Here is a 961,240-nt window from a genome sequence, read left to right as displayed (position 1 = left end):
CCCAACCCCGAGGATGTCCCATTGCCACCAATCAGCCTGACATCCAGCAGTCCCAGGACTGACATGCTCATCTCCGTTCATCCCCAAAACACCTACTTTCCTCCTCCTATACCTCCCGTCAGTGCCTGCTGGTCAGCTGCTCTCCGGCTCTGCTCCAGGCATTGGAGATCTCAGATGCGTGAAGCTTGCTGGGTGTGCTTATCACTTCCCCTGCTTGCAGTTCAGTCCTGTCCCGGTCTGTGCCGCTCCGGTGTGGTCCCAGCCCACTGTAACTCTTCACACATTTAATCTCATCTTGGTGGTATTTTTAGTTTTGAGGCTGTTGCCGTATTTAGCAATCGCTGCACAGTGCCCTGGTAGCTGAGGACAGCAGACATGTTATTGTAAGTGGGATATGGGTAACCCTGGCCTTACACAAAAGCGTGGGAATTCAGCTGGACTCTAAGTATTTTTTGTTTATATATATATATATATGTATAAAATATATTTATATCAAAGTATAAAAAATACAGGCCAAGTATTTAGGAATTTAGGGTGATTTTTGCTGGCTATAATGTTCAGCTCCACCAAAGGGTACCCCAGGAGCTTTACCCCTTAGTAGCTGGACCCATGTCCTCAGGGTCACTTGGATCAGCTCCAGGCTTTGGAGCACATGACTAAACCCTAACAGCCCTCTCCAAACCCTAACATTCCTCTCCAAAGCCATCTCATGCTCCACAGGGCATGCTGTGTCTGGCCCTGGCTGGTCCTGCTGGGATGGTGGGACAAGGTGCCAGCAGGCCCTGGTGAGCTCCTGGAGGGCTCCTGACACCGTTTAGAAATGAACTCAGAGTTGGGTTGACAGCTTTGTCTTCAGCAGCCCAGCAAATGCTCCACCCATGCACTTGCTGCCCATCTGTGTGCCCACGGGGTGCCCTCTGGTGCACGGTGCTGCTGCCATCCCCTTTGTTGTCCTGTAGCATCCATGGTGACCCAGGGATGTAGCTCATGCCTTCAGGTGCATTTCGTGTCCCTTGTGCATGCAGCAATTCAGGTTCCTCTTTTTGCTTCACATCCACAGCAGTGGAGAGTCACCCCCCTTCCATGTAACCTTTCAGACCCCCAGCAAGGGGCTGGGTTGAATGGGGAGCTCTGTCTGTCTCCTGGCACAGGACATGGGACCTACCATAGTGACATGTCCCCACTCTCCCTTTCCCCAACCCCTTGTTGCTGCAGGGGATGTCATCTCCCGCCTGACATCGGACACGACCATTGTGAGCGACCTGGTCTCCCAGAACATCAACATCTTCCTGCGTAATGTGGTGAAAGCCACGGGCGTGATCTTCTTCATGTTCAGCCTCTCCTGGAAGCTCTCGCTCGTCACCTTCATGGGTTTCCCCATCATCATGCTGGTGTCTGATGTCTATGGGAAGTACTACAAGGTAGGCAGTAGCAGCTGGCACAGCCATGGTATGCCACAATGCTGGGCTGTTCCCGTGGTGAAGTTATTGTGGAGTTTGCGGGTGGCCTTGGAGCTGGTGGGACTGATGCTGCCAACAGTGCTTTGCTGCCAACAGCAGGGGCAGGAAGGCAGCATTAAACTGTATGGGCAGAGGAGCATAGCCTTGGCTCTTACCTTGCCTCATGCTCAGGAGTGGAAGCATCTTGGGTCTGACAGGAGAGGGAGCTTGGCTGTGGGGTGGCCCATATTCACCTGCCTGTCCTCCTGTGATTCCTCCCCTCCCTCTGGAGGGACTTGGTGGGGGTTAAACCCAGTGCCAAGCTCCCTGCCTCCGTCTGGGGTCAGCGTGGGCCCAGGGCTGTTCCCTGTGGCTAATGCCACATCCCATGGGCCATGCAAGTCCCGCAGTGCTGGTCCCTGTGTCAGGTATGAGTGGTCTCCACCGGGCCTGGGGCGCAGCATGCACAGGTGCTGCCAAAACAAGGGTCCTTGCTCAGCTGTGGGTCCTCCTGCTGGTCAGGCACTTGTGGGAGGAGTGAAGCTGCCCTTGGTCACCAGACCTGTCCCTGACTTGGAAAGTCCTGGAAGGGTTCCTGGGCCAGGCTAACCCTGTCCCATCACGGGACCGAGGGCAGCAGCTCTGCTGCAGGCTTCCCAATTGGTCCTGGAGATGGCACTTCACCTCCTGTGACCCAGGTCCCTCGGGGACAGCACAATGAATCCATTCTCCTCCCAGCACGGTGTCCCAGTGCTCAGCCTTGTTGCCCATAGCCTTGGAAAATGTCACTGTACCTTCTTTTCCCAAGCCCAGCAGAGCCCAGGGTGTATGGGGAGATGTGCCATGGGCAGCCCAGTGCCTGCTGAGCCCCCTCTGCCTCCCCCCACTCCCTGCAGAAGCTCTCCAAGGATGTGCAGAACGCCCTGGCCAAGGCAAACAACACTGCCGAGGAGACCATCTCCGCCATGAAGACTGTCCGCAGTTTTGCCAATGAGGAGGCGGAGGCGAACGTGTACTGGCAGAAGCTGCAGCAGGTGTACAAACTCAACAAGCGGGAGGCCATGGCTTACACCTACTATGTCTGGTCCAGTGGGGTAGGTGGCTGGTGCCAGGGCTTCCCTATGTGGGGCTGGGGACATTGCTTCGGATCCAAAAATGCAGGTGGCACTGTGCACATGCTTCTTCTCCACTTCCAGGGAGCTTTGCAGGGTGAGCCCAGCCTTGATGTCCACTGCCAGTGTTCCTTTGTCCCTTGATTATTATTTTTTTTTTCACCCATCAAAAAATATATTCCATTTCCCCTTAGGGCAGCACTGCATCATGCCACTGAACAGTCTATTTTCTCTTGCAAATAAGAATATAATTGATAACTGCTCAAGGTCGTGGAAAACCCCATGCTTCTGGGCTGCTGCATTGCGTGCCTGTGCCAGCTCATCTCCAGGGCTCCGGCTGGGAAACAGCCGCGGCGTTGGTTGAGCTTCTGCTCAGAAACAAAGATTTTCTGCGTGTGGGTGGTGGCAGGGGGAGACTGCTGGTGTTTGGGGTGGGGTTTTGTTTGTTTGTTTGGGTTTTGGTGGGGGTTTTTTTGGTTTGTTTTTTGGTTGGTTTTTTTTCCCAAAATGCTTTTTCATCATTTAAGATGAGATAGTTTGGGATTTCTCCTGCACCAACTGATAACACAGGCTGTACAAAACCCTGCCATGAGGCTGCCCTTATCTCTGCACATTCAAGGACCTAGGAAGCCTCTGGTGAAGGGCTTGTGAGTTATGGTGCCCTCGTGAAGCTGTGGGAGACTTTATGGCTTCCCAAGTCTGGAAGCAAAATCGGAGCATTTTTAGCATCATTCCTGGTCTCCCAGGTGAAGCCGGAGTGTGAACTGGGTCAGCACGGACCCTGCTGAGTCAAAGGCGGTACAACCCCTCAGAAACTGCTCCTGCAGGGCTCGTGCAGAAAGAAGCTGATGGATTCAGCACAGCCCTAGTAGAGTTTTTCTTGGAGAGAACGCAAAATCTTAAGGTCAGATCATGACAGAGCAATAGGGGAAGATTTTTTTTCCCCCGATATTTTTGGCCGTGTGAATTTACAGCCTGTCCCACAAACATCGCACAGAGCATGAGGGCATCGCTGCTCTTCTGAGCACCTAGGCAGCATGGAACAAAACCAGCTGAATAAAGGCAGGGGCTGGTATTTGTCACATCAGAGCTGATCTGTCTTCTTTCTAGAGTAGGTGGTACCCCCCACACGCTGATTTCAGGCAAGAGTTGAGGTTATGCTTCACGGATTTATACATGCAAGGACGATTTTTTGCATTAACTCTTGGCTTGATTTTGTGTTCTAAATTAAAATGTGTCACACGTATAACAGAAAGTTTATTTTAGTGGCGAGGTGACTGCATGCTTTGGATAGTTTGAACGTAGATGATTATGCTTGAGGACGTTAGTTCATGAGATGCTTTGTTATTTCAGAGAAACTCTCCCTCTTTGGCTGTTGCCCCTCTGGACTTCTGTTTTGTTGAAAGATGCCAGCCCAGCTCCTCGAATCAGCCCATGTACTTGAGTTGCTTTTCCCTTCTCATGTCCATGCTCGCTGGTAGGGCTGTCAGCTGCACGCTGCTGGGGATGCTCAGTTTGGGGCTCAAAGAAGAAATGTCAGTGCATGAATTGTGGGCTATTGTGTGAGTAATCACAAATGTACCAAAATATCAATTGTCCTTGCTGATTTTGGGGTGTTTTCTTGCTTCAGCTGACCCTCCTGGTGGTCCAGGTCAGCATCCTTTACTATGGTGGGCACCTCGTGATCTCAGGGCAGATGACAAGTGGAAACCTGATATCCTTCATCATTTACGAGTTTGTCTTAGGAGACTGCATGGAGGTGAGTGTTTTATCCTTCTGGGCTACCCCGTGTCAGGAAAATGTTTATCTTCTAGAAGGTCACAGGGCAGTCACAGGGCCAGATCCAGTGTTGACTTTCCCACAACATATTTCCTTGGCACCGTGGCTTTGCCCACTGGTGGGCTGATCCTCCCCTCTGCTCCCTGCTCCTCTCCTGCTGTGGCCTCGCAACCTGAATGTGAAGCAGGTCGTCCCCCAGAAAGGCAATTGGGACCAAAGGGGTCAGGCTGGCCCCACTGAACAGCAGAGTCCTGGCTGCCTCCCAAGCACATTTCCTGGCATGAAGGATGCAGGGATTACAAAGCTGCCTGTTAAATTTCAGGCTTCATTAAAATCTTAATTATATTACTTTTTTTTTTTTTTCCCTTTCCCTGGAATAGACTGCAAGCTGCTGCATTGGCAGCGCGTTAGCAAGATGGGATTGTGGGTGGGATGGTAGAGCCCACCCAGGGCTGCTTTCCCCTTGCAAAGGCATAAGTTTGGCTAATCAAGGCAGAAATTGTCAAGCTGAGGTTTCCTCGCAGCCAAGCGTGCTTTCGGCAGTGTTTCAGCCTTTGGGCAGTGGCAGAGCGGAGCTGGAGGCAGCTCACCCAGCTCTCACCATCTGTTTGGATGACTGCAGGCTCTGGTTGTGTTTCCAGGCTGTGGTTTTGGTGTGTATTTTGTTGGGTTTGGGTTTTTTTTCCTTCCTGATGAGAGGGGCAGTTTCAGTATGAGCTGTTCTGCAGCTCTGGGTTTAGTGTTGAAAAGAGCCAATGTGATGGGGGTTTAGTCCAGGGAAGCCAGCGTCAGTCAGCACTGGTAAATCCACTACGACCATATTCCAGCAGGGAACAGCCTTATCATCTGTGAAACAGTTCTCTAGAAGGGTCCAGCCTGGAGCTACTCTGCATTTGAGGCACGTTTATTGGGTTTGCGTGGCAAGGTTTTGGTAGAGGTGGGGCTGCAGGGGTGGCTTCTGTGAGAAGATGCCAGAACCTTCCCCTGTGTCCAATGGAGCCAGTGCCAGCCGGCTCCAAGACAGACCCACCGCTGACCAAGGCTGAGCCCATCAGCGATGGTGGCAGCACCTGTGGGATAATGCATTTAAGAAGGGCAAAAAAAAAGCTGCACAACAAATGGCAGCTGGAGAGAGGCATGAAACTATGTGAGAGCAACAACTCTGCAGCCCCCTAGGCCAGCGCAGGAAGAGACAGGAGGGGCTCCAGGCGCCGGAGCAGAGATTCCCCAGCAGCCTGTGGTGAAGCCCACGGTGAGGCAGGCTGTGCCCTCAGCCCATGGAGCCCATGGCAGAGCAGATATCCACCTGCAGCCTGGGGAGGGCCCACGCCGGAGCAGGGGGATGCCGGGATGCCCTGGGAAGCCTGTGCTGGAGCAGGCTCCTGGTGGGACCTGTGGCCCTGTGGAGAGAGCAGCCCAGGCTGGAGCAGGTTTGCTGGCAGGACCTGTGACCCCATGGGGACACAGTTTGGAACAGTCTGTTCCTGAAGGGCTGCACCCCATGGAAGGGACCCATGCTGGAGCAATGTGTGAAGAATTGCAGCCTGTGGGAAGGACTCACATTGGGGAAATTCATGGAGAACTGTCTCCTGTGGGAGGGACCCCACGCTGGAGCAGGGGAAAAGTGCGAGGAGGAAGGAGCAGCAAAGATAACATGAGATGAACTGACCATAACCCCCATTCCCTGTTCCTCTGCCAGGGTAAAACCACCAGGTGTGCTAGGGAATAAGCCAGCCACCCGCAGGGGCTGGTGCCATGTGCTGCCACACATGAACTCTGCTCAGCCGTTGGGTTGGGGAGCTTCTGGTCTTGAGCAAAAAGAGATGAATGGAGGATTTTGATGGAAGTTTGGATCGTGTATCTCCTGGCACATGTCTTCTTTTCCCAATCCATGTGTTTCCTTCTTCTGTTTCCCTCTGAGTCTATCCATACACAAGATCTTTTTAGATGCCCTTTCCCTGGCCACGTCCATATGTTCCCTCCACACCCTGCAGAGGGGGAAGAGCTTTTTTCCTGTGTCTGATGACTGTAGTTAATGTCAGATGCTAGACTTGGGAATGCTTCTGCCATTCTCCTTATGAGTGGCACCGACTGACTTCTCCATCGCATGTGAGGGTCTCACCATTGTCTCTTCCCTTCCAGTCTGTCGGCTCTGTCTACAGCGGCTTGATGCAGGGAGTGGGAGCTGCCGAGAAGGTGTTTGAGTTCATTGACCGCAAGCCAACGATGGTGAATGATGGGACCCTGGCTCCAGACCACGTGGATGGGAAGGTGGAGTTCAGGAACGTGACGTTTTCCTACCGCACTCGCTCTGCAACACAGGTCCTCCAGGTGAGCCCCACAGGTGCAGAGTGCTGCTGGCCATGAGGTATCACGTGCTGCTTCTCCATCATGGCAATAACCAACCCCCAGCCCACTGGAAACATCAGCTGCCCTTCTGGAGATGCGTCAGGGCAGGCTTAACAGCACACTGGAAAACATTATAAAGAACAGTGGGTGTTTAGGGCTGGCCTTCCTTACAAGGAATGAGATTTATTAATAAAACCCTTGTTCCCTGCTCAGGCATTCAACACATCAGCGTGGTACGTGGCTTTGTGCCAAACTGCCTCGGACTGTTTCCATGGGAGAGGGGCTCGAGTCATGAGGCAGGGGGAAGCAGCAAAAAGCTTAGTTTGCTTTGCAGTTTTTAGAGGTCCTGCTACACCAGCAGGCAAATTTTAAGCAATTTTGGAGGCTTTTGCTTCCTCAGAGGCAGGAGAGATGGGTGATGTGGCACGTCACCAGGGTGGCAGGTCACCGTGGCTGGATTTTAGCTACCTTTCTTGCCTAGTGCCCAAGCTGCTGTTCCAGCACCCTGGGAAAAGCCAGGACCTGAGCACACTCTCCCATCCATGTTGCAGAATGTGTCCTTCACCCTGCACCCCGGCAAAGTGACAGCGCTGGTGGGTCCTTCAGGGAGCGGGAAGAGCTCCTGTGTCAACATCCTGGAGAACTTCTACCCTCTGCAAGACGGGCAGGTGCTGCTGGACGGGCGTCCTATTAACATGTACGATCACAAGTACCTGCACTCAGTGGTACGAGGACTGATATGTGTATTCTAGCTATCGCCTGCTGTGATCAGAGGGGATGAATGGTAGTGCTGCATGTTGCTTTGATCTGGCAGCTTTTGAAATGTCCAGAAATCTGGAGGCTGGAGATTGTCCAGGAAATGAATTCAGATAATTTGTGGGGGTGGAAGAGGAAGGGATGGGGAGGGGGATGCCTTCTGAAAACAGAACAAAAACATGTTTTGCTGTGTATTTTTTGGCCAATGCAATAGAAGCTAAGAGTTTGGTTGTTGGATTAATTATCATCTAAATTTGATTTGGAAAAAGAGTTTTGCTACCATCTAGCACTTTCTACCTTAAGATCTTAAAGTAATTCTCAGTTAATGGGGAGTTAAACCTCGGGATCCTGGCAGCAGCTGGAGCACCAGAGGGGCTGAGTGGTTTGCTTAGGAGAGGGGTCCGGGCCCCTCAGCTCTCATCTGTGTGTCAGCAGAGATCAGCCTTCATCTCCTCTGCAAGTAACTGCCGCCTTTGTTTGCCCCCAAAGCGAATGGCTTCACCAGTCAGCAGGGAAACCTGAAAACAATTGATCAGAGACAGGCTGGAAAGCCAAAGTTAGTGTGAAATAATTTACATTCCCTGCCTGTACTGAGCAAAAATTAAAAGACAAGCTAGTCTTTCAGTTTAGAAAGCCTGGTGTGGTGTTAGGAGCATGGGGAGAAGTCAATTAAAATATGACTCTGTCCCGCTGGCTCGCTTTGTGGCCGGTTCTGAGCAATAATTTGGAGGGTTCAATTTATTTAAATCCTGAGGGTTTGACAAAGCAGGCTGAATGCGAGAGTGAGCAGCAACAGCTGTAAGGTAGGACAGGGAGGCTGTTGCTAAGCAATTAAGGAATTGCGGCAGCTATGTCCCTAACTTGCTAATTTTGGTTTAAAAGATGCAGGAGGGCTCATTCATGTGGCCCAAGCGTGTTTAGTGGCCTTGAACAGAAAATCAACAAGAGCCTGGGAGGGTTTCTCCAGCCTGCCTTGTCCCAGCAACTGGTTTCCCATTCTGGGAAGAGCAAACAGTGACGAGAATGACAGGTCTGGAGCAAAACCATGGCAGGGTCTTGGAGGGGAAAGCCCATCCCAGATGCCAACATACCAGCATTGTATCAGGTTTCTTTCCTGCAAAATGGCTCCCCAGCAGACAATGCAAATTGGGCTGGGGCTGCCACCAGACACCCCATCCTCACTGGAAGTTCACACGAAGGTCCTTCTATATCTTGGATTAATGGTGGGGCTCTGCCTGCTTGACTCCTTACCCAGCAGTAACATGCCAATGATCCGAGATGCCAGCTGGGGTGTCTTCTGCTGCTGACCCCCTGCTCTTCCCTTCCTTTCTGCAGATCTCCCTGGTGAGCCAAGAGCCAGTGCTGTTTGCCCGCTCTATTGCAGATAATATTTCTTATGGCTTAACTTCAGCCTCCTTTGAGTCGGTTGTTCAGGCTGCCCAGAAGGCAAACGCGCACGCCTTCATCACGGAGTTACAAGATGGCTACCAAACAGGTACCAAAATCCTTCCAATTACACTTGGAAAAGCATTGCCCAGGGAAGGCAGAGACTCTCCCCTTGTGTGGAAAGTCAGGCAGGTAGTGATGGACCCAAGTCCTCATGTCCATGGCAGCTTGATGGTGGTGTACTGGCAGCTACGTGGAGAGGTGCAGCACTGTGGCTGCCTGTTGGGGTGACTGAGGTGCTGCAAGAATTCTGAGCTCATCCCAGGACAGTGTTTCTGCTGCTGCTGTATGGCAGTGGGGTGAGTGTCCCCCATCCCATCCAGACCAGTCTGGCTCCCGGTGCCTGGCAGTGTTACGGAGATGTGGTACTGGCAGTTTCACCATTTTTCAGTGCAGCGATCAGGAGAAAAGCCAAGAACACAAGCAGTTAGCTGTGTACCGCCCCACCTGCAAAGGAAGAAAATAAACTTGTGATAAATCCATAGTAATAAAAGCTGATGTGTTTGTGAAAGTGGGACTTTGTGAGGAGGCAGGTCAGACTGACCATGGTTTGTGTTTATGGGAACCAGCAGAGAGGTCCCTGTTTCCCCTCACTGCTGCCTTGGTTGCCCACCCCCCAGAGCCCAGCTTGCAGGGAGAGATTGCAATGATGTATGGGCAGGGAGGGGGGCTCAGCGTTTGGATGCTCTCCCAGGCTCAGGGACTTTTCTGCATTGTTTCTATGAGCATCAGTCCCTCAGACGCTGGGACGACAGTGGAGAACTTGCTGCTGGAAGGAAGGACGGCAGCCTCCGTGATGTTTAACTCGCTTAAATTGCTCTGCCAAGTGAGCAGAAACCATTCAGCTGGTCTTTGCTTCAAAGCATGACACCATGCTGATGCTGTGGCTGGGAGCTGAACTTGACGGCAGCTCTTAATTTTTATTTTGATCCCTTCTTCTCTCCCTTGACCCAACAGAGGCAGGTGAAAAAGGAGCCCAGCTGTCAGGTGGCCAGAAGCAGAGAGTGGCAATTGCCAGGGCCTTGATCCGAACCCCCCCCATCCTGATCCTGGATGAAGCCACGAGCGCACTGGATGCAGAGAGCGAACATGCGGTGAGTGGGTGACTCGAGTGTTTGGGCCAAAGAGGTGGTTGGTTTGGAGGAAAGATTGTAGCTTCAATTTCCAGCCTGTGCACAAGCTTAGTCTTGACATGGTGCTACCAGAGGTTTGAGCAGGACACTAATTCCTGAGCAGGAATTTGCTTCCAGCACTGCTGTAGCCACCAAGAAGGGAATAGTCCTGTGCTCACAGCCACCAAAGTCTGACAAACCTGATGAGATGGGGATCTCTGCCAATCTTTGTTAAACATGGAAAGTGTTAATTGGCATACAGCAACTGTGTGCAGCCTTTTAGGACAGGATACAGAGGAAGACCCTAAAAAATGGTACTACGGCAGGGGAAGTAGGACTGCCTGAGCTAAAATGCCAGCTGAGGCATCACAGAAGCCATGCTTGCAGGAAAGGCCCTGAGGTTTCTGTGAACTGAGCTGGGATGTGATGACAAAACAGCTCTACCAGTAACAGTTTGGCCTCACTGGTTTAATGGTGTGAGGGAAAGCTAAGTCAAGATTGAGGTACAAGGATGTGTCTCCTGGTCCTGGAGGACAAGTGCTGTTGGTCCATGGTGTGGGGCAGTGCCAGCATCTGATCTTGGAGCAGCTCACTGGTTTGCAGGTCCTCAGCCACGTGTGGTGTCTGATGCCAGGCAGGGGCTGGTTTTGGCTAGCCAGGGGTCTCAATGTGCCATGTGCCTGGTGGCCATCTACCTGCCTTTAGACCTTAATGTTCCTCGTGGCTGGAGAACCACTCTCTTGCTTTGCTTTGCTACACCCAGGAAATAGCCCTGCTTTTCTGAGCAGCTGCAGTTACTGGGTATTGGCTTCCTGCAGTCCATGCCAACACCGTGTGGCCTTCAGATCTGGGGCTGAGCATAACAAGAACCCAGCCTGCAGGATCAGACCTGTGTGCACACCACACCTGTGGGCTGGCTGGCCCAAGATGGGCTTTTGGGCTGCACAGCCAGAGCCAGCAGCTGGGACGGACATGCCAGTGCTGGTAGCGCTGCAGGGAGTCTTGTGTCTCTGTATAGCCCGGGGAGAGCAGATCTCCTGTCCAGAGGTTTCTTAACACAGACCACAAAGCTGCTGTTCTCCCTTCCAAAGCGGAGCCAGTGACGCTCGGGCACTAACGTCTTTTCCTCCCGCGCAGATTCAGCAGGCGATTTATGGTGACTTGCAGAACCACACGGTGCTTGTCATAGCTCACAGGCTGAGCACTGTCGAGAAGGCACATAACATCATTGTGCTGGACAAGGGCCGCGTGGTGCAGCAGGGCTCGCACAAGGAGCTGATGGAAGAAGGAGGCCTTTATTCCAAGCTGGTGCAGAGACAGATCCTGGGGCTGGAGGGGGGCGGCGCGGACAGTCACCAACCTGCAGCCCGGGGAGATTCAGCGAAGGCACCCGGCGGGCTGGAGGAAGAGTTCAGGATAGACCATTCCGTGCCGGCCATGGCGCAGGACGATTACAACACCACAGCTCACAAGTGAGAGCGCCAACGGCCGGCGCTCAAGACGCTTGCTGGGATGCTGGGACAGGAGGTGGCTTGCCGACAGGCTCGTGCGCTGCAGAATGCCACCTGTTCGCTCACCCCACGCGCGCGTGTCACACACCTGTGCACACACAAACACACACTATAGAGCTTCCTGCATTACTGGCCAGCAGGCAGATGCCGGCTGGTTAAACGGGGAAATGGATTTATTCAAGGGAGTTGGGTCTTTAGCAGTTCCCAGCCTTTCTACTGGGTTTCTTTTCTTACTACCAGTAATTCCTCTCGACTGGGACTTTTCTCCCATCGATATGCATGTGTAACTGCTATTAACTGTAATGGATGTTAAATGCATGCATGGAGGGGAAGACTGAAAACCCCTTCAGGAATTTCAGGGGGTGGCTGTTGTGGCTGGATAGAAAAACAGCGACTGTAAACCAAGGTCCTGCTCCTGCTCTCAAATTATGGGGCCAATCCAAAGTCTGCTGAAGTCTGTAGGGCGCTGCCTTTGGCTTCGGTGAAAACTGGATCACTCCCATGGGGCTGAACGCTGGGAGAGTTTTGCACTGAGTGCCTGCAGGCTCAGGCTCACAACCATTGCTGCTGAGCTTGTATCATGTAGTAACCATCCTTGCTAGACTGAGTCAGGGGACTGGGAGGCAGATGTTGCTTTCAGATTTGCTCTTGGTGCTTGGTGGGTGTTTGTTTTTAAGGATGAAAGGTTTTGCCATAATTGGGTTAGGGTTTGGGGGTTTTTGGTTTGGTTTTTCTTTGTTTTGATTTGGTTTGGGGTTTGTTTTTTTTATATATCTGTGTGCACTGTGCAATGTCTGTCTGGCTCCAGCATCTGCTGAAAACTGCTCTTTCAGAATTTTTTTAACTCACAACCCCGGTGCTGGTTTGAAAAAAACAACACTAAAGACAGGCATAAAACACTAGAAGACAGCACTTTATAAATCCCACCAAAGCTTTGTTCAGCTTCAGGCCATGCTAGTGACTTCACTGCATGGGAAATCCATACACTTTCCTTGAAGTCTGATTTCAGCTGCCTGAACTTTAAAATGTGTTTATTTGAATATTATTTATTAACCTACTTTTAGTATGAGGGATAGAAAGAAATATGTTGCTCCTAGCCCTTTCGGGTAATGGCTGTGGCTTAGTAGTGTTACCCTGCCATAGATTGGTGAAGAAACCTATGCAGCCAGGCAGGTGCTGTTGAAAAATAGCATTTATATGGGGAAGATTGACTTCAGACTGTGCATAGTTAAGAAATTATCTCAAGCACTTTAGCTCTCATGTTTTCCAATATTTGAATGCTGCTGTGTTTTACTTTTTGGCAGGTTTGCATTTTTGTTGTTGGCAATGTTTTGTTTTCGTTTAGTGATGTTTTACAAACTCTTTAGTGTCCTTGAGGAGGGATGCTCAAAAAATAAAATACTACCTCTGCCACTCAACATCGAGCCAATCTAGTGGGGGTGGTTTTTTTGCATTCAGGATTTTCAAGGTAATGTTATCTGAGCTGATGGCTGAATATGGCTGCACCCTGTACATGTTCTGGCTCCCTTGCAGGGAATGACAAGAAGAACCTACCGAAAATTAGGTATGTAAAAGACTACAACATCTGTTAATGGCTGTAAGTCATAGCAGTAGGTATAACCCGTTTAAGAACTCGTTTTCATCCTGGATCCCATCCAGTAGTCAGTCTCGCACAAATCAGCAGGCAGTCTAACCCGTTCTCAAAGCACAGAAGCACAATGCTTCGTGACTGGAATCTTTTCAGCTGCTTGCTTTTGTAAGACGATAAAAATCTGTGCCTTGGCAGAATGAGAGCTCTTTTTACCTTATCTCCCTCCACTTAGGAAACCTCTGTTGCACTCTGAACTCCTCAGTTCACCCCTTCAGTAAATGGCCATGCATTCTTGCTTGATGAAAATTTGCACTCTGTATATGAAGAAGTTGGGGGTTCCACTCAGCACTTGTGGGCAAGTGATTAATTCTGCATTTTTATCAGTACCTGGGAGGAGAATGTGGCTAGCGGTTCATACAAGTGAAATTAACTTCTGCTTAATTGAAAAAAAGGGGGGGAAAGAAAGATTGGGTTACCTGGGAACTAGGGAAGCCACCTCACCCTGGGAAGTGCTAGTAGGACGATGCTCATTAGTACACAAGACGCCATAAAAGAGAATTTGATCGTGTCATGTGTGTGTCTCCCAAGCAGTGCTGCAAAAAAGGGAATTGGAGGATACAATCGGATTAGTTTTATTGCAAAGACTACAGTGAATTTCAGGAAGGGAGCCCTGCTTCCCAAGCCTGTTGTGATGGTAATCCCAGCATTGCACTCCCAGGTCAGGTCCAAACAGCTTCAACTGAAATGGCACATTGGAAATGGGCAGATTGTCTCTGGTGGCACCAGTCCAAGCTGATAACAGGGCCCAACTTTGTTCATTGCCACAGGTGCTGAATTCTCTTTTGCATCCAGATAACTCAAGGCTACTTTTCCACTGAGCCTTACATCTTGTGGCTTGAACAAATCCTTTTATTGTGCTGTTGGTGTGTGACAAGTAGATCTGCCTGTATGCTAAAGCCAGGAGGGTGTTCTTCTGGCCTGGAGCTCTGCACACCACCAGGGATCCAGCAGTACTAATCTAATGCAGACATTTCTGCTGGCCCAGTACAAACCCTATGACTATACAGAAAATACTATCTTTCAAAATCAGTCCAACTATGACTTCTTTTTGAAGTGAAATCAGGGTCAGAGATGGCTGTTAGCCAACCTAAGCCTAGCAGTGAAGATGAGCTTAACTCAGTGCAGCAGTGGAAATTGCTCCAGTGCTGGAACACAAGCTGCCTCCTGGAGCTGCTCCATCCCTTGGGTTTCGCTGCCTGTGGGCAGTCTCTGTGTTTCAGGCTATTCTCCTGGAAACAAGGCCACTGTTCCCTCTGAAACCCTGAACTGTAGTATTTTGTGGCTGCAGGTTTGCCCAGAGTTGATAATTACATGGGAGCATGAAAAAATCTGTTCAGGACCTTCTCAATTACAGCAATGCAGATAAAAAATTTCTTCTCCTCAAAGGGAAAAGTCTTTACAGGGAACTCAGGGGTTTATCCGAAACCTTAACTTGGGGAGCACAACTTGAAGACTTGTCACGGCAGAATTGGAAGCAATTAGGCATTTGAAAGCACCATTGATTACAAAGGTTGACTGTATATTCCACAGCAGGTTGTTTTCCTCACTATTAATAAGCTCTAACCATTCCCTGTAAAAGGTATAACCACAGCTTTATTTGATTTAAATGTTGGAGAACCCTATCCAAGATGAATTCAAGAGTAGATCTTACAGTCCTAGGAATTCCCCAAGGACACATATTTACCCTGTACCTCTGCACAGACAAGGTATGTGGCTGACTGACCCAGTAAATGAGAACACTGTAATGGAAAAAAACACAGCTGTGTTTATTCCAACAACTTGTCTCCTGGTGCACCAACCTCTGCCTCAATCAGCAACTGTGTGTTTCAGTAGCTGCACTTTCTAGGCCTTCAGCAGGTCTGGAAATAACCACAAGCAAATAGACAGAGTGCTTCTAGCTCAGGTTCAGAGATGTGTCTTAGTCTGGGGAGGAAAAACAGTATCTGCCTTTCGTACTCTAGCTTCACTGTAAGCTTAAGGCAAAGGAAGTTATTTGCAGGTATATAAACCTGCTCCTCTTATCACACCTGTGGCTCCCTGCAAGGAAGGAGTAACTAACAATTCTTGCTCTGTCTCAGACAGCAGGACTGCTGTTCCCTCTCAAACAGGACCGCTGTTTCTCTCCCAGGATGCTGAATATGCAGGTCATTTTCACGTGTGAAGGAATCTGGATTATGAAATCTAAACAGAAGTATGGCCTGTGATTAATATATAGAAGGAAATTAAATTGTAAGTAAGCCTGAAAACTTATCTGTCTATTGAGCAACCAGGCTAATAAGGGTTAATAAAGCCAAAGATTAGACTTGTAAATTCAGTCTCTACATAACCAACCAGTTTTTCCAGAAAAAGAAAATAAGTTGTTGTGAAGGTGACTTGCAAAGTATGTCTAAATCTAATAAATATGCATGGTTCCAGCGCTACTGACTGTAAAAGGATATGAGGTGACAGAGGGAAATCCAAGATCGAGTTTAAGAAAGGAAAAAAAAATAATCTAACATCTAATTTAAACTAGTCTGGATACCAGTTCTCCCCAAGGCTGAAGCTTGACTCCTTATTCACCATGACAGGGTCACCACTGTAATCTTCCCAATTTTTTTGTTCTATTTCTCCTGTAGTAAGAAATCCTGACTTCTGTACTTTGCCTGCTTACAGTTTTAACGTTCATGAACACTGTCACCTTTCAAAAGGATTTCAGCAAAGGCAAATAGGAACCAGGGCTGGGTAGTTCATAAATCTCAGCCTGCAGCATTGCAATATTTGATAATCCCTGTAGCCTAAAATCCTAGTATATCTGCAATCCTTCATATTCTGTCCAAGTGATGTGCTGTCATAAAACCTTTATCTTTCATGAAGACTGCTGAATGGAAAGGCACCTCCCTACCTGTCCAAATAGAAAATTTAATTATACAAAAGCAGTTGACCCCTAACTTGTCTCTTAGCCTCAGCTACTTTTCTGGCCAACCTGAGAACTCAAATCACACGCAGATGTTCATCAAAGTACTAAAAAACAGACCAGATGTTTAGCATAGACACTTCTCTCCAACATCACTAGAATCCAAACATATCTACACAGGCAGAAGTGCTATATTCAATATATCTTGTACGTGAGCACAAATGAGTTATGTTCTCCTTGTGCATTCTGTGAGGACTTCATGGTTCTGCATTATGCAGCTTCTAACTTTAATACAGATTACCATTGACTAATTCAAATAATCCATTCCTTGATGTCTAGAGCAGTGAACATCCACCAACCCCATACAAAATAAATAAAAATTAGACAGTTACAGAAAATCTCCTTAGGTCGCTCTAAACCATTTTGCCTGATAGCATATTAACAATACAATTATTATCACACTGTAATGCCCTTCAACAGAGATAATTCATCCAGAGCACATCTACAAGCATTATTCAGTGTGAACTTTTTTTCTCCACTCTCACCTGGGACTGAGCACTTACTATTATTCCTCTCTGTAAGCAGAAGGTACTATGGTTGATGGAAGCGGAGGACTCCACTCAGGATCACGCAGAAGGGCAGTGGTAAAACTAGATTTACAACATGAAGCTGAGTCACACTGTTCTCAACCACACTCCCCCCATACCAATTATTTAGCTATGCTATGAAGTTGAAATCACTGACATTCTTGGGAAGAAAGGACTTCATTTAATCCCTCAACTAATTCCTCTGTGTGTGTATGTTTGCATGTGCAGTTTTAAAATCTGGTTTAACACAAGGCTGTAACTGTCTGTTTGAAGGGCATGTGCAAATACGGTATACAATATTGTGTTGGCATGGCAACTATCTACTGGTTTTAAATAACAAGATTGGGCTGTAGTGGCTGTGCAAACCCATGTCACTGTCAGGGGGTACAGATGCTTACCTACCTGTGCTCCGAGCCAAGCACCCCACACAAGGAGGAGTTCAGCACATACCACAGCAACAGGCGGGTGCGTTGAGGTGGATGAGTGGACACATGCCCGTATCAGTAATCACCTCCCCACCCTAAGCAAGCTCAGCTCAGCTTCCTGCTGCATAAACACCTCGCTCTTACCTGCCTCTGAATACACTCAGTTTGCACCCTGGCTGTACAGCAGCTCTGCACTAAGCAACCAGGAAGACTTCCCCTAGCAGTGTCTCATTGTTGGTCTTTATTACCTGTGGATAATAATGACAGAGGGGGCTTTTGGTGGGGTGAGAGTCATGGAGAGCTGAGCTTAGTTATAGGACAAAAGAACAAACATAGAGCTGTCATGTCTTCATTCAGTTCTGCCAAGAAGTACTGTGTCACTTCCTGAACGTGACTGTAACACCATTACATTTTAATAGCATTACATCAGACATCGATTCAGCTCACTATATTGCTTTCCCCCCCCCCCCCCCCCCCCCAGTTAGATCAGAAATGTCAGCTACAAAGGACAATGGCCATATGGCAGTTCCCTGCCCTGTTCCTTTCGCTCATGTGTTTGTTCTGGTTGTCTCTCTGGTGTTACACACACGGAAACAAGCACACCCATGCCCACTATCCCTTAGGTACAAAAGCAGCCCGGGAAAGTGGTGCATGCCTAGAGATGAATACAACTTAGGCCACGTTAACACAATTAAATGTTCCCAGGCATAATTGTCTTTATCAGCTATGCTAACAGTATATTTGGGGAGCTACCATTCCAAAGTGTTACCACAGAGCGCCTAGTAAAGTGTTGGTGACTTTAAACAGATATAAATCAGAACAAAATGTAACTATGTTTGAATTGTAGCATTTTGATACATTTAAAAAGTATTTAAGTTTACTATAAAATACATCTTCGATAGAAAGATCATTTCTTGATCATCACTCTTGAAAAAGAAAGTGCTTAAGATGGACAAAAAGACCTAGCACCTAAGCTTGGCAAGATGTGATTTTTAGCTATTTTTAACCTAAGGAGGCACTCAGCCTAGGCTTGAGAACAATAATGCAGTCACCCTTTTGAGATTTACTGTAGCCAAGTCCCAACCTGGTAAGGAAGCGTGAGTTAAATAATTCTACTGATTTTCCTTCCTAATTTACAGCTGTGCGGTTGCAAACAAAAGGAGAACAAGAGTGCCTACGACACTTCCAGGCAGGAGCACTGTAAGCGGTTGTACCTGGGTGCTGACTGAGGGCTCAGAGCGCAGCTCGCCACGTCTTGCAGGGCACAGGACAGCGTCCGCTCACCGTGCGGGTCCGACGCCTGCAGCATTAATTATGAAACAAAACGGCCGAGCCCCAGCCATCCCAGCGAGCCGTCTGACCTCCCGGCTATTCCCGCAGCCGCCATCCCTCGGGACACGGAGGGCCTGGAGCACCGGGCACCGTCACACGAGCGAGGCAGACCAAGCACGCTCTGTGAGGGGCCCCGTGGCTGATGAAGGCCCTGCGCCTTTAGGAAGCACCCCGCGACCCCCTGCCCCCAGGCTGGGGACTGCGGCCCCGGCCCTTCTCCTGCCCTGCCTCAGGCCTGGGGGCCGGTACGCTGTAACCCCACGGTGGGCTTCACAGAGACCCCCACACGGGCTCCCCTATAGCCCGAGGGGCCCTCACGGTGGGCTCCCTTATAGCCCCCCTGCCTCCTCCCCTCCCCAGGGCCGCCTCGCCGTGGGCAGCCCCAGCCCCTCCCAGACCACCTCGGGCTCACCCACCGGAGCACCCCACCACCACCTCGGGCACCCTCCTCCTCTCAGGCGCGGGACCCCCCCCCCATCACTCCCAGCGCCCTTTGGTACCGCCCACCACCCCAGCGCCCCCCTCGCCGCCCAGCCCCCTTGGTACGCCCCGCCCTGCGCTGCCGCCCCGCCCCCCCAGCAGGGGGCGCCGAGGGCGGTGCCCACCCCGGGCTGGGGCGACACGGCCGCGGCACTTCCGGTTGGCGGCGGCGGCGGCGGCGGGAGGCGAGCGGGGCCGGGGCCGGGGGGAGCCGGGCCGGGTCGCGCCGCGCCGCGATGGCGCTGGACGTGCGGCGCCTGGAGGCGCTGAGCCTGCAGGAGCTCAGCGCGCTGCTGGACGACGAGGAGCAGCTACAGGACATGGCCCGCGAGATGGAAGAGGTGAGGGGCGCCCGCCCAGCCCCGCGCCCGGGCCACGGCCTCCCCTCGGGCCGCCCCCCTCGGGCCGCCCCCCTCAGCCCGCCGGGGCGCTGCCCGCGGCTCCCCGCGGGTCCTCGGGGCTCGTTGTCCCGCCGCCTCCATTACCGCTGCCTGTTTGGGGGGTGTTAATGAGCGCCTCGGCCCCCCCGCCGCCCCCCGGCGCAGGTGGCTCCCTTCTCCCGGCCTTGCTTAAGCCGCTCGGCGGCCACGGCTCCGCCATGGAATGACCGGTGAATAAGGAGCCCCTGTGCTGCGGGAATCGCTGGTGCCCCTCTGCCTGCCCCTCTGCCTGTCCCCGTGCCTGCCCCTCTGCCTTTAGTTGCTGGCCCTGGGCAAGCAGGGGGTCTGTGCCCGGGCACTTCCCAGGGGGGGCTGAGGGCTCGCCGTGCTGAAAATGCTCCGTTTGTCCTCACTTAGGAGACACTGACAGGCCGGAGGTGGGCTCGGTTTTTCCCTTAATACAGCCCTTGTTTTGTGCCTTGGCCACGACGAAGGATTTTGTCAGGGTGAAGTCGATCCTGTTTGCGGTCTCGATCTCAGCTCAACTTTAATTCAAAGCATTATGAAAGCGATGTCTGTGTGCCCGGGTTGGTGTGCTGGGTGCAGTGAAGGCTCTCAGGCTCTCTGACGCTTGTTCTGCCGAGTTGAAATGCCTTTGTCAGTGTATCAGACTCTTAAGCCTTCCTCTTGGACCTATGCTTATTAAAACAAAATAGAAGCCTGTTTTCTTCCTGCTGCTGTGGTTGTCTTTACTGGTTTTTCTATATACCAGTGGACACTGTGTTACAGTTCTGATACAAGACTGTTCTGGGTTTATTTGACCACAAATGGGCCTGAAAGACTCTGAATTGAGTAGTCAGCTAACAAGAAAGATGATGAAACCATTTACATGAAAACTTTAAAGAAAAAAATGTGCTGGACTTGTCTGGATCTTGTATTTATGGAGTTTGGTTGGTTTTGGTTTTAAATTTGTTTTAAAATCATTTACATGAAAACTTTAAAGGAAAGAAATGTGCTGGACTTGTCTGGATCTTGTATTTCTTGAGTTTGGTTTTGTTTTTAAATAAGAGGACAAAAGCTTCAGGGGAAAAATGTGGCAATATATTCTTGACAAGGAAGCTTAGTTTATTAAGCAAAATCAATTGTAATTGGTTTCCCTCAAACTAAGATTCCTGCCCTTTTGGTACTTCCAAGGAAATTGTTGTGGATCACCTCAAACCTAATTGTCAAAGTATTATAGATGAAGAGGCCCACTGAAGCCTGAGACAGTAAGGCATCTTAGGGAATTTGCTTGCTGCATTATGCAGAAATTTGTATTTTGAACCTTGTGTCAATAAATTTGCGAGAGGGGGGCGCGTTCATAATAGTTTTTCATATGAGCTTATATTTTGAGAACTTAAACTCCTGAAGAAACAGATACTGCTGCGATAAGTAAAACATGCCGAGATCTTAGAGGCACTGTGGTTTGCTGGGGGGCCGGAGTACCCTTCAGTATAAAAACTAAGTATTTAAGGGCTTAACTTTGTAAAGATATAAATGGGTGCAATATTGCTGGTGGTTTCAGTGTGACCTCTTGCAAGGTACATGAGCAGAAGGGCTCTTTTTTATTACTTATTTGCCAATACGTGTTTAAGACTGTAGGTCAGAAGTGACAGAAAACCTCATGACCTTAGTAGAAAAGATTCTCTCTCACTGCAGAGCTAGACCATATTCTCAATTTGACCCTCCGGTTTTCCTCTTTAGTTGGCAACAGAAGGCTTTTAAATTGTAGAGTAAAGTTCTCTGGGCCTGAGGGAGTATTTTGTGGTATTTGGAAAGTGTGGCTAGGTTTGAAGGTATTCAAGCTGTGTGGAAATACGGCTATGCTACTGTCTGGTATAATCCTCTTTTATTGCGTGTGGAGGCTTTTACTAGAGTCTGTTTGACTAGAAATGCATTTACCCACCTTGGAAGGAATTGGCCATGCTTGAATACTTCTTCCTCGTTGGGTTTTTGCCTTCGCTGAATTGTTTACTGCTTGAGTTTGTGCTACCGGGACCCGATTTTTGGCTCTGAAGCATGTGGCAGGAAGAGAGGGAGAGAGGGAAATCCTGAACCTTAAGGAGGAACCATGGTGACTTCCGTGCTCCTTCTGTAGGTCTTCTGTCGTCAGTCCGTACGTATCTAGGTTATTCCAAAGTCCTTACATTTGTACTATTGTTGTGGTATGCCAACTACATCACGATTCCTGAGTCACTTCTCAGAGGTCACTTGTATTTTCAGTTGTAAAGTTGGCTAAAGCTGATGATTCCATAATCAAAAAAACCTTTGTTCCCCTTGTTGCAAGGGAAACCCAGCTCAAAACCCAATGTTTTGTTCACAAAGAGGAGGATTTGGAAAACAACTTGGCTTCCTTGCTAATAGCTAAAAATAGGCACCTTCCAGCCTTAAAGGGAATGTATTCCTGTGCGGCATTGGGGCAGGATTTGTATATGTCACTATGGCCATGGGTGGATGTGTATATATCTCTCTCTGTATGTGCTCACGTGCATGTTCATATTTTTCTGGGGTAATGGGCATATACAGTGTCCTTCACACTGTATCCCCAGGTATGTGACAGTGGTGACAGTGCCGTCAAAGAGCTCAGATACTGCTTTTTGTCCGTAAGGTTGTTTTCAAAGCCTCTGGGCTTTTAGCGCTTGAACAACGTCTTGTCTGATAGAAAGAGGAAGGAAGCCAGTTGTCTGGTACTCCCAGTCTTTTAAAATTGAGGAGGGTTTTTTTAATTATCCTTTGAGGTTAATCTCTGTAGTACATCTACAGTATTCATCTTCATGAAATAAAAGTACGTTGTTTGTAAAAGTCAATCTTGGTGTGATAACTCTAAGCAGCACAGATGAGAGAACTTGTGACCCGACACTGGTAGTAGCTCAATGAATTTCGTCTGTGAAAATGAGTTTTCTTTTTATGTACTGGAACATCACTTTAGTAACAGTGCAACATTGTGTTACTGACCGCTAAGGTTCTACTGCCAAAAATTATTTGCTGTTCAAGACCTTAATTATATGAAATCAAGAAGTCAGAAATGTATTGCCTTCCTCTCATTCCAGGATTTTGGAGTACACTGGCATGCACAGAAGAGGCTTTCGAGCCTTGTCCTTTTCTCAAAAGCCAATTGAAAAGATCGGGCAGTGCAGGAAGTCCAAGTTAAAACACTGTGAATGCATGCCCAGTTTTCTTGGATTCCCACTCCTGTCCTAAAACCACATTGTGCAAGTGGTTATGTTCTTGTCTGCCAAACATGAAATTTAGTTACAAAGGTAGGCATTAGACTTGGTGACAACTGTAGGTTTTTTTCCCTATCCAGCTAAGCATCAAATGAGTAACCTGCTTGTATCTGATGAGTGCAAATTGCAGTTCTGGGTGTCTCTTCCCTCTGCAGTAAACGTTCAGGAATTGCAGCTTACCTTTCAACCTTTGTCATTTATAAATCTAATACTTATGTAATCAGAAGACCTAAATTTAGCAAATCTAATTACTTTGCAATATGTATTATTATTTATTACCGAACAGATGTTGTTAGAGAGGGTGTATTATCATTCACCAGTACTTGATGAAAAGCACTCTTAAATCTGCTTCTGTAAAAGGAGTCTCTATTCTCCCACTCTGCACCTGTCAGCTCCTGTTTCAGGGGTTAATTTGACACTCCAAATGTGTGTCGTTATACTTCTGCAGTGTGACTGCATATTTTATTCCTAATTTGCAAGTTATGTGTAAGTGAAAGAGAAAATGCGGGAATGCTAAAGGCTAGAGCAAAACCAGAGAAACCTAAAACTAACATGGATGTACGCTATGTATAAAGCAATTAAAACGGTGCCACATAAAACTTCTTTTTATTTATAGCTCCTTAAGAGACTTTTTCTTGAAAGTACTGAGAGACTACTTGCCATGGTGCTTGCCAAAGCAAGCTTATAATTATAGCAGCTTGTGATGGACTTTGTGGGTAGTTGGGATTTCAGTCACTCAGACTGCATCTCAGGAGGCAGTTCTGGGGATGTGCTTTTGCATGAACAGGAGTGACGCTTCTCAGACATTTTGCGCAAATAACTCTTGCTGCAAACCATTATTGTGGAGTAAATGATAAACAGTGGAAATGCTGCTAAGCTAGCACTAGCTTCTGGTTTAATTTTATCCAGCATTTTTCTTCCTTTTTTGAAAGTCGGATGAAATGAAGCTGTAGCTGATAAAAGTAGTAGAATCTCAATTCCCAAAGCAGTTCTTGCTGCCTGTTCTTAAAAGTGCTTATTAAATAAATCCTTGAGTAAAATGATTAAATTTATTTCTGTTAAACCCACTTTTAAGTATCTTAAGTTCTGAAGTGCTGCATAAAGCACGATTCTTGTCTGTAATAACTTCTGTGTGTCCATGGCTTCATTTTCTTGGCACAATTTGGTTTGAGTGTCAACTCCGTGGTGAGCAGTCCTCCTGCCATTCAAATCCCTTTATAAGCAGCTCAGTATTGTTGCCTCGTTTGTCCCGATCAGAATGCATAGCGAGAGCTTAGCAGTTTAAAAGAAAAAAAAAAAAAAAAAGCTTATGTTCTCTTTAATATTGTCGTGTCTCATTATGTCTTGTGATTCTGACTGGTATTTCTCATCTGTTTTCAGATTAATGTTTCCTGCTTGTTGAAGTGTTCATGACCTCAATAGTCTTGTTGGCAGTTCTGCTCGTCGCATGCTGTTTGCTTCTGTCTCTTAACTTTTTGTCATTGCACTTCCAGTAGGCAGGTGAACATCTGATGCGGTGGCACTTCCCTGCTAATACACATTTTTGTCGCATAACACATCTGACAATAAAATCACTTCTGTTGCATTTATTCCTTTCTTGGATGTTGTCTTGCGTTTGTGGAAAGCTGTGAATGGATGCTGAAAGCATGCTTTGTGCTGCATTGGTAATCTTAATAGACTCGTCATGCTGTACTGTGTCTTTGACCCTTGGATGATTTTGTAACTTTTTTTTTTGCTTTAAATTAGTCAATGTTTTTTGAAAGGTTTTTCTGTAGGGCTTTTTAGGCTAACTTCACAGTGTTTGCTTTTCTGATTAATTGAATGAACTTCCAAGTGCAATGGAGCAGCTGTAGAAGTGTATTATGTGGACCTTAACATCAGTGCCAGAAATTATTCTGGTTTGTAAAATCGTGACTGTATTCAAGCTGCGTTGCTTTGGGATTATATCTGTTCTGTTTATTGTGAAATAGAATTCACTCATTCTGTAGACTTCAAACCTTTTTCAGATACATGAAGCACTTAAATGTCCTGAACAGGTGGATGGATCTTCACCAGCTCAAGTTTCATTAAACGTGATTCCTGCGTTTAGTTTGTATTTGAGGAACTGATTCTTCTCATGGGTTTGAGTAAGATTCAATTTCAGTTTCTCATCTCTTCAAGTGTCCTTTTTTTAAAGAAATTCGGCATAGACTAATGCTGGAAGTGAAGACTTCACAAGTGACATTTATTGGTCAATTCAAGTGTCAATCGTGTTTTTTCAACTTCTGTAGAAGAAATGTGCCCTTCTTAGAAGTGCTATAACATGGAAAAAGTTGAGTCACTAAATCTTGGTTATTTCAGGCACTATAACTTGAAGTGCGATCACGATAACTTTTTTCAGTATTAAAAGAAGTATTTTTAAAGCTTTTGCTTAAGTTTAGATTAGTCCATACTTGCTAGATATCAGATGCTAAGGACGGGAAAGGATGTCACTCAGCATTAGATGTAGGTAGTTCATGATACTGATCTCTTTTTCTTATTTTTACGAATCAGGCACACATGTCATGCTAATATTGATTCATCTTTCCACATTTGAAATGATGTAAAAGTAAAGTTATTCAGAAAATGATTGTAGAAAGTTATGCATTTGCTTCCTACTTCCCCTCCCTAGTCCTGTTGAGAGACATTATGATACTTGAGGCAAGAAAGTTATTTAAAAATGGCATTTAAAAACACCACAAAAGCTTCATCTGACTTAAGGAAGCTTTTTCTGTTATTCCATCTGTTTACCTGGAGTTCTTGCTTCTCCTCTTTATTATATATGATCTCAGTAAAAGGTTCCTTTTCCTGGGATTTGTGCTCTTGAAAAGTTTGTGTGTCCTGTCCCCTGGCTTTTTGCTCTCTAGAGGAAATGTACGCGTTCTTCATCCTGGAGAAAGATCAAAGTTCACTCATAAAACTGGTCTTCCTAGAGTGACTGCGCAACTGCTTTGAAATGAGAATATCAGCCTTACAAGCAGTGAAAATACAATCACCAGGTCAAATTGAAGTCGCTTGAAGGAGGGAGTTTGCTCATTAAAATGGTGAAAGAGGAGAGGCATCAGAAACCACGAATCTTTTTGCACACAATCTTCTTTGGCTGGCAGTTCAGAAGACAGCTAGTTAACAAAGCTTGTGGTGATGGCAGGTGATTCAGTAAGAAGCTGGATGCCAGTAATTAAGCTGTTAAATCCTGTGTATTTTAGTTCCGTTAATTGTTGGGGGAGAAAAAATGTGAAATAGGGGGACTTAGGCTTTCTGAAAGCAACATTCTTAACAGCTTTGGATCATATGAGAAGAATCAAATGGAAGGAACCAGTTTAAATGATTTTGCATTGGATTCAAAAGTGAGAAGAGAGGATTTTCTTTTTGTTCTTGGAAAGGATTCAAGTTGAACACAGGCACAGGGCTGGAAGCTTGTTTAGGCTTGATGTGAAAATCTTGAAGACAAAACAGTCTTGCAAGTACAGTTTCTCTGATTTGCACAGTTTGGAATAGAATTTTATTTTGATTGATACAGGATTTAGGATTCAGCTTTATCCTTGACTTGATTTTTTTAAATTGTTTTAGCAAGAACAGGGTGAAGGAGAGTAAAACTTTGGTATTTGAAGAGCAAATAGCTGGGGACAAAGATGTGTTTAACCTTGAACCAATTTTGAATTTAGCGTATTAGTGTATAAATATTTCAGAATGAAGTAATCTCTTTCAAAGACACTGTTACTACCCTTGGAAAATATTTTTACCAGATGCACCCAGTTTTGTGCTCAGACTGCCAAGAACACCTGAATTCTGATCCTGTCCTTTTCTGGGGCTTTTAAATAGCTCGTTTGGGTTTTGTCTTTTCCTGTTTTTGAGGTGTGGCTCTCCCATATCCACCCGTGAGTGGGAAAGGAAGAAAGCCCTGTACTCTGTGTTTGCACTGGATTCAGTGCAACTGTCCGTAAAAAAGGTCTGTTCTGGCTAAACAGGGATGATACGGGCTGGAAGGGGCATGTTAAGGTAGGCGGTGACAAAAAGCGTACCAAATGTTTCGTTGATTTTTGAAGTCAGCTTAATCGAATCAGGCTGTTGTGCCATGGGAAAACTATCCCACTTGTTGATTCAGACTGAAAATCTTGAAATCAGATCCCTTGGTTTTGGGTTTTTTCCCTTTTGATGTCTGAATATTTTAATGAATTTAATGTGACAGCCAGGGTGGACTTCCCCAAATGCTCAGCTTTCCCAAAGCTCGTGAAGACTGTCTTGATAAAATCACATGCGTGTGTGTGTATGAGCAAACTTAGAATCTTGCTGTATCATGGTTTTGTGAGAATTGTCATTTGTTCTTTAGGAACAGTGTCTTCAGGCTAGGGTGTGTTAAGCAGGAGGACTAAAATGGAAATCAAGCTTTTGGCATTGATCCAGGATTGATTTAACATAATTGGAGAAGAATATTCTGGAGAAGAAACAGTAATGATGCAGTCCTTGGGTTTTGCATTTTAATAAGGGATGACATTCTCCTGCAGTCTTATTGCATCTTACTGCTGGGATTCGAAGATGTTATTTTTTTAAGAACAACTGTTGCGTTATCTGTCAGTGCTCATCATGGGTGAATGGTAAGGGTAGTGTGTGAGGTGGGGATGAAGAAGCATCTGTATGTTAAATAATGAGTAAAAATTCATACAAAGCACCTTCAGGTAGCAGGGCGTGAATGCAAAAATCTGATCTCACAAAGCTGTGACAGCCAGCAGGTCAGACTTCACGTAAATTTGCGACAAGAATTAGAAGAAGCTTGGGTGACATAAACTGCACTCCTCTGCCACTTAGCAGGAATTCCTGAATGCCCAGAGGCTGGTTCCTACACAGTAACTGCTGCTGTGCCCCGCAATCTGCCTCTTGCAGGCAGTTGGGTGCAGCAGTGACCCAGTTCTGGTCGGACAAAAGCTATTCTGCCAGTAGGAGCATTCACAGGCACCTCTGCCCCGGCTCAAAGGAGAGGGATTCTTAGGAGTCCTCACCCACATCACAAAATCTTCAAGTAATTATAATTTCCAGCTTGGAGAAGGAAATGGTTTCATGAGCTCTGTGCAGCATGTGGGGAAGAACGTGCAGGAAAGTGACTTCAGGTCAGTATTAATTCCTGTTTAGAAAGTGATTCATTCGCAGGTGCTCGAAACTAAAAGAAGAGATCCTTATTCTCAGTGCAATTCTTCTGAAAGTCTTTCCCTCATGAGCTGCAATAATCTGTTGTCATTTTAGATTATTTCAGCATGCTGTTTGCAGCATAGACCTTATTCCTTCTAGATTATACACTAGTAAAATAGCGTATTAGTAGAGCAGTAAAAATACAGGTTGTGAGAAAGGATTTTGTGTAGCAGAAAATAGAGATCATGGGGAAACGAGCTCAGCTGAAGCTGACCATACCCACCAGCACAGTAGACATTCCCACTGTTCATAAAAACTCCAAAAGTATTGTTACTAGCTGCAGGTCCATTACCATAGTGCTAATTCTTACAGAGAGCTTACTTTTGTTGTTTATTTAGAAGTTTTGACATTTTCATATGGTCTAAATAACTGTTCATCTTGCTTAATATTTTCACTGTCATTTCACTTATTTTACTTTTTTTTTTTTTCTTCTTTCCCAAGGCCCAGAATGTTCAACACATCAAGGACATGACTCTTGCCAGCAACCGCAGTCTGGCAGAAGGCAATCTTTTGTACCAGCCAAAGTTGGAATCTTTGAAATCAAATTTGACTGAAAAATATAGAGAGCTGCAAGTTCTTTTTGAAGCATACCAGATAAAGAAAACAAAACTAGGTAACATTTTCTGTTGACAGTTACAATTTGCTGTTTCCTAAGTGAATGTAAATCTGTTGCATGGGTTTTGGTGTCTCATGTTAGCTGTGTGAATTAGTGTACAAAATGACATTTCGTTTTAGTGTAGTTCTGAAGTAGATCGTTCTTCTAATGGTTTAGTACCTGTTCTTATTCTATAGTTATGATACTTATTCTAATGAATAAATGTCTGTTAGACCTAGTAACAGATACGGTGGGTTCTTTCTGTTACTGTGTGGTTACCTACCTGTTGTTGACCTACTCTTCTCTAAATGATCACATTCATTTACCTTGCTAAAAACCAAAACATAATTTCCATTTTCAGTGGTTAATCATAAACAGACTATTGCGTTTAAATTTCTGATTTCATACTGAATCATGCAGTACTGTACATCTGATACTGCACTTGCTGAAATGCTTTGTCTTTCAGTATTATAAATACATCATTGTAATTAAATTTCAGCTTTTAGCACGCTGGCAATATTCCTGAACTGCTTAATATATTTTCTTACTGTAGATCATCCTGTCTAGATCAATGGAGTATGCTAGTTGTACATACGTGCCTTAAGAAATTTTTGTGCTTGCTGTAGTATTTTTTGTGTAGCTTCAGTTAAAGTCACTTACAGCTGGCTGTCATTTACTGTTCTTTTCATGCCATTACAGACAGACAATCCAGTAATGCTTCACTGGAGACACTGCTAGCGCTGCTTCAGACAGAGGGGGCTAAAATTGAGGAAGACACGGAGGTAATCATAGTACACTTCAATTTTGGCACTTACACTCTTTACCAAAGACTTCCCGTGTACATAGCTGCAGTGCAGTGTTGAACATGTAATAGATTAAAGGAATATTTTTAAGAATATATCTGGTCTTTGCTGCGAACTTCAATGAACAGCCATTTGGTTTCATTTTTTTTTATCTGAGTGATTTTTTGCTCTTAACATCTTTGAAGTTTGAGAGAAGATGCTCTTTTTCAGAAAAGAAAGCCAAATCCTTTCAGTTCCTTGCCATTGCCTTCAAACTCACAGTGCACAAATGTGGAATTATTTTTTTTTAATGGTGTTTGCCTGGTATACGTATGAATCCATTACAAATGTTAATTAGTAACCTAATGAAAAACTGCCTGCGCTGTTTTTTCTCCCAGCATTTCTAGTGAAATATTCCACTATGATGTCAACATATCTGTCTAGGTGCCAGTGGTCACCACTCACTGTCATACCAGTGCTTGATGGGTTGGTCTGTTTTCAGAATAATGGAGATGTTTGGTTTTGTTTGCTGATTTCCCTCTAGGACATTTTCTATAACTGTATCAAGGGAAAAAATCTGCTTATTGGCCTTGAGTTGTGATCACAAAAAGACATTCCCAGGACAGGTTGAATTTTGTGATTATATGTATGGTCATCTCTCTTAATTATTAAACACCATTTACCCACAGCCACAAGTAAGCGTGAGTATTAAACCTGGCTTAGCAATAATCTGCCTCTACTGAGCCTTGCAGAGTTCTCAGTGTTGGCACTGCAAGCAGTACTGAGCTGTAATTCAGCTTAGCTGGCAATCTGGAAAGCTGTTAAACTTCATTTGTTCCCATCTCTGACGATCAGGGGAATGTTCAGAGCTGGACTCAGATGTTCTTACTGCTGTTTTTTTCAGTATAAATTTAAGCAAAAATGATATTTAACTCCCAGTGCTTCTGAGTAATAACTAACTCAAAATGCTGCTCAGAATTCTTAGCATGCCAGTCATCTTCCGTATGCAAGCCGGAAAATCACAGGCAAAATTATGCTATTTTTAGGATATAAGCCATTTAGATTCTCTTGCAGTATGCCATTTTCTAAGAGATTGTTCCATATTTGACAGAATATGGCAGAAAAATTTCTTGATGGTGAAATACCACTGGATTCCTTCATTGACGAGTACCAGAGCAAGCGTAAACTGGCTCACCTGCGACGCGTAAAGATTGAGAAGCTCCAAGAAATGGTGCTGAAGGGACAGAGACTTCCACAGGTTCAGCCACAGGCTCAGCTGAGAGCACCTGAGACAACACCAGCACCTCAAGATTCCTACACTTCAGATGCAAACACTCCTCCTTCAGTCGTGCCCCGACGAATACCACCCCCTCCACCTTCTTCAGTCCCAGCAGGACGCTTTCCTACTCCGTTTACTGCAGCCATGAGTTCAGGACCAGCTCTTTCTTATCCAGGTGCTCCGTATCCTCCTCTCCCACCTCGACCGGGAGTTCAGTCTGCAAGTCAAATGCCACAGCCAGGATACTCATCTCAGTTTGTACCACAGTATCCTCCAGCTCTTCCCCAAAGACCACCTCGCCTTCCACCACATCCTGGCTTTATCCTCCAGTGAATATTTTGGTGCGCCTAACATGTATTGGTGCTTCTGTTTCCTTTCTCTCCCCATCAGAGACTTAATGTAGGCAATGGAAAGCCTCTGTTTTTTGCACAACAGAGTACAAAATTCGGGCTGTGGCACAGAGGTTTGCCATTGTGTTTGGTAAATGTGATTATTTTTGTTTTCAAATATCAGTGACAACAAGGTTTTTCTAGGAAGGTGATAGGGTCTAGATTTTGTAAATCCATCAAATTGTGAAACAACGTACAGTGGATTTCCTGACATTAAAAATTGAATCAGACCGAATTCTTTAGTGATGGCAAATCAGCATCCTTGTCTGTTTTGATGTATTCCCATCGCAGCTGGATGTGTGTGTGGCAAACGGGGAACTATTTGTGTCTCTAAAGAATTCTCTATTGGTGCCGGTGGTAGGGTAGTAACAACCATATTTGAATACTGGGCAAAGGTTGCAATGGACGGCATCAGCATCCTTTACAGCATGCCCAGACAATGGCATTCGTGGCCAGGTGCACAACATTTTCAGAGCTAGCTGAGCTGAAACTCTTGTCAGAAAATGTTGTATGGTTTTTAGACAGTAAAAGTTACAAGAGTTTCATTTCTACATTTCAGTTGTTTCCACGGACTTTTCGTAATAAAAGTATACACTCTTTCCACTCCTAAATAGCTTGATACCCTGAAAGTCCTGGTCTCTTGAAATTAAACTAAACTGTTTATAGAGCCAGTTTAGAGTTTTATAGAAACTACCAGGCATTTTTATTTTCTTGCCTATTAAGATTCTTTCTTACAGTTTGGGTTTTTTTCCTTTTCCACACCTTGGATACAGAAGTCTCTTTTTGGTTTTTTTTTTACACAGGTGCTTAGCTTTTGATATCATGTGATTCAAGGAATCTAGCCAGGGTATTTTCTTAATCAAATACTGGGGTTTTCACATCATGTAATTGCCCACTTGAAGCTCCACAATTTCATTTTATGCCTCAAACTCAATCTCTTGCTTGGCAGAACTATTTTTAACTTCCCCATTTCCTTTAGTTTTGCAGTTTTTGGCATGCGTATCTTTGTGGAATTTGCAGTTAACATTTCTCTGCAAGCAGGCAAAACAGAAAAGCTTTTTCAGCTCCAGGGTGGCTGTTTGCATCTTACATAATCCATTATTGACTTATGCCACTGGAGCGGGAGGCTTTTTAGGGGAGCTCAGACTTCATTCTTAGTATGATTCTTGAGGCCGAAGGTGCAGACACGTGCTGGTGTTTTAACCTAGCATTGGGGGAGGCAAATCTTAACAATTTTTGCTTGAGCAGAATGTGTCCATCAATTTATTATTGATCAGTCCAGAATCTGTCATAGCCCCTGCATTATTTCAAAACATTTTCATATCATTGTCCTGGAATGCACTGCATTGTTTGGAAGTCTGTACTACAAACAGCATCAGTCAGAATAGAATATTTATTTTTATGTTTACGTAAGGCCCTTGACTGTCCCTTAATCATTTCCTCTGGAGTGTGATGGTTGCTAGCAAATACTAATCTCAAATTATGCTCGTAACAGGAAGCTCTCTATTCTGAAAATAGAGTTATTTGGCTTGTTTTGCCTTCTGAAGACAAAGGGCAGAAGGTTGGTCAGCGTTACTGGTGTCTGAACCAATCTCCCTGTGTAAGTCTGGAAAGTTTCTATAGATGGGGTATTTTGTGAAGCAATGTGCATTGGATTTGTTTGCAAAGTGTGTTTTTTCTGTAATCTAGTGATGGTACAGGATGGTTTTTTTTTTTAATAGTGTAATATCTTTTCTTGGTATTATTTTCTCACTGAAGCTTTGTATAAGCATGGTTAATTATTAGTTTCAAAGTAATTTTGCTGTGCTGTTAGTGCTGGTATTTGGATGGCAGCTGTTGTACCTGAATGCTAAACATAAGTCTGCTGTAGAAATGATTTGTGTCCTAGAAAGAATTAAAGTGGTTGGGGGCTACCAGAGTACAGAGGTTGGTGACTGAGTACAGAAATTTGTACTTTGAGCCTGCTACACAAAAACTCTAAAACACTCTCAAATCAGTTTTGCTAATGTTTAATAAAAACAACCAGGTATATTTTACACTTATCAAGTGCCAACTTTTTTTCCGAGGGTTGCAAATCCTCAGAAGTGATGGAGGTGATAGATAAGTGTATTGTGAATTTGCACTGCATTTTATGTATCTAACTTTATTGGTATTCATAGTCCAAAAATATTTTTACTACTTGTTAAATTTTCTGTCTTTTGGTAACTTTTGTGATAACATGACCTTTCAGGGATACTTTATGTAGAAACAAACTCTTGTGCAAACTAAATACAGACAAAGCTAATGCAATTTTTCTGTCTGAAAGCAAAACAATGCATTATTGCATATGCATGTGGCTGATGTGCCTTAGGATCACTACTTGTGATTGTTAATACTAGGATATTAGCATTTTTATCATTTGAATGGCCATTGCTTAACTCTAAGGGCTCTTCAAGAGCACTTTGTTTTAGGAAAAAAAAAATCACCCTCATACTTCAGAAAAAACAAAGGCTGTATCTGCTATTTGTAAGCTTATAGTTGCCTTCACTGATGGAGAAGTTTGAACATAGATGATGTAACTAATATGATGTTTCAGTTATAGCAATCTCATAACTGAAATCCAGCTGCTCATGGAAAACGTTTTGCCATTAATCGTGTGTGTGTGCGCACAAATTGTAAATACATTCTTGACTGCTGGTAATGTTTAAGTGTAAAGGAGAAAGATGACTGTGGAAAGCTGTTTACATCCTTTCAGAAACAAACTTTACAAAACACTAACCTGAACAAGTTGGGCAAGAGGTGTGTCAGTGCTTTCAACCTGTTGCCCTTCAGCAGCTTCTCCTGTTCTGTTATAGCTAATAAATGAATTCTGCTATGGCTAGGATGTTTAGAATCGTACTAATTTGCACTGTTTATAAGATAGTGAGATTAAAATGCCATAGGCAAGCTGAGACTTGAGAGGGGGTGGCTAAGTATGCTTGCCAAAATATATATATTATAACGTTGTCTTGAGGATTTTTAATGTCTGCTGCAAATAGCATATACTTTCCCAAAGCAATTGGAGCGGAGAAAAATCTTTTAAATATGATGTGTAACATGGCTTTTAGAGTGTTGGTAGCATTGAAAATGCTCTCTTTGGATGGCGTTACTTTTGCCAGTCTTTTGTACACGGTTTTGTAAGTTATGACTAACTCAGTTGTATGTGGTTAGGTGGTTGGTTTGATGATCAGCATGGAGCAGTATAAGTCAAGGATGAGTTTCACTGCACTTCAGTGCTGTCTCCTAGAGGAAGCAGAGTTGGTTGTTCTAGCCCAGCTGATCCACACAGGTCACCTTTCCACCAGTGACCCTGGAGGGACTATATAGAAGATAAGCTTTCGTGTGATGCCAGGAGGTGGTCCTGGGCACAGTCCTGTCATGGGTAACCGTTATGTTTAGTGCCCCAACTTCTTCAACCTCAGGCTTGACCTCTTTGGGGACTTCTCTGCCCTCTCATACTGGAATAATGATTTAGATACAGAGCTCAAACCGACAATTCCTTTAGCCTGAATATAGAGCTACTTGGCAAATGTTGAGTTCAGAGGAGGTAGAGTTGTCCTGCACCTGAATGGTTCCTCTGTGTAATCCTGGACAGTCTAATAAAGGGGCAATTTTATATGCCTAGCAAGTTGTGAAACATACAGTGGATTTGTTTGCATAAGTCTTTCTGTAATCTACTGTGGTCTGATTTTAAATAAAATAGCATATCTCTCTTGGTGTTGTGTCCCCGTTGTGGCTTCATTTAATTATGGTGGAGCTGTGTTACTGTTTTTCCGTACTAATGGTGGGGTTTTATGTGGCAACATAAAATGCTGTAGGTGATCGTAAAACATAAATTTGCGAGAAGATAACTATTTTTATTCATGGGGAATCTGTTGGCGATGCTTTTGGTGACTGGAGAATGTAGCTGATACAGGGTAGGTGTGCTCAGAGCAGACCCTGCACATTGTAATCGTGGCATCGAGGTGGGTGGGCTGTCTTGCCAGGTGAATCCTTTCGCTTTTGTTTTGCTTTCCTACAATTGGCTGGAATAGTGGAAGCATTCAGGATTTTCCCCTGGAAAAGCTGAAGGAAGGGGGAAAGCCACTTTCATTTGTTAAAAGGAAAAACTTCGATTTCAGCCAAGATGAGTTAGGAGAAATGAGTCAACCAAAGTTATTTAGGAATATGAGTCAGAGGGCAGAAAAGACCTGATGTAATTTTCTATCTATAACACTTTAATAGCAATGTGAAATACAAGTCCCACTGCAGAAGCACTGATAGTATGTGGAAGAAAATCCATTTTTCAGTTGTTTCTTGATACATTCTGTTTGCGGTGGCTGCAGAGATTTGATAACCTTCTGTTGATGCAGAAATAGGAAAGTACAGACGAGGAAAACTTGCTGTGCTGACTCAGTGCAGGTGGGCGAGGGAAGGAGACGGTGTTATGTAAAACCTGCTGCTCCTTAACTTGGCTCTTCTCAGAATTTGCAGCAACGCCTGTGTTTTGCAGCTTGAAGTTTTGTGTGCACCTTCTGCAAGCACCTATTCTAAAAGTGGGGTTTGGAGGGCCCGTTCCTGTGGCTCCCGTGCACCAGGAGATCGTTCTGGGTGGGATCATTCCCTGTGCAAAGGAGAGAGAACCCGTTATGGCCAGACCCTGCTTGGTAGGGGACTCATGTGGCAGTTGTGTAATGGGAAACAAATAAAAAAGCAAAGTAACAAAAAAGGTGAGTGGTGAGTCAGTGACACGTCATCTTCGCTTGTCCCTTTCTCTGAAGAAGCTGTCTTCAGAGGCCATCCAAGCCTCCGCAGATCCTTCAGTAGCACTTGTTACTGTAATTTGAGTCGTCTTCTGGTTGTATATGAACCCTGATACAAGTCTTTTACAGGTATGTCTGTTGACCTCTCCGAGACTTTGTCTTTAGAAACAAGGCACATCTTGCTTTGAGTTGAGAGATACTTTGTCTCAGGTGTTGGAGAAGCCTTATTGAGGCTCTGGTGCGCCAGCTGGTACCTTGTCCCTAGAGCAGGCTGTCCCTGGGCAGCCTGTGGTGGGCTCTCAGCCTCGCCTGGAGCCAAATCCCTGTTTTTCTCCTGACCTACAGGACAAATCACATACTGCTGAGGCTGGAAGACTTGCTAGCGCATGCCTGAACCCTGGATCCTGCCGTAAGCAAAAGGCTATCTTTTAATAATACTTATTATCTCCAACCTGTTCAAGGGTCCTTTTTCTTCACTTTCGCAGATGATGAGTAGGAATTAGTTTTTCCTTCAAAGCTAAAGATGTTTCACCACATAAGCTAATTCCATACCTTGCTATGTGCCCTTAAAGTTACACATGATTCAAGCAACCACTGGTCAGGATGGACCAGTTTCTGAGGGGTTCATTAGTTTTGAAAGAAGCTGGCTGTATCCCGTAGAAGACGGGAGGTGACAAGGTGGCTGCAGTTTTTGGCACTGGAATGAGACTGCCTGGTTGAGGAGAAAATGCTGATGGTGGAGAAACGTGGAGATGTACTAATGTCCTTTGGGTTGGTGCGTGTATTAATTGTCTGATGGTACCAGACGCAATAGATGGTTTGTAAGTGGAATACAGACCGTCTTTGTATTTTTCTGTTTTGATTTAAACTTGCATACCTGTGAGGCATTTATGAAATTACTGTATTCGCTGATATTTCTCTTTCCTGAGTCATTTCTCTGATTGGGTCATTCAGGAAATACTGTCACTAAAAATAGTGCTGCCCAGATGCATGGAACTTGTGCCTTAGTCATTGCTACTGGCAGGTTAGGCACCGAAGGGAAAAAACCTGCCTTGCAAATGGGTGGCAGCTGCTCATGGCTTTAATTAAGGGTTCTTCAATGTTCTTTTACAGAAGCTTTTTTTACCTGACTTCCTAGAGCACAGGACAGCAGCTTTTCTGTTTGTATGCTTGATTTCAGTGGGCTTTTTTGATCTAAGACGCTTGTGTTTTGTAAACTTTGCTCTCTGTAGCAATGCTGTTGCTGAACTTCAGCTGCTTTGTGTGCTCGTGTTCTAACTAATTTGTGGTTAAGTGGCGATTTGGCTGCTGAGGGAGCCAAAGGGTGGGGAAGGGAGGGCTTTGATAACCGGCTGTTTGAAAGCTGCTTGAAGAAAAACAAATTGGACTGTACTAACCTTGGTGGAAGGGAGCACAATGCAGCATTTCACAACTTTTTATTGGTTATTTTCCATTGCTTTTGTCATGGGTACTGCGTAAAATTTGTTCTCCTTAGCACATCAAGTTAAACATCCTCTCTCTGCAGATAGAATAATGGTATTTAAAAGTCATTAGCAAATTGGATCCTGTTCAGCAGGATGTCTTGATGGAGTCTCAAAATAAACCTTTGCATACAGTTTACAGTTGTGATTGGTTTTTTTTGTCTGCTACAAATAGCAAATACTTTCAAAAAGTATAGGAGTCAAGAAAATCTTAGACTGGACAGTAAGCTTGATTTTGATATAAAAATTACTCTAGCACATAGATTACACTTTTAAGTGGCCTGTGGAGATTTTGGTTTTGCTGATGATTTTTGAGATTTTGTATGTGCTGGCCTGGGTATTTTACTGGCAGCCTCTGACAAAGTATCCATTTAAGTCAGTCATAGTGAAACAGCAGTGGTGTTAAATAATTTACATTTACCCATAGCATCATTCTTAAAGCTGCATTTTACTTTATTTTTGAATTCTTTAAATATAGCTGTGGCTAGACTGACGGTAGGGAGATTTTAAAAGTTAGCATTCTTGATTGATCAATATTTCCATTACGAAATGTAACATTGTGAGTGGTTAGGGTGATGTCAGTCTCCCAGCAAATGCATGTTCATCACCGTCTATAAATAGATCGGAAGCTATTGCAGAAAGTGCTTCCTTGTACCGAGAGAAAAGGTTTCTCAAAGAAATGAAACTCAGCAGTCACTGCTGGATCCTGATAAGACATTGTCCTTGATGTGACAGCAGTCACCCGAAGGACATGGCTGGGTAACCCTCTCTCAGCTCTCTTCCACCACTGCTGTAGATAAGAGGTTCTCCATAGCTTCATGGAAAGGCTAAGGAGAACATAAATTTTTGGGTTGGAGATGATCTCAAAGTAACTTGCAGTGTTAAACCAGCTGTTTGTGTTGCCCAGTAACACCAGTATCCACACCAAAGCCTTTTAATGTGGAACACACTTTCTACGTAGAATTGGTTGGGAAATGAGAATTGTCACTTGCTATGCTGCCTGTAGTAGTTGTTCATAAAAGTGTAAAGTCTGTTTCGTGACAAGTACTCTCAGAAATCTTGTCACGAGATTGCTACATAACTAAAATAATATATAAATATGATATATAACATAATAAAATGCCTTAGAAATTTGTTTTCTTGAGATACAGCAACTGTAATTCTAGTGAACTGCTTTAACAATAGGCTATAACATAATAGGAATGTTATGTGATAGGAATGAAAAGTCATGGTTTTGTCTGTGGTTGTGTGAAATCTGATTGTAATTGTTTTTTTTTGGGGGGGAGTGGTGTCATGATGGATTGGATGACAATGTTGATTCTAGACTTTTCCAAAAGGACCCTTACAAATACCTTCTTAAGGGACCTGTGTTCACCCTGTCATGGTCATTCTTGGTGAGCTCCAAATGCTTGTCTTACCATTTCACAGGTACCTCCACCTTGCACCATGAGGTGCAGTGACATTTGGCCCTGCAGATACTCCCAGTTAATCATAGAGTAAAAAAAATCTGCATTTCTCGCAGGCGTGTGCCAGTGGTCCTGCTGAGCAGCTGCAAGGCTGCAGGTTAACAGCTGCCCTGGCTGGAAAGCAGCATTGATCCTGCACCCACGCCGCTGTGGCTGGATTGCTTTTTATTTATTTAAGCTACTTATTTTCAGTAAGGCTGCCAGTCACCCTGGCTGCCGCTGACAGCCATGAAAATCATGTGCTACTCTGCCCTGGTGAGCTGCTGACGCTGGGCATGCCTTAGTGCTACAGCTGTACCAACAGAGGTGCATAAATATGTCCTATACACACACATGTGCATAAATGTGTGTATATATATATATACAGAAATATGCAAACATGCATATATATAAAAATACATCCATATATATGTAGGCACACACAGAGCCATTCACACAAATACAGATAGCTACATATATCTAGAGACACATGACTATATATTTATAGATATGTTTATGCACACACAGACCTAGATAGATAGGGGTGGTGGGTCCACACAGTGGCATCTGACACCCCCCACCCTGCCCCTGCGCTTTATCCAATTCCTTCCAGGCACTTCATTGCCTTTCTCTGCCCCAGTTCAGGGCCAGCTTGCTTCAACCAGCCCTGGCATCAGCCCCCTCCCCACCGATGAGCTGACCAGGCACAACATTTCTTTTAAATATTGCTTCTTTAATAATCTACGTCGTGGTAGTAGCTCTAAGGGAAGATACAGCTGACAACATTTTTCTTCTGCCCCCGTGTCTTTCCACATTGGTAATTCCTTCTTGATGCAGACTTCTCTATCCCCCAGCTCCCATAGGCCACGGTTAGATTTAATTCTGCTAATTATCTTAAATATAAAACATAAACGCAACTGATCCCTTGACGTTGCCGCAGTAATAAAAAATAGAAAAGGAAAAAAAAATATGTTTGTATCCTTATTGCCAGTGTGTGCCAGTAACTGCTTTTTCCCTTACAAAAAGCCCCGCTCCTTGTGCCAGTGAAGGCTGCCGCCTCCCTCTCCGCCGAGGGCTGATCCCACGCCGAAAGTCAAATTATTCTTCAGGCTGAAAAAGGGGGATTTTAAAAAAGGGTTGCAAGAAAAGCCCAGCGGTCTCCAGCAGTTCACAGTTCTTTGAAAGGGTCTGAGCAGTACAGTAGAAAGCTACATTTACTGAAAACTTCTAGTGCTGATAAAAGTTTTTGGTTTCTTTCTTTTTTTAATTTAACCCAAACAAACCCCAAATTAAATTAAACCTGTTGGCAGGCCAGGAGGAAGAGGGCATCTCCTGCCGCCTGGGGAGCTGGGAGAAGCCCCCCTGCTCTACAGCTAGAAATCAAATGAAGAGGAAAAAAAAAATATTTTTTTTTTTTATAAAAAACATCCAGTTTTCCAGGCCAGGCGGTGAGGAGAGCCCCGCGCACGAAGGCACACCAGCGCGAAGGCAACGTGGTCTGGGGGAGGCCGGCGGCCCCCACTAGACGTTGGCCCTGTGAGGTGGGCACGGGCCGGCATCTCGCTGGGGCTGCAACGAGAGTGGGGACAAAGCCAACCATCAGTCCCCACTGCTGTGACCGCCCCCCCACCCCCTACCCTTACCCCCCAGGGACCCTACCTCCCCCAGGCTGGGTTTTTGAGCCAAGGGTGGCTTCTTGAGGATGCCTCGCCGGGGGGCTGGCGCCGGCTTGGCCTCCCCGTCGTCCTCCACCGCGTCGTAGGTGCCGGCCAGGGCGTAGTGCTGCTTCCTCAGCTCGCCCAGGCGCACCCTCTCACCCTCCAGGCGCTTCTCCAGCTCCAGCACCTTCACCTGCACCCAAAGAGCCACCCTGAGCACCCAGGGGTGCGTCCCTCCTGTCCCCAGCGCCACGCTGCGGGGCAGCAGGGATCCCCCCCCTTGCATGGAGCTCAGCCTGGCTCGGGGTGGGCAGCACTGGAGCCACCTTCGTGGCCCTACCTGTGTTTCCATCTCTTCCTTCTTCAGCTTGATGAGGGACATGCCTGAAAAGTCCATGGTGTCTGTGGAGACAGAGGGTCCTCACTGAGCGCAGCCCCTACACACCGAAGCGGAGGAGGCCAGCCACCTCGGGGTGTTCACAAGGCCACAAAGAGCCATGGGGTGGTTCCTTCTCACCTTTCTTCACAAAACCCTCACCTTTCTCCTCAATCTGCTCCTGCCCCGACTTGGTGGAAGCCACAACGTTGGCCGCCATCTCGTTGACATTGCGTGAGCACTCCTGGAGCCTGCCCAGGTTCCTGCTACTCTTGTCGGCTTTCACCTGCAAAGAACAGGGGGATGGCTGTGGGACCCCCCAGGGCAGCCCCAGGCAGCCATGTTCTGCCTTAGAGACATCATGTCAGAACAGCCCTTGGGCGTGAAAATCTGGGGGTGGGAAGGATGGACAGATGGACATGTTGGGATCTTGATGATCCCATCACGGCCAGACAAGGTGACCCCACAAGGCCCTGCAGCCTCAGGGCACTAAACCAGCTCTGCTCTCACTGAGCACACACGGATAAGCAGCATCAGTGAAGACAGAGCTTTTTTTTTTTTTTTTTTTTCTTTTAACCAGGCTCTTAATTTTAAAACTATCCGCTGTAAAAAGCCGTATGGGTCCTCCTCCCCGCAAACTGCATCCCCGTTTGCTCCTTGAAACCTCTCCCCATCGCCTTCACCCACACAAAAGGTGGCAAGGACCAAAATCCACCATTCTTAATGCTGGCTGCTGCAGTTGCTTATTTGGGGTTTCTCGTTAGTTATTAACATTTTCTTTACATGATCAGCTTGACAGGAGGAAGACGGGAGGTTTTAGACATCTCCATTTCCGCGGTAAGCCCTGCTAGGTGTGGAATATTAATGCAGGTGAAGACACAGGGATTAAAATCACAGACTGACTTGAAAATACTCGGAGATTCCCCTCCTCCCTGCTCTGGGCTGGCAGGATGGCCGCGCACCACTGCCCAAAACCATCTGTGGGACAACACTGTGGGAACAAAATGACTTCACGTGACAAAGCTACACGCAGATGACCTCGCTGGGATACCCACCTTGGAGGCAGCCACCAGCTGGGCCGTGCTGGCAGCAATTTCATGGGAGCAGACTATCAGTTCTTCATATTTGCCCGTATGCAGGACAACTCTGTCTGCTGACTCCCTGCGTTACAGGTCAGAAGGGAGATCATATGAGAGATACTTGCCATGCACCACGGAGCATGTCTAGATTATTTATCTCCTGCTATACCCTTACAAAGCAGCATCAGACCTTGAACCAGCAGCTTTGCCTGTAATTATTTAAAGCTCATTTACAAAGCAATTACTCAACGCCCAGACCCAGAAGTTTTGGATGGGTATAAAATATCAAGAGGCAGGACTGTGTATCTGTAATGAAGCGGATAAGATTTTTAAAGCTTTGTCCGAAAAAGCCCCCACGTTTCCTGCACCCTGCCTCCATCCCAACCACCTCATCCACAACCATCTGAGCAGGAACCAGGACACAGAGTATTTGACTGCAGCAACTTTCACATTTTGCAAACAGGGAGGAACTGGCAATCCCTGCTTCAGTGACCATGCGGTCCAACCCAGGCTACGATGATCTGTAAGGAATTAGGAATAATATCCATGCAGACTCAGCGGTGGGGCGGTTTGGGTTATTGGGCGATGGAGAAGCAGGGGCTGGCTCCGGGTGCAGGACGTGGAGCCACGCCATGCCAGGAGCCTCCCGCAGCGGCTGTGGGACAGATCCCGGGGGTACCTACACGAGCTGCGTGGCTCCCCAACCCACAGCCTTGGAGGCAGAGATCAGCCCTTCAGTCCAGCGTGAGTTCTTGGCATAAAACTCCTGAGTTGTTGCTGCCCCCTGTTGTTATGAGAATATTATGGCTTGTATTAACTCGATACAACAATATACATATCCACAAATCCGTATAAAATATCCGTATGAAATATAACAAGATAAATTCAAATATAAAGCCATCAATCAAGGGACTAGCAGCATTTCCATGCCCTTCAGGCTGCTCTTACTGGCCTGCTTAAACGCATATCAAGAAAACTAGCACTGGAGCTGCAAGCCTGCAGATTTGGGCTGGGTTTAAAACACACACGTTTAAGCCATCATCTTCAGATGGACAGGGCTTTGCAAAAGCAACAGTGAAGTGTGCAGAGAGCATGGTGCTGAGCAGCCTGTCCCCAGCAGGTGGGGCTGCCAGAGTATCGCTAACATGGAAAAGTGCAAAATTCACTGTGTTTCTGCAAATTGTGGGAAATTCTCCTGTATTTCATGTTGGTGCAGAGAGACGAGTGTAGGGGAGGACTTACCCGGCCACTTTCTACTATCTCCTTCTGTAGGTTCGTAGATGTCATTACAAGAAGTCTAATAGCCTGGAACGAAGAAAAACAGGTTTTGGTGTTTACTGGGGATTTTATAGAGAAGGACTGATGCTGCCGGTGGTGGGAAGTTACAGTTTTGTGCAGTCTTTGATGCCCCTGATAGGTTTCTGCAGTACTGACCTTCATTAGCTCCGTGCAGGAGTTCAGAATCCTGTAGGGAAACAAGAGAAAAGTGTTCAGCATCCTCCGACAGCACGTCCAGGGAAGCAGGCTTTGGCCTCAGTTAGAAAAGGGGTCTTTTTTGGAGACCAGCCAGCCAGCAGGTTACTTCTAAGCAGCCCCCAATGCAGCTGTGAACAATTGGCTTAGATGTGCAAGATGAAGGTCCACCCTTCGAAAGATAATTCCGCGCTCAGCCTCAGGACGATGCAGCACTGGGTTGCACGTGGGGCTTTGGAGCAGAGCACAGCACGGCAGGTATGGGCACGGGACAGAAACCTGCCTGCGGCTGTCGCATGCCGCCCCTCACAACTCACCGCTCGTTCACTTCGAGCTTAACACCAGAGCTCTTGTTTCTGGCCTGGCTCATCATCTCCTGTTGGGAAACACAAGAGGAAAAGGGTTGGACACCACGTTGCTGCAAGGGTGAGCAGGGTGGGGAAGGCACCAGAATGGGCCGTCCTGCAGCTTTGTCTCACCTCTATTCGCCTGACAGCATCCTCAATCGCCGCTGAGGTGGAGGCCATCTCCTTCTCAACCATGTCCCCCAGCTCTTCTTGCTTGATATCTAAGCTCTTGGGCCTCAGCTCCTGCCAGGGGAGGCAGGAGTCGCCAGGGGGGTTTAGGCAGAGGGAGAGAAGGGAATACTTGTAAGAAATAACACCAAACCAGAGCATCTAACTTCTTCCCCCCCACCCTTAAATAAAGCTGCAGGAGCAGCATTCTGCAGACTGCAAGGATGAAGGCACATGTGCCACCAACTTGTAGCAAACAGAGCACAGGGACCTCAAAGGTAAGAAATGCCCCAAATCAAGGTGACAAACTCAGTCCCAGGAACAGTTTCGGCAGGGCAGGGCTCCAGAGGGGTGTGGAGAGCTGACAGCCTTTGAATCAAGAGCAGTTTAATAGAAAAGACTAATGGGGGCTTCACGAGAAGAATTATCTGAAAGCTGGGAAGCTTTATTCCGCAGGGATTGCTGGGCTGAGATTTCAGTTATCTGAGGGTGGCTGTCTCTGTGCAACACTAGGAAGGGTCTCAGCGCTCAGAAGCTAAGATGGCTCAAGGAAAGCACCAGAACCTGTGGGTATGGGGGACAAGGCACCTCAAAGTGCTCATTCCAACCCAGCGTGTTCAATTGCAGTTCTGGACAATGGGGAAAGCCAGGGTTTGATTATTTTTAACAAACAAACAAACAAACAAATGAAAAAAGTTCACCAAGGTGCAGCCAGGAGGCTGCGAGCAAACCTCCCACCTCAACAAATGAAAGCAACGTCCTACTGCACTAACTGCCTGCTTCGATTTTTCCTTTAGGAAATACCAGTGCCAACAAATCACCCACCCTGGCAGCCACGGCGGGGAAGGTGGGTGGGTGCGCTGGGCTCCATCTCCTACCTGGGCCAGCTGCAGGACCCCCCGCAATGCCCGCCGCACATCCCCCAGCTCAGCACACCCCAGCATCTGCTTGTCCTTCAGCTTGCCCAGGTAGTTCAGGCTCCGCTGCCCGCAGTCCCGGCACGTCTCTGTCAACCCTGGGGAGAGAGTTGGTGCTGGGCCCCTCGCTGGGCAAGAGGTCCCTCCTTCCCAGCCCTCCCACCCTCTTCTTCCTCCTCCCCTCAGCCACAGAGATGATGCCAAGCAGCAGCGGCATCTGGAAAATCTGTTGCAGAAGACCATAAATCAGTTTCCAGGAGCAAAGCGATGTTCCTGACCCAGGAAGGGGCACCAGACGGGACAGAATGTTGGGAAGAGGAGCACGGGGAGCATGTGCTGCCCCGAGGGAAGATCTGTCCCATATCCAACCCCTGGTGGCAGGGGCTTTGGCATGGCCGCCCCAAAAAAGAAGCCTCATAAGCCAAAAATCCCACCCAACGCCTGCTGTGTTCCATGCCCAGCACTCACGGTCGGCATGGTCAGTGGGAGCCAGGTGGGATGTGGCGCTGCCATTCACGATGGTGTCAGCCGTCAGGTGTGCGAAGAGGGCCAGAGCCCCCACCAGCCCTGCAGCATCTGCTGGCAAGGGGATGCGGTCAGGTGCTGCCAACCCAGGGCACCCCGTGCCATGTCCTGGGAGCTGCAGCCCGCCCTCAAAGGCACCCCAGGATCAGCACAAAAGCTTGGAGAAGTCGGCATTGACCCCTCTAGTTTGCCGGCTGCTCCCTGAACGAGCACACGGGAACCCACCAACTCCACCCACCATGTCCCTCCATCACCAGGGCATTGCACGCTTGCCAACGGCCCTGAAGCAGCTGGGGGCTGCTGGATGTATAAAAATAAAAGCAAGATGCAAGCAATGCCACCGGTCCCCAGCCCCAGGTACCTGCCATGGAGGCCACGTACTGCGCGTGCCCATTCTCCAGGGCATCTGTGGACTCCAGCGCTGCCTGCGCCCGGCTGAGCAGGTAATCTGCAACAAATTTAGCTTCATTAGCACGGTCAGGCTGCTGAGGGACTGAATAAGCACAAGGACTGATTCCACGAGGAGTACTGACTCCACGAGGCACCACTGAGCAGAAGCCAGAATAGCTCAGGTCCTCAAAGCCCTGGCTGAGGAACAGCACTAAAATCTGAGCAAAAGAGCACTGAGATGAGAGCTAAAAATTCACTCCTGGAAAGCCTGACCCCCACCTCCTTGGGCATGATGTTTGGTAGGAAAAAATGCCTGGGGGAAGCTGAGATGCAACATTATCCATCTTGGAGGGAGAAGGGGCTGCAGGTTGCAACCCCCGTGGTCAAGGGGGACATACCTGGGGAGCTGGTGCAGCGCACGTGCAGAGGGTCATCCAGCTTGGCCACCGCGTCACGAAGGATGTCCTCTGCTTCCCGCACCGCCTCCTGCAGGATGCCAAACTGCTGGTCCAGCAGCTTCTGCTGCAGGCTCTGCTCCTGGTTGCTCTGTGGGGTGGGAGGAACAAGCGAGTGACACAACTTGGACACAAGACCCCTGTCACCGTGGCCCATCACCAGCATATCCCTCGAGAACCCCTTTGCAGGATTAGACCCAAGCATCCCAATATCGCTAGAGCAAGTCACATCCCTCTGCCTACACTGATGATGGCTCAGCTGAGCCACCTGACTGCTCAGCACCCCCAAACACATCTCGCCCCAGCGAGTAGAGGGGCAGTGGGCTCTCCACACCATACCTTATCCAGGAGCCTGCCCTGCAGCTCTCGGATCTCCCTCGTGGCCTTGTCTGCCTCCTGGCTCAGCTGCAGCTCCTTCTCCTCAACGAGGCCACGCACAGAGAGCAGCTCACACTCCTTCTCACTCACTGACCGCCTCAGCACCTCCTTCTCAGCGTGCAGGGCCTCCACCTGGGCGCTGAGCTCCACACCTGCCTGCCAGCAGGGCCAGGAGACCCCTGTCACTCAACCTGCCACCTGCCTGTGAGCCCAACAGTTCCGCAGAGGGAGCAGGACATGCCCTGCTCATGACCCCGATGGAGCAGACCCATGTTCAGCCCCACGACGGCTCCTCAGACGGCTGTTTGTGCCACTGGCTTGGCAGTGGTGGCAGCTGTGCCATCTTGCGTGACGGGGATTTGGGATGGGGATTTGGGCGCATCCTGTGCTGCCAGCCTCGTACCTGCTTGGCGTGGCTCAGCGAGCGCTGTGCCTGGTCCAGCTCATCCCGCCGGGCGTCCAGCTCCTGCCGCAGCTGCTCCATCTGTACGCTCTGGTCCTCCAGCTGCAAACACATGCCCGCGCCAGCGGCTCAGCTGCTGCAAACATGCTCCAGCCCCACTTGGCACCGGCACACAGCCAGGATGGCAGGAACAAATCCGGCCACGTTTTGCAGGAGGGGTTTTCAGGGTCTTGTCGGGGGTCTCCTGAAAGGCCTCTTTTCCCCAGGGCAGGAATTTTGAGAGCAGCCCCCACTTGGGGCCCAGAGAACAAAAGCACCCAAACCCATCAATTTGCATTGTGCCATTTTCTTGGGCAAAGAAGAGGGTGATATGGGCAAGAGGGACCAAAGCATGCATTAGCATCTTCCCCAGGAGCCAGGGCAATGCTTTCCTGATCAGAAACCGACATCAACAACCATCCTGACCCCTTGCACCCAAGCTGTGCACAGCCACTGCTTCCTGGGCTGGAAGGGGCTCAGGGCCGGCCAGCGAAGCCCGGTGGCTGGGCAGGATCCGGGGCTGTGCTGGCTCACCTTCATCTCAGCCTCTCGCTTGACCTGCTCCACCTGAAACGCCAGCTGCTCCTTGACACGTGCCACCTCCTCCTGGCTCTGCTGCGTGACTGTCAGCTGCTTGGCAGTGTCGGCGTTCTGTGTGGGGACAGGGGGCTTACTGGGCATTCCCACAGGGGACCCTCACCTTCGCTGACTCATCCTGACCAAATTCTGGCTTGGGATAACTCCAAGATGCCTTTCACACGGCATCGAAAATGCTGACTGCCAGGGGACATGAATTCAAGGGGTGCCCCCCACCTGGCGCGCAGAGGTCCCTGGGTGCAGGATGATGGGCCAAATACCGATGGGGCTGGGCACGCAGGAGCCATACCGGTGGTGGCAGTGGGATGAAGGCAGCAGTCAGTCCCTACCTGGCACGGGCAGCAGAATTACCTTCCTCAGGAGCTCGGCATGTGTGTTGATGAGCTCGCTGTGCTTCTCCTTCAGCTTCGTATAGCGGATCTCGGTGGCGTTGGCTTTCTCTGAATGGGGCGAGAAAGCGTCAGCAACCGCAGCACGGGTGTCCCGCGGCTGACGGGTGCTGTAGGGCACCTACTTTCTGCTTCCGCACAAAGCCGCTGGGACCTGTCGCTGTCCTGCTTCGCCCTCTGCAGCCTCTCCAGCTCATCCCGCAGCTGCTCATTGTCCACCAGCGCCTTCTGCTTCTGCTTGCGCTGCTCCTCCACTTCACCCTCCAGGCTGTTCACCTGCGCCTTGAGCTGCGTGATGTACCGCTGTGCCTGCGGGACACCGTCAGGCACTCAGGCACTGCCCTGCGCCGATGCCAATAACGCCTCTGCCCTCCCCAACATCCTTATTCGGGCACTCAGCTGCAGACTGGGCAAAGCAGCTGTGAGATGCACAGGAAAGCTCTCCCCTCAGCCGTCGCTGCTGCTCGGTCCCACTGCTAACAGCAGTCAGGACAGCAAGGGACAGCCCTCACATGCCTTCACCCAACCTCCACCAGGAGTCAGGTCCCAGCACTGGGAGAGGCCCCAAAACACAGCGCTGGGTGGCCGGACCCTGTTCCTGCTGCATCCTATCAGGGTTTCCACACCGCAGCACCAAAAAACACCCCGCTCTCGCACGCTGGCTGCTCCCTGGCCAAGCTTTACCTCCAGTTTAATCTTCTCCATCTCTGCACGGAGCATGTCCACCTCCTTCTTCAGGCTGTCAATCTGTGCATCCCTGTGGACAAAGGCAGGTCAGTCCCACATGCCGGCGGCCACCCCACCACTCCCACTGCTGGCCCCCCATACCTGTCATCCCGAATGCCATTGGGTGGCCCAAAGGTTTGCTCAAATATATCTGAGGTGATCTGGAGAAGACAGAGAGTGCCGAGCTGAGCTGGGCTGCAGGTGCCTGTCCCCCCAACCCCAGGGTCCCCATCCCACCCCCATGCCCCCACCTGCGGCTCTGTCGTGGTAGCTGTGCTGATCTCGATGAGGTTCTCTGGCTCCTCATCCTCAGGGGCTTCCTCAGGGATGACAACCACTGGCTTCACGTGCTCCGCCAGCGCAGATGCCCGCAAGAAGTTTGGAGGACTCTGTGCAGACAAGAAGTTGTGGTGGCATTGCCTGCGGTTTTGGGAACCGCTGCAGGCAGATCGCTGAGGGCAGGGAGGCAGTCATCCCTACACCACTGAGATGTGCCAGTGGGTCTCTCTGCAGTGTCCCTAGAACCTGAACCCACCCATGGGGACACCCCTGTGCACCCTACACCCACAAGCTCTCCAAAGCATCGCACACAAGCACCACACTGCAATCCTGCCGTACCTCCGGCAGCCGAGGGATCTGGATGAGCCGCTTGAAATACAGCATGTCTGATGCTTTCTTAAAGAAGTTTTTGAGGCTGGAGAGGGGAGAAAGAAAAACCGCTCACAGGGGAGGTGGGGAGGGAGCTTGGCGGGAGGGAGCTCGGCGGGAGGGAGGGGACCCCACCGCCCCACCTCGGCCCCAGGTTACCTGCGAAACTGCTCATGGAAACGGTCTCGGTGGCCCTGCAGCGTGTCAGCCGGCAGACCTGCAGCAATGACGAGACAGCTGTGACTGATCCAGGGCTGCAAATCTAGTTACACGTGCCCGGATCCCTCCAGCTGCGAAAGGCAGCGGGGTAAAGGCCAGATGGGAGCAGGATGCGAGGCGTCAGGACAGGAGTGGGGATTCCCCATCCCTGGCATAGGGATGCGGTGCAGGGAGGCGGGTGTGGGAACCCTGAAATACCCGCACGAGGCCCCTGGTGCTGTGCTGCCCAGCAATCCCATGCAGGGGGCTGGGAGGCCAAGGCACATCTGCTTGAATTAATCAAGGACAAGTCCTTCTAATTCCTTCATCTGGGATGTCTACGTGGGATGAAGCAGGTCCTTAGAGCCCGGCTCGGATACAGGGACATGGCAACGGATGCCTCCATCCACACAAGCCTGGTCCCCAACTACAGCCAGAAGCCCGACCCAGGAGAAGATCAGTGCAGGGCACATCCCCAGGGACTCACAGGAGTGCAGCTTGAACATTAACTTGACAGCGTAGTGGTAGAGGTGGCTGCAGTCCTGGATGACCTGGATGAGGGGGGCCAGGCGGCACTGCACCGCCGACATCTGCGACACTGCCATCGAGGTGTTGAGCTGCCTGAAAACTGGAGGGTTGAGTGCAGTGAGGTGCCCGCGCCGTGTTTGCGGAGCCGTCCTGCTCCAGGCGACTCAGCTTGATCATTAACCACAACGGACGTGGCTTTGCCGGGACATGGGGTAAATACCAGGGTTGCTGCCCGTCCCATCCCATCCCGCTGAGCTGGGAAGAACCCTGCTCCAAGCCAGAAAAACACCCAAAGGGACCACGGTGGCAGAGGGAAGGGGTGCTCAGCTCTGCCCCAGACACCCCGACCCCAAAAAGGAGGGATTTAACCCCAGGACGATGCAAAGGCAGGACAGCTGCCCTCAGGAGCTGCCGCTGCACGATGCGGCCACGGAAGGCGTGGGGTTCTGCTCCCCTATTTAATCATGCAAGGAGCTGGGAGAGGATCCCAGGGCAGGGGACGGGCCTGCCGGCATCGCAGCCTCGTCTCCCCCGGCTCGGAAACAGATCCCTTCCCTTGGCAGAAGTCCAGCCAGCATATCCACTCTGGCTTCTTCCCCGCTCAGCTTTAAAGTATTTATGAATATAAATTCTCTGTATAACTGGGTCAGGAGGAGAAGCAGGAGGCTGCCAGGAGCCGGGAGCATGGTCTCTCCCGCTGTGCCCTGCTTTCCAGGGCAATTCTGTGTTCCTGACTTGCGACAGAGGAAGAAACCGCCACATTTTTAAGCCGTCTAAAAATTCCTGGAGGAGACAAGAGAAGCAAACACAGGCAGGGGCCTCCAGCCCTCCCTGGAGGTATTTCAGGGAGGGGAACTGAGTATTTAGAAAGAGGTACGGCCCCATCCTCTGCTTTGAGGGGATGGAAAGGATTCCAGTAACGCATATGATGAATGTGGTTGTACCAAAAAAGCAATAAAAACAGATTTCAGAGCAGCGCTGCTCTGAAAACAACATTCTGCATTGCTCAGGTGGGCTAAAACCAGCCACGTTCCTCAAATATTTTCCTACAACCACCTCTACAGAGCATCAACAGGGGAATCCAGCTAGAAACAACCTCAGAAATCCCTTCGGAGGAGGAGGAGGAAGGACCTGAGCCTCCCACCTCAGCCTCCCAAGCTGGAATTCCTTTCCTGACCAGAGTGAAACTATTGCTCAAGAGCCCTGGGGCTAGCGGGAGGGACCTGCCTCCTCACCTGACTCTGACAGCTTCAGCTCACAGTCCAGGTAGTCGAACAGCTCAACCGTCAGCTGGAAGCTGCCAAAAAAGAAAAAATATATATATCCAAACCCCCATCACCCAGTGGTTGAGACATTCCTGCTCCGGCTGCTCATGTTCACTGCAGGTCCTCATGGTGGCAAGGGCTCCGACTGAGCATCTGGTGGGTTTGCTCCCTGCATTTACACTCCTCACCGCTCTGCGGGTGCAGGAGGAACCCGGCACCATCCAACCAATTTATGAAGGACCGACGGCCGCCCCAAACGGGAGCCGTTCTGTTAGCAGGATGCTGCCAGGCAGGAGCCGGCGACTGTGTGCGGGGTGCTGCGCTCCTCCGGGACACTCACATGTTGTTCACATCTGCCCCCGCAGTCTTTTCCAGCACCTCATCCGACACTTCGAGGCCCGGGGGGAACTCTGGATGCTTTGGAAAAGGAGAGGAAAAAACAAAAAAAGAAAAAAAAAAAAAGCAGTTGCTGCTAACATTTTTGCTGGTGTGACCATCCCCTGGTGAAGCCCCGTCCCCCCGGCGTGGCAGGGTGTGGGAGTGGCAGCGGGTCTCACCTTGATGTGGAAGGAGATCTTGGTGAGGAGCAGCCGCGTATAGATGCTCACCAGCTGCCCATACCTGTCGTGCAAATGGCCCTGCCAGGGACAGGAGGGGAAAAATGGCAAATCCAGAGCAATGAGCAAAGCCCACGCACGCTGCGGAACTTGCTCTCACCCTCTTGCCCTTCACCATGCACGTAACCATCACCCAGCAGGGGTGGAGACCACAGGTTATTTCAGGTGGTGCTTTGCCCCCCCCATACCCACGATGTTTTTCAGCATCCACCTCCAAACACGCCGTAAGGCTCAAACCTCTGCTTCCCCCCACTCACCCACAGGTCCCCTGTCTCTCGGATGTTGCTGCGGTACCTCTGGCAGTCCTGGAGGACCTGGGGACAAAAACGGAAGGGATGTGGCATGGTGGGGCTGGCATGGAGCTGCCCTGAAGCTGAGGATGAGGATGGATTTGGCCCCTTACACCACTCCAGCTTTGGGAGAAGTTCAAGCTGAAGTGGCAACCAGAGGTCGGGGCTGTGCACAGGGATGTTTCCAAGATGCAGGATAACAGCGGGCTCCATAGCCCCACCGCCTGGGAAAGGTGGCTGGGGTAGGGCAAGAAACCCACCCGCTGCGCAGAGGGACATCGGCAAGAGGCAAAAAACTCCCCCCACCCCCAGCAAAGCCGGAGGGACGTTTGGGAGGGGTCACTCACGTTGGGGTGGCCATCGCGCAGGACCTTGTGCAGGACATGGCAGAACTTCCAGCTGAGGATGGCGCTGCTGGGCAGGGGCAGCCCGATGGCATAGGACCAGAAGGTGAATGCTCCCTTCTCGTGGTGGGTCCCCAGGATGATTCCTTCAAAACCTGAAGTCAAGGCCAACCAGATACACGGGGCAGCAGGGGACAGGCTGGGCTGGGTTCTATTCCCGTTCAACTTCCATTAAAAATGGGACGTGCACCGAGCGTACGGCAGGCACAGAGCTCACCGGTGCGATGCTGCACCCACAGATAAAACACCCATTTATTTTTCCCTGGTGCACCTCTCCCTGCTGCAGGGCACATCGGGGCCCTTTGCATTTTATTGCCAAAGAAACGCAATTTTATTGCGCTGCTCTTGTTTGCATTTTCCCTGCTGCATGAACCCACGTGACGCCATCGCCCAGCCAAGCTCTGCAAGGGGTTCCCGTCTCCCAGATCTCCTGCTGCTCTGGCCCTGTGGGGTGAAACCCCTCCTGCCTCAGCGCTGGATCTCCTCCAGGCGAGCCAAGGGAAAGGATACGGCGGGCATGTTTCTCCTTCACTGGCGCTTCTTGGGTATTTATGGCTTTGCTGATGCTGATGGCCTGCAAGGGAAGGAGAGCGCAGCGTGACCCTTGCAGCTACCCCGTCCCCCCTGAAAGTGAAGCGCTGGCGCTTTTGGGAAATACCCTGAATTTTATAACATCTGTCACCTCAAAGCCATTTGTGACACATCAAAATAGGCTTTTTATCTCCAAACAAGTGGCACGTTAAACCCCCCCATCCCCAGCATGACTGGTCAGAGCTGGGCCCCTACCGATGCTCCCTGCTGCCCACATCCTAGGAAACAAATTTTTGCATTTTTGTAGCCTGAACTCAGCGCCGTGCCCAGGGAGCATTAAAGCACGACAGCAAGATGCCAAATTCCAGGGTTGTTTGTCTAATCACAAGGAGCCTTTGAACTGGGGGTTGTGGGGGTTGTGTTTTATTTTATGACGTTGCTGCGTGCAAACAACACGTGGGGAAAACACAGCCCCCAAGCAAGGAGGGAGTGGCGGCCACAATGCCCATTTTGACAGAGCAAAAATCCAGAGCAATGTGATTATCAGAGGAGGATTACCTATATTTTAATGTGTTTGATCACAGCACACTTTAAATTATGAGTCTATTCCAAAAGATGACCCCAGACAGGGGCAGTTGCATCTCCCGCCTGATGACGGACTGCAAAACTGAGTTGCTGTGATCGATGAGGATCTTCCTCCTCACTGGATCCCTGCAGGCAGACTCAATGGAGCTACTACATCCTCGCACAAGCCCTTGGTCACCACAGGGGAAAAACATCCAAGCCAGGAAGGCAGGAAACATCCCCGCCACCGCTGCTTATGCCGGAAGAGTCCCTCCCTGCAGCCCCACCAGCCATAAAACCTTATAAAAATCTTATTTCCCCTCCTGGGGAAAGCACCTGCTTCAACACAGCTGCTAGCCCAGGGGACATCTCTGACTCGAGGTGCTTTCCTGTGTGAGGAGGAACCCGACGCTGAGTTATTGAGTGCTCCTGACTGATGCAGGAGGAACCTGACACCATGCCGAAGAGGTGACACCAAAGGTGTTGATGCACCAAATCCACCTCAAAAGAGCCCGAAACAGCTGCAACCGTGAGCCGGGCACAACAGCAACAAAACGACTGTGAATGCATCCCCAAAAGCGAGCCTGTCCCAAAACCCTGAGCCCAGCCGCTGGGAAAAGGGGCTGGATTTGCCTTTCCTGCACCAGGGAAGCCCTGGCGTTACCCCGCCATGTGGGGCCATAAAGCAGCAGTGGAGTTAAGCTGGCGACTTGCTGTAATCCTCTTATCCTCCGAGGTTAATGAGCCTGGAGCGCCCAGGAACAGGCACCTGCAGCGTGGCTGCCTCTCCGAGAGCACCCAGCACCTTCGCAGCCACCGGAAAGCCCGGAGCCAGCCGAGAGCCTGCGCCCGTGACCACGGCTCAGCCAGCGAGGAGACGTGCCAGGGGTCCTCAGCGCTGCCGGCACAACCAAAGCAATGGTTTACCGACACAAAGCAAGGTTTATCACACGCCGGAGAGCGATAAGCCGACGGTTCTGTGAGGCAGGGCTTGGAAACACATCTTGCAGCGAAGAGCTGCTAAAGGGGTTGTTGCATCGTACTGAGGTGCTTTGCATGGCGGGGAGCAGGGCAGACATCTTCCAAGCCCGGATTTTTGCCCCCCACAGCGTGCGGGAGCAGCCCGACATGCTCATCCCAACCTGTCACACTCATCCCAATGCATCAGTGGGTGCTGGGCTCAGCATCGAGCTGCAGAGCCGGGAGCAGGCACATGAAAGGGCCAATGCATGAGACGAGGGCAGACCCCTGGGGATGGAAATGCTGTCCCAAATCCCCAGGGACAGGAGTTCAGCCACCCAGCAGGACGGGACCAGGGCTGGGACCCAGCTGGCCCATCCCAAAACCACCGTAAGTGCTGGTGGTTTTATTGTGTTTATTGCCCATAATCTCATTTCCAGCCTGACCAGCCAAAATTCAGCCCGGGAGCTCTGGGAGAGGCTGGTTTCATCCTCAGTGATTCAGCGCAGAGGTTTCAGCTGAGCCACCGCACGTTCAGCACAGAGGAGCGGACCCGTGCAGGGGCACTCCCAGCCCACCCATAGCACCACCGTAATGGAGACACGGTGTCCAGCACCGTCCCAAATCAACCACGGTGGCACTGACCCAACGCCAGTCCCTCGGGCTGCCAGCTCAGGTGTGCTTGCGCTAGCTCCAAACCCCAGGAGGTCCATAAAAAGGGGATGGTGGGACCAGGCGTGGGCACAGGGGGATGCTGTGACCTGGGACACCGGTGGGATGCTGTGACCTTGGACACCAGTGGGATGCTGTGACCTTGGACACCAGTGACTTCAAGATGTCCCTACCAGCTGCCCGGCAAAGCAAAGGACAGCTCCACAATGGGGAGATTCACCCTCAAACCGGCCTCCTGGGACCTCATCACCGGCACCTCTGGAGATGGGCAGGTCCTAGGTGTCACTGCAGGTCACAACCAGCCTGGCCAAAACCTTCACGAAACCTGCAGACGGTTCCCCATCGCCACCCGGGAGCGGTGCAGCCCCGGCCCCGACAGAGGGGGGGTCTGACCCCAAAACCTGCCCAGCCCCAGGAGCCCCGAGAAGTGCAGCCCGCACGCCTTACTCACAGCCCGCACGTACCAAGCCAGTGACTAAAGCTGGGATCAAAGCGCCCAAATGAAGGAGCACGGCTGACATCCACCCTTGCTTTCCAGGCTGCTTTTAATTACAGCGTGATCCTCCCCGCCCACAGCTCCCCGGAGCCCTGGCATCCCGCGGGGCCGCAATCCCCACCCGGCAGGTGGATGCCGGAGCCCGGTGCGACGCCACGGGAGGGAGAGATTTTTTGGCAGCAGGACGTCGAGCTGGAAACCTCCCTGGCCATGCAGCACGAGGGCTGGCCGGAGCAGCTGAACTGCAAACGGCTGCTCCAGAGGAGTTCCCTTCCGAACGCTTCTCCTTCCCAAATCACACCAAAAGTCCAGCCCTCGGCAGTCACACATGCTGCGCACCTGGCAGCTCCAGAGCTTGTTGGATTTTTCACCTTCTCATTTAAGAAAAGCAAAAAATTGGCCACAGGAAAGGGCCAAGTTTTGAAAGCAAGTGCCCGCTGAAGGACAGAGGCTTCCCACCTGCCACAGGCAGCCACTCCGAGGGGGACATCTGCATCACCCCACCAGAAGACCTCAAAAAGCATTTGCAGGGAAAGCAGGTGACCTTCACAGCACACGGGATCACACCGGGGCCAGCGACCCCGTCTGCCCCCACTGGCACCACCCCAGCCTTCGGTGGGGGGAAGGAGCTGGGGTGCTCAGTTCCAGCAGCAGCACTCTCCAGGGTGGTGTGACACCCTCAGCCATGGCACAGGGAGGGGACATGCTACCGGTGTCCCCACAACACAAAGGCGACCAGTGGCTGTCTCCATAGCCACTATAATTAGGCGTAAAAGGCAGATCGATACCCACACACCGACATCGGAACTGTTTTGCTCTCACCTGAAGTGCTGCTACGGGAAACCATGTTAGAATAAAGCTCCTGCAGGACAGTTTTCCAGCAGTTGCTGGGAAAGAAGGTCAGTTTGGGGTGGTGACCGTCACTGTCAGCCAGCGGGCCTGGGGTTCAGTTTGAGCAGCGAGCAACCGCTTGCTCACCCCACACGTAGCTCAGCCCGTGGCATCCCTGTGGCTGCAAAGTTGCACTCGCTCAGGACACAAACCCCCCCAAAAGCCCAAAGAGCCGTGGAAGTGCTGGGGAGAGGGGGGACAGGCTCCCGGCCGGCCCCGGCTGCCCTTGGGCACACGAGGCAGCGCTGCCACCACCATTATTTCGCAGCGGTGCCCAGCGGGACGATGGAAGGAGATGAGGCCAGAAGAAACCGGAATTGCCGGTTTTCTCGTGTTGCTCCCCAAACCCAACATGCTCCGTTTCCTATCCAGCATGACCCAGCGGCACCGTGACCCTGCCAGACCCGAAACTGCCCCCTGGCCGGGCTGGCGTGGACCAAACCCACCCAGGGGCCGAGGAAAGGAAACGGGAAAAGGGATCAGCCGTGAATTTGCAGCCTGGAAAACCAGAGGGGCAGAGGACGCGTGCCAGGGGTCCCTCTGTCCATCCCGGCCCGTTCCCCACCAGCCTGCGCCAAGGCCGGCACCCAGCATCGCCCACCCGGCCGAGCGTGCGGGGCCACATCCGGACGCCCCGTCCGAGCCGGACACCCACGCCTTTGGGCTCCGCTCTCGCCCTGCCACCCTCTGCGGGGCCGGGCACCGCGACCCGGGGGTGCCACCACGTGTGCCCCGCAGCCGCGGGGCTGACCCACCCCCGGGGGCTGGGGCGCGGGACAGGGGCGCAGGGCGGCGCGGGACGGGCTCCGGGGCTCGGCCGCGCTCCCGCCGGGGCCCTTCAACTTTCCCCGCTGGCTCCCGGCCGCGGTTACCTGCCGGGAAGGCCCGGGTGGTGGGGGGGGGTGGGGAGGGACACGCCGCCTGCCCGGGGCTCTGCTGCGCACGGCGGGGACGCGGCCCCGGTGGCGGCCAGCGGGACCGGCCCGGGAGGAAGCGGCGGGCGGCAGCGGGGCCGGGCGGACCGGGGGACCCCGGCGGGGAGAGAACCCCCTCCCGCTCCCCCCACCCCGGGAAGCCCCCGCGTTGCGCGCCCCGAGGCCGTGCCCTGCGGAGCGGGCCAGTCCCGCAGCACCCCCGCCCCGAGCCGGGACCGGAGCCGGGACCGGGGCACCGCCACCCCCTCCCGCCGCCCTTGCCTGGCTCTTGTCGAACTGCTCCCGCTCCGCCTCCAGGCTGTGCCCGCCGCGGCGGCTCAGCACCCGCGCCGGCACGCTCTTGATGCTGTTCATGGCGGGCCGGCCCCGCGCACCCGGCCCCGCGCACCGCGCACCGGGGCAGGCAGCGACCGGCGCCGCCCCGCCGGCTCCTCCCGGCCGCGCACTGCGCCGCGCCCGCCCGCCCGCGCCCCAGGGCGCCCCCTGGCGGCCCCGCCTGCAGCCGGGAGCAGCCGGGGCCGCCGCCGCCGCAGCGAGAGCCCGGCGGGACGCGCCGTGCACGGGGAACAGCGACTCGGCCCCGCCCGGAGACCCGGCGGGCGCCTCCCGCGGCCCGGCCGCCGCCGAGCGCCCGCAGCAGCTCGGTTTGCGGGATCGTTCCCTGCGGTAGCGCAAAGGCGCTCCCGGGAGCATCCGTGACACCGCCAGGCAGAAGGCAGCCGAGCCCGGGGCGGCTGGAGCCTCGCTAGGAGCCTCCCAGCGCTGGGTGACACAGCCGGGGAGCGAGTCACCCCCTGCCCGAACACATTCACCCCAATATTCCCCTTCTTCCCACTCCGCAAATCCAGGGCAGCCCCAACCCAAAATCCCGGGGCTCCGCGGCTCCCCCCTGCCTGGCTGGAGCTCAGGTTTCTATAACGACTTGAAAAGCATAATTTTCAGCTCACGAGGGGATTCAGCGCCTGCACCCACCGACGCCAAACACGCTGCAGCTCACGCCGTGGAGCCGCACCGATGCCACCAGGGCCTGACGCGGGGTACGGCTGCCGGAGAGCTGCGGGGTGATCGGGGGATCTCTACCAGTGGCTTTTCCAGGAAAATTTCTGTCCCAGACGCAGCAGCACATTTAGAGGATGGAGCCTGGAAGGTTCCTCTGCAGGTAGAGGAATCCAAACATGCTTTAAATGTAGAAAACAGCCGTGAAGCTGAGATTCCCTCTGTGGGTAACGCGGGTGGGCAGGGAGGACAGCAACTATGACCAGAATTAGTCGCCTAATTTGGAGGCCATTAGTACAGGCAGGACCGCAGGCTATCATTTAGGTCGTTACAGAGAAAGCAGAAAATTATATGGAAGAGTTAAGGAGGGGAAACCACAGTGCCAGTGTTGTATTTCACTGCAATGAATCCCTGGCAGCCAGAGCCTCCCACCCCTGAGCTGCCCCCACGCAGGAAAAATGCTGGCGCAGCACTCAGCGGCGTGGACTTGGCATGGGTGTCCCAAACGGCTCTCGACACAGTGGCCCACTCGTGTCTCAGGCTTGCCACATCCTATGTCCCAGAGAATCCTCGTTAATTAAGTACTCTGTGTTGGGCAGTGTCTTAAACAGGTAAGAAACACACAACAGTATCACCTTTAGCAGTTGATTTCATCTTTTAGTGAAAAAAGAAGTTCCGATTGTGATAACGAAACATGTCTTACCCAACAGTCAAAGAGAAAACCAGCTGAAATGCGCAAAAGCCAGTCACACCACAGGTGGCTGCTGCCATACAGCACTTCCAGAGCCCACTAACTAACTAACCAAGCTCGTTAGAAGCTTTTCTTACAATAACTAGTTCCTGACCGGGGGAGGGCTGTTTTGCCCATCTCGGGGGTGACAGCTATGCAGGAGGCAGTTCCCGCTTCCAAGACTAATTAGGAACTTCCTATAAACATTATTCATCTCTCTCTACATGGCAACAAGTCCAGAACAACAAGAATAAACTAAAAAAAACCATGAATGCCTGGCTGTGTCATACTCTATCCGTATTTCTGAGCCACCACAAAAAAAAAAAACAACAAAAAGAAGAAAAACAGTTCCTATGTTGTAACAATTACACACTTAAGATCCTTAAAAAACAAACTTGTACTTAACCTGAGCTCTCAGCTATAAAAATAGTTTTGTTAGTCTTGGCATAACTCTACGTTTTATTTCAAGATAAAATATATTCCCGCACCGTCACATTTTTTTGCCACTTGTCTTTCAAACGCTCAGAGAACCATGGGAAAAAAATGAGGTAACTTTCCACTGGAGCTGACGGGTTGATGATCTTCAGTTCTCAAAATTCATTCTATATAGGACCTCCTTACCCCCTGCAGAAAATTAAAAGATCTTGATTAAAAGGCAGGAACTCTTCCCCTAAAATATATGAAGCAATCACATAAATGTTGAGTTACTATATGCATTTTCACATTATAAATACAATAAAAACATCAGAATAAAAATAGAAAGAGAAAGGTAAACAAAGCACTTCACAGTCTCAGGAACGCCACTGGAGTGTTAGGAAATAAAACCCTTCCAGTTTGTTTTGCAAAAAGGAGTGATCTTTGTGCCCTCGGCCAGCCACTGAGTCACAGTTTATGAGCAGTGGCACAGCCTACTATGTCCAAAACTTAATATATCCTTTTACTCATTGCTTTCCTCCTTTGTTCTTCAACTCTCCCCCACCCAATCTCTCTCTAAAGGAAAAACAACTGACTGATGAAAAGGGCTAGATCAGCTAGTTAGGAAATTAACCTCATGTTTATCAGTGCACTTGCCCTCCAACGATTTCAAAGCAACTAAAAAAAAAACCCCAAACCCAAAGAAAATCAGTTCAAACACTCCTCTATAGGAAACTGCACAAACATTTCTAGCCTCTGCAAAAGCTGCTTTGGATTTAACTTATCACAGTGATTCAGTGCCTTTTTAATTAACAAAGAAAATAAGAATTATGCAGCAGCCAGTGACTTGCAGAATCACCAAGTCTTGTCATGGATCTACAGTGAAATTGTGGGTATGTTTGTTCCACCAGCTCTTTCTCACTTGAAGCTCAACGAGATTATTTCTGTAGGCTAAGCATATGCTTACCACTTTGCTGCATCAGCATGGTGCTCAGCAATTTGGGGGATTTGCTCCTGCAACTTTTTAACAGCAGTAGTTTCAGGAGGCAAGTCACAGTGCTGGCTTCAATCTGTAAAACCTCCAGCTTCTTTTACCTTAGGGCTCTTTTCAGAAAAAAAAAACCCCTCTCTACCTAGGAACATTAAAGCAGTGTAAGGTACAGCATTCCAGCTACTCAGCATCCATTTCCTAGGAGAGCCCCATTAGCGTGCACTAAGCAGACCCAATTTATTTTGAAAGAAGACTTCGCGTCTCCAGACTCCATGCAGAAACAGCAGAGCATGAGGGTGCCACAAACCAACACCATTCCCCAGGGGCACAGAGGGTTTGGCTCCACAGGGGAACAGTAGTTCAGGGATGGAGAGAGAAGCACCGAGCACCAGCTGCCCCCCACCCGATTTAAGCTGATCGGTATGAGAAATCCAGTGCCACACAGCTTCACGCTCCAGCTTGCTGTGTAATCATTTCCCTTTGCAGACATGTGCTTGGGTTGGGTCAGCACGGGGAGCTTGCTTTTTTTGTCGTTTTTTTCCCCCACTGTTGCTACTTCTCATTCGGTTTCATGTGCTGGTCAGTATTTTAACCGTATCTGGTTACTCTTTTGTCCTCAGAACCAGACAACATTGTGCTTATTGCAAGCATCCAAGTCATATTAGTAGAACAAATAATCAGAGAGTGAGAAATTTCCTGATTCAAAAAGAAAAAACAATCTGCTATGGGCAAGGCTGCTTGAAACAGCTCAATTCAGCGCATTCTGCTTTTGGAGCTTGGAGCCCAGGAACAATATGCTAAAAAAAGCCCTCAGCCATGGCACGGAAAAACACTTCCCAATCTCTTATTCAACAATGTTCCTATCTGTGATCCTGTTATTTGTAACCCAGAGAAGGATTTTCACTACAATAAGCGGTGTGCAGGTACTCAGGAACGGAGCTGTGAGATCTGACCGCCGAGAGGATGAGGAACAAGCTTGAGAAAAGTTTAATTATTTGACTAAAGGAATTACTTGCTGCCTTAGTATCTGTTTGCCATTACAGTACTCATTAGAGTTTTACTGGAAGTGCACTCAGAGCAGAATCTTGCGCCAGGCTCACCTCAGGAGTCTGTAACTTCTATTAATACCGCAGATGCATTGATGAAGAAGGAAACAAACCAACCAACCAACAAAAAAAATATTGTAAACACCTCCATCCTCAGGGAACATCACAGTGAAAAGAATGGAAGCTCAGCACCTCTTTCTTCTGCAGCAGACAACTGGGTTCTTTGAAGAGCTTCTGCAAGTTCTGTTGTCTGTATTGTAATGCAAAAACACTAAGTGGAAATCAAAGAACCCAGATAATACAAGTTACAGAGCTGCCGGCTTCAAACCGGTGAGCAGCAGGGATACACCTTTTCATTGCCTCTTCTCCCTCTCCCAAGCAGGGCACAAAATCCAACACATACAAATGCTTACTGGTGAAATTTTCAGGGTTATATTTGATACAGATGATGTTTTAAAGCGCAGTTTAAAACAGCCTCAGGTAAACCTGGTTTTAAGCGTAGATTAGTTGGCCTGCACAGACTAATGAAAACACGCTTGACAAGTTTCTGCCCAGAACCACTCTGAAAGGAGATCAAAGTTATACAGATGGGTTCTGAAGCTCAATAAACACGCGCCCGTTTTATTTTCCATCCACCAAAGCAAGCATTCCGAAGGAGAAGCCAATTTCCAAGCTCCAAAATGCAGTCTCAGGTTCTAAAGCGGAGTCACGCTCGCTCCTAAAGGAGGGCCGGTTTAGCTGAGCTGGGACGTGCCAACCCGTGAGCAGGAGCCAGGCAGCTGATGGGGCTGGGCAAGAGCCACAAGCAGCCACTGTTTCAGAGAGAGCTTTTCAGGAATCCCTCCTACACGACAGTCTTTGCAAAAGACTACACTGCTGCTGTCTTTCACGCTGAATGAAATCCTGCAGATGAACTGCTCAACAAAATATCCTTTCAGTTTATGCTGGCACACAACCTTTATACTCTGTCAGTCAGTCCCAGCGCAGCTCAGGGTTTATAGTTCTGAATGTGATAAAAATGGCTTTGTCTGTTACTTACAGTAACATGACTCTGCTCAAGTTCTTCTCATGATAAAAGAGGTGCAACATTTTTAGAGAGAGGTAATAATACCTTTCAGGAGCAAGCTGAGGTTTCAGCAGGCAGCCTCCTGATGAGGAGTCTGCTTTACAACCAAAAGCCTAAATTCTCCCTTTGTGATATGGATCAGCAAACTTTACTCATTTCTAGTGACAAATGGTACAACCTCCTTGTCAAACAAGGCAGAAATTCTTAAAAATATTGATGAAAACAAACCAGTGACCCCTTCTCCAGTTACTCCTATTGCTCATGTACTCACGACAGAAACTTCCTATCAGTGTTCACGCTCATAAAATAAATTCCAGGACAGCTATAGATAGGTTATTCTCTTTGACCATTGAGTATGCTTTCTGACCCTGCAAGGAAGGAATTAAAACTATAAGCCCACAAAAATTCTATAATAAAGTTATTTAGGCTGAGAGTCTGGTTTAAATTCCTATACAAAACTATCCTACATAGCACCTATTTCCTATACTGTCCTCCTTTCCACAAATATACCTAGCGTAACAAACCAGTTCTGAATGTAAGTCATACTTGTGTTCACTTTTTTCTAGACCTCCTACAGCTTGCTCCAAAATGACTTCTTCCTTCCATCTGTTTAGACACATGCAAAACTCAAATCCTGTCACGACCTTGAGGAGCCATAAAGAATCCTATAAAAAATTCCAGTACTTCATGCTAAGGCAGGCAGGAATTTTCTCTTTAGCAAAGCGTCAGGAAGATATTGTTTATAATGGCCCAGCGCAACTCAAGCATAAGGGAAAGGATGTTCACAATCCCTATTCCTGGCCACCTAAATCTAGTCATGGCAGAGCGATACACACCGTATTATCATTGCCGCTGTCTGGACTGCGGCGAGGGCTCGCGCAGAGGAGAGTGCTAAGCTCCAGATCAGCAACCATCTGTCGAGACTCGGCCAACACATGCTGCAGCTTACTTATGGGGGAACTGGTGTCCTGGGGGAGACAGAAAGTGAGCCAAAGTTATGAAATTATCTTTTTGGCATATGTCAAAGGATTATAACATACCAAGAATCATCACTTTCATTTTGAAATATCTCCATTCCAAATACTAACTGCTCCAGACTGTGTAAATCCTGATATTTCTAATAAACACAGAGGTCTTTCCTAGTGTCAGCTTTTTAACTGAGCTTCTTCACATCCATGTGCATGTAGCACACACAACAGCAGAACTTCAGCGATAAAGGGGAGAACGAACAAACACGTGAGAAAGGCAAAACCAGGCAGAACAAGAAAGAAACAGTGTCCAATAGCTTCTAATAACTGTGTCCAAGTGTACTCAGATACTGTGCTTTACTGGAATTACCAATTAGCCAGCTTCCATTATCCTCAAGCCTTTCATTTCAAAAGCTCTCTTTTATTTTTTCCCAACTCACTTATGCTGTCTAGACATATTAAGACAACCAGGAATTCTTCTGAAAAAAAGATTTACCACCTTTGCTTTAAGCCTGCTGTCTCATCATTTGAGTCCCTAGCTCTTCCATGCCGGCAGACATTTGCTTTCCTACCACGAGTCACAATTCCCCTTAAAATTAATGAAGTACATTCTGCAATAAAATACTGACTTGGTCCATGGCAGCACTGCAACATCTGTTTGCTGGCTCCGGCACTAAAAGGTTATTGATCTTCAGTGGGAAGCCTTGACCAGAGAATTTCTCATATCTTTGAGGCCTGCCTTCTTTCTGAGTGGATGTCAAAAAGGGAGCATCCGAGTGAAAAGAATTCAGATCCATATTTTCTTCGCTGTTAAAAAAATTAAGACATTGCCAGAAACAGTATCAGCATCCTTTTTAAGCTTTCAAAGGAAAATCATGGGACAAGGTAACATAAATAATTATGGGCCCTGAGCCAAGAAAACCATCAAGCACCTGAGATTACATTGTTCCTCAGAGTGGTTCCCATGTTTAACAGCTTCAATAGATCAGTTTCAACCTCTGAGGGCAACGGTTTGACATTCAACCAGTTTCAAGAACAGCTACGTCACCGTGTGCTTGAGTGTCTATTTAACCTCGCAAAGAGCGCACGAAAGGCAGTATCTAGTTCCTCCCAATGCTCTGGTACTCTTTCTGCTCTCCAACCCTACTCCCTTTTGGGTTTTTTTAATCAACCGTTAGACAAATTAATATTTTGTAGGTGTACTTTTCAAGGGAATTTCAGAGCCTTTTGAAGTCATCATCTCATCTCAGAGATCACAGGATCGCTTTCCCCAAAAGGCTTTATTTTATTTATTTTTAAAAGACAGCAGCACATGGTAAAGTGCTGTTCAGACAAACTATGATTAAACCAAAAAGTCAGTTGCCTGACTACCGTGTCAGTGCAGAGATGAAGCATATGACCTGTTGCCATACATCTTCCCTGAGGTTTTAAAGCGAAACAAAAAATATTAACTTAGCGCTGGGTATAGCTGAGTGTATTTAGGAATATCTGAAAAGCAATTTAAATGTCAGTTAAAGCAACAAATTGTACCCTGCACATTATTACTGTCCAGACACTTGACTCACAGCCATCCCAAGCTTGTCCTAATACAAAAGGTCTTTAGCTCTTAATACACGTGCCAAATAATTGAAATGTGTCTCTCACACCTTTCCTACACTAAAAGTTCACTTTATTATAGCTGACCCTAGAGAAAACCAGTTCTCAATTCCTTAAAGCACCTTTTTATCAAAATGTACCAAATCCCTCACTCAGGTCCAGCACCAATGAATCACAAATTAAGACTAAAAATCATAAAAGCTGTTTTAAATTATCTCAATAATCTACTCTAGCAGTACAGGATCCCAGCAGCACCCTCAGCCTGCCCTCCGTCCCGTGCCGTGCTTTCACCCAGACCCAGTGCTGTCTGTGTCTTGTACAAAGATGTGTCCCGGTTTCTGCTGGCACTTGCAAGCTATGCAGTGTTCATTTCCAACTGCTAATTTCCACTTCATACGGCTTTTAAAAATCAATAAAAGAGCAACCACCTCCCCAAAATAAAACACTTCCGTATTCATCACACTTCTGAACCAAACAGAAGCACACACTAGCACTGCTTGGATCGGGAACCTAATTAAAAAATAAGTGTATTTTAAAGAAAATATTATCTTCAAATTTACAACATTTCATTCCATAGCCTTCAGATACTTATTTTGGTGGAACAACACATTCCATGCTTAGCAAGACTGTTACAAAAAGATTTTTAAACGAAATTCAATCTAAGAAAAAGCCCTTGCCAGTGATGCCAGCTCACAAGTGTCTGCTGTGTCTCATCGAACTCCTCTTGCAAAACGCTGGGATACAACAGGCTTTCTTTTAACAGAGAGAAGCGCATGTTTGTGTGCCTCTGACAAGGAAAGGTGCTGGAGAGATGGGAGGCAACAAGCGGTAGCAGCCTAAAGCAGGGGATGTGAGGAGGTGCAATGAGCACAGCAGGTTTGAAGAATACACAGGTTCAGGTTTGATTTTGAGGCAGGGTGATGGCTCAAGGAACGGGTGGGCGGCTTAGTCCAGCAGCAGCAGACTGAACAAGTAACTGCTGACGCTCCAGCTTTAAAACCAGAATTGAGGTAAAAATCCAAAGGCAGCAAATCTTGGTCCAACATAAATGAAGCCACTAAGAGCACGCAGAAATTATTCCTGTGCTACGGTATTTCACAATCGCTCTTGCAGTTGGATAAGGTATTTGACTGCCTTAATAGCCTTCTTGTTGGCTGTTCCAGAATTCAAGAACTCATGTCAAAAATATTTGCTGGGCTCACAGGGAGGTGCCAGCACCCTTCCCTAAACACAAGATACATCATCAGCACTACAAAGCACAGCAATGGAAAACTGGAGGATCCAGATTCAAGTCCCGGAAGGAATGCTGGGTTTGGTCTCTGCCATTAATGCCTTAACAGAAGCCCACCCTGAAGACTGCACTGCTACTGCCTTCCTCCCGTTTGTGGGGTGAGAATTCATTCCCTGGCAGATCAGCGTCAGCAAGAGGCTGGAAAGCAGCCTGGGTTTCACACCTAATCAATCCATCTCCAATTAGCAGGGCCCCTAGGACCAAATGTGGGCATCAAGAGAACCTGAGAACCCAGCAGCAAATCCCAAACGGAAAAAGCAGCCCTCCCCCACTGAAGGGTATCTGCCCTACCTGCATTGCCCAGGTCAAATTTGTTCCTTCTCCCCTAAAATCCCCTTAAGGACAAGACAAAAAGTGAACAGTTTTCGTGATTCAGCCTCAAAAAGAGATTTGGAGGGATGGCAGCGTGTCATTTGTGCTGCTAGGGGAGTATATAAGAGAGGTCAGGGTCAATGTAAGGGGAATGGAGTCTTTTAAATGATTTATGGACAGTGGAAACTAGAGAGTCCACACACAGCACGAAGCTCAGCTAAGCGGTGGGAATGTGCCAGGCCAGCATTCTTTTTCAGTGGCTGCCCATTCACCTTGTTTCTGAGCAGGTCCGTCTCACTGCAGTAACAATTTCTATAATATTTTGGGTTTAAAAGGAACACACAATGAAAGTGTCTGGACATCAGATATTTCCATTCCATAACACTAATTTGTTTGGACATTGGGCAGACTTGCTGGCTAAAATTCTTAGCAGGTTTAAACAGCTGTTCATTTATCGTCCTTGTCAAACTACCAGCTGAAAAGCTGCTCCTCCTGTCTGTCTAAAAGGCAGTTATGAAATATCTGTAAAACTTCAGAAATCCTTCTAGATTCGGTAAATCAGTCAATTTTTTGAAAGGAAACAGAGGAACCAACACAACAAACGCACAGAGAGTCACAGCTCTGAATGCCCTTGCTTATGCAGGCACAAAACCACCTCCATAAAAGCAAAGAAGCATTTGTATCTCGCACACCTTCCAATACCACTAAGACACCTGAGTAGTTTTCTGACACTTCTCAGGATTGGAAACCTCATTCTGCTCATCCCCAGCCAAATGTCTTTTCTCCTCCCCCAACATAAACACAGGGAGTGAATCCCATGATCAAAGAGGCACTGGAGAGTGGACAGATTGCTGTCCTTAAATATTGCCATCTCATTTTCTTGCCCTGAGTGGGGAAAGCAGCCTGTGCGGAAGAGCTGTGTCCTACATTCTTGCCCAGCCACTGTGTGATTTCTCAACAGAAATAACACCACTGTGTGATTTCTCAACAGAAATAACACAGCCACTAAAGCATCACACAAAATCTAAGTTTGTTTCTTGCCTTACAGAAACATCCCTGTAGAAGTCCAACTCTGGTCAGAACGTATTTTACCCAGTAGATTTACAAGCAACCTAAGATTTTTTAAATCTGCATTTTTCTCAATTAGTTTATTTGGCAAGTTACATGGCATTGCAGCTTCTCCTACCCACGCAGCTCTTGGGGAAAGAGAAGTGAAAAAATAAATGCATAAAAATACAATCATGATACCTTACCAGCTATTTCAACTTATTTCACATTTCCTGCTTTTCAGGTTGGTAGACTAATCTTAAAACAGCAGTTACTTTACACATCACTTGAGATAATACAAATGACTGAGAGCTTGTACACCCAGGTTTCCGGAGAACTCCAGCTTGTACCTATTTCTTAAACACAACAAGCACATAACCTTTTTGAGCTAGCACATTTCACCTCTTGTGCATGAGACAGCTGCAATCTTTTCCATGCCGTATACTTCCATCTCCTTTCACGGGTTAGAAAATCTTCAGCCATCCTGCATCTGATACTGGCTTCCACCATGCCTCTTCTTTTACGGTGAAGTTACTACTACAGGAATCAGATTCAGTCTTGTCAACTGCAGCAGGAGTCTCTGCTTTTTTGGCCAAACAGAATTCCACTTCTCTCTTCCCGTGTTTTATTTTTATTATCAGTTTTGTCAGCTGTGATGGTGCTCGGGATCAAAGTACTTTGTGAATCTACACAAGAACTGACGTTAAGCCAATGTTCATATTCAGGTAAAGATGACTCAGATGTTTGTTGGTTTCTGCTTTCCACTCCATCCTCCAAAATTTCCCTCTTTCTCAATGGCCTTGTGTTGTTTGCCTCACAAAATACTTTGCTGCCTAGCTCATCAGAGCTTGATGCAACATCCTGCTTTTCTTCTTCTTCTTCTTCCATAAAGGCAGCCAAGGCTTTCACAACTTTTTGACACCGGTGTAAGTGCACTGAGGTTTCCTCCAAGTCTGATGCATCCAGTAACAGTCTATTATCTACTTCATACATCTCAGAGGTGGTTTTTACCCTACGTTTTGGAACTTGGGCAGTTCCACACTCCTCACACATTCCGTGTGCTCCCTCAGTCCTAACCGTGTCTGTCTTGCTGTTACGTTCAGGGGCAGAGAAGCCCATACCCATGGTACAATGATGCCAGATAAAGAAAACTCTAAGAAATACTACATTTAAAGAGCATACACAATTGTACTCAAGGTCAAAGCTATGCATTAACTGGAAGCTGTACCCACAGTTCTGAGGTAGTTCATAAACCAACAGGCAGCTGTATCCTGCCAAAACCTGACAGAAGTCTGTCCAGATTTGGCTGTTACTTTCCAAAATCGGTCTGAGACTTCCCTCACGTTTTAAATAGTGTAGTGATTCTGTCTGACCCTCCAGGGTGTGCACCATTTTCCTAATCTGAAAGCAAAACCACCTTTAATTTTTAAACAAAAGTAGTAGCGGGCCAGATTAAGACCCCTACCACCAGACTATTCCATTTTTAAACACCTCATTAACAGTCCGGCCTGCATACAGCACTTTATCCTGTGCCTGATACCCATGGTGCCTCCTGACCAAGTCAAATAATGGTATCTAACAGCTTCACTGGGATGATTGTGCTTGAGTCCAGCAAAGCCACCTTGACACTGCACACATCTATTTTAGGATGGTAGTTGTGGCTCAGCAGTGAAGTCTCTCTCCAAGAATAAACTACTCAAAAAAAAAAAAAGGGAAAAAAAAGAAAAATAAAATAAAATTTTAAAAAGTTACCTTCTTTCATGTGCTGCCTTTTCATGGTTTTGCCTTAATTCCTGAGAGCTCTCCAAACTGACATGAAGAAATTGCAAGTCACGCTGCTGTTTTACATAGATCTGTTTAAAGACAGTCATGCACATTTAGTGGAAGTCTGGAATGCAGGAACATTGTCATCAGGTACTAACATGTCTGCCTTCCAAAAATAAGCTCAAAACATTTTTATAAACAGTATCTGTAGTCCAACTATTTTACAAGCCTTCCAAATCTAAGTGGCCATCTCTGCATGTATTTAGAAAAACGTTTTGCAGCAATAAACAGTATTTCTAGAAGATGACTGCAGTGTTGTTCTAAGATGGAGCCACACTGAGCCATAAATACAATATCATTGCTGTTATTTGATATTTAATCCGTGTTGTTATCATGTTGTTTGAAGTTATGCAGAATTACAGGACACGAACGACAATTATGGTACTTGGCTTTCACTGCAGGGGATTTTTTGTAAAGCTAATGTATAGGATAACACACTGATCAATTACTTGCAATGAAAAAACCATGCCTTGAGAACCTCAAATGAGCCCAGGTGAAAACACTGGGTTTAAAGCTCTCTTGAAAAACAAATCTTTCAGGACACCGTGCCCCTTTATGCTGCGTAAGTTCACCTTGGGCACGTGTGTGAGTACGCGTTACTCCCCACTGCCTTTCACGTGACTTCTGGAGCCTGGCACTCTCTGGTCACACACACACACTGGTGAACTCTTATCTCACTGGGGTGCCCCCACTTTCATGCTGTGAGGGCGGTATTTACTCATTGCAGGACCAAGTAAATACAATTACGCAAAAAAGGCTAAAAGCACCTTTAAATAAAATTAAAAACACATGGTACAAATCCTTGTAACAAACAAAAAAATTTAGCATTCTATAGAGATCCCAGAAAGGCAGAAACAGTACATTTGATGTTTTTTTCTTAATTAATAGTAGTTTGATCTAACTTTTTTTATACTGTTCCATGCAGATCTGATGTTATTGGACAATGCTTTCATAATCTGTGAGTACAAACACAACTGGAGTTGTACCTGTCGCAGACTTGGTAGTTCTGTGTTAGTCCATGCTTCTTTAGACTTGGCAAACTGAAGTTGATCCTTTCTCTTTGCTTTCTCAACTGTTTCAAAACAGACACAATTTTTTAATTAAAGTGAATAGAAACAAAGCTATTTTTATACAAAAGTACATTTTTTAACACATACGTCTGTAGCAGTAGAAACGGGTACCTAACCAAAACAAAAGCATTTTCTTAAGATCAATTGGATTTGTTTCCCCTCCAAATAAAAAGAGCACAAAAACCTTAAAGCAACTAAACAGATCAATTATTTTCCTCAGACCTTCCACCAACACCTAAGCTTTATTTTACTAGCAGCAATATTCTGCTTCATTGACCAATTTATTTTACTTTTTCATGTTAACATTGTTCCATGGAAAGGAAATTCTGTAAGTAATTCCAATTCATGCCTTGTACAGGGAAGTGCTAGGAAATACTTCCCATTACTATTGTTTTTAAAATCATGAGACATGGGATCAATATTTGGCAAAGGTAATGGCAGATAAAGGGTGATAAGCAAGTCAATCATCTCACAGCAGAGGACGTCTTTGGTCACCTAATCTTTCAAGGTACATATCACTTGTCTGCAAGAGTACTGCAGCAACCATCAGCCTGCCTTTCCTATCCACTGCAGCACAGAGTTCCTCTCTACCCAAAACCAAAGCGAAGATACCAACAGAAAGCAAAGTGCAGTTTACTGAGCCCAGAATATTAAACCAGCCTAAACCAAACCTATCAGTTAAAGAAATGCAAGAGAAAAAGTGAATTTGTAAACATACTGCTGCCATACAAACACCAGAGGGAGCGGACGGGCTGGTAATTTCATAGAACCTAAGCTTTTGGGTTTGCATGTGGCTTCTTTTTTTCAGTAGGTCACCATTTTCTATGAAACCTGTCAGAGCAGAGAATGCCACCCCCAGTTATTGAATTAATACCACAGGAGACATGAAAGCCTCAAAACTCTTCAAGAGAAAATCCCCTGAGCCATTCACTCCTCCATACGAAATCATATTGAACTTTGTGCTTTTACAAGATATTATTAACTGTCCCTGCAGAAGCCCTAGATACTGCTTTCACAGAAGAATAACACACAAAGGTATATACCTTTATTAAACTACAAGAAAGCTAGGTAAGAAGCTGCCTCCTTCACAGGTATTAGTGAACTCTTGTCTAGAAGTCTCTGAGCTGTTGAAAGTAAGGCATGAAAAGCCAGCTGCCCACACTTACCAAGAAGTGCGAGCTCGGTCCTCAAGCAGACATTTTCTTGTTTGAGGTGAATTATTTCTTCCTGCTGCTTATTATTTTCTTTCACCTTTTCACAGAGGTCATCTTTAAAACAAAATGTAGTATTTCCCAGAATGAAAAGGAAACATGCTGGTCTACACTAAATTAGGTGTCCAGTATAAACATTTACCTTTCAGCTTATTTGTTTCAAGTATTAGTTCTTTCAGACTCATTTTGAGGTCTTGCTTTTCTTTGTTGAGATGGAATTCCTCTGTCTTTGCTGCACGCAATGCACTTTCCAGCTCTCTGAATTTAGATGTAAACTCAGTTATGTCATCAGTTGCTTCAAGTATAGCCTTGTCCTGAAATATGAAAGAAAATAAAACAATAATCAGGAATACATCCTATGTATGGATTTTTATGAAACAACAGTAGATCTTACCACAGTAGTTACAGCTACTTCACAGATTTTCTTCTTGAGCTCTTGAGGAGACAATGTAAAAATAAAAGCAGTTTATGTATCAAAGAAACAAGCTTGTTTATGACAATAAACCAGTTTATTGTTTGTTGATCACTTTTCCTTCTCAAACAAGCCTAGGAATTAGACAGCAGTGAGATCAACGGTGACTAAACCACTGCAGTACAGTCATCAATAACCACACGGCAGTTGCACCCCATTTAGCGCCTGATGAGACAACAGATGTTACCTTCAGCTTAAGCATAGTAAGAAGCTCCTGTTCTCTCGCCTGCAGCTGGCCCATTTTAGCAGACAGTTCCAAAACTGAGCAGCAGAGACTTTTATTTTTCTCCTAGTGAACAGAAATAAGCGTCAGCTATTACTTCAGTGATTCAAAGCTACTACTTCTCCAGTAAGTGTGTGCGCAACGTTATTTAAACATCATGAATAGCAATGAGGGATTCCGAGCAAGCTGTGAGGATCTGGAGAAAAGAGGACTGGAGTAAAAACTGTTCCTCAATTTGTTACAACGAAACTTGCTTGCAATCAAGGGTCTTCATATCTTGCATGGCTTAGGTCAAGCCAATTAGACAGATGAAAACGCAGAATACTGCTTTGCTGTATTGCATAGAGAGGAAGAATTATCCTGATAAACACATCATTGCCAAATCACATTCAAAAAATATCTAGAACCCTTGAACACCAATTATTTTCATATCCTTAAACCAGTTTCAGAATGTTACAGTTCACCACAGTAACCAAAGCTGTAAGTAAAACCTTCTGGATCTTCCTAACCAAGTACCAGGACTGCTCTGGGGGCCGAACTGCCTTTTGCAATCATAGTGCCCGACATTTTTGGAGGCATGGGTGGTTCTGAGCAGTGCTCCCCAAAACTAAGCAGACAAACAGCAAACTCCAAATGCTAGCTTAGGAAAGCCTTTTTTTTTGTTTTTCCCCTCCAGCAAATCAGAGCCAGACCTTAATCTGTTACTGTACTAAAAGACAAATGCAACTCAGGAACCTTAACAGGATTTACTCACTAGTGAAACTCACAAACGCTGCTGACATTCTGTACACGTGCAGACTGCAAAATCAGACCATTACTCAACTCCTACCTCCAGAGCCTGACAGTGAACAATTGCATCTGTCCCTTTTTGAGACATCTTCTTAAAATTCTGTTGTGTATTTTCAAGTATTGTCTTCCTGTCATTCTGCTGAGATTCTAAGAACTTTAACCTTTTGGTCGGTGATTTTATTTCATTTCCCTTGTTCAGCTCATCTGAAAAGGAAGGAGACAAGGTGTCTCTGAGAAGACAGCTCAGATACTGTCATGCAATTTTAAAAATATCAGAAATAATTTAATCCCGTGTCTTAAAATCACGCCATTCAGAAATAGATGCCTACATTGCATACTCCAAAGCAGGCTTTCCTAGCTGCTCAGGTCAGATGAAATAGGAATTTCGTGGTGACCTCTGTACTACGGCTGTCAAACAAGCAAACAAGACTGTGCAAAGCTGCCAGGTGACAAGCTGGGTGGCTCAAGGATGATGTCAGAGCTGTGCACCAAAACCTCAAGGCACAGGGCTCTGCAGTACACCAGTATGTTTGCAAATTGTTCTTGTCCCACCCATTTATTTAATCAGATGGGTTTTTTTAAAGAATCCACAGAAAGAATGTACATATTCCAATGAGAAAGAGCTATCCAATTATCATACTCCCTTCAAGGTCAGACTGCTTTTACTACCATTGTGAAAGCTCTGATTTCAGAAAGAAGGCAACCAAATCTAAGGGTGAAGGGTAGGAAATGATTCCTTATATGACGCAAAACTGTTAGTGAGGGGTCTAAGCATCTGAAAATACTTAAAAGACCAGGGTCTTATTCTGTACATGCACAAGACTTACTATTGAGTAAGCTGCATCGTTCTGCTAAGGTGAGTATTTCTTGCCAATCATCTTCCCAGGCTAGCAGCTGTCTCTGATAGCGACGTGGTTGCAGTGTGAGTTCCTTAACACGATCTTTCAGTTCTGCAATTAAAAGCCTGAGTTCTGGCCTCTCTTTCAGAATGGTGCAGTTCTCAAGGCTCGGGAGAAGTTTCTATGTAAAATATGTAAAATACACGGAGCACCTTTCAACATGAAGCAGCAGTGACAAATTCTCTACTAAACTGGAGGGTCGAAGTTAAAAAGCTTTTTATGTTATTAAGGGAGGCCATGCCAAAAAGCTGACGGGACCACCCGCGGTCCCTGACAGCTCACCAGCAGCACAATGAGTAAATTCATGTTAAAAATCGAGCACTCCGATCGTTAAATTTGCTTTTTTTTTACCTGGGGCGAAGCAGAAGGCGGCGCTGACGGGTTCATAGCGGGCGGGGACGCAGCGCTGCCAGACATGAGCGGTACCGGTGCCCGCCCGGGGCTGTCCCGTTCCGCACGGGGGCTGCCTCGGCCTAAAGTACCCGGTTACCGGCCCAGAGCGCGGCTCAGCCGGCAGCCCTGCGGGAACGGCAAACGCCAGCCGCTGCGACCGGGCCGAGGGGGCAGCGCAGCCCTGCGGCCTCCCCCGCCACCGAGGCCTGAGGAGGACCCTGAGGGGGGCTGTGAGGGCGGCCCTGAGGTGCCGCCAGCTGGGGCCGGCAGACCCCTGCGCCGGCTGCTCCTGGGCCGGGTCCGCGCCCGGGCCGGGTCCGCGCCCCGCCTTGGCCCTCCCGCAGCGCCAGGCCGAGCCCCAGCTCCCGCCCGGGTCGCCCCCTCAGCCCCGTCGCTCCCGCCCGTTCCCGCCGTAGAGCAGCTGCCGCAGGCCCCGCCCCCTGCCGGGCGGCCCCGCCCCCTGCCGCGTTGCGGCTGGAGCCGCTCGGGTAACGGGAGCGTTAATTACCTTGGTAACGAGAGGCGAGCGAGAACGCGCCTGGGCGCCCAGCACGGCCGTTAACCACCCTGCTCAGCTTCTCCGCGGAATTACTCCAGAGATACAGCCGTCTCTTGAGTTAACACCATCCTCAACTCAATCCATCGACTTACCAACAAAAATCACAGGACAAAGGAACTTTACGGGCAGAGGTAGGTCCGGTGCACGGCGGGTCACCCCCCTGGGTTTCATCCCAGCAAGGTGACAACAGCCTGTCAGTGCCAGCAGTCTGCTGCCTGGGAGCCCTGAATGGTATTAAGGGAGCAGAGAAATGAAAAGCCCCAAATCCCAGAGTGCCCAGCACCTGCCGGCTGCCTTCCCAGGCTTTGGAAACCAGCCGTCCGGTTCGTTACCGCCATTCCTGGGCTGGCAGCGTGCTGAAGGCATGAAGCCATGAGAACAGCCTCGCCTAGAAGAGCAGGGCTGTTAAAGGAGAGTGTTTATTATGAAAATAGGTTACATGTTTCCGACATGCTCACATGTTCCTCAGTGTTTCCACTTCATAGAATAAAACAGTTCAGCTGGCAGGAACCTATAACCATCACCTAGCCCAGCTGCCTGACCCCTTCAGGATTCATTTTGCTTTTAATTGTTAACAAACCTTTAGAATGTTTATTCCACTCTGATTTCTCAAATTTTACACCAGGAAATCAGACGTACAAGTTTCTGTACATTAGCTATATGCCTTATTAACTTCAGTTCAGCAGAAATGTGAGCAGATGAAAAATAAGCTTTTAATGATTTCAATTATGATTTTCCTGTAAAATTGCTAGAGGGAACTGTCAAGAAAACAGAAACTGTATTCAGTGAGGAACAGCAATTTTATTTAAATCTACTTCATGCGTAAGCATGATAGAACCCCAGTTTAACTTTGGCAAATATCACAACAAAAAAACCCAAACAAGCAGCCTATACAGAACAGTGAAAATGCCAAGGATACGGGCTCTCTACAGTTTCACTGCAGAGCAAATGGATTTAGAAGCCTCACTTGGGCTACATCATTTATAACCATATGATTAAATAAAGTTAGTCTTTAATGATCACTTCTTGACTTCGCCAAGATCTTCAATGCTATCATCATCCACCTAGGGGAAAAAAAAAAGCCAAAACACAGCATATTAAGTACATTTTCTCCTGACATGTCTCACTCAGCATTCACCACTGTACATGTCAGTGCGGGAGAAGCATGCAGCACCATCCTAGATTCCCTGCTGTAAATCCTACGTGAGTAACACAGGACATGGGACACAGCTGAGCCCATGGGCTCTCAGTAAAGACAGGCCCCCAGAGCTCTCTCGGAAAGAACTCACCTCAGGAAACACCGCCACAAGGGAGAGTCACAGCAAGCGCTTGCAATTACAGCAGCGCAACCAAACCTCTCAGCCATCAACATTTCAGTTCAACCCAACAGTAGCTAACGTTTTCTTCTGAAGCACAAGCATGTTTTGTTTGTTGTAATTTTTAATTAATTTTCAATATTTTAAGAGATTCTGAAAAATAGGGTGGCAATATAAGAATATATAGGCATTCACTGTTAAGAAAGTGTCACAAAGAAACCAGAGAGATTTGACAGCTGGACATATCCCGACATGCCTTCCTCGCTGTAGTACCCACAATAGCAGCACTACATGTTTAGGAGTTACTGTTTCTTGGACAATGGAACCAACATTTGACTTCAAGTTTTATCACCCCTTAACTTATTCGTAGGCGGGAATGCAACAACTAGTCTTATATCTGTGCAACAATCTGTGCTGCCAAAGGTGAAATGCTTTTTCAAAACCATTGGAAAGTCACAGGTTATTGTGGAAAACCAGAGTTCTGACAGAAGAAAGGGTTTATTACCTCTGGCCACTTCTCCTGGATTACATCGATAATGTCATCTGTAAAATCCCCCTGAATGATGATTTCGTCTTCTCCTGTTACTGAGGCACCACAGGAAAACTTCTGAGCAAAAAACCTTTGTGCTTCCTTAAGATCAATTTCTGTTAACAGGAAAATGGACAGTTTTAAGTACAGTCACTGTCATAAAAGAATTTTCTCAAGTTTAAAACCAAAATCTTGTTTTAATGGTTGAAAAACCAGTGGCAGTTTACAGTTGCTACAGTTTCTGTTGAAAGCAGAAGCCTGTTTACATACAAAACAACTGACTCTACAAACCTAGCAAACTTCTCAAGGTAAAAATTGCCGAATGTCCTCTGCACATCCTGCTTATGCAGGTGTGTGCTACATGCACTCACCAGAAAAGTGCATGCAGAGCTGTTTAAAAAGCACCTCAGGTCTGCATCACTTCCATAGTTATTGAACAAGTTTTTCCATAGAAGTGTTTCATTCTTTTCAGAAACACGTCCGAACAATTAAGATTGACTTCCAGCACGAAGATACGTATCCAGTTCAGATCAAGCTAGTGCATATTACTGATCCCACAAGAAAACCAACGATACTCTCATGCAGGAAACGTGTAAATATCTTGTTAATACAACCAAGGTTAAAACTTGCCTCTTTAACAGAATTCATGATCAACGTGTGAAGTAAGATATTGTTATATACACCAAGCGGCTGTTTGCCGCTGACCCGAAGCTATGTAGGACAGCATTATTAGTGTACTAATTTGGTATAATTATGTATTGGTTATATTATACATACCAATCATATTGGTATATAATTACTTTGGCAATAATTCAACTGCGTTACTAGAAAGGCAGTTAAAGCCTTACTTCATCAGTCTTGAGAAGATGTAAAATTAATTGTCAGTAAATATGTTACTGGTTTGCTGAAAATAAACGTTTTTATAATTAAAGACAGTAAGACTGCTCCAATGTCTAACAAGTGGACTGCTATGGGAAGCCCTGTTTCAAAATAATAATACCTGTAACCCTGTTTGTTTGAAAACACCATGGAAATAAGGACTTTAATTATCACAGAGGGAAGTGAATGTACCTTTGGCATGCTTTGGAACTGCTAAAAGCACTTTGGGACTCTCACCTTGCACAGATGGAAGCAGATCACTCAATATAATACAATCAGAAGAAATCTCGTGAGGTTAAAGACAAGCACATCTAAACCCAACAAAACCCACGTAACAAAAGTCAACTCACCAAACGTTGCAAGGCCACATACTCTCGTGACATATTTTTTCTTCGCTCTAGGAATTTTAGCTATTGTAACTTTCTGTGGTACAGTCTTCTTTTTCTGTTTTATCTGACCTCTTCCACCTGTAAAACAGAGCATAAGGTTACATAATTAGTTAAATGATGTCACACTTCATCAAAGAAAAAGCATGTAACATCAGATTTCATCCCTATAAACAAGAACTGCCACTTCAGGTTTTTTTATTGTTAAAGGTCTCACGCAGTCATACTTCAATATTACAAGCAATAACAATATATGCGTGTCAATGTGTGTTCAAGTGCAGCTTGCACAGCAGAACCCTGCTACCATTATCAGAAAAGGGTTTTTCCCCACACTTTACTGATCACTGTACTACACTTCACCCCTCTTCCAGGAATTGTGCTGTAGTTGCAATCCTAGGAAAAAATTGTTACTTTCATGTTTATCATAAGATTAAGATCCTTAGGGTTTGTGACTGAGGCAAAGCAACCTATGACCATTTACCGAGGACACAAGGAGACGTCTACTTGGGCCGCTGGGTTAAACAGCAGATTAAGTTCTAGATACGCTGCACAACCCAGTCCAAACCATGTATCTTTATACGAGCCAGCACAAAACACCACGCCTCTGAAACAGAAGCCAACTACAGTAGTTGACTGCCAAACTTCCACATGATTTAACATCTTCTTTCTTACTGTCTGTTTCTAGGCCAACCTGAGGCAACATTTCCCATATCAGACATTTATTAGCCCCAGTAAAGTTTGCAAAAGATATATTCCACTCATTAGGATTCTGCAAGTCAGATTAAGATCTGAGCTAACTTTGCATACACTCATCAAGTTACTCCAGGGTAACTAAAGTCTCATGTTCTTGAGCCTTCTCAGCATGAAAACCTAAAGAATTTCTGACAAGCAAACTAACCACCCCTTTTAGGAAACTAAACTCCTTTTCCTAACATGCAGCACTTTCCATTCTACATTACTATAAATTGCTATCTGATAATTTAAGACAGTAAACTGTCTTAAAATTTCCTCAGTAAATTTCTGCAGAGTCTTTGTAAATGTTTGTTTTTCCTCTCCCTCTTTAACAATCTCCTACCATCATACATAACACCATACCATACGTTTTCATAAAATTTTAGATTCTAGGAGAAAATCCCTAAATATTTTATACACTATTATTTCAGAATCAAACTAAAAACTAACTGCACCACACCACACGATAAATTCATGTTGAAAGAAAATGTCCTGAAGTCTCTGGGAAAAGCATCCAAGCTACAGAACATAAATTACTGTTGTCACTACATGTAACCTACTGACAAGGTAAACATAACTGGTTACCAAGACACAAAAATAAAACATCTGCAGCTATACATGACTTAAAATCCAAATCTTATTTGGCTATTAGCCATAATTTCTGACACACTACAGAAACAACCGACACTCCTTTTATGTATTATTATGTACATTATAAAAATAATAATTTATTAATAAATATTTATTTATATTAATATGCATTAATAGGAAAATGCATATTAACAACCCCAGTATTCTAATTTATAGTGGAAAGTATGTTAATTAATTAAAGAGAAAGAACTCCAATGACAGAAAATACAAGTGTATTTAAGTTGTTTCATGTATTTTCTATCTTCCATAGGTGTTTTTTAAAAATGTTTTTCGTTAATATTGTCGGGAAGAGACGTAGCTGTTAATGAAGACATAGGTGATAAGTGTTAAAAGCATAAAACCAAATCCTGTTCCATGAATACAGAGGAGGGGTAGAAGGAAAAAAAGCAAAAGCAGTGTCACAAAGCATTAATACCTCTATTAATACCTCTAGAAGTCCTGGTTTACTCTGCAAGCAACCTATAAACCGCTGTTAAACAGGGCAGAAACAAGTATTCTGGGAGACAAGCCAGCTGATTTTAGGTTGAGAATTACTCCCTGAATAAGTGCAATAGCAATGACAGAAGCAATCAGACACATGACGCAGGGTCATCTTTCACTTGCTGTTCCTACTGCCCAATCCTTCCATCAGCATACATCACCACACTAACTCTGCTACCACTGGAAGAAAGATATTTGACATCTTCCGCGCAGAGTCAAAGTGTAGCTAACAAACAAAATGCAAGAAATTTGTGCCACAGTCCAGACCAGCAGGTGAGAAAGGGATGCCCTAAACTGTGTATAAATCAGTACCACAATCAACTATTTAGACCTTGCCTCTCTTTTGCTTCTTCTTCTCCTCTTCTTCTCCTGCAGTTCCTTGGCCTTCTCCAACCCCAGCTTCCTGTTTAGGTGAATTTTCTTAAATACATCAGAAAGGAATGGGGAGACGAAAGAGAACAAAATGAGTGATCAGACCACCACAGCCTTACAGGAACAGGAAGTTAAGGTACAGTGATATTTTGCTAAATCCTAAACTCTTTGCTTAAGTGCAGCAGCCCCTTGACTGACAAGTGTTACACCTTCATTATAGCACTTAGGCAAATTAGATTTCAGAAAAGCCTTAACTCAAAGATACAGTTACAATTTCAATACAGCCTATTCACATAATTTCCAGAGAGACAGAAATTAATTACAGTGTTAATATTGAAATGCAAATTTCAATTTTATTGAAATTGAAGTGCAAGAATTCAAATGCAAATCAACAAGTTTCCTATTCTTAATGACCTTTCCTCCAACCACCCACAGTAGATTGGACAGACATAAAATCCAGTGAACTAATTAGATGAGAAACAAGTATGTGGATAACTGGTTACAACAGGAACCTTAAAGCTCAAACATTATTACTGAAACTACACTTTGTTTATTCAGTGTTTTCTGACATTATCAAACATCCACAAACATTCACAGCATCCAAAAGCATGGAAGACACCTAAGAAAATTATTAACTTTCACACTTGATCCAGCAGGAAAAAGGAAGAGATGAGAATTGGAGAAGCTCAAAGATTTCTGAGTATGTCTAAGGGCACGTATCAGCTAGAAAACAGAAAAGATTCTTACCTACTGTAAGTTTTGCAAACTCATCTGGAAAATTCTTTTCTAACCATTGTCTGCATTTGGTCACATCAGGCATGTACTCGCAGTACTAGAGAAGAAAGGTCATATGAACATTGTTAGCACAGTACAAACTACATCACAAATACACCAAAATACATGTGCTACTCAGCTCAGCCATTTCTCCTTAAGACAACTGAATACAAATACTATACCAGAGCACATAAGAAACCTCGTGTAATCCTAAAGATGACAGTGGCTGAAGCACAGAACTACCACAATTAAGAAAAGCCAGAAAAGATCAGAAAGAATCATCACAATTAGGAATCACAGGACAGAAAGAAGAAACTCTAACAACAAAAAAATTAACTCACCTCTGTTGGCAATGAACAGACTGCAGAAAGAAGGGAGGGGAAAAAAACAGATTACAAAAAGAACTTCTCCACTTACAGACTTAAGAGTTAAATTCAAAATTACGTTTTACAGTTAGGGATGACTTCTTGCATCATAACTTCTGGTTATATCCACACATTGACTTAAAAAGCTTACTTTATTGATACAACTTTACATTTTAACTTTTGTCTCATTAGTCATTTGCTCACGTGGTCTGCATTAGGATAAAACCATCACAGCAAGAGCAGCCAGTCAACGAAGGAAGGAGATGCCTACAGCTTTGGAAAAAGTTACACAAAAAACCACCAGTTCTACCTAAGGCGAAAGATATACCTAATAAATTACCATATAATTTGCTTAGCTTTCTGTTTCCCAAGAGCTGTCAAAGACCAGAAGAGGGGACTGAGAACCAATTGTGCAGACTTTCACACACAACAGGGATTCCTTCCTAATCCTCTGTATTCAAGCCAAAAGCAAACTAACATATTTATCTAAAAAAATATGTCATGATTATTTACTTTCCTTTTAAACTTCATCCACATAACATATGTAATGAGTAAACAATAATTCTAAACACAGCACAACAATTACTTTTCATGACTTCTAACTTTATTTCTTATTGTTATACTAATGCTTAGAGGCCTTTTCTGTGCTGAAGGCTTTACTGGCTTTCTGCAGGAAGAGATCTCTGCTTGACATTTTGCAATCTGAGCACCACTCCCACTTCTTTTACACATGGAAAGCTGTTAGTACCTCCACCTCTCAGAGGGAAGACCCTACGTACCCTACATTTCTCCACAATTGCTTTAGATAAAATACATAACACAAGCTATTTCAGAAAGGTCAAGCTGACCGTGGTCTAGCTTCTCAATAAAAGCTGACCAAGTCTCCGATTCTCTCATGCTTTCTGCTAGGCTGCCCTCACAAACAGCACATTGTAAGAATCGTGGATAACTGCCCCTTCAGCACTTGCCTCCGCAGTAGAGAACCCGAAGAGGATAGTCAGCATCTGACCTGGCACCGCTCCTTACGTCTCCTCTGCAGTCAGGGACCACAGGCTCAGCTACATCTGTGGCCATGTCACAAGCCTGGAGGTCACAGAATGAAAGAATCAGGACCTCATTTCTGGGTTAAAGCCATTCACATCTTTCCCAGCTCAACAAGAATCGCAGACAGTGACAAATCCCAGAGAAAACAGGCACAATAGTAAAGAGTAGATGAGGGAGGAAAAAATAGAGTCAAGAAATAAATGAAAAAATATGGGGAAATGGCTCCAAAATATAGGAAGCAGTATGGAATTCTAGCATAAGGGGAAAAAACCCAAAGTGACACAAAATGCAGAGTAAAACGAAGAACAATCTGTGACAACACCACATGGAATTCAGAACATACTGGATTAAGCAAAACGTGAAGTATCATGTTAAACCAGTGGCATATGGACAGTAGGTGCACTGGGGGAGCGGGGGGAGGCACTGCCAGTGTATTAGCAAAGAAAAAGGGTCATTTCAATCAGTGTCAGCTGAGTTACAAGCTGATCCTAGGACACTGGCAAAAAAACCCAACAAAACAAACTCAACCCACTAATATACTTAATAATGGTTTACACACACACATTCAGGCAAGAGGCTTAAAAAATAGGAGTCAAGAGGGAAGGGTTTTGCAATGCACAAGAAGTCTCCCAGGATCATGGGAGCAAGCAGGATACGTGCGTGGAAGACTCAGAGCCAGGGTGCTGCACAAGCTGTGCCTGGGCAGTGGGTGCTGCACAAGCTGTGCCTGGGCAGTGAAGACTGCTGAGGGAACACACCAGGGTGCCAAGGGTGGGGGGTTTGGAGCAGGGGCCGCAGGGAAATGCGCAGACAGTCAGTGAGGGGAAGGATGCTGGAGTACTCATGGAGATCCCGAATCAGGGAGTGGGGGAGGGTGCTGGGCAGTAGGGGGTTGTAGAAGTCGGGGGGAAGGGTGCTGGGGGGCCAGACATGCTGGGGAGCACAGACATGGGGGGGGGAGAAGGGCAGCGCTGAGAGGGAAAGGGGGGTCAGCGCTGAGGGGAAAGGGAAAGAAAAGGGGGGTCAGCGCTGAGGGGAAAGGGAAAGAAAAGGGGGGGGCAGCGCTGAGGGAAAGCGAAGGGGAGAACACCGGAGCGGGAAGGACGCTGAGGTACGAGCGGTGAAGGGGGGTGAATGCGAGGGCAGGCGGAGCCGCGGTACCGGAGGAGCGGGAGCGGGCCGGTGCCGGGAGAAGAATACCGGCAGCTGCGGGGGGAGGCCGGCCGGCAGGCAGGACACCGGGGCAAGGCCGGCCGCCGCTGGGACGGGGCAGCGGCGGAGCGCCGCTCACGCAGAAAGGGGCGGGGGAGCCGAGGGGCGGCAGCGGCGTGGCCTTACCCGGGAGGCCCCTCAGGCCGCGGCGGCGCGGCAGCTCCTCCTCCTCCGGCGGCGGCTCCACACACCGCGCGGCACGTGCGCCCTGGCCAGCGCCGCCGCCGTCTCGCGAGAGCCCACGCGGCCTGACGGGGCGCGGTTTGAGCCCGCCGGCGCTCCGTACTGGGGGGGGAGGTGCACCATGGGCCACCCGGGCCATGTGACCAAGCAGCTACGGGCCGCCGGAGCGACCATTTTGCCTCCTCTTCGGCGTTGCTGGGAGGCCGCCGGCCCAGCGCGCCGCCATGCCGCGGTACGCGCAGCTGGTGATGGGCCCGGCGGGCAGCGGGAAGGTGAGGGGGGAGCGGGCGGCGGGGAGGAGAGGTCGGCCGCGGTAGCGACAGCGTTTCCTGACGGCGTCTGTGTGTGTGTGCTTTGCAGAGCACGTACTGCGCCACCATGGTGCAGCACTGCGAGGCGCTGGGCCGCGCCGTACAGGTGGTCAACCTGGACCCGGCGGCCGAGCTCTTCAACTACCCCGTCATGGCAGGTGAGGTGAGGGCCGCCGCCCCCTCCGAGGGAACGGCACCCCCTGAGGAACGGGACCCCCCCCTAAGGGAACGGCCCCCCCAGCGCCTCCCTTCTCTGTCCTTCCAGACATCCGCGAGTTAATAGAAGTGGACGACGTCATGGAAGATGAATCCTTAAGGTTTGGCCCCAACGGTGGCTTGGTGTTTTGCATGGAGTACTTTGCCAATAACTTTAACTGGCTCGAGGAAAGCCTTGGGCACGTGGAGGATGACTACATATTGTTTGATTGCCCAGGTAAACAAATGCCGACGTTTTGGTATCGTTTTTCATGTGCCACATAAAATTCCCAGTGCTTTTTTGTTGGTCATAATCATTCACGTTGGGTTTTTTTGCATTATAACAGCTGTCAGGGTCACTTTCAGGTGTTTCGGGAGTGAACTTGGCCCCAGGCTCACCTTGTTGCAGATTATCTTAAAGTTTTGCTGAATCTTTTTATATTTTGTGTTTGTGAAACAGTTAGCTATAGGAGCATTTTGATTTTAAGGAGCTGACCTCCATGTCAGCATTATGTTAGCACTTAACTAACCAATGACATATGAGTTGCTGTGCTGTTTGTTATCTGAGACTGTGTTACTTGAAGTCCCTACTCTGTAGACCATAGTAACCTTACTTTCCAGACCATAACAAGAGCACCTAGGTTCTGTTGTATATAGGATGAGCTATTGGACAGTTTGGCAAGGCCGATAGCTAACCATCCAACTTGGCAACAAAACTTACTTTTATACTAAAAGTCACGCCCACAGGTCAAGAAGACCCTTGCCCAGGTGAAGACCCTTCCCCTGCGCAAGCGTAGTAACAGAAGAGGACAACACAGCAGATATTATAATGATACACAAATTAGTAACCAGTCATCGTAACTGGGAGAGTACAACCTTGTAATTTCATGTGTAAATGTAACGGTGAAATCTACACAGGTGGGCTTGGTGTGTGGAGATGCCACCGAGCACCCAGCACTGCAGTAAAGGAGCGCCTGCTTCTTAATGCTGCAGTGGTGTTCAGAGGTTTGATTCCCAATCTTGGTGACAACCTGGGTGACCGCACTGGTGTTTGATCGCACCCTATGGTGTGGGAACGCTGGTGGCAACCACTAACGAACGCTAACTGGAGGTCAAGGGGGGGAAAGAAAAACCCTTTTCTTTCTTTTGCATTTCACCAGCGTAAGTTCACCCAAAGACAGAGCTGTCTAAAAAGAAAGAGAATGCTTTCTTTATCGTTTTTTATTTATATTAAGTGCAGTGCCCATATCTGTATAATGGTTAACTGTGAACTGTTCCTGTGAGCTTCACATTTCTGCAGACTGATACCCTACGTGTGCCCTAGGTCAGATTGAACTCTATACACATCTGCCAGTGATGAAACAGCTGGTGGATCAGCTTCAGCAGTGGGAATTCCGCGTCTGTGGAGTTTTTCTTGTGGATTCTCAGTTTATGGTGGAATCTTTTAAGGTATGCATTTGAAATCTGTCGTAAAAGTTCATACTGATAAAGAAAAATAAATCTGAGGAATTTAGGGAGCTGGGTTTGTTTAGCCTGAAGGAAAGCATGCTAAGCCAGGGGAGGTCTGATTGCTGTCTTCAGCTGCCTCAGATGTAGGTTGCGGCAAAGAAAACTCCAGCTGGATGTGAAGAAAAGCTGCACTGCAAGAGCGGTCAGGCCAGAACAGGGGCACAGAAAGTTTTTGTTAGGTACATTCATGGAGTAACTCAAAACTTGACTGGGCAAAACCCCTGAGCAACCTGATCTAACTTTCAAACTGGCTCTGGTTTGAGCAGCTGTATGAACCAGATAACTTCTAAAAGTCCCTTCCAACCTACATTCCTCTGTGATTCTGTGAGAGCTTTCTCGGATCTGGAGAGAGCCACTTTCCCCAAGCAAGAATCCCCAGAAGGGCTTTGGGTTATCTTAATGCGCTTTTCAGTGGCTGATCCAGATTTGAGCTCTGGAAGTAGATGACAGAGGGATATTTGGCACCTCCCTTTTCCAACAGAGAGCTGCACTCCTCATACGAACACATCTTTGTGTCTATGTTTCATATAGTCTGAATGTTGGTGTTTTGTTTTTCTGTACTTAACTACATAATTTTTCATTCTCCTTAAGTTTATCTCTGGAATTTTGGCTGCACTCAGTGCAATGATCTCTTTAGAGATTCCACAGATTAACATCATGACCAAAATGGATTTGCTGAGCAAGAAAGCCAAGAAGGAAATAGAAAAGTAAGTTAAAATTATTTACTCTGTAGTGTAATATATTGAGGCAAAATTCACTCAAAATTCAGGCTCACGTTTCTCACAATTAAAACGTACTCTTTTGGAACAGGAAGAGATGCATTTGTTTTACATTGAACATAGTCTTTAAATGTCTTGATAGAATGCTTACAATTTAGCCAGAGTCAAAAGGCTGGCTCTGTGGTTTTACTTATCTCTGGATTTTTCTGTAAATAATTACCTTGAATAACTTATGTCATTCTGAATGACGTTCCAGGATACTGTGCTTCAAAACCTAAACCAGAGGTGATACTGTGAGGTTTTTTGGTACTGAACATACTGAGTTACTTGCATGTTCCTTTTGCATTTATGCTAAAATTACCAAATTAAAGTTTTTCCCTGTGGCCTTCCTCAAGCTTTCTTGAGTATACAAGTACATTAGCTAAAAGAAAATACAAACCACTTCAGTTGTTCCTACTGGCAATCATAGTCTGAGTTATTCAAATACTTACAAAACCTATTTTTAAACATTTGTGATAGGAAGTTAGTTCATTCAGATCAAAGAACAATAGGTGGTTTTCATAGCTATATAAAAGCACAATGACTCATTTGCTCTGTGACCAAGGATTCTTTTGATGTTAGTGATGACTTTGTTTCTCTCAGGTACTTAGATCCAGATATGTATTCTATGATTGAAGATTCTACAAATATGTTGAAAAGCAAAATGTTTAAAAAACTGACTAAATCTATATGTGGATTGGTAGGTATATTGCTTTTTGACTGGTACCTTTACATTCAGTCCTGTATTTATAAACCACACTGTATGGGGTTTGACTTCATTGCTGTTACATACTTTACGTAGTATAATAATTCTCCCCCCTCACCCCAAAACTATGTATTTACCTACCAGACTTACTAACAAAGCCAGGATTTAAAAGATTCTTAGGCACTTGAGCATTTTACTTCTTGCCTACTTAAACTCAGTTTTTGATTTTTTTGTCAGATTAGCATAAGATTCTTAATACTACTTGGATTATAGCCAGTGCATTTTTTGTGAATCCTATTAGCAATTTTGGAAAATGGCTTTTTCTGCTGTGTAGAACTTAGGACTGACAGCCAGGTGTTCTGAGTGGGGAATTGCTATTGGTTTGCAGTGTGGCTTTACATGGTATTTTAGCAGTCCAGCAAGTGTGGTTTAAGGAAGTGGCTTAGAGTGCTGTGATTGAGAACTAACTTGCTGCATTCTCCTACTAACATCCTTGGAATCCTTTCTCTAGATTGATGACTACGGTATGGTTCGATTTCTACCTTTTGATCGCTCTGATGAGGAAAGTATAAACATAGTTCTGCAGCACATAGACTTTACCATTCAGTATGGAGAAGATCTTGAATTTAAAGAACCAAAGGTAAGGTATTTCTGATAAGATGAAAAATTAATAATGATCCATAATGTAAGTTGTAAGATAAATATATCCTTTGCCTTGCTAATAAATTATTGTCTTAGTATGGTTGAAAATAAGCCACGTTTAGCCTTTCAGTGACAATGCTTACATTGTCTTCTTTTACAATTACAAAAGTGAAATTCTTTAATATCATCTTGCATATGCAGACTGATCAAATGGTTGTGTTTTAAAAGTAATGCTTTCATTTTTAAAAAAATGGAATTTTAAACTTTCAAAGGTAACAAAGGACCATTAAGGTTACTAAGATTTGTTCCTCCATGACTGTTCAAACTCCCTTGAAAATTCCTGTGTTGAATCCATGTGTTGCATACGAGATACAGATTAGGAATAAATTCTATCATGTAAGATACATGGTAGAAGAACGCTGTGTTAAAATCTGTTCCAAGCCCTGTCTAGTTTTATTATGCAGCTCATAAATCCTCAGGAATAAGTCCAGTGCTTCTATTGCATTTTTTTAATTGTTTTGTACTCTTCAGGTATGCAAAATAGCTGGATCTAGATTTTGAGCTATACAATTTCAATAGCTCCAGAAACAAATTGCTTTTCAGAAAGTTTTGCTATGTGTCCTATGGAACCATATTAGACATTGTTCCTGTTGTGGTTTCTAAAGCAAAACATTGCAAAATGTCACAAAACAGCCTGCAACAGCCACTAGGAATGAGTCAGCTTTTACCTTTTTCATTTTCTTTTTGGCAGGAATGCGAAGAAGACAGATCTGCTCTTGTGGATGAATACTTTCAAGACCGCGCGGATGAGTGAAAAACAGATGCTCAAAAATGGGAGCAAAATACCTTGCTTGTGTTAAAAAAGAAAAAAGAAAAAAAATCCACCCCTGCACAAACATCCTTAATGTCTTATCTGTAAGGTAACTAATCCTTACAGTGAAGTGAGCTATATGACCTCATAACTATTTTAATAAACCGTTTTTATTCTTGTGCTTGTGTGTTAAAATACATAGGCTAGCATTAACACATATAGAAGTTCCTACATATAGACGTGTCTCATTTAAGCATGGGAGTGCTTGAAAAAAAACTAATCATTTGCAAAAGAGGAAAAGCCCATCGTCGTATGTTGTAATAAACCTCTATCCCCAGTACTGAGTAGTTAGTTTCGTTATTAGATGAAAGAATTGTTGTAAAGGGTGAAATTTGAACTTCATGAATGGAACCTGAATTAGGCAAAGAGATGACTGGCAACTTCAAATGGACATCTGGTCAGTGTGTGGTGTCTCACCCTTCTTGAAGAACATGAGTGTTTCACGTTCACTTTGGAAGAGCCTAGATTTTAAGCCACCTTAAGGATACTTTTGGTGCAACTTGCACATGGCTTTAAGTGGTTGTTCATACATCAGTAACATCCTAAGCACAACACAATACTTAATAAAACCCAGTTTAAATAGAACTCGGCAATGTCTTGTGCAATCATGTTAGAAACTCAGTTAACGAAGAATTCAGCAACAAATACATAAGCTTTTTTTTCCCCTGGAATAAAGAACTCATACTCCTACTATGGACATACGTTACCTCTATAGTACAATGTCTGGTGCTTTCAGAGAAGCAAAACTTATACCTCCAAAGAACATACTCGACTGAAGTAACTAAATACATACTAAATTGGTCTTGGGAATTTTTCAGGCAAGTAGCGCCAATTCTGGAATTGGGTGTACTGCTAACAGACTCTTCATATCAGATAATAATTAAAGCCCTATGGGAAAAGGTACAGCTGAATTTGCCTCTCACTGTTTACAGTTCTTGTGTATGTACAGACTGTTCCTGGGGTGCTTTGAGTGTTTCAATACATGTTTACTGCTGCTTCTAAAATCTGTGAGTCCAATTTATTAGCTACATTCAGCTGAATTTCAGGATGTATTTTTTTGCTGCTTATGCCCAACCTTTCCTTAATCCTATGGAAAGCGATTTACTCATGGAATCCTTGAATTAAAATATTTTCCTGAAAGGGCCTCATGCTTGTGAAATGCTTAACATCAGTGAATGCATATATATAGGCATATCATCTGTCTATATATACATCATGTATTAGAAATTAACCCCATCCTCACAAAATATGAGCAGCTGAGTATTTCAGTAGAATAAGAACAACTGATGTCATTTTGTAGGAGCAGTTTGGTTAGTTAGCAGATACCTGAGTGCAAGGATACCCCTTAACGGAAACAAAATCTAGGATTGAATATTTGGAGGCAAATGCACTTAACCTAAAGCTGGGGTGCAATAGCAGCTTGGCACAGGGCTTACTTCTGTAGTTTCTTGCTTCTAGTCCAGAAGGCATACTTTTTTTCTTATTCAGCAGTAGAATTTGTTCTTCATATCTATTTAAATAAATGGTTACATGGTCATACTGTTGATACAGTGCTTACTGCTGAAGTAAGGATCTGCTTTTTTCAAAGCAGAGCTAGAAGAGGGAGAGGGGTTCAACAGACCAGTAAATCCTGCATGTCTAGAGGAAAAGGACTCCCCAAAATGTGTATGTGGAGGTCAGGGAGGATTGCATGGGATCTGTTAAATGGGAACAAAGAAAAACTGGGAAATAAGATGTCACCTAAGAGCTATTCAGATGGATTTTCAAAGCCAGATTTCAAAAAATGGCCAGCCTTACAACCTCTGCAAGCCTCATGACACCTGGCATTTCTAAAACCTTACTCCCGGCACCAGACATTGGTGAATGTGGAGATTTCAAGACAGTCATTGCAGTCACAAGAGGTGAAAACAAGTCTTCAGAGCTTTGAAACGTGGGTCCAAAAGCCCTGAATATATTTGTTTACTAGCTATGGTGTAGGTTAACCTCCTGATGGAGCAAGTCTTTATGCCCAAATGGAGCTAATCGCATGTTGGCGGAACCTCCTCTGGCTGAACTGAACCATGCAAACGGGAAAACTTTGGTGGCTTTAACTCACCTCCAGACTGGCACATACTGGGGCCCAGCCAGGCTTGTGACCTGTCGAAAGGCCAAACCCCTCGGTGCTGCAGCCAAATTACTTTGACTCACCTTCCAAATCTCTCCATCTCCTCTCCCTGACTCATGCTGTGACTCATTTAGCAGTAGATAAATTCAGCATGCTGGATCGAAGGGAAGGGTATGGCTTAATAGTAACAGGAGCATGCACCTTAAAATCACTCTGAATCCCCCCAGATCCCTGCCACATCCCTCCAAATCCCCACCTTATCCCCCTGAATCACCACCACATCCCCCCAAATTCCCACTGCATCCCCCAAATCCCCACTGCATCCCCTGAATCACCACCACAGCCCCCTGAATCACTGCCACATCCCCCAAATCACTGCTGCATCCCCCCAAATCACCACCGCATCCCTCCAAATCAACGCTGCATCCCCAAAATCACTGCCACATCCCCCAAATCACCGCCGCATCCCTCCAAATCACAGCCACATCCCCCGAACCATGAATCACTGCTGCATCCCCCCGAATCACCACCATATCCCCCAAATCACTGCCACATCCTCTGAATCACAGCCACATCTCCCGAATCACAGCCGCATCCCCCCAAATCACCACCGGATCCCTCTGAATCACTGCTGCATCCCCCCAAATCACCAGTGCATCCCCCAAATCACTGCCACATACCCCCGAATCACAGCCGCATCCCCCCAAATCACCACCGCATCCCCCCAAATCACCGCCGCATCCCCCCCAACATGCCATGTCTGGACCCATTCTGTGCTTCCTTGCCCCGAGTGCCCCACGCAGGGGGTCAGATCAGGCAATGGCCACGAGCGCTGGGGAGTGACGGGGCTGCGAGCCGAGCATCCCCCCTCCGCGCTGGGGGGCTTGCCTCTGCCAGCGAGCAACCCGCACGCCAGGGGGGCTGCAAACCAAGAGGGTGGCACGGAGGGGTTACTGCCGTGCCGGCCACAGAGGGGAGGGGCAGGGGGCTGCAGGGGGGGGGGCGGAAAAAGCAAGCAAGCGGCGGCGGGGGTGAGCTGCGAGAGCCGCCGCTGCAGAAGGGCAGTGCCCTGGCGGGGGCGGGACGCGAACCGGTGACCTCGCCGCGCCGCCGGGGCCGCCCCACTTCCTGCAGCGCGGGCGGAGCCGGAAGCGGCAGTGCCTGGCTGCTCCCTTGGTGCTGCGCTCCGCTCCGCCGCCGGCTCGGCCCTGCCCTCCGACATGCCGGTGAGGGGGCTGCTGCCGCGCGGGCGGGGGGCTCGGGGGAGAGGCGCCAGGCCTGGGGCTGGGGGCTCGGGGGGCTGCGGGGCTTCGGGGTCTGCGCGGAGGAGGGAAGGGGCTAGAGCAGCGGGGAGCCCTGCCGAGGGCAGGGGATTGCTGCGGGTGGAGGCAGCGGCAAGGCCAGCGCCCCCCTCTTCCTCACCCTCCTCTTCCTCACACCCCCACCCGGGGGTCTAGCCGCCGTCGGGGGGGTGGCAGCCCCCGGCTCTAGCGGGGGGGAGGGCGGTAAGCTTGGCTTTGCTCTGGTTTTCTTCGCGCCGTCTGCCTCTGATTCAAATAAACATCATGTTTGCTAGGGGGTGGCTTTTACACACACGTGCACCCCCCCCTTGCCCCCCCCCCCCCCCCCCCCCCCCGGCTGCGAGGAGGCGAAGGCCTCTCCAGGCCTTCTCCCAGGGGAATGTTTGGAAAGTGCCTAAAACTTAAATTGTTGTTAAAATTTGGTTCCTCAGGAAGAACCTGGCATACGCAGTAAGGTTTGGGATTTTTTTTTTAATTTACTTGACCACTTTTACAGGGCACAGAAAGGTCTTTTTTTCAGTGTGTGGGTATGTATTAAGTCTAGCTTTATTGCTGTCTAATATTATTAGTTAGATGTGGAAATAAAATATGGTCTTTCTTAGTGACCAGCTAATTTTCAATGAACTGTACAGTTCCCTGTATGTGTGATATAATAGTATCAAATAATAATGGGATCTGGGCCTAATTAGAAAACAGCAATTGTTTGTGCAAGGAAAAATTGCTGAAAGCATCACTTCACTCATGATCTAGACTCTGAGTCCAAGTTGATGAAGATGGGGGGATGTGATCGGACACGGAAATGTGTATTTTCAGTAGCATTAATAACCAGCCTTTCCCCCGTCTGTAGGCTTACCACTCAACTTTAATGGATTCTGACACCAAGCTAATTGGGAACATGGCGCTGTTACCCATCAGAAGCCAGTTCAAAGGCCCAGCACCTCGGGAAAGTAAGTTTATAATAATAATCTCTGAAAACCTGCCTGTACGTAGCTCATCATCTCGCAGTTTGCTCCAAGCCTGCCCTAGCAAGAGTGACGAGAGGAGTCATGGGTTGGAAATGGAGTGCTTTGCAGTTTATAGAGGAGGAGAAAAGTTTTCAAATACTGAATTTGTGCAAAACATCGAAAATAATTATGCACAGATAAAGACGCACCGTGCTCCAGCTGAATTGGTTGTTTCAGTAATTAAAGCCTATGGTTACTGTGCTCACACTTCCTCCTGGGTCTTGCTGTGCTCTGCAGCAGGTTTTGAGGAGGATGTGGCGGCGCAAACCCTCTGCTGTCAGAGGAAGTGGAGGTTTGGCTGCAGAGAACTTGTGCTTTAGGTCTGCGGCTGATGATGCTCCGCTACTCTGAAGGACAAGGAGTAGGATAGGCAGCAGTTTAGGGGGCTTCAAAAATTCAAATGAAGTTATGGGCGTCCCAACAGGGTCCACAGGCAGACTGGTATGGAGTCCCCTTCAGCACAGGAAGTAGCGCTTCCCAGGTGTGACATTCCCCAGTAATGTGGTGGTTCAGTTTGAGAAAGGAAATAAAAAGGAAATGTTTCTGGCTTTAAGCAGTCTTGAATGGTAGCAAAAAAAGTCCTGGGCCCCTCCTTTTTTTTTTTTTTTTTTAAGAGGATAATGAAATTTGTGGTGTTATGCTTTCTCCAAAAATATCTTAGTGTCCTCAAAAGACTTTTATGCTGTTAGAACTCTGGTGAGTTACTCAACTGGTAGAAAAGTGGGGAACTGCTGAATTGATGCTGTTTGTGAAGAAATCATGGGGGGAGGAGGAGAAGGGAGTTAAAGCTCCTGCTAGAGCAGGAACCTTAAATACTGTGGTCTGAGCTTACCAGCGTTTCACCCAGCAACAACTGTTTTCTGTTACATAGTGCTGTCTTCTGCTTTTTGTAAATACCAGGGTTTTGCTGGTGCAATAATCCTTATTTATGTATTTCAGTGAGTAGAATTTGTGACCAAATGCAGTGCGCTGTTTAACTCTGTATTTCTTTTTTGTTAGCTAAGGACACAGATATAATAGATGAAGCAATCTACTACTTCAAAGCTAATGTTTTCTTCAAAAATTATGAAATTAAGGTAATTTTTTCAGATATGGTGCATATAGTAGTTCTTTGGAGGGTTGGTGCTGTGACTATAAATTTATTTTAAATTAAGTAATTCTACTAGGTAACAAAACCTCCCCTTCTTCCCACTTAATTTTTAAAGTTGAGTAAATGCCATGAATTGCAAGTTCCTCTTTCATGGGGAAATTGTAGGCCAGAATGGCTTGAACTCATTCCTGTTTCAGACTTTTCTATCAGTTCCATAAAGTCTCCCTTAATCTAAGAGTGACTGGGCTCCACGCTTGCTCTTGTTTTGCAGAACGAGGCTGACAGAACACTGATCTACGTAACCCTCTACATTTCCGAGTGCTTGAAAAAGCTGCAGAAGGTAAGAAAAGTGAACTTCTGTGCTGGGGATTGTCCTCGGGCAAAGTATTTACTCTCATTCTAGTGGCATAACTAATCTTGTTTGTCCCAGCTGTCAGAGCCACAGATACTCCAAGGCTGTGGATCACCAAAGATATGTTCTGTTGCTCTTTTTGATGAGTTTTTATGTGTTACAGATTGGTAAAATATTTGGGTCTAATGCTCAATCATTTTTTGTTTATAACTGTTAATCCATTGTTTGCCTGGTTCTTCCAGTGTAACTCCAAAGGCCAAGGAGAGAAAGAAATGTACACACTGGGAATCACTAACTTCCCAATCCCCGGGGAGCCTGGCTTTCCGCTTAATGCCATTTATGCCAAACCTGCCAACAAGCAGGAGGAAGGTAAGGCTAATCCAGGACCTCAAAAGGCTTCCTTGGGCTTGCATGTTACCAGCTCCATTTCTGTGACTGCAGTGAGAAAAATGACCCTTAAAACTGAGTCTTTTAAGTCTGCAGTTCTGTCTTCTGAGGGCAGTAGAAGGTGGATTTTCTCAGGGGCCTAGAGACTCCCCTGGATTAACAGGGGTCTGAATCTGTCTTTGGCACCAACATAATCACTAGCTAAACCCTGTAATGGAGTGCAAGCCAACTGCTGCACTGGCAGAATAGCCCACAATAATGGGCAAAGGTAACTGAGAGAAGAAAACAGTTTGGATGATCCTTTTTACTGGTGCAGTATCATAAAAATGCCAAGTATGGCTGTAAATTGAGCCAGCCAACGAGTACCTACAGATGTGAAAACTCTTTTAAGCAGTGATAGCTGATGCTTCCCTGTTAAATTTAGTTTGACTTGGTGCTGCCTCAGTTTACGTTGGTTTTTCCTGTGCTGTATTTCAGAGGTAATGAGGGCCTACCTGCAGCAGCTGAGGCAAGAAACTGGTCTTCGTCTTTGTGAAAAAGTATTTGATCCTCAGAGTGACAAGCCTAGTAAGGTAAGAGTTCAGCGCCATCATCACAGATTTAATGAAAGGCCTGGTGTGGGTTTTTTTCAGAAATGTGTGGAGAGAAGTGAGATGATGGGGTGGGGGATCAGGTATGGGCAACTTTGGTGCAAGCTTCCCTCCTTTTACAAGGCTAGCAAAATAGCAGGCTGCAAGTTATCAATAAATTTAATCTGTAATGTGGTGAGACAGCAAATGCCAATTCGGGTTACTTTAAAAAGCAGGGCAGTAATAAGTGGTGTCTGGTTCAACTCTTCGAAGTATTGCACATCTGCTGTTGGCTGGGTTTTCAAATGGAAATTCACAGGCATGAGAGATGCTGTTTTAGCCTCCCAGGCAGATTTGATGGCTTCTTTGAAGTAGACCATTTTGTCTCATATCCAGATAAAAAAAGCTAATCAATCAATGAATGAATATAATAATTGACTGTTTGTATGTTTCATCTGCAAATGCAACTGCATTTAATATTGAAATTATGTAGGCTAACTTAGTTGAAAAGGCATAGCTTTCTGATGCATCCCATCTTTATATTGGAATAAATGGTAAAAATACAGTAATAGAAATAAGAGAAAGTGGAATGTCCCAGTTTAATCCAGAGTCCTATTTATAAATTCATGGGTTCCTTCCTTCCCTCTTGTTTGTCTAAATTCCAGTAGAAACCAGTGTGGAAAACTGTATGTGCAAAACTGGAGCCTTAACATGTGTTATTTGTCAGAGGTTGAATACTTTAAAGTCACTATTTTGCTTATCGTATGGAGACCACTGTTGCATATTTTTTGACTTTGTACTTCCTTCTGCAGTGGTGGATCTGCTTTGTGAAGAGGCAGTTCATGAACAAGAGTCTTTCAGGTCCTGGGCAGTGAAGAGGCGAAATAGCAACAACATTAAACATTTTCACAGCAAGGTGTTTTAGGTATTTTGCCTTTGTTTTGGATACATTTTGTACCAAGGAAGAATTAAGTACTTACGAAAGAAAAAACCCACCACCAAACCATAAACCAGTCAATGAGGGATAGAGGGAGGGAGAGCAAAAAGTAATTTGACTAGTGTAAGCCAATGTTATTAAGCTGGTGCTTAATAGGTGATTTCTAACATGCTGTTTCAGGTGCAAGCTGCTTTGTTATCGGAGGCTACAGCTAGCATTTAAAACAGGGCTTGTATTTAAGAGAAGAAATGGGCTTGCCTGTGGGGCAGGGGGAGCTGTGTAATTGCTCTACTGGCTAGAGTCTCTGTTATCTCCACAGAAAATGTACCTCTCATGCTGTGTTGTCAAGTGCAGTGATTTTTACCTTGTTTTCAATAAACTTCGCTTGTAATTAACATGGTAGCTAATTTATGTCATACAGATAGCCTTCAAAGAAATCGGGTGGGTTTTTTTGTGAAAAGACCATCATTATTTAATGGTAATCAGTAGGAAGTGAATCATTGCCACTGAAAATGGGATTAATAGAGGGGGCTGTAGCTTGCAGCTCTGTGCTTGGTTGTTGAGGTGTGTCTTTGCACTGTACTGAAACACCCTGGAAGGGTGACGCTGGCGGATGGCACTGCCTTTCTGGTGGTGGGTTTGGTTCAAACACAGCCATTTGTGCAACATTGGCAAAAACTGTGACTTTTGGTCGGTCAGTTGGCTTCTTGAAGAACTACAAATCCAAGCTCAGGTTATTCTCAGCTGTCTCTTTGTGTGGCAATGCTTATTTTGCTGTCACTGTACCGCACCAACATGCTTTTTGGGTTATGTGAAGCCCAGTGCTAGGAATGTTTCGCTGCTTGGCAAAAGCAAACATGCAGTGCTGGCATCTCCGAACTTGAAAGCTCCCACTGAATTCATTGGTAGTCATATTATTACAAGGATAGTTATGTTTTGCCTTCTTTTTGTGATAAAGGGCAAAAACCATATTCTCATTCAGCTCTCCTTCCAGTCTATGCCTTGTAGTTAAGGGTGGCGTTAGCGAGGCCTTTACCCTGGCTGTGGCCTAGAAGAAATGTAGGTTCTGAAGGGCCTTTCTCCTCAGCTACCCCTTTTTATAGGCAGGAGCTTCATTACCTGCGAGGCCTCCGACGCATTTAGCTGCCGTAACCAGCAGGTAACACTCTCAGCAGAAAAAGGGGCCAAACCTCAGAGCCGTGCGGCCACGGGGAGCGTGCCTCGCCTGTAACACAGCCCAGAGCCGAGAAAGGACGCCCCGGCTCCCCCCGGGCAGCCCCCGCGGCGAGCGGCCCCGTCTGTCCCGCCACTGCGCAGGCGCGACGGGGGCCTGAGGCGCGCGGCCGGGGCTGCCCCTCGCACGCCTGTAGGGCCGCGCGTCCGCCGCGAAGGCAGCGTGGCGGGCGCCCGCGGGCGGTGGCGGGCGAGGCCCCCTGGGTGGCGCCATTTCGGAGTGGCGGCGGGCGGCGGCGTTGGCCTTGTCTGCCCCTTCGCCGCCTGTCCCCGCCGCTCCGCGCCCTCCCGCCGCCAGTATGAGCGTGGTGGAGCACGTACGAGAGATGGCGGCCGCCGGGCTCCACTCTAACGTGCGGCTCCTCAGTGGGCTTCTCCTAACGATGAGTGGCAATAACCCGTGAGTGGCCGGTGGTACTGAGGGAGAGGCCGCGTGGGACCTCGCTGGGTGGCGGGGGGGTGGCTTATGGGCTGGAGGGGAAGCGGGCTGGCTTTTTGAGCTGTACCTCCTGCTGGGCTCCGTGATGCGGGCCCCGGGCCCCTAGCTCCAGGCCCCTGGCCCCCGGCCTCTAGTCCCTGGCCCCGGCCCTGCAGCAGATAACCCCCCCTCTGCCATCACGCCTGTCCGTGGTGTTCAGCATGGGAACCTTTGGGGTACGTGGTGCAGTGTGAGTGTCCTGGTAGAGCTGAAGTGATTTTCTCCAGCCCAGGGTGCCCTGCGTAGGCCACTCAAGTGATTCCCTTTATATTTCAGGACTTCCCTGTAAGATACTGTTTTACATTTTGGACGGGCTTTGAGGTACTAATTGAAGCCAGAGTCCTTTGCTGAAACCGTAACTCTTCAGTGCTTCTGCAAACCTGCTGGAAGGTGGTCAAATGGTTGGTTGTCAAATGTAGAAATACGCCAGTTAGGACCGGGATAGCTGTACAAGGAGCTGGGTTGCCTTGTAAGCTCAAGTCTATTCAAAGTGTTTTAGTGGACATTGGTAACGTGGCTTTTTGTGGGGAAGGTGAGGGCGGCTCTGTTATGGGAAGCAGTGGCTAAGCAGCTAAACGTAAGGTGGTGTTACTGATGAGGTGTCAGGAGTGGCTATTATGTTTGTTTGTGTACAGATAAAAGAAATTGGTGAGATAATCCCTTGTGAGGAGGTAGTACCTGTTACTCAAGAGTCCTTCCAATGTAGTGAAGAAGCAGCAACAGCTGGAAGTTGAAGCCAGACAAACCAAAGCTACAAATTCTTTGGATCTGTAAGGTTTTGGTTCTTAGGCAGCCAGGTGATCTCAACCTTTCTGTGTATTTCTTCCAGGGAACTCTTTTCACCGTCTCAGAAATACCAGCTCCTTGTATATCATGCAGACTCTCTCTTCCATGATAAAGAATATAGAAATGCTGTAAGTAAGTATACAATGGCCTTGCAGCAGAAAAAAGCATTAAGTAAAACTTCAAAAGTAAGACCTTCTACTGGGAATGCTGCATCAACTCCCCAAAGCCAGGTATTCAAAAACTGACTAATGTGCTGCATAAAATTATGTAATTGTTATAACCTTACAATTAATGTTGCTGACTCAATAGTTATAGAGTCATTTAGGTTGGAAAAGACCCTTAAGATCATAGTCTAACCGTTAACCTAACACTACCAAGTCCACCGCTAAACTATGTCCCTAAGCGCTATATCTACATGTCTTTTAAATACCTTTGATTGTGGATTTATCATGTCAAATAAACCTGACATTTAAGGCTAATTTGTTTTGAAAATATCAGTGTGGTATTTTCTAATGCAAACCTTAATTGTGGTCTTGAACATAAGATTTATTTTTTTTATTTTGTATGTGTAATTAATGCTTTTCATTTGAAGATGAGCAATATGAGCTAGCAGTAGGTTGCATTGTTAACTTTCTTGCACTAGATTTTTTCAACAGACTCTAAGCATTTAATGAGGAAACCTTTTTCAGCTTTCTTTTACCTGACTAAACCAACATTGTACTTAAATCTTTCTTTTTTTTATTTCAGTGTTTACCATCAGAAATCGAAGTGAAATATAAAATGGCTGAATGTTATACAATGCTGAAGCAAGATAAAGATGCCATTGCTATTCTTGATGGGATTCCTTCCAGACAGAGGACCCCAAAGGTTAGTTCTGGCAGACTTTTGTCACAAGTCCTTGATCAGCATATCTTGAATCTGTAGGCCAGCATCTGGTCAAAAAAGGATGTAGCCTATAGGTATAATGGCATTGTGTCTTGGTATTTGCTTTTGTATTAGTTAAATGTAGTTTGGAAACATTTCCTAATGTTTAAATTAGCTTAGTTTATTTGACCTCTTTTCTTTAAAATCGGACAAATTTTGTATTCCCTTTGTTAGAATTCAAAAAAAGTGAAAAGAGTTAAATGTTTGTGTGCATCTTTATTAATTTGTGTGAATTACCTGATTAACTCTTCAGTACTGCGCACAGAAGGTACAGAATTTAGCTTGTGTACAAGGATGCAGAAACACTTTTTTTCTTCCAAAAGTTGTAAAGTATTTGTATGTCCATACATAAGGCTTGAAATACGTATCATCTATTCAATCGTTCTTTGCATGTTACCATGAATGGTTTTCGAAGAGGGAAGAATAATGGCTTGTTGTAACAAAAGCATCTACCAGGTGAAGAATTTACATGATTGCAAACAGCTGAATTCCTGCAAGTTAGTAAGCAATTGCTGGATACCTGACTGAGTAATGTTCTGCAGTTCTGAATCGAACATGTAAATGTGAGAGCCAAAGCAATTGTTTAAATTAATATACTTTGCCTGGCTATAACCATCAGGTAGAGTCTGGTCTCCGTGGAAGAGCTGTGTATCACTGGACAGGAAAGGCACACTGTCACCTGCTAGGGCTGAAAGAGACTTGTAGCCTAGCTGTCTCATAAGGTTCTGTTCTGTGCTGCTTTCACTATTAGTCAGTGTAACTTGCTCAGACTGAGCAAGTCTTTAAGTTTATTCTTGAACCTAGAATGTGTATGGGATGGCAATTCACATCTTACTGTATGGTTTGAGCAATGTAAGATACTTGAAAGGCTGAAGATTTTGGTAAGTAGAAAGAATGATGGTGCTCCATCTTCTAAAATGTTTTCATCCTTTTTTATGTTAAATATTTAGGTCCCATTGTGTTCTGCAGTACCAAATGTATTGAGTCTTTGCTTGCTGGCTGTTAGTCATAAGGGCTTAAAAGGTTAACACATCAGGTCAAACAGCTATGTTTCATGTTAACAGTATTCCTGTGCTGTCCTAACAGCATGCATGGCTTAGACTTTAGTAATGTCCAAGTGTCCTGTTTAAAGACCAACTTACAGAACAGAAAAAGAAGAAGAGATTGAGAAAAGCAAACTTTTTACCGACACACACTAGTAAATCAAAGTATTGTAGCAGAAACCAGCTACTTGAATTGTGTAGAGCTCAAATAATTTCTGTTCTTCCGTCAATCGTGACTTCGTTCAGAAGCTGGATGGAAGCTTTCCCTGCCTTCCTAAGCTAATTCTCTCAAAGGCTTCCACTGATATGGAGAGATCAACCGAAAGAAGGCCAATGTTATGGATATACAGGTCCGGCTTGGCATCCGGTATAAACACTTGCCCATCTTTTGACTTTTTGTGTGCAGAACACTTGAGAATTCAGGATGTACTCTGCAAATACATGATGTAAGACTCTGAGAGAAGAAACCATTGTAGTGTTATACTATGTGCTAGGTTATAGTGATCTTGGAAGAAGAGCGGCTTATTTTTGTCTTCTGCCCAGAAGAGGAGTGAAGGAGGCAGGCAGGCATGCTTGGAGACAGAGTTGTGATCTTTCTTAGTGATGCTTTCTTCTTTCTCATACTTGACTCTACTAACATTTCTATTGCTTGTAGATCAATATGATGTTGGCAAATCTGTACAAGAAAGCAGGTCAAGAACGCTCATCTGTTACGAGCTACAAGGAGGTACTGAGACAGTGCCCTTTAGCACTTGATGCCATACTAGGTAGGTGTCTGCACGCTGTTAGTATTTCAGTATTAAACAGTATTATAATGTGAACTATGCTTGGGACTAGGTAACTGTCTTGCGTTTGCATGTAAGATGTAATACCTACATTATGCAGATTATAAAAAGCATTGTAACAAGCCGCTTGTTTATGTGTGTCAAGGGATGGAATTTCTGGTCTTCAGACAATTAATTTGTATTAAAAGCAGTTTATGGTGGCTGAAATTGATGTATATACCATTCTGAATAGGCTTGCTCTCGCTGTCGGTGAAAGGTGCTGAAGTGGCCTCTATGACAATCAATGTAATTCAGAGTATTCCTAACTTGGATTGGCTTTCTGTGTGGATCAAGGCATATGCTTTTGTGCATACTGGAGATAACACAAGAGCAATAAATACCATTTGGTAAGAGTTCAAAGAGCATGATGTAATCAAATAATATATTAATACTTATATGTAATTATGTTTAAAATGGCATTATATAAATGACAGGCATTTTTTTCTCTTAAAGCTCTTTAGAGAAAAAGTCCTTACTGAGGGATAATGTAGACTTGCTGGGGAGCTTAGCAGACCTGTATTTCAGAGCTGGAGATAATAAAAACTCTATTCTAAAATTTGAACAAGCACAAATGCTGGATCCTTACCTAATAAAAGGTGAGTAATTCCTAAAATAAAGTTTGCCTAGTGTAATGATGTGATGAGTAACATTAGAGTAGCAGCTACATGCAGTCAAGCATGCAGTGGAATATTATGTATTGTTGTACCCAGCTTTCTTAAAGTGGGTGTTTGTGGTTCTGTTTTTGTTTTTTCTTGTTTGAATGAACTTCCCATTTCTTGATGATTGATCTTCAAATGTTTCTCTTCAGGAATGGATGTGTATGGCTATTTATTGGCACGTGAAGGTCGACTAGAGGATGTTGAGAACCTGGGCTGCCGTCTCTTCAATATTTCTGATCAGCATGCGGAACCCTGGGTGGTATCTGGGTAAATTGTTTTCTTTCATTTCTTATCTCAGCTCTTGATTTTGTTGCATGTGGTGCTTTAACATTTGATACAGTGGATTCAGCTTTTTTCTTCAGAAGGTGCTTTTCTACCCTATCTGTTCTGTCCTTGGGGTAACTTAAATTAGCTGTCCATCAGTATCTATTTTGGTCAGTTTCTGTATTTTTAAACCTATTAGAGTTACCACATCTGTGCAGTAACAGTGATGTATTAAATAGCTGTAAAAAAAAGCAGTGTGAATATTAACTGTTAAACTCCTGAAGAGTTTTTTCCTGAACATATATTCTTAACTTCAAATGCAAGTTCAGCAGTTGCCTGTCATTCCCTGCCCCCTCTTTTTAGCTTCTTTTAAACCTCTGTGTGTGTGCACCACAGGCAGTGTATGTTTAGAGTCCCTCTTGTCTTTCCATAGGTGTCATAGTTTCTACAGTAAACGGTACTCTCGTGCCTTATACTTAGGAGCTAAAGCTATCCAGCTTAATAGTAACAGTGTTCAAGCTCTCCTGCTGAAAGGAGCTGCTCTTAGGAATATGGGCCGAGTACAGGAAGCAATTATACACTTCCGTGAAGCGATACGTCTTGCACCTTGCAGGCTGGATTGCTATGAAGGTGAGTGAAGTGAAGCTACTCACACATGCGTTGTTGGTTTGGTGTGAAAGTTGGTGTCATGATGATGATGGTGATGATTAGGCCAGGGAATAGACAGTTCTTTTCTCCTGCTGACTTTCAAGTGATGTTACGTTAAGTTATGACGTTAAATAAGTAAATTATTATTACCTGAGAATTTATAAAGCTCTGGTAGAAGCAGTCAGATTAGGGATACTAGAGAATGTGTGTGTTTATAAGAAAAATTTTCAGACAGGGTTTGTTTTGTTTTTTTTGTTTTGTTTAATTTGGGTATAAACAAACTTGTGCATTCTGAGCAGGTCACTTTTGGATGATGACTGGTTAATTCCACTGAGAGTTTCGTTTTGTATTTAAATGAATTGCATTTGCTTATTGGAGCGTCAAATGCTTGGAGTATGAGTGCTTCTAAGTGTGAATAATTGAGGAGGTATGAGTGTCTGTAGTGCTGACTCAAAAAAATGTTTTTCTTTTTGTACCATCAGGTCTCATCGAATGTTATCTCGCATCCAACAGTATCCGTGAAGCTATGGTTATGGCAAATAATGTGTATAAAACTCTGGGAGCAAACGCACAGACACTGACTCTGTTAGCAACAGTGTGTCTCGAAGACCCAGTCACACAGGAAAAAGCAAAAACATTATTGGACAAAGCGCTAATGCAAAGACCTGATTACATTAAAGCTGTGGTAAAGAAAGCAGAACTTCTTAGTAAGTTTCTTTTTTTTTTTTCCCCATAAATTTAAATAAATCCCCAATTTATTTAAAGCATACTGTTTTGTGTGGAAGAGTGTTCTGCAGCCACATCAATATGTATGTGAGTGATGTTGCAGCCCAGGATTATCAGTTCTGTCCTGAAGGAAAAATCACGTGAAGTAATTGCATCTAGCAACTGAGATTACACCAGTACTTAAAAGATCTTGTTTGCAATTGTTTTGACTTAAAAGTATGTGTAAGCGTGAGTGTAGCAGTTGTTGCAACAGAAAGCCATTGTTTATAGTTAATCTTGCAAAAAGTATGTCACTACTATGCTCCGTGCTGACAGGTCTGAAGGAATGACCTTGTGTGTGGTGATACTGTGTACACTCTGACTTCCTATAGAGTTATCTAAACTATTAATTAAAACTGTAATTTTGCATATAAACAGGTAGAGAACAAAAGTATGAAGATGGAATTGCTTTGCTGAGGAATGCACTGGCTAATCAAAGTGACTGTGTTCTGCACCGAATACTGGGAGACTTTCTTGTAGCTGTCAATGAGTATCAGGAGGCGATGGACCAGTACAGTATCGCTCTGAGGTAAAGCAGAGACTCTGAGATTGCAGTATACTTATAAGAACCAGTAATCAACTTGACTAAGTCAAAAGTTGAGCCTCTAATTGATTAGGATGTGCATCAGAGGTAACTTTGTCTCATTCTCCCTTACAACAAATATAAAAATTGTGTCCTGTTAATGAATTAGTTGATCATAAGGCTTTGAACTGAGAAGTGCAGAAGCTGCATTAATGCTAAACATGTCACTAGGTGTGTGATTCCTTGACTAACAAAAGGATTAAGGCATGGATTTATTTATAATTATTATATAGTCAGGCATCTTAAGATCCATTCCTTTGGACTAGAAGGTGCTAGATAAAAATAAGCTATTTAGTAAATTTAAATAGTGGGATTCCATTTACGTAACCTAAATGTTTTTTAGGGGTGTTACCATGTTTTCATTTCAGCAAGTTGAATTTGCCTTAGGCCTAGCACATTTATGTCCACTGTAAACTTACATAGCTTAAATGGGTCAGCTGTTTTTTGCTTGTGTATAATATATTTAGTCATAGTCATTTAAATTTTCACAGCTTCCATTTTACTTTATAATTAGTATTGCATGGAAGAGCTGACTTAAGTTTTCTGGAACAGTGTGATGTTTAGATAAGTGTCTTCTTGGGGATCAAAACTGTTTTTATATGAAGATTTAATACTTGGTGTTACAGTCAGCCTGAGGTGAAGTTGTGTCATGAACTTCTTGATGATGTTAAACAGGAAGTGCAGACAAGACAAGATTATTTATTTATTTATTTTCACATATAATAAAGTCAGAAATAGAGAAGAAAAAGTTTTAGGGCAGTGCTTTATTTTTCCCTCTTTCCTCAGTTTGGATCCAAATGATCAGAAGTCACTGGAAGGAATGCAGAAAATGGAAAAAGAGGAAAGTCCAACAGATGCAACCCAGGAAGAAGATGTGGATGATATGGAGGGAAGTGGAGAAGAGGGGGACTTGGAAGGCAGTGACAGTGAAGCAGCGCAGTGGGCAGATCAAGAACAGTGGTTTGGCATGCAGTAACGGCCTCTCCTCACGCTGCTGCTTTTGGCACTTGAACATACCACTAGGGCCGTTCTTCTTTGAAGAAAGTGAACTATGATTTTTGCAGTAATAAAGAACTTCCTTTTTTTTTCTTAATATAGACTCTGAGACCATTTAATAATTCTACACATCTCAATGCCATGAAGATTCTTGATGCTTATTTATTAAATGTAAGGGACTAATTGTATCAGAGGTTATTTCCAGCTTTCATTTCAGAAAATTCCTGCTAAAACTGAACGCGTTAGAATCTGAAGTGTGTAATAAGCCTGTTGTTCATGATGAAAACAATGTCTAAATTCTGTCCAGGGCTAAGTGTGCTTGATCACTTTGTAAATACAATGGTTTGTACTTCTTTGTGGAAAAGGTGTTACCCTCTGGTTTGTATGCTGCCATTTGGGCTCGCACTCCTGGCGAAGTCTGGAGGAGTTGCTTGGGTGTGGCTGAAAGCAGCAATTTTCTCTTGCTGTGTTTGTTGAATTGATTTGTGTGTTTCTAAGGCATTACATGTGCTGTAAAGGAGGAGTTTGGTACACTGGGCAGCTTGACTTACAGGACACTTTTGTAGCTGACTGATTTCTATGTGTACAGAACTAAGCCAGTGTTGGAGAATTACAGTCATTTCCTCAATCCTTACTAAACCCTGTAATCACTTAAAAGCCTGTACATGAACGTTTATTTTTAAATGCAGTTTAGTTATATTTCAGTATGTTACTAAAAGGTTTTGCAGCGGTGACTCAAAGCACTTCATGTTCTGTATACAGCACTGACATTTAAAATGATATAAAAAGAATTCATCCCTCTTCGCTGGCATTGCTGTAGAAATGTTAAATTATGCAAATACACATATTGTCTTGTTTTTTCTGTGTTTATATAATTCATGTCTTTGTCAGGTAATATTTGAACTCGTGTTTTCTCACACCTTTCGAAGCAAAGTTGCATTGCTTCACATACAAATTCTCAATGTCAGCATTTCAAGGGTGAGCTGCTTTCTGTAATCTAGAAACTGTTTCATTTCTGTGGGCTTGTGTGGGAGGAGGAATTAGTTCTTGCTCTGATTTTTCTTGCCATTCTGATTTCATTACTTTTTACTAAAACGTGTATTTTTATTTTTACACTGGCAATTTAATTCCATTTGTATTTACTCTGTTACCACAGGTACGCTGGAGCACACAGGTATTTTTTACAAAGCTAAAAAGTGGTTTGGAGGGAAAATGGCTATTTGATACAAGTACATGACGTGGAGAACAAGCTTCTCCCCAGTTGTAGATGTGTAGTGCAGATAAGGCTAAAAATGTATATCTCTCTCTCTCTGTGACATGCATTATATCACTTAGAAGAACATACAACAGAAAGAACAGGCAGATTACTTCTATTATAGTCTATTTTGGAAATATTTTGGTATGTCACATCTTACAAAGGAGAAGTCTAATAGTTTATGCATTTTAAAAAAATAAAACAGCTGGGCATCTCTTATCTTTGGAATTTTATGGGCTTTAGACTTTCCAAAGTATCAAATTGAATTACGGTTATTTGAAGACTCTATGGGAAGAACAGAAAAGCATGTGCTGCTGTCTTAGTGATTGAATTGGCATAAGCTATTACTGCTTTTTCATTAAACAAAAATGCCAAATGGCTGTATTTCAGTTAGAGCAAACATTTTGTTAATTGCATTCTGGTGGCTGAGAGGCCTGAGCCTGTTCTTTTATGAAGAATCTGTTTATACCATTGCTGTGTGATGCAGTGAATAATTTCAGCTCTTTGTATGTCTTTCATAACAGAAAGAAACAGACATGTACAGCTCTTTGTATGTCTTTCATAACAGAAAAACAGACATGTACAAGTAGATTCAGAGCATCTCTTTTTTTGTAAAAAAAAGCCCTGCTCTGTTTTCTCCTCACGCTCGAGCATTCATCAGATTGTGTTCTGCATCTGAAAGTTGGGTAGCTTCATTAGCTTTCTAGTTGTATTCTAAACCTCTCTTGTGGACAAAAGAATGGAGTTCTTGATGTTATTGAAGTGAAGAAAGGATACATTTAATTTTGATGAGAGAAGTGTACGCAGTATGTGATGAATGTGGAAGCTGCTCAGCCATTTTACTCTAATGATTCCTTTAATCGTGGCGTTAATTGCAGATGGAAACCACTGGCCTTACGCGTTTCTCCGCAACATTTACCTAGAACAGGAAAACAGAACCACGGTTTTCACTAAAACAACCTGAGAACCGCAGTTTTACTAAAGCCATTCTGTAGTGTAAACAAACTGGTAATGTCGTCTTTCAGAACAGACAGGAAAACTACTTCAAGATGAGCGTGCTGTGAAGAAAACATCAGTGTGCTTACGCGTGGCTTCAGCAAACAAGTCCAGGTACACCTATGGACACCTTATATCTTCATGTATTAATATTACTACATCTTATATCTTAATGTCTCTCTATAAAATAGTTGTGTCCTCGCTGCTTTGTTTTTCTGGGAACTTGGCTCCTCGTTGAAGCTGAAAAGTTCAGTTGGATCTTGCAAATAATCTAAGTACGTGATGCATTGGGGTTGCGTTGCTTCTGTAGGGTCTTTGCTAATAGTTGTACAGTGAGTGAGTAAGGAACTTTTAAGATGCTATGCATGTTGAGTGCATTTGAGATGATACAGGTAGATATATTTAGCACTAGCTTCAGAATCCTAGAGGGATTCTTCTTGCCTATTAATGAGCCTTCATTAGCGTTCTAATTTTAGCATGTGGTCTCTGGTTTTGCAGAGACCTTGTACTCTCAGATTCAGTTACCAGCATTCTACTTCAGGGAACATTAACAATTAGCTCATAATAAGCAGCTGACCTCATTCTGTCCCTTAGTCATGTGCTGTGCACCCTAGAAGGAAAGACCATAAAGCCCCAAACTGAAGTTCAGACCATGTCAGATCTGCAATGTAAACTCCCCAAAGCGAAGCAGTTAGTAGGAGAGGCAAGAAAGCCATAGCCTTCCAGTCGTATTGTACAGCATCGGCATGTCTGCCCGTGCGAGTCTCTGGGGCTGGGGAAGGACGGAGCGCCCGTGTTTGCTTGAAATCCTTGAATTTCAATCACAGATGTCGTTAGTGAGTTTTCATGCTTTTCTAATTGGTGATAGGAAAGACAGATGGAAAGGGACAGAATTTCTTCAAACCTTACATAGACCTGGGCAAAGGCTAAAGGATTTAATTTACCAGAGTCTAAAAGCAGCACGCATTCGTGATGTGGCTGGGATTTGTCTAAGTAACACGTGGTCTGTAGCAAGTGATTTGCTCGTGCTTTATTCTGCAATGTGCTGATAACACCTGCAATATTGGCAGTATTTCACATCCTGATTTCCAGATCTTGGGAATCCAAGAATTGTGAAGCAGAGAGAATAGAAGGAACTGAGGGCTGCTGGTCAATATAAATGTTTTCTGTCTAATTTAGGTGCTTTTCCCTTCTCTGTTACTGCTGATTATAGAGATATTTTTGATTAACCAGGACTTCCCCCTCCTTTCAGTAACAGCCTTCCTCATTAGGCCTCTTTTCTTCCCTCCTTGCTTTTCAGGAGCCCAGTGATGTGGAAACTGCTCCATCCAGGGCAGAAACAAGGAGTATTTCTTACTCGGCAAACCTTATTCCCTCGCTTAGATCGCAGCTGTAAGGAAATCTCAAAGGCTATGTGTTCCTTCGTGATTCCAATTACACAAGTACACGTAACCAAATGCCTTTAAAAACAAAAAAAAACCCAAAACAAACCAAAACAAAAAAACCCACCAGATCAAAATCAGTTGCAAGTCTCCAGGGGGCTTAAACTCAGTATAAACCTGTGAGTTGAAACTAAATAGCCTCAGGCAGGGCTCGGAGTAGCGTATTGTAGCTAATGTGTGTTCAGTACTGCCCATCAGTAAATTCATACAACTTTGTGTAGTGCTTGAGTTCTGCTGGGTGCGTTGCAGTTGATTTTGTTGCAGTTTCTTTATCAAAAGCATCCACTGTGGGCCTAAAGAATGATTCCCCCTACCTGTTATGTGCCTGTGCTGCCAGGGTGACAATCTGAAAAATAATCCTGTGAACAGATGCCTCAAGCTACCTCAAAAATATTCCTACTCCTCTCCCATCCTTCTTTTCCTTATTAATTCTGCCAACTTTTTGTTGCTTTTTTCTACTGTGTTTTAAAAATCTTTTAACTGTTCGCTTCGTAGCCCTGTAAAAGGTTGGTTTAAGCATGTTGAGGAGGAGAGGGCAAGAACTGTAAAGCTGCTGTTGAAGTGCTGGAGCCCTGGCCTGAGGCCTTGGTGATAATTAACGCATTTTCTTCAGTGTGGTAACCAGATCTCGGAGGGAAGGGTAACAGTGCTGGCCTGGGAAGGGGGGAACGGAGCTACTGCTGCCTTCCTAGGACCAGCAGGCTGGTGGAGATATCATTGGGAAGCTAGCCAAGAGGATGCAGGGAGATGCCTAGGGCTGGATATTTGGATGGAAAAAAAATACATTTAAAAATAGTTATTCTGGTGCAAACACAACTCAGGGAAAAGTAAAGTGTTGACGTGGGGAACTTGTATATAACAGTTTATGTATTAAGTAAAGCCCTTTGGCTAGTCCATGTCTACCACTGTTGATGCCAACAACAAAATGGAAAGAGGAATTTGTGTTTTCACTTGCCGTCCCGAGCCTTGCATGTACTTTGCAAACCTTAACGGTGGTGGAACATGCAGGGGAAGCCTCCTCAGCGGTGGGTCGCTGACGGATGTTTACGCTGTGAAATCCTCCCTTCCAAACAGCTTCCCAGAGAGGCCAAGGGCTGTGTGGGTTTGGAGATCTGATGCCTTTTTCTCCTTTCTCCTTATCAGTCCATCTGCACTCTGCGTGCAGAGTGATGGTTTGGGGATCTGATGAGCAGTACCCTTCCTGACTTAGGAATTTTAAAAGGGACTGAGTTTTTGATGTCTGGCTGATCACAGTACTATTTCTGAAAGGACAGCTGATGCCATCTACCGAGCTGCCCGCCCTGCGGCGCATCCTGCCCACAGTGTTTGACCAGAGCGCGGCGTGGCAGGGGACACTGACCTTGCATTCTGCACATTTCCCTGGGGGTGCTCCAGCTATCTTTTTTTCAGCTGTCAGCAGTGCGTTCCAGAGCGCTGTGAGCCTTGTCTAGAGGACAAAGGGGAGAACCCCCCTCCAACCCCCCATCCTGAGACTTGGACTTGATAGAGTTCTCTTAAATATTTACAGAGAACAAAAAGTCTAATTACATTGAAGTGGCTGGACAGGCAGGCAGCAGCACACTGCTTAGCTAATGAGGGGGTCTGTGATTTGGGATCCCTGAGCTGGGAGAGTTTTAAAGGTTGGCAGAAGAGAGCTACTTCCATTGGCAGTTGATCCAAGAGCTTGGGTTGATCTGGCAGCACAAAAGGGCCTGATCCTGTGCTGGAGAGGTGGCACGTTGCCCCGTGCTTTGCTCTAAGGGCCATCAAGATGCCAGCTCTTTCCTCAAACTATTGAACTATTTTTAAATTCACTGATTTTTTTGTTCTTGCTTTTTTTCCTAACGCTTAGAGTATAATCTGGTGTGTTATTCCTTGCTGTGCAGTATGGTTTGAGTTGAAGCTGGTAACCTGGCTTCATCCTCTGGAAATACTATTTTCCAGGAAACATAACGGTGATGACATCAGCAGAGCAAGAGCAGCGGGCTGTGGATGTGCATCCTCCTTACACCGGGCTATGTAAGCTGCCATCCATCCGTACGGGTCTGGAGATAAATGTTTGTCAGGCAGGCAGTAAAAAGCTGTGATCTCTGACCGAGCAGCTTTTGTGCCTTGTAAAACTTGACAGGGTCGTGGTGAGCTGGCGGCGGAGTGGGAGGGCATGCAGCCTCATCTCCTGCTTTTCCTGCTGAGGTCCGTAGTGAGGCTTCCATATGGAATGAATTATGGATTGAATCATCTCTGTCAGTTCTGGTAGTGCTGTGTGGCCTGGAGTGCAGGTATCTGTTTAATTAACGCAGGGGAAGTTTGGCATTATTCTGAAAAACCCAGAAATTCTTGTATTAGTCTTAAATTCTAGCTGGTGTGGGTAGCTGCTCATCCTGGTGTTGCTGCTGGCTGTTACCAGGGAGGAACAGGGTATGGAGACAGAGTTTAACCTTTCCTCAGCTCCAGGGGGGTTCTTAAGAGGTAGGGAAGGAGGTGGCAGCTCCAGCTAACCCTGGATTATATCAATCTATCAAATGTAGATCAATAACGGAAACGGTGTCTGTTCTGTGGAGGATAGCGTCACGCTGAAATCCTGCCAGTTCGATAAGGCAAGCGTTTGCTGTCCTTACGGAAATAGTGGGCTCTCAGAAATTTTAAGGAGCTTGTACCCTTCAAATGCTGCTTGAGTTTTTGCAGAAGGGATTTAACCCTTCCTGTGCTGTGCTTTGATACCTGTTTTTGTTCCTGCTGCCTCTATTGCCCCAAAGAGGTGATTAGGAAACAGATGGGTTTCATCTTCTTTTGTGCTGTGATTTACCACCCATGCTATAAATTCAGAGGCTTTTCATGGCCGAAGGAAGAGCATCTGTTGTCTGGCCTTAAATAGGTTTATTTTAAATAATTTTACAACTTCCTACAGGGATTCCTTGGGTAGGACACAAGCGGCTGGGTGTGTGGTCATGGCACAAAGCGTTGCATCTCGTGGGCAGGACTCATCCGTTCCTCCCCCATGCCCTGATGGAAGGGAAATCTTACTGGTCCCAGTGCCAACCCAGTGAGGATTGCCTTTCCACTGGGCTCTTAGCAACAGGTGAAAGAGGAACCGAGCAGTTTGGTGGGATGCTGCCAGCAGGGCTTTCACTGATGGAAGGGTCTCGGTGAAGACTTCCAAAACCAGTGCCTGCCATGCAGCCGCTGCGAGGAGCGTTTACTCCCATTAAGCTTTAAGATCAGAGCATCAGTGGCTCTGTTTTGTGGAAAGTTGGATGTTGTTAGTCTTTCCAAGTATGTCTGTCAGATAAAAGCCCTTCTAGTTTAGGTAGAGCTCCCTAATGAGCACGTGGAACCTGACTGGGTGTAGGGAAGAGCTAAATGCTGAGCTGGTCTGACCAGGGCAGCTCTGAGTAGACACAAAAAAGCAATTTCAGGAGCTGGAGCAATCCGCAAGAAGCGAGAAGAATCCTGTGAAGCCTGTGTGCTCCAGGGTCAGCATCAACCTGATAAAGGAATTCAGGACTTGATTTTAAGTGCTTAAATTTCACTTCAACACCTTTATTAGCTCTGTCCTTCAACCTGGACTAAGGGAACTAGCGCCTGGTCCCCCGTGGCAGTAGCCAGCCGCCGACAGCAGTAGCCTTCCTCTGGTTTGGTTGCCCGTGCTGATGCAGGTGCTGCACAGCACACGTGTTCACTCTTCAGGCGCGTTTTGGCACGTCACATACACCTTTTTGCTTTTTTATTGTGGAATGCGGTTGACACAATGTGGGCAGAACCGCTGGCAGCGCTGCTCGGGGAGGTTCTGTAACTCTGGGAGGTGGAGGGCTTGTTAAAGCAGGTTCTGGGTGCTTTGGAAACTTGGCCTTGGTTTCTGACTGGCCACCTGTGGTTTGCATGCCTCATCTGACAGTGGAGACTGACTCGATGCTACAGTGATTTCCTTCTGTTTTGTCTTTTTAATCGATGAGAGGTTTGGGAGCTGTGAGCAGGAGCAGCGTGGGGTTTGGAACACAGCCCGGCAGGAGCCTGTGCTCCCTGGATGAAGCTGAAATTTCCAGCACCTGACACTGGTTTGTGAGCAGGGGTGGTGGCTGTGGCTTGGGTCCTTGTGCCGTCAGGTCTCGGAAGGTGTAAAGCCCCTCGGTGGGGTGCGCTGAGACATGGATGGTGCCCACAAACCAGAGGCTTAGATTTTATAGTGGTACAGGATTTGGTACCCATAACTTCCAGCCAGAGGTGAACTGCGTCCAGCAAAGAAGTCCGCTGCAAAACAGGACTGGGAATTGCTGGTTGTAGCATGGTGAGGTGATGAGTATTTGGCAGGAATCCCTGGAAAGCAAGAAGCTCCACCATGAATCATAGTTGGCATGGCAGCCCTGAGCCATGGGCAGTGAGGTTCTTCTTCCAGGAAGGGAAAGGACGCACCTTTGATGAGTTCAGAGGTGGTGGGAGCCTTCCTGCCCATGGGTTGCCTGCTGCAGGTCAGTCTCGTACCTAACGGAACTGCAGGTCCGTGTTCATGCTTAAGTTAAGTCGCGTGCAGGGCGGCAGCAAGCAGGAGACCAAGGTGCTCCGTGTTTCACAGTCACGGTACACCCGAGCTGCAGGACTTGGTGACGAAGGTGTCGGCTGGTTGCAGCTCGGTGAGCCGCTGATGTTATCTCACCCAGCAGCAAAGCAGTGCTCTTTGCTGGCTTATAGGAAAAATTGACTGCACAAACAGCAGGGGGTTTGCAGCAGCCTGGCCTTAGTGGGGTTTGGGTGTCTGTTGTTGTTTCTGAAGTTTATTTTGGTTAATTGTGGTATCTTTTCTCTCCTGGGGAGGCTGAATGGGACACACCAAGCAGTTTTTGGAGGCTGACCACTGCTGGGAGCTGCCAAGGCTACAGGGAGAGGGACCGTCCGTCCCTTTGGGCTGAGGGATGCGGGAAGGGCAGCTCCTGCTGCACGTGTTGGAAGCCCCCAGCCTCCCCGCTGCCTTCCTCGGGCTCCTGAACCTGTGTACCATCAGCCTGGCTGTCCTCCCTTGTGCCGTGCTGAAGCCTGGCTGGTACCTCAGCAAAATCCCGGGTCTGGCTCATGCACATGCTGGTGCTGCCCCAGAAGCGCTAATTCACGTGGAAGTGTCTGGGTGCTCCCACCACACCACCCGTGTCCTGTCCCCCACCTCCAGGAGGGGGGAGATAACCCTTCCAGATTTGGTTATAAGGGAGTAATCTCTAGATTCAGTTCCCACCGTCTCTGTTTAAACACAGGGCAGGGACTTGACCTGATCAGGCAAATAGCCCGAACCTGCTAAACCGACGTCCGAGGGCTTCTGTGCACTTCCCCGTGGAGAAACTGTTGGGCTGAAGTGTCTCAGCAGACCGGTTCAGGCGCTTGGAGCGCTGCAGGCTGAGCCGGGGGTGGATTGCTGGTCTTCTGCAGTCCTGGGGCTTTTTGCCAGCTGAGGTTGCAAAGAAAATTTGCCATCTCCTCCTCCCTGAAGTGTTTCTCCTTTTCCCCACCAACTCCTGGGGGTGGACGCGGGTTCTAATCGCACATCAGTTCACCTCCAGGTAAAAATGGGGCTATTTTTCTGCCCTCTTTTTAGAAATGTAAGAGTTTGATGTAGTATGTCTATAATGCCTAATAACTTGAGCTAGGAGAAGTGCTGCCCAGCTCCGTGGCTGGCAGTGGGCTCGTCCATGCAACGCTTCAGAGCCAGTGGTTTGCAGTGAGAGGAGGAGGGGGATGATGAAGCTGTTCATCTCAGCATGTCTTTACCACATACCCTCACACTCCCACTGAGCGTCACATTTTCTTCATACAGCTGTAATCCCAAGTGCCGCTTGCAGTTCGCTGGGGTGACTAGTTAGGAGTTAGGCTTGCAGCTCATCAGTTAAAGACACGTCTAAAACTAAGTTCTGAGGCTGGCCCCGGTTTGCTCACCAGCGCAGCGCTGCCTGCACGTGGAGATGCTGAAACCAGCCGTGGGATGTCACTTGCTGTGACAGCAGCATGAGCCGCTTTCTGAAAGATGACTTTGTAGCATCACGGAGCTTTACACTGGGTACCAGCGGGGGTGCAGCAATTCCTGCAAGGTGGGAAAAAAAAGGGGCAGCAGATCAGCCGAGCAGCAGGAGTAACCGTCACAAATGTGAGAAACTGGACTTGAGCCACCTTCTGCAAGGAAGGGAACCTTGTTTTCCCTCTCCTTGCTTCCTAATTAAAGCAAAGCTGGAGGGTTATGACAAGGGAAGAGGTGCTAATGGGGCAGCCTAATCATTTAGCTCAGGTGTCTGTGTACGGCACTAACAGGATGCCCACCCCAGCCCCCCGGCGGACCAGCAGACCAGCTGAGAGGGTTTGCTGGAGCCAGGCTATAAATACAACAGGGGAAGAGCTGTGGCTGTAGATAAGAGGCGGGTGCTGAGCTCAGTTCTGACAGCCGCAGCGCAGAGGTTAGGTGCAGACCTCAGCCTGCTCGGAGCAACTACTACCATAGTAGGAAGCAGCCCCAGGCAGCGCAGCCCCATGTATTAATGCGTCCTCCGCCATCCTATAGTTCAGCTGACCACTGGAATTCGACCCTGGTATTTTTAAACCTCACGCTGTTGTGTTTGAAGGGCCTCAGCCCTGGCACCTCATTTGGATAATGCTGTTTGCTAGCAGCAGGCCGGTATCGGTTGAGAGGCATTACATTTAAACCACGGCACTGAAGCTGAGTGTTGAGGGAGGCTGCACCTCCTCATCCTCCAAACAAAACCTGGTTTGCGGGCTTTGGAGCGGAATGTTGCAGGATGCTTGGAAAAATCCAGCTTTTAGCCTGGCTGAACACTTCACCCTGTCTTTTGGGGAATGGCGTGAGCCATCCCTGAGAGCAGCACTCCCAGCCTGGTCCGCAGCAAACACAATGGGTTAATCCTCCTTTTGCCTATGGAAGGGGGAGACTAACAGCTAGTTCAGGCTGGGGCAATATAGAAAAAGACAAAAAAAAAAAAAAAAAAAAAAAGGAAGATGTATTTGGGAAACAATTGTTTATTTTCAGTTTGTCAGAGGGGTTTTACAAACAATGGAGCATTTTAAAAAAATTGAGTGATCAAAGTACTTGACAGTGTCCCTTAACACACGCACACACAAGCCCCTGGACAAAGGAAATCACACCAGCGAGGAGGTCAACACTGCCGGAGGAGCAGCTGGCATCTGCATAGTTCTAGGAGGAAAGATTGCAATGGTGTTGGTGCTAATAAGTGTCATCCTGGCATTAATTAAGAGAGTGCTGAAGTATGTACGTGTGTACCTGCGGAAAACAAAGTGCATGAAATAACACACAAAGTACGTATTGTAGAATAAATTTATTTACCTGATACAAATGAAACTAGGTGTGATGCTTCTTACTGTCAGCATGTAAATAGACAACTGATCTTATTTACAACTTCTAAAGATCACACATGCAGTTGTGGTAACTGGCTAAGTCGTTTGCTGCTTTTTAGATAAATGCATCACAATATTTTGTATTGCACCAACATCTGTCTTACTGCCTTAGATTTAAATAAGTTACATTACAGTGCAAAAGAGGTCGATTTGCACACATGATAAAAAAATCCAAAGTTATGAACTGGAGGCTTACGGTTTAACATTCATCTGTAATTTTTTTTTTCAATGAATTTTATAAATAGGATAGCATTTTACATAAGCTGTTATAGAGTAGTATGTTGGGATGATACAATACAGAGAAAGATTTGTCTACAACTGAAGGCATGCATTATTTTGATATTGTACATTGTATAAACTGACATTTTACATACAGAAATATGGGAAATTGGCTGACAGCTCCGCAACTCTTGTTCAAGGATAAACAAACTCTTCTCCATGCAGCACAGAACCCAAACTTCTCTGGAGAGAGTTTCCAATTCAGTAAGCTATATTGCACGTTTGTACATCTGTATAACGAAGTCCTAAGGGTACCACACGTTTCTTCCACAGAGAACACAATGAGTTTTGTTTTAGGGAAAGCAAAGAATCTTTACACGATACATGCAGAAGTTTTGGTAGATGTGTTGCTAAAAACACATGCAATGCAACAAAACAACCTTACATTTCTGCAAAATTGTTTAGGAAGCGATTACTCCAGTATTGCTGAAAAGGAAAGAAAGAAAAGGCATCAGTTAATGAAAGGATGAATGCTAAGTACCATTATACAAGCAAGACTTAAGATCAACAGTGACAGAAGGAAGAATGTTAAGTTTGATAACTGGCTGCTCTGTCATTGAAGGGACACTCTCAGGTTACTTTGTTCTTAAAGCTTAGAACCTTCTGGATTACGGCTCTGCTCTTCCGAGTATGGCAGAGCTCCGTTGTCATCAGCGCAGCCAGCACTTCCTACAGAAGACTGCAGTCAAAAAGAATTAGGACACGTTCAGACAGCTGCTGCCTTTCTCTGCCCGACGAGCGGTGACAGACAGGTCTCACTTTTTGTAATTTTAACTTCCAAGTTCCATCCTACAGCGTTTGAGCTCTTAAGAACTTTAAGGGCATTTTTCTAATCAAGACATCATATGGCAGGTTTGGCCCCAAAGTGACCTAACAATGTCCCTTTTCCAAGTTATGCAGCTTCTTCTGGGAAGCAGTAGGAAAGCTTTGAAGAAGTAATTAAACTACACAGATTAATGCATAGGCAAAGGGTAGAGTACAACGTACTGAAGTTACTACTGTACTTTACCCCTAAAATACAGCGTAAGGTGAGCCTTGCATCTAGGAGAGACGACTAGAGTACTCTGAACCCCTAGAACCTGGGGGTGGCTCTCCAAAATACTGCTTCGACACTATTAAAATTTAGGCTCTCCTGCTAAGATTTGAAAATGCATATTAATGTAATTAAGGATGTAATTAGCAGAGATTAGGGAAACAGTTAATGGTTAGAAGTGCAAAAAAGTAAACAAGACAGGTGCAAAAGACAGACAACTTTGTATCAGTTTTACCTCCCTTCATCTCAGCAAATTCAACCATCTTTAAGCTGTTTACCATGTATATTCTGTGCATCAGCTGTGTTCTTGGAACAGTATGACTGCTGTACTGCATTCTATCATCAGATTAAAAACTCATTTTATTACCATTTGCCTTCTCCAAAATAGTCTCCCTACAAACACAAGCCTCCTAGAGCTCTGACAGACCGGTATGTATTTTTCTGCAGCCTCTCTCATACTTTTTATTCGCGACAGTATTTTGGGAAACCAAGTATGAACTATTTTTATTGCTTGGATGCCAACAAAAAGGAGCAGCTCATTGTGTAGCTCACAAACAGTACTTTGAATCACATTTGAAAGCAGAAAGGACCAGAGGCAGCACAAAGATAAAAGCCCCCATCTAAATATTCGATGTATGACTGCAGCAGCCTGACCCTTTTCTTTGCTCCGACGTTGACCGGGCTACTGAACGCTGAATTCCAGAGGAGCTGGCTGCTCCCACACAAAACCCTGCTGGTTTCCCAGCGTAAGCCAGCATCCTTCCCGGTGTTCCTGGCACAGGGCAGCATCAATCCCACGACTGATACTAGTCTTACACACCCCTCACGCTAGAGAAATCAGCAGTGACACGTGAGGACTCCTAAGGAATCCAGAAGACAGCAAAGATGAAAAAGCTCAGCGAGGTGAGAGCAGGGAGAAACAGAAAGTATGAAGTTATTTTCTAAAAACGGGGTAGGAGATAAAGCCTGGGTAACTTTTGAGTTATTTCTGCTGAACTAAGTGCTTCTGTTTATCTGTTCGCAGGGCTAACACTGAAAAAGGAGTTACCTATTTCTATCCCCAGATGACCCTAGTACAGTGGAGGTTAGAGAGGAAGGAACAAATTAAGGTAGAGTTGCAACTCTGAGATGCTGGCCAGTAAGTCTGTTCTAAGTTGCCAAGTCCTCTGTCCTTGGCTTCTCTCGCTGAAAGGACAAGAACAACAGGAGCTGCACGATTAAAAGACAAGCATTTTAGTTAACGTGCTCTTGCAATGCATTACTGACCTCACAAGTGCATTTCTATAGTTTCTGTAACTGAAAAGCCAAATCGCCAGCTGCCCTCTGCTAGTCCAACCCTAGAAGCACTCAGCAACCGCCCCCAGCCCACTCCGCCGAGAGGCAGGTCAGGATCAGACCCACAGCACCAGGATCACAAGGAAGCTCTGATTCCAGGGCAGGGTGCTTCGCTGCCCAGCTTATGGTAGGTCTTAACGTCTGGCCAGTCCGGACCACACAAGGCTGGTGTGTACCATGTAATAATTTCAGAAAACTGAAATACTGAAAGCAAAACAACAGCTGCCGCTGCGCCCAAGACAGGTAAGTGCTGATCTTAGGGAACCCTCCTGCTCCACTTCTACAGGAAAATTCGGACAGCAAGACTGGGAGAAATAAAAGAAAACAGGTGTAATTAAGATCGCTTGGGCTCTCGAGGAGCACTTTATAAAACCTGACTGTTCCTGTACCCCTAGGAGCCCGCAGGGATGAATGCCACTCCATTTACCTGCCAGTCATCCAGCTTTCAAAGGCAAACTCCAAGGAACACGAGGCCCTAATGCAAGTGCCCCCAAGACACACGGTATGAGTAGGCTCTCATGTCAGTATGAAAATCCATGACACAAGCAGTAAGATTCATCTTCAACACAGACAGAGATCCAACAAAGAAGCTGTTGAAGACTGAATTCTACCCATCAACAGTCATTTCCCCTTCAGCTCGTTAGAGATGGGGAAAAGGAGTATTTGGCATAATAGACAGGAATAAGATTGTACAAGAAGCAGAATCGTTCGTGGTGACTATCAGAGATGTGGCTTTAGAAAAGCCCACCAACAGGTCACACAGAACCAGCTTTCTAAGGTTCAGTGGCATTCCTGCCCTGGAAAACACCTGTCAATAACGTTGGGAACACACAGAATTAACTTGCTAGTATTTGTTTCCAACAAGTAACATCCTTTTACATATTCTGATCTCAAGGAATCCTAAACCCACATGACCTATTCTTTTCCTGTTTCAAGTCTCACATAGCGTATTTATTATCGATACAGCAAATGGCCGGTGCTGGCCATCGGTTTTGTGGTACGCAAAACCTTCGTCTGGCAAAGACGGGTTCTTCCACACCAAAGAGGGCATTCAATGGGATTTAAATGCTTACAGTTCGGCAACGCACCTGCTCCGTCATCAGATCCAGCTCCTCTGAGTCACTTCAGCATCAACTTAAACAAGTCAAAGCCTATGTAAACTTTGAGTATTCACAATGCAGTGGGATTTCAGATAGGGTCTGTGTATTTGGAGGTTAGCATCTGTATTTGAAAGCTTGAAACCTAGAAAATTCTCTGTGCTCACTGGATTCCAGCTGGCACCAACAGAACATAGCTTTTAATTATCATTTTCCTCTAAGAGGAATCAGAAAGCTGCTTGAATCCGGTTATTAAAGCAGACCGAGCCAGCACAAGATAACACAGCACCTGCTACTCTACAAAGACATAATGACCCCAGTACAATTTTCAAAGACTATCCTGTTAAGCTGAGACCATTCTTTAGTCTTTTCATATGACCACTGTACAAAGTCTTTCCACTCACTGGAAACCATAAGCTGTTTTTGCAAAGCGGAGTGCCTACACTTTGAGCACTACGAGACCAGGGAAAGATGGTCAGAGCTCAAGAGTGGCATCCCCTATTTCAGGGCAGGAAAAAGCTTTGGAGTAAACCAGTACCTGACCACAAGTACCAGACTGTTTTGGACACTAAACATTCACGTTAACAGCTGTCAATGTCTTAAGTTACAGATTTATCCAATTTTATCTCAAACTTAAGACTACAAGCTGTTAAAGTCTTGGGGCACTAAGACTCCTGGGTGCTATAAAACAAGACCCTAAAATACACTAAACCAAAAGCAAGTGCTTTGCCTTTGGTATCAGAAATTTGAGCTTCAGATCACAAAACAAGAGTCTAAAGTGGTGATAATAATGTAGCACAGCAGAGTTTGACAAAACACAGCATGGGAATGAAGGAAATTACTATTTATTCTTCAACATGTATACAGCATACGCTATTTTACAGCAAGTCACCACTGGCATGGTGAAATGGAAGAGAAATACTCACTTTAGTCGATGAAAAGTTGGAAGGCATTGGAGAAAAACACCACAGTTAGGACTGTTAATGACTTACACATTGTTGATACAGGACTGAATTTGAAAACATGCTTTAACATTTACCGTAATAATGAAGGTGGTTAGTGCCACATTAAAATAAAAATAGTTCTATACAATATGTTCAATTTGGTCATGTGCTATTTACAGATTTTACAAAAAACACACACGAGCTTGTTACTTTAAGTCAGGCTAACAACAGGCCAGCAGAGTAACTCCATGTATACAACTATCATTAGTGCCCTAAGTGTAGGAAATCCAATTTCTAGCTATGCAGTGCAAGTTATTTTTCCAGGTCTCATTACAAGTTTTGATCATTGGGGTGGGGTGGGGGGAAAAGAAAATGAAAGGATCTGACACATGTAAATAAGGTATTAAAACCCAACTTAAACCCTCTTTTGGGTTTTTTAACAAACAGACTGTGTTTGTTAAAAAGGCTTGGTTTAGATTTAAGTAGACAGCCCTGTTCCTATCCCTGCATAATGGGCAACACTGGCAAAATAAGGTCTGTTACAATAAAATACAATAGACACTTAAATAAATAATCTAAAAAAAAAAAAAAACAAAACCAAAACCAACCCCATCTATGTTGAGAGTATGGAAGAACCCCAGCAGGCTGCACCTGGAATGGTGTTTTCTGCACGAGCAGGATTAGGCATACCTCATACAGAAACTGGTGTAAACAAGGACAGTTCAGAACTGAGAGTGAGGGAATAGGAAGAGGGGAAACAGAAGAAATCCTGACTGAGGTAGCAGTACTCTCCACCCAGCGCAGAAAGTTCCGCTTATGAAAAAAAGCTGACTTTGTGACAAATTTAAGTTTGGATGATCATGCAGAAGACAAACAGTTACATGCTTTTTTAGTTTTAGACAACACACATTCATTCCCTAAAATCTGCTGCCAAATTTAGTTTGATAGTGTCCGCTGGCTCAAAAAAAATTTATTTTTTACATAATGAATAGACTATTGAACAGAACACTGTACATGCTTCTCATCTACAAAAAAATATTTGCATAAAATAGTGTTAGTTCTCTGTACATGTCAATGGACACTTCAACTGTGTATAAAAGAGGAATATATTGCCCCCATTGAAGTCAGAAAAAGCAAAAAACCAAAATCTAGATTATGAAACCTCCATCACCGGCAAGTATGTTCATGTGAAAATTCAGCAGAAATAGACAGTTGCTCTAAACAATAAAAAAATTAAGTTAAACTTTTTCTTTGAATGTAAAACTTGTCACCATGTCAGTCAAGACCAGAACATATCACTAAAGTTAGTGTCTGTACTGTAAAGCCAGATAACCAAGGGCATAGTAATGAACACAAACGGCCAGGAAACTCCTTCGGTGCATGCTGACAAAGAACACGGTTTGGTGGCAGGCCGCACACTATCTTTACCAGGTTCCAGGTAGTTACGGGCCACATATTTAAGCGTTTCATCCAGCAGAATGACAGGTAGTGAGATTTTCAATACCATCAGCCATTGTGTCACATTCAAAGGTGTGATCTGGAAGATAATCTGAAAGAAAAGCCAAGTGTCACCTCTTTTCTCCCCACTCCATCCCTTGCCTTAAGCTCCAGACAAGTTTTTGCTCTGTCTCCAAGCTCAGGGATGAGTGTAAGATACATGCACTTACTGGTAGCGGTTCCACATAAAGGATAAGGAAGTGGAGTGACATGGACAAGCAAATCGCGCCCACCAGCCAGATATTTTCCCATGGAGGCATCCTCATCAAGGACTGGTTTTCTGATAGACTGCAACAGAAACATGGTGCATATTGTCTGCATGAGACACCAATAAAACTCAAAACATCAGAAAACTAGCTGGAAAGAAAAGAGCATGGCAAGTCACAATTATCGCAGTCATGAAGGAAAGAAAGATGCCAAGACAGGAGTTTTTTTTATATATATATATATATATATGTTGCAACTTTAAGCTACCTTGGAAGCCTGCTTAGCAAAGCAGTCACAGGTCAGCCTCGCATTTATTTCTGAAAGCTTCTGTGTGTTCCTGCTCACACCTTTTTAGCTAAGACCCCAACATCCTCTCCCATGGGAGGGGCAAGGGAAGGATGGGCATGGCAGAATCCTCCCCCATTGATCGTATGCCTGGAGACCCACTTCTGAAGTTCACGTAAAGACTGGCTATACAATCTTTATATATATAACAGGTCAAGTACTTGCACGTTCTCAGTGCATGTTCTGTAATTTTGCTCTTCAGCTTCAATCTGCATTTAGGCTATGCCATAGAAGAGGCCAAGATCCAGAACATCAGATGTAGAGCAGTATCTTATTATGTAGGACTACTGCAATACGCTTGTATTTAACGTTTATTTGTTTTTAAATTAACTGACCTCTAAGCTATTTGAAGAAAAATACCCTTGACATTGTGCTATTTAGTGGTTTCCATTTATAATCTAATACTAATTGGCTAAACCCACACTCCCTTAGGGCAGAAAAAATTATTTTCCATATCTTCAGCATTCTTATTTTAGTTCTCCTTGATATCACTTTATACCAACACAGGAGGGATAATTTGATAGATTAAGCTTAGATTAGAAATAACGGAAAATATTTCAGTTGCTCATGCTTAATAGAATACCAGAGTGAACTGGCACTTAAAAATATACCTTATGATAAGAGATCTCAAATGTTACCTAAGAGCATAATTTTGTTTGCACTACCCAGATTCAGAAAGGAAGTATGACTCATTCTTCATTAACTGAGCTGTCCATACACTAAGAATCAAACTGCACAAAAAATAGGGTTTCTGGATAAGGTATGCAGCAGCTTTGCCTTCTTATTTGGACATACGAACCTGTTGAGAGCATTGCACATCTCTATGGTGACAAGTACAGAAAGAGCCATTGTCATTGGATATGGAGACTCAAAAACCACGCAGTCGACACCAGAGAAGTCTGGATTGTCCTCTTTGCACTGCAGAAAATGGCTCTAGAACAGAACAATGTGAACTCACTTCCACAGCTTGTTAACTTTTAAAGTGTACAATAGGCAATTACAAAATAAGGGGCAAGTATAAAAAGACTCCTATAAGCACTGGTTTAAAACTTTTGCCAGCTTTAGACAAATCCCCTTTAGTCTTTTACTTACAAGACACCAATTAGTCCTTCAAATTGTCTAAAAGCTCAGGAATCCCACTCTAAGCTTTAGTATTAAGACTAAGTAATCATAAGTTTTACAGTGACATGTCTGAAAATGTGTTGTTACACAAATTTCTGTAACCTACTGTTTTTCTACAGTCATTTAAAGTTGTAAGCATGAAAGAAGCATGTACCTCCCCTCTCACCCCCAAAGACATTAAACTGAGAAAATACCAGCTGGTAAAAGGTAACTCTTGGACCACCATCAGCAGCGATAAACCACCAAGCAGCAGCACCCACTGTGGCAGCACCAACATAACCTTAAAAAAAACAAAGTGCTTTTTTCAGCATTGCAAACTGTATGCAAGAGAAGATCTCACTTGCACGAACTTCAACCTCAAGACCTTCAGTACTGGAAAAATATAAAATTGTAATTCATCTAATTTCTGTGCAAGAAATCTGCTCCACCAGCGGTAACTTAAATAACCATTAAATATTGTACTAGTATCTGCTTGCAGAAGCTGACAGCTAGAACTTAAGGCAAACAAGGATATCACTTAAGAATCATCAACCTGCAATTTTTCTTTTTTCCTCTCAGAACTCAAATGTGTCTGTAGTGACATTAACTAATACTGAAGTTTACTTAAAGATCTGTGAAGTCAGTTGGAAAAATTAAGGTCACAGCTTTTGGCGTAAAGACAGAGACAGATACTCATTCTAGCTTTACAGTACTATAGCTGTATTTAAAGTTTAAATTACTTCCGTTGATTTCATGAATTTACACTCTTATCTTCCTCGATTTTAGCCAGGCCAGCAAACCTGTTGTGTTGTTCTGCTTAAGCAGGAAAATGGTAGGTTAGATATACAACAGGTGTCATTTTCAGATTTACAATTAGTTCTACGCACTCCCTCAACAGCTAATGCAGATGTGCATTCACTAATGGCTGGTCTTGGTTCTTCACTCCCAACCCCACAACATGCTCATCCCCCTAAGGCTGACAGGTATTGCACAGACAAGCTAAAATCTGCTGTCTCAATGCTTTGAGAAGGAAGTATTTCAGCCTGGAATGAGCCAAATGGGAAAAGGCAAGTAAGTGGCTTCTTGAGTACAGAGGTCTAACTTGGCCCTAGGTTCATCTGCTCCTGAAAGGTTTCTCGTTTTTGAGGACTGTAACATCACCCACTACCAGGCAATTCTGAAGGTCCTATGCAGTTATAAAATTTCTAATGGTTTCCTAGCTGTCAAAAATCAAAAGATTCTGACAAAGTGGTGAATGTCATACTGGTGTTAATGTGGCTAGGGTTTTTGGTGCCTACAGTTGCTAACAATGGAAAAAATAAAAATCGCCACTTCACTGTTCTGATCACAGCACTGCCTGCAAACGTGCAGAACAAAGTGTGAATCTTGAAACAAAATAAAGGAAGAACACCAGCTCCACAGAACGTCTATTGCTAGCTTTCAAGATTCCAGCATACGAGGAGATTAAACTGCTTTCAAGCGGATCTCAAAAAAAAAGATTGTACTTGCCTAAGTTTACTTAAAAATAAGACACTATTACTACTTACATCCAATAGCTAGGTAACGGAAGAAGAGCCATCCACTGATCAGTGGCTCTTTAGGGTTGCGTGGTGGCTTATTCATGATATCAAGATCAGGAGGATTAAAGCCCAGCGCAGTAGCAGGGAGACCATCCGTCACAAGGTTTACCCATAACAGTTGGACAGGAATTAGAGCTTCAGGAAAACCAAGGGCAGCAGTCAAGAAGATACTATAAAAAAATCCACCAGTTATAAGCTTGTTCTTGTGCATGTAAGTCAGTCCTTTTAACACTTAAGCCTACGCCTGTAGCAGCACTTCTGTTCTCTCATGGAGAATTATTCATTTAATATCGCAAGCTGAATATTCACATTCAGAAAATGAAACATATCAAAGAGCAAACACTTGTAACCATTGACATGTAAGTTTTGAAGCATTATCTTCTTCTGGTAACTTCATGAACTGAGACTTCTCTGATTTAGCCTTGTTTTTTCCCCACTCTACTTGTCTGTATAGGTAAATATATACATACATGCATAAAGGCTTGCAAGCCATTTTCTAAAAGACACTAGAACTTCTGCAGACACAATAGCATTTTAGCTCAAATGACTAAGCTTCATTTAGCTACATTACTGCTTGCAAGATGAGTCCCTGCAAAAATTAAATGAACACATAACTTTCAGGGCTCCAAGCCTGAGTGAATCAATAGAACAGAAGCAGGGGCTGCAGCAAGAGCCATGTGAAGGACAGCTTTAAAGTTCACAAGAAACAAGGCAAGAAAATTGCTGCGTTATATTCCACTCTGGGAGAAAGTATGCTTTGATATAAGCAACTGTTACAAGATTAGTATTTACATTCTGTTACCAGAAATGCCTTCTGTGGCATTGCGTCACCATTCCTTCCTAACACACAAGACACATTCTTCTGTAACTTGAGGTTAAACAAACATCCAAGTTATATCTGTGACTAAGCTATCTGAAATACCAGACCTTGTAATATTTGATTAAAGTTTTTATTTTCCTATTCCAGAAAATTATTCCAACTGCAGAAATAACTGTAAAGCATTTAGCCACCTACTGAGCTAGAAAATTATATACAATATCTCTCTCTTGTGCTATGCTAAAATTCTCCAGTAAAGACTAGGCTAGAAGTGTGCAGATTTCCACACAATCACAATGATCAATTACCTGGAGAACCTGTTTCTCTGGTTTTAGCCAGAAATACTGGAAGTAAATACATAACTAAAAGTCTCCATCATCACTACTCCAGCTCAAAGAAAAAAACATTTTAAACCTACCAGACAACTTCTCCAACATTGGAGGAGATCAAGTAACGGATGAACTGTTTCATGTTGTTATAAATTGCACGTCCTTCTTCCACAGCAGCTACAATAGTTGAGAAATTGTCATCTGCTAAAACCATTTCAGAAGCAGTTTTAGCTACTGCAGTACCAGAACCCATAGCAATTCCAATTTCTGCTTTCTTCAATGCAGGGGCATCATTGACACCATCACCAGTCTAAAAAAAGAAGGGGGTACGGTGGGGCAAGAAAAGAACATCAGGTGGGCACTTACATACAGGACCATAGAGGAATTTTGTACTGGGTGTGCGTCTGGATCTTTAAAAAAAAATAAAATAATATATCACTTAAGTGCAGAACTGTTCTGAGGCTTTGAGTTCAGGGAAATGTGGAATCAAGTGTCTTACTGAAAGACGCATTAGTCTGAAAAGGCATAATTTGGGTTTGAACACAGCGTGTGCCTTTCAAACCAAGTAAAAGTTCAATTAACTTACCATAGCTGTAATCTCATCAAAAGACTGAAGAAACTCAACGATTTTAGATTTGTGGGAAGGCTCTACACGAGCAAAGCAACGGGCATGGTGGCAAGCATCTCTCTGGGCAGCGAGTGAGAGTTCATCAAATTCACGACCGGTAAAGGCTTTCGTAGAAACATCTTCATCTTCCACGAAGATACCAATGCGACGGCAAATAGCTACTGCTGTGCCTTTATTATCACCAGTAATCATAATAACTCGAATACCAGCTTGTTTGCACAGCTTTATAGATGATGCCACTTCAATTCTTGGGGGATCCAGCATACCCACACAGCCGACAAAGGTCAAATTGGTCTGGAACGAGACAGCACCAAGTTTGAGTGCAAGATCCTGCGGACTTCTGATCTGACATTAGCAAACAATTGTTTTGCTTGCATGCTACGTTATCATCTCTCAGCACAGTGACGTTTAACTTGTTGTCCACAATTTCTGTGGTTCTACATTGGGCAATTAAGACGCTGAGGCCTTTGTTATCCTGCCATTTGGTCAAAATCAATGTATTATGAATTACTTGCTCTCAGGTAAGTACTTTTTTCCTGAAAAGCTTACTTCAGAGTTTCTTACCTGTTTCACCATACTAAGTCTACACAGCACTTTAGCTCTGACACTTAATTCAGAGCTGGAGAGGAACTGAAGTCACAAAACTATATGCAAGTTAACAAGAGAAGGTAAATAAGAATTTAATGCTTTGGAATCAATGCTACATGGTACCATCTACATGATGATCATATGGGAGGACAGTTCATTTGCAGAGTATGCCACACTTTGAAATGGGATCCTACCTTTCCAAACATATCTTGCTTCAAACGTGCTTATTTTTTAGTTAAAACATGCTCTGCTTGTCAGCCTTGCAAATTCAACCTGCAAGCAGTCAAGTCTTTCCTTTTTGTCATCAGTGCCAGGAGTGCAGAGGAGAAGCCAAAAGCTCTCATGCAACTGCTGTCCTTTCCCACCCCCCTCTAAATCCTAGATACAGATTTCATCGGAAAATTACAGAGTAGCTATGATTATAATCACGGACTGAGCTTTTTCAGCTGACAGTATGGAGACTGGAAGTGAACTTGACTTTTAGGAGCACAAAATGGCAGGTATGTTTCATCACAAAATCCCCAAAGAGCTCTTACAGTTGAGCAATGTCCAGCTAAAACCCATTGCAGCTGAAACCACAAAGCAGTATTTTGAATACTTTCCAGTCAGTCTCCAAGAACAGTTTAAGATGTTATGATCTTGAGGACCTTACATATATACAAAAAATAATACAATTTTCAGCTAGCTGTTTAACTGATTTCTTATACTTTTAGCCAAGCAGCAAGACATATACCAGCCATCCAGAACAGAGTTTCTTCAAAGACACACATAGTCTCCTCTTAAACTGAACATTCCTTCCACACGTGGTTAACTATTGTGTCTGACATCAAAAATATCCAGAAAGATAAAATTCTCAGATGTAACTTTCTCAAAAAATAATCAAACGTAAGGAGAATCACTGTTCTCCAGTTTGGAAGTGGGAAAAGCATTAAAAGGATCTGTTACTAAACTTACCTCATAGTTAATGAAATTTGAAGAGTCCTCAAGATTCATTTCCTCTTTTCTGGGTGGATTGTCATGGGTTGCCAGAGCCAAGCAACGCAATGTATCTCTACCAGTTCCCCATTCTCTAATAACAGACATTATTTTCTGCTTAATTCCTGAGGTTAACGGTATTTTAGCACTTCCAACACGGACATGTGTGCATCTGTCAATTACACCTTCAGGAGCACCCTGCAGAGTCCAAAGGGGAAAAAAAAAAAAAAAAAAAGTAGTAACTTAGCTTAATAGGTCCCTTCCCATTGCAACATTTTCTCAAATTAAAGTCTTTCTTTCATCTTCAAGGTGCAGCTTAGTTGCATGATAATTTTTTTTAATATTGTGCTACCTTTGCAGCCATTCCATAACTACACTTTCTTAAGTGAGGAACTGACCTTAACAAACATCTTACTCATAGATGTGCGGCTTGGTTTGTTCGGTGTACAATAGACAGACATAGACTTTCTGTCTCTTGAGAATTCCAGAGTGAATTCTTTCTTCATGAGTTGTTTTATCACCTTATGAAAAAACAATAGCATAAAAATGCATTTAGATAATACATACAACAAAACTCACTCCCCAGTGAACTCCAGATAAAAGAGTACTGACCGAGTTGCAAGCATTTGCACGTTCAATTCTAGAAAGTCCTTTCAAGTCTGTGTCAAATACATTCATCTTTTCAACCAGGCAGGTAAGCGCTGTTTCTGTGGCTTCACCAACTTTCTCATATACTCCCTTAGCCTTTAGTTAACAAAGCAAACAAAAACACAGGAGTTTAAACCTCACCTGGAACCTACCAGAAAAAAAAGTTCGAGTTTCACAATGGGAAAAAAAGCTTAACAAGAATTACTATGGCTTACAAAACGAGCAAAACTGTTCTTAAAAAAAGCAGCTTTGAAGAGTATAATTTGTAGATTTCAAGCCTTTACTCTCAAGACCAGCAGAGATGGATGTCAGTACTTTATCATCAAGCATTTAAGTCAGTACAAGATGTGGCAACCTTAAGAAAGCAAGATAAAGCAAGAAAGTAGCAGTGCATTCTACACACCAGGATCTCCAAGTTCCAGATTACACTTGGTGCCTGGCTTTCATTTTCTCAGTGCTCAACAAACAAGTGACTCCCAGAATTAATACTTAAAGGAGAACCTAAATACTCTCACCCTTGACTAGGAAGGAGATTTACCACTGAAAGGTATTACATAGACAGATGAGAACAAATATTTATCCTCATTCTCACACTCTCCTCTGTTCTAGGGTATGTACTTACTTCGTTGTAATCCAAAGAGGAATCATTACAGAGTGCACAGATCGTTGCAAGTTCCACAAGGCCATCATACTGGCTACATTTAATAAGTTTGTCATCTTTATGCCTTTCCAAAGGAAGAAAAGGGGGAGATTTGAGTTAGTTATTTAGTATTAGCATTGCACCTTTCCCCTTCTTTAATCCCTTTACTGTATTTCCATTTAGTACAATGCTTATTAGTTATGGACTCGGAACTACAGAACTAGAAATTGTTGAGAATAACAGGTTTGATAAAGGTAAGTTCTGAAGTTTAGATCAGAGAGTCATGATCAGAATGACATGATTATTAATGAAATCACTACTTTTAATTACAAAACCTTATTTCCTCCAGTGACAGGCATACAGAAGAGAGGAGTTCAGTGAAGAGGCACATGAAAGCAGTATTGAGAGTACACAAAGGACTTTGAGGGGAGCTCCAAGCAGGAGAGGGATACTGTTGGGATACCTTAGGAGTTCAGCTTCCTTAGCCTTACTGCATATTCTCCAGATTTACTGCCATGCATGAAATGTATGTACTTGGCAGGCATAAAAGCAGATTTGGCCTCTTTAATTGCTTAAAAATTAATCTTTACTGTATGTGAACCTCCTAAGCCAATGAAAAGCTAAGCCATTTCACAATACAAGTTCTACTACAGAAGAAATACTCTTTTCTAGTAGTCATATATACTACATGATGAATATCTGAAGTCTTCAGAAAGAGGAAGGGTACATTTTCCTAAAGCAATGCACCATTTAGACATCGTAAATAAGAAGCAGCTTCTTTGCTTTCACATTTGGAAATGAAATTAATTTTCTGGAACATTTAGCATGCTTCTAGAGTAAGCATAATAGAACCAAGGCTGTTCAATAATGTTATTTCCCCCGCTACCAAAATTAGCAAGACATAACTAGTATATAACATCTTTCATTAAAGCTCTCAAGGAGGGGAAAAAAGGTCTGGTGGTAGAAAGACATGGATCACTACTCTGTTAAGAATTCATGACATCAATTATGACATGTTCTATTATGTAAGCTTTTGTTCAGTCTCTTGTAGTACTACAAATTCCAGTGTTGTATGCACGTGAACAAAATGCATCTTATAAAAAACAAGTATTTTTTTGAAGTTTCATTTTGCATATAATTCTACAGCCACAAGCAGTAGCTTTAAACTCTCATCTCTTCAAAATTCCCAGCACCTCTCGATTTGTCACCTCATCTATCATGGCCAATACTTCCTGTTTCCACCTGTTCTGAACTTGAAAACTAGCACACTTGAATATCCATAATTCGTTATACCAGGGTTGTTGGGTTTTTTGTTGGGTTTTTTTTTTTTGGGGGGGGGGGGGGTGTGTGTGTATTTTTTTTGTTTTTTCTTCCCTTGCCTGTGTGTTCCTTATCAACATTTTCTGAAGAATGGCAAGTGCACTGGAGTCCAAGTTGCTGGGGTCAGTTCTGGATAAAGGTGATTTGGTTGTTGGTTTTTTTTTTTCCTTAGAACTTCACACTTTTTTATTAGCTAAAGATGAACTCATCTGAGGTCAAATGAAAATGAAATCTGCTAACTTTTGCCGCAGTACTTAATTGTTGTTAATTTTATGCCCTCAGTTTGCAAGTAAGTATGCACATCGTGCGTGCCGAAACCCAGCAAAACTACCTGAAACTGTTCAACAATCTCCTAATATCCCTGGGAAATTAGTCAGTAAGAAATTCTAGGGTTTTTTTCAATTAAAAAAGTATTTGTCATTTTGTATTCTGAATGTCTCTCAGATGAAAGTTATGTATCAAATATTTTAAGAATGAACGAAAAATTATTCATTTATTGCAAAAACACTTCATGGTTACGAAATAAGAGTTGGCTGCCTACACAGCTGTGGAAGACAACAGTATCTGAATTTAAGCACAACAAAGAAACATCTGTCAGGACAGTTTGTAGAACTAGAACAGGTCCTGCTCGGGGGTGGTGCAATGGACTAGACGGCCTCAGCATCCCCAAACTTTGCAGTGGCAGTTTGCAATCGAAGGTAAAGTCAGACACCTCACTTAAAAATCCTTACAAAGCCACTGATTTAAAAAAAAAAAAAAAAAAAAAAAAAAAAGGCTGTCCACAAACGCAGAAATAAATCAGCCTTGAAGGTTTGGGAACTTAGCTATTTGTTTCCTCATGCTCCAGTAACAGCCTTCTGTGGTAATTTCCCTTTCACAGAATGTTCTTTACGTACGTGAATGCAGTGCGATTAACATGCTTGTTCACATTTCCCCAGTTTCAGCAAGTAAAATAGAACATTTACATACATTGATGACAGTCTTATAGCATGGTGACAGATGTTGAGTATAATATTTTATTATTTTGTTTATCTAGAGCTCATCCGAGACCCGCTAAAGCATAATAGTTGGATGCTTTACAAGGTCTAGAATGTCACCTTGCCTAAGTAAATGCTGTCTCCTGAAATAAAAGCTTAAGCTTTTGACAGCAATTAGCTTTGAAACAAAAGAGAATTGGGGGATTAAGTTTTTCAGCTGCTGAGAACACCATGGTCTTAATTGCTATGAAAATTGAACTGAGATAATCACTACTGAGATTGGTGAAGATTGCATGGAGTCAGAGGCATGCATGTACAACTCCACAAGGCTGAAATGTTTACAGTAACTGGTTCTTAATTCTAATTCATACACAGTAGAATTCTATTCTGCAAACACAATTGAAGCGGTAAGATTAGAAAGACATAGAAGACTGGCCAAGTACAAGGAGTTGTGACAATCTAGTAAAGAGGATCGCTCTCCTTCTAGAAAGAGAACCCTAAAAATTCCTGAAGTTGTCAGATGAACCTATCCCACTAGTAGAAACTTGCAACTGATAAAGTAAACCATATTCGTTTCTTAAGGCAGTGGGTTTAACATCAGCTCAAATACCAAAAGCTGAGACAAACACATATCTATTCAAGTACAGATACAGAGTCCAACAAACTGTGAGGGCAGAGGGCAGGAATTTACAGTGAATTGAATTGAAGAATTAACTCTGTAAGATGCTTTACAAAAAGATCTACATTCTCTGAGGCAGGGGAATTGGAAATATTGAGCTTACAGATTAACAGAGGCTCACCTGTTCAGATTTATGCTGGTTTTTTAAATAAAAAAGTAAAACTCATTTTGAAGCACTGGGATAAGCTAATCTCGGCCCAGTAAGATTTTAGTTAAAAAAAAAAAAAAAAATAATCCTTTCAACCTACCCCTAATTTATTTTCAGATTAAAGGAACACTGCAATATTGGAGACTGTATTAAGTAAGCTTCACAAAGGTTTACTTTTCTAGATTTTAACTTGGTTTTACTTTTTATTATTTTTCCTCTCTAGCCTTTCAGTGTGCATTCTCACTGGCTGAGCTTTCATCACTGTTGAATATTACATGCATCACTTTTCAAGACTAAAGTAACAGTCAATGCACAAACAGACAAATATTTAACTTCAACAGAACACTTACACTTCTCCCATGGGAGCATACGTTGAACCAGTTACAGTAAATTCATTCAGAGAACAGCTATCTCCTTCTACTCTGTCCAGGACAAACATCTGAAATTACAGTTAGAAGCGTTACTACCTTTGAACAATAATTAATGCAAGTTATTAAACAGGTCTTCAGCAAGCAGGTACAAGAGGCAAGTTCGGGTTGAATAAAGAAACTAGACAAAACCAGATAGGATACTCTGCACTTCAATCCCACGTATGTTTGAACAGCTCCCTATATGGAAGCACAAAATACAGAAACCAGCACTTCTGCTTCACAGATCTCATTTGAAAAAACTTGAGTTGTGGCATAAACATTGGAAGAATTGAAAAACACATACACTATGTACACTTAATTTCAGCTGTGAAGACTACTTGCACATCCACTTGACAATCCTGACTATAGCCAAGCTCTTCCTGGGCTTCAGACTTATAAATTAATTCTCATTTACATGCTTGAAACTGCAATTCCAATCAAAAACAGCGTAGGGCAGCTTGGAAACTGACAAGTCTTGCCAAAGTAAAAGCATCTACAAATACAAGAAGCTTCTAGATCTAAGAGGTAAGGTTTTAGGCTAGAGCCAGACTATGGCCAGTTTCCCTTAATACCAGCCACTACATGAAAGTGTTTCCTTTCCTGGTTTTCTAGTTATAAGTCACTTTACCATCCAGTACACTGGTAGCTTAAAACCATTCAGACAGCTCAAGTGCACTTCCAGCACAGGCTGAAGTGTTATTTTCAAATACAGACACCAGTTTGAAGGATGCAGTTGTAGCCCACAAGACACCTGCATCTCAAGTCTTTTCTTTGTTTTTGTTTCCCTTCTAGGCAAGCTGCAGGCAGAACCGCTGCTGGGAAGATGGGAGATAAAAAAACAGACTGCCTGAAGCTGTCATACTCTTATGATTTGCTGGAGTGTTAGTAGAGAAGAAAATAATTTCTTACTAATTGATAGTATATCTTAATGGAACTTCTTATCTGTTGGCTAGTATAAGCCATTTTGCCATACCACGTTTTAGCAATGTCTTACTTTACCTTCATTGTGCTGCCATATGATTTAAGGCAAAAAGCTTCACAAGATACAGCCTAATAATGAGGTTTCCCAACTGAGCTGCATCGATGTCTGGAGACCCTATAATCTTCAAAGTCATTTTAAAAATCAAAAAGCTAGACAAGCTGATCAATTAAAAGCCCACAAAGCAGAATAAGTGCGTTCTCAGAGGGAGATACCACAGGACATTAAAAGAATCCCTCAAGTCTCCTCCTAAAGCACAGAAATTATTTTCTGACAAACATTTTAGTATAGGGCTCCTTTGGACACTCAGGAGTTACTACTTAACACAGACTGAAACTACAAGTAAAATTACTGTTGTAAACCTGCCTTCTCCAAAAGCTAAGCAACCTCTCTACTTAGAGTGAAACCAAGAATAAGCGTATTGTTTACAGATATTATTAGGATTTTGCTACATTTTGCAGGATCTTGCAATTAGCCATCAGAGGTTAACTAGGAACCAAGTCGGTTGTACTGCACAAGATCTAAAACATTTAGCCCTCTAAATATAAGGAGTAAAGCATTTAGAGCTTTTAAATAAACACAACTTAAATGATGAGTTAACCAGGAAGCCTTCTGCTTTTTGGCATCTGCACGATTAAAAAATCCCTGCAAAGACTAGGGCAGTTATGCAACCATACTGCAAGTAACCTCCTCTAGAATACTGATGAGCAGCTACTTTGTGTCTCTTAGGTATAAATACTACAATACTTAAGGAAGTAGAACAAGTCAACCACCAATTAGAAAGAAAGAGCCATCAATCACATGAGAATGAAGTGCTTAAGGCTTACAAACTTTTGTCACTGGTATGCAGTGCTCAACATTTACACATTTGGAATTCGAACCCAATGAAATGACTGAACATTTGATGTCATACAGTTGTTATGCCCCTGAACATCTACAGTTATTAAGGACTTAACATTTTCTCCAGAAAATTCCTACAGAGAACATCAAGTATATGGAAAGCACAGAGAACTGACAACTGAACTTATATTAACCAACTAGCTGTTAAGAGCCTCAAAATTAATCAACACCAGAAAGAACATGGGGGGGGGGGGGAGGGAGGAGGGGCACATAACTTACACTTACCTAAGAATACACCATACACTTAAGATGACCCTGGGAATGCTGGTGACAAGGTCAACTGCACCTCCAAGTTGCCAGATTAGTCATACAATATGGCACATTGAAAACACTAGTGATCTACATCAGACCAGTAGGAGCCTACTGAAGACACCCAAATAAAGGTGGAACCACTCAGTAGTGAAAATACCTTGGATTAATCAAGTTCCTGTAGTAAATCATCTATCTTTTTTCTCATTGCTAAGTTTCTCCACCGGTCATCTTGCTAAATGAAAGAGGCAAGGATTTTACACTTACATACATCCTGATTCTACAGTGTAACTATGCTACCTTTCTGAAACAGGATAAATCATACTAAATAACTACCAGTAGACAGAAAGGCTTACAGACAAGTCAATGGAAAACTGTTTGCAAACAACTTTCTCTCCCATCAAGTGCGGGAACAGCTATTTTTGGCCATGACTAAATAAGGGAAGAGATAAAAGCCTTAAACACTACACAGTGGAAAACTGAATTAAAAGTGGAAGCTTATCTTAGGAAAATAAAGCAAGATTTTGACGATATGAGAACCAAAAGACTCACAATCGAAAGAATTCAAGCAATGCTGGCTATTCAGAGTGGCTGAGAAGAAAAAGGGAAGAAGCTAGTTCAACATACCCTGCAGACTGACATCTGATTCGTGGTCAGAGTACCAGTCTTGTCAGAACAAATAACTGACGTGCAACCCAAGGTTTCCACAGAAGGAAGACTTCTAACAATAGCGTTCTTCTTGGCCATTCTCCGTGTTCCAAGAGCCAAGCAGGTGGTAATGACAGCAGGCAGACCCTCAGGAATAGCAGCAACAGCAAGAGCAACGGCAATTTTAAAGTAATAGATAGCACCTCGAATCCAGGAGCCACCATGAACCGGATCATTGAAGTGACCAATGTTTATTATCCAAACAGCGATGCAGATAAGGGAGATGACTTTAGACAGCTGCTCTCCAAACTCATCCAGTTTCTGTTGGAGTGGGGTTCTCTCTTGTTCGGTAGCCACCATCTCATCACGAATTTTTCCAATTTCAGTGTTTACTCCTGTTGCAATAACCACTCCCATAGCTTTACCAGCAGCAATATTAGTACCCTAATGTAAATAAAGAAATGGAAAGAGAAAACTTGTGGTCAATCTATAAACAGGTTTTGGTGGTGAGTTTTGTTTAATTTAAAAAACACAAAACCACCAAAAAACACCTTATGTGAGTCCAGACTGTGTTTCAGCTATGACACAGGAAAAGGTAAAGAGGAAGAGAATGACATTGCCCCAGTACCTGTAAGGGAATATGCCAGTGCAGAATTTTTGCTTACAAAATAGGCTCAAAATGAATCGGTATTGATCCATTACAAGCAACACAGTCAAATCCAGCTGATGAGTAAGGAGTATGTATTTCAACTGCGAATCTTAAGTGTGCTTTCCTTTCTTTTTTATGAGGATTGTATTTTGCCAGTTTTAATGTAATAGAGGTGCTCTCTGGGGCTCCCTTTGTAAACCTACTTAATATAAGAACAGTTGAATTTTCTACAAGGAGCCTACCAACAATAAAAGAAGTTTTATTTTGTTATCTGAAAGTCATTCAATGCTTCCTTTAAACAAATCTGAACTGTTTCATTCCTATATAGAAAGCCAGTTCTCATCTTTTCCCTCACAATACTGCAATTTGTGTGGGCATTCTTATCAGTCTTAAGGACTATTACTTTAGAAAAGCAGTGCAGAAGCACTTTAAAAGTGCTCTAGCCTTCAAGACTTTCTGGCTAAGGACAAAAATCAGTTTCCTCACATAAACTGGTTTCAACAAGCATCTTTCCTAAGGACAGCTTTTATTACAAGTTTCTTCTAACTTTTAATTCATTTAGTTCGATGTACATGGACACACACATACAGATGCGTATAGAGAATACGGCAAAGAAGTCATACAGTTTTTACCTGAACAACTGAAGTTCTGCACATTTTTGTTTATCAGCTTCATTATTATCTTATAAAAGTTTTGAAAATTTAGAAACAACTAACTCACAGAAAAAAGCATGTTCTTCTTGTCTTGGTTTACAGCACGAGGATCAGGCACAGGGTCAGTGTGCTTAATAACAGACACAGATTCACCTACGATAAAGATAGTAAGTCTTAAGAAGATATACATATATTATCTTAAGTCCTGTAGGGAACCAAAAAGTTGTAATCCTTAGTCCTAAAGTTTTTTTAGATAAAGTTCTTTTCCTCAAATGATTTTATTTAATTTCTGAAGTGAAACAGGAAATATTTCAGCTGACTTAAAAAAACCCCAAACAACAGAACGGCTGGTTTTTAATGAAAATAGGAAGGAATTTAAGTGAAAATTTTATATAGTTAGAATTAATGAAGCATACACCAAGGAACAAGAAAAGTAAGCAGCTGGTACTCCACTCCTTTTAACGCAGCAAGATCTACCGCATGAATTAAGATATTTTGTGAGCTTTGCATGCAGTACCAAGCATTTCAGTTCTCTATGCACTGCAAGAGGTATGTTCTTATTTAAATAATTAAGATGTTAGCACAGTTACACATCTGTGATGGTATACATCACAGTTACACTGGCAGACCTTAAAAAAAAAGAAATAAGAAATTAAGTGTCATGCAGCCATCTGTTAGTTAACTCCTTCAGCTGGAAGTCTTCAGAGAACTCTTCCATAAAGACCTCAGATGTATCTATTTCTATAAGATGTCACACAGGTAAGAAAGGTTTCTTTTTCTACAAAAAACAGATGTTATTTACTACATCAGATTTCACGAGGTAGTGCTCTTGGCTTCAGTCACAGAGTGAAACTACTTTTTCTAAGCTGTAGAGTGCCAAAGTTTCCTACTTATAAAAGCTGTCTTAAATAGCATCTTAAGACTTCAGTCCTGCATTATTAGTTAGGAGACTTAAGCATCAACTTAAAGTAGTCTGAAAACAGAAGGTTTTCTTTAAAAAAAAAAAAAAAACAAACAAGCTGTTATTTAAACAAAGGCAAGGAATTACTCCCTTTATATAGGCTTCTGGTAGATTATTTCTTCTACTTATGTCAGTTCTGATAGCTTGACAAACACAGAGCGCCTACACTTTTGTATGCTAAACATAAGTAAGCTTAAACAGTTCTGTACAATTCAGGATCTGTACTGAGAAACCTTGGGGCCTGTTTCAAGACAGATTTAAGGATCAAAACCAGGTTTCTTTATTAATACTTTACTAGTTTAAAATCCAAGGTTAGTTAACATTAATCTATGCTACCAAAACAGGCAGACAGATCTTCGTGTTCCAGCTGAGAAAAAAATGTTATAGCATGCTTGGCTGATTCCTAGCTTCTTTCCTATATTCAGAAGTACTGCTACTTTGTTTTGTGTTCAACAAATCTGAAAAGTGCTCTAAATATAGCTCCTACACTTGAGAACCGGTACCAGAAAACACATGAATGTGCCTTCACAGAATTTCAGCAAATAAGGCTTCAGTGTACTGAGTCTCTGGAAACAGCATTTTAAAGGCTGCCTGTATTTCAGAAGTTCTGCGCTCTCGTGAGAAAAAATGGGTAACTGTCACAGAAGACATTTAGTTACAATCTCCATACTTTCATACTTGAGCAGTGACAAGATGTTCAAACCTAGAAAACTGAATGAACTAGAATAGAAATTCTTTTTTTTTTTCATTTTAGTTTCCCACAAGTTACCAGTGTGTGTCTTGGCCTGGGCTGGGGTGAAAGGAAAGAAGAAAGACAGAAAAAGCATTACAAGTCTCCGCAAGAATGCTCATCCCGCTGAAGTGAACGTGTAAAGTCGATGATGAAGCAACATTTAGCCACTCTCAGATTTAAGTTACTAGATCAGAAATTTACTGCACTTGAATGCAACACAGCACTTGAATAGCTACAGGCTTGCTTCTAATGGATAATTCCAAACAAACAGTGAAAAGGCACTTTCAATTATGCACATAATTATCCAAAATTCACAGAAACTATACCTGTGAGAATTGACTGGTCTACCCTTAGAGTTGTAGATTTGATAGAAGTAATTCTTATATCAGCAGGAACCTTGTCTCCAACTGCAAAGAAATGAAAAAGACAAAGTTAGAATTTTGTTATTTGAGAGATTTCTAACCAAGCATACCATTACCTCTATCAGCCAGGAAAACAATTTTCCAGTAACTGTTCAGATGCATAAGATTACTAACAGCTTATTAGTGCTTTTGTGGTTTGCAATACTCCAATTTTCTGAGTATCCAATATACTTCAGCAATTTAGATTTGCCTTAAAGACCTCTACCCTTACCTAACCTCAAAGAAAGAAGTCGTAAATCACTGGATCGTGACCACTTAAAAGCAAAGCATTACCACGAGAAAGCGCAATTTCAGTATATACCCATAGCTAAAACAAATAGAGTTTTGTTTTCAGAAAAACTGGTCCCAGAAAGTCTTCAGGTTGTTTTCTCTATGCCCGAAGTCAGTCCTCTGCTCTCCAAAGATCAGAATGTTATCACATTTATTTATTTAGATACTAAAAGAAGTTGTATTTTCCTTTTCTTTGGCACCAATTGTAAGAATAACCTGCTTCTGCAAATCTGCCACTTTAATGTTGTACTTTGAATACTGACAGATGTATGATGTGAAGTTGACTTCCAACTCTGAAACACCAGCTATATTTTTTCAGTAATGCTACTCTATTAAATATCCCACAATCCATACCCAGTTAAAATTTTCACAGAGCTCTGTGTTTTTCTATGCTGCATTTAACTTGTCACATATATTTCTACTTTGCAGAAGACAACACTGGAGGGAAAAAAAAAATTTAAAACCCACAAATCAACAAAAAAACTCCACTAGCAAGTGTCTGAGACCCCAAGGCAGCAGACAACACAAGAAGCTAACAGCACTCTTAAAGATGGCAGAGTAACAAAGTCAGTTGCCAGAGCTCTGTGGCTGGTTTAAGCACCTCTTATCATCCTAGAATTAATTATTCTCCCTTCCTAACTTCTCTTATCTAGCTTTTAAGAAAAAAAACTAAAGCTCCACCATTTTGTGACTGCAAATAAATGGCTGCATGCAAATTAACTTGCTAAAGCATATTAATGAGTCACGTTTCTGACTCATGGGGGGGTGTTTCTACATTCTGCATGTCAATATTGCTAATGAACGCACAAAATCCAACATTTCTAATGTGATTCAGCACTGCAAGTATTCAACTGTCAGCTTCTTTTTCATTATAAAATAATACAAAGAAACAAAAGAAGGGAGAATAACTAGCTAAAAAGAGCTGATGTTCTCAGTAGACAGAGTCTGTGTCCCTGCAGTAAAATCAAAACAAGCTGCAATTCCTGCAGGAACTGCTTATGCAACTAACAGCAACAATGCACATTAACAACTAATACCATGGATAACTCTGCAGTGGTGTTACAGCCTCAGAAGATCCAACCACTCACACAGGAAAACTATGGAACAAAATGCTGAAGAGGAGAATTAAGTGCTACTTCAAACCTTAAGTAAACTTGCACCACATGACTTTCTGTAAGGTCAAGGAAATACCAACCATTAAAACCAGCAAAAGATTGCTTGCTTTTGTTTGTAGACTTAGACGTTTATTTTTGTAAGCATATGTATATGAAGAGATCCAATAAATAGCCACAAATTCCCTTTTTGTATTATAGCCTGCGAAAACTGATTTAAGCCACAATGCCCTTGAGCAGCAAGAGAAAATAGCATTAGACAAACAGTGACCTAGGCCAAAAATGGCAAAACTATTCATATGCTCTCCTGATGTCGGGAGGAGGTTTATATGCAGACAAAGAGTAGCAGCTGGTTTTCAGATATCACTGAACAACAGGCTAATACCTCAGTGCAACGTGGTGTAACGCCTGTCAATCTGCACAGACATTTTCAAAGTACTTAAAGCAGCTGGAAAACTATAGCCAACTCAAATACACTGCCACATTTGACAACACTGCTAAAGACTTAATCACTCCCTAAAAAAGAAGCTGTTAAAAAAATAATCTTAAAATATTCAAGTAACATATGGCAAAGTTTACAAGTAATTTTCCAACCTACTTCTGAACAACTCTTAAGTTGTCCAAACTCAAACGTCATGCAAGATCTGAAGTATTAGGAAAGACCCCTGTTCTAGTAGACTACTGGCATTCGAGCATCGGTATTTTCATGAGAACTACTATCATTATCAATTGCATGAATCACCAGAACTGAAGTGTTAAAACTTCTAAAGCTGCAGTATCATAATAGATTTCTCAACAATTTAAGATAAGGCACTTTGTTCACTCACTATCTCCATTTGAGAACGCTGTAGTAAAATATCTGAGGCATTTCCAATAGGCAGGAAAGCTGTGTATCAGGATCAATTACAGAACTATTTTAAGCTGCTCTTTGCAAAATAACAGCTATGACACTAAGTCATTTATAGTCTTGAATATACTTTCATGAGCATAACTGAAACTGAATATAGATAGGAAATCATTCTGTGCTAGATCGGAACCCACAGGAAGTTTTTAGTGAGCAGTTCAGTGCTCATCTCATCTACAAGAAGGGTTTTTTCCACATACTTCAACACGGGAAAAAAATTGGGAGGGTTTTGGGGGAGGCTTTTAAAATTCAATTGCATTTCAGTCCACCGAACCAGTATAAGTATTACACAAGGCTTGAAAAACAAGAATTTAGAAAGGTGAGTATGTATTTGCGTTGCTCAGTACAGGGCTGCTGCTACAGTACATGGATATAATCCCACAGTTTTAAATCTAAAATAGCAAGTCAGTTGCATAAGTGATTTCATCCATGATTTTAACCAAAGTGTTTAAGATTAAACAGTCACTTGATTTCTACAAGAACTCTGAAGAACTGAAGAAATCAAGTAAGCTGCTTTCAAAGCTGCTCAGGTACATGTTCTTGAAGCATGGTGTAGCCAAATACTTAATTACTGATTAAAACAGCCCTTATAAATATAAAATTTACTGCTAATTTTATTATAATAAGAGCAAAATTAGGGTTTGGTTCAGATCATTACAGCTTTATTCACAGAACCTTTTTACTCACGTACAGAATACTATTTTGGAATTTTAATACTGAGCTTCAGCACGCAATAACGGAATCTGGTCTAGTGGAAGGTGTCCCTGCCCATGACAGGGGGGACAGAACTAGATGGTCTTTAAGGTCTCTTCCAACTCAAACCATTCTATGACTCTACGAATCTGTTTAAAAAGAGTCTGGTCCCTGTAAGGGGGGTGGGGTGGGGAGAAATTAAATAAATCTGTTTTACTTAACTGAGCACGAGCCTGTACCAAAGCAAACAATTGACAATTTCCATGCCTTGATATAAACTGGAGTGGTACTTGGTTGCGATATGAATTTAAAGTTTATGGCAATTGTTTTAAATAACCCATATTCCTTCACTGAAAACATGGACAATTTAATATCTGAAAATACTGTGTTCTTCAGCTACCTATCTAACTAGCAGTGTTATCTTGCCAAGATTCCCACTCACTACACCTAACACTCTAGCCTTTCTTCCCTAGTTCAAAGCTCCCCACCTTACCTTACTCCTCCCAATGTTGTGGCAATGTTATAGGTCAATTTCTACTCTATATGTACAGTCACGTACATATGTTTAAGTACAGTACAACCCTATCAGAGCACATAAAACGTGCATTTGCAGAAATGACTGCAGTTCCCCAGGAAAGGGCTTCCTCGTTAACAAAAATCCTTCAAGGACAATCCAGCATACAGACTGCCCTATTTGATTTGCAAAGATGCCTTGTAAGAGAACATGATTCAAGTCTCCAAACCTACTTCAAATATGGAATATATCAAGCAATGCAAGTCCTGATTTAATACTCTTGTGGTGACCGAGTCTGAAGACTGCAATTATCAACTCGTTACCCCGGTATCTCATTTGAGCACCGATATTTTACTTTACCACTTTCCAAGGCAGCAGTAATACTAAACATTTAACTTCAGAATTCTGTCCGAATATGGTTTGAGACACACACTGGGAGAACTCTACAGCCCAAAGGCACTACTAGCGTGTTGCAGGCTACATCAGCCAGTGGTTTAAGGTGCCCAGGAAGATGAGCGGACATGATGGGGCACATAAGCTATGAACAACAAAGCTAGATGGAAAATAAACTATTAAAGCTGCATGGATCTCAGTCGCTGTTATATTTTTAGCTACATCTGGGTATCAACAAAGAACTTTATACTACAACAGACCTACACTTATCTTTCAAAGTCTCAAGTGATAGTCTAGATCTTCTAATTAAAATTGTTGGTGACGGTAGGCTCAGGAAGCAGCATTAACGTTACCCTTGAGAACTACTGTGATATATAAAAGTCCTCCAAACAAAACTACTGCTTTAAATATGTACTTTGAACACTGGTATGAGCTCTGTTAACAGCCTCTGATCCCTCCCACAACTGAAGACTTGCTAAGAGGAGGTTTACAGACCAGTACATTATAAACAAGTGAAAAGTTTTGCTTCTTTTTTATGTTAATGTGTAACAAAAATTGTTATTGTAAACTGTGTTACAGTAACAAATGTAATGTGTTGCAATAACGGGTGATCTGTTTGCAAGAAGCCCATCTAAGTGATCAAAGTAAATGAGTAATTTTTCCCATAGAAGTCAGAATGGCTGTTCATATACAACATGCACTTGATACTTTCTTATTTATGCTTATCATTAACCAAAGTTAATGTCAACCTCTATCTGCTATCAGCAGGCTGGGGTCGGAACTGGACTTTTGTAATAAAGATCATCAGTACAGCTCTGAACTATTCTGCCACTGTTGTCTGATTTTGTAACTTCTTTTAAGGCAAATTCTGAAGAACTGGGATACTATTTCAACCTCCAGTTGAACAATTTGGGAACACAAACAACAGTTCCTGAAAGACAAGATGTTCCTCCCAATTTCCATAAAAGGCCAAATAGACAAAAAAGCTCCACAAATGTTACATTGTGTTGTTTTGCCCCCTTCTAAGTGTCTTAACAGATTAAGGTTCATTTTGACACATTCCATCTATTTTGATTTTTTAAGACAGTATGGTCTGTCTCCTGCTTTATTAGGATGCTCCAATTTCATCAGGCTACAGTAGAAATACTATCAAATTCAGCAGATACAACCTACCACACAGCTATTAAAACATCTCTGATTCAATATACATTATGCATAGGGTTTTAGCATCAAAAGGGAAGAGGAATAAGTATTAATTCTTCTGCCAAAAAACACTGCGTTAGCAACTATTTTCTTTAACTGTCTCAACATTACATATAATTATGGGTACAGTTATTTAAACCACTTTCCCTAATGAGAGCCTTAGCCTCTTGAAGAGTCAGTTATTTTGAAGTCCTCTCGCCCAAAAATAATTTCTTATCCTCTGAATGAGGGGACACACCATTGTGTGAATATTTACCAATAAACTGAGGCAACTGAACCTTCCTACATGAGGTATGGGTATCACTTCAAGGTTTAAGAATTGAAATAAGTAGTCTTAAAATAGCACATATGAGATGCTACATACTTTAATCAACCAGAGCCAAGTATTGTTTCTGCTGGGGGGGACAGGAACAGTTAAAACTTACACCTAAACAGAACAAACTGCTTCTATTTAGAAGTACAGCTGCTGCAACACAATTGGTTTTAATATTAAACTTCCTCAGCATGAGCGCAACGGAAGAAAAATTAAGTATTTAACACTTCCTGAACAGGGTATAATAAAATGCTACCAAAAATCAGAAGCTCTACAAAACAGGAAGATTAAGTCCATCTATGCTTTCATACTAGGCCAAGAGTGTCAAATTGTCAAAACCAAAAGACTATGAGACATACTTCAAGTCTTGAGCTTCCACTCCAAACCAGTATGACAGATTTATTTTCCAACAAGAAAAATTTTAACAGCACTGGCCCACTCAGTTTTAACCATAGTAATAAAACAGCATTTCCTTTTACTGCCAAGATGACAGAACACATTTGAACACATTCATTCTTTGCATTTATGATGCATGCTACGTATCAGACAACATTCTGAAATAGCCTTCTCTATCATATGCTGCTCTTCAGCCTGGACACACAGAAAATATTCAAAGAGCTTATTGCGCAGTGTGATTATTCTAACCCAAGAACTGTTAGAGGTAGAAGTTAAACTTCAAACAAAACACATACATACCGCATTCATCAACAAAAACCAAACGAACACAAAAAGTTTAGCTTTCTGGGAGCAAAATATTTTAGGGTCAGAACAGAGGGTTATATTGAGAAAAGTTATGTACTGTTTAACACAGTGTATCAAGACTTGAATTATTCCTACTTTCTTTTTGTTCTGTGAAAACATACTTTTAAGTGTCATTCTCTCTGAAGAGGGCACCAGAACATTAAGTAAGATGTGCCAATGGATGAGTACCCAGCCTGTAAATCTGCACTTATTTCTATTCTCAATTTGTCTAGCTTTAGCTTGTAATCAGTGGATCTATTTCTATCAGCATCTCCTAGATTGAAACTCTTGTGATCGCCTCCATCTAACTGGTAAGTTAAACTTCATTGCTGTTCAGGTAGAGAACAATTACATCTTCACACCAGAGCTGAAGTCCTTTTTCCAAGTTAGGCTGCATGTGGGTTAACACAAGAAAAAAAAAGTAAGAATTCTGGAAGTGCAGCACAGCTCCAAGGGTAAGTTTTCTTCAGCCTTAAAAATGCTTGCTTTGCCAGGGTGAAATGGTATTAACACAATATTATCTTGATGTTCAAGCATTTTGTTCAGTACTCTTTGTGCTTATAATAAAACCCCATTGCAGTACCGGTTCTAATCAGAGTATAGAACGTCTGATATGTTCTGAATTCAAACAATTAAGAATTAGTTTCACTATTTTTACTTAACAGCTTGGCAACTCTGGAGGAAAATGCTACAAGAATTGGGGAAAAAAATTGGAGATGTGTTTTGTAAGTTTTCCAATGTGTATTGAAAGCAACACAAGTTCAGGCTGTGCCCTGACTTGAACCTCACGTAATTCCAGACTTCAGTGGAGTACTGAACAGAGTTTGGACTGCATCTGGTTATCTCAAAACTGCCTTGGGTGTGTTAAAAGAGTTTAACAGCTAAAATGCTCACTGAAGCTAACAGACTTATGCAGTACTCGTATGTGTATTTATTAACTGCTGATCTTACCTCCATATTTTTTTCTGGTTCAAAAGCAGTACTTTATGGAAAAAGCAAAATATATGCTTGACCTTTAAAAGCCAAACCTGACAATTTGCACTAGGTAAGGGAGAAAAAAAAACAACAACCAACCAACAGCCACAACACAGCTTGCAGTCAAGTTTTTTTCCACAAGAGATGCTCTCAGCAGCATGCTTTTAGGATAGCCCCCAGCAGGTCACCATTCCAGCCTTAAGTCTTACTCAATCCTTTTCATTATTTGTTTCCAACCTCAATACTTTTCGAAAAGTAAACCTGCATCTCTAGCACCGAGTCTGAGAAACTTTTCTAATAACCAGAATTGAAACACAGACACAAGGACCCAGACGTTTTGGAGTAAGATCTGCAATGCAAATGTTTGTTGCTTATACTACCAGGGAGAACCCATGGTTCTTCATAACCACACTGGAGTTTGACATAATTCACATTAAGAATCTTCCTTCCCAATCTTCTTCACCTCAGAATTTATCTTTCCTTGATTATAATGGTATCTAAGCTTTAGGAAGAGTCTTAAAGTGCTCTACAGTTAGAATTAAAAGCCTCAAAATGTAGTTCTGCATACTTTATTATGCCAAGTAAAAACTTAAAACTAAGTCTTCTGAAATACACACTAATTTAACAAACAACAGATTCTGAGAACTCTGTGTGTATTGTTAAGCTGTTGAGTACTTACAGGTATAACAACGGAAGACAAGAACCATCATTCAGGACTTCAGGGAAAGAGGAACTTATTGTGACTCCAGTTTGGTCACTTACAGATTACAACTAATGAACATTCATTTATTACATTACAGAAACTCAGATACGCTGTATCTAAAATAGAACATTTTAGACAGGCTAATACAACAGAAGTGAACAAAGCTAATTTCTGTTCCCAGATATGCTTCTTTAAAAATATTCACAGCCAGTCTGACACACTGATATCAACTAGACTTTATACAGAACTTGTAAGAACTAATGCCATGCTGTTTTAAGTTGTTACTTTAACATGTTACTTTAACCAAGGCAAACAAAAACTCAACTGAAAGGAAGAACATCTTTAATCTATTAAGATAGCCACTAGTTACAAATTTAGAGTGCATCCTCCAACAAACTTAAGCTTTCATAGCAGCACAATAATCCATTTCAAGACAAGTCAAACTGAAAAGCCATCTGAGGACAGCATCTGGATTTTTTTCAGTTCATCAATTTTAAGACACAAACAGTGTAGCTTAGTAACCCTTACACACTACAGTTCCGAGAACTATGCCCACCAGAGGTCTGCAAGCAAGTTTAAGGCATACATCCCCCTACACGTTCCAGTTGGTTATACAGTTTATTTTCCAACATCTCTGCTTAAGTGGACACAGAACAACAACTTCCTAACATAGACAGTTCAGAAATTCACATCTGCACAGTCTGAACAAATACAGACTACAGTGTCTGCTAGTACACCTGCAACATTTGAGCACGGCATTTATGTCGAATTTGTTAGCTATTAGGCCTAAGGACCAGTAACTGCTCAAGCGTTCTGCAGTATTTCATGCACACGGATCCCCAAGAGACACACAAGACAGCAGGTTATCTACCACTTGAGCGATAATCTAATTCGTGTTACTCCATATTCACTGCAAGGCGACAATGCGGACCTGCAGTTTCCCCCCTATTACTTCAAGTCAAATAAACCACCATCTGTTTCTGCTGTTGGCAATCAATTAAAAAAAAAAGTCTTCCAGGAGCTTTGTTCTAGAAGGCTATGAGGCAACCTGAATGCAAACATAATGAACGCAGTCAAACTCTGCAAACAGCTTAAGGAGCCACAATAAAAAGTAATAGTATAAACCAATATTGCACTGTCTTTGGGTTAGGCTAAGCCTACCAGGTTATCTTTAATGGGTTCAAAATATTGAAAATACCAATTTATTTTGAAAATGGTTCAATGCTACTCTCAGGGAACTCTCACAGTGTGAAGAGGCAAATTATTCCCCCACTTACCCAGAACTACAATACTAATCTACCAAAGAGTTATCACTGTCAGACCAACATAGCTACTTCAAATTAACAAAGCTGTTAGAGCATTAAATACAACTATTTTGTAATGGAAGACCTGTAGAAAGTTGTTCCAAATTAGATATCAGCATAGGGGAGAAACCCATCACCTGGTTATTTATGCCACTCAGTTGAAAGAGATTTGCCTGGACACACAAATGTCATTGGCACTTTGCCTAGAATTCCATACCCAGACATGTCTCCCAGTATGAAGTGCTCTGTCACTTCCCTACATGGTCATCTTTTTGCAAACACCATGTCAAAGGCCATCGCAGAACTCCTACACTTGAGGCACAGGCATGCACACAGTCTCTCTCACCTCCAGGTCTTGACACTAACACTGGTACATAGTGTATTGCTCTTTACTTGCTCAGTAGCTTTTCTGGGTTTGATTACAATTAAAATTTCATCATTGTCTAGCTACAAGTTAGAATTTGTTGTTTCGGTTTGTATTACACAGAAGCACTTAAGGCTGTATTAAACATCCACATGTCTTAATCACCTTCTCTTGAAGCTGCAGCTGATTTTACTTACCAACGTAAGAAAAATGATGAATGCTTGGCTTAAGACTAGCTTGGGACTGTTTGACCCACCAGTTTAAGTGAGTATTTTAATCTGTATGAGCTTCTACAGTCAGTCACCAAGCTAGACCACGTATCTTAAAGGACAGTCATAAGGTTGGGTAATTTTTCTCTACATAAGCATACAAATTTTTAAGTTTACTCTTAAAAAAAAAAATCGGTTCTACACGTGTTGGACTATCACACACTGTTCTACAAGCAGATTTTAAATAATGCAATAGTCACCCTATGAAAAATAGGATACCATGTTTGTTAAGACAACCTAGTGTTCCATGTATGCTAATCAGCAGTTTATTTCCAATTCATTTCTCTCCTTCAAACATTGGCCTTTAAAAGACATGGCACCAATAACTGATTTTATTGACGCTGACAATATACAGCTAAGTAAAAGCTCACATATATCCCAACTGGTTTACGTACAAATTTAGCTTTGTCTTTTTCTGTAAGATGAAAATGCAATCTCTGCCTCTTCCAAAATAGCAAAGAAATAAGCAGAAAATGATGTGCTATAGACACCTGGCAGAGCAGCAAAATCCAGCATTTTTCCTTAGTGAAAAAACCCAGACCAGTACAAAATACAGTCATCAGTTCTACCAATACTGCTTTAAAGTGCCAAAACCCACAACCCACTACTTGCAAAACTACCATTCTATTACTGACATTTAAAAACAGGATAAAGATTTGGACTAGACATTTACTGCACAGTCTGTAACATTATACAGTTGTTTGCCTCAAAAAGACACAGAAAATGTCAGCTGCTGAAACAGAATCTCATTGCAGAGCTCACAGATTTGACTGTACAGTGGAGCAATAGTGAGTCAAAACAACAGAGTAAGTGACAAGGTATCGTAATTCACCCTTTACTTCACCTATCAGCACTTTGTAGTTGTACTTGGTCTTCACCAACAGATGCTAAGAGGAAACTAGCTTCAGCCTTCATGAGATTCACACTCGAATTAACCCTAGCCAGGGCTGCTGTAGCAGAATCATCCTATGCACAAAACGGAGGCATGAGACAGGGCTCAATGAATGTTAAAGTTTCTTAAGGAATGAAAGCTGGGCAGACGGCCAACACCAACTTCATTTTGAGCGCATACTCTCTCTGCCTGCTAATTAAAATAGAAGGATAGTCAAGTTTAAGGGTATATATTTATCTCCTCTTGAGACAGCTACCACCTCTAAAAGCAAAGTGACACCAGTGGAAAGAAAGTTTGATGTACACCCTTAATTGTTCCCAAAGGGCCAATCACTCAGTTAACAGTTGATAATGACCTACAAAATACGAGTACGCAATCACTCCTGACACTTAACAAGAACCACCTAGTTTTATCTGGGAAGGAATAGGAAACATTAAAGTCACTGACAAATCCAGTTGAGAGAGAGTTATTGGTATGGCACAGTCAGCAAGATGAAGGAGTTCTAGCTGTAAGTATAGAATACTTCTATTTTTGCACTCCTTCCAAATAAAGGTACATCTTTTAGGGCAAATCTAAGTTATTAGAAAGCTTGATGTAAAATTTCAGTCTTTTAAGTCTGGTACTTAAATGATTACACCAGAGAAACAGGAAGCTCTAACTAGTATAGTTATCTCTATTTGTGGTCTCCTATACAGCAACAGGCAAAAAACAATAAAGAATTATGAAACTCGAGAAAACAATGATGTCATATGCCAGTCATACTAGCTGAGCGGACATTTGTGAAGAGAAGCTGAAAGACACTGCTACCACAAATAAAAAAAGCTGGAAAAAGTCTTCAGATGAAATTATCTTTCCTTAGATAAACGAACAGAGCTTGAATAAAAAATAATATAATAATCTGCATTCCAGAACCTAAGAAAACTGAACACATTTCAAAGCTAGGAAAAAAAGAGTATTTTGCAATAGAAAACAGACAAGTTAGGACACTTTGAAACCAGACTTTAGAAAATAAAATTTTAGAGTAGTGACAAGTGTTAAAACCTCTACTCCAATTAAGACGCTTTGCTTTTAGACCTACCAATTAAAGTAAGTGGCAATTTGAAAAACAATCCCCTCAGTGCAAATGCACATTTAAGGTAATTACAGATGAACAGAAGCAAGATTGTTTGTAAGTGAAGCGTATACTCAGGCATCTCCGGAAACTGCCCCCAGGGCCTCAAATCATTAAGACAAGGCCCCCACAACAATTTTACAATCATATGCTAATAGAGGTATGCATGACATAAATGAGTCTTACCTGCCACTTCTACAATATCACCTGGGACAATGTCTCTTGCTTTAATCCTCTGTACACTTTTTCGGTCTTGTCGATACACTTTGCCCATTTCTGGTTCATATTCTTTAAGAGCTTCAATAGCATTTTCAGCATTTCTTTCCTAAAAGACACCAAAAATGTGTAATTTTAAAACCCTCAAGGAAAAATACATATGTCAGATCCAATTTTTCAAATGCATTATCATATGAGTATCACTGACTCAGCTCAGCTCCATTTATTAATGCAGAAAGTTAGATGAACCTTCCCCTTACGAGGCTGCTGACTGGAAATCATTACAACATTATCCGGGTATTAGTGGGCATTTAGAACCTAAAAGTTGTTTATTCGAACCCTGCAGCATTTCCACTGTTTCTTGTTACAAGGAGGCCACACAAAGAGTTCTATTTAACACATGGATGTTTTTTCACATTAAAAAAGCACTAATGCAGAATTAAGACTCATGGATATAGTCTTGTCTCAGCTGTACCTCACCAGCTGGAGCAGCTTAGACTCCGACTGGAGTGGACTAGCACTACTGAATTTTACTCACTGATAGAAATCAAAGGTCAAGTCAAGACAAAGCTCAAACAACCTATTATCAACTTTTCTTCCAGTAAATCAAGCCACAACTACAGTGAAATTAAAGCATACAGACTAGAAACTTCCCCAAAGTCTGATAACAGTTTACAAATTTACATGAATCCCCCCATATGACAACCTTTACATTTCCACTAACTAGCTTTTCTATCTCAAGTGCAATTCTCTTGGCTAAGCACTACCAGAGATCAGTATCAACATCCTAGATAAAGGACAACGTAAGAAACCAACAGCTGATCAGCACTTCTCCAAGACCTAGAGAAAAGTTAACTTACTTTCCAGCCTATTGACAAGTACAAACATCATGTAGTCCTGATGATTACAGATAATGTTAAGTGTGTGCATACTTTTTAGAATGCCTGCGCTTCAAATATATACCAGCCTTTCTAGGTAATAAAAACTTCCTCCCGCATGTATCAAAGCAGAAACCTAATCTTCAGAAATCTGAAGGTTGAGGTACTAGGTACTTTCTTTAAAACGCAGCTGAAAACCAGCATTACCAAAACTTCCTTGAAGGACAGACATTAACATGGCACAGCTCCGTACCAGGCAGTGCAGAGATACCAGCACAGACCTGTAAAAGCTATAATTAATACTAGCCTCATATCCCACCAGGTAAATTAATTTTGCTCCCCAGCATAATAACGATGTTACTTTTCTACAGATTAACTACAAGTTAAAATTAGGCAAAACCTTAAAGGTACAACAGGAAGACCCACAAAGGGAAGGTTTGTTAAACAGAGCTTTTCCTTCAAAAAGGGCAAATAAGAAAGAATGAAACATCATGGCCCAGGTGGCCAGGAAGGCCAAAAGCATCTAGACCTATATCAGAAGTAGCGTGGCCAGCAGGACTAGGGAAGCGATCATCCCCCTGTACACACTGGCGAGGCTGCCCCTCAAGTACTTGTTCAGTTTTGGGCCCCTCACCACAAGAACGATGTTGAGGTGCTGGAGAATGTCCAGAGACAAGCCGGCAAAGCGTCTAGAGAACAGGTCTTAGGAGGAATGGCTGAGGAAACTGGGGTTGCTCAGTCTGGAGAAAGGAGGCTCGGGGAGACCTTTTACAATGTAGAACTACCTGAAAGAGGTTGCAGGCAGGGGACAGTGTCTTCTCCCAAGTAAGAAGTGACAGGACAAGAGGAAACAGCCTCAAGTTGTGCCAGGGGAGGTATAGATTGGGGATTAGGAAAAATTTCTTCACCGAAAGGTTTGTCAGGCACTGGAACAGGCTGCCCACAGAAGTGGCTGAGTCACCATCACTGGAGATATTTAATAGATATACAGATGGGGCACCTAGGGACGTGATTTAGCAGTGGACTGGGCAGCGCAAGGTGAATGGCTGGACTCAACGATCAGTTCACTTGAAGTTAGGGTAGTTAAGATTACCTTGCCAACCACCAGAGTACTAGCAAGTGGCACTGTGGGAAAAGTGCATGTGAGAGGAAAGGTTGAGGAGGGCAGAGCTAAGGCAATGACTCAGGTGATCTCATCTAGTACCTGTAGAAACAGATACATTTATGGGTGGAGACTATGTATTGTGACTATTTTCCATGCCCATTAAAACAAGGGAATGAGTCATTTAATCTGTACAGCAATTTTGTTTCACAATTAAGTTCACTGCATGTAGCCAGAGAAAGATATGTATTTTCTTTGCACACTATCATGTCTGAAAACAATTGGTTATTTCCTACAACAGGGTATGCAACCACACAGGAAAATCCCCAAACTATACAGATAGCTTTACCTTGCATTTTGTCCTTAAAGTCACTACATGCAGAAATGTAACTCTATTTCAAGTGCAAGAATTAATCTTTAACAATTGCTTTACAAAGATTTGAATAGAAAAGTGACACTTAATGGGGCAATGCTGTCATCCCTCAATTGACACTTAATTCCTCTCCATACCAGCTCTAGCAGTTGCACAGCAAGCTGGGTACTGCTAAAACTGAGCATTTCAAGGGTTAGTCTTCAGCCAGCTTACTTGGGCTAGCACAAAGCAAAGCACACAAATGTGCAGCAGTGCCACTCAATGCCACTTCTGGTGGCTTCCAGTGTGTAGGTTCCTCTCAAACATGTTTTAACTGGTTAACAGGGCTCCTCCTCTTAATTCTTCTTGTTATTTTGGACAGGGTTGCCTTTTTCCCCACGCATGAAACCTAATGTGCTAAAAGTAATTATGTCATATTAACATCATCCCTTTAGAAAAAACGGAACAAAACCAGCCTTACAAGGAACTTTGAAAGTATTTTAGGATTTTTAGAATTTTTTTCTAAATTATATATATATAAAATAAATTAACCTAAATTATATATATATAAAATAAATTAACCTAATAAAGCATGCCCTGTCTATAGTGACCAAATTAGTAAACTGAAGATATATGAACAATTTTGGTCCAGTATCTCCAGAAGTGTTAGATTATGTTATGCATATTACGGCCAATAGGATTTATAAGAAGTCATCTAACTCATCTCACAGCTAATAACATAGGAAAACTTTCATGGTATTTAGAAGTTTTCAAAAGAAACTTCTGCCATTTGACAGACATGCAGTCTTGTACTTTGTAGCTACTATAGTAATTAAATAGGAAGAATTAATACTGTATTAATTCTATTAATAAATGTACTAAAACATAGCATTTGTCTCAAAAGGAAGCAGACAAGAAACTGGACTACAAGTGTTCCATCCCTTGTTCCTTAATTGATACACATGCACACTTTTTTTTTTTTACAATCCCATCCAATTCATTAAATTAAATCTTGCAAAGCCCAGAAATATTTCCCAAATTCAGGCCTTCATTCTGGACTGCCTAGCTCATGTGTTCAGTGTGTGGCCAAACAAACTGACAGGAACTTTGCCTTTTTGGCTGTACTTCCAAAGCTTACATTTTACCTTTAAGTCGAAACTTTCTGTGTAGAAATTTTATGGTATGTTGACTCTCAGGAATCTAAAGTTAACACCACATTACTTGCACGGTATGAAGCAGCTGACACTACACTGTACAGTCCTTCCTCTTAAACAAAAAGAATTGATGTTGTAAAAATATCTGCATACCTGCCACACTCCCACAATTGCATTGGCTACTAATATAAGTAAGATTACAAAAGGCTCTACAAATGCTGTGATTGTTTCTTCACCTTCTTCAAACCAGGCCAGGACCTGTATGAGAAACACAATGAATTAAATTACTAACTGTTTTCCACAGACACTGTGCAAACTTTACACCCAGGAAGTTTCAGCTTGAGGTTCAACTACCTAGACTTAAGCAGTTTTGGAAACCTTGCAATCCTTCAAGCTGCAGTTTTGCAGTTCATGAATGAGTTGGCAATATACAATGGAAAGGAAAAAGAATCAATACTGAAGTAGTAAAAAGTTATTTTCCAAGGCTGCCTCTTTTAAAGGAGCAAGCTATTTATTTGGGAAACATACTGCTACTTTTGCTTCACAAATGAAAGCAGAAGTTGTGATAACAGCTACAGCAGTGAGAAGTTCTTCTAAAAAAAATTATTACTGTATATAACAGGATACAGACTAGTTAGTACATTAAACTTTGCCAGGATATGAATTTTAATCAAGTTAATTGTTCTTTACCAGTATCTTTGACACAAATGAAAACGGTTTTACAAGTTTACAAGTGAGTACGTATGGAAAACAAGCATCTACTCCTTTAAATACAAGTAGTGTCGAAGCATGTAAGTGGATTGTATAGTTACATCTGAAGTTGAAATCTGAGCGAAGTAGCTGACAAAACTCAAATCTGAATTTTAAAATGTGAATCAGCTTGAGGACTTGCATGAAAAGGCTCCACAGATATTTTCTTTTAATTCATTTGCTTTATAATTACACTCTAGTTCTAGGCTTCTGCCATTCACTTGAATGGGTACGTGTCAGGCCTCTGCAGAGTTCTGTAATTACTAAAGAAAAGTCAAGCTAACATGACCAGAGAGGAAGAGCTTTTTCGTGAACATGTTGAGCAACAGGAAGCCTGGAAAGTGACAGTAAATAGGAACAATGTGTTGAGATAATTAAGGCTGGTAGTCAGGCAACAGCACTCTGAATCACAAGAAGACTGCAGTGAGCAAACCGTTACTAAAGCAAGCGCCATAATTCCGCCAACATGCTGCTCAGAGCTATTGCTCAATTGTGAAACACTCCAGGACGTTAAAAGGAAGGAGCAGCAGCATGAAAGCCTCAAGCAGAAAACAGACTGTCAAGCAAATCCAATGCAACAACAAATTTTTATTACAAAAGGATAAACTTAGAAGATCCAGGTTACAATTAGCAAGACTGAAACATTCCAGCTGGCAACAAAACATTTTGAGGGTCTGCATAAGCCCTCTGGAGAAGAGATTTAGTTAGGATCTCTTACGCTTTCTGCGTCTCAGTATTCCTTCCCTCCCCCCCCCCCCCCCCCCCAAATCTCCAATCCCCAGTAACAACTTCTGCCATTTGACCTGCTACAGCAGTCATCCAGTTTGAACTGTAGTCTTCACCCATACCCCTTAATATCACAGACAGCTGTTACTCTTCACCAGCACTGTTGCCTCCTGTGGAGCTAACGGTACATCTCCAGTTTTCTTAGCATATACAAGGTCACATGCTGCCATAAGAAAAGATGCTTAGGATCTGCTTCTTCCCTTCCTTTCTTTATTGAAATTTCACAGAGCCCGTTTTGCTTCCAACAAAGCAAGTAAAATAAATCATTTTGTGGTGTTCTTAACAGAACAGGCACCTACAAGGTTAACTGGAATAAAACATCTGCTTTACACAATGCTAAACCATAATCTCTTCAGATTGAATACCACACGTGTTGTGAAATAACACTGAGAAAGCCTGCAACTTTACCAGGTAAGGAAAGTAGCTACAAGGACAGCAAGATCCAAGTATGTCAAGGAGAACCAAAATTAAGTTTTCAACAGATCTTTTCTTTCAGTAAGCCATTATTTGAGAAAGAGCAGATGAACCTGACAGTACAGACCTCATGTTTTTGATCTTAACTGTTGTGGGGTTTTGGCAAAATTATCAACACGTGACCAAATTAAAATGAAGTATCTAGTTAATCCTGGAAGCCAACAACACAGATTTCCCTCCCCAAAATTTCCATACAATTACTAACAGTGGAACAATCTAAGCTCTAGTTCTAGGGTGTTTTAGTAAATGCAGACATATAAGTAACAGAATACATTTAGGTTTTGGTTTTGTTATAGCAGACTACAGCTATATTAACACTCCATTTGGGATACTTGTGATATATAACATGTATTGCTGTAACACATCAGGTTTATTATTTGATGGTAGCCTGAAGTAAAAACAAAGCCACAGTAAAAACCAAAGACTGAAACAAGGAATACAAGTATTTAACTAGGCATTTTTAGTAACAACAGATCATATGTTGAAACCTGGTAGAGACTAGACAATTCTTGTCCGGGGCATTGAGTCCTTGTCAAAAAGTTTCCACTAGCACACTTTTAAGACCCTGGAGAGTTTTACAGTGAGAGATCTTTTATTTGACTGCTACTCGGAAGGGCTCCACCGTATTTCAGGCCTAATCACTTTTAAGACTCAGATGTAGTACAGCTTAATTTCCAGGTCATTGATCTCCAATGTACTTGTTCAGGCAGTATGGTCAATAAATAAAGTTACCATGTATTTAAGCAGCTTAAGGGGGGGAGGGGGGGCGGGGCAGGAGCAAGAAAGAGCAAGATAATTGCTCAAGAGAAATGCAAGTCTGACAATACAAGGGAAATTAATAGCAAGACACAGAAGTCCATATCAACAGCCAACGTAAGCAGCATAAAAGACAGCTTCCCTTCAGTACATTTGCTTCAGGGCTGCTAGAGCTATGGCTTGAAGAAGCTTGTTTTAATCAAAGCCTAATGGGCTGGACCTACAGGACAGTAAGCCAAAAAAATACACAATGACAGGCAAATAGCACTTAAGTTTTCATGGTTATTTGTAAAGAAGGGGGCAGAGGTACAATGCAGAAGTCAGGCAGCAATGAGGTGACTACTGATGAAAAACAGCTAGAAGAACAGAAGTGACCTCAGAACTTTTCGCATTTCTGCAAGTTAAGTATCTCTGCATTGTCAGGTAAGTTATGGAGGCAAGTTCCCTCCGATGGCTATCATTAAGTAACAAAATAAGAATTAAAGAATGGAAGTTTCAAGATAGAATTCTGTTGCCCAGCAGGCTGCACCCGCTTACCACTAACAGAGGAAAAGCAAACAGTTTGTTGTCAGCAACCTAACAAGGATTTTTGTTTGTTTTCCATTTTGACAATGGAAACTTATAAGCAAGCTGGGATAGTAAGATCTCATCCTAACAAAAAGAAACCCTGGGCTAATTAAGGCAGGTCATGTAGAACTATGGACTGCGTTTAAGAGAGCTTTCTTCTCACAGCATACTGTGAATTAAGATTCAGTACATTTTGGGCAGAGGACTAACTACTACTCAGAAAATTGTTTTCTACTGATCTCTCTTTTCAATACAAACTAGCTTAAAATTAAGCAGATGCCAACTATTTTAGTAGTCCTGGTACTTGTTCCATGTCCGTTATACTGAACACCAAGAAATACTAAGCGTGGGAGCCTTTTCTTTAGTTCCATTATCCAGTAGGGATTTTTATTTGCTACCCAAGGAAAGAGGAAGGAAAAAAACCACCCCAAATCAACAGATCTTAACCACACCCAAGTAAAAAATTAAGATTTTTTACTGGGTTAACAGACTGTAAGCACCCATCAGACATGCTATACTCTATTTCTGAAAATAAACATATTCCTGTGTTTAGCGTAGCAATAAAGGGGAGAAAAAAAAAGAAAAAAGAGAGATATAGCACCCAGAGTTTAATTTCTACCAAGTAAAATTGAACCAAATTACTTCTCATTTTTATTGACCCTACCCACCAGTTGGTAGGGGTACCACCAGGTGCTATTGAGTAATCGGAGTTTAGCTAAAAGCATGTCAGTGTAGCATCCCACAGCAATCCTTATCTCATGCCACATACTCACTGCTACTGACTGTAACAGGCAGCTTTTGGAGTGATTTCAGGGCAAAGCCTGCATCATTTTTACTGGCACATCTTACCCTTCAAGAGTAGCTTTGCTCATCTTTTAACACAGATTAGGTTATACTCATGCTAATTTACAGGCTGTAATAATCTCTGGACTAAATCACAATATATTGTTTTAATCTAAACATGGATATCTGCTATTAGAAAACGTTCCCAGAACATTCAGTTCTAAGTCAGTTTAGGAATCAAAGAAACAACTGGCAGGGTGAATGCTCTTAGGATGCTGTCTTAATGTTTAAGTTTTTGGTAGATTTCTTAGCCTATGCTGCATCTCCTAGAAGAAAATTCACTGTTACTGTGGTGCAAAGACTGCATGGTTAAGCATACACCACTACTTAAAGAATGTATACTTTACCAAAGAATTATTCCACATCAGGTGCACAATCAACATCTTGCAACTTGTCAAGACCATTTATACAGCAAAGAAAGCTGTTCTTTAATGTAAGTACTGTAAATCTGAGTACATGCTACCTAAGGAGCAAGAATTAGAAGGCACAGTTCACAGAAAATTAAACATCCTCTTACTTTCACCTAGAAAGTCAGGCTATGAGGGCACTTAACTGCTGAGATAAACCTGTAGAGTGTATTTCTGCGTAGGCTTCACAGATTCAACAGATCACCAAGCCAAGGTCCAAGCCTATATGCAGATCCATTTACACACCATCAGAAATTATTTACGTCGCTTTTCTTCAAAAGCCATACTTAAGGCTTTAACTAACTAGGCACATCTGTAACAGCAGTTCCAACCTGGAATGTACGACATAGTATCTACAGCCAACAAACATGCAGCATATGACCCCTACAATCAGCTAGGGCGACGCAGATTCAGCTGTTAGTCTGATTTATTTTACTGACACATAACTGACAGGGGGTGTGGGAGTCGAGGACACAAAAGGCACTCTGAACTCAGAGGTTTATATTGTATGTAAGAGGAGATGTTTCTGCACAAAAATCTAATGCAATCTCAGTGTTAAAGATGGATGTTTCTGTGCAGCCAGTCATGATAGTAAGAATCCAATATAATTTATGATCACAGTCACTAGAAGAGCTTCCGTAACACAAAACCATGATCTATTCACCTCAAGATCCTCTCTCTCATACCTGAATCTTCAAAATTTTTTTTAAATTAACGGTAAAGAATACCAGAATTTAGGTGATGTTAATTACAAAGACTGTATTGCAAAAATTGAATGTAATTAACATACTCAACAGTTCTTTTCAGCTACTACAGAAGTCTCTAATATGCTTTAATCAACAAAAAGTGTTAAAACCTAAGAAAAACTGACAACAGATGATCACCTTCTGAGCAACAAAAAAAAAAAAAAAAAGCCAGAAACACACAGAAAGGGGAATTGCTTCCGAAGTACCAAAATTGTAACATATCTTGGTTTTTTCTTTCACATTTCATCAAAAAAGAGAAAATTTTTACTACTAACATCAATTCATTGTGAGTATCTGTAACTCTTAAATAGGAGACAGAAAAAGCAGAGCGGTAGCCCAAGGTCATATACCATGCCAGTTGCACAGAAGCAGAGAACCCAGATCTGTCCAACACTCCTCTTAATTAGATAGGAAAATCAAGCATACTGAAAAAAGCTCAATGCAGTCAAGTTTTCAAGGAGGGCCTGGTAGTGTAAGTGTATGTTCTATGACCCGTTACTCTGGTATCATACTACTTACTCAGATTCAGCAATGAACGCTTAAAAGTTTGGTGAAATCTGATTTTTTATTTACTTTGTTATAATAAAACCAAGAATCTGATTTTTTATTTACTTTGTTATAATAAAACCAAGTAATGTACCTTGGCATGAAAGGCTAACAAACTTCTGCACTGTCATTTATCTCATGACATGGGAGGAACACTAACTGACCTCTCAGAGCAAAAATACATCCCCTTCTCACCCTCTGTGAGGGGAAAATGGAGAGACAAGGAAAAAAAAAGTTTTAATGTCGTCGTTACTCAATTTTCTATAGCCAGCCTGACTTCCTTCCCAGGAAACAGAAGAGCGAGTAAAGCACATCTGTCTCCATGGTCAAGACCAATGCCACCAGTCAATGCTCAGCTGATTATGGTATATACATGTCAAAATCCAAAGTACTTTGAAAGGTATCAGTGTGTGGGATAGCTGAAGCCTCTCTTGGTGGAGGATCAGCAACACAGTATATACTGCAGCAGCCACAACAGGGCAACCCTTCCCCCATCAAACACAGTGGCTTCAGAGCACATTCTCCTCTGCCCATCCTAATTAGCTTGCCCTTAGCTAAAGAGTCACCACAATTTCCACTCCCCCCCAAGAGCTGTAGCTTTTTTTTTTTTTTTTTTTTTTTTAAGTAGTTAATTACAACTCCAGGGCAAAGTCTAACATAAACTTTTACTCCTACCTAAACAATTTAATATTCTGCACACTTACTTCTGCGGTTCAGCTCAAGACACACAGCCTTCATCTTCCTTCTGTACTTAGCTTTTACCCAGTTTTCTAGTTTTTTTAGCAAACACATACCCATTACACATTATGTAAAGACTGCCTAAACATGCTTTTAAAAAAAAACTAAGTTAGAAGTGTTCCTGTTCTTTTAATCCTGTATGTAAAGCAAGATGTCCATTTAATGACTAGACTTTCCAAAGGTCAGTTACCAAATTTGGTCAGCAATGGTGCCATCACAGCCGTCATCATTCTTGTCACTGTCAAAAGCAACAACTGTCACCTTGCTATTATCAGGAGGGGAAGGCAACTGGAATATTCGCCATGTAAATGCTATTTACAGTCTGCACTGCACCCAAAAATGTCTTCCAATGATTATACATTGAGCTTGATAACTATTAACTCAAAGGCAGGAAGAATGTCCAGTTAAACACTTACTTACTCAAGGTTAGCTTTCAAAGCCAACAAAAGCATTGGGAAATGCCACCTCAAATAAGTGAACTGGGTTGAATGAGAATCACTTTTTAAAATGCCTGTCTAGTGTAGTTACGTACTTATGACTCATGCAATAAAAGATTCCCTGACATTTTGTTTTCTATCATACAGAAACCCATTCACAGGGCAACTAATTTAACAGACAGCAGTTTACTTTGCATCTTACAGCTTTTGAGAAAGAAAAACAGTTCCTATACATTGGAACATCTGTCACTGACACAGAAGCCTACGAAATGAAAAAAAATTCATACTTACAAAAGATATGCAAGCTGCCAGCAACAAAATTCTAACTAGTAAGTCTTCAAATTGTTCAATCACAAGCTCGAGTAAGGTTTTTCCTGCAATATGTAACAGAGCTATTTAGTATGCACATTAAAAAAAAAAAGATTAATTATTGAATAGAAATTGGCAGATTTCACAAGCATGCTTACCTTCCTCAGCCGGTAACTCTGTCAGTGGAAGATTTTTCCAGGAAGCATGTCAAAGAAAAGAAATCATTGAAGAAACACATTAGAGCATTAGAAGGCATCCACTAGATACTGTTTCTGAATTGTCAAATCCAACTTCGTTGGGTGTGCATACTGAAAGCCCCATTAAGGTGGCTCTTTTCATCAGAGCATCTGAATAGGCCCAACAGTTTTGCATTTTAAGACACATAGAGGTTAGCCAGAATGTGCCAAGGGTTATAATTCAGCCAAGTCATCACTCCAGCCAGCTGTGGGACTTCTGCTGTTGCTGCACACAAAGGGTCAAAGGCTCAAAACGTTTTTTCGAAAGCCGCCTGACAAAGATTTTCCACCGCATTCACTGAAAAAAGCCAAACCACCAAACTTGGTTCAAAATATTACAAATTCATTCCTCCATTTTAAGGATATTTTCTTATTTCTGCTCTCCCTTTTATCTCCCTGCAACTAGATTCAGTAATTCAAGAGGCACAAAAGCAATGTTAAAGCCGAAAAACCCCCCACCGTATAATCTTCTCACAGCTTTTCATTTTTTACACAACGGCATGGGAGTTCAAAAGGGACTAGGAAGGGCAAGCAATAGGGATTAAAAAAAAGAAAAAAAAAAAAAAGAAACACCTTATCGGCTGAATTCTGTGCGGTGACTCGAGGGAAGAATGTAAAATAAGGCACAGAAAGAAAGGCACGGAAAAACAGGGAAAAGTGAAGGTCATAGACGAACACAAAAAAAAAAAAAAAAGAACCCACAGCGCTTGGTTTCGGAATGGCAGATGATTTCCCACCGTTAAGGTGAAAGGAAACGGAGGTGACATCCTCCTTCCCAAAGCAGCCCTGTGCGCTCGGGCTATGAAAGAAACCCACGAGGTGGAGTTCAAGTCAGCCATCTTCTCTCCCTCGCTCCTATTCCGGGTCCTGTAAGAGATGCCGGCTTTGCAAATACACGCACGTTAGGCCTCGAAACAGGGCCCCGAGAAGGATGAGAGAAAAAGAGAAAGGGGGGGGGGGGGGGGGGGGGGGAAGGGAGCGGGACGAGGGCGGGGGGGAGACGACGAGCGGCAGCGCCGGCATCCCCGCGGCGGCGGCGGGCCCGGTCACCTACCGTTGGAGCCCCATTTCTCCTTCAGCTTCTTGACTTGCTCCAGGCTGAGCCCGGTGCTTTCGTTAACGCCGAAATAAGCCAAAACTTCCTCCACAGTCTTTGTGTGCGCGTTCTCCATGGCTGGGGCAGGGAGCAGCAAATGGTGCCTCGCCTCTTCTTCTTCTTTCTCCTCCTCCTCAGCGGCGGCAGGCGCGGCGGCGAGCCCCCTCCTCAGCCCCTCGCTCTCTCCCCCACCACCCCCGTGCTATCACCATAGACCCCCTCCCGCAAGAGAGGAGCCCCCGAGCCCACCTCAGCGCCTCGCTCTTCCCCCAGGAGGCGGAGGAAAAAGATTAAAATTAAAAAAATGTATTAAAAAAAAAGTGTGTGGGGGAAGCCGTCAAAAAAAAAAAAAAAAAAAAAAGCCCCCGCCCCCCTCCCACCCCAGACGGCCGCCGAGGGAGCCGAGCCGCCTCTCCGGCAGCGATGAGCGGGGCGTCAGGCGCCGCCGGCCGCGGGCGGGCAGCCGCTGAGCGGGAGGAGAGAGGCGCGGGCCCCCGGCCGCTGTCGCCTCAGGGCGCGGGAGGGCGTGCGGTGGGCTCGCCGGCGGCGGGGCGCGGCGGCTGCTTGCGCGGGGGTGGGCCGCGTCCAGGTGGCTGAGCAGCCTCTCCGTTCGCCTCACCGGGCTGCGCGCCGCCCCCACGGAGGGCGATAACGGCACGCTTGGCCCCGCCGGCCTCTGGAGGTAGGGGGCTGAAAAAGGCGCAGCTGCTCCGCCGCCCGCCTCCCCTCCGCCGGGAAGGGTCAGAATCACCCCCCCCACCCCACCCCAGCAGCCCGATCGTCCCCTCGCCGGCCCAGGCCGCTGTCGCCGTCACGGCTTGGGGTCGCCCACCCCCCGCGCCCGGCCTCCCCGCTGCCTCCCGCTCGCTCCGGTCGCGCACCGGCGGCGGCTGCTCTAATGTAACTTATGGGAGCTGGGCCGCCCGGGCCCCTCTCGCCGCCGCGGCATGTGGACGCCGCTCATTGGCGGGACGCGCGGCGCGGGGCGGGGGGAAGGCGCGGCCCCGCCCGCCGCGCTGAGGCGGTGGCAGCGGCGCCTGGTGCGGCCCTGCGCAGCGCGGCCGGCCGCCCGCCGTCGGCTCGGCGGAGGAGGCGGAGGCGGGTGGTGCAGGCCTCATGCGGCGGCGGGAGCGCTTCCGCTCCGCAGTGGAAGAGGCCCGCAGGTGGGGTGGCCGCTTTCCAGCCCCCCCCAGTGCCCCGGCGTGAACCGCCGCGGCCGCCCTCTGTCCCGGCCTCAACCCGCGCCTGGCGGGCGCTGAGGGGGCGCGGGGCTGCCCGGGCGGCAGCGCGCGCCGGCTGAGGGGAGCTGCCCGCGCCCGCCGCCCAGGGTGCGCCCTGTCGCGATAGGCGTCTCGGCGCAGGGGGTTGGCGCGGAGCTGCCCCGGCGCGTGTCGCGACAGGAGCGTCAGCCTTCACTGGGGGGACTGCCCTCGCTTCTGTCGTGACAGGAGCCTCATCCAGCCTAAGGGTGAGTGAGGGGCTGCCCTCGCCTCTGTCGTGACAGGAGCCTCATCCCAGTCTAAGGGTGATTGTGGGGCTGCCCTCGCCTCTGTCGTGACAGGAGCCTCATCCAGCCTAAGGGTGGGTGCGCCAGAGGTGGGAGAAGCAAGGGCTGCGTGCCCTCCATGCTGGTGCAGAGCAGGTTCGTTCCCCAGAGGTCCTGCCCCTGCTCTGACGAGGCCTGCGCTGACGCTGAGCAATGTCTTTTGCACAACTTCCCTGGTTCCCCTCGCAGCCATCGCATGCTGCCCCGCCAGCATAACAGTGACGCGCACACTCAGCCCTGGCGTGCACAGAGATAACGTAAGGAGGTATAAACTGCACAGTGTGATTTCAGCAGCGTGTGTGGTGTGAGATACCAGCTCTCCTCGGCGCAGTATCTCGATAACTGGCACAGACTGACAGACCAGTATAGAACACAGCAAACTGACTTGATTTTGCCATCCCGCTCAGTAATTCACAGAAACTTCAGTGAACACAATACAGAGAGGTTGGCACCAGCTGACATAAATGACACCTGCAATACACAACACAGCAAGTGACCGAGTACAAAATGTAAATACCTTCCCTTAAAAGCACTCGGTGCTAAGCGATGTATACGTATGTGCAAATGTAAAAGCTGATCTCTACATGTGTGCTGGCTTACATAAATGCAGATCCTACATAAAATCTGTGTATCCACCACTGTTACAAACCACCCACAATACCATCCTATAAGAAACTGTATGTCTGATCTAGAAAGAAAATATCTTGAGTCTTACCTCTGTATTAGCAAAAGAAGCAAGGAGAGGGGACAGCCAATATAAAATCACGGTGTTCTAGGGTATGTGTGGCCCTGTATCTTTTTTAGCAAAAGTACAACTGCCCTAAAAGAGACTCCTCTGAAACTAGCCAACGTCCAGAAAAGGATGACTTGACAACATGCCTACACTTCACAGGGAAGTTCTGAAATAAAAATTCATGAGTTAGATCTGATGACCTAGTTGAGGTATGGGAATTACTTACTCCATGCCTTGCCCGTATTAATTTTATCTTGCTTATCAGCATGATTAATCAGCATGGCCAAATGCTGATTTGGCTGTGAACACAACAGCATACAGTTGTGTTGCTTCTCGTACCACTACTTCACACTGCACATATATAGACATACTGTAACTGTTACAGTGGTAAAGAATGTCAACATGACAGTTGTATGTAATTTATATAGTTTACTGTATGTTTCTTAACCACTTTTAATAATTTTCTTGATATTGTATGAACACATGACCCCAATCATCCCCAGAACAACTGAAGTCACAAGATGCACATGCATATGAAATTAATACTCTTGCAAAACAGTATGTCTTTGAAAATACACACTCAGTGCCAACAAAACTGCTGATCAATGGCTGTCACAGGACCAGATAGCCCACACCTCAGGTTTTGGTATCCTCTAGCACACGAGTATGTACGTACACACCTTTGTCTGAAGACACCTCTGCATGACAGACTGTGTTGGTCCCCATATTACGTGCATGTGCAACACCAAAAAATCCATAATTTCTACAATCATTATATACAGAATAACGTCAGCTACTTGAATTAACATATTTCACAGACTAACAGCCCAGTACATCTATATGAGCAGTTTCTTCTTCCCTTCTACCATGTTAAAACAGCCTGCACTACATGTAGGCTTTTTGTAAAAATACATTTACCACAACAATGTTTTTACACACAAGTGTATTTTATAGCCTTCATATAGAAGAGCACCTGCAAAGGACTTCAAAGTCCAGCATTTCATTTTCTTACTATTTTAAAGTATTACTTTCAAATTATGTAAAAGAGCAACACAATCAAGCATCGGTAGCCGTTTTCAAAACAAACTGGTATTAGAAAGAGACCTGGGTCATATTTCATATTATTTCTGCCTGTGATATACTTTGTATGTCATTGTTGGTTTAATTTTTATGCCTGTTTCCAAAAAGGCTTCTGAAAATTACTTTAAGCATACCAGAACCATGGCATGTGCAATTAGAGCTTGACATAGTATATAATAAAGTAGGTATGGCGTCCTTTCAGTTTGACTTTTTAACATGGGGAAATGCTGCTAGGAAAGCGAACAGAGTTTGCATTTGAGCAAATCCTGGGGAACTCTTGGAATTCTCTGGGATTCACTAGTTCAGCTACAGCTTGACAACTCCACTTCCATTGTTTCTCTCTCACCCATTAAGAAGACTTGATTCTTCCCCTTTTTTTTCCATCTTTTGAACATAGACCCCTACATAAAATCTGGAGAGAATTTGCAAGCGTAGTCCTCTGCCTGTGTTTATTTCTGTCATGTGTTCTGTTATGGCTCAGTGAATATTGAGAGAATGACTGCATTAAGGACTGTTCTACAGGTCTTTCTCTTCCACAGCAGAATAAAATTCAAATAATTAAAGATCTTCTGACAGCTGCACATTGGAAAATTTGCAGATACAATGCTTGGTCTAGACAGCATGGTGCAGAATGAACTACAAATACCCATGTAGATACTGCAGCAGAAGCAGTACCTGCTAATTTTGGCATCACTTGCTATCATACAAATTTAGAATGGTGAACTGAAATCAGTGTTATTTCCCATTGCTATGCAAGGATTCATAAAGTTTCCTACAAAATTTGTCTTGTCTCTTAACAAGATGGGTATCTTGACCCCAATCAGAACGATGGCATGTCAGCTCTACCTTAAGCAATATGAGCCCGTGAAAGCTTCCAGGTGATTCACACTTCCAGCAGGTGCAAATAGCTTTACGTTTTCCATCTTTAAGAAAGAAGGAAACAAATTTATTCTGCTGCTGCGAAGTGAAGTTGCAGTTTGTTTTTAGAGTGGAACCCCTTAGAGTGGTACCTTGGAAACAAACACGGCAAAATGGGCCAGCTTTTGCCTTGATGAAATTCCATTCACATAATGGAAGTACACCATTCATACATTTGGCCTCCTGTCTTTTTTCACTGTAATATATTAGAAGCAGCAGCCAACACATCGGGCAGCAGCATTAAAATGGTTCCTGTAATGCTTACTAATTGAAGTAAATGGGAATTTGGCCTGAGAGAGGACTGCAGGATGCTTTCCTTCAAATTGCAATAACATTAAGTCATCCCTATTGCTGCAAAGCAGATTCACAGTAGAGTTACAGGTCATAATGTGAATTGTCTCTTGCTGTACGCAAAAACATATGTTTTGTAGCTTAGTTTTCAAAGAAGATTAATAGTTTTTACTGGACCCAAACACAGCACAGACAAGTACTACACAAAATGCTGGTTTGCTGAGCCAATACACCTGAATGCTGACTGGTGATAGCCTTCCTATTTCAGGCCTGAATCTCTTCCATTAGACATAAACTTATACTATTCTGCTTAACTGTGCCAAATTATGTCATGATTTTTGCAGACTGGCTAATTGCTGGTTAATGGGGCTTAGGTTGAGACCACCAAACCCGTTGCTCTTATTACCCCAACTGATTTCAAATACAAGTTCATGAGTGACGAGTGGGGGCATTGTTTGTTCCTCTTACAATACTATTTTATTCTTCTTAAATTACAGTTATTAAAATGTTTCAGCCACTTGAAATCTACTAAGACATATTAAAATACCGCAAAAGTGCTGTATCAAGGTGGAAGGGTTTTAAAACTGCAGTTCTGTCATAGGATAATGCAGTTTAAATATAGCAACTGTTTTTTCCAGTCAGCTTGCTCTTTGATTTCATGGTATTATGTCAAGGGTGTTTTTTCCCCCTCTCTCCCTTTAAGAAGCTTATAGCTTAAACAGCAAAATGCAAAAAATACTGAGATGAAACAATTACACAAACCCAGTAGAAAACTTAGTGGTAAAATATTGGTTTGAATTTTGATAATTAAGATAATCTGAGTTTATTCTGAATAATTTTTATTCCTAGGCAATGTGTGTTCCTGTATCAGCAGCAGGTAGAATTTTACTTCCACTGAGACCAAGAGACTGTGAACACAAAGGATAGTGTTGCTACTGGGAGATTTCCAGAACTGGATTGTTGTGCCTGCTGCCTGCTGCCTTGGTAGTGTAAAAGAGACAGTGAGACAAATTCTGATGTCAGTAACTATAAGAGATCACCGCTTGGCTTAGTAGATTTCTTCTTTTATTTCTATATCCTATTGATTGTCACTTGGTTTGTTACCGAAGACTTCATTAGAGTATTTGCCACAAAAGTTTCCATTCCCCTGCTTGGAAAAATATTTTTTTCTAACCCATGCTGATGTTAATAGGAGATCTAGAAGTATGGGAGAGAACAACATTATGTCAGAACCAAGATCCATCATGCATATCTGAGAAAAATAATTTATCCTTTTTTGATAGCCAAGTAATTTCTCTTAAAGGGAAATGAGCTTGACTGCCATCTTATAAATGGACTGCAACTTTAGAAATAAAGCACTGGTTGGTACCCACGAGATTTGAGTTCTTATCTCATCCTGACCTGAATTTCCCATCTAATTAAGGTCTAATTCTGATTAATTTGGCAGCTAGCTGACATTTTTTCCTGTGTAAATATCCCTTGTGTGCTTTTGGATCTCAATTTTGCTCTCTGTAGAATAGGCTAGGAATACTACCAAGCTTGTAGAAGGCTGTGTGGCCAAGCACAATATTTATAAAATGGAAGGATTTGTTTTTTGTAAGGTGTTACAAATTTGCCCTAAATTTTATATCTGTAACAAATTGATGGCTAATTGGGATGTCATAGCTGTGATCATACTATATAGTACTTACCTGTAGAACTTAACAGTGTAGTGAAAGTTGAATTCCTTTGCTATGGGACATGGACCACCACTTCCTGAGCAAAGACGTTGCTTCAGTTTTGAAGCTGTCAGCCAGGAGAACAGTACCAATTTGAAGCTGGACCCATAAAGACACAACATAGCCTCATTTCTTAGAGTGTTAAAACTTCAGTTAATTATTTTGAATGGTTTCTTTTTGTGATTCTTGAGTAAGTTAGAAACAGAAATGCTAACATGGCATTTAGAGTTTACCTTGCACACTCTTCAACATGTAATGTACACTGTTTTGTATTAATCAGGTTCAGGTGAGCTAGCCTGGTACTTAGGGGGCTAATGACAAGTTCTAGAAACTACCAGCTACAAGGTAGGGCAATAATTACTGTAGATTAATAGTACCATTAGCCCTCTCTAGGGGCACTACAAATTCAAATTCCTTTCCTGCTTCATAGAAATTTATGGGGACAGAACCAAAGTCTTGTACACTGCAAGCAAAACGGTGTGCACTGTAGTCATCCGCAGTGCTTTGCGTGATCCTGTCAGCAATAGGATGGGTGAAGGAAACTATGCCCAAATACACAAACAGCTACGCTTTTCATATGTTTGTATTAGTCTGTACATACTGATGTTTCTATTCATCTGACAAGCAATGACAACCAGAAGGTAGCTCAGTAAAGCCAGCTTTTTGTCTTTTCACCTTCTATTTACTCAGGCTGTGTACGTTAAGACTCTTCCTTTAAAGCGAACCATCTGAATTACTTGTTTTCAAAACTTTTTTTTTCTTTTTTCATCTCTTGACCCTATCAGAGGCTGTAATCGAGGTAGTATAAACAATATATATTTCCTTTTTTTCAGTGTTACAGTACTATAACCTGAACAGTTCCACCATGCAACAGGTGTCCGTCACTTCATGTATTTGCTGAATCACAATGAAAAGTCACTCAGACTTCTTCAAGATTGAAAGGAAGACGTTCAGGTGCATTCTGTGTAGGTGAGTAGCAATAATGTAAGATTGAAAAGCTTTTCTTAGCCATGGTGATTACTTCATTTTCAGCCATTGTTTGGGACTAATGGCACATGACTACAACTTTTATTAGACTTGTGACATTTTGTGATATGAGACAAGCTGAAGTTACTTTCTGTGTTTCTTGTGGAGATTTCCTCCAAAGTCATAGGTGGTTATTAGTAACATAGTGGAGTAACACACTTCAGTTTTCAGACATTGATAAAATGATTGTATACCATCAAACAAGCTCTTTCATGGGTTATGTGGTACATTAAATAGAATTTCCAAAATTCTATTTAATATAGAATTCTTTTATGTTGAATTTTTTTCTCTCTCATGAAATAAGACAAAATGAGGGATTGAAACCAAATGCTGTTTTGTTTACCAGTTAAATTCTTCCAGTCTGAACCATCAGAAGTCTGTGTAACCCACAGTCCACATGGGTTTTGCTTTTTAAGGGGCAATTTTTATGTGGTAAGATTAATGGGTGTTGTAATTATACTTTCCCCTACCTTTCTTAAGGTCTTCACACCTGCTTGCTAACATGGGCTGTTCAGAAGGAAGACAAACTGCCAGACTGCCTTAATGGGACTCTAAACAAATCTGAACATGTTTTTCTTTCTTTATAGTGGAATAAATGCTATATTGATCCTCTGTGTTTCTGCTTCCTCACCTTCCTCTGATTTCTGCCATTCAATACAATCTATATAGGTAGTTCACAAAAATTATAGTTTTTCAAAAGAACTTTAACCTCCCAAATTACCTGTGGCAGTTTTGGGTCACTCACAGAACAAAAATTCTTATGATTAATCTGTCACAGCTCAAGGTTCCAATATAAGAGATCTGTTTTTCTCTGTTGTTTATGCGTAGATTTCTTATACGTCAATTGTGTTGCACGTGAACTCAAATTATCCTGACCTACAATACTTGTTCTATTTCAGGGTTCTGGGTTTCTAAAAGATTGTTTAACTCCTGGGTGGTTTGCTTTGGTTTTTTTCTCAGTTCTGTTAGAAAAAGAAAACCTCTCCTGAGTCATATTTTAAAAATACTGTTAAGCTCTTAAAGCTGCTTCTGCTCCCATGTCACAAAGCAATATTGAAAAGATACTCATTGTTACCACCTACAATTGCTCAGATGGAGAACTTTAAAGAATTCTTTTCCACTCCCATGTTGAAACTATGCTGGCAGCATTCTTGTTTCTAGAAGGGAGCTACAGAGATCTTCCTGCTAGGTGCAGGTTGGGCTTTTAAAGAGAACAATGCTATCAAGCTTATAATTTAATATTAAAAACTTTAAAACCATTGTTATTATTATTATTATTGCTGATACTGTGATTACTGTTACTTGATTAATAATTTGCATTTTCAACTTCTTCTAATCAAGGATATCAAGCATTTCATAAACTTAATGAAAATTACATTATACAATATCCCTGAGAGAACAGTAAGTATTATCATCCCCATTTCACAAAAACGGGAGCTGAGGTTCAAAGTCATATCTATAGCAGAAATAGAAATAGTCTCCTGGCTCCCAGTCCGGTTTCTTCTCCAGTCACCCTAAATAGTTTCTAGTGTAGTTTTGTAAGACATTTATCACATGATTTTAAAAAATCTTGTCCTCTTTGTTAAGGAAAACTAAAAAAAAATTTAAAAAATAATTCGGAAGTGATAAAAAAAAAAGGAGACTACCTAATTTTTGAATGAGGTTGCTGAAATGATTCTAGCTGTTTCATGGGCAATGCCATCCAAGTTTCATGAGTTAATCCTGACCCTAAGTACACCTAAAATAAATATCTTTGCCTCCAGCTAATCAACAGGCTTACTAAGATTGCCTAAATAATTTATGTATAACTAACTAGTAGAAACTAGATCTTCTGTGATTTCCCTGGATACATATTCTACATGTATCATGTATATCCTTGCCTATTTCTGATATTCATTTGAAATTCAGTTGGGACATTTCAGAATGCTTTTGTACTCCAGCTGTATAGCTCTAAGAAAAAAGCCAGCTGGAGACATAATACAGTATCTCTGAACTGGGCAAAAGAATGTTTTAAATCTAAGTGCATAGTAGATGAAGGTTCTGAATTTTCTGTTAATGAGGAGTGGATTAGAAGTAAACCCCACAGTTCTAATTCTGACACTGGCCCATGTGGATAAGCATTTTTTCTCTCTTTGTTGTATTTGTACAATAAAAATAATGACATTTAGCAACAACATTCAAAGGCAATATAGTGATATGCAGAAAAAGAGAGAAATATGTGGTGTGAGAGGATGATTAAATAAAATGAAAAATAAAATAATCTAATTTTCTTGTTTACAGCACAGAAATGTGAAAAACATACAGTTCCAAACTGTGCTTCTTGGACACATTTGTGTAACATTGCTGTCAATGGAGCAGTGAAATGAAGCTTGGATTAAAACTCAGTCCACTGTGGAGAAAACAGATTTTCTTTTCCAATGTCTGCAAACAGAAAGCAGAAGCATTAGCAGACATTGTCCTACCTTGTTCTAACTGCAAATTCAAAAATCTGTTTCACATCTGTAGCTGAAATGGAAGGTACAGTACAAACTGTCTATCTAGACTTCATAATTTTTATCCAGAATTCATAACTGGAAAATATATTATGTTTCTTTAGGGTAGCAACTGCTAAAAGCCAATTCTTGCTCACATCTGCTCCACTGTACCAGGAATGCTTTGAACTGTTTACTGTACTTGTTGAGACTAGCTGCAAAATTAGGGCCAGGTAGTAGCTTCAGTCAGCCATGCAGGAGGTGGAGGAGGAGCACTAGGTACTCCAGGAATAATTTAGGTGTGGCAGCCAGAAATTTTGCAGCAGTCATTGAAAGAATACAGCCAGCGCTGTTGCTGTCCTACATTGGCTTAGCTGTACTGATCAGTGCTGCCTTCACCTGGGGCGTTCATGGCATCACTGAACTAGAACAATGCTTGTGTAGCTCTTTATACCTATGCAAAAGGTATGTGAAATACTGTCATTCCAAATCATATAATTTTACACTCACCTCTACCTCCCCATTCTATTTTTATCAATCCAATAATGCCCATCTATTCTCACAGTTAGCAATGTCCCCATGTTCCTTGTATTTCTGTCTTGGCGTATTCCATCTCTGCACAGTTGAAATTCCTTCAGGCTGGAGCCTCAGGGCAATATGTTGAGTTCATGTACCGTTCCCAAATGTGAACCTGATTACCTTGTACTTACAAGAGTTTTCACATTTCAAATGTCACGGAAGAGACTAAGAAGAAAGAGGAATGAAAACCTCATTGAGAATGGTAAAGGCATGAATTGTTTCTGACCTGTATTCATGTAGCACTTCTTTGTGAAGACTGTAGGAAGAGATAAGTGAATTTGCTAATTCATATTTGCTGTGCAGAATTCCATGCTCCTCTGCAAAACTGGAAGATCTCCAGGAGGGTGAGTATCACTTTTTTCAAAATGTCCACACTCACCAAGCCATGGTAATCTGGCAGGTACTCTGTCAAAGCCTGTGGATGCTTATCATCCATAAGAAGACTTAAAAGCATTCAATATCTTTGTATGTTGAGCCAAGTTTGGGGTGGTTCTGCATTGTGACACCTGTTAAGGCCTCAAAATGCTAAAATTGGGCATTTTGTAGCCATTTTGTGCTAAATATGATGTGCTGGAGCAGTTAACAACTTCTGTTGCTTCTAAGTTTCTTCTTTGTGTACAGACATCTTGGCTGATGGGAAAGAGAAAGACCTGTATCTCTCCATGTGGCTAGGGATGTATGCAACTCTTTTCAGCTGTTCCTAAATTCTATGTCCAACCTCTTTATTAAATCCTCTATCTCCTATACATTTACAATTTTTGCTTGAAAAGCTGTGGTCACCACCTGAAACCAGGACTTTCCAGTTAATCCTTTTTTTTTGATCCTGGCAGACACATACAAGATTGTAATTTGTTACTTTTTCTGTACATTTGAATCCCTTCTGAATCATCCAAAAAAGAGGCCTGAAGACTATGGTAAATCAAAGCAATACCAACAGCTTGGTTTTTTGCTGTTTTGGCTTAAAGAAGAGTCAATTCAATTATCCTGATTAGGAAAGAGGCTCCGTTAAATTCGTTCTCACTTCAGTTTGGTAAGAGGACATTCTTCCTTTCCTGAGTATGATGAAGTAAAAAGCAGGCACTGAAGGGTTTTTTTAATGAAGGGAATATAAAAATCTCAGGCTATAAATTTACCATGACAGTAAAAATATGTATCAGACTTTTGATGGGTTGGCTTTGTGCCAGTCAGCAGTCTTCACGCTAGATCATGTGTTGTCTACACAAACCTTTTTTACTTTATGCTGCTATACTCTTTATGTGTCTGTCCTCTCACAAGCTGAATAAATGTCATATAGTACATTCTGTCTTGTTTGTCACAAGGGCTATTGTGTGTCTACCCTGGATCCATATTGGATTAGTATTGATACTAATTATATTAAGGTACTTTATACAAAGAGAGTATCAAGGAAGTTGTATAAAAAATACAGATACAAAAACAAAGCTCAAGTGCTCGCTTTTGGAAATAGCTGCATTAAAACAGTCTGCTGAAACGTATTTTGGAAGGTCATTCTCTTATTTCGGAGATGTTTGTGAGAGGTTTGATATTTTATTAGTAACTGTTTATTCTCTGAGGTGTAAAACAGGTGTTGTGGGTTTCACGTGACTACAAAAGTATCTGCGATAAAACTTGTAAGTCATATACTTTCAGAAGATTCTAGAAAAAGCTGTGCTATACATAGAAATGCCACAATCTTGGATCCTCCCAGACCAAAAAGTAAACGATACCTAGCTGGCAAGATAGGAATCTCCCTTTTCTGAAGGCATAAAGTTTCCACTTTTAGCTCTGGAGTTCCATGGCCTTCCACCTGCCGCTGGGCCAGAACGATGGCCATTTGTTGCCTTGCAGGGCAGTGTCATTTCAGAAATTCCACTTGAAATGGAGAAAGTGAACATTTTTGTGAGGTATATATTCAGTTACTTACATGACAGCTGTTTGCAGAAAGAAGCCAAGCACTTACAAGAATGATTTTAAATAGGCAGAAATTGTCAACAAACCATTCAGCTTTCTTTTAACTGGATTCATACAGACCCGGCAAATAATTAATTGAGGCCAAAATACATGTCATACTGAGTTTGCATTAGCTGGAAGGTTTGGAAATCATTAAGAGCAAAACTGTTAATACTCCATTTAAATAGCTGCTGCCTATCTGTCCAGTATGAAAGCCCAATCTGTTGTGTTCAATCAGCTTTCAGCTGCTACTTGCCAGCAGCCTAATTCCCCAGTCTTGTCTCTGTGCTGTGCTTGTGCATTCCACTACCTGCTAAGTTAAACCCTGCTGTCCTGGTTCTGCATGGAGATTTCTAGTGCTATTCAAACTATCCGCACTGGTTCAGAATATAGCCCCCAAACCTGTAGGCTGTGTTGAGTACCCATACAAACGTGCCTGGTTTCAGTGGAGTACCACATGGGTGAAAAGGGGAGTCAGCAGCTGCATAGTTTAGCTCACAGGATTAGGACTGTGTTTATTCATACCATTCTCTGTGCATTTATGCAGTTTTGACAAGTTGCTGACCTGCAATATTTCCACCTTGGGTCCTTTTTTTTTTTTAAGTGATGCAATTGGCAATGCAGAGTAAGTTGCTCATCCAAACGACGAGTAACCATGGTCACGGTTCAGATGATAGCATACCTAAATCTCTTTGCAGTTGTGTTTCAGGTTCAATACATTGGCTAATCATTTATATTGCAAGATGATTAAAAAAAATTGATAATTGAACTCCTTATGTGCTTAGCTTGTGCTAGGTTCTGTGCAAATTGAGAGTGAACACTACAGGGAAGTCTCTGCTTAGGTCTTACTATATGGGTAGTGTTAGAAATACATTGTGATGAAAGGTGTTTTCAGGTTGAGAGGTATCCTAAGCCTCAAACCTGTACCACCAGTTCTTTGCTGAGAAATCTGTATTAAACTGGCAAAGTCCATTGTACAGGCATTTGGAAGGAACTAAAGAGTAATTCATTGACCTTTGTAGATTAAGTAATACATATTGTCATAAGGAAGTGATATTTGAGTAACAAACAGCAAATGTACACAATTACCTTTCATTAACCTCTCAATGGAGGCAATCAGGATTTCCTGATCCTAACATGTTTAGTGTTCTTGGCATCTTGAATATATGTTTTCTGTGGTTTGTGGACACATTAGTTCTCTAAGCATGTCAGGGGGTGCTTACTGCAGGATGGGCCTTTTTTTTTTCCCCCTGAAAGTGTACATATGCAGGAAAGAAGGAAGATGGCTAAGGAATGGGTGTGCAGATGGAATACTGAAGGCTCTGTGCTCTGCTCTCAGAATTAACAGAGGCCTCAACACCTGACTCTGTGTGCCTCAGTTTTCACTGAATTAAGTGGGACTGAAGTGTTTGCATTATACACAAACTTACTTCCACCTAAAGGGCTTTGAGATAATGAACAGTAACAGAGCAACAAAGAGCAGTTTCACTGCTTTTGCGGAACATTTATATTACAGAAAGAGGACATGAATGAAAATGAACCATGTGACAATTCAAAATTTGAATGCAATAAAAGTTAAGTATGTCATTTTTTCTTTTATAATTTATTAACTAAATGATTTTTCAAAAATTTATTGGGAAAAATTTATAGGGAACTTTTTTTGCTTTCTTCTGGAGAACAAAATAATCTGTACAAGTGCAAATGAATATGTCACATTCTTAAATGATTTGCAAGAAGATGAATTAGTGGGTCTCCTTCTCCAGTGTTTCTTCCACTTTTCTAATTCTACATGAAGATTATTTTCAGATTCACTGTATTGGTCTTCCTTTATGTGGCTTGTTGTACACTGAAATAAATTTGCCATGCTCTTGCCAAAGCAGTGTTTTTAAAGCTACTTCTTTTATTTAGAAATTCTTGCTACAGCATTACACATTTTTTGAAAAATTCAATTGGTGAACTAGAAAAAAAACTTCTGTTCATCAGTCTTAACGCTTGAGCTCCTAATTGTGTGGCAGATGAAGAAAAAAAAAATTGGAGCAAGCCAGAGTCCCTGGACAAGAGATCACTTTACCTCAGGACACTGAGATAATTTATCTGGGTGGCTTAGAAAAAATGCTAGATAAGACTGAAATTTGGAGAGGCTGAGCATGTCCAGGCTCAGCTTTGGATTATCAAGAAGTGAATAAATCCAGCAACTGGCATCTGAATATGTTAATGCTGTAGATTCTAGCATGGGAACAGGAAAGTGTATTTATGAAGCAAAAATATATCAGAGATTAATTCAGCTCTATATATAATATATACATTTTACATATACAAAATCTTTGCCAAAATATGAATAATTTTCAAGCACAGTGAAGTTAGAAAATGCCAGAATAAAGGTTGCCTTTCCATGGATATGCCCTAAAGTAATCTTTAATTGCATGATTCCTGGCTTCTTTTTCTTACCCTGAAATTTTCTTATTTTAGTGGGTGCTTGATCTTGCAGTCTTAATACTTTCTCTTTTAAATGAAGACCTTTTGGAATGTATTTCCTGAGGTTTTCAAAAAAGCATTTGAAAATGATACTCCAGCCTACTAACATCCAGATGGGTCATCATCAGATTGTAAACTTTATCTGTCAACCTAGGAGGCTCCTGAGTGGCAATAACTGATGTTGGTGTGATGTTGAAGTTTGAGCAATGATGCTGGGTGTCTTCTGAAATGTGACATAAAGCTATAGGTGTCAGACAAAAGGACTGTAAGGTAACAGAGTTTTAAATAAGTTATTTATTATTGCTCTCTCTCATCCTTTTCTATCCATTAATGCTCCTTATTGTGCAACCATTAAGAACCTTGCGTAGACAGCAGTCACATAAAGTTCATCGACCTGATTCTGTAATGTCTTGTACTACATGCGTGATCATTTCTACTCATGCAAAATTAATGTAAAATGTTGGTTTCTGATTTGCTAACACCTTAAAACTACTTTGCACTTAGTTTATGCAGCTGTGATTGGTAGTATATGATGCTACAGCGTGCAAATCCAGGGCCTATATGCTGTGGAGGGTTACATTTTGACCTGATTTTTTCACCGTGATTGTAAGTCAAAGTAATCACACTGACAGCACAAAAGTTGGATCCAGCGTGCTAAATCATTATTTTCTTGTCTGCTTTCTATTGTGGACTGAAGAGTTTTGATCAATAGTGGCAGCATGCAAAGCCTCAGAAAAATTGTTCATTTCCTAAAATCTATTTCCATGCTTAGGCATTCAGTCTTTTGGATTGATAACTGAAGGGGTAATATTTCAAATTTCTCTCTGTGCATAACAGAAATGCTTCAAAACTAATATTCGCCTCTGCTTCACTGAAAAGGCTGTACAGTCCCAAAGTCTAAATTGGCAAAGAAGAGCTTTCAGGACTCAGGAACCTGACTCTGATGAGATAGTTTAGAGGTAGGAAAAGATCCTACCTGTGAAGATTCAGGCAGAGTGTGAGAGGGTTAAGTACTTACTGTATGTAACTTCTTAGTAGATTAATTTAAGCCAGGACTATGCATCTGGTACTGAAACTGCAAACTGAAAGTTCTCAGTAAGATCTGGAAACAGCAACAGGCTGGCTTCCATAAATAATACTGGAAGTTAAACAGTGATTTCACAAGGTCCAGGACGTAGTATAAATAAAAAAGCAGAAAAATCCAGGAAATCCTTAGTTAACAAATGTTTTGTTTTAAACATTATATGCTTTTCTTGATCTCTGAAAATCATCTTCATAGTAGACACTAAACTGAGGGAAGTAAAAAAAATTCTTTTTCTCTGACTTGAGCGAGATATTATGACGTACTGAAAGCATAGTTTGTTCTCAAGCTTTTCAGATAATCCAAAAGCTCATAGACCTGGCAAAAAGTAAGAAACCAATGAAATACTCTATTAACGACAGACCAAGTTTGAGTCAAAAAATCTAAAATGCCGCATGCTGACACCAAATATTACAGAATTTGGCAACTGCAGGAGATTGGATTAGTGCAATATTTTGAATTGAACAATCCCAAAGGATGTTCTAGGCATGTTGAGCCAAATTCAGACAAGAGGTAACTGTATCAATTTTACTGGATTTATACTGGGAGGAATTTGATCCTTTTTATTGTGGCCAAAATGCGATGCTCAGGTTTAAATTGAGCAGCTTTACAAAAGTTGTGACTTCTCTTTTAAAGACATAATTTAAAAAGTCATCCATTTATTTCAGGTAAGCACAGATACTGCTTCAGATAATTGATTCTGCTGTTTTCACCTTTGGCTTCTAAAGCAAACTGGCTTGCTGAAAAGTGATAAGAAGGGAAATGGAAGCAATTCTTGAGAAGGTTTTTCCACTTAGAGTGTACACTGATGTTTGCTGTTTCTATGCCCCGATTATCCTCAGTCCACCCCATTCTAGATTCAGAACCTGTTTAGGTCACAAGTGTTCCCATTCTGTCTAAAGCATCATCACTGTCTGGTATTTATTGCGTAGTCCAGTGGACTGAATGACCTGTGAGCGGGCCAAATGCCAGAGGAAAACATGCACAGGGTGCAAGCAGCCAAAAAGCTGCTGGATAGTCATTGAGAAGCTATGAGGGGTTTTGCCCTGCTTTGCTTTGTTTATGTTTTTCTTGTATCTGTTTTTTGAAAACTACAAACTCTAGCCTGGAAAATACGTATTTTGGCTTTGTACACATTTCTATATCCTGTTCAGCCCACTCAGTAGTATATTAACTTTTGTCATATGATTTCTTTTTTCTCTTACCATCTCCATGGGAAAAAGGTATTGGAACTATAGTCCTTGTTGTGTGGTGGTCAAGTTTATTATTCTGTGTTTGCATTATATGCAAATGAGGAAATGCATCTTGCTTTTGAGGGAAAGTTAGCCATCAGTTCCTGAGCAAGTTCAGGAAACCTGGTGCTTGTACAGAGCTGATGTAAGAAGTGTGACAGCGGGTAACCGTCCTGTATCAAAGGGAAGGATTTTCCTTATCCTGCCTCAGAGCAGTAGGGAGGCATTTCATCAGCCATTACAATAATTTCTGTATCTCGGGAGGCTCAGAGTTGCTGTAGCAACCTTTTGCTAGATAGGAATTTGGCTGGTGAAGCCCCACAGGAATCTGCTCCCACTCTTGACTCACCTCTCACATCACCGGTCTCAGCTGCCAGGGAGAAACCCCAGCTGTGAATCAGGCAGGGTGAGGGACCTCTTTCCACAGGTTCCTCACAAAACCTTCCCCTAATTACCGGGATCAGATGCTTTTTTGCAGTTTTCCATGGAGACAGAGCTTTGCTATGTGTACAGAGTTCTCCGCCTGAACGCAAATTGTAAAAATGGTCGTAGTAAATTTTGTGCTTACAAACAAGCCCTTATTCATGCACTGGCAGATACAGAAACTAAACATGCAAAAGCAGGGAGTGCAGTTTTAGAGACCAGTGTGGGAAGTTTGACTGGGAGGCAACAGTAGTTCTGGTGACACAAAAGAAATATTATAAAGTCACCGAGGGGATCAGGCAGATGGGAATAGACTTGAGTAGGAAGGAATACAGACAAGGTCCCCAAAGCCTGTTACTTAGATTTGGATAAAAAATGAAGTGTGAAGTTGGTCATTGCATGAGGGGATGCATCACTGCTAAACCAGTTCCTTCAAAAGTGTGAAGTAGTTTCTAGAGTAATGAAAGACAGTTTTTTGGCCTTCCAAGCTGCTGTATGGTTGAGAATAATATTTGGAAGATTTTATTTATAGATATAATTGTCCAATGGTTATAGAGAAAAGACAGTTATTTTGGAGTCTTGGCTTTTATTTCTAATTCTACAGGTGATCGGCATTGTCAAACCACAGGACTCTGTATGTAAAGCCTGGAAAACAATAAGTAATATGATAACTAAACCAGGAGTTTGACGTAATACATAGTTCAACAAACAAGTTAAGCTTCCCCAATCCGGTAATTCTGCCAAAAGAAGTTGTGCTCCACCTTACACCTTGTTGCTGTTTTCTACCCCTGTATCCTCCCTCATTGTATGAGTACAGACACTTGGAAAGTTATCCAGGGAAGAAAAAGTTGATTTTAACGAGGTAGATTCAGTGTTCAAGCCTACAAGCATTTTTACCAATATAGCTGCTGACAGACAGGTCAGTCACGCTGTGAACTGAATGCTGAACAAGCCTGCCTGAACATTTTTTCCTTGCATTACTTTTCAGGTGAACGGCTCTGTGATGTGGCTTGCAATTCTGCTACATGAACGCTGCTGCTGACATGATTGAGGGATGGCACAGCGGCACAGGGGCAGAGACCACGGGAGAAGGGCGCTGACGGCAGTTCCTTAAACCTGGACTGAGATTTCAGAATGCCAGCTACAGCCTCGGTCTTTGAAGGGTTCAGTTAAGCAAAGGATGCTCACAGCTTATCTGACAGCTGTCAGGTAAGACTGGGTCTTCCTAGGACTGTGTGCTGTCTTCTCTTGTAACTCAGTTGGAGGAAGAGAAGATGGCATAACTATTGTTTTCCTTTTATATATTGTTTAGTAATTCTTGCTTTGGAATCAGGACATGTAAGGCCAGTTCCTTCCCTGGTTTCTAGTTCCTACTCCCAGGCCTGCTTCTGTAATTCATTAATAGTCTGCTTAGACTAAAATATCAAACAGCCATGGAGCAGGTACCAAAATCAGTGGTGATCTGAATTACTATGTCGAGCTGAAGAACGAGGTGGCTGAGTCGCCAGCCCACACTCACTTTTGCCAACTGTGATGCAGGGCAAGCAGACAGCTAGGGAACTTATATTTAAAATTGTCCAACAAGGATCACCAAAGCTAGCCTTGGAGCACTCTGAGGGTCTTTTTTCTATCCTAGAGATGTACCCGCTTAACAAAACAGATTGTGAGTGTACAAGGTTAAACCAAGTTGAATCCTTAATGTTAATGCAAGATATAACTCTTAAAATAAGAAGACATTACAGACAGGTCACTACATACAACAAACTGTGAAAAATGTAGTTCAAAATATTTTGATTTGTGCATGTAATAATTATTTAAAAGGCAGGTTAAGCAAGGTGAATTCCAGAAGAAGACAATCTCTGGTTTGTTTCGTGCAGATTTTCTTAAATCAAAAACCTTACAGTCTGAAGCACTGTTTAATTATGCAAAGAAGGAAAAAATCTATACCAAGAGGTTTCTTAGGCTGCAGAGAGATGATCGGCCTCAGAAAGCAAGTGGGCCCATGTTTGGTTATAGTCAGCTAGACGTGTCACTGAGCGGCAGTGGGAAAGGTGAGTGGTCTTTGGAAAGCTGACTGATCCCTTTGCACTAGCAAAGTAATCACAACTGAGTATGGACTGTGCCCTAGTTAGACTTACTCTAACTAGTCAATGCTGTGTGTCGTTTCATGCAGTTTGGGATACAGTCTGGGCTCTGTTTCGGGGGTGTGTGTGTGTGTGTATGTTTGTTACTGTATATTTTTAAAAGAGCACCCAGTTCTGAGGAATCTATTCCCAGCTAAAGCACACAAGCTCTGGAAAGGTCAGAGACAGGCATCTCTAGCTTTGGTAAATAAACAAATCTCTTCGCTGTGGCTGGGATGTTGTATTAATAGCAGTAGATTTGGTTTCGGGTTGTGGAGCTCCTCCTGTTTCATTGCTATTGAAGATAAGAGAACACAAAATGTTCTGTCACCCTCTCTATGAGAAAACAAGCCAACAGGCAGAGACTATTATGTTTAAAGATATTGCTGAGGCAAAGACTTGGAGAGCACAAACACCCAGGTTTATATTCAGTAACTACTGGATACCATAGCTGGCACACCAGTAACTTGACATTATTTAATGTCTTACACGAAAGAGTTTCACTACAGTAGAAATAACCTAAAAATAAGGGTTGAGCCTTAAGCAGATGGAAGTTGATTTTTCCTTTTTGCATTTTTCTTAGTGATTCAGTTGCAGCAAAAAGTAACAGGTCTTTTCTGCTTCTTAACCTGTTCACTAGTCTGCTACAATCTGGTTTATGTCAGCGTGCAACTTGGAGTTACTCAGACCTTCATTAGAGAACACTAGGATTGGAAAATTTTCTCCAAATAGTTCCTGAAAGAAAAAAAATTCTTGTGATATTGTTAAGCCCACTAACTTGGCAGTAAGCATGTGTAAAATAACCGAGCTGTACCCTAGAGCTTTTCTACACAAGTTATTTGGGAATAATTAATTCTAAAGTTCCTCATGTGGAATATTTTAGTTTGGAATATGTATTCCTGAGTGGAAGGCAGATTTAGCCTATGTTAGCTAGTGGATGCTAAGTGTGATGGGAAGAAATGAAGAATTTTTCCTTAACTAGTTAACATATATGACATATATGCTTTTACAGCACTAAAACATTAGCTAATACATGCTAAAGACATACCTCTTGTCCTTTTTCTCCAGATCGGGCATCAGTTCAAGGAGACAGTCTTCTCTTTGCAAATAAGCATCTTCTGTTGGAGAGCAGATTGCCAGATATAAGTAAAAATAAACATGAACCAAATCAGATAATTCTCCTCTCGACAGTTGTTTTTCTTGCCCTTGAAATGTCATCAGCTACAGATTTATTTCTTGCCCTGATGCTCAGGTAGAGAATCTGTTTGGAGGGGAGTTCTTCCTGCATGCCGAAGGCATTTTGTAAAACTACACCTCTACTCAGGACACATAAACAAACCAAATGACTCAACAGAATAAAAGTTACATGCAGTGAGATCTTTTCCTCCAGGGTATTTTTACTGCAAGAAAAAAAAAAATATTGGCAGAAGGCAAAGACACTGAAATCACTGCAATTGTTCTCTCTCCAGTCCAAGTCTGACCTGTCTGGAATTTAATTTTTGGTTATGGTGCCTGATCTGGCCCTAAGGTAGCAGTCTACCTTTCTGTCTGTCTTGGCGAAAAGAGAGTCTCAGCTGAGGTTAAGATGCTGCTTACATGTGAGTGTTTGTAAGTGAGTATCACTTCCCATCTGCTATATTCATTACATTTTACAAAGAAAGGATTAATTATTTCTTCTAGATCAGTACATATGCAAGTTCCTGTAAGAAATTAATAAGAAATTCTGGGCTGAGACAATGGTTCTATTTGACAGCTACTTATGACTCTTCAAGATGATTATCAATGTTCAGAGAAATTAACAGTCTTTGTAGTTAGAAATGAAAAAAAAAAATGGTAATTGTTCCATATTGTAGCTTCCTTACCATTTGAGAACAAACCCAAATTTAATTCTGCCATCACAGGAATTTTGGCTGAGTTAAATGTGAGAAAAGATTTCAATTTTGGGCATGAAATTTCTTTTAACTGTGATTTCTGATACAACATATGCCATAGAAATGAGGAAAAAATCCCTGCAGTTACCGTGACGGCCTTCTGATCTTTCTGAAGGATTTGATGTGCCTCAGTATGTTACTGCTTGAAAGGATTTAATACAGATGATTTTGGAAAGGAATGGGTTTTATTTGTACCTGATACCAATCAGGTTTTCTTTTTCAAAAAGGTTTAAGTCACCAGAGTTTTGCTGTGAATAAGATATTCTAAATAAAATTTTTGCATGTAACATTTTATGTTTAATTACATAGTAAGCTACTAAAACTGAAATATTTATTTTTACTTGAAGATATATCATTGTGAAATTTCAAAGCCATATGTAATCCGCTACATTTATGTATTGACCACTGGGAAAGCAGTGCTAGAAACATAGTTTACCTATTTGACTTATTCCAAGAATATCATGTTCTTAAAAGGTAATAAACATTAAATACCCAATACATGAGACTAATACAGAAATTCATTCTTTTATAACTTCAGTATTGATCCAGTGTTTTGGCTTTCTAAAAATGGATTTATGGAAAGAATGTCTGTGCAGCTGAACTTTTGTGTAGTGATTTTGGCAGACTGAACTTGACGTTAAGAACTTAAATCTACGTGAACAGCACCTGAATTTTCCCGCAAGGTATAATAACAGGTAGCAAGCCGACCCTCAATTATGTAAGCAATAATATAATTGCTGTTCTGCTTGACAAGGTCATAATCTGATTTCTGATTATATATTAACAGCAACAAATTAAGATACTTCCAAGAAGATGGATATCCGACATCATTATTTTAATATTCCACATCTTTTAAAAATTACTCTTCTCTTTCAAGAATGAAGTGTTCTCCGAGTTGCAGCTGGAGAATGAGGGCAGCCCAGGCCACCCCAAATCTCAGGAGATCAATAGTGTTAGCAGCTGATGATCTAATTATGGATTATTTGGGTCAGACTCTTTTTTTCCTAGCTAGGTGTGACTTGATTGACTCTAAAGAGGTTAGTTCATTCAGTTCATAGGGGTTATAGCATGAGTGAACCATTCCGCTAATAATTGCCATCCTATTAATCGTAAGGAGAGTCTAACATTTCCTATAAGCAGACATTTTGATCTTATAAGAAATTTTTATGCATATCTTAATGATATTGCATGATTTGCTGGCAGTTATGTATGTTATTATTACATTTGTATTAGGTGTATTTTTAATAAAGCTCAGGATGAAAGCATTTACTTAGAAAAACACAGTTACAAATTTATCTTCTACAATGTATCTCTCTTAATTTTGCAAAGGCATATATCCACACCAGACTGTCATAGTGTGTAACTGTTCATGCACTCAGACCTTGAGCTGACCATAAACAGGACACACGATGATGTAGGATTTATCACATTTTTTAAATTTTCATTGCTTGAGAGATCGAAAAAAATTATTGTCCACTTGAATTGCATAATAACCCACAAGTAGATTCCAGTATTTTGGAGTTTTCCATTATTCCTTGCATAAGCATTTTTATCATTTCCCTATTGTATTTGACCTTATACTAACTATCGGCCTTACAGAACATGCACAATGTGTGTGAGTATTAATGTAGCACTCAATAAAACTCAGGTCCTGCCTTACAACAAGCAAGGCTCAATGTAAATGATGGGGTACACTAATTAGGGCAGTCTATTTTCTCTTTGGTTGTTCCAAAATCCTGTGCAGGAAATCGCAAGTGATCTGTCCAAGGCATTACATCAGGCAAGTGACTTAGGCTGATGTAGGCAGGCAGATTCCCAGAACTTTATGTTCTAGATTAACAGATGCATATGTTCTGTGAGGGGAGGACAGTAAGTTTATGGAGGGAAAAGCATTTCCTGGAAAATCAAAAGCCCAGGTGATCACTCTGCATCTTTGTAGTGCATTTTTGGAGAATCACAGAAAGGAGAGGACTCTACACCTCTGACAAAGCTGATCAGAAGTTATGAGTATTAATTTCCTGTCTTCCAACACTGATCGCCCAGTAAGCATTTCTTAAATGATAAAACGTTTGTGTCTTGTTTTTTGTTATTTAACTCAGTGATCACTCAACATCCCCTTAGGGGAGCAGGTTTTGATGAAGGGGAGATTTCGCCTTCACTTATGAGCTTTTTAATAAAACGGTTGTTATTTTTCTGGTTTGTCTTCAGATTGTCTTGAGCTGATCACTGAAGCACATCGAGGACAATAGGAACTGCAGCCATGAGTGCAGTTCTGCAAAACATTTTCTTTGATGGTGAAGGCAGTTTAGGAAGCTCCAGGCCCTTGCTCTCTCTGTCCCTTGCTTGTAGCTCCTTGGCTGCTGCTCTCTACCCATTCCATCGTGCTTTTACAATTATTTGTGGCTATAAATTAACTGAGTTAATAATCATCTTTCACCAAGACTGTGAGAAACCTGACCGTGCAGCCCCACAAAGAGTTGTGCCAGCACAACTGAAAAAAACATTTTCACAGTAATTGCAAGCTGGTTTAGACTATGGTACCACAGAGCAAGGCAGTCCCACCTCTTCTCAGGCTACCAGTTGGTTTTCCTAACTGTTCAGTACCATGTATCACTGCATGCTAGTGTAATCTGTCAATGAACATGCTAACGTAGAAGTTTTGAAGTCATCTGGGACAGAATTCTTTTGAATGCAGAGCTGCTGTCTTTCATACATGTTCTTTCTGGGCAGTCTGGGTTTGTTTTACAGTTGTTTTGTTCCATAGACAATGTAAGTGTGAGCGAGTGTGCTCTGCCCGGGACCTAGCTTCAATCATGTTCTTCAACTAACCCACTCATCTTAGGGTAGACCCTTCTACCTTGTTGACAGTGCTTCAAATAATAATTCATTGTGAAAAAATCATGCAAACAGCATAAGCCTGCATACAGTGTCTTTGTGGACTTCTGCATCGACAATATGTGGCTGCAAACAAGCCTTGAACAAGGGCTTCCAGGTGGGTCAGGTCTCCAAAACTCTTCACATGCAGTCAGTCACACAAGCAGTTTGCTGATGAAGCCCAGGGTGGTCACAGCTGGAGGAACATGGGTGTGAGGACCGATATTTTTTACCAGTAATGGCTATGGAACAGCAGTCCTATGGGAAAATACATTCTTTTATGTACAACATGTTTTCTGTGGCTCTGCTTTGGGCAGATTGGTTGGGCTTACTGCTGGTCTAACAGCAGGAGGGGGGTGTGTATGGAGTGCATGCATGTGCAGTTTCTCTTTTGAAACAGCATCTTGTGAATTTTGGTTTAATGCTTCTGCCTTGTACAGATAAATTGTACAGAATGTATTAGTATATACCAAGTAATGAGTTCAGTTAAAAGCAGAGTTCTCACTACTGTTTTACTGGAGGCATTTTGGTTTTGAAGCAGCTTTGGCTTAGGTTCCATACAGTCTATGCAGCACTCTGCAATTTAAGAAGCTCCATCTGATTTTTTTTTGGCCTTCTTTTAGGTTCCAGGTGCAAATTATTGCTGGATTAATCTCCTGGAAACCTACATCCTCATTGTATTCAGGGAACAACCATCATAGGTGCAGTAAGAGGGCAGACTTAATCCATGCATACTTACTGTGTGCTTTATCTCTCGCCAATAATCAGCCCCAACTTAATTAACTAATGTTGTGTTTAGGTACTCAATATTTATGCATCGGTGAAGCAATAACATTGCAAACCACTCTATTTGTTGAATGCCCTTTATATAAAAACTGGATGTACCCATATGGATTGTGTCAAACAAAGATAAATTGCACCAGCTCTATGCATTTGCAGGTAAAACTGGCTCTGATGCAGCTGCTGTATCAAAGAAAAGTTCCCTTGTTATGAAACTCCAGTATCCACGCCTTTCCGTGGAGAATACCCACTGTAAGGATTGCTGAGCCTGCTGTGAAGAGTTCATCCGATTCTAATGGAACCGCACAGTAACAGGCTGTAGAGCTCATAAGCAAGGAGAGCATTTCCATCAAAGCTGTTTGAGTTGGTTTTATTTTTTTGTGTTGACCAAAGAACCATTTTTGGGGTCTTTTTTTTTTTTTTTCAAAAGTATAAGTTTTCTTTTGAAAATTTTAACTTTGCATGAAAAAGTTGTGGGTATTTTTAAATATTTTTTTTCCAGTTTTTTTTGTTAAGACGAAATTTGTCATGGGGAAAAATGGTGTTGCTGCCCCGTGGTATATACTTGTACAACAAAAGTTCATTTTTTATTTAAGGCCAAATTGATCAGACTAAACAGGAGCTATCACCATTGGCTGAGTTATTCATTAACTGAGGTTACCCTGGATTTGTTCTCATATATAAAAGCAAAATGTAGTGCTCCTGTGATAAATCTGCTGCCTTTCTATTTGAGGTCTAATTTCAACCAAGTCCATGCCAGTACACCGAGGAGCAGACCAGAGGAGCAGAAGCAGCAGCTTTGCCCACAGCTACCTGGGGCAATAAACCAGAGTCACAAACTCTCTCGTCCTTCACCACATTCTAATTCAGCCAGTTTTTCTCTTGCAGTGCTTGCACATTCATGTGTCTTCACAGTTTTTGAGGGTAACATTGAATAATATTCAAAATCTCTTCGTTTCCTCTAGATGTTTAAGAAAAAGTAGAATCTCCTGTTATTTCTACGCTAGGTTATATAATTAATGTGTTTCGGCTACAGCACAAAGTAGACACTTGTGAAAAACTGAAATCTACACGGCATAGGCACACAAATAAAAAGTTGCCCCAGAGTGCTGTGTACCGGTTTATAACTGAGAGACCTAATCTTCGTTTGCATGCATGCATGCACATGCACACACACAGTGTTTCTATTTAGGACTGCTTCTCCTGATATTTATCTCTCTGGAATTATAAAAAGATCTCGGGGTAAGAGAAAATGTCACATTTAGTTTTGTTGACTCCCTTAGCTCAGTGAAGGTAGTTGTGCTGCTTTTCATGTTTGAAATTCCTTGTCATAATTTAATTTAAAACTCCTTCAGGAAACAGCTTTACGTTTGTCTGTATCATATTTGTTTATTTGTAGCTGTTATGACCTTCCTGTTACGTATTTCAATGAATTATCACATTGCAAATGTACAGACATTTTAAGTCTGAATTGCTTTTCAGGGAGTGGCAGAGGTCAGATGAGGATACTCAAAGCCAGAACACTGACTAGTGCACTGGGAAATTCTGTGACGTTTGCTATATCGTTCCTTTATATTGAAATAAAGCAAACCTTGGGCTAGGATGAGGGTTCGGGGGCCTGAACAACCCTGCTCAGGACAAGAGTCAGGAGGTTTCTCAGGGAGATCAGGTTGGGAATCCTGGGCGTGCCCTGAGACCCCAGCCCAAAACCAGATTCCTACTATTGCTTCTGTTTTGTCCCATACTGTGGTTTCATCTAGGAGTTCATCTAGAACATAATATAAATAGCAGCTGTTTATCTGGCTATGTGGTCAACAGACTTTACTAAGAGTTGTTTGTAAATTATTTTGAGATTCTGTGATGCAAGTTGCTATACCAAATAGTTTATTTTAAGCCGATTTGTGCATATGCTAATGTAATCATGGTCACACACATACAGGTTCACAGGATCAGAGTTGCTTCTCTTAAGCTGTCCACAAATACTTCACATGACAATGCCATAAAATCAGGGAACTGGATATTCTGGAGTTAGAACTTAAGCCATCAGCCATAGTAAGTGTATAACAGAGCTACAAAAAGATGCATTGACACTTAAGTGTGATCAAATGAATATAAACAATATACTCCCAAGCAGTATATTTACATCTGCATTTGCATATACCACTTATGTCAAACAGATTCCACTGGCATGTCTAGATTTAGTTTCTATATTATACTTTGATCATTAGGTAACACCAGACAACATTATTATTGAAGAGAGTAAATATTGTACGGGATAAATGACAAGAATACTGTACTCTCAATTCTCTTTTTAGTCACAGCAGTGAAACTGCATTATCATTGCAACAATCTAATTCCATTTTGTTACCGAGTGCAGCACGCCTGCAACAGGGAGTAATACAAGTGAATTAAAATATATTGATTACATAGAAAATTAAGTGCAAACTATTTAAAACTTCTTAAGTGATTAGATGTAATAAAATGTTACAAATACAATTGCACAGCTGGCAAACCAAAGTCAAAAGCAAACAATCACCCACCCCACTCTGGAGAACCTGGCTCCTAACCTAGGCTTTTAAACTTGAAGCTTGACAAACGATATTTCTCCTGTGATCTGGACAGGTGGCCGTCCCATCACAGAGGTTCGCCAGCATTACCACTCTCCTCATTTAGACTTGACATCAAGTCTGTGCGAGCTCTGGCTTGAAGTCAGATTCTTCCTGTCTATAAGCAAAGACAAAGGCTAACGCTTATTTATTAACACTCGTTCTGAAGAAGCAAAGATATTACCTCAAGGACCACTGTTCATTTAAGATTACACAGTATTTTTAAGCGACGTGATACATCTGGGGACTATTTATATGTGCATTTGAAAGCTACTGTTAATGATCTAAAATGTTTCTTATCCTAAACAGACCACCACTGCTAAGAAGGTACAGAAAAACAGTTCTACAGTAGCATAAAATAAAACTGTCTTGTTTGTGGGTACAGAAAAGGATTAAGGAGTATAATTTTACTCTCTTAGACCAAATGAAGTCCTAAATTGGAAAAGCAGCTCCATCCAAGGTCGCCTCTGTTGTTTCCAAAAATATCTTGAAACACACGCAAGAGGGGCACTTTGTTGGGTGTTATCTAGACATATATAGTTTCAATCAAATTCTTCAAGAAGTGTCAGAATAAAAGTCGAACATTTGTTTGACACTGCAAAATCACTAGCAAGTGAATCCCTTCAAAGCTTGGAAATAACTTTGGTAATGGAATTAAGAATTAAGGGATGTTTTCTTTACACTTACAGAAAAAGCCACATGAATTTGGGATGGAATTGTTAACACTTTTTAGACATTTCATTAAATGGCTGTATAATTCTTTCCGCTACACAGGGTGAAGTGTTTCAAGGTTGTGTTAGTGATCCCAGGAAATTATTTATAGTGCTTTTTCCAGTATATGAGTTCTCTCTTTCCCTCTTCTTGTATTTTATGATCAACCTTCATTTCATTCAATTAAATGAACAGGCAGAAAAGAACCTTCAGTGTATATAGATTCTGAAGTGATGTGTTCCACCTACAAATGGTTGAAGTACAGTCTAGTAAGTAAAAAATACAAAAGGAGTAGTAAGTACAACAGTAACAACCGACTATGAAGTATGCCACACTCCACCTCTTTGTTAGAAGAATTCAGATTGCTTTCTAGTTATTAGCTGCGGGAGATATTTTCCTAAGGAGATTTAATTTTGTGATGATGTTGTCATTACCCATGAAATAATAAATGCCCAATTTTCATTACTATCCTCTAAACATTAACTAGATCCCTCCGTGTTTCCTGGCTCACTCATGCTGATACCCGAGCAGCCTAATCAGACTATGTCGAATGAAAATCAAGTAGAGAAATCCTTCAGGACACAAGATGGAACGTGAGTGTAAAACATTAGTGGAACAGGTTGTCTGTGGGTGACTTTCAATGTTCTGATACAGTTCTGCTTTCTTTTTAATATGCTATAAAAACATGGCAAGCTTTAAAGCACAGAATAAGGGAGATGGGCACAATGTTTTATAAATACTTAAAAAACACGGAAGTTTTTGAATGCTGCAGTCCGCAGAATGCTGCTTTAGAGCACTGCATCATTTACATAGCAGTTGATAAGGAAAATGCATAATTTTAATGTGATTTTTAATTTTTAAATTTTCAATTTTTAGAATCCCAAATTAATCAGCCCTTTTGGCTTTTGGTAATTGTTCACTAAGGGTGCTAAGTTTTCTGTGAGAACTGCAAAGAAATGCCTAAACACTAGTTTGCTCACCAAAAAATGTTGCAATAGTGTAAACTAAACTGCTGAATTATTCATATTTTACAACCTTAGAGTTTCAACCATTTAAAAACAATAATCCAGTAAAAAAACCCCCAATATTAAACCCCCACAATTTTTAATTGCAGAAAATCTCAGAGATTTTTTGTGGTTTTTTTTTTTTTCGCAGTATGAGCCAGTTGTAAAACTGATAAAGAAATTGTGAGATTAAGTCCTTCATTATTTCCCTTACATGGTTATTATTTGTATGTGATGTATGCCTTTCTGCTTTAGTTGTTATTGCTCCCTAAGTGCCAGGCATATTTTCTATTCCATTTCAGGGAAAAGCAGTAGGGAGAGAGAAAGGAATTTATCTTTGAAAACTGGTAAGATCCCATTTTCCATACTCCTATCAACTGCATTTTTTCTGGTATTAGCAAAATGTGCAGGATTTGGCTTTACCCTATTTCAAGAGTAGACCTAATAAGCGCTTATTGTATAAATGAGTGGTTTTAAAACTTGAGCAGTTGCAATAAAATGTAGAAGCTTAAAAATGACACGTTATTCTGTAATGACAGACTGAGCTGAAACAGCGTAATAGACATTGGCTTGAGTAGATGATCCATTTGCAGGAAAGGAATTCTAGTTGTTCACATTCAGAAAATGCTGGTTGTGTGTATCCTAGTTTGCAAAACCATACTTTTTTCAAAACTATGAGGAATGGAAATGCAAAAAAAAAAAGTAAAACTATACTTTTTCATAATAATAAATAATGCTTTTAAATGCAAGGTAATGCATGAAGTTGGATTTTAATGATAAACACTATAAATACTTCAGCACTAGATTTGTGCAAGACAGCCTCTCATAGATGTCTAACAAAAATCAAACCAGATTGCTAAGGACTTGTGTATTTTGATTGTTTGTGCCAAGAAAAACTTCCACAAACATTTAATTTTTGCTATAAATTAGAATGCGTCTAATGGAACATTGATCTGTCTTGGATGAAAGTCATTATTTTAGATAATTACAGTTCCTTTTTACTCTCTGCGTCTGCTAAACGTGATGCTGGCCCTTTAATTCCTGCTTGTTCTGCCAGGAGGAAGAATACAGAGCTAAATCCAGCAGACCTTATTTTGGCAAAACTCCCACTGAAGTCAGGAAGGGTTTTGTGAAAGTAAGGACGGCGTGATTTGTCTCACTGTTCCTGCTGATTATTTGGAATACGCTTGTTCCCCCAGCCAAACACCCGAGCTCCTCACCGAGCGTGACATCACTGCGGTGCAGTGGCTCGCGGCAGTTTTTTGTCTATAAACCGGATTTGTGAAAATCAGCGTAATTCAATTGTGAAAAATACCCTTTTCACCCAGTGGCCTCGGAATAAAGCGGATTGCTTTGGGAGTTTGGAGATGGCTACCGTGGAACTAATGCTACAGAAACTGAGACACGGAGAATTTGGAGAACCCATTTTAAATTCATGCAGAGAATTTAAAAAACTCTTTAAACAAGCTGGAAAAAGGTCAAATTCTGTTTGTTAAAAAACAACTATCCAACTGAGTGTTTCCCAGACAGGTGGTACCTTGTGATAAAATTGTTGATTTGTGTAATATTTCCTCACTGGAACGCTGGCAGATCCATGAAAATTTCGGTTCTGTTGCTGTTGCAAACTGCAATCCAGAAAGGCAGCGGAGGAGTTAATAGTGTTTCTTCAGCAGGAAACCTACTGCTACAAATGATAACACAGGGCACACATTCAGACTGAGGTCTTGATTTTTTTCACTTCAGTCTGAGCAAATACAGGGCCAACAAATGAGAAACCAGATCTGCCAGCATCAGCGCTCTCCTCATCCACAGACCAGATGATGGAGTAATGGCTTCCCGCACTCCACTGTGTCAATGTGTCATGACCTTTCTCCCAGGGGGATGACACCTTTCGGGTGACAGCCCTTCAGTCTCCATGGTCTTTCAGCCATACATCTGTCTGCCTTCGTGGGGCAGCCGGCTCCAGGCTCTCCAAACACTGCTGGAGCGGTGATTTAGGAATTGGGCTGACACTGCCAAATGGCTCTGCGTAGATCACTTGTGGAGGACAGCCACCAGGTAGTCAGCAGTGAGCGTTCAGTCGCTGTTCATCTGGGCCAGGCATGAAACAGTGACCAAGGAGAGGCAGCTCCGTATTTAAATTCCAGTTCCTGAACCAGCAAGTGACTAGGAGAATGAATTTCATATTCCTTACTGGCTACTATACTAGCCACGCTTATTAATCGGAACATCCTCATTATGAGGACATTTTCTAGGCACTCAACTGTTGCTAAATCCTTCTGCTGTGTTGTGTTTTATAACAGTGAGCAGCATTACGCTGTAGGAAAGTCTTACCAAGAAAGCTCTGGAAATCAGTATATTCAAATAGCAGGGCCTAACTTTTATGATTTTACACGCATATTACTTCATCTGTAGTAACATCCATGTGAGTGCAGATATACAAAAAAGTAATCCTGGATTTGGGTTACTTAGGGAAGTCTAAGAACATTTATTTTATTTTAGTTCCAATGGAAGTAAAATGGTACCACTAATATAAACAATATAACCTGATATCCAGATGGTAAAATAGCCAGTCTCGCAACACGGGGTTTCTCATGCCTATTTCTGATGTGTGTAACTATGTCATCTCTTAGGTCCATGTGGAACTTGCCTGTAGCTCTAAGGGCAGCTGAAGTCAACATGACTAAATAACGCGAAGCTGCAGAACACTACAGTAGTTTATAGCTGGAATAATTCCTCCTCCGGTTCTGGGCGATGCTAAGGAGAAGCCTTTGAAACCAAGTCAGCTGCTGCTCACGAGTGACTGATCAGATCAGTGTTCCAGCTGCGAGAAATTTGGAAAGTGCTGGAGCCCCACATTTAGCTATGCACAGTTTTGATTTATTTGGACCTTCTCAAGGGAGAGACAGATATTTTTCCATATGGTATGTTTAATCTTATGAGTTAACCGGCTAGGCTATTAATAATAATGAAGTAAAAAAATGAGAAGTAACCTTTTTGTTGCAAGTTAGGAAGTAAAGATAGAACCATGAAATTCAAAGATTTTTGAACGCTCCCATCAAATCATGAACTAGGGAAAAGCCAGGGAACAGAATCCATTAAAGTTGCATTTGTTAAATGTCCACTTATATAAAAAGCTAAAAATAGCGTTTGAGTTTTTCCAATTTTCTTTTCATAACAGTTATTATGATTTTCTGCTTCATCTCAGAAAGTCATTTTGTTGCTGCTGTAGCGTATAATCTGTGTGCCCTTTCCTGGTGCAGTACAAATGACAGAACACTAATCAGATCAGAACAACAATCACGTCATCTTTGAGTAAGTAGCAATAAACTGTTTTTACAAGGAAGAAAGATGAACTATTTTTAGGGTAACTCTGAACAGAAAAACAGAAAATGATTATACTCAATCTTACTCTACTCCATTGCTATGAATTTCAGAAGCATTTTTTCCTGGGCAACAGACTAATCCACGTAATACATTTTTTGCGTAAATGGTCTAGTTAAATAGGGTTTCTAGGGGTTTGTTAAAAGTGTAGTATACAAAATCCTCTTTCTCCCTGCCTTGCCTAGGGACTCTGAACCACAGGTTGATTCCTAAGTAATCTAAATGCTCGTTCTTGCTGATGATCCCATGTTTTCAGCATGTCCCATATCTAGTTGTCTGTTACTTTACTATTCAGCAAACCCTTCCCTGGGAAGGCCAGGTGTGTGCCTACCGTAACTTCAGCTCGACAGACCCCGCAGCGCAATGCAGGTGAAGCACGGTGATAACGGTACAGGGCCAGCAGGGAGAAAATGTATAGGTGCCTCTGGCAACGGCTGTGCCCACACTATATAGTCTGCATCTGTCCTTTTCCTGAGCTTCCCCCTTCCAGACTGACAGGACCCTACTAAAGCCCATTCTCCTGCGTGTAATCCGCTGACGGAAGCGGTGGGTGGTGGTGATGCTGCGCATTGTCCCCACCCCGGCCAGCCCTACCTGTGCCTGTGCCCTACCCACCAGCCTGCCTTCCACACGCACTGAAGTGTGCAGCGGGGAAAACACGCGGCTTCTCCTTGTCCTGGGAAAGATTAGTGCGCGGCTGTTGAGAAAGACTATCTTCAGCTACACCGCAGCGTGGGAGGGCTTACATGAGGATGTCCTGGGAATCTATGGATCCGAGACCTACTCCTTACACATCCATTGCAGCTTTGAACCCTTTAGGGGCATCTGACATAAATTTCATTAAATGACCCGTTCAAAACTGGTTTTCCTGTGGCCCCGCAAGCTACTTGTCACTAACAATTTACCTCCTTTCACCTAAGAAATGTTAAAAAAGAAAAGAATACCATACAGTCAAAATGTAGTTGTCAGATTTTATTTTAGTTCTGTTAACAAATATATTCAATGCAAAGGCAAACTAGGAGCTATATAATTACCAGAGTCGCTCTCAATATAGAAAATAGCAGATCTCATAGTTAGGTATCATAGAAAGCAAAATTATTTTTTATATCCTGAAAAAACATTCCACTTCAGGCAGGAAAAACTAAAAAAACCCGCAAACCCACCTATCTAGAAATTCAATAAGCCAAGAGCCTACAGCAGAATAGCAAGAGTTCTGGTGCCACAGACTTATCTCTCTGCTCTGATCTTTGTGGCTAAGAGGCGCTCACACGAAATGATGAAGCGTGAGGGACAGTTTCAAGCCTCACTCCATTCCTCTTACCCTGGGTCAGCTGTGGATCTCAGGATGCAATTTTAACAGCTGTAATGGTTGCCTGTGGCTCACAGGTCAAGGCCAGAGCGCAGGGCAGCCTTGCCTATCTACCTGTTTTGCATACCCTAATTAAGCAAGAACCCCTGTGCCATATTTACATCCATGGATAAACCTCCATCCCTGGAATGACCCTCTTTGGGCAATACAATTTGTAATCACTTAGGAACCACACTGCACAGACAAAACAGCACAAAATGTCCTCAGTGGAAAAATCTTTTAGTCGACCATCGTTTACATTTTCACATGGGCAATTCGGAAAAAATAGAAGGTATATGTGCAAGAAAAATATGTTTGTTAAAAACAACAACAAAAGATAACAGAAAAAGCTCAGAATCCAAGTAATTGTTCTCAGAACCTACTCCTGACGCTGTAGCAACGGTCTGTCTCCTGGAAGCACAATCAGTTTAATTCAACCGTGCAAGGAAAGTATGACTAGGAGTGTGCAGGGAAGGTCTGTGCAGCTCGGAGCGAGAACGGCTCCATTCTTGCCAGTCACACTAGATGAATAAAGACAATAGGGAAGGAGAGGGCCAAACCAGGAGGTCCACAATTACACAGTATCAAGTCCCAGGCCTTGCAAAAACGTTACCTTAGCGATAGAGAGTAAGGAGCAGAGCAATTACGTAAGTTTTCCGTGACCCTGGAAGAAGGATTTCTTCTCCTTTGATCTCTCTGCAGATGCATGCCATTCCCAGCCTCATAAAGCAAAGGTTTATGGTGAGGTTCACCATAGTGCAGCTCTCATAACAGGTCTTCCTACCCACATTATGTTGTCACTTAAACAATGGAGGAAAAGCTTCAGAGAGTGGTTAGTTGCTCTCTTTGTTTATCCACCAAAACCAAACAATGTACAACAAATGGTAGAAATTATGAAAGCAACAGTATTTACTCAGAGTTTACCGTTAAGAAACCAACACACTGTCTTCCTACTTTATGTTGATATCAAGAAGGGAGAATTCATAACACAAGCCTGTCTTTACCTCCTTCCTGAATGACTTGACCAATGGCTGTTTGATTTTGTTGTTTCAGAAAACATTCTTTCTTACATTCCATTAACTGCTCAAAATCCTGCCACATTTTAATTTGCTTCATATTTGGCCCGTGACTTTCCCGTACAACTTTCTGCTTCTCTCGCAATTTCTGTAACAAATAAGAAAAAATATTCAATTTCTGGAACAGTTCTACGCCACAAAAATTGTTTACATAGGCAGCTTGGAATGCCAAAGATTTTTATATGCTACTGAAATGTTGTTTTGTTCAAGTTGATAACGCTCCCTGCGAGTGATAAATGCATTAACACCTGCGACTTGGATCTTTGTATAGATTGACAACTATATCAGTGTTTTGAAACTCTGATATATTATTTAAGTCTAAATAATAGTTTTACCTATTTGCGAAGTTATGCTAAAAATCTGAGATCACTTCCATATAGAGCTCTTGCAGTATCAAGTTGCAACCCACAACAGATTCATATCATGAAATTATAAACGTGAAATCAATGTTTTACAATTAACCTTGCTACTAATTATTAACACTGGCAGCCCAAAACTGTAAAAAAATTGCTCACAGACTGATGCATAAAGAAGCAAACTAATAAAAGTAAGATGTTCAGTGTGAATTGGTAAGCCTAACCTTGTCCGTGCTGAGCTGAGCTTCATACGAGATTAAAGATGGACAACTGCTTTTAACACTGCTGCGCCGATGATCCCCTGGCCTTTAGTAACAGCAATAAGGCTGACAGGCTCGAAATTTATTGTCTTCAACAGGTTGCTTTATATACAACATAAAATTTGAGCTGGCACAGTTTGTTATGCCCATGTTTCAGTTTCTTATCCAAATGGTTTTCAGGGAATGTGCTGTCACGTTAAGCTGTTTGACTATCTTTTACAAGCGGCTCATGCTACACTCTGCAGGAAAGCAAGCCCTGAAGCGCAAGCCTGATCTCTCTGCAGGGTATTAATTACCAATGCCAGCAGTAATGGAATTTTCTTTGTAGGCTGCAATATGCTTTTTATAAAAGACTGACCACAGCCTTTAGTAATAAGCCCCCCCAAAATGAACTGTACAACGTTTTTACAAGGTAGAAAATATTCTTACCTTCCCAAGGTTTTCTTGTTCAAGAATAATTCGTGTATACTGTTCTCTAAAGGAAACATAAAATAATTTTATTGTGATTTTTTTTAGTTCAGTGTAATTGGACAGAATGATGCAAGCATTGGAAATTACGAAAGTATTGGGAGGTTCATAAGTGAGACAGAAGAAAAAGCATGAAGAAACCTTTCTGACATTGGACAGCATATCCCTTGACATCAAGGATCAGATCTCCCCGATTCAGTTGTGCAGTTGGGAAAAGTGATACTGGATAAGATCTCTTACATTTTTGAAGCAGGCATGATTACCACTCCTTCCAGCTTGAATACAACAGCAAGATCATCTAGATAAGATATACTGGATCCCTCTTTATTAATACATTTATCCTGCCAATATTCTGAGGTTAGCCAGTGGCCTTATTTTTACAAGTGTCAGAGTTTACAAATCCACAGCCCTTAATTGCTCTGAACGCAGTGTTAGAATGAGTGCAAAAATAAAGGGATGAAGGGGAATAGTATTTCACCCCAGGTTTGGCAAATCCAATGGGTGCGATGGAACCTCTGTGCATTCCACACTTTCAGAAAACAGATGTCACATTTAGGTGCCTAAATATAGGCTTAGAAGCATAACTGTTGACATTCATTATTTAAAATCTTGGCTGTACACCTTTGACTGTAACAAGTGGCTGGATCGCCTTCTGACATATGCAAACTTGCTACATGAAACCTGACAATATGCAAACCATAACGGCATGATTCAGATCCATTACTATGTACTTATTTTAATATTTTTTTTTAAATGTGACAGTAAAAAACCAAACTCTATACTTACTCACTTGGGAAAAAAATAATCAATGATTATATTTCGTGTGACAGGTATGTTTAGAGGTTGGGAGTTTGCTTGCGGAATTCAAAATAACCCAGCTCATCTAAAGACCTTTCCAAATGGCCCAGGGCAGAAGACCTTCACATAGAGAAATTCTAATTTCCAAAAAGAAATATCAGCCTTCATGAGAGCTACAGGAGTGTGAAGGTGTGTTGGAGTGTGGCGAGCAGCCACGCAGAACCAAGGCATTGTGTTTCTTATATTCCTCCCATTTCTACTCAGTACTCCGGGCTTTCGACTGGAACACTTGGGCCCCTGGCCAGCTGGTGCTGCCCGCCATGCTCCCTGCAGAACGAACGTGCCAGGAATGAAGCCGCATTATTTTATGATCCCTCGCTCTTGGGCAATTCTAGCCAGAACAAATCAGAGCCGTCTTGAGGCTGCTCCAAGCACTGTGCTGCACAGCTGATCCCTCGCAGTCCTCACCGAATCAAAGGGATGGAAAGCCACACTTAATCTTCTTGTTTCCACTGGCACACAGCAGATGTTCACACACACATTTGGCCTCAAGAACATATATTTTTTTAAAGTAGAGTTTTCAAAGTAATCATCAGAAGATTAGATGTCTTTCCTAGTAAGTTTTTCTTTACTATTTATAATGATGACTGGAAAGAATGCAACTTAATAACTTCCATTAAAAACCCCGCAACTTTCTATTTTTAGAGAAGAAAATTATCTTTTCACATTCCCAAGAAGTGACTCCATGTAACAGAGAGTTTATATTCAATAAAGAGGGTCAGAACTAAGACATTTTTTGTTCAATATGTTGTCAGGAAAGTACTGTTCTATTTACGGTTCATTTTTACTCCGTTTACATTCCAGCGCCTGCAGAGAAATACATTCACATTCTAAAAGGATGTCTAGAAAAAAAAAAATCACCTCATTTTACAAAGATCTCTGTATTGAACTTTGTTGTAATTCATTTAAATGTGATGGGTCTGTGACCTCTTACAGAAGGTCAAAAGTGTGTATAGTCCCTGCGAGAGGATAATTTCCTGAGCTTCTGTGCCCATTAGCGAGTGAAACGGGGACAGCAGGGAGAGCAGTAATGCTCCGTTCACATTCCCCTCCCCATACCTGGAATTACATAGCTGGGCTCACGCTTAATTCCAGCATTTGGCTTTGACGGCTTGTCAGGGTGAATACTGACACTGTGGGTGTTCGTGTCACAAGTATTTCAGTAGGAGCACTTTTTGCTTAGCATCTGTGAGTAAACTCCGACCCTCCCCTTCCCTGTGAGGTCGTACCAGTACTGCGCCGGCTGCCCAACCTGCGTTTCCTCGCAGCTGCTTGGCTGAGCTGTGCTGCTTTTCGTACTAATGAATATTCACGTCATCACTAAGATTTCTCTCACAGCCACTTCTCTTTTCACCCTTCTGCTTCAGTTTGCTGTTTCCTCATCTTTCATTAGAGAAATATTTTATCTCCCACAGCCTTCCATTATTTTGTGAGATGGAATAGGAGGCTTTCTAGCCTCCACTCACTTCTATCTCCTTGTCCTTTTCTTCTCCCACCCTGCCATTAGTAGTTTCGATTCTTTTCTTACTCTTGTTTTTCCCACATTGTTTACTACATAGTGTTTAAACATTTTCATGCCTCAGATCCTTGCAGAAGGTCTCTGTGATAACTATTAATCGAGCACTTTGTTTCCTAGTGATCTCTGGCTCACCTTCTAGACGAGCCGGAGACACAGCTTCGCTGGTACCAGTGCAAGGTGCATCAGGACAACTTCTAGCTTGTGAAAGATCTGATGGAGGAAGACAACCTCATCTCTCAGTGCCTCCTGAGGGAATCCCTGGAGTTTTCTCACTCAGTTTGACACATGGCTATCCCTGCCACTGGCCCCAGTTCCAGAGCCCATAAAATCTTAATGGCCCATTACTGCCTTTTTTCTCTCCACAATGAGTAAGAAATTGCCTCTGGTCATACTGAATGACATTTGACTGATTATCAATCCTACCGATTAATGGTGCTTCCCTCATTGCCTCCACTGCAACAGAAAGGTCCAGAAATTATTCTGAAAGGTAAAAGGTCCTAGGAGGACAGATATCTTGGGAAATTAATTTATTCTTCCATCACTTTGAGAAGTGACAGACTACTGGTTCTCCTGTCCTGTTGTGATGTCAGCATGCCGGATAGTCCGAACCTTTCAAATGGAAGATAGTATGATTGTTAATTATCTAATTTAGCAGTTTTATCTTTGCTTTGCCACTCAGTCACGCTTTTAAATTGTTTTGTGAATGGGACAAATTTGTGATGCATTTTGGCACACTGTACAGAAGACTGTACATGAAGCACAGCTCTGACATGACAGATCACACAGATCTCAAGTGACAATCTGTCCCGTCGCTGAAATACAAATGCAGACATCTAAGAAGAGGCCTCCCATCAAGGAATTACATTGCTGTGGCTTTTTAAAGCCTAAGCTGTGGAGATTCCTTGGCACAGGAATGACTACACCTTTAAGGAGACTCAATCCTCCTTCAAAACATCAGTGTTTTTCACTCTTTCCATTTGTAAAAAAAATAGAACAAAAAGACCCTTGATCAAACCAGGAAAACATGAATTTTAGAACTACTGTTCTGATAAATATTTTCATGACTGAGAAACACTGTGGTGCAAAAGCCAAAGACCACTTTGTAAAACTAGTGACAACAACTTAAGCTTGTTTATTTTGTTGACAGCTAAGATCTAAGATATTTTTTTCCCCAAAAATAAAGCTAGCTGGAAAACAGGATTTCTACTTCATGCAGAACTCTGAAATTTTGAAAAATTAATTATAAAGAATAAACCCCAGGTATTTTGACACTTGTACCGTAATAGCTTTAAATGTTTTGATTTGGATTTTCCTGACGTCTAATTTTGATGGGGCTGAACCAGCTGGTTGACTTTATTGCCTGAATTTTGTTTCAACTTTTATATTGTATTAAAAGATTGAAGATTTACAAAATTTTAAACAGGATACTTCTCCAAAAATATTTATTGTGCAGTAAAGTGTAAAAAAATCTCTATGACATGGTAACATTTAGACTTCTTAGCACAGATAATTAACCCAATACATCATTCTCAGAAAAAAATTCAATCTTTGGCAGGACTGCGTAATTTAAAATAGAAAACTACACCCAAAAAAATCATCAGCTCAATTCATATCTCTCCCTACCAGGCAAAGACAAGAGGTCCTGAAAAAACTCACAGCATGAAGCAACTGTCTTTATATGGAGTAAATTAAACTGAGTGTAAAGATGAAAGTTAGGGTGATGGTACAGAACAGTATTCGTTCTACTTCTGGTAAGAACTACAAATAGGAGCAAACCAAAATCCATTTATGTGAGTAGCTGCAGCCCGCCATTCCTGTACCAGTGATGGCAATCACTATGATACTTGAAAAAGAGGAGCAGAATTGCCAGAAATGGCCTGAATCTAAAGGTGGCATGTGGTTGCTTTCCAAGAGGTAGTAGGTCTACTCCCGCTCGCCGGTGTCTCGGGGAAACCTGGCAGAGGCATTGTGTCTGGTCGAGCCCCGCTGCCTGCAGGACCCAGCTGAGGCACGGCCTCTCCGAGCTTGGGCCAACAGGGGCTGCAAGTTACAACCGCTCTGTGGGGCCTATAATCTCCAGCAGGAAGGGAAAATCTTTTGGTATGTCTGAGAGAACTCGTAGGTTTACAGCAGTATATACTGGAATTCGAGATGCTTATTTTTAGATTATTATAGCGTTTCTAAATTTATCAGGTGAACTCCTCCAGTTCAAATGCCAGTGAGAAAATTCCTGACTTCAACCCTAGTTTATGAATATCCTTCAAGTTAACACAAAGGAAACGCATTCATACACTTACCGAATTGCCTTCCGTCTCTCCTGTGGGTCTGGGGAGACATACGCCTTCATTTCTTCTTTAGCACGCTGCAGCTGTATTTCTAGAGTCTATGAAAAATTTTCAAATTTAAAAAATAAATAAATTATGAATAATTAATAAATAAATTAAAAATAAATATATTATAATGGCTATTCCATTTCACAGTGAACAACCTGGTCCCTCTTGTGATCTTACCCTTTTCATGCAGTTAATGTAGCGGTAGTTGCTCTCCTCCTGAGCACGCTCCTCAAGAAGTCCTTTCACTTCCTGTAGTACAAGGATAAGATTTCAAAGAACATCGTAACTGTGAGTCCACAGGAGATGCCCTGTGTTGCTATATAAACCACGAGAGTCCCTGATAGAAACAGGTATAATATTAAATTGATGATTTCTCAAACGTTTACATAATTTGGGCTTTACAGAACTGTCTTTTAAAGAGAAAGACAACTGATTTATTTTTGGATTTGCAGTTTCAGTCACAGTTAGAGATGCTAAATGACTGTTAATAGGTGCTTATTAATATGACTGACTTCTAACGGACACTTCCCAAGTGCTGCCAAGACTCTTGTTCCTAAGCACGTCTTAAGTGCTAAATACAGTTGTGAATAAGCATTTCCTGGCACACATCTAGCAAAAATGTCAGGAGCTACAGACATGTTAATAGTATGTTAATTAGCAATCAATAATTCTATTGAGGAGTATGGAGATAGTGAATTAGTCCCATCTCTAAATGATCCATACCAAAAAACCCCAATAATCCAAATGGTATTCATGTATTCTGGCTCACGGAGCAGTTGTCAACTCCACAGCGCTGTCACTATGTGATTTTCAGACCATCAGATGGAAAACTGAATTCTGCTGTTCAGCTGCAAGAGTTTGCCAACGCTCATGTCCAGCTTAATCAGTGGATGTGATTGTCATGTGTTAGAAAATGACTAAGATTTGTCTGCCAAGAAAAGCAGCCCTGATGGATAGTTGTAAAACAGTTCTTACGGGGGGTCTACTTTACAATAGGTTCACCTACGGATTCTTTTATTTTGCCTGGATTAAGCCATATGAAGGTACTTTTAGTGTAGGAAAAGAATTATCTATAGATTCACCTATGCTTTAAATGTACACCTTTTTTATTTTGAAATAGATTCCTTACATGGGCAGGCCTTGAAAAAAAATCAAGTCCAGACAAAATTCACAGAAGGCGATCTAGTGAGATAACGCAGATTCATGTAAACATATTAATACTGTCCCCACCTTAAAGAATTGTGCTGGTTGAAGTACCTCCCCTCCTAAAAGCGCTATCCTTCACGTAACACATAAACTACGTACACACAAGCTCTTAACTATACCTATATGGCTGTATTTTTAAAAAAAACTTGTATGCAAGAATACAAGACAGTGACATTTAATGAAGTGTCCTTGCCATTAATTTCAGTGCATTAATTATCCATTGGACTGCTTCTTAATTTAATGGATCTGCTAAACGCATAGAAAGATTTGTCTTGATAAATTAAGCCTTATGGTCAAATTCTTTCCTAACAGATTGATTTAGGTCAGCAGAATTTCTAGCAGGTGCATTTTCTTTTACACCATCCTTGCTATCCAAACCAGATGTTGTTGGATAGACTGATGTACCCCTGAGTTCACCGTTACTATACGGAGCAGGAGATGGGTGCGACCCTAGCTCGTCCACAGCAGCTTCAGGCGTGATTTGCATAGCTGTGGGTCACCATCGACTCATTTCCACCTGAAGTGGATTTGTACTTTCCATATCCCGAGGGGAGGCAGGGAAAATATTGTACCATGGTGAATAACACGTTGCACAGCATCAATGAATGTGCACGAACAAGCCGCCGCCTTACCTGTTCCAGCGCAGAGCGACTGCTCTCTAACCCCGCTGCACAACTGTCGTATTGGATTTTTTTTTCATCACATTCTTGAGTTAATTCCTTACGTGAATAAGGGCAAAAGGGTACATAAATGAAATCTTCAATCGACTGACATGTGACATTCAGGCTGACTGTGTTCTTGTCAGCCTCACACATCAACCTCAGCTATTGGCACACTCACAGGCACTTAGATAAACCTAGCAGGCACACGGGTATTATTACACACAGGGAAGCCACTAGCCTCCACTCGCATACTGGAGGATCAGCTGTATACACCGCAACATAGCGTGCAAATTTCCTCTTTATAGCCACATCCATAGCGTTAACACGGTAGGTGAGTAAGGCAGCGTTTGCAAGAAGAAAGGAAAAATAATTATAGAGATTAAGGAAGGATTAATATACTTGCTACCTATGAAAAGCCAGCTTCCTCGTTGTACACAGCAAACACCTGAGCTGGATTTCATTTGCTGACACTTTTAATAGAACCATTAAAAGTAAGTTTACTGGAAATTTTGTTGGTAGATAAATGGATAGCTCTGTTTACTTCTGTGGCAATGAGCCAATTTAGAGCAGCCCTGGACCTGAATGACTTTTTTTTTTTTTTCCCCCTCAGCTCTCTGTAAAATTTTGAAAACAAATGGATAAATCTCTTGTTCCTACAGACTAATATAGGACTCTGATCAATGTATTCAGCTCTCAGGATGAGATATTATTTGCAATCCATTTAAAAAGGAGCACGCTAGTTAGTGCTGAGGTGCAGAAAAAGCTTGGAAACCAATTTGAAAAGCAACTTTGCTATGTTTTGAGCCATGATTTTTCAAATTTTCCCCTGGTGTAGTGATTTTTTTAATTGTTATGAAGGACAAAGTGCACTGTCAGCTTTTATGAATTCCACTCTTTAACATGTTGCCTGTTCCAAATCCCTGTTGACCCATTCCATTATTTCCAGCTTTCCTTCAGAGCTGATTATGTCCTTGCACAGCACTACAGAGATCTGTAAATTCAGACTTATTTGTGATTCTGACTTTATTTACATAGAACGAGAGAAGTGTTTCTACTAACCTGGCACTTTTGACGCAACTGTCTCAGTTCTTTGATAACAGGAGCTAGGCTTGCCTTCTTCTCTGCCACCATAGTATTCAGTTTTTTTACCTGAGAGGGGGACAAAATAATATACATTAACACTGTGACACTAACAGTACATTTATATAATTAGGAATGTGAAAAGAGAGAGAAGTAAACCAAAATAATGGAGAGAAAAAACATGGGATGAAGCCTGAACTATATATAACGTAAGTTCAGGAGTAATTAATGAAGGGAAAGAGCCCATCTTGCAGTGGGGTCATCGCCACAAAGGGGAAAAATTCTGCTCCTGTTGTTTGAACTGTGAACACCACAGAGAAACCCAGAAGGCAGGAGCAGGGGAAAATGAAGGAGTAGCATAGAGGTAAGAAAGGAAGAAATCTGCACTGAGAGAAAGGAAGAAATCCTTACGAAAACAAAGAAACCTGCATAGGTTAAATAAAGTTTGAAAAAGCTAAAAGTCACTTTAAAATATTTATACTGAAAATTCAAATTTGATCCAGCTTTCCATTTGAGACTCATTCCGTTTTATATTATACCACTTTTAAAACAAAGTGCCCTAATGATTTCAGAGAATGTTATTTTGCTTTTTGCTATTTTATAATATTTTCAAATTAGAAATTCAGGTTCTGTTTTGCTTCTATGGCTATGTGGGAAGTTAAATTAAAAAGTGACAGACCTAAGGGCAACTGAAAATTAGGCTACAGAGAAAAAGATATTTAGCTCTTTAGGCATATTAAGTATTTTTTTAACAAATGCTTAACTCCAGTGATTTACAAATATTTAGAAAAAGATTCTGTTAAAGATCAAACCATTCATCTCTTTCAAATAATATGCAAGAACAACTATGAAACCACTTCTGAAATCACAAAAAGGTAAAAACCCCCAAAGATGACAAGACTTAATATCCCTAATGCTTCTGAATGGGAGGAAAGTAGGATTTATTTTTTTTATAATTCTAAATTTCTTCTTCATACATTAAAAGAAATGCACATTTTAGGAAACCTTTCCAAGATTGCCTTTGCAGATGTAAACAGTTTGAAATTTTTTAAATATATAAACATAGATTAAAAGAAAATTAAAAACCCAAACAAAAATATTAAATTTGGTTTTATATGCTGAGGAACCAGGTATTCAAGTTGAGGAAATACAATAGTTAAAGACAAAAATCACCATTTCAGACATGTTATTTAGTGTCAAGCCTTTCATTTCATCCATTTCACTCTTCACTGCAGATACTCTTTCCAGCTCCTCCTGGGTGTAACTATATCCAGAAATACCTTTCTTGTCTTCAATAGCTTGCTGCAGACACAAAAAATAAATGCTGAATGCGAGTCCATTAATAAGTAATATGGCAAATTCCTTCACAGAGCCAAAATGTTGTAAGAAAGCAAAAAAGGTGAGTACTGTAATAAGTTTATTTTAAAAGCGCTTAATATCTGCCAGAAAAACTAACTTTTTATCTAGTACCTGTACAGTAGGATAACAACAACTTTCTGTAAATACACTACTTGGTGATTGAAAGCCCAATGACAATGACCTAAAGCCCACAAAGTAAAGTGGGCTTTAGGTCAGGCTCTGAAGTTCAATGTGTACGATCCAGATAATTATTTTTTAAACAACTGTCAAGCAAAACAAAATAAGTATTGTATTCATTGTAATAATACTAACACATGTTACCAAATCCTAGCATTACATTACATAAACTTTACATTTAATTGTATGTTGATGTAATGGTCTTTAGGGAACACTTGCTCATCAAGTACGTAAGGAGGGTATTTTCTGAAATCTGAAAGCTAAGTGTTGATTTGTGCACCCACAATTTGTTAAAAAGAAAACATCCTTCCTTAAAAGTGCCATTTATCTATGAACTCTGAGTCCGTTATCCTCAAAAACCTCTTACAACCATATGTTTAAGAAAAGATTTGTCTCTACTGATAGCTACCGCTACCACGATGGAAGCATTTTGTAGACTTTAATAGCAGCGTGTAGTTTGAGAGTGCATTATGCCCAGGGCTAGAAAAGGTGTATGTGACCTACTGGGGAAAAGCGTGCACTTATCTGGTGCTAAGGACTCTATGAAGTCACAGCTCTGCAGTTTTATTAGAAGGTATTTTAGAAAAGGTCAGGCTTGAATGAGAATATACTGTTGACCGTGTGCTCACAGAAAAACTTCCAGTGCTTTGCCTCTGCTGTGATTTTTCTGTGAGATAACGAGTGTATGTTCATTATCCTGTTGTAAATAAACACTTCAGAAGTGTTTATTCACCTTCCTTCTACTTGAGTAGCAATCATGAGAAAAAGCTCTCATCCTACTGCTTAGGTGCTTCTTTCTACCCAGGTAGCACTTCTCGTTTTACTTTTAATTAAACAATGAATGCCCTATTGAAATACCAGAACACCATTCGCTGCATCTATGTGAGTATCTTTCCAAGGTCTATCCCATGTATTCTCAGTTTTCTTTTCATAAGGAAAATACTTTTCTGTTTAAAAACGTGAAATTATGTACATATAACACCACAGACATAAGATAAATAAAACCAAAGTATTTTGATAATAAGAATAAAAGTAATGGAAGAAAATACTACAGCAATAGTATTGCATTTGGGATGCATGTGTATTCCCTGAATACTTACAGTTACAGATAGCAAAATCCTTCTCCTGCTGTTCTGGCTTAGAAAAAGCATTCATCCAGTTTTAGATTTTTTGCCGACTGTAAAACGCATTTTCTTCTAAATATTCTGGGGTTAGAATGTTTCCTTCCCGCCTGCTTTTTTTTTTTTTTTTTTTTTTTTTTTAAAGTACCATTCCTATATATGTTGCAGCAGTAACCTGAGTCCTACTTGCTGTTGATAACTTTCAAAGCCCTTACTATGTATGTGGATACCAACAACTAATTTAAGAATCCAGCCTTGGATTCTCTCTAACTGGAGTTACTGAAGATTTACCACTGCCTTTAAAAAGCAGGGTCAAGCCCCTCAGGCTACAAAAAATTGCAGAACAGTCGTGACTGCCTGTGAGAAGCAGTTGCTGAACATAAAAAAGCAGCTTAGCGTAGTCAACAGGCAAAAATAAGTTTTATAGCCTAATGACTCTTTTACTAATGACAGCAGGAGAGCTGAGGACAATACACATTAGAATCTAACAAAACAATATCCATCTTACTATATAGCCGTTACCAGGGAAGGCAGGGTGATGGACTGTGGGAGCAGTAAATGCTTGTATTACCAACTGCTGCTGAATGGCCTCGTGGCGCTGTTTTAGAAGTTCCTCTGTCCTCTGGAGGACACCGTACTCAGCTGTAATTTCTGCTATTTCCAGTCGCTTCTTTTTATAAAGTGTGTTCTTGCTCCGGAGCTTATTAACATAGTGTTTAAACTGGAAAGAGAGGGAATAGAAATATCATTTAACATAAAGCAAAAAAGGGCCTTATGACAGGCCGTTGCTATATAAAATGTAATTATCCTATTTGGACTGCATATTGAAGATTAAGTGTTTAGAACAGAGCACTGGAATTCAGGATTCCCAGGGTCTATTTTATTTTTGGCTCTGCATTTGTTCACTGAGTGAGATCAAGAAAACCTGCTCTATTGCTTTCTGTCCCAGCTCACTCATTTGTAATAGTGAGATCACTCCGTTCTGCTTGCCACCGTTTGACAGTTGGAAAAGCAATTACTCTTTGCACAACATTGTGAGAATCATGGATAATAAAAAAGTTAATGTAATAGTAATTTGCACTTGTAAGAGAGCACCACGTCAGCAGTGCGCCCCAAAGAACTCTGCAGACCAAGGGACTTGATAAGAAAGTGCAGAAAAGTTGGAAGAGGAGAGGGCATGGGAAAAGATGATTGTTTTTCTTAAATGCTAGTTCTCCGTGGTTACAGGGTGATGTTCTCCTCCCTTGATTCTTGCAGACCTAACTGGTATCACTGGTTAAGTTTTTAAAAACAGGAAAACAAAAGCAGAGTCCTTGCATAGAAGCAGAGAAATGCAGCATCTCTTTCATTCAAAATCTAAAATACTAAAGATTTTGTATTTTTATTGAAGACTAAGTAAAATAATACATATTCTTACAGATCAACAACAGCCTTAGCTAATTCACATCTGAATATGTGTGTGCTCAGTCTGTAACACATAGGGAATACCAGGTCTTGACACAAACACAGTATTTTTCTTTGCCTTAATGTTTTCCATCTGCCAAACAGGCTTAGCTCTTACTCTTATATTTTACATGAGAGCTATGAGGCAAATGCCAGTCACAGCTCAAAAATGCATTCAGATCCAGAGATGGAAAGCAAATAAAATGTATTGTAACAAATGATCTAAGAACAGGCTTCAGAATGTTCCTTGATGAGGAGGGGTTCAGCATGTGCAGAGTGAGCATAAAACGGGGAGCCCCCAAGAGAAAATAGGAGTCCCACTACCACTGACACAAGTTTAGAACTCAAACATAAAAGAACTTTGGTTTTGAAATTTACATTCTTTTTTCTTTTTGCAAAATTATGCCTCTCCCTTCTAAAGAATAAATCCAAAAACCCAATGTGACCACAGCCTAAGAACCCCCAGAGTAACTGTATGTTCTATAAAAAGTGTCCTGGGCAAAACGCCCAAAATGAAATCAACCCTGTTCATCTGCCATCCTGTGCAATATCTAGGCCAAAGCTGCTTCTCTCTTGCTATGCTCCAGAACTATTTTTAAAGCCAAAAGCTATAAACGTTTTTGGTGAAAGAACAAACCCACAAATTACTCAATGTGCTCTATGCAGATTGGACTATGTGTGGCTTTGGAATACCATTTTACATTGCGCGTACTACCTAGGACAAGGATAGACAAGGTCACCTAAGCCACAGCGCTGCACAGCGAAGGCAGTGCCGTTACTGTCACACTCTTTGTTATATTATTGGCACGCTTAATATAGTATTAGCGGAATTACTTCTTTTGCATAGCAAATTCAAGTATGCCCTCTAAGTTAATACAAAAGGCTCTTGGTTTTTTAATTGCTTAGACAATATCAAGTTTTCTGTGATATTCAAGTGCAAAAGTATAAACACAATCTCTCCTGATGAGAATTTAAGGGAAGCACAGCTGTCTGTCTTATTAAAGGAGTTCCTGAGATATTCCATTTGACCAGTGGAATGTAATAAAGAATGATGTAAAGGATTACTCTCCCTTAATATGTGACCACATACAGCTATCAAATCTGAATGATTTTCTGTCAGTTTATCCCAGGACGAAAAGCAAACGATTATTCTCTTCACTTCTATAGCTACTTTTAAGGCCTCGAAAATAGCTTGAGTGGGCGGTATATTTGCATATTCAGTATTGAAAGCATAATGTATTTTACAATGAAGTCAAAGGATCTTGTTGATTAAAGAACAAATTCCACTAATGTTCTATTATTAGTTGATTAAGTTAGGACTTTATGATAAAAATTTCATCTCAAACAAACCACAAGTTGCTCACACTGACAAGCAAAACCTGTTCATTTCAGGAGATGGATGTCTATCTTTCATCGCCATCTCTGGCTTTTTAAAAGCAAACTTAACCTTTCACATAGCTTTTATTGCAGCAAAGTAGAACAAGATATAAACAACATTAGCAAAATGATAGTAGCTGTAGAAAATCAATCAATATTTTGGCAGAATTTTCAAAAGACTTCATCTACTCAAAAGCAGCCCAGATTAGCCCCCCAAAATCTCACTGACTAAAAGCTTCTTTTGTTCCAGGGCCAAATTCAGAGCTGGAGTTATTAGATCTGACTCCCCTTAAATCAGCAGTTTGTAGGCATCTTATGGCAAAATTAGGTTTCTTCAGCCTAAAAGCCGACAGCAATTCCGTAGGTTTCCAAAAATTAAAAATAAGCTTCCTGTAAAATACCAGCGCTATTGTTTGTGTAAGCATTACTTCTGAAGCTTTATACTCCCATCTATATGTAGCTGAAAAAAATCAAGCCTTTAAAATGCTACACAAAATTGTATTATTTTACTGCGGTAAAAGGTCTTTTAAATAATTTGAATAGTTCACAAAAGTAACATTATCTAGCTACATCACTTTAAAATTAACTACCCAAAAGGAATCCATTTTTGAGCAGCAGCATTTTCCCATAGACCAGGTCAACTGCTCCCTGCGTAGACACTCAGCATGCTCAACCTACAGAATTCCCATGGATCTGTCAGTGCCCACAGCGATGCACCATTCAAGGCCACGTTCACTAGTAAGCTTTTCTTTCTCAAGCAACTTAACACAAATAGTTATTTAAGCTTCAAAGATTAAATGCCTGGACAAGAACCAAATGCTGGCACTGAGTTAGCAGTTAAAGTAAACAAGCCTGGAGACCCATGTTTGCTAGCCGAGGGAGAGCCCCTTGAGATACGAAAACTATCCAAATGAAAGCAAAGAAAGATTATGCTTTTTCACTTAGATATTTTTATGGGTGACCGTAACATAACAAGCGTGGAATCTAGATTTTGAAATATTGTGAATGAAAACAGGACTTTGATCTCTCATCCAATGTCCTGCAGCATGCAGTATCTAGCATCCCGAGGCAGATCTCCTGGGTTATGTTCCATTTTTACTGAAAGAATCCAGCAATGCTAGCACTTTATGCTTCTCCACTCACTACAACCTCCAAGAGACTGCTATCACCAGATTCTTACCACGCTTCTGTGAAGCGGCGACAATTCTAAATAGAAGACAATCGAATCACAGCTATTAAAATGGCTTCTCCAGGACCATACAGAGTGTGGCAGGTTACCCCCCTCCAGGAAAGAAGATAAGCATTTCACCACATGCTTCAGTGCTCTGCTGAACTGGGATCAAAGCCCAGCTCCAGTAATGCTTAGTCTTACGCCTTCACTGTAAGTCCGTCGTTTTGTCTCCTGAAAACTAACATTTGCCCCATGTGAAGTTTCATAAGGTTCTTATTCCAAGATTATCATTAAAGGAGAAAATAGATAAGCTTGTTTTCAGAAAAGAACAAATCCCAGATTAATCCCTCACTTGCGAGTCAAATCTTCAAAAATAGTATTTTATGGATTACTGTATCAATTTGATTGTGTTATAGTAATCAAAATATTCTTCACACAAAAGTACTACAAAAAATAATTAACTGTAAAAAAAACCAAACCCTTTCTCAAAAGCGTAATCTAAACAAGGTTCCAAATCAAGTTTTGTTAATAAGGTTATTTGCATAAGCACAATAATTGCAGAAAATATTAGCTGACTATCTCTATTTTTATTAAGGACTGAGGAACAGATGTTTTCATTTTCTGACTAGGCCAATTAATGGGATACAGACTGTCCAAAGTATAAAAAATCAGTTAGGAGAAGTTCCTCATCATGACAGATTTTCAGTATTTTTTCCTAAGGGGCTCTAAATTTAAGCTAGTACAGCCACTGTTGGCTATAGTTCATAAGCCATACATAGAAGAACAAACTTCTAAAAGATCTGAGCAGTATCACCTTAATCTATTAAAATGAAAGCATCCTACAGCTTGCTCATTGGACAGATCAATCAGGAAAATTCATTAGCATTAAGCAGGGTATCTCTTCTAGGAGTGCTTGCTTCTGGTCAGGAAAGAAGTATTAAAGTAGCCATTACTAATAATTTGGTTCAATCATATTATCTATAATGAAAACTCATTTTCAGTTACCACTGAAAATGCATAGATCAATACAGTTGATGATTTATTCATGCCAGTGGGTGCTGAAAGAGCATTCAGTTCAGCTCAGATTTGTCTGAATCACTGAATATATTTGGCTTAAATGATGGTTAACTTCTTATAGCAAAAAGCTTCTGGCTTCTGTAAGAATCTTACCGATTTGCCACTTCTATTCTCACAGCTCGACTACCAGCTATGCTCCTATTTCCATGTGCATGGAGCCTTTGACAGACAGGAATATAACCGTACCTAGAACCGTAGTGAAACGTTAAAGAGCACATTGATAGGATAATAGAGTCTGGGTCCTGGCTTAAACCATTTAATGTTGAAGTTGTGAGCTCCTTTATAGCTGCTCTCTTAAAAATCCATCCATCTAGTTGGGAGCTAGATAACTGTTTCTGGTGGATTCAGATGAACCTGAGTTTTAGAGGAAAAGTGACAAGATCTATGGTCCCAGACTGACTGATTTCTCTGTTTGCAAATTAAAACATTTTTTATATTGTTTTAGCAGGGGCAGGTAGGCATGGATGAGCGTTTGCATGAAAAAAAATTAAACTCCTTATGTAAATGTATATGCAAAACTCGCATATCTGTTAACAAACCAGTCAGACTTTCTATGTGCCATTCTCAAAAACATATTCATTTCAACTCCTGTAGCTAAGCACAGCTATGATACATTCTATTCTGATACCTTGGGAAAGTCTGGGTTCTTGGGGCCTACGCTGAACTCTGAAAAGTACAATGCATTGTGTAAAGAGCTAAAAATATCACAGCTTTACCTAGGATCACTTGTAATTGAACCATCTAGCCTTCTAAGTGTCAACGTTTGATTCCCTAATTTTCAGGATCTGACAGCTGCAGCTAGGAGCCTGCCAACTTTGCCCCATGCTCGTTGTACTTTGTTTGAAGTGCTTAAAAAGATTTCATAATCCCTGAAGCAGACCATTTATGCCTATTTTTTTGTGTTTGATGTACATGAATTGGTTATTCCCTGCTGTTTCTTCTAAGTTCTGTCTAGTTGCACAACCTCTTCAACCGAGTTGAATGCTGTAACATTCCTTTTTACGATTACAGAAGAAAGCAGAACGCTAGCACCTAAAAACATAAGCTAGGATTGACCTTTGGGTGAATGAAGTGTTAAGATGACCTCAACTGGAGACCCAAATACTGGTATGGGAGTGCAAGCTAGGAAGGCATGGATTCTTCGATTGCCAAGGCTTGTGAGTGCCATGATGTAAGAGGATACAGCAAAGCGAGACAAAGAGAAGATGAGAAATCCTGGGTATAGGAGAGAAATAGTTTGTTGATTTAATGGTAGCATTTAGATAGGTTAAACATAGCAGGATTAAAAGCCCATTTTAAACTTAAGACAGCAAAGCTATGTGTTAAAAACTCCTCTTTCTTCCGTTCTGAAAATGGAGGAAATGTAAAACGTGTGCGACTGCAACCAGAAAGCATAAGGAAGCTCTTGGTTGTCAGAGGGTGCACAGTGAAGGTCGAATGTACAACCTCTTTCTGTCCCCACTGAACATACGTGTTACAAGGGCGACTTACCACTACATAAATCATGATTTCCTTTGGTATTGGCTCAAAGCTGGAGTAACAGAGCACTGAACCAGAAAATACAAATCTAAGAGCATAATGTATCAGAACCAAACGTATAGCAAAAGGTTGTCTGGTGAGTGATAAACTGAGATTTTTACTGATGAGAAAGAACCTGTTCACTTCACTTTTGCTTCATCACCTCTTCCCTGCCAACTTACTTGTCTCAGCTGTCAGCCCTGCCTTCTCACCACCTCGGCTCTGAAGCAGGGCTGTTTCTCTAATATGCATTTGCAATGTACTTTATGGAGATACAAAACCTGTAGCACCAAGGTCCTGTGCAGCATTTTTGGCAGCAGGCATTTACAAAAGAATTAAATACCATTATCTCTGTTTTCCAGATGAGAAAACTGCAACCTTTGAAAAAGAACCAAAATCCTCAAGAATTCAAATATTTTCCTAGTTCTTAGCCATACAAAACACTCTTTTTAATGTTTTACACTGGTGCCCAGGAGTACCACTACAGTATACCTAATGAAGTAATAAACAAGAACAGGACACAGATCACATATTGCCATCTTCCTTGGGCCAATGTGCAGAAAGGATTTTACAAAACAGGAAATGCTTTTTATGGAAAGACTAACACTTTTTATTTTAAGCTGATGGCTTTGTCCAATGTGCTCAGTCATTTATCCTTCACTCCTCAAAATGAAGACTTGAAAATATTTTAAAAGTCACAAGCAGAACATACTTAGACAAAAGGAATGCAGCTTATGTTCAAAACAGGTCTTGTCTTTTTTCTGTCTTGAGCCTCTTCCTTGTATCAATTAACCTGAACTTTTCATTAAGTCACTTACGAGGTTCCACCTTATGAGGTTTCCCTCCCAACCTGTCCTCCTTGAATTTCTATGGATCAGAATATGTTGTTCCCCTCAAGAATGGGCACAACATGAATTATTTCTTACCTTACAGTGCATTTGCACAATGTAAAACATATGTTGCTGTCTTGGTAATGTATACTTGTCTATTAATTAAACACTTCTTTCCCATCACATGTCATGAAACACAGATTGTCTGCTTTCTGTTTTTATTTTTACTTTCAAAGTTGTCAAAGACTCTAGCAACATGCCCACTGAGGTTGAAAATCTTATACTGGAAAGAAATCTAATGCATGGTTGTCTTATTATTGCTACCTATGGAAAGTGGACAGTGTGTCACGGTAAAAGAAATCAACATCTTAATTTTTCAATGTCTCTGTGCCATTACTTCCACCTGTAATTTTCATCTTGATTCACAGAAAAGAAAAAAGGCAAGAAGGTGCAAGTGAAATCCACATGGATTCCATATTGCACAGGAAGCCTTTATGCATAGGTGTACATACACATTTCAATACTTGCTTTACTCTTTAAGACTCCTTTAAAAGCAAAATGCTTTTCGTGGAGCAGGCATGTCCTATGGGATAGGAAGGGAGTTCCTTCTGCAGACAGTGTTCTCTGTATTGAGTTGTATGTAAAAAAAGCACAGAAACAGACAAAGAAAGCAAAGAGTGTTAAATGACAATGATCAGATAAATGATGGCAGTGCAAACAAAGACAATATGTGAGGGAATGAAAAGATATACTAAGTCAGAGAACGATGCAGCTAAAATACTCTTTGCTTCAGTGATTCTGCCTGTAAGTACACTTAGCAGGCTTCTCCCAAACTAAGAGAAATTATTGTCTTAAGTCAATTCATTTTGCTGACAAACCACTACCCAGCTGCAGCAGCCTTATTGTTTGCGAACTTCTGAAGAAAAAGCTGCTTTGAGAAGTACAGCCTCAAATAGAACTCTGCCGGAGCTGCATGGATTGTGTGAGTCAAAGTCTGTCTTGCAGCTAAACTTCAGGAGGGTCTAGGATAATATTTTTAAGTAAAAACTTTTGTGGGTAATAAACACAACAGGACTTAACTGCATTTCTGATAATTGCTGGTATTAGGCTTTATGATCTTATATCATCCAGAGAATGGACAGTAACGCAGATTTTTATTATACATCAAATAATAAAATTAATCTCCGTGACTTATCACTTGAACTCCTAATCCCTTCATTAGTCCTGTCGACTTTTATAGTAAGTTATTTCCCATCATACTACTGTGACAATACTGATATTATTTTGATTCAGAGTCTGGAATATTACAACAGCCCAACATTAAGTCCTCATATACCTTGCAATCTGTTAGGTACAACTGAAATTAATAATTTGAAAATAGCTACAATTCAAGTAGAGTTGCATTATAAATACTGAAATGCATTTGGAAGCACCGGACAGCACTGTACTATCTGCACCATAAAAAAAAAGCAGCCTTCAAATATGTTAATTTTGGAATTTGGTAACAAAAAATGTGCATTAAAACCAACAGGGCAATCTGTTGCAATGCTGAGGCCATGTAGTTTGACAACATACTATAAAAATGGATAATGAATGAGCAACTGCAGAAGCAGTTATTGCAACGTACAGTTAAAAGGAAATTGTGAGTTAACAAAAATTGATCTATCTCTTATATTTCCTCTTCCTTATATCTCATTCTATTGCATACCTCATCCCCTTTCAGAACTTCTGATCCCTCTAACTCCTGGGCCTGAGTGGTCTTCTGTAACATCTGCCTTTCAGTGTTGGACATCTCTTCCTTAGCAGCCTGAAGTTCTTCTGCCTTGGCTTCCTTTTTCCGGGAAATTATAGATGCCTGCATGGTCATTAAACATGCATATGGATAAGTAAAGTAAAAATTGCCTTGTTTAATCATTAGTGAAATGTAATCCATTAAATTTCAGGCATTGCACCACTGAAACCACATTTTAACTGTCAGAAACTGATTTTCATTAAGAAATGTAAGCATGTCTCACTGCAAAGAAAAAAGCATCGATTGTGCATTAGATCCAGTGGGTTAAACCACAACTTCAATGAAGTTGATTGCAGACTCCCAACTTTTTCCAGTACAGCCAAGATTTCAAGCACACACTTTCTTCCCAGATTCATGTTGATACATTTTACATTTACATTTCTTCACCTCATTTTTTCATTTTCATTGAAGAAAAAAGGTAGGCATTTTAGCTGCTCCATTTCTTCTGCTTAGTCCCTTTTTGTGCATATGTAAGATACACCAACGTGGCTTAACTGGAAAGTTATCCAAGATTTCACAAATGTCATAATACAGATTTTTATAAACTGCAACCTACTCCAGCCTACAGAAATATGTTATACTAACAGCAGAACCAAGCCACTAAATCTTGGCAAATAGTTAGAAGATTATGAATAAAGCAATACAGTACAGAAATAGTGTAAATTACAGATATTGGGGGGGGGGGGGGTGTCCCAGAAGATAAAGCATTTTTAAAAAAATAATATTTTATACAAGTCAGGGTATTTATTAGTACCTAACATTTGACCAGAAGCTAACAGATTTGGGAACATAAGTATACATTAGTTCAGAGGGCGGGAAGGCATTTTTACCTTGCCAGAGCATACTATTTAAAAACATTTTAAAATAACACAATGCATTAATTTAGCTGCATGCGCATTAATTTGGAGGCATGGTTGGTTCCTTCATATGAAAGGCAAAACTTAGGAAAAAATGAAGCAAAATACACACTGGCTTTCTCACACTAGATTAAAAGGACCAGCTTTTTTCTAAAAATATATCTAACAGTTCTGCTGGGGTAGTATCTCAGCTCTTTTGCTTCATGAGATATCTGCAGTAAGAAATTGTGGTACAATATATATATGATTATTTTGTAAAACAGAAGCCAGTCCCTAGCAGAACAAAGACCACCATATGCTTTCAACTCACAGCCATGACCTGAACATAATTATGTCACAAGCCAGTTGGTCTTTGGTACCAGCACATTATGTAGCAGGCTTTTCTTTCGGGAAGCAGAGCACCTCTTACCAAACAAAATGGTGTGTTTCATATTGCATATGTGATTGAATTGCAGTATACATTTTTATCCCCATTTTTTTCCTCCCACTGATACATTTTACTTAAGCCTTTTTATTTTTCAAACCGTCACCATAAGTATCATCATGAAAAACCTCAATAAAATTAGCAGTGGTACAGGTTGCCTGGGCAAGAAATCACATCTCTGCATAAGCTCTGAAAATCTCAAGAGTTCATAAATCCTTTTTATAACTTGTGACTTTACTAAGACTAGAAGACCAGACAGGCTATTTCATAGAAAGCCTATTTTATAACCTCAGGATGAAAAATCAAAGAATACCTTCTTAATAGATATAACAGGAAAAATAGCATGTGGTCAAACACAAGCAAGGGATGTAACTGAAAGCAAGCCTTGCATCCAGGTCTGACTGCAGCATCAGCCCACATGCTGCCTTTTAAGAATCTGTCCACAGCTGGAGCTTTCCTGAAATAGCTCCTCCAAAATGTTCCTTCCAGAATTACTGTGATGCAGCTGAAGGGCAACACCTAACAGCTTAAGGACAGCGGTCGATACAAACTCACCGATGTTGACTGAAAGCAATTGTTTGACTCAGCCCTAAGCATATACATCCAACAGCTATTTATTTTCTTTTTGTCCTCCACTATTACATATTTCTACTGATTTATGCTAAATAATTAAAGAAAAAAATCAGTATGTAAACCAATCAATGACTGAAATTGCTCTACTGCTTCTACTTAAAAAATGTTTTGTTCCTTCTTACCTGTTGGCGATACATGGAAAATTTACTATCAGTTGTCTCATACTTCATCATTCTTTTCTCAATAAGCTGATTAATTTGTGCATTTACTTCATTTATCTGCAAGACAGAACAGAAAACTAAGGAAATGGAGCATTAATTCTTTAACTTCTCCAAGAACTAAATGCTTTGCAAACCAGATTTACAATCCAGATAGTTCCATTTTTAAAACAGAGAAACAAACCCAGAAACCTCAATGAGTCATAAAGTACTGGAGAGGAAAAGGCTATGGTTTGGATTTCCAGTTCTGTGCGTTTATGATAAGGCAGAAACATGACATTAGCCCTGAAAAATGAAGTAAACTGGTGTACATGGAGAAAAAATGCATGTGAATTGGCACAGACAGAGAAAAAAGACTGGTATTGTCACATACTATGTGAAAAATGTAATTTTATCAGTATTAACTAAAGTTCCTTTTCACTCAACCATTTATCAGAAGTTTTAAGAGGACCAAATAAAAACTAAATGCTATCAAATTTCCAGTGACATTTCTTCAAATGAAGAGTTACAGACCATCATATTTCCAGCTCTATGGTACCTTCCTTCCACTGCCACAAAACGGACTTGCTTGTCCGCAGTCTCAGTCTGTTGATCTTCGTTCCAGCTGAAGCTTTAGAGCCTACTGCCTCTGGAAACTCAGAGCTACACCAGTGTACTGATGCCAGCTTTTCCAGTCCTGACATAATGCTACACTGGGACTCTCATCAGCCATGGAAACCACAGCCCTAGCAACCTTCCTTTAATTCTCTGCTAACTAGATGAGTGCTGATAAGCAAGCAGTGTAAATATGTGCTGAAATCCAATGAAGTCCAAACATCACGCAGGTACAGCACTGGGCATTATCCTGACATTTCTATGAGCAATATCCGTGTACTCTGCAAGTATTCCAAATAAAGTGCTCAACAGGACTAAAAATGCTCCAATGCCTGAAAAAAAGAACTGTAAATTCTATTCCTTTACATAAGTGGTAGAAAAGGCCTAAATTTGAAGACGGCTAAGAACTCCCTTCTGTGAATAAATGTCTGGTTTATATATTATAAAATGCATGATAGTAGCATGCTCAGTGCAATTCAGCTCCTTTTAAGAAGGCTGACTTTAAAAAAAAAAAAAAGCTAAGGCCATGCTGTGATAACAGATAATAAAAACATACCATATACTTGGCTCTTAAGAAGAAAATACTTCCAAAATATAACAAATTAAAAGGTTACCTCATGGAAAAAGAGGGGGAAAAAAAACAAACTTGAAGCTTTCTAAACTACCACCAAAAACCCAACAATACCCTTGGAAAAAGAAAGGTGCAAAACATGGCTTTAACTATGCCTGAAAGAAGTAACTGCAACGACAAATATTGTTTTGATTAGAAGAAATAAACTAGGAAAGCAGAGGCTGAATCACAGAGCTAGTTTATTATTTCAGACCTAATCTACCATTTAATAATGCTGTCAAATGAATCCAAAATGGCATTAGGCTGTCACTGATTTTACTTTCACAAAAGCAGTCTTAACCTTAGAATACAACATATTCTTGATGACACTCGACTTCTGATTCTCACCTAATCCAAAAAAACTGCGGGCATGTCTTTATTACGTTACTTTGGCATGCTCTGCGTGTGAATGCACAGGCTAGTATGATGATGGAGTTGCTAAACCTCTCTCTGCTCCAAGACACAAGAAGAATGGTGGATGGCCTCACGCCCATGGGTAAATCATTCTCTAATCTATTACAAATACTGTTTCCTCATCATCTGTATTTCACAGCAAAGGCCAAGTTGGAGATCCTAGGACTATTAAAAACCAAGTGGTAAGAGAAGGAGAAGACATTCAGACTGAGCAGTGTAACTAGTAGTATGTAGGACATCTTCCTACCCTGGCTAACACTGATGATTATGATTTACAATAGAAATACTAATAATTAGCATTCCTCTAGATTCTTCTAGAACACAATACTACATATTTAATCCTTCATTTAGTATTATGCAAATATGAAAACTTCATTGAGTAAAATATATAAATGTACTTCCATGGCAACAAATCCCTCTGCACATATTGGATATATACTACAAATAAGGATTTTTGCTCATTCTAACACTACTTGCTTTTAACTTCTGAAAAAATCTGGAAAGGTAAATCGCGTATTTGATTCTCAAATGTCCTTTGGTTTTACCAACTGAAACAAACAATGCAGACCTATTCCAAACACTAAGGAGTTCTCAGCCATTGCACATTGATTAAGACACGATATTGTGAAGATGTATTGCTCGGAGAATGTTGTTCACCGCTCCATAAACATTCTCTATATATTGGTATAAACTCCCTCAATGAAAAAATCAAATCTTTAGCGCTAAATTAACATCTCTGCTGATACCACAGCAAATTGCTAACACAACTTTCTAAATAGCATTTAAGGGTATGGTTGGGTTTGGGGTTTTGTTTATTTTTATTTGTGTTTTTTAAAAAAACAAACATCTGAGAGTTTGCATTTAGTGATTAACACATCTTTTGTTTTACAACTGAAGGGATCTTCCTTTGTGAATTAAACATTTTCTCAAGGATATAAAGTAGGGATAAGGAAACTACAGTGTACAAGAACCTTAGACTATGCTATGGAACACAAATTGAGCGTGACCTTGATTTACCTTGATTTCAAGTACATTGAGATCAGATTGACTCATAGCCGGCTCTGCAACCACCTTTTGTAAGATATATGTTGAATTCTTCTTACTTTCAAGCTCTCTAGGTATTTTTTCAGTAACCAGGTATGAATTGAAATTTATCTCCTCTTCTAGTTTCTTCATTAAATCTTAAAAATAAATTAAATCAGTGTCTATAAAAGTAATGTAGTGGATAATTAAGTTTGATCTCACCAACACATTACAGTAATTAGCAGCAGATGATAACAGCAGCAACATAACATTTGAGTCTTCTTTTCAGCGCTCAAAGAAACAGGTAGTTACTTGATTTAGAATGTTAACCTGCATGTTGAACAATATAATACGTATTATTATCCATCTGTATCTCTAACATATAACCATTAACTCCTTGACAGTTTCATCAATAAACAAGTAAACCCCTTCTTACATGAAACTAACTGCATCAGATGCAAAATTCGACATGCAGTATTGATGTAGAAAGCCATTAACCCTACGTGTGTCTCATATCAAGATATTTGATTCTGTGTTACTTTTTTTTGTGTTGTGAATTATGTTCTTCTGAAATTTTAGAAGTTAAGAGCTAGACTTTGGTTGCTTATGTGCATGCAAGATGAGGGGCAGCAAAGCATGCCACAGTTTTTTTTGCAGTTGGGCCTACTCACAGATTGCATAGGTCATTGTTTTGTGTGAATTACTTCATCTACAGACAGACATTACCTCAGAGTGAATCCTTTGTCTGTACAAAGATCTGAATTTGGCCTAGCTCATGTATAGATTTGTTATATCCTTGGAAATTCTTCCTTAAAATAAGACTTTATTCCAATCCAGCATCTAAAAAGGCCTTAAAATGAGCAGAATTTAATGTATACCTACTTTAAGGGTCTTTCACATTGCTGGAACACTTATAAATTGCCTCCCTGTAAATAGCAAACTATTTTTTCTTCTAAGAACCAGCATTTAATCTCAGGACAATATATATATGAGAATGCTGAAAATAATAACAGGAAAAAAACAAGACAAAATTCTTGAGTAATATCGAAAATTCTGTTGAGAAAAGCAACCCCATTTAACAAGCCTGATGCACACTGCATGTTACCATGCTTACCATGATGTGGCTCTTGCAAGGTGGAGTAATTTAGCCTCTTTAACAGATCATTTGTAAATAAACAAAGGTACATACAGATAAGAACAATGCACAGCTAGAAAAATGTGACAGAATGAAATAAAGCATCTGTTTAAATTACATTACACAGTCTTCCACTGACAACAGGCAGTTTAGTGCAATTACTCCTCCAGGGCCCCTGTGCCAAGGACTACAGTAAGATTTGGAAGTCAGATGAGAGTGGGAATAGGTATTTCAGAATATTTTTTGTGATCTAGGTGACTAAAGAGTAAGTATCCTAGATACTTTTAAAAACTACTTGCTAGAGTTGCTGGGGTTTTGTGGGGGGGGAAGGGAGGGTGTCTCTCCATATTTGAGAGAATATGGTACTGCAATTAAATGCCAACAAAAGCAAGAAATCCAAAATCTCTTTTTCATGTACTGCAAAAGTAGAGAAAAGCTTGAGTACAGCTGTACTCTAATGTTGCTGCAATAGAGGGGATAAGAAAGAACGGAGCTGAAAGTAGGAGGTTTGGTTCTCAGGCTAAAAAGCCCACTGACTGCAAAAAGGAAAAGGTCAGAACAAAGTGAAATACAAGCCTAGGAAAAGGGCCCCCCGTTATTCTGCCACTATTCACCTCTAGAAACACTATACTGATAAAGCCTCCTCACCCTCTGCTCCCAGCTCAGACTGAAAGGAAAGTGACTTGGTTTAGCTGCCAGAGAGGAAATAAGCCATTAGTACTTGAGAAAGCCTCAAGAACTGTAAGAAAGAAAACAGACCCTAGGGAAAGCAGTGTTAGTAACAAAGTCAAGTCAACACAAACTAAAAATGAGCTGGAATTCCTCTTTTCCTGCAGCTTAGTTTGTTGATCTCTGTGTTTATGAAATGCAACACTACCACACAATCTTTCCCCCTTCGGGGAAAGGTCATTTATCTTGTGCAAAACAAACAGCATCAATACTGGTTTCAGAATGGGTAAGCAGAGTTACTCCATGGATGCAATAGCTATTATGTATGTGGCACAACAGATATACCCTGAGAAACACACCTGGACTTCCTGAGAGAGATTTCCCACTTCCTTCTTCCAGAAGAACTCGATTCCAGTCTTCCTCAGCCCACAACAGAGCTGGGCAGGAGGGACCACATTTTATGTATCACTAGAAATCCACCACCTCTGCAAATGCAGCAAAGCTTCCCACGTACACTGTGAGCTGAATTAACACCTCAAAACTGACTAGGAACACAACTCCCAATTTGGTATTTATAACCAAGATTTTTGGTGTGGAAATCAAAGTGATATCAATTAAATTATTCTGATACTAAATATTAACATTTTTGTTTAATCAAACAAATTTCTTGTTTTCCTCTTAGTAGAAAAAAAATATATATCTGCATATATAGCCTATATTTTATTTCTTGTACTCCAGTTTTCTTACAAAAACGTACATGCCTAAATAATCTGTTGTAGATATGACACTAAACTCTGGAAATAATGACACCTAAACAATTACTGTCATAAAAGTACATTTGAACCAATTGACTTCACAGGGTATAACCTTAATCACTAGCTAGATTCTGGGATAACCTCAGAGCTACTACCAACTTCTTTTAAACTGACTGGTTCTGCATCATGCCTACTTTTGATGGTGCAACAAGCAATGAAGCAAGTTAAAACTTGACATCTTGACAGGGAAAGACATGATGTCGTCAACATCCCTCATGACTATACGCAGTTTCTTTCCTAAACACTTTTGATATATTTTTTCCTCCTGTACAATTCAACATATGGAGAAGTAACTACCTAAGAGCTTTTTTTTCCTGCTTAACAGAACCTTAAAAAAAAACAAAACACAGGGCAGCTCTTAGTTGTTGTTTTTCAGTGAAAAACATTCTTCTTTCAAATTCCCAGGCTAGAGGAAAGAAAAGCAAGCATACTTTAAATCTTTCCATTACACATATAAATTCTGTTTTTAATGTTTTAACATTGACTTATAGTTACAAAATCTACATACGTAAGCCGCACAGAAAGTCTGGCTCTGTGCCCTAAGGTTATTTTAGCAAGGTTCTGCCAACCACATATTTACATGTGGAGAGCTATTAAGAGCAACTCCTCATGTTTTCCATTCAAATTTTATTATTATTATTACAAAGAGAGGGATGGGAGAAGGAGTTACTTAGTGCTTGCTCAGTCACGTAGAAAAGAGGCAATTTTCTCTGCATAATTCTGCTAATGGATCTAAAACTTAACTCACCTTGTGCTCAGATTCTTACTTCTTTTCCCTCTACAGGATACCAATTGTGCATCCTATATCAAAACCATTTGCAACAATAACTGGTTTTTTTTTTTTTGGGGGGGGGGTGTGAGAGAAAGAAAGAGGAGCACTCATTTTATAGACTATTTGCCAACACTTTGTTTAGTATCACACAGGAAGACCATGACAAAGGCACATCTAGGACAGAGGTTCACATGGCATTCCCCTACATCAAAGCCTTCACTTCCCTTTCTGCAATCATCATCAGAGTACTGAAACGATTCCCTCCACAGCTTCCAATGATATCACTTCCAATTCCCCTGTATTAAACAGAGGCCTGGGACACGCAAACACTAACAGATTATGATCAAATCATCCCTTTGATATCACCTGGAGAAACTAAAAAGCTTCCTCAGTTTGCCATTAAGTTATGCTTTCCGTGTTTATAATTATTACTGATGCTCATTGAAATCTCTCTGACTTTTCAATGTGCTTCTTGAATTCTGGTCGATGGACACCGTGTTGCAGTGATGGACACATCAGAGGTAATATAACTCTCCTATTCCATTTTCTTCCCTAAATAAATGCATGGACAGCACCAACTCTCTGACACTGGGAGCTCCAGTTGTACCATTCTACATGATGACCCACAAGTCCTTTTCAGAGTTACTTCTTAAAGAGTCCCACAGGCTGTAACTACATTGCACATACCTCATTCCTAGAGGGATACCATGTCACCTGCCTATTCCTTAAAATATATACTGTTGGCATTGCCTTGGCTTCTTAAGTGATTAAGGTCACTTCGAATCAACAATAAAAAAAATATTCAGTCATTTCCCCAAAAAATCAAATCCCCAAAATGATGAAATTTATTTCACCTGGCAATTTCACCAGTGATAATTTGCTATTTTCTCTCAGGTATCTGATGTAAACACTGAACAAGAGAGCCAAACACTGATTTCTGTATGTCCCTATTAAAAACATCCACTTGGTGATGATTCCCTGATTAATTTTCTTTCTAAAACTTTAAACAGACTCCTTTTAATCCTTTTAACAGGGGTCATGTTGAATTTTTGCTGCCTTGTTTGTTCTTCAAAATGGGCTGCAAGTTAAGAGCCAATGGTCTTAAAAAAGTCAACCATAGTAATACAATTAATCTCACTAACCAGACTTGTACTCTCATCAGAGATACCAAGTTCACTTAAAAGTGCTTTACCCCTGACCTTGCATCAATTGACAGTGACTTTATAATAAATGAAATCATTTAAAGATCAAATTAAAGTTCCACCCAAGCCATTCTCCTCTATCAAATAAATCTATAACTAATTGGAATGTGGTCTGCAGCACTGGTAGACATCATTTAAACTGGGGATTTTAGGGAAAGATAGTTCTGTGGAAAAGAAAAATGTTAATGTTTTCATTCAAATGGATTATTTAAATAATAGCATCCTAAATTTCTGTTTTTCAGCAAGTGTTCAGAATGACTTAAAATAGACATCTGTACAAAGCAACTCCTCTGACTGGAATCTTTGAATTTCTCAGCGCTCTAAATCTACTACGTATTAACTTAATGAAGTGTATAAATTACACATTTCACTGTTTATCAACAACACAATCATCTTAACACATTCTTTTAATCAATATTTTCAAGTTAGTCATCCACTTCTTCATATTTCTGCCAATAAAGTGAACAATAATGTCCTGTAAAATGGACAGAGATCAAGAATTTCAGTAATTCAGTTCGCTTTTTGGCATTAACAATTTGTGTTTGTGCCAGCAGAGATATTCAAAGCAAAAAGATGGCAATCTTGCTGAGAAAGCATGAGCTAGGTTATTCAAACTAGTGGTCAGTGTTAATAAAAATACTATTCATATCCAAACCAAAAATACCACAAAAGAAAACCCAGAAACTGCAAATTCATGTTCCTCAGTGCTACCAGCAGCTACTGCCTCACTATAGTTGAACAATACACTGCGTAGTACTGAAGTTCGGAAGGAGTGTACTGTGGAAAACAGTATGATCAATTTTAGTCTATAAAACATCTCATAATGATCAACTGTTTTCCAAGATCCAATACAAAGTCTTCTAAATACTGTATTTCTAAGAGTTAAAACCCTACTAACCATAAGCTGTATTTTCCTGGCACACCTAAAGCAGACTGATGCTAATTGCATGTTAATGATACTCATGAATATGTGCTAGTTGCATTCCTTATTCCTTAAAGAGTTTCTTTACATTTCTTTAAAGTACTTAATCCTAAATTAATTATAAGATGAAGTAATCAAAGCAGCATGTATCCGTAACACAAACTAAAAAGCTTCTACTCATTAACAACAGCTTTTATCATTTTATCTTGCTTTGGAAGTTAAAAGCAGTATTAAAAATGGAAGATAACTGTTCTAAAGGGAAGCATCTAACTTCCAGTGAAAATCCACACCTACCAACCAGCCGTTGAATTGTCAGCATACAAACTAAACTGATACGAATAGGCAGCTGAGGTATCTAGCTACAGCCAAAGGGAATTTTTAAAATAAAATAAATTGTGCTAACTGTAGACCAAGAAAGCTTTTAAAACAAATGGAATCCTATTCAGTGCACTGTGGTCACCTAATTTCAATTATTTAAAAAAGACAGTTGGCATTCTGTAATTGTTACTACAGACAGTGTCTTTGTAACTGCTATGGGGATAAGCAATTACAAAACTAAGTCCTGAAGTCTTTATTTGGGCAAAATTTCAACAAAAGTTTTCTTAAGGAATGACTCCAAGTTTTTCAGCAGAACATCTAAACACTTTTTTTTGTCCTCTGCAATCAGGGCTCAAGATAAGGAAATTAAATACATTAACTGTATCTGTATTTTCATCTCAATGATTAAATGACATATTTACTGGCTTTTTATTATGTTACCTTTACTTCTGTGAACTGAACCCATGAAGTTTCCATTGGCCTTAAAAAAAACTCAGGAACTGAAATAGAAATGTTGACACAGCTTTGCTGTATAAACTCTCCGATAGCTACTGCAAAAATGGAAGAGTTATAAAATCCATTGCAGGTCCCTTTGAGTAAAGATGACAGTTCAGATACTCTTTTAGTTCCATTTGTGGTTCAGTGGCTGATGAGCATCGTAAAAAAAATTAAAGTAAAATTACAAAGTAATAACAACACAATGTGGTGGTGACTGAAAAAAAAATTCTGTTAACTCAAAACAGCTGCCAAAGCAGTTATGTGATGCAACTGGAATATTAAGTGTAATTGAAAGAGCAGGGAAATGACTGACTTTACTAAGTCATTGTATATATCACCAATAACTATTCAGAATCTATCATTTTTGGCAGTAAGTTATACATATAATAAAAATCATTCTAGGCCATTTTTCTTTTGGTTTTTTGGGGGTTTTGTTTTTGTTTTTGTTTTTACACCACAGCAACTTAGAATGCAACTGGAAAAGACCTGTGAAAAGGACCGTTCTGAGTCTCACACCTTCTCACTAATTTACATCCAGTGAAGTATTTCCCTATAAATCAAAGTCAATGCCTGTAGGAACAGCACATAAAACCTCTATCAGTCCTGTGATGGTACTGATATCCAAGTGCAAGAGACAAACCAAGAGGGGTTAAGTGACTTGCCAAAGATCACATACGTCTGAAACACTTAACCCTAAACTGACTCCCGTTCTGTTGACAAACTGCCAGGCTAATCCTTGTTACAGTTTATTCAAAGTGATTAAATGATCAGAAACCTAGAGGCTGTCAAATTGTAGCCTTTGGAGGCAGTTATGCATTTACCTAGTAACTGCAATTCCTCCCCACCTGCTGTATTTATAAATGATCTTATAGTACTAACTTACTCCACAAGCAGTATAATTTATTTTGCTGAGGTTATTTGCAGACAGAGATATCCCTGAACACAAGGAGAAGCAATCTTGCTATTACTAATGTAACACAGCGACATACAACTCAATCAGCTACAGTGGTATAATGAGAACAAAGTATTTTAATATGTAAGCAAATATATTCATGTATAAATATATAGGTATATCTAGTATCTATAATTAAACTAATAATATAAACATAATCATATATGTGTGTGTATAATCCATAATCTATTAAAAAAACTTAATTAGGAAGTAGCTTTATTTTTGGTACCACACAAAACTACAACACAAAATTGCACTACAATTAGAAACAGCCCTTAGAGCTTTTCAAACAAATATTTTATAGAAGGTAACTAGAAGAACTAGAAAAAGCCTACATGAATAAAACATAGTATTCAATGTATTTGTACATTCATTGAGAAAATTTTTAAAGAAGCCATATTTCACCAACGCCCAATTACAAATATAAAAGGCATAAAACCTTAGAAAAGACAAACTCCTGATTTAGTAACAGGTTTCTGCTTTTTCCAATTCTTTGTAGTTCCAACTGCTTTTTTTTCTTACAGAGTATTACGGTTAGTATTCAGTATTTAACTGTTTTAGTATTTTTTAAAAAGTGGATCTCAAAAATACAACTGATACCATCTTCCCTTGTGACTGTCTCCCTGTTTATTTGGGGCAAGGCATGTTCAGCTTTAGGATCCCCAGCATGTGCCTTTAGAACATATTGAGTACTACTTACTTTCAGGTTTTGAATCCACTACTGCATGATGCATCTCTTTCAGCTGGAGCTGTGCTCTTTGCAGTCTCTGCTCTGCATGGAACAACTTTTGAAAGACAATTGGACACACTTTGTAAGCTTTGAAATGCATATTCAAACAACTAAAACAAAAGAGTATCAAAAAGAATCCCCAAAAATAAAAAATGGTAGCTATAAGCATCTGGTGATTCCCTGTTTCACAAGGGAACATGCCACAGCAAATTTTCAGTGAACTTGATATTCCTTGATGTTAATTGAAGAAAGTATTCTTGTACTCCTGAGCACTATTTTCTCTATAGCAGAAATTCATTACACAATTTTTAACCAAAAACACTGAGTGGCTTGAACATTAGAAAAACAAAAAAGAGATGGCAAGCACCATAACTGCAGCAGGTGACTATCCTTATGCTGCAGTTCTTGCAATGCAGGCGAGCTGTCACAGCAATCCACTGCCCAACTTGAGAGCCCACTGGAAAGCTTGCTGCCAAATAACATCCAGCTGATGAGCATTTTTGTGATTTAGAGAGATGTGTACTAAGAACCGAAATTAGCTGGACATCACTTTCATTTGACTTGTGGTCTCACTTGGATCCAAGCAAAGACCCATCCCCTTGAAAGCCTACCGATTCACACAGATTCCACATCTAGATACAGACTGCGATACTAGAAGTCTGGGTTTTCCCCTTTTAATACAGTGTTGAAGTTTGTGCTACAGAATTTGGTGAGAAGATGCAACGATAGGGCACTGGATTTTATTGAAGTATCTTGTTTTGACAACATAGCTCAGGAACAAAACTCTCCCTTATATTCAGATGTCAACTGCTTCCAGGGCTTCCCAGGACATCATTTTTGTCAAGCTCTGGGAACAATATGCCAAGGTTGCTCTGGAATACATATTCCCTGCACCCAATGAAAAGCTGAGGTACTGGCTGTGTTACTCAGCCCCTGCAATCTTAGCGCAGCTGCACAGAGATACAAATCAAACTAAGGAAACATTTGCTCACTACCATAAATATAAAGAATTATCTTAGGGTGCTACAAGAGTAAGTCATGGAACATTTCCTGGGACTGCTAAATGATGATGTCAGTGGCAGCTGAGGCAGCCAAGTACCTTGAATGAGGTTTTCAGAACTTGCAGGGTCAAGCCTTTTCCCTTAGAATGTACATATATATGTTGAATAGGATTGAATTTGCTAGTGTTGGGAGAAACTGTACTGTTTTTCCTGAGGTACTTTTTTAAATGCATGATTCCCAAACAAACGTCAACAACCATTTATTTTAACAGGTATCCTTTTATGTCAGTACCTGATTTTTTTGTTCTTGTTTCTGTTGAGCCAAAGATTCTTCTCTCTCTTTTTCTAAGCGAAGCTGTCTTGCTATTTCAAGCATCCGTTGATGATTTTGTACTGTCTCCACCTACAGCAAGTGGATAAATAGTGCATGTTACTGTCAGATAGTTGAGAAATACATTAAGGAGATCATATGTCTCACAAGCCCACTTAGCACTTCCCTTCCATACATGTTACTACTCAGAAATGACAGCAAAGTACCGGACTCAAGATTCTTAAAAGCTCTGGACTAAGGCCTAGGCAGATTCCCTGTGGGTCAGTTAGTTATTCGATTCCTTCCTAGACATACAGTATGTTTATCTTAATCCTTGTTTGCATTCCAAAATCAGAGTTGCAAGCCAAGTATTATGACACTGAAACGTAACAGTGTTACTTCTCCTATTACCCTCTTCTTAAGACGCTCTACTCTTTTGATGAGTTGATCTTTCTCCTCTTCCATTGCACTGATGTCCTAAAAAGCAGAAAAAACAAAGAAAGAAATGTTAATTTATTTACAATATAATAGGGATTGGACTAAATACTATTCAAATTAATATGAAAATGGAATTTTTCTCTGAATACACTGAGGCAGTTATAATTTTATTGATCTATGATCAGAACATCCAGGATTCCAATCTCTTCTCTCTGACTTCCCCCACAGTTCCCACTCTCTTTATGCTAACATTCCCTCATCTGCATCCTTGAGTATTAGTGTGAACATTTAAAATAAAAGCAGGTTGATTTCTCTAAAATAAAAACAAGCAAACAGAAACAACCAAGCAAAAATCAGCATGAGTTCAACATTTGATGCAGTGTAACATATGTTCGTAATGTTACCATCATTATCCACTTCCTGGCAGACAATTTTGCATGAAGTTGCATAGGAGAGATGTTTGCTGGCTTTTTTTGTATTAAAATTGTGTTCAAAGACACACTTTCTAGTGCTAAAAAACTTAACCGATTATTATTCTCCTTTAATCCTATTTTACAACAGCTGGACTCCACAGACTAAGTTACAAGGGAAAGGGAACTAAATTCTCCAAATGCAGACCTTATCTCAACATTTGCTTAACTCGTCTATATGTCTTACTGGAAAGCTGTACACATGCTTAAATATTTTGCTGAAAGCAAATATCCTTACTTCACACCTTAGCCACACAGGATCATCATTTTTGTTGACATAAGCTCTTAATTCATTCAACACCCTCTGAAATTACTACCCTACGTCAGTGAAGCAAAAGGCTTTGCATCAGTTTGCATTCAGAGGAAAGGGAGTTCTAATATTTGAAAATCATGCTGAACGGAGTCTTGGCAGCATTGTTTCCCAACCTGCTTCAGAAAGCTCAGTCTTAAGCACAAGTGAGGACTTTCTCATCTGTTTGCCAACAGAGCAGTTTCAAAAAGGAGCTGCACTGCCTACCAGCTCTGACCTCTACAACTTGTACACTGTAATGAGGCCACAAAACCAACAAAAATATTCAAGAAAAACCTAAACAAAAGTTCTGCGATTCTGTCAGAATTTTTTACCCTTCTTATTTCTGCAGTAGATAAACCAGATGTTCTCAGCTGCTCACACTCCTTATGTAGGTTTTTAAATGCTTCCATCAGTTCTTCATACTACAAAATGAAATAAAAACCAGCTCTGTGTGTAAGGATTTTCAGATCAACATGTTGCTTTACTACTAAGACAGTAAATACAGAAATAGAAATATGGTGAGAACAAGAATTAAAGGCATTTTTTCATCACAAAAGCTTGTCAACATGAAATAATAAAAAAATCACACTGAATTATCTTGCATTTGAAAGTACGCTCAGAAGTTTCACAATTTCTTCAGTATTTTCACCTCTTCCCTTGGAATACATAGTGTATTTCCAAAACAGGAAGATAAGATGTTATCTGAAAGGGACAATGCCATATTAAATTATTCTCTCTTACTATAAATCTGTGCATATCACATATGTAAATTTATCAGCCCAACAAGGAAGAGCTTGATCTAATAGCATGCTTGATTGAAGCAACGGATCTTAAATTTATAAAGCACTGAGCTTCAATTCAGCAAAGGAATCCGAGCACACACCTGACTTTACATGTGAGAAACAGGTTTGACACATTGCGTAATCATGCCCTCAGTATATTACAGAGATTGATATATGTAGTTCGGTAGTTAGAAAGAAGTAGACAGTGTGCTACTTCCACACCAGTATATTGCCCACCAGTAATCTTAAACTGAGAGGCAGTGTGAAAGTCTGTGTGGGTAGAGAAATAACAGGGGACAGAAAGAGTTTAGAAATATGGATAGGAAATAAATTTAGATTCAACTTGGGGAAATGCAAGCTGAGATATATGGAAAGATAATCTCCACAGAAACAGCCACTCAATGAGATGGAAAAATCTAAAAAGAGAATATCAAGTCATTTTTTACTTCCTGGAAAGAGCAATTGATATAAATGTTGAACACAAAATGGCAACAGCAAAGGCCAGTTCAAACAAAGGCATCGTATCCTGAGCAGTGAAGCAGCAATTCTATTCTATAAAACCCTGGGGAACCAGCATCTAGAATGCTCTGTTCATTTCTGGTTGTTTCAATATCAGGCACACACCAACAAGCTGGAATGAATTAAAACAAAATAGGAATAAAATGGCTACTCAGAAGAAGATAAAGTAATAGAGAAAGAGCTTCATTAAATGGCAAATAAAGGTATGACAAGGTATGCACACGCTGGACAATGAAGAACAAGTTACAAAAAAGTAGGAGTAAAGACACAACTGGCCTGCATTATATCACTTACGCATTATAGATATTTAACAAATAATCAAATAGCAGGTAGTCTCTGAGCAACTGTATTCACAATTGCTGATGCCCACAGCTTTCCTTTGTGTGGATTCTCTTACCTCTTTCAAAAGGGGAGCTTAATAAGTCTTTTCCTTATTGGACCACAAAATTTCAAGACCAGTGGCAAGATTCAAACAAGGGCATAGCACAGCTGGCCGATCATAATGAAGGGAAGGTTTCTCACTTTCAGCAAATAAAAGCTGCAGCTATCCCACATGCACCCGAAATACGTGACACACTCAAATGACCAAAGAACACCCAGGTTCCTATCGCAGAAAGGTTCCTGGCACCTGGGGGCAACTCACTGAAGACCAGACAACTAGATTTTTGCCTGAAGTTGCTAACTTTTTAAACTATATACTGCAGCCGATCCAATGTCTAAATCACAACCCAGTTGGGAAGGTGGCAAGTATTCCCAGTATCTTGTTTAAATAATTTACAGAAGTACATTTAAACTTCATCCTATACACCATAAAACTGGACAATGTTCTACGACTTCCAAACTCTCATATTTGAAATATTTTCTTAAAACACACTATTGCAAGTCTGTATCTAAATATTTAGGCTAAATTCTTTAATCTATTAGATTCTCAATATTTGCATTGTAATGTTAAATTACTTTAAGGTACTATATTACCATAGCTTCTGTTTTGAAATAATCAGCAAGGTATTAATTTAATAAGATGGTTATATTACTGTAATTCCAAAAAGGAACACATCTTACCTAATGGAAATTATGGGAGTTGGATATTTATACATACTAAGACTGCGACATACTGAAAAAACATACAGTCTGCACTCCTTTCTCTCTTTGCTACTTCTGCTTAGTTATTCCAGGTTATAAATCAAATATTGTTAGTGGTAACAGAAAAATAAGAGGTTTAGTCAAGCTTTAGTCAGACTATACAGCTTTGCTGGTACACAATTAATAGACTCAGTTACCTGTTACAAACATTCAAAAACACTGTGATTTTGCAAGTCACTATGTATAACAAAAGGCACAGAAAACTGGATAAAAATGAGGTGAATATGTACCTCATAATACAGGTCTAAAACCATAACTTTGGTTCACTTTAAGCTTTACATTTCAAATCCACCCAGCCTGACTACCTAAAATCAACATTTAATGCTCACAAAAGAAGTGGAAACATAATGAATAGGAATGTCAGCTCAGGAAAAAGAAATATTTTACTTTTTCACAAAAACATAAATGTTTGAAGCAGAAGTGGGATAAGGCTGATACAAATATTAGGTACTAAATACTATACAATCAACTGACAATTAGGAGACGTTGGCTTTTGGTCATAACGTTTTCTGGACTAGTTTGAAGTTGTAATTTATAAAGTTAAAAATATCCTTTTCATAGTTCATATGGAAGAAAAAGTGTTTAATAATTAAGAAATAAAAGCCTGTCTTGGCCAGCATGCCTCTGAACATTATTTAGCACCCAGTATTTAATGGCCTTGAAACCTTTAATTCAATGCTACCCATTAACATACAATTTCAGGGTTATTGGAAGAAAAGTGGTCAAGACATGCATTTCTTCTTAGGAATCTTTGCTCACCCTTGATTCCAACATGCTCTTAATATAACTCACTTGAACACATAGCTCAACAGTAACTTCCCAGTTCATTTATCCCTCCTATTTGCACTTTAATTAGTGTAAAATGTTGGCATTCATGGAAAACTGTACCTGTTTATTGACGTCAGCCACAGTATCATCCTGTAGAAACTCCGCTGGCACTTCTAATTTTACTAAGAAACGTGCCAGATAAGCTCTTTTCTTGAGTTCATTGGTCCTCTGAAGAAGCCAATGTAAAACAGGATGAATTACAGGTTTGCTTCCAGTGACTAACCCTTGGCGAAATGCACTCCCATATGAAAACAACAAAAAGAAAATACCAATAAATCTCGTACTAAAGAACACTAGCTTGGCACAATCTGCAATATTTTGACATTCCCCCTCCACTTGCCTAATGATTTTATTAATGTTATGAAAAGAGAAAACACTCATGATGCCGGTTTGCTGTTTATGATCCCAATTCTGCTACCTTGAGACAGATAAAACCCCCGTAAACACATCGGAAGGCTAAAGCCAGCAACAACAACTCTTCCTTTTCTGCCTTTATTCCCGAAGAGTATCGCAATGTGGGAAGAGTGTAGGTTTTCTGGACTATAACCTGGCGCAGAAGGGTGCAATCCAGCCTCGGGCGGGTGGTTTGAAAGGGACGGGTACGGGACTGACCCTCCAGTCATGCGGCACCCTCTCCTGGCTGGCTCCGCAATAGCAGCGGCTGCAGCGGGGCCCGAGGGCAGCCTACACCCGCCGCAGCCTTCTGCTGCCATCCCCTATATCATACACTCCATAGGCGCAAGGGAGGAGCTGCCTTCAAGGCGTTACACGTACCCACTGGGATAGCCGAGATCAAAAAGACACACAAGTACTGAATTGTAAACGGTAAAAGATGTTTTACCGTGATCTGTAGACAAAAAGATACTTACAAGTCTGATATACTTCCTGGAGGTTTGTATTTAAGGATACCAAGAAGACTCAACATTCTTTTAGCTGTCTGTTCCGGCAGCTCTTCTCTAATGTCAACAGCATGCTAAATCGTTGTAAAAAAAAAATTAATTATCCACTGTTTATCCAAGTCATGTTAATTAACTAGCAACACTAAAGGAATTGACTTTATCCATGTATCATGGTATGTCAATGAAATTAGATGCTCCATACAGAACATCCTTTTTATCACCAAACTTCAATTCTCTTCTAATGGATTTTTCTCCAACGTGTGTATTCAGATAAATTTATTTGAGGTATACATTATCCTGGCTCATGGCACCTCATCTATGCACACTAGCTGATTACTTCCACTAAGGAAGTCAGCTATCCTAGCACACCAAGGTACACATATCTGCACCCCAGATGTATAAACAACCCCTTCTGATCTCATACACACTTTTGGTAGCCCCAAAGGAGAGGGATTCAATATCAATTGCAACAGCTAAGTCATGAGGTTCAGTCCTTGATCAGTTCCTACCCTATGCATGTGTGCAAGAACACAGCAGTTGTCCATATGAACCAAGGTAAGACCTATATCCTGATTCCAAGGAAAAATATACAGTTATGTTTCTGGGGGACAGGGATCCAGTACCCCTGGCCCAAGAAACATTTGCTGGTTTGCCAAAATACATAGATGTATAGACAGAAAGGATTCTTGTCAGGCACATTTATTTCCAGGAAGATTCATACAAGCTATTCTGGTAAACCAAACACGCCACAAGATTATACAGAGCCAGGCCTAAATAAAAGCACATTGATGTGTCAAGCCCATTTAAGATGCTTGTGATTACACAGGCCTGAGCGGCCCTGATTGCCTTCCTTACCTTTGGGTCAATCTCCCCCAGAACATCATTGAGCAGCTGCAACAACTGCACTGACTCTAAGGAGTCAAAGGTGATTAAATTGTAGTTCTTCCTGAAGGGCTCTTGATTGAGCTTCTCAACAATGAACTGGATTTGCTCACTCATGATCGTGTCCTGGAAAAACCTCTGCAGGAAAGACAGAAGAGATGTCAGGAGGCCTCAGCAGGGAGAGGGAGCCGGGAGCCGCCGGGAGGGTGGCTGGAGGCGCCCCCGAGGCGGTGAGGTGCCCCCGGCCCACGGGGCCCCGCCTGGCCGCCCCGACAGCCCCACGGCCCAGGGAGGAAGGCCGGGCCCCTCACGGAGGCGGCGGGGGGAGGCGGCGGGGGGAGGCGGCGGGGCCGCCCGCCAGCTGCAGCGCCCTGAAGCGGCGGGGCGGCCTCGCCCTTCCCCCCCCCCGGCGCGGGCCGGTGCGGGCCGCCCCGGGCTTCCCGCGCGCGCCTCCCGGTTACCCTGGTAACGGTTGCCCGGACCAGGGCAATGGCGTCACTTCCGCAAGGCGCCGGAGCGGCTGGAAACTGGCCAGGGGCGGCCGCGCTTGCGCAGAGCGGGGGCGGGGCAGGCTGCGGGGCGGGGCGGGGCGGGGCGGGGTCAGTTCGGTTCGGTTCGGTTCGGTTCGGTTCTCCCGGCGGGTCCCTGTCCTCTCGCTTGTTTCGCTGCCCTCGCAGCGTGCAGCGGCCAGAGGAGAGGCAGCGCGCAGCAGGCCGCACCGGGAGGCCTTCCGGCGGCGCCGCGGCCTGCCCCGGCAGCCCTTCCCGCTGCGCCGCTTGGCCAGCCCGGGGGGCCCTGGGCAGCTGTCACCCGGCGTGTCCAGTGTCCCCCCGGCTTCCCGCCCCCCATTGGGCAGGGATTGGGATTTTGATGCCCAGCTTCTGACCTGAGCCGCCGGGCCTGCCCTGCCCTGCGCGGCGCTGTGAGGCAGCGGGGTGGGCACAGCACCCTTGCCAGACGCCGGAGGGGTTTAGCCCCCGGGCAGGTTCGGGGGGCTTTGCGGTGTGGGAAGCCTGGCTGTGGTGGCGGGAGGCCATGCTGGGGCCTGCACTCCATAGGCTGCGGCGCTCTTGGGGCTCCTTCACAGCACGTTTCCTTGATGCAAGGAACAGCAAAAATAGGTTTGAGGTTCACCCTTTCAAGTATATACTTAGCTTTGCGGTTTCTTAAGAAGGAGGCTGTTGTCGCATGTGTAGGAGATGTACAAACAGATTGATGCAGTTACCCAATTAAGATTTCTGGCAGTCTTTGACTGTATAAAGTCAGTATAAAGAATATAAAGGGATGTCATGTGTGGCTGATGTACGTATCAGGTGTACAGTTACTTCGTTTCTTTGAGACAGAAAAATGCACAGAGGATCCTGTGACAGGTCCTGTGCCCAGGCTTCACTAGGGCAAACAGCAGATTTATGCCCTCAGGGTTCAACATCAGTTGTCAGTGTGCCTCAGAGTAGCAATAAATATGCAGTGCTAGCTATGCTAAATCTGAAACGAGGAGAGGAGCTTCAAAAATGCCAAGGAATCAAAAATAACTATATATTAAAGTGAAACTTGTTTGTGAAATGGATATCTCTCAATCTGCAAGGTTTTTGTTGCAGATCTTTCAAACCCCGTGCTTAGACCTTAAATAGGTGGATTTTGGAGCCTCTGCTATTGCGATCAGCTTCTTGGATAGTCTTAGAATCCCATGTGAATCCACAGATGATGGATTAAAATATGCAATGAGTCATACTAAATTGGCGCCAATTGAAATGCACAGGTTGTAAATCACTGCAGAATTTGACTCAGTAAATAGCATGTAATACTTTGCAATTCTAAGCACTGCGTCTGTCTTAGGTAATCTCCTTTTTTCTTTCTGAGGAACAGAAAATGCTTCATAAAATACTAATCTACTGGTCTTCACAGGAAGCCTGAAAAGTGACACTGCACTGGTGTCCTAGCTTTTAACTGGCTAAACTAAGCTACAGAGGGGATGGATGGGTTGCTTGTGGTTGTGCATGAAAGCTGTGGTAGAGCCAGGAACATAATCCAAGTCTCCTGACTCCTGGATTTGAACTTTAGAACTAGCTCATGTTTCCTTTGTGCTTTCAGTACGTATACTGACCTTTAGGAACCGTATTTACCTACAAGTTCCCAGAAGAGATCTACTTTCCCTTGACATGTTTTCCTGGTATCAATTACGTTTTTCTTCTGATGAGTATTTTGAGCATATAGAATACACAGAGAGAGCAAATGAAAACGATGTTGCCTGTAGAGGCCCTGGGGGCCAGGTCCTGCTCCCTGTAGACTGCCTTAATGGGTAATAGGAAGCAGTGGGTGTGGGTCCCTCACTTAATGCTAGAGAAACACCGTTTCTCTAAATACCCATACACATCTTTTCTTCAAACCTCGGTGCAGAGGAGAAAGCAATTGTGCCCATAGTGCTGAGGATGGAGAGGGATCTGTGCTGGGTATGGTGGGAGAGTGCTGCTCTAAGATTCTCCTCTACATCAGACTATTTCAGTCTCCACACCTTGCAAGAAGCAAAGGACTGCTCCCTTCTTATATCTCTGTAACATTAAAGAGGTGACAGATAAAGAAGAGGAAGGAAGTCTGAAAACTTTAGGAAACGCCAAGAGAAGGAGAAAAATAACATGGTGAGATTGTTTAACTCTGTCACAGTGGAAACCCATGAAGCCTAATTGTTCTGACTCTTGGGGGGAAGGAGACCTCCATGACCAGATGTCATTAGAATTGGACTGGACCCGTTTGACAGCTCAAGTGATTGAAGTCAGGAGCAAGATCATACGTTGGAGCCCAGTTCTATGGGACTTCCCAGCTTGGGGAAAGTGTGGGGGAACCTGTGTCATCATTAAAGTTGTATGTTTTCATGATCGTTTCTTCCAACCATTTTGTGCTATTCATAAGTGCAGCCCAAAATAGCCATACTGCTACCCCAGGCTGCCTGCCTGCTGCTTGGTATTTACAGTCTGTAGTGGCATCAGAATTTTCAAACTTACTGCTTAAAAAAAAAAAATAAGGCTTAGCTCAATGTCTTGACCTCTATATCACAACAGAATCTTCACAGACATAAAAGAGATAATAGATTTCAGTGCAACCTTGGGTAAATATTACAGAAAGCATTTGGGATATTTGTTTGATGCTTAACTTGTTTTAAGTTATCTTAGTTGGAGTCATATGGTATCTGGATCAAGACTTACAGAATCAAAGGCCAACGTTCATATATGTTTGTTGTATAATTCTTGGGGCATTTTCCAAATTCCCAAGTTAGTTTGCATGGAGAGTGATACAGGGTTTCAAGCAAAGTTTCCTAATGACATGAGAGTCATTGTAACAGTTCAGCCCTATAGTTCCATACAGTTCTCTGCATAGGGATTTTTTTTTATATTGCTTGGGAAAGGCTTATGGAAACTGCTTATTGAAAAGGCATAATGGCGAGGCAACGTGCAAAAGAAAGAGAATGAGCCTGCGAATAAACTACCCAGAGCTCTTCAGATCTGCAGGCATGGCTTCATTACTCCCTCCTGAGTTCCTCCTCCCTTTATAGCTACTGCTTTGTGGATGACAGCCTTATAAAACTGTGAGTGTGCTCCACCACGGAAGCCAGCAAATCAAAACCGTGCTCCGTGGGCAGAGAGATCACCTTGTATGGAACGTGGTGGGCAAGAAGATTAATACCTCCAGCCAAACCGCCAAGATTAGATCCTGTAGTGGTTTGACCTTGGCTGAACACCAGGTGCCCCAAAACCACTCTATCACTCCCCTCCTCGACTGGACAGGGGAGAGAAAATATAACAAAAGGCTCGTGGGTTGAGATAAGGACAGGGAGATCACTCAGCAGTTACAGTCATGGGTGAAAGAGCTTGACTGGGGGAAATGAGTCTATTACAATTCAAATTAGAGTAGGATAATGAGAACCAAAACCAAAACTTAAAAATACCTTTCCCCCACCCCTCTCTTCTTCCAGGGCTCAAAGAACCAAAACCAAAACTTAAAACCACCTTTCCTCCACCCACCCTCCTCTTATTCCAGGGCTCAAATTAACTCCCAAATTCCCTGCCTCCTCCCTCTGAGTGTCACAGGGGAATGGGGAATGGGGGTTGCAGTCAGTTCATTGCATTTCACCTCTGCTGCTTCTTCCTCCTCACACTCTTCCCCTGTTCCAGCGTGGGGTCCCTCCCACAGGAGACAGTTCTCCATGAACTTCCCCAATGTGAGTCCTTCCCACAGGCTGCAGTTCTTCACACATTGCTCCAGCATGGGTCCCTTCCATGGGGTGCAACCCTTCAGGAACAGGCTGTTCCAAACTGTGTCCCCATGGGGTCACAGGTCCTGCCAGCAAACCTGCTCCAGCCTGGGCTGCTCTCTCCACAGGGCCACAGGTCCCGCCAGGAGCCTGCTCCAGCACAGGCTTCCCAGGGCATCCCGGCATCCCCCTGCTCCGGCATGGGCCCTCCCCAGGCTGCAGGTGGATATCTGCTCTGCCATGGGCTCCATGGGCTGAGGGCACAGCCTGCCTCACCGTGGGCTTCACCACAGGCTGCTGGGGAATCTCTGCTCCGGCGCCTGGAGCCCCTCCTGTCTCTTCCTGCGCTGGCCTAGGGGGCTGCAGAGTTGTTGCTCTCACATAGTTTCATGCCTCTCTCCAGCTGCAATTTGTTGTGCAGCTTTTTTTTTTACCCTTCTTAAATGCATTATCCCACAGGTGCTGCCACCATTGCTGATGGGCTCAGCCTTGGTCAGCGGTGAGTCCATCTTGGAGCTGGCTGGCACTGGCTCCATTGGACACAGGGGAAGGTTCTGGCATCTTCTCACAGAAGCCACCCTGTAGCCCTCCCCCGCTACTGAGACCTTGCCATTCAAACCCAATACAGAACCCAAACAGATGGAAGATGTTAAGTGAAGACAAGCATTTAGGAAGAGAAGGCAACACTTCTGCTTTGCTTATGCAATCTGAGCCCTCCTGTTTGATTTTCTATTATAAATATTGTTATGTGAATGTACACATAGGTCTGTGTTACATTAAAAATCAGTTTCTTTGTGGCAATTCTAGCACCTAAATGCATCCCAGGTCTGTTTCTGATTCTTACTTGCAGATTTTTCAGTTATTATGTAGCAGGATTTTGCTTACTTAAGTGTCACTAATACCCACCATGGCAGTATGGACTGTGATCAGCAAAAGGCTAAGGAGTGATTACTGATGTCTCAAAAAATTAAGCCTGTTTGTGCAAAATGTAACTTGTTCCTGTGTGCTCAAGCATTTAAGACAATAGGGACAGCCAAGAAGCCTGTCTGTTTCTGAATGTTTTGTCATGACTACAGCTGTAGGTAGCATCCTAGGTGATTTAAAATGCTAAAGGATTAGAAGAAAAACATTAGATCTGTATTGTAGAGTTTGTATATTTTGCACCTCTGTGTTGGTCTTCTGTTGCAGGAGAGAGAACCCTGGTCCTTTTGATCTGGGTCTAATGGATTCTGATACAAACTTCCTGTCTTTCAGACTGAGCCTGAGATTTACAGGTCCCACCTTCACAACTCTGCATCTTTACAGCTCCACCTCCTGTCTTTACAGTGTCAGATGGTAGCCTCACACCTCCTCTTCGACCCCCCAGACCAGATGCAAATAGTTGCCTTTGCAGCACACTGAATGACCAGCGCTGGTTTGTGTGTGGTTCTGCAGAGCAGGAGAGACTGCAGCCAAAGTACGTGCCATGTATTGGCTCTGCTGGGAGGAATAGTGACTTTGCCACTCCCTTTTTAATCCCATGACCTGATACAAAACCAATCTAAGACCATACAGGATGGTGTTACATGCAATGTGAGATAAGAAGCTTGAGATCTCTGTGGCCATTGATGACCCAAAAGCTTGCATTACCATTGCCACCCCTGCAGAATGGGTGTTGCATGCATCTGCCCAGTCCAGAAGTGCATTACACCTTCTTTCCACTGGTGCAAAGTGTTGGGTGGTGAAGAGTTTGGCCCAGAAGAAAGTCAGCATGATGCTGGCTTCCATCCATTTAGCCTCATCTCTACAGTTGTCCCAGTGTTTCTTCAGACTGGCTAAGTCTGCTAGTACTGAGGAGAACGGCCATCAACAGAAGGTGACAAGAACAGTGCTGAGCCACCCGTTCTGGAGCTTCGGGGTAAAATTCGGTGCTTTTTCTGTGAATAAACCAAAGGACGTGGCTCTTCAGGTAGTTCCTCATTCCATCAACCGCCATTCTTTAAATGGCCTGTGGTACCATTTCATACATGTTCCTGACTGTGCCTTTAAGTGGAGTGGCCTGGGAAGGACGTAGGGGTGGAAGGAGACAGCACTAGGCAGCTGCGTTTTTTTCAAAAGCCAGCGCCTCACGGGAAGTACTAGCAATGGATGTACAGGGCTGCCTGGACTCTGTGAGTCAGTACAGCTCTCCAAAATACGTACGCATCCAGAGTCCTGTATGCGGATGTGTGCAGATTGCCTTCTATGCAACTCTTGCTCTGTCTATTTGGTAAGTGGATGGTGAAAGGATGCTGTGTTGTACCCGAGGAAGCGTTTCTTGTATTAGTGGTTGCCTGGTTACAATGTAGCTTTCAGCACTTCGAGTTTTGTGGCAGCAAACAAGGTCATTAATCTGGTGGTAGACCATTCTTGGGAGACAGGTGGTGTGGGAACTTTGTGGTGGGAGTGTAGCATGGATTTTTATTTAACAGGGTGGGTTGCTTGGACATAGTTAACTAAGCTGCCTCTAAAATCCACTGTCAGTTTTGTTTTTTGCCATGCTGTCTGGTTTTGTTTCTTGTCTGAAAAATCCAAATAACTCCACTGAATAATCTTAGATTTACACCACTGTTTCTGAGATTAGAGCCTGCTCTGTAGAGTCTCCTATTCAGGGTCAGATGAAATAGTGAGTCACCCTTTGCAGCAGATTTCAAGAACAATAAGATGTTTTAGGAATATACAATAACTGATTGCCTCTAAAGGGCAGATTTTCCTCTTTGCTGCCAAACTAGGGCTGTTCTCAGTGATAAGTGTTTGCTGAACAAAGTCTGCTGAAGTTCATGAAGTTGGTTTTATTCTCGTGGGAGGGCTGCAAGCCAGGACATTGAGCACACTGATCCCAATCTCACAAAGAATCAGGTCTGCAGGAAATTCAAGTTGCCTTACTAAGGTACCATACCCACCTACTAGTGCTCAGAGCTGGGTTCCCACTGCCAGTTTCCAACAATGTGGTTATCCCAAAGCACTGTTCTCCTGGAAAAGGCAGAAATGCTGTTATAATAGACCATACTAATAAAGGATCACTGATCAGTTGCTTTATATTTCTGTTCTTCAGGTACTGTTTTATCCTCCTCCAGAACAGTTTGTTGTTATATTGAAATGGTGCTAGCTCTTGTGGCTTGTTTTCCAAAGCAAACCTTTTATATCAGTTTTGTGTTGTGTAGAAAGTATCTTCTGAACATGGTTTTTCAAAGTTGATGGTGTTTTTATGAGTTAAATGAGCTAGATGACTTTCCTGTCAGCTTAAAAACATTTGAGGCATCCTTCCGCCTTTTGTTAACACACTCAATGCATGAGAAAGTGAAACCATTAGGTCAAGGTTTTCATAGTAATCAGCCTAAGGCACAAAAGGTAGTCACTCTGGAAAGATAAGATGAAGTATTCTAAGCTCTTGTAAAAAACAAACATAGAGAGGACACTACCATTTGGGACAGAAAAAGTCAGAGTCTAGGTACACAGCAATGCAGCATGGGTAAAAGTTTTTGTATGACATCAAGTCCTGTTGTGGTTAATTGGTGTTTCACAAATGGCATCTGAAGGGCCAGGATGTCACCTCATGTAGTCTGTATAATTTAGGATGGAAAATAGAAATTTTCTTCATGCATATATCAATTCATTTCTGACAAAGCTAGAAGTTGCAAAAGTGAAAACAAGGCAGACTTTGGTCCAGCCGTGCATGTGCCTCACACTAAAAAGGCTCTCCATTACTTAAAAATGTCCGTCTGACTTTTATCTTGCAGTGCATTTTGTCCAAGGGCGATACAAACAAGCTGACCCATTTTATTCTTATGGGCTTATTTGTCCTTTCTGTTTTATCTGGCCAGTTGTATAGTCTTCATTCACAGACTCTATCAGGAGACGGATGAAATTAACAGCTCAGTTCGCACTAGTGTGAAGGGAGTGGCTTACACAAACAACAGGATCTGGGATACAGCAGAATACGCTATACCAGTGCAGGCAAGTCTTAATTTAATGTCAGTCCTGTGTTCAGCTTCCATTGATCCATCTGGTTGCTTTCCTGACATGACATGTCTGTATCCTGCCATTCAATGTAATTACATTGGAGATAGCAATGCTTAAAGCCAAATCTTCCCTTCCTCCTTTAATATAAGGGGGGTGTGTGTGTGTGGTGTGTGTGTGGTGTGGAATGTCATGTCTTATGAAATTTCTGTGGTTCTATTTGTTACATAATTTTTACATAATCAATTTATTATTTTGGTACTAGCAAACCTAGGGACAGATTCACTCCGGTATAGCTGTACTAAACACAGCAGTGTTATTACCAGTTAATGCTAGTATATCTTTCTTGGTTGTGATGCCAGTTAAAAAGAAAAATAATCAGCACCTTCCTGCCTCTGGCTGCTCATTCCTTCCCAGAAGACGTCCCTACTTTTCCTGTTTGAGCCGGGTAAAATCTGGATGTCTATCAGGGGAAGATAGAGCAGGAACAGCCTTGTTGTCCTTTCAGGTGATATTCTGAAATAACTGATTTCTGAATCAAGTATGTGAAATTTCAGTCAGGTTCATGTCCTTTCCTCCATGTAGGGGGTAAACTCTTTTTTTGTGATGACCAACATCATTACAACAGAGAATCAGATTGAGCATACCTGCCCTGAGGTAAATATATTTTGTGATTTACACTTATGATGCATGGAACACATGCTGATGTAAGAGGGGACTGTCCTTGGAGCAGTCCAGTACAAGCAAATACTGTTGCTCTCTATGCCTGTATCTAAGCAGCTAACACGCAAGATCTCATTTAATTGCTCCTTTTCTTTCTTGGGGAGTCTGCTGGCAGTTGTGACTTCGCCTCTCACCAATGACCTTGCAGCCAAACCTATCTGCATCACTTTCAGAAGGTGATGACATTCAGGCCAGTGATTGCTGTCCAGCTTCTCTGGTATTGCTGCTGCTCTCGAAGAAAACCTGAAGGAATGATGGAGCTACAGAATTTCTATCAGCTTCTCTGCTAATCTGGTGCTTTTACTACTACTGTTGCTCATTCCTACATGTCCCCTTCCTTCCTTTCTGTAGATCAAACCTGGTTGTCAGCTGCAGCTCTCCTCTTCATTTGGCTGGCCTAGAAGTGGGACCTTGCAGAGTAGTTCCTGAATACAAGTTGACTTTCACTGGCAAAACTATATGGGACTGTTAGTAAACAAAGAATTTAAAACTCCAATATAGAATTTATCGTGCTTAATAGCATAGGAGAGAGTGTAAAAAATGGGAAAAGATATAAATAATAAAGGAAAATTTTATTGTAAGCATGGAAAGGGATTTTTTGTTGTTTTTGCAGGTAGCTGAGCCTTTGTCTCCTACAAGCCAGATAATTAGTAAGGGTTATACCGGTTCTGCATTGTTATTTTCTCTTATTATTTGATAGTTATACATTGAAGCTGAGTAAGGCTTTGTACCTAGGTGTGGAGAGGGAGATATTTGTATTGCTCTTTTATGTAATTTTTTTTCCAGTATCCCTTTGTCAAAGCTATCTGCTCTTCAGACAAGTCCTGTGAAAAAGGGAGTGTAGATATCCACAGTCATGGTATGTAAACGGCATTTTCAGATTGAAATACTTCTTTTTGTGTCCTATCTTCTACTGCATTTTTGACCAGTGCAGCATGTGCAAGATCCAACCGGGAGAACTGCAGTACAGAACCCTAAGAAATATCTGAGAACATATTTTCCAAACCACAAAATTGAGTTCTTATCAGTTTGTGTGTTCCCTTACTAAAAGGAGAAACAGTGAGAGGGAGCAGAGGAAGGGGAGATGTGAAGAAGAGTATAGACTGGTGTGAATGAGGGCCAATCTCACAGTCACTCCCACTGAAGTCCATGACTGCTTAGCAAATGGAGTGATTGAAGGATCTGTTTGAAGGATCTGTAACACCCCTATGATGATTAGGTAGTTCTCAGAATAAGTCAGGGGACTTGTGTCCTGTGTTGGGACCAGTTGTCCAGAAGGCATCATACTGTTTTCATCGGCTATGTGAATTCTTTGTAGTACTGAGATTCCCTGAATTTGGGCTGCTGGCTGGATTAGCACTTACCCTGATAAAGACTAGACACTCACAGAAAATACTGACTTTCTAGGAATGCAGAAAGAATTAAGGTTTTCTGACCACTTTTATGTCCTTGTTTAATTTGCTCATGTTGCTGAATTAAACTTCTGACTGAAACAGTTGGTTTCTCAATTTATCCCAAGACTCAGATATGTAACTTTATATAAAACTGTGTAGAAAATTACTTCACCCTCAGCCAAAACAATGACAAGCACTACTGACCCAAGAAAATGGCTAAATAAGGATTGATGAGGTGTAGCAGGACTGTGGTTTGGGTAGTTCGTCCTACAGCTTCCTCCTATAGAAAGCTGCAACAATCTGAAATGTCAAGCTCCCTATCTTATATTTGAGGAGGAATCCACTGATATGTTGAAACTGTCTCTAACTGGCAAAAAACTCTTGTCTTTGCTGAGTAGAGCTTATTTCTTTACAGGGATTAAAACAGGAAGATGTGTGAATTACAATGCAACTACTAAAACCTGTGAGGTCAGGGCATGGTGCCCTGTGGAATCCATGGAAAGCCCCCCTAAGTAAGTGAAAGAGATATCTCCATTTTTTTGATATCAAAAGAAGAATTTAATTTGACAAAGTAATGAAATTTTAGGGTAATCCCTTTGCCTAGGCACATGTAGGTCTCGTATCTTCTTTGTAGCCATACTGCTAACACTTATTATAATGTCTAAATAACTTACATCTAACAATCTGTCCTGGTGTATAATTCTGCCGTGAAATCATAGCCTCCAGTCTGTATCATCATGCAGCTGCCATAGAAACAGTTTTAGATGTCACAGGCTCATCTTCAGTTTACTAGAGGCATTTGGCTCATTAATTCAAATGTCAAGGAAAATGTATCAATGTAAGATAGGTTTAATCAGAGACAGAAATAAAAAGTTTTTTAACTTGGGGGTTTCTTCTGCAAGGCTTAGGGCTCTATGGTGTAGAAGTTCCTCGTGGGTTCATTTATCACAGTGAGGTTGCTTCCACCTCCCAGAACAGTAGGGGCAGATTGGTTATCTGTACATTCTGCTGCAGGCTAGTGTGTGGGGATCCACCTCAGACTGAAGAACAGTCTCTCCCATCCTCTCTAGGCAGATGATGACAAACTCAGTGCTGGCAATCTGCAATAGTGAGCTGAAGGCAATCCTAGGAAAATGACTCCACAGAACAATGCTGCTGTGGCCTGGAGAGTAGGATGGAAGGGCCTCATAGCCATCTTTTTTTTGTAAGCCCATGGCTGTAGTGTTCCAAGATAAGAATGTTATCTTTCTATCAGCCAGAGCATGAAAAAAAATATGAAAAAAACTTTATTTCAACTGAAATGATGGAAATCATACTCTAAGAGAGCAAATGATAAGCAATTTTAGCTCCTCTCAACCACCTTTGAAATACATCTGTAAGAAACTGGATCAATTATCACCTTTATTAACTCATTGCTTTTAAAAGATGAAAGCACGATTCTATGTGTATATCCCATATATTGCCCTAATTTGGGGTTTTCTGCAGACTGAGCAGTTTTTCCACTGCCAGGTCCCCTCCAGAGCCCACAATGCCTCCTACAGGTCCTTCTGCTGAGTTTTTTTCAGCTCTTCTAAAGGAATTTCCATTCCCTTCCCCTGCAGACAGAGTTGTGATCTGAAAAAGGCTTTGTCCTCCAACAACAGGAAGGCTGTAACTGTTCATACAGCATCCGGGAAAGATATGCATGAGCTTCCTGGGTTAATAAAATCCTAGAGTTTTTTTATAAAATTTCAGTGACTGCCAGTCATTTTTAAATGTCACACCGCGTAGGCTCACTGCTGCGTATGTTACAGAGGGAATTTTGCTTTTAATTACATCGCTCAGTTGACACATTCTGTCTTGTTTCCTAACCTTCCTCTACAGTGCCAGTAGTCGGTCACTACCAGGGACCAAAAATAACAGATGAGAAGTTTGATCCAAACCTCTGATGTATAAAGTTCCTTCACAGGTTCCATTGGCAAGGAAAAAATGAGGAATCACTAAAAAGCAAAGCTCAGTGTTTATTTTCTACCAGAACAATACATAAACCCAAGGTCACAGCCCAGGAAGCTTTGCCATCTGGTTGAGATACTGTGGTAGCAATGTTGGGCTTTGGTTACACCCATGATTGTCTTTATTGTCCAAATTACTTTGAAAAGTAAGTTTCATGAACTATACTGGAGGCCTCCTTTTCCTTCCCGTTAGTTATGGCAGGAGCTGAACAAAGCCGTTGCATGTTGGCAAGGAGATTCTTTTATTTTTGATTGTTCATTTCTGCCTGAGGCAGGGCATGGCTGTCAGATTAGCTGGCTGAAGGACAGGTGTTTACAGACCTTTTTCAGAATAGCTTTGGACCAGATTCCGGATGCTTCCCAGTGGGTGAATTATGGAGATTTCTCACATTATAAGTTCATTCATTTTTAGTTCTTTAAAAATGAACATATATTATTAATGTCTTGACTATTATACACTGAAACTCATCAGTGACTTTCATGTCCAGCTATCATCCACAAATGTTAATTTGGTTTGCAGTCAAGTCTCATTCATTGACTCGGTTTAGAAGACACTCATGAGAAGTCTGGATGGGACCAGACTCTTCAGCAGTGCCCAGCAACAGGACAAGGGGCAGCAGGCACAAACTGAAACACAGAAGTTCTATCTGAATATGAAGAAAAACTTCTTTATCTTGAGGGTGACAGAGCACTGGAACAGACTGCCCAGAGAGGCTGTAGAGCCTCCTCTAGAGACATTCAAAACCTGCCTGGATGCGATTCTGTGCAACCTGCTCTAGGAGAACATGCTTTAGCAGATTTAGCAGGGGGTTGGACTAGACCAGGGGTCCTCAAACTTTTTAAGCAGGGGGCTGACACGCAGATGAAGTGGCAGGCAGTCATCTGCGGCTGCTTGGTTTCCCCCCTCAACCTGCGGGGGGGGGGGGGGGGGCGGGGGGGTTCTGTAAATACAGGGGGCCGGACTGAGGACCCTGGGGGGCTGTATCCGGCCCACGGGCAGTAGTTTGAGGACCCCTGGACTAGACAATCTCCAGAGGTCCCTTCTCACACTGACCATTCTGTGATTCTGTGAAGTCCCTCTTGGAAGCTGCATGTCATCCAACTAATGTGCTTCTTGTCATCACAGATCTCCAATGCAGCTGCATTACTTCTAAATACAATGACAGGAAAAATACTCCCTGCTTAGAAGCACTGCACTGTCCTTTATGTGGCTGACTGCTTTGAAGACTGGGTTTCCCCCTTGGAATGGCTGTCTTGATGAAAATTAAAATAATCCTGGCTCATTCTGAAAATAGAACATCACCAATATTCTAATTCAGCATAGTCCCTATGCTAGACAGACAATGCTAAAAATTATATCTCTTACTTTCCTATAGCCCTGGCAAGTCCTGGATTGTAGCAGAGGTTGTCTGACACAGTCTAGGCCAAGGTTACCCAGCTGGCAATTTGTGGAAAATTCCTTCTTTCCTGCCACATCAGCTTCAGAGAAACCACTTTTTTGAGGAAAGGTCAGACTGGCGGCCAGTTCTCCATTATCTTTGCATTCCACCTACACATTTAGTGACACAAACCACTACAGGGGAGTTCCTCAAACCAGTATCTTCTAGGAAGGCAAGACAACCTTTGGTGATGTGATTGACACTCAACTTCCAACGATATCCTCTAGGATTGAGTGCATGGTTCATTCTTATACTCTTACTAGCTGTGCAGCTCTGGTGTAAATGGCCAGCTGCCTGTGGGGACCAGCAATGAAACTGCCAATTCATTGTGCATAAATCATCACCTGTCAAATACTTAATTTCCTATTGCTGTTCTATAGCAAGGTTTATAGGAGAAGTCTCTTGAGGTCATATTTCAGCTGCATGTAGAGATGCCAGTTAGGCTTGACCCACACAAACAAATGCAATAAAAATTTATACCTAAAATTAAGAAAGCCACCTATATCTTTCTTGATCCCCTGAGCCACCTCACTCCTTGCATTTCAATCTGTTATTCTTAGCAACATATTCCTCCTACTGACAGCTTTCCAGGTAATAGTAAAGTAGCATAAGTGATGTATTTAAGTAAAAGAAGATAGTTAATTTGATGTTCCTTTTTTAGGCCTGCTGTTCTGAGGAGTTCTGAAGACTTCACTGTGCTAATAAAGAACAACATTCACTTCCCAAAATTTGATTACAACACGTAAGTGCAACCATTCCTCAATGCTTTCTAAAGACTGAGTAGTTGTGCTCTGAAAGAAAGATTATATAAATTGGCACCTTCTTTACTCAAAAAGGCTATGCATTCAGGTATGTGTCTACCTGAGTGACAAGTATCAAGTTTCTGTAATTCTTTAGCCCTATTAATCCTTCAGGAACCAAGAGAAATAAGGAGAGCTTGCGAACAGAACCTCCCAGCATAACTCTCTTTGTCTCATGCACTGGACAACAGAATTGTTCATTCAGATATACTGGTTTATGTTAGGGTAAAATCACTGAAGTGTAGCACAACAGATGTGTGATACAAATTACAAGGTGAAAATGTTTCATTTTCACAGATAAGATTTTGCTGGTGATAATATCCAAAAAGTAAAGAATTCATCTTGGTACCCAGATCCCAGTTAGGGTTATATAGATCTGGTAGCTACAAAACCAAAAGCTCCTTTACTTACAAACTGAGTACATTTAACACAGGTTCTAGTAGGTGTGAAGTCCCTTACTTGTACCTGTAGCTGCTCCAGCTTGTTTATAAATTCAAACAGTTGTGTGTATATTCTTCACAGACTAAATTTTCCACCAAATGTAAATACTTCCTGCACATACAACAAGATAACTTCCCCCTTCTGTCCAGTTTTCCGTCTGGGAGATATCCTTCAGGAAGCCAAAGAGAATTTTTCCGAGGTGGCAGTGAAGGTATGTGCTACCACTTTTTTTTCACACTCGGTGTTAAAACATTTTCTCGATTCTTTTCCTGCATGTTTTGCTGTCTGTCATATAATGAAATTGTTCTAGGTTTAGAAACTGGCTGTGTGAGAAGCAAAGTAACCCCAGCTTTCAAGATTTAAATGTGTTTAACATCTCACAGGATGTTGACATAGTTGATATTATTGTTGACAGAGTGGATGGTATTCTGTTAATATTGTAGCTTGTAGAGGCCCTTTTACAAAGCACAGTGTATTTGAATAGTTCCTATACAAGGCTGTTGCTTGTGGTCATCTTTTGATTCTACTGAAGCAGATCCTTAATCATATTGCTGGGGAAATCATCCAGAAGTCAGACTGACACATATGGCAGCTTACATTCAGAGTCAAAAAGCATTTATTTTTGCTGTTACATCTTCACTCTGTTCTTTAGGGTATCAAGCAAAATGCCCTTAGTGCAGTACCCAGCCATACCTCTAGAAAGTCAATATTGACAGATGGGTAGAACAGAAGCAGAGGCAAAGCGTCCTGCCTAGAATGACCACCAAGCCACGTTTATGGATTCTCAGCCTGGCACAGTGCATACAAGATGAAACATTTGGACTTGGTGCTGACAAAACTTAGGCTTGCACTCAGGCATTTTGTTTGAGCCTATAGGTAGTTTAAGGCAACAAAATGACTGTCACAGTGTATCAGCTACATCCACACTTGTGCTACTAAGAGGAAGAGAAATAGACAGAAGTTAGGAAAGGCCTGAATGAATGGTAGCTTCTAGCTCACGTGATGAAGTCACTTCAACGGAAGACTGCTCGATTGGCAAACGTTGCTTATGAGTTAGCATGTCTATAGAGGTGTGCCCCTGCCAACGGCATCCCTCAAATCTCCGCTGACTTTAACAGCATTCTAGCCCAGGCAGCAATCACAGCACTAGTCCCTAAGCTTACTGTGTCTGTTTCTAGGGAGGAATCATTGCCATTGAGATTAACTGGGACTGTAACTTGGACAGATGGTTTTACAACTGCCGTCCAAAGTATGGGTTTTACCGCCTGGATGACAGAAAAACTACTCCTGGATTGCACTTCAGGTAAAACAATGTTATATGAAGCAAGTAGAATGTTTTCTGGGTTGAAGCAAAGATGTGATGAGGTGTGAAGAATGGTGACTTGGAATGACAAGGCATTTGATTCTCCTTCTTCACTGTCACGTCCTTAACCTGTGTTACTGCAGTTGTATAGATGTATCATCACAGTCATCTTCTAAGTGAGCATGTTTATATTGCAGGAGATTTTATTTCTGTGTTGAAAGGCCTAGAAATTTCCAACAAGTATTCCAGGAGCTAACACACAGAATAGTTTGGGCAGGTTTCACCATATGGCAACTGAGGCTTGAAACTACCTAAACTTGTGAGTTTCCCAAGGCAATTAACACAAATAAAATAAGAAAGTGTTTTTCTTCCATCTGAGTAACCCCACAGTTCACTGAATCAAGATTTATTCAAAAGCAAATTAGAGCTGTGGTTCTGTGTGCATATAGATTTATGAGAAATTTTGACAAAAAACCTTGAGGTGACTCCAGTTCTAAATAGTTACACAAAGCATTTATCAAATGCTTATCAGCATATTTAAAGTTGTCCCTCAGATCTCGGTCAAAACTCTTGTGTAACAACATTCCTTTTTTTGACTCACAGCATGATTATTATTACATTATAGGTTTTCATACATTTGTGATGCTAACATGAGTGCCATAATTGTCTAGGAGCTGTCAGCATATTCCAAAGCTGCATTGTGCTGGAGATGTGCAAAGACAGAACAAATAGGTGTTCCCTCTGACCTGGTAACCACAAGCAAGAAGTGGGGGAGATTAGAAGGAAAAAGTAAGACAGTGCTGTGAGGCTGAGGCCACCAATCTTTCTGCTGAATATACTTTTGTAGGTAAAGCAGTTTCTGAGAAGGCTTTTAGAAGGCGGCAGTGGAGTGGTTTTGAGCATGTTTACTGTCACATTAACTGCTGGAGTCAAAATGCCAAGAATGGGTTTGCCCAAAATTTTTACCTTTTAAGCATCAAAATGCCAGTCTGTAGCACGTTTATACTGATTATACTGAAATCTCTGCTGAAGGAAATGAGCCTGGTCTGAGAACACAGGCTGCTGGGAGAGTGTGCATGATGCCAGATCGCATCCTGGTGGCCTGTCTCTGTATCTGTTAATCAAGGGGTTTATTGGCAAAGAAAAGTCATTCTCTAATGTTTCCAAATTTAAAAAAGAGGAGTAGAGTAGTTCAGTGCAGCAATTTAAAAAGCAAAGGCAGTGAAAGCTGAAGAGCAGTGAATAGATTGAGCATAATACTATTTAAAACAAGCATGGATGTTTTGGTGAAGAGCATGCACAAACCCTGCCACACTGTTGAGCAGGTGTATGCCAACTTGTATAAACAGAGCTGCTGACTGCAGAACTACCCAAGTGAGTAAGAGGGGGAGAGCTAGAAACGATCCTACAATTAATATTTCAGGAAAACTTTCTTGACATCAGTGACATGTCGTAAGAATGTAAAATATTATGATACCCAAGGTCCATCCAGCCCAGCATCCTAAAGCTAATAAAGGTCAATAACAGGTGAACATTTGGGAAAACAGCATAAGAAACATGGCACATACAGAGTGCTGCTTCCCCTGCAGTCTAGCTGTCCTGGAAGTCAGGAAAGCTACTCTGGACAGCTTATACCCTCTGTCCGCCTGGAGCCCTATCGATTTCATCTCAGTTCCAAAGGGAATTTTGTGATAGACTTACATGGAAACAGGCTTTAGCCTTCCAAAAGAAAAGAACTACTTGAGGTGCAAGAGAGCAAAGCTGCAGCCAGTGGTCAAGAAAGCTCTTAACAGGTCAGCTCTGACCACAAAGCTGTTACAGAGAAGGCTTCTACTCCATCAAGAGCAGATGTGAAATAACCTCTACCCTGAGGGCTAGAGAAAAACTTTGATCTTGGAAAGAGTTAGGAAAACGTTCAGATAAAACCTAACTGACCTGCAGGCTTCAGAGGCTAAGAACTGGCCAATAAAAACATGTCTTGGTCACAGACTGTGGAACCATTCAGCACAGGAAAAAGAGCATTTCATGTCTGTGCTAGCAAGGAGAAAGCAGAACACATTATAATCTGTTTTTCTGAGTGACTCACTGCCTTCGGAGAATACAAATCAGATCATGGTGAATGGGAAGCAAATGATCGCATGATCTAGAGAACTCTGATTGAAAGCACTCTGAAAGCCTGCCAAACTTAGCTTGCAGTAGGATGTGCAGGAGAGAGTGGAATTGACTAAAAGCTTGCTCTAGGCTGGTTTGTTAGCATCAAAATGGCAAAGCAGAGTAGCAGTGACTGAACCCAAAGAGAAAGGAAAGGAGGAAAATGTATTTTTCTTAGATGTCTCTGTCACCTGAATGAGTACCTAGAGATGCTTGAAAGCAGAGGGCTGAGATGATGACATTTATGCCAGACTTACCCTCTTAAACAGTTTACACTTTTGGTACTTGAATAGGCAACAGCTATAAAAAATTTTTCGATTAGCAATGACAGAGTGGTCTGTGAGTATTCACCACCCCTGGAACTGACCTTCTGTTTCTTCAGCTAAGCAAATTCCTATTCAAATTATTTACCTAAATGAAGAAGGACAGGATTCAGAGATCAGTAAAGTAAACCAATCAAGAAAATACAGCACTTTAAGTCCTGGCAGCATGTCTGAGGCAGAAAACATACAGGTCTTGTTATCAGAGATTGGATATTAGTACTATTGTGTGGTTTAGTATGTCTTTCAGTTTAATGTAATGATTTTGCCAGTACTGCCAGCTTTTCATTGTCAGATTTAAAAAGATCTTTGTTCCATGCTCTGTGACTGCTTATTGATCCATAAGCTGATGTGGGCTGTGCTTCAGGAAGGTTATGTTCTTGATAGAATAAATTGGAAGTTAGTAAATGTTTATATAATTCTCACCACTCCCTACTGGCCGAAGAATAGAAAATGATTGATACCCAGCACGCTGAAGTGCACTCAGGAGTTCGAGTTGGTCTTGGATAACATGATATGAAAGCCTTCAGAGCAAGGGCATGCTTGTTGCCAGCTCTTCACATACACTTGCTGGGGTTTTCTGTCTGCTTTACCTGTGATTGAACTTCTTTCTGCAGTTTCAAGTTCCAATTTGAATTGAGACAGCAAAACACTCCTTTGACATTAGCTGGATTTTTGATTTGTCTAAATCTCTATGTATGTATTAATTTAGTGTCGACTGCTAGGTCAGATGCTGAGCAAAATACTGTTCATCAAGCCTCAGCACCTTCATTTCAGAAGGCTGAAAGAGCTGGAGGAAGAATGGAGAAGAAGTTACATCTCTTTTTGTGTTCTGCAGCCTCATGGCATTATAACCCCCAGGGAAGCTGCACAGATCTTCGTTTACTCTTTTGCAGATATGCAAGGTACTACAAGCTACCAGACGGGAGGGAGCAGAGGACTCTTTTCAAAGTCTATGGAATACGGTTTGATGTCCTTGTCTTTGGCACAGTAAGTGCAATTCTTTTTCCTTGTGGAGGGAGAAGAAAGTTTGCTATTTCCACAGCCCCACTTCTGCCATATACCCTTCTCCTCTCTCCTGTCCATCATTCTGGAATGGAAGTCATGTCAGATAAGTAGATCTAAACTGAACTGAGCAGCATAGGAGAACAAAGCTGAGTATGAAATGGCAGGGCTGGGAGAGAGGCAGAATTTTTGTTTAAGACTGAGACAGTAACAACTACATCATGGCATGATGTTACTGTCATGAGCCCTGTGTGTCACTGCTGTTTCCCTCTTAAGTTGTTTATTCTCCCCTGCAAAGCGTCTTAGATGGTCTAAGAAATTTTGGGATTGATTGAATTGTAAAGAGGCAACAATACATTGTGAAGAGACAAAAAAAGTAAAGCCATAAAGTTGAATGAATGTTTACAGATCTTGCCTCACAGTTATTCTTTTCTGCTTTATTTAAGGGTAGAAAATTTAATGCCATTGAACTCATTAAGAACCTTGGGTCCATGATATCCTACATTGGTTTGGTAAGAGACTTATTTTTAGGGTTAACAAAACCAGTTCTAGAGATACAGTCTCATTAAGAATGTGGAATCACTACTTGCTTTTTTTTTCATGTGCAGGTTGCATGGGCCATTGAATTTGTTCTTTGGGTAGGTAGTTACTCCCACTTTGGCAAATCATCATTCTACAAAATTTTCAACAGGAAAAAGTTTGAGACTATGCTGGATCCAAGACAGGTAAAGAATGTAAATTGCTGCTCTATGGATACAAAAATGCTGCTTCCATGTAGCTGTGCACAGCATGCGCTGCATGAATGCAGTGGGCTGTACACACTGCCTTGGCATGGAGAAGTCACACCAGCTCTATCAGGGAAACTTGCAGGGAACAGTGATCCCTCTAAACAGCACAAGGATGTCATGAAAGGGTTGTCCATGAAGAGAGCATTGCTCAAAGGCTCTTCCCTGCCAACTTCACTTGCTTCTTCCTGTTTTTCAAGACAGTAACGGTTAATTTTCTGGGCTGCCTCTAATAATCTCCCAGCATTTTAGACATGTATTTTTAAAGGGTGAAGAGTAGAGTACCTAAAGGCTCTGCACAACCACACTCCTACAGTTAGTTCCATACCATCTCTTCCTGTTCCCTCTGTCCCCGCACTTCCACATGTCCTTGCTAGCCCAGATACTGGAAATATAGGCCTTTGCAACATGCAGTTGCAGGGGATTGTTAGTGGAGTACAGGTTACAGAACCCAAGCCCTGAGGTCAGATCTATGCTTTGTTTGTCCCCAGTTCTCCAAGTATCTCCAGCTGATAATGCTCATTTCTTCTGCTGCACAGGTGCTGTATGTGTCCTATATTGATGAGCCACATGTTACCTTGATAAAGATGCCTCTGAAAACAAGCTTGCAGCATGCTGAAGGCAGTATTGTTGAGGTAAAGACAAGACACTTAACCTTTGGGATCCTCCCTTTGGAAGGGAGAGCTGAGGGATGTCATTCCAAACTGATCTGGGTTTCCACCATCCCCACACATGCCCATATTTCCAGATTAGATTCTGAGGGGCTAAAATAGATTCCCATTGTCCGCTTCAAGTTAATAGGTCCTGTGACCAAAGGATGTATTTTCTAGAGTCAGCTAAAAATTGCTGCTTTCCCATGGTGGGTATATGCCAGTGGGAGTGCGTTGGTGTTGAAACAACTTGTGAGGTGTTGATTCGATTTCACTAGGGTGGGCGCTGGCAACACAGAAAGACAATCCTCCTCCAGATCTGCTGATCTATCATCATTATCCCTATTGTGCTGTGTCAAATGAAAAAGCCAGTGGTGAGGATCACTGTTGTAAATTCTCCCTGCAGTTGGATTAAGATAATGCTGTTTAATTTATGTTGGGAATTGTTGCAGAGCCACCCTGTGAAATTCTGTGATGCTGGCAGCTGGCACACCAGCGAGTCCAACGAGAACCATGATAATGAAGAATCTGAGCTGGGGCAACCTCTCAGACAAAGGGCCTCTTCCCCAGATGGCCAAAAGTGGTGCTGCTGTGGCAAATGCCGGCCAACACCAACGTACCATGAGCAGCTCTGCTGCCGAAGGAAAAAAGGGCAGTGCATCACAACCTCCTATGGATTTCGGCAGCTGGTGCTGTCCCGTGACACCCTGAAGAAAGCCCTTCTCTACAAAGACCCCTTCATGGACCTGATGGATGATGATATCAACAACAAGCTGCGTCACCTTGCTTATAAGCAATACATCCACTGGCATTTTAGCTGTTTTGATCTAGAAGACAGAGCTGTCATCCCAAACTGCTGCAGGTGGAAAATCAGAGATACTTATCCCAAAGCAGTCCACAACTATACTGGTTTTAATATGGAATGAGAATGTAGCACAACTTGAGCTCACATTGTGCCTCACCTTGGGCATTTAAATTTTGTTTTCTTTCACAGAGCTTTTCTTATATATTAAAAAAAAAAAAAAAAAAAGAATAGAAAGCATGTGACTTACCAAAAGCTTCTGTAGTACAGCTGAATTCTTGTATACTGTCTTTGGAGAGGCACAGTTGTCTACTGCTTAGCATAGAGGAACAAATTCCTTGAGCTAAAGTGCTTGCTTCTGCCTTTGCTTCATTCTGCAAGTCACCCCATGTGGTTCGGGAATGTAGGCTGTGGGATGAATTCTTAGGCCTACATTTTAGTAAGAGCTTCCAGGTCTTCTGTCTTTGCACTGATACATACCAGAATCACAGCTGAGTCAGGAGATGACCAACACTCTGAAAATAAGATGGAGCCAAGAGTCATCTCAAAGCATGACCCCTGAACAAAGAAAGTCCAAAAGAGATAGCACTTGAAAATGTGGTCCTGAGCATATTTTCCCCGAGGCACCTTTCTGCAGCCCTGGATCAAGAGGCTCTAGAAAGAAACACTGAATGTGTAGTTTCATAACTCACTGTTGAAGGCCTCAGGGTCCATCCAGATTAAACAGGCCCATTTTAGATTACTTGTGACACAGACAAAGCATTTTCTGAAAAGCCCAGGTGTTCTCTTGGTATTGCTCCTTTTAGCTTGAACTTAGGAATTACAATGAAAAGTACTTTTACTGTCTTTGTGTAATATTTTCAGGCATTTCATTCATACTCATTGAAACTGTAATGTTGGACTTTGGCCTCCTGCTTGCTCTTCACTTCAAACAGGCCTTGCATCGTATACCTCCTCCTATGGAACTTGGCACACTGTGAGTTGCTTTGTGCTACTATGCGTAAGGCCAAAGTACAGCCAAGGAGCAGCAAACTCAGGGTAGATTTACCCTCACTCCAGCACCTTTTCAGTTCTTTCTTTTTGTTATGCTCAGCATGTTCTGTTTTTGTAGAAAGAAGGTGAGAAGGATTGTAACATGTATATTCTGCACTACTTTCTGAGCTAACCCAGCAGTTTGCCATTTCCATTTCCCAAATATATGTTAAGATACATTACTGTCAGCTATATTTGTATTTTCAATTGTAATATGCATTAATTAACGTTCATATTACAGCATCTTATGTATCTAGAGAAGAAAAATATTACAGTTGGCATTAACGCATTCCTGTTCTGAGACATGAACTGACTCTCTGTTTAGAAATAATTACACTGAATGTTCACTTAATACTCTGATTTTAATCTCTTTTCACATTTGTATAGGTGTTCTTCCTTATCCTTTCCCCTTTTTTTTTGGTGATTTCAGTTTTGACTGGTTGTAATAAATAGAGTGTTTGATTTATCTATCGCTGGCTCAAAGTGTCTTTATAGTTTTGTACTGTCTGAAATTCCTGCTGCCAGTTTGTCATTTGCTTCATCTCTTCCCATGATGTACCTGCTATTATGAGAGTTATGGTGATGTTTCTGAAATAAGCACTGTGTTGGACAGCTCAGCGTCAGGCGGAAAGTGCATGAATTAGGTGGTGCAGAGCTCTGCTTTGATAGCCAAGATTAATTCTGTGGGTGGGAGGGTGACAGTCTTACATACACTTCTGCTATCTTTTGCAGGCAAGGCGCTCTCTCCTTGCCCTGAGCTGGCTATGAGTTACATCTTGGTCCTCGCCTGAGGTCATCTGTCGAGCTTCTCTGTCAGACTTAGTAGCCCTGACTCAGCACAGGGCTGACAGCAGCAGACTTCCAAGGAACAGCTGACTCACGTCTGGAGGTGAAAAGCTCCCCCTAAACTTGTTAACAATGAGTAGCGGGGGGGGAGTGGGGGGGGGGGGCGGGAGAGATATCTCCCAGGTGTAGCAGCTAGGGTGAGAGCATCTCCTCACGGTGACTCGCTGCCTGCGCCTCCCAAGGCCGTCTCCAGGCGCAGCAGAGCTGCAGCAGCAGGAGGCCTCAGGGCAGAGCCTGGCCCTGGCCGTCCCGGGCAGCCCCAGGGGGGTGAGGGCGGCGGTGAACCCCCCTGCCCTGCCCACAACAGCCCGGGGACAGGCTGCGGCGGCTGCGGGCGGCCGCTGCCGCCTCCTCGGCCACGGTCAGGCCCGGCGGCTGGCAGACAACCGAGAGCCGGATCCCGTACGAGCCCCGGGGCTGCGGGAGCGCTCTGCGGGCTGCTCGGGGCGCTGTGGCTCCGCGGGACCGCGGCAGCCGCTGCCTGCTGTGCGGAGGCTGCCGCCCGCCCTTCCATGCCGCCGCCATGGTGTCGTGCGGGGCCCTACACAGCTTCCTCTTCGAGTACGACACCGCCCGCATCGTGCTGATCCGGAGCCGCAAAGTCGGGCTTATCAACCGCGGGGTGCAGCTCGCCATCCTCGCCTACGTGATCGGGTGGGTGAGCGGCCGGGTGGGCGCCGGCCTGCGACCCCTTTCCGCCGGGCCGCGCTCGGGGGAAGCCCGCAGCCCCGCCGCGGTCACCGGCGTGGTGGTGGGTGGGGGGCTCGGGGCGGCTGCCGTGGGGGAGGAAGGGCTGTCCCTCGCTTGGAGCCGCCGGGGTCGTGGGGCTGAGGGGCGGCTGCCGTGAGGGAGGAAGGGCTGCCCCTCGCTGGGCGCCCCCGGGGACGTGGGGGCTGAGGGCCGGCAGCCGGCCGCCTCCCTCAGGGTGAGGCGTGGAGGCGGCTCCCGCCGGCCGGGGCCCCCTTTCCTGTCAGGGGGGCGCGCGCTGGGCTGTCTTGGCGGGAAGCGGCCGCCGCCGTCGTGAGGCGAGGCCGGCGGCAACCATAATGGGGGTGGTAGGGCTGCTTAGAGCCAGCTGTAGGCAGGACAGGACTCCACAGGAGCAGAGACTGTCCCGGCGGGTCCTCGTTCGCCCAGTGAGGTTGTGCACAAGAGAAATAATTGCACCCTGCCAAAAAATTCAAAAATCAGAAAGGAGTTTGCTAGTCCTGTGACCCCTGTTGTAGGGAAACACTATGAAACTATCTGGACTATCCCTTTCAGGTGACACATGGAAAGTGGAGGAATTTCCATGGCCTGTGCTGGTTTGCAGTACTTATCTGGGTTTTTTTGTTGTTGTTTCTTTCTTGCAATCCATCTCTTGCAGCTGGGTCTTTGTGTGGGAGAAGGGCTACCAGGAAACAGACTCTGTGGTCAGTTCTGTAACCACAAAGGTGAAAGGAGTAACGCTGACAAATACATCAGCCTTGGGAGCCAGGATCTGGGATGTAGCTGACTATGTCATCCCCCCTCAGGTATCAATCACTTTCACATGCCCTGGGAGGGTTTTCTAACAAATAGCTACCGCTCTGCCAAAGTCCACTGAGGTCTGGAGCAGCTTTGGCTCCAGCATGGCCTTGATAAGACAGAATGAAGCAGCTTTGCTTTGTTGTGGATCATGCTGAGCACCTGCGCCACTAACCCTGGGAAAGCTGTTTTCAAGAGAAGTGTCTCTCTCTGTGTACTTATATAGAATCATAATATAGTTTGAGTTGGAAGGGACCTTGAAGACCATCTAGTTCCAGCCCCCCTGCCATGGGCAGGGACACCTTCCAGTAGACCAGGTAGCTCCAAGCCCCATCCAGTCTGGCCTTGAACACTGCCAGGGATGAGGCACCCACAGCTGCTCTGGGTAACCTGTGCTAGTGTCTCACTTCTCATAGTGAAGAAATTCTTCCTTGTATCTAACCTAAATCTACCCTTTTTCAGTTTAAAGCTGGTCCCCCTTGTCCTATCACTACATGCCCTTGTAAAAAGTCCCTCTACAGCTTTCTTATAGCCCCTTGTAGGTACTGGAAGGCTGCTATAAGGTCTCCCCAAAGCCTTTTCTTCTCCAGGCTGAACAACCCCAACTCTCTTAGCCTGTCTTAATAGGAGAGCTACTCTAGCCCTCTGATCACCTTTCTGGCCTCCTCTGGATTCCTGCTAACAGCTCCATGTCCTTGTCATGTTGGTGGCCCCAGAGATGGATGCAGTGCTGCAGGTGGGGCCTCACAAGAGCCAAGTAGAGGGGGAGAATCAGCTCCCTCTACCTGGTGGTCACACTGCTTTTGATGCAGCCCAGGATTTGGTTGGCTTTCTGGGCTGCAAGCACACATTGCTGGGTCATATTGAGCTTCTTGTCAACCAAAACCTCCAAGATTTCCTCCTCAGGGCTGCTCTCAGTCCATTCTCTGCCCAGCCTATATTTGTACTTGGGACTGGCCTGACCCATGTGCAGGTCCTTGCACTTGGCATTGTTGAAATTCATGAGATTGCATGGGCTCACCTCTCAAGCCTGTCAAGGTCCCTCTAGATGACACCTCTTCCCTCCAGTGTGCTGACCACCCCACACAGCTTGGTGTCAATGGCAGACTTGCTGAGGGTGCACTCAATCCCACTGTTGATGTCACCAACAAGGATGTCGAGCAGCAGGCTTCAGGATGAAGTTGCAACGATAGCCACCTGTCCTCTTTCTTACTGCTTTCTAAAGCAAACAACTCAAAGTTAACTTGTTGGCAGAAATCCCAGGCATAGCCTGGAAGTCACTTGATCCGGAACTGAACAGGAGATATTGCTATAGTTACTGATTGACTGTGTCTGTGGGAATCTGTGCTGTGTGGGTAATATGTGACGGCCTTTGGGGTTGGCAGGTACAGCCAAGCTTCTAGTTGTGGGTCACTCTGTCTACATGAGATGTGGCGGAGAAAAAATTGACAGATTTAGCCAGATTTTGGCTGAGTGATTATATTTGCTTATCAGTGGAGCAGAAGCAAACAACAGATCCCAAGTCATACAGATCTGAAAATAATGGAAGTGGAGCTCCCTGAAGAAACAAACTAGGACTGGTCAAATTTCTAATGGGTATATTGGAAGGAAAAAAAAAAAAAAAGGAGCGTGGGAGTTGTGCTCAAACTTGCAGCTGGAGCTTTATTTCTGCTGCTGCCTTGCAACTCCCCTGAGGACCTGTGAGATCTCTATTTTCATATTGTGAATGAGGAAATTTGGGCCAAGTGGGAGGACAGAAAGGGTTGCTAGTCCCACAGTCCTTCCTCTGCCTGAAGGCAGCATCATCAGGCAATATGTGTGGGAATCTGCTCCTTAAAGGTGCTACATCAGCACCATCCAAAGCAAGTTGCCTCTGTGGGGCTACCTGGGCTCTGTCAACAAAGACATTTGGCACAGTGCCTTAGATAATCTTTGCAAGATGTTACTCTTAAGTTTCCTTCTTGTTTGGCATGTTCAGGAGGAGAACACTGTGTTTGTAATGACCAACGTGATAATCACACAGAACCAGCACCAAGGCCGCTGCCCAGAGGTAGGTACAGGATCTGCTTTAATTCTACCTTGTGTGAGTGGGAGTGCAGGTGAGAGTTTGTAGGGTTTAGTGTAATTATTGTTCCTCTGCAGCTTCCAGATGATACAACAGAGTGCAAGGTGAAGAACAACTGTGTTCCAGGATATGTCAGCACCCACAGCAACGGTAAGAAACCTGCTGCAAGGGCTCCTTTCAGTTTGTGTTGTGATACCTCTGTGTTGTGCCTTTCCTCCTGTGAAGGAAGCCGCATTTCACTTCAGTCCCTTTGTTCTCATTCTCTCACACCTAAGAGAACTGAAACCGAAGCTTGGATTTTTCTTCTGGGGGAAGGCAGACTGGCTTAGACTGCGTTGGGTCTATGCTGGATAGATGTGTGCTTTGGTGAGCTAGCAAACTGTAAGGGTGTTTTCAAGACCTCAAGTCCATGAAGCAGTATTTCACATAGATGAGGATTTGACTCAGAAAAAGGACCTGATGCTTCTTTCTCTGAAATTGCACTACAAATTGTAATGGAAGATAACAGGGACCTTGGTACTGGCACTTCACCTCTGAGCAGATTGCTCTCAGCTTTCAGCATGAGGCGGTATCACATACTGCCTCTGTATTTTTGCTTGGTGGTACCTCCATTCACATGTCTTTCCAGGCATTCAGACTGGGGAATGTGTACCATACAACAACAGCGTTAAGACCTGTGAAGTCTTTGCATGGTGCCCTGTGGAGGATGACTATCATGTACCCAAGTGAGTACTCTGTCTTCCTATTCTGCGGTGGCCCTCCTGAGAGGAGGCTAGCAGTATGCAGCTGATGTTTCTCCCTACGAGTTACTATTAGGAAAAGCTGAAGAGGTGATCACCAAGGGCCCTGCACAGTCCTGTTTGTGTAAATATAAATAGAACTTACCTACTTTTTCCTATTTTTTTGTAGGCCAGCGTTCCTGCAAGGAGCTGAGAACTTCACTATTCTGGTGAAGAACAACATTTGGTACCCCAAGTTTAATTTCAGCAAGTAAATAATGTGGGGGGCATTGCACTGCTTGGTCTCCTGGGCAGAGGAGCTGGAGGAGTGGAAGAAGATGAAACACATCTTCTCTCTCTGTTCCCCTGTAGGCGAAACATCCTCCCCACTATCAACTCCACCTACCTCAAGAACTGCGTCTATGACTCCCAGACAGATCCCTTCTGCCCTATCTTTTCTTTAGGGAAAATAGTTGAAGCTGCAGGGCAGAACTTCCAGGAAATGGCTGTGGAGGTATTTAGCAGACCCTGCTCTTGGGCCTCAGCTGTATAGAAGAGGAGTGGTAGCTGGCTGTCCCTCTCAGCCTTGTGGTGTGAGCCACAGGATAGAGTGGCTGCAGAACAGAGAGTGCTGCTCTGGCTGGAAGGACTGAAGTAAATTCTACTTAACAAATATTTGGCCTTGCCTTGTTTGGGTGGGGTTGTGTGCAAGGCTCTTCTGTAGCAGGGGGAAAGAATGGGACTGGGACAAGGGCCTGTAAATCGGGCTCCTGGTCAGCAGAGAGCCTAGTGCTAGGCTGGCCAGACACTTGAACTGCTCACCTTCTCTACTCCACTTGGCAGGGTGGAGTCATGGCGCTGCAGATCAACTGGGACTGCAACCTTGACAGAGCTGCTTCCCACTGTGTGCCAAAGTACTCCTTCCGGCGCCTCGACAAAAAGGACTCTGCCCACACAGTCTCACCTGGCTACAACTTCAGGTAACGTGACTGTGGAGGGCACCTGGTGTCCATGAGGCTTGGTCTGCCGCTGGCACAGTGTTCCAAGCTGCCTGTACTCCTCTGGCAGTTGCGGGTAGTCCTTGGACTTTCGATGGCGCTGTAAAACTTGGAGAGTTTCTCTGATGCTGTAAAACATCGAGCAGGTCAGATCCTTACTGTGCGCAAACCAGAGCAGAGCGGGAAGGTCAGTGAAGCTCCACTGACTGAGCCTGTGTCCAAGTCCTATTTGCATCAGCATTCGGGTGACTGTTTGGGCCAGCCTCCTGTGGCAGGGCAATGTGAAAACTGTTTCAGGGTGTGCTGATAGGGCAGTATTTGAGGGGTGTGGGGATGGGAGACTGAAGCACTTTCTTTGCTGAGCATGAGGAAAAACTAACTTCTAAAAAGTGGTTGAAGTGTCAGCTGAAGACCAGGAGTATCCTTCTGGCATACACCACCATATACATTCTGGCCAGTATGGATAGGTCCAGTACCTCCAGTAAAACCACCAGTGCAGAGCCAGGTAGCTGATTGCATCCAGACTCAGAGCTATAAAAATATGGATTGGCCACCTTGCCAAGATCCTTGCAAGAGTCCTTCTCGTGAGGAAACATAGCTTGGGGCTATGCTTCTTTCTAGAATCACAAACTGTCATTTAGCACGGGACATCTCTTTTGGTGGAGTTTCAATGAATTCACTGAAGCTGCTGTCATGCAGACAGCACAAGCGTGTGTTTGGGACGTGTCAGGCCTGCTGGTATAGGGAGTGTCACGTGAGACCGTGAGACCGGCTGGAGGACATTGCAGCCTGGCTGGTGCGGGTTCTGAAGTGTTCTTGCTAATTCCAGACCATGGAGCAGCCCCTTACCAATCCTTTCTCTTCTCTTCCACTTTCTTCTCTGCTTCCTCCTGGCTTAGTCAACCATGTGGCAGTGTAAGTCTGATCTCACTACTTTGTTCTCATCCCTTTTCCCTGCGAGTCATATTGTGCGGGACAAGCCTTGGCGTGCCGGGCAGAGCTGTGCTGTCTCCCTCCCTGCCTGCTCCCGGTCCTGCCCTCTCGTGGCTGCCTACACTCCTGCAGCCTCCCGCTTGCCTCTGCCTTGGGCGGGCCGATTCTCGTGTGTAGCTGAATTTCTTCCTGTCCTGCTCCACTACTAAAGCTAACTTTCTCCCCTTCCTATGCTTTGCAAGTTTCCTGATTTGGCTTATGCTAATGCCTGTCTTAAATTCGCCTGTTCTGGACTTTTCTCCTGGGATGTGCTTGTCTGCATAAAATCTCCCTCTGTCATTTGGAGCTTGTCTCTGGAAGTACCAATGTCCAGCCCATCCTCTTGGGATGGGGGGCACACCTAGATGTTGCATGATCATGTAAGCAACCTCAGAATTTCCAGCTAAGCTCAGACATAATCTTTTCTCCAGGTTTGCAAAATACTACAAGGATAGTAATGGCACTGAATCACGGACGCTTGTCAAAGCTTATGGTATCCGCTTTGATATCATAGTGTTTGGGAAGGTAGGTTGACATAATTCCTGGAAATGTTGTGGTGAGGGCTTTCAAAGATGATGAAAAACATTCACCCTTGTAACTGTCTTCTAGGCAGGAAAATTTGATGTAATTCCTACTGTGATTAACATAGGCTCTGGCTTCGCGCTGTTTGGCGTGGTAAGTGACACTGTCTGCACTTGGACTAGATTCTGGATTAGTTCCACAATTCTGAGGTTCATTGTCTTAAACTCTTTCAATCTCCACTAGGCAACAGTACTGTGTGACATTGTTGTTCTGTATTGTGTGAAGAAGAAATACTTCTATCGGGAGAAGAAATACAAATATGTGGAGGATTATGAACTGGTAAGCGTCAGTGAAGGTGCAATGAAGGCAAAGTTGCTTCCTTCTCTAACTCTGGAGAGATTCTGAAACAGGATGTAGAAAGTCCACATCAAACAGGGATTTCGAAGCACAGCTCTGAGGAAACTTTGTCTTCATCAGAGAAGCTAATTTTTACCTCAAAGCTGTTGCAGAGAGGAGCACTAGAAACAAATATTGTCCTGTTTCCTGGGCAACCACTCTTGGAAAGCAAAATGTATGTTCAAGAACTTGTCATGCTCCCACTGCACCCCTTTTTTGGGTTGCAGTCCTTGGCAGTTGCCTTCTGAGAGCTGTAGACAACAGCTCTGTCTCCATCAGATCCTTCCTTCTTGGCTTTTGGGGGTTCCTGTTTCTACGAACAAACCTATTCAATGGGGGTGGGTGTTTTCTGAGACCAGTATGGTGACAGCCACAGCTATGGCTCCCTGCCGGATCCAAATGATCTGTTTGGCCAGTAGAAGGATTTAGTGGCACAGCAGGGTTGCTTGACCGGTGCTGAGGGTAGATAGAGCTCAGCCCTGCAGCCCTGTGCTTGGTGGGAAGTGATGCTGCAGAGGGTGGATTTCTGAATCAAAACACCTTGTGGCACTGGGAAAGCAATTTCTAAGTAACGGAGAGTAGCCTGCCTGCGCCAAGGGTTTTATGTGAAAGGGGGAGAAAGAAGAGTTTTCTGGCAGAGGATTGTAATCTGTGATCCTTGCAGGGAGTCAGCGAGACATAAGGAACAAACTCCTGACCTCCTGCTGCTACAGCACCAACTGCTGCTGTAAACTGCTGCTGTGAACATTATTCTGACCTTGCCATGAGACCCACTCCCCCCTCCATTGGAAGGAAAGAGGGGAACAAGTCTGAGGAAGGGGTATTCTTCACTACTTTGCTACTTTTGCTGGCTGGAGCCAACCCCCAGGGAGAACTGGGTCTGCTCCTTGTCTGCTGTCCTTCCAGGTTAATTGCACTAAGCACATGGGAAGAATTGTGCATTTATCCCAGGCCTCTGCACCAGCTAAGCCTGGGACAGGGACTGCTGAGACATTGTCATTTTGACAGTCCTCCTTTCCCTGAGCTCAGTGGTAGCAGAGGGTGCAGGGTAAGACACAAATTCTTCCTTATGGTGAACATGGCTCCTGCCAGGTGTTTCCTAACCTTGGGAGAGCAGGTCCTCGCTGTTGTCGGCACTTTTCCTTGCCCTGAAGGATTGTGATGCTTAGCTGAGCCTGTGCCTACTATTTAATTGTGCCTCCGAGCTCTAGTGGCCAGAGACCAAGACAAAGCACTGTGGTTCCATTGTGCTATGGTAAATGGCTTACTGGATACAGATTAATTTTTTTCTGTTTTGATTGATTTTTATGGTACTACTTTAAAATTTACTTTCTTTTTAAATAAACTATTACCATCACTCAGTCCTCTTAGAGTCCTGCAAGTTGGGTTTTGCTTGTTTATTTTTCCCTGGGGCACATGAGTGTTAGGGTCTGTGAACTGTCTTATTTTACATGACTCTTGGAGAACTATCCAAGTGAGTGCTGCTGTCTGCTTTGCATGATTCTTCCAGCAAGAGCACTGCTGCAGCTACAGCTTCTTCTGACACCTTGTCTGTTGCTTTAAAACCCTATTCAAGGGAAAAGATTTGCAAGTGAGAGGCCAGGGTTGGTTAGCCTAGCACAGCCTTAGCCAAACGCTGGTACCAACTGCTCAGAAGAACAGATCTGTTATTCCCTGGTGTACCTCTCATGCTTTTCACCACCACACCCAGACCCTCTATCTGGGCTGCTGCATTTAATGGGTTTACATGCTTTAACTTAAGAGAATTTGTTGGCTTTCATCTTCACATGGCCTTGAGCATCTCTAGTGATCACGCTGGCACGCGAGGTAGAACTCTTTCCTTTCTCTGAACCTTTTCTAGTGTTTCAGAGCACTGGAACCTATTCCATACCTCCAGCATCCTGGCTGGGGCTTTGCTGCCTTTTTTCCAGCAGCGCTGTGGGTTTGCTACAGCATTACCATTCTCTTTTATTCTTTATTTGCCTGCTGCTGAGCATTAAGCTGAGTCCCAACTTAAACGGTGCCTTTCCAAGAGTCAGCACTCCAGGCTATGCATGCTCTGTTTAGATCATGCAGTGGCTAAAAGCCACTGTGGTCTCATCCTAGCCCAAGATCCCCAGTAATGGTAGAGCACCAGACTTCACTAACATAGAAAGGTGGTTTCAGACTCTTCTTCCAACGAGCAAACTCTCAGAACTTGATAAAGACCAGTCAAACAGGATAATGGTTCCACTTGATCAACTAACTCTGGGTTTGGTTGCATGTCATTTATTTCAACTTGTACAGAGAAGCTTGAACAGCTGTGTGGAAAAACACTTAGTTGTTTGGGTTTTTTTTCCCCTTTCTTCTTAGGTAATATAGTTTAAAAGTGGTAAATACACAGTATTTAAACTTGGTACACCTGATAAAGTTAAATGCATAATAAAGGGGTAGGGATGAAACACAAGCCTTGGTCATTAAACAAACAGTATAAAAATCAGCAATAGTTCAGGACCTTAGAAAAGAAACAGATCAATTAATTGCCTGATAGGTAAGAGGGGACCACCAAGAAAAACTACTCGGACAAGAGGCCTGGTTTCCCCTTAGCACTTTCCTGTGTGCTTTCAGAGCCAAAAAGGCTTAGTACCCAGCGTTAAGCCTACCGTCAGCACTGGGCTTGCTTGAAAGGAAGGGAGTTGGGGAAATCAAGCTATAGCCCAGTTCCAAGGCACAAGCAAAATGTTTACTTCACTATAAGAAAAAAGCTAGCATTACTACTAAGGAACAGCAGCTAGGGAACTGAGCGGGTTTTTATATACAGTACAGCTTCTCTAACAGGTCATGCATTTAGCTATATCTTCCTGACACGGCCACACTTCATACTTTCAACAGAACTAATCAACAAGAACAACCTACATCAAATTTCCTTCAGAAATGTGCGTTTGGCTGCAGCCCTGCTGGAGCTGTCACTGAGACAAACATGCCGGAGGGCGCCTTAGGGAAGTGCTGAGCTTTAGGATCCTTACGAACCAAGCCCGTGGTAGCCGAGACACTGATCTATGATAATAGCTGAGGCCCAGTGACTGTGACTGGGCGCTGAGGAACTGGTACAGCTTATGCTGGTTAGAAGCTGCATTGCACCTGGCCAGCCTGTTTGGTAAATGTAAACTGCCTCGCTAGGCACCTGACAAATCACAAACCAGAGATATGCAGCACAGAGCATCTCTACAACTCACCTTTAACAAAAACACACCACACACATTACTATGCACCAGCTACAAATAATCAGATCCCCTATGGTTTGCAATTTTTTTCTTTTTCTTTTTTTTTTTTCCAGAACAAGTCCATTTACAGGGTAGGAGAACCAAGCTGCCCACTCTCACTCATTTCCACAATGGAAAGTTTAGGAAAGGAGGAGCAGGCAGCTGTAGTAGTGCTGGCACCCGTCACCTGTTTGGTTTCCCCACAGCTGAAGCTGCAGGGCTTTGGCATAGCCTCGGATTAAAACAGGAGGGAAACAGTGCGTGTCTTATGGCTCCAAACTCCATAGTACTGCTCCTAAACCACCAGCCTTCATCACTGGCTTTGGAAAGAGGCCACCAGAACAATGTTCTGGTAATAAATTGCAATTTAGGGGAGGCATTGCTTCAAATGATCAAAAGATGTAAGGGACAGTTTGCGTAGGCACCTGCACACTTGCTAACACTGTCCTGGCTTTAACAAAGACCTGTCCTAAACAGGAATTACCAGGCCAGGTCTGACTGCAGCAGGGCCAAGGACCTCGGCGTGCTGCTTCTGCTGCCCGAGATCAAGGACAGGAGGACGGTCCGGGGTTAGCAGGCAGAGATCTTACCATTAATCACAACACTTGGGTCTCTCCCAGTGCCACCTTCTTCCTCAGGGCAAAGAATTAGGCCTTGGCAGTCCCTTACACACTTGGGACATTCGAATCCTCCCCCTCTTTTGGGTACACTGTCATTTAAAATGCCTTGCTCAAGGTCACACAACAAATAAGGCTGAGAAGAGGTCAGACCTTCTCCCTCCCAGCCCCAGGCTCCATCCACAAAACAGCTGTACTTACCGTGACGCCTTTCCTCACGCAAACCCTGACTCTTCTCCAGCTCACCCACAGCCTGCTGTTCTCCAGCTTTGTCGGAGCACAGCAAACTTGGGAAAGGGAGACCAGAGTCTCTCCCACCACACGATAGATTATTATTTTTTACAAGCACCACAAAATAATCAGAGTAATCTGACTGAAGGTGAAAGAGCTCTTCATAAGAAACAATCCATGAATTAGGTATACACTTAATTTACTAACAAGCCTCTGATCCACAGGCATTCACAAATTACTGGTAACGAACTTGCAAAAAATACATAGCATTGGCCCCAAAATCCAGATTAAGAGTTTGGAAAACAAAAGTTCCTTTGAAAATTACTAGCTAATCTAAGTATTTCATTAAGATCTTAAATTCTAAGCAAGCCCTAAGTCTATACTTAAAAAATAGCATAAGTTGTATTATTTTTAATTGTAGTAAACCATGTAATGTACATGGAAGTGAAGGATTTTACCCTGAATTTTATATTTAATAAGATATCTACCTAGATCAAGTAAAAGATTTATAAACAAACTGCTGTTAGTGCTTCCTCTGCTGTTCAAAACAAACATTCAGCTAAACACCACCTTTCACTCGTATGTCTGCAGCAAAAATAGTTCAAACTGAACTTAAGCCCTTAAATACCTTTTCCTTTCATACACTGAATACTCAACTTACCAAGTCCTAGTCACACCTTAGGAAAGGTGTTAATTACCTTAGGAGGTAATTAACCTCCCTTTCTGAACACTCCGAAGATGCTGTATAATACAACTCGGCTCACAAAGGTAGGCATTCTTTAAAAAGCTGAGAAGGTGGGTTTTTGCCTTGTTCTCATGCAGTTAAAAAGGCGTCAATTAAAAACAAACCAGAACTATGAGAAATAGATGCAACATTACTTCTGGTAGGTCGTGAACTCTCAAAGTGTGCATGTGTAGTTTTACTGTCACATATGCCACTTTGCAGAAGCTTCACCATTCTGTGTGTGCCCACCACCTATGCAATGGGCGTACAACACCCCTGGGGTGCTGGCGCTAGTCCCCAGAAATTACCTGACATTAAACCCAGGTCAAAGCAGATCCAAATGCATTTTTGTTTGATGGTTTGGTTTTGCTTTTTTGGTTTTTTTTGCAAAGCACTGTTGCTGCTCAACGCGATAGCTCACCTCTCTGCTATCAGCCAGTGCCTTTCCCACTTGAAGTCAGCAGTCCAAGCAATCGGAGATGTTCAATGTTTATGACAAGTAGTTGGATGTCTTATAACATGCTGCTGTGCAAGCTCTACATCCAGCATTATACTGAAATAGTGCCATGTCATGCTGTGTTTGGTGGAGGCTCTGTTAACATCGCTCATCCTCAGCTGCACACTTTATTATGTGCCCCGGACCAAGTTGCTCAACAGAACCATAAAGTTGATGTTCATGAAAGAAGTTCCTCCTCTCCCACGTTGGGCAAGTCGTTGCATTTCATATTATCTTCACTGCCTTGTTTCCTGCTTTAAAAGGAAATAAAACAGTTGCTGAGGGACTCAGAGAAAGGCAAAGCAGATGAGACACCAACATCTGCCCCTTCCCTGCCACGAGACCTTTGGGACCCTGAGCACATGTCACCTCCCCCCAGCACCCCTTGTAACAGGCTGGAACTGCCGTAAGAAGATGGTTTTCAGCCCATCAGAGCAGCAGGATATGCCACATCATAAAAATCATCCCATAAAGTGGTTATGGGTCAGGCAGAGGGGGTGTGAACACCCAATCGTGGCCCCACAAAAAAGATTCAAAGCCCAACTCCTCAGATTATCCTCCTGTGCTTTGCAGCATTTTCCAGAGCATTAACACAAGCTGCAAATGTCCTTTTGGGTTGAGGTGAGGCGATGACACTTACGGCAGCAGGTTCCCAGGGGCAGACAACGACCGCTCTTCCCTCCTGCTCCCCTCAAACGGGTTCCCAAAGGATCGCTTCCGGATCATGGTTTTAACCAAGATCTGCAAGACCAAATGGGAATTCATCAGGGACACTTTTCTTTCATTCAGGAGCAACAGGAACACCCAACCCTCATGCCCAAGCAATTAAGAAAACCAGTGAAAACAAGTCAAAGTTCTCTTTTCTTAAAAAAAAAAAAAAAAAAAAAGCAAAGAAGGAAGTGTGTTTACAAGTCTCCAGGTGTTTCATACAGGGGCTGTATCCTTGTCTGAAACCCACGGTGCAACATGCAGCTGAGAGCCACACTAGGTGCGAAAGGCTGGAAAGGAGAGCAAAACCAAGCCTGGGAAGATTTTCTCCCCTCCAGAAGCAGGTTTTACTGATTACTGCATCCAGTACCTGCAAATTCCCAGTTCCTCATGATTACCTGGCAGAAGAATTCATGGAAAAAGAGAAGGGAAAGAAGGAAGCAGAATTTTGCCATAACATTTACCAGAACCAAGGTGAAAAATTGGCCGTTTGTCTAGCTTTGGCTGCAAAATACAATATTACCCAGCATCAGCTGCAATTGGAGACTGCTGTGTACAGAGCAAGTGTTGGGGCTCTTTCCAAGCATCTCCCAACTTATTTTGCTGATGGGAGCAGAGAACAGCATGAGCAGCACTTGACCCTGCCTTGGCATCTACATCCTGCTCTGGAGACCTCCGGCATCATTTTATATCGCTTCTCATCCCTCTGTGCCTCATTTATCTGCTCACGTGGCGCACCGAGAGCCCTTACATGTCTGAAATGCCCATGGCAGCAAGGTCCCGTGGGGAAAGGCATTTTACGTGAGAGCTGAAGCCACGTGAACCTCATACTCGAGTGTTAATGCCTGCAGGTGGATGCACAAAGATCAGGCACCAGAGGGTAATTTTGAAGAACAAATGCAAATGGGAAAATACAAGACCTGCCTGGAGGTGTTGGCTTATTTAGGAACCAAGAGTGACAGTAAAAGTTCATGTGCCCTGAACTGTGTTAAATACACCTGGATTTTCAAACAGGGCCAGGAGCACTGAGCCATTCTCTGCTGCATGGCAAGTCACCTCTGAAAAGAAGGGGGAAACCCCCTCATCAATGGTGATCCCTTTAGGGCAAGATCTGCTCTTTTAGCCTGAGCAGTGCAAGGCACATTTGCATATTAAAGTATCAACAATTGAAGAGACTTCTGCAGGGTATGAGAATGGGAGAGAGCTCTAGAAATGGGGCCAGAAGTGGGCACAGCCATGAGACACGAAAAGGGGCTTCAAAGGGAGACCTGGACTTCAAAAAAATCACAGGCAGATAACACCGTGCCAGAGAACTGCAAATGATCGCGTGCTATTTCTCCTAGCGTAAGTGCTAGCAAAGAAATCATCATGCTCAAAACCCAAAAGGATTTCACTTTACCCACAGGGCAGGGTTACACTGTGGTTCTCACCACTGCAGTGGGTTGCAGAGAATAAAAATATGAGCTTGAAAAGAGATGAGATTAATTCACCAAGAATAGCTCCAGGCGGGGGCTGGCACACGCTGTGGCCCAGATAAAATCTCCATCCTGGGAAGCTCCCGCAGCCCCTATGGCCAGATGGGCAGAGCAGGACAGGAGCTCCTCGTGCCTGGCCAGAACACCCACTCCTGGCTGCAGACAAGTCCTGGACTAGATGCTTTTTTGCCCTGAGCAAATACAGTGATATTTAGGCAGCCAGCTCAAGCGTGGAGACTGCTCGTGGGTCCCTTTGAGACCACTCTGAAATATTCACCCACGCTGCAGGGGGGTGCACTCCCCCTCCAGTGAGGTGCTGAGACCCAGTCTTGCAGTGATTGTTTCCAAGACAGGGAACGTCTTTGCTCCCCTCCTGCCCAATGCTTTTGCCCTTCAGCAGCAACCTCCAGCTGTTCAGGACTGCCTCAGGAGGCAGCGTGGACCCCAGTGTGCGTCCACAGACCATCACCTCCCCTGTACTCACCACGGTGGCCAGGCTGGGGATGTGCTTGACCGAATTTTCCACCTCCTCCTCCGTCACCTCAACGAGGGTGCAGTTCTCATCCTCCGTAGGCAGCAGCTCCGCTCCATTCTTGGTGACCCAAGGGTGCAACTTCAATTAATAACACAGCCTGTCAGGAACGATTTCCTCTTTTTCGTAACTCAAACAACACAAGCCTGGCAAACGCATCTCCTTGCCCAAGCTATGGCCCCTATGTGCTCCTGAAGTACCAGGGAGCAGGGGAGAGACATGTCATCTTGCCAGCGAGCCAGCTCACCCTGGCGCCGCCAGGAACATCTCAGCCCGGAGCAGAAAATGCCATGGTGTGGCTCACTCGGAGCCAGCGCTGGCCCCATCTACACAGCTGAGCAATCATCTTGGTGACCTACAGCACTGGCCATCTCATCCGGGTTTTAGGGAAGATGCCCTGTTTTCATTCTCATCTTACAGATGAGACAGCACCAAGAGGCAGGAGTGATTTATTCCAGACCATACATATGAGCAGCAGTGATGGGGAGACCCACCGAGCCCTAGTCTGGGACCTGGATTAATCCATGACAGAAGGCAGAAACTCCTCTTTCTCCTTGCCCACACACCTGGCATCTTGGGCAGCTGCCGGAGGAGCACAAAACGGTTCAGCAATTCCCCCGCAATCCTTTCCCCCTACCTTAGTCTCCATTTTCTCAGCTTCTCGCCCCTTCCAGGCTCCCACAGGGGCGGAGGACCAGAAATCTCCTGCGAAAGGCTGTTGCACAGTACTTTCCTGGTAGCAGAGGAAATACTGTACTCAGGGGATTTCCTTTTGCCTGTGACTTCTTGTAGGCACCAAAGGTCCCAAAGCTGAGCAGGTCCCGGAGCAGGGGAAGGAGCTGGGACTTACCTGCCCAGGGGCCCTGGGCACAGGGGGAGGACCTAGCCTGGCGCGATCAAACTGACTCCCAAAAAAAGCCGAGCAAGGAGAACCCAACAGAAGAGAATCCACAGCCAACACCAGGGGGTTGGGTCAGTACCTTGATTTCTGGGACCGAAATCCTAGATTCAGGATTTTTATCCAGCATCCGTGTAATCAAATCCTTCAAGAAGTCTGTAACTTCTGGCCTGAGGAAAGGAGAGGGGAGATGAGACGGGGAAGGGGATGGATGCTGCCCAACTTCCTCACCCCAGTGCCAGCCACCGTGGGCTTTCCCATGTGGGCTGAGGCTGGACCCCAGCCCTGGCAAGGATGCAGCTCCGGGTACTTGTGCACAACCCAAAAACCCCAAAATCCAGGTTTCCTCCCCAATCTCCCCAGGGAAGCAAAATATCCCCTTCTTGGGCAATCCAAAGTGTGATGCCATGTGTACAGGGCTGCTCCACCCAGGTGAAAAGCCAACAGGCAGCAACTCTTCAATTTCAAATACTCCTTCTCTGGCAGCTGCAAACCAAGAGATGTTGCCTTCATGTTTAATACAAAGGAAGTTTTCTGGGGCAGAGGGCCAACAGAAGGGCTCAGAGACTGAGTTTTGCAAAACCACAGCCAAGCAGATCCAGCCCCACCCAGGCAGCGCTTGAGAAATGGCTCAAATGAGCTTTTAAATAAAGGCTGGGGGCTCAGTGGGGGGATTGAGTACTTACTGGTCTGGGAACTCCAGCGTTTGGGTCTTGATTTTATTGTGTAAACTCAGGATCCTTTCATCCATAAAAGGGCACTGCCGTGAAGAAAAAGAGCAATGAGAAAAGCAACAACCTCTGTTAAGAAGCGGCAATGGGGCTTCAGTCCAGCACGGGGATCTCGCAGGGTCTGAAAGAGCAAGGACCCAATTACAGGGAAATACCAGAAGACTTCCTGTTATATCAACGTCTTCTTTGAAACACAATGAAAATAAAATTGACTAAGAATGACCAAATTACTACAACAGCTCCTTTCTTAAAAAAAATCTGGCCAGGGACAGAATTTTTTCCCCAGGGAAAAAGAGAAACACGGACGTTCTGGCTGCACCCGCTCTGTGGACAGGCAGAGGTTTCCCATTTCCACCCACACATCCGCATCTTCTCTTGGCATTACCCAACTGCTCAAACAGGGGGGCAGGGTGCAAATTCCACCACGTTCCTGGCATGTGGAGGCACACACCAACCCCCCCTAACCACCAACAGTACCAAAAACTCAATCTCATCACCTGCCCAAACACGAAGCAGTACAGTGTGATCCCCATGGCCCAGACATCCAAAGCCTGCAGAGCGAAGAAAGCATAGTTAGATCTGCAATGGACATTGTGTACAAGGAAGATTCACCTGAAAACTCTCAAGTTGCTATTAAATACCTTTCCAGAGAAGATTTTCCTGGTTTCTGAGAGTGTCTCTGGGGCCATGAAGGCGGGGGTACCCACTGTGTTGGTTAAAAGGGCATCAGCTCCCTTGAACTCATTGCTCACTCCAAAGTCAGCAATCTTGATGTGCCCGTCTTCCCCCACAAGGAGGTTGGAAGGTTTAATATCCCGGTGGATTATCTTTTGATAGTGCACTGCAGCCAAAGGAAAAAACAGCGATTCAGCAGCGCCGTCAGTCTGCAGCAAAGGAGCCACAAAGCCCCTGCATGGCTCTAAGCCTTTCTGCTAACATCACCACCAGCCCCAGCTTCAAAAACCTTTGTGCAATAGCATGAGCCACCAGAAATGGCACTGTACAGCAGCAGAAAGTCCAGCCCCAGGTGTTTAAAAAAAAAAAACAAAAGAGAGAAATCCCAGCCTTTTTGCACAGATACTTACAGTATTCAATGCCCTTGATCAGATCCTGGAAGTAGAACCGAGCCTGGTCCTCACTGAGAGGTTTCAGCGTTGGGATTTCCATCACGGGGCTGCAAAGGTAAGAGAGAACAGACCTCGTTCCCCATCCAGATGTGTCGAAACCTGTCCCAGAGGCTTTGGCACTGGCTGGCACCAGCATGCAGCCCCAAATGCAAGCACATACAGGGTGTACATAACTGCCACTAGGTTGGGTAGATGCTACCCAAACCCTGGGAGACCCACCATGAATCTCCTCATTGCCTCTGTGTCCCGTGCCCGCCTCAGGTGGCCGAGCTGTGCCACCCACAAACCCATCTCACGGTCATGCTTTAGGAGGTTTAGATCTGGAGTTCAATACTCACCCTTGCTTCACCAGTTCAAACACTGAAACACAAAAGAGAAGGTGATTACAGATCACTTACAGGTTGGAGCTCCTACGAGCACAGTCTCAGCACAAAAGCCATTATTTTAATGACAAACATTCTAAAAATAATACATTTTTTAAAAAAGGAGATGCCATCTTATGCAAGGCACATTGCATTTTGGTTGCTCCCATTTTTAGTTAAGGGGATGGTACCAACTACCTTCTCAGTGCTGCAGCTTCAGCATCATGAAGTACCCCCCCTCCCCGGCACCCCAAACCCCTCAGTTTGCCTGTGAAACCATAGCCAAGCCCCCACTCCGTGCTTGGCCATGACGGTATCACACACTCCTTCTCTAGTACAGGCTGAACATAAACGATGCAAGAGAAATGCCTCCTCCAAAAGTGTGTGTATTTACATCAAGCAAGCCACTGCCGTCTGCAAGCCAGGTTGGGAAGCGGCTCATCCATACCATGGATAATTAACATGTGCCTTGTTCTCAAAGCCAAAGAAATAAAGCTACTTTCTAGCAGCCTGGCTTCAAAGCTGAGAACATAAATGCTGGTGCCTTTCATGGCAAAGCATGTGCTGATGTTGAATTAAAGCCTATAAAGTGCTATAAAGCACTCCTGTCTCCTCTCTGAACCTGGAATGGATCCCACTTGCTCCGACAATTAGAAGGGATTTGCTCCTCCAGCACATGCAGGCCACACCTGTTCCAGAGCAGAGACTCAACCCCACACACAGACACCCCAAAACATGGGGGGAACCCTTTTCCCCATCAAACTCCCATCCTGCCGACACCCCGTGAGCGCCACAGAGCAGTGGGCAGTTACCCATGTACAGGTGGTCCTCGCTGGGGTCATCCAGGACCTGCCGAAAGAAGCAGAAAGGCAGTTAAACAGCACCAAAAACCCTTGCAAATTAAACATTGTGAAAGATCTTTTCCAACCTAAATGATTCTATGATTTTTTATACAGCAGCTGTCTCAGTCCTGCACCATCTGCACCACCAGCGAGGTCTGCGAATCTCCAAGCTTCTACCCGCAAGGGGTGGGGGAAAAAAGAGGACAGAGATATAGCTGTACTTCAAGGAAGTAAATATTTAAAACACACAGGAAGCATCATCTGACTCATGATCCAAATAAACTCCAGCCTGCACATCCTTAGTTCTTGATTTTTGGACCGTTTCATGCAGGCAGTGGGCGGAGGGCAGAGCGGCTGTACCGCAGAGCTCGCAGAAACACCAATTCCTCCCCAAACCCCATCTGAGCACTTGTTTCTTCCAAGGAAACAACATTTTTCTGCATTTCCCTTTCTGGGCAAGGAAGCCAAAAAATCCTCTTTTGGGAGGTGGGAATGAAAAACCTTTTAAACCAGGGAAAGCACGAGTCTCCCATAGGCAGGACCTGCCACGGCCAACCCAGCCCTGCTGTGGTCGCTCCCCTCCACCCATCCCTGCAGCATCCAGGCTCCTGCACACTCGGGCTGGTGTTTGGAAAGGGGCTGCCTGGTGCTCACCTCCACCAGCTTCACCACGTTGGGGTGGTCCAGCTTCTTCAGGATGGCGATCTCCTGGTAGACCTGCTCGATGGGCCCCCTGGGCTGAAGGCAGCCCTCGGAGGCAGCTTTGGCCCCGCGGGGCGGTGGGCGGCCTGTGGGAAAGGGGAAGATGGGGTGTCCAGTCGGGAATGAGCCCCTGTGGTCCCCAAAGCATCCCCCACCCTAAAGCTTTGGTGCCACTTACGGGGGAAGCCTGCCTGTCTCATCAGCTTCTTTTTTGAAAGAACCTTCATTGCCTGAAAGAGGGGAAAGAATGTGGGATTTGGGGCAAATCAAGGATAAAATGGGGCCAGCAGAATGGGGCCAGCAGGGAGCTGGGCAGGGAGTCAGCAGAGGGGATCCATCCCCATCCCACCCCCTCCACTGTGAGCTCCGAGGCCGAGTGCTACTCACATAGTAGGTGTTATCGTCTTCGTTGTAGGCCAGCTTCACCACTCCGTAGGAGCCCTAGAGAGGGGCACAGCCATGGGGGACCAGTTAGGGACAGCCCAAAAAAACCCCCAGAGCACCAAACCGGGCTTGTTCCCAAACCCAGCCCCACCCGGATCCCCGAGCTGGTGGGCGATGCTGGGAGGAGCAGGGCATACAGTCTGGCATCACACTGCTGGCAAAGAAAGGCTTCAAATGCCCCATTTGATGGGAGGGAGGGGGAATGGTGAAAATTAATGATAATTAAAAAAAATTCAATTCAATCAGCACCACCCAGAAGAGACTGGCGTCGCAGCAAGGAGCTGGCCAAGTTGCTGTGGCAAGTGGCTGAATGTGCCGCCTCACCAGCTGGAAAGCAAAAGTGAGCCCACCGCCCTGCTACCCTCAATCGCCCCATCCCACCCCAAACCCGGCCAACGCTCACCTTCCCAATCTCATCCTTCAGCTTGTACTGGTTGAGCTGCACACAGTCCTGTGGGGAGAGAGGGGCGGTCGGACAAGAGCCACGAAACCACTAGTGTTTGCTCTCCTCCTCTTACATCTCCAGCAAAACTTTCTCTGCAAACTCACCCCCTACTCCGCTCTGCCCGGGCGCTCGCTCGGGGCTGGACAGCTTTGAGCCAGCCATGAGCCATAAATGCCAGCCGCCCGGCCACACGTCGGCGTGTTTATAGATGGCTAATTACAAATGTTAACGGCTGGGCAGGCAATATTGTCTGCTCTTGTGGAACAAGAGCGCACGGCAGGCAGGCAGCAGTGGGGATCAGCGGCCAAGAGAGCCCCGGGGAGTTTAACACCAGTGACCTGGCATTGACTATTTTTATTTTTAATGGGCAAAGCAGCCACTTGTTGCCTGTTTGCTGGCAGGCTGGGGGCGGGCAGGGCCGTTTTCTCTTTAGATCTCAGCAGGTTTCTCTCTTTTTTTATTTGGGAGGGGAGAAAAGGAAAATCATGGTATGCCGCCAGGTCCCCAAGAAACACAGCCATGAGAGCTGGTGGCATCTGCAAAAGGCATGAAATGCGGTGAGCTGCGGGGTCACCCTCCTCGAGGGCTGTGCCCCCAGCCCAGGATGGACCAGGATATCGCACCACCTCTGTGGGGTTCTATCCCAAAAAAACAAGCAAGAAGCAATGCCACGGAGAGGGTGAAACCAGGAGGACGGGGGCAGGAGGACTGCGGGAGCGGTGTTCATCCCCCTCACCTGCAGCCCCGTGATGGACACGCGGTTTGACTCCACCGTCGGCCGCCGCGGCAGGCGCGGGGAGGAATGCGGGGACGTCACCGGCGAGTAAGGGAGGGACGGGTAGATGAAGCGTTCGTTGGTGCCATCGCCAGCCCCAGGTGAGTGGGCAGGCTGCGACCGCTCCTGCAGGGACAACTTTCGGCCAGAGAGGTGCAGCTTTGCCCTCGGCTCCCGGCCATCCCCGAAACCCTCGCCACCGGGCGCGTTCATCTCCTCCTCGCTCGCACTCCCTGTCGCGTCGTACTCGGTCACCACGATGAGTGAGGCCATGCTGGGGCAGCAGGGGCTCAGCGGCGGGGGGTCCTGCAGCACCCCAGGGGCTCGGTGGCCGCAGCCTCCATCACGGCAGAGGGGCCATGGGGTGGGCAAGCTGCTGGAGACGCATGATGGCATGGTGCGACCGACGGCCTCATCCCGGCCATGCTGTGATGGGGGGGCATGCCTGCAAACACAGGGCAGCTCAGCCAGGCTCCCTCGGCAAGCCAGATGTCCTCCCGCTGGTCGTTACTCTGCAGATTAATTTATTCATCCCATAGGGGATGGTAAAGCCAAAGGCGGTGGCACAGGATGGCACCGGGATGTGCACCCACCCTGCCGTGGGGCAGACCCCCAGCAGGGGCCAGCCTCAGCCCCAAGGCCACCACCACTGCTCCTTCCACGCCCTTTATTTAAATGCCTCCAGGGAATAACCACCCCAGCACCTCCACTACAGAAACACCCCCAAAAGGGGCATTTTACAGGGGTAGGATCTGGCCCTGCACTCTACCAGCAAAAATACAGCTCAGTTCCCTGCTTTACTGCTCAGTCCTGCAGTCGGAGCGGGCACATCTCTGCCACCCCCCACCCCCCCAAATGAAGCAGCTCAGGGGCACGGGGACCCACTTACCAAGCATGGGGTGCAGGATCAACCCCCCTGGCTCACTGCCTCCTCCTGCAGCCCGTCATTGCCAGCAATTTCTCTTCCTCGCCCCAGGTTCACTACAGCCTTCTGTGCAAAAATACGGTTCCTGAACCGCGAGATAAATAAGAAAACAATTTTGTTAGCAACAAAGAATTCTTTAAAAAAATCACATAATTAAATAATAACTTTAAAAGGGGCGAAAACAGTGTTAATTCACATGTGACAGGTGCTCTGCAGCAGCCAGGGCAGTTCGATGGCTGGTTGGTTATAAACCATCGCTCTTCCCTGCTGCGACACCGGTGCTGGTTTTAATTTCTACATTAATGAGTTGCTGCAGAAACAAGCGCAAAAAAATATCCCGAAACAAACAGCCCAGAAGCAGGAGCAAGGTTTGAGGCATTTTTCTGCCTGGTTCCCACACCTCAGCGAGGCAGCCGGATAAAATTAGCTCCACTCAGCTCCATTGAAGTTTCTGCGATGCCCCCGCAGCACAACCACTCTGAATCAGCCCAGCAGAAATTATGGGTCAAGTACAGAAATCAAATCATCTCCCCCTTTCTCCAGGCTTCACAATGGCCTAATTGCTGTTTTCAACACCAATCTATAAACCGGAGCTTTTTTGCCTGAGCGGGATCAGCCCGGAGCTAAAGCCGACCTGGTGCCGCTTGCTGCTTCAAGGCGCAGAAAAAGGCAGGGGATGGGAAGGCTATAAATAAGCCGACGAACAGCAACAAGGACAAACTATTTCAGAAACGCTGCGTTTCGTGGGGCTGGATCTGCTCCTGGCTGGGGCTTTGCTGGGCAAGAGAGCCAGGAGCTGCCAGCCAAGCCAAGCAGGGGCATCTCAGGCATCGTGGCTGCAAAATTCTCTCTCGCCCCCCCAGCCCCGGTGCTGCTGGCGGCTACACTGGCGTGTTTTAATGCACTCCCCAATGGATTAAAATAAACAGGCAGCCCCCCCGCCCCAATTCATCCTGAACCCGCAGGGATACATTTTGAGGCCAGTTGCTGTTTGCCTGGCTTGCTTTGGGCGCCCTGCCAGTGGGCACGTATAAATAGCCGTCCCCCAAAGCCAGAGCCGATGCCGAACACTGTGCCCTCTACCCTCACCGTGCACCGCAGCCACACCAAAAAAGGCAGCTCATCAGCGCGGCCCCGGGATGAAGCCACCCCAGCATCATCACCAGCTGTAGCACCGGTCCCCAGCGGTGGCACAGCACAGCCAGGCATCCCATCCTGCCCTCAGAGCATCACCTGCGTCTGAATTTCCGAGGGTTCACACCAATCTTTGCTGGACTAGAGCAACATCGAGTTACAAAGTCTCGGCCACACTTGAGAGCCGAGCATGCCCTGGCCAGTGGGAGTTAATTGGCTTGACCAGGATAAACATATCAAGGCTGATTAATTCAAACAAGCTTCCCCGAGCTCTGTAAACAGGCTAAAAGTCATCCAAGCACCTTCGTGACATCAGCTGGGGTGAAAAATTGAAAGGTTTTTTCTCTTTGCGTGTGTGTGCAAAGGCGCTGGGCATGGGGTTTGGCCAGCCGAGATGGTACCTTCCCCAAGAGAAACCCAAAAGTGGGATCCCACTGTTGAACACCGCCCCGAGGGATGTGGGGTAACTGCTAACGATAATGCAGCCAGTTCTCCTTAATAAGCACACGGGGAGGCTGAGAGGAGGAGAACAGCTGTATTCCCAGCCAGAGGAAAAACTAAAATAGCTAGAATGTGGGAAATAAACCCAAAGAACGAAAATACAGCCCAGAGGCTTTGGTTTCACCAACCCACCCAGGTCCTTGCCCAGGGAAAACTGGCGCATTCTGGTGTGAGCTCTAGCAGATCCTTATGTAAAAGCGAGCAGCACATGCCCACAAAATCCTCAGGAAATATAACAGCCTAGTGTATAGGAATGATTTATCGGCACGGCTTTTGGCTGCAATCCATATATAACCCATAGCGGCTGCGGCAGGATTATCGAAGCAATCAGTCTTGCATCTAATTCAGCAAGGAGAAGGATATTAAAATGAAAAGAGGTCTGTGAAACCCTGGCAGTGGCTCTCTCTCTCAGTGTCCACGTGGCTTAGCAAAAACGAATGGGAGTGAAATCAGCCCCTGCGAGGGTGAAGTGATTTTTACAGCCCCCTCCTTTTGCACCAGCTCTGCTGTGGGCGTGTGGTCCCTGCCTGGTCCCTGCTGGGATGAGGCCACCTCTGGCTGGGAATGCACCGACTGATTCCAGAGGGTGCAGAGGATGAAACCTCACAGCCAGCACTGGCTGCTCAGATTTAAATCAGAGGGTGCAGACACATTGGCCTGTCCTTCCCTCCCTGGAGCTCTTTCTCTACGCAGGTGCAAGGCTGATTTTACTTGCAGAGGATCCTCCCCCCGCTGCCACCGATGGTCTGTGGTTAAAAGTTAACTGGGCCAGTGCAGGGGGGCTGTTATCGGCTTGTGCTGGGCAGAGTCCAGTGGCTATTTTGCTTTCCCTGGTCACGGTCAGCAGTGGAAGCACCAGTGCCAAGAGCGGTGTCATCTGCAGCAACGGGGGCATCGATCACAGTTTCCCTTCCTACGGGCGAGCGCAGACCTTGCCAGAAATATATTAGTCACTGTAGTATACAAAGACCATATGCATCCCCGCCTGACTTTTAATGGAAAAAAATCTCTCAGCAGCTTCTCTAGAAGTCAGAGGACACCCAAAATAATGAGATACTGGAAACTGGCACCCAGCCCCCATCTGCACTGGGTCCCTGTGCCCGAGCAGCAAAGCTTCCCATTGCCCCCAGGGTGAATGGAAGAGCCTCCTGCACTGCCTGGCCCATCCAACACAGGGATTGGAAAGAAGTGGGGAAAAAATGGAAAGCTGGGCTGATAGCATTGTAACAGCATGAGAAACCCTGTGGCAGGTTTCAATAGGACTCAAAAAACATTTTTACCAAGATTTTTTATAATCTTGATGATACTACCTAATACTGCTTAAGTAACATATAATGAGCATCCCAAAGGGAGTGTAAGCTCCGGGCACAGCATTGAGCACAGGCCGGGATGAGCTCAGGGCACCACCATCACCTTGTCCAGCGCTGGCAAGTGGCTCCTGGCTCTCCAGGAATCGGCTCCAGCCTGTGATGCCCATGAAAGTGGAAACGAGAGTGGTTCTGTGCTTTGTGAACACCACTTAAAAGACATTAGGGCTGAGTTGAAAGCAAAACCTCCTCCCAATTACCTCCACAATCTGATAACTGCGCCTTCCTCAGAACAGCACTGGTGGCTCAGCCCCCCCCCTTGCTGCGCTCTCAGGGATGGGCTCTCAGGTTTTAGTGGCTGTTTTTCCCAAAACAAAGTGCTCATGGAGAGGGTCAGGGCTCCTTCCCCCAGAAGGGCTGCCACTCCAGTCAGGGGCCATGAAGGCAGCTCCAGTGCCCACAGCCACCGCACGTCCAGTCCCCTCCCCAGCATGGTCCCCCTGGCCCTGAGGACAACCTGCTCCTGTCCCCAGGGATGGTTTCTTCTCCTGTCGCACTGCACAGCCACTTGGTCAGCCCACGGCTCCATTGCACCCGCTTCCTACGATCAGCCTGCACCTGCTTTTGGTCTTTACCGTCACCTTCACACTCCCAGTGCTCCTCTGTGTCATGCACGTGGAGGCCGCGTCCCACCTCCTAACCACGCTGGGTCCCTCGCAGCGACCCAACATGTGGCTTTTCCTAACGGGACCTGTCCCCTGTACACCATCGCTCCACCAGCTCCACCAGCTCCATCTTCTGGCCTCTCTCTTGCCTCTTGACCTTAAAGCTCCCCTACCTTTTCCCAGCCCCACGGCCTAACTCACCCCAGTCCCCCAGCTCCGAGCCCTCCCCTCCCCAGGCAGGAGCCCCGTGGGGTCTGCGGGACACCCGGTGTGGCGGGGCCGGCCACTAGCCTGTGTACCCCCCCCGCGCCTGGGATGCTGCCAGCCCGCCGGGTACCACCGGCGCGCGCGGGCGGCCGCAGGGATGGAGGGATGGATGGATGGAGGGATGGATGGATGGAGGGATTCCTGCCGGGCCCGGCCGGCCTCCGCGCAGCTCCCCGCAGCGGGCTGGGGAACCACCAGCCCCGATCCTACCCCTCCCCGCCCAAATCCCTGCCCGGGCCGGCGGCCAGCCCGCCGGGAAAGCCCCGTTTGAGGAGGCGCCGGTACCTGCTCCAGGGCATCCCCGGCCCCGCCGCCCACGCCCGCCGCCGGCCGGTCCCTCCGGGCGCGGCTTTGTCTCCGCAGCCGCGGGAGCTGCCCCCGGCCGGGCCCCCCCGTCCGCCCCCGCGGCACCGACCTGGCGGGACGCGCCGCTCCGCCGGCGGGAAGGGGGGTGGCCCGCAGCCCCCGCAGCCCCCGGCGCGCTGGGCCACCCGCGGCCGCACGGCGCCGCCTTCGCTTTCGGTTCCGCTCCGGCGGCGGCAGCGAGGGAGGGGGGGGGGCAGGGAGGGAAGGAGGGAGGGAGGAGGGAAGGAGGAGGGAGGGAGGGAGGCCCCGCTCCGCCCCGGGGAAGGGGAGGTTCCCCCCCGGGCAGCAGCATCCTCCCGCCCACCCCCCCATAAGCCCTTCTTTCGGGTGGGGTTTTTTTATTATTTTTATATATAATTTATATATATATATATACACAAATTTTTCGTGTGCATTTTCCCTCCCCCTCCGGCGGGCTGCGCGGCCCCACCTCGTCCCGTAGCGCAGCCGCGGGCTGCAACGCCCCTGCCCGGGGGGTCCCACTGTGGGACCCCACATCCTGCCCCCCCCAAACCCCGAGGGACACAACCCGCAGCATCCCCCGCATCCCACCCTCTGAGGGACACAACCCGCAGCATCCCCCCGCTGGGGCTCGGCCCCCTGCCCTCGTACACACCCACAATTTCTGGAGTGGGGTCAACTGGGGCCAAACTGGGTGACCTGCATCGGCTCCAGCTGGTTGCCCGACACTTCTGAAACCATCACCTAAAGGGGGGTTTAGAAACCAGTTGGTTGGAAATGGCACTGCAGCCACCACTGGGCCACCGCGGCCATCACTGGGCCATCACCACCACCGAGCCGCAGCTCTGCAGTGCGGGGACAGAGGCAACACTCCCACTCAGACATGGCCTTTACCTCCCCGCCCGGCATCAGCCCTCGGGGACCATCTCTCTTGCTTTGTCTGTGCTCCTCGTTCAGTTTGTCACATTGAGCACATCCCCATCCACCACTGTCCCCACGCTGAGCTCACCTGCAGTTTTCTGATCGACTCCACAGGGAACAACAGCTTCAACCTTGAGCCCATGCGAACGCCATGCTGGCACAAACCCTCCTCCTCAGTTTGCGTGAAGATGCACTTGTGGGCACCACATACCCATTTGTACAACTCCCCGGAGCAGAGGCACGCTCCCGTGGGAGCTTTATGGATAAACGCTGCTATTCTGACCAGGATCTTCAGAGCCACTCTAGAAATCAGGTTTTATGCACCTCTGGTGAAATTGTAGGTGCTCCAAATGTTTTATGGATTGAACTCCTCAGCGCTGATAAAACGTAGCTGAGCGGGGGTGAGCCACCAAAACCAGCATTCCCACCTCACTGGGTTACTCTTCACTGTTAGGAGACTTCTTAAAATCTACTTTTTAAATTATTATTTATTTTAAATACTATTTTAAAATCAAAGCACTTACCTGCCAACAGCCACCTTGCAATGCTGATTAACGGGATGCATAAACTAGCACTGGACGACCCTTGTTTCAACCACATCTTAGTGTTTTCTGAAATCTTGACATTCTCTTCCTGCCTTACCCGGCTGGGCTCCAGAGGAGCCAGGTTTAGGTCTGGCTTTGCTTTCCGGCTGCTAACAGTGCCACGGCTTAATCTAGCGCTTCCTGGCAAGGTATCTCCGAGCACTTACACCAACAATGTTCAGCTTTTATGTTGTCCCAAGGTGAAAGGACTGGCACCCCCGGCCCCAAGGTTCACCCACAAAAGGTTTACACCCACAAAGTGCAATCCCATCTGTCTTGAAATCCCACACTACATCCAAAATTAATTTTTCTTCCAAAACGAGGATCTCATTGCTAGAAGTCAACAGCGGCGTATCAGATACCGAGTTAGCTGCCATCTTAAAACCAGAGCAGGTAAGTTATATGCAGGGCCTACGGGAGAACATACACAATAAAAACATTTCAGCCGGGCTGGGACTTTTGTTTAGCGCTCTTTGGTCTCCTCAGCCACTCTGCTCAAGGCCACATGTGACAACAAGGCTGGGACTTTGCACCATTAGACCTCTCCAACTGAATTTTTTTCCCCCTTCTGCCAGCACCATCTGTTTCTACAAAGTAAACAGCGACTGCAGACAGGTTAAACGCAAGGACACATTTTAAATGAGGCTCCCCATCCCATACCACTTAAAACAAGCACAAAGGAGCTTTCGCCAACATTTTCCACTAGTTTTTTGCTCCCCAGTGTTCATAAACCCAGCGTCAATGCTGAAAAATGTCACTGCTAAGAACAGATATTACTTAATCGTGACTGTGCTACTCCCCTCAGCGTGTTTATAATGCAGTGAAGAGTCTTTCTTTTCCCCATTCAATTCTTATTCTTAATTTCAAGTATGGAATAAAAGTGAAATGGGTGGAAACCTATGTTTTCCCTTAAGCCATTAACAACAAAATGCAAGTTTGTTCAATAGAAGACCATGATTTATTGGCAGTTATTTTGAAATACAGATGACTGACTATAATAAAAAGACATTTGTAAAGAAACAGGAAAACAAACAAATCTCATCTTTACATGCATCACTTGAAGGCATTGATTAAGGGGACACCATGTGCCGGCAGTTCCTGGTGCAACTGACGGAAGAACATGGCACATTTGTTCCTTTCCTGGGTCTTGCCTAGGGTGTGGAACAGCCGGGCTTGGAAGTAGAGAACGTCTCTGAGCTGCTCTTTGCTGTCCACTTCGGCAAAGTAAGTCTTGGCTTCATTTAGATTCAAGATCGCAGATTCCAAAGCTGTGGAAACAAGGGGGACAGTCATATTTCAGATAACGTCACTATAATAACAACTCCAAGCAATATAGCTCAGTTCTAAGGAGCCCAATTATACATTCTTTAGCTTTTCAAAACAATTTGTGTCTTAGCAACATGGTCTTTCAGTTTCTGTTATCCAGCCTTTGCTGCAAAATATGGGTGTGAAAGTATGGGGATACACAAGATTCCATTACAAACACCGCATCTGTTGAATAACTAATTCCAAATGAATTTTGCTGTTCAGTAACTAGGTAACACGTTCTGCTGTATCATTTAAACTTTTTTAACAGTGATCACATAGCAGGACACCAATATATACGCTGGTTAGCACTTCTCAGTTTCAGCGAGGAGAATTACTCTTCACGCTACCTTCAATCTTCTTTTGTGGAGTGTAGGAAGCTGCAGAAGCCACCTGACATTTAGCCACCAAGAACATGGCACGGCCTTTGTCCAGGACAGCTCCGTGGGCCAAGACAGGTTCTATCGCCATGTGCAGGATGTTCAGGGCTTGCTCAGGAATGCCAAGGATCAGCTGAAAGACAAACACTTGCTGGTCTAATACTGGAATCCACTGGTAAGAGCAGCTTTTTCAGAGAAAATCTACGTAAGGCACGTCTGTTTCTAATAACGCAATGCACTACAGACAAGGACACAATTTGTTTACCCATAATCTTAGTTTAAATCAAAAAGTAGAAACAAGCTGCTCTCTGAAATGATTAGGCACAGCTTCTCTACTGCAGTCAGTGCTGACAACCACAGCCCTGCCAGCTCTGAATAAACAACATAACTGAACTCCATTACAAGCATTATTTTTAATTCAAACACATGCCAAACTGTGCTACTAGAAAGCCAAAATGCTAGTAGAAAAAATAACTGAAGAAATTAAGGCAGGGCAAATTTATCCTTGCCTGCTTAATTATATGCAATAACTACACATCTTAGTGATACACACGAAACTCAACTTTTATTAACTTCCTCAAAAAACATTTTACATTTAGACTATACTTCTTCAGAATCAATAACTCCAACAAGGCTGTGTTCTCATATCTCACAGGAGTAAAACCAGCATCCAGATCCCCAAAATAAATGCTGCCCTGCAGCCCTGTGTGAACACCCATCAGCCATACCTGGGAGAAAGCCAAGTTTAGCACCGTTTCCGAAGCCAAGTACTGCAGGCTGTACTCTCGAGAAAGGGCCAGAGCCTGCAGCAGGACTGGCAACGCTATGGTATGACACGAAGATCTCCAGTAGAGCTCTGCTATTGACAGCAGCACGCTAACCAAAAGAGGGGGAAAGAATTACAAACGGTTTTCTTCTGATGAAAAATGTCCACTTGTTTCCTAAACAATTATTCCATCTATAACGGTATCGATTTTATTATGAATTATACTGCTGCATATACAATAAACTTCAATTACACCCTCAAGGGGAGATGCCACCAACATACAAAAGATTAAATGACACTGTAATTACTCCAAAGGTTAGCACAAAGGTGCAACTACACACATGCACTTCTATTTCCTATTTATTTTGGTTGCAGTGTTTCCTTCTTCCCTAGGTCTTCAGAGAACTTTAATTATTACCTGTTAGTTTACATACTAAAAATGACTAGGTTTCAATTCCACAATATTTTGCAGATTCCTCCATATCATGATCAATAAATGAAATTATTTTGTAATCTCAAGATCACAGTAGGTAATCTGAGGACTAGTGAAGTCTGAACACAGACAAATTGAAATGGCTGATTCTAATCACTGCAAAGTGGCTTCAATACTCTGAAAATCAAACATTCTTACCTAATCACCATCTCGGTATTCTTGATTTTCTGGCAGTGGATCAACAATTTCTGCAAAAGTTTGTGTGCCTCTGACATCTGATTTTGGGCTTTCAATACAATGGCTTTTCTGCCATGGTAGAGAGAAAACATCACTGATCGTATTTTTATTTTAGATACAATTCTGCTCTTCAGAACACAGCAAAATAGGTCTCTGTTTTGTGACCTCTTTCTTGTAACTCCAGGATGGCATTCTGACGAAGTATACACACTCTATAGACACCAGCAGGGGGAAAAACAGCTATTTCTGATTCCAACTGGACAACTCACAGGCAGAAAGGATCAAACTCATAAACCAGCTTTAGATAGAAAGCAGGGATTGCCAAAGCCAAAGGCCAAACAGGCAGCAGAAGTGGCAGGTCATGCAAGCCAGAAAGCACAAGTAATTAGTTGTAAGAAAAACAGGTATGAGGTAAAGTAGCCAAAATTGGCTTGAGCTAATAAATGGATTTGAAGCAACAGGGAAGGAACGAGAACAGGGAAATAAGAAACAAATACCCAGCAGCAGGGAATGTGTACAAATGCCCCAAACCCAGACACTGAGCAGAATATTTAAAGACCAGGGAAATCACAAACAGTCCAATTCCAGAAGGACAAGCATCAGGTCCCACAGCTTGAATACTGTTCTTCCGGCTTACTGGCGTTGGCTGTGGTTTTAGGTGTTTTGCCTCATTGAAAATCAACAAGAAATTGCTTTTAACAGTAAGTCGTTTCTCACACTCACCAAATAAGTTTTAACCCTACCTGTTTCTAATGTGTCATTCTCATTTAGAAACAAGAACCCAGTAAGGTGAGAGAAAAATCATATTGTTCTATTTTGTAGATGCAGAAACCAGGACACAGATGAAGACACTGAAGCTCAGACCAGGCTGAGATCCCTAGCTACCTGACATAAAATCCTGCTTTAGGCTTGGGTTTCAGTACAGCAGATTTTGAAGAAGTATTTTGTGTTCTCACAACAGATCTACAGCTCTAGAGTTAACAGCAACTTCAGCAGTGCTATTCCAGTTCTTAAAATGTCCAGAGAAAACAACTAGAAATTATTGCTGCAGGACATACACTAATGGAATAAGCACCACAGGTTAGACAACGGGACTGTAATCAGTTCTGGAAAGGGAAGAACATGTAAGCACACGTGACTGCCAGCAATCATTCCACTAAATTTTTCATTATCTTCGTGGGCCACACCTGCAAGTGTGTGCAGATGAATGATTTCTTACCTGTACACGCCTTCAATGCTGTTCAGTGCTGTAATTCCTGCTACGAGAGAATCTGCTATATGGTATCTGCCATCATTCATGGCTCTCTCAAACTGTATTTTCTGATCAAACAGCATCCAAAGCTAGACAAAGAGCATCCAGGAACACGTTTTAGAAGCAGTGCCTGCTCATTTTCCAATCCCAAGTTAAACTTACTTTCTATTTCCCCTGTGGATATTTATGTCTAGACACAATTAACTCCACTGTCCAATTACTGGATTTACTAATTTACTAAATTACTGTCCTCAACGGAAATGCTCAGGTCTTGATTGATGTTTCAATACCAAAGCTCACCTATTTTACTGCATTTGAAGTAAAAAAGCTCTTTTAAATCATTACTAATGCTTTGAAACAGTAAAGTTGCCCTGTAGTGAAAAGGACCAAATGATATTTAACAGAACTTTGGACACGTCAGTGTAAATACTGTCTCACAGACTCATGTGTTCATGTGTTTCCCAGAGTGACACAAAAACTGGCCTATTTCAGTTATTTCTGGATTGTAATATATCAGAGTAAGTAGCACTAATTAAACAGAACTTTGAAGCTCCAAATCAATGCAGAGCATTTAATTCCTGTATGTGCTCACGAGGGAGATTTATATTCCTCTGTCAACGACATTTTTATTTAAATAGCCTTTTCTTAGGAGGCTATGGTGAAAGAAAGGTCTCACCAGCCTTAAAACAGCAGAGGCATCTTTTTCATGCTTTTATAGGAAAGTTTATGGTGTACAGCTTCGGTGAGGCCATGAGCCAAGTGAAATTAGCAAACATGTAGCCCAAGGCATACAGAGGGAAGAACTCAGATGCAATGGAATTCAGATCTTACTGTATAATAGTTACATAATCTACAGGCTAAATTACAAATATTCTACCTGTGCATGCTGACTGTTGGGAGGAAATCTTTCCTCTAGGTGTTTCAGTATTTCAGAAGCAGCTGCAAAGTATCCCTGCAACACAAAAACACCCCTCTGATTAGTGTCTGATCAGTGTACGCCAAGGCAAGCACCACTCCCCTTGATTTCAACACAACCTTCACGGGAAGAACCTGCTGAGCAAAAATGCTGTATTGCCTTCGCCCCCAACGCAGACATTAAAGGCAGAACAAAACATGAGTCAAGTCTCGCGCTCTCTGTCAATAACACCCACGCATCCTCCCAGCCAAATGACATTTTGTGCCGCTAACCATAAAACTCACCTGCTCTGCATGTAGCTCAGCCAGGTGACACAACACGACGGCAAAGGACTCTGTGTTATTCTGCTGAACGCCCACGTTCACGGCCTCCAGACTGTTCATGCTCAGCAACGTTTGGGCTTGTTGAAGTGCCATGGTGCTTGTGCAAGAGAAACATCGTTTAACTTTCAAGCAATACAAAACAACCATTTTTAATCTATTGTCTTTTTATGACAACAGCCTACGTTTTCTGATAAGCCGGGGCCTGCGGGAGAACGAAAACTTGTAAAACAACTGCTATCCAGGAACTCTGGACTGTGCAGGCACGTCAAGCAGGACATGCTGAAAGCTGCTCACAGTCTAAGCACAGAGATGCTGAGAATGAGGGCACAGGAAAAACTTAGCATCTTCTTTGCCCCTACTAAATGGAAAGTCAATCTATTCTCCAGTATGAGTTTTAAAGGAACACAAGAGAATGGAAATAATTGCACTCCGCCTGGATGAATCAGTCTGATTGCTTTATTTTAGTACGCTGGAGAGACACAGTCACTTGTTACACCTATATAAATAACTCAAAATGCATTATGTGCTAACAAGAACAGTGAGCTAACCTAAGAGTTCAAAAGAAACAAAATACCTGTGGCCGTATAATCTCCAAATGGCAGTCTTCTGAGCTATACTAATATCAATAAGCTCTGACAAGCTGTGTTTCCAGTGCAACAGATCAGAATCTTTTAAGGCATCCATTAGTCTGTTGGCAGCCTTTCCTGCAAAAGCTCTTTGCTGAACCAAGGACTGTATTCCCAGGGAAGCAAGGTACTGGGAAGAAGGGAAAAAAAAAAAATACTGACAGCATTGAAAGACAATAGAGTACACTACACATGCAAATTACACCGGAGCAAAAGTCCTAAACCAAGAAAAAAATCCCAAAGAAAAAGACACGATGTTATTCAGCACAAAGGAACACTGCTCCAGGCATTTCTTTAAATACCCACTTATGCACACCCACACATATATGAATGCCATTTTGTTAGACGAGAAAGGTAATTTCCACTCCCCCACACAGGAGTCTTGAAGAGGATGATGATACCTGGATTTCTCCAATGATGAAACAGCTGTGAAAACACAGAGCCTTCCCTCCCTTTCCCCACCAAGTGGCCAAGCCTGCTCTCATCTCCCAGTATCAGCCGCTTCATTCCTTTTAGAGCAATTCTCTTAAAGAGACTGCGGGTCTTTGGGAAGACAGAACTAAACAGTGACAGCCAACAGACTCAGGGCACAAAACTATCGAAGGGGAGGGCTGCCTTGCAAGATTTCACAGCCAGGACCGAGCCGTACAAGTAAATGTGTTCAAAGCCCTGCCAGAGGCATCAGCCCTGAGTTTCACAGAAGCGGAGGCCTAAGAACCTCCCCTGAGCACCAGCAGATTGTGCTGCAGGCCTAAGGCAGAAACAGTGCCCGGGGCCAGGGCAGTTGCCACAGAGAGGTCTTCTGCCTGAAAAATGAGCAAGTTAGAAGGAAAACCAGTGAGCCTTGCAATAGTGCACTGGCATTAAAGCACCTGAACTCTGGTTTGTTAATGTAAAGAATAAAAATCATAGAAATCACTAGACTTTGGAGTGTTAAAACACATTTGTTTAAATTCACTTACAAGTTTTGAATGATCCAGTCACAAAACCCAATACCCTGCCATGCATGCTCCACTTGCCACACGTGTTTGTCCTAGAGTAAGGTTAAGGATATATGAAATGGACTTACTGGCAAACCAAAATGTAAAGATTTGTTGACAGAGTGCTCCAGCAGAACACAGCTATCAAATATCTTCTGCTCCAAGATGTACAGCCAGCTCTAGCAAGGAACAAAAGTTAAAAATCTCACTGTCAACAGGTGATGGCTGCAGCACTTTTAACTTCTCTTACTTTTTGCAAAGAATGCACAAAAACTCACTGGAAATACAAGCCACTCTTCAGAATTAATCTGACACTAAGGAAACTTCTATTAAATGCTGCACAGCAAAATATATCAAGAGTGCAGCTAGGCTGGGACACGGGCTTGACAGCGGTCAGCGCCGGAGGTTCAGGGTAATGCACAGAAACCCCATTATACAGTTAACTGTGGGAAGCAGCATCTCAGGAGTTGACACCATTGATGGCAATTCGTTACACCAATAATGCTAATTATAGAATAAAATACAGAGAAATTAAGTCTCTCCTCCTCCCTTTATGTTTGCTTAAAAGAAAGCTGATTACTCATTGAGAATCCAACAGACAATAAGGAAGAAGTTTATGAAATACTTTGTCTCTTGAAAACATGTAAGACTAAACTTCGAGCTTAGCACTGCGGTCTCAGTACTCTGGGATCACACCTCCTGTTAAAGAAAGCAATCCTAAATTGCCACAACACCATCCTGTGATTTCCCTACAGTTCTTTGCTCTGTTGACCCACCGGCCAGACAGTCATATTTAAATTACTGAGGCATTTGATGAGATGCTACTGTAAGAGTAGTTCTGCAACAGTTCACTGAGCCAAGGCTCAGATAGCAAAGACAAAGGTGACTTAACCTCCCCCCAGCACAGCTATCTTACCAGGCAGTGCTGCAGGCAAACATGGTCATTAGACTCCTGTGCAATTCGGATGGCTTCCTGAAGTGCAAGTTCAGCCTGTTGGCTATCAGCAAACAAAAAGGGAGAACACATCAGTATTCCCACAGTGCTTCAAATACAGCATTACAATACAGAGGTATATTGATCTAAATTATGCACATTGCACTGGGAAGACAACTGACATAACAGGCTGCTAAGAAAGCCTGTACTTTCCTCCTAGCACTTCAGCAATCTATCCTAGCCTTGAGGATAATAAGCCAGACAGCCTCTGCAAGCCACTACAAAAATGCAACTGGAACCCCTAAGCAGGCTTTCAAACCCTGTCTGTGCCAATGTGCCAAGTTATTGTTTGAACGGGGGCAACATTAAGTAGCTGCCTGTGTAGAAAATGTTGCTGCTCTCAGTTTTGCAAATAGCCTTCCCATCTCCAGGCCTTTTACATGATGCATCCAGGCAGCAGTCAATAAACGCAAACCATAGATGGAGAAGGGTAAGCCAGCTTTATCGACAAAGTAACGCCCACCCCTATGGCATTTTCCAATTAAAAAAGCTCAGATAGCTTTATTATTATTATTATTATTATTATTATTCTCTTTTCAGATCATCAGCAATATGCTGATTTGCATGTTAACAGAAAACCAACCACACTTTCTTGAAAACATAGCTGAAACAAGGCATTTGCATCCACTGACCTTTCTGAGGTCACAGAAATGTAGCAGTTGAAAACTTCAGTACCTAGGAAACAGTTGCAACTGGGCACAGACAAAGTCAACTCTTACCCTACTGTAGATAGCTCAGTTATTATGGAAACTAAATAAATGTCAAAATAAAACCAAACCAAAACAAATCAAGATTCCAAGAAAATTCCAACCCAACTACAGCCATTATTAAATTAGACAAAGTCCTTTCTTCTCCTGAACAGATTTTCAGAATTAACAAAAGGTCTACCTATCAGCATTTACGAGGTGCCCTAAGATGAATTTTAGTTGTGTGTCACAATATATTAACTTACTAATGGCCAAACCGACAGTGCAGCGCAGCTAGGTTCAGAGCAGCGTATCTCAAACTCCGACCGTAACCTTCATCCCCATTGCTTTTGCTTTCTGCTCCAGTGAGAATTAAACGGTCAAAATAATGAAGGAGGCTGTGTGTTGAACTGAAGACATCTTGCACTCTGAGACTGTTTAAGTAGCTTAAATAATGCTAAAAATTGAAGCAAAATCAGCTTTAACTATACAGAACTATTAAAACACAAATTTTGTTTATAATTACTATGTAAAGGTTGCCCAACAAGTGCAACCGTCAAATACTGCATGGCCAGGAAAGCACTTGATCAGAAGTTGCAGCAATACTGATACTACCTGTGCAGAAATTCTGTAAGTCTCGGATAAAACTGATTGTTTTCCCTAACAGGATCTTCCAAATGTCCCATAGGCCAAGATCTGGCCATCAGAATTATCCCACCCAGCCCGAGATATCCACATAAGCAGAATCCCCGTATTTATGTGCTAAGGGAATGGGGAACGGACTGCATCTGCACCCAGGGAGATACTCAGAAGCACAAGCACTGCATCCAAATGCCATACAGATAGAAAGGAGATAGTAAAACTATGTATTTTCTTCTTCCAGTGAAACCTGGCCAGCACAACCCTTTATGTCAGCCAAACAGAATACTGGAGGGGACTTCTGGAGTTGTGAAGTCCACCCCCTGCTATGGCAGCCCTTTCAAGGATATGTCTCCAAATGGGAGCAAGGAAAACCCTGTCTGCCTCAAGCCAGGGCTACTGGGAGGAAGAGTTAGAAAATACAGCAGGAAAGAGTTCACTGGGAACTCATGGAACTTGCTCAAGAATAAGTTGTCAAGGGACAAAGCAAATGTTCTCAGCACAGGTCTGGAAACAACTCGCCACGGGAGTTGTCTATTGTTTTCAGTATAAATTGCTATTAAGCACCAGAAGTAAGGCAAGAAAAATCAACAGATATTGCACTTATGACTGATTTTTAAACTATGGGAGTACGAGGCCTGAAATTTTTTAGGGAAAGTGTAAAAAGAAGTAAGTTTTAGATTTAGTTCAACAAGAATGCACTCACATAGTCTCACCAAAATTAAGAGGATTATATCTGTGCATAAAGCTAGACATGTGGTGAAGTACTTAGCTTAATTAAGGTTTCTGTACCTTAAGGAGTTTCAGTCTCAATTACTAAGCATTTACATGCAACTTGCTCACATTTTTATCATTGGCTTATATTTCAATATAGAATAAATTACTCCCAAATAATCCCATCCTAGAGATAAGAAATCCCCTTACAACCATTTTGGATGAAGAAACAGATACTTACTGCTTCAGCAAAGTCTGGATTAAATTTTAACAAATTGTTCAATTCCTTTTGTAAAGATGCTGGAGTAAGAGCCTTTGTTTCATCATTCTTTAATAAAGAAGCCTGGAATAAAAGTTGAAAAGTAAGACAAAGTAACTCAGTCTGGAGGGTTACAAATATATTTTGATACATACTTGTCAGTTTGTTATCTGCTTGGAAAGAATATTAAAGAAGATTTTGTAGCTCTGCAGTGGCAGTTCTGTTCTATGCTATGAATGTTATAGCATTCACTTTCCAGAGATCAGAGAGACCACGTAAAATAAAAGCTTATTCAAAGGACTCTTTTCAAGGTACTTAAAAAATTCTGTTCAAGTTTCTCTTTGAAGAACTACCACAACGGATTGCTCACTGGAATTACCTGTATCTTCTAAAAAAAAAAATCGGGAAACGAAATAAAAGTAAATTCATAGTTTGCTTCGGCAAGTAGATCAATTCATAAAACATTACAATGATCTAGTTACTAGAATAAGTATTACTGAATAATAAAGACTTCAAAATTCAGAACCCTCCTGAACATCCCAATTCCTCCACCATATTCTAATTAGGAGGGGAAAAAAATTTATACACACCAGTAACAGATACTCCACCTAAATCACACCAGCTAAAACACACAGTATAACAGAACATCAGCACAGTTAAAATCCATATGTTGCGTCAGACCACTGCGGTCTGTCTTGTCTTCTCATTCAAACCCATTTCTAACTCTGCTCCTGGATAAGGGCTCCCCTACTCTCCATGCACACGTTTATGGAGGTTGAAGTGCCAGCAGCTGGAGCTAGATCACGGAGGTCCACGTGCCTGTCATGCTAGCGACTGCAGGGGGGAGCACAGCTCTGCGCCGGAGAGAGGGTATGTGTGGCTGTGGGCGAGCATGAGGCTGGACTAGGCAGAGAGCAGGATAAGCAGCTTGAGAGCCAAGTATTGAAACAGCCATAGGACTGGGCCTGATACGTTTCTCTGAACGAGACAACTGGATGAAGTTCAGGGCAACCAGGAGGTCCCAAGTCAACGGATGGAGAGAGACTGTGGGGCCGCTGGGTCAACTGAGAGATGCACTTGTAAGTGTCTCACATGTGCCACATCTTTCTGCTGGAGGCAACTAGAGACAAGACAATCCAGGGGCTAGTTACTTGACAGTAACTAGAAACTGAGCATATCAGCCTAGTTACTGGTGGAATCAAGAGAGAGAGCAGCTCACGTGAGAGCGTACGCGTGCATATATTTCATGCTAGTGGACCTTCATCCTCATCAGCCAGAGGGGAACAGGATAACAGACAGCATGCTCAGCCTCAACGCTGATTGCACCCAGGGTCACGGAGCTGCAGGAGCCTTGCCATGATCAGACTACTGGATTCAACAACCCCTAAGAGTAAGGAACCTATGGCACTGAGAAGTTACTTTTGAAATGTTTATGAAACATCATGCATTATACATATTTTATTTTTTAGCAAGCCATTATAAGCACGCAGCGCATTTACTGACATTTGTGCTCGTGTGTATTTCTGCCCCATTTTGTATTTACCAGCTGGAATAATCAACAAAACTGCACATTTCACAGACATCAAATCTGATGTGAGTAGTCAGAACAGAAGCGACTTTCTCTGAATCAAATACCATCATGTGGTGTACATGTCTAGATAAAACACTTTTCGCCCCAAGAGCTCATACTGAGAAACTACATGCAAGGTATCAACAAATCTTCAGCAGATCTACGAAAACATCACGCCTATCACTGCGGATAAAACTGAAAGTGAAATTCATGTTATGGTCCATTTACTCAACTTTATTCAGAATTAACATACCTGCTGAGAAAGAAAATACTCTGCTTGTTTCTGGGAAAGAGGCCCACTGCAAGATATCTCTTCTTCCCTGATAAGAAGCACTCTGGTTAGAAACAAGGGTAATAAAACAGAATACAAGGAAAGACATTTATCAGACACTTTTGCTTTATACATTTTTAAGAGATATTATTGCTCAAAGCATGAAAGGAAACTAGAAGGAGAAAACTCTAAATGAAGAATAAAATCTACTACTTCGAAGTTAGCAATCCAAATGATTTCATACGGTTTGGTTGTAATCTTCAACCTGCAAAGATCAGTCAGTATGAATGTTACACTAAATACACATGAAAACCCAGAGGAAAACTGCAGCCAGAAGATTTGGGGTTGACATAATCAAATGGCTTTGCTCTGTTTTTCCTTTCTTCTGAAGATAGTTACAGTGAAATGAACTGGCACTTTGGCCACATACATCACTCCAGAAAACAGCTGTTCTGCAAGAGCAGATAGAAATTTATTCCATGGAAAGACTATAGCACACAGCCAGACTCCAAAAGCTGTTAACTGACTCATGCCATAGCAAAGCATGCACACACACAAGTTTATATAAAGACAGTTTAGAAAGTACATTTTAAATATATAGATACACAAAATGCTTTTAGGATTATTCTTAGTGGAGCACCCCTTTAGCAGGTGAAAAGTCTCAATATTCGCTTCTCATTTTTACATAAAAAAAGACACGAGTTCTTTTATTTGGAGAAGGGTGAAAAGAGAAACCAAAACCATCAAGCTTAACTTTTTCTTAGCAGGCAATCTTTCCTTGGTGGAAGCTAAAGTGACCTCGCCAACAGCTTTAGCACACCCAGAGAAGTCGTTCAGCAGTGGGCTGTGCAGAAGGAAACTGTGCCTTTAGCCTGTGATTCCCTCCGTGAGCGTGAGAATGGTACTGCCATCTTCCAGGAGACACTGAGCAGAACCCTTACAATTTACAAGTGTTACCGCATGGTGGCACCAAGGAAACGGAGAGGCCACCCAGCTCTGCCAGGGTGCGTGAGGTTTTAAAAAAATACACGAAATTATAGTACACTACGTCTCTATACCGCAGCTGAAGTTAGTGACAGGACACGCTCCGGGCCTAGATGAGCATTCGTGGAGTTTGGAAGGTTTAACAGGAATAGCACATTGGGCTGGACAAAGCTTAAGTTTACTCTGATGTGTACAGACGTAATCTAAAATTAGACCAATTCTCTTAAGTGGGAAAGACTTTAATATTAATATATCACCTTAAAGGTACATCAAGTTCTTCTTTCTCCATTTTCCCCTCCAGTTCCTCTGTATTTGTCAGTTCCATATCATTCTCATCAATTCCATTTTTCTTCTCATCGTTTTGAAAGTACTGCTGAAGTGCAGTGTAAAGTTTATAGACCTGACTAAAGGAAAGCTTATTGTATGCCAAGATCATATGGCGCAGAAACAGACCTGCAAATGAAAACATCTGTTACAACAACTGTCTGTAAGGCTGCTGTTTCAGAGAGGAGACTAGAAATCATAATAACCTGAAGCTTAAATTGCATTATTTAATTTCCCTTTATTGTCTCATCTCAGCCTACCAATTCATAAAACTCAACTTCATGGAGTGTAAATCTGGTATTAATTTAGTGGCAAATCTCATGGACTATTGGATCACAGAAAAAAAAATTAAGATCAGGAAGAACTACACAATATGCAAAGTTATTAGTTAATATGAAACATCTGAGCAAGACAAAAATCATGCTATGTAATCTTTACAACTCTCCAAAAAGAAAAACAAAAGCTGTATCCTGAATGAATTACACCAATGACAGACATCACACCAAATATAGCTTATGAATAACAAATAGTTACCTACTACACTTGTTTTATGAACTTCTGGCTCTGTCCCTGTAAATGAATCTGAAAGGTCATCAAAAAATTGCTCCATGTCTTTCAGTTCTCCTTCTGCCATAAGTTTCAGCCTAAACAGGGAAAGAAAACCACTTTTTTTAGGATATTAATCATATGCATCAAACTATTTTTTTTTCTATTTCAGGTATATATGAGTAAAAACAAACAGAAACAAGCCATAGCTAATTCATTAGGCCCAGAAGGTTTTTACATTCATGAGCCAAATCAAAGCATATCAAATATTAATAATAAGACAAATAATAATCAAGTTTGGGTGGGTTTTTTTCCTTTTTAAACAGCTCTTTTAATAAAGGAAACAATTAGAAAAGATTGTTGTTCTTTTAACAAAGCAATTAGGAACCCAATATAGACTGATTTTTAAAACTGTTGCTGTTTAGCGAGTGAGCTAATATTGAAACAGATTGTTACAGTTGAATTGAAATAACTAGAGTCCAAAATAAATTCACTAAGTATTTATTAAGGCAGGAAAGCAAAAACAGCGCGCTGGGCGGCCGGGGAGTCGCAGCTCCATCCAGGCTTGCAAATTCCAACAAGTAACACAGCCCTTTTATCCTCAGCTTCAAGACTGGTTTAAGCAAACAGTTATGCTCTCAGTCCTGTAGCAAGAAGCTGTACATTACAAAACTAATCTATTTTTACACTAAGGTCTAAACAAAGACAAAAGTTGTCATAGTAACATGAGATTATGGTTTAACATTTGCTTTGAGAAAGTACATCTTGCAACCTCATGGTTAAATCTTTTCTTGCCAGACAAAATGTTCTCAAATCTGTTGCAGCAAGATCATTCCTTTTGTTAAAACCCCATTTGATCAGCAAATTACCCTTAGTTACTTATTACACAGCTCCCCTGTATCATAGCATCTTTAAAACAGACAGCTTTGATGTTCCGTTTGTGTGCCTTTTAGAACTTTAGAACTAAGAAAACTGTAGAAATACATTTTTACTCCAAAAGCCTGACTTTTTAAACTATACATTTAACACATCTCAGAGCACTTCTTAATAGAACTGAGAGTAGATATAGATAACACAGAGCATGCGCTTAACGGCTTCATCATCTTTCACTGAAAAACGGGTTGTAGCGGTGGTGTTCTCATGTTTCTGACGCAGAATACAGAAGCCACCAGCGGGAAGGGACTGCAGTTTCTTCGCCTCCAGCAGCAGGGAAGCCTGGCTCACTGCGACTTCGTGCCTCCCTCCGCCGCGGGGGCCCTCAGCTGCCCCCACCCCCGACCCGACACCCCGATCGCAGGCACCCGGTTTAAGGGGTTTCCGAGGGCGGCCCCGGAGCCCACCTGATGTGCACGGAACTGGCCAGGTGCGGGCAGGACTCCTCGATGGCCTTGCGCAGTCGCGACAGCGGCATGTCAGGGCCCTGGGGAGGAGAGCGACAAGTCGCGGCAGGTCACCACGCAAGCGGCTCCTCGGCATCGCCCTCCCCCCCCCCCACCTCAGGGCCAGGCCCGGACCTGCAGCAGCGGCAGCAGCAGCCGGTTGAGCCGCCGCCGTTCCAGCAGGCCGAACTGCGCGCCGGCGCGGCCCAGCTCGCTCAGAAGCACCAGCAGCGCCATCTTGTAGGGGGTGACCCAGTCCTTGATGCCGAAGACGTTGGCATGCACCACGCCGTTGGTCATCATGGGGTTGAAGTAGAGGCTCTCATGCACGCTCGCCATGGCGGCAGCCGGCCGCGGCCGAGCCGCCCGCCGCCCGGGAGACCCGCCTCGACCGCCGACCAATCACCACCGCCACCACGCGGGCCGCGCCGCGGCCAATCAGAGGTGGAGCTGTGCGCCGCCGCTGCGGAGCCGGCTGGCGCGCCGAGCCCGGGGCAGACGTCCCGCGGAGAAAAGGTTCCGGGGGCGGGAAGCGGGAGGGCGGCGGCACGTTATCACCCCCGGCCCGGTGGTGGATCACGCCTCGCCCTTTGGTATGGGGCTGCACGCCGCTCCCGCCGCGGCCTGTGGGGTCGGCAGGGCCAGCACCCGAACTGTGACCCCACGAGGTCCCTGCGACCCTTTGTGGGCCTCGAGGAAGGCCTGATGGCCACCAGTGCCATCCCAGGTGGCTCGGCCCCACGTGTACCGGTGAGGACAGCCACGCTGAGAGCCCATGGCGTTTCTCTGCTGTGGGGGAGGCCATGGGGGGATGCACAGAGCCATATAGGGAGGCTGATCTGTGCTCCGATGCCAGCGCTTGATTGGCGCAGCTGGAGACCACCATGGAATGACATCACTCCTGTTCCATGGGGTGTCTTGCAAATTAACTGTGATGCAGTAAAGATATTTCCTTCCACACATAGGTTTTTATTTTCTCAATAATTTGTTAAAGGACTTCATTAGAGCCTCATGTTTCCAAAGAAAATGCTCCAATTATTATAATAGTTCTCATTTTTGTAAGTGAGAGCAAAACAAAACTCCGTATTATCATACATCTGCATGTCCCCAGGGATTTCAGTTGAGCTGTTCCTGATTCATGCCTGGGGGTGGTGAGAGGAGGAGGAGGCAAATCAAGCATGGAGTAATTTTCTAAAATACATTTACATTTCAGAAACTTAACATTGTAGTTAGTTGTTGCTGGCATAATTAATGACACCTTCCTAGCCCTCAATGAACTAATAATACTCATTGAACGGTAGCTGAATGTAAAACCCGGGAAATAACTACAGCAATTATCTTATAAAGGTCAATTTACCGATGTTTCCTGACAATGTAAGTATGATGGCTTGGGTGGAAACACTGAACGGGTGGAGCGGCTTGGCGGGGAGGAGGGGGGGGGGGTGAGGCAAAGGCCAGGCTGCAACCAGCATCTGCAGAAGTTGGGAGGAAGGAGGAAATGACACATCTGGCTGTCCTGTCCCTGTGTTCCACTCTGAAGCCAACACGGGAACGCTGCTGGCAATCCACCCCTCTGCGGTACTGAGAACATTTACAATAAGCTTTTTAAGCACATTTATATAAACTTGCACACCTAAAAAGCAGCCCTCCAAATAAGCAGCAAGAGATTCAATTCCAGATTAGGTAATGCAATTCAAAAACTCGTCTTTTATCTTACCTAAAATAGGCTGAGGCCCCTCAGTAACTGAGGCCTGAGCTTACAAAGTGTGAAACAACTACCGTCTGCATTTGGGGATCCCTGCATTTTCACACAACACTGAATCTATCAAACCGAGCCTCCGTAACCTGAAAACCTTCTCAAAAGTAATTCCAAAGCACTGTGTATCTGGTATAAAAAGTGAATACTATAATGATTGTTCCTATAGGTATTAATATCCATTCAAAAATTCCCAAATAAAGCTCAGCAATTAACTTTTTTTTTTTAACTTTACTATAACATTTTGCAAATTGTTACATTAAATGAATATTCCTGGTAAGAATCGCTTCTCTACCTCGCTTTCTCGTGGTGTGTAGAACCTTGGGGAATTACTGAGCTGCAGAGTCATCATCACTTGTTATTTCATGGCAGAAGTAAATGGGACATCTAGCATTAATAGATTTAAATCTTTTAATGCTTCTTTGGCAGAGTCCAGAAGGGTCAGTGAGGGCAAGTCTTATTAATAGATCTTCTGCAAATGCTACTTTTCAGCTACAGAGTAGCTGGAGGAGTTAAAGACCTTTGTTTAAAAATATTCTATGTTAGGCTTGGTAACAATCTGGTTACAATTTAGACACCTTAAAGCATTAAAAGTGATCTCAAATCACATGTTAGAATGTGATTCATCAAGATCTGCCCAAATGAAGGTGGGAGTGTCAACTGCAGCTGCCAGCAGTCACCAGATCTCAGCTCTGTCAGGCCCACGTTACTGCCTAAAACATCTGTGTTTGGGAGGATTTCTTGTTGGCAAGTCCTTAGTAGAGCTAAAGGAAAAATTGCTTTTTCTCAGTTTGGCTCATTTGTTGGACAGAGATTTTACCCCACGTACAGTGACTGCACAAGGAGCTCCCATGCTTTAATGTAAGACTACTGACAAAACTATGTGTACAATTTGGTATTTCAAGGGTGACTCTGAATGGGCAGAGTTTAGGTGACATATAAGTTTTTAAAAACCAGACTGCACTGTTATTTCTTAAGGTGTCTTAAAGCAACCTCTTGCATGAGAAATGTGAGAAGTGTGCCGCTTGCCTGTTCCAACATGGTATTCACAAGGTCTTTGTCTGATCTTTTCATTGCTTTGACTAAAATTGCGAGCTATTATTGGGGGGGGGGGAGACATTTTTTATTAAATAATGTGTAAAAGTTCACAGCATATCAAAAGCTTTTCAAAGAGCATAAGCATTTCCAAAAAGAGATGACCTGATTTGAATTAAGGTATGGTGTCAGTGCAAATCCAAAAGTTGGGCTGCGCAAAGATTCCGCTCTTGATGCTAAAGCTGTCCAGTCTGTGCCATTCTCATGGCAATTACATGCCAATTATTTATTTTTTTCACTCAGTTCTTGTATCAAACTTGCTCCAAACACAGACCCTTCCTGCAGAAACCTGTTAAGATTGCAATGTAATTTAACGTAAGACTACAGACAAAACTACGTGTACAATTTGGTATTGTACAAAAAGCAACCTTTCTTATGGGTAAATTTGATTTGTGGTCAAAATTTATTTTCAGCAGCTTTTGTTCGTTGCTCTTTCTGGCAAAGGTCTCCTTTGTTCTGGGGGCTCTCAGGGAAAGCTTTCCTGAGGACTTGGCTGGATTTGTATTGTTGGGGTTTCTTTATTGTAATCTTCTGGTTTAAAGCTTTCAGTTCTTACAACCTATGATTATTATGGTTTATATATATATATACATCTCCCATTCACAGCGTAGAGAAAGTACCAATGGCCTCTAGAAGCTAGCTGGAACTGGATTTTTAAGTAACAAACTCCATTTTCTGTTATTTAAAGATTATTGCCGAAGGGCTTGGTGGAATAATCAGCACTTTGGCCTCTTCCCTACAGCACCGAGGCTTTTAATTCTCTCCCGGACACCCCCCTGTTTGTACGCTGAGGCGCCCGGACCCCCGGCCGCCGCCGGCCGCCAGACCCCGAGCCGGGCCCCGCCTGCCCGCTGGCCGCGTCACCGCTGCCCTCAGCCCCTCGGCGGGCGGTGTACGCCGCCTCGATACACAGGCAACAACCCCAAACAACCCAAACCCGTGAGGTAAAAGTTCTCCCTTATTTCGGTGACATCACCTCTAACGCACCCACGGCCGCCACCGGCCGCTCCTTCACCGGCCTGAGGGGTATTTTCGTGCCCCCCCCACCTCCGCCACCACACAGGCGCTTTCTCTCCTCCCATTGGCTCCGCCCGCCTGCTGTCGGCGGGGAGCAGCCAATGGGGCGCGGCGCGGCGGGAAGGCCCGCCCTCCGTGAGGCGGCTCGCCGGAGCGCCGAGCAGGGCGGGGGTCGGCGCCGGGGGTCGCCGCGGCGGACGGCGCCCGGTTGAGGCGGCGGCGGCGGTGGCCGGCGCTGACCGGCGCTGACGTGCGGGTGGCGGCGGTGAAGCGGCCATGAAGGTGAAAGGGCGGGGGGTGTTCCCGCCGCTGGGAGAGCGGCTGCTCCTTCGCTGCGGGGAGGGAGGAGGGGGGCGAACCGGCGCCGGTGGGACGGGCCGTGCCGCGCCGCGCCGCCCTCCTCGCCTCAGCCCGCCGTCCCCCCGCGGGCTTGCCCCGTTACCGAGGGACGCCCGGGCCGGGGGCCGCCTTGCCGCGGGGCTCCGGCGCCCCTCGCTGACTCAGCAGCCGGGCAGGGCCTGGTGCCGCCGCCTGAGGCGAGCCCCCGCCCGGGCCGCGCACTGCGGCCGCCGTGGGTGGCCGGCGGCGGCTGAGGGACCGGCGGAGCTCCGGGCGGGACGGTGCGTGGGGCTGGGCCCGTGAGGGGGCGGCGGTGGGGAGCCGGCCCGCGGGGGGCGCGGCGGGGCCGGGGGGCGGTTCGCTCCCTCAGGCGGTGCTTGGCGCCCGGGGCTGCCGCTGTGCTCTCGGGCGAGGGCCGGGGGCTGTGTGACCGCGGGTCTCCCGGTTCGGTGGGTGCCCAGGGGCGCTCGAGCCCTGAGAGCGCTGTGCTTCGTCTCAGGGTGGGTGCAGAGGTGGAATTCCAACAGTACAATTAAAAAAATATCCCTTCTGCTGCTCTCCTCATGGTCTGCCACCTTTGGTAGCATGTCCCGCTCGCACAGGTGTGTCAAGAGCAGCATACAGCCCCCCAGCTTCTTGGGGTGGGGGTCATACTGGGATGAAATTCTCCCTTAAAGCCAACAGCAAGAGCAGGGAAGTTCAAACGTGGTATTTTGCCCCTATAGGATGCACATAAGGTATGGAGGGAGAAGGTAGCTGATGGCAGCTTATTAGAAGAGACTTTGGAAGTGGTGACTGATGTCGTTGGAAAGGGTTTTGGTGCAGGAATTGGCAAAATTTTAATTCACTCTCAAGGGAGGGAGTTTTTGGTTTAGTGTGTGTCACTTGTGTTGGCGCTTTTCAGCGTGTCCTCATTTCTTGTACAGAGTAATAAGAGTCTAGACACTGTAATTCAATTATCAGTTAATGACACGAGTGCATAGAAAGAATCCACAGCTGACTTAAGTAGAAAATTAATGATCCCCAGGTTGCCTTACCTTTCACCTTAAAATGACTGCTTGGTAGTAAGTGTAAAGAGATTTTCTGTTTGATACTAACAACATTCACATATCCAAACAGGTAACAAAAATTTCCTAAGTATGTATTTGTTTAGTGTTGACAGTGATGTCTGAACAGTTGTTACAGGCTCTTGAATAAAGTAACTGTAAGAAGCAGGTGGTAAACTATGGTGCAAGGGCTGTGGTAGCATCTGTTATGTCATTTTTGTCCTCATGTGTACCTGTTGTTGCTGTGACTCCCTGAAAAGCCTGTAGTCATATACTGAAGTAAGTTAAATTCTGACAGACCTTTTTGATTCATTATTTTATTTTTCTGTTATTTGTACGTGGCTATTTTAAAATCTTTTAAATGCAAAGCTAGCGCATCAGTTCTCAAGAATATATGAAGAATTAATGTTTCTGCAACTGGAAACTTTCCCTTAAGACAAAAGGAAATATTTTGTAAAATTCCTGAGATTTTAAATTGGGAGCTCTCTTGGTTTAAGTAATTGGTTTTCAGAATGTATTTCTGGAAAGTTAATTACTCTTGCTTAACAGACTAGAATAATTATGCATAACTTGTTTTGTATAGGAAAACCTAATACTGATCCATTTCCACATTTTGTTATGGAAAAGTAGAGAACAAGTCTTAGCTTGATGATGGTTTAATGATCACAGCTGTCTGATTACGCAGTGGACAGGCGCCAAGTGTGGATCTGCGAGAGCAGCCACGTGCTGGGGCTACTGGTGCCTTGGCTGGAGGTCAGGGAAGGGCCACTGCAGTTCATCCCCCTTGAACTCCCTTTGTAGGAAGCTTAGGGAGGTTTTTCTCCTGTGCTGGGGGTGCCCACTGCGTGGAGATTTCTTGTTATGCCTGGGATGAGTTTTGCTCTTGAAAGATCTATAAAATTAGACTAGTGAATTTAATTTGTTGCATGTATATTTGATGTTACAACTGCCCAGTGTTGCGTGTTGTGCAACTTAGAAGCAAAATAACCAGCTGTGTTCGCTATTTTGCTGGATTGCAAGACTTTTAATGTCAGCTTACAACAGTAACAGTGAAGTGCCAGGTTTGTGTGGGTTGCAGAGATGCTTTTGATGTTCCATACTTGAAGCACTTGTGTAAAGGTGGTGTTGCAGGACATGTTTGGTCCTATGGCATTGTTTCTCACAGCTGCTCGAAACCAGAGCGAGGACTCTTTTCTTACCTTTTGTGCTCAGTGGTTTGGTAGGAGACATGCTGGCGTCTCCCCACTTACTGTGTTAAGTTCCCACAAATGTAACAGGACTGTGTTTGGTTCAGGGGAAATGCGCAATTTAATACAGAAATTAGTCTAGTTACTACAGGAATTAAAGCAGCAGCATTACTGAGCTGAAATGCCTGTTCTGGTTTAGGTTTCACAGCAAGAACTACAAGTTTCAAAAGCAATTATTTTATGTCTTCATGCTTTGGAAAAAAGGGATGCTGCCCTGGAATGAAAACCAGCACAGCTCTAACCAGCGTAGTTAAGAAAAAAAGTATGAAAAAAAAATTGTGTTTAAAGGCTGTTGTATCACTCGGCTTCCTTTCAGAAAGAACCTGATGTGATTGTTTGCCTTTTTTTTTTTTTTTTTTTTTTTTTGAGTAGGTTTCAGTGAGCCACATGACAGTGATTAAACATGTGACCTGAACAACTTGGGAGTCCAAATTCCAACTTTAAAGTAGAATATGCAATTTTGGTAGAGAATGTAGCACTAAAGGCTTTCAGGAATAAAAAGTAGCAATTTACTTAGGTATTTACAATTTTTTGTAGTGTTTTAAGATTAAATCATGTGACTCAAAACTGAAATCCAATCAATATAGGATAATTTCATTTAGAGTTATTTCAGTTTTTCTTGGACATTTTGTAAGACAAGAAGACAGCAGGTTCAGGGGGGGTCTTGAAAAACATTGCCCTCTCAGAGAAAATAGACTGCAACTAGTTTCTAGTGAAGATTGGTTTATTACTTTCAAGTAATTTCAAGAACACACAGAAATTTTTTTTTAGAGAGAGTTTTACTGTGAGTCATACAAGAGCAGGATTAGTTCTGGAGAAGATCCTGCAGGGGACAGCTCTGCTCTAATTATGATAAATTGTTGTGTTGCTGCCTGTCATCGTTTCAGGTTTTGCCTCTCACCTATGGCTGGCTGTTAGTCCCTTCCTTCTTTGCTCCACTATTGCGTTACCTCCTCAAATTCCTTACCCTTTTTGTGCGGGACTCTGCTAGAAAAGGAGTTATGAAAGCGAGCGCCTTGTGCCTGCGTTAGCTTCGCAGAAGCAAATCTTACCTACTTTGGTTTTGCAGCTGAGAAGTGGAGATTATTGGGCTGTTATAGGCATTAGTGTGCTGAATTCCTGGTGCTCCCGGGATTCATGCCACATGCTTTTGGGATGATGACAGATGGAGCTAAGTAGCTCTTCACTAGCAAGTCACATCTGATGTGGGCTTTCAGATATTAATTTTTCTTTTTTTTTTTTTTTTCTTTGTGAATGTTTTCAGGCGGGAGCTACTTCCATGTGGGCTTCCTGCTGTGGATTGCTGAATGAAGTCATGGGTACCGGTGCGGTCCGTGGCCAGCAGGCTGGCTTTGGGGGAGGTGCTGGCCCGTTCAGATTTGCACCAAATACAGACTTCTCAGCATATCCGTCTCCAGCTGCGGCGGGCGCTAACATAGTTTGCAAAGCCTGTGGACTTTCCTTTTCAGTTTTTAGGAAAAAAGTGAGTATATTTCCTATTACATAGTATTTTTACTCATATGAACTGATCTGTAGGCATACTGGGAGATGAACGTGTATTTTTTCCTTAGATAAGGAAACCTGAGGCAGATAGCCAGGGAGGGAGGAAGTGCCTTATTCTGAGGTCACAGGAAATTAATGTCAGATGGGATTAGAAGTTAAGAGGTCTGATGTTCATTAACTGGTGACACATTGAATGTGGTCTGCCCTAAAAACGAGTGAGATATGTGGTTTAGCTTCAGAGTTTTAAACCTTAAAATACATCTGCTTTTGAAGATGATACCAAACATAGTGGTTGAGTACTGGAATGAACAAATCGGGTGGTAGAGAAGCTAAAAGCTCTCAATATAGTAGCACAGCTTCTTTCTGTGAAATGCTTGAGTAATTCTGTTCATTTCCTAAGCAGGTGTAGTTCTGTTGCACTTGCAACAGCCTCTCACTTCATTTGGAGGCAGGTTAGTAGGTTAATGCAGTTAAATAAAATTGAGATTGTTAATATTATTTCTATGTGTCATGACTGTCCAGCATCATTGTTTTGTCCACACGGTGACCTAATTCTCTGCAGCTCTCTCAGATAAACATGAAGCCTCTTTCCTCAGTTCGTGTTCCTTCAGTTTTCCCCTTCCTGTGTGTCCTGTTGTTCGCATGGCAAAAACTTCATTGAATTAAGCGCTGTATAGGATCATTTTCTGAAACTAACATTAATTTACCAAAATCCTGAAAAGCTTGGAGCATTCAGATTTGTTCAGTGGATGAAAGTCTTGCCTGTTCTAGCTTTTGTATATTGTAGGGAGTCTTTTGAACAAAGCTCTCTTCAGAAATGGCATCTGGGCATTTGGGAGCATTTACTTGCCATGTGATTAATCACATTTAAGGCTACTTTGAATTCTTTGAGTCAATTAAGAAGAAGTTTGTTCTTTAGGGTTTGGGGATTATACTGTGTTTTACATATGTGAAAAGAGCAGTGCCACTTGGTCTATTCAAGACTATTTCAACATACCATAAAATTGACTGGCTTTCAGTTTTGTTTTTTGTCTAAACTACAACTTGAGTACTTTAATTTGTTTATTCACAATGTTTTTCCACTGAAACCTCAAATCAGCTTGCAGCAGTGCTACAGAAGTGATGGACTGCCTTGGAATATCTGCAGAACTATTCGACAGGGCAGTTTTCTAGACTTAAATTCTTAAAATCGTATATGTCAAAACTGACAAAGGAAAGACCAGTAGTAAATTATGTAGCCTGGAGAAGGAAGGAGCAGGGTCTAGATTTGTTTTCTGTACCCTGCGGTTGAATGGTTGTTTTCTCTTTCTCCTTAGCACGTGTGTTGCGACTGCAAGAAGGATTTTTGCTCAGTTTGTTCAGTCTTAAAAGAGAATCTTAGAAGATGTTCCACTTGTCACTTGCTGCAAGAAACAGCCTTCCAGCGACCTCAGTTAATGAGATTGAAAGTAAAGGATCTGCGTCAGTATCTGGTTCTCAGAAACATACCGACGGATACTTGCAGGGAGAAAGAAGACTTGGTGGATCTCGTGCTGTGCCATCATGGATTAGGTTCGGAGGAGGACATGGACGCTAGTAGCTTGCATTCATCACGGTCACAGACTTCGGGGTTTTTTACTCATCCATTTTCTATGTCTGTATCAGTGTCGTCTCAAGGAGAACTTGCAAACAGAAGGGAAAGCACAGGAAATGGAACACCTTTACGGGTACAATAATTAATGTGTGGTTTATGGTATAGCATAGCTTCTTTTTTTTTTTAATTGGTAATGCATTGCTTTGAAATAAAATGCCAACTGGTACGGTTTGGGGTGGCAGGAAAAATGCCTTTTGTAATATTCTGTTTTCAGGAGAGGTACTAGATAAGAGTACTAGTTTAGTTGATAGAGATGACTTAAATTGATAACCATCAGTAGCAAAGGAAACTTCATGTCATTGTCATCTGTCATCAGTTTGGTTTAAAGGAAAATGTTTTATAAGGAATAATGTGGTTTTATCCTGATTTAGTTTCATTTTGTCTGCAGGGACAAATGGAAACATCTTCTATAAATAATGAAGAAGAAGAAAGTGCAGAAGAGCAGGTGAGAGATGAACTATCCAAAGAACAAGTTTTTGTCATGTGACACCATGAAGTGTGTAGGTGTCTGTTAACGTGTAGTATCACGCCCTAGTTCTTTCAGAGTTGGCTGTGTCTAGCAGTGCACAGCTGCATACGCTTGCTTTAAAAAGAGTAAAACTTCAGCCAAGCTGCTGCAGCTTAATGTAGCACCAGATCTGGTGCTCTGAACTTCTTGAGGCAGTTAAAAACGTACAACTGATGTGTTTCAGACTCCTGGATTGTCCAGAAAGCGAGCGAGGGCATCTTTGTCCGATATTTCAAGTCTGGAAGACATTGAAGGGTTGAGTGTTCGGCAGCTGAAGGAAATACTTGCGTGTAATTTTGTCAACTACTCAGGATGCTGTGAAAAATGGGAACTTGTGGAAAAAGTGAGCAGACTATACAGAGAGAGTGAGGAGAACCACAAGACACGTAGGTTTATATTTTATTCTCACTTCCTTCAGACGACTACTTATTTTCTAGTTTCCGGTAGCTGGTTCTGCCAACAGAAGGACTTGGTATCTGCTTAGCTGGGACAACTGGGAAGTGGGTTTTAACAATTGAAGGTGCAGGTAGAGTAGTTGAACGTGGTTCTGGTGATTAAATGAAGCTTTCCAGGATTCTGCTGGGGTTTTCTAAGGCTTTTTTTCCCAAGCTTGGAGAGCTCAGCTTTCATGGTGAAGGTAAAATTGCACAACTGAGAACCAGTTCCTCAGTGAACATGAAACTTGGCACCTCCACGTCCTTTATTAGGTTTCACAGGGCATTGGGGAGGGAGCTGCTCAGTAGCCGTCAACAGACCAAAGCAATTCAGGTCTTTTACTGCGGTACAGAATTAAAAGCTACAGTGGCAGAAGTCCAAGTTCAAGTGGTTTGGTGTTGGCCCATGTTTTATGATCAAGTGGTTCTGTGGCTGCTGCTCAGTGACGGGTATTGTTCTGCCTGCTGTTACACTCAACAATGAGGCTGTGTGACTGTAGGACAGCCACAGGCTGATTCCTGGGTGTAACGTATAATCTGAGGAACAACTTTTTGATGTCATTACCAGCTGGAAAAGGGCCTGCCTGGCTCGCCATTCCTGTGTCCAGCAGCCAGGCTGTACAGAACTGGGGACTGTGACTGGAAAAAGTCAATAGCCCTGGGCCGCTGCATGGCCACTGCAGGACCCACAGTTCGGTGTGAAACAATCGGCTCAGTGTGTGGAGGGGGATGGGGAGGGTGGGGGATGGTCAGCGAATGTCAGAACATGGCTGAGGCGAGGCCCTGGGTTCAGTCATGGCTTAGAATTGAAAGCCTGGCTGAAATCAACCTTCAAGCTTAGGCATCGGTTTATTTATTTATTTTTAAACAAGATCTGGCAGAACATTTGGTTATTGATAGGGGACGGTGGCTGTTGGCAATGAAACTTGACAGGTTTTATTCAGTTCTGCCACATTTATGGCCTACTTAAAGCAGCCTGGGAAGTGGAAGCCTTATTATTATTATTGTGTTTAATCCTCTGAGGACAGTGTGCTGGCAAACAGAGCAAGCTCAGAGATGGAAACCCAACATGCTCGGAATTCTAACCTAGCGGGTTATTTCAGTTACTATGTTCTGAATTGGAAATGCTCTTGGAATTTAAAGCATGAAGCCAAATATTTCCAATGTTCATTTAGGGGCTTCCTAGTTCTTGTTTCTTTTGCTTTTTTGAAGAAATTAACTGTTGTGAGCGGGAAGCGGCACTGCCTGCTGCTGAATTAGCTGCTCTGTGTATCTTAGCAGTTGCCCAGCTAGAACCGAGCTGGTTTCCCAGGGCCCGAGTGCCTGACCTCCCTCCCTGTTGGTTTGCAGAGGGTGAGAAGATGCAGCTGAACGAGGACGACGATAACCTGTGTCGGATCTGCATGGATGCCGTCATCGACTGCGTCCTGCTGGAGTGCGGCCACATGGTCACTTGCACCAAGTGCGGCAAGAGGATGAGCGAGTGCCCCATCTGCCGACAGTACGTTGTGCGGGCTGTGCACGTGTTCAAGTCCTAACCCCGCTGTGGGTGGCTGGAGTCGCCCTTCCAAGATTTCTGAGGGTAGGAGTGCGAACCCCAGGGCATCTGTCGGCTTTGTAGTTCTCAATAAACGCAGCATTTTGAACATCAGGATCTGGAAGTTTGTGAAACACTTTTCTACAGCGTACCGGACCCTGCACTTGGGCAGTGCGACACGATGCTGGTGTGTGCGGTAATAGCGCTGCCTGATGCTACCTTACAACCCCCAAACTGTTTGAGTCAAACTGTTTACAGCAGTTCTTGCTCTCTTCTGAAGAATATCACCTCCAATTATTGCGTTCAGTACTCAGCATCTGGTCAGGAAACACCTCTGCTTGACCATATTAGCCTGTTACCTTGTCTAGTGCATTAGAAGCAATGAATATCAGTTGAATATTCAGCTTTTATGTAATTATAGAATGTAACTGTTCTGACACTGTCCCTGCAACAGTGTTAACAGTATCAAATAATGACTGTAGACAGCACTGCCATTAACTGTACCTGCACAAAGCCCTGAAGCAATCTATTTTATATTTTATGCCAATTGCTTCCTTCCAAATGTCTGTTGTTACACACGTACTGTCTGGGCCCTCCTCTGTACAGGTACAAAAAGCTCCATTGCTTTGCAGGGCTCTGCCATGTGGCATCCAAATACCAGTTACTTAAGTGTTTTTTAGTTTAGGAATAAAATATTTTTTTAAGAAGGGGTATAGTAATCCATACTATTGTGATCCTTAATCTGCTCATGCCTATTGTAACTATTAATCTTAATGTGTGATGATTGTACTCCATGTGCCGACAACCTGATGTTACTGTGAATACTAATCAGGGTGATGACATGATGTGCTGCTGATATGTGGAATGTACGGTGTTACTGACCTGCACTGCAGAGGGGAAACGCAGCATTTGTTTGAAACCTTGTTTGTTCAGAGACTTTTCACCCAGGCTGAGCTTCCTGGGGGCTGCGGTGCTGCAGGCAGTGCCCCCAGTGGGGTAAAAGTGTCTTCTCCAGCAAGGATGTCCAACTGGGCCTTGGGGGATACCTGTGACATGGCTGGGGGAGGAACAGCAGCTGGGACAGCTCATGTTTTGGGGACAGGATGCCCATGGCCAAGCTGGTGTTTAAGCTCACTGTAAGAACAGGAAGCTGCCCTGGCTGGTTATTCTTTGAGAGGGTGGGTTGATGGCACTGCAGTTGCTCCTTTGAGTTTCCCACCCGCCAGGGAGGTGCCAGGGCCAGGTTTTGCCTGGGCTGCAGCCCCTGGAGCTCTTACCTCTGCCACGCTCTCCTGCCTGTTCCTCATCTTCTATGTGAAAAATTCAGCTGGCTTGAGAAGGTAGCTCTTGCACATGAGAGACACAGCCTGGAGCTGCTGCTGGTTATTTTTCAGAAGGGAGCAAACCTCTCCATGGCTTTATTTTTTAGAAGTAACTTTTTAATGGTACTTAATTGCTGGAGTCTCTGTTCTGTTGGGTAAGCTAATGAAGAAAACCATACCCTATATGTTAATTCCATGCTGATAATTTCATTAGCCACACAAGCTCAATAAAGATTTGTGATGGGCTTTCTCAGCCTCTGTCTCTTTTCTTACCCAGGGGCAGGAGCGCTGCTGGTTACTTAGCCCCAGCTTTAACATTCTCTGAGCCTCTAGCACTGATCCGGGCAGATTCCAGCTGGAGGAAGGTCGCTGGGTGTATTTTATCCCCTCAGTGAGAATGTACTGGAAAATGCTAGCAGGGAGGCACAGGACACAGCCCAAACGCAGCCCAGGAACAGAAACCCACAGAGCCAGCGCCTGTTTTTGTACAATCGTTTATACAAATTCAACAAAGGTAAAACTGCATCAGGAAGGTCTACGAAAACAACACCGTACAACAATGGCACTTATGAATGCAGAATTTTACAATCAGGAAATAACCATGTTATAAACCTTAAATGAGAACTCAACTCACACTTCAAAGAAAGAGAGACTACGTTTGACCATTTATTCTACTGCTGGACTCACTGTATAAATTAATTTTATATTGAGTACAAGAGCTCATGCTACAGAGTGAAACCCTCCTATGTGCAAAAGCTGAAATTGGATTTTTTTTAAAATTTTGAGAAAAAGGTGATTTCTATACAGATAAAAGTGTTTTACTTCAACTATAATTTACACCTTATTTCCACAACATGCTTATGTCACTTCTGAAGTATACAAAGCAGGATATAAACTTCCATTAAAACATGCTTTAAGTTGAAAGTATTAACCTACTTTTCCTGACCTGGGCACGTTTGTAGATAGATACTGTCTACGAAGTATAGGTTAAGTTCTCGCCTACCGTAAGTAAAGATAAAAATTGGCAATCAAAACCGAAACACTGGTAATGCATTCAAACATTGCATAAATAATTTTTAAACAATTTTTGTACAAAAATAGTTCTGCATAATGTAAGATGTAACAAAACAAAACGTGTTAAGAAGGCAGAAATGCAGTGCATGGTCCACTTTAATGACACCAACTTTTTTTGTTGTTGTTGTTTCAAGAAATGAAAAGCAGAAATCAAATTTACACTACCAAGCACATGCTGTGGTACTTTAAATAACAGTATTTCTTGGAGATCAGTCATCTTCCGGGTGTGAACAATTACCATCAAATAACAGTCGCCTTATGAATTTGCATAAGAGCCAGTGCAGGACATCCCAGGTAGACTGAATTAGTGGCACAAGTCGAAATTCTTAACATGGGTAGTTTCACGTTGCTCTCTTCTCAACAAGAGTTGTAAAATCCAATCGCGGTATTTTCCAATATTCCAAGTTCCCAGTTGAAAATAAAATCCCTACGTGTTCTTAGTCCCTTCCCCCCCTCACCCCAGTATTTACACGTGTCCTTTAACTAACTCAGTTTTTGCAGAAGTTTTTCTTCCACTTGCCCAAACTGAACACTTACTGACATTTCTGCGATGAACTGCTCGCAGCCCTCTTTTGTCACTTGCTTGCAGTACCTCAGGTCTATCTGGCAGATGTTTCCACAGCGTTTGAAGTAAGACAGGCACTGGTCAGTAACCTTATTGCAGTCTGCAAGAGAAAAAACAAGGGGGAGAAGTTTAACAGTGCGCCTTGGTTTGCTGTCCAGCAGGATGGTTTATCCTGACTGCTGTAGGTCCTTGCTGCCCACCCTGTGCTGCCAGTGAAATCGCCTGGCCAGCTCCATTGCCCTTCTCTGATCCCCGCAACTGGTGTAACCACCGTGATAAAGCAAAGCATGCCAGATTCGTGGTGGTGTGAAATCCCCTGGGAGGAGGAGCGGGGTGCAACACGCAGCACCAAGCAGGAGGCAGCAGCTGGTGGAGTCCCCGGGAGAGGCCAGGCAGCTGCGGAGTCCCAGGGAGAGGGGGGCGTTACACGGGGAAGAGCTGGGCAGAACCACTCCCACCCAGGAGCATTTCACTCAAGTCTAACACCAACAGGTGATTCCTGCGCTCCCCACCTCCCCTGCGCTCATGGTGCTTACCTGATAAATTAATTTCCGTTAATGAATCCCGCGTGGTGGTTCCAACCGCGGTCAGCAGGTTAATAGACTGATCCGTCACATGATTACAGTAACTAAGATTGAGTTTGGAGAGCAGAGGCATGTGCCTTATGATCAGCCGCAAAGAAGCATCTGTGATATCCAGGCCAGCCAAACGCAGCTCTACTATGTTCCGTAGTTTACTCCGGTTGTCGATCTGACCTGGAAAGCGGAGGCAGCAGGTCACTCCCACAGGTCTCACCCCGTGTTGCAAACATCTGCAGATCTATATGAAATGCACTGTGACACACAACACTGCTGTCCTAAGTCAACTTCAGACGCTTTTGCCTGTCTGGAGCTTTGGAGGGGACATCAGCAGGAACACTCGTCTATTTTTGGAACAGGCACGTGGACAAAGCCACCTCCTGATTTCAAAACCAAAGGGATGAAAGTAACTGCAGGGGCCCAGCGGAATTACAAGTCGGGAGTAAGCAGTAGGCTGTGCGGTGCATGCCAGAAAGCAGATCTGATTCGCTCAAAATTTCACCTGAGCTGATATCCGGGCGAATGTGGCATGACCCACAGAACTGCTCCTTCCCTGAACTGGAAGAAAGTGTTTCCATACTCTCTAAAGTACACCCGTTGCAGCCTGAAGAGAAGAAAGTCAGACAGAAAACTAGCACAGTGGCTCAGACAACTGAGAACATTACGCGTTATCCAGTGGCTTCCAGCGAGGAGGTGTGGCAAGGCACGACTCTGACCACCTCGCGCGTCAGCAAAGCCTGGAACCCCACCAGCGCCAGCCGCAGGGGCTTCTGCCCGCTGCCTCCAAGGGGGACTAGCAACATAAGATGCCGCAGAGCGGCTGGGACAGGTCTCTCGCGCGCCTCCCGCCTGTTACCTGGCCGGTTATCTGTGGGTGGTGACAAAAGGTCTCTCATTTGTGCGTCTTTCAGTCCTTCTGCCCACTGCACGTCCAGGGTTCGGAGTAAAGGACAACTGGAACTACAAAGTGCCGACACTGCTATCCATGAGCACCCTGATAACAGCAGGTCTCGGAGACCTGCAGATACAGAAGGAGTTGGAGCATGCGGCCTACCCAGAGAGACATCCACAGTGATCTCAGGCAAAGCCAGTCCCGTTCTGAGGAACAATCCCAGCACTCCAGGGCAAGCAGGGGCCCCGGGAGCCGCCTCCTGCCCAGCTCCCCAGCTCTCCCACCATCTGGAGCTTCATCACTGTGGGTGACAGCAGACCCCCCCCCACCCCCGGCTAATCACATCAGCACAGGCACTTGCCACAGCACCATGACCTGTTGGCAAAGACCTGCCCCACATCAGTTCACCTAGCACCTCAAGCAGCCACCACGGAACACATTTCTGGTCCATTTTAAACCTGCCCATACTTCATTCCTACATGTCAGCTCCTCTCCTGGGATAGCCCAGATCCCTGTAGACTTTCCTCCAAGACTGCAGTTTAGAGACAAACTGGTTTGCTAAATTCAGTGGTCAAAAAACATCACTTACCTGGCAGTCTGTTGATAAGCCAGCTCAGCTGCTTTTTAGATATATTTGTCCAGCTAAGATCAAGGGTTACAGGCTGTCTCCTAATAATGCCACTAAGCATAAGTGGAGTGATGGATTTACAATGGTTTAAATCTATTTTGGTCCATAATCTTTTGTCACAGCACCTACCCAAAAAGAAAAAAAAGCCAACAGCACTTAATTTGGCACTCGTTTTGATTTCTGCAGACTTTAAAAGGTGTCATTAAACAGCAGGAAAAACTACAGCGTTTAACTGAAAATAGCAAAAATCAGGCTGAGCAATGCTAAGATAAGCACAACAACACGCAGCACTACATGGGTTTGGAGTTTCTCCATCAAATACATCAGGCAATAAAGCACAGAATTATTTCCACAGAATTACAAGTGTCACCAACTTTAGATTACTAAAATCCGTTTTCTAGCCTGAAGACAAGCCACGCCTTCTTGCTTACCTTTTGAATATAAACACTGCTTTTAAAAGTCACTGTCCTGATTTCCCCTGTGCTTTTGTTACTTAAAATACAGTGAATTTTGTTTACTTAAAATACAGTGAGTTTTGTAAAACAGATCCCCCTGCTCTCCTGTTCTGTGTGTTTGCGTTACTCCTGTCAACGCGGCTTACGTGTTTTCATGCTCTCTTTATGGTTCTCTAAGGGCAACAAGCAGGAAGTCCTGAAGAGTGTGCAAGATTCTGCATTTTCTCATTTTCTTCAAAACCACCACACATAAGTGGAAAAGGCATTTACTAGCTTTCTGTGACACCGAGAAGCCCACAGAAGAGACACTCCACACACATCATCTTGCACCAAATTATCAACCTCTCAACCTTCCTGTCACTAGACTGTGCTAGAAAGGAGCCTCTGTTACGATCTGCCCATCTGTGTGCACATTACAGTTGGATCTGAGATGACAGCCAACTCTACTGCAAGTTCAGTGAAACATAAATCTGTCCACTAACACTTCCTGCTGCTGTACAGTCACCGACTGCGTCAACGTTCACACTCCGGTACCCCGAGCACCCAACAGACACACTGAGTAAATACAATTAACGAAGGACCATCCATCAGCTCTGCTGGTACAGAACACAGCGAACGGGACGGGACCGCTCTCCACGTACCCTCTGCAGGGAAACGATCAGCACAGCCCTCCTGAGGAGAACACTGAGGGCACGGGAGATCTTCGCTGTATCTCAATAGGTATTTAATAGCTGCACTGAACAAACAACCGCATTAGCAGTCAGCAAGTCCTGGGGGCAGAATGACACCAAGACTTAGCATGACCTAGACTGGCTGTTCCAGCAGCAAGAACGCTGTGGTGTCTAACTGCAGAACAGGCTGCTCTGGGGCACTACAGCCCTGGCAGGCTGACGCCAGGGCTGACACGCACAATTCCCATCAGAGATGCTGGGAACACTGCTGTTTCTGAGAAAACACCAGAAGACATGCTACTTCTCCAGACACTGGTGGCCACCCCTTCTCCTTGGGCTCATCAGAACTTCAATAACAACCTGCACACCTCTTCTAGGAGAGGTTAGTGCCTCCAATCGCCCACTTCCCTTTCGAGCCCATCCCGCTACGCGACAGGCCTGGCTCAGTTTCCCATCCTCCTTACCATCTGTTCCAGGTCTTGCAAACTCTCATACAGATGCACAAGTCTCTATGACTGAGGTAGCTAAAGACAGCCATCCAGACTTCCCTCTGCATCACGTGGGCTGCCCCGTCATCCAGGGGGAGCGAGTCCGGAGGGGGGCTGATGGGAGGTGGCCGGATAACGTGCCGTTCCATCTGAATGCATTTGGGAGGAGAGAGCGAAGGTGGTGGCCGGGTTACTCCCCGAGGTGTGCTTCGCAGGCTGGGGATGAGCTGGTGCCTCAGCTCCCGGGGAGTCCCGTTTAACCCCTTGCTGAACCTATGGAGTCTCTCACTGTTGTTCAAAGCACGCTTAGGTTCCTCATTCTCACTCTCAGGTTCAGATTTGATGGGTTGGTGGTTCTCATTGGCAAGGCTGTTCTCGGTTTTTTGGATCTCCTGGTTAAGCTCCTTGCTGAGCTCCTTGCTCAGTTCCTTATTGGGAAGCCGCCTTTTCCTCCTCATCTTGAACTTCTTCTTGTCCCTGGGCTCGGCGCCCTCCGTGCTGGGACCTGCGGTTGGCGAGCTGGACCGTGACTGGTCACTATCCTTGGACCTGGGAGGTGCTTCTGGCAGGTCATCCTCTGGCTCCTGCTTGAGGCGCCGCAGGGGCTTGATCATGGCAGTTCGGTCATCTGGAGCCTTCCACGATCGCCGCTGAAAAGGAAAAGACAAGGGTTGACTATTTGAGGGAGAACATACTCAGCAATACTCCACACGCTGATGCTCCACACAGGCAGCCCTGCCCGGGGGTGTTGGGCTGCCTGCCAGCACCGGGCCTCACCCATCTGAGCACAAGGGGTACATTCACCGGCCAAAGGTATCAAGTTCAAGTGCCATCATGGGTGAAGAGTCCAGCTACTGGCTCTCCGGACTCCAACCGAGTGATAAATGCATTTATTTACCATGCATAATCCTGCAGATTTAAGGGCCTTACTCATTACACAGTGGACAATTTACACACAGAAGACAAGCAGCGTACTACAGACAGCTTTATCCCCAGCAGGCCAGAAGAAACCAGGCTCGGGACACATTCACTGAGCACCCACTTTAAGCACTGCCTGCCATGCATTCATGCCCAGTGGCCAAAAGATCAGTCTCTGAAACCTCCCGAATCGCAGTCACCGCCTCGCACTGGGGCTGTGCTGCTGCACCCCTTATCGCTGGAGACTCACAGCCTTGTTTAATGACGCTTTAGCTGCTGCTTTGTATCTTACTAAAAACTCTGCCTTCTCAAGCTTCCCCCACCTCTGGTGCATGGGGAAGAACAGGGAGCCTGACTGACAGGTGTGACACTGCTAGAGTGATGAGACCTCACGCCGACACAATCTCCAACACAACGCAGGCTGACAGGGGTCAGCTGGCACCTTCTTCCCTGCCCCGGTCACTGTTCAGAACAGCAAACTGCACTTCACTTGCTCACATTAATCAAAACTCTCTTTGATGCACACCAGGCAGAAGTGTAAGAGATGTAGGGACTAACACCAGGGAAGACTTCAAGTCTAATCCGATCACTACAAGCAAGAAAGTAGCCACCAACTGTTAAAATGAAATAGCTCTAATAAGACAAGATCTGGACTGGCAAGAAAAGGTTATATCAGAAGGTCTATACTTTTGCAATAAACTAATTGGATCAAGACAGTGGATGTGCTCCTATGCTTCAAACTGCGGCACACAGCAGAGAAAGCTGAGCATCCTGTCTTTAAATTAACATATTATAAAGGAAGAGGTCACAGGAAGTTAATGACAGGTTAGAATAAAAAAAATTATATCAGACTACTGGCAGCTTGCAGCATCCCTCACACAGGGTACTGACGAGCGCTCAGTTTAAAGGTATCAAACTTCTGTTATCGTGCCAGATTGCGAGAGGTAATCAATACAAGTGTGCCAGCTCATCCCTGGCTCCCTGGGGTGTCAGCAGGGGACCCCAGGGATGTGTTGCAGTACAGGCTGCCAAGGGACTGCGTGGCAGGGGCAAGATTCAACGACACAGGAAGAGCAAAACATCAGTACAGAAAGAGAATTTTACTCCTTGGGCCATCAGGACACAGCTTGCTGCTCTGTTTTAATATGGGACACCAGAACAGAAAATATAAAACCAGACACTGCAGCTAAGCTATCCTGGAGTGTAAAGGTTTCCATGAGAGACATATTCTGTAACTTCAAGACATAAACGGGATAATAAAAATGCCTGCAGTGACACAAGGACATGACTGATAGAGAAACCGGCTCACCATTCAGCTCACATGAGAAGGGATTAAAAGGGATTGAGAACACGTCTATTAAAAAGGCAAAGTACCTTCTTCCTGAAGATTTTGTCTTCTTTTCCAAGTTTTAGCTGTTGGAAGAAAGAAAAGTAAAAACCCCAAAACACGACATCTGTTGTGCTGTCTGGTGAAGGTTTGGTGATCCACAGCGCCTTCCTCACACCCTGTGGGGCTTTCACGGAGCAATTCAAGCCATCCATAAACATTGCAGTGAGCCCAAAGGGATGGGAAAAGGAAAACGCGGCCAGAATGCAGGTATGTGTAAACTGGTATCGTGAATTTTGCACTCTCGCTCCGCCAAAGCGACCCCAAACCCTACGTTTATTGTACTGCCTGTAGCATTCCCACTGTCGAGCCCTGCGGGGCGGACTGACCGCCACTCCTTGTGAACTGCACACGCAATACAAAACCAGCCACTGATCAGGATTTTAAAGCTGTGAGCCGTTTACTCGTTAGACACATTAAATCTAGGTCCTCATTTCTACCTCTGCAAACCAGCATTTCTGTATATCCCAAGAACCGTATCTTGCAATCCACATGACAACTCGGTGTCCCGGCCTGGCCCAAGAGATCTGACTGTCACTTTCAGGGAAAAGCTGTCTACACCGCTGTTGTGAGCAGCTCCTCCTCTTTGCAGGCTACAGGAGTCATTTCTAAAGGTCCTCTGACGGGTTAGGAGTATCGTACATCCCGAATCAGCCACAAAATAAGCTGCCGTACGCCACCAAGTGGATAGAGATAAAAAAGGTTCCATTAAAAATTGATTTTCACCTTGTTCCTACTCAAGCATCTTGTCAAGACTTTTCAGTTAAAGTGGGTTTTCCAGTATTTTGAATAAAACAACAGCCATAGCCCAGTGTTTTCAGCCTCTGAACATCAACTCAAGTGTCACTCCAAACTACTGTCCTGTTAGACTAGCAGTTTTCAGAAAGGAAGGTAAAACATCACAATTTCTTTTGTAACAATCTGGGATCTCAAGATGAGCTATAAGCCAGAAGGCAAGAGACATCAGCCCCAACCAGCCCACGCGCATCTGTGTAAGCACATGAAAAAGAGTGTTTTGTCATACCCGCTTTCTCATAGTGGGTTCCTGGGGTTTCTCAAATTTCCTTTTCCTCCACAGATGCACTTCATCTGACTTTCTCCTCAATATTGAGTCAACTTGAGTCTTTTTGGAATGTTCCTCCGATTTCCGCCTGGGATTTTCTTCGCAATCCCCTTTCCGTTTTGCAGCATCTGTTACTTCCTTATTGTCTCTGTTAATTTTCTGTTCCTTCAGCAATGAGCCTGGGAGATTTGATGCGTATTTGAATCCTGGTCCGCGCTTTTGCTTGTACGCCAAAGAGACACAAAACACAAACAAACTTTATATCTTATGCCTTTCTCAGCTCTTTGTCTAAGCTGCCTCCACCACTCCAACACTGGTGGGTTGATCACTTTGTAACAGATAAAATGATTAACGAGGAGTTAGAGTAGTTTTCAACCTTACAGAATCACAGAGGAGTTTGGGTTGGAAGTGACCTTAAAGATCACCATCTTGTGCCACAGGCAGGGACACCTTCCCCTAAACCAGGGTGCTCCATGCCCCGTCCAGCCAGGGATGGGGCATCCACCCCCTCTCTGGGCAGTGTCTCACCACCCTCACAGTAAAGGATTTGTTCTTAATATCTAATCTAAATCTGCACTCTTTCAGTTTAAAACCATTACCCCAACCCTTCTCCTATCACTACAGGCCCTGCTGAGAAGTCTGCCCCATCTTTCTTATAAGCCCCCCTTTAAGCACTTAAGAGCTGCTACAAGGTCTCCCCAGAGCTTTCTCTTCTCCAGGCTGAACAACCCCAACTCCGAGCTGGTCTTCAAAGGAGAGGTGCTGCAGCCCTCTCATCATCTTCATGGCCGCCTCTGGACTCAATCCAACAGGTCCATGTCCTTCTTATGTTGGGGGCTCCAGAGCTGAACACAGTACTCCAGGTGGGGTCTCACAAGAGCCAAGCAGAGGCGGAGAATCACCTCCCTCAACCTGCTGGTCATGCTTCTAACCTTCATAAAGTTACTTTTGTAACTACATACTTGCAAGTGTCTGTCTCAGTTTGCAAAGAAATAATGCTTTACTAACTCCAACAGACACTTCAGGTCTAGTATAATTGCTTCTGGTTTTTGTTTTTGTTTTGGTTTTTTTTTAAGTATTTTCATCTTTGAAATTAACATGCAGCCGTGCACAGAACTAACCTAAATATTCCCCAGTTTTGGGTGAAGTGTTGGTACATGGAACAAGAATACAGAGATTATTAAAGAACAGAAGGCCATTAGTTTATTTCCTTCAACTCAACTAAATTAAGCACAAAATCAAGAGGTGGTATTGGGCAAAATTATATCTACAAGCCAGAGGGAATGTTTCAGATTTTGTATCTCATTCCAGCACCACTTATTCCCATTAAACTCACTTTTCCAGTTTTCCCTGCATGGTTGCACTTTGGACACTCCCAGCAGTTCGGCAGCTCATCGTTAACCACACCATCCGATTCCTTCACCTGATGAAAGAGAGGCACAACTCAATTCACAATTGTGCTGCAAAAAGCTGCAGAAGTCTATAGGCAGATCATTTAGAAGCATTTTATACAGCTCAGTTTTCTCTGATGAACTGCTGCCCTCCCAATGGCTGCAGAAAAGAAACCCAGATCACCACAGGTGCTGCACCATCCTTGGCCATGCACAATTACCCCTTCTGATGATGTCAACAGGGCAGGAAAGCATGCTGGCCAAATCGGTGTTTGACAAAAGGGTTCAGGTCTGGGCTTTTTACAAAGGTCAGTGACAAATCCCAATTAACACAGGGATAAAACCCAAAACAACGAAAAACACCCCAACAACCCAAGCCAAAACCCCCAAAACCCAGGACTGTAATCACGCCATCTCCAAATGTCCTCCCACACCACTTGCTGACAAAGCTCAATCCCATCCTGTCCCCCCCCCCAGGAGTGAGGCACAGTCTGATCTTTTAATAGGAAGAGATTTTTCCCATACACACATTCTCACATACATTAATACTGTTTGGCATTTTTAGAAGCAAAGCACCCTGCACTGTAATCAAGCGTTCCTTAAAATACTTTTCTTTATGGATCAGAACTAGCAGTCCCATGCCTCCAGCCTTCAAGCCCATGTGCCAATAAAAATGACAGTTGCCAAGTCAGCTCAAGAACAGGCACTTATACTCAGAAGACTGGACACGTGAAGGCATTTTGAAGGTTTCTCACACCCACAGATACCCAGCTAGTGTAAGGAAAAGAAATGCTTACTACTTCACTACCTCTGAGAGACTGTGACATTTTGCTTTTTGAAAGAGAAGACGCACACTCAGTGTTGTTACACTACGATAAAACACAATCCTGCCCTGCGCAGTTGAAAAGCTGCTGGTTTCTGAATTTCGATATAGGAGCCCACATTACTTTCCAAACAGGAGACAGGCGTTTCTGAAAAGACATTTCTGTGAATGAAACTGAGGATGAGAAGTGGAGCTAAGCTAAAAACACCCTCCGCACAGACACATACGTTCACTGATGGCACATTCAACATTCGGGGGTTTAGTTATATATTCAGAAAAAAGTCTTAATGGGGGGAGAAAGAAAGGTTGATTTATTACTATTGCAGACAACAAAAACATGCTATGTCAAGAAAAATAGCTGGGCACTGGCATCAGCAGCACAGTAGCAGGAGATCTGCTGATACAGGCGGGGCAGAGATCGGCAGATTTTTCATGTTTCTGAAACACTTCCTCCTCTCTTTCCAGCTCAGCAAAAATGTACTAGCTGTGCAGGAGGAAGCCCCTGGGTTTAGGGGAACTGCTTCCTCAAGTCCCTGAGCCAGACAGCAGCCATTCTAGTTTCACCATCTAGCAAGAGTGATGACATGTCAGTCTCTCTCCGCAAGTCTTCTGAAGTTAATAAATGAGTAAATGAAGTGGGCAGAATTTAAATACTGGTTTTATCACAACTGTGTGCCTTTGAACCTTCTTTCCCATGGTAGGTGTAAGATACTCCAGGAGCTGTTGTATACATCTCTGCCCCAGGGGAACAATTCCTGGCCCAAGCTCAAGTTGGGAACAAGTTATTTCCCGCACTGAATGTAGAACAAATGCTACTGAAGGGAAAACAGTGCAGCTCTGTCCCTTCTGTGAAGTTTAAGGAACCGAACAGATGTGAGGAACTGTAAGCAGACTAATTAGACACACACAGACCTGCCACTGAATCTGTCCCAAGCCTTTCAGGCTGGGTGGGAGCCAGTTCTGAGTGTTTGCTACAAACAGCAGGTGGGTGTCTGAGCCACAGCACGAGGCCATCTTCAGAAATGTACCTGAGGTCAGTAACTCAGGAAGTCTAAACATGAGACTACACTACTGTAAAGTCTTCTTGTTAGGGATATGGAGACCCCAGGATGCTGATCTGACATCACTGAGCAAGAGCCGTGAATTCTGGTAATGCCGAGACCGTAATAACATAGGCAGCAAGACACACCTGAGCTGAAGCCATGGGCAGCCACGCAGCTGTGCTGCAAAAGGTCTTTGTTATTTCTGCTGTTCTGACAAGGCACCTGAATATTCACCGTGTCCCATCATTATCACTATATCCACTTAAGGTGAAAAAGAACAGGCCCCTACTGGGGAAAATGAACCCCTCCTTAAGGGGACAGCATCAGATACTGCCCTCACTCACCCACGCTAACCAGCATTACTAGCAATTTGAGATGTAGCAAGAAAAACTCATCAATATTGGTTCAACTTTAATGCTAACAACAAAAGACAATATTCCTCCAAAAATCTCACTAGCTCCCTCTGGAAACAATGCACAGCACCAAGACAGTTTCATAAGAAACTCCAGCAAAATGAGCATTTGTGTCGCTATCGTATTTTCAAGGAAAGAAGCACGTCAGAAACTTCCCATGACACTTCTCAGCATATGGAACATCCTGGCTGTCCTCAGCGTGGATCCAGCACAAGCACCTAATGTGCTCTGGTACCCAAGGCTTCCCCAGCAAGAGGCACCCAGAGAAGCCCCTCAAGGCTGCAAACATTGTCATGAGCACAAAGGCACTGAGCTACCCTTAATCTCCCCAAAGAGATCATCCTCTTGACACTTTTTTCAATGGAGAAAACCCACCACAAACATGTACAGCCAAATCAGGAAGCTGGAAGAGGATGGACTTCAAAACAGGAACAACCTGCCCTGGAGTACTGATGAGCTGCTGCATGTGCCAAACTACTCCATGAGCTTTGGAGATGCACCTTGGAGGAATTCACTCCACATGGGAGAAGTCAGGAAACAACACTCCTCCCTTCACTGATCCAAGGTATTCCAGTCTCCCCCAAAAGTACATTTGCCAGACATTTAATTGGAGATGACCAACAGCCTATTCACCAAGCAGGACAGGAAGGGACTTTCTCTTGGTGGACAGCAGAAGCAGCTGCCCTGGGGCTGTGGCTGTGTTCAAAGGCACTTCCCAGGAGGACTGTTTACAGGCTCCAGCCTCCGGGCTTAAGCTCCTATCAGGGGCTTGAGCAACATGTAAACATGGCAACAGATTTTTGTCTTGTGGAAAATCATAGAACTTGGGAATAAAAAGTAAGGAGGGAACCAAGGGAGAGGCTCCATTTTCCTTCTGCTGTTCCCCTGTGCATCTCATCTTGCCTTCCATGACAATTCAGAAATCCTACCAGCACCCTTTTTCCTCAGTAAATAAGCAGTACCAGTCACCTCACCATTTCAGCTCAACAGAAGCACTGAGAAATTAAAATACAAGACACACAAGGCACACTGTAAATTTCCCACTGCTTGATTTTCACAAACACCCAAAGCAGTATCGCTCCTAGTTACCAAAACAGCACTCGGAACACCACACATGCATAAAAGAACAAACAGCACTTGCTAGATTTCACAGATCTGACCCACATCCTGTGCAACTAGTCCCAAATGTGGTATGGGGAGAGGAAACCATACTGGAACTGCCACTAGACAACAATTGTGTCCTCCAGACTCAGACACAAATTGTCACTGGCACTGCAAAGCAAGAGATGGGGCAGTGCAGGGCACTTTCAGGAAGGACTGGAATAGCAAAACAGCAGCTACAAGCCAAAATTGAGGTACCTCTGAAAATGAGCAGCTCCTTCCCTTGCTTCACCAGCCCCCAAAGCCTTGTTTTAAGCAGAGCCAAGCAAGCAAAGCTCCCTTTCAGAGCCCATCTGTGGCAGGCAGGAGCTGTGAGCACCAATTTCATGAATCAGGGAGACAGCCACAGTTCTGGTTTGCCAGCTACCCACTTTCTGCTCTAATAAATGACACACACAGAGCTCGGTGCAATACTATGCACAGCGCAAGAAACATGAAAGGCCAGGAGAGCATCACCCTGGGCCTGCATAAGGAACATACCCCTCCTCCCAGAGATCCCAGAAAGGCCAAAAGCTGTTTTCTGGGGCATGGTGTGTCAGAATACATTTGCTTTGGCAAATCACTTTAACCATAAACAAATCAGCAACAGGAAATGGCTGATCAGCTGAAACAAACCAGGTTTGGAGATAGGCAGCTTCTAAATGCTAATACAAAAAGATATGCCCAAAATGACACTTTTGTTACCAGCAAAGAATATAGCTGCTCACAGGACTCAAGTCAGCCAAAGGTGAGCACTCTGGCAGCCTGAAACTTGCTCAGTTTGTTCTCTAGAGCTGTAGTCTTCCTACTGTAACATTTGCTCATAACACCTTTAAAGCCGCCAGCGGAAGGCACATCTGTGCCTGGACAAACACAAACAGCAAACTACTCGTTTGTAGTTTGTGGGACACAGGACGGAGTTACTGATACAGAGATTGTGACTAACATCCAAAAGTACAGGCAGATTTCTTCGTCCTCTTGAGCTATCCGTCCCAACTGAAAGTCCTCACTTCCTTAAAACGAGGCAAAAAAGAAAGAAAGAAAAAAACAAAACAACCCCCCACCCCAAGACATTTGCATGCACACACACTTCAGAGTCTTGCTTACAGGGGATGCCATTACATCCAAGGATCCCTGCCTGCCCGTCACGGCTGCGTGTGCCACGGCTGTCACACTGCTTCTCACACCAACTCTTTGCTCACTTAAGTTTTCAAAGATGAAAATGTGAAAGCTTTCCAATTTCTGTGCACTATTTTTACATTAAGGTGGTAATTACTCCAGTTTGTTTCCAACATGTATCACATCCTCATACTCACCTTAAGGCATCCTGGGTGTATGATTTCATTACAAATGGAGCATTCCATTAGCATGAGATTAAACTTGCTCTCCTCCTCTTCCACAGTGTCCTCTTTCCCAGCTTCTCCGCACACCAGACACACAGCAGTATGAGGCAACACTGGCTGTTTACACATATCAGAAAGAAGTCTTGATCAGGACATGGAAGATGTATGGAAACAGAAGAACTCAATGTGCATTTACAGTATTCTCATTTCAAAGAGGAGATAATAGGGATTAACTGTGCAAACTGCTGAAGGCTCCAGCCCAGCAGAACAACAACGGCAAGAAAAACTGGTAACAATCAGGGCTGGGTATCCAGACCAAGCATCACAGGACATGTTTCATGGCACGAAAATGCCCTCCCTGTAGCACAGATTCATGGGGCATCCCATCCCAGGGATAGAGGGAAATGCTTTTTTTTGTGAGTCCCTTGAATCTGTGAGCTGACAAGACATCAGCATGCAAGTCACTTCAGTGTACAATGGAAGGGAAAAGAAGCAACCTAGAACATCACTGTTCACATCCATTAAGCTTCACAATCTGACTAGCAATTTGGCAGCTCCCCTATTTTACAAGCAGGGCAGACAGATGTTATGGGACCCAATCCAGGTCTCACAGCAAGTACAACAGACCCAAGAACAGACCTTTTCCTGACTGACAGTCTGTTACCTAGGGCCCTGCTCCCAACCTGAGCACTGCAAAAAGCACTGCATAGGCTCTTAAAAAGAGAACTCCTCTCCTGCGAGTATCACAAGTGGGAAGCACACCGATTTTTTCCTGTCTTTTGCTGAGGCAGAAAGGGAATTGCAACATCTCACTGTGTCACCCATGTCAAAGCAGCGAATGCCAGTCTAATTAAAAAGCCACCTTTGTGCTAATGAGGAACAAACTTCTGGTTTGCAGCAATAAGGTATAAGCCTCATTACAAGAAAGAAAAGGAAGATCCTAGTAAGAAACTGGCTGTAACGTGAAATGCAATCGATTAGGTTGCAAGTCCTTAACTATCAAGCAGCCAGAGAGATGTGGCTTTTCTCAGCAAGGATCTCTTAGTAGGTGGAGTGAATCAAATCCACAAACAGGTACTTGCACACCAAACCAAATCTATGCAGCAACAGTGCATCCTTTGGCAAGTTTCCAATAGGGAAAAACCTAGCTATAGTAAGCCATTCCAGAGCAGCGTGCTGCCCCACACACCAACATCCGATACACACTAGCTATGGCAACACTCTCCTGCTTTCTCATGCCAGTGCTTACCCACGCTCCATTTTAAAAACACTTTGCAAATACTATTCCCACCCTTCCTCCAAGCACAGGATAAGAATCCCCAGGATTTCATTCCACCAGCAGGTAAACCAGAGACAAGCTAAGCTGTCCAGAGCCATAAGGGCTCTGTCCACTTGTTTTGTCCAATCTCCCATACAACAAGTATTTATATCCGAGTACAAGAATAAACATCGCAGGAGCAGTACAATTTTTCTTGCTGGGAGCAAGGGTGTCTAGGGAATCTCCCCCGTGTCCCAGCTAGATCTGTCCCACGGATGGGCTGGAACAGCAGCCATGCCGTCACAACTTGTGCGCCCAGCACAGCACCCCACACTCCCTTCAGACCTATTCACTGCGGTATGAAGTGTCCCAGGCGCTCCCGTTTCCCTTCCTGATTGAACTAGTGATGCAGAGGAGCTTCCTTCCTCTGAACAGCAGTACAGGCTCTCTTAAGGCTTGTGAGTTTAATGAAAGTCTGTGTCTAGTTAATATCGTCAATGTTATTAACCAGAGGAAAGCACAATCCCAGAACTGTAGGGATCATTACTTCCACAGAGCCGTGTTTTGGAGTTTTGTTTTTGGCTGAAAGCTATTGGATAGGTACCACATATATTACCCCTGCAATGTTAGCAAACATAATGAACAAGAGTAAAACCAAATGGATTGATTACAGAAACGTAAAGCACCCTTAAAAGTTACAATAGTACAACTTGTTAATATTCTATGCTTTTGCCGCTCTAAGAAAGTTTGTGATATCCCCCTGCTATTTAGACCAATGGAAACCTAAGAAGGGCAGAGATGTCTTCTTCAGTGCATGCAAGGGTGGGACAAGTAATCAGAGTACCCTGGCTACCAAGCTCCGTACTCTAACCACAGCTTCCGGAAATAAAACTGCAGATATTAAAAAGAAAAACATGTCTTCATTAGAAGATAGGCGATGAGAAGGTGACTTGACTCAGCCAGAAGAGAACCCAGTTCATCTCCAAAAGGCTCAGCCTGCGTTATCAAGAGTGAAACAGCTTAGTACGAAAGTTTCCTTCATCAGTCAGGACAAGAAAGCACACTGCAGCCCTAATTTAATCCCTCCACTAAAAAGGCAGCATGATTTCACTATTTCTTGCCCCTGGAGAATAGTAAATTCTTCATCCATGCTGTTCAATTCATGCCACACTCCAGGAAATCAAATGTTCAAAGAAAAGACACTTGAGCTGCAAAAGCACTCTGCGGAAAGGTAGATATTCTATGTACTTTACTGAAAGATCCAGCAGAGCTGAATCCAATCCTCTATGTCAAGAACAGCACATGGCTTAGAACAGGACATGGAGTGAGCTACCAGGAGCAACTACTGGAAACCTTAAGTGCTTATCAGTTTTTTTTATCAGTGTCAGACCAAGTCATTTAAAGCCTCCACTTCAGTCTCCTCAACAGAATTAAAGAAAAAACCAAAAACCTAAGTGAAAGAAACTGTAACAAGAGTTAAGAGAGAAATCAGTATAGATGGGGTGATATTTCAGCTATGAATAAACAACATTCCGTTCCTTAAAAAAAAAACAACCAACCAACAACAACAAAAACCAGCAGAAAAACCAAACCCTTAACAACAGCATAAACAAGACCTTCCAAACAATTAAGATAAAAGCTAAAGCTAATTTTTACCCTTGAATGGGGGCAACTGAGGACATGAGACCTGAGGAGCAGCTCTGCAACATTCAGCGTGAAAGCAACAGATTCAAAAGCTGTTTGGACAACTTAATGGAAGATTCATGTGTCAATATTTGTTAAATATCAAGCTATCACTTATGACTCAAGAAGCCTTGAAGCAATGTACCACAGGAGCCCAGGCAACTGTCTTCAGCTGCCTGCTTGCTCTGTTCTGATGTTCATCCCCTGACAGCCATTTCCAGTCCCCGAGGAAGACAAGACCCTGGCCTGAGGGCTCTTTTACTCATCTGGATCAGACCCTCCACTATATGCCTAGGTAACAGCAAACAAATTGAAATTCCTATCTCCAAGTAGCCTGGGGCTGGGGTCACCAACACCAAAATCTTGAAGGATGCCAGACAAACATTTCTCCACATCTTAATTTGCTTAAGTAGTTAAGATGGTAAGGATGGTTGCAAGGCAGCTTTTCTCAGGAGAATCAGACATCCAAAGCAAACACAATTCTTCTCCCTTTGCATTGGAACTTCCCACTCTTCCCCTTCTCACCCAAATCCCAAAATTTCAGTGTGATCTGAGCACCAATTCCAGTGTACTGATAATCTCCACTTCTATATTACTGAGAATGAAAGCTGTGCTATTAAGTTTTACGGCATTCTGGTTTAAGATTTGGTGAAGATGAAAAGTGATGGGAAGAAGAGATCTGAACTGAGAGGGCAGGGATTACACTGTTTTGTCTGATGCACTTTGGAGACTACTCAGAGCAGAGTTCTCAGTTTCATACTTTGTCACCAAGAGACACAGTTATAGGGATCTCCAAACAATCCGTACCAACAGGTACACTTACTGCGATACACTGCCTCATAATGCAGGACTGTTTCATCCTGCCAGGTCCCCCAAATTTCTTCATGTCTTTGCAGAAGTGACACTCGCCACACTCTGTCCGCAGACAAGCCTCGCACTTGCGGCATCGCGTCCTCCTCCGACGTGCTCCAGCGGTTGTCCGATTAGCTGCAAGCTTCACCGCAGAAGCAGTGCCCAGTTTCCCTTTGGGCCGTCCGACTGCCCTGTTCTGAAAAAGCCAGACACACAAGGTTAATCTCACATCCCACTTACCACCTATGCTAGAGAACTTACTTGGACAGGAGTTGTACACATCTTAGACATAAAACTGACAGATGTATCAGATTTACACACAGATGGGTAATACTCAGCAGATGCATACAATCACTCTTATAGCTAAAGGAGTTTCATCACCTTTTCAAGAAAAAATGCATTGTAAAAAGACAAAGAAACCAAGGCATAAATGAGCGATCCCAAGCCTCTAACAAGCCTGCTTCAACAGGAGGGCAAGGAAAATCAATTTACGCACAGCTCAACGCAGGACTAAGTCCCAAGTGACATGCTTGGCTTAGGTCAAGAGATGATGTGCGCCACTGCTGAGCTCTGGGCTAGGGAGCTCTTCGGATTGTGCCCCAAGTTAAGCCAGAAGGTCTGCTTTCCTCTGCTGGAAGTGGAAGAATCCAAGGAAGCAGCAAATTAATTTTGAGGTCAGGTAGAACAGAGAAACACTCAGCAGCAACAGCTCAAGCCACAGCAATCTCCCTTAAAAAAATAGGAGACTATGAACTACTGCCAAGTGATAAAGTAGGAAATAAAACACAACTACTACAAAACCCTTCCAAAGTAGCTCCCCTCATATCCACTACCAGCAAGTGCTCAAAAATAGAACACTAACTGATGCTATGCAAAGGCTAAAAGGGGCATCCCAGGTCTAGCTTTCAATGACCTTTAAGACAGAAGCTAAAGGAGCAGGAAAAGATTTTAAATGATTAGGTTAACTGCAACATATTCACCTCTGGATATCTAAATTTCATGTTCTCATCAGAAACTCCCTGTTAATACACAAGAACGTAGCGCTCAAGCCAAACATCCCTAAATACCATGTAATTGTATGGGGCTAATTACGCAAGAATTGGCTTGGCTCATTCTTACCACTGACAGCTTTCTCCATAAAGTTGATAATAATAGGACCAAAAAGCTCATCTGCTTTAGCATTTATACAATTTTTCCACTTTCTGCACCTCAACATATGCCCAACAGACCAGCCAGTTTCACTTTCTGTTCCTGCTGAATTCTGGGCAATCCCCAAGGCAGGGGCAGGTTGGCTATGGAATGCCATGCAGAATTTCCACTGCAGCTTTTCAAAGAAAGGGTATGGAAACATTCTATTTGGTACTGCAAAAGCTTCCTTGAGTGTCCTACTATACAACCTTGAAGAAAAGCCACATTGCCACATTTGATCTCCCTCCCAGCTGTCCTAGCAATGCTCCAGTGACTTCCTCTAAGATGCAGAAAAGTGCTGATATTTTAACAGTGTCCACCCCAGGAACCTCAGTCCTGGGAAAGCAGAGAAGCTAGGAGCTAGATCTCTTCACTTTCTCTCCCACAGACCTACTATCATAACTGAGGTGGGAGGAAACATTGCTTAATTGATGAGGTTACACAGATTTCAGCAAGTTTTAAATTATTCTCCTCCAAACAGTTGTGGGTTTTCTGCTTGCAGGTTGAATCACACTGCTGTGTGAACAGGGACAAGTGTAGCTTCCTTCCCATTGGCAACCACACCTGACACCTGGATTTCAGCCACTCTAAATATTTACCTTTCAGACCAACTTTTCAGTCTCTAAAGGATAAAGTCAGCTATGGCAGGACTCTGCCTCTAAAGGCAACCTAGGTAAGAGATAACTTCCTTTCTCATTATGAATCACTCCTCCATTCTCCCTATTAAAGAGTCTACCTCCACTAGCGAAGGGAGGGAGAGACACAAACCAAAAAGGCTAGACACCAGTGGGAACAAGTTAAACCAAAACACGTACAACAACCTGGGCCGTTCCCTTCTGCCAGCAGCACATAGAAGATTCCACATGAGCACCTGACTCCTTCCCACTAGGTTTGAACAGGATTAAGTTTTTTTAAGGCAGCAAACGACAGTTACAACACCGTCAGAATGGTCTTTTTAAAATGCAATCTCTTTCAAGGAAAAATCAAACTCGGTACTTTTCCAGCTGAAAGACAACTCCTGACTCTGCCACAGTAATATGAGCCAAATCCTAATTCTGAGGACAGTGTCTTAAGTGCCAGGACACTGCAAAGATACAAGCAGTAAAAAAAAAGCATGGCTTGAATGCTGAATTTGAGAATCCTAACCCCCCCCAAAAAAAAAAAAAGGCAGGAAGGTGAAGGTACAAGGACAATCTGAAGCCAGACTACACACACAACCCCGATTTCCTTACCAGTCACCAGCAGACAGCAGAGGTGGCTCACTGCGATCTCACCATATGTAACATTTCTTAACCTGCCCAGACCTCTTCACTGCTCATGAGGAAATTCAAGCAATTGTACTAGCTGCGTTTGCACTGATTTACCAACCAACCAATCCTCAATCCAAGCCACGTTTTCACTCCAGGATGTCGCAGCCAGCAAGGTTAGAGAGGCCTTGCCGGAATTCCCACTAGTATCTAGTTTCAAGGGGCTCCAAAGTGGTCGCTTAAAACCTCCACAGAAGAAAATCTGGCCTGTGGGTTGCTATCCCAGAAAGGGGCTGGGATTCAAGGGGGTGGACGGAGCCTCCAACATGGCTTGGGGTTTATTTAGCACATGGCAGACAGCCAGATAAATTCCAGGTTGATGTTAGTGAAGAGATGCTGCAGGATTTCCAGCTCAGACTGCAGTTTTACAACGAACCATCCCTGGTAGCCAAACTAGGTAAAGATTTCTGTCCCAGCTCCTGTTCTCATCTCTGTCCTGCAATTTGCCACCCTCCAAGCACAACTCTATGGAGCTGTCTTGCAAATACTGAGCAAGCGGTAGGGAATGGCAGGATTCCTTGGTTTTACGACAGTGGCCAACAAACAGCAGCATCAGGACTCTGTGACACACTAAGCCCTGAACTACGTTCTGGACCAATGTAGTCTCCCACCTGTGTAGCAGATTCTATCATCTCCTTTCCCAAGGAGATGAACTGAGACCCACAAGCACAGCCTGTGCCTGCTGACTCTGCAGTCCCCAGCAGCCACCTCTGAGAACTGTCAAGAAAAGAAAGATGACACCAAACTTGAAGAGACTTTTTTGCCTGCCTGAAATACCATCACAAGCAATCCTCTCCATTCTCCAGCACCTCCACAGAAACTGCGCCTGTACTTCCCTGGCCACAGCAAGAGTCTTCAGAAGAGGGGTAGGAAGATACTGAAGTGATGACAACCACCCTCCCAAGCTCACAACAAAGACTGTGCAAGCAGCTGCTGAAACATACCAGGATTAATATACTAAATACTTACCCCTATGACACTGAAACCTAGAAAGGTGGTCGACTTGCACTGCCTCTAAAACAAGACAGGTTAACAAAACACCCTGGGGTTTTTTGTGGGTTTGTGCCCCCCCCCCCCCCCCGATTACTGCTATGCAACACACTAAGTTAACCTACTCTTGGCCATGAAGCAGACGCAGCATGGTCTCTACAGCATCCAGGTGCAGAAAGTAAACTTAGGCCATCAAATGTAATACACTATGAACTACAAAGACATTTACAAATAAAGAATTTGGGGTCAGCCCCCACACACACACAGTGGTTAAACACACCGGCTCCTCAGACAGGAAAGGGGACAAATTTGCAAACTGATTTTCAGAAGTGCTAAGCTCCTCCAGATCCCAGCAACTTCAACAGCACTCCAGGTGGACAACAATTAGGGGACTGGGTGGGGTAGTCATCAGCAATTTAAGTCTCTCAACAGGGCTGGGTAGATCTGGGAATAAGCCCAGGTATGACACTTCCAATTCTAAACAATCCCCTGGGAAACGATAGCTGGAAGAATTGCTACTTGGAACATTAGTTTATCTTGGCTACCGACAAACATTTGGCTGCTGGGAAGTTTTCACTGCCTGCTTACAGGTACTTTAACACACTTTTACCATATGTCACTTCCCCACCCAGCAGTCACCAAAAAGCCACCCACCCGGGTCAACGGATTCACTAAGGGCCTCTGCCCTGAGCACAACTCTTACTGTAACAGAAACACAACTTTGATGTTTACAGCAACAGATTTCTAACCTTCACAGTTGCAAAGAGTAATTCAAAAGACCTCAGGTAAACAAAAATACCAAGAGCATCAAGCTTTGGAGATAACACTTTAAGAGCTATAAGCTGTTAAATGCATCATTAAGTAGGTGCTGATGGTCCCCAACTGCTATCCCCCAACAATCGGGCTCTGTTGGAACTGTCACCAGGCAACTTCATGTGAACTCCTCTGCTCTGGAGAGGAAGATCAGCTGACCCTGCAATCGAGTACAGGAGGAAGAAAAGTTCTAGTCCTAAAAGCAAGGCTGACAAAGCCTGCAGCCCAGAAGCTCTTCTGCAAGCAGCCTTCACCTGGGCACGGGTCTCATTCCACCACTCAGCTTCAGTGACCTGCTTAAACTGCTGCCAGCAGCACCATACCATTATTTCAGACTCAACATCTCCAAGAAAAATCCAGGGACATGCGCAGTGCCCTTCTGAAGGGCTTATCACCTGGCTAGCTCAGTGAGACCCTGAAGCACTTCACCTCCTAACCAAGTACAATCTGAATAGCTTATGTATCCACCACATAAATCTCTCCAAGACATCTTACATGCATGGTGTTCATTGCTTCAAAGTGCTGCGCCACATAAATATATCCCTTCCATTTGCAAGACAGGGGTGATTTTTTCTGTAACACATGGACAGATTCCAATTATTCTGATGTGCCATAGTTTGACCACGTCCATGCAACTGCATCAGCACCGAAAGAAAGATGAGGACCCAGGACTTCCCAGGTGCCAGTCCTGTGCTTAGACTGGTACTGCATCCCAATATAATTGTTGTAACGGACTTAGAATAGACACATTTAATTACCAATTACTTTATAACATCTGATAAATAAACACTAGGAAAAAACCAAACTAACAAGCCACACACATTAACCCACAATTCATAACCGTTGTCAACTGAACGCCAGCCTAAACGTGTTGGGGTCACAGGCTGATACCGGGCACTGGAAAAGCTCACACAGTGCCACAGCAAAGGCTTCTGGTCAATTATTTCCTTGTCTCTTCCTGTAGCATCAGAGGTGAGCAGATGTGGAAGAGCATTTTTCAATTCAAACAGGGTGGAAGCTCTGAAGGACATGGCTCCCTGCTTGGTGCCTAGGGCCAGCAAGCAGCAGTGTCCTCTACTGCTCCAGTGACGTGTCCCTCTCCTAGCCTCCTGGGCACGTAGTTTTGGCCTTCCTGCTAAGAAAACCAAACTGACAACGACCAGCAGCAGTTAGACCAACAACACACATACCAACGCACTGGTCTAAGATTCACCAAAGTCATTTAACCGGAGGTCTCTAAAACAGACCCCGTCATTAACTCTACATTAACCCTGAAAAACAGGGACTGGCATTAAATTCCCTGGCAAGCTGACAGCCTGCTCAACACACAGAGCCTTGGACTAGATAATCGCAACCAAGTCAACAGTTCTTCTGCATTAAGCCCTTACATCTCTTCAGTGATTAATAAAAACCCTTGTCAAAGGCAGAACTTAGAGGAAGAAAGGACAGGATGAATGGACTGCAGATTTTCAGTGGGGACAAGGAAGATGTTACTTTAAGACAGCAAGAATTATGCCAATAACATCCTTAACAGCTTTATCAACTGAAGAGTGCAAACCAACATCACACATGTCTGACTAAAGCATATCTGCCCCAAAGTCTACACACTCAAACTCCAGGAGAATTGTTTTCCTCTAGCAGTGAGGGTTTACAAGAGTCATCACCCATCATGAGCATACGCTCCTGCCAGGGTGGAGGTGTCCTGCAAGGCAAGTGCAAGGTCCCCCATTAAGCAAGCACCATCAGAGGGAAAGGGAAGGCAGTGGAACTTTTCCAAGCCCAGCCACCTCCAAACAGTATTAATCCTCTCCACAGGTTCACTGCCACCATCTCCTCCAGTTCACACCCACAAGCTTTCTCATCCTCTCCTGCAAAAAGCAATTGTAGCTCCTAGCGACCACTTCCAGGTGACCACGCAGAGCTCCACTACTGAATAAACAGATCAATTTCCCACAAGTAAATAGAAAAGTTTATACCTCACAGATTCATCTGGCCATTAGTGACACTCCAGCAGCCTTTCTGCCAGCATAGTTATGTTGTTTAGGGTGTGATAAACTGGCATGTCAGTGCCAATGCAAGTACCCCTGTTTATTTTCCTCTGCCAGCGAGGAGGTAAAAGTTAGGCCTAGAGGGTGGAATAAGATACATTGGCAAAAATATGCTTTTGTAGATAAGCTGCATCCAAAGTAGGAGCTCTTAAAAAGAAAGTCACCAGGAAGTTATACAGACTTGGGGGCACCTCCTGCAATTGCAGCTTTTCTTCTTATTGCTACTTCAGGACAAATTCCCCTTCCCCCACCCAGGAGCATTTTCCTCAGTCTGTTTACACATGCTGAAGCGTCACAGTCAGAAATCAACTTTCTTCCTACTGCAAGTAGCCCAACAAGGCTGGTGGGCTGCAGCAGGGTGCTGCCCTCTGCACGACCAGCACCAGGCAGGACACATGCCCTGGCACCCACACGCTTCCAAGCCCCCGGTGCTGACTGCAACTGCTGTAAGTGCAGTAAATCCTGCCTGCTCTCATGCTGGGAAACCTGGCAGCCTTTTTGCCTTCTTAGTTTAGATGTAAATTAGGGAAAGAAGAATGAAAGTCAGGATAAAATTTTGAGTGACAAAACCTGCAGCTCCTACCCAAGCACTAAAGTTGTGCTGTTCAACTCCACCTGTGGAGAGCTGAAGCCTTTCACCTGTTACATACCAGAGACTGCTGTAGTAGGAAAAGCTATGTGATACAATTTGACACATCCTGTGCAGAAAAATATAGCAACGACATGTTAAAGCAGGCGCGTATGAAAAATACAGTTGGATCCACATGAGGTGTTTTACCACCACAAGTGTTTTGAACAAAAAGAAAAACACTCCACAGGTCTTTGCAATGTAAGTCACACCACTGTAATCTAGGATCAGACCAGGCCTGTTAAGAAATCCCACAAGAAGGATTTCCACTTTCTTGCATTAACTTCTGTTTTAAACTATGAAAATATGAAAACGCTATCAAATCCTCAGGTTTTAGAAGAGTTGAAGAATCTCAGAATGTAACCAACTTTCCAAATTCATCCAGTAAGAACTAGCACCTCCAGTAGCAATTTCACAGCTGGTACAATGCAGCTGAGACCAATCTGCTCTCCTACGATTAAGCTCTTTTTAAAAAAAAAAGCGTACAGTAATCGCACCAAGACGTAGATGCAACTGGAAAAGGCCTAGCATAGGACAACGTTTAAAGGAAGGGGGCTGGGACTATTAACTACCAGGTCTGGGAGTTGAGCAGTGAAACAAGCAGCAGCACAGGCCTGCACATTCACACAATCTGCAGAATTAAGTAAAGGCTTAATAAAGTTACTCATCCAAGACCCAGCTTAGGTTCTTGGACTGAAACTACACCAGGCCAGTGCAGCACATAAACATCTTTCTTAGGGTTTCTGTGCCAGATCTGCCATCCCTGGGGAGCACCCAAGCACACCACCACTACCACCACCACCCCAAACTCTTTTTCAGCCCTTTTTCAGCTTTCTTAGTGCAATTATGAAGCAAATCACAGTAAAGTTACTAGAAACGAGATGGGTTTTGGAGGACAGACTCAATACCCGGCCTACGTAGAAACTTGTCTCTAAAAGCAAATTATTAGGCTATTTTAAAGAGCAAAACACCTTGAGTTATGAACAAAACTATCAAGTTTATGTTTAAATTGCATACACATGTTTAATGCTATTCCTGGTGCATTTTTAATTGCTTAGGCAGTTCTTAGAGAGTAAAATACGCAATCTAGAACACATGTTCTGGATTATTTTTCACAGATTACTTCATAAATTTAAAAAGTTTATTCTCCTTCCCCGACAGGGAAAAAAAACAACCAAACACACCAAACCAACCAACCAACCCACCTTCAGAGAATAAACCCTGAAAGTATTAATAAAAGTTGTCTTTTCATTTCAGCACACATCCTTCTCTTTATTCTACATCCCTCATCCCTAGGAATGGAAAGGAGGTTTTGGCTATAAATCAAACTAAGACAAGCTCAGCATCAGACTCTCTCCTGAAGTCCTGCAGCCCTCTCAGCTATTTGAGGAATCTTATTAGAAAAAAAAAAATAATTCTGGAAACGACAGGGAAAGCCCCCGAGAGGGACAATCGCACGCTCCAAGCGCGTTCGCCCCCGAAGCGGCGCGGGGCCCTCGGAGGTGCCGAACTCCCGGTGCCCCCGGGCGCCCACGGCGGGCGAGGCCGTGCGCCCCGGGCCGGCCCCCCGCGGGAGGCTCCCGCGCCCCGCTCCGCACCGGGCTCGGCGGGCGGCACCGGGGGCCGCGGACACGCCCGCACCCGCGGAGCCGCCGGGCGCAGCCCCACGGCGGGCGGCGCTGCCCCGGGCCGGGCTGGGGCCGCTCCCGACCCCACATTGTTCCCCGGCCCCGCTGCCGGCGCGGCTCGGCGCGGCGCTGCCCGGCCCGGCCTCCTCCCCTCCCTTCCTGCTGCAAACTTCGCCGCCCGCCCCGGACCTGCTCCGGCCCCAGCTCGGGCCCCGGCCCCGGCTCGGGCTCCGGCTCCGACTCGTAGTCCTCCTCGTCGGCGCTCGCAGACATGGCCATGGCTCATGGTGGGCCCAGGCGGAGCCGAGCTGACATGGCTGGAGCGGCGCTGCTGGCGGAGCCCCGCTCCCCGCACACACACACACATGCAGGAGGAGGAGGAGGAGGAAGGGGGGCCGTGCATATTCATGCCAGGCAGCCAGGAAGGGGCTGGCCCTGCCGGCACGGCCAATCGCGGCCCGCTTGCACAAAGCCGGCCTGCGGGGACAGCGGGGACAGCGCGGCCGCTCGGCCGGGGTAGCGCCGGCCACCTCGCCGCGGCCGAGCCCGGCCGGGGCCGAGGGGGCTAGGGGGGGCTTTAACGCCCCGCTGGCAATTAGCCCCCTGCTGGTAATTAGCCCCGCGATCTGCCGAGGGGGCCGGCGGGGGCGGGCCGAGGCTGGGCCTGCCTGGGTGTGCCGAGCGGGGCTGGGAGGGGAGGGGATGCGCGGCGCCGGGATGCGCGGCCGCCCGCAGGGTGCACGGCGCTGCACGGGCTGCCGGAGACAAAGGAGCGGCGCCCAGCCAGCCAGCCGCGCCGCCCGCCTCGCCGCCGCTACCTGCCGCCCGAGGGACGGGGCAAGGAGCCTCCATCCCTCGGGAGGAGGAGGGCACCCAGCAAACTTCGCGGGTTCAAGCGGCAGAAGCAGCGCTGGGGGGAGATGGGACACGAGGCCGCCCGGCTCCCGGAGCTGCTCCCGCCTGGCCTCACGCCGCTCCCCGGGCAGGCACCCCCGGATTTAGCTTGCTCCTGAGGAACCATTTCCAGCCCCGCTCTGCACGGCCTGAGCCGCCTCTGGGGTTTTACAATAAAACATCCTCCCTGCACTATGAAATGTTACACGTCGGTCGGTTGAGGAGCTGTTCGGGACCCCACAGCAGGGCCAGCACCCAAACGCGGACACTGCCTTCGCCCTCGAGAGCATGCAGCTGAGGGTCAAGACACACAGGCCTGAATTTGAGCACTAAGAATTAAATTTCCCATTGGATTGATGGGCCTGCTTTCAGGGGAAATCCCGGTTCCATTCAAGTTGTTAGGATTTTGCCTCTGGGTCCTACGCCCACAACACAGAATTAAGCATGAGATTAAATATTTGCATGTGCTGAGCAACCAAGAAGCCATAAAGCAGCACACCTAATGGTCCTTGCATCAGGATTTTTGCCAAACTAGTTTCAGCTCGATTCCACGCGTCTGAACTACCACATGGCCATAGAAACACCTCAGGTAGCCCAGAAGAGGCAGCAACAGGCAGGAGCTGGCACAAGAGCCAGCAGTAATGTTGCCTTACGCCCGGTCACAGCCCTTGTGACACCCTGATCTACACAAGGCCTGGTCGCTGAGGTTTTAAGTAACAAAACACAGTCAAACTTCAAACACATATTTACAGGTGACTGCTGATAAAGCCAAGTGGATCATGTCATTATGCCCTTTCCTTATTTTCAATACCTTAAATATCTGTTCTTTCTTTGCACTTCTGTCCTCTTGCCAACTGGAGCTCATGTTACGGGTACATGATGGTACTCTCCCAATCCTGCTCATCCGCGATGCCAGGAGCCAAGAGTTTACTTGCAGCACACGATGGGGCTCTCCAGAACGAGACTGGGTACATTCAGCCTATCTCCTCAGGTTTCTCTCTTCCCCCCATTGTGTTCATACACAACCGGGAGCAGGAGCAGATGAAAGCTGAGGCACGAAAGGCATGTGCCTAAGGCCTTGGCTTTCAGAATCACAAGGTAGTATCAGAATCCAATGTTTTCTGGAGGAGAGAGGAAGGGGGCGATGCCTGTCTCATGACAGGCCTACAAAGGACAGCTTTAAACCAGGCAGCAAGGATAACTGACACGATTACAGCAGTGTTTGTGGTTCATTATGCAGTTGTCCGCCAGCAGAGGCAGGAGAACAGATGACATCCGGAAGGAAGATCACTGGTCCCACACCTGCCTGTGGGCAGACCAAGTCTCCACTACCCTGTAGTGATTCCACGTAACCTGGCTCACACTAGTTCATCCCTCTAGCCTTTTGGTTCCATAATCCAGAGAGGAGAAAAAAATAACTTGTGACATCCCCCAAGGACAATCCACCAGTCACACCACAGCGAAATGTCACTCACAGCAAATTAAATCATGACATAGATCACCCTACTCCTCTCATCTGCAACGCACGCTAGCACTCTTGATATTTGCATCAGCCTCTCTGGGCTGCAGCAGGTCACCAAGTGTAACCCACATAGAACCTCAGCCAGCCCTGCCACGGGAGAGTGTGTTCCAGTCTGCTGCTTACAACAGCAACACAATTGACAAATGAGCTCTAATTATGAAGCCTGTGTTAGGAGTGAAGACACACATGCCAAGATCTCAGAATAATTTCTAAATGCTAGGTAAACTTTGCCAAGGTGGCGTTTTAAAAAAAATATGGATAGGATATGATATAAAACAGCAAATTGGGAATCAGTGGGGGTAAAACAACACAATAAAATAACCTTTGCTGATTATAATTGCTCTCAAAAAATCTCACCTTGTACAAGAGCAGCTAACTGTTCAAAGAAATACTTAATACACAGAAAGAACTATTAAGAGAGCATTTTCCAGCTCAATTTTTTCAGCTTGTCTATGCTAGAGAACACTAAATTACAACAAATAGTGAGCAACCCTTGTGTGAACAGTGTATATTTGACTAGCCTGGTGCAGTTTACATCAGTTTAGAAAACAAAATAAGCAGCATTGACCCCAGTCATGCCAGTATTGGCATAACTGTGTCCATACTTCAGCTTTGCGTGATACAATTCAGTAATAAATAACATCCTTAATTAAACTCCTGAATGAGCCTTAGTGAAAACTGCATGAAAACAGACAGTACCTTCTATTCTGAACTGCTGCTTTGATTGCACCTCACCTGAAGTCATATATAAGTCTCATCAATATCATAATCTTCTCCACGGAAACCAATTATGTTGTCACAACTGAGACAATAACCTCAAGCGAAGAATAAACAGCAGGAGCAGATGAGTGCCAAAGAACCAGATTTTATTCTCATGCAAATATCCTGAAGTAGTAAAACCAAGACGGGGGGAGGATGAGTAACAACCCCTGCACCTTACTCACTTGCTCCTGAGCATCTCTTGTACCAACAGATTTCAGTCACTGCTACCAGTGCTAAACAGGACCTGTGTTTTCATATTAGACACTGGAGTTTAAGAACCTATGATTCTCAATATGAGTGAAAAAAAAAATATGTGGCACAAACACACCTCTGATTTAACCTTGCCTTGAAACTTTTTATGCATTTTTATAGACTAGTATATTTAGCGGGTATTAGAAAAAAATACACAGAAACAATTGGAAAAACAACCTCAAACTGGTTTATATGCAAGTCCTTGAAAAAAGATCTGGTGATTTGAGCTTCTGCTGCTTTCTACAGGCCAGCACATGTTTTTGGAAAGGAAACCCACTGAGATGTTTATGAATCATGATTATTGACCTGTATCAGAATAAGAGAGTTACCCAACAGCTTTCTAAGGTTTGTTGTTTTGGTCTAAGTGTCCATTCACATGAAATACGATCTTAACTGTTGGGCTTCGGCAAATTTCATGACACTTTTCTCACGAGTTCTAGCCAGTATTTCAGTCGTACTCTGAACACTAGCAGTGACATTCTGACAACCTAAATATCCATCCAGTATCATCATGCTACCACTACCTACTGTCTGTTTTATCTGAACTATGACATAAGAGTCATCATCAGATGCACTGAGTATCCATCACAATCTCTTTAATAAAACAGCCTGATTGATCAACCTTAGATGAAATAAAGTAACTCATGACAAAATAATACATTGATCACTCCCTCCATGTAACGCCTGCTGCACATACTTTCCCTAACCAGTACCCAGCACAAGAGAAGCAAAGGCAGCAAGCGTTGTACGACTCTCTCGTGAAGGATGACAACTGTGGACTGTTACATGCAGTAGTGGAGCAACACCCAAAGCAGTGAGAGCCCAGACAGAAGGTGCTGACAGTAACTCACTCTACCTCTCATAAGCCTTAAAGACAAAACACCATCACCACCACGCCCCCCCCCCAAACCCAACACCCTGTCATCTCAGAAGTATAGTGAGTAAGGCTGCAGAGTAGTAAAACATCAAGTTCATCTAGCTGTGGCATGACTGGGACTCTCCATTTGGAAATGAAAAAATCCTGCCATGCTTCCTTCTTCCACAGATCCTTAAGGCCACAAAGCGCTTCCACAGCACAGTTTGTGTCTTCAAGAGCCATGTTCTGTCAGCAAATGCAAAACCTAGTGAAACAGGTTCCTAAGAAGATAAGAAGTGACTGCCACGCTGTGGAGGGACATGCAAATTGATGTGGCTGCTAGCTGAGTGGATTAACCATAATATATAACCTGCTTTCCTCTAAGTGGCTCAGTGCACTCTGACACACAGGACAGAACGCTGTAAGACAGTCAGTTGTGTCCAACATGTGGGTAGCAGCTTTAAAACCTAGTGACCAAACCCAAGCATTTAGTGGCAAACAAATGGTAACCAAAGGAAAAGCTGAAGTATAGCTTGCCTCGTGAGAGCTCAGGTGCTCAGCTGTCACCTACAAGCCTGACTTAGATTTGTAAGGGAAACATCCAGGACAAACAGCTAAACCACGTTAAACTACCTCTAAAGCTGTTTCGCTTTTATCAGAATTTATCCGTATCTTTTGTTGTATTTGCTAATTTTCAAAAAGCAGAGCACTTTTGTACCTCTTCTATCTGGTCTGCTAGTGCCTGCAGGAAAGTTACAAAGTTGAAACAAGACCTCATTTATATTCTCAGCAGACTTTAATTTCCATGTGCTAGGGAACTAAAAGGAAGCCATCTTCTCAGGGACAGAACATACAATTCGATTTTGTTCTGAAAAGTGCACGCAGGATTAATGTCCATAATTGTGCAGCACGTACTGTGGCATGACAAACGCCTTCCCCATTGCTCTGCCAATGTGCTTCGATCCAGAAACAAAACTATTAAATCTCAGATACGTAACTCAAAGCTTGAATGGTTTTAATGTTGGGGTGGGCAAGAGCACAAGGATGCTGGAATACTTAAACCAGGTTCAAACCCTAGCTTTTTGTTTGGTTCTGTTGGCCAACTTGGCCATGGATATAGGCAAGGTCCTGGTGATAAAATCTGAGACCTGTCAACTCATTTCACATACACCATCTAAGAAAAAGGTCTTAAGACTAAAGCAGTTCTCATGAGCACTTTTACTGTCATGAAATAAAAAAGAAAGCTGCTATCTTGAAAAATGGCAGTCAAGATGGAGTTGAGAAAAATTCATGTTACTGAATATTCATGCATATGACAATGGGGAAGAATACACAAATCTTGTATGATACTTGGAGCACAACAGTTTGAAAATAGAGATGCTTGTTCATTTTTCCCAACCTGTTCAAATTTCCACTCAGAGTCAAAATGGCTCTAATTTACCTGTTTGATGTATTAATCACATAAAGGCATTGGTCAGATTTCAAAGCAAGTAGCTGAGAGTTGATAAGAAGGGAAAATATTAAGTCAAAGATGGAAGATTAAGAAGGTGCTCATTCAAGTCCCTGCTATTTATAATTACTCCCTGAAGGGACACAATATTTCAAGTACAGCCTCTTGAGGTGAGAAATAATCTGTCAAGTCACCAGGCAAAGCTTTTCGAAAAATACTGAGGCAAGACGCAGTAAAGCTCTTTGGGCATGTTATGTATGATACACATACACCAAACCCTGAAACTCCTCTGGCCTGCGTGGAGTTACCACAGAAAGGAATTTGTCTTGAGGACTAATGTTCAGAAGAGACTGAAGCAGCGCTTGAAAAAATAAACAAGTCAGGCAGGAAGCTGCCTTCCTCAGCAGCACTGCTCCAGAAAAGCAGACACTTGACAAACTCCCAGTAGCTTCAACAGCTTTTACTCCTTTGCACAGTACCCAAAGTTGTCTTCGGTTCTGGTGCATCAGGTTTTTTCCTGTTCCCAAGTGTAGTTAGCAGGGAAAGGGTTTAGTTTTGTATGCATACTGCTACTGTGGGAAGTCCCCTAAAAAAAAAAAATCCCCCAGACCTCAGCTATGTGGTTTTGGTTTTTAATAGATTTGTCAGGAACCAGAACTGGGATATTTTTCCGAATAAATTTCAGCCCGTCTACTATTCTACAGTGTAAAAGAACAGAAATTATTCAAAATTATTTAAATTGCTGATTCCAATCACAATTTAAATCAATAAAGAGAAAAACAAATTTAAATTTATTTTAATCCTGATTTTCTTTTGTACTGGAGTTATTTTCTGGAAGAGAAATTAATTATTAGCATCTGATAACAACCAAGAAATGTCTGATTTGCAGTAGATTATAAACTTTATAATCAGGACTTTTTAATCAACAAAAAGGATTCACAATACATACATATTTGTATATGCAAATCTTCTTGCAGACTATTGGCATTTAAAACTGTTGTTGACACCAAGCAGAGTTCAGGCAGTGCTGTGTGAGATCACTTCAAACACCTTTAAGCTGGTGCCTGGCAAGGATGAAATGTGACAGTTTAAATCCCCTTTTTGCTCCTGAGCCACTTGGAATGACTGATGTAAAACTTATTTGAATCTCAACCAGAAAAATACATTGTACACAGAATTGTTTTGCTGTCTTTCTACCCTCCCCCTTCCCACATTTTTTCCAACACTAGGAGGACTCGATTTTTACTTTATTTCTTAAGTGCTTGTTTTTAATTGTCAGTATTTGCTTTCTAATCCATTCGTATTCCCACAGGAAGTACCCTGAATAGATCTCCAAGGACTGGTCTGTCTTAGGGAATTTGGCAGAGTTTTACCACTGCTACTACGAGGAATGTTGCTTTCCTGGTGGTAGCCCCCGGGCAGGCTCCTGCAACTGATGCCGTTTTGATGTTGTGCCATTTATACGTGCTCAGATCTGTTTCAGACACCATTCTGGTTAAAACACTAATTGCTGTAACTAGTACCTCACTGCTCTTGCTTCTCTGGGTGGAGCTGGCCTAGCGATAGCTATGGTAGGAATTCTTGGTAAGCAAGCAAGTAAAAACTGGAAGTATTTATTTAAAGGTTTTCAGGAATGTTCTTTGTCCACCTAGCACCTCTCACCCCGAATTTAAAGAAAACTTAATGTAAAACAATGCTCAACACTTCGGAAAAATTACATTCGTTTGAAGTTTACTGAAACACTTGAATTTATGCTTTTACCCCCTAATTTCTGCACACAATCAAATTTATTGTGTCCACTGATTCTTAGTCCATTTACTTACTATTTCTTAAGTTTGATCCAATGCATAGTGTTACAAAAATGCTCATAAAATCGGAGTCACACACAAAGGAGCTCTATTATTAAAAGGTGGGACATCTTCCCTTCCTAGCACTTTTAATGTGAAACACCATGAAAAGGGAAAAACGTTCCTTGCAGCAGACACTGAGTGTGTCCAGGGTCCTCCTGTGGGCTCCAGATCTAGAGATGGTGTCTAATACCACTGCCTTTTATTTTTTTAAATATAAGTTATTTCTAAGAACCTAACGCCCTTTCCCCCACAGTTGTCTACTGTTTTCCAAGTGTGTCATTTAGTTCAGACTATGAACAATGATCAGAAATCTTATTAGCAGCCTAAATCTATTTATGATATGTTTATACTCACTTGTTCTCATGCCAACATTGTCCATTAGCTTAAATAACTCTTTTCCTCCCCTCGTGCTTTTACTCCTTGAAGTACTTACACAACAATCACCTCCCCCTTCAACTTAGTTGTGCCATGCTGAACCAGACATGTTCTAGTTTCCACTCTTAAATATTACATCTTGAATACTATATGTGGCTGTGGAGTCCCATATCCACCCTCATCTCAAAACTACCTATAGTGGAACTAGAATAGAGTGAGAAAAATGATCAAACATATGGTATGGCTTGCGTACCAGAAAAAGATTGAACTTACTAGTGTTTTTCAGCTTGGGAGTGGGGGAAGACTGAGAAGCACTAACAGGGACGTAAAAAAAAAATAAAATCATTGACAGCACAGAGAAGGTGAACAGAGACCTCATTCAAATTTCTCGAAATGCATGATATAGAGGGCATGAAGTGTATTTATGATATTAAGGGACAGATCTGAAACAACTTAAGGAAGTACTTATCTACACAGAGCTTTATTAAACTGCGGGGGACACTGCCACAGAATGCTCTGGAGATCAAACAGATCAACAGGTTCCACAAATTGTCAGGTAAATTCACAGAGGAAAAAAAAAATTCTACCAGGGGACACTGAACACAAAAGATGACGATATAATTTTCTAGCTCTAATTGGGAAGATAGGCAAAGGAAAGATCACCGTATGTCTGCTTTGTTTTTACAACACTTCCAACAGCTGTGACTGGTCACCATCAAAACCAGAACACCGCACTACAAGGACTGCCTGGTCTGATGGAGTATGACTAGCTCAACCTTCCCTCAATCATACTAATCAGCCTTTTGCTCTGCCTCTCACAGATTAGTTCTTATGAGAGAATCTTTCTTTTTCAGATATATGGATGTATCTGTAGAATTTTACAAAAAGATTACTAGTAAAAATAATGGGGTAAAAAATAAACTGCTCTAAGACACAACTCACTAATGATTGGAATCAGATGCTGCCCATGGTAACAGAAAAATAGAGTCAAAACCCCAGAAGGTCCCTTTCAATGCTGTGCCCACCCACTGCCACCCCGCAAGTCCAAAAAACAACAGCAAGAAAACCCAGCCCGAGAGATGTCTTCCTCTTTTTTTTTTTTTTTTTTCTTTTTAAATTACCACTTTTTCTTCCTGGTTCTCATGCACTGATACATAGCTATGAATGTTATTTGCATTGCCAATTGCAGGGAAGGTTGTTTTTTTTTTAAAAAAAAAACAACATCATAATCCAATTAAAATTTCAGTTTGTGGCCTTTACTAATTAATAGTACTCTTTTAAATAAAAATATTACCATTTCCTTGTTCTACTTCTCAAGTTATCTTCTCTTAAAATCAACAGGTAAAAATTACATGAAAAAAGCACGTGACCAGGCATCAGAAAAACAGCCACAGATTGCAGCATTGTTAACCAGCCACTGAAAATTACAGCTTCATCTTCTGCTCACAGCCAGACCTATATTACATATTTGGACACTTGCTATCTTGACAAATGCAGTGGCTTTAGGTTTGTGCCAGGTAAGAGAGATGAGAATCTGGCTCATAGTCTGCATTTCTAACTTTTCACAGAACAAGAGAGTCCAAACATATTTTAGTTCTTTATAGCTGCTCTTCATAGACAACTAAAGATCTTTATCACAATAAAAGCAGAAGGCACTGCCATAGAGTGTAATTACATGCTACTATAGTCGACTGTTGTCTTCCAGAAATAGGAACTTGTTTGAAAAATGCATGGTTTCTGCTTGGGCCATACTCTGAGTTCCTTAAATAAAATGCTACCCCTAAACCCTGTGCAGATAAAATGGGAACTCTGGTATTGTAGGGCTGAGCAAACCTTGAAAGTGGGCTTCCAGATCTGGCTTGACAGTAGTCAGCTTTCTGCACCAGTGATTAGTGATGTGTCACCACAGTGGAAAATCAGGTTTAGGCCCTGCTCTCTTTTCACACCACCCAGAAGTTTATGTCCCAGGGATGGGGAAGGAGTGAGTTTGTTAGGATTATTTCTCACTCTTTAGTCACTTAAGAATCCAAAATTTCAAGGCAGCACACCCTATGGAGTGCTTCCTTTTGGCCAGCAGACTACCACTGCAACCCCCCCCCCAAATAACACTCAGCACTGCACCAAGTGAGGACAACTTACTGTTGCACAACCCCTCAGCAAGGGGACAGGGATGGGGATTACATTTCCACAGCTGCATCCATGCTCAGCAGCCAGCTGGGCAAAACGTGCCATCTAGTCTGAAGGTACGTAAACCATCAGTCAACCACCGGGACAAGAAGGTTTCAAATATCCACTTGGTCCCACATTCCTTGAAGAGGCCTAAATTAAGATCATTGTACATATCCTAGGATCGCTGGGAAAGTCAGACTGATTATTAAACAGAGACTTATTTTCAAAATGGACTGTTTTCTCTTACTCTAGAGCTAAAAAGAAAAAGGCAGGTTCTTGCTTCTTGTGAAAGGGCATTTGCCAAAAAAAAAAAAAAAAAAAAAAAAAAGAAGTGTCTACAGGAGTGTAATTGTTGTGCTAAGTAATTATCAATACATTAGTAAAAGTACGAAAGACTCAAAAAAGCTCCATAAAGATGAGTACATATGATCTGGAAGAGGTGCCTATGAATTGCACACCACTCCTCTATTGCCATAAAATAGTAACAGTTCATACATTTTACTACAAAACTTTCTGCTGAAGGTGTCACAGACCTTTATAACCATTAATTTCACCTCACAACCTCCCCAGATGGGAAGCACCATCTCCATACAGAAAAGCTCAGGGAGCAGAAATGTGCCATTCACCTCACGCAACACAAGGAGGCTGCAGCAGAGCTGGGAACGAACGCAGACCCTTGCCTCCCATTTTGTACACTAACCACAAGATCATCAAATGTCACCCAGTTATTTTATCTCCTCACAAAAACATTTTTGATCATTACTTCTGTTTCTTTTCTCAGCGAGTAATTTTTTTTTGACAGAGAACTGCAGTATAACTGACAGCACCAAATGCCTTTAGAAAAGGTAGACGGGAGCGATGCAGCACAACAGGGCCATGACATATGGACGGTTCTTCCGCATACTTAGTTACACCTTATCCACTGTGAACTGTGATTTAAGGTGAGGGAACGCGTTCCTTCCTTAAATCCCAGAATTTCACAGTCTTCAAGCAACCATTTTGCAGTACAGAACTGCACACACTGTTGGCACGTCACACTAACAACACATAAAAAGAAACTGTGACTCAATTTTAAAGGGAAATATTTGCTGCTTCGAAAATAGTTCAGATTATTAAAGGCATGTTCTTTCTAAAGCAAGTCAACATAACTAAGACCACCCTTCCACAACCTGGGTTATTCACACAGATTAAATCATTCCCTGTCTCTGCTCCAGGGATCTTTTACTTCAGTAAGAGTTCTCTCCCTCTGCTCTATGCTTTCCCTGCTCCGTCCCTTTTCAGTACTTGCCTCTCCCCTCACCCTGCTCTCTTGCTGTTTCTAGTTTCTTCCCCTCCTTTCTTTACAGTCATTTCCATTTTCTTTGAAATGTTTTGGCATTTAATGCTGGCTTTATTCTTCCTTCTCCATCTGCTGCTCTTGTCTTTCTAAAGCTCTTCTGGAGCCTTCTCTTGGGAGAAAGCAAGAGCCACGTTTTCCATTTATTGCCGCCTCTTTCTGGATTTCAGTTCCCTTCTTTTTCTTTACGGACTTGGAATCTGACAGTCCTCCTCTCCCTGGAACCTGATACAGCAGCTACAGTGTCATCTTACCAGCCCCACGATAGCTGGTACCATGCTGTATTGTATCTGCCGCTCCCTCTGAACACAAGTATCTCAGGAAAGGCACTGTTAAGTATTTGCCATTTCTCCTATACACTGCAAGAGCAATACTACAGAAAGCAGAATTAATGGTTGGTTTTACTCCCCTGCCTTGTGCTCAACACTTCTGGAGTATTCTAGCCATAGAGACTTGCTCCACCAGCTACAATCTAATTTAAAGGGAGTGTCGTCGTGTCCGTCCCCCCACGTCCTGTTCCTCACCCCCCACTCAGCGTTTTCTTCTCTTTAAAATCTTCCATTTAATTATCAGAACTTAGAGGGCACAAAGGAGAAATAACCAAGCTTAACTACTAACACTGCCTTCATACAAATCTCCCCTATATTGTCTTTCTAACATATTTTAATTTGGGACTCAAAGGCTCAACCCTAAGACATGTCTTCTTAATCTGCTCACTTCAAACAAGGGAAATAGCTGTAACTAGTAAGATGACATGGACATTAGCCAATTAGAAGTGCAACAACAAGCTTTTTTTAGGAAACACGCGGCCACATATGCATGTGTAACTTTTAACTAAAGCATAAGACATGATACAAATTGATCACTGATTAAGCAAAGTAAGTATGAAGAGAATGATGGATTCTTCTGTTATAAATTTTTTTTATTGCCAAACTTCAGTCTAAAACCTGACTTTCTGTGAAAGTTTTCCTCATGTTTGTTATTAGTCAATCTATTTAACTTTGTTATTGTACCTTAGCGCTAGCAATGATGCCTTCTAAAAGATTCTGCTTTCAGAAAGGCTAAAGGAAAATAAACAGTAGAAAAATTAAAAAAAACCCAACCTTGCAGCCAGCAAGATGGACTTTGCAAAGAGGGATAAGATTTAAGTCACAAAAAAATACAAATCTTTTACAGTTATGTTGCCAACGCACAGAAATAAAATATAAGAAATGAACCATGTATCAAGGATTCCAAAATAAAGTGAACAAGAACATTAGCAAATGCCAAAGCTTATAAAAGCCTCAAAACACAAACATCCTCACTTCTACCACATGTTCAAAAGATGTAACAGTCAGTTGTTTCTTAGTTTTGTTTTATAGTTTCACACACCACCTTTCCTCTGGTCACAGAGATTTTGCTTTATTCAATGCCTGGAGTATACTTGACTGATGAATGAACACCAGCTATCAAAGCAGTGGAGTGGACAACCCGACGCCTATTCCTCTCAAGGCTTTCCACTGTTGTTTTTAGACAAATAAATGTTATAAACCCAAAGCATATTCCCATGGAATTATTACAAACTAAAAGGGAAATATGTATTGAACAAGATACAACTGATCTGAAACATGCTCAGCTAAAACCCAAAAAGAAACCAAGAAGGAACATGATATGCTCATTCTGCCCAACTCTCCTCTGGCAGTTTGATGTTTATGGTCTCCTACTTCCCATTTGAAAACAGCAAATTCTTGTGGCTGAAAGTGATTATATGCAAAGCCATGACAAGTCCACCAGCACAAAAAGTGAGAACAGTGAAAATAATTCACGCAGTTAATTATTTGAAAGTTATTTACAATGATAACAACAGATTTTCAGATAGAAGCCTGATTTAAGCTGACCGACCCTTTAAGCATTTCTAAAGAAATTTTGTATTATAAAACTAATTCAGTGAAAAATGAAAGTAAAAATAGAAGCAATGAAACATCTTCTAAATAAGCAAAGCTGCTTTTACAGCGTGCTGAATAACTGGAGTGTGGTAAACATAACACTGTTATAAATAACACCCAGCCTTTTGACATTATTCTTTAGTTAATTATTTCAAACTCTTTATAAGCATTAATGAAGCAAGCTTCATGGTTCTCCTGCAAAGTGAAGAGAACTACTCTCATATTTAGGAGGAAAAATGAAGATGCAGGGACAGAAAACAACCCTCCAAAGTTACAGCAGTACACTTACAGAGACAATTCAGGAGATCTCATGGTATAAGAGAAAAAACATCCTCTCACCCAAATGAGAGTGCTTACTAAGTGACCAGTTTGTAGGATTTACACATCATTTAATTTTACACAAAACGTTGCATCAATATTTTTAGATTTTACCATGACTAATAAATGATCAAGACATACTAAAGTTTTACACTGATAAGTAAGGCCCAAACAAATTATTTTTAAACGGAAACTCTTAACAATTTCTCCCTGCTGAGGCACTTTTAAGTGCTGCTTCAAGACCTAATCATAAAACCATTAAAAATAACATTTCATGTTAAAGATGCTAGCAGCTGCCAAAGTACCATATACAGCACTTTGCCAGATTATAGATAAACACACACCAAGACCTAGCAACAATGATTAGTAAGTAATTATGTCTCATTACCTTTGTGGTCTTCTTAGGCCAGCTGACCACAGGGACACCCGAAATGGCAAGATTTTGGTCATCATCAGCATGCTCCTTCAGTATGTTCTGTTGCAAATGAAAAGGCCTTTATTAATCAGAGAAACAGTTCTCCAACCAAAGAGCGCAGTCTCAGAGAAGACAATACTTCACTCTGATGAGAGTGACAAGATCTCTGCTGACTTGTTAACATCTCTGCAAGTTACTTTTGCTTCCAAACTTCCGATTCACACTGAAACTGTTGCACCTGTCATTAAGATCCAAGATGTAAATTTTCTTGCAAAACAGACAGCAAAATCAGCCACAAATCACCTCAAATATTACAACTTCTTTAAAAATGGTGTGTCCAAAAGACTGGTGTTTTTCCACTGGTATCAGTCTAATACTAATATCACCTCTCCCTTTAAACTGCAGCTCACTAAATCCCAAACGACCCCACCACGCACCACAGTTAACACCTCCTCTCTTCATCAAGTCTACAGAAGGTCTGAGAAGCATCTAGGCTCTGCCACCATTATTTCTGCAGTCACAGGGCACCAAGTGTGTAGTTCAGAGCAATCCTCAGATGCCTGAACAGTCAGTTAAGTCAAGATACAGAAGTGTGCACTGTAACCTTTCCTCTTTTTGCACATGGCAATTCAAGAGCACCGTCATTTCCACTGACCTTCCTTCCACACTGATGGGCAGCGCAGAGCTGTTGTAATCTAGTTCATTTATGTGATTGGGTAAGGTGTTCAGGTTGCTGAGTATTCACTAGGAAAGGATCTGACTCTTGACACTACAGTATTAAAGAAAAAAGATTGGTCTCCCCTCCCTTCCACCCCCACCAAATCTTTTTGCTTTGATGCACTGTCCTAGAAATTTCATGAGTGGGTTGCACTGGCTTACACAGCTCCTACCACTGTGAATCACTCCCATGACCATATAAACTCAACACAGAGGTGGGGAAGAATCCTTTTTAAGTGTACTCAGTTGTGCAGTTGGGAATAGTCTGTGCTTGCTCCCCATGACTCTCTATGTACTTGCTAACGTAGCTACAAGCCCTTCATTTGGAGTTCAGGTAGCTGAAAAAGACAACAAATGAAAACAAAAACGAGTCAGAAGGAGGATTCTGCTATGCTGCTGAAAACCAAAGCCCAAATAAGCACTAACAGGTTACAGGGGGAAAAAATGCTCTAAAATAACCAAACAAGAACTGCAGGTTGGAAATTACATCCTGACAGAATTTAGGAGATAACCCCAGACAATGAAGTTCAATGGTGTTGCTCCCTAGTATACACACTTCTTGAAAAAAAGCTTAATTAGACAACAACATGCACCAGGCTCTGTCAGTCTCCAGTGTAGAGCTTTAATAATTAAAAATTTCACACACTATACAAAAAGAGCTTAAAATACGGTAATTGTTTTAATAGGAAGCGCAGCTGGAATTCATCTGTAATCACCCAACTAAAGCCCAGAGTACGATGGCATGTTCTATGCCCCAAGAGCCTGAGCAGGCAGACTAGCGACTCAACTAGGGTTTGGACGAGTGTCCCTGGGGCTGGCTTTCCCTCCCTGGAGCTCAGGCAACCTGCTGGATTCAGCCCAATTCCCCAGCCTGTGCTTAAATGAGACAAGCTTTACTAACAGACACTATCGCACCAGCATAGTGCTGCTTCTTTCAGAAACAATCATACCAGGAAGGTTGTTTCTTGATACTGGTTAGTCCAAAAGCAGCACCAACAACCAAAAAAAAAAAAAAAAAAGCAATACCAGTACAAGCCTGGTTTTGTCAGCCCAGCACTGTGGCTGCACTCAGGAGCTTGCATAGGCACAGCCTGGCTGGTGAGGAATAAAACACAGCTTGCCCCAACCTGACTGTGATGGAGAGTCTGTAGCGTATCTCCAGCCATATACTCTCTTCGAGTGTAACAGCTAACAACATTTACATACGGACTAGTCATTAGCAAATTAACTCTTGGCTGAGCTAAGGCTAAGTGAGTGCCTCTTTTCACATCTCCTTTTTATCTTGAAAGGATGATCACTGCATTAACTGAACTGTGCCCACTTTCTGAAAGTTAGTTTTCATTCCTAAAAATGGAGAGGTCTTTTGTATTCTCATAGCAAACCCAAGATTCTCCAGAACAAGGCAGCAGCTTGAGAACCATATAAATAACAAACAAGTTAATCCCTCTTTACTTTGCTACTCTAAGGTTTGAAATCTTGTAAGGCAGAAAACCTTAACTTTTCCACTAATGATTGTCAGACTCCAAGTTCAATAGAAAGAGGAGTATATTCCAAAAACCTGGCAAGATAATGAAGGTTTCCTGTTATCATATATATCATGTGAAAATATTATCCAAGAAGAAATTTAATACTATGGCAGTTTATCATCTTAGCCAGCTGAAAAAAATGGGTATCTCAGCAGCAGAACCATAACCATGCCACAGCTGTGGTGACTGTAGGGTCAAGTGTCAGCGCACAACAAGCTGGAGGAGGCAGACTTTTTGTTCACCTGCTTAAAAAAAAGAAGATAAAGAAAAAACATGGGGCTGTAGTTAGACAACGTGATGCTCATCCTGCACAAGGCTGCCCAATTCATTACACTTGAAGGCTGTGGTGACAACAGCAGGTATGGAGGAAAGAAACTGATTAAGTATGTAAGAATTCAGCTTAGCCATTAATTTCAAAAGCACAGCAAGGAATGACTCCCCTGAACACATTCAGCAGAGGGAGTTTTTTTTCCTCTCATCAGAATGAGAAGGGGGTAAGATCTTTTGGCAAGAAAAAGAAAGAACATATTTCAGTAGATATCATCTGTCTTGCACAAGAATTTTCTCCTGCTGCCAAGGAGTTGCGGATATTTGACAAACTCTGTTCTTCAAACTGAGTTTCTTTTGCCCTAATGGACTTCCACAGACCCTTCTGAAGAAGAGCAGCATTTTTGCTTTGAAGTGGGGAAAGTCTGTGGCATTATTAGCAGGCAGATCTCAGAACCCTCTTCTCCAACAGCAGCAAAGGAATTACCATCCTGCTGGTAACACAACAGAAACGTTGTGTGCTGAAATCAGAGACTGCACACAGACAACTATCAGTGGCAGAGTGTTTAATGTGGGATGCAGACTGTCACAAATCAAAGGTCTGCTCAGCTTTACCTGCCCTGTGATGTGGGGTGCAAACTACACCAAGGAGTAAGATGGTTACCTCTATGCTCTTCTTCATGCACAAGTCCATCCCAATTGCATCTTTAATAGACTGACATACTATTTGGTAGATAAACATGAAGTGGAGAAGCCACAGGATGAGACTCTTCCAAACCCCAAGGCCACTATCTAAGTTAAATTACCTCTCAGTGATTTTTTTTCCTCTGCCTCTTCCTCATCAGTGTAGTTACTTCTCTAACAGTTCATCCGCTAATTAATTTTTAAACTGGGAGCCGGAGTTATTGCACTGTTTCGTATTTCATCTCAGGGCATGTATATATGGAAAACAAGGTATGGCTGCAGGCTGCATGTGCCTCTGACAGTAACACCAAGAGCAAGGATGTGAGGGCAATGGCTGCAGTGTCTTCTGGCTGCTGACCCTGCCGATACCTACACTGCCAAGCCCGCTGTCCTTCCGCAACCTGGGTCAGCTGAGCACTCTCAGGGAGGGTATGTTTACTGTATAACAATTTCCCCCCACGTTTGCTGCACATACAGCTCACACAGAGCCCATCCGCAGACATTTGGATACAGAGACTATTGCATCTCCTCGGCTGATTGTACAGATGCCATCTGCTCTGGAGTGAACGCTGCTGTCAGTAGAAGCTTCTTTGGTGGTGAACACAGGTCTCATGTGATACACTGCCCATACAGCAGAGCTGCAGCTGACAAGAATTTAATTCCTTGTTTGAGCTGAGGGAAGAACTGACCCGCTCCCCAAGTGAGGCCTGTGTTATGCTCTGCAAATAAGCCTCCCTTGTGCTGCTGCACTCCATCGATCATGATGATAAATGGGTTCTCAATCTGCAGAGGCATTAGCTTGGCACTTCTGGATTGCTGTGTCCCCACTAGATAGTCGCAGTTAGTTAGGAAGCTTAGATGACACGTAAGGAATTTACACAGGCTTAGTTTAGTTCTTAGTCTCCCTTCTCATAAGGAAAATAAATTACTTCAAAGAGTCTCACCTACTTGACATTAAATAGCTGTATATAGCTGTAGTTGTGTTTACCACTAAGAGCAGTAATCCAGTCACCCATCCTTTACTGTATTCTTGCTCAGATGGGAAAGCATGGATTCCTTGCGAGTTACCCTGATTTGCTCTGTGAAACTTCACATCACTGAATAAAACCGTTTCCTTTCTCCAGTTTAATGACCCATATCCTGTTTTCCAAAAACATTATCTTATTGAAGCACAAAGACGGACTTGAATGTCATACAGAAAAGTTCCTGAGTATATTTCATTAAGGAATAAAACTGCTACAATAAAGACAGATTTATTTTCTTCAGGAAGAAAGCTGTTTAAGACTTTCCAAGCAGAGTAAGAGCTTTCAGACTTTCTGTCAGAGCATGTTCTTGCTATGCTTTTGTTAAAAATAACCCTCAAATGAGTGCACTAAAAGGTACTTTTAATAGGATGCATTATTAATACATCACATGCCCAAAAGTCAGGTTGCCCATGAAATAAACCTTGTGAACACAGCAGAATACAGTCACAGCACATATGTATGAGTTGCCACAGCTTCTTCTGCAGGATTTCTGCCTCCATTCAGTCACACAGATGACTGGTGCTCTGGATATTCATCAGGGTAAAGTAAAGCTGCCAGGCTACTGCTCACTCTATTGCTACTGTCATCAGCAAAATCCCCACATATTTTCTGTATAAGTTGAAATAGTAGTAGCAAAGTAAGAGGAAATATGATTTACTGGTCAAGTTGATAAACACCATTCCAGAAAAATTGACTGTATTTCTTCCTCTGCCATTATGTCTCTGGGTGACACAGGGCAAATCTTGTTAAATCAAGTTTCCACAGGCAGTCATTAATTGTATATTTCTACTCTTCCTCATGTCTGGCTTGGGATCTAGATGCTAAAGATCAGAACTTTGGTTCTGCAGAAATGATAAGCAATTACAGTTTCAATACCATTAAAACTACCTTTTGTGCCTATCGTTCTTAAATAATGCTAGCTTCTTTGAAAATCACACCTGCGGCATGCAAAACCAGTATCCAGAATTATGGTCACTTTTATCTTAATCTCTTCACACTCTAGTTCCCTACTGGTGCACCAGAGATGATAACAGCTCATCAATTACCACTTATGAAGCACACGCCTACAGTAGTGTTATCACTGGGATCCCCAAGGGAACACTTGTATCACAGTGTTCAGCTGTGGGTCTGAACAGTATGGTGTACCTAACACACACTAAAGAGAAAGGATGGAACAAAATACTGAATAGCCGCATTCTGCACACCAATACAGGAATACTGCAAGGACCATTACGCTAGATGTGTGCTCAAGGCGCTGAAATCAGCCACTTGGCAGCTTTTCCATCAGCATGCTCTATCCTTTGAAGGTAGAAGCCCTAAACATACACTGATATACTTGCTTTTGATTTTTTTTGTAAGTCAAATAAACTGAATAAAACAAACTTTATGCTTTGATATCACATTGGTTACAAAGAGATGCTTTTGCTCCACTGCACTGTTCTCTACCATGTCAACGAACACACCAGCAGAAAGGAGTAATGGGTTGTTGCATCCAGGGTTCCAGACCTAGATGGTAATGGGACACACCTTGTCAGTGGCTGCCTCAGACAACGTGCTGATGAGCAAAGAAGGGAAGGCCTGTGCTGCGAGTCCTTGACTCCACCCCTGAGTTGAGAGGAAACGTACTCAAGCAACAATTCATACAAGTACAACTCCCCCTAACTGTCCCAATTCCTTCAGAGCACCCAGCAAGCAGATTATGCAACCATAGGGAGAGTTATGGAGGAAGCAGATTATATGGGCTTTAATTTACTACGTCACATTGACTCCCATTCTCTGAAAATTAAGAGCCGCCTTATATGTAGGTCAATATTGCAAAAAAGATGGGCAAGAAAGTTCTTTAACAGTTCTTTAGACATCGTTCAAGAAAAGGAAACCTTTTAGAAGGTCTTGCTCTGACTAATCAGTCGCAGGCTCACCAAACATACAGAGGTGATTCCAGAGAAAACAATTCTGTAGCATGCATGATGTTTAGATGTGGTCATGGGGTCTTTAACCAGCAGGGAACCATAAATATCCAGATGTTGGGCTACATCTTGATGGTTACAGTGTGTGCTGGCAAGGAAAGAAAGTCTGGAGGCAGGCAGTTATCAAGGGAGACGGAACATCAAGACTGCAACTCTGCAAGATGCACAAAATAAACTGGCAGATGCCCACTAATACCAATTAAAGCACAGTATCACCAAAAAGGGCATGGCTTGTGCCTTTTTCTTAAATGTCTGTTTGCAGTTCTCCATCTCTGTAGTTAGTGAATCCACTGCTCTGGAGAGGAATATAAAAACATACTCCTACACGGTGCTTTAAACCAGATTCACATATGGTATCTTGCCACGTTCTACTAAGATGTCTCACGGTGCACTGGAGTATGTCATCAAAAGAGCATGCACGATCATATTCTAAACATCTGCACTGTTTATTATGCATTGCACCCCTTTCTGGCATTTCAAGAAGGGCTATTTTATTTCTAAGTGACAACTGGTCTGTGCACCAAGCTTGGAAAAGTAATGCTACCATTCCTTCTTCTTCACCACAAATTCAACTCCTGGTCTTGAAGCTTCATTTTGATTTCTGATTAGAAGACAACTGATCACAAAGCAAGCCAGTGAATCTACAGCCACAACTTTGGGCATATGCGTCCACTTCCATATACAGAGTGGCTGATTTTGCAAGAAGAGACTTTCTGAGCTCTTGTGGTCTACCAAAATGAGTGCCGTGTATCACACTGCCAGGCTCCAAGATTGTGGAATATGGTTCCACTGCACACTGCATATGTTCAGACTTCTTTAACTGGCTTTGAAGCCTTTTCTAAGCAGCTGTTACACTACTTACCCTAAAAAATAGAGGCTCCCCTTTTACCATATAAACATGTATTTTTCCCCTCAGACTGTTGCTTACACAGCTCTTGTGTAAAGAGCATATATAGCTGAAGAATCACACTGTACACAGAAACAGCACAAAACCAGTAGTCCAAACACAAGACCATGAATCAGTACTCACAGTTCCAAATCAGGCCAAATTGCCATAGTACCGGACATGGAGGATGGGGTGACAATTTTAGCCTTGTTTGAAAAATTCCAGCAAAATTGCAAGAGTATGCTGCTCTCAGCTTTGTTAAACAAAATAATTAATATGCCTGGTTTATACAATGTGAAAACAAGACACAGAAGAGCTAAGCCAGTAGTCGAAAGGGATGCCTGAAACTAGAAGCAGCAAGGCCATACTGGTCTTCAGGAGGAATTTATCCCCAAGTCAGATGGGGTACCACTTCCAGTATACTAAACATATAAAGAGAACTTCTGTCACTACTGAATGTTCACTCCTCACACCATCTCGAAAAACAGTGTATTGTACCAGCGGAGAATAATTATCAACCTATAGAGGGCAATGGAGGAAAGGAAAATGAAGAAGGTGAAAGAAAAAAAAAAACCTGAAAACATCAGACAATACATCTTCTAAATTGCAATCAAGTATTTACATTTTGTTTGTGTCACTTAATAAGGTATACTCCAGAAAGACACTAGACCACAAAAAGGGCAGATTAAGACTATAAACAGACTTTTTGAGGCACAATATTTACACTAGGACATAACAGGTGCGGAACTATGAGAGGATTTAAACTTTTGGCCACTACTGCTACAGTCAGATAGGACTGCATCAATTAAATCAGACTGCAAACAGCCATCTCCTCAGAGCAGACATGGCTTTTGTTAGAGGCATAATCTCCCTCTCTGTGGCATACCAGGCTGATATGAACTGGTCACTACACACAAGCTGCCATCCCTCTGCTGCAGAGCTTTGCTTTATGATTTCCTGCTGTCTTCTGTGCCCACAGAATACAGTTTGTGTGGATCAACAAGCTATCACACCCACCTTCATGTCCTCTAGGAGAGCCTGCGGATCTTCAATGCCTTCTGGAACACACTTCTTGTTCTCTGGGAGAGATTCAAGCTTTTCCACCAGGGCTTTTAAACCCTTCAGTTCAAATTCCGTGAGGTGAGTCCATTTGGTTGAAACTTCCGTAGCTGGAGACCCCGTTGGTGTTTTGGGATAGTCCGTGGGGGTCGTTGATTTTACACTGTCATCCGACTCATTTGACAAAGTTCTTTTTAGGTACCTCATTACTGTGGCTTTTTGTTTTCTTCCTGCACCTTCCTTCCCTTCTGAGTGTGTGCTGTTGGGTGAGGAGGAGCCATCCACCAAGGATTTGGAGTTCTTATCCAAGCTGTCATCCTTCTCCTCCTGGATATGGGCATCACAAGATTCTTCATCCATGTCTAACCACGAATCTGAGGAATAGCTGTCTGTGCTGCGTTTTCTTTTTGCATCTGAAAGTTAGAAAAAAGAATGCTAAAGTTTTACCCAATGTAACTCTTAAACATCTCTCTACTACTGGGGCTACATGCTGCCTATTTAAAAGTGCACTGGATAATGCCTAGTGAGTAAATGACAGGAATGGGCTTTATTCAGCTGATTTTTAATTTGGGGGGGGTTGTTTGTTTGTTATAACACTGGTTTTCATTAACATCTACTCATTCAAATGACTGGGAAACATTTAGGGAAAAATTATGCTTTCTTCAAAGCTTCAGTCCTCTATGCCTTCAATTAAGAGTAGGCAGAGCTCTTAAGTCACACACAATTAATTTTCCCACAAATCCAAAAGAGACCAGATTCAGCAGCCCTACAGCTTTAAGAGGAGAGTTAGCGCAGAAAGAAGAGGGGGAAAAATGATGGGAGAAAGCACATTAAAATGCTGTACATCATCATTCTTCCAGAAATTCTGCACAGCATAAAATCAACTTCTTAATACTTTTCCTCTTTGCAAGCAGTGTTGGGAAAACAGGAACCCCCACTTGTTACTGCATGAATCTCATTGCTCTCCTTAGACAGTGGATTACAATTATGCTTATTTTATAGACAAGAAGCCTAAACACACTGAGAAATGCAGGGACTGCCACAGAGTTACATGATACTGTTTTTCTTAATGCCATCCCTAATACATTCTAGGTACTTCTCAGGAAAACTTAAAGGCAAGTTTCTGAGTCTGAAGGACTACTAATCTTAGTTTTATATTAAGTTTCTCCCTAAAAACCCTGTTACCCAACTCCATGCAATCAAGCAGTGAAAGTAATGTAAGAATACTAGTGGCCAAGGTTCCCTAAAGCACACATCTTTTCTTATTTATTAGACACAATTTCCTTTACTAAGTGAACAAGATTGAAAGCAGGCTAGCAACAGCAGGAATGTCTGTGGAAAATACGGTTAACGCTGGCAACACCCGGTTCAGTCAATGTGAATTTTAATACTGGCTGAAACGGGTATGAGATCAAGCTGCAAACAAAAACACTTTGCGAAGGAAACAGAAGTCATACAGAAAAAGCGGGTGAACAATTAATGAAAAGTTCCTTTCACAGCTTTCATGCTTGCAGTGCAGTAGCTTTGGATTAGGACAATGTGAATCATGCTTAAGGAAGGATTAAACAGACATTAGCGAAAAAGCTCAGCATCCGGTTGTTTAACAGTGTGGTTCAAAACAAATGGTGAAACCAGTTCCAAGCTAGCAAATTCACCCTTATCACAGTGAAGCTCCTTGTCTCTTGCATAGTCTTATACCATCTTCTTGTAAAATATACATATTTCTTTTTAGCTAGGTAACAAAGATGCAACAGGCAGTGGCAGAGTAACTGTCTGAGGGCAGCTTGTCTAGCTGCTTAGCTTTGCAGTTTCAAATAAAACCTCTTAAGGCCGCATGCACCTCTGCGTGTTAAGTGTCCAAGAGATACCACTTAGCCACTTTATACTTCTCAGGGCAAGTGTGCTGTTGCTGTAGTGTCTGCAAAAAACGAAGTATCTCTGTCCAGCCTACTCCTTCAGCCATATTTGCATTCTTCCTCAGAACCAAAATGGCCATAAAATTACTCCTTAAAGACACATTTAAGCTGAAATGCCCATGAAAAGATGGCAGTCACAAAAAGTACCAGCTACCAGCAAGGCTGGTCACAGACAAATCCAGCTCCAGCCACAGTGCAGGGTAACCTCCTCCCTGCACCCCTCCAAAGAAGCTTCACCGTGAAGAAGTAGAGCGCAGTTTATTTTGTGTGCCGAGGTGGTGGCATGCAACGCTCCAAAGCAGCTCCTCCTCTCTGGTCTGTGCTAATACACCCCCATACTTCTCTTAGAAAAACAAACAGGATTAGAAAATATCTTAACCAGAACATTTAAAAACCACCAGGTTATCCAGTTTTTCTTTAATACTGTTTTTTTCCTTTGTCCACAGTAGCTAGCACACTTACCCACCTCAAAGGGCTATATAATCAGCTTATGTCATTCTCCCATTTTACAGCCGAGGAAACAGATGCTTGGGAGAAAGCATGATTTGCTCGATGTCACACACCCAATCTAGGGAAAAACCAGGAATCAGAATCCAGGCTCTTGGATCCAGGGCTAGAGCCCCTTCTCTAAACCACACTGTCTGGATGAGCTACGTTACACTGACTGAAGCATAAAAGCCTGACCCAGATGGGAGAAGATGCCAGTGATAAAACAGAAGAAGGTACACATCCCTAAGCTGCCAGGACAGCACCATTAACAGAAATTGGTATAAACCCACATGAAGAAAATTATGTTTCTGTCTTCCTATGCTGTGACTCTGCTGAACAGGAACTAATGGCTGTAACTGGGGCAAATCACAAGCGTAGATAAGGCCTAAAGAAAAAGAGAGATATCACATTATGGAGGTGTGAATTATTTACTCCAAGTAATGCTCTGGTGGTGCCAAGAGAAAACAGCCTTCCAGAGAGATCTCCACTTTTTGTCTCTTGCTCTAACCTACAGAAACAAAAGGCAAGAGAGCAGTGGAACACCACAGCGTAGTGGGGGCCTATTCCCATCAGAAACAAGCACATGGGAGGCCAGCAACTCTGTTCTGCCAGCTGCCACCTCCTCCCTACCACCAGCTGTCTGCACAAGAAAGACCCTGCTGTGCCAGCTACACCTGGGTATGGACAGACAAAAACCAATCTAAATCTAACCTCAAAATGAACCATCACAAAACAAGTGCCCTGTGGCCTGTTCTCTGCAAGCCTGGCAGTTACAGGATGCCTTGCTTAACTTTACCTTTGGGGACGGGGCTTGCCGTTAAACTTAAGTGTATCAGTCTGTTCTGGAGCACTAGGGGATTACAGTACTGTTGCACCATCAGATTAAGAGCAGACTGCTTTCAAAAAACTGTATGCTACTGCTGCTAATTAAAAAAAAAAAAAAAGCGCCCAAGAGAATCAATAATGGAAGTGTAACTTCAAGGTGAGGAAGGTTCAGTTTTGTGTTTTCAAGTGTTTGTTGTAATGCAACATCTCATTATTTTTATTTATTCATTTTAATGAAAACAGTATCTGACAGAGTTACTATGCGGTGAGTTGAGGCCCTCATAAACGTAACCTGCGTGTACTTTGTCAAGAAGTGCATTTTAAGCACTGTGTTACCAGGGTTCCGCTGACTTTTGATGTCTTTGGTTTATAAAGTCTCTCCATGGAAAAGAGCTCCTGCTAAGTGCAACTGTGGTTTCTTCTTCCGAGTCAATGCACCAGCCAACACCAGGTTACAACTCCAGCTTCAGAGTGGTTATCCAGTCTGGGCTCCCATATGAATGAATTAGTGAAAAAACACCTTCAACCCTGTCTCCATCTCAAAGCAAATAAAACCAGCTCAATCAAACCAGTCAGCGATGTAACTCCATGAAAAGGAGCAGCAGCACAGGCTTGACCACAGGACAAAGCTAGAAATATCCTTTTTTCTATAGCAGTTCCCTGTGGTTCTGGGTAAATCGCTTAACTCTCCCCACAGTTAGCCACTTGTACAAGAAGGATTAATTATACACAGCTTCCTTCCTTGCCAAAAACAAAGTTGCTGTATTACAGAACTTAAAAGAAAGGGAAGGGGGCGAGGTATAATTATGAAATCTTTCTAAACTCTTTTGAACAGTCCAGCATGTAATATCTATTTGCCATTCCCAGCTCCAAACCCTGACACTGTAACTTGGCAGTAGCAATTGCTATTGGTCTGCTAAAGACAGCAATGTCATTTTCATTAGCAGCAAAAAACCTGAGCATACTAGAAATGTATCATTGCACAGAGCACCCCACACAGAAATCACTCCGTACAGTCTAGTGTCTGTCTATCATAAGCAAATCTATCTGTCCCCTGAGAAGGGGTGGGGGGGCAGAGACGGTGATACATGGCTCCTTCACCATGCCAGAGGGCATGTATCTTCTCCACCCATCAGGCTTAACATACCAGTTAGAGCCATCCTGTTAAAATTTTAGCAAAGGGAATCTTAAAAAGCTGCAGGCTACAGAGAAAGCATATTTCTGATAGCCCAGTATCTTCTCCCAATTACTCTTTGTCAGCTCACTCTCAAGATACATATCTCACTGAAGGTCAACTGTGGTTGAAAACATCCAGTACAGACTCATTCATGATAAGAGTGAAAATAATGAAGACATATCCATCCCAAAACCGTGCATGTTCAAATCTAGTAGGAAACCCAAATAGGATCCCTTTCTGATTTCAGCTGGCAGGACAAATGTCACAGTTGAGAGGGACAAGGAAAGGCGCGGGGGGGTGGGTGCGGGTGGGAAGAAAGAGAGCTTGTGTGCTTTTACAGCAGCCTGTGATCACTGTCATGTCATCATTCCCCCAAGTGTTTGCCCTTCTGCAGAAGAGATCTGAGAAAGAACAGTCTTACACACTAACTAGGAGGCAACTGCCTGAAAACTCATTCTGGGCGTGAAGAATGGGAAAGGAAGCCACGGTCATCATCTTCCAACTCATTTAGAAGTGCAGACATTTTTATTTAGGTAGTGGGAAGACTCAAGGTTTTAGTCTTGCCTACACTGAGGTGGGTGAAGTTCTGTTACTTGAGCTACTTAGAAAACAGAAATACAAAGAACAACGTAAGCTGCTATACTAGCATACAACTATTGGGACAGAGGTATCGCAACACAATCACAGCAATACATTTTCATGAGTAGGCAATGTACTCTGAATCTAGCAAGCTTCACATAAAAGCAAATAAATACTATGTAATGAAAACATGGTAGTCTAGAGACTAATGAGAAGTCTAAAGACATCCTTAAAAACACAATTGCTGATGAACTCCGCTTTCTGTGTTCTCCAAAGATGTTCTAGATCACCAGAGTCATCTCCCTGTTTTGCACAGAACAGAATCTCTACTAATCCTGTGAGAACTACCACCTTGTGAAACCCAGAGACCACAAGCAGCGTCCTGTGCTCTCTCTGGTGATGTCCTCCTTGGCTAATAATCAATTGTGGCTTCTCTGCTTCTGAGAGCCAGTAAGACCACTGTCTTAGAAGGCATGCAAGAAAGCCACACAACTCAAGGATGAAAAATAGCAAATCCTAGCACCCAAAAGGAAAGTAAACTTTTAGAACAAATCACATCAAAGAGATTATTTTACAAAAATATGAAGATTATTCAAGATAAATTTCTGAAAACGAATACAAGGATATGAAGAATTTTTTTCTTAAATCAAGAAGGACAGAAAACAAATGTATTGAGGGGTCTGCAAAGAAGTTAAGTACTTTGTTTCATTACTCTTTAAGGAGAATAATGGGAAATTACTGTCATGGGACACTCATGGGAAATCAAGAAATTGCTTCCAGATAGAGAAGTCTCTAAGGATGAGACAATTTAAGGACCTTAGCAGTTCTGAAGAAAAGCTTAAAAACAAAGTGGTGGGGTTTTGAAACACTGCCCTCATTTGGATATCCTATCCCACATCAGGTGAATGATATTAAAATATAGACAACGCAGAATAAACAAGTGTAATTCAAGGATTACATTTTGTAGAGATGTGAGTCAAGAGGCTGGACGCTAAGACCAGTTAAAAGAAAAGACGAGGAAGTATTTGAAACAGTATTATGCAGAACAAAGCAGAACAGCTTTGTAAAGGGAAATAATGTACCTTTACTTCTTTGAACTTAGCAAACGCCAAAGTGAAAGATCCAGTAGATACAGTAGATCTTGGCTTCTGAACCACAATCTCCAGCTAAATAATTATTTTAAGGTTAAGATTCTGCCAAGAAATAAAAAGCAAGTTTCTGACAAAAAAAAAAAAACAAAAAAAAAAAGTATACATCTGTTTCTCCTGGAGAGAAAGGCCCTGCATGTCAGTGTCAGAGATTTTATCAACATGCTAATACTCTGAAGTCAAGAGATAGCAGGCAGGTGGATGAACTACACACTGTCAGTAGATATCACTTTGGTAAGCTGAAAGTACCGAGCCATTCAAGACAGTTACAACAGCTCCAGATCTGCCCAGCCAGACACTCCCAGCACCTACCTCAACTTGGCACCCGTAGCCATGCAGTAGGGCTGCAAGTCAGATCAGCTCAATCCTACCGATAACAAATACATTCATTTTTCCGTAGGGTTAATTTTCAGTCAGATCACTGAACTGATTCAGCTCACAGGGCAGCTGCACAACATCTAGAGTCCATGAAACAGAATAGTCTTCTGAAAGCAGCATGTTTCTCACAGTAATTTGGAAAGAACTTAAGACCATGCCCAAACAACAGCAAAGCAGTTTCATATTCACTTTCCACTAGGCCAGCAACTGAAGCCACCACAGGAGACAAGACCCTGACCATGTCACCACCAAACCACTTTCCAAACAGCTAGGCTCCTTTTCCTGATGCCTTTGTAGCTGGCACTCTTTGGGCATGCAAAACAATCCTCTTCCCTTTAGACAATGGACATCTATGTTCCCAGTGTGCTTCTATATGATTTGAGTACCTCTCAGCTAGTAATTGGACTGAGGCACATTTCGTGGGGATCACCAAACCATTATCGGTAATGACTGAGTTGGGCGGGAATTCACACTGGTGATTTAGCTGGAAAAAATCCCATCTCAATATCCTGAACCATCCACTCTCCACACCTAATTTGTTCCAAAATCACACCTCAGCAATCTGGGCACCCCCACCCTGCCCACAGGACAAGCCTCTTTCATGCCAGTGGTTCAGACAACAGGAGGTTGTTCCTTATTTTCTAGTTATCAGAATGTTGTCACTGCTTTACAAAGAGTTGATCCAAAGGGCTAACTTGTCCTTTCCTCTAGGACAATCTTACATAATGAGAAAAATTCCTCCACACAGAGTTCCTGCTTAACTAACCCTTCTGATCAGGGTCTCACAGAGCTAAAAAGAGACACAAAATGTGAAGCACCCAAATTCCCAGTGACTCCAAAAAATTTCCCTGGCCTCGCTACACAATTAGCTTCCTCGAGTTATTCTTGGTCAGTAAAACTCACTGGAGAGTGACACCTACCCATAACTTCTTCAATCCCTTCTACTAAAATTATGCTAGTAGGTGATCATTTCCCTGCTCTGTCCAGAACCCAGGGCAGTTCCAACCATGCCAGGTTCACTCCAAGTGCCAACTCAGGGAGCAGGAGGCACAGACCTTGCTCCTCCTCCAACTTAACATGCTCAGATTTAGCTGGTGCTTGTGCTACTTTCAGCCATTCTGCGCTTAAAAGCAGGGAGGTAACATGGCCTGCTGTCTTGTCCCATTAAAGGGGGGAAAAAAGAGGACGGTTCAGCAAAACAACTGGAATCCTCACACACTGATGTAAAGCTCATATCAGTGCCAAGGTAATGTCTTCCTGCTTCAGGCGCATCTATTTGTCTCTGCTATGGTCCATTTTCAGCTATTGTAAAGGTTTCTTTGACCTCCCTGCACTTAGGTTATAGATCATGTAGATTTGTGTAGATGTTTACTTGGTTTTGTTATTCTGCAGAACTAGAAGTCAGTCACCAGAGAGAACTAAAGTAGAGATTAAAGAAAAAAGAGAAAGAAGCCAGGTTTAGTGACCATAACGCATTCTGTAGAGGAGACGGTCCATAAAAGGACTAAATATCCATCTCACCAGAGCAACGTTGCAACGCACACATTTCTGGCTACTAAGGTACTGTGCCAAACACAGCAGTAAATCCTCAACTGTTTGGCAGATCACCTCAACAGAAACATTACTGAAACCAAGGAACAAACGCATCCAAAAATTATTTTTCTGGGATCCACTCGCTAAGGGAACACTCAATAAATATAATTTGAAGTAGGCTGGTACTTCATGGAAACGCTTAAGAGTCAAAACATTCCCCACCCCAAAATAAAGAAACAGTTCATTAGAATGTCTACAGTTCTCCAAATCAATTTATAACCCGCTTTGCAGAAACCAAAGCAGTAAATAGCCTAAGGTGCTAGCATCAGTTCTGAATATGCACTCAAAGGATTCACTCACCAATTAACATTGATTCTTTCTGGTACTCTTTGCTGAGGTGGCAGCGCTGGGTCACACAGGACACGTATCTCTCCAGAACATACCAGCACATTTCATAGTAGAAAGGATAACGGAATTTGGCATGCACCTGAAAGCAAGATCAAGACTGTCAGTCCATGGGGAAAGAAAAGAAGTTTGCAGCACAAGGGCCAGTCGTCATTCTCATCATGTTATCAAGAGCACAAACAGTATGCAGGAGGGGGAGGGGAGACAGGGTGGGAGCCGAGTGAGATGTATGCCTTCAGCATACAAAATGAGGAGACTGCCTGCCTGCCTGCCATGATAGCATCATTTCTTGGTTCACTAATTTGTATCCTCTTGGGGTGGTGGGAGAGGAAAGGGTTTGTGTTCTTGTGAAATCATGAAACTGATGGATGGCCCCTACGGTATTATTTACCTACTGTATAAACATAGGGTGGTCACATACAGATGTTAGTCACTAAAACTCAATTTAAAATAAAGGTGGGTTTTTTTAATTTTTATTTATTTATTTATTTAATTTCCTAAACACTATTTTTTTCTCAAAATGGCAATATTACCTAAAATGAGTCAAGCAGAAAATACATCTTTTTCAATTACGGTCTTCACAACAATTTGATTAAACAAATGAACACACAAATTCTTAATTATTGATAATTACACATTAAAAGTAAAAACCCCTCATGTGGTTTACACTTAGTATTTTGGTAGCAAGTTAGCTTTTGCCACAAACAGAATAGAAAAGCAGGATTTTGACAAAAGATCCTGTCAAGCTGTTACTTTTTCTTACATCTCAGACCTGTTGTTCTCACACAAAAAGCTTACTCTCCAACACTATTTATTTGTGTGATTATTTCAGATTCAAAAGAAAACAAAGTGGGTTTCCTTCCTTTTCAGCATAGTTTTCTATCTATGGGAGGTTACTGGAGGTTACCAAAGAAGAATCTGGGAAGCTCCTAAAATGCAGGAACACGTGTATTTTTATTCTGATTTGTAAAAATGGATGCCACGCATCTTGCATGCACTTGTACTTACACTGTACACTTCTTTCTCCTGGTGGCACAGAAATTTGCATTTTGCAGGCTTGCATGCATGCATTGCACTGGGATTATAGGAACTGCTTTAAGACATTCTATGCATATTAACAGCTCACCTAGCCAAGAGGTGTCCACCCACTTTTAATGAAAAACTGAACTGCATCAGAAAGGAGCATTATCTTAGGAAGCTCATTTTGAAAAAAACAAAAGCTCACCCCACCTCAGATCACTCAAAACCCCAAAGTCTAAACAGAACTGCTAACCCAGCACCTGAAAACTCAGATTCAGCTCTGCAAAGCAGGCACTGTCGAAACATGTGTGATGATAAAAGCACCTACTTGAGCACAGCAGTGACTTACTAGAATGCCCGTATTTGAAAACTGTCCCCAAGGTGGACAGTCAAAGAACTTGCCTGTGTTTCCAGGGCACAGGAAATGCAAATACTTTTAGCAGTAAAACAAAATGTAACAAAGGGAAAATATACTGTATTGCCCCACTAAACATATCACAGTGTAGAATTTAAATACTCCATGGCAATTCCTGAAAGTTAAGATCTCTTAAATTCAACACAAATGTAGCTGGCAAATCTGAACTGTATGTTGCTATGGGTCATGCATCCAGCCATGCCGCACCTTTTCAAATGTTTCCCTGTGTCATTACAAAGCACACATACCAAAAAGAAGAAAAACAAAAACGAAAGAAGGCAAAAACCAACCAACCAACATCCCCCTAAATGTGATAACATTTAACCCCAGGGCCTTTCTGCATCGGGAGAAAATTTTTCCTTTGGTTTAGTTATTTGTCATAAAGAAGAGATCAAGTCACTTATCACTATTATGGAACACAGGGGAAATTAGCCATGCTAAAATATACGCTAATAAAGGAACTCAAATTTTTCCAAGAGAGCACTGCAGGAAACAAAATTTGCAAAGAATTGACTTACAAACAGGAAGCCGCCTTCCACCCCTCAGCCTTCAAAAGGTTTTCAGCCACATGCCTGGGAATATTAAAGACATCATTGCTCAACATTTGTTGACAGATTCTGAGCTTCACCAAATTTAGTTGTTACCAATGTTAATTCAATGTGAAAGACAAGGCAGTAATGCATGCAGTGCTCCCATTATGTATATCAATCTTTAATATTCAATTTGAGTTCCTAATTGCCTCACTATCAATGTTCCAACCCACAGCAAATCCCTCCATGCCTCTGTAATTCACTATTTGCCTGAGAAGGCTCTGCTTTTACAAACCTTCAGAAGAGCTACCGTATGTAGCAAGAGATACTGTGCAAAGATCTACAGTGCCTTTTGCCAGTAAAGCAAGTCTAACAATCCTTTAAAAATCTTCTAAAGTTTGCCTTATGGAAAAGTATAGAGGAGTACATTCTTTATGACATCCTTGGACATTTATTAATTATAATGGATGGGAACTGCGTTATGTACACGCCCATACTTCTTCCATTGTATACTTATGGTTAAATGAACTCTTACAGGGAGGGGGGAGGAATAAAAGAAAGAAAGAAAGAAATTAAAAATGTTCTGTGATGAATTTGAAGTGTAATATCTGATACAGACACTGCCAGAGGACTAAACTCCCCACCAGCAGGGAAATACACTAGATCATCTAATAGGCATTTCCAGCTCTAACTTCTGTGATTAATAATTTACAATCCACTGAATAAATTTTTTAATTATTCCTGTACAGTGAGAAAAATCCTCTCTGGAATACGATCCATTTCTTCAGTTCAAAGTGAAATTATTTGAGAGGCTTATAACCCCTTCCAAAAACAAAACAAAAACCCTAAGTAAGGTACACATTTTCCTTAAGAAAGTATTAGTCTCTTCCACAATGGCCATTAAAATCATTACAAACTCCACTTGTGTTTAATCAATCTAATCACAACACTGAAAACCAATTTATGATTATTTACAAAAACTTAATACGTTATCTTACATTCCAGCAAACAAAATCAGTAGCAAACACCATCATCTGTGAGTGACCACCTTACGTATATATTTTGAGCGCTTTTGTCCCTGTCCCCACAGAAATTTTTTAACGCAGTTAAATTTAGATGAGTTGCGAGTAAGTTTGACACATTCTTCCTCTTCAGTAATACAGAGCTTAACATCCCTATGCCAAGATGATGAATCTCTGCATGGCAGCCTGCTTTGCAGTTATTCAAGCTGGTCTAGCAGAGCACTAAACAGCTTGGCCTATTTGACTAGCTGTTAATTGGCCTCTAGGAAAGCCAGACTGCAAAATGAGAGTCTCTACAAACTGTAAGGCTGGAGAATATTTGTTTACCTCAATTGCACATTAGGAGCTGTTTCCAACAATAGACATGTTTTTTATTACTCCTTAAAACTATTTTTAAATGGCTATAACGCTCTTAAAAAGTCTCCCAGGGATATAAGAAATTAAGCTAGAATAAGCATGACAAGTATATAAACTAGGTAATTTTATCAGGCTGTAAATCAGCATTGCAGTTTCAACCATGTATTTATTCTTGTCTTAGCTGCTAAGACAATAACAACTACACCTAGCATAAAAATGACTTTGAATATCAGCAATCAAAGATGATTAAGCATTATATAGCAGGTTTAAACACAGTGAAACCTCCATAAAATTGCTCTGTGCAAAATGAAAAGGGGAAACACACCTGTATTACACTTTGATTTGAGTGTGGCAAATTACTTCGTCAATCACATCATGTAATTTACTTCTGTACTATACACAATGGAAAGATCGATACTGATGAGAAACTCATTTGCAGTATGTTCACACTGGCAAATTTGCGTGAACTACATACTGTACTGAGTCTGCTATACTAGCTAGTGTATGAATTATTTGTACAAAGTAGTTACAAAATTTGATTGGCAAAGCAAATGAAGTAGTACACAGTAGAATCCTATTTTGAAAACATTTAGTCCTTCAAGATTCCTGCATGATATTTTTAGGTGGTGGTGGTGGGTGTTGTTATTTCTAAATAACAGTATTGACTTTCCTGCCTTTTATCAAACTTCGGTATGCCTTAGTTACATGGCTTATATTTTGTTTCTGTCTAGAAATTCCTGCTATTCAACTGTTCACACAATTTTGTTATTTTATGGCTGCCTACAAGCACAAGCTTGCGAACACAGGTACAGGCTGTGCATAACACGTTGCTAGCACACAGCAACATACAAGCACTGAAATTATTTCTATGAAGTTGTGGAACTTCTGGGCTGTTGGCTTTCATTAGTGTGGGTTTTTTTTAAACACTTAAATATTTTTGGAGGGGAAATGATAAAGAACTACACAGACTTTGAAGAAAATCTAAACCAAAACTGACAAGAGTACAGGTCTGATTTCAGACTTCCAAATGTTGTAGTATCCCTTTCCAAAAAAAAAGGTGACAGGACATTTTCAAAGAGGCAGATACCCAGCTCCCAGAACCTCCCCACAGGATCAGGGGGCTAGTGAATTTTAAAAGGCATTTCAATGTAACTGGCTGGTAAGTTCCTAAAAGTTACCAACATATCTGACTGTTATGGGGAATTCTGCCTCCTGGTATAAAAGCTTAGGAGATCAAAGCTGTACCCAGCTTCCCAAAGAGAAGGGCCTGACATGAATCACTACTGAGCAGTTTACAACCCAAGGTATGTGATCTCAGGTTGCTCAAGTCCTGTGGGAACAAACGCTCAGATTTTATGCAACTTCAGGAAAAAACTTGTTACCTTCCCATTTCCATTGATGTCTGTGGGGAAGATTACTTGTTGCTGGCACAGATCCTTCCTCTCAGTCTCCTCTTCCCCATTCTCCATGCAAGTTACCTGTGCTAGCATCCTTCCCAGCAACAACACACCCTCCCCTTATACACCTGCAGCATATATATCTGGCATATATTGCTAATTCTTCTCTACACTCACTCTGAAAACCTTCCTACGCCTAGCACCTCTGTCTAGCCACAGTGGACCCCTTCATGCTTCTGCCACCTTAATTTTTTCCTGTCCATGTTCCTTTATGCTTACTTAGAGACACTTGACATTCTAGCCTTGGGACACCTATTCAAAACCAGGCTGAACTTCGCTCTGGTCTTGACCTTCACTTCTGCTTTCTGCTACATTCCCTCTGTTCTAATTTCCACAATTTCAGCTTTTGTCTTCATCTCTCTTCCACTAAGAACTCATTTTTCTGCTTAATATTCCTTCTCTTCATTAAAATCACTCCAGGAAACCAACTGCTCCTACCACTGTTCTGCAATGTGAAGATTTACTAGGCCTTGTACCCCCTGCAAAGTAAGGGACACTGAGGGAAGGACACCCTTCCTCTCCCTGAGTCAAAGTAGTATTTCCAAACAACATGTATTTGCTTCAAGCCTATGCACTCTCACTGCAAAGAAAGCAATTTGGGGTAAAAAACCACTTAGAGCCAGCATTGTACCCTCTTAGAGGCGAACAACAGTGAACCATATCGATGTCCAAGACATACCATTTCAAGACTTTTTAGTGAACAATTGCAACTTACTGACATTTTGCCAGCCCAAATCTCCATTAACACCACAGCTGACACCTGTGCCAGTGGTTTACCAGCACTGTCTCAAAACAACACCTCTAGAACAGTCAGCCACAAAACATCCCCATCTGAATTGGCACATACCATGGTCCATTTTTGCATCAGAAAGCTGTGATTGCCTTGCATAGTTTATTTAATAGCCTATTAAAACAGTGGCGCTTCCTTCAGATTCTGCTGCTTCATGAAACTGCAAAGTACACGATAAGTAGGGACGACTAGGTCTCCTGTTTATTAATCAAGGATAAAGTTTTCATTGCCAACAAAGAGGCCACACAGCAAACTCCTCCAAGATGTTAACACTCTTTCTATCAGGTAGATGCTACAGCTAGATGAACATCACAATGTTCAGATTGATGTCCCACCCCAGCTTCTGTTTCAAGAAATTCTTGCATCGTATTAAATCACTGCAGAAGAAAATCCTGCAAAGTACAGAAGATGTCGTTTCACACACAACTTCTGTGCAGCTTTGTCAGTTCAGCTGTGGACAGCAGAACCATCCCAGTCCCACTAGCTCTCCAGGTTCAGGTATCCATTCCAGGTGTGCACAGAGATAGGCAGGGGGTTACCAGAAGTACTGGTACAAAGGTGTGTAAAGTGCAGTATGTTTTTGTGCAAAAGGGAAGGAAGGTGTTTTATGAAAGTTTAACAGGCAGGCAAAAGACACAGAAGGGACAAGTCTGTGGGAAGTAGGGAAAAACAGATGAATAAAACCGACTAAAAATAGCCAGCATTTGAAAGTCTCATGACTTCACATTTACCTCGTTTCAACAACTGACACGGAGATCCCGTCAGTTCTTGTTTGTCAGAAGGGAATATGAGGGAGCAACTATGACAGATCATAGCCACAAAGAACTGTTCAGTTAAAAAGAGAATCAAGTATCCTTACCCTTGTTCTGTCCTCAATTTCATAGATGCGAAGCTGCATGGGAACATTAAAGCTATGCAGGATATTTCCACCAAACACCAGAGAATCTACTGGAGTATAAACCGCATGTATCCACCCTAGAGAGGGAAAGCAAAGAACTGAGAATGCCTCATGCTATGTAGTATTACAAAGCAATTTATAATCAAATTTTAACAACACCCTGAATCCCGTTCTGCGAGGGGACGAGAGGTTAAAGCAGTGAAAGGTTAAATGCTATGCTCATAGCCACACTTTTAAGACTAGTCATAGCAGAAGAATGGCATTTTATGATGTACAGTCTTATAACCCTCTGTAAATTGGGTTCTTCTGTTTATTCACAGAACAGTTACAGTGTTTACTGAGAACACGCAAGCTTGTGACTCAACCATATCCGTGACTAAGAAGTAAATTCAGTCTGTGCAATACACTTAGCTCTCAGATGTATCTACTGGCACCTCCAGTAGGGTTGCAAATCATGTTAGCAGCGGTGGTGGGCTAGGGCTGTGGAACCGGACTGAGTCACATCAAACTTCTTTCACACCAGCACCAAAGCACACATGTTCAGATGTCAACAATTTCAAATTATTACCAGGCCTCCTTCAGAGGTTAAAGTTTCATATCCTATTATCAACTTCCTGAAGCAACAGAAAAATCTTTTTCACTGCAAGCCTCAAGTTAAGGGATTTAACATTTCTAGTACTGGAGCTGACAAGACTTCCAACCCAATCCTGCAAGGGACTGAATTCATTTCACAGGCTCCAAAGCAAGGGAAGAATTTTCTCTCACAACGAAAATCCAAGCATAGCAATTCAGGCAGCCACACACCAGCCCTTCTGCTTCTGTATTGTTTGCTTGGTATGTCAGCAGCTGAAGGACTGGCTATGCAAGACTGTAGCCTCTGATCTCTGCAGTGAAAAAGGAATTGATCTTGCTAATGATCTGGGACCCACAGAGACCTGACACTTTTTTTTTCTTCTTTTTTAATGAAAAGCATTACAATTTATAAACCAGCAGACAGCAAAGCAACATAGGGGGCAGTCAATTTTCTCCTAACTGTGCAGTACTTTCCATTAAAGCTGTGGCAGCTCTCCTTCACTTCAAGATCAGTGAGGGAGCAGGAAAATGCTGTTCAGCCTAAAGGGGTCTCCAGCTATCAGCCACGAAAGCTCTCCTCCACAACAATCTTTACACTGTAAAAGCCTGCAAAGCTGTATCTGAGAAGTCCTTGAGCCACAGAACTGAGCCTTTTATTTAAGGGCATATTAGTAGGAGAGAGCAGAAAGGAAAAGAAAGGAAAGCACTACAATTTCTCCCTGGAAACACAAGCTCACCACTCTGGATATATTTTTCTGAATTTCAGAATCACAGAACAGTTGAGGTTGGAAGGGACCTCTGGAAGCTCAACTCCTCTGCTTGCACAGGACCACCTAGAGCTAGCTGCCCAGAATGACATCCAGATGGCTTTGCAGTATCTCCTAGGATGGAGACTCCACAACCCCTCTGGGCAACCTGTTTCAGTGCTCAGTCAGTTTACGGGTCTGATTCCACATGATAAATGTGACACATATAAAAAAGCAGGTGGCTCATAGCTCTGGATGCTTTCAGCATTATTGCATGTTTCCTGCTCCAGTTAGTATCATTTCAGTTAAGAGTCTCACTCACAATAATCCAGCCTGTTTATTACTTCCAAATCAAGAACAACAAATTAGAGAGGAATTCTTTTTTCATGTAGAGGTAGAACGGCTGCTATATACATCAACACTGTAAGAACCCTTTATGGTTGAAGCAGTTCACCACCTCACATGAAATAGATCAGTCTGTACTAAGAGCAAACTATTGGAAAAATAAATAATTTTCCTGATCCTAGTCTCTGGAAAGGAAAAAAGATCTAAGGTCAATGAAGTTGGGGCCACTGCTTCCATTAAGTAATCAAAGATTTATGTGGTTGGGGGAAAGAACGGAAACCACATGCTGAAGCAAATCTGTTGCTGGGTCCCCGAAACCAACCTACAGGATAGGTGCTGAAACAGAAGGTCAATTTGTGTGACAATTCACTTCAATTGTTGGTTTGAGAGATGAAAAATATGAAACTTGAAAAAGTAAAATGACTTGTCCATGGCCACATGACTGAGCGGTGGCAGAAGACAGGTCAGAAACAGCCAATTATCAGCAGAACATCGAAGAGTCCTCACCGCTACATCCCACTGCAGTTCTCTCAGCACAGATCAGTCAATGTACAAACATACTGGAGCTGGCAGATGCATCAAGTTGCATTGGGATGATCAATGTAATTCTAAATACAATTTGTTATTGAGTATTTACAACTTCAGTAAAATGAGTAACGGAGCTAAAATCCGGCTTTCTAGTCCTATATGAAAGGTATAAAAATATGTATAAGAAATAAAATGAAAACCCATCAATGCAGGTGTTGCTCAAGTGTATGCTTTTACTACAACCACACAGTAGCTGCCTCCTACAAACTGTATTTTCTCAGTGAAAATTTCACAGTGGAGTGCAGTTGGTTTCATTGTTTCTTGCTCTCTGGGTTTTCACTCCCATCACACTTTCCCTGTCCTCTTGACTCTGCCCCCACTAGATGCCAAGGGTCTTTGTGTTAATAACTGCTACATTTCTGTGATAGCAGTCTGAGTATTTTGGGGAGAAATGTGAAAGGATCTATCACAGGCTTGAGCCAATGCTCCAACAAATGCCATCTCAGACATGACAAACCCTCAATAGAAATATTAACAAACACGAATATAGTTTTGATCCTGTATTGTTGAAGAGCTGGAGGTACAAACTGAAAGTCCTCTGTAAAGTATCTGAGACAACCTCTGGTTTTGCGGATAATGTATATAATTCCCTACTTAAATTTATAACCCAGGCCTAAACTCATCTTACAAACAATTAGTACTTTCAACTCCTACCTTCTGACTAACTAAACATTAGGTCCTTCAAGATGCACACATTTCTAACAACAAGATGGAAAATACTGCTTTTTATGACACAGTCCTCAATAACAAAACCTTGCAATAATGAAGCACTAAAACTCATCAGGTCTGGGAAAATAAAAACAAACTAGAGACCAAGCAACAAACAGGAAGTCACTAACTGTAAAATTATTGGGAGTAAAGTTCCTACCCCTAGCCAAAGAAGGGTATAGGAGGATTTCCAGGTATAGCTCAAAGATGGTCAAGGATGATGTCTGTAGGTACCATCCCTTCACTGTTGAACAGTGCTGAGCTAGGCACACAGCTAAGCCCCAAGGAATCCCCAGATCTCCAGCAGTTCATGTGGTCCCATGTGCAGGATCCAGCTCACAGCCCCACTACCAGCTACAGGACACAGCCCTGTCAGAGGAGTCACCTGCTCCTAAGATAGATTCTGGCCACTCAGCTGTATAGCGTTTTTCAGTCACACTGCATCCCAAAATAGTTTCAACTTGCCTGAGGAACATACGCGCAATATTGAAACTGCAGAGACATAAGCACCAAGAGGTGTATTCCAAGGACGTAGGACACTATGGGCAAGATTAGACAAAACAAGATGGAGAATTGACAAGGTAGAAAACCAGAGGAAGATTGGCATAGACATTACAAAGGAAAAAAAATAAGAATCTCCTGTTCTAATATTAACAAGGCTGTGTACAGAGAAAAACTGAAGAGGCCAGCACCAGAAAAGCAGAAATAGGAAGAAACAAGAGATGAGCAGAAAACAGGAAACTGTTTCCATGAGGGTAATATATTGTGGAAATGAGCTCTGAGAACAGATAAGCTTGGATGGCTCATTCAATTCATTCCCACAGCTTAGATACAAGCACGACTCAGAAATAAACTGAGGAGGATAAATGTTCATTGTGACCATTTGCAAATAAGAACACCCACCTCCTAAGCTTCCCAATTACAAAGGTTTTTAAAGAGGAAGATAGACCTCCAGAACAGAAGCAAGCTGCCTGTATGCATAAAACAAAAAGGATGGCCAAGGGGACTGCTTTAACATCATCCACACCAACATGTCCCATCTGCCCCACCTTCAGCTACGCCGTTACTTTTTTCCAGATGAATTGACAGGCTGTTGACATGCACGATCATGTCACTATGCTGGACAGCCCGTCATGTCTGCTCACGCATGTCTGCATTTTTCAGCTCTCACAGCAAAAACTTGCCACATAGCTACCAATAGACACCTCTGAAACAAGTGTCATCAATTCTCTCTTCAGTGACCGCTTTCTACTATTTACATAAACCCTGGTACTACTGCACAACCCTGTATGGTTCATGGGTTAGTCCAAGACAGGAGATAACACCTCTCCCCTTGGTAATACTCTCAAAAACTGTAATATTCTTAAAAAAAAAAAAAAAAAAGGCAACACAGAATAAAATGCTATAACTTTAATTTTATCCTTAATGAAGCACTGGAATAACATCAGAACAAATGGATTAAGGACTGAAAAAGTCAAAAGTCAGTGGAATAAGATATTGTTCATTTTTGGCTGAAAGACACAAACAAAAGCACCTGCTAAATATTCTCTAAGGCTACAATTAAATCCCATAGATGAAAGAAAGACATACCCTGTGTGGCTTCAAGGATTCGTCACGAACTAGAAAACTCTTCCTCATGGGTGACCAGTTTCAAACCAGCCTGTGCTGGCAGTGGTAATGACTGAGTGAACGTGGAACCAGCCTGCCCTTCCTTCGCAGGCTGGTCTTACAGCTCACGGCTACAGCACACCCTCAGTGCGACACAACGGCCACTGCACGGTCCTGCCCCATGAGCACAGTACTTCAGACCACACACCAGCAACAAGCTCAGCTAAATGGGGACAGATGGCTTTGGGAGTACAGACACTGTATAGCCACTGTTCACAACCCTCATTTCAAGCCTCAACAAGATGACTGTCCGTTCACTTATGGGTTTTATTTCAGTTCTTGGTGATTTATGAGTATTTTTCCCCAACACAATCCTAGTTTCTGAAGGCAAGCCAACACTGAGCAGGAATTCTGTTCAGGAGGCTCAGAAATACCCTCAGCTGAATTACAGTTACAAATTATTCCACCACTCCTAAGATGCACTTCAATATTTAGATGTTATCATCTCTAGTAAATCAAGAAGGTAAAATTAACAGTAACAAAAGCTTTTCTGAACAGTTAAAAGAAAGATACAATCTCATTATCTTTTGAATTTTATAAAACAAGTATTATTAAACATTGCAAACTTGTTAGAAGATTTCAGGGGCCTGCAAATTCCTACTGTATCTTCAAGGATGCAATCATCCATCTGAGAATAATAGAAGAGTATTAACTTATAAAGCTAAGGGGCAAACAGACTACAAGCTCCAAGCCAAAACCATGGTATGTCTGTTTTCATTAGTAACTGAGCAGATATTTTGCTATGTGATATAGAAGGCATACATATTTTCCTGCAATGCTACAGCAACTTGGGGCGGAAAAGATGAAATATATATGTCTCAAAAATAAAAAGTGACTGAAGAGATAATCTTAGAGTAGGCACTGCTAGCAAATGAAACGTTATTTCTCTCACCTCAAAAGAAGAATGATGACATCATAGTAGTGCCCACAACCAATCATGTTTACATTTTAAAACAAAACAAAAAATTACTAATTTTGCCCTGGTAGTACAAGTAATACAGCAACTCTCAATCTTACATCGTTTGATAACAATTAGGTAGAGCACTGCAGAGGAATAGGACTAAAAATCCGACATTATGCTGTCACCTTCTATCTGAAAGCAGACACTCAAGGCAAAAAGCTCTCCTCTCTGATCCTCTTCGTTGATCTTCATCACTTGGTCCCTAAAGGTTCCAGGCATGGAGCTTCCATTAATGTCAGTGGAAACTCCCAAAATGGGAAAAGCTAACAGCAACCAAAAATAGCCAGGCAGCTATGCAGCCCTAGCACAACTCCCTGCAAAAAATTTACCAGTCAGATTTTAATAGCCTGTCATTCTCCTTGATATAAAGACTATATGCTACCTTCTGGCCCCATCACATAATAATTCATCAAATACTGACTGGCATAGCAGAGGTGACCTAAGACCGCACACTCGTAATAGGCAGAATCCTACTGATAACCACCAATACAATATTTGAAGCACTTTGAATCCTTGCAAATAGCTGCCTACTGTCTAGCATAGAACATCTCTTTCTGTCCACTTGCCTTCCTAAAAACAGTCACCTGAGAAAAGTCATTATTTCTTTGCATTTGACTGGAAACAAAGAACTTTGGAGGACTCTCATGTTACCACAATCACCACAGATCAGCGAGAATATTTTGTTAAGACTGTGGCTCATTCTTCAGCTCTCAAGAAATTAAGAGAGACTATAATAGCATGTTTCCATGTCAAAGGCCCCAAAGTGCATTATAAAGAACATAAGAAAAATTAACCAAAACAAACAGCTTACTCCTCAGTGGAACACGGCCAACTCCAAGCTGAAACACAACTGTTATAAAACAGCACGCAGCAACAGTAGCGAGAAGTTTGAAGGATCCAGAAAGAAACACCATGCCCAGCTGACAGTAAGCTACCCTGTCTGCATTTTGATCATGAGAATGTCTAATAAATCAGCACTGCAAAAGTATTCTACAATATCTAATGGCTGTCCATTATTCAATTTTCAAAAATAATAAATGCACGGTGACTTCTTGGCCCATTATTTTATGGACCATGTAGTGGTCTGTTATTGAGACCATTACAGTCAGATTTAACAAATAGACAAAAGCCACTCAAAATGCCCTGGCTACTTGAGGATTTGTGCTCCCCCACAAACATAGCTCTCTAAACTACCAGTTCACACAGAGCACATCACCCCGTCTCTTCAGTATCCTCACATTAAAGCTACATATTTGGAAAGCCTACAGTAAAAACGCCCATGCAGAGTCAGCCCAAAGACATACCTGCTCATGTGTCTACTGCCTCTGACTGGCAGCAAAAGATTGGAAAAAGACTGTAAGAAACAGGATGATGACAGTAACCCTTGGTGGTATTAGCCCTCTTAGGCCAAAGGAACCAAAACCAGTATGTTTGAACACTTTTTTAGACACACCACATTGCAAACCCTGGAATCACATTGCATCCACTGTGAGCGTGGCAACTTCCTGGGAGGTCAGAAAAAATTGGTCTTCACAAAAAAATAGAAAAAAATCCATGTTTAGCCATGTTGTGGCAGTAATAATCCAGAACAGGCTCAAGTTTGACTTTTCAAGACACATGATTACACTCTTACTTCACAACACTAACAGAGACAAATACTGCAAGACAAACTTTCCACAAGAGATTACTAGTTGGCCTGCTTTTGTATCTCCCAATTTTGCATGTGCAAACTCTTGAATTTGAAGTGCAAGTGTCTACACCAAGCACATATACACATGCATGAAAGAAAAGGTAATTTTTTTTAGAAAAGATATCTGGCAGGAAATTGAGAAAAAAAATAAACAAGCTTAACATATTTCAAACTACTGCAAGATCTTGTTTGTAGAGGACAACAGGGAAGGAGGGGAAGGACACATCAGAGCTCCATCACTTACAATCAAAATGATATACTCAGCAGGACTAAAAGACTCAAAAAAGCAAGTGGATTGGAAAAGGATGAAGTTTTCATTTTGTCTATGTTTAGTTTTAAGCTTTGGTTTAGGTAACGACAGTGATATTTAGGAGTACACAAGAGAAACTAACATGGTGTTCAGAGAATCAAGACTGAAGGGAATTCAATGCATAATGCACCACTTGAAGAAAAACAAGTGCAAGGATAGAAGTAAAAGATGGTTTACAGAGCATAAAGACTGGAGTGGCAGGTGAAGGGCAAACAAGGAGAGAGAAAAGGTTCCAGTGAAGTTATGCAGTGATGTAGAAGGATGTACTACATTTTCATACACCGGTTGCAAAAACCACCTCTTTGAGCATCTTCAACACTGACAATCAACTCCAATAGTCTTGCTTTCACTGGTTTTCTAAAGAAGGGAACATTTCACTCCCTCCAGCACCTCTGCTGACAAGTTGTTGGTTACTGTTATCTCCAGCACCCACTGGTGGTCTCTGTTTTGAGACTAGAAGGGCAGGTGGGACAATCTTAAAAGGAGAAGCACTAAAGATATTTAAAAACTGGGTAACACATTGGCATTAACGTAGTGAGCTGTACTTCATACAGGCTGTAGCGGAGCAATCAGGACGTAACAGAACAAGTGGCTGCATACAAGCCAGAAACATGTGCCTACAGTAATCCTGAGCTGTAGAATCTGAGGGATGCTGCCCAAACACGGGTTCTGTGTGTTCCTAGTGCAGTGATCAGACATATCTAAACTACTTCTCCATAACACCACCAGAATGGATTCCCAGCAGTTCACTTCACACATCCTCCCTGCAAGTCATCACTGGATACACACACAGTACAGAAGAAAGCTACAGCGCAAATACTGAACAACCTCTAGATTTGATTGTGACTGATTAAATTTTGTTGTTTCCCTACTGAGACAGTAACCGAGCACTGAGATTATGCTTTTCCTCTTCCAGATCATCACGGTCTATTCAGGAAAGAAGCTAGCAGCACACTCGATAAAGAATTTCCCTTCCATTTGGCATACGGGTCAGATATGCAGCATCCACTGTCCACTATACCAGAGTAAGATGCGTTACCTTGACCAGATTTCATCTGTGTTGAACACTTAACCATATGAAAGATTAAACATTGCTGATAGTAACATACACAGTGCAAACACCCCAGGCCACTCTTTACTAATGTCTTCCTGCATAAGGACAAGTTGTCTCCCATGCTGGGAAAACAACAGTCAGATTTCTACAGGGGGGTCAGAGGGAATAATCTGCTGACACAGGTAGCAACTATAGCTTCCTCCCCTCTTGAACCTTCAGCTGTTTAAACATCTTGAATCTACACCTGGCCATAAACCTCATCATGGCACAATGTGGTATATTTCTCAATCAACAATTATGCTGACGTAAGTTTAAACAATTATATTAATGGAAAAGGCCAGGTTCCTAGTTGATTTTCTCATTTTACTGCAGACTTTACCAGATTTGATCATCCTTGACTCATCAGTGGGAACCAGTAAAGTGGGAGGTGAGAACTTGTAACAGTGCATCGGTTGTTTGGAGAAGTCTTATGGGGCCATCAGGAGTACAGCCTGGCTCCTACACAAGACCCCCCCCACACTATCCCTCAGCATCCCAGCAAACCTCCCCCCACTCCATCCTTTGGAGGCAATCCTAAAATGCTTCAAGATGCACCTTGGCCCATACAGAACAACTCACTATGCAGACAATACTTTGCTCAATTTCTCTTTGATACCACAGCTGTGATCATGCCTCTCAGTACATTGCAGGATTAGAGGCACAGGTAGAAATTAACTGGTTTAAACTTAATCCTGAAAGGATGATGGCAGTGATGGAGAGGAAAATACCCTGAGGCCCTGGTGAGCACTATAATTATGCCTTCTGTAAGAATAATTCCCACTCTTGTCCAAGTGGTCTGTAGTTTCAGGGATTTACTGGATCGACTGCTGATCCTGGATTGTCAGAGAAACCTTCATTCTCCCACAAGCCTATGATCTCACTCCCTCATGTGTCTTTTAACAGTCTTCTCTACCTAGTTCACCCTTACACTGCTACGGTATAATTACATTTGTAGGACCAACCCCCAAAATTACTTGAAAACAGGAGCAGAGAAGGATATTTTATGGAAAAGGCCCTTTGCTGAAACGTTCTCCATTCACAATCCAGCTAAACACTAGCTGTATCACTCTACGCTTATGTGACCAGACCTGTAATTAAGTTAATTTTCCTCATGGATGAACTGGGGTTGGTCAAGAGTTTATCAGGCTCAGTTGAAAGTATGGGACACACCCATTACCAGAACCTAAACATTATGAACACTTGTAAAATACATACAAAACACATTCAAACAGTAACTAATGTGATATGCGCACAAACCAGGGCAAATAGGTCACAGGAACTGACCTGTTCTACACAGCTATGCTCAATTCGCTGACCTAGAACAGCTTTCAATTAGGCATTCCTATACTTCCAAAACAAACACAGAAATAGCACCCTTTCACATAAATAAGAGATTTGCAAATAAGTTTTCTAAACAACACAGAGCAGAGGAAAACACCTTGAATCCATGAGGTGCTTACAGAGAAATTATTCATATATGCCTTTCAAATATTTCATAGAGCCTCAAATGTCTGAGGTACTGGTGTTTCTGTACTTTGGGCTTTCCTAAGAAAACAGAAACTACAGTCAAAAACCACATTTGGCATCACTTCACTTCAGCCACCATGTTGCAGCTGTGTCCTGTACAAGCTCCCACAACTTGCTGTATTCCAACTGCCGATCATGACTAAACTAACATACAGAAAGTCTTATTCATAGGAGGCTGTTCACAGGGGAATGAAGATAAATACAAAGATGCAGTAACAGGATCTAAGCAAACAGCGCAGGCACATTCAAACACCCAGTTCAAACAGTAACAGCACATTCTGACCCGTTTCAAGGGAAGACCTAATTCCTTTAATGGATTAACTCCTCCACTCTCAAAGTCATTTTGCCTGTCACCTCCCAGGCTGATTCTTACCAAATACTTAAAAATGTGCAAATTTTTTGCCTTCACCTGATACCAACAATGCTCCCTAGTTGGCAAGAACACTGTCACTGTCTTCATATCACCTGCATTCTCTCTGTCTCCAGGACTAAAAAAAATAATACTCCCATCTCCACATAGTAATTCTAGAGCTGACAAACCACCAATCTGTCTTTCTGTCATGTAGAAATGCTACTTATATTTATTTCCTTGGTAAGATCCACTGGACAATGTGTTATATCATTATAAACAAACTTGTAGTCCCACAACAGTCAAAGAAAGCAAAGTCTCATATCATCTTAAATGAGGAGTGTTACAGATTGCACCATCCTTAACCCAATTTAGGTATGAGCAGAAAGGGCTGAAGCCACCAGCCTGCAAAGCAGCAACTGTTTGGTTGATTTGCAAGAAGAGCCTGAATCATGCAACACAGCTATTGAGGTGGGCAGTAGTGTAAAAATTAAGTGTGGCTGGGCTACTGGAATATGTCCAGGTTTAGCACAATCTCCATCAGCAGAAATTCTGAAGAGTTACGGCAGTAAAATAAACTTATTTCCCCAAGAAGCAACCCTGAGGGAGCACAGCACCTGCTCTTCCATGTACTAGAATTTCCATTGAGCTCCATCAGGGAACCGAGACCCACCTCTGGCTACAGAGGCAAAGCAGCAGGTTACTAACTGCAGATAAAACCTGCCAGAACAGTTCACAAAACCAGTAAAATATTTTTCCAAGAAAGCTAACAATCGCAAAAGTAAGTATGACTCTGATGAGATGTGGTGGACTGACAGCCCCAGAGAACCAAGTCCTCTTTCTTTTTCCCTGGTATAGCACAAGTAATCACTGCACACGCTTCCTCACAGTACATTTTTCATCAGTCTGGGATGGGTCAATTTCTGGAAAATTAGGTGCGTTCAGTGCCTAGCCTTTCTTTCACCACAGCAAATAAAGAGGTCACTACGGGGTTTATATGAGAAAAATTGTTTTGCAGAGAACTGTTAGTCAAACACAATTCCAGTGATTCCAAAACCAGTTAGTTAACAGGCAGTACCTGAAGGAATGAAGAATGTATAGCCTTGTTTCAGCTCAATTCTTTGGCATCGTTCCACCCTGTCTCCCAGAAAGATATCACTTTGCTTTCCTGAGAGAACCCATTCTTCATAAAGTTCTAGATTCTGCAGAGTAGGCGGAATCAGCCAGAAGATCTAAAAATAAAACAAAGATTTAACTATTATCAACAGTAAACAAAAATAAATAGCTGAGAGATTCCAACAAGGTTATCATGTGTTAAACAAATGAACGTGTAACACCAAGCCTGCTTTCTGCATAAAACACGTGTTTTCCAGGTGTTGCACACAGAAGCAAACAGCAGCAGCAATTAGTCCATGTACTGGAAGAGGCAAGATAACTGCCAGTTGCCATCTCTCTTCCATGAAACATCTTACTCAGAAGATGTCTGCAGTTTACTTTCAGTTCAAAACAGTGCATTGGTATAGTACAACTTCATTGGACTATACAGATGAACAGTATTCGTACCACAAAGATGTTCAATCTGCTGTATTTATTTCAGTTCCCACCATAGGCTGCCTATACTACAAGTGGGAAAAGCAACCTACAACAGTAAAGATGAGAATGTAGCCATAACGCTGTGTATTTTAATGCTTCTGTATCCTGTGATATTTTAGTTCTGACATAGCGTGCATGTGCACACTAAAGGAACAAGGAATCTCTAGAAGGAAACAGAAGCCCCAGCTACAGAAGGAGACTTGTGAGGGCACTCTTGACACAACAAGGGTACACACAGCCACATACTCACTGCAAGACACTTCTAAACCATGCAGCAACATCACGCCTAAAAGCACCACCAACAGCAAATAACACATTTGATATTTCAAATAAATCACTCATTTATTTCACAAAGGTGAATGGTGTCCTCCTAGTTCAGCAAATGTACATCAACAAAGCTAGCCAAAACAGACTAATCACTGACTAGCTGCCCCCCTCCTCCAAAAAAAACCACCACCCCACAGTAAGAGAGAAAAATAAAAAGAAAGTAACCCCTTCCTTCCATAAGGGACACAAAGACATAAAAACAAACATGAAACAAGGTTCACCTACCTTTCCCCCACGGAAAACGTGATACCACACTGAAGTGCCACCAAAATCAATATGAAAATCAGTGAAGCATCCTTTCACACTCATCAAACAGTACCTGTAAGCAGAGTGAAGGGCAAAAATGAATCAGGCTGAAACAGTATTTAATTTGCAGAGTGTGATACTGCTTCCACCAATTAAGTCTCTGCATTTATAGTACTGGGATTTGTCTCATGAAGTAACTATAACTAGGTTTCTGCTGAAAAACGTTTGAGTTTGCTATTCATACAAACGGAATGAAAGCTTTCAGAGTTAAGGAATGGAAAAACATTAAAAGTTATGCTGTTCAGAAATATTTCTTATGCCACTGCCAATCCCTGGGGTGATCTGTTTAATGCTCTCCTTCACCACTTGAGATTCATAACCTTCACCAGAAGTTGTACACAAATTGTTTCAAAGCGCAAAGTTTTGAAAAATCCAATTTGCTTATAAATTCTCCTGCATGTTCTTTACCTACTTGCCACTAATGCCATTTTTGCAAGGATTGGGGGACAGAAACCTCATTTGGCAAATTAACTCCTTTTTGTTCACATTTCTAGGCATTTCTGCAACAAAATACATAAAGGAACCAGCTGGCAGCATCATTAAGTATCAAATCCACTATTTTTTATGCCGTCTTGATTTAGGTATTCAAAGCAGTTTAAAGTCGGCATCGCTGGAAAGAGATACAAGAGCTCTCATCTCACTGCATGAATCTCAAGCCTCCAGCCACCATCTGTAACTAATGGCCGAATTACAGCCGCCCTTCTCACTATAGGCACCTTTGCAAACGCAGGAAACACACACCACTTAACCCACTAACCTCTTTTCCTTGTTCCGGTCTCCGTTTCATGGCTTTTTTTTTTTTTTTTTTTTTTTTTTTTTTTTTTTTGAGGGGAGTTACGGAAACAGTACCAGAACGGGATTTGCAAAAAAAAAGAAAAAAGGTTTCATTTAACTGTATCTTTTTCTCTTCACATTCAGGTAGAGAATCTCAGCAGTATGCAGACGGCGTGCAAAAGTCCCTCTAGATGATAGGCTGGAAAGGACCTTACCATGTGTCTGCAGAAGGCTGGCAAATCAGAGAGACTATAGGTACATAAGAGCCCGCTGCCTAGCAACCACATCCCGAGCTGGAGTTGACAGAATGATACGCAATGCTGTCATGAAGACAGTCCATTTGTGGGCTTCAAAAAAAGGTCCTATGCCTTCATCTCACAATTAAAACCTCTCCTTGTGCAATTACACGTCTCTGCTCTTGCCCACTCTGGAATTATTATTTTTTTTAATCCTTCAGAAGCAGGAAGAGAGCTTTTTCTGCCCCTGGGGTATTTCAGATGCTTCAAAAATCACAGCTAGCCAAGAAGCTGTCTAGACTCTCAATATGCTCCATTTCAAAATATGAGTCCTTCCCTCCCAAACACTTTTTTTTTTTATTTCTCCTTTTATGTTTTCTCTACCAAGATGTTGTTGATTACAAGTCTGATAGAATTTAAAAACAATAAAAGAAGCCCAGAAAGGAAGTTGCCTTTCTTCCAGCCAAACTGCAAAAAGTCACAGATTGAATAATTGCTCATAAAAAAAACCCCAAAAAACACCACACAACAAAACATGGAAATTCTCAGTTTGTGGGCAGTGTTGAATAGTAGAGGTTCATGTTGTTTTAAAGTCAGAAAATTCAAATCCTTATGGAATCAATTATTTTCAGTTTCCAAAAGGTCAGATATAAAATACATCACACTAACAAAAATTTTCTAAGACAGTGCTGCCCACCAACAGTTACCCATTCATATTAAGAAATTCTGAAAGAACATAAACGGCCTGAGCATTAGCTGGTTTTATTTATTCCTCAAGTAGTCAATAATCTAAACTCAAAGCTGTTGATCTGTTTGTGTTCGGAAAGGAAACAACAGGATTCTCTGTCAAATCAAAATGCTTAAAATTTAATTTTGTGAGAAAACACCAAGGCAGATATAACTGAACATGCAACTCTTTTTCTTACTTGTTTTTCCCCATTTTCTCGAAACTCCTCTAAACACCACAATTTCCATTCCAATAAAGGTGGTTTTAGTGAAAGAGCCACATATGGTGATTAATAAAAACCTACAAAGCACTTGGAAAAAAAACCAGTTTTTCTTTCCATCCACAAATGAGCTATGCCATTTAATTTCTGCTGTTAATCTTACAGGCCTGCTTTTGTCCAACCCCAACAGCTACCAAAAGGCTCAGGAGCCTGAAAAAGCGATCTTCCGCCATATAGTAATCTCCCTTGTTGCCAGAGTCTGGCACAATGCCTTTGCATTGACCTCTACAGCTTCCTCTTCCAATGTACACCGCAGTCACATGGTCCCAGCACAGCTCCATGCCACAGCTAATCTTATACACTGCTCAGCTCCAACCTCAGCAAGCAGCTTCTCATCACTAACAGCTGCTAATTTGGGGAACGAGTCAACTTTTCAGTTTTTTCCATAACAAAACAAAAAAAAAAGGGGGGGGGGGACGACACGGGGGACACACAGGAAGAGCCATAACACAGCATCCATGTTGAAAGAAATCTATAAACTACATCCCACTGCATGCTCTGGTCCCAGCTTTCTGCCTTCAGCGCTCTGGGCCAGAGCAGGTAAAGTGGCTTACAGGAACACAGTCCCAAGTCAGGCATGGGAAGACAATCTAACTATAGAGTTAGACACTAAAAAAACAGGCAACGCAAAAGATGCCCCAACTTTAATTTTTTTTTCACAACTGCTACCAATCCAATCCCTGCATACTCCACTTTATCTCCCTGCACAGCCTCAGTTAGGGTTTTAAAACATGCAGCTGCTTGTAATCTGTTGTGGGGGACCTTCCCTTCCCCACTGAAGAGTTTGTTTTATGCTCTTCACAAGCCTGAAATTGTTCGAGTTAATGTATCATTATTTTGGAGAAAGGGTTTGCAGTGTGGGGGGAAGGGGAACTTTCCCCCCAGAAATCTGGGGAAATTTGTAGAGAAACGATGCGAAGAAATATGGAGTAACCTGCAAACTCACAGGGAAGAACAAACACAGAAATCTCCAAAAAAGAGAGAGATGATACAAATGAAGCTAAACCACTAAGCAAACACAGAATAGCTGAGAACATAGAAACAACACAGAGACACCGCTCCATAAGCCAGCGCAGATACCACACTCCCAGGCAAACCCACAATGCACTCGCCACGCATAGCTACAAACCCGCAAGCAAACAGAGAAACAAAGACAGCGACAGACACGCCGGGATGCGAACGCACACACGCGCAGGCACACACACACGGGCAGGGGAACGCAGAGGCGCAACGTACATGCACATGAACTCGGGGGAGACGCGCGAGCACACGCAGAGGCAGCATTACCCTGAGCTTAGCTCCTTTTCTCTCGCAATAGGTACAGCGCACCATACGGCTCTATTCCCTCTGGCATTGCGAGGGCTCCCCTGCCACTGAGCTCAGCCCATAAACCACTCCCAAACCCCAGCAGAGGCTTCTGTTTTTTGTTCGGGCCAATGAGAAAAGTATAGCTCACTCTTCCTTCCTCCCAGGAGCAGCGCCGGCTGGTTGAAATCCCTAAGCCTGAAACCGAATACCACAAACCCATGAGCCAACTGCAAGTGCCAAACCGGGGAAAAGGAGCAGGCCCCGCTCTGTGCATCGCTCTCTCCTCTCCCCAGGCGGGAGGGGTGCTCCCAGGGGTCGGGCGAGGGAGGCTGCGCCCGTCCCTGCCAGCATCCCGGCACCCCGGGGTCCCCCCTCTCCCAGGCCTCGCCTCACGGCATCTGGAAGCGGGAGCTGGAAGGACGCAGCAGGAAACAATAGCTACCTTTGGGCGACTCCGCACGCTAACGGCCTGACCCGCACCGAGCAACACTCCCACACTGGGGCCCTGTAACTGAAAGCCACAAATTACGCCGCAAGACAAAAGAAACCATTGTCACCCGGGAGACACGGGGCCAGCCCGCCCGGCCCGTCTACCGCTCCACCCCCGCCCCGCTCGGCCACCCCGGCCCCCGCAGCCAGCGGCCCCCTGCCGCGGGGCTCCCGCCGGCAGCCACCGGCCCCTCCTCTGCGGGGAACAGCCCCGGCTTCTCCTCAGGGAGGGCCCCGGTTCTCCCCTCAGGGAAAAGCCCCGGTACCCCCCTTCGGGGAAGAGCCCTGGCTCCTCCTCAGGACCCCAGCTGCCCCCTCAGGGATGAGCCCGGGCTTCTCCTCAGGGAGGGCCCCGGTTACCCCTTCGGGGAAGAGCCCCGGCTTCTCCTCAGGTCCCTGGCTGCCCCCTCAGGGATGCGCCCGGGCTTCCCCTCAGGGAAGGCCCCCGTTCCCCCCTTCAGGGATGAGCCCTGGCTTCTCCTTAGGATCCCAGCTGCCCCCTCAGGGTTGCATCTGGGCTTCTCCTCAGGGAGGGTCCCAGCTCACCCCCTGGGGAAGAGCCCCGGCTTCTCCTTAGTACCCTGGCTACCCCCTCAGGGAAGATCCCGGGCTTCTCCTCGGGGAGGGCCCCTGCAGCACCCACCTCCAGCCGCCGAGGCCGGCGCTGCCCACCTTGGGCCCCTCCAGCGCCCCGGCCGGGCGGGCCCGTGCTCCGGCCGCCGGCCCCGCAGCCGCCCCATGGCACCAGCACACTCAGCCCCGTTCCCCACTCAGGAGAGCGGGGCAACCCGGCTCTGGTCATTTTAAGTACAAGCAAACAGCCTACCAAAACTAAGTAGTCACTAATTATTACACAACGTGCATGAACCAGGCACTTCAAAAGCACATAAAGATCCGGTTCCTGCCCTGAGGGGGTTACGGGCTGAGCCATCAGACAAAACACACCACCCGAGGTAAGAGCTCGCCTATTTTCCACCATGCTCCAGAGGTTTCATAAAGCAACTGCAAGTGCCTCTCACAGATCACACCGGGCCCAAAGCCAGCGGCCACGCTTTCCCCATGCCGCCCATGTGGACAGTGTCCCCACCACCCATGCCACCACCACCCGTGGGGGCAATGCCGGGTGCTGGCCAGCAAACCCAGGCACCCAGAGCCCACCCGGAGCAGCAGCGTGCACCCAGCGGCCCTCCCAGCCCGACACAAGCCTGCTGCACTGGGGAGATTGCTTCTGAGCTTTAGGAATGAAGAGGCCTCTGTTTTGGTGAGAGTTTTTTTGGTGTTTTGTTATTTTGAGGGGGTTGTTTTGGTTTTGGGTTTTGGTGTTTGTGGATTTTTTTGATTGGAAGCTTCAGTTTCTGAGAAGGCACCCACCACTGCAAGGAAAAGAATCAAGCTGCTAATTCACAGCGCGCCTGCCCCTGGAACAGCATTTTGGTATCTGTGAGAATGCAACTCCTCTCTCCATCCTTGTGACATGGCTGTTCAGCTGAAGGCTCACCACAAACCAAGTCCTCCAAGCTCTGCCTAAACGAGGATTTGAGACTTAACGCACTGACTTGAAGACATAACCTTTTATTTACTTTGCTAGCTTGGAAAGTTTTAATGGGAACTTGTGCATATTGGTCTAATTTTCTTGTACTTAATTATTTTTATAGAGCGGTTTTGTATCAAAAGCAATTCACAAATGGCATACCAAGTGCATACGAATATCCCACATGCATAAAGCAGTGCCAGGTTGCGTTACGGGACCTGCAAGCTCCCTCAATTCAAAGGGCAATCTCTGTCTCCAGGGGCACACCCTCAGCTTCTAATTAGACCACAGCTCAGCAGAGCATTTTAGCATCTGTTTAAATCCATCCCTACTTAGTAAAGGAATGAATAGAAAGGAATGGATGTCTGAATAACAGCCTAGGAGAGGGAAAACAGGGCTAAGTACATGGTAACAGAGCAGCATCCTTCTGTGAACAGCTAGATGCTTCATACAAGATACCACTTCCTTAATTGAAAGCCAGCAGCAATATAAAGACCTATTATAGCAGTGCTTAGATATTTTAAGTAATAGGAAGAATTTTGAAGGCAAAAAGGGTGTTGTAGTGGCTGAGGCTTTCATTTTCATTTGTGCTATAGCACAAACATTACCAAGTTCTTAGAAGTTCCTGTTACTATTTCTATGGCCGTCATGACCTGGCACAGTAGCTGTTTCACTGCCACTGGTTTGCAAATAATCTTGCCAGGCTAAAAACAAAACCTAATAAAGAGGAGAGTAATTTCAGCAGGGCTGTTTTGATAAACAAGAAATCAAATTACTACTTTTTTTTTTTGGTTGGTTCAGGTTCAGCTGTATCCAGATTGCTTCAGTCCTAGTTGAATTTAAACAGAAACCTAAACCTGAGCTTGTTTTGAGCTACCTGAAAATGGTCATGGTGCACCATGACAAAAGGCAGCAGTTCTGAGCCCAGTTCAGTTTCCTTTTGTCACAGTTTCGTACCCTTAGGATTTGCAGTACCACAGGCATCCGAGGTGCTAATAACAAACTTCTGCCCCTAAAAGCTGATATTACAGCAGCACTGCCTTTTCCTCCTGCCCTGGCTCCTGGTTACACAGCATGCTGCTTGCTCTTAGCCAGGCTCCTGTTTGTGAGGCCCTTCACAGAACTCACACCCAGGGATGTGAAAGAGGGGGGGAGGCAGGAGCAGGCTTCCTCGGTTGCAATGAGCTGCTCGCTCTGCTCACCCAGAGGCCTGTGGCCCTGCACCTTGTGTGAACTGCAGAAGGGGTTTGTTGATCCCACTGCTATGGTTTTTTCACACGTCTGCACTGCCCTTTGGTTGGCGCAAGCATTTATGCAGCCATGTGGTGGTGGTTTGGACGGCCTGAAAAGTAACCAGTTTTTCTTCATTTCTGAGCCAGTTTTCAGCCAGACCAGTCTCCAGTCCAGATTACTCTGCAGCTGCACCACAGCATGTACTAGCAGTGAGGATGGGACAACATGGGCATGAGACTGGTTTTTTTCAGGGGCAATGCCAACTTATACCAGTTTGAAGTTTGTCATACTACAATCTCGGCTAGCTATCCCCTTAATTTCTCATGTTGTCTTACTTAAGAGGTAGTACTTGGGATGTTTTACACATTTTTTGACATAAACCATTTCCCCACTTAATTCATTCCTCTAAGGCTCCTATTAGGTAAGTAGTCATTTACTTACAGACAGAAAAATAACCTCATTACCCAGAATTTTTTGAAAAAGTTAATGGTGCAAGTCCAAGTGAAAGCCAGGGCGGTCTCCAGCGCGTGTAGTGCTCCTGGTAACCGAAGCAGCACAGCAGATGGAGCGTTCTCTAACTTCACTCCCAGCACGGAACTTGACGTGCAGGAGCCAAGACAGACATTTGTGTCTGGTAATGCCATCTGTGTCTGCAAAACCACAACGCTTTCGCTGGAGTGCTTTTTGTTTGTAGGGAACACGTTAATGGTGGGTATCGCATACTGCAAACTTAGTATTATGAGAATGCTAAGAACAAGAATGAAATGAACCAATCCCATTTCTGAGCAACAACAGGCATTAATAAAGCGTATGAATATTGACGATTTGCATAAAAGAATGGGCAGCATGAAAGCAGTGACAGCACTGACATTTAGCTCCACAACTGAACATGATCTCTTTAATAAGGGCTTATACCTTCTGGGTGCTCACAGCAATAGCTGTGACTAGTATCTATACAGGAAAGGGTCAATCTGAATTTCCAAAGATGGAGAAAGCTAATCTTTTGAGGAGTTCACATTCAAACTGGGCAAGTTCATGGAAGAGAAATCTCTTGATAGTCTCTAAGCACTCAGAAACTACTTCCATCTCAGGACCGCCCCTGCCTGAACTGCAGACAGTGGAAGTTCAGAAGATAATTTTAAGGGATGGCATTATTTTATGCCCACACTGTTCTTACACTCCTCCCAGGGCATCTATGACAGCACCTGACAGAAGACAGGTTACCGAGCACCACAGATCTTTGACCTGAGCCAGGACAAACTCTCTTGTGCTCCTGACCATCACTGTTTGTTATTGTTTTATCTTTGTTGCTGCTTCAGACTGATGAGGGTTTCGGGCCAATAGTGCTGTAAATCAGCTTTCTCTAGTCTTTATGCTTAATGAGGCTCACTAGCGAGATCCTCACCGCTCCAGCTGCATCACCCTTGCCTTTAACTCTCATGTACGGTAAGTCCTTTTCCCCACATCAACCTCTATTGTCACATTTCAAGCACTTACAGTCTTACACTGTTTAGCTTCCCTCTACCTATCACATCTACTAGTTTATCAAGCTGTCAACCTCCACCTTCACTTTGCCAGTGACAGCAACCTCAATGGCTCTGTGTCTGCTTCTTCATCAGGCATCTCCTTCCTTTCTACCAGGCCATCCCCCACACATGGGAAAAGCTCCATGTCGGAATCTGTTGAATTGCTACTTCTCTAAAATCCCTCTTTGAAACCTACCATCTGGCATTTCATGATGCAAGTAGTGAACAGCAAGAATATACTCTGCTTTTTCTGCTAAATTCTGTTAGTCATGTTGCTACCTTATCCTTTAAATCATCTCTGCCTTGCTTTGTTTACTTGCTACGTTTTTTTTTTCAGCATCTGGAGTGTGCCTGCTCTAGGAAAGGGATCGTCGTCTTTACTTCTTACCTTGTACAATCCATGAATCCTGAAGCCCTGAATCATGATCCAGTTTCTCAACTCCAGCAGATTATATAGAATGTTATTTAATTAACTAACCACTTGGGAAGCAAGTTGCCTGGGTTCTATTTTCTCCTCTGCCACTGGCTTACTGTGTGACCTTAGGCAAGTCACTTAGGACATTTCCAAATGCATATGTGAAATTTGGCACTCCTATCCATATCCAGTTACTCTAACAAGCTGCTCACAATCTTCAGAATGATAGACTATCTTTAGCTTCTACTGAAACAACAGTGCCGAGCATATCATAGGACCAGGCTTCCCCATGATGCCTGACACAGAGGCTCATCTATTATGGAGACCTTTACCTTCCAAAATGTTCATTTTTTCCAGAATGAGAGTAAACGCTGCATATCACTTTCTTACTGCATGCACCTTTGTATATGTTAGTACCAATCTATTTTAGACATTACAGTTTGGGAAGAGTTTTGAATGATTTGCAAAACACTAGAGGGTCAGTTCAACAGCAGAGCCCAGGATGCCACCAACATTAGGGCTGACCAATAGAAAACACCTCTGAAACAGAACCAGCAGTGAAGGGCTTCCAGGACTATATGGTCTTCATCAGCCATGTAGGTCAATAGTTCTTATATCATTAACAGTAACCCCTATCTCAGTTGTACTAATGCGTATGAAACTGACAGTGCACATTTTGAGGCCCCCAGAATCGTTCCTTTTTCCAATCATCCTATAAAAAGTTTCAAGAAAGACATTCAAACAGAAGAAACAGAGAGGTGGGGTTATGCTGTCACAACCTGCCCACAAACTACAGCTGAGGTAGGCAGAAGCAGGACAAACTGCTCTTGTGTTCAGTCTCAAACCTGCCCCAACGGGGTCCTCTGAAACACGAAACACAGCCTTGTATCGTCAGCCCAGTATTTGATCTTGCTGTTGAAGAAGTCAACTGAAAAGTAAACTGTCATGAAGGGCCGTGACAGAGTTTCTGGGGAGACACACACCTATTAAAAACAGACTTCATTTCACAAAACATCTCTCACCTATTAACTTTTCAGCCGTTAGTTGTTTAGAACCCGGAAAGGATCTGAACTCAGCCTACAGAAAGACTGTGACTACACTGTGTGAACTATATGACATTTCTGTATCCTACAAAGTGATTTCTTTGGGTAGAACTTTTGGAGAATTTACTATTTAAGTCTGTCTGCCGTTTTCAAAACTGAAGAATAAAAATGAACTTTTCAAAGAGATTTGATTAAAAATTGTATTCAGCAAAGATGTAAAAGGAATTAAACAAGGCAGTCAAGAGTAGAGCTTTTTAAAGACTTAAACAAACTTACTTTTTCACTTTAGGGTATTTCATCTCTGAAATAGCATTGGTAGCATCCGTCTGTCTGTCCTTCAAATGCTGTGGCCACATATTATCCACCCAGTCGACTAAGTCCACCTGAAATCCCCACCAAAATCAACTGTTAGTTACTGAACACACGGTAGGATATACTCTTTTGGCTAAAACTCTACAGCAGCAGCAGACACTCACAGGCAGCAAGAACCTTGCTGTTCATCAAAAGGCCTACAGACCCAACATGTTAACGTACATCACTCCATCACCACAACTCAGCCCTTTGCAACACAGACCAAAGAGAGTTTTTGCAGTCAATTTAACTGGGTGCAAATTCTGTGCTATGGGCACCTGTGAGCACCTCCTCTTGCAGCATCACCTGCTATTGGCATGCAGAGGCATTTTTGTAGCCAACAGTCTAGAAATTTTATGAACATTAAAATACAAATATAAAAGAGATTATACCATTCCAATACCTTACATTTCAAGGAACATTAACACTATTGTTCTGGCCAAATTCTGATTTGAGTAATTACATTATCACCTATTGTGCACTTCATTCTACTTGGGTATAAAATTCACCAAAGTTCTTGTCCACAAGCCAAACTTTTAGGAAGTGGGGGCAGAAGGAAACAGCGAAAGCTGAGCAATTGGAAGCATACTGCCAGCAAGGTGAGGAAGAGATGGAAACTGAAGATTGTTCAGGGCCATTGAAACACAGCTGGATGTCAGAGCATGAACTGCAATCTGTTCATCACAGCCACAGCAAGGACAAGCCTGCGACTCGTTCCTTGGTCTGCTTTATAATGGAGCCTGTGCTAGATATCCTTAACACTCCCTTCTGGTTATGCAAGTGGATCACATGTGCCAGGTTTCAAAACATGGGAAAACAGCAGTCAATCACCTTGGGAAGTCCAGCAAGGCAGGCTGTAGTGCTGTGTTTGGCCACAGTGTGGCTGTACGTGCCGACCCAGCCGAAAAAAACGCGACGTGTGAATGAATCTCCATGGCTGGGTCACTAAGCACCGCAAGCCCTATCCTAGATGTTGGTGACAAAGCTGTCCTCTGACTGCGTACAGCAAGACCTGAGAAGAATTCAGTCGTGGTGAGCCCCCCACTTAGCCTCCTGACTGCTACATCTTTTTCGAGGCCCAGCCAAGAATGTTATCCCTATCGGTCAACTCCACTGTTTGTATCCCCAGAGGATTTTCATAATAGGGCAATTAGCACATGAAATTCTTGCAGATTGGGGCTGACCCTTATCTATTTCTCCATCTGCACCAGGTACTGTTGATAACACACGGTACTTTGAGAAGGGGCAAAACGAGATAATGTGCAGCCAGTGGAAACAGGTCCAATTCCACGAATATCGCATTTGTATGTGAAAACAAAATTGATGGTTACTGCCCTCATTCTGAAACAATTCCACATCCTGATATTGCAACCCACAGTCTTTACACAACAGGGAACGCAAATCGACTATTTCTACTTTACGTGGGCTCAAAGAGCTCTGCAGAATTCAAGGGAACCACTCATACAAATATAGTATTTGACTAATATCTGACTTTATGTACTGCACTTCCCTTCAGCACCCACTGCCCCAGCACCTTCTCTCCTATTCCCAAGTACCTAGTGGGAATGCAAATCTCTCTCAGTGAGATCTAAATATTCCTGGGTTTACACACATTGTGCACTCGGGCCATATTAAACAGATACAAAGTATTCATTTACACATGGTAGCAGGTAACTAACTGCATTTTCCAGTTCTGAGCACCCAGGAGATTTGCACAGATGTTTTAGAAGCTCACTGAACATGATGTGCTTGGGAAAACCAGGATCAGCTGAACACCAGAAACTCCCCAGAGCACTTCCAAACTGCCCACTAGTGTCTGAATGACAGCAAAAACCTGCACAAACTTCTAAATTATGTGTTTAATATTCGATCTGTTACATGTGTGTAACAGACCACAAACACCTACTTAAGAATTACTTCTACAAATCAGCAGTTAGAGCTGCCATCTATTTTTGACCTGTTTGGGCAGAAGTGTGGTGTTTCTATTGTCTGCATAGGCAAGACACGGCCCCAGAGAAAAACCTGCTGGAATAATTAGAATAGCATTTAGAAACAAGGAGGAAAGTGTCTGAAAGCAAAATGTCATAGAGCTGCAGTTTCAACCCAGCAGTGCCTTGAGCATCCAGCAGCACAAGCAGATACAGAGGGAACAAGCAGCACATGCATTCTACTTTTGAGAAGTCCCTTTGTTCCCTGATCACCCAGGATTGATGCCCAAACCCTCTGCCGTGTGTTGGAGAAGACACTCGGATACCTCCGAGGCCATTTCCTCCATCACTTTGTGTCACAGAGCGGTGGCTCTAACCCTCACCCACACATGGCCACATTTTACGGTCACCGTTTCACTGCCAGTGACTCCATTGGGAAACAAATCACAGGAGTCCTCCACCTTTAAAAAACGTGTACAAACCTAACCCCCTCCTCTGACACTGCCAATTCTGACATAGCAGTGATTATGCTGATTTAATTATGTACAGATTTCTACATTTAATACACCTGTTTTCAACTTTTTTGCTTTGGAGCCCCCCTGAACATTCTTCAGTTAATAGGAGGGGTTCATATATAAGGAATTCAAACTTCCTGATAATTTAAGCTCCCTTACAGGAGGAAAAACAATAAATAAGTATTTAATTTTGAATAGAATTTCCTCTGAATACCTTGAGCTGAATTGGGTATCTGTGCAAATTGCATGATTAAAGAGTGCATCAGGTACCTAACTCCTGTAAATTGTTCCACTCTCAAGGAGACCAACTTTCTACTCGGGTGAAAATGAGATCCTGAGACTAGACGGACAGGAGTCACAGGTACTTCACATCACCTTGTTTAAACTCTATGTTTTATTTCTTACAAAGCAACCAGTGACTGGGTAGAAGCTGATAATAAACACCATCACCACAGGATCCCTTACCACATTGGGGCGCTTGACAATGTTCTCCAGCTTTGTGTGACTGAACTCCAGGCTGATGACATTGTAGAGTTTTTCACGCTGGGCCTCTGGTGTTTCATAGTATCTCACAAATTGAGACATGCTCATTTCAACACCCTTCTGTGTGTTCACATCCATCACGTCCACTATCCGTCGGCTTCCTGCAAACACGCAGAAACAAACTCAAAACATCTGCCTTGGCTTTATTTTTTTGTATGTATGTATGTTATAATATATATGTATATATTCTCAGCGACTGTAGGGAAACTTATTAGAGGATGAGACACCAGCATCAGCCCCTCCACAGGTTCTGAGCAGCTCAGTGAGTAGCAAACTAACTTGGAACTGGACTTTTTGCCCAGTATGACACTGAACAAGTCACCTGGTGTCTCTGGGCTTCACAGAGAGTAGTTTCCTCCTTTACATGAATTGACACAAGCAGAAGTACATTAAAAACTATGAAGAAGTGATATAATACGGTAGCAGGGGGCATGCAAGACAAATAGCTCTCCAAATCATACGCTGCAATTTTCTAAACATCCATATGCCTCTCAAGATGCTTTCACTCATGTACAAAAATTATCCATAAAGTGCAAACTGCCTTGCATCACCGGATGCTATAAAATGCTGAACACCTTATACAGATTGCTGAGTATTCTCAATTCCAGTCATCATCTGTGGAGATGGAAGCACTAAATGCCATAGAAGAGTGAGCCCCCACTTTGGATCTCCCAACAAAAACTACAGGACATACTTTCGGCTTCTCGAGTGGCAGACATACAAGTCTCATTAGCACCAGAATGTTGAACAGCAGTTTTAGTCGAGCCTTCAGCTTTATACAGATTAATCCACAATCTTCTCTTTGGCCAACTGGAAGGTTTCACCTCTCCCAACAATTTCATCATCCTAATTAGCAGTTCATTTGTGTGTGAGCAAACGAGAGCCCATGAGAGACATGCCTCATTTCCAGGAGAGAAGGATTCCAGCAAACAAACCCACAATGCTTCCAAAAAATTCACTCCAAAATAATTTTCATTGCTGAAGAAATAGCTCGAAATAAATTGCATTAAAACGAAATGGAGGGCCGATATACACCATCAGAGGGAATTATTAATAATTACAGCACCTGGCCTATTGTGTGCTTGGGAGCCGTATTTCAGCAAGAATGATAGTTTGGATTGCATCACTCCATTAAAAGCATCCTTAGCTACTGATAGCAATGACAGTGACAGATGTGATAATGATTCTGGAAAGAAACTCAAGACCATAAAGCTTTGTAATCAAAAAGAAAAATTTATACAGTGTAAATCTGGAACAGTCCCACTAGCCTGTCAGTCAAACTCTTCACTACAAGGCCGGTGAGCAGGATTGCATCCTTGGGCTGAGCTCAGGACCCTACCGAGTGTTGCCACCTTGAGGCAGGATGGGGAGAAAGTTCAGTTAATGTGTGAAAAAGCACAGGAGTCCTTAAATTTGGTATTTGCCTGTTTGAAACAACCTATATAAAACCTAGTTTTGAGTTGGGAGGTTTTTTGTTGTTGTTAAATTTACTATCTAGGGGAAACAGTCTTTTCTCAACTCAGTAGGTTAGCAACTGGGGTGAAGAACTGCCCTGAATAAAATAAAATAAAACCAGCCCCTGAATAAAAGCCAGCCTGATTTCTGGCCTCCAGTGCCTGGGGATTAAAACAACGGCTACAGCCTAGGGGGGTTAAGTACACAGACAGTGAAAAATTATATTGGAAGGGCTGCATAGCAGAGTCTGGGATCTGCCATATTATAGTCTAGGTTTGATCTCAGCTTTGCTGGAAGCGACCTTGTACAGCCTCTCAATTATCCCTTCTGAAAGAAAAATCAGCAGTTACCTGATGAATTAAAAGTATGAGGCCCAGTTCAATAGCTGGTTTGTTAAATGTACACGATTTATCAATTACGGGCAGAAGAGCTAAGATTTGAATTGATAGTCTCTTGACTTCCAAATTAAAGAGTAATTTGAGGGGATGTTTTTCTCTTAAACCACAGTACTATCAAACAAGCCCATACATAATGATTCCTGGAGTACCGCTCACAAAATCTGAGATGTATAATTACACGTTAACAGCCTTGTGCTCGCTGCCCACTTCCTAGCAGTTCTGGCTTACTGCCAACTTTATCTCTTCTTTCCTGAAAAGATTCAGTTCTTTCTTCTATCCTCTGCCCCTAGGAGGAGGTTAAAAAATATCATCCAGAAAGGGAGACAGGTAAAGAGTAAGGGAAAGAAGCATACAGAGGCTCCAAAAAGCAGTGGCAGGTGCAGAGATCTCAGGTCAGGCTGGATTTCTGAATATCACCGACGCCGTGCATTTTACTGATATACCACTTGTGTTAACCATTTCCTAGATATCCTCTTGCCACACTCTCACCCTGTGCTCTAAGAAGGGACCCCTTGCAATCAAGCCTGATGCAGCCCCCCGAGTCCCAGCAGGACCTCAGAGACCCTGGCAGCCTCTTGCCCTCGTACAGACCATATTCCTCACTTCAGCTCATTACCTGCTGCACATGGATTAACATATACCTAGATCCCTAGCTGGCAAAAAGCACCTCTTATTGCTGACATGGGAAGGCTTCAGTGCACCATGCATCACCTCTTCTTTGGCTTCCCAGGATGTTTTTCCAACATAACTCTTGACTGAAGAATGCCTGGACAGCACAGGATTAAGAGGCATTGTTTCCTCTCCCGCAGCAGATGTGACTCAAAGGCAAAGTGGTGATGCTAGGGTTCACTGGAGGGGATTTTACAGCCTAAAGCAGAAACATCTTCCTCCTCTACTGCTGCTTACTCATCAAGCACAAGTGAATCCCCAAAGGATCACAAAGACAGTAACTAAGAAACAAGCTAGCGCCATCTTTGACAAGAGGAACAGACAAAAGCAAGAAGGAGATGGAAGAATCAGTTGCAGAGATGTAAACTGGAAAATAAAATCAATCAGGAAGAGCTACTTAAGAACTATGCTTCATTTGAAACCTTAAAAAAAATACCAAGTTACTCCAGCCCGCATATTATTAAAATCCACAGTAAAATTAAGGGGAGGAATAGCACATATAATATCTGTTCCCTTTATTTACAGGCCTAGTGACCAAGATGCTGTAAAGGTTTTAACACATTAAATCCTATAACATTGCTCTATGCTGCAATATCATTTTTTTTTTAACATAGAAACAAACACGTGGAGGAAAAATGACTTGTGCAGAGTCCCTGCCTCCCACTGCCCACCCTCTGTAAGGTGGTTTGGTACAGAGATTTGCTCCTCTCTGTTCTGGGCTTCTTCACAAAAATACTTCAAGAGCAACAGGGAGGCAAATGTTGTCCTTGAGTCAGAAAGAAAACTGCACTGCACGAATGCAACTTACATAGGCACCTTCCCTGCACCAGCAAATGCTTTCACAAACCACAGCTGCACCAAGTCCACCCCAGAGACTTCAGGAGTGACGGGCTCCAACTCCAAAGTCATTCCACAAAGCTCTTGTCAAACTCCCCCATAGAATTTGCGCCCATGCTTTGCTTCACGTATAGAATATTGTAATGATTTTCCAGAGAGGGAACAGTGAATGGGAAATTCTGGGACTACAATAATCTCCTCCGGGGTCCAACAGTTGACATTTCCCATTTCTAAATAGGCGAAGTGCTGCTTTGCCCTGCTTTGATGTGAAACAGCTTCAGACTTGCATTACCCGGGGTATCAGCCTCCAGGTTGCAAATCAGCCCACCCTTTCCCCTAAAGTGGATCTGGCATTGGTATCAGGGGCAGTGCAAGCAAGAGGTGGTCCATAAGCAAAGCAAACATGAACCACACAGTAGAATATGAGAAATGCACAGGATGTGAATCAGAGGTGAAAATTACACCAGTGTGTTCAGGCTGTTGTCTCTTCCCCAGCACACCACTGGCAGAAAAAGGTACAACTCTCCCACCGCAGAGGAAAGACGAAATGTCCTTTCTGTAAGAATGATTATCAAGCCTGTCCATTAAGAGGATCAAGCTACCTTGGGGAAATATTTTAACCCTTTGTGATCAAATTAAGATCTGTGCCCAAGGTACAATATAGTGTGTACAACCAGAAACCAAGCTCAAATGCCAAAGGGTCAGGCCTGATGGTCCTTTCTAGTCTTTATGCCTCTTACTGGGAAAAAAAACCCTTGGTTTGTAAAGCAGGATTTTTGGCAGGGCCTTAGGAAATCTGCTAGCTTCACTAGCGGGTTAATTGTACCTAAAGACTGAGGCTTTGACTTGCATCCCAGTTAATCCCTCCAGAGCTCCTGGAGCTGGAAAGCATGTATTCTTCTGCTACCCACAGGAGACTATTATGATATCCCATACGAACCGGGAGGGACGTGAATCAGAGCAAAAAGCCCTTGCTCAAGCAGAGCTATTCATGACATTCCCTGCATTTCAGACCCAGGATAAGAACAACTGAAGTTGGGAGAGACGTGGCCCAACCCCGCTGCTCCCAGATCCACCAGAGGGCACAGAAGAACAAAGGGAAATAAGCAGAGCCCAGCTCGGACACTCCCTCATGCCTCTCCTAGTTAGTTTTCTCAACCAGCATTTTCCCCAGCACAGCCCAGTCCACCATGAAACAAATATCCCCAAGCCACCCAGATCTCCCTTTGCAGTGCTCTCTGCCCTTCCCCTTCACCTCCTCCCCCCAGGGATCTACCCTCCCCAGCACAGCCACACTGGATGCATAGCAGGAGCCTTTCCAGTGGGGTTAAATTATTTCCTTCTTATGGAGACGTAAAGCTACGAGGACCTGACAGACACCGTCCCCCTCCCTCCCCTCTTCGGTGCCTGCAGCTTTATCATTTGGTATAAAAATGCCAAACTGCAATAACCCATGTTATTAGTTTTTTTCACGCAGCAAAAGGTAAGGTATTTAGAGCATGTCCACACGAAAAGTGTAGGCCTGCAGAAAGTCTTAAGCCTTAATGCTACAGGACTAGATTAAAGAGAGAGGCTCAAAGCAAATAACGTGTTTTAGTGGCATTATATAGAATCAATTAGTATCCTTAAATCTACCCAGAACACAAGCTGTAATTTTCAATGATTCTTTGAAACTTCAGTCAGTGAAAACCACACGGGAAAAAAAATCCATGTACAAAGAAACATTTTATTTTTAACGTGTATACAGTATCCAAATGCATTAATCTATAGTATAAACATACTCCAGGTAGCTGAAAAGACAAAGCTAGCACACAAAGAACAAGTACAGATAGGAAAATAATACAGTTCCAAGGGAAGTGGGAAGGCATATAACTTTGTTGAAAATCTTATGTTTCATTTATCTATCAAATCTATTTTAAGAGCATTGATCATTTCCTAGAATGCCTCAACATAAAACATATTTAACAGTAACAGATGAAATGTAGGGGAAATGCTATAAAAATTAAATAACTTCATGTTAATAGCATCATTGTATTCTACGCTATCAAGAGCATCTCTGCCTACCAAGAATCCTACAGAAACTAAATTATTTTGCCAAGTGACATGTTAATCTGGCAATAGCAGAGTTCTTTATTTTTCAAAAGACAAGTACAAAGAAGCATTGATTGGATCAGTGCAATCTATTCTCCTTTTATTTTTAGGAAAACTGCCTGTGATGTAGAGCCACACCCCTCTATGGAAAGGACAATTTTGGTTTTCATGGCCTTATTTACATTGTAAATTCCAAGACATACTTTCTCAATGGTGGAAAGAAGAGCACAGAGGTGCCCAGGGCACCTGGCAACACGTGACAAAGCCCAGCCTGCAACCCAGCATCCAGCTCCAGGGCTGGAGCTCCTCCATCCATGCACCGATGGATGCCTCTCCATCGACGAGAGGGTCTGGGAAAGGGCTGAGCTGACTCACAAGCTCCCTGCTCCTCGAAAGTCTCGTCCCCCCTGTCCTGGCTGTGCAGCTCTCACCTTCTCTGGCTTTGACCTTGGCACTCCTCTGACTTTGGGGCCAGCAAATGGAGGTTACAAAACCTTTCTGGTTTTCTAGTTTTCTGCTGACACTGTGAACTAGATCAGCTCACTGAGGGGTTAGATGGGGACCAAAGCTGGACTTGGACTTGCAGAAAGACCTCAGGAACAAAAGCCAGCACGGCACAAGCAGGGGTGGAAGAGCCAGAACTAGAAGGGAAAGACTGCCTCTTCCCTTAGATTGCCTTTCTGCCCTCCTGAAATACCATCATCAGCCCATAATGAGAAACACCATGGCCTTGATTTTTCCTTGGCAACTAGGAAATGGAAGAAGACCTTCAATTCAACTACCATTCACATTACCGATTAATGTGTGAATTATATCAGCAACCCTGCAGCTCTTCTTTGGTCTAGGCTGATTTTTAAAGGTATCAAAGGGTTGACAACAACACCACATGCCTAGTATCCACACTTTAATGAGGACATCATAAGATGTATATAGCTGTGATTACATCAGACTTCCAGAACATGCTGATATTAATATATATTTTAGGTAAAGGCATAACTATATTGGAAAGCCATTTTGGACTAAGGTAAATGATGACACTATAGCATAACAATCACCCAACCACCATAAAATATTCAGGATTTTGGGTGTTATTCCTCCAGAATTTCTAGTTTGGATGAGCTAAAGCAGAGGATGCTTATTGCAAAAGAACAGTGTGACTACAGGGAGTTATTCTAAAATAGCTGTTCTGGTTAATTTTCCTATGTGGACAACTCATTTTTAAATCCACTTGTAGACAGAGGCTTTGAGATGACCATGACTACATCAACCCATCAGTTCAATTTCACTTTCATGCTTCGACATCATGGAAATACATTCTTTTGAGAGGTTGAATTTTTATTATAACGTTCATTCCAAGCGGATTTACTGCTGTTTATATCTGGACGCGAACACGACTGTTTTTAGCAAAACTGTCCCAGTTTAACTAAGATTTTTTGAAAGAGTTTGACTGTGTTAGGCAAAGGACAAACTTAAAGAGAGCTCAAACAGGAAGCTCATCTCTAAAAATAGAAATGGTTCTACTTCCAAAATGGTAAGTCAGCGGACATGCTAAACATAGGCAAGCGAGTGTTATAATATTTCATTTTTATTTCTAAGAGCCAAAAAAAGGCATCTAGAGGGAGCATCAAATACCTTCTTTTTAATTATTTTCTTGCACAGAAGCCCTAATCATGGATCATGGCTCACTCACCAGGCACACTTCTGATGCATAGCTCCCCAGTGGAAACTCATGACAGACACAGAAGGCTATATCCATCAAGTTTTAGACCAGCACCAGTTAGTGCTGAGAGCTAAACCAGCATTTAAAAATTTATACATTTTATATATATATTTTCCTCCTCCTTTCTGTGAGGGAGGAAGACAGTGTGTGTTTTCTGCCAGTTCAACTTTCTGAGCCACCTTACTGCAAGAAAGAGCAAAGCCCATGCCAGCACACAGGACGGGGGCAGGAAAGCAATGCCAGAAGTGGGGAGAGAAGGAAGAGAATGAACAGGACACCAATTTAGACTTGCTTAATTGGTCTGGCAAAAAAAGCAAGTTGTTAGATGCAATGGGTAGTGCAGGGAACAGAGACACAGTACCTGGGCATGTAATAGCTGGCAATAGCAAAAACTAGATGCCAGTTAAGATGACAAAAAGATGGCACAGCACCAGAGCACACTACTGGAATTAGAGGGACAAGTTTCTCTTTCCAGTCTGTCAGGAACACGGGGTAAGTTTTAACCTCTCTCTGCCCTAGGTCCTGGTTTCATGACACAAACTGTTCACCAATACTCAAGAAACTGATGAGGCTTAAATAATTTTTTTAAGCAGGGTCAGCCCCCTGACAGCTTCACAGCACAGTTCCACAAACACCAGGCTAAGGGATGTGCATCCAGCACCAGTGCTGGCAGCTGCTGTGGGAAGTCATAGTGACACCAAACCATAGCCCCGGCGTCCCCTTCTGACATCACAGACTGGGGCTTTTTTCTTAAACAATAAGCTATTTATGAGGCACAAACCCAGTGTATGTTCAATGAAGCAATGGCCTCTGAAATTCTGCAATACACTACTTTAATAGAGAGATTTCCACTTTATACGTGCACTGCTCCACCTTAATATTGGTGGATGCCAAAGTCCCAAAGAGTTACTTCAGAGCTGTTACAAACCAATTTTCAAAAAATGGGGTAGAGCCCTCAGACTGTAGGAAAATCACCGATGTAACCTTCACTTGAAAAAAAAAATCCATTCAGAAACTCTGAAGTCTAGTTTCTAATTTTAATTCTGCCCAGGAGAGAACAGAGTGCAGCTCCACAACTTTGCAATTCTTCCCAGCCCTGAGCAAACAGGGAGCAGTTCAGAAATCACATTACACTGTCTGATCAACATACACAACTGCTGGTGTCCTACCACGAATTAAAAGATCCCACGATAAACAAACAAAACCCCACCTGTCAAGTCCTACTGGTCCTGCTTACAGCAAAGTATGTTGATCCCTCTATCATTATTGGTTCATGGTTGATAAGAGTATCCTAATAGCACTTGCTCAAGTCTGGAAGGATTTATCTGTACTTCCTCACAAGCTGCTATGCGATTAGGGAGTAAAATGAGTTCTGTACTGTACAGTAGCCTCATCAAAGACAGAGGGATACAAAGGAAACAGGAGAGGTCGCTCAAGGGAAAAGAACGGCAAAAATATAAAGACAAAAAGGATGAGCCAGGAAGTCTTCAGTGCTGTCCTTGGAAAAAAAAAAGCCTGCTAGACAGAATTGGAGTGAATCACTTCAACAAAACAGAGTTTGTTTTGTGGGTTTTTTTTTCTAATTGTCCAGATGTTTCCTCCTTGTAGTTCTCACATTTAAAAAGAAATGCAACCGCTAGAAGTCTGGCCAGCTCACACCAACAGTACTTCTAAACCCCTTTGTTGATAAAGCATTGGTGTGACTCCATCCTAGCTTAGAGGCACATGGAAGTTACCATTTCAGTTGGTAATAGTTATTTGCCGATTTTAGTTGAGGTCTGACTTAGCAGATTTCCCAATTACAGAGAAGCTCCAGAGCATGAAGCACATTGGCAGTCCCAACAGCATGACTGTGAGGACATTAGGAACTTGATTTTAAAAACAAAGTGGTTTTAAAAACAAGTGGGAGATTTTTAAATAAGTTTTGGCTCCAAAACAATATGATAAAGGAACTGTTTGTTTTTCTAAAGACTGGGTCTTAAACACACGCTGATGTAATACTGCGAATAGTCTTATAACACCTGAGACAAATCACCAGCCTTGACATACTCTGCTTTCCAATTTTCCTTTTTTCCCCTTGAAAAAGTTTGTACCCAGGTAGATAACTCAGCTCCCTTAAATCACAGTTTGGTTTTGTATCCTCAGATTAATGGGAATAGCACTGACACGCAATTATTTTACAGTCGCTTGTGAGGAGCACCCACACTCAGCCTCATCCTGCAAGGATCCGTCCTTATCTCCTGTCTTCAAAGTGCTCTTGGATTCTCCTGCTCCTCTCAGCTACCACAAAGATTTAAGTCTCCCATGGACCTGAGTCCCCTGGTGAATTTAGGGTGTGACTTGCAGGATCCAGCAACTGAGGTACCCTCAATCTGAATCCTCACAGGCAGAAGAACACGTTGGCAAGTTGTATTTTATAAAACTACACAGGCATTGGCCTTCCAAACCGCAAGAACGAGGATGCTTTCATCACCTCAGCTTTGGTTAATACTCCAACAGTCCCACTTAAATGACAAGGAAACCAGCAGAACCCAGCGAGTGAGCCAGTCACCGATCACACCATGGGGCACAAACCCACCCGTGAACCACACAAGAAGTCTTACAATGAATGGAAATATTTCATACAAGTACCTCCCCTCCCATCAGATCAGTGTTGACTGTTCTCTCCTGGAAGAGCCTGGTCCACTGTGTTTTGAAAAATGCATTATTTGGACACAAGGACAAAGCAAAGCCCTCACTGCTTCCTCCTTACCCCTCCACACAAGACTCTCGGAGATCGAGCAGCTAATGACTCCTGACTCAGCTCTTCTGCTCTTCCAAAGGTGGAGCCCCCATTCAGGGGACAAATGCCCACGCAGGGGGAGAACCATACATCTTAATCAAGACTCGGATGCAAGTCTGCAGGCAGACTTTTGCACTTCCTTTGAACAGCCTGTTTCACTTTGTGAAGCACCCCTTACAACAGCCTTTCTCTAATAAACCTCTCTCCTAAGTCCTCTCGGTCTCCAATTTCACAACTTCCTTGAAACAAATGGAGCGTTGCTCTATAGAAAAAGTAACACTAAGTCCCTATTCAGCAGAAATGATGGAAAGTTTTCTGAACTGCAGTGTGTGGCTGCTTTGTCCTCCTTTTGTATCCACATGGCTAATTTTCTTTCACAGGATGGAGAACTGTACATTGATTAAGACAAAATTTCCCCTACTTGCCCGCAGACCACACTATGAGCCTCTCCACTTGCTTTATAGTTCGATGTGTATTCAACCATGATACAATTTTCAGAACAGATCAATTTGAGAGGGGGAGCAAACACGCAGGAGGAATGAACCAAAAAATCACTAGGACACAGTTACTCAGAGACAGTTATCTGGTTCGCTTTCAGCTTTTTTGAGTAGCTACTAACAAAAACCTGAACACATTTGCACAGCCAGCTTGGGAGCCATTGTACTAACACACCACAAGAAACATATCCTAATGTAAAAGAGATGTTGTATGTAGTCTCTGCCCTCCCTTCTGCCTTTACCCACCTGATCAGCAGGCACCACCACAACTTTCTCTTCTGTGGAGACACCACTTATGATTCTTGGTTCAGTATTAAATGGAATTTATACATATGGATATGGATACATCTATATGGTTTTCAAAATATATATATATAAATCCCATTTTATAAACCCAGAATAATCATTACGTACAATGTTTGCATCTCTTTCCGTTCCCCTTTCATTATCGCCTACTTCCAGAAGCATGGAGCACAGGGGTTCTTGTCTTTCTGTGAAGCACCTGCCATGTATGTTCTCATTTTAGCTGGAGTTCTTGGGGACTACAGCAGCAGAAAGATTTAACGGAACAAAAATGGCTAGATGAAAGATACAAAGCCTCCCATAGCTTATGGCTGTTACGTACACATAATGGGCAATAAACCCTTCTGTCCCACCTGAATTTCAATTATTTCAATCGCCTGCTTAATTAACTAATAAGGGAGCTTGTTCCACCCCATTGCAGTCCTCTGCACTAAGAGGCCACGGCCCACCCCATTCAGTACATCATTTACAGTTTCCAGCAAAACTGGAAACTGAGATTCCCCAAATTTTGTACCCCACGCCACACTGAACCTGAGCAGATCACGTCACCTTTCAGCCTGGTTCCCACCTGGGAAAAGAAGGCCACACTATTTAATGCGCACCATCACACCGTACAGCTGCTGTTACTCTTACAATGAGCAAAATGCTGCGATGCCAAACTTCAGAAAGCTTGCTTAGGTCTCTCCCCTCTGAAAAAACCCTTAACAGGCAGTGATGTACTCCTCTGCAGGTCTAATTTCTTCCACTGATGTTAAAGAAAGCTCAGTTGCTCACTTCAGTGTGGCACGATGAAGTCCTTAACATCTTATTCACTTAGTGAATAAGCCATGAGCAGATGTATGATGGCACACAGAATCTCCTCCGGAACCAATACTTGTCAGCAGCACAAGGGAAGGCTGACCTGCATTTGCAGGGCCAAACTCCCCTATTTATAGGGCTTTTCCCTTGCAGACGTGTGGGATTTAATGATGTCATTTATTCTATTATCTTTCTCCACTGACACCATGATTATAAACTCATAGTTGAAGCAGAGACCTTCACACGTATTTCTTTAAACACTCAATTTGCCGCTGAAGTTTTTGGCTCAGCTCCTGTTCTTTCAGTGTTTCTAATGAGAAGGCAAAACCCAGCAATAATCAGATATCTCTTCAGCTACTCCCAGCAAAGAAAGCAACAGGATATGTAAAGCCTTGGGTTTCCTTTCACCCTTTGTCTTGGAGATCAAAGCCTGCCACCAGGTCTTTAAAGACTTGACAAAACCACAGAAATCAAATATTGAAATGATCTATTAGGTCCCGTCTTCTGCATCACCTCCTTGGGCCAGGGGAAGATCACTCTCTGCAACAGCTTTTGGAGCTTTGCCATGTTTGCTTTTTACTGCCATTCCTCACTGCACCAATTTTATCACAACTAAAAGCTTTGCTGCTTTCAACTTTACTTGGGATTCTTTATACAAGACAAAACCACCAAAGCCTTTCAACACAGCAACTAAATGAAGGGAACCAAACATCTTCTGTCCGTGTAAGCATTATGGCCCAGGCCAGCCTGCAGCATCAGATTTTAATAGCAAAATACATGACTGATGATACAGTCTTCACTGCTCCCACGCTTACTTTTTTTAATTCTATAAATAAACCCTTAGTGAGTTAGTTAAATAAAATCAATCAGTGAATTGATGTCAGTTGTTAGACCACCCCAGGAATAGTGTAAGTCCTGTACTTGCACTGTTCCCACTGATACAATGCCTGGCTGGGCACGGTGAATTCCATACAACAATGCTGCTGATCCTACAGAAGTGACGGCTGTGGTCACAACTTTAACCTCTTCAGCCCAGGGATCACAATAACTGAAAGTCTCTTTTCTTCCTGACAATCCTCAGCATGTTTTGAAATCTCCCCTTTTGCCACCAGCCAGGATTGCAAACTCAACTTCGGGGGTGTAGAATACACACCCTAGCACACAAAGCCACACCAGCCCCTAGAGAGAGGAGACGATGCACATTACAGACTCTGCAGCACTGCTTAGGTTTATTTAGTGGTTTATTTAGTTTATTTAGGTGTGAGTGTAAAAGCTGGGATTTGGTGGTGATAGACCACCAGCCTGCGGCAAGCAAACTGAAGAGAGGTCAGCTAAAAATAAAAAATAAAAGCAAATACAGCCAGACTAGTCATTAGAGTCTATATATAGACACCCCAGTTGTGCAGGGACTCCACACCTACCCGGGGAGCTCCTGGGCAGACTGTGACAACCCAGGAAGACAAAGGCAGTGCGGACATCAATTACAAGTCAAAGGGCAAGACACTGCAGATGCCACAGAAAAGCAGATACTCTTTTAAATTCAATCAGTGCTGACCCAAGCAAACCACTAAAAAAAAAAAAGTAATCAGAGAAAGAGAAAGGGGCTCAGCTCAGACTGATAGACTGATGCATACATTCATGTATGTTTCCTCTTTCTCTCCCCTTTACATGGTTCATAGCTTCCAAAACTACTCAGTGCTCCCTTCTTCAGACTGTATGATGTCCGTGAAGAATAATATAAAGACAAAAATCAAACAAAGGAAAAAACGGAACGTTTTGGCTTTCTGACATCAAAGACTAAAGCAAGTGATTGCATTTGCTTCTTGAACTCATGAGTAGCCAACACTAGAGATGGTCAACAGTGACCACAGAAGCCCTGGCTTTCAAACAGCTTGCTGAGCAGGGCAGTTACCTTTCTCCTTGCTCAGTCCTAGGTTAACCTTGGCAAGTGTACTTGATTTGTTCCTCGGTGTAATTAGCATAAAGCATTCACAGAGGTATGTATGTATGTATGGAGATTCAAGAAGACGTATCTGGGAAAACACACTTTTTCTTTTCTGCCCATCTGTGACAGACACCTCTCCATGCTGTGGCCCAGAAGCACTGTTGGCAGAAGAAGCCATCCCAAAAGGCCTGGAAAACATAAATTATTCTGTATAGCTGCCTCTTCTGGGCATGAGCAATAAGTCACTCAGAATCACACAGTTGGAGGAAAAATGTGTAATAGCTATCGTGCTGTCCCACCACACTTCTGGAGTGTTTCTGGAGACCGTTGTGACTTCCACTTACATGGCCAGCAGCCAGGGAAAAGGACCAGGGGTCTGAGAGTCTCCCCAGCAGCCCTGGCTGGGAGTATCCTTGAGATACACAGTTTACTGGCTAGAAGGCTGACCCTAGTTACAGAGAAGAAATGGACAATGGGGATAAGTTCTCTGAACTTCTGAGAGCCCCTAAAAAAAGGGAGTAGGAGAACATGAAAGAAAGAAAAACAAACAAGTGAAGATACTATGCAAATCTAAAGACAACAATCACAAATGTGCAAAATGTTTTGGAATAAAACAAAGCCCCAATACTTACTAGCTGCAGCTGTGCACTTACTTGTTTTTTAAGTAGTCCATATGCATATACTAACACCACCAATACACCAGCATGACATGCCAAGAGTGAAAAATAAGGAGCCTGCAGAAATAACACTTGCCAAACTTCTAGTGCAGATGTGGCAGATGTTTAAGGAGACATTAAGAGAGCCAATGACCCTCAATCAGATTTTAAATCAATTTATGAAGAGATGACAGTGACATTCTGTCCTTCAAAATTAGCCATCAAATCTATCTTAGACAAGACATTACAAAGCTTAATAGCTATTAAATTACAACATTTTTTCTTCTTTCAAGGGTTGTCTCAAGTTCCTAAGCAGACCAGCATTTCCTCTCCACTTCTCTGTTTGTATTCTTGGCTCACAGCCATTTCAGACATCAGACAAATTCTTACTGCTGAAATTAATCCACCGTCACAGGTTTAAAGAGTATCCAGAATATCTTTTGTATGGAGGTAGGAGTCTAGTTACAACCATTATTCCAAGTGCGCGGTTTAAAGTGTTTGTTCTTTAAAGTAAAGCTACTGTACAGGAGGGGTGTTTCATCCACACACATTACACATAGGTGCACGTTCATGCACACTAACGTGCAAGTCATAAACAGTAGGTCATAAACATGACCAAACTAAATTACAGTTGGTATCTGCATTTTTTTAAACAATGAAAACAAAAAAGATCCAACAAGCCATGACAATGTTTCTTTGGAAGTCTGATGAAACACTAAAAAAAATAGACACTTGAGCCCAAGTAACTGCAAATGACAATCAAAAAACCCACCTTTTTTTCCCTCTCCTTATTATTGCCACAGACTGGAGTCTTCAAAGGGAGAGTCAAAAAAGCTAGGCTACCAACTGTTATTTCCTTGGGACCTATAGGTACTCAAATATGGAGATGATACAGCAATCACGCTAGAAATAGAAAGTATGGGTTCAGAAGAATTTGAGACCAACCACTCAGTAACTTTCTATGGAGTTTACGTGCTTTGGGAAAACCCAGCACCATCTCTTTAAAACATTCTGTAACAAATGTGTTTCCCCTGATTCGAAGAAGAAAAGAGAACAAATGATAGGTTTAAATAGCACCAGCATACTATAACCATCAGCACTTAAAAACCCAACAAGTTTACACATAACACAACTGTTTTCAAGCTATGTTCTCTCTATAACCACTCCCACACACATTCAGATGCAGGGAGTTATGATCATTCCATTTCACATTTGAAAAACATCATTCCCTTCCCAGGTTCAGCAAAGGCGTCAAGTTTTGAAAACACTGCACTTCAGAAACACGGATACCTGGAGGTTCAGGCAGGATCTGAGTCCTCTGCTAAAAAAACACGGGGACAATCATAGGAGATATTAATAAAACAAAGACTTTTCACCTGCTTTATCTGAGCATTAGATTATGAGCGTAATATATATTAACCTAAAACTAGAAAAAATTATCAGCAATGATATGCAATATAAAAATTGCTCACCGTGTTTCCTGAAGTCATTAGAAGATAATTTAGAAATTTGGCATGGAGGCAGGAATTGACCCTGTGTGCTCTCAGTGTCGATGTGGCTCTTACATACAGCACAAATTGCACAGTGACAGAAATGATTTGCCATAAGAACCATGGTTTTTCAGGTATAACTCACAGATAAATTCCCAAATATTTTAGATCTCTTGAATCAAAGTTTCCACCTGTGATGCCAGAAGTCATCAACTGTATTAAAAAAAGAGCAGGTGACCATGTTCTTGACCACATCACAGGCTCAGTACAATGACTCCAAAGGGAGTTTGTCCAAACACAAAAAAAAACCCACAGAAAAATAAGACCCATGATGTATGGTGTCTGGATTGCTGAACCAGCTGTGAGAAACGGCATACTTTTACATAAAAGTTAATCTCAAAGTTAATTATGATTGTTATTTCTGCTCCATTGTTTTATAAATCTAATTTTATTTATAAATATCCTCCCACTTCGCTGGCTATGTACACAGGAATCTCCACCCCCCTAATACTTCAAGGGACATCAATCTCGAGGAAATGCAACTCCCACACTTTGACTGTTATTCAGGAAAAACAATGTTGTTATGCAACACTATGCTGTTCCAAAACATCTCAAAGTCAGACCCTCAACTTTAGCAGTTTCAGAGACAGAAATGGAATTTTATCAGCTCTGGAACAAATTCACAGAAAACTGCAAACAGGGTCCAGATAATTACAAGGTTTATGCACAAGACTCCTCTGCAGAAAAAAAGAGATACTCCATACCTATAAATGTGCACATGCAGGTATTTAGGAAATCCATAAAATTCAGGACTTCCAAATACCCTCATATCTTTTCCTAATTTAACTGCAGATTGACCAACAGAAATGCTACCAAATAACACTTCCCACTCCACTTCCCTAACATTTTCTGCCAAAGAAGTTTGGGGCTTCCCCCCCTGACCCAGACTTAGAAATGGTCATAAATCAAGCAACATTGCCAAGTTTTGTTTGTGAAGGAAGGTTATCAGAGATAACCCCTCTCTCACAGATAACCCCAAGTGAGCAGAAATGAGGCATAAGTTCCTCTCCCTTGTTTTTTCTTAACTACAACTTTTCCAGACTTGATATTCCTATTGACCATTAAACTCAAGAGTAATTTCCAAAAATTCATCTTTCAGAATGCCGCAGCTGGGCTGACTTAAAAGATTAACTCCTGCCACAACACAGGTAAATAAAACCAGTAAATTCTAGATAGCGAGAATGCAGTTAAAAGTCTCTGTGAAGGACTGCAGCAGCTAACACATCCGAAACTCAGCCAGCTCCACAGCAACGACTTCACAGAGTGCAGTATCACTATTCAGTAACAATTTCAGATAAACGATAAATAACACATCCATCTTCAGTAAAAGCAGATTTCAAAGAAACAAACAGTATAATGTCCTACTCAAAATGTAGCTTATCTTAGAGTTAAAAAAACTTATTTTGCAAAAAATTGCTAGGAAACATTTGATGATGACAGTCACCACTTCTCTGGTTTATGTCTTATCAAAACGGCAGTTTGCAAAGCTTCGTGTTCAGTCTCTCTTAGCAACCTTTCCTCAAAGCACTGACCTGGCCTGACACTGATAAAGACTGTGGGGAGAGCACAGGCAAAAGGTGATATGGTTCCAATCATACCTTTTACAAACAGACGCTCTACAACAGATTTAAAAAAAAAAAAAAAAAAAAAAAGGAACTCAATCAATAGAGCTGCCACTTTCCAGGATCACAAAAGTGTATGTAGGACACCTGTTAAAGTCAAAAGCATTCCCTCTCTTTCAAATGGCCAATTATCCAGCATGAGATCAGAGTCCAGTCAGCACAACTACTAATTAGGGTTCTCCCAGCCTTTTTAATTTACAAATCGCTTCTCCATGCCTTTTCCCAGATTCTGAGAGTTATCACAAATGTCTACAAACACAACTGGACAAGTATTTCAAAGCAATTCTGTTCTGTATAAAGTTAATCCAATGCATTCAAAATAACTTACCCACTAATAGCTTCACATCTCTGACGGTGAAATCCGGGTCAGGCATTCTGTAATTAGCAAAGAAAGCAATGTTAAATACCATCAAGATAAGTATGGGTACACTTTCGTTAACATAATAAAAGAGAAATAAATGTATAGTGCTCTTTGTCTGTAATGCAGTAGGTGGACTCAAGCAAGGCCCCTCTGAAGTGTGGACAGTGCAAGTTTTAATGACATACATAACATCTTGGCATTGGCAAGTGTACAAAAGTTTCTCTACTTGTAATGGAAAAGGAGAAGAGGTGTCTTTTCAAGCACTCTGCAGCACTGGAGTGGCAGGGAAAGGAGGGGGTTGGGGACAATTTCAATAAAATCCTAAACCTTTACAGCTTGTTCCTGCCAAGCAACTCACAGTGGTTTGCAACTGGTGGTACCTCGCATATATTCCCCAAGGTGAACATTATCACATTTGCCAGTGGATACAAACCGAGGCACAGAGCAGAAAACCAACTCATTCCAAGTCCCATCTTTCAAGCACACACTGCTTGAAAATAAAATACAAAAAATAATGAATTAAAGCCTCTTTATTTTAATGACTGTTCCAAGCCTTCTTGTCTGGCAGAAGACAACCTGGCTGTATTTGGTGGGTAGGGAAATTGTTTGATTTAATTTGAGCTAATTCAGAGCTAAATTAAATGGTAGCATAATTGGTTCACCAATGTTGATGCATTTATACGATCACTTCTAACATAGGCAATGTTTTAGGTTCAATGTAAGTAAACAATACCCTTAGTACGTCTAGTGAGTTGTACATGTCAGGTAGAGAGTAAAATTCTGCAACGCATAGACTGGACAGAAAAAGAAAACAAAAACAGTAGTGGGGTTTTAAAGCTGATTTGCTTCATCTTAATGACAGTATTTCACACTTCACATAGCAGAAAAACTAAGGAATTGTAATGAGAAACAGCCCTGTGGGACCTGCTAGGTAGGCGCTGTGTCCCTCCTGTACTGCCCTGGGTTGAAGATAAACAACTTGCTTCTGGTCATAAAGGACTTTTGACATAATTCAGTTAGAAATCAGAACAATCCAGCCCATAGGCAAGCTTTTAGAGCAATAGGTTTTACTATTAAGAAAACACTGAGAGGTAAACTAAAGGTAAAGTTATGCATCTACTATCATGCATATATCTTGAGAACTATTTCCAAAATTCTGTTTGCCCCCTTTCTTTTACCCTTATCACCGTCCTCTGGTGGGATGTGGAGGCTGGACAATATCTTTTGTTAGTTCTCCGCCAACCCTCAGATCTTTGCGTTTAGCCGCGAGGGCCCCACAGCTTTGGAATTCACTCCCTCGCAGAATGAAACTGCCTGAATCTACTGACCTTCAGGGTTCATTCAGAGCTCATCTTTTTTTCCAAACACTAGAAAATCAGAAGTAGGAGAAGGATGAACTATTTGTGGGCAACAAGAACATGCAAGGCTTATCTTCTAACGACACAGCTTGCCTGGATTTTATGTCAGACATGTAGAACTTTTTCACATTTGTATAAATCCGAATAAAAATCAACAGCCAAGATGGAGAACAACCCTAACCCAGATGCATACATGCAAATCCTGTCTTTCCAAAAGCTCCAGCAGCAGCCGACAATAAATATTTCTCAAACTGGAAGAATAAAGTCCTAGTCCTCCCTAACGATACAATTGCATGTTCAGCTCTTTGGAGAGCACACCTAGCACATCCTTGGGTGTTTTCTGTGCAATCTCAGGATGTGCAACACATTAGAGAAAGAGTACACCAAGGGAAGAACTCCAGGCTTGAACACAGCAGGTTTCCAGTTCAAGAACCCATTTTGTAGTTGGGTTGCCTTGGGAGGACCAGCTTTAATTCAAACCCATTCTACTGGCTGTTGAGACCATAAATGACAGTACTTCTCCATCTCCAGCACCACCCAGCAGAACTGCCACACTCACTGGTTTGCTACAGCACTAAGATGGCCAAAAAAAGAATTGTTTTCTTGAATGTCACCAACCTTATACTAATCAGTAAGTGTTAGTTCATCTGTTTTCCTGCATATAAATCCAGAATACCAACAATGCAAGAGCTGAGCAGAGAGGTTTGGTTTTAATCCCGCTGCTATGCAATTTTCAGGCAAATGCATTTTGCATAAAACCACTATGAATGCTTCCAAAGTTTTTGTATATCCTAAAAAAATGAGTGACGAATATATAGTGGGGTGACTTAACACCAAAATATAACTGACTGCATTTGAGATTTTCAGCATTCTGTTATATACGAATCATGTTGCCTCAAAAAGAAAAGAAACTCAAACACCTTAGTGTGCACTGGGTGCAAAGTTGCATTTTAGTAAACATTTAAAGATTTGCTAGAGAAGTCTCCTATTCCAATCCTAACGGGGACGAGCTCTGGCTAGCGTACATATCTGACTAACCACAACACAATGCAAGATGACCGCTGTCCAGATAAAAGAGACAAGATCTCTCCAAACAGCATTCTCTCCCAAGTTACAATCCTGGAAACAGACAAAAAGCCCTCTGAGAAAAACAGCTCCTCTTCTGCTAAGAGATCAGAGGTGGACATCCCTGCTTCTAGCCATACAACTAACAGCTCACAATGGTCAGAAATACACAGGAAAGCCATTCTGGAAGTTTCGTTACAATAATTTTCCCTCATTCATCTCATTCCTTGCCATTTCGGAGTACCTCCAAGCACAGTAACCAAACTGTTCAGCTATGCTTCATGCATCTGCCAGGCACAGACATGCAAGCTGACTGCTTAACAGCAAACAGAAGTGGAAGCACATATCATCCGTTATTCAAAACGTCAGAAGTCTAAAAATCATCTTATATTTTATAGACCGCTGTATCGCAAAAGTCACCCTACCTATGGATCACCTAATCTACCATATCATGATACACCCAGCCTCCTCTGAATGAGAGACCGCAGCGCTAGAAAGACCCAGTAAAGCGTAATTTCCTCCAGGGCCTGAAGTGGAACGTAAGGTTCCTGAGTCTCATCAGTAAGTGACTCGGATCCAAAGGCAAACTGTCTAGTCTTGCTCTAGTGATGGAAGACGGCAGGCTCTGACACTCATTAATTCAAGCAGCAAATGTCAGGATAGTAAGACTAAAGGTTCTCAACATTTTGGATCACTTAGGCAGGTGTCAATACTACTTTGATCTTGCTGGAATACAATGCACGCAGCATTTATGTATCTACATATCCACAAAACTCATATTGCACGCCAACTACTTCTGACAGATACACATAAGAAGCAGAAATGTAAATAAAATTAAATCATGTTATCCTGCAGAGTGCCAAATAGGAAAGTTTGTTCATGCATTTCACTTCTGTCATTTAAAATACCCATAAATTACATTTCCAGCCTTCTCTCACTCTAGTGACATTTATGCCCAAGTGTGCACAATTCCTTTACAACATCATTTCAAACTAATAAGTCATGCTCATTTAAATAAAAAATATTAGAATGTTGAATCTTCTACAAGAGATTCCCGATTGACAAATTCTAGTATTTCAATCCCCCAGACCAGTTAGTATTCAATGATTCAGCAGAAAACGGAAATATAAAAACAATTCATCCAACCATCTCTGAAATGGAGAATTCAGCTGATTCCATACAGGAACTATCCAATGCTCATGTTAACAGATAAAATTTGCTTACTTTTGTCAGCACAGCAATTCATCAAAAATATCCTCAACAGAAAAAGCTTCAGTATTTTTACTCTCTTCTCTGACAATGAATTCCAGCTAGAGGAAGAAGCTGCACATGATGTGTGGATGGCTCATGAAAAGGAGAAAGGGCAACAGCCCTAGAAAGGAGCAAAGATGTCAGAATAGTATTAAAATGATACCAGCAGTCAGCTGGAAACTGAAAAGCTGGCTAGTCAAGCCTGGCTCCTGAGACTATTGTAAGCTCATCACAGCAAACTGAAACACATATCCCTCCTTCACTCCCCAAAGCATTAGTGAGTGACAGACAGTTGGGTAAGTGACTCCAAAACTCTTGCTGTGGATTAGTATTTACTCCTCTTCCACCTCTTCACAATCCAGTTCAGCATTCAAAAGATGCATTATCCAAATTGCCACTGCTGCAGAACTCTAATGAAAATGAAGGTACGCAGCATGCAGTCCTGCTACTTCTTCACTTCCAATGCATGTTCCAAACCTGCTATTTCTTTAACTGCTTTGTTAACGCTTACAAAGAAAAGTACCTGATTTTCAATGGTCTTCTTTGAGGCGTGGTCATCACATGGATTTGTGCTGTGTGCATACATGTAAGCGTGTGAGGCCAGGTCCTGGTTTTTGCCTCAGCAAAACCCAGCAGTACCTCTATAACCTGGCCTGCTGCACACGTGGCCTGCAACCATAGAAGGGGCTGGTACACAGCCAAAGCCCCCCCTTCTTCCAGGTCTTAAGAAACATCATTACTGGTGGCTTCCAGGAAGGAAGAGGAATAGAAAGGCTGACTGCAAGTGCATCTAAAAATAACACAACTTGAAGAAAATCAAAGCAACACAGGACACAAAAAAACCAGATTACTCTTTGCACGATCCCATTAGCTTGAGGAGTCTCTGAACCCTTGGATCAAGAAAGACCAAAGACCACTCTCCAAAGGCAACATCACAGCAGGAGGCTTCAGTGAAAGCACACAGCTAACCGAAAGTGGAGGAGAGTGACAGGTGGCAGCTCTCCAGATTTTGGGCACAGGGACAATAGGGAAGCCAATAATGATGTGTGAGCTGAGATTTGAGTGTTGAAATGCCTAAGGTGAAATTGCTCATTACAGAATCCTGAATAATGAGCAATCAAGAAGAAACAGATACTACATCTTGTGGTTACAGACACCAAGAAACAAGGTATGTTTGTGAAGGGTCTTGTGCAACATCTACACGCCTCAGGCAGCTCGAGTTCTGGAGGCACCACTGTCTGGTACAGGCAGCCCCAGGAAACACTGGTCCCACGCTGGGGTACTTGCTATCCACCTCCAATAATGCTCTGCCACCTGCAGCTGAGGATCTGAAGCCCAGTAATGTTTGTGTCTGCAAGATAAACTCTCCCTTCCGCACTTCTCCGCTGACAGAGCAGAAACTGAACAGGTACCATTGGCACAGCAGGAGCTGAAACATCTCCCTAGTTTTCTTGTGCTGGAATTTGTGAACTTCCTCATACACAGGAGGAAGATCTGGCTCCTAGGAAGGTGCAGTAGTATCTCTGGCTCCTAAACACTCCTCAGTTTCACAGAAGAGCTGATGGTTTCTTCCAGAAGAAATTATTGAAGCTTTTATCACTTGCCCTTTAGAAGCAGCAGTTTAAAACCAATGCATATGGAGAGAGCAGTTATCTCAGATGATTTTCCACAGGAGATACGGCCTTCAGTTGACTCCTCCAAGAGAAGCATCTCCTGAAGAAATAAACTGAACAAAAAAGTAGCAACAACCTTCAGCTAAAAAAAACCCCTTCCTACCAAGGTGGGCAGAGAAGCCAAAAGGAGGGTCAGGAAAATAGAGACTCTAATACAGCAGGGAAAACCATTTCAGGAGGGAAAGCTGCTGTATTTGGAAGCTGAGAGAAAGCAAGGAACTGGGATGCCAAGTTGGGTGAGTAGAGTGGCGAGCACAACCCTTAAGGAAGCAGGAATTTCCTGTAAATAATAAAGCTCCTGCTGAAGCAAAAATTATTTAGTTTCAGGTGACGGTTACATATCCACATACATTGTAAACGTACATTCAGAGAAGCACTCAACAGAGACGCCACTGGCTCTCTAGGACCTAGGCTGGCCAACAGTGTCGTAAGTGAACACAGAAAAAATGGCACTTTAAGGAAACTCAGCTGAGAAGATAAACAAGAACATGATTAATCAGGAAAGATGATACTATAGTCATCATAAGCTAAGATTAAGGAGGTGGCTTCTGCAGGTTAAGCATAATTAAGCTATGAACAGGGAAGACTTCTCTCTGCTTCTCAGATTTTCATATGAAGGTTATACTGAAGGTTGTACGTACATTTCAGAAACATCAAAACAGATGCTTTTGGATCCCCTCTTCTACACAAACCTTAAGGATCAATGCGTTCCACCTGACCACACCTTCTCTCGGATAATACAGCAGAAAAATTAGGTTATTTTTCTACAACACCAAATAGGAGCATAGAACTGTTTAGGAACTGTAAAAAGCGAACGGCCTTTCCCACTTAATAGGTAGATTTTCTGTCTATCTTCTAAAACACTACAGAATAAATGCACATTTTCATCAGACAGTTAGGATACAATCAAGGAAAGGCTTTGCATAAACAAATAAAGTGGCATTGGTTTTTTTTACAAGACACTAGACTAGCAGAGAAATACAGGGCTTAATAACCAACTACAAAAATATCCCAGTACAACATAATGGTACAACAAAATAAACATTACTGTAATTACTACTGAGTACCTATTAAGCACTTCTTGTTCAGAGTTCAACATTATAAAACTATTTTACTACATCATGAGAAGCATCACAGCAGCTCCTGTTCACTCTCATAGTAAAAGGACCTATGCCTCTCAAATACCCCAAGCACTGCTTCTCTTTCTGTCCTTAAGTTATAGCAGGGTGGCTTGATTCTTTTTAATTAAATAATTGGGATTCCTCAGTTCCCTCAACTTTGAGGTGTTCCAGCTGAAACTGAGCAAAGTAATTACACTTTCAGAAAATTAGTTTTCCGTCTTTCAGATATTATCAGTTACCCAGTCCTAATTTCCAAAAGTACCAAGGAACATTTATCTAAACTATGGATTATGTGACTGATAAAGTATATAATTTTAATGTTTATCTCTTAGACACTGTTACTTTTGCAGATATACTTGCAGGATTTTCTTATTAAAATACCAATCCTTTATGACTGGACATTAACAAAATGCAACCTCAAAAAGACTCTAATAATACCACATTTTAACTAGACATTATTAAATATTTACAAAGCTGTAACATTCTGAAGAGATACAGTTCTAATGGAAAGTGACAGGCACCATTAAAGATTCTACCTGTAATACAGAGAACAATTGAGAAGTCAGAAATTGAAAGGAAGCTGTTCTGTCATTACAGCATGGATTGGATGCAAGAACCTTTGAATTTTATTCCTAACTTTCATCACTGACTTATTTTTCATTGTGTAGTACCATGCTGTATGCACTTAACTTTTACAGACTTCATTATCTGCTTATTTATAAGTGGAAAATAATCATTCCTCTTCTCAAGGGTGCTGACAGTCTTCCTAATTGCAATACATTTTGACATCCTCAAAAGAAATATCACATACAAGTGGAAAGCATAATGGTTATTTTATAAAAGCATTTATTAATCATCAAGATTTGGTTGTAACTTACTTAATTCCCAGTCCATCCTTATTTCTGAAGATAAGGGGAACTCTGAGAGCTTCTCTTTGCACATACTCAAAAGTAAAATCTGTTGGAATAATGAATAAAAAAAAATCCAAAGTCATTTACAATGGCATTAGCACCTCACATTACATTTTCCCAAAACACCCACCATTCCCCTTTTCTCACTAAAGAACTCCACTATCACTTAAAGAAAAATATAAAGAGAATGCATATTTTAGGTCCAAACCGGAAACCAAATGACAGACAATGCTCTCCCAGCTGCTCTCTATTTTTCCTGTTCAGTGATGCACATAAAATAGAATCCAGTCAGAGTTTGTCAATTAAGGTCTGAGTTGAAACAGCCAGGCTATAATGAAATACCAAATGAACAGTTAAGACATAATCCTAACTAAATTACTGCAAATCAGCCTAGTACTCCTGGGGCAAACGTAGTTTAAACTCTATGTTTAAGTTTATATACTTCAAGCTATACATTTCTACTTCGGAAAAAACATGTTTTCTTGTGAGCATTACCTGCATATAGCTGAAAGCCCTGATTTTGTGAATAAATAATTTTCTTTTTGTGAGGGTTACTGTTACTTCCAACAAAGTATTTTTTTATTTTTTAAAAAATTAATCAGAAAGGTAACTGCAGGAGTTGTTTCACAGAAATCTTATACCGCTCTTGCTGCTTAGGAAGATGGTGAAAAAGTAGGTTTTTGTGGGGAGTCACAGTATAACACTCGATCAGCCCAAAAATTAAACATAAATTTGTTATGTTAGCACTGATCAGTATCACCTTGTTGCCTCACCCTGAGGATTACACAGAACTGGACTTTCCTGGGCATTTCTTTATGCAATGGTCTGACACAATAGCAGTGATTTGGGGATTAGAGAGGAAGTTACAAGGCAGCGATTTGGGTGAGCCATGCCTACAAAACCCCACACTCCATTTGAAGCCTTCTGCCAGCAAAAGAAGAGGAATTCCTGCACTGGCCACATACTGTTTCTATAGCTCTGCTATTCCCCCTTTCTTACAGGAAAAAATTACTTTTATGTAGCATCCATATGCTACCTTAAAATGGAAAACATTGCCTCTTCAGCACTACAACACACACTACACGCTGCCAAACACACTATACACATTATATATTAAATTCAGGTGCACACAAGTAGTTTAACTTCTCCAAGACCCAGCCAGCAATGTACAAGCTTCCTGGGAGAGCATGAGAACCTCAGACCCGAGCTTATGTCAGTGATGCTTCATTGCTACAAAACCCCATACTGGACAAGGGCAACAGAGGCGAAGCTCCCGTGCCTGCAGACACATTTCCCTCTGCTTTTACAACTTTTTCTTTGCTGTATTCAGTTAGTAATTACGACAAGTAGAGATATAATATTCCTACTTAGAGTTACCAAATCAGAGCACTGTAATTATCCATTTACAAAAACATTTAAATGACAGAAACTTTATCGCTACTAGTCTCAAAATAAGGGTAATGAATACTTCAATTAACTAAGGTTACCAAGTAAGTATTTCTGTACCAGAGAAAACTTTGTTTCTCATAGGCATTCCCATGAAAACTATTGGCTTTGGGTAAACAGAGAAATAAACCACAGGTATTTTTTAAGGACACTCATCCAAGACAGAAAGTCAACAGACATCAAGAATAGTACCGGTGGAAGGAGCAGAGGCAGCTACATAGCCTAAGAGACTAGAGAACAAGTAGCTATGACAAACTGCATTCGAGCCAGAAATCACACCACTGCCTTGCACACCTCGAGGAAAACCAGCCCACATTCAGGGGAGTGTGGTGTGTGTGTGTGTGTGATCAAAGAAGAGTAATCATTAAAAACAAAAACAAGGACATGGGAAACAATTATAAATAAATATATCACAACCTATTTCAAGTATTCATATAAACTGACTCTTTTATTCTTACTAACAACTGTCACTGTTTCGCCTAGATTCAATTCAACTCTTGGATTTACAGAAAAGATAAATCAATAGTAAAAATAAAAACAGAGCAAATAGGAAGGCAGATCCTTTCTTCATAATGCCCTAACAAAGCATTTAAATCCCTTGTGGGGCTGAACAAAGCAGACACAGACCACAACAAAATAACAAAAGACACTCATTTATTTTCAAGTTCCCTAGAAAAGAGAAAGCTTCCCAAAGATTTTAGAGCTGCTGAGCTCGGAAAGCTGTGGATTGTACTATAGTTAGCATGTAGCAATGGCAACCACTGGAGTATTTGGAAGATGAGGGTAGAATGCAATAATTTTCTGGAAATTTAATTAACATTTTCCAGCTAAAAAATAGGTGTTTGTGTTTTGTTTGGAGGAAGAGGGGTCAGGGTTGAGCTTATCTCCTAAACAAATACCTTCCTAAATAAGATAGGTATTTAATTTCTCCACCACATTAACTTTTCTAAAAGGAGCTTAAAATGCTCATGCAAAACTAAGCCTAGGGGAAAAAAGGAAATTTTCTAAACTAGATTAGTGGCTCCACCGCTGTAGCCATTTCAGGAGGATTACAGGCAAAACTCCTCTTTGCTGAGAAAGCCGGCTTAGAGGGTCCTCCGTGAGGCCGAGTTTTGGTGATAGCCATCTGGGATTCGGGATCCATTTCACCAACGCTGCAGCAAATAAAGGTGACTGGCAAATACACACACAGCCCGCTAGATTCAAAGGTGACTGGCAAACACACACACAGCCCGCTGGATTCCTGGGCAAACCTTTCCCATTTTCCTTCCTGCCAGGCAGCCGTGCTGCAGAGCTGAGCTGGTCGCCTGCCACTCCATAACTTGTCACCTAAGCAAACCAAGTCACTTCGGGGAGGGGAGCGGTGTAATTTAATAGATGATAAAGCCACAAAGTAGTTGTTGACTTTAAAGTCTCCAAGCCTGACCAACAGGCTCATCAATTGCATACTCTTGCAAAAGGAGTCCTGGATTCACTAGGAGGCGGGGAAAGCAGGGGTTTCTGCCGCGTACACACACAGACCCGTGCCAGGACCAAACTCCCGCACATCCCCGTGCTGCGCTTGGGGTCCCGGTACCGGTGCAATGTTGGCAGTGGGGGAAGGGGGGGGCGCAAGGCGCTGCCATCCATCACCCCGCCGCTCTCCGGCTGCGGGGGGGCCGGGGCAGCCCCCCCGCAGCGGTGCGAGCTGCGGGGCCCCGGGGGCAGCAGCCGCCCCCCCACCCCGCGCTGGGCCTGGCGGCGTCACCGGATCCCCGGGCAGGGGGCGCGGGCGCGAAATACGAACCGGCGCGGAGCTACACGTGGAGGCGGCGGAGCCGCCCCCCCCCGCAATTACCTTTGCCGTCCATGGCATGCACGAAATCCCCGTGATACATTTTACTCTTTAATTTCTCTTCCAGATTGAAACTCCTGATGCTGACAATTTCCTCCACGTCCGAGACGTCCTCGTGCTCATCGTATCGCCTTCTGCCGATAGATCGCTAGAAAACAAACAAACCAACCAACAAAACAAAGCCACATTGTGCGGGGGGGAAAAATAATGGGGGTCGGTGGGGAGGGAAACGTGGGGATGGTGCAGAAGGATTTGATAAACAGATTCTGGGGGAAATCATGAAGACGGCAAAGCAGAAAGTGAGCAAAACCTGGACCCGACGGAGCCCCAACACAGCTGCATGCCCAACCTTTTCCATCCCACGGAACCGGGCAGGAATAACAGGTGTTTGGCTGCATAAAAACTAAAACTTGGGCTGCTGTGCAGGAGCTGCCGTGCGGGCGAGCAGGAGACGGGCGCAACTCGCCGAAAATTCACCCATGCGTTTTGCAACACCGGCAGCCAACGCTCGTTAGCAACGGGATCATTTTTATTATTATTATTAATTTTTGCGCGTGAATACAAGATAATTTCTCGGAGAAGAGAAGGGGGGTGTTGTGAGCGTGAATCATTTAATCCGATGCACAGCATCCAGGTTTCGGTATTTACATAATCCGAGTGTTTCCATAGTCACACCGGAAGCCGCGGTTTAAAAACCGGCTCTGGCCGTATGTACCGCGGTGGGGAGGGATGTGCGGCCCCCACCGCCGAAAGCCGGGGGGGGGGGGGAAAGGTTCGGGGTCCGCGGGCGAGGGGCAGCGACGAGCTCAATGTAAGGCGGAGGGGGGGGGTAGGCCCGGCGGGGGCCGGTGCCGCTCCCCCGGGGAAGTTGCCGTGGGGCCCCGCGGCGGCCGCGCACAAAGGTAGGTGCCCGGTGGAGCGGGGTTTGGGGGGGGTGCCCAGTTCACCGGGTGCCGCCGGTGGTTCTACCCCTCTCCCGGCAAACCAGCCCCGGCAGCCAGCCCCGGGCACACGCGCGGCGCAGCAGCACAAACCCTCACCCACAGGAAAAAAAAAAAATTATATTCTCGTCCCACCCTCTCCTTCCCCTCGATTAAATTCCACCCCCTTCCCGGTGCCTAAGCTGCTCTCTTGCAAACTTAAGGCGCTCGGCTGCCTGCGTTTTACATGCATTTCTCCCTTTGCAAACAATTAAGCAAAATCAATTACAAGGCACAAATAGGAAAGAGACAGAAGCCAGCTACACACCAATCTTCTTCCAGAGTCTTTCTCTGCCTCCATTTTTTTGGAGAGTTTCATCACTTAATTGTCAACAGTTCCTGTCCTGCATTTTTGGCCCAAATGGGGAGGAGGAAAACCAAAAGCCATCCAGGTCTCTCTAAAGTTTTGCAATTTTGCACCAGCACTTTTTTTTTTTGGGGGGGGGGGGGAGGAGGGGGAGGGAAGGGGGGCGGCGGCGATGCGCTTTGCAAAGTCCTAAGGAACCATTTTCAGGCACTGCGTGCGGAGCGGGGGCGCAGGCGTCGCAGTGCCCGGAACGTAAACAGTGGCGGGGCCTGGGGGGGTGGGGGTGGGGGGGTGTCCGGGGCGGTGGCGCGGTATCGGCGCTGGGCCGGCCGGTGGCCTCGCCGCCGCGGTGGCAGGTCACGAGTGCGCGGCGGGGCGCGGCACGCAGGCGCTGAGCGGCGGCGGGGCAGGGGCGGCCACAAAGGCGCAGCGGCGCCCGGCGTGGGGTCCGGGGGTTGGGCGCCCTGCGTGGGGTGCGGGGTCCGGCTCCCTGCTTTTTGCCGGCGCCCAGCGTGGGGTGCGTGGAGGCAGGGGGCCGGGGGTCCTGCGTGGGGGCCGGGGCCGGCCGAAAAGTTGGTCGGTTCTGCTCAACCCGGGGGGATTGGGGTCAAGCAGTTTGGAGGACTCCTGTGAAGTGGCGAGTTAACGTGGCAAACGCTGTAAGATACTAGTAGGCAGCGTGCACGGCCGGTTACCGGGTGTTGTCTGAAGCAGGCAGTCCCGCAGGCGCGCGGTGCGCCTCTGGCCCACGTGCAGCCAGCCACGCGGCATGGGAGCGGGATGCTCCAACATCTGCCCTAACATCTGTCCCCTGCGAGCAGGTTCCAGGGTCTATCACGTATCACTTGGTGTTAAATAAAATACAATCGCCTTTGTAATAAGCACCTACAACGGGTAAATCGCGCGAAAAAGTAGGTAAAAATCATAGAAAGTAGCTGCGGATATGAAATTTGGGTTTAGCGATAGTGCGGGTGTCTGAGCCTGCCGGAGGGTCTCGCTCCCAGAACACCAATTCATGCCTACTCTGACTTGATGCTGAGCAAATATTGGGACCCTCTGATTGCAATAGCGGGGTCAGAGTGCAGGTTTTGAACAGCCTCCAGGTTGCAGTGTGGCTCCTCTCTCCAGTGACATCCTTTACCTCCTCTCCGCACATCAAAGTACACCTAAACCCAGGGCCAGGGGCCAAAGGCTTTGGCAGCACGCCTCTGCTTTGCTTTCTGCAATTTTTGAGATTGACATTGAGAATAAATGTGTTTCTACCTTTGGTATGGTGCTTGTTCGCTGTTATCTCTCCTGGGCCAGCAAAAACTGGGAGCGCTCTCATCTAACCAGTACAAATCTCAGAAGTAAATTCCAGACTGTCTTTCCCTGGCTTTACTTTTCACATCAGTTAAACAGAGACTGGAAATAGGGCGTTTTTCTTTGCTATTCCTGTCTGCTTCTACCAACAGAAACATACCCGCATAGCATCCAGTTACCTGTTGCATACCTAACTAATCACATTCTAGGTACTAGATGAAATGTATTAAATATTATGGCAAAGATAAAGCAAAGATATGCCAAAGATTAAAATTCAACTCTGCAAGCCTTGCTGGGCATCTCTTCGGAAAGGTCCATATTTTAATGAACCATGACATGTGGATAAAGGCAGAATAGAATTCTAATTTAGGATTTAAGGCAGGAAAGGACAGAGTTCCAATTTAGGATGTAAGGCACTGAGCTTCTCCTTCTGCATTTGCCAGTAACTGTTTGCAGAATCTTGAAAAATCATGTAATCTTTCCCTAACATCTCCCTATTTGCAGATGATTGAACTTAATTATTATATAGAAATGTGGTATAGGCTATATATTGAAGTGTGGATTCCAGATGTGTGTTCTAGCAAGTACATTATTAATGCATAATCCTGAGGAGATGTATGCATATGTTGACCTTTCAGCCAAGATTACTCAATCTTAAAATTAAATGCATGTGTACATCTGTAGGATTGAGGCCAGAGTACTTGTACAAGATAAATGGATGTTACTAGAGAATCATCAGACAAAAACCACATAATCCATCTATTCCACAAAAGTCCACCAAAAAAAGAAAGAACAGAGACATAAAAGAAAATCAACTCATTTTTCTAAACTTTTTTTTTTGGGGGGGGGACATGAGCAATCTGAAACTGTTGGTGTATCAAGCAAACTCACCAAGGACTGTATTAATCACATACACCTGGAAACACCAGAGCACATTATAGAAATATGGAAGTAAATATGTTTCAGAAACATCACAACTTTAACTTATAGACCTCAAAAAATAGAAACAATGTTTTTAACCTTGTTTTAAGACATAAATTATTCCTATTAAGCTATGATTGATTTTACCATCGAAATAATACTGCCTCAATAACAAAAAACCTGTCTCAAACTTGAAAGTGGGGGGAAAAGGGGGGTGGGGGTAGTAGGCTGTGGATGATGAGAATATCCACAGCTGCACTGGACAGGATAAAAACATTTAGAAGCAATATTAAACCTCCATGCTTCAGGACGCACATGAAGTGCTGGCAGATGAGGGTTGGCGCTCATTTACCCTCTAGGCAGGGCACACCACTGGTTTCCAGCAGTGCCCAAAGCTGGGCCCCATCCAGCAGAGCTTGGTATGGCCAGGGCTGCTGCAAGGCTGGCTTTCTTCACAGCCAAAAATACGGGGAAAAAATACTTCAGGTATCCTGTCTGAACTGTATTTAAAAACAAAAAAACACCACCACCACCACCACCACCACCACCAACAACAACAACAACAAAAAAAACCACTTAAACCAAACCCCACACTAAAACTAAAACTTTTTTGATAGATGTTAATGTAACTTAAATTATTTAAGATCTAATCATGCCAATGTGCTGAATCCTGACCCTGTTAGCTTGAAACTAGGAGCTGTCATTTAATTGAACTTGTACTGCAGGGCTCATGCTAAAATAAGAACTAGAGTGCTATGCTTGGGAAGGCTGTATGAGAAAATGGGTTAATTTCACCCCTTCTGAGGTTTCAAACATAGTTATTTCCCATTGGACAGAATGGACTGAAATAATTTAAAAATATCTTTAAAAATATCTTTTATCCTCTAAGATCTGCCACTCTATACATTACCATGGGTTAAGACAGAAGGGTAGATATTTAACCATTTCATAGTTTTATGAAGGAAGTTAAAAATTGTGTAGTTTTTCTAGACATGACAGATCAAAATGTTTCCTCTGCAGAAATTCCATCAACTCAACGTTAAGCTCTACTTGAGATGAGATTTGCAGAGATGCTTGCCTTAACCTCCCTGCTCCTTGGGACTGCTGACAAACCTTTATTGCCTTTTGCAACTTCTGCTTCTGGTGTGTTGGTTGTAATGCAGATCTGCCATCATTTCCATTTTGTGGTAACCTGATTTGGTTTTGGTACAATAACAGGAACAAGTGGAAGCGATGATTTGCATGTGAAGCTGGAAATATGTTTTAGAAAAACTGCTCTGCAGAGGGTAAGCACCTTTGCATGCTCAGTGCTGTATGACATTAATCATACAGTACTCGGTGAACCTATTCTTACTCAGTCCTCCTACAGAAAATAGAGAAGTACATTTTTAGCAGAGAAAGAACTATGAGTATCCTTGTGGCTGCATACAGATTTCTCAGGGTCTTCTGGAAAGAAACTTGGACTTCTGCCACCTGTTCCAACTGTGTTAATGCATAAATGATCCAGAGAATGGGTTGACATTACCTCTAATTAGGGGTAATAACAGCCTGCTGCTGAAAGAGCTGGTTCCCTTTCTCTTGCATCTATATCTCTCATTTCTCCCGCATTAGGTCTAGTGTTCGTGCAGCCACAGGGTAGGTCAGTTCGGTGACCTGATCCAGCAGAAAACTCACCCGTTAAGAAAAAAATACCTATTTTTTTCATTAAATCAATTCCCTGAAGCTCTGTAGCCATTTGATCGGTGGATTCTACAGGATGGAGTGGAGAGGGGGGTGAGATGAAGGAAGAGTGCAGGACTACACCCTTTTGGTGGCCTTCCGCAATTGCACTGATCAGAGGTAACAACAAACTACAGCTTTGAACTCCAGCAGGATTTCAAACTCCCCGAAGCATTTCTGAGAGTTAATTAAGCATGACTGACTCTTTTTGTTTCAGCTAACTAGAGTGGCAGTATAGAGGTGTGTAATAATGAGTAATTAGAGTTGCAAATAAAATCTGTCCTTTTTAGTTTGTACCTCAGAACAGAGCTGTAAAATGGAACATAAAGGGGGGAAAGGGTACATGGCTGCAGTCCTAATGTTTTAGTTGCAGAAGAAGGGTTGACCTTTGATTTGTTTTCCGGTTTAATAAACTGATTTTTTATTTCTGATAGGAAAGGAAATTATGCTTATTTCAAAGCTACAGCAGTGGGGTTTGGAAGCTTAAAATTACACATGGCTTTGGTTTGGAAAAGTGGATGGAATGAGATTTCTTTACTGATTTGGCAGGTCCTTTTCTGTACCGTTTCTTTGAATGAAATATGAACAGTACATCAGTGTGCAATATTGTTAAATCTTTCAAAGCCTTTCCCGATAAAGAGGAATGGGATGATGGACAGAAGAATAGAGAAACAGGAAGTTCAAAGACTCTTATTTTAATACAGTTACTTAGAAAGACACTTGAAGTCCTTCTCAGAGGCATGTATCTTGCAGTTTTGTTCTGTTTTTGTTTTTTAGAGAAATTTGATTTTAGGGAACAGGTCAAGACCTTCGTATTACTTGTGCAGTAGTACTCAGTTACAGTTCAACCACAATTTTGCGTGGTAATGAGAAGAAATAGTGAACAATCAGTCTTGGTTATGTACATGTATGTAAACATTTTTCATCGCTTATGAGCAGCAATGCAAAATATTTTTAAACTTATGATTCCACAGAAACTAAATGCCAGAGACTTGAGTGTTTGCTTGAGACGAGGAGGAAATTTCACATTACTGATTTCTGATTGTTATCATATCTCCCGAATAAAATGTGGTAATGAAATCACAGTACGGTCGTTACTCATTGCTTTGCAATGTGGTGCTCAGACTTAGCCTAAGGCATCAGTGGGAGATACAGAAAATGCTGATTGTGGTGATGAGGTCTCCTGGTGTGTTTCTTTTAAGAATGAAAGCACACTGAAGAAGGAGTGGTATTTTAGTATCATAGAATCATTTCGGTAGGGAAAGACCTTTAAGATCATCGAGTCCAACTGCAAACCTCACTAAACCACCACTAAATGCTTAACTTACGCTGGACTCAAGTGGATCCTACACAGCAGTACTGTCACTCATAAAAGAGAAAGAAGGTGGCAAATACTCCATGGAGTCACTTACACAACAGCAGAGGCTTTTATGGAAAGACTGTAAGTCAAACTTACTCTTCTACAGAGACGCTTTAATGCCCCTATAGATAGAAATCTAACCAAGTTGTTCATAACAACAAATAAACAGAGACGACTCTGTTTATTTCCTGAAAAGGGAATGAGATCAAATCTAAGTGGTGAGAAATGGTGGTTTCAGGGAATGCCTCTGAAGACTTGAAATCGTTAAGATTTTTTTCTTGGATGCTTTAACTAAGTCTTTTTTTAAAAAGAATGCCATGTAAATGGAGAGCGTTAAGCGACCTGTGTTGGTGCAGATGGTCATTACCTTTGCTGTGCATAAGTAAATGAACGACCTTGCAAATCAGAGGAAGGTGTGAAGGGAGGAACAAAGCAAAAACATTAAAGACAATGTGCCCCATTTTTCTGACTTGCAAATAGGGTGGGCAATTTCAATGCAGTAGAAAATCACCAGTGCTTTTGATTTCTAATGGAGCGAGCATTGCAGCGATTCAGCTGGTATGTGACCACCCCCCTGCCTGTAAATAGTACCAAGTATCCTTGTCCAGTATTATTTCTATTGTTAAAACTGCATTTTTCTTACTAGAAATCGACGGCGACAGGTTTATTTCTTACACGTCCCTTAATTCTCCAGACCCACAAGTCTGACGTGGCACAAGCACTGTCTCGTCTCACCTTTTCAGACATCATCTTCGTAACTGTGCCATGTATTTGCTACGGAGTTGTGATCTACGCCTTTTTCCCTCTGTAAAACACAGAAAATTATGGTTTGAAGGGTTTGCATGAGCGTGGTCAATAAAAAAAAATAAAATTTCTACACTGGCGTATGTATGTGTTGAAAGGTTCTGCTTGATCAACTTGAGATCAAGTGCTTGCTGATAAAAAGCGAGTTTAGCAGGAGCTCTAGGCCTACAAAATGGTTCTGAAACCTGGCCTACGTGATCAGCAACTAGGTGCAGCCACTTGAGCGGGAAGCGAGGGTGGGTGCTCAGACCAGCAAAATTTATTCTTATATCCACAGGATCTTAAGCTGCAGGTGAAGTGTTTTAAGCTGTCCAGGAGGGGAGGCTGAAGGAGGGAGAGGCGGTGAGGGAGCTAGGACCCCCATCCCCTTGTGTCCCGCCGCCGGACGGAGGCGCACGAACTGCCTGAGGGACGACACGTTCCTGTCAGCGCCGCTCCAGCCCCTCCCTCGGCGCCTCACCCGCCCCGCCGCCCCGGCTCCGGCTGGGCCTTGCCGCTCACCTCAGCGGCAGCGAGGCGGCCGCCCCCCTCCGCGCGCCTCCCGCCTCAGGCTCCCCCGAGGGCTGCCGGGAAGCGGCCGCAGCTGCGCGGGCAGGGGGCGGGGCCTAGACGGGGCGCCCAATGGGGCGGTGGGGGGGCGGGGCCTGGCGGGCGGCGGCGCGCAGGCTCGCGGCGGCGCGGCGGCAGGCGCGGCCCCAGCACCGGCAGCAGCCGCGGCCGGGCGCCATGGGGTGTTAGCGCAGCTGGTGCCCTCGCTCTGCGCCGGAAGGAGCCGCCGCCGCCCCGTGCCTCTCGCCGCGCTGCCGCCCGCCGCCCCGAGCCCATGAGCCTGAACGAGCACTCGATGCAGGCGCTGTCCTGGCGGAAGCTCTACCTGAGCCGCGCCAAGCTGAAAGCCTCCAGCCGCACCTCCGCGCTGCTCTCCGGCTTCGCCATGGTGAGCGGCCGGCCTTCCCCCGGCGGGCGGGGGGCCCTGGCGGGCGGCCTGTGGGGAGCGGGGCTGCCGCTTCTCTTTTCTCCGACCGGGGCTGCCACCCCTTGGGCCGGTGTTGCCGCGGCGGGGCGGGGGGGGACACAGGCGCGGACGGCGGCGGTGGCCCCCCGGGGCGGTGAGAAGCGGGGTGGGCCCTGGCGGCGCTTCCCCAGGGCGGCGGGGCGGGCTGGGGCTTCCCCGGTGGGCCCCGCCGGTAGCTCCCCTGCGCGGAGCTGGCGTGCCGCGCGTTGGACCTGCCGCGGTGCCACCGGTACCGGCGGGGGGGCTCGGCGGGGGCCGGGGGCGCTCTGTCACCGGGGGGGCTGCGGGCGGGCGGCCCCGGGGGGGTCGCGGCGCTGTGCGCTCCCGCTCTGCCCGCACCGCCGCCGCGCACGTCGTGCAGAGGCGCGCAACGGCAGGTGTTGCACCGGGATCATTTTTAGATAAATTAAGAAAAACGGCTGATCAAAGTCGCCGGTGGCCCTGCGGCTCATCGCGTCCGCCGGTCGGCCGTCGCTTGCAGCGGCAAGTCTTCGAACCTCATGAGGAAATCTCGGGTGCTGCTTCGTTTGGAGTTTTGCGCGTGTTTTAGAAACGGGGGGGGGGGGTGTGTTGTTTGTTTTTGGGGTTTTTTTTGTTGGTGCGTTTTTTGTCTTCGGGTTTGATAAAGAAACGTCGTCAGGTGATCCGAATCGTCTCCGGGTGATCCGGATGGCCTCGGAGCTGATCCGAATTGTCTCGGAGCTCCGTGTAGATTGAAATTCAGTCCCGTGTAGGCTCGGTCGGATGCCGGTCCTGCGGCGCACCGAGCCGCTAACTCTGCTTCAGCTCCTCTACTGACCTGCGCTGACAGCGCTCCGGGGCTGTGAACACCCAGTGGTACAGCCCTGACTGACTTTATTTGGATTTTTGCCCCGCTCTTAGCACGGTATTTTCACCCCGGGTTACATTCTCCTCAAGAGCCATTATTCGAATGGGAGGATGCTGTTTGAGAAATGAACGGCGGGTGTGTAGCAGCCTCCTGACGGTCAAATAAATGTCACCGGCCTCCTTCGATGGCTAAAAACAGACGGCAGCTCCTCAGGGGTGGTGGGGACTGCTCCTGGTGTGACTGACAGGCGGCTGTGGTAGCGCTCTGTGTGAGTTGTTCTCCTTGGGGAACTGCTCCTGCTGCTCCTGCTGCTGCGTTTTCCTCGTCCGCCTGTTCTCCCATGTCCCAGCGGTTTCTTGAGTCAGGCTTTGACATGGGGAACAAACCCTGTAGCTGATCAGTTTGTAAATATTTTAATCCAAGAGAGGTTGCATCGCCTTTAATAAAAATATTACTTAAAAGTCGTACTTAATCTATTAAATTTGGCTTTTCTCTCAGTACGTGCTATGTGGATTCTCAAAATCTCGGGAGTGTGTGAGGTGAGGTGGCTTCTCCTTCTTTCTAGTTCTATAGAAGAGTTCGAGGTGTCAGTGCTCTGCAGTTGGAAACCGCTGCTTTTGGATTTATGTTGTTTAGGGTATCTCAGGAAAAAGCGACTTTGTTCTAGAATTAACAGAATCTCTAGTTGCCAGGAACGTTACGTGTGAGCATTTTAATTTTTGGGAAGTTGCCCTTCTAAGAAAATTCAACTTTTTTTCTTCCTTTAACAAGATCATGCAGGAGATAAAACTTGTAGCCTGTTGGTTTTGCTATGACAGATAATCCTCTAGCTGAGACTTCATCTATTTTCAGAAGAGCTGACTTAACTTTCAAGTATTTTTAGCTTTCTTTGTAGTAACTTTGCTTATCTTTTAAAATTGTCCTTCTGCCTTGAAAAGCAGGGCCATCTTTCTGCTGTCATGCCTATGCATTGTTTTATAAATTCAGCTTCTTTACTAAAGTATAATCTAGCCTTGGATCTAAAGCTTACAGCAGCAATTAAGCCTCATTGTTCTTCTGTTTTCCCTATAGACACAAGGAAGAAAGAGCCTAAATGACATATCCTGGACCAACCAGCAGATTTATGGGAATTGTCAGGATGGAATGTGCTCTTTCCATGCCAGCCCCATTGATCCTTGCTCTTTAATTAAACAGTACTTGCATCCTCTAGTACAAGCTAAGTTTTTCCTTCAAGGTTGGTTGTGTGCCCCCTTACATGATGCATACTGAAGTCAAGAGATTGCCCAAATGCTCCATCAGGTTTCAAAAGCAGAAGTGTTACACTTCCACAGACAAGATAGATTAAAAACCTGGTGTACAATTAGTTTTGTTCTAGAGTTACACATCACAGTTTGCTGCTGTGTGTTAGCTTCAGAAGCGGTTGCAGGGTCTGGCAATTGCAAACCTGTGGTAGAGCAAAGCTCCCATGAGTGAACCTGAGCGTTTACTTTGTGCAGGTTTCCATGGATGCTATCATCCAGTGCCATATGTCAGAGCAAATCTATGAAGTTTATAATCTTGCACTTCGTATGCTTTTCCAGATTATGGGGCCAGCAAGTAATATCGATCCCCCAAATCGTTAAATTGTAGATTGTAGGGTAGGTGTAGTCCATGAAAGAATGGAGGATTCCCTCCATGTGCTGCTGGAGGCACCGAGTATTTCTCACTTCTGTGTTGTAGATCCCACATACTAATGTATGATTTTTTTTTTTCCCCTCTCCAGTCCTGGCTTTGTTTTTATTTCTTAATCTGATTTATCTGAATGCTGGAAATGTGTTTTGCAGATTTTATTCAATATTGCAAGCAGTAGCTCCACACACCTACAGTAGCAATATCAAGAGCTCCAGCGCGGACAGGCTGCTGGCAGATTATTTTTGTTTGAGCAACTAAGCTGACTTGTTAGCATCATTTTGTCACCAGGGATGCATCATGCAGCAGTATGACAACGTCACGATACCAGACTCATAAATGATAGGAAGGTTGTTAGATCCTAATAGTCATAAAACTGGAAAATTCAAACATTGTCTTCCTCCACCAATTAACAGCTGTGTCAAAATACCTGAGCCTAAACGATGTGATCTAAATTACACACTATGGTTGGCTTTGTTACATTTAGGATTTGGAGGATGCTGTTTCATTTAAATGCCTCTAATGATTCAGGCTGGCTAGACTGTTGTCTACATGGCAACATAGACACTTCAGATCCTGAATATTGTCAAAGAATTGTCAACTCTTGCCTTTGAAATATAGCTAGTGTGGTCTTCTGAAGACAGCTTCAGTCATTTTGTAGAAGAGTGACTGCACTGATAAATATTTATATAACTGATTTCCATAATAACAGTTGAAGTAGGTAGGACTCGGGCCCCACTGCAGTCAGTGCTGTACAGATACTCAAGAACAGCATGGTCCTTGTCTAGGAAAGCTTACTCTGCGGTTCCAAATACTAAAAAGGATCTCTATTATAGAGGTTGGGTTTAGCTGTATTTAACTGGATTGCTGGTAGAATAACATGTGAACAGCAGCATTCTGTAACCTGCAGGAAAGCATTGCAGACCCAGGGTTGTGGTGGCTGCTGCCACTCACCTTTATATCGCTGTTGCACTTCATGCTTGGAGCTGTTCTCTGAAGAATCTTCCCCTGTATAAAAGGTTTCTTCTGTTCCAGTTGTGAAAGCAGCATTTTTATTGCTGCTTTGAACATCCCTGTCCCAAGGTTATAGACAAGCAAGGCAGCGTGACTACTTGGGGCTTGTAATTTTAAGCATTCTCTGTTTTACAGCAGCTGTCAGTGGCTGCTGTAGTTCGGAGGCTGTAAGGGTGATTCTGAGATGCCGTTTCTCCTCCCTGCTGTGCCATCTAATCTGACCTTGTACTTACTGAACGTATTTACTGTAAATAGTGCTGTGTAGCAATACCACCTTCTTAAGATGCGTTTACTCTGATTACATGGGTATTGTCTTTTTACACTGACTAGCAAACCAAAATTAACTCATGTATTTGTATTCCAGTGTTGGCTTTAGCAAATACTAACATGTTTGACCATTCTGCAACATAGATTAATCCACAGTCTCGAGATTCCAGACTAACAGATAAATGATGCTTACTTTCTCTTCTGTATAAAAGCTGTAATGATGATTATTTTGACTTCTCTTTTTTAATTGCTGGTGGCTGACTGTGGCTCATACAGAGTCCTTATGAGTTGTTTATAACTCAGTGAATGGTGCAGACACTGTGAGAGCCTGGCTCTGCGCCTCTGTCTCTGGGAGGGAATAGTACAGTCAGGAAAAACAGAGACTGACCACCCGGCTCTGGAGCAGAGGAGACAACCGGAGGAGTACTAATTTCCCGTGATGTCATGACACCCATCTCATCCCTGCCTTCCCTCTGTGGTCCCACCCAGAGGCAGGCAGTGGGGTAGAAGATGGGATTTGTTACTGAAATACTGATGTGAGCCTCAAGACTTCGAGAAACCAGATCTATGTGCATGGGGTTTTTTTCCTAAGTGCAGCATGTGCTACGATGAGTCCCTTGCACGTGTAACTGTGGATAGCTAGATGTCGTCTAGGCTAGTCCTAGCTGCAACAAGTGAAGGTAAGAAAATATTTTTGCAGATAGATGTTGATGGAAATATTTCAGTGGTCACCGTGTGCTATTTTACCTTGGTGTGTGTTGGTCCAGCGAGGCGAAGGTGTTGTACCACTGATACGTTTCTCCAGGTGAGATTCACATCTTCCTCTCACTGCGTGGATGGATCTTACAAAATGAAACAGTGATGTTTGATCAACACAGCTTTCTTCTAAGCCATTCCTGACATGCTAGACTGTATAAAACTTGTCACGTCCTCCTAATCATTCCTGTTTGGGAATGGTAGCTGTGGCCAGGGAAGGGGAAGTGAGAACAGTCTTGTAAGGGTATACAGATCATTCTAGATTTGTGTTCATTAAGAAGGGGTTGGTGTCTTCAGTAAAACTGATAGTTGAAGCTCACAATTGTCCTTTCCGAAGGGATTTTGCTTCTGTGAGGCAGCTAACTGCATGAGTGGTATACATAGTAAGAATGTGATCATCCCGAGAGCCAGCCTTTCTCAAGGTATTCCATTAAATAGGTCATTATGAGGTAGTCTATATTTAAACCTAGTAACTTCTAATAAGGTTGGTGTCTTGCTCTGTGATTCTTGTCTGAATCTGTCAGATACAAAAGACAGGAGGGCACTTGCGACTGGAGCTTTAGGCTGTCAGACAGCATCTGTGGGGTGCGGGAGACCAATCTACAGCCATCCTGCCCCGGGGGAAGCCTCTGGTTACAGAACATTGGGCATCTTGTGGAGAACTGGCCACATGTGTTCTTCAGAACTATGATCAGCAGCAAGGAGTTGGAATTGGCTGTGGCTCTGTCTGGGGTTGAAGCTGATTAAGTTGGAAAGCTCCGAGATGCTCGGTTTGCTGCTGTTGCTATTACGCGTGCTGGCAAAGAGCAGTTATGTTTTTTCCTGTGTTGAAAGTCTTGAGTGTCAACATGACCTGCTGCATGGGCGGTTTTTACTACAGTTCTTCCTTTCATTTTTCTTCTGATTGTTGTCTGTCATATTATATTTTCCCTGGGTACTTCTTATTTCAGAAACCCCTATCTTAAAACAGGAATTGAATTTGAAGCTTGCATTATGCTGGATTTAAAACCAATGTAAGTAAACCCAACATACTGTCTAGTAGCTTGTAAAACTGAGAAGTAACACTAACATTTGAAGCAAGTTGTTAAATTCTGTCCTGCTGCTGTGGTAAAAATGAACAAGTGACAAACCAGGAGAGTTGCTTATCCTGCAATTTCAGTTGCAATATGAGCTTCATTTGCAGCTGTGTGTGTGACTGGTTCTTTATATTGTTGTTGCTGGTGAAAATTGTTTTATTAGCGTATCACAGCTCGCTTCTTGCAAAGTGGTGGAGTCAGTATTTGTCAGAGGTGCTGTGTAAGTGTTCTTATGGATAGAAACCTTCAGAGTATGCAGGATTTTTATTTTCATTTAAAAGCAGAAGCTCTGTTCTAGTAAGACACGGAAGCGTTATAAACAAGTAAGTGACATGAACTTATTGCAGGATGTTGAACTTTAAACGCAGATCCTTCTAGAGGACAAATTGTTACATTTCTTGCGATATTGTAGTGTTTAGGCTGCCATGACTCTGAAGTCCAGGGCTATCAGAAGCTTTAACATGGTTGTGTGCCCAAATTCTGTTATCTTTTGAAAACATCTGAATGCCCACCTTTGTTAGGCTTATGAGAACTCCAGTCCTGTATCCTAATGTCATGAGTCCTTTTAATTTTGTGAAGAAGCTGTATTTCAGATCTGTGGCTTTGTCAAGAGCTGTAGTAAATCTGTCAGTCCTATCTGCAGGATGGTCTGAAGTTTGTTAGCTCTTCTCTGAGCCAGGGATTAAACCAGGTGACCTCTTGAGGTGTCCTCCAACCTGCCTTATTCTGTGGTTGTGCAGCACGGCAGGATGCTTGCAGTATGGTAGCTGCACAGTAAAAATCACGTGGCGAGTGTTCAAAGGAGCTTTGAAGGTGGTGAAGGAGAAGGTGCTGAAACATGTTGTATTGAATATTGCCCTAAGGGTCTTCTGAACTAGCATAGAAACCGAACAGAGGCTACAGGAAAATAATCCTCTTGCACAGAACATCAACATGTACCTATGAGTTGAGGCTTTGTATGGATTTGGATCGTATCAGATGACCTCACCGGGGCCCTGTTTTTGCAAGTGTTCCCTTGCAAGAGCAGTTGTGATCTGTACGTTTTGAAATCGCAGCGTGAGCAAAGGAGAGAAGAACGTCTGATGCTTTGCGTCAGTGTTTGAAAACAGGCACAGGGTCTCACAATGAAAAATGGAGCTTTTTGAGGTGTCTGGCTCAAGCTTGGCCCAGGAAGTAAAGAACAGAGGCTTGCAATTGAAAAGAGTTGGCAGTTTCTCTGCTAGTTTACAGTGAAAGGGTTCCCAAATTAGCTGCTTTGGCAGTTTGAGGAGACAGAAAACATTAACTGATTTTTCACTTGTGGGTCAAGCTGGAGTTATTTTTGTGAGGCATGAACACAAGGAGGCTTTGCTGTGCCCCCCTGGAAACTTCCACCAACTTGAGCAGACTTTTAAATCCTTCAGGCATTCTGCATCCTACAGCCTCCCCAAAAGTCTCCATTTGAAGTGAGTTCTGAAGCATCTATTGATACTGAATGGGCAGGAAAGAGAAGGTTTTGAGCACCAGTGTGAGTTGCAACTGCAACTTAGCACACTTTGCTTACTAGTGTCTCTGTCCAGCTTGTTAGCTTCAGCGTCATTATTCCTGTCCTCTCTGTGAACCCATGAGAAACTCTTACGTGTTTTGTTCCTTATGTGCATAACTAATAGGAAGTATTTTTCCAGCTGCTGTAGTCTCCCAAGCAGGAAAATTGTGATGCTTTCCCTTAAAGCAGGCAGATTTCTCCCTTTTAGCATTTCTGTTATTAATTTTGGTGTAGGGTCTTTCCTGGCCCAGCAGTTGATGCTAGTAGTCTTCCTTTTGATTCCAGTCACAGAGAAGAGGTCATGTTGCTTACTGGCAGGATGGCCAGGTATGACCTGAACAACTTCAAGTGTCATTCCTGATACCAGGCTCCCTTGGTGGTTAGCACTGGAGCGGTGCTGGCAAGAAAACTACTGTGGGAGGGACTGAGTTGGGAGAAGGTGCGGAAACTGGTCCAGGTGGGCACCTCCTTGCGGGATGCCCTGCTCTCTTCTAGGAGTCTCCGTTGGGAGCTTGTCCTCCTTGGTGCCTTACAGTACGTGGCCTCCCTCCTGCAGCTTTCAGCTGTGGGAAGGTGTATCCAAGGCTTCAAGGTTAGGATGGTTGATACCCTGCTTCTGCCTTATTTACACCTTGTTAGCATCCCAAGCTGGGAGTAATTGGTGTAACTCGGCTGCCATCTTATCTGGCACATGTTAGAAAACTAGTACTTAAGCTACCTTTCAGGTGATGTTGATGCTACCCATAATTATCCCTATAGAGAGAGTACACTTGGAATTACAGTAAGTAATTGCATGGGATGATTTGATCTGAAGGAAGTTACGCCCTTCCTGCTTATGGGGTAAATTGTGGCAAGCCTTAAATAACAATTACAGTCTTGCTGGATTTCAGAACCCTCTTCTGAGAGATGATTTGGGGCCCACCTACACAACAAGTTTCCTGTGCAGAGCAGGTCTGTGTTAATGTATTTGTCAGCCATACAAACTGAAGCTTGTGTAGCTCAAACTCAGGTTTAAGCTGTCTCGTCAGTGTATAATGGTTGTAGGTACTCCTGGGGTCACTCCTGTAGGGAAACACCCAGCAATATTAAAATTAAGTCTTTTTAACTAAGGAAAACTTGGGATTTCTGGTCTGGATGTTTCCTTTTAATAGTTGTCCCTGTGATGCTATCTAGGCATAGACCTATCCGAGTATCTGAATGCTGCTTAAATTACACTGGTTTCTTGCAAGATTTTTGTTTTGATCGTGTATATAATTATAGCCAAATCAGAAATGGGCACATTTAGATTAAATGTAATTATTTAGCATTTTTGAGCTCAGCCTAGGCTGAGAAGAGGAAGAAAAGATTTCTTCTTGATGATCTATTGAAATGGGAAGAGAACAGTAGCTCCAGGACAGTTGGTATGCTGGAATTATGAGAATCTGACTGAAGTTCAGAATCAGATGCTTGATATCATCATTAATCAATGTCTTCATGTAATAGAAGTATAAAATGTCTTCAGTATTTGGTGAATTAAATATATCAGTTCTTAAAATAAACTTCATCTTGTGAAGCTCTTTAGTGTCATGGTTATGTTAACATAATAAGTACAAGGAAGGATTAAAAATACCTTACCGTGCTGGGTGGTTTTGAGAAGTATAAAATGAATCCTTGGTGGTGAAGAATTGCAATTTTTCTATGAAAAACACAGGAAGCCCAACATCCCATGAGTACATTGGGACTTAAGAAGCAATCCTGCAGAAGAGAGACCTGACGCCTGAATGTTTATCCTCTCAAATGTGAAGTTTCCCAGGGTTGAGAAATAGTATTTTAAAATCTTTGAGCAAGAATTGCATATGCATTAATATAATTTCTTGTTGAGTTTCTTGTAACACTTGGAAACTGCTAGTTGGCTGGGTGGTTAGGCTTATGATGATAAAAGCTTTCAATAAAGGAATTAAAATATTGGCAAATGTCCTTGAATGCCTGCTGAAACATGTCTGAGCAGAACCCTTGGTTGGCTTTCATATAGTTTATGTTTTAGCAGTTAAGAGTTCTGGTGTCCTGGAACTTGCTGGTTCTGGGAGCATAAGAAGATGGGATCCCGGACTAAGTGTAGCTTGGCTCAGCTCTTGCAAAATAGCGAGGTTTGAATGGTCTTACTGGTTTTGCAGCTGTCTTTGGGTCCTAGTTTCTATGTCTTCCTGCATCCATACTACCCACACTTCATGAAATATTTTTCCTATCAGCCTGATGAGAACTGAGGTGAAATGTGTGCTGTGGGGCAATGCTGTCTAAACCATTCATAGTGGCATGTGGTCATGGGCTAAACCTGTATCGCTGGGACTCAAAAAAGGCGATTTGTTTCAGGCACTGTGTTGTATGAACTGTTTTAGTCATCTTTTTTGAGAGCAAACTGGTGTGTTACAGAAGAGCCAGGCTCATAGCTTAGTGGGACCGAGAGCCTGAGTTCCTGCTACATCAGCTTCCTCCTCTGTTCCGTGGGCCTGTGCCAGCTTTGTTGTTCGTCAGAGGCATTGCAGAAACAGCTCAGCTCGTTAAGCCTAGTGGAAGAACACCACTTAACCAGGTTAGCTTTCGCTAGGCTAGCAGGTGGAGTCATTTCAAGGAAGGATCAAGAGTGAGCAGCCAAGATGCAGAAGGGGCTGGTGTGGATCAGTCTGTGCTGAATGGCAGCCTCTGCATCTTCCTTATATGCTGTGGATGTGTTTGTATTTCAGATTGCTGTTAAGATTATTTTTTTTCCCCCTCTGCATTGTAAACATTTTTTAAATTAGATCCTTTCAGAAGGAGCACTGAACATAGAGACAGCGTTGTGTTATTCCCTCTTTGGAACTGTGCTTTGTCTGAAAGGCAGTTCATTAGGAAAGATTATTTTTCAAGAGAGCTGTTGGGATTAATGTCACTCATCAATTGGACATGCACGAAACCACCTTGACAGTTTTAAAAACTGTTAAAAGGCATTCTAGTTCATTTTCTTTATCAAAACTATTTGAGCTGGGTTTATGAGTTTCCTAGGGCTGTTATTTAATGCTAATTTCTGCTCCTTGAGCGCAGGCATACAAGGAGATGTAAGTTTATGAAGGGCATGGCTGCATACGCTGGTGGAGCAGCTTCATGAGATGGCACGGCTTACCCAAAGGTGAGGCTAGACATAGCTTCCAGAGTTAGTAGTTGGTGATGTCTGGGAGCACTCACTGGTACCTTTTCTGGGAGACTGTTTGCCTTTCCTCGGCCTCTAACGGGCCTGTTTGGCTGCCATGGACCTTGTGGAGACTTTCATGTTTTGAATCTGTGTTCTAGAGTCTGTTTAAATACTTATTTTGTGTGAAAGGATATAGCTGAGAGCCCCATGGAAAGGTGATCTTTCTAATGAAAGACTCCTGCTCTTCAAAACTTGGATATCAAAACAGATATCCAAGGAGAAAGGGCTACCAAGATTGTGATGGGCAGTCCGATGCCTTTGCAGGCTTTCATGTTACAGATGCTTCAAAAGATGTGATACAATATTAATTCTACATATGTATGGGACACACAACATTTCCTAATACCCAGCAAAATTTATAATCTATAGTGAAAGATCAAAAGCTGCCTCTACAATATAACACAGGAAAGAAGAAATGTTTCCCTGGAAGAGTCCAAGTATGCTGATCACAAAGTTCAGCTGTTTTGTTGGGATGAGCTGGAGGTGGCGCGGTGGTTGTGCTTTTAATAGCTTTTGTGTGTACGGATGGTTTGCTCTACAGCAGAACAGTAAGACTAAAGCCTTTGCTTGGTAGCTCACTCCGAAATTTGGACCTAATGAAAAGGGTGCAGATTGATATGAAGAGAAGCTTAAATGCAGAGTATTAACTTTGTTTGGATCAGATGATCTTCTGGAAAGATAATTTAAACAAAGTAAACTATTCAAATAACAATTAACATAAGTAATGGCATCTCTTTTCCTTTTCAGGTGGCTATGGTAGAAGTTCAGCTAGACGCAGAACATGACTACCCTCAAGGTCTCTTGATAGCCTTCAGTGCCTGTACTACTGTCCTTGTTGCAGTTCACCTTTTTGCACTTATGATAAGTACCTGCATTCTTCCAAATATCGAGGCTGTTAGCAATGTGCATAATCTCAACTCTGTAAAGGAATCTCCTCATGAGCGTATGCATCGGCACATTGAGCTCGCGTGGGCGTTTTCTACTGTCATTGGGACTTTGCTCTTTCTTGCAGAGGTGGTGTTACTGTGTTGGGTGAAGTTTCTTCCTTTAAAGAAGAAAACTGATACGCTCCAGAGCAACAGTTCTACCATCACATCGGGACAGGCAGCAGCCATTGCATCAACGTCTATTATGGTTCCCTTTGGATTGATTTTCATTGTGTTTGCAGTCCACTTCTACAGGTCACTGGTGAGCCATAAAACAGACAGGCAATTTCAAGAACTGAATGAACTTGCTGAATTTGCACGGCTCCAGGATCAGCTGGATCACAGAGGTGATACTATCTCCTCAGCTGTTACCCATTTTGCATAAACCTGTACTTAAAGAAAATAAACCCACTGTTCTGCTTCTGCCTCGTTACATTGACTCCCCTGTGGATGAACTGGTCAAACTTTGTTGATTACTCGTTAAAGAGAGATTATAAATGTTCTAACCCTTTTGAGAGGGAAAAAAAAATGTTGTTCCTTTCGTAAAATTTTTGCTGTCTGACATCTGGAGGAATGGATGGTGGGGTATGCTTGCGCTGTGCGTGCATCCCTGCTTTTGTGAGCGCTGTCTAGATTGCTTCTTGTTACTGCTGAACTGGCTGTATAAATACGTAGGAAATAACATTGTAAATTTGGGTATGTGGTAGGGATGGGTAGAGAAGCTTTTTTCCCCCCTCTCTTTATTTGATGTTGGCATTTACTAGAAGATACTGCTTGTCCAATCCATATTGCGTGGCATGATACAAATTACTTGGGATATGCAGCAATTAGCACTCGGTTCGGTGCTAGCGCTGTTCTCTCTAGAAAGCCTGACAGATGGTAGAAGTGAAAGCTTTCCCACATTTTCCCCAGTATGTTTTGCTGCCAAGTAATTATTACTTGACTGATTTCTCCAGCGCCTTTTTGCCGTGGCAGTTACACGTTTCATAACTTGCTAAACACCCATGACTAGTCTTACTGCGATGTGGTATGGCCACATGAGTAGGAATGAGACTCTACTCTACTCTTCCTTGGAAGAAAATAAAAGCAATAACTGTTTTAAAGTTCTTACAAACTGGCACATATTATCTGGAGAGATAGATTTGCCTGTTTCACATTTAGTAATCTTTTTTTAAAAAGAAGGAACTAGATGGAAATTATTACTGGATAATTTTTTTGCTTGAAAATCAGAACCACTGCTGTTTTTTCCAAGCCAAAGTAGTAATTATTTTATACTTTTATATTAAAAATGTATTTTTAATAAATCCTCGGATGCAAGCAGCAAAAGGTGCTTTCTCTGCATTGGATTCCCAAGTAATTACTTATGCCTTGGTCTTCCTTGTTTAGGAAAAAATCTTCTCTTTGCTGAAGTGTTGTATTTAGTAACTTGTTACATGTTTTTTGCTTCCAAAGGATCTGGAAGATCACTTTTCTGTCTGTATATTTATTTATGAAAGTAGGTTATTTGTAATTAACATTGCTGCTTACTTGCAGACACATGCCTGTGACAGCAAGGCTGCTGTGTCGGTTTTTATTTCCTCTTTAAGGAAAAACTTCCATTTGGTCTGTTAGATAAGAGGTTTGTCCAAGAAGGATTGCAGCAGTCATCCTGGGTTGCTTTCAGTAATTCTAGCTATATCTAGAAGCAGAATTTTTTGGAATGCAGTTCTGTGGAGCAGCTTTGAGTTTTAAGGGGTGAAAGCTGTTTTTTGAACACAAACTGAGACCATTTTCAAGTCTAATAGAACAAAACTTGACCTCCCTATCGTAGCTAACACTGAAATTGAGAGCATTGAACTTAGGCAGGCGTGAACGTGACAGTGTAGTGGAGCTGTACTTGACTGAGCCTGGGCTGAATGTGGTCTCACACCCAGCCTCCATCTCAGGTTATCCCAACATATTTACAAACTGTCGGATGCATACAGGTAGGGTAGCAGGTGTGTTTACTACTGAAGCAGCCTCATGGACTTGGCTGATTTCTCATGTCAGCACACCACAGTGGAAAGTGTTGACAGGGTTACCTGTGGTGCCTTTGTATTCTGAAAAATCACTTTCAAAAATATGTTGTTTTTTTTTCCCCAGCAGCATTCTTGGTTCACAAGCAGAAAACAGCTTCCCGCTTGCTGTTTTCACAAGTTTTTCTGACATACAGAGGCCAAACTGAATTATCTCTAGCTCTGCCGTTATATTGTGCTTCAAATATATTCTATTACTGATGTAAATCTGCTGATGGCGAGAAATGTGACTGCAGTCCTACAGGTGTTCCTTCACGGAGCACTGTAAGGATTATGCTAGTAAAGGCATTAATGAAGCAGCATTCCAAAACACAGCATCTTGGTAGTAGGCACAAAATGTACTTCCCATCCTTTCCTGGAATATTTGTCCTGTCCCAAAGTGGGGGGAAAAAAAAGCCTCTTAAAAACCATCAGTAAAGGAAGAAAACCTGACTCTGTGTTCATGCTAGAGCAAATGGTTGAAAGGGTGCTGTCAGGCTTAAAAATTACATTTTCTCCTGAAATTGTGTATTTAAAAGTTAAAATGTTTTTGAAACGGAAGTCCATAAAATGTGTTTTTTCAAGTTTATTTTGTAAGTTACTTGCTTTCCTGGATAGGTAGCTGAATTTCTCTTTTATTTTGTGATTCTTTTACAAGGTGACAGAAGTGAAGTGTAGGGTTTGTTTTTTTTTTTTGTTTAAGAAATACAGAATTAGAAGCTAGTGGGACAACCTTATTTTTAACTTTCTCAAGCTGGTAGGTTCTGAGCTAATGGTGCTGTTATTACAGCTGCTTTTCTGACTATTTTCTGCACTTTAAGCCATGATAATCAAGTGTTTCTCATTTTCCACCTGTGGAAATGGTCATGAAAGTTACACCTTGGGCAGTCTCATAACTGTGTGCCAGAGGCAGTGACCAGACCCCAAATACATGGATCTGAATTTTAAGAGTGCACTTAGAAATTTTTTTTTATTCCTTATTTATACTAATGGTGTTATGCATTTACCTCAAGCATTTTAAACATTGGTTATTGTATATCACTTATTTAGATATAAGATACTTTAATGAAATAAAATATATTCAGTTGTTGCTGATTATTTGTTATCTAGAGGCCTAAAATATACTTGTTTTCTCTGTGTCCTGTATCTCTTCAGCTATACTGTGCTAATCCTGTGTATTTCTGAAGATCACTTTAGTGTGTTCAGTTAATCATTTCAGTCATAACATGAAGGTAAAATTTCCTGTTCACAGACAGGTGTAAAGAATATAATGTAGTTGACAGGCTTTTCCTGCTGTCAGCACTGCTTACATCTTGGGACTAAGTATGTTGCATTGTTATTCTCTCCAAGTGCTTAAATAGAAAGGTAGGTTATCTTTCAGCCTAGAAAATGAAGAGTCGAGGCACCAAGTGAACTGTACACAAGAGATGATGCTCAGAAGCATGGTATTAATCAGGTGAACTAATGACTTGCCCACTGCCATCTGCAGTGCCACCTTCCTTTGGTCTTGTGGGTGCTGCAGATCAGTAAAGCCCCGCAGCTCTGGGGGAGGGGGGGGGCAGGGGTCCAGCTCCAGCACGTGGGCTGGCTGAGGAGCAGAGCCAGGGTGAGCTCTGGTGCACTGCATTCTCAAGGGTTATGGAAAATGCGCAGAGAGAGCGTGTAAAGTTGTATGGATAAAAATACTAACTGAAACATGGTCTGATGTAACTTCAAAAGCCATCTTGGGTCACAGGTATGTATCAGGCTGTGTTGGGGGGGGGATGGGACAATTATTAATTATCTGACTACTTTTCTAGGGCTTCGCTTTTATAACACGTAATGGAAACACTGCTGCTTCTCTAGGGCAGCGTGAAAGACCTGGAAACCAATAGGAGTGCAATTTTACAGGAGGAATAAGTCAGAAGAGCTGGGCAAAGAGTCACTGTCCCCCAGAGTTTTTCTGCTTGTGGTGGTGGTGTGTGTCCATCCCAGCTTTTTTCCCTTTCTTTTCCAAAATGGTGGGAAGAGGCTTCTGAGCAAAGACACCTGCAGAGTGAAGCATACGTGAGCAGCCTTGAGGGAAGAGTGAGGCAGATGACAACGATGCACCACAGTGTGGATTTGAGACTCAAATGAATAAGTAAGCCAGGATAGTGTTCTTATCTTACATCTTTCTTTTTTCTGTTCAGCATCCAGTTATTAATTCTGCCTGTCCTCAAACATCGCCTGGGCCTCTGCTAGAACACCATCTGGATCAGCTAGTTCAATCTAAATAAAAAGAATACAAATCAGTTATGCAGTGTAATTGAAGAAGCTTAAGGTTTTATAGATCTTGATTACTTGAGCATTAACAGAGACTCTCCCATGTATCAGTACTTCAGTTTATATTGCAGCCTTTCAATTACTGTTAGAAAAATTGCTACGGTTCCCTAATTTTATTCGCATGTAGAACATCACTTCATCTCCTTGAAATAGTTCTGTGTGGAGTGGAATCATTCTCCTTTACCAAAACACATTCTTAAGACATAACTGGATTTGATTTGTAGCTTGGTGCATCTCGCCTCTGGTTTTAAAAGGTAATTGCAGTCACCTGAGTGAGCATCAAAGGTCACATGAAAGCAAGAGTCTGGAGTCATAACCTGCTTCCAGCTCAATGCATGTTCTTGAGAGAGAAGTGCTAAAGCTCTGCCAGGAACTTGCAGTCTCTGACCTGCTTTGTGTCCTGCTGCTTTCAGGGGGTGTGTGTGTGCATGTGGTGCTCCTCCAGGCAGAAGGTGTCCAGTCTTTTTCTCATTTATTTTGTTACGCTTTCTGAAGTCTTGGCTTCAATAATTGTAACAGCAGATGTCCCAGGTTCTCTGTGTTGTGCAGTTATGTTCAAAGTCTGCCTTGGTGCAACCCCATCATCTACAATACTGGCTTCCTTCAAAGCTTGTGGCAATCACTCTTTCTGTCCTGTGCATGCCCACCCTTTGTTCCTTCTACCTGCTAATGAGGGCACACGGTGATGCTTCCATGCAGAAGCTCAGATCCTCACCATTAACCTCTTGCAGGTGAAAGCTGACTGTTTAGTCTTATCTTTGGTTTTGGCAGTTCCTAACATTCGCCCTACGTGGACTTTTCTCTAGCAACTGCTTGCAACAGTAATTTGACAAAAGGTTTATGAAAGATCCAGAGTCAATTTTTTCTCCTTTTAACTGTTACTTCCTTCATATTCTGAGATCAATAAATCTCTTCCAACAGAAAGCGCAATAACAGCAGTGAAAGTTGATGCTTTCTTTTGCTCATAGCACAGAAGAAAATTGGGTCGTAACTGGGTCTTCAGGGAGCTAAATAAACTAAGGCTTGAACATTCTGCCTTAGTGAAAAATGACAATTCATCCCAAGCTGTTGGGGTGGGTGGTTGAGGAGGCTGTTCTTGGGTAACCTTTGAATATTTTTAGCTACCAAAGTGCTGGTCCTTTCACTCTTCTTGTAAAAAAAGAGATCGTTTTTCCCTGGTGAGTATTTGGTGTTTATTATTCTGCACTGCCACGGGTGTGCCTAATACTTGCAGGATTAGCTGCCTTGTCAAAAATATCTGTGCTGAGGGCCCTTGCTATAGAAACCAGATTTGAAGAAATAAGGGAAGTGAAGATACAACAGCTGTGAGCTTCGGTAGGCTGCATGTGCCCGGTATCATTTACAACAGCCTTGTCCCTGGAGCAGCAGAGGAAGGCAGGCAGCTTTACCTGCCACGTGCTGTTCCCTGTGTTCCTGGAGCAGAGCTGTGTGCTGTGGTTCTGCAGTGTCTCCAGTGTGGTTCTGCTTGGCTCTAAGCAAAGAGCAGCTTCCCCACCCATATCCTGCAGAAACCGTCCCTTGGAAGTGCGATGCCTTTGTGTTGCATGCGGACTGAGGTGACTCCAGCTGAGACCAAGCTTTTGACCAGTTGTGTCACTGGGAGCTGTGGCTGTTCCCTGTTGATCCCTATCCCCCTCCCAAGGGCACAGAGCAAGGGACAGGCTCTCCTATCCTCCGGGTCCCACACCGAAGTGATGTGCAAGGAGCTGGCAGCTGCCAGGCCGATGGCCCCGCATGTCTGTGTGCCACCGAGTCTGGGAGGGGGGCGAGGACTGACTTTTCCTCTGCAGCCTGTGTCATTCTGAAGGGAAAAGCAGAGCAGAGGAAGTTGGCTCTCGTAGCCACCTGTTTGTCCACCTTGGGGCAAGGTGGGAAGCTACACCCACCCCTCCACCCACAGGGCTGCTGGACACAGCCGAGCCCCTGACTGGGGGTGTCCGGGTGAAGGAAATGGCTGTTAGCCCTCTGCTGCTCAGGCTCCAGTAAGGTCCGGTCAGCTTCAGCAGTTTGGCTTGGTGAAATAATTTGGTTTTGACGCAAATCCCACTATTGTCTTTACCTCTATTGTCCCCATTTCCTTTGTGCTGCTTCAGGTCTCTAAGCAGCTCTGGTGCATGAGAATTGCGTTTTTTCAGATGTAGCCATTGGGAGGTTCCCGCGGTGGCTGGACGGGCCATTTGTCCCTATGGGGCTGTTTAGGACACTGCTGGCCGAAAGACTGAGCACACACCCTGGAAGCCAGGAACCCCATGGGGCTAATCACTTGAAGAGTGAAATGCCGCTTGGAGAGCTGACCTGAGCACAGATTAATGCAAACATCATTAGCAAAACCAAAATTTCCAAACAATTACCTTTGGGATTGGATACTGAGTAGGGGCAGGAGCTTCGTCTCTGCCAAAGTCAATCAGAATTCCACATTTAGGTATATCTGCTGCCCAGACACCTTCAAACAACTGTCCCTTATCCAGGTAGAAGAATTTCCCTGGGCCGTGCTTCTTTCCATCTTTCCAACCCCCTTCATACCGATTTTCATTTGCTGCAATTAAATACATGAACAGACTGTGAAATTTGCACCATTTCATTAAAAGGCTACAAACAAAACCAGTCAACACAGTAAACTGGCAGAAGAGGAAATAACCTGTTTGGCTCCTCTTGGTAATTTCAAGGGGGCTGTGGCACAGTGTGTTTTACTTTTGTGGTGCTTTGTTTGCTGTTCTGCAGAGGGAGAAAAGGCTGTGGAAGGAGCCCCTGCTTGCCCACTTGCAACAAAAACTACGTTCACCTGCTTTGTTCTCACAGCAATACTCATTTTTTGCTGATCTGCAGAGTGATTGAGCTCGGGGTAAGGAGGTAGTCACTGAGTCTCTTTACAATATGAAAAATTACAGGACACAAGTTTCAGATTTATCACTGCAACAAATCACACAAATCTTTGGCTTGAAGAGGTTTGCTTGTCTGGGCAAGGAACAGCAGCACTGACTGTTGTCCAGTCAAAATAGTCTTTATTTTAGATAATACTCAGGGTTATGTTTTTCCTCAATGAATTACAGGGCAAGAATTGCTGTGAGTGTCTGAACAGTTCAGGCAATCAGTTACAGACTGTTTTTCCAGCTGTACTGCGTCTGTCAAGTTGAGAGAGATTTTTGGGGGATTTGCTGCTCTCCCGGAATCCATCCATCCCCAAAAGGGAAAGCAGAGCTGCAAGGGGAAGAGAGCAGCCTCATCCAGGGACGCTAGCTGAGAAGTGGAGTCATACCCACAGTGATGATGGGGCTGGCATACATCCAGGCCACCCTGCTGTCACCAGGACAGTTCTCTGCTGTCCTCTTTTCCTACATAGAGTGTTTCTAAGCCAAAAGCCATGGGGATTTCTGACCAAGTTAGTTAGTGGAAATACTTCTGCGTCTCAGCCAAACTCTGCCATTCTTCGTGGCAAGAGGTGGCCAAAATACCAGATCACCCTGCATGGTGCCACAGAGGTAGCCGGGGGCTGCCAGAACACCATAAGGGAAGAGGAAAAAAAAAATGCTTCTAGAGAGTGTGGCTGTCAGGCTTTTCAAGCAGGGTCTGGTTTACAGGTTGGAGCTGTGGTGGTGCTGATCAGCTTGCATCTGGCAGCGTGCTTATCTGTGACACCAACCTGCCCTACCCACTGCTGGGACCGGTTGGGCTTCTGCTCTCCAGCCATCAACAACTCAGAAACCACCAAAATCATAGACCCTGCACTGTGGAGCCCAGTTGCTCCCATCCCCTCTCCTCCCAGAGCATCTGAGAGGCTGCATTGGTCGCCGCTGACATCTCTGCAGACAGGTAATGCTCTGGTTTAAAAGCCATTTCAGCAATGGGCTGTAGCAGAGGCGGCAAATCAGTGTGGTGCTCCCAGCCAAGCTCGCCCTTGCCAGGCACACTGCCACTACAAGCAATTTAATCTTGAGCTGCAGCTCATCGTGACCTCCACCGAAGAACTCCTTTTCTTTCACCATTGCAAAGCTGCCGGCACGTGGGCACACTTCCAGCGGCTGAGCTGAGTACATTAAGCTTGTGGGTATAAAATAATTGCTCTGGCTAATTTTAACCAAAAGGAATCCAGCTCATAGTCGGATGCAAACTATGCTGGAGGCAACTGGGCTCTGAAATGGTGCATCAGCCACAGCTCAGACCACAAGGGCTCTTAGTTTATAACTAACGGTGACTTTGACAGGAGCAAAGCAGGTCAGTGGAAGGAGTTACCCCTGGAAGTGGGTGCTGATTTTATCTGGATGAGCCATCAGTTGAAAGTGACTTTGGTCAGAGTGAGTGCAGTTGTGCATATGATGTGCAGTGAAGGTCGTGCTCATTCCTCCCAGCTGCTTTGCTTAGCTAATTACTAGCCTTGAGATCACTTTCAAGCAAAAAAATAGAATAGATGAATAATAATATGGAGATAGTATTTCTTCAAATGTTCCTGGAATGCAGTGCCTTGTGTTGCAAAGGACTGGGATTCTTGGCTTCAGAGAAAAATGTGTTAAATTCCAAGCAAAATAAGGAGAAAAAAATTTCCAAATTTCTATTTTTATGCTGAGATTGCCCCCAACATTCCCAATCCATGATGTGTTTGGTGTTATTTCTGGGAAGGGACCGTGTACTAATGAAACCCCTGTGTTCACTCAACTTGAGCCAGTGTCGGAAGTAAGGGAGAGGATAGAGTGAACTTTGAAAGAAAACTTTTTTTTCCTGTGCTGGAATTGGTATGCAGCAGTTAGAAAGTATGTCTGGCAAAGTGCCTGGCTTGAAAAGAGAGATCTGCTCTTCTCTGACCCAACAGTATATTATCTCTAACCCTAACCATCCCAGTCATTTAAATGTAAATCACAGCAAAAATAAGCTTTCATGCGTGTGGGCTTGAGCAGCGTGGCGCTGGCCTTTGCAACAGCCTGTGCTGCCTCCAGCTCCAAACAAGGAGGGGAGGGACAACACGAAGCAGCTGTAACCCTGGTGGCAAGGCTTCAGCAGAAGACGCAATGCAGCATCCAGAAGTTTGGATGGCAGAGACATCAGAGAGCAGGACAACACCTAGTATGTTGAAGGGGGCGGGCAGACACCTGGAGTGAGGGCGGTCGGTACTTACGCAGCCGCAGCATCCCCTGCCCAGCAGGCTGGTCTGCCAGCCACTGTCCCTCGTAGATGGACCCGTCCCAGTAATACATCCGTCCCCAGCCGCTCCGCAGCCCGCCACTCCACTCGCCTTCGTAGTGCTCGCCAATGCGGTAAAAAGTCACCCCATAGCCCTGAATGGCAGCACAGAGACGGCCGGTTAGGAGCCTTTGTATTGAAAGGGGTTGGTCTTCAATTTTGGGACATTACGTTCTTGACACACTACTCCTTTGTTTATTACTTTCAAGCATGGCTGCTGGCAGCCCAGCTCAGTGGCTGTTCGTGTGTTGAAGGAAACAAGAAGTAGTGGTATGGGATTTTTTTTTTTTTTTTGGCAAATTGTTTTATTCCCACGACAAAACCCTGGTTTTATATCTCCGTGTGTTATTATTGGCATGATTGCTGCTAATATTTAGCCAAAAGCAAGTTTTACTAGTATATAAACCTGCCTGGGGATAGGCAGCTTTAAAAAGACAAGTGTCTCAACATGGGGATTTCATGCCTTCTAACCCTGATGATGCTTCCTACAGCACAGTGTGTCCCAGGCCAGATAACTCCATCCTTTGTCCCTGGACAGAACAAAAGTCTGTAAGTGATGCTAACCATGGAAACGGCTTTGCCTTCTCCTCCATCCATACCCCCAAGGAGGTAAGGTCCTGAGCAGCCCCTTGCCTTGCTTCCTTCCTCCTTCACAAGAAAATAAAGCCAGCCCTGAAGGCCACCTGTGGTGAGACCAGCAGGCACAGGCAAGGATGCCACGCGTGCCCCTCCGCAGCTGGGCACCAGGCCAGGCTCCTGAGACAGCAGGCGTCACCCCGGCGGGGCAGGTGAGCTCTGATGTTGAACTCCCTCCACTCTGCTTTCCCTCCTCAGGCTGCCACTGGCAGGTTTGGTTGGTGAACTTCTGAATTAAGACTGCTGGGTGTGTGCAAGCCAGGGACCCCAGGAGGTATTTGTCTTATGTGTATGTTTGCCGTTAAGAGAAGTCCAGAGGTACCCTCTATACTGGGGAGTGATACCAGTAAGAAATATTTACATATTACTAATGAGTTTTCCCATAGGAATAAAGTATTTATTTATCTCTGAACTAAAAATAAAATCAATTCTGGAAAGAACTGATTTTTCTGAGATTAGTTTTATTAAACTGCATGGATGTAAAGGGGAGGCTTTTGTAGAATTAAAAAAAAATTATATTTGGGTGTCATTATAAATCTTTCACCAAAGCTCAGTCACTCAAAGTATATCCTCAAAGAACAGGAGGGGAAGCTGCCTCCAAGAGACTGGAGCCACAGAGCTGCACACCAGTTAGAAGCATAAGAGGCTATTAATTTAATTTAAGAGTATAACAAAGGCGAACACAAGGTTTCCATTGGCAGATCAGAAAATGTTCCTACAAGGATTTTGCACATACGATTGCAGTCATTTTTGCCAGATGACTTCCTCATTATGTTCCCTTTAGAAAAACCAGTGATTTATGTGACAGGCTTAATTTCCAAAAGAACTCAAGTTATTTGTCTAATATGCTGTAAAACTCCCAGAAGGTACACTTTACTGCAGTGCTTGTAGTACAGGTTCCTCCAACTGCTTCAAGGATAAGAGGAATGAAAGAGATGGGTGGGAAGGATTAAGACATAGGATATGAAACCTCTCACCCTACTTGGCTGAGCTGCAGGGGAGTCTGAGCAGTGACCACTGCTCTGCAGCAGCTGGTAGGAGATTGAGGCTGTAGCCTGGTCACCAGCGGATAGATGGAATGAGTCCCTCTCTGGTGGGGAGACAGCAGGTGACGGCATGTTCTCAGCCACATTTGTCTTTTTATCAATAACAGATTTTTACTCTTGAAGCTTCCTGGGCTTTCTGCAGGTTCAGACTAAGATTTAAAGAGAACCCAAGGCTGGAGGGAAGTCTGCTCCTGTAGCTACTGCCTGGAGTCACACTGCTGCTTCCCTATTGCTGACTGTGGGACACAGTGCAACTCCTGCAGCACCTGATGTGGCAAAGTGCGTAATGCCAGGAGCAGCAAGGTTGGAGAGGGCAAAGGGAGAGGGCTTAAATACCAGAGCTTTTGCTCTTACTTTCATTTTCTTGTTCCACCTATTCACTTCCCAAAAACACTTCAATTCAGCCCCAGTAGTGAAAAAAACAGTATTTTAAGTGATCTTTTTGTACATGTGCACCCAACTCTTTCCCACATTTTGGGGCACACTGCCTCACCACTAGCACACGTAGGAAATCTCACTTACACATTTTTGGTCATTTTTCCACCAGCCTGTGTAAACCTTCTTGTATTCCTTGGTTACAGGGTCAGGAATGCTGTATGAGCCATAACCATCCCGCTTCCCAAACTTCCAGTCACCACTATAAATGGCTCCAGTGTGTTTCCATACCTGGGTGCCTTTACCTGTTCAACAAACAAGAGGAACAATGGGGAGACCATCGTGGTAATTAGAAGGGTTTACGCGGCTGCCTTCCTGCAGCTCCATCCCTGGCAAGGTGATGCTCTCTGCACCAAGGTAGGTTTATGTCTTGGATTCAGTTTAGTTTCCTAACTCGGAACCATCATTAATCTTGATCAGGGACTTTCTGTGTGGCCTTTGCTGAATGCACTGAAATCTTTCCAAACCTCAGTTTGCTGCTTGTAAACAAGCCTGTCCTGCTCTGGCTGCTCAGGGCTCCATCAGGGTCTCCTTCCCCTGCTCTGTTTCCTGCAGCAGCCGCCACAGCTTGAGGATAAATTAATATTCCTGAAGCCGAGTCAGGAGCCAAGAGAGCTCCAGGGACTGTGCAGCCAGAGCACATGCCGGTGCATGGAGCTGACTGCAGCTGGCTGTGTTTGCAGAGGATTTTTAAACATCTATAATCTAGATATTTTGGGTAATTGTCCCTGAGTGTGTGCAGCAGCTCTTCCAGTTACCTACTAGAAATATTTCTGAGTACATTTTTGCATCACATTTCAAAGACAGATACACACACACACACATATATATAGTCATATATGAATAAATAGTCTTCCAGGAGCATATACAACCACTGACCACTCCCCACCCCTAGGAACTTTTGTAAAGGCATCTAAATGGGTACATTTTCTCAAAATGATCTCTCTTACCATGTTTCAAGTTGTTCAGCCATTCTCCGGTATACTGATCCCCATTTACGGCATAGACCGTGTGTCTTAATCCACATTTCTGTGCTTTCCTGTCCCATTCATGCCAGAGAGGCTCTGTAGCCCTTGGGTATTTCACAATGGGCATATTGTTTGTGGCTGGAGGTGAAAACAAATGATTGTCAGCAATAAATCAGAGAGAAATTACTAAGGCAGGTGTGGGCAGAGCAGTCTATTCGTGAGCTATGTTTTAATATGTACCCGAGTCAGTAATTGATCTGGCTTGGCAGGGGTAAGATAGAGATATAACTAACAGAAGACATCTAAAAATACTGAAGTACAAACCAGCACTACCTGAAATCAGGCTCACAGCACAACCTGGCCTTTTAGGAAATGTTTAAGTCTCAGCAGGTCAGGTCTGTGGCGAGCATCAGTCTCTGTGCCTGCCAGAGGTCTTGGGGAGCCCCGGGAAAGGCAGCCCCTTAGCCACACAGCCAAAACCCCTGCTGGGCTCCTTCCCATGGCCACTCCTCTGCCAGCTCTGCGCAAGGTGGGACCAGTTGTTTAAGCAAATTAGAAAATTATTTGTTTGCTAGGAAATATCTCAGGAGCTTGGAAAGCATTCAAAAGACAGAACAGGTCAGAGAGTTGGCCGGTGTCCCTGGCGCCCACCAGGAACTGAGACGCTTCATATACCCAGCAGTAACATAGCTCAGGCTCATCTACTGCTAAAAATAAAAGTCCTGCAGGTGTTTTGTTAAAAGGGGTCAAAACCACAACGTTTCTATCTACCAGGAGTCTGCAGAATTGCCCAGGGCAGGACAAGTGCCCATCTGTCAAGCAAGCTGCCAAGGAGGTGACTTCTGAAGTGATGTGAGTTTTAAAGCATGAACAGCAGGCAGGGGGTGACAGGCACAGCAGGGGCATGAATCGGGTGTCAAAGGTCTGGAGGGAAAGGATCAGCATCAGACAAAAGGAGGGAGAAGATACTTTGGCCCATCAATACAAAGAGGACAAAGGCGGAATGCGAGGCGTTGAATTTCTGAGCACTGCTGGTGGAAAGGCTTGCCATTCAGTGGAGTGGGAATGCTGGCACGGACTTGGGGGTGAGAGCGGTCGCCTATAAACCATAAACACCAAAAGGTGGCTGTAGAATCACAAAGCAAGTTTTGATGACCACCACCAACACCCAGCGCTTGGCTGGAGACCAGCGGCAGGGGGGAGTGGGATGCTCTCCAGTTTTGTCTCCTGGGCTCCCCCTTCTGTCCTGATCTGCTGGACCGAGCCACACCGAGGGATTTTGCTGCATCTCTCCCTGCTCAGCAGAGCAGAGCTCCCGTTGCTGCTGGGCTGCAGATGCCAGGGAGTCCGGCGTGGGGGAAAGCATGGAGCTTGGGAGCACAGGTACTTTGGGTCCTTGCTAAGGACCATGAGCTAGAAATTGTAAATAAGAAAATGTAGTTATCGTTCATCCTCGGTTCTCCCTGTAGCTGTGGGGAATAGTAATTCAACAGCTATTTGGGGGCATATTACGGCTAAAGAAAGTATTTCTGTGTCCATGATGAGCCTTCTTCCCCACAATGCAGCCGTGCTGTGTAGTGCTCCTTACCGTAGGGCTGTAGGGAGTGTGGGCAGGCTGAGGGAGTGCAGGCAGGGCCAGGGGAGTGCAGGCAAGGCTGGGAGACCTTCCCCGGGCACTGCATTGTGAGCTCAAACCCAGGCAGCGGTAAGGGTTTCTGCCAGGCTGTGGTGGGAGGAGAGGGGCTGGAGAGTGGGTTGCCAACTGGTCGCTCCCCCTTCAGCTGTTGAACACAGGTATCTGCTCCACCAACCTCCAGATGAGGGGGGAAGCCAAAGACCACCACACTGCCAACCCTTGAAGCAGATATTTTGGGGACAGGGTTGCCTGTGAGGGCAGGGGAGGATTTGGCAGCTGAAGTTCCCTGGCCATGCCACCTTCTGGGGACCTTGGTTTGAGGACACCAAGGGCAGGATCTGTCCCTTGGTATGATGCAGTCACAGCCCACTGCAGAGGATGTTTTTTCTGCAATGCAGGATGCACCACAGCTGCTAAGTTCCTCCCTCACTTTTGGGTGCCACAGCCCCAGGAGAGGGGGGCTCTTGCCAATATTTGCCAAGGGCTGGGAGTTTGCAGGACACAGCGCCATACATTGCCAGCTCACTGCTGTCCTCCCCATGCTGGGGAAGCAAAAGAGCTGAGCTACAGCTATGTGCATCCATCCACCCTGACACCAGCCATAACCTCCAAGCAGCTCACAGCTGTGAAGTCTCCTCACTACCCCTGCCAGATGGGAGCATCACCATCCCACCACCACATCTGACCGTTTCTTCAACTCAAAGCTTAGGATTTAAAAATCTCAGGAGGGATTCCCCACCGCAGGAGCAGCCCCAGCCCCCCACCATCTGCTCGCCATGCCCTCCGAGGCACAGCCCACGTGGAGCACCCAGTGCAATGCAGGCTGGTATTTTTTATTTGCCAAATCCCCTTCCAAATTTACAACAGCAGTGCCACGTTTGTGAAAGCGATAAGGTAGTTGGTATCTTTTACCAGCTGGTATCACCCTGGATGCTTTTAGCCACCTGCTAGAAGGGTGTGGGAGGCTGGCAGCAGGCAGCAGGGGTGCAGAGCCACTGGGGCTGCAGCCTCCCGGTAGCGGCTGCAGCTCTCGGTGCTGACGGCTAGAGGCTGCTGCTCCCATGCGGCTCTGCAGCCGCTGCTGCGCTTGGGGATGAGGATCTCATCCCCCGGGCACTGCTCTGTGCTCTCACCTCAGTTTTGTCAGGTCTCTGGTAAACCGCAGCTTTAGTTTGCGTGGCTCTGCTGAAGAGCGTTTTTCCCCCTGGCTCTTCGCAAAACTTCAGAGCAACGTAATTTAGCTATGGCTACACTTTTTATCCATCTTACATCTTAACGTCATGAAGAGCAAGGTGGAAAATACACCTGGCTGCATAGAAGGGGCTGCTGACTGTCCCTGGCAGTGCCCTGCCTGCCACCGCACCGCATCCCGCTGTGCAGCCTGCCCAGCAGCACCCTGCCTGACCGTCACCCAGCCCCAAGGACACCCCGGAGTGAGACCACCCCTTGCACTGACTCCTGCCCCACGACACTGGCACCAGGGTCCCTCTGCCGGCACCCTCCGGCGCAGCTGAGCCGTTCCCAGCCGCTCCGAGCAGAACGCTCAGGGTGCCCTTTGCTGCTCCTCCCCAGTGAGAGCAGGGTGCCAGGCCAGGGACGGGAGCCAGCGATGGGGAAAGGCCACTCACTCGGTTTGCAAAGCACCCTCAAGTTTGGCCCGTGTCCTCCTGCTGCTCCGCACCCCGAGAGCCACCCGGCAGACACCAACCTGCGCTGGGTGCCGGTGCTGCATCGGCAGGGTCGTCATAGCAACTCTGCCAAACTCCTGCGCGAAGGGTGACGGGAGTATGGCCGGGAGAGCTGGAGGACCGAGCTGGAGGACCGAGCGGCTGCGGGCGCAGAGGGATGCTGCTGGAACACGGGCTCATCCTGCAGGCCCCATGGGGAGTACGAGGGATGAACAGAGCTGGGCTCCTCCGCGGAGCCGCCAAGCGCACACCGCTCTGAGGAGCTACGTGTCTTTAAGGATTATCCAGCAGAACATAAAATGCTGGATTTTAAGCAACAAGTGTTTAATCTCTGGTTGTTTTTTGTAGAGGCACAGCAGCTGAACCTGGAAATGAAAGTGCTGATTACAGTACTGATGGGTAACAAATCAGCCTTGCAAATGTCAGAAGAAAAAGGAGAAACCCCCTGAAAATGCACATCAAAGGTCTTAGAAGAGAAATCTGAATAAACCTGACACTAATTCCCTCATCTATTACACTTCTTCCACAGCGTCTGTGAGCAGGGATTGCCATTATGGCCTTGTGGGTGTCTGCAATAATCTTCCCTAATGGGTACTTAACTCCACATTTCAAGTATGAAACCAGAGTTCTCCTATGACTCCCATGAGCCAAATGCATTTGTTTATTCTCATCCTTTTACCACATTTTTTGTGCACAACACGGCAGGCTGGATGGTAAAAATTTTGAGGTAGGTGGAGAATCTGGAGTTGAAATAAAGCACCTGCCTCTGCAGAGGTGAGATACAGCTTGGTCTTCCCCCATGGGTGTTTGTCTGCCATCTTCAGTGTTTGTAGCGCTGAAGGTGGTTAAATGCTGTGCCCACACTTGCATAGGGCAGAGGGTGTGCGTAAGGCGATGGTGACTGCTAGGGTAATGTGCAGTTTTTGCAAGCAGGGAAGGATCTTTCAGGTTTGATGGTGAGTAACAGTAACAGGCAATACAGCAAACAGTGAAAGTGTAAGGCTGCTTCAGCCAGGACTGTCTCTGCTGCTGTCAGTATGGGCAGCAGAGGAAAGACCCCTCCTCCATGGAATTATTCCAAGTGTGAGCATGACTGAAGGCAAATATTCCATCTCCTGTGACATGCACGAGGAGGTCACAGAGCAGGAGGAGACAATGCCGCTGCCTGGGAAATCAGATGGAGAAGGCAAATGAACTGGAGGGAAGGAAGAGGTGCTCCACATCCAACATGCAAGCTGGTGTGGAAATGATGGAGGGAGACCTGTACTGTGGGAAAACGCAAACAGGAATTTCTGGTGCTGGATGAGATGAACTGGGAAGATGGCAGCTGCTGGTGAGAGGTCCTAGCATCTCCTTCCTGGCTGCAGGGGATGGTGGCTCTGCATCTCCCTAAATCCAGGGTTATAGTAGAGGTGGAATGTACAGACTTCTTTAAGCAGGAAAACCAGACAAAAATCTATGGAAGCTGACCAAGTTAGGAAATTTATACAAGAGAAAATATTTCCTATTATTAAAAATGAGATGAAGATGTTCAAAAAGGATTTATTCACACTCATTCATGCCAATGCACTCTGGTTTTGGGCAGAGCCTAAGAATCACTGAAGACAACCGTTCCTGTGTTTTACTGTGGCCGGTTGTGTGGGGCTGGAGTGGGGGACAGGCGGTTGTTGAGGAAATGAGAAACCCATGAGGGAGGAGAAAAAATGCTTACTGCAGCCCAAAAACTACAGCCTTAAATTACAAGCAGAAATAGCCCCTTCTGGAAAAACATTAATTATTTTGAATATTTCAGCCCCTATATTGCACATTCTCACTTAACTGAGAACCTGTCAATTAAAATAATTAGCTAATTCAGACCATTTCACCAGAATACTTTTAAACAGCACAGGTGGTCCAAGGTTTTTGAACTGCAAGTCCAAACTATGTATCACCTAACCACAACTTCTACTGACCAGAAGTTACATACATATTTGTATGTAACTCAATATGTATTTGAAACCATTTTAGATGCAATAAAGATTTTAAAAGGATTAAAATAATTTAGCCACAAATAAAAATTCACAAATTGGGACTGAAAACTGCCTCTGCAAAAACCTCTATATCTGGCTGGCAACGGAGGGAAACACTTGGTGATGCTTCTGTTTCTGGGTCATTTATTTTAAATCCTTCTGCTGCCGGTCTCTGTGCATTTATTATTTTATTTCTGTGGTCCTAGAGTGGGTTATCAGCACTGGGTGCCCTCGCAGACCCTCCCAGCCCCATCAAGGAGGCTTCACAGAGCCAGTTAATTGGGCAAGGGGCTGTGCGTGATTCCCATCTACAGTTTTCTTAGTCCAGGTACAAACATCTGAATTATACTTAATAATTTTGTCACTTGTTATTATAATTCTGTACCTTTTTGTACTACAAGGGTACAGAGTGGGTAAATGTAAGTATATTCTCACAAAAAAGGGCAAAATTAGACCATCTTGAAGAGAAACCAGTGGTATTTGCAGCTTTATCAGAAAGTTCTTTTGACTCACTGAAGTTTTACTTTAAAAATGCCGTTCCACTATGTGAGAAGGAACCCTGTTAATAAGAAGTGTGGATGATTTTTGTAAGGGGTGTCAGATATGTAGAATATATAATTCAGTTGAAGTGTGACACATAAACCCAAACTGACCCAGAAATACCCTAATCAAATCCTCTTCCTTGCCCAAGAGCAGTCATTTCCAGGCACAACATTGAGGCCACTATGAAAAGTAGGGTCAAAATCCAGGTTATGATGGTTTGGGAAAAGAATTTGGGTTTTCCTTGATGGAATTTTCCTTGTTCCAGCCTTTCCAGCCAAAAATTGGCCCCAAATCTCCTTCTTAGCTGTTTTTTTAAGAAATTGGTTTCTTGTTTTACTCTCACAGACATTGATCACTGCCACTGAGGAGCACCAGCAAAGATGCCTCCACTGAGGAGTGAAGGGGCCTCAGTTCTGTTGCTGTTTTTACCGTTGCTGCTTCAGTTGTCTGGCATTTGATTAAACCTTACATTTATTAAGACTGAAAGGAAGCTGTTAAATCGGTCAGTGTAAATTATGCTTTAACTTAGCCCATTATACTGCCAATACAATTCTTGCAATGGACTTTTAGCTCTCCATTTTTTTCCAAGTTGGACACACTGAAGGGCAAACAAAACAACGGGGAGGATGCATGGGGAAACATGCCCAGAAATACATTTGTGGAGCGAGGTCCCATGACATATGATGTGCCTTAATTTTTTTCAGTTTAAAGAGTAAGATTTTTTAAAAATTAAAGAAACCCAAAAGACCTCAGTATTCTACATCTGAAACCAATCATTTTCCCAATGAAAGGAGACAGCTACTCCAAGCTGAGTTTGCTCTCACAAAGCTTGGGGAATCACCAAAGTGAAATGCCCAAACCAACTGAAAGCTGTCAGAATCAATAATTCAAGTTTATTCTGGGAACTTTGTAAAATAAAGAGAGAAAAAACATTTAGAGGAACATATGTTGGAATTCTTTAAAGGTGAAGAATGTGACAACAACATACTGTGGAAGTAGGATGCTCAGATGTGTGTTTTATTGCTGCTATATTCAAAAGAAAAGCCAGAGGAAGAAGTGGGAGTGTCTTGGACTTGGACCAAGCGTGTGTCAGGTTTAGCTGGAGGAGCACAGAGTGGGTGCAGCATTGAAGCAGCTTCCCCACCACCCTGTTTTTAAGAATTATTATTAGCAAGATTGAGGAGGAACTGAAGTAAAAGGTTTGAGATGTAAACTTCACTGTTTGACTTTGGCTTAAGAGGCAGTTTTGTGGGAAAGTACTTATTTAAAACTCTTCCCTCCTTTTCACTGGGAGCAGCTTTCCCAAAAGAGAAACCACGTTGGTTTTATGTCTAAACAACCTAAAGTAAGAACCCCAGGTTATCTGAAATGTTCAAGCATTACATAGTCATGCAAAGTGAAATGTTGAAGTCCCTGAAGCTGACACTTAGGAGATACCCTCTCCCCGAGAGTTTCTTTTGCTGCAGATTTACAGCTAATGGTCTCTATTTAACTGCCAGCAACCAGACTGTTCAAAGGTAGATTTATGATATTAAATAGTGAAGTTACCCAAAGCTAAGAATTATTTACTGCACAACTGGGCAGTGCTTTGCAGGACCCTCAGTATTGTTTTAAAACACTCAGATCACAGCCCAAAGATGGAGGCAGATAGATTTGGCCATACCCAAGCTAATGCCTCACTTCAAGCCCTCAGCTGGGGAATAAATCCAGGCTACAAGATGAATCAGCAGGACCAATTTCCAGTTGACACATGTGCCAAGGATTTTATTTCTCATGGCTTTTCACCACCTGACATTAGGATAGGGACTCATCCACATTTATATTTTGTCCCTTTCTCTTTGCACTGTGCTGGGAAGAATTGGTATTCCTAGAACAGGGGAAAAGCACCTAAGGAAACAGCCTCAGTTATCGTAAGAGAAAAGAATGAATGGAATCTGTGTTCAGAAATAGTCTGGAGGGCGAAGGAAAGGAGCTCACGTGTGGCTGTACAAACACAACTCGAACAAAATTTAACACCAACAGAACAAACAGTCACATTTCACTCTGCTCCTTAACTTGATTTATTAACTCCATTTCTTTGATATGTTTTCTGGCAGCGAATGGTCGACGAATTGGGGATTAATTAAGGTAAAGGCAAACCAGAGATTCTGTATTTGTAGATTTGCTGGTAAAGGCCTTAGAAGTTCTCTGGCAGCAAAAGCCAGCCATTAAAAGGCTGGAAGGTTAGATCTACAAGACACCTAAAAAACATTCTTAAAATAATCAATTTCAGATGAAAGGCACCATTCATCATATGTTGACACAAGTGAAAGACACGCTTTTATAGCTTTAAATCTAGCGCAGCTGTCATCTGCAGCAATCCAGATACAGTGATGCTTGGAAGCAGGGAAGCGAGCCCTCATGAGCCTCCTCCAGGCCAGCAGCCTTCTGCTAGGGGCAGGACAGAGACCAACTGACCAACGTCATGCTTAAAAGCAGATGAAGAAGGAAGAGCCTGCACAACGCTACTGGCCCTGGCAACACAGGTAAGAGCGTGTGGTGCTGTTGCATGAAGACGCTGGTGTCTATCTGTACATTTTAACTTTTGGGGTAAGTTTGGGTGGGTTTGGGTAAGTGTTTAGGGCATCTGCTTCAAGGAAGCCACAAATGCTTTTTAAAGAAGCCCCTCATCCTGCACAGTAGCATTTCTTGCCTCTGTAAAATGGTAAACTGAATCAAAATCTCAGCTAAGCTGTGGGAGCAGAGAGAGGGATGGAGACGTAGTCAGACAGGGCAACTGCCCTGGCTTTGTTTGCTGTGGTGGGTAGGGAGGCATCCTTGAACCTGAATATGAAAACTGTACATGACTAATTAGCTGTTGACCAAAAAGCATGTGTGGTTTGTTTGGCAGGCCATGAGGAAAGATAGGCAGAAAGAATAGAGGTTCTCCTGAGATAAACCAGGCTTCCAAAAACAACGCAGGGCTGCGAGAGCCTCATCCCTGGGTATGTGCTCAGAGGAATTTACCCTGTGCTCCAGCCAACCTGCAGAACCTGCTCCTAGGACAGAGCAGGACAGGTGAGGTGCAGGAAGCCCCAAGTGCCAGCTGCATAGAGCCCCTCTTCCGTCAGGGGCCAAGGGGCAGGAAGCTGCCAGGGCTCCTCTGGGCTCTTAAAATTCCCTCTCTAAATCCTTAATCCAGCTGCTGAAAGAATCTGCACTCCTGTAATAGGCCAGTAAGGTCTTTGATTGTCCATTGAGTGCAACAGGTGCAGATATTTAGGGGTACATTTTAGTCAGATAGAAAAAATGAAACCTTAAACTATATTATTCCTACATATCTTTTCACAATAAGGGAATTTTAACTATATTTTTCTTCTCAAGATAAACATTTAATCCAGACAGGAAATGTAATGCTCAAAGATTGGATTTGTAAAATGTAATTTCTGTAGGAGTCACTCCTGGAGACAGAGAGGGACACTGACCAGCACAGCCTTACCAGACACAACCCCTGCTGCCCCTTCCAGCCATCCCTTCCCCACACCTCTGGCCTCAGGAGCAGAAAGATCTGACTTAGGTCTGCAATTTTCCACAGGTATTGCTGGGAAAGCCTTCTGTGTTGGTGTACACCCTCTTACTTATTGCAGGTTCTGCATTAAGGAAATTGCCAATTTGAAAACTTGGTACAAGGTTAAATGCATGTATGTTCATAAAGATTTTTTGAGCCTCTTCCTTCAAGAAATCTAGTTTTGGAGCATGTTTTAGTTGTTGTAGAAACAAAAATTGCAAAAAAGCCTGAAAACTGAAAGAGAAGTTGATAGTTAAATAAACAAATGCTGAGAATGTGGATGTGAAAACTTAAGTCACTCTGGACTACAGCGTATGACGTGTATTACATGATTATTTTATGACCCCTAACCCAGAAATTATATTCCTTTTAAAATTGTCAGATTAATTTAAATCTGCAGTTTCCATTCTTAGCAAGTAAAATTGTATACACTATAATAAATAATCTAGTTCTAATTAAAAAAAATAATCACTGTTATCTTACCTTGCTTTGGTTTTATTCACAAAGATGTGATTGAAATAATGAGACTATAAAAACAGCTAGAATCTCCCAGGAGGTGGAAAGAGATTACAGGTAATTCTGAAATCTTTAGTAATGGCACAATATTAAATACTACTAGAACCAGCTGTACAGACAGCCGTGCTACACTCACATTATTTGGGTTTAATAAAACTCTCTTGTGTTTTGTTTTAAAGTTTAATACAGTTTTCTTGAATGAATATTAATAATTAGCATGTCTTAGTTAAAAGACCTTTAAAGAAGTATTTTCAGGTTATAATTATTTACAGCCTCAACATGCATAAGAATTGTTCTTTGTAAAGAGGTGTAGAGAAGAGGTAGGAAAGTTTTGAATAAAGATCTGGTGATCCCTTGGTGCGGGGCTGCTCCAGGAGAGCTTGAGGCTGGCATGCTCTGAGTGGGAAATGCATGATATTTCCCCTTTGTGCACACAGTGCCCACTGAAACGCAGACCGAGGCTCTAACAAACACGTCATCAGGCTGCAGAATTACAGCCCAGGGCAAAGATCCACGAGTGATATTAAGAGCTTTCTTCTGTTCTTTTGAGGCTTATAGCTCAGGAGTGAAATTAATAGTTTTATGGATTATTTACAATTTACAATGTGTCCTGGAAGTACCTCTTCCTGAACGTCAGGATTGACTCAAGCTGTCCTGCAAAGGTTGAAGTGTTTTTACTATAATGTTTTTACTTAAAGGAAATAAAAGGACATCCACAGAACCACCTGCTCTTAAACTGCCAGCAGTGCAGACTGGGATATTGCTCTGGCTATGTGCAAATCACACACGAGGCTCACACCCCCAACTAATGGCAGCAGTCCCCCCGCTTTTTGGATCAACCTGCTACTGCCAACCTCCCTGAACACCTCGTGACCCACCAAGCAAACTGGCACCCTTTGGCCTGGATTCACCCAGGTCTGCAGGAGGGTGTCAGCACCCCAGCCTCTGCAGCTACATCTTAACCACTTCCTGCTCAGTGGAATGTGCTCAGTTCAGAGTGTGACATAATGAGCAGAGGAAGCCCTAAACAAATGCAGCTACATCTTAGGGGTGGCTCTGTGAGAAACCGAGCTGAGACGGCAGAGTAAAGATGGAGAGATTATTTTCACATGGGAAGGAAAAATAATTTTGTGTGTAGGGAATACTCCAACCTTGTGATGAACTGGAAAGTTTCAGCATGTATCCAGCACAGAATTAAAGCTGTGATTTGACATGCGATTCTTCTGTAATCCAAAATACAGGCTTCCTGTAACATAAGGTCCTCTTGCACAAGATTGTGGACAAATGCTGCAATCTGGGGAAAATTTAATACATAGTAAACTCCTGTGACATTTATACTATGTTTACTAGTTTATTATTCTACTTCAAGATTATCAAGGCCTGCCACAACACATTTGATCTTTGGACAATCATGGACCTCTCTGGAGGAGCTGAAGGGACAACGCAATATCCCTGTGGTTGGTGGTTCTTAAATCAGCAGAAATCCCCAAACACCACAAGTTCTGAGCAGGTTTCTCTGGAAAACGAGCGCAGAGGCAGGCAGCAGGTCATCGCCTGCATTTCAGGTGTCCACCCACACATGTATGAAAAGGAATATGCATACCAGCCCCCGCTCCCCATTTGCCAGCCCTGCTACCAAGCGAGTTATTACCCTAATAGTAAAAAAAAAATAAAATAATCAGGAATCTCCTGATCATTTTCTCTTCCTGGCATCAAAGGCCCGCTGTGGCCCGGCCCCCGGCAGGTGGGCTGTGCGGCCGCAGCCCAGGTGTGCGCTCGCCTCAGCCAGCAGCTCCCTCCGAGGGGACCGTCCCCGCGGCTCCGCCAGCGCCACACGGAGGGCGTTCGGGTTTAATCTCTGCCCGCGGTCCCATGGAGCGCTTCCACAACGCGAAGGGACCGGCGGGGGGCGCGGGGCACCTCACGAAGCCACCGGGAGCGCCGACAGCAGGCAGCGCTCGCCTCCGGCGGGCGGAGGGCGGAGGACGGAGGACGGGGCGGGGCGGGGCGGCGCGCGCGCCGCCACGGCGCCGCGCCCAGCCCCGCGCGCGCTGACGTCAGGGGCGCACGTGGCCCGCGGGCCCGGGTGCGGGCTGGCGCCGGCGGCGGTAGCGGCGGGGCGGGCGCCGCGCCATGAGGCTGCAGCTGGAGCGGTGCCGCGGCGAGTGGCGGGAGCTGGAGAAGGAGTTCCGGCAGCTCCAGGTGAGGCGGGGGGCCCGGCGCCGCTCATCGCCCCCGCCTGTCCCCCCTCCCCCCCGACTCCGCGGCCGCCGCTCCTCTCGCGTTGCGCTGCCGTCCCCGGCTCGGCTTTGCACCGCTTTGCTGCGCGGGGCTCGCCCCGCGGCTTGCCCGGGCTGGGAGGGGGCATTGCAAGGAGCGGGGGACCCTTCCCACCCCGGCATAGCGCTGTCGGGGTGCGGGAGGCTCAGCCCCGCCGCGCTGCGCCCGGGGGGCGCCCGGGTGGGCTGTGCCCGGCGGGGCCATGCGTGCACGGCACGGCGCCCGGTGCACGAAGCACAGCCTTGCGTGGGTGCGCATCCCTGCACAGCACCCCCGAACAGCCGCCGTGCCCTGGGAGCTCTCCAGGCAGGTGCTACGAGCCTGCGGGGCGCCCCGCAGCAAAGCACGGTCGTGCCCCGGGGCCGTCTGATGAGGCAGCCGGGGGGGGGGGGGGCGGGCCGTGGCTCCCCCCGCTGGGGGGACAGTGGGGACCTGGTGTTTTGTGTGCCAGTAGCACGGCACGTAGATGCAAGTATCACCTGTGCTGCCAGCATCTCCTATCCGCAGCTTCATTCCCAGCGAGGGGATAGGAGGATTTCAAACGCTGCTTTTCCATCTCACAAAAGTGCCTCGAGGGACAGCAGGACCTTGGAGCAGGGGCTGGGAGCTGTTCCTGAAAAATGCAAAATGCTTCGATCTCCAGAAACCTTCCTTTCCCTGTATGTCATCCGTGCTGCACCTGTACACGTGCTTGAAATCTTCCAGCCACTCTGCAAACGTGAGAGGCTGTTCTTGCTCTGCGTGGCTTTTAGCCTCTTCCAGGCTCTTCCACACAACGGGAGCTGCAAACAGAAGTGAGCTCGTTGTCTTAATTAAAAATCAGTTCAGGTGGTCGGTTTGTTAACAGGAGGAAAGGTGGTGGTTGGGTGCTGGGGTGAGCACCAGCTGGCATGGGTTTGTTGATCACTTGGTTGCTGTACGTGCTGCTTAAGTCTGGCCTAAACCACAGCAAAATGTAGCAACTGACCCCTGCCTCAGTTTCCCCATCTGTAAAAGGAAAGTAGAAATGCCACTGATGGGGTGGCAGCTGCTGGTGGCACGAGGTGTCATTGCCCAGTGGTTAGTAACATACAGGTGAAAAACTGGAATAACATCCATGACCCTCATGTCCATGATCCAAGAGTTTCAGGGCTTACACATGGAGTTTGTACCTGGACATGGTGTTGCAGAAGAGCAGAATGTGGTGCTGTCATGAGGACGTGACTGTGCTCCAGCCCTGTGAGATGCTGGTGGTGCTTAAATGTGCTTTGGGGGAAGGTTCTGTGCTCCTGAACCAGACTCAAGTCAAACCGTGATGTGTTAAAACCCAGCTCTTCAGTAAGAAAGTACCTTGATGTGGGTGTCCGCTTGTGCTTGCCCTTGCACGTGGCTTTTTGGACATACAGCATCTTTTGCTCTTGAGGAGCCTGGTTTTTCCAGCAGCAACTTGACCCCCCGCATCCCCTCCACACCTGCATCACACCCTTTCAGCACCCGTTTTGGCTGCCCTGACTCTCATCTCTGGCTGGAGGTACTGGTCTGTGGCTGCTGCAGCTCACATTTTGGTGGAGCTCCCTGTTGGTGTTTTCCAAGGTACTTTGGTCACCACCACTAAAAGTGTCTCTTGTGCAATGTCAGCGGGGAAAAAAAATTGATGGTGGGCAGATATTTTTTGTGCGTCAAGGGCAGTGCCGGCCCCGTGGGGCAAAAGGATCCCGGTTTCATTGCGCTCCTGCCCTGTCTTGTATTTTAGAACTGTGTTTTAAGTTCTGGGTCAGGGGCTGTGTCCTCCTCCTGCAGAAGAGGACCTTGGACTCTGGTCATAGCTCCTGCCACAGACGTGCTGGGTGGCTGGCACAGGGCTTGGATTTGGGGAGCGCTGACTTGAGGGGCTTCGAAGAGGCTGATGCTGCCACTGAGCATCCCCTTGGGGCAGTGGGCACCAGTTGTGAGATGGGGTGGGGGGACATCCAGGTTTGCAAATCACTTCTAACCAGCCACATCTGCAGTTTTTTGTTGTTTGAGTTGCAGTGCCTTGTCCCTGGAGCAGCAGCCTGAGAAAAGAGCTTGGGGCCGTGGGGCATTGCAGTTGTGGGGCAGGGACATGGGAAAACGCAAGTTGCCTTGCAACAGGCTGTTAATTTAAACCCTGGGTGTGATCGTGTAAACCAGATTTTGATTAGGAAAAAGCCCTGCCAGGGCTCCCCGTAAATGTGCTTTAAGTCCTGCAAACGACTAAGTGCTGACCACAAGCGGGGCTGTTGCAAGTGCAATGGAAAACAGACTGTGGGGTACCTACAGAAAACGTAAAGCAGTTGCGGCGTGGGCCAGAGCTGCTGCCCACCCCTGGTCCGTGGGCAACGAGGCAGTGCAATTCCCATCAGGCAGTCACGGCTCCCGGCACCGTAAATCTTGTAAACTGTGCAGAGACAACACTGACAGCTCTGCTGGGAGCTCTTTAACTCAGGGCAAAAATGCTCCTGTCCTGGGTGCTGGGGCCTTTTGTTTTTCAGCACGTGTTTCCTACCTGGAGAGAGGGCTGTGGCCAGACCTGACCCTCCAAGCAGCTATTTGCCCTGTGGGTTATGTATGTTAATGTAAAGACAGTGCTGAAACTCCCTGTGGGTCCCCTTTGTAAGCAGTTGCCTCTTGATGAATAACTTCGCTACTAGCAAACATTATGTTATTCTAAGTCCCAGCGTCATTTTGAAATCGTTATCCTGATGTTTTTGGCTAGTGGTTGAATTTACCAGCTCTCAACTGACCTGTTTGCGTTTCCAGTAAATACTTGAACACTTTTTTGGCAAAGAGCTTCTTACATCCTTTGAACCAGCCTTTTAGAAGATGCTGTTGTGTGACATCTAGAGAAACAAAATGAGTTAGTGTGCGATCCAGGGAGCCCTGAAGTCCTGCCCGTGCTAAGCAAAGCTAACCCAATCCTGAAACGATGAGACCTGCAGTGCCTGAATGTGGTTAGTTTGGTTATTAAGGTTTTTTAATTGGATACCAGAGCTTGTTTTGCATTGCTCTTGTAAATAATGAACAGCTACCAGCACATCCTAAAGAGGAGGAGAGCAAAGATTCATTTTGTATGGTTTTGCCACCATGTTTATGCTCTGGGAAAACCAGGGCTAGTTTTCTGTGGTCCTTGATGTGCCGGTAGATAAAGCAGCCATACAAATAGCTGTTTAACCTGCGCCTTCTCTTGGCACTAACTCTGCAAACTCTTTGTTTTCCAAGGCATAGATGTTAACATTTGCCCAGAGGTCATTGCTTGGTGCCTGGTTAGGTCTGAGGTCTCCCTGCACTTGAGAAGGTGGTGAAATCATTGCAAAGGGCAGAAGAGCAGAGCACGTTGATTCCCGAGCAGAGGCGCCTCTGCAGTTGGTTAGCACGTTCTCGTTACGGCCAGTCAGATGCTTACTGGGGGGTTCAGGGGATCAATAATCTGTAATAAAGAAGTTTCCGTTGAGGAACATCTAATGCCACAGGGAGGAGATGGGTTGAACCAGAGCATGGGGCAGAAGGTTGCTTCAACATACATGGGGTTGAGATGGCAGCGGTGGCCCGGAGGCATCTGAACCCCCAGGCATGGATTTGTGGCTGGTTTGGTGGTATGGGGTTTTTTTTTGTTATTTGTATTTTTTTCTCCTCTGGGTCTTCATCTGTTGTCTTCTTTCCCCAGATTTAATCTGGCTGTGAAGTTGGTGTTCCTGCTCTGTGATTTGGCCACCCGTTTGATGGGGACAGATTGGGATCAAGCTGAGGATTAGTGGCTTTGTTACAGGGTAGGATGGGAATGAGGAGCTCCTGAGCGGGAAGGCTTGTTAGAAAGAGAAAATGAGATGAGCGTAGAGAGGATGCTCTTCCTTTTGCAGGAATTTCATTATGGTCCATTTAAGCCGTGCTGGATCTGCGCTGCTTTGGCCCCGTCCTTGCTTGTTTGCAGGGGTGCCTGCTGACTCCCCAAAACCCAAGGGTTTTGCTTGCTTCCTTCAGAGGTGAGGAGCAAACGCAGTGTGTAACCTAGAAGGGCCCTTCCTACTGATCATCCCCTCTTCTCCTGCAGGAAACACACAAAGTTTACAGGCAGAAACTGGAAGAAGTCACCAGCTTGCAGACAGCCTGCAGCAGCTCCATACACCGGCAGAAGAAGACACTAAGGGATCTGAAGCACAGCTTGCAACGGTAATGGGAGACCTGGAGGGTGGAGGAGGCAGGGATGGGATGTTTTTCCTTCCCAAAGGGCTAAAATGTTTGGATTTTTAGCATTTTAATACACAGTTTGTGTTGCAATGCTAGTTTTGCTCATTACTCTTGAGTCGTCTCCATCTATAACAGCCAGGTAAAATGATGGAGTCCTGTAAAGAAAGAAGATCTTTGAGGAAGCCTGTTTGGGTCCACATCCTTGTGGTCCGTGCCATGTGCTGCAGCACTGCACAACTTTTGGTCCTCCTGTTTTGCTAGGTGAGCAAAGCTTTGCTCCATAAGCCGTGTGCTGGAAGAGTGGCGTCAATCCTTGAAACCCGAAGGTGGTACCTTACTCCTGGGTGGGTTTACAGGAGGTAGCAGTCTCTGGCTGCTCAGCTGATCCCCAGGAGCCACAGGCTAAATTCCTTGTGTACAGGTCTGAGCACACCATCTCCAGCACCGTGGGTTGCTAACACCGCTGTGCATTGCTCTGTTTTGCGTTAATTGGTAAAACCGCAGTTTGTCGGTAAATCATCAGCTATGCACTGTGTTACGTCCTGAAACACTTCATGCCTGAAGAGCTGCAGCCTCTGCAAGGGCAGTGCCTGAAACCATGCGCAAAGTTCCCAGAGTGGAAGGATTTCCTGCAAAAAAGCAGAATTTTCCCTAAGTGCTCTGCTAGGAAGAAGTAGACGATCCTGTCACTGCGCTGAGCTGAAAAGAGAAGCCGATTTATAAACCAGCTGCTTGAAATAACTGACAACAGTGAAATAAAATCATGGCAATTCAAGTGGTGCTGCAGAAACACAGGAGCAAAGCGCGTGACGGCATCAACTCTCCCACAGTTATCTTTTTAACGGCGTGGATTTTATGGCAACGCTCTTTTCCTTTGAATCAAAAGGAGGTAAAAGCACAAAGGGGGAATCTCTTTGTTTCTGTGTTCTTGCAGGTGCAAGCCTAGAGCAAGTCCTGAAGAGTTTGCCCTCATTCAAGAGATCAGCAGCCAGATCAAGGAGAGGCAAAATGCCTTCTTTGACATGGAAGCCTACTTGCCGAAGAAGAACGGGTGCGTGCTTCACCGGCAAGACCCGTGCGCTCCAGGGGGGGCTGGTGGTTTAAGCGTTCTCAGCGGTGTTGTTCCCAAAGGATAATGGGCATGTTGAAGAAATACATATAAAACGAGATTAGTCATAAACGTCTTGCTGAGCTGCTGCGTCAGTTGTGCACAGTATTCATGAGCTGGCAGTGTATGTAAATGTGCTGCGTGTAGGCAGTGCAGGTTTTCTTGCTGAAACAAAAGTAACCCTGCACTGGTGAGAGATCATGAGATTCACTGTTTCACACGGATGTTCTCCTGTGCTAAATTTTTAAAGACTAAATTAGCACAAAAAATTTTTTTTTTCAATAGTGTTTTCAACTGACTTAAGTCATACTTAGCTTCAGTTGGTTGCTAGGACAGATTTCTTTCACTTGTCAAAGGCTGTGTGACACTGCAGCCCCTTGGGAGTTTGGATCAGAAACTTTTCTTCCAGTTTCTCCCCGTTATTTTGGATTTTGGACAGTGCAAACTACATATCTCACCCTTAGACTGTAGTGCAGAAAAGGGACCAGAAAGTAAACTTTTTCACTGACTTCTGGGAAATGCTGAGCAATCTTTCCACATTTAAATTCTTTTCTATAGTCTCTCTCCAGTTTGCTGTAATTAAAAACCAACAGCAAACGTGTCTTAGGCAGAGACACCAGTCTCATCAGCTCCAATTTAGGTCATGCTGTGGTGTTCAAATAAAATTACTTGCTTGGGTCTGCTCTTGTTTTTTCTCTTCCAGCTTGTACTTAAATCTGGTGCTGGGAAACGTGAATGTAACTCTCCTCAGTAACCAAGCGAAGTAAGTGAGCGTTTCCCTGCCTGCGGATTTGGGTTTCCCTGGGGCCAGCTGTGGGAATGGGCTGGAGTCCAGAGGCAGGAATGGGTTTCTCATAGATCTGATAAAAGATGGAATGTTGAGGGTGGGCAAGTCTAGACCATGACATGGGGCCTGGAACATTTAGTGTAACTGATGGATTCAGTCTATCACTTGCTTTTAAGCCCAGCCTGTTGCCTCAATTTGTAAGGGTTTGGTGGTTTGGCTTTTTTTCAATGAAAAATGGTATTGCAACTTTGAGGCATATGGTGCTCTAGAAAATGGATTTTTTAAAAATTTTATTTTTTCAATCTTATCATGCCAGCTGAGAAACCAGCTCTTAGGGACGTAAGCCACTGTCTTGCAGCATAATAGCTGTGCAGCCTAGATGGACCCTGCAGGCAGAACGCTGCTTTCGCCGCCATGCGCTCGTTTTCTAAATGTTTCAAGCAAAACCTCTGTCTCTGGGCTTGGCATGTGGATTTATATCTGGTTTGGAAAAAGTGGAGCCACCTTCCAGTAAAACACCCATTTGTGTTTATAAACAGTGGCTGTTCCCTTCCAGATTTGCCTACAAGGATGAGTATGAGAAGTTCAAGCTTTATCTGACAATAATCTTGTTACTCGGGGCTGTTGCCTGCAGGTTTATTCTCCACTACAGGTAAGCTGCGTTTTTACTTTTAGTGAAGTATTTGGAATAAAAATGTGCTGCGTTTGAACTAACTTACCTTCTGTGAAGGACAGTGAGACAGGCTCTGGCAGCTGGGCAGCAGGACAGCTTCTGCACCTCTTCTTCAACACTGGCAGGACCTGTATTTTAGTTACTTGCTTTTCCTTGTTTAACTTTTTTTGGAGTCTCTTGTAACTAAGAGAAGTCCAGCATCGTGTTTCCTGATCTGTTGGTTTTCTGGCATCATGCTGTGCTTGGGAAGTAGCAGTTGGTTGTCCCAGGCAGGGACCAGCACAGTGCTGCAGCGATGGGGTTGCGAAGGCAGCAGCAAGAGAGGATTTGCATGAAGTGATCAGACCTGACACGTTATCTCTAGGTTGTGATAAAATGCCTGAGCACCAACAAGCTTCTACTATTCAATTTTCCTTAAAAAATGGGAAGGTGTTGGAGCTAGGCGCTTCTGCTGGGGTCTCTGCAGGTCTGGGTGAATGCAGGATCATACCAGGGAACGATGCTGCTGTATGTGGCGGCTGCCCCATATCCCCTTGGATTCAGGGGGTTGTAAATGGCAAAATAAAGTTTTGGGTTCCCCCCCAGGGTGTAATGCTCTTCTGCTCTTTTAGTTGATTGGATTTATATAGATCTTATGGAATCTCCTCATTGAATTAGCCTGGAAATGCCTCTCTAAATTGGATCATCTGCTGCTTCCATGGTGCTTTCTCTCCTTCAGAAGGAATTAATGTCATCTCTGCATACCTGCTTATCGGCTCAAGATCTGCAGTGTTGCACTGGGAGGAACTTCCCGGAGGAGAGGGCTGAGCCTGGCGGTGCTGCCAGTGTGTGCAGTTCTGCATGTGGGGCAGAGACGTTCAGGACTTGGGGCTTTGTGGCTGTGGCCTCATTGGGGCAGGTGTTCGCTCGCCTAAGGGGAGGGATGAAAAACAGGGATTTTTTTTGGAATGTATTTTTATAATTAACAGAACTTTTTTTTTTTTTTTCACTGCATGTTTTTTCTGTTTAACAGGGTGACAGATGAAGTGTTTAACTTTCTGTTGGTCTGGTATTACTGCACACTGACGATACGGGAAAGCATTCTCATTAGCAATGGATCAAGGTACCATGCCACCTGCAAAAAAACTAAAGCATGAAATGTCCTTAAAAGAAAAACGAGCAACAAAAGGGGATTCAGCTTGGCACTGGAGCCCAGCAAATATGAGATGCTGATGCCTCTCTTGTAAAGTTTCTTGTCTCCAGCCCCCTCCCTGGTTGCTTCCAAGGGCAGAAGTTTGGGGGGGAGAGGAAGGTGCAGTTCCTGAAAGTGCATAAGCTCTTGGTCCAAAGTGATGGGATATTTTTGGTAGCTATGGGGTGGTTGTAGATATGGTCTGGGGTGTAAGTGTGTGTGTGCTTTTGGTGAAAGGAGCAGCCCGAGGTACTGGCTCTGTGCAACTAGTTGTATCGAGGGAGAGTTGGTGGTTGGGGGTTAACTGTATACAGAACTGGGAACACAAGTAAAACCCTGGGATGAGTTAATGGAAAGTTGATCTTTACTCCAAACCCTCATTTCTTGGTGACAGTCTTTAGTAGGGGTACCCTCAGGCAGGGTGCTGAGGTCCTGCCAATTGCTCCTGCAGGATCTCCCTTAGGTCTGAGTCAAGAAGTTGCTCGAGTTTGCATTTGTGTTTATATTTTAGCAAGAACCTGCTGGCTGCGTGTCCTCGGCAGCATTCACTACATCTCTTCCCAGCTGCTGGCTGAGTGGCTGCTGCAGCTCCCTGTTGCATTAATTAATTGACTTGTCTCATTTGCTACCTTTCAAGCAGCTAGCATTGCATTAGCCCAGCTTCCCGCACACATCCTCACTCTGGATGCTGCACAGAGAACTTGGACGCTTCCTTGTAACAGTGCTTGTACAGGGGTGGACCAGCATGTGTGTTAGTGGCAGGAGTCGGTGTTGTCCTAATAAACTATCAATATCTAATGATCGGCTGGGAGCAGCTCATGGCTCTGTGATTCAGCCAGTTGCTTCCCTCTCTGAAGCCAGATGCTTCCATGATCTCCTTGAAATGGGGCTGGGAGGGTTTCTGGGAGTCTTGGCATTGCTGGCTGGATGCTCGTGGTCCCCACTCCTGATGCAAGAGGGAGTTTGTGCCTGGAGGCCGGCACCGGTGTGGCACGTGCAGTGGGAAAATCAGGGCCTTCCTGCTTTGCCAGAGGGGCAAAATCTTAAAGATGGGTGGATTTCTGGGAGCTGCTTAGGGACACAGTTCCCAGCATTAATGACAGGCAGCAGGGATGCAGCAGTCTCTTCTCTAAGTGTGGCTGTCCCTGGGGCTGCTGTGGGTGTGATGTCTTGTTTTGGGGTGCTTGCCAGAGAGGGGGGCAGTGCTATGGGGCCAGAGGTGAAGAGGAAAGAACAAAGTGTGGGGATGTAAAGTCTCCTGCCTGAGGCCAGTAGAGAAAGGTCCGAGCCCAGGCTGCATCCACAGAGGTTGGTCACAGTGACTTGGGTGCGTCTGGTGTTGGAGGTTGCACACCTCTGGTCGGAAACACCTCATCGTGCTGGCTTAGTTTCCAAGGCAGCACCATCCCTGGGGCAGCTCTTCACTTCTTGATTCTGCCTCACTACAGCCTTTGCTCACTTCACTGTCATTTTCTGAGCCTTCTGCGGCATCTGTGCCTGAAAGAAACAGCCACCTCATAGGAAGGACTTGGAAACGTCACTTATTGGCATGGCACGGAAGAAAGGGTGTGTGGGCTGAAACTTGTGCATCATTAGTCACCGTGGTGCCTCACGCTGCAGGGGCTGCTGCTTGCTGTGCTGGAGAGCTCGTGGGAGCACGTGAGACGTGCCCTAGTCCTGAGCCTCCCTCCACCAGTCACGGATTTGTGGCCCCAGCTAAGCCAGATTGCCAGGACAGTGCTCCGTAACACTCCTTTTGCTTGAGTTGACTATTTTGTTCCCTGTCCTTCCTTTTCCCTCGGGTCAGGATAATTTTTTGTCTGTAAAGCCAGAGTTACAATGCTAAAATCCATGTTTCTCATCTAACTACCACATTTTTTTCTGTTCAGGATCAAAGGCTGGTGGGTGTCTCATCACTACGTTTCCACATTCCTGTCTGGAGTAATGTTAACGTGGTGAGTCTGCTCTTGCCTGCTCGAGGTGCTTCAAGCCTGTTTCACAGTGTTTGCATCATCTGAGCATTTAAATCCAGCATGACTGCAAAGCTGTAGCCACACAGGCACATGGCAAAGCATCAGATTTGGTATTTGTCTGATGTTACAGATGTTTTCAATGATAAATACAACGCTGCATGTTTGTATTTACATTGCTGATTTAAAAAAACAGAAAGAAACCCAAACCCTAAGTCGTAGCTGCGCTGACAGTAGCAAAATCTCTGCAAGTCTCCCGATTCCTCTCTGTGTAACTAAGCAAACAAGCAGCTCTTAGCTTTAGAGGGAGGACACTACAAATTGAACTTTGGTGCTTTTACTGAACCCAGATTACAGAGTATAAAGCCAAAAATGCAAGTTACCTTCCAGCGGGTGGTGGTGTTGGTCACACACCACAGCGATGAGCCCTGCACACAGCCCCTGTGCAACCTGTCTCAACTTTGGCACGAACTGATTAGTTCAAAATTATTTTAAAATGGCAAATGTTTCTGCTCTTGAATCTGTGAGGGGATGACAGCGACTAGAGCAGAAGGTCCACCGTCCTCTGTCTATCCTGAACTGCCCTTAGGATAAGGAGCATGGCCACCACCTGCTCCGCCACTTGGATTCTTGATGCAGATGTTGCTGAATGGCCTTGATTGCTGCCTAGAGAATACTGCGATAAGCAAATAATAAGGGGCAGGGGGGGGCAGCACTTACACATGTTGGGAGGGGAAATCCAATCTATGAGAGCGTTTCCTATGTGCCAGAGTTGTGATGTGTGGCCGTAGCACCCTCTCTGGGCTCCCAATGGGGTGGAGAGGGCTGGGTACCAGCTGCTTGCTTCATTTGCTAATGGGATCCAGCTTGGCGGTGAAGGGGGAGGGCACAGCATCGTATGCTTTTTATTAAACAAATAGACCTCCTTTGTATTTTGCTTTCAGGCCAGATGGACTCATGTATCAGATGTTTCGCAGTCAATTTTTAGCATTTTCAATATTTCAGAGTGAGTATATTTTACCTTGCTAATTCACAGGATAAAATAGTTTTGTATCTTATGTGCTGAGAAAAAACCACCTCTCCTTGGTAAATACCGGCGTATTAAACTGTAGGAATATAAAGACAGCATCCAAATATGCAGTGTAGAAATATAAACAACTAAATGCTATTGGATTAAACATTATTAAAATAGTTTGATACGTTTATCATACCACTTGAATAGCCAACGTGATGATGTTTTCTCTCTCCTCCAGGTTGTGTTCAGTTCCTACAGTATTATTATCAGAGGGGCTGCCTTTACAGACTCCGTGCTCTGGGGGAGAGAAACCACTTGGACCTTACAGTAGGTGAGGTTTTCTGCAGTACTTCCTTTGCAAAGTTTTTGCCTGGTTTTTAGATGCAGTGATAGCGAGAGGGCTCTGTGGCCTTCCAAGGGTGAGCTTTGCAGAGCTGCCACCCCACTGCCCGTGTCTGAAGGCAGGAAGGGGAGCGAGACTTTTATCCCCCTCCTCGGGCTCTGTGGGTCAGGAGCAGAGGGCTCTGAGTTTTGTCAGCTTTTGAGAGGATTAAGATGGAGGTTTTGGTCATCCCCATCCTCCTTCTCCTCCCACTACCACACTTTCAAGTATGTATTTTGAATTGGTTGGTTGTTGCAGAGCAGGACGGGAATAGCCCTTACTGGGTGGTCTGGGTGGGGAGGGCTGCAGCTCTTCTGTGCTCACTGTGCCTCTTCTGCAATCCAGAAGGATTTCAGTCCTGGATGTGGCGGGGGCTGACGTTTCTCCTTCCCTTCTTGTTCTTTGGGCACGTAAGTTGTTGGGCAATCCTGTTCCTCCCCCTGTGGCGCGGGGCCTGGGAGGGTCTGCCACTGCGGTTGCAGCACCATAAGAAGCTGCTTTGGGTCACACATGCATGTGGCAAATGTTTTGAAGGGTTTCAGGGTTGGTTGTTGTTGTTTTGTTTTTTGCAAGTAATGAAATTGCTTCCCCCACCCCACTCCCTTGTAGTTCTGGCAGCTATATAATGCAATCACGCTTTTTGGATTGTCGAGGCATGAGGAGTGCAAAGAATGGCAGGTACGTGTTGGTTCTGCTCAGAAAAAAAACAGATGGGGAGAAGGGGGTGTTTAACCACATCCTTAAAGATATTTGAGCATCTGACCCCATCTGAGCATCTTGGGATGATGTGGTGCAGAGCCTGTACAAGACAATTCAAAATAAATGCAAATTACTGTAGGGAAACCTGTACCCATGGGTGACCACACAAACTGAAAGGCAGAGTGTGTAGGGGGAGGAAAATACATGTGGGTGAATCTCTCTCCATATTGCTCATGTACATTTAATAGCAATGGCTGCTGAGCTGCTGGTGGTTCTTTATGGCTGATCTATGGGTCACCTATACAAAAATATGATGACCAAAAAAAATGGTGGCAGTGAATCACTTCAAAAACGTGTTACCCACTTTATTGCCCCACTTTTAGGGATCCTTCCACTTGTTTTCTTGGTTGCTGTCACCCATTAAACACGTTTTTTCCAGCTGTCCTGTAGATTCAGGTTGGACCACATCATGCGTGCAGTGGTGCACGTAATTGGATGTCTTTATTTTGGTCGGATCTTGCTGTAACTTCTGTGCTCACTTTGTTCAGGAGGAAAACACTTTCCCTCAGAAATGTGGCATTCCCCCACGCTGGTGCGACTGCTGTTTGGGCTTGTAGCATAATGTTAATCAATTAAATTAGACTTAATGATTTGATTTTACTATCTGGTGGAGTCTAGCAGTGTTGAATACAATCCATGTTGTAATATTAAGAAGTAGTAAATACTACTTAAATGATCATGATAAAAATATACTTCCTGTTAACCCACACAGCTGGCTGTGTGGCTGTATTGGCCATGATCTACTCTCCTCGGATCTCCGTGCTAATGGATCCCTGGATTTTCCAACCAAGCCCCATCAGAGCTCACTTAAATGTGGCCAAAGCAGTACCCTCAGCTCTCACTGGTTTTGGGTGTTTTTGTTTTTTGTTTTTTTTTCCCCTTCCTCCCCTCTCAGGTTTTTGTGTTGGCTTTCACGTTTCTGCTGCTCTTCCTCGGGAACTTCCTCACTACTCTCAAAGTGGTGCACACTAAACTCCAGAAAAACAAAGATAAAACGAAGAAGCTGTGAACCCCCACTCCCCGGCATGCTGGCTGCCGTCCCTCTACCCGCAGCAGGCTCTGGGTTTAGGACGCATCCTGCTAAACCCCAGCTACACAACGGACAGGCTCGGAAGGACTCCTCTGTCCCCGTGTTTGGTGAAGGATATGGACTCTGCCAGCACAGACTCAGTATTAACGCAAGCATGGCTCTCCAGTCTGCAGTCCTGCTATTTATGTATATTTAAGACAAAACATGTTTGCTTTTGGGGTTTTTTTTTCTGTATATAGAGCAGCATGTACCTGCCTGGTGAAGCACCAGCATTGGGAGAGTGTGGGATCTACTGTAATTCCGATTCTGGAATGATATTTAACACTTCCCGGTTTTATTATTTAAATTCTGGCTATTGGATTTGCAAAGGTTTATGAACACTCTGAGTTGATCAGTGATACAGACTGAATGCTGTTTTTAAAGGCGTTTGTTTGTTTAAGACATATTTTCAGTGGCAATACTAACCTGTATGTACTGTGAAGAAAAAACCCCACCCCATCTTTGTACCATACTGCTGCTATATACACTTTTAAAAAGCTATTTAAAGAAGAGAAATCCTCTTTTGAAAACAAAAACCAAGCAAGCAAAAGCAGTTTTTAAATGGCAGAGAAGTCTGCTAGCCCTCTTCCAGGGAGACCAGGTCATCTGTCCAGGCCTGGAAAATACCTAAAATAAACTGTTCAATATGCAGCTGCTTCAGCCCCTTTTTAATAGCAAATACACTGCCCGTCGCATTGTTTTTTTGAGACACCCTTCTGGAAAGGGAAGGACAGGTTCAGCAGAAATATTAAAGACTTTCTTTAGATGCTGCACTTGTACCAGTAATTAACAGAATGTAAACGCTCATTCAGGAGGATGGCAGAGGACAACTACTGACTGCTGTCCTGCTTAACTCCTTGTGCTGCTTGAACTTAAACTTATTCATGTAAGTGTCGTTTGGGTGCTGTAACGTCTGTACCTCCTGAGGCCAGCTGCAGGTTTGTGAGCTGCTTCAGGCAGCGTCCTTCGCACTGGTGCAGGCTTCCTTTGAGCTAGCACAAAGCCCAAACTGGGCACATGCTCTGGCAGAGCGGGATCTGAAAATGGTGCCCTTCTCCCAGTAAGCGTGCTCGTGAAGGGATACATATGCACCATGGACTTGGAATGGTTTCATCTGTTCTTCTGTTGCTGCAAGGCTAGCAAAATGACAGCGTCACTGTCCTGTGGGCATAAACAATAAATTGCAATTTGCATATTTTGAGCAACTTTCACACTAGCTGGGCTGTATCTTGCTACAGGAATTTTTGACTTTGGCACACCCTGTGAGGTTTTGTTGGGTTTTTTAATCCTTTGAACTCTCCATTCATAAATTGTTGAGAGTGGTGCTGGAACCTGCTGGATCTGAGCAGTGGGGACCTGGTTCTCCAGGGGTGGCAAGTTCTGCACGTGGTGAGTGACTTGAGTTCTGCAGCATGAGAAACTCATAAAAAACCAAGAAAGATCCGGCCCCAGAGCTGAGGGTAAACATGGTAACTTCCTGTGTGTTGTTTCAGTTTCATACTGGGTAAAGGGATGGGTGGTTCTGTGTCTTTTTACTGAGAAATGTCTTCGCGTGGAGAAAAGGCTGCACAATTCTTCATTGTTTTTCTGTAGTCAAAGATGTGCACAAACTTGTAACTTTTTTTTTTTTCATTTCCATTTTTAACTTGTAGAGATTCACAAACCTTAATTAAATGAAAACAAGTTAGGGGAAGAAAGAAAACAAAAGACTTCAAGGATAAAGATCTCTTACCCTGAGTGTAAAATAATAGCTTGCTCCAAACCAGTTTTTCACCAGCTGGTCACGTAGCCAGCAGAGGATAAAGTTGCATGAAATATGGATGACGTACAGTTACCAGGCTCTATATGTGCAATATTTGTCTATTATTAGACTCCTGGCATGCACTGCCTAAACTTGTTGGCAAAATGTTGTTTCTTCTTACCATTACACAAGTTCTGTGTATTCTCCCTTAGGATGGGCTGCAGTGTGCCTTACGCAGAAAACTTTTGGCAACACCTGTACCGCACAATCCTCCTTCCCCCTCATGGGTTTGGTTTATGATGGGTACAAACTAGCAATTGCTTCTGAAATCTGAGATCTCACTGCATGGGATGTGCAAAAGATGAGAAAATTTGCGGCACATGTATTGGTTGCACAGTCGGAGCAGCCCTCAAACTGACACTTTCATCACAAAAGGGAAAACTTCAATTTGTAGAAGTAGAGAGGATTTCATCAGTTAATGAGCATGAGTCAAGTATTTCCCCTAGCATGCACCAATATTTGCATCTTTCATGTATTACATAAGCTATATAAATTTATTGTAAAACTGACTTTACATTACACGTAGTAGCTGCCTGGAGTACTTATAACTTTCAGCGCTGTAAATTAAATATTTAAGACAGAACTTCCATTTCTGTCTCTTCATAGGTGCCTGATAAGCTACTCTAACACTTGTTCCAAAAGATGTGGCTTTTCTGCTTGAAAAAGACAGTAAATTGTAGCTGTAACATTCCACAATTATTTTGCAGAGGGGAAAAAACCAAACAACATGAAGTCATATAGTGGCAGCTGCTGTTCATTGCAATTTAAATAGAGTCCAAGACCTGACTGCTGGTCGTTTGCAGTTAGGAGCCAAAGCCAGATGGACAAAGGCACGAGCATCAGTTAACCTTGATAAAGAGCTTTGAAAATTTTATGAGGGCAGTGCAATGAAAGTGCAAAAAATATTAAAAAATACATTTTAAAATAAACATTGTTCTGGGAATGCAAACATAATGAAAAAAGGGTCTTTGAAGTTAAGCTGGTTTTAAAAATCTGGATTGCTTGGCTGTTGTGCAGTCGATGCTCTCTTGCAGTCCAGATCATAACACTGAGCACACTGTCCGTTTCTTTTGGCGCTTGGCTTTTTTCATGGCATTCAGTGCAATGATTGTTGCTTCTTTAAAAACATTTTCTATGTTTTCACGACATTTTGCTGAGCACTCCAGATAAATTTCTGCATTGATCTGCTGACAAACTGCTTCCCCCTGGGAAGAACAAAAGGTAAGAGGAGATGTAAACCCAAACTGTGAGAGAAGAAAGGCGAGATGGGAAAGAAAGGGAATTATTTGGTACATCTTCGTATCATGAGGTCAGGGAGAAAGAGGCTGGCTCTGAGTATAGTGCTAGAATGTAAGGGGCATTGGTAATAAACTGAGGTGCTGTTAAATAAACTAGTTTATTTCCCCCTATGTTGATCTAGAGCCTGGCCTAACAGTTCAGTATTAAGAGTCTCTACAGATGTAGATTGCTGATCGTGTAAAAATATTCTCAGTATTAAATTTGTTTAAAAGAAATGCTGAGGTAGATACTTAAGTGAGGTTAAGATCTCTACACGGCAATATTTTTTCAGGTCTGACCTTAACTATTACATGATGTCACCTTTAGTAATGAATGTCACATGCAAGAGCAGAATCTGGACCAAAGCCATACCTTATTTTGCTGGTGCACATGCAGGAACCCTGACTTTTGCTTTGGAGTGTCACAAGGGCTCAGCTGAAATCCTCCTATACAGAAATGGGCACCTGCGCTTCTCAGTCTCACACAAACGCATGCAACGCAAACAGACTAGAATCAAACATTTGCATGCAGTCCTGGCTGCGTGAAATCACTACAGTGATTTCTTACTTTGCTAGTGATCTTTTTATTGTCATTGCAGTCTGCCCCCAGTTTTGAATGCCTGTGAGCCTTGGAGTGTGAATTCCAGGTGTGCAACCCACAGCTCACAAACTGCATTTATCACATTATAAGCCCTTAGAGTGGGGTCACTTGAGCACTCAGGCTTCAATAGGGGGATTTTTCTTCAGCATATTTAAGCAGTTTGTCTCCTTCCAGTTGTTTGCAAGCTGCAGTGCTGGCAGATACTGTTCAGCTCGTCTGTGCTTGGCATTGGAAGCATTGTGTCGCGTGACTCAAGATGCCATCAGCTGTAAAAGACTGAGGTAGTGTATATTTAAGGGAAGAAAAACCAAGCTGGAGGGCTCAAGCAGGAGACAAAGTTTGTACATCCTATGGGCCCTGGAATGTAATCGCATGAGACGTCAGCACTCGCCAAAAGTGTCTGTTGCTTGCTCTGGAACTCATGTGTGAGGGTAATGAAGGGCAGTTATTAATGCAAATGAGGGACAATCTGCATCTGCTCACAAAGCAACAGGATGGGGATCTCATCTTGTGTGCAAGGAAGACAAGCCAAAAGTCCCAGCGAGGTTTAGTGGTGATGCAGTTACAGCTTCTTTTCATGCTGTTTAGAAAAAGTACTGATTCGTTCAAGGGTTTAGTACACTTAACCTTGTTCCCTGGACTTGTGCATCAAACAGTTTGAAAGCTGCTGTTCTTGCTCTGAGATGAGATGAGAAGGATGGCTGTGTAGTTTAAAGAAAAAAAATTAAAAATTGGGAGACCAGAGCAGAAAGGTCTTGTATGACATGGGACAAGTTGTTCCATCATTGTTTCTCCTGTGCCTAGGGCAGCTATGCCGGTGATGTAACACTAGTTGTCTCACTGCATTGAAATCATTTGATAATATGTAAATAATTTTTTTTAAGATCCCTTCTAGAGACTTCAAAGAAAAGTCTCTTATGTTAGAGAAGCCTTGCAGATGTTTTTTCTGTTATCCTTGAAAGGATTTATTTTTAAAAAGGGTTTACGAAACACATTTTTTTCCAGAACAGTCAGTATTTTTAATCCTGTAATGTATAACCTAGCATCTCCAGTCTTTATCACAGTCCTGATCAAAGCACCAGTGATGGGAGCAATGTATGCTAATAAAAATTATGAAGGAGGGAGTCCAACAACCTTGTTAAGACTTACAGTAACAACAGTAATAACCCAGCTGTGAAAGAAAACAAGAATGAGATGTAATGAGCATAGAAGGCATAGCTAGTAGCGTCCTTTCAGTCACACCAAGATACCAAATTTCTCTTTACTTCAGTTCTAAAAATGCACCACTTCCCAAAAGGACTTACAGAAACCCCTCCAAGTGCTGACTGTCAATAATTTATCTGGGCACTGTGATCAGCTAGTTTTGGAGCATCTGTGACTGTACTGGTGAGGAGCAATGCTGCTGAAGTAAGCGTGCTTTCTCTCTTGCAAAGAGGACACAGCTTCAACTGCACTTGTACTTACCTGGTTGTAAGTAATGGGTTCCTGCTTAGAAGCCCTGAGCTTGCGCAACTGTTCTTTGTCTTTCCGAAGGTCTGTCTTGCAGCCGATCAGTACAAGCGGGACACCTCGGCAGAAGTGATTCACTTCAGGATACCACTGATGGTAGAAAAAAAAGACTCTTTTATATATGCCGCTTGCTTTTTTTTTTTTTTTTTTCCTGAAATCAAAACAATAAAGCCAAGGAACTGAACCAGCATTTAATATATGCTGCAAAAAAGTCATTAATCTAGTGGCAGGGACCCAACATGCACTATTTACGTTACAGAAATATTCAGAAGTCCTACCTAAAGTCAGCTGATTTATAAAAACATAGGTGGCATCTGTTGCTATGCCAAAGCGCTTACTTAACATCTGTTTAAATTCAGAAGAGCTCCTCTGAAGTTGTATTTAAGAGCGGAATTTGGACCAAGTCTTGCTTTGTTTTGCTGGTGCAGTGTACAGGAATGTCAGCTGCTACTTTGGAGCATTACAGAACTCCTAGTACTGGCAAGTGGTTGCTTGCATCCCTCCCCTGTAGTTAAATATGCATGTGATGGAAGTAGACTTGAATCCAAAATGTTTGTGTGCAATGTTGGTTGTGTGACATGGCTACAGATAAAGCAGTGATTTCACTGCTGGTGTTTGATCGTTTTAGTGTGCTGCAGAGCTGACCCCAGTTCTGAGCCCTTAGGAGCTGCGGAGAGGTGAGCTCAAGGTCTAAGGTCTGTGACCTGCAGCTCAGTGCGTGATGAGTGATCTGTGCATCTACACGCCCAGGGTACACGACATTAAAAGCGTCAGCTTTTTTAATCTGACATCTTGTCATGTATCGGGTGCATATAATTCATTTGAAAGGTTGAAGCAATTACAAAAGTCTCTTACCTTAGCTGCTACATTATCATAGCTAGTGGGGTTCATGACATCGTAACAAATTAACACGACGTTTGTGTTCTGGTAAGAAAGCGGTCGTAGCCGATCGTAATCCTCCTGCCCTGAAACACAGAAAATGTCTTGGATAAAAGAAATCTCTGTCCTTAAGCAGTATGATGGGAATATGTAAAGATACATGTTTGAAATCAAGAACAATGGCACTGTAATTGCACAGACTGCAGGTTTTCTGTACTTGTAAAATTCCTTCTCTGAAGTGCAGGAGAGTCCTTTTCACTAACAAGTAAATATAATCTAAAACATGTCCTTGGCAAGTTTTAATAAAAAGCCTGCTTTGTCCAACTGCTAAGTACTTAGAAGCACTTCAATCGCCGATCGCCAAATTGCTGCTCAGAAGCAAAATCAACAAGAGGAATTTGACAGTTATCGATTAAAATTTTTGCAATTTGGCAGTAGCTCCATTCTCCCAAATACATTTGTACGTGCGATGCTGTGAGAAGTAGAAATGCCGTATTTGCTAGACACAAATGCTGAAGTAAAAATCTTAGTAGTAAACTTGCTTTTCCCAGCCCAGTGACCTGAGAGGAAGCAGCGATTAGCACACCGTGCCTTTAGCACCGCTGCTCGCTGTAGCAGCATGCACGTGATTTTTACAAGACATGCTGCAACATGAGCCAGGCTTAACTGGTCTTTGAAGCAGGACTACAGAGCTCATCTTAGGGATGCTGCTGAATTCTGGAAAAGCAGGGGATTTGTCATACTTCTTATGAGGGATATTCTAGCACGTGATCTGACAAGAGGAAGCTAATTTACTTCAGACCTGTACTCCTTCCCCTTGCCATACATATGACTTCACAGTAATCACCGTGCCAGGGTCTGAAGAGGTCTTGCTTTGAAAGATTAAGTTCAAAAAAGCAGTAATTACCAGATATAGGCAATCCCTCCTGGATAAACCATTACTCAGTTTGTTCGAGATATTTGTAAAAACAGGACTCTTGGGTTTGGACCATTCTGTATTGGAGCTTTCACAAGAACAGTGTGCTCTGTGGGTGAGGTGCAGAACAAAGAAGGACTGATTCCCTCAAGGTTTAATCCAGAAATAATACACAATTGACAAAATTATCCATATTGTACAAACATTCAGAGCAAAGACTGTACTGCTTAGCCCTACTTGTTTGCAACTGATTTACCATCTTGTTGCTGAGATAATCCTCTAAATGCATTAAACACATCAGGCGCCAAACTTTTTTTTTCTTCCTAACTTTCTCTAGTGCTAAGTGCTGTGTATGATTTTCCCTGTTCAAGTTCAAGCCTCTGAGCTTCTACTAATGTAGCCTGTAAAAATCAAAAGGTCCTCCAAGTTATTGCTGGCAATTTGAGGCAGTCAGGACTGTCCCATTGGAAGAAACGTGTTCATTTGCTTGAAATCAGAACATAGAGTTAAATTCATACTCTCCTGCATGGGATAACAGAAGAGGTGTCTGATGTGACACAAATATGCTGTATCGCAAGTCAAAAACTATAGATATGCCCCAGTGAACTGCTGCACCTTCATCTTCAGAACTAGCTGTGCAGTTGTTTGGGTTTCTTAAGCAAACTGAGAAAATAAGTGCATGAGAAAATGCTGCTGAATAAAATGTGGCTCCATGCACATTTGGAATTTCAAATACAGAGCACCAAACAAGGTATAGCGCAGAGACCACAGGGGGAAGGTTAGATGGTAATTGCTTAACTTGTATGATGGTCGGATGATTGCAGCACTCACTTGGAAGGAGAGGAAGCTGTGCTTTAAGAGCTCAGATGCAGTTCTTCTGTTGCTGAGGATGTAACAGGACCCAGATCAAGCTGTGTCTAAACATTGATGTCCTTCTCACTGAAAACAATCCCTTTCACCTCCTGTCCTTAAGTGCTGCTGATGAAATGCAAGGAAGGGCCTTGGGAGACTATTTCTCTGTAAAGCTGCTCAGTCTGTGGTCAGAGCTAATTTGGCACAGATTTAGGTCTTCTAGTAGAAGAGTTTTAAAATGAAGGAACAGGGGTAGACCTAAGCAGTAACTTCATGTATATGCAAAACCCCTGAGTGTACTTCATCAAGCATAGGTAGCTGTATTCTTTCCCCAGTTAAAAAAATCATGCTATGGAAGAATCAGGTAAATATATGCCTACATGTGAGTATATCTGTGACTCTCTGCTTTCCTCAACTCACTGTAGCATCGGAGACCTTGTCTGTTTGTTTGTTCTTGAAGAAAAAACTTTGCCCAGCTGAATTAACCTAAAATTTGCTAGTTCTTTGCAAAGACCACAGTCCTGCATGCCTCTGTGATGTGTTGCGTAACCCACATCGCTGTAGTCGGGCCCTGCAGTGGGGTGGTACCTCAGGCAATGGCTGAGGGCGAACAGGAGAAGAAGTGAAACCACAGGTCTCTGTCTGACATGCATGTTCACCACTGCTCTTCCTCACCTGTTTGCCAGTTTGCCACCAAAGAAGTGCCAGCTTGTCCACTGCTTAGTCTGTAAAGGAGCTCAGCACCCACGTCATTGCCAGGAGAGGGTAAAGGACAAGAGTCAAGACCCGGCAGCCTAGGAGCCTGCCAGGACATGCTGCCCTAAGGTACAGCAGCGCTGCCCATCGCCGCCAACGGGTACGGAAGAATGTAATATCCTGCCAGCCGGTCCAGAGCAGCCTACCGCTTCCTGCGGATGGCCGTATGTCAGCTGCAACTCCACACTCGTGGTTCAGGATTGACATGCAACCTACAATGGCAAGCCCTCACAGGCACACAGAAAGGCACCTAATTATCTTTGATTTGTTATTCTGCAGGCTCTGTGGGCATACCACGGTTATTAGCTTGCCAGTTATGATTTTTCACTACTCACTTTAAAAAAAATTGGGAAATGGGCATTCTTGGCAGTTGAAGAGGACAGTAGAAGAGTAGAAATCAGTAGAAAAGGACGCTTGGCGGGGGGCACACTTCAATTAAAGCTGGGGTTTTTTTGTCTTCCTCAGGCACACCCTCCTTTTCAAAGTTCTGAAAAATTATTCTTACATATACTGGCTTTTAAAATTTCTCTTAAGGCCTCAGACTGCCACACATCTGTCATTACAGACCTGAAAAACCCCGCTGCAGGCTTCATGTGTGCTTCCTGCCAGTCAGAGAGCGAGCACCCACAATGATGAGGCATTTACTTCCTCCTCAGCCTTCTGCGCCCAGCAGAGCTCTGCTCTTTGGTCTGAGAAGTCCTGCACTGAACAGCATCAGAAATTGAACCTCGTGTCTGAACTGCCAGCGAAAGCATCAACACTACTCCCGTAGTATGTAAAAAAAACAGAGTTAATTTACCTCTCAATGCCTTGGCCTCTATCAAGCACAGCAAGAAATGGAAACTTTTAATTGAATAAGCAGCTGCAAAGCCTGTTCGCAGGTGAGACAAGTGATATTACAAAGCCTTTACTCATTGCGTATACATACCGCCAACTTCCTGTGACAGCAAGAGGTGTCTCTGACAAGGAGGACAGAGTAACATAGTATAAAAGTCTCACAAAAGTTGTTTTTCTAGCCTAGTTTAGACTAACTTATTAACTTCATTTGTTACCAGAATTCTTGTCAAGAAAAAAAATAACTTTTGTAGCTTTAAATGTTTGATTCTTAGGTTCTTTGAGTCCTTCTCCTTCCCTAAGGAGGACAAGCTCCAACGCTCAAGCTGCACTGCACAGAACTTGAGAATACAAAGAATCCTTCTACCTTTAAACAGTTACACAGTTTAAACAGAGCTGAACTTGTCCTTTACCCTCCCATGATGCTGAAGTACATGCAACTGTTGCACTTAGTAAGATCCTAAAAATATTGAAGTCCTTTCTGCAATGGGTCCATCATGAAGATCCTGTGACACTTTTTAGGAGAACAGCTTTGCCTTCTCTCCTGCACTGCTACACAGCAATTAGTTGAAGACCTTCACCTCAGAAATAGTTTAGCATCCTTTTGATCACATTTTAATGATTTTATGATAATTTGAATGATTTGGGAACCTTTCAGACTAAGAAGCAAAACACAAGCTGTCTTAGGATTTTAGAGAAGAGCAGGGCCAATTCAAGCAGTTCAGTAAGTTGGAAGAGGACTCATAAAACACGGCCAATATGGCTGCACCACTCCACTTCCAGTAATAAGCAGTTATGTTTAGACTTCTCTTTAAGCTGCAATTGCTGCTGTATGCTTACCCCAGAGCATCATCACCCAGCTGAGAGAGAAATTTAATGAGCTGCTGCTGCATGATATGACAAAAGCAAGTCAACATAGTGAAACACCAATTCCAAAACTGCATCTCCCGTGCTGCATCCACACAGCAGGACAGGAGCTCTCCTGTCTCCAGAACACTGAGCTGAAACTCCGGACAGTCCCCTTGTTCTTACTGCACAATTTGAACTCAGAGGACAGGACCTAGCTCTTGGTCCTAGTCCAAACCTTAAGGAACTCAACATCAGTTTTCTATTATTAAAAACAGGATGGGATTAAAGTATGTACTCAGGTGAGTTCTTCCTCTAGTGTAACTTCCAGCTTCAGAAAGAGGATGAAAAGCTGCTTGAATTAGAGTATGATACAGATCTGTAACATAAAACTATGTAAGCAGCTCTGAAAAAGAACCAAAACTCAAGTCTTTCTCCATCCCAAGCAAATGCCTTAACCAAGGTGGCAATGTCCCCCCTTTCTCCGCACCTCATAATCTTCATGTGTCTCATGCAAAGCAAAACAGATTTAATAGGAAGGGAGGAGACAAGTGTCAGCAGCCTCTAGCAACTTCTTGCCTGGTGGTTATGATGCTGTTTTGGGAGGTGAAATATGTTTGGTTTCAAGGTTTCCAGACAAGAGATGGAAAGCAATTGTTCTTTCATGGCAAAGAGCTCTACCAACTACACAACAATGGTATCTCCACTTCCTGAATTGTCTTATGAGACACAAAATATGTCCCAGTGCTCTTATTTATAGTTGTAAACTAAATGTGGAAGGGCAGAAGGGTAGATGCTTTCTGCTAAAGTTGCACACCTGAACAAGGAAACAAGGTAAAACTGGAGCCAAACTTTTTAGCAGGGCCTGTTGCAGTAGGACAAGGGGTAATGGTTTTAAACTAAAACAGGGTAGATTTAAACTAGATGTAAGGAAGACATCTTCTACAGTGAGGGTGGTGAGACACTGGCACAGGTTGACCAGAGAGGTGGTAGATGCCTCACCCCTGGAAACATTTAAGGTCATGCTGGATGGGGCTCTGAGCCACCTGATCTAGTTGAAGGTGCCTCCATTCACTGGGGCAGGGTTGGAGTAGATGGCCTTTAAAGTTTGCTTCCAGCCCAAACTATTCTATGATAAGCCACCAGTGCCCGGTTCAGCAAGCACTCTCGAGGCTGCTGGCAGCTGTAGGTCTTGCGCAGAGCTGAAGTCCCTGCATGATGCAAGAAGCTGAGCACTTATGTCAGGCTTGCGAGAGTTTAGTGCTGCATTGCTGAACCTGCCCTACCTACCGCCATTTCTGGATCCAGCCCATGTTCTTTAAAGCCCGGAAGAGACTCAAAAAGCAAACGTTGGAAGCTGCAGCACAGTAATGTTAAATGAAAGCCAGCCATGTTATTAAGAAATGCGTGACAGGCAAAAATGCCACACTGACAGTGAACAAACACAAAAACTAGACAAGTTCACTGTGGCAAGTCCTTTGTGCCACCACAGTGTATTAAGGAAATCCCTCTTTGGTTGCTTACACTAGATTTCAGCTCTTCTCTCTTCCTTTAAGACTCAAACACAAAAGCCGTGCCATTCAGTAGAAGCTACATTATCCAAATCTTGATAACAAATCTTGACTTGAGAACAGTAAAATTGACACAAGAAGATATATTGGCAAATTGGGTACTCAGGATCTTACTATACTGCACTAAAGATTAGCAATAAAATTCACTTCTAGATTAAAAAACTTGAAAATTATCTATTCAGATATCGTGTACAGTTTGCAAGAAGATAAGCGCGTTTTACTACTATTAAAAATTAGTATGGACTGCATTCAGTTCTTATTTATGTTGGTATAAATTTGGAACAACTCCACAGGCTTGAGGAGAAACAGATGATTTACAGAGCTGAAACAGAGCATGTGTCAATTTTAGAGCTCATTTAGGAACGCAGCTGGATAACAAGAGTCTAGGTACTTTGAATTAAGTTGAACACAAACCATTTCACAAGTTCCTCAAATGAACCCAAGCAAACTACCAGCATTTTCAAACGGCTTTTACTGCTACAGCCTTTTTATTCTGAACACAAACCAGCCTTTTTCTCGTTCGCTAGTCGATCACACGTGGCAGGAGATTAAAATATTTTCCCAGTTGATTGTATTATGCTTTCCATCTGGGAAATGGGTTTTAATACCTTCAGATATGTTTGCTATCTGATGCGATTTTCTCAATAAACTGGGTTGTTAAGATAATGAACGAATGCAGGGCCAGCACTGCCAGCAGACAAGGGACCTCTTTTTTTCTGTCATGCACATTTATGCTTGCAACAGGTAACGGTTGTTGATTTGTTTGTACTTTAACCTCTTGCAGCCTTAACCACACTATCACGTTAAAAGTACGCTTGCATAAAAGCAATTTGAGAATATGTCCAGCTTTACAGCCTTCAGGTATCGGTCTGGCTTAAGCTGACATTGCAACAGGTGCTGGAACAGAAATACAGGCACGTTCACAGGACCAGCATTTTACACCGGTTGAAGCAGTTTGTGCTTGTTTGACTGAAATTCCGAGGCGCGGGGGCCGGGCTGGGGCTCAGCACCGTGCCCTGTGCCCTGTGCCCGCACCGCCGGCGCTGGTAGCGGGGCCGCCCGAGGTGAGGAAGCCCTTACCTGCCGTGTCGTACAGGGTCAGGGTGACCTCCTTCTTGCCCACCGTCACGCTGGTAGTATACTTCTCGAAGACGGACGGCGCGTATTGCTGCAAAGGGAGAAGCAGCTGCAGGCAGGGGCAGGCAGGCAGCGCCGGGCGGGCCCCAGCCCCCGCGCCCCCGGCCCCTCACCTCGGGGAAGGTGCCCTTGGCGTACACCATCAGCAGCGACGTCTTCCCGCAGCCGCCGTCCCCCACGATCACCACCTTCAGCTCCCTCCTGCCCGACGGGGCGGCCGCGCTGCCGCGGGAACCCGCCGCCGCGCCCTCGGCCAGGGCCCCGTTGGCCGCCGCCATGGAGCGGAGCGCGGCCGGGCGGGACGCGGCTGTCCCGGGCCGCCTCAGCGCGACGGGCGCCCCGGGGCCGGCAGCGCCAACCGCGCCCCGCCGGGGGATTGGCCGCGCCGCGAGCGCCGCCGCCTCAGGTGCGTCAGGGCCCCGCCCGGGACCGCGCCGCCGCCTCACCACGCGGAGGGCCCGGGGGTGCTGCTCCCCCGAGCCCGCTCGGCGGCCTCGAACCCCCCTGGCGGCCCCGAGCTCCCCTGGCGGCCTCGAATTCCCTTGGTAGCCCCGAACCCTCCTGGTGGCCCTGAATCCCCCTCGGCGGCCTCGAACCCCTCGGTGGCCCTGCACCCCTTCGGTGGCCCCGACCCCCCCCTGCTACCCCGAGCCCTCCTGGTGGCCTCAGACCCCTCAGTGCCCCGAGCTCCCTCGGCAGCCTTGAACCCCTTCGGCGGCCCTGAATCCCCCAGTGGCCTCGAGCCCCCTTGGTAGCCCCAAACCCCCCTGGTGGCTCCGAATCCCCCTTGGAGGCCCTGAGCCCCCCTGGTGGCCTAAAGCCCCCCCCCGGCGGCCCCAACCCCCCCTCAGCAGCCTCAAACCCCTCAGTGGCCCCGAGCCCCCTCAGCAGCCTTGAACCCCCCCCCCCCCCCCCCCGTGGCCCCGAATTCCCCCGGCTGCCCCAAATCTCCCCCGGCAACCCCAAGCCCCCTGATGGCTTCGAACCCCCCCAGTGGCCTCAAACCCCCTTGGTAGCCCCGAACCCCCGCAGCGGCCCCAAATCCTCCAGTGGCATCAGCTCCTCACAGGCGTCCCTCCCCACAGCCCCATCCTGCCGGTGCCACCAAGGCCTCCATCCACCTGGGGCCGCTGGGCCTTGTGCTGCCCACCCGCCCGCCATGCTACCCACGCTTGGGTGCTCAACCCCATCCAGCAGCTGTGGCACCAGCGGCCTCCCCTCCCCGGCCTCCCCAGTTCCTCCAGGGAGGCCCTTTGGATCTCAGGCTCTGTCTTGGTTCACCCCAAGCCGCCAGCAGCTGAGAAGACATCGTCCAGTCCATCCTCAACATCTGTAGCAGTGGATCCCCGTCATGATGGCCAAGGGGAGAGCGTGCAGGGCTGGCCGTGGTGAGGGGGAGGCAGAGACCCCCTCGGGCACCCCCTGAAATGCCTCTTGTTGCTGGCACGTGGAACAGCACTGACTCTGCCTGTATTCTGCTGTATTGCTTGAGCAGGAACCGACAGCTCTGCTCATTGTGTGTTCACCAGTCCCAGCCCATCCAAGCTGAGCTGCGATGAAAATAAACCAAAATTTTACATTTTAATTGTAGAGATGTGGCGGTCAAAGGCACCTACTTGGCGTTGTTTTGTAGCATGGAAGGCAGAGGATCACAACAGCCGGACACATTGGGCTCCAACAAGGTCAGAGGAGCGACACTGTGTTCACATCAGACCTGCTCAAGTGCCAGTCTATCACCATTCTGCACAAAAAAAAATATATTTCTTTCCTAGCAGGGGTCAACAGTGTGCTCCGTCTCAAATAAACCCCGTTAGCCCTTAAGAAATCAAAACTGACTCTGAAATCTTTGAAAATACCACTTGTGGGAATAGCAACAAACCCCCAAGGGCATGCTTGAGTGTAGCAAGATCATTTAATTCAACTAAGGGGAAAAAAAAAAAAAAATCACAACTCGGGGTTTGTATTTTCTCCTGCACGGTTGTGTCACTAGATGGCCTTCCAGACCGAATGCAAACAGGACTGCTCTCCCCATCTCTTTCAAGGAAAACTGCTTTGTGCAGAGGGCGAACAAAAGCTAGAAAAGGGTATTTTGGGGATGGGGGGGCGTGTAAATACCCAACAAAGTGTCATATAATTAAAATAAAAATAATAATGGTAAGAATGATAATAATGATAATGATGATGATTGTGTAACAACAACAACAATAATAATAAAACAACAACAACAACAATAATAATAATAATAATAAACCAAATTCACACCTATTTAAAGCTAACCATTTTACAGAGGAAAAAGTTGATGCAAGTATGTAGAATACAAGTATGTAGAATACACAAGCCATCAAAAAGATGCTCTGTGAACCAGTGTCTTACTTATCTGGACCACAGTAAAAGCTATCAGCTCCTGTTTACTGGAATGGCTGAGGGCATTCCAGTATCACACAGGAATGAATGGTCCAGGAAAGAATTGTTTTACCCTGAATTAATTTATTTGGGCCTAGCTCAAAAGCAGCGTCACACTATGTATGATACGATCAGCAGATAGACTCAGTAGTCTTCCTGTAACTGAATACTGTAATTCAGGCGGGTTTTTTTCAACTCAATTATTGTCATAAAAATTTGGGGGGGGGGATAAAAGTATTTTATGGGTCATTGTTAGGTTGATTTTTTTGCTTTTTTTTTTGTTTTTTTGCAAGCCTCACAAAACAACCTTTACATTTCTCACAGCTTTGTCTCCTTTTAGATTTTATAGTTAAGGAAACTTTAGATTTGTACACCTTTAGATTTGGGAGGAAACAATGTAAAATGAGTAGATTATAAAATCAACTGTAAACACTCCAAAGACTGTTTTTAAATAATGGATGTTCTATTTGTAGTGAGGTAATTTAGTATTGATGAAATACAGCATTTCAGTGTCTCAGTTACTTATTTTTAAATAACTGGTATGCAGTGCTTTAGGCATATAAACTCCTGTGCAAAAGGTAAGCGTATTTTGCTGGCTGTGAAAAAGTAAAATCCAATATGGAATTCTGCCACTGATTTAAACTGAAGAAGATTCAAGCCTCTATTAGTAAAATTCAAATCTAATCATTATTAATTGTAAGTGTCCTCCTGCTTCTGTTTTGGCCTGTATATTGATTTTGGCACAAGTTCTGTTTCATCAAAAGCTTACGCATCTGCAGCTCAAGAGTCAATATGCGTATAAAGATTTACAGTGAGTGTACCAAAATCAAGACTTTAATGGGGTATGGTAAATATCTGTGTTCCAGTCTTGTTACCAATTTGTCACTTCACGATTGCCAAGGAAAATAATTGGAAGGAGCGAAAGGTTAGCACACTGCCTAGGAAAACTGCTGGAAGTTTAGGATTTTTAAAAGATGCTTTAAAACTTTAGATGGTATTGATGGGTAATTCAGGTTAGTTTTGAGGACACCCAAAACCCCCTCACAGATTAGGTTTAATATTGAGGCTATGGCTTTTTTACAATACAGGGTGATGACATAAGTTGATACTCCCGTTTCTCAGAATACCGAGCCTGTGGAAGAGTGCTTACAACCTCCTAAATGGTTTTGGTACAATGGAAGAACCTTAAGGCATATCCTTAGCCTGACCTCCTAAGGAAACACCACCAACGCACCTGTGCTGCCTCTCTTTGTCCCTTTGTGATGTGCTTGAAGAAGTCAAGGAAACTGAGTTTTAGTAATGCTAGAATTGAGCCCGTAAGTTTTGTGACTATCAAGTCAAATGAGGGAAGAGAAGCATAACTAAATCCTCCTGCTCACAAAATACTGTTTTAATTATGTTAACAGACTTGGCAAAATATTCTGGTTAGCTGTGTTCTCTTTGGAGGAACTCTGAATACTGTAAAAGTTTTACATTTCCAATCAATTAAGCTCTATCGTAGTGCATGCCCTTAGGCTAAGCAGCATGGCTTGCAGTAATATTTCTAATGGAAAATACAACTGTTTTAGCTAACCAGCAGGGGCTCAGACTACTCGTACTTCCTTGTAGCCACAATTGTAGAGAGGAGTAACAGAACACGCCATCTGCTGTATACTGATATTATTGGTTTATATGGTAATATAAACTAGACAAGAATGGGGACCTGTTCTTCCTAAATGTCTTTAGAACTTCGTTTTTGAAATACACTTAAGAATTTTCTTCTTGATAATACAGACCCCAGCTTTACAAAGACTTAAACATAAACTTAGTAAGAACAAGTAGCCCCATTTATGTCAAAGGTAATATTTATAAACTTAGTTAAAACTGTGCATAACAAGACAGAGCCTTAAATATTTATTTTTTAACATTACCAGTGATATTAATTATTTGCGTTTTCAGCAATGAATTCCCACTACAGCATGTATATACAGAGCAAGAGACAACGCCCTGGAAATACAGACCCTAAAGAACAGGACTTACCATCTAAGTAGAATGAATTTCTCATAAATTTCAGCTGTCACACAAGGACAACATTTGTTTGTCATGTGCACAGACCACTGCACACACAAAGAAGTTATGGGTGACAATATCCAAAGAAGTTATGGGTGACAATATCCGTGTAAGAGGAGAAGCCTATGACAAAGCTAGGTATATATATACTCAAGGTAATTCAGTTTGTTTACAGAACAACTGTACGAAACTGTTTTTTCAGTTGTGTTTTTGTTCACAGTGCCAGCACTCTCTTTTGACCTTCACTCAACCCTGGAAATATCTTTTTTCAAAATCAAAGCTCCCAGTCTCCTCAACTTTCAGCTGCTTCTCAGTATCCATTTCTGTAGCGTTTCTTGCTGCTGCTCTTGCATATGCAGAGCTCTGCCATCTGGTCCTCATGGCCTGATATTTTACACACATGCCCCCACCCCGAAAAATCCCTTGGGCCACATGATTCACCATCTATTCAAACCTTGCCATGTGCTTGGTTTTTGTGTAGTAGCTCCTACTGATGTAAATCCCTTGTTTCATAAGGGCTCTCAATTGCCTTTTTCACTGGAGGCAAGGTGGCTGTGACACCTGCCAGTTTCTAAGACATTTAACCCAACCTAAAACATTATTACATTGTTGTTTGGCTGAGTAGGAACCGTATTTTTTTTTCCCAGTGGGAAGTGCTGCCAGAAAGGTATTAACTTTCTAGACTATTAAGTAATGTGGAAAAATTATATTTCAATAAGAAAATTTCCTTTCTGCCTTTTCATGCCTTCGGAATATAGTTCCTGTTTCACTTGGCTCAAGTAGCCCATGCACTAAATCAGTGCAAAAATCTGTCAATAAACTTGATGTAAAATCTGCCCAAATGCTACCACAGAGTTCAGAGTGCTGTGAAAGAAAACAGGACAATGGTCTGCAACAAGGAGGTGTTAGCCAAACTGGACACAGAACTCATCAAAATCAAGCAGTGAATATTCAGGCACTTTGATGTAGTTCGGACAGGTTTTGTTCATAAACCACACACTGAGTACTACCTAGAGGGCGGCTATTTATAGGGAACACATAGTGTTTCTTGTGTTATTTTCTCTGGTATGCTTTAAATCAGGGATGCCAACTATGTGGGGCAGATATGGCCTACCTGATACATGTGTGGCCAATGTGGTGTATTTTGAATCTCATCTTTCATTAGAAACTAAGTTCTTGACTTTGCAGTTGTGGGGGGAAAAAACCCCACTTTACAAATTTGAAGAGTGTGTAAATCAATATGGTAACGTCACAGCTTGATACAGTAGGTGCTTAGGGGTAGTTTCAAGTTTCTGTTCCTCACTAAATTCTCAAGCCAAATTGTGAATTCTCAAGCCAAGTTCTGTTGTAAAAAACGGGTAACACAAGGTTAAGATCATCCCATCCTTTTCTGGAACATCAAACACAGTGAGTGATCTCTGAAAAGCATGAAATGAACAAGCAAGTGTCTGCCAACACCACCGTAACTTTGCCCCCAAGGATCTGGGCGATATGTGTGTCTCCCAGATGTGCTGGCATGGCTTCACTGAGTGATGGGGAGGATTTTGTCAACACAGGCTGACAGAGCTATCACAGTGATGCTGGATCTCATCCTCTACCTCTGAGCTGAGAAGTGAATCTGGAGATTTGCTGGAGAGAGAGGGATTCAAAATGTTTTGTTTCAGATGAGATCTGCAGGTTGTGTCTGCGTTGGTAGCTGTGGTTGGTTTTACCATGGGAACGGTCAAAAGCAGCAGGTTCATGAGTGATGCACAGACTTGCTCGTGCCTGAGTGAGAGCACAGGGCTCTGCTACAGATCTGTGTGAATTTATCAGCATCAGATGCTCTTCTGCATCCAGATCTGCAGCAGAGAATAAATCCCATCAGGAAGTAATTTTGGGAAACGTGGGGAAAAGAGCTGTAAATAGCTTTCCTTGCAACACAATGTGTTTTTACCCAGTATCCAACCCATCTCTTTAGTATACAACACTAAAATCCCTCTGGCTTATACCTTCCTGTGTTTCCATTACCCAGCACTCCACCTGACCCAGCAAGCATCAAGATGTTGGCGAGTTTTTTTCCAAATCAGAGTGCTCTCTGTAGTATCTGCTTGCTTCAAATTACTTTTCCCTTCTTCTCGCCTTCCCAAAGTACGTAATTCCTGGTGGAGAGAGATATTTTAATGTACTTGCTGGTTTAGAAACAAAGGAGGACTGAAACCCATAGGCATATTTATTAAGATGAACACAGCACCACAGCCAGGAGTTGTATTCAGCTCCTTTAGTTTACACAGTAGGGGTAAGTATGGGGTAGGTAGGTCCACTGTGGGTGGCCAAATCTGGGTTATGCTCCCCAAAAACTGGTTGGTAGGTTCCACTAAACCTGAAATGTGTGGAGTTGTACTTTTTTTGTGAGGCTTTTGAGAACCTCAAGTTTAAGTGATCCCAGGTTTTTGCTTGTTAAATATATTTTCCACTATGTGAGCTACAATGCAACCTGAACAAGCACGTGTTTTTCAGCTGTTAGAAGCCAGGCTTTGATCAACACTTCATTGCTGCATTGGCTATGCAATAGCCATCACTCCAGCACCTGGCCCAGGCAGGAAGCTCTCAAATCTTTTGGACAAATGTGGGGAAACAGGGACTATTCATAGGAGGAGAAAAAAGGATAGCAAAGTAGGCTGTAAGAGAGACAACTGTGGATGAAACAGGCAGGCTTTTGCTGAGTAACGTATGGCACTGACATTAAAGGGCAGTTAACATGTGAAGTTCACATCCTTCCCTCTGATATTTATGCAAACTTCCTACAGGAAGGCAGCAACTGCAGACTGAAGAGATGATAACAGCCTCTGTTTATATCCCTATGGGAAACACCATAATTCCTGCCCATTTTTTCTTGAGTGCTAGCTGTACAAGGAGAGCTAAGCGGGAAGCATTTGCTCTGTCCTTGTCTGGCTGGGAGAAGCTCATACATAGGCATAGAGGTTTGGCAGGAGCCAGAAAGGTTTCTGGCTTGTCAGAGCATCACTAGACAAAGGACAGGCCCAGACTGAATTTCTCTCAGACCTGAAAGTAGCCATTAACCCAGCCAGAGCAAAGCCTGCAAAGGAACAGCGATGCTCTGAGAGCAGGCTAATTAATAACTTCAGGCGGTGGAAATAAACTCAGTTGTAATTGTGTCATGTTTGCTTTAGAGCTGTGATTTTTGGCCTGGGACATGTCTGTGGGAGCTGGATGGGTTGATGGTGCAGTGGCCTGGCTGGAGGTCCTTGACGGGTTGGGAAGGCATTTGAGCAATCCCGGCAGTGGCATGGTCTGGTGTGCACAGGCACATAGAGGGCAGCAACCTGCCGGTGCTGCTCCAGCCCACGGGTCATCCATTGCCAAATGCGGACTGGCGCGCTGCCCTGTGCGAGCTTGACACCACTGTCCTTGATGGCATGTTTCCTGTGCGTTTCTCCCTTCCTACACATATTTCACCATTCCTGACTCTCATCACAACAACAGGAACGCTGTTAAGTTCCCATTGCTCACCAGGATTAACATAGTAGCTCTGATTTCTTAAGGCAGGGAGATTTCCTGGTTAAAATCATTCTAATTAAACTTGCGTCTCTCATAATGCTAAAAATCCCGCTGTGTGAAAGGCTGCTAAATCTACTTGTAAAATGTCAGTGCATCTAGACCATTAATGGTCTTAGGAGTTTAACAATAGTATAGACAGTCCCCGTTCAAAGATACAGGACTCCAAACAAATGGAAGGAGGAAGCAAATATAGCATCCTTCTGAATCAGACACCTTAGACAAAAATCTGCCAAGTACAAAACACATCTGGCTGCATATCTGTCAAGTTTTTTATTGGCCTGAAATACACACACACACACACAGAGCCCACAGCAAATTCTTCCTGTAGATTTGGGTGGGCATCTGTTCTCCTTTTAGGACTCAGTTTTGGAGCTGGGAAAAAAAGTGTCCTCAGTTGACAGGCCTCCAAGGAAGCCAGGGCTGGCCACAAAGGAGGGTGACAGCTGCACGAGCTTTAAATCCTCTCCCCACCCTCCTGTACAAATGTGCCCCTCAATCCTCTGTCTGGAAGAGCTGGAGAGAGGAACATATAGCTTCCCTGCTTCCCTGCCAGCTCTAACTGGCAATTGCGTATTCGGCACTGAGACCACAAAGTATTTTTTCATGTGGGCAGCTAAGCGGTGGTGGAACAAGAATCTCATTTGGCCACAACCCCCCCACAGATGTTCATGACACTTTTTTGCTCCTCCTTATGCAACATGTCAGGCATTTGTGATAATTTACTGCCGCAGGAACCACTTCCTGCCGCATGCTGCTAGCAGCAAGTCTTCCCGGGCTGCTGGCAGGCACTGTGCAGGGAAAAGGAAAAACAACGCACAGGGGAAGGCATAGGGAAGTAAAGGGAACTCTCTTCTCCATCAGCAGCTCCTGGAAAAGAGAGGGGGAGAAAAGCAGCAATGGCTTTGCAGATCTACTGGAAACGAACTTCAGTTAGGAATTAGCAACGGCCTGCCCTCTTCAAGGTTGAAACAAAGTATCTGGAAACGGTATTTTAATTTAAGACTTACCTTGTAAAAAAATAACAAAAGCCAAAGCAAGTATAAAAATAAATAAGAAACCAGGCAAAGATAAGAACAGAGCCTGCAGGAATCAAGTCTAAACAAAAGGCAGGGGATATGCAGCAAGAAAACCACAAATGGCAGGGGTTGAAATGTAAAACCTACAGTTCGCTGCTAAACATGAAAGATGCTGTTGTATTCCACACCTCCTCTTCCCCGGTGTAGCCGACTCCACAAGGTGAAGGGCAGTAATGAATCAAGCTCCTTCCCTCTCTTCCTGTATTTTCTATTCAATTATTCGCAGGCTGTGCAAGTTCTGCTTTATTTCCCCTCTCCATATGCCGCACTCTCCTCCTGGTTTTTTTTTTTTATTATATTCTGAACTGTGCATTTGGCCTCTCTCCCATTTCTTTCTCCTCAGCGTGTGCCCCCCTGCTCTGCTAAGATCTGCTGTCTTTGTAACCTCCGTTGTGCACATATGCTGGCTCTCCCTCTCCCCCCGCCCCCTGCCACCCCCTGCTTCTGGGCCATCAAGTGTCCCTTCGCTTCACTCCAGCATTTTTGCCAGGGGGCCCATCAGCCAGCCAGAAAAGGAACAATTTTGCGATGGCCACCGCTCCCGTTTTCACGCTGCTGGCTCCTCTCCACCGATCAAGGGGAACCCACGTTGCTCCCCTGGTACAGCTGATTGGTAGCAAAGGCAGAGCCTGGCTCTGCAGCTGCTTAGCAACTGGGAGCTGCTGTTATGCAGCAGCCTAGAAAAGCAATGGATGGCACAGCATTCACTAATCCTGCACGTTCTGGCCCACTCAGCTGAAACCCAGGGCTTAGTAGACCAGCTGGGGCACTCCCAACTGTCCTGTCAAAAAATAAATCAAGATGGGGATCCTGAACTGCAGATTTGAGAACAATGGCAACAATGTCAAGGGCAAAACTGTCTCGGTCTTGTGTTGTAGGTGATTTGTATCATATCAGTTAGAAGAAACTGCTCTGATTTGTAAACTAAACTCATTCATTTGATCTTTGTCAACACTTTTCTGGCCGCAACATTTTATACTCCATCACTTATAATCAGCACGATCCCTGTATGCCTGCATTTGTTACAAAGACTCATAGGTCTCCAGCTACCATCACACCTAAACAGTTTCATGACAGCTGTCCAGATACACAAGTATTTTAATGCACAAATATCCTTTTAGATTACTTATCTGTATCTTCATTTCCTTTTGATGTAAGCTATATGAGTGTCCACATTCTCCAAATGGTATTTTTTTTTCTTAAAATTGTACTGTTTAGGCCATGAAGAACTGAACTGAACTGTTCAGTGATTTGATGGCTTTAGAATGTTGATTAGAATTGCCCATCTTCTTATTTCATTATTTTTATAAGCTTGGAAGTATTCTAAATAATAACTGGTTGTACATTCTAATGGGATCATAGGGTTTCAATAGCAGCTGCATTTCAATAGGCAAGAAGCAAACCAAAACATTCTGCAAGTCAGGTGTTGAAACAGCTTCTTTATTCCTTTATAGCTTGAGAACGATTAGATCTCTGAAAGCACTACCTCTCATACAGAGGTGGCTTTGTCATAATACCAGCAGAAATAAAATGAACAGACAGTTTTAAAAGAAACTGAAAAACCCCAGCCCTGGCAAACATCCAGCATGTCCATCAAAATTTGTATGGATCTTAAACAAAATAAATGTTTGTTCCACCACTGGGTATCACCATACATCTCTTTGCACCCAGGCAGCTAAACACCGCAGCAGACTAGTAATTCCCTGTCATTGTTCAATGCTTACATCCCGTGCATCCTGAGAGCGTGCTGGGACACCAGTGAAATCTGTCAGGAGGTTGCTGATTTTGGCTGAGAAATTCCCTAGACAGATCATCTGCTGTTCTTAGGAAGAAATGAAAAATTTCATGGCAAAAAAATTGAACAGGCAAATACCCTGTCCATATTTCTACTTAATATTCCTTTGATATTCTTAGCCTGGTTTCCTAAAAATAAAACAGTCTAACGTGACTGTGTTGTTCTCTGTAATTTTTCCTCTCCTTCCTCCAGTCTCAGTCAAATTTGGCAGTGGGGTAGAAGTCCCAAACATATTTAGGTCTTGAATGAACAGCTGGGTAGAGAATGTAGTAGAGGCACCATCCTGGTCTTGGGAAAGGCAGGCAGAGCCGAGCCCTTGCACATACCAAGGGGCCGTACCACTGCCCCATCAAGCTCCCAGCCAGCACATTACCCTTCGCCCAGCCAGACAGGCTCAGCAAGACTGGCAAAGAGCTGGAAGATTTGTCAGGGGACATTTATGGACACAAATCCATGGGAGACCAAGCTTCATGAGTTTACCTGCCGAGAGAAACTGTTTTAAAAAACTGCCAGGTTTGGAGGTAAATAGTAACATCACTAGTAGGAGATTTCCGCAAGAGGGCTGATGTGCCATACCTCAATCCCTGCGAAATGTTTATCTGATTATGAGTAGGAGATTGTAAGAGCAAGAAGGCATAACCAAATGGATTAAAATCCATTAAACAGGAAGGTCTCAAAATGCAGCTGTAACCACTGTGTTCTAGAGCTGTCATCTTTCTTTACGGGTCCTGCTACCGTTTTGGGCTCTACGTTATTTTATGGCTATGTTATGGCTATGTTATAGACACCAGGGCAGGCAAATGCTGCAGTGTGCCTCCTGGCTCCCTTCCAGCTCCTAAATTGGGCTTTCTTCCCATGGAACTGAGGCGTGGCAAGGATGGCGTACATCCAGACCTCCTCCTGACACAATATTGACACCGCTGAGATGTATACGCACCCGGAACTGGGAAACTCCTACAATGGAGACAGAAGCAGTTGTTTATCTGGAAGAAAATACAAAAACATTACCAACCAAGTTTATAGGTGACACTCAACAGTGGCAGGAGGGGCTATAAAAAAAAAAAAAAAAAAAAAAAAAAAAAAAAAGGCCATTGCAAGCAGCAATGCTGTCTAAGGATTTGTCCTTTTCCAGAGGGCCAACTGTAAAGCCCTAAATGCAGAACAAAAAGCACAAACCAACAGTACGGTGTCCCAAGAAGGAACAGATCTGAGAGTATTTTGGGAGCAGTCTTGGGAAAACAGCTGAATGTGGGCTGGTGTAATCCCTGGATGCCTAACAGAGACATCTCAGCCAGGAGGGCTGTTGGCATGGGTACGACTATCGTTGATAGCCGATAGCTCTGTCCCCTTCTGCCCAGATCAAAATGGCAAAAAACTGGAGTGTTCACAGGGAACTGCAACAGGAACGATTACAGGATTTGTAAAGATGGACCCGAGGGGGAGCTCTGCAAGTCTGCAACGGGAGTGTTAAATGCTCAGTTGATCAGCCTGTACACAGCTACATGGGGACAGAAATCTGGTAATGGAGCATTCCTCTGACAAGCAGCCTGAGATACAGCAACATCCAGAAACTGAAAGCAGAAACTAGGCAAGTTTAAAAAGGTTACTTTGATTTCTAGTCTGTCAGGTAGATTTCGATGGAAAGCGCTTGGTGACTCTTATTTTAGTCTCTCTCACAGCCCATTTAAAAATGAAATTCTGATGTTTTTCTAAGATGCAGGTACGCTGTAGTTAAATTCTTTCAAATGAGAAAAAGCAACTAATTCACAAAAATCTTATGACCTGCATAATGCAGGAAGCCGAACCAGATGAACCTACGTCTCTTTTGTCCTTTATAATACACTAATCTAGCTTCCTTGCACAAGCAGTGGATTGTGACATGAAAACCTTCAATATAAAGGATTCTGGGTACAAGCCAGTCTAAAACAAAATGTTGTAAACAGTCACGATCATTGTTTGGCAGAACAGCTGCATATTTTTTATTTCACTTTGCCTCTCAATCTAATTTGCTCTTGTTGCAACACTCTGCCAAAGAAATTAAATCACTTCTTATTGATAACAGACAGTGAAATAATTAGCATAAGAGTTTTCCACTCAACAATGCAGGGGAGGGACGCTGTGGGCAAGAACAAACCCCTTTGCTTCAAGAATGTGCGCAGAGTCACCACAAGCTGTTCAGAGAAAAAAAATTCTTCTCCCGCCCCCTCCCCCCCTCCCCTGAGAGATCTCTTTCTTTCTCTAAGAGTCTCACCCAGTAAACCAGGGTCAATCTAACGCAAGTATGAAAGTCTGGTTTGACCTTTCTGGGATTTAAACATGCCGTACCAGAACATTTAGCTTTTCAGATACAAGGTTCAGCCATGAAACCACCCACTCTGAGAGCGCAACCAGTCTCAACTGCCTCGGTTGACTTTTAAAACTATATCGAGCATTACCAGTCATTTAGAAACTCTGAAAAACGGAAAGAAATGTGCAGCTCAGACTTACAAAAACAATTTCCAGAAGTGCTGAGGACCCACACAATTCACTGGGTCTGCACGGCGGGCTCGCTGTACGAACGCCTGCTGCCCCAGCAATTTCTGGCCCTGGTTCGCACGTACGCCAGGCACACACGCTTTAGGACCTCTCCCAGCTGGAGCAGCTCATGGATTCTACCATCGGGAACGGCCGTCCTGAACAATGATTAATTGCAGACAAAGATCATAGTCCTGGAAAAATACGCAGAGAGGTGCAAGTACAGACAAAGCTGTCTAAGCTCCCACAGTATTATGGTCTGGCTGAATCGTTTCAAAGCCTACGTTAGGGCAGAGCTAGCTTGCTTCAGGGTTAAACAGACCAACGTCAAGGCTTAAATGCAGATATTACTAATATCCAAATATTTATTTAAACAAATTTTAAATCCCGGGACAGTTAAGAACCGATGCTGTTTAAACCTGCCTTTTTTTTTTTAATCACTTCACGTGCTGACTTAACTCACTGATGCAAGCTGCAGAAACGTTTTTACTACAGTTCGTAAAACCCCTGCAAACCCAAGCACAGATCTACACCGCCCTTTGATCTACACGTCGCCTGATTCGGCCATTTCCAGGCAGCTGAAACGCTTTCCACCTCTCCTGAGAAACAGAGGAGCATTTTAATGGTGTTTAGCTAAGAATAACGTCACCCTTTCTTCCAAGTTGACTAGCAGATTATCATGTAAAGCGATTGTAAAGCGGGAGGGCTGCTGCAGTGCTGGCAGCAGCCAGGGCCAGGCGCTTCCCGGCGGGCTGGCCGGAGTCGGGACCCAGCCCGGAGCGCCATGGCTGCCGCGCCGCAGCCCCGCCACGGGGGCACAGGCACCGGGTTACAGCCACCCTGGCAGTGCGGAACCTTTTTTTTTTTTTTTTTCAATTTCCCCTCCATGGAAACGTGTTATGTTTTGTGAGGACGATTTGTCGCTTGTTCTCGACAGAGCCTGACCCGGTGAGGACCGAGGGGGGGGGGGGGGGTTACAAGGAACGAAGGGATGAGCGTAAGCCCTTCGCGTCGTTGCGAAAGGCGCAGGCTGCGGTGCCTCCTTCGCGGCAGCACCCTGCTCCCTTGCAGGAAAACACACCTGAGCCTCGGCACATACCACAGCACAGGTTTTACAAACCCACGGACCGACTGGTCCTGAGCCGCAGGAACTGGCGGGCAGGGCGCACCCTGCCCGGCACATGCCGCTCCCGCAGGCAGCCTCTGCCAAGCAGCCACTTACCTTCTCCCTCCCACAGGGTCCGCAGGACGCTCCTGCTCTAGCCTTACCAGGGAGGCCACCTCTCTACAAGTGTTTGCTTTTCCTCCCTGTCCTGCCCTCTGAAGTGGTTGCTCAAGCCAGGCTTTCCTAGCTCACCTAATCTGGGTCTGCAGTGGAGCACAAGATACAACTCCCCGCAGAGCACAGCGAGGCTTGTGAAGCTCCGAAATAACCCCCACGCCTCCACCCCAAGCGAGCCGCAGGAAAATCTGCTCGGGGAAAAAAAACCAAAACCAACCAACCAACGACAAAAAAAAAAAAAAAACAAAAAGAAAAAAAAAAAAAGAACGGAAAAAAAAAAGCAGCACATGTAACACCTCGGACGGCCATGGCGGCTCGCACTGCAGCACGGCAGCCGGCTCCGCGCCAGCCCAGCCGCGGGCCCGGGGAGCTAGGCGCTGCAGGCCGGCCGGGCCGGGCCGCCCCATCCCCTCCCGGCTGCGGGCGGGAGGAAGCAGGGCAGCGGCTGCCCCGGCGGAGCGGCTGGGCGATGGCGGAGGGGGGAAAAGCCCAGGAGGGCCAGGAGAAGGAAAACAACAAAGAGCCATGTGACGAGCGGCGGCCGCGCTCCCCCCGGCGCGTTGGCGGGGCGCAGCAGCCCGCTCCAGGCGGGGAGGCTGGCGACGCCGCCCTGCTCCTCCCGCAGCCAGCGCTGCCTGCTCATTTGCCTGTCTTACCCCCGCCGCCCCCCACAGCCGCCGAGTCCGGGGTTTTGTTAGCTTTTTGTGGGCTTTTTTATTTTTTTTTGGGGGGGGAAAGCACTGTTGTTTGTTCCTCTTAATTTTTTCTTTCCCCCCCTCTGCATTGGGCTACTTTCATCTTACGGTATTTATATAAAAGCCAGCGAGCGGGAGGCTGCAGCGGGGGGCAGGGAGGCAGGCGATGGGCGGGCGGCGTTATTTATAGGCACCCAGGGCTGGGGCTGCATTATGCGAGCTGCCTTTGTCCTGCCCGCCCGGCCAGGCCCCCCCCGCTCTGGCCGGGCTGGAACGACGCCAGCTCCGCCGCCCGCAGTGCTGCCTCCCGCTGCTGCAGGGCGCTCCCCGGCGCGGCCATCTTGTGCGCGGCAGCCGCGGGGAGAAAAAGCCGCCAAGCGCCCCGCTCCCTCCCCGGCTTCGCCTTCCACAACCCCTCACAAAGCGGTGGGGGAAGGGGGGGGCGGGAAAGGGGGAGAGAAAAAAAAAAAAAAAGGGAGGGAAAAAAAAACCCAACAAAAAATAACCATTTCCCTCCAGTGATCGGGACGCGAAGCGCCGCCAGGCAGTGGGGGAGAGTCCGCCTCGCCGCCGCCCCAGCTCTGAGGAGAACGCGGCGCCGAAGGAGAAGCCATGATGGCGGCTACCCTCACACAACATGGAGCGCGACCGGGAGCGCCCTGCCTGCCACCAGCCACCCCTCCCGGCGCCCGGGACACGGTGCTTCCGCAGGCTTTCACATAATAAAACCACCAGACTTCGGCGGGGAGGCCATTTCATGGGCTGGGTGGCTGCACTAAAGCACAACTGCTGTGAATATCAACTGCGTCACGGCTCCTCCAGCTGTAAAACTCAGGCTGCAAAGGGTCCCTCACTTGGAAAGAAACTCCCTCATTTTGGATTTACTTCCAGACCTCCTTTTCCCCCCCTCTCTCCAAGTCACTGCCTCTCGGTATGAAGGATTTTACAGTGCTTTTTAGTGAGACATCCGCCATTAAGACTCACCGTCTTGAAAAACACCCACCCCCCCCCCATTTTGTTGCCTTTTTTTTTGATCTTCTGTAATTAGACGGATAAAACATGTAAGGGATCCCCACCACCACCGCCTTTTCGCCTTTTTTACAATCAACTTCACATCTTAACTGTTCGCAGGCAGATTTTTTTTTTTGTGCGTTCCATTTAACAACCACGTAACGCCTGCAATGGATTCACGGCGTCTCTCCGCAAAAAAAAAAAAAAAAAAAGACACCAGGGCTGCGGACGACCAAGCGCTTTATGCAGAAAAGAGAAATCCCTCCCTGAAAATAGACGTTTTCAGAGACGCTGTTAGATGTATCTGAGGAGAAGGAGATCGCCACCGCTCACACAGACGACATTAGGATCTTTCTACCCAGGACAATAACGTTAGCCGCACAGGCCTGGTCTATATGTTTCTCTGCAAGGGCAAAAGGGGTTTACTTACCCGCGCACCATAGTTGAATGCAGCTCTGAAGGTGAAGTTGTTACGCTTTTTAAAAATAACGGCTATAAACATATACGATCTGTATCACCACTTCGCTCGTAAGTTTGCAAGTCAAAGCAGATCTTGTTAAGATAGTTTACGGATCTTTGTATGACAGTGGTCTAGCATCAAAAAAAAAAAAAAAACAACAACCCAAAAAAAAGCTATAGAAAAAGTTGTCTAGCTATGTTAACTGACTGTACGCAGCGAGGACTCCTACTCGAGGCTTAAATCTACCTTCCTGTGGCAGATTTACCCTGTACATAAAAAGGACGTTCAGTGTTTTTCCACAGAGCACGCAGACACTATTCTCCTATATAGTTTTAGGCTGCACATGTTAGTGTGAAAACACCTGGTTAACATTTAATGGTTGTAAACAACTTTCAAGCATCTCTTATCTAGGTATTTTGCTTTATAAGTAAAATACTGGAAAAAGCATAAATTGGTTTAGGTAAACAGACAAAAACATAAGACATGCAAATGAAGGCTTAGCAATAAGGACCACTTCAGTAACATTAACATGAAAACTACACTTAGCAAGGACAGAATGGATTGGGTACTTACAACGTAAGAGGAAAGGAAAAAAAAAAAAGCTTATCATAGTCAAATTGCCTTTTTGACAGATTCACTATTCCTATGATTATTTAAAACGTTACCTTGTAAGCACCAAAGGAGTTAATAAAAATGGCCAGGAATCAAGTGTTTAATACAGGAAATACTCTCTAAAATTTATTGTTCGGTCATCAGAGAGCTGTACAAAGCTTAAAAACCCACAAAATAACGAAAAAAAATTGAAAAATAATGTATTACTTTTTTTTGGCATTCGAAATTGTTAACTGCTGACATAGGGTGTGCCATGACCTAGTTACACGAGACAAAGATGGATCCCGAATCATAAGGGAAAAAAATCCGCATTTTTTTTTTTTTTAGTTTTTTTTTTGGGGGGGTCAAATCTTCCTTCTTCAGTGAGTCCTCTAAGCATGGTGCCAGACTAACACCACCCCGAGCGCTCCCCGCAAGTGGACGGTGTGGATTCACATGGCGGATCCCCCTTTTGGAACAAAGGAAAAGCCCAGTTGGCCATTTCGCTCCATTGCAGAAAAATGGCTGCCTGATCTGTTGGCCTCTCCTTAGCTGTCTGCTGAAGGATGTTTTTACACCGCCGTCTAATAACTCAAGCCCCATGGAAGCTGTTCGCCCATTGGCTGCGGCCGCCCCGCTGCCTTTAACCAGCCAATTGCCCGACCGCGGCCGAGCTGCCGCGGACCGAGTGCAGCCGCGCCATGCGCCCGCCGCGCTCCGCCCGGCTCCGCGCCCCGGCGAGCGACGGGGGGACCGCGCCGCCCGGCCTTTAATACCTAAAACAAAATGGAAGCTCCCCGCTGATTGGCTGCCGCCGGACCCGGACCTTTAATAAGCAAAACTGCTTCCCCCCCCCCGGCTGTGTGTCGCCGAACGGCAGCACCACCAACCCCCCCCCCCCCCCCCCGCCGCTACCGCTTCTCTCTTCTTCCCGCTTCCCTCCCCCCCCCCCCCCCCCCCCCCGCGCCTTCTCCCATCGCTGCTGCAGCAGGGCGGCGGGCTGCGCGCTCCGCCTGCGGCCGCCCGGTCCGGGTTCGCTGAAGTCTTACCCCTAAAAAGAGGAAAAAAAAAAAAAACCCAAACCAAAAAAACCCCAACAACCAACTTGTCCCACCTATAGGTCCATCTTGTTTAGAAACAGTTTGCGCTAAGGTAAATGCAGCGGGCAGATTCCACTCGCCCCCCCGCATGCCGTTAACCCCGGGGCGGGGAGGAAAAAAAAATAAACCCACCCCGGCGGCGGCCCATGCGGCGGCGCGCGGCGGCGGGGCGGCGGCGGCGGGCGGCCGCGGGCCGGGGGCTGCGCCGCGCGGCCGCCGTGAATGTGCAGGCGGCGGAGGGCGGTTAGGCGTTCGCGGCGCTCGCAGCGGTGTATTGTGGGAGGCCGCCGCCGCCAGCAGCGAGCACACACAATATGTGGTGGCTCGCAAAAACGGGAGGCAGGAGCCTGGCGGCCAGCCCGCGCCGGTAACCGGCCCCATGTGAGACGGGAGCTCGCCTTTCGCCGCCCGGAGACGATCGGCCGCCGAGCGCGATGTCTTTCCGAGAGATCAAGGCGGGGGAAAAAGCCAAGCACCCTGAAGATCATGGCAAAAAGCAGAGTTCAAGTGAGATTGGGTCTTTTTTATTATTATTTTTATTTTTTTTCTTCCTCCTCTCCTCCTCCTCCTCCCTCTCTGCCTCTTGTCTGGCTGGGGTGGAGGGGGGACCCGGCTGGCGATTCCCCCATTTTAGGGCTCGCTTCGCGGTGGATTTCCTTTCTGCCTGGGTGTGTAGAGCGGGCGGCTCGTTTAAAAAAACAAAAACAAAAAACCCACCCAAACCGAAGAGGTCTTTGTTGAATGTTTTGTTTTAACTTTATGGTTTTCCGTGGATTTTTTTTTTCCCTTTTCCCCTTCCCCCTTTCCTTCCCCCCCTACCCCCCCGTCCAGGTTGGATCAACGGAATGGAGAACAGCACGCAAGCCAGCACTTCTGTCGAGAAAAGAAATCACCATTGGAGAAGTTACAAGTTGATTATTGACCCGGCTCTGAAAAAAGGACAGCACAAACTCTACCGTTACGATGGGCAACATTTCAGCATGCCTGTGAGTGAAGGCGGGGGTCGGGGTCGGGGGGGGTGTCGTGGGTTTCCCCCATTGTGTTTTGCCCCCCCGCCGACTCCGTCTTACCGGCGGTTTTGGGAGGTGGGGGTCCCTCCGGGTCGTGGTAATCCCTGCCATAGCACATGTGTGTAGGAGAGGGGTTCGGGGGGGACATACACAGCCACCAAAGTTACCGCCACCTGACACTGTGTATTCAACTGTCAGGAGCCCGAGAAGGAGCCCAAACCTGCAGCTTTATTTCTGTGTTTCCAATCTGTGTGCATTTCTCAGCAGTATTGCAATTTGACACGTGTGTGTATATGTGTGTGTGTGTGCTTTCCCCTTCCCTTGAGACAGCCTGTGCTTTCTTGGGGTTTATTTTTTCTTTTATTTGTGTTTTAAATTTCAAGCCCTGTTATTGCTGGTTTTGTGCTCTCTCTCCTCCTCCTCCTCCCAGAACTCGGGAATCGCTCCTGTGGATTGTGTCAGGGATCCCAGAATAGGGCGAATATGGACCAAAACTAAGGAGTTGGAGCTGTCTGTCCCCAAATTCAAGGTACTGCCCTGACTTTTGGGTTTAGCTCTGTGTTCTTGTTTATCTGGGAGTGAAGCTTCAGTTTCAAGTAGTTTAATGGACCGTTTAAATGACAGTCATATTCCTATTAACATTATTATTTGGCAGACTGTTTAACAACAATCTTCTTTTATAAAGATAACGAGAAATCAATGTGTCTGCCTAACGAGATCACTTGAAGGTTTTGGAGCTGTGTCTTGGGGGCTTCTCGGGTAGGGGGGTGGTGGAGGGGTCCTCTCTGCTGACGGTACAGCTTGAAATACATGTCTGTAGCCCAGAAAGGAGCCAGTTTCAATGAATGGCTGCAGCGGCAGAGGCTCTGCTCAGCTCCGGGGTTCATCCCAGAGCCTTGGAGGCAGTTTTTTTTCCCCCCGAAGTTTGCAGGATGCTTTAACCCTCTCCCTCCTGTGTCATCCTTACACCCTCTCCCACGCTCGTTAACAATGATAATTATTTTTATCATGTCCCCCTCCCCATCCTTGTGCCCGTTTCCAGATTGATGAATTTTACGTGGGGCCAGTGCCTCCCAAGCAGGTCACCTTTGCCAAGCTGAACGACAACATCCGTGAAAACTTTTTGACCGACATGTGCAAGAAATATGGTGAAGTGGAAGAGGTGGAGATTCTGTACAACCCCAAGAACAAGAAGCACCTAGGCATCGCCAAAGTGATCTTTGCCACTGTTAAGGGAGCCCGGGAGGCCGTCCAGCACCTTCACAACACGTCTGTCATGGGCAACATCATCCACGTGGAGCTGGATACAAAAGGTGAGGGGGCACATTTTGGCCCCGTGCGTTTGGGGTTTGCAGTGCCCCTCTCCTAAAACGAGAGAGTGTTGCAGACCATAAAGACCCGGTGATTAAAAATACGAAGGGAGTGCTCCAGTTCCCCCTTCGAGCGGGTCTGGTTTCTGGGGCCTTTGCAAGTCACGTGGAGCCAAATGTGTTGTCTGTTGCTAGGAGACAGCCCTGTAATTTGCAAAATGCTGCCATCCTGCCCGTGTCCCCTGCCTGGTCCCCTGCTCTCTGCCCTCGGAGCCCTCCCGTGCACCCACCTCCCTGTCCCAGGCTGCCCACCTCCTGGGGCTGCCGGACCCCATGGCACCTGGTTTTTGCAAACTTTGGATTTTTGGGCAAACCTTGGGGGGGTTACCGGGACCCACATCTCTGCGTTCTGGTGGTGGCAGCAGCAGGGCTGGGTGCTGTCCTCTGCGTGCCTGGCATTTCATTGATACTTAGCAGCAAACTGGAAGCTGGCAGCAAAAGAGTGCACACGCAGCACTTGTCAGTGTGCGTGCGAGTGTGTAAGTGTGAGACTGTCTCTTAAAGTGACAGGAGCTCTGAGTCCGGGAGGTATCCAACTCTCAGCCCCAGACCCAAGCCCTAGGGAGCCCAATAAAGTCTCTGGAAGTATGGAAGCATTGCATTTCACTGCTTTGTCTTTTCTCTTTCCTCTAAGTGTGCTAGTGAAGGGCTTTGCTAAAAAAATGCTTCTGAATTTTAGAAAACGTCTAAAGCTGAGGTGGTGTCGATCGGTTGCTGCTTGTACTTCTTCATTCCAAACATGGCATTTCTAGTTTAAAACTGACTTGCTGCACTCTTTCATGGGAAGAGGACATTGTTAACACTGTTTGCTTAAAAATGTGGGTATTTTTGTTCTGTATTAAAAGGTTTCAACAATGTAGTGCACAAGCTATATGGCAGTTGGTGTGCTACATGTGGTAAGAGGGTATAATAGGATGTTTATTGACAGTGATCACTGGTAGGAGAAAAATCACAGTAGTAGTAATATAATAGTTTGTATTGTGAGCTAAGCTTGACCTTACATATGTATACTTTGAAATTCTAGTATCATTAATGTTTGCAGACAGGCTTCTCCTGCTTACTTTGAAATTCAAAGGTAAAAATTACATTTAAGAACAAATTAACCATTTGGAGGTTTAATAATGGAAGCTAAAGCAGGCTCATAAGTAATGGATGTCTTAATGAGAGGCGTTTTAAACAAGCTGATTGTACTACATTCCTACTTGTTCTCCATTTTTATAAACTACTCGGCAAGTCTTGAACAGGCAGCTGTTCAAGAAAGTTAGCTGTGCATCAGGGAAATGAGGGGGTTTTATGCTTCTGTTTCTTGGGAGAAGACATTGCAGTCTTAGTTTCAAATTGCATTTTTGTTTTGTTTGCCAGCTGTATACGGGTTTTTTTTCCATTGTTGCATCTCTTTCATTCTGAAAGAGTAAAACTGTCAGTGTGCTATAATCTGTCACAATCAAGTAAAAAATGTTGTTCCTAAAATAGCATCAGCAGGTTAGGATGTTCTTAAAATATATATACATAGTTTTCAACACTTCTTTCTAGTATTCAGCTTTTAAAGAGAATGAAAGGTTGGTCAAAAACTTTATTTTCATAGTCTAGCAAAACAAATATTAGGAGCAAAGGTGTCATTTTATCTGTCTGGCCAGAGCACAGGCCTGGGAATCTGGAACTAATAAATCCAGTCTTCTCATCTAAGACAGGCTAGTTTAAAGCAGCTTCTCTGCCTCAGTTTATCTACAGAATGGACACATTGAATCTGTCCTTAGAGAAGATAGGTGGGAATCACTTTACATTCATAAACCTCTTTGAAAATGAAATTGTAACTTTTACTGCATTATACTGGGGATCCAGGAAGAATTCTGAAACTTTGTAGCAATTACTGTATATTTACTTAAGCAAGCCTAGCACTTCTATATCCATGGCATTGTAGTTGTATGCGGGGGCGGTGTGTGTTAATATTTCAAGTATCTCTTCAAGCTCTTGTAGTGAAGAGATCTATTTTGTCATGACTTTAATTGAAATAAATCAGTTTACATAGTTGAGGATATGGCTCAAGTCTTTGTGAAATGAGATTTGATAACCAAATAACCTCATCTGCAGCATTTATTCAAGCTTTTCTGTCACACGGAATTGTGCTAAGGGGTGCTTTGCTTTCACATTGCACAGAGTGATTCACAGGGAGTTTTATTCTTCGAAGGATGCCACTGAGCACACCTTAAACCAGGGAAGGGAAAAAAGGATCAGTAAGTGTCTTTTTGGAAAAGCAGCATTAATGATTTTGTCCTCAGCGTTCCCATGCATCATGTTTGCATTAGTAACAGCCAGTTTCTAGCAAGGTGTGTTGGGAGAGCTTTCTGAAGCGGCTCTGGGTCTTGGCAGAGGCTTGTCCCTTGGGTGAGAGTTTCACTTCTCAAATCTGAAAGCTATTTGCTTGGTGCTTTGGAGAGGAGGGAAACTGCTGTTCTCCAGAAAGCATGGTAAAGAGCAGAGCTGCCAAGCAGGCTGAGAAAAGGAAAAGGATTTTAGAAACCTCCTTGTCTTGGCTGCAGAAGGGAGTATCTGACTTCACTTGCCCAGCAGATGATTTTAAAATGATCCTTGTGAGCCTCAGGGGTGATTCCTGCTCCTCAGTTGCACGGATGCAGCGGGCTGGGAGTGGTAGCAGGGTCGTGCAGGTGTCAAGAATATGTATTTTTACATAGACTGTGGTGTTTGTGTTTAACCAACTCTTCCATTGTGGTCTGTGCAGGTGAAACCCGCATGCGATTCTACGAACTGCTTGTTAATGGTCTTTACACTCCTCAGACCCTTCCTGTAGGCACCGAACAGGATGTATCGCCAACTGTGAATGAAACTCTCCAGGTATGTTTGCTTGGCTTTTTTTTTAAGAATAACTTTCTAGAAAATTCAAAACAAATGCATCATCAACGTTAGTGTTTTAACACTTTTAATTTAGCCCCCCCTTTTTTTTTTTGTCTTGCCGTAGTTTCAGTGGATGTTACTAATTCACATTTAAATATAACTTGCTCATAATTGCCATAGCAAATGTAACTCTGCGAATGCAGTGCATGTGGCTAATCTGTATGCCGGTGTCTGCATAGATGGTAAGTGCTTTTTGTCTTTCTGAATGAAGAATGCCTACAGAACCGACAGTATGTGCCCTATTAACATTAGAAATTCCTGCAGTTTGGAGTGGATCAGATCTGTCCCTGAGATGAGATTATTCCCTTGAAGTCAGGGGGAATGATTTACAGTGGTACATTTGACCTAGTGTCTGCAGTATGTAATCCTTAGTGTGTATGTTCTTCAGCCTTGCTTAAAGGCTAAAAGATGGAAGGTGTCTGTGAATAGTGGCATCAATTTTCCAGAATCTTAATAAGTCACTGGAATGAGTTGTTAATAAAAGCAGTGGACAGAATTTCTGAGGGCTTCTGGTGTCTCTCAGTACTTAGGGTACGATTCTCTGAATGGCTTTGTACAGTTACTTGCTCCCTTGTGAACCCCACTAGGATGAGGGGGAAGTGAAGCCTGTTCGTGTGAAGTCATCAGCCCTCTTGGGTTTTCTAAATGTACTTTGGCTCCCGATTGTGGCTTAGGAACCCACTTTAAGGCATCACATTTGAAAGAGATTTGGCAGAGATTTTTTTTTTTTCCCTCCTCTCTGTTTCTCTGCAGTCTTACGACTTCTTAAAATGCCATAATTTCATTAATTCTGTGATCAGATGTTTTCAGGACAGGTGAGAGCTGTACATTGAATGTGAAAATCCTGTTGGTCTGCAAAAACAAAATTCTCTTCTCCCACCAACCACTCCAACTGCAACAAGGCAAAAAACACACTATCCTTTTAACAATATCATAAAGAGGCTGGTTCTTCCTTACCTCCCAGCAAGGTGTTTTTAAAGACAGGAGGGAGGCAAGTAATGATTTTTCTGGGAGCCCCACTGTGAGCAAGGCCTGGCTTTTCATTTTTGCCGGTTACACATCTCAAAAAAAAACCATGGACTGATTGGTTCATACTCCTTTTTCAAGGTCCACAGCAAACCATTTAATTGATGGTATCCCCCAAAGTGGTCCCTGCTGTAATTCTCTTAAAGATTGTTTCTCTAGTTACTGTGTTCATGTATTATATATTATATTATTATCCTGAATAGATTTCCTCCCCCTGCCCCGCCAGTTACCACCAAAATTATTACTTTGTGGGTAACTTCAACTGTTTGCATCATGTTCTTGTCACTAGCATTGCCCAGCAAACTTGTTTGCTGTTGTATCTTAGTGAAATACACCTGATACTTGCTTTCCCCCTCATGCAGAGCAGCAAAGACCTGACAGTTCTGTGAGCCGCAATCCCTGTCTCCAGGCCATATCCAAATCCCACTGAAAAACAACCCTCATCACATCTACACCAAAGGTGCAGAGATGTGGATTTTAGCAAGAGGCACATGGCTGGTTCCTGACCCTTCCTATAGGTTTAAGAACAGCTGAGGAAGAAACTCCTGATGTCCATGTGGTCATGGTCTCTAGGGGGTCACACCAAGAGCAAGTCCATGCTATTGAGTGGGTGAGGTGCGTGTGGGCATAGCCAGGAGGTGAGAGCTCAGCTTGAGTTTGATGGTGCTGGCGTGTTACAAGCAGCTCGTTTTAAAGGTTTCTTTACCTACCAGTGCTTGTGAGAGGAGCAGCCAGCCTGTAGTCTCACCAGTTCGCTATCCTGGTGTGCTTTTGGGGAGCTGGAGCTCAGTCCGGCCTCTTTTGCTACCAGGAGGGTTCTCGCTGAGCTCTTGCTTTGCATTATGGAAAATTGATTTTGGCGCTGATGATTAGTGTGACACTGTTATGACTCAGCAGAGTCTGAGTTGGAGCAGGGCTGCTCCTAGAAACCCCCTGAATGTGCCTATGAAGTGAGTTGCAGAGCCATTACTTTGCTGCTCTGTAGGCTTGTAGGGTTTCAGTTTCAAATGCCATAATCAGTAGTGCTCTACCTGAGCGTTTGCCTGTGACAAGGGGTTTAAAAAGGTGTTTCTGGCAGTTGAGAACTTTTTTGTGCTTTTTATATGCGTAGTCTTCTCCCTTGTTGTTATAGATGAATGTTTGATGGGTCAGCTCCCTCAGCTGGACCAACACAGAGCCCTGCTGCTTAGCTTTGGTTGCAGGGCTGGCACTTTGCTGATTTGTATGGTTTGATTTGTTCACAAAAGAAGACAAATGGATAATTTAATGTCTTGGAATTTTCTTAATTATCATTCCTATTTGCAAATTAGACAAGCCTTATGTAGTTGATAAGTTGAAACTCTTAGCTAAAAGAATTGTGTAAGGCTCCTGTTCACCTGATGCTCTTGGGTATAGCTTTTAAGGAATACTGTTGTATCTGCCTTCTTCCTCCTCTTATAGACAAGTACCACTTTGCTTGCCTTTTTCTTTTAAATGAAAGGGGCCTGTTAATAATGGATAATGATTTGTGTTTTCAGGGATGCTGTAACCTTTTTTGTTTGTTTGTTTCTCCCATGGACATCTGTGCAAACTCCTGGGTACTCAGCTCCTCTGAAAACCAAGCAGATTAGACAAGTAATTTTTTAAAAGTGTGTGTTTAGGTGTTTTTCTCTCTTCTGCTTTTATAGTTGACGGATTCCCTGAAGCGCATGAAAGACAGTAACCTTTCTTCTGCGGGATCATCTGTTACCCCGAACAGCAGCACACCGTTTTCCCATGACACAGCCTATTCCAGCTGTCGGCAAGATACCCCAAACTCGTACAGCCAGTTTACCCCACAGTCCCAAGGAACACCTCATACCCCACGGTTAGGGACGCCGTTTTCCCAGGATTCCACCTATTCTAGTCGTCAGACGACGCCTGTGTACCATTTTGGGCAGGACAGTGGGTACAAACCCAGGAGACATGAAACAAAATTTACAGACGCCTACAACCGTCGACCAGGACATCACTATGTTCATAACTCAGCAGGTGTTTACCGAGGGACAGAGCATCAGTTTAGTACATACAAATCCCATCAGCAGGAGCCAGTTCAGTTCTCTCACACTCCTCCCCTGAGCCACTCTAGTTCTTCGAGCTACAAATCTGCCTTTTCTCCCTACCAAGCACCAGCTGTATTTCCCCAATCTGATGAGCAGCAGTTTCCCCAGACTTCCAGGGAAACTGAGTACCGAAGACCTGCGCCACCTCCTACTGAGATGGTTGTGGAAAGCAGCGCTGCCACTAACATCGATTTTGTCCCAGTGAAGGAGAAACAGGAGGAGCCTCCGCCCTTGCCCGCTTCGAACACTGCTCCTGAACCGAGCACAGCATCCTTCTCTCAGACTCCAGAGAGAAGCGAGACCCCTGGCACCCCCACTATGGAGTCTGAAATGCAGCATAACAGTTTAGACTCAAGGATTGAGATGCTCTTGAAAGAGCAGAGAACAAAGTTACCCTTTCTTAATGAGCATGACTCGGATAATGAGATCCGAATGGAAGGTAGCCCTATTTCCTCTTCTTCTTCCCAGCTTTCTCCCATCCCAATGTACGGTTCAAACTCTCAGCCTGGTTACAGAGGTCAGACGCCCTCCTCGCGCCCTTCCAGCACAGGCTTGGAGGACATTAGCCCCACGCCGTTACCTGACTCTGACGATGACGAGCCCATCCCTGGGACGGCTTCTCTGAGTCAGAATTCCCGGGGGACATCAGAGGCCAGCATGACTCCCATTGATCAGCTAAGCAGGACCTCCAAAATTGAGACCTCGGAGGCTAAAGAAGTGGTGCCTGGTGACCAGACTCCAACATCAGAAAAAATGGATGAGGTAAGTGAGCTGGAACTGAGTTACGAAGCTCCATGCATATCTCTAGAGCTGGACAGGGTGGGGAATTGTACTTTTCTTTTAGTGTTGTTAGAGCATAGGGTGTATGGTGGTTTTTTTCTGTTACTCAAGGCAGCTGGAAATGAGTTAGACGTGACACAAAGTGATGGTCTTAATCAACTTGCCAGTCTCCAGCTTTCCTTGTTTATAATAGCAGCCTGCTGCAATTTATAGCTTCGGGAGAGCTCAAGGACTGCACGAGCCATGGACGCTTGGCCAGTGCTTGTGCTGTGTGAATGTCCTGAGTGTCGATGGACGCTTAAGCCACTAGAGGAGTTAACTGAGTGCTTTCTGCCATGGCTTTGGTCCCTGAGCATGGGAGTGCATGTATGCACACATTTGCTTAATGGGGCTTTCATGTTACACTGAAGTATTGAATGTATACTTTGTTTGATAGCTCTCCAGCTATTTATACCATCTGGTTTGAATGGGAGACAGTTGCTGGGTTTTAATACTTGCTTTGCTCAGTTGAAAGGGGGAGGTAGTTGGCTTGTGGGGGATGTGCTCCACTGAGTCTTCCAATAATAGAGTGGAGCTTGCTGCCTTTGCTGGGGCATTTGTGGCTGAAGGGACAGCGAGAGCTTAACAGTGTGGAATGGTGCCAGCAGACAGAGAAATTACGTTGCATGGTGTGTCTGTTTGGGAGGTCTGTTGCAACAAATGTGAGTATCGCTGCAGTAGATGTGTTGGTTCTCTTCTGTTGTGTCAAGGAACAGTCAAAATACAGATCTTGGCAAATGCCAGACCCTTTTTCTCCTCAGTATTTATAATAGTCATGCCAGCAGATGAAACTGCTGTCCCTAGTGTGCATGAACTCTGCAGTAAGGGGACTTCAGCCATCCAAGAAGGCTGGTCTTTTGTAAATGTTCCGAGTGTGGGAGATCAGTTTAATTTCTCATGAAAGTTTGCTGGGGTTAAGCTGGCAGAATGGATTTCCCTCCAGTGGTCTACAGTTGTGACATTTTCACCCGAGAAGTGGCTGCATTTTAGGAGAGGAGGAGCTGCTCCTGTAGCTGTGGGCTTTGCAGAGTGCTTAACTGGAGGAAAACCACCGCAGCAATAACGTAGTGCAGGTCTCAGTGCTAAACAGAAAAAAAAATAATTGTAACTGTACTGGATATTTTGTGTTTTCTACATGCCTTTCCAAACCTGCTTGTCCTTGCAGTTGCCAGTTTATAGAAATGATTCAGCTGCTTGAGGTCTCTCATTCATCATTTAGCCTGGCCTAGGCTCCCCTCTTGGGAGGCAAGTCCCTGGCCGGTGGGACCTGATGATGTATTAATTAGGAATGGAATTTTTGATTGCTTGAGCTGGGTCTGGCAGGCTTAAGAGGGGATAACTCTCAGTTTGTTTAAAAAAAACACAGGGAAGGCATCCCTCATCTAAAAAAAACACATGAGGAAGGCTTCCCTCATCTCCTTGCCATTCTGGGCTTGTATCTGCTGTCCTTACTCTCATGCAAGTGGGTTGCAGCCAGTTCTGAGCATATTTAGGAAGATGGATGAATGCCAGCATGGTATGTGGGGTCAGGCACTTTGGGTAGCTGACATCAGCCTTGGGGGACTGGCTGGAATGTTATATTTGTGGGTTGCAATATGGGGCAGAAGTGTGCTGACGTTGAAGCCCATGTTAAGTCTTTGTCTCCCCTTAATGAGATGCTGGTGTCAGAAGTTCGCGCTTGTGGTTCTGTGATACAAAGTGGTATAAATGTCTCTATCCTCTGCAGAAGTCAGAAAGGTGGTAGCAGGGTCTCGGTGCAGGTCATTGCTGCCTTAATTGTCTCCTCCCATCAAAGAAGTTTGATGTTTGTTGTTGGAGCTGTTTATGCAACCCTCCTCTTGGTTACAAATCACACTAAGCTATTCTGGCATGTTGGAAAAGTTGCCTGCGCCTTTCATTGCTCCTTCTGATGCACAAAAAAACATCTCCATGTGTTTTTGCTTCCTTCCCCCGCCCTTCTTCCCCCCAAGTTTTTTGCTTTAGAAAAAGGCTCTCCTGGCTTCCCTCTCTTTTGCTGAAGAAGCAGAGCTGAACAGTGACTTAACATAGGCTGAAATTTGAGCTGCAGCTTTCCAACTGAGTTAGAGAGGGGCATTGACTCTGTCTAAGGGCTGGAAAGCTGAACCTCCAGCTTCAGCCTATTGTGATACCGCTATTCAACTTCCAATCGTTCAGAGAATCCTCCAGCAAAACAGAAGGAAGGCAGATCCCGAGTATTTCTAGTGACTGTGTGGCTGGGGAGCAGAGCAGCAATGGTATGTTAGTGTAGGGAGGTCTCCTTAAGAATCATAAGGAAGCAATAAAGCGTAGAGTTTGAACTTATTTACTTCATATTTGGCTCTTCAAGGGTCAGAGCAGCCCCAGGCCAGCTCTCTTAGAGCGGGTGCTCTAGCTGGGAAAATCTCAGGACTCATAAGGATGCCAGCAAAGTTGCAGGGAGGATTTTCCTGAGACAATAGGTGCTTTTCAAGGACCTACTCCTGTTTCCTGTCAAAACAAGCATGATCTTTGTCAATGATCGCCAGTATGGTAACATTTGTTCCATAGGTGAAGCGCTGTCAGATTGTCAGGCAAGTTAACCACCCCAGACTTGCCATAAATAAAGGAGGTACAGCCAAGCCCCAGCAATTGCTCTGATTTGTCATGCAAGACCCCGGAGTTTGATTTCAAGATCCGGTATGATACTCCTAAGCCAGAGCTTGGCAGGGAGTTCGGGTGTGGGAGGGGAAGGGCTGTGCATCTGTCTGCAACACCTAACTACGACTAATCTCAGAGCACTGATTATGGTTTGCAGAGAAAGTCCTGCTGAGCTTAGCCAAAGGACGAGCACTGAGAGGTGGAAAAGAGTGGGATGTGGGCAGTACGAGGTAAGAGGAGGAAAGGGATCCTTTACAAACAAACAGCACTACCTGTCAGCCAGGGCAACAGGGCAGAGAGGGCTTTTTCAATAAACTTAGAAGATGGCAAGGAAAGGAAACAGCTGAGCTGCTTTGTTATTTTAGGAAAATTTTTGAGGATAGCAATATACAAACTTTCCTTCCTATGTTCTTGAGAGATAACAAGGAAAGAATTGTAATGATTTTTTTCACAGGATCTTTGCTGTTTCAGAAGTGCAAAGGTTGAGTAAGTACAGTTTGATGTTTTGACATCCCATTTGAGCCAGGTCTTGTTTCTTTGCTTGTTACAGGAAGAGGCCTTGCCTGTGTGTGCTGGGGAGGGTGACAGGATTGTAACAAGTCACTTTGTTGTATATTGATGATGCCTTTCATGTTTCAGCTCATGAACGTTTTAGTTTGTGTGTGTAGCCAGTGTGTACTAGAAAGACCGTATGACTGACAATAGTATTCTTTGAGATTTATAGATACAGAAGTACATTTTAATTGTGGGATCAAGACTCCTGTCTTCCTGGTAGTTTGGCTAAGCGCCTAGTTACTGTGATGGGAGGGGTGCTTTAAAAATGCCAAAGATAATCATAAAAGTGAAGATCCTGAAACATGAATGAGGTGAGAGCAGTTCTTGTGCTTGCTGTGAGTTTTAGCAAATGGTTTGGGGAGCAAACTGGAAGTCACACAGTGCACAGCAGCCCTAGAGGCCATGAAAGCTGCTGCTGTCACCAGCACCTCTCAGTGTTTGTCGGCTGTTGCGAATGTTTTTGATGCTGAGCTGCCTCTTACAGGACAGCATCAGCATCCCTGTGACAAGCTGTGTGTGTGTGTGTACAGCAGATCCTCTCGCGGTTACCCAGGGAGAATTTCTGTGCTTACACATAGATGAGGTGGGTCAGGCCCAGTCCTGCAGTGAGCTCTGCTGAAGTCCCTGAGGTTACATCTGGGCTGAATTTGCACTTCACGTTGAAGTATCTTCAGGTTCTTGTGTGGTCACGGCCAGAACTGGAAGAAATTTATGTTGAAGTGTCATATTGTCTCTCTGGAGCCTTAGCAGGATGCAGTGATATTCTCCTCAAGACACTGCATCGTGCCTTGTGCTGCTCTGTGCTGCAGCATCCCGTACGGACTGGGCTGTGTTTCAGTAGCTGGTAAATGATTCCCCTTTCCTACAGAGCGAAGTTCAACCTTTTAGTGGTCACGAGCACCTGTGAGAGAAAGCAGTGCCCCGATGCTGTCCAGGCAGCGAGAGGAGCTGCAGGGGGTTTCTCTGCCAGCAGTACCTGCAGTGGTTGCCCCAGGAGCAGCTGATGCCCCTTAGAGCTGTGCTGTGCAGGAGCAGGTCAGTCTCTGGCTGAAACAGGATGCTCTGCTCGTGCACCCTGTTCCCACCTGTGGGCTGTGTGGGATCAGAGGCAGCCCCATGTTCCTGGGACATTGACAGTGGGTTAGAGGGAGCCTCCTAAAGATGAACCCAAACACACTCAACTGGGGGATGTTTCTGGGCTGGAGAGTGCAGAAGTGATTTATTCAAGGTAAATGAACATTAAGGTTGAGAAGGTAGAGTCGTAAGAGCCAGGAAATTTGATACCTTGGTTTCCACAGTAACTGTGCAAGAGCCCTTATGCCCATAAGTAGCTGTTATGTATGTATAATATATATGGGTACACCTGGGATCCAATTTACAGCTAGAGTGGGATTCATCATTTCTGGAGGGAGATGGGGGGAGTACGTGTGGGGAATGGTTGTTCTGAATGTATTTTTTTAATTGAAGAAGGGAGAAAAACCCAAAAGCTGTGATTTATGCCCAGTCTCATAAACACTTTTTCAAATTTTCCTGCCTCCTGAGCTCTTGTGAATGCGATCATGCCTGACAGAACCGGTTCCTAATGGAAACTCAAAAAATAGGTATATGTTATGATCACGAATTTCCAGAAATGTAGCCAGCCAATGCCCAGGCAGCAAAGATTTGGATGACTGCTGTGGTTTTATATGTGAATTACACCAGCCATGTTAAACCTGTGAAATTAAAATGAGTGAGCTGCTTAAACTGTGGGTTCAGTTCTGCCCTCTGACCCATGCACAGCAGCAGTGAGAAGCCACAGGGACTTCAGGGGATCTTGTGGAGTTCAAGCTTGCTCAGAAAAGAAAGGCAGCACACAAATCCCTCGAAAGGTGATTTAAATGTGACACTACACTGGACCCTTTTGAGAGCTCAGAGATCTGTTCAGCCTCCATGTCCAGCGGAGGGAGCACGCTGGGGCAGGACTGCAGCCCTGCATCATCCTGGGGATGCTCAGGGCTGAGAGTCAGTTCCTATATAACCTGGCCAAGACCAAGGTAAGGATGTCCTGGCTCCCAAAGCAGTGGAAATGCAGGAGGATATTGTTACATTACCTCTTTTTCCAGAGCTGATACTTGAAGACCACAGGCAGGGACTGCTTCCTCTACATCTGATTCACTTACCACATGAAAACCTGCTGCTCCTGCAGAAATGTACACAAAGTAGGGAAGGTGCTTTGTGTTTGCTAAGTTGTATTTTACTTTTGACTTTTTGTATTTGGCTCCAGAGTGCTTGCAAGGCAGGTGGTTAGCAGAGCAAAGGGCTGGACCAGCCAGATGTGTTCAGTATAGGAAACAGTGAGAGGTAACAAGCCTGGTGTGGTTTTTGCAGTCACTTTTTCAGAGCAGAATTGCATAGGATTCACCTGGTGTTCCTGGCCATGCACCCCCCTCATGTGTATGCTCATGGCGGGGGGAGGGGGGGAACTAAACGGAGAAACATCTGACTGTTTGTGGTTTGGGTTTGTTGGATACCTGACAGCTTCAGTAGAATGAGAGAACATGCCTCTTGTTGATAACAGCACTAGAAATGGTGAAATGCTCTGGAGTGTAACTGAAAAATAGAAAGCGGGCTGTGGTTGGGAGGCTGAGTGGTTCTTTCACTCTCTTTATACCAGGCCAAGACTTTGAGGCTTTTGCATTTTGCATACCTAATAGAGATGACATTGCCGTCCCTTTTTATAAATCAGTTGTGACTATACTCTTGCCACTAGCTCAGTTTGTTCTCTACTTTGCCACCAGTGACTTTCTGTAAATTTTCAGTTCTTGGTGGACTGGGTATGTATAATTGAATCTCTTGTTAATAGGTAGAGCACTACCTATTTTGTGTTTATGTAATCTATAGATGCTCTGCTGCACTGGAAACTTAGATCCAAATTACAATGTTTAACCAGAGCATATAGCTTATGGCAGAATAATATTTGCAAGTCTGAGCTCTGCAGACCATTTACAGTTAGAGAGCCCTTGGCATCTTCTTTTTGCTGCTTACAGAGTTCTTCCTATTCTTTTCAACACTTGGGTTTTAGCAGTGATGATATCGAATGTTCAGATGTCATAAATGCAGGCTGTGAAGCCTCACATTGAAATGACACGTTTTCCTTGCAGTTTCTCCAACCCATTATCATTCTAGTTGCGTTTCACATCTGATGGTTGTGAAAAGTGACCAAGGGAGAATGCAGATAAGTTACTGGATGGCAGCGTGTGTTGCAACATGCAGTGACACTGAGAAATGTGCCAGTGTTTAGGTAATCAGTAGAAATATTGAGAAAATAATTGCTCTTAGCATATTGTGCTAGCAGCCGCCAGAACAGCACTAATTTCTGGGTCTGATTGTGAAGAAGACGGAGCAGCCGCTGTGTTCTATATGTGGCTGTGTCTGACACAGAGCAGTGAACAGACGAGCACTTATTCAAATTTTTGCTGGCTGTTGCCTTTCCTGGAGTCCTCTAAATAGATACAGTTCACCAGTAGAACGGTTTTTCCGTATACATCAATTTTGAGTCCCATGACTTTGCCAGCCCCCTTCTATTACTTTTAATTTTCAGTTTGGGGTACTTGTTTGTACCTAGTGAAGATGGGGCAAAACTCAAAACGAAACCTGTGAGTTCGTTAACTCTGCTTATCACGTACCTGCCCACGAGGGCTCCTTTGACCCAGACGTGTTACTGCTGTCTCAGGATTTATTATGAAAGTGCAGAGCTTGCTTTTGGAAATGCCCATTCATCATGACAAAAAGATAGCTCAGATTTTTCAGCTCCTAAAAACAAAGTCTTTAAAAAGAAAAAAAGAAAAAATGGTAAAAAAAAAAAGTCTTTAAAAATGTTTTTTATTTGTTTTAAATAAAGCCAGTGACTGTTTTTGCAAGGTTCCAGTGGTGCAGACAGGCATGGTGAGGTCAAGATGCATGTAAAATAGCAAGATGGCAAACTGGGGTTTCTAATTTCTCCCCAGGTTGGAATAGGTTCATTCCTCTGGGTGTTGCAAAAGTATTGCTTCAGGAGCAGTTTGAGTAAAGGAAGTTGTTCGCGGCTTGGGCTCCAGCAATCGCTCTTTGCATAGAGGGCACTGTGCGTGCTGCGCAGGCACAGCGCAGGGAGGAAGCGAAACTGCTGCTCGAACTCGAAGCTGAGAGAGTTCTAATGGTTTGGAGGGTTTGGTTGCAAAAGGGTCTGAGAGCTGTAGCAGAACTTCCAGTTTTCACTCATTGAGACTTGGGTGCTTTGACTCAGGTGCTTTTGAGTGGCATTTGGATTTGTTGGCTGCTCTGAATGTGTGGGTTTGTGGAGTATGTGTTTATGTGGAGCTGATAACTGTGTACTAAGTGCAATTTATTGCACACCTTTGACCAGCTCACCTGCATTTTGCCCAATCTCTCTTTCTCCATATCAGGCAGTAAGTCAGGGAGATCGTTAGGAAAAAGGCTGTGAGAATGGTGAGGAGGGGAGGAAGAGGAGAAGCAGAGATGGTCTCACCAGGGTCCAGTCCTTCCCATCTTTCCCCTTTGCTTGCATCTTGAAGCATTCAGGGTGGGATGTCCTCGGGCTCACCACTGCCCAGATTTCCTGTATCAATGAGTGCGATGGCATGGAGCCTTAGGAAAAAGAGGGCTGAGGATTGTGCAGGTTGGGTGGTGTGGAAGAAGGGCTGGGTTTGGTTTTTCATGGGGTTGAAATGGCCCTTTGCTGGCCTGATCAAGGAATCGGTTGTTTGCTGGTTTTGTTGATGATGTGGAGCGTGAATTGCTTTCTTATATCCAGATTTTTCCCAAAAGAGCTGTGTTTTGCAGTGAGCGATACAGTTTTGTGCTTACGTCCAAGTGATGTGCCTTCCTGCCACTGTGCAGGATTAACGTGCATTGCCCATGTTGGGGAGGTGTTCCCTCTGGAGCCTGGGGAGGGATTGCTGAAGTAGGCAGCATCTTTCCAGGTTTCCCTTCTCCTGGAGGAGCTTGTTATTTCTGGTGCCTTGTGTGTCCCAGGCAAAAAAATAAAAAAAATTTCAGGTGATAGTGTTATGTGATGGAAGCAGGAGCTGGTTTTAATGTTGGTGCTTGGCTCTGGGGACACTTTCCCAATCCAGTCCTTGTTGCTAAGTGGTTGCCAAATGTGGCATTTTGGTCAGCAGATGTGCCTGGGAGTTTCCAGTGCAGATAATTGAAATATTGTCTTTGAAGGATGCAAATAAATGCGAGCAACTGTTATCATGGTGCTACAAGTATTTTGCACTTGTCTGGGAAAAAAATTACTTGGAAAATATGAAAATCCTTAGTACTGCATAAAATTATTCAAATTATAGTAAAACACGAAGGGCAATCTACTGGTTGAATACATGCCATGGAGATGTGTGTGAAAGGATGCATTTTGACAAGAGAATCTCAGTGAATTTCTTTGCTTTTTAATACAATGTCAGGTGGGATGCATCTCCCAAAATAAATCATAAAAGTGGTAACAGCACATGGTTTTGCAAACTTGAGGTGTATTCCAGGTCAGTGCGAGCTGGCAGGAAGACAGTGTGAGCTTGGTGACAAAAGGCAGCCCTGATGGAGACCTGATGCTGGGATTGCTTTTAAATTTGCTGGGAGCAGGGAGCACCCAGCCTAGCTGCAAGACACCAGAACTAAGCCGTGATCCCTGCTGGGTTGGATGCTCAGACTTCAGCTTGAGGAAATCTTGTTGCATGACTGTCTTGGCTCGTTGCTGGGGTGCATGTGCTCCAAAAGGGCTCTGGCACAAGGCTGCAGTCAGGGAGGTGCTTTTTGGCATGGCTGTTGTGGGTGCACAGTCCTTTGGGGGAACCCCAGTTGGCTTTTGCAGCCCAGCTCGGGAGGCTGTGTATTGCTTTGGGGTTGTGGAGAGAGGGGGGGAGGCAGGCGAGGGAGACATGAGGAACTGCACTGGTGGGTTTGCACTGTTTTTGGGGGGTTAACCACTGTGCGGTAGGTGCAGCTTGCACATGGCCTCTGTCTTTGCTCTGGAAGGTTTTGTGTGGGTCTGCTTTCAGTGTCCAAGCTGAAGAAAACCTGAGCTTTACATAGTACCATGCCTTTAATAAAAACTAAAAATCAAAAGGGCAGCTCAATAGTGGTCTCTAGACTTCTGAGTTGGGATGGCAATGGTGTGAGGACTAGATTTTATTGCAAGTGAATTGAGGGCTAAACATACAAACTGAGTTGTGAGAAGGATGAATGTTGAACCCATGTTATGACCCAATTTTTGAAGTATTTTTACCATTTTGACTGAGCTCTGGTATCAAGAGTATCACACGGTGTAACTCTGTTCTTACTGAGGCACAACCTTAGTATCACATCCAGTGAGATGTATTGATTATGGTATGTGGTATAAATAAGCAGTGCCATGTGGCTCTGGTGCTTCAAAAGGTGCTGAGGCTAAACCATCCTAAGCAAAAAACTATTATTTGCAAACCACCAAGCCAGCTGTTCCTGCACAACTGCTAAAAAAATAATAATAATAAATGCCTGTGCCTTCCAGCTGGTCACCTGAATCAGCGAGTGCATGAGCACAGAGCTGTGTTTGGCTGGTTTTGTGTCTTTCTCACAACTGTTTCATACAGCTCTTTAAATGAGTAACCTGCCTTTCCAAGAGTTCATATGTAACTTCAAACTAATGAACCAATCTAATGGGAAAGCTGCTTTAAAAAATAAAAATGACCGCTGTGTGACTGAGAGTGGTTTAGTATGTCTGCTCAGGTACGGAGAGATGCTGTGCTGCAGTGTGCTTCTGTGGGGCTTTGCACTCATCATTTTGCCAAAGCTCTTTAAAGCAAGCATTAAAGAAGTGAGTAAAGCTGTCACCAACATGGGGAGGCCTGAAAGAGCCTGAGGGCCGGGGTGGTTGGTCCGAGGAGCAGAGAGCGTGGGGGACCTGCCACTGGTGGCTGCTGCTGAAGGGCTCTGCCCATGTGCCTGCAGCCCTTCTGCTTGAGCGGTCATCTGTAGTAGCACTTGATTATGGTTTTGCTGCAAGAGAGAACGGAAAGAGACTTTGGACTAACCCATGAGTAAGCAAGGAAAAGGCAGGTCTTTACCTTTCCTTGGTTGTCTGTGGTGTTGGGGGTTATTTCTTCTAGGTTGCTGAAAGACCTTCAGTGGGTGGTCAGAGCGGTCAGTGCTGCAGAAACCCCACCAACAACCAGGATGTATGCGGTGGTGCTCCCCTGGGGTCTCTCTGCTACTCATGACCATCAGATTAGGACACGATCATGTTCAGTAGTTGCTGGTGGACCCGTCTTCCACAAACTAATCATTTCTTAAACCCATCTGCACTTCTGAGTGCAGTATCCTGTGGCAATGAGGTGCATAGCTGAATTTTGCTCTAGATGAAAAGTATTTCCATGTGTTTGTTTTCAACCTCCTGCTTGTTAATTAGGCGACAGGTGGGAAAATCAGCGTACTTTACCTCTTGTCTCTTTTTTTCTTAAATATTTTATGCCTGCACAAATGGCCGTGGGAATGCAGCCCAGCCGTGGGGTATTTCCACTCTGGTAATTTAGAACAGTTGTGGTTACACAATTTATTTTGCATATAGTAGGGATAGTTTAATAGCAGAAGTTTGGTATCTTCTAGAAGGCCATGAGAAATGTCATGTCTTGCACAGAGATTATTTTTGTTAAGGGATCAGTCAACAGTTGGCAACCACAAGGGTTGTGTTTCCATCACCCAAGATAAGTGGTATGGGGAAAAAGTTGCCTTTCCCTCACTGAGCAGGTTTTGGAGAGGGACAACTTGGAAGGTGTTTCTGGCTGGATATTGCTTTAGGCTTTGTCTTAGAGCGAGGAAGATTTTTACTGTTTTAATGAACATGTTATGTACTTCAGCAGATGTGCTTGATTCTCTCCTTTCTGACTGCACTTAGTTGAATCAGAATACAGCAAGAGAAGGAAAATCTAAGCAGGAAATAAAGCGGTGAAAAAATAAAGATGCCTCCAGAGAGAAGATCCGTAAGAGAAGAGAAATGTTACCAAAGGGGAAGTGTTTGTTGCTGGCCTCACCCTTACTTTTGAGGAAGAGCATCTGTACTCAGCTGCTTTAGCTGTTTGAAATAGGCTCCTTGGAGTGAAGCGTCACCGGCGGTCTAGCTGGGTTTTAATGCATCGACAGCACTTTGCTGGGAAGGACTTGTTAGCTTGTGTTGTAATGCTCAGAAAATGAGTGGAGCCTGCTAAGCTCATTAGGGTGCCAGTCATCATTTGTGGCCACTGCTGCAAAGGGCTCGCAGTCTGGCCGAAGCCAGTTAGAGGTGTTTTTGTCCTGTGAGCCTTTCATTCCCCGGGGTCATTCTGTACTGCTTCTTCCCAGCTGTCCTGGAGCACTTGCACCACCTGCGGTGGGGGCTTCATCCGAAGTGGTTAATGCTTTTTGTCAGACGGTCAAGATCAGATGGACTGGCTGAATGGTCTTCTGCAGTAGCTTTGCTGGGGATTTCAGAAACACAGCAGAGATCCTGTTATCCTCTCTTGGGATGATGACAGTGGCTGTCTCCAGAACCGGAGGCCACAGATTTTCTTATTTGAAAACATACTGTATTGCCACTGTGACTGCACTCAGGATGCTAACGAGGTCCGGAAGACCTTATTAACACAGTGTTCCTTCTTTCATGCTTTCGTACTACTTCTTGAATAGTTGGTACTGGGATAGAAGAGAGCTGCTGGGAGGAGAGTAGTGCTGTGTCTGTGTGACCTCCCAGGCCAACAGTGGAGGACTCATGAAATCTCAGCAAAACTGTTCAGGAAAGGGAAGGGTTCACATAAAAATCAGGACTTTAACTCTTTCCTTTTGTTTGTTCCACACTTTCTGGAAAGTAAAAGCTGTACTTTGGAAAAGGCTTGTTTGGAAGGGGCTGTTCTAAGCTACCTCCGTCAGCTGTGGGCTACAGGTTCCTGGGTTTTCTTGTGCGTGCCAAAAAGAAGTTAGTCCTCTTTGCTTCCCAGCCACTTGAACAGATCAGGACTGTGCCCTAGAAATTCAGGACAAGATAAGCTCAAACTCTGAGAGAGGGGAGGGAGAAGCCAGGCTCATTATTTGAGATGCCTCTTGAGAAGGAAGGCAAGTGTCTGAACTGCTGCCTCAGGATATGCTAATGGCACCTGGGTCTGAGAGCAGACGGCAGCCAGCAGAAGAGCATTAAAAGATGATACTGATGCATGATCTAACAAAAACTCCTCTTGTTTTTCTTTAGTCTGTTGTCCTTCAAGACCTTGATTCCTACATTTCTGCCCTCCTGTCTGAGGAGACTCAACGTTGCATGGTTTGCATTGCAGGCATCCAGGTCTTACAAATGAAACTGCTGTTGTACTAACTGGAAGTGCAGGGAGCACTGAAAATGCTGCCATAACTGTAATAGCCGCGTGATTTCAGATACTCGAGGGTATAGTAGTAGTATGTAAAAGGGGAAGAATATCAAACTGTCCTAGTTCTGCTGATTAGAAGTTGTTCAAATAAAGTATGTGTACAACCTAGTCTTCAATAGGCTGATATCAGCTGGGAAGCTAGACTGTTTTCAAAGCTTATCTGCTTGCTTATCACCTTGTTGGTAGCAAGATCTGAATTCATGGCTTCATTTGACCTAAGGTTTAATTATGAGGGTAAGCTCAGGGGATGGCATATGAGCTCCTGCCTGGCACTGAACTGTAAGGTATCTGTGTACTCTGCACATGCAGTTACTGCTTTTTCTTGTTTTGTTTTATTTATAGGTGGACTCTGATCTAATATTGCCAATTCCCTTTATCTTTGATTGTAAAGTACCTTCTGCTCTCTAGAAATGAGGGTGCATTTCTGCACACCAGTGTGAAGAACAGAATGGAGCAATTCAGAATCATTTGGGAAATGAATTCTCCATATACAGTGGGATTTCTCCAAAATTCCATGGTTTGCTTTGCATCTTTAGGGAGGGAGATGCTGCCTCAAGCTCTGCATCTTTTGTGTGTGGACAGACCTTAGAATAATACCTACTGATAATAGCTGAGATGGCAGAAAATGACAGAGAAGCCTATTGCATGCTTACTGCTGCCTTTCTCTTTTTCAGAGAGACTGTTTAGTTCCTCTGTTGGATTTGGCTGGTTTGTTCCCAAGACTCTGGACCACTGAACCTGGTGTCTGAAAAGGGCTTTACCTGGGTAAAGCCAGTCTGGCTGTATGAAAGTCTTTGGGAGAAGCAGAGAACATTCCCTGACTAATTTATCTGTAGGGGGTATTTTCTTGCCGCTCTACCATCCTTTTATGCATGACTTAGCTTCCCAGTCGACTAAAGCCTTTGAAGTTAGATTGCAAATAGCTCTTCAGCTATCCCTTCCCCCCCATCTGAAATAGGGAAACCAGAGCAACCATTGCTGTGGAAAGAGCCTGCCTTGTTACATGGCTCCCCAATGTTAACACCCCTCTCTCTATTCCACCTTCCTTTTCCTTACCTCTTCCTCCCCCCATAAAGAAACCTTTTTTCCCCCTTAATAAGATCTACTTAAGACTTGAGGGAAAAGGCCATGGTTCCATAAGATGGTAAATCCAATTTTAGGGTGTTTCATATGTGATGAAAAACACTATGGTCGCATGACACAGCCCCTGAATTGGCACACATTTGCCCTGCCAGTTCGGATTTGTTCACATAATGCAGAAGGGGCGACTGTCCAGGCAAGCTTTGCATTGGGGCACGCATGGGCTGCCCAGGCATCCCTGATCTTGGGCTGGGGGCCAGTGACTCCCCCTCCTCATACTCTCACTGTATTTTGTGATCTGTCCAGTTGTATGTTCATGTTTGTCTCTGCTCAAATCTATGCGGTCAGGGGGTCTGGAAGTCTCTGCATTGATGAATGTGGACCTAAAGGATGTTATGTTAGCCTGCATGCTTCCTAGAGCTGTCTGCAGGCACCAGTGAGTCTCTTGTGCATGCTGGAAGCCCAGGGGCAATATCTGGCATCTCCAAACAGCTCTTCTTCAGCGATCTTGCCAACAGGAGCAGTGTAACTGCATCATATGCAATGAAGCTTGCAGTTCAGAGCCTCCTTTCCCTTTCAGAAGAGAGAAAGATCTGAATTAAGCCACCCCTTTTGTGGAAGGTAACACACTTGCTAAAAAACAGAGCAACCCCCTTAGCAAGTTATTGCCCTCTTTGCCAGTTTACCTCTTCAGGCTTTCTGCTGAGGCAAATCTGGCAGATGTTCATCCACTGACTTAATTTATGGCTCTGATGATTGCTGCCCTAGGAAGCTCTTGCAGTGGGCTCTTGACAGTCATGTTGAAAACTGAAGTGTGGTGCTCTCTTGGCAAGAGAATGGATTTTTGAAACTACTGAACATTGGTGGAGTCTTCTCCCCTTGAGATCACATTCTCAAGTTGTCTTGTTTCTGAATCAGTGAAGATCTGGTTACCTCCGACCACTAACGGCACTGCATTTGCTTCCCATCTCTGTCCTCTGCTTCTTGTAGAATTATCTGTCCTTCCTTGGATTGCTTGCTAAGTAAAAGAAGGGTTTTATCTCATGGTAATGCATAGAGGCTCCTCAATGGGTGCTTCTTACTCCAGAATGCATCTCAACTTTTGGAAAGAAGAATCCATGCCCTGTTTGATACAGCCACTGGAGAGTCTATGTACAGTCAAGCAAAAATAGCCTGAACTCCTGTTCAATTGTTGCATTAATTTTCTTTTATTTTTTGGTTTTGTCATGGACCATTTCGTGGCCTATGTCGTGGCCCTCTAACATTCAGGGGCTTTGCTTTGGGAAATACTGATTGAAGCTACTGTTCCGTTCCTTTCCTTGGAGACACTGATGTTATTCCACTGTCCTGCAGGGAAAAGGCAGAGAATAATCCCCTCTGGAGTCTGAAATGGTGCATTGAAGTGTCGAGACCCATCTCTGATGCTCAGTGCATCAGAGGGCCTGCAGGAAACTGGCAGTGCAGATTTACGTGAGTCTGGGATGCTGTCTTTGGCACTTCTGCCCATCATACAGGAGTAATTTCAGCTCTTTGTCATCTTAATTCACTAGATTTTCTAATGATGGCAAGGACCATTGGGCAGCCTTCCAGCTCTCCCTCTGTCCTTAAAAACACAAGTTGATTTACTTGTATTTCTAGTGTCAAGAAACATTGGAAGTGAGAGAGGAGACCTTTTCCCTTTGTAAGCTCTGTGTGCCTCCCCCTCTCAAGCCTTTCCTGCCGTGCGCTGAAAGCCCAGGTGAGTTCCTTCCTTGCATCCTTCCAAATCCCAGCTTGTGGCATCTCTCCATGTACAGGATGGTCTAATTAGGGACCAGCACCTCCATGTACAGGATGGTCTAATTAGGGACCAGCACCTGAGGCAGCACATTGGGAGATGCAAACAGGCACCATGGTGGCATTTCCTCACCCCTGTCCCCCTGTTCTGGGGACTGATGGGGATGTCTGGGGAATTCTCCCTCTATCCTTCTGTGGTCTGAAGTATCAACTTAAAAGTTCCCTTTTGACATTAGAAGAAAAAAAGAAAGTGGTGTAAGTTCAGCTGGTGTTTACCGTGCTGTATGTTTACAATGAGCACTTCAATATTATTGTCACTTGTTTTACTCGTTGTGCAGCCCTGTAGGCGTGGGGAGAATTGTCTGTGCCAAAGCAGCACTGCAGGTAAAAACGAGACCAAAACACAAGCTGAACCAATAGAGTGTATGTGTCAGGTAGGATATTGGCATCTTAAGAGCTTGAATTCTCTTTTTCAAGTAGCAAGAGATACTTTAGCAATTGATAATGAAGAAACCAAAACACCCAAGTAACATCTCTCCTTCTGGGAGAAATCCCTGCTCCATTGCAGCTTTTTTGGTGCCCCATTTTGTGGGACACAGCAGTGAGTCCATTGCCCTGATCTGTGTTTTGCTCTGCTTTGTTTGCAACCTTTGCCTGCGAGTTAGATTTGCAAAGTGCTGTATAAATATATAGCTATATAAAAATCTTGCAGTCTTCAGCTCTTGAGGTAGAAATACATGTTGCTGACGATATTTATAATCACTGATCTGTAATATGTTAATCTTTCAATTTGCCTGTTACTGAGCCGGGCATTTTATTATAGTACAAATACACCTGAAAGCTGTCCCAATTAAAAGCTGCTGTGATTGCAATTGCTTGCTCTGACAGTAGCAGGAGGATGGGTACTCTCTTAGATGCCCAAAGGAGGAGGCAGTAAACAAACTTCAGCGTAGATCCAGCTGCAGTGGTGGTGTGCTGGCTGACATGGGCCACCACGGGCGCTGGCGACAGCACAGTTATCTGGACAGGCTTGAAAGCTCACCTGGGAAGATGCAGGCAGCTCTGTGGGTTTTTTTTTTTGCTGCTGTAGCTAAACTGCTGGCAAACCACCTTGAGTAGCTCTGCCCTCCCGTATTCCCCTTCTACAACACCAGCAAAGTACCACCCTTCTGTGTGTTCTTTCAGAGGGAGATAACTGTAATTATAGTTAGCAAAGTAAAAATATTTGCATGTATTGTAACTACAGTGCTGAGTCTGCCTTGTTCATGCCTGACACCGTGAGGTGTGAATGCTTAGCATGGTCCCTCTGCCATGTCATCGTGCCCGAGTGTTGTACTCCCAGTAAGCAAAGAGGGCAGTTCAGAGGCATGGCTCCTCTTCACGTGCTTTGCCCGGAACGTGGGGAACCTGCAGGCTTTTCTTTAGCTAAAAGCAGATTAAAAATGAACTTGGGAATACCTCTGAAGCCCTCACTTTGCTCCGATATGTAGGTTTTGAACAGCCAGAGGTATTTCACTCTGTTAGCAAAGTGAATGGTGGGATTCTGTGGGCCTGAGTTGAATGTGTTGGTTTGTTTTTTTTTAAAGGAGCTTTTCACTGAAATTGTGGCTTTGAGGAAGAGTTGCAGGTGGCTGGTGTGCATCTTCAGGCTTCCTTTTTGTTCTGGGTGATAGCGTAAAAAATGTGGCAGGTTTGAAATGTCTCGTTCTCTTTAATATGCTCTGCTGAAGGAGTCTGGGAAGGGAGTTGTGCGTTAGGGAATTTGGGCTATTTTCACCCTGGGATCACAGCGTATCGCACTAGGGCTGTTTCTTTTGTCAAATGCAGAGCGTGGGCAGCGAGGAGTGCGGCCTGAGCTCAGTGTGGGGAAGCAGCCACAGCTGGGGAATAGGAAGTTAGAGGGACCTGGAGTCTGTTCTCGGCTCTGTCAGCGCCTTGGTGTGCAACCTGTTTGGTCAGTTGTCCTCTCCCCCTCACGTCCGAAGGGTTTTCTTTCCCTACTTTTTTGTAAGGATAAATGTGAGACTTGCTCACGTGCGAATTTTTTAGACCCTTGGATGGACTTAATCCAAAACCAAGTGATGACTGTTTGACCAGGTGATGAAAACTTTTTATCCAAGAGCCACTTCTGATTTTAGTTCTAGCTTTATTGAAAAGCTGCTTCTTAACATTTTATATGGCAAAGATGTGCAGTATTTAAATACAGAGTTTTTGAAGTTTCAGGGCTTAAAGAGTAAATTTTGTTGTTCTCTCTGGTTTCTGCGAGTGCAAGTTACAGCAGGCTTAAAGGTTTGCTACTTCTTGCAAGCATGGGATGCTTCACTTTGTTAAAACTAATGACCTTGCGCTGTGCAGCATGCCATTGATCCTGCATTTCATTATTTTGATGCACCAGAGCTCAGCCAGGCTATGTCAGAGTAGTTGCTACATTCAGTGATAGAAGTTCCCTACCTCAAATATAAGCAACTTGGTACCCAGCAGAAGATTTGAGGGTACCCAGCAGAAGACTTAAGTGAAATTAGCTGTAAGCTGATGGTATTCAAAATGCATGTTGAAATTCTGAGTAAATTCTTTATCAGATGGCCTTTTTAAAAGGAAATGAGAGCATGTGAAGTTCCTCTGCTGGTAGGAAAGGTAATGAATGGCATGTATGATGAAGTTCCCAACCACTGCCATGCTGTCAGTGCTCCTCTGGGTTCGGGAGAGAACAGCCTCTTGACATCGGGAAACTGCCAGTTCTGCATGCAAATATTAGGATGTAGATTCTTTTTTCTGCAGGTATGAATGTTTGCTTGCTAAATGCTGGGTATTGCTCTGAGAGAAGACCAGCACCCTGCATTCAGTGGCTCTCTACCCTCTCACTTAGGCTGATCCAGGAGTGAGATCTCAGGGTGTTCTCCTCACTTAACTGGAGAGGCTCTGCCTGTGCTAAAACGCGCTGTACCGGTATTAAAGTTGGCAGTTAGCATTTTGGGTGAACGATGAATGAGGCCATTTATAACCAGTTGCACTGATGTGAATCTCTCCCAACAAATTTGTGTCATTAAAACACCTTTGGAAAAATGTGTCATGCGTATAATTAAATACCTGTTTTGCTAACTCTTAATTAATGCAAAGTAAAGGTGGCAACAGAAATTAATTTAGTTGGAAATGGCTTTTCTCTGTGGGTTGAAGGGAGGTTTTCTGGAAGTGTTGTGCCAGATGCCCTCAGAAATGGACAGGTGAACTCCAGGACTGATCGACACAGCTTTTTTGACAATGATGGCCATGACATCCTCATAGCAGTGCATATACCATATATTGGCTCACCTTTTTCCCCTTGTGAGAGGAAAGAGGGAGGCCAGCTAGAAGCTGGTTTCTTCGAGAGGACAATGTGTAGCTATTTTTCATCTCTACCCTGAGAGGTATTTGGTAGCAACCACAGTACATCCAGGTTCAGACAGGTGAGTGAAAAAAAAAATCCATGTAACAGAAGATCTTTGTATGTCTCCCCTTGGTTTTCTGTTCTGTACCTTGATCTTTTTCACTCAATTGGCGCTCATGTTTTCCCCCTTTAGATATGACTTTCCTGTAACTGCTCATCCACTTTAAATATTAATTCCTCTTAACTTTGTTGAAAGACTCCTTGTAGATTATCCTATTTTGGTTTGACCTCTTTCCTAACCTCGTGTGTTCTCCTCCTGCCTCCCCCACCTTTTTGATCTGTTTCTCCCTGTCTTTTAATGTCTTTCTCTTTCCCTTTCCATCTTGCTTGGGATAAAACTGGAGCACAGACTGTGTTCACTGTGCAAGTGCAGGTGAGTTGTCAGCGCAACATTGTAGGAAGCAGGAAATCTGTTACTGCTTCCTGCAGACCCATCTGAGCACCAGAAGAATTAAAAAAAAGAAAAGATAAAAAATCTTTCGGTCTTCAAAAGATGCTAGTTATTGCTTTAGCAGTTCTTATTTCAGCTTAAGTAAAAATAAATGCACGTATGGATGAAGAAAGCTGCTGTGCCTTACAACATGGAGTCTGACTAGTCCTGCCACCTCTGCAGTTTCAGGATCAGCTTTTTCTAGCTGATGTTTCCTTCAAGAGGGAAAATCAGTCTCATTTATCAGGCAGGATTCTTTGGTACTGAGACTGAGTAAAGGGCTAGATGGGACTGGGCTCTGGGTGATGGGCAGGAGCGTGCAGGTCACCTATGGCAGGACTGGCTGAGATGGGCTGTTCTGGGCTGGTGTGGTGCTCCAGGAAGAGATGGCATGTTAGCTTGGGCAGGCACTTTGTGACTGGGACTGTGCTCATCAGAGACTGGTGTTAGATGGCCCTGGGAGGGAGCAAGATTCTGCAGGAAGGACTAGTGGTCAGGGAGGATTTGTGGCTTGGAGCTCCCTGTGGCACTGCCTGGTGCTGGTGCTCCACTGAGACTTCGTGGTCGACTTTCTTCCGTACCCCATTAGATGAGATGAATGTGACTAGGAAGCTGATTTTGTCTATCTTTGGTAGCCTGAACACTCCTGGCTTCCTATCCGACACTGACCTTTAGCATTATCCAGCTTTTGCAATTGGAGCCATTGCTTTTAACAGTGCCTTTTGTGTTCACTGACTGAAAAATGGGGTCTGTTTTGCAGGAAACTTGTTTACACCTGCCACAGTCATCATCTTTGCTCCTTTCACTGGAGCTGCGGTAGCTGAAACTGCAGAATGTCCTCTCATTCCCCAGCATCCTCGGTGTGGGACGTGACTGCAATAGAACAGCTGGGGAGAGGATGCAGGGTGTGAGACCTACTTAGGAATGTTAGCCAGATGTGGACAGCTCAAGCAGGAGGTGCTACGATTTGGCTTTGGAAAGACTCGAGTGCAATAGGTTATTATTCCTATTTCTTTTTAGCTATTCATTTTAGGATTTACAAAGCAGCCCTCGGAGTACTTCCCTGCGCGTACAGATGCGCTAGAGGAACTATCAGGGAGTCCCCTCTGCTACCGTTAGCAGGGGGTCGATAGCATTCGCTGCAGGGTTTGCCATGCTCATGCTTTCAGCCCTTTTTTGTGGGGGTAGACCGTGGTCTCCTTGTTGAGCTGAGGGGTTGGGCATTTTCAGACCACTAAAACTGTGAGTGGGTTTCTGGGGCGACCCACACAGTGCTTGAGCTGGTGTGTTCATGCTGCAGCAGAAGAATGCAGGGAAGCCAGGGAGAGGGGAGGTGCTAGGACAGGAGGATTTGCAAAGCTTCTGTTGCAAGCGTTGTGCTCAGCCTGCTCTCTGGTGGTAGCTGCTGTAGCAGAGATGACCTTTGATACAACACGAAGCATTTGGTTTGATTTGGATAGTTGTGGTTGCTCAGTTTCATACAGCTACAGTTCATAGCAGAGTCATCAACTCAGCTCTTTTGTTTCCTTACCCCCGTGCGAAATTCACAGGTTAAAAATCAAATTACAGCAGCTTCAGGATGAGAACTGTCAACAAAGCCTGCTTCCCAGCAGCTCTCCCCGGTGCAGGTTCTCCAGCGTCTGGTGAGAGCTGAGCTCTATTGCTCTTTTCTTCCAGATTGGGGAGACAACTAGGAGGGCAGATAGAGAGGCACTTGCTGGCACAAAACATGGAAGAAATTAACAGCTTTGGGATCTTCAGTCAGATTTGGCTGAAAGCAGCCAGCAAGTTCCAAAACTCTTTCCAGGATTGAGATACAGAGAGGCACTTAAAGGTCACTTGATCATGATCTCTTACTGCCTCAGCTGGGCTAGAGCCTGCAGCATCCAGGACAGGCAGGCGAGCTCTGGCGGAGGTGGAGCATCGCTGCTGTGCTCTGGTCTGCACTGGTGAACATGGGGATGCTCTTTAGATCAGCTGGTGGCAACATGCGAACTGTTTGGCTTTTTTGTGTGAAGCTGTTGTGAGGAAGGAAGATAAACTGTCAGTGTGCTGGGTATGTCGTCCAGCAGTATTTGGTTGCTTTATTTTTTATCAGGATTTGTTTTAACAATATGTGGGAGGTGTGACAGTCACACGTGTGGTTTCTTTGTGCTGGAGACACCTTCAGGACTGAAGTACCTGTAGGACATAGCCTGCAGGTGTGACCATTTGCTGTTGGGGATGGAGCTAGCTCATGAGCCTTTCCTGTTTTATGAGACCTAATCAGGCAACTTTGAGACTTGAGAGCAAGCAGACACCCTCAGTTTTAATCCAGTTTCCATCCCTTTGACAGTGGAGGTGGGGCATTGTTTTAGCATTTTATATAACGTATTTCTTGTGGCTGGTGAAGTATTCATTTTACCCAAGAACCTGACATATGCTGTGTCTTTGAATCCCAGCATTTATGATGCTGATGTTTAAAGGTAGTTTAAGTAGATTTGGGGTTCTTTTTTTGCATGTGAATTGCTGTGGTCTAGTCAAGACAAGTTTTAGCAGCAGCAACCATGTGGAAGTATTGTCTTCCCACAATTAGAGGTTAAGAGTTGACAGCAAATGAGCCAGGGATTATAATTAAAAACCAGGGTAATTCTTTGTGTGTGGTGAAAACTAAGGGATAAAAATTCATGGTGTAATGCACCTGTCAGTATTACATGCAAGTAAGAGATAATGTATCTTGCAGTGAAAGATACTTGGATTGTGTGTATTGTGCTAAGCATGGGAGCAATTCCTCCTATTCCATAGAAGCTGAGGTTTTTGTTCAGTTGGTGCTGATGCTCTTTTAGAAGGCTTTTACCTCTCTGCTTCCTGAGGTCTGACGTGGAAGAGAAAAGCTTCAATAGGCACCAGCTGCTCAGTGGGCCCTGTCTTTTCAGAGCATCGCTCACTTTTCTCCATTCCCAATTAAAATGTGTGTTAAACTTAGCTTTTGTTTGAAGCAGCCGGTGCTGTGGTATTTAATGTAGAAGGAATTGTGCTCCTCACCTCTTCTCTCTCTTTTGTCTCAGGGTCAGCATTCTTCGGGGGAGGACATGGAAATCTCCGACGACGAGACCAACCCTGCGCCCATCACAAGTGCAGAATGTGCCAAAACCATTGTGGTGAACTCCTCCGTCAGCAACACAGCTGTGATGGCCCCATCAATTCCCCCCATGCCACCACCAGGATTCCCTCCTCTTCCTCCTCCGCCGCCTCCACAGCCAGGCTTCCCTATGCCTCCGCCACTACCTCCACCACCTCCACCCACTCACCCTGCCGTCACTGTCCCCCCACCTCCGCTCCCTGCCCCTCCTGGGGTCCCTCCACCTCACATCTTGCCTCCGCTTCCTCCGTTCCATCCTGGCATGTTCCCTGTCATGCAAGTGGATATGATAAGTGTCTTGGGCAACCAGTGGGGTGGCATGCCAATGTCCTTCCAGATGCAAACTCAGATGCTGAGCCGCATGATGCAGGCACAAAACACGTACCAGTATCCACCTTTCATGACGGGTCGGATGCAGTTTGTGAATCTTCCGCCCTACCGCCCTTTCTCGATGGGTGCAGCTCTTGGTCGCGGACAGCAGTGGCCACCACTGCCCAAGTTTGACCCATCAGTTCCACCACCGGGTTACGAGCCGAAGAAGGAAGATCCCCACAAAGCCACTGTGGATGGAGTCCTCCTGGTCATAGTGAAGGAACTAAAGGCTATCATGAAAAGGGACCTGAATCGGAAGATGGTTGAAGTGGTAGCGTTCCGGGCATTTGATGACTGGTGGGACAAGAAGGAACGTCTGGCAAAGGTAGGCTTTCCTGTACCCTCTGCTGGCTCCCAGGGAGACCCGTGGTTAGTGCTTGTGGCCAGGGCATAGCTGGTAAGCAGGGGTCTAGAACTGACTTTAAAAAAACTCCTGCTTTACCTTAAATGTTATGGTTACTAAAACAGAAGCAAAAAATAAAGCTGTGGGATAGTTTTTCTGTGAGAAAGCTTGAGGCTGTTGAAATTAAATGGGAGGCATGCATGTCTGTGTCCCTCACCTGGCTGCATGCTGGTCTTCGTGCTGAGGCAGGTGGCTGGACTATGTGCTGGGAACAGCAGACCTCAGCCTGCAAATATCTGGAAGGTGCTCAATCACTACAGGCACCTGCCTTGAGTCAGATTAGTATGTACCTGGGTATTAAACTTGACTTATTTCCATGGTGACACTCCATATATGCAAGCATTTCACACTGCTTTGTCATCAGAACAAGCACAGGCTGGGAATTTTAGTCCTTCCTAGTCATTGATGGAGGTGCCCCATGCAGAGTTGTCTCTGTGTGGAGCCATAACTGCTCACCCAGGAGGGTGAAGTGCTGCTCTGTCTCACACCGTCCCACTGATTTGAATGTGAGCCTGAGGAAGAAGTGTTTGGTTTTCAGTGTAGTTCCTCTGCTTTGTGGTGGATCTCCTCAACCCCTTCAGCTGTGGGGCCACATCAGGGCAGCTCTGTCTCTGCAGGGGACCAAGCACAGCTCGTGCCTTGTAAGGGTCTCGGAGAGCATGGTTCATCTTTGGTGGTGCGTTGCCCTAGCCAGCCTGCCTGGCTGCTCAGTTCATTCGATGGGATGCACTGGCCATGCTGGGGCATGATCTAGGAGGTGTCTGCAAACAAGCTGTTTTTCAGAGGGCTGTAGTGTCCTTACACAGGTGTCTGAGGAGGAGCATTGCTGCAGCTGCTGCTGCCCCAGGACATGGGGCTGGGTGACCTCCTGAGTGTTGCTGCAGCCCCATGGTGCATGTCTGCAGACTTACCCTGCTGGCAGGGCTGGCACACTCCTGCTAAAAGCTGAAGTCCACCAAGCAGTAGTCACAGGATGAGGCTAGCTGCTTCTACAGACAGGGCATGTACACATGGGAGAGTCCTCTCCACTGTGCTCCTTTCAGGAAGGCCTTCAAGGGGGGCAGGGGCCTGCTTTTATACCTCAAAAGCCTGGGGTTATTCCCTTCCCCTCATCTCCTTTCCCTTTTCCTCCTCCATAAAATTTGAAAAGTTTAGCTTTTTTTTTTTCTTGGTGGTCTAAGGCACTGCTGGCTGCTTCCAGGAAGGGGTTTGCAGGAGGGGAACAACCCCAAGATCAGGAGACAAATGTGCAGGGGCTTCTTGTGTCTTAAGTGGAAGCTAAATTTTAGCTCCAAAACCCTAAAGTCAGGTGCAGCAGGAGTGTTTGAAATGACTAAGCCTCTATTTTGTGTGCTCCAATTTGTGTGATGAGATCTGTGGGTATTTCCAGTTCTCTGCACTCCTCCCGCCTCCCCAGTGCATGTACGCAGTAGCAATTAACTCAAAAGCTGAACATTGGCCAAATACACAAGGAGTTCCAGGGATTAGTTAAGAAAACAGCTTTGCATGAATTGTCTGATCCTTTCTCAGCCAATTTAAAGGGTACCTCAGCCAGCGAACAGCTCTGTGATCTAATGCGTGGTGAATTTGTCACTACCAAAAAAACACTTAACACTACAGGAAGGTTCATGCAAGCCTCAAAATTACTATTACAGTGAGTTATTGTAAAAAAAACAAACCCAAAACCAAACCAAACAAAACCAACAAACCAAACCACAACCTGCAGATGCATTTTCTGTTTCAGCTGCCAGTTTTCAGAGCAATATCTTTACCACCTGCTTTTGTAGGCCAATTGCATGTTAACTCTAGTGCCTGGGAGAGCTCCTTGGCTTTCCAGGGAGGTTGGTAATGCTGCTGCTTAACAGCTGGTTTGTGATGGTGTAATTTGCTCTGGCTTAGAGCTGGCTGGCATGGTATGCAGCAAGAAATCCAGTCCCTCTCCTCCTGACTGATGCTCAGAGCTTCTGCCTCCTACCAGCGAGCATGTGCTGACAATTTTGGAGGAGACCCTTGAATTTCCAGGGCAGTGAGGGAAACGGATCCAGCAAAGAGTTGCAAAAGCAGCAGCTAAAGTACCCAAGAAATTGTTTTAAATCAGACATCCTCAGTGAAGAAGCAGAAGCAAATCAAGGGCAGATCTTTGGTGGCTGCTTGGGCTCTTTTATATCCCAAGCTATGGCTGGATTTAGCATGTTCCTCCCTCACCTGGAATTTGTAACCCACTTTAGGAAGGGAAGCCGACTGTACCACAGCAGCTTGCCACAGTCCTTGCCAGAGGTTATGTTAGGTGTTAGCAGTCTAATTGAAAATAAAAAAATTGCTGCATGGAAAAACACTTGTGCTTTCTGTCAAGGAACAGAAATGCCAGAATCATTGCTGCTTCAGGGCATTGCCTGGAGAAGCCTCTTCCTAGGCCATGTGTTACTGCTGCTTGCAGAAAGATCTCAAAGGTTTCAGAGCATCCTTTCTGCTAGGGCTGGGCACCCTTGGACATTGGTGTGGGACACAATTCCTTCTCAGTCATAAGCTGCCTGCCTGCTTTTACTAAAGGAAAACAAAATATGAGTATTCAGTTTAAACTGTACCTTCCTGTTGCTGGTGTCTTTATGCATATGTGAGGATGAGCTGACTGGGCTCCTTGGTGGCTGCTGGAGATCAATTCCACACGTGCTTTGCCATCACACTGATTGTTCTAGAATGGACTGAGACCTCCAGGCACTGTTTGAGCTGAAATGACCCTCCAAAACAGGCCCTGCATCGCCATTTCTTCCCTCCTAATGGTTTTAATTGGAGCTCCTCGTATTTTTCCTTACTGATTGACAGTAGTGAAAGAAATTATATTATTTTCAGAGGTTTGGAAGTATAAATAAGACAACATATGTGCTCATTTACATTTTTTTTTTCTTTAGAAATAAATGAGGCAGATTTGTAGGGAGGGATAATGCCTTTTAATATCTCCTATCCTTGGACCATCTAGCTGCAGCAGCCCTCCTGTTATTTCACAGGAGAGATGGAAGCACATCTTGGAAGCTCGTGAGCTCTGCCATATGCCAGTTCCTGCAGTAGGTTTGCCCCTCTTCAGTTGGAGGCTTTGGGGCTCTGCTATCTCCCTGACCTTCCCAAACATAAAAGGCCAAAGCCTTGTGGTTTCTTTTTTCACCTGACTGATGGACAGTGTTCGAGTTTAATAGGACAGCAATATTATCTGCACAGTGCTGCTGGCAGCCACTGACCCTTCAATGATGCACAAGAAGGCAACATGTCACCTCCTGCGCCTTGGTTTCTCTCTTTTCTTTCTGGTTTTTGGCCGCTATATTTCATCAAAGGAATTGACTTGGGCAGCTGGTTGGCTACAAGAAGTTTCATGCCATAGGTAAAAGGTGTAAAAGGCTCAAGGGTAAAGCTGGTACCCTAGGTCAGGCAGGATGGAAAACGTATGGGGTGAAAGCTGCTGAGGAACGAGCGTGTGGCTAGGGAAGGCAGCACGAGCACGTACCGTGGACCTTGTCTGCCTGAGCTAGGGGAAAGGCTGTTCCCTAGTCCCGAATCTAATGATGGGGTTTAGGTTTGAAAGCCTGACTAAGATGCATTAAGCAGAGTGCCAGGAATAACCAGCCATCCCTGACCACAGAGTGCTGCTGCCTGGATTCTCTGTTTGATATTCCCATTAGTCTTGTCCCTTACTAGCAGGAGAGCTGAGCTTATGCTTCCTCTTCGGTGATTACAGCCAGCTTTGGCAAATTAGCTCTGTTAATGGCTGTCAGAGAAACTGACTTTTAGGTGGTGTTATGCCACTGGCTGATGTGCGTGAACATTACCTCCAGTGCCCTTTGCTCAAGAGCATAGCATGCCATCGTGTGTGATGCAATGCTCTCCCCAGCTCGTCAGCCTCTCCGTGGCTGCAGACGTTTGAATTCCTGCTCTTCCTTCACACCTCAGCTCTGGTGAAACAGGATTTGTTGTGGCTGAGCAGAGAGAAGGCTGTGTGTCTAGTTACTAAGTGTGGTAGACCCTTAGGTGTTTTGCCGAAATATTTTGATTGTCCCATTTTCCAGAACTGGAGCCCTCGGACAGGTTTTGTCGACTTGGGCTGTGGTTGCTAAGTGAGCACAGGGACATGTGTGATTTTTGACTGGTTATATTGTGTCTTACACACACAAAAAAAAAAGGTCTTCCCAACTAGAAGGTTTGAAGTTGCTTTCAGTTATGTGGGTTAGCAAATGAAGGCAGATAGTGCAGCATTGGGTTGACTTGCCTGAAGCATGCTTGAGTTATTTGGAAGAGGTTTATGTGTAGCTCTACTTCTCACATTGCTGTGACCAGACCGGCTAGGCTCCTGCAGCGTTTGGGGGTTAGGGGGTGGTGACTTATCCCAGCTCCTTGGCTTCCCTTCAGAGTTCAGGACCTTTGTACAGTAGCTCCTTGGCACTTGGTAGCTCCTGTGTAGAGGAATGTGTTCTCTTGGGCTGTCGAGTCCTGGGTTCATGCTTGCACCTTTTCTTCCCCTTTCATCTTTCCTTTTCATGGCCTTTGCTTCTAGAATCTGCGTTGTGTTCCGGCAGTTTGGAAGGTGGTCACTGTGGTCCTCACATCAGGCACTTTGAGAGACCTGCCGTGAGCCATGGGGGCTAATAACCCTGTTTGTTTCCCTCGTCCTTTACTGTGAAGGACTTTGGCCCATGTTAGGCTGCATGCAAAGGGAATTGAGGTGATGTTTTAAAACACACAGCAGAGAAGGCAGGACTGTCTGCTCGGCTACCTGCCAGCTTGATGATTCCAAATGCCAGATCACTTAAGTGTCCTGTGCTCAGCCACGGTTTTGGGAGTCCCAGCAGTTTTGTCTTAACCAATTTTGGTGCCTTGTGCAGGGAAAGTAACCTCTTAAAATGCAAAGGGGAGAAGGCTTCTCAGAGGTGGAAGGGTCTTGTTATCAAGAAAAGCTCTTGCACCTTCTCCCTTTCAAGTGTGTGTGGCCATGTAGTGCATCTTCAGATGTCCTTGCCTTCAGAGAAACTGATGGCTGGGCAAGGCAGTGGTATTTCACAAATCTCAACTGTCTAAATGGTTCCCAGGGTTTGTGTGCTTCACAGGAAACTTCCCTTCTGAAGTGTGCTTTCTCTGTTGCAGGCCTCTCTCACTCCAGTGAAGTCTGGAGGAGAACTGGAGGAAAAACCAAAGCCAAAGGATCGAATCACATCTTGTCTTTTGGAGAACTGGAACAAAGGAGAAGGCCTGGGATATGAGGGAATCGGCTTGGGCATTGGGTTGCGAGGGGCCATCCGATTGCCATCCTTCAAGGTAAAAAAAAAGATTTGTCTTCATTATGCTGACACTCCCTAAAGAAGCATTAGGACAGAGCTCTCTAGGTTTGTGTCTCAGAGCCCTACAGGCTGTTAGCCCCACTCTCTGCACACTTACGAGGTTGCTTCTGACAGCATCGCTCGTAACCCACCAGTACGCTGTAAGAGCAAGGATCCTCTTTCCCAGCCTTTGCTTTTCATCTGCCGCTTGGGTGAGTTGTCTGTAAAGGATCTCCCTGCTCTGCAAGGTAAATGGGCTATTTGCCTGTTTAGGATACAGCATTTCAGCATGATTCTGAAAACATGGTTATGCTTGTAGAGTGAAATTCTGTTTGTCAGCAAATAAAGGGATCAAGAGCTGGGAAGTGGCCCTTGGTTTCTGGGTGTAAGTCACCATGGCAAAGTAAAGCAGTAGCAATTTGCTTAAGAAGTTGATTTCTGCTCTTTCTAAACTTTTAGAAATGCTAATTATGTCTTTTGTTCAGGTGAAAAGAAAGGAGCCACCTGAAGCTGCCTCAGCAGGAGATCAGAAGAGAATCCGGCCTTCTACTTCTGTGGATGATGAAGATGAAGGTTTGCAAAGCACGTTTGTTTGAAACACAAGAGCAGATGCAAACCACATGCAAGCTGAATTCTTTTAAACTTCACAGCAGTGTGCTCACTTACAGTTAGACACAGAGTCAAGGATCTGAGCCAGAGCCCTGCTTCTCACAAAACTCTGATCAGCTGGGAGATGTCTCCCCTGGATTCAGTTATCTTAAATCCACTGGTGGGAAATTTAGGACCCACATTTTATGACTGACTCATAACTTATTTTAGTTCTGCTGATGCAGACCTGGTCACCCAGTAGAGGGAGCTCAGATGAGTTCATGGACCGTTCTGGGGGCGGGTGTGCGGCTCACTGGGTACACTGTGGGAGAAACCTAAGAGACAGTTTGCCCTGCATTTGATTTTTAAAACCAAAACAAAGTTACTTGCCAGGAAAATCTATTTGAAAGTAATTTAGCAGTTTTTCCTGGAAGCAAGGAAGTGTAGAGAATAAGACAAAGCTTTAAATACCCTTGGTTTTGCATAAAAACATGGATTCAAGTTAGTTGTACTGTTGTGCATTGGTTGATTCAGACTAACAACTGGGTTTGAAGCCAAAGTGTAGAAGCAAGCAGGGTTTTGTAAAGCACTTAAATAAAACAGAAAGGCATTAAATTTGGATTGCCTGTTCTGACCTCGGCTGTGCCATGTCTCCTAGCTCCTCTGCCTATCACTTGTCAGCTCTGGCCACCCTCATTTTGCCATCCTTGGCATTTCAACACCCTGCACCCAGTCTCACCCTTGCTTGTACTGTGAAATCAATAAGCCTCTCTAAGCCTGGGGACCTGCATACCACATGGGCATGTTACTCCTAACTTTAGTCTTCCCAAAGAGCAAGTCTCCATTGTGTAGTCAATGCTTTCCCTCCCTTGCAAGGTATTTGTTAGCAATTTCCTTCTTGATTTTGCTCACCAGAGTCGGAGAGGGACAGGGATGCTTCTGATACAACATCTGACCTGTCGAAGAAGGATGCAGAAGCAGTGGGGCTGAGGCGGCGACCAGCGAGGCCGCTGGAGCTTGACAGCGAGGGAGAAGAGGGAGATGAGATGTCAGGGAAAGAGGAAGAATCCTCCTCGGAGAAGGAAGAGGAGCAGGAAGAAGAGGGAGGCCTGGTGAAAGCAGCACCCGGCAAGGTGTGTTGGTTTGTGGTTGAGGTTGTGAATGCTGTCTGTCATCAAAAGGGGCTGGGAATTCCAGATGCCAGAGGTACCGTCTCTAGAAGATGAGCGCTGCTCTTGGGGTCTGTCCTAAGAGAACTGCTGTCAGGTTATTCCCTCTTGGGGTTCTCTGATCAGCGCCCCTGAGAGTTGCTGGTGGCTACTGCAGTGACAGCCAGGTCTCAGTCAGACACTGTTCAATTTTGGCAATGCTTTCTCGCGAAGGAGGAAGAGGAGGATGATGATGAAGATGATGATGAGGATGAAGATGAGGATGAAGAGGATGATGAGGATGAAGAGGATGAGGAGGAGGAGACAGGCATAGACACAAGTGACAAGGAGGAGGAGCAGGACTCCGAGGAGGGTAAGCAGTTCCAGCAGAAGCAACAAGCGTAGCCTTTCAGTCAGGTGTGGTCTCCCTTTTCCACTTGTGAGTTGATTTTTTTATTTGTGTGCCTTCTTTTACTGAAGGGCAGTTTTATACAAGATAATGCATACAGGTATTTTTAAATGTTACATGCGAGGCTGCCATGATCCATCCATCTGTGGGTCCCTTTGCAGTAGCTCTCCAGCCCCTGAGAGATCTCAGCCCAACTTGACAGAGGGATGGAGGTCTTAAATCCAGCTAAGTTTGCCTTTGGTTTATGAAACGTGTGAGGGAGGAGAAGGGACCGGATTTCAAACAGGGGTGATTTAGCTGCTAATAACTTTGTCCTATCAATCCATTCCTGCTCTGGAAGGTGGTAGTTTCAGCATTTTAAAGCTGTGTATGAAGGCAGCAGACAATCTTAATACAATTCCAGTAAAGATACAATCCACCAAGAGACCCACATGGGCAAGGTGCCAGGCAGCACTAGCTCTGCTTGTGGAACTGCCTGTTGTACGGTGATTGTTGTAAGCATCCAAATACATGGTTTATAAGCTCTTAAAAAATAAATAAATTGGGAGGTGACTCGTTCAAATCCACATGCTGCTGTTGATGCTGTTGCTGTGCCATTAGAAGGGATACTTGCTCCTCTAGTAGACCCTGATTGTCTAATGAAGTCAGAAAGTGGAACTAATGGATTTATTCTTCTTGTAGATATAGCAAGTCCCTCGTCTTCCAAGGCTGAAGTTGAATCATCCGATGAAAGTGAGGATTCCTCTGAATTTGAGTCGAGTTCAGACTCAGATGATGAAGATGAGGATGAGGAGGAGGATGATGAGGAGGAAGAGGTGGCTGAAGATCAAGACAGAGAAGCCATGATTGCTGAGACAGAGCATGAACCTGCTGGTCATGAGCTTCCTGATGATGAGAGGGAGACTATTTTAGAGCTGTATCCTGTGGATGACTACATGGATGCAGCAGGCTTGGGACTCACAGAGCCAGCTTTGGCAGTGAAAGATGAAGGCATGGAAGAAATCAAGGCAGGAGAAAGTGAATGTGGTGAAGTCCCAGAGGCATCTATTGCTGCTGAAACACTGAAACACTTGGTTATGGAAAGAGACCAGGAGACAAAACTTGCGCTGTCTCCCATCTGTAGGCCAGGTATGCTCTTCCATGTGGTTTGGCATTTTTTTTACCACGTTTCCAAGTATAGTATTCTCACAGCATCCAGTATGTGTGGTTTTGTCTTCCCCATGTTCTCTTTCTTCCTACAGTCTTGGCTCTAGCCTAGGGGTTATCTGTACAGGGAAAGAGATCTGTGCTGACTTCCGTTCCTCGTAGGGAGCGCGCTACACAAGCCATCTGCTACTAAAAATACTGTGGTTATTGTATCCAGAATCTTATCCTGGGCCAGTTTAGTTAGTGTCCCACAGGAACTAGATAGTTGTCATCATCTGAGGGTGATTGGATGGCGTGGTGGCTGAAGTTCCAGAACTGTTCTGCTAAAACAGAAAGGAATCTGTGCTTAATGAGTCACTACTGGCTTTCTCTAGTTTTAATACTGAAGCAGTATGTGACTGGGAAGCTGTATGGGGCAGGTGAGTGAAGTATCAAAATTGTATCTGGTTCCTAATATTATTTGTGGGAGTTTTTTTGCTTAGCTCTTTCAAATGAGTGATCCTTCCTGATTTTCTGGAAAAAGGAAATCGGCTTCATTCAATACAGACCTGTGTTTAACCCAAAGGAATTAGAAACCTTTTACTAGAACAGGAGTGAGATGCATAAAGCTTGACAAATTCCACAGCTTAGGGGGAATTAAAAAATTTAAAACAGGAGCCAACAGGGAGAGCACATCTATTGTGGCCTGCAGTGTGAGCCTTGGGCAAGGCGAGTGTCTGAGGACTGGGCAGTATTTTGCCACTTAGCTGGATATCCGGTCCCTGCACAGGCTGTCATAAAATCTGCAAGTCATAAAGAGGCAAAATGTTAAACTGGGCAGGGAAAAAAGGAACCTGTTTTGCACAGAACCTTTCTAGAACAGGTCAGTGTGCGGAAAGGACATGCACTTGGGGAGACCTGCATTTGGGCACCTTGACATATGGAATGAGCTTTACAGCTAAGCTGTGGGAACAAGCCTGAACCGCAGCATCGTTCTTGTTCAGCCCAGCCTGGTCATACAGGAGTTACAGGGATCAGACCTTTCTCCGGTGACTGTCTGGTTCATTCAGCACAAATGGGGAACACCTCCTTCCCAACTCTTCAGGAGCTTTCACCTTCTCTTGCTCTTCCACTTGAAAATGTTATTTTGAGCTGCCTAGTGAGATTTACTGTTGATTCCTTGTGGCCCTGGCCCTATGGGGGTAAATAGACTCCAGACAAATGAGCCTGCTGCAGAGAGAGCAGCTTATAAATTACCTCATTGATACCATCTGAGTGTCTCCTCATTCATTACGACGGCTTCCTGTTCCCTTCATGTGTTGTTCAAGGGTGTTACGCTCCTCCCTTCACTGCTCCCTCCTTGGAGAGCTGAGGGTTCTTCTTGGTCTTGCCATTAGTTTACCTTCCCACATTAGAAAAGCTGATAGCTTGGGGCTCTGACAGCTCTCCTCCAAAGTTCTCACCCCACAATCTGCTAATTCTTTTTATGTCTGTACAAAAGGTGGTCAGGGGTTTTGAAAGCAGAAAGCCTTTTTTTCTGGCCTGTGTCATAGCTAATCCTCAAATTAATAGTGCGGGTTTTTTTATGGTCCATTAGGAATGTCTGTGGTAGCATCTAATTATTCCACACTCTGTGCCTCCAAAATGTAAAGCATTGGAGTTTTTAAAGCCTCCCAGTGGAATTGAGCTGTTCTGTAATTGCGGCATCTTAAACATGCCTTTACCGGCAAGTGGCGAGTAACCCAGTGGAAGCAAAGCTCCTGATGCTCCTCTCTTTTCCCCCTTTCAGAGGAAGAGTCTGAACCCACTACCATGCTGGAGCCGGGGATACAGGAAGGTCCAAAGCCTGAATCTCAAGATGAGGAGGAAGCGCTCTGTCTTTCAACTCCAGTGGGAGTCTTCGGAGAACCTCTGCCCACTAAAAGCAGCTTCTTCAGCAAGCCTGACGACAGCAGCTTAGAAGCTCGTGTTAAAACAAAACTACCCTCTGCAGCAGAGGAAGACGACCGGCTGCCTCGCACGCCTGGACGGGAGGTGATGATCCATGCAGAGACTGATACTCTTTTGCTTCCAGCCCACAAGGTGCCATCCTCCATGCTTCCCTTACCATCGACTCCCGGTAAGGAAGATTCCTTAGTCCCTCCAGAAAAGTTCCCTGAACAATTAATGGTGACCAAAACGTCCATGGAAGAGGAGATTCCTAGGACTCCTGGGCGGGACATTTTGGCCAAGTCTTCACACCCCCTTGCAAAGTCACAGAGCACGGACACTGTTCCAGCCACACCAGGAAGCGATGCTCCCCTTACGGGAAGCAGCTTGACCCTCAGTTCCCCTCAAGTTCCAGGGAGCCCCTTTTCCTACCCATCTCAATCTCCTGGCATTAACAGTGGCATTCCTCGGACTCCTGGGAGAGATTTCAGTTTCACGCCTACTTTCCCAGAGGCTGGTGCTACCATTCCTTGCCTTCTGTCTGGCAAGAAACAGTCAGAGGATGAGCTAGACGAGAAACCTTTTAAAGAACCTCTTGGTGCTTCCCTTACGATCAGCATGAACAGTGTTCCTTCCCCTATCCCCTTTGCCAGCCCCCCACAGGCAGATTTCCACACGGACATGGGTTTGCCACCTGATGAGCCAATACCCGTAGCAGCCCTGCCATGCATCCATGGAGATGGAAGAATGCCCATTGAGGAATGCAAGGCAGAAGTGAAATCTGTTTTGCTCTCACCAGAAGTACCCACTGGTGCTTCTATTCTTCCACCCCCACCACCTTCTGTCCTTCCCAAAAGGAGGCCAGGTCGGCCAAAACGGTCACCACCTTCTGTCCTCTCGCTGGATGTGTACCCGGGCAAAACCATAGAACCACCTCCTGTGCCAGTGACCTTGGTGGAAAGTGCTGTGGGCAAAGAGCTGTTGAGTGGACATCCTGATGCTTTCTATGGACTGAAAGACCCTGAAGCCGTCACCCTGGACTTCAGGAATGATGCTTTCCATGAGAAAATAGCAGCTGAGACAGTTGCAGAGAAACTGCCATTTAAGGAACTGGAGAATCAGTGGAATGAAGACTTCAAGGAAGAGGAAGCTCACGGGAAACCTAAGAGACAGTGGCGAAGGCAGAAGAAGACGCCTGAGGACCTCCCAGCGATTCCTTCCCCTGAGTATTCCCCACCCCGGCCTCAGTTCAGGCCACGCTCCGAGTTTGAGGAGATGACCATTTTGTATGATATTTGGAACGGAGGCATTGATGAGGAAGATATCAAATTCATGTGTATCACATACGACCGCTTGTTACAGCAGGACAATGGTATGGACTGGCTCAATGACACCCTGTGGGTATTCCATCCTTATATCCTTTCTGACTGGCGCTCTGCGTTATGCGACACATGTAAGATGCACGAGGTGGTCATTGTGTAGGACTTGCAATGCAGAAGACTTCGGTTTGTTGGTGGAAGAAGCATTTGCTTACTAGAATAGCAATTGCTTATATCAGCAGGGAATTTTAGACACTTTTATTCCCTGAAGCTGCAATACAAAAATGTTGCAGAAGTGGCTGTTCCTGCTGCATTTTCAATCTATGACTGCAGGGAAAATCTGTGTGGACCTCTTCTGGGGAGGTTTCCTTGCTAGTTTGAGAAGCTTCTGTCCGCATTTAAACCAGACTTTTTTTTGCAGCTTGCCCATGGAATTTCTAGTCTGTACATACAGAACTTGGGGCTAAAACTTGTTGTAAAAATAATCTCACCATCTGTGCCCAAAACGATGAGTTAGTGGTGCTAGCAGCTTTTAACTTGCTTTGAGTTTGAAATACTAATAAAAGCAATGGTTTCTAAGCGGCACAACAGGGACAGACATGGCCCTGGGCTGGGTGGGGGAGCATCTGCTAGTGCTGCAGCCAGGAGCACAGGTAGCACTGGCTGGGTCTGCTGGGGTAGGGTCTGGCCCCATCCCCTCTGTCCCTGCCCGTGGTCTGGTGCTCAGCAGCATAGGCTGTAGCTTTGGATCTGTGGGAGCACTTTTGGGACACACAAGCTGTCTTGGAACAAGGCTCTACGTGTGTTTGGCCATCAGTAGTGATCTCCTGAACAGAGCCTAAAAAGCTGTTCTTGTAACCTAAGAATACTCTAGTAATGTTTTTAGAAAGGGTGTATGTATGGATTTATATGTTAAGGACAACAAATGCACCACCTCATGTGTTGCTAGAGATTGTGTGGAGTTAAAATACCTCATCCCTTACTTCCTGCAAAACACAAAAGCAAAAAAGGCCAAACCACTTAAAACACTCAGTGGAATGATGCTAACAAAAAGCAAGTGGTGCTCAGTGCTGAGCTGTGCATTTTTATCCTTTCTTTCGCTGCATCTCAAAGAACGATGTGTAAGATTGTAATTTTTTGCTTTTTTATAGCAGCACAATAGTCTTGAAATAGATTTGTTTAATTGTTTAAAAGGAAGTGTTCTAAAAGGGTGATGAAATGCATCATCCCCAGTAATTCTCAGTTGGTGTCTGCCCCATTCAGAGAAACAGTTCCATAAGCAAACCAGCTTCAAGGGGGGAGTAGTTGGCCCCGCAGTGGTGGGGCACTGCAGCCAGCAAGGGCAGAACGGGACAGCGGAGAGCAGGGCTTCCCTGGGGCTGTGCGCTTAAATGTGTTCGCAGCTGACAACTTACGGATTGGAAATATTTAAAATCTCTTTCCCTGTTGATAAGGATTATTCTAACAGCAAATTTACAGTCACTTTTTTAAGCCATTTAGAAATGATCTTCAGCCAGCTGCTGGTTCATCCCATGCTACACCGCACGGTAGGTGTGAAAGTCCCTGCAGGGTTCGCCTGCTTTGCAGCAAGCTCACACCTCAGCGCTCTGGTTTCAAGGCCATCACTTCTTGCTTTTGATGCTCCCTCTGCTTCAATTTTCTGGTGTTGAGGATAGGTTACGACTCACAGGGAGCATTTTTGGGTAGATCTCAATTGTTGCAGGCTTTGTGACTTGTGTTTTTGGGTTTGAGCTGCCAATAGTACAGCTCCACTGTCCTTCCAGCGATGAGCAGGTGCCTTCTGCCTGCTCAACACTGTGAGTCCTTGCCAGGCCAGCTGCAGGTTTTCTTGACTGATGGGGACGGTGGGGTTTGAAACATCTGTGCAAGGTCTTACCCTTCCTATCAGGGTCTGAAGGAACTCATTTACCAAAGCCGGTGGAGAGCAGCGTCTCTCTCCAAGCCCTTTGGGCTAAGGAGCGTCTCTCGTTCATCTGTGTTGCTCCTGGCCCTGGTCGGTGGGGATGATTGCTGCCGTGAGATCAGTGCGGTGTCTTCAGGGCTTCGGGTGGCTGCAGGGGGGTTCTGGAGGCAGAACAAAAGTGTGTCACTCAAAACAGAGAAAATGGTACATCCAGATGGCTGGGCAGCTGCTGTCTGTGTACGTAGTGGGTACTGTGGGAAAATCCTTTCTCAAACAGTTTTCTCTTGACAGCTTAACCTTTTTAAGTTTAAATTTTCATGATCTCTTTACTTCAGTTTCCAAAAGCGTGGAGCGAAGAAGGAAAGACTGTGCTTGGTTTTCCTGTAGGCATGTGAGCTTCAGTGGTGGTTTTTTATTTTTTGTTAGTATTGTAATTTTTTGCAAACCCCCCCAAACCTTCCTAATTTTCCAAACTCCTAGCATTAGCTCCATGTAGCTGTAGCAGGTTTTGTCTGATATCCACTGCTGGCTGTGTTTCTCCTTAACTTCTTTCCACCTACTAGTTTTTCTACTCCGAAGAAAAAGAAGCGGGATGATGGGATGAGGGAGCATGTGACGGGCTGTGCACGAAGTGAAGGCTATTACAAAATTGATAAGAAGGACAAACTTAAATACCTCAACAATAGCCGAGCTTTTGCAGAGGAGCCTCCAGCTGACACGCAGGTGAGGAATTGTCCTCCGCTGACTGCTGGGGTGTGAATGGGATGTCATTTTATATGGTGTCATGCACAGTGGACGCTTCCTGCCTTTTGGCAAGGAGGGAGGTGAAGCTGTTGCTATGCCTGTGTCGAGCTGGCCATCCGGGAGCTGCTAGGGAGGTGTTAGTGTTTGATGTGGGATGGTTTAGGAGGCCAAGCATTCTGTGCTGATGTGTTGTAGCACAAGGGATTGCTCGCAGGGAGGCTGCAGGCTGTTGGGTCCATCAGGTCAGCTTTGATCACCCGTTTGTTCTCAGGGTATGAGCATCCCTGCTCAACCTCATGCTTCCACGCGGGCTGGCTCCGAGAGGCGGTCAGAGCAGCGCAGGCTCCTCTCCTCCTTCACTGGGAGCTGTGACAGTGACTTGCTCAAGTTCAACCAGCTCAAGGTAGGTTGCCCCGTGGCTTGCTTCTTTGCCTGGGGACTGGTTGGGAGCAGGCTAAGGCTGGGGTGGGGACCTCCTGCCCGTTTGGTCTCCCCTTGGTGATGGCCATCTCAGCCTTGGGCACGGCTGTGTGTGCTGGAGGGCTGAATGGCACCGGGCTCTCCTGTAGTACGTGTGTTATTCCATGTAATACAACTGGATACAACAACTTACTATGACATGTAATACAAATAAAGAACAGGAATGGAGCAGTCACAGGGAAAACATGACACTTAGTGTGCTCACTTGTGAGAAGCAAACACTAGCTGGCTGGCCCATGGCTATAAATTAAGTCTATGACGATTACAGGGCTTGAGCCCTAGTCAGAACCATCAGGGTTATGCAGAATGGAGACCGATGGCCTCGAAGGGTCTGTCTCCCCAGCGTATGGTCAGTGGTAAAAACCCAAGTGCTGCAACTCTGTGGGACCTCCTGTGACCTCCGTCCTACCTCCCTGTCACCGCAAGATAGAAGGGAGCTAATCAGGTTGGAGCACCCCAGCACTGCGTGTGGCTTTGAGCGTGCTGCAAAATGCTGGACCCAGGGACGGCCTTTCCCTTTCTATGCTGTGGCTAATTCAGGGTTGGGGTTTTGGCGTGTTTTCTTTGTGCAGTTCCGGAAGAAAAAATTAAAATTCTGCAAGAGCCACATTCATGACTGGGGCCTTTTTGCTATGGAGCCCATTGCAGCTGATGAGATGGTGATTGAATACGTGGGTCAGAACATCAGGCAGGTAAGCTGGGCTGTGGGTGAAATCCGAGCAAAAACCAGCCCTGAAAGAAATGCTCAAGTGTGACAGTGGGGGTTGGAATCCCTGCTGTAAGGTGTTAGCTGCGTCAGCTAGGCGGAGGTTGGCGTATGAATTGGAGGTACAAGGGTGGGATTTTCAACAACCTGTACAAACTAAGCACTCAAATCCTTAGGAGATAAGCTCTGAAGAAGCCCGTCCTGAACTTTAGTGTTTTCAGTTAGGGCTGCCTTCTCCTGGCGTGTTTGGGGTCCTGTATCTGCTGAGTGGCACAGGCACAGCTCAGTGTGTGGATCTCTGTGTGTAGATCTCTGCTCACAGATCACTTCTGCAGCGTGTCCTGACACTACACGTGGGGTTTTCTGCAGGTCATTGCTGACATGCGTGAAAAGCGATACGAGGATGAAGGCATCGGAAGCAGTTACATGTTCAGAGTCGATCATGACACCATCATCGATGCCACGAAATGTGGAAACTTTGCCAGGTTTATTAATCACAGCTGCAATGTAAGTATCACGTTTTAGCATGTAATTGTACTCTGACATACTGATAAACCCACTGAGTCCTTGCTAACTTTGATTGAAGCCATGTTCAGAAGTAACAGAGGGTCACAGGGTTATGATTAAATGTTAATAAGCTGCAGCAGATCAAAGCAGAGTCTAAACTAGCATAAAGATATGTAAGACACCTGAGAAATGAAACATGCAGCGAGACAGTGCACTCAGAATCCTCCTGACTGTGTCGGAAGACCCTGATGGACACTGTTCAAACATACCTAACAAACATTTCCTTAAAACAAACCAAATTTTAGCATTGTTATCCTGTGGGAATGGTCTCCTTGTAGTGTCCACATGGGAAAAGTATTCCCTGCCCCAGCAGGCAGAAGAGAAGCTGCTTTCCCCTCTGCTCTGTGCTGCGGTCTATACTCACACTCAGCTGCTTGACCAAATTATTAAGCATTAGCCTGTGACAAACTTGGCGGAGCATCATCCAGGCTCTTTTGCACCACAAATGACCAGAACGTGGATATTTTAGAGGAGCACAAGCAGGGCTGTCGGTTCTCTGGCTTCATGCCTCCCTCTCAGCTTCCTCTGGGTCCGGCCAGGCTCTGGAAGCGTGGCTGAGGCTGGCTAGGGAAGGGACTGCCCTGCTCTGGTTTAGCTTGGAATAATTGTGTGGAGGCTAGGAAGCCATGGCCATGGGGAGCCTAAATCATTGCCTGTTCTGTCACCCTTGCAGCCAAATTGTTATGCTAAAGTGATCACAGTGGAGTCTCAAAAGAAGATTGTCATCTACTCCAAACAGCACATCAATGTGAATGAGGAAATTACCTATGACTACAAGTTTCCAATTGAGGATGTAAAAATCCCATGTCTATGTGGCTCTGAGAACTGCAGAGGAACCCTGAACTGAACTCGAGGTTTCTCGTCACACTTGCACCTTCGGCCATGTCAAAACTGTGGTAACCAGGTGTGGTTGCACTTTGCCAAAAAAAGAGGAAAAAAAAAAAAAAAGAAAAAAGGAAGAAAAAAAAATTTAAAAAGGAAAAAAATACTAAAAAAAAAAATAAGAGAGGAAAAAAAAGAGAAGAAAAAAACCAAGCAAGTTTCGCACTTCTGCCAGGATCATGAATGAAAGCAAAAAGCGCACATGCTTATGAGGACTGTTCATGTTTCAGGTGCTCTTTCCTTTTCAGATCCAACACGCACACAAAAAGGTGACTACCATTTTGTGGCATGGTCTATCCAAACACTAGCTTCTCTGTTCAGTCCCTACATTAATGCTCCATAATGGGATAATGGTACCTTTTTTTTTAATTGTTGTTATAAACCTTCATCTTTTCATAAATGCTGCTACCTTTTTCTCATCAGTTTTGTTGGTTGAAAAAGACATTCAACGTTTAAATGTGAAGCAGAGACTGAAAATGCCATATAGGATTTGTTGGGAGCTTGATTGGCTGAAATTGCACAGATTTCTCAGAGTAAGCTGTAAATAAATGTAAGGTTGATGTTACAGAGCAAGCCAGAGGCTTGAGGGTGTGTGAATGGGTGTGTGCGTGTGCTTGGGTGTGTGTATGTATGGAGATATGCCGCAATGAGACTATAGGTGAACTGTCCTGCCTTTTTGTTAGGGATGAGCCTGAACAAGTCCCCTAAGCCAGACACCCTGGGGAAGAGTCAGGTCAGCCACAGACCTCAACTTAGCGCCTTAGGCTTGCCTCTCGTTTTCATATGCCATGCTGGTATGTTGGGGAATCAAAACCTCTGCACCCGTATGTGAAAAAAAAAATACAGGGATACTGCAATCACTGGGAAGAAGTTGAGTCAGTTGTGCAGCTGTAGCTTCGTGGCACGGCGTGTGGCCTTTAGGGATGCTTGTTTCTTGGAGAACAGTTTGTCTCACGTGCAAAAAGAAGGCTGAGGCTGGAAACGAGCGGGCAATTCAGCCCATGTTTGCGCTGTAGGAATCTGACCCTCTGTGTAAGCAGACACGACGGCCCACGTTTGTATCAGGATTTTCTTCCTGTAGATGGGAGGCAGGCTGGTGTGTGTCATTAATTTTTCTCATTTGCGTCTGCATTTCCCTGCCCTTCCAGCATGTTACGTAGAGTATTTGCTCTGTCCTTGAAAGTGGGAGATGCCTCCTGTGATAGGAACGAGCTGTGCCGTGCCGCTCTCCTCCCTCTGTTACTCAGTAACTTGGCCTGGGGTGGTCCCATCCCTCCAGTAAGAACACAGTAACTAAGTGTCCCCAGGGGTAGGCTGCGGGAGCAATCCTGTTCTCCCCCATCTACAGCCTGAAAATGAATGCTACTTTAAATTTGGAAGGCATATTTGGAAGTTATTTTTCGATATATTTTGTCCTTGTAGATGTGCTGAGGTTGAAGGTTGCAGTTCTTCGAGAGGTTCCACTTAAAAATGGGGCAAACCACCAAAGAAATAAGTCTTTGGATGGGGTCTGGAAATGTTACATGACTGTTCAGGTATAGACAGGATCAGTTTCTCAACTTGCATTGAATTTCTCCTGCTTTAAAAGTAGAGGTTAGTTGTACTAAAATCTTTTTCATTGGCTTGTAAGGGGAAGTTGCAATGTCGTTATGAAATAGGAAGATAAATCTGCATAACTAAACATCATCTCCCCGCAGAACAAATTGCACAGCTGTGTTCTTGTAGCCTTCCAAAATCAGTGATAATTGCTACATGACCACAGCTCCACAATCAGAGGTTACAACCTTGCAAAAGAGTTTCTTGGAAGTTTTTTCAGCTGTTCCGTGGGAACTGCCAGGCCTGCATTGCGGAGTGGAGCTTGTAATGTAGGTTAAACCTCTGCATCTGAATTTCTTCTTCAGACAAAAGGCCTGAAAGAACAGGAACACACAGACTGCTACAAGCTGCCTTAATACTGCCTGTATTTCTGTCTGAGGGCAAGGAAATTGTCACTGAGATTGGACAGTCCGTAGTCTCATCTCTGTTTTTGTTTTGTTTCTGTTTTGTTGTTTCCCCCGCTCCTTATAAATCTCTCCAGCAATTGGGTAATGGTGACCCAGAACCTAAAATTGAGAAGCACAACGAGTTTCTGTCATTGAACATGGGTTGTAGCTGCAGCAATGGCAGAAGCATTTGGGAGTGAAACTAGCTGCTCAGTTTATTTTTTTATTTTTTTTTTAAATAAGGTTCATCATGTTGTGTTGACGCTGCAGTTGGCATCTCTGCAGCTTGGCCTTTTACTTTCAAAGTTTTGGAAATGCACAGAAGTTTCCTGTGTTTCAGAACTGAAGCCCCTGCCTGTGGCAGTTCTGCTGATGTCCTTGGCTGCCTTCCTCTCCGGTCCATCAAACCAGCGCATCAGCAGGGTTTTGTGAGGGCAAAGACACCCCAAATGGCCGAACCCCTAAGTAACTACTGACAGTTTTGTATTTCCTGGCATATCTGTGTGCTCTGGACAGGATTAGCCCCTGCAGTTTGCCTTAATCTTTGTTGAGAAGAGGTGGGGAGGCAGGTCACTGTCTTCTGAAACAAGACGCTACAGGCTGGGATCCTTCTTTTTTAGGAGCACCAGAGGGATTTGGGTGCCAAAGACCATGAGCACCTAAATCACTTGGGTAATTCAAAAACTGCCCGTAACCCATCCCCTTTTTAGGATCCCAGAGAAATAACAGAGTTTTTGGAAGAGCTGAGCTCCCAGTAGCCCCCCAGGAGGAGACGGAGCTGTTGGACCCGCAGCACTTCTGAAAAATCACATTGATCTGGTCTCAAAGCCAAACCTGAGGCTTCTCTTTCCTTCTCTGTAAATCCTGGCTTGCAGAGCCCTACCTGCACAGCTTTTGTCTCAGACTGTGGAGCTGCCCTGTCCCCAGAGCAGGTTGTTTTAGGGTGGGGATGAGAAGTCTGGTTTGGTGATTTCCATGAGCTGCCGCAGTTGCCTGTGGCTGCCCTGTCTCCGCAAGCCGGCAGGATCCTGGTGGGTCAGGGGAGCCCTGCAGCCACGGAGGGGGTTTTGGAAGGCAGCCCTGCAGAGAGATGCCTTCAGATCCCTCCTGGGTACCCTGGCTCGTACTTTGGAAGTGGGGAGAGGAGAGGAGAAGGGCAGGAGGTGTGAGATTCACACACCAGCCTGGTCACGGACCCTGCATTCGCCTCCTGTGGTTGGTACAGGCACTCTGGCACCCCATGGAAACGGCAGCAAAGACTAAAAAACACAAACCTCACCAGCACGTGCTGCTTGAGAGAGAGATTTACTGAACTTGGTTTGTTTGCTGAAAAGCCTGTCCCCGGTTTATTTTCACTGAAATTAAAACCTAAGACCAAAAAAAAAAAAAAAAAAAAAGAGACGTTGACTCTGCTCCCCATAAAGTTGTATCTCGCTAGGTGAAATGACCCGAGAGATCAGTGCAAAAGTTTTGGAAATGTACCTGAAATCTTTAGTTTCCCAACGTGAAGCTGGCTTGGGTTCAGGGTGCAGATGCCTCTGCAGTTGGCGTCGCTCAGAAGCATGCTCTGTGCTTGCAAATCCCACCTGCTGCTGCCCGGCACCGGCATTTATCTGTGCGGTTCACATCCCTGTTTGCAATGTGGGCTGTGAGTATCGGGGGGGCCAGGAGGGGAAGGGGCTCATCCTGCAGGTATTTATATTGTATAGAGCAGCTTATTTCTACAAGGAAAAAAAACAAAACCCACAAAAAAACATTTTTAAACTCCGACAAAGTATACAGTAGTTTCAGTTCCAGTTTTTGTGACCTTTTTCAGGGATCATTTCAGTGCATTTCTGTATAAAATAAAAATTTAAAGGAAAAAAGGATTTTGAAGTATATTAAAAAAAAAAAGCATCTTCTGTACATAAGCAAACTCAAGAATCTTCTCTTCAAACACTGTTTCTTGTAGAAACATGTTGAAATTTTTTTGCTGATTTCTTTGTACTTCAAGAGCATGTAAATAATTTATTAAAAGTGACTATTGTAATTTGGAGTTCTTTTTAAACAGATCCCAGCTCTAAATCACATCGAGGAGATGGGGAGGAAGAAGGACTAAGTATAGCAAAGGAGCTGGTGGCATTTACAGCTTGTGTCAAGCTTTGTATAATGTAAATTCTGTATAAATATGTTTTTTGTCAAATAAATAGATGGAATTAGAAGCATTAAGAAACTGAAGACAAAAAAATTGCCAAGTCAAGGCTTCTTCTTCCCCTCCCCCGCCCCCAGTCTGAAACCTAATGTGCAAAATCTATTTATTTCAAGCGAGGAAATGTGTACAGTCTAATAGACAACCTAAAATGTATTTAAGCAAGTTTGCAACTGGATTTTTTCAATTTAATATTTGTTTTGTTTTTATGAGTTTCCTCCTTAATTGCCACTGTAGTATTTGTCCAAGTGAAAAGAAACACATCGTTAACGGACACTCTAAAACAAATGGGCAGTTTTAAAAGCAAAATGGAAGAACACCGGGCTCCCAATCCTTGCAGTTTTCTGGTTCTATAAACAGGTTGTTTTAATTCACAGTGTGAAAATAAAGGGCCTCCTTTAAAAGGAGGCAGGTAAAATGGTTTGCAATAAATGAAAAAAAAAATATTTTTTTTAAGTTCCTTAAAAAAAAACCAAACAACTCTGCTTTGAAGATTTAGGATTTCTGCTTTTTCTTTTGTTAAGCAAGTTTATAAATTTAGGGATGTTTTGTGCATATAGAATCTGTCACCAGTATGTATCTTGTTTTGAAGAAAGTGTTTTTGTTGTGGATGTGTCATGCTGTATATATTTGTTCATATTTTTGTGAATTGAATACTATGTACCATTGTATTATAGTAACTTTTATAAAGCAAACCATAAATATACTGACTTTTCTTACAGAAAAATTATGTCGTGCTTAATGTATAGCCAGGGCAGCTTTTTACTTTCAGACCTGAGCTGGGAACCGGAGAGCTCAAGGAACCAGATCCAGAAAGAACAGTCCAAAGAACTGATTTTCAGCAAAGTTTACTGAAAATAGTAATTCTGGTGGGCAGAAAATGACTTGAAGCAACATTATATTGCACGAAAGAAATGCGTGAGTGATTTAAGTTTATATACTTAGCGAAAATTTTCTTCTTACTAAAAATCCTGGTAACCCTTACGAGCTGAAGCACGGCCAGGTGCTGCCCCCCCTGGGCTGGGTGTCCGTAACCCTCCACCCTCGGTCGCACTGCCTGGGCAGGGGGGCTGCCCTGCTCCTCCAGCCTCTGCCCTGGATTTTTCATAGTTCACTTATTTATTTTTTTTAATTATTTTTATTTTATGGAAGCAAAAGCCCGTAGCCTATGAAGCAAGGTGTTAGCGTTGCAGTTCGGGTGATGCTGTAAGGCTGATGGGGCTAGAGGCCTTCTGCTTTATTTCTTTTATATCGGTTTATTCCAATCTGAAATGAATTCTATTACCTGTGGTTTACAGGAGGGGGGAGCCGCTGGGGTTTGATGCGGATGAAGGCGCAGCCTGGAGCCACGAGCCCCCCACCCTCCCTGGCTGGTGGCTGCCGCTTCTGCAAACGCGGCGATGGTCGGCGCGGCTTCTCTGGGCTTGGGGAACAGAGGTACCTGGAGCAGAGCGGGATGGAGCGGCTGGTGGAGGAGGAAATGGAAGAGATGGGAAAGCCTGGGCTTCCCAGCTTAGTTCTCAGCCTGGCAGGGCTGCCGTGGGGCAGGGGGCAGCCGGGGCTCAGCCTGGTGGGCGGCCAGATGGGGCAGGGGCTTGGGCTGGTGGAAGGGCTCATGCCCGAGGAGCCTGTCCCCAGCCAAGGGCTTGGGCTGCTTGGCCTTTGGGCAGCTGTGACGCTGGGAACGTGGGGAGCAGCGGTGCTTACAGGGGAGGCAACGTGCAACAGCGGGGGGACCCCGAGATGCTCTTCAGCAGTCGTGTGCTGAGGCGTGTGGGCCCCCCGGGGAGGGTTTGACCCGCGGGTGCAGAGGGCTCCCCGTTAACTTACCAGCCACTCAGGCTGTGACAGAAAAGGCTTTTATTGTGTTGGTGGGGAGAAAGTCCCCTTGCAAAGGACAGTGACAATACTGTGATGTCCAGAGGGGAGTTTGCACATGCAGCTGGGATCTGAGCCAAGGAGTCGCTGCCAATGCCAGCAATTGCTTCTTGAAACACGGGAGAGACCCCAACCCTTCATTAATTCAGGAATTTACAGGTATTAGAGTGAGATGTGTCGCCTTGGGAAGGCTGAAATACGTAAATTTGATTGAAGTCTCATTCCATAACGTTATAGCTACCCTAAACCCATGTGTTTAAGCTCGGAAAATTCAAATTCAAGATTGAGTCTAAAAGCAATTAAAATAATATCTTACAAAATGATATGCAGAGAGGCAAACGCCTCCATGCTTTCCTCTCACAGCTTCCCGCGTAGCTAAAATTAACAGAAAACTTTTGATAAGACTAAATTTAAGCACTCCCGGTTGTTTCTTCTGTCTTCCTCCGTAGCTTCGTGTCTGTGGCATGTGCCTTGAATCTGCCCTTTGTTAAGAACTCGATGGTTTGGATCAGATTAAACTGCTTTTTTAAGAGCGTTGTTTGCTATTTCCCATGCTCCCTCTCCTAAGAAGTCACGGGAGGGCAGCGCCGGGATAGGTGTTGAGTCCTTTTGCATCTCCAACTTGGCAGCAGCATCCCTGGGTGTAGGACACTTGGGGCTGGGCTATTTACCAAAACATCGGCCGTTTGTGAATCAGCTCGTTAGGGGCAAGGGCAGCATTTTCTGCCATCCTCTAGATGCGCTTGGTCTCCCCGTTGGGCTCCAGGACGGTCAGGTTTCCTCTTGCGTCTTGATCCATTTCTATTGCTTCAAACAAAGACTTGAAGTTCCCGGCACCGAAGCCCTGCAGAGATGACAACGTTAGGGATGGAGGGGACAGCAGGGGGGGCATCAGCTTGGAAGGAGCTGGGGAAGAGCACCCCGGAGAGCTGGCTGGGTGGGTGGTGGTGCTGGACAGCCTTGAGGTCTCAAAGCCACAATCGTTGTGAAATCTGCAAACCAACCTGGTGGTTATGCCGCTGGATGACCTCCAGGAAGACCGTGGGTCTGTCTTGAACTGGTTTGGTGAAGATCTGGAGCAAGTAGCCTTTCTCATCGAAATCCACCAGGATTTTCAGTTCCTGGAGAAATGAAACTGGGTGAGAGCTTGAAGACCCACAGAGGAGCAAGGGGATCCCTCTGTGTCATACATCCCTGCAAAACACTTTTGGGAGCCACCCAGCCCCGGGCAAACCTTTTCCCTCGCGGGCTGGTCTGACTCACCGCCAGCTTGTCAATATTCTCCTTCACTTTGATTTTGGCAGTTTTCAGCCTCTCCCGTAGCGTCTGGTAGTAGTTGGACGGCACATCCATGAACTGCATGCCCCGCTGCTTCAGGTTGTTGATCTGCAAGGCAAGGGAGACCCCGGTGTGGGCCAGGAGTGGGTTTGTGCCAGGAGGGTTCCCTGGGATGGATGGTGCCGGGGGCAGAGCCATATCTGCCCGTGACACTGGCCAACCTCGCACGTGGGGACCTGTCCCACCCTCTCGCTTTGGGCACCAGGAACGGGAGGGCCCAAGGTGCCCTCTCCAGACAGTGCAGAGAGTTGGCCACCATGCAAGGATGCTTCATCCCACCCTGACCCCCCCATAACTTTTGGTCTGGAGAGGAGCTCAAAACCAAGGGCTCAATAGCAACTGGGTTCAATCCAGAGCAGCCCCCGCCCCAGGCAGAGGTGGGTGATGTGCTACGGGCTGCTCGAGCTCCCCGCCGGCCATCTGCCGAGGACAGCACGTGCCATCAGGGTCCCTGCAGACCCCAACTGCTCTAAGCTGGAGGGGTGGGCATCTCCCAGCAGCTCGCAGGCAGATCCCTTCCCATCTCACTGGGCAGTTAATCCTGGTTGTAAGTCAACCACGGTGCAAAGCTTGCTTAGCCTGCCTGTGTCCTCACGCCCTGATGGGGGGTCATAGTCCACCACCGTGCTGGGACGAGGACCGTGCCTGGTGGCCGGGGTGAAGGCACTGGGGCGGGATGAGCTGGGGCAGGGGGCGCGGGGCTGCACTCACCGCTGAGATGATGTCGGAGGTGTTCAGCGCGATGTGCTGCACTCCGGCCCCTCCATAGTAGTCAACATATTCCTACCGGGAAAAAAACGTCACCACATTGGTGTCAGTGCAGCCACAGCGTGCAAAGGGCTGGCTGCGGGCTTCAGAACAGGAAAGCAACATCAGCTCCGGGACACCACGAATTGAAAAAAAAGACACAACTGGTGAGATCGGGGTAAACCAGCTCCATCCCAGTGGCCTCCCCAGGGCTCCACAGCCCTCAGCAGACCGAGCAGAGCCAGGGCTGCTTTCCCCCAGCCACCTCGGCACAGCACATCTACGCTGGCATCGAGTCGCTGACCCCTTGGTCCTTCTCCTCCACCAAAGCCCTGCCCGAGGTGGTGGCAGCCCAGTGGATCACCCACCGACATCCCCTCACCTGAATCTGGGATTTCTTCTTGCCGAGCGCCGGCTCGTTGATGGGCATCTTAATGGTCTCTTCGTAGTTGGTGACCACGATGGAACGCAGGGCACTGAACTCGGTGTGCAGCTGCTTGTCATCCACCGACCAGAAGCGGTGGAACAGCAGGTTCTTCTGGTACCTGCCCAGGCCACAAAGGGCACAATCGAGTCCTCTGCTCCATCTCTGCGCTAACGAAGCTCCATCTGGCTTAACTAGCCTCAGCCACCACCGTTGGAAGCGGCAAGACCAGAGGAGCAGCGCCGCTGCTCCATCCCCGCTCCCCAGCCCTCCCCACTCTCACCACTCCGCCACTGGGACCATCTGGAGGTCAGGCTGGTTCCCCACAACGTGGTCGATGAAGTTGAGCTTGGCACTCGGTCTGGGGGAGGAATACGGGGGTGGCTCTAAGCTGGGCTCGGGGGCTCCCCACAGTGCGGGGGGCTCCGGGTAAGGCAGCAGGGACCTGTCTGGCTCCTTGGTGGGACATTCCACTGGCACGTGGTGGCAAAGAGCTGGGCAGGACCCTCTGGAAGGTACTCACAACTTTGGCAGCAGGGGGTCCTTGAAGAGGGGCGGGTGGTACCCAGGTAGGAAGAGGCCCTTGTAGTTGAGCTTTTCTATCAAGGTGTGGGTGGTGTCACCGTACTGCAAGAGGAGGGGAAGCAGTTGCGTGGTGGCCTCGGTGTTTTGGGGATCTCCTGGGTCCATCCTGGTCCCACAGACCCCACTCAGATGTGGGGGCTCAGCCTCCACAGCCCCCCTGCCGCTTACCGTCTGGATCACTGCAAACTTCACCTTCCCAAATTTGTCCTCCTCCACCCAGGGCTCCTTCACCACCACGGCTCCACGCTCCCTGGCTTTCTGGGCAGAAGGAGAGAGACCTCCCATCCTGCTGCAGCTCCCCCGGGCTGGGGGGACACATCCCAGCACCTCCGCACTCCCACTGTCATTTTGGGGCTCCGCAGGAGGGGTTGGAGGGACTGCCTACCTGCACGATGAAGTCGCAGTCCTCCACTTCGAAGGCGATGTCCTTCACCCCGTCACCGTGCTTCACCAGGTGCTCCCCCATCTCTGCCCGGAGCAAGAGCGGCACACGCATGAGCAAGGACGCTTCGCTGTGCCGCAGCCACTTCCCGCTCCATCCCCCACTGCACCACCTACCCTCGTTCCCCGGGTTGAGAGCAGACGAGAGAACAAACACGATCTGGCGAGGAAGAGGAGAGTCGAGGGATGGGGATGTGGTGGCGCAGCTGCAGCCCCAGCCCGGCACAGGCACCGCAGTGGGGTTCAGCGGTGCCTGCGGGTTTTGGCAGCACCCGCGTGCCAACACCGGCTGCTCCTCCGCCACCCCCCGCCCTGGCAGCGGCACCTCTGCGAGGTGCACCAGGCCCTTACCTTGTCCTGCCTGATGGCGTGTGACACCACCTCCCTGCTGCCCGTCTCCAGCCCCCGGTACGCCAGCTCCTCGAAGCCCAGCTTGTTGCAGTAGTAGGATGCAGCCTGCGGGCAGGTGAAGCCATGATGCTGGTGGCCCCCAGGTCCCACGGGGCTCCCCCCCGGCTGGGGCAGCACCGATAGCCCAAGGGGAGCAGCACCACGGTGTGTGCATGTCACGTGTGTGCAAGTCACACGTGTGCGTGTGTGCCTGGGGAGCAGCTGAGCTTTCCCCCTTCCCTCTGGCAGCCCGGGAGGAGCGAGCAGAGGCATGGAAGGGCCCACATTGGGGCAAACCCCCCAAATTCAGCGGGAAGCGCTGCCTCCGGAGCCCTCCCACACACAGGTGCGTGGCCATCGGCGGGCGGGGGGCTGCCACCCGGGGGAACGTTTCTGCCTCCTGTTCATCTGTGAGGCTGGGCAAAGAGCAGCTCAGGTTGAAGCAGAAGGGTTTTTAGCTTGCTGCTGGCCTTTTAGCAGCCAGGGGTGGATAGCTGCTACCACGGTGGTCAGCCGGTGACCTGCAGCGTGTGCCCGGTTGCATTTTCCAGGCGCCTCCCACTCCCCGCCTGGGCAGCCACCCCTGACCTTGCGCAAAGGCCCACAAGGCCATCGGCCAAGGACCGTGCGGTGGGCACAGGCACCGAGCCAGAGCCAGGCTCTGGGACGCCAACACGGCCCCAACGTGGTGGGCTGCCGGGACAAACCGCCCCCCTGGCAGCCAATAACTGGAGCGTCCACCCTGTGCTGACGCGGCAGGCGCCCACCACGCCACGTGCGCCACGTGCACAGGCTCTCACCTGCTTGGCATTACCGACCCAGAAGGTGATGGAGTGGAAGTGGATGAAGCGGCCTCGCAGGGGCTAAAGGGAAGGGGAAAACAAGACTGAGAGCCACCGCCGCAGCCCTTCCCGCAGCGCTGCGGGACTCCGTGGCAGGGAGAAGCGGTGGCTGCGGCCCTGTGAGCGCATCTCCTGCAGATGCGTCCGAATCACCCAGGTGAAACCCCGGCTGCTGCCCCCAAACAGCCATTTTCTAAAGTGCTTTAGAGCTGTGCTCCTGCTCCACGCCTGGAAGGTGCAAAGACTTGCAAAGGCCGCAGTCCCGGTGCTCCCAGAGCTCACCATGAGCAGCCCCCGCAGCAGCTGCCCACCCACGAACCAAACTGTGTTAAACATTAATTCTCCTGCAAAACACTCTTACACAACTGCCAGGACCGGGACAAATCCCCCGTCACTGTTCCCTGCCGCCATCCAAGCCACAGCGGCCACCACTTGGCTGTGACACCCACCCACCATTAGGGAAACGCTTTATGGGGGAAAAAGATGGCAAATAGGCGCAGCGTTGGGTAAGAAATATTGCAATAAATGAGGATTCTGCTTAGGCGCTGGGGTCAGCTGGGAAATACCCATCATCTCCCATTTGTCGCTCCCCTCCCAAACCAGAAAGAAAAAGAAAACGAAAAAATTCCTGTTATTAACGCACGGCCTGTGTAGCCCAGCTGGACAGTGGTTTTAATTCTGATTTTACCAGGTGATCAAGGAGTAGGGAAGGAGGTGTCATTTGCACCGACACAGCTGACCCATTGCAGTGGGCAGCGGGGCAGGACCGCGGCCACGGAACGGCTCTTACCTTTTCGCCCTTGTCCGTGTAAGACGTCTAAATGAGAAAATGAGAAAAAGAGAGATGTTAGCGGGTCGGGAAGGTACCTCTGTGCCCCGGCAGCTCGGATCCAAAGGTCAGTGCCCAAGGAATGGCTCTTCTACACGACTTCCAGCAGAGTCACCGCAAAGCCCAAGTCCAAGCAGGGATTAAGCCCGGTAAAGCTCCCGAGATACCCTGCGCCGCCGAGCCCTGGCCCGTTACATGAATCCCCACCTGCTGCCCCTCACCATTGCTGTGTCCTGGTGCCCCGGGAGCAGCAAAGGGAGCGCCAGGCCGGGGGGACGTTTAATATCACGGCGGGATGGGGGAAGCTCCTCCTCTGCCCCACCTTCTCCCACCCCCAGCCCCAAGCTGCACCCAAGCGGGTGGCTTGGCAGGGCCACGTCCTGGGTGCTTCACAGCCCTGGCTGGGCACAGCGGGTTCGGCGTGGCAGCGGTGACCCCACGCGTGCCCAAGCGTGCCAGCATGTGCCAGCACACAAGGCTCTGCGGTGTGGGAGCCACACACTCCCCCCCCCCTAAAGCCTCCCGGGCCCCACTGCGTGCTGGGACCCGGGGGCGTGATGCAATGGTGGCGGCACATCACCCCCAGCCCACCCACCTGCCCCTGGGGACGTTCACCCCATGTGGGGGGCACATGTCCTGTTGGGGCCAGTGCCAGGGACGGTGTGCCTTGTGTGGAGCCGTCCGTGTGCAGGGGGGCCACCACGCTCGCCAGTGCCGGAGCACCGGGGAGCACCGGGAGCAAGCGCGGGGATCTGGTGGCGGGGCTGTGACCCTGCTGCCAGGCTCCCTGGGGACACGGGGGTCATGTGCCACCCCAAGCACAGGGCACAGGCTGGGGGAGCCAGCAGCATGGACGGGGCACCCCAGCACAGTTGTATGACCCCACAGCAATGACCTGCTCTGCCACTGTGTCACCACCACCGCTGCATCACCCCATGGCACTGCCACCGCGGTGTCACCCCATGGCACTGCCACCGCTGTGTCACCCTATGGCACTGCATCTCCCCGTGTCATTGTCACTCCGTGCCACCCCCATGGCACTGCCACCATGGCGTCACACCACCCCATGACACCATCACTGTGTCACACTCACGGCCCCGCCCCCACGGTGTCACCCCACGACATCATGACCGTGCACCACCCCCCGTCACTGCCACCGCCGTGCCACCCCCAGGCCACTGCCCCCAGGGCGCCGCGTCACCACATGACGTCATCGCCGCTGCGTCGCCCCATGACATCATCAGCTCTGCGCCACGTGGCGGCCCCGCCGCTGCGTCACCGCGCGGCGCTGCCCCGCCCCTCCCGGCCGCTGCGTCGCTGGTGCCCGCCGGCCCGGGCGGTGGTGGCGGCCATGGCGCAGCCGGGCGGGGGCCGCCCCGTCACCATCAGCGACGTGCAGCAGCTGGTGCGGCGGAAGGACGAGCTGGAGGCGCAGATCAAGGCCTGCTACGAGCTGCTGGAGGGCGTCAGTGCGGGCCGGGGGGCTCGGGGCCGGGCTGTGGGGACGGCGGGAGGGGTGCTCAGGCCCGGGCCCGGTTAGGGCCGGGGGAGAACTCAGGCCCGGGGCCGCTGGGGGGGCTCAGGCCCGGGACCGGGGGTCCGGGCGGGGGGAGCAGTCCCGGGGCCGGGGGAGACGGAGAGAATCACAGACCCGGGACCGGGGGTCCGGGGAGGGGCTTAGGCCCAGGCCCGGGGGGGGGAGGGGCGGCTCAAGCCCGCGGGGGGGGGGGGCTCAGGCCCAGGCCCGGGGGGGAGCTCAGGCCTGCAGCCCCACGGTCGCCCCTTACCCCGCAGCAAAAGGGCGTGGGGATGCACGAGCCGCTGGTGGACGCCGAGGGGTTTCCCCGTGCTGACATCGACCTCTACCAAGTGCGCACGGCCCGGCACAACGTCATCTGTGAGTGGGGGCGAGGGGGGCCCTCCACTGGGGGGTACAGCAACGTGGGGGCCCCTCTATCGGGGTGGGACATGGGGGGGCCCCTCCATCAGAGGGGGTGGCGCGGGGGGCCCCTCCATCAGAGGACAGCTGCCCGGCCGGGCTGTGGGGGCTGCCTGCAGGCTCCTGCAGCCGAATCCCCCCTCCCAGTTGCAGCCCCGGCACCGGCCCCTTGAGCGCCCCAGGCAGGAGCGGGGGCAGGTGGGCTCCCTGCCCCGGCTGCTTTGTGGGGACGGCTTCGCTCAGTGCCGGCAGCAGCGGGGTGGGCTTGGTCAGTGAAATACTTCTGTCCCTGTCGTGTTGCAGCGGTGCTGGAATTCTGCTGCTGCTGCTGTGGGGGTTGTGGAGTGCAGTGAAGCGCTGTGGGGGTTGCAGAACAACCTCCGAGTAGAAAAGAGCAGCTGGGCATTTATGGCATGCCAGGCTTACCCCGTGCCCTGCCTTTGGGGGTGGCTTTTGCCCCTGATGGCAGAAAGACTTGGGTGCTCAGTGATTTCTAGGCGGTTGGGGGCCTCCGAGCCCTCCGTCTTCGCATGTTTACTGCAGGTTTTGGGTGTTTTTTTCTGTCTTGCTTCTACTGATATGCATCTGTGGAGCCACGTGCACGGGGCTGGCAGCAGGACCCAGCAGATACACCAGCAGAGGTTATTACTCGGTGCAGCTGAGAGCCCTGGACACCCAAAATACTGTTCTCTGCACCGTCGCAGGGCAGAGCACGTGCTGAGAAAGATCCCTTAGATATCACCCGCTCCTGCTCCCTCTGTGCTCATGGCTGCTCCCTGCGCTAATGTCACCCGCAGGTTTGCAGAATGATCACAAGGCCCTGATGAAGCAGGTGGAAGAAGCCCTTCACCAGCTGCACGCCCGGGAGAAGGAGAAGCACGCCAAGGATGAGGCGGAGGCGCTGGCCGAGGCCATGAGCCAGAGCCAGAACCTGCCACAGGCTTTTGCCAAAGTGAACACAGTGACTCCAGGATCTCCTGCAAGCGTCTCCGTAAGTTGGTGGGGTCTGACAGCTGGCGGGGAAGGCTTCATCTGCACCCAGAGAGAAAACATTGCAGATGGCTTTCTCTGTCTCTTGATAATAAATGGGAATAAGTTGGGGGGTTGATTAGGATGTCTTCCTCCCACCCTTTTTTTTTTTTTTTTTTTTTTTTTTTTTTGTCACGCTGGGACATGCTGTGAATAGACTAGTCACTGTACAGTGGGAGGAGTACTCCTCAGCTGTGTCATTGCACCGCACAGCTCGTACCAGGCCTCACTGACCATTCCAGCCTCAGTGTTTCTCTTCCCATAGAAGAGGACAGAGGAATGAGCACTTACTCCTTTCTAAGGGTGTGGAGAGGGCGTAATGTAATTCAGTTGCCTGAGTGGTGAGAGGAGCAGTGTCACAGCACATCTCTCTCCCTGTGGCTGGGTGAAGGGTGATGCTCCAGTGGTACTGCCTGTCTTTGAAGAAAGCAGATGCTCATCTCTCTTCTATCTTTGTCCAGGGACTTCAGGTGGATGATGAGATTGTGGAGTTTGGTTCTGTCAATGTAAACAACTTCCAGAACCTGCAGAACATCGCCACAGTGGTGCAGCACAGTGAAGGGGTGAGCTCATATCTGCTGCAACTGCATTCTCTTGTCTGTCTCTGTTAGCCACAGCTTTTTTTATGGAACTTACAGATCTCTGGGATCATCATTTCCACATGAGAGTGTTAGATTCAGTCTGTGCCGTTGTAGCCTTGTTCTCTCACAGCATTGAGCTAATTCTTGCTGGATAGAAGAAAGCGGTGTGTGGTCTTTGCTGTGAGCATCACATTGTCTGTTCTCCCCTGGGGACTCCCTGCAGCAGCAGGCTGTGTTGCTGTGCCACCCTTGTGGACTGGCCAAAGCAGCTGCCAAAGCCATCAAATGTGTTATAGTTGAAACACAGAGATCTCCTGGAGATATCTCCACACAAAATGCTCTCTTCTTTCAGATCTAGCTGCAGGGATGGGAGTGGTTAATGGCTGAAGAGCAGCTCGTCTCTGGGCCTGATGTTCTTCCAGTGCTTCAGCAAAAGAAGGAAGACTAGGCTTGGTGATGGGCTGTTGTCATCTTTTTTCTTTTTTTCTTTTCTTTTTTTTTTTTCCCTCCCTTTCAGAGACCCCTGAGTGTGACTGTGATCCGCAGCGGCAAAAAAGTGCACGTGGGGCTGACTCCAAAGCGCTGGGCCGGGAAGGGCCTCCTGGGGTAAGCTGCTGTTGCGCTCGCTAGAACGGAGGAGGCTTTCACCCAGCTGGGAGCACACTGCCTGCAGCAGGGCCAGCTCTGCTTTGCTCTCAGTGTGTGTTACTGCTGGCTCTGATGGCCTTCACTGGGGGGTACTGGCTGGGGGCTGACAGTTCTGCACAGCAATGCGGGGAGGCGAGTCGCGTCAAACACAAGCACTGGGAGGGGGGACTCAGTGGCTAGTTTGTCCAGTGGAGGAAGGTTGTGACGGGTCTGATTCATCCCGCGTCAGAGCCTGTTTGAGAACTGAGATTTTAACGTTTCCTTCTACCCTCTTCTTTTTCAGCTGCAATATCATTCCCTTGCAGAGATGACTGTTGCTTGGAAAACAATAAAGCTGAAGCTCGTGCCTGCTTTCTTGACCCTGATCTGGTTTGAAAACTTCTCCACGTGTTCTTGCTGAAACAAACATTTCAGAGGCCGTGATTTCTAGGTGCCAGGCTCGCCGAGTCTGAAGAGATTCTGAGAGCAGGGCCTGCCTGCATTTCAGGATTGCACTGGTTCAGGAGTCACTTGCGGAGTTGCAAAATGTGGCTTCTCATCTCTTACACCTTGTATCAGTATGTAATGAGGCTACAGAGGGACCCAAACTTCACTTGATACAGGCTCTAAAGAGCATGAAATGCTCTTGGTGATAACAGAGCGTTCCCTTTCCTCCCCCATAAAATTCCTCACCCAACATCTTGTAATACACGCTAAGAACTCCTGGAGCACTTTTTGGTGTCTGTAATAGTAGATGACAGTCAAGAAATATGCAAGTTTGATATTTTATCTCCCCCGTGTTACCGCAACTTTTGAAGTCACTAAACATGACGAAAGAATTTTTTGAATGCCTATAATTATTTTAAGTTAATGAGATAAGGAATAGGGGTTATAATTCTACTTTGGTTTATTTTTAGTAGCTTGTATAGTCATGATAAAAGTACTCCTAATCTGCCTTCTTTTTCTCTCTCTTTTTTTTAAATTTAAAAATTTTTTTTATTTGTGGTAGTTGGTTTTAGAGTGTATTAACTCTTTGAGGGGATTTTGGGGAGGACTTTTGTTTCCAGTTGAACTTCAAAATGCTTTCCCAGAACAATAAAACTTGAGTAACACCTCTCCATTCTTGTAGAAGTTGTTATTTTGGGCAGTAACTGTGGGCTCAGTTGGGTGGGTTAAATGCAGATCTGCACAGACACAAAACCCCAACCTTCCAGAGCTCCAGGTGAGGTGCAAGTCCTTTGTTAGCGTTTTAGGAGCAGGTTGCAGTGTAAGTAACCTAACACATCACACATAATGAGTGATTTCATTATAATAGTTACTAACCAGACCTGAAATAGACTGAAAAAGTGGACTAAACCCCAGACTTACAAGTCACTCACCCAGAGTCTGTGTTAAACTGAGTAGGTTTACTCTTTTGATGTTTAAAGCGTTTGTGTTTCAGCATACAGGCCAAGAGAGCACAGACTCACTGAAATGGTAAAGCTTCCAAGCAAAGCTCCTTGCTCAGTGATTCCTGCAGGCTTTGTGGCACTGCGGAGGAAGCATTAGCTGCAGCAGCCCATGGCAGTGGTCCTTGGACGAGATTGTAGCTAGATAATAATCCCTGTCAAACATGGTCTCACCTTGGTCTTTCAAGTAATTTTGAAAGGGCTGAAGCAGGGCACTGTTCTGCTCCATCTCTTGAGGAATAACAGAATGGGAGGTGTTTGGCAACCCTCTGTCGCACGTGCACCCTGCCTCCCTTTGCTAGAGCACTTCTGAGGCTAAGTCTGTGCTACTGAACTTCACCAGGCGCTGTGACCTGTAGAGGAATGAAGCTGGGTTAATTAACATTGCTAATACACAGCTGTGGGCTGGCTTGGGGTGGTGGGTTGGCTGATGTGGATAAGGTACAGCTGTGGCTGGTTCCTGCTAAGTAGTTAAATAGCTCTAAGGTGTTATGGAAGAGGAGCAGCTAATGATGAGAGACCTGGAAGAAGCAGAGAGAGAGAGAGAGAGAGTGCCCTGGAGGTGGGAGAGACAAGGAGAAGGATGCAGCAGAGACAAGAAGCAGGGTGGACTGGCCTGAAATGGATGAAAAACCAGCATGAGCAGTAGATGAACTGTTGAAACCTTGTGGGGGATTGGTGGCTGTGCCAGGGCAAGGTGTGGGAGCTGCTTATTGAAGTTAACCTGGTGTGGGTTGGTAAAAGCCTTGTTGCAGCTGGCTAGTTTTGAGAGTGCTGTGACAGTGACCCATGAGAGGCTACTGCGTCTCCTAAATCCCCTGTGAAATGGCACTGGAAAGCAGTGCGGTGTCCCTGTCTGCAGTTCCAAGGTAAGTACCCCCGTGGGGTCGTCCCGTAGGAGGGCTGGGCCTCTGTGTGGGACCACAGTGCCAATAGACTTGGGTTAAACAAGAATTTTTCCATGCCCATGTCAGGTTTGGGAGCCTTTTTGCAAAAGGAGGGGTGTATTTGTAGGTGTTGCTGCAGTTTCTAAACAGGGGATCGTACCCATGTCTGCAAGCTGCCCCTGTATTGTCCCTGTAGGACAGAATGTAGGTGTAAGTACATGGATAAATGTACTTTTTTTGATAAATGGGTATCAACTGGCAGCTGAAATATCACACTGCCTATGGGCTGGCCTTGGCCACGAGTGCTTGGGAAATATGTCTGGGTGTCCCAGCTGTGACCAGCATTTACCCAAGCTGCAGATGAATCTGGGTCTAGATAGCAGTCCAGGAGAAGACAAAGCTTACGGGACGCATCCTTCAGGGCCTCTGCATCTGTGCCTCCCAGGATAAAATGACCTAGAAAATCCCGGCTTTCTGTGCTGCTCCTGAAATGGGGTTAGAGCGTTCGTCCAGCCCCATCAGCCAGGTTAATTCCTCCTCTCAGTGAACTCATTTCCCTTTCGGTGTGGAGAGTGCCCGTGTGCTCCACAGGGCTCTCAGCTCTGCAAGGCTTTTGCAGAAGTGTGTCCCCTAACCATGTCCTGGCCACTGTGTCTTCAGCCTCTCTGCTTCAGTGTCCTAAGTGGGACAGGTTGAGTGAACCCGATGAGTGTAATAAACACGGATTACATTGCAAAACCTACTGTGGATGGGTAAGGTCTGAGCTTCTTCCTCGGACCACTCTCAAACCTCTGCCATAGGACCAGAGCAGAAGAGCAGCTGCTCTCATTTGGAATAAACAGGATTTCCATGCTGGAGAGCAGAGGTGACTCCCTGTACCGTCTACAATCAGGGAATGTGGACTGGATGCTGCCAGTGGGAAGAAAAGCACCGTGTCTGAGCAAGCGTGATGAGCAGGTGCTGGCGTGCTGAGCAAGGTGGCAGAGATGGGGCTTACGGACCAAATCCCTGCTCCCGAAGCCCTGAAACTCCCCTGATTTGAAGCAGCGGGTGGAGGAGGATTTGGGAGCAGACGTGTTTTGGTGACCCCCCTCTGTGCAGCATCTTCGGGTGGAGGAGATGATGTGAGCACAAATTCCTTTCCTCTCCCAGCAGGGTACAAGGCTCTTGCTGGGCAGAAGGAAAAACAAATTAGATGTAGAAATTATTACTTGAGTGTAACAGGAAGGCTGAAAACAGTGTTGGGAGCACTTGGAGCCGATTCTCTGTGGTGCTGAGGGTGTGAGCTTGGAGTGATCCCTGGGAACGGGGTCCCCTGTGCGAGGGCCATGCTGGCAGAGAGCTGGGGACGCTGGGGGGACCTGGCGGTGGTTGGAAGCTGCTTTTTCTCATTTTGATTCTGCTCGTCCTGCTCAGGGGTGCCACGGGAGCAGAAGCTGCCTACACTGAACTGGGGGGTGGGGATATGGAGTGAAGATCCCTCATCCCATTCCCTGGGCAGGGCGAGGGTTTGGTCCCAAAGGGATCTGGTGATGCCGAGAGAGTCTTTGTCACAGCCGTTGGCAGGATTTGGGCTCGGGCAGGGTTGAAGGGCTGAATGTGTCGTGTCCCCCCCCCCGCTACCAGATCCTTGCTTTGCGCAGGGGGGCTGCGACACCTCTCCGTGGCAGCTGGTGGGACAAGGGGTCCCCCCCGTCTCTCCTCGTACAGCCGCCCCCGCCCCCCGGCGGTTCCGGGCTGTCACCGCGGCCGTCGGTTGCGGCCGTTGCCTGGGAACAGCAGTTGGACGCAAACAGAGCGGGAGCGGTGTGAGGGTGAGCGCGGGGGGTCCCGGGGGGGGCCGCAGCACGGGGCAGCTGGGGAGGCACCAAGGCTTGGAAGGGGCTTGGGAACAGCTCTGTAGTGACCCCAGTGAGACCTGTGGGGCCACGGCCATCCCTGAGCACCCGTCCTGCCTGCTGGGGCCAAAGGGAGGGGGTTCCCCTTAGGGCCCCCCTTCCCACCCCTGTGAAAGCTTCTTGTGCGTGAGGTTTCGGTGTTGGCACAAATCCAGACCCGTGAAGCTGGAGATGAAGCAGGTGCTGCCCAGGAGCAGCCCTGCTACTTGCACAGCCTGTGACACAACCCCATCCCAGGGACAGTGTCGGTGCCTGGGGGAGCCTGAGCTCAGCTGGTGTCCCCGGGGTGGTGCTGGGCTTGCTTGCACCGGGCAGGAGTGTCGCTGTCGCTGAAAAGGGGCTCTGGGAGCTGTTTCCCAGCTTCACAGGTGCCTTTTCCTCCTGCTGTGCCCAATTCCAGGTGCTTGTGCAGCCAAACCCTGAGACGGGCAGGGAGCGTTTCAGAGCATCTCCACGCCCCAGCACCCTGGGAAGAGGGTGAAGGTGCAGATGGATGGTTCATGTGAAGTTACACCGGAGGAGCCAACCCAGGGAAGAGCAGGAGCAAGCAGCAAGCCCAAGGAGACATCCCAGGATGGACACACAGCTCAGGAGACCGTGCTGGCTGGGCAGGTGAGGACAGTGCCCACACAGGGTCTGCAGGCAGGTCCTGATGGGAGTGGAGCCCCCACCTCCAGGACCAGGGGGTAGTGTCTCCTGGATGTGGTTTCTCCTGAGAAGATGTCCCCAGGGAGGTGGGGACCTTGCCAGCAGGGCTGGGCAGATGCAGCATCTCTGTGTAGTCTCAGCCCAGCCATCGATATTTGCTGAGTACTTGGGCTGCCTGGGGGTTGTGTGAGCGGAACAGAGGCCAGAGGGAACCCAGCCTGGTCTCCGCGCTGGGTGAAATGTTATCCTGCCCTCGGAATCAGAAATGAGGTTTGTATCGTGCCTGAGAGATTGCTGATAGGAAATCAAGTAGCCCCATGGGGAGAGGCAAAAGCTGATGTGGATCCCAAGAACAAGATGAAGTGGCCAGTGCTCAAACTGGGAAAAGCCTGTCCGGGGGCTGCTGAGAGCTCTGCCACCCCGGTGCTATTTAACACATTTATTAATAGGCTGGCAAGGGGCCGAGGGAGGTGGTGGTGGGAATTTTGCCCTCACTTTCTGTCTGCCGGGCAGCAGAGCGGGGATTGCTGCAGAGCCCTTTGCACATCTCAGTCCCAGGACTTGATTCCCCAGTTTTTAACCTATTTGCCGTTGCTCCCTCTCCACCTTGTGACCCTGTGCCCCACCGCAGCAGTCAATAACCATTGCACGGGGGATAGTCAGGGGATGGACAGCAAAAAAGCCAGACTTTGCCTTCGAAAGACCTATAGGTTAGTTTTGGAGGAGAAACTCTGGCATCTCAGCCCAGGTGATAGGAGCTGTCTGGAAGAGGTGCTGGTGTGAGACAAAGGGTGCTGTGGAGGTGCAAAGAGGGCAAGGTCAGATGTGCAGGAAGAGAAGTGACTGGTGGGGAATTTTCCATGGCATTTTTTTCCCCTGGCACATATCTGTAGGAGCAGAGTATCTTGGTATTGGAGCCTGCCTCAAGAGTGATGTAGGTTGGATTGGAGACGTGCTGGGGTGCGTTCCCACTAACCACAGGGCAGCCCCTGGATGGACCAGCCCAGAAGCCAGCATCCACTGAAACCTCTCTCCCTTTCCAAGGTGCCCCATGCTGCTGCCAAGGAGAAGGAAGGAGCACCAGAAGATGCTGGAGCAGATGCACCATTGAGTCCCCTGGGGTCTCCTTCAGGGATGGAGATCCCAGGCACTCTGCCCAGCACCTGGGCTGTGAGGCAGGACACAGCTGCCTCAAGGACTGCCCTGGGGAAAGATGCTGCTGGGCCATCATGCCTGGAGGGTGCTGGACACCCTGGACCACCTCCAGCACCGCCTCGGTCCCAGCAGGGCATTTCCAGCCCTCGCTCAGGCTGCAGGGAGCAGGAAACCCAGCAGAGGAGCAAGGATGATGATGATGGGCATGATGGCTCTGCCAGCTTGGTGTGGGCAGCTGTGCCGGGGATGCTCTTCCAGCAGGACAGGCAGACCAGCCTTCACCCCCTTGTGAGTACTAACGGGCACAGTGCCATCATGATGGTCGGCACAGTACCTGGTGCTCCTCCCAGCTCTTTTCCAGCACTCCAGAGACCTTTTGTGGTTTCTTTATCCCGGCTGCTAAGAGCCAGGAGCCACCTCTTCCCCGCAGAGCCTGTCCTGGGTGTTTGGCTACAACAGCAGCCTGGCTGTGCACAGCCTGATGGATGGGGAAGACCGGGTGCTCCTCTACGTCTCCTCCCACACGGTGGTCATCCATGATGTCCTGGGGAACAGGCAGTACCACCTGCAGGTCTGGCATGCATCCCCCACATCTCCCTCCTCTTCCCCTTCTCCTAAACTCTCTCCCTCCCCCCCTTTTCCCGGTGCTCAGTGCTTAGCGGTCCCCTATAACTGAATTGAGGAGCAGCCCATACACGTGCATCATTTTGCTCACACGCCTGTTGTAATTCCCAAAGCGTGTTTGTGGAAGGCGCTTTGTGTTGGACTGTGATGGTGCTCACGAGTGGCACGTGCAGCGTGGCCCCCTCCTCCCTGCTGGTTCTTGGTTCCGGGGAGCTGCAGCCAGCGCCAGGCACAAGGATGGGGTGATGGGCTCAGGAGAGCCTGTGAAAAATGAGATGCAAAAGTTGGGCTGGAGGGATGAGAGCGGAGGGCCCTCGGGAGGGAAGACAAGGGGATCTCAGAGCAAAGCAGTCTGATGAATGCTTTGAAGAGCCACTGGGTCTGGAGCCTCCAAGGCACTTTGCTGCTGCTCTCTCCCCAGGGCCACACGAATGTCATTTCTTGCCTGTGTGTAAGTGAGGACAGGCGCTGGGTTGCAACTGCTGACCAAGGGCCAGATGCTCTGATCATTGTGTGGGACTCCTTCTCTGGGTAAGCTCCCAGGAACCTCCTCCTTGGAAACCTCCAATGTCCGGTAAATCACTTAAGACTGACTCCAGTCTCAGCCAAGAGTAACATGGGAGAAACACGGGGACAAAGTAAATCATTAAAGGAGCCAAACCCAAACCGAGGGCTTCATTATCCTCGTATCACCCAGACCCATAAGGCACTGAGATGGGGCTGAACCCCCCAGACTAAATACATCATGTCTCCAAGCTGTAGTGTTTCCTTAAAAGATCACTTGTGAGTGATTGTATCTTGCATGAGAGCTTGCTTCTCAGAGCCATTTACCTGGGAGGAAGGGATGGAGAGGATGTTGAGCATCAGTCGCAGTGCTGGCTGCTCCTGCAGCAGCACTGGCATTTGCAAACTCCCTCCCCCATGCAGACTGGGGTGGGCTGTGCCATAGATTTCACCAAGCAATTGCCTTGAACCCCCTGTACTGCCGTGAGCACCCACGGGGCCTCTGTTCCATAGGATACCGGTACGCACCATCTTCGAGAGTCACCCAGAGGATGGGGTCGGTGCTATTGCTATTTCCCAGGATGCGAAGTATCTGGCCACCATTAGCTCTGGTACAGTGCAGGTAGAAAAAATATCTCCTCTTTCACAGCTTTGCAGGGTGGATCCCTGGATTTTTTTCCTAGTGCAGCCCAGGGGAGGGGGGATTAGGATGGGGAGAGCAGAAGGGAGGTGGAGTGGGTTTGCAGAGTGATGGCTTGGTTTTGCTGATCCATTGGAAGACAAACCTGGATTTATTAAAGTAAATGTTGCAGAGTTGAGAAAATGGATCTTAAGCTTCTGACTCCAGTGCACTTTAACTGAAGCAATTTCTAGTGTTATTTCCTGAAATCAAGTGTTCTACTGCTGGTTTTATCCTGCTCCACCACTTTTATGCCCCACCATCCACTGCAGCTGGAAAGAATGGGGTTCACCTGGCTCCCCCGAGCTCCCAGAAAGTCACAAATGTCCCTTGGGTTTTCCCTTCTCTGCCAGAGAGTTTGTGTGTGGAAGTGGACTTCGCCCACGGAGAAACCCATGTGCAGCACAGAGCTGAAGCCTGAGTTTGGGTACCAGGTGGGTGACCGCAGCCGAGGGGTTCAGAGGAGCCTGACTGGGCTGGACTGGGCAGCCCTGTTCTCACCTGCTCACCCATGCCCCCCCAGTACAGGGCTGCTGGGTAGATGCTGGCTGAAGATGGGAGGCAGGATCACACCCCATCCCTGCTGTGCCCCAATGCAACAGAGCATCTTGGGGATGTTATTGGTGCTCCTCCACTGGCTGACAGGTGTGGGATGTGGAGGGGACCCTGGTGGGATGTCCTCCACAGCAGCCCTGGCACTGCCCTGCGCACAGCTCTGCTGTTTTGCTGGGCATTTGGCCTCTGTATTCAGTTCAGTGCGGGTGGTGGAGCGAGTTTTGGACAAAAGCAGATGTTTTGCATGAAAGACTAAGCAGAAAGCATTGCTCAGCTTGGTGTTAATGGGAGGCTCACCTTTTAATTTCAGGATTATGTCATCTTTAACCCTCAAAATCCCTATGAATTTGTCAGCAACAGCAAAACCCAGGTGATATTTTACCTGTGGGTAAGTAGGGACGTGGGAAGCCAGATGTGCTCCCATAGGGCTGGGAGGTGGCACGGGAGACCGCACGCTAGCAAGGCAGTGTGGGCTGGGGGCCAGTTGTCTGCCCCCCCACTGGGGTCACGCCTGGCAGCTTTGCCGCTGCCCTCCCCCCTCCGCACTCCCTGCCCTCGCTAGGCTTGAAGGTGGCCTGGGCAGCACATCGCTGGGGTTGGTCCCAGCTGTGGTAGCGATGTTCCCTGCCTCTCCCACCCCTGCCTGCCCATGGGCCCTTTGTGTGCCTTGTGCCAGCCAGTAGTTTTTGGGAAAGGGTGTTTTGTGCTCTCTGGAATGTCTTGGAGCCCTTCTGCCCTAGAAGCCCTGCTTTGGTCACCACAGCGTGGGAGCAGTGCCCAGGTGATGGGGGGGGAGACATGCTGGCACTGCAGGGCACAGTTCCAAAATGCTTGTCCTGGACCTTCTCTCTGCTTTCCCCAGAGCAATGCTGGTTTGCAGTATGGAGCACCACTCCTGAGCAGCCAGGTGAGTGCAGGGGGGACCAGAGCATGTCACCCTCTTGGCTTTCCTCCCTTCCCATCCCTTTAAGAAAAAACAGTGGCTGTGTCCCCAGCCTGTCCCCCTCGGTCTCCTGAAGGGGCGAGCCAGGATTGCCTGAGCTGAGGTCAAGAGGGGCTCTCTCTCCTGGAGATGCCCCACTGCATCTTCTCCTGGGGCTCTTGCCTCTGATGGTCCTGCCGTGGGACAGGGAGGGAATGTCACACGAGGGCCCAAGCAGAACCATCTCTGCTTGAAGAGGGGAGGTCCAGTGCCCGGGATGAACGCAGAGCCCTGCTGCTCTCTCTGCAGACCTTCAAGAGCACGGTGGGACGCTTCAGCCAGTCGGTTTTTCATTTTAACAACTTGCAAGCTCTGACGGGCACCTCGGCCGGGAAGCTGGTGGTGTGGGACACGGTCGGTCCCCACATCCCCTCCAGGGAGCTGCGGGCCAAGCCGCACAGCGTGAAGGCCATCAAGTTGGTACCGATACAGAAGGACAGCCTTACTGTGCTCAAGGTGTTTGAGAGGTAACGGAACGGCAGTTTTCGGTAGCTGTAGGGTACAATCCTTGGACATCTCAGCCGTGAGAACTGCAGAGCTAACGCTGATGAACTACAGCCATGTGCTGCAGTTTTAAGTCACTTGGCAGCATCTGAGGACCAGGGAAATTCATGCAGGAAAGGGCTGCTGATTTATGAGTTATTGCTGCGGCTTTTTCCAGCAATGAATTTAGCTGGAGGAAAAAAAAAAAAAAAAAAAAAAGGATTGAAAACTCTTGGTGATGTGATGCCAGCTGGGCTGGGGTAGCTCGGACACTGGGCCACCACGGTCAGGGAGCATGGATGAGCCTTGCTCAGCCTCCTGGCCTTTACCGGCAGAGGGAGCAGACAGCCACCAAATGCCTTGACATCCTTGGGGACAGGGCAGGGGACACTGCTGAGTCACAGCAGAGCCTGGTGCTCTCTGCACAGCCCTGGGCTTGCCCCCTGCACAACTGTGTGGGGCTCTTCCCACACACCATTGCGGAGAAAAGGGGAAGCGATTTGTTTCTGTCCAAGGATGCTATCCAAGAAATATTTGGGAGTTCTCAGTCTGTGTTGATTAAAGGCTTTCCCCTCCTTGCAGCTGCATAGTAACAGGTGATGTGAAAGGTCAGGTTAAATTCTACGATGGGCAGCTGCGGCTCCTCGCCTGCTACAGCCACAGCAAAGTGGGTTCCATTCAGTCCATCTCCTTCTCCAAAACCCCTCCTGATCCTGCTGGGGAGGCACCGGGAGGATCAGGAACCACCTCCTGCATTGCTGGCAGCCAGCCCTTCATCACCAGGTGAGTGCCCCTTCACAAACCCAGGTCTTCTGCGTTTGCCCTGCAGCTTGAAAGCTGGGGAGGTGTTCGGCTGGAAGCTGCCCCGTGGCCTTCTGTCTCAGCTGGAAGGTTTCAACCCTGGACTTCTGGGCAGGACAAGGACAGGGAGGGAACATGCCCCTTTATCCCCCTTCTCCACAGATTTTTGAGTATTGGTCCCACCTGCCCACCAACAGAGAAGCAGCAGGCTGTCTTCTGGGCAGCCCCTCTCTGTCTGCAGCCCCCAAGCATCACCCAGGGGCTGTGAAAACCCTGATGGGCTCCAGCACATCCTAAATTCTGAACCTGATGTGATGCTTTGTTGCGGGTGAGGGAAGCATTATGACAGGCACAGGGATGATCAGCTGGTCCCGGGGTGCACAGCTCCTCTGTCACGTACCCGGCACACCAGGCAGTGCTAATGCTGTGCCTCCAGCTCCCACTGGGCCCCTTAATCCCCCCCCTGCAACCCCTCCCGTGGATGGCTATTTCCAGTTAGATGTTATCAAGGCTGGGCAAGCTAATTGGGGCAGTGGTGGTGCAGAGATGCCCCAGCGGTGCTGGTGCTGGGTTGCAGCACACCCACTCATGAGCTTGGGACAGCCCCAGCCTGCCTGCCAGCACCTCGTTCCTTCTCTGTGTGATGTAGCTGTGCCTGAGGATTTACAGGGAGTCTGCAGGCCAGATGAAGCTGTTCTGTGGCTCAATCCAGCCTGCAAACCATATGTCTGCCACTCCTGTTAAGGCTCTCCTGGCAACGTCTGTTCTCAGCCGCACATGTTTTCCAAAGAGCCATGTGGGACAGATTCCTCTCCAGCCTGGAGCAGCGCCCTGGGGAACGGTTTAGTTTTCCCTGTCAGTCTCTGTTGTCTCGTCCTTCTTCCTGGGTCACTGCTGCAGCTCCCGCTGCTTGCAGCTGCTCTGAGCAGCACAAAAGGCAGGAAACTCAAGGGGAAGGCTTGAGCCTGCTTGTTTTGCCAGGCTGGTGGGATTGGGTATGGCTGAAGACCCTAGCTAAGGCATGCAAGAGACACAGCATCCTTCAGCGTCCGCACCAGATGTGCATAAACTGATGGCTGTCATGGGCCATCTAGCAAAGAGGCTGGGTCCCGCTCATGCTGCTGATGTGATGCAGCCACTCGTGTCTGTGCAGTGCCTAGGTCTTTGCACAGTCCTCTTTTGACCTTTTAATTGGGCCCAGGTTCTCAATCCTCAGGTGGACTGATGATTATATGCATGTTCTGTAACGTGCATAATTATTCAGACGTCTAGCTTTACACATCACCAACGATGCAGTGGGATCCTCTTTGCTGTGTTACGGTCAGTGTGGCTGAGTGGACGGACAGGCAGCTGCTCTGTCTGTGGTGCGGGACTGAAACTGTCCTCTGACCTTGTCCGTGGCAGCATGGTCAGCATGGAACCATCGACAATGGTGGCATGGAGACATGTGAAAAGACTATTCAGAGTAGCTTCAATTGCTCATTTGTCCATCTCACGCACCAGTGACTTGCAAATGGCAAAAGCTACCCAGATGTCATTCATCTTCTGGCTTGCCTACCCAAGTAGAAAATGGAACTGGCTCCAGTGTCTGCCCATGGAGATTTACCAGGTCGTGAATACAAAGTGCCACCTGCCTTCCAGGTCAAAAAGTGTTTGCATATTGCAAAATATAAGTGATTGTCCAACTGAGTTTCCAAAAAGACTGGTGTGTAATATAGCTTGGAGGGACATGAGCCAGCTAGTCTGATTCATCAAATTCTGTTTCTCTCACACTAAACAGGAACTTTATCCTTTCAACCTCTGATGCAACTGTGCTCCATGTTGCAACAGATAGGGCAAACTTTGAAAAAGTCATGGAAGAGGCAACGAAAGCTGTGAATGCCATCGCCTGTCACCCCCGGGAGGCACTCATTGCGGTGGGGAGTCACTGTGGGCTGCTGAAGGTGTGGGACTACCAGCAGCCTCAGTACCTCGTCAGCAGGATATTCCCCAAGGCTGGCATCCAGTGCTTGTCCTATGACCCCAAAGGTATCCTGACCTCTCCACGTGCCAAGCACTGGGCTTCCTGGGAGGAGCAATTGTGGGGTGAGAGTTTTCTGGCATGCCTTTCAGGTTATTTTCTGGCTGCTGGTTTTACTGATGGAAGCGTTTACATCCTTGATGCCATTTCCCTTCAGTCCAGCTGCAAAGAGTTCAAGTTCTCTTGGGGTCCTGTGACTCATATTAGCTTCTCTCACGATTCGGAGTACCTCGCAACCGCTGTAAGCTTGTTTTTTCCTCTCGGTGATTTACATGTGTTGCTCACGGTGCAGCTTTCAGTGGGACTGGGAACTGCCGGCCATCCCGTGAGGCTCGGCGGAGTGAGTGGTGCGGAGGGCTGGCCCTCCCCTGGGGCTTCATGACTCTGAAATGCTTTTCCTGGCTTGAAGAGTCACTCTTGCAAAAACGTCACCAGCCACAGCCGCTCCACAGACCTGCTGCTGGCAGTGTCCCATCGCTGACTTTAGTGACAAGCCGTAGCTCTGCATCCATCTGTAGGAAGGGCTGTAGCAGGGGTTTCTTCCTGGCTGGTGCACTGCAACGGGGGTTGCTCCCTTGGTCCCATGTCTCGGTGTGTTAGCGTTGAGGGAGTGTTGAAGCAGTTCGGCACAGAGGTTTTAGCAACTGGTGATTATCTGTGCAAAGAAAAAGATTCTCCCTTCATGCATGGATGTGAGGGCACAGCAGTGGGAAGCATCTTCCTCGTGATTTCTGGGGAGTCACCAAACTTGATCTATTGCCCCTCTGCTGTGACAGCAGAGCAGGCAATGCCTCCAGCCAGCTAGGGTGCTCCGGCCAGGCTGAGGACCGCTGCTGTGCTGCCCTTGGGAGCAGCTGCCCCAATCTGTCTGACTCGATGCTTTATCCTGGCCGTGACTCTAACCCTCCTGGTGGGACTCACCAAACTGGAAGGGCTGAGCTAAGCCCAGAGGGGACGTGCTGAGCTGCCTGCTGCCAGCCAGGGGATGTGCCCAGGCATTGTGGCTTGTTGACCTTTGGCTGTTGTTCCAGGATGAGAAATACTCGGTGACTGTTTACAAGAGAGTCTGGCGAAATGGGAGAAGATGCTGGGAACACCTCGCAGGGCTGCACTCCCACTACAAACCCATCCGGAGCATCCTTTTTGGGGTCCAGTTGGACAGCAACAAGCCCAGGCTCCTGAGCCTTGGGGAGGACCGGCAGCTGGTAAGTCGATGTGAGAGTCTAAGGGGCAGTGGAGATTTGTGGTTAAAGCTGGGGGGCTGGACAGGGGTATTGAGGGAGACTCGGTCTTTGGTTATGCAGCTCCCAACCCTCCCCCCACCAGCTTTGTCACAAGGGGGTTGTTTCTCAGCCTGGTCTCAGGGCAGATCTGCCCACGGTTCAGGGCTAAGACTCTGCTACTGTGGACTACTTGCTCTGGGGGCTGCAGGAGAAGCTAGATCCAGTCAATCCGCAGGGTCCAAGATGCTGGCAGATCACAGGGGAGTTACTGTGTTTCCTTGTCTTTCCTCCAGGTGGAATATGACCTGAACAGCAGCAGCAAGGACCACCTGGTGGTCTTGCACAGGGACCGGGTAGAGCAGATTGCTGTGCCCCTGTGCTTGGCTTGGTACCCACAGCTCAGCACCGAGTCCTTTATCCTCACTGCCAACAACTGCTACAAAATGAAGCTCTACGATACTACAACCAAAATGTGCAGGTGAAGGAGAGGTTCAGGTCTGCCACTACCTGCGAGCCCCACCCTGGCTCTATGTTCTCCTCTGTCTGATGTCTGCCTTACTCGTGAGCCTGTATCTGCCCATCTGTGATCTTGGGATGACTCTAGGGCCGCCAGGTTGCTCCATCCTTGTGTCCACTCTGCTGTTAACTAATGTATCATCTAGTTAGGTTGTGGCTGCGGGTGGGTCTCAGTCTGCCCAGCACCTTGGGCTTGAGACACAGCAGTTGGGCATCAGGTAAAGAGACAGTATCCCACATGAGCAAAGCACAAGGACTGAATGATCCCTGAGCCCTAAATTCCTCTTCTATCCCCAATGTGATCCCTTCTAGCCAGGGACTTGGCCCTATCCTGTCCTCTCAGCCAGTGATACGAAGTCTTTGCCACCACCATACCTCCCCATATCTACCCATCCTCGTGCACAGCACACTGTTCAGAGAGGGGAAAGTGCTTCGCAAGCCCTAGAATGGATGAAAATGTTGTTTGCCTTTAGGAAGACCCTTTTGGGACCCACTTATGGCTCCCCATTGGAGAAGATGCAAATCCTCCCAACAACAAACACTACGGACTCCCAGAAACACTATCTGGTGTACATTACAAAGGACAAGGTATGGAGCCCCAGCTGTACAAGAGCCCCCACTTGTAAAGGTCCTTTGGGGAGGTCCTTGGGGTAATTTCACCACAGTCAAAACTATGTGTGGGCTGGTCCTGCCTGAGAGCTGAGCGAGGTCCTGGGAGGAGGGCGCAGCACTGCCCCAGCGTGCAGCCCTCCCCTGGGTCCCCCAGCCCTCCTGTGGGACCCCCAGCCCTCCCAGGCTCCCTCTTTCCTTCCAGGTGGGCTTGCAGATTTTACCGGTCGATGGCAACCCCCACAAGTCCTCAGCTTTCATTTGCCATCCGGGTGGCGTCTCCAACCTCGCTAGCTCCTATGATGGGCGCTACGTCTTTACAGCGGGGGGCAACGACTGCACTGTTATGAAATGGGAGGTCAACCTAAAGTGAGTACCAGAGGAGTCTTGTTATGGCTTTCCACAGCTGCTTGGCCAACGCAGCTGAAGCAAATTTTCCCCAGCATTTACATTGAGAATGGGGCTTTTGTCCCAAAAGGTCTCTGTTTGTGTCCAGAGGAGTTAAAGCCAGGTGTCCCAGCTGTTTCTGTGGTTATCCCAGTGTAGAGGGCAGTGCCCCACTGATGGGGCAGCACAGCAGGAGGCTGCGCGGGTAGTGTTTCTTTGCAGGGCTTTCTTGAGCACAGGTCCTTTTGGGGCAGGTGGCAAAGCAGCTTTACCCTCTTCCCAGGCCAACAAACCACATCTGGCAGCAGGGGTCACAGGGTGGAGGACAGGTCCCAGCACTCATGCAAGCAGAAGAAAGCAGGAGACCCACCACATGCCGAGAGGGGCATGAATCAATGCTGGCAGCATCTCCGCCCAGCCCTGGGGGCTGCCAGCTCCCAGACACCTGGCCTGCAGCTGGGTTTGTTACCAGGGGCTTTGTGCCCTGCATTCACACTGGGTTTTCAAAAGCCCTAGCTCAGCACCTACAGACAGCTTGGCATGGTGGGCATGTGCCACGCTGGGGGTGGTGGCCTGGTAGTGGGGTCAGCTTAGATCGTAATGACCTGTGTGGCCCCAAGTAGCTATGTGGGGTGGCAGCTGGAACAGGAGGGATGCACTCTGGGGGGGGCTTTTCTTCCCTCTGTGTAGCCACATAGTCAATAGGGGGATTAAACCAGCAGAGCTTGCAGGTGGTGGCCATGGAACCTATAAAATACCCTGGTCTGGGAAGCAGTACCCAAATGGTAAGAAGTTGGGCAGAGGATTTTTTGGGGTCCTTGTGAGGGCCTGGCCAGTGTGATGGGAGATTGTCAGGGTTAGGCAGGGGATCAGAGGAGTGGCACTGGCTGCAGGAGGAGCGTACAGGGTGGTTGCTGATACAAAAGTGTCCGCTCTCCAAATGGGATCGGCCAGCATTTGCTAGGAAATCCCCCCAGCATTTGAAGACTGGATTTAGGACAAGCCACCTTAATCCTATAAAGCTTTGCTTACATGAGTAAATGGACTGCAGTAAATGGGGTGGCTGAAGGACTGAAGGCTGCTTTTGCAAATGAGGATTTCCAGGCTTTGGCATGGAGTGTCAGTGATAAACCCTGCCAGGTTTCTTCTGCTTCTCTCTGCAAGTGTGCAACCTCCCTCTGCCAATTCCCTTGGGCAGCGGTGCCAGACGTGTGCTCCCACATGGCGGGCAGGTAACACAGCAGGGGCAGGATATTTATTTTGGTTTCTTTGCGTGTCGAGGACCAAAGCTGCTCGTTGCAATACATGGGCAGGGCAGAGGGCTCTCCCCTTGTGAGCGAGGCTGCAGATGCCCAGTAGATACACACGTACATGGAATGGGAGCAGGCAGCTGCGAATGAGCTGAAAACAGTTGAGGCGGCACAGAGCAAACTTCACCTTCACCCTTCAAGGACTGGAAAAGGATCTTAGCCTGTGCCAGAGCTAGAAAAGATAGATAGTGTCGTTTGGTCTCTGTCAATCTGTGGCTGGGTTGCTTTTTGGCCTGCATGTCACCCCACTAGCACAGAGCACATCTCCTGGTTTCAGGCAAATCAACCCCATGGGAACTGGCTTTTAGCCCTTGCTCCTATTTTCATCTTTTGGAGCGCACCTGTAAAACTGTTGCCCCGCACCTTCCTAGGACAAAGGCTTTGTGGTTAAGACATCATGTGCTGGTCCTGCATAAAACATTTTTTGCAGGTACTGCTCACTCAGAGGAAAGCCCAAAAGGTGCTGAGCCAGCTCACCTTCACGTGCCAGAACAAAGGAAACCTGAGTGGGAAAGCAATGGGCTTATTTATTTTCTTTTCCACTTCGTGTGGCTTAAGCAGTCGGGGGTCAGGATAAGCGACATTTTAAGGAAGGCAATAGAATATAAATGATCCTTCTTTATAATGGTTGGCCAAGGTCCAGACAACATTGAATTTCTACGTAATTTGTTTTCAGAGCGAAGCTCTTGATGAGCTAATTATCATTTTATTGCTGCTTCTGGCATCGTGTGCATCTCCGCTGTGTTTAATACCCAAATAACTTAATTATGAAAAAAAGCGTGAAGCTTGCAGAAAACCCAGTGGAAGCAGTACTACAGAGGTGTGCGTGAAAGCTGCAGCCTTGCTGCCAGGCGTGGGGTATTGTGTGGCAACGCTGCGCCATGACTGTGCTACCAGGCTTGGTTTCCTTTTTCATTTGCACAAGCTGAACAGATTCTTTTGGCTCCAACTGCCTATGAAATTGAAACAAAGAGGTGGCACCCCGACACTTTCAGTTTAATGTAGGCTGCACCTGTGCCACAGTCACCCGCCACGGCAGAGGAAGTAGAGTAATGAATTGCACTGAGTTGTTGGGGAAGAATGTGTTAGGTCAAGGAACAGGGAGCTTAGGTTTGTGTGGTTTATTGCAGACACTGAGCCCCAGCCCTCTCTGCATGTTTAAAATGCTGATCTAGCTAATTCATCTCCCTCAATATCTCTATAAGGAAGCAGAAAAGCTAAATGCCAGACAGCAAGCTCAAGTCCATGGAAAAGCTCCTGGCTCCCAGCCCTGTGCTCATTCCACTAAACAAGAGGACCATTCAGTAATAATTAATTCCCACACTGTGCTATTGTATGTAAAACCTGGGTATGAAACATGCTGTAGAAGTGCAGGCTGATGATAAAATAGTACATGGGTCAAGGCAGTGCTTCTCTTTCCTGAATTCTGAGGCCGAGGGATTTTATTTATTTATTGAAAGTGTCTGTGAACAACGACTTGAAAGGGAAATGTGAAATCTCTCCTCACATGAACCCTTCCCGTACCTTCTTTTCTCTGCTTCTGCCAGTGCCTTGGATGCTGCTGCTTCCCTGGGTGGGGAGGACTTGATCCCCTTCTACAATCTACTGGATGGTGGCAGAGAAGGAGAATTCTTCAGGGTAATTATGCTCATCATGAACACTGTCTGGTGACATCTGGCTGGAGTTTAAGATTCATTTATACAGGCCTGACATTTCTTTATTTTTTGTCCAGCTTGCCCTTAACAAGCAATCTCATTGATATGGCTGTTAGTATATCTTAAAAGGAGCCTTATCTTCCGTGCCTGTTGGTAACTGAACTTTACAGTATTTTGTTTGAATCCCTCACAGGAACTGGAAGACTATTTTTACTATGCACAGCTGTGCAGCCATGGTATCGATACGCTGGAGACCAGGCAGGTGTCAACGCATATTCCCTTGGAGGAAATTCCTTCTGTAATGAGAGCAATGGGATTTTATCCATCAGAGGAAAAGGTTGGTCAGTTGTTTTTATTGTTGTTATTAAAAGAAAAAAAGAGCAAGACTGATTGCATTTACCAAGTGTCCTCAGGGCCAGATTCTGACCATTGTCATGCTGGATGGCTCCAGAGTACGTTTCCTGGCTTCCGATTTATTTAACCTGGTCTGCATCGATATAGTAGCGGTCAGAATCTGGCAGCAAATTCCTCAGAAAGTAATGATTCCTCCTGAGAGAGCTGGGCAGCTGCAGGGACAGGCTGAGCAAACCTGGAGCCCCGTGGTTCAGAAGTGTTCAGCACAAGGTGACCTCGGGGGCTTCTGGAGGTTGAGTGCTCTGCTACCACCGCAGGGTGGGTTTCTTCAGAAGGTGAAGCAAGAAACTGAGCAAGTTAATGAAGGAATCTTCCTTCGGCTCCCAAGGGCAGCAGCCTCCAACTTTCCATGGGCCAAAGTACCTTCTGTGCAGGCAGTGATGTGCTTTGGTTTCTCTGTGACTTCAACTAGTGACTGAGCTGCTTCACGTGCAGCGTGGGGTTGGTGGGCCGTGGGCTGAGTCCCTCCAGGTCACCCTCTGTGTGTTCCCAGCACGGGGGGAATGTCCAGCTCCATGTAATCACTCATTTGGACATCGACAGAGCCTTTTTTTTTTTTTTTTTTGTTCTGCCTGGGCCTGATGAAAGAATTATTTTAGATGGAGACAGCAGCTTTTATTCCTATGGAACTTAAAGCTCTTTCACAACTGATAACCTCAGCAGGAGTCTCTCTGAGCTTGCCTCTCAGATTGCAGCAGCAGAGCTTTCTATCAAACATTTCTCTAGAGCTTTTTAGCTTCAAATTTTGCAGCAAAGACAACTGATTTAATAAAGGTGCTGCTTCTTCCCCTTTTGTGGCTGTTTCTACAAGGCAGTCTGCAATTGTATACAACTCTTGTTTGTAATGTTATAACCTGGCAAAAGGGTAATTAAAGTACTGGATCTGATGCAAGGAGATTTAAATAACGACCTCTTTGCACCAACTTCGACACAGAAGGGTTTCTCCCAAGGGAAGTAGCACATCACTGTGCTCCCTTCATCTTTCTGCGGGGGAGGCTGTGCTCATCTCTGCCATTGCACAGGAGCCCCACAGGCTGCTGAGACGGTGCTGTGAGTCAGTGCCACCCCATCTGCCCAGGCACACTGTCTGCCAGGAGAGCCAGCAGATGGGAGGCAGGACCTTTGCCGCAGCCACCACCTACCAGGCTTGCTTTGCAGCCCCTGCAACCAGCAAATGTCTGTCCGAGCCAGCCAGGGCTGCTTTGCCCTTGTGTCAAGCTGTGGTGTTATCCCCTCGTAGTTTGTTAGATCTTTTCCTTGGGTTTTGACATTTTTGCTTCTTGGTGATAGAGAGAACATATTCCCCTGGAAAATGTTTCTGGAAGAGTAACTGTTAAACAGGCCCCCCCCCCCCCCCGCCCCAAATCAAAATTAAAACAGGGTTTCAGGCATGGAAACAGAAGTGGTAAGCTGTTGTGAAATCAGGCAACCTACAATCTGCTTCCTGAAGCAGGCAGGACAGTATTAAAATCCAGAGAGAAAGTTCATCTCTCTCTGGAGTGTTTAATAAAGAAAAAGCAGAAGGGCGAAAAGGCAGCTTGGGCTCACTAGCAAAGCTTTTGGGATTTGGCGTTTTTCTTTCGTAGTTCAATGGGGCTGACATAAAACCTGATCCCAGATCAGCCAGAGCTGAGTGAAAATGACTATTATTGCCTGGTGTGACATTTGTTACAGGAAAAATATATGGCTGAGATTTCGCTCTTCCCTGGGCTTCATTCAGTGGAAAAACTTGTGACACAAGGACAAAGGCCCAAGGCTGAATGCAAAGTCCTCCCCAGAGAGATCTTGCCCCAGTTTCCCTTCCTGGGAAGTAGCAGGCTTGGGACATGTTGGCATGGGGAATTCTCCCAGCGTTTCTCTGCTGCCCGTGTATCTCTAAAGGGCATGAGTACAGCAAAGGCACAGAGCAGATGCTGCTTTTCGGACACACATCTGCATGGCTGCCAACCGGACTGACTCACAGCACCAGACTTCAGCAAAACCGCTGGTATCCAGCACAGCCAGTGCTTGCCCTTTTGCCCGAGAGCAGCATGATCCAGCTGTGCAGGATGTCAGCTGCACTGAGCAAACTTTGGGTTTGGCTTGTGCAGTGGCAGAACCGCACCAGACACGCATCAGACAGGGCGGGGGGGAAGATTAATTATGCTGACCAGGGTATGTGTGTACTGTGTGCAGCCTGGTTATGTCAGAACTTTCATGCATGTACTGCTGTAGTCGGGTGGTATATTTACTGCTTTGTGGTTTGTCTGCCCACTGTCCCCAGAGCGGACACACAGCTGTGGCAAAGGTACTGGTAACAGCTGCAAAGCCACCAAGTGCTTAGTGGAAGAAAATAAGAGGAAATTCAAAATGACTAGTTATCTGCTACCCCCGTCTTTACCCAATATCGTCATAACAGTAAGCGTGTGACTGTTAGCCATGTCCATCCTCTGCTGATGAGGGCTAGCTCATTACTGGGATGTGGTTGTGGCATCTGCGGTACCAGTATGTGCACGAGTATGGTACGCTGGCAGTCATGAGATTGGAAAGTGGCCTGATGCTCTTCACAAAGAAACCACGTAATGATCTGTTTTGCTTTGATCTTTAGATTGAAGAAATTATAAATGAAGTAAAATTCAGCAAGTATGCGGATACTGGAGAACAAGTGACAACAATCAGTTTTGAGGATTTTATCAAACTTTATATAAATCATCGACCTGTGTTTGGCTTGTCAATGAAAAGAATACAACAAGCATTTCAGGTTCTTGGTTACGATAATGAGAACGGAGACAAAGTTATTGACAGAGGAGACTTACTGTTGCTGCTTCAGCACAGAGGTGAGTTATTTCTTTTCTAATATTAGTTTTATGCTTGCTAGTTCTGCTTTCAATTTCAGAACGTATTCACTGCAGCAAAAAATTAATCTGGAACTATAGCTTGGTAACCGGGGCAGGCGTGCAGAGCCACCTGTCGTAGGATTTTAAATTGAATAATCACATCTATTGTCTCAGCTGCACTTCTTTTACTGCTCTGGAAATCTCTGCTGGCCTGAGGTATCTTGTCAAATGATGAGTACGGATCTTGGCAAATTGTATCCTCCTTTCAGTATACCCTTATGTGAATCACTGCTCCCTCCTCCAGTCATAGCACCTCTGGAAAGGTAGTATAAAACTAAAAAAAAAAAAGGGGGACAAGAAAGGAGGGACGAAATTGGTCAATCCTGGACTGAATATGTGTGAAAGACTGAAAAGGTGGGATGGTTTAGTTCAGCTGAATCATGGAGAACGCTGTAAAGGTGTATATAAATATGCTTACGGCCAATGCCATAGAGAGGTAAATAACTAACTTCCATTGTCTTGCTCCTGTTGTAAAAGTGCAGCTAAGCATTAAGACAGGTAAAGGGAAATGTTGTTTTACTTGGTACATCACCTGGTAAAACTCCTTGCCACAAAGATCCTTGGAAACTGAGGATTCAACCAGTGTGAGAAAGGTTAGTTATTTACAGGGACGGTGCGAACATTCATAAATAGACAACATTGGGTAGAACAGTTTCATAACAGATCTATAACTTTATGCTTCAGAGCGTGAGTTGGCCGCTAACTGGGAACAAGTGCTATGCCCAGGTTATTCCAAGGCACTAGATCAAGACTTTCCTGCACGTCCTCTTCCTCCTCTATGTGGAAAAGGCTACAGCAGGGCTGCGCGGACTGTGGTCTGCCCTGCACCAGCAATTCTTTGGTGGGAATGGAAGCTTGAGCCCCTGCAAGGGCAATGTAGCCTAAAGAGCCATCTGCATCAGAATGTCTCCCTTTGATGAACATTTTTGCCCAAAACCCAATATGCAGGAATGATTTTCCTTAGAACTGAGGTTCTCTCTGTGTGTGGATCATGCATTTTGATCGGTGATGTGTATCTCTACCTCAGAGAAGCCGAATCCTCTTTCAAACTGTCCTGTTTTGTTTGTACACTGCTCTTGTTTGAGTTGCCTTGAGTTCCATCACCATAACCCAAGAGGCTGGTGTGGCTTTGTTGTGTACAGGAGAGCGTATGACAGAGGAGGAGCTGGTGCAGTGTCTGAGCACCCTGCTGGGCAGGCGTCCTGGGGAAGGAGGATCTGGATCAGGCACCTATGATCCCTCAGGTACAGGATTAGCATTCCACACAGCACAGAAGCAGGATTGCTTCAGTTCCCAAAGAGGACAATTTAAATTGCAAACCCATTACCCTGTTAGGCCAAGAGCTGTCAAAAATGCTCAGACAGGATTGCAAAAATAGTCATAGAGCTCAGATTGTCCTTCATCCATGCAGCAATTGCATGGGTGTATCTAAAAATAAATGGACAATGAAATATAACTGGGACCTGACAAGATCACACTGCTGTTTATCTGCTGGCTTGGAACTGAAATTAGAAACACACAGTGAAAGGTTTACAAGCCAAAGTCCACAGGCAAAAAGGAATCCTACAATATGCAAATTACAGTGTTGATTTCATCCAGGCAGCAATGCCCATTGTAACGGAGCTGTTGCTAACTACTGCATTTGTCTACAATTTATGTCCCAGTCTACACCAGTCTAGAACAGCAAATTGCAGCATTGATTTCAGCCAGCTGGCACTGCTCATTATAATGGGAACCGCCAGTAAGCACCACAGTTTTGTACGATTCATGTCCCAGTCCATACCAGAACAGCACCTGGTTAGGGCCGTTGGCAGGGCCACATGCAGGGAAGGTGCATCTCCAGAAGGGAACTGCCTAGCACTGCAAAGCCACTTTGAAATCCCTGGATTCTTTGGGATCCTAAAATCACATCAAATCGCCGAAGTGTAAAAGTTGGCCCCTTGACCCCTCTGAGGCAGGGAGCGCAAGGTGAGACTCGCAGCCTCGCGATTTGATCCCCAATACAAATGCATAAAATACTAAGCTAGTAAACCAATACTTTTTCATGATTACTTCGTACATCTTTAAAGGCACTTACTGCAGCTTAAAAATTTTACTGATCTGGAAAGCCATTTTTACATCACTGTTGTGTTTTGTGCTGTTGTTACTGCTCTCCAGGTGCAGCAGCTTTGACTGAAGAAGGAATTCCAGCAGCAATCACAGCAGAGATATTCGCTGCTGACATTCTTGGCTTGCCTATTGCTGAACCAGAAAAAAAGAGCAAAAAAAGAGATGAATCGTTGATCTACAAAGACTCTTAATCATAGCTGCCTGTTTTCTATGCATTCCTACTTTCCAGTCTCCTCAAATACCTGCAAAATTTGTATTTTGTGTTTATTGTGTTTATTACAAATTACCGTTTGTAATAAGTTTGCATAGTTTCATGTTAATCAGACTCTAGAACAAGCCCTAGTTTAGTGCATGCCACAAACCTGTGAGATCAAACCTATGCAGGGATGCGCTGGGGTGGCTGTAAAGAATGAAACAGATGGCCACCCCATCCTTGGCTGGAACCTTCTGAGAATTCATTTCAGGTGAGTTTATGCCAGATGCAGTCTATTTTCGTTACATTAAGACAGCATTTATTTGTGAAACATGACAGCAAAAGAGCAATGTAAAAGTATTGTATTGATTAAATAAATTGTTAAGTGTAGTGTACGAAATGCTTGGATAGGTTAGAATGGATTTGTAATGATAAATCCAGCGGACCTCAGTGAAGAAAGGAATGCTGTGTTATACATTAAAACCAGGTTTCCATTTTGGCCTTTAAACCCCATCTTTTTTCCTTCTGAAAGTAGCATTTCCAATTAGTAGTGTAATACCAATGGGACGGCATCTTACTGTGTTTGTATAAACAGCATAATGAGGCTGATATAAGTTGCTGTAGAAAGATCAGTGAAGTGCTGTTGAACACGCTTCCTTCTTTACATCATCCTCAGCATCAATTTGAATAATAATGTAGGCCCTTAAGAAGTGTTCCTTTTGGTGGCAATGTTTTTTAAACAGAAATTGCTGTTACGTACTCTGAAAGTACCTGTGATTGTACAATTAGTACAAGCAGCAAGGTGTGCAATAGATGCAAGTTAAGGAAGGAGTCCAGCTGTACCGTGACCGCAGTACACTGGGTATGTGACAGGAGAAAGTTTCTGGAAGAGGCTCTCTTTAGTAACTGATATTTTCATACGCTTCCACAAATCCGCGTTGGAGCAGATCCTCTGCTACTTAAAACCTGCCTAATTTCACGGAAATTACTGACATTATTTTAGGCAGTTGAAACACCATACACACACACACAACCCAAATAATCTGCCTATTGCAGATTTATTAAGTATCCTGTTGAACGAAGCAGCTGCTTTGCTCAACAGGAAGCATTGCTCATCCCCACGTCTGCAATACTGTCACAGCGACTTGCACAAGGGCTGGACGGTGCTGTCTCCCGGAGCGGGGCTCTGCTCCGGTATCCCTGCACCGAGCTGAAGCCCACCGGGTCGGACGTCTTTCACCGGGGAGCTTCCCCGGAGCTGCTCCGCACCGCCCGGCCGGGGAGCCGCGCTCCCTGCCCTGGGGCAGCGGGCCGAAGAGGGAGCCGCGGGGCCGGCAGCTGCCTCGGAGCTCTCCCCGGCACAGGCACCTGGCCCCGGGAGGGGCGCGCCCATCGTCCCGCGGCGGCTGAGGGGCGGCGGCGGCCCCTCGGCGCCGGGAGCAGCCTCGGAGCCAGGCGTCCGGCCCGACCCCTTCACCCCCTCTCCCTCCCCGGCGACAAAAGGACACAGCCGGCCTCGCTGTCCGCCGGTCCTTCGCCATCCCCTCCCACCGCCGGTCCCTCGCCGTCCCCGTCCCCTCCCACCGGCGCTCCCCTCCCAGTCCCCGTCCCGCGCGCCGTCCCCTCCCCCCGCCCCGCGCGCGCGCGGGCTGCCGGCGGCGGCGCGTGCGCAGTGCGCGGCCCCCGGCGGGCGGGCGGAGCCGAGCCGCGCCGAGCCCAGCCGTGCCGCGCCGCGCCGAGCGCAGGGAGCATTGTGCGGGCGGGCGGACGGACGGACGGACCGACGGACGCCGCGAGTAGCGCCGCATTCCCCCGCTGAGGCCGCTGCCGCCGCCCCCCCGCCCCCCCCCAGCAGCATGTCGGGCCGGTCGGTGCGGGCCGAGACCCGGAGCCGGGCGAAGGATGATATCAAACGGGTGATGGCGGCCATCGAGAAAGTGCGCAAATGGTGAGCGGGCCGCGCCGCGCCGGGACCCCGCGCCCGCCCCCTCGCAGCCCCCCGCCGCCCCCCCCCCCGGCGCCCCCCCCGCCCTTCCCTGCATCGTCCCCTCCCGGGGCCGGAGCTCGCCGGGCGGCCGCGGGGGGCGGGGAGCCGGCGGCACCCAGAAGCCATTTCGCTCCTGCGAGTCACATGAAGGCGGCGGCGGCGTGTGAGGGCGAGAGGCGGCTCCATTGTGCGGCCGAGCCCCCCTCCCCGCCACCCCCGCCGCTCCCCGCCGACCCCGGCCCGCCGCTCCGCCGAGCCCGGGCCGGGCCGTGACGGGGGGGGAGGGCGGGGGGCAGGTCGGGACGGGCCCCTCCCCCTCCCGCCGCCCCTACAAAGGGCCGTGAGGAGCGGGCCTGGGGCAGCGCCGCCGCGGCTGTGCGGAGGTAGCGCTCGGAGAAGTGATAAATAAATAACCCAGCACGTCAGAAATACCCCCGAGAAGCTCCCGAGGGTTGTGCCATGGCTCGGGCCCGTTTATTGATTTATTTCGCCTCCCGAGCCCCCGAGGCGCGCACGTCAGCGCCCGAGCCGAGCGGGATCGGCTCCCGCAAACGCTCCGGCAGCGCTAAATCCCCGGCGAAGCGGGAGGGAGCGCCTAATTGCCGCTGGAATTTGTTCTAAATTATATAATTAAAGGTTGTGCCCCTAGTGAAATAATCCCCTTTTGTTAGGCCTTAAACGTGCTTTGGCATTTTCCCGCTTTTGTCTTTCCCCCCCCCCCTTTTTTCCCTCCTTTCCCCCCCTTTTTTCCCTCCTTTCCCCCCCTTTTTTCCCTCCTTTCCCCCCCTTTTTTCCCTCCTTTCCCCCCCTTTTTTCCCTCCTTTCCCCCCCTTTTTTCCCTCCTTTCCCCCCTTTTTTCCCTCCTTTCCCCCCCTTTTTTCCCTCCTTTCCCCCCCTTTTTTCCCTCCTTTCCCCCCCTTTTTTCCCTCCTTTCCCCCCCTTTTTTCCCTCCTTTCCCCCCCTTTTTTCCCTCCTTTCCCCCCCTTTTTTCCCTCCTTTCCCCCCCTTTTTTCCCTCCTTTCCCCCCCTTTTTTCCCTCCTTTCCCCCCCTTTTTTCCCTCCTTTCCCCCCCTTTTTTCCCTCCTTTCCCCCCCTTTTTTCCCTCCTTTCCCCCCCTTTTTTCCCTCCTTTCCCCCCCTTTTTTCCCTCCTTTCCCCCCCTTTTTTCCTCCTTTCCCCCCCTTTTTTCCCTCCTTTCCCCCCCTTTTTTCCCTCCTTCCCCCCCTTTTTTCCCTCCTTTCCCCCCCTTTTTTCCCTCCTTTCCCCCCCTTTTTTCCCTCCTTTCCCCCCCTTTTTTCCCTCCTTTCCCCCCCTTTTTTCCCTCCTTTCCCCCCCTTTTTTCCCTCCTTTCCCCCCCTTTTTTCCCTCCTTTCCCCCCCTTTTTTCCCTCCTTTCCCCCCCTTTTTTCCCTCCTTTCCCCCCCTTTTTTCCCTCCTTTCCCCCCCTTTTTTCCCTCCTTTCCCCCCCTTTTTTCCCTCCTTTCCCCCCCTTTTTTCCCTCCTTTCCCCCCCTTTTTTCCCTCCTTTCCCCCCCTTTTTTCCCTCCTTTCCCCCCCTTTTTTCCCTCCTTTCCCCCCCTTTTTTCCCTCCTTTCCCCCCCTTTTTTCCCTCCTTTCCCCCCCTTTTTTCCCTCCTTTCCCCCCCTTTTTTCCCTCCTTTCCCCCCCTTTTTTCCCCCCTTCCCCCCCCTTTTTCCCCCCCTTCCCCCCCCTTTTTCCCCCCTTCCCCCCCCTTTTTCCCCCCTTCCCCCCCCTTTTTCCCCCCTTCCCCCCCCTTTTTCCCCCCTTCCCCCCCCTTTTCCCCCCTTCCCCCCCCTTTTCCCCCCTTCCCCCCCCTTTTTCCCCCCTTCCCCCCCCTTTTTCCCCCCTTCCCCCCCCTTTTCCCCCCTTCCCCCCCCTTTTCCCCCCTTTCCCCCCCTTTTTCCCCCCTTCCCCCCCCTTTTTCCCCCCTTCCCCCCCCTTTTTCCCCCCTTCCCCCCCTTCCCCCCCCTTTTTCCCCCCCTTCCCCCCCCTTTTTCCCCCCCTTCCCCCCCCTTTTTCCCCCCCCTTCCCCCCCTTTTTCCCCCCCTTCCCCCCCTTTTTCCCCCCCTTCCCCCCCTTTTTCCCCCCTTCCCCCCCTTTTTCCCCCCCTTCCCCCCTTTTTCCCCCCTTCCCCCCTTTTTTCCCCCCTTCCCCCCCCTTTTTCCCCCCTTCCCCCCCCTTTTTCCCCCCTTCCCCCCCTTTTTCCCCCCCTTCCCCCCCCTTTTTCCCCCCCTTCCCCCCCCTTTTTCCCCCCCTTCCCCCCCCTTTTTCCCCCCCTTCCCCCCCCTTTTTCCCCCCCTTCCCCCCCCCTTTTCCCCCCCTTCCCCCCCCCCGCTTTTTGCCCGTCTCGACACCCCCCCGTCCCCTTTTTTCTCTTATTTTCCCTTTTGTTAGGAAAATCAACATGAGGTGATAAAACAATACAGTGCAGTCACTGCAATGTTCTGCACGGTTGGTCCAGGGTTCTTGGATGGGATAAAGGGCAGTACCGGTGTGACTCGAGAGCAGATCTCTTTCTGCCAGCAAGTTGACTGTTCAGCAGTCTTTGTGCATGTATCTTAAAATACTTCCTTTAAACCTTTTTGAAATCCATGGGGAAATCCCTTGTGTTAGTATTAATCTGCATAACTCGGCTGTTTTGAACCTGGTAAAATAAGGGGACGCTCTTATTGCCATCCACACCTAACACTTTCCTTCCCTTAAAAGAAGAGCAAAATACAGAATTAAATACGTGGTTGGGTGTTGGGGTGAAATGGATTGTTGTGTTTTAAATTGCCTTAAGCACACGAACGGGCCTGTTGGCTTGAGCTGGACAAAGAACTGGGACGTGTGTCCAGTAACGCAGGGCACGAGATGGGGATTTCAAAGAATCCGGCCATTGTGTAGGGAGCCGGAGCAGCCCCAGCACCGCAGTTCGCTTGCTTTCAGGAACTCTCTTCTACTCGGGTGGTGTTTTTAAGTGCTGTTTGCTGACTGGTGGGCCGGCTTTGAAGGGTCAGAACAATGTGTAGCGCTGTGACAGGACTTTTGTTCCAACAGGAGCGTTGTGGGATGTATGGCATGACTGTTTTGTCCGTAGGTATTTCATTCACGAGTGCAGCGTACTTCCTTTGAATCCTAGTTTGTGGATTTCAGAGAGGAGTAGAGGCAGAAGCTTGGCCATTCAACAGAATGTCTAATTTGTTGGTTTTTTTTCTTGGCAAGGGCTTTCTTGTCAGTTGCTATGGCTTCCTCTATAAAACAGAAATCTTATGGTATAAATAGATTTTTGTACGTTTTAACCCTCCTGAGAGACAACTTGCTTTAAAGGGGTCCTGTACAGAATCATGTGATGTTGATTACCATCAGAAGTATTCATATGGCTTTTTGTGTGTGCATCTCGCAAGTGTTTACGTAAACCATTTTTCTTATTTTTAGAGGAATTGTAATTTGAAGGTGCATCTTATGATTCTCTACCCCCCACCCCCCCGTCAAGTACAGTGGGAAACGAGGAGGACAGATTCTGTGTTTTGTGGTTTAAATGTTTTGAGAAGACTTGGCTGGTTTAATTGAACTTTACACACTAGCAATTCCTGCATCTTCAGAAGAGCCACATAGGCAATTTCCAAGCGTGCAGTTTCATTTGCATAATAGGAGCAATTTGTTGCCATCCACAGCTCTTCTGTGGAAATGCAGCCACCGAAGATTAAAATACCGTGCATCCAACATTGCATAGTGCAGTGTTTTCCGAGCCTTGTGTGCTCGGAGCGCTGCGTGCCAAGGATGAGTAGAGAGGCAGGCTGAGCTGTAAACTCTTCCGAGCGGGACCGTGGCCCCGGTGCATGCTGTCCAAAGCTTTATCGATCTGTGAAGGTGTGCAGCAGCCTTGCAGCGCAGTATTACTGAGAGCCTGTACTGCCACGTCTATGGACGTGCCTCTTGGAAAGCAGTTTCCATCAGTACAGACTTTGTTCCTTGGAAAATTAGTGTTCTTAGACAGTGAGCCCTTTGATGCAGGTGCCCTATCTTCATGTGTGTTTGCAGGGCGCCGAGAGCGCTTCTGGTATTACTGGAACTTAGTAGTAAACAGTGAAGTTGTAACATTTTTATCTTGAGATTAACGTAACCCTATCTCCTTTGTTTAAACCACTCTCATGAATGAACATCTGTTTTAGAAAACATGTAGCACGTGTCCTACAGAACACATGGTTGTGTAGTATTTGTGTGGCAGAAATGTTAAATTTCCACAGCTAAGAGGGTAGTTCTTTCTTTTTAAATGTACTCACCATTTCTCTTTCAGTCTATTTTAACAAATGCTCTGAGATGTTTATCTCAATGAATTGTGAAAGGTACAGGGTTGTTTTTTGTTTTTAAAGATTGATGGGTATGTGTAGATTGTAAATGGGCTCTCAAGAAGAGAGAGGCAAAAACTGTTGTGGTCTCAGCCAGCATTAGAAAAATACTGGCAACTCTTGTTTTACAGAAGTCTGATGTATTAAATGAAGGAAAATGCAGGCTTTTACTAAAAGACAAGTGATGGGCAGGGTACAAGTGTAAGTGGTAGGACATCTTGGGAGGCAGTGAAATAATTTGTGCATAGCACTGCTGAGCTTTTCGACAGCTGTGTGGGCATGTAGGGGTGGAGGTATGGTGTGGCTGATGGGGATGGGTACCCTGATGCAGAGAAAGCACCAGGGATGAGGAAGGCTCTTTGTATTGCCTTGTCTTTGAATTGCAGTATCTTTGCAGAAGTCCTCCAACCTCTTTCTGACCCATCAAAGCCCTAATCTAGGGATAGTGGTAGCACGTTATGGAGGAGAGAGGTGAACCCGGACAGCTGATGGAAGTACTTACAGAAGTGCTAAGTTTCTATTGTGGCAAGGAATGGGCTGTAGAGCCAGGCATGACTTGGGACTTCGCTTACAACGAAGTGTGTTATGTAAAGGTGGAGGAGTGAAGCCACCACAGGCAGTGTTACCTGGTACCGCTGCTCGGGATTGCTAGCGGTGGCCAGTTAGAGGAGAATTTCTAGACAATGCTGCTGTAGCTTTTCTGTTCACAGTCTCCATTCAGACTTGCTAAAATATTTTTGTGTGGTATGTAATGCTCTGAGATTGACCCTCTGCAGGTTTTGCTGCTCATGCTTCCTTCTTAAAATAGGCTTTCACGCGGAAGAGTGGTTATGACATAGAACTTCTTAACGTGATGCCTTTGGAAAAAGGCTGTTTGCTACTACCTTATTGCCACCCTAGTTCAGTCTGGCTACAGTGGCTGTGTTTAGCTTTCCGCTAAGATTTAGTTCAAGTAGTGGCAGCTGATGTAAAAATACCCAGTGTATGTGCAGGAGCTGTACTGAAGTACTGTAGTGGCCCAAACATGCTGTTACCATGCTTGAATTATAATACATCTCTTCTGGCTCGTGATTATTTCTTTTTGAGCCAAGATATGTTCTCTGGCTTCAGTGGAAGTTGGGTGGATGTTAAAGGTAGGGTTTTGTCACGCGTAAGCCGTGTTTCCCCTTACTGTAAGAAAAGGTGCATGTTGCAACGTGGAACCTAGGAGAACTTGCTTAAGAACATGCTGGCCTCTGTAAGTTAAAGGGGACTCTTCATAATGTACCGTATTTAGATAAACTCAGAGAGAAGGTGTCCTTAACCATTAGTCTTTGTTCATGCTACATGGTATTTTATTGTATTTGCAGCATGGTCAAGAAACACTGTGTCTGTTTGGGGCTACTTCACATTAGTCACTAGACAAACACCTACATAGCGATAGGCGTGCTCTGAAAAGCAAGCCTGCGTTTCAAAAAAATATTTTTTTGTGCATCTGACAGCACTTTTTGTGTATAATAATGGCATTTTCTTTCCCATTCCCCTTTCTCCTTTGCTTGATCCCACAGGGAGGTCATAATTCTGTGATTTTCACCAAACTCTGTTGCAATGCAAGTGAGTGTGATGTGATAAATTCAGCATTATGACGTCACTTCGTGATCATCAACAGAAGATGGGGTATGTGGGAGCCAATCCTTGTGTAAATACAGATCACTGTGATAAATGATAGTCACGGTAAAAGGCCAAGTGTGAAAGCCTTTTCTCGAATGATAATATATTGGCAGTAAAGGCTTTCTGTGTCTGTGCCATCCAATGTTTCTAGCGCTCGCTGCTTCTGCGGGAGCTGCCTTGACACTTTATGTATAAGTGTAATATACACTGTTGTGTTTGCTCACCGGTATATTACTTTTATACATGGCATTTGATATTCATCTTTGGAGCTTTAGTGTTAACATACAAAATATAAATATATTTAAAGAGTCTTGGGCTATTTCGAATGTGGAATTGAGATATAATTATCTAAGTTCTAGGATATTAAATATGCCTCAGGCATGAGCAGTAAAGAAGTGTTGCTACTAATGCTTACCTTACTTATCCTTGTCTGTCCTTTAAATGCTGTACAGATATGGTTCAGAATTTAAAAATGCGCTAACACAATTTCAGATAAATGTAAGGGTTTGTTTCTGTTGCATTCGTTAGTTTCTGAATTTACTATAAGTAAAGTATTTAAGATTCTTTTCAGTGTGGAAGTTTAGAAGAAAAAAATACTATTGTATATGTTTTAAGTTTTGCCATTTTCCAGTGTTGTTACTCCTGAGTCATTCATGGAGGAACAGGAGAGGTTTGAAACCAGAAAAAACGGTTTTTTTGTAAAGCTATGGACTTTGTCAGCAAGTGAAGTTGGTAGTTGCCACATTTTTAGCCTGATTAACTCTCAGGTTGGTGGAGTTCCATCACCCCCCTTTTCCAATTCACCAGTCAATATAGAGATCAGCCTATATAGTATAATGGGGGATGGTGCAATAAAAAAAAATAATTGCCTTGTGATTGTTTAAAAAGATGGAATAGAGTTACAGGGGTAGAATTCTGGTCAGTCTTGGGATGAGTAGGTTCAACAGCAGATCCATTTTACAGACAGGAAAACAGGTAGAGAAAATACTTAAGGTTTCACAACAGAATGGTCACAAGAGTTCATTAATTCCTCATTCCTACTCCGGCATTTGGTCAGTGAGAATATTTTGTGGCTTGTGCAGCATTTAGCAATCTTACTGTTATGGGCAGCATCAGTAAATTGCCAATTCTAATTAAATTAAAAGGGAAGTCCCTGATCAGCAGGTTGGGCTGGTATCTTTGCACAAAAGATAAAAAGCGAGTGTTCAGAGTAGAAGCGGTTTTGGGGGTTTGGGGTTTTTTTGTGTTTGTTTGGTTTGGTTTTTGGTTTTCATTTTGAAATGGAAAGGCAGTAAGTATTACAGATAATATTTGAAGCTTTATTTGCTGTAAACATCTTAAATGCTGCAGTTATTTTGCCCTGTTGATCTTAAATGTCTGAAAGTCATTATGTTTCTTTGTTAACAAATTTGTGTTTGTGCTGCTGCTGATTTTATTAAGTTTTAGGGGAGGTTGTCTTCTTTTTTCTTGTTAATACTTGTATGGTCTTAAACCTTCAATACTGTAAATGCTTACACATGTGAAGTATTTGAATAATAGCAGTGTGATGTTGGGTTTTTGTTTTAGCCATGTTTGCAGGACTGGGATGTTGGTGTACTTCCATCACAAAATATCCTTATCCCCATTGTTGTCTGAATTACTGTGTATTTAATTCAGTGGAAAAAAAATCCCTATAGCTGAGGGTTATCAAAACTTAAAGTGGTACTTAAGAAGCTCAAAAGAATTAAAATGTCAGGGCTAACTTTAATACTAGAAGGAAAAAGTTACTAATATAGGTTTCCTCCTGTGTTCTACAGTCTGTCCAGTGAAGATGCTGTGTGAGGCTGCTTTGAGATGCTAACAGGTATCTTGAACTTTTGGTTTTCCAGTGCAGCATCTCTAAGTAATATTTTGCTGTAGGAAAAGACTAAAATCTTGATTTTTTTTTTAAAGCATTTATTCACCTCTCCCCACACCCAAAACAAAACCCCAGTAGGTTTTATTTCCATAATGTCAAAGGTTTTCCTAAGTAGAAATAAGTTTAGTTTGTCTTGTATCCTTAAAAAAAAAGAAAAATTATATCATGATCATCTCTTCACAGTTAAGTATGCTTTCATTATTGACATGCCCTCATCTCCACTGTCATTTTTATCACATCTAGCAGTAGAGCTCCAAATCAGCGTAAAATTGGGTTTTGACATACTTCAGCCAGCTAGCGTACCCAAATGGATGTATCTAAACACATTGAGGAAGAACTGTGCTGCAGGAAGAGCAGTGGGAAAGAAATGAATCTGAACTAGTTTTGTACTTTAATTAAAATATCCATGTGGACAGATCCAAAACTTATCAAATTGTCTTATGTAGCTTCCCCCCCGCCCCCCCCCAACAGGAAAGTGTCTCCTCTAAAGGGAAAACAAATACGATTGGCTTTAGTAGCTAAAACAAATAGTCAGGAGGATGTTTCTGGCATTTGTACAATGTGGCTGCTCTTGATTTTGGAAGCCCTTTCTAAAAATGGAGCTATCACATATATATTTGGAGTCACATGCAGCTTCTCCCATCCTGCAAAGAATATTAAAAAAAAAATCTATAACTGGATCCCAAATTTATTATTTAAATGTGTTTTTTAAAAAGAAAAATGCTTGAGATCTCATGCCAAATTAATTTCAGATGTTCCTGACTACTTAATGGAATTGGTCTTTGTTGTTAACTTTTAATCGATCCATTTGCAGAGCTATATTACAAACCCAGGAACCATCAGTGGCAATCTGTGACCTGAAAACTGATCACAGAAACGTGATGAAATTTCTCTGGCATTGTGGACCTTCTTTTAATATTCTGATGTAAAGAGCTCAAGGAATTAATCCCTTAAGTGTTCAGCATCCTTTCCATCTCTGCACTCTGTGACTGAGTGACCCCCTAATGTAGTGACGCCCTCCAGCCAGATTTCCTTCACAGTTTGTCAATGTCATGACTTCATGGCTGGCTGGCAGGGGTCTGTACAGAGTGCTGCAGGTTATGCTTTTTCCCTCTCTGATAGCCTCAGCCTTGCTTTTTTCCAAGAGAGCTAGGCTCGCCAGAGTCTGAATTCTGCATCCCGGCACATATTGCTACCAGTAAGGCTGTTGGTTCTAAGGCTGGAATTTCAGAGCCGTCTGACAGGAGTGTTGAGTGAACGTTAAATTGCTAGCAGCAAATTTCTACCCAAAAATAAATCTCAGATGGTCAAAATGCATTTAGATTTCTAATACCATTAAACAGCTTCATGACAATCAAAACACACTGGTCTGTCTAAAACCTCTTCTGCTCTCTAGAAACTTCAAGTGAAAATTGTAGGCATTTAAATCTGCTTTTTCAATAGCTGTTCTTCTTAACTGTTTCTTCAGTCCAGATCTTATGACTGCTACTGCAGTTACCTAGTCAAGTAACAGCCCTGAGAAATCTGGAGGTTAGCAGTGCTCTTAACAAGTTTGTGAAATGCAAAGAACAATTTACACAATGCAGTACTAAAGACGATGTAATAGAGATCATCCTACTTAATAGCCTATTTAAATCCTTGACAACTTACAATAGTAGATAACTTTCTTTTGAATCCTAAGTTTAACTTTAACTTCTCCTGCGTTGTAATTTTATAGGGAGAAGAAGTGGGTGACAGTTGGCGACACATCCCTAAGGATTTACAAATGGGTACCAGTAACAGAGCCTAAAGTCGATGATGTAAGTATCCTGCAGATGTCTTGCTTTTTTCAAGATGTAGACACTCATGTTTAGGGAAAGGCAAAAGAAATATGCTCATTGAGCCTTTAAGCCAAGACTGGTGTGGATCTTGCAAGCATTTGAATAGAAGAGCTCTAGGGAAATGCTGATCTCTATAGAAAGTGGTGTTGATAGTTCAGTGAGTAGCTGTCTTCTTGGAGTCAACTTGGATTAATTCTCAAATAACTGTTAAACATTCGGCTTGAAATGGGTTTTTGAAACTGTAATGTAATAACTGGGAGGCAGGGAGGAATGTAAGATGACGTTTACTTTTCCCCTCTTTGTGCCTGGTGCTTTAAAGAAAAGTAGCTGGTTTGGAACTGTGCGGAGACACTCCCCGTGTGAGTGTCTGTGTGTCACTGCTGTTTTGCTCAAAAATAGGTGCAAAACACTGAAGTAAGGGTAGGAAAATCCTGTAGAACTGAGATCACTTGTAAGATGACCAGCCCAGGCAATACAGCAGACATGCTTCTCTTGTAATGTGTGCTTGCCCTTGGTTAATGTTTTGTGTATGCCTCATGTTCACGTTCTTAGCGTGCACTGTTCATGTGCCATGATACAATCATGTGGCATGAAAATAAGTGTATAAATCGAAGTTCATCGGGCTTACAAATTGTTTTTCGAAAGGAGCATTGCTCTCATTTTATAAATTGAAATACTGTTACAGAGAGCAAACTAATCCATAGTACCACAGTAAATTAATGATACGATAGAATATATATCTGAAGTTTTGTACTCCTTCCTTGGGCTGTCATGTGCTTTTACTTTATTTGAAATACAAGTTAAGACCCATCTGGAAGAAAACTACCATGTTACAAATGTGTAAAATGATGGTTTTCCACACAAGACAGTGTCATGGTCTTGTCTTATTCAAAGTCCAAATTCAAGACCTATTTTTGATTAGCATTGGTTTAACTGAGTTTGGTTTTTTTCTGGACCTTTGGTGGGTTGTACCACAGATTTCAGTGACTGTCAGAGTTGTGGTAAACCTCTTGTATTCTTCCAGTGCTTGAGCAGCATCTCTGTGGAGTAACCCCTTGTGAATCAGGAAACCTTTCCTGGTTTCTTTACAGATACTTGTTCATTTTTTCTAGTTGTCAGATGTTGGGTCTTCATTTTATTATTTATAATACATAGGGAGGGAAGGCTGTGCTATCTGTGTGAGAGAGATTTAGGATGTTTAGGCTCATGGCTTCTGAAAATTGCCTTCCTGCAGTTAAGTATGCCTGCATGATGGGTGCCATGGAACTTTGAAATAGGATTTCTAGTGAGTTTCTGGATGAATTTTCAAGGTGACTGCTGCCTTAAGTCAGACCCTCTGTTACGAAGGATGAGTTTATATAAAGGTCTCTATGTGCAAACTTTAATTGTACTTTTTGAGCCATAATCTTTAGGTTTAGGCTCTAGATTTGTTGAAATTGGGACACTTGTTCAAGACCAGTTACTTCAGTGTCCTACAGTCGCGTTCTGTTCGTTACAAGTAGAGGCAGTTGTGCAGCTGCAGTTGTTGCAGGATTGTACTCATAAGGTTTTTGTCTTTTTGCTCTGGAGGTTCTCACTATTAAAACAGATGCATATATTTTAAGAATAAATCTCAGGTAGGGGTCATCTTGGCTATTTAATTATGTTGTGGACATCCTTTTATATCTGATTTTATCCACCTGTGAAGGAGCAGATATTACGCTTGCTTTTTACTAGAATAGGAGGATGGGATCTTTTTTACTTCTTCATATTTCAAAATGGAAGTTGTCTTTGATTCTTAGCGAACACAGATTAGATTACTTACCCCCTCACACGTTGTTCCTAAGACACTTTGACATGTCTTCGAACTAGAATTAGCTAGGCTTTTTCCTCCTACTAGTTTTGGAAGGCTGTTTTAGGGCCTCACTGCTTTGATGGTTAAACCTTTTTTTAAAAAAAACTTTTCAGCTGAAATTGCTTGCAGTCATTTTCAGTATTTTTCTTGTGGCAAAAGTGTCTGTTTTACCTTAAATAAAAACAAAACAAAACAAAACAAAAAAAAACCCCGAACTTGAGAGAGATTATGTACCTTCTGAACTTCTGTTTTTCAAAGGTAAAGAAGTCCATGTGTGTTCACCTCTGTTTCACATATTAGGGAATAAAATATGGCTTCTCTGGAGTAAAAACACAATTTAAAATTAAACCTAATAGTCTATTTAAAATAGAGGGAACGGTCTTTCTGGGTATCACTTGTTGAATTTCTTCTGCAGTCTTAGACAATATTTGATTGTGGGTTTTGTTCCCTCCCTCCTTGGAGGACACTGTCTTACCTGAATGGATGGGTTGCCGAGCATTCTTCCTAGAGTCAGGCTTTTAAATGTCTTCTCAGCAGGCACAAAGGATCCTCCAAAAGCAGTGCAGCTGGCTCTTTCTCCTATGAGACTGATTACGTCACCTCTTAATTGAAAATGCTGCATCCCTTAGCAGGCGCAGATTTTCCACGTGATGGATGCCACTGTCTCTCTTTGTTTTAATGCTTGCAGTCCATACTGTTGTTTGGTCATGAGCATGTTGTGACCTATTGTTCGTGTAGGACTGGCTTGCTTATGCTCTTTGTTTTAGGCCAGTCTGGTTTTTCTTGAGCCATCTTTTAGTTTTAATGAAGCAGCAGCATTAATTATAGAGGAGGAGGAGGTCCCTGCAGTGTTGGTCATTGAGAAAGAGGTAGAAAGAGGTAAAAAGTGTTAAAATCCTAGCTCTGTTATTGTTCCTGTTGCACATGCCTGCATATTGTCTAGGTATACAAGTTTTCTGATATGAAAGGGAGAATGTGTTGAGTTTTGTAGCCGTGTGTTGATGTGCATAAACTATACAGTGAGCAGTTACAAGCTCAGAAATAGGGTAGTTTCATGAATCTTAGCCCTGTCTCTGATCAGTGATGCTTGTCCCTTTTCCCACTGTAGCAGAGATTCTTTTGACTTTGCTTTTGTAGCTCCAAATTTGGACTGAGTACAAAGTTAGCAGCCAGTACCTCCCAAGTTCTATGACTCAGTCTCAGCAAGCCATTTAATCATCGTGCCTCAGGTTCCCTGTTTGTAGAATGAAGGGGTATTGAGAACTTTTGTACTTTTTACAAAAATTGTGCAGTTTGAAGGTGAAAAACATGTTTAAGTGCTAAATGTTACTAGAATTTCTGGATAAAAACCTATATATCCTAGTGTTTTGTGTCATGAAGAAGACAGTTAGAAAAACAGCCCTGCAGTTATTGGGACTAATGCGTTATTGATGTCGGTTGTTATTACATTGGCTTTATTTCTCACTTGAAATTAAGAGATGCTTGCAGAAGTAATGAGTGGGAAGGGTTTTGTATTGCAACATGCACTTCTGTTTATGGTGATATTCATTTGTTTGCGGTGCCTTCTGTTTTTCAGAAAAATAAGAATAAGAAAAAAGGCAAAGATGAAAAATGTGGCTCTGAAGTGACCACTCCAGAGAACAGCTCCTCTCCGGGGATGATGGACATGCATGGTGAGTGTGAGAAGGTCAGCCCCGTTACCGTACTACACTGCTGTGAAAGTATAAGCTAATGGTGTCATGTTCTCCATTGCTCAGATGTATGGACAGTATGTTTAAGTCACAGTTAAAACAGCATCAGATACTCATTTGGTACTTTGGACTGCTGTAGATGTACTAATGGTTGTTTAAATGCCTTTTTTATTTGGGCTGCGTGTGTGGGAAAAAAATGTTGGTGGAGCAAAATATAAAAATATCTACTATTCAAAATACTACATTCAGATGAAGTAGTGACTGTTGAGTTTGACCAAAAGACCCCAAAGCGTCAGTGGCACCTACTAATATTTGTGCAGGTTTTGTACTTTTTAACTCTGTAGGTGATTCAGGTTGAAAGAATTCTGCAAGAGCTAAGAAAGTGAGCTCTGGTTCTGTGGTGTCTTCCTTCTGCCTCAGCTTGATGAAATTAACTGGTTAAGAAAACTTTTTTTGCTTGCTAGTCAAGCACTATTAGGTCAATTCTGGTTTTTGTTTGGTTTTTTTTTTTTAATGTGAACTGTTGAGTGCTAACTTGGTGTTTATTACAGAGAGGCTTGCGCAGCTCAGCTCTGTTCCCATTTTTTGCTCTCTAGGTGTTTGGATAACAGTTACAGATGAGAATGCAGCACTATTTGAGCTGATAAGAGGGGATCACTTTTTAGTGGGTTGTAAATTTTTCATTTCAGTTTTATTTGCATTTGTATTGCCTCCTGGTTGGTTTTTGCAGTGTTCAGAGCAAGAATGGTCTTGCAATTAAAGGACTGAGCAGGATTTTCATGGATCTGGGTTAATTTTTGACCTCTTTCAAACTTCTTAGTTTTTGCCTTGATCAGATTATTTACTTTTCTTGTCTTGTTTCTCCCATCCATGAGGTGAATATACTGCTTGCTTTTTTTTATCATATATCCCTTGTGGTTTTTAGCCATACTGTACAATTTCATGATAAACTTAATCTGATTAGACTTCAGGCTGCTCTGAAAAGAGGTTGTTCCATCACCAGCTATGTGTTTCTGAAGTCCTTTGGATGTAATGATTGTTCAAATGCAGGGGGAGGTGGATTGAGTTGCATGCTAGTAATTTAATAATGTTTTGCTGTGTTAATTGTCTTTAGGGAGCAGGAACTTCCCTCTTGGTTACCTATAGTAATAATATTGTGGACAACTATCACTTAGAAACCATTCATACTGGGACTGCATGTCACATTTTACCTTGACAGAGTCTTGTTGAGGGGTTTTGGTGGGTTTTTTGACCTTCCAAACACACTTCAAAAACGATCTGCTTGTCTGAACATTGTAGTGATGCGTATCTGTAAATCTGCAGCATGAACACTTCATTAGGCCTATGTTATATGAACTATAAAATGAGACTGTCACTTCAACTGAACTGTTTTACTCATATTGTAAAATTCTGGGTTCTTTAGGACGTGATCTCAGTAAAACACTCTTCGTTTTAACGTATAATATTAGAGCACCTTTTTTTAAGTTTTCTGATTTTTAGTAACTGCTAGAAAACTCCTTATTGCAGCATAGGCTGCAAGAGCAGATTGTGGTGGTGTGGGAAAAAGTTAGATGTAATGTTAGTCTAAAAGCTTGGACTTGATCCCCAACAAGCTAGACGTTGTGCATTGTCAGGAAAAATATGGCAGAATTTCAGTGAGTTTTTTGTCTTGTCAAATTAGACTTTCCTGGTTTTAACTCTTTTGTTAACAGATGACAATAGCAACCAGAGTTCGATAGCTGATGCTTCTCCAATAAAACAAGAAAACAGTAGTAATTCAAGTCCAGCACCAGAACAGAGCTTGGCAACACAAGCAGACGGCACTGAAGTCAAGTCCGACGAAACTCAGGCAGAAGCAAAGGAGCAGCCTGGTTCAGAAGGTAAGCTGAAAAGACCATCTTCAAAGCCAAACAAAAATGTTACCCTTTTGTGTATCATTTATTTACTTATCCATTTTAAGAACTAAATAATAACAATTAGAAAGAAATGGTTTGTGGATTTTCAGCATTTATGTGGAAATGGGCCATGATCTCTCTGGCCTACTGGTGATCCTTCCATTCAGCTGGAAAGGTCAGGTTGACATTTAGGGCCTTTCCAGAGAAAAAATACGTTTTTTTTTATTGTTGTCATAATCTCAGTCTTGAAAGAAGAAATAATTTAACATCATCTTTGAAATGGCTGCTACTATGTAATCACACAAATCCTGCAATGTATTACTTCTGTAGACCTGAGAGTGTTTGTTAGCTACTGTCACAGTAAAATAGAGGTGAGATAACTTTAAAATTATTTTTTTAATTGTGTAAACTACAAACTTGCTTTTTTCTTAAACCTTCTAGTTAGTTATTCAAAAGTTAGCTTTGAATTCTGTCCTAGTTTTCTAAAAGCATTACAGGATTGTACTGCAGTTGCGTGCAGATTAGAAATACATGTGGGTTAAGAGATTGTTCTGAACCTTGCTCTTTAAATGGTATTTTGGGTAATTGAAACATGTTCTGTATTTATATTCTTGGGAAGATAACTTTCTTCATCCTATTATAGCAGATAAAAGATGTCCTTTAACACCATTCTAATGATTTGGTTGCAGAATTCTTCCCATAGCAAAGCAATTAAATTATGCCCTCCTGATTTAGTTCTTAGCTCAGTAGATCCACTAACCAATTTAAATTTAGAGCTTTTATCTTGGTAATACTGGAATGGTTAAGTATGTTAAATGTTGCCGTTGTTAATTGGGGTTAAGATTTGACAACTGAATCGTCACCAAATTGAAATAAATCAGAAAGACATATCCTTCCAAGAAAGTCTCCACTAGCATTTTTGGTCACAGTAAATGGTAAGGATTTATTTCTAGGTCTAATATTGTCTGAACCTTCTTGTGTGAAGTTGTTACATAGCATACGTGCTCCCCTGACTAAATTTAGGTTCAGGGAAAATCCTGCCAAGTTCTCTGGATTAGTTCCAGAGCCAGTTACTGTAAAATGAAAGGCAGAAGTAATCGCAAAAAATACCTGCTATTCATGTGAGGGTTTCTCTATTGATTACATGCCATGTTTAAAAATTTATTCAATAGTTATTTACCTACCAAAGTGTTACGATCAATCAGACCTCTGGAATTGTGACATTATGCATCTGCTTAGGGTTAATGACCTTGTATTCCTGTCTCTAATTACTACACTGAAATCAGGGAGGTTTCTTAAAGTTAAGGGACAGTTTGAGTGGTCAGAAACACCTAAAGTGGGCTTCTTCAAGAAAACCGGTGCATTCAGAACATTCTGATGCGTAAAGAAGTTGAGAATACAGATCCCCTTGCCCGAAGGTCAGCAGGAGCGTGAGGGGTAGTAGTCAGCAGCAGCTGGAAGAGCAGACAGCAGCTACGGGCTGTCCTGGAAGCTGCTCCAGGTGTGTTTTTGTCATGGGGAGAGGGGTGCATCTCAGAGTGCTCCTTAGCTCAAGCCGCAATGTATGCTGAGGCACACACACTGGAAATTGAAATAAAAAATTCCTTCTGACCCTTGGGACTTGTTTCTTTGTCGGCATTAACATGCTTTGCTGGAGAGACATGGAAAGGAAGATGATTCTGTCTGAGTTTGCTGAATGTGGTCTTCAAGACTGCTCATCGTAGAGGGTCACTTTTATTTTGTAATCTGTCAGAGAAACTTCCAGAAATGCTTGTGGTGCTTTTTACACGGTACACCACAAAAATATTCACTTACTGGTGATGTCTTCTTCATTAACCAAAGTTGTCCAAGAAAATTTTTGATTATGCATTTCTCTTCATCTAGAATAAATGTATATGTTTCTTGGATCAGGGACCTTTGGAGAGATTACTTCATGAAACTTGACTCCATGCAATCTTCTGACAATTCATTTAACTCAAAAAGGATTTTTAAATGAGGTCAAGGAATGAATGGGTTCCAGTCCTTACACTGTTTTTGATGTTCGTACTGGAGGAAATATAACTGACCTTTTACAATCAAAGGGCTTTGGTTTTGGGTGGTGTTTATTTTTGTTTGGAGTTTGTTGAGTCTCTGCTTCTGGATGTACTGTGTTTAAACTTCCAAGGGTCTTTAAGCTGTAAAGTTAAAATGTAAGTGCCCATATCCCCTCTTTGAGTGAATGGGTGCTTTAACCCTGAGCCCGTTATAAATCTTGCTTTGGGAGAGGGAGAAGGGTTTAAATCAAACAAACAAAAAACCGAAACCAAAACCCTGTGAAAAGTGAAAGCAGGTAAGAGCGATAACAAGCTGGAAGACTTCTCCACAAGTATGCACCAGAATTAGAAATTCTGCAACCCTCATGGTTAAGCTAGTTAGCTGAAATTCTAAACTTTATCTTAAAAGTAGTATCAAGCAAAGAAGTGGATTTTAAATATGTGGCTGAATTTTGATCCCAATAACTTTATTCTCTCTCCTTAGCTACACAGTTTTAGATCCACTAGTTACCACAATTCAGCCCTTTCTGTGGCTGCCTTTTACTTCTGATTTGAGGCAAGTTTCCTCGGGGTCACCCGAGTTTATGTTGAACCTTGTTTGCTGGCAGGTTGAGGTGGTTCTGAGCTGGAGGGTGTGCGGGAGCTTGGCTCCCTCTAGGGACTGATCCCAGCGGTTGTATTCCTCCGGCAGCAGGAGGGCAGAGGTCTTCTGGCAGCAACCCGTAGCTGTGCTCCTGGAGTTTGAGCTGAATTCTTTATAGTCATACAGCTGTGATGGATGTTATCGTTAATGGTTACACGTGGGTGAAGTTCGTGTCTTCGAGATGTTGCTAATGAGAAGACACCCTAAAAACTCCTGCTGAATGCTTTCATTTATTTGTTTAAAATTGTTTCTTCAAATTTCAGATACCTCGGATGAACAGAATTCACAGTCTTCAATGGAAAATTCCATGAATAGTTCAGAGAAAGCAGAAATTCAGTCCTCTGGAGAAAATGATATAATTACAGAGGCATCTAAAAACTCTCAGGTAACTTTAAGCACAAAAGCCCAATTACTTAGAATTTGGAAAAGAGTATTTTTACCAAAAGGCAAGTGTAAGGAGGCCAGTTGTGTATTTAGACTCATTTCCAAAGTCAAGGACAGTAAAGCAGCTGTAGAGTATTAAATGTACATGTGTCTGGTTTTGTGGTTAATCTGATTGGCTTCTTGAATTTCATGTAATTTGCATGGTAAGACTAGGTTGGCCTGATGTACTTTTCAGTTTGCTGAACCGGTCTGTGTTAGTTTTGTAAGGGAATATTAAATTTTAATGTTGATAAAATGCTTGGACTTAACCTGCTGGACAGGCTCCTTTGAGGACCATTCAAAAGTAAAATACCTTGTAGAGAGGTAAATGTATATAGCAGTTAGGAAAGTTAATTTTTGTAGATCCAGTGGACGAGACGTTTGGATGTTTAGTTACCAGGGTACTGAAAAAATTGTGGGTGGGTGGGTGGGAGACAGGCATTATCCTTGCAGTTGTCCCCCTGACACCGAGATCCTCAGGCAGAGCACTGCTCAGTGCCTTGGTTTTCCTTGTGGGTGGGTGGTTTGTTTCGATGCACACCTTGGACTTTCCAAAACCTTGCGCGTTCTGTCCTGTAGAGATTGCTTTGGCTACAGCAGGAGAAAATTCGTGTGCACTTGGTGCGGGTTGTGCTCGAGTGTGGAGCTGAGGGAAGCCCAGGTATAACCATGCATCAAGGCTGTTGCTTGGAATATTCACTGTGTTTTTTAGCCCGGAACTAGAATTTTGCCCTTTGTCTGTAGACGACAAGAAGTGTAAAGATGTTGAGGTAAGATGCAAGTAGAGGAGTGACTTCAGGAAGCAAACGCACTCAGTCATGTCATTCTTGCATCCAGGGATGCTTTGTATTTTACAAATGACACACCAGGGGATTTGTTCGTGCTTTTTTTTTTGTTTGATGTTTATGGTGCCTGAAATTCAGAGCAATGATAACGTGGTTGTTTTTCTTTTCCCCCCTCATTAAGGACTCTGAAGGAGTGCCACCTTCTAAAAAGATGAAAGTAGAGGCTTCCCAACAAAATGTTGAAGAGATTTAGACTATAGATTTTCCTGGTCAGTTTTTATGTAAGGTACATCAGTGGGCTTAATTATAGAACAACCTTACTTAAGCATCTTCTCTTGGATGAGGACAGAACTCCTAACTTTTCAAGTTACCAAGCAAAAATCCAAGAAAGCCTAACAAAGGTTTAACTTCTCAGACACTGAAAACTTTTTCCTGTGAAACAAACATTGAGAACTTTTAAGTTACTGTCTCTGAAATGGTTGGAGTAAACAACTCAGGAGGGGTCTACGCACTGTTTCTAAAGTCAAAATTACAATTATGTTGCTGCTGTATTATTTTTTTTTTTTCATTTCTCTATTTAACATTGTAAGATATTTAAGGATGGTACAGGTCAGGTATTAGCTTTCATGTGAAGTTCATTGTTCTGGCGTGATGTCTGCTTTTGTTTTGTGCCTTGTGTTCTGAAAACAGTGCTAACTTTTAAAAGTTGTTTTGCAACTGTCTCCTTTGCAAAGTGGCCTATGTTTGTATAATGCCATGTAGTAAAGCTTTTTCTTTTTTTTTTCTCTTTTTTTTCTTCCTTTTTTTTTGTTTTGGGTTTTTGTTTTGTTTTTAATTTTTAAATCCCTGGTGCTTAAATTTTTAACAAATACAGATCAGGAAGCCATTTTCACTCTTGGAGTCCGAGGAGAAAAAGGAGCTTGATATTTTATTTTAGCAGCTATAGCGGAGATCTTTTATTGAATGCATGGCATTCGCAACTGTAAATTTGGTCTTCTAGACACTTAACTTCATCAGAAGTTAACATGATCTGTTTACCATTTATAGTCCAGATCTGAATATATACTATAACACAGCAGTTAAAATACTTCACGTATTAGGTCCAGATCTCTGTACTGGGTACAACTTGCTTTACAGAAAAGTTCCACTATGTATATAAATAGGATCAAAGGGATTGATGCACAATGAATTTATTTTCAATTGGTCTTTTTTGATATCATGTTTTCACAGAACTGGATTTCATTGTACTGTTTCTTTAGAAGATGTTTACTTCTGTGTTCCAGGTTAATACTGTATTTGGGGGTTCTTTTTTTCTTCAGCAAGTCTTGTAAATAAGCCTTGTTGTTTCCATAGTCCCTACATCACTATTTGAAATGTGTCTTTCCCAGTTACGTTGAAGTGTGCTAATGCTCAACTTGATTGATAGGCATGAAGTACACACAACTCCCTTCAAATTCACAGCATGCAGGAGTGCAGAACCGTCTGCGTCAGGTTGTAAGGGCTTGGTCTTACTGGGGGCTTTGTACTTCCAGGGTGAGCTCCTGGTGTCAGTGGGAACCGCTTATTTCTCACTTCAGTACACACGCAGGCGCATACGTACATATGAATGTACGTACATATTGCTGGATCGGGCCCTTAGTCTGTCTTCTCTTCGTGCGGGAGATGGAACTTGTAATTTAAAATTCAATCTCACAGCAATGAAAATGGTTGCATATAGTTTGTAAGCAAAGAACTGTAAATACTTTTTTAAACGAAAAGGAATTGCTTCCAGTTGATACATTTTCATAACTAGCTCATCATTAGGATTATTTAGTTCTGAATTCTCCAATAGTGAAAATGGCTTGCGTTTAGACTACTGCATTGCGTTTGCAATTACCACTTTATTATGAAAAACAATGGGGAAGTAGGGGGGAGGGAATAGAGGGAGGGAGGAGTGGGGAGCCAATACTGACCTTCCATAAGATGTTTGTAGGATCGAACTCCAAATAACATATGACACTCAGTTTCGGAACCTTTATGTTGAAATAAAACTTTTTGGATTTTAACTGAACAAAATTTGATTGCAAATCATTCATGAAAGCAGTGTGCTCCCTAATAAGTTTTTGGGATTTCTGGTCTGATCATGAAGTCCATTAACATTCTGAAAATAAGGAAATGAGGAGCCAAAAACTGTATTTGCACAATATATGCAATGAAACGGTAGAATTCTCTCTTGAATTGTGTGTATGCCTAAAATGTGGATAACTGGTCAATGACAATTGATTTGTATGTATATTACATTCAGATTTAAGTGATATTTTGTGAGAAGTTCTATTGATATATTAAATGGGCAAATCTAGAAAGATTCAAACGTAAAAATATTTTTTATTTACTAACTTTGTTGTTTTTAATGCTAAAACAAAACAAATCTGATGCCACCTTTGACAAGTAGTCATGTTTACTAATCCCTATCTTCAGGTGCATCACAGCAAGTTTTAAATTTTAATTTTGTAGATGTTTCCAAGGGAGTAAATAGACTTTTCATTTAGAAACTAATTCCTGTACTTTAGGAAGAAATAAAATATATAAATAGCACTAAAAATACCTCAAATTTTTCATTAGATAGAAGCATTTATTGGCATTATTGACATCAACAGGTTTAATTATAAACTTCCTTTTCTCTCCTGTGGCTTCTGCTCAGAACTGTTCATTGTTCTGTGGCTTACAAGACAAGGCATCATAACCATATTCCTAGAGGCTTTATTTCTAAAGTAGTAACGCTTTATTTACAGCTTATACAGAATACATTCAGAACTTGTGTTTTTTTAACCAGAGATTCTAGTGACAACAGACAACTGAACAAGCAGATAGATTTGGGTTCCTTAGACCTGCTATTGTCAGTCTCCGAGGGAGGAGACTTTGACATTATCTGGTATGAAGAAATCCAAAATAGTGTATAAGACTGTTATTAGTCTTTTTTTGAAGTGCCTGATAACATTTATGGGCCAACGGATGTGATTAAACACATTTTAATGCCAGAAAGTACAGATGGGACCAAACCAGAACATCAAATTCAAATCGACCTGAGGTTTGAAACTAGATCTAAATCCAGCTTTTTTTGGCTTGGACCTATCTCTACCAGAAACTTGTTTTATGAACTCACTGTAAAAGGGTTTATTGAAAGCATTGAGATGCGGAGCAGAAGGAGAGAGATAATTTTCTTCAAGAAGACTGAAAGTTCTCATACAGCTAACGTTTTAGAAATAGTGCAAATATCAAGAAGTGCTTCCTTGCTACAATGCTGAATGTTGGAGCTTCAGTTACAAATAAATACAAAAAAAAGAAAGAAAGACAAAAAAAAAAAACAACCTAGAAGCAAGCAAGTAAATTAGCTGAGTTTGTGGAACATGTGGGAAGGCCTTCCGAATAAGCGATTTACTCAGCCAAACATTTTATAGCAGAACTATTCCTTGGAATTTTTATGCTTGGGAAAGTAGTTGTTAAACATTCCAAAAAGTGCTGGCACTTACAAAACAACAAAAAATAATCAACAAGGCAGTATAAAATATTGGTTTTGGGTGGCTATCTTCATACATAAACATTGTCATGTTTTGGAATGTTCTTTATATCTAAGGGCCTGTTAGAAGATGTAAAGAATTTTGTTTTCTTCAGTACCTAATCGTTTTCCATCTTATGATTTGTGTGTGTGTGTGTTGTACAGCAGTATAATTTTTCACTTATTTATTCCATCGGTAGATATGGTTTGTACAATGTACAATGGTTTCATTTCAAAAATAAAATAAAAAAAATCACAACATGAATGCTGTGTGAATACTTTTTATCGAGAAACTTAATCTCTGTTTGGTTTTTTTAAAAATTTACAATAAATTTCTGTTTTTATAATTGGTATTTTTACATGTGCGTTCTATGGTGTTATCTCATTTGGTGACGTGTATAATAATGATTCACCTTTGACTAGACCAAAGGTGTCTTGATATTGTAGCAGTTCACTGAGTAGGGCGGGGGCAGTTTGTTGTTTAACAACAACAAATAGATAGATAGGACCAATGTAATTACATCAGCCTGCAGAATAACTTAGTAATTTAAGGTGCTTACTGTTGCCTTAGTACTTGGCCACTGTGTTGTCCAACTTCAACTGGAAGGAGGAGGAGGGCATAGTGTGGAAACATGCCTCAGTTTGGAAACATGCTCGAGTCTGATGCTAGCAAGGGAAAAAAAAATACCTCCTTAAGAGTTTTGGAAAGATTCTTTACATTCAAGTTGGATATAAAGTGTCGCTTATTTTTAGTGTTCTGTGTGCTCTGTCCCAAAGTAGCCTGCAGTTTCACAGACAGCTGAACTGGTCTGCTGGCTCATGCTACCAGAGGGGCAAGCCACAGCCAGCTTGCCTGCTCCCAGCTTGGTTTTGTTGCCTCCCTTGCATTTACTGGGGTGCTCATAGCATCCTCTCATCAAACACTGAAATTTGCTAATCTGGGAAGAAAATTATCCATTTTAGTTAGTTTTTTTTCTTCTCTGGTTTAGTGACAAATCAGCAGACTTATATAAAGGAATTATAGATAGGGTGGAACTGGAGAGAGAGAAAAGAACAGGTAGAAACAAGGATGTAATTCAAGATAGGTCTGGGAAGGAGAGGTCTCTGAACAGGTAAGGCTGGTGCCAGTGAAGGGTAAAGGAGTGAGCAACAGTGGAGCCCAGCAGCGGGGCAGGGAGCTGGAGGTTGGCCCTGTGGTTTGCCTGGAAGCAGGAGTGGCAGAGGAGCCAGCGAGGTGGTAATGGGATGGGTGGACTCCCAGGGGCACCATCCGTCCGCCCCACAGTCTGAGGCTGTGAGTAACATTCCTTGAGCTCCTGCGCCTCATCAAAACACAAATGCTTATCTTCCTGTCTAGATTTAGGAGGATAATCTCTTACCACTAAGTGTTGTGGAGTACACTGTGGGTATATTTTTAAACAGCTTGAATGTCTCTGTTCAGCGCGTGTTACGCTTGAATTCTAAGTCTGTAAATGGCTGTCTCCTCCTGTGCTAAAAGCCTTTGCTGTTGAAGGAACATCATCAGAAGATGGTGGCCTACGTTTCACCTTGCGCTGCAGATTGCTAAAAAGAAACGGTAAGAAAAGCATACTCGAGAGGGGCTGCTGTGGCCCTTAGTGTTTCTCTGTGCCTCCTAGCATGCCTTACTGTGGAGGAGGAGAGGATAGCCGGGAGTCTTGACCTGTTGCTGATCACGTAAATGCTGATCTTAAAAAGGCAGACCAAGAGGTCTGTCTCCAAAATAACTGGATTTATTTGAAGGGATGCCTCTTCCCTTGCATCTGTGGTATTTGCACTAAGGATGACTAGAGGAGAAAACCCCAAACTGCATCAAATGTTAGTTACAGCTTCACGCTGCTACCCCTATTTAAAACGGTGGTTTGGTGTACTGCTAACTCTTAGAAAATTGCATTGCTACCTAGCAACTTTATTTTAACAAGTTACCCCTCCTCATACTGGAAGAAGCGAGTGTGGCTTGCTCATAATTTTGTGAGGTGAATGTATAAGCTGTTGTCATGGAAGTACTGTATACAGCGCTGTTATTCATGTGTGTTGTGATTATTCTTTTTAGTTCAGGTTTAGTTCTTTACAAATGACATTTAAGGCTTAAAATAGATACTGTAAAACTGAATGTTGTTTTGAAATGTTTTTTGGTTTTGTACTTAAAGTACTCCCAATCAGAATGTCTGGATAGCATTCTGGGAGATAGCATTCTTTTTTTTTTTTCCTTGTTTTTTGAAACCAACATTAATATAAGCAATAACCAGCTTTCAAGCTAAATATGATTGTGGCCTTTTCTTAAGAATTTTAGTTGTATGTGATGCTAAGAGCTGAATGTTAGCCTTGACTTCTAAAGATTTATAACAGAGCCTTCACATGATGTGACCTTGCCTTACTGCTCCTTTCATGTGTAGGGAAGTATTTGACTTACCATTCCTCCCCTAAACGGTGATCCATCTTGATTTCGCGTTCTTTAATGGAGAATATTAGATCACTGCAAGGGCATAATTGTGATATTGCAGGAATGTCTCTTCCTTCCCTGCCCAAGACTTGCTATTTCGATCTCTTGAGTTTCCCTTATTTCTAGTTTTACAAAGCAGAAAAAGTAGCATGTGGCAATTAAATGTTTGGGGTTTATTTTCCCCTTCTGAGGATGACTGTGTAGAAGAGCCTGTTTTTTTAAGTATGACGTCCTAGAACTGAGAGAATATAAGCAGTTTAGTGTAAACACTTTGGAGTATGTCACTAAGAATGCTGTCCTGGTGATGGAGGCTTGCTCTACAGGGCAAGCTAGAGATCTTTTCCCTTGACTTCATATGTACGTATGTATGTACGTGGATTTTTGTGCTGTGAGCTGCTGTTCTCTCCGCAGACTAACACATCTGCTGGCCCTATTGCTGTGCTTTCATGTTGGCCTCCAGGATCCATTGCTTCCTTTATGCTTCTGAGAAGGATGAAAGCTGATCTTTCCTACTTTCCCTGGAACAGTTGTGCTTGCTTTCCACACACTGCCAAGCAGGTATGCGGGTTGGGTGTGAGCCACCGGGATGGCGGCAGGAGCTCCATGTCCCAACGCCTCTGCGGCCATGGGTGATCCCTCCAGCTGTGTGCAGCCCACCTGCTGCAGGTCTGCCCTGGCTTCTTGCAGGTTGCTTCTGGAAAATAATAAGCAATTGTACTATATTGAAGGTAGTTGAAATCCGTGGACTTTCTAGCACTTCACTTCCTGCCATCCTTCAGCCAGTTCTGGGCTGTCCTCTTCATCTTCTCATGCCCCTATGAGTCCCTGAAGTTTAGGGATGTTTCTGAAGCCCCTCGACGATGTTCTGCTGGATGGAAGTGCCACACTGGGTGGCTTCAACCCGTGGCCCAGGAGGAGCAGGGACAGGACGGCACCGGGGCCCGGGGCCTGGCGGCAGCGGTGTGCCCCCTGCCTCGGTGAGGTGATGCCCGGCGGCGGGCCGTGCCCGAGGGGCAGGGTACAAGGTGGCGGGTGTCACTGAGGCCCAGAGCTGCCCGGGTCGGGGTGGGGAGGCGGCGGGGTGCTCCTGCCCTCGCCCCTGAAGGCGCCCTGCTGGCTGAGGGGCGGTGGGCGAGGGGAAGCGCTGATGGCGGGCCGCGGCTCTCCCTGAGGGAAAACATCCCGCGGCGGGCGGCTCCCTGTGGCCTTGGCGGCGGGTGATGGTGGCCAGCGGCTCTCCCCGAGGCGACGCTACCTCAGGGGTGGCGACGGCGGGCCCGGGCTCGCCCCCCGGGAGGCGGCGGGGGCGGGCGCAGGCCGCGGGGCGGAGCGGGGGCTCCGGCCCCTTTAAGCGCGGCGGCGCGGCGCGGCGGGGGCCGGCCCGGGGCGGAGCGGGGCGGTGGCGGCGCAGAGCGGGCGGCGTGCTCGGCCGGCGGCTGGCGGCAGCGGGGCCATGGCCGCCGACGTGTTCATGCGGCCGGCGCGGCTCCTGGGGGCGGCGGGGCCGCTGTCCCCCCGCACGGAGCCCGACGAGGACTCCTCGGACACGGACGACGGGGGTGCTTCGCCGGGCGGAGGGCGGCGGTGCGGGCCGCGGCGGGGGCAGCCCCCGGGCCCCCAGATCATCCACTCGGGCCACTTCATGGTCTCGTCGCCGCACAGCGAGCACCCGCCCAAGAAGGGCTACGACTTCGACACGGTCAACGAGCAGACCTGCCAGACCTACCAGTTTGGGGCGGCCCGCGGCGGCGGCGGCGCCGGGGGACGCCTCAGCATCGACGCCTCCCTCACGAAGCTCTTCGAGTGCATGTCCCTGGCCTACAGGTACCGGCTGCCGCCGGGGGCCGCGGGGCGAGAGCCTGGGGCGGGCCCGGGGGGGCCGAGCGGCTCCGGGGTGAGTCACGGCGGCGGGGAAAGCCCCGGCTGGGCGGCGACGCGGGGACCCGAGGGCGCGGCGCGGGGCCTGAGGCGCTCGGCCGCGGCACCCCCGGGGGCGGCCGAGCGCCGCCGTTGGGCCGCGCTGTCGCCGTGTCCCCGTCCCCCCCCCCCCCCCCCCCGCGTGGGTGACCGTGTCGCTTTTGTTTTCGGTGCGCTTTGGGATCCCGGCGGGCGCTTCCCGCAGGCCTGCGAGCGGCTCCCCCGCCGCGCACGACGTGGGGCGAGCGGCCGGGCTGTCACGGGGTGGGAGCGGGGCCGTCCCGGCGGGGGGCGCCTCCGCCGCTGCGGGCTCCGGGGCACCGGCAGCGCTCAGCATCCCGCGGGCAGGCGTGGGGCTAGTGGGGACAGCCCGTGCTGAACAGCCTCGGGAGAGACCCTTAAAGGGTGCAGGGAACCTTTGTGCCCTGCTCGGCCTGAAAACCGGCCAATTTTTCTTCTCTTTTTTTTTTTTTTTTTTTTTTGTTCTTCCATTATTTTTCTAAACCGACCCCCCCCACCCCCCCCGCAATTTCATTTTTACAACCAATTCGGGATCTGTCATTGTTCCCTTTGTTCCGGGGGCTGCAGCTGGTGGTAGCACTTCCAGGGTTTATCTGCACCTTTTTGCTCAGACTTCAGCTTTGCTTTTCATCTCTTTAATAAGGCATTATATTCACATTTATCCCCTTTGTCTGTCATCCAAAATGGAGGCAGAGCTATGGAATAGAAATGTTTTGAAAAGATGTGTGCCTGCTCGAGTCTTTTGTTCCGTGTGATATAGCAATAATTGGATCTAATCTGATGTTCTCTGTTGAGCCTATTTTGGAAGTTGATTAAAAGGCATGACGGAAAATGCCTCTGAGCATATCAACGGAAATATTTATTTTCATTTATGGGAACCATATTAGCTTGCTAGAAGAAAATTAACTTTGCCCACCCCAAATTCCTCTATTTAAGTATTACTCAATGAGGAGGAAGCAGTAGAACTATCTGTTCTGTGCAGTTAGGGCAAAAATGTAAGTAATCATCTCATTTTGTTCATTTTTACCAAGCAATTTATTACTGGCGAGAGAGCGCATGTCAGATAAGGTGCGTTCAACAGCGGACATAAATTCTTTGCGTTTACAAAAGTAATAAAAATGTAAAACTTAACTAGAAATTAACCAGGCTGCCTTTATTGTACAAACTGAGAGGAGCATGCAAAGGTCCAAGTACTGCAAGAGGCAGAACTAGACTTCTCTTGCGTATCTTCTCATCGGCCTCTATCAGCTTTAGTTTCTGTTGTGCTGCAATTAGTGTGTCCTTTGGACTTTGAAACGTCTAATGCAAAGGAATAATTCTGTGATACTAATTTGACGATACTGAACTCTGATATAGATGCATAAATTGAGCACCGAATCTGTTTTAGCAGAAATAATTCTACCCTGCTTGTTGATGGTAGTACGAGGCAAGGTGCAGAAAATACCTTCTTAGAGGCTACCAAAGGAAAGCATGTTCTTAATACTTCTGTACATGGATACCTTAAGGTTTGCTTAACTGCAACCATGAAACATTTTGCCCAGATTCAGCCTGCTTACTTGGTGGCTTTGTGATGAATTTTTTTTAAAAAATCTGCCTAAGAAATTAATTGCAGACTTGGGTCTCGAAAGGATTAAAATAATTTGAAAAGTCTAGTGTGGGGTGATGAATGTGGGTATGAAATGAGGAGTCATCACCATTTAACAAATGATTGATAAAGCACGTAGGTCAAACCTTTCCACCTTGGAAGCGGTCTCTCTGCCCATAGCCTCCTCAGGGAACATACCACACTCGGGTAAACAGCAACTGCCTTTTGTGCTCTTCTTCAAGTTTGATTTGATCTTCGTTGGCTTATGGGGATATTTTCGTTCCTGTTGCCTCAGCTGTATCTTTCCCATTATTGTCTATCTGATCTAGCACTGACAAAACATGCAGTTTCTGTGTTTACATTTCTCGTACTGCCTTTGCCTGATAGAAATTCACTCTAGAAGAGGACTGGGGGATGTGGAAACCAGTGCTAAAAACCGTAAAACAAAAAGGTGAAGAAGTGTGGGTTTTGCTTTGTGGCTGTTGCAGAACCAGCAACCAGGGCGTGAGTTAGCTCATCGTGTTTCTATAGCTGGGGTGATGCAGTATGTTAAATACAAAAACAAGGAAGTTGCTGCAACAGAGCTCTGTGTGTAATATTTATTGACACTTGACACCCATTGCTAGTATTTCAGTGTTTAAAGTTTTAAAAAGAAGCATGTAATTGTATGGTATCCATTAGCTTTACCAATGAGTTAGAATGCAAAATTTTTCTAGATTATCTAAGTCATTGCCTAGGATGGTTTATGCTGAATCACGTTCGTGTTGGGATGCACAGTGTGGCCTTGGGCTCTTTTAATTGTGCTGTACATTTCTTTTTTTTTTTTTTTAATATGGCTTGGTGCTGTTAACTGTCAAACTTTTTATGATAAAAAAGCTATTTCTGAACACAAGGGAAGCGATTCCCTGTTGCCTTTGAGCAGTACAAGCTAACCTGATTTTAATTTTCATCATAGCTGTTTCAGTCACGTATCCAGTTGCGCAGGTTCAAGATCCTCATTTCAGATGAGCCATTTCACAGAGGAAAAAATGCGACCATAGCATACTCCCCTGTACAGTTAGGAGATTGTTTTAATCTTCTAAATCAATAAGTTACTTATAAACACTAGGGCTTACCACAGGTATCACGTGGGCTGTACTTTACCTAAATGTCACCCGTTTTTCTTACAAGATTGACTGTGGGAACTATACCACAGCGATGAAGATAAAAGAACCTTGGCTTTCCTCTTTTAGCCCCTTCATCTCAGCCCTTTAAAACAATGTGACCTTGCAGGTCTTGGTGTGTGCAGGTAGCTATAATTGGCAGTCAGGACACTTTAAAGGCAAAAAGATTTTTTTTAAAAAAAGTGCTTTCTGAAATGAAAATGACCTTTGACACTGTTCATTGTAATGAGAAACTATGCTAATGTTTATATGCCTTACAATGGTTATTAAGCAGAATTAAGTCAAATGATACATAATCTCACTATATAATTTACTAAAGCCCTTTAAAAACTTTACAATTATCCAAATAATTACATTACCCATAAGTAGCTTCCCCAAACTGAATTGTGTTCTGAAATGTTCTAACCACAGCATATCATGAAGAGTTTGGGTTTTTTTCTGAGATTGGAACAGAAGATTTTTCTCCTTTGTATTGGAGCGCTATTGTCTTCAGCAGAAGAGTAATGTTCAGCTCCTTGTAGAATGCAAGATGAAGGTTTATGTGAAGTGAAAAATTATGCTCTGTGAAAGGGCGCTGTGAACTATTCATTGCCCTAACAGGCTGGAATATGGGGACATTAGACTTCCCTGTGGAAAGCTCTACTTTGGGAACAGTAACATATAGTTTAAGGTTCAAAACCTGAAATATGCACTTGGAAGTGCAGTCTGGCGTGTTCTGAGCACTGCACGTGGAGCTCTGAAAGGTGTGCGTAGGAATCAGCAGCGTTGTGCTAGTTTATCTCTGGGGTTTTGATGCTGAGGTGGTGGAGAGGTAAATCGTGCTGGAAGGGCTAATGTTATCACGGCAGGGAGTGGGAACTACTTTCCTGGAGAAAGTAGATGTGAGTCGATTCTTTAGTTACTGTCTTTAGATGTAAAATGGATAAGGGACAGGGCAGACTTCAGCTTGTACTCACCCAGTGTGTCTTAGCCATGCCCTGTAAAGAAATAAGAGGTTGATGAGGCTCTGGGAACTTGCAAGACATTAATTTTCTTTATGAAGCTTCCCCTCTTGTGCAGTGCTGGGGGGCAGTCTCTGCAGTTGAGAGAATGGGCTAGTCAGTTGTGGCTGGCCATGTACCTCATGTAAACAAAGCTGTATTTTAGGAATTATTAAAGATACTGCTCCCACGCAGTGTGGGTGGTGGTGTTCCTAAACTTCTGTTACATATTATGTCAGTCGATGTCCGTCTTAGTGGTAGGGTATGGTAGGGTAGATGAAGATGACTCAGTGGGCTCATTTATCATTAAGTAGCCTCAGAGTTCTCTCACCTTCTAAGAAGAGCTTAGGGAACATGCCAGGTGTTGTGCTTTAGGTAAGAGTGTTAACATTGATAAAATACTTGTCTAAAACCTTCTGGATCCTGCTTGTTGTAAAGCTGTACAGAACAGGAGAGTGGAGCCTGGGAACTGTGACGAAGGCTACCTTTTGAAAAGCTTGCCAGGTCATTTCTAGATCTCATCTCTCCTCTTTAGCAATATGACCCCTTCACTTCATGTAGATAGAAGCCAAAAATATTCCCTTCAACAGTGGACTGACATTAGGGATCAGCTTGTTTCCAAAGCACCTTTGCCACATATTCTTTATTAAATGCAGCATGTGTTTTGGGAGGTTCTTGGCAATGGTGAGAGCAGGTTTGAGATTAAAATCTTCCAGAATTTAGTTGTACGTTTTACATGCTGCTTGTAGAAACTACTCTGATAAAACCACCTATATTCATCCTATGAATCAAGTTTAACTTGAGCAGAGTTGTATTTGTGGTTAAGGGTCACTTCAAAGCAAGAGTGTGATATGAATCAGGACATTGTTACTGAGCCTCTTACCTTGCTTATGTCATATGCTTGATATAGTCACAAGCTTTTAAGCTCTATGTAAGATGCACTTTTAAATTCCACCTTGACAACCCTGAACCTCAGAGAGGTTTGCAGGAAGATTGCTGAGCTGTTCTCATTTCAAATATTCATTTCTTTTGCTAAAGCAAACATTTAGTAGTGGTGATGTGAGAAGGCCTTGATGGAAATTAAGGTTTTGGTGTCTTGAGGGCTACACATGACTTAGAGGAAGAAAAGACAAATTCTGTGGACAGAGATTTAGATATAAGGACAAATTTTTTTCATTCTGCTCATGGTTTTTTGGTGGCTCTTCAGGTCACAAGCATTTAGTGGTGTGTGACCAGTGTAAGGTGTTACTACAGAGGTGTGATACATGGTAGTCACATTTTTATTAAAAAAGCACATCTTTGATAGTATCTTTTGATTTAGTATTTAATCTGCATGTTTTGTTGTAGTTCTCTTGTCTTGTGTTTTCACACAGTAAACAGATGTTATTTTCTGGCTTTAGTTCAACATGGATTTCATAATCATAATTTTTGATGGGTTGGTGAAATAGGGAAGAGGAGGCGAGTTTGTCCTCATATTGCAAATTCTCAGTAAGTTGTGCGTGGTTGGAGAAAAGCTTGGCTGAACTGTGAGATTTGGAATTACTTGTAGCAAAGATTTTGTGTTGCGTGATTATGATGTGCTTTCAATGAAGTAGAGTTCGATGGCAACAGAAAGTAACACTTTGATTTCCAGATCTCTCCCCCTTACCGCTTTTAATTTCTTTCTGCTGAGTGGCAAAGAGGAATTAAAGCCAAGAAACCCAAAATTCAGGTCTTAGCTTTACTCATGTTTTTCCACATGCTCCTTTAGTAGGTCAGTGAATCATTCTTGTTTGTTACTCTCCTGGTGGGGGGGGCGGGGGGAAATCCATTCTTTTTGAAGGCAGAGTTGATAAGCAGCTGTTCAAGTGCCCTCTGTGTCCTTAAGCTATGATTAGTCTTAATCAAACAAAGGGGTATCTAGCGATACAGCAAGCTGGAAAGTGGTGGGGAGGAATAAAGGGAGCTTTGTAGACATACTGTGCTGATAGCCAGGCATTTCAGAGATGTTGGAGAGGCGTTTTAAATTTGCACAGAAATTGCCAGGCTTGAAGTAGAGAGTGAACTCTCCAAGTTCTTGTGTGCAAGTGGAATTTTTCCCCCTAATAACAGTACTCGGAGATCTGTTGCAAAGAAGGAAGAGTTGAGAGGGCAAGGAGTGAGGCCAGAAGCTCACTGGAATTTGGAATAAAATAAGGGGATCTTTGAGGAATGCATTGAATGATTTAGAAGGGCCAAGATAAAGCCACATGGTGGGCTGGATGGTGTTGATAGAGGAGGCCACAGGGATGGAAACAGGAAGATGAAGAAGATACCGTGAATTTCAGTTCAAACAAATGACCTTTCAGCTGCCTGGGTGGGTTTGAGTCTGGGTCACTAACTTGCTGGACACGTGTGAGCGAGGAAGTGTTCAGCAGCAGGGCTGGATGGAGTGGCAGCAAGGAAAGGGGAGTCTCTGAGAATGATAGGGACATTGTGGAGAAGAAAAGAGATTGGAGCTGTACTTGGAGGAGATCTGATCAAAAGGACAAAGGTGAATGGATAATGATGAGTTGGGGAGGAAAGAGGGTGCAGGTGTAGTGCTGTTCAAGGCATGAGAAATAGGTATGAAAGGGAAGATGGTCTGGAAAGTAAGGGTAGGTGGTTGAAGGTGTGGCTGGAGATGAAGTCCAGTGTTTCTTCATCACTCCAGTATTTCTTCCTCACACTTTGACTTGTGATGGGAGAGTTAGATTGGAAGATAGATAGAAGAATTCATGAGGGTGTCCCTGATAAAGGGAGAGAGTGAGCGAGATGGTCCCAGGTATGGAACTCATGGATGATCGTGCTGTAAAATGGGGGCAGGAGAGCTGGGGATCCTGGTTAGGCTCCTCTAATGCTGCCTTGCTTCCTTTTGCTGTCAGAGAGGAAGGTTTGTCTTTTTAAAATAAAACAGTGGAAAAAAACCTTGACCAGTTTAGAAACTTGGACCAGTTTGGGTTTAATCTGGTATTTAATTTTTAATTAACAGACTCCAGGCTATATGCTTGCTACTTCCTTTCCTTTGTATGCAGAAATTAATTACATTTACAGTTTTCCTCATCTGTCCTTTGATATTTTGTCATCACTGGCACAAGCAGTTTCTTTAAAGACAAAACTTCTAAGCTACTTCTGAGGAAAAAGACAACCTTTCTAAACTCTTTGATGGCTATAGAAGTATTTTACAGCTTTCATACAATTTTCCTTTCACTCTGGGAAGGAAACCTTTACCATGTCTATAAAACAATTATGAAGATGATTAGGAAAAGTACTTGTTTCAGTTGCCTCCAAAGAAAATAGAGGCGGTTCTTTGACAGTGATGGAAAAATGTGAATCTGATTGTTTTTAATGCAAGCTAGAGTTACACTATTGTCACAAGTTTCTGAAGCAGGAAGGCTTGAAACATGGGGTTAGGAAAAGCTAGGTTTTCCAGAAATTGCTTCTAATAGTTTTACTACTAGAATAGAAATTCTAAACATGGTCTTTTCAAAATAATTTTTTGTTTGTTTGCTCAAATGGGAGTTGGAAGGTCATTTTTGATTGTTTGTTTTGAACATAAAACATGCTGACTTGGTGCCATTCATAATATAATTAATATAGACATCTCTTTGTAAGTGAAGCAGTAATCGCCATCGGAAATGTTCTAGTGTGCGTTTGCCACAGCTTATTTGCTTTGTGACACAAGCACAAAGCTTTTCACTAGCCCTTAGTTCCTTGGCTTGTTGATCTTAGATAAATCAGTTAACTGCTTTTTCCTCCCTTTCTCCCCTCGAAAAATGACCAAAACAGTCTCAACACTTCAGAGACCCAGATGTGTGTATTGGTCTTTTTGAACGGGGGAAACAAAGGCATTAAGTTTAGAATTGAGGTAGTGTAGGAGCCTAAAAGGATGCCTTACCACAGATGACACTTTAGCTACAATATAAATAATAAAGGAAAGGAGACAAATGCAGGATTTAGGATGGGAAGAGGAAGAAGATATGCCAGCTTACTGACACCTGTTAGAAAAGCTACTGGCCGTTGTAACTGATGAGGAACCATACAGATGCAAATTACAGGGTAATAAAGCCCAGGCTGGTACTTTTAATGGTAATCGTAATGCTTCTGGAAGGCAGTGTGCTGCTGACTGCCTTTGGCATTCACTGAACTGCCTGTGAAAAGCACCTGCTTCTGCCGTGACTGATAGTTGTGGTTCTGAGAAGCATCATCACTCTCCTCATGCAGTCACCAAGGAAGCCTGAGTATCTGGAGCATCAGCTCAGGATTGCCGAGCCTGTTGCTGATGGTGGCCTTCTGGAGAATCTAGAAAACCCTGCTGCTTTTAGAACCCTGGGAGCTGTATTATTCATAGAGGAATCTGGATTTTTCATCTGTGGAGAGTTGTTTTGTTGGGCTTGGAAGTCTAAATGGCCTCAACTTCCCTGAACTGTCAAATGCTTAATTGCCACGTGAGATGTGGCTCCTTTCTGCAGGAGAGATCTGTTCAGAAGGTGAGTGTGACACTCCAGTTAGCTGAAGGATGTGCCTGGTAGGGACCCATCTTTACCCTGCCAGCATGACTGATGAGGGCTCCTCGTCTGTGTTTTTTCCCCTTGGCCTGATGCGCTGCAGTTGCTGCCTCACTGTGTGAAATGCAGTGTTGGACTGAGCAGGTGTTTCTCTACTCCGGCTCCTGTGGGATAGTGTTTATCCTACTGTAGTTCTCATACTTGTGACAATCTCTTCTAGGTCTGTTACAGGCTTAATGCCCCTGAGGAGCAGTGTTAAAGGAAAGCCTGGATGACACCTTGGCGGGTCTGTTGTGGTGTAAATGGCTGGCTGCAGGGTAATCCCCATTCCCTCTCTATTAAGCATATTTCAGTTTGTGCTTTAAGGTATTCAAACTCTGCGTGCGCCTTAAGCTCAGCAACAGTTACCTTTGTGAGACACCACTATTTTTAAAGTCGGGCTGTACAGCTGTGCTGTCAGATGACTAATAGAAAATGGGAGGGGAGGGGACTGTAGCAAGCCATCTAAGCCCAAGGCACAGTGAAATGATTCCTTCCCTTGGTCAGTTATCAGCCCGTGGCCACCTGGAATGGGTGTTACAGGTACAGAGCCCAGGGTGCTGCAAGTGGCTCTCGGAGCTGCTTTGTCTCTTTTGAAACTAAAACAAAAGGTGACAGGCCAGATGGGAAGGGCCTGCCACCACTGGGATTATCATATGGCAGAGTATTAGTGAAAGAATCTAGTTCTCTTTAATTAGTGATATGTAAGTGTGTTTTGGCCAGACCGCTGCTGACCTACAGATAACCCTTTTGACATGACACATTTTGTGACATACCATGATGCTAGGAAAGGAGCTCAATTGTTTAAGTAGCTAAGCATGCTACTTAATGAATAGGACACTTTATTTTTTTTCCTTCTAAAAAGCAGAGCAATAATTTAATGACTTGTTAGCTTTTTGATCCTTGGTTTTGTGTTCACAGTACATTATCTACAACAGTAACACACAGTTAGAGACTGCTCTCTACTTGTAGTTTAGCTGATGGTGTAGCGCAAGGAAGCAGTGGATGCTGCAGTCCTTTTTGCTATATGTAATGCCTTTTCTTACTTGAATTTTTTGTGTGTGGAAATATCTTGCTACATACAGGGAGAAATACTTTTTTTTTTTTTTATATAGTGGGAGATTTCTGGATTTCCAGAGGCATCTTTATTGCTCTATATCACACCAAAGCAAGCAGAGGATATCTTTATGGGTAGAGTACATATGTGGTGTTTGTGTTTCTCTTCAATTGCAGATTAACAATATTTCCCTATGCATTCTCCCTGTGATTTGGGAATCAAAGGACAGAATTTTCAGGGGACAGTTCAGAGCAGAAACAGAAGACCTGAGACTGTTTTCAGCTGAAGGAGCAAAGGAAGAAAGCTTGGAGATCTACCCCCTTTAGTGCATGAAGAGTTGGTCTTCTGCAGGAGCATGAAAAGCTTCTTCCATCTCAGCTGGGAGACAAAAGGGTGGTCTTGTCTTTGCTGGCGTTACGTGGGGTTTACTTGTACTAGGGTTGGCTTGTGAATAAGAACAAGGATTGAAGAGTTGAGTCTTAAGGAGGGTGACCGAGGGAGTAAGAAGATCCAGATAGCCTCGCTGTTGTGTAATAGGTTTGCCCTTCTTGCGAAAGAGGATTGCCACTGCTGGTTTTGGAAGTGAGACAGCACCTGCATTGCTTATACTTGGGTCTTGCAAATCTGGGGGGAAGGTGGCAGCTTGCAAGCCTGCTTTGGTCTGAAGCCTCTGTGTGGCATACATGTGGCCCTCTGCACTGCTTGCCTCGTATGCCCTATGTACCCTGCTGTTCTAAAAGTGTCCTGCTTATGCGGCTGCTTCAGAGGCAGCTGTGTCAAGAGCTTGTGTGAACACCAGCACCTTACTGCCGTTAGAAGAGCCGTGATAGATACGGGAACTTGGTCCTGGGGCTGTGTCCTGCCAGGCTGGGTGCAAGAGGTGTACGAGACTGTTCTGTCCTGAAGAGTTTGTGTTGCTTCTTTTACTACTGCTTAGAACAGATCTGCAGAAGCGTACATAAACAGGATGAGGCCTCATCTTTTCACTGATCGTTCCAACAGTGAAGCCTGTTTGTCCTCATATGTCAGCAGGAGATTTTCTTAAGTGATATGTCTGTGTAACAAGACCCAAGCAAACATCGTAGAGGCATGAAGGACACTTTTGCTCCTGGAATCTGTCAAGTTCATTGTTTTCAGAACTCCCTAGCCTGGGATGTTTACTTGAAATCCTGGCCTCCATTTCCCTTTGTGGCGTTGTTTACTTTCCCTTCCCTCAAGGTCCCATAGTAATGGGTGCTCTGCCTGCAGCAGTTCAAGGGCACATCAACTGAAGTGACCTTGGCCAGCATGGCTATGAGACTTCTAGCAGGGCTGCAGCAAATGCGGCAGCTCTTCTCTGCAACAGCCAGACTACTTCACCAGCCCATGTGAGCTAGTTGTCCAAAACGTTCTTCTTGTCTGCATTGCCCTGTCTGTGCCAGGGGCTTCATCGCCTTGGCAGCAAAATTCTAGTGTAGGGCAAGGGTTAGACTCAGACCATCAAACCAGGAGTAATGACAGAGCCCAGGCCTGAGTGATGGTGGTGGTATTGTATCTTTGGAGCAGCTGAAATGAAGTGTCATTGGGGTTTCACAATAGACCTAAAAATAACTGAGGCCCACTGCATTTAGTTACTGTCTTGCAACTGTACATTCATGTCAATATACGTGTGAGCCACGACAGGCTGTTCTGCTATATTTGTCTTGCTGCATCTTGCATCCAGATTTTAGGCTGCTGCGAAATCTATTCCTTGTCTTCACTATTGACAGCATTCCCAAAGGGATAGGAACCAAATGGAGCGTGAATTGTGGAAGAGCTTTTCAGGTCTTTGTGATTCTTCTTTGAAGTCTGTGACTGCTCTCCCTTATCTTCTTATTACGCAGATTTTTGCTTTTGGTGCTATGACACTTGGTCTAGCCTGTTAGTAATTGAAAACTGTTACTTTGCAGTATGTCAGAGGCAGAAGTGATCAACAAAGTAAGAAAAGGAAAGGCATGCACTTAAAAAGGACAAAAAAAAAGTTTAAAAGGAAATGCCTGGCAGCTGTTACAGACGTGCCAGTGGACGATCTTGTTGCACTAATGGATGTGGATATTACCTGCTGCCACCTTTCCCAGAGCAAAGAATGATTTGTTATTTTCTAGGATGGTTGGTCTTTGCTCATTCTGATGAGTTTCTGAATCCTTGTGTAGAAGCTGTAGCTGTGTGGGTAAGATTATCCATGGCAAGTCAAGCTCTGCTAATAATACTTACAGTGACAACTCCCTGCATCAGGAGAACTTGGGGTGCTTGAGTGAGGGGCAACACAATGAAGTCCTAGTTCTGAGAAGCTGCGTTGTGGATTCAGGAATGGGCTCTGAAATTTGCTTGTCTGCAGCATGTAAGGGTCTGGATGTTACATGTCGTGCTTCTCACGTTAGCTCATTCTGTGCACTGTCCAAAGAAGGTATGAATGTTTCACTGTATACATTTCAAACTCCTGCATATTAGTATCTGCACAGATACTTCAGCTTAGTCCAGCTTTCTGTTTGCTTGGTAAACATCTGTCCCTGACAGGATGGAGGTTGAGAGAATTTGAATAGAAAATATATGGTGGCATGCCAGATGTGGGAAAGCATGAAGCAGTGAAAAGGAATGAACTACTTGCTTTTGCTTTTTATAACACAGCTTTTGAGGGAGGGATTGTAGCGGGGAGGAACATGCATGTGAGGATATGAAACTTTTAGAAAGGAAGGACTAAGTCAAAGGATTTGGATATTGTTGTGAAATACTTAGATCTGCAACAGAGCCAGAGAAGTTCTTTGCATGTTGGCAGCTTATTTCAAATGAGCCTTGTGTTGGGATGGGAGAACTGACTTGATCAAAGATGCAGATATCCTCAAGGAGGAAACTGCACTTATTTCAGATAATAAGCAACCATGTTTGACACCTAAAACCTGTTGGAAATAGAAAGCAGAAATTGCAAAATAGCTGAGAGCCTGAAGTAGTCTAATCAAAAGCTGGGGCATCCTGGTTGTTGCAGTAGTCACCCTAGTGACTGTCCTCTAAAAATGTCGTTACCCCTCCCTTTTCAAAGCAGAGACCTGCCAAATCAATACATGCATTCAACTCACTCAGGTGTGTGTGGGGGAAATAAATGTCTATAAACATAGCAAAAGGAGAAACAATGTAGTTCTTCCAGTTCACTTTTAGGGAGTAAGTTTGTGTAACAGTTAATGTCACTTTCCTTTACAGTTGAGCGGGGCTGTAGGGGGCTGGTGGTTGGGAGCTGGAGGAAATGTCATACCAACGTGCTCACCCTGGTCTCACTCTTCCCCAAGCACCTGCTTATGTCCACTGCTGGAGGAGGAGTACTGGGAAAGCTGGACATTTAGCCCAACCTCTATGGGTGTTCTTCCAGTTCTTGATAAAGCAGGCAAGGTCTGGTGCCAAGTACTAGAGTGAGCTAGACATTTCAGTATCAGCTGTGAAAAAATTCCAGGCAGCACTTCCACTGTTTGCTCTATTTTTTTTTCCTTTTTTTTTTTCTCTAAATAAGAAATTTGTCTTTTGCTTATAAAAATTACAGCTTTAGAGCATGCTTGTTTTATAGCTTTTGCTTGGTACAGAAATGTGTTTTCTTCAGCACAGCACGGGGCAGTATATATTAGCGGCATTTGATGTTTGGAAGGTGCAGATAAGCCCAGTTCGTGTTGCTGCACAGCTGCTTTCTGTGATTCCAGCCTCGTTCTGTGCTGCTGCTTTCCCTAACCAGCTGTCTGAAGGTACTGGGTATTCCGCTGTATTATGAAAGCAGAGAGCCAGTATGTTTGTGACTTGAATGACTCTGTGATCTGAGTCATATCTCCTATGACAGGGGGGTAATCTGTAATCAAACTGCATGGCAACAAGAGGCATTCCTATGTGCTGGTCTGTCTCTCTTGCTGTGTGAAATAGTTAACCCTTCAGAGGAACCCTGTGATTAGATTTTGCTCATTTACTTTATCAAATCAGCAAATGTTATTGAAGAGCACAGCTCAACTTGGAGACTCTGTAAGTAGATGCACAGAAATCTGCAATAAAACCCAATTCATTACTGTTTCTCATAAAGTTTTGGTCTGTGAAGGCTGTTGTTTAGGAGCCCAGCATGGATCCCATCTGTTTTCAGTACCCAGCCGTACAAGTAGAGCACTCAGATCTCCAGTAAAAATCTTAGCAGAGCTTAAGGAGCCTAAAATTTTTATTAGCAGTTTTTATTAGCACATTAGTAGGCTTGGGGTCTGACCTCTGCATGTGGTGATTATAGGCTGTGTGGATATAGCAGGCTTTTTAAAATGGGAGGATAGATCATAGGACGTTTAGAGAGATTGCTTCTCTCTGTAGCAGTAAATGTGTAAGAAGTGTTATTTACCTTTCATTTGAGCATTCTAAGGGACCCAACAGAGTGAAGGTTGAGGCTGGGTTATTGTGATTTTGGCACATGGGTAAAACATGGTTCAAAGAGGAGACCTGTGTGAGGGTCATTTAGGGATGGGGTTTTTTGGTTTGTAGAAAGATTCAGAAAAGTGCTGGTATTGCTATATGCTTTACTCAGGAAGTCACCGCTTGCTTTGGGACGTAAACCATCTCAGTCCATTTGAAAATGTGTTCTTGGAAAGGAAAGGGGATAAATCAGTCCAGTTGTGTCTTTTGACTAGTACACAGGTGAACGGTATGGGAATTTCTGAACTGTTTTGCTGGTAGGTATTTAAGCATGGTGGCTACTGTGAGCAAAGGAATGAATTTGTAAGGTTATATTGCAATAAAACCAAGGTCTGTCTTTGACACTCACTGCATATAGTGAGGTTAAATATTCCTTTATAAAGATAACTGCTGTGCAACATGCGTCAGTGCACACATGTCAAGCACCACCACGACAAAGTAACAACCTCTGCTTTTCAGGATGACTGGATCGGCTTTCCTGAGGACCAGGGCTGATCTTCTTGCCATCTGTGTGTGGGAACCAGGTATCTCCCATGGCCTGTTCAGTGCTAAATGGGCAGTGAGAGCCATTTGGGAAAAGTGTGGGGAGGATTGTGTGTCACAAGCATTAATATGCTCCCCCCGCCCCATGTCCCAGTTAATTAAGGAAGGATCACTCACACAGCCTTCCCTGCAGCGCTACAGACAAGTTTCCACAGCTCCTGTGTGAGCTGGCGACCCAGAGGTGAAGGTCTCTTTTCCACTCCTCATTCTCTGAAGGCTGAACTTTTTCCTAGGAGGCTGTGGTCTTCGGCCAGTGAATCCCAGGGATTTTCACTGCTGGGCTTTGAGCTTGTGGCTGCTCCTGTAGCAGTGGCAGGAGGAGCTGCCACTTCACACTGTATTATGTTCTGTGGGATGTTATGAACTGTGGGATGTTCCCCAACTGAAGGGCTGGTGTTGGTGAAGGCATCATCAACACATTTTTTTGCCCTTCTGTCCAACAAAGCTCTAAATAGAGGCTTTTCCTCTGACATGTGCATGGCCTTCTAGAAGTGTTTCTATTTATTTATTTATTTTAAGCTCCTTCCCCCGCCCCCCTCGTTCCAGTCTGGTTTATGTTAACTCTGGAAGTGGTTTTCTCCCTGTGTTATCTATCTTCGATTTTTTTATTTTTTTATTTTTTTTTTAAAAATCTTTCACCAGCCTTAGTTGTAACACAGCGGTGCCTTTATTATACTCCTGCCTTTGGTGTAGTTTCTGGTTCGGCTTTTATGTAAACTTGGAATAAACTGTATGTGCAGTTGCAGTCTTGAGTCTTTAATAACTGCATTTGGTAATAAGTTTGGTGTTTTTCACGCTGCAGGGAGCTGGTTGCAGACAGCTGGTATGAAGGCTTTGTGTCACAGGGGGGAGAGGTGTGGGAGCCTCTCTTCTTTTGAAAACACTTCAGTTGCTTTCAGAGTAAGATCCCTGAAGTCTTGCAGTGTATTTATAGGCTTGTAATGTGGTGTAGAGAATGTTACGCTATCCTCTGTGGCAAAAGTGGGGGTTTCAGGTTTCTCAGCCTGTTGCGCATGGTAAACAGCTCTGGGTTCCTGTTGGTATGTGTGCTGCTCAGAGAGCTGCGCTGATCGGCCATGCTGATACGGTTTGTTTAGGTTTTTCAGAAGCTCTGTGTGTAAAAAGTCTTTGAACCATGATTTGGGTGCTTAAAACAAAGTCCCAACTCATCACGTCTTGCTCAGTTTATTAATCTAGGCTAAGGCCTTAACATTCAAAAGGATCCTGATATGTTCGTAGCTCGCTGTACAAGAGGCCCTTGTCAACAGTTGTCCTTTTAAATGAGAAGGAAGGTGCACTGGGCAGCCATACCAGCTCCCGATCATCTGTATCGGAAAACAGCTTTTGGATGAATATTCTGATTCTGAGAAGGCTGATAGAAAGCCAGCCGCAGAGATCGAGTTTTAGGAAGACGTGGAAAATTTCAAGAGACTGTGAAATAAGCAAGTAGGAGCACTTCCCTTCATATTGAAGCTGCTCTTAAAATGACGCTTTTTACTTCTCACCATGCATGACAGCACACAGGAAACACTTCAAAAACTACAAACCCCAAATGTATTGATCTGATGTGAACTACTTTGTTGATACATTTATTAATACGACGTGTTGCTCAGCATCATAACAGTTGATAGCAGTAGGAAAGTTCCTCTTCCTCCTTAGCAGAGGTTTCATAAGAAAAGATCGCAGTAGAACTTAACACTACTTGCAACATCATGTATGTGTGTGTATATATATATGTTTCCTTTGCCTCACCAAAATGTTCTGACCTTTGAGCAGCAGGGAGGCAAGATGAGGAGGAGGAAGTACTGGAGAGGAGAAGGGGTGCACTGAAGTGTGGTGGCTGTTTTCTGAAAGGGAAGCGTGCAGCGGGGAGGGAGCTGAACAGAAAGCTGTTGGTAAAGATGATGCAGTGAAGAAAATCTTGTAACTCACAGCTCTCACTGCTGCTGATCACGGTGTTAGTTACTGGTGCACCATTGCGAATTACAAAGTCACAACGTATATTAAAGCTAATGTTTGTCTTCAGTTCCTTTCAGGCAAAGAATAGAGCATGCGTTCCCTAAATGAAATTTCTCAAGCTGGTTGTGTTAAAAATATTTTTGACAACTTTGTGGATGATGCTGGAGACTCATCTTCAGTCTGTCTGACCCAGGGCACGACACTGACTCGGCTACATGAACCTTGCAGTCCTGGCACCAGAGCGAAGGGGAACTGGAGAGGGGGTTGGATTTGGAATTTTGCATCTCTGGTAGCTTGACTTCAATTCTTGGGCTGCAGCTTGCTGGAGGAGAACAGCTGTCTGGCATTCTGTGAGCAGGTTTCATGCTTACTGCTTTGAACACAGAGATAACATGATCGTTTTGTTACAAGGGTGAGTCCTTTAAAACAGGAGGCATTAAGCTACGCTGCAGAAAACATTAAAAAGAATTGACTTCCTACCCTCTTACCCAGCACTTTCTGTAGGCAGCACTGGTAACATCTCCTGTACTTAAAGTGGCCCACAAATCCCCACTGCGTAACTGTATTTTTGATAGTTTTAACTGTTTGATCTGAACTTTCCCATGTCTGAACCTATGCTTTTTTGGATGAGAAGCTGTTCATAAGCAGTTAAAAGTGATTTGGTCTGTTCCACTAACAAAGCTGGAAAAAATATATTGCCTAAGTTTAAAAATAAATAATCAATGTTCCAATCATTTTTAAAGGTTATATTACCCTAAGGATCAGAGCAGGGCCTTGAAATTCAGTGAGGTGGTGGCCCGTGTTCAAGTGGAGTGCGCTGTCCTGCAAAACTGTTTTTAAACTTGGTGAGATTATAATTTTCTAGGAAACTGGAGGTAGCAAGTAGTCAAAGCAGTGACTATAGAGGTGGTCAGAGCATCGGCCGGAGGTCCATCTGGCATGGTGGGAGATCAGGAAGGGGAACTGGATGCAGTTTTGCAGGCAAAGGCAGGCATGTCATCTCACACAGGCCAGATCAGAGAATTGGGTAATGAAATGTTAGTGCGTCTATGCCTCTGTTTCCTACCCGCAAAATGAGGGTGAAAGCACTGCAGAAAACTTGTGAGGAATCTGTTAAGATTAAGTGATCATCTGTAAATCAAGGTGTGAGCACCGAAAAGCTAAAAGCATGAGAGGCCGTCGATGAAAGTGCCAAATATTCAGGATGCACTGCATGCCATTTACTCTGTGCATGGAGGCTTAGGATATGGACAGATTGCTTGATCCTCTAATAAAGGCTTTTCATAATAAAAAATGTGCAAACATACCTACATATAAATTCAGGTGCTTCCTGCCTTTTGTAGTGATAATGTATACTACCATATTTTTCCTTTTATGTAGGATTTAATTCAGAATTAAACATGCATTGTTGTTCACTTCAGCTGAGATTTGAACTCCCCTGTATAGAGTCTGTGCTAAATTTATACAGTGTAGGTTCAAGCCCATGCTTAAATCACTAGTTCTTACCTTAAAGGAACCACCCCCCCTTTTTTTTTTGTTTTTTTTGGTTAATGGGTTACTTAGAAATTGTGATAATTTTCACTTTGTATGCTTTCCACGTCTACATCTAATCTTCCAGGAAAACTACAGATTGTGTCTTTTAATATTCTATACCAGAATAGAAACTTTGACTTGCAGTGTTTATTTAAACAAAAATCAGAACAATTCCCTGTGGAGTTTATTTTTTATATAGCAAGCCTCTATTACTGCAGAAGTTTGTAGCTCTCTTAATTGTAAGATTTTTAACAACTGACAGTGTTTGCAATGATGCTTTCTTCTAATGGAAGGTTTGAGGAGACCTGACATTTTTGCCCACAGTGATATCTGACCCACAGATGTGTTCCTAGCAGACCTCAGAAGTAGTTTAGAAAATACGAATTATTTAATGTTTATTTGTAAACAGACAACGCTTTTACCATGGAGATAAAAATAGATTCTATGTTGTCTTGAATTCTGTAGCCAAGTGGGAGAAAAGTTAAGACTGCTTTCTTCTTTTTCATTGACCAAACATGAGCTGAGAAACAGCAATGCCAAATAAAATGATAATGCAGGTGCAGGTCAGCTCAGTTTTTACGGTGTTCCCTTGATACTATTTTCATACTGAGCATGTTAAAATACTTAATAAATTATTCTGTCATGCTGGTAAATTCACCAAGAGCTGGGGAATGTGTAAATTGAAATATGTAAATCTAATCCTTGCTAAAACTGACTCTTGCTGCATTTCTAGTATGGGGCGTGTGACTGGGATATGATCGGCTGGTGGTCTGTCCTTGCTTTGCCACTGACATGCTTTGTGGCCATGGGGGCTGCTTTCCGTCCTGGTATTTCGGACTTGGGCAAGTGAAAGTGGTGGTATCTTGCCTCTGGTCCTGGATCTCACAGCATTGTGGAAGTCCTGTATGTCAGTGTCTTCATTATGGTATATCTGGTAGTTCTTTGAAGAAGCTCTTGATTTTTGGCAGTTGAAGTATATGACGTTTTATGAAGTTCTAATGTTTGTAAAATTACAAAGTGTGTGACCTTTGTAGATGGGCAAACACAAGGACAGCAGGCGTCAAGGAGAGGTTTTGCCTGAGATTTAGTGGTAGACGGTGATGGTGAGGCCCATTTCTCAGCCTTTGACCGAAATATTGGTGGCATTACTTAGGAAGGTTTTTCTGGTTTCTTGTTGTTTCAGTTCTGTAGTAAAGTGAGTCAAGAAAAATGTCTGAAAAGCAGGAACATTTCTGGAAATATCCTTTGATTTCTGTGTGGAAATCAGAAACTGTCTAAATATTCTGAGTCTTTAAATGGATACCGGCTGAAGGACACTGTAGCCTCCAAGTCTCCTTGGTATTTTTACTGTTATGTTCCCCTTTGCTCTGTGCTGTTTCAGGGCTTTTTACCCTTTTGTAACTTACATGAAACCTTGCTTCTCTTGAAAGCATTTCTCCAGTGGTCCTTCCCAGCTGTTGCAAGCTTTCTTCTTCATGGAGTAGACCTTGGCCATGCTAAAACTACAGCGCGAAACTCCTTTCCTTGATTGATTTAATGGTGGTATGAAAATCTGTCGGTGTAGGTATGATAATGCTTTCAAAACACGAGTTTTTCAGCTCTTGTTTTTCTCTGGGGAGGCTGTGGTACCTTGCCTTGGCAAAGCACGGGTCTGCTGGTATAAGCCACGGTAGTGCTCAGCATGCCACAACGCTTACTGGGTCCTTTCACGTGTTGCTAGTGTAGACACGGTCCTTGTCAGAGCAAGAGCTCCACACGCTGCGAACGTTCCGTTATGCAAATGAAGTTAAACTTCCAAATTTTGCTTAAAATAATGTTCAGTCTGTAAAATAAATAAATGAAGGTTTATAGTGCATCGTTGGCAGGAATGTTTGCCTCTGGTGTACCTACTGCTCTTTTACTTTCCAGTAGACCTATACCTCAGCCTTCCCAGCTGAAATCAACCTAGATAACAGGTTCTTTGGGCATGTGTTGTGATTCCAGTTTGCCAGTGGATAACTTTGATTTTTGGGGGGTTTTTTATTTTTCTAACACTTCTTAATATGATAGAGGAAAAAATGTTTGTCCAAATGGACCAAAATTAGTATCGCTGTCCTCAAGATTGAAGTATTATTTTTAAAAGGAGATGAATCAAACAGTGGGGAGGGTTTGGTACTTAACTCCAGCACAAAGTTATTTATTGTACTTAACTCCCCCTGTCATTTGCGGAGTATGGGCAATATAACATCCCTTCACAAACCTGGAGTCTGCTGCCGTGGGAGGATTTCAGGTAAGGAGGATGAACTAGCTAACCAAGAAAATGAGCTGCCCTAATGCTTGCTTTTAGAATAAGCACTGCCTGGGATTAGTATCCTAGGGCTGCAGCTGGGATTAATTTTGTAGGTATGAATAGTAAGATGCTAAAGTGTGGCCTCCTCGCAAGTCCTACGTGCACTCACTCAGTGTAGAAATGTTTGTTTCACTTGCCTGCCTCTTTGCTCCAGCACACAATGCATATAATCTGATTCTCTGAATGAACCTTTGTTTGGGGAAATACTGTTAGTTTTGGCTCTTGAAGAGCTGAGCTGACAGGCCCAACTCCCTAACAAAACAGATTGGAGATTAGAAAACAAACTAAAACCATGCCTTCAAAAAAAAAAATATGCTGGGGAGAAGCCAAAAAGTTCCTTTTCTGTGTTGCTGAAAAAGCTGATCTATTTAGCTACTGTAATATCAAATCAGATTTTTTTTCCTATTGCTTAAATTAAGAGCCTTATTACCATCACCTGAAATAAAAGGAAAATTCTTAGTCCTCCTCAAAAAATGGTGTGATCATGTACAGGAAGGGATCTGGAAAGGCACAGAGGAGTTAGATTTTGAGGCAGGAGTTAACAAGGCAAAAAAGAGGTCTTTTAGCACCTGTAAGTAATACCATAAAGGGTAATGTGAACCTGTTAACTAAAAAGGAAAACAGAATTCATTTCTTTAGGTTGTTCCTGTAAACTGAATTTACAAAATGCACATTTGAAAACAAAATAATTTGCTTACAACTATAGTACACAAGATGCCTATGGTCTATATGAGAAGTGATTCCTGCAGGTCTGCAGTAGCTGCTTTTCCAGGTATCTTTGCTGTGTTTGCTGGAAATATATATTTGGGCATCAGGGTCAGGCCTATGGAATCTGAGCTGCAGCGCTCAGAGGTTTGTTTAAATTCCATGTACGATAGATCTAGGCGAGGTGCTATCTGAGTGCAACAGGAAAAAATAACTTCTCTTGAGATAGAGAGCCAACTCTAGCCAGAAATGTTCCTTGTCCCTACATGTCAAAACAAGTGAAAGATGAGAGGGTGGAAACAAGGGTTTTATGTGCAGAGTACGGTGGTATGTCAAAAAATCTGTGTCCAGCTTCTAGTGCTATCACCCATACACTTTGTAGCTGTAATTAAGTCTCATTGTTTCCTTATTTTTAAGCAAGAGATCATGCATTTCTTCCCTCGTAGGGCATTTTAAAGAACTCTTATTTTGTGCAGTGTTAAGTTCACTGCAATTGCAAGACAGCTTGCCAGCTGAAATTCCTCGCTTGGGCAACATTTACATGTCATGGTGTGGAGAATTAATTTTTTTCTGAATGGGGGAAGGGGATTTTTCAGGTTGGTATTTACAGCAGAGTCTTCCCTATTGTCTTCTACTAGAAAAGGATTTGAAACAGAATCCTATGGTACTGTTTTGGCAGTTTCTGAGGTAGATAAAAAAATGGGGAACTGCAAGTTGAATCAGAAACAACTTAATAAAACATTAGAGCTGTATAAAACCCCCTAAGTTCTACTGTACTATGCTAGATAGTTTCTATTTAATCAACGTATTCAAATTCAACGTATTAAGTAGAGGTCATGTAAGCTGACCAGCCCAGGCTTCTGAGATTGTCTTGGGGGGAATTTATCTTAATATTTAAAACTCTCCTTCCTTGCCACTTCAGTGCTCTTCGTAAAAGTCGGTGTTTCTTAAAATGCAAGCATTTCTTAATGCTAATTAGTAATGAAAAAAACCCCAGACTTCTGGGTTTGCACACAGATAAATGTCCACTTCTGTCTAAATGCAGAGGGTGGTTCTGTCACGTGGTTTTATGCTGACCGAAGGCCATCTTAAAATCTTCTGATTTAAGGGAGGAGAACAAGGGATTCTTCTGTTGTGAGTCATCTTATATCAGAGCTCATGCTTCTACTGATATTGGCAGGAATTTTTCCATTGAGTTTATTGATGGAATGGTTTTTCGGCATTAAGGAGAGCTACTGGTTTAAATTTTGAGTCATCCTAGAAGCTGTGAATGCTGTCTCGCTTGTCCCATACCTGGTCACCCATTTGCCTTGTCCCTACTGAGTCAAAAGCATCACTATAATATCCTGTAAGATCATTCATTAACTGCTTTTCTAGATAATGTTTGTTAGCCATACACTTAAAATGCTGTTCATTGCTAATCACCAGTGGAAGGAAACCCTTTAACTTACAATCATTACAAAAAAAAGAAATCTATGGGGATGAGAACGGAAGAACCCTCCATAGATAATGTTTGCCTGTGTGTGTGTGCCTGAAATGCTTTATTTTGGGTGTTATTAACATAGAAGAAAAGATGAGATTCTCGGAGGCAAAACTTTACATAAAAATGGACATTGCCAGTGTAAAATCTGTTCTGTACTGTGTTAGAATACATGCTTTTCCCTAATTGCATTTCAGCTGATTGAAGACAAATTTTAAAATCAAACGTATTTAAGGGGATCGGGTCATGTTCTCACAATGGACATCTGTTTCTTGTACTTTGCTGCAAATCTATTGATGTTTGAAGCTTTGTAATTGTTGTTAAAATACAGCTGCTTTCATTGGAATTTTAGAAGTTGAGAGTTGTGTTACTCTGACAGATCAGTTCTGCGTTATCTGTCTTGCCTGCTTGGATCTCAGTTGTCTGAGGTAGCTCCTGAGCTGGGGAAAAATCTGTAAAAAAACCTGTGGGAATGGACTCCAGCCTCTCTTGGCATATCCAGGGCTCCTGGATGAAAGCTGCAGCGTATGGAAGTAGCAGCCTCCGTTCTCTGAAAACACTGTGACTCTTCCAAAGCACGTGAGGGCCCCTGCATCCGAGGGGAATTCCAGTTCTGTTGGCTGTTCAGCTGAAGCTTTTTTAGTTGGTTTGCTGTGATTGAATCACTTGAAGACATTTGGTCTCAGGAGGTGGAGATTTCTACATGGGAGACTGAACTGAGCTGCTGGAATGTATTGCACATTATCCACCAGATGGTTTTCAGCCAGTTTGATTTGATCTGTGTTTGATAACTATGAAGATATGACAGTCACATATTCCTCCAGCATCGCCTGTGTGAGCAGGCACATCCCAGGTAGCACAGGCTCTGCTTCTGGTGGCAGTGACTGCTGCAGAATGCGACCGAGAGCCTAATTCCCTCCGTGCTCCTCTCCCCGGGCACTGTCTTTGCAGCACCAACATGCTCTAGCTCATGCCATGGCTGGTGTGGATGCAGCTGTCCCAGCTCGTACCATGCAGTATTTGGTCCAAGCCACCCCTGGGATGCTGTCCTCCTCCCCTCTTTGGAGCCAGCCCTCCTGCAGGGTTGCAGCAGCCATGTAGAAAGAGCCGGGACCATGTGTGCACTGACGTTTTGTGCTCGCAGGTACATTGTGACCATCTAGCTGGTCGGCAAATTGCTCTGCATTTCTTGTAGGAGTCGGTGCGGTCTTCAGAGACAGGGAGCTGACAGGAGCAGCAGCCAGTGGGTGTCTCCATTTATTTTTTTTTGTTGTTTTGCAGCTTTAAAATTTGAAGATGGGTTTCAGTCAGGCAGCTGCTCTCAGTCACAGTGTTATTCAAAGTAATTGGCTTTCCATTGACTTTGGGATTTGGAATAGCATCTAAATATTGTTGTCAGCTTCATGCTGATTCCTCTCTACTGAGGTTAAAGTCGTTTCACTTACAACCTCAAGCTGGACTTGTGCTTTGCTCCCATGGGAGCTAAAAATAATAATTATTTTAAGACTAGGTTCTTAATCACTTCCTTCTTTTGATGCACTACTTTTGTTTAGCATTTTGTAAGAATGTAATAGAAAATGTGTTAAGTATTTGTGTTTTAATTCCACAGCAAACCAACTAAAAAAGCAAGGAGTGTACAAGAATTAATTACAGTTCCTTTCAGGGGTTTTTTTTTTTTTTGTAGAAAAGCATTTGTTCTTGTTATTCTAAGTGAAGGTTATTAGAGTTTTGTTGCTTTGGCAAACCATCCAGTCACACAGAGCTGTGAAGAGATGAACATTAAGTTGACAGATTTCTTAGTCAAAGGCATGTGGGCATTTTGTCAGTGTTGGTGATGCATCAGCATGTTAATCTCCTGTCTCCAAACTGTTAATGTACACATGAAAAACAGAAGAGGTTGTGTTTTAATCTGGGCTTAGAAGGAATGGTAAATCAAGGTACGCAATGATTTTGAGGCAGAGCTGGCTGTGTGGTGATGAACACTGTGAAGATGATGAGATGGTTTGCAGAGATGGGGAAAATATTAAACAGATGGAGATCCACTGTCTGCCCTGACCAACAGCAGCTGGATAGCAGTGAGATAAAATACTTAATTTGGAGATCTCTCCGTAAACTGCAAGTCTTGAAACTTAGAAGTGGGGTTTGGGAGATGTATTTCAGTGGCATGTGGATGCAGTAGTATGGAAAAAAATATTAAAAAAATCCAGAAAGGCTTTTCTAGACTTCAATGAGTGTACAGAGTGTGGTTGTACTGAGTGTCTTAGAGCTCAGCTACGGAGAATTACACAAGTACATTAATACTTTTTTTTCCCTATTCCTTGCTAATAGTTCACATGGTTTACTGTTACTTCCAGTCAGTGGAGTCGGTTGCTGCAGCAAGTCTACTTGCCTTAGAGGGAGCCCATGTTATATTTTGTGTACCAGCTTTTGTTTATTCTTTATTTCGTCTCAGGCACCGGAATTCCAAAGGCTGCAGCGGAGCCTTCTAGCATAGCCTAGTGTACACCCTGCAGGGGCAGCTGGGCCAGCACAGGACTCAGAGGCTTGTTGCTTGGCTGCTGTGCATTGTCCTCTTGGTAAAGTAGCTACCTGATCTCTACACCCACTTCCCCATGCGTACAAAAGCAGAACAGTTTTATTTTTAAGAGGATGAGAAGAAAAAAAAAAAGTATATTTTTACTGTTGGCCACCGCTCATTTGATGGTGATTTACCCTATTGCTACAAATGGCATTATACGTAGTAGTAGAATTGAAAGGGCAGAGATGGCTTTTCTTTACACGTCACTTGGCTGAGGTCTGGCATTTGCTCATCTGTCACTGTCACGGTTGTGGGAGTACCTGAGCGGTACCAGCAGTTGTGGTGCTAACAAGGGAGAAGAGTAACAACGAGCCAAATAATTGAAGAAATTGGTAGTTTAATATCCTACTATTGGTAGCTCTGGCATTCTGGCTTCTGTTGTGTAGGCTGTGAGGACTTTTTACTTGTTTATAGTATTACAAGTTTTCTTTAAGAAAGCTGCTATCAGGAGGTTTCCCAGACCAGGTGGGAAACTGGGAATCAGCAGTTCTCCAGCTTCAGGCCTCCCTCTTCGTGGCCTTGGGCAAGCCAAGGGAAGTGCCTGTTGCTTCTGTAGGATGTACTTCCTATTCTCACAGTGATTTTTAGAGCTTAAGTGTAAAACAGGGTCTTTAGAGGAAGAATAATTCGGTTCTTTGAGTTAATTTGTGCTGCATGTGTGATAGCAAATATACGTTGCCCTAGCACAGGCCAGTTCTAGTCCATCTTTCCAGTGCCACTGCAGTTCATGGTACAGGTCACTCCCGACTGATCCAGTGCTTGGTGATCTTTTCTGAGAGGGCACCGTTGTTGGAGGTGACATTGCTCCTGTTGCTCATTTGTGTGCTCTTCCCTACAGAAAACCTTCACTTTTTGACCTGATGCTTGTAATGTTTCAAGATGAACCTGTTGCCTTTGCATGTGTTACTGTATCAATTGCAGTTGGTGTTGCTGGTCTGCTTCTGGTGTAGCAAGGATGGACAAACAGCATAAGAACACACAAACTTAGGCAGATGTATGGCTAAAACCACAAAAAATGAGAGAGAGAACCTGGGATAGGCACAACAATTATACTTTAATCTGTGGCTTGACATTTACTACATTATGAATATCTCCTACTTCCCCTGCTCTGTCAGTAGTATGGATTCATGATTCATAAAGGTGTGTTTTAAGGGCTGAGTAGTTTGTGTTTATATAGTGCTTACCGGAGTCCCCATTACTTCTTCCTTTTTCCTTTTGTCCCCTTCCTACCTCCCAAGATTGTTCATACATAAGCCATTTCTCTTTCCAGCCTTCCCTTTCCTTGGAGAAAAATTACTATTTCTAGCCTGTTGGTGATTCTTTGTGCCCAGCTGTGTTTACCAGCATTGTAGAATTGGTGGGTAACTTTTTGTCTTGGGCCAGAACTGGCAATTCATTCTTCTTTTCCAGTGTTACCAGCCTAGAAAATCAAATGGAACTGTAGAAACAAACTTGTTGACTTTATCCAGTTCCTCAGCAAAACTTAAGCCAAAACTATATGTGGCCAAATATGCAAAAATCTTTCGGCCAGGTTTTGGGCTTAATTTTGAGCAATTTTGTTCTCAGTTGATGGAAGCTCATCAGCTGGCATTTGAGAAGGTGGGATACTGGCAAGGAGGAAAGTGTGGGTGAAATGAGTTTCAGTCCTGCTGAAGATATTTGTGAGCTCAGTTGTGACAGTTGTTAGCAGGCAGATGAGAACTTGAGTCTTGAAAACTAGACTTGTCTCTGACACCTAGGTCAGTATGCTGTGGACAGCATGTAGCAAAAGTTGTCACTGGCCAAGCATAGCTCATTGCACTTTTTTTTTTTAAACTTCTTAGCAGTTTGGCAGTTTTAGGGGGGTGCTTGTCTTGGAAGGAGTGGGAAGAGAAAAACTGAAAGCAGAATGATTTGTTATCTGTTTTGTTTCAGTGGAAAGCTGGTTTCACCAAAATGGAAAAATTTTAAAGGCTTGAAACTTCAGTGGAGAGATAAAATCCGTCTCAATAACGCCATCTGGAGGGCATGGTACATGCAGTGTAAGTATTGTGCTTGGTTACGTCACTTGCTATAAAATATTTTCTGAGAGGCATACATTTAAGAAGCAAGAGAATTGAAATTACTGTCTAATGAAAAGCTCAAAAAAATCTGCTTAAGGGCCAGATGTCTCGGAGGCTGGCATGGCAGTGCCCTTGGGTCACTGCTTGCTTAAGAGGCTGTGCTGAGTGGTCCAAGCACAGCCTGAGATCTCCCCATTTCCTGCTGGTTATCTGGAGGGAGCCCTAGCTAGATTTTTTTTTTTTTTGCCACTTGCCACTGAAGTGACAGAGCACTCTGTGGAGCCTGCACACGGTGTTTTGTTCTTGTTTCAGACCTGGAGAAGCGCAAGAATCCAGTGTGCCACTTTGTGACTCCGCTGGATGGCTCTGTTGATGTCGATGAACATCGTCGGCCAGAGGTGTGTAAAACCTGAGGAACAGACTAATGAGCTCTAGAGTTTATAACAAGACTTTCTAGTCCGCTAGATGCGAGAGCAGCATAGCAAGTCTTTGCTCTGTTTTCTTTATTAAGAAGGAACCATTAACATAAAGCAGGCTGAACCCATTTTTGTAAGTTTATCACATTGAGATGATCAAGGTGCAACTGGAAGGACATTTGTTATCTATGTAACTTATGCCTACGTTCTAGTTTAGTGAAACCTAAGTCATAGAAGTGCAATTTGAATCGTTAAGATTTTGACAGCCACTGCTGCCTTCTGGCTGGAGATTGCTGAAGTCAGTGGGAAAACAGTGTGACGACTGTTTTCAGGATTGCATCCAAGTGACCTTGTGAGAATTTTCTGTATTTTATTTAATTGATGAGATGTGGTTTCAAGACAACAAGCAATTTCTTTTTCTCTGTCAAGGTAACTTCATCAAAAAAAGTGAATATGGCTTTGGGCACTTTAATTTTTGTGCTCTTTTAAACATAAATGAAAACTAATGTCAGCCCACTGGCTCCTTGTAGAAAACCAGTGAGGCCCTTGATGTAGCAATATGTGACACTCCGTACTGCATAACTAAAATAATTTATAACTCGGAGGAGTTCCAGATGAGTTTGTGGAACTCTCTCAGGGTTTTGAAAGAACAGTGTTGATGTTTGTGTTGAAAGATGACCCTCGAACACAAGAAAGTTGTGTTATGGCTCTCATGAGTCTGCTGTCCCCAACTTACACACTGCTGTCCATGATACATAAGACCCACGTTGTTCTGATCCTTTTGTTGCTATTAGTATGTAGCCTGCAAGGGCACGCTTCTCCCTCAGCTGGACATCAGATTTCTGTTGATTTGTGTCATTCTTAACAGCGTGTGTGTGTGCATGTTCATGTAACCTTGTGAAATTCTCTTTGCCCGTCTTCTGCAGAAGAGGCAATTGCATGCTTTATACATTATATTCAGTGAATTAATTTTAAGGGCTTCCCACCCACCCCACACACCCCACACACACACCCTGTTTTTTTAACTATTGGTTATGGTTGAGCTGATGTGTGAGATGCTGACAGTGCAGTCAGACATCAGCTCTTGTTTGTTGTGGGAAAGATGAGGTTAGTACTGTCAGATTTTCTCCGTGATTGCTGAACTCTGGGACAGTGCGGGCTGCTGATACGTGAGCTCAAACAGAATTAGCGTGCTTTCTTTTGCATTTTTTATGCCTGAATATTTGCTTGGGAATTTATTGAATATTCAGCCATTATGTGATTCCGTGTAACTCATGGTATGTGTTTGTGTTCTCAGGCCATTGCAACATGGAAACGAAGAATTGAAATAGTCATCAGGGAATACCACAAATGGAGAACATACTTCAAGAAAAGGGTCTGTTGGTTTACAGAGTGAAAGTAGCTTACTTGGAACTTGATCAGTATGTTGTTGCTTTTTGAGTTTGATGTCACTTTTGCTAGCATGCAAGAATACTTAAAGTGGATGATAAGCTAGTACAGGCATACTCATCTGATTAGTCCCACTTAACTAAAAATTATTGTGCAGGACTAATTGTGCATGATTGGGTCTTATAAATTTTGCAAGATCAGGTCTTCTACTGGCATGTGCAGGACCTATTCTGACTTTAATATCTGTTTTGTTCTCCTTTTGCAGTTACAGAAACATAAAGATGAAGATCTTTCAAGTTTGGTCAGGGTAGGTAGTACCACTGATAAGTGGCAACATTTATGCTTGTAGAAGCTGCAATGAGTAACAAAGTTGTAACCTGCAGTAGTTTGCATTGATTAAAATCTAAAGACAAGCATCTTGCTTAAGCCTTAATTAAGGTTAGACACCTTAATGTTTTTCTGCACCTTGAAGACCAATGTCAGATTTGTGGCTGAAATTTGTTGGAGGAGAATTGAATGTGAAGTGCAGTGGCAGAAGAAATGAGAATCAGTACTGGGTGCCCAGAAAGTTCAAACTCTTTGAGGGTTGGCACATTATTTCAGCTTATTATGCCTTGCTTGTATAATTGGATCTGTGAAGATGTGTGTGCTACATGTTGCACATCTTCCTGCTGCCTGCAACATGGGCAGTTAATGTGCCATGATCCTAAAAAAGGCAAGATGTTTAAAGGAACATGTGTAAAGGTATCACTAATGAGTATGTCCCATAAAGCCATCAAATCTACTTTGGGCTTATAAAATGATGATCAGAAGCACTGTTCTGATTTTTTAATTTTTTTATTATTATTATTTTTGGAGCTAAGCAGAAGTCTGGATCTGTTCCAGTTTCACAGAACTCTCAGCTGTTTTGGCTGTGAGCTCAAATGCACCATCATCATATAGTGGTATAGTTACCACTGCATGTTGGCTCAGCCACAAGAACTTGATGGTGTGTGCTTTTAGCCTGCAGCAAATGCAAGGCAATGCAATTTACCTTAGCCTGTAGTGAAGGATGGGTAAGCCAAGTCACATTATGTTGTATTTGTCATGGGCTAAAAGTGCCCACAAGAATATCAGCATACTTTGTGCAAAGTCAGATTACAATTACACTTCACTGCATTTCAGAGATTTAGATACACTTCAAGATAGGAGTTGTTTGCTTTGAGTTTTTGCTGTGCACGTTATTTTAAAAACTTTATTCAGACCAAGGGATCATTAAACTGTAGATGCAAAAATAGACATATAATCAATGAAACTGGAAAGTGTTGATGAAGTTATTAAGTTATTTTGTCTTGTGTCCTTCTACTCAACACCTGCTTTTGGGGCAAAAAACTTTACCGGAGGGGTGTGTTATTCTACTGAAGTTTTCTGTTGTTGCCCAGATCAGTGAGCTGAAGTTGTTGGTGTGTTAAAAGTACCACTGATCTGCTTCAGGCCATTTGCATGGCTCCTAAAGGAGAGTTTCTTTCTCTAAAAATGTGAAAAATGAAGACTGTTTTTATCTATCTGTACCAGACTGCTTTAGCTTTGTCTAGACAGCCTGACTTTTCTTCCTTTGCTTTGGCAGGATGATGATGTGGTTCTCTGGCAAAAAAGAAGGTATGACAGAGAAACCCCTGTCCCTATGGAGGAAGGAAGCCTTTTGGATGCAGATATGCTTATATCGGAGTTCACCGACACCCTGTTCTCCACACTGTCTTCACATCAGCTGGTTTCCTGGCCAAATTCCAGGGACATAGGTATTTGTTGGCTGTTAGCTATGTTGCAGTGGGAACCTCTAGGAGAAGTCTGGTTTGTTGCTTTGCTGCTTTTCTAATCGTGCCTAAGAAATTTATCTTACTTTGCTGTTAGAGATCAAAGTAGGTCAGAGGGTGTAGCTGTCTTATGCTTTATAGGTTATGGAATCCCAGTTATTCATCCAAATTTAATTTCTGTCTTAGCTTCTTATGTGCTGCTCCTAGCATTGTCCTCTAATGTTGCTCTGAATAAATCTGTAATGAGTGGTATTTAACTTTATCAGTGGTGAAGGCATTGTTATTTATCTCAAAGTATATATCTCTGTGTGTGTATTTTTGCGGAAGTGCATATATATTTTTCTTTGGATATGTCCCTTAGAACAAGTGCAAGTCGCATCTCCTGTAAAAACAGTCCCAAGAGCTGTACAGTTCTGTCAGATGCTCTCTGACTGAAGGCTGTGACTGTCTAATGGGACAGCAGACATTCACTATGCATCATCGTTGCTGCATGGGTGTCTAAGCTATCCGAGCAACTCCGGAGGAACTGTGCTTTATATGAAGTGTACTTGAGGAAAAATGAAATGGATCCTAGTTTATTTTAAAAGACTGTACTATGAGCTGTGGTGGTTCAGGTTGTGCTTCCCAGCAAGTTTATGTATTGTGCAGCAGGGGCAGGACAGGAGGTTTGGGAGCAGGAGGCATCCAAGCTTGGCAATCCCCCATTAGTTAGAGCCTTTGGGTTTCACCTCTTCCATTTTCCTAGTTGAAAGTTTCATTCCCCAGTGACTTTGGTTTCAGAACTGTGCTGTAGTTTCTGAAGAAAAGCAGATGCTCAGTTCATTTCGGCAGCAATTTTTGTGCAAACATCCTGGCCAGGCCTGGCTGTGGAGTGTGTGTTGGTGTTCTAGCCAAATGCTATATTCCTACTGCTGTTACTGTGCAAATGATGTGAAGCTAATCTGATCTGTCTCCTGAATTTTGCAGCACACTTAGGAAATGCTGACATGATTCAACCAGGGCTTATTCCTCTCCAGCCAAATTTTGATTTTATGGATACTTTTGAGTCGTTTCAGGGTAAGAATCATATGTATAGTCAATTAATTTCTTTAGAATTGCAGTGATTTATGAACTAGCTTTTAACAGAAGATGAAATGTTGCAGATACCTACTCTCTTTAGAAGGCAGGAGATTTGAGTGAATGGTGAATAACACTTGATACACGTTTTCAGTGTTCATTATTTCAAGCAGATGCATATGTGGGTAGGCTCCCTTGTTACTGTGACCCCAGTCCTTTTCTTAATTGGGTTTGAGAGTCACTTAAGGATTCCAACGTTTGACCCATATTGTTAATTTGCCTTTCAAAAGAATTAGCATTTAGACCTTAAGTCATTGAGTGATTAAAGGTAGAACATCAGACTTGGACAGGGGAGCTCACAGAATGACTAAGGTTTTCCCATTTAACGCTTTGTTTACCGTGGAATGTTTTCTGGAACTCTCAAGAATTACATATGACATTAAACTACTACTGACGACTTTGATGGTTACGGATCTTCATGGAAGTCAAAAGTCACATGTGTTTGCTGGGCCTATACGCAGTCTGCATCAGATAACTGGTTTTTGTGGGACTGTGTTGAGAATTTGCTCTTGGCTATCCGCATGTAGGCGAACCTTAAACAGTGGGCTGAGTTTTGTATTGTCCTCAGCTTGCATGAAAGTTGAAGTCTTCCCTGAAGAAATCAGTTCCTCTGGAAGGCAATAATTCATTGCTCAGTCAGCAACAATTATATGAAGCAAAAATCTTGTGGGTTCATTATTTGTTAAATAATATTGATATTCCTGTGAATTTTAGTATCTAGAAATGCTGTACCTTGAGTATGAAAAGTAGAAAATTAATAGGTGACTTTTCATATTTCAGATATATTCATGCCCAGTCGTTCCAGTAATTATTTCCCTTCTGTGTCTGCTGTCAGCTCAGCTACAACAGACAGCAGCAGCCATTCTTCCCAGGTAAGAGGGTTCTTGGTGTTTGAAACATCCTCATCTCAGACACGTGCGTCCTATGAAGACTCTCTGACACGAGCTCTGTCCTTCTCAGAAGGAGTTCAGACAGGAGTTTGAGGGGTCACATCTGAATCTGTAATATTTTTCTTTTCTGTCAGTCTCCTGTCCTGCCGTCGGGTTCCTTGCCCAACACACTTCCAGCAGGGAACATCAGTGATGGACTAATTGCTTCCTCAGTACCTGCTCCTGTCATTCCCGATGTTGGCACTGACCAGTGTTCCAGCATTAGAAGTGGGGGATCTTTCATCCAGTCAGCGGACTTTACTCCCAGCTCATCTCTCAGTGGGCCACAGACTTTCATGCCAGTGTTTCAGACGCCCTTGCCACTGCTTCAACCTGCCACACAACAGCACCAGTCCCCGATGCCTGCAGTGCCTCTGAATTCGAGCTTAAGTTCTCCACCAGCTGCGTTTGCTGCACCAGAAACCCAAAAGTTTGGCCTCTGTGAATCTACGGTTATCACCCACACAGCTTCTGCCACGTTGACCCACAACGCCCCTGCCACCACCTTCAGCCGGAGCCAGAACCTTGTCCTGGCCACGCAGCAGCCGGGTGCAGGAGTGCCCTGTAACCTGGCTTTCCAGACTGCTGTCCTGCAGGGGCAGCCCCGGCCCCAGCTGCAGTCCCAACTGACATTTGCACTCCCCAAAGCTGTTCCTCTGGCCACTGCTGGGACAAGGCCCAAACAGTCACAAAAAATAGTGCCTGCTCCGAAGCCTGAAACAGTGTCCTTATTGTTAAAGAATGCCTTCATCACCCCAGGTGAGAAGCGCTGGTGGGGTGATGTTTTTCTTTTCTGAGTAGGACTAGCAGGAGGGAGAGACCTTCTTGCTTTTCTTGGTTTACATAATAAGTAAAAAATAGAGCTTCCTGAGGGTGTCCAAGGAGCCCCTGAATCCACTGTGGTGTGGCTATGCCGTTCAACGGGATGCTGTAGACTGCTGCAAGGATTGGAAGCAGTTCGGTTGTCAGTGCGAAAGGGGGTGCCTCCTTGTAAAATTTGTGCTGGGCTGTATAGATGGATCAGCACATGGGATAACTAGAGCTCTCTGCTCCTACCCTATAGAAACTTTGAGTTTGATGTTTAATGCTGTTCCGATTTACTCTGCCCCTCAGAGCATTCAATCACGGTAGAGTAGGAGATGGTAAGGAGATAGCGTGGGATGGAGACTGGCAGAATTGCCCTTGTCGTTGACTCCCTGGACAAGTCACTACGCCTGCCTGTGCATTGTCGCACTCTGTAATACCAGGGTACTGGTGTACATCCTTGGGTAATGCTTTGGATGTATTTTGATGTTTGACTTGGGTGTGCCTGAAACTCTTCCAGACAGAAACTACTGTGTTGGCTACAGAGCACCTGTTGAAGTGAACCACTGCACTGGTCCGGATGGAAGTGTGGCTCTCATCTACCATCAGTGCTCCCTAGCAAGACCAGGGTGATGAGAATCAGTCCTTCTAGTGGAGAAGGACTAAGAACCAGGTGGGGAGAGCTGGAGATCATTGTCTCAAGGAATCTTCAGACTTGGGATGCTTCAAGAGCGCATGGTTTTCAGTTCAGAATATGAGTTGCTAACTCATATGCAGGGACCTCCACATTGGATGTGATTTGGAGCCATTGGCACTGCACAAGGCTAAGAACAGCAAGCGTGAGCAGAGTTCTGCTTGCAGTGTTCCATGTGGGAAAGCTCAAGGCTAGAGCAGGACGGGCGGTACACTTTTTCTAGGGGTTATTGCACACTGTTTTTCTAAAAAACTTGTGCTGGCTGGACACCAAGTGACTTCAGCTACCTGAAATGTGCAACAAGAATTCGGAATTCAAGAAGAACCCTGCCTGGAGGAGTATTGTTAAAGAGGCTTTATGAAGGAGTAGGTGTGTCTGCCAGGGCCTGGCATTGTGGTTACCCACCACTAGAAGGGAAAAAAAATAATTAAAATAAATCATCACCGCTCAGGAGTAGAACAGACCCAGGGATCTAATTCTGGCATGTCACTGGGAACAGTTTGGTCTGTGATTAATAGCACTAGGGTGTTAATGGCAGCATTTCTGTCCATAGCGTATTATAAAATGAGAGTCCATGTACCTTCAGCAGTCATGACATGCATTTCTTATTTAGTAAAGCGTTGTAGGCAACTCTTTATTTTCAGAAAGCCTTTGCTCCTAGCTTTCTTAGTGTTTTCTCGGTTGTTCCTCACCCCATATATCACTTTCCCAATGCTTCATCAGTTACCTCTAGACTATTGCAACAAATGGCTTTGTTTCTCATCTAAATTTAAAGTTGTTTCTGTTTTTCATTCCTAGTAGTGGCACGTGTTCAGTGCTCTTAAACTACTGGGACACCAAGCTCAGAGATCAAATCCACAATCTTGTGTAAAGACCGGAACTTTATTTTTGACAATAGAATAAACAGCAGTACTTGTAACTGAGGCATTTATGCGTGTCACTTGTTCAGGACAAACAAATTGCCTCTTGACTATAAAGCAAATTGTATTATAACCTGTGTTAGCAAGGGATGTATAACATTTACTGCCCCGTGGTATAAGGACTGAAAAATCAGCACAGATTGTCTCATCCAGGTGCAAGACTTCACATGGGAAAGAACTCTGCTATCACCACTTCACGATAAATGTTCTCATTCTGAAAGTCTGCAAAAGGTGCATTTGTAGGGTGGAAACATGAAAAATGTAAAAGAGCATCTAAATATGTGCTGATTGTTACAGTTACCCAAATCTGGAACTCAGAAATACCATGTTTGTGCAGCACCATTAATGCACTGGTTAGAGTAGGCTCTTCAGCTCAACAGAGATGTCGTAAGTCCGGCTGAACATCGGTGAACAGTGGAAGGGTTGTGATTCCAGCTTTATATGCGGGAATGCTCAGACAGAGAATGAACTCCCTGTATCAGAGTGACAGTGCTCTCTGCCAGATATACCCACGCAAGGGTGGGCTGACACAAGGTTTGTGCAATCCACAGGCCTTTCTGATAAAGACTATACAGAAACTTTGGTTGATCCAAAACTCAGTTGCTAGTCACAGATGATGCTGTAGGGGAGAGGACATTCGATATCCTGCGCTGTCTCCCTGTTCTGCTGTGTGTCCCCTTCAATATCCTGATGCTAAACTGCAGAGGGGTACATTGGCAGTGCCTGAGCCATTGTGACACTTTTCATACGTCATGACTTTATTAGTACAAAGGAGAATTGAAGCCAATACAGGCTAGAATGAGACTGAGTAAGTTTAGTTTAGCTTTCTCAAAACAGCCGTGTCTTTGCATGATTCTTCTCTTAGTAGCAATATAGGATGGTTAATCATGTTCTCTCTAAAGCCTGGGCAACAACAATGTCAGTTTTAGTGCCATGTTATTAACTGTACATCTGCATTGGTTAAATTGAGATCTTAACACGTTTATGTTAGACTTCAATGCTTTAGTGGAGAAAAAGCTTTAGAGCAAGGATCCTGATTCCTGTCGTGGAGGCAAGTCTTCTGTACAGACTTTTTTTTGAGATTTTTTTTTTGTAACTTTGTGGAGACAACTGGTGCTATTCACAATTATCTCTAGCTGTCTAACAGTGCAGAACTCCTGGTTCTTTAGCCTATTTTCTGGAATTTTAGTGCTGATTCCCAATCACATTTGGTTGTCTTGTGCTTGTGTGTCATGTAAAGCAGCTGTAAAATCAAACCAGGTAGTGAAAAAAGCTAGTAGAGTGATGAGGAAAATAATTTCATATACGTATACAAGGAAGCTGAAGTACTGAATATGCATCCTTTACTTGGTTTCTGTCATTGACCCTTTCTGGGTCAGCAGAGGAAGCCTGAGATCTAAGAAGTATGGATGGGAGAGGAAAGGTGAAGGTGATCCTCCTTCTATCAAACCCAGCTCTCTGATAGAATGAAGACGCTTTGCACCTCCCTAATTTACTAGGTACCTCTGTAATTTCACCTTGAAACAGTGACAGTGATGCTGGAAGCCTCAGCAGTAACTGGTGTGTTAAAGAGTCCTTTGTACTGGATTAATGGGATTGAGATCAGAAAACCGGTGGCACTTTGTATTGCAATGATATAGTACCAAATAGGTGCCCATTAATCCGTTCCCATGTTTAATGACAAGTTATTATATACAAAATAATCTCCAGCTTTTTTTTGTGTCTCATTAACTATTCTAACTGAATTGTGTTCTTCAGCTGCCTTTCAGGGACAGTCCAGAGCTGTGATTGTAACTCCAGCACCTTTAAAAAGAGAGGGGATTTTGACGCCAGCCACGTCTCAGTCTGATGTTGCAATTGCACCAGCTGGAATTGTCAGAGTAAGGAGAAGGAAAAAAAATATATTTGTTTTCTAGGCCTGTTATTTTTAAGTAGTTAGAGCCGTAATGTGCTCAGGAGGGTAACCGGTCCACTAAATCTCACCTGTTACCCAGCGTATGCATTTGTGCATTCAGCATTATGTTTGCTTGGTTTTAGCTTAGCTACTTTATGGGCCTGGAAGCATTATCTAGTCTTCACAGACTCTGTTGCACAACAGTAAGATTGCAAAGAGGCATGTATACACAGTACTATGGATGGGGATGGTTTGTGCTTTTTCTTAATTGTGCAGAAGCTATAAGGAACCCAGGATGCTCACCTTTCCATTTACACATTGGAAGGCGTGCCTTGAGTATATGAGTGGGTTTCCCAATATGTTGTATGCAGGAAGATGGAAATAGATTTTAGTATATTATGCTGTTGATGTGTTGTAATACTGCTTTAAGTTATGAAAGGATGCTGGTCTCCTGCCAGAAGTCTGACTTCAGTGACTGCCAATTCCTTATATATTAGCCCTTGTTTCGTGTCATCAGATTGTTAATCATGTGTTAATTTGCTACTTTTAGTGAAAGGCAAGGTAACAAATATCTCTCTCTCTTTCTCTCTCTCCCCCCTCCTTTCTCCCATCCCTTCTCTTCCTCTGCCCTTCTTTCTGCTCTCTTTTTTCTTTCTCTGTTTTTCTCTGTGCTATTTCTATGCTGTTCCCAGGCTCCCGGGGTGACGGAGTTCCGTAGTAACATTGTGGTTGGTCCAGCACAGCGAGCACCAAGTAGTCAACAAACCCAGTCCACAGTCTCACATCTCTTCTCTCCTAGTGTAGTCCAGGATGCACTGGTGAAAGGAGAGCAAATCTCTTCCCACAGTAGCAGTTCACAAGTTCCCTCACCTACACCTAGTAAGTTAGAAAGCTGCAAGCATTCTCTCTCCCCTACACATGTTAAGTGTGTTCCCATTCATTAGGCAGGGTGTAAATTGGCCTTGAGGATCCCTGGATAATTTTTGAAGGAAAAGCATTTTAGGCCCTTCTGCCCTGCAGCTTCAGTTGCATCCAGTTGTGTGCCATTTTTGTCTTAAACTACTGTGCAGCGTTCCCACAAACTGCGAGTTTGTGCTTCCTCTAAGTGGCTCCTTTCTAAAAAGATGTACTGTCATAGTCACCAAGAAATTCAGCCCGTTTGAAAAGGCATCTGTGTAGAAAGTGCTGAATAGGTTTGTTGTTCAGTATCGTAACTATAATTTTGGTTGGAAGATCTCAGACACAGTCCTTGTTAACCGTAGGTAAGTGCAAAGACTTCTTTTGCATGTGTGTTGGTAGAGCGGTATCTGGGCTGGTTCTAGAGACGTGCTGGTTTTGCTGGTAAATGGCTTGTAAGAGTTACCGTTGTGTCCCAGGCCATTAGAGCGTCAAGTGGGGGAGTCTAGCAGGATGATGGAATTGCAGCCTCCACGTTCAACATGCCTTTGCTGAAGTGCGCACGTGTGTGAAAGGAGTATTACATATTGTTGCTATTTGGGATGTAGTAGCCTTGTGCCATGACATACTAAGCTTTCCCAGCAACTGACGTTTTCTAGCTTGTGGTTGCTGCATCAATGAATTTGGTTGCCAACTGCATTTCAGTTCAATTCTGAATAGAAACTTCTCAGCAGTGACTTTTGCTACGGAAAGTTGCTAACGTGACTTGTCTTTCTTCCTTTATGAAGGCCGAGACTGTCAGAATTCAGGCCAAGCTTCCCCCTGCACCTCTGAGCAGAGCCCCAGTCCACAGTCTCCTCAGAACAGCTGCTCAGGAAAACCTGCCACGGACCCTAATATGGCTGCGTTAAAGGTGTGTGCCCTTTCCTTTGAGGTGCTTTCCTTCTTTTCTTTGTAGCTATTTGTTTGACCTGATGTCTGAGCATGGACTAGAAAGTTAAGCTGTGCTTCAGGAACAGCGGCGTATTTGTGCCTTGGGCTTAGCTTGCGCTGCATCTGTGCTGCTCTGTTCAATTCAAAATGTCAGACTTTAATAATTACTCTGCTTCTCAGGCGGGTGTCATCAGAGGGGCCAGGCCTAACCGCACCTCTGCAGGTCCTTATTGGTCATGACAGCAGTTCCTGCTGTGGCTCAACAGGAGCATTACGACAGGCCTCAGTTTACTTGGTGAAAGGTTTCAGGCTTAGTTTTCTAAACCATGGCTTTTTGCCATTGTTCTGTTGGGGCTCTTCAGTCTGCAGGGCTCTGGCCATCGCTGGAGGGGGAGTTCTTGACCTGCTGAGTTACTTGCATGTCTCCAGTGATGCTATGCTGCTCCACAGAGAAGCAGCTCCACAGACTCTACAAGTTACAGCTGTAAAACACTTCGAGAATTATTGGGGTAAGAACTCGGCGGTCTAGAGATAGCATCTGAGCAACCTGGTCTGGTGGAAGGTGTCCCTGCCCACGACAGGGGGGTCAGAACTAGATGATCTTTAAGGTCCCTTCCAACCCAAACCATTCTATGATTCCGTGATCAGAAAGCTGGCTGTACCTCGTACACAAGCTGACCTTGTCAGAACACTTTCTGTGATTGTGTGAGAAACCTCTCCACAAAAAAGCAGCCACTGCAGGACAATCAGCTGTAACCCTCTCTTTCATTCTGTTGTGAAAGGGAGTGTTACTTCACCATTTTGCAAGTGCCAACCCCTTTTTGGCTTCTCTGTATATACCCTATGAGGTGATGTCAGCTTGATCACTACTCCCAGGGCAGAAAGGTAAGTTTAAACACCTGTAGCCTGTGATTGCACTCAGTTCTAGTTCTGTTGTAGAGGAGAATCAGCGCTGCTGCTTCCTGAGCATGCCACAAGTTACTCATAAAAGTTTGCAGTTATTTGCTTGGCATAAATGCTTGCAATCAGTAGTTGCAGCCTGTTCTTGCTGCTAGAAGCAAGTTAACAAAAGAACAGATTAGGACTGGCCATGGGTGGGAAAGTGGCCACTAGATGGAGGAGTGTTCTTAAAAGTAAGGACAGCGCGATGAGATGGGCATAATAGCCGTTTAAATTCACCTGCTTTGACTGGAATTGCTTTGGATGTGTACCGTCAGTAACTCTTCTGTAAGACAAGAGAAACAGTGATGTTTGCCAGTCTCTGGATGTACGTTCTTTTGTTCCTTTGCATCGTTAGTTAGACTAAACAGTTCTGTGTTGCTGGGTAATGTTGTTTTTTTTCAGTTTGGCAAAGCATAGAGGGCACAGGGGATCTCAGTCCTGCTCTTCAACCTGCATTTTCTGTGGTTTTGGGCAGCCACTTTACTGCTTTACTATGTTGTTTTCCTCCATTATAAAATGCGGTAATGGTGAGCTACCGCTGGAAAGCCTAGGTCTGCCAAGAATGCTTTCTCAAAGTGCAAACTCTTTATTTTTTCCCCAAGAATTTTGGCAAAAACAACTAATAAGTTTTTAATGCTGCAAATGAAAATGTAATTCATGACAAAGCCTTTATCCTCAGGGTTGGCTAGAGTTGTAGATTCTTTTATCGTTTTTGCCAGACTGCCTGTTACATCAGTAGATGTTATCTATACATTAAGAATAAATGATACAGATGGTTTTATACTTAAAGGCTTCAGTAAGATCCTAAATAATTACATGCTTCAAAAACCGGAATTTGATTTCAGAGAAGGAAATTTTATAACTGTCTTAAATAGGAATTTTTACTTTACAAAGAAAATCTGCAAGGTTTGGAATTGAATTTAATACACTGGATGCTTCTTTTTAATAACTTAAATCATTCTTTGCAGTTTTATAGTCATGTGGCTTTGACTGGGAAGACTATGAATGCCACAATTCAAAAATTACACTGTGAATTTGAGTAGCTGAAATAGTCATAGCAGTAGAATGGTAAAGGAGAACAGCATAGACTGAGCTAATTTTATTTATGCAGAATCGAAGAATGAAGCATATTTCAGAACAAAAACGAAGGTATAATATCAAGATTGGTTTCAGCACTCTGAACAGCTTGGTTTCAGCCAACTCCAAATTGGTAAGTAATTTGGTAGCAGTAACAGTTTAATAAGGAATATAAGAAAAAGCTGTTCTAAAAAGATTTGTTAATAGATTTAATCTCTTCTCTGTTGACTGAGAACGCCAGTCAGTCAGTCAGTGAAGATATATGAACTGAGGGACTTGGAAAGGGAATGGTGATAAATCCATGGCTTACAGTCAAGAGAGTGCATGAAAGTGCTTCAACTTTTGGACACTGTTGTTCTGATGCAGCTTCAAACATTGCACAAGTCTTGTCTGATGGGATGCTGCAGCTTTAAAGCCAACCGGGAAAAAAGAAAAACAGATCTTTGTAATCCTTGCTCTAGGGACCCCAGTAATGAACATTTTTGTTACACTTGCAGCATAAGATGACTTTGCATTTACTGTTATGTCATCTTTCTTATGCCATACTGGCTTTTTATACCCATTCTGGATGGCTTCTGGTCCCTGTAGCTGGACTTAAAAAAAGCTGTGGTCCAGCCAGTATTTATAAGCTTATTCTGCCTGAACCATGAGCCAGCTGGAAGCCGGAGGGATGCTGCTGGTACAGTGCTGGGCCTAGCTTAATATACCTTGATGTTTGACCTGAGCTAATATACTCACCTGTGAGCACAACTTGTTAGCTTAGGCTTCGTGCCCTGCTAACCACAGCTGTGCTGCGTTTGGTGAGCTGAGAGCATGGCAGAGCAACCTTGTGTGCCTGCAGGTACTGTTGAAACACGTCAGTGAGCCAAGGGAGGAACAAAAAAGACCAGTGAAATTTCTAAAACTTTCTCCACTGATGAGAACTTTACCTCCCAGGAGGAGTCAAGAGCCTGGCCAGTTCAGATGATTTTGAAAATCCCTGTAGGAGCCTTTACATTTAGCATCACCCTGCTGCCTTTAAGAATTTGGCTGTGTGCCCACAGCCTTGCAAATGTTCTCAGGGCTTTCCCTGCACACACACACACCCCCCTGCCCCCCGTCTTTTGTGCATAGATTTAGAGAGAAAAAAAATCTCAACTGACCTCTCATTGTCAAATGACTTTATCCAAATTAAGAACATATTCTGGCTACACTGGTTAACTTAATTCACTAAATTGAAATCAAATTAATTGAAACAGACTTGTCTGCACAACAAAATTCTGAATGTCCTTTAAATACCAGTACCATTTGAAACATGGAAAATATGAAAGCTTACTATGAAGCATGTTGATTTGTTTACATGATTTATATCATTTTATACATTTAGGCCATCAGTTGTCAGAATTTCACTTCCTGGCTTGGATAGCCTATGTGAAGGGTAATCAGTTTTGAAAACTCAGCTTTAGTAAAATGTCGGATTAACTTATTTCTCATATACAGGGTTTTTTAATTTGTTCCTCAAAACTAAAGAGTATTTAAAAAAAGATCCGGGACATTGTTTCTATCTTGGTGATAGCTAGGCTGTGTTACCTTCTGTTTAATAACTTCAGGTTTTCCAAACTGAACAATCTATATTGTCAGCTTCAAACAATGCTTCTAACAGCATTATAAATCTATCAGCAGATGTAGCAAATCCTTCAGTACTTAAGTAAGAATTGCAAATATTTTTAAGAGTGTAGGTAATGAAATAAAAAAATCTTAAATTACTAGAATGCTTCTTTCAACAAATTAGCAAAAATGTAATTTGAAAGAAAACAACCGCTGCAACCACATTTCTCTGTAGCAGTGTGCTAACAGAAGTCAGAGAAATGAAGTTTAGTATTATCTTAAATGTTTCACTCTGCCTATCTGTGTGCTTTATCTGCTTTGGCACACAGCAAAGGAAACTTAAGCAAAGGTGCTGAAATGCTTTTCTGGGTGTTACAGCAAGTTAGGGGCAAACTCATCAGTTTAGCTTTGTTCCAGAAAGTGAGCTCTATGTTTGTGTTTGGTCTAGATCAGCCATGCAATCACGCTCCAGAAAACAGTAGAATATATCTCTAAACTACAGCAGGAAAGAACGCAGATTCAAGAGGAATCCAGGCGCCTTCGGGAAGAAATCGAGGAGCTAAACGCTACCATCATGTGAGATTTGGGGAGTTTTCTGTAATGAAGCAAAGCAGCTTGAATGTTGCTTTGGCTAACAACAGGGAATATTTGTCTCAGGTGTCATGCCAAACGACAGATGGGTATTGAACGGTAGTAGAGTTGCTACCAACTGCCAAACAAAAAGCATGGTTGCTGTGGGATGGGCGTTGGTAGTCAACCATGTGGATTCAGCAAGCTCTGAGCATGAATGCACAACAGTGGCAGCATCAGGTCAGTTAGAATAATTCTGAGAAGAAGCCAGTGATGACTTTTTTTAAAGCTATGCTCACTGGGTTATCAAACACTTACTCTTCTTGATGGCTTTGCTGCAGTTTTCTTTCCAAATGCAGTCGATTTTTGTAGGAAAATATAGCTGAGTGCATATGACACAGGACTTGGAATGAAGGAGCTTGCTGCTAGCTGAACATAGCTCTGATATGTCACTTCACCTTCCTGGTGCCTCAGTTTCCTTTGGGGGTTTACAGTAGTTAGGCACTATGGCAAAGCATGCTGAGAACCCCAGTGGTTTTTCTTTCATCTACAGAAGTATTAGGCTGAGGCTTTATGTTAGACTTATCAGCAAATCAAAATATTTTTAGTTTTCTTTAAAGGGTTGATGACATTTCTTTGGTTTTATTTTAGATTGATCTGTTTCTTAAGACTCTTTGTGCCTTTTTCCTTTGTAACATTGCTCAGGAATAACTGTAAATTTTTCCTTGGCTCCTAGTGGGTCTAATTGGATGTCAAAGCCTACTTCCTTCTATGTTATACTTTGTTTTCAGTTTTGTTGCTTGTAATAATAAGTGTGTAGCAACTGGGGGCATTGCTGTGCTGCAAAATTGATGGGAAAACAGTATGTATTCCTGGCTATGTTACATTCGGGGGGGGGGGGGAGGCGGGGGGGGTCATGTGCTGGGAAGCCAACTCAGTCAGGGTTACACACTTTTCTTTCGCTTAACTTAGTCTGGAAAGAAGTGTGTCTTTTCTGACGGGGCTTCTGACCTCAGAACATCTTCTTCTCAGTTCTTGTCAACAGCAGCTCCCTGCTACCGGCATTCCCATAACACCACAAAGATTTGACCACATGAGGAGGATGTTTGATGAGTATGTGAGAAGCAGGACCCTGCAGAACTGGAAGTTTTGGATTGTATCCTTTTGTATCAACTTGCTGAATTGAGATTTGGTACTAACATATTTAGACCCAAGAACTCTGGATTCCGATGCTGTGACTTTAAGCCAGGTTATTCAGATAATATATGTTCTCAGTTTTCATTCCCTTCTGTATGTAGATATGAATCCTTGCCCTATAGGTGGTCATGGGGCAGAGCTTGTTCACCTTAAAGCATGGAAGGTAACTTGAAATTAAAATGCAATGCAAAGGCAAGGTTTTCTTGGTGGGTTATTGTGCTGCAAGAAATGTTTAATGATCTGCTTCTGTAACGGTAGCTCTTATAATCTTGGGAAAATGGAACAGAGAATAACATTTTGGCAGAAAAAAATTATTACAAACAATTGCTGAAGCTGTTGCAGTTTTAAAGATTTGCAAGTTTCTCTTTTTTTCCCTCTTGTATTTTCTTCTTTCTTTTTTTAGTTTTCTGTTTGTCTTTTGTTACAACAGCAAAACAACTTAGTTTCTCTTTGCTTCTCTGATGCTAGAAGCTATGTTTGTAAGTGAATCATCATGCAGGGGGTTGAAAGACGCAAACAGAATGAAACCAAATTAGCTGTGTTTGTGCTGAGCTGTATAGACTTAACTGGTTTGGATCAAACATTATTAGCTTGAGTCAGTTCAGGGATATTAGTAGTCAGCAATGAGAAGTAGTGTTAAACTTCCCTTTTCCCATTAAACTTCATATGTTCATATGCATATCTATTTATTTATTAAAATATGTATTTATTTGCACTTTATATTTTGTTTGTCTGTGTTCTGTGCTGGCTATTTCCCTCTAACTACCTGGATTGTATGAGTATATATGTGCCTGCTTGTGGACGCATGAAGTACAGCATTTTTAATACTTTGATAAGTGAAAATGCTTTATTTGTTGTTTCCTGGTTTATGTTGGCCCTACAAAGACACTCCTCCTTTTAGCATCCTTTTAGGAAACAGTTCTTAGCAAGGTCTTACACAGTCTCTGATAACTTAGAGCTGGTGTAACTGTGGAACCTGTGGATTCTACAGCACTATTAACTCTGGAACAATTTCAAGTGAATTACAAAAGCAGAAGTCTTTTAAGATAAAAATGAAAATTGTTATTTAAAGACAACTCCAGACAGGCTTGTTGATTGGATAGCGTGATTATTTTGTGCTGCTCCAAGATGTTGAATAGCTTCAGAATTTGGAAGTGAGACACTTCTAGAAAGTGGCAGATGTTATTAGGGATGAAGATGCAATTTTGGGTAACTGAATTTTGTAGCGTTGGGGGAAGGACAAAGGCTTTTGTAGCTGGTGGAAGAGGAGGTTGACAGGCAAAGTAACGTTCCCAAACTTGCCTTCACAAATCAGGATGTAACTGTGATGGAACAGTTGTTATAACAGCTGGATTGAATCCTTAACACATGCTGACATATTTCAGAATGTCTTGCAGTAAAAGCTGACAAGGTCCAGGGGTGAGTGCTAATAATAAAAAAATCTCCTCCTCATGAAATGACTGTAAGAGGGGGAAGGGCAGTTTTCATTACAAATTTGGAAGTATAGTTTCTGTTGCATATAGGAGGGAAATGAGTAATCTGGTCTTGGGCTACTAGAGATAACCCAAGAATAGAATACTCTTGACTATTAAAATATAGATAGTATCAACAGAATATCAATACTATGTTGTTCTTCCAGTTACTCTGCGAGTCTATAAGGGCATGTAAATCCTTTCAAGAATTTCAGGCAACTGTTAGACCTGTCTTGGTTGTCAGCCAAAGTGAGAAAGATGGGGGTGTATGACAATGCTGAGATTGGTCTGGGCCATATTCTCACATGCTGCTGACTGTAGTCAGGAAATCTCAACAGGAGTGACATGGTAAAACCTCAGATTCTGAGCCTTCAGATGAGCTTTATCATCCAACCAGCTTCTGAAATAAATGTACTTGTAAGCTGGAATCTACTTCGTGAATTAATGTGGCAACATTATAACAAACTGTTTTGAGTTCAGATATTCCAGGAAAGCTCATCTGAAGACCTGGGAGCTGGGGCCAACTGAGGCTTGTGGTGGTGCTCTGTACGTTTTCATACACTACAGACTAAGAATTCTGTCTGCTCCTTCTCTGCCAGGAAGGTTATTGCCAACTCCAGGCCCATCCTTCCACTCTGTGATGACAGAGAGCTGAAAGGAAAGCCTGACAGTCCTCAGCTTGCTACTGGTCTGGTCCACGTAGATGCAGATCAGCAAGTCTGGTCCTTGGTGTGGGAGTCCTTGCCACACCACTGATCATCTCTGAGAATATGCTTATGTACTTTGAGGTCTTTGTTTAGCTGCAGTAGCAGAGAACTTGAGTGCTGAAAAATCTGCTTGAGAAATTGGCTGAATGCTTTTACTGCTGGCCTGTGCTGGACTCGCTATTGCCAGGCCAGACTCATCAAAGGACTCTACCTCAGATGCATCTGTGGTGTGCTATGCTAAGTGATATGGTCACACCAAAGCTTCAGTATCCTTTTGCTATGAAAGCATCAGGGTTGTATGAAAAAGGTGGCAATGAAGAAATCGGACGACTTACATGTACATAGAAATGTCAGATACGCATGGACTTACAACAGGGCCACAGTGCAGTTGGTTTGTAGGAGATCAGGTGAGTTGTATAGGGATTTTGTAAGAAATAATGAGTATCACTGGGAACTGAGGTTCACTTTTCCTCTGTCTTAGTGTTACAGATTTCAAAAAATAGTTTTTGAAATGTTGCAGTCCCTCTATAGTTGAAGTCCATTTAGAAGGCTGCTGTTGCCTCTGCAGACTGAGCTGTAGTAGCCTTTCCCATGCTTCGAACTCCTCCTTTGTTGTCTCCCTTAACATTTGATGGTTTGCAGTTCAGCATTATTATTAAGCCATTGTTTGAGTCCTTCAATGGGATGGTTTCCACAGCAAGCTTTAAGGATCTGGATCAAACTGCAATGGCCTGGTTGGATCAACACTGTTCTCTTCCTGTTCTGAGGCCAGGCAAGTGAAGTTCTATCCAGCATTTATTCCAGATCATAGGAAGTGAGACATTATATATATACCATTTCTTGAAAGTCACAGGATGACAAACAAAGCACATGATGCTGAATATGACTTCCAGTTCCTTTTTATTATCTCAGTGGAAAAATAAGAACCTCTTTTGACTGTGAAGATGCTTGGTTACATGCTTAACACTGAACAGAAAAACCACCCAAATTGTTGAATGTAGATACTAGAATGTAAACAGTGTCAAGCTGCTTTCAAATACTCGAATTGCTGTAAGTTTGGCAGTATGATTTCTTTCTCGCTATGAAGGAAGACTTCAGAGATTTGTGTTCAGCTTTGAAATGACCTTCTGTTTGGGCATGATTTCTCGAGCTTTTCCCCTTGCAATTCAGCAAGTATTTACATTGATAACTGCTGAGTGTTCTTTCTTTTGTAGAAGTAGTAAGCGTTTTGGCTTGTTTGGTTGAGTTTTTTAAAGTTCTAGATCTCCATTACTCGTTCCCTGAGCACAGTTCCTGCATGTCTGTTGTTTATTGCCATCACCGTGTGTGGAGGTCTGCATGTTTTGCAGAAGTATTTCCGTAATTCTGTCATGTGTAACAGCCTTGCATACTATCCTGCGTGGATCTGTTTGCAGTCAGACTCGTGGTTTTGCTTCATACTTTTCTGACTTTTTTTTTTTTTATAGTGGTACTGAACGCACTCCGGCATCTAAGTACGACCACCTCAATTCTGTCAGATCCATCGTGCCTGCCAGAGCAAGCCGTTGAGGCAGTTAACAAGATGAACAAAACAGCTGGCGAAACCTAACCAAAGACGATGAGTTGCTTATACAAGGGGTGGAGAACCAGCCAGCCTGGTAGCCTGGCAAGTCTCCTGTCAGTCGGTGCACTTTAGAAAGAATTCTCTCCAACACCCGAGATGTTGTTCAGGACATCTGGCTTTGCCTTCAGAATATGTGGAAGTTGTCAAAACGTTTTGATTCCTCTTCAGTGCTGTGCTGTACTCCGTTAAGTGAGAAAACACCAAGCTCAGGTAAATTTAGCAGGTTTGAGTCCTGCAGGCAGCAATATATCTCCATCAATACAGCATGCATCTATATGCAACAAACCTATTTCTATGAAACAGCTTCAACTACTAAGTTCTCTGAAGTGTAAATCTTGTACGCCAAGGGATGTTCTCTTAAAGGAGAATTATACTTTCAATTTTTGAAACAGAATGTGCTTTTTATTTTGTTTTCTGGTATTCAGTTCCATTTGCTTTACTTGAAAAGTGAAAATTGTTAAAAACAGGATCATATTAAAAACCAAAGGAGAAGAAAAATCTGTCAATGATGTCAACTTGTGGCAAAAATACTAGAAATAAAATCTCAGGCTATGTTTTGTGTATTTTTGTTTTAATGAGTGTATCATTGCATATGATTGGTTTCAAGACATGCTTTGTTTTCTAGTAAATAAAGTAGCTGATTTTTATTATTTTTCCTGATATAGCCATTGCACATGAGTAGCAGGCTGCAGTAAGTGCAAGAAAGCAGTTTTAGATTGCATAATTCTGCAATTAGGATAGACCATGTATTTCATACCCAATTAATCTATGAACTGTTTTCTTGCACTTTGCAGAGTTCAGCTGCCTTCCTCATAAAACGTGCACATATAAAACACATCCATAGATAAATATTGTAGTGCTTCAGAGACAAGAATTGAGTTTGTAATGTTAAGAAATTGGCTTTTTTGTTTTCTCAGAAACTATATCAAACCACATGGACTTGTAGTCAGTTCTTTGCTTCTTCGTCTTTTTTGATTGTTCTTTTTGTCTTCTATCTGAAAAACCTGAAGGACTTAGCTAAGTTTGGTCTGTATAGGAACAGTATGTTCAACGTGAATTATAAAACATATAAAAATGTTTCAAACCTGAAATACTGCATACCATTTTTCTGCGACAGTCTCAGCGAGTACTGTGCTCTCCTGCAGATAAACTTAGGTCTTGTTACAGCAGTGATAGCCTGTCCATCCTGGGACAGTGCTGAGATACTCATTCCAGCTGACTGTTCATAGTCTGGAATGATCCTGTGACCCTTGTAATTCCACTCATTGCTTGATTCTTGTTCCTAAGAGCTATGCAAACTGTGGGTAACATTTCCCTTGTACCTCCTCTGAGTAGTTTTCCTCCAGTTCCGAGAGCTGGCTGCCTGGAGGCAATTAGCAAGCTATCACAGAGCTAAAATGAGGAGCAGCTAAAACATTTGGGCATTGAACGTGCTGAAATGGGGTCTGTAGGTTCTCCTTTGGGGGACACAGCTTTTTTCAGCATTGTCCTCAGTCTTCTCTTGGTGGGCTGAAGTTTAAAAGAAACAATAGGCCTGGGGAGTAGGACTAAGCATGGGGAATATTTTTTCTTTCAACTTTGTCCTGAGATTTTGCAGCTAATGGCTTTCATCGCAGAGTTCCTTTAGGTGTGAGTAGGACTGTAGCAAGAAGAAAAGCAGGAAAGGTTAACCCCGGGGTCCTCTCCCTGAGCAGAGGTACTGTGAGTTGAGGAGCTGGGGGCTGAAGGGGACTGCTGGGGGAGACAGGAGCCAAAGGGGAAGACAAAACGGCATGATCTAAGTAGCAACACGCCTTTCTGTAGCTGTGCAGACAACTGACGAGATGTTATCTCGTTTTTCTTTTTTTTTTTTTTTTCCCCCAGTGGATCTGTCATATCATTTCAGGTTTGTGGCACATGTGAAAACCTGTGTCCCCGTGAAAGAACCAACGAGAATCCAGGCTTCAGCTAAGGAATAGTTTGTTGAAATAGTGTATAAAGGTTGTCATAGTAATTAAATAGTAAGTAGATTTCCTGGAGGGATCCATATCTAGGTCTTTTGTATGTAATATTGTAATCAGTTAAGCAATGTTCTTTGGGATGCATCTGGATAAAAAGCATTGAGTAAGTGTAAATTCTTTTTTTAAATTGGTGCTTTAAATCCTCCCATTTTTTATCATTGATTGTGAACTTGATTCCAGTAAAGTCATTTAACACTGTGATTAGCTGGGGAGTGTCCCTCAAGTTTTTTACTGGATTATCTCATTGAGATGCGTAGTATACTCTACCTACATGCATATTTGCATGTTAAAAATATGTATCCAGTTTTCTAGAAAGAAACCAGTAGGCAACTTGTCCAAGAACAGAATCACTCCTGTGTTTGCTGTACTTTTCAGATGAACAGATTCTGTAATGCGTGCAGTGTGGTCTCTTGCTTGTCAGGCAGTGATTGTGCTTGATTTTTACCGTTACCAGTATCAATGACATCTCAGTTCTCACTGAATGGATTTGGAAGCTGAAAGGGACCCTAAAGGAATAGGGAGGAGGTAGTGTGACTGAACTGCTAAAAATTTTGTTCATTTGCAGTTTTTATCTGGATGTGGATGGAAAAACTGCTTATTGCACCATGAGCTGGTTACAATTGGAGGGAAAGTGCTTATTTTAATAACTTGTGGTGGAGAAACAAGCTCATAGCACTATTAAAAGACTGCAGATCTTAACATAGTAAGGAGAAATAAGTCAGAGATTGCTTACTTAAGCAAGAGTGTAGGAGGGAGGGAAGGAAAAGTGAAAAGATGCTTTCCACGTAGTGCAATTACCAGAAATGATGTGGCTGCTTTTGAAGCAGTGATTCAGTGTATTGGTGTCACCCTATTATTGCAAATCAGAGCTGTTTTTATCAGTCAGCCTTGTGAGAGGTGTGATTTCACTTCATTTGGAAACATGGGAGGAAAAAGCTGGTTTATGTCCCACATATGCACAGTAGAACTGCTGAGGATTGGTATGAAAAGAGATCGACCACGTTTGTATTGATGTCTGCATAGTGTTCCACTTTGGCTTATATTTGAACTCCTTTGTCTGTCTTACCTCTCAAGGAGTCTAAATACTGTATTTCTTTTTTAAAAAAAAAAAAAAAGAAAAAGAAAAAAAAGTTTGGTAACACTTTCTCCCCTAATTTAAGCAGTCTAATTTCCTCAATGTCACCAAAGTATACTTCAGCAAACAAAACACACAGTGCCTGTAGTCTACACAGAGTTACAGATGATGCACATCTGTCTTCAGTGTATTGGTGCTAAACTTTCAAAGAATCTCCATGTAATTGAACACCAGTTATATTCCGTCAAATCCAACACATTTCACTTGATAAAGGAGCGGGTAGGTAAAATTTTTATGGCTTGTGATATGCACAAAGTCAAACTGAGGTTGTCTGGTGGTTCCTTCCGATCTTGAACTCTGTTAATCAGTATATTGCGGATGGCCCCCAGCCCAAACACAAATCTGGGAGGACTTGTGCGTTACCTGGTGTAGCTGTTAGGCTTGAACGGCGCTCCCTGTTAGCGGGAGTGAGTGGTGAAAGTCTAGGAGCAAACTAGAACTGAAGGAATTCACGAGTAGTAGGAACAGAGACAAGTGGATGCTTCATCTTGACAGTCTGATCGCTGCACAAAACCAAAGGATTCTTGATTAATACCATTTGACCTAATTGGCATGTTCTTCCATGCTTTTCTAGACCCTTTGGGAAGACTTTCTTGAAGAGAGGCTTACTAGAATGTTTCCATCTGTGCCTTAGATCTTGGCATTAGTGTGTGCATTTGATTTACCTGAAGTCATACATTCTTCCCCCTGGTACAATGCTATGTGGAAAATTCAGTGAATTGACGAAAGGGGGGCTTCCCTGGGTTTTAAGAGGTTTTTATCTGCGTGGCATTATTGTGTCCCGCTGAAACTGAAATTGTGAAAAACCATGTGTGTGTGTGTGTATGGGAAAAATTGCGTCTTTCCTGCTGACCTCACCATCCTCTGCTCCCATGTGCACAAGCACATACACCCACATGTACATACTGTCATACTACAAGTTTGACAGAAACCCGTTAAATATGCAAATGCTGAAATCTCTAAATCTGGCTTGAAGAGACAAAGGGCTGTCACATTGCATTGAAAAATAGCATCCCTTTACTTTGCATCTTCAGAGTTTTCTTACATTCTCTTGAGAGTGTGTGTGTACACGTATGGTAGAGGTGATGGGGCAGGTCATACTTTGTTTTGTTTGCTTTTAAAGCCCAGAACTCCTTGAGAACAGGAGAGGGAAGCTCACTGCAGAAATGTTCAGTAAGATAATGCTTCTGTGTACAAATTACTTGAAAGCTATTTCACTTCCTCTGTTCCTGGAGTGGATAATTCTTGCCTTGATGTTGCCAACTAGAAGATACTGCTGAAAATAGAATGGGTTGTTCACTATTTCGACCTTTTTCTTTCTTTCCTTTTTTGTTCTTTTCCACCTTTATTGCATGGAAAAACACCGAAAATCAGAAGGCTGATGATACCTGGTTTAGGTGCTTTGGGGATTCAGTCAGTCCACTAATCTTGGAGGACTATAGACAACTGTTGATGACTTTTAGGAGGTTTGTTTTGATTATTTGAGATAACAGGAGTTTTCATGTTACTACTCCTCAATTTATACGCTTGAGTTTTGGAGGAGATCGTTTGTTTGGGTGGTTTGTTTTTTTTTTCTTTCAGAGGGCTCCAATATTGTTCCCATAACATCAGTAAAGGCCTCAAGTTTCCTTTCGTTTCATCCATGGTTGGATTTCATGCTTATTTACTGCATTAGAGCAGAAGTGGTAGTACTGAATTGTAGCTTGATCTGTAAAACTTGATTCAGTTACGAAGAAACACATCTTGGGTATATAATAGAATGAATGACTTTCTAGCCATTGCCTGAACTGCTTTTATATCTGGACTTTTCCAACATGAATAAGATTTTGAATCAAAAGATATCAATGTTAGGAACAAGGCTTTTAATTAACAGTACAATGAATAAGTTGCTCTCTTTCTTCTTCTAACCTTGTATTTAAGTGTTTTCAGTGAATGGAGTTCATTCTTGTTAAAAAAAAAAAAAAAGGCAAAAAGAAAATAAATAAAGCTTGGAGGTATGAGGACTTCAGGTTGTGCTCTTGCTTTGCATAGGTTTCCTGTTCTGTTGCATGACACAACTTCTGTTGTGCTGTTGATATGTAGCACTTTTCAGTAGGTCTGTTAAATTGTGCAATGCATTTTTTTTATATTGACAACCAAAACAATAAAGGTTATTTTTTGGAAGAAAGTGGTTGTAATGCCTTTATTTTCTAACTGAATGTGGGGAAACGGTAAGTGGAATTGTTCCTGAACGGGCACCAGCACCTGCCATCCTTTTTGCAACTCTGAAAGATGACAAGGGATCATTTCCCCATTTAGCAGTGCTGAAGTCACCCGCTGGGATTTGTGTGTTTGGCTTTCCCGTTGCAAGGCTCATGTCCTCTGCTGAGTTCTGAAGCTTGGGCTCCTCTTAAGAAGCTCAGTGCATCCTTGGGCCTTGGCTGAAAGAATCATCTGACTCTGAGCTTACTTGGAGCTTACAGGTGATTTCTTTTTCTCATGCACTGGCCACCAGGCTGTTTGCTTTCTGCTGCGTTGTTCCCTGTCTCTCCAGAGGAAACATGATCCAGATTAGCAAAAATTGAAAATTACCTTCTGTATTCAGCTCTGCTCTCCTTCACCGAAGCAGCTTTGAGACTGGGGATGAACAGGTGGGCTGAGGTATCATCTCCACAGGTCCAGGTGTCTGCAGAGTGTACATTTTTCTTCACCCTAAATAACCAGTGAGCTTGCTCTTTCACATTTTGCATAACAGTTTTCCAAATGGATTGAAGTTCTGATGTGTTCCTAAGGTGATCAGAACCTTGTTGTTGTTAATGATACTAAGCATAACAGTGAGAGCAAGCTCCTTCAACAAAACTAAACAGGCAAACATTTCTTTATTTCTGCATTTACTTCTGACAGGCTAGTAATTCAAAGGTAGCCCTGGTATTTCTCCAAGAAACAAAAAACTCTGGAGCCTGTAGGGGCTGCGCCAGTGCCTTGAGCCCTGATGGTCCTATTTTCTTGCCAGCTTGGATGTGGGGTTCTTGGCTGACATGCTGCCTGGATGGGGGACAGAGCAGCACTGAGGTTGGATAACACAGTATTCCCATGGAACTGATGTCAGTGTTCAGTACTGAGCTGCCAAAGTGCATTTAAAAAAAAAATGAAATGACATTTCATCTTTGCCTGCAATGAATGATTTTTGGTTTTCCTTGGTAGGACACTTCAGTTCTGTGCTTCAGTTACTGCCTCACAGGTATATTGGATTTTCTTGCATAGTGGAAGCAGCATTGGGTGACTGAGACTCTAGGTGAAGCGAAAGGTAATAGATGAGTGAAAAGAGGGATTTTATTTTGACTCATTGCACAAGAATAAATGCTGGTTAATCTCCTCCTAGTGACTGATGGCTTTGACATAATACAGCTTATGAGAACTTTTGATGAGTCAGGCCTGCGGTTCCAGGACAGAAATTTTCTAACTGTGTGCATTTTTTTTATATATCTCTAGCTTAATGTCACCTAAAGCATTCTAGTGGGGAGGCAGCGAGTAATAGTGCTTTTAAACAGCAATAAACCAGCCTGACTTTACTCTCAACCAAGTGCTGGAGGTGGCCAGTGTCACTGCAGTGATGCTATCAAACCTGTCTGGGAGGAAGCTGCGGCAGCAAAGCTGTTTCTAGTGCTCTAGAAACACTACTGATGTATGTTGATTTTTGGGGTGATTTCAGTGAGGCTGGTGTAACTAGCTGATGTGCCAAAAGACATTTATAGAAATGGCTTATTTTTGTGGCTGATTTTGCTAACCCTTTGCTCTATGGAAATTACACCAAATGAAATCACTGCTGTAAGGGAATTGGCAGTCAGTGGGTAAACAGCTCAGGGCTCTCTTTTATCTGTAAAAGAATGGAAAGCAATGTTCATTAGATGTTTAATGTTTCATTTTTTTAACCTTTTTTTAACAAGCTTATCTCTGCCTATTCTAATCCCTGAGGACTTTCTCCTTCTGAGTGTGCTCGTCACCAGGAGGTGGGCAGACAGACAATGGATAGCTGGGTGTTGGGGAAGTTCCTTGCGTGCAAACACAGAAGAGTCCCCATTGTCATCCAGAGAGACGTTTAATGTGTTCCTGACTCAGAACAAGGTGTGTGGATCGCAAACCCCAATACCTTTCCATCACAAAATGAAAACAAACCCACGAAAGACTAGACTTGTCACGTCCCTAAGTCCTGCTGGTGTCTGCCCTTTTGAAACTTCCTGCAAAGTCCATCCCTGACTTTTCCACCTCAACATTCCTCGTAGGCCTTGAAAGCCAACGGCTTCATTTTCAATAAGGATAAATGGGGAACTGCTTGGCAAGAAAGCTTTGCCGGTGACTACCTCATAATCCCAGCAGCGATGCACCATGTGGCGCGGGTGTCTCCCCCAGCTTCCCTCCGGGGCTGAGGAGGATTTCTCCGAGCCCTGATGATCCTGAAAGGCTACAGATCCGCAGATGCTCTCATGCTGTTCTGCCTGAGGCTGGCAGCCTTCATCTCAGGACTGAGTTGTTGAGCCTGTCTATGAACGCTCAAGTCATCTTCTTAGAATCCCTGGCTTCAGCGTGAGCTTTTGAGCACTCTGCCTTGGGCACGAGCAGCAGTGGTCCTGGGAGTCTCTTGCAAAGGAAGCCGCGTAGTGACCTCTGCATTAGGGCTAGCGTTGGCGCTCCCATCTTCTCTTTACTGTGCAGTCCAAGCTCAGTCATCCAACAGGCAACTACCATGTTTAATGCCCCTCCTCCCTTTTCTGAAGCTACCCTATCTTCTCAGAGAAGGGGGAAGAGCTTTTCAAAGAAGCTTCTATATGTGCCTGAGGTTGGCAGGGAACCAGTTGTGCCAGGATAGATGGAAGGACGGTGCCTGAGCAGCTGCACATCCATAGGCTGCCAACAGAACCTAAAGAAACTCTGTCTGACACCACCAGTGGCTGTTTGCTACGTGAGCTTGCAGAAATATGCATAATGCAGATGTCAGAAGTGCTTTGGTGATACAGCAGTGTCACTGTGCATCGGACTATCTACAGTTGCTGTCTGTGTCTCGTTTACCTAGCCCTGCACTTAGATTCTCATTCTGACTCCTCGGGGAGGTGCTGGCCATCACTTCCTGACCTCGGCTCTTTGATGTCTGATGTTCTGGCATCAGCCAGCCCATCTGCCTTGCTGCATCTCCAATGCTTATGGCAAAGCACCGTTCTGTTTCAAGCATGTGTGAGGAGAGCGGTGGCTTGCCACAGTTTTGCATCAGCTTGCGCCTCCCTGCTTCAAGCGTGTATCCCGTCTGTGTAAGCTCGGATTTGGGGCTGAGCCTGCAGGGCTGGCAGTAGAATTCTGTGCCCCTGTGGGGAAGAACAACTTTTTCAGGTTGCTCTTCCCATGACATGAATCAGGACAGATCATTTGACTCACTGAAACCTCTTGTTTGAGCTTCTGAGGAACTCTTTTTTTTCTTTTTTTTTTTTCCCCCCCTTTCCTGGCAAAATACTTTCTTTTAGCTATTTACGTATTCAGAAGGTGAAAGAAAAGATGTGCACGTGGGAAGAAACCACAGCGAGTGGCCCTCTGTAATCCTCTGGTTCAGCAGGGTTTAAGTGGTTTGTGTCAACCGTTGGAAGGGTGATGTCTAAGCCCTCAGGATGCAAATATCATCCTGCTCGTAGTGGTTTGCTGACCCTACCTGATTGGGTCAGCAGGTGTTGCTTCTGCCTTGGGGATACGTGCATCCCCAGTCAGTGATCCTTTTCCATTCAGTCTTCTTTCTCTATTAAAAATGAAGGGCATGAGATTGGAATGGCACCTGTCGGACCCTGGAAAAAAAAAAATTGGTAGACCTGCAACTAAGCGGAGTAATTTGAGAGTGAGCCTCAGCCACCAGTGTGGCTTCTTCTCATGGGGGTTTGCGCTGAGACCGCCAGGCCTGGCAGGTGCCTTTCCGATGCAGAAGATGTCATGAGAAGATACCAACCTTTGATCTCACGGTGCTTGCACAGGTCAGAGGGGTGGTTTATTAAAGTGTTCTTTGCATTCACGATGTGCCAGTGAGGCACTTGTGTTAACAGCAGAAACCAGGGTGATGGTCTCGGCTCTGCCCGTAGCCTTCTGCTTGTCACCGCTATGTGGCATCCCCACAGTGGTGTCTCAAATTGGTTCCTTGTGGGGGGAATTCTTCCCCTGGCTCCAGCAAGGAGCTTTGTCCCTCTGTTCCTCTTGGGAAGCCGGAATGCTTTTGTCATACCCCCCTAGACTGGTGCTTTTGGGCACTGGCAGGGACTCAGGTGATGTCAAGAAATCACTCCTGGAGAAGTCTGGGCAGCGTGGGGCTGGCTCTCCAGCAACGAGGGGAGGAACACGACAGCTGCCTTGGCATTGAAGGCACGGTCCTGAAGAACCCCCCCAGCCGAAGGGTGAGTTAGGCAGGGATTTTGCCTTGAGAGGATTCGATAGGAGGATGGAGGAGATGAACCAGGACCAAAATCCCTCGCTCCAGCTCCTCTTGGGCTTTTGACAGCCTCGCAGAGAAGGAGCGCTGTGCCGCCGGGCTGCAGGGGCTCAGTCCAGCTGCAGTTCCCTGGATGTTCAGAGCACAAAGCTGAGTATTCCTGAGCATCACAGCTGTGTGCTGGTATGGACCACCATCATGGACACAGGGGATGGCAGGAGAAAGAGGAGTAATACTTTACTTGTGATTTAAGTGGGTGTTTCACATCAAATTATTTTTTTAGTATCGGTAAATAATGTTAATTTTCAGAACCAATTTTTTTAATAGATAAATAATTGTTCATTTTGGAACTGATTCTAATGCTTAGACTGGCTTGAACTTTGTATGCTAATTTAGACTAAAATAATTTTGGTATTATTAACCTTCCTATTATTTGGGACAATCAGGTGTTGCTATGAAATAAAAGAAAACCAAGTATATGGCAAATCCTATTGCTCCTGGACCATATGAGTGTCTTTGCTCTGCTGCCAGCTCCAGGAGCGGTTGTTAGCTCAGCCACGCTCCGGTGTGCTCGTTGTGCCCAAGCTAATCCAGCACCTTTCCAGCAGAGCTGGTGCTGGCTGTGAACTGGGAAAACTGGTAAATCTAACCTGGGCTCTGGAGCTGTGTTGCAGAAGCCACAATAATTCAGCCTTCAGAAGCCAGGGCTGATGAGAAAATAATTTACCTACAGGTGCATCCAAAGGAGGAACCAGGTGGGAGCTGAAGAAACACAACTGCTTCATGTCTATGAATGAGATGGGTGGGAAAGGAGGGTATGTGGTCTTTCCAATTTTTTTTAACATAAGGAACAACTAGTTCAATTTTCTGTTTAGTATAACGCTAGGCTTTCAGTGCAAAAAAAATATTGTAACAAAGAATTACACAGTAAAAAGAGAATCCAGCAGTATTAGTTTTATAGAATTTTATTTTAATTCAATTCCAGGTTCTATCCAAACATAATGACAGTGAATACTAAAACCATTCACCTACTAAGTAGCAAATATATCATTCACCTCTTTCAATATTGAAATATAAAAATTAAAAATCTGAATAAATAGATAAAAAAATATAAACCCGCTTAAATAGATTTATAAAAATAGATGTATTATATAAATTCATAAATACAATTCACTAGCAGAGAGAGAAACACCAAATCAGTTTACTGACAACCTTTAGAAAATCAATTGCACGACAAAAATACAATGTTAAAATTACTGAAATCATGCTTTCCTGTTTGCTTATTTATGTTATGATTGGTTAATTAAACCATTCTGACATACATTAGTCCATCCTTTTTATATGCTGTTGCAGATAAAACAGTATAAATAGTTTTATAATAAATACAATCAATAACTTAAGACATTAATCCTTTAAATATTAAATTAAACTAGATTCTATAGTTATAATATGTAGAATAGCAAGCACATTATCAATGTTCAGTATCACACTGATCACATAACTACTGATGGGTCACATTTAGCCAAATTTTTAGTATCATATTTTTTCATCCTGACATACTACATTCCTGCTCAGTACATTTTTGTTGTATTTTTCATAAATTCTTCAAATTTCTGTAAAATCCACCAGATGTACCTCTTCTTGTCTGCCGTTTTCATGCCCTGGACCTGGCTGTAATCCATCTGTGGAAGGTTCTCGTTCTTGCACGTATAAGGCGCAGCTCTTTCAGTCAACGTCACATTGAGTTGGTTGATACTTGCATCGACGAGCCGAGTTAAATTCTTACCACACGTTAATTCTATATCGCTTCTCAGGTTTTGCAACGCGTTGTAAAAAATGTGGAAAACACAGCAATCTGCCTCAAAAGCCGGGCAGCTGGGTATGTTCTTTACCATGTCTTTGGCTGGGGAGTCAGCAGTTATCCAGCTCAGGGTCTGGGGCGTTACAGAGCTGCACACGTTCTGTAGGGGGGGAAGAGGAGAGAGAAATTATTAATCTTTCGGTTTACATCTTTCCTGGTAGTCGCTTCACGTTTCAATGTCTAGCGCATACACTCCTATCTTTCAGTTTGGGTGGGCTTGGGGTTTTTTTATTGTTCAATAGCTGTATTAACACCTACACTGTTTTTATCGAGTGGGTATTGTGCACGGTCTGTGGCCAGGACTGTGCAGCGCTTTCTGTCTTAGTACCCTGCTTGGCTTTGTTTTTGGCTTTTCTAAGTCTTGGGGTTTTTTTCCTTTGTTCTACGGGCAAAATTTACTCATGCAAGAGGTTTCCTTTGGCCTGAGCGTGTTTTCGTCTGTTTCAGCAGAGGTGGTTTTGATTTCAAGAATGATTTCAGGGGAAATGTTTATGTTGATTTTTATCAACATACCCTTGGGAACACGCTCCTGGGAGTTGACATTCCTCTGAAGCATTGACACTTGGGTTCAAGTGTCCACCTCCAAGGAAAGGATAGGTGAGCAAGATTCCCAGCAGAAGTGCTCCTGACTGCTCTAGTACTAGGATCAGACTGAAGAGCAAGGCAATTCTCTCCACGTTTCCAGTGATCTAACTAGTTTCCTCCAAAAAGATGCCTGCTTCGAGCCCGACGTGACTGAGGAGACCAAGAAGTAACAACGCCTTTAGCCTGGAAGATCACAGCTAGCAAATGACTGAGGCAAAGTCACCCAAGCTTTCCCCGGCTGTCCCAGACATTGCTCCAGCTCTGCCCTAAAACAATGCGGTGGAAACACTTCCCTTCTTGTATGGAATACAGCAGAGAGACTATTTTAGGTTCTAACCCAAATACTTCTTTTCTGATGATCTTTCTAGTGTTTTCTTGTAATTCAAGAGGTACCGCCACAGACATAGAGACAACAAATGCAAAATAGTATACTTACGTAGCTCTTCAACAAGGCAGTTGCTTGCCTTTCTATCACTGATGCTAAGGGCTTTATTCTGGTAGTAAAATGCTTCTGCCTCTGTCCTGTTGTAGTTTTGCTTTCTTCTGAGACAGCTGTTGGTGCCAAGGAGCCCAGGGGAACCAGTGAACAGAAGAGGAAGATCACAAAGATGTTGATCTCTGCTTTCAAATGAAGAGGAGGAAGAAAAAAAAAAAAAAAACCAACCAACAACCAGAATACGATTAGTTTCAAGCCTCCATATTATTTTTGCAAAACTTCCTGGGTTTAGGTTAAGTCGTACCCACCTGCTCGGCGCTTCATGGCAGGTGCGGGGAGCAGCTGGCTTGGCTGAAAGCTGCTGGGTGTTGGTGTTCAAGCTGCTAGGTGCCTAGAGTGCTGTAGATGTGGACAGCCGAGCTGCATTTAAATACCATGGAGTTTTGCGTCAGTGGCTCCTGCATGTTGGTTTTGTTGTTTTGGGGGTTCATGGGTTTTTTTGCTGGTGATAGTCGGGGTTTTTTTTAGTTTTTGAAAGATTACATCAAAAGTTGGTTCAAACACGTCTTCGCTGATTGTGATCTAGGTGCAGTTTCAAACTGACACAGATGGTGTCCCGTATAATCTATCTGATGAGGGGTTCAGGATGCTGGGCTTAGCCATCCCATCTAAATCCTTGGGCTCGTCAAAATGTAGGATTTAGAACATAAACCAGGTTTTTAAGATGTGGTTGGAGCACGCAAGCGCATTATTGGTGCCCAAAGCCAGCAACCTTCTCCTGCAGGGCCAATGTGGCAGTGGGCTAACGCGGGAGGTGAAAAAGCCACTGAGGGGCTTTTGTGCAAGGCAGGTCAGGCTGACACAGAAATCTTTTGCTGGATGTCTGTCAGATTCTGTCCCCAAGGGGTGACCCCTTCACGTAACCCAGAAGAGGACGTCCAACATCCCACCTCCCCCTTTCCATCGCCTGTCTCTCCAGCTCCCCTGAGGCTGTTTTCCATTTCCAGTAACTGAATGCAGGAAATTCTCATACACACCAAAACTGGGGAAAATCATTCTTAGGATTCCAAGTATGAGGCTGTGCTCGGAAGAGGACCTGCTGAACTGATCGTTGAGGGCAGAGGAAGCCCCTATGAACATGCCTTCGTGGAAATGCGAAGTGACACATACACACTTGTACTTCCCACCTCTGTGATAAAAGATATGCCTGGAAGGTGGTTAGAGATTCAGAGATGAATGCATGTCAAGTCAACAGAAAACTTCCAAGGAACATCTTGATGTCAAAAATAATCGGTCCTGCTTTCCATACAAAATAATCTGTCTCGGAAAATAAAAAGCTTGGTGTGCACATGAGCTCCTCTGAAGCACCTGGCGACTGTTCTCTGGGCTGAACTGATTCCCAAGGCTGGAAAGGGGAAGGGATGCTTCCCCTGTGCCGTGTCACACTGGGGTCCCACCAGCCTGTAACTTCAGGCCTCAGCTGTTTGCTGGGAGCTTCAACAATGGAGATGCACGGAGCATGGTTCTGGCACGTGGAGGAAGGAGCCCCGAGCAGCCAGGCAGAGGCACGCAGCCATCCCACCATCCCACAGGGATGCAGTTCTTCTTGCACCACCCATGTTCCCAGCACTAGGTAATACAAAGATAATAACAAGTTATCAAGGCCTGTGGCGTAAGGCAGCAGAGTGCTGGAGAGGAACCAGTAAAGGACAGTTCTGGCAGACACTTTTTTTTTTTTAATTTGAGGTTTTTATTGTTATTTGGAGGTGAAAGAGAGAGAGAGGTTTCTTTGTGCAGGGTGTTCTTTAGGAGCATCCCTACGAAGCCGTTGACGGGTAGTGATGGCCCCTTTCTGGCAGAAGGGTGATCTTGGAGGGTTGCTTGTTTGGAAGCACCAAAAAAGCAGTGAGGTGTGTCTGGTCAGTGCCCCGCCGTGCGTTGCGAGCTGTGTGGAGGTGCGTGAGCTTGCACCTATGAGAGACCATTGAGCATCGGGCACTGCCAGCCCCCATCCAGCTGCTCTAGATGGATACAGCCAGGGAGAACAGGCAAGGAATCGCAGCCAGTCTTTCTCTGAGAGCAGGGAACATCTCTGTGCAGCGCTGACGGCAGCAGGGCCCACTTACAACTGATACAAATAAGAGAAGCAGCGTTCTTACAGGTTGGCTTTTCCACGAAACACAATTCAGCCACTGGTAGTGCTTTTTTTCAAAGATTTTGAGAAGATTTGATTTCATTTTCTACTGAGCTGAGGATAGTGATTTGCCTGGTTATTCCACTCGGTGGCATGCCGCTATCTCTCAGCGCCTGCATGCTCTGCACATCCTTCTCTATCTGCACCCGGCTGTGATAAGCTGCTGGGCTGATAAGGGAGCAGATCGGCATCTGTCCTGTAGAACCCAACCTGAGTGGAAGTTCGGCTTTCCGCCACGTAACTGCCAGCCGCCACAGAGCATCTGCAAGTCATTTGGTGAAGTTTTGCTGACACAGGCTGCTTGGCAGGAATTTGTAGCCATTGCCTCAAACCTGTCACCAGGAAAGGCAAATAAACCTCAGAGCGTGGAGACCTGAGCCTGACCTGAGCTGTGGCTTTTGTACCTGGGGCTCCCCGGCTTTTTCCAAGTGTAGGAGACGGTGTTTTTGGCGGTGAACTTTGTTTTCCGATGGCCCTCCAGGCAAGTGAACAGCGGTGCTTTTACAGCTGACTGAGAACCTGACTGCTTCCTCCACAAAACCTGAGTGACACTCAGGATGTAGATAAGAGAAATGGCAAATGCCATGCCCCAGGTCCTCGGCCAGGGGACAGGGCTGACGCTGCACCCTGCAAATGCTGCATGAGGCCACCTGCTCCTTCCCTGGTGGGGAACAGCCCCTGGAACACAGGGCGAGGTCTAGAGATCCAGGGGTTTATTCCCAGCCTGGAGATCCTGGTGCCGTGCCAGGCTCGCTCTGCAGCCCTGCTTGCCAAGCTTGGTTCCTGGTCCCCAGGGTGTCTGTGTCCTGGTCCCCAGGGTGTCTGTGTCCTGCCATCTCCTAGCAACAGGCCACGTGCCACCAAGGCAGGGAATTCCCTGCCAGGCTGGGGCTGATGGCAGCGCCTGGCCGCTGCAGCCTCTCTGCTGCTTTTCGGCAGCACTTGCGGCACCTGGCTCTGCAGGACTTCCCCTGCGGCCTTGGCAGCTGGGTAAGGAGGCTGGGGGCACAGCCATGGGACGTGGCGGGGGGTGATGTCTGTCACTGCCTCTCCTCTCTCCCTCTCTGCAGAACAAGTCCTGCCTCCCTGCGCGCGGGCATCCCCGCAGCGGCCAGCCGGGGCTGGGGGTGAGGGTGGCTGGGCAGGATGAGGCCCTGCCGCTGGGCGAGGAGAGCCCCGAGGCGCTGGTGGAGCTGCTGAGGGACCCACACAGCCCCTGGGCCCCACCGCCGGGCTGCAGCCCCCAGGACCAGCACCTGCGGGAAACAGCTGTGCTGGCGCCTGAGCTCATCCGCGGCTCCAAGGTCTTGCAGATCCTCAGATCCCTGCAGATCGTCGGCAAGGGAGTAAGTGCAGCCCGTAACGCTACCCACCTGCAGGCCAGAAAACCATGTCTTCCTTCTGGAGGGGGAAAACATCCTGGGACAAGGATACCTTCCCCATCCCGGGGTCTTCCCAGGTGCCCAGTCTGCAGCTGGGGCAGAGCTACCCCCAAGCGTGTTGCACTAATCCATGTTACACATAAGTCACGTGGCTCAAGGCTACATGTCCATGTCACCCTGGCCACAAGGTGGCTCAGGGACGTGTTGGCCAAACCCAGCCCTTTGCAGGTGGAGGAGGTTGACGAGGGTCTGTTGCGGTTACAGCAGCTGGAAGAGCTCATCCTCAGTGCCAACCACATCAGCAGGATAACCTCGGCCAACCTGCCCCGGACACTGAAGGTGAGCAAGCGATGCCTTGGGATGGCAGGATGGGGCAGGAGGTCCTGTCTGGGAACACTATGCAAGCCCAACAGCTTGAGGGAACAGCTCGTTGCACAGGGTGTTTGTTGTTCCCTCTGTCCCTGGCAGGTCCTGGAGCTCTGCTGCAATGCTGTGGCTGATCTGCAGGACCTGTGTGCTCAGCCTCCTCCAGAGCTCCAGCACTTGGGACTGGGATACAACAGGCTGCGTGGCCCTTCGCCGGACAAGTACCTCACTGCGACCTTCTGGTAATGCCCCAGGCTGAACGTGGGCTCCTGGAAGGGAGGTGGGCAGGTGTGTACAGGTGACCTCAAGCTATCAGGGTGGCCCATGTCAGGAAATCCCAGCTCTGCAGCGGGGTTGTTCCTTTGCTGTGCCCACTGCCCACACAAAGCAGTCTGTCTCTGTGGTTTTCTGTCTCATGCTCGGAGGTTGTCTTGGTCCGTGGCCAAGGTGTGGAAGGGGAAGATCACCTGGGAAAACGCCTTGACACCCTGCCCACCACATTTCCCACATCCCTGGGCAGCTTCCTTTCCCCATGCCCTTCCCAAAGCCCCTGCTGGGAGTCTGCCTTGGGAGGGATGTAAAGCTTAGGCTGCGTCACCAAGTGATGGGAGTGGAGTGGGTAATGGATGCTAAAGAAACATGGGTTTGAGTTGTGGGGCAGACTGGGAATGGGCCACATGGCTCAGGAATTTGGAATTGGCCTCTTGGGGTTGTACTATTGGATTCTCCAGTTTGTGCTTGGGAAACACGATTTTTGTGTCTTTTTCTGGACCAGGGCAGTAGCTCTCTCTCTGCAGAGATGTTGTTTGCCTCACCTTCTTCTCTGGGTTCTGTCCTCAGGCCAAATCTTGTCTCCCTTGACCTGAGCTTTAACAACTTCACAGACCTGCTGGGGCTGGTCTCCCAACTGTCCAGTCTGCAGAAGCTCCGCATCCTGGTGCTCCAAGGGAACCCACTGGCTCTCATTCCCACCTACAGAGGCTTCCTCGTGGACAGCCTGCCCAAGCTTTCCATCCTTGATGACACCCATGTAGAGCCTGAAGAGAGGCGCCGGTTCCATGGTCTGGCGAGGCAGCCAGGTGAGCCTTCAAACCCAGTGATCTGCGAGGTGGTTTCATCGTGGTTAACCCAGGAGTCCTCAGGGCAAACCCTGGCTCCGGTATTGACTTCCTTCTTGCCTCTCCTCAAATGGAGATCTTTCTGTCCCTTTTTACCCCGCTAGTACAAGTGGGGAGCAGGCAGAGGACCTGCAGCAGTGTAGTTATTGAGGTTGTTTTAGTTTTAGGTCCAAAACCTGCAAGAACAGTCTAGTCCTAGCTGTGCATCGGTGTCATGGCCTGCTCCCGTCTTTGCTTGTGAGATGCTGTCTAATTTCAGACCGCGCGTCTGCCCCTTGAGCTGCTGAAAGAGGAACTTCTCCACTGGAGAAGATGCTGACATGGGTGTTGCACCATCTGCTTGAAGTGATGCCACCTCCGCTGGGTGGCACATCCTCGGCTGGAACGAGAGCAGGGGGCTGGGGACACGCGGGGGTGGGAATCCTCTCTTGATGGCCCCTACCGACTGAGTTTATGCCCTGGATGTGCTCTTTGGAGTCGAAAACGTTAACCAGAGAGGCAAAGTCACCAAGCCAGATGTTTGCCTGGCTTTGGAGTGACCCCATGTGGCAGTGGCTTGTCACAGCGTCAGCGGAGGGTGGCAGGGAGGGATGCCAGGTGGGGGGGACAGCATCCTGGAGACTGCCACTTGCTCTGTACCTTCCTTGCTCTGGAAGGACCATGCTGCAGCTTCACAGCAAGATTTGCTTCTTTCAGAGCTGATCAGGTGTGAAGCACGAGTGGTTGTGAGTGTCGGGGAAATCAAGGGAGTCCCCGATCCCAGAGCTCTCCAGCGGCGGGAGGTGGGCTCTGAGGCTCCGCTGATCACCTACAGCTACTGTGTAATGTACGAGTTTGTGGAGGGAGAGGAGCTCGAGGACGGTGGCAACACTGAGGTTTGTGCTTAATTCAGCTCCTGAAAGCAACAGGCGGCGGGTGGTCGCAGCAAGGGGGACTTCACCTCCAGGCTGTGGGGCGAGGCCATTTGTAATGGACCTGGCACGGGCAGCAGCAGTACTGGGGACAGAATGCACATGTGGTCACATCTGGCAGGACAAACCCCTGCAGCTCACGTCACCTCTGGGGGAGCCCAGCACCGCTCTGCACGGGGGAGCACCCACAGCCCCCCTCCCGCTGACTCCGGCAGACCCCTGCCCGGGCGCTGTGCCTCTTCCCACGATTCTCAAGCACCAGTTTGGTGAGGAGCGGTGGGGGGCACTGGGGGCTTCACCCTGGAGAAGGAAGGCTCAGGGGGGCTGATCGCTCTCTCCCACTGCCTGAAAGAGGCTGCAGGCAGGGGGGTCGGTCTCTTTTTCCAAGCCACAAGCGACAGGACAAGAAGAAACAGCCTCAAGTTGCTCCAGGGGAGGTTTAGGTTGGGGATTAGGAAAAATTTCTTCACTGAAAAGTTTGTCAAGCATCAGAACTGGCTGCCCGGGGAGATGGTAGAGTCACCATCCCTGGGGGTGTTCAAAAAACACATGGATGCAGCGCTCAGGGATGTGGTTTAGTGGTGGGCTTGGCAGTCCTGCGTTAATGTTTGGACTTGATCATCTTAACAGTCTTTTCCAACCTAAATGACTCTGTGGTTCTATGGTGAGGCTGTGCTGGGGAATGGGATTCCAGAGGTGGCTCTGCCCCCTGGTCCTGATGCAAACACAACCAGCCATGCCCTGCCGAGATCCCTCTCTATTCCAGGTAACAAAAATCCATCAGAGTCCCGTGGTGGCCACCCGACATGTAGACAGCTCTGCTTCTGCTTGGTGCACAGGAGAAACAGGGAGGCAGCGGGAGCCTGCAGCCACAGGAGAGCCCAAGGCCCACTCTGGTAATTAATTTTTTTTATATATATATATATATAGTGTGTGTGTGTGTGTATATATATATATATAAAATAAATCTCCTGCCCCACTGCTCAGGGCAGGTCTGTGGCTCTGGCATGTGGTGGCATTAGGTCATCCCTCACAGCACCAGCTGCAGCTGGGCTGTTACTGGGACTGGTGGATAACAAATTGGCACCGGTCACATCCCAAGGGTCCTTCTGTCCTTGGGAAGGAGGGGGCTCTCCCCACAGCTGTTCTCTGTCTCTGCACAGCAAAGGTGTTTGCCACCCCTGGAAAGCCCTGGGCGGACACCATCGACTGCAGCTACAGGAAGGAGCACACTGCCAAGGACTTGGTGGGGCTGAAGTCCTACCTGGAGGCTGGAACGACTGTCTCGGTTGTGGAAGAGCAGGTGAGCATGTGGCAGAGCTGGGTGAGAGGGGAAAGAGCTGCTGGGAAGCCCAGCAGTGGTGCTGTGCTCCTTCTGGGAGGCAGCCTGGGGTGGCGGTGAGCCTAGGCCAGGGTCCTCTGGCATCCCAGCCCCCTGCAGCACCAGCTCCTCTTCCCCAGCAGGTGCTGTCATGGCCTGTCAATGCTGATCCAGAAGGAAATGCAGTCACAAATAAAAAGGCAGGACGGGGGCTGCAGAAGGACAGTGCCAAGGTAGGGTGCTGGGAGAGAATGATGTCCGAATAACATCTGAGTTGCAAAAATAATGACGAGGGAACACGAGCCCTTCTCGTGGTTCAGTCTGGCATGTTGGAGAATCTCGACTCCATCCCAGAGCTCTCACCAAAGTCCCCCCTTGCTATGGGAGGAAGGCAGCAGCTGCCTCACACACATCTCGGTGTGGATGCAGTGGCGGGCAAGGGGCTGGCTGGGGGTTGCTTGCTGTCTGATAAAGGGACCTCCACCTTCTGCTGAGGCTTGTCCCTACACTGGTGCCCTGCAGGGTCCTTCACCCAGGGACAAGCAGAAAAAGAAGAAGCAGGGGAAGCCACATGAACTCCGCAGCGACCCTCCCATCCGAAGGACCCTGGGCACCACAAGGGTGAACCTGGAAGCCTTGCTGGCCACCGAGGACCTGGTGGCAACTGTGTGTGACTTTGGAATCCTGACCACCGAGCAGCCGCTGCAGACCCCAGGTCTAGAGGAGAAGGTAAGGAGCGTGGCCAGGGGCAGGGCACTGAAGCAGGGCTGCCAGGGATGGGGGTCCAGCTACCCTGCCCTGCAGCCTGCTCTGCCCTCACTGGCCTGGGCATCCCTCCCACCCATCCATCCCTCAGCTCCCCTCTCCATGAAAGGGGGCTGAAGTAGCCCTGCCTAAGCTGCAGGTATCGTTACTTAATGTTGATATTAGTAATAAGTACTGTTACTTTTTATGGGCCTAGGAAAATAGATGAGTTTATTTTTCCATTTGAGAATTTGAAAGCAACCACTCGTGCTTCCTCTGGTGCTTGGTCTCTCTTGGCATGGCAACACGCACCAGCTGTACCGACCCTTTTATTTTCCCAAATTCTTTTCTCCAAGCAGCCCCTCTGCTGTGCTTCTGCTTCCCCCCACTCTTTCCTCCGCCCTTGAAATCCAGGTGGCAGAACCCAGAGGGTGACGACTGTCACAAGACTGAATGCGGGCAGTGAATTTCAACACAGCCTGACTCTGGCAACATCTTTCTCCGCAGGATGAGAAAAAAGGCGCAGACAAGAGCCAAAAACCAAAAGCAGAGAGAGAAAGTCAGGCCAGCCAGAAAACCGCAACGTCTGCCCGAGGTGAGGGAGGCTGGAGCTGGCTGGGCGGCGTGTGGGAGAGCAAACGGTGGCTGGTGGCCGTGCCAGGCTGGAGGTGGCCACAGGTCCCTGCCACCCTCCCAGCGCTGCTGCGCGGGGCGCTTACTCACATCCTGAGCTTTGGGCTGTGAATGCATCCATTGACTGCGGGGGCTGTAAGCTCAGGCGCACGCCCTGACACCTTGGTGAATCAATGTCTGAGCAAGCATCAAGGGTGGGCTGCTGCACCTACCGGCTCTGCATGCCGGGGGGAGAAGCAGATTTTGGGGTGAGAGATGTGCTGCCTGCTGTGTCAGCTGCCAAGCATGGCCGGTGGTGTGGGCTGGCGCGGGCAGCCAGGGGCAGCGCTGTCTGGGATGCATGGTAAGGTCCTCATCCATTTCCTCACATCGCAACGCCCTTTGCAGAGGGAATTCTTGTTCTACATTCTTTCAGATTTAGCGATGAGATGCACGGAGAGCCCCAGGTACCCCAGCCAGCCCGTGGCAAGGCTGGGAGCAGACCCCAGCCTGCTGGCACGCATGAAGGGACCACCCCAAGCCCTGATGGGTGCCCCCAGCCCCTCCCCAGCCCACAGCCTGCTCAGCCAGCAGCGTTGCCTCATCTGCTGGAGGCAAAAAGCTCACCCTGCCGCTTGCAGGGTTTTTTTCCAGCAATCTTGTTTTGACTACAAAAACAGCAGTGCCAGCACATCGGAGGAGCAATGCAAGAGCAGGAGGAAGTGGGGGAGGGAAGGGGTGGCAGGGTGATGCTGAAAAGCTGCTGAGGGGTCAAGGAGAGCATGGAGTGGGCCAGCCCCCCCCACCCCCAGCACCACTCAGAGGAACCAAAGGAGCCTTGTGTCCCTGCTCTGGCATCAGATTTAGTTGCTAAGAGTGGGATTAACCTCCTTCCCCAAGACTTCCTGGCTGCTTTTCCGTGCCCCCTCACCCACGGCGAGGTCCCCCCATCTTTAGGGAGGCTCTCAGTGCCCTGCAGTCCTCGGCTGTGCTGGAGGAAGCCTGCCAGCCTTCCCAGGACAGAAACCTCCTTGGATTATTGCTTCCCACAAGCAAACCTTCATCTGCAACACACGCTCAGCCTGCTGCTGATGCAGGGAGCTGCCACTGAACAACTGAAGCTCAGCCGGGGTGTTTTTCTACTTCCTTTGCACCCCAGTGCCTGCGGTCAGCGTGCACGCCGCAGGTCCCCTCTGCAGAACCAAGCCCTGCTGTGGGGGGCTGCATGGCCACGGGCGCTGGGGGGATGCACAGAAAGCTGGAAACCCGGAGCCATCAGGACGCGTGTCCCCTTATGCCTGCGCAGGTGGAGGCTGGCTGGCCGCACCACGAGGCCACTGGGTGCAAGAAGTGCCGAAAAACTAACTGCCCCCCCTGGTTTGGTGCAGGCAGCGGTGGCCCATGGCTGTGTGCTCTGCGGTGATGCATGACTCTGACTCATATCACACCCCGATAGCAGCCACGGTGGCCCACATGACTAGGGGGGGCAGGTGGGCTGTGCAAGCCCCCAGTTGTTCCATGAGTCACCAAATGGCACCGGGGCCGTTTGGCACTTGCTCATCACCTGGGTACCATGTCCCACCATGTGGTACCCCGTGGTACCATAGGGTACCATGTCCCACCATATCCCACCATGTGGTACCATATGGTACCATGTCCCACCATGTGGTACCATAGGGTACCATGTCCCACCATGTCCCACCATGTGATACCATACGGTACCATGTCCCACCATGTGGTACCATATAATATCATGTCCCACCATGTGGTATCATAGGGTACCATCCATGTCCCACCATGTGGTACCATAGGGTACCATCCATGTCCCACCATGTGGTACCATGTCCCACCGTGTCCCACCATGCGCCCCCTGGGGGCAGTGGCAGTGACCATGGAGCAGCAGGGGGATGGCTCCCAGCCCTCACACCACTGCAGCCATGCATCCAGCGGGGCTGCGCAGGGACCGGCACTCACATCTGGGAGCTGAGGCCAATTTGCATCTCTCGGTGGCCAAATGCACACAAATAATCCGGCCTCTCAGAGGATCTGGGATCCTTTCCAGACAGCTCAAAGGAGAAAGGCAGCAAGCTTTGTCTCAAGCGGTTTGCCCGGACATTGAAGGATGTCTTCGGAAGTAGCCTCACATCGGTCTTGTTTTACCCCCCGCTTCATTTTCCAGGAGCTTTGAAACGATTTATTTCTACAATCTGTCTGTTTTCAGAAGAATTACCGGGGAATTCAGAAAGGAAGGCTGCGCCCAGACCAGCTGCCGGCCCTACGATGCTCTTTGGGCTCCTGACCCAAAGTCATATTCAAATAGATTTTCCCCCAAGACCCACGGGTCAGTGGTGACACCGTGTCACCCCTGGCGCGCTGGTGCTTCCCTCTGCCAGGATGGTGACGGGTTTACTTCTTTCCACAGGAAAAAGGAAAACCAAAACCGCTGCAGAGCCGGAGGGGGGCCGGGGGCTGCTGCCCGTGCCACTGACGGTCCCGTTCCAGGTGCAGCTGCTTCGGTGGCCCCTAGCAGCCCATTTGCAGAGCCCGGAGAGCGCAGCCGTGGGAAACAGCCGGTGATGTGGCTGTAGCAAAAGAGAGCGTGGGAAATAAAACTCATGGGATGGGGAAGTAAAGCCCACTGGGATGGGGGAATAAACCCATTGGGATGCTGTGTGTATCCTGGTTTAGCTGAACCTACAGAGCGGGGAGATGCCACACCTGTGACCGTCCTGGGGTGCTGCTGAGCTTCTGCAGGAGCTGATGCTCAGCGTGCAGGGCGGGCTGTGCAATGTTGTAGTGTGCAACGTGGGGTGTGGAGGGTGGGGTGTGCAGTGTGGGGTAAGCAATGTTGCAGTGTGCAAGGGGGGGTCTGCAGGGTGGGCTGTGCAGTGTTGCAGTGTGCAAGGTGGGGCACGCAGGGTAAGCTGTGCCGCGTTGCAGTGTGCAACATGAGGTGTGCAACATTGGATGTGCAATGTGGGGTGAGCAATGTTGCAGTATGTAACGTGGGGTGTGCAGCGTGCAGGGTGGGGTGTCCTGTGTGTACAGTGTGGAGACCGCAGAGTAGGCTGTGCAGTGTTGCAGCGTGCAATGTGAGGTGTGCAGCATGCAAGGTGTGCAGTGTGGAGACCGCAGAGTGGGCTGTGCAATGTTGTAGTGTGCAATGTGGGGTGTGCAGTGTTGCAGTGTGCGAGGTGGTGTCTGCAGGGTGGGCTGTGCAATGTTGCAGTGTGCAATGCGGGGTGAGCAATGTTGCAGTGTGCAACATGGGGTTTGCAGTGTTGCAGCGTGCAATGTGGGGTGAGCAGTGTTGCAGTGTGCAATGTGGGGTGTGCAAGGTGGGATCTGCAGGGTGGGCTGTGCAATGTAGCGTGCAGTGTGCAGGGTCGGGTGTGCAGTGTTGCAGTGTGCAACGTCAGTTGTGCAGTGTGGGGTGAGCAATGTTGCAGCGTGCAACATGGGGTGTGCAGCGTGCAGGGTGGGGTGTGCAAAGTGGGCTGTGCAGGGTGGGCTGTGCAGTGTTGCAGCGTGCAACATGGGGTGTGCAGTGTTGCAGTGTGCAATGTGGGGTGTGCAAGGTGGGATCTGCAGGGTGGGCTGTGCAATGTAGCGTGCAGTGTGCAGGGTCGGGTGTGCAGTGTTGCAGTGTGCAACGTCAGTTGTGCAGTGTGGGGTGAGCAATGTTGCAGCGTGCAACATGGGGTGTGCAGCGTGCAGGGTGGGGTGTGCAAAGTGGGCTGTGCAGGGTGGGCTGTGCAGTGTTGCAGCCCGGGGTGTGCAAGGTGGGGTGCTCCTGCGCGTGGTGCAGGGTGCAGAGCCCGGCGGCGTGGGACCCGGTGCGGATGCCCGGTGCGGATGCCCGGTGCTGGTGCACGATGCGGTGCAGCACGGTGCCGGTGCGCTGTGTGTATGCCCAGTGCCCGTGCCCGGTGCCGGGGCGCGGGGCGGGTGCGCGGGGCGAGCCCCGGCAGCGGCGGGGAGGGGCGGGGCGGGGCGGGGCGGGGCAGTGCTTGGCGGCGGCGCGGGGGCGGCAGCGCCTCCCGGTAAGTCCAAGCGGCGGCTGTGCTGGCCGCGGTCGGGGTGTGCGCCGGTGGCACCGCGGGGCGCAGGGGCGGGGGCTGCGGAGCGGCCGCAGCGCCCGGGGCCGGCGGGGGGAGCCGCGGGCCGGGGCCGGTGGGTGGCGGTGGATGCCGGGGCGGGTCGCGGGGCTGCGGCGGCCACGGTCGGTGTCCTGGTGCCGTCATGTACCGGCGCCTCAGGGGCCTGGCCCTCTGCACCGGCTGGGCCGCGCTGCTGGCCGCGCTGCTCTACATGAACCAGGAGGCGAAGCCGGCAGCGCCGCGGGGGGCGGCGGGGGCCGGGGGCCGAGCCCGGGCGGCGGCGATGGGCAGCGCCGAACCCAGCCGGTGTTCGCCCAACCTGACTCTCGCCAACGCCTCGCTCGCTCTCCCGGAGCTTCACCGGCTCTTCTTAACCTACAAGCACTGCCGGAACTTCTCGGTCCTGCTGAAGCCTTCCCGGTGTAGCCGGGAGATGTTCCTCTTGCTGGCCATCAAGTCATCCCCCATCAACGTGGACCGGCGGGTGGCCATCAGGAACACGTGGGGGAAGGGGGGCTCTGTCGGCGGCAGGAGCGTCAGGCTCCTCTTCCTCCTGGGGCGCTCGGAGGCCAAACCCCAGGTGCAGCCCCTCCAGCAGCTGCTGGCTTACGAGAGCCGGGAGTTCGATGACATCTTGCAATGGGATTTTGTGGACAACTTCTTCAACTTGACCCTCAAGGAGCTGCATTTCCTCCGCTGGTTCGTGGAGGATTGCCCGCACGCCCGGTTTGTGCTGAAGGGTGATGACGATGTCTTTGTCAACACTTACAACATTGTTGAATTCCTCCAAGAACTGGATCCCGAACGGGATCTCTTTGTTGGGGATGTGATCCCCAACGCCCGGCCCATCAGGAACACCAAGGTCAAATACTTTATTCCAGAGCCCATGTATAGAGCCCCCTTCTATCCTCTCTACGCGGGTGGAGGGGGCTACGTGATGTCAAGAGAGACGGTGTGCCGCCTCCAGAGCACCGCTGAGGACACGGAGCTCTTCCCGATAGATGATGTCTTTGTGGGAATGTGTCTGGCAAAGATGGCAGTGACCCCAAAGAACCATGCTGGCTTTAAGACTTTCGGGATCCAGAGACCTTTCAATCCTTTCGATCCCTGCTTGTACAAAGAGCTGATGGTTGTGCACAGACTAAACCCAACGGAGATGTGGATCATGTGGACGCTGGTGAAGGATGACAGCATTCGGTGTGCAGTGTCAGTAACGCACAGCTACAGAAGGGGCTGGAAAAGAAGCTACTGATGAGCACGGCGGGATTGTGACTGGTGACAGATACAGGGTACTGAAACTAAAAAATCAGGTTGTGGTAGAAATGTGTCCTCTACTAACAGTACTTGAGCCATAGGGGTTTGTGTTGCAGCAAGTCTTTTTTTCTGTCGGTGAGTTACTGGCGCAGTTGAATTGCCCTGGGGTGGGGATGGGGCCGGTGGCTCGGTGAGATGTGGTGTGGGGCTGGGCTCGGTTCCTCCCAGCCTGACTGGGGCCAGGGGGAAGTTAGAGCTGCCGCAGGGATGTGAGTGAAGCTCTGTGGGCTCTGCAACACAGGGGCGGCTGAATTCAGCCTCGTGTAGGAAGGCTAATCATGACTTATGAGTGACAGAGCACTAGAAATTACTGGCAGGGGTGGAGGAAAGCCCAGTGTGTGCTGCTGGGTCCACAGCAGTGCAACTCCGCTGTTCCAGCAATCCCACAGGTCCTACCGGACAGCAGGAGAAAGGGAGTGGAGTGGGGAAGAAAAAGCCTCAAAAATACATTGCCTTAACACAGCACGATGATCCAAGGGTCTGGGCTCTGACTCAAGCCCTTTGGATTTTACAGAAGCTTATTACAGGTTTACTTGCACTGGAAGCTTTTGCACAAATACTTTCTGATTGGGTTTGAGAGGGGCAATATGTCTTGAATAATTACAATGGTGGTTAGAGTGGCTGTAGCTTTTCATGTGGTGTGGGGAGGTGTTTGGTTTGTTGTAATGTTGGATATCAATAAAATACAGTTTTGAAAAGTGTTTTCACAGGAGTATTCTTGGGTCTCCTGAAAGCTAAGAGCACTAAAAGCCAGAGAAGACAGAGAGCTGGTGCTGGGTATGTATGTCAAGGAGTCATTGATATTAAAGAGGATAAGGTTATGTGGAAATGGATACTTGCCACTTCCTTTCCTGTGGGCAGCTGCCGTTCTCTGCCCCTGTCCGGGCAAGATGCATTGATACAGAAACAATCTAGGAGTGTCCTGGAGTCGCCCGTTTGAGGAAAGAGATCAAATATGAAACTTCAGATTCAGTGATACTTCTGTGAAGCTTTTCAGCTTCAGGGTGTTTTGCTGCTAGGTCAGGAGCTGCTGTGCTGTGTGTGAGTGAGAAGCAGCCTGGAAATTTTAGAAAAAGGCAGTGGGGTAGAGAGGAAGTCTGTGATTACGGAAGTTGGCACATTTTGTGCTGTGCTGTTGCCATTGCTGTGTGTAGTGCCAGCAGCCCAGTGTTCACTGCCCACCAGCTGTGAGCTGGAGCTTTCAGAGTTGCCTGGGAAATGCTTCCAGGTGGTCCTTGCCTGTACTACAGGCAGAGAGACTGAGGAGATCCTGAGACCAGAGGTGTGATGAGCTGTCAGGGCAGGCTGGCTGCCTTCCAGTGGGGTGGTGTCAGGCTGTGGGACTCCTGGCAGTACTTGCTGCCTTGGCTTTCTATAACACCCGCTGTAGTGGTAGCTTAGCCCCACGGTGTGACCCAGACTCTTACAGCAGGAGTTACCACTCTCATGCGAGCAGTTTCTGTGCCAGATGTGAGTAGGCGTTTGAAAAAATTGCTCTTGCAAGAGGTAAGCCTGTGTGTGTGTGTCCATCCTCAGTGCAGTCTTGTACAAGCTGCTGCCGTGTCTTCTCACTGCAGCCCTAACAAGGATTAATTAGGTGTACTAGCTGTACCTGAGAAATTATCTACATGTCGTTTCAGATGTGCTGGCTTTGTAAACAAGGCCGAGTATCAGCAGCAAAACCTAGCTCCTGGGCACCACTGCTTGTTCCAGAGAAGAGGCTGGACAGAGTGTGTACTGTGGTACCCTGTGAACTGCTGTGGCAGCATTTTTCTGATCCACTAGATGATTCCAAATGCCAACTCAGTAACATAATGTAGAGTGTGATGTCATGTCTGTTGTGGGCTTAGGTGTATGGGCTAACCCCCGACAGGCAACTCTCACTTCCCAGTAAAGGTGTGGGACTCTTTTTCCATCCCATTATAGAGGTGATATGGAGCTCCTCACTCCCATTTTGACTGAACTTACTAGCTGGCCCCTGTCACAGCTGAAGGTTCAATGTGTGTGGGTACAGCCTGTGTCTTGGGAAGTAAGAGCAGTGAAACAAGCGGGGCAACAAGGCGGCTGGGAGCAGGTTCTGACGGGGAGAACGCGTTGCTTTGCAGGCTCCTGTAGCAGTGCTTGTCTGCCGTAAGCTATATCTCTGCCATGCAAGCATCTGAAGAGAGTTATTGTGGCATCCTGCAAGGAACACAACCTGTACGTGCATTTGGGTCAGTGGCTTGGCAGACTTTCTTGAAACTGCAGCACGTAGCAAATTAGAGCAGTTGTGGTTAGAGGTTGACCTGAAGTTGCATTTGGCTTGTGAAGGCGTGGCTGTGCCACTGCTGTAAATAATCCTCTCATAGTGGCTTTTTTTCCTAATGCTCCAGCCCAAAGCTGTGTTTGGGACCTCCTGCATACTGGCACAGCAGGCACTGGCATCTTCCTGTGAGCTGTGCCCTCTACCTCGGATACAGCAGCACCCAGTGAGGAGCAGGAGCAAGAAATGGTGGTTTACTAATTCCTTTTCTACTTAATCTATAAGTGTACAGTGCTGTGCAGCTCAGATTTGCATTTGTTCAATAGACAGGAAGGCTTATGCTACAGCTGAAAAAATTCTTAGTCCAGCACAACTCAATTTAGTAACAGCAACCTCGACACACATGTAGTGCATCATATGCTCATTTGTTGTGAAAAATGTATGTGTGTTTTCTTACAAAACCTGATGAATGGGGATTATCTGACTCAAACCAGCAGTGATAAAGTTCTAGTGGATACTATTCTACAAAGGATTCTACAAAGACTGCTCTAGAAAGCAACCTCAGCTTAAGTTTATATTGTCTATACAGTTAATACTGCAAATTTCACATTAAGCTTGCAAAAAGAGACTTGAAATTATTTTCCTGAAGCTCATGTTGAAAAGCATTCAAATATGTAACGCTTGCTTTTGCTCACTGCTTTATAAAGAAATACACAGCAGTTGCCACAACGACTTTGTTTATAACCACAGTATCTTGAAAATCAAATCTCCCTTTGCTTCCTGGGGAAAGCACATGCATATTTAGTGGTGACTCTTGGGTGAAAGAGGTGGCTGTACTGAACTGCAGAACTCCACTAAGAGCCTGGGTCACTCCACAGAAAGTCCTTAGCTTTACAGCTGAGATCTTCTCTTGATTGCAAATTTGATGCAGCTGTCACTCAGCTCTGTTACAAACTTCTTCTAAGTTCAAACAGAAAACAGCGCTTAATGTCTTACCCAAATGAGCATAACTTGCAATGAGATGCTTTTGCACAATTTAATGAAGGTATCTCCTAACAGACATCATTTACTTCACAGCTTTAAAAATAATTACTTTTAAATACTTCTTCGGCTGATACCTAGTTAGCCTCTTAAGAGAGCGCTCACAAACTATCAAACAAACCGTAGGACCCTCCCAGCAGAGAGACGATGAACAACAAGCTATCCTTGATAGCAATTTTCACATTTGCATAGTTGAACATTTCAGTAATTGAATCCATAAGTATTACAAACAAGTTACAAACAAGATAAAGGCCTTTCAGATACTTGGAATTGATTTGTAAAGCAATCCTCTTTGCTTTACAACAAAAAATGTTGGGGGGGGGGAATGGAATCATAGGCTTATTTCAGCAGTTTCCCACTATCCCACACTTAAAAGTTTGGGACCTTCAGTTTGTGATTGACTGTCACATATTCTATGGTGACTCTTAAGTTCCTTTCAGTCCTCCCGAAGATAAGGGTCCTCACCTGCCTCTGTACTTCCTAAAATACCCTGTGGCAATGAAGATTCCTCTCCTTGAGCTTTTATGAGCTCTTCTGTTTGAGCTTCAGCTAATTTGGTCTCTGCTTTCTGGGAGAGCTGTCGCACTTCTTGCACCTGCGATTTCACTAGCTGAATGTGGCTGCGGGCTGTCACGGAGGCTTGGTCTGCACCTGAAATGTAATAATTTAAATACAGTGGGTTAGAGGAGCACTCAGCAAACTTTCAATTAAGGAAGCAACTGTCTATTAATTATCATCTGCTTTGCTAAGTGTTTTGATGGCTCTTGGATGGTATTAATGCTAAATGCATTTACAGTTCATTTACCTTAAACACTATGCCTACTTGACATTTTTTTGCCACCTTGAATTCTTCCCACCCAACTGGGTTACAGCCAGCGTCTGATCAGGGCAATCAGCTTGTGCCAGTGGGTTTGAGAACTAAGCCTAGCCATCGTGTGCCAGAAACTTCTAGTCCTTGGCCTGTCTTGACACATACCAGCCGCAGGGATAGCTGTGCCACTGCTGAACTGTGAACGCTTTCTCCTCTCATGCTCCTCCTGGTTCTGTGTCTTTTTCAGGCACTTAGAGAGTGTCCCTGTGTACTCTCATTGCTTTCCTCCCCTTCTCCCCTCCAATAACTTTACTGAAGTCAGCTGCCATAACTCAATCTCAGAGTTACCAAGTCTCTGCACTTTCTGTGAAAGTGTGTATACTGTGAGAAAAGACCAAAATTAGTATCTTTCCTGCATGAAAGTGAAAATAGTCTCACTCTTTTAATAAAAGTGAATCCAGCTAGAAAGACCTACTAGACCCCCTAGATAGCCTTATTTCTGTGGCTCCTAGAACTGGGTTTGAATGTTGCATTTAAAAAGGACTAAACGCTTCCCTCAAACCTGTTTTGGTTGGTCTTGATCTAAACTGCATGTGAAGTTTCCAGGCCTAGTTCTCGGAACGCTTCTACTGGACCTGTAGCCAGTAAAAGAATGCAAGTTCTCAGCATCTCTAAAACCCAAGCACTAGTTGTAAGTTGGTACATGAACTGAATATATATTCTGTCTCTCTCTACTTCATTCTCATTCATCAAATACTGCCTAATTTCTAGGGGAAAGAAATTCTTGGTATTTCTGCTTGTGCTTACCTGATTGATATGCAGCTTCTGCTGCCATTTCTGAAAGACGTAACGCTGTCATCCAGCTGGATTCCAGCCTTAGGTATTCCTGCTGTTTTGTCGTCATCTAGGAGTCAAACAAAGTTATTACTTAACTAGATGTAACAGTATCTGAATACTTTTCCAAACAGTGCCTTTGTGAAAAGGTGAGCAAGTGAGGTGAGAACTTTCTGAGCAGAGTTTTAAGAGGCAGATTGCTGTCTGAATTATAATTTAAAAAATTGTTTGTAAAAAAAAATTTGTAAAAAAAAAATAAAATCATCTTGATTGCTTACATCAACTCTGGCTCCTATTACCACCTGCCAGACTGCATCCACCTCATCTGAATTCATTTTCCCAAGAAGATTTGCATATTGCTTGTAGAGAGACACCAGTGTATAAACTGCCTGCAAAGGAATCATTTCACACAGTTACATGACAATCTGTATATCTCTGATGTTGTCTCAGTGTTAATTAGCAAAATTGCTGAATGGTTCCAAAGATGCTTTGTTCTCCAGTTCACTGCGATTTTGGAGGCACTGACAGCATTTGCTGCTTGCCCACAGCAGTGCTGTGGACAGCATCTCTTTATATACTTGCCATACTAATAAGGAAGTAAACTGGAATGCAAATACTTTACTCAAATTGGCACTTATTTATAAAATTACAGCAATATCTTCTTGATTCAGACTTAAATATGGCTCACTGAATTCTTCTGATGAAACTCAAGTTCATGGCCTTAGAAAGGGGCACAGAAGGTAAATAAAATACCGAAGAATACAGCTGGTGTATCCTACTTAGTATGCAGGTATCCAGTAACTGTTACAAGTTTCTTTAGCCCCAATTCTGAGACATGGGTCATTTCAGCTTAAGTTCAAGCTCAAAGCAACAGCCTAACACGGCTAAAAATAACTTCTGTGTTTGGTATAGTAGAACAGTGAGCCCTATCCCACTGTTTCCTAGGGAACTGACATCTCCAACCCCCCACACCTCTTTTATTAAAATTCATAAAAAAAAGAAGTCCATTTTAAGTATGGTTTAACAGGTGTAGTTAGTGCCAGATAATTTAGTATTGCCAGTACTGACTTGCTAGCAAAGTGCGTAATCTCTCAGTTTACCTTTGTATACTCTGTCAATGCTTCAATCAATGCATACGTTGTTTGAGAGAGGAGTGTAGAAGTACTGTCTGTTACCAAGGAAACTGCTCTTTTAATCAAGGCATCATTACTGAGAGAAACTGAGTTCTGTTTCTGAAAGACAAGACATTTGCATGAGCTTTTCACTGACTTTCATATGAGTGTTATTAGTAACAAATAACTAAGGAAGAGCACCAGGGTTAGCTACAAGGTTGGACAGTCTAATTCTCCCTGCTGTTTTGCCAGTGTAAAACAAGGCAGCTGTTTTTTGCAAGGTGTTATTAAAGGTAGACATTGTCTTTCTCATTTCTTTTCCTTAACAACTTTAACAACAGACTTAAACACCTGGGATCGCCAGGAAGGAATGCAGTTCTGAGGGCGAGTACCAGTTTGTAAAATGCTAAGCAGGTGGTTTTGAATATTAAACTGTTTGCTACATGTCTCTCACTTCGGATATATTACCTCCACGACTGGGACTGCACACAACGCCACTCCCAGCCCCATGCCTGCCATTTGGTGCCATCGTCCATTCATGCCTGAGAGGCAGCGCCTAGGAATCCTGGCCAGAACAGGGAAGCTTTGTCTGGAAATGCAAGAAGCAAAGTTAAGTGCAAGAAATAACCAGCGTATGGTAGGAAATGGGTATGAAAGAGGAAAAGAACACCTAGAAGCTGCTCTAGGTGACCTCGTCTCTACCAGGCTTCTGTAATAAAGATGTGTAATAGTGAATTAGTCAGTTTAAACTTATTATTAAATATAAGCTTATTAAACATTAAGTTTGTTTAAAATTCTATTACTTAAGTGCAAGAGAAGAAAACAAACATAGCAGGTTATTAATCCTTTGAGAGCGGAAATGTATCTGATACTATCATACTGCTAATATTTAATGATAATGAAAAACAAATTAAAAAGCATGCTTAAAAGTGCTGTGTGGTACATGCAGGTGAGCAGCAGGACCAGTAATAACCTGCTGTGACCCAGCAACACTTAGGGCCTCCTGCAGCCAGTTTTATTTACATGCAAAGTTGTGTAAGTGCCCAAGGGCCCTGGGCCTGTCACTGAAACACTCGAGCAGAAGAACAGCAGCACCCAGTCATGAGAACTTTTGTGTTGTACAGCAATTTTCTGAAAATAACGAGTCACTTTTCCTTCTTCTGTACTTTGAAACTACCGAGCACCAGTGGCAAGCACTGTATGTGTATCACAACTCCTACTGCTCGTGCTATCCCACCGCGGCATCTGGAGGCGGAGGAGGTACGTTACGGCCATTTCGGTGGCACAGGCTGCCGCTCCAGCCGTGGCTGGCTCGATTACAGCGGGCAGAAGGCACGGGCCCGGAGCCGCAAAGGCCCTCAGCGGCCCGGAGCCGAGGCGGGGGCCTGACTACAGCCCTGTCGGCCGCGCCCGGCGCGCACCAGCCCGGTAACGGCCACCCGGGTGTTTGCCTGAACGCCTGCACCGCCCCCGCTCCGCCGCGCCCTCGGGCCCTGGAGCGGCGGGGGCCACCGCGGTACCTGAGGAAGGAACAGCAGCTCCGGAGCAACCGGCTGCCCGCCGCCATCTTGGGACAGGGCGGTGTGCCGGAAGTGACGTCAGCGCGCCGGGGACAGAGGGAGTTCGGAGCGGGCGGGGCTGATTTCCCGGCGCGGCGCATGCGCAGGGGGTGGGCACGTGCGGCGGGGCGCGCGGGCGGCCGTTGGCCGAGGGCGGGAGGGGCGCTGTGAGGGCGGCGGCAGCCTGAGGTGGCGGGCGGGTGGTGGCGGCTCCGCCGCCCTGGGGTCGGCTGCTCCGCCGCCCCGGTGGCTGCAGGTATCGGCGGTGCCGGGGGACACGCCTTGATGGGTCTTGGAGGCGGGAGTGTTGTTGGGAGCTCTCAGCTCGGGCCGTGCTTGGCCCGCTCCTCGGTGGGCCCTGCTGGGAGGCACCCGGCCTGCCAGCCCGGCTCAGCAGAGCGCGCCCCTCAGCTCCGTCTCAGGGCATCAGCAGGGCAGTGGGCTGAGGGTGTGCTGACTTGCCTCCCACAGGTCCTGCGCCCCAACCCGGTTTAATTCTTTGTTTTTCAAGAGGATATGATGCTGCTCTGGGTTTGGCTAGTCCTGCACTAGTGATAATCCCCAGCTTCTCCAGCAAAGGTTTCCTGTATAGTTTCACATGAAAGGCCCTCGTTAATTAAGTCTTTTTATCTATAGCAGAAATTCCTGTCTGTTCTCTATGAGAATCAGTTTACTCAGCACTGTTTACTTCTAGTGAGGCAGTGCTGTATCACAGGCACATATTTTGGCTAACTCTGTGTTTTGAGCATTTGTTGAAAAGTGTTGCACACTTGAGAGTGCCAGGTAATAGCCCTGTAGGTAATGTGGTGTTGGTGTTCCCTCATAAAACTGTAGGAAAAGGGAAACGTGCTGGTTTGAAATGTCTCTTTTCAGGACTTCTGAAAAAATGACAAGTAATTTCTGTATCTCTGCCTTCACACCTTTAATAAGGCAGAGCTGAACAAGGCAGGACTTGTTTATTTGAGATGTTGGTCATGTTTGAATTGTGTTGCATCCTTCCGCTGTGCTCGGCAGACTGCCATGCTCTCAAAGTGGGGCGTGGGGTGAGAATCTCAGGAGAAAACTGCTGAGAGGGTTTTAAATATTTCTGGGAACAGGGGCAAGTGTCTAGGAGACACAAAGAATCTGCAAGAGGCAGAAAGACTAGTAAAGTGCATGTATGCAGGTATGCAGATTTTTTTTTTTTTAAATCTTTATTCGTACATAAGAAAATAAGATTGTGATTAGACAGTAACGAAACAAAACGCTTGCAGAGTTGGCGCAGGAGCAAGGGACCGCCATTCTGTGTGCCCAGCAGACGCGCAGGACGAGCTGCATGGTGGAGCCAGTTGCCTGTGGCAGCAGCGGCAGAAGCGGAGCTCTCATTTAAGCACCAAGAAGTACGTGGTCCAGCCGGCGAGCAGCAGCGCCCCGACCAGCACGGTGTAACTGAACAGCACGAAGGCCAGCAGCTCCTTCAGCACCTTGAGAAAGTGGACGGCGAAGGAGTCCGGCATGGTTCTCCCCGGCGCTGCAGCAGGTAGGGTCTCTGGGGCTGGCTGCTGCCCTACTACTCCCCGCTCTGTAAGCAAAGAGACAGGATAAGTCTTTCTGAGCAAGGAAACTGCAGAGCCGACAGGGTGGCCCTGCTGTGGGGAGAAATGGCTGTGTTCAGGAAGGTTAATGGCCACCTGTCCTTCTAAGAAGGTTGTTAGCATCACTTCGGACTTGTATGTGCTTGCTCAGAGTCCTGTACGGGGTTGCTGAGCTGCACAGTGTTGGAAAGGAGTCCAGCAGCTGATCAAAGTCTCCAAATTATGACTGGTAACTAAGCAAATTAAAATACAGACACACAGGCAGTGGACATGGCTGTGTCAGTACAGGCCAGAAGCCCTTACAGAGCCCAGCTGGCTCCTGGTATCTTTCCCCCTGTGTCAGTGTTTGTGCATCCAGGAAGCTTCACGTTCAGAGCAGTCGCTGATGGTGCATTACCAAGACTGTGTTCTGATCAAAGTGGTCAATTTCTCCAAGGAAGCCACCATTAATATTTAATGATATAATTGCATCTAATGGAGATACTGGCACAAACAGAGCCATTTGTTTAAGAATGACGAAAAGTGGGGCTTAAATACAAGTTTGCACAGGCAAATATTTATATCTCACATTAAAAATAACCTTTAAATGGGAGACACGGTATAAGATGCTTTAGAATTCATCTTCTAGCTGTATTTTAAAGTTATACTTGCACATCGTGTTAGAAGCGATTGCTCATTTGTTAGTTTAATATAAAATCTGAACTATTTCACAGAAGTTGTTGGTTCCTTAGAGTTAAAGCTGTGAAGACCTGTCTAAACATTCTATTACCTTTCCAATTTACATGTTTTTTTAATTTTGATCATAACTGCCTGATCAAAAATAGCTATACTCTTGGTCAAGCACATAAAAGGAATTTTAAACCAGACTTATGATAAAGCTAACTTGGAAGGATTATTTATTTTCTAAACAGTCTAAAGCCAGCTAAAGTAAACTGAATTCCCATCTTGCTACTTAGAATATAAAGAGCTCTTGTGATAAAGAGTTCACTTTTTGGTCTTATTAAAGAGTTCTGAGCTTAGGCACATGTATATGTTACAGAAACTATTGCATTTTAAAACGAGCCATGGTTTCCCAGTTGTTCAAAGCATTGAAGTTTTCTATTTATAGGCTTTACATGATTTCTTGTTATCTAAAAAGATGTTAATAAAGAAATAAACTGCTTACCTAGGTAGATGATGGGCTCTACTTCGTAAAGTTCCTATTTCTCTCTAGTTTTGTTCTGCAGCTGTCCCTTGAATTTCTGGCTCCTAAATGGTTTGTGCTGTAGTTTGATCCCCTTCTGATCTGCTCGTCTGAGAGCCAGGAGTAATGAGGTTGTGTTTGCAGCCCACATGAGGACTAATGCACTAGGTGTGGTCAGGACCAGTTATTGTATGACATAGCGCCTTTTCGCTCTGTGCTGCACGGCAGTACAGAGCATGCCAAATAGCTCCCCTTCCCCAGAGCGCTTTTGTCAACAGTATTTCATGAGTTTAAGCACCGTGGCTTAACGTTACCAGGTCAAAACCTGCATTTGTTTAAATGTGGGGGGTTTTCCTCTAACAAGGAGTTGTGCCATCTTACACTTCTTATTCTGCAGTTATCTGGAAGGCTTTTGTGCCTCTTGCTCATTCTCTGAGAACCCTGTGCTTCTGTGGGCCACTTGGGGAGGAGGGTGCTCACATACAGCTGGGCATCGTCCCAGATCGGTGGCACATTACAGGATAGAACTGTGCGGGCTCTTTTTTATCAGAAGAGAGTGAGCACTGAAGATAGTCTAGTTGGTGCACTGTCACTAGTTCACTGCTCTAGCTACACCCTTGCACATCCAAGAAGTCATCCCTACCTTTTAGCGAGTGAGCACTGTAACCCCTTCTGCAGCAAGGGGGGTGGGGTGGAGAGAGGTAAGCTATATGTTTATTTTTAGCAAAACTGCTTTCTGATAATGCTATATGAAAAGTGAAAGTCCTTTGGGGTGGAGGTTAGGCAATGTTTTCTTTTTTTGCTTGTAAATCCGACAAATGCAGACAGCAGAGAGGAGGAATAGTATGTACTGCAAATCAAATCTCTTACCTACAAAGATATTATGATGTAGAAAATGGCCCCTTAATTTAATTAGGCTCTCTTGTTATCAAATTATTACCCACATGGTCAGCAAGGCCTTAGACAGAAGCAGAACATAATCAAGCTGCTCAGGAAGCCCGTTAAGTAGTAATTGCTCCTCCAGAGAATCGATCAACGTCAAGATGGCTTTTATTTTTTGTTGTTGGTGTTGGATAGTTCCAGGAAGAGACTTTGTTGAGGGTCCGCATGGCTTTAGCTTGCTGCTGGTGCAGGCTGCGGTCTGCCAAAAAATACACTGCATTGTTGATCAATCAGAGTTTGCCTAAGTATATGGCAAAAAGTATTTTCAAAATAAGTTTTGCCTCTAGTGTAACTAAAACCCACAGAAATTTGCTGGTCCAAGTGAAAGAGTAAGCAAGCTGTTGAACTGGTTCTTTGCATAGTTTCCTTTATTCATTTGTGGTGTGGTTTTTACAGGCCATAACCTGAGTTCACAAACTAGCCTGATCAGTGCTATTAACTTCCTTGTGATTAGTTCAAATTTTAAGATTAAAAAAAATGTATCTGGAAATTGCAATAATACAAAGACCCTCAAGGCCAAGCCAAGGGCACTCCCTAAGGATTGTGCTGAATCACATTATTTCTTATTTTTCTCTGCACAGTAACATCTAATTTTTGATCCAGTGCTACTTCCATTTTCTTTTTAAATTCTGTGAAATTACCTACTTCACAGTGGAACTGTGGAAATAATGCAGAGCAAGGCAATCCACGTTTGCTCCTTGCATCATTGTCAAAGCTGCAGCATGTTTTGTTTTTGTAAGACAAATAGACAAGTTGCCCACCCACCTGGTCTCCAATCATTAAAAATGTACTTTTCTTTAGAAGTCAGGAAATCCTGTAAGTATTTCTGATGTAGTATGCTAAGTGGCAGAACAGAATGCAATTAGTGCATAAGCCTAAAGAAAAAACATCCAGATGTTAGAAAAATAGTTTCAACTTGTAATTCAGTTATCCTGGGGCACGGGGAGAAGGATACAGCTACCACAATGCAGGGGTTTATTTTATTTATTTTTGTATTCCAGAGAAAGAGAGTGTGAGCAAACACTTTCAATCAAAGATCAAATACAATTTTGCTTTATTCTAATAAGTAAACTGAAGTTAAACAGACAGAGGGGCTCTGTGAAGGGGCCGATTTGGCAGAACTCAACCTGGCAAAAAACCAAGAGACTGAAACCCACAGTCATAACTGCTTGGAAAAATGAAAGTTTTTTTGGGACATATTATGCATAATGCAGGATAACTAAGATCAGAAATGTTTGCAAAGAGAGTGATTTAAGGTGTGGGGTGGGTTTTAAGTTGTTCTTAAGAGTGAAATGCAGCGTGAAACAGAGTCCCCAGTGGTTGCTGTTGAAGCATGTGGGTATAGTGACAGTGAGCAGGCAAGGGGCTGAGGTGTAGCAGCACAGGCACAAGCCATGAGCCCTGGTCTGCCTTCCCAGCCTTTGGCACTTAGCAAGGCTGAGTCTTTTGGAGCCAGAAGCTGCCTCTTGCACACACTGGCTCAGCAACACCAAAGACCCAGCTATAAAGACCATGGAAAATTCCATTTTCTAAGTCTGAGCTCTACAACAGCTTGTGGCAGCAAGTACAATTTATAAACTGAACAGGGGGGTGAAAAAAGTGTCTGTTTCAAACCCACTGTTTACTAGGTCACTGACCTAGCTATTTTTGGCCTGAGTCTCACACGGGGAGTGTTTGTGTGTGTCTTCAAACACAAGCTCTTGACACACTGATGTAATTCATACTCTGGAGTAGCCTTCCAGAGTCAGGTGGGTGTACCTAGGACAAACAAGCCACCTCACACCAATCCCTTGAGAGGGTGATTGAATTTAAAGGTTCAACTGTCTCCCTCACACTCTGGATGCATTTGGTTGTATTAGTAGTCACTGCTGTTGACATGCATGTGGATAGTTTAAGGTTTAGCTGTTGCTGCAGGAAACCCAATGAATGCCTTTGCTAAAGCACACAGGACAGCGGACTTGTGTGGCCTACAGGTAACTAACTGTAACAGAGAACTTGTTGGAGTACAGCACCTGCCAGTGCATTATTCTAGATGCCTGAGAGCCACAAAGTTTCTAAACCTAAAAAAGTTACTTCTTCCCCTTCACAGCAATTCTCTTTCTGTTGTACAATCAGATGCCAAGGATGTGAAAAAATTTAGCTACTGTGGCCTGGCCCTTGCTGCTGTCTGTTGATGTGAATGTGCTGGAGCTGGGGGAAGCACAGATTCGTTGGTTTTCACCAGAAAGATGAGCAGGAAACTGAACCCTGGGTACAGATCTCTGACAGAAACAGATCCAGTGCATTGATGGAATGTATCAGGCACCAGAGAGACAGACAGACTAGGAACACTGGTATGAAATCAGGAACAGAAAACATCCTGCCTCCTCAGCACCTGAGGAGGGTGAAAAGAAGTAATCACATCTCCCACTAAAATGAAACTGAGAGAAAGAAAAGAAGCAATTTGCCAAATAGAAGGACCAGGGCAAACCCCCACTCCCCCAGCGCTCATTTGCCATTTCAGACCACGAGCAGGGATCTCTCTTTCTTCCACTGTGTATTTCGTTTTTAGTGCCTTTCAGAACTGCTTGTCTACTAGGAAATTCCACAAACAGTCAGAACAAGTGCAGAGAGGGATGAGGGTAATTGCATGATGAGCTGGTCTTGGGAGAGCTTCTTTCACTGTCATATTTTGCTGATGTTCAAGCAGCCATGCCAGAAGACGTCGCACAGGGCCTCTCACTTTCACTGTCTCTCGCCACAAACCCTAGAAAGGGGCAGGCTCCAGTTTTTCCATCAAGGATTTAATCCAGCTTGTTCCATTGATGAGTTTTGTAGTGGCAATGACATATTCTGTGCCCCCATCTTCCATCTGGGACAGAAATCGCAGTGCAGCAATTTCTGCATACGTTACACCTCCCAGGAAGAACACCAGAGTGACTCGGTTCTCACCGTGTTGACCTGTGCATTCAGAGAAGTTTACAGGTTGTTTTAGTTTCATTTTTACACCTCCCATCCCTGTCAGTCAAACTCAAAATGTCCTAAAACTAAACTAAAGATAGCAGCTGAATTAGAGGAGAAACCTACTGGGTGGAATTCCAGACTGGGGCCCAGAAATGCAGACTCTACTCCCAGCTCTGGCGTCTCTTTGCAGGAAGTGCTTGTGCCTTCCCAGGCTTAATGCTAGGAGCGTGATGCTGACCTTCTTTCTAAAGTGTTACTTAATAAAATCACAGTGGAAGGTTAGGGTTTATTTTAGTACCCTGATGAAAAGTTAAACAAATGTACAACTCCACAGTGCACGTGGCACTGTCCATTAATGGAAGGCTGAATATGTGACTGGATGTTTTTAAAGAGGCCAGAAATCTCTCTGTAAAAATGGGTTAGGTAGATCTCCTACTGCAGTAGGACAGGGAGATAAGAAAGATGCTGGACTCTTCCAGCCCTCGTTTCAGTTTGCCTCATTCCAGCCTAACAGAGATGCATCTCCTTTTAAAGAATGGGAAACAAAGCAATACTTACGCTTTTTCTGAAGGCCAGTAGGTAACTGCTGTCTCTCTTCAAAATGGGGACCTGGCAGCATCTTTAACACCTCCTCTATGCTCCGCCACCCTGGCCGAGCCAGTAGCTGTGCCAGGCGTACGCTCAGTGGAGCATAGCCACTGTACACATAGGAAATATCGTTTGGGTTCTGCAGGAGAGAGCAGAATGTAATCAGCAGGTGAGTGTTACTTCATGCTGCAAAACAGCACCAGAGATTTAAAAAAAACCAACCAAAACAAAACAAAAAGGTTTTCCTGCTGCACATAATTCTGTATTGTTAGATGTAATGTTCACTGCCGAGGCCCCTGTTTACCTGTTCGTTAACATCATCCATCCATAAGCGCAGGGTTTTTCTGATCGTTGGGTAGTTATTCCTACCACTTGTCTGAGGTTTCAGGAGTCCAGCCTTTTCTAAGTTGTTTAAGGTCAATACATGTTCATAGCCGTAAGTCTGTAATAGGAAGAATTCACCTTTAATACCATGTCAATAATCCATGATCAGTGTTAAAAAAAAAAGAAAAAGGCAAAGATGCTAGTTTAAAAAACTTTTTTGGTTAAGATCTATTTGGGGTTTAAATCACAATAGTAAAAGTGAACTGATATAAACCTCTCTGTATCTACATGTTGTAAATCATATATATGCATCTCCTAAGTCATTGCTAACAGCCTAAGCAGAAGCCCCAGCACTCCAACTGTACACACTGGAAAGCAACACTACCCATGTATAAGATATGTCTGTCTCGAATGCAAGTGTTGTAGAGCTGAGGATTTAATGTGAATTTTCTCAGAAATTTGTTGATCCTAAAGTTACAGCCCCACCTGGAGAATCTCTCTTTTGTAATGGTCCAGAACCTTCTGCTTCAGTCCACTATTGCATACAGATTGCAAGCAAACGAGACGTAAGATCTTGATTAATGGATGTTTTTGAGCTATGCAGTCTTCAATGTAATTGTTAACCTATTAAAAAAAAACAACAAAACAACATAAGCTGTTATTTAAAGACCTGTTAAAATGTCTAGAAGACCTGGAAAGAAAGATCTAGTTTTGCCTAGTATCTCCAACACAGCAAGAAAGAGGGTGCAGCTGCTCTCCAGGCAGCTCAAGACCACCTGTAAGACAGTGATCCAGCACTGGTTCCACCCAGCGTTTTTCTAAAGCATGTGGGTTCCACAGCCAGTACCTAAACTTTGTCTGAAGCACTGAAAAAATTCTGATGATGGTGTTCAATCTTTCACTGATCCCTCCCAGCACATAGTGCCCCTGTACAAGTCAAAACATCCCAGCTGTATACGGACAATGAGAGGTAACCGGAGCCCAGCAAAGCACACAGTACACCACCACCTCCCAGTACATTCAGTGACCTGAATTCAGTGATCACTACAATCCAGTGATTTCAGCATCACTGGAATAATACTGCAGATGTGCAAGGAGACTCGTGAGAATTCACAGCCTTGACACTGGAAGGAGACAGACATCACCTATATGAGATGTTTCCTCTCTCTCTCTCAAAAAAACAAATGGAAAAAACCCCAGAGAAATATGCTGGAGTTTTTTTTAAGACATGAGAGTCACTAATTGTCATTATCTACTTACCTTGTCTGTGTCTATTCCAGACATGAACTCTTGTTCCACTGTTAAATTATCAAAGAAATCTTCAGATGCTTTGGGAAAAGAATGAAAATCAATACAATAGCAACTGACAGCTACATTTTTCTACATTTAACATTTCAGCAGAGATGCACTGGATGGAGCAAAGCCAGTTTTTGCCAAGCTGAATGATGTCCATCCAGCTGTCTTGCATCTTGCTGTATTTAAATTAGTCAGCCTATTGAACACGTACTCACTGGTGATATCTTTGATGAGCTCTGCAATGGAGGTGTGGTTTGCTAGAGAACTTCTTGCTGCCTGCATGTGTGGCAACTGTGAGACAAACTGCTTAATCTCTCCAACGGTTTTCGCGTGGTGTCTTTCCTAAAGAAATCCGTTGCTTAGGTTAGGTCCTGCTCAGATGAATAACACCAACCTGATTATCTTATTGTGAGAAAGTTTTTTGCTGTACTCACTGCAACAGCAGATACCATTAGAGATATGCAACCTTTTAGGCAAAAGACTTCAAATGCTTATGCTAAAGTCACAGCATTACCTGCAACAGCACTTTGATCAATAGAAGAGGCAGGATGTAATAGAACAGGATCATTAGACTGGGTTTTTTCCATTGTACCAGTATTGCCAATCGCTTTTCTCCACCTTTGTCTGACTTCAGCCATCATGATCTGCTCCTCAGTTTCCCTACCAGCAAAACTACCTTTTCCATGCAAAGATGAATTACTTTGCCAGCTGCCAGTAAACACAGAGCTCAAGGCAAATGCAGTCAGAGACGGGGGACACTTCCCTTCAAAGCAGTAGCGAAAGGTGCTGAGGAACTGGGCTGGTGGGGCCTGCGTCCCTCGCAAGCAGAAGGCTGCCATTCACTGTACCTGGCTGTAACAACGGCCCAGGTTTTGAGCAAGGATCTGATGAAGCATAATGCGGACTCCAGCTTTCAGAGCAGTCCAGAGGTCTGTATTTCATTTGCTACTTGCCTCTTGCTGTAACTTGGAATAAAAATAATAATTTGACTCATGTGAAGGATTTAAACGGGCAAGTGCTGGCAGGAGAGTGATAATTAATGATGAAACCTGCAATTTAATAAGGCCTCTGCTGCCAATACGCTGCTGTTTCATTATCACCTATTATCTCTGACAATTTCTTAGATTTCCTTTTTTTTTTTCTTTCCTTTAACAACCAGTATGAATAATCCATCTTTAGCACTTTCAGCACTAATATTGCAGTAATAGATATGTACTAGGAGATGAGGCTGAGCACACAGTATTTTGGTTAAGGTACTGCTACCTCCTCTTAAATGTGGCACCAGTGAAGAGGCAAAGAAAAAACGAAGGAAATACAATCAATGTGACAAGTTCTCTTGAGAATCACCATGAAGTGTGAAAGCAGAGACATGGGATCTCACTTTCTTTATGAATCAACAGGATGTTTTCAAACAAAACCACAAACATACCCCGCAACACTCTCCAGCTTTGTCTAAGGTGACACATGAGCATGAATTTACAGCTCAAACCTCCTGTAAGACAACGGTCTTTTTCACATTCCTATTGTTTTTTATGCCAGTTATACTCTGTGAATGTACACTTTGCAGTTTCAGTTCTTAAAGCCTTTTCTCTGCATCCTCAGTGAATACAAAGGGAAAAAGACCCTGGAACCTAGCTCACAGGTAACAACAGTGACAAAGTGGAATTGATCAGTAGCTAAAATTAACCTTTGGCCTCTTGCAGAGGGAAACAGCACCTGACTGTTCTGCAGACTGAAGAAAGTTATTCCCATTATGGGAACTACAGGCTCACACAGCAGAAATGTGGTTAGGCTAGCTCCGAGCCAAGCTTTTAACAGTGAGGATAGGAAAACCTCCGCAACAGAGGTGTGGGGAGAAGCAAAGAGAGGATCTGCAGTACTACAGGATTCTTAAGAGGAGATTTGACCAACACCTACTCAGAACAGTGAAAGTGGAGCTAATCTCATCCCAGAGCAGGGGAACAGACTGGAGTGGCTTCTGAAGACTACCTGGTTTTTCTGTCTAGGGGATTACTCCATGGCAACAGCTCGAGCTGCCAGTCACAACAGCCCGGCTGAATGCAGACTGCGACTTAACTGATGGCAAGAATGCCCAAGGGATGCACAGTTGGATATGGGCCTCACCTCAAAGGCTGCTGAGATGATCTTGGCTTTCTTGCTCAGCACTGACCCCACAGCATTGAAGTTCTTGTCTCGGATTTCAGCATACAGCTCTTCAGCAGAGTTCAGCTGGAGCTTCTTGGGTTCTGTGGGGAGATCCTTCCCACCCTCGCCCTGCTTCTTTGGGGCAAACTTCTCAGGAGGGAGTTTCACATAAGCTGAAATGCAGAGAAATAGTCCTTGTAAGTACTGGAACTTCACCGCCAGAAGTTAAGCAGGCTGTGGAAACGTGTCCCTTAAGCTGGAAACAATTCTGAGCAGCAAAGCAAATAAATGCCCAGACAACTCAGTATGTGTTAGTTAAGGAGAGTCTCCTCGTACTCACCCAGGGACCTATACAAACATACGTGATCAGAACCCCAATGTTAGCCACCCTGCTTTCAAAGAGGTTTGGAGACAGGATTCCGGCCAGTCTTCAGTACAGCAGGAAGGATTAAAATCCATAAATGCCTCTCTGGAGTTTTCCTTACTACCTGCTGAAGAGCAGGAGAAAGCTCTGAATAGCCTTTCACAAACTGTTCCCATCCCCTCGGCGCGGCACATGAGCCAGCCAGGCTGGAGGGTGAAAGCACACACTAACAGTTCTACTCCCATACCGTATGTTCTGTGTCACTGTGTCTGCACCCGGCTGACATCCAAACTACACCCATTCAAAAAGCATGCACTGTGCTCTGCTCCCTATTCTAGGCAAAAAGAGAGCCAGAGCTGGTCTTGGGACTGGACCATCCCTGCACTAAGTTCAGGTGACCGGCTCTCACATCACAGTCATTTAGTGAAGCAAAAACCCACCTGACACACTGCAACCTGCTCCAGCATGCCAGAGGGCTCCCCCTTACCCAGCAGTACTCACTGTTCTGAATTCCATAGATTTCATCTATCAGCCCTTCATACGTCAGCTGCGTAGCTAATGGCGTCAGCAGATCAACATTGCGGTCCAGCAACAAGAGCGTATCAAAGACGGGAAATATCGAGTTCTGGCTTCCAGGGAACTCACGCTTCATCCTGATCATCATGTTAGCCACGTGCTGAAAATAAATCACATTGGTCTGGTTATGGTGCCTACAAGTACATGCACCTGCAAGTATGGGCTGCATAATGTGTGAAGGAAGAGAATGGCAAGAGGTACAAATGGGCTGACAGATGGCAGCAGAATGAGGCAAAGAAAAAGTCCTTTTCTGCTGCTCTCTGCAGTTTAGCAAGGCAGTGACTGTGCCCAAAGCACTGGGTTCATCTCAAACTGCTCCCTCATTACAAAAGGTACCAATTAAACTGTAGGTTAATCAGAGAGAAAAGGGTGAGTTATAGGGAGACATGAAAAACCTAAGGCATGAACAGTAGGTTATGCATTTCCCAATTGATTCAGCCCTTCTGCTACCAACAGAGCAGCTAAGTGTTAAAACTCCACAGAAAGAACAACTGCTGAAAATACGAAGGCTGTGTACCTATAAGCAAAAAGCACATGAAATCAGACAAATCCTCCTGACAGGAAGCCTTATGGAACAGCAAAGCTCATTCTTTTGGCCAGAGATGACAAAGACCTGATGGCCATGACCCTGAAATTCTAATATGACAAGCAGGGTCCATGACTGGATTCAAAAAACCCACAGGTGCATTTAACCAAACACTCCTTAAGGCAGTTACAAAGAACAAGATGCATTTTTTCAGCAACAGCATTCGCCTCACCCGGGCACACTCGCCCTTCCCAAAAATCTGCGGGATGGTTCCGTAGAGAGCCTGCAGCGTCATCAGCCCCTTTGCCGCATGGTACAGACTCGTCTGGTCACTCTCCAGGTAACATTCCTAAAAACCAAGAAGGATTCCCAATGGGAGGTGTCGATTTGGCACAGCTGCTTCCGCAGCAGAACGTGGTCCATGTGAACAGTTCAGAGACATATGCTGGGGAAACAACTACGGCTGTTGGCAAATACACACCTTATCTGTGCTGCTGCTGTATTAAAGCATTTGATCGGACCAGCCACTAATATTTTTTAACTCCACACACTACTCCCAGTTTGATGGGGAGAAGTGAGAGAGCCAGAAAGTGACTGCGAAAAGCCTCTCCCTCTAATTAGGCTAATCGGAGCGCACAACACCTCATTGTAGCTGCGACAAGCAGCTGCAAGCCCTGATGCGTCCTCTGGGCTACATTTAATAAGGCAGAGACGGCCAAAGCAGCTCTCAAACCTTTCTGTCCCCAGACACAGCACTCTGAGAAGAGGATACACTGCTGGTATGTGCCAGCTGTTAATTCTCAGTGCAGCTTAGCGTGCAGGATTAACCATTGTACACGGCTCTTTGGCTGTGTGTTGGCAACAAACTGCACTGGCTCTTTGTAATAACTAAATATTTTAAGCCTCACGAATACTCGATCTGTGAAGATAACAGCAGCAGTTAGAGCTGGAGTGCAGCTTGGTGCAGTTTTCCTTCAGCGTTTAGTCAGAAAACAGCCAGAGAAGTTCAGGCTCAGTTCAGCGCTTGGGATCAAGCCACGTCGGCTCTGCAGGGCCCTTCCCTGCTGCGCAGGGCACCCACAAACCCTCCGAGAGCCTCTGTTCCAAACACCAGCAGCTGACAACAAAAACACTGAGCATTTCTCCTCGAAGAGGAGCCGAGTGCTTACCTTGAAGGCACTCTCAGACTCCATGGAGAGCAGGTCTCCGTCGAAGGGTATCAAGTCCAGGCTGTACTGCTCTCGGTGGATGAAGGACCCCAGCACACCCTGCTCCTTCAACCACTGCTCGCACAGCAGGCTGCGGCGTGGCACGAAGAGGATGTGGAAGTCCCTCTGGGGAGAACGGCCTCTGTCCTCCCTGGAAGAGTCACAGGCAGGAGCACAGCAAAGGGTAACTGGGCTGCATGGGTGACCAGTGCAGGCAGCGGGCTGGGAGCACTGAATTCCAATGAAATGGGAATGCTGCACTTGGTTGTTATTACCAACTTTGTATTTCAGAATGGGTTTTGCCCAGCCAATTTCACAGCCACAGGGTGTTCACAGCCACAGGACAGGTGCTGTGACACCAGGGCGAGGCGACTCGGTTTCCCTGCGGTTCTGCAGGAAGGTTTTCCCTGCAGTTCCATACAGGAGGGCTGCTCAAAGCATGACTCGTGCCACCTAATTAGAAGGAACACAGGCGTGTGCCCTCAAGTGACCCCCCCCTCTTCCCAAGGCATCTCCCACCCTGACTGCAGCCCACCAGTGGTGACAAACCACGTGGCACTTCCAGGCCAGACCTGTCCCCTCTCTGCGGTGGGGGCCCAGGGGACGGAGACCCCCGGGGCAGAGCACACCTGAGCACGTTGTCCGTGATGATGTCCATCAGCTCCAGCTTGGGCCTGACGAAGAAGATGATGTTCTTGACATCTGCCTGCGGCAGGCGGCCCGGCTTGAGCGTGAACATCTTCTCCACCTCATGTTCCTAGGTGGACACGGCGCTCAGCGCCCGGACACGACGGCCCCCCCCCTTCCCCAGCGCCCCCCGCCGCGCCCACCTTCAGCAGCGAGTACTGCGCGATCAACCCGAAGGGCCCGGTCAGCGACTCGTCCCACACGATAGCCTGCGGGAAGGGGCAGAAGGGTCAGGCCCGAGCCCCGCCGCCGCCCCCCCGGGACCCCCCTCGCCCCCGCCACTCACCTTGGAGCCCGCGCACTTATCGAGGAACTCGCGCAGCTCCCTGCGCCCCGCTTCGCGCAGCGCCGTCAGGTTAACGCGCCCCGAGCTGAGATGCGCCGCCATCACCACCCGCCGTCTCACGTGACCCCCGCCACGTGACCCCGCCCACCCCGCCACCCGCCACAGCGCCCCCTGGCGGCCTGAGCGTCCCCCCACCCTGTTAATCCATCTCCTTACCCTGCAGCCACAGGGCAACATTCCCAACGGGACCCAAGCGCATGGAAGAACACACACCTTTTTTTTTTTTCCAAAATAGAACTTTAATATATATATGCATATATACACACACACTATATAGAAGCGGAAAGAATGAAAAAAAACCGGGATGTCCCACAAACAGTTTTAGGTATGCACAACACCCGGATTTCTACCCCACCCCCACCCCCCGCAGCAGCTCCCCTTCTTACCTGCCTGTGAGTTCACGTTTCACACCGACATCAAACCACAACCCAGAGCTCATGTTTGCTGAACAAAATCAATCGCAACCAAACGAGGAAATTAAAATAAAGGATGAAATATTTTTCAACCCAGTCCAGTGTCAAAAAAAAGCTTAAAAATCTAAATGTACAAATTCAGCCTTAAAATGGTTTAGTGCAAATATGAAAATTAACAGCATAATTTTAAGGTATTTAAATAAGCTTTAATATAGCTATATTGCTTCATTCCTATACATGTTTTTCCATCGACAGACACAACAGCATGGGGGCATTTCTTGTTAAAGAGTAGGGACAAACCCAGAACCTGGGAAGAAACAGCATAAAGTCATTTGTTAAATCATGTATTTATATTTCACTTCAGTTTATTAAAAGGAGATAGGGTATTTATTAGTGGAGGAGCAAAATATTTATCAATTTACTGATTCTGGAGTGGATGGGCAAGGGGAATGGGAGCAAGGGGGCCAAGAAATGTTGTCCCTTTTCCTGACATTCAGCACAGACAAATGCTGGTGGTATAAATTGTCTGATCGGGGCACACAGTGTCCTCCTGGCCACGTGTGGCATTAGAAGGTCTCATCATCATTGCAGTCGGCCGTCCAGTGCCCAAACATCTCGCAGGTATCACAATAGGGGCGTTCCTCTCTCCTGCTGCCATGGTAAGCCGAGTGGGGTGGCTCCTCCAGCATCTGTGCCTGGGTCGGACAGTCTTCAGTGTCGTGAAGATCAAAGCAGCCGCAGATGTCACAGAAGAGACGAGGCTTCTTCTTTGACAAGCTTTCTTCCTCACTGCAAGAACAGCACCAGCACAAGTCAAGCAGGGCACTTCTTCATAGAGGAGAAAGGCCTGGCTCCCTGCCCCGCACTGTAAGTTGTCTCGTAATTACTGAGACCAAGGAAACACCACAGTGGTCAACAGCAAAAAATAATTATAAAAGCCCTTCTCAGGTTTTTCTGACATCTTGACTACTTTGCAGGACCCCCACAATCCCTTACATTGTAATATTTACCAAACTGCTTTGTTTGTGTAAATATTTGCACAAATGCAGACACCAGTCAAAAAAAACCCCACATGTAAACTAGTTTCTCTTTTCCCTTGAAAGGAGAGATATGAAGTCACAATGTATCAAATTGGTTTTAGTTCTATTTCTCTGGACTGGATCTCCCTATCCCAGTGCAGCTACCCGCCTCTTGGGAGCACAGGCTCTTCTCCTTAGGTTGGGAAGAGCCAGACTTGACCCAGACTGATCACGTGTATGTTAGGATACTTCAGCACTTGTGATCGAGCTACAGAGAATCATTTTGCACCACCAGATACACCATAGTCACAGACCTAAAACCAAGGCTGGTTCAGTCATTAAGTTCAAGAGAAAGTTGTTTGTCCTTCCTGACAGCTGGAATCAGGCCGCTGCACTGTGCAGCTAACAACTGACTGCTACCACCAAAACACAAACCGAGGTTTCCTTTAGGATTTATACCTGTCATAGTTATTTATCTCCTCTTCGTTGCCATTGAGGGCTGCTTCACACATTCTTTGTATTTTCAAGTTCAATTCTTCGTTTCTCCTTTGCAGATCTACTATCACTGAATTCAGGAAGTCGATCTGTGACAGTCAAGAACAAGGACGGTTGTCAGCAGGTTGGGACTGCACTTCAGAGACAGCGAGCAACAAAGGAATAACCCTCAAACTGACATGTGCAGATCTGCATTAATTCTTACCACTGCGTCACTGTATTACAGAGAGCACCTGTGGACACTGATAGAACAAGGGACAGGAGCTTCCCAAAGGACCCCTGAGACACCCAGCAGGATTTCTGCGCAGGGAGCTACGTCCTTCTGCCCAGCCAGCATGTCTGACAGACATCAGTGGGTCTCAACCCACCACCGATCAAGTTCTTTTTCTAATGTTATGTTTTGAACATAAATCCAGCTGTGTAGTTCTGACCAGAACAGCGTCTCTGTTCCCCTGAGCCTGCCGCTCTGGTGGATACTCTCAGAGCTATCCCAAAGTGGACAGTGGGCACTGGAACAGCACAGCGCACCCATCGGCATCTCCGAAAGCTAGAGAACCACAGAGATCAGCAAGCCAGCACTGCAGCAGCACTGCTGAATGTAATCAAGTAATGCTTGGCAAATTAACATAGTGAATAAAATAAAGGAAGCCAAGAAGTGGAACAAACCTCGTGCTGATTGGAAGGAAGGGTTGCCATCAGCAGGTGAGTTGAAGGATGCAAAAAAAAAAAAAACAGAAAAAGAGATTGGTGGTCAGTGTATGTTAATTACACTACTTCTGACCTCTGTACAGACTAGGAAGGATATTTTTTAATCAATATGACCGACATTAGTGATCTAACAGGGACTTTATAATGAGCAGAAGGTGCTTCTGTTGTAACCGTGTTTCCCAGGCATTTGTTGTCACAGGCCGCACTTCTCATGTTCATTATGATTATCATTCTGCTTGGTACACGTTTTTCCTGTTACCAAGCACGTGACAAATGAGCAATGTCTTTGCTCTGCTGCTGCCAACCTTCACTCAGAGTAAAGTTCTGCATTAAAAATGAGCAAAGATCAGTATTTCCAACAGCAGAAGTTTAGAAGCAGCATGGGGAGCTCGGGTAGCCCACTGCCCCAAGATGGCAAGCACCACAGATACAGGTGGGCAACGCCTTACTCCTTGTGCGCATCCAAGCAACCTTTGGAAAGAACACCAAGGGGCAGCTCCTGCGTGTGCTCTGCTGGGCTGCACCTCACCAACAGGCTGCAGGTCAAAACTTGCCACCCCTGCTGCCCTGCTTGCCTTCTCACGTTCCAATAACCTGAACTATTTCTCCAGTATCACTCATCACTTGATTCTTAGTATTTACTGTCATTAAGATTTCCTTTCAGAAGCACAAGGTTCCAAGATAAATCTGCCCATTATAATCCTGACGTACAAAATCTTGTAGAAACTGTTTTTTGAAAAATATTTCACTGCCAAGACACACCGCTGTTTTAGCATGCTGATGTCTCAGATCAAGTACCTGCTTCTCTTTTGCAATTTCATCTTGAAGTAGATTAGCAGCAATGTCACCTTTAAAGAAAAAAAACCAGACAAGGTATAATATGAGGCATACAATGGCTTAAGGCAGAGACTGAAATAATGTAATAGTCTCTAGTCTCCAAAACATCTTATTCTCGTTACTTCTAATCACTCAGTATAAGCTTCGGTATGAGGGACTTTTCTGGGGAACTGTTTGACCACTGCATTGCAGAAGCATATTCGATACTGTATGTTACTTATTAAAATACAAAAAATGTATGTATAGGTGACAACTAAAGTTCACAAATCTCCTAAATCACACATCTCTAAAGTTGCAGAGATGAGCCCGTAGGACAAAGCTTAAGGAGCTCAACATAAGGTAAGCGCGAGTGTATAAAATGTGGGACTCAGTCCTGTGCTCAGGTAGGCGGTTTTGTTACGATGCCTACCTGTCACTTTGCAGCTCCAGCAAGGAAAATGAAAACCAGCCTGAGAAAGGCTCTTTCACAGAAGCCACACCATGAGCAGGATAAAATTTTACAGCTTATACACACGTTCCATTTCAAGTCGAATTGCCCCCCACCCGGGTGAAAATGGGGTTAACTGGCAATGTCAGTAGCTTCCATGTTTTGCAGCTGGTCAGGCTTCCTTCATTCAAATCTCATGTGTGTTCTGCAACAGGAAAGTCACCTTTCTCAGGAGGTTCAGTTAGTAAAGCCTCCTTTTGACTATCTGGTTAACAGCTGCAAAAATCTACAAGATCAAAGCTGAAGGCACAGAGGCAGCAGAGAGGTACTCTCTTTTACCTGAGGAGCTTGTTACAGTTAAAGGCTGTTCGTTGTTTTCCTTGAGCTTTTGCTCCAAGTTCTTCACTTTTTCCTCAAGTTCCAGTTTGTCAGACTCCAGTGACTTAACCACTGACTGCAAGGTTTTTGCAGACGCGTTTTCTCCACGGAGCACTGTGATCTGTAAGAATTATTTGAGAATGCTTAGATCTTCCAGAACAAAGTCAGAGAACCAAGGCGACATCCTTAGTAGAAATGGCTAAATAGCCACCAAAAATACATGACACAAGCCACCAAACTAGGCACAGGTATCTAAAGATTTACTTCTAAGGTCTAACTGTGCTACATTAGTAAAGAAAAACAACTAGCTAACCCTTCAGTGGCAAGCATGCAAAGCTATATGCTTCTAGCCACAACTTAATCCAAAATTCAGAATCATCCCACTGTTCTTTATTTACCTCATTTCTGAGTTTTTCCAGTTCCTCATCTTTTTGTGTGATCAAGGCACTAGTAACGCTGATGGATTTTTGTAAAGATGCTCTCTCTTCATCGATTTCTTTTTTTAATGTTGATTCTCTAAAAGAAAACCAAATACAACCAGAAATCATCTAAAGAATGGATTATTGTAGTTGCCTAAAGAAGTTTAATTTAATTTCAAGTATTAAACCACTGTAGGAAGTGGTTCTTAAAAAGCATATTTCAATTCTGTATTTGACTAAGATCTTATATATGTATAAATATTTCAGGTGTTGTAACTGTGGAAACAAAGCAAAAACTTTACCTAGGTAGTACATGCCAGAATCTGCAAATCATCGTATCCATTTGAATTTAAAGAAGCAAGTTAATAGACTGGGGAGATACAGGATAAACAAACATGTTGCACAATGTTCCACAAAACCTAACTGCAGAGTTTTGTTACTTCTTGAAAATTATTAACAAGCAACAAAACATACATGCAAAGCTCATTATACAAGTTGTCATGCAAAGCATTGATGATGCTGGAAATATCAGCTGGTCCTCACTAATTTCAGTGACATCATTATTTCCTGAAACATGTACTTGGGAGAGTTTCTGGGCCTTTAACAACTACTGTTTCAGCACAAAACCATGTGGGATTTGTTCTGCTTCATGGAACAAGAGCCAACAAGCAGACACAAACCCCTACTGTGTACCTATGTCCAGTTTTCCCAACCTTTTCAGTTGATCTAATAAGAGATACAACTTCTGTCTACAATTCCTGTCCTGACAGTCATCTTTAGGCATGGTAACTATGACATCCTCACACTGATGCTAGAGTCTTCCTCATAGGGCATGCAATGCACACAGAGGAGTAACTGTCCTATAAAGTGAGAACTACTGCAAAAGTTCCCTACAAGCTGAAATATTTTTGTTTGGTTTAAAAAAAAAAAAAAAAAAAAGAAAAAAAAAAGAGAATGATACTTTAGAATCTATGTTTACTTTTCTAAAATAGAAACTTGCTTTTCAGTGCACCAGGCAGTGCCCAGCAGCTGTCGCCTCTCTGACTTCTGTTGGTGTAGCCAGTTTTCTACAAAATTGCACGTATCTCGGTTTAGATGATCATGGTCTCACCGCCACAGCAGTGAGCTGCTTCTCTTCGTGCTAGCTGAGAGGGCTGAAGGGAAGCTCGGCTGCCTGAATGCCTACCCACTACACAAAAAGCACGGCGTAGCCAATACTTTGAAGATACCAAATAACATTTAACCGTTCCGTTTAAGTAACTAAACTACACTCCGCTCTCACAGGACTGTTCAAGACATCAAGGGCAGAACACACCCTTGCGTGAGGATGCTCAGTAGGTAGGGGATGGCTGTGAAATTCAAACAGAAAAGTTTTCATAACCACAGTATCTACAGTTAGTGAGAGCCACGATACCCAGACCATGAAATACAATAAATCTCACCGATTCAAGATAAATAGGAAACTCAACAATGAGAGCACAATTAATGCAATTCTTTCATTGTTAAGATTATACTTGCGAATGGAAGCAGCAAGTGGAGAATCTGGGGTTTAGAAAAGCTGATGCAGCTACCAAACAAGAACCAAAAGGTTGATTTTGGTTTTGGTGTATTTTTACAATGAGAGAATTAATATAAGCAGAAACACAACAAATTGCAGACTGCACAATCGTGCCTTCAAGTTCAAGTTATACTCCTGTTAATAAAAACCAAAAGGCAACAGCATTTAATAGACCTTCTTGCCATCCCTGATTCAGCAAAGCACTAAGAGCACGACATCAATCTCTGCATCCTTCTGCAGGATTACATACATGCTCTAGCCTAGCCCATGCTTTACATGCCTTGCTGAATTGGGTCAAAAGCACGGGAGGGCTGGGTGGTGGTGGTATGGGGAAGAAACATGCCACCAAGGCACGGGATACTGCTGACGGAGTAGGGCTGCACTCTCCAATCCACAGAGCTGCAAATCCAGCATTTACTGGAAAGTGCACCTGGAAGCTGCTGCTCACAAGCTCTGCTGTACCCAAGACTTCTGAGTTTCCCTTTGCGATACACGCAGCTGTAGGAGGGCAGATGGAAACCCCAGTGACTCATCTCACGCTCAAGAGCTTGTTATTTAGTCAATGTTTCCACTTTTTGGTCAGATCTTTGTCTTAGAGATCAAGACCAAACATAGGCTTTTTGTAGAAATATGATTAATTAATATGCCATTTATTGGGCTTGGTTTTAACCACCACAAGCATTTAGGTGACTTAAAAAAGCCAACAGTTTGTGAGCATATAAATATTTATTTACAAATTCAATACAGGAGTCTAGAATACTATAACACAAGGGGAGAGAAACAGGAGAAGAAAAGAGGAGTGAAAACAGGAGCGGGGGAAAAGGTCCCTGTACATTTTTTGTTTTTTCTCTTTTTACTTTTTTCTTTTACAGGGCAGTCTCTCCAGGAGCCATGCTCTACAGCTCCTGCTGGAGGCCCTTGAGAATGTGGAAACTGGAAAACCTACGAATATGGTAGGTACACGTCACTACTTACTTATATGTTAAGTGTGGATCACAGTTCACTTCCAGCATCAGCTGGGAGCCTGCCCCACTGATGCTCTCAGCTTCAGTATCGTTGGTAGTATGATTCATGTGAGAGATAGTAAACATAAGGAGTGTATGTTGAATGTGAAATAACTACATAGTGATAACTTGCAAGAAAAATCCTGCGGAAACTATTTATTTTATCAGAGAAAAAACAAGTAAGTTGATTAGGTGAACTTAGAACTTTTTCCCTGTCAATTCAAGTCCAAAATATCTGCTTGCCAGCAGGGATTAAAGAAAAAGAACAATAAAAATGACTTTGTCATTTCACACGCCATTTTAAAATCTCACTTTCTTGAGGAGGTTAAACCATGTTTTAAGCAGTGTGTGTAAGTCATGGGGGAGAGAGGTTGTTTTTTTTAACGTTAAAACAAAAAAAAATAATCACCCAGATTCTTCCCTTACTACAAAAATAAGAAATTCTAAGAATGAAGCAAATACCTTAAAGTGCTACTGGGTAAGCTTTAAAAATGCAAGATAACAAGAACCACGTTAGAAACATGGAGTAGAAATGCAAAATACTGTAAGGAAGAACTAATTTTGCACCAAGTGGCTTTTTTTTTTGTTTTGGTAAAAAATATAGACTTTTAAAATATTTTTTTATATATATATATATAGCTGAGTATTTTACAAAACAAAAGCAAGACACCAAGGGACAAAGGCAGCCAAAATATGTACAACAACTTTACTTAAAAAAAAAAAATTATTTATTGTAACGTGGATAGACTTTCTTGAGTCTTACCATTAAAGACACACAGATATAGCAAAGGAAGCAAGGGTAGGAAAGGGAAGAGAGAGGAATGAAATGAGTATCGATAAATAGCGCAAGCTCAAAGACAGTAAGACAGTTAGCAACCCACAATGAACTTCATGAGCTGAAGTAACATAGAACCCCCCCTAGATTCATAAATAGCAAACTCCTGTCACTCCTGGCCGGACTAACTCAGAGAAGGAGTTGCCAAAATAGAGGAAGGGAATTCTCGTGGGTTGAAGGAAGGTGAAAAAACTACCGCTACAGATTTGACCTAATTGAAACTGAAGGATATCTCTTTTCCAGTCTCAAATTCTTCAGACAAAAGGAAGAAATCATTGCTCATCTCATCACCAACTTCAGTGGAATTTGGGAATTTATAGAGAGACTTTTAAAAATGTTTTAATTAGCTCTTCACTTAGCCTAACTTTTTTTGTTATCAAATAATATTGTATGCTGGCATACTTTGACCCCAGTGGCCTACAGTCTGCTTCAGGGAGGCCAACTGTTTCTGTTCCTTATTTTAGCCTTTCTATTGGAGTTTATTCAACACTGTTGAGGAATGTCATTAAGCCAGGCACAAACTTGGGCATCTCAGTGTAAGCGACTGAAGGTAATGTTAAAATTCACTTTAATGATTTCATAATTATCCAGATTATTTCAGGCAGCTCAGTCGGAGTAAAAACAGGAGAAGGGAAGTCAAAGTCACACACCTTTCTTTTCATAACTTACTACAGAATTTTTCTTTTAAAATTATGCTATAAAACGGAACTGCTGGCAAGTGTTGAATGAATCTGGGCTCCCCAGTCCTTCCTTTCCTTGAGTGACTTTCAGGAGTTACGCTGTTTAAAATAATGTTTTAAAACGTGAAATATCAGCCTCTAAAGAGCATTCTAAGCTGTCAGCAGAAAGAAATATCCTCCTTTTCCCTCCCTTCCTCCACATCAAATATGCTGGAGATGATCCTCAGCCGGTGTAAACATACTAATTACTGTGGATGTCAAATGGTCTTTACACCAGCTGAAGATTTCCCTCCTTCTCCCTCACCTCACCTTAAAAAAACAGCTCACACTTGAGCTGTTCTGTGCAGCTCAAGGCCGAGAAATGCAGTTGGTCAGGGCTGGAGGTTCAGCGGTTCCCTCGCCCCTCTGTGTGACAACCCACCAAACCCTCACCTTCTCCGAGGAAGCTCTAGCTTGTGTAACACCTTACGTGCCTGCTGTCCTCTAGGAGGGTGTGAGATATAACAGAGCATGACCCACCTCTCAAATAACAGATTATTAGAGGATAAAAAAGGGATCAGAGCTCAATACCGAGTAGTGAAGGATGTGCATAAATACCAAAGTGCCACTCACTGTTCTCTGACTGTTACAAATTCAGGAAATGTAATAGTGGTTTGTTTGTTTTTCCTGGAGCACACTTGGTGTCACGGGGAGCTGTGTCTTTTTCTAAGGATTTATGTAACTACTTCTGAAAAGCCCACATTTTCATAAAGGCACTGAGGCACTTAGCCAATTAGCTTTCCACACACATGCTGCAGAAAGTAAATTTTGTAACTTCGGACCAGGTCCCTCCCAACTCAAGATCTTCTATGATTCTCTGGTTAATTGAACACCACAGTTCACAAATGGATGCCCCAGTCACCCAGGACAAATCTCCTGGTATTTAAAAACAGTGCTGAATGAACTGCAATAACTACTGCCACAACATCCCAAAATTATGAGAACAATCCATTCAATGCTGAATAACTGCTGCTTTTCTATTATTTTTTTTTAAATAACAATCCTTAGCATTGCTGTATTTTTCCATTATTCCTTGAGAACTTGACGGGTCAGATCTGTATCCATGCATTTTTATCAGACTAGGGCACAATTCAATATTCCAGAGCAGACTAAAACCAAACACTAAACTGAAAATGAAGAGAACTGCTACAATGCAAGAGGTGCATAACTAAACAGGAAACAGTAAATACCACTGCTTACATTAATACAGTTACATTTTCTTCTCACTTTTAATAAAGAAAATGTGGAAGATACCATCTATAATCCAACGTGTGTAACAACCTCAGCACTTTTTAACTATGATACAATAGAAAAGAACCGCTTTCTCAGCGGTGCTTTTGTATTACGTTTTCTGAAGTTTTCTGGAGGACTGTATAGTTAAACACACGTCAGAAAAAACAACTTACCTCTTTTTCATCTCTAATAACTGGTTATTGAGTACTGATCTCTCCTCTTCCAGCTAAAACACAAGTACAAAAAGACTGCAGTTAATACACAAAGGGTTGTTCCCTTGGTATAATGTATCAGAGCATTGTTATCGTCACAGATGTGGGAGAGGCTACAGAGCCTAAAAAACCCCTCGAAGTAATCAATGCTTTACTAGGACAACACATGGACACAAACACAAATAGTTCAGTGACTAAGAATATTAGTTAGTGAGAGGCTATTACTGTTTTAGATCGTATTTTCACATCCTGTGCACACAAGAAGTGTGAGGCTAGTACTGCCTGATACGGTATTTCTGGGCCCCGTGCACACCAGAGCCATAAGACTTCGGGTGCCTGGCTATTAAGTTTAGCCCAGTATCAGGGAATTACTGGACTAGCTGTTGTTCTGACCTGGATAACTGTACTACTGATCTGTATTTGTTACTGTACTGTTATTTAGAGATAAATTATTGATCCCTAAAGCTGTCAGTCTGGTATTTGTTACCATAGCCTGAACCCGTAGCTCGGGGCGGGGTGGGGGGTGTCACCTTTTTAAGCCCTTACAACTAGTAAGGCCTTCAATTGAAAATATTGTTGCTGCAGGTTCTTGGGGTCCAAACTGAAAGGCACGTGTAGGTTTAGGAAAAGCAAAACAAAACCACTGACCACAACCTGTGCAACAAAATTGTACAGGTCCACCCCAGAAACACTGGGGTAACCGAACTTCCGGTAAGGTTAAGAAATTTAGTATTTTTCAGGCCAATTAATTATTTTTTATCCTCTCCTCCTTTCATCTTACTCAATGGCCAAACTCAGCAACTACTGCCCTGTAGAACTGCTTACAGTAGTAACTACCTGTGCCTTGACTTGAATGCTGTCTCTGTTTAGATTTCACAAGCTTTCAGGTTTCATCTTTAAGGTTAGCAAGACATACATTACTAACGGAAACCTCAGAGCCCCAGCAACAACAGCAGACAGTCTCCTACTGACTAAACACCTCCAGCACTTTGCAGACACTCAGGTTTGGCACAGACCGAGTATAAAGCAAGTTCCACTGAGCAGGAAGGTCATCTGCCCACCTCCAATTCTCAGCTAACCGCAGCTCACCTAGATAAATTGCCTCCTCCGTATTTTCGGACAATTTACCTTCTCCTTTCATGTATGGCAGAGCTGTTAAGCCTTCCAGGTTTAAGATTAACTGGTATAATTTTGCTGGTGCTTAATTAGACAACTTTATTGATATGAAAAATAGATACTGGAAGGGTATAGAGAGGCTTACATTAAGTCTTAAAGCAAATCAGACTGTCTCTTTCAAGGGAAGTGACCACTGTAAGACTACAGAGCAGCCACAGTACTATGGGGCTATGACCAAATTTTTCCTGCAGGCAAATCAAACCCAGCAATTTCCCCAGCAGCACGAAGTATAGCCCCTGCTTTTGAGAACTTCTGTCTGCTTCCTACATGGAGGCAGCCTGTATGAACTCCTTACACCTGCACTGACCGGTGACAAAAAAAGAAGGAAAAAAGAATACAAAAATTCAGAGAAATGTTTCACTTGTAAATCCCAATGAGCTGCACGCTATTCAGCCACCTCTCCAGAACCACCTTCTGGCATCTGTTTTATACAGCCCCTCTCCTCCCTCAGGCTCACGTTGCAATTTTTTGTGCTTCACACTTTCCCAGCTGTTTTTTTGGACCACTTTTCCTCTACCAGCACTAACATTCCTCTACGGTCACACCATGCAGAATTAACCTGGCCATGTTCCACAACCAAATCGCTTCGTTTCACCCTAGGCTAGCTTAACTTTCTGGCATTCCTGCTCTTGGCTGCCACTTGCAATTAGAAAAACCTCATACTGACAGTACTCACCCTTTGCTCCCCAGAAGCCATCTCCACCACGCTCCATGATGCTCTCCCCCTGACCTCAAACACATCCCACCTTTTTATTGGTTACTTTTAGGAAAAGACTGTGGTGCCTGTTTAACTTGGAAAAATCCTTCAACATTTGTGGAATCCTCCAAGACTGTGAGCACAAACCTTGCAACTCTCCTCCCTTTCAGTTCCCCAGCTGGCTGTGGAGAGACAAGTGATCTTTGTACAGACCATGACAGAAGAGGATTTAAGAGAGAAAAGCAAGGGACACGATGCAGGGGGGCTGTGCAGCTTCTAAACCCTGTTGCAGCCGCACTGAGTCATGGATCAAGACTTGAGCAGCTTCATGGTAGAAGGGGAGAAAGGACACCCCTTCTCTCATCAGTATTTCTCCAGCAACAACAAGGCTCACTCTCTCATTAGCCTCGGAGCAGACTTCTCACATACCTTTAATAAAAGATGGACCAGCTGAGCTAGTAGATATTTCTACACTTTGTCCAACAAAGTTAAAATGCCTGGGCAGGTCTGAGGCTCACAAAATGCCAGAACAAATAATTTGAAGCCAGAAAATTTCCCCGAGCTCAGTATGTATCTGAATGTGAATCTTTAATTAATTACAAACAGCTAATTATTTATGGATTGATACAGAAAAGCACCCCTCAGCACCTTTAGTATAAGACACTTTAACCTTTAGATGTCAGGATAAATCATTCATGAAACAGTATTCATTAATTTTGCAAAGTGTGTCACATGCAGCCACAGATTCACTAACCCAATTGACTAACACACTTGCTAGAATTTATATAGTTACCATAGCGACTGCTCAAAATACTTAAAGCATATGCTGGCTACCTTTCTTACTGTGTTTTAATATGCACATGCACAGAAACTCGCACAGGCTGAAACTCTGCTACCTCCCGTGCTTTCCGCCCCACTGTCCCATTTCTCAGTATCCACTGCATAAAACGCAGCTCCAGGAGCAACGCTGCTCTGTGCTAAACCTCTTCATTGCTACCACGGACACTTTGTCTCTCAAATTTCATTGAGCAATTCTTCGTAGAAGCCTTTTTTCTGCTCCCCACGGACAGCCTGAAGCAGGGAAGCCTGAAGCATGCTGCAGCATGATGCCTAAACATGGGGTCCGTTCGCCCACGTGCCGGGGAAGCAGAGGTGGTGGTGGGATCCCCGGGCCTGGGGCAGGGCTGTCTGTGTGACGGCCCTCAGGGCCTGCTGGCTTTGTTGCCATTCCATTAAGAGAACTCAGCAAGAGGTAGAACGAGGGGACTGCAAACGCAGGTTCTGAAGGAAACACGAAAAAAAGTCCTGCTCCTCAGGCTAGCAGCAGGTTTCCACCAGGATGAAAAGGATGGTTAGTACTTGCCACGCTCCAGATGAGACAGGGAATGCTTTTTAGGATAACATCTGCCTCCGCCCCCAAGTACCCAGGCAATGCGACAGCCCCGGGCAGGGAGACCGCACATTTCACCACAGAGAGCCGAGCCATACTAAACTGAGAAGAGCTGCACTCATTAGTTAGGTGACACTGAAGCAAACCTGCATTTTAAATGACACCATTTTGCCAGAACAAAGCTCCCTGGAATACCAAAGGCCTCTGCCAGTTTTTAGGAGGCCATGCAGATCACCAGACCTAAAGACACCGCAGCCCAAATATTACACTTAGGAAATGCAACAGATGGCATTCCCACGTTTCCAAGATTCAGATTGCACCTTCCTTGCAGAAGGGGACATGATGGAACATGGACTGTTTCTCCGAGCTCTAGCAGATCTTCCAGATCTTTGATGTCGGAGCCGTGTACTCGGGGGCAGAAAAGGCTGCGGTGCAAGCGAACGGAGAATATTCCGGTTTGCAAAGTGACTGACTAACCCCTGTGCCTCACAGATCACAGCTGTCTATCCTGGCAATGAGAGAAGGATCCCTGTGGACAGCTCCACAGCAGGCAGGATGCAGACAGCGGGATTCCTTCACACGGTCACCTGGACACAAGCGAGGCCACTGACTGAGAGCACAGCGCCCGCTGCCAGCCTGCGCCTCAGGGCTCGAGGGTCCCTTCCCTCGGGGACCGGCTACGCACCACAGGCAGAAAGATTTGACCAACGTTGCCGAATCCTTTCAAGTTACAACTCTTTCTGAAAATAACAGGTTACCTCAAAGATTCTGAAATAATTTAAGAAAACATGTGGGAGTGGGGCGCAGAGCTCCTGCTGGCTGTTTAGGATGACAGCCTTCTCTTACCATACCGCTACTCAGATGCAGCATGAGTCAGTGGTTGAGCCCACATGTCTGGGACTCTCGTTAATATCTCCAAAGGCTCTTTAGGATGAAGGAGCTCGGGCATTACTCCTGTCAGCAGCCGAAAGGATTTAGAAACTGGCCAGAGCTGTAGTCACCCATCCTCAGCATTTCCAAAGGTGACTCTGGGGAAAAGTCAGCCGCTTGGCTTGAAATGTCCTTGTTGCAGGACGGGAGAGATCTGTTCCGCTGTCCCTGGGAACAGGCACACCCCTCTCCTGCCCAAGTGCTGTCTCAGGAAGGCAACACATAAACCCGTGTCTTTGTGATCTTGCTTTTGGACAAGATCTTCCTTCATGGTGTGGCTGTCACCGGAACTGCTCCGCAAGAACAGAACCCACCATATTTAATCAAATTTATCTTTTGGCAAGTACCAGTGTTACAAGCTGTGTAACTAAACCCGTACTTTTAAGATTCCAACAACGTGTTCAAATATAACAGTGAAAAATCAAAAATAAAATTTAAAAAAAGTATTTTTCTCCCCTATAAACTACCATCTGAAAAATATCCTACATCGGTTTGGTTCTAGTCCTCCAATACCCACCACCCGCCTGCAGCACTCTTCACGTACATGCACAGCATGAAGTTTAAGCAAGCATACACGTGCATAGTGCTTTTTAGAGACAGAGTCCAACCAAGTAGTTTTAGATGAAATACATCCTAAATAATAATTTTTTTTTTTTTCAGTGGGAAGGGAGAGCAGGAATAAGGAGGAGAACTACATAGCTAGATTTCCTTAGTACTGGGTAGATGGATATTTCCACGGTTGTATAACAAAATTACTCCTGACAGAAATAGCAAGTGTCTGTTAATACATTTGGCTAAAGCGTATTTAATTTATGCTTATTCCCCAGCCTCCTAAGTATCCTTCACAGGTTACGTAACCTTCTGTTAGCCTGCAGTTCTAACCTCCCAGTGCAGGTGGCTTCCAAATTTATTTTAAAACCTTCTCAGAGCAACTCATCTTTCAAGCACAAACATGCAGTGCAACGTCACCCAGGCATCAGTGGAAACAGCACACGCAGCGCTTTTACCCCAGATGAAGAAACGTTCCAGCCACTCTACCTTCTGATGACTTGTGACTTCGTCCCTGCTCCTGCCCAGCTCCTCGGCAAGTTTCACGTTCTCCTCTTGCAAAGCTGCAAGCTGCTGGGACTTCTGAGCTGCTGCCAGCTTCAGCGCTTCGCTGCGAGGACAGGGAGTGCATCGTTACCATAGGAACCAGAGAGGCAAGAAAAAACTGTGGGAGAGATTCAGCTCCACAGCTTGGAAAAATACATCTAGGTCACGTGTCTAATGCCATCTGCAATAAAGGTGACAATCTACACCTCAGGCGCACAGTGGCAGGTTTAACCCTGAAAAGCAGCAGCAGCAGCACAAAACCTCTTTTCCTTTAAATGCATCAGATACCTTCCGCTTCTTGGGAGTAAGTTCAGGCTGCCAGTTCTGCAGGCTTCTGATGGCGAGCAAACGCTTGGATTTAGAAATACAGGGCAGGGTTTCACAAGTGCTGGCAAGGTTTATGGCCTGGACTTTTAACAGGAGAAATGTTTTTTTGAAAAAAATAAAGGGGGAGTAAAAATAGAAAAAAGAGTGAAAAAGTGGAAATAAAGGGAAAAAAAAAGGCAAAAAGACAAAAAGGAAAAGGAAAAAAGAAACAAAAATTAAAAAGAAAAAAGCTCATAGCTCCACTTATTTAAATACTCCCTACAAGGTCTGACATCCAAACATACAAGAACCTGCTGGATCACAGGAGGCAAAACAGGGAAGTATCTAATCTGCTCCATTATTTTAATAGATAAAAAATTGAAAACGAGACAAAACAAAAACTGAATTAAAAAAATGGATTTGTAGGTTTCGTTAGCCTATGTTGCTACTAGGATGTGTGGTTTCCTTTAGGTTTATTTTCGACATATTTTTTGAAAAAAATACTTCGCATGCCTGCCTGTAACACAAGTGACTAACACAAGTTTCCATAAGATTTGATGTCTTTCAAAAAATAAAAAAAGATATGCTTCATTTCATTAAACAGTCATTTTTATGGCTGTGTTTTGTTTTCATAAAAAGGACTCTCAGTACTCCTACACGCCAATATTACACAGAGTTAAACTCTGACTGGAATATTAAAAATACTTTTCTGACTGTAGGAGGTAGAAGGACCTCCAAGTCAAACTTATTTAAGCACTTTAAGATACAAGGACTCTGTGGTCTATTATTGGGCACATTTAAACAAAAGGAAGTCCGATTTACTTTTGAGTTCAGCATGTAATAAACTAAGGTTTTCCAACCACTTCTTCTGTCTGGTCTCACCTGGACCAATTCCCAATCCAATCCACCTCGGCCAGGTGAAACAGGCTGGCTCACATCGCTGAATCTCCATTCAAATTATCTTGGTACCAATCTACTCATGGTGCAGGCACACACCTATTTTTAACCATGACTTTGCTGAACTGCGGCACTAAACCAGTTTTCCTCTTTTTGCTTTTGGCATTACAGTGTAGGTTCAGGGCGTCACCAAAAAAGCACAGAAAACACGGGGGTCACTTTGTGTGAAATGCTCCCGTGTTTAGTGCCAAGGAACTGCCTTCTCAAAGGTGTTCTCTCTCCCCACATGACTGCTGATGGAGAAATGCATTTTTTCAAGCTAATTCCTTACTCTAATTAAACCAAGGCAACACACAAAATAATTATGACAACAAAGATTAATTAAAAAACTAGACAAGCTTCCACCTATCCACAATGTCTCACACCACTGACGATTAGAGACCACATTCAGCACGAGTCTTAAGATTAACCTTAAGAAAAAAAAAAATTAAAATACCCACACAGTCATCAGGATCATGAGAACACCTTTCGGTGCTGAAGATTTTCAAGGCAGTATCTTCTATAAATAACTTCTGCTTGACAACTTAAAGAGTCTAATATATTTTGTCTTTCCACGATACCAGAGCTACTAGCCCCTTGCTGCTCTAACCTTAGAGCAACTAGTCTGGAAAGAATTCTTTTGCTCTGGCAATTCCCACAAGCACTCAGGCAGGTAGGAATTGCTCATGGAACGAAATCCTGCCTTTCTCAAAGGAGGCTGCTGTCTATACAAGCATGCAGATTTTTAAAAGCAAGCAGCCCAAACTGTCAGGCATACAGAAACTTAGCATTAATTCTGTGTGCTGACTTCCTTTGTGCCCTGTCTTCACCTCAGAGCAGTGGTTAAGAGCTGTCACAAAATGACTTATGGAACTAACCATAATAATAATTAGTCGAAGCTGTTCTTAGCTCTCAGTCCAGATTTCAGCTCTCGCTCCGTGAGTCAAGAAATCTTTCTTGGAGTGCAGCTGGGAACGGAGCTCTGTGATTTAGTGCCTTACATCTCTGGAGCTGGGGGACACACAGCTACTGCAAAGTAGCAGTAACTAGGATTTTTATTCACAGTGGCACACCAAAAGCTCTGATATAAAGTAATTTGCCCTGTGGAATCTCATGGTATCAGATGTTTTGCAGTTAATTTGTTTGTGTACAATGTTACACATCATTAGTTTGTAGTACGTCAGAGGCAGTTTCTCACAGGAAGCACCTCAAATGATAAGTGATTAATTCTGGTTTTACATACCATATATAGCATTTCTATTGTACCAGTTAGAAAATAAATGCATAATGGGGCAAGAGGAACAAACCGAATAAAGCCATCAATGAAATAAATAATGACTACATGAATGAATAAAAAATGAATAAATGAATAAAGCCATCAATGAAAAATAAAAGCAGAACCAGATTTTCTATAAAAAAAGACAGTTACAACTCCAAGTGTACTTGTAATGAAATTCAGAGTTTCTTCATAAATAAACCTTTTAAAATAATCTAGTGCCCTCAGGTGGCAGAACTCCATGCTTCCTCCGACGAAGAAATTATTTCAAACAATGCCTGAAGGATTTGCTTCAATACCCTTCAGCAATTTGGGAGCAACATTCTGATCTCAAGTTTTATACATGTCAAACTAATATTTTAATTTTGACCTCATACCTGCTCTATAAGTACTTGGAGAGGTACTGAAAGATGCTTTCTCAAAAATATGTAAGGTGAATGAAACTACAAAGGAATGGTTTAACAGATTTAACATTGAAATACTTACAATTCTTTTGTAAGTTCTTCCACCTTCTTGTTCTCCAGGTTTAGAAGCTCTTTTGATTTATTAAGTTCCTCTTCATTTTTCAGGCTGTTTTGTTTAAGCATATCCAACTTAAAAAGGAAAAAAGCCCCTTGTTACACTAATGAAATGATACAGTTCTTAGGTGCAGCACTTGGAAAAGATATTCAAAATGGAGGCCCGAGCTGAGCTGTTGCATCTTTCATCCTTAAATTAATTCAGTCTGTTTATACTGACAAGCATTTGTCTAACAAAAAACATTATGAGACTTTCTGCATTCAAGTCAAGCACCACAAAGAATTCAAAGCTCACTGAAGAGCAGCTCACACTAATCTGATGTACATACCCCAACATAAAAGGTAAAGCTCCAAAGCACCTCCACTTTAAATGCTATGCAGCTCAAACCACTTTTTTTTTTCTTCTTTTTAGATTCAATGCTTGTTGCTAAACTCAGCTGTTCCCTTGATTTTTATTCCTCTAAGATAACGGATAAAGAGTTCTGCTTTACCGTACCTGAATTTCTGAGAAACAGGAGGCTGAAAGTTGCGCTTGCAACCATAAGAAATGAATTCCTTTCAGAGATCTTGTGGCATGGAACAAATTGTTGCATGTGGATTTACTGAGCGTGCCTTTACCACGCACACACCGCCAGCTTGCAAACATTTGTTCGCATTCAGCGGCACACTGCATTACATAAGCGATAATCTTCAGCCATTCTCATGGCATTACAGGACCCTGTGGATTATTTTTTTTTTTTTTTTTCAATCTAGGAAGCAAACCCCTGCCATTATTAACGTCAATGTTTTTAATTCTCGAGTCATCAGATCTCATTGGAAATCATTACTGCCTCGGCACAAGCTGTGGCACTTAGCTTAGCCCAGCTGTTCACTACCCGTTGAGCTGCACAAGATGAGAGAGCCATCAAAAAGAGGCCACAGGTTGCTCAAGATCTGCAGAAAAGATGCCACTTCCACATTAGACTAGATACTCTGGGGCAAAAAAGTGTGAAAACACACAAGTGAGGACACACACCCCTTCTCTGAACCCTGAGGTATTGTAGAGCTGTTGGAGGACATAGACTGAACTAGAGGAACTGCTGTACGCGTTCCAGCATGAAATTCCCTGGGACTGTCATGCTCACACGTTTGGATAGCACAGAGTTCAGTAGAATCGGCACCCTGTCAGACCACAATTCTGATGAAAGGAAAAGTGGAAAAAAAGAAGGAATGCTAACTTATGCATGGCAGGATCGTAGGGAGGATGGACAGAGCAAGGAGTGCGTTATAGGTAAGAAAATGGAGCGATGGCTTTTGTGGATTAGGAGCACTGTTACTCAGAGCTCTGCAGCACTTCATCGGAGCGTGAAGCTGCACCCTGTACTTTCAACCAGGGAATTGAGGCACAGTGTGGTCATGTCCAAGCAATTTGTCTAAAGCTATACAGCACGACTGATTAACCCACATCTCCAGATTCTGTGATCTGCAAAAGCTGCTCTAGCATCCAGAATTCCTATTCCATAATTTTTTTTTGTTGCTGCACCAAGATTGAAGGGACATGACCCCACGTGCTGTACGGTATTTGAAATCACATACAAAACGCAGAACACAGGTCATACGGCTATGTAAAGCACCTAGATTTTCCATCAATATGCACTCATCTAGTAAGTTTTCACAAGCCAGTCAAGACTGAGTATTGTGGTGGGAAAATGACAAGAGTTCACTCCTGCCTAACCTAGTTCTCTGTCATTCAGTAATTGCTCCTTACAAACTAGGCAAAACTTTTCATATAAAAGCATTTAAATGTGATTACTTCATTCTGTAGCTTCTCATTTGTCTGTCTAGAGTTCTCCAAACAGGCCAAAGTTTCAATCTTTTCTTTGTGAATGGCATCCTTCTCTTTGGTCACCTTCTCCACAGTCTGGAAAACATCTTCTGCCATTTTGGCAGCCTATATATATATAAATAAAGGGGAGTGGGGAGGGGTGAGGGATAAAAAAAAAAAAAAAAAGTGTTACCAAAGGGACCTCTGAAAGCAAAAGATGAACCACAATACTTTATGCACAGCTCCATGGTTTGCCAGCTGCTTTCCAATTAAATAAGGACTTCAACTGGGAACTTATTTGCATTTTGAAGCTGCATAAAGTATAAAAATAAATGGACACGAGAAGATTCAATTCCATGCAGAAATAAGATCATAACCCCATGCTTGTATCACCACTGAGAAAGCCCCCATTTCTTCCTTTTTAATTTGTGGATTTCTAATTACCACCACTGTGATTGCTCTTTGACCTCTAAACCAATTTAGACATAGTAGTTCAATAGGTATTCACTTCCAACAGCCTGCTCTATTTTCAGAAAACATGAAATTTATAGAAAGCTGTTAAAAATTTGGAAAATAATTACAAATTAAATAGGAGATAAAGCCAATTATCATATTATTTCAGTGTTCTTCATTATGCCCTCATAAAAGGAAGTATTTCACAAGAATATTAAAATGCCTAGGTAGGCATAATACATTCCTATAGGATATCTTGATTCCAATTTGTAAGGAATTGTAAGGAATTTGTAAGGAATTTTTCCCCAAGAACCAATCTGTTTAAAACGCGCAGCAATGAAGTGCAGAGAAGAACCCACTGGGTTAGTGCTCAGTATTAGTATAACCATACTCGATTGTTCAACTATGGGTTTCAATACCTCAGTTTTTTGCGCTACTGTTTGGGCCTGGAGAATCTCAATTTCTTTTAGTTTCAAAGCCAGTTTGTTCACCTCCTCCTGCAGCATCTGAGTTTTGCCCTGAGACACCAGCAACTTGCCAGAGAGGTCACTATTAGTTTGTTCTAAAAGTGCTACTTCCTTGTGCAGTTTATAATAATCCTTGGATAATTTCTCCTTCTCTTTTAGTATTTCTTCCTTAATGATGACCAGACTCTTCTGTTCAGCAAGCAGGCTGTTGTTTTCCTGAAGTAACTTTATCCTCTCCTTCTCTGTCACCTCCTGCCTGCGTTGAAGATCATCCAGCCTCTCAGAGACACAACTGTGTGCATCCTGGAGCTCTGCTTTTGATTTAGACAAGGATGCAAAGTCACTCCGCAGTCGCTCCACACTGGAAGCAAGCTGCTCTATCTCCACACAGAGGGCTTCTTTTTCTTTCATTATTTCCAGCAGTTTACTTTCTGATTTTTCTTTCTCCTGAACTAAAAGTTCTTTCTCAGTCAGAAATACTTTATTTTTCTCTCTCAGCTCTTCCACCTCCTTCTCCAAGAAGCTGAGGTTGCTTTGAACTTCCGTACGCTCCAACAGAAATGATTTCTTCTCCAGCTTCCTAGCTTCCCTTTCTACCGTTAAGTCTTCTTTCATAATTGCAATCTCCTCGTTTAATTTCTGACACTTATCTTGCAGTTCATCCCTCTCTCTGGCCAGCAGTTCCCTATCGGAGGAACAGCTCTCGAGTGAAGATGACAGAAGCTGCTTGGCATGGGATATGGCAGCCAGTTCATTTTCTAATGTTCTTTTGGCATCCTGGGCCTCTTTCAGAAGATCTGAAAGGTCACATTTACAGGCCATTAGCTCTTGATTTTCTAGAGTCTTCTTACTTAATTCTTCCTTGAGGGCTTCTATTGAACCTTGGAGCATGGTATTCTCTTGGGCCAGAGCTCTCTTGGCTGAGATGTCCAGTTCACGTTCTTTCTTCATAGCAGAAACCGCATTTGCAAAAGACTTGCTTTCATCAAGAAGCTCTAAGTATTTGTTCTCCAATTCATGCTTCTCTTGGAGAAGAGCTTCATTGTGCTTTTCAAATTGCAATGACTTAAGAAAAATGGATTCCTTTTCTAAATTCAATTCATTTATTTTCTCAGTAAAGACTCTCTCGGCAAGTACAGCATCTGCTGTGGCCTTAGCAAGCTTTTCAGTAATTGCTTTATTTTCATTTAAGAGTTGCACCCTTTCAGCCAGAAGCTTTTGTTCTGATGCAGAAAGAGCCTCTTTCTCTTGAAGTAACTGAATACGTTCAGAATTGGCTATCTCTCTTGAGGCTTTCGTTTCCTCAAGCTGACAAGAGAGACTAGCGAGGGAATCCTTCAGCTCCGTGTTGTCTTCCATCACTTTTTTAAGTTCTTTACGTTCCGTCTCTAGCTCTGTTTGCATCTCTTCTGTTCTCACTTTCAATGCTTGGTTTTCACTAACCGTACCATCTAAACTCACACGCAGCTCTCCCATGCTCTTCAGGAGTGTCTCCTGCTCGCACTGCAGACTCTGACTTGTCTGCAATAGACGGCTCATTTCATTTTTTAAGGCGATATGTGCATGTTCAAGATCTGAGTGTTTACCTAGGGCTGAATCTCTCTCTGCTGTCAGAGCTGACACTTCTTGCAGGAGGTCTCTTTGGTCTCTTGCCAGGGCCTCACAAGAGCTTTCCAGCTTCTGAATAACATCATCTTTGCCTTTAACAACTGCATCTTTCTCTTCCAAAAGTTTCTTCTGGTAATTCTCCAGTTGTTCCCATTCCTTGATATGTTTCTGACATACCTCGTCCATGGTATCTTTGTCAGCTTGAAGTTCTTTCACCTGTTGGAGCAAAGCTGCCTCCGAAGACTGGAGAGCAGAATTGTCTTGGGTTATCTTCAGAAGGTCTGCCTGTGCTGCCTCTATTTCAGAGAGTAATTTGTTTCTCTCAGAAATTAGTGCTACCTTTTCTGTGCTTTCCTGCTGGATTTTGGCCTCAGCTTCTTCCTTCTGCTTTAGGATTTTTTTATTTTCTGAATTAAGTTCTTCATTTATTGTCCAAAGTTCTTCTTGCTCTTGTTGTATAAATGAAATCTTTGATTCCAGTTCTAGAAGTTTTGATAACAAGGAATCTCTCTCTAATTTTAAAGTATTCCCCTCCTGTGCCAAAGTCTCTTTTTCTGATATCAAACCCCTCATCTTGTCTGACATTAGTTCAATTTCTTTTCTGGCTGATGCTAACACAGAGCTTAAGGACTAAAGAAATAAAGTTGAGGAGAAGGGAAAACAAAAATGAAGTCAAGCAGATAAATGAGAAACGTGGTTTAAGGACAAACAGAGCAATTGTAATTTAAGTTTTAAAAAAGTGTATACACTGACACACAGTCCCTAAGCAAACTCAACTGTTGACAGTCACCCTGGGTATTTCATTACGAAACACCCACCATCCACAGGAAAACTTTTCAGTGGTTAAATAATAATAATCATAAAAAAATAATCATGATTTGAAGGTTCCTCCATACAAGATTTCATCTCGGTTTTAAAACTACTCTCAACAAATTTTCTGAATGTAAATTGTTCAGAAAGAAGAGCCACAGAATGATTTCATGCAAATTAAGTGATTAAAATGCAGGGAGTTACATTAATACTGAGTTTCAATTCTCAGATTCACCTCCTATAGATGATTCTCCTCATGATTCTGACAAAAATATGTTGTCGTAACCCGTTTAATTCAAAACACCACATCAGTGGTGTATTTAGTTAACTTGTGTGCCAATTTATACACTTAATACTTTGCTAAAACGTAAACCAAAGACTACAGCAAATAACTAATGAGGGATGAAATCAAGCAGTGATGTCAAAGAAACAGGAGAAAAACATTACTAAAATCAAGCTACATACTAAATAGTTGCACGTAATATGGGATAATACATTTCAAGTATGAACAAAATTTCAGGTGGATAATCAATTGAAATGATATAGTTCACAACATATTTTAAAATTCATGCATTTAAAAACCAAGAGAATCACATTAGGCTCCAATTGATTGATCTCTGAACATAAAATGTTAACATCAAAGAACCATATTTCACAGATCCTTGTGTGATCTAGAGCAGACCAGCAGTTAGTCCTGCATGCTTCTCGCCCCTAACCAATATTAATCTACCCTGGAAAAGTTAAAGAAACACTGCAAAAATCTGATTATGCAATGGTGAAGCCAAGTAAAAAACAGTGATTCACTGAAACAGGAAGATTTAAACTTTAAATTACTTGCAGAGTAACAAAGTATACATACTTTGGCCTGTTCTGCTTGCTTTTTCAGCTCCTCAGCCTGTATTTCCAAGTCATTGTTTTTCTTTTGTGCAATTTTCAGTGCCTCTTCTGCATCCAGCAAGTTCTGCTTAAATCCTTTGATATCTGTGTCATGTTTAGCAATCATCTCAGAAGTTTCTTTTTCATACTTCGCCTGAAGCTCCTTATACTGATTTTGGCTAGTCTCAATTTGGTTTTTCTGGTAGAAGATAAAAACAATTGGAAGACAGTTAAAAGAAGCAGTGGTACAATATTCTGCATAGTTAGCCAATGCTTTTAAAAGTTGTTCTTACCATGTCCGTTAGCTGATCCTGCATACTCTTCAGTTCTGCTTGATGAATCTTGAGAGCTTCTTGCTGACTCTGCTCAGCTTTCTGTGTTGTCTGCTCCACATTTTCCTGAAGCTGAACAGCCTTTTCATTTGCTTTTGTAAGCTCAAGTTGTATTTGCTCCAACTGCCTAGAAAGACCAAATAAAAGAACATTACTTTTTGCTGACAGCACAACAAGCAGAGGTGAAAGCCTCTAAATTATGCCCAAGTTTTACACTCTGGCCAAGCATTTCAAATGAGAGTTTATTATTTCACATATGGAGAACATTCTGCTAAACTACATATACATGAGTGAGACCGAGCACTTGCTCGTGTGCAGAGCAACACAGCTGCCAGTTATTTTGCCCCCAGTCTGGGGTTTTGTAAAGGTAAAGAACAACAGTTCTATGTACGATTTTTATTTGAAACAAAACACATTTTCCCTTGCTAGACAAAAATGTGACCCAAGTCTTTTTTTATATATCCAAATAAACCACACTTATCAGGTAATCAAATAATTATGAAGCCCAATCACAAAACAGTAGATTATTTAAAAGGTCGTTTACTCTGGGCAATGAGAAGCATACAAATTTTGCAATTGCAAATGTTAGATGCTCTTCAAATCACTCTGAGGAGTTTTGATTAATGTAGTTTGATAGAGTAACTTCACTTGTCATATCAATGTGACACTCAGGAGCATCTTGTTCAGATATTTACAAAAAGATAAAGCAAGAAGCCGGAATTGCAGAATTAAAGGATTAATGTGAAAATGTTCTGACAACGATGGAATACCTTTCTTTTAACCGGAGCTCATCATTCATTTTCGTCAGCTGGGCAGAGCTGTCTCCTGAAGACTTCATGATCTCTGCAATATCATTTTCAAGTTTGGCTTTAGCTTCAATCAGTTGCTGTTCTCTCTCTTCTCGCTCTTTCAGTTTCTTCTCCATCACTGAATAAGACAAAGGTTGTTAGTCTAGTTGATTTAAGAGAAAAGGTATGCAAGGCAAGCTAGAAGATAGTAAAGAACTACAAAAAGAGCATTATTGATGCTGCAGACTTTGGAAATTACCCCTTTAAAATTAAAAATTATGGTTGATTGAACTTTGAACTGTAGCAAAAGGTAAATAACTCTTCAGAAATAGTAAAAAACCAACTAGTCAAGAAACCTTTCTTTCAGAAGTGATTCACTTAACTTTAGGCCATGAGAAGTGGATACAAATTCTACCGTATCAGAGGGTAATTAAGCAATATAATAAGAGAGGTATGCACACCTTGCAGGTGAGACAACTCACCAGCTATTTAGTAGAGCAGTAGAAGACAAACAGTGCAAGCAACATGAAGCTTCAGTGAAAAAATTACTCAGTCCATGGAAGGCACTGCCACCAAGGGCAAGAGCAGCCCTTGGGATGACTCCCACAGTCCCAACAATGCTTTGCAGTGCTCGCTTACAGGGTGCATCATCACTCTTAATTTCTTCATGCATTGCTTTGAAATGGAGATGCACAACTAGAAAGATGCAGCAAGAGTCCCTCCTATGAGACAGGAAGGAGGAGATGACCAGGCTAACGTACAGTCTTTTTGGTGTCCTTAAAAAGAAATCCACTACCTATGGGCAAGGCTTCTGTGAAGTACCTATCTTACGTTTGTGATGCTTCAGTCTGGTTGTCAGGCCTTTGTCTGGTATCTGACCAGCACCACAGCATGCTTTTGTCACAACATCAAACAAGAATTTAACTACTGATGCGGAATACACTCAGCAGGAAGTCTGCTGCCTTCCCGCGCAATGTATTGCCTTAATATTAGCATCACCTTGCTGGGTCACTACGCAGTGCCACAAAAGCTGTTTTCTGCCCAGAAAAAAGGCTTTCTTTTGAAGGCATCTGCATTTGTGAAAGCATTACATACTACAGCGTGGGGAGCTGAGCAGGAGGCATACAGAAGCAAAAAGCTGATGCATTTTGCAAAACATTCCATTTTATTAACTTCCTTACCAGTTAAACTAGACTTCAGCTGTTCCAGTTCTGAAGACAAGAGTGCAAACTGCTCTTCTTTTTGGTTTAGTTTTTTAATTGTTTCTATGCAAGTAAAATTTTGAAAACAAAGTTAGTAACTATTTAGATGCAGACAATTCCACCTACTTGCAAGGTATATTACTCTTCAGAAGAGAGGTTGTAAGTAACCCTGTCCTTTCCATAGCTGCTGAAACCGCTGTACTGCCAGGTGTAAATTTGAAAGCGCATGACAAAACCCCTTTATTTTGCCACATTTGTTTTCTGCAGCTTTTTAGTTCTTCGTTTAGTTTAGTAGCAGACATACCTTGCATAGTTTGTTGAACGTTTTCTGCTTCATTAGCTGCACTAGTAAACTTTTCTTTCTGAAAAATGGATAAAAACCTAAGGTAAGGTTTGGCAATAGCAGTGTAATTCAACCACTGAATTTATATTAGGTATTTTTCAACTACAAAATAGAACAGTCTTCATGCCTACCATAAATAGATCTGAAGTTTTTAAATTACAGTTTAGCATAGATACATTCAGCCACTTAAAGCAAGATTTTTCCCTTGCCTTGATTACAAGCAAATCCCTAAACATTCAAAGTAACTTCTCCATCACCAAGAACAGCAGGAGAACTGCAGCCAGAGAGTCCAGTGTAGGAGATGTGATTTCTGGGTTTCAGTGCAAGAAGCTACCCACGCTGCTCACAGGCTGCACAGTGGGCATCTGCAACCCTGTGATCAACCTCATACCAGTATTTTCCAGTTTTACCAGCAGGACGAGATGCTAGACAGTGAAGAAACGGGAGGATATTGAGGAAGATAAGCAAGACTCTTCCACCGACTTAAAATATTTACTATGGCCGTGGAAAGAGATTATGACAGGGACAGCAAAACCTAAAAGCACATCTTTTTGTTACTAACTCTAGTGTAGTTCCTCAGGAAAATCCCACCCAACTACAGAATACTTGCAAATATTTGCAAAATGAGAAATCAGACGACAAATGTCTTCAAAAACCATTTGTAAGGCGTGTACAGCCAGCACGAATTTGTGCAACAGTTACAAGAAAGAGCCACATGTTCCTTAATGAGTAGTCTCACAGTGCTTTTGGTTTAATATTTTATCTGAAATCCATAAATAGATGAGTCCTACTTAGATAAAACATCTGCCAACACAGAACACAGGTGAAATGCTCTTTTCATTCTGAGACAGATCCTGTTAGTCGCAAACCCTTGCCATCTTTTCATGAATAAAACAGCTTTGGAAGATGTTGCTCAGAGTTGATCCACAGATTTCAATTACATTCTCACCATGAAAACCAAAATCCAAAGGATAAAGTCAAAATTTTTGAGTATTACTCACCAAAACTTGAAGTTCCTTTTCCAAAGAATCTTTAACTTGATTTACTGCACTCAAGTTTTTCTCAAGGTCAAGAAGCTTTTGCTCTTTGCCCTGCAGTTCTTTGGCCAGATTACTAGCCTAACAAAGATGATGAAATGGAGTAAAATAAAATTACAAACATGAATGAAAAAATAGGGAAATTAAAAGGCGAATCTTTGAAAGAAATAACTGGAATATTAAAATCACTGTAAGATTAAAAAAAATCAAGAAAAAAATGTGTGATGTGTTAGCTGAGTGAAGCTGATTTCCACTGATGACGACATACATCACGGTACTAACTACATCTTGGAATATATCTGAAATCATAAAAATTTAGCTCTCTTGGAATTAATGGTGGAAACATTATTTAATGGCAGATATTTTTGAGTACATTCAAAATTTCAAAACAAAGTTACAGCATCAGTTGAATTAGTAGGTTTAGGGGTTTATTGTTTTAATTTTAACTGATTAATTTAGCATTTATGCTTCAACTGGCTATTCAGACCAACGCACATAGAGGGATATAATTTTTCAATTACATTTCAATTTATATTCCAATATAATTCTCCGTACCACACCCAGGGGTAGTGCAGAAACCCAGCGTGACCTCAAAAATCGAGTCAAAGGTCTGTAGAAATCTAGTATCTCCAAACCATCTGTGAAGGGTTTATGAAAGCTATTTCCAGTTACCTTCTCACCGCTCTTAGAATTAGAGCTCTAGCTTGTCAGGTCATGCATAGACAGGGAAGGTGGGGCAACCCCTACAATGACATGATATCTTAACACTTCTATTCCTAGCTGCAGTGGTGGAACAACTTTCAAGTACTGAATGCCATGCTGTCAATTTAAAAGACAGATGTCATCCAAACCCAAGAAAAATCTTGGTAAGATACATCACATTGCAGTCTGTGATCCAAAAATGCTGTGATGCAGCGCCTAACACCACCACTGCATACCCTTGTCTGAAAGAAAAGTTCCACCCAGATCATTTTTGCTTTCTTTTGGTTTTAACAGCCTCTTCCATCTTCTTGTTTGACAAGAGGCAAGGTAGTGAAGGTACAGAGGAAACATTTCCCCCATGAGCCCCAAGTTGCTTTATCTGAATACCTCTATCACCAAAGGTTAAAATCTTAAAATGTGTGGATTCTTCTCCCAAATAAGCCAAACCAGCTTTTCCATAACACAACGCTTTCGGCACAGGCATGCCGAAGCCTGCAGTAAGGAAGTGCAGAAGATTTGTTTTTCTTTTTGCTTAGTGGTGCAGACCAAGCACTAAAAACCTGCTTTCTCTAAACCTCCTCAGATGTTACTAAGATTCAATCAAACTAGTTTGTTCTGTGATGTATTTGCCATAGCAGATTAGAACAGTATGAATGCAAAATAAAAGCAAAGTAAAAATAAAAGGATGGATGTTGATACAAACCTTGCTACTTCCATCAACCTTTTCAGTCTCTAAATTCTGAATTTGTTTCTCAGCTGCCTCAAGCTGCTTGCTAAGTTTCTGGATTTCCAATTTACCTTCAGAATTGGCTTTCTGAAGTGCAGCAAGGTCCAAAAGCTTTTCTTCAGCAGCTTTGATCTGTGGTGTAAGACTATCAATAACTTTGGTTTGTTCATTGTACTTGGCTTGCAGTACCTCTAGCTCCTTTACCTTTATCTCAGCTTCCTGTAATTTGTTTAAAGTGTCTTCCATTTCTACTAGATGCTGATCTTCCACACTTTCCAGTTTGGTCTTCAGACTTTCCAGGCTTTGCTCCTTCTCCTCTGTGACCGCCAACAGTTTTGCTTTCAGCGATTCGATCTCTTTTAAATGATGAGATTTTTCATTTTCCTGCTTCAGTTTTAAATTTGACATTTCATTTTCATAGTCTAATTTAATCTTCTCAATCTGAGTCTTTAACTCTGCAAATTCTGCCGTCTGAGCCCCTACACCTTTGCTGAAAGAAACTTTTAGCTCTTCCATTGCTTGCTGATGGGAGGCAATTGCAGATTCCAGCTTTGATTTCCACAGCTCTATGACATCCGAGTTCTCCTTGTTGGCATGATCAAGCTTAGTTTTCAAGGATTCATTTTCTTTTGCCATTCTCTCATTTGAAGCTGAAAGTGACTTGATCTCTTTCTGCAAGGCTTCTTCGCTAATTCCAAACTTCTCTTTTAGTGAATTCATCTCGTTCTGATGTTCCTTGCTAATTGCTGCCATTCTTTCTTGCAAAGAACTTATTTCTTGTAACAATGACAGAGAAGTGTCCACATCATCAATGTGTTTACTAGACTCTAATCTCCCTCGAAGCTCAGCTACTTCTTTCACCCGCAATGCTAGATCTCTTTCTAGTTCCATGATGCGAGATTTTTCAGATACCGTGGCCACCTATGGTTAACAGCATTTTAAGGAAAGAAGAAAGATTATAAAAGATAAGTTTCATCCAAAGACACTTAGGCCTCACTGAAAAGAAACCACCAAGTGTTGCAAACTATCATCATTAGTGTATTCTTACCAGCATTTTGGATTAGAATACCTTTGAATTTCTCTGTGAACTCCGATTTCTAGGGAAATTTTGAACCAGCCTTAAGAAAAAGCAGATGATTTTACGCAGAAGGCTGTGAAACAAGGCCAACTATTGTTTCCCTTCTGGACAAACTACTGCTTTAAAAAAAGGAAAAATGTCCACATCTTTGTATTACATGCATATCATACTCTCTAAAGGTGGAATTTAGTTAAATGCATTTTTCTGAGGTTGTCTGGAAATAACAACTTGTTTTAAACAACTTACAGACTATGCTTATATATTACCAGTGTTTAACAAAATGTTTCTCAGAACCATTTTAAAGAAGGCTGGGAAAGAACAGAGAACCCTGAGGTCTTTATTTGTTAAAATAATTGCTTCCAAATTAATCTCATGCCAGCTATGAAACTGTCAGAGAAAAATATAAACACGTTTTTCACCTACAAATCCTTAGAAACTCCTGCTACATCCACTCCATCGTTCTCTGTGAAAAAGCGTCCTCGCATTATCTGAGCTTTTCACCCACTATTGAAGCAGCTTGTGGTAGCGAAAAGCGTGCAAAGCTACCTCAATAATTTCTAATTAGAAAGTTACTGTTTCAACCTCCTTACTATAACAACATCCTGGAAAAGATATTACTTACCTGCAATTGCTCTTTAAAAGTACTTATAGAGTACGTTCTTGGGTTTATAATATTCGTCCTACCACAACTTCACGAAAAGCTCCATGTGTGAGCATGAATATAGATCTCTATATAACTATCCTTAAGAATCGACATCTGCTGAGCTTCTGACTCGGGACAAAGTATGTCCAGTAATATTTTGGCAGGCTACAGTATTACGAATGCAACAGGGATATCCATGAAAAGATTACATCATGGGTGGAAAAAATACCTAAAAAGCCACTGCAAAGCATGATTTAGCAAAGTAAGTAGTACAACAACTACTTAAGACCTCAGAAACCAAGTCTCAAATACTAAATTTGTGTTAAAAGCACTGGCACCGTCAATCTTACTTTTTTGGGAATCAATGAACTTTGCTACTTCTAAAATGAACCACTGAACATTCTTTTGTGTCAATTCACAGTCCCATTTGCTAGTTTTGACTTCAAGTTTTAAGACATCTTACCTGAATTCTTCTGAAGAAATGAGTATATATACACAGGCATACACACACACACAACACTGAAGCTCAAAATTAATGCTAATTTTTAGTGTTCCAGCTATATCTATAGCAGGTACTGATCGTGGCAGGAGCAAGGATCTGTTTCAGCATGTGTTATACCCAGCAGACTGTGTCATCAGAAATCTTCCACAACACAAATCAGTCTTGTTATTCAAATAGTGAAAACCATTACCCTAGTGTCTTCTAACTCCCTCTGGAGTTTGTCAGCTTTGGTCTTTTCAAAGAGCAGGCTCTGTTCAAGCTCCTTAATGCGGGCATGCTCCAGTTTGGTCTGCGTCTGTTAGTAAAAAGGGAAAGGAAGAGAACACAACGGTGCCACCATCACATGCCAGCACAAGAGGAGGGAGCCACATGCAGGCCGTGCTGCCAGATTCTTCTACCAATGATGAGCAGAGAAGATGCAGTGGATAAAATGAACAGGGAAATGCTATGGATGAGAAAGATGGACTGAAAGTGTAAATGGACATGTAAAAAAAAAATAAAAAATGTAAAAAAAAAATCACAAACGAAGAAATACGAACAAAAAAGTTTCATGCAGCCAAGTAGAAGTTATTTATCAGTACATGAAGTTTTCAGCACAAATTAGAATAGTTATGTAAAAAAATACATATGTGTATATATCTCTATACCTGTTCTGATAGGATGATAAGACCCTTTCCTTGTCATCCTGCTAACTTTTTTCTTTAATGCATTTGGCTTATTTTAGAAGTTATTCAGTTATTAACCAGGGGACAAAAATTCATCACTGAAGCTCATGTGACAAATCAAAACTTTTTGGTTTTTTTAATAGTAGCTGTACCTCAAGTCTCAGCCATAAAAATCCTTCTGGCCAAGACCTGGGAACATTAAGGTTCATTTGTCACTATGGTATGAATTATTTGAATAGAAACAGAAAGAGAATGGTTGTCTATAATTGCAGAACCCTCCTAGGTTTTCCCCCTCCTCCTCTTTCAGGAAGGAAGCAAGCAACAAGTAAGATTCCCCAAAACCAGGCAAAAAAGCAAATCGGTCTGGTTTCTCTATAGTTACTGAAGTCTAAATACATTGAACAAGAGGTGGAAGTAAGGAGGAAAAAAAAATAAAATATCTTTGTAATTCTAACAAGTTCCTAAAGAGCAGCAGGAAGCAGATGAAACTAAGTGAGCAGGCACCTCCTGCCTTTTGCTTACAAACAGGCAGATTTTTTAGCAAGAACACAGAATATTGGATATTCCGCCTTGACACCCAGATACCCCCAGAGGGCCCACAAGAGAGCTTGAAGTTTGAGAGATGCAGGTGAAGTCCAGCAGCTAGTTCAAGTCTGACCTGCCCCTCTGAAGGGGGGAAAGAAAAATGGAAAAAGAAATATAGAGGTAGGAACCAGGTGCCCTGCCTATTTCTGAAGTGCTGAGATTTTACTATTGGATCAACCTTGACAGGTCGCTGTTAGGATAAATTTACTACAAACCAAACTAAAAGGATTATGAAAGTATATTGCTGCTTCATAGTGTCTTTTCCAAAAAGAGCAGCTTTCCAGGGTTTGGCCACATTGAGAGTAAGGTGGATGTCCAGAAGAAAACCGAATGAAGTCGAAGATGTGTTTATTAACTGAAGAAGTTGCAACCATCAATCCTGATGAAAGTTTACACAGCTTAACTGCCACAGTTAATCTACTGCGGAACAAAGTAACACAGTTAGCCCCCAAGCTCTACAAACTACTATAAAGAGAAGAGAGAACTGCAAGGTGGACAGCCACCCATCGAACACCGGATTGAAAGAATCTGAGAAGGCAGGAAGACACATGAATAATTCTGAAGCCACACTGCTGCCAAAGCCACAGCGCAGCAGTGCGTGCACAGCTGGCAGGACGCTGCTGCCTCTCTGATCTTTGTAATATGATATTTAAAAATCCCTACAGAACTGTGTTATTTATAGAGTGCCAAGCTGATTAGAACTGCCTCCAAATCAGCCACAGCAGTTAAAGATCTTACGTAGTCTCTGCAGAGCAAGTGGGATGGGGATGAGCCTCTTGTTTTGCTTCAGGCCTGTTCTCCTCCAAACACAGTATTGCTTTGACAGCATAAAGTTATCTTCTTCCCCAAAAGCATCCAGACATCTGGCAGTTTCATTTTTTTGAAACATTTTTCCATGAAGAATGGCTGTGAAAAGTTGGCTACTTTACTATGTAGTTAGTAGGTCCAAAACACTAAAATCCATGAACACTAAAAGTTGCTTCTTAGATTTGTCTTTTTTTTTTTTTTTTAATTCCAAAGCAGATTTGTTTCTCTATCAGCGGAAGATCTTCAGTGTATATGGGGAATAAAACCCCCACGAGAACACAGATCTCTGGTTTTGCCTCCCACAGCCTTTGAAACTGGAACTAAATATTCTAAGACAAATAACATTTTGTAAGTGGCTACAATTCAGTCCCCTCTCTGAGACAGGTTAGTATTAGTTCTGATCCACAACAAAACTGCAAGACTGAAAAGTAATCTATTTTTAAAAATCAAGTATTCATACCTTCCTTGCTCTAATTCACCAAAGGGAGCTATTAAAACCCAAGAAACCCCAAACCTGAGAGTTGCAGAATTCTCCCTGCATGACTTTGCAAAATATGCTATCTTTTTTAGGATAAAATTTTTTATATTACATAAAATGCAAAACACTTTGATCTTTAATTTTATAGACATTGCTTTACTACTGCAAAGATTAGATATACCATCTGATTCCTGAGGTTTTTTTAATCCCATCTCATATATTACAAAGGGAAATAAGGTTAAATCCTACCAAAATGGAAATAAAAGATTAAAAAAACCCCAAAACCTCCGGAGATCTTTGCTGGACACCTTTTTCCCCATTTAGGGCAAGACGGATTATCCTTTAAAGAAGTCTGATTTCCAAGGGACAGGCTCCAGTTTCCCTGAGGTAAAAATCACAGCAAAATTTTGATTCACTCAAATTTCTCTCCCAATCATCTATAGAGAAATGTCTAAATGATTATGTTTTCCTTTGAGGAAACCCAGAGCACAGTAAACAGAGAAGAGCAGAGAGAACTACAAAAAGAAGAAAAGAATTTGATTGCAAACCTTAACTCAGATGGAAAAGAAAAACAGAAAAGAAAAAAAAAACACCCAAACCCAACTAAAAGTCCAAAAAACAAAAGAAGCATCTTCACCTTCTCCAAAGCTTTGCAGCTGATTAAGTGACATGGAAACTGGACGAGATTTACTTTGCCTTGAACCTTACAGAATTCCACTCAAATAAACTTCAGAGACCGGTCATCAGCTATTTTCAGCACTTGTGTACTCTATCTCCTCTTTCATTTCCAAATAAACCTTACTGTTAAGTTCTCCATCTATAGGGCAAATGGAAATTGTGCTGAAGCCATAAATGCTGATAATTAGTTCTAGGATAGGGGCGAGATGACCTTCAGTTCCTTCGTGCTGGGATAACAATCACAGGACACCACGGAGATGACGAGGCATTAGCCTAAAAACTAAGTGCTCACCCACTTCTCTCCTTTACAGAGTGAAGATGTCCGTTTTTTTATGGAAAAAATCAAGAATAGGGAAATCAGGAGTAAAGATAGGATTAAACAAGGAGTGCACAAAACAAGAGAAAGGAAGGGCACATGCAGATTTACTTCTAACACACCGTGAGCCTGATTGGAAGCCTAGAGGAGACCCCAGATCGCTGAAGTAGCTTCGCAAAAGGGACACCTAAGAACGCACAGCAGGAAACCAGTTTTAGTCTCAAGAACTTCCTATCTCGGCTGGGGACGCAGCAGAGGAGGGAGCCTGGGATAAACCTTCCTGAGTCCAACCGAAGAGAGGGCTTTTAAATTCCGCTATTTGGAGCTACGGAACCAAGAGGGCTGCTTAAACATCTTGTACGGCAGTTTCTGTTACCCAGTACCATATATTTTCCCTACGTAACTCAAAGAGAAGCTACAGGAAGATGCAGTAAAATCAGACAGCTTTGCACACGAATTCTTCAGGTGTTTTAATCATCTCTCCCCTTAGCATTTCATGCTAAAAAACCGAGACAAATAAGGGGAGGTGGGGAACATACCGACTTTTTTTCCTCAGAAAAATTCATCGGCTAATTGCATACTGCATCTATTGAACAGTAGCAGGAGCTTGTAGGAAAGCATGTGGGATTTTGTGAAGAAAGCAATTAAAATCCTACATTTAAATGAAAGACATTTCCAGATCCTGGACAGTCAATTCCTACAAGCTCCTATACTCTTCAATTAGTTGCCAAGGTTTTGACCCTACAGAATTCTCATGACACATTCGCCCTCTCTTCAGTTAATGGGGATTACAACGTTTAGTCATGACACACATTCTTTTCAATAAATGTTGTAATTGCTCTGAAAGCAACATGCACACAAATACTAGAGTCAATGTTTCAATAACAGATTATGCAGTTAGTGAATAAGTATAAGCATTTTCTGCACACAATCTGTTAACATGGGATGTCTCTGCACATTTAAGTGCCCTCTTACATTTTCTGGGTCTTCCGAAATCTGCCTCTTTCGCTATCAGTAAAATTAAAAAACAAACAAACAAAAATATTTCACCTGCAGACTTAGCACTATCATTCCAACACAAACAACAGGATACATTTCATTATCTTGAATTCAGTTTAAACTCCTGAAGTTATGCAGCTTGACAAACCAGTTTTTAAGATGGTTTGCCATGGCTATTGACTGATTTAACAAAAAACAAAAAATTAAAATTTTCCATGGACTAAACAATAAAAGAAGTATTCTATAAAGAGTCTAAATAGGTATCTTAAAATGAATGAAAGACTAAAATAAAAAAATGTTATATGAAATGAGTAATTTTCATAAGGCTAGCACTTTAATCATAAATGGTTCACAGGAACACAGTTTGTACTTTACGCTGTGCAAGAAATTCCAATATTTTCTGATCAGACAGAGTAGAACTAAAAAGTATCTTGCTTTTTAATTTGAAATTTGGTATAAAAACTGGCAGTGCTCAAATAGCTGAGAGTAATCCTTCATTAAATATTTTCTATTGTGATTGTCTAGTAACATACTGGTTTTAGCCCAGTATGATAGGTATACAAACAGTAGAAAGATGAAAATTGCACACAATTGCTATTTAGATTTTGTGTGCAGTAACTCTCAGGACAAAACATTCTTTGTTATCAATCTTCCCTTAGGAAAGCACAGGGATTATTCAAAAATTGATCTAAGAAAAACAGGTCTAGGCTTCAATATGAATTTTCAAAGGCATAAATATTAACTTGCAATTTCGTAACTTCAAAATGCTTTTTTGTTGGAGGTTACTTTTAATATCAAAAGGTAGAATTTTCTATTAATTAATTTAATTACTCTAAACAACAACAGCCACTCCACAGTACAACCCCTTGGCTAAGGTGTGTAACCAAATTAAGGGTGCAATCCTGTAGTTTCACGACGATCACCTTACTCAAGGACTGCAGAACTGGGAATCACTTTCATGTGCTTTGCATATGCTTGGACTGCATCTATTAATCATTCCTGCCCTTCTCTCCTAGAGAACGGTACACTTTATCTGAACTGATTGCATTTCTGTGTCCTACTATAGACCCTGTTTACAAAGCTGGAGATATTTTACCTCTAGGTCTCCTTTGGTAATGGATTCTTCTTCCACACGGAACTGAAGGTCTTCAACTTTCCTGTGGGGACAATGCATTAAAATTCAGGTAAAGAAAATGCTTTCAAGCTCACTTTTCAGTGGAAATCAAAACTACAGTGACATCATTCTGATTGCACCGTGCCAGAAACATGAAATAGAAATCTCTCACAGGAAGCATCAGAGAGAAGGAAAGCCACTGACTTTAAAACACAGCCACTGACAAAGGCAGGCATCAGTCTTCCCGCAGCTCTATAAAGTATTTTGTTGCGTTTTCTGATGAGTTAAAAAGAGAATCTTTTTCAGTCATCATTGATTCTCTCGCTCTTTCACCCTTCTGCATGCCATCAAAAGACGGGACCTAAACGAACAGTTTGATTTCACATTCTGTATATTCTACCATTCACTAAGAAATAGCCAGCAAACTTCGGACACATCTGATATACCCACGAACCTTCTAGAAGTGCGCTGGTCAACTTGCATCGAAACTGTAGCATAAACAAACATATGTTAGGTGTCAAGATGAACTGTAAGATGTGAAATGGGAGTGCAAGCAAGAACATTGACTTGCCTTGTGTGGAAAAATGACTACAGCTATAACATTAAGGAAATTTTAGGGTAAAACCACAGCTGCTACTTCCAGGGTGGACTGTGGTTGGTACACACGGAATCTACTCTCCAGTAGCTCCCGAGGCCACACAACCTGCAACCTCAGCACGTGCTAAGAGGAAGGAGCAAGCTGGAGACCCAGGAGCCTGTAGTCCCTGCAGTAAGGGGAACTTGATGGTACCATGTGCTGTCCGATAACCTGGACAGTAGCTGCTGAACAGGGAAGATAAGGGAAGATGTTGGCTGTTGAAGCAGCAACTGTGGTGAAATAGCCTTCCTCAGATGAACTTTGCTCATTGTAATTTCATTGTAATATCAAAGCACACCTCCAACCCAAAGCTACCCACCTCCAGGGTATGGCCACCCCTCACTGAGTACGCGCTTTACTGACTGTACCCTTAAAGGTAAAGCGAGAGAATTTTACATCTATCAATAACAAAAGTACGTATGACCGGAGTCACTCAAGCTTCACCTAGAAGTAAAGAAATAATAGAATAGTAAGTTGGGAAAGGGAGAAGTTAGGGAAGACTCCATCGTAACTGCTGGGATCAGTCAATGGGCTGAGCCCATCTTCTCCCCCACAGGGATGCCTACCAGTTAAGAACCATACTCAATATGCACTTAATTATTAACCCCAGCTGGCTTTCATTAGTGCTTAGAAGATTTTTTGTGTGTACTACATCACGCTTGTTCTTGCAGTCTGTGTACTTGTCCTGGTTTCTGCTGGAAGAGTTAATTTTCTTGGTGGCTAGTGCAGTGCTGCATTTTGGATCTGGTGTGGGAACAGTGGGGTTGGGGACTTTTTGGTTTCTGGGGCTTGCCAGTGGGAGGGCTGGAGTGGCCCGGGAAATGAGGAGGGGACACAGCCAGGACAGCTGACCTGAACTAGCCAAAGGGTCTAGTACCATATGGTCTTCCATACCACGGGACATCACGCTCGGTACATAAACTGGGGCGGGTTGGCTGGGGCTACTGATCGGTCAGCGGGTGGTGAGCAGCTGTATTGGCCATCACCAGTTTTCTTTTCTCCCTTGCCTTTGGATTTCATTCCTCTCGCCTTCTCCCTCCTTTTCATTGTAACTGTTATTATTGTTCTTTTGTTTTTATCTCAATTGTTAAACTGCTCTTATCTCAACCCTTGAGTTTTCCATTCCTTTCTGATTCTCCTCCCCACTCCCCTGGGTGAAGGGGGAGTGAGCGAGTGGCTGCATGGCAGTTAATTACCAGCTGGGGTTAAACCACGACAGTACTATCAACAGCAATCCCAAACCTTAATGTGTCACGGATTTGTGGAATAAAAAGCTCTCAGCTGAGATCTGTTTTGAGTGAGTTTCCAGAAACTTGAATAATTGATCTGACTGGTGAATCTGTCCCCATGAATCCCTGAAGAGGACAGCCGAGTCACCCTCCGCTCCACGTGCTGTCCAGTAGAGTCCCTGTAGCGAGCTCAGACAGGCTGGTCGGGCACAAGCATCTCCTCTTCCCTGGGATGTTGGCAGACTAGTCAGACACAAAGGGCTGGGGGAAAACCTCCTCCTTAATGACACCTTGCCCATACAGGAGTCTTAGAATGAGAAGACAGAGGTGAGAAGCTACTATCTGACTGAAAAATCTGAGTAAGTTATTTCGTCCCTCCCCTGATTCTGTTATACCCCAATGAACAAGGGGCCAAATCGCCTCCTTTTCCCCTTGATGCTTTCAACTTTTTAAGATGTTGCAAAGGAAGAGACAAGCACGTCTTCTCTCCTTTGAATTACACACACTGCTGGTGCCTGCAGCTTGGCTGACAGATGTAGAAGAGAGTTACAAGTGATGGAGAACTAAAATAAAAGGACACTAAGAACTTGGAAGGCAGTGGGTCTCACCAGTGTGCTTTGGGAAACAGAGGATGAGAGATTATTTGACTTCAAGTCACTGCTGAGACTGACTTGGAATACATATAAAGAGAACCTTCCAGGTAAATAAGCCTAGAAGGGTTAGGAGGCAGGAGAAATATTACACCGCTGAAGCCATGAATATTTTCCGGGCTGTAGGACGTCACTTCGGGAACGGGTAGCAGGCGCAGAGCGGCACTGTCACACTGCCTAGCCACACACTGAAGGTGAGCCCAAGGCCACGGAGGATTGCAGTAGAACAGACTCCCACTGACCTGGCAATCAGCGAAAGTAGGTCCATAATCAGGCTACCCGAGGTGCTGCAAAGCTGCTTTATCTTTTCTTTTTTTTTTAATTTAAAACCCCACTGCATTATTTTGTAGACCATATACAAATAATTCCAGACCTAATCTACTGCTTGTTTTGAAAGTTCCGCTAGAGTGGCTTTCACAAAAAGGCAGCATGAAAATTATGAATTTACCATTGCATTTTGTCATCTGTTATTTCTCGTTTTAGGCAGGCCTTTCAGAGAGAATGACATCTGACTAATTTCAGGGGTGCACACAAGCCTACAAGGCAGACTCACAATGCGTTTCTAAATAACTCTTGCTTTTCAAAAGCATTCCAAATCCACCAAAACAATTTATCAGATTATTTCCTCACCTAACCTTGACCCAACAATTTATCAGGTTATTTCCTTTCCTAACCTCACCTTACCTTGGTAATCTCAACTCTTTTCCTCAAATGGTTATGAAAGGGAATTAGAAAAGGCATTACAATTAACAGCTTTAACAATTTTCCTGTAAGAGACAGACTCCACCTAGAAGCACATGACTAACAGTAATAAACTATTCACAAGAGAACTAAACTGCAAATTCCTAATCCAACTCTGTCAGGAAAAGAGATTATCAAAATTTTTGTTTGGAGGTGAGAAGAGTGTTCCAAGATGATCAGGTATGATCCATTAATTTCATATGGGTAGAAATAAAATCCTTCATAACAGAAAGCAATACTAAAAGGAATGAGTTGCATGAAATTCAGCTATAAGCAACAGTTGCAGCCTCTAAGCAAGTACTTTCTTTGACATTCCCCCTCCAAATTTAAGACATGGCCTTTTCAGTATTCGTTTTAAGAAACTACAGTACAATTTTAGACAATAATTTCCCATATCTGCATTATTCAAAATTTGTTTCATACTTGAAACTCACAACATTTGCTTTTAATGCAGTTTGTTTTTAACAGTTACACTAACGAAGACAGAGTTGAGTTACCTTTTCTCTTCCTCAAGCTGATTGAGAAGCTCCACTTTCTCCCTATCAGCAGCCTCCACCATAGCTCGTAGCTGGTCCATTTTTGCTTCCATCTCCAGTACATGCTAATCAGTAGGAAGAGTAAGAACAAAATCTACTAAGTTGGGCAATACGTGAATTTTTTCCAAGTTACATATCTGGACCTCAGTAATCACAATTTGGTAAAGTGATGGGCAAAGGGACAGGAACGTTATCGTAAAAAATACATATACATAAAAAGATTGTAGAGATGTATAAAGAAGTTCAACAAAAATGAGTTAAATGAAGTAGATCTGCTATCTCATCAAGTCAAAGCACCCACAATGAAGATCTCACACGTATGGACTACTCTAGTTTTAGCACATCACCTCTTAATCCCAGATCTTTTCAGTAAGAAAATGCAATTTTGCAAATGAAGTCAATTGTATTAAAGCCTCTATGTTAAACACAGCAATACCACTCTTACCCGATCATGTCCATCGCGAACAAGTGCTAATTCCTGCTCTATTTCCCCTACGTGACTGGTTGCTTTCGCAACTTCTGCCCTCTCCAGGTCCCTTTCTGCCAGGAGCTGTTCAATGTGTTGCTGCTTCTCCTTCAGTGCCTCCTGTAGGGCTGTGGTACCAGAAATTTTTCTTGCATATCTGGATGATGTTTCTGTCAACTTCACAAAGCAAATACATTAAAATTCATTCTGTATCAAGTGAAAACGAGGGCTATCTCCAGACTCTACAAATATTGGGTTAGTAAAGCAAATGCTTCCTGTGACTTACTGCACCTTCTCCCTTTACATTTAAATGACTTCATTTTCCAGAACATAACAATGGCCATATATGTGTAGTAAGATTGTTTCATAGCAAACAGCAGTGTGTAGAAGGCAGAAGCCTTGAAGTGAAAACAAAAGGCTGCCCGCAATCTAACGCACGTTTGGAGACTCACACAAAGGCTAGCTCATTATGTTTCTAAGCATCTTTTTAAATTCAACAAAGAAAGATAGCCTTTTAGCAAGTTAAAAACATTGTGCCTCCAGTTATTAAGTCATCATCTCAGGTCACCAGCAACAGTTAACATTTTTAAATGCTCTATCAAAAGCTTTTGGAACTCCAAGTAGCATCTGGCATCTCTACTATGGCAATAAAACATCCAGGATGAAAAGCATTTACCTTGACCTAAAAAGCCAGCTTTACAGTTAAAACCTTTTGAGGAACAACTGGTACCTGATTAAAACATATGTTTATATCACATGGAATTAAATTACCTCTGGAAAAAAATCTGCAAGATTAAACTTAAAGAATATAGATAAAAATGAATCAATCTGGAGAACTGTAGCTAAAATGAACCTTAGGGTTTTCCTTGACCTTGCATGATCTCTGCCTCACTGAATGGAACCAGTGTCAGTGAAAATTCAGCATGGCCCTGTCTTCTACTTCCTCAAGAGTTTCTGAGCTAGAAGGCAAAGCAAATAAACTGAAATTATGTGGTAAAAGTGAGCAACACTTGTGAAAACACCAAGAAATGAACAAAAAAAATTAAATCCAATAGAGCTTTGAAAACTGACTTTAAGCTTAACAGCTCTGAAATTTGTCTAAGTATTAAACGAGAATGACATCTCAGTTAAAGCCTTATTTAAAACAACAAACAATACACAAAGGCTTGGTCTTCTGTTATGTTAACCTCTAGTTCTGCCTAATAGTATTGCCCAAGAATAGGAGCATGTTTCTTCGCGATCTTTTCAGAGATCAAAATGCTGAAGAGTAGCTGCCACACACAGTCTGGAAAGCTGGCATTAGACAACATTTCCAAAAAAACCCGTAATATGGATGTATTTTCCTGTCATCACAAAACCACACTTCCCCTTCTGTTAATACGATTGCTACACAATCTCTAACCTTTCTACTCACAGCCTTGAATGATATGTCTACAACCCACTGCAAATGCTGGACCAAGTGACTGAAAAGGCACATGAGACAGCACAAAATATGTCCCACTTCAATGCTTAGATTAGTTGTTTCAGACCCTTTCAGTTTCTAGAAGATATCTCATTCTAGAATGCACTACTTTTTAACAATTCTAGCTCTTCAAGTCAAACTTGACTTAATGCACGATTCTAAAAGAAATCTGAAAGGTTTCAGAGAAACATCAACTTCCTTCAGACTTGGAAATACAAATTGCATCAGACAGCCCTCTTAAATCATTAGATCACCTACTCTGACAGTTGATTTTCTTACACAGGAAGATGAAAACAGTAACAGCCCTGAATAATTGAGAAGACTATGTAAGAGTCCAGCAATTTCCTGATAAAAGTTGAATTTTACTAGAAATTGAAGCACAGAAAGTCTGCTGTGTCAAAATTGATTTCTGGAAATCTTGTCTCTTCAGCAGCTTAACTTTTAAAGAAGCGACAGAATTATTTTGACAGTGCTTTTAACTTGAATAGTAACCAAATGTTCACATTGCCTGAGAAAGAGAGTTGGAAGAAAGCTGGAATTTTAATTCCAGAAATAATGGATTACAGAAGATTTGTATTTTATGGCCTAAAACATGAAAAGCCCTGGGGCAGAACACAGATTTGCAAAATAAGTAAATACACTGTAGACATTTACAATGTGTAACTGCACTCTCTTGCTGCTTAGGGTATCATAACGTACAGCATAAAACGAAGCTTTAATACGGACCTCTACATCAGCTCACAAAGTCACTATATATTAGTATAAGAATTTCAAACTAGAGGGCACATTGCAGCTACAAGTGCAACTTCCAGAACAGATTAAGTAATCAAGTCCCACTGTAGTGCCAAACAAAAATCCGTTACGTTTTTGGTGAGACGGTATTAACCTTGTTGCCCTGACCAACTGTTGACCTCTGTTCTCTTGTAATCTGCTTCAGTTTTGAAGGGCCACAGTAAGTCAGCTCTCTCTTCTGCACCTGCTGGTCAGTGGGACAGTATGCCAGCTAACCAGCTCCAGAGCAGTGGGAGTGATCTCCTTCTAAGTAGAAGTATTTACGTACTTCAGTATATTAAAAAGGGAAAAATCTAGGGTGACGGGAATCAATTATTTCTATGCTTTTAATTGCCTTAAAAGAGAGACTTTTTAAAACTCAGCTTTCCCAGAAGACTTCCGTTTTACTGCTGCAACCCAAGATTAGGACATTTATGTAACAGAGCAACTTTAAAAGAATCCATAGTAAGTGTATTAGGTGGAATTAGTACTGTGTTAGAATTCACCTCAGCCACTGTGCTTTGCAACATTTAGCCTTTATGAATTCACAGGATTAAAACCAAATCTAAAAGAAAAGAAAGAGGCTTCTTGTCAGCAATGACATGACAATTGCTACTTCTGTATTTCTCAGCCGACTCATCTCTTTGAAAGTAAAAGAAAACCTTTTACACTTCAGACAATTTGAAGCTTCCTGCTTAACAATACAAGTTCGGTCTTTGGAAGCTTTAGTGCACACCAAATCCTCACACACAAACCCCGTATGACAGAGGGAGTGCTAGGAAAATGAGCAACTAAATGGGGATTCCAGTCAGAGAACACTGATGCCTTTTCAGTTTGTTGGCATCACAAGCCTCTTTCTTACTGCAGTAACTCAGTTAGCCTGAATTAACTGGGTAAGCTCAAATATTCATATATTCAGCTACTCTTCAGGGCTAGCTAAGATTTCCTTCCTTCATGCATGCTTTGAATGAAAAAGAGAGCACAGTTCAATGTATATTGTGCTCTGCCCAAGATCTGTTCTAGTCTCAATTTATGCAAGTAGACCACAAGCAAGTGCTGTGTGGATTCCTGCTTGGGAACGTAAAGCATGCAATAGAAAAAGAAGCTTACTAGTCCTGTACGGCTTGGCTTGCTGCTTACTGAAGATGCCACAGAACTGAGAGAGCTCAGGGAAGATGCACTTGGACTACGTTTCAGGGCTGTGGGAGTTGCAACCATTTTTCGCACAGTTGTCTTCGCTTTTGCTGGTGTGGTTGATGGGAATCCAATCTTCGTAACTTTGTGGACTGGAGCAAACAAACCGTATTTTGGCTGACATTGAAAATACCTTTAAAAAAGCAAAGCAGACAGATGAGAGTACCAAATTAACTTCTGTCTTTTCAGATACATAGTCTGGCTTCACAAAGAATTCTAGATCGATAGTCTGAAAGTATTAAAGGGCACGGTAACAGCTGGTGACAACCTAATCTACATTAGATTGCAATTTATTTTTTTTTTTAACACTAGATTTGGAAATTTGAAAAGCTGAAACAATATGATTGTATCAGACTTCCGAAATTCAACACAGCTAGAGCTCCATTTCCTAAAAACTCCATTCAGATACAAAGTTTAACATGCATAGCTTTCCTTTTCCATACATTCCTCTGAGCTACCAACAAGCGTGATAGCATAAAGTTAAAAGTAAAAATCAGGTTTTAATTAAATCAAACAGGTTTGTATTTTATTACATACATACCTATATATGTATGAATATTTGAATATATAGAACATATACCCTTGGTTATATATAAACAAAAGCCATTTAAAATTTTAAGTTGTGATCACCTACGTTAAGGTGGCGCAATCCTTGTAAAACTTCTTTTTAATGAGTTAAAGGAATGTACCTTAGTGATGTGAATTAATGCTTTCTAGATGTGGCATGTTGGAGGAAGCAGCTATACTGTTCCCAGTCTTTATCATGAAGCAACTGTTGGTATAGGAGCTTTCAGCTCCTGTGACGCAGGAGGATTTCCCTTAAGTTCAGCTGTTAGATACCCAGAGGTACTTTATTAACTGAGCCTTCATTCCGAGCTGAGAAACCAAGCACACATTCAAAAAGCAGGAAATTGTGTTTTCCATTACCAGTCTATGAATAGAAGTCACATGGGAATAGGAGAGATCAACTAATCCCATGAATGTGGGGTTGATGCAGACTTTCAGAGATGTGTAGGCGTAAAATTCAAATCAGTGTCTAACAACCCATCACCACCATCAGCAGACACTCAGGTTTACAGCCTAACTACTTCCCTTGATATAAAGTTTCATGTAAGATATTAAAAAAGACAGAATAGAGAGATGCAAAAATCTTTAAGGTGGCTGCTACCTGATGATAGACTAACCTTGTTCCAGCAACAGCTCCATCATTCTTTCCCAGAGGTTCATCCAGTTCTACTCCACACCATTCTCCTTTAGCAAAGTCAGTTTCTCCCAAGAAACGCACGACTCCAGCTTTTGTTCCACCGACCTAAAGCAGTAAGACACATCAACTGCATTTACTGCATATCCAAATTAAAATACCAAATAAGAGTGAAAAAACTTTCAGAATAATCATGTTGACGAAGCACATTTCTTATTTCAAGCTGCGTATCCTTTTCCTACGAGTTTGTTTTAATGTTGAACAGAACTTCACAGCCAAATTGTGTACAGAAGGGGAAAAAAAAATAAAAATCACTTCCCTAGCGTTTAGTTCTGTACAATTTGGTATTCAGGGAGTTTTTCATGACTGAAGGCCACAGTTCTATTAGGTGACTTGATATGGCTGTAAGATTAAAAATATAACAAGACTCAGTATAACCAGCGTACTAAATGTAATACATTTGTACTATAGTTTTACACAGATTTCTATCAGCAAATAAGGATTTCTAGGAACTGCTTATTTCTTATTCTAATTCTGTGAGGAAAAGTAAAAGAAATCAAATGAGAAAAAAAGTCTTTCATATTTTCTCTAGGGAATAGATCAGATAAACTACATAGTACAGCCCTCCTGCATTTAAAAGAACTGATATAAAGCATGATGCACAGCACTTTCTAAAATTGTAGATGCAAACAGCTTTTCATAATGCCTTAGGGAGGGAAGAATTAAATTAAGTGAAGAAGCAAAAGGTGTTCAGTGTGGCCAACACTTGCCAAGAAGGGCCACAAGCCAGAACTGCAGGATTCTTGCACATCGGAATGACAATATACTGTGCCCTATTTTTGTGAAAATCTGTTCAGCCTGCATCTAGCATTATGAAAACAAGCAAACCTTAATGAAAACCTCTTAAAGAGAGCCTCTGAAATCAACAGGGACATTTATAGGGCCATTGTTTTTTTTCCCACTTGTGTTTTCCAGCACATATTATACAACAAGGAATATTCTGTAGCCTTGGCAGAGAGGTTGGATGTAACCTGCTAACACAAAGACTTTTCCTTTTTATGTACTAAAAAGTAAATTAGGATTTCCTATAATTTTTACATTAGACATTTTATTTCTTGGGGGGAGCTTCCCAAGATAAACAGAAAGCAACAAGCTTCTTGTGCCATAAATTAAAATGCATGATCACAGTACACCAGATAATTCACATTAATACATTTTGGAAGTGTTCACACAAGAGGTTAATTGTGACGAATCAGGGAATGGAGGACATTGTCTTACATGAAAGCACTAAGTGTCCACAAAGTACAAAGCTAGTGCAAAGTAACTGCCACACACATTTGTGCTCATCAACTTCCCGGAGCAGACAGCTCTGTTAGCAATGCAAGGCTTCAGCTGATGAGAAAAAAAATAATCAAACCCTAATCCACACAAACCTCAGAGAAGCACGGAAGAATAATTAACCCTTTTTGATATTACCGAAAGGAGAAAGCTGACAGAGACATCTTTTGTCAGTCTTGAAACAATGTTTAATCTGCAGATCACCTCTATATCTTGCTTTAAGTGGCACTGTAGCAAATTATTACTCTTCATAGAATAAACACACATAAAAGTTTACAGTTATCATGACTCAGCCTAAGATAGTAACTAGTAGAATGCTCGGTATTTGGTGTTCTTGGCAGAGAACCAACACACTTCCCCTCTCGAAAAACAAGCATGAGTACTGTCTTAGAAAAAAAAAATTGTAACTGGCCAAAACAGCCACATGGAATCCAAATCTCCTCCGCGGCACAGCGACGGAATATATAACGTTTGTCCAAAGTATTTCCTGGGAAGAAAAACTCCTTATGTCAACACATCTTATTCACCCTCAGACATAACCTACTTTTCCTGGAGGATAAATATTGTTAACCTAAGTACAAACATAGAAATAAAATTTAACTGAGCTGTGCAAGAGAAGAATACACATGCACGTCTGCTCTATCAGTCCATACTAGGTCTTCCAAGTTGTCCTCCTCCTTATTCCTTTTCTGGCAAGTTTGGGTGGTTGTTTTTTTTTTCTTCTTTTTTTTTTTCTTTAAAGATAAATTTGGATGCCATCTTTAGGTGGAAAGGCTGGTTAGTTCTGTGCGTACTGTTCTCCTACCAATTTTGTACTGTTGTCTGCCTGAATAAACAGAGTTAAATCAAAAGAGGCTGTAAAAAGCCCATTAAAGAAATTAGACAGGAAAGCCAGAACAATAGCCTAGATAAGGAGCATCCCTTTGAAGACAAGAGTCAGGTTTGTCCTTGCACAGAGGGATTCCTCAGGTCCTTTTACAGAACTGTTTAGCCAGGCCAAGGAAGTTTATTGCAGTTTTGTGGAGTGGTGGTGGGGTGGTATTGTGGTTGGCGTTTTTGGGGGGGGGTGGTGTTGGTTGGTTGGTTTGTTTTAATAAACAACCTAAGTCAATTGTGGCTGGAAAGCTGCCCAGTGGAAAAGGACCTGGGAGTGATGGTCCACAGCCAGCTGAACATGAGCCAGCAGTGTGCCCAGGTGGCCAAGAAGGCCAACAGCATCCTGGCCTGTATCAGAAACAGTGTGGCCAGCAGGACTAGGGCAGGGACCATCCCTCTGTACTCAGCACTGGTGAGGCTGCACCTTGACTATTATTGTGGTCAGTTTTGAGCCACTCACTACAAGAAAGACATTGAGGTGCTGCAGCATGTCCAGAGACGGGTAACAAAGCTGGGGAAGGGTCTAGAGAACAAAAGTGATAAGGAGCAGCTGAGGGAACTGGGGTCACGTCGCCTGAAGAAAGGAGGCTCAGGGGAGACCTTCTCACCCTACAACTACCTGAAAGAGGCTGCAGGCAGGGGGGTTGGTCTCTTCTCCCAAGTAACAAGCGACAGGACAAGAGGAAACAGCCTCAAGTTGTGCCAGGGGAGGTTTAGATTGGGGATTAGGAAAAATTTCTTCACCAAAAGGTTTGTCAAGCATCAGAACTGGCTGCCCAGGGGAGCGGCTGACTCACCATCACTGGAGGTATTTAAAAAGATGCTTTAAATACCTGGAGGTATTTAAAAAGATGCTCAGGGACGTGGTTTAATGGTGGACTTAGCAGTGCGGGGTCAATGGTTGGACTCTATGTTCTTAAACATCTTTTCCAACCTAAACAATTCTATAATTCTGTGATTCAATTACCATAACACATACACATAAAACCTTTCCATAGGAAAGTAAGGAGTAAGCAAGACAAGAGCTATCTGAAGCACAGTAATGGAAAAGGAGAACTACATGCAAAGCCTCCCAGAGACAGGAAAAAAAAAATTGCAATCTCTTCCCTCCAACTCAAACTGTAAATAAGCTTTTGGGTAAGTAATGCTAGCTCCAGGATAATACAGACTAAACTTGGGTGCAGAATATTTGTTCCTTGTTATTTCATACCTTTGCCCTGCTCATCTTCCCCATTTAAGTAAAAAAATGTATGGCATTTATTTTGAAGACACTGCATTCAAATCACAAACCAGGAGGCTCAATCTGAAAGAAAAGCTCTGGCAATGACCAGTGCCCATTGGACCTGCTACCGCAATCACAGTGGAGGTGCACGGGACTGCAACCCAAGGCACGGTGGGAGTGAGCAAATGGAGGAATTCATATCCCGAGAACATATGGGGATGCACAACGTGAGATCCCCAGGAGAAACAGCAATGTGACTAGTCTTGTAACCATGGTATCAGGGTTATTTTAAAACAAGATGCAAGGAAGAATGCCAAAGAATTTTTGTTTTTTTCCAAACTTAGTCAAGCTTCTTTGAATAACTGGCTACTACATTCTGCTTTCTGCAAATATTGAAATGTGTATCCTTACCAATAGCAGGAATCAGAGTACACTGTCACAGTAAAGCACTCATAGCATCAACAAAGGTCTGTACATGTAGTTTTGTTCAGTTTCAAGCAAAAGCCTTTTAAGTCTTCAGCTTTAAAGACAGGGTCAGCATTCCTCTCTAAAGCCTGAATCTGCTGAAGACTTTCAATCATTCAGATACCTGCCTCAAACAATACATTTATCTCCATCTGCAATTAAGCACTCTGCATGTGACCTACCTTGAAAGCATTTAAAAAAATAATCACTTATTCCCATGGTAGTACAATGTGAGGTGCTACTGTATAACACACTATAGTAAAGGCTTCTTGTTGCATAAAAGTTGCCATATACAGACTTACACTTAGTGCTCTAAAGGGGAAAAAAGATTAAGACATGATTACACTAAACTGTATATACCAATGTGAAAAAATAATTCTACTTACAGTATAATAGCATGCATTATAGAATTATAGAAAATTATTACAAATCTTAATCAGAATACTAGTGATAAATGTAACAAAAAAAACAACCCCAGATCAAAAGACTAGTTGCATTTGCCACCAGATCTACTTCCCAGGGTACATAAAGAACTACAAAAAAAAAAGGGAGGCAGCTTCTAAAAGAAACAGGAAAAAAATTTATTAAAGTTTCTAAAAGTTATATGGAAAAATGGGGCATCACTACCATGAAGACATTTTTCCATGACCTTCATTCATGCTAAGGCAGGTCACTAAATAATAGATCAGAGAAAAGAGCTGCCAGAGCTTTTTTCAGTCAGTTACCACACTCAATATAGTCAAGCTGTAAAATATAAAGCAATGATATGCCAGAGAATCTAGGTTAGGCTACAGGTCATTGTGGGGTGAGGAAATTTGCTTGGCACTCACTAGTGTTATGTCAAATACATAGGAAAAATGATTTATTTCCATATCAAATTTTAACTAAGCTCATATTAATTTGTTACGATGTAAAGTGAAACAGCAAAATGGGTTTGTAAACCTGAAGCAGTTGAAAACTTCCTAATGAAAGCACATCAGGACAAGCTCATCAAACTTTGTGAGAACCTTTGCAGAGCCACATTTCCAAAGATAAGTAGAAGTAGGAAACAAATAAACTAGTGTAATCCAGGGGGGAAAAAAACCATGGTCTAAAAAAATGAGACCGCTATTTAAACAGCATTCATTGAAAAATACAGATGTCTTTGAAAAGAGGATAGCCACTGTCTGAAACTTTGTCAGTACAACAGTATCACTTACTTGGAGCTGCTGAGCAGAGTTAAAAGGTGAATAACAATTGCTCTGTCTCCCCTTCCGCCTGAGCACGCACTTACGGTGACTCTTGAAAAGGGTATTTCTGTGTTTGTCACATAGACACCCCCCCATTTTCAGAACCATTCAAACTACAGCACCCATATTTGCAACACTTGAAAAAGCACAAAACATCCAGGCAAACAAATGGCATCTTTGAAAAACTGGGATCTACTAATTAGAATCTTCTTTCTCTTGTTCCTCACAATTTAGAGGAACTGTTTCCAGCTGGCAAAAGCAGTTGGATTTAATCAATGCGTTCACCCATTCAAGGCCAGAGAGAACCATCAGATCATCTCCTCTGGCTCTCCTGAAACAGGTCTTTACATTTCACCCAGCTGCATCTGTCATTAACCCTGTAACCCTACTGAGCTAAGCTGTATGTGTTGATGTTTTTAGATCAGAGCTGATAGCCATCAGCAAACATGCTTCCACTGACGGTCTATTTTCATAGTTAATCACTCAGTTGTTATAAACATATTTAAATTTGAAATACAAAAACCCCATTGACTGTGGCTTCTAGCCACTGACTCTCATTATGCTTTTATTTGGATGATGATAGAGCTCTTCAGCAACTGGCATTCACCATGCAGGAACATACATTTTAAATAAGGCACCTTAATTTTTCCCTTCATAAATTAAACAGATTGAGTTCTTCAAGTCTTTTATGGCAAGATACTTTCTCTTGCTTGAGTCATTTTGCAGCTGTGTTCTGAATCCTTGCCAATGGGCTTTTCAAATAACTGAGCATGTAACTACATAGAGCATGTGATACTGACCAAAAGCACGGTCGGCACTGCTTAGAGCACAGGTATTTTCATTGCTTGTCCTGCCACATCAACTCACGAACTCCCCTGTAATACCTTTAGCTCCTGGATCTTCTTCAGTCACTAGTCAGCTGCCCATGGGTGGTACGCAGCTTATGCCCTCATTCTTAGGCTTATAAACTCTGCCATTGAAGGCAAAATGCAACCAACAGCTTGAGCTGGTGGAGATGAAACAAGCAGCCCCTCTGGACTGCTCCATGGACATTGTTATTTACCCCTCTGACTATCCAGTGATTTCATCAGGAACGATTTACAATTACTTCCAGAGCATAGTATGAGATGAACTCAAAGAAACATCATACTAGTGACCATATCATCCAGTGGTGGTACCAAGCAATCCACTTTTTTTTTTTTTTGTTAGGGAGGTGGGGGTGGGTGTTTGCCATCCACTGCCCAGTTCTTGAATATATGCATAAAGTCCAATGCTAATTTTGAAGTTACATAGCGCTCAAAATTAAAATTAAAAAAAATCAAAATAAATAAATAAAAAAGTCCCACTACACAACAGTTTTTTTCATTAAATCTATAGTTTTAAAGGAAGTAAAACGTTTGACAAAACTGCTATGTTTTAGTTTGTCAACACCTGGTTCTTGTCAGGTTTTGACTGTCTTTTTTTTCTTGCTACTAGACAGCCCAGCTTCAGATTATCCTATTTCCTTTTAGAAATATCTTTGTAGCACCCAACACTTGATCAAGGCATTCTACTAAACTTTAAACCAGCCTCCCTAATTCAGAATTCTGAAACCAGTAATTCTGTGAATAGCAATTAACGATGTCAGTTTTTCCTGTGGCATCGGGTATTATGGTTGAGTGACTTTGCCATCTAAAAATGCAAGAGTGACTACTGCTATTTCTGTTGATGGGAACAGCATTTAGACAAGAACTTGATCATGTGGATCCTGTGATAAGCAAAAATGAAGGCAAACTGCAGCTTTGCCAGAATTGGTGCTCAGATTCTCTACCTTCTATCGGGCTATCTGCTTCCATGAAACTTCTAAGAACTTATGTTTGAAACCTCCACATTTCTACCCAAGTTGGCTGCAACTGGCTAGCAAGTTCAAAAGCCAGGTCCAAGTGGGCAGAAGAGCTATGACACTCGCACTGACACAGCACTAGCACACAACCCTTCACTTCCAGGAAAAAAGCACAGTTTAATAATTAAAAATTATGTGTTATTGAGGTTCAATTCATTCAATCAACTTGTTCGGTCACAAAGGAAGCAATAAAAAAACCTAACAGCAATTCCGTACTACGAAAGCCACATGTGACTTCAACACCATAAAAAAAAAAAAAAAAGGCAAAGACTAAAATAGGTAAGTAAATAAATCGTCCTTCCGCCCATCCTGTGTAGAAATGAGCAAGGACAACATGTTCCTGGATATCACTCCCCCCGGAAAGGCAGGGGGAGGGGAAGGGAGACAAGGAGTCCACACACACACGCATACACAAAATCCTAAACCAGCCTTGCATGCACAAACTATTAACAAAGCATGTGAAGTTACTTTTTGCTGCCATTATATCCCAGTAACTCACATGCAATTTTAAGTTAAATAAGGAGCTGCCAAACCACAATGACTCACAGTTAGAAACAACTCACACCTTGCTGCAATGAGATAAATTTAACACCTTGTTTATCTGTGAACAGACAGGTAACAAACTGAAATCCTGAAAAATGTTTAAAAGTAACATAAAAGCTGTGGCTTGCACAGAGAAAATCACCCAGGTAATGAATTACAAAGCCTTTGGAATTAGCCCTTATCCTTCAGCTATATTCTCATATATGTATTTCATGCTGTGGCAGCCACTTTGCACGCTAGTCTACGTTATCCTTTACAGTATCCAAAACACTATGTCTAAATATACATACACAAATATAAAAATTACTTTCACCCTTGACTTAACATGACAAAGCCATCAAAATACCCTACAGTCAACTCAGCTTAAGGATAAAGCAAAAATGTGATTGAGCAGTTAAACATTGTGGTGCATTTGCAGTTCCAATAAACAAGGCTGGGGAGAGGACAGCCCCAGAAGAGTGCGTAACAATTGCTTCTTCTCAACTTCCAAGTTTTTGTTCCTTTTCCATCCTCGTATGCAATCATGGCAAGATATTTTTACATTGCTTTAACTGTAACAATGCCAATGAATATTTGTTTTTCTAGCAGTTAAGTACTGACTATAGTAGATTTTTAAATAGACTACACTCAGAAGTGCATTTCCTATTCAGAATGTTACAGAAACTAGAAAATGGAAAACTTAAAAAAAACACATTGAAAATGCAGGATCACTTCTAAAAGGAGAAACTTCTCCCTACATGTGAGGTTTCTTTTCCCCTTTGTTGCTTTCAAGAGCCCTGGAATTTAATCAATTGGCAGTCTTACGTCATGTTTACTTGGAGATAGGTTACATGGGTGGAAACTGAATCTGACAATAATTTCCTACCAGCCTCTGCCTATTGCATCACTAAAAAACGTAGTAAGAAGTAACGAAGCAAGTAGGAACTTGCAGCGAGCTGTGTAAAACAGAGAATAAGAAGTCAGATGTTACTCATGCATAGAGAATAACTCTACAAAAAGGCCACTTCAGCATATGGCCGTAAATCTCGTTTGCAACCTTTTGTGAACATATGGACGGAGGCCCAAGTTACAGCTTTACAGCTCAGCTCCAGAAGCATCACATTTGGCAGACCGTGATGAAGCTGTAACTGGTTAAATGAATGAAAGCACTTTAATCCCTTGAGAAGACTAAGGCCCCTTAGGCTGATCAGATTTTTATTTATTTATTTAAAATACAGCATCTGGTCCCTCCAGGAACAAGCCTAAGATGCTCTCAAAGCTGCTTCAACTTCTGTTAGGTGCAACGGTTTTCACACAAAGCAGGTTTTCCCCTTTCATTTCAGCAAGTTGAGTTTGGTTGGTTGGTTAGTTCAGCGGTTTTTGTTTGTTTTTAAAATCAACTTTGCATTGGGCTGTGAAGAAATCATAAGTACTTGCAAGACCAAGGCAAACAGGTTCTCTGGCTGCACCTCAAACAGGAAAGAGAAACTGGCTTAGCCTGAAAGTAATTTGTTTTCTGAATTAGTTTTCAGTTATTCTTTCCCCATCTGATTTGGTACCTAAGTGACAATACCTCCACAGGCACAAGAAGGGACCACTTTCTGCATAGGAATTCTTATTCATACAAGATTCAAAATGCTGAAACTGTAGCCTAATTTTCAGCAGGCAAATCAACTACAGTCGTGTTAAAGACCTTGCACTCTGTCATTAACCCAGTAAAGGCTGGACGAGTGCAATGAAGGAAGTGCAGATTTCCACATAATTTCCTACTTTAAGCAATCCCCAAATATGAGACCAGGCTGCTCAGAGTTAATGTCCTCTTTCTAACAACTAAATCACATCCAGATTCCAGAACACACTTCAGATGTTAAGAATGAAAATCATGGTTAATACAGAGCTATTTGAGTAACTCTGCATTAATAACTTCTCCTTTGGTTCAGCTGTATTATTTTTTCCAGTAAAAGTTATACATCAGTGCACCAAATGAAAACTTGGGCTGTAAGGAGTTAATATCAGAAACCACAACTATTTAAAATATGTACTTTATCTCCCTATATTTTCAACATTTCTACATATTAACATGAAGTATTTTCAAGTACTTGTTAGTCAAAGGAAAATTAGTGCTCAGCTTCAAGTCAGCTAGGCAATTAAATACAGGCTTGCTGAATATGGATCAAATATACCAGGACTTGAGGGAGACAGATTTCTTATCAGAGATCTCCAAGGCAGCAGAGGGCTTGTGTGCTGTTTTAACCTAACTGTTTTTGAGAAGAAGTAAACGACAGAAATCTCTCCTTTTGCACTGGAACATCCATACGGGGATATAATACTTCAGCTCATGGATTCATTTAGTTTGATTTGCTTTTGATTTACTTTGACTCCTCCAGAAAACAGGACAATGTGAATTCTTCCACAATTATTATATTTCCCTTACAGACATCGATGTCTACCACAAGCTATTTTTCTGATGTTTATAACTTGATTTAACAGTCTGGAATATGTCTTCTTCAAACTAGTGGGGGAGGGGTGGGAGAAGTTATAGCTGACTGTTAGAGCAAATCTACCTCAAGTATTTTTCTGCAGGCATCCACAGGAATATAGCTAACATATTGCACACCTTGAAGCACTATCTATTTTGATGTTAATGAAACTTTTTTTCATATACAAGGTCTTTTGCAAAAATATGTTTTCTGCCCCCTGAAAAAGCAAGCCTGCTTGCTTTTGCATCTTTTCATCTTCACATCTATTGCATTGTAAAGCACAACCTCACATGAGATATTCTAAGCAAGCCTGCATTTCAGAATATATAGGTGATCACCTCACAACTTTACTTGTTTTTTTGCAGTGGTGTTTCTTTTCTCTGACAACCATCTGAATGAGTGTCCTGAACACTTAGTTTGTACATAACCACTGTTCTTCCTAATGTTACCTCAATTAAGGAATGATCCTGTACGGTACCTGTCTTCACATCCAAATAAGTCAGGGATATGGACATTGGAAGCTTCCTTTATTAAATACTAAATCTGTATTTTTTTTTAAAGACATCAGTTCTCCCACAGAAGTTTGGGGGGAACTTTACATATGGGACAATGCAGCATTAGGAAATTCTAACTTTAAGTACACAAAAGACTGGTGAAACAACTAGAGATCGAATGAATAAGAAAACAAGTTTAAGACATTTTTTCTATCCACACAAAACAATACCAACCATGTACTACAGCTTTAATCATCTCTTCAAAATTCCTTTGCACGTACAGCCATTAAACTACCTCATCCCAACACCACTGGTTATGACCATCTGATGCAGTAGTTTGCTGTGACAGAATGCAGAAGCAACTGTGAAAAGCTGACAGCTGCTTTTAATGTAGAGGAATAGTACTAACGTCTCAGTAGGAACTGAAAAATTTTCCAACAAAACTTAGCTGTTGGGACACATCAGTTTGTCAAGCCTGAAATGCTTTGAACCCAGCATTTCAGGTTCAACAAACTTGTGTCAAATTTACATTTGTGTAATGCAAAAAAGAAGCTGAGTTGAGATGTAAGTTGGTAAATGCATTTATCCAGCGTTTAAACAGTTTTCAGAATGGTAACTTGGTTTTTGATAACCCAGAAAAGAAAAGCTGTATGATTTTACCTTTTTTATTGAAGGAATCATCAAAAACAACCAGTTGCCAACAAAAAAAAAAAGATAAAATAATTGAACAGATCAATTCAAGATAACTCCTATTAAGTACGTTTTAAAATCACAGTTAGAGGAAAAAATGTAACAGATTTAAATGCTTCAGTGTAACACTCCACACCCCAAGATCACATACTAAGATCAACAACGTTGAGCCACATCTGAAGACCATTCCAGAATGTAATCTTAGCTGACGAGCTGTGTCTTACCCGTCTATGAATTTGCCCTTAAGGACATACTTTTCCAGTAATGTATTTTAATAAGACTCCCAAATGAGCTTTTGTCTATCATGAATTCATTGTTCTGCTGAACTGCAATTCCACACTGCTGGAGGCTCACCGTTTTCAAGATGCAATTCTCTGCAGTTGTTTTACCTGTATATCCATAATCATCACAGCATTGTTATCACTAAGAACCTTCACAAAGCATTCAACAGCAGTCAGTCCAACCTGCAAGAACTGATGGATGCGTACAGCATTTAGTTGCTGGAGTTCTGCAACGGTATGGTCAGATGGGAGCATGTCTCATGGCCATGACACTACACTGTCACTTCAAAGGGAAATTCTATGCTGAGGCAAGACTTATACATTCCATCAAGCCTCTAATCCTCTTGCATAAGGTATTACTGAAAAGTTACTGCTGTCAGTATAAATAAAAACCAAACAACACGGAGCAGTCCAGTTGCATTTGTACCTTAGATGGAGAAGGAATGGCTAAGCAAGCTACAGTAAGTGACAGGTCTTTCACAACAACTGGTGGTAGCTGTAGGCTCCGAGGACTGTTTCCAACAATTAGTCAGCTCAGTTCTACAGTCCATAGTGCGGGACAGGAGTTCAGTGGCAGAGAAAAAACATACTATTAACAGATGAATGGATTATTCAGCCAAGTTTACTAGTATTTGCAATAACCTGGCAATTTAAGATAGTTACACCTGAATTTTTATTAGACATGACATCAGCAGAGCCTGGGATCTACTAAAAAATTATCATGGCACCCAAAAGGGTTAAAAATGAGCAGACAAGAAACCTGTCATTAACATTCATATTCCTGTGTATGCATTGTCTTATAGTGGGATATAAATTACAGATACACATCACTGACATGCTGTGCTAGGAATTACCCCAAAACCTCAAACTACAATTTGATGACTCAACAGGAAAGACTTAAGGCAAACAGAGGAAGTAGGGAGGATGAAGTTTAATGTGTTCTACTTAAACAGAATTTAGGACCTTACTACTATCAAACTGGCACTTGCAATACACTTCTGTAATTTGCACTAACAAGACACAGGAGAGTGATGCCTTTATAGGCATCAGATAATTTTCCCACCCAGAGAGGACATCCCAGAAGATCTCACAAAGATCCTTGAGATATAGGCAAACAAATGGTTAAAAACCCGATGCCGACTGGAAGACGACAGGGCTCTAGTCTCTGACAGAAATAGCCAGGGATAAACGGTAAATCTTTGTTTCCATTGCCACTCCAAGAAAATGCATCTCAGCCCAACTCCAGCTGTCAGCCAAACCCTGCCCTCACTTTACCTTAGTTTCCTTCACACTTTCTTCAGCTTGGCCCTATGTTTTAAGCTGTCTTTACACAGAAAGGGGAGTCAAATTTGTCCTTAAAAAAAAAAATTAAAAAATTAAAATAGCAATCCACCTTCACTGTGTTATCTGGTGGGGCAGTGCAAGACAAACCATGAAATCCATGAGACTTCTTCTACACAAGATTCTTACAATAACCCCAGAAATGCTTTCTATGCCAGGGTATTCATTCCTGTCCTTGTTTTTACCTAATAGAAATTTTAAAAATTATATTTTAAATAAAGAGAGATCATATCAAAACAACAGTAAGACAATTCTTCAGCTTAATGACACACACACAATTCAGACCTAAAATCAGATCTGTGTTATCGCAATCGTAGATCTGGTGGACATACAAGTATCATTTGGGTTATATTTAAAGCCTACATACATAGCCTTTAAATAAAAGGACACAACATAAACAAGGTACCACCAGCTTTCTACTGCCTCTTCAAGCAAAAGCTAGTGTTTGAAGGCAGTTTCCCACTTTTCTTAGTAGGTGTATGTCAAATCAGTTATCAAGTGACCCATGCTCTATTACATTGATCCAAATATAGAAGGTATACAACATCATTATTTAAAAAAAATGTTTAAACTAACAAAACTTAACTCCCTTTTAAAAGAGTGAAATGATACATCAGCAGAAGCATTTATGGTTCTAAATATCAGAAGGGCAGCCAAGTACCATGACACATCACCAACAGAACATGTAATTCCTGGGTGATCAGTGGCATTATGTGGCTACTTCTGTTGCTGCCTATCACCACTCAGGGGAACAATCAATTATTGAACTGATAGCTTTCTAAAAACATGGCCCTGAAAAGAGCTGCATGGAAATCTCACAGGCTCCATTTTTATTTGGTATGACTGCAGTTCTTCAAGGTATGGAAAGATAAGCTACAAATATGTTGTTAAATAATGAATTATTTTTTTAAAACATTAGCAAAATAGAATAGATTAAAACCTGCCAAATTAACCATTTTATCTTGGTACTGCAGAGATCTTCCTACGGCATGCAAAGCTGCGTGCAAAGACCTCGTCTACAGAGTACACTCAACAAAAAGAAAGCTAGAGCATAAATTTACGCTACCTTGACCAAGGAAACAGTAGTAACGTTTTGAATATTAGCAGATTTCCATCAATCAATCAATACAATTTCCATCAATCAATCAATCAAAAGCAGAGACAGAGGCTGTACGGGAATCTTACCAGAACTCTATCTCCAATTTTGAGCTCCCTTTCTCCCTTCTTTAGTGATCCAGCTTCAGAGAGATTTGATATAGATTCACTTGCAGTTTTTGAAAGATTGCTAATCTGAGGAGTTGAATGTTCCTTAGCAGCAAGTGGTGAAGTTTTTTGTGGAATTCCTGAAGGGGGAAGTGCAGCAGTGGATGAAGACACCATACTAGCAGCTGATACGGAAGTTGGTGATGTAGCTCTAGAAGCATGAGCTGTCGGTGTACCATTGGCTTCATCTTCTGTCAGCACTTTTCTTGTCAATTTTGATGGTCTTGTAAATATTCCCCTCAAGGGTTCACACTGGAAATAGCGAACTCCAGCCACAGAGCCATCATTCTTACCAATGGGTTCATCCAGAACAATCCCTGCCCACTGTCCTGGAGCAAACTGTGTTTCACCAAGGAACTGGATAAAGCCAGGTTTATTTCCATTGACCCAAACACGCTCCCCAACTCTGAAATCATCCACAAACTCTTCATGTGCATCTGCAGTGGTTGTGCTGGAGGTCTTTTCGTTGGAAGCTGCTTTTTCTGCTGGAGCTGGAATCAAGCACAGTAAGAATGCAACAGGAATTAAATACACTAATATTCCAGAAAGTGTCATTACTTAGTTTCAATGTAACAAGCATTTGGAAAAGCACGATTTCTACAAGGAAAAGGACAATTCCAAACTTTCTTACTTATGAAAACACTAATCTCTGGAATACAATAGTTCAAAATCTAAGGACAGTGACGTTAAATGCATTTAATACAGGTTTTGGTAAAGATCTTGTGAAGATTACAAGTCTTACCTCAGAAACTACCCTATTATTTTTATCATGATAAGATTTCTTCAAGGAAAGCTGCCTGATCACATCTAATTAGTAACTTCAGATTTTTGGCATGTTGTACAAATTACTTTTATAGACCAGAATTACAAGCGAAAATACCTTGGTGTAAATAGTAAAAATAGTGCATACTCATAGCTTTAAAGGTACTTTTTGTTAGAAGATGAATAAGGGAAAAGTTAAGATATTTAAATATTCCTTTACCAGCTGCAACAGATGCAGGTGTTTTCAGCAATGTACTCCCATGCTTGATGGTCTTTGAAGGAGCCTTAAGTCCACTTGGCTTTAACATACTCATCTTTTTGCAATAACAGTGTCAATCCTCTTTGTCTGTAGCAACTATCTTTTTCCAAACATGGATAAAATATATCATTTGAGTTTTTCCAATTCTGGAATAAACCTGTATATAAAAATATTAGACATGAAACAAAAATCAGTATTTTAATTCCTGCAGAAGAAATCTCTATACATACACATAGCCTGTGTATGAAATGCAGAGTAAAAGACGCTTCACAAAAACAACCATGGGCATTTCCCAGGACAGCATTTCCAATTCCTCATCTTTTAAAGGCCATTTGCTATTAAAAGACACCAAGTCTGAACCTAAAACATCAAAATAACTCACTTCACTGAATGCTGCTGTATCCATCTTAAGCTTTAATCTAAAAGGTTATTTAAGAAAAACAGAGCCCTTAACAGCATTACTAACATTACGCATAGATATAACCATTCTGCTCAACTTACTGTTTTCAGTCACATTTTTCAAGTGTTGCAATATCCCAGCAAAAACAACTTGAGAACAGAGAACGAAGGACAAGAGAAATCATGAGAACCAGGAATTTCAGGATAAAAAGAACAAAAACTTTAAGAGAGATTGGAACTGGAAAACACCAATTAATCAACAGGGTCAGGGGATGACACCTAAAAAGTAAACATCCACCTCAGCTGTGTGAGGTCTTTTAGATCACAAGATGCACTGGCTCACAGTCCCCTACACAGTGCCCCAGCTCCGCTCCTCTGGAAAAAGGAGGAGGGACTCTTCCCTAGTTGCTAGGATAGAGCCCTGCTCGAACTTGGAAGCCAGCAACAAGCTTTTCAGGGAACTGTGTCATGAGGGGTTTGCCACAGAAGGCATCTTCCTTCTGATGACAAAAGCTTTAGAAAGGCCCTTTCATCTATAATGAATAATCTGTGGGGTTTTTCTCAAACAGATTCAAAGCCAAACTCTAATGTGACTGGTCTCCCCCCATCTTCAAAAGCATAAACTGTTCTGTGTGAGCACGCACAGCTCAGCTCTTTGCTAAGCTTATACACAAGGCACTAACAGAACAGCTATGTCCACTTAAAAAAAAAAAAAAAAAGCACACATCTAAACAAAAGCTTGAAGAAGAAAAAAAAAAAAAACCCGAAACACAGACATGTAGCAATACACTGTTTGCTCAACTGTTTGCTCAGAACATGACAAACAAGAGTGGTAAAGCAGGTCTCAGTCTTGCTGTTCACTCAGCGTTTTGGCACCAAGCAGTACACAGGCACGGGCAGAAAGCTGGCCAACTGCACACCTCCCAAAGCCGGGTGAGCACCACTCAGGTACCCATGCTGGGTGTACAGTATGTTCAACAAACACTAGCGAAGGAAAAACTGTTACACTACAAGAAGGAAGACCAAAGATACAAGCCAACCGTGTCTTTCTAAGTTCTACCCTTCATGTATTATTAACAGCCAGCACATAAGTGTTCCTAAAAAACAGTTAACTGTGGGGAAAAAAAAGTATCAGGCACACTGCTTTGTGAACCTCAATACCAAAGTGAAACATTTATGCTACTTCAAGATTGGCCATGCCAAATTAAAGGCATTTTCTAAGAAGTCTGCAAAAATGTTATACTTTAAAAAGCATTAATTACCACCTTGGATGTATGGTGTTTGTCTGTAAGTTATGTTCCATGACAACTCTGAAGTAGCACTGTGAAGATTTCTGAACATTTTTTCTAGCATTGCCAAAAGTATGTCACCCACCCATCTGCAGAGTTATGACGACTGAAGAGAAAAATTTCTCCATTGTTTTTGCAAGACGTATGCCAGTTTACTGTTAATTTTTTAAGTGGGAGCTTTCACGTTCATGAACTCAGCTCTCTGAAATCAAAGCATAAGGATAGGCACGAAATATGACTAAGCCATAAAAGAACTGGGAGGCACACAGTTATACAGAACAACTACAGGATCACGTAAGATGTCACTTTGGACACAACGGGAACACTGTGGGGTTTTTTTTTCCCCTTCTCCTACCTACCTGTCCTCCCTGGTAAATCTGAATGCATCATATTTCCTCAGCTTCTGTTTTAAAAATCTTCTAAAACTGCACTTTACTCTTACACACTGAGGACTTGAAAAGCCTTCCTTTTCTCTCTTACACACTACCTACCTATTTTTCCTCAGGCTGCAGTCCCTATTCCTTCCCCTCCAATTCCAGGATCTCCATGCATGCCTCCATTACCTTTCTCAGCTCATCAAAATCCACGTAACAGAAAAACTGTACACAGTAAAGGACTTGGTCCAAATACAGAAATGCGAGAATTATCAAGGTCAGTTCTTTTTAGTTCAGTCTTCTCTGTCAGTGCCAAACACCAAATTTATGGAAATTCAACCACCTTATTTGGGCCAAGGCACATCCTCCTTAGAAAAGATTGTCTCCCAAAATCAGGAGGCTAGATGCTGTCTTACAGTATTCTGCTATTCTTTTCCACATACTACCTCTTTTTTTTGCCCCCAAAGAGCATTCCAGCACTACACAGGTAGTAACATGTATATTAAAAGAAAACAAACACTAAATGACCCCTCAAAATCACATTTTGCCAGTTTAAAATAATTATTTATTAATAGATGTTTAACAAACCTCTGCTTAACAGTAAGTCAGAATGTTCTAATATTGCATTTCTTGGCTCCGAGTACTCATTCATGTTTTAATCTTGCTCTCCACAGTCATGGGTTATATATTTGCTGTGTCATTCGCTTTTCTCAACACGCAGGCCTTCAGCTAGGCCAGAAGTAACACCAGCCCTTGTACCTTGGTTTCAGAGTTACCGAAATTGTACCTTAATTAAAAAAAACCTGCTAAAATGTAGACAATGCAGTTTGGTAAATTACTGCCTTATTGCAACAGTGAAAATGCAACTTTTGGTCTTAGAAATAGTCAGGGCCTTTACAGTAGCATTTCCTAACAGAATTCATAAAACACTGAAAGTGCATAAATTTGTATCAAGTGACCTTAAGCATTACACACTCCAGCATTTCCTAACAGGCTCCAGATGTCAATTACCTCATTTTAGTTCTCATAAGAGAGAGCAGCAGCCAGCTACTTGTCTCCATTTGTTCCCTCTCCTTCCTTGAATCTGTCTCAGCTTTCCTTAAAAAGAATCTTTATAACCAATTGGCAATAATGTTAACTGTAAGTTTCTCTAAAGATCCTATCAGGAACCTAAGGAAACGCCGAGAATCTGATAATATATACTATGTAAGTGTTCAGAAAGCCACAAGTTTTTCCAATACCATAACCGAGCATTAAAAAAAAAAGAGAGATTTTAAACACAAGCTTTACACTTGTGCCATTACTGGGAAACATGATTTCATACAACATGAAAATGTGTTACATTCTTGAATAAATTGCAGATTTATTGTATGTGTGTTGACCACTAAAAATTTTCAAACACTGACATGAAGCCTTGCATTGGCCCTTTTAGCTGATAATATCCTTAATTCTTATTTACCTTTTACAGACCTTTTAAGTAGTACATGGATCAAAGCAATCCATAAGTAACAAGTTAAGAACCATTGGTGTAAGGAAATAAATCCCACTAATCTGATAATAAATATGAATTCTGTTGGCAAGTTGAAATAAAAATAAATAAATAAAATTTAACCACATAACCCCAAATTAAAAAAGCAGAGTATTTTCCAACTGTCAAAAAAGTAATTCTTATAATAAAATGAAAATAGCTGTCTACCACTGTTTCTTTCAAGACTGTATTTTCAACAGCTAGTACTCCAAAAAGAACTAAACCACAACTAAATAAGAAAACAGGGAAAAAAGTTAAAGCCTCAGCTCATGCTACTGAAGAACCCTATAGTCATGACAAGAATAAAATAGCACCAAGAGTTCTTTAAGCTTAGTTGACATCTGACGAGCATGCTGCCACCAGCAGGCTCTCCTTCAGGACAGCTAGTGCCACAGTTAAAAGCAAAAGATGAAACATTTGAAACAATGGCTCAACAATTTAAGCAAGAAACGTTTGCTAACATCACTACTTGCCAGTACCACGGAACAGATGCAGTGTTTCCATGGATAAAAGCAAGTTGTCTGTCCATTTGGTTCGGAAACAAAAGGACATTCTAAAATAGAGCAGCATAATGTTTGAATTGACTCAAAACGGACTGCATAATCTCAGTCTTCTGCATGCAGACACCAGCCTGACTCTGTGCAGTGTACTTTGAGGCTGGAATACTACTCCTGTGGTTTATCTGTATAATAAAGTGAAACAATTGTTTAAATCAATGATCATCCACTATCAGTCATGCATGAGTTCTTCAAAACATTTCAAATGAAAAAGATTTAATATTAAACTTAGTTAACATTATTAAGAGATTAAACACTGTTGGAAAATGCCTTTCAATGCCAACACATTTCTAAGCTCAAAAAAAGAAACCACTTCAATTTGTTAATGCTGCTAAGCATACCAGTGCTTTGCAAAAGACATAAAGGCTGAGAGATACAGAGTAAATATTCTAAAAGGGCTGTGTAGAACAGATGACTGCTGAAAATCTCACAGATTATATGCAATCCCTGTGGTTGTCAACTACTATTTATCTAGAAACAAATTCTGGCCATATCATTAAGGAAATGTAACATGTACAAAATAAACCAGAAAATTCCTTATATAGAAAAGTGATATGGAAAGCATATCTCAAAGGCCGCCGCAATCCAGAAACTTTGATTCCCTGCGAGAAAAACAAACTCACCACATGAAGCACTATGTTTGAAATAGCTGCCTGAACAGCATTTCTTAAATATCTGTTTCATACCCTTTATGTCCATACCACTATTGCTAAGTTTTCAGAAGCTCATGAATCATTTCTCAAATATCCTGACAATCATTTAGAAAAAGTAACCTGGAATTTTGAACTTGGGAAGTTTTCTTCTCACAGTTACAAATGCCTACAACTCCTAAAATTATTGCTATCTTAAAACTTTAAAGCATATAAGCATCTTCTGTATGATTCAGATCTTGTGCTTATTACAGCTCTGAAAGTTGTATTCACGGTCTCCTGGGTTGATATTACATTTCTGTAAAAAGTGAGTGTATATATATATTTCCAAAAGCAATTACAATAATGCTTTCAGTTGAATTTGTAAGCTTTTGAAATTCATACATATTTTTAAAATACAACCGCATTTTGGCTTTAAACAAAATAAATGCCTTCATGCTGCACTGCTATTTGCTTCTTGCTACCTCCTTAAAAACATTTCTGTCTATGCCAGAATGTGCCAAATCACAGAGACTAACTTCAGATAGGAATGAGATTAATTCAGCCACAGCATGTCCACAGCCTGACCAGACTGGGACATACCAACATCTTTACTGAAGCAATTCTGGATGAGTTAGACACAGCAGAGGGATACTGCAGATCGCTAGCCTCACACACTCTCCCTAAAAGGCATTTTATGTTACCACCATCTTGTTTTGTTTCCAAGGAGGAATACAAATAAGGTATCTCTGCTACTGCTTATTATGCAGCCAAACTTCCCATGTTTTGGTAAACTGCAATGTCAGCACATCCAGAGTGAAAGAGATGAGCCGCAGCCTGGAACGATAGTCTTCCTGAACACGATGCCTCCTCTGACACGTTCTGGGTCTATCGGAGATATTTCATACTGGCCAACCAAAAAGACCAAATCACCATTTTGAAAGCATTGTATTACAATGAAATAATTCCACAGCAAACAATATGCATTGTAAATGTCACACTAAGCTTCAAAGCAAATTCTGTAACAATTACAAGTAGTTAAACCAAAAAGATGTATTTGGAAGCCTTCACGCATTAGCTTATAGAACTCCTCTTGCGATGATGCAGGACACTTTGAATTCCTAGCCACTTACTACTTAAATACAACCATTCTGGAGTTATGAATTCATATCAAGGTCAATGCATTTAGCCACTGACGCCGTTACTGAAATGGTAGGTGAACTTCCCTCTGAACCTAATGCTCATGACTTAGTGCAAATTCAGCACGTTTTGTCCGCTCCAAAGCATTTACTGAATGAGTAGCAAGTTCAGACTGAGACAAGGCAGAAAGCACTGTGTGCATTTCAGAACAACACAAGTCACAAACAGCAAATTATTATGGTACTGATGTAACCTCCTCTGCCATAGTCACAATCAAGCCAAATTGATTACCTGAATGTTGCTCAAGAATTTGACTGTACTGTTCAGTGATTAGGCTGTGGGATTACAAAGGCATCTTCAGGTATCATTTAAGTTGAAATGAATAGAATCTAAGAAAGAATTTATATATAAAACAGAAAATAAACAGAATTAAGATTTTAATATTTAAATAGAATAAAGGTTGGCATTTGGGAGTCTACATTTGATTACTCACTCAACACACAGCAATCAGAAAAAAAGGAGCATTTAAAAACAAAACGTCGTTTTTATTTTGTCTCCCAGAAACCATGCATTTTGATGTCAATTAACCAAGTAATAGGATGATTTGAATATATTCTTCAGATACACCACTACCATAAGAAAAGACGCTAAAACAATACGCATTATTTATTCAATGTATTCAATAATATAGGATCATTCTTCTTATGACATCCTACTTCAGCTCGTTCCAGCCTAATCCAATATAACCACCACATGAATTCTAGAGGGGTATACCCTTCACAAAGGCAAACACTCATCCTTTGCGAACCAGAAAGCCTCAGTTTCTCAGAGCGTGTTCTTAACATAAATATGGAATTTATTAGGGACAGACTCTTGAAGAAATGCTTCTCTCTATTTTAACTAGCATAACTACTAAATTAACAGAACGAAAGCAATCCTTTGCTCTTCTGAAGTGTCTTCAAAGTCACTACCGGGATTACTCCAGGAAATTACTGTTGCATGAGAGTTTTAGTATATCTGTAGTCTAACTCAAAACACAGTTTGCTTTTGCTATCATTAAAAGACAGAACCAAAAGCTTATAAGCTGGGAAGTATGCCCACTGGTATGACACAGCTCTTTTGACAGTGTCATTGATTTGATGAACATAACTTGAAACAAAGAGTGGCTGACAAATTACTCAAACTGAAACGTATCTGTACGATCACTAGCAGAGGTCCTGAAAAACCTTTCAACTTTATTTTAGCAGGGATTTGTTTAGATAAACATTACTTAGTCTGAAGCAACTAGTTTGGTGAAACAAAGACACCCAGAGAATATTCAAAACAGTCCCAATGCTGTAACGCAAGCACTCTGCCTTGTCATCACTCATCCCACTATCAAGCAACCACAGTATAAGGACATCCCCATAAATAGCTACTGGTTTTCTGCAACTTCTAAGAGTGAATCTCTGCTTCCTTAAGAACTCAGAAGACACTCCTACTTTCCTGTACACTTAGAGGGACTGGGGAAGAACAAAATTTGTTGTTTGGGAATCAATCCAAACACCCCACAATGCTGTCCCTCATTAAAGGACATGGCTAATCTAGAGCTCAACCAGCAAATTTAGATTTATTTCTTAACTGAGACAGTAGATGCTGCAATTCTACATCATGGAGGTGACTTGGACTGTTTTATGTGTGAGCTCACAAATCCACAGCACACTCAGGACCAAAGACTTTTAAATTACCTTTCAACATCAGGACTTTTACGGTAGCCAGGCCTGCATATAAATCTACTTCTCCTTTGATTTTGAAACTGCTGGGTAATTTCAATTAAATAAAAGACAGGAGATTTCTAAAAAGTTAAAACAAAATAAAACAAGTTTATATCCTTAAAAATTTCACAGTAGGCCAACCAATTAGAGAGAGACATGTGTTCAAATAGTCTTAACCTTCTCCCAATGACTTTAGATCAGACCAACTAATTTGTGAAGCAAAATGGAAAACCAAAGTACTATCATCAATACACTTGATAGCAGCAGGTTACTGGTATGTTTGGAGATAATATAAAATGTGAATATAATATGGTTAGGAAGGCAACCATTACGAGACACAAATCCACTGAAAATTAGAGTTTTAGTGATGTTGCTAAGTCGTTAAGTAAGACACGTAGCTGTTTTTCTACCCTGGAGAGTGCAGGATATTCACTGCAAACTGGTTAAACAGAATTCTCTCTGCATATGCTTGGGAAAGGAAAAAGGCACGATAAATTCCTGTAAACTAAGAAACTGTACTAAGAACAAGATGAATCAGTTCAAAGCCAGTAAAAGGCTTAGGACCTCAAACCGTCAGTCAGATATCACAGCAATGCTATGAGGAAAGTAATTCATTAAAGCTTCTGCTCCACTTATGGATTTTAATTCTGCATCAAGGACATTTTAAGCCATGTCATCTCATAATTCTAGAACTTGCTATGCTCATTCAGATTCCTAAGTGCCTCAAGATCCTCAGTAAAAAAATATACCATTGAAACACAAAGACTTAGACTGCTGAATATGAAGCACAAGTAAGAGAGGATGTCTGTAACAGTAAACTATTCTGGGCTAGCAATTTGTGAGTAATTTTTTCTCTATCTATGTTGCTATTTCTAATCACAGTCTGCTCAATTCTTTAAAAATATTCCCATCTTTAATTAATAAGGAAGAGCTGAAAACTGTTAAAAAGCTTTAAAAAAAAAACAAACAGAAAATGTGATGCAAACTAACTCATCAAGTTGCCATTGTACACACGCATTACAAAAATGTTGCTGTTATAGTCTATTAAAAGATCAGAAAGCACATGATCCTCCTAAGCACACATCACTCTCTACAGAATGAGTCAAGGATTGAGAAGCAGAGAAACTTTTCACCCAAGAAAGTAAATTATTGCCACCTCTTCTGGTAAGCCCACTATCAAAACTTACTACTTTCCCTATGTTTTTCCAAGGAAATTCTTGCTTTTCCCAAAAGCCCTCCATTTTGATAACAAGAGGAGTAATTTGTTTGACTCTCCACACTGACTTCTGACCATAGTGATCTTCAACCATCTCAGTTAGCGCATTCAGTCCACAATTACAATTATGATTTTGGAATAGTAGAGCATCAAGTTTAAGTCATTTGGGATCTAAAGTTTAAATGAGAGTTTGAGAAGGAAAATATCATCTCCTGTATCAAAACCAAATTTATATAAACAAAGACACAAGGCTTCTCCCTGATACAATTAAAACTGAAGCAGCTGAAACAAAGATGCTGCTTTTTATAGTAAGAATTTAATTTTGATAGACTTGGGCGAAACTGTAACTGTTTCGCACTCTCTGAAAACATCAAATCAGCAATCCCTTTTTAGCTCTCCACGTTCTTAGCCTTTTAAATTAGCACCATGACTGCTACATGGCTGGCATATAATAAAGTAGAAGTACAAACACAGAACTTAAGATAAATATTGCTGTGATTGAGTAGATGCTGCTGCCAAGCAGAGAAGCAAAATGAGTGTCAGATAAGCTACCTCTATCAAATACCGAGTTTCTCTCTTTGCCTTGCAATTTCCCCTCAAAATGCGCTAAAAAACATACACAGTAAGATTATAAAGATCAGGAAACCTGAACGGCTTTTAATGGTGTTTCTCCTTGAAACAGTAGAGTGAAGACATGTCTTATAAATTAAAAGAATGCAAGGTATTCACCCAAGAGTCTTCTGTGTGTTTGTACAAACAATTGATGAGAAATTCTAGGTGGAAAACAGTCAGGCTGGTGCTAAGGTAGCAACCTGAACAGTCTGTTCTTAGATACATTTTCTAAACCCTTTCCAGCTTTTCAGAGGCTGGCAGCTAGGTACCAGATCTGTGGGTATTTCTAAGGGTCAACTATACCACTGTAAGTCACACAAGTGCAACATCACTCTGCAAAAATAAATGCATGTAGAGAACAGACAACCTGGACAAACACAGCACAGACATATTAGTGGATGTTTGAAATCATCAGGGACCACACTGCTGACAGAGCTGGCATCAGTTCTGCTGGTCAAGAACACACTGGTTGCTCCAGCAGAAAGTGGCAACTAGCGGAGGGCAGCTGAGATTACAGCTAATGCAGTATATAATTGCCTTTCATTAAATAACAAAACACCATCCATTTGAGGCATTTCTAAACATGCCAGTCCAATAAGGATTCCAGTGCGTTACTTTTTATACGTGCCAGCAGAGCCAGTAGTCCCTAAGGAATGCCAAAAGATTAAACAAGAGCTGCATTCATTCATGGTCATCATGTTCAAACATTAGAAAACTTGCATTCAACATACAGAGTTAACATTTGACCTGAATGTTTTAGAGAGAGAAAGAAAAGCAGTTTTGAAAAATCATATTGACAAGACAGATCACTCCACTTCTTTTGAAGCAAGACCTCTTTTGAAATATTCTCAGTCACTCCCAAGAAAAACTTTAATAGGGCTAAAAGGATAAATGGCACAATACTAAAGGAATTATCCAATCAAAGTAAATAAAGGCTGTCCTGGATATTCACATTTAGAAGATGGTAAATAGATACAGCCTATAGCTCAGACAGGAAACCTACAGGAGCTCTAGGAAGTCATAGCAATCAGCATATATGAGCACTGCTCCTTCCTACAGTATAATCACATAAGGAAAGAGGTTGTTTATTGCCTACACTATACTTCCATGATGAAGACACAAGACAGCTCTTTTTCTGCCCCTCACAAGAAAGTTGAGATATTCTCTTTAATAGAAACCATACAAATTACATAGAACTATTTTTTCCCCAAATAAATTCTCCCTCCCTCCCCTAAAGATACAGACATTTAAGGTCACATTTCCAAGCTTTTCTGCTTCAGCCAACACATTCCTCTCCATTCAATACACAAAGCTTTAACACATTTTAGCACAGACAGAAAATCTTGTAGCATGTATACATGAGAGGAAGAGAACCCTGAAATCTTGTAATTTTAAACCAACAAATACTAATCCTTTGCACATTTTTCAGTCATTTCATATTCAGTACGTAAATGAAGAAGTTTTGTAGCTGAACACTTTCACGCTCCTTAGACTAAGATACATGGCTGTTGTGGCCAGGGAGGGAAGTTTTCCACAACAGTATCTAATTTGCTATCTTGTTACATGTTGTAGCAGGTGCACACAGACAGACACTCCAGAAAAATCACTCCCTGACATTGCTTATTTCAGAATTATGTTCGTATTTCTATTCTTTAAGTAAAATTCTTCGCAAAGCAGCAGACATAAAGGCATTCCCTCTTTTGTACCTTTTTCTTCTTCCTATATGTTAATACAGATACAACATGGTTTAAAATCTTTCTGCTCAAAGACCTCAAAGCAACCTGTGAACTTCCGTACAACCCTACCCACTCAGCACGCTGGGTAAGTAAGAGGTGGGGAGGAAAGAGTCTTCGTTTCACGGTTATGTTTTTAATCACAAATGTATACCATCATAGACTGAATCTTCTTCCCCATGCTATATTTTGGAAGAGATTTTTGCAGCCTTGGCTTTCTTTTTTTTTAAACACACGCACAAAGACGATACAATGAAAAGGAAAACTCACTCCTGATCTTAATACAGCAGGAGTCACATTAACATGTGAGCATTAGCAACAATTACCTTGTGCCCCGTGACAGCCGAGGCACAGAAAAAAGCAAACCCTGAATCACCTTAGGTAGCAGCACCAGCGATGTAGCGGGAAGCAGGAGCGGCATGCAGCGTAGCCTTTGCCTGGGGATCCCACAGGTCTTACATGGGCTACAGACGTGGCAGCAAACTCTGGCTGAGCCACCTGGAACCGTGGGGCAACACCGGAGCAGCTCACCTGTAAATCAGTGGCTTTGGAAACAACGCAAGCATGGGGAGCAGACATAAAACCAAAAGAGCCAAGGTAAATGATAAGAGAAATCGTTAATCAGTAAAACATCAGCCAAAGCATGGAACACTGAGAACTGCAGGTCAACATTGACCAAGAAATACCAATTCCCCTCAAGAACCATCCACTCAAGCCACCAGTGACCAAGCCCAGCGCTGCACCGTCCGAGGGCAGGGCTGGAGCACAGACTGCACCCGAGACCCTGCCGTCCCTGCCCCTCCTCACGAACCACGAAGACACCTGAGGGCTCCACGCCGCGGCCCCCCGACCCAGGGAGGAGGCCGTGCCCGCACCTGGCCACGGCCCGCCCCGCTCTCCTCACCAGCCTCCGAGCTCAGAGCGTAGCTGCCCCGGGAGCACGGCGGGCGGCCAGCCCCGTCCCACCGGGGGCACAGTGGCGGGCGAGCCGGGCAGAAGGAGCCCAGCAAGGCCGAGCACAGGGCTCGGGAACCGGCCAAACCGGCTGCTGTCACCGCGGCGCTGGCAGGCCGGCGGGGAAGCGCGGGCACGTGCGGCGGAGGCCAGCAGCTCCCCGGGGGAGGCGGGCGGGCGCCCCGGCTGCCAGGACATCGCCTCACCCAGCCCAGCATCGCCCCGCCGGCACCGCCCGCGCCCCGCTGCCCCACACGGGGTCCCTCAGCGCAAGGTCCGCCGGCGCCGCGCCGCCACCGCCCGTCCCCTCACAGCCCGCTCCGCCGCCGCCTCACCGCCCGGACGGGAAGCGGAGGCCCCAGGGCGGGAGGTGCGCGGTGGCTCCCCCCGCCCTCAGACGGCGCCGCCGCCCGCCCAGCACCGCCGCCACCCTCCCGGCGCGGGCCCCTGCGGCGGCCTTACCGCTGCCGCCTCCGGCTCGGCGCCGCCGCCTTCCCCGGCCGCCGGGCGCAGCTCCTGCCGCCGCCGCCTCCCCCTCCTCCCTCTGCAGCGGCGCCTCCCCGGCTCGCAGGGGGCGGGGCGGGCAGACAACGTCTGCGCCCGGCCGGGCCCGGACGCTGCGAGGCGGGGACTGCAGCAGGGGAGCGGCGCCTCCCCGCGCGCCCCTTCCTCGCTGCCCCCCGCTCTCCCCTCGCTGCCTTTTCCCTTTGTCTCCCCCCCGCTTTGTTCGCCCCGGGGCAGCCCGCGGGGGTGGCCGCCGCCGGGCAGGGCGGGAAGCGGCGGCTGTCCGCAGCCCGCGGGCTCTCGCTGCCATCGCGGCTGGCAGGGGCGGGGGGGGGAACCATGCCGCGGGGAGCCCCCCGGCCCGGCTGCCCGCCCACACGGCTCCGTGCCTGGGGTCGCCCCGGTCCCGCAGCGGGGAGGTGGCCGAAGCGCCGGCAGCAGGGACCCCCTGGGAAAGGCGCTGCGGCAGCAGGCAGCCGTGAAGGGGAGGGGGGACAGGGTGGGGAGGTATGAAGCACATAGCTCTTAATGGATGAATAACTTCACTGTCTGCTTCTTTTCTCCATTTTCCTTTTGTTCTCGTACCCAGAAATTATCATTCCTTCTCTAAAGTACTGAATATTTTAATTTTCATTGTGTCCCTGAAGCAATACATGAGAACCTGGCGTCACGCCGTTGCTAAAGTTTAAACAGCTGCAGCAGTAGCTCCAACACCATCATCACACAATTTAATAACATTTCCAAGGCTGAATCGAACAGCTCTGCTCCACTTCTTTACTTCTTATGAATAGGCAGCAGAGCCCAGGCAGAGCTGGCCCATAACTGCTGAATTCATCACAAAGCAAACCTCAGTTTGCACCCTCACAGATCATTTCATTTCTGCATGATACCATTCAAACAAAAGGGTGATGAGAAAGCAGTTCCACTGCTGGAGACTGACTGCAATTTGTGTTTCATTTTGGCTTAATTCTTTGGCATTAATCCAGCATGGTAAAGCACAAAATGGTGTGACGCAATCCCCCAAATAATAGGTTTTAACTAGATCAGCTTTTAGCAATGTTTGTTACAATTTCACTTCCTAAATGTTAAATAGAATCTCTTACCATGGCCACTAGATGTTGAAACAGATACTCAAATCCATGGACAGCCACCCTTCTTTGTCCCTGCAAAATTTGATAAAAGTTTTGCTGAATAAGGACTTCAGGATTTAAACACTCAATTGTACACAGAAGCACAGAGCCAGCAAACGATTACTTAAAAAAACCTGACCCTGCAGCTCCTACCTATGGAAATATTCCCCCAACACAAAAACTGCAGTTAGGGTAAAAACAGAGTCTCAGACTAACTTTACGGAACGCTTCCCCAAAATACCTACTGCTGCATAAGCTACAGTTGTGAACCTTTGTGCTTGTTGCTGGTTTCGTAGATCTGAGGCTAATATGGAGTGTGTTTTCCTCTAAATGTATAGTTTTCCATCATTTTCCTTCATTAACGTGATTTTTTGTCTCACACAATTTGTTCCCGTTATCAGTAGTGCAGTTCAATGCACAGCATTTAAAGTTTTTCATAAGCGGTATGAGACTGATGTAGCTAGCACAGAGCAGAGCAATTGCAAGTCAGCTTAATATTAAAGACAGAAACTAAGAGTTGCAGCTTTGCTGTTTTTGTAGAACTCTTAATAAAGCGCAAGCAGTAACAGTGGTGAAATAACAGACAAAATACAGTCCAAATGCCTAAGCAGCCTTCTTTACCGTCTTGCAAGGCAAAGCTAAAAATGTCCTGCAACTAAAGCAAGAATTGAGAATCATGTCACATAGACCAAAAGCTTCTACCTATGAAGTGAATATGCCATTTGTTTTTCATGTAATTTCCTAGTGGAACAGAACCATAACTTCAAGATCAAAGTAATCTTGTAGGAAATAAGGGAGTTAAGTTATCCATCATTCAACCAGCATCAACCTTCATACTATGAACAAGTAGCTTCAGAGCAACTGTAACTTAAGTTCACCCCAGTTCAAAATAGCTGACAGCTTCTGTGTACCAGTCTGCACTTAGATGGGAGATACATGCAGACTCTTGACAACAGTAACATCCAGTTACGTTCACATCCAATTTGTAGCAATCATTATAAAAAAAAAAGATGCCAGTACTATAAATCATGGTACTATAAAGGACTAAATATGATTGAAAGCCAGAATATCTTTGCTTCCAGTTCTAGTGGCTCTCTTTTCTGAACTGCATAATCACATCAGTCAACATATAATATATACACATTTTCATAACTCTGTAAAACCAGGAACTGCTAGATGCTCCAGGGCAATTCAGGATGCTGACATAACTACTAGCATACTGGCCACAAGTATAAGGCCCACTTTAGAATTAAAATTGTTCTCTTCAGTAGTGCGGGAACACCAGCTGAAATTGTTTCTGCCTTTTTTCAGATCTGCGAAGGGTCCAACATTATTGGACCTTTCAGTTTTTAATTTAGCTTTCCAAACAGCTAAAACGTTGTTCTTTAAGAACTGCATTTAAGGCTATCCTGACTTAAGAGACGCATTTTTATATTCAATGGGACATACCCACACAAGTATGAAGATTTTGGGTATAAGATTTTTCTCATTTGAATGATCTCTTCAATGTGTACATTTAGCAATTCCTACACAGAACTGATGGACACACCTGCTTCAGAGAAAAGCAACTAATAGCTTTTTTTTTTTAATCACAGAAGTGCTGCTTCAGAAATCCCAGCACAGAAACACTATTACCTTCTGTACTTGTTTCTGGTTTTGCAAAAACACCACAGGATTCCCCTCTCCCCTTTTAACCTGAGTGGTACATTTTGCTCATCTATTTACAGCTTTATCGACCCTAAAGAGATTTAGCACCCTGAAGCTTCACGCTTACTCCTAGTATTTCTGGCCTTACATTTATGTCTCTGAAACCAGCAGTCTTTGACTGATAGTCTACACTAGATGAAAAACTGCCCTTTTAGCCTTAATTATCATGTATGCAACAGTTAAAAAAATATAAATAATCACAGCTTAGTGGATTGAAATGCTACGAGAAGTCTTTCCATTCTTAGTGTCTTCCTTCCCTGGATTGTACTACCCTGCAGCAGTACATAAAAGCTCTGCAAGTCCTGCAAGTGTTGTTGGTGTGCTACACAAATCAAGCTTTCATCCAATTTTACATTATTCGTTCTACCCAACATAGGTAAAGCAACAGAGAACAGTACCCTTAAACAGACATTATTTAAAGAATCCTTTCTGCATGCTCATTTAAACAACGTACTTAATTTAACAATAACATTCATCTTGATTGTTTCATTTCATAGATAACTGAAAAAACAGCCTATTCAAAAAGACCATGCAAATCATTCTACCACTTATGTAAATACCAACAACAGCTGAATTCTCACCTACAGAGAAGCAAAGCAGTTTTTTGTTCCTATTGAGAGTGCCGAGTTCTGAAGGTAAATAATTTTTTATTCAGTCATTGGATGACAGCTAAATATATGTTGTAAAAAAATCTTATGTCAAATCTTTGTTGCTTGTAGTTAACTAAAGTTTAGGAAGTATCCAACTGTCACATATTAGTTACCATGTTATTAAATCCATCCTGTTTGTAAGCTTCTCCAAGGATCGACACCAATTCCTACCTCTGACTCATCCCTTCCCACCCCCGAAATCTAAGTATGACTCTACAATGTATTCTTAGGAACAGCATCAATCTTCAATGGCATTTACTTACCAGAGGCAGCACAGCCATGTTACAAAATGAAGGTACTACGGAGTTCCATGGCAACTACCAGTGCATTTGAAACACTTAATTATATTTGAGCTTTTTCCTCCTCTTCATTTTTCCTTTTTTTCCCCCAGCTATCCTGCTTTACACAGTTTGCAGTAAAAATAATTCTTCTTAGCAGCTAACAGGTCTTTCAGTATCTTCTAGAATCTCTGCTATCTCTCTTTTCATGACATTTTAAAATCTGTGAATCAGGTTATAAAAATATGTTAAAAATTAAAATCTTCTTAAGAGACAATGAGCCACCTGACTGATACCCTGAATATTTTACACAGATCAGGCATTTTTAGATGTGCACAAGCATTTTAAAATACTGTCACTGTTCCAAATGCTGTAAACAAACATGACTGCTATGCCAACAGGAATCTGTGGGAAAAATTGAGTGGTGCCTGCTCACGCTATACCCACCTCATTACAAATTTTATTACTCATTCATTTTAGTAAGCTCTAATCTAGGTTATTTTGCCACACCCATCACCATGGGAATGTGACTTAAAAGCAGAAGAAATACTTTGCTATTCAGCTTTTTCTCAGACCTTGTAGTGTGATCAGATTGCAGTTTCAATATACAAAAGCCACTTGAGTAGTTACACCTGACAGATTAAAAAAAAAAAATTAAAAAATCAGTAATTACAAGGATCTTCAGTGAAGCAACAATATATAGCACTTGATAGGAGCAGTGAAATATAAATGAACAGCAATGAATTCATTCCTAACCACGAGAGAAACAGCAGGGAAAACTCCCCATTCCTAATTAACCATGTCTTACAGCAGAGGTAAATACTGTGAGTTTTTACTTACTGGTTCTGCTCAATCTTCTTCAGAGCATTACCCATACCGACTACCACCACCATAGAAAGGACAGTTTAAAAGATAAGATTTAACAGAACAGTTAAGAGATACCTCTGAGTGCCCACTATTTTGCATGATTACCCCTATTTCAAATTCATTACTAAATGCTAAAAACAAAAATGATACAGTTCCTGCCACAGGCTGTCCACTTTTCTGAGATCAAAACACATGCATTACAAAAACTGTATTTAAAGAAAAAAGAAGCATTACAGGAACTTTTATAAGTTTTCTTTACAATCTGAAAGGCAAAAGAGTAACAAATGAAAGCATTCTATTCCCAGCTCTGTTTTGCTTTACCAGGTAAGCAAAGAAATTTTTAGGCTAACAGAGGGTAACTTTTGTTTTAACATACGGGTTATATAGAACAGTAGTGAAAAAGGGTTTGTCTGACAGCCTCAGACTTGAAACTAAACATCTACAGATGTTTAAGATGGACAGAATAAGAAAAAAAAGAATTCTCAATAGATGGTATAGGTGGTCTAAATCTAACAGTTCACACTTTGATTCATAACAGGATTCAGGGACAGCCTCTAAACACCATATCCAGCCAGCCCAAATGCCAGGCAGGGCCTGGTAGCCCAGTGCCTTCCATTAAGAGCTCCAGGCAGCTTCCAGCTTGATGTTTTCCTAGTCCCCTGCCAGCAGGCTACTGAAGTGCCTACTTTTGCCAATCAATAACCAACTCGTCCTACAGATTTTGACTATATAGGAAAATGTTTGTACCGCCTAGTTATTAATTATATTGATATCATTAGGAAAAAATGAGCACTGGTATCAAATGATACTTGACTTACCCTCAAAACCATATCTGAATAAGACAGACAGGGATAATATCAAGACTAAAATGAGCAACTCTAAACATCTGCTAACAATTTTTCAAAAGAAGCACAAAAGCAATATAAAAAAAATAATTCTGAGCACACAGGCAACTCGGTATTTACAAAAGCCTAGAGTCTTCCATTATGTTAAAACCCAAGACTTTTAAATGGGAACAAACACAGTTGCGGGAATTTTAATTCAAGCGTGTATGCAAGTGTGACAGCATGGGCCACGTGCTTTGAATAGTAGCAGACTGCAGGTGAAGGACAAAAACATTTGCTGACTTGAACAACCAGTCAGTCCAGTCACCTTGGACAAAAATACCAGTGGATATAAAACGTGGACCCAAACACAGTTCATTCCTGCCCCAAGCCCCCCAAATAATATTTGCTTTAAATACCACAAGACATCATCTTCCAAAAATGAAAAAGCTCTGTATCTCCAAGTAGTTTGTGTGCAATAAACACAAAAGCGGCCAATATAAAATGCTGAACAACTTAAAATTAAAAGTATTACAAAATTAAGATTTAATATATTTAAATTAGAACTTACTGTTACATTAAAAGCCATGTTGCTGAAATGACTTCTCTTTACCCTTACTCTTAATACCTTCAGTATAAACCTTGGAAGCAATAGTTAACAGCTACTTTAATGATAAGCCTGAGGATTTGTACAAACATGGAAGACTTATCTATTCTGATCAATTAGGTGGAAGGGTGATTTATTATGACTTTATTGTAAACATACAGAGCACTAAAGGGTAACATAGCATATAAAGATTATTTCTACCTTGCTTTTTCTGTAAGGTTTCTACCTTTTGTGTTTTCTGTAAGCAAGGCAGAAGCACTAGGCTGCATGTCCTACTAAAGCAGCAGCATTTCATAACAGCTATTAAAAAAAGATCTTCTAAGGTGTGGAGAGAGAACTACATGCTTAAAATATGAGCACCTCAACACACCCAAAAGGTGTGTACACTTGAAATCATTACCTCATGCCCTGCATCACATTATTATCCACATGTGAATGATGCAGCACACAGCACATAATGGCTTATGTAAACTGCGATTACTAGCTTTTAACTCCATGGGTGGAGGATGCATGGAGAAAGCTTCTCAATAGAGATGCCTTTGTAAAGTGTGCAAAAGCTGGAAGCAACATATTATTACCTATTCCTGCTACAGAAAATAATACTATTTCTCCTATAAAACATGGGGAAAAAAGTGCCTTTCACTTTAGCATTACAATGAATGTTTACCTTGACCATTGCTTTCCAAACGCAACCAGATAAAGTGAACTGGTGTATGCTGCAAAAAGTTTTTTCTGCATCTCAGAAGACAAGCAATTCATATACACAGACACTTCGGTTTTCCCCTCCTGTAAAGTTTAGAGAAAAAAAGTAAATAAATGTAAAGGCTTTAACTACAAAAAACCCTGAGGTTCTCTTAAATATTCAAATGCAGAGTGTACTCATGTATTATAAGATTCTTTTGGAAATATGTAGTACATGCAAAGCTAGGAATTGTAAAGAATAAGTTCAGTCTCTTAAAGTTATCTTATCAAAGAATCCTTTGAACATCCCCCCTTCACCAGCCTTTTCTTAGACACTCAAAAATACTTGGGTTTACTATGCCTCTCACTTGGCAAGACGACTTCTTTTTCTGCATTTATATAAGGACAAATGCTTTACCAGCGCCAACGAACACTGTTAAGGCAATCTAGTACTCCCTCTGTTGGCAATGCAACTGATGTGCAGTCATTTCACCTACAGTTCCCTCTGAAGACTATTAAAGAGAAGAAGGAAAAAGAAGTGTTAGAACAATTAATCAGCAGAATTACATGTTTTTGAACTTTCAGATGTGGGCAATTCTTCAGATTATTAAAATTGAATAGTATAGCAAACATCTATTTATGTAGATAAAATAATTTTCACAGCTTCTTGATTATGAAATCCAACAGCTGTGACCCTTCCTAAAATACTTAACTTTATTCATCCTCATTTTAATCGACTTGTTTTTCTATTTATCTTCAGCAGCTGATTTACAAAAATCTGCAGTTTGACAGTTTAGGACTCCAATTAAATATCTTTATATAAAATTCATTTATTAAACCTCTGTACACAACAATGAACACGTATGTACAGCAAGTTTACATGAAGGATGATGTTACAAAAGATACAGTGGTAATTAAAACTGACCCACATAAACAATTTATAAAAATACCTGAAATGGTGAAGATAATGCTGGCAATCCCTGATTATTTTCATCCAATTGTCAGGATTTTGATGTGGGGAATCTTAATACTAGACCTTCTTAAAAACATTCTGAATATATTAAACTTATCTACAGGATAATTAGCAAAATGTAATAAAGTATAGATTATTTTACAAAGGACAGATATTAAAAAAAAATCACCAATCCACCTGAAACTCAAGGACAATATAAATCTCAGCCAAAGTAATGAACAGCAAACCACAATCTCCTCTTTTCAGAATTTCATGTATTGGCAAGTAAATCACTCTTAACAAATCAACAGTCCTGTTATTCCTTAGTGGAAGGATGCAATCTGGGAAAATTCTTCTATACTTTCTGGCCACATCGGTGGTCCTCATCAGTACAGAAAACGCTGCACTGACTTCATTTCCAAGGAAGAACAGGGCAGACCTGTATTTGTCAAGATTTTCTCCTTCCCACAAAAGGATGAGGAAGGTTATCAGAGTTTGTAAAACTGAAGGAAAGAGAAGGAAGCAGTGATTTGGACATAATGGAACAAAGGAAGACCAGTTATAACGAAGTCTTTTTCTTTTGCTGGCTTCTTGGGGAATTTTTTAACACGCTTCTTATTCGTAGATAAACACCTGTTGATTCTGCCATATTTTCAAATTCAAATGGTGTTATTCCTGCAGCAAACTTGCTCATATCAGGAACAAGACTAGAGTTTTTTGCAGGGGATTCAATGCTTGTGACCATTTTATTATCACCTGTATTTTCTCCATCGATAACCTCACGGTCAGAAGCAGGTATTGTGCTGTTATCCAGCAAGCCTTCAGAATCTGTATTATCAGGATCTTCTTTTAAGTTAAGTAAACTATCTTCTGGATTAGAACTAGTTATAGAATGTTCATTTTCTGGCATCTGTTCACTGATATCAGAAAAACTAGATTCCACTGTAATCACCTTATCAGATGACCTTACTTCTGCAACATCTACTTCATTCCTAGATGGTGACGACGTAACAGAATTTCCAGTTAAAGGTGTATCAACAGGAATATCAGAGTCACTGTTTGTGCTTTCCGCCTGCTCTAGTGCTGCCCAGATTAATCGCTGCTGTTCCTCTAGCTCTTCCAAGGTCAAAGTATCCTCATCCATGACTGAGTCCACTATTTTTGGCTGTGGAATATCACTGGAAGGATTCAATGGTGGAGTAGTCCTAGGAAGAAGAGGGCGGGTGGGGGTTGAAGGTTGAGGTGGTGTAAGATTTTGTGGAGGTGTTCCTTGTGGTAAAGGAGGAGGAGATGACATCGATGGACGTCCTGGTGGCAGTGGAGGTTGGAACTGAAAACTGTTAGGAGTTTCAGACCTTCGTGACACTTCCAGATCTAAAACAATTATTAAAAGACATCTATTAGAATCTGAAGTTTGACTAGGACAAGATTCAAAGTGCCGATGTCCTGATTAACTAGCAGACCGAATGTCTTCTGATCCTTGGTTTTCAGATGAGATAAACTTTCTGAAGGTTTTAACATCCACTGAAACTATGATTTTGGGGATTTTAACCCTGCTAGCTATTCAAGAAATAAAAAAATAATAATAAAAAAAAGATAAAACACTCTTGAATGTATGAAGAACAAACATATTCCACACTGAGACACACTGAAGGATTTCCTCATAGGAAATCCAAAAGGAAAGCCAAAAGTTCTCCAGCTAATCTAACATTTAAACAACACTGTAAGTCTTCCCATGAGTTTGATTGATTTTTAAGAAGTTGTGAGCTTGTAACTTCCTATGTTATTTCATCTAAGTATTTAAGGATTTGGAGGTCTCCATAACGGAAAACTTTCTTTAGGATACAGCTGAAATAAAGAAATTAGGATTTGTAATCTAACATTCCAATTGCTCTGAGCACACTTGAAACCTCCTGCATGGTACTGGAAGATACAACAATCACAGCAGCAGAGGCGGCTTATTGTAGACAGGCCCAAACGTAACTGACACTGCTAGTGTTATGTTAGAAGCTACTTGTTTCTCTTTACGAACACTGACATTTCAGTTTAGAGCAAGTTATTTTGAAAATAACAATTGAAACTAGGGAAAAATACTGCAGAATAACTATACCAGAATCCAGGTCCATGTCAGCTGCCGGTACCTCCAAATTGTCTTTTGGTCGTTTTGCATTATGAGACCTTGACTGAGATGCAGCCCTTTTATTGCTAGATTTTGGAATTGGCTGAAGAGAAATTACCCAGGAAAACAAAATAAATTAGTATTAAACTGTGCAAAGTAACACTTCCATCTGTAAGAACATATTTTAAACATTTTCATAACTGTACAATCATGTGGTGACCCAGTGTGTAAACTAGATACTGAAGTTCAGTTTTAATGCAACTGAACAGAACTTTATTCTTGTTCAGGTTCAAGTGGCAAAAGACTCTCTGTTCTGAACACAGGATTACAACCAGCTTTCCACCTGGACACCTAGATCTTATGAAACCATCATAACTCAAGTACTGCACGTCCCTTCCTGGAAGGCTTAGAATTTACTGTTTAATTCTGTGCAGTATCACACTTTGGGACTGAGAGCAGAGTATACGTCTTCCATCCTTAACTAGAAGTATCCTGCACTAGATAACACTAGGCTAGAGTCACATTAGAGAAGACCTGAGAATGATACATAACAGGTATCTGTAATAAGATCACTAAATCATGACTACGGCAAGTAAGCTTTACACTTATTAGGGAATTCTGGAACTAAGACCATTTTTAGGCTGTAAAAGCTTATAGCAACATTTTTTCACAACTGTTTATAAAATACTGCACAATTGGGATCTGCTTATATTAACTGAAATAATGGAATTTGTTCTGAAAATGAAGCTCCTTTTTGTTAAAACAGATAAGCCAAGAACCAGTATTTCACACCTGATAGTAATAATAAAGTCTATTCCCTTGTGCAAAAAAGAAGATAGAAACAAGAGATCATGACTGGCTACACTAACTACAAGACAACTTTTTTTTCCTTGCAAATAACAATGAGATATACTCACTGCATGATAGTTAGAAAGGTAGTTTGCAAAAACATCCTTCTGTTGAGATGGCTGCATAGGGATGGAACCAAATATCTGCCATTCCTACAGGGGGAGGAGGGGCAGGAAAGAGAACTTATGTTGCATATAGTTGGCTAATAACACAACAGTAAAACTTGAGAAACGCTGGCAGATTAACAAGCCAAGATGAATTCAAGTTCTCATCAAAAGCCTCATTTATCAGAGTAAATGGATCTTTAGGAGAAATTTCTGACAAACCAAAGTACTCTCACCTGTGAACACAACCGATGCAATGAACTATGACTGGGTTGTAGGAATAATAATAAAAAAATCATCACCTTTACAAAACGTTAGCCATTTCACAGCTATCTTGTTAACCATTTCACAGCAACTACTCTTTAACACTTGTAACACAACTGCAAACTTTCCCTTGAAATAACTGTTCAGCTGAAAAAGGCTTAATTTGAAAAAATGTTACTTTTTAAGGAAAACTGAAAAAAACTTGAGGACAGAACTTTAGTTAAGAATACTGAATGAAGAAACACATTCAGAGACCACTAAATGGGCAAACATAAAAGCGTAAAAGAAAATGTACAGGTACTTCTTTTCAATACACTTGCATTAACATCAGTGATGAAGTTTACTAACAGCAGGTTAAAATGCTTTTGAAAACAAAAGTTCAGCATCCACCACTGCCACAGGAGACCCCTTGTGCGCACTGTTCTTAAGAGGACACGCACTATGAGGGTATTCTGGTACGATTCATTTGTTGTAGCTGTAACAGAGCTTCCCAGAGGTTGTGCACTGGTCTGATGTAGTTTTCTATCATTTAAATTATATTTATGATAACTCCCATAGTAATTTTCATATTCCAAAACCATTCAGAAAATGTATACGTATGCAAGTAACAGGTATTAACGTTAAAGTTTTGTGTTTTAAAAATAAATAAATAAAATAAATCAAACCCCCCTTCTAGGCTCCTGTTGGTCTCACAATAGAAATAATCACTACAGAAGCACTATCAGACCCTATCCACAAGAGCTGTGACAGATATCAGACAGATGGAAGTCACAAATACCTCAAGAACCCCACTCCCAAACTAGGTGCTTAAAAAAAGCCTGTTGAAAGAAAATGGTCAGATGCACAATACAAAACCTTAACTTTGGCTAAAAGCAATGAATGTTACTCAGTTTAGAAGGCAGAGGATAGCCACTTACATCTGGGATCCCACTTGGAGTGGATATATTAAAGCCTGGATAGTTTATCAATTTGGAGACATCATAAGTAGTGTGTTTTGGTTGGCAAGATCCTTCATCTTCTGTTCCACCATCACCTATAACAAAATATAATTACTATTGATGCCAATTAAAGAACATTATGGAAAAAATCCACTGGATTTAAGGACAGGGTTTTGGTTTTTGGACTCTAGGTATTGATGAGAGGCTTTGTGACCCACAAAGGCAGTAAGTGACCAAATCTATTAGATACATGCATGAAGCTTCCCCAGAAACCTAACTGGGTATTCGTAATACTACTACTTTTCAAGTATCGTTACTAGCTTCAGAATTTGGCATCAGGATTGTTCTCCGAGATTCAGCATAAATGCTGGTCATTAATAAAAAAACTGGTGAATTACTCGGTAAATTGGGTTTCAAGAAATGTATTCTTTGCTTGCCAGCAGTCTTCTTTTATTATGTAAGAGTAAGTTACTGAACCTTTGAAAGTGTTACAGTTTCTTTCACAAAAGAGAAGCTTATTAAAAAAAGGAAGAGGAAATCTGACTATAAGCTACTTGCAAGTCTTGCACAGTTTCACAGGAACTCCACGTTCTAGTAGCAAGGGTTGATTAGAGTGAAATCACACTGCCAAAGAATCTTCATCTACACACTGCAAACATTATAGAAGTTGTTTCATTGTCACATCATAGATAGATGAAAAGGGAGTATTTTTCTTTTCTAAAGGCATCTAAAACTTTATTTACAACTTTTTCACTCTTCCATGAGGAAGATGAAGGTTTACCAACTAGATACTTTGCCTTCTGAATAGGGTGCAGCCAGAGAATAGCCTGGATACTGAAAACCACATTCCTGCAGCACATTCTTTACCTTTTCCATCGTAAAGTGCAAGTCCAGAGTGCTCCATTTCAGCCTCCTTGAGCCAACCCGGAGGATAACCCAGCTGACGCATGCGATATATAAACGGAGGAATACTCTTATCTGTGACACCAAGTGCATCTTGAAGTTCCCCACTAAGAAAACAAACAGAAAACAAGATGTCCTCCAGTAAAATCCATAACTGAGTTTTGACAAAAGGAAGTTATGAACATTTTGTTGAATTTTAAACTGTCAAGTTAAAATAACTTAGTTTTAGCTCAAACTATGTTGCTTGACAATCCAGATGTAACAATTTTACATTACTCTGATGTTAAAGATAACTTTTAACACTTGCATTTCTCATATGCTGAAATATTTCATGATAATTAATTCTATGCTGAGAACAACTTAGCTTGTTACTTCTGATTCATGGCCTTAACTGTAGTTACCACAACAAAAAGGGTGGAACTTAATGCAACACTAAATTTACTGGTGATTTCTTTGGAGACTGCTACAGACATATTATGATTTTTTAAAAACATTTTTAATAGAGAGAAAAAGAGAGGAAGGAACACTCAAAGCTCAAAATTTTCAGAATTTTGCACGCATTTTTAGATCATTAAGAACATAATGTATTTGCAATTTGAGTAGTCAAACAGTAACATCTGTCTCCCTACGTTAGGCATGGGGAAGGGTAGGACTATTAAGCTAGCAAAGAGTTTTCATTTGAAAAGCGTATGTACAATTTATTAAAATCTTATTCAGCAAACAAATTCAAATATAATACACCCATAGCTAAGATAGTAGATGGACTTAATAGAACTTCGGAAAGTAACATCTGGCAGGCACTCCAAAGGCAGAAAAGGTATTCCAGAAAAGCAGTGCAACAGCTAATGGAAGGAAAAAAAGATACCTAATTACTCCTGGTTTAAATTTTCCAAACCTCTCTTCTACTTCTTCTGCGTGATAACGCTGCTGAAAATTCTGATTGCTTGCTTCACCACATGCTTCCATAAACTCCTTTCTCTTCTCACTTATACGAGCTGCATTTCGTGGCTTAAAGATAATACAATTGGGAAGTTTAGATTTGTACAATTTATAATATTCCTTCATCCAACATAAAACTGGTATTCCTTGCCCTGAGCACACTTAATCGTTTATCACATGGACACGTGAAACAGTTGTAATGAAAACCACAGAGCAAAAACCCAAGAGTACTTGCATTGGATCTGGGAACTACAAAACAGGAAGAAAGACTGTTCTAACTGAAAAATGGCCCTCCATAAATTAAAGGAGACATTCAAACCATTATGCTACAAAATTAATTTATATTCTGATTTAGTACATTAGAATTTATAAGTACGAACAGCATAACCTAATCAACAGAGATGAATATTTGTGTACATCCTGACCCAAATGCATCTAATTATTTTTTTTTTTAAATGATGCAGTTACAATGAAACATTTCTTGGAGAGCAGCTGCCTTTTGAATACTGATGTACATTTACCTTTGGACAGTCTTTCATTTGATGGTCTTCAGAACCACAATTGAAACAATGCGGTTTTGGCCTGCTTAAAAAATGCAAAAGAAATTAAGCCTGAAAATAATTTTACAATGTTAAATGCACTTAATTATTTTAAATCTCATAAGATTTTTAGACTTAGATAAAAATGTAAGCATTGCTTGCTGATTTCATATGCTGTCTTCTGCTTCTCTTAAATTGACTGCTTAATGTTAATCTTCAAAATAGAGTAACATAATATTATTTATTTCACAGTAAGAACAGGAGAAATGAGAAAAAATGTGGGCACAGCATTGCAGGTGGGGTGGGGGGAGAACACATGACAGCACGTGGTGAGGAAAAGAAGAAAGAAAACCAAAATTAGAGTGGAAAAGTCATACTTCCAGGCAGAATGGGGCATTTATATCCCATATAATACAGATCTATTCCTTTAAGAGGGAACAGAATAGTTACAGAATAATTCAGGCTGGATCTCAGGAGATTTCTATTCTAGTCCCTTAATCAAAGCTGGGGCAGCTGTGAGATCAGACCAGGTTGCTCAGTGGAGACTGCATAACCTCTCTGGGCAGCCTGATCCAAGTTTTCTGCCATAAGGGTGGAAAAGCTTTTCCTTATAGCATGCTGCAGATACAAAAGCATTCACTGAAGGATTTCTGCTTCTGATTAAATACGTAAACATTTGCTTAAGACAGCATCAATAAATGAAAACAAAGTCTACACACTAAAGTTTATACTATGTCCAAAGGAAGGAAAGTGAAGATGTTAGAACAGTACTTTTAACTGCAGAGTACAAATAAGGAACCCCTCAATTTAACATGTCTGTAGTACATTAATACCTCTTTTTCTATTTTTATGCTTGTATTATCACAAGTCTGATCCTTTTTACAATACTGAGATCAGTTACCAGTAGAAACAAGTAGAAGAGCATGACGACTACTTTGGAAAGTCCTGGTCCACAGTTTGAGCAAGTAATACATATTGTGAAATTGTGCACTGAAAGCCTGGAATGGAAATGCAGCCTGGTTTCAAGTTTAATTTCCCTTGTAAACTCATACCATGGCAGCAAACATTTTCAACATTACAGGGTGGGGGGATTAAGAAATTCCAAATCCCGATCTCTCACAAGATTTTAGATAAATATTTTTTTTCCAAATATTTGTTTTTACCGAATTCCATGGGAACCAGAGGTGAGGACAAAAGGGTGACACAAGAACGAGCGTGCAGGGTAACCCCCAGACACACATGCACACACTCCAACCTCTTGAAGCCTCTAGTAAGATAAAGCGAAGCATGTCTTTTGTTTCGTCTTTATGTAGTATTCAAACAGAAACCTTCTGTGGTGATCCAAGTATTTTATTACCATCCCATATCACGAGCACAACCCTTCAATCTGCTTTCCATTCATATAGTACTATTTCTAATCAAACCAGATTTCAACTCAGCATGCCCCTTTATCTTTGAAATTCCCCCTAAAAGCTTGCCTGATCTTTACTGCATCTGAAATGAGTGACTTCAGATGCTATGAAGACCACACAAGCTGTCAGTTGGAAACTCAATTCGCTTTACTTCTTACCTCCCATAAAAGCTATAGAATCAACTCTCGAGATCAGTCTTAAAAGTCTATAAAATAAGTGAGATAGGAGTTGTTCTACAAAACAGTAAGAATTATGATAGTACACCAGTGCAAGGATGACAAAGCAATCACTAAAAAGGCAAGCAACAAAAGAACCAAGTATAAACCTTGGAAAGTTTTCACACATTGATTTTAGACCCTCCCTAAATAAAGTCAGTAAACAAGAGAGACCTACTGACTGCAAAGCTTGGCACTGGCTCATTTAAATTAAACTTCTTGCTCAAGTATGTTCAAGGGCTTCGTATACTGGGGAGTAATCACAGTGTACATCTGTACTTTTCAGCTCAAAACTTTATATTGAAGAAGAATACAAACCTTTTTGGTTTTACTTGTATTTCTTGTCCATCTAGGGAGAGAATCTGGCTGAAAACTTGCTGATATCTTTAGATTTCAATAAGGAACTGCTACTGGATGAAGCAAAATTTCAATCTTGTTTAAAATATCAGTGAAAACCTAACAGTGCTTTAAATATAATACTGACTCTTCCGGATTAGGTTACAGATGGGTCCTTGGTATGAAGTTCATAGTATAAACTGTACCTACTATAAAGTGTTTGCTAAGATGGGCTTATGTTGTTTCCTCCTACCCAATTTCTACCTAATAATCAATTCTGTTTTTTATGAGCACTTGCTAAAACTACAACCCTCTTGTTTACAGGCAGAAGTTTCAAGCTAATAATTCTGAAATGCTTCACAGCAATCTTACTTATATTTTGGTAGAGATTCAAAAATATAACTCACTTCTCAAGCAGGTGGAGACAGGTCATATAATACTACTTGTGTTTGCTTTTGGACTGCAATGTGTCAGCTGCTCTGCCCGTTTGTCTAAAATGTGTAAGACAAGAGGGCAGCAAGGGAACCGGCATGGTAAAGACTAAGGGGTTCGGTAGAGTTCAGAAGCACAGCAGTTTCCAGAATCTAACAGTTGCTTTTAAAAGGAAAAGCAGATGCCAGAGACCAGTCAAACTGACGTGTTAATTAAGTGCAGTACTTGAGTCATTTAGAAGTACGGTACCCGACATACCATTTCACTCAGAAGTAAGCACTATTTTAGGCTTAATGTCAACTGCGGGGGCTCTAAAGAAAGATGCAGTAAGAACATTTAAAGAACAGTATCAAAGCTAAGCTGGCAGACTTTAGTCACACTTAACTTGGCATTTTAGGAGACAATCCTGTTAGGCATCTACTTCCTTCATCTAGAGGTTGGGAGATTGTACAAATACCATTTGGAGAACAGGATTGACTTAAAGCACTCTAACAGAGACAGCTTTCCAAATATAAAATTACCACGCAGTGCGTACACAGTCAAAGGCAGGCACAAGAAAACACAAGTTAGCCGGCTTAAAAATTTGAAATTTTCATTCAGATACAAGTAGCTTTTTTTAACACTAAGAAATTACCTTTATTACAAGCTTGATAACTAGATATTGCAGAAATGAACGGTGAAAGTGTTTCCTGTCCTGACCCTTTCTGGGGCAGAAGCAATACTGAAAAACTGGGGAGATACGACCACTTGAGAAACTTCTTGTCATGGAGGACTACAACATTAAAAAACACTCTTCCCAACATTTCCCTCAATCCCATCTTTCAAATACTGGCTTTAATAAACAGGAAAAACCCAACTTTAACATGAATGCAAGTTAAGAGCATTCCATAATTAAATTTTATTCGACTACCTTCCCTCTGGCTCCCATATTTGGAAAAAAACACCTTACAGCGTATTTGAGTTTGCCAAGCCATTTTCTTCTCCCAAACAGCAGATTTTATAGAGGGAAAAAACTTATGCGCATCTGGAATGAGCGGTCATTTCAAAAGTAATTACAGACTGGCCCAGGAAACTCCTAAAGTTGCAAGACCTATTTATGGGAATAAGGCATTCACTCTTCCCAAGCACAAGCCTTCTAAAAATCCGCAAGCCAATCACATCAGAATACTTATTTTGAGTAAAAAAGCCATTAATGACTCATTAAAACTATTTATCTGTAAAGACTGATATGGTTTTGATAGAAAAATATAATCTACTGAACAGATTTTGAGTTCAATTTACCGAATGGCAATCTTTGGATCTGACAAACAGAAAAAACCCTCATTTTATTAAACAGGATACTTAGGTATTTCCCATCCTTCTGTCAGCTGTGGATTCTCATTTAATAAAGGCTGTCCCAGTTTATCAAGACAAAAATTGGTAAAATACAGAACACTTCCTACAACCTGTAGAAAAAAAGTCAGAAAATTGTCAGAAATGTGTCAGTATTTAGGTCAGATTGGTAACATTTATATAAATTTACACTGCTTGAAACACTTCCAGTTTTTTCCCCCCCCCGCTCTGTTAAGAATTTACAAGTAACACATGCCCACACCTGTACAATTAAGTATTTTTTCCATTGATGTAGCCAAAACATGCTGAACGTAACTGCTATTACACTGATAAATTAAATTTAACACAATCTTATTTTAACGGCAGTGTATATTGAATACATAGAATGAAGAGGCAGACCTACCATTGAAGAGTACATAGTCAAAAACTTACACTAAAAGCTTCTTTGATTTTTTTAACAGAATTCGAGCTTGCTGTTTTACAGTCCTCTTCCAAAAGAACACTGGAGGGCTGACATAAAAGTACAAATAATTATTTAAAAATAACAGTAAATAGCTCCTAAAGTATGTAAAAGGCACAGAACGTGCAACACAGCTTCAATTCTTTCATGAAAGATTAAACAGTAGGATGGAGATGTCTACATTAGTCATAATGCTTTCCACAGTCCAAAGTATGACACAGCTTATTTCTAACGTTTTCTTGGATTAGAAATATGATACATAAGAACAATTTTATTCTTACGTCAAAAGCTAAGAGAAACATGGAGAGGGAAATGTGCCATGTCACCTTCAAAGTGAATGCTAAAAAGTGAATATTAAGGAAAACTCAAAATTCTAAACTAAGACAAGTGGAAATTTCCAGATTCTGGTGCTCATCTACACTCTTAGATACACTCAAAGTTGGGCCAAATACTATCATAAGAGGATACATTAAGTTTGTATCTTATGGTCTTTTCTTGATTATTTAAAGCAATTTATTACTTTCCTTTTACAGAAATTTCATTAGCAACAATTTTAAAGAAGCATATTCATGGGCAGAAAGGATATTTTCTTTGTCCTTGCCCTCTATTCTTGGAACAAAAAGTTACACATTTATTTGATAGTTACTTCATTTGCAATTAAACAGGAAAAACATGTAGAATCCAGTTATTAAGCAGTGTAGTATTTCAATATTCCCACTATAAAGATGCAAGAGAAGGAGCACCTAATACCAATTTGCTTTCAAGTACCTGTGGCTTAACATTGAAGTGTGTTTTTTCTTGTTCATCTCTTTTCTGCTCTTCGTATTTCTGAACTAAATTAAAAACAAAATCTTCAATTTCTTGATGATACTGCCTGTAACAGAGTGAAGAAGCATACAGAGACAAAGATATGAGCAAGATTGAAACATATACCAAATGTTGGGTTTGTTTCGCATTTACCATTTACTAAAGAATTTAGAAAAGGGGCAGTCAACTTCTTTCCTGTTCTCCCCCCAACTCCCACCAACATGAATGCAATCCATTATTAGAGAGCACCCTAATATTAGTGTGGCAAAAAAATGAACTCAAGAGGCTTGGAAAATTTAATTTACTAAATTTACACACAATACTCGTGAAATTCAAACTGCTGTTCTAACTCACTCCGAGATCCTGGAAGTCACACTTTATTTCATGATAAAACCAGATACTGCTAATGAAAGCAACAGACCTGCTGTTATACTGCTCATTATCCTTTCTCCCTTCAAGCTTAACAGGTTTATGATATTGAACAGAATATATGTCCATCCTTTGGGAAAACACTAACATATGCAAACCACAACAAAAAGAAATAAATCCCATTTCAGGATTGCTTTTTCTTGGAAAGTACTTACTTAGAAATGACATTGTTCATAAATAAAATCTGTAACAGAGGCCCATCAAATTTGGAATTTTCCACTGAAATTCCACTAGAAGAACAGAACAGAGACAGACAATGGTTACAGTATTAGCTTTACTGTCAATATTCCCTATCTGTTTTATCACAGCAAAGAGTGTGTACTCCACAGAGAGACGAAGGTTTGGCCAATGCAAGTTCTGTCCTTTTAAGAAGTTCCTAGTCACTTAAACAGAAAGCATCCTATTTCAAGCAATGCAGGTTGCCTGGAATGATGCGGAAAGAAAACAAAACAGAACACCACACTACAGAAATTTTCTTCAAACTATAGCCAACTCTTATAAAATCTTATAAATACAGATCTCTTATTTATTAAATTATTTTAATGGACTAGTTCTCACTGCTGAACTTCACAAAACCCTGCTTCCCTAAAGGGCTCATAAGTTTCATAAACAGCTAGATATACACAAATAAAGCTTGCAGCAATACAAAGTTGTCCATGTCAAATCAAAAAGACTTTTCAGGAATGAGAACAGCATTTTAGAAGCCCAACAGCTGAGCAGGGACAGGGACATAGAAACCAGGTTTCTAAAAGATGTAGCAGACACTGTTACCTCAGGCAGCTCTTACCGCAGACAAACTCTATTTCAAACACATATAGGTCATAAGAAGTGTTTTAAGTCAGTGTTAACATACCTAGGACGAGTCAGGATATTCAGCTTCCTTTTAAGTTCCTGATGTTACTTTATTGTTAAGGAACATTACTTTCTTCAGAAGACACAGACCCAAACCTCAACTAATTAAAGGATCAAAACAAACAAGAAAACACCTAACAAAGATTCCACAGAATAATGAACGGGGTTTCAGACTTTCCTTTTCACTGCACAGAGGATTACCTACAAATCCACATTACTGAAGAAACACAATAAAATGCAAAAAAAACAGCTCAAAAAACCCCAGATGAAAAAAGAGGACAATCCAGATAATTGATAATCTGCGACAATCCAGATAATATAAATTGTTAAATGCACTATGGCTAAATTGTCTAATTTATAGTATGTTATTTTAAAAATATAATCTTCACCAAAAAAGTCAACAGTAGGACACACGTACTTGTGAATAGACAATGAACTATAAAAAACATTTCAGATTCCACTCTGCTGCAGCATCAAACGCAAAAACCCTGTAGGGAACCAGTCACAACTTATCACGTTTAGTATTATTTCTAGCTCTGTTAAAAATTTGATTGCCAAAGTGAACGTACAGCTCTTTCTTTTCCCTAAAAAGACAGAAAGGCGCAGGTCCGGCATCAAATGTTTTCACGGTCATCCCAGCACTCAAGAACCCAACTACCTCCTTTGCCAAGTGAAGCGAAGCCGGCACGGACCTGCACGTCCTGAGGAAAAAAAAATTCTGAGGAAAAACGAGCCGCCAAGGCGGGAGCCGCCGGGAGTTGCCCCCTCCCCGCCAAGCTCAAATCTCATTATCCTTCAGGGCGCGCCAGGGGGAGACGGCTCGGGCCCTCCCCCACAAAGGCAGCGGGCCCAGCCCCGCCGAGGTCCCCGGGAGGCGGCCCCCAGCCCCGGGAGGGCCAGCGCCAAGGCTGGCCCGGAAGGGAACCGGCAGCGGGAGCGGCGCCCCCTTCCCCCGCCCCGCCGGGCCCTCCCCACAGCAGGCCCTGCCTCTCCCGTCAGGATATTCTCCGCCCGCAGCCGCCGCACCGTCTCCTCACGGTCCTGCAGCCGCGCGTACAGCTCATCCAGGGCCTTCTCGGGCATCTCCCCCTCCTCCTCGAAGTTGAGGCGCGACGATGGCAGCGGCCCATTCTCGTCCTCGAGCTGCTCGAAGAGCTCGCGGTCCCCGAAATCCACCTCAGCCGCCATCTTAAGCTGCAGCAGGAAGGGAGGGGCTTGGCGGGGGGGGAAGCTGCCGAGGGGGCAAAGGGCAGTGGCAGCCGCCGCTCGCAGCGGGAAGCGCCGGGCGGGCGGGCCCTGTCCCCGTGGCGGAGCCGGAGGACCACAGCTCCCAGCATGCACCGGCGGCAGCCCGCCGCGGCGGCGCCCGTCCGCGGGCGCTGGGCGCGCTGGGAGCTGCAGGAGGCGCGGCGCGGCCGAGCGCGGTGCCTGCTGGGAGCCGCACGGTGGGGGGGCCCTTCGCTGCCTGCGCCCACAGCGGCCTGCAGGAGACAGCGGCCGCATGGCGCCTCTTGCTGTGGTTGCTAGGTTTGTTCTTCCGCGCCGGAGGAGGGGTGGGAGAGAAAAAAACAGGGCAGCAGCAGGACGCAGGACTAGAGTGTGTGTAAGCAGGCTCGCACAGCCTTGTGCATTTAGCGCTCTTGTAACACAAGCTCACACGATCCACTACAAAAACTTAACACGCTTTCCGGGACTTCTAACAAATTGACCAGAGTGACTGAGGAGCAATTAAAGTGCAAGGCAGAAGCCCAGAAAAAAACAACCCTCTGAGGAAGCAGCGCAGTCATACTGTGTAATGCTGCAGCAACCACCTGTCCCTTCTGCTGGGTGACTGAAATGCAGACTTGGGAGAATCAGTGAACCATTTACTTATGATAAATATAAAAAAACCCCCACATACTTATGGTTATGAAGTAGTAGCAAGGGGCTCCACCATCCCACCTTCCTCATATCCGTTTGGTTATCCCTCTCTCTTTACTACAATTTGCAAGTATCAAATTGCCAATTAAAAAAAAAAAAAAAAAATAGTTCAGCACTCATCACCGTTGAGTTGTGCTCCATTCTGCAGATCTCCTCAGCTTAGGAAAACCCTAAATCAAAACCAGCAAAGTACTATTTCTGACTTCTCACATTATTATTTTTTTTTTACATCTCTAAACTAGCTTCCTGACAGCATGGCCCAAAAGACAACTTAATATTAAATAAGACCTTAGAGAAAAAATGTCTTTATTATTAACCAGGGTTTTTTGCACTGGATTATGTGCCTATTGGCCCAGACTGCTAAATAACATCTACACAATGTTTCTTTCATGTTTCAAGAATTGAAAATAACTGTACAAGGTTAAAGTACAAAAGTACACAAGACAGTGGACACGAAATATCCATGTATGAGTTCATCCCATCTGCTGCTTGGTTTGAAAAGTAGAACTTTAACTAAAAAATACTGTCCTTCTATAGTTCTGTCAAGTTTAATGGAAGTGGGTATAACCTGATAACAACACTAACACCAGTATCACTGTTCTGATATTTACAAAAAAATTGTATTTTTCAATAAATTAAAGTCAATGCAACACCCATGCAAGCTAGAGTACTAGCTTTTTGGTGAACAAGGACCCAACATTTGAACAAGAACCTTCCATAGTCCCAAACTTTAAAACTGCCTTTTTTTTTTTTTTTTCAAACTGCATCCATTCCTCGCATTGAAGATGTAAACCCCAATCCCATTCCTCTTTGCGTATGAGTCTGTGATCTTGCCATTTCATACTGTGCATCTAAATTTCTGAAAACCTCTTCCTGTTGTTTCAGTGTTTTGTAACTCTCTTCATCAACCGAACTACAGCCTGCTTCGTCCTCGCTCTAGAAACAAGACAGAAGAAAACAAACATTAGTTGGGTAGGAAATGGTGTTTTCATATATTACACGTGCCCTAAATTATCATTTTGCTTAGTTGCTTTCAAAAGCTAGTAAGATTTGACGTATTTGGTTTTATTGCTGGAACATTCTAGCATAGCTTTCCTCTCACTGTCAAGAAACATGTACAGGACACCTTCATCCAGTTCCTTCTAACTCATCAAGTAAGTGTCTCTCAATTAACCTGTCTATACAAAGTAATACTGTTTTATCAGTATTTATCATATTTATCAGTATGAATACTGCTCACAGCTACCACTGTTACAGATCATAACAGTTGTCTTGTTAGCCAGAAATATAATAAAATTCTAGAATTTTAATTGAATTCAGATTTAGATGCTGCTTATGAATTCTAGTAAGAAATACTTAAAAGCTCTTAACTACATCAAGTAGTATCAGGTTAACTTAACATCTTTACTTGTTAAGGTATACTTTAAAAATAAAGGGAATCATTATCCTACAATTAACAAAAAAATTACATATTCAGAACTTTTTACCTTAATGCCCATCAGTTTTCTGAATTTGACATTTTGGTCCTTGTTTCCAAAATTTAGTTTTTCCCATATTTCTGCAGACTGTGATTTATCCTGTATGAGTTAAAAAATAAATAAATATTATCACCTTTTTACATTAGGCTTCTCTTAGTATCACAATTCAGTAGCAAGCGAAACAGCAGTATTAAAAATGAGCCCATCATGTAGTGCTAGCACAGCTGGAATTAAAAGGTTCCCAAGTCACATCTGATATTCCTGCAGCACCCCCACAGACACTCTTTGTGAGGGAAGGCCACTTAACCATAGGTTTCAAAATGGAAGTATATTCTCCACTTGGGTAGACTGTACTCGTTTCCATAAAGTTTGGAAACCTTGTCAGAATGAATGCTTAAAAAATGATTTGCAGAAAAACAGATTTGCATATTAGAATTAAAATCCACAGCTCAATTCAGGAAGAACTGCTTGAACAGCATTAACGTTTTTTCTTCCCTCCCTGCCACTACCCATCAGTGCCACGTGAACCAGTTTCAGTTTTTCACATCTTATGAAACAGTGTGAAAAGCTAAATAAGCTTGTTACGCAACAGATGCACAATGATAATCTAATGTAACAACAAACACTTCCGTATCAGTGTCGCACATCAAAAGGCAAGAACACAAATACAGAAGCACAAATTTTTCCATAGTATCAGCAGACAAACCCTATAGTCAGATCCAGTGACTTTCTGAACAAGTAACTGCCACCAGAGCCTTTTTTTATTTGGTGGGCTGTATTTCACTAATTGCAAGAGCATTTATTTGACAAAGCATAAAAGTCTGAAGGCTTCTTTGTACTTATAACTTTTGCTAGTTAATAATGCATTACTCCACACCTGAAATGTTACTACTAAGGCTTGCAGACTTGGTTTTGAGATCTGGAATTGGACGAGGTAGAACAATCAAATGAAAAATCTCTACAGTCACAGAAAGAGTTATGAATTACAGTTTCTATACCTTACCCATCACTTTTCAGTAAAAAGAGATCACCTTTATTTGATATTTAGTTGCAAGTTGTAGGCAAACTGACAAAAGCATCATCAAGATCCAATTTATACCTCTAACATTTCATGACATTAGGGGTTTTCCTGAGGCTTGCGTCACAACCATTTGTCACTGAAGGTCTAGTTATCTTAGTCCTTTCACTCCTCAAGTTCTACCTTGGGCTGCTATTAATAGGGAACTTCATAACAGGTATGAAAGTCATTTTGCTGCAAATAATGTCAATAGAGCATCCTATAACTTAATGAAGTTTTAAGTTTAAAGAAAGTAAGGAAAGACAACATTACCCCTTCCTTTTTGCCTTGCCAAAGCATCTTCCGCTTTTTCTCCTGCTCAGCAAATTTCATTGGATTCACTGCTGCTGGGTTATAATAGCTAGGTACAGCTATTCCAGTCTCTGCTAGTGCTTTTGCTTGTAGTGCCGCCATTTGAGCTGCCATTGCTATTTGAGGAGTTACTTGTGTTCCCGATGCCAGAAGAGCAGCAACGTTAATAACGGACCCTCCAGTGGCTGCAGCTGCTGTAGAAGAAAGGTTACTTGCTATCAGACAATACATTCAGACTTTTTGGGGAGGGGAAAAAAAAAACAAAAAAAACCCCAAACAACCAACCACCAACCCCATCCCCTTACCAAACAGCACAATCAAAAAACCCCAACCAAATAAACTAAAACAGAACCAGAAACATTTCCTTTAACCAGAAATAAGTTGAAAACATCCAAATAACAACTGCATGATAAAAATACTTGTTATCTGTAAACTACTGGAGACTCGTTTCTTAATTTTAGTAAAAGATAACTAAAAGTGAAACTAATGTATCTCATGCTTCTAAATAGCCCTGAGCTGGTAATAACTTTCAAACTCTTGCTTAATGATGCATAAAGGAAGGTCCAATGACCATCACAAAATCATTTACCAGCCTAACATATAACATTGTTGTTGTACACTCTGTAAGCTATAAGAAATTCTGACTATTTTTGCTGGATTTTTTTTTTGAGGGGGTGTGTGTGGTTTTTGGTTTGTTTCTGTTTTGTTTTTTGTTTTAACCATTTCCTAGTTCTAGCTGCACTTCTTATATATGAACCAAGTTAATGATTATACAAAGAAACATGATGTGCACGTCTGTTGGACAAGACCGTAACACTCAGCACATAAGCCTACACATCTTTCACTCACACTATTGCTTAGGAATTAATGTAATATACATGGACTACCTGCAGCCATTTCCTGTTGTTTCTGCTTTTCAACCATTTCTTTTTCTCTCTGTTCTTGCAGTTTCTTTGCTCTTTCCAGTCTAGAAGTAAGTGCATGAGAATAAAAATATTCAGTCATGCAAAATCAGCAGCAGCATCTTATTTATGTCATGTATCATTAAAATAGTAACAATTTCTGACCTTCTGGCTAGTGCTTCCTGGGCATCCATAGCTGTATTTCGTCCCCGAAAAGGTGGTGGACTTGGACTCCGGCTATGACTCCTGCTGAACCTTCGGGGCTTTTCAATTCTTTTCTTTCGCTCTCTGTAACCAAATTTAAGAGAGTTGCTGTAACAGTGAAGGTGCATATATAGCTTAATATTTCATACATTATTTGATCACAACTCTGAAAAATTGCTGAATAATTTGGAGAGTTCTCAAGAACAGCTTTCACAGATTGTAGTAGAACAGTGTAACAGTCACACTCGCCTTGTAACAGACAGAGTTAAAACTGAGGATTTCCAACTAAGATGTAACAGAATGTGTAATTCTGGGCATTTGTTTAGCCTCTTAAACTTTGTGTTTAGAACAAATAGATATGCTATAGGTATTTTCATTCTAAAAACTGACAAGAAAAAAACATCATGGACCATAAAGTCAATGGCAAGAAAACCGTAAAATGGATCAAGTTACAAGAATGCCTTAAAACTGTAAAAGGTCTCACATCACTACAATTATATTAAAATGAGCATTTTGAGGAGGCCTGATTTTAAAATTGGCATAGTACTCAGGGAAATCACTATTTCTCTCCCCTCTGTACACTCTTCACTAAATGTGCTTTGGACAACTGTTTGAGGAAGGATATCAAGCTAGACATGAGAGCTCGTTTAAACACATGATTTGTCTCAGGCTTGCTCTTGGGGACAGTACTGTGCACAGAATTATGAAGCATGCATTATCTGGAGCCTGTCAATCTGAAAAGAACCCAGTTAAAATGTATTTTTTAAGCAAAATACCAACATATTCCATTAAATTCTCCTTCACTAGCCTTCTCCCCACCTTCTCATAAGCATGACTTCTATTGGGGACATATACATCTAATCCTACCTAAGCAGCAGCTGCTCAAAATTAACATCTACATTTCAAGAGATAAGGGTTTATCCCTGTTTAAGCCTCTGATGTTTTCAACAAAGAAGTCACAGATACTGAAGTGTCCAGCAAAGCTTAAATTACAGAAGATATCACTTGCATTTTTCCCAGATTTGCCATAAACCATAAGTTGAGACGCACAAAGATGTTTCTGCAATTTTATATTTAAACGTTATTAGCAACCATTTGAGATAATAGCTAACTTCAGATAATAGCTAACTTGACAACAGCCACTTTAAATGGCATTCAGATATTGTTTCTTCTGTTTGCAGCTTGGACAGCATCTACAAACACCATGAAACCTAGATAGAAGTTATTAAAAAAAAAAAAAAGATATCCTTGTTTACATGACAAATCTGGTAGAATACAAAGGAGGCAAGACTTATCTTTTCATAGAAGATGACAAGATGCAGATTCAGGCACTGGGAAGTGACAGATCTGCATTCCTGAGATAAGATGTAATGCATGTTTCAAAGATACCTTCATTTTTCCCCGTGCTGACTATTGTAGTTTGGTCTTGTCTTTGGTCTGATGCTTTATTGCACTGGTAAACATCAAGGAAATAAATATTTGAGCTTTTGTATTTAAGTATTTCCATTTGAAACAAGCAGATGGTGTCATGTTTTCCACCTAGCACTTAATTAGAGCAATGCCACAAAAGAACTGCCAGGATGGTCTACATGCTCACAGAACAAAAGATTAGTTTAAATGCTACTGAGGACAAATCACTTGAAAACGTGAGCTTGAGATTATGCAAAGAACCATCAAGAGAAAGTCAGGCTCTACTATTTACAAATGCTTCTGTCACAGCCTGTTAAGTGTGACACAACAAATACTCCTTTCATAAACGAGGGAATTCATTTCACAGGTGAGTTTTAACAGGGTCAGTTTCCACATCATGTTTATTTGGCTCTGAAGACTTTTCCTTGAGGCTTGCCCTATTAATTCTCTTTCCAAAGGCTTCAACTGAGCCCAGAACTCAATGAAGTGTTCTAGTCTACTGTTAAAAAAAAATAAAAATCTTACACCTCATTTTCCTTCTCTAAGATTTGTGAGACAAAAGTGTACTTAAAAGAAACGGATTCTTGCAGTATGTCCATCACTATCCAACAAGGCATATTTCCAGCTGAAGAGATTCCTAGGCTAGTGACTATCCCTCACTTTTTCTTCACACATTTGCCCTTCTCTGTTTCAGGTAATTTGAATTCCACTGCAGAAGCAAAACACTATTCTGGGATGTGAAGCTTTCAGGGAGCCATTAAACACAAAATGTTCAAAGTGACTTTTAAAAACAGTAAGTGCACATCTCCTATAATAACCAGAAATAACAGGGAACTGAAGCCTTACAATCACGCTGAAGGTCGCTTAAATACCATTAGATGCAAATAACGTATACCAACTGAAGACCCAGCTCTACTCACCCCAGTAGAAAGTTTGATAGAAAGTGCATGCCAAAATAAAGTACGAGACAAACCACGTAATTCAACTACTTCTTCAGAAAGATAATTCTTCTTAACAGTTTCACAAGTGATGTTGTAGCATTACACGAGTGTGCTGGATTCTTAAGTCTCCAATGATCCAGCGTAATGTTGAGTAGTCATAACCAACTTCTACACCCTTTAAATATGCAATTTAAAATACTCCAGTGAAAATACTATTAAATGAACTGGAACACTGTCAACACCTTCTTGGGAGGTCTGAAGGGACACCAATTTGCATTCAAACTACTACTTTCACTTTAAACAAGTAGGAGGGAAATACACAAACTGTAGTTGTCACATTTTAGCTTACTCATTCAGAAAATCCTACAGAACATTAAGAATGCAATGGTGACACGTAGAAGCAGACTTGGAGCTCTACAACAAAATGATCAGTATTGTAAAACATTAACTTCTATACAGGGATGAAAACCTCATCTCTAGCACAATCCAGGTTAAGCATGCATCTCAACTCTGTCAGACTCAGAATAAGCCAGTATGTGTCTAGCTGCAATGTTTCAATATGCACTTCTAGAATCTAAGGAAGAAATGGAAGCATCCAAGATCAAGAGAAAAATATTCTCATGTTGAACTTGACAAAAAGAAGCTGGTAATCACTTAACACAGAATAGTATGCTCAGATCAGAAATAGTCCATCTGACTTAAAATTCACCTGAACACTACACTGTGCCAGTTCACAGACAAGACAAATTTCTAAATTAACTTCATGGAGCTGATCAGCATTAGCTTCTGATCAGTGTATCTGCTCTGACAGCCAGTGATGCCCTGTTAAACTTCCCATTTACGATATATACACAAAGTACTATCAATAGTATTTTTGAAGTAGTGCTTTGCCAACCACACTACTCGTATTAAGCACATGACTGGGTTAGTTCTACCTTATTCTTCAGTTTTTCCTCACTTAAATATCCTATTTAAACTAGTACATTCAGTTACAGTATAAGAAACCAAAAAGAGCTTGAACTGTGGTAATCATTACTACCCAAAATATTAATTACTTTCTACTTTATCAGTCATAAGTTCTAAAATGATGGTTTTATAAGATACTCATGAAATAACTAGTTAAGTATTTCTAATTGCTAACAAGAAACCATGCTATGTAAAGCTGAGAGTGTGAGACACTTAAGCTGTCTAGGACAAACATTCCTGTATGTGTATGCAAACTACCCAGTCCTTAAACCCACTACATCAATACAGCTGAGAAAAAGACAAACACATATAGTTACACTGAATAGACATTAACTGGCAAACCTATCATTCTTCTATACATCAGCCCACCACAAATATTCTACCAAACATCATCACTAAGCATATACGGAAGTTAACACTTACCTGCTTCTGCTCCTAGTTCTGCTTTTACTTCTACTTCTATGTCTGTGTCTAGATCTTGATCTAGAACGAGATCTTATTCGTCGTTTTCTCTCTCTGCTTCGAGATCTGGACTTTTTCCTATCACGACTTCTACTACGATGACGTCTGAAACACATGTCCCACATTCTTACATATATTCTCATGTTTAAATTCAGCTTCCACTTAAGGACTTACATACAGGTTTGTCACCACAGGGCAAAATGCATCAGGCAGGGTGGGGAGACTGCAAACTACACACAGAAGCGTTCAAGACTGGAACAGTTTACGTTGTAAGACTAGGAGATGAAATGGAAAAGGAACCAAACACTACCACCAGCCACAAAGAGATGAGCAAGTTAAACAAGAGTTCACATAAAAAAAATCATACTCATCAATACAGCTATTTAGTTGTTCATTAAAGCCTACACCTCAAAACAAATACACAGCCACACTAATCTGATGCAGAGTTTTAAATTCAAGGCAACAAAACTCTCCTCCTCCCCATAACATTCCAAAACCTTAGGGAAGAGATGCCCAAATGAGTGACACAGTTCCTCAGCTGAAGGTCATTCCTTGCTATCATGTTTGCTACAGATCCCTCAGCTATGAGCAGAGCTGGAAGATGAGTTCTGGCAGCAACTTCTTCGACTCAAGCAACTCTGCTACCATAGAACGTGCTAGGTGGCCTACCGGGCGTGGAGGCTTAGACAGCACTGCCTCTGTGTAAGTTCTTGATTTAAGAGGTAAAAAGCCCTGACATTACTAAAGGTGTGTTTTCTTCCCTGTCACTGACAACAAGTAACATTCGATACAGTTTATAAGTTTTCTGTACTGCGTATACCAACTATAAACGTGAGACAGATCACCTATATAAAGCCTTAGATATGTCATACTTTTACTCAGAACCAGTCTAAAACTATTTAAGTAGCGGCAAATGCACTATCCAATGAAAACTGGAATATGCAATATAAATTGATCCTTTAGAGTCAAATTAGATTGGTATATAATTCAGCTGTACTTCAAAGTCTACACAAATTCCAAACACTGCTTTTGCAAATGCACTTAAAAGAGAACAACATGTAAAACAGCTTACCTTTCACGAGACCTGGATCTTGAATGACTCCTCCCTCTTGATGACTTTCTCTCTTTGCGTTTATGTCTATCCTCACCATTTTCCGATGAATTTAGGCTATCTCTTCCCTTATCAGAAGAATGTTCTTTGTCATTGTGGTCTTCAGATTTGTGCTTCTTGGAGGACTTCTCTTTGGATTCATGTCTTCTTGCCTGTTTTAAGAAGAAGTTGGTTCTTTCAGGAAAATAGTGCAACAAAGAGAGTTAGTATGGGTATCAGAAGATAAAAAATGATAAGTTGTGATGCAACATTAGTAACCTTAGGAGTGTGACTCAATCATGAGCGATGGCAGTTTTACCTAATGCCACCAACTAACCAAAGATGCAAATTTTTCCCACTTTTCCCTCCTCCCCACTGTCTATAAAGGATTTCTAAAGCATCCATCAAGGGATCTTTACAGTGTTTCCACATAAGAGTTCACAGCATTGTAACAAAACCAACTGTCATTCTCATTACTGCCTTCATTCCAAACATATAGTAAGTACCTATCTTTACCTGACAATTTATGAATATGCATATATATACACAAACACTCACAGTTGTAGTAAATATTTAATATTTGCTTAAGCCTACCATGTAGAAAGTTACTAAAACTCATATATAGTTGCAGACATATACTACTTTGCCTTTAGAACTAAAAGTTTTCTATCCATCATTAAATAATTTTTTAAGCAAAACTCTCTTCAGTTAGTAACTTCCAACAGTTTTTAAAAAGCAAAGTAGTAAGGTATACGGTTGACATCCCAATTTTAGTATTTAAAACTAACATGCATCACTTTGAGACCTCCCACAGTAGTTTGAAATTAAAGATATGCTGCTCAACTATACCGCAATTTCTTCCTGCAGTGCCTCTTAAAAAAAAAAGATTCCTTTTTATAGCTGCAATGCCAAAAATATTTAGCAAGGTCAGGCTTGATTTTTGCCAGTGTTTTCCTTAGAGACCAAGTCATGACATCAACACCTTTTCTTAATATATCCAGTTTATTTTGAAATCTTTCTAGCAGAAAACCATAGCCTACTTAAGTCTTATGTTTAAATAACATTTTGTTTCAAGTCACAATTTAGGCATGATACTTTTTTTTTTTTTAGACTAAACCCCAGTTCTTCAGAAATTTGGGGTGTTTTTTTTCCTTATCTAAATCTGTTATCTACCCAAAGAAAACTTTCCTATAATCCTAACTTGCTCTCAAAAGTCTGGCAAAGATGCTATAATTATTTTACACCCACTTATCCAAGCCTTTCTAACTCTTTATGAATATATATCAATTTCTAAATGTATTTGATTATAGTTCTTCAAGTATACAATAATATTAGATTTTTTCCTGGTTTTACAGTGTTTTATTGTTAGCTCCTTGAATAACCAGTTGTTACATAAAAACACATCTGAAGTTTGGATGTTACCTGTATGTTAATTTTGAGTATGTATTTACACAAGTAGTTGTTCCGATATACATATTAGAAAGAATTACTGATACTCAGTATTTAGTCTACAAAGAAAGTTTTATTCTTGCAAATGAATGAAAACAGTTAATCTACTGTGGGATGTTATTCCTCATCTGTTCATTCTGTGAAATTTAGGAACTGCTAAATAAATTGTGTAAGATTAGATCCAACAACATGGCAAAACACTGGATGCAACTTTAAGCAAGGACTTTTTTTAATCATTAAAATCAGATTTACAAGGGTTTTTTATATCATATCTTCCAGACACACACTTAGTAATAAACCACCATTATATCCCATAACGGATCTAAGATATTTTTAAGGGAAATATGAATTTGAATTACTAATAGTTACCTTATCATGAAGTAGGCTTATAATTTTGCTATCTGAGTCTGCAGCGTCTTCAGTTCAGTCTCTTCGCGCATTAGCACGCTGAGTATGATTTATTATAGAAATGTTATCATGTGAGCTAAACAATATATTCAATTTCACAAAAACTCTCCTAGATTATTTCTTTTTTTTCTTAATCCTCCTTTTTCAAACAGAGCTTCCATTGGAACAGGGGAAGGAGATGTTCCTGACCTAGGTTAGAAGTTAAAAAGTCCCTCATCTGACCCAGCCTGCTATTGCCCCACATGGCTTAAGCTTCTTTGTGACTACTTCGACGCTCCAGGTTTGCTTGTTTCATCTCTTCTCTGGTGCGTAAGCCAGTGATTTTCAAGGTATTATTGATGCTGTCTCTTCTCACTCCCCTACATACACACACACACATTTATAAAAAAAAAAAAAAAAAAAAAAAAAAAAAAGAGAGACAGCCCTCCGAAATTTTTGCTGCTACTGTCATGTTTCCAGCTGACTCAGCTTGTTTGTCAAGCTATGAGTGTCTTTACAATTAAAGGATGCAATAAACAGAGCTCAGTCAGGTGGGGTATTATTTTTAATATACTTAAGTAGATGGGTATGTATCATTGAAAGTCCTGAACACTGGCCAGGAATAAAGGCACCCAAGGCTTTTGGTTAATGGAAGCTCTGTGAAAGTCATCAAGAACACCATTCTACCTCTCCACATGAATTCTTTCCTTTGGCTGTTTCCAGAAAAAAGAAATAATTAAAGTTACTAGTTTCTGAAAGCTATAAAACTATTACCTTGTCAACATGATGGCTGCAATCATGCTTCACTATGAAAGGATCTCCATATCCATTTTTAAGCTTAAAGTTTCCAATTTATTGTACTTACCATAAAGTCATTTATATAGGTTTACACATATGTACATTACTACAAGATACTTTTTAAGATGTATTGTACAATTACCTAAACGCTACAAAGTGTTAATTACCTCTTTGCTTCTGCTCCGGCTTCTGTGTTTTCTTCCTTCAGCATCTGGAAAAGAAAATATTTATTGTTATTTACCAAGTTAAGGAGATCAGCTGGCTGTCATCTTTCTAGTTTCTTTCAGTTATTCCAGCCCCCAAAGTCAAGAATAGAGATATAGAAAACAAACAGCACTATCCAAATATCTACTGCAGAAAGCAACCTCTAGCTGTTACTCAGAGCTCTTTGCATTTCTTTAAGCTAGCCCATGTCATACTCCAGTGACATTCTTCAGCCAGGTAACCTTATTTTTGTTACAACCATGCAAAAATATCCCAGTCTAAGCATACCTAATTAAAATAAAGACAGAGTAGTATGGTTTTCTGTTTGGTGGTGTTTGTCATTCCCATTCCCTGTCCCCCAATGCCCTGAATATTACCTGGACCTTTTTACTTATCACTTCTATCATTAAAATCGAAAGGCTTCAAAATAACATATTCAAGATACAAAACCAGAATTAGAAGCTTCTTTTTCTCCCCAATTCTAAAAAGTTATGAGAGCTAAATCCACATATATTTTTCCAAAATGTTCTACAAGCATGCACCAGAACATTACTATGCAACTTTGCTTGTATGAAGATCATACCTGACTTCCGTCTTCTTTCCCTTGACCGTGAGCGTGATCTTGAATAATGATGCTTTGATGTTCTGGGAGAACTAGAGGCATCTGATTGTTCCTTTTTCTTCTCTCCTTCTGGAGAGGACTTTTCTGGGACTACTCCATCTCGTTCCGTATCACTACCCTACAAGAGGACAGAATGTTTAAACCCAAAAAACTTTAAGTTTTATTGTTTTTCAGTCCTATATACTTAGTATTTCCTCTGAAGACACACTTAAAATTATGTTCTGTAAGACAATCTCCTGAGTAGACATCCCATTATTCATTAGGCAATAGTTTGATAGACTTCCAGTGAACTGTGTAACTGCATAGATTGCTTTTTCAAGACTTTAATAAGGAGAACTAACATATAGCAACATTTTGCTCTCCCACTACATTAGACTGTACTTTTTCCATGCACTTTTGAGTAAGACTAAACTGATCCAAAGTTCCCTCTAAATGGTGTTGTTCATAGGTCAATTACCTTTTAACATTTGCATGACTAAGATTACTTAACATCAATGCTGTCCCAACAGAGCTAGATCACCTCAGAAGTTAGGTCATTACTGAGGCAGGGCACAAAATCCCCACTGTAGTTTGAAGGACTAAATGAGCTTTGAAGATAAACGAAATTAGATATACTATATTAGTGTTAGACACCTAACTACTGCATAAGGGAAAACCTCAAACAGTATCTCTATAAAAAAAAAGTGTATTTGCATAAGAGTACACACAGGTCACATTCACCTGTCCCAAGAATTTTTGTATCATTTTTCTTAATGACAAAAAACCAGATGCTCCCCCCATTTCTAAACCCTGGCCTAGGAGGACTAAACCCAGAAACTTATCTTGTGTAGAGTAATCAAGACTGCATTGTAATTCAATGCTGGGAAAAGTAAATGTGTACAACATCCATGCAATGCAATGAAAGAAACCGAAAAAGTACACACTGAAAAGGTGAATGTGCTCTCATTAATGCCTTTACAGATTCATTGGTCTTTCTTGTTCTGATCATGTAGACAGTCATGATCAAGCTTTCTGAACACTGTACAGATGCAGATGACCTCACTGACATAATTTGGCCCAGAAATGCTAATAATGAAGACAGTATAGTATAGCTGAGGACTTTAACTTGCATGCTTTTCTACCAGCTGCCCTTTTATTTGCAAACTAACAAGACATGTCAAAACCTCTCAAATGCTGATTTATATTCATTACTTTGAAAACAGAGTAGCTAGTTTTTCTTAAACTACAACAGATATTACAGCTTGTTGCTAATATATTGTGTATTAATGGTAGACTTTCTTCATAACATGCTACAAGTAGATGTTTGGACTTAGATTTCACCTACTGTTTAGTCTGCCCAATTCCTTATTACTTTGCCTCTGTACAAAGATACATCTATAGTAAAATCTCTAAAGAGAGATAAAGCAGCTGTTCATTTCTCCATTCACACGGTATACTGGTATCTTGTTCAAAACGCACCAGCATGTGGACAACAGCACTGACCACTTAAAGTGCATTCACAGCAGAACTTTAACTATAGCCTTAGTGACACTTCTGAATACTACTGGTAACCCATCCACCATCCTGAAGCCTTTAGGGCATTAGATAGAGCAGGAACTGACTCCTGTTTGTGACCTTAGACATCACAATTCATTGCCATTCTATGATTATCTGTCATCAATGTGCTTGTTTACGCCCCCCTACCTTCTGCTCAGTCCCTCCCTTCCTTTCCAAAGGACTCAGCCAAAAGTTTGAGAAATTTTGAGATTTCGATACGTTTATATTTCAGTTACTTGAAAAGGATAAGGAGAATACCAGCTAAACAGTCTTAAGTTAACTGCATTTTTAAACATAGTACCCAAGGGAAATTGAGCCCACTGCCACATTTTCCAAGGCTATCACTCCTTATTTATACACATTGCTGCTCATTACTGCCCTTGTGTACTGCACCTTAGAGAAATCTCTCAGCTCTACAAAAAAAGGACAGCAAAAAAAGGCTGACAGACTTTAAGGAGACTATTCTCAGTTCTTAGATTGGCCACAAGCTCATGGGTTTCCTTGAACAAGCTCCTCACCTACTTACTGGTTTAGGGGAACCTCACAGATAGTGCCTGTAATCTAGGTGCAAAACTACAAGTCCATAATTCTTCCAAGTCCTTTTATAGAAAAACATCTCTTAACAGGTTAAATTATATAAATCGAAAAAAATTATCCAAAAAAACTATTTTCTGCAGAAGTTTATGGTCCTCTTCTTCTGTTTCACCACTGGTCAAACTTTCAAGACAAGAACTTTAAATACCAGATAAGACACCACAAAGTACTCAAAGTCAACTTTGAAAAGTTTTTTCACTTTTGAACCTGGTTTGGGAGTTTGGTGGTTTTTGCACTCAAGACTATTTAGTAACTTCAAAAACAAATTAACAACATCGGGTTTGATAACTCCTCTTATTGATTCTTCAACTCAATTATGGGAAAAACATCTTCATCTGTTTCCAGACCACACAAATTTTAAGAGAATAAAGCTATGCTCTTAGGCTGTGTATGAACATAAAGACAGTGATAACTACAGCAGAGGCGTTTCCTATCGATATTGACCATAAAAACCGGAAAACGATAGCAAATAATTAATCACTGAGTGTAAGAAGACGCTGAAAATAACAGGCCTGTGACCCCCTAACACAAAGAAAAATAACAGGCAAAGAAAAGCCACACGAACGAAAGCTAAGCATGGCCCAACCACCAAATCGATAACCTCCCTCCTCCCCTCCCAGGGAACCTGCGCCCCAGAGTCCCTCTAACACCCGTTCCTATAGCCACAATACTTCTCTCCCCAGTCAGGAAACGATAGGGCCTCGGTCACAAGGCCTCTTCGCTTCTCTCCAAGGCCAAAGAAATGAAACAGAAACTTCTGGAAAAAGGGAGAGAAGTAACGGGTGAAAAGCGGCCACCCCCTCCCCGAGGCCCATCATGGCGCCGGCAGGCGAAGGAGCGGTGGGCGCCATTTTGTCTCTCCGCGCACACAGCTTCCCGACCCAGCCCTCCCCATCTCACACGCTCTTCCCTCCCGCCCCGTGGCGGCCCCCTGCCCAACTCGGCTCCCTCCAAACACCCCAGCAGCGAACACCACTTACCGCCATGACCGAGCGCCTGGGACGGTCGCTCCCCCTCAACAAGTCCTCACAAGGGGCTCAACCTCCCTCAGCAGCTGCGGCCGCAGCGTCCGCGAACCGAGGCACACGCCCCGCCCTCCCTCTCCCTCCAGGCGCCCGGATGTAACAATGGGGCGGGGGAAGGCGGTGCAGAGCGAGGGTGCCGCGGTGCATTCTGGGGGCGGGAAGGATTAGGCCGTGTCTTAGCAACGGTGCTGTTCGCGTTTGGAGGAAGTTTGGCCCACGCCGCGGCCCAGAGCCGTAGCCGGGGCTCCCGCCAATTTGAAAGCCTGAAGGAGCTGAGGAAGCGCGGTAGTGGATTGTCACTGGTTTCTGGGGCTGTGGTGAGAAGGTGGGAAGATCGGTTGTGGCCCCTGTGGGCAGGGTTGGCCGCTGCGCGGTGGGGAGGGCTTTTTGGCACTGAATTTCTTCCAGCTTTGGACGCAAAACCTGTTCCCACCAAGCTGCGTTCGATGGGGCCCGCTGGGGACATAGGCTGGGAGCCATATTGCTCTTGCGACTTAACTCTGTATTTTACAAACGCGGAATTTGCCTTTAGGCTTATTGTACCACCCTTCCTCCTAGACGCAGGGATCACGATAGAGTAATAAAATCAATAATTTGTGTGTGTTCATACAACTTTTTTACAGCTCTCTGTGTTACAGCATATTCCTTAAATGTTTAGCACAGGTAAACATGTGGAATGATATCGAAATTCTTGCAAATGATGACACAGGGACTGGGCGGCTCCCTGTAGGTTTAGGACAGGAGTGTGGAACTGCATTGTACCAAGTGGATACACTACTTCGGATCACATCCCAAGAAAAGGTAGAACTCATCAGAGCTGAGTCTTTTTCTTAATAATTACCTGACCTCCTTTGTCATATTTTCTAAAGTGTTTCAGTTACTCTCTATAACAAGCTTTTTCGTCTTAGGTCTCTGTTAATCCACAGTTGCGTGCATGCAGCTCAAAAGGTGGCAGTATTATTGCTGTTGACAGATCGATAGCAGTTCTTGACAGTACTGGGCAGTCTCTTCAGATGCACATTGGGTTTGGTAAGCTCAGTCCTTTGGAATTCCACTGGAAGCTAAAACTAACTTTTCAAATGTGTATGTTAGGTTTCCTTATGAAAATACAACAAGTGTCTTTCATATGTAACTAGCTTGTGAAAAGATGTGTTATAGTAAATAAGTAATAAGCGATTGCTAGTACTTTATACAGTTAACTAAGTATTTCTGTGCAATTTAATAAGAATGCTCACTAACTTTTTACTACAATGAAAATAATGGCTACCAAAACCACTCCCTGTATGCCCTTTCCTGTACTTCGTTTAATCAAAATAAATAATTTTGAAGAAATCTGGGACATTGCATTGCCCAATTTCTGTGTTTCAAATATGAATATCTATTAATAAAACCCAAATCTTAATATTTGAAATTTTGCCATGGAACTTTTCAGATACTAATGTGGATGTAGTTGGTATGTGTCAAGAAAATCAGTTTCTTGTGGTTGGTGAGAGAAGTGGCAATTTCCATCTTATTCACATACCATCAAAACGAATCTTGCTAACTAAGGTACAGTAATTTTTCTGTTCTAATTTTGCTGAAAAACTTTTGTTCTCAGAATTTCTTTGCTACTTTTTTTTCTCTTCCAAATGTCAAAATAGAAACATTCTTGTGTTTTGAACATTTCTTCTAGTTTGAACAAATTTAAGTGACACTTTTGCTCCCGTAAGTAACAAATAAGGAAATTATATTTAGGAATGGCATGTATAAACAAGAACCCATTCTTCATGAAAGAATAGGGTTTACTGTTTGAACTGATGATCAGTATTTCTAGTATTTTCTTTTTTTAAAATAAAATACAGAGTAATAGTCTAATAGTTTTTATGTTGATTCTGTTTTAGATTTTGGTTGAAAAATCTTTAAGTGAGAAGACCTACTTAAATCTCTTTATTGAAAAAGATAATGCAGATGCAGGTAAGAATTTGATTATTTCCGCCCCCTCCCCCCCCCTTGTCTCAATGTTTGTGATTTTGTTGCCCTTTAATATTAATCTCTCAGGGAAAGAGACTACAAAATAAATAATCAGATGCAGCTTTACTTTGCATTGTAGACATTAAACGCACTTTTCTTAATGCTTTCCTGTAAAGATATTTAGCTCTTATTAATTACTTTACAAATGTCATAGAAAACAACAAACATTCAGAACTCAAAACCTCTTTCGATTGAGACTGCGCTAAACACATGAAAATGCTCAAAAAGGAAGTATTCCTTCTTCTGTCAATCGGACTTCAGATTTTAGTAGTTTGTGTGCTTCCTAGTTTTGTTCTGTCACAATATAATGTATTTAAATGTAGTTTTGTCATGAAAACAGAATTTGCAGACTGACAGATGCATAGAAAAATTATAATTTCAAACAAAACTCTAAGATGTAGAGACTTATTCTACTCTTCGTTGAAAGTGACGGAATTTTTGTTTCAAATTAGTCTGTTGGTCAGATTATTTTTTGTCAGTTATTTCACTCTTCTATTTATAAGCAAGTACTCTCTTTACTTACTCTTGAATACTTAAGTTTGAAATATTTGTATCGGGATTTTTTTTAGGTATTTATCATATGTTCATTCTTACAAACAATGGATTCTTCTGCATTATGTGTGTTCCACTTGCTGAAACACAGGAAGGTAGGATGATCTTTCAGCCACTTGGGATTTACATTTGAACAGGGAGAGCTGTATTAAAAAAGTTTTTCCATGTCTCTTTCTAATAGGAATAAGATATTGAATTGGGATTTTCTATGTAATCTTAGTTTATTTTTAAACGGAAACTGATACAGAAACTAGTTCTGTAATAAAACTGTTTCTGTATTCTTCATATAATTCCTTCAACTTAAGTTTCTCTGAATCAGTGCTTTAGAGAGAGATTACTGAATACTATGGAAGCAGGATTTTAAGCCATAGCCAATCTTAGCTGTACTGAAGGATATTGGAAATAATGTACATTTTTAATGCTGTATAAGTATAGTCATTAGTTCATTAGTTAATTTTCTGTAACTCAGTACGGTGTTGAATAGAAATAGACCCTGTCAAAGATCCTGGCAAAAGTGGTTTTCAGCATAGTTGGATTAGGATTAAAATATTTTATAAGACATTTAGCAGGGTTTTTTTCAATTTTGGAAAAGTTTATTTAACTGAATTTAACTGATTTTTTTTTTTTTGTAGCAATTGACAAGATGGATATATTTACGGGAAAGCACGTAAGAAATACCTGCTAACTTGTAACATATGTGTTAAGTGAAGAGTTTGTAACAAAACTTGATTCTGTACATTTCATGGACTACTTACTCATTTATTATTATAACTCATAATTGCAATTATCACTTTTTCTGTATATGGACAAGTGAGCAGTTCAAGGTTTTATCTACTAATGGTATGAACAACTTTTTTCCTTCCCCTTTTGTTTGCTTTCCCTTCTTCTACCTCACAAGTTACAAGGACAGATAAAGACAGCTTTCATTTCCACAGAAGAATATCACAGCCTTGGCTGTCAGGATTTTGTGCTAACTCACTTAGTGAACAAAATCCATTTGATAATTGTGGTAAGTACTAAGAATGGGTTTGTAACAATTATGTGATCAGTGAGGGTGTTTTGATCTGCCACAAAATTTATCTCTAGCTGGATTAAAAAGAAGATAATAAACTTTTTACACTAAGACTTTTTGTCTTTAATTTCCTTCACTGTAAATTTAAAGTTTATCAGTTGTGCAGTCTGTCTGTAGTTTTTCTTGCAAGGAAATAGCTGTTGTCATTTCAAAACTTGCACTGTTACGATGGATGGGGAGAAAATATTTTCAGCCTGGATGCATGACCTTAGTAAATCACTGTGGTTCCTAGCCTGTACAGGCTAGTCTATTTATAGTCTCATCCTTGAGCTCAGAGAGAAAGCTAAAGTTTGCAAGAGTCTTCCAGTCAGGTTCACATTCAGCAAAGGCTTGCAAAGGTAACAATTAAGGTCCCAATTCAATAAAGCCCTTAAGCATGAATTAAGTACAGGAACTAATAAAAAAATAAAAATATAGACATATTTTGAAATGTTATTTTGGACTAGAAATGAGTTTTCTCAGCTGATTGACTGAAGCTTGTTAAATTCAATGCAATTTTTCTCAGTAGGTTCAGTGTATGTTTCATTCAGGTTTTATGTTCTATGAGAATAGAAAGTGGATATTTTGAAATATGGCTTGTTTTTAGAAAAGCCAAAAATGTTTGGGGATGTTGACTGTAACAATTACCATAGTAAATGCCAATCTTGAAAGGAGACAGGAAAAAGGCAAAATTAAAAATAAATAAATGTATTTTTCTGAACATCAGCATTCACCAGGAATAAAGTTTAAGTTAGTTTTTCAGCTTTTTGAGTTAAAAATCAATTGTAGAAACATGCCTGTCAATGGCCAAATTTCTAATGTATAACCCCATTTTGCTTTGCCTTTACTTATAGGGTAAAGGTGATTATGTACTCTCCAAATGGCAGGTAGACACTACCAATAACCTGGTGTCTGTTCGAAGTTTAGCTGATTCAAGTCTGATCAAAGGTAAAAAAAGTGTTTTTTCTTTTTATAGACAAATGTGGAATTCATATTTAATTGCAGAAAATACTAAGACATTTTCAGTTTTTTCACTGTTTTTAGTAAATGCACATAGACCAAATAGAATGCTCCTTGTAAAGGTACAGCCAAAACACATGCCTCAAAATTGTTGAGTTTAACTTAGATACATATATCACAACTCTATTTAAGCTAAACTTTTCACAGTCCTAGGAAGTTCCATGAGGTTAAACATCTGTAGGTTTCCAGTGCTTAGTTGTACATTTTAATATGGTTTTGCTTCAAATACATTTCTCAAGAAAAATAATAATTTTTTGGTGACTATGGATATTTTTTAGATGCAGGGAAGCTTCAAGTTCTTGGCAATCTGCTGTTTGTTTTAGATACAGAGGTATGTGTAATGATTTGGTTTAGCCTTCATTTTACAGTGTTCTTGAACCATCTTATAAAAATATTTTTTAAAGTAATAGCTTTAAAATATGTTTTTATAAAGTAAAGATTATTATATTTACAGAGGATATTGATCTTGCTGTGTTGGTTTTTTTTTATTCTACTCCTAGTCATTTAAGCTATGGAATGTGAATATTCTGCTCAAAAAAGACAAAAAGTGTCTTCTATGAAGAAAATACGAAAACCATATCTGTTTTGTGTTTGGTTTTTTTTAATCTAGAATATTTTAAGCATGTGGGATGTTTATTCTCTTACTCTAATTTGCGATTGGCCTTTAGTACATACTGAAGAATTTCTTCTAAGTACAGAGTCAGATTCTTCTCCAGTTTTATGGTAAGTAAAGAGCCATAGCACCAATCCTGAAAAGTGAAAAGTTCTCTGTCATTTCAGGAAATGAGCCACAAACACTTTTTTTTCCTGTGGTAGTGATTTTTTAGAAATCTTTGAAATCTTTCTAGTCAGTAGCATAAAATAGTTGGACTGTAGGTGTCCTTAGTTCTGTGTTGTAGAAAAGAAAACCTGGACACTTTCTACATTTTCTTGGTTTATCTGTTACTGCTAAGGAGTCTTGCATGTAGCCTGTATCATTTAAGAAATACTTGTCTAAAATCAGGTCTATAATATGGCTTACAGGTCTGATGTTACAAAAAAAGCTACTATGTCTTTTGGACAGATAAATAGCAAGGTCTTCATTCTGCAGATGTGATACAAGAATTATTTACTGTAAAAAAATTTAAAAAATATCTGTGGTGAAAAACAACAAAGAATTTGAAAAACAGGATGTTAGTTACATCCTTACAAACAGCTAACAAAATGTGGCCTTGAGGAAAAGAGCAAACACCATAAATAAGTCAAGCTAGGTCACAAGAAGATAAACTCAAGGAGAACCAAATGGTAATGAGACTAAACAGAAAATTACTGGAACTATTGTAAACTATCCTAATTAGCATACTAAAAGATCCACCCTCTAGCAAATACCGACGGACCCCTACTGAGGAAGCCCCCTCTCCACTCCATGGAACATGCACAGTAAAAACAAGAACACTGTACCTTTAAATGGAGGTAATTGTAAGAACCAATGGAGATTAAGTGTGACTAAATGTGATTGTCAACGGTTATTCAAAGGGTATAAGAAGTTTTACTATGTGTTAAGAGGTGTGCTAGCTTTGTGGGTTTACCACCTAGCATCCATCTCTGTGCAGACATGCAATGACAAGTATCTCGACCTTGTGTGTGAATGGGCTCTTGTACACTGGGTGAAGGACCCAGATTCGGGATGAGAGATGGAGAGGCCAAAATTCTTATATGTGTGTATTGGTTAAAATGCGAAATAAATTAATGGCAGTTAAGATCAGAAAACAAGACTCTTGGCTCTTTCCACTGCTCCGTACCAGTTTAAAAACAAGAACTGCATCCATGTGAAAAGCTTAAAAATGTCAGAAATGTGATTGTATGCACTCTGCATGCTAAAACACTGTTATTTTTGGGTGCACTATAGGGATTTAAGAAGTACTAGTTTCCATGGAAAACTAAATTTTCTAAAACTCAGAAGCAAGAATATTTCACAGTTTTAACATAACATTTATACAGTATATTTTGCTTCTTTTTTTCTCTTGTTCTTTAGGCAAGGACTTGCCAATGTTAAACTGATTGTCATGACAGTACCAAATAACAAACAGGTATAATCTCTGTATCTGTGTTCTGTTCCTTAGTTGTTATGCAGTCACTCAGGAAAAAAAGGGCATGGTGGGTAGGAAGAAAATAAAAAGAGATGGCTAAGTATTTGGAGTGAACAGAATTCTCAGGAGCTCAAAGTCAAAACTGAAGTGTGACCACCTATATATTAGGATATAGCAAGTGAGGGACTATTGTGATGTCTTATGGTGGTGACCAGTGCAAATGGTTGGTTTTTTTAAATGGATTGTTTGGGGTTTGTTTGTTTGCTTTTTTTAATGGTAGGCAGATGGGAGAGAGCAGCAAAATTTACTATTGTCTCATATATCTTCAGATTTCTTTACAGCAGTATCTCTGCTGTATTCAGCATCTACCTTTAAGTACAGTCAGCAGAGTTAACTGAAAGAGAATGCCAGGATGAACTATACAGTTTCATGTAACTGTACAGTTATGCATAATTGTATTATGTCTAATTATACATAATAGTCTTATATACAGAGGCAACATCTAAAACTTCATTAAACTTTCTCAAATTATAGAGACCTGCTTCTTCTTAAAACCTTATAATATTCCATCTAACTCCTTAAGAATCCAGAAATGATTCTGCAAACATCACTCTGTCACCAGTGTATGAGGGGGAAAAAATGTTACTTGTTTCTTTTCCCTTTTTTTTTTATAGATGAGAAGTCTAATGGTTTTTGCATTGCCCACTATGCAAGTGCTCTATTCTTTGGAAGTATCTATTGTTTCTTCGCTTGTTCAAAGTGGGATTGACACAGTATGTTTAGATGATTTTTGTTGTTGTTTTTGCTGTTCTTTGAAGCAATGCATTTGTCTTAATATGTATAATTATTAAAGAGGGTGCTGTGTTATTCTTGTTAAGTTAGAACCAATTTGTGCTAGGAACTGCAGGAACTATACAAAGAAATGTTAAATGATAGCCCCAAAGGATGGAGAAAAATAATTTTAGCCCCAGGTCTACTGCAGTGTTTAATACTACTGCCAGTTGTTCTTGCTGCTGAATACTGTATGAAGTTTTAAGTTCTCTTCCACAGAAAAATGCTCTGGATTTATTTGGGAAATTTTATTTAGATGAGAGAACAACTTCTTTTACTGTTTAAACTGCTTCCTTCTAAAGACCTTAACAAAAGAAGGTAAAAAAAGAAAGCAAGAACTTTATGAATTAGCAATGTTATAAAGACTGGTAAAGTGGAGTGGGGATGTGAGAGGACACCAAGTTAGAAGTCTAAGCAGTAGCTCTTCATTGGAATAGTGAAAGTGTTTGTAGTGGATCTGATACGCAATAAAATGCAAAGCTGATGAAATTGCTTGCCTTGTATGAAGCACTTGACAGAAATGATCATATATGCAGTTACATAGCGGAGAAAATAATGGCTAATAAATCCCTTTTCTTTGATCTGAGATGATAAAGTTAAGGTGGGAAATGCCAAGACATGTATTGCCTTTGTAGAATGTAGCATAGAGATCAGATTCTAAAAGATGTGAAGATGGATACAGTGTGACCTGGTTATTGTTTGGACAAAATGAGAGTGTAATTTTGAGGAGATGATTCACTCAATGTGAACGGTGTACTGATGGTAATTCAACTGGGATAGCAGAGTACCTTCAGTCTTCAGTTAAGGCCCTGAGAAATTTTAGATAGTGCAAACTGTCCAGGAAATAACTTGCTAGGTTGTTTGGCTTTTTTTAAATGCTTATCTGAGAGAAAAGCAATAGTTTGTTTCTAGATTAAGAAACACTTAAAGCATTACAGTTGTGCTTTCTTACAATTGATTTCCCATACCACCTAACAATTTCTGGTATTGCATGCTACAGGATACCATATACTTCTTGGAAGGAATTCATGCAAAACATGAGATGTAAGATAATGTTTTGTTTCTTACTAGGCCATTATTATATAAAAATGGCAGACTGCTTCTAATTATAGTTGTTTCATAGTTCACATAATTCCCTCTCTTCCTCAGATCCTCTGAAGGCCCAGTTTCTATTGTTGTGATGAGAAGTTTAACTGAAGCCTTGCCAGAAAATAGGTAATGTTTTCTATGAAACACAATTTTATTATTATATTTCTTATCTGTGGTTTGGCACTTATGTTGAAGTAGTATACTTAATTTCATCTCTAGGCTAAGTCGCTTACTTCACAAACACAAGTTCACTGAAGCAGAGAGTTTTGCTATTCAGTTTGGACTAGATGTTGAGGTAAGTTGTCTGTTCTTGATAAATACATTTGGAGATTAATTAGTATAACTGAACTTAGGAGTAAGGATCTTGCCCTGTAGTCCAAGGGAAAGTATTAAAAATATTACCAATATAGAGAAATGTTACCTTACAAAGCAATTTGCTATACTTGAAGGCTGATTCAAAAATAGATGACTACGTGGTGAACTATGTTTTTATTTACAGTAACTAACAAACCTTGCAATGAGAAGTGGTGTAGAAGTACATCTTCTGATCAAAATAAGTGCAGCTAGATCTAGAGAAGGCACATTTGTCCTTTAAGTAGCAGGAAGCACTGTTGCTAAAAAAAATTCAAAAAAGAGTTGTCACATGCATTTATTAACACATAGTCTGGCTTCATGAACTGATTTATTCAAATAATGCAATTTGAATATTCCCTCTGCTTTTTTAAATAAAAAAACAGGCTTAGCTGGTAAGATAAAAAGATACCATGATTGTTAGGGACTAATTTGTAGTGCATTTCTGTAATGAAATCATTCAATGTAAGTGGACACACTTTATCTCAAAAACATTGTAAATGGAAGCATAGAGTTTTCATTTGAAGACTGTCTGCTTGAAACTTAATTGCATCAAACTGAAAACTGTGTTTCTTTTTTAAACAGCTTGTATACAAAGTGAAAGCAAACACTATTATAGAGAAACTAGCTTCAGCTTCTGTTGGGACTTACAGCCGTGAAGTCTGGCTGGATCTTGTGAATGAAGCTAAAGAAAATTTGCAAAAAATTCAAGTATGTTTTTATTTCTACCCTCTTTCTCTAATAAAGTAATTCAAATTATAAAGGAGCTTGAAATTAATTTTAGTTGTTTCCTTATGCAAACAGGATAGCCAGTTTGTTGTGGATTACTGTATAAATGCTCCATGGCCGCTGTATGAAGCCACTCAAGAAATGTTGAACTACGCTAAAGTCAGAGTAAGAGGTTTTATTTGTTTAAATTGCTTATACTTGTCCATTCCTATTACATGATTCTGTACAACTTGAGATGGGGGACATCTTCAAACCAGTTACAGTCATCCAAAAAATAAATGCATTTTAAATTGTATGAAGAAGGAGCAAGGCTTGTTCCAACATCACTCTTGCTTTTACTTAAGGGCAAAAACGAGCTTATAGTTTCATTTTCACATCGGAAAGCAGGTTTTAGTTTTGAGTAGTAGTCTTTTTAAATCCCTTTTAACTACTAATTTTAGGACTAAAAGCTCAAAATGGTTCACCTTTTCTGTTTTCATTATTTTAGTCTTTCCTGTCTTACCAAAGAGTATGAGAGAGATACGTATTACCTGTCTGATCCTGCATGTAGAAATCCAGTCAGAGTCTAACACTGTGAAATACAGACTCCAGTTTACAGAGATACTAAGTTTTTTCTTGTATGCTTATTAAATTTGTAGTACTATCTGGCATGTTCTGCATAGAGTTGTCAGCCTAACCGTTTCATGTATTTTTTTCAGATCTTGAAGAAAGATGATAGAAGCATTGCTCCATCATGTGATGAGGCTCCAGTATCCATAACTGAGGTGAGGACAAACTCCTTGGCCCAACAGTATCTTATGATAAACAATTACAATGTAGAGTTTTAAAAACTGCTACTGCTGAACTTCTTAAAAGTCTAGCCGAACTTATATTTTATAGTATGAAAGAGAACCACAGTAATGACAGATTTCAGAAATAAGCAGCTTCTTCAGTCATAGAAGGAATCATTTTCACATGCTTCAGAAATTAGAGGAAGAGGCTTTCTTAAGTGCTTTTATGTATTTAATTTTGTTTCTAATTTAGTTCTGTTGTATACTGGACAGGCCTCATCTGCCTTCAAGGAAAATCAGTGTAAAGCTTGAAGCATCTGAGAATTTGGATTAATGCTTTATTAAACAAACTTGCATATGTAATTAACTGAAACTCTTGTAAAGTCTTCCTTTTCCTCTGTTCTTCCTCTTTGTGATTGTTATTCTAATCATCTAATATTACCGTTCAGTAAGCCAGATATTGACCTAAATCTCTTGTCTGCATTTTCAGGTATTGAGAGCTCAGGCGAGGCTTACAACTTTTTATGGAGCTTTTGGATTAGAGAAATTCAGGTTTGTTTCTGTTTGCTCATTGATTTAGAGTCAGTGTAATTGTGATGGTTAAGTATGTGCTATTGAAATTAAGAAAAAAATTTTTTTTTAGTTATTTAAACTTTAAACCCTTCCTTCTCTTCCTGAAGTTTACCATCCTCTACTGTGGAGAAGGGAGAGTACAGAGAGGTTGAGTTATCCTGTATGTTGAAAATTTATATTACCTTTTTCACATGCACTATCTTGTATAGATTTTTTTTGTTTGTTTAACATATATAGGAGGGGTTGTCATTTTATGCGTACACAATCTAACACTACTGTTGTCTCTTACGGCATGTAATACTACCTAGAAAAGGTTTGAGGTCTGTTGTCCCACCCCGCCCAACTCCTTCAATATTGACATACAACAATAACAGAGTTTCTTTTCCTCCTCTTGCTTCTAGTGGTATTGCTTGGACAGAATTCTTGAATAACAAAGATATTTTCAAGAATATCCTATTTCAACTAGAAGAAGGAAATTTATCTTGTGCGCAGTACCTCTGGCTTAGGCATCAGGTGAGATGGCATAGGCATTTCCTTGGTATTTATGGAGGGTGTTAAGGTCTCTGAAATTTTCCGGCCTTATTTAACAGAATCAGACCAATGCAGTTATAAAGCAGCTCCTCAAAGAAGCAGAGGTCTATGGTAGAATCTCATCCATCATCACAATGATTACCTGTTCACCTAGCTGCTTAGAAGGCTGAACTTTTTATTGATTTAGGAATAAACTGGTATTTCTGATGTCAGAATGCATATTTTGAGGTCTGAAGGACAACAGTTTTTTGATATATTCTGTGGTGGTTATAATTTTCTATTCACCTTATTGCAAGCAGAGCTCTCAGAATTTTTAAGTGGATGTTTGCTGGCTACCTTAAAATCCTTCAAAAATAATCACATAGACTCCTTACTCTGAATGACACATTCATAATGGTAGGTATGGGCTATTATATTCTTCAGTGCAGGACTTTCAGGTCCATGACTGTTGTTTTCTTAATAAGAGAGAACTATAGAGCAAGTTGTGAAGTAATAGGACATGATCCTTCCACTGCAATTTGCAAAGAAATTGATTCACTTAGGACTTGTTTAAGAAGGCCAAGCTGTAGTTGTTCTGAACATGGCTATATTTTTTATAAAATTCCTGTCTAATTGCTGAGATTTCCTCTTTGTGTGAAATCTATTGCTTCTGCCTATTAGTGAAACAGCTTTACAAAGTATCAGATAAACATATAATTCATATGATCTGTAATGGTTCTGTTTTAATATTTCAGGCAGATTTTGAAAGCAGTTTTGATGAGAAAATGCTGGAGAACTTGCTTAACGCCATCCATTTCACTGTTCCTTTGAAGGAACTACATTTGTGGCTTAAAAATGTCGTGGTTCCTTTCTTAAGAAGAGTTGTGCCACAGGGACTGGTAAGACTGACTTAATAAATACAAAATTTGTTTTTCTTAGGCTAAGGTAGTTTTACTCAGACCTACAGACTTATGTCAGAACCTTGTTGCTGCCTTTTAAAGACATTCTTTTCACTACAGTTTATATTTTAAAATCTTGTAAAAAAATTTCTAATGGCAAATTTTGCTTTGATAGATAGCATAATTCTACTTATAACTGTTTGGTTTTTTTCAGAAAATATTAGCAAAATGGCTGGAACAAGGTGCTCGAAATCTTGAATTAACTGACAAGGTAAGTCATACTGCAGAAACTTTGTGTGTCTTGTGTTTCAATATGTGTAATGTAGTTTGCTAATACCAATTCTTTTGGACAGGCAAATTGGCCAGAAAATGGACTCCAAATGGCAGAGCTTTTTTTTACAAGTAAAAATCAAGGTGAAATGGGACTGACAACTTTTGGCCAGTGGACTCCTTTGGTAAGAAATGTAGCAAATCCTTGTATTTGCTACTAAGAGACTTTAGAACATGTGCTCTGTGCTAAAGTTGAAATAGATGATAATTAGGTCCCTGTTGGTTTTAGTGAAGACTGACTTAATTCCATGAAAGGAAGGAACTCAGTTCAAGTCTTCTTGGGTTTTAAGATTAAAAACAAAAAAGTCAGTGCAACCTGAATACCCTTTAACAGATGTACTAATAGTCTAAATATGAATAATATTCTTGAATACTCTGTAGCACACAAATAAGCCTGAGTACTACAAAACACTTAAATTTCATTAAAGATACTCCTTATGAACTTAAATTAGAAACATGTCTCATCTCTGTCAAAATTTTTGGAAATTAACTGCGATTTGCCACATGTTACGGCCTGGAGACAACAGGTATTAAAAATCAGCTAGCTGTAACGTTATAAATGCTGAATTTGTGAAAACACAAATTCTGTATGTTATATATCCTAGGTATAATAGCACCTATAAGAGTGGTAGTATGAAAGTGGAGAAAGATAAAGCTCAAAGCTAACCAGCTGTGCCTTTTAAAAATTGGAAATACTGACATTCTAGTTAGATCTCCTGTCTTAAACTTCTGAATGCCACACTCAAAGTGCATAATGGAAGGAAGAGAAATTTACTCCAAGTCCCACTTTCAACATGTACTTGATTTTCATTGTTGTATGCCGTATAAAGGTAACATTTCAGCATGTATATTTATAAAATCTTCAAGATTGCAAGGCATCAACATTGTTTGTTAGGTTTCTTGGAAAACTGCATGTAAAAGAGGGTTCAGACTCCAAAGAAAATGTCAGCTACGCGTTCATCTTATCAATCATTAAGACTTTTAGGGAATGAAACACTCATCCCTCTTCCCTGTGCAGGGGCTACTAGCACATTGCTGTCTTTATATTTAGAATCTTTTCCTAATATCTTAACAGAATCTTCCTTGCTGCATTATAAGTCAACTACCCTTGTCTTATAGCAGAGATGTGGAGAATAATTTTTCTTCGTGTTTATGACAGCCCTTTAATGGTCTTGAAGATTGTAGCAAGTCTTTTATGTTTCACTTCTAAATACTGTTTCAGAGATGTGACTGTGAAGAGGTACATAGGTTAAAGAAGCTGGTAAATGATTTACAAGAGCTGATAAATCTGTACAGAAAATACAACTGCAGGCTGGCACTCTGTGATTTTGAAAAGGTAATTCTGCAGACACTTCAAAAAGTGCTTTTGAGTAATGGATTGTTCTGAGAAGGAAAAAAATCTTGTAGCATGCGATTTTTAAGTCAGACAAAAGAGGAATCCTGGTGGGGAGTGGTTGTTTAGACTTGTGTTCATAAGCTGCTAAGACTATTTGATATGTTGTGTTTGTTACAAATTGTGTTTCAACCATTGGTATAAATACATATTGTGACAAGATACTATAAGAGGGTTAAACATGGCGTAAACTCCATGATTTGCAGTTCATTACAGATGGTATACTATGGAGCAAGCATTAGCAACAGAGCAATTATAAGTACAACTGAACAATAAGAGGCTTTGTAAAAGAAGCTTTTATTTGAGTTAAAGATGGATGCTAGTTCTCAAAATAATTTGTTTCAATGGACACTGGATGCTGAATTATTTCCTAGAGATTTAAAGGATCATGTACTAACAGGTGCAATGTTCTAACATGGCATTGTTCTGCTTGCTGCCCAGGAAAATGCAACTACTATTGTGTTTCGCATGGTTGATAAAATTTTGGCACCAGAGCTTGTCCCATCAATTTTGGAGAAGTTTATAAAACCCTACCTGTGCGAACATAATCTACAAAAGGATGAACTCCTTCTACAGTATATAAAGGTATCCATATTTTCTTCTTTTTGAAGAAAGCTATTTAAACATGAGTAAGCAGAAAACAAATCTGATGACCACTTATATTTACACTTGAATTTTAGGACCAGTTTTCAGATTAGCTTATCCTGTCAATGAACTTTTTGATAGTTACTATTTCAGTAATAAGGCATTAACAGATACAAGGGAAGATAGCCAAATCTATGCCTTAATGTAAAAAGAAAAAGTTTAATTTTTGTTTCTATTATATACCTATCTTTTCTGATTTAAAATATCCTAATAATTTTTATCAAAATACACAGGATTTGCTGGAACGTTGTTTTACCCGGTCTACTTCAGTATTTGAAACTGCATGGGAGGCAAAGGCAATAGCTGTCATTGGCTGTATCTCTGATACAAATGTAAGTATATTTTATGAAACAGGCATCAGGTAGCTCTAATGCATCAGTTCAGACTGAAACACATAATTTTTATGTAAGCATATGAGTACACTTTTACATGAGTGGTAGGAGGAGGAACAAATAGAATACTGTCTTCTTATTCTATTCTGGTAATCTCCCATGTGATGTTCTTTGCTTGAGAATTTAATTGTAGTTTTGATGTCATCACTTGGAAAACTCACCAACTTTAATATGTATGAAACTCAAGCTCTACAATGTTGTAAATTACTGTAAGCATTTTCTAATCTAAACTGACACATCTATTATGAAAATGAATTCCCTTTATGCAAGTGAAGATTGGGCAAGGAAGTAAAATGCTTGTCTAAATGAATCAATCACATGTGAACAATACTTCAATAGATTACCTTGTAACTTACTTTGAAAATTAAGCTCTTTATGTTCCTTTTATAGCTGAAATTTGATGCAGTTCTACAGTTAATGCATAGTGCTATGGTACCGTGGAGTGCAGCAGTGGAGCAGCTGGTGAAACAGCATTTGGAAATGAATCACGTCAAGTAAGGCAACATTCACAGTCTATGCCTTGGTTTTGTGTGTACTTTCAAGTAGAATTCTGTTTTTGCAGGAGAGAAATACTGTGTATCTGATGTAGTATGATGATTAATAATAGTCTAATTTCTCCATAGAGTAAAGTTACTGCAGGAAAGTTACCGACTGATGGAGATGAAGAAGCTTTTGCGAGGCTATGGGATAAGAGATACTAATCTTTTAAAGGACAAGAAGATGATAATGGTAATTGATCAGCATTACTCTTATTTCTGTTAAACAAAAATCTCTACACTTACCTGCTTGTATTTTAATGGGGTATTAGAAGCCAGACTTTTCAAAAAATCTTAGTAACTGGTAGCTCCCACTTGTTACCAATATCCATTTTTCTTGTCCTGTTGGAACATGGTTTTTATCTAAAAGCCTACTCTTTTTTTTTTTTTTTTTTTTTAAATTAACAGATTAGTTTAGCCCAACCTGATTAGCACAGCACTGATAATATAGTATTTTCTGTATGGGGGAGGTGGAAAAAAAAAGAGGAAACTAACAAAATGGAAGGCTAACTCCTCTCAAGACTTCAGATCTGGTTTCTCCTAAAGTCACAGTGAATAATATTTGGTGATATTTTTAAGGGTTTTGTTGTTGTTTTGTTTTTTGCTTGGTGTTTTTTTAGCATTTTCCCTCTACTGGGGGAAAAACGTGAGTATTTCTGGAAAAACTCCTTGCCATCCTGTGGAGCCAGATGAGTCCCCTGAATTTTTAGACTTCACAGGATAATTCTCTTTCCCAAGCCAAATCATCTCCCAGTTATGCTTTAGACAGGCCTTCTCTAGATCCAAGTTTTAAACTTCTAGGTAACTTGCTTGGTATGAGCTGTACAATCATGATGCAGAAATAGTGTATAAAAATGAATTGTTTTGTTACCTTGTACATCAACAAACTAAAGTTTGTATCTGATCTCTTACAGAGGCTAGTGAAATACATTCTTAAACAAGATACCCCTACTTCTTTGGAGGATGCTCTGAAAATTGTAGCAGCATATATGTTGCCCACTGTGGAAGTCTACATTCTGAGGATGATAGATCTGATTGACAAAGAAAGGGTACTGAAATACTTCATGTCAATTGATCTCAGAATTTAAAGACACTGAGGCCTATTTTCAAAACAGGGACAAGTTGTACTACTTGCTGAAATCTTACGCATGGTTTACATAGAATTTTTTAAATACGGTTCTATTAATTGTACACATAACTGTCTATACTTAACATTGAAAATGAGACCTTTGTCAGAGCTTTAAACATCATGAGCCATCTTCATTTGTGGCAAAAAAGGATGAAAAGTATGACCCACAACATACAAGACAAGTTTGGAATTCAAGTCTACATATTTTCACATTCTACTGTTGCTACAGTTGTTTTGGGGCAAGTTGCTTTCTTGTCAACAAAAAAATAAATATATCCTTCTGAGACATGCTTTCTTCTGATGCACCCACACCCCACGAGTACAGACCTGCCCCTTTAGTATTGAAAGCACCTGAATGTTGTCTTTGAATGTTTATCTGTTGGTATGAAGTTTTCTTCCAAGTTAATTTCAAGTCCCAGTTTAACAAAAAACTCCCTGAAGTTATCTTTAAATTATATTGATATCCTAACTAGAAACATCTACTTTTGCTTGCTGCATTATAGTAGGTGTGATTACCCTTATGTCCTGTGGTTGTCCCTGGTTATTTTATTGAGATCTCTTTGAGCTGAAGAAAAGGAGGTTTTTTGATTAAAGGAATCAAATTAACTCCTGTGCAAAACAGCTTTTCTCATGTTAATGTTTGTTCTGACTTATTAGCACACGGATTATTGATAATCATACTGTTTTAAAAACATTGCATAATTGCCATTTAACAAAACTGCATTTTAATTTGCCTATTATAACCCTTAGTGAGTAAGCACATAGATTTTACTGAAAGCCTTACAGATTTATTAAAAACTATTCAAGGACTTTAAGGAAGTCATATCATAGCAACCCTATTTTATAAAGAGATTTGAAATTCATCCCCAGAATATTAATCTTACCCAAGTGGCCATCATGTAACCATTGTATGAAAGCAAGGACATACACATAACTTTACTTTTCCAAAAGTAAATGCCCTTTTCTTTTGATTATTTCTGGTTTACTTTTTTTTTCCGCCCCCCCCTCTCTCTCTTCCCCCCCCCACTCCAGGGAGAGGAATCTCTGACTTTATTAAAATCTCTGGCTCCTGCTGAAGCTGAGAAGGTTGCAGAGAGATTGAGTATGTGGGGAACCCTGGTATTACAGAATAAAGCAGATAACCCTGAAGAGGTACCAAGTCATTTGACATTGTAAAGTGTGTGCACAAATAATTCAAAATACTATTCTTATCCAGAAGCTTAAAAAAAGGTAGGGGATGCAAATGTAAATACTGTGTCTTCCAACAAAAAGGAGTGATGAACTGGTGCTGCTTTGAGCAACAGGTTAGCCTAGGTAACCTCCTGAAGCCTCTTCCAGCTTGGGTTTATTCTGATTCTGTGCACTATGTAATATTTTTGTGTTATTTTTGAAGGCATCTCCACATAGTGACATGTCTATCTGAATTCAATTAATAATTTATAAATCTTGCTGGATTATTACACCTCTAGTCCTATGTATTTTCCTGTTCTTTCTTTAGTTGCTTGGAAAACATCTATTTAAAAACTGTAGGTGTGGCTTTGCCATGCACCAAAGTGGGTTGAAGCTTCACATGTGACAGTATGCATTTCTGTCTCACAACCCCAGAAGAGAATTTTTGTTAACAGGTGATTTAGGGAGTTATTCTGGGCAAGGGAAGGACAAACAAAGGGAGAAGGGTGAATATTTTCAAAACTCCTGTGAGAGCTAACAGACTGTGTGGAATATGTACATATTACAGCTATAAAATATTTGCTATTTCTATAAAGGATGCATATATGCAATAACTTTGTTTCCTTCTTTTTCAACTAGTTTTAGCTTAGACTTGGTAATTGTTGCTTTGTAGACATTTGTAGAGCATTGCATATTAATAGAGTGGAAGCCTGAGGGTTGCTGTCTATTACTGGCAACATTTTGACCAAACAGAACATTAACCTCTTCCTTTCTGCAGCACAAAATGCAAATGTTGATGACTAAGACACTCGTGGAAATCCTTAAATTCCTGTTCAGCCTACAAAGAAGTAAGCCACAACTTTTAAAATCTTACGTTTTGTTTGTAAATGGAGGCAGGAAGTAATTGTTTTTCATCTCCAACAGACAATCCTCTGAAAAAAGATGAATGTGAAGCAAACCTGAAAATGTTTGAAACACTTGCTACCCTGCAGGTAGGTATCTTTATAGTTTTAGACTGCTTTTGATTTACTGTAGTTATTACAATTGTTCTTATAACATGGATGATATTAAAAATTAATTGTATTTACAACTTGTATGCAAAGGTTGTTTTTATTACTGACTTCAAAGAGATTCTAAGGCTCATCAAGCAACTTTAAATAGTACCTGGGAAAGTTTCCAATGAGTAGAATTCAGTTGTCCATTTAAACCCAAAAATTAGATACCCTCTCAAAAATCTTAATTGCTTCAAAGATTTAATAATACGGTACTGTAATATTTTATTAAGTTCCTATCATGGTTTGTAAACTTTAATTATTTAATGCAGCATTTGAGCATGCAATATCCTTTAGGGGTTTTTTTATTTTGCTTACCTACTGCCTAGCAATATTCTCTAATTTATTACATAAATCAGTTGGTAGAAACTAGTAAAGTCAACTTCATACTGCAAGTATTCCTCTAAGAATGAAACAGGAAATAAACTTTTTAACAAAAAAACCCGCAATATTTTTAAAAGAAGTTACATGAATACAAATACATAATTTTTTTTGTTGTTGTTGCAGGAAGATTTTGATATTTTTCTTTCAGTTGAAGAATTTAGGAACCCTTCAGTGATGTCTAGGCTACTTGAGAATCACATAAAAGCTTATGTAACTGCCAGATCTCTGTCAAAGTCTAGAAAAGTGCAAACAATTAATTATAATTCAGAAGATGGTAAAACCAAGAACCGTTGTACTGAATCGAGGTTGTACAGACTGGCTTTGCTCCTGCAAAGGTCAGAGCAAGAACTGGGAGAAAAACTGGTCTTGAGAGCACTAGATGCTGGAAAAGTTGAAGATGCTGTAAAAATATGCAGGTAAAACTGCAAAGGTTTTCAAGATTATAACTTTTAATGGGCTTTTCTGCACTATTTCTGATACTTTGCATAAAAAAGTAAATGTAGAGCAAAGGAAATCAGATTTTGTTTTAGGTTTTTGCCTAAAAATGAGTGTTTAAGAAATATGTTTATATTGCTTGTATGCAATACTGAATGTAGAGTTAAGTAGCTGTCTCTGAAAATGGCCATTGGTTTTTGCCCTAACATGATTACTAAGTGAAAAGATTCCCTACACTTTTATAGGAGAGATAAGTAAGGCATGATATTAAATAACCATTATGAGAGTTTCTCAGCTTACACAGATAGAACTATAGTACACTGACTGTATGTACCATGTCATGTTTTCTAGCTGGTCTCTGCCTCATGCCTACCTGCCCCCAAAAGAGACCAGATGAAAATATTAAATATAATTTTTATTACTAATGTGTTTTATGTGCTGCAGTATATGTCTCTAAGGTAAGCTCCACTGTAATTTTTCACTTCAGTCACAAAAGTTTTAGTTGCAGTAAGTCATATAGTTGAAATAAGTAAGAGAGAATTAAATAGTTAGAACAGAATGTAGCCTTAAGTAAAAGCCCTAAAGACTAGTATTTTTAATACCCTTTGTTGTTGTTTTTTTATTAATAGGGAGTTCTATGAAAATCACGCTAATGAAGAAACAGGGAAGCTGCTGTTTTCAGCATGTCAAAGACTTTGTCATATGTTGGGAGCTGATGTTCCAATGATCGCTCCTAATGACATGAATCTTCCAGCAGTGATCTATGAAATGGCTTGCCAAGCAGCTACAGTATGTAGTCCAGGTAATTACTATTATAATTTATTTGTGTTCATATTGGGAATCCAACTTTCCAAGCAATATTTAATAAACCTGAAAACAAAGTGAATTTCTATATATGCCTTTGTAAAAGTAGGTGCTGCAGCAAATTGTTTCCTTTTAAATAGGACCTTCCAGTCCCAGTATGCTAATGATCTTAATATTTTTACAGATTTACTATTAGATTGTCTAGAACTATGTAAATATACTTTGGTTGCCAAGGATGCTTACACACAGTGCCAAATAGAAAACTATGGATTTACAGCAAAGGTATTTTCTGCTAACTTAAATACATTTTTATTAACATATGTGGTGTCGTGGTTGACTAAATACTGTTCACTGTACATATTTTTTATTTTCTCCCATTTCTCCAGCAGTATTTAATCAGCTTGTTTAAAAAGCAAACAACAAACCTCCACCCCCCACCCAGCTCTACAAATAAAAATTTTCCTGAATATGTGTGTACTTCAACATAAAGAGTAAACTGATTTGAATACTAAACACAGTGCAGCTGTGACACAAGCAAAAGTAGCATTCTCCACTTATGTTTCAGTGTACTAAATCCTGCTAATGTAACTGAAAATATTTTTTTTTTTTTAATAGGTAAAATAATGGCAGGGAGAGTTTGATTTTTAAATGCATGTATTATGTGAAGGCATTCCCGACAGTTTTGTACAACTTTAAGATGGATCGAGTTCTTGAATAGCACCTTTGTTTTTAGTTCAGGTCAAGCAGTGCTTCAGGATGCTTGAAATGAATGGCCTCTTACAGTTTGAGTGGAGTAGATCAAAGTGGCTAGGCAAGCATATTTATGCACTGAATGTCATTTTTCCAAAAAATTATCCATTTGAAAAATGTTTGCTTATAGTATTTGGCCAAGAATGTTTATGAAAGCCTCCATTAACATAATTAAGAATGCATTTTGGCTGTACAACTAAATAACTGCCACATTAAAGAGAAATGTGGCCATTCTAAGTAGGAAACATGTTTAATTCTACTAGACATTTAGCAGAAAGTAGTGTAGTAGAATCCATTTTCAAATAGAAGATCATGTTCCATTCCTGTATTCAGAAACTGGAATCTTCTAACACTTAGTTTGTTTAATAGGCTTACTAGCTATTCTTTTTATTGTGTGTACTTTTGACAATATTCTTATTTAGACAACATCCTTTGGAGGAGATAAAGATCCTTATGAAGAGTGGACTTATGATGACTTCTTCAATGAAGATGGCATAGTTCTAGATCCACAGATAGCTCTTCCAGTTGCATATGAGACTATCTCTTCTCTTCTGCCTGTTTGTGGTAAACTTGCTTTCCTGAACATTGAGTCAATATAAAATATGTATTTCGTATTGATTTTTGTCTAGGTATATAAATAATGCAGCACTTGTGTGGAAATTACCACCTCAGAAATGTCAATTAGACAAACTCATGGAAGAAATACCCATTGGAGGGGTATAGAATGTAAAGATTACTGGGCTTTGTTCTGGTTCGGGAAGAATCTGAATGACAAATGTCTGAAGACATGGAGAATGCTCTAGAGAACTGTTACTATAAACTTGCCCTGTTCTTAGGATCTTCTCTAGGCATCTTCTGGTAGCCAGTAATGGAGAGAGGATTTTATTGAGATTAATTTCAGCTTATTCTAAAATGATTGTCCTTGTATTATATACCATTGTAGTTACACACAAGTTTGAAAATTTCAAGTATTATAAACAGAACCTACAACATTGTAGGTACCGAAAAAAGACACTTTCAGCTCTCTGAAAGAAGCACCGCATATTTTAGAATTATTTATTTTTAATACTACTTGATGTAAATGCTTTCTTTCCTAATGTGTCACTGGTGTATTAAAAAGCATATAATTGCAAATACTGTTGCACAGTGCTAAATCTACCTATACAGGACATGCTTATTTGATTGATTTGAATACATTTGTTACCTTCACAGCTTAAATGTTTCTGTTGACTGTCTCATCAAGACAAAGGCATTTATACACAAAGTAGTTACTGAAAACTGTTGGCTTGTATCCCTTTGTGTGTTTCAAAAGATATTCCTTCCTAGGAAATAACTTCTGATCAGGCACAGTTTTTTAAAAATAGCAGTCCTGGCTCCTAAAGTTCATGTGTCTTTATTTCATGTACTGTCCCTGAAGTACAGTATTTTTAAGGTACTTCCAGGCTTCATACTGTTGCTGAGATCTTGGCACGCTGCTGATGGGTATTTGTCTGTCTTTCAGAGAACAAGCTGTATCCTTTGGACTCTACAAGCCTGGCAAACAGTGCGTTTATTAAAGGTACCATAATGGCTGATTCACCACACTAATAGTATAAACCAGACCACTAGAAAATGTGAGGTTTAAATTAAACCTACACAAGCGTGACTAACTCGTAGTTTTTTTAAAGAGGTGCCTAGAAGTTCCACTTAAAGCCCTATTCTAGGGGAATAGCTTGGTTCAGCACAGAAGACACCAGTTTGGATGCTAATTGTTATCATTCAGACATGATTTTGAGCATTTGTCAAAGACTGTACTTAAGGAGTTCTACCACTGTGAGCTAGGATTCATTACAGGCCTTCCAAGAAGATGACCAGCTTTGGGTTTTTGAATTAAAATAGTGTATTAAAAGCTCTGAAAATTTAAGGTTTCAAAGGGATCTAAAGCTGATCTTGTGTCTTAGATTTAATGAAGAAAAGGGAAACTGCTCTGATATTAATTCCAAGAACGATATGATTCATATAAATAAACTAATTATTTTCTGGTGGTGTTTGTTTTGGAAATATATCACAGGACAGAACCGTCTGCCGCCAGCTAGAACTCCCATCTGTGCAGTGCTACAGAACCTCATGGAGTGCAGTCAGTGTGAGTTGGCTTTGCGGGTCGTACTCTGCTCGTTTGGATCCTGTCTTCAGCATGGTATATCAAATAACATGGATTTTTCCCTGAGTGAAAAGGTATGGCAAGGACAATGCTGAATTTTGCTGAGAGTGAATCTTAGAAGTATGCCAACTATTAACAAGTTTAGAGTAGTTCTGTAAGAATTTGATAGGTATGGGAGAGGCTATTGCTGCGACCTTTTAAAAATTACTACCATTTGATCAGATGTTTGGGTCATTTTGTGAAAGGAGTTGGTAGTTTCTTCTCTATTTTCCATAGTCCTCTGTTTCTCTTTGCTAAGTATGTTCAGAACTAAACTTCTAGTCTCTGTAGGGAGGCAAGGAATAAAATGAATGTTAATAACTGTTTATTATGTTCTTTCAAATTGTTTGATCCTTGGTTAGTATGGGAAAAGTTGCAAGTAGAATATTCAAGAAACTCTTCTCATTCAAAAGCACTTGGAAACAAATCCTTTTTCTATCTAGAAGAGATCTTTACAAGACCTTAATTAAATCTGAAAATACACTTGCTGTCATAAGTCGTATTATGTGACCTATCAAATGACAAAAGGTGTTGAAGGATTAGAATTTATTTTTAACCATGTGCTGACTGCCATTTATTTTTTTTTTTACAATAGCTACATGATGGCAATACAATAGCTGAAACCAAAAGCTTTCTTGTTGCTATGAAACAGAAGTGTACTTCAGTAATTTTGACCACTATCCTGACCTTATTACACAAGGTAAGAATATTCTGAAAAGGATAAGAGTGAGGCTCTTTCTGCTGCCCTGTCAAGAAAGGAGCTTCCCTTCCTATTGCAGAAGCCTATTCTGAAATTGTCAAGTGGCCAAATGCCACAAAACCCATGCATTGTGGAAAACTTCTCAGAAAACCATAGCAAAGGTGAAGGGAAGTACTGAAAGCATTGCAGTGGCAGGAAGGGACTGGGTTCCACAACCTTATGTCTCAGCACCAGAATGGGGCAGGGGAGGGCTGGGTGGCCTGACAGCTTTGCCTTCTGCAGTCCCAGCTGCCTCACCTCCCACCACAGCCAGAGCATGTGTTTCTGAACAGCCTTTGCACAGACACCACCTTGGTGGCAGCCACATGTTGTAGCCCTGCTGTATTTGAGCCTCTTAAAGACAGTGGCTTTTTGATCACACACTCTTTGCTTCTGCCTGAAAGGTTATATAGAGTGGGAGCTTCATCTTTGAGGGATCCTTTCAGAACTCCTAAATTATAATAATGGCCTTTATGATCTGTAGGTATTCTTTATCTAATTTTCAATCCTGGTTTCTTTTAGATTTGTAGACTTCTAGTTGATGGGAATTTTTAAAACAGCTGTCTGCAAAACCTACAATATACCATCTTCTAAGGCAGTTTAGACTAAGGGAAGATACTTTTAGACTGGCTTCAGTATACTTCGATTTTTAAGTTCTAAACCTGAAATGCATTCTTATTCTCATATTTCCTCCAACTTAAAGTCCCAACACACCTCTAAATTACAGAGTACTTTTCAAGTGTTATACTTTGTACAAAGAGACCTATTAAAATAAATTCCTAATGTTTATCATTTTCTCTTTTTTTCTTCTTTTCTTTTTCCTTCCCCCCAACGAAGGTGTTTAACTGTCGAGACATAGATCAGAACCTGGCGCTGGGCTATTGCACAGTTTTGCCCAAGGAAGATATGTTCAATAAGCTGTGGGACGTCATAGACAATACATGGCAAAATTACAGAAAAGTTTTGGTAAATTCACAAGGGAATGTATTTCTTCAGCAAATAGAGATTGTTAAAGAGTTTCTTTAAAAAAGATGTCAGCAATATCATATGGAAGTGCCATTATTAAGGCTATAGCTCTTTGAACATGTTCGTCATTTAGGGCGCCACTGAGAGAGAAGCTACCTCTCTTTGCCACAGTGTAAGACTGTGCACAGGCAGTTGCTGTAAATAGTTAGCGTGATAAAAGTCCAGCCATTATATTACCTCATCATGACTTATTCCAAAGCCTGAAATTGTTTATTTCAGGTCCCATCATAATTTATACCCACATTATATTTTGGAAAATTGTTCTCTGATAGCAGTTGTCAAGAATGGAATGAGTAAATAAATACATCTATTAAAATATAAAGGAAGATGGGAAGTAAGGCACAACAAAGAAATGGGGAGAGACAGTATCATAAATTTGGAGAAAAGATGATGTCTAAAAAATACCTTTTGTATTAGTTTCACTAGTACCATACTAAGAATATTTTTGAGGAAGAAACCCAATTTTAAAGTAGCTTTGAACTGCTGACTTAGGAGGTGGGGTGATCTTGGTGCTACCTTCTGTGAGGTTTGTTTTTCATTTTACACACTTGTGTGATCATGATTGAATTGTTTTAAGTTCCTCTAAGGATTTAGACCTTGGGATTCCAATATTCAGATTTTTTTATTATACTTTTAGTCATTTCCCTTCTCACTCTTTTTAGGCAGTAGCTCTGATTGGAGCACAGCTTGCTAACCAATGTGGTGAAGCAGAAGAAAAAAAGAAATTCCAAGAATTGGTTACTGATGCAGAATGGGGTATCCAACTTGGTAAAATTGGTGTAAGTTTGATTGATTGATTTTAGGGTTTTATGAACTGATGAAATGTCAGTATGTTCTGAGATATATTGTGATTTTTAGGTTTCCAATTCCAATGTAAGGAAAGTTGGGGGTTTGTTTGGTTTTTAATTTTTCATTCTGCTTGTCTGCTTACATAAACCTCAGAAACTTGAGATAAAAATTCTTTTTTAGCACCCTCAATTATTGTGTAAGTGCTTAAGTATTATTTGGCACAGGGCATAGTCAGCAAATGCACTGCGTTTTCCTGCTCTGAAAGTGTCTGGATTGAAGGTTAACTATATAAGGAATTAGTAGAAGGTTAACTATATAAGGAATTAGTAGAAGGTTAACTATATAAGGAATTAGTAGAAGGTTAACTATATAAGGAATTAGTCTTGATATTATCTAAAAGACTTCTTTGGGAAAAAGATAAACTGTTTATTTATCTGTAGATTTCTTTCGAGACTGTATTTAGACAACCAGCAATAAGGAAGAAGGAACTCATAAGAACACTGGTACAAAATCCAAAAGTGGACACAGATCTCATATTGAATTACTGCAGGTAATAGTTAAGAAAATCAATTCTGCTTAACTGTTGCTGTAATAATAACCATGCCTACTGAAATCTATTTTGGTTTAAATACATCCTAATTAATGTAATAGGCAATTGGGGGGGGTGTGTGTGTGTGTGTGTGGTATTTTTAAGTATTAATCAGAATGCATACTGGTCTCTGGTTAATTTATTCATAAGGAAATATGCACCTTGACGACACCAAAAGTCACAGAGAAAATAATATTCTGTCCTCTCCTAGCACTTTCATGCTGGACAGTGATGCCGCACTGCAGCTTTGCATTGAAACACTTCTTCTCCAGAATGCTAATACAAATCATGTTGAAGATGACGCTGCAGAATACAGCAAGAAGCAACCTCATTCCACATTACTAGCTAGAGCACTAGAAATTATTCCTCTACTGAAAAGTACGAAAGACCTGGTCACTAGCCTCAGTGGAATATTGTACAAGGTAAAAAAGAAAAAATCAAACAACCAAAACCCCCCACAAAAAAAAAGCACAACAAAACAGGCAAAAGGAATCCCTGGATTATGCATCCAGTCTCAAATACTGCACATCACTTGAATGACAGATTAAAAATTCCACAAAAATTTGAAAAGATTGTATTTTTTCATATTTTGCAAAAGAATGTATGTAAGTTTCAATTTTCTATTTTTCTAGAAGAAAAAAACCCAGAGCAACATACCTAATTTTCTTTAAAGACAGGTAGAATCTTTCTTCCCACTTGCCTTAAAAACAATCAGAAAATAATCAAACTAAAAAGTCATTTATAAGTATCATACCACAGTGGAAATATTTCAAAGTGTGACATTTAAAATAGATAGGGGCAAAAAAATTTATATCTTGAGGGGTTTTTGTTTGCCTGGTTTTGTTTTCTGTTGTTGGGGGGTTTAGGTTTGTTGAGTTTTTTGGGGTTTTCCTCCTCATAATTTCATGTTTGGTCTTTCTGCAATAACCTGACAATTTTTTTAGGATTTAGGACTATGTAGTGGAAGTCGGGGGTTTTTTGGGGTTTTTTTTGTTTTGTTTTTTTTTGAGAAACATGCTTATATTGACATCACACTGAAGAAACAGTACGGTTGGTATTAAATTTGGGAAAAGTTAAGACAGTTCTATGCTTTTATAAGAGAAATCTTTTAAAATAGATCATTATTTTCAACAGCTTGATCCTTATGACTATGAAACTATTGAAATTGTCCTGAAAGCGATGCAATACGCTGATGAAAAGAACACCAGTATCCGGCTAAATCAGGTATGTCCAAATATATTGCTGTTACCTTGCTAATGGCATTTCTATTCTATTTTGTCTATTTATTAGTGTAGCTATTCAAGAGTCTGTTAAAATTAATTGAATTCTTCTATCCACACAGCACTCATTCAGAAAATGGCATTTAAGAAGTAGTGATCTCTAGCTATTTCTCAGCAATGGCTCATAGCAGGGATAAAAATAAAAACTACAGATATGCCAAAACATACAAACTATGCCAAAAAAGCCGTATGGCTCCAGGACATAAGTGTGTTTACTGGAGGGGCGGGGGGCAGGCAGGAGTCAGGGAGGAATATAGTAGTTCTGTGGGGTTTTTGCTTTTTTCCTTTTTTTTTATTCCTATTTTTTTTTTCTTTTTCCCCCAGGCTTTGAGCCTTCTCAAGCATCTGGAATCTTACAAAAGAATTTCTCCACCAGTAGACGTAGAACACCAATATGTTTTAGAGCGTGTGATTCCCTTATCTCCAGCTGCTCAAACCAGACTGCCCTTTCATCTGATATTCTTTAGAACAGCACAGTGTTTCTGGAACATTATATGTATGTTTAGTGTTTTTCATGGCTAGATATATGTATAATTCTCTGCTATCTGTGAACTTTAAAGTTCTACTGTGTATCTTTTATATTATTTGGTTTTCTTTATTAATGCGGTTTTCATCCCAAGTACTTCTGAAAACAGTTGGGCTCCTAAATTGCTACTGGTGGGGTTAACTGGCTTTCAGTGGAGCTAAGATGATATAAACGGTGCAGAATTCTGTCCTCCAAGTCTTTTCTTAGGACCTTTCAAAGACCAAAGTAATTCACATATCCCACTTCCCAGGCCAGTGTGGATAATTAAGATTATATTCTTTTTCTCCTAGTGGAGGTCTGCATCTAACAATAAACTGAAAGTGCTTAATTTCATAGAGAAAGCCGCAAGCAGACTGCGATAATATCATAGGCATCTGTCTCTTTCCTTTCAGCTGCAGAGCTCAGTGAGGAATCCTTCCCAACACTTCTATTGATTTCCAAACTAATGAAGGTAAAGTAGCATCTTAAAAGAATTTTTTTCAAAATTATCATTCCACCACCCACACCCACCCCACCACCCAGGAAAAAAAAAGAGCTTTTATCTGTCTTTTGCATGATGTCCTCAATTTTGTCCTCACTATAGAACTTCTGGCAACTCTTCATCTACTTCAATGTTTTTCTAGGTTTCACTGGATACCTTACACATGTCTGCAGCTCGACATGTCTTTGAAAAAAAACTGAAACCAAAAATATTTGAAATGAGGAATGCAGGATATACATCGGTTGTTAACAAGGAAACAACTAAAACTGTGCAGACGATTCAGTCATACCTGCTGTCTATAATTAATCCAGAGTGGGCTGCAGCTATTGCTCACAAGATTGCACAAGAATTTCCAATAGGTAAAATGCATATGTCATGTAAAGTAACACCATGAGGAGAATAGTTTTGAGAAAAGAAAAGCTAGCTTGTGACCAAACATTTGTCCAGTATTCTTGGATAAAACCCGGGGAAGTTTGAGAATAAAAATGCGTTTGTCTCCTACATCAAACTTTGAACAGTAGGTTAGAAAAACAGCCATTTCATTACACAGCATCGCTATTACATGCTTTTTTCTCTCTTTTTTTAAGCCATGTTTTCTTGCTTAAAGTTTCTGCATGTTCATACCATCTTCAAACATGTTTATCAGCAAAAACAAATATTTCAGCCAAATTCAAGCTAGCTTCTCTTTTATCTGAATCCAAATAGATAATATTTTTTGCTCTTCAGGCACAAGAGCTTTCCTAATATTTTAAATAGCTTCTACTTTTTTTTTTTAATTCTTTAAAATCAAATTAATATACTGTATACTGTAGAAAAGACTAATGAAAACTTACTTTATTTACTTCTCCCCCCCCCCCTTTTTTTTTTCCTTTTAAAAAGGTCCTGACTATGTTCAGGCATTGAAATTCTGTCTCTCTCTAACTGAGAAATGGCTAAAGAATACTACAGTTAAGGTAACAGTAAACTGCTGGAAGACTTGTTGTATAGTTGGGTACTTACATGAGTGTTTTGTCTTGGGTGTTTTGCGTAGTGGCATCTAAACTGTACCATAATCAACCCTGATATGGGAAGTACTTTCTTTTGGGAACGTAACTGTGTAAGTGACCCCCTCTGAAGAACCCTCTCTGTCCAGTAACTTTCTTCTTCTCACAACTAGTAAAAATTAGGCTTACACTTCTTGTACACTGGACAAAAAATGTACGCTTTTAAGGAGAAGAATAGTAAGTTCTTTCTTGTATTGTATGCATCTGTTCCTGCTGTTAAATCAATAACATTATTAACTTTTAGTTTGAGTTCCAAGATTCTCTAGCTATTTATAGTAGTATGTATAAAGAAAGTCTGCTTTAAGTTGATTCTCAGGCTAATTTTTAAAGGCTTGGTAGGGGAAGGTGAATAAGAATCTCATCCTTGCTTATAAATATTAAACTTGCTATGGAGTTGTTGCAACACAATGAATACTAGATAATTCTCTGATACTCAGTCACATCTTTACACAGAAATGTGCCAAAATTAAACTAATTCTAGCAGCCAGAATTTAATATTAAATTTTTTTCTTCTCCATCTTGCCTCACAATGTCTTAATTTTTTGTACTGGTGCATATTTTATTTGGCTTTTTCACAACATACCTTTGTTTACAATTTTTTTTTTTTCAAAATACATTTTCTCGCTAGAGCATCATGGTTGATACGGTCTATTTACAGAAAAAATACCTGCAGATACAGGTATGGGGATGCATCTGAAGAACAGATCTTGCTACTCAGTTCACTGTTTTAGACTGCAGAAAGTTAAGATGATTTTTTCTAGTGCTTTTGAATAAAAAGACATTGTTTTATATAAAACTGTTGTGTTTTGCTAAAGGATGACTCACGTGAAAAAGCAGAAGTCCTACAGAAGAAATTATATATTCAGTATAAGCTATCAGCAACTGAAAATGTTCTAATAAAGCATAACTTGAACACAGGAGAGCATTTAAAAGCTATTGGGAAACCAGCAAATCTTATCATTTCACTATACGAACACCACAGTATAGACCAAAGAATCCAAAATCCAACTGGTAGAGATTATCCAGGTGAGTATCCATAATCTAGTTTCAAAAGAGCAAAAAGAAGTTCTTTAAAAAATGCTAAGTTTGTAAATATATCATCTCTACCTATTTATGTAGATATCCATATGGCAGCTAAGGAGATAGCTGAAATTAATGATTTGGATATGAACAAAATTTGGGATAAACTGCTGGATAAATGGCTATGTCAGAGTATACTGCCCTCAGAAGTAAGTCATCACTGGAGATTTGGTTTTGTAGAAAAACGACTGATTGCATAAAATATATATACTTTTATCACTGGTCGAAAGACTAAGGTTTATTTTGCACAATTTGCCTTTAGTGCTTAGGAATCTATTTAAGATGCATCTGAATTCAGACTGCTGATAATTTCAGTACCTTTCTAACATTGTTGCACACCACTGTTTCTAGTGAGAATGATTTGAAATGCTTTTCCTTCTCTCTGTATAGAGATTATAATCTTATTTTTGGTGCTACGGTAAAGGAGTAAAGGAGTTGTAAATATATTAGCCTCATCAAACAATGATTTGAGAATTGGAAATAGAATTAGTCCTCTCCTGTTGCAACTTGGGTAACAGAGAGTTAATTGATGACTATGCAGCTGGATGAGAAAGAGCAGGGAGCAGGCATTGCCTCTGCTTCAAAAGACCAGTTAGCAGGCTGAGGAATGGCAGTGGCTGCCAAGCATACAGTTAAATAAAGAAAGAACTGATAAAACCAGAATTCCTTTCCTTGGCTGCATTAGCAGGGGTGCCCAGCTTTTAAGACAGGGTTTAAGGAAGTCTATGACGCAGCTATTTATCCAAACAATTTAGAGAATTCTCACAACTGGATTTTCATGTCTTTTTAAAGAAAAATCAAGAAATCTTTGGAGATGTAGGAGAAGATGAAGAAATCCGAAGGTATGTGTGTTGTCTTACACATAATGTGATGAATTATTGTTACTTTGCAAGTTTAACTGTATCTGGCTTTTTCAAGAAATTTAAATAGTGTGTCTGATTTGGAACTCACTGCTGTGTTCTTATTTTTACTTTCTGGTGACATCAGTTTCAAATTGTCAAATACTTATTTATGCAATGAAATGCCATTTGCAGTAACTTCACAGATGCAGGTAAGTACTTGGAAGTATCTATTAGGAGGTTTTCTCTATATCCGTAGAATCTCTTATCCTTAATCTCTTTTTGACAGGGAAATATATTTACATTTGAATAACTATTAGTACATTGTATTTCAGTAGCTATGCTGTACAAAATAAGTAGTAATGCTGTACAAAAATGCATTTTTGCAGAGTTATATATCTACTTCAGTCGTGCCCAATGGATTATAGTTCAAGAATGCTTTTCGTGGTTACAACATCTACCACATCTGTAAGTTTCTGAACTCTTATTTTAGCTTGCTACTTATAAAATTTTTACCTCTTGCTAAAATCAAGTGGTGTCTGCTTAATTATATGGGTTTCAATCTATGGCCTTTCTGGTTTGGATGGTTTATATACCTGTATGAGCTCTACGTTTCTCCACCCCACACCTTTGGAGTAAAACTGTGGTGTTTGTTGAATTTTGCTATTGACTGTCAAAAGCAGCCCTTGACCTCTGGATTTTCTGGATTTGTTGTTGATATTGTCCAAAAATAACTTCATTAAACGTTTTCTAGAATGTGCTTTAAGCAGGTGTAATACATTGGTTTGCTCTGGGTGGAATTAAAGCAGAGCAGTAAAATTGTTTTAGCATAACTTTAACCTTCAGTCTTTCACACTTACTAAATGTATTTGTGATACTACATTTCAAAAGTATTTTTTTTGCTGCATTAATAGTCTTAAATCTAGAAAACCTTCTGGTTTAGCAGTGTTCTTTGAAGTTGACATATTGTAACTGGTTGGTATAAAAGTTGAAGGTGAACCAGTCTGTTATTTAGCATATATTTCTACTAAATGAATCAAAAAAATCTCAGAAAGGATCACATTAGACATCTGTAACACTCTTTCTAGTTGTTCAGCCAGCTGTGATTTTCCAATGTTGATTTTTTTCCCCCCCCTCAGCCGATTGGTGTTACTCAGTTGACATTTGCTCACAGGAGCAGAGCACTGAAGTGTCTGCTCTACTTGGCAGATACCAACACTGTGGAATCACTCTTCAAGAAACCCATTGAGAACGTAAAGTAAGATGAATTTTCCTTAAGGTGTTCCATTTAATAATGTTGTTTTGTTGGTCTTCAACAGCCATTGGAAAAAAATATGTGATATTTGGAGAATTATTTTTTACTGATCTGTTTTTGAGTTTTAAAAATCTGAGGAGCATAATTAGATCTTTTAACTTGACTGTAATGCAGTCCAGTACATCACAGTCCTAATTTGTAAACCTGAAAGTAACATAACAGTACGTGGAAAATACTTTGTTCCATTTTGCATAGATTGTGGTTACTTCTCTAGTAACTGAAGCATTTTTTCCCACGTATGTATATAGTATTCTGTTCATCAGAGTTTGGAAAGGGCCATCTTGCAAAGACATAGTCTTCTGCAAAAATAAGGAACCAAACCACTGCAGCACAATGTTGTTTCTTTGAAAATATCTGTAAAACTAACTTCCTTACAATAGATCTAGAAAAGAGTTTCTGCTGGTAGTCTGGAACTGGGGACTTTTTAGTGGAAAGTGTTTTTTTGAGAGTATACCATACAAATAGCTACACACAGGTTTCTGTAAATATGCATTATCTGTGCATGAATGAAATTTTAGTGGTAAAAGTTACAGTAACTGGTTTATCTTTAGAGATGATCCAAAGCATCCATCATTCAGGTGAATGAGGTTTCCCTAAGCAATTGAAGTTTTTTACTTCGTTAAGGTCTCCTTCATAAGTACAAATACAGTCTACATTATTTTTCCTTTTTTTTTTTTTTTTTTTTTTTTAAAGCAACAGAAGAACACTATTCCAATATCATCCTGAGCTTGATTATATGAATTATAGTATGATCATCACTGTAAATATCATTAACTCCTGGGTTTGGGGGGACTTTTTTTACAGGTATCTTCTAAAATGCTTCATTTATCTGGCAGAGTTTGAAATCTTGAATATTCCATATACTTATGAATCATTTCATAGGAATCCTAAGGAAGGAATGATTAAAGGGCTGTGGAAGAATCACAGCCATGAACCCACGGTATGATTTTTACATCCTTTGTAAATTTTTGTTTGTTACACATTGTGTGAAATGTACACCTTTCTACCTAGCATGTGCATTTCTAAACAGATGTTGCTCTAATGTACTCTGTTCTATTCATACACTACTTATTATATGCTACTCACAATTATATTGAAAGATACCAGTGAATATGCAGTTACCTCAGAGACTCTTCTCTTTCAGTGACCAAAAAAACCCTAATTTGTTGATGTGTTGACAACGGCCCATCACATAATTATTCCCTAGTACTTGCCCACCTTTGTGTACCCTGATCTTGTCTTGCCTGGGAAGCAAGATCTTAGGTGCAGAAGCCTTTCTTTTTTTTTTCTTTTCTTTTTTTTTTCTTTTCTTTTTTTTTTCTTTTCTTCTTTTTCTTTTCTTTTTGTCTTTTCTTTTTTTCTTTTCTTTTTTCCTTCTTGTTGTTGTTGAAGATACTTGGACTCATAGCTCATACTTTAATATCAATACAATATTAATAGTATACATCTTTAGAATAGCCATTAGTTACTTATCTAATACTCCAGGGATAGGTTTTAAGTTATACTCTGCTTAGGAATTTGACTTTGACAATTACTTTGTGTTCCTGAGTATGCTTTGTAAACAGCTAACTTAACACTGAAGACAAGGGCAGGTAAGTGAGATTTCCAGGTAGACAATAGGATATGACAAAAGAAGTATACTCTTCTATTAATTTATAGCCATAAAATGGAAGTGATCTGTTCTTATATACACATGCTAGTCTAAAATTTGAAAATGACAGATAAAAAAAACTTTATCCTTCCTACAATTACAAAATAAAGTGGTAACATATATAGGTGGGGTTTTTGGTTTTGTTTTAATTCTCCTCACGTGTAGTAATTTTGAAAGTGTCTTGGTTGTGGCCATTCAGGAGTTAAAGATCTAGTTAATGCTGTAAAAATCTAAAATTATGCTGGCAAGCAATAAATGTTGGAAGATCATGAAGGAATATTAAAATACAGTGTCCTTGCTCTCCTTCAGGCTGTTAGACTGGTGACAGAACTTAGTCTAGAATACAAAGTTTATGATTCCCAACTGTGGAATGGGCTACTACAGAAACTCCTTGGTTTCAATATGGTAAGAAATTTTTAAGTATGAATTTCTGCAGCGAGATGAGAAAAAGGCTTTCTTTGTCCACTGATTTCTAAAGAATGGGATAGCTACATCACCTATAAACTTACTGTGAGCAATTGTTGATAATTTACGTGGTTACTTTGGGGTCTGAGATACTGATGAAACTTTTAGAAATTTGTGATTTAGCAGTACTGCTTGAGAATTTTGATCTTAAACATTTCTAGTTTTATTTTTTTAAAGGCACAAAGCCTTTCAGATGGCAAGAGTAAATCCTACAATAATTTTGAAAATTCTTCATGTTATTGTAATTTTACAATGTAATATGCATATTTTTGTGTGCAAATATATACACATATGCACAAACTGTGCATGTATGTGTATACATGTACACACACACAAAAATATTACCCCTAAAATGTATGTATTATGATAGTAATCCTGATTTTTGACATTCAGAATCTTAATTACCTCTGATTGTCAAACTTCATGTAATGTTGCTACAGCCTAAGGTGGAAACAGATGTTGTATCAGGAGCTGGTATTGAAGCTAGTTTTAATCTAATGAGATTTAGGTACTAATAGCAAAGAAGGTGGGATCATAAATTTTTCAGCACCAGTTGTATTAAGACTTCCGGAAATCTTGAGTATTTGTTGAAAAAACCATATGCTGCTACTGCTTTTGATAATTTAATTTATTAAACTATAAATCATATTTCCACATGCATCAGTTATTCCTCTCAAAGGAACATCAGTACCTTTAGCAACTGTAAGTTTGCATCCTGCTGACAACAAGTGTAATGTACTTCTGCAGATTATTGCCAAATATTCAAAAACACTGTAGTATTTTATAATGATTTTTTTTCCAGATTCAATATCTAAGAAGAGTTTTGATAGCAATTACTGGGATTCATTCATTATGGGAGGTAAGAAAATATTCTCCAGCTCCTAATCTTTTTCTTCACTTAACAGGAATTTAGCATCATATTTATTTGTGTAGGTGAATGGCAGCCATCTACGCCATGAAGTGTTACACATTAAAAGATTCTTTTTGATTTTTTTATCATAATGCAGTATGCAAATGAGTATTGTTATTAATCACTGAAATAGCATATTTTGCACTTGTGGCTCCTTCAGTAAACACTTATTTAGAGTGTTTTGTAAAGTTAGAAAGAATGATTTTGCCATCAGTCAAAACATGGCTAAATCTTAAAACTATGAGATGAAGAAAGCAATGTTAGGGAATAATTCATCTAGGATAAAAAGAAAAATTGACAGGTTTCTTCCACCTACAGTAGGTCAGGACGTCTGTGTTTACAAGTACACTTAATTACAACTGTATTTGGCTATTACTTCAAAAAACTTTGTTGTCAACAGATTCCCAACTTCAGTCGAGCTTGGCGAAGTGTTATTCTGTCACCATCTCTCACAGGTAGAGTTGTTCCTATACAAGCATGATAGCTAATAACTTGATTATATATTTACTTTATCATGTCTTTTCTATTTCTTAGCTTCGTGTCCACCAAGTCCTAAACAGTTAGAGGAATGTTGCCAGTGTTTTGTGATTCTGCTCAGGTAAGTAGGTGGAACATCCTGCATTTATATTAGTTTGAGTGGGAATGCCTGTTTGTAATTTCTCATCCAACAACCTGCCCTGGAACATGTAGGGGAGCTCTGAAAACTGGGGAACCTGAGGCATGAGGAGGAACCTTTTGCTGCTTGTGGGAAGGACAGAATTATACATACCTGAGCAAGAAATTCTGTGCTTGCCCAGACTGTTGACAAACATGCTGTTTACTCAGTACCCCTGGCTGTTGAAACTGTACTGGGAACTGCTCTCTGAATTGGGAACTGCTTTCTGAACTGGGACTCAGCAGCACAGACTGCCAAAACCCGATATATCCAGACAGTCACTGTCCCTATGAGGGGTGTCTTTTCCTGTCCTGACTTTTTTAAAGGACTCATGGTCAAGCCTAAAAGTCTGGTTAATATCTTTCTTAGCCCAAAATATAGCACATTTCCTAAAACATTAACATAGAGTCTAAGAGTCAAAGAATTTATTTTCCTACAAAGAATAAATCTGATACGGCAAAAATCTAATAGCTGCATATTTATAAATGTGGGTAACCTATGGTATTAATGTTCCAAAACATTCTGTACATAAACCATTTTGTTTTGCATTGGCTTTACTATGTAAAAAAGCACAATAAATCATTATCTTATTCACCACAGTGCTCTGACTTGCTCACAAGAAGAACCAGAGCTCAGAGAGCCTGACTTGAACCAAAAGTTAGTTAGGAAATACCAGAAAGGGATCCAGCTGAAGAATGTGCCTACACTACTGTGCATATACACATGTACAAAAGCCTTACTCTGGACAGGTGGACAACATTTCCCCCAAAAATAAGGCCTTGGGTGTTTAAAAAGAGAGGCTGAAGATGGGATTTTTTTCAAACTAGAAAATGGTCATGCACTTGTATTCTGTGACACTTCAAGTCACACAGCTTGGCTGCTTCTGAAAATAAGATGAGGTCAAAATGTATTGTTCTGTCTGGCCTAAAAATCTCCATGCTGTTCTGTTGACAGTAGTAAGCCATCTAGTTATATATATCGTAGCCAAGATCTTCACTCCTAATCTTCTTCTGAAGGTGTCCTGTTCTGGCTGACTTGGATGTCATTGGAATAGCTAAACAATATGCACAGCTGGACCTTCCAGCTTTTGCTTTGGGGTGCCTGATGCTGATTCCTGAGTCTGAGAAGCGAGAGCAGCAAATTCAGGTAAGTTTTTTGTTCTGTCTGTGCAAGGGAAATGTCTTTAAGCATGTTATGTTCAACACAGACTGCAAGAGATGGTAACTTATAATACCAACTTATTTAAATATGTCACTGCTGACAGCTGCTCAGCATTTCTCACCCACAAAGGCTATTGCTCTGTTACTCTGAGTTTGTCCTTCTGAAAGGGATCATGTGAACCCTTCCTTTTTCTTTTCTTTTTTTTTTTTAAAAAAAGCAAAACCAGCTGGCTTCAAGTCATCCCCAGTAGCTTTGTCATATGACTTTGCCTTTTATGAATTTGAGGATATTTTGTGGGTTCCCACCCATTAAACTGATGAGAAAGAAAAATCAACAAAACCCAAGCCATAGCCACATACCTGCCAGAGCAGCGTGAAATTGATGATAATGTATATAATTGCTAAGGAGCACCCAGTGGTCTAGTTTCACAGCAGATTGTAGGAAAAGTACTGAATCCTACTTCAGAAAAAGTGTTGAAAAAACAAAAAGTGGTGAAACCTCCTGACTTCTTAGAAAGATGCTTGATATGCATCACAAGTTCTAACGTAAACCTTTTGCTGTAAAGCTATAGCCTCACTATTCATGTATCTTAAGTTTCCTTTCTCTTCTCATTTGCTTCCACAAATTTATACTCAGCATTGTTCTCCCAGAAGAAGCATTATAGGCTGTTCCCATATTTGTCATGAGCAAACTGGCACTAGTAAAAGCATCTTAAATTCTTAGACTGCCAGTCACTGAAGTTAAGCTCAGAAAAATTTTCCTAAATTGCAGCATTAGTGTAAGACATTCAGCCTTCTGGCAATGAGTCAAAAAAAATCTCTTAATAACTACAACAAAATACCCTTTGAGAGTTAAAAGCAATGAGTACTACTCTTTCAGTCAAACACCACAGATCCTGGTTTGATAATTTAATGTTTGTACCTAGAATTTAAAATATTAATTGTTCCTTAATAAATTAAATATTTGCTCTGAAGGGAGAGTTTCTACTTTCATCATTCACAGAATATTAACATTTTGTAACTTATTTTTGCAAGGGTTTCTTATCAACGTGTAACACAGAAGCTGTGCTGCAACAAATAGATGAACATATGAACACTGGAGAAGTAGTAGTGTTTGCTTCTCAGGTAAATAAATAAAACTTATTTCACTTGCCTTTGACTTAGAAGCTTTTTTGATAGGTAAGTGTACACAAAACCTTTTTTATTCTCTCCCCTGATCTTGCCAAGCATTGACACAATGCACACATGTAAAATATAGCAACATTTGCAGGGATTTTTGCATTTTTTATTCATGTTGTGCAACTGGAAAACCTTTTTGTATACACACACAGTGCTGTGTTATAGGCTGCCCCTATGTGCGGGACAGCATTGTTTGCAGCAGTACTACTTCATTTCTCTAAATGGATATTTTAAGCTAAAAGGCCAAAGGGCTTATGAAACCGCACTCTCTCTTGCCTTGCTCTGGGTTGCCTTTCTAAGGGCAAGTTTCTTAACTCATTCCCCTATCTGAATCTGAGATTAGCCTTCATAAAATCTACCATTTTGTAGTAATAAAAATAAAAATCCTGCTGTATGGTAAGTCCAGTAAGAAAACTTGGAGCTCTTTCTCTTCAAAAGTAAAATTTCTTATGTTTACAGTATTAATACTTTTCCATTACTAAAATTTAAATCTGTAGATCAGATCTTTGGTTTTGGACAGTATCATAAAGGAGAAGCTATATGAAAAAATCTTGAAAACTAAGTATTTTCCACTGTTGAAGCAACAACTGATGAATACTCACCGAATCAAAGAACTGGTGGATTATTTTGCAAAAAAAGACTGGTAAGTTAATAAAAGGTAAAACAGCTGATGCATTACTGATAGTGATTACAGAAATTTAGTATCTCCTTTATTTTATTTTCATTTATTTGAAGTCATGGAGATTTTCTAGTACTTAAGTCTCCAAGAATATTTTGAGTATTGCTACGTTAAATAAATAAAATAAAAATCCCACCTCACTACTTTGTATACTTAGGATAAAGTTTTACAGTGTTATTCAAGCCAAAGTAACAGCTTGTTGAGCCTGCACTGGCAAGCCGATCAAATGCAATTAAAATAGCAGTAACCTGACCAAAAAAGGAAACATTTAATTGCTTCACTATACTTCCAGATGTATTCAGCTTAGTGGCATCATGGAGTCATAGCTTTGGCAATAAGAACGCTGAAGAAATAAATGAACTGCCTATACTCCAGGGTTAGGAATTGGTAGGTTTGCCACTAAGCTTTTCAAGAGCTACAAACACCCTTTATTTTCCACGTAAATAAAAAAAGGGTGTTGCTGCTGAAGCTACCTGCCAGGCAGTTGTGCACTTTCATTTCAGACCCCAAATACTTGGTATTGCAAGTCACTTTGTTACCAGTTATCCTGCAGTCAAAATATACATATATTTATATCAATAAATAACCATTTAAATTCTAGTATGTATTGGTTTTATTAACAGCCACAGGTTAAATGCTAGGCTTGTCGTGTTTTCCTCTACTGGGAAATGATAGGACCCATCCAGTTTAAAAAATGTGGGCTCATACTTTATTTTTCCGCTTCAGTGTATATAGTCTAAAATCTTGGCTTTTTAGAGAGCTTAAGTTGACAAAGTTGATAAACTTTTGCCTCCTACAGCATTGATGATGCAACAGCCCTAATTCAAGAATATCAAGAGAAGTGTGGAAATCCTACTCTGGCAGACATACCATCATCTGATCTTCTGCAGGTAAAACAAACCACTTTTGTACCTCAGGCAGTATTTTCTCCTTTTTTTTCTAAACTAAGACTCACTTAATTTTTAGCAAAAATATTTGTTAGCCAAGTTATTAATTCAAATAATTCATTTCACTTAAACAAAATCTGTGTCATGCTAAGCCCTGTGCTTTTACAGGTCTTAGATTATATCCCATTTTCCTAAGCCCTATTAATATTGTTCTTTTACCTTCCAGATGTATCTGAATGGATCAGAGGAGATGGCTGTACTGGAACTGCCGTAGATAAAGTCTTGATTTACCCTTTTCTTTTCTCCCTCTACTGGCAAATGACAGCTGTGCATTGAGAATGCTCATAATGGTGAAAAAACCTCAATGTTCATTTACCAAAAGCTACCCTGAGCTTTTTAACTGTTCTAGGCTGCTTCTTCTCCATACTCTAGCCCCATTGAAACAGCTTAGATTTACAGCAGAACTTCCTGTTTCTGTTCAACAGTAATGTTCATATTTAGCACTTTGATTTTAGGAAGGATTAAAGTTTATCTCCTTTACTTCTTTATTTCTCCCTGTTTAAGTCTGCTGTCAGGATCACTCCAAGATTTCAATCACACAGACATAACCTTGCATATTGTGATAACCTTTTTAAAAAACTGTTAAGTGGTGTACTTCATGTAAAATAACCTTTCCAGACAAACTGTAATTTTAACAAATGAACAGACTTATGTATCAATTCTGGCCTGACAGTATTCTATGAAACTTCTTAATAATAAAGTTGTTGGTAAATTTATGTTCCACCCAGTCACTAACCTTCCTTGAATAATGCATGCCAAGGTTTTCTTTGCAACTTTGTTCTTTCTGTGTGTCTGCAGCAGGATAAAGCAAGAGGCATGTGTTTGCATGAAGGAGCACTTAGCCAGAGCTTCCCGAGATAGCAGGCTGAAATGCTTGGGCTTTTTCTAAGGTAAAGCAGGGTTTTTTTGTGTAGAAATAAGTTATTTAGTCAGCTTATGACATAGAAGTAAGAGTTCTAGCTGTTCCCTTAAGTTCTATGGAAAACAGTTAAACTCAAACCTTCATGACAAATGCTGCACAGCTGCTTACACGGATATTGCACTGGAAAGTCATAATATAAAGGCCAACATCTGCAAAGGAAACAGGCCACCATTCTAAATGTTATTCAGTAGAAAAAAAACCAACAAACCTTTTTTTATTGGAAAGTTAGTAGTCAGGAGAAAGGGGAGCTGTTAAAATACATTCAGTTCCCTGCAGTCATGAGAACAGGAGAGCCACAACGTCCAGTCTTCTTGAACAACCAGCGTTTTAGTCTTCAGTAGCAGTATGAATGTCATATGGAATTACATTATTTAAAACCTCTATACATGGAGCAAAGTGTATATACACAGGTAGTGTCAGATGTAAGCCATAAATAAAATTAAAGCCTCTCTTCACTTTGTACAGATTTAATGAGACCATAATTTATTAAAGCACAGTGGTATTTGAAACTGCTTTGATTATAAAAAGACTGAAATTAAACTTTCCCCAGTGAAATTACTACTGGCAGTTATGAGTTAATTGTAGTATTATCAGAATCTATCAATCCTTTTTATTAATTGGGAATGTTAAATTGAGAAAATTAAGTATCAGCTGGATTCTGAAGCAAATGTAACATGGCCCCAGAGCCTCAATGTTTTTGGTAAAGCCCTTTGGTGACTGACTTCTAAACTAGAGCATCAGGCATTTTAAAAGCAACTACAACTGCTGCACTTATTCCCAACAACAGTTCATAAAGTTTAGTTTTTCTATGAAGTGGAGTTTATTACAACATTAAGGAACAGTATTTAAACAGTTATTTTAATGGAATATTTTACAAATCAATTCATACAGAGAAAAGCAAACACAATGTTGTTTCAGAGTTATTACCAATAAGCTACATTGTTAAGCTGTTAGCGAGTAAGTGTAGTACTGTAAACTAGCAATCAAGTATTGCAACTTGCAGTTCAGAATGAGATGGTAAAAATACCACACAAGCAAGAATATTTTTAAGATTTTTTGTACTCAATTCTTTCTACTTTCACATCATCTCCAATTAGTTGATAGACATATGTAACTACTGTAGAAGCCTGGATATCCATCAGCACAAATGAAGGAATGATGTTGCTGGGAAGAGAGGAAAAAAAAATCATATTAATTATGTGTATATAATAGTCTTAGAGTGATTTCTGTTAAGTAGTGGTGATACACTGCTAAGAAAAATGGATATGAATTTTGTAAGCATAATACCTCAGATCTGGAGCTTTAAGTATTTCACTCTCATCTGTTTCAGTGAAGGAGCTTTAGCAATTACTATCAACCCCTCCTCTCCCCAACATTTACAATGTAAATATTAACCTTCATGAGTTTTGTAGCTCAGTTTTGTTATCAAGAACATCCCCAGAGATACTTCCCATACTTCACTTACTTCTCTAAGGCATGATAGGCTCCCGTAGCTGATCCTGGATTGATATAGAACTTGTTTTCATGTTCAAATGCCTCAAATTTATGTGTATGTCCTGAAATAAGGATGTCCACATCAAATTGCCTTTGTAGCAGTGCCAGGCTGGCCATGTCACCCCAAGGAATAACCTGATGGCCATGAATCAGCCCGATTTTGAACTGTCCAACAGTTACAACTTTCTGTTCGGGATAATTCAGGTTCTAAAAATAATGATAAAAATCCAAACACAGATTAGATGTACAGATTTATACTTAAAACAACTCTGCAACACCAAGAGAGAGGGGAAAGCTTATGGAAATACTCAATGTAATCGGTGCTACTGCTACAAAATGAGAGTCTGAAAGCTGGTTTTATGAACACTGGGGAGAACGTGGTAGGATGCAAGGAACTTCAAAGATCTACCAACAGCAGGTCCTGTTTGCCAGAGTCCTAGACATAGCCAAGTGTACAAATTACTTTCATTCATACTGACGACAGATGAGACCTTGCTATGCAATTCACACTGCTGACTGTAACCCCAACTCTTTTGTCCACTTGCTTTCCACATGCTCTTAGTACTCTATAACCTCTGTTTGCCCACTTCTACTTGAATTAAAAATCACCCAAATGTCCTCTTATTTCAAAGACACACAAAAAATGTCATTATCAAAAAGGACAGTACCTCATCGAAGTCCCCTCTGACAACATGAACATCCCCAGCCAGAGTCTTGAGGTAGTCATAAGTGTCCTTGGTGCAGAGGTTTCCTGTGCAGAGGATGTGTTGGATCTTTCCTGGAACCAGCAGTTTTTTGAATTTGGCTGGGAGGCTGTTGCATCGATGTGGAATGTGAAGATCTCCCAGTACTAACACCAACTTAACAGGTATCATGACAGGAAAGAAAGACCATTACAGATACTTATTAAGACAAGAATCATCGGCAAACAGAAAGCATCGCAATGTTTTCTTCAGTTTCGTAACTTTGCATTTTGATGTAAAAGCTACTAAAATAAGAATGAAATGGTGATGGAACATGGCTATATTGAGGGAAAACAAGGGCACTTACTAACAGAACATCAGCCAGAAGGAGGCCTTACAAACACAAGTCTACAGATATTTTTTTTATTTTGTTGCTGAAAGCCCTTGTGAGATATGCAGAACCAAAATGTGTTACTACTTGATGTATTTTACACAAATTTGGGAACTACCATAAACTATCCCACTTTTTTCCCCCCTCCTTAGACAGCCAAAAAAAAAAACCAAAAAAAACAACAGCAAATTTGCAAAATGTGTTAATAGCTGACCAGAATAGGAAGCTTGTTCAGAGTCCATGTTGTAGGAATCACTGAACAACAGAGTAAGACTAACAGTTTAAAAAACAAACAAAATTTAAAAAAAAAACAACACAGGGCACTGCAGAGAAGATAAGCCAGACTACTGCACACCACGTGTTCCTATTACCACTTCTAAATATTCATCATTTCAGTACAATAGATGGCAAGGAGAATACAAATGTAACGAGGGCTTCAAAATTAAGGATTCTGATGAAGTTAAGACCCTAGTTTAACACCACAGGCTTTAAATCTGCAAATAAAGAAATAAGTGCAAGCAACACAGGAATAAATTAATTATGCAAAAAGGGCATGAAAAGCTCTACAAAGCATGGAATGTTATGCCACTATACTGTAAAAACACTGGATCTAGAGACAGTCATCCCTGTTAACTTGATTAATAACTCCATATTAAAGAGAGTTTACCTTCCAACCATAATGCTTTGTTAGTAAGACAGATCCTAAAATGACAGCCATGAGATGCATTTGTAAAAGGCACAGCCCAGATATATAAGCAGTAGTAACTATGTTAAGAAATTATCTTTTTTAATATTTGGTTTTTATGGTTTTAAGCTATGCAGCTATCTTCATGCTAACAGTCATCAAAAAAGGCAGAGGGAACTTGAGTGGCTTTTTTGTTTTTGGGATGGGGTTGGGTGGGGTTTTTTTAGATTAAGAACATCTCAGTGCCATCATCAAAGCCATGCATCTTTGGAGAACAGATGGTTGAAAGTATTGGTAAAGCAATACAAGAATTTTTAAATCAATGAGCTACCAATTTAAAACTAACCCAGAAGAGAGGAGGAAAAAAATCCAAAAGACACATTTTTGATGGTCTTTCAAGAGTTCCCAGTGACAAATACCCTTACTAGCATCAGTCTAGAGATAACATACTTGAATGCAAGTAAAAGATGGGTGACAGGTGATTTTGATTATTTAAGTAATTTTGATTATTAGTGGCAATAGATAGGTTCTCTTACTGACACTTAAGGGACTTCGACATGCAATGCCAGTTATGTACTTAATGTTTAATAAAATTTTACTGCCACTGCAAAGATAACCCCACTGAAGTCAGCAGAGCATGTGCATTCGACAAGACCTCGTCCTTTGCCGACAAACTGGCAGGCCTCATATTTTCCCCCAAATCACATTTGAGCTCCCATTAATTAAACTCTGCAAGCTGCAATAACAAAAATTAAAAGCACTGAAGTGTGTTTAATAGTCACAGGTCTCTGCAACATGAAACAGTGGCAAAGAATATTACAACATCTGGTTTTTACTAGGAATTTAGGGGCCATTTTGAGCACGGCTTGAACAGCAGCCCCTACTTATATACCATGTGACATTTGTATCATATAGTGACATTAACAAGCCCTTACCACCAGTGTTAGCAACAGCCAAGAGGAGTAAACTTACTCTGTGCCCAGCCTTATTGGAATGAAGAAGTTGATTGCAGACAGGGGGGAATGAAAAACAGGGTGAAACATGATCAATGTTAAACAAAAGAAAGCAACAGAAAAGAAAATATAGCCAAATGAATAGGCAAATCATAATTATTGTTGATGTTATGAAAGAAGCGTTAAAAAATAAAACAGAATTAAATTAAAAACGGGCTCCTGCGCACAGTCGCCGGCGGCAGCCCCCCAGCACGGCCTCTTCGCCGCGGCGGGCCCTCAGGGGGGCTTCACCGCCTCAGGGGGGCCTCGCCCCCTCGGCGCCCCCCTCCCGCCCCTCCGGCTACCTCAGCCCGGTACCAGACGCGTTTCTGGCCAGACACCATTCCCCGAGCGCACGCCCGGCACCACCGCGCAGGGCCGGGACCCGCCCGGCCGCCACACCGCACCGCGGGGCACTCCGCTGACCCGGAGGACGCGAGGCTGGGGCCGGCCGGCGCCGCGCTGCGAGCCCGGCGGGGAGAGGGCCCTGGGGGTGGGGGCTGGGCGCCCCCGCCGCTCACCATCCTGCTCAGCGCCGCGCTCCCTCACACCAGCCGCTGCGGCCCCACCCGGAAGCCAGGCCGGCGCCAGCCACCCGCTACGGCGGCTCCGAAGGGCCAAGCCAGCCCGAAACGCGTTTCTCGGCGGCCGCCAACCGTAGCTACATCCGGGGCTCTGAGGAGGGAGAGTGGACACCTCCCCTCGCCCGCAGGGGGCGCGTCCCGCCTTTTCTGCCGCTGTCGTGTGAGGGGAAGGGTGCGGCCATGAAGTGTGTTATTGGGGGGGCTCATCTCAGAGGTACCCGTGGCCCCAGGGGAGACAGGGAGCCGGGGACAGAGGGGTGTATGTGAGAGAAACAGGCACCCCACAGCGGGGCTGTCTCGGGGCGGCAGGGCCGGCATGGGGGTGCGTGACTGGCCTGCTGGCAGCCTGTGGACCCTGGTACTGCCCTCCTTGGGCTTCCCCGGGGGGGCTTTGAGCGGTGCAAAGTGGGGCACAAGCACTGGGGGCACAGCACAGCACACCTGCCTCATCCGCAGCACAAAGGCATTTTTGCGGGGCGACATGCAGCCTCGGGAAGTTGTTCAGGTCAGAGAGCAGGGAGCTGGGTTTGTGGTGCTTTGTGGAGAAGCCCTGTCTTAGCTGGGCGCTCCCACGTGCACGCCATTAGCCTTCCAGAGGCCCAGCGAAACCTCCTTTTGCACGGCATTTCGTGCAGAATGCTCCCCTGCCAGTGCCAGGGTGGGCAGAGGGGAAGTTTGAGACCTGCTGCTGGTTTCTTTTGTGTTTCTTAAGGCTCCATCTTTACCGATTGCCAGCTGCTTACCGCTAGCTCAAACTTGTTGCCATCTGCAAAATGAAATTTTTAACTTTGGTGGTGTTTTGTCTGATTTGATTGAGTTCATTTGTGGTGTCATCAGCTCATGCCAGTTGCTGCAAAGGGACAGATGATACCTGAGGTGTGCCTTCTCAGAGGCAGCTTCCAAAAACATGAAGGTGCTACTAGAAAGAGTAATGTTTTCCACCATGTCATCAGTGTTCTTCAGAACATGTAGGAAATTTGTCATGTTTCCTCTTAATTATTCTGAAAAAAAAATAACTTTTTTTAACTTGGAATGCATATTATGCTGTTTTCTTTGCCTGCTAGTGTTCGGAAGAGCAATACATGCCATAGCACGTATTAGTGATGAATTTTGGTTTGACCCCGTAGAAAAAGGTGTAAGTGAATTTGATTAATTGTAGTTTTTAAATCTTTCTTGGAAGTGTATTATTTATGTTATTGGATATTGTGATGTTTTCCTGCAGGTACCCTTCAGTCTGAATTACATTCTCTCTCAGCTTTCTCCACTTCCAATATGGACAAATGCCATATTTTCTGTAATTGTAATTATGCAGATTACGTCATGGAAGATTGATTTCTACTCTGCCCCTAGTGTTCTTCAGTTTTTTGTTAACTATGCTGAAGCTTGTCCAAGACATCCAGATTAATACCAAGGGTTTTATTTCTGTTGTCATGGGTCAAAAGGTTTATGTTTTGTACCACATCAGAAGCTTAACAACATGTTTTTGTACTGGTATGACTCAACAGGAAGAATACATCCATTAATACACCTCTGACTAATCAAACACCATTTCCAGCAGAATTAGGGTTTTCTCTAGAGGTTTCTTAAAGTGATCAGCTCTCCTTAACTTGCTGGGAGGCTGGAAAATCAGAAGGGGAGATAATGTCTTTTTATACCTGAAGAATTTTCGAGGTGCTATTAGTGTCTTTGCTCATTTTGCGCGTATCATGTGGATGAGTGTACAGAAAAATTGCTACAGAATAAACTCTTGTCCTTCAAATGCCTCAAATGCAAGTTGAGCTGTGTTTAGATAACTCACACTTCAGGGCCACTTAAATGTCTGTGGAGTGCATTCCTATGCCTGTGTTGTACCAGTGACTTCTGACAAGTAATAGGGAAGGTGATAAGCATGAACATGTTTGTACACATAATGCATCTATATTTATTTTGAGTTGTATGCATTTAAAGGTTTTGTGGTTTAGGTATGGTACTGAAGCAGAGAGATGGCTCTTTTATTCAAGGTTTGATATGAAGTAGTTTTGAGTTAATGAATTACCTGTATTTCCAGCTTGCCTTAAGATCAGTGAATTCTTCAAGGTCAGCATATGCATGTGTCTTCTTCTCATCTATGTTTTTTCAACATTACTGCTGGACAGCTGTGTCTCAACCGTGTCAGAAGAAGAAACAGTTATTCCACCCATATAAACTGATAATTAAGGTACATTTTAATGGAAAGTTATGCACAGCTTTGTAAGCAGCTAATTAGCCCAGATTCCAAATGAAATTATAGGAGGAGCCTCACAGAGGCATATGCATGGCTCTAAACTCAAGCACTTCTGAGCAATTCTGAAAAGAGAGCATTAGTATTTAATTATTTTTAGAAGTTGTACCTCCTGAGCTGTGCCCAGTGGTTCCCAAAGTCTGAACCAACTTAATCTTGGGGTGAAGGAATACCACATTTCTGCCTCTAGAGTGTTTCTCCTGCAACCTTCAAAAACTGTGCGAGCCTGGAGGGCTTTGACCAGTTGTTTAGCAAACAGATCTATTGGCCAGGTATTGGAATAGTGGGTGAGGACAGCAAGGATAAGTACTGGAGTACTGGCCACCTCAGATTCTGCTTACAAAGCAATTTGGAGAAGCCAGAAAAGCAGGAGCTTGAGATAAACTGTAGGGAAATTTGCAAAATTGCTTGGTAACATCTGCACTAATTTTTATCTTTTTTTTTTTTTTCCAGTCAGTTCTTCCTATATTTAGGTGTGTAAATGTGCTGGAAAGGAATGTAGAAAAATGCAGCATTTATACAAATATTTACGATCATCACATAACTTTTCAGCTCCTCTGCAAACATGGTAGGTTACACATAAAGTGACTTTACAGAAACAACAGCAGTTTAGATCAACAGGGCAACACAATATTTAGTGTAATTATTAACTGAATGTTATTGATGGAACATTATGCCAAACACTTGTGGCCTCTTCACATCATAACTTATATTCATCATGTGCGTCACCTTGATAAAATGAAGTTATAGCAGGCTTTATCAGACAAACATGCTTCAGTTCAGGAGTTAATGCATGCTATATATTAATTGTCAGCCTGCTGCTTACAACATTTAGATTAGGCTGGAGTAAATTCTGAAAAAACATACGTTATGGAAAGGGAGGGGAATCCCATTTTGGCAGGTGTTTGAACTAGAGGATTTACTGGGTCTTTCCACTTCTAGTACTTGCAGTTCTTCAACCCAGTAACAAGTCTGACAGCCTCAGTCCAGCAGAACACCAGGTATATTCATTGGCATTAGTCTCTGCAAAATTCATACAGAATCAGCATTTATCAACATACCTTGCTGAGCTGTGCTGTGTAATAGGTAGTTGCTTATATTATTAAAAATCTAGCTTTTATTACTAATAATGAGATAATGTATCAAATTAGTTTCATGGCAATTAAGCTGTCTTAGCTCAAGCTTATCTAGAAATACACAGAGATCTGTAGGGTTTGTCTTTTGTATTCCACCACCATTTGTAGTATTATACCAGTTAAATATTGAAGCCTTTTTTTCCCCTGCATTTGTTGCACTTGTTGGTGTTTGCTTACTTCATGCGGATTCTTAAAAAACTCAGCTGCTGGAGGAGCATAACTAATGGGATGAAAGATGTCTTAGATGACAGGTTAATTCAGCTTTCTATTTGTGGGTGAGTTATTTCCACGTAGATAAAGTCACTTGGTTACCTTCTGAACTGAAAAAAGACCATTTAAAATCACAGCCCATCATTGATTTTTGTTCAAATCCTTTATACTTAGGTGTTGTAAAAACATATAATCTGATGTTTCAAGAATGTGATCCGTTGCAGGCTGTTTTTGCAAAGCACATGTGTCCGAACATACTTAAAGTCCACTCCAGGTAATGAATGCAAAAATAGTTTTTCTGAAGAAAAAAAATCATACAAGAAGCAATACTGCTCTCATAGTCATTAACACTATCAAAATCTGATTAGGGCACAGTCAAAAATGGCAAATTCCTAAATCCTGTGTCCTAGTGCTTGATTTTTTCACATCACAACTTAAGAAATTTGGTTAATTCTGCCGTTAATCCTACTCAGTCTAACCTTGAGGGGCATGTAACGTATAATTTGAATTCAGGCCTTTGAGCAGCTTCCACCTATGACAAATAAAGTGGTGCTCTACTTTCATAGGCAAAGAATCCAGTGGTAAAAGTACATTTTAATAAAATGCAGTAAGGCAAAGTTCTGTTTTGAAAAGCAGCCCTTTGGAGGAATCCGAGGTACGGCTTGTCATTGCAAGCAAAGGCAAATAACAGTTAGGCTGGACTTTTCCTGACAGCATTTCTATTAAAAATGTTTCTTGTGCACAGGAGCTGTTGTCACAATAACCAACCATTAAAGCATCAAAGGTGTATAAAGATATCTCTGTGTAGATACTATGCAGTGTTTATAAAAAGATGATGTGGCTTTCAAAATTGCAAGCTTTAGAATAAAGAGTACAGGATGCTGAGGTTTGCTCAAAACTTTGATATATACATATAGATAAGTAGCATATATTTATATATAAAAGTCTGATTTGGCAGCATACACAGGCATTAAATATAAACAAATTTGCTTTCATAATTATTAGTTGTATTTTTAAATTTCTTATGTACCTATTGCTATATAAATCAATCAAAAAGATAGAGCACACTTCAATGGATGCACATTTCAAAGGCAGTTTTTCAAGCAGTATTGCCAAGTAACAATTTTAATTTCTAATGTAAGTAACAAATGCTAGCTAGTAATTTGTGGCAGGTAAAATTATTTTAATGCTGAATGAAATTTTATAGGCTGCTGGCTGATATAATGATTCACTTTCCGACCAGTCAAGAAGAAGTAACCTTATCAGTTACTCCGATGAAAGTTTGTTTCAAGAGTTACACTGAGGAAGACACTGGTAATGAAATTCAAACTATGAGACCATATTGGGACTTGAAAACAGGTGAACTAAAGGAATAGCAACTATCGCAACATAAACGGAGAATGCATTTTATGGCTGAATGAGATTTTTAAGAGAGAAAATATACAGAGAGATATTTTAAGTCACACTGCCACCCTCTAGTGTTAATATATTTTAAGAAAGTATGTTTTTAATAACATTTTTCTGGTGTCAGTGGCAGATATCAGACTGAGCAGCCAATTGAAATAAATTATGCCACTTGCTGTAGGCTTGAACAGAGGTAATTACTGTGCTGCAAGAGCAGAAGCATGGCAACAGACAGGAAAAAGGAGATAATTTTATGTTTTAAAAAAGAACTATTTAAATCTGAATATCATAATTATAGAATTGATATCATTACAGAGTGTATTTTAGTATAAGGGCAATACAATATGTTAGCTGGCCTAACGCTGTGCACTGCCATTTTCAGATCCCCATCTGAGATGGAGAACAATCTAGATTCTTGTTGTGTGACTCAAACTAATTATAAAGATATAATTGTGTTTTTGAAGTATAGGTTCTTGTATATCATATAATAAAGGGATGCTTTTCATACTTACTTATGACCAAAGCTGAGGATAATGACCTAGAAAAAGGTGACTGCCTAGAGCGTAGGGGTGGGGATTGTGCTGAGAGCAGGCTGAAGCAGGGGAGAGCAAGAAGGATTAAGTGGTGGAAACTGGAGTGGAACAGGTAAGAAATGACTGAAAATAGAAAGACACTAAAAAGTTTACATTTTGAATGACAAATTTTGTTATTTTAAAAACATACACTTACAAGGATTATTGTAAGAAAGAAAGTGAAAAAAATAGTAGGTAAAAATTGAATGAGACACCAAAAAAAACAGTCAAGGAGAGAAAGGAGGAATTACAGGCATTGTTCTTGTATAGCATGTGATGCAGTATACCGCCTGCAGCAAATGTTCTGTATACACTGAAACAAAACGTGTCCTTTGAACATATCATCTGGTGATGGCTTGGGTTTTTCCTCTTTCAGGGTTAATTTTCAAAGAGAAATTGCACCCTCTGCCTAGACTTGTTTCATTTGCGTGCGGTAGGCCTTGCCTTGCAGAAGCTGGCACATGTGTTGCAAGTGTTTATTTCTACAGTTTTAAGGAACTTCACAAGAGTGTATTTGAATATGCAGTGGGGGCTGAGATAAAAAAAAACTCTTGAGCAGAGAACAGAAGACTGGGAATAGTCTGTAATACTTTGTTAGCAGCCTGGCTTTGGAAGGGAACTGGATAGGTGTGTGCTTTTTAGGCCGCTGTAGAATTACCCTGAATACCTCTGAGACTGTAACACATTAGGGAAGTAGCCTCTTACTTTCTTTTCACACACCTAATAACAACTAGGGGCTAGTCTAATGGTAACAAGCGACAATTGAATACCTGAAACTGAAGAGCCCATTTCCTGTTGCCACTTACGTATCAGGAAGAGATTATAATTTAAAACAAAGAACCTAAGTCCACCTTCATTGTCCTCTGATTGTCAGCAATTATGATTAATCTGTTAAAGTCATGTGGCATTTTTGTCTTCCCATCTATGCAACAATAAGCGGCTGGTAATACTATTTGCAATGAATGCCTGTAGCCAAAGCAGATTTGCCAGAACAGCAGCAGGTATCAGGTTAGATCATGCAGTGAAACATAAAATAAGATTGTTAAAAGCCAGTTAAATCTCCATAATATATTGTAAATAAATTGTGGATTTTCTTTAACTTAATTATGAAATAAATTTAGATAAGCAAAACATTTATTACTGTTACTATAAAAATACAATTATTTGTTCAAATGGTGCTGATGTAAAAACTTCATGGTTATAATCATAGTTTTGTTGAGTTCAAACTTAACTCCTTTTGAGTCCTTGACTTTTTTGTTATTTTACATAGATTTTTCAAAGACAATGCTAACTGAAATACAACTAAACCCAGATGAATTTGACTACTTTCAAGTTGGAGTAGATTCTGAAGTGACGTTTTGCCTTAAAGAACTGAGGGTAAAGTAAGAATTTGTCTTGAAAATAAAACATTTCACATTAATTTGCCTGAATTGACCAGGACAATGCAGAAAGGTCCCTGCAGAACAGCCATGGGAATTGTTCTGCCAGGCCTCCTGACCCACAGCGGTATTTCACTAGCTGGTTGAAGACTAGCTTTAAAACCCAGGATCTTTAGGACACTGTGGAGGCCCCTCACCGTAGCCTTTGAAAGGCAAGTGAAACATTTTTAAAACAACAAAAATGTAGTTTCACTGCTGGGCAGACACACTGTTCTGGGGAAAGCATGGTGGCCGGAGAAATTCTCCCTCCAGAAGCTTTTTTAGCAAAATTCCAGGTGGGGAAGGCAAGAAATGTGTTCTAGAAGCAGTAGACTTTTACCCTTTTTTTGCCAGTAAACAACAGCTGGGATAAACCTGGATTCTAATATTAATCTTCTGTTTTTAAAACAGTGCTTAACCGCCCATCCCTTCTTTTCAGGGACTACTAGCATTTTCAGAAGCTACCAGTGTTCCTGTGTCAATCCATTTTGATGTATCTGGAAAGTACGTATCGGAACACACCTGACTAGAACTACTGCAGTTACAGCCCTACAGTGGGTTTTTGTCTGCAGCTTACTTGATGAGTATTTAACTGGAGCAATAAAACAGATTTTCATTTTGTGCCAAAAGCTGTATTTCTAATCTGCGATACAGTGTTAAATAGTTTGTTATGACGCATGAAGCATTTAACAGGCATCAGCATGACTAAGCTAGCCATACTGACTAATGAGCACCTATAGATAAAGTTCCCTGGACACTTCAGGCTCTCAGTCCAATGCATGCAATGATTTTATTTAGGAGTCTAAAGAAAACAATACATTTGCTGTTTAAAATAGAATTTTAACAGTTACATATTCAAAACAATAATTTGACTAATGTTGGATACCAATGTATAAATGCTCATTGGTGCATTTAAATCTGTAACAGGCAGCCATCTCATTTTTCAGCAGCAAATACATGAGATTTTCAGCTTTTCAGAAAAGGCACTTTTTAATCATGTATAGAATTGCATGAGCTGTGTTTTCTCCTGCAGTACCTGTAATTACACATGCTGTTTAGTGTCTGAATATTTGTGTTTAGACCAGTTGCTTTCAGTGTTGAAGATACGGTGCTGGAAGCCAGCTTTATCTTGGCTACCTTGTCTGAGGCTGAAAAGGAGACGGCTTTCCAGCAGCCTCCCGGCTTTTCACAGCAGTGGGAAAGGTAAGGGTGGGCTTCAGGGGTGGGTAAAGGGAGACAGATGGTCTTAAGAGGATGAAAAATTGAAGCTTAATGTTTTCCAGCCAAGATTTAAGATGGAAAGGACGTGATCTGCGCATTCTTGCAGGGTATTCATAGGCATTGTACGCATCCTGGTGCCTGTTCATAGGAAAACTGTGAACTAGGCAGGTTCAGGAATGTCTTAACATCACAGGCAGCAATAAAATGGTGCTACAGAGTGCCCTCTGTACTAGCTTCTGCTTCCCTTCATCTCTGGGGTTCTGTTGCAGTAGGGAGGGAAGATACTTGTTGAGAATCTGTTCTAAAGCCACAATGCTTTTCATCAACAGAAAATAAAGCCATTTAACAAAAACACATAAAAGCCAGTTACTAAGCTAACCTTCTCTCTCCAATCCAGCTCAAAGACACACACAGGTAAATGTGAAGAAACCTCCATGGGTAAAGGCAGCAACGCAGCAGTAGCTGCTTCCAAAAAGCCACAGTGGAATGGAAACGCACCCAACACTGGGTCAGCAAAACCTCCAAGTCCTTTGGCAAAACGAGAGATAAAAAATACTGCCAGAGCGACAAGAACAGCCATGACCAAGGCAGAGGACCATGCAGCGCTGGAAGGAGAGGCAACAGTGTCTCATTATCAGAAGGTAGGGAGGCTCCCGGTCCCATTTACAGTGGAATTACCTCAGCTGAGCGTTAAGTGTAGCCCGGGGTGGTGGTGGTGGTGGGGGTGTTACTACATGTTGATACTCAGCTCTGCACGTGGTGTTTCAATGGAACTGGCTTTCACAGTAGCAGAGCTGACAAAAAATGCCACTACTGTGTCTCACTGTAGCGCTGGAAATACTCACAGGTGGCAAGTGTATTTTTTTACTGACTGATACAGATTTTGAAGTGGCAAAAGCTTTAGAAATAATTAACCCTGAAATTCTGTATCACATGCAGTTTCTTACTTCTACAAATGTTGCATTTTCCAGTTTCACACCTTATTTTTTGGAGCAGTTTCCTGTAGGAAGGATGCCATCAGTCACACCTTCCACAGTTTAGCAACAGCTAGTGACACCGAAGAGGATTTTGGCAACATGGAATGCTCCCCAGTTCTCTAGTGACATGAAGCATCTGAATCCAAAAAAATGCTCTTGAGGATTGCCTTGAAAGATAAAAATGTATTTGACATGGTAATCGTGGAGCTGTTTCTACTTTTAGGAAGAAGTGTAGTCGCAATTCTTCAGCAAGTTAGAACTGGATGGAAACTATTTGTACTCTGAGGTTGTGTGGTGAACTGCATTTCACAAATACCGATTCAGGTAGTCCAGAAAGTGGAAATCCTACGCAAATGGCAGGATTCTTTTTTTTTTTTTTGCCTGGTTTTTGGTTTTGTTTGGGGGGGGGGGGGGGGGGGGGGGGGGGAGGTTTGCAAGACAGATAAAGGAAAAGGACAAAACTCAATTCTGTACTGAGTGTTGTAGCAGTTCCTGCTCTGTCAGTGTGGGTTATGTGTTTATTCACTGTTTATGTTAACCACCAGCACCAGTCACTCTAGAACTGTTAGCTGCTGTCACAATGTAATTAAATTTAGGTCATGATTGACTAGCTTGAGAATTGTGTATTATGCTTTCTGTAGCTACACTGCTCTGGCTGTTCAGCTCTCCACTACCTTCTCACTGGAGAACACAAATTGCATTACCACTCCAGGCAAATTAAGCTGCTGTTGCAATGTTAATGAATGCTAGAAAAATTAACCCATCACTGCTGGCACAACCAAACACATTACTGGTATGGAATAGCTGGTATTTTTACAGAAATGCTGCGGCACTAGCATTTCACTGAGCCTCCAGACTGGTACAGATGAGTCTTACAGTGTCATTCAAACACAGATTTGAGAATGGTGTAGGAAAGTCTAAACAAAAGCTCAACATCCCGTTACAGTGGCTGTGCACCTCTGAGCCACCAGTGACATCACTGCATTAACAGACAGGTTTTGCAGTCAACTTTACTTTAAAAAGCACATTTTAGTATAAATACTATATTTATTAAATATCTTTACAATTCATTTAAATGTATTTACAGAACTATTCCTGCATAAGTTATACCTCAGACATGAAATTCACATAATTGCCTCTTAGGTAAGCATAGATGATAGTCTCATTTTAACAACAAGAAAAAAGCATCCTCATTAGATACAGACTCAGATTTGCTTCATTACTTCAGCTATCTTTGTAAGAAACTACTTCATACAGTCAGCTTCTACACACACAATCTGTTTTGTTGTTTCCCCCTAACCTCCCACCCCCCAGAGAAAAGTTGTCCATTACCAAGAGATGGAGATTCCACCACAAAATCCTTCACGTATCTGCCAGACCTTTGCCTCTCCCTTCTCCTTCACTCAGAACTGTCTGGTCCCAAGATCTGTTTTTTGGTATGGCTGAAAAAAACCCTTCTCCATAAACACAAAGAAAGTACATTTAGAGGGAAACTGTATGGTGCAGGTCTCCCAAAGATAGCCATAAAAGTAGCAAGGAACCACAGAGTTTTTCCAATTCACCACATCTCAGCCCTGTTTTACCCAAATAATTGGTAACGCTGCTGCAGAAATCCCAGCTCCTGCCAGTCCCATGACGTTATGTGGTTACTGGTGTAAAAAACCTTCTCCTCTTCCTTCAAATCACTGCTCCCAAACCACCAGCTCCTGATAACCAACAACGACCCTCTGCAGCAGCTGCAAGTCAGCCCGTGCTCCGCTCACGCATGCTTCCATTTCATGGAACACCCTTCTTGCATGTTCCTCTTGTGAAGAGTCACAATAATCTAATTCCTAGGAAGTGTTACTGCTTCATGCATCATTTAAAATTATTTTGATAGGCTGGGCCCTGTCATTTCCTCTTCCAAAAATCTGTTGTGCGCAGACAGCTTAAGTTCATAGGAAGAAATCAGGTTTGATATGTTTAGAGTGCACATCTTAAAAAAAAAAACAAAAACACAAAAAAACCAAAAAAACCCAAACCCCCAAACAATCAAGCATGTGACAGAAATATCAATTCTTTATAATACAGTATTGCTTCATAAACAGATGGAAAAGCTATAAGCTTTACTGGTCTTTGGTGTGTCCGGTGAGGGCTAAACTCATGACTGGTAAATCAAAATCCAAATTTGTTCTTTATTTAAAAAAAAAAATAAAATCATGATATGAGGCAAATGGCTTTGCAGATAGAACGGGTTTAGCAGAGAGCGCGAGGCTTGGCCCCGCACCCAAGTCTCTGCGCTCAGGGGGTTCCAGACCCCGGCCCAGCAGTGGCACAGCGTGCACGGTGCCCCGCAGGGGGTAAGCACCTTCACTGTACTCGCCTGGCTGAGCCGCATGCGGCTCCCCATGGATGGTGCTGGGGGGGGTGGTGGTGTGAGTGTGCTGAGAGCAAGGGGTCAGAGTGCAACACAGCCCAGGTCTACAGGGGCATCATTTTAAGGTAAGCTCAAGGGAAATAATAATTGATCAAATCTGCTCTAATCAAGAAGCGTGAGAGTTAAATACTGGAGAATAAAATGTAAAGACACCCAGATCTGAGAGGGAAAGGCCCCTCCCAAATGCTAGAAACAAAGCCCTATACTGCAGCGTGAATACATTCCTCCTAACGAGACAGCTAGGTACAGCTTGTTCAACTGTAAAAAACAACGAGGACTGACAGTTTGTGCAAAGTTATCCACCACTCACTGTTCCATGTATCGCAAAACTCATTAAATTTTTTCTTCATTAATATCATCCTCCCCATACCCTCACCAAAATAATATTTTGGTCAAGTTAGGGTAGTTAAGGCATTTTGACAAGTAATTACAAGGTAATTTAAAATAGATAGCTAACATTATGCCAATTTAGGAATAGCAGATAAATTACTGAAGAGCTTCCAAATTAATCACTTATTATTATAAATGAAATGCCTGTTACAAGCATGATGCATTGAAATATAGTAAAATGACATGTACATGGTACATGTTAAATGACCTTAAATAAAAGCTTGACATAGTTACGCAAATATACAGTACAAGTCCACAAAAATTCTTTAAACAAGTTGAGGTAACCTCAAACTTAAACAGTTTTAATACAATAAACCAGGTAGTAAAAATCTCCTTTTGAGAGCAGGTAAGATTACTTACTGACCAAGTTTAACTGCACTCGCCTAAACAGCAACATTACCCGACTTTTTATATATAAAAACATGGCTTTAATTTATTTCTACATACTTTTCTACCAGCAAAAAAGTTAATGAAAAACTGACCAAAAATATATATATCTTTACATGTATCAGCTTTTTGTATGAACCTCAGGAAAGAAAAAGGAAAGCTTGCTGGAAGAAGGGGAACAAATGTGAGCTACTCTAATTCAAAAGGAAATGTCATATTGCAAAGTGGCTGTTAGATAACTGTAAACATCATTAAGGTTCGTTCTGAAAACCCTAAACTTTAGTTACTGAAATGTAAGTTTTGCTGATTATTCATTAATAGTTTCCATTTCCATACTTACTGCTGCTGCCACAGCATAAGATAAGGATCAACTGGACTTCAACTGGTGCAGCATATTCTGTTCTATGCAAGCGAGAATGGCAATCATTAACACAAATTATGTTTTGTTAATGACAGAATTATCTACCAAAAGTGAAGACGTTCAGAGTTGAGGATGATGCATTCCTTGTGCAACCTCCTGCCGTGGCATCTGCGCCACATCATCCCATGCTGGTGAGGTGGGTTAAAATGCTGAAAGGACCTCAACTTTGGCCAGCTCGGCTTTTTGAGACTGAATTTTTGTTTTAAAAATAAAAAATAAAATTAATTATCCACAGCCAAAACATCCAGATACCAGGCCCATTATGGACGAATGATCTGCAGAACTTTTTAAGATCACAGTTAAGCACCTGAAATCACAAAACACATTTGCATCCATATAACTTGAACTAAGTATGTTTTTTGAAATTTCGTACTAGAAAAGGCTCCTAGGCTGACACCATGTATGGCAAGAGCAGAATGTTTACAGCAGTTATAAACCTCCTGAAAACTGGAGCTTAGAAACACGAAACCTCAGCTATCACTGTAACAAGACTATGCTTATGAAACTGTGTTCTGTAACATACCCTTTGATGAATAGTGAACGCTTCTAGTAAATAGATTATATGCCCTCGCGGAGAGGTTCTACCTATTGGATCTAGTTTGAAAGATGAGAAACCAATTCTACTCTTTTGAAAGTCACATTTCAAATGCAGTAACAACGTGGGATTGATACTCCCCCTTTTAAGGACAACGACTAAGCTCTGAGAGACATGCTTCAAGCCTTGAGCTTCTTCATTTCTTGCTGGCAGACAAAGACCAGTGTACTACAAGAGTGGTTCTTAACAAGGACTTCAGCTGCATCTCAAGACAGGCAACGAGCTCGAGAACCGGCTGCTGTGAGCAGCCGCAAAGGAAGAAAGCAATCCTGCCAGCAGGAAACCGTACATGTGAAGCTAGGAGCTCAGGGGGAACGAAATAGTCAGAAGCTGACACTCCAGGCAGATCAGTCTGTGTACTCGGCTACAATAGAAAGAAGGACGGTGATGTCATCTGGTTTTCCCCCTGTAATACAAGAAAAGTAAAATTATTTCATCCAACCACAGCGGGTCATCTTACCATCTATGACGTTCCCCCCATGCAAAGCGCTTTAAAAAATAAGTTTAAATATTCAAAACCTGTTTTGTGTAGACAAAAGAACTCTGCTTCCTCCACCGTCTTTCCAACAGGCAGCTGAAGTAGCAGTGACACCTAGCACAGCAACCAAGCACTCTCCCTTTTAAGCTGTAGTGAGACCACAAACTACTGGGAGTAGCACAGAATCTTGAATATTGTTGTTAGCTGGCAGAGCAGAAAGCCTGATTTCTAGCAGACCGTTTATTTAACAAATGTACAAAACCCCTGACAACGCTTCGTTACGCGCAAGCTGCAATAAAGCCGGTATCTTCTCAGGTATTTCTACTGTAAATCATACACGTCTTTAGCATCTTCTCCAGCACTGTATTCCCAAAAGCTACTTAACGCACTTAGTTGTCACTTTTCAAACCTCAACAGCTAGAGCAAGATACTCAAACCCTAGAGAAACGGCTTGGAGAAGAGCTATTTCGTTACGCAAGAAGGTACAGCAGCCCTCTGGGCTTGGGAGATCGGCAGTTTCATCACTGAAAGACGGAGCTTTGCAGCAACATGGAGCCCAAGCTTTACACCTATTGTCTCTACCCTGAGGAAAGACACTTAAGGGTCCTGCAGGGACTTCTGCCCTCCTGTCAGAGGGATAATGAGAACATCTTTACTAGCAGAATGATACTTATTTATTAAAAGAAGAAAACTTGTTTGATAGGACTCTGGACTCTGCCAGGTGTTAACATCCTTCTAAAACACGGGAAGTAGAACCAACAGAGAGGACAGGGATGCTAATGGTACAAGGGTCAGAAATTTCGACCAAAATTACCTCAAACCCACTGAAGGGTGGGCAAAATCCTGGCTAAAATGCATCAATAATAGAAGACCTTAAAAAAACAAACCAAACAAAAAAACCACCCCAACACACACACACACCCCCACCCCTAACCAACCAACAAAAAAAAAACCAAACAGAAAAAGCCACCCACGCCATCAAATCCAAGGAACAAGTCAAGTACAGCTCTCTCTCCAAGAACCTGGATAACTTGTATCAGGCAGGATTCCTGGGGCAGGAGCATACATATTAGAGGAAAAAAAAAATTTAAGAATCAGAGCACTGTGTTCTCTGTGTTCCAGCTGCTTCCCCACAGGAGGCTTCCGACCAGCCGGGGCCTGGGATGACCTGTGTCAGGAGCTGGGGTCCTTGCCAAACCTGGTGCGCTGGCTTGGCACTCTACTGCCAACCGCATTTCTTAACACAGTTTTCCTATCAGATTTTGCAACAACAGAACTTCACTTTGCTTAAGATTTCTCAGAGATAGCAGGAGTGGGAGGAGGAGGGTGGGGGGAAAAAAAAAATTATCTTCTTACCTCTCACATTCAATCCATTGTCACATGCAAACTGTGCAAACGGCGACATGTAAGTGGGATCATATGCCAGCTCGTGAGCTTGCTCAGCGATGCTTCTTGCAGTCTGCTGTATACTCTCATAGTTGGAGTTCTAAATGAACGAGGAAAAATGTTTATTCTTGAAAGAAAGTCCACTGGTCATTGTTTTGCTGATGCATGTCAGTTTGGAGATCCCTGACTGCCAGACATCTCTCTCACAGATCAGGCCAGTAGTTACCACTCTCTCTTCCAAACTGAACCCTCACCACCTTTCAGGCTTTGTAAATTTGGGTTAGAACTGCAAATCTGCACAACTGAGGTCCAGGCTTCTGTTCCCTACCAGCAGCTCCAAGACTTGCTTTTGGAGGACTTACAGAATTTAAAAACTTAGAAGGCTAATACTCCACATAGACTAAACAGACCTGAAGGAAACGGGTTATTTGATAGCTGTGCTAGCAGTTCACACTGAAAGACCCATCCTTCCCGCACAAAGCAGGCTCTGCTGAAGCAATTGCGTTTTACCCTGAATGAGAAGTCTCTCTTCTCTGACCCTCATACCCAAACTGCCAACAGCACACTTGGGGAGACCGGGCACTTTAAAAATCACATGGGAAAAAACCTGTATTGAGTACGCAAACTTTCTATAGACCGCAGCATTTAAGAGCCATTTTTTTTTCCCCATTTCAGTAACTCTGCTGCTTTATTCCAAGACTTTTCTTACTCAACCCAACATAACAGGACAACCGCTGCTCTTTCGGTTTGTAACTATTTTAAAATGCCTTGTCATTTGAAGAGTCTTCCCTGCAGTCTGGGGAATTAGCAGGCATTTACATCATTAACTTCTGGCTGAACCTCACGGGGAACTTTAGTGCCTTTCCCAAACACACCGAAAGGTGGAGCTCAACTTTCTTCCACACGGGAATTCCAACCCCAGTGTGCTCCCAGGCCAACCTTACCCCCTCCCTAACCTTACCCCCTAACCAGGACAAGGAAGGGGGGAGTACAGCCGACAAGAGGTGTGAGCTGGCTACAGCATCAGCAACAGCCCTGCGGGCAGTGACCAGCCCCCCAGCCCTAGCTGTTACACCTTCGGTGCTGTCAGCACCTTTGCTAACCAGATTAAAGCCTCTGTGACAGCCTGTGCTCACATCTTCCATTTCAGACCAAATTATGCACAGGTAAGAGGGGGGAGCGATCGTGGGGAATGCAGAGAGGGGGAAATAAGAGCCTGCCTGATGCGCCCAGGCCTCTCAGACATGTTGTCTCTAAGGACCCAGTCTCTGTCTGACACCACCTTTCTGTTCTGTAGCTGCAGGGTAAGAGCACGCAAATTTTTTTTAACACTGCACTATAATTCTACATGTTAACCATATTTGCATTTCATAATAAAACAGTTTCCTCAGGAGGTTATACATATTGATATCTCCTAAGCACACTTTCCTTTTTGTAGGCAAATAGCCTTAAGCTAAGTGTTCTCATCCAAATTAAAATATTTTAATACATTATTTAAAAAAGAGCATTTGTGGTCACTAACTTGGAAAAAGGGCCAGGAAATTTTTTTTGCAGAACATTAAAGATTTTCAGGCGTGCACGCAACCTGCAATTCTGACAGCCCATACTACTTTAGAATTACTAGTTTATAACCCTTCAGAAAAGCTTCAAATTATTTTTAAGTACACAGCTCAATCCTTCAACTAACCCATGAGAGAATGCTGTATTTTTCACATATATTATCTACAACCTGCAAAGACAGATCAAATACAGTGTGTGCGAGCAGCTGGCCAAGGGCAGTGCCTGCTACTGATGATCTCCCTCTTTCCCCTCCCTCGTTAGTGACACGGGACCAGCTGCCACTCGGGACACTTATCCCTGAGCTGCTTCTTCTGGATTCAGCCCTGTGCAGAGCCAAGAGAGCGCTGTGGGGTCGGCACTCCTTCCTGCTGCTCACACCTGAAATGTCTGAAACTGGAAAGTCGCTCAACGGCAGCGCTTTGTGTTGGGTCTTTTCTATAAAATACAAAAGTTACGTGCCTAAAGAGTAATGGCAGTAACTATAAGGGAGAACCAGCACAAAAGATGTGACGCAGAATACACACGCTCACCTTCAGCTTTTTTAACTCCTGCAGAATCATGTAGTCAGGCATGTTGTCAAACAGTCCGTCTGTGGCAGTCAAAATAATGTCTCCCAGCTGGACATCAAAAGAGGTACTATCAGCAGCATCGGGGCTGTGAAGATTACAGATACGTTAAAAGAAAATGACCCCAGCAGCATCGGGGCTGTGCAAGTTACAGATAGCTTAAAGAAAAGGACCAGCTTTCACCAAGACACCAAGCAATGTCAAACCAGCACATCAACAGCTTTTGTAATTCACCACTGTTAGGTGTTTTTCTGCAAAAGAAAAGAAATAATCGCTAACCGTGGAGCTTTTTTCACCAGGATGGCTTGTCAAGAAAGCTACAACAGAAGAACTGTGATTGCAAACAGGTAATGTTCCAGCTATTACACAAAGGATTTGCATTTACAATTCCCAGATGAACAACCCTGCAAACTAATCCGCTTCACAAGTGTATCTCCATGGAAACCATTAAGTAGAATGGTGGCTCAGGGCTTCCTTCTCACTCATCCTAAATATGTAAAAAAGCTATACTTGAAAGGACAATTCATAACAGGACTGGCCAAAACACTTAAGGATTCTGAATCACTTTCTAATGCAATGGAATATGAAATATGTCTGGAAATCGCCACCAGGAGATCACAGCTGGTTGGTCTACTTCTGTCTAATACATTACACAATACCAGGAGGAGAAAAATATCTGTTTTGGCCACAAATATTGCTGCAAACTCCGAGTCTCAGAAGCAGCTTAATGACAAATGCTTCACTTGTAAAGGTTCTTCAGGGGTCTTTAAAAGGGACAAACTACTGCATGCCGTGCCATCTGGCCATGCCAATGACCAGAAGAGCTACTTTGCTCAACTGATTTGTAGCTTCAGGAAGGTTAATGGAGTTAAGATTGCCTGCCTATTCTCATATATAGCCAAATCTAACATTTAACTGGGACAACAAATAAAAAAAATAAAAAAAAGTACTGGAGAAGCATTTAGACAACACGCATGAGTACTAATTAACGTCAAGAACAGTGCAGAAACTAGCCAGAAAGCTATAATCATGATTCAGAATTGAAGTGTGGGAGCTCATTTATCTTGTGCTTTCTCTATTATGTGATGACTCAGATTGTTTTGCTTTCCTGACTTCCACTGGACATTATCAATTATCCTTCTGCTTTTTGGTTTTTGTTTTCCCATGGATGACACAGAATCTCAGAAAAATTAAGATTTTTACTGCTCTGGAATTCCAATCAATCACTTAATTTTAGTCTAATTAAGAGGTTAAATTAGTTAAGGGTTCTAATTTCAGAGTTCTACCCTAGCTTCCTCTCTGTAGTCTTATGATGAAGTAATAAAAACACGTGCAAGAATGGTCAAGAGTTTCAACAACTTAACCAACATTTTCAAGAAGAGCTATTTTGGCATTAAAGTCATAACCATTACTGCGTCGGCCGTAGTATTTCACAGAATCACAGAATCAATCAGATTGGACAAGACCCTTAAGATCATGGAGTCCAAGCCTATCAAAAACTTCACGTGCCTACTGCACTCCCTGCAGACTATGGTCACTCTTCGAAGAGCCACTTATCTTCCTGTATTCAGATGAGGGATATCACTTTAATAAGTGTATAACCATTATTTGAAGGCTGTATTTTAATACTTATTTGAAAGCTGGTTTTGGGGGTTGCTTTTAATTTCATATGACTGGCAAAGCTTCACGAAGTCAGAGGATGCATCAGCCTGACATTCTTAGGGGAAGACACAAGTACAAGTCTGCCTTTGAAACAACTCATTTCTGCGAACAGATTGTCCTTTCCCTAAAACTCTCGTTTCCCAGCTTGGTGTTCTGCCAACCAGTTTTTTTGCTCATTTTGGTCAAATACAATATGCCGCGGGAAACACAGCTATTTGGAAACACGAGTTAAGTGTCACATGTCCCTCTGCTCTATTCTTCAAGTACTTGCTACCTCGCTGCCAAGATATCTAAATTAGCGTACTCCAAACCAGTCCCAAGAGAGTACAGACAGGGACTGGGAATGAAAGCTGCTGGTAAGACAAGCCACTCATGCAAGACAACCAGCGCATATACCAGCTCCAGGCTTATTACAGCAGCTTTACTGAGTTACATCTTTCCACAGATCAGAACACGCCGAGTGCATGCCACAGACTAAGGGGATATGCCGTCATGAATGAATAATCATTAGCCCAATAAATTCAGACTGGGCAACAGTGGACAAACTTTGTCAAGTACAAGGTGAGAAATGTTCACGTTACCTAAAGACAGGAGGGGGGACAGGTGTAAGACCCTTTGGTTGGATAAATGCCTAAATCCCACGTGCTACGCTCTGCTATACAATGAGCACTGCAGCAGCAAAACTGTGACCTTTTGGGCGCTGATCACATATACAGATTAAAAATTTAAGTTCCTCTCCCACCTTACCTGTCACTTAAGACAACCCCTTCTGCTTCTGGTGGAGCTATTGACAGCTGGAACGGAGTGTTGAAGTAATGCTGCTGCTCATCAGATCGATGTACTACTTCTCCTCCTCTGACTACCAAAAATCCAGAATCTCCCAAGTTGGCTGTATGTAAACGATGACTTGTTCTGTCCAGAACTACTATACAAGCAGTACTGCTTCCTGGAAAAGGAATACGTAACTGGAGTTAGCCTTAGAGAAATTGCTTGCTCTTCCATCCATTTGATTCATAGTCAATTTTTCAAAGCTTACAAATAAGAGGAAGTGGAAATAGTAACACCAAAATTAATATACAATGAAGGTAGCAAAATGCTAGAAACTTTGCAACACAAACTATGATTTTTGTACAGAACTCACTTTTCCTGCTTTGATTTTGGTAAACACATTATGCTGACAAATACCTGTTTTGTTCCACTTTATTTACAGTTTTCCATCCCACCATAGGTCAGCACATTCTGCTATAGGACTGGATTTACAGAAGTCACATAAAATACTGAAATTCCAAAATCATTGAGATAATAGAATTCTAGTAGCATCCATACAATGCTAGGTGCTCTCCACACAGTTTCACTCATCAGCTGTAAATAAACCATGTTAAGTAAAGAACTGCTTGCAATTAAGTATTAGGTAATATTGCATTACTCTCGTCAGAGCATTAAAATGCTTTTATCATATGGCTCTGTAGAGCTATCTTTCTATTTTAAAAAGTAATAATCCTGTCCCATCTTCAGGATACTAACTTCACAAGTTTAAAGAAAACATGTTTCAGAGACAAATACTATTCCAAGTTAAAGACAGACAGAACAGAAACATATCTACTTGTGAACCATGCTCAGAACTATCCCAGCTGTGCTTGAGGGCACTTAGGCATTCTTGATTTCACTCGCTAAGCAGTAGCCACCAACTGTGCTTGGTTGCAAGCCACAAAAATAACTGTCCTGCAAAGATACCCACCCACAGACTAAGCCCCTCACAGCAAACGGCAATCACTTCATTCCTGCGAATCGGACAGCACATCAGGAACTTTCATTCCTGAAGAGGGTGAAATACAGCTAAAGCATTTCTTCCTGCCTCTAACGTTCAGTCCCTATATCACTGGCTGGTGAATAACCTTTATCTCCTATCCTAAGGTTCTTCCAGTAGGAGCTTCCAAGCACAGCTACATGTTGGACAGACCACAAGCTTGCAAAAGCTAAGCTTACAGTCAGGCCTGCTGGTGCAGAAGTCCAGCTGGCTCTAGGCATCACCTATTCCAGACGCTTCCCCTTCCCAATATAGGGAGTTCCCTGCAATACGCTTGTACTGAATTTGTCCTCTAGTGGATCTACAGGACCTTCTCCACTCTTACTGTATGGTAAGTCAAAGCAGTATCTTAGGAAAAAAATCAGATTTTATATGTGACAGCATCCAAGATAGTTCTGCAATACAAGAATAGTGTTTAAATAAATGGGACAGTTTCCTCCCATTTCAGTTTTGCTCCAAAACACTTGCTAGATGCAATTGTGATGAACCAAGTATCAAGACCTGAAGCACAACAGCAGGGAAAACTTATTGCCTAATGAATCCTCCTTAATGAAGTCCTCTCCCTTCACTTTATTTTAAATAAACTCCAAATGCTCATTGCTGTGGTAATTCCAGGGGTTTATTTCTACTTCTAAAAACACTGTTCTCTGTTGAAGGAGAAACACTAAGGATCATTAGTTTCAAATTCTAACTCTATTAGCAGAGTGTAACTAGGAGGCCATGTGTGGAATGCAGATCTTGTGACTCAGCATATGCTGCTTTTCAGAATTCAAAAGGTCAAGCCACGCAGGGCTGCCTGTGTCTACAAAGCTGTTGTGAGAGCTCTCACCAGTGGCCCACTTTGTAGATCACTTACAGCTACATCTGCTTTGCACAAATAAGCACTATTAAACATGCAAAATCCTAATGTAATTAACGACCACTGCTATTTTAGTGATACTTAAGGTCACATCTGAGGTTCAAACCTATTCTTTCAGCATATAATGCAAGAACATCTGTTCCAAAGCTCAGCAGACAAGTTAAATATAGCTTACACAGCACTCTTCTGGCATAGAAGTTTAAGGTCAGGTGAGAAGCACGCATAGCATGCAGGGTAACACTTTCTTGGTGCATAAGAGGTCACATGCCCTTTAAAAAAGTACTCTGCTTTCAAGGTTGTCAGCTGAGGCCAAGCGTTGCCTCTCGTATCTGCTCACCACTCCCAGGGCAGCTGGATGCCCTGTCTAAAATCAAGTTTGACACAAGGTATGCTAAGCATCTACTTTAGCTTCTTTAAAAAAAAAAAACAAAAACCTGCAATGACACACACACACACCCTGCCCAATAATTATAAAAATAATATAAGGTACCAGTGATAGTATGATACAAACTACTTCAATCAACCAATTAGGTTAAAGTTCATTGGACATAAAAGGCAAGAGGAGCAGTAAGGGATGGAACGAGCAGAACTGCATCCAGCTATCGTCAGAAAATGTTTTTGCTCACATAGCTTAAGCAAAAAGCCACAATCAGCCATTAGGAGTTTTCATCAGAGAACAGTTATTTATACATGTGTCACAGAGAGCATGAGCGCACATGCCATAGCGTGTTCTACTGCAGAACTCATTTTGCAAATTCTTTGCAAGCACTGGTAAATTACCACCCTTCACACATAAAGGCCATTTGCCTTTTATTTTGTTATATACATATATGTGTACACACACACACTCACTCACACACAATAAGGATGCTACCAAGACAACTACATTTCTATGGGGTTTTGGTTAATTAAGAGAAGATAACCACCTGCAAATTTGTTGTAGAAGCTGGCAATAGATTTAAGCAACCTTGGCTAATTATATGTCTAGGTAACAGACAACACAGACCCAATTTATACATTTTTGCTCTCTTACCAAGCAAAGGTACTTTGTTCTGCAGCAGCTCACAATAACCTGCGGTGAGAATCCCAACAGGATTACTTGGTACAAACCGTCCTTCTTTTACTAAACGTTCACATGTTCGCATTAGAGTCCCTGAGAACTGAGAAGGGTCAACCCCATAGTCTCTCCAGCCACCTACACCATCTGCTACCCCTAGAAGAAAACAGAAAACAAGAGTTATACGAACAGAAATGGTTTCCAAACCAAGGGGGTTTATTTTTGACATCACTTAAAGATATTCAGCAACTAAAAAGTAGGATATAGCACCTGCTTGAAAAGCATTTTTGATTAAGGAAAAAAAAAATTCCAAGCATTTGTAAGGTAACTTCCGACATCAGCTCCTGAATGAATCTCTAAGTATAATCTGAATTTCTGAAAAGAAGGTAAAAGTCTACTACTGAGGACTCTGTGAGGACGACAACTTCACTAGAGAACAAGAAAGGGCGGGATTTGAGGGGGAAAGGGGTTCAACCACATTAACCTTTGATTGGCCCATTAAAAAGGAAGAAGAGGTTTTATTATTTTTAAATATGATGGCTGTTAAGATTTTAACTAGTATAGAAATTACAAAGAAACTCTTCCCACTATTCAGTGGCCAAAGTCTTCTTTCTCAAGCTCCCTGCTCATATTAAGGCTAACACTTTCTATCTGATAATGTAAGTTTTAAAATGGAAATTTAGTTTCTACAGAAAGTGTGTTCAAAAAAACATGTAACCAACACAACGCTGGGGCCTACCCCTTCCAAGGGCTGTGGCTTACAGCTGCAGCCAAGCAAGAGAATGAAATCTGATGACAATCCAGTCAATTTTCACTCAGTCATTCAAAACAACCTAGATACAAGAAAACCAGACCAGGTCCGCCAAAGCTTGGGAAGCTTCTGAGCAACCATAGAGGCAAACAGCAAAGATGCACATAGAAAAGGGAGGTGGTTAGAGGGAGGCGGGCAGCCAAGGCAATACTCTGCCAGCCATCTGGCTGAAGTGTTTTGAACTTCCTCACCTGGCCTCAACGATAGAAGTAAAATACTGTCTGAAGGTATTGTTTACCAGATAAAACTATTTCTACTTGGAAATTGTTCCAAAAATCTTTTTGATCCTCAGCATGTGAGGGACTAACCATTTCAAGCACAAGCTTCTGTAACATAATAAAGCTAAAACAACATTCGTGATAAAAGCACAACGAGCCAATTTCACGAGCCCAGACTGTGCTGAAGAACAGCAGTCTCCTTGGAAAAATTGCCACTTAGCAAATGCACGAAAATTTGACCGAGAAGGTAAGTTTGCCTCATCTACAAATGCCCTTCACATCGGACACCATCTGAAACTGAGACGGAAGGTTTAGAGCCGACCTTGGCACGAACTATAATCTGACAGGAGGTTATAGCCAGATTCTGAGCAGCCTATCAACATTAATCAGATTTCTCCCAAAAATAGTGCACAACCTTTCAGACACCTGCTTTGTCCCTTTGCTTTCTTAGAAGAATGTTAGAGGAATGCAGATCCTCGTATCCCCCTCTTCACACCAGACCTTGGGAAGAAGCTACTGCAAAAGCAACCCTGGCATTCTCAGAAACCCCTTTTCTGGTTTCTTCAAGAGTAAACTAATCCTCTCTTTACAGGTCACGCAACTCCAGGTTAATATTGGATTAACCCTTTGCTTTCCGCTGCCAGGCAGGCAGGCAAGTCTAGAATAAGAGATCATGGAAAAGTTCTAGATCTAGAACTCGAAACACAAACTAAGCTTCAGTTCAGATGATGGTTCTTGCTTTACATGATGTTACCAGACAAGACTGGTTTTTCCCTTGAAGATGAGCACAATCCAGATGTACCTTTGCTAGCTGAATACAGCATTGCTTCACTGACAACAGGGTTAATGCAATGGAAACACAATGTTTGACAAGTACTGTCCAAAGATTTTGGCTCCCAAGGTGGTTACAAAACAAGCTCAGCAGAAGTTACAGAGTTCCCTCAAGCGACCAGTAAGCCGTTTTTGCACTAGTTTTCTTGGGAAATATTAAACAGAAACACTACAGCATTAGCACTGAGTACAAGCAAGCCACCACAGCAAGCACCTGATAAGGTTAATTATCAAAACCTACTTCAATATTTAAAGCAAAAATAAGAGTATGCCACCTGATTTTTCTTTGCTCATTTCTTACTCCAGGCAGGAAATCTGAATCCGTGATCATGGCAGCACACTTCATACTCCATCTTGAGCCATGAAATGGCTTTGTCTTCCTTCCTGTCTGCTTTTTGCAAGCTATAAACAGCTTCAAGTACATTCTGCCAGTGCCTTCCAAAACAATCACACTCTAGACCGTCCACACATACACAGGTCCTCCACCTTAGCTTTGTACCAGACTTAAGAGAAGAGCTCGTCTGCTTAAGAATCAAGACAGCTGTACATTCCTTCTCCATCACTGGCACAGAAGCAAACAGGACCATCACGTTCATGAGCAGGCCCCGGCATTCACTTTCACTGCAACACCTCCATGACACCTCACCAGCTCATCAACCCGTGTGCCACTGCTCATATCTATTTCTTGTCCTTGCCCAAAATGGACAAAGTGGGGTTTTTTGCAAAGGTTTGTTGAGTTGGGTTTTTTTCCCCTCCCCTCTTTTTCTTTCTTTTTTTTTTTTTAAGCTGTATCTCTTAAAGATGATAGGTAAGTTCATTTAATTTAAGCTAAATGACCTTGTTCGCTCCCAAAGCATGGCTCACGGACACTGCCAGAGCAATCAAATGCTTCCTCCTGCTCCAGCATGCCAGGAATTACTGCAGCCACCCAGATCAATGGCAGCACCCAGGCAAAGCACATTCAGGAAGCTCTGTACTACACAGTGCCACCACCTAGGAAATATCCACATTTATTGTTTTTGTCTTAAAACAGAGTTTTTACATTCCCTAGGATCTTTAGCCATCCTGTTCTACCTTCGGCATGGTTTTAAAATAAAAACAGTATCTTTACATTCTACATTCTCAACAAAAACCAAACAGTTTTATGGGAAAGGAATATGTGACTTTTAAACAGACTGAATAAACCACTACTGAACCCGATGACATGTAGATGGGAATAAAGTTTAAGAAAACTTTGTGATGTTTGGCATACAGCAAACAAGGAGCAAAATGATTTGTGAGACATTTCAAACCCCAGAAGTAGCAAAACCTGAAAACTCAGCTCATAAAAATGGACTAGGTTTTCTGTAATAGCACATTTCCCCTTTGTCACTAAAGGAAAACTCAAAGGTACTGCTACTGGCAACATCACTGCCAAGGAATAATGCCAAGCTCTATTGATTTATATTATCTTTGTTGTCATCTAAGGCAAAAAACCCCCGTGAATATTCAAAACAACTACTGTTTTAACAAGCAAAAAGATTACTCAGGTTTTCATTTTCTTACTTTTCACCATAACACACTAAATATTGTCTTCCAGTATCCACCATTTAACTTAAAATAACCATCTTACAAAACAGGAATCACAGGGTATTTAAGACAAACTGCATGGCTCAGAAGAGTTGCTGAAATTGAACCGTACGCAATCCTTGATTTTTTTCCTAAGCTATTCAGCAAATGAGAAAATTTAATAGCAAGAACATTTCTTTGAATATTCCTTGTTCAAGCCTATGCAGAAATTACACAAATGTCCACGTGACACTGTGAAATGCCTGCGGCTAGACGAACCACCACTGTAAATAAAGTAATTGAAAATTTCACAATAAATTACTTCAAAAGAATAATAGCTTCTCAAGTATTTAACCATATTAAGGAGATCTTTCAGAATCTTTGAGAGTTAACACTCCACTACATCACCTTCTGCTGGAAAATACACAAATACTACTGCCAGATTAAATACTTGCTGCATGTGTCAGTCCAAAAACTGGCTCTTTCTAACTTCTTAAAAGATTCAGTGTATCAAGATGTCTCGGAGTGAGCTGTAAGGAAGTTTTAAGACAAAGCACGAGTGACTGATGCTGCAGCACTGAAACCGAGCAAGTGAAGATAGTGGCACTGAAACTTGTTAGAAGCTTATTGCAAAATTCTGAAAGCACCTGGGATAAAATGACAGTTGAAATGCAAACGCAAAGCTGTTCTGTGAACACAAAAGGTTAACTGCAGAAGCCCAGTTAACAGCCCACCAGTGCCAAGACTGGTAAATATGTGATTATCACCACACACTTTTGTAGGGCAGATCCAGATGTTTTACCTACTTCAGAGCAAACAGGAACTAAACAGGCTTAAAGTTCAGAACAAAACAACAGTATTAATCAAACGCTGTTTAAAATAAATAGTATTATGAGTGGAAGTTCTGACAAAATAACCTGCCCACGGTCAGAGCCCAAATGTATGACCCTGTCCCAAAAATCTCTTGAAAGATGGATACTTTCAAACGTTGTGTCAGCTGAGAACAATAATCACACACAGAAGCATCGGGCAGGCACGAACGTGCCAGCAGGAATTGCTTTTGCATACGACCACAATTAACCTGGTGAGACATTCCACACATCCTACTGAACTTTCAATTTCTTTACCTGAAGTAGCAATGAATCACTGATAAAAGAACATCAAAAGGATGTATTTGCAACTGAATTTTTTTTTTGCATCAAATACAGAAGGCTACAATGGTAACAAAGTGCTATCAGTGGCATTACACGCGTTTGAAATACAGCACCTAGTATCCGTCAACATACCAGAACTGAGATAAACTGATAAGATTTCTTGTTTTATCAGCAATGAGAATAAATCACACACCTAGGTATGTTTTCCATCCAAAGCAAGTCACATGCTCAAAGCCAGCACTAACTCTTCCAGCAGCTTCACCGGCAGCGGGTACGGGATGACAACGGTATGACCAAATGGTGTCTATGCCCCCGCGCCCCAGGTTCTGGCAAAGAAATAGCCTCGTTAAATACAAATCTCTAAAGGCAGATTGCGTGTGACTGATGACTAGTTACAAAAGGAAAGGTTACTTACTCACACTGTGCATTTTAGAAGTTCAGAAGAAGACCTTAAACTACCCTTGCATGAAACAGAAAGGTACTGAAGAATAACTGGCTAAGTGATTGTAAGGAACAAAAAGCAAGAGGCAAAGTGAGCGATGATGTCTTAAGAACAAACTGAAGGAGGAACAAGGAAGTGAAAACATTAAATTGTGCATCTATTTCCCAGAAAAAGCAGCACTTCCATCTTCCCCCCGCCAATACACTGTTGTTCCTGAAACAGGTTTTTACCACCAGGTAGATCTCTTACCCATTTTATTTAAGTATTCAAGCCTCAGAAATAGCTCAGTGGATTTGGGGAGCTACAGGAGAATGCTAAACTATCATTTATTTCTGCAAGTTTTGTAAAAACCTCCCCACACAGTTGTCACTATTTGATCTCTCAAGGTGTTGAGCAACCGTGGAACTTGTTTTCGTAGCTGGACTGCTACTGGTGGTTGGCACTTCAATGATGAAAAGGGGTAGGTACCGTGGGCAGACATCAGCCCAGCTGCACTGAAATTACTTACAGCCTGAACCATCTCAGGCTCACAACATTAATAGTGTGGATGAACCAAAGTAAACAGTGGGAGATTTCTGCAACATTTCCTGCGACATAGGTATGATTACAGCCTCACCTACTGTATTGTGTTCAGCTTTGTTTATTTCCTTCTGTGATTTGACAGAACCTGCTTTTCGCTCAAGCCAAGATCTGCATGAGTGGAAAACTGTCCACTACCACCAAGTATCAACAGCACTCAAAATTAAAGTAAGTGTTGAACTGCAAATTCTGATCAGAATATGTAGCCTGCAATGCCCTTGCAGGAACTGTGGTAAAGAATAATGAGATTTAAGTTTCATTCTCAGAAAGGGAGCTACCACATTTCTAAGAGGTTACACTCAATGCTACTTCAGAACAGCTCTGCTGACATTGGGATTAGTTGTATTGACAAGACTGCCAGTGAACAGGATTGTTAATGTTTCTCAGTCTGTAGTTTCTCCACAAACAACAGTACTGATGCTCCCATGTTAAAAAGAAAATTTCATTTGGTCTATTACAAGCTAAGATACATATATGATTTTTTTTTCAAATCACTGCTTACTCCCTCTAACAGGTCCAGAGTTGCCCCAGTGGAGTAGGTGAAAGGCTACTCTGAAGCAAGCAAACAACTTGCTTCCTTCAGCGTGATCAATTGTGATAAGGCAGCAATCTCTTTAACAGGTATGATACCAAATAAACCACTTCACATAGTCTTAATTGACCTTCAGGCATCAAAGTAAGAATCCCTTCCTCCTCTACAGTTGCCAGAACAACCTTGACATTTCATCTGCAAATCCTTTTAGGTTTGGTAGCTTACTTCCCTTGATGACAGCGAGACTAACAATATTTCAGGGGCTTTGTCACTCTGGACTTCTACATACCTCCTATGCAGGCTGCTGAGAAACAATTTTCAAATAAAGTGCAATTCCTTTCAGTTCCTGCTCCCCCTTACCCCAGGGAGTTGGGAGGGGGATTAAAAAAAAAATAAATATCAAGATTTGCAGCAGATAGAACAGTTGCCAAATTTTAAACTTTGCAGTGGACAAACAGTACCCTGCTGCCAGACAGTTTTTTCCTACTACTGCTGGGGGACAGAAATAGTTTGGAAGACTAGTCAAGTCACACTGGTTACACCCAAAGTTCTACCCAGCACAGACATTGTATAAGTGATGCTGTCACGGGATGCGCATTGGTTGCTGTAATGTTTCAATTATGAGTCACACAACAGCTTGGAAAATCCATAAAAAAACTAGCAAAGACATCAGAAGCCTGATAAGGCAGAAATAAGCAAGAAAAGGCAGATCCTACCAAAAGAAAAAAAAAAATCACTAGCATGAGACATCTCAATTTATAAACAAGCTTCAATGTTTAGTTTTGTTAGATCAGTGCTTATGTAAATGTAAAAGTGTTTAAGTTGATTTTTAAGATTTGCATTTTGCTCCCCATGCACTAAAAATTCTTGCATGCTAAGCAGGAAAAAACAAGTGTCAAGTTTCTGAAGAGTTTTGGGTTTTAGCTTTGAAAAACAGTATTTCTGTCCTCAAAAGCTACACAGGCATGCCTTCAGATACAAAGTAGTACACAACATCTACCAAGTGTCAAGAAGATATTAGATTATTCTGAGGATCCGGACAACCAAGACACTGACAGTGAACATACAGAAAGGTACAATATGGTACAAGCAGCAGCAAAAAGGAAACACAGGCCAGAATTATAAAGCTCTAGAGATTAGTATTAGTAGTAAAGCCATTTCCTTTTCCTCAGAGTGATCCCAAAGGAAACACTCTGGTTTCTCTCTGTGTTTAGGATGGGAAGAAAACATGCAAATTTAACAGATGAATCCCTGGGGTTTTGTCTTATTTTTACTTTTGTCTGGGATGTAAGTACAGCAGTAACAGGCCTTGTCAAGCCTTTAATAATGAAGGGAGGACTAGAAATAACATGAATCTTCATAAGCACTCTGTTGATCTTACACTATGAAAGGATAAAGCACAGACTAGAAGACACTGTTAAATTTTCAGCCGTTAGACTATACAGTATACATGTAACAAAAGCAGTGTTTAGCATTTTCGTATTTGCTATAAACATGCTGCCTAGTCAACTTTTGTTTGACCTAAGAAATGAATCCCCAAGCACTCATGCCAAATGGCTGGGAGTAGCTCTTTCACTGTTACACCACACCCATATCCATCCCACACAGGCATGCTTTCCATATATTGGTTCTAGAAAAGACTGGCATGGAAGAATTTTCAATTAATTATCTGGCATGGCTTTGTCACTGATGACTACTAGGGCAGGGTAACTAAGTGATATGCTTTAAATCTACTGTTCTCTAAAAGCGCCCTTACTGCATCTTGTGTTCACTTTAGCTGAAACCACGTGAGCCTCTTCACTACTAACTGAAAAATTAAGCTTGAACAGGAACAGTTCAGCTCACCCAGTTTTGCTGAGGTGCAGAGCTGGGCAGGTATTGAGCTAGTACAAAACTTATGAGGCTCTTTAAAAAAAAAATCATTCAGGAACCTCTGATTTGCGGTAAGAGCAGGAGCAACTGAGGGCTGGAAAACACCAGTGCTGAAACTTTCTGCAGCAGTGTAGAAGAGCTGGTTGAGAAACAGAGGGCAAAGAGATGATTGTAGTAGCAGAAACAAGGAAAAAACTACTGTGTCCGTAAACCTAAGAACACAGATGAAGAAAAAGCATGGAGTTAGACCACAACAAAACCCACCAAGAACGTCACTGTTTGCAGAACGTACAGTGATCTTGCTTTTTGATACGTATATTAGAAAAGCAATAAAGAGCTAACATGAAAATAGCTTTACAGGGGGGGAAAAAAGCATCAACACCAACTGCTTTTCTATTTAAATTATTTTCTTCTTGGTACTTAAGACATCCTGGTCTGAAGCCTTCTTTGCTGTCTGATCCTTAAGCAGAGTTATAATTCTGTTTGTTTTCAAGTTGCCATGAAAATTAATGCAAAGATCAACTTGGAAATGCAATTCTCTGTTGATTCCAGCAGGAAGACAAGACAAGCTGTAAGTCCACAGACAGCAATTACCAAATACGGCCAAAAAACCCTAAACATGATCAAATGGGTCTAAATCTACCTGCCTCCCCATGCAAAGACTCCACCTATAAGAAATGCAGAATCTCCTTTACTCTTATGGGCAAACACTGATTGCTCATTTTTTTATCAGTGCTGGCCTGGTATGAACTTTAAGAGGCAGCCAGCCTTAGTCACATGTTAAAGTAAGGTCGTCCAACAGCTAATTCTAACAGAAAAAAGTTTCTCTGGAACAGGCACAACAAAAAGGGTGCAGAGTATCTAAAACACATCGACTGATTTTCCACATCTCCTTGAAAGCGGGAGCATCACCCTTAGAGTAACAGTTCCCTTGAGAATAACCAGCAATAACTGTTACCTAGCACCAAGCTACAGCTTCCCAAAAAAAACGTCTCAGCTATATTAAACGACAACCAGGTTACAATGACAGCACCGAGTTGTGAAGAATCACCAAGCACCGTCACACCGTGAGATACTGCAGTGCAATCCCACCAGCTTTAAAGTAAAAAAAAAAAAAAAAAAAAAAGGCAGGGGGAGGAAGCTTTTCTTTTTTTTTTTTTCCTTAAACGTCAAAGTTGTGGTGAAAATTTCCTTCTGTTAGCTGCCTGAAAACTAAGTTTTGCAGAGTGTCCGTCAGCCAAATTCAACCTCGACTACAGAGGAAAAAGGTCAGGCACTGTCAAAAGCAATGCTGCTCACAAACTGGAGATGCCATTGATTATCTATAATTATTCACTACTTCTAAAAATCTGAACACTTGAGGTTCATTTCGCACATGAATCCGCAGCAGAGAGCGTCACCAGGATAGAACCAACCCTGAAATTGGAAGTTTGACATTTGAAACCGGCCTCAATGTCACTTTGCCTTTCACTTGACAAGGACACAGCACGCGCCGAGACCGAGACCGGGAAGTGTCCCTTTCCATCACCTTTTTCTGTGGAAATGCAGCACACAGACAGGGGGCTCGGTTAGGTTTTAAAACGATGCAGAAAGCGACCTACAGGAGCCAGGCCTCGGGGGCACCCACAGGTGAGGCAGGGCTGGGCCCCGACCCCCACACACCGCCCCAGCCCGGCATGGGGGGGGGGGTCGTAGGGCAGCAAGGGGATTCCTTTGGAAAGGGAATAAAAGAAAATAAAGGGGGAGAGCCCTCGGAGCTGGCATTTACCGGCGGAACCGGCTCCTTTGTCTGCGGCCGCGGGCAGGGCCCCGGCAGCGCTCACTCACCCAGCACATCTGCCGACCGGTGCCGGGCCACGAAGCAGGCGTCGTCCCCATAGCACATGCCTTTCTTGAGGATGCCCTTGCGGAAATCTTTGCCGAAGCCACAGCTGGCTGTCACCAAGCTGTAGTCGCGGGAGTCCGTCTGCGAGAGGCCGCCCAGGACTGCCCGGGCCACCAGCCTGCCATAGGAGAGCACCGAGAACATGGCGTGGGGCGCCCAGCAGCCCAGCGCCAGGAACGCGGGGAGCCACCGGCGCAGCCGCCTCCTGACCTGCGAGCGCCCGCCGCAGGGCGCCAGCCTTCCCCTGCCCGCCGGCCGGCTCGCCTCAGCCTCAGCCTCAGCCCCAGCCCCGCCGGGCCGCGCTGCCCCTCCTCGGCCCGGCCCCTCGCCCTCCCGCCCCCCGCGGGGCCGCCTCGCCCCTCCGGGCCGGCTCCCGCCCTCGCCCCCGCCGCCCGCGCTGCCCCTCACGCCCCGCGCGCCGGCCCCTCGCAGCCGGGCTCGTCCTTCCGCGCCACCCGCCCCCCCCCGAGGGGGGCTCCGCCGCCTCCCCGGCCGGCCGGCGCTGCCCCGCGCAGCTTCCGGACGCCCTGCCCGTCGCGCCGCGAGGTGGCCCGGTCAGAGCCGGCGGTGCCCGCTGCGCCGCCCCCGCACCCCGCCGGCCGCAGCCGCCATCTTGGCCGCGCGTGCTGAGGCCCCGGCGCTCGGCAAAGCGAGCGGAGCGGGCGGGCGGCGAGGTCAGCCCCGCCCCCGCCCCAGCGCGCCTGCGCGCCCGCCGCCGCCTGCCCTCATTGGCTGGCCGCCGCCTCTCATTTGCATCTTGCGGGACAATAACAGCGGGCGGCTCCCGGCAGCCCCCGCGGCGGCGCGGCACGGCGGGGTCGGGGGTTGGGCCCTCGTGTGCCCGGGCGGGGGGCGCCGGCGCCACCGCCCCCTCACCTCCAATTATCCCAATTACGCTTTCCACAGTGAGGCTGCGCCTAACACAGATCCTTGCCCTCCACGCCCGCATCGGGCCGCATGTCTGGCGTGCTCCAAATAACTCAAAGGGACTCGGTGGCCGTTTGTACTTTCTGGCTATTAAGGACGGTTATGTGAGTCACACCACGCAAAAAAAAAAAAAAAAAAAAAAAATTAACTCTTCCTGTTTTTCCCTGGCGGGGTGCAGCTAGGGATAGAGGTGGCTTGCTGTGACACGTGATGTTTGTGTGGTTTCTGTGGGGATCCATGAAAGTGCAGAGCGTTCATCCATCCGTTTTGGGTAAGGGCCGTGAAATGCCAAACCAAACCCTCCCGAGAAGGCCACAGCGCGCAGTCATCGTGCAAAAACCCACTATAATTATTTTAATTGCAGGTGGGCGTGATACAAAGGCAGCCAGCCGGCTTTTAGGTGTTCCCCCTGTATGACTTCAAAGCCACTGACAAATTCAAGGCATCAATGCTTTAGAAGACCCACCACCAGTTCAAAAAGACTCAATTCCTTGTCTTCTGCTGCTCAGCTTTCCATGCTGCTCCTGGGCGTGCGGAATGGCTTGTCCCTTCAGAAGCTCCTAGCAGGTAGCCCTGCATAACGTGCACAAATGAATTTAACGCCTCCCCATACACATGCGTGAAGAGGCTGCTGCTTCTGCTTCGTTCTACAACCTGAGATGTGTAAATAACAAAACAATAGACAGGTGTAAATAAAGCAGATGTGGGGGTGAAACCTGAACCCCAAGCTGACTCCGGTGAAAGCAAAAGCTGTGCAGCATGTGCTCCACAGTTCCAACCCATGAGGAACATTAACGAAGCACCATCATTACAATAGCGTTAAGGGACAGCAGGCATTTCACTTGCTGTGGATCTTGACAGAGACTAGAGACAGATTCCTCCCCTTTCAACTGCTAAAGGCTTAAGCAATGCGTGAACATTTTCCAACTAAAGCTGAAATTGTATTCAAACTTATTACAAAATTAATCTGACCATTAGAACGGGGAGAAGGAAAGTGCAGCAAACACAGAGAGCAGCCCAGGCCCAGCTCCGGTGAATTAGGAAAGTGCTGCAGAGCCGAATTTGCCAACATGCTGGAGATAAGGGTGTGCTGCTGCCAAGGCCTGTCCGGGTGTGTGGGATGACAAACAGTACTTGCAAGATAGCTCTCCTAAGCAGCAAACATCGCAGCCTCACCCTGCCCTGTATCTCTAGGAGGAAAGGGAAGCACATATTTTCAGTTTCCCCCACAGAGTCATTCTTTCCCTCCCCTCATTCTCACTCTTCTTCCTCCTTGTGCAGGTCCCTGCAACGGTAATTCCAGCCTGGCCTAACCTCCTTTTTTTTAGGGCAGCGGACTGCAATCCTGCTGACAGGGCCAGGGTGCCCTGAGGCAGCTCTGGTTAGCGCCAGGGGATCTGTCCGACAGTGGCTGGGCATGCCCTGCTTCTCAACCTGGGATCCCACACACATTTCCAACTAAACCCAAGTTCTCAACACGTTTCCCAGAGCGGGACGGGATGCTCCCCAGACCGCTTTGCCAATCAGCCATGGCTCTCAGATTAAGAAACTTGGTATGAGCGCATGGCTGTCAAACAGACTTGGTGGAGCGCGACTCCATGTTTCGATAAGGGCTCCAAAGCCAAGGCACACGATGAGCTGCTTAGACTCTTCCATCCCTGCTCACCCACCCAGGTCTGCCCAAAAAGCCAAGGAAGACTACCTCATTTAAGTGGTAATTAGTAACCTTTGCTGAACTCTTTCACTCCTGCATGATGATGCTGTACCCAGATGAAAAACTGCTATTGGTTTTCATTCAAAGGATCACTCAGCTCCTGTGAGACAAAGAACAACCATTTTTAATTAAATAGGACAGAATTGGTTTTTCCCCACTGTTCACTATCAGCCCAGATCTTCCTGTAAATCCCTCCTGGTACATGCCCTGCTGCCTCACTCAGTAGTATTCTTGTACCCTGAGGGTCGATAATCCTGCCAAGTGATATTTATTTAAAATTCTCTCGAATGCACAAACTTGGCACAAAAACTGGGGCAAAAGGCATCCCCTGGTTACTGCAGCTGGGTGGAATCTTCCCACCTCAAAGTCCAAGATCCATTTACATCATTTAAGCTGCAAAACAAAATGAACTCTTCCTGCTCGGCTTGCTCAGACAGACTAGTAAATGCAATGGGGAGGGCTAAGCAGAAGTGCTGTACAATGCAATCAACTGTTGAAGACACAAGCAGGTTTTCAGCTCATATTAAGACTGATTCACTTGTAACTGACGTCAATCCTCCCTCCCTAGTATCTTAGCCTTGAGATTGGAGTATGATAAATATTACCTGTAATGCCATCTGCTGTACAGAGACAGCCCAGGCTTCTCACTATTTATTTAAGGGCTAATGTCGTGCTAGACCAGAATGCAGTTTATTTCAGCCTGATTTGACTTTGTTTTTTCTAATTAAAAATGCCTGTCCACTTGAGTTTTTAAAGTCATCTGTCATAAAAAGATCTCTTTTGAAAGAGATCTGTCACCTTGAAAAGATGAAGTTCAAGATAGCACAGTTAGCATCAAACAGAAAACTAATGTGAGAAGGATGATACCAGTCAAGATGCTGCGTCTGAAGACAGCCATCTCAAACGATGGGTCTAGGGGAACTAGGGACCTTCCAAATCCTAGCTGTCTGAAATCCTGGAGAGCTGATGTATTTTGTGCATCAGTTTCTCCCACAATTCCTTTAGAACCTCACCCAAGTCATCCAGCTTCTCTATAAAATACAAAATATTGTAGCCTGATGGCAACTCTGACTTTCTGTTAGTGGTAAAATTGTTTTGAATGGCATCAAACTGAAAATACATATTTAGCTCAAGTAATGCACATACAAAACTGTTTCCTTTTAGGATCGCCTCCTCATTTTAGGAGTTTAAAGTAACAGGAATTATACCACATTCTAGAGAAGCTCTTTCATGATAGTAACTCTTTTGAACATTTTTCATTACTAAAAACTTCCTAACACTAAAACCTGAGTCAGTCAAAAGCCTTGTATACGGTGTGTGCAGAAAAAGCAGCACACATTCAGCCAAATAGCTTGAACACCTCCACCATAATTTATTCAGGCCATGGTTATTAAGCTAATTCTACTATGAATTAGTTTAAATTTTCAAAAAGAAACTGTTTAATCAAAAGGACACATGTCCATGGGCAGAATTTGTGTCATTGTCCCGCTGAAGAGAAACATGTTGACTTTGCCAGTTTACTCACTCAGATTTGCATATTTGTAGCTACGTGCAGGACAGATACTGGTGCACTGTTCTGAAATCTCCAGTGTCTTTTGTTCTGAGAAACAGCAATAATTTTAGATGTGTGGAAGAAAATGAAGCATTTAAATCTCAAGTAATTTTAAAAGGGAAGGGCTGTAGTGAAAGTTATATAGTTAAAAAATAAAATGTAACTGATCTATTAAAATAAGCTTGGATGAGAAACTGAAATGTAAGTAGTGCTTTCTGCTTAGTCTTAGCATTTCATAAAAGACATCTGTGTTAGTTTTATTTGTGTTTATAATCAGTTACTTCCCCTAGTTTTACTCTGCTTGATGGGACTTAATCCTGCCATGTTTGGATTGCAAATGCCACACTGTGATGCTTAAACGCACATCAAAATCTCACTGTTCAAAATATAATTAAAAATACACATACAGTAAATCCCTTAACATGTTTTTTAAGAGACAGCTATCTATTGCATCTTAAACTGCTTGAGTTTTTATTTTATAGGACCTCTCACATGAGGATCACAGTGCCCTTTTTAATTATTAACTCACTCATGTTGATAGGATAAATTAAAATCTCTGTGATGGAGAACATGCATTATTTACTAATGTCCTCATCTTGTCCTACACACTGTGGAGTCGGCTCTTTGGAATCTGCTTCCGAAGTGTAACACAAGTGTGGTTTTTGTGGTGGTGGTATTTTTCAAATGTTTTTTCTTACATTTGGCTTTTGTTTTGCCTTTCTTCTCAGTATGACAAAGGTGGGGTTTTTCTATATTCTTTGTGTTTCTTTCTGCAGGGACTTTACTTACTGCATCCTGTTTGTGCATACGTATTTCTGGAGAGGTTTCATGACTTTATGGAACTATCACATCCTACAGTTAAGGAATTCAGAGTTAGTCACTTAATCATTAATAAAGAGGAAACTTAAGTGACACAACAGCTGTGTTCATCCTATTCTTCTTTTACAGCAAGTATTAGAGATGCGTTTAGGTGAACTACTGGTTTGAGTAAAGCCTTAACTTACTTCTGAAAAAAAAAGTCATGAGAAAAACAGATGAATTACATTATACTTTGTTATTGAACAATTGACCAGTTCTATTTCAATGGTAGATGCAGTAAGAAATAATACCTCCTTCTTCATCCAGTTCCTGCCCACATGCATTCAGGATGCAATCTGTGCTTGAGAATAGCTTGCAGATTTCAGCACGGCTTGGTTTTCATCTAGGAATCTGGTCCCCTGTGTACCATCAGCTTTGCAAAGTAATTCTGGATGCAGAAATAATGTATTAAATTATATTTTTCCCTTGTGCATTGTCAACGGCCCTTTTTAAGGATTTTAAACACCGAAATGCATCTAACAAGTACGGTTGCTTTAATATTAATTATCTCATGACACTGCAGTTGAACAAGTCATAGAGAAGACTGAACATGACCCATGATGATAAACAATGAACTAAGCAGCACTCTACCTCTGAGCCTGCAAACTAAGTTCCAAGTTTCAAAATTTGCAGGACTTCTAGGTAAGAGAAACATCTTCATCCTTGTTAACAGGCCAAATGTAGCGTATGAGAGCTCAGTCAAGGAAGTTGAAGGGACTGTAAGCCCCTAGGTCAGCTTCGCCCAGGGAGAAGTCTGACCTCCAACACATGGCAGCGAAGGAAAGAGCAGCCACATGCTCAGGCTGTTCCATCCTGCAGGCTTGCCTCTCCCAGCTGTGACAAGCACCACAGCAATTAGAAGTAAAACTCAAAAATCTGTTTTACTTTCCCTCAAGCAAGAGGATGTGGAAACTTCACTCACTTAATAGTGGCAAAAGTAAAGAGCTTCACTTGCCTTTTAACAGGCAGGAAAACAAGCTGCCTTTATGCAGGGGACTGTTGCCTTCCTAAGGCCTCCTTGAAGCTGCAAGACTTCTAATGGCTGGCTGCAAACAGGTCCTCAGCTGACTTTTGCAGCCTATGCCCATCTGCTTTTTTAAGCAGGGCCAAAGACACTAGAGTTTTCACAGTAATGCACCAATATCTGTACCGAACACAACTGAGAATATGCAAATCTGCACGAGTAAACTGGCAAAGTCACCACATTTCCCTGCTGTGGGACAATGAAAGATACTGTTTTTTAAAGAGTCCCACAATTTCCTCCAAATAGAGGCATATATTCTTATCTATGGCTGCAGCCAGTCCTGGCACAGCCTTAGTGAGAAGCTAAAAGGAGTCATCCTATGATGCCATTTTTACAATCACTTTTCAAAATGGAAGTGTCTTCAAGCCTGAAAAAAAACCCAACACTAACATCATTTAGGAGATGTTACTGAAAGGAAATGCATGAATTTTTCCAATTTAATCAAACTAATCTCAGAAACTGCTAAGAAACAGAGGCTAAATACATCAGTTCTTCCCCAAGGAAGAAGGCAAATACAGTAACTTTGGGCTACATTTCTTTTAACGTAAGGAATGCAGAACGGAGACCCAGGTGAGACTACTATTGCACGTAAGGCATGCAGAGATCTGAAGGACAGTGGAATACACTGGATTCTCACCTTTGTGTCATCATGTCCTTAGAAGAATGAGGGGGAGGATCCATCCAAGGGGAAGGATGACTCCAGAATTTTGCCATGCAACATGAAGCTATTTCAAATCCATCCCAAGTCACCAGCTCTTTGATAATATCAAATGACCTCGGTAGCCTTGTACTACGTGAGGCAGACAACAGTGTGTCTTGCATAACTCATCAACACCTTTGTGAACAATTGGCTCTCATGCAGCAAAGTGTGAAAAAGTAACAAAGATGTTGCATGCACTGTGGAATTATTTCAGTTTTGAACAGAAGAAGCTGGAACATCTCTGAGGTACTAAATTTGCATGCCAGCATGAAGTCAGGTTCTTCAGACTTTGTGACCGGCACAGAGAGCAGTCAAGTGTATTTAATGTAAAAGACAATGTGCCCTCTTGTGGTCTCAAGGCTTTTGTTGGCTTCCCTTCAAGACGATAGGAATTAACCTAGTGAGAATAAGAAACACTGTGTTAACAATGCACTTGTCAGTTTGATGCAGGGACAAACATTGTGAAGTTGCTTCTGATCAGATAATGCAGGACACCGACTTCAGCAAGTTTAAAAAGTAATCTCTTGGTTGGAACTGCAGCCTGGACGTTAACATTTGTAAGATGACTATAAGGAACTGTGATCATTTAGTCACTCTAGCTCAGTTTTGCCAAGTAAGTATAAAACCAGCTGGTTTTATTGCAAGTTTACAAAAAAGATTAATTAATGAATATGCACACTGAACATTAAAGACCCATGGTGTTTTCAAAATTGGTAAGACTTTAACAATTAGTTTAAGAAAAGTATATTACTAGAAACAAAGTTGCAAAAATATGCTACACATGGAAATTTATAGCTCAGGAGGGGTCATTTCCCATATTTTTTGTATCACCTTCCAACAGCATTTTTGCCCAAACCACGTATGTGGCTTGCTTACACTTAAGCTACTATACCTTAAACCCTTCCCTGTTGCCCTTGGCTTGGTACTGAGGGGCCATGGCCACCCAGACTGCCAGTTTCTGAAGGGGCTGGGTGGCCCATGACCACCACAATGGCAGCAGTGAGGCGAGCATGGTGGCCTCACAGGAGGCCATAGGCAGCCAAAGGTTGTCTGGTTATAATAGGCTAGTGTGCCTATTTTATAAATGTGTATTATTCATATATTTATATAGAATATAAATTATATTTATAGTCTATATAAATATATATAATATTTATAAAATATAGATGATTTATAGTTATAATTATAAATTATACAATTTATAGTTATAAAAAATAGGCTGGTGTGTGGCCTCACCCCAAGCGTCCCTGCACTGAGGGAAGGTGACAACATCCAGGGCCTGGCCTTGCCTCGCCTCAAGTGTCCCCGCGCTGAGGGAGGCTGGGAACAGCCCAGCCCCGACCTCTACCCCACCACCCGCCATAGCCACGCGGCGTCACAGCCCTTCCCATCGTGCCCCGCGCCGCAGACCCCTTGTTTCCCGTGATGCCCTGGGGAGGGGCGGGCCGTGCCCTTCCCGTGATGCTCCGCGCTGCCTGGTAGCGGCGCAGTTGGTGGGGCGGTCACTATGGCGGCGGCGCAGAGGGTTGGGGTCTTCCTCATCATCATTTTCCTCCTCCTGCCGCCGCTGCGGGTAGCAGAGCCGAGCGTGGAGGCCGCAGGCAGCGTGGCGGGTCCCGCGGCGCCACCGGAGACGGGCGCTGTCGCCCGGGCGCGGCCCCGCAGCGCGCCGGCCCCGGTCACGGACGGTGGGTGCCCTGCGGGGCGGGGTCTGCTGGGCACCGGCGGCTCTTCCCGGAGCAAGGGAGGTCCTACTCGCCGCCTTCCTCTGGCCTTCGGGGCCCCTTGGCCCCCGTATGGCTCCCGGGGCTGGGACGAGCCTGTACGGCAGCTGCCCGGCTTCTCCTTGGGGATTTACCGGGGCTGTGCGGCAGCACCCCCTCTCCGGCAGCACCCCCCTCCAGCCAAGGCTTGGAGCCTCCCTGGAAAGGCAGGCTCAGCAACCCCTACACACGCAGAGTCCCGTGGGTCGGCATGCTCACCCAGCACCCTGCTCTGAGCCCACAGGGCAGAGCCTGGCCTGGCTGAGGGGATCCAGACTCTCCCTGCGTGTGCTTGGAGATCTCCACTTACTGAGCAGATTGCCCCAAGACTCCTAGTTCAGCCCCAGCTATCTGGATATGTAGCAGTGCTATGGCAATATAATCACAGATTGTTGTTGTGCTGTCAGAAGGTGTTGCCCACTCTCTTCTAATTGGCAGGTGTTCTTTTATTTACCTTTTGATTTCCCAGCCTTGATGCCATCAGTTCAGCTTCCCTGCATTACTTGCCAAATTAAACATGTTTCAATGTGTACCTCCTTAGGGAAAAGCGACTTAAATCCCTGATTTCAGAGACATAACCTTGCAATCTAATCATCCATGTTTAAACTTGTCTTGTTTACAAGGTGAGCTAAGGATTCCCATGCTAAACCTCGGTAACAGAACAGTCAGAACTTCAGAGATTCCAGGAAATACCTGGATACTGTTCAGATGGTCAGAGAACATGCAGGAGGCCATAGAGAAATGGGCAACAATCAAGCTGAAACAAAAGAAGTGCTGTGCTATTTAAAAAAACGAATGTTCTTTGAATGTCTTGCCTACGGAGCACTGGTTTTAATTTTCTTCCTTCTGTGCTGTTCTTAAGTCTGGATTTGTTACAGAGCTGCAACTTTCAAAAACAGTTTGGTAGAGTAATGCCTGTTCTTTGAATTTATAGTCTTGAAAACCTCCAAATGTTTTAAGAACTTGACAAATGTATTTTGTTGAGGCAGTTTACAGTATTGCTAGCAATTACTTTCTGTATCATTACAATATTCCACAGGATCTAAAGACAAAAAGCAATTTCAAAGGAGTCAACTATGGTTATGTTAGCACATCAGGAAAATATGTTACTGGACCCTGGGACATGCTCAATACTTGTAAACATCTCTGCTCTAGCAAAATGTTTATTCCACCCCACCCCCCCGCCCCCAAAGTTGAAACAAGCAGATAAGCATACCTTGTTTCTATCTCTTCTTTCCCCCCTCTGCAGGTCTTAGTATGTTTTTCACACCTTCAAAATTCTTATTAAGTTGCTTTTTTGATTTCACAGGGAACACACCATCAGATTTTAGTATACCCTTGGTTTTGTTACTGTGTTCCAAATAGATCTACTAAGTAGCAGAAAAGATGGCTTTTAAAAATTACTTGGAAAAAAGCACGTGACTTTGGATATAGACTTTTAACCATTGTCAAAAATAAGGCAAGGTGAAAAATGAAAGTGTTAGGGAACATGCTGTAATGTGTAAAGTTCCAATTCTAATTCTAATTTAAATCTCTCCTCCAGTTGCCAAGCTGTGTGTTTGTGATCTGTTGGTGGCACAGTGTGATGCAAATTGCTGCTGTGACCCTGATTGCAGTGCAGATGATTTCAGTCTCTTTACTACATGTTCAGTTCCTATTGTCACGTAAGTGGATAAATGGTGATATGAAATACAAAAATCTGATTTGCTGCATGCATTTGTAAGGGCTCTGTCCTCTCCTTTTACCAATTCCTAACTCCCCTGGTATACTAACTCCCGCCTGCTCTTTCACCAGTCCTTCCTGCATTAGGCCTGTAAACCTTTGCCCCTAACCAGGCAGAACAACAAGTTGCCCTCCCATCCATTTCTCTTGCACTTATTCTTTCTTTCCTAAACTCGTGCTTCTTGCTTTACTCCTGTTTCATTGTGCTGCTATGGGCACTTAGGTGGGGGAAGAATAATGCATCTTTAGACTTTCATCAATATAATGCAGTGTCTACATGTGAAGAAAACTGATACCATGGGACCATCTGGCCACCTCTGTAGGTCATCAGCAATTTATCAGTAACCTCTTTCATTATGATTTATTGTGTCAATAAATTGAAACTTGATCAATTCAGGGCATAATGAGGTGTGAGCATTGTTCTGATCTTAGTTTTACAAGTCAGTGTCCAAACCTGCTGCCTCACTGCCAGTCAGTCATTTTACAAACAGTGAAATGTAACGTTATATCAATAAAGCAATGCCAGTAGTGGTTTACAGTTTATCTGAAAACATCTTCACCCAATTTTATCTTTTCAAAAAGGAGTTAAGAAAGCTCACTTCAAAATTGTAATGTAAAAAACTTCTCAGAACAGTAAGTACAGCTCTTCAACCCACCTTCTGCATAAATCATGCCAATCTGAACGCTGGCATTTATTCTTGGTGCTTTGAAATTTGAATTAGCTGTCATCCCAGACTGTGGTTTCTTATTGTTCTTGCACACAATGACTACTGCTACCCGTGTATAGATATTTATATATATCAGAAAGGTCTAATCAACGCCTTCCTGAGCGACAGTTTAATTGTCTTAGGTGACTTTTCTGTCTCTGTCAGCTAGAAATGCATAAAATGAAGTTGCATTTCTTTCCCTAAGTTCTTTTGTGTAAAGTGTTCATTTTGCTTGAAAATCGATGGGATTTTCAATGACTGCAAGTATTGTGGATCTCATTATTTACATCTAGATTTATATACGTTTGCATAATTGTGTTAGTTACTGAAAGGGTTTGACCAATCACAAGTAAGAGGCTATGCAGTCTCTGAAACAGCAGAAAAAGGGTGCTTGATTTATGGTTCGATCCTACTAAAAAACGGTTCACCTCATGGAAAAGTTTAACTCCATGCTCAAGAAGTCATTTCTAAAAGTCATTTCGCTTCTTCAGTATCTGCCCTTGACTGCTTTAACCCTGCCTAAGCACCAGTTTCACAGTGATCATCATCTTGTATTTCTGGCATGTAGGACACAGCAGTGCTCTTCAGGGTACAAACTGGAACATCCATTGTGCAGCCTGCTGCAGGTCTGGGCTGTTGTTGGTGAACCCGTGGCACATCTACAAATACTTTTCCTAGATTCGATGGCTTATTTCACCTCCCTCTTTCTCAGTCTGCCATTTCTTTTACAGGTACCTCAAGTAGGACTTTTTCCTGCCCTCCCCCCAGGCAAATATTATTCCAATATTCACAAAACTGACCTTTTTTTCTGGTCTGCATGCCATCACGTTACTCTAAAGGTCATACTTCCCACTTGTGTTGTATAAATAAAAGTGCTTCTGAGCTGTGTATGGGCTGTGGCGCACCCCGCATTTGTGGTGTCTCGCACCATCTGGATCCCATCCAACTTGTAATTTTAGTTCTAATATTACTACTGTCAGGTTCTTCCCTTCCCCTTGGTTTGTCTCTTACCTTTCTTCATGTTCCTGCTCACACTGTTTCCTCTCCTAGATAAAAAAATGGGAGAATTCTCTATTATTTATTACTAAGCACACAGTGTAAAACAATATAAGGAGGCACGATTGCTATACAAATTGTACAAAAAAGTGTAATCCCTTTCATGCTTTTTTGATGCTGCCTCAATACATGAAAGGAACTTTAAAATGTGGTCAACACTAACTTCTAAGGGATCATTGATTTTGTTATTATTATTGTTGTTTGCAGAGGTGACAGCCGTCTGTGTAGTCAGAAAGCTGCTGTATATTCACTTGATGTTGAAGCAAATCCACCAGAAAGGATATTTAAATTAATTGACCAAGTCAATCCCAGTGTCTTCTGCATTCATGCTACAAACTGTAAGTGGAGTTGTTGCCAATATTAAGTGTTGTGGTGTTGCTATTGTAAGGTACCAGAAACTAGAATTAGAAGTAACTAAACCTGTCAGAAAACTGGTTATTCTGTATGGTTACAGTCCTTGTGTTGTGATCCTTTCACTTGTGAAGCTATGGAGTTAAAACATCTCATATTCTAACTCAGTCTCTGTTAAAAAAAATACTATTTTTTAGGTTTTTTAAAGAATTTAGCATCCCAAATAAATCATATCTAAACTTGTCTCATGGGAAATTGACTCCTTCCCAATCTGTTGCTGTAACTGTGTTGTAGTCACCAGTGGTAAAAATTGTTTATGCCCAGCTTTGAAGTGACCTGCAGGGAAATAAGAAGTGATCAGTACCATGTCCTCTTAAATTATGACACTGCAGTTGTCATCTGAATACTTAGCATGGACACTGTAGATATGAATTGACCTGTCTTTGTTTTGAAACATATGCTGTTGAAACCATGATTTTGAAAGCAAGGGCCTTACCCTTTTCTTAAGTTTTAAGTTTGTGCTTTCATGGATCTGGCTGAAGTGATGAATTAAGATACTGCCTAAGCTTTCTCTTAAAGAAAAGAGAAAGCTTTCTCTTAAAGAAAAGCTGTGTTGGTATTTTTTTATCACTGAGTTTTTGACAACTCCAGAAGGAAAAATTGTTACTAAATACTGTTTCTGCATCTTTTATCCTAAAAGTCACCTCATTCTTCAAAATGTTTTGACAGATGAACAAGCACTTTCCTTCAGTTCCCCTGAAATGCCTACTGCTGAAAATTTTGATCAATTGCTTAAACGGTTTGGAAGTGCTGCTTTCAGTGCTGAGCCTGACAACTGGAATATGAACACAGATGCTCACAATCCTTCTGATGTAAATGAAACTTACAGATATGAGGTAAACAGTTATCTGATTCAGTTAGTATTAGATTGTTCTATTAGATTATTCCATAGAAGGACAAGTGAACATTGTTTGCATCTGCTTTTGAAAAAATGTGTTTTTTTCTGGAAAACACAAACTTTATTTTGGTCTTTAAATATAGAAATGTATAAGTAAGAACTGTAGCATTTTATATTAGCTTACTTAAAAAGTGAACTAGTTTTTTAGGATCTTTGAAAAGTAAGTAGCTTTTTGCTATCATAAACATAAAGCTGTTAGCAGTGGCTTAAAAATTGATGCACAAAGACGGTATTGACAGATATTGTGGAAATAAATACCAATTTTATTCAGATTTATTGTTAATACAAATGCTCTAAAACTGAAACACCCTTATATACTTGAATATGTTGTTTTATTTGGCAGTATGGTGTTCCTATACAGACAGTGGATGCATTTCTAAGACTGCCTAGTCCGGTTGTCTCCTCTTGGTGCTCTGATGCAAATCCTGCAGGTTGGAAAATGCATTTGAATTCCAGTTTATTTGTTTTAGAGTATACTGCTCTGACTTGAGCATAATCAGGCAGTAAATTGGCACACACACAAATGTAAATTCACATAAAAGTTCATGTCTTTCAAATAGCTTCTGTTTCTCTGGGGTGTTTTTAGACATAGATTGGAAGTTGTGTTGCATCTATATTAAACATTCAAAGTTAGATGTGTAATCCTTGAGAATCTTGTTAATGGGTTGTTTATCCAACAATAAAACATCCGATTTGGCATAATTGGTTTAATAAAAATATTACAAAGGTGTCACCATGAGCGAAGAGGGTATGACACAAAGCAAGACCTAAGCAGACAGCCTTTGTAAGAATGTCCCTTTGGCTGCAGGCTTGAGCTCTACGTTATAACCTTTCACACAGTTTCCTGAACATTGGTGGGGAGGTGGGGGGGGAAGCAGCCAAACCCACACACCTGCATTTTCCAAACCTCACTGTTATTATTAAATATGGTATCATAAAAATCATTATGATGACCATAGGAAAACTGAAGTCTCTGGTGAAAGAAAAAAATCTTATGAGATCTCAAAAATGAAGTAATAAATCTTCTAGCTTTTATTAAGCTTCTATTGTTAAGAAGTAATATTTTGTCTCATAGCATTTCTGGAGAACTTAAGTGTCATTCTATAGCTTATGTAACACCTTATCTGCAATAGTTATTACGTTTAATTTTACTTTTGCTTATACTTGAGGTTCTTATATTGTTTCTTATTTCTACTTTTCACAGTTAGACTTTACTTTCCTTCAGTAATACTTTGTGACTTTTTTTACAGGATTTTTAGTAAACCAGGCTACAAAATGCACTAGATCAGTAAGTGTGGAAAAATGTGACAACATTCAAGCAGTTAGCATGCTGTTCTACATCAGCTCCAGCATTTTAGCAGTAAGTATGGTTTGAAACAGTCATATAGCTGACCATTGATATTACATATCTTTTTGCATCTACAAAATTAAGTAACTTCTATTTATTAAAGGATATGGTGTTTTATTTGGATTTTTAAATTGTGGGTTGGGGAAAAATATCTCCCTGTGCAACAGACTTTTGTATAGAAAGCCTTTGGAAGTGTTTTTGCTTCAAGCTTTGGTAACAGAAGCATTTACTGTTCTCTGCTTAGCCAACAAAAATAATACTCTGTAAGAGAGAAGCGTGTGTCACTGAGCTAGCACTTACCACAGTGGCAGCACTTCTATGCTTTTGTGCATGTTCAAGCTTTTCCAAGAAGCTTGTTAACAGAGTGCGTAAGAAGTCTGGGTTTTAAAGAGTTGGTAAACCTTTGTACTTAAAGAAGAACCTGTAAGGTTTAATCCTCTACCTATCTATACCTTTCTTAGAAGCATCAGGTTTTAATAGTGAGGTGTTACACGCAAATGCTAAAATTTCCGTACACTCCTCAAAGAGCATGACCTTTTACCCCACTAAGAGCAAATTTGGGTTTTATCCAGCCTACTACCAAATCCACTGTGGTTTTTTTTCACAACTAAACATACTTTTTCATTCCTTTTTTAACTGAAGGATGTCTTAAATATAAATAAATCCTCTTTACAGATGTTCAGGAAGACAAAGAAATCATGCATGCAAAATTGAAACTGAAATACATAGTACCTTAACCTGATGGCTCCTTTCAGAAGCTGAAGGTCATCAGGAAGCAGGATCCTCTCCACCATTAAAATGTTTTTAATTAATGTGATTATTTAAATTAGTTTCATTAATACTCGCCCGTGAGTGACTGATTAAAGACCTCTTCCAGTCTCACAGATTCCAAAGCTATCAACATGAAAGGAAAGCCCACTAAGTAGTTCATTCTCACAGGTGGGATCACTTTCCTTGTCATTGAAACCCGCAAAGGGCTGCTCAGGAATATTAGCTTTTGATTGTCCTGCTGTGGAAGAGGTAGAGAAAACTGCCTCAGAAGGGTTTTGAGTGTTTCCATGTGCACCCAAAACTAGAGATCTTGGTAACTGCAGAACCAGAAAAGGTGTGCCTCAAGACAGGCTCCAAGCCGCTGAATGTTTTTGAATTAAAAGATTAATTCCCCTTTTTCACTAGAACAGTACATAACACGTTACCCACGTGCTGCTTGCCAGTTACAATGGCCTAGCTTAGGAGAGGTCAGCTTTCTGTTCAAAGTACATAGGACATTCAGGAAAGATCAGGTGCAAGAGCTGGAGAAGGCTGAATAGATAGATGCCAGAGGTTGTCTGTAGGAAGCTCCCTTTCCCAAAGGGAGTGTGACAATAGAAAAGTGCCTTGATACTGGGGTCAGCGTGGTCCTAGGGCAGAGCAGGGATCCCTTCCAGTGCAGTGGGTGGAGTTGGCAGCAAAAGATATGGTGAAATGTTAACCCAGGGAGGCTTGCTGGGAGCCCCCTGAGAGAGGACTGGTACACCAGTTCTTCCAGAAAATCCCATCGTTATAAGCCCATACTGCCAGGCTGGGCAACTTGAGCGATACGAAGGTCTGGATAATTGTTGCAGTTAATCTCTGCTCTCTCCCCTGGCCTGTCCAGCAGATCCAAGGGGCATCGGGGACGCTTGGAAGCCTCTACGAAGATACTCATTGTGTGATGCTTTATGCCATGGGTAGCATGTACTGTGTAGCTGCCAAAGCAACATGCTGCTGCTTGTCCCTGCTTCCCTCCCTGGCTGGTGGGAAGATGAGTCAGTGGGAGGCAGCGGTGAGGCTGGAGTGCTGTCTGCCAGTGACTGACATGATCAGTCACCCCAGTCACAGATAAATAGAATTTGGGGAGCAGTGATCATTCCCTCTGCCTTAGTCAGAAACAGTATGCTTCTCTGAAGGGTGAGTCTAATCTTTACAAGCACTTCTCTTCATACAGCTAATTCTGATGGCTGAGCTGTACCTCAGGATGTTGATATAAATGTGTGTCAGTGTGTGACAGACTTTACCTGCATCACCTTCAGGTCTCCAGCTCATAGGAGTGTGTTCTCTGCTGTGACATTAGATGCACAGACTGGTCTCTGTATCCCGTCATAATTCTGCAGAACTTGCTTCAGGGTCAGAATCCAGTTTTTGGTCCCTTCCCGAAGATTGTGGATTGAACACTCATTGGGAAGTCACAAAAATAAAACTTTTGACAAGATGGTGCTCTGTGTGAGTATGTTGCAGGCCTGATTGATGACCTCGGTCTGACATTTCTGCCTTCTCATGAAAATTGGATGGAAATTTTTCAGTGGGGCAGCTGTGCACGTGTGCATGGCCACGTACTGTATAACAAGGGTACTTGCTTCTTATTTGTTTTGAGACCTTGAAACTGTGGACTCAGTACTGTCAGAACAGGACAACAAAAGCTCTTCATTTCTTTGGGTACTAGCAGTCTGTCAGACTTTGAATAGTTAGAGGTGGTTTTGCACAGATCTGCAATAGGAACCATGTTCTCTGACGCCCTCAGTAGGTTAAACGCTACGATGCACTGTAACACTGATGCCATGCTGAGATGCCTTTTTCAGGCCACCTTTCTGATGCAAGTAAACTTTTCCAGTGTTTCTTCTTAGTTCCGAGTTGCAAATAGAGTGTCCAAGGGAAACACTAGATTCATCTACTACTTACTAAATGCGTTGTGTATTTATTGGGAATGTAATCGAAGCTACGCCTGATGGAAATCAGTAAGAATCTTTGCGGTTACTGTTAGAGGAAGATAACTGGACTTTAAGATTTTGCCTACTAGCCACAAAGAGCAGCAGTTATTTTCACACTACCTGGATACTGTGCTGTATATTCAATCACTTCCACAATGTAATGTTACTGGAATGATAAACAGGCAAAGCAAGTTAAGCCTTAACTGCTTTACTTGACTGCTACTTGTAATAGGTCATAACCTTTACTATTGTTTGAATTTGTGCTTTTCTTCTTCTCTAGGTGCCCAAATCAAGTCACATGGTAAGTATCTGTCTAACTTAGTTGGAAGAGCTGGGAGCAAAATTCTTAGTTATAGTCACTGGGAGTTTTTCACTGAGTTCATCAGAACAGGGACTTTATCCATAATCTTTCCAGTAAAAAAATGCTATTGTTTGCTGTTTGCTATCAGTAATGCTACATAACAACTCCAAGATAATATGCTACCTGCACATGTTTATACTGCATACATTCCCCTCATATAAAACTCTCTTTCTGGAAGTAACTGTCTAGTTACTTTAAAATTTAACCTTTTGTTGAACTTCAGCAATACATGTAACAATACATGTGACATAGTAGTTGTTCAGAGGATTATTGACTGCTGTTTCTGTGGGGCAGAACCCGGAAGGGTCACAAATATAATAATGCAGAAAAAGCCAGAAATAATTATACACAATATTCAGAAATGACATTGGTTTTTTCAGGTTAATATTACTGTCCAGTCCATAGTTGTCCAGTCTCTGAATGGAATGCGGACTTTACTTAATAGTAGTGATGCCCTCAGGCTCCCTATGATTTCGGATGAACTATGCATAAATATAGTTCATGGGGTACGTATGAGAGTTCTTTTCCTCCTCATGTTTGATGGAAAGCATGTATGCATCAAATCACTTCTGATTCACAAATTGCAAAGATGTGAGAAAGGCCTTGCACAGTTTCCATATACTGTGACATCTCCAAAGCAAATGTGACAGGAAAAACACTGACTTTGGGATAAAAGAGAGTGTTTTGCAACAAAATAATAGCTATATGCAAGGTAACATGGAGACAGGATGAAACCCTTTGCTATGATTACTGTGTTTCTGTGACATAACAGACAATAATAGCATGAGTTTAGAATCTGCATTATGCTTGGGAGAAGATGACTTCAGGCACAGTGATGGCAGAGACAAAGGCGTACATGGTGCACATCACCTCACCTTTTAATCTTAAGTAGATGAGCAGAAGAGATGTATCAAGAAGTCAGTTTTGAAGAAGCTCCAGCCTCCAGAGGATATAGTATATCTCTACTATGTAGTTAAATGTTTCTTAAGCAAGGAAGAAAGAAAACAACATTTGCATAATTTTAACTATTTTCTAGTTTCATACTCTTATGTATTTGCTCTAATTAATATCTAAAATGTTTAATTTTCAGGTGAGCTATCACATTACATACACAGACACAGGAGAAATAATAGAAGCAGCTGCTTCTTTTGTTTTGGGGGTAATTAACAAAGAAGTACTTTCAATACAGCAGAGCTTTGAAATCAGCTTTACTCAGGTAACTGCTAGAGATGTTACAGATGACTTGTTGAAAGACATTTAATTACAAAACTTATTAAACTTGAATTGGAACAATTGTTAGCAGTAAGGTAAAATATAACTTGCCCTGGATACACAAATGAGGCAGCATTTCAGAACCGGACAGTAAAGGCCTCCAAAGTCTGTTTGTCATGTTTAGAAGACTCGTCTTGTGACTCTGTACAACTGCATCCAGTGAAAGCAAAGCTTGCCCCAATGTTAGAGAACTATTCCAATCTTACAAAGCAGCCTTACTACTGTCATTGTTCAAGGCGGTTAATAATCCTAAAGTAACAGAAATATTTCTGTGTTTCCCAGACATTTCAGCACTGGATAAGAACTAATACTGTATGTTTGCACTGCAGGTCAATACAAAGCCCGTTCCCCTCAGTGGTAATCCTGGTTATGTTGTTGGACTGCCTATAAGAGCGGGCTTCCGGCCACAAGGATATCCTTTCCCTGTTGAAATGTTGTTTGCAGCACTTGTTCTGGTCCATCTTCACAAACAAATCTATAAAATATTATCTGTTCTTTACCAAAAGTAAAAGTGTGGTTTCTTGGCTATGTTTTAGAAGGAGCGAATGTCTCAGTTCTGACTGCAATCTCCTGGGATTTTTTAGTGAGATAGATTTAGATCTTCATTGTACACTGTAGTGCTCTTCACAATCTAAGAAGAGTCTTGAGCTATTACAGCATTTTCAGATATATTTAAAAGATATGATTAAGGATTCTTTCTTCATGATGTATATCAAGTATTGAATTTGCCTTTAACTGTGTGTTACATCTGGCATCATTCAGAACACAAACAAATACGGTCAACTTACCATTCTGCAAAGTACATCCCACCAGGACTGTCTGGCAGCACAGGGAGCCAGAATCCCTATATTATTTGGTTATAACATGATATCAGGCTGTAAGTTACGGTAAGAAGGTATTTCTTTTTTTGTTATTTATTTAGTGTTTTTAATCCTCTGACAACCCTTTCCATTAGGATTTGTTCAGGTATACATCTGTAGGAGTATTGGGAGTGGAGCATTTAATTATAAAAAATGTCATTTAATTAACAATGGTCTTTCTCTTGAAAAGGTTGTGTAAATTAGCAACTATAGCCAGAAGGCTTGTACAGTGTATGAGAGCAAGGAGAAATTACTACTGTGCCAAACTGATGGATTTTGCTTTAACTTACCTTTTTTATTTTTTTTTCTTCCTGGAAGAATTACAGCAGCTATGAAATGCCAGCCTTTGGCTCAAACCCTCCTAGATTTACTGAAGGGACAGAGCTTCCCTGAATATGTGGCCTCATTTGGAAATTCTCAAGCCCAGGATGTGCTCGACTGGGTGCCGATAACTCATCTCCACACCTCAGAACAGGTGAAAGTTACACCACTACCACCACCCCTTCACTCTTGCTGTCCTCCCTCCCAAGATCTGTACCTGTACTGCAGCATCAGCTTAGGCTTCTCAGACATACAGGGAAAATAAATGCAGAAACAAATTGGAGGGAAGTCCTCCTGGAATGTTCAGAAATGAGGAGTTTCATTCCTGCTGTAGAAGACAGGGTTTACTTTTAATGAAGCTGGTGCCCAGGCACCTCAGTTATGGATCAGGACAGCGTGTTAGGTACAAAATGAGTTCTAGCCACAGTTTAGAGTCTTGTTCTTCAGATGAGATGAAGCGCAATAGATAAAGTAATAGATAAATAGATTAAATAGGTAACAGATAAAGTTAAATATAGTAAAGATAAAAAAAATAAATAGGTAAGAAAGAAAAGATCAAGAGTGAACAACAGAATTAGAGTTTCTTCTTGGTGCTCTTATGCCAGATTAGAGTAAGAAAGCAAGAATCCTTTAAAGCACAGACACAGTATACTCAAGTGACCCAAACACTACATTTAGCCTTAGCATTTTCTGTACGAGTCTCTTTTCCTGCTGATGCAGCACAGTCCCCGCTGCTGGCAGTAGGCAGTGCTGCGCTTGGCAGTAGCTGAATGACAGCACCCCCTCAATGACAGTTTATATATAGGTTTCTTGCATGCTTTTGCAACTGAACAGTGAATGATTTAGAAACTTCACAGTTCAAGAAGAAATACCTAAAAATATTTAAGATTGTAGGCTTCAAAATTCTGCCGTGGCAGAGTTAAGGATTTTCTACTATCCCAGTGGTATTATTAAATAAGTCTTCCTCCTAAAAAGAGCCACCTCAGCACTATCACCAAGAGCCAAAGTCCTGCCTGAAGTGCAATTACAGAGTCAGTTTGTCACCTGTGGAGGAACTGTAGGGACACCCCTGCAGCACAGGTGCTCACAGCCTTGGCTCAGCACAGTCCAGGGCACAAGTATGGTGTAGTTGCTCTGGTAACCTCCTGGAGCAAGCTTTCTGGGGGCATTCTGCTAGTTTAATATGATGAATAATTAATGTGGTTGCTTCTTTATAAGTCAGACAATGAGAGAATTTGTAACACTTTTCAGAGCTCATGCCAAATACCAGTATCGCTTGAAATAGAAGTGAAGTGGACTAAATATGGATCCCTAGTCAATCCACAAGCCAGAATAGTGAACGTTACAGCTACAATCACTACCACCACATTGAAGCAGGTATGTAATCATATTACAGGATTTAAGATAAAAAGAATGGCTTGTTTTTCTTAGGTATCAGCTGTGTGACAGAGATGCAGTTAATCTCTTTAGATAAAGGTAGCACTTCATATTAGAGTGTATTACACCAAACAGTTTCTGTTCCAACTCAAACACAACAGTGGGCAGCTTGCCAAAACACACTTCAATAAAAATCTGTACATCACCCATGAAAAGAAACATGGAACTGCATATAAAGAAAACACCACTTTTTACAAATAACTGAAAATATGACCCAGGCCAAACAAAGGAATATACATGTGTCCTATAAAGAGAAGACCGAAGCTAATGACCATTTGTATTTTCATTGCAGCTTCCCTCAGGAAGGGAAAAGACTATTCCTATAACAAGTTCCGTTGTTTTCACTGATATTTCTTCACCTGCAGAGCCAGGCTATAAAGCTTGGCCCACCATTAATGTCAAGTTACCCTTTGATTTTTTCTTTCCATTTGTCTAAGGTAAGTATGCATTAAAAAAAAAAAAAAAAGAAGCTATATTTCTGCCTTTTAGTCCATTTCCTAAAGCAGTGAGATTTATCTAGTCACTGTGATTGGCCATCAGTTTAAGTTGTAGATGCACTGGGTTAAAATTGGCCAAGAGAGAAGGGGTGAGCCCTTGTGAGGGTTCTCAGAAGCTTTAGGGCAGACACACACACACACTCCTAAACACACATAAAGTGGAAAGTTCCCAGTTATACCTCTCCCAAGAGGAAAAAAGGTTACAGTATGAACTAGATGGTAGCTCTGGCTGGCCAGTCAGCACAGGTACAGCCACCAGCCTCCCATGGATGCTCGGAAGCAGTGCTACTCTGAGCTACCTGCCTAGCAGTGTGGAGGCAGGAGGGGAAGGGAAGAGCACAGGGACACTGTACAGCTCCAAAGGAAAGTAGGCTTCGTTATCTGTGAACAGCGGAGCTAAACTGTTAATTAATCGTGCTATTAAATAAGGCCTCTGCTTTCTCTATTTTTGTAGATGAATAAACTAGCTGTTTTTCCAAGCCATTCGTTAATTACTTTTCTTTAAAAATCCAGTTAAGTTAAACTTTCAGAAAAGTTCAATGACCCTTCCAGCTGACTGTGGCTGAAATCAATTGGAGACACCTACTACAGTCAACACCTTTCAAAATTCCCACTTACTGAATCTCACTCTTCAGCTGTAAAATAGTCTATCCACAGGGACCTTCCAATACCTGGAAAAGTTCCCATTGTGTCAGACACCAGCCTGGTTCTTTTAGTATAGAATTTCTAATGGCTTTTCTGGAGTCTTAACTGTCCCCAGCAGTCCACTCACCTGCATCTGTTCTTACATATTCTATTTCTTTCATTGTATTGATTTATGAGCTGTGGAAACAAAAATTTCATAGCCCAGTGGGCTGCAAATGAACACTTAAAATGGAAGAGATGAGAGAAAGCAGTATCAGAACTCAAATCTGCTGCTGAGAACAAGGCATTGTTTGACGTAAGACGGCACATGTTTGCCTCTATTTTGGTGCCGACTCAATTGTCAACTAAAGGAGTGGTATGTTGGTATTTTTGAAGTGAATGTTATATAAATAAAAGTGGCACAAGCAGCAACAGAAATGAGGAAACTACCAACAATATGAAAAGAATGGTTGGCAAAGAAGAGATTTACTAATGATGAACAGTCAACTCGTGGAGAAGAAATGACCTTTTTGGCCTGGGTTCTTCTCATTTGAACTGCAAGTTTCTCCAGGGTGTTGCAAACAAAGAACATTATCATAGAAAAATGAAATTATTTAAAATAAGTGGTACTTTTGTGGATGTATAGCTTGCAAAAGTGTCTTTATTAAATTATTTTGCGTGACTGTACAGCTGTACAAGAAAGGTCTTGTGAGATCAATGTTTGCAGGGAGTATGCATGATTAATTTTCCAATAAAACTATTTTTGCAATCCCAAGATCTAATCAAAGTGTGGTCAAATAGAAAATGTTTATAGACAACACTATACAAGAGAAAGCAAAGAGACAGGAAAACCTTTCAGGTCAAACTGATAGATTTCAACACCGCACTCTCCAGGGCAAACTTCCCACCTTGGAAAACCGGCCTCCTATTTTGGCTCACTGATGAGTCCATGCTGCTTTAATATATTGTTAAGCCTCTCAATTTCTTGTTCCTGTAGGAGACAAAAGTCAAATCATTAATATAGCTCTTACCTTAAAATACTTTCCAAGGTTCTCACAGATCTTCCCGCTGCTGTAATCTATCTCATGCTGCAGTAAAACAGGACAACCTGGCTAAAGTAGGACAGAGGTAGCTGTCGTTCCTTGGCAAGAGAGGCAGCTAAGGGAAGCGCAGGCAGGAGCGGCAGGGCTTGTGGTTCCTCAGCCCAGCTTACCCCACAACTTTCTGATGAGGAAACTAAGCCGGCAGTGGCAACCTTGCAAAAGGGATCCCAGGCCAGCTTGTCCTGGGGGGCAGCCAGCAGGTAAACCTTGTTTAAATTACAAGTGTTTTCTTACCTTTTCTACACAGCTGTGTTCCAGTTGTTCAACCTTTGTCGCAAGTTTCAGGTTTGCTTGCTTTAGCTTGGACACTTGTTGTTCAGAGCGGGTCTTTACCGATAAAATGATTCCTGTGAAACAATTCACAGTGGATTCGTTTTACAATGCAAGACAGCCATGAGCAGGAGGTTAACGGTTCACAGGCTCTGTATTTGAGCAGTTAAACGTGTTCCTCTTGAGCTCTGGTTCGGTCCTCTTCCAACCACCCTTCCCAAGTGCTTTTCTTAATGAGGAGGGTTTTAAATTAGCCACCCCAGGGATCTGGATACCAATACTCTGCTGAGAAGAGGCAGTCTGGCTTTGGAGCTGAATTAATCAGTCAGACC

At 43.4% G+C, this 961,240-nt stretch overlaps 41 protein-coding genes and 7 long non-coding RNA genes across 145 annotated transcripts in view; 23 read left to right on the top strand and 25 right to left on the bottom strand.

The window, feature by feature from the left end:
- The first annotated feature begins 42 nt into the window (after nucleotides 1-42).
- Nucleotides 43-12,928, top strand: ABCB9 (ATP binding cassette subfamily B member 9). Of its 2 annotated transcripts, none has more exons than XM_080370219.1 (8): nucleotides 43-1,421; nucleotides 2,336-2,533; nucleotides 4,182-4,310; nucleotides 6,473-6,661; nucleotides 7,231-7,404; nucleotides 8,771-8,930; nucleotides 9,839-9,975; nucleotides 11,131-12,928. In XM_080370219.1, exons 1-8 carry the CDS (start codon nucleotides 1,122-1,124, stop codon nucleotides 11,467-11,469), a joined length of 1,626 nt encoding a protein of 541 aa, XP_080226345.1. In that variant the 5' UTR covers nucleotides 43-1,121; the 3' UTR covers nucleotides 11,470-12,928. The 2 variants fall into 2 exon arrangements, with proteins under 2 accessions (XP_080226345.1, XP_080226346.1); XM_080370220.1 differs by having other exon boundaries at nucleotides 1,336-1,421; nucleotides 2,248-2,533.
- Nucleotides 12,929-17,286: 4,358 nt separating this feature from the next.
- On the bottom strand, nucleotides 17,287-19,087 carry LOC308056084. The gene is made up of 2 exons (XR_013924697.1): nucleotides 18,809-19,087; nucleotides 17,287-18,360 (listed from the first exon to the last, which is right to left on the bottom strand). It is a non-coding gene; the product is annotated as an uncharacterized lncRNA (long non-coding RNA).
- Nucleotides 19,058-34,500, top strand: VPS37B (VPS37B subunit of ESCRT-I). The gene is made up of 4 exons (XM_080370711.1): nucleotides 19,058-19,213; nucleotides 28,162-28,333; nucleotides 29,015-29,097; nucleotides 30,209-34,500. The coding sequence occupies exons 1-4, from the start codon at nucleotides 19,109-19,111 to the stop codon at nucleotides 30,707-30,709; spliced, it is 861 nt and encodes a 286-aa protein (XP_080226837.1). The 5' UTR covers nucleotides 19,058-19,108; the 3' UTR covers nucleotides 30,710-34,500.
- Nucleotides 34,501-39,325: 4,825 nt separating this feature from the next.
- HIP1R (huntingtin interacting protein 1 related) lies at nucleotides 39,326-57,867 on the bottom strand. Of its 2 annotated transcripts, none has more exons than XM_080369909.1 (32): nucleotides 57,632-57,867; nucleotides 52,832-52,895; nucleotides 52,265-52,407; nucleotides 51,885-51,941; nucleotides 51,568-51,648; nucleotides 51,351-51,427; nucleotides 50,981-51,042; nucleotides 49,705-49,845; nucleotides 49,179-49,236; nucleotides 48,990-49,065; nucleotides 48,623-48,760; nucleotides 48,474-48,532; nucleotides 48,330-48,402; nucleotides 47,771-47,954; nucleotides 47,608-47,696; nucleotides 47,194-47,310; nucleotides 46,621-46,722; nucleotides 46,179-46,373; nucleotides 45,783-45,930; nucleotides 45,356-45,442; nucleotides 44,938-45,048; nucleotides 44,431-44,567; nucleotides 43,517-43,627; nucleotides 43,355-43,413; nucleotides 42,999-43,029; nucleotides 42,807-42,869; nucleotides 42,248-42,348; nucleotides 41,541-41,646; nucleotides 40,648-40,771; nucleotides 40,450-40,511; nucleotides 40,111-40,302; nucleotides 39,326-40,020 (listed from the first exon to the last, which is right to left on the bottom strand). In XM_080369909.1, the coding sequence occupies exons 1-32, from the start codon at nucleotides 57,722-57,724 to the stop codon at nucleotides 39,973-39,975; spliced, it is 3,189 nt and encodes a 1,062-aa protein (XP_080226035.1). In that variant the 5' UTR covers nucleotides 57,725-57,867; the 3' UTR covers nucleotides 39,326-39,972. The 2 variants fall into 2 exon arrangements, with proteins under 2 accessions (XP_080226035.1, XP_080226036.1); XM_080369910.1 differs by having other exon boundaries at nucleotides 44,938-45,045; nucleotides 57,632-57,866.
- Nucleotides 57,868-59,428: 1,561 nt separating this feature from the next.
- CCDC62 (coiled-coil domain containing 62) lies at nucleotides 59,429-74,800 on the bottom strand. 5 transcript variants are annotated; one of them, XR_013924611.1, is made up of 12 exons: nucleotides 74,667-74,800; nucleotides 74,244-74,436; nucleotides 73,457-73,620; nucleotides 72,592-72,693; nucleotides 72,075-72,246; nucleotides 71,888-71,989; nucleotides 70,638-70,723; nucleotides 69,580-69,680; nucleotides 64,211-64,388; nucleotides 63,450-63,581; nucleotides 61,602-61,797; nucleotides 59,429-59,720 (listed from the first exon to the last, which is right to left on the bottom strand). XR_013924611.1 is itself a non-coding variant. In XM_080370275.1 (12 exons), exons 1-11 carry the CDS (start codon nucleotides 74,730-74,732, stop codon nucleotides 61,711-61,713), a joined length of 1,383 nt encoding a protein of 460 aa, XP_080226401.1. In that variant the 5' UTR covers nucleotides 74,733-74,800; the 3' UTR covers nucleotides 59,429-59,720; nucleotides 61,693-61,710. The 5 variants fall into 5 exon arrangements, 4 of the variants coding, with proteins under 4 accessions (XP_080226401.1, XP_080226402.1, XP_080226400.1 ...); XM_080370275.1 differs by having other exon boundaries at nucleotides 61,693-61,797; XM_080370276.1 differs by having other exon boundaries at nucleotides 59,429-62,981.
- Nucleotides 67,756-69,177, bottom strand: LOC308056032 (uncharacterized protein). The gene has a single exon (XM_080370801.1). It carries the CDS (start codon nucleotides 69,037-69,039, stop codon nucleotides 68,389-68,391), a length of 651 nt encoding a protein of 216 aa, XP_080226927.1. The 5' UTR covers nucleotides 69,040-69,177; the 3' UTR covers nucleotides 67,756-68,388.
- A 1,248-nt stretch (nucleotides 74,801-76,048) lies between the features above and the next one.
- On the bottom strand, nucleotides 76,049-84,267 carry DENR (density regulated re-initiation and release factor). 2 transcript variants are annotated; one of them, XM_080370823.1, is made up of 8 exons: nucleotides 84,134-84,267; nucleotides 82,720-82,834; nucleotides 81,728-81,747; nucleotides 81,360-81,444; nucleotides 80,577-80,660; nucleotides 78,342-78,458; nucleotides 77,089-77,228; nucleotides 76,049-76,331 (listed from the first exon to the last, which is right to left on the bottom strand). In XM_080370823.1, exons 2-8 carry the CDS (start codon nucleotides 82,823-82,825, stop codon nucleotides 76,287-76,289), a joined length of 597 nt encoding a protein of 198 aa, XP_080226949.1. In that variant the 5' UTR covers nucleotides 82,826-82,834; nucleotides 84,134-84,267; the 3' UTR covers nucleotides 76,049-76,286. The 2 variants fall into 2 exon arrangements, with proteins under 2 accessions (XP_080226949.1, XP_080226950.1); XM_080370824.1 differs by lacking the exon at nucleotides 84,134-84,267 and adding an exon at nucleotides 83,957-84,105.
- A 25-nt stretch (nucleotides 84,268-84,292) lies between these two features.
- GPN3 (GPN-loop GTPase 3) lies at nucleotides 84,293-89,300 on the top strand. Of its 2 annotated transcripts, none has more exons than XM_080370646.1 (8): nucleotides 84,293-84,422; nucleotides 84,551-84,659; nucleotides 84,767-84,934; nucleotides 86,021-86,145; nucleotides 86,797-86,912; nucleotides 87,567-87,663; nucleotides 88,181-88,309; nucleotides 89,063-89,300. In XM_080370646.1, the coding sequence occupies exons 1-8, from the start codon at nucleotides 84,312-84,314 to the stop codon at nucleotides 89,123-89,125; spliced, it is 918 nt and encodes a 305-aa protein (XP_080226772.1). In that variant the 5' UTR covers nucleotides 84,293-84,311; the 3' UTR covers nucleotides 89,126-89,300. The 2 variants fall into 2 exon arrangements, with proteins under 2 accessions (XP_080226772.1, XP_080226773.1); XM_080370647.1 differs by having other exon boundaries at nucleotides 84,302-84,462.
- LOC308056081 lies at nucleotides 89,101-92,265 on the bottom strand. Its single transcript, XR_013924696.1, has 3 exons — nucleotides 92,042-92,265; nucleotides 91,370-91,440; nucleotides 89,101-90,692 (listed from the first exon to the last, which is right to left on the bottom strand). It is a non-coding gene; the product is annotated as an uncharacterized lncRNA (long non-coding RNA).
- A 130-nt stretch (nucleotides 92,266-92,395) lies between these two features.
- Nucleotides 92,396-97,321, top strand: ARPC3 (actin related protein 2/3 complex subunit 3). The gene is made up of 7 exons (XM_080370848.1): nucleotides 92,396-92,512; nucleotides 93,435-93,534; nucleotides 94,591-94,667; nucleotides 94,953-95,021; nucleotides 95,276-95,402; nucleotides 95,898-95,992; nucleotides 96,802-97,321. Exons 1-7 carry the CDS (start codon nucleotides 92,507-92,509, stop codon nucleotides 96,862-96,864), a joined length of 537 nt encoding a protein of 178 aa, XP_080226974.1. The 5' UTR covers nucleotides 92,396-92,506; the 3' UTR covers nucleotides 96,865-97,321.
- A 264-nt stretch (nucleotides 97,322-97,585) lies between these two features.
- Nucleotides 97,586-106,987, top strand: ANAPC7 (anaphase promoting complex subunit 7). The gene is made up of 11 exons (XM_080370125.1): nucleotides 97,586-98,559; nucleotides 99,467-99,653; nucleotides 100,171-100,290; nucleotides 102,046-102,157; nucleotides 102,408-102,561; nucleotides 102,668-102,810; nucleotides 103,023-103,140; nucleotides 103,571-103,767; nucleotides 104,268-104,492; nucleotides 104,929-105,079; nucleotides 105,920-106,987. Exons 1-11 carry the CDS (start codon nucleotides 98,459-98,461, stop codon nucleotides 106,107-106,109), a joined length of 1,698 nt encoding a protein of 565 aa, XP_080226251.1. The 5' UTR covers nucleotides 97,586-98,458; the 3' UTR covers nucleotides 106,110-106,987.
- A 10,142-nt stretch (nucleotides 106,988-117,129) lies between these two features.
- ATP2A2 (ATPase sarcoplasmic/endoplasmic reticulum Ca2+ transporting 2) lies at nucleotides 117,130-165,361 on the bottom strand. Of its 4 annotated transcripts, none has more exons than XR_013924598.1 (21): nucleotides 165,107-165,361; nucleotides 163,975-163,992; nucleotides 163,799-163,881; nucleotides 156,611-156,715; nucleotides 152,942-153,080; nucleotides 140,899-140,979; nucleotides 138,946-139,031; nucleotides 137,556-138,020; nucleotides 134,741-134,829; nucleotides 131,249-131,351; nucleotides 130,591-130,722; nucleotides 130,377-130,499; nucleotides 129,958-130,176; nucleotides 128,374-128,709; nucleotides 127,877-128,097; nucleotides 126,609-126,811; nucleotides 125,277-125,362; nucleotides 124,760-124,893; nucleotides 123,579-123,696; nucleotides 121,894-123,460; nucleotides 117,130-117,928 (listed from the first exon to the last, which is right to left on the bottom strand). XR_013924598.1 is itself a non-coding variant. In XM_080370009.1 (21 exons), the coding sequence occupies exons 1-21, from the start codon at nucleotides 165,222-165,224 to the stop codon at nucleotides 117,915-117,917; spliced, it is 2,994 nt and encodes a 997-aa protein (XP_080226135.1). In that variant the 5' UTR covers nucleotides 165,225-165,361; the 3' UTR covers nucleotides 117,130-117,914. The 4 variants fall into 4 exon arrangements, 3 of the variants coding, with proteins under 3 accessions (XP_080226135.1, XP_080226133.1, XP_080226134.1); XM_080370009.1 differs by having other exon boundaries at nucleotides 123,340-123,460; XM_080370007.1 differs by having other exon boundaries at nucleotides 117,130-123,460.
- Nucleotides 165,362-166,075: 714 nt separating this feature from the next.
- LOC308056075 lies at nucleotides 166,076-199,689 on the top strand. Its single transcript, XR_013924693.1, has 2 exons — nucleotides 166,076-172,403; nucleotides 172,941-199,689. It is a non-coding gene; the product is annotated as an uncharacterized lncRNA (long non-coding RNA).
- On the bottom strand, nucleotides 199,039-241,881 carry IFT81 (intraflagellar transport 81). The gene is made up of 18 exons (XM_080370085.1): nucleotides 241,376-241,881; nucleotides 240,491-240,594; nucleotides 239,682-239,862; nucleotides 236,682-236,771; nucleotides 235,561-235,626; nucleotides 235,132-235,242; nucleotides 233,809-233,893; nucleotides 225,820-225,983; nucleotides 223,149-223,244; nucleotides 221,029-221,175; nucleotides 212,476-212,625; nucleotides 210,421-210,549; nucleotides 209,227-209,316; nucleotides 208,138-208,224; nucleotides 206,477-206,548; nucleotides 206,264-206,349; nucleotides 201,551-201,596; nucleotides 199,039-200,593 (listed from the first exon to the last, which is right to left on the bottom strand). Exons 1-18 carry the CDS (start codon nucleotides 241,517-241,519, stop codon nucleotides 200,411-200,413), a joined length of 2,031 nt encoding a protein of 676 aa, XP_080226211.1. The 5' UTR covers nucleotides 241,520-241,881; the 3' UTR covers nucleotides 199,039-200,410.
- A 5,773-nt stretch (nucleotides 241,882-247,654) lies between these two features.
- Nucleotides 247,655-264,932, top strand: P2RX7 (purinergic receptor P2X 7). Of its 2 annotated transcripts, XM_080370198.1 has the most exons (13): nucleotides 247,655-247,896; nucleotides 249,491-249,623; nucleotides 250,212-250,283; nucleotides 251,136-251,208; nucleotides 252,159-252,255; nucleotides 255,835-255,915; nucleotides 256,496-256,625; nucleotides 257,593-257,717; nucleotides 261,085-261,178; nucleotides 261,640-261,705; nucleotides 261,802-261,918; nucleotides 262,518-262,613; nucleotides 263,081-264,932. In XM_080370198.1, the coding sequence occupies exons 1-13, from the start codon at nucleotides 247,772-247,774 to the stop codon at nucleotides 263,552-263,554; spliced, it is 1,683 nt and encodes a 560-aa protein (XP_080226324.1). In that variant the 5' UTR covers nucleotides 247,655-247,771; the 3' UTR covers nucleotides 263,555-264,932. The 2 variants fall into 2 exon arrangements, with proteins under 2 accessions (XP_080226324.1, XP_080226325.1); XM_080370199.1 differs by lacking the exon at nucleotides 250,212-250,283.
- Nucleotides 264,933-265,418: 486 nt separating this feature from the next.
- Nucleotides 265,419-273,851, top strand: P2RX4 (purinergic receptor P2X 4). Of its 2 annotated transcripts, XM_080370422.1 has the most exons (12): nucleotides 265,425-265,962; nucleotides 266,675-266,822; nucleotides 268,793-268,864; nucleotides 268,957-269,029; nucleotides 269,508-269,604; nucleotides 269,789-269,869; nucleotides 269,971-270,112; nucleotides 270,442-270,578; nucleotides 272,000-272,093; nucleotides 272,178-272,243; nucleotides 272,334-272,429; nucleotides 273,151-273,851. In XM_080370422.1, the coding sequence occupies exons 1-12, from the start codon at nucleotides 265,832-265,834 to the stop codon at nucleotides 273,166-273,168; spliced, it is 1,155 nt and encodes a 384-aa protein (XP_080226548.1). In that variant the 5' UTR covers nucleotides 265,425-265,831; the 3' UTR covers nucleotides 273,169-273,851. The 2 variants fall into 2 exon arrangements, with proteins under 2 accessions (XP_080226547.1, XP_080226548.1); XM_080370421.1 differs by lacking the exon at nucleotides 273,151-273,851 and having other exon boundaries at nucleotides 265,419-265,962; nucleotides 272,334-273,139.
- An 887-nt stretch (nucleotides 273,852-274,738) lies between these two features.
- CAMKK2 (calcium/calmodulin dependent protein kinase kinase 2) lies at nucleotides 274,739-292,329 on the bottom strand. Of its 7 annotated transcripts, none has more exons than XM_080370142.1 (18): nucleotides 292,052-292,203; nucleotides 287,727-287,847; nucleotides 286,799-287,282; nucleotides 286,021-286,068; nucleotides 285,561-285,614; nucleotides 285,352-285,403; nucleotides 285,126-285,259; nucleotides 284,442-284,478; nucleotides 283,606-283,627; nucleotides 283,226-283,314; nucleotides 282,782-282,981; nucleotides 282,638-282,691; nucleotides 282,096-282,169; nucleotides 281,492-281,579; nucleotides 281,149-281,244; nucleotides 280,464-280,592; nucleotides 278,437-278,537; nucleotides 274,739-278,050 (listed from the first exon to the last, which is right to left on the bottom strand). In XM_080370142.1, exons 3-18 carry the CDS (start codon nucleotides 287,231-287,233, stop codon nucleotides 277,975-277,977), a joined length of 1,689 nt encoding a protein of 562 aa, XP_080226268.1. In that variant the 5' UTR covers nucleotides 287,234-287,282; nucleotides 287,727-287,847; nucleotides 292,052-292,203; the 3' UTR covers nucleotides 274,739-277,974. The 7 variants fall into 7 exon arrangements, 5 of the variants coding, with proteins under 5 accessions (XP_080226268.1, XP_080226270.1, XP_080226269.1 ...); XM_080370144.1 differs by having other exon boundaries at nucleotides 274,739-278,047; XM_080370143.1 differs by having other exon boundaries at nucleotides 291,922-292,062.
- Nucleotides 292,330-294,403: 2,074 nt separating this feature from the next.
- On the bottom strand, nucleotides 294,404-309,493 carry ANAPC5 (anaphase promoting complex subunit 5). The gene is made up of 17 exons (XM_080370060.1): nucleotides 309,188-309,493; nucleotides 309,014-309,093; nucleotides 307,662-307,771; nucleotides 307,061-307,256; nucleotides 305,802-305,868; nucleotides 303,961-304,062; nucleotides 302,633-302,823; nucleotides 301,603-301,684; nucleotides 300,776-300,865; nucleotides 299,655-299,836; nucleotides 299,042-299,177; nucleotides 298,719-298,793; nucleotides 297,809-297,930; nucleotides 296,551-296,658; nucleotides 295,882-296,029; nucleotides 295,124-295,286; nucleotides 294,404-294,736 (listed from the first exon to the last, which is right to left on the bottom strand). The coding sequence occupies exons 1-17, from the start codon at nucleotides 309,389-309,391 to the stop codon at nucleotides 294,522-294,524; spliced, it is 2,271 nt and encodes a 756-aa protein (XP_080226186.1). The 5' UTR covers nucleotides 309,392-309,493; the 3' UTR covers nucleotides 294,404-294,521.
- A 3,527-nt stretch (nucleotides 309,494-313,020) lies between these two features.
- On the top strand, nucleotides 313,021-322,736 carry RNF34 (ring finger protein 34). Of its 3 annotated transcripts, none has more exons than XM_080370437.1 (6): nucleotides 313,023-313,202; nucleotides 316,817-317,035; nucleotides 318,372-318,761; nucleotides 319,077-319,133; nucleotides 319,381-319,582; nucleotides 320,981-322,736. In XM_080370437.1, exons 1-6 carry the CDS (start codon nucleotides 313,197-313,199, stop codon nucleotides 321,166-321,168), a joined length of 1,062 nt encoding a protein of 353 aa, XP_080226563.1. In that variant the 5' UTR covers nucleotides 313,023-313,196; the 3' UTR covers nucleotides 321,169-322,736. The 3 variants fall into 3 exon arrangements, with proteins under 3 accessions (XP_080226565.1, XP_080226563.1, XP_080226564.1); XM_080370438.1 differs by lacking the exon at nucleotides 313,023-313,202 and adding an exon at nucleotides 313,256-313,540; XM_080370439.1 differs by lacking the exon at nucleotides 316,817-317,035 and having other exon boundaries at nucleotides 313,021-313,202.
- A 231-nt stretch (nucleotides 322,737-322,967) lies between these two features.
- Nucleotides 322,968-448,910, bottom strand: KDM2B (lysine demethylase 2B). 11 transcript variants are annotated; one of them, XM_080369810.1, is made up of 23 exons: nucleotides 448,871-448,910; nucleotides 448,301-448,370; nucleotides 440,980-441,124; nucleotides 437,664-437,742; nucleotides 430,285-430,331; nucleotides 412,556-412,734; nucleotides 409,573-409,679; nucleotides 399,654-399,747; nucleotides 398,587-398,740; nucleotides 386,912-387,027; nucleotides 380,417-380,543; nucleotides 371,970-372,424; nucleotides 363,854-363,940; nucleotides 341,126-341,350; nucleotides 337,335-337,478; nucleotides 332,545-332,631; nucleotides 331,170-331,439; nucleotides 327,817-328,490; nucleotides 326,188-326,351; nucleotides 325,563-325,724; nucleotides 325,209-325,310; nucleotides 324,665-324,883; nucleotides 322,968-324,228 (listed from the first exon to the last, which is right to left on the bottom strand). In XM_080369810.1, the coding sequence occupies exons 2-23, from the start codon at nucleotides 448,313-448,315 to the stop codon at nucleotides 324,047-324,049; spliced, it is 3,834 nt and encodes a 1,277-aa protein (XP_080225936.1). In that variant the 5' UTR covers nucleotides 448,316-448,370; nucleotides 448,871-448,910; the 3' UTR covers nucleotides 322,968-324,046. The 11 variants fall into 11 exon arrangements, with proteins under 11 accessions (XP_080225936.1, XP_080225937.1, XP_080225931.1 ...); XM_080369811.1 differs by lacking the exon at nucleotides 448,871-448,910 and having other exon boundaries at nucleotides 448,301-448,798; XM_080369805.1 differs by lacking the exons at nucleotides 448,301-448,370; nucleotides 448,871-448,910 and adding an exon at nucleotides 442,225-442,386.
- Nucleotides 448,911-449,017: 107 nt separating this feature from the next.
- On the top strand, nucleotides 449,018-463,778 carry LOC308056009 (calcium release-activated calcium channel protein 1). Its single transcript, XM_080370765.1, has 2 exons — nucleotides 449,018-449,306; nucleotides 460,472-463,778. The coding sequence occupies exons 1-2, from the start codon at nucleotides 449,193-449,195 to the stop codon at nucleotides 461,033-461,035; spliced, it is 678 nt and encodes a 225-aa protein (XP_080226891.1). The 5' UTR covers nucleotides 449,018-449,192; the 3' UTR covers nucleotides 461,036-463,778.
- Nucleotides 460,916-484,144, bottom strand: MORN3 (MORN repeat containing 3). The gene is made up of 5 exons (XM_080370736.1): nucleotides 473,248-484,144; nucleotides 472,385-472,542; nucleotides 470,116-470,275; nucleotides 467,360-467,544; nucleotides 460,916-464,933 (listed from the first exon to the last, which is right to left on the bottom strand). Exons 1-5 carry the CDS (start codon nucleotides 473,390-473,392, stop codon nucleotides 464,865-464,867), a joined length of 717 nt encoding a protein of 238 aa, XP_080226862.1. The 5' UTR covers nucleotides 473,393-484,144; the 3' UTR covers nucleotides 460,916-464,864.
- Nucleotides 484,145-485,215: 1,071 nt separating this feature from the next.
- On the top strand, nucleotides 485,216-499,819 carry TMEM120B (transmembrane protein 120B). 4 transcript variants are annotated; one of them, XM_080370477.1, is made up of 12 exons: nucleotides 485,221-485,406; nucleotides 489,533-489,651; nucleotides 490,604-490,720; nucleotides 491,481-491,540; nucleotides 492,121-492,216; nucleotides 493,250-493,339; nucleotides 495,298-495,363; nucleotides 496,323-496,384; nucleotides 496,632-496,724; nucleotides 497,121-497,185; nucleotides 497,385-497,457; nucleotides 498,430-499,819. In XM_080370477.1, exons 1-12 carry the CDS (start codon nucleotides 485,338-485,340, stop codon nucleotides 498,504-498,506), a joined length of 987 nt encoding a protein of 328 aa, XP_080226603.1. In that variant the 5' UTR covers nucleotides 485,221-485,337; the 3' UTR covers nucleotides 498,507-499,819. The 4 variants fall into 4 exon arrangements, 3 of the variants coding, with proteins under 3 accessions (XP_080226601.1, XP_080226603.1, XP_080226602.1); XM_080370476.1 differs by having other exon boundaries at nucleotides 485,226-485,406; nucleotides 497,385-497,453; XR_013924634.1 differs by having other exon boundaries at nucleotides 485,216-485,406; nucleotides 497,121-497,453.
- A 1,321-nt stretch (nucleotides 499,820-501,140) lies between these two features.
- On the bottom strand, nucleotides 501,141-511,973 carry RHOF (ras homolog family member F, filopodia associated). Its single transcript, XM_080370775.1, has 5 exons — nucleotides 511,696-511,973; nucleotides 511,526-511,613; nucleotides 504,647-504,756; nucleotides 503,747-503,881; nucleotides 501,141-501,609 (listed from the first exon to the last, which is right to left on the bottom strand). The coding sequence occupies exons 1-5, from the start codon at nucleotides 511,858-511,860 to the stop codon at nucleotides 501,445-501,447; spliced, it is 663 nt and encodes a 220-aa protein (XP_080226901.1). The 5' UTR covers nucleotides 511,861-511,973; the 3' UTR covers nucleotides 501,141-501,444.
- A 10,117-nt stretch (nucleotides 511,974-522,090) lies between these two features.
- LOC308071458 lies at nucleotides 522,091-530,374 on the bottom strand. 4 transcript variants are annotated; one of them, XR_013931212.1, is made up of 3 exons: nucleotides 530,252-530,374; nucleotides 528,399-529,488; nucleotides 522,091-525,174 (listed from the first exon to the last, which is right to left on the bottom strand). It is a non-coding gene; the product is annotated as an uncharacterized lncRNA (long non-coding RNA). The 4 variants fall into 4 exon arrangements; XR_013931213.1 differs by lacking the exon at nucleotides 530,252-530,374 and adding an exon at nucleotides 530,134-530,251; XR_013931214.1 differs by lacking the exon at nucleotides 530,252-530,374 and having other exon boundaries at nucleotides 528,399-529,906.
- On the top strand, nucleotides 527,255-527,685 carry LOC308071486. Its single transcript, XR_013931231.1, has 2 exons — nucleotides 527,255-527,383; nucleotides 527,477-527,685. It is a non-coding gene; the product is annotated as an uncharacterized lncRNA (long non-coding RNA).
- On the top strand, nucleotides 530,347-584,534 carry SETD1B (SET domain containing 1B, histone lysine methyltransferase). 4 transcript variants are annotated; one of them, XM_080406038.1, is made up of 18 exons: nucleotides 530,347-530,626; nucleotides 530,951-531,105; nucleotides 531,560-531,658; nucleotides 532,172-532,442; nucleotides 535,240-535,352; nucleotides 538,106-539,281; nucleotides 561,689-562,459; nucleotides 567,665-567,835; nucleotides 568,323-568,410; nucleotides 569,341-569,558; nucleotides 569,811-569,946; nucleotides 570,664-571,110; nucleotides 572,897-574,450; nucleotides 576,836-577,002; nucleotides 577,295-577,426; nucleotides 578,076-578,195; nucleotides 578,579-578,716; nucleotides 579,450-584,534. In XM_080406038.1, the coding sequence occupies exons 1-18, from the start codon at nucleotides 530,554-530,556 to the stop codon at nucleotides 579,621-579,623; spliced, it is 6,003 nt and encodes a 2,000-aa protein (XP_080262164.1). In that variant the 5' UTR covers nucleotides 530,347-530,553; the 3' UTR covers nucleotides 579,624-584,534. The 4 variants fall into 4 exon arrangements, with proteins under 4 accessions (XP_080262164.1, XP_080262163.1, XP_080262162.1 ...); XM_080406037.1 differs by having other exon boundaries at nucleotides 530,348-530,626; nucleotides 569,808-569,946; XM_080406036.1 differs by having other exon boundaries at nucleotides 530,348-530,626; nucleotides 569,341-569,573; nucleotides 569,817-569,946.
- A 1,139-nt stretch (nucleotides 584,535-585,673) lies between these two features.
- Nucleotides 585,674-592,493, bottom strand: HPD (4-hydroxyphenylpyruvate dioxygenase). 9 transcript variants are annotated; one of them, XM_080406544.1, is made up of 14 exons: nucleotides 592,410-592,493; nucleotides 591,264-591,290; nucleotides 590,432-590,494; nucleotides 589,593-589,697; nucleotides 589,359-589,401; nucleotides 589,186-589,268; nucleotides 588,969-589,058; nucleotides 588,739-588,842; nucleotides 588,499-588,576; nucleotides 588,174-588,336; nucleotides 587,756-587,827; nucleotides 586,970-587,092; nucleotides 586,711-586,827; nucleotides 585,674-586,550 (listed from the first exon to the last, which is right to left on the bottom strand). In XM_080406544.1, exons 1-14 carry the CDS (start codon nucleotides 592,428-592,430, stop codon nucleotides 586,440-586,442), a joined length of 1,200 nt encoding a protein of 399 aa, XP_080262670.1. In that variant the 5' UTR covers nucleotides 592,431-592,493; the 3' UTR covers nucleotides 585,674-586,439. The 9 variants fall into 9 exon arrangements, with proteins under 9 accessions (XP_080262670.1, XP_080262667.1, XP_080262665.1 ...); XM_080406541.1 differs by having other exon boundaries at nucleotides 588,739-589,058; nucleotides 589,186-589,401; XM_080406539.1 differs by having other exon boundaries at nucleotides 588,739-589,058; nucleotides 589,186-589,401; nucleotides 589,593-590,494; nucleotides 592,396-592,472.
- On the top strand, nucleotides 592,336-596,596 carry PSMD9 (proteasome 26S subunit, non-ATPase 9). Its single transcript, XM_080406686.1, has 6 exons — nucleotides 592,336-592,767; nucleotides 593,097-593,199; nucleotides 594,039-594,232; nucleotides 594,732-594,833; nucleotides 595,369-595,457; nucleotides 595,783-596,596. The coding sequence occupies exons 1-6, from the start codon at nucleotides 592,351-592,353 to the stop codon at nucleotides 595,808-595,810; spliced, it is 933 nt and encodes a 310-aa protein (XP_080262812.1). The 5' UTR covers nucleotides 592,336-592,350; the 3' UTR covers nucleotides 595,811-596,596.
- Nucleotides 596,597-596,686: 90 nt separating this feature from the next.
- Nucleotides 596,687-620,752, top strand: CFAP251 (cilia and flagella associated protein 251). Its single transcript, XM_080406890.1, has 20 exons — nucleotides 596,687-601,802; nucleotides 601,945-602,085; nucleotides 602,560-602,669; nucleotides 603,156-603,264; nucleotides 603,675-603,755; nucleotides 604,187-604,264; nucleotides 604,739-604,783; nucleotides 605,108-605,325; nucleotides 605,924-606,124; nucleotides 607,923-608,170; nucleotides 608,255-608,403; nucleotides 609,194-609,367; nucleotides 609,679-609,863; nucleotides 610,375-610,489; nucleotides 610,716-610,879; nucleotides 613,755-613,845; nucleotides 614,056-614,199; nucleotides 616,864-617,092; nucleotides 618,295-618,396; nucleotides 619,310-620,752. The coding sequence occupies exons 1-20, from the start codon at nucleotides 601,353-601,355 to the stop codon at nucleotides 619,450-619,452; spliced, it is 3,177 nt and encodes a 1,058-aa protein (XP_080263016.1). The 5' UTR covers nucleotides 596,687-601,352; the 3' UTR covers nucleotides 619,453-620,752.
- A 329-nt stretch (nucleotides 620,753-621,081) lies between these two features.
- Nucleotides 621,082-643,808, top strand: BCL7A (BAF chromatin remodeling complex subunit BCL7A). Of its 3 annotated transcripts, none has more exons than XM_080406702.1 (6): nucleotides 621,113-621,402; nucleotides 631,054-631,135; nucleotides 634,567-634,663; nucleotides 636,394-636,561; nucleotides 639,516-639,637; nucleotides 640,642-643,808. In XM_080406702.1, exons 1-6 carry the CDS (start codon nucleotides 621,311-621,313, stop codon nucleotides 640,711-640,713), a joined length of 633 nt encoding a protein of 210 aa, XP_080262828.1. In that variant the 5' UTR covers nucleotides 621,113-621,310; the 3' UTR covers nucleotides 640,714-643,808. The 3 variants fall into 3 exon arrangements, with proteins under 3 accessions (XP_080262827.1, XP_080262828.1, XP_080262829.1); XM_080406703.1 differs by lacking the exon at nucleotides 640,642-643,808 and adding an exon at nucleotides 627,337-627,445 and having other exon boundaries at nucleotides 621,269-621,402; nucleotides 639,516-640,634; XM_080406701.1 differs by lacking the exon at nucleotides 640,642-643,808 and having other exon boundaries at nucleotides 621,082-621,402; nucleotides 639,516-640,634.
- A 3,680-nt stretch (nucleotides 643,809-647,488) lies between these two features.
- Nucleotides 647,489-696,835, top strand: MLXIP (MLX interacting protein). The gene is given in 18 exon segments (XM_080406169.1): nucleotides 647,489-648,280; nucleotides 675,205-675,311; nucleotides 675,645-675,730; nucleotides 677,046-677,123; nucleotides 677,403-677,444; nucleotides 678,744-678,915; nucleotides 679,897-679,986; nucleotides 680,827-680,918; nucleotides 681,071-681,734; nucleotides 685,152-685,273; nucleotides 685,980-686,166; nucleotides 686,973-687,097; nucleotides 689,171-689,269; nucleotides 691,172-691,299; nucleotides 692,326-692,449; nucleotides 695,312-695,441; nucleotides 696,136-696,222; nucleotides 696,225-696,835. Coding segments are annotated over 18 exon segments (2,790 nt in total). The 5' UTR covers nucleotides 647,489-647,909; the 3' UTR covers nucleotides 696,311-696,835.
- Nucleotides 696,836-708,905: 12,070 nt separating this feature from the next.
- Nucleotides 708,906-720,595, top strand: LRRC43 (leucine rich repeat containing 43). Its single transcript, XM_080406242.1, has 13 exons — nucleotides 708,906-711,909; nucleotides 711,990-712,265; nucleotides 712,530-712,640; nucleotides 712,770-712,909; nucleotides 713,508-713,746; nucleotides 714,482-714,660; nucleotides 715,463-715,592; nucleotides 715,860-715,999; nucleotides 716,161-716,250; nucleotides 716,540-716,746; nucleotides 717,269-717,356; nucleotides 719,796-720,269; nucleotides 720,392-720,595. Exons 1-12 carry the CDS (start codon nucleotides 711,814-711,816, stop codon nucleotides 719,948-719,950), a joined length of 1,851 nt encoding a protein of 616 aa, XP_080262368.1. The 5' UTR covers nucleotides 708,906-711,813; the 3' UTR covers nucleotides 719,951-720,269; nucleotides 720,392-720,595.
- Nucleotides 720,596-721,397: 802 nt separating this feature from the next.
- Nucleotides 721,398-725,910, top strand: B3GNT4 (UDP-GlcNAc:betaGal beta-1,3-N-acetylglucosaminyltransferase 4). Its single transcript, XM_080406670.1, has 2 exons — nucleotides 721,398-724,293; nucleotides 724,428-725,910. The coding sequence occupies exon 1, from the start codon at nucleotides 721,616-721,618 to the stop codon at nucleotides 722,723-722,725; it is 1,110 nt and encodes a 369-aa protein (XP_080262796.1). The 5' UTR covers nucleotides 721,398-721,615; the 3' UTR covers nucleotides 722,726-724,293; nucleotides 724,428-725,910.
- A 141-nt stretch (nucleotides 725,911-726,051) lies between these two features.
- DIABLO (diablo IAP-binding mitochondrial protein) lies at nucleotides 726,052-730,434 on the bottom strand. The gene is made up of 6 exons (XM_080406691.1): nucleotides 730,348-730,434; nucleotides 729,296-729,416; nucleotides 728,816-728,947; nucleotides 727,994-728,104; nucleotides 727,689-727,785; nucleotides 726,052-726,721 (listed from the first exon to the last, which is right to left on the bottom strand). Exons 1-6 carry the CDS (start codon nucleotides 730,392-730,394, stop codon nucleotides 726,507-726,509), a joined length of 723 nt encoding a protein of 240 aa, XP_080262817.1. The 5' UTR covers nucleotides 730,395-730,434; the 3' UTR covers nucleotides 726,052-726,506.
- LOC308071447 (uncharacterized protein) lies at nucleotides 729,296-734,913 on the bottom strand. The gene is made up of 3 exons (XM_080406877.1): nucleotides 733,126-734,913; nucleotides 730,348-731,947; nucleotides 729,296-729,416 (listed from the first exon to the last, which is right to left on the bottom strand). The coding sequence occupies exon 2, from the start codon at nucleotides 731,880-731,882 to the stop codon at nucleotides 731,748-731,750; it is 135 nt and encodes a 44-aa protein (XP_080263003.1). The 5' UTR covers nucleotides 731,883-731,947; nucleotides 733,126-734,913; the 3' UTR covers nucleotides 729,296-729,416; nucleotides 730,348-731,747.
- Nucleotides 734,914-735,053: 140 nt separating this feature from the next.
- Nucleotides 735,054-745,177, bottom strand: VPS33A (VPS33A core subunit of CORVET and HOPS complexes). Of its 2 annotated transcripts, none has more exons than XM_080406222.1 (13): nucleotides 745,029-745,177; nucleotides 744,886-744,951; nucleotides 744,685-744,812; nucleotides 744,017-744,206; nucleotides 743,080-743,196; nucleotides 742,247-742,421; nucleotides 741,361-741,554; nucleotides 739,452-739,578; nucleotides 739,201-739,268; nucleotides 738,427-738,564; nucleotides 737,921-738,058; nucleotides 737,587-737,755; nucleotides 735,054-737,025 (listed from the first exon to the last, which is right to left on the bottom strand). In XM_080406222.1, the coding sequence occupies exons 1-13, from the start codon at nucleotides 745,128-745,130 to the stop codon at nucleotides 736,832-736,834; spliced, it is 1,806 nt and encodes a 601-aa protein (XP_080262348.1). In that variant the 5' UTR covers nucleotides 745,131-745,177; the 3' UTR covers nucleotides 735,054-736,831. The 2 variants fall into 2 exon arrangements, with proteins under 2 accessions (XP_080262348.1, XP_080262349.1); XM_080406223.1 differs by having other exon boundaries at nucleotides 744,685-744,729.
- Nucleotides 745,178-745,685: 508 nt separating this feature from the next.
- Nucleotides 745,686-826,789, bottom strand: CLIP1 (CAP-Gly domain containing linker protein 1). Of its 10 annotated transcripts, none has more exons than XM_080406073.1 (29): nucleotides 826,094-826,789; nucleotides 823,114-823,760; nucleotides 820,467-820,526; nucleotides 806,636-806,831; nucleotides 805,576-806,144; nucleotides 791,554-791,678; nucleotides 790,286-790,502; nucleotides 786,922-787,119; nucleotides 786,438-786,541; nucleotides 782,666-782,726; nucleotides 781,546-781,578; nucleotides 777,232-777,336; nucleotides 774,795-775,739; nucleotides 773,354-773,470; nucleotides 772,314-772,371; nucleotides 771,989-772,072; nucleotides 770,790-770,946; nucleotides 769,981-770,146; nucleotides 769,671-769,886; nucleotides 766,346-768,631; nucleotides 765,462-765,599; nucleotides 763,638-763,744; nucleotides 760,577-760,697; nucleotides 755,307-755,359; nucleotides 749,764-749,881; nucleotides 749,327-749,486; nucleotides 748,522-748,571; nucleotides 746,980-747,104; nucleotides 745,686-746,290 (listed from the first exon to the last, which is right to left on the bottom strand). In XM_080406073.1, exons 4-29 carry the CDS (start codon nucleotides 806,727-806,729, stop codon nucleotides 746,068-746,070), a joined length of 6,630 nt encoding a protein of 2,209 aa, XP_080262199.1. In that variant the 5' UTR covers nucleotides 806,730-806,831; nucleotides 820,467-820,526; nucleotides 823,114-823,760; nucleotides 826,094-826,789; the 3' UTR covers nucleotides 745,686-746,067. The 10 variants fall into 10 exon arrangements, with proteins under 10 accessions (XP_080262199.1, XP_080262201.1, XP_080262203.1 ...); XM_080406075.1 differs by lacking the exon at nucleotides 766,346-768,631 and having other exon boundaries at nucleotides 748,486-748,571; nucleotides 823,114-823,351; nucleotides 823,704-823,760; XM_080406077.1 differs by lacking the exon at nucleotides 766,346-768,631.
- Nucleotides 826,790-826,912: 123 nt separating this feature from the next.
- ZCCHC8 (zinc finger CCHC-type containing 8) lies at nucleotides 826,913-842,060 on the bottom strand. Of its 4 annotated transcripts, none has more exons than XM_080406183.1 (14): nucleotides 840,994-841,369; nucleotides 839,991-840,033; nucleotides 839,293-839,367; nucleotides 838,670-838,775; nucleotides 837,874-837,951; nucleotides 837,451-837,554; nucleotides 835,660-835,725; nucleotides 833,697-833,760; nucleotides 833,102-833,244; nucleotides 832,201-832,343; nucleotides 831,313-831,428; nucleotides 830,096-830,179; nucleotides 829,170-829,281; nucleotides 826,913-828,433 (listed from the first exon to the last, which is right to left on the bottom strand). In XM_080406183.1, the coding sequence occupies exons 1-14, from the start codon at nucleotides 841,175-841,177 to the stop codon at nucleotides 827,619-827,621; spliced, it is 2,133 nt and encodes a 710-aa protein (XP_080262309.1). In that variant the 5' UTR covers nucleotides 841,178-841,369; the 3' UTR covers nucleotides 826,913-827,618. The 4 variants fall into 4 exon arrangements, with proteins under 4 accessions (XP_080262309.1, XP_080262310.1, XP_080262311.1 ...); XM_080406184.1 differs by having other exon boundaries at nucleotides 833,697-833,757; nucleotides 840,994-841,367; XM_080406185.1 differs by lacking the exons at nucleotides 839,991-840,033; nucleotides 840,994-841,369 and adding an exon at nucleotides 840,559-840,941.
- Nucleotides 842,061-842,198: 138 nt separating this feature from the next.
- On the bottom strand, nucleotides 842,199-857,435 carry RSRC2 (arginine and serine rich coiled-coil 2). 3 transcript variants are annotated; one of them, XM_080406619.1, is made up of 10 exons: nucleotides 857,302-857,435; nucleotides 854,153-854,309; nucleotides 853,533-853,576; nucleotides 850,714-850,926; nucleotides 849,603-849,746; nucleotides 845,824-845,946; nucleotides 845,644-845,723; nucleotides 844,718-844,950; nucleotides 843,397-843,486; nucleotides 842,199-842,845 (listed from the first exon to the last, which is right to left on the bottom strand). In XM_080406619.1, exons 2-10 carry the CDS (start codon nucleotides 854,231-854,233, stop codon nucleotides 842,666-842,668), a joined length of 1,188 nt encoding a protein of 395 aa, XP_080262745.1. In that variant the 5' UTR covers nucleotides 854,234-854,309; nucleotides 857,302-857,435; the 3' UTR covers nucleotides 842,199-842,665. The 3 variants fall into 3 exon arrangements, with proteins under 3 accessions (XP_080262745.1, XP_080262744.1, XP_080262746.1); XM_080406618.1 differs by having other exon boundaries at nucleotides 850,714-850,904; nucleotides 857,302-857,434; XM_080406620.1 differs by lacking the exon at nucleotides 857,302-857,435 and adding an exon at nucleotides 852,550-852,627 and having other exon boundaries at nucleotides 854,153-854,249.
- Nucleotides 857,436-857,523: 88 nt separating this feature from the next.
- Nucleotides 857,524-899,503, top strand: KNTC1 (kinetochore associated 1). 5 transcript variants are annotated; one of them, XM_080405997.1, is made up of 64 exons: nucleotides 857,524-857,631; nucleotides 858,005-858,147; nucleotides 858,255-858,375; nucleotides 858,779-858,894; nucleotides 859,227-859,299; nucleotides 859,926-860,003; nucleotides 860,541-860,575; nucleotides 860,807-860,917; nucleotides 861,814-861,907; nucleotides 862,258-862,310; nucleotides 862,590-862,702; nucleotides 863,994-864,048; nucleotides 864,723-864,821; nucleotides 865,880-865,923; nucleotides 866,029-866,094; nucleotides 866,188-866,263; nucleotides 866,905-867,030; nucleotides 867,124-867,213; nucleotides 867,747-867,812; nucleotides 868,309-868,370; nucleotides 868,793-868,904; nucleotides 869,657-869,800; nucleotides 870,015-870,071; nucleotides 870,154-870,255; nucleotides 871,353-871,466; nucleotides 871,965-872,108; nucleotides 872,402-872,500; nucleotides 872,951-873,054; nucleotides 873,184-873,289; nucleotides 874,011-874,145; nucleotides 875,258-875,377; nucleotides 876,174-876,243; nucleotides 876,320-876,387; nucleotides 876,955-877,247; nucleotides 877,896-878,068; nucleotides 878,255-878,352; nucleotides 879,243-879,384; nucleotides 880,322-880,378; nucleotides 880,871-881,034; nucleotides 881,595-881,699; nucleotides 882,576-882,704; nucleotides 883,427-883,543; nucleotides 883,994-884,103; nucleotides 884,354-884,564; nucleotides 885,277-885,366; nucleotides 885,747-885,918; nucleotides 886,341-886,399; nucleotides 886,572-886,788; nucleotides 887,309-887,382; nucleotides 888,288-888,498; nucleotides 888,592-888,701; nucleotides 889,345-889,394; nucleotides 889,781-889,859; nucleotides 890,531-890,649; nucleotides 891,511-891,646; nucleotides 892,667-892,762; nucleotides 893,625-893,681; nucleotides 894,133-894,187; nucleotides 894,267-894,330; nucleotides 895,404-895,533; nucleotides 896,583-896,672; nucleotides 897,224-897,369; nucleotides 898,205-898,295; nucleotides 898,519-899,503. In XM_080405997.1, the coding sequence occupies exons 2-64, from the start codon at nucleotides 858,016-858,018 to the stop codon at nucleotides 898,564-898,566; spliced, it is 6,678 nt and encodes a 2,225-aa protein (XP_080262123.1). In that variant the 5' UTR covers nucleotides 857,524-857,631; nucleotides 858,005-858,015; the 3' UTR covers nucleotides 898,567-899,503. The 5 variants fall into 5 exon arrangements, 4 of the variants coding, with proteins under 4 accessions (XP_080262123.1, XP_080262120.1, XP_080262122.1 ...); XM_080405994.1 differs by having other exon boundaries at nucleotides 857,527-857,671; XM_080405996.1 differs by having other exon boundaries at nucleotides 857,532-857,671; nucleotides 858,010-858,147.
- Nucleotides 899,504-900,110: 607 nt separating this feature from the next.
- Nucleotides 900,111-904,175, bottom strand: VPS29 (VPS29 retromer complex component). 3 transcript variants are annotated; one of them, XM_080406783.1, is made up of 5 exons: nucleotides 904,041-904,173; nucleotides 903,500-903,511; nucleotides 901,437-901,628; nucleotides 900,740-900,975; nucleotides 900,111-900,438 (listed from the first exon to the last, which is right to left on the bottom strand). In XM_080406783.1, the coding sequence occupies exons 1-5, from the start codon at nucleotides 904,041-904,043 to the stop codon at nucleotides 900,321-900,323; spliced, it is 561 nt and encodes a 186-aa protein (XP_080262909.1). In that variant the 5' UTR covers nucleotides 904,044-904,173; the 3' UTR covers nucleotides 900,111-900,320. The 3 variants fall into 3 exon arrangements, with proteins under 3 accessions (XP_080262909.1, XP_080262910.1, XP_080262908.1); XM_080406784.1 differs by lacking the exon at nucleotides 903,500-903,511 and having other exon boundaries at nucleotides 904,041-904,175; XM_080406782.1 differs by lacking the exon at nucleotides 904,041-904,173 and having other exon boundaries at nucleotides 903,500-904,010.
- A 57-nt stretch (nucleotides 904,176-904,232) lies between these two features.
- RAD9B (RAD9 checkpoint clamp component B) lies at nucleotides 904,233-921,458 on the top strand. Of its 17 annotated transcripts, none has more exons than XM_080406392.1 (10): nucleotides 904,233-904,317; nucleotides 905,168-905,238; nucleotides 906,151-906,300; nucleotides 906,817-906,931; nucleotides 907,884-907,983; nucleotides 908,917-909,023; nucleotides 910,956-911,062; nucleotides 911,543-911,607; nucleotides 912,184-912,306; nucleotides 912,722-915,497. In XM_080406392.1, the coding sequence occupies exons 1-10, from the start codon at nucleotides 904,284-904,286 to the stop codon at nucleotides 913,197-913,199; spliced, it is 1,350 nt and encodes a 449-aa protein (XP_080262518.1). In that variant the 5' UTR covers nucleotides 904,233-904,283; the 3' UTR covers nucleotides 913,200-915,497. The 17 variants fall into 17 exon arrangements, with proteins under 17 accessions (XP_080262518.1, XP_080262531.1, XP_080262524.1 ...); XM_080406405.1 differs by having other exon boundaries at nucleotides 908,917-909,068; XM_080406391.1 differs by having other exon boundaries at nucleotides 904,259-904,288; nucleotides 908,917-909,068.
- PPTC7 (protein phosphatase targeting COQ7) lies at nucleotides 913,721-937,302 on the bottom strand. The gene is made up of 6 exons (XM_080406773.1): nucleotides 936,700-937,302; nucleotides 926,862-927,041; nucleotides 923,910-924,108; nucleotides 921,465-921,588; nucleotides 919,345-919,474; nucleotides 913,721-917,916 (listed from the first exon to the last, which is right to left on the bottom strand). The coding sequence occupies exons 1-6, from the start codon at nucleotides 936,899-936,901 to the stop codon at nucleotides 917,858-917,860; spliced, it is 894 nt and encodes a 297-aa protein (XP_080262899.1). The 5' UTR covers nucleotides 936,902-937,302; the 3' UTR covers nucleotides 913,721-917,857.
- On the top strand, nucleotides 931,780-938,166 carry LOC308071480. Its single transcript, XR_013931226.1, has 3 exons — nucleotides 931,780-936,501; nucleotides 937,863-937,955; nucleotides 938,049-938,166. It is a non-coding gene; the product is annotated as an uncharacterized lncRNA (long non-coding RNA).
- LOC308071466 lies at nucleotides 938,019-944,884 on the bottom strand. 6 transcript variants are annotated; one of them, XR_013931219.1, is made up of 5 exons: nucleotides 944,769-944,884; nucleotides 943,470-943,929; nucleotides 940,924-942,196; nucleotides 939,387-939,498; nucleotides 938,019-938,874 (listed from the first exon to the last, which is right to left on the bottom strand). It is a non-coding gene; the product is annotated as an uncharacterized lncRNA (long non-coding RNA). The 6 variants fall into 6 exon arrangements; XR_013931217.1 differs by having other exon boundaries at nucleotides 939,387-942,196; XR_013931218.1 differs by having other exon boundaries at nucleotides 938,019-939,498.
- Nucleotides 944,885-944,946: 62 nt separating this feature from the next.
- Nucleotides 944,947-960,866, top strand: TCTN1 (tectonic family member 1). 4 transcript variants are annotated; one of them, XM_080406261.1, is made up of 15 exons: nucleotides 944,947-945,220; nucleotides 946,839-946,959; nucleotides 948,988-949,118; nucleotides 949,861-950,027; nucleotides 950,433-950,520; nucleotides 951,340-951,449; nucleotides 954,444-954,464; nucleotides 954,905-955,030; nucleotides 955,615-955,740; nucleotides 956,126-956,210; nucleotides 956,545-956,683; nucleotides 956,975-957,131; nucleotides 958,229-958,354; nucleotides 958,707-958,851; nucleotides 960,585-960,866. In XM_080406261.1, the coding sequence occupies exons 1-14, from the start codon at nucleotides 945,040-945,042 to the stop codon at nucleotides 958,848-958,850; spliced, it is 1,722 nt and encodes a 573-aa protein (XP_080262387.1). In that variant the 5' UTR covers nucleotides 944,947-945,039; the 3' UTR covers nucleotide 958,851; nucleotides 960,585-960,866. The 4 variants fall into 4 exon arrangements, with proteins under 4 accessions (XP_080262387.1, XP_080262386.1, XP_080262385.1 ...); XM_080406260.1 differs by lacking the exon at nucleotides 960,585-960,866 and adding an exon at nucleotides 959,425-960,222; XM_080406259.1 differs by lacking the exon at nucleotides 960,585-960,866 and adding an exon at nucleotides 959,366-960,222.
- HVCN1 (hydrogen voltage gated channel 1) overlaps nucleotides 960,177-961,240 on the bottom strand; it is a 54,968-nt gene continuing 53,904 nt past the window's right edge. For all 3 annotated transcript variants that reach the window (XM_080406739.1, XM_080406740.1, XM_080406738.1), the window contains 2 exons: nucleotides 960,873-960,985; nucleotides 960,177-960,526 (listed from right to left, as the gene is read on the bottom strand). In XM_080406739.1, the coding sequence (XP_080262865.1) occupies nucleotides 960,461-960,526; nucleotides 960,873-960,985 (179 nt within the window). In that variant the 3' untranslated portion in view covers nucleotides 960,177-960,460. The remainder of the gene's footprint in view (nucleotides 960,527-960,872; nucleotides 960,986-961,240) is intronic.

The sequence above is a fragment of the Falco punctatus genome (genome assembly GCF_963210335.1).
Source record: "Falco punctatus genome assembly, chromosome: 1".
Taxonomy (NCBI): Eukaryota; Metazoa; Chordata; class Aves; order Falconiformes; family Falconidae; genus Falco; species Falco punctatus.
The sequence above is the reverse complement of the archived record's forward strand: the minus strand, read 5'-3'. Positions and strand labels throughout refer to the sequence as shown.

Excerpts from the sequence above, each read along its gene's own strand:
- ABCB9 (XM_080370219.1), top strand. The coding sequence starts at position 1,122 with ATGGGGAGCTCTGTCTGTCTCCTGGCACAGGACATGGGACCTACCATA. Across the intron at positions 2,534-4,181 it reads ACTATGTCTGGTCCAGTGGG|CTGACCCTCCTGGTGGTCCA; the intron begins GTAGGTGGCTGG and ends TTCTTGCTTCAG. Across the intron at positions 8,931-9,838 it reads ACAAGATGGCTACCAAACAG|AGGCAGGTGAAAAAGGAGCC; the intron begins GTACCAAAATCC and ends TTGACCCAACAG.
- VPS37B (XM_080370711.1), top strand. The coding sequence starts at position 19,109 with ATGGCGCTGGACGTGCGGCGCCTGGAGGCGCTGAGCCTGCAGGAGCTC. Across the intron at positions 19,214-28,161 it reads TGGCCCGCGAGATGGAAGAG|GCCCAGAATGTTCAACACAT; the intron begins GTGAGGGGCGCC and ends TTCTTTCCCAAG. Across the intron at positions 28,334-29,014 it reads GATAAAGAAAACAAAACTAG|ACAGACAATCCAGTAATGCT; the intron begins GTAACATTTTCT and ends ATGCCATTACAG.
- HIP1R (XM_080369909.1), bottom strand. The coding sequence starts at position 57,724 with ATGAACAGCATCAAGAGCGTGCCGGCGCGGGTGCTGAGCCGCCGCGGC. Across the intron at positions 49,237-49,704 it reads AATGTTCAAGCTGCACTCCT|GTCTGCCGGCTGACACGCTG; the intron begins GTGAGTCCCTGG and ends TCATTGCTGCAG. Across the intron at positions 46,723-47,193 it reads AGCGAGAGGCTGAGATGAAG|CTGGAGGACCAGAGCGTACA; the intron begins GTGAGCCAGCAC and ends ATGTGTTTGCAG.
- LOC308056032 (XM_080370801.1), bottom strand. The coding sequence starts at position 69,039 with ATGCATAGCTTTGACCTTGAGTACAATTGTGTATGCTCTTTAAATGTA.
- CCDC62 (XM_080370274.1), bottom strand. The coding sequence starts at position 74,732 with ATGTCTGGCAGCGCTGCGTCCCCGCCCGCTATGAACCCGTCAGCGCCG. Across the intron at positions 72,694-73,456 it reads TTCACTGTCAGGCTCTGGAG|GAGAAAAATAAAAGTCTCTG; the intron begins GTAGGAGTTGAG and ends TCTGTTCACTAG. Across the intron at positions 61,798-63,449 it reads ACAGCGGCAATGATAATACG|ACAACAGAACTTGCAGAAGC; the intron begins GTGTGTATCGCT and ends ATTACAATACAG.
- DENR (XM_080370823.1), bottom strand. The coding sequence starts at position 82,825 with ATGGCCACAGATGTAGCTGAGCCTGTGGTCCCTGACTGCAGAGGAGAC. Across the intron at positions 81,445-81,727 it reads TCTGTTCATTGCCAACAGAG|TACTGCGAGTACATGCCTGA; the intron begins GTGAGTTAATTT and ends TTTCTTCTCTAG. Across the intron at positions 80,661-81,359 it reads GTTTGCAAAACTTACAGTAG|AAAATTCACCTAAACAGGAA; the intron begins GTAAGAATCTTT and ends GATGTATTTAAG.
- GPN3 (XM_080370646.1), top strand. The coding sequence starts at position 84,312 with ATGGGCCACCCGGGCCATGTGACCAAGCAGCTACGGGCCGCCGGAGCG. Across the intron at positions 84,660-84,766 it reads CAACTACCCCGTCATGGCAG|ACATCCGCGAGTTAATAGAA; the intron begins GTGAGGTGAGGG and ends CTGTCCTTCCAG. Across the intron at positions 84,935-86,020 it reads CATATTGTTTGATTGCCCAG|GTCAGATTGAACTCTATACA; the intron begins GTAAACAAATGC and ends CGTGTGCCCTAG.
- ARPC3 (XM_080370848.1), top strand. Across the intron at positions 94,668-94,952 it reads TCAAAAATTATGAAATTAAG|AACGAGGCTGACAGAACACT; the intron begins GTAATTTTTTCA and ends CTTGTTTTGCAG. Across the intron at positions 95,403-95,897 it reads TGCCAACAAGCAGGAGGAAG|AGGTAATGAGGGCCTACCTG; the intron begins GTAAGGCTAATC and ends GCTGTATTTCAG.
- ANAPC7 (XM_080370125.1), top strand. The coding sequence starts at position 98,459 with ATGAGCGTGGTGGAGCACGTACGAGAGATGGCGGCCGCCGGGCTCCAC. Across the intron at positions 98,560-99,466 it reads ACGATGAGTGGCAATAACCC|GGAACTCTTTTCACCGTCTC; the intron begins GTGAGTGGCCGG and ends TATTTCTTCCAG. Across the intron at positions 103,768-104,267 it reads CAGGCTGGATTGCTATGAAG|GTCTCATCGAATGTTATCTC; the intron begins GTGAGTGAAGTG and ends TTGTACCATCAG.
- ATP2A2 (XM_080370007.1), bottom strand. The coding sequence starts at position 165,224 with ATGGAGAACGCGCACACAAAGACTGTGGAGGAAGTTTTGGCTTATTTC. Across the intron at positions 138,021-138,945 it reads AGAAGAACATGCTTTTTTCT|GGTACTAATATTGCTGCTGG; the intron begins GTGAGTTAGTTG and ends TATTTACATTAG. Across the intron at positions 126,812-127,876 it reads AATGTTGGAGAAGTTGTCTG|TATCTTCTTGACTGCTGCCC; the intron begins GTAGGTTTAAAA and ends ATTTTTTTATAG.
- IFT81 (XM_080370085.1), bottom strand. The coding sequence starts at position 241,519 with ATGAGTGAGCAAATCCAGTTCATTGTTGAGAAGCTCAATCAAGAGCCC. Across the intron at positions 212,626-221,028 it reads AAGTTCTGAAAGGGGATGAG|TTTAAACACTATGTTAATAA; the intron begins GTATGCAATAGA and ends CTCTCTTTCCAG. Across the intron at positions 200,594-201,550 it reads AACAAGAAAACCTTGGGAAG|AAATTGCGAGAGAAGCAGAA; the intron begins GTAAGAATATTT and ends TATTTGTTACAG.
- P2RX7 (XM_080370198.1), top strand. The coding sequence starts at position 247,772 with ATGGATGTACAGGGCTGCCTGGACTCTGTGAGTCAGTACAGCTCTCCA. Across the intron at positions 249,624-250,211 it reads AATACGCTATACCAGTGCAG|GGGGTAAACTCTTTTTTTGT; the intron begins GCAAGTCTTAAT and ends TCCTCCATGTAG. Across the intron at positions 255,916-256,495 it reads CCAAAATTTGATTACAACAC|ACTAAATTTTCCACCAAATG; the intron begins GTAAGTGCAACC and ends TATTCTTCACAG.
- P2RX4 (XM_080370421.1), top strand. The coding sequence starts at position 265,832 with ATGGTGTCGTGCGGGGCCCTACACAGCTTCCTCTTCGAGTACGACACC. Across the intron at positions 265,963-266,674 it reads ATCCTCGCCTACGTGATCGG|CTGGGTCTTTGTGTGGGAGA; the intron begins GTGGGTGAGCGG and ends CATCTCTTGCAG. Across the intron at positions 270,113-270,441 it reads TCCAGGAAATGGCTGTGGAG|GGTGGAGTCATGGCGCTGCA; the intron begins GTATTTAGCAGA and ends TCCACTTGGCAG.
- CAMKK2 (XM_080370142.1), bottom strand. The coding sequence starts at position 287,233 with ATGCCATCATGCGTCTCCAGCAGCTTGCCCACCCCATGGCCCCTCTGC. Across the intron at positions 281,245-281,491 it reads TTTCGGTCCCAGAAATCAAG|GAAAGTACTGTGCAACAGCC; the intron begins GTACTGACCCAA and ends CTCTGCTACCAG. Across the intron at positions 278,051-278,436 it reads GCCCCTGGGAACCTGCTGCC|CAGGAAACAAGGCAGTGAAG; the intron begins GTAAGTGTCATC and ends TTCCTTTTAAAG.
- ANAPC5 (XM_080370060.1), bottom strand. The coding sequence starts at position 309,391 with ATGGCGAGCGTGCATGAGAGCCTCTACTTCAACCCCATGATGACCAAC. Across the intron at positions 307,772-309,013 it reads GCCAGTTCCGTGCACATCAG|GCTGAAACTTATGGCAGAAG; the intron begins GTGGGCTCCGGG and ends TTCCCTGTTTAG. Across the intron at positions 305,869-307,060 it reads GAACTTGATGTACCTTTAAG|GGAAGAAGAGATATCTTGCA; the intron begins GTGATATATTAA and ends GCTTCTTATCAG.
- RNF34 (XM_080370437.1), top strand. Across the intron at positions 317,036-318,371 it reads TTTCAGTTTTTAGGAAAAAA|CACGTGTGTTGCGACTGCAA; the intron begins GTGAGTATATTT and ends CTTTCTCCTTAG. Across the intron at positions 319,583-320,980 it reads TGAGGAGAACCACAAGACAC|AGGGTGAGAAGATGCAGCTG; the intron begins GTAGGTTTATAT and ends GTTGGTTTGCAG.
- KDM2B (XM_080369805.1), bottom strand. The coding sequence starts at position 442,275 with ATGAAACTCTCCAAAAAAATGGAGGCAGAGAAAGACTCTGGAAGAAGA. Across the intron at positions 437,743-440,979 it reads GCATGCCATGGACGGCAAAG|ATTTTACTTTTGAGTATGTG; the intron begins GTAATTGCGGGG and ends TTATTCCAACAG. Across the intron at positions 328,491-331,169 it reads AACCCACTATGAGAAAGCGG|CGGCGATCGTGGAAGGCTCC; the intron begins GTATGACAAAAC and ends TTTCCTTTTCAG.
- LOC308056009 (XM_080370765.1), top strand. The coding sequence starts at position 449,193 with ATGAGCCTGAACGAGCACTCGATGCAGGCGCTGTCCTGGCGGAAGCTC. Across the intron at positions 449,307-460,471 it reads TGCTCTCCGGCTTCGCCATG|GTGGCTATGGTAGAAGTTCA; the intron begins GTGAGCGGCCGG and ends TTTCCTTTTCAG.
- MORN3 (XM_080370736.1), bottom strand. The coding sequence starts at position 473,392 with ATGCCCATTGTGAAATACCCAAGGGCTACAGAGCCTCTCTGGCATGAA. Across the intron at positions 467,545-470,115 it reads GCAGGGGATGCTGCGGCTGC|CAAATGAAAATCGGTATGAA; the intron begins GTAAGTACCGAC and ends ATTTAATTGCAG. Across the intron at positions 464,934-467,359 it reads CTCAGTATCCAATCCCAAAG|ATTGAACTAGCTGATCCAGA; the intron begins GTAATTGTTTGG and ends CTTTTTATTTAG.
- TMEM120B (XM_080370475.1), top strand. The coding sequence starts at position 485,338 with ATGAGGCTGCAGCTGGAGCGGTGCCGCGGCGAGTGGCGGGAGCTGGAG. Across the intron at positions 492,217-493,249 it reads AGGTTTATTCTCCACTACAG|GGTGACAGATGAAGTGTTTA; the intron begins GTAAGCTGCGTT and ends TCTGTTTAACAG. Across the intron at positions 495,364-496,322 it reads TCTGGAGTAATGTTAACGTG|GCCAGATGGACTCATGTATC; the intron begins GTGAGTCTGCTC and ends TTTTGCTTTCAG.
- RHOF (XM_080370775.1), bottom strand. The coding sequence starts at position 511,860 with ATGGCGGCGGCCAACGGGGCCCTGGCCGAGGGCGCGGCGGCGGGTTCC. Across the intron at positions 511,614-511,695 it reads CCAAGGGCACCTTCCCCGAG|CAATACGCGCCGTCCGTCTT; the intron begins GTGAGGGGCCGG and ends CTCCCTTTGCAG. Across the intron at positions 501,610-503,746 it reads AACCCATTACTTACAACCAG|GGGGAAGCAGTTTGTCAGCA; the intron begins GTAAGTACAAGT and ends TGTTCTTCCCAG.
- SETD1B (XM_080406036.1), top strand. The coding sequence starts at position 530,554 with ATGTCTTTCCGAGAGATCAAGGCGGGGGAAAAAGCCAAGCACCCTGAA. Across the intron at positions 531,106-531,559 it reads GGCAACATTTCAGCATGCCT|AACTCGGGAATCGCTCCTGT; the intron begins GTGAGTGAAGGC and ends TCCTCCTCCCAG. Across the intron at positions 577,003-577,294 it reads AGCCTCCAGCTGACACGCAG|GGTATGAGCATCCCTGCTCA; the intron begins GTGAGGAATTGT and ends GTTTGTTCTCAG.
- HPD (XM_080406537.1), bottom strand. The coding sequence starts at position 589,904 with ATGCCTCTGCTCGCTCCTCCCGGGCTGCCAGAGGGAAGGGGGAAAGCT. Across the intron at positions 589,402-589,592 it reads ACGCCATCAGGCAGGACAAG|ATCGTGTTTGTTCTCTCGTC; the intron begins GTAAGGGCCTGG and ends CTTCCTCGCCAG. Across the intron at positions 587,828-588,173 it reads AGAAGAAATCCCAGATTCAG|GAATATGTTGACTACTATGG; the intron begins GTGAGGGGATGT and ends TTTTCCCGGTAG.
- PSMD9 (XM_080406686.1), top strand. The coding sequence starts at position 592,351 with ATGGCGTCACACCACCCCATGACACCATCACTGTGTCACACTCACGGC. Across the intron at positions 593,200-594,038 it reads GGCCCGGCACAACGTCATCT|GTTTGCAGAATGATCACAAG; the intron begins GTGAGTGGGGGC and ends TGTCACCCGCAG. Across the intron at positions 594,834-595,368 it reads TGGTGCAGCACAGTGAAGGG|AGACCCCTGAGTGTGACTGT; the intron begins GTGAGCTCATAT and ends CCTCCCTTTCAG.
- CFAP251 (XM_080406890.1), top strand. The coding sequence starts at position 601,353 with ATGGACCAGCCCAGAAGCCAGCATCCACTGAAACCTCTCTCCCTTTCC. Across the intron at positions 605,326-605,923 it reads GTGCTCAAGGTGTTTGAGAG|CTGCATAGTAACAGGTGATG; the intron begins GTAACGGAACGG and ends CCCTCCTTGCAG. Across the intron at positions 609,864-610,374 it reads ACTACAACCAAAATGTGCAG|GAAGACCCTTTTGGGACCCA; the intron begins GTGAAGGAGAGG and ends GTTTGCCTTTAG.
- BCL7A (XM_080406701.1), top strand. The coding sequence starts at position 621,311 with ATGTCGGGCCGGTCGGTGCGGGCCGAGACCCGGAGCCGGGCGAAGGAT. Across the intron at positions 631,136-634,566 it reads CAGAGCCTAAAGTCGATGAT|AAAAATAAGAATAAGAAAAA; the intron begins GTAAGTATCCTG and ends TCTGTTTTTCAG. Across the intron at positions 634,664-636,393 it reads GGGGATGATGGACATGCATG|ATGACAATAGCAACCAGAGT; the intron begins GTGAGTGTGAGA and ends TTTTGTTAACAG.
- LRRC43 (XM_080406242.1), top strand. The coding sequence starts at position 711,814 with ATGGCAGCGCCTGGCCGCTGCAGCCTCTCTGCTGCTTTTCGGCAGCAC. Across the intron at positions 714,661-715,462 it reads AGGACGGTGGCAACACTGAG|GTAACAAAAATCCATCAGAG; the intron begins GTTTGTGCTTAA and ends TCTCTATTCCAG. Across the intron at positions 716,000-716,160 it reads TCTCGGTTGTGGAAGAGCAG|GTGCTGTCATGGCCTGTCAA; the intron begins GTGAGCATGTGG and ends CTTCCCCAGCAG.
- B3GNT4 (XM_080406670.1), top strand. The coding sequence starts at position 721,616 with ATGTACCGGCGCCTCAGGGGCCTGGCCCTCTGCACCGGCTGGGCCGCG.
- DIABLO (XM_080406691.1), bottom strand. The coding sequence starts at position 730,394 with ATGGCGGCGGGCAGCCGGTTGCTCCGGAGCTGCTGTTCCTTCCTCAG. Across the intron at positions 729,417-730,347 it reads AGCTGCTGTTCCTTCCTCAG|ACAAAGCTTCCCTGTTCTGG; the intron begins GTACCGCGGTGG and ends TTGCATTTCCAG. Across the intron at positions 728,948-729,295 it reads GTGCAGTCCCAGTCGTGGAG|AAACAGAACTCAGTTTCTCT; the intron begins GTAATATATCCG and ends CTTGTCTTTCAG.
- LOC308071447 (XM_080406877.1), bottom strand. The coding sequence starts at position 731,882 with ATGCCGGACTCCTTCGCCGTCCACTTTCTCAAGGTGCTGAAGGAGCTG.
- VPS33A (XM_080406222.1), bottom strand. The coding sequence starts at position 745,130 with ATGGCGGCGCATCTCAGCTCGGGGCGCGTTAACCTGACGGCGCTGCGC. Across the intron at positions 744,813-744,885 it reads CGCAGTACTCGCTGCTGAAG|GAACATGAGGTGGAGAAGAT; the intron begins GTGGGCGCGGCG and ends GTGTCCACCTAG. Across the intron at positions 738,059-738,426 it reads ACAAAAGAGAGATTCTCCAG|ACTTACGGCTATGAACATGT; the intron begins GTGGGGCTGTAA and ends TTCCTATTACAG.
- CLIP1 (XM_080406073.1), bottom strand. The coding sequence starts at position 806,729 with ATGAGTATGTTAAAGCCAAGTGGACTTAAGGCTCCTTCAAAGACCATC. Across the intron at positions 806,145-806,635 it reads ACCTGCATCTGTTGCAGCTG|CTCCAGCAGAAAAAGCAGCT; the intron begins GTAAAGGAATAT and ends GCTTGATTCCAG. Across the intron at positions 775,740-777,231 it reads GGGAGTTAGAAGACACTAGG|GTGGCCACGGTATCTGAAAA; the intron begins GTAATGGTTTTC and ends TGTTAACCATAG.
- ZCCHC8 (XM_080406183.1), bottom strand. The coding sequence starts at position 841,177 with ATGGCGGCTGAGGTGGATTTCGGGGACCGCGAGCTCTTCGAGCAGCTC. Across the intron at positions 840,034-840,993 it reads GCGGCGGCTGCGGGCGGAGA|ATCAGGAACTTAAAAGGAAG; the intron begins ATATCCTGACGG and ends CAATAAAGTAAC. Across the intron at positions 837,952-838,669 it reads ACTTCAATGTTAAGCCACAG|CCCTCCAGTGTTCTTTTGGA; the intron begins GTACTTGAAAGC and ends CTTTTATGTCAG.
- RSRC2 (XM_080406618.1), bottom strand. Across the intron at positions 845,724-845,823 it reads CAGGAAGCACTAGCCAGAAG|ACTGGAAAGAGCAAAGAAAC; the intron begins GTCAGAAATTGT and ends ACTTACTTCTAG. Across the intron at positions 842,846-843,396 it reads GAAAACTGATGGGCATTAAG|AGCGAGGACGAAGCAGGCTG; the intron begins GTAAAAAGTTCT and ends TCTTGTTTCTAG.
- KNTC1 (XM_080405997.1), top strand. The coding sequence starts at position 858,016 with ATGTGGAATGATATCGAAATTCTTGCAAATGATGACACAGGGACTGGG. Across the intron at positions 862,703-863,993 it reads GATTCTTCTCCAGTTTTATG|GCAAGGACTTGCCAATGTTA; the intron begins GTAAGTAAAGAG and ends CTTGTTCTTTAG. Across the intron at positions 876,388-876,954 it reads AAACACTTGCTACCCTGCAG|GAAGATTTTGATATTTTTCT; the intron begins GTAGGTATCTTT and ends TTGTTGTTGCAG.
- VPS29 (XM_080406782.1), bottom strand. The coding sequence starts at position 903,634 with ATGATTTGCCTATTCATTTGGCTATATTTTCTTTTCTGTTGCTTTCTT. Across the intron at positions 900,976-901,436 it reads TCAGAGGGGACTTCGATGAG|AACCTGAATTATCCCGAACA; the intron begins GTACTGTCCTTT and ends CATTATTTTTAG. Across the intron at positions 900,439-900,739 it reads GCCTATCATGCCTTAGAGAA|CAACATCATTCCTTCATTTG; the intron begins GTAAGTGAAGTA and ends CTCTCTTCCCAG.
- RAD9B (XM_080406390.1), top strand. The coding sequence starts at position 905,011 with ATGAAGGTGCTACTAGAAAGAGTAATGTTTTCCACCATGTCATCAGTG. Across the intron at positions 906,301-906,816 it reads CATATAAACTGATAATTAAG|TCAGTTCTTCCTATATTTAG; the intron begins GTACATTTTAAT and ends TTTTTTTTCCAG. Across the intron at positions 911,608-912,183 it reads CATTTTGATGTATCTGGAAA|ACCAGTTGCTTTCAGTGTTG; the intron begins GTACGTATCGGA and ends ATTTGTGTTTAG.
- PPTC7 (XM_080406773.1), bottom strand. The coding sequence starts at position 936,901 with ATGTTCTCGGTGCTCTCCTATGGCAGGCTGGTGGCCCGGGCAGTCCTG. Across the intron at positions 924,109-926,861 it reads GAACAAAGTACCTTTGCTTG|GAAGCAGTACTGCTTGTATA; the intron begins GTAAGAGAGCAA and ends TTCCTTTTCCAG. Across the intron at positions 917,917-919,344 it reads CAATGGATTGAATGTGAGAG|GGGGAAAACCAGATGACATC; the intron begins GTAAGAAGATAA and ends CTTGTATTACAG.
- TCTN1 (XM_080406261.1), top strand. The coding sequence starts at position 945,040 with ATGGCGGCGGCGCAGAGGGTTGGGGTCTTCCTCATCATCATTTTCCTC. Across the intron at positions 954,465-954,904 it reads TGCCCAAATCAAGTCACATG|GTTAATATTACTGTCCAGTC; the intron begins GTAAGTATCTGT and ends TGGTTTTTTCAG. Across the intron at positions 955,741-956,125 it reads TTGAAATCAGCTTTACTCAG|GTCAATACAAAGCCCGTTCC; the intron begins GTAACTGCTAGA and ends TTTGCACTGCAG.